This window comes from Lissotriton vulgaris, chromosome 9 (genome assembly GCF_964263255.1).
Source record: "Lissotriton vulgaris chromosome 9, aLisVul1.2, whole genome shotgun sequence".
Taxonomy (NCBI): Eukaryota; Metazoa; Chordata; class Amphibia; order Caudata; family Salamandridae; genus Lissotriton; species Lissotriton vulgaris.
Genome location: NC_141697.1, coordinates 721,014,093 through 722,167,525, shown reverse-complemented (window position 1 = coordinate 722,167,525; position 1,153,433 = coordinate 721,014,093). Strand labels below are relative to the sequence as shown.

Genomic DNA, 1,153,433 nt, shown 5'->3' with positions numbered 1-1,153,433 from the left:
CTGAGCTGGGATGGTGCAGTGAGCTAAAAAACGGTGATGGATCAAGCCCTGATCTGTTGACTAGGTATGAGTGTTCTGTTAAATTCAGATACTCTGTCCATCACCACCCACGTTTCTGAATCGTTTTGTCCACCATAAGCGTGGAAGGGTATACTCAGATGTGAGTCCCTTGCTCATTGCACCATCAGGATTCAAGCAAGCCGGGCCGAAGACAGCTGTAATGCCAGAAACCGGTCCCCGGAAGCTTGTTTCTAAGCATGGGCGAATTTTGCGAATCTCGCGTTCGCGAATTTTGCGGATTTGCGAATTGGCAATCCGCAAAATCCGCGAATTCTCGCGAATTTGCGGATTTTTTTTTTTTGTGTGTTCGCAAGTGTTTCTACCAGTTCGCGAGGATTTGGTACTAGTTCGCAATTGCGAACTTACTTGTCGGCTCGCAACGGTCGCGACTATGTTGTTTCTACGTCTGGTTCATCATCACAGCCTCCCAGCACCCTCTGTTTCACCACTGGCACCCTCTCTTTGACCCATGCCACCCTCTGTTACATCAATGCCACCCTCTGGTTCATCATCACTGTTGAAGATGGGGGGGGGGGGGAAAGCAAGCCCACCTGCCCTGCTTGAACTGACATGAATTAATTTGGGGTTAGTTTATTAACAACACCTGCCCTGCCCCAACTGACAATAATGAATTAGGGGCTAATTAATGTGTCACTGAAAGAATTTCAAGTCCCAGCCTGGCACCTGCTTGTCTGCTCCTTTAGCTGTAAATCAGGACCTTTGTGGCATACAGTTAAGGTCAGAGCAGGGTCACACAATAGTTGCAAGCAGGCAACCGAATTCTGGAGGGCCCCCTCAGGAAGCACTACAGAGAATCGTTACAAATCATGAGGTTGACCTTTTGCACCTGCTCATTGCTTTTGCTGAAATCGTTTTTCGGTTTTTTCGCGCTATTCGCGGGGGAGGCGTCGTGCGAAACCGACCGCGGAAGCCGCCAATTCGTGCGAATGAGCATTTTATTTTTTTGCGGCTTGTTGTTTCGCGAGTTTTTTTGCAGTATTCGCGAGCCGCTTGCAGCGCAACACGGGAATTTACCCCAAGGTCGAGTACAGGCGCGGCCATTTTGTTTGCGTGACGTATTTCCGTTTCCGCCCGCTATGTATAATCTCGCGCAGTAAGCGCATTGCGAGTAGAGGTTCGCACGAGATCGCGCGGGAAATCTAGAGGTTCGCACGAGATCGCGAGGAAAATCTCGCGCGAACTTACTTTCGCGCTCGTGAACGGGCGCCGGCCATCTTGTTTTTCATTCATTTCCTGTGTCTGGGCATGGTGTTTAATCCTCTTGGTATCTTTGCCATCCTTTGCTTGTTTTCAGTTTTTTTTTTACGATTTTGCTTCTTATCTATCCCTCTCTTTTCCTAGCTGTATATTATTGTCTTTTCTGCTATTTTTCTTTACTTTTAAACTACTTTTTTAAACTCTTTTCTTTTCTTCTTCCCTATCCTATTCTTTCTTAATTTTCTACTTCTTCCTACCTTACCTGCCCAGACCATGGTCAAGCCAGGCGCCGTGAAGCTGCCCAGGCACTTGAGGGCCGCAGCGGCGGCGGGGAGTAGTGCTGGACCCAGTGCCAGGACAGCATGCGGGAGATTGAGGGGGGAGCAGGTGACGCGGCGGGAGATATTCAGCCCGGAGGAAGTGGGCGCGCTGGTCTACTTCATCCAGCGCCGCCTGCCCAGGACCATCGCGGGAGGCGGCAGGATCGCGGCCGGCGGCTACAACATGCGGGAGCGCCGGAAGCGGTGGGAGAAGGTGTGCTGGGCCATATCCCACCTCTACGGGGTCCAGCGCACCTACAGCCAGGTCACCCATCGCTGGACGGACCTCCTGGACCGCGAGCGCGACCTGCTGGACCAGCTCGGCTTGGAGATCCCCGGGCTTGGTGAGTAGTAGTAGCCATTTAATCACTCACTACTATGATGTTTTCTCCTGCTCTGTGTTGTTGTATTGCAAATATTTGTTTTTTACATGGAGCAAGCCAATAATGCCGCTGATGACGATTACATTGTAGTTAAATTATATTTCAAAATCTTCTGTGCATTTCAGGTGCACTGCTCTCCTTCTCAGTGGCGTTGCTACTATGCTTATTTGTTTTCTATTTCGTGGTCTCATTGGCCTGAGTAACTATTATGTATGAGTGTACTTTACAGAACTGCGTAATGCTAGACACTAGGGGGCAGATTACATTTACAAGCCCCTTGCGCCACGTTTACGTTGCCTTGCGTGACGCAACAGCGGCGTAAACGTGCCGCATCCCTGCGAGTCATTTACGACATGACGCATCTAGGGAGATGCGTCACGTTATAAAGCCATGGGCCTGCACCACAATGGGTGCGTTCCTAGTACGCAGGGTGGGCGGTCCGGCGGCTGTGCGCCTCGCAAAATTGCCTGCGTGAAATCTACAAGATTTAACGCAGGCACTTCTGCGACGCTGCTACGTCAATTCAATTCCTTATGTCTGCTCGAAGCAGGCGAAAGGACTGACACAGCATGTTAAGTATTGGGTGGCCCTGAGCATTACTGGAGTTGCATTGCATTGGCGACGTGACTCCAGCGATGCGCCGCTCTTACGTGACGAGATGCGTCACGCAAGTGCCTACCCTTGCGCCAGGGTGCGCCGCATTGTAAATGAGGCGCATCTGCCGTGTCGCAAGGGTAGTTTTGCGTGACGCATTTGATCTGGCGCATCTCTGGAGATGCGCCAGAACGCGTAAGTAAGTATGCCCCTAAGGGGCAGAATTGCAATTACCGTCGCATCCCTGCAAAGTAGCAGGGATGCGCCATTAATTGTGCGGCCCGCTACCACCACCAAACATGGTGCGCCGTATTTGCAATGCGGCGCACCATGGGCCCAAAACGTCACCGAAGCTTTACTGCTGGAGTTGCGTCGCAACGATGGCGCAGCTCCAGCAATGCTCTGGGGTGCCCTATCTCCCCAATGCTGGGTCAAGCCGTACGTCTGCTTCAAGCAGGTGCAGGGTTTGTGTGACGCATCATTGTCCTAAAGGTGACTGATTGAAATTTTGTAGATTTCCCTCAGCCACTATTAGGATGTGTTCCAGCGCAGGAATGCCCTCCCTTGCGCCGGAACGCCCCCTGATGGCGCAGGGCTTTATAACGGGATGCATCTCCCAAATGCGTCAGGTTGTTATAATATTATACGCCGCACCATGGCGCCCTTTTTTGTTTAGCTGCTGCGTCACAAAAGTCACGCAAGAACGGCGCAAAAGAGCCGCAAGGGGCTTAAATCTGCCCCTTCCTTTGTACCCCTGTCAATAAGAAAAATAGTGGCGGTGGATTGATAGTTTGACTATTTAAATGACTGGTAATGTAGCAGGCAACTGTCATCCAGCATTCCACGAGGAGGAGCGGAGGAAACCGGAGGCCTTATCAAAGGCTCCGTTTGCGTTAACTCGCTTCCCAAAACTCCACTGCAGCCGGATACTTCACCGGGCAGTCAGAAAACCCCCCCTTTCTTCCTTTCGGATTTCCCTCGAGGGGTCCGGAACATTCTTCTTCGTTTGACTTGTATGAGTGACAGTGACCAGAAACTCCGGGGGGACTTGGATCAGCACTCTACTTGGAAAGAAGTACAAAACAGCTTGCAGGCACACATTGTGACCTACCGTGACCGTCTTACACACTGTTCTTGAAGAAATACGACCGTGATTAACTGTCTATACATGCCCTGATGAAATTCCCAAGGCACGAATAGGGAATGAAACGCGTTGGCTGTGCTGCTGTACATGAAAATAAAGAATACTTTTATAAATAAGAACTGAAGATCTACAATTACTGTTTGGACTCTCTTACATTATTGACTTCACTGTGTGCGCCTCTCTGCTCTTATACAACCATTGGTCTGATATACATCCTTGGCAGCGGATGGTGAGAGTAGCCGCACCGCCTAATAATTTTGAAACAGACGAAGTGGATGTGCAAAACCCTGGTCAGCTGCTGATTGCTTCTGTCTTTTGTTATAATATTATACGCCGCACCATGGCGCCCTTTTTTGTTTAGCTGCTGCGTCACAAAAGTCACGCAAGAACGGCGCAAAAGAGCCGCAAGGGGCTTAAATCTGCCCCTTCCTTTGTACCCCTGTCAATAAGAAAAATAGTGGCGGTGGATTGATAGTTTGACTATTTAAATGACTGGTAATGTAGCAGGCAACTGTTAGTGTTGTCACTGATCTGACTGAAATCACAATGGAGTTTGTCTGTCACTTTGCGTCTTGCCTGCGGACTGCTGCCTGCCAGTCCTAGGTGAACGTTTCAGTACTTTGTTTAGTGAGTTACGTGACTTTCGAAGTCACAGGTCCGCAAATAAATGAAAACTAACCCTACTCACTATAATTTCGCGGAAATATTTTGTTATTGTTCTTTTGAAATGTTTGATTTGGTTGACATTGACAAGCAACAATCATCCATGTTTTCTGTTCTTTCTTTCATGTTGTACGTCAGCTCCCCCCAGGGGCGAGAGGAGGACACAGGAGCAGCAGGCGGCGGATGCTGTTCAACAGGGCCAGGATCGGGCAGGCGAGGGCTCCTCTGCTGGCCCCAGTAAGTTTTCATTTTAGACTAGTACCTATTTTTCCTAGCGTTCCTCATTTGACTTTTTTCAAAATTGTCTTTGCTCTTCTTGTAGACTGTATCTAAATTCTTATCCTGCCTCTACTATGACTCCCTGTGGTATTACTAGATTATTCTTATTAGTCTGTCTGTGTAGCTAACTAAGATTGCACGGTTGGCGAAACTCCCATGATTCTAGTCAGCAATAGCTCTATCAACTTAGTGCAGTCCTCTGGGATTGTCCATAATGTCTTTTGAAGTGTTCTATCTGGACTCATGCTTGCAAAAATTGCAAAACCTTTCGCTCAGTCACTCTAGTCTGGACCAAAATACACAGATTGTATTTAAGTTTAAAAGCTTTATTAAAAGTAAACACATTTATTAAAATGAAGTCATAATAAAACTAAACGTTTAACTGATAATGGAAAAGTGGTTAGTGCTGACGATTAATTGAAGACATTTCTTGTGGTCGAGCCGAGCTCTCACCTGGTTTCAACTTGATCTTGTTGTTAGAAGTCCATCTTCTGTCTGTGTGGAGAAAAATGGTGCGTGTTAAAAAAACAGCCTTCATGAGTTGTGCCAAAAAGTGCAGCAAGACAACCTTCCCTGGAAAAAGGGACATTTTTTTTAACTTTAACGTAGACAGTCACAAATTACATTGTTTTCACATGTCTTCATTCCTAGACCAAAGACTAGTGAGTGCTTTATTCTAACATTCTTAAATGTACTTTGTAGGTGGAACATCTGGTGGCGGGGCCAGTGTGGAGGTGGTGGTGCTCGACTTGGAGGCGGAGGGCGATTCTTCAGGGGAGGAGGCGGCGGCTGTGAGAGTTGAGACGGTGGTGGTGGCGGCCAGAGGTAAGCTCTTATATATTCCTTACTTATTGAGATTGAAGACTAGCTGGGAAGGCAAGAATATGAGATGCATGGCTGGGTGAATGATGAAGCAATGATGGGTGGAAGGACAACAGCCTGGGTGGGTGACACAGAAACTGTATGTGTCCATATACCTGGATCATGCTACTATCTGACTCTTAGATAGCATATGTGTATCTAGAGCAGGGGTACTCATAGTACGGCCCGCGGGCCGGTGGTGGCCCGGCAAGCCTTCCTTGGCGGTGCGCAGACCTTGCAGACAATCACTGCACCCCCGGCCCCCACAGAGCAGAGGCTTTTTTGTATTTCACCTGTTAGCGCCCCTGCATCTCCACTCTGACAATCACTGCTCCCCCGGCCCCCACAGAGCAGAGTGGAGATGCAAGGCCACAAAGAGGTGAAATAGAACAAAGCCTCTGCTCTGTGGGGCCGGGCAAGCAGTGATTATCAGGGTGGAGAAGCAGGGGCGCTACAACAAACAAAGCCTCAATAATATGTTAATGGTCTTTTAAAGACCTGTTAAGTACTTTGGTGTTGTTGTCTGTGTGTGCGCGTTGAGGAAGCGGTCTCAACCCGGGCTGAAGGCTGACACAGATAGACACACACACAGTGAGATGACAGAGGGGGAGGTAGAGGGAGGGCAGGAGGGAGAGAGAGATGGAGAGGGAGGGCAGGAGGGAGAGCAGGAGGGAGAGAGATGTATGTAAATGCTGGGTCTGGTGGCTCAGTGGGTGAGGGCATCTGCTGCGGGACCTGTGTGCAACCTCATGGTCACAAGTTATCGTTTTGCTTTAGCCCCGCCCCCTCTGACTCCGCCCCCACCAGTGCGGCCCTCGGCCCCAAACTACACTGTAAATGTAGCCCCTGAGAGAAAGTTTGTGAGTACCCATGATCTAGAGAGAGTAGACGGTCAGTGGATGAACTAAGTGTAACTTTGAAGAGCATGTAACACTGCACCCGCACGTCCGTTCCAGTGTAGGAAAGGCAAGGAAAAGAACTTTTAATTTTGTCCAAATACTACCATCAATAGTAGCAGTAGTTTGTATTGCAAGCACTGCATAGATCCGGTTATTACGGTGGCCACTCCCTACCTCTCTTAATAAGTTTAGTAGTACTCAGTCATTCATGTGTGGATGTATCACTGGTCACTCAATAAAAAGCAAAGCACCTAAAGTCATCCCATATATAAGCAAAAACATCCCATGTGAAGTGATAGATAATCTGATTATTTATCTTCTTCAATTTCCCATTTCTAGTACTCATTTCCACTGTAGGGTGAAAGTTAAATTAATTAAGCAGTAGCCCTTGAGTTGTAACAGAGTATTCTCAGTGCCACCCGTAATAGAAAAGTAAGAGCTTCACCACCTGCATGTACTGGACGGGTACAGTAACGCAACGCAAGTCTAGGTCACTCCTCATGGCGTGCGTCTCTTTTTCTCGGGTGCAAGTTTACTGCGCTGGCATTATGCCGGCTTGCAGAAGATAACGTACCAATTTTCCAAAACAAGAGACAAGAAGAAGAATAAGACTGGTGTACTTTCATAGTCGACTCCAATGGAAGTCCATAGTGCTCGTAGAATTTGTTCCTTAAACTCCCACTAATGTTAGAGCAAGGATGAAGAAGTGTGAGGTTAGATAGATACTGGCCTCAATAGTTATGTAATGTGTTTGCAAGTTGCTAGTTGTAGTGCAACACAAATTTCTGCTGAATGATTGAGTTAATCTTAAGGAGCATTGGTTACAGACTATGTCTTTCTTTCTTCATATAGGTTCTCCTTCCAAACGAACAAGGAGGAAGGAGCTGGCTAGAGCGGCCCGGCAACGGAGGATCGATGCCACTGTGGCCGAATATCGGCGGCTGGTGGCCCTGGAGGACGAAGAAAGTGTGCAGTCGACCACAACAACTACGTCGTCTGCATCGGCCTCCGTTCCCCCACGGGCTGCCAGTGCCACCCAGCACAGTGGTCCACCCAGACTGAGCCGGGCTGCCAAAGCCAAACGCCACCGCCGAGTAGCAAGGACAACAGCTACAGCTTCCTCTCACAGCCGTTGCACCTACAAGGCATTGAAGGCACGCCTGCGCCGCAGTACCCTGATGGTGTCCCGCCTCCAGCAGGAGCTCCACCACTTTTCCAACCAGTTGGAGGGGCTCCGCGTAGAGCACGCCTTGCTCCGCCAGGAGCATGATGCCCTGGCCCAAAAAGTTGACAGCATCCACCCATAGTGTCCCTTGCCCCTTTTTTAGAGACTTTTGGGGGGTGGGAATTGGGAGTTGGGTTTTTGGGGACTTTTGAAGGACAATCGTTGGGGTTAGGGAGGGTCTTGCGGGAGATTATTTTGTTAGGGATATAAATATACTTTTTCAAACTTTATCTGAGCATACCCGTTTCTTACTGCTTGCCTGGTGGGTGGGGGTTTAACGTTGACTTTGTTTTCCTGAAAGTTTAGTTCCATTTTCTTCCTTTAAGTGTAAATCCCCAAATGTTTTCAACACTAAGTGCCTCTCACAGACTAAGTGAAGTGAATCCAAGAGTCCTAGGACTTTAGTAGTACTACCTTCAGTCTCTCGTCTCTCGTACTAATATTCCATTATACCCCCAAACCACCAAACGCTTATCTTACCTGTAATTTGTGTTTGAAAGTAGGGCTAGACCCAGGGCTGGCTCCACGGGAAACAGCGAATATGGTTGGCAATCTTGGTCGGATAACATTTCCTCATAGCGGTGGTACTAGTGGTGTGACACAGTGGCAGTTGCATGCCTATGAAAAAAAAGAAAATGAAATCTGGTTTGTCCTCCTGAGCAATTCAACGGTACAACTGAGAATATAGCAGGTGACAGAAGTACAGTAGAACAGTGCCACATTGTAGCCTAACAAATGGTAAAGTATAACTACTAATTCAGTTGAAGTTCTTTCACATTAGCAATGGTTCTTTGTCAAGCAGAGTAAGAATATATCCTCGGATTTCTTCACCAGCCTGTTGCTATCACCTTATCCTCCCCAGCAGGTGTGTGGATTTATTGCTGTCATTTAGTCACACATCAATCAAAACCACACAGCCCGGGGGAAGAGGGTTAGGGTTTGAAAAATGGATGGGTACGGGGGTTTTTGGGAAAGGTTTTGGGAGACAAGAAAAAATAGCACAGCATAGACAAACAATTGTGAACATAAACAAATCTTTGGGTACAAACCTATCCATCAATCTTTGAAAGTGCATGCACTACTGCATACATGTCAGTGAAAAGTAAGTAGTACATTCGACAACTGTGGAAGAAAGAATGCGACAGTACAGGGCCTGTGTGGAATTATTGATAACGATATTCAACATAAGGTCTCTGTAGCCAGATACCCGAGAGCCTTGCTGGTCACTATAAATCCATTCACAACAACACTCAATGGGGTTGGTCTGGAAGGTATAGTAGATAGAAAAGGAGAAATTGCTTTTTTTCTAGGTGTCCCCTCACTCACCAGGGTTGCCCCTTGGTGACATGCTTCATCATTGGGGCCATCCCAGTCCTCTACGGCCTGGGGCGTGCTGCGACTTGCGAATTACGTAGGAGCACTTACAAATGACAATGTGTGGTGCAGATGTGATAGTGGAGTGGACTAAGTGATGTGTTAAGGGATCAATTTAGAAGCAGAGAGAGATCCAAGAAATGCAGTCACAGTCAGAGAAAAAGGCAAGAGATACTGTATCTATGTGGTTGTAGTGGTCCTGTTGGAAGTGGTAAGTAAGTTGCCTGCAGAAAAAAAATCCTCCTATTAGCGGCACTCCTCCATTGCAGCCGACGCTTCGTCCATCGATGTTGGTCACCAGAAGACACCCTGTAAAAAAAAGCACAGCATAGACAAACAATGGAACATAAACAATTCTTTGGGTACAAACCTATCCATCAATCTTTGAAAGTGCATGCACTACTGCATGCATGTCAGTGAAAAGTAAGTAGTACATTCAACAACTGTGGAAGAAAGAATGCGACAGTACAGGGCCTGTGTGGAATTATTGATAACGATATTCAACATAAGGTCTCTGTACTTAGCCAGATACCCGAGAGCCTTGCTGGTCACTATAAATCCATTCACAACAACACTCAGTGGGGTTGGTCTGGAAGGTATTGTAGATAGAAAAGGAGAAATTGCTTTTTTTCTAGGTGTCCCCTCACTCACCAGGGTTGCCCCTTGGTGACATGCTTCATCATTGGGGCCATCCCAGTCCTCTACGGCCTGGGGCGTGCTGCGACTTGCGAATTACGTAGGAGCACTTACAAATGACTATGTGTGGTGCAGATGTGATAGTGGAGTGGACTAAGTGATGTGTTAAGGGATCAATTTAGAAGCAGAGAGAGATCCAAGAAATGCAGTCACAGTCAGAGAAAAAGGCAAGGGATACTGTATCTATGTGGTTGTAGTGGTCCTGTTGGAAGTGGTAAGTAAGTTGTCTGCAGAAAAAAAATCCTCCTATTAGCGGCACTCCTCCATTGCAGCCGACGCTTCGTCCATCGATGTTGGTCACCAGAAGACACCCTGTAAAAAAAAGCACAGCATAGACAAACAATGGAACATAAACAATTCTTTGGGTACAAACCTATCCATCAATCTTTGAAAGTGCATGCACTACTGCATGCATGTCAGTGAAAAGTAAGTAGTACATTCGACAACTGTGGAAGAAAGAATGCGACAGTACAGGGCCTGTGTGGAATTATTGATAACGATATTCAACATAAGGTCTCTGTACTTAGCCAGATACCCGAGAGCCTTGCTGGTCACTATAAATCCATTCACAACAACACTCAGTGGGGTTGGTCTGGAAGGTATAGTAGATAGAAAAGGAGAAATTGCTTTTTTTCTAGGTGTCCCCTCACTCACCAGGGTTGCCCCTTGGTGACATGCTTCATCATTGGGGCCATCCCAGTCCTCTACGGCCTGGGGCGTGCTGCGACTTGCGAATTACGTAGGAGCACTTACAAATGACTATGTGTGGTGCAGATGTGATAGTGGAGTGGACTAAGTGATGTGTTAAGGGATCAATTTAGAAGCAGAGAGAGATCCAAGAAATGCAGTCACAGTCAGAGAAAAAGGCAAGGGATACTGTATCTATGTGGTTGTAGTGGTCCTGTTGGAAGTGGTAAGTAAGTTGCCTGCAGAAAAAAAATCCTCCTATTAGCGGCACTCCTCCATTGCAGCCGACGCTTCGTCCATCGATGTTGGTCACCAGAAGACACCCTGTCCACTGCCTGCCTGATGCTGAATTGTGGCTCGCTACTGTGAAGCCTGACTCCATCCTTTTTTCCCCATTGCAGAGACTGAAACCCGGCCTGTAATTATTCAACGAAAAACAGGAAGTGATATAATATTACAACACCACTGATAAATAAATATAAGGTATGTAGGCTGTGGAGTGCAAAAAGTCACAATTTGATTTTCCTAGTAGACAGTACAATATTTTTGAAAGTGCGTACTCTGAGTCACCTTTTGAAGGATAAATAAGTATGGGCAAATTAATGTAGCGGATCTTGCCCCTCAAGCTAGGTGTACTGTAAACTGTGTTTTAGAACAAAATTAGATCTTCCTAGCAGTGCTCCCACCCAGACCCTTACTAAAGCCAGTCGCAAAAATGTAGAAGACCCCCAATCAAATCTCAAAAAACGAGGCCTAGCAGAAAACTGGTGACAAAACTTACTTTGAAAGTAAAAGTAGGCCGAAGTACCCCCTTCCTAATTACCCCTTACCCACCGTGGATTGCATTCAAACCACTTGCAAGCAACCAAGCAAAAGTAGCCATAGCCAGCATCGCTCCAAGACTCGAAATCCCCCCCACTCAAACACATGCAATAGAAATACTGCTAACCCTAACGAACCCTAAGTTAAGAATAGTGGCAAAGGCTTTCTTTAACTATGCCAAATCCCCCCTTTCCCACCATGGATTTTCTTCAAATGACTTGCAACCAAAATTACACATTCTCACGAGTGCTCTAAGACCCCCGAGCTCAGTTGCAAAAATCTAGAACACCCCGAAACACATGCAATCCTGCTGCTAGGGCTAACCCTAACGAACCCTAAGTTACAAAAAGTGCCAAAAGGCTTTTCCGCGAGGATTTTGTCCCAACCACTTCTACCCGGTATTAGACCTTCCCAGGAATGCCCCAAGACACGCCAACCCACCCGCCAAGAAGCATAACACCCCCAAACAGGCCAAAAGCATAATCTCATACTTGCAATATTTCTCGGCCTTCGGTCCAAACGCGCTGCGTAGCTAGGCCATAAGTCGGGGTTGCCACCACGGATTTCCTGAAAAGCAAATGCAATCAAGATTAGAGTGTCCCAGCAGTGCTCCCAGACCACGAAACTCACCCACAAACACCAGGAAGCCCCCCAAACAGGCCCCCGGAAACGCTACATTGAGCAAAATGTCAGAAATAGCCCAAAACAAATCGGCCTGGATTTTGTCCCAACCACTTCTACCCGGTATTAGACCTTCCCAGGAATGCCCCAAAACACGCCAACCCACCCGCCAAGAAGCATAACACCCCCAAACAGGCCAAAAGCAAAATCTCATACTTGCAATATTTCTCGGCCTTCGGTCCAAACGCGCTGCGTAGCTAGGCCATAAGTCGGGGTTGCCACCAAGGATTTCCTGAAAAGCAAATGCAATCAAGATTAGAGTGTCCCAGCAGTGCTCCCAGACCACGAAACTCACCCACAAACACCAGGAAGCCCCCCAAACAGGCCCCCGAAAACGCTACATTGAGCAAAATGTCAGAAATAGCCACAAAGAAAATCGGCCTGGATTTTGTCCCAACCACTTCTACCCGGTATTAGACCTTCCCAGGAATGCCCCAAGACACGCCAACCCACCCGCCAAGAAGCATAACACCCCCAAACAGGCCAAAAGCAAAATCTCATACTTGCAATATTTCTCGGCCTTCGGTCCAAACGCGCTGCGTAGCTAGGCCATAAGTCGGGGTTGCCACGACGGATTTCCTGAAAAGCAAATGCAATCAAGATTAGAGTGTCCCAGCAGTGCTCCCAGACCACGAAACTCACCCACAAACAGACGGAACCCCCCCTAAGAGCACCTCAAAGGCAAGCAAGTCATCAAAAACACAAAAAATTTTCCGCCTGGGATTTGGTCCAAAACACTTTTATCCGGTATTAGAGCTTCCCAGCAATGGCCCCAGAGCCGTCAACCCAGGAGAAAATGAGTAGAAGACTCCCAAACAGCCAAAGAGCAAAAGTACAAAAATGGGGACTTAGTCAATTTTTCACAAATTTCACAAATCACTCCGCGCGCGCTCTGCAGCTAGGCCCTAACTCCCCTCTGCCACCATGGATTTGCTTCAAACCTCTTGCAAAGTAAAGTATATATAGCCAGCAGTGCGCCCAGACCCCGAAACCCACCCACAAACACCAGGAAGCCCCCAAACAGGCCCCCGAAAACGCTACATTGAGCAAAATGTCAGAAATAGCCAAAAAAAAATCGGCCTGGATTTTGTCCCAACCACTTCTACCCGGTATTAGACCTTCCCAGGAATGCCCCAAGACACGCCAACCCACCCGCCAAGAAGCATAACACCCCCAAACAGGCCAAAAGCAAAAACTCATACTTGCAATATTTCTCGGCCTTCGGTCCAAACGCGCTGCGTAGCTAGGCCATAAGTCGGGGTTGCCACCACGGATTTCCTGAAAAGCAAATGCAATCAAGATTAGAGTGTCCCAGCAGTGCTCCCAGACCACGAAACTCACCCACAAACACCAGGAAGCCCCCCAAACAGGCCCCCGAAAACGCTACATTGAGCAAAATGTCAGAAATAGCCAAAAAAAAATCGGCCTGGATTTTGTCCCAACCACTTCTACCCGGTATTAGACCTTCCCAGGAATGCCCCAAGACACGCCAACCCACCCGCCAAGAAGCATAACACCCCCAAACAGGCCAAAAGCAAAATCTCATACTTACAATATTTCTCGGCCTTCGGTCCAAACGCGCTGCGTAGCTAGGCCATAAGTCGGGGTTGCCACGACGGATTTCCTGAAAAGCAAATGCAATCAAGATTAGAGTGTCCAAGCAGTGCTCCCAGACCACGAAACTCACCCACAAACAGACGGAACCCCCCCTAAGAGCACCTCAAAGGCAAGCAAGTCATCAAAAACACAAAAAAAATTCCACCTGGGATTTGGTCCAAAACACTTTTATCCGGTATTAGAGCTTCCCAACAATGGTCCCAGAGCCGTCAACTCACCTGCAAAGAGGTACAACAACACCCCCACAAGTGCTGAGTCTTTCTTCATTGGGCGTAAACCAGCCCTCTGGTTTGATGGAAATAGGAGTCTGGAGGAGGAGGATAGAGGAGCATGTTCTTCTGAACTTGTGAACCTGAGGAATGCAGACTGCGGCAACTTCAAATCAATTAGCAAACCAGCGAAGACAGTTCTGCTGATGGGCTTGATTTTGTGATTATCTGATTAAAGTTTGAAATATATTAACTGTGCACAACAAAGAAAGACAGACACACAGGAATAAAAGTGAATAGGGACGAAAAAGAAAGTTATTGATTCGTTGTCTCATTTTCAGGGCTTGGTATCACGGTCCAGGAATGAGAATAAGGCTTCGTCATCATACTCTGCGAATTCAGGCAGGGTGAGCTCAGTGTCACCTGACAGAGTAGAAATTCCCTCATCTATGTTGCAGGCCACCTCCTCTTCATCCGGCACGCTCTCTCGTACTCTGAAATCTGGTGGTATGAGGTGCTGATTCATCTTGATCATTGTTAACCTCTCCACATTTTTGGGCGAGAGGCGGCTCCGTTTGGGAGTTACAATGCCACCAGCAGCACTGAAAACCCGTTCAGAAGACACGCTTGCGAGTGGGCAAGACAAGTAGTTTAAAGCCAGGTTGGTGAGCTGTGGCCACAATTCTTTTTTCCCATGCCAATACGCCAATGGTCAGAATTAACATAGACCTCTGTTGAGTCATTCAGATAGTCCTTCACCATCAACTCAAGGTCCTCATCCAAGGTTCCTCCACTTTGCTTAGCTCTTGCTGTGCCTCTGACCTTTTGAGAACCAAACCCACGCAGAGCTAGCCAATCCTCTTCAGCCTCCAATGTTTCTGTTGTGTTTCGTGCAGATGATCCGGTTGCCGGTGTCTTTAACGGCTGAGAGGTCACTTGTGCCACAGCCACAGGTGCAGAAGTGGATTGTTTTGACTGGGGATGGCCTGCTGATGTACTGCCATTTCCTTCAATTTCCAGCCGTTCTGTTTCAAACCTCTTGGCTGACAAGGCTAGCCAACGTTTGTACTTTGGAACATGTTCATCATCAAAAGGAAAGAATGCTTGGCATGCCAGCGCCTTTTTGTAGCGTGGATCCAGAATAGTAGCACAAATGTAATGCTGTTCTGTGTGGATCTTTTTAAGACGTTCATCACCTTGTAGGAGCTCTAATAATTGCTCAGCCAGAAGCAAAGAGTCTTGGTTTTTGTCATCTTTTTCAAACACAGAACACACCTCCTTCAGTTGGTCCTCCAGCATGTACAACAATGGGATAGCTTTTCCCAAATTAGAGTCCTCCTTGCTGACTGCACGCGTGAAGAACTAGAAAGGACGAAGCATGCGTGTCAGGCTTTGAACTATGTTCCATTGCGGCCCACCCATCCTCAGCTCCTCTGTACCCTCTGTAAGGAAATATTGATCGAGTTCCGTATACTGCTCATACAGACGCTCAAGCATGTAGAAGGTTGAGTTCCAACGTGTTACCACCTCCTGGATGAGTGCTTTCACTGGCATTTTACGTTGATATAGCAGGCTCCTCAGCTGCTTCCGGGCCTTAAAAGAATGGCTGAAATGCTTGCACATTTTTCGGCAGTTGTCCAATACACTGTACGCTGCACTGGATTTATTAGCCAAGAATTTTTGGACAACCAGGTTTATACAGTGCGCCAAACACGGCACTCTGAAATAGTAACCGTCCCTCATGGCCTTAACTATATTGGCGCCATTGTCCGTGGAAACATAACCAACCCGGCGTTTTAGTGGGGACAGCCAGTTAAGGACCTTTGTGTTAAAGACATCCAAAATGTTTTCTGCTGTGTGACGTTTCTCCAAACCAAACATGGCTAGTGTTGCATGTTTTCCGAGCAGCTTTAAAAACAATGTTCGTGTCAACACCTGTGTTTAGCTTTGCTTTAGCCCCTGAAAAAGAGACCCAGTGTGCAGTGATGCACATGTAATCAGCGCCTGCGCCACTGGTCCACATGTCTGTTGTCAGATGTATAGTGTGAACAGCACTCTTCTGCAAAGCTGCCCCAATCACCTTCAGAACATCTTCATGTAGTGCTGGAACCGCAACTCGGGCAAAATAGAACCGGCTAGGAACCTTCCATTTAGGGCAGAGCGCTGCCACTAATTCTAGAAAACCAACCCCTTCTACAAAAGAAAAAGGGGAGAAGGTCCAGAGCTAGCATTTTAGCCAGCTTAGTGTTATACAGACGCGTCAGTGGGTGGTTGCGTTCATATTGCGCTTCTGTAAACAACATCTTTTTAATGTTGCCCTGGACCAAGGATTTACGGGATGATGATGATATCTTCGACCCAGTTACGCTCGCTGATGAACTTTCCGCATTGATGTCTCACTCTCTCCCACACTCTTAGTGTGCCTCACATGGGGTGTGCTGCTGTCACTTCTTGTTGAGCCTCATCACACTCCATAGTTATGAGTTTTTGGACGACCTTCCTTTTACGCTTAGGTACCTGTGTCAGATCATGGTGTGCCTCACTGTCAGACCGCAGTTGTGGTTCCCAAGACAGATCACTTGCATCAGAACGAGGTGGGCTTGAAGAAGATGTAGACACCCCCCTTGATCTTTTCCTTGCTAGGGATGTGGAAGACAATGAATGATCATCAGGAGGAGTGGCTTCCAATGATACCTCGGCTTCATTGTCGATTTCCTGATGTGCCCCTACTTTGGGAGGAACAACTATTGTGGGCACTTGTGAACCTCCATGCACCTTTGCTTGTGCATCTCCTTTTGCTGCCTCTCCTTCCACATGTACTTTGGCGTGTACTTGCACATGGTGTTGTTGTTGCGGCTGTGGTTGTTCAACACTTGTCAGATGAGTTACAACAACCTGTGTTGATTCAGGGACATTGCTGCTACTTTCTTGCGATGAGCCAACATCACTGGTCGATGGTGATTGGAGAAGTACACTGACTGCCTCTGAAGCACTCAAGGGCTTTGACTTAAGTTGGCGTGGTGGTGGAGGCACTGAACCCAATGGAGCAGGGGTGCTGCTCCCAGCTTGGTCCCCAGCAGATCCTGCTGCTGCAGGCGTACTTTTTTTTTTCTCCCAAAAAACGTGGCGGGTGGCACACCGGCCTCCTTGGTAACTTGCTTCTTCTGCTCCTTACTAGCAACTTTCTTGCTAGAGGAGCTACGGAGACCTTTCTTTGGGGCCATCTTCTTCAGAGCAGGTCAGACAGCAGGCCGCAGTTGCACGAATTGTAGAGTTGTCTGAGGCCAGACGTGACGTCCCGTGACGTTATGCTGCACACACACACCGCTGCAGGACTTCTTCCTGGCACTGGTGGTTCTCTTGAGTCTTGTGCACCTAAAAAAAATGGAAGACAGAGGAACATCAGTTCAGTTATACAGCACAAAAAAATCGAAAAACACTGCAAAATCAGCACAATCCCAATCCATCCATGCCCTCCATAATGTTTAAATTCAAGACAACCCACAGAAAGACTAGGCCCATGCAAGACTCACTACCCCTGGGCATAAATAAAGGTTGAAAAGTAGGCAAAATGGTTGCAGGCCTAACAACAAAGCCTGCATTCAAAATGGCCACTTGCCTGCCAGCACATGGCCAGTGCCTGTAGCTGCACTCAAAATGGCCACCAGCCACATGGCCTGTCCCTCCCCATGAACACCCCCAAAAATCGAAAAACACTGCAAAATCAGCACAATGCCATTCCATCCATGCCCTCCATGATGTTTAAGTTCAAGACAACCCACAGAAAGACTAGGCCCATGCAAGACTCACTACCCCTGGGCATAAATAAAGGTTGAAAAGTAGGCAAAATGGTTGGAGGCCTAACAACAAAGCCTGCATTCAAAATGGCCACTAACCTGCCAGCACATGGCCAGTGCCTGTAGCTGCACTCAAAATGGCCACCAGCCACATGGCCTGTCCCTCCCCATGAACACCCCCAAAAATCGAAAAACACTGCAAAATCAGCACAATGCCATTCCATCCATGCCCTCCATTATGTTTAAGTTCAAGACAACCCACAGAAAGACTTGGCCCATGCAAGACTCACTACCCCTGGGCATAAATAAAGGTTGAAAAGTAGGCAAAATGGTTGGAGGCCTAACAACAAAGCCTGCATTCAAAATGGCCACTTGCTTGCCAGCACATGGCCAGTGCCTGTAGCTGCACTCAAAATGGCCACCAGCCACATGGCCTGTCCCTCCCCATGAACACCACCAAAAATCGAAAAATACTGCAAAATCAGCACAATGCCATTCCATCCATGCCCTCCATGATGTTTAAGTTCAAGACAACCCACAGAAAGACTAGGCCCATGCAAGACTCACTACCCCTGGGCATAAATAAAGGTTGAAAAGCAGGCAAAATGGTTGGAGGCCTAACAACAAAGCCTGCATTCAAAATGGCCACTTGCCTGCCAGCACATGGCCAGTGCCTGTAGCTGCACTCAAAATGGCCACCAGCCACATGGCCTGTCCCTCCCCATGAACACCCCCAAAAATCGAAAAACACTGCAAAATCAGCACAATGCCATTCCATCCATGCCCTCCATGATGTTTAAGTTCAAGACAACCCACAGAAAGACTAGGCCCATGCAAGACTCACTACCCCTGGGCATAAATAAAGGTTGAAAAGTAGGCAGAATGGTTGGAGGCCTAACAACAAAGCCTGCATTCAAAATGGCCACTTGCCTCCCAGCACATGGCCAGTGCCTGTAGCTGCACTCAAAATGGCCACCAGCCACATGGCCTGTCCCTCCCCATGAACACCCCCAAAAATCGGAAAACACTGCAAAATCAGCACAATCCCATTCCATCCATGCCCTCCATGATGTTTAAGTTCAAGACAACCCACAGAAAGACTAGGCCCATGCAAGACTCACTACCCCTGGGCATAAATAAAGGTTGAAAAGTAGGCAAAATGGTTGGAGGCCTAACAACAAAGCCTGCATTCAAAATGGCCACTTGCCTCCCAGCACATGGCCAGTGCCTGTAGCTGCACTCAAAATGGCCACCAGCCACATGGCCTGTCCCTCCCCATGAACACCCCCAAAAATCGAAAAACACTGCAAAATCAGCACAATCCCATTCCATCCATGCCCTCCATGATGTTTAAGTTCAAGACAACCCACAGAAAGACTAGGCCCATGGAAGACTCACTACCCCTGGGCATAAATAAAGGTTGAAAAGTAGGCAAAATGGTTGGAGCCCTAACAACAAAGCCTGCATTCAAAATGGCCACTTGCCTCCCAGCACATGGCCAGTGCCTGTAGCTGCACTCAAAATGGCCACCAGCCACATGGCCTGTCCCTCCCCATGAACACCACCAAAAATCGAAAAACACTGCAAAATCAGCACAATCCCATTCCATCCATGCCCTCCATGATGTTTAAATTCAAGACAACCCACAGAAAGACTGGGCCCATGCAAGACTCACTACCCCTGGGCATAAATAAAGGTTGAAAAGTAGGCAAAATGGTTGGAGGCCTAACAACAAAGCCTGCATTCAAAATGGCCACTTGCCTGCCAGCACATGGCCAGTGCCTGTAGCTGCACTCAAAATGGCCACCAGCCATATGGCCTGTCCCTCCCCATGAACACCCCCAAAAATCGAAAAACACTGCAAAATCAGCACAATCCCATTCCATCCATGCCCTCCATGATGTTTAAGTTCAAGACAACCCACAGAAAGACTAGGCCCATGCAAGACTCACTACCCCTGGGCATAAATAAAGGTTGAAAAGTAGGCAAAATGGTTGGAGGCCTAACAACAAAGCCTGCATTCAAAATGGCCACTTGCCTCCCAGCACATGGCCAGTGCCTGTAGCTGCACTCAAAATGGCCACCAGCCACATGGCCTGTCCCTCCCCATGAACACCCCCAAAAATCGAAAAACACTGCAAAATCAGCACAATCCCATTCCACCCATGCCCTCCATGATGTTTAAGTTCAAGACAGCCCACAGAAAGACTAGGCCCATGCTAGACTCAAATACCCCTGGTGAAAAGGCCACAAGTACAGCCCCAAAAAACGAAAATCACTAAAAAATCACCACAATCCAATGCCATCCATGCCCTCCATGATGTTTACATTAAAGAGACCCCACAGAAAGACTCAGTCCATGCACCACTCACTACCCCTGGGCAAAAGGCCCCAACAGCAGCCAAAAAAATTGAAAAACACACTAAAATCAGCACAATCCCATGCCATCCATGCCCTCCATGATGTTCACATTAAAGAGACCCCTCAGAAAGACTCAGTCCACCCACCACAGAGTACCCCTGGGCAAAAGGCCCCAAAACAGCCCAAAAATCGAAAATTCCAAAATTTTTGTTGCAGCAACTGTAATGCCCCAAACAAACTTACTTGTAAAATTTCTAATCCAACAATGATCCAAAGAAAGTCAAAAAGGCCTCAAATCCAAATGTCCAGCAGCATCCACAAAAAGTATTCCTTCCAGCTCCACATCCAAATGAAAAGTGACCAGGAGATGGACAAAGCACTGGGAGGAGCCTGCTGGACAGGAACAGGAAGTTGAAGACTGTGGGGCACTTCCTTCCTCCCACCCCCCTCCCCCCTCCCCAAAATGGACTCCTCGCTAAAAAAGTGCAGGCAAATGTCAACCTAAGGAGTTATTCAGATAAAAATCATCATTTCAAGAAGGTTTATGCTGCTTGCTGGTGGATTTCTTGTGCAGAATTGCAAATTTTATATTTTCGTTTGTGCGAGATTCTTGCTGCTCGCCGCATCTCAAATCTCGCAATTGCGAAGTACCGCGAGACGTGATCTCGCTGTACTCGCGTTGACAAACTCTCGCTCGCAAGCCGCGATGACGTAATCGCGCTCGCCAAATCCCGCGGGATCACACAGCAAGATCCAAAATGGCGCAGCACTCGCAAACTATCGAGAAAAACAACCCGGCAAACGATGATAAACGCCGCGCGCCGCAAAAATTGTATCACCAACGCCGCGCGCCGCAAAAAAAATCCGCTGCGTGCGAATTTGCGGATTTTGTGAGAAATTCGCAAATCTCGCGGATTGCGAATTTCCCGAAAATCCGCAAAATCCGCGAGCGTAACGGATTTTCCGCCCATGCTTACTTGTTTCCTTCCCAGTATAAGAATTGGCTTGGTAGTTTGGTCTGCCCTGTTCCCATGATGCACTGGGCCAGGGACAGACTAATTTGCATGTAGCCAGGTTCTGAGCTGGGATGGTGCAGTGAGCTAAAAAACGGTGATGGATCAAGCCCTGATCTGTTGACTGGGTATGAGTGTTCTGTTTAATTCAGATACTCTGTCCATCACCACCCCCTTTTCTGAATCGTTTTGTTCACCATAAGCGTGGAAGGGTATACTCAGATGTGAGTCCCTTGCTCATTGCACCATCAGGATTCAAGCAAGCCGGGCCGAACACGGCTGTAATGCCAGAAACCGGTCCCCGGAAGCTTGTTTCCTTCCCAGTATAAGAATTGGCTTGGTCGTTTGGTCTGCCCTGTTCCCATGATGCACTGGGCCAGGGACAGACTAATTTGCATGTAGCCAGGTTCTGAGCTGGGATGGTGCAGTGAGCTAAAAAACGGTGATGGATCAAGCCCTGATCTGTTGACTGGGTATGATTGTTCTGTTTAATTCGGATACTCTGTCCATCACCACCCCCTTTTCTGAATTGTTTTGTCTACCATAAGCGTGGAAGGGTATACTCGGATGTGAGTCCTTTGCTCATTGCACCATCAGGATTCAAGCAAGCCGGGCCGAAGACGGCTGTAATGCCAGAAACCGGTCCCCGGAAGCTTGTTTCCTTCCCAGTATAAGAATTGGCTTGGTAGTTTGGTCTGCCCTGTTCCCATGATGCACTGGGCCAGGGACAGACTAATTTGCATGTAGCCAGGTTCTGAGCTGGGATGGTGCAGTGAGCTAAAAAACGGTGATGGATCAAGCCCTGATCTGTTGACTGGGTAAGAATGTTCTGTTTAATTCAGATACTCTGTCCATCACCACCCCCTTTTCTGAATCGTTTTGTCCACCATAAGAGTGGAAGGGTATACTCAGATGTGAGTCCCTTGCTCATTGCACCATCAGGATTCAAGCAAGCTGGGCCGAAGACGGCTCTAATGCCAGAAACCGGTCCCCGGAAGCTTGTTTCCTTCCCAGTATAAGAATTGGCTTGGTAGTTTGGTCTGCCCTGTTCCCATGATGCACTGGGCCAGGGACAGACTCATTTGCATGTAGCCAGGTTTTGAGCTGGGATGGTGCAGTGAGCTAAAAAAAACGGTGATGGATCAAGCCCTGATCTGTTGACTGGGTATGAGTGTTCTGTTTAATTCAGATACTCTGTCCATCACCACACCCTTTTCTGAATCGATGGGGAGGAGTAGGCTGCCATGATTTTGTCTCTAATTTTGGGGCCCAACTGGATTTTTGTACGGTTCTGCTTCAGGAATGCCCAACACTTTTTCTGCGTCAAGTGAGATCAATAGAGCAGGAATATTTAATTTGCAAATTTTTTCTATTAGATGGGCAAGATGCCGGATATTGTCTGTCCCCTGTCTGTTGTGTATAAAGCCGACCTGGTATGTATCTATCAGACCCGGTAGCATGCCATCAAAGAACATTGCCAACATTTTCATATATAGTTTGGCATTAGTATTCAGTCAGGCAATCAGGTAGTAGGAAGTGTAGAGGGCGGGTCCTTCCCTGGTTTGAGCATCAGGGTGATCTCCGCTTCGCACATTGTTGACCTGAGGTGCTAATGCTTGTATAATTCTTCCTGTTGTTTGAGTCCTCTCGAGTACAGGCGCTGGTAAATGGCATGGAAAGCCGCTCTTTTACCTGTTTCCAACCCTTGTGCATGAGCCATCAGCGACCTGAATGTTCGGGATAAGTGTTTTGGCTCTGTGCAGCCTGATCTTATGGGCCAGGAGAGATCCGACCTTGTCCCCCCATCATAAAATGTATGCCCAGTGGCCAATAATGCCCTTTGCACTTGGTTAGCTCTATGTGTTTTAGCTTATGTGTAGTATGGCGAGTTTGTGTTTGAATGTTCTGGAGTTGGTGAACTGGTCCTCTCGTTCAGTGTCTTAGATTTCCACTGCAAGCTTGTTGTCAATGATGTGTACCCCTCTGATGGTTGCTTTGAAAGCATACCATAAGGTAATTAGAGACACCTCTTGGGTAGTGTTGTTTGTAAAGTAGTGTGCATATTGTTTATTTGTAGACAGGGTTGTGGAGAAGGCACCAAGGTGAACCCTTTTAAAGGAACGAGGGTTCCTCCATTTGAAGTCTAGGTGAGTGTGGTATGATATGGAGATTTCAGACACGGATGCTGACTCCAGCGTGTGCAGGAGAGACTGAGTAATTAGAATGGAGTCAGTTCATGAATAGGTGATAAGTATGTTGGAATAATATGAGTAATCTCTAACTTATTCATTTTAATACGGAAAACATTTTAAAGTGTTGTTTTAATTCTGTTTATTTATTCGAGTGCTTGTGGACACACGTTATTTTTTGTTTTTCCATCTGGTGCGTACACGAATAAATCAGAAGGTTTTCCGACGAGTGAGCTGGCCACATACAGTTGTCCATGTGAGAAGCACGGATTCTCCAAATCTAGTCCACACACTCGCAGCAATTGTCCTTGTGCCTTGTTGTTGCTGATCATTGCAAAAGCGAGTCGCACCGGAAACTGTAAACGTTCAGTATTGGAAAGATTGTGAGGCACAGCACACGTGGGTTGGAAAAGCAAGATACGCAATGCATTATGTTAAGAAGAAGAGAAGGAGAGGCAGAGGTGAACCTTTTAGAAATTAACAGGTACAATCATGAAGAAAGGAATGAAATGAGATGGCATGTAGGATAGCCTCGATAAATATTTGTGGGCTGAACGAGATTAATAAAAGACTTAAAGTGGCTGTGCTGCTTAAATCACTACACCTCGATTTAGTTTGTTTGCAGGAAACGCACATTGAAGGTACTATGGCATATCTGTTGGAACAGCTTGGTTTTAAGGTACTAGCAAAGACTAATCAAGGCACTAAGACAAGAGGTGTTGTGGTACTAGGCAGTAGGCAGGACGTGGTGGTTAGGAGGAAAAAAGAGGATCAATGGGGAAGGTGGGTTATAGTAGAACTAGGGATTAAGGAAGAGGTTATTACCATTGTTTCAGTCTATGGTTCCACAGAGGATGACCCAGATGTGTTTCAATTTTTAGACGCAGAATTGGCACAATGGCCAGAACCAATTATTTGTTGTGGTGATTTTAACCTGCATGACAGCGACAGTAGTTTCTTAGACCCTGGTAGAAAATATTTGGGAAGGAAGAAGAGGGCATATAGAGCTCTTGCAGACATGGCAATTCATAACTCTCTAGAAGACCCCTGGGTTAAGTGCCATCCAAATTTAGACGGGAGTACTTTCTTCTCAGCCCCCCATCAGGTATTGGTCAGGCTTGATTACTTTTTGATTTCAAGGGGGTTGATGGATAGGGCAAGATTAGAAAGAGAACCGCGAATTATGTCGGATCGTACCCATTAATTTTGTCACTAAGATTTGGGCAAGGACGAAGAGAAATTAGACAATGGACGCTTGAAAGAGCATTGTTACAGGATCAGGAATATCGAGAAACTATTATGAACTGGATTAAAGATTTCTGGGAGATAAATTTATTTATTTATTTATGTAGTTTGTAGAGCGCACAGCTACCCCCGAGGGGGTGTCCCGGCGCTAGAACCTGAACCTCCAGGGGAGAGGAGAGGAGCATGGAGGGAAAACAGCAGAGAAAAATCAGAGTCCAGAGAAGAGCCAAGTTTTGAGTCTGGCCCGGAAGATGGATTCGGAGGGACAGAATCTAAGATCGATTGGCAGAGCGTTCCACAGTTTTGCCGCGATAACACTGAACCCTCTGCCACCCATTCTAGAGAGTCTGAAACGGGGAGAGATCAGAAGGCGGAGGTCATTGGATCTCAAGGATCTGATGGAACGGGATATTGAGACACGTTTTTTCAGGTAGTTGGGTCCGAGGTCGTTGATGGCTCGGTAGGCCAGGGTAAGGATCTTGAACTGGATACGGCTGGCCACTGGTAGCCAGTGAAGTTCCTTACGATAAGCGGAGACTGATTGACGGTAGGGAATATTACCAATCAGTCTGGCCGCCGCATTCTGGACAATCTGGAGCCGGTCTATCAGATATTGGGGGGCACCAGCATAAAGGCTGTTAGCATAGTCCAGGTGAGACGTGATGAGGGCATGGGTAACTGTACGGCGGGAATCCAGAGGGAGATAGGGGAGTATCTTTTTGATCATGCGCAACTTCAGGAAACAGGCAGAGGTCACTTTATTGACCTGAGTTTTGCATGAGAGGGAGTCGTCAAACTGGAAACCCAGGTTACGGGCAGAGTGAACGGGATAGGGAGCGGGATCAAGTGCCGTGGGCCACCACCAAGAGGAAGGGATGGGATTTTTCTGGTTAAAAAACAGCACCTCTGTCTTGTCTGCATTGAGTCTAAGGTGGTTTTCAGTCATCCAGACACTGATGTTGTTGAGACACTGGCGGAAGTTGGTGAACGCGGAGTCCGAGTGGTCTCTGAAGGAGAACACCAGCTGAGTATCGTCAGCATAGGAGACCACCCTGACTCCGTAGGACTCCACAACGTCGGCCAGTGGGGCAAGATAGATGTTAAAAAACAGAGGGCTGAGGGCAGAGCCCTGTGGCACACCGCATGACAAGGGTTTTTCCTCCGATTTAAAAGACCGCAACAATACCCTCTGACTTCTTCCTGAAAGGAAGGACTCGATCCAGCTAAAGGCAGTGCTGCCAATGCCTATCTGTTTGAGTCGGTCAAGGAGGATGAGGTGGGAGACCGTATCAAATGCAGCGGACAGGTCGAGGAGGACCAGCATGGCCTCCTCGCCCCTGTCCATGCATTCCCGAATTGTTTCCGATACTTCCAGCAATGCCGTCTCTGTGCTGAATCCCGCCTGAAATCCAGATTGTGAGTCGTGTAGTAGAGAGTTGCTTTCCAAATACTCCGTGAGTTGCAACTGCACGGCTTTTTCCAGGACCTTTGCGGGTTTGGGGAGAAGGGAAATGGGGCGGTAGTTGGCGAAAACAGTGGGATCAGCATCAGCCTTTTTTAGGATGGGAATCACCAAGGCCTCCTTCCAAGTGGTAGGGAAAAAGCCATGGTGAAGGGAGGCGTTCCAGATGGAGAGGAAGGAGCAGGCTAGCGAGGGGGCCAGCTCTCCCATGAGTTTAGCAGGGACAGGGTCAGAGGGAGCGCCAGATTTGCAATGGGTGAGTAACCTAATAGCATCGTCCCGGGTGAGTTTATTGAAGGAGAGGAAGGACGGAGAAGCTGGGGGACTTGTGGAAGGAGGCAGGGAGACTAGCCCTTTAGGGAAGGAGATACAGAGCTTGTTTATTTTTTCAAGGAAGTAATCAGAGAGTCCCTCGCACAGGGCCTGACTCGCAGAGTTCTGAGTGGCCCTAGCCGAAGGATTAATGAAGTCTTTGACAATGGTGAAGAGGGTTTTTGACGAGTTTTTGGCATTAGCAATTTGAAGAGAGAAATGGTCTTTCATAGTGATTTTTTTTTGTTTGAGGAATTTTTTCAAGGCAGATTTGTAGGTAAGTTTAGCTTCAGGGTCATAAATAGAGGTACAGCAGCGTCAGGGGTAGTATGGGATGCTTTTAAAGCTTGAGTAAGAGGAGAGACATTGAGCTTTGTAATTAAGGGTCAAAGGAAAGAGAAGGTAAAAGCTGAAGAGTCTAAGAGGTTCCTTATGAAAACAGAGGAAGAACTTGCAATAGCTATACAACTACGATCTCCGCTCGACCAGTTACTATTGAAAATTATTACTCTTAAAGCAGGAGCTATGGATGGGATGGCTAAAAAAACAGTAGAGAGGTATCTAGTAAATAAGGAAAAAACGTACGAACTTAGTGAGAGAGTTGGCCATATATTGGCTATACGTACTAGGCAAAGGGAAGGGATGGCTGACATCAAGGAGATCAAAAACTCCCAGGGTATTATGGTAACGGAAGCCGAACAGGTGAGAGAGGTACTCAAACAATTTTACACAGAGTTGTATACAGCAGATGGCCCCGGGAGGGAGGAGGACATGAGTAGGTACTTAGGAGAGATAGTGCCCCCAGAAATCTCGGAGGAGGATAGGGAAGGATTGGAAGAGGTTTTTCAGCTAGAAGAATTGGTCTTGGCTCTGAAGGATTTACCGTCCGGGAAGGCAGCGGGTCCGGATCAAATTCCTGTTGAATTTTATAAAGTTTTTCAACCAGTACTTTTAAAAGAAATGTTCAATGTTATGCTATTGGCGCAAAAGGGAGAATTTGTACCAGAGTCATGGGGTGGGGCGGATATCATCGTAATACCCAAGAAAGGAAAACCTCCAACTGTCCCGTGTTCCTATCGTCCTATCACTTTGATGAACGCGGATGTCAAGGTATTTTCAAAAATACTGGCTAAAAGGCTATCAAGAGTGGTGGAATCATTGGTAAGCCCGTCTCAACATGGGTTCATTCCGGGTAAAGGAACGACTCAACACACTAGGCAGGTAATTACGGCATTTGATGCAGCAAGTTCTCTGGGAGACCCTATGGCAGCTTTGTTTCTAGATGCCGAAAAAGCATTTGATAGGGTCTCCTGGGGGTACTTATGGGCAGTTTTGAGGTGGAGCGGCATAGGGGTGGGATTTATTAAGGCCCTGCAGACACTGTATATAAACCCGGTGGCTAAGATAAGGGTTAATAGAGGGCAGTCAACCACAGTTAATATTAATAGAGGAACGAGGCAGGGGTGTCCCTCTTCTCCCCTGCTTTTTGCGCTGTACCTCGATCCATACTTACGCAGGTTGGAATGTAATGATCAGATTCCACCACTAGTACTGAATGGATGCCGGATTAAAACGTTGGCATATGCGGACGATGTGGCCATCTTGACTCCGAATCCTGCAGATGCTATTAGGGCAATCGAAGGAGAGGCTAATCGGTTTGGGCAATTCCCGGGATACAGCCTGAATAATACTAAAACCCAGGTAGTTAAAAACAGCTTTGTAGTATGTGATGATGATAGAGTTGTGGGGGCGGCAACCTATCTAGGTGTGCAGATTACATCAGAATTAGATAAAATAGTAAAAGACAATATATCACCCTTAATAGCCCAAGTAAAAACGGACCTAGAGAGGATGAACAACCTACATCTGTCGCTGGTAGGGTGTACCAACATCATCAAGATGATGGTTCTTCCTAAATTTTTGTATTTCTTCAGGGCCATTCCTCTCCTGTTTGAAGCCAGCTGGTTTAATGGTCTAGAGGCCATATGCAATAGGTTTATCTGGGCACACGGTAAGACCCGGAGGGTCTATAGGTTTATGACACTTCCTAGGGACAAGGGGGGTTGGGGTGCACCAGATTTTCGTTTATATTATATGGCATCTGTTTTGTAATATATGCAGGGATTAATTGGAGGGAATAATGATAAAAGGGTGAATAACTTTTCCACTGGGGTTTATGCTGTTGTGCTTGGGCCAAATGTTGATAATTGTTTTTTAAATTGTATTGATTTTTGTTATTTTAAAAGAACTCGGTTCAAGACAGTTTTGGCTGCAGTAAGCGTGTGGAATGCCTTTCTAAGGAAAGCCAAGATGGGGAGGTACAATAGATATGTGTCTCTGATTAATAATAGATCATTCCCCACTGAAATATTCGCTGATCAGACAATGGCAGAGTGGGCAGCAAGGGGAATCACGCAAATAGGTGACCTGTTTTGCCATGACGAATTTCTCAGATCTACGAGATGCATATGGGCTGGACAATAGAGGGTTTTTTAAGTATCTACAGATCAGGAGCTTTTTCAAAAATAAGGTGGGAGGTCCCGCAGGCTTTGATATAAATGAAATAATGGAGAAAATTAAGCTGATGGGGGATCGCACAATTAGGTCATTTTATGCAACTTTGATAAAGGGAAGGGTGGATGATCTGGAGAAATTTAGCACGAAATGGGCAGAGAAATTGGGAGATGAAAACACCCTATTTCTTGATTCTCTGAATTTAGGACGAACAATTTTGTGTGCAGCCCCTTTGCAGTCTCAGCACTACAAGACATTATATTTTCTTTATTATACTCCGGCGAGGATAGCAAAATGGGGTGGTAATACAGAAACTACCTGTCCCCGATGTAATTCATTGGAGGCGGATAGCATACATATTTTTGCAACTTGCCCTCAACTACACTCATTGATTAAAGGGATAGAGGGGTTTCAAACGAGATCTTTGGATATACAAATTACTCTCACACCATCCTGGATTCTGCTAGGGGTGGGTAAGGGTGAGCAGGAACAGCATGCTGAATTCCTATTTGTTGATATGGCTGTTTATAGACTGGTAATAGCTAGGGCTTGGCTTGATAAAAATCACCCAGCATTTCAAATCTGGCTGGCAAATCTGTTATATTCATATAATATTGAGAAAAATATCTATGCACGGAAGGGGAGGAGAGGAAGGTGCTTAGGTATAAGGATTTGGGAGCCCTTAAGTAAATGGAAGGAGATGCAAAGTAGTGACCAATAGGAAAATCTCCCCCTTTTTGGTGTTTTCTTTTTTTTCCCTCTTTTTTCTCTTTTCCTTGTTTCTTGATTGATTGAAATGTTAAAAAGCCCTGATTATCTTTATGTAAATAGGTAAAGAAATGACAACATGATCAATGATGTATTGCATATGTATCTGAGATCTGATTTGTGAAATATGGATTAATGAAACTTGCAGTTCTTAAAGATTAACGTGTACAGGATAAAGTGTGCTTAGATAAAAAAAATTTAAAAAAATGAAAAAAAAAGGAAAGATTGTGAGGGCCCTGGGGGGCCGGGCGGCCAATATTTAACATTTCTTTTTTTTTGCCAGAAACCTTTGCGGGAGTGTGCTCAACAACTTTTAACCAATTTTTTAATTTTTTTTAATTCATTTATTTATTTATTTTTGCCAGATACATTCGCTGGAGTGTACTCAACAACTCCCCAAAGTTTCATGCCGATCGGATGAATGTTGTAGTAATGCATAAAGGACAAACAGACAGACAGACATACATTCATTTTTATATATATAGATTTAATAATTTACTAGCTTACCTGTCGCGCTTTGCTGCGATCTCAGAAGAAAGGAAATTTAAGGAAACTTGTTATGATAACATTCAATTTACATTGTGTCATTTTTATTGAAATGTATTTATTTTAATATGGAAAACATTTTGAAGTGTTGTTTTAATTCTGTTTATTTATTCGAGTGCTTGTGGATACACAGTATTTTTTGTGTTTCCGTCTGGTGCGTACACGACTAAATCAGAAGGTTTTGCAAAGCGTGAGCTGGCCACATACAGTTGTACATGTGAGAAGCACGGATTCTCCAAATCTAGTCCACACACTTGCAGCGATTGTCCTTGTGCTTTGTTGATGCTCTTTGCAAATGCGAGTCGCACCGGAAACTGTAAACGTTCAGTATTGGAAAGATTATGAGGGCCCTGGGGGCCGGGGGGCCGATATTTAACAATTTTTTATTTTTTTTATTTGCCAGAAACGTTTATGGGAGTGTACTCAACAACTTTTAACAATTTTTATTATTATTTATTTATTTATTTATTTTGACAGAAACCTTCGCAGGAGTGTACTCTACAACTTCCCAAAGTTTCATGGCGATTGGATGAATGGTGTAGTAATGCATAAAGGACAAACAGATAGACAGACATACATTTGTTTTTATATATAAATATAGTGCCCAAATCACCCCGTCAGGGGTATCTCTGCGCTAGGACAGCGTGCTACAATTGAACAAGTGGACCTCAGAAGAGATGAATTTTTAACAGTTTCCTGAAATGGGGAAGGATCTCCCAATCGCGTAATAGGCGAATGTTTTTTTTAATATGTCTTCAGGATTTCTGAAAACTTGATGTTTCTGAAAGGAAAATGAACAAAAACACAAATAACAATACTGAACACAAACAATACATAAAATGATGTAGTGCTTTAACGTGCCCAACAGTGATTTCAATCTTTCTGCTACTTAGTGCTCTCTGAATACAAAAGACTATTTAAACTAGTAGCCTAAGGTGCTGAACATATGTTGGTTCACAATCAGCCCATATATATTTTATTACTTATGACCCAAAAAAATGCCAGACTCATTTATTTAATCTATAATGATAATAAGACAAGCCGTGATGAGCTGCTTATATATTTATCCAAGTCCAGCCGGACATGGAATTTATTTTCATAACGATAGTAGAATAGTTAGTGCATAAGCAACATTTCAAGAAATAGAGAGCACAATCCTGTGCTTTACCCCAGAACAGAGAAAGTGAAGAATAAGGAATAGTTGTGAGGAAAGGAGATATCGCAGGCAAAAGAGAAATGAGCAACTTGGACACTTTTAAATCAACATTACAAGTGTTTTGCCAGAGTAGTACATAAAGCCCTTGTTGTAAAGTACCCCTCCGCCACTTACTTCGTCAAATTGGCACGCCAGTAGAATTCCTACAACTCCCTTCACAAGGACCCCGACGATAAGATGTTGACAGGTCCAGGAGTTTATAAAGAGAGTATCCGGTCCGGAGATCGGAAGCGAAGGGAACTTCATCAATCATGTGACTGCTCCTCATCCGCGCGTATGTTACCCACCAGGTGTTCAACCTGCACGTTGTGTCTTGCGAGTCAGAAAGCTATGAAGGACTACTGCGCTAACCTTATGAAGCAATTTCTTCAAAACTTTATTAGTCTTTCACAATTACGACCCATAATTGTAATGGGTTTTGCATAAACCAATCTGAATGAATTTCTTAAAAAGTGTCAGTCAATTCACTCTTACCACCCATGATTTATTATGGTGATTGCACAAACCAATGAACGTTGATTGTTAAGATAACTTAATTAATCATTTTCGAAAAACCGGCATAGACATATAGAAAGTCACTCGATCCATAACTAAGCACAAAACATTAAAAAGACTTTAAACCAGTGGGGACAAATTTTCTAGGGCATTTACAATTGCTGTAGATGATGTGAAGCCTTAATCTTTAAAAAAATACCCGAAGTGGTGAATGTGCCATGTTCCAAATATGAACCAAGATCTAAAAGGTTCAGGGCATATCTATACCACCATGGAAATAAAATTGTTTACATTTCAGCACATTTAGACAGGTTCCAGGTACATTGTGAGCTAGCTGAGTTTTTTTTTGTTTAAGAACTTTTTATTAAATTTTCAAATAGATAAGAGAAGAGAGAAAATGGAAACAATAAAATGGGGAAGGGTAGAAGCCATAATAAAATATACAGAACATAATTAAAATAAAAAAATCAGGCAAATACCATATGATAAAATAGGAATATTATAATTAAAGAGAAAGAGCAAGGAAAGGAAAGTAGGAAATAGAAAAAGAGGAAAAAGAAAAGAGAGATATAGAAAAAGACAGGGGAGGGACAACCAAAATGGTGTGGGAGAATAGTATAGATAAGGAGAAAAAAAGAATTAATGTATAGGAGAGTGTGAAGAAAGATATGCAGTGAAAGGAAGCCAAAGTAGATCTGATTTAATTTTTTGAGAAAGAGAAGAGGGGGAAGCAGTAGCAATCCTGTGTTCATCACAAATAAAATTCCACCAAGTTAGCAAAGACATTTTAGAATTGTCTTTCCAGGATGATAGAATAACTTTAAAAGCTAATGCAATAAAAAGATCAAATAATCTGGGAACAGAAGATACAACATCCACATCAGGTGATAAGGAACCTAGAAACATTCTGTAGTGTTAAAGTAGCATTGAATTTAAATACTAACATGCAAATATTCCAAACAGAGTTCCAAAGGGATAAAACATTAGAACACTCATAAAGTTGATGCTTTAACGTGCCTTTTTCAGTGGAACATGACCAACATAATGGAGAAGAGATTGGTGAAAATTTACAAATACTAACAGGAGAAATAATCTCTCTATGATAAATACAATACAAAGATTGGGTTATACGAGCAGCAGCAGAAACTTTGAATAGTTTGGACAATAGTTTATCCCAGGTAGTAATTGGTAAAGAAACTGACAAATCAGTTTCCCATGAAATCTCAATGTGGGACTTAGGTATTTCAGTACCAATTGCTAACAATAACTTATATACAAGAGCGGCTTTAGGTCTGTGAGTTGAAAATAAAGAGTATAGAGGTGTAGAAGGGGATATAGACGGTGTGTGAGGCAGAAGGGAAAAAGTGTTTCTGTGAGATTGTATGGCATTAACAATAATATCATATTCATTGAGAAAAGAGTCAGGTAATTGATAGCATGTTTGTAAGGTATGAAAGGGAACAATAGAGTAGTTGTGCGGTAACTGATGAACAAGGATAATACCCTTTTCTTTCCAGTATTTGTAGTAGAATGATTTACCTTTATATTTAAGAAATGTATTATACTATACAGTGGAGGACAAAAAACATTGAAGTGAAGTAAAATCTTTAGAAAAAGTGTTATATAGCAAAGTTCGGGAGTATTTTAAAATAGGACTAGTAGACAAAAAGGTGCAATTTGACTTACAGAGAACATATTGAAAAGAGAAATCTTTTAATAAGGAGAGTTCAAAAAGGACCCATTTGGGAACAGGAATGTCCACAAAATCATAAGCTAATGCAAAAGATTGTTTAAACAAGAAACCTGAATGATAAGCTGTAAAATTTGGGAAACACACACCACCTTCATCCTTAGGATGTATGTGTTTGTTTAGAGCAATTCGTGGGTGTTTATTGTTCCATAAAAATGTTGTACATGTAGAGTTAATTCTAGAAAAATATACATTGGGAATTCTGATAGGAAGCATAGACAATGTATATAAAACAAGAGGCACACTCATCATTTTAATGGTATCTAACCTGCCCCACCAGGAGAGATACAAGGGTGACCAAGTAAGGAGGAGTGATTTTATTTGTTAATGCAGTAAACGTGAATTTAATTGTATCATTTAGGGAAGATGAAAACCAAATGCCAAGGTATTTAATTTTAGAAGGACACCAGGCAAAATTAGTATCACTAAACATAAATTGATAGCATGTAGAGTTTAAGGGCAAGACTTCTGTCTTTGAGAGGTTGAGTTTGTAACCAGAAATACTAGAATATAATCGAACTTCATTCAAAAAATGGGGGAGAGATTCAACAAGATTAGACATATAAATCAATATATCGTCTGCATATGTAGATATTTTAGTTTTTACAGAGTTATGTTTGAGGCCAGCAATCTGAGAATTAATACGAATGCGTTCTAGAAATGGTTCAAGGCATAGAATAAATAATAAAGGGGAAAGAGGGCATCCCTGCCTTGTGCCTCTGGACAAAGAAAAGATTTGGAGAAGTGATTATTAACAACAATATTGGTTAGAGGACAAGAATACAAAAGTTTAATATAAGAAATAAAAGAGGGCCCAATACCAAACCACTGGGGAGTTTGAAACATGAATTGCCAATTAATGCGATCAAATGCCTTTTCAGCATCTAAAGACAGGGCTACAAGTGGAGATTTACATTTTTTGCCATAGGAAATGATATTAGCAAACATCCGAGCATTATCAGATGCCAATCTGCCCTTCACAGATCCACCTTGATCAGTTTTAATCAAAAGAGGAATAATAGTTTCAAGTCGGGATGCGAGAATTTTGACAAACATTTTACAATCATAATTATTTAATGATATAGGGCGATCATTTTTACAATAAGAGTGATCTTTGTCAGGTTTAGGTATGATAACAATTAAAGCATCCATAAAAGAACCAGATGCTTTTGCATCAGCAATAAAAAAAGTTAAAAAGTTGGAGGAGTTTGGGGACAAAAATGAAATTAAAGGTGTTGTAAAACTCTACAGACAAGCCATCAGGGCCTGGGGCTTTTGACTTTTTTAGGGATTTGATAGCATTAGTTACCTCTTGAAGAGTGATGTCTTTCTCTAACGCGTTAAATTCATCAGGTAAAGATGGAGGGGAAGGGAGGCCTGAGAAGAAGATGTTTAAATTTTGATCAGTGGGAAATGTATTATCAGAGTAAAGAGATTTATAATATTTATGGAAAACCTCAGCAATGTCTTCGTCTGACGATACTAGTTTTGTAGTGTCTTCATTAAGAATAGGGCCAATAGTCTTACGTTCAGATTTAATTTTTAAATAATTAGCTAACATTTTACCCGCTTTATTGTGCCCTCCATGGTACTTAGATTTCATTTTATGTAAAATATTACATGCTTTAGTCGTTGCTAATTGGTTAAGTTCAGTTTTTGCTTTAATCAAATCATGAAGGGCATCAGATGACCGAGAAGTAAAATACATATGTTCTAAGCTCTTGAGTTTTTGTAGCTGATCTTCATATTTCTTCCTTGTGATTTCTTCTTTTTCGATACATAAGAAATGGTGTAGGCATGAAAAGCAGCTTTAAAAGTATCCCAGTTATTAGGAAAAGAAGTATCCAATGGGTCATTGATATTGAAAAATTCAATAATAAAAGTGTAGCTTCTTTGATAAAAACCGTGTCTGATAATAAGAAAGTATTACGTTTCCATCGGCTAAATTGAGAGGAGGTAAGTGAGAGATCCAAAACTGCGTGAACAGGGGCATGATCCGATATAAAAATGGATCCAATTTCAGATTTTTGGATAGAAGGGAGCAAATATTTACTGGTCAAAATATAATCAATCCTAGAACAGGTGTGATGTACATTAGAGAAAAAAGTAAATTCAATTAAATCAGGATTACAAGTCTTCCAAACATACAATGAACGAGAGGCAATGGCCGATTGAAAAGCTTTATGAGATTTATCAGGTTGAAATTTACAATTGGATAATCTATTGGAGAAAAGATCTAACCACTGGTTGAAGTCGCCAGCAAAAATAATATTAGGGCAGTCAATTGAAGAAAGTAGAATTTTAATATCATGCCAAAATTTAGGATTTGGCTTAACAGGTCCATAAATATTTAAGAAAACTAGCGTTTTATTTTGTACCACAATCTTTGCCATTACCCATCGTCCATCAGCATCATTCTGTGTGGATAAAATTTGTACTGCCAGAGCTTTTTGAAACAATATAGTAACACCCCCTTTTTTGTTGGAAGCAGGAGAAAAAACAACTTGGCCCACCCATTGCCTTTTCAACTTAGGAGACTCCACATTATTGCAATGAGTTTTCCTGAAGAATAGAAATCTAAGAATTGAGTTTTGATAAATGAGATAGTACCTTTTGCCTTTTGACTGGACTCCCAAGACCACGAACGTTCCACGTGACAAAGTTACACATAATGGAGGGAAGGGAAGGTATAACACAGTTGGAGCTGATACACTTCAAGGATATAACTACAAGAGAAAACACACCACAAGAAAAAAAAACACACCATGTAAGAGGGTTACATATGGAAAATATTACAAAAAAACGTACAATACTAACTTATATTAGGAATAAAACAGTGACAAATACCATTGTTGAACAAATAAAGATAATTTTAAGAAAAAGGCATGTAGAAAAAGCTAGGATGAAAAAAAAAGATAAAAAGTAAGAAAGAGGAAAGAGAAAGAGAAAAAGAGAAGGAAGAAAGTAAAAAGGACAAACAGGTTAACAGATCAAGGCAAAGCAGACAGACCTGAAAAGAGAGGAGAAGGAGAAACAACAGGAGTATACTGGTACCGAAGGACACGGACCTCAGTAACAGGTAGAAAGGAGGAGAAGAAGGAGAAATACCTCATGTACAAAGGAAATAGCAAATAACATAAGATCATGTTCTAAAACATACTAAAACTGACAAAAAAGAATATTCCTGAGCAATAAAAATAGAGAAATCAATTATTAGTGTCCATTCCAGTAGAAGGAACATTCTGCAGGTATAGTCTGAGTTTTTCCGGATCATCAAAGGAGCGTTATCGACTACTATGTGTAATCTTACAGAGACATGGGTGGAGGATGCCATATTGGATGTTAAGATGTCTCAGTTGAGGACGTAAAGCTAAGAATTCTTTATGACGTGCATTAGTTGCATTGGAGAGATCCTGAGAGATGAAAATGTTATGGCCAGACCAGATGAGACGACGTTTAACTCTTACAGCTTTCAAAACATGCATCAGTTTGGTAAATTCAAGGAAGAGCATTATGATACCACGTGGTTTAGTAGCGTTAGAGTTGAGACGACCAAGGCGGCGGGCTCTTTGTATATTGAGGGGAGTTGTTGATGCTTGAAGGTCCAAAACCTCTGGAAGGAATTTCTGTAGAAAACAAACCATATCAGAACCCTCAACATTTTCCGGAAGACCATATAGGCGTAGATTATTTCTACGATTTCGATTTTCAAGGTCCTCTGTGTGGATTATAAGCTTATAAATTTCCTGCTCTAGTAGAGGGACTTTTGAAGAAATGTCTTGAAGATCACTAACGCGTTGTTCCAATTCCAAAACTTTACCTTCCATAACAATCCATCGTTCCTCAATCTGTTTTAGTTTTTCGTTGGTTGCAGACATGAAAGGTTGTAGACCACGAACTTCATCAAGTATAGAATCTAAAACAGGATTCTGAGATGAATGGATTGGAGACGGTGGATCATTTTTATGTCTCTTCGATTTTGTACAAGATATGGATGATCTAGCGTTATGAGTATCATTAGCCATTGTAAGTTGTATAGAGGTCACCTGACTTTTTTTTACCAATGAAGATACGGGGAAAGTCCAAACTAGGAGATTTATACTTGTTGGTTTGATCAAAATACAAACATAAGGGAAGTATCCTCCAAATTGTATTAAAAGTATTAAGTTCACAAGTAAAGCTCTGCAAAAAAAACTGAAAGTTGAAAATGTGAAACAGAATAGCTGCAAATATACTTTATCAAACGGACAAGAGCATGTAGATATGGTTGATTAATGAGGAAAGCGAAAGCAGCTGGGCGTTAACAATGTAGTAATACGCGGGTATAGCGACCTAAAAAGGCAGCCGCTCGCGTAATTCACAGGATAGATTGGTCATGAATTAGGAGCAGAGTATCAGGGTTGAAGTCAGTTCAAAGGAAAAACATCACCAGTAGAGGAGAATAAATCCTCATTTCCTTGAACATTTAGTGCCAGTACTTCATGAAGCACTGAGGGCAGAAAGCTGCATATTGTGGAGAAGAACAATATTGTGCACATATAATATTAATGGCAGAGAAAAACAAAAAAAAATCAGGATTTCATACAACGGCATCTGTGACCTAAAATGGCGGCCGCCCGTGCTTCTGACAAGATACGAATGCCAAGGAGTAAAAATCTCTCAACTAAGATAGACGTAACTCCAGAGATAAGCCAATATACAGCATAGCATTCTTTCCTTTAATCATTAGTAAAGTGGGTGAAAGGTCTGAGGAGGTATTGCGGTTTTGAGAAAAAAAAGGAAAGGCACATGGAGAAAATGCACAGTTCAGCAGGAGAAGAACAAGAGTCAGTAGAGCTAATCCTCAACTTGAAAGAGCATTATTCCATGCAGAAAAAGGTGTTAAGTGGTCGAAAAAAGAAAACAAAATGGCGGCCGCTCGCGTCTCAGATACGATGAAACTGCTGTATTCGAAAAGCGGCTCTGAAGCGATGTGCGGGAGTCCAAATATCAGTCAAATCACTCACCGCATCTTCAGAGGATAAGGACTGTTTGATAGCGCTCACGAAACTAATATAGGAGGTATCCAAATAGGAATTGAGTCCCGCGTAGCGGCGGAGCTCACACACGGTCCGCCATCTTCCCTCGGCGCGCAGACAACGCCCCCAGCTAGCTGAGTTTTTAATTACTTAATTTAACATGGGAGCACACAGTATTTGGAAGAAACTTACCAAGAGCTGATGTATATATGTACAATATTAAATAATTAAAAAATGCTGAAACATTCATGTAATAACTTAACTGCACCCTTTGTGGAGTACATCGCGGTTTAAAACCTTCTCTCACTAGTAACTGTTGGCATAAGAAACCCAGCACCCATATCTAGAAATGTTTCTTGAGGAATCTATTTATCTGGCTTCTTCGAATAGAGGAGTTAAACTATCTTTTAAATCTAGTCAATCATTGTAAAGGTCAGTCATTTGGCTTTTATGGATGACTCAATCATTTTATCCATTATTCAAGTGGGTTTCAAAAATAAGTACATTGATTGCAAAAATATAATAATATGAATTGTTTAATTTGGCAAAAACAAGAATGCTGTATTGTGGGGGTTCCAAATTCGCATGCAAATCAATTCCTGATTTTTCCCGAGTGATCAGATTTAAAGTTACTCTTTTTTGGGAGTTGCGCTCGACAACTTACTAAACTGGAAGCAACATGTTAGTAATTTAGCCATTTGGCATATGGTTGTCAACAATGCCATAAAGCGTTTTACCTATATTAAAGATGGACGCTTCATTTGGCTTTAATACCACTGTGGCAAATACTAAACTAACCTCAATTTTGTTGTATGGGTCAATAGTTTTTTTACTAAAACAATTAATCTTGAAAATAATTTTTAATTTGTTACCATCTTTTATTTAGTTAAGATGATCAGCACCTTATTGTTGTATTCAACTAGAGTTGGGTCTTGTTTCACTGTTAGTCTTAGACATTATTCAATTTGCTAATTGAGTATGTGTTTTATTTATTGGCGATATACTCCGTGCGCTGACCACTACATGTGTTGTTAATTACAATGTATGCAAGCTGTCTGTATATCAGTGGCTATGTAGATGGTCTGTGTACTTTACATTTTTTCTCTGGTGTAATGTTAAAACCAATAAAAAAGTTATTTAAATAAAAATGAGTATATGTGTGATGAAAGGCAGAGGATCACTCTCTCAAAGCCCCAATATATAGGGATATTTTTTGCCGTAACACTCTGTCTAGATCACTTATAGCAATCCGCATTAGCAAAATGATGTAAAGTACAATTGACCTTTTTGGGAAATTCTCTCGAATAGGAGCACCTTGCAGTGTAAACATCTTCCAAAAACAAATTTGAATGGTTCATTTTATTTAAAAGACATATCATTGTCTCTATCCTATAAAACCCCAACTATGTTTAGCATATCTACTCAATGAATAGACATATTTGGATTCCAAAGATTTTGGCTAGAACTAAAATGAATGTTTTATGCCTAAGGTTACTACACATATCGATTTTCCAGATTGAAGGTGCATGACTCCATTTAAACAAGCATGAAAGAGTTCATTAACTGTGTGGTAAGGTGATTCCATTGAACATTTAATTTATGTTATTTGATTTATGAAAGATGCTACCATATCCCCCTTTTATGAGGGAGTGTATGGAACAGTATGGAATGTGACATTGTTTAGTTTTCCAGCTGGATCGGACAAATCAATACGTTATATATTATGACTAGTTTGTATGATCATGGGCAGGGCAAATAACCTCATTTAGTCTCTTATAACACCATTATAAATTAATTTTTGACTTTCTCTGATGAGGACAAATCTTATTACTTGATGTACACAGTAAGTAGTGTTGCTGATATAAAAGGTTTGTGGCTGTAACTAGCAGATTATTTTAACTTTTGTAAGAAAAACCTGTATATAACTAATTGTATAATGTCTATTAATCTATTTTATGTTTTTTAATTATTGTGAAAAAAATGTAATCTGTTCAATAAACTTTTAATTCAGTAATTCATTCATTCAATATTTCTGTAGCTTTTCTTTGCATTTAGATGCCTAGACCTAAAAATTAGTCTCTGCTCCTCACCACTCCAAAAGGGAAAGGCCAAACTACTGGCAAATTCGTCTCCACCCCAATCCACTTCCAAATCGAAAGATCAGTACAAAGTGATAGGTTCTCCAGCCATTAGACTAAGTTAAACTTAAAGTGATAGACTGCGTTCCTGCTGAACAGGAACAATACAAATAAGAGCAGACGTCTTTCATCATTTTGGGTTTCTTCATGATGTGCTTTCAACATATCATGCTCAGGCTCCATATCTCAGCATGTCTATCTCACTTATGGAGAATAACTTTGAGCTACTTTGATTCTTCACTTTTTAGTAACCAATCAATCTTCACCTCTAGTAATTACTTTTACCACATTCCATTTAATTTTGTTTAGTTCATCTGTGCCATTTCATTTAGGGGCAAATCATAGTATTTGCATGTGGCTCAGAATGATTCATACATTTTCCATCAATCAAATTTGTGCCATCATTTTGACGTCAGTGCAGTCTCCATCTTAGTCGCTACCGCAGTACTACTGACAAAAAGACTGCAGTGTCTGGGGAGCGTATAATAAAAATCCCTCTCAATCATTTGAGCCGCTTCTGTTTTGCAGAACTAATAGAATGCCAACCCATTGACAACCTGCCACAAGAGCTCAGTCATACCCGCAATTTAATTCCATACCTATCTGTCTTATTTATTTCCTCATCTGCATACTTCCCCCTTGTGAGCAACAAAGAGCAAAACTGTTAGCAAAGCTTTACACAAAACAAATGAATTAGAGAGAGAGAGCCCGTGAGGGAGGGAAAAAAGGTAGGCAAACAGGAGCTATTAAGACTAAAGTGCATATAAATTCCATCACTTTAGCTTCATCCCACCTCGAACTCCCTCCACTCAAAGTTAAGTTGAAGGGAACAATTTTCAAAATTTCAATTTTTATTCTTTCTTAATGTTGCCATGTATGCGAAAGGAGAAGGGTAAAGCTCTTAACCTTTCCCATTCGACCCCAGAAAATGGGCAAAGCGATGAGACACTGTTACAATCAGATAGGTCTATAGTTAATTGATGCAGCTTTATTGCTTAGCTTAGATGCTTAACTATTTTGTGTTACCATTGGCAGCACCTTCTTTACAAATCACCCCCATCTTAACTCCATCCACGCAAAAGGCATAAGATGGATCATACAACTTTTGTACAAGCAGTTGTTTGGTGGAGTTCGGTTTCATCCAAAACAACTCATACATCTCCTGTTGTGAGGGGGGGTGGGGCGTCAATGAGAATTGATTCCTGTTCCAGCACTTTCCATGGCCAATAAGTTTTCCACTATGTACAAAACAGCAGAGACCAAGGTCTTGGTAATAAGCAACCAAAATGGAGAATTTGATATGAGAGAAAATGTAATTATTTATGGTAGGTTTTCCACCCTACTAATCTCTAAAGTACATGAGATAAAAGTTGTTTCTCACTTATCCCAACATCAAGAAATGTCAAGGCAATGTCCTGAGTATTACTGCTCTAAATCATTCTAGTGTTCTTGTGGAGGGGGTACTCCAATGTTCTTCTTTGTTGGGTTCAAAAAACCTTTTCCTTAAACCTTAGTGAGATTGCCTTTAGTTTTATTGAATTCAAAAGCATTTGCTACAGGATTAAAGAAATCCAAGATTCTTGACCAGAAAGGACTCTGGAATCAAATTTTGACCTGTCACATGCTTTAATATCTGAGGACAACTTACACAAAGTCTGGAAGGCCCTAATAAGCTACCTTTCTTCTGATGCACTCAAAGTGTGCATTTGGCTTGTTTTCCGGATCCCATAGATTATTTGGTAGAATAAGACATTTTCTGAGAGAAAGACAAGAAGTGTTGAACTAAAAGATGCTGATGGACTCTGTCAGCAGCACCTTTATAAGTCTGAGGCCAAGATGATCATGGGAAGAGAAGCTTACTCACCAAGCATAATAAAAAATGTAGATCTGGCATGTTGTCCTTAGCCAGCATATTTGGACCTAAGAAGGGCCACCTGCCTATTGGCTCTGTATGCAAATGCGATTTACATACATACTCATGTTCAGTGGCGGCTGGTGACATTTGAAAGTGGTGAGGCGTACATTTTCTGGATGCAGCTGCAGCCACCCCCTCGATCTGCGCGTTCTCTGGCGTTCAATGGCAGTCACTTGTTAAAGGTGTGGGTAAAGGTGCGTGCGTGTAGAAGCCTTCACGTTCCATTCACCAAGCAATTCCTTAGACACACAGATTCTGTTCTTTCAAACATTAGCTGTAGATTTTGCCCATGACACACACTGATCTGCATTTGATAGCTGCTTGTTCGCAGATCAAGGCCTCTTAAGCAGTTTACAACTCCAGGGACCTCAAACATCAACTTCAGATGGCAAAGTACGACCTCTTTCTCAGGGATGTTCAGAAAGGGATTGTGTGGCGTTATTAATGTCACTCGGCCTGTTTGCCATAAATCCCGGCCCCACGATGAAAGCTCCGCTTATATTTCTCTGGGAACCGAAATAAGGGAGAAGGCACCTGGCTCGACAATAAATAACTTTCCTTGAATTATTAAGTAATTCACATAATTAAATAAATATAAAACTTACCTTGGCTTCCCGCGCTGACTCCCGAGTCCCGAGACTGCAGACTCCCATCCTGGATTTTTTGAATGCCGCTGCGTCTGACGTGCTCTGGGCCCTCGTCACTAGGAAGGCTGCAGGCAGCCTCCCTCCCCTCCATCGCAGCCAGCGCTGATTGGTTCGGCCGGCTGCCCCAACGGCATCATTTCTCCTAGTCTGCATGCTGCAGAACCGAGAGTGGGAGGTGGCAGGAGGGAACGGCTTGCCCACTGTTGCTAGTACTGTCTGTTTGGACAGCCTCTCAGGCTGTCCAAACAGTCGGTATTAACAACAGTGGGCAAGCCACTCCCCCAAGCCACTCCCCCCTGAGGCTCGAGTAACTTAAAAAAAAAAACAGGAAGTTCTGCTGACTGCTTACTCGCCGTGCGAGAAGGGCAGGCAGACACAATTGGTAGTTATAAATAATTACCATTTATTTCTGCCTTCTTCTCGCACGGCGAGAAAGCAGGGGCTGCGGCGCCCAAACGCCCCCATGGAAGAACCGCCACTGCTCATGTTACTAGTATGTCCCTTTTCACTGTGCGATTTAGGGCTTCTTCATTAAAATCCTTGTAGGGCCATATTTCCTACAGTTAAGTGTAAGTGTACAGGTCAGTGCTTGAGGACTGCAATAGGTGCCTTGGTTATTGAGTTCCCGGCATGCCACGTGTGTGGACACCTTGTAGGAAGTCAACAAAGTATCTCTTTCAGAAAGGAAGAATGACATGTAATGTGGCAATGGGTTCTTCTGCAAGTAAAAGCAGTGCTGTTGTGAAATTGGTTGCCCATAGTTTATAACAAAATAAAGAGTTTGGGTGGTAAACAGTTAGGTTATTCTAGGTAGCATCCAAGGAGAGTAATGAATCTGGATTGTAAACAGACCAGACATTGGTACTATTAAACATGATGGATGAACTAGTAAGTATATACTTATGAACATATTGGCATTACATTGAAATTGGAGTGCTGTCATGACCCTTGTAACGCTTCCTAAAGGATAGCAAGGTTAATCCCACCTTCTCTACTTATAGATTGTCCTACTCCCTTGATCACATTGCAGGAAAGTAGGGAGCATCTATTTCTCAAAATGGGGGTGAGGGCATGAGGGATCAGAGAGAGGGAAAGGGAGAGAGAGAGAATGAGGATTGTTTACAGCAGGATGATTGGTAGAAGACTTGTTCCGGACTCCCTGAGACACAGGATGGCCCAACATTGCAGAGGCACAATATGACTCACTGTCAAGAGAAGAAACAAAAACCTGTGAGTATTTGATAAATGAAGAAGATGCTTAAGCAGGTAAGTACTATATAAAAACCTGATGCAGCTTACCAAGTGTGAAGTGAGGTGCTGCTGTAACTAGCCCCCAAGCAAACCCAGAAACATTACCCCAAATTGGAGATGCATAGCTCTCCTCTACACCAGAAGATAAAATTGTAGTCACCAAACCTAAAAGGGAAAATCCAAAGCCAGGTCAGAAGCAGGTTCTTAATCGCCAAAGCCAAATCACAGAAGATAACTGGGGTAGGTTCAAAAACAGTACCCATGTCAGTTCAGTTCACTTCAGTAAGCTTTATTCGATTATAAAGAACAATCATAAAAGCACAAAACAATTAAGGCATATATAGTACATTTTAGAGAAAAAATAGCAGCAACCAGGACGACAAAATTTTAAAATAGCATACTCTTCCTAAGAACAATTGATTTTAGGATGTAGGTTGCAGTAAAAAAACAGATATCGGGCTCATATAATAAAAACAGGAGTTTCATAGCAGTATTTACAGATAAAGTGCCGTACTTTTTAAAAAGTGGTTTTAAAAAAGGAATACGAAGGTGTAAATATAAATCACAAATGAGGAGAAAAGTGCATAGTGCTTTGTTTTGTTATTCTGTCACATGGACATGGGACCGTGAGATACTGGAAGAGTGTGGCCCAATGGTTAGAGCGGCAGACCTTGATGCAGAGTTCTGGCCAGGGACCAGGGTTCGATTCCTGCCTCGGCGGGTCTCTGGCTCATAAATTCTGCTGACTGGATATTCTCGCCTCAGTGCCTATTCTAATCATGGGTCCCACGCTGCAACTCTGGGCAATAGCTTGCTTAGCCTCCACAACGGCCCCCTACAGCGCTGGGGATGCCTGGTTGCACCCCGGGGATGCCCAGGAGTGGACATTTCACGGGGAAAAGCCAGGACGGGTTACCTAGCGGTATGAGTACAGCGCCAGGACACACTGCTCGCCGGGGTATCAGTGCGCTTTACAAATACGTCTACATTTACATTTAATACATGGGAATGCCACCAGGTCGTGTACAATATTTAATCTCATTCTAGGGAGTACAAACCGATGTGATGTTCTAGTAACAGTGGTTAGATATTGTTGAAAACCAACGGTATCCACATGTAAGGTATAGAGCTTAGAGGTTATTGACTGCCCACTTGTACTTTTACGGTCAGAAGCTTTCTTCCTCAAATTATTATGTTTAATTTCACTCTTCGATATATCAGTAGCCCTACTAGGATCATCCATAATATTTATATTAAATATGTCCTTGAATGTTGTTACTACATATTTGAGCCATGGGATCTGTAAGCATTTGTCCAGGCGGAGGCAATCATTAATAATGCTTCTATTGAAAATGGTTTCATCCTTCAACCATATAGATCTCCAGGCCATCAGGGGTCTTAGCCCAAATAAATCTGTCAAGTGTTCCACCCCCACTTCGGTATGTATAAGTTCGGTGGAGGCCGACGTAGGTAAACAGAGTAATTTTTTTCAAAAACCTATTTTCCTCAGTTTGTAGATCTGCATGGTGACAGTAGCCCCAGACCCCGGCTCCATAGAGCGCTATCGAGACGCATCTAGATTGATATATATGTAGCATATCACGAATACGGCGATCCCCGAGTTTAGCCACGAATTTAAAAAACCCCGAATGCGCTTTTAGCCATTTTAGCCCTAACATTAGTCACCTCCTGTGTGCACATTCCGTTACCGGTAAAGGTTATGCCCAGGTAGCAGAACTTCTCTACTAGTGAGATTTTTTGGTGGTCTAAATAAAAGGATTTTGTTTTTCCTGCTCTATTTCCACAAATCATAGCATAAGTTTTGGTTTTATTGATCTGCAGCTTTCTGCCCTCGATAAAATTTAAGAACTTGTCCATAAGTCTTTGGAGGCCTAAAGGTGTCCTAGAGAGAAGTACTGCGTCATCCACGTATAGCAGTACCGGTACTTCGAGGCCCTTCACTTGTGGTGCGTCACTTTTAACCATTTTAAGTTCAGCATCGATGACATTAAGAAAAAGTGTAAAAAGGAGAGGCACAAGGACACAGCCTTGTCTAATGTCTAAATTGACCTTAAATTTAGTGGTACATTCTCCGGCTTGTCCATAGCGCACATTTAGTATATAGTCTAGCCAAAAAGAATATAATTGGCTCTGGGGCACCTAGACCCAATAAAATCGGCCATAATAGGCCGTGGTCTACTAGGTCGAATGCACTACTTAGATCTGCAAAGCAAAGGTAAACGGATCCTTGCTTTGCTCATGTATATTTCACTATTAAGAGATCTAAGTTAATGCATTGTTCCAGGGTCCCTCGCCCTTTCCTAAACCCATATTGTGACTGAGCCAGAATCTTATTATCCTCCGCCCACTCTTCTAGCCTGACCAGCAAGACCCTGCTCATGATCTTCACTGTTGAGTCTAGAAGAGAAATGGGTCGGTAATTTTTGGCTACAGATCTGGTACCCTTTTTAAATATGGGGATGATTGTAGACTCACCCCAAGTTAACAGCAGATTTTCCATTACAGCAGCATCAAAAACTCTGGTCAGCACCGGTCCCCAGAGTACCAAATCGGCTTTATACAAGTCAACTGGTACACCATCCGGGCCTGGCGCTTCCCCCCCTTGCTACTGCTAATACCGTGTTCTACCTCTGGGAGTGTAATGTTTAGTGGGAGGATTGGCCAAATGTCTACATCCCCAATAATTTTCCCCGAGTCAAAGATGCCGGAAAAATGTACAACCCATGCTTCCTCACTAACATGGGATGTTAGATCAGGAGCGTCCTCATTTTTTTAAAAAGGGAGAATTAACTGTGTCCCAAAACAACTTAGTATTGGATATTGCAACTGACATAGTCAGTTTGTACCAGGCTTCTTCCTGTAACTCATTCTTCCTTCGCTTTAGCTGTGCTTTATATACAGATCTCAGGTTGGTAGCAGTTGTCCTGTCCCTTGGTCTACTTGACAAGGCTTGCTTTAATAGCAACAAAGATTGTGTATAGGCAGGATCGAACCAGCCTTTTAATCTGGACTGACTTATTCACCTTAGTTATAGTCAGGATGTTAAAAATGTTAACATTAATCTTGCTAAAGCACCTTATAGTATACATGGAGTCAGCATTGGGTTCCAAGCAGTCATATAACTCAGCTTGACATGCCGTAACAATACTTTTTGAAAGCTTGTCGGAGTTTCCCCCTTTCCACTTTATCCTTGGGCCATTCGGTCTGCATGGGGTAATATCATTTACAGTTATTTGGGGTATCTGACTTCTAGAGCCCCAAATATAAACTGTTAGAACAATACAGTTATGGTCACTGATAGCTAAGTCTATTATCTCTGGGGTGGTACAGTAAGCACTAATGTTTACGGAGATCAACAGGTGATCAATAACAGTGCATGCATTCCTGCCTGTGAATGTCGGTAAGGAGTTACCATCCTTATCATTGGCACACTGCAACACTTCCATGTCAAACTTGGCCATAACTGAATTCAACACCTCGCCGTAGGTGGTATGCGGAAAATGAACACATTCCTCGCCTAGGTCATTGTTAAACCCGCAAACTTTTGTTAAGGAGCAGGGAGACGTAGATATATTAAAATCACCCCCCCAGATAAAATAAAAATTAACATGATTATCAGAACACAATATATCTAGTACATTCTCTAGTTCACTAACCACTTTATATCGCGTGGAGTCAAACACATTATTATAAAAATTAATTAACAGGACATTATGAACAATTTTGTGTTGTAGCCACAGAACCTGAGAATGACATCCAACCATTTTACACAATTTAACTTCAACCGGCAATTTAACAGACAGAAGAGTTAATAGTCCTCCTTTTGCTCTGCCAGCGGCAGATTCCAGAGCAGGTAGATTAAATGCAACATACCCATCAAAATTGATGTTCTCCATACACCATGACTCCTTGTAACATAAGATATCATGTCTAGTGACAAAATCCTTCCATCCTAAGGAATCTATATTCCTTTGCCACCCGGCATTGTTCCAGGCAATAAGACTAAACCCGCTACCATTACCAGTTGGTCCTGCCCTAGTGTCAGCTACTTTGGACTCCCAATGTTTTACAGCCCCAATTTCCTTTGGGGTGCCGCTCACTTCTTTAGGAAGACAATTCGATGTGCTATCAGGATCTGAGTCTGGTGGATTACTTTGAATAGACTCCATTATTAGCCTAATATCCCCAATGCTGGGGTCAACCTGGGTAGAATTGTCCGGTTGTCTAGCATCCCCTAGGGAAGTCAAGCTAATTTGCCCTACCATACATATGCTATGGCGGTTGGCGTAATGTCAATCTATCTCCGCTAGTGATGTCAAAGGGAGATATCTATTGGACGTCGGGATGGCGGAATCGTGTAGTACCGGGATTTGGGAGTTTAATGTCTTCCGGTTCCACTCTTGTACCATAGAACTATCTACTTTTAGATGTCTATAAAAGTAACCCAGCGGTACCAAAAAGACATTTCCTTCAGTAGGGGGCCAGATAGGACCTTTCTCTAGAACTGTACGTGTGTAATGAGGATTATGTTTTTTTTTTTAAAACCTTTATTTTGTAAAAAGAAAGTACAGTTACAGACCTACAACCACGGAGGCTGGTCAGTTGCATGCAACACCAGTAGCACAATAATACACAGCTCATCAGCCGACAACCCGAGGGCCCGACAGCGAAAGGTCACGATATAGTGGAAAGCATGTCACAACAAGAGGATAAGGGAAAGGTTTTACATTTTATATTTCTTATAAATAAATAACAAAAACTGAACACAAAAAAGAATCGAGGCGGTACCGTGCAATGCAATGACTGTCTCATATGGCACGGGGAGACAAATGATTAATAAGCAATGCTATGAAAGAGGAGAGATCCTGGAGAGGGGGGGGCGAGAGCAAATCGATACATCACATACAACGGGAAGCTAAGAATCTGAAACACACAGTCAAGGGAAGTGAGGAATATCAGGAGCTTCAATGAAGGGGGGAGTGCAGATCTCTCCACGGTACGAATTCCATTGACCCCAGATCCTTCCCCATTTCTTGGGCCCACCACGGGAGACATACACAATTTTTTCTCTAAACATGGACCAGTCCATGTTTTCTTTCCAAGTTGAGACCGATGGTGCCCTCTGAGATCCCCACAATTGAGCTATGTCTCGTTTCGCAATCATGTTACCCAGTGTGACCCATTGAGTCTGAGCAGCAGTGCAGTCATTCGGCTCCCAAATATTCAACAGACAGCGTCTGGCCTCAGGCAATAACTCAACACCCGTCACTTCACCCATCACCGCATGCACTCGATTCCAGAAAACCACTACTTCCGGACATCCCATATAATGTGAAGAAAGGTAGCCAGCATACCACAACCACGCCTACACAGCCCATCCACAGAATAACCCATATGTATCAAACGTGGACCCGTGACATAGACTCGGTGCAGAATCTTCAGTTGCACCAGTCTGAGACGTGCCGGAATCGCGACCTCTTTACGGGAGGATATCGCAGCCTGCCAGTCTTCATCATCCAACTCCAGCCCATCGCCAGTCCAGGCACCCCGAAGTTGTACAAGAAGGTCTGAGCGGTCATTAATACGTTTTTTGTAAATAAGAGAGATAGTGCTGTCAGGGAAGTACCCGTCTAGCACTCTATCTTCCAGGGGGGAAGACTCCGGGATCGTAGTTCCAGCTGGGAAAACCGATTTGAGTGCGTGTCGGACTTGGAGATATTGGAAATATTCCCTGTCACTCAATTTATACTTCTGCTTGAGTTCATCAAAGGTCTTAACTCTGTTCTTGGCCCAGAGGTCGCCCACTTTACTGATGTCAATAAGGTCCCATCTATCAAATCCCTTCGACGTCCATAGACCACCCAGTTTCCCCGCAGCATATAAGGGGGTCGCTCTAGTCAGCCTGTCCGCCCATCCCGTAGCCATGGTTGCACTACCCCATATTCGTAGTGCCACCCCAGTGGGGCCCGTCAGGTTCTTCCTGGCGGCTCTAGAGTAAAGCGCTCTATTATAGTCGCCCCCGGGCAGCTGCCACCTATCCATCTCGAATGCGGTATTCGGAACAGGACCGTACATGGCATGGTTAACAGCACTTAGTTGGGATGCCCAGTAGTAGCGTTTAATATCAGGCAACGCAATACCACTGTCGTACCAGGGCAAAGTAAATTTTGCCAATGCCATGCGTGGTCGCCCGCCCCACACCAGCTTCCTCTGTAGGCCCTCAATTTCACGGAAATAGCTAGCCGGCACCAAATCAAGTATGTTTTGGATGGCATACAAGAATTGGGGGAGAGACATCATCTTGAACAGGGCCGCTCTTCCCAAGGGGGACAGAGGCAAGCCACACCACGCCGCAACATCCGACCTAAGCCGGGCAAGCAGAGGTAACAAATTCCGCTCTTAGCGGACTGTGGGGTCCAATGAAATGTAGATCTCCAAGTACTTAAAGCCGAATCTAGAAACGGGTATCGGACAAACGCGGGGTAGAGAGGGTAAGTCTCCCGTGAGTGGGTAGATGCAAGACTTGGCCCAATTAATAACTAAACCAGAGTTCTTCCCAAAGGAACTCAAGACGTCGAATAGGACACCCAGTGACTTACGGGGAAAGGAAAGGTACAACAATATGTCGTCGGCGTATAGCGATATACGATCCTCGAAATCAGGAGACCATCGAATGTCCTTAAGCGAAGGTTCCCAGCGGAGCCATGCGGCCAGGGGTTCAAGGGCAAGCGCGAAAAGGAGTGGCGACAAAGGGCATCCCTGTCTTGTGCCGCGTCCGAGAACAAAGTGTTCCGAGGCCCTGCCGTTGACAACAACCTGAGCCAGTGGTTGCTCATATAGAAGCCTGATCCACCTGATGAACTTAGGGCTAAAACCAAACTTAGCAAGGGCTGCCCACAGATATGGCCACTCCACCGTATCGAAGGCCATCGAGGCGTCAAGAGAGACCAAGATGGCCGGCTCCTCAAGAGACCCCGCCCTTGCCAAGACGCCATGAAGACGGCGAAGATTGAGTGCGGTATTGCGATGGGGGATGAAGCCAGATTGGTCCGGGTAGATCAAGTCACTGATCACCGTAATCAGCCGGTTTGCCAAATGCTTCGCCAGGATTTTGGGTTCCACATTCAAAAGCAAAATCGGCCGGTACGATGAACAGTGTTCACGGGGCTTGCCATCTTTATGGATGACCACAATGGACGCCAGTCTCTGATCCCGGGGAAGAGACCCGAGATCTCGCGATGCCGAGAACATCCGACGAAGATGCAGCGCCATTTTGTCAGGGCACAGCTTGTACAGTTCAACTGGTATATCATTCGGACCGGAGGCCTTCCCAGAACGATGTGAGCGGATAGCGAGCGCTACTTCATCGGTGGAAAATTCCGCCTCCATAAGCTCCTTGTCCGATTCCGACAGGCTAGGCAGAGCGATATCCTGAAGCAACAAGTGCGAGTCCTCCTCCGGCCTATCCGAGACCGGCGCATAAACCGTCTGAAAATGCTGGGCAAAGACCTCAACTATCTCAACCGGGTCCACCATTCACGTACCATCCACTTTTTCAGCAACAGGCACGACCCGATTCAATCTATCCCCTTTGTCCAGCCAAGCAATCAACTTTCCCGCTTTATCACCAACATCATACAAAAGCCCCTGCTGCTCACGATTCATTGCCTTGGCCGCGTCAGTCACCAGAGCCCTATATTCAGACTGTTTAAGGGCCAAAGAGTGTAGTCCCTCAGGTGTAACCCCAGACTCCATCTGTTCCTCCAACTCAGTGATTTCATTTTCCAGGTGAACCACTTCCGCATTTTTGAGCTTCCTTTCGCTAGCAATCAAGGATAGGGTTTGGCCACGGATCACAGTTTTATAAGCCTCCCACAAGGAGACAGGGGAGGACACCGATCCCTCATTCTCAGCAAAGTAGTAATCCATACACTTAACCACCTCCGTTCTAATCTTGGGATTACGAAGGTGCCAGGGGTTGATCGGGGCGATCCGGCCCCCAGCCCCCAGTTGTATATCAATAGTAAGCCAGAGTGGAGAGTGGTCTGAAATCCCCCTAGCCAAATGCCTGATTTCCCTTACAGAGACCATCTGCTCCGCTGGTACGAGGATATAATCAAGTCTCGAGAGACTCCCATGAGCTCCCGAGTAGAAAGTATACTGGAGCTGTCCAGGGTGCAGTTGCTCCAACAATCAACTAGACCCAACGTGTTCAAGAAACTCCCCAGCCATAGCTGCGACGTGAGCAGGAGTCGGGGGGGCTACGGTCTTCATCCCCACTGACTACTGAATTAAAATCGCCACCCACAACCAACATGCCATCAGGAAACCCCAGGATCACCCTGCCCAAGTCAGTAAATGTGGTGGACTGTAGACCGGGTGGAACATACACAGACAAAATGGAGATCGTCTTTCCCTCCCACTGACCGGTAATAGCCGCATAGCGGCCTCTATCGTCCAGCACCGTGTTGTCTATCTCCAGTGGGAGGGAGTTCCTGACCAGGACACCCGCCCCCCTCGACCCAGTGGTAAATCCAGAATGGGCGACCAAACGGTAGCCCTGTCTATTCAGTGCATGGCACGTATTTCCTACTAAATGTGTCTCCTGGAGTAAAACAATATCTGGGGAGCATCGCCTCAAATATTGCAGAACTATCCTCCGTTTTATCCTATCACCAAGACCGTTAACGTTCCAGCTCAGCACCCTCAGCCCCCTACCCCCATCCCAGTAATGAACCCTCTGCCTCCCCCGCCACGAAACAGGCACATAGGATAAAATCTGAAACAAAGCGCAGCCTCGATACAAACAAAAAAAAAGACCCCCCCCCCCCCAATGGAACCCTCAAAACCAATGCTCCCTCTAATATTTTTCCTCTGCGTGCGGCAGAGTATGGTCTGTGTGGGTTGCAGCCAAGTCTATGTGCTCCAAGAACCTAACCACGTGTGTAGACCAGGACTTTGAGTGTGATGAAAATACTCGGTGATCTTTCAAAGGGGCGTAACCGATGTAATTAAGGGTGTGGATTAAAAGCAATTACACAAAAAATATGTGCATCGCATAGTGTGCCACCCTACTGATATTTTGCTTCTTCTGTCATTGCATCCAGATATATAATACAAGTAACATTACACCTACAAGAAGCCAAGACTATTGGCTTTGTCAATGGTTGTTTTTGCATCAAGTTGTATACAATATTGAAAATGCTTCCGCTCTTGTGGTTAGGGTTGTGGCTAATGCTCGAGCTTTCGATTTAGGAGATGGATTTTTAGTCTCGGGTCAGCCTAACATCCTGTGATTCTGAAACCTGCTTCGACACGCGAGGGCCTAAGCACTATTTATAGCCCATAGGCCTGGAACTCCCAGGCTTTTATTAGAAAAAAACTCTAACAAAAGTCTCCCTAGGCTGGTGACACCTAGCCTCAACCCAACCTTCACCGTAAAGAACTGAAATAAAGAAATGAAAAAAAATAAGAGACCAGTTTGCCAATATGCAGGCCGTACTGCAAGCTCACTCGAGGTACTTCTGATAGAATTACTAGTACATAACCATCTAAAAAGTGAACATGAAGCCCCAGGCAGGCATTGCAAAAGATAATCCGAGTTATTTTTGCTCAATTTCCTGCCCACCCGGACCCCAAGAGTTAATTGCCTTTTGCACCCCTTTGCAGAATGGAATAAACAGGTGGAGACAGTGTTCGACCAGTCACCTCCTGACCTTGACACTTGCTGCTTGCCCAACCCCAGTTGTGGGGGATCCCCATGGGCTGTGTCCGGTCGGTATGAGTCTGAGAGGAGGTGCTGTACCATAGGAACATCTAACCAGTGATACTGCAGTAACACAGGCGGCTAGTAGATGCCCTTGAATAAGTCAACTCCACAGACACATCTAGTAACGTCGTATTTTACTGAATCAATTATTTTTCGATAAATGTTTTTCAATAAAGTATGTAACATTATATTACTAACTGAAATGTATTACAAATCATACTTTTTGTAAAAGAACTTTAGAAATACTAAAGAAAGAATACCATAATGACCCTTAGTCAATTACATTTTTGGTGCACTGTTTGCCCGCAAATGGTTGCCCTCAGCGAAGTCCATGCCCAGTGAGGGTCAGAGGGCCTGAACATAGAGTGAAGACTGTGCCCTGAGGTCTCTAGAGCAAGGGGCTGGGCATAGTCAGACAGTGAACGATTACACCAAATATTTGTTGTTCATACACATTACACACCATGAAGTACATTAAAACATTCATTTCCTTGAAAACTTGCATTTGATTGGGTGTTATGGTTGCAATCAAATTCCTACTAAATATAGAATGTTGACATTATGCAATGGTAACCCCTACAATGCACTGCACATGGCCTAAAACAGGATGTCACTGACAGTTTCACAAATAATATCATTCACAACAACACTGATGACATAATGATCGCAAAGGGAGAGGGAGGAATAGAGGATAAGGATACTCTTAACTAAGACATGTTTGGCAGATTGGCTCACAACAAGCCGATGGAGCCCACCAGAGGGGCCCCCAACCCGAGACCCTATTGAGTCAAATGGCTGTGTCACACTTTATTTTAGATATTATGTCAATGTGTGGAAACCTAGTAAGAAACACATTTTCTATTCTTTTCTGACTGTGACATGTGAGGAATATAAGGGAACTACAGAAAATCAGTAGCTGGCCGTTTAGAAAGCACCCCCTGCACCCCTTCCGTCCTGCTGAATGCACAGGACCCACGTGGGGCCAATAAAGAACAGCAGAATATGTTGATGATATTACACAGGGGTCTGCTGCAACCTTTTCTATTACAAGAGTCTCTTTAGCCTGTTCGCGAGGTAGCCACGTCTTTAAAAGGCACAAGCAGGGCTCTTGCCACTTAGCAGCTACTCTCACTGTCATCACTACGTGAGAAGGTATCCCAATTCCCAGCTGCTGTCTGCAGCCAAGCAGGTGATGGACTCCAAGAGACAGCGAAAGCCCATAGTTCCAGCTGCAGCACTGTGACTGATAGATTTAGGAATGGTAAAAAATTAACACTCGGAATGTTCCTGCTAAGGTCGAAGTTCAAGTTTTAATATCATTGTTAGATATTTCTTTTACAGGTTGGTTAGGTTACAGCGGGTTATAGATCTTAAGTAGTTTCTTGTTGCGCACACGAGTGTAATTTCTGATATTTATAGGTTTCCCTGCTCATCATTGCTTGATTTTGCGTGCAAAAAAAGTGTCAATCTTTGTCTTTGAAATGTCACTCATAAATACAATAAAAATTAAGAAAATGTCACACACAGCCATCTGAAACCTTGGCAGCTATGTACATGTATGTTACGTTGCATGTGAATTATGTGGGCATTTGTGAAAGTATTCCTGTTAATCATAGCGCCCGGCATACGCTGCAATTAACTGGAATACTTTCACAAATGCCCACAATCAGCACCCAGCTGCGCTCTATTGAGAAAAGACATTTCTAAATAGAGCGCAGCTGGGTGCTGATTGTGGGCCATTGTGATAATATTCCTGTTAATTGCAGCGCATGACGTGCACTGTGATTAACAGGAATATGTTCACAAATTCCTCAGGCAACCAGTAAATTGCAGTTTTTCGCCGCTCGCATTTTAAAAGCGGGCGGCGGCGAGAAAGTGTGCGCACTTTAGAAGGGACACTGCGCGCTCGGTGCCTTTAAGGTGCACGGGCGCCCAGCCGCGCGGGTTAGAGGGAACGCTGCTCAAAACACACCCCCACCCTGCACCCCTGCGGTAGACCAGAAAGCCACCCCAACTTGCAGTGTGCCTGTCGCCCCATTAAACTAACCTACAAGAAGAGAGAAAAAAGTCCCCAGAGGAGGAAGAGTCCCGATTCCCCCCACCCCCGGGTATCCACACTGTATAAACATAACAGTCACAGAGCCACTGCCATAAGTCCATAAAATTGGCTCGCCGGCGCAGACTCACTACTCCTGTTCTTCCAAGCCACCTTCGGTGCCTCTCGAACTCTCTGGGCTGGTACGGTGTGTCGGCAAAGTGTCCAACCAGTCACTGGCCACCTCGGGGCGGTCAAAAAAGAGCGCACGTTCTTCATATTCAATCCTCAGGCGGGCCAGAAAAAAGGATGGCGTACTTCAGTCCCAGTCCCATGTCTCTGAGTCGCCTTTTCACCCCGTAAAACCCATACGTTGTTTCTGTACCGCATGTGTGAAGTCTGGATAAAAACTGACGCATTCTCAAATTTAGTGGGACCATTGGTACGTGAAGCTTGCAGGATAGCGTACCTGTCCCGGAAATTAAAAATCCTGGCTATTATAGGCCTCGGAGCGGCCCCCAGCTTGGGCTTTCCACCGGGGACTCTATGAGCACGCTCTACCGTGGAAAAAAGTTACTGAGGCCCTTTGGTGCCAGGTGTTTTAGAACAAGGTCTTCCACCAGAAGGTCTGTAGACACGTCCGCGGAGTTCTCCGGAACACCTACGATGCGGACGTTGTTGCGCCTGGCCTGGCTCTCAAAATCATCCAGCCGGCGGGCAAACAAGTCATTGGAAGTCCGGAGATTGCGAACTTCAGCCTGGAGATCCGAGACATCCGTGGTCAGGCTCGCGGTCTTGATGTCCAGGGACTTGACCCGCTCATTGGTTTTCCCCAAGTCCGTCCTAATAAGAGTGACTTTGATCGCCACCATGTCTATCTTAGCTGCCAGGGTTTCATACTGCTGACCCATAGCTGTTCTAACACTTGCGATGGCGCCCATAACATCCTTCAAAGTCGGCTCTTCAATTGTAGGAGGACCATCGCCAGTCTCCTCAAGGACCTTGCTCGCTCCGCCTGGGGATCCTTTAGGGCGAGTAAAGTGATCTATGGTCTGGGATTGAGTAACCCCTCCTCGGTATGAGCCCCTGGTGGCCCGCTTCTCGGCATCCGCCTTGCCCGTCATGATGGGCGACGAGCTCTGACGAAACCGATGGGATCTGGTCAGAAGGATTTCCTTTGCGGCAAGCCTGTAGAGGCGAGAGGGTGAGGATCAAAAGCAAGCGTAGGACTGGCAGCAGAATCAGGTCCGCCGTGCAGATCGGCAGCAAATCGCCATCAACAATGACCAAGAGCGAAACCGAAAGTACCACAGGAGCAGTGGACGTGTCACACCAGCCGTTGTTGTTCAATTGCCACCTGGGCACCTCGGGGACTCAAGCCCGTGGATGGTTTACGATATAGGCCACAAATTTCAAAGCTCAGTAAGTTCGGTTCCCGGTGGCCAAATCGATTTTTGAAAAAAAGTTGTTGTATCAGCAGGGCATCAGCAAAAGGTACCCGTCGTCCAAATCAGGATGCTTTGCAGGATAGATGCGGGAGGCGGAAAGGGTCTCGGGAGCCCTGTGCTCACGCGTCCATCTTGGAAACGCGCGAAGCTCCTCCCCTGTAATGAGGATTTTTAAAATTAATAATTACGCAGTCCCCTTTAAAGGATTTATTTGATGGACCAATCAAGTTTACTCTCCTGGTTGTGAGGATTTGATCCACGCAGGCTATTGGAAATTCACAGTTGCGATGGACCCAATCAACAACCTTGTTTTTAAGTGAATTGTGCGATTCTGTGGCACCCGGGGAAAGAGGGGGTCATTTGCCAGTACAGTTACATATGGACAACATGCTGGAGGGAGGTCAATTGTCCTAGATCTTATCACCTTCAGCGGGTCTTTACCTAGTTTATTTGTATCTTCCTGTTTATTCTCTCTATTTCTGCCGGGGGGGCTATTTCCTATAGCTGCCTTGCGCTGTTCTCCAGTATTTTGGGTATTACCAATAATTTGTGAGTCTTGTATCAGACTATTACATAGTCCCACCCCTTGTGTAGATATACCGGGGCCTTCATTACCTTGGGCAGCTCTGTGTCTTTGTGTACAGAGTGGATTCTCCGTACTAACCGCTAGCCTGCATTTTACCAGCATCGTGATTACATCCTGTAATCTGCATACTTCTGTCTGAAGTGCCTCTATTTTATCCTCAAGGGGCTTAATATGTGATACCAGGGAACTTGTTACTTTATCAATGATCATTTTGACCTGGTCATTGGTAATAGTACCTGATATCGTTTGTACTTCCACTGGGGGTGTATGCATAGGTGCATTTGAAACCTTTTTAGCAGGTCCCTGCTTAGGTGGTTTTGGCTGGGCCCCCCTAAAATTTTGCTTTCTTTTTGAAGATGGAGAACCATTGTTTAGGGGAGTACAAAGTGATCCATCTTGCTCAGAATTACTAGTAACTTCTTGAGGCAGTGAGTTAACATCTGATATGGTAACATGGACATTCGTAGGGTCAGACTCAGCTTGAGTGGCAATAATGGATGAAGGGTCAGGAGAGGTACCTAAACCCAAAGAGAGTTTGCGTTCTGCCTTATCAATCTCCTGGTAAAAAGCACTAACTGCTTTCACCAGGTAGCAGTCTATTGTATTTCCGGGTCAGTGATCCCCTTATTTAGCTTGCGTTTAGACATGGTTAGTAATTGCAACACTTGCCTCGTTATACCAATGTGCTCCAATCAATCTTAAAGAGAAATGTACTTATAGATAAAATCCTAATACAATATTTAACGTATAAAATACGGTTGAATTAAGCTTACGGAATAAGATGACACAATTTAAAATATATGTTTAAGACATGTTCCAAAAAGTGAACAATAAAATGAGGTATTGTAATACCCAGTTCAAATGTCCCAAGAAACAAAGGCTCCAGATCTAACCTACTCAGGTCAGCAGCAAAGGGGGGGGGGGGGGGGGGGGGGTGGCCCAGCCCGGCCTCCAGCAGCCCCGGACGGCCACAGACGGTCCCGCCCTTGTCCCGGGCGTCCCGCGCGCGTCCCCACGGGACGAGGTATCAAACGGAGCTTTATGCGCCTGCTGGCGCAGGTTGATGAGGGGGGCGGTGTCCTGGGTTAAGGCTGCAGGGCTGCTGGGAGACGTAGTTCTGGACCAGCAGAGTGAAGCCCGGCCAGCAGAAGAAGCAGTGGGGGCAAAGGTCGCAGCACCTCGGCGGAGCAGAGCCCGGCCGGCACAAGAGTCAAGTAAAGGTAAACCTGGTTGCGCCTCAGCGGAGCTAAGCCCGTCCGAAGCAAATACCCCCAGTAGGACAACACCAAGTTCTCTGCCTCTAACAGAGCTTTATGCGCCTCCTGGCACAGGTTGATGAGGGAGGCGGCTTCCTTGGATAAGGCTGCAGGGCTGCTGGGAGACGTAGTTCTGGACCTGCGGAGCGAAACCCGGCCACCAGAAGAAGCAGTAGGGGCAAAGGTTGCAGCACCTCCGCGGAGCAGAGCCCAGCCGTCACAGGAGTCAAGGAAAGGTAAACCTGGTTGCGCCTCAGCAGAGCTAAGCCCAGCCGACACAAATACCCCCAGTAGGACAACACCAAGTTCTCTGCCTCAAACAGAGCTTTATGCGCCTCCTGGCGCAGGTTGATGAGGGGGCGGCGTCCTGTGTTAAGGCTGCAGGGCTGCTGGGAGAAGTAGTTCTGGACCAGCGGAGCAAAGCTCGGCCAGCAGAAGAAGCAGTGTGGGCAAAGGTCGCAGCACCTCTGCGGAGCAGAGCCCAGCCGGCACAGGAGTCAAGGAAAGGTAAACCTGGTTTCGCCTCAGTGGAGCTAAGCCCGGCCGACACAAATACCCCCAGTAGGACAACACCAAGTTCTCTGCCTCAAACGGAGCTTTATTCGCCCCCTGGCGCAGGTTGATGAGGGGGCAGCGTCCTGGGTTAAGGCTGCAGGGCTGCTGGGAGACGTAGTCCTGGACCAGCGGAGCAAAGCCCGGCCAGCAGAAGAAGCAGTGGGGGCAAAGGTCGCAGCACCTCGGCGGAGCAGAGCCCGGCCGGCATACGAGTCAAGGAAAGGTAAATCTGGTTCCGCCTCAACAAAGCTAAGCCCGGCCAACGCAAATACCCCCAGTAGGACAACACCCATGTCAAATGCCAAGGTCAGTCCAAAATGAAAAGAAGGGTCGGCAGGAGGGGATAGACAGAAGGAATCTACATAGGTGAAAATAACAAATACGGTGGAACGGAATTCAAGGAGTGAATTATAATGTCAAGGGAAGGAGTCGAAACAGCCAATGTTAGCAGATATAGTCTTTTGCATCTACTAACTCTTTATAGGACTCTGCCCTCTCTGACCTTGAAGTCAACTACTGTCCTCTGATGACTGGCACAGTATGTATAAGATCTGACTCTGGAAGCTATTTTCCTCCCTGCCTGTCATCTTCATTGCCTTTTCTCCACCTCCTCCACGTGGTATAGTTCCAGACTCTCTTATGTGGAGTCTTACCCAAAAACGTGACAGGCCCAACGGTTAATGAACAATGATTAGGCCAGGTCACATACCAGCTTAAGTAAGTAGGACTCTAAGGCTGTTGTTAAAGTGGATTGTTTTTTTGTTTGTTTTTTTTTAACACTTTTTATTATTGAAGTTTTTAAATCATGTTCAATAGATAGACAAATAGTACAATATTAGCAAAACAATAAAGTACAAAATCATAATGATACAGAAGGCAACTTCCAAAATTACTCAAAATACGATTTCCAAATCTTATCAAATTTCCTCAGCCCCCCAGTTCGTTGTGCATAACTATATTCGCTAGTTCGAACATTCCTCATTTTCTGAAACCAGGCATTAAATGATGGTGCATGTATTGATTTCCAATTCTGCAGCACCAGGGATCTCGCTACTGCCATCATAATAAACAATAATTTAGCCATCTGTTCTGAAAATCCAAAATCACAATCATATCCATAGAGAATTAATTTGGCATTATAAACAATTCAATCCCACAATATTTTTCTATATATTTGAAGATTTCCCTCCAAAAAGGGACAATTTTATCACAATGAGCAATAGTGTGAGACCAGTTAGCAGGACTATATTGCTGACATCTAAAACATATAGCGCTGACATTCTCATACATTTTAGAAATGACGGCAGGAGTTCTATAAAGGAGCCATTTACTATAGAAAATCATCCTCCTCCAATTCGAACCTTGAAGAACACTAAAATTCATCTTATTTATCCATTTCCAGATATTTAAGGTGAGAATATGATTTTCTTGATCATTCCATTTTTTTATAGCTATAATACTCAGATCTATTTCCCTATGTTGCACTAAACATCTTTTCCATGCTCCTGGCTTCTTATTCTGATGAATCAAGAATAACTCATCCCTCAACTGGGAAGGAGAGTCAATCATATTTGCTTCTACTTGTCTCAGTATATTAAAAATTGAAACATAGGAGTTTAACAACATAAAATTACCTGAGATTATTCGTTGCATCGCTCCTGGTATCAACCAGGTCCCTTCTCTTAAAAAATCTGACAAGGAACCAAACCCAGCTCTCTCCCATTGAGAAACAATATCTGCTCCAATTTTAATTCCCATAAATGAAAAAGCGGTCCCTAAAGGAGTTCTAGAATTAAACTGGGAAAGGGAATACCTTTTTAGAAAAACATCACGACGCTTAAAAAACCAGTGCATCATTTTATACTGGGTAAGTTTTGGTGATTTAGGAATATGTAGAGGAGCTGGAGTTTGAGCCTCTAAACTAATTAGGTCAAAAAAGAAATTAATAAATAATTTTGGTTTTTGCATTCCCAATTTAAATCGTTCTAAATATTGGGCGAAATATCCACAGTAATAGTCTCCAAGGTTCGGAACAGATAAGCCTCCCAATTCAGTGTCCACATAGAGTGTTTTCAATGCTATCCTAGGGTGTTTTTTGGCCAATATAAACCTTGAGAAAAGTGACTCTACTTTAGAAAAAAAACTACTAGGTAAGTAGCACAGAATGGTTGAAAATAAGAAGTTAAAAAGTGGCAGTATGGACATTTTTATAAGTGCAACCCGTCCCATAATAGTGAATGGCAATGAATCCCATCTAGTAAATAAGGATTTCACCTTCTGTAAAAGTGGGTCAAAATTCAATTTAAATAAATCGGCAACGAGATTAGAAAACATAACCCCTAAGTACCGTTTTGGTCTAGAACTAATACATCCAACTAAATCCGCATGTAAATCCACCTCCCCTCCACCACACACTAATATTTCAGTTTTTTTATTAATTCCATAACCTCCTAAGGCCTCGAATTCTTCAAAAAGCTGTAAAACAGCATTCTGGGATTGAATATCCGTTTTAATTATCAGCATGATATCATCGGCATAGAGTTTGATTTTGGCCATAGAAACTATTGGTGGGGGGATATTTACAGATTGACGAATTGCTATGGCTAACGGTTCAATAAAAAAAGCAAAAAGAATAGGAGATAAGGGGCAACCCTGCCTGGTGCCCCTTTGGACCGATACTGAGCCTACCATAACAGAATTAATAACTATATTAGCTCTTGCACCCGTGTATAAATTCTGAATTAAAGTAATCATTTGTGAAGGAACACCCAAATGTTTTAAAATAGCAAATAAAGTTGACCAAACCACTAAATCAAAAGATTTTTCAGCGTCTAATAATAATAATATTAGAGCCGGGATCTTTTTAACCTGAAAATAATCCAACGCCTCCACAAGAAAATGGGTGTTAGTAGCTAACTGCCGACCTGCCACAAAACCATTCTGATCTAAATGAATAAGATCGGCAGCAATAGAGTTAAATCGTATTGCAATTAATTTAGTCAGGATCTTATAATCAGTGTTAAGTAGTGTAATGGGCCTATACGAGTTAGGGCCTTTTAAATTTTTCCCTTTCTTTAGAAAACTAACAACAGACCCATCCCCAAAAGAGCCTGAGACTTGACCCCCCATTAACATATAATTAAATAATTGTAATATTAAATCAGAAAAAACACTAAAGAAAGTCTTAAAAAATTCAGCCGGAAGCCCATCCGGGCCACAAGCTTTACCAATCGGTAAATTCTTCACCACAAATTCTAATTCTGATTTAGAAAAAGGACGCTTCATTGAATCACTATCCACAGGAGTTAAAGAGGGCATATTATATCTAGATAAAAAATGTACAAGTCTGGAGTGAACTATTGTTTGCTGATGACTATAAATCTGTTTATAATGGGACAACATAATAGTGCCAATAGCGTCCGTCTGTGAAACTTCAACATGAGTGACAGGGCATTTTAAGGAGTTATTTAAATTTGCGGCAGCCCGTTCTTTTGCCTGCCATGCGAGGAGTTTACCAGAGAAATTACTCTCCTCATAAATCCTCTGTGATTGTATCGAAAATTGCTGTTCACTCTGTGTGAAGAAAAACGTATTGAGTTCACATTTAGCCTCATTTAATCTTTTTTGAACATCCCTAGAAGGTTTCACTTGTCTCAATAGAGTAAGTGAGTAAATTTTTTGGGAGAGTAAGGTTTTAATTTGTTTAATAGTGCACCATTCTTCTGCGTCTTTACTAATTATAATGCCGCGAATAAAGGCTTTTAATGAGTCCCACACAATATGCAGTGGGGCTGTGTCTACGTTACGTGCTATAAACTCAACAATTTCATTTTTTACAAAAGAGATCCAATTATCATCCTGCAGACACACTTTATTAAATATCCATCTTTTAGTAGGCTTAACTTCATTACCTATTTCAAATTCAATTAACAACATTGCATGGTCTGAGAAACCATTATGAAAGAGTTTTTGATAATTAAATTTTAATAATCTAGAAACCAAAAAAAAATCTAATCGAGACAAGGGTCTATGTCTCCCAGACCAGCAAGTATATTCTTTTTTCTGTGGGAATTTAATGCGCCATGGATCATTTAAATCTAATATTGACATATACTGCATAATAGAGCTTCTTGATTTCTGCGAGGCTGAGGGCAGTGCTACGGTGGAGTTCCACGCCTCCTCGTAGTACCTGGATGCCCTAGTTCCTGGCTTCTCCCCTCCCTTTTGCACGAGGCTGATGGCGGAAGGTGCTCAGCGTCTTGCTGGACCGCGGTATATCGAGGGCTTGTCTCTCATGTCTAATGCAAGCTTTTTGCTGAATGAATGAGGCGCGCAGATGGGGGAAAAAAGCCTGCTAATCTGGATGGTGTGGAATAGGAGCCCTTCTCTACAGCGCTTTGACGGATTAAAGAATAAAGGACTCTGCCAGCTGGTGGAGTTAACTGCGGGCGAGCCGTGCTGAGTTGAATTGAACGGGAGATGTGTAAAATTCACAGGGACTGAAGTAAGCTCGATTCCTTTTCTTACTTGCTGGAAAGATTTGCGTTTACAGCGGAAAAAAAAGAGACAGACTGCAGATTGCAGGTTTTTTTTTGGACTATATTGCAGTGAGACCGGCTACGCATCCCCCAGTTAGCCAAATAAGACTTTGCTAATTGGCAGCAGGTCCGCTTGAACTGGAAAGAAGGGTCTTTTTTGATATCTCATTACATGCCATGGTGAAGGCTGTGCACTTATTATGCGATAATTCTCTTCTAAGCGGCATCAAGATGAGGTGCTTTTTCTTTACTTAAGAAGAGATTCATCGGAACTGTGTTGTTAAAGCATAATGCCATATTTTGAGTAAGACTCGTGAAAAGCAGCTCTTGGAGGGGGAAAAGAGAGAACTACAAGTCCCAGCATTCCAGGGATTGGCCTAATCGAACTGAACTATTTCATCTTTTTATTGCAAAGTGCTTGGTAAAATTGCTGTTCAGCTAACACTCCTTAATTTAATTGGTCCCTGCCAGCAAATGAGAATATCTTTGCTCGAGGTGAAGATTGCAGTTCAGAAAAATTTTGAGGTGAGATTGCTTTTTCTCGTTTTCTGAGTATGGGCAAGCAATTGACAGCCAGGACCAGAGCGATAATCTGTCAATCAATCACAGGCATTTATATAGCGCACTACTTACCCGGAGGGTCTCAAGGCGCTAGGGGGGGGGGGGGGAGTGCTGCTACTGCTCGAATAGCCAGGTCTTGAGCTTCTTCCTGAAGGAGAGGTGGTCTTGGGTCAGGCACAGGTCGGTCGGTAGGGAGTTCCAGGTCTTGGCGGCCAGGTAGGAGAAGGACCTTCCTCCCGTTGTCATTCTTCGGATGCGGGGGACGGCGGCGAGGGCGTGGCTGGCTGATCGGAGATGTCGTTTGGGAGCGTAGAAGTTGATGCGGTTGTTGAGGTAGCTGGGGCCTTGATCGTGTAGGGCTTTGTGTGCGTGGGTGAGGAGGCGGAAGGTGATTCTTTTGTTGACGGGGAGCCAATGCAGGTCTCTCAGATGTCCGGAGATGTGGCTGTGTCGTGGGATGTCGAGGATGAGTCTGGCTGAGGCATTCTGGATCCGCTGGAGTCTCTTCTGAAGCTTGGTGGTGGTTCCGGCGTAGAGGGCGTTGCCATAGTCCAGTCGGCTGGTGACGAGGGCCTGGGTGACCGTCTTCCTGGTCTCGGTGGGGATCCACCGGAAGATCTTCCGTAGCATGCGCAGGATGTTGAAGCATGACGAGGAGACGGCGTTGACTTGTCTGGTCATGGTGAGGGAGGAGTCCAAGATGAAGCCCAGGTTGCGTGCGTGGTCTGTCGGTTTGGGTGCGCTGCCCAGGGCGGGGGGCCACCATGAGTCGTCCCAAGAGGAGGGTGAGGAGCCCAGGATGAGGACCTCCGTCTTGTCTGAGTTCAGTTTCAGGCGGCTGGTCGTCATCCACTCGGCTACGTCTTTCATCCCTTCGTGAAGGTTGGCTCTGGCGGCGGCGGGGTCGTTGGTCAGGGAGAGGATCAGCTGGGTGTCGTCAGCGTAGGAGATGATGTTCAGGTTGTGTTGGCGTGTGATGGCCGCGAGGGGGCTCATGTAGACGTTGAAGAGGGTGGGGCTCAGCGAGGATCCTTGAGGGACGCCGCAGATGACTTCGGTGGCCTCTGACTTGTACGGTGGTAGACGGACTCTCTGTGTTCTTCCGTTGAGGAAGGAGATGATCCAATCCAGTGCCTTCTCCTGGATTCCGACGTTGCTGAGGCGCTGCACTAGGGTGCGGTGGCAGACAGTGTCGAATGCCGCGGAGAGGTCTAGGAAGATGAGGGCCGCTGTTTCTCCGTTGTCCATCAGGGCTCGGATGTCATCGGTGGCAGCGATGAGGGCGGTCTCGATGCTGTGGTTGGCTCGGAAGCCCGACTGTGAGGGGTCGAGGGATCCATTCGTCTCGAGGAAGGCGGCCAGCTGCTTGTTGACGGTCTTCTCGATGACTTTGGCTGGGAACGGGAGGAGCGAGATGGGGCGGTAATTCTTGAGTTCGGTGGGGTCCGCTGTAGGTTTCTTGAGTAGAGCGCTGAGTTCGGCATGCTTCCAGCTCTCCGGGAAGGTGGCGGTGTTGAAGGAGGTGTTGATGATGTCCCGCAGGTGGGGTGCGATGACCGCGTCGGCCCTGTTGAAGACAGGTGAGGGCAGGGGTCGGTCGGAGATCCGGAATAGATGGAGTTCATCGAGCGGATGGTGTCTTCGGTGCTGGTCGGAGTCCAGGCGCGGAGGGTGGTGGTGGGGGGCGGTGGTTCGGTTGTGGCGTGCGTCGGTTGAGTGCTGAAGCTGTTGTGTATATCCGCGATCTTGTTGTGGAAGTAGGAGGCGAGGGAGTTGCAGAGGTCTTGCGATGGGGTGATGTCGTTGTTTCCGGCGTTGGGGTTGGAGAGCTCTTTGACGATGTTGAAGAGTTCCTTGCAGTTGTGTGCGTTGTTGTCCAGCCGGTCCTTGAATGCAGTTTTCTTAGTGGCGCGGATCAGTTGGTGGTGCTTCCGGGTGGCAAGCTTGAGGGCGGTCATGTTGTCCGGTGTTGGTTCCCTTCTCCAGGCTTTCTTGAGGGCTCGGCAGTTCTTCTTGGAGCTCTTGAGTTCGTCGGTGAACCATGGGGCCTTCTTGCTGCTGGGTCTGCTAGGCGGGGTCCTCAGTGGGGCGAGTTCGTCCGCGCAGTTGTTGATCCACTTCGTGAGGTTGTCGACGGCCTGGCTGGGGTTCGCTGATCTGGCGGGGGGGGTGCTGGCTCAGGGAGGCGGCGAGCTGGTCAGCTGTGATCTTGTTCCAGCTTCTTCGAGCAACCGGTTGCTGGTGGTGGTGGATCGTCATTCTTCTGAAGGTGAAGTGGATGCAGCTGTGGTCCGTCCAGTGGAGTCCAGTGGCGTGGCTGAAGGCGATGTCTTTGCTGGATGAGAAGACGGCGTTGAGTGTGTGTCCGGCGAGGTGGGTGGGGGTGGATACCAGCTGCTTGAGTCCGAGGTTGGCGAGGTTGTCGAGCAGGGTGGTGGTGTTGCAGTCGTTGTTGTTCTCCAGGTGGAAGTTGAGGTCCCCCAGGAGGATGTAGTCAGCGGAGGGGAGGGCATGCGGGCTGACGAAGTCGGCGATGTCCTCGCTGAATTGTGTGCGTGGTCCCGGGGGTCGGTAGATCAGGGTGCCTCTGAGGGTGGTCTTCGGGTCGGTGCGGATCTGGAAGTGTAGGTGTTCGGCGGTTTTCAGGGTGTCGTCGGTGTTGGTCGTGATGTGGATGGTGTCCCTGTGGATGATGGCGATGCCTCCTCCCATCTGGTTGGCGGAGCGGTCCCTCCGGGTGATCTTGTAGCCCTCTGGGATGGCGATGGCGATGTCGGGCGCTGAGGAGTTGTTCATCCAGGTTTCCGCGAGGAAGGCGACGTCAGGAGATGTGGTGTCGAGGAGGTTCCAGAGTTCGATGGCGTGCCTGTGGATGGAGCGGGTGTTGAGCAGGATGCACTTGAGGTGGTTGCTGCTGGTGTTCGGCTTGGCGGGTGCTGGTGTGGGGCAGGTCCGGATGCAGGTGAACCTGCAGGCGTGGCAGCTGAAGGGTCCGTGGGTGCGCCTCGGGGTGGCTCGGTAGCATCCAGGGATCCCGCCGGTGTTGAGTGCGATGAGTTTGGTGGCATTGTAGGAGAATCGGGTCGTCATCCGTCGGTGGGGGCCAGGGGTCCTGGCGCTGGGCGCGATCCGGTCGCGGACGGCGCAGACAGGCTTACCTTTGGCGCGCCTTCGGCGCACAATCGGCGCGCCCGCTGCGCGTGACCGCTGCGCGTTCGCACAGTCGCCATATATGGCGAAGTGCGAAGGAGGGCGGAGCAGCTGTGAGGCGGGAGCGGGGAGGGTACAGAAAGAAAGGGGGCGTGGTTAGCGGCGGTGGCGGGAAGCGGGGAGGGAGGAGACCGAGAAACAGGGGGACAGGCGGAATACAATCACAATACAATGTACAAAAAAGAACAATAAATGCACAAAATATAACTTGACAGGCAGGGGGGCACACAGCAGGAGAACGGGGAACAGGAGCCTGTGGAGCAGGCGAGCACAGCGCTAACACGCCGGAGACCACGCCGCTCGGTGGCAGGGGGTGTGGTCACGCGGCGGCAGCAGGGGCAGCGAGGCAGGCAGGCGGGAGGCACACGCAGCAGCTGGTGGCCGTGCGGCACGGGGGGTGTCCTAGACTAGGTCACACTCACCTGCGTCGCACGGTCCCCATATATGGCCAAGTGCAAGGGAGGGCAGAGCAGCTGGGAGGCGGGAGCGGGGAGGGTACAGAAAGAAAGGGGGCGTGGTTAGCGGCGGTGGCGGGAAGCGGGGAGCGGGGAGGGAGGAGACCGAGAAACAGGGGGACAGGCGGAATACAATCACAATACAATGTACAAAAAAGAACAATAAATGCACAAAATATAACTTGACAGGCAGGGGGGCACACAGCAGGAGAACGGGGAGCAGGAGCCTGTGGAGCAGGCAAGCACAGCGCTAACATGCCGGAGACCACGCCGCTCGGTGGCAGGGGGCGTGGTCACGCGGCGGCAGCAGGCGCAGCGAGGCAGGCAGGCGGGAGGCACACGCAGCAGCTGGTGGCCGTGCGGCGCGGGGGGTGTTCTAGACTAGAACAGCTGAAAGATCAATCAGAAAAAGCTAAATTAGCAGAGCCTGTCATAGAGAAGGAAAACTCGTCTGCAGCTGAAAATTCAGAGAGCTCTGAAGAGGGAGAAAATAATATAACACTTGCTCATCAACCAAACCTTGATATCTTAGTAGTAAGGGGAAGGAAGTATCAGAACTGCCTATAGCTGGATTGGACATGGCCGTTTCAAGTCTCACGGAAAAATCACTAGGAATGGCTCAAGGTGTTAATTCCATAGTGGCTCAGGATTCACAGGTATCCAAGGATCTCCTGGTAATTTCTACCCCTAAGGCATCTAAACATTTTTTGTTATTTGAGCGGAAGGGATCAGCTCAAGTTAAAAGTACTGCTAGCACAGCTGGGAGTCGGGTAGCCTCACCTGAGGTCTCTGCCCCCTTGAGCGTTATAGATTCAATGGCGTCAATGTTAACCAGCAATGTTGGCAATTTAGTAGATTTTTCATCTGTAGACGTAAAAACCACAATCATTACTGAGAATGAGGTGTTAATTTCTCCATCTACGGTCGTTCCTCTTCCCATGTCTACTACTAATTTGCCTCAATCAAAAATAGACTCGGATGATGACGCGATGGTACATGCAATGGAGCAGAGCCCAATTTTGGAAATGGACACTAAGACTACCGGAGACTTTCAAATTTCTGTCTAATTTGATATTAGGGGAAATACGCGAGATGAAGCAATTTCAAAAGGCTGAGTTGGTAGTAATCAGTAATCGGCTGGATAAAATTGAAGATTCAATGACTTCCTTTACAACTCGATTTCTTGAATCTGAGACTAGAATTTCAGGGTTGGAAGACAATATGACTACCACACAGAAGGAAGTGTCTACTATCTGTAAATCTTCAAAAGCCTTTGAAATTAAACTGGATGAATTAGAAAATTATAATAGAAGGTCTAACCTTCGAGTGGTGGGCGTGCCAGAGAATATTGAGGGATCTGATATGATGCAATGGATTGTTTCTTTCTTCTCAAAAGAGGTAATCCCCGAGTTTAAGGGAGACCTAACAATTACACGTGTGCATCGAGTACCTGCATGCCCATTCCTCAACTCTCCATTTCCTCGGACAATTATTGTTAACTTTCCCGATGTACGGGTCAAAGAGACAATTCTTTCGCAGGCCTTTAAGAAAAGACAATTCCATGCTAACCCCACGACTAAATGTCGGATTTTTTCCGATATGTCAGCAGCCGCTGCTAAACGAAGAAAAGAATTCGTAAAAATTTTGCAATTGTTTAAGGATAAGGGGGTTCAAGCTTCAATGGCCCAACAGGCAAAGTTAAAAGTTTTGATAAAAGGCAAATTTCACCTATTTACAGATGTAGACGAGGCACGTGAGATGCTTAATCTGTTGCGGCTAAATTAAGCCCAAATAGGATACTGTAGATTGATGGGGGGAAGGTAAGTCAGGAACTGGGAGATCACAGGGTTAGAGGCGCAATAACAAGGCGCCTCATGAGGGGGGTTAGTGTCAAGTGGCCATCGTGGGGAGGAGGTGGAAGTGTAGAGCAGGGTCACAAGGCAAGGTGCTGGAGGGGGGCACCTGAGATGGGGGGTAGGGGGGGGAAATAAAAAAGTTAAAGTTTTTGTTGAATATTGATAGAAAAATATGTTGGCAAGATGTATTTCTGAGTTTCAAATATTTTTATATAGATGTCTCTGGGGTACTTAGAGTGATCTCTTTCAATGTGAATGGGTTGAACAATCGAAAAAAGATGAGAGCAATAGAACTTTGGATTAAGTCTGAGCGGCCCGCTGTTGTATTGATCCAAGAGACTCATATTTCAAGTGCCAAAATTAATTATTTTTCTATGTTTAAAACTTGGGCGTCAAATAGAGGGTTTTCATGTGCTCAAGAATCTAAAAGGGGGGTTGCTATTTTTCATAATTTAAATTTAGATGCATAAATTATTCAGTTTGAAAATGGGGGGGCAGGGAGGTGGTGTTGGGTCACTTGTTTAATGAAAAATAGGAGAAGGCCAATTACTTTTGTCAGCTTTTATGCCCCAGTGGAAGATCGTGCCCTAAGTTATGATGAGCTATTTCAATCCTTGTTGTTAGTTAGGGGGGACATAGTGATAGGGGGAGATTTTAATATCCTTATGGTTGGAAAATTGGATTCTTCCGTTATGACGAGGAAACAAAAGTGGATTGTTTAAGGCTTTGGATACTGGACTAAGTAACTTTTAGGTATCCCTGTTATTTTACTTAGATGCTGATACAAATATGAGTGTCCCTAGAAAGGTTCTAAGAGTTCTGGTGGCAACTGTTTATTCCAGTGTTAACAATGAGTACTGGGAAAGGACAACTAATAAGGTTTCTTTTTAATCTACTCTGCTCAAGATGAATGAAAAGAGTAATGATTTAGTTATGTGGAATGGTATGTGGGGACAGATTTTGCAAACATGGAGTATACGAAAGCAATAGCAGTACATGTGATAAAGGATTTAAATCACATGGTTGGACTGAAATGCATGCCACTGTTTCTGGCTAAAGAAATGTTTAAGTGAAATAGAATAGTAAAAGGGTGTTACCTGGTTCTGACCACAGGAAATTAAATGTGCTTGGTGTTAGAGAAATTAATCATGAGAATGACTAGATATTCATGTCAAATAGCTGGGAGGCAATCAAAGACTTTATATTACAGGTCTAATATTTGAGAAGGGGAATTATTTGCATACCATTGTTGTAAGGATAATAAGAGAAGTATAACTTGCAGCTTAATCCGATTTGAGAATGAAGAGCATGTGAGAAAGAGAAGAATTCTACATGTTCTGTTGATCAAATGATTTGTCTCAGAACTAATGTGGTTAAAGAATAGTACACAGACCATTCTTGATGCTGACTCTTTCCATTAATTCAATATTAATAGATTTTCTTCATGCTGGAATTTAGCCCCTCCCCATGCTTTTCTTATTTTATATTTAGTTTCTCCTCTTAGTTGTAGTTTTGAATTAAATATTTCTATAATTGTTTCATAACATTCTTTTGTGCTATCATTTCCCATGGTCATAAAATGTTCAAACCAAGGATTTACTTTTACATTTATATTGGGTCCACTAGAAAATATAAAAATCTGTTTCCATCTAATTTCTTTTTATTAAGAGGGAGATTTCGTCATTATCTTAATTATCTTCTCCAAACAAAAGAAATTCCTGGCACTTTTTCCTTTACTGTTTTACTTAGATGTACACTTTATGTTTTCATGCCTTGTTTTGATCTATTGTTGAAATACATCCAAAGACTCCTTATGCATGGGAGACTATGCACATTTTCTCATTGTTTTTTACTTTGAGAAAAATGATGTTGTTCACTGTAAATCATTTTCTTTTCAAAATTGACCAGGTATACATTTTCTGTGCAAGTACAAAAGTTACCCCATGCTTGTCCCGTTCTTTTGACACTAATAATCTTGTTTGCAAAGAAAATCATCTTTAGGTAGCGCCTCATGTAAAATAAAATGTGTTGTTAATGTGGTCACATCTGTTTTGCCTTTAAACAATATTGAAGTGTTTAAAGTGATAATTGATGAGGTACATGAGAATATTAGGCTTCAATGTCATAGCCAATTGAAAATCCCTGTTTTGTCAAACTCTTTAACTTCAGTAGCATTGATCATCAGATTTGTACCTAAAAATACAAAAGTAAAGTCAATAAGAAAGGATGTAGGATGAAATCTGAATATTTGCTGAGAGGTTCTTGCACGGAATTCATCCCTTACATGAATGGTCTGTATGTGAATTCCTTAGGACCTTATGTACCTTGAGGAATGCATACATAAGTGGAATCTGAGGATCTAAATCTTTCAGAAAAGTACTCTGAGCTGTATTTACCAGATTTCTAATTTCTCAGTGTAGTTCATAGGTAGTGTCATGATATATTTTGTTTTAGATAGAAGGTTTATTAAGAAATTTCCGCACTTATACTGTGGTAAATAATTAATTACCCTGTCGGAATTTCTATACATTAATAAGGATTGCTCATAAAATGAGAGGCAGAGTCTGTGGTGTCCGATTCAAAAGGGCTTTAATGCAATAGCTCGAGCTACTGGAGAATCGGGTTCCATCACCACTAAGGTTCAGGAAGGATCGTCATCTAAATCTTTATTCACATAACACATTATATATAGTTAAACTATACATTGCATTGGATAGAGAAGGCGGAGCGCTCCAGGCGGAGCAAGTGAAAGAGAGAGATAAGAACACATGGGCGTGAAAGAAGGCGTGTAAGGAGGCGTGCACGTGGGTGTTCACTTGATGAGTCATAGGTGTGTCATAGGTGGGTGGATGCATAGAGGGGGTCTGCATGGTCAGCAGGAACCTTTACCCTACTTGTGCGTGCAAAACTGGTCATGACGTGGAATTGACGTGTAACTGGGGTGAGCTGGAACCTCGTCATGACTGATGGTAGTTCTGCTCGCCCCTGTGTCAATCAGAAATTTTCTGTCCTTTCCCAATACACGACTATGTACATAGGGACCCTCTTGATCTACAGGAACCTCAATAAGGGGCAAGCCAACCTCCCTCTCTAGGCTATTTCATGAGTACTGTTGATATTCTGGATAGTCTGACTGTGCGTACTGGTACATTTGTTGCGTGACATGTTGTGTGGCAGCAATGGGTTGCGGTGTAGCTACTGTCTGTTGTGAGTTCTGTGGCTGTTGCGTGTTCTGCGGGGTGTTATCCTGTCTAGGAGGACGCGGTCTTTCTTTTGTCTTGCCTGTAGCTATATTGTGTTTAAGGACAGCACATTCATTCACATAGTGACCTGGTTGCTTGCAATAATTACAGTTCCCTTTAACAGGTGCCGGGCCCTTTTTATGGCCATCAGCAGGTACTGATTGTGCAACTAGTACTTTCATTTTTGTATCCTTCATGCGTCTCTTTTCGTGTTCCTGTTCCTCTCTAATTCGGTTCTGGTGATATTGTAACATTTGTAACATTTGGGAAGGGCTATTTGCTTGCCAGGTACTCTCAACCTTCTGTACTCTATTTTTGATCGGGGGTAAGGAATTCTCTACTAATTTGCTCACAAAAAGATGTGGGTACGATTCACTATTTGTCTTAAGGCCACTATTAATAATAAAACATTTTTCGAATCTCGAATCAAAATCACTTGTGTCTTCATCTGGTTTCTGTTTACAGGCTGAAATAGCATCCCAATCTTCCTTTTTAGTAATCAATAATCTCGGCAAGACCTGTATCAATAGTTCAGGTAGTGCTTTAGCTTTTTCCCCAAGACCAACACCAGGGCCTCGAAGTTTATCCTCATCTTCCCATTCTGTCCAACTGATCTTTTTCTCTCCCACCTCCCAATCTTTTTCTTTAAGCTTTTCATAAATGCCTGCTGGTAATAGTACTTTTAACAATTTAATGATGTCAGCGTATGTGTAATCCCCTATGCGGAGAATGTCTTTTAATTCACGGTGGAACCCCCCCGGGTCTTTATCATGACAGGGCAGTAATTTTTTCATTTCCAGTATCTCTATTTTCGTCAAGGGTGTGTAAACGTATACTCGTTGAAGCTCATTCGCTGCATTTCTAATGGGATGTACCTCTCGTAGGGGGTTCTGTCTGTCTATGTGAAGTAGTGTGGCTCACTGGTTAGAGGCGGCAGACCCGAGAGCAGAGGACGGCCCGGGACCAGGGTTCGATTCCCGACGCGGCAGGTTTCTGGACAAGGGTCAGCGGACTCGATAATTCTCTCGCCTCGGTGCCCACTCTGATCAGCGATCACACTTGGCAACTCTGGGCACTAGCTTGCCTCATCTTCACTAACGGCCCCACCAGACCGCCGGGGATGCCTGGTCTCACCCTGGAGATACCCATTAAGGGATCATCTCTCAGGGAAGCCAGGAAGGGTTTCACAGCGGTCGAAGCGCGGAGGAACCCCTTCGGGAGTGATTCCTGCGCTATATAAGCACACAATTAATTAATTAATTATGTGGAAGGTCTTTCTGGCGCGGTGTGGGGCAGGAATCAAGTGCGTGGTCAGAAAAGTCAAGTACTTATGTCGTTGATCTAGAATGACATTAATTAATTCGGTTCCTATGCCTCTCCATCTTTCTAAGAGTAAATCGTCCAGTAATTTATACAAGGGACCTGGATCAGAATGCTGACTCTCGTACAATGTAATTAGATGTTGAACCATATAAATACCAGCTAAACGCTGTTCTTCCAGAGGGAGGCTTAAAAATGTCTGCGCTACTACGTCATCATTATATATGTTAGAATTACAAGCCCATTGAACGGCTGACCGGGCTAGTTCCTGTTCATGCATAGTGTGAGGTTCACCGCCCCCTACTCGTCTTTTCAGTGCATTCTCAGTAGCTTGGAATAGGTGTTCAAGAGAATATCTTTCTGGTATGGGAGGGCCATGTTTACTGTAATCTAGGCCCTTTGGCCTGTCAAACTGTCTTGCTCTACCTACGTAATTCAGTTTATCCACTTCCTCTGTTTCTGGCTCATCCTCTCCAGAGGCTAAGTCGTCCTCTTTCTCGTCTTGCTCTTTCCTGTGTGCGTCTGACTCATTCTTGTGTAAGTTCAGAATTTCTTTACGAATTTTCCTGTACATACATTCTATCTTTGACATTGTATCATGTTTACCGGCAGCTATGTTGTCACTACAATCAATCATACCTTTAGTTACTTCTTTATCTGGCTGGTCTTGTTCCCTGATCAGACAATTAATCAAAAAACGTAAAAGCATGCATTGAATCTCGACCTTTCTTTGTGCCATGGCCTCATGTATACTCTCGGGTCCCTCGCCCGTTCTAATGAAGTGGTATATTTTGTCTAGATGGCTCTTTATGCCTGGTAATGTGATCAAATAGTCTGCAACGTGTCTTAATCGTACTGAGTACATGAGCATTGAGCCTACACCTGGTACTGGATCATATATACAATATGTAATCGTTACATTTTGTTTAAGTGGTGTTGCTGTCATTTTTGGCGTTCGTTGTAGTGCTAATTCTTGTAGTGTTCGTGATGGTGGTGGTGTGTGCAGTATGTCTCTGGTGGGCCCCCCTCCCACTGCCCCTTGGCTTGAGTCATCTTTCACTGTCAGTGTCACTACTGGTGTGGGTTGATCCTGTGATACGGGCGGAGGGAGGAAAGGATTGTTAGGATTGTTGCCAGGAGGAGGAGGGGGAGGAAAGCTTGCATTAACATAATCTAGAGCGGCGTCTTCCAAATAGGAGGAAAAAAAAATGTCTGCTGCTGTCTGTTTATGACCATGTACTTTGGTCGGGATCAATGGTGGCGGCAAATTACTGGGTACTTCCGGGGTAATTTAGGTAGTCCTTCGGCGAGGACGGGATACATGCCTTTAATAAGGGCATTTCTTTGTCTATCTACTTGTTCTGCCTTAACCTGTTCACCTTCTTCCTTTAGTTCTTTTTCTCTGGCTTTTTCTGCTGCTTCTCTATTTCTCTCTACTTTGTTGATTTCTTTCTCTGTTCTCCTATGCGCTTCTTTACGCCATAACTCAATGGCATCTTTCTGGGACTGTCTAGCTTTCTTTTTCCATAGTGCTTCCTCTATTCTCATGATGCAATCAGCATCCCATGTCCCTGAGACAGGCCATCTATATTTCTCGTCCAGATCCTTTGTGTAATCTACCCATAAGTCTAAAAACAGTATGGCATCTAACCCGTGCTTTTGGTACATAAAATGGACAGGAGTGTCCCTAGGCGGGACGGGGACTGCCTCTTCGAGTATCCCTTTCCTGGTCCCTATCTGACGTAATTTCGGAAACAGTGGCATGTTGGAGCTAATTTGAACGAAAACACAATATACACAAGAATAGACTGGAAACAATCATTCATACCACAACATTAAAACATTAAAAACAGACACATCCTAACTAGTACATAGAAAAAACGCACTCCTGAAAAACAGTTTACTTTATGCACTGCAAAACAGTACAACCATACCGGTCCCGTAAAGAGACACGTCTTTACCGCATCCACCCTTATGGACACGTCTTTACCGGATCTGTGTACCCAGACCCGTCTTTACCGGGCTCAAATAAATGAACCCGTCTCTATGCGTGCCCAATAACGGTACTCACCGGGAAGCAAAACTGAAGGCCTCGGAAACTCGATACTGGACTGGACTGCTGCTGCTGCTTCTGCTGCTGCGCATGCGCCTCGGAACAGGTGGGCCTCGGGATACCTCGGACCTTGCTCTCTCAGCTTGGGCTCTGGTCGGGATGGTCCGCAATCCTCACCGCCTCGTGTGGATGCCTGGTCGCAGTCTCCGTCTCCTCCGTGGGCCTGAGGGAGTAGGCAGGAAGTCCCGCTGTCGTGTACACTTGAAGTCCGTCACGGCTGTAGAAGGGGTAGGGGGCAGGACCTACATCACCGGCGCGTGGGGAAGGGGACTGGTCCCTATTCGGGCGCCAGATTAATGTGGTAAATAATTAATTACCCTGTCAGAATTTCTATACATTAATAAGGCTTGCTCATAAAATGAGAGGCAGAGTCCGTGGTGTCCGATTCAAAAGGGCTTTAATGCAATAGCTCGAGCTACTGGAGAATCGGGTTCCATCACCACTAAGGTTCAGGAAGGATCGTCATCTAAATCTTTATTCACATAACACATTATATATAGTTAAACCATACATTGCATTGGATAGAGAAGGCGAAGCGCTCCAGGCGGAGCAAGTGAAAGAGAGAGATAAGAACACATGGGCGTGAAAGAAGGCATGTAAGGAGGCATACACGTGGGTGTTCACTTGATGAGTCATAGGTGTGTCATAGGTGGGTGGATGCATAGAGGGGGTCTGCATGGTCAGCAGGAACCTTTACCCTACTTGTGCGCGCAAAACTGGTCATGACGTGGAATTGACGTGTAACTGGGGAGAGCTGGGGGGAGCTGACTTTAGTGCTAGTAGGAGAGTGTGGGATGTCAGAACGACCTGCACCTTTGGCATTATCTGATATCTTGTGTTTGGAGGATGTATTGTCTGAAGTAAAGGTCTCTCGAGCAAGGGCTGTTCATCACTAAATGCTAGTGTGTGCATATATTTCTTCGTGCATTGCGTGGGGCCATGGGCCTTCTATGGAAACGGGTTCAGTAAATCACTTGAATGGAGACAGGAAGGCTAGGCCCTATCTTCTGCAGGCAGAATATGTTTACCTCTTTCACTAGACTGGAATGTGTTTTCTGTGGAGCTGAGCAGATAACTGTACGCAAAATACTGTCTTTGGCAGGCCAGGCAGGGCACCTCTCGGCTGAGCAGGAAGTAAGTGAGAGGTCAGGGATACATAACTAAATTGCAGCTTTCAGAGTATCAGGAGGCTCGGAGCCTGAATTCGGGTCCTGGCTCGGCTGTGCCACAAAAACGTGTGCATCTCGATTTTTAAACGTGTACCAGGTAAATGCATTGGCAACATAGGCCTCAGTGCAGAATTAACGTTTTATTCATGGAGGGCCTAATAACTGACATGCTAACATTGGACGGAAATGCAGAGGCATTATTATTACAGGCATGGGAAGGGAATTACATGGTGACATGGACATACATGGGGCATAGGTACATAGATAGGGTGCGAGTGGGGGACATACTGGCCACGTAAAATTTCTATTTCCTCAATACTTCACATGCAGTTTTGTGTCTATTCGCGCTGATGCTTCTTCCTTATCCGATGCTTTCAATGCTAATTCATTTGATTACTTTGATTTTTTAGATATTCATTCAGAAAAACATATTTTAAACAAAACTACTGTCTTTTTTCGATGTTTTATTCCATTCTTGATTACTAGCTCACAGGTTATCAGATCTGATCTGAACTTGACAGTCGTGGGTTAAAAACTGTAACAGGAATGGACGACATGCCTTTACTCAAGAGACTCATCTGAGTCATATGTAAAAATAGTTTGAATCGTTCATTAGTTCAGAGTCAACAATATAATTACTAATTGACTAATTGCAACACTGACTGACTGTAATTTGTCTTGCTGGCCTCAGTTGCCATTGAGGGAGCAACTCACCAGGAAGAGATTGTCTTGAGTCCTGGAGTTCAGCCCGTTGGTTTCACCAAAAATCCGACCTGCTGACCCCATCCCGAACCAATGCCTTGGGTACCAGAACCCTTGCAACTTCCAAGACTCTCAGGAAAAAAACTGTGTCCCTGTGCTCCCGAGACCCTTAAGAGTCGAGCCTCCCTTTGGGTTCTGAAGGACTTGCCCCCAAGTCCCCCACTTGCAGCCTTTCTTTTGCAGGTATTTCTCCCATGGACTTTAACATACAGTGCTTGAAGCAACCAACATGACCAGCAACTCAGCAACCCGACAGCCAGTCGGTAAAACTGAACTGCTGGTGGTTTCTTGGACCTTCACCCCTAAACACCTTTAGTCCTAGAAGGCACCCTCCAAAAACGTTTGCAAGTATATCTATGCCATGTATGTTTCTCTCCTCGGATAACATTAGAGTGTTCAAATTTCATACCTCAAAACTGTTTTTCAACTGTATTTTTCTACTTCTGCAAAAATCTGTAACTCCGAAAGCACTTACCTGATTCTGATGATCTTGGTGTCAAAAGTTATATGAAAATCTGTCATGTTTTTCTAAATTGGTCTAGAATTTCTTCTTGAGTGTGTGTCTCATTTATTGACCCTGTGTGTACAACAAATGCTTAACACTACCCTCTGACCCCATTACCACAAATAAGGCACTTGGGATTATTCATTTTAGCCCTGTAAACCAATAAGGGTCATCTGCACGTTTTGCTGCGTGTGCCCTTTGCTTGGCACCACCACATAAAGCGCCAGCTTCTTACAGTTTTGCATTACTTGATATTTGGGGTCAAGTTGTACTGTTTTGCTCAGTCTACAACTTCAAGGTCCAGAGTATCTTGCTTTTGTTTTACTTTAGTCATCAAGGGACAGTAATTTCCAGCTGGGTGAGGTAAATTGGGAGATGGTCTATATAGTTTGCACCTTATTGGGCTAATGAGCTCACTCTTAGATCCGTGTGAATCAGACTATTCACAATGGTTTTTTCAGCAGCAATCAATAAAATGGTATAATGGTTCCTTTTTTGTTCCTGCAAGCGTTCAGCCTTCACTAAATATCTGAACACACAATTGACGAAGATTGTCCAGTGGATTATTTTATTTTTTAAGGGCCTCTTCATCTTCCAAGCTTTGTTTGTTTAATTTTGGGACCTTAGTTAGATAGATTCTATGTTCTCTGGCTCTAATCTGGGTTTCATTTATAAAGCGCATATGTTTTTAGTTAGAGTCTCACCTCCACTGGGGCACGTTACGCAATATGCCTTCACCTTCAGTTTGGTATTTGCTGAAAGTTTAGGATTGTAAAATTCCAGGTCACAGATGTTAACATTTCATTAGTAAGGCACCAAGGTCATTTTGGTTCCTAAATCTATTTTTTCCACCTGCTAGGGTGCCTGGTTTCCTGCACCATGGGACCAATTTGTGTGTCTTGAAGTCTAATCTGACCCTACTCAGTGGTACTCTATCTAGCAAATGGGGGTCTCAGATTCTGCAAGTATGCTGTATTGAGTAACCCTTCAGTCACTTAAGCTGGTTTGTGACGAGAAGTGCTTTGCTACACTTCAATTGAATCATCAAAGAATTTACTAGGCCCCTTAAGCCCTAGATTCCATCTGTTAAATCATCAATCTTTGCTAGTAATAATTCCTGCAATTCATGGCATCTACATTTCTGTGTTTTTGCTAAATATGGGAGCTCTGCTCCCTCTTGGATTTCTTGGGTTGCCTTTCTTGGACGTGTAGGCTTGAACTTTGGGTTACAGTTATCGGTTCCTCATCTGCTAAAGGTGCAAATCTATTTGTGCAAGTAGATCCCACGTTTCTACCTTCCCCTTCTCCCTCTGTCGCTAGTAAAGTTGGATTTGATCTCAAACTCCATCCACGCAGTGGATTTAAAATTATTGTAGTTACTTTGATTGGGGTCACTATTTGGAATGGAGATAACTGCTTCTCTGATGCATGCTCCCCAGGGGTATCATGGTGCGTTTTGTCCCTTTGGTGCCCCACCCCTTCCTTGCATAGAAAGAGGTTTTTTTGTTGATGGTACTTTTTGGTGCTTGAACTTTTCTCCTGGCATAGTTTCAACATCCTCTATAAGGCTGTGTATACCTGCTATTGTGCATTTATCCTTTGCAGTTCTCTTTATTTTAGGTGTTTTATTCTGCAAGTTACGTTGAGTCCCCAGTCTAGTCACCTCCTACTTCAGCAGGTTTATGCAGCTGTACAACAGTATGGCCTATAGTTAGTACAAACCGCCCTATGTTGAAAATGCACTCAGTTCTCAATCAATCAATCAATCAGAGGATTTGTAAAGCGCTCTACTTACCCACGAGGGTCTCAAGGCGTGGGGGGGCGCTGCTAGTGGTCGAAGAGCCAGGTCTTGAGTAGTCTCCTGAAGGTCTGCAGGTCTTCACTTTGTCGTAGGAAGAGAGGGAGATTTGTAGTAATCAGGGTTCCCAAGGCCTACATGCTCCGAAGATAACCCACTTACACTCAAGAACTGTTGGCACGGAAACTGTAAAAGGCAAAGAACAAGTTTATTAAGACCCCATGGGGTGGTGGTACACTCATACAGCACCCTTCGGTAATGCAAGAGGTATCACACCGAACACCGGTGTGACCCCGATTTATATACAGTTTTGGGGCAATAAAAGATAGGCGGCACAAGTTAGAACACATTCATGTACATATATGGTCATGTTTTGGAACACAGCCAGCTCATTGGAGGGGGCACAACTCTGCTGGTCAGTTTGGTGCACATTCCTGAGGGGTAACTGGTCAGTGGGGACTGCGCATGTGCGAGCTGACCAGTACTAAAAATAGCCTGTTGCTGGGCAGACTGAAGTGGTCAGTGATACGGACAACGGACTGAAGGGCACGCCAGCCACGAGGCCGCTTATGGCCTAAGATGGCCGCCGCAACATTCAAAATGGCGTTTTCATATATAGCCAAGTTAAGGAGGAAAACGTATAGTTTCAGCTAATCGCTAACGCGGCCATGCCAATTACGACAGACGACCCTTTTAGCGTTTAGCTGAATCTACCTCATAGTGAACATAATCAGGATGTTCGTCCTCGATGTCTATTAACATTATTTGTGTTACTTCTTTATGAAGCATCATTTTGTCATGGGCAAGTGCTCGTCTTGATGGTATGCAAGCTGATAGGCACATGGAACATAAGGCAGGGCCACATTGGATACATAGGCAAACAAAAAACAGTGCCCCCATAATTATACATAAAATCGTTAACAGTTTCCAGCCCCAAGTAGTAAGCATTGACCAGAACCATCCTGAAAGTGTCCAAGTTCCATTGTCCGGATGTATCTCAACTGCGATTTTATGGAGCTTTGATATGGCATCATAAACAGATGGAGAATTGTCAGGTATGTATACACAGCAGCTACTTCCGATAATTCTGCATGCCCCTCCACGATCAGCTAGAACTACATCCAACACCATCCTATTTTGGAGCATAACTATTCTAGAAATCTGGAGTTCCTCAGTGATATTTCCTAGGGCAATGGCAGTGTCATTCGCTACAGCCTCGACAACACGTGTCAATCGTCTTATTTTCCGGCTGTTCAACGCGGCCCCCACAAAGGAAAACAGTCCCAAATTGAAGTCCACATACTGTTGTAAGGCAGTATCAGTCTGGTCTATGTCATCCAGAACGACAGTCCGTTTGACCCTATTCAGGACAAAATCGTGGTACAAGATATAATCATTGTGATACATTGGTGGGGCAATGAATACAGGAGGTAGCACAAACGATACATAACACGTGCCCAACCATCCCAATGGAAGCTGATGATAACCCTTCGTTCCACAGATAAAATACGTGTTTTGAGATGCTACAAATGAGATGCCATTCGGGCTATCAAAAGTAAGTGTGGTGTTGCATTCACTTTTCCCTACCGCAATCGAACCTTTATTTATAATACACAAATCGGCTTTAGTAGCAATGACATTAATGACATGTGAGCTAGATACATTGATATTTCTTTGATTGCTGTACACACGCGGGGCAGATACGTTGTCGGGCCTGTACTCTTCCCATTCGAATCGAGTACCCTCAGCCCGCGGAAACCCATTCTTGTCATGGGAGCATACTTTATTCAAACGGAAAAGCACCCCCCCTTTTGTTGGCCATCTCAAGGTAAAGAGGAGGGTGTACCAGGCATTGCAGGATCCATTATGAGAGAACGGGAGTGGAATGAGTGGGGTGCCCCCTCTCTTCTGGTGCCCCGGTAGCATCCCACACACCCAGCAATTTGAAGTATTGGTCATATTGTGCGTGTGATGAAGAATCTGAATAAAACTGTTGTTCAGATAAGTTTGCCGATGTCGTTCTTCATGGTAGGGTAAGGTAAAGTGAAAATGTTCAGATGGAGCTGGGGTAGTCGGCAGCAAATGTTCACGTGCAGGTACCCAAGTTCAACTACCCAGGCTATTACAGCTATCACCACAATAGTCAAAACAAAGAGAATGGCACCCAAGATTCGCTTATCTCGTGATGCTGGTGATGCCATAGTTCAGAAGAGTTCCTGCAAAGTCTCAAATAGTTCAAATTGTTCACAAAGTCTCAAATACACATGTGTGTATACCTAAAAAAAGAAAAATACGGTGCTGAACTCCGAGGTAGCCGTTGTTTTCTTCTCCGGGCCAAGACGGGTGTCGCTACACTGGCAGAACTGACCCCCCCCCCCTTGGAATTCCCGGTTTCCGTTTCACAAACCTGGAGCGGTAACCAACCAGTCATATACAAAAACCCCAAAAATCTTCTTATCGGGACGCAGGTTGTAGTGCTCTTGTCCGGCAACAGCGTGGTCCAGGAAGGCTCCCTCAACTTCGGCCGACGTCACAGCTGGGCTCTTTTCTTTCTCCAGAATCTCTTTGTAGTCAGTCAGCGCAGCAGGAGTCACCAGATCCGGAGAGACACGGCGGCAGTGTGTCGAATGCACCCACCGCTTTCTGTTGGTCACTCGTACAGCAGTCCGGGTCGCAAGGAGGACCTGTTCGGGGCCCTTCCACCTTGGCTCCAAACTGCTCGCTCTCTCAAACGATCGGATCATCACATGATCGCCAGGGCGAAGATCATGGCCCTCTCCAGTAGAGTTGTCAGGGAGCGCTTCTCGAACCTGTTGATGAATAGAAAGCAAATCATTTGTTAATCGTGCCAAATAGTCGTTCATCATAAAACAAGGCACATCATGTATTAATCGCGGCTTGGGCACCCCCCAGATATTCATGGGGCGCCCAAACACCACCTCATATGGTGTAAGGCCAGTTCGTGAATGGGGTACTGATCTAAGAGAGAGCAGTGCTAGCGGCAAAGCATCTGGCCACTTCAACGACGTGGATGCCACAATTTTAGCCAGTTTAAGTTTCAACGTAGCATTGTACCGCTCAACCAGACCTGCCGACTGAGGGTGGAACACAGCGTGGAACTTCTGCTGAATCCCTAACCCCTTCAGTACATACTCCACAATCTTCCCAACAAAATGAGGCCCATTATCGCTCCACAGAAATTTGCAAACTCCAAAGCGAGGAAAGAATTCCTTAAGCAACACCTTAGCCGTTGTCAGAGCTGTATTGTCTTTCGTGGGGAAGGCCTCAACCCATTTGCTAAAGGCACATACCACCACTAGGACGTACTTCAGGTTGTTGCAGCGCTCGAGTTGGATATAATCCATTTGAAGTACCTCAAATGGTGCAGAAGGTGGAACGAACCCTCCTTTCGGAGTATTGGTCCCCTTTCCAGGATTGTGTAGTAAACAGATCAGGCAGGTCTGCACTACTCTCTTAGCTGTATTAGCAATCTCGGGATGTTCCCAAACTCGTGTTAACAGTCGAGTGATTGCAAGAGCTCCGACATGCGCCAGTCCATGGGTCATCTGGACCATCGCCTGCAAGTAAGCCGCAGGCAATTTCCATTTCTCCATGTCTTTGCTTCTCCAACAACCCTCATCTTCTAGTACCCCATCTGCTGCCCATGCCGCAAGTTCTGATTCAGTAGCCGATTTTTGAATATCCAATATTTCTGCTCTAGCATCACTCCATCGCTCAGCCTGCGATTGTGTCACATACATAGGGGAGCTAGTCCGGGACATAGCCGTTTGTCTCGCTATGCTGTCTGCGAAGGCATTTCCTTGGCCCACTTTATCCGTGATCTTTTTGTGGGCACTGCATTTTACTATCGCTACTTTCTTTGGGCCAAGCAACGCGTTTAGGAGATCACGCACTAGTTCTCCGTGCATAATGTGTTCTCCATGAGACGTCAGAAACCCACGCTCTCTCCAGAGTAGCCCGAAGTCATGTGCTACTCCGAAGGCGTACCGGCTGTCTGTGTATATATTCACACATAGGCCAGCACTCAATTCGCAGGCTCTTGTTAAGGCTATCAGCTCTGCTGCCTGAGCCGATTTCTGTGGTATCCTAGCTGTTTCTACCACTGTCTTAAGTGTCGTGATCGCATAGGCTGCGGAAGTCGTACCATCTGGCAGCCTTAAACACGATCCATCAACCCACAGTTCCCCATCCACATCTGGAAGTGGCATATCCTGTAGATCGACACGACCCTTTGTCTGTTCCTCGGTCAGGAAAACACAGTCGTGATGTTTTTCTTCCTGACCCTCCTCAACCGGATAGGGCAAGAAAGTGGCAGGGTTCAGAGTAGCGCATCTTTTCAGTGTAATATGTGGCGCCAAAAGTGTCAGCTCATATCCTGTTAGCCGCGCACTCGTAAGGTATTGGCTCTTTGTTTGATTTAGCAGAGCATCTACTGCGTGAGGAACTAACACCAGCAGTTTATGTGATAACACTATTCCCTCACTCTGCCGTATAGCTACTGCTGTTGCTGCTACCGCTCGAAAACACCCAGGCAACCCTCGTGCTACAGGATCAAGAATGGCAGAGAAGTATGCACATGGTCTCTGCTTGTCCCCGTGTACTTGTACTAACACTGACAACGCGCACCCATCATTCTCGTGCACGTACAATGTGAAAAGTTTCGTGTAGTCTGGTGTGCCTAACATGGGTGCAGAACAAAGAGCCTGTCTCAACTGCTCAAAAGCCTTCTGACATTCATCTGTCCATTCAAGGGGCATTGGTGTAGCTTTGGACAGTAATGCTAGCAAAGGTTTTATGATGTGTGAAAAACCCATGATCCACTGTCTACAAAAAGACGTCAACCCTATGAAGGCACGTACATCTCTCTGCGTGCGGGGGACTGGTGTGTCTAAAATTGCTTGAATTCGATCAGATGTTAATGCACGCCCCTCCTTAGACAACAGATGACCAAGGTAGGTCACCTGGGGTCTACAGTATTGGAGCTTCTTTTTCGAAACCTTATGATTGTTCTGTGCCAAAAAGGAAAGCAACGCAATTGTACTTTCTTCACATTGTGCATAAGAGTCTGCAGCAAGCAGAAGATCATCCACGTACTGGATGAGAACAACGCCAGTCTGCAACTCAAAGGAATCCAGCTGTCTTTTCAAAGCCTGGCTGTAGATGCTAGGGCTTTCAGTATAACCTTGGGGAACACGACAAAATATATACGATTTATTATTTAACGTGAAGCCAAACCAATATCTGCTATCAGGATGGACAGGGATGGAAAAGAACGCGTTTTTCAAATCAATAACACTAAATGTTGTGGCCGTTGGTGGCACCAATGTAAGCAAAGTCGTAATATCAGACACCACCGGGTATTGGGGGATGACAATTTTGTTAATCTCTCTCAAGTCAATAATAAAGCGATAGACTTTGTCGTCAGTATCTCTTTTAAGGATCGGAAGAATAGGACTGTTGCAAACATTATAAGGAACCTCCTCCACTACCCCTGCAGAGATCAAATCCTGAACAATATGTGTCAATGCAATTTCACCTTCTCTCGAGATCTTATACTGGGGTACTCGTGGTAGAGGGACCCCCTCCTTAACTGTAATGTGTATTGGAGGAATACGCATCTCTCCCACATCCGTATCTGAGGTCGCCCATAACGTGTGTGGTAGAGAGGCCAAGGCTGGAATGTCTAAGATAGTAAAAAACCTATCCGAGTCAGGATAATTGTCATTCAGGATAACCCGCACTCCCTCAGGAGCGCACCGAATCGTTGCTCGAAAATATTTAAGCAAATCAATGCCCAGGATATTGTCTGGTGTATGGGGCGATAACAAAAATTGACCAAAACTGAAAAATTTGTCAAGACATAGGGCAAGGGGCTTTGACAATGGGCTAGGGGAGGGTGTGCCATTGAACCCCACACATGTAATCATTTCGCCAGACAGGGGAGCCCTCGGAACCAAGTTTTTCGACAAAGCGCTACGAGTAGCTCCTATGTCGACTAGAAATTGATCAGTAGAACCCAGAATACCCGCTGTTACATATGGACCCTGCTGATCTACCGGCACTTCAATTGATTCCTTACCCCATCCTACGCAGTCCTATGCATGCACATAATCCTGATGCTCCACATTTTCACCCTCCGATATCTGATATTGATTTCATCTATCAAACGTGTTTCGTCCATCCTGGCCACGGCCCCTGTCCTCAACCCTTCCACGATCACTTCCGCCACCTCTCGCCCCCGTATAACCTCCTCTCGACCTACCACCTCCTCGACCACGCTGACTACGCTGCTCACGAAGTACCGGACAATCATCAGCCCAATGCCCAAACTCCTTGCAGTAGGCACACTGATCCTCCGCTATATCCGTCCGACCATACGACGCATTTCCTCCGCCACGTCTACCTCTATCATACCCTCTACCCTGTGTTCCCCGAACCTGCGCCAACATCACCTTCGTTTTCAATTCTTTTGCCTTCTTATCAACACTTTCCTTAGCCTCCAAGTCCTGCCGCTCATAATACTGAGCCATAGTTAACAAAGACGCAGGGGTCGCCGTGGCCCAGGAACTTTCACTCGATTTCAATCGCTTTGCAATCTCCGGTAGGAGATTAGCCACATACTTATCTACGAACAAATGCCGGTCCGTATCGTCTGTTAAAGATTGACCACTGTAATCATGGAATGCCTCCTCGAAGCGTGTAAAGAAATCTGAAACTGTTTCATCGGGCTTTTGTTTGCACGAAGTTAACATAGTCCAATCAATCTTTTTAGAAGGAACAAGCGTTTTTAATTTAATCAAGATAGCCGCCGGAAGGTCTAAAATCAACTGACAAGGCTTACATGCCGGTTCCCTATCTAAATCGGCAGCATTTATTTCTTTCCATGTCCCCCCCAGTATTGTTTCATCATTATTTTTACGAATTTGTCTCCACATATCAGGTGGAAGAATTAACCCAAAAAACAAATCTATGTCAACAAGAGTCATCACACAAGACGAAATAGCCCCTTCCACCCCTTCATAGAATGCCGCCGGATTTTTTCGAAGATCAGGTAAAGAATTTTTCAATGCCATAACATCTGCTCTATTCCAAGGCGTATATACCCAGTTATATACAAAATATCCTTTCGCATCCTTTGACAATTTATTATCATCTGTACCTTCCCCTTTAGGTGGAACATACAAGGGCGCGGCTTCACGCATAGGCATAACATGCCATGCAGAACTCTTATCTGAACCCCGGAGAGAACACTCCTTAATCTGCTCGCTATTCTCCGATTCGGACTCCTTTTGCTTCCTTTTCCGCTCCTCCCGCAATCTGGTTGTCTCATCTCGCAGCTGGATCAGTTGCTTGAATAGGCCGTCAACATCTGCAAGATCAAATAAACCTTTATCCAAATTCTCACGATGCACTGACAAAGCTTTAGGTTCTAACGTATCTGAAAGGTCACGATACGCGGCAACAACTTCATCCGCCAAACTAGACAAAAAATACATTAATTCAAGATCCGACCACCTACTCCTCTCCGCAATCACCTCATCCTGAGAAACACATTTCCTATTCACTTTACGAGCCCAACTACGTAAATGTGCGGACCTCTCCGTAGTAAACCTGAGAGCGGATATACCCTTCTTTTCCGACTTATCCTGCCCATCATCTCCCGAATCTTCAGCTGGAGCCGTTGGCGAAACATACGGAGGCGGTGACCGATCTAGCAATGAAAAATCATCAATTTCATTATTAAGGACAGGATAAAGTGGTCGGCGAATAGGAAATTGACCAGTCATTTGCAATTTACGTTCCCGTTCCTCCCTCTCTCTTTTCTCCTGAGCCTCTTTCTCCTCAAGCTGTAAAGCCTTATCCCGAGCAGCCTTGCGCTGCTCTTTGTCCGCCAAGGCTACCTCACGCTTCATTCGTTCACGAACCGCTTTCTCCCACATTCGCACACAATCAAACATGTTTTGTCTAGACCTGCGTTGAAACAAACATTGCTCCACAAACTGTACTTTACGTAAATCGAACGACCCATGTAGAGGCCATTGCAATTCAGGATCAGATTTCGTATATTTATTCCATAATTTGCTGTACATAATAGGGGGAAGGCCAAATGTAATGTACATCACACGGTTTGGTGTTCCTTCTGGGGGAGCCGGCTGTGCTTCTGCTAACCTAATTGTGGTACCATTTCCAAGACAGCACATCCCTCGGAGTGTGCTGAAAACAGGCATGTTCAAAAAGTATCACGAAAGCGTGACACCGTAAAAAATGGCACTTACAGTACTTCACACAAATGTGCCGCTCAGAGGAAAAAAAACAAAGTTAGAGAAACATCTCTACATGCCTGCCTATGTGAAGTGCACTACACATATAAGTTCAAAGATCACAAATTCACAAACGTTAGCTAACTCAAATCAAATCATAGATCGTAGGACTTCGGCAAGCGTCCGAGGACTAACATACCGATCACAAATCATAGAACTTCAGTAAGCGTCCGAAGACTACTTTACCGAACACAAATCTTACCCAAAATCTCAAATGTCCAGATTCCAACTGCCAAGGTCTTGTGATCAAATCAGCCAAACGGCACTTTCCCAGCAACGCAGACACTCAAAAACTCAGTCGGAGACCGGCGCCACCTGGAAGGTCAGATCGGAAGGAAAGGAAGAAACACCGTGGGAGCCAAGACTCGGGTCACTCAGTGGCAGCGCGCGTCCATGGCGAGTTTCCAAGCCTTCGTCACGACCTCTCCTTCGGGCATCCGAGTCGCCGATGAGTCCCTTCGTGGTCGCCAATTTGTAGTAATCAGGGTTCCCAAGGCCTACATGCTCCGAAGATAACCCACTTACACTCAAGAACTGTTGGCACGGAAACTGTAAAAGGCAAAGAACAAGTTTATTAAGACTCCATGGGGTGGTGGTACACTCATACAGCACCCTTCGGTAATGCAAGAGGTATCACACCGAACACCGGTGTGACCCCGATTTATATACAGTTTGGGGGCAATAAAAGATAGGCGGCACAAGTTAGAACACATTCATGTACATATATGGTCATGTTTTGGAACACAGCCAGCTCATTGGAGGGGGCACAACTCCGCTGGTCAGTTTGGTGCACATTCCTGAGGGGTAACTGGTCAGTGGGGACTGCGCATGTGCGAGCTGACCAGTACTAAAAATAGCCTGTTGCTGGGCAGACTGAAGTGGTCAGTGATACGGACAACGGACTGAAGGGCACGCCAGCCACGAGGCCGCTTATGGCCTAAGATGGCCGCCACAACATTCAAAATGGCGTTTTCATATATAGCCAAGTTAAGGAGAAAAACGTATAGTTTCAGCTAATCGCTAACGCGGCCATGCCAATTACGACAGGGTGTTCCAAGTCTTGGCGGCGTGGTGGGAGAAGGACCTGCCCCCGGAAGTCGTTCTGCGGATTGGTTGGACGGCGGCCAGTGACAGGTCGGCGGAGCGGAGTTTCCTGTTGGGTACGTAGAATGAGAGTCGGTTGTTGAAGTAGGCTGGGCTGGTGTTGTGGAGTGCCTTGTGTGTGTGGAGTTTGAAAGAAATTCTTCTGTCGACGGGGAGTCAGTGCAGGTTTCTCAGGTGGGGGGTGATGTGGTCTCGGCGCGGGACATCGAGGATCAGGCGTGCAGAGGCGTTCTGGATTCTTTGAAGTCTGTTAATGAGCTTTGACGGGGCTCTGGCGTACAGGGCGTTTCTGTAGTTGAGTCTGCTGCTGATGAGGGCGTGGGTAACGGTTTTCCGTGTGTCTGTCAAGATCCATCTGTAGATCTTGCGGAGCATGCGGAGGGTGTAGAAGCAGGTGCAGGAGACTGTGTTGACTTGGTTGGTCATGCTGAGTCAAGGATGAATCCTAGGTTGCGTCCGTGGGTGCAGGGGGGGTGCCCAGAGATGCGGGCCACCAGGAGTCGTCCCAGGCTGCGTATGGCCTCGCGTCGGGTCCGTCGTCAGAATGAGCCGGCGTTCTTCCATCCAGGTGGTGACGGCCTTCATACCACGGTGGAGGTTGGATTTGGCAGTGAGGGGGTCCTTAGTGAGGGAGAGGATCAGCTGGGTGTCATCGGCATAGGAGATTATGTTGAGGTTGTGTTGTCTGGTGATGCATGCGAGTGGTGCCATGTAGATGTTGAATAGCATTGGGCTGAGGGATGATCCTTGCGGGACACCGCAGATGGTCTTGGTGATTCCGGAGTGGAACGGTGGGAGGCGAACTCTTTGGGTTCTATCGGAGAGTAAGGAGGTGGTCCAGTCCAGGGCCTTGTCGCGGATCCCTGCGTCGTAGAGGCATGTGCGTAGTGTGTGATGGCAGACGGTGTCGAAGGCGGTGGAGAGGTCCAGGAGGATGACAGCTGCTGTCTTGTCGTTGTCGAGTAGGATTCTGATGCCGTCTGTGGTGGCGAGGAGGGCGGTCTCGGTGCTGTGGTTCCTGCGGAGGCCTGACTGGGAGGGGTCGAGGATGCTGTTGTCTTCTAGGTAGCGGGTGATTTGGGTGTTAACGATCTTCTCTGTGACCTTTGCTGGGAATGGAAGCAGGGAGATGGGCCAGAAGTTCTTGAGGTCGCTCCGGTCTGCTTTGGGTTTTTTCAGTAGGGCGTTGATCTCGGTGTGTTTCCAGCTCTCAAGGAAGGTGGCGGTCTCGAAGGAGAGGTTAATGATGTTACACAGGTGGGGTGCGATAGAGCTGTCGGCTTTGTTGACGATGTGGTGGGGAAGAGGGTCGGATGGGGCGCCTGAGTCGATGGTACTCATGGTCTTGATAGTGTCCTCGGTGTTCACGTTGGTCCATTTGGTGAGGAGGTTGTGGTCGGCGGGGATCGGTGGGTCTGGTGTGGTGGGATCGGCACGGTTAATCTGAGGGTTGAAGCTGTCGTGGATGTCGGTGATCTTGTGGTGGAAGTAGGCAGCAAGGGTGTGGCACAAGGCTTGGGATGGTGGGATGTCGTTGGTGCAGGTGCTGTGGTTTGAGAGTTCCTTTACGATGTTGAAGAGCTCCTTGCTGTTGTGTGCATTGTTGTCGAGGCTGTCTTTGAAGAAAGCCTTTTGGTGGTAGTCCTGATGAGGTGGTGATAGTTGCGGATGCCATCTTTGTGGGCTGCGCGGCTGTCGGGCGTCTTCTCGTTGTGCCAGATGTTTTCCAGTTTGCGACAGGAGCGTTCAGAGGCTAACAGTTCCGGGGTGAACCAGCTGGTTCTCTGGCTGGTGTCTCTGTTGGTGTGCTGTCTCATTGGGGCTAGGGTGTCGGCGCAGTCTTCCATCCAGAGTCTGAGGGTGTGGGCCCCCTCCTTGGGGTCGGCGGGGTTGGTCGGCGGGTTGAGTGCGAGGTGTTTTTGTAGTAGTTCCTTGGTGACTTTGCCCCAGCAACGTCGGAGGATCTGTAGGGTGTGGTGATGTGTGACGGGTTTTCCGAAGGTGAAGTGGATGCAGTGGTGGTCAGTCCAGGTGAGTTCGGAAGCCGGGCTGAAGGCAACGTGGGGGCTGGAGGAGAAGATGGCGTTGAGCATGTGACCGGCGATGTGGGTCGGTGTCGTGATGATCTGTTTCAGTCCAAAGGTGGTGAGGTTGTCGATCAGGGTGGAGGAATTGCTGTTGTTGTTTTCCACGTGGTAGTTCAGGTCGCCGAGGAGGATGTAGTCCGTGGAGGTCAGTGCGTGCGTGCTGATGAAGTCGGTGAGGGAGTTGCAGAATTGGGGACGAGGTCCGGGTGGTCTGTAGACAAGGGTGCCTCTTAGGGTGGTCTTGGGGTCCGTGTGGATCTGGAAGTGCATGTGTTTGGCGGTGTTGAGGGTGTCGGCGGTGTTTGAGAGACCCTGATGGTGTTCTTGTGGATGATGGCAATTCCTCCTCCGACTCCGTTGGTACCGTCTCTGCAGGTGATCTTGTATCCGTCGGGGATGGCCACTGCGATGGCTGGGGCGGAGGCTTCGTTCATCCAGGTCTCGGTCACGAAGGCGATGTCTGGTGATGTGGTGTCGAGTAGGTCCCAGAGCTCGGCAGCGTGTTTGCGTGCGGAGCGGTTGTGTTGAGCAGGATGCATCAGAGCTGGTTGGGTTCCGTCGTGGCAGGTGTCTTGGCGTCTATGATGCAGGAGAAGCTGCAGTTCCGGCAGGTGAAGGGGACAGTTCTTGTCTGTGGCAAGTAATTTCGAGCTGTAAGTGTGGTAGACAAATCAAAAACTGTTATTCATGGGGTCTACTTCTTATTGCCAGCAGATGTTAGTGGCCTGTAAGTGACACATCATTGGTAGCTGTTGAAAGTAAATACCTCACAGGAGTCCAGGTAGTTGTTCCAAATGAGTATCTTTTATTGAAGTTGAAGCACAAAGGTGGTAGGTAGGTAGGTAGGAGTAGTAGGTAGGCCAAGATTAAGATGGTAGGAAGGCCCCTTCAGGAGCTGTTTCCTTGAGCTCAGCCAGAAGTCAACTGACTTGCATGAGTCACATCAGATTCTATGACATCATTGAACATTCTAAATGTCCCTAGACTGAACAAGAAAGGAAGACAGGGTGGAAAGGAAAAAGAAGAGGAAAGACCATACAACATATCCTCTTTCTTTACAAAAGTAAAGAAAAGAAGATCAGGGTATAAGATAAAACAACGTTACACGTAACACTAAAATTACGTAGAATGGAGAAATGCAAAGATGTAAAAACATTTCAAAAGGAATATGAAACAGCAAAAATGAATTACTACAACCACAGAGGATTGTAGTGAAATAAAGGCACGAACACCATCCCCCTTTTTCATAAGGGAACAGCAAAATCAAGGAAAAAAATGTGCCAAAAACCAGAAAGGACAAAACACATACAAACTTGAACGCCTGACGTCAAGGCAAAGTGATTCCAAGGCAAACACAACGTAAAGTGAAATGGTGAAAACAGCGAGCCAGCACTGCAAACAAAAGTAACCATAACACAAAACGAGAAGAAGTGTAAGTACGAGAAATGTAGAACGTAGGCAAAGTGAAAAGAATAGCGCAAAGCAGAAAGAATGCCTACACAGCAGGAGAATATTATGTTAGTGTAAAGAATAAATTTAAGAAAGCATATCATGAATTTATGACTGCCACTCAGGTAAATCAACGAAATACAACCAGAATATCAGAATGCCAGAAACTAGGCCTAGTAGAGAAGAGTATAAACATGCACAAAGAAAGAACACAAGTAAGAATTCAGGTAAGTGAACCTCAAGAAAAGGGAGTAAGACATACCTGCGATCCGGCAGTGTACGCATCTGAAAACGCTACCCTGCATCGCAGATTGGTGCCAAGCGGTAACAACTATTCCATGAGATACCGCTCATTGAAAGGAAACGAGATCCGGCTCAATTGCCTTATATACAACACTGTCCGAAATATCAAGAAGCCCCAAGGAGTCGCACCCGACCAACCCAGGCGGGTTGCATTACAACTCCATCCTTCTTCCCCCATTTGCAACTGGGTTCACAGCCCACAAGATAGGGCGGTTGTATTTTAATTGTGCCAGGCAGGCAAATGTTGATATTGTCAGTCCTGATGATGGTCCCATGAATATAGAGCATAAGGGATCGAAACGTCGACTTCTTACAGTGCTTTCACGCGCTGACTAATATGTCTAATCTTGTTGTGTCTTGCACTTTTTTGGCAATACTTAATTTGACACTGATTTAAAAGTGGCCAATAATGCTCATGTTTTGCCTGTAATTTCATGATTATGTTGTTTTGTCCTTTTTTTCCCCCTAGTATGGTACAGGATTGTGCCTTACAACCAATTTCCCTAAATTGCTTACATTGATTGAAAAATAAAAACCCTGCCCGGCTGGGCAGTGGACAAATATAGTCACCGATTATGGCCTATATTTTATTCTTTTTCTAATCCTATATAAGCTAAGGACCTCTGTTTCTGTATAATAGAACTGACACCCACGGTCCTCAGTAAACTGTTTGGGTTCCCTTGTTCTATAAAAAAAAAGAAAAAAAACACATCAAGATGGGGGCACACATTTGACGCTATGCTGGATGGCTATCAGCAAGAATATGCACCAAATGTTGCAGCACAGGGTTACTGACGCGGAATAAGGGAAGCACGTCACAGGAGAGTCCGCAGAAGGTCCACAGAAGCAATACAGAGGACAAGAAGCAGGTAGGAGTGGTCGCACTGATCTTCACACAGCATATTTTAATTGCACGCTTAACTGCCAGTACATGGCAATGCCCATGGTTCTGTGTCATTTTAAAAATATTAAAGAGACGGTTGATGAACTGACACTGGGTAAAGAGAAATCCCCTTTGGGTCAATATCACACATCCAGCATTGATTTTGCCACAGACATTCTTTACACACCAGTGAGATGAACAAAGAGGAAATGTAAAAAATAAAGTATAAAAAGTATACAATTTATTTTAAGAGTCATTAAAAACATATCAGACACAATATACGAAAAATAGTGCTGGTGATCTTTTCCCATAATACAATAATTAAACAGCACAATATTGTAATATCAGAAAAAAAAATATTTTCATAAAAACATACATTTGGGAATGCAGTAAGGAATAAATAATTCCTATTAATAGATAAAAAGTACAATAGTCAAACAGGGATCAATTTTGCTTTGTGTTCAAAACTTTATTCAAATGAAAAGTAGTTTCCACTCTTAAAAGCATTGACGCGTTTCGGTGGGCAAATAATTTACACCCAACACCTTCTTCAGGAAAACATAATTCATTCCCAATTATCAAATTACAATCTGTCAGTGCTGGAGCTGAAGAAACCTCCAAAAAATGATTTGATTCGAAGATAAAAGACTGTCACTGTCTCTTCTACACTGGCTATTCCCACAGTGTATTATTCAGACAAACACTATACTGCGTGTTGACACCCTTATGCTTCAGTCAGAATCTTGTAATGCAACGGAAAGCCAAAGAACGCGCAGTCAAAATCACTCCTGCGTCGTTCAAGAGATACCAAATTATCCTCAAAGACTCCAGCTCATTATGAAAACAGTGCCAACAACGGTCTGTCTCACCCTAACTCTGGTTCACTCGGTAAATTAACCACAAAGACTCCTGCGTATTGTAAAAGCAGTGCCGCAAGCTATCTGCCACTCCCAGACTCGGTTTACGGGGCATACGCCTCCGGATATCTTTGTAGCAAAAGAGAGACATTGGTGGAAAGGAAGAAGAAGAGGAAAGACCCTACAACAGTATTACAATTTAGTCCCAAGTCAGCTCAGTGTGCTAATGTTGTACCCGCTAACCAAGTAAGCGCGCAGTACCCCTGTCATTAATATTTCTCCAAGGTGTTTCTGGAATTAGCCTGCCATAGGAAAGGGATTGCTCAGGTCACAGAGTTTAGATGTTCAATACACATACCTGTTATTTCTCCAAGTAATCACCTGAGCAAACGTTGATGGCCAGCCATAAACCTAGAGCCAGGGGTGGCAGCCTCCTCCAGGCTCTAACGGCGTGGATGGAACCACCTGTGGCCTGGGCACATGTCGGGTGCAGCCAAACAGCAGTGCTTTTAGGTAGCGCTTAACTGGCCTCACGTGGTGATGAGAAGGGGGTTGTGGGGTGTGCAGTCCTCAGCGGCTACACCAGCAGCGGCTCTCCTCGCTGTGTACAGCTGAGTCCTGGAAGTTCCATGATGAAAATCCCTTGCGGTGGCAGTCAGGCACCAGGATGATTAATATCACCCCAGCAGTGGCAAATTACTGGAGTCACTGTAGCGCAGCCCCCTACTTGAATGCACTAACCTATAAATACAAAAATATATATATATTATTAAATCTTCAACCACTAGGGTATTTACCCCACATTACCTTACTCTGGCTTTATTTTCAGTGGCACTGTCTTCAGTAATACAGAGCATTCCTGCAAGTCCCAATAAAAGAGATAAAGAGATAAAGCATTAAGTTAAAATATTAAAGGACATAGAGATTTAACAAGTGCAATTCCATGTACATCTACATGGTTAAAATGTGTTCTTTCATAGTTGAGGTAAAGAGGCTCTACAGTATACAAAACAAGATGTAATTAACTCTTCAGTCTCAAATGACTGCTATATAGACAGTCTAGCATACATATGCCATCTATACATATGCTTGTATATTCATTATTTGAACTCCAGTATGACATCATCATAAAGACTTTATAGTCACCATCACCGTCTCCCACCACAAACCAGCCACCAGGCTTCATGATGCCGGCATCCAAGGAAAGGCCTTAGACTGGCTATGATCATTCCTCTCCTCCAGAACACAGTGAATAAGACTCCCACCTTTCCTCTCAGAATCAACAGAGATCAGATGCAGAGTACCCAAGGATCCTCCTTCAGCACCACAACAGCTACATGTCCCCCCTCACAACCATAGTCAGATACCGTGGCCTTATAATCATATCCTAGGCCGATGACACCCAGCTCATCCTCTCCCTCAACAAAGAGACCCCAACATCCCCAGGCACAATTTCCAAGAGGGTATGAAAGCTGTTGTGACCTGGATGAGGAACATCTGCCTGAAACTCAACTTGGAGAAAACAGAAGTCCTCATCCGCGGCTCCACCCCCTCTGCATGGGATGACACCTGGGGGCCCCCTGCCCTCTGAACCCACCCACCCCAACAGACCATGCACGACATCTTGGCATCATACTGGACTCATCACTCACCATGAACCGCCAGATCAACTTTTTAACTTGCTGCTACCATGGAAAGTGAATATAGGGCTACTCTTATGAATTTTATGATGACTCTTGATTTCAACTGTAGGTATTTTATGATGGCTAGTATTAAAGAGGTATGTTGTTTATGAAATTTGTGTCGACTTGAGCTTTAGATTGACTATTCTTTTTTACCATGATGAAATTGGTATCTAATTTTTGCTTCTGCTTGCACTTAACCGTCAAATAGCGGAAGATTGATGCCTATGTTTAAATCCATAAGGCGTTTCTAACATTACGGGTATATGACCTTCTGTATAGGCTTTTATGCTGTTTTTATAGAATGTTTTGCAGTACACTTTTATGGCTTTTATCAGTCAAATGAAGTTGATTTCGACAAAAAAAAGAAGTAAAGAGAGACATATATCTTTTTTCTTTGCTCCCTCCTGTTTGAGCAATCTATTTCTGGAGCATAATCTGTCTCCCGACAGTCCTGGAGCCTATAATATAAAAGCCCCTCAGGAATACTAATAGTCCTGTACAGGCCCCCTTAAGGCACTTCGACGTTTACCTGTTGGTGAGTATGAAATGGCACATTTGGGCAATTAACTGGTGGATTGAAGTATTTATGTGCTAGAGCGAAGAGCTCGAGAGAGCCACAGTTGGTTGTAAGTAAATCCTCATAATATGAAACGTTGAAGAAGTATGTATGACAATATGAATGAATTTCTGTTTCGTTTGGAATGTAAGTAATGGACATGAATGTAGCATGATGTTTAAATATAATTACCTTAGAGTTGATGTAACTAATACACTGAATCTGTGCAATATTGTGATACTACAGGCAATGACATTTGTGCTATGTCAGGTATAAACGATTGAAGGGATCGGTGCTGTTGAAATAGACAGCTGTTCTCTATCTTTTCTTGTTTCTCCCTATTTGAAAGCAAAATTCTTTCTTTTCTGATATTTCTTTCATTAATTTCTATTTGTGCCGAATTTACGGTTTTGTAAATGAACTATTTATACACTGTTTACAAGTGGTTTTTAATTTCTGTAGGTAATGTGACTACTATAATATTGTGTATGTGACTACTACAAATGATGGACAGAATGCTGAATGATTCAAACATTCTCCCCCAGTAAAGAGATCTGGGTTAAATCCATCCTTCTTTTGCCCACTACGCCATCCCAGTTTGCAAATCAGTCTTGACACTGTGCCTCATGGGAACAGTCCATACCGAACTGCCAAGCCAGGTCCTCCCTCACACACAAAAATGATGCACTCAACAAACATCAGTGGCTGCCTATGGCACATAGTGTTGTTTCCCACACACCACACATTGACACTCAGTGATGCCACACACAAACACAAAATATACATACCTACATACAAAAATGCTGGTGATACACCAGTGTCACAAACATTGGTGAACCACTCAGCGATACACTACTGTGCCCCAAAACCCACTTTGCGGTGCAGCACACTGCGCCTACAGCTAGTGCCAGGCGTGAGGATGCAGTGGAGAAGACAAGGAGCTGTACCAGCCCCCCTCCCCGGGATACCTTGTGCAGTCTGCCCACCAACCTGACAGATTAGACAGAATGCAATTAGCTTTCAGACACAGCCCCCCTCTTTCTGGGCCCCCTCCCCGAGTTTGTGTGCAGTTGGCTGCAGGGAATTAAAAACTCCATGTCCTCTCCAGGCACTGCCTGTCTCTCAGGGCTTTCTGCCAGCAAGGAAGCCACTCCCCCCAAGAACTGTGAAATGGAACCAGTGCCAAGATGACACAACCACCAGAGGAGCAAGCTGTCCTCCATCAAGCACTTCAGGGATAGTAAGCGCTACATAAATACGATTACAATGGAGTGCAATACATTCTGCACACTACAGCCGCGGAGAAAGACCAAAGACAAGGGGTGTCACTACTATTAGTCTTTCCGATATTTTTTGTTTGTTTAGAAAACTGACAATTTAACTGAGGAAATCCGTGTGTTGATTTGATTGTGAGTTTAGTGAATACACAATTCCCACATATCATTTTGATAATTTAAAGGGGTACTTTTTAGGCCTTAGTGTAGTGCTCAAAGGAGAAGCTGTGCTGTGGTACACACCCTGGCCCTCCTGGGAACGGGCGGAGTAAGGGGACACCACACTATAATGCTGGATAGACCACAGGATCGATCAAGGCAGCACTGCTATAGCCTATAACCGACACGCGGGTCATCTACAAGGCCGGACTGGCCGTATCGGGCATTTAGCATTTCCCTGGTAAGCTGAAAGGGTGGAAGGACGCTTTTCTTATTGGGGGCGGGTTTGTAGCAGTTTCGCAGTTTTAAAAGCAGCGCAGAGTTCCTTGAATATCTAACAGTTGAGAGAGCGCAAAACCGAGTTAGAAATCGTAGGGGTGCATCATATTCACGAGTAGTCAGCACCCACATATATAGAGGACTTACTAATTGTGTTCAAATGTAATGTAGGGCTGAGAACTAATGTACTTGGTATTAGAGTTACACTAGGAGCTAATGTAATGTCCTTTAAAAATTAATAATGCTGTTTAACATAGGGATGCCGTTTGCTGTGGAGTATTTCACTAATAAGAGATGTGTTTAATAAATCACCATTGTGTCTTTAGATTCGCTTTGGTAAACTCACAGTTGTAACTTTAAATGCGATTGAATGGCTTAGGTAGAGAATTGTATTTTGCATTAAAGATTGATGTTAAAGAACGTAAATGTATTGCTTGTGTTAGGATGTTGGTGCACATAAACGTGCAAGAGGCCCATTTCATGGAAATCGTGTAGGCCTGATTTGAAATGCCTTGCTTAGCATTAAATCGTAGAAATGTTTTTGGAGAAAGCTGCTTCAGCTAAAGTCAGTTGCAACATTTAGAACTCGTGAGCCGATTCACATGCATTCCTTTGCAGGTGCAGGACAAAGTAGATAGTGGAGTAGAAGAGCCCATTGTGTATGAGAGTTAGGATGCTAGGCTCAGACGTGGAGGAGTAACCGAGGAATTCAAGGAAGCAACTTGAAGCGAAGAAGAGCCTGGGACCCAAGGACGTTTTAACGGACAAGGATGGAGAGGTGCCATAATGGAAAAATCTGAGAACCAGCACCTTCTAGAGGGGCGTACCTGAAGGTGTGTCGTTCGCAGTGTGGGGTTTTGTATAAGGGACAGCACCCCGAGGGTGGAAGTAGAGCAGATGGGCTGAGCAGTCAGAGAGAGCGGTTGGTCAGGCAGAGAGCTTAGCTAGGACTGAGTAGTCTGAGGATTGAGATTGAAGGAAAGTGAGTGAACTCCTTAAGAGTCACCACTGCTGACACCTTTTTCTGAATGGGATATTGCTAAGTAGGGATGTCATCTAGAATAGTGTAGGGACAGACTAACTTGGATTTTATTCCCTTTATAAATGCTTACTAAAACTCAGGTTATAGCAATTCTTGTTAGCCTGATGATTCTTGAATTGATCCTTGTATTATTTCTGAGTCGTCTGAGATTTTTCCGTAGGATTATGTTTGTATTAGTACCTGTTTACCTTTTGAATCTTTTGCTGAGATGTTTATACATCCAGTTGTTTTTGGCTTTGTAATACATTTTTGAACTTAGTTCCTAGTCAGTGGTTCTTTGGGGGTACAAGGGGAATTTGTTGAAATTGACTAATCATTGCTTACCTAGATTTCCTAATTCACTCTATGACAGGTAAGAAGGTCTACTCGACCTGTGCCCGGGAATCTGGAGAATGGTAACCCGCCCTTTCAGTTGGTAGCAGTGTAGGATGGTTTTCTTCTAGAGTGAGGATAATCTAGATTAGGTTAAGATTTCCCCAAGGCCCATAGAGATTTAGTGATGAGTGTCCAGAGAACCGCGGATGGAGGATGGCGTTCTATGGAAATTGACGGAGAGTGACGATGCGACGGAAAGCAGCAGGGCGTAAGAGAGTGAGTATGAAAAGGGTCAATCATTGCTAGATTGCGGTTACGTTGAGTTGTTGTGTTGTGTTGTATTGTCTTACGGAGTTGAGTGCCTGTAGTGTGAAAGGAGATCAGGTTGTGAGCGTGCGCAACCGGTGAAAATCTTAGGCTCAAGGAGAGTTTAAGTGGTTCAGGTGTATCGAACACCTATAGTAATTGTCGTGTCGACCATTGTAAGGTGGTCATGAGGTACCATTGATCGCCCGCAGGACCGAGATAGGGGGAACAAATGTGTGAGTGCGTGGGTAACGGACGCTGGTCGGAAGTTGCCGTGTGGTTGTAACCTATCAGTTGAGGCGATTGTCCGGTCGTTTCATGGACAGACATTTGCCAGTTCGGTGACAATTACAGTCAGACTGTGGACGTACAGCCAAGGAAGTGGTTGCTTGGTCGGAAGTGATCATTTCAAGTGTATGATTAGGATGCATGCGTGACCGGGAGACGAGCTGAGAGAGGAGGGGAACTGCTGCGAAGCGGAGGCAAGTGACGTCAGAAAGAGCCGCGCTGGGATAGGACGGTTAGTGTGGAGCCGCGCTACGATAGGGCTGTTAGTGTGAAGCCACGTTGGGGTTGGTGGATTGCCATCGGGAAGTTAAATAGCGCTGTAAACAAAAAACGTTGTGGTTTTCATCATGAAATGTTTAAAAGTGTTGCGGGATTGTTTCAAAGGTGAAAAGAAGTTAGAACCTCGGGGTGGGGAAGAGGCTCCACCCGAGGATACTCCAGCCCATTATATGGCTACGAATGTTGGTTTGCATACCATATTGTGGCTTGAGAACTGGTGTAAGATGACTGACGGAAGTGAGGAATTGACCTTTCCTAGATACGGAACGTTTAAATTGGAAGTGCTGTATCAGTTGAAAGCGACTATGGCTTCTTTGCGGCCTTTGCCCAGACCAACACAGTTTGAAGCATTGAATGCGTGGATCAGGGCAGCCCATGAAAAGAGAACAGAGATAGGAGACAAGAAAGAGGGAAAAGATCAGTTAGGGCGGTCCAAGATGCGAGATGGGATGCACTGGCTAAGAGGTGGAGAGTGCAGACCATCGAAGGGGACAGGTTATACCTGTTGTTGGTCAATACAGGGGATGCGCAGAGAAGGAGTACTGAGGATGAGGACAGCGAGACAGATGACAGCCTGATAGAGAGACTGTAATCGGAGAGACCACCTCCAAATATTCCTGAGATAGAGGGAAGGCCAGCATCAGCAATGGACAGGGAAGCGTCCGCAGTGGACGGTGGCGTCCCACTGGCGAGCGGTTTGGGCCCCTTAGGGAACAGGTCCGGCTCGGTGGAGGGAGAAAGGGCGCCTCAAATTTCTCCAGAGGCGAGAGTAGTGGGAAGATTTACGGTACAAAATGTACAAAACAAAGAGGGTGTCGATTCTCAGAGACTGCCAGACGGTCTTATGGTACGGGTTACCATAGGTCCCATAGTATCAGTGTACAATCCTGAACAGAGACAAAGCGATGGTCTGCCACAAACAGACAGGGAGAGAAGTGTCAGCGAAGGGAGGAGTAATACGGATGGAGCCAATTGCCAAGGCCTGTGGAAAGGAGCACCCTTTTGGCAGCATCGGCAGACTCATCTGGAGAGCAGGTGGGTTTGAGAGGACCGATGGATCTGAGAGGACCACGGCCAAGGTCGCTTAGGGAATTAAGGCCAGATTTGAGAACGTGGGAGACAGTTGGGGATACCCAGAGCGACAGGTCGAGGGATGATGTTGATCATAGAAGTCAGGAAAATAGGGGGGTGTCTCACTGCACGCCTAGCGGAAGCAGGCAGGAATGGGATCGCGGAAGTGTGGAAAGTAGGGGGGTGTCCCACCACGCACCTAGCGATAACAGATCAGAGTGGGACCGCGAAGGTTGGGGAAACCGAAGGGTTCCCCACAACACACCTGAAGAAGGTAGGTGAGCGAGTCAGGACGGTGCAAGAGGGGACTCTAATGGAACATCGAGTCAGGGTACATTGAGGGTGGCAATAAAGGCAAGGAGGATTGATGTGCTGAGACGTCAGAAGTGGAGGAAATAGTGGAAGGGACGTTGCCACTAGAGAGAATCGAACTCTATGAACCAGATGAACTGTTGTTCGTGGCAAAGGCTGTTACCCGAAGGGCTAGGACAGCTCACGAGAAACTGTCTGAGTTAGCGAACAAGTATGCTGTGGATTTGTCAAGGACGAAAGCATTACAGGGTGGCCATAGGTTGCAGTACTCGGACCCAGATCTAGAAGAAAAGAGGGTGATCGGATTAAAAACCCACATCAGGGAATTGGTTGTGGGACTCCGAACATGGGTCCAATTGGACAAGTGGGAGTAAAGGTGGTCAAAGAAAAAGAGAGTTAGGTGAAGCGCTGTTGAGACATCTCCGGGAGGAGGGTTGATGCATGTGGAGGCTTACCTCTTGCGGTAGGTGGCTCATGGGGGATATGTACATGTACCCTGGAGTAGGGGAGATTTGGCTGCTTTTAGGAACTCATTTCCGAAGTTGCGTGAGAGTCCGGTGGAATGGTACAAACAGGTAGAGAGGTTTGTTAAGATCTCAAAGGTATTGTGGATTGATCTGAATACTCTGTTTGACATTGTGGTTCCAGGAGATCTGTGGATTGCATGTAAGGTCAGTGTTGAATGGCCCACAGTGGAGCCAGAACGAGATCCTGCCACAAATGGACCCTCACCCAGGGTGATGGTAAAGTATGAGCAGGTGATCACGTGGTTGAAGACTAAGGTACTACCACAGGACATCGACTGGGTGAAGATAGATCGGACTAGGCAGGAACCAAAGGAGACAGTCCACGAGTACTATGAGCGATTATTGCAGATATTTAAGCAGTACAGCGCATTGGATGTGATGGATCCAAAGGACATGGGACAGTTTGTGTCTAAGTTTGTCCTAGGATTGAGGCCCGATATTTGTCTCATGATACAACAACATTTGATTTGTTGGCAGAACAAGCCCCTAGATGAGATCTTGAGGTACGCAAGGTACTGCAGTGACGAGATAGACTCTAAGTCAAAGAAGCTTAAAGATAAGCTGATGTTAGTCCAAATGGAATCGGGAGGACAGGGTCAGTCAGGAGGTGGAACCTTAGGGAGAAAATCAGGTGGTCAGAAAAGGGACAATGAGGATGGTACGAGACAGAGGATAGATCTGGCGACTCTGAAGAAGACGACCAAGTGTCATCAGTGTCACGAGGTCGGACATTTGAGACGCGAGTGTCCCCTTAACCCAGAAAATCAAGGACAAGAAGAGGAAGAGGAGAAGATTCAGGCCCCTTCGGTGCAGAAAGCAGCAATAGCGAAGGTTAAGACGGCAAAAGGGGGGACTTCTGCTCCTAGGGTTCCGGTTCCCCAGCCACCGAAGATTTCGGCAGGGAACAAGGTTTACAAGCAGATGCCTTTCATAGTTGAAGGAGACGAATGTTATTACTTCGACCCAGTGACAGGAAGACGCTTGAGTGGGGGGGGAGGACTGTACCCTCGGGCAGTTCTGGAGGTAGACCAGAGAGAACCATTCGTAGAGGCTGATGTGGATGGTCATCCCACCACCTTTCTGGTTGATACTGGTGCTACCCGTTCTACTGTACGGTCTGCAGTAGTCCCCAACCTACCCCTTTCAGGACAGACTATCCACGTTGTAGGTGTTGCAAACAGAAGAATGACGAACCCACTGACTGAGCCAGTTCCAGTGAAGATAGGAAGTTTCAGGGATAAACACCAATTTGTAGTGTGTGATTCCAGTCCTGTGTGTCTGTTAGGGAGAGATCTCCTGTGCAAACTCAATTGTACTATCTATTGTACCCCCAAGGGAGTGGAGTTGCAAACAAACGATGATGATGCTGCCTTTAAGGTTGCAAATGCGCATGTGTGCATAGAATTATATCCTGCTTTAACTGTGGAGGAACTCCCTTGGGATTTGAGGGACACAGTCTCACAGGAAGTGTGGGACTTTACAGGAGAAGAGATTGGTTTGATTAAAGGAGAAGAGCCAGTTAAGATTCAAGTAAAACCGAATGCTGAGTTCCCAAGAACACCCCAATACAATTTGACTCCGGAGACGATTGCAGGGATTAAACCTGTGATCCAATCCATGATTAGACAGGGAATTCTGAAGGAAGTCATGGGCAGTCCATGTAACTCCCCGATCATGGGTTTGCAGAAGCCTAGAGGGAAGTTTAGGATTGTGCAGGATTTACGAAAAGTGAACAACATAGTTGTTCCATGCTGTCCAGTGGTACCGAATCCATCAGTTGTACTGTTTCAGATACCGTTCCAAGCTGAGTGGTTTACTGTGATTGACCTTTGTCAGGCTTTCTTCTCCATTCCATTGCACAAGGAGAGCCAATTTTTTTTTGCGTTTAAGCTGGAAAATCGTGTATTAATGTGGTGTCATATCCCTCAGGGGTATACAGAGAGCCCTACAGAGAGCCCATCGATCTTCAATCAGGTGCTGAAAAAGAATCTTGAGAATCTAGTACTGCCGCAGAACTCCGTTCTCGTACAGTACATAGACGATCTCCTTGTTGCGTCAGAGACAGAAGATGCTTGTAGAATTGACAGCATTGCCTTGTTGAACCATTTGGCAGAAAATGGACACAAGGTATCTCCCAGCAAGTTACAGTACTGTTTACCGGAAGTACAGTATCTGGGTCACAGGATAGAGAAGGGAAAGAGGAAAGTGTCGCCTGACAGGATTGAGGCGATATTGAAAATGATGGTGCCTTCGACCCAGAGAGAGGTTAGGATGTTCTTGGGGATGGTTGGCTACTGTCGCCAGTGGATTGCCAACTTCTCCCTGAAAGCGAAACCATTGCAGAAACTGACGCACAAGGATGTAAGTGATCCGATACAATGTGACAAGGACTGTATGATGGCTTTTCTTGAGCTGCGAGAGGACTTGTGTCGCGCTCCGGCTCTGGGAATGCCTGATTACACCAAATCATTTGCACTGTTCTGTTGTGAGCGAGAGGGATGTGCTTTGGCAGTTTTAGCACAAGATCATGGAAGTGTCCATAGACCAGTTGCTTACTTCTCGGCTACCTTAGATCCAGTAGCCGCAGCGTTGCCCGGATGTCTCAAATCCGTTGCCGCAACAGGTGTCAGCATTGAAAGGTGTGAAAGCATTGTGATGGGTCATCCACTGACGGTACATGTTCCTCATTCAGTAGAATTGTTGATGACCAGGACCAAGACACAGCACTTGACAAATAATAGGCTCACACGCTACGAGCAGGTTATACTTGCTGCGGAGAATGTGACCCTTAAGAGGTGCTCGGTCTTGAATCCTGCTTCTTTGATGCCATTACCAAATGCTTTAGATGATGATTGTGAAGACCATGGGCCCGATTCACAGAATGAACTGAAGACTAAATCCTAAACTTACTACTATTTGGTATTCACAGAATGCACTTACTACTTTCGGGATTCACAAAGTGAACTTACTACTTTCGGGATTCACAGAATGAACTTACTACTTTCGATATTCACAGAATAGATTTAAGACTACTAACTTTACGTCCGAACTCGGGCTTTAAATTCCGGCCCGGAGGCGGAGTTTCCGGCTTGGGGCGGAGCTTACGGCCCGGAGGCGGAGCTTCTGGCCCGGAGGTGGAGATTTCAGCCATGGCTAAATACCCACCTCCGAGCCAGAAGCTCCGCCTCCAAGCCGCAAGCTCCGCCTCCGGGCTGTAAGCTCCGCCCCCAAGTCAGAAACTCTGCCTCCGGGCCAAAATTTACGGCCCGAGTTCGGACGTAAAGTTAGTAGTCTTAAATCTATTCTGTGAATACCGAAAGTAGTAAGTTCATTCTGTGAATCCCGAAAGTAGTAAGTTCACTTTGTGAATCCCGAAAGTAGTAAGTGCATTCTGTGAATACAAAATAGTAGTAAGTTTAGGATTTAGTCTTAAGTTCATTCTGTGAATCGGGCCCTATGATTGCCTTGATGTGACTGAACTGTGTACCAAACCCAGACCGGATATTGTTGATGAGCCATTGGTAGACCCCGATGAAATTTTCTTTGTTGATGGTTCATGTGTAAGAGACAATACTGGTCAGTTGAGAGCAGCGTTCGCTGTTTGTACTATTTCTGGAATAGTGGAAACGGCTTGCCTGGAAGGGGTACACTCCGCTCAGGTGGCTGAGATAATTGCGTTGACGCGTGCCTGTTTGGCAGCCAACAATATTCGGATCACCATATACACTGACAGCCAATATGGGTTCGGTGTGGTTCATGACTTCGGGCAGTTGTGGTCTCGAAGAGGTTACATGACATCATCAGGTTCCCCTATCAGGAATGGAGAATTTGTCAGATTACAGCTGGAGGCTTTGCAGGGTCCAGCAGAGATAGCTGTTGTGAAATGCACTGCACATAGTAAGGGTACTGACTTTGTGTCCCTGGGAAATCGTTATGCTGATGAAGTTGCACGTTACTGTGCCGAGCAGGGATACTCATTTACTGAACAAACTGTTGAAGGGACCCAGGGGAAGACCGAGTTAAACATGATACTGGAAGCGCCTGATACCTGGGATGAGTTGAGGTGCATGCAAGAGCAGGCATCGGACTATGAGAAAAAGGTGTGGGGGACAGCTGGTTTTGTCAAGGGAGAGTTGGATTTGTGGGTTTAGGCTGATGGGAGAGCTGTGTTGCCGAATGAGCTGGTGAGTCCTATGGCACGACAGATACATGGTCCTGTACATCTGGGAAGGAATGCAATTATGCATGTGTTCAGACAAAGGTGGTATAACCCGAAATTCCGAGTGGCTGCGGAAGCGGTATGTCAGAGGTGTGTTACATGTCAACAAATGAACGTTGGGAAAAGAACACCAGTCACACTGAGTCACATTGGGAGGTCCGGCGGACCCTTCAATAGGAGGCAATTGGAATTCATTGAGATGCCGAGGTGTAATCGCCTTAGGTATGCCTTGGTGATCGTGTGCGTGTTTTCCAGGTGGGTTGAGGCATACCCAACACGTAGGTGCGATACACTCACAGTAGCAAAGTTATTATTGAGGGAGCTAGTGCCACGTTTCGGGGTTCCGACCTCTTTGGAATCAGCCAGAGGGACGTATTTTAATAGCGAGATCGTGAAAATGCTCTGCACTGAACATTGACCAGAGACTGCATTGCAGCTATCGACCCGAGGCTTCTGGCATAGTGGAGCAAGTGAATGGAACACTCAAGGCCCGAATGGCGAAAGTGTGCTCATCTACGTCCCTGAAATGGCCAGATGTATTGCGGTTGGTGCTAATGAGCATGCGCAGCACACCAGACTGGAGAACAGGTCTCTCACCTCACAAAGTACTGATGGGGAGGGCTATGAGGCTACCCTCTGTTCCTTCAACAGCCTTGCTGAATATCACAGATGATCTGATTCTTGACTATTGCAAGGGACTTTTTGATGTCATCCATTCTGTGTCTCTTCAGGTGCAGACTGCTGAAATTCCGTTTTTTACAGACCTTTGTCACGACCTGTGTCCAGTAACTGGGTCCTGGTGCGGAAACACGTAAGGAAAAGCTGCCTAGATGTGCGCTGGAGAGGACCGTTTCAGGTTATCCTGGTGACGAACACTGCTGTGAAGTGTGGAGGATTGCCGAACTGGGTCCATGCTTCTCACACCCGACGAGTTCCAGCACCCCTGGAAGAAACAGCTCCTCTCGTAGATGAAAATCCAGCTGTGGAGGAAGATCCACTAGATGGGACAAGTCAAGCTGTGGGGGTGTCTGAAGAAGCTGGTAGCTCATCTGATCGAGCTGAAGGGAATCACGACGACAGCGACTCTGAGTCTACCTTTGAATGGGGAAGTTGCTGTGAAGGTGATTCGAACACAGAGCAAGCTGAAAGTAGTGATGAGCAGGGTGTGCGAACGAGAAGCAGAAGAGTGAGAAGCGCAGAGACACGTTGGCCTGAGAGGCGAAGGCGATTGATCATAAGACTGGCTTCCGAAAGAGATCTTGCCCCTGTTTCTGAAGATTCTGACCAAGAAGAAGGTGAACAAGAAATAGAGCAAGGAGGTCCAAGAAGATCAAGGAGGGTGAGGGTACCTTGTCGAAGATACGCCACTCCTGAGTGGGCCTACCCTGTGACAGATGCCCGGTGTACTGAGATCAGGAAGGGTGAGGGCTGTGACAGTGACCAGTACGAACCCAAATGTTAAGTTGGATGTGGTGTTGTTGATTCCAGGACTTGAGATAGAAGGTATACTGACACTCACCGTTCCTAATCCACCTTATCTAAGCAAGATACGTGATTTAATCCTGAATAGACTGATATTTCCTACATTTGGTCCAGAAATACCAACTCACGAATCGATTGTGCTTCGCATGGAACTTTTGGAATACGTGCTAAGTGCAGTTGGAGCAAGTGTGATCATCGATTATTAAAGACTTTTGTAAATAGCTGCTGAACTAACCTAGAGCCGAGTGTAAGAAGACGAAATTTAGGGACTTTCCTCAGAGGACGGAGAAGGTTTAGGGTTGTCTGACGTTGATGTAAATAAAAAACTAAAAACTACAAGGGGATTTCTGCTTCCAGGTGTGGTTCGAGAGCTTTCAAAAGCCAAGAAAGAGACTTTGTGTTGTTACTGAGAACGAACTACGCTGTTCTGAGACCATGGAGGCTGGAAACCTGACTCGTAGAGCTAAGTGCATTGTAGGCACATTTGTAGGAGGAGTGATACTTTTTATTTTTTTAGTAGTTATAGTTTCATATTTCGTGCCACACGAGCAGGCAGTGGAGGTTGAGGGAACACCGACACCTACCACTCCTAGCAAGAAAGAGGTCAAAGTAGGAGCTGAGAAAGCTTTGCTATTAGAAGAGAGTCGTAGGTTACATGCAGATCTGTCCAAAGGCAATTTTAAGCAGAATGCGTATGCAAAGTTGTTGTATGAGTACATTGATGCGATGGATGCGAAAGACTGTTATGTGTGTATGCAATTGCCGGCTTCAGTAGATGAGGGTATTAAATACCATCACCTTCCATTGACATATGGAATTTCATGTAGTTTGCTGCTTAGCATATTTTATGGGCGCAATCATTTTGAGTATTTTTTTTTTAATTATGACGCTGTGCTTCCAGAAGTCCCTGCTTATAAGCACCTGAATAAGTATGATTATTATAAGTCAGAGGACCGACTTGGACATTTTTTCATTCCAACACAAGAATTAGACACCTCATATGCTCACCGACACAATTTGACATGTTTACTATCAGAGACAGAGAAAAGGTTCATAGAACAAGTAGAGGACAGATACAAAAAGCAAAAACAGTTGCGAGATTCAGGGCAAGGTAAAGTTGATTGCACGGATGAGGAGAAGCAGCACAAGTCAAGAGGGAGCTATGGCCCGATAGCTCTAGATGAGGTACAGAAAGGGAAGCTGTGCATTCACAGACCACAGACGTATTATGAGAATGTGTATGTGGGGCATACTACATGTGAGCACATCACATTGGAGTATTACACAAAGGATTTCTTGCAGGGCATGGTGCAGGTGATTCCTACTGTGTATTTTGTCTGCGGAAGGAATGAGTATGTGCGATTGTCGGAGAAATGGTATGGGACGTGTTATCTAGCGATTATTTTTCCCAAGATATACCATACTGAGGATTTTGCTCTCTTGGAGGGAGGACATCAGGCGAGGGTGAAGCGAGGTGAAAGTGCTGGTGCAATAGTTGGAGATGTGTTTGGAGCAGTGATACCCGTGTTGGGGGTGATTTTGAATGACGTGAAGATACGGCGGTTGGCAACTGTGGTGGATGAACTGTCAATGAGTACATCTAAGTCATTAGTGTTGGTTGAGGGTGAGATGTTGTCGATAAGGACGATGGGTTTACAAAACCGTCTTGCCTTAGATGTCCTTCTTGCAAAAGAGGGAGGAGTATGTAAACTTTTGAAGGTCCAGGAATGTTGCACGTATATTCCAGACAATTCTAAGGATCTAGAGAAGTATATAAGTAACATTACTGCCATTCATTATGAAATTGAGGATCTGACGCAAGAGAACGTGTGGGAAAAGGTTGGCAAAGGATTTGGAAAAGTTGGGAACTGGTTTGCAAACTTGGGAAAGAGTTTCCTTGGATTTGTACTGAAACCCCTCATCATAGTTGTGGCATGTGTGATTGGGTTGTGGGGTTTGGTAAGAGTGTGCAAGTGGTATAGGTCAACTAGGTTGGAGAGATCGATGAGAGCGCAAGAGCAAAGAATGGAGAGACTGAAGGACAATCAATATCAGAGCTTGAGAGCGATGGAGATGTTCAAGCGAGGGAAAGTGGCGAGAGGCTCTGTTTAACTCGGTTCTTACCTTTAGGGATGGTGTGGTGATGGTGATGACACAGGTCATCAAAGGGGGGAACTGAGAGAGCGCAAAACCGAGTTAGAAATCGTAGGGGTGCATCATATTCACGAGTAGTCAGCACCCACATATATAGAGGACTTACTAATTGTGTTCAAATGTAATGTAGGGCTGAGAACTAATGTAGTTGGTATTAGAGTTACACTAAGAGCTAATGTAATGTGCTTTAAAAATTAATAATGCTGTTTAACATAGGGATGCCGTTTGCTGTGGAGTATTTCACTAATAAGAGATGTGTTTAATAAATCACCATTGTGCCTTTAGATTCGCTTTGGTAAACTCACAGTTGTAACTTTAAATGCGATTGAATGGCTTAGGTAGAGAATTGTATTTTGCATTAAAGATTGATGTTAAAGAACGTAAATGTATTGCTTGTGTTAGGATGTTGGTGCACATAAATGTGCAAGAGACCCATTTCATGGAAATCGTGTAGGCCTGATTTGAAATGCCTTGCTTAGCATTAAATCGTAGAAATGTTTTTGGAGAAAGCTGCTTCAGCTAAAGTCAGTTGCAACATTTAGAACTCGTGAGCCGATTCACATGCGTTCCTTTGCAGGTGCAGGACAAAGTAGATAGTGGAGTAGAAGGGCCCATTGTGTATGAGAGTTAGGATGCTAGGCTCAGACGTGGAGGAGTAACCGAGGAATTCAAGGAAGCAACTTGAAGCGAAGAAGAGCCTGGGACCCAAGGACATTTTAACGGACAAGGATGGAGAGTTGCCATAATGGAAAAATCTGAAAACCAACACCTTCTAGAGGGGCGTACCTGAAGACGGGTCGTTCGCAGTGTGTGGTTTTGTATTAGGGACAGCACCCCGAGGGTGGAAGTAGAGCAGATGGGCTGAGCAGTTAGAGAGAGCGGTTGGTCAGGCAGAGAGCTTAGCTAGGACTGAGTAGTCTGAGGATTGAGATTGAAAGAAAGTGAGTGAGCTCCTTAAGAGTCACCACTGCTGACACCTTTTTCTGAATGGGATATTGCTAAGTAGGGATGTCATCTAGAATAGTGTAGGGGCAGACTAACCTGGATTTTATTCCCTTTATAAATGCTTACTAAAACTCAGGTTAAAGCAATTCTTGTTAGCCTGATGATTCTTGAATTGATCCTTGTATTATTTCTGAGTCGTCTGAGATTTTTCCGTAGGATTATGTTTGTATTAGTGCCTGTTTACCTTTTGAATCTTTTGCTGAGATGTTTATACATCCAGTTGTTTTTGGCTTTGTAATAAATTTTTGAACTTAGTTCCTAGTCAGTGGTTCTTTGGGGGTACAAGGGGAATTTGTTGAAATTGACTAATCATTGTTTACCTAGATTTCCTAATTCACTCTATGACAGGTAAAAAGATCTAGTCGACCTGTGGTCGGGATTCTGGAGAAGGGTAAGCAGACTCTAGAAGTGAAATCCCGCCCTTTCACAGTTTTCAGGCAACAATAAAAGTGAGAAAATAACTCTGGTGATTAATGTACCTGCTGGTGAGATGAGGGATCGGAGTTTTTTTTAGTGGATGTTTTGTCTCAACTAAGGTAGCCCAGAGGGTTAATATGCCTGCTGCAAGAGCATGTACTAGGCAGGTCTCAGAACCGTATTTTATGTACATAGCTCAGTGGGCCACTGCTTTTGTCACAGAGTTTCTTGTGTTGCTGTGCAGTTCATAAAGTACAGATTACATTAGAATGTTCTGTTTTGTTTCCCAGTCTTTCAATAGCCTAACTGAGCTAAAAAGTGTTTGTTTGGGTAGAAATACATTGTTTATTAGTAAAGCCAACTCTAACCATTGTGTTACGTTCTGAATCCTGAGTTTGTGCCTCCCCAGACCAAGTACTCTTAAAAAATGCCTACCAGTATGGATGACATGTGAATCTTACACCTTGTAGTCCTCTTTGTCATATGTGATATTTTATATGTACTGATTTACACATGCATGATTCGTTGTCTCTGTATGTGTGTGATGTAAAATGTTCCAACACTCTTCACTGGTATGAAAGGTGCAATTAAACAAATGAAATACATGTGAGAGAGGGGTTATAGAGAGATTAGAGACACAATTGGAGGGTGATCATGAGGAAATCATTGAAAAGCCCCAATAAAGATTGCTATATCCTGGTGCACTGTAGGGTCATCATTTTCTATGCTTTAAAATCTAATACAAGTGAATATATAATAAAACATGTGTTGTCGAATGCACCATTTTCCCCCAAACTTTATTGTGGGGTCACCCCCACCCCCACCCCCCCAAGCTCACTTGTAGTTGTCAGGCTCTCTTGCTGCGCTCGCTATGCACCATATGGGGGCTGGTTTGACAAACTTTGCCAGGACTACTTTGGGTTCCCAGTCCGATCCTGGTCCTCTACCTCTCCACTGATTCCCAGAACCTGACAAGACTTGTGGAAATCAAGGCAAGAGGATGTGGTGTAACGGCCAGAGCTGCCCACTTTGGAACTGGGGAACCAGGTTTGAGTTTAGGCATTGGCTCAATATTCTGTGATTCTGGACAAACTACTACATCTCTCAGTGCCTAAAAAAAGGAAGATGATCTTGTGGAATGTAGCTGGTTTTTACGTACAGTGCTCCATTACCTTCGGGTTGAGTCCATGTTACATGAAACCGCAAAAGAAACTGCAAAAAAAGAAAAATCACTAACCAGACTCTTGGCGCTATAAATAGTAATACGTTTTGTTACACTGTAGATTTGCAAGTTGTGAATTTAACACTTATGCTGAAGGCCATGGTGTGAGAACCTCGAAGCCCTTTCAAAGGCGCCGGCCTGATGGGCAGGATGGCAGTTGGACTGACCCCAGCGTTAGCTCCCACGACACACAGAAAAAGAGTGAAGGCTGCAAGAGAGCTGCTCGAGGAAATACTGAGTCACCTGCTGCTGGGCTCTCACTGTAGCCTCACTGCCTGGTTACAATGGAAACAGCAGACATACAATCACAGCTGCTGGTGTACACATCTCATCAGTAACAGTGAGGAGCAAGGCAGGGCTACTGTCATTAATGTGTGAGGTCGGGGCCTCAAATATACGGGATCTCCTTCCTTGCACAATCTTTAGTCGTCCCTCTCCCACTTGCTCAAACACACAAGTAACACGCAAATATCGTTCTATGCAGCCTCAATCCACCTCAATGCACACATACAAGTTCCTGGTCAAAGTGTATTATTCATCAGGGGCAATTTATTTTTGGGGAAATCAACTGCATTGTCAATGGCAGTGTATTTTCAAGTTCCCATCACTGTAGTAAGGTCCACTGGAATTATGCAGCAGGAAAGGGCCAAATTATGCGGCAAAAATTAGAAAATTATGTGAGAAGAAAAGACAAATTATGCTGCATTAAGCAGCACATTGTGTAATAGTATTACTTCAGTATTAACACTGGCTGGGCATTGGTTGCACCTCATTAGTATCAGTTTAACACCTAAATATAGCAATAAGCTACAGAAATGTGACAATTCCAGCTTTGCAAAGGGCCTTCCACTGCATGGCAACATGTGTCGCTGCATTTTTAGTAACTTTTGAACCATTTGGACAAGAAACAATTGTTTTGTTGTTAAAATCAGCAGTGCAGATTATTCGGCAGATGATGAATTATGTGACGTGGCAAATCTAGAATTATGTGAAAATGGCTGCCTCCGCACAATCACATAATTCCATTTGCTCTAACTCTAGTATTCGTCAGTGGCAGCATATTTGCATGCATCCCATACAATTGTACTGTAAATCAGTGGGTGAATATTTCCATGTGCTACATGAGATGACACTAAAAGGCATCAGCAGTGTATATTTGTGTCTCCCACAGGATGGCATTGTACATTAAATGCATGCAATATTTACAAAGGTATTTTTACCCGACTGGGCAACATGGCACTGGATCAGCAGAGAGAGGTGAGAAGTTAATGAATGACAGCAAATATAGTAATCGTGTTTTCACATGGGGCTGCATTAGAAGTCTGTGGTAGCTTGTATTTCCTAACCGACGTAAGATTGAAATGTGAGCGCATTTTTATGAGTCTCATGCAGGGCACAAGTCGGGGGTACACGCAGGTACACGGCGTCCACCCACTCTTTTCCCAGGGTGGACAACGTCCCCCCTGCAAAGAAGTTGGGCCTCAGAGAAATATGTTGAACGTGTCCCAGTGTCATTTTCAGACACCAGGACACGTTGAACTGCACCAGTATATTGTCTCCTCCAATTCCTAGTAGCAACGTGAGGGCACGGAGTGCGGCTTCTTTTTCACCTCCAGCTGTGCCAAAGATAAAGGCAGAAGTTAAAGGCCAGCAGGCCTCGTTTTGATCGAGTATCCTGACTGGAGGTGGCCTGGAACCTTACACTTATGCAAATGCAAAGGAGATGAAACAAAAGCACACAGCTTGTTATCTCTTCACAGGTACTTAAGAGATGCATGCTTTATACTTTGTTCAGTCCCTATACATAAGTGCACGTACTGTATGTCAGATGAGTATGCCTGTCCCAGTATTTACACAAATAACAATTGTGTGATGCCACGTGTGAATGCCACGCATCCTGATGCTATGTGCTGTGATGGCACGGGTCATGATGTCACTTGCATAATGCCCAACTTAGTCAGTCCCTTCACTTCTTTTTAAAGGACTTGCACCCTGCTCTCATGTGTCTGATTTGTAAATCGGCTGCAGTGTATTTTCATGTCCCCCCCCATAAAACTACATCATAAAATAGTGGAAGTGTGCTTTATTTCTGAACTACAATTGTACTGTAAGCCACTGGTAGTGTATTTTCATGTGCATTTTTAATATGTACCACAGGATGGCAATGTACATCAGTTGCAATGTTCATGTACCATGGCACTGTGAGTCAGTAACAGTACATCTTCACGTCTACCGTAGGATTGCAGTGTAAATCAGGGGCCTCATCTGTCAGTGAGTCCCATAGGATTGTACTGTATGTCACTGCATTTTCACATCTGCCATGGGATTGCATTGTAAATCAGGAGCAGCATTTGTATGTGAGTCCCATAGGATTGTGCTAGTTGTCACTGTGTCTTAATGTCTGCCATGGGATTGCATTGTAAATCAGGAGCAGGATTTATATGTGAGTCCCATGGGACTGTTCTAGTAGTCACCGTGTCCTAATGTCTCCCATGGGATTGCATGGTAAATCAGGAGCAGCATTTGTATGTGAGTCCCATAGGATTGTGCTAGTAGTCACTGTGTCCTAATGTCTCCCATGGGATTGCATTGTAAATCAGGAGCAGCATTTGTATGTGAGTCCCATAGGTCTGTTCTAGTAGTCACTGTGTCCTAATGTCTCCCATGGGATTGCATTGTAAATCAGGAACATCATTTGTATGTGAGTACCATAGGACTGTTCTAGTAGTCACTGTGTCCTAATGTCTCCCATGGGATTGCATTGTAAATCAGGAGCAGCATTTGTATGTGAGTCCCATAGGTCTGTTCTAGTAGTCACTGTGTCCTAATGTCTCCCATGGGATTGCATTGTAAATCAGGAACATCATTTGTATGTGAGTACCATAGGACTGTTCTAGTAGTCACTGTGTCTTAATGTCTGCCATGGGATTGCATTGTAAATCAGGAGCAGCATTTGTATGTGAGTCCCATGTGACTGTTCTAGTAGTCACTGTGTCCTAATGTCTCCCATGGGATTGCATTGTAAATCAGGAACATCATTTGTATGTGAGTACCATAGGACTGTTCTAGTAGTCACTGTGTCTTAATGTCTCCCATGGGATTGCATTGTAAATCAGGAGCAGCATTTGTATGTGAGTCCCATGGGACTGTTCTAGTAGTCACTGTGTCCTAATGTCTCCCATGGGATTGCATTGTAAATCAGGAGCAGTATTTGTATTTGAGTCCCATAGGTCTGTTCTAGTAGTCACTGTGTCCTAATGTCTCCCATGGGATTGCATTGTAAATCAGGAACATCATTTGTATGTGAGTACCATAGGACTGTTCTAGTAGTCACTGTGTCCTAATCTCTCCCATGGGATTGCATTGTAAATCAAGAACATTATTTGTATGTGAGTACCATAGGACTGTTCTAGTAGTCACTGTGTCTTAATGTCTGCCATGGGATTGCATTGTAAATCAGGAGCAGCATTTGTATGTGAGTCCCATGGGACTGTTCTAGTAGTCACTGTGTCCTAATGTCTCCCATAGGATTTCATTGTAAATCAGGAGCAGCATTTGTATGTGAGTTCCATAGGATTGTGCTAGTAGTCACTGTGTCCTAATGTCTCCGATGGTATTGCATTGTAAATCAACGGCAGCATTTGTATTTGAGTCTCATAGGTCTGTTCTAGTAGTCACTGTGTCCTAATGTCTCCCATGGGATTGCATTGTAAATCAGGAGCAGCATTTGTATGTGAGTCCCATAGGACTGTTCTAGTAGTCACTGTGTCCTAATGTCTCCCATGGGATTGCATTGTAAATCAGGAACATCATTTGTATGTGAGTACCATAGGACTGTTCTAGTAGTCACTGTGTCTTAATGTCTGCCATGGGATTGCATTGTAAATCAGGAGCAGCATTTGTATGTGAGTCCCATAGGACTGTTCTAGTAGTCACTGTGTCCTTATGTCTCCCGTGGGATTGCATTGTAAATCAGGAGCAGCATTTGTATGTGAGTTCCATAGGATTGTGCTAGTAGTCACTGTGTCCTAATGTCTCCCATGGGATTGCATTGTAAATCAGGAGCAGCATTTTTATGTGAGTTCCATAGGATTGTCCTAGTTGTCACTGTGTCCTAATATCTCCCATGGTATTGCATTGTAAATCAGGAGCAGCATTTGTATGTGAGTCCCATAGGTCTGTTCTAGTAGTCACTGTGTCCTAATGTCTCCCATGGGATTGCATTGTAAATCAGGAACATCATTTGTATGTGAGTACCATAGGACTGTTCTAGTAGTCACTGTGTCTTAATGTCTCCCATGGGATTGCATTGTAAGTCTGTGGGAGCATTTATTTCATGTCTACCATTAGACTGAACTGTCAATCAATATATTTTTATGCATCCTAAAGGTTTGCATCGTAAATCTATCATAGCATTTTTCATAGCAGCTATATGATTGAACCGTGGGTGAGGTATTTTGAAGGCTCCCTTGGTATTGCACTGTTATCAGGAGCAGTGTAGTTTAATATCACTTGAAGGATTGCATTGTAAGTAAGTGGCAGCATTTGTTTCTTGTCTGCCACAAAACTGAACTGTATTTCTGTTTATATTCCGTTCTTCCATGCAGCGGTTAAAGTGCATTAAAGAAAGTATGGGAACTGTGACCCTGAGCGCAGTGGGGGCGGGGCTAGAGTGTGAGGGCAGGCGAAAAGGCATGGCTAAAATAATGCACACTAGAAATGGTAGAATTCACTCCAAGTTATTAGCCCCAAATTTTTGATGCTCAACAACGTTAAAGGCATGCGATCTTGATTAGCGCTCTGCGGGTGCCGCATCGCTGCTGAGGCTGAAAACTCTTCCTCTCCCTACCTGGACGCTGGGGGCTGCGAGGCTTTTTGTGCGTGTTGGGGAGCGTGGAGGGCGCTGACTTTACGAGGAAGGGGCTGATCACCTGAGGGACTCGAAGTCCCAGGAGTCCGCTGTTTGCCCACACACCTGGCTCCCCTTCTGAGCACCACCCACAGTTCGTTGTTGCTTCTTAACGCCTCGCCACACCTGCTCGGCGGGTGCCGCATCGCTGCTGAGGCTGAAAATTCTTCCTCTCGTTACCTGGACGCTGGGGGCTGTGAGGCTTTTTGTGCGTGTTGCGGAGCGTGGAGGGCGCTGACTGTACGAGGAAGGGGCTGATCACCTGAGGGACTCGAAGTCCCAGGAGTCCGCTTTTTGCCCACACACCTGGCTCCCCTTCTGAGCACCACCCACAGACTGTTGCCACCTCTTAACCAACAGCCACACCCACTGCGTGGGAGCCCGCGGGAGCGTCCCAGGAGATGCCCGGGACAAGGGCGGGACCGTCTGTGGCTGTCGGAGGCCGTGAGAGGCCAGGCTGGGCCACCCCTCTGTCATCCAGGCCTTTTTGCAGGAGTAAGACTTTGCTCAGTGATTTAATCTCGCAATTTCCGTAGTATCTTTGTGTCGCCCGTAAGTCAACGAACCGGAAAAATGCACATGAGTGGGGGCGGGAGTGGTTTGATCTCTGGACGCTTTTTTAATCAGAGCAGAATCCATCTTACAGCATGAGATAATTTTGACGGAGAAGAGGTTAGCTCTAGACATATCTGAGGGGTATAAGAGGTCATCGCTAGGAGCAATCAGTAAAGCTAAATCTCCAGCAGTAAATCTATATCCACTAGTCCATATTAGCAAACAGGGTCAGGAACAAGGAACTGGTAGCGCTGACGATATGGTTATGATTGTTAGTGATACGAATGTAGATGCGCCTAGTGGCCAATCCCTTATCTCGGTTCTGCGAAGGAGGCACAACAGGTCCAAAGCCGGCGCTGGCCAGAAATCCTGGCCAACCCCATGCCACTTCAATAACCTTGAAGAGAAAACAACTTAAAACTAGCGTGATCTTGAGAAGGGGATCCCCCCTCTCACACTTAGATACACTTTAGGGCGTGTAGACACATAGCCTGCACTACACACCCACTAGTTTTAATTACACACACCTTTTTATCAGTCCTGAAGAAAGCCAGCATATTGATAAGGCACTGGCTGAAACATGTTGACACTCTAAAGGACGTGGGAGGTCGTAACTCGCCTCTAACGTCCCACAGCCTTATTTTTAACCGCTGACGGAGGCCCAGATAATAAAGTGTCTTTACCCTCTGGGTAATGGGACCCCCGCCAAGCCGTTTTAAACTCACAAACCTATCACCCTTCACCGCACACACAGTGACACACCTCCTCCGCTGTAATCAGGCGTCGTAGCACACCCGGGACACGCTAGGTGTCACTGGGTGGGCCCGATGATGAAGCATGCCACCAACTAGGTTGGTGGGTGAGGGCTTTTAAAAGACACCCAGCAGGTGCCACCAACCATTGACAAAACAAAACTGAGTCACCATGATCCTTATAATATAAATATCATGCCAACCCCATTCTTAGCTAGTCTCTTTTTGATTAATTGACAATCCCTTATCTCGACAGTACCCCCCTTGGATGTGGCCCAAATAGCTCCCCCAAGTCCAATATTAGTCACACCAAATGCATCACGTTTATCTAATACTCCAAGAACTCCCTTGGTTTCCACTCTAGAGGAGGATACATCTAAAACTAGTCCAGCCTTGGCATCAAGGCTTCGTTATCATAGATCAGCTTCAGGGCCTAAGGGCCAAGGTTACTGCCTGAAGAAAAAAACAACAAACCCCATAGCGAGAAACAACAACAACATCAAGAAAACTGGGGGGACACAACAAAAGATTACAGCTAACCACGAGACGGGGGTGAAAACGGCTCCAACCAAAACCATAAGCACACAAACAGAGAGTGAAAGCCTAACCCATATCCCAGGGTTCGAGAGAAGGCTCGAAAAACTTCACTAGAAATCAAGATAAATGAAAAAATTGATAAATTAGAAAATGGTTTGATAGCAAGCCTTTCCCAGTATGTCTCAAGGATAGAGCATTTGTCTAAAAAGCTGGGGAATGCGGAAAGGAATAATACCTTTATCCCACAAAACACTAGCTTGATTGAGAGTAATCCTTCACTATTAATTATGCCAAAAGGACAGGATGTAGAAAGACCGGTAAAACCTAGGAATTCTGCGCAGAAGACTGATAGTCCAAGAGAGGGAAATAAACATAACACGCATGACACGGCGGGGCATAGTACTGGGAGTACACATAGATTACTAGTTCAGGGAAGCCCGAATAAAACCTCAGGCAGGACAACAACACACAGTCCGTAAGGAACAGACCTAATCCCTAACACTGATGTCCTGCAGTTACCACCGGCATCCTCACCGTATGCAATAGTACTAACAGGGGTGCCATCCCTAAAAAGAGAACAAAAAGAATCCTAGCAAAATCTACGTAACAAAGCAGTGGACTGGTTGGTAAAATGTAACGGTTTCACCCAGCAAACAGTGATGATATACTGATGGTTCGCAGAGTTGGGTGGCTGTGCCATTCATCTAAGAATATCAGAGGAGACTGCGTGGTCATTAATTTCAGACAACCACAACAAACCAGGAGGATATTAGAATGTAGGGATGAACCCCACGCTGAAAATACATCTGTTAGTGCCCTCCCTTTGGGCTACTTTTATAATCCACAGTATGGTGGTAATTATAGGCAGCAGACCTTTTCTGTCCCCTTGGCGAATAGATTTGATGGCTTTACAACATTAGATGAGATAGACTGACTAAGTAATCCAAGCATATCTAGAACCCCCTTTGCTAATTACTGCAAGGAGACTCACCCTAGTAAAAAGGCACAGACCCTCTCCAACAAACAGGCATTAAAAGAATTAAGCAGTGGGGGTGGATTAGGGCCTGCAGGACTTACACAAACTAACAGCAAGATCTAAAAGTGGGAGCAAGGGACAGAACTAACAGCATAGGGAGTCCACTCTGGCACACCAACCATTTACCTTTATTACCTTTATTAACAAATGGAAATTTGGAAGTAAAACTCATGTCTTGGAATATAGCAGGGCTAAATAAGAATCTTCAGCACATGATTTGGTGTAATTATATAGACCAATGTGACATAATACTCCTACAGGAGACTTGGTCACTGGAAGTTCTGCACAGATTTGGGTATAAAACTTTTGCTTAGAAGCTATCCCATCTGTAAGAGGGAGACCGTCTGGGGGCTTGGTGATCTGCATAAGGATCACACTGGAAATTGAAGTTACTCCCCTCTCTATTCAGTCCCAGGATCTACTGGGCGTAAAAATAATCACAAGAGACAAAAAAAGTCTATTTAATTAATATATATAACAGGCCAAATCCACTCAAGAAGGAATCCCAGATAATAGAACAGCTTGACTCTTATCTTGACACATTAGGTCCCAGCTCCCAAATAGTTGTTGGTGGAGACTTTAATTGTAAGTATGAACCAATACTGGGTTTTGATAATATATTTGATGAACAAGACAAGGCAAATAATATCCTTCTCTAGATAGCTGTGGGGAAGTAAAATGTACGGTAGCGGCGGCTCAAATCCTACAACTAACTGTGGGTCATGACCTAAGGGCATGTGATGGTCGCTGTCAGTCAGATCGACCAACGGCACCCACATTTTGTAGAGGGACTTCTAAGACCCACATAGATTTTATATTGGTTTCTATTAGTTTGTGGCATTTAATTGTTGATTTTAAAGTTGATCCCAGGACGGAGAGTGACCACTTACCGTTACAACTAATCCTAGAACCTCAGCCCCTCAGAACTATTATAGCTGGGGACTCAGTGAATAATGTGAACGTTGGTGACCTCCAAATAAATAACAATAGGAGAGCTTTAAAATGGGCATATATCTTAGCCAAAGATGTAGCGATGGTAAGCATCTATAACACCTTTGCTGACATTATTGCACCTTTTCAGGATCTCCCCTTAGGGGACGGTGGCATATTAGATATGCACTACAGATTGGTGGATGCACTGACACCCCTTTAGAGTAAAATCTATGAGAAGGAAAAAGGCCCCAAGAACAACCAACTTGAACTAGGAAACCCCTGGTACAACAAAGAGTGTCGTTCAGCTAAGACTTCCCTAATCCAGGCAGTAAAGGACAAGAATACACAGGAAATAAGAGATAGAAGGCATGTATGTAATAAAACCCTTGTAGAAACAAAAAAAGCCTGGGATGAAGAAATCTGGGCTGACCTACTTGTCGCAGCAAAAATGAGGGATCAGGGTACCTTTTGGAGTTTAATATTTAAGGGGAATAAGACCGGTAGATCCCCTAAGGATCTTTTCCAAAATGAAAAACATGAGTTGATCACTTCTCTAAGCTGTATTCACACAACACAGGGGGAACACACATAGCGGAAATGGAAATAGAAATAGCACCATGGGTACCTAACTTACATTTCAGTCTAGAGGAGACTGTTCAGGCCATTAAAGCAGGAAAAGCCCCAGGACCTGATAAGATCCCTGGTGATCTACTAAAACATGGTATAGAAGTTTGGGGACCATACATAAACTTCTTATGTAACTCTATAGTAGCAGGTACGCCGATTCCTGATACATGGAAAGGGGCAGAAATTGTGACAATTTTTAAAAAAGGGAATCGATATGATCCAGCAAATTATCACCCAATTAGTTTAATCGATCTTTTAGAAAAAGTTTTTGCCAGACATATTTTAAACAGACTTTTAGAATGGATGGAAGAGACTCAGATATTATCAAAGTATCAAGCGGGGTTTAGAATAAAAACTAGTACCACGGACCAAGTGTTCAGATATACATGTATTTGTTGGAAATACATTACTTTAAGGAAGGGGAGCCTGTACGTTGCTTTTATAGATTTGAGGGCCGCCTTCGATCTAGTCCCTCGTACCCTACTTTAGGAAGCATTAAAAGGCATAGGGTGAATTACTTGTATAATTGATTAGACTCCACGCAGGGAATTACGCCAAAGTAAGATGGGGACAGAGGGGGGGATTATCTAAGGCCATACCAGTGAGACGGGGAGTACGACAAGGATGCGTGTTGGCACCTACGCTCTTCTCGCTGTATGTAAATGACAATCCCAATTATCTAGGGAACTGTAACCATTACTACCCAAAACTCGGGGGTGAAGCCATCACAGCTTTAAATATTTGCTGACGATACCATCCTTATTTCCCAGACCCACAAGGGACTTCAAAGTTTAGTGAATTCCTTTTACAATTACTGCGTGGAGAAGGGACTGAAATTAATTCAACCAAGAACCAAATACATGTCTATAAACCCCCAAAAATCGTTTAGGAAGAATTTAGTCCTAAATAATCAAAAATTGGAATACGTGGGGAGTTTTAAATACTTGGGAATCACGCTGGACAGTAAATTATCTTGGAAGGGGCATCTAGAGAAAAACAGGATAACGTTTTGACAAAATTTGCTGCCAATGCTCAAAATACACAGAGGTAGTCAATCCAAGGCTATTACACCCACCTTGGAAGTTTTTAAAGCACAGGCCCAATCAGCTGTACTCTATGGGGCTGAGATTTGGGGGCCATTCTGCAAAAAGAATGTTTAATGGGAGGAAAATAACTTCATACTGAGATTGCTTAAAATCCCGACTAGAACACCCCTAACACCAGTACATCTGGACATTGATATTAAACGTACTGACCATCAAGCAATCCTAAGACCCCTATTATACTGGGTAAGGATATGGACCACCCCAGAGTTGATTAATTACAGAAGTGGCCTGACAGAGGTTATGCAGATTGATGGTCATAAGAATATCGCCTGGCTAAAACATATTTCATCTTGGGTAAATAAGCTAGGTTTATCGTATTACTGGGAAGAGCCCCTAAAATTGACACCTCTCTGTAAAAAGCTTCAAAAGTCCACCTTTTGGTCGTACATGAATAATGACATACTACATAGTTCACTTACAGGGTCACTTACCCTGAATTTTCTAACCTTTAAAGATGCTGTTTCTTTTGAACCCTGTATGGACGAGATAGGCCCCCCATTAGCGAAATCCCTATTCCTACAATTCAGAAACAGAGTTTTACAAATAAATGCAAATACGTCCAGATGGGGGGGATGCAAGAAAAATGATTTATGTATTCTCTGCACGCAGAAGGTGAAAGAAAATGATGTTCATCTACTTTTCTTTTGCCCAGTATACAAATTACCCAGGGTTCAATGGATCAGATCCTTGTGCAGGAATTTGGGCGTAAGGACCTGTAGTGAAGCTGAACGTTTATTGAAGTCCAACACTTCACAATTGGTGGTATTCCATATAAGCAGATTTTTATATAACGTCTACTTGATTAGGAAGAAGGTTGGACTAAAACTCTAGTGCCACATTCCTTTACTATTACTGAATCCTGGATTTAGGAACCGTCGCATTTGCACTTTTTAAAAACGTATTAGTCAAAGTGACTTAATTTTATTTATATGCTTAAATGTCTGGCTTTTAAATGTATTTTAACGTATTTATGTAATTAGATGGTAGGTTTTATGGCGTAAATTGATCATGTGTATAAAATGGTATAATTATTTCTGTCCCCAACCATTGTACCTGACTTACTGGATTACTTGTTATGTAAAATGTGTGTCTTTTATTTTTGCTTCTTTTATGGCTAAAATTAGCCGAAATAAAGATTAACGAACGGTTAACGCTCCGTCCTTGCGCATTACTGTATGTGTCGCAAAGTGGATCCTCGTCAAGTCCCCAAACAAGAAGCGCAAGTACACGTATGAATGAATTCAAAATCTTTAAACCACTTTATTATGTTATTATTTTTATTCCAGCAGCTCTCCATTTTTAATCCAAAAGTTTTATACTCCCTCAATTTTTCCTCACAATGTTTTCAAAGATGCCAATCCAAGCTTTTCTTAGCAGCACGAGCACAATAAATTAATTGTACCTATTGCATTTTGGAATAATTCCATTCCTCGGGGTAACTAAAATACAAGATGATCGAAGTGAAACCCACCAGCCTGACCAGTGAGTAATAAACTAAATAGAAATCTGAATAACAACGTGAGTGCTTATTCCCACAATAGCACCTAATACATATAGCTTTTTAACATGAAAATCTAAAAGTGCAACCCTGCCCATAATCACTCATACGTGACCCACTTCGACTTAAATTTAGTGATTAACTCAATTTAAAGCAACCCAAAAGTGCACTTATAACTCTCCCAAATAAAAGTGACACAGAGAAGTGAAATCCATAAAATGACACCATACGTTCATGCAATATAAACACGTAACATTCATGTGAAACCTATGATGACTGGAAAAAGAATTACCTGCTTTCAGATAAAACACAGCTCACCAAGAATCAACAATAAAATATGACTGAATATATATAATATTCAACAGAAAAGCAGTATTCTTAAATCTCCCTTGTGCTGCTAAGAAAAGCGTGTATTTACATCTTTGAATACATTGTGATGAAAAATTGATGAAGTATAAAACGTTTGGATTAAAAATTGATTCATTCTAGAATAAAAATAATAACATGATAAATTGGTTTGAAGATTTTGGATTAATTCATACAAGTGGCTGATCATCTAGTTTGAGGACATGACGAGGCTCCAGTTTGTGACATATGGTTAAAATAATACCATATCTGGATGCTAAGGGAAAACTACTCATATAATGAGATTTCCATTGAAATGAATGGGCAGTGCACGACGAGTTACCCTTGTCATTAGCATCGAAGTGGTTAACTATTTTGTTGCTCTTTCATAGACAGGTAAAACACACCTTAAATGAAAAATAAATGTGAGTTAAACTAATCAGTGAGAAATGCACTATTTCACGTAATATATATAGCCACTGTTGGTTGATGTGATCACTACTGGTGTCTGTGTGTGAAAACAAACAGCAAGCGATCTGAATCCTGCTTGCTGCAGTGGGGAAGATCTGTATGTTTAGTGCTACGAAGCCTCAACCTGTAGCAGAAAGTACTGGGAATATGTAAGTTACAATTGTTAATGTACATTACACACAGTATAAAATAGGCCGGCAAAATGCACAGAAAGGTTTAGGTTAAAGATAAAAAGTGCTTGCGAAATATAGATTTTAATAATCGCACTCAGACTGCACATAATGCAAACATTTTTAGGTCGCAGCCTACCAGACAGCGAGCTTGCTGGTTTGATAAAGACAGCTTGGGGAGTTTCAGAATGTTGACCTGGGAATCCATTTTGCCCTTTGTTTGCCATTGGCTTTATGGTTTGTAACTCACATTTTCTTTCTTTCCATTTGCTGACTTTATTTGCTTTAGGCTCACCAGATTCATTTCCTCCCTCCTGTTGCCCAAGCCTTATTTACAGTATCCTTTTGAGTCCTTGGTTACTATAAACAGACCTGTATATCTAGTTCTTATCTTGTCACAATTGCCATGCATTCAAAGACCAAGGTCAAATGTCAGGTGCTGTCTTAGAAGGGTGCTTGGTTACTGTTCTTTCTCTGACTTCAAAGTGAGAGAATGGCGATTCTCTGATTAAAATGAGTGGAGAATCAAGATTTAATTAAAGACATGGAGGCTAATCCTGCCGGAGTGGTATTATAAGATGTTATGCATAATGGTAGCCTCCGGTCTTGAAATGAAAATTATGTCACAATCACGCCGGCTACTGGGGGTAGGTAAGAGTTTTTTTCTAGCTCATGACAACATTTAAATGAAGTGTGTAAGTATTTCAGAATTTATCAGAATTAGGAACAAAAAGAAAGCAATTTTTTTGTTATTTCTGAAGCGTGTTGGAAACAAATACGGTAATATGATCAAAACAAATCATTACACTAAGTGATTCAATTTTCACACATTTTCATCTGTGCACGGCATAGTTTTATTAGTAAAACAGTATGTCTGTACAAAAGTAATGGTCATTTCATTACAAAAATGTGTTGCCTGTAATGGCAGTGCACTACTACACCATGAATATTCCACTCTAAGACACTCTACACTACTCTGCACCACTCCACACCAATGCACTTCACTCTGCACCACTCCACTCTAGGCCACTGTACTCTATGCCACTTGATGCTATGACTCTCTACGCTACCCTGTACCACTCTACTTCATGCTGATACACTCTTCACCATTCTACTCTACACCCCTGCACTCTACACCACTCCAGTCTAGGTCACACCAATCTACTCTGCACAACTCCATTCTACAGAACTGTACTCTACACCACTCTGCAACACTGCACTCTACGCCACTGAACTTTATGCCAATACACTGTATGCCGATGCACTTTACTCTGTAAATCTATGCCCCTGCACTCTATGCCAATCCACTTTATGCAGCTTTGATCTACTCTGCACCACTGCACTCTATGCCACTCTGCCCAACTGCAATCTACCCTGCAATACTCCACTCTACGCCACTTCACTCTACTCTGAAACAATCTACTGCCCTCTGCATCACTCAACTCTATGCCACTCCACTATGCACCATTCTACGCCACTCCACACTGCACCACTCTGCGCCACTCCTCTCTTTCCCACTCCACTCTGCCCCACTCTACTTTACTATGCACCACTCTAGTCTACTCCGCTGCATTCTATGATGCTGCACTATACACCGCTGAATTCAATATCACTGCACTCAGTGCCACTGCACTCTCATCACTGTACTATGCAACACTCTATACCAATGCATTCTACACTCGTCCACTCTACTGTATGCCACTCCAGTGTATGCCACTTTACGCGACTCCCCACGTATGCCCCTCCAATACATGTCACTCTCTGCCACTCCACTCTACAACACTCGACATAAAACTCTATGACATTCCACACCACTCTCTTCTACCCACTAACTGTTAGCCATACTGCACAGCGGCCATGCAAAATGGCTAAAACACATTGTCAAAACCAATAGCTCTTGCATAGGCAAGACCTATTGGCTTTGCCGATGCTTGTTATTAGATAGATTCCGGGTGGTGGTCTCCCCAGCGCTGCTTTCATGGATGGTTCCAGTGTGCTGACAAACTCTCTACTTGTGTGTCTTCCTCTCAGAGGAAGGAGAAGGGCCAAGATATGTTCTGCGGGTCCAACCTATGACCAGAGCATGAAAAAAAATCACATTTGTGACATTTTTATACCGGATCGAAGAGTGTTAAACTGAGCTCACAATCTCTGAACAAGAGGGGTAGCACTGCACCTATGCCTGAAAAGTGCCATACCATATCTTACTCCTACTTACAGCAAGGTGGCGAGCAGGAGACCTTGAAATAAGGGAAGAGTAGCCTTGAGCAAGTGGGCATTCTTATTCGCATATTGTAGTGGTTTTATTTTTTTATTGATTAAAGTTTTCTTTTTTTATGAATGACTGGCACTGAGCTGGACAATCAATCATTGCTCTGCATGAGCTGAAGTACCCCGGCACTACCTTCTTGAGAAACCTGTGACTGCTTGCCATCACTACCACTGAGAATGAATTGCTGAAAAGGTTGTACTTGGCACAGTTTGCAGAGCCCTACTAGGATGGCCCTGGGCACATCAGAGGCAAACAACCACAGCCCATCTAGCTGAGGCCCTGTAGCCCATGTTTGCTCTATGCCTCCCTCCCTGAACTAGGCCTGACTGGCAAAAATGCACCGTTTGCACTAATCCCACAGAAGTCCATTGGTGACCAATTTGTATTCATGGTCTGTGCTCACGCATGATTTGCACCTTTTGCCATGGTCCTCCTCTTCGCATGTGACATGTCAGTTTCCATTTTCTGATGTTCTCATGCATTAAATGATATTGAGTGACACTTGTTTATCGAGATATCCCCTCACTATGTGCCTCAAGGCCGACGTATCTCATGCCTCAGTTTCACAAGGATTGAAGCACTCCACATGTGATAGCCCAAATTTAGCTTAGTCCATACAAAAAGACATCCAGAGAATTTCCCATGCAGATTATCTTCTTTTATTCCTTTAAGATTCAGATCCAATCCCAACCAACGCGTTTCGCCGAGGTTATTTAATACCTCCCGGCTTCGTCAGGGCTTATCTTCAATTTGAACCTGCCTTCAAATTTCTTACTGGGGTGCTTGAACGTATTAATCTCTGCACTTTAGCTTAGCGGAGGGAATAGTATCCTTGAATTTGTGATCTCTGCGCTTCTATCTATATGCTCCAAAAACGAACTCCCCTCGTTTAAAACGTCTTGTATCTCAATGTCCAAATCACCTTATCTGTCATGTTCTGTTTCACTGCCGAATAACAATCTTTTCACTCCGCTGCCCTCAATAATCCGCACCCCTTCTCTTGCTCGACGGCGTCCCGTGTACAGGCAGTATCTCATGCCTCAGGTCCTTCACGTTGTCGGTCCAACTACCTCAAGCTCCCCACACTGCACTTCTAAATCTAAACACTGTTATTTAGAGTTCAATTTCCTCACATTGTGCCATGTGCCTCCAGTGCATCAGATTGTCTACAAATGTACCTGTTGCTCCTCACTCTAATGTTAACGTACCCTATGTTTTTTACTCTGCCTGCCCATGTGCCTTATAATACTTACATTGAATGTCTGACAAAATGTTGATACAAAAAATATCGACATACAAAAATATTGCAACAAAAATAAAGATGTCAACAATATCAACATCCTATCTCCAACAAGGTAAGTACAAAAATATATAGAAAAAAAATTTGAATGTCAAAAATATCGTAATTAAAAACATTCTTATTCCCACCCCAGAGAGTGCAACAGTAGGGAAAGTGTTGGATAGCGTAGGGGTAAAAAATACTATTCCAACTCCAGAGAGTGCAACAGTAGGGAAAGTGTTGGATAGCGTAGGGGTAAAAATTACTATTCCAACCCCAGAGAGGGCAACAGTAGGGAAAGGGTTGGATAGCGTAGGGGTAAAAATTACTATTTCAACTCCAGAGAGTGCAACAGTGGGGAAAGTGTTGGATAGCGTAGGGGTAAAAATCACTATTCCAACTCCAGAGAGTGCAATAGTAGGGAAAGTGTTGGATAGCGTAGGGGTAAAAATTACTATTCCAACTCCAGAAAGTGTAACAGTAGGGAAAGTGTTGGATAGCGTAGGGGTAAAAATTACTATTCCAACTTCAGTGAGTGCAACAGTAGGGAAAGTGTTGGATAGTGTAGAAGTTAAAAACAACGTGCTTAAAAATAATTTTTAAAAATACGAATGAATTAATTAATGTATAACGATAAGCTATTTAAAAATACCCAAAAAATATTAAAAACATAATTACCAATGAATAATTAATAACTATAAATTAATAATAAATACCAATATATAAAAATAATTAATATAAATTAACAACTAAAAAAAATATTTAAAAAATGTAATAACAAGAACATATTACCCCTTCCATGCTCATGACAAGGTCAGCTCGTCATGAGGCACAAGTGAGCTGTGCTTATGACGAGCTGACCTTGTCATGAAACTATAGTATTCAAGCATTTTCAGCACAGGAGGGGAAACCCCTAGCAGCCAAGGTGTTAATTATAAAAAATAATTACCAATTATCAAATATTAACTATTAAATAATGGTGTATACCAAAAAAAATTACAACTAATTACCAATTATTACAAATTAATTACCAATTAATAAAAAATAATTACCAATTAATAAAAATTAATTACCAATTGTTAAGAATTAATTACCAATTAATAAAAATTAGTTTTCCGATTCATAACCAATTAACAATAATATAATTATCAATACCAATTAATAAATATAAATTATTAAATAATTACATTTAAATTACTTCCCACCCTAGTCCTCTATAAACCCACAACCCGCTACAGAACTTAAACAATAAAATTAATTAAATGTATTTATAATGAATAAAAATGTATAATTAATTTACTATAATTAAATTACTTCCCACCCTATTTCCCTATAAACCCACAACCTGCTACAGTACTAAAACACAAAATTAAAACATACATATAAACTTAATAACAAAATACATAAAAATAATACAAATATCGATATTAGTAACATCAATATATATTTGATATCGATATTACTATCTTCGATATTAAAAACATCGATATTACTTACCTTAAGGTCGATATTCTGTCCATCGAAATTATTGACATCGATATTTTGTACCATTGAAATTAAAACATCGATATTATTGTATATCAATATTTTAATTTCGATATTTTGGCTACTCACCACTTACATTATGGGCCCCAGGTTCCTCATCCAGTCTGACAGTTTGCATTAAACTCCTCTATTTGTCTGTGGGTCCCTAGCTACTCACACCTTCTCAGGTGTCTCAAGCTTCTTGTACTGTGTTTGCCGCAAGTCTTCTTTGCTGAATACAAAGGATGTTTTGATTGGTATCAGGTAAGAAAATAGCAGCTGAAGTATCTCACTCAGTCATTCCCAGGCACCAGATTATGCAAGGAAAGATTGTGGAGCTAAGGACATTGAAATATGCGGAGGGTCTACATTTTTGGAATGCACAGGTATAATCTTATCTGTGGTACTTGAGACAAAGAGGAAGAAAAGACAGAGAGTGAGAAGAATGAAGGCTGAAAGAATAAACATGCAGACAGAAAGATGCCAAGAGAGGATCGAGACAGAGAGGTTTAGTCGAAGAAAAAGAGGGAGATAAAGCACAAAGAAAGGGAGAGGCAGGGGGAAAGAGGAAGATGGTCAAAATAAAGCTGAAGAAAATAGAGCCTGAGTGGGGAGAAGTGATTTAGATGGAGAGAACAGTGAGTTTTAGAGAGAGAGAAAGAGATGATGAAGCATAAAAAGGAAAAGGGAGAACAAAGTGAGCAACATAGAGATAGGTGACACTGGGAAAGAGACAGAGAAAAGACAAAAGCTATAGCGATAGAGAAAGAGGAAGATAGGAATAGAGAAAATGAGATAGAAAGAAGGACAAGAGGCGAGAGAAGCCAACAAAAGATGGCAAGAGAGTGAGACATAGAAGAGAATGAGAAAGATGGTAAAAGATAGAGAAGATAGAAAAACAAGTGATGACAGGCAAGACAGCAAAAGGAAGGAAAAGAGACAGTCTGAGAGAGAGAGAGAGCTACGGAGTAAGAGGGAAAAGTGACTCATGCAACAATAGAGCCAAAGGAAGAGTGAAAGTGAAAAACAGAAACATAGAGTAACTTTGTTGACTTTGTTAGCATGGCACATATCGATGAAGATGCGCACTGCACCTTCAATGTCCTTTGTTGGCACCCCACTATGGGTGACACCCATGGCATAGGACTAGTGGATAGTTCAATAATGATATGTTTCAATTGCATTTCTTATCCTTTTTCAACTGCTCCCGACAAGTGGAAATCGACTCTGCTGTGCCGCTGGGCGATGGGGCGAATGTTCTCATTGATGTGAAGTTGCACTTTCATCATATTGAGCCTGCCTAGGCCTTGGAATAATAATGGGAACTGATTCACAGCTTAAGATGTATACTTTCGTGTTGGAAGGGTTGAGGTGTGATATAGGAGATAGGCTGTTAAACTTTTCAACAGGCATGATGTTAATCGACAAACCACTGTCTATAATAAAGTTTATTGGGCAACCGTTGACCTTTATTGTGATCTTGGGGAAATGTCCAAATAACTTTGGTTGTTTGGTGACTTGCTTTTGTCTTTTATTCTTCAGTGCAAGCTGCCAAACCTTCATGTGCCTGTCGTACCTTGGTCGATACCCTCAGAGCACATCCATCTTCTTCAAATATGGTCAACAATGATGTTGATAAGCCTTTGTAGTGCAAACTTGATGACAATCGACATTGTTTGCTTTCTACTTGTCATAACTGATGTTCCTTTTTGGCCTTGTATACTGGGCAAGATTTCTACTGGAATCTTCTGGTGTTCATTTTCTTTTCTCACTGTGGAGTACTTAGTTTCCCTTTTGATTTGCAAACTGTTATGAAGTGGGTTTTTTTGCCGCAACCTTTGCACGTCAGTCCTATGGCAGTACATTTGCCTTCATGCGTGAATGAAAATTCACATCATAAACATAACTTTTTCTTCTTTGGATGCATTGACTTGCCGGCATCTAGCTTGTATTTGTGCTGACTTTTCACGAACAAATATGTTTAATTTTTTGCTATTAAAGTTTCCCTATCAGCAGCTTGTTGACCTGCTCTTTCCCTGGCCCTTGCAGCCATTAGCACTTTCTCTAAGCTGAGTGCCTCCCTCAACATGCATCTTCTGAAAGAGTGTGAAAGACAGCGATCAATGACTTGAAGACGTATGGCTTCTTCATCATTAAATTCACTAAATATGCAGTGTTTGATAAGCACATCAAGTCTTTCAAAAAACTCATCAATCGTTTCACCAGCTTGCTGTCTTGTTTGATTGAAAATGTACCTTTCATAGTCGACATTTGGCATTGGCTTTAACTTGGCTCCCAATACTTCTTGGATCTTCCGTACGATTTTGCATCAGCTTGAGATCTTTTCTTTATTACATTTTTCACTCAATCAACAGCAAGATTCCCTAAGTACTTAATTATTTTTCTGTCATCTACTTCTTCTAGGTCATCTATGAAATCATTGAATAGCTCGATCCATGCAGTCCACCGGGTGCCAATATTCTGTTTCTTTGCCATATTCAATTGTGATGGTAGTTTCAGAAGCACAACGGCATTGTACGTCACGTTCTTTTCATCTACCATTGAGAGTCTATGCTTTTCAGGTGACGACAGCTGTTCTTCTAGGGCGGTACCTTCTGCAAACTCTGTTCTTGTGCTGGTACTTGGGTCATTCTCCTCGAATTGGAGGTCGTAAGGCACCATCTTCTTTTTAATGGTAAGTAACGGTTTCGTCTCTCGTTCTTGTTTGTCACTGTTTTGGGCATTTTGCATTGTACCTGGTTGTGGCTGCCTTTAGCATTTCACTTGATATCGTTGATGGCTCTGTGATATGCTGTTGTGCAGTTTCTCTTCTTTTGGCCTTACCAGTGAGTTTCTGATCAGCTTTCTGAACACGGGCCTCTGTAGGGCTTGCAGCAGGGCTTTGATTCCACACATGCCACCTTCGAACTGTTCCTCATTGAAATGAGTGAAGTGGGGCACACAAGAATTTTAATTAAACACTACAAACTTCCATAGAGAGCAGTCTTGTTTCTTTGAGGCACAGATCCTGCACTTGCTGCCAGTTGTAGCATCCTCCACAGCCCGGTAGCATGCAAATTAATACGCTACACATGGAGCTCTGAATTGTATGTCTTTAATCATATGCACACAATCACCCACTGCTCTTTGATTTCATTACCACAGTTAAAAACCAAACCTTAACACCTCCCAACCAGTTATGTACTTCCTCTGTTGAGTCCGCTCAGAACTGCAAGGGTCTTAGCACATATAGTCGAACAACACTACAGAATCTCAAGAACAGGCACAGCATGGGAAGCAGGATTACCAGCCTCCCGCACAAAACAGGCTTTATGCAGAAAATAGGAGTAAATACCACCCTACAAATACATGCATAGCATAGACACTATTTCTGGAAAATTCCCTTACAGCACACATATCTAAAGAAATCAACAGCACATGCTTCCCTAACAAAGCAGGTACAACACAAAAGGCAGCTTTGTAAGCCTCAATCACCAAGCAGGCAAGGTGTGGACAGTAGCTGCACCAGCATTCTGGTTGTTGCTTGTTCTGTGAGACTCACTAAGCATCTGCACACTTTAAGCAGAAGTGTATTAATCTTTCACAAATAGATACAGTATTGACAATAGATGCGTAAGCCAACTGCAAACCTTCAATACTTGCATAGACAGCAAAGAGCAATAGCCAGTTCCACAACTACCTGCAGGGGAAACAGGGAGGATGACTGGACTGATGGGTGGATATGAGAATGAGTGAGAAAAGATAGAGTTAGCAAAAATTGGTATGAGAATTGATAAAGAGCAGAAGATGTAGAGATAGGAAGTCAAAGAAAGAATGGGCTGAACAAAGACAGAAATAGGAGTGGAGAGAGATGGAGAGATATGGAAACCAACAGAGCGGTAGAAAATGAGCGAAACAGAGAAGGGTAGAAAGGGGCAAATAAATAAAAAGGTAGAGTTATGATGGAAAGGGAAAGATACATAAAGAGAAAATAGTCAGGAAAACAGTGAAATAGAGCACCTGGTATTAGGGTTACCAGATGACTTCATTTTGCTGTTACACTACGATTCCAATCCTGTACTTGTATTTAACCTCATCGCTGCTGTTGATATTTTCCCCCTGTGCTGGGCCCCAATGATAATGGGTGTGGTCGTGACGGAACCATTCCGTCATCAGCACAGCTCAACCGTGTCTGATGACCGAATGGTTCCGTCACCAGCATCGAAGGGGTTAAAGAAAATGTGCATTCTAGGGTTTTAGTATGCTCTCAGTTCCTCTCCACCAATTGGACTAACAAACCTCTAAACAATCATGTGAGGTAGGAAAATGTAGAAATGGGAAAGTTGTTCTCTGTGCCGTGGAATCAGATAGTAATATTATAAGCGTAGATTAAGAGTTGAACAAGTTATGCACGGCAAGGAAGAAACTGAAGAGAGGAGAAAAAGAAAAAGAATGACTTGATGTGAGAGAATTTTTGGAATTCAAGAACAGCTAAATAACAATGGGGAGTGGCAGCTGGAGTGGCAAGGAGGAGTGAAAAGACAGGAAGTGACATGGTGCCCTGTTTGTTTGTGGGGGCCACCTACCGGAAAGCAACCTTGCTGCAACCTTGCCGCAACCGCCACAGAGTTCTGCCGCCAGTGCCGCCATTCCGGGACTGCATTACCCGGCAGCACCAGAGGCGAGTGCGGCGCGTACACCGCCCACGACCACAGCAAGCATCAGGAGGCGCTTTTACGCCACAGAGTTCTGCCGCCAGTGCCGCCATTCCGGGACTGCATTACCCGGCAGCACCAGAGGCGAGCGCGGCGCGTACACCGCCCACGACCACAGCAAGCATCAGGAGGCGCTTTTAAGGAGTACAGGGCTCCGGTGGAGCGGGAGCCCTGTTTGTTTGTGGGGGCCACCTACCAGAAAGCAACCTTGCCGCCACCGCTACAGAGTCCTGCTGCCAGCGCCGCCATTCCGGGACTCCATTACCCGGCAGCAACAGCGGCAAGTGCAGCGCGTACACCACCCACAACCACAGCAAGCATCAGGAGGCGCTTTTAAGGAGTACAGGGCTCCGTTGGAGCGGGAGCCCTGTTTGTTTGTGGGGGCCACCTACCAGAAAGCAACCTTGCCGCCACCGCTACAGAGTTCTTCCGCCAGTGCCGCCATTCCGGGACTCCATTACCCGGCAGCAACAGCGGCGCGTACACCACCCACAACTACAGTAAGCACCAGGAGGTGCGTATAAGAAGTACAGGGCTCCGGTGGAGCGGGACGCGAGCGGGCAGTGTCTGGCGAATCCCGGGCCAAGTGCGGGCCCGTCTTTGCCGGTCAGTGGCCGGAGGAGGCTGGGCTCGGCCATCCCCTTTGGCTTGAAAATTGCGCCTGGAGGAAAGTATTAGGAGCTGAGGGGTTCTAAATAGGGGTTAGGCAGCAGGAGTGAACATCTGCCACAACTGTAAGTGCCACTATTTACTCTGCTAACTTCAGTCGTCTCTCTGGGCTTGTTGTCATTTTCAGTATCAAGAAAGCCCCCACAAAATTAGCTGGCACTATAGAGCTGAGTATGGGCAAACAAACTGTGAAAGCTTTATGCCACGCCCCCCTTGTTCCACCCCTCCATTTCTCCCCCAGACATCAATCGATCAGATGTTACAAAGGGCGATAGGAGTGGTGGCCACAGAAAATCAGCGGACTGAGCACCGACTTTCCATAACTCCGGGCCTCCCTCTGACCTTGTCACCAACTAACATTTCCCTTCCCCCTGAAAGGGGTGACAATATACAAAGTCATGCCTCTACACCTAAGTCGCTTGCTCCAACCATAGAAGCTACATGCAAAGCAACTACCAGAAATAGAGGGCGCACCAAAACCCCGCTAATGCTAGTGTGGCTAATCATCATTCTCAACCCAAGAATGTGGGGGGCAAAAAGAGGAAAATAATCAATGGACTGCCTCATTTTCCAACGCATTATTCAATCAAATCAGTGGGCTTTTAAAAGACGAATTCACCCTAATCCATTCCCGTTTGGACAGTATGACCAAGTCCTGCACATATATAGACACTGTACAATCAAATCCACCACTCCCAGCCGACACACATGGGAGAAATATGGCTCCAACTTTGTGTACCAGTCTGAGCAATACATCTGCTGAGAAAAGTAGAGGGGAAGGTTCTACTGCCCATATTGCAGACATGGGGATAGCAACTTCTAGCAATACAACAGCTCGTAATACAGTGGCAAAGGCAGATGGTCCCGTTGGCTGAAAGGAGATCCCTACAGTCCAGAGAGTAGCCCCCACACCCCAAGGTCACAGAGGTCAAGAGCTACCTTCCAGTAATCTGCCCCCTGCAAGTGTACCATATGTACTAGTCCTTGCTGGAGTTCCCTCACTGGGTGAAGATAAAACCGAAACTCATTTGGAACTTAAAAACAAATGTCTTCATTTGCTTGCTAGGCAATATCAGTTCTCTTATGCCAATGCAGATGACATTTTGATGACCCGAAGGGTGAAGTGGATTGGCAACCGGGTTAAAGACATTAGCGGGGACTGTGTAGTTGTTAACTTCAGGAACCACCACTTGGTACAACAAGTCTTATATCTGAGTAACGGAGGTTCTACCATCAGACTTCTTACCCTCACTTATTTTTACAATCATGGTTTTGATTGTGGTCCAGAGGTCGGGTTACGTTATGGCATTAGGGAATAGCCTTCCCATCGATCTGGGAGGGGTCAGGTGGTAGGCATGCAACAGCCCCAACCATTCAATTTACCCCTAACAGATTTGAGAGTTTGGAGGAGGTTGATTGACTTTCGATCCCAGGGTCCCCATGTAGCAACGCTGGGCTAGCAATGCTTGAAGTTAGCACAGTGAGGGCAGTGGGAAAATTGAAGATTGTCATTGATAGTGGAAGGGCAGCGTGCAAGATCCCATCTACCCTTGAGCAAATTTTTATCAGCCAGTTAAATTCAGCTGAAAGCTTCATAGAAAATGCAGGGCACGTGGATCCTCCTCTCATTCAAAATTCTGTAAACGATCCTGCAGTTCCACCAACGAGGGAATTAGTTATGAAGGCTCCAGACGATAATCAGTCCACCCTCCATAGAACCAAGTTACTATCCTGGAATGTGGCTGGCATTAAAAATAAACTACATTGTCCAGAATGGGGAGTTTTTGTAGATTGCTGTGATATATGCTTATTTCAGGAAACATGGGCCAAAGACCACCCGGTTCGTAGAGGCTTCGCATCATTCCATATCCCTGCCATTGCTGGAACTAAGGGCAGGCCTTCAGGCGGACTTAGCACTTAGGTGGGATGCCATCTGAGCTGCGACATTAGGCAAGTGGATTCACACAGTCCAGATATCCTTTGCCTAATACTATCCTTTCCTAATAATCTTAAATGTTTTTTAATTAATATTTATTCTAGGCCTGTTAAGACGGGCAAGGAGTCCCCTGTACTTGCACATTTAGAAGACCTCCTCTCTTATATTCCCGTAGATGCTGCAATAATTCTGGGTGGCGATCTGAACTGTCAGTTTGAGCCCCTAATGGAATTTGGGGACTTGGAGAGGATGAGCTATGGGCTATTCCTAAGCCCAATATCCCTCGGATCAGGGCATGGTCCCCCTTAGCTCTTCAAATTAAAGCTCTACTCTCAGATATTCACTGAGAGCATGCAATGGGTGGTTTCCCTTAGATTCCCCAGGTAGTCATACTTACAACAGGTTGGGCCATTCCTCTATTCTAGATTATATACTGCTGGAAACCAGAATATGGTCGTTAGCCTCTGATTTTAGTGTTATATCACGTGAGGACAGTGACCATAATGCACTGATAGTAAGTTTTGCATTCTTCTCTGGGGCCGAAAACAGCCCGGGTCATACTGACCAAGACAATGGGCTTCTCCTCAGCAACAACAGGAGGAGAGTGAAGTGGTCATGGCTAGAGAATTCCCAGGAAAAAATGGCAACACTATTGTTCTGACCGACTTTTTCGGCCCTCCTTTGAGGGAGGATGATTGGATATGACTCTAGTCTATTATCATTCTAGTGCAGGAATTATAACTACAGACAGGGCCTATTCATAAGGCACAGTAATGCACTTTCGTACCCTTTTCCAGGGCTTATAAACTTATGTTAGGGGATAGATTCATTAGTATTAGTGATAATCCGTCCTTTTGCAAGAGTGTTAGTATACCTTCTATGGAGTTATGCTTATTTCGGGCCTTGTAGGCCTCAAACGGGAGAGACTCCATCTTGCTTTCTGCCCCGGCAGCTTGAGATGCTTCTAGGTCAAGTGTAATGTTTTAGTTTCGAAGTGTTGTTCGCTTGGAGAGAACCGGCTCAGGCTGGCCCTTATCGAAAGACTGTATTTTTCTCCACTCCGAAGACACAACATCAGGCCGGCCGGCTGGGAACGTGTCCTTGGTACGGGGAGGTACAAGAATTTGGTGGGCGGCAGGTTACTGGCCGTAACTTTCCATGAAAGGACAAGCTTCCATATTAGCGAAAGCGTTAGGCTGTGAGTGAGTCAGTCTGTAGGCGGCAGCTAGCCATTAGCATCAATGCCATTAATTATTTCAAGGCAGACAGTCGCCATTTTGAAGTCCGAGAAAGATCATGAAGCTGATACTCTCTGAGAAAGATTGAAGGGGAAAGAGAAGTAGTGCAGAACGACCAGAGACAGAGAGAGAGACAGCAGCTAATAAGAGGAAGGTTCCAGTGACTTGGAGGAAAGCAGAGAAGACAGAGCATAGCGGTGCAGACGTGTACTCGTGACTGCTGAGGTGTGATTCTAAGACGAGCCAAGGCACAGACGAGAAGGGAACCTAGATGACTGCCGAACCCCGACTTCGTGTCCATAAGGTGACGTCCCCCCATACCCTATAGTGTGCACATTCTAACCTTTCACTTTTCTTTGCAGGATATATGTTATAGTATAGTATTGTGTTTTTATAATCATTGTAATAAAATACCCCAGTTCTTAGTGAACCAACATGTGCCTCGTATTCTTGTTCAATCAGGGTAACCTGTTCTTCTAGTCAGGCATTGTTTTCATGAACGGATGTAATTCCCGGTCAGGTAAGAGGTGACTGAATAATGAGGGAGAGAGGGACCACTTGATGTGAGGAATATATGGTACATGCTTTAATTTGGCAAGTTATGGTAATTCTTGTTATTGTAGTATCATATCCCGAGTAGCCAATAAGAGATTCCTTCCAAAGGTATTCATAGGAGAGTGATCGTCGTTGGTAAGCGGCGTTAATGAGAACACCAGGTGGGAGACTGGTGCTTAGATCCGCCGGATTGCGGATCGGTCTGTGAGTGAGAGAACACTGGGGGGGACACCAGTGCTTAGGTCCGCCAGATTGTGGACCGGATTGTGAGGAAGAGAGCACTAGGGCTGCAGCCTAGTGTGTAGGCACGCAGGATTGCGACTTGCCGAGTGAGCACTGATTGTGGTCAGTGTGTAATGGTAACTAATCAGAACTGCCCTAGGGTAGATTAGTCTGGGCCTAAGTTGCCGTGAGACTAACTGGTATGAGTGGGATATTGTAGAAAACCTATGCATGTACATTGCTATTTCCCCATCCTTAGGTACACAAAATATATATATATGTACATACCTATTGTAAATACGTTCTAAGGAGGGAGGTGATTACGTTCCGACTGGGTTGGAGGTGCTCTGAGGAGCTGATCCCATCTGGTTCAAGAATCCGGTCGTTACAACTATATAGGGAGTTCATCCCAGACCTTTAGGCTATGTTAGAGTACGTCCACTATGATAACTTAGTACCCCATTTGAGTAAGGTAGCTGAAATCAACTACCAAGCTTTCCTGAGACCGAAAGATGTCTTTTGGAAAGAATGTCGTAGGATCGGTGCCCATAAATCATGATAATTTTGGTTTGATTCTAATTGTAGAAAAATTAAAAGTGCCTTGATAGAGGCCATAAAATCAAAGTGTAGTCCCACTATAAAAAATGGCAAGGCTTGTCTACAAAAATGCCATTCACGCTGCTAAAATTTCCTGGGGAGGGGAACAGTGGGCAAATCTTAAACAGGCTCTGGGAAATAAAGACTCAAAATCTTTTTGGAATATAGTGAGCTCAGGAACTGTAAGAGGACAGGGTGCTGTTGAACCTAATATAGCAGCAGAAAAATGGGAAGCCCACTATAAACTCCTATAAGCTCAAAGTTCTGATGAATGTACGGGTCAGGGGCAGGAAATTTTAGCTCTTTTAGAAACAGATTCAGATACCACAAAGATCACCCTGAAGGAAGTGTATAAATCCCTAGACAGAATAGTGCCAGGGAAAGCAGCTGGCCTTGATAGGGTTCCTGGCGACCTGTATCGGGTGGAACCTAAGATCTGGGGCCCCTATTTATGGGTAGTCTTTAATGCCATTCTGGAAGGGATGGACCCCCTGAGACTTGGCTGGGTGCAGAGGTGATACCAATATTCAAAAAGGGTTCCCCTCTTCTCCCAATCAACTATCGACCGATCAGTTTGATCAACGTCTCTCAGAAGGTGTTCGCTAGAATCATTTTGGATCGCCTACAACTATGGATGGAGGATAATAACATCCTCTCCCCCCTCCAGGCGGGGTTTAGGGCCAAGATGTCAACGATAGACCAGATCTTCAGTCTCAAGCTCCTCTATTAGTAACAATGGGGGCGGTAGCCTAAATCTGGTCCTTGTCGACCTTAAAAGTGCCTTCGACTTGGTCCCTAGAGAGCCACTATGGAAGGTGCTCAAGGAGTTGGGACTTTCGTGTTATCTTTTACTCCTACATAGGAAATTACGTAATGGCACATTTGACCAAATTAGATTTGGCAAGAATGGGGAACACACTAATTGCATTCAGGTTAATAGGGGAGTGAAGCAAGGATGCGTGTTAGCTCCCACACTGTTTTGCATCTTTATTAATGGCTTAGTGGATGCTATAAACAAATGTCAGAATATTGATGCCCCTAAGCTAGCAAGCAAGAGTATACCAGCAATGATGTTTGCAGACGACACCTTGCTCCACTCAAAATCCCCTATGGGTCTGCAAAACACTTACCCTACTGTTGCAACCACTGGAGTTAGAATAGTACATTTTACCCCTACACTATCCAACACTTACACTACTGTTGCACCCCCTGGAGTTAGAATAGTAAATTTTACCCCTACACTATCCAACACCTACCCTACTGTTGCACCCCCCTGGAGTTAGAATAGTAATTTTTACACCTACACTATCCAATACTTACCATACATGCAATGTAATGGTATGCGTTGTAATGGTATGCATTGTAAAGGTAGTATGCTTTGTAATGGAATGCGTTGTAAAGGTAGTTTTTAAAAATTTGTTGTAATGGCATGCGTTGTAATGGAATGCGTTGTAGTGGATGTTACATTGTAAAAAATGCATTGTAAAGGTATGCGTTGTAAAAGTATGCGTTGTAACGTCATACATCCCTTCAGACATCTGTAAACGAACTTACCAAGGACTTAACAGCCTTCCAACTTATTCAAAAAATTAGTGAACCCACTCATATAAAGGGTCACTTATTAGACCCCATTTTTTCGAATTTAGTGGATCTATCTGGAGGGAAACCAATTCCTGTCCCGTGGTCAGACCATTTTCTTATTCCTCTCATTTGGTCACCACCCCATTTAGCCTCATGTAAATCCCCAACTTATTCAAAAAGTCGTCCCTGGACCTAACTCTCAATCGAACAATGGACCTCAGTATTGGAAGAAACTAAACCAGCGCCCTGCTTAAACACAGTCACGGCCAATGATAATTTTAACAATTGGGTCCAAACATCCTTAGATGTCCTTGTTCCGTAAAAACCATTAAAAACAAAAGGGGAGTCACTCAAAAACCCTGCTATTCAGCTATACTACGGGGCCTGAAACAAAACTGCAAAAAACTCGAGAGAGCTTGGAGGAGAAGCTTCTCACCGGATAAGAAAAAATTATATAGAGAAGCATTCATCATTATAAAGCTGAAATCAAGGCAGCTCAGGCAGACTTCTATGGAAATAAAATCTTAACAGCACCCAACTCCTCTCGTGAGATTTTTAGTATGGTTAAAACTCTCTCCAAAGTTCCTCCCCCACCTGTCGCCCCTGATATTTCGGGAGCTCAATGTGATAAGCTAGCAGAGTTTTTCTTGAACAAATTTGAAATTATCTATTCCTCATTCCCATGTATCAAAAAGGATTCCCTAGCCCCCCTATCTTTTTGCAACCAGGCCACCTTGGACATAATTCCGGCAATGGAGATGCCTGTTTTAGAAAGCCTCCTTTCTAAGGTAAAGAGTGGCTCACCCAAGGATCCTGCCCCTTTAGGGAAACTTAAAACGGTAGCAGGCGTGGTCTCTCCTGTGATCTTAGACCTTATTAACATCTCACTCTCTTCGGGGGTAGTGCCTCCCTTGTGGAAGGAAGCCATGGTAAAGGCTCTGTTAAAAAAACCTAGTCTTGATCCCTCAGACCTGGGAAATTACCGCCCTATTTCTTTGCTCCCTGGGGTAAGTAAAATTACCAAAAATATTTAAATCTAATATTATCATCTTACTTGGTGACTCATAACCTTCTCCATCGGACCCAGACAGGTTTTCGCCCACTACAGGGAACGGAGACGGCCCTTCTCTCAGTAGTGGAAGAGTCAAGAAGGATAGTAGACTCCGGTGGCACCCCGGTGGTCCGCCTTCTGGACCTCAGCGTGGCCTTTGGTACCGTAATCCATCAGATTCTGATCCATAGGCTCAGTAAATTAGATATCACTGGAACTGCCCTGGCATGCCTACACTCTTTTCTGAATAACAGATCCTTCCAAGTCTTTGACAATGAAGTCACCTCCAAACGGACACCCCTCTGCTGTGGAGTGCCGCAGGGACCTTCCCTAAGCCCCACCTTGTTTAATGCTTATATCTGCACCCTCGCAGAGGCAGTCTCACCCTTTGGAGTTCACATAGTCACCTATGCAGATGATACGCAACTGGTGATTGCGTTCAATATAGTGGAAAGTTCCCCTCCCTGCCTTCGCCGGTGCTTGGAAGAAATTGCAAGATGGATGAGCGACTCTTTCCTAAAATTGAATGGGGGAAAGAGCAAAATTATGATCCTGGGTAATTACCCTCCCCATGATTTAATTGAAATCTAGCCTACCTCTATGGGTCCATTCCCCACTCCTAAGACCCAGTTAAAGAATTTGGGTGTATGGATTGATCATGAACTTACATTTAAAACTCAGGCGCTGAAAACTGCTGTCTTATGCTTCTGGATCCTTAAAGTGATCCGGAAGGTCTTTCCTCTCTTGCCTCTTCAGGCTAGGAAAAACATGGTCTAGGCTCTGGTCCTATCTCAGTTGGATTATGCTAGTGCCCTCTTTTTGGGTGTTCCTGTTGGCACTCTCTCCAAATTACAGATTACTCAAATCTGGGCAGCAAGACTCTTATTGGGCATTCCTTAAATACCACTCTGCCAAAATTGCCCTGAAATCTCTCCATTGGCTGCCAGTTCAGGTGAGAGTTGAGTTCAAATCCCTGTGTATTGTTCATAAATCTTTATTTAAAACTGGGCCCCCTATTCTTCAAAGTATTATCCAGCCTTACGAGCCCAACAGATCCCTTAGTTCCAAAACTAAGAACCTGGCCATCATCCCTAGGATCAGGAAGGCCAGAAGTGGAGGCCGACTATTCTCATTCAACGCTGCCAGACTCTGGAACTCCCTTCCCCCCCACCTGCGTACAGAACCCAGCCACCTTTCCTTTCGAAGATCCCTGAAAACATTTTTCTTTCCTAACTGAGTGAACATCGCACTGTTGCTACTGTTAGCTCTGGGATGCCTCCAGGTAGCCATGCGCTTTATAAATATTTTACAATTTACAATTTACAATCTCTGGTCAGCAAAGATGTATGCCCCTTCTGAAGCTCCCAGTTCATCAGATTGTGGTTGAAAGAAACAGAATACTATCAAGGCAGCAGAAACATCTTCCCAAGAATGTTCACTAGAAGAATAACCTTTGCAGTGGATCAGAAATTGAAATTGACCTCAAAACTCCAGAGAAATAGCAAATTATATTAATCTCAAATTCAAGGTATCCATGTATCATGACTGGCAGAGTTTCAGACAGAAGTCAGTGAATAGTATTAGGAACTTTAGGGCTTCAGTTGGGATGAATGAAAGATAGAAGGAAATTTCAACCAGCAGACCAAGGGACTGATCGGATGAATTATCACAAATGGACCAAACAATCGTATTTGACTGGCAAGGTATGGACAGGAAGAAAAAAAGAAGACAACCAAACCTTTTTTCCATGAGCAAAAGGATAATAATTTGATTTTTCAAACTAAAATATGCCTTCATTCTAACCTTAGAATGGCATGAACTTTCAGAAACAAATTGCCCTTCTTTCTGCAACTGATTCAAATAGTAGGTATTGGCACAAAAGGATCGATGTAAAGAGAAGAAACAAAACTCTTGGATGAAATCCTTGCATACAAAAGAAAATTAACACTTTAGTGGTATTACTTTAGGAAACTTCTCCAATTCATAATTGAAAGTCCAAATATCTTGAGTTGCATTACAGTAGAAACACATATATGTTTCCAGATTTTGATAAGGTTGATAAGTTTGCTTATTTATTTGAGGATGAGAGCCAAAAGAGAGAATGTGTTCAAGTTCCAATGCCTTACAGAAAGCTCTCCAAAACAGTGATAGATATTGATTACCTGTATCAGAAATGATAATATGAGGACATCCATAAAGACTATAATATCAGTCAAAAGCATTGTACCATTTCTTCTGCTGATGGTAACTGGGATAAAGGAGAGAAAAGGACCAGAACTGAAGATGTTTCTACTGTAAACATTATCACACAGTCTCCTTTTGGAGGCGGAAGATTCATATTACATCTAAATAAATCATATGTATAGGTTCAAGGGCCATTGGCAATGGATATAAATAGCCAAAAGGCTTAGAATACATTAATTTATGTTCAACACAATTAAGACAGGCAACAACATATTCTTGGACATCAAAATAAACATTTGGACTCCACAAAGATTGTAAGACTGAGTTCAGCATAGTCTTAACTCCTCTACGATCAGAAATGTCAGAGTCATGGCACATTCTCATTACATTGAACTGTAATTCTTTAGTCAATGTAACAACAGCTTGTTGGCAGAAGTACAATTCATTTTATCTAACAAAACAAGTCTTCAGACGAAGACCTTCTAAATCCTTTGGATGGATTTGTTCTAGAAGCACCTTAACTTTGTCTAAAAAGACTGAATATTTGTTGAACTAAAACTTCAAGTCACAAGGAAAGGCGACTCACTAATGTCATGCCTTCGGTGTTCTCTTTAATTCATTAAGAGACCCTAGCATACTACCAATTTTTTTAAGGTGATCTCTGGTAAACTTTTCCCAGCTCTGGCATACTGCTCGGTGGTGCTTACTGGCAGGGTTGCAAGCATTATAGAACAAGCTATTTTAAGAACTTACAGATATGTATTCTCAGTTCCAAAATATACCAGTACAGATATACTTAGAGTTTGGGATCCTAAAACAAGTACTTTCAAGATATGGGAGCTACGTGAAGTGCTGCTATGGATTGAAATCAGTTCGCAATGGATCCCTAAATGAAAATCCTCCAAATCCAGCTAAGGCATGTTTGAAAGAAACAATAAGTAGACTTCATTTACATGCCATCTAAGATGGCCTCCTTTTGCGGGCTGCCTTAAAAAAGTACATTTTTTCTGCTTAAAACTAAAGAAATGTTTTCAAAAGGTCGCACACTTAGATGATTATCGGCAGATACATGAAACTAAAACCACATCCCTATCTTGGTGAAACCTATGAACTTTACTTGAAGTTAAGGTACATGAGATATAGATTTAGCATTACATTATTAAGGTCTACCATGCTTCCATGGGAGAAAACTGGGAATTATGTTGAGTGCCGGCTATGTGGGTCTGCCTAAGAGGACATTATTTACTTCATCTGCATCTGCCGTGCACTAAAGAAGGAAAGAAGAAGGCTATTAAGAATCAACTTCTTGGGATGCGGCATGCGTACCTGCAGGTAAACTGTGATTGTTTGCTTTTACCCAAAGGACATTATCCTCAGTGGTAAACTTGTGAAGTGTTTAACATCAGCCATGTCTAGATTTAAATCTTGGGTCCCACAGTCCAGAGCGTATGAAGTTAGCCCAGCTCTCGCTTCCTGTTTGGGATGATATTAATGTTAAATCTTTCTACCCTTAACAAGAGCCGCTCAGCTACACATTGGACAACAATTTGCTAATATGTCCCTTTCTCTTTTAATTTTTGTCCTTGAGTAACTATATAGGCCATCCTTTTTAGCTGTCTTTATTAACCTTAACTTTGATACAAGACTGGTTCTTAGATATGACTTTTGTAGATCACTCACTTAGGCACTTTATTGGTTATAGAGGATGAACTTTTCGAAATGCCTATTGCAATTTAACTTTGATCTTGGATCTGTTTGTAGATAGGACTTACGTAGATTGTTTGTTTCTAGATCTCAGTATTTATACAGGATGTATTTTTAAATGTCTATTACATTTTAGTTCTGACACTGGACTTGCTTTTTGCCATGTCTATGGCACAAACAGCCTTTTAGGGTTCTTTATAGCATTCATACAAATCATTTTGGTCTAATATGTTTATATAGTACAGCACATGCACTGTTTTAACGCTTTCTTTATGAACCATGAAGTTATTTGTTATGGCTTTAATTAACTTAAACAAAAGGATGATGATGACTGAACTATTCCAGCAACACCTTGAGAGGAAATGACAGGCTGGTTTCAGGTGATGACTCTGGATAAAGATTAAATAGAGCAACAATCAAAGCCTTTGTTGAACCAGGAATATAAGTAATAGTGAAATCTTAGACAACAAATCAAAAATTTCCATCTGTCTTGAGGACTACTCCTGCATTGAACATTTTGAAGACACTGCAAATTTCAATGATCAGTTTGAAATTCAATAGGTTCTTTAGTTGTCCATCAAAAGGTAGCTCCTTTCAGTGTGAGCCATGTTCACTGCTGAATGTTTTCTTTCAAGAACTGAGTAGGTCTCCTTAAACTCTAGCAGAGCTTGAGATAAATAAAAGACAAGATGTTCTTGTCCATCATCTTGTTGTTCTTGTAATAAAGCTCTTAAAGTGCTCTTTCCACAATAAACGTCTTTGAAGAATTAGTATAAAATGAGATTGGTGCTTCAGTAAATATTTGAGTGTATTAAAGCTCTTTCATTTAAAGCTCTTTTGTTTTGATCTTCATATTTTCCTTTTTCATAACATAGGAGATGTCACTGGTTATCTCTGCAAAGTTCTTGATAAATTGATGGTAGACATTTTCATATCTAAAGAAACTTTGATTTTCTTTAAATTTGGTGTTTGAAAACCAATCTAAAATAGTTGAAACTTTCTTTGGGTACATGGAAAGGCCAGAAATACTCAATAGAGATCTGAAATACTTAACTTCTTCAGTTTCAAACAAATACTTTTCATGAAAAATTTTGTTTCTAAAGTCTTCATAGCATGAAGCTCACATAATCTTGGTGTTTGTTGAGAGACTTTTGAAAACACCAGAATATCACACAAATAAAGCAACACAAACTGATTGAAGACATCAGAGGATATTAAATACATAAAACACTGACAATACTGAAAACTCAGTCTTTCTTCATACGCAGCAGATTATAGCCCCTCGTAAATCAAGTTCAGTAAAGACACTTGCTTCACTAACTGACTCCAAGATGTCCTTTATAAGATGTAAAGAATGTCTAACTTTCATCATAACCTCATTTAAACCTCTAAAAGTAATACTGGGTTGAACATCTTGACCTTTCTTTTGTAAAAAACAAAAGTGTGCAAGAAGGTATTGAAGTTGGTACAATTAAACCGTTTTCCAAATTCTTCTGCAAAATACTCATTCAGTATCTTTTCCTTCTCAATTAAGGAATAAGTATGTCAAAAAAACAATAGCACCAAGTTAAATTGGTCTGGCACAATTATATTCAGTGTGAGGGATAGTAAATAGACTCTAGGCTTAGCACAAACTAAAAAAAGCATGGAACTACAGTAGCAAAAGAAAGATTAGCCACTATTAATTTGGATGTGATGTCCTTTATCTCACTACTTGGTAACCATCGACATTCTGAAGCACAGCAATGATCCTGACAAAAGTGAGATGGCACATCCTAAAGCACAGCATTGATCATGGCAAAAAAGTGATGACAAAATGTTTTTCTGTTAACTCAATTGACATATGTAGGAGAGCTCTTTAACCAAGGAATTACAAAACCTACAGCATAGACTGGTGAGGCTATTATGTCAAAAGATAACACTTCAGTGTTAACTCCAATTAAGACTTGCAATGCAAAGGGAGTTGGTAGCTGGCACGAAGCAAGATGGCCGCCGTCCTTTGAGCTCCGTCCTCACCTGCGTTTTTGACAATCTCTTCACGACAATAGGGGTTTCATTTTGGCATCATTTTGGCCCAGATGTTCCTTGGTGTTTGCGGAGGCGTTGGGCTGAATTTTGAGAGCCTGGTGCCTTTGTGTGTAGCGCAGTAGGCATTTTGTGTTTTTCCTCAGAGAGGGCTCTTGTTCCCTGCAGCATTCTCTGTGAACTGTGCACAGAGAGGAGGCGGGCACATCTTCCTGGGCAGCTCCTCTCTTGAGAAGCCTTCCTCCACTTAAAGGGATTTTTTCCTGCCTCTTGATTGCTACAACTTCTTTCTCCACCAGGTTAAAGGGTTGTTGTCCTTTTTTATTATTCATTGAAGCTTTCTTGAACATCGTTTAAGACTTTCTGGAGCTGTTTTCGCTTCATTAATTATAATATTCAGACAGAAAGCCATAACGCACTTCAGCGTTTCTGCTATTTGTAATGTAATTTATTTTCTGTTACTTGCCTGCTCTCTGTTTAACAGTGTGGAGTCCCGAATGGTGTCAAATAGGTGTAAACAAGCTGTTTCACTTCCTCCTACCACATCCAAAGCTATTGATTCACAAGATAATTAATTGTCAAACATTTTGGAAGAAATTCAAGCTATTCATATTAATACTGACACAATTTCTTCAGATATTAAAAATATTCAGAAAGATATGGCTTCACTATCGATGAGAGTCGCAGATAATGAGATTAAAATTCAAGACAATACTAAAGCCATTACAACTATGGCTCCACTTATTCCTCAGGTTGCTTCTCTCCAATGTACATTAATTGATTTGATAAATAGAAACAGACTATACAACTTACGCATATTTAATGTTCCAGAGGAAGTTGAGGGACAAAGTTGTTGTCTTTTCTCGGAAAACCTTCTACCTAAACTTTTAAATATCAAATTTCCAGAACGTTTTGAGATTGATAAAGCTCACAGAATACCCTTGATTCGTAAACTTCATCAAGTCAAACGGAGACAAGCCATATTTAAAGTTCTGAGGCACCATCACCTCCTACTCCTACGAAAGGCTGACCAATAGATCCATTCACTCCTAATTGAAGGAAATAAAGTCTTTATTCATAACAGAGAAAGGGTATTAAGTATACAGGAAGTACGGGCGATCAGACAATATTAGCGTGAATGTTACTGTAAATGCAAAAGTAACTGGTGCTGGCAGGGAGGGGGGACCCACAGAACCCCTCAATTTAAATTTGAAAAATTCACATCTAAGACTTGAAACACAAAGTCCTGCGCGCTCAAATCCAATATAACAAGTAGAATACTACTATATGTAATTGAAAAAGACAAATGTCCAACGTTGATTCCTGGAGTTTGATGTATATCTCCTTTTATTAGATCATCACACCAATGGTAATTTACAGCCAGCCGACACGTGTTTCGTTATAGGTCTGTACAATCACAGATGCTATAACTCTTCAGGGCTCGATGGCTGGATCCTTATTTATTAGGGCCCACGTCCGGTGTTAATTCCAACCCGGAAGTCTTCCGGGTCCGGGACGCCATTGTAGCGAGGGTGATTCGGCCCTGGAATCAATACACCACACGTATCCATGTGGTTATTTACGAAGGAACTCTTACGTCTTATGGCATTGGACTGTTGAATACTTGTGGCACCGAGGTGCGGAATACTGGCGTCATCTACAACGTTGTTACACGAAAATATCGGAAGACTATACACCGTCACCTTCCCATTATAAGGTTACCCTGCCGGGTTGGAATTAACACCGGACGTGGGCCCTAATAAATAAGGATCCAGCCATCGAGCCCTGAAGAGTTATTGCATCTGTGATTGTACAGACCTATAACGAAACACGTGTCGGCTGGCTGTAAATTACCATTGGTGTGATGATCTAATAAAAGAAGATATACATCAAACTCCAGGAATCAATGTTGGACATTTGTCTTTTTCAATTACATATAGTAGTATTCTACTTGTTATATTGGATTTGAGTGCGCAGAACTTTGTGTTTAAAGTCTTTATTCACCAGGATTTTGCAAAGGAGACAGTTCAAATACAACACCAATTTTCAGATTTGAGGCCTCATTTGCGAGAAGCTGGATACAAATATGACCTCTTTGACCCGTCGGCTATGCGCATCTGGAAAAATGATGTCTCCAAGTCTTTTTCAGCTCCTGCAGTTTTAGGTTTAAAGCATTTTTTATTAAAACGAAAAAACATGGGGAAGGGGGGTAGGAGGTCAAGGTTACATACAGTACAATGAAAAGAAAAAGAGACATGTTGCAGCAGTTCTGGTCGAAAGGGGGAAGGTCGGTGGTCCAGGAGGGGAAGGGAAGGCATCAGCTGTAAGGCAGTAAGGTAGTGCACACAACCCTCCTATATTCCCCGACCTCCCAACCAGAGCTAAGAGCGAGTAGCTTCCTGCAACACAGCAAAACACAACGCAGTCCCTCCAAGCCCCCCGCCCCCAGAAAAAGAAAAGAGAAGAAAACAATACCCCAACATCCCCGTCCAATAGCCCGCAATAGAAGCGTCCGCCCCAAACAGCCTACCCCCAACCCCTAATCCCCCCAGCCCCATCCCTCCTAATCCGCCGGGGTCGCCGGTGGCGTCAGCCTAAGAAGGCGCAGGTACCTCGGACATGTGAGCTCCCGGAATTCTGTGGACAGCAGTGCCAGGAAGGGGTGCCAGAGCTCCTCGAACTGATCTACATTTCCAGCCACTGTAAGCAACATCTTCTCCATACCCAGTACCTGCCAGAGTCAATGTAGCCAACCAGTGATGGAGGGGGCAGTGGAGGTGCGCCAGTGGACAAGGATATTTTGGACCGCTGAGCCTAGCGCAATAGCAATCTGCCTACCCCTGCGGGACTTCAGCGGGTACATTAAGTCGTTGGGAAGGCCTAGCAAGACATACGCCGGGAAGCGCGGCAGCTCAATCTCAAAGTGTCTATCCACCTCATACTGAACCTCTTTCCAGTAAGCAGTCAGTACCGGGCAATCCCAAAGAATGTGCGATAGAGTACCCTCCTGTCTGCAGCCCCGCCAACATCCCTTGTCGGTGAGTTTGTGCATCTCATAGAGCCTCTCCGGGGTGTAATACCAGTAGGTGGACACCTTAGTAAAGGTCTCCGTCAGCCCAGTGTGGTATGCAGAGTGCCTCGCCCGATATGCGATCTTGTCCCACTCCTTGTGGCTCAGGGTCCTGCCCAACTCTCTGTGCCAGCGCTCCCTTCCCGGATTATGGAAATGAAACGTCGGGGGTTGGAGAAATTTATATAGATTGGAAATAAGCTTGGCATCCGAGGTCCGGGTCACTAGCCACCGCTCGTAAGGAGTGATTTGACGGGCTGCGACGTCGCGCACCTGGGGTTGGAGAGCCCAGTGGCGGACCTGCATGTAGCGCAATCTGTCTACCTCCGTCAGACCAAATTCCTGTCGAAGTTGCTGGAAAGGAAGCACGCCCTCCGGCCCATAAATCTGGAAAAGTGCCCTGCAACCCGCACTCACCCAGTGGGAAAAAGCTCCCGGCTCTAAGCCCGGAGTAAAGTCCGGGTTACCAACTATGGGTGTAAACGGTGATGGGAAGGTAGTTAGCTCGCGGAGCTCGCAAACCGCATCCCACACCCGCAGGGGAACCCGGGTGACAAATGAGGCGTAGAGGTTAGCCGGGCGGTGTGCGCGCCGCAGGAATGGAACCTCCTGAAGGGTACGTCCCGCTACCGCCTGATCCTGAAAGAGCCAGTGCTTGTCAGATTCCCACCTGCTCCATTCCACCAAGTATCGGAGTTGCGCCGCCTGAAAATACTTCCGGAGATCCGGGATACCAAGACCCCACGCCTCCGGAGCAAGCGTGGAGAGAACTCTCTTCATCCGAGGCCTGCGGCCTTGCCACACGAAACGGGAGATGTCAGCCTGCACTTGCTGTATCCAACCCACAGGGGGCTGGAGAGGTAGAGCGCGAAAAAGGTACAAGATCTGAGGCAGCACCGTCATCTTCACCGCTGCGATACGGCCCAGCCACGAGAGCAGGCCCTTGTTCCATCGGCCGAGTTCCTCCTTAATCTTCTTGCTAAGGGAAGAGTAATTTGCTTTGACCATTTCAGGCAGCGAAGGCGCCAGCAGGATCCCCAGGTATGGCACCGTGGATGAGGACCACTGCATGGGGAAGAGACGCTGAAGGTCTCTCCTGGTGTCCGCGGCGAGCGACACGTCCAGGGCAGCCGATTTGGCCATATTCATTTTAAAGCCGGCCACGCGTGCAAAGGCGTTCAGTTCCTGGACGCAAGCAGGGAGTGACCTCCTGGGGTCATCCAGGGTCAACAGGACATCGTCCGCATACAGGCTAACAGTATGGGTATACTGACCCATCTTAACCCCAATAGCGTCCGGATTATCGCGTATCCTCTGGGCAAACGGCTCCATGTAGAGGGCGAACAAAAGCGGCGAGAGGGGGCAGCCCTGTCTCGTACCACGCTCAATGACAAAACTACTAGAGCTGTGCCCATTGACCCGTACCAATGCAGATGGTCTTTTATAGCAATTGAAGACCATGGTGCGGAACTTCTCGCCGATTCCCAGTTTCCCGAGAACCAGCTCAAGGTACGGCCAATGAACTCTATCAAAGGCCTTCTCCGCATCGACCGACAGTAACATCCGCTCCCCCGGGACGCGCGAGGCCTTTTCTAGTATGTGCGTCACCCTCTTGGTGTTGTCAACTGTCTGTCTACCGGGTACAAAGCCAGCCTGGTCCACCTCCACCAGGCCCGGTAGGTGCAGTCCAAGTCTGGCTGCTAGGATCCCCGTGTAGAGCTTAAGATCAACATTCAGAAGCGAAATAGGCCTATAAGAACCACACAGGGTCCGGTCCTTCCCGGGCTTCGGAATAACTGACACAGTCGCGGAAAGAAGGTCCGGCGGGATAGCCCCCGGTTCGGAGAAGGAGTTGAACAGGCGAGCCAGGATAGGCGCCACTGTGGAACAGAAGGTCTTGTAGAACAAGGCCGTGTAGCCATCCGGGCCCGGGGCTTTACCGTGTTTCAACCGTGCTATAGCGGAGATGACTTCCTCCACATGGATGTCCCTCTCTAGGTGGTCCGCCTGGGCGGGCTCTAGCACTGGGAGGGTCACAGACTCCAGATAATCCTCAGCGTCCCTCGGCGAGGAGGGTTCCACGGCATATAACGCCTCGTAGAAGCTACGAAAGGAGTCCGCCACCTCCGCGTCACCGGAAACAGAAACCCCGTCTGCACCCACTAGCTCCTTCACCACATTGCGTTGCTGCACAGCCCTGAGCCGATGGGCCAGGAGCTTACCGCACCTGTCCCCGCCCGTGTAAAAGGCATGCTTCAGACGCAACGCCGCATATTCCGCTCGATCTAGGTCCAGTGCAGAAAGGAGTTTCCTCGCCGCTTTCAACCGCCTCCAAACTCGAGGAGCCCCTGTTCGGCGGTGAACCTGCTCAAGTTCCCTGACCTGCGCAGTCAGTTCGTCCCTCTTACATTGCCGCTCCCTGTTCTCGGCCGAGGAGATGGAGATAAATTCCCCCCTGAGGACCGCCTTCAAGGCCGTCCACTGCGTCGCTTGAGACGTGTCGGAGTTGCCATTGTGGACCAGATAGTCGTGAATGACCTCCTCCACTCGCCTCACGACCGACTTCTTATGCAGAAGAGTATCCCGAAGCCGCCACAACCCTCTGGAGGGGGAGGCCGCCGGCCATGCAAAGACGCCGGAAACCGGTGCATGATCGGACAGGGACAGGACCCCGATGTCCGCCACCGTGGCGGCCGTGCGTAGCGGTCCACTCACCAGGAGGTAGTCCAACCGCGAATAAGTGCGGTGCGCGTGGGAGAAATAGGAATAGTCCCTATCGGTGGGGTGCATAGCGCGCCAGAGGTCATGCAGATCCATCTCTGCAATCCGGTCTTGCACCACGCGGGAAAGCTCCCCCGTCTGCGGGGAGCGCTGGGCAGACCTATCCATAGCCGAGTCGAAGACAATGTTCAGGTCTCCCCCCAAGACAACATGGTGATTGGGCGAGGCAGTGACGTCCACCAACACTGATTCCAGGAAACGATCCTGGTGATCATTCGGGCTGTAAACGGAGCCAACCGTGAAGGCAATACCCCCAAGCCGCATGCGATACGCTAGGAGCCTCCCCTTTTGCTCGGCATATTTGTACAATACCTCGCCCCTGAAAGAGCTAGCTAAAAGGATGGCTACGCCTGCAGTCTTGGTCGCTGCCGAAGAGAAGAATTGGGTGGGGAACTTGGCAGAGCGCAGCCTATGACAATCTTTGGGTAGCAGATGAGTTTCCTGCAAAAGGCATATGTCCGCTTGCGTCCCTTCTAGTAAGGATAGGATCGCTCTGCGCTTCACGGGATTGTTCAGACCCTTAACATTAAGGGTCACCACTTTCAAGGATGGCATCTCCCCCAGGGACTCGAAGCGCTGTACAGCAAGCGAGGGATCAGCGGAGGGGGCGCACGGGGCAGGCGCGCAGGGAAGGCCAAGACCGGCCTCACGCGTGCTTGGGCAATATCGGACGGGACCCCACCAACAACAAAACAACTCTTAAGCCCTCCCAGAACCAACCCATGGCAACTAGCCAAAACCACAAACAAATAAAAACACCCCATGGTCTCAGTCCAGCCCAAACGGGCAAGTCTGTAGAATCCAATCAAGTGGACGTTCAGCCACTCACCTCCAACCGTTCCCTCCCAACCCCCAGCCCCAACCCAGCATCGTAGAGGCTAAGCATCTCTCCCCCCGGAGTGAAGTTAGGCCGTCAAGGCCACGCCGTTGGATTCAGGCAAGGTCCTGGCCGCCGTTCTCAGGGCTTCCTCCATATCTGCCCTGATGGTAGGGGAATCACGGCGACTCGCAGTCGCCGACGATTGTCTCCTCGTCGATCTCCGCCGGCTCCGTCTCTCCGAGCGCCTCCATGTGGGTGTCGCTCCGTCTTCCTCCGTGGCCGTGAGTCCCAACACCCCGCAGATGTCTTGGAGGGAGCGCAGCTGGTGTAACACTCCGTTCCATCTAAAGATGAGGCGGAAGGGGTGACCCCAGGAGTAGGGCGTCTCGTGCTCCCGCAGAAAGTCTGTAGCAATCCGGAAGGACCTGCGCTTCTGCAGCGTGATGGCGGACAGGTCCTGGTAGAGCGCCACAGGCCGCTCTCTAAAAGTTAAAGGCTGCTTCCTGCGGGCCTCTGCCATGATGCGCTCCTTCAAGGGGAAATCCGGCAGGAACGCCAGAATGTCCGGTGGGGGTGCTGATGACTGGCGCTGTCGGCCCACTCTATGCGCTCTATCTATGCGGATCGGGAATTCTGCATCTTCTCCCAAAATCTCCCAGAACAAGTCCTGTAGATAGGCCACTAGATCCGTCCCCTCGTCCGCGGATGGGACACCCCGCACCCGCATGTTGTTCCGTCTGGACCTGTTCTCGAGGTCCTCAGAGTGGGCCTGGAGCTCGACACACTGCTCTCGGAGACGGAGAACGTTCTGCTGGAGATGGACTATCTCCTCATCACGGCGCTGGGCCGCCGTTTCCACCGTGTCAACACGCTCGCCAAGGCCCTTCACCTCCCTGCGCACTTCTCGGACCTCGCTGGCCACTTCCTTCTTTAGCGTCTGGAAGTCGTCCTTGAGGGAGCTAAATAGGTCCTCCATAAAGGACCTCGTGACCGGCGGTTCGCCTCCAGTTGCTTCTGCCGAGGCCCGGGAGGACCCCGGCGACGGCTGCGTCCTGTCCCTCAGCTGCTGGGCCCTGCTGAGCATGTCCGGCAGAGTGCGGTCGCCCCTTTTCGAGCCTCCTCTCCCAGTCATCGTGGCCGCTACAGTGGGCAAGGTTCAGGGCCGGCCGCCATAGGTGCGTCCAGTCGCTCGTGGGCACCAGATGTGAGACCCTGCCGAAGACAAAGGTGCTGCGTCACAAGCGACAAAATGGCGGCTCAGGCCGGGGCGAGACAGTCGTTGTACCGACCAGGGTGGCAATCGGGGGCCAGAGTCAGGGTCTCTCAGCAGCGCACCCCTGGGGAAATTAGGTCAGGAGCCAAGGCGAAAGTGGGCACCCGCCCGCCAAAGGCACGGGTGGAGGTCGCCAGCTCCAGCTCCTCAGGGAGAAGATGACGGCAGGGCGGGGCCCGGGATAGCGGCCCGGGCTGGCGAGATCGCCGGCGACCCCCGGGGCACAATAAGCAAGGAAAGTCCACAGCCAGTGTCGGCTGCCGCGTAGATGCCTCCGTCCCTCGCCACACCATGCACCGTCGTCGGTAGCGAGGGGCCAAAGCGCCAGCTAAGGTCCAGGGTCCGCTGCGTGTCGGTGGCACCGGTCACGTAGGCTTCGGCCGGGGGGCGCCGTTATTCTCCGGAGCACGTCGGGGCCGAACACTCGGGATCACCAGCTTTCAGCACCAGGCCTAGCCGAGGCGCATGGACAGCACTGCAATACGCTCCGCCTCCCAGGCTCTCCTCCGTGCTTCGAACTTTGAACAAACTTTCGGGGTACTTCCCCCGGGGCGATAGGAGTCAAAGTAGTATCAATAGGTGCACCAGGAACTCCGGCACAGCCCTCTCACCCGCAAAGCAGTTGCGGGGGGAGAGAAGCGCAGAAATCGGGGCTCGAGCTGAGCCGGGCCGGAGGAGCTACGGGAGGAAGCGTCCGCTCACCCCGCCATCTTGGCCACGCCCCCCAGCTCCTGCAGTTTTAATCAGATTCTTGGATCAGCATGATCCTATTCTCATGGATTCCCAACCATTTGGTTCTGCAGGCTAATATTTCATACCCCTTACTGAAGGATGTTATTCTTTCTCTATGCAGGTGCATATAATGATGTTTTGTTTGCTTTGTTCCTCTGTCTCCAATGTTCTGTTGGTATGAGGTCTTGGAGACTGACCTCTTTATATGTTGTATGTCTTGTTCTGTCTTTTTTATATGGGCTACTGTCATTATTTTATTTCTTCTACTACTTATAGGGTAATATGTCCAGGCCACAAAAGTTAGTTGTTGCTTCATTAAATGTGATGAGTCTGAGACACCCAGTTAAATGATGTAAAATTGTAGAATATCTGAAAACAACTAATGTAGATATATCTTTTTTACAAGAAACCCATATGGATGATAGAATATTACATACTATGTCCAAAGGATGGGTAGGGCTTATAGTTTTATCTCCTGCTGCAAAAAGTAAAAATGGTATAGCTATATTTTTCTCAAACAGAGCTCATGTACAAATACTGTCTCATGATCATGACGTAGATGCTAGATTTGTTTATGTTCAAGTTATATTGTGAAAACTCATTTTAAATGTGGTCAATGTATACACTCCTACATCTGATGATCCTGCCTTCTGGTCTTACGTCTCTGCTGAAATGCACAAAATTGGTACTACGTCCCTTATAGTGGGTGGTGATTTTAATCGCATCAGAGAACCTTTGTTGGAGCTGTCTTCTCTTTTTAAATTTCGGCCTAACAAAGCATTCTTTGCTTTGAAATCTTTTCTTTGTGTTAGTAAATTGGTTGATTTTAGAGATTGGAACATTCTACGGACAAAGAATTTACTTTATATTCAAATTCTCACTCTTCTTTTTCTAGAATTGATTACTTACTGACTTCACATAATCTATGTCACATGAATAGTGAATCAGTTATACATCCTATTACGGTTTCAGACCATGCTCTAATTTCCTTTTCTTTATGTATTTCTGACCCTCACACTCCTAATAATATAGAATGAACTCTGAAATAGTTCTTAATCCAACTTATTCTAAAAAAATGGCCTTAGCTATTAGTGAATATTGTTTTAATAACAATCCATGCAACACCTCCAAAGTTATACATTGGGATGCTTTTAAAGCTTACATTCGTGGAGTTTCAATTTCTATTATGGTACATGAAAGTATATCTTTTTACTTCCACCTCTCCAAATCAAAGAAACGTATTGCATCTGTGGAAAGACTTTTTCTCACATCTAGAGATCCGCAATATAAATCCCAACTTCAGAAATACAGATATGAATATAATTGTATGCTTAGTAAAAGAGCCAGTTTAATTATTTCAAAGAAAAATATAATTTTCATTTTAACTCTAACAAATCTGGTTGACTATTAGCTAATTATATACGCCTCTAGCAAGATAGAATTCAAATCCCAGCCATCAAAACAAATAATGGTACATTGGTGACAGATGTTGAGGATATACTGACAGATTTCCTTTCCTTCTACCCCTCTTTATATTACGAATGTCTCACCCCTCATATCAATGTTATCATTGATTTCCTTAATTCTTGTCAATCGCCTCATATTTCTAACACTGATAGATTAACTTTAGATAATCCCATTGACGTTCAAGAAATTATTGCAGCAATTAATGCATTAAACTCCCAAAAACCTCCTGGCCCAGATGGTATTCTGGCTGAATTCTATAAATGTTGTCAGGACAATTATCCTCTAACTTACTTTCCCTTTTTACAGAGTTTCACCGTACTTCCATGATGGGGGGATCTTTAAATGAAGCCACTATAATTGTTCTCCCCAAGCCTAATAAAGACCCTGCTTTAGTATCAAATTGTTATCCCATATCTCTAATTTATCAGGATGATCAAATGTATGCCGAAATTTTACCGAATAGATTATCACCCTTATTTTTCAATAATATTCAACCTGATCATACTGGCTTTATGAAAGGTAGATTGTCCGCTCATAATACCTGTTTGCTCTCTCATGCCTTATCTCTTGCTAAAGAATTCGGCTGTCCAATTGGTGTAATGGCCTTAGATGCGGAAAGGGCATTTAATAAGGTTGATTGGCAATTTTTATTTAAAGCTCTAGAAGAATTTCGTTTTGGTCCTCTTTTTATTAATATGATTAAAGCATTGCCCCCTCAGCCTCCATTTCTGCTAATGGTGCATGCCCTTCCTCATTTTGTTTATGTAGAGGCACTCACCAAGGATGTCCTCTTTCTCCTTTACTTCTTTTTATTGCAATACAATCCCTCTTATGCTCTTTCCGTATTAGTGATAAATACACAGGTGTTGTTTTGAAAAAATACTAACATTAAAATTTCTGCATACGTTGATGATGTGTTATTATATGTGAATGATCCCCTTACCTCTATTCCTATTATTCTCAATATCATTCATAAGTATGCTGATGTTTCTGGTTATTCCCTGAATACTAATTAGACAGAATTTTTTCCTTAAATGTTTTTTGTAATTCTACAATGCTAGCAAATACTGATGTAGTATGGTCTCTAAAAAAACTCAAATATTTGGAAGTAACATTTACTGATTGGGTTAAAGATACAGTTGAAACCAATTGTTCCACAATTTTAGCTAATACCAAAGAGAAACTGGATAGATGGTCTAATCTTCATTTAAATTATTGGGGACATATTGAGGCAATTAAAATGTCTATAACTCTCCCTGACCAACGACCCCGCCGCCGCCAGAGCCAACCTGCACGAAGGGATGAAAGAGGTAGCCGAGTGGATGATGACCAGCCGCCTGAAACTGAACTCGGACAAGACGGAGGTCCTGATCCTGGGCTCCTCACCCTCCGCCTGGGACGACTCCTGGTGGCCTCCCGCCCTGGGCACCGCACCCAAACCAACAGACCATGCACGCAACCTGGGCTTCATCCTGGACTCCTCCCTCTCCATGACCAGGCAAGTCAACAACGTCTCCTCGGCGTGCTTCAACATCCTACGCATGCTACGGAAGATCTTCTGGTGGATCCCCACCGAGACCAGGAAGACCGTCACCCAGGCCCTCGTCACCAGCCGACTGGACTACGGCAACGCCCTCTACGCCGGTACCACCGCCAAGCTCCAGAAGAGACTCCAGCGGATCCAGAACGCCTCAGCCAGACTCATCCTCAACATCCCACGAACCAGCCACATCTCCGGACATCTGAGAGACCTTCACTGGCTCCCCGTCAACAAAAGAATCACCTTCCGCCTCCTCACCCACGCACACAAAGCCCTACACGACCAAGGCCCGAGCTACCTCAACAGCCGAGTCAACTTCTACGCTCCCAAACGCCACCTCCGATCAGCCAACCACGCCCTCGCCGCCGTCCCCCGCATCCGAAGAGCGACTACAGGAGGAAGGTCCTTCTCCTACCTGGCCGCCAAGACCTGGAACTCCCTCCCGACCGACCTGCGCCTGACCCAAGACCACCTCTCCTTCAGGAAGAAGCTGAAGACCTGGCTGTTCGAGCGGTAGCGGCACCCCCCCCCCCCTCCCCCCAGCGCCTTGAGACCCTACGGGTATGTAGCGCGCTTTACAAGTGTCACTGATTGATTGATTGATTGATAACTCCACAAATTCTTTACTTATTGTCCATGATACCCTTTTTTTCCCATCCACGTTTTATGTTAAATTATATAAACTATTTACTAAGTTCATCTGGAATGATAAACCTGCGCAAATCAGTCTTAAGAATTTGCAAGTGCCCAAATGTGATGGTGTGGTTGGTCTTCCAGATTTAAAGAAATATCATTTTGCATTCCTTGTGGCACAATGTTCATTATGATTCCTGTTATTACTCCTTCCAATGCACCTAAACGGCTTATCCTGGAGAAAAATATTCTGGCTCCATATCCATTACCTGCATTCCTTACTATGACAAATGGCTCCTTTGGTAAACGTTCCCCCTTTATTGCAAACTCTAAACTTGCCCTTTTATCATTTGATAGTAGCTTTTCTATTACCATAGCTTCCACTAAAAAGTTTCTTTGGTTCAATCCTAAACTCCAATACCATAAACATATTTGTTTCCGAATTTACGGATTACTTCTGGTATTTATTTGTTGCTAATATATGTCAATATGATATGTTTTACACATTTGATGTCATCCAAGCTAAATACAACCTACCTCTAGCTGAGTTTTTTAAATATATATTACTATGTAATACTGTTCTTAATGCCAATCCTCAACTACTTTCTATGTCTCAGTCCTCTGGTATGGAGTTTTTGTTTCTGTGTTCAGTCGTTCAGGACATATAACCTCTAAAGTATATAATAAAACTTGCTACTCCTAATTCCTCCTTCACACATCTTAATCAAAAATGTTCACCACACATAAATCTTCAATCCCCTACCGTGTCCTTGAAGGATATTTGGAAGTCCAACATGGCTAGTTATCTCCCGGCTACTCTCATACAAACTAATATTTATCTGCTTTACCAATGCTTTTGGTCTCCAGTCAAATTATTTAAAGTTAAACTTCTAGATACTCCAAACTGTTGGAATTGTAATTCTGCAACTGGTGATTTACAAAATTTACTTTTCAATTGTTCTATTATTCATCAGACATATGGAATATTATAAAGATCCAAACAACTCTATCTTTTCATATTCTAATCCTTAAATCCGTAAATCTACATCATCCCCTATGGATTGTCAATTGTTTGATTTCCTTATTTCTACAGCAACCAAATCTATTACTTGTAATTGGAAAAATGTGGCATTACTTTCAGTTAATGCATGGTGGGAATGGATTATTTTTCTTAGTTGTGGGCAATGTTCATTTCCACGTTCTCCTAATGATTCATCTCCTTCCAGGTCTAACATGTGGTCCAGTCTTGATTCCTATATCATTCCATCTTCTTATATATTTGAATCTTTATCAGTGAATATATGTTCAATGTAGCCCTTTTTTGTTTATATTATCATGTTCAGCTCTTATGTATATATGTGTTTTGTTATAGGTATTTTATTTAGATGCTGATGGATGTTTATATTCCTTGTATTTGCAATATGTTCCTATACCTTAATGTTCGGTATCATTCTTTGTATTGTGTATATTATCTATAAAAAATTCATTTAATAAAACATTTTGAACAAAAAAAGACTTGCAATGGAAAAGAGGTATCTTGTATCGCACATAAAGGTTCAAACATCTTTCAGGAGTCTTCAAGTCTTCTTAACTCTCTTGGAAATAGTTATCTTAGTGACAAGTGACCTTAGTGATCAATGAACATTCCACAGGCACTACCATCCAACATTGCAGAGATATTAACAAGTTTTCCTTATTCTGTTCTCAAAGCAATCGATAGAAAGGATAAATGGTGTTATTTGTGCATTATTTCAAAGAAATACAGTATAAGTAAGCCAATGCAATCCTGTTTTTCTCTCCTTCTCGAGAGCTGACTGGCTTCTTCCTAGATTCGGCTGAAGCTGGTCAGCACAAGTTTGAATCATATGTCAAGCATCACCAAAATATAGATACAGTCCAGTCTTTTGGCCAAGGTTTCAACTACCCTCAAGGCCACAAGACGGGTCAAAACGTCGACGCCATTTTAACTGGCCTGGACCTCGATTTTAAAACCCAGTGTGCCACATGAGAATATATTTCAATGCTAAATTGTAACAAAATTGAAGTTGTTTACTAATAACGTGGCCAGGCCCCAAAAGGACGATGATTTACAACCAGTCGGATTGTTTAATTGTATAGAGTCTTTTCCTTATGTCACCACCTTGATTATTCCTCCTCACGACTTTACACTTGAGCACTTTCCTTCACACACGTTCCCCTTGGAGCAACCTCTATTACTTAAATATCAACGTACAGCAAAATATTTTTGACTGTTTCACCATTGACATGAAAATAAAATGTATGGTGACCTAGATTATGGTTTCTTGCACTTTTCTGCTTTTACTTTTGAATAATGTATTAAGTACTGTGAGCTGACATATCATTCTTTATCATACTCAGGAAATTGGTTACTGAAAATACCAAAGAGACAAACTGATTTACTTGTTTTCAAAAAGAGGTTTAGGACCATTGCAGTCTCTGGTAAGCTGAGCTCTTGTCACATATCTACCAGCAATATGGGTTTGAAAGTGGAAGCTGTCATTGACAGAGAATTTCCACTTTGAGAATGACAGCTGCTGGTAATAAGGGGAGCAGAGAGTAGTCCAGGAGACTACAGCGTGCTCTGTCTGTGCCCCATTGCATCATGCCATTGTTCTTTAATTTCATACAGCATCTGTCCTTTTAAGGGACATAGGATACAGTCAGAAAAGAGGCATTTTGTGGTTATGAACGTAGGGATGGAGGTGTACTGTCCCACACAGGACTCCTACAGTGTATTCAGAGCATTCGTAAAATAGAATCTTGCCTCATAAAAATTAATGAGAAAGAATTCTATTAATTAGATTGATTGAATGGGCATTTTACGCTGCTTTGAATTTGTATATCAGTCTATTGTGGAGTAAGTTGAAAACTATACACTTTGTACCTACCTCATGCCAATGGTCTAGTTAAGCATTGTAATAAAATGCTCAAGAGTATCATAGGACTTCAGAGGACCCGTTGAGGGTTTAATAGCCCCTTTCCCCAAAACAATAGTGTATTTACAGATGGAAAATTGTCAAAAGACTAGCCCCATCACCTGTTGGTTGTTGTAAGGTCTGAATCAGCAGTCATTTGTTGATTGCTCATCTTGCCTGGCATATGGAATTTTGCATTAAGCACATCATGAGGTAATTTCAATAGGAGAGCAGTGAATTCAATCTTTGAAAGACTTGCATTGCTTTCGATGGTCCATTGATACCGACTATAGCAACCTTTGAGGGCCACCGTTGAGCCACTTTGTCTTTGTTCCGTCTTGATGCAGTGACATGGTGCAGGGACTAAGCAGTATGCTTATTCTGGGCTTCCGATGGCCTACTGTAGTCTCACCTATCTGTGCTGCTGTGGGCATGTCTATGTTTCACTCATTTTGTATGTGGTAGGAAAAGCAGGAGCTGGGACTGAAGCTCTTATGCTCAAATATCAGGTATTTAGTATTCATGCACACATTAAACATTTATAAATGGTAGAGTGGTTGTAATAGAATTGAGACACTCTCTAGGTAGACATGTTGGGCTTGGGCTCATCCAAAGACTGCAAGATGGTTTTGATCACCTTCTACTTCCCTTTCATGTCACCAAAATGAATCCCTCTCTAACCTCTTGCCTTGTTCCTTACAACCCACTCTACTATAGAGACCATCAGCAGAGCTCAATAACCTTTACAATGTCAGACCATTTCCAAGTGAGTCTACAAGTCGCTATACAGGTGCATAACTTTCTGAAAACAGACTTCCATCTTCATGACTATCAAGTAGGTTTTTAACCTCATTGAGGTGCATTCTTATTGCAACACATGGTAGCGTTGTAGGTGCCTTGGCATTATTAGATCTCTTGGCAGTGTTTTATTTCATAAATCAAAAAATAATCCTAACACAAATACAGGCTTTGGCCTAAGTGAGTCCTTGCTAATTTGTGGTTGATTTCTTTTAAAGGATTGAACAGAAGGACCTAGATTTATCAAGTACTATCATTGCCCTTGTGTCGTGCAAGGCAACACAAGCCCTTCAGTCAGATTTACTAAGCCAAGCAGAGCCACATCTCCGTGGCTTAGTAAATCTGGAGTGACGGAAGGCAGCGCAGGTCACTGCCTTGCGTGTCTCCGCATTGGGAAGGTGTTCCATTGGTGACGCATAGGTGTTTCCACACATCCACCCATTCACACATTCACAGATTTACTAAGACTAGGAAACCTGGGAATGAGTCAAAATGCTATGCCTTCTCAGGTGAGGCGTAAATCCTTGTTATTTCCAATTTCTATGCATGCTGCATTCTGCAGTACACATAGAAAGATGAAAAAGCTTATGTTACTTACTTGTAATTGCATTACTTCTATTCCTACTCCCTCGCCTTAATTTAGAACAAATGAGTCTTGCCTGACTCCAATTAGACAGGAATAAACTTGCTCCACCCACAATAAAAAACCCTCTCTCCACTAACTCCTCCTGTACCTAAATAAGCTCAGTGTTAGGAAAACTCAGTTGTTCCGTACTGGGCAGGAGATATTCTGAATGAAGGCGAGGGAGTAATACTAGAAGTAATGCAATTGCTGATAAGTAATAGAAACATTACCTCCACCTTCCTCCATCGCCTTCACTCATAACTTAGATATAATGAGCCAAACAATAGGACAATTAATTCACAAAAACGCAGAAATCCAATTTATTAAATGAAGAGAAATACAAAACTGCCCATTACTTGATAGAGGACAGTACTTCATGACCAAGGACATTATCCTGTCTGGGTCATGGCCAGCAGCAACAGCTACGATACCAATGAGCAGCACGAAGTGAGCGATCACCGATACCCATAGGAACCACAAGAGACTCCCGATAAGTTATTAGGTACAATGCATACCAGTAACTACATCTACAATGAGTTAACACATTCTTTAACTAAGAAGGGTAAGCAAAACTAGTTACCTGCCACGAGCGACCCACACACCCAGTCGCTCCCTTTCCGGCCCTGAAGAAGGCCCACCGACCCCTGGAGGCAATAAAGGGCCGAAACATGTCAACCTTTCACAACTGAATGTTAGGGGCGGCGGAACACTTACAGATCCACCAGAGCACCGCCCCTGTTTTTAAACATTACCCCTTCCTGTCTAATTAAACTTAACAAACAGGAAAGAAGGTACTTTTAATTTTCACTTGATCCCACATCCTGTTCATGACTGTCAAAAAACCAGATGGTCTTCCTACTGGTGAACTAGTTTCACACCACCTGGAGAAATGGAAACTCAGACGGTTAAGACCCAACAATGACACTACTCACCTAATTGATAAAGGCAGAGAATGCGAAATATACCGCCTCCCAAAAGCTGGAGTGAATGGGGGGTTTTATGGACCAATAGACGCTGGTACTAGCAGACATGTGATACATTCTCCATTGATTGATACAATTACACATGGAATTTGAATGGATCTCAACTGCTCCTTCCCTCTGTATGATATATGAAGAATGAACAAGGAAATTATCCAACACATCCAATTCTGAAATCCGATATCGTCTGACAAAGGTCGAAAGAGTACCAAACGTAGCCCCCATACAAATACCTATAACCGTTGCCCCCTGCAATTTAGCCATTGTTGCAGACATGCTACCTTCCCTGAACTCAAGGAATGGGAACTACTAACAAAGCTACATGTGCTAGGGGAAATACTGACAATATCCATCTGCTCAAGGTACAAATAGTTGTCTTCCTCCTTTCCTAGCATGCCTTAAATTTACAGAGATTCGGCTTTACAGAAACATTCTACACTTTGCAGGTAAACTATAAACACCCTTCTTGCATCTAAACAATCTAACCTGTGCTCCTTGTTAGAGGGTAGAGATGGGCAAAACATTGGAAGAACCACCTCCTACTGATAATGGAAGCTGGAACTAAGCTTAAGAGTGAAAGAAGGGACAGAAAAAAATATCACTCTATCCTGGAAGATCTTACAAAAGGGATACTGATAAGATAATGCCCTCAATCTGCCTAGTCACCTAGATGATGTAATGGCTACCCAAAAACACGTCTTGAAAGTAAGAGTTTTCAAATCTTCAATTTCCAAGGAGGGCTAGCCACAGCGTCCAACACCAAAGAAAGGTTCCAAAACGTAAACTGCTGGGAAGGCCTAGGAAAGAGTTAAACAAGGCCTGAAAAAATCTAGGCATTAACCCCTCCTTGTTGTTCAATTTTTTCCATGAACCCCTAAAATATTCAATAGCTGCCCATTGAACCTTAATCTTGCAACAGATAAACCTAAACGGGATACAACCTGTAACCATTGCATGAGCAAGGAAAGATTGGCAGAGGAAGGCTCAACTTCCTTCCTCAAAAACCATTATGAAAATGATCTCCAATGTCTAGAGAAGAGTAGAGGAAGGTTGTGATGCCTGCAGTGTAACTGCAAGCTCCTCAGGAATCCTTTACATGGCACGCCTCTCCGCTCAACTTCCAGGCCGTCAACTGCAACCAATGTGAAAGGGGAGAGCCACTCACCTCGGGTGAGCGGCACCTGAACGGGGAGACCATGAACACTAACCCTCCTGCGTCCCTGACGACCAGGACTCCACCTTTCTTTTTCTCCCTACAGGAACCAGAATGACCAACAGGACAGAGCGCTAACCCGGATGCGGCTTTCCACAAACCCAGAGACCTCGGAAGTGACAACCCGGAAGCGACTCGCCGTGAACCTGGAAGGGTATGTAACTGTTACCACAGATTTTTTACAACGTATACCATTACAACGCATACTATTACAACGCAGGTCATTTTACAACGGATACCTTTACATCGCATTACACTACAACGCACACACTATTACAACGCATACCATTACATCGTAAATATAATTATAGGTAAGTTTATCTTTTTTTTATAAACATTGGGTTTTGGGGTACAGGGGTGTTTTTAGGTTTTAGGGTTGGGTTTGGGTTTTGGGGTACAGGGGTATTTTTAGGTTTTAGGGTTGGGTTTGGGTTTTGGGGTACAGGGGTATTTTTAGGTTTTAGGGTTGGGTTTGGGTTTTGGGGTACAGGGGTATTCTTAGGTTTTAGGGTTGGGTTTGAGTTTTGGGGTACAGGGGTATTTTTAGGTTTTAGGGTTGGGTTTGGGTTTTGGGGTACAGGGGTATTTTTAGGTTTTAGGGTTGGGTTTGGGTTTTGGGGTACAGGGGTATTTTTAGGTTTTAGGGTTGGGTTTGGGTTTTGGGGTACAGGGGTATTCTTAGGTTTTAGGCTTGGGTTTGGGTTTTGGGGTACAGGGGTATTTTTAGGTTTTAGGGTTGGGTTTGGGTTTTGGGGTACAGGGGTATTTTTAGGTTTTAGGGTTGGGTTTGGGTTTTGGGGTACAGGGGTATTTTTAGGTTTTAGGGTTGGGTTTGGGTTTTGGGGTACAGGGGTATTCTTAGGTTTTAGGGTTGGGTTTGGGTTTTGGGGTACAGGGGTATTTTTAGGTTTTAGGGTTGGGTTTGGGTTTTGGGGTACAGGGGTATTTTTAGGTTTTAGGGTTGGGTTTGGGTTTTGGGGTACAGGGGTATTTTTAGGTTTTAGGGTTGGGTTTGGGTTTTGGGGTACAGGGGTATTTTTAGGTTTTAGGGTTGGTTTTGGGGTACAGGGGTATTTTTAGGTTTTAGGGTTGGGTTTGGGTTTTGGGGTACAGGGGTATTTTTAGGTTTTAGGGCTGGGTATGGGTTTTGAGGTACAGGGGTATTTTTAGGTTTTAGGGTTGGGTTTGGGTTTTGGGGTACAGGGGTATTTTTAGGTTTTAGGGCTGGGTTTGGGTTTTGGGGTACAGGGTTATTTTTAGGTTTTAGGGTTGGGTTTGGGTTTTGGGGTACATGGGTATTTTTAGGTTTTAGGGCTGGGTTTGGGTTTTGGGGTAGAGGGGTATTTTTAACCTATTTTTACAAATTAAAAAATTAAAATTAATTTAATTAATAATTTTACTAAAATAATATATTACAAATAATTAAATTAAATAATATATTAATAAATATTTACAACATATTTTAAAATTATATATTATTATTATATACTTACCTATACTTACGTTGTAATGGTATGCGTTGTAATAGTATGTGCGTTGTAGTGTTTTGCGTTGTAATGGAATCCGTTGTAAAATGACCTGCGTTGTAAAAAATCCGTTGTAATGGTATGCGTGCTAAAAGTACGCGTTGTAACATCATACATCCACCCGGAAGTCCCTCCCCCAACAACAGACCGAGAAGCAGAAAAGCCGGCAACGAAGAGAGGAGAGCGTTCCAGGTAGCCGACTCGTGGCAGGAGACAGCGCGTAGTGGACCCGTGAAGGAGAGTAGACGGACTGAGAGGAGTGACGACGAGGAAGCAGAGGACGTCTGGACCGAGGAATGGTGGAGTACTCTGGAGGTAGCTGGAGAGCGGCCGTGACTCACTGGAGAGTCACGGCGGGGCATGTGAGTACCTCATTACCGTCTCCGTGTTTCCCCCCTTTGTAGATATATGTAAATATTTGTACAGAAATAGACCACACGAATAGATCACCTTTGCACTGTGTATATATATTTAGTAGTCACTACACCTTTATCTTGTACCATAACCCTACACCCCACCCCTCACTTGAGCACCCTTCTTATCCCCGTTCCCCCGTCTCTTCCCTTCCGTCTGAAACCCTCCCTTCCGTTTCCGTCCTCACGTTCATTCTTATCCCCACATGCCCCGGTGCTGGTGCTAGTACTCCACAAGTCCGTGCTGAAAAGGACTAAACCCCATTTCATCTCTGTTTCCCGCCGAGGTTACACCGGAGCTCCCCCGGAAGACCAGAAGACAAGCCTCGGGAAGATCCATTGGCCGGCTGACGCAAGGAGAACAGATTCTACGGCTTCCCGTCTCCAACCCTCTCCCTACCCCGACTGTTAATTCCACAATAAAAACAGCTACCATAGCCAAGTATATACGGCCTCCACGCCTGTTATTCCGGTCCGCACCAACCCCCAGTCCACACTCATCAATATCCCTCGAGAGAGCAGTAGAAAGTCTAGGGGAGACAGAACTATGGTCAAACTCCACACTAGATCCCTCTTTAAATGCTCCACAAGGGGAAACTAATGAACCCGTGGCCAAAGGGTGCAATCAGCATAGATGAGAGTCTGTGGCTAACGACATGCCAACCCGTCTATTGCCAATTCCTGCAGTCACTTCCCCTTTGTGCAGAAACTTTGAACTTGGCATTCTCTGAGGATGCAAAGAGTGATCATGTTCAAAGACCTTGATCTGGTCTACCCTTTTTTTGTTGTGTTTTGTTTATGTTGACCTTTGTTACCGTATTGTGGACCACAACAACATTACCCAAGAAGAGAGGACTTAAGTTCAGAAAGGCTAAATGAACTGCTTTTCTGTCTTTTCAATTCAAGGATTTGTGAGCTACCTTAAGAGACCAAAAACCCTGAACTCGATGACTGTTCAACCAGGCTCTCCAACCGGATAGACTGGCATGTGTTGTCAGAATTACTGGAGGTGGAAAAGCCAGAGGAATACCCTTCAGCAGATGGCCTTGATCCAACCACAATGATAGATTCATCCAAACCTGTTCTGTCGTCCAGATGCGAAAAGGCAGACTGTGGGAAGTCAGAGACCAATTGAAAAGAATACACATTCTAAGCTTGTGCAGGAGATATCTGGCCTAAGTAGCCAGAAAGACTTTGGACGCCAAGAAACCTTGAACCTGCTACCATTCTGAGGCTTGTGGATGTGCAAGACTTAAACTGTTCCAAACATGTACCTGAAGATTACAAATACTTTTTTCGGGTAACACCACTATGCCCAAGTGAGTGAGTCTGGAAATGGGCTCCAATGAACACCTGGTATTGAGATGAATCCAGGAATTATTTTTACCAAATTGACTAGAGATCTGTGTCCTTGAAACACTTTCAAGACATGTTCCACATTGTTTATCAACTGGGACTTTCCTGAAGACTCTACAAGGAAGTTGTCCAGGTAAGGATTGTTAGAAACGGGACCCTGGCCGGCCAAGACTCGCGTCGAGGTCAGTCAGGGATCACCATTTCTAAAGTCAGGGCAGGGGAGTCGCACACCAAGGCAACCCCCACTCGCCCTCTAGGTAGCGTGGCGCGAGCAGTCTAGGCTAAACTTGGAGGCGGTATGAGTTAAGTATTTGCGCACGCACCCCAGCAACAACACCCAAGGCCCACCACAAAGAAAGACTCCACACAAGGATATATATCAAAAATAGCCTTTGTATTATAATAAACAAAACACATTAGATAACACACGCAAACTGTACAATGTGCCAGAGGCACGGGCAGAATTTACAAGGGGAATTATGTACAGGACAGGGCCACATGGACCACTGTCAGGGGTAGGCACTTGTTATATAATAATACTGGTAGATATACACTTATGTCGTAAACATAGAATGAGTAGCACCAAAATCATAAATGCAACACACATCCAGTAATCACTGGAAAAGTAAGGACCTCCTACACAACCCTAACTCACTGTAGGTAAATCACGCAGGTAACCAGGACCTAAGGAAGGAATACCAACACCTAAGCAGTTCACTCTTAGCAAAGGGAAGGAAACCTAACATGAAATGAACCATCAACAATCTACTATGCAGGTCACATCTAGCATAATGGATAAACATAAACAATCCTCTCTGCAGGTCACATTTAGCAAAAGGGGATAACCATAAAAATACCTAATCAGGTCACTTTTAGAAAAGGTACAGGTTAGAACACATGCGCAAGAATTGCATAACAAGAAATTACAATGCGCGGGGTGCACAAAGCACAACACTCAAAATGTGTCCCTCAGGCCAACTGGCCTCGAAAGGGGCGGAATGCCCTGAGTCTCAATGTCAGGGGGTCTGTGCAGGCAGCACAGAACACAAAGCCTAAACGTGGCAACTATCCACTAAGTGCTGGACAGTTGTTAAATAGAACTGGGCAAACGTTGGAGCCAGGAGGGCTCAAGAACCAAGGTGGGCAAGGAGCCTCACAGGGGCTCACCAAGCAAAATGTGCAAATAGAGCTCCGCGCTCTAAATCAATAAAAATGCCCCCAGAGCCTCTCTCAGGGCTCCAACTCGATGTGTGGGCAATGAGCCTCGCTGGGCTCCTAAAACCAAAGTGGGCGCCTCGAGCCTTCTCTGGGCTCGCAAGGCACAAATACGGGGTTGTTGGAGTCCCTCACGGGGGACTCAGGAATCAACCAATGCCCCTGGAGCCTCGGGGCTCCCAATCTGCACAAGCGCGAGGTCGCGCTACGGGGGAGGGGCGGACACCGGCAATGTGTCCCGACACCCCTCTCCCTCTCCAGGCACTCACCGGGTCTCTGGGGCTGGAGGCGTCTCCTCGGCGGCCGGCGCGAGGCTCTCCTTCACTCGGGGAGCCTCGAGGACAGAGCCGGCTGCTCCTCTCGCCTGGCCTTGTCTCCTCCACACGCCGCCTGACTTCCGCCGGGGCCGCCAATGGCAGCGCGGCCCTGGGGGTCAGGAGGCGGGACTTCCGGGTCGCTGCAGGCAGAGCGGCGGCCCGGCAACAGCGTCTAGTGCTCCCGGGCTGCGGCGGTGATTCCTTGGAAATGCCGGGTGGGCACCGGCTCGAAAATGAATACAGACCACGGGGCAATGCCGGGTGGCACCGGTCTCGAAAATAAAGGCAAAGCGAGGTGGCACTCGCTAATGCCGAAAATCGGCAAATCTTGGTCCCAATGCCGGGTGGGCACCGGCCATGCAAAATAAAGCGCTCCCAAGCGCTCAGGGACAAAGAAGAAGCGCGCTCAGCGCTAGAAAGCTCAGCAAAGCGCTATGGAGCGCTGGGCCACCAGGGAAGCGCTCCTAGCGCTACAAATCAACATCAGGGTGCCTCCAGGCACAGGAAAGCTCCAGCAGAGTCTGGAGGCAGGCAGAGGGGCAAGGCAGGGCCAGAGCCAGCACACTGGGTCTCCAGGCAGGGAGACAAGCCAAGTGGCGGTCCTCTTGGCCCCAGCAGCAGCAGAGCCCCCTCTGGCAGGATCCTAGGCAGAACCAAGAACAGGACAAATTGCATGGGGACACAGCCCCTTCTTATACAGGAAACCCCCTTTGTCTCAGGGTGCAGGGTGGGGGGAAAACCAGTCGCAGCTGGTTCTGAAGTAATCTGTTTACCTCAACCACCCTCTCTATTCACTGGCAGGGCTAGGGCCATCAGTCGCACTACAGGGGGTGGAGCCAGCATTGTCCGGGGAAAGTCCAGGCCCAGCAGGGACCAGGGTCACTCCTCCCAAGCCATCAAGCATGCTGATCTCACACTCACCACCGGGCAGACCCATCCAGCCTTCCTGGAGCCAGGCTCACCAGCCAGCTCCAGCCAATCACACTGCAGACATATTTTACAGGAATATGCCAAGTCCTAGAAATGACATTTCTACACATGCCACACTCACGCAACATACATCATTGCGAAGCATTCATTCCCACGAACACGCACATACCAAACTCGAGCATGCACTCCCCACACATCAGGAATTACTAGGGACACAGGCATTCCCCATGCATCCCTATGGGAGAGCAGGCCAGCCTAACCACATGCATGCACTTTACTCTGGGACACAGAGAAAAAGTGCGCACAGACCAGAAAATCATCCACACATATCACAGATTAAAATCAAAAAGATTAGGGGTGAACCTGCCTTAAGGGCCAAGTCCAACAAGGATGAACGAAAATCTTGTTGGAATGAAGGCTGATAATAAAAGGAGTCAAGACTTTTGTGAAGCCCCTTGGTGAATATCTTAGACCAAAGAGAAGAATGCAGAACTAGAAATGTTCTTCTCCTATTGCAAACTGAAAATACTTCTGATGTGATGGTCTGATGGGTGCATGAAAGTAGGCGTCATATGATACATGGTTGGCAAAACATCTCCAGGACAGATCATAGGATGGATAGATTATAGTGTCACCTTTCAAAGATGTACTGACTTGATCCAAGAATTCACCCACTTTAAATCTAATACTGTCAAAAATGCACATTATGCCTTTTGTACCCAAAAGGGGATTGAATATGACCCCTTTCCAAGCTCTGGCACCTTGCAAATTGCTCCCTTAAAGAGTAAGTCTCTCATTCCATCCTGCAATGCTGTCCGCTTTGGAGTGGCGATTGGCACATGGGTGCAAAGAACACCCGTATCCGGGGGCCTTTGTACATAGTCTATTGCACAACCCTTGCTCACAATGTTCAGGACACACTGATCCTTGGCATCCTCTATGTAGGACTGCTAGAAATTGTGGATTCTGCCCCTACAGGAAGAGAGTCGAGAGAACATTAACTGTCAGGAACTTTTCTTTGATTCTCCCTTCAGCTAGGGACATCCTCTTTTGGTGATAATGATCTATGCTGGAATCGCCTTCTACTGAAAGAAGTGGAACAGGAATCATGCTTCGGAGATGACCCAGATGATCTTTTCCACATCTTTCCAATAATAGAAACTCGCTTGATTTTTTTTTTTGTCTTTTTTTTTGTCCTCATTTACCGCCCATCTCACTTTGAGTGTGTTTTTTTTTACAGCCTGTCCGTACCCACACTCAGCGAACTGAGAGGCATAGGTGGCTAGGAATTTATCCTCGTCCCCCTACCGGCACTAAGAGTGGGTGGTATAAACACTCAAAAATCCACTGAGATATCTCTAGTTCGTAAGCTTCTTGAGCTAGATGACCTTATCTTGAAAACTCCCCCCTACCGCTGGGAGTATTTCCAACCTGGCCATAGAAATTTCAGGCAGCATAATCATTGGACCCCAAAGGTAAAATAAAAAAAGAATTTTAAAAACCCTCCGGGTCTCATTGTGATTTCAGGATATTCCAAAAACTTCTCTTCTTTTGGCTGCCTGTTCTTAGTAAGTCTAACTTTGAAGTCGCCAGAGTGGAGATTGCCATTCTAAGAAGGAAGGAGGGATAGAGTCTGTCCATTTTATGCAAATTTGCCTCCTGGCCAGGAGAACAGCATAAAAGAGTAAAGATCTTGCTTGCCCTTTGACATTCTCTTGAAGACCGAAGAAAACTAGGAAAAATCCAAAATAACCGGGGTGCTAATTAGGTCTGACATAAACTTGCCAAAGCTATCCCAAAAGGAGGCCAAAGCAGGGCATTCTTTGAACATATGGATGTCCGAGGCCAGGGCCAGACCGCACTTCGTACAACATACAGGCTGCTCTTTGTTGATTTTTGATAGTTTAAGCGGGGTAAAATAAGCCCTGTGGATAGTTTATAGATGATTTCTTTTAAGCCATGCAGGCTTTACTATGTCATATAACAGATTACGAGAAGTTAGCCACAGGGTATCGCACTCTTGTTCTGGCAAGACACTTCCCCATATATCTTGCGCGAGTTTAAACTCTCCGTCCTCTGCCTCCAACACTGCCTGATACCAAAAGGAGACTTCTTTTTTCCTTTGTGGTCTGGACAGGAGATTAAGCTCTAAATCTGTGCCTACCCCTAATAAGCAGCCTCTAGTAGTCTGCAACTGTGCCTGAACCCAGCTAGCCAGCAGGAGGTATTTAAACCTAGATAAACCTGTCCCAATCCTCTCCCTGAGTTGTTCCCATGTTAACTTTGTGCCTTCCATGAACAGGTCCCCCCAAACTGCCAGGCCCGATTCCCTTAACGGGACTGCCAAGCTATCTCTCAAACACTCTGGACTCCCGGGTGTATCCCACAGCGGGCCTTGTTAGAAAAATAACCCAAAGAGACAGCCTGCCAAGCTATCTCTCAAACATTCTGGACTCCCGGGTGTATCCCACAGCAGGGCCTTGTTAGAAAAATAACCCAAAGAGACAGCCTTCCTTAAATCTGCCCAAGATTTTGCAAAGCCCTGTAGCACCTTTAGCCTAACTTTCTTGAAAAGTTTTGCATCCGCAAACTTAAACAAAAACCCCTCCACTGATAAATGTGCCCCCCGCAGCATTGCTAAAAACATCCCTCCTATCCCAGTATTGGCAGGCATTTTTAAAAGCATCCGGACATGAGAGAGTTGGAATGCCCAAGCATAAATTTGAATGTCAGGTAAAGCCAGACCCCTCTTCTCTCTACGACGCCTCAGCTTTTTCCAGGCCAATCTCGCATATTTATACCCCCACACAAAAGAATTCACCTCCCTCTGAATTTTATCAATTAATATTTTGTCAAAGTGCAGAGGAATACAGTTAAAAAGAAAAGAGATTTTAGGGAGCATCGTCATTTTAGCCAGATTGACCCTACCAATAATTGAATGAGGTAGCGAGGTCCAGGTCCGCATCAGCTTTACACATTCTCTCGACACTGCTGTGGGAGAGCAGGTTCTGCTTCCTATGGTCACCCCCACTTTTTGCTTTTGCTTTACTGGTTCTCATCTTAGATGTGGCTGTGGGCCTGCTAATCAGACCCACAGCCCAGATGCACTCTCTCTAAATTTACTATCTACTCTAGTTACATCCACAATTGGGAATTGGTTCACCTTGTCAGCCCCTGTAGAAAAGCACCATAGGTACTCAGGGCATAGGTGTAACCAAGGCCTACCAGGGGCTGCAGCATGTATTATGCCACCCCTGGCTGGCCACTCAAATAGACACAACTGGCTGATCACTCAGCTGGGGCAAGGTCGTGAAACCACCCCTTGCTTAGGTGTAGTATTCCTATACCTACTTACATATAGACACATTGTAACCTATAAGTCACTCCTATGGCAGGCCTTAACAATCCTGGAGGCAGAGTGCTTGGTTATGTGTGAGATGGTGCTCTAGCATGAGCTGAGACTGTCTGCAGCTTTCGGAATGATGTACTTATAGCTGTTCTATGATATTGCCATACCATATACTCTTAAGTGCATTATGAACTTCGCGGTTAAATGCTAACTTTGGTTTGGCTTTATCCAAACATGTCGTGTAAGGTGTCATACGCTTTGGAATACTACCCACTCACCAATTCTGGCAACGGGGGTTGCATTCCACCCTTCTAGAGGGAGAAGACATGTTAGTTCTGACTATCCCGTTTGAAATTAACCAGAGCCCCAGCATCACAAAATGGATGCTGCTGCCACAGACAAAGTCTGACCTCCTGCTGCTGGGAGTCCTTCCAGTCACAGAGGTTTGTACAATAGGTTCCCTGCTTGGGGAGGTGCGAGCACCACCCCAGACAGGAGGATGTGCATTGGCACAGGGAGGGCTGGATAGAAACAGACACTGCCTGGAGCACACTAGGTGCTCCATGCATACCCCAGTTCAAACCGGTTGCTGGGGCACTCCAGACCCAGCTGTTGCGTGAAACTGGACAAAGGAAAGGGGGTGTAACCACCCCCCTTCCTGGTCCCACCCATAGGAGGGACCTAGTGAGCAAACCAGCCCCCTTTAGGTGTATAAAGGTAGGAGCTGACCCAGAAAACTTTAGATTAATCCTGGAATCGACTTGAAAGGAAACTCTGGACCCTTCGACATTCATCTGAGCTGCAGACTGAAGAATCTCCCTTGTGGCCAAGGAGTGACCACCCTGAGCAACCAGGCACCATCCAGCAACTCGACGGCTTGCTTTGTCCCCGTTCCCGCCGGAACCCGAGCACAGAGCCTGACAAGACCTCAACTCCCGGACCTCTCTGACCCCACTGCATGACTCCAGCACAGCTGAGCCCCGTGGAAGGCGTCGGAACCCGTGGAACCAGTCAACTTGGAAAGTCTTCAACTTGGTAACAGCGCAGCTCCTGAGGCCTCCTCGAAGTTGTACACTGGGGACTGAGACACCCTGACACCGAGCTCCGCCTGCACTGAAGACCAGCCCTCCACACTCCACGAGATCTGCATGGGGGCCCTTCTGCTTGTGTTCTGCTTGGCGCGTTGTCCGGTTTCTGGCCCGTTCTTTAGTAGCCCTGTGGTGACGATCCTCTTGAACATCCATCGCTGGTCTGGTTGCTCCAGACTGGCCCTTACTTCCCTGCAAAGGTGACGTACCTCAGACCCTCCTGGTCTGCACCAGAAGCATTTTGTGTCCCTGCGTGGGTTGCCTTTGCTTAGGCCTATTGGCTCCGATCTTGAAGCCGACCCCTCCATCTGCGAGAACCTTCGTGTGACAGCTCCTCTCCAGCGCCTGGTCATCCTCGACGCCTCCTGGTCTGCGTGGCTGCAACAACAAGCTTCACGACAGCACCTGATTGCTCCTCGATGACGTCTGGTTCCTTCCTGGTTCCACCCGGTCACTGCTAGTGACCTAGACTCTGTCCCCTCTGCTTTCAGGTCTTCTTCATCCTCGATCCATCCTTGGATCCACCCAGACATCTTCCTCCTGGTCGCCTGCAGCATCTTTTCTCCAAGGCTCCATAGGCTTCAACGGCGAAACCCGACACATCTTCACACCTATGCACCCGCTTCCTGTGGGTGAGGTAACACGAGTACTTCAGTGCTCCTGTAGGGATTGACTATCCTCGTGTCTGGTTTTGTTAGTCGTGTATTCCTAGTTAGACCGGAAGTGTCCTAAAACTTCATTACTTACCTTTTTAAGTTCCCGTTGACTTTCTATTGACTCTCGCGTGAGTCTACTGACACTGCACGCACCGCCTGTGGGCCTCCTACTCCTAACCTAAGGGTCAGATAGTGTAGACCCACCGATTCCCTAGGCCCTAGGCCTCTTCCTTTCCCAAGTCGTGGGTCTTATACCACTTACTTAGTATATTGTTTTACGCGCCCCTAGGGCCTAACTGTAAATTGTGCTATTTAAAGTATTTCTAAGTGTAACTTGTTATGTGCGTTTGCCTCTGACCTCATAAAGAGTTCACAGGAGTGTGTTAGTGAATAAATACATATATATTTTATATATATCCTGTGTGGTGTCCTTTCACTTGGTTTCAAGGGGTAACATATGGTAAAACAGCTGGCTTTACACGCCCTCAAGAGTCTTTTAGCCTAAGACTGTTCTGTCCACACTACCTCTAGGATAGCTGGTCTATGAGGTTGACTTTACAACCATTACCATAAGGGTTGTTTGGACTGGTGTAAGGTGTTCACTAGAATAGTGAACATCATATACCAGGCCAACTTCTCACAACTGCCATCGAATTTGTTTCCGCAATCTTAGCTATATCTTGGACTATTTTAACTCCCAGATATCTCATAGTAGAGCTTATTTGATACTGTTGCATACTTGCCACGTGGTTCCAGACCATAACCTCAGTTTTAGTCGCGTTGACTTTGTACCCCGAAACCAAACCAAAATCTTGGGCTTGACTGATAACCGCTGGAAAGGCCCTGTCAAGGTCAGCCGTAAGAATTAAGATGTCATCGGCATACTGGGCTACATTCCTCTCCCACTCTCTATACCTAAAAGATTGAATGTTAATATCTTCCCTTAGCCGATGGGCAAATAGCTCGATATACAGATCGAAAAGGAGAGGGGAGAGTGGGCAAATGTGATAACTGTCGTTCCCTTACAAAGCCCTTCTGATCTAGGTGCAGGACATCCCCCACCACTGTACCTAGTCGAGCTGCCATTAAAGATGTAAGGATTTTATAGTCAGCATTCATTAGGGATATGCGTCTATAAGACCCACAATTAGATGCCGCTTTCCCCGGATTCAATATCAAAACTATAATGGCCTCGTTCCATGAGTCCGGTGGAGTCAGGCCTTTTTGGAAAATCTGATTAAAGAGCCTGGTCATAAAAGGGACTACCTGATCCGCTATAGCCTTATATATTTCTGAGGGTAAGCCATCTGGCCCAGCGGTCTTGCCTTTTTAAAAAATTGCTTCCCTTACTTCAAGACAGGAAAATTCCCTGTCCAAGTATCTTTGTTGTTCCCAAGTTAGAGAGGGAAGCGTTATATCCTCAATCCACCTTTGGGCACGCTGGCTATCTGCATTGCCGTCCTCCAGGTAGATATTCTGAAAGAAGGACTGAAAAGCATCTCGAATTTCTTCATCCGTTGCAGCAATACCTCTTTCATCTCTAATCTCTGTAATATAGCTCCTAGCTTGAAACGATCTACTCTTCCAAGCAAGAAGCTTGCCTGCACCTTCCCCATATTCAAAGTGTGAGATTTTGCTGGCTTCCCAACTTCGAATCAGCCTAGTGTTCAAAATGCCATCAAGCTGGGATTTCAAATATTTGATCCTATCTCGCTTCTCCTGTAGGGTTTCGGAGGACATTGGAGCAAAAATATCTACCTCTGCATCCTTCAGCCTATTCTCAATATCTGAGATCTCCTCCTTATACACTTTATTCCTATAGCAGGACATGTTAGTAATTTGTCCCCGTAGGAAGACCTTCAACGAATCCCAAACTGAGGTGATTAAGGCTGTACCCTTGTTCACCTCTAAAAACCATGACAATTCTTTTGAAAGATAGAGTTCCTCTTCCTTCTCCCCTAGGATGGCACAATTAAAGGACCAAGTCCTAATTGGGCTAAATGTTTGACATTTGAGAGTCAAGAGGACACCAGAATGGTCTGAAAGGTGAGGCGCCAGATAAACAACGCTCTTAACCAGACTCCTTAGTGAGTAACTTATCAGCACGTAAATCGATACGTGACTGATGTCTATATTTATAATTTCGATACAACATCCCCTGCTGCTGCCCCGATCTATCTCTCCAGACGTCCGATAGAGTATACTGTTTCATGGCCCCCAACAAATACTCTCGAGATTTAGGCAGGGCTGCTGCTCTATTAGATGGTGATTTATCCAATACCGGATTTAACACAATATTAAAAATCACCTGCCAGGACAATTGGCTCTGAAAAGTCCAATAAGTGTGAAAATATGGTCTTCATGCTAGCAGGATTTTCCTGGTTAGGCCCGTAATATCCGTTTAAAATTAACGGGGTGTCCATTATTAAGATTTTAACGATCACCCACCTACCAGTTGGCTCTTTTATATATAAGAGAAACCTTGGGCCTTAGCTGACGTCTTAAATATGATAGATACCCCTCTAATTTTTGCTGTTTGGTTGGTACTGACATGGGATCCCACCCAAGTGTGGGGCTTTAACAGGGCCATCATTTCTTCTTCCATCAGATATGTCTCCTGGAGGACAATGACCTGCGCCATAGAGTCTCGTAGGTATTGTAGAATCTTCTCTCTCCTTGGCCTGGTGTGCAGGCCATTGACATTCCAGGAAAGAATCTGCAGAGAAGTCCTGGTGGCTCCCCCTTCTTTGTCCTTGCCAGCTGCAGAATATTAATCATTGGCACCCTCCACACCTTTCTTACACCCTTCACTTTAATTCTAAAGCTTGACAAATCGAAAATAGAAATTAGTTTTTTTTTACTTTTAACCCTCCCTCCCTTCCCCCTTCAATTCCCCCCACACCATGAGGAGAACCCATCCCCCAATCATCCGGACAGAAATTGTCCAGGTATTGCGACCTAAGATTCCCACCCTGTGCCCCCATCATGAAAAAGAATTACACAAAACCCCCACCTAGGAGTACAAAACATAAATCCCCGCCTAGGGGAATCAACCTACCCCCCCCCCTCTATTATAATGTGCTTTTTAATATCCTTATCCTTAGGCTTAAACACAAACACAGGTATAAACCTATTCTTCTCTTATCGGGGGCGGGATAAATAAACCGGAAATAAGTAAAGTGGAGATAGAAAAGAGGAAGAACTAATCGGTGCCTATATTAATATCTCTTTTGTCACACCTTCCTCCCCCTTCTGCACCCAGTCTAAAAAAAAAACATACCATTCTCCCCCGACCCTCTCCTACATTCATAAATACATAGCACTTAATTATAAGTTGGTATGGATCTGGAGACAGGTCTCAAAGCTGCCATCACCTATAGCTTGCTTGTACTTAACCCGACTGTAAATTTCTGACGAGATTCTCAGCCTCCTGTAACGATCTTACATTGTACATCTTATTTTTGCACATGATCCTCAAGGAGGCGGGGAATTTTAGTTGGGCCACTGCTCCCAGCTTTTTAAAATCTTCCATCTTCCTCCCCAATTCCCACTGATGATCTAGAGTAGCTCTAGCCAGATATGATCGCATCTGAAAAGGAAAGTCCTTACCCCTCAATGATTTAAGTTTAAGAGAAAGATTCAAGATTTTCTCTTTTACTGAGTAGGTATGGAAATTGATAAGGATTTTCCTTGGCTTGGAGTGACTCAGGGTACGTCTGAAGGGGTCCCGATGGATTCTTTGAATGTTCCTGTCCAGCTCTTCGGCAGTGATCTCTAATTCCAGTGATTCTTTTAATAGGTTTATCATTAAAGATTTTAGATCACTCCCCTCACTGCCCTCTGGGACATTCAATACTCGTAAGTTATTCCTACGGGAATTATTCTCTACCATTTCCAGCCTGTCTCTCAGTGCTCCTTCCTCTTTCTTCAAAGCTGCAAAGTCCCCCTTCATGACGTTCAACTGGCCAGTTAGGGTCCCCACTTCCGATTCCAAGGTTTCTGTCCTTACATTCAAAAGACCTACTTATTTGTCTAATGACTCACAGAAACTTCTGATCTCCCCTTGGTTTGAAGCTGAAACCTCAAACCCCTTCTTTATGTCCACTGCCAGTGAGGCCATGAGTAATTCTAGAGAGGAGATTGAGTGAGTCTCTGTAGCCGCAACGGAAACTTGAACCGGGGCCGATTCCAAGGCCGGAACTGGAGCCGGAGCTTGAGCTTGAGCCGGGGCCACAGCCTGAGCCAGAGCCAAAGCTGGAGTCGGTGCCGGAGCACACTCTCCCACAACTGGACTAGGACCCTTTAGTGAGCCCTGAGGGTTCTGTATGGTGGCTGCGTGAGGGATCTGATCTATGGATACCTCTCCCCCCTCTTTTCCATACTCCATACTGTAGGAAGGTGGATATCTGACTATGGTTACCCCCAAACTTTTTGCCTGGTGTTTAGCTGGTTTTTGACATAGTTGGCCTGGGATCCTGCTATTCAGGGCCCCAGGCTAATTGCTCTCTCCTTAAAATGGACTCCATGTACCTTAGGTACATACACAATTGGATCTGGTTCACCTTATAGGCCCCTGTAACAGTGTACCGTAGGTACCCAGGGCATAGGTGTAGCCAAGGCCTACCAGAGGCTGCAGCATGTATTGTGCCACCCCTGGCCTGGCCTCCATATTTGACACAACTGGCTGATCACTCAGCTGGGGTAAGTTGGTGTAATCACCTCTTACTTAGATACAGTATCCCTATATCTAACCCTAACTGGACACATGTTAACCTATAAGCCACACCTATGGAAGGCCTCAGCAATCCTGGAGGCAGAGTGCTTGGTTTTATGTGTGATGGTGCTCTAGCATGAGCTGAGCCTGTCTGCAGCTGTCGGGAACAACTCCCTTAGCTGTTCCAGGATATTGCCATACCCTATACTCTTAAGTGCATTATAATCCTCGCGGTTATATGCTAACTTTGGTTTGGCTTTATCAAAACATGTCGAGTAAGGTGTCATACGATTTGGAATACTATCCCCTCAACAGTCCTGTCGACGGGGATAGCATTCCACCCTTCTAGAGGGACACGACATGTACATAACCTGAATCCCGGTTAAAGTTAAACTCGAGCCTCAGCATCACAAAATGGATGCTGCCACCACAGACACAAGTCTGACCTCCTGCCTCTGGGAGTCCTTCCAGCGAGGGAGGCTTGGACAAAGGGTTTCCTGCCTTGGGAGGTGCGAGCACCACCCCAGACAGGATTTTGTGTATTGGGTAGGACAGGGCTGAAAAGATTGAGACATGCCTAGGGCACACAAGGTGTCCCTGTGCATAAGCCAGCCCAAACCGGTGCTGGGGCTTTCCAGCCCCAGTCCTGGCACGGAGCTGGACAAAGGAAAGGGGGTGTAACGGCCCCCTTCCTGGTCCCACCCAGAGGAGGGACCTAGCAGGTGATCCACCCTTCAGATGGGGAATAAGAGTGGGAGCAGTGCCATAGCACCTCAGATCATCCTGAAATCAACTTGAAACAAAGAAGAAGACTGGACTTCAACATACTGCTGCACAGAAGACTGAAGAGTATCTCCCATGTGGCCTAGGAGTGGCCACCCTGTAAACACTCAGAAGCTTGTTTCCGGTCCAGGGAAGACATGGCTTGGCAGTTCGGGCTGGACTGTTCCCATGAGGCACAGGGTCAGACTGATTTGCATATAGCCATGTCTGAACTGGGGTGGCAGAGTGGCCTAAAGAACGGTGATGGATTGAACCCAGATCTTTTGACTGGGTGTGAGTGTTTGATTGATTAAGATGCTCCGTCCATCACCACCCCCTTTTGTACCTCTTTTGGCCGCCATAAGTGTGGCAGGGTATGCTCGGACGTGAGTCCCTTGCTCACTTTGCCACTGGATTCAAGCAAGCCGGGCTGAAGACGGCTGGAATGACAGAAACCGGTCCCCGGAAGCTTGTTTCCGATCCAGGAAGACATGGCTTGGCAGTTCGGGCAGGACTGTTCCCATGAGGCACAGGGTCAGACTGATTTGCATATAGCCATGTCTGAACTGGAGTGGCAGAGTGGGCTAAAGAACGGTGATGGATTAAACCCAGATCTTTTGACTGGGTGTGAGTGTTTGATTGATTCAGATGCTCCGTCCATCACCACCCCCTTTTGTGCCGCTTTTGGCCGCCATAAGTGTGGCAGGGTATGCTCAGACGTGAGTCCCTTGCTCACTTTGCCACTGGATTCAAGCAAGCTGGGCTGAAGACGGCTGGAATGCCAGAAACCGGTCCTCGGAAGCTTGTTTCCGGACCCGGGAAGACATGGCTTGGCAGTACGGGCTGGGCTGTTCCCATGAGGCACAGGGTCAGACTGATTTGCATATAGCCATGTCTGAACTGGGGTGGCAGAGTGGGCTAAAGAACAGTGATGGATTAAACCCAGATCTTTTGACTGGGTGTGAGTGTTTGATTGATTCAGATGCTCCGTCCATCACCACCCCCTTTTGTACCACCCTGTGAACACAGGCACCATCCAGCAACTCGACGTCTGCTTTGCCGCCGCCTCCTGCCGTCGCCGGAGCCCAGAGCCCGAAGAGACCCAGACTCCCAGACATCTCAGAGCTCGATCCACAGTCCCTGCAAAGAAGAGACCCGTGGAGGCACCGAGAGACATGGGACCGGACATCTCGATAGACCCCTGAGAAGCTGACTGCGCAGCACCCAAGGCACCGTCGACGCTGTGCTTTGGGGTTTGAGAAGCCCCACCACCGAGCAGCATTTGCACAAAGGTCAGCCCCCCAGCATCTCCACGATCTGCATGGGGCTCTTTTGCACTTTGCCACTCGACACGCCATCTCGGCCACTTGCCACGTGGCTAGCGGCCATCTTGGCGACGAAACCTACAATCAACACTGCCCTCTGTGGGCCGTTTTTTTCTCCCCTTTCCCAGTCCACAGAGAGTGCTCTCTGCTGTCTGCTCTCTGTCGACTGGGAAATGGGAGGAAAAAAAACGGCCCACAGCACGGAGACAGAGACAGAAATGAAAGGGCTTCACTGTGCGGTCATACAGCGATTATCAGCTGTGGCCTCTACTGCACCCCCTGCCCTGCAAAGCAATCACGCTGAGGGTGGCTGGGGAGGGGGTGATTGTTTACAAGAATCGGCCTCCCTGGGGGCCAGGTGTTTCTCAGGCCTTTTGAGCCATTTTCACCATGCCCCCCCTGGGGCCCACGCCGCCGGGGAAACAGTGATAGTCTTAACACCTCGCCCACAGCCCCTCACATTCAGGGCACAGTGGGCGAGGAAGAATGGGTCTGGCTGTGGGGGCCAGGTGATGTTTTGAAAGCGCACAATCTTCACCTTAACCCCCCTGCCCTCCCCCTGTGCAAGAAGTTTTAAAAAAAGGGTTATAGTTCTTTCTCGGTGTCATCATTTTAGAACTGATGCATTTTCAATATTACATTCAAGAAAGTCATGGTTGCAGCTTTTCTATTTTATGCAACTAACAACCATTGACAAAACCTATAGTTCTGGCTTGTTGTAGGTGTAACATTACTTGCTGTATTATATATCTGAACGCAATGACAGAAGCAGCAAAATACCAGTCGGGCGGCACACTATGCTAAGCACAGATTTGTAGCTTAGGTGTTTTTAAGCTACGCCCATAATTACATTGAAAACCCCCTTTGGAAAGAGCCCTCAGTTTTGTCATCCCACTTAATGCCCTGGAAACAACACCATGTCACAGACACCTCAGGGCCTGGCACTGTGCATCATGCATGACTCATGACTTCCAAGGTTTCAGATTGACTATGTACAGGGGCATCTGGAACGCCTCCTGTTGCTTTAGGAACTGCAGCGAGGAGTGAGTTCCTGATGAGTCTCTTCTGTCTGCAACTCTGCGTACAAAGGCTCAGCTCCCAATTATTGTGAAAAGGTGGGTGAGGGAGTAAGTGAAGGGATGGCTGGATGGATCAGTGAAAGGGTGAATGGATGAATGAAAGGGTGAATGGATGGATGATGAGAGAGAATGGGTGGATGGATGAGTGAAATGATGGAGGGATTGATTAATTGATAAGCGAAAGTGTGAATGGATGAACAGATGTGTGAACGGGTGGCCGTAAGGATGGATGAGTGAGTGAAAGGGAGGGTACATGGGCAAAATATTGGATGGATGAGTGAAGGAGTGAAAGGATGGATGAGAGAAAAGATGGATGGATGATTGAAAGGATGGATGAGTGATAGGGTCAATGGATGGATGCATGAGTGGATGAGTAGATGGATAGTTGGGTGGATGGAAGGAAGGAGGGATGGCTAAGTGAAAGGGCCGATGGAGAGAGAAAGGGAGAATGGATGGCTGAAAGGGTGAATAGGTGGAAGGATGAGTGACTGGGTGGATGGATAAGAAAGTGAAAGGATGCCTGGATGGGTGAGAGGGCAAATGGCTAGATGGATGAGTGAAGAGATGGATTGGGTGAAAGGGTGGATGGAGAGAAAAAGTGAGGATAGATATGTGGATGACTGAAAGGGTGAATGTGTCTAAGGGTGAGTGACTGGGTGGATGGATGAGTAAGTGAAAGGGTGGCTGGATGGGTGAAAGGGTAAATGGATGAATGAGTGAATGGATGGATGGGTGGAAGAGTGGATGAATGGGTGGATAATGGGTGGATGAGTAAAAAGGTGGATGGAGGGATGGATGAGTGAAATGATGGATGGAAGAATACATGATGGATAGGTTTGCAAATGGTTGAATATGTTTGGATCTGGATTAGCGGCATCTTATGTTTGCCACTTTACATCTCACAATGACTATCCAAGCAGATCTTCCCGACCATTTCTCTCACCAAACATGCCTGCTCAGAACCATGAATTGTAAACAAAATATCAGACTGGACAACCCAGTGCTGTAACCATATATATAGATTATTATCATATGAAATATCACAAAAAGACCTGCACAGTTGATCAAAGCTACGTGCATACTGAAAAACCGTGAAGTACACGATTATTTCAACCTGATATAAACTTATTTTGACTAGTGCTTAAATGGTTGTCTATTTACTTACTTACATAATAATGCTCAACCTCCTCTGATGGTTCTGTAAAACGTACCTTTTGTCCAGAAGGTTTGTTCTGAATTTTAACCCTTTGTCCTGAATTTTTACACTCCCCATCCTGAATTTGCACCCATGCCAGTTGGTCACTGACACTCCCATAGTCCTGACACTCCCATACAGAACTACAGAGTGTTCACCCTGCCTTTTCTATTTGGTTACTCTTGTAACCAGATGCACCACACTGCCAAGCTCTAACTCAAGAGGGGCCATCTAATCCCCTTGGCATCCCACTCTCCACAGGGCTGACCAAAGTAGGCTGAGTAAAGCAGTACTCAAAGCTACATCGAGTGTGCCTCAATTGTCATCCCACCGAATCCAGAAAATACTGCACTAGACTCAGTGCAGTAGGTCTTCCTCAAAGGTTTACTTGACTTGCCACATCCAGCACCAAGAAATGCAATGTGTTGCTAACCGATCCCTTCCTCTGAAGCAAGAAGGAACCGGTAGGAACCATTTTGTTTACCATTTCTTTGCACAATTTACTGATTCATTTGTGTGCCAGTTAATAATGTAACTTTATTTTAAAGGCCTCATCCAAAATGCAGAAAAGGGGCATATTTCTCTATATGCCAAAAATATTAATTAGTAAGTTTTGGTTAGTTTTTGTTTGTAGTGTGTAGGTCTGACTGCACTCTATTTTAGGTCCTAGGCCAGAATGTGGCAACATGTTTGTGTGTTGATTTCAGGACATGTCTAAGACTTTGTGTAATGTGATTTCTCAAAAGAGAGCTGTTTAGCCTCATTCTATGCTAGGCCTTGTTCGGGGCCTAAGCAAAATTTGCAAACTTGGCACTTCTTTCTCTGTGCAGAAGAATTAACTTTTCTAGCATGTTCAGGTTAGAATTCCTTTTTGCAGATTGTATATCATTTTCATGGTTAATTGAGTAATCCTTAGTCTCCTCATGGCCCAGACTTGAAGGCAGCATCAGATGTGAATAAAACTGTGTTTTTTGTATATAGACATCACTTGCTGGCTGTGAAATAAATGTATGACTAGATTGTACAGATACATTTTTTCAGCATTCTTTACGCCCCAGACTGCCTTTTCCTCATTTGTGAATTCTTACTTTTGTTATTACATGTTCTGTTCCCAGAGATTCCAGTCTTACCCTTTCTCCTTGACTTTGTACTAGATTTCAGATTTATGTGATGATTAGCTGCTTGGGAAAGAGTATCTAACGACCTTGTGCAGGGCGTTAAGACTGCATGTAAGTATTCAGTTATCAGACCTGCAGTGCTCCTAGTCTTTACCAATGTTACTTGCTCTGTAAGCTTTAAAAGGCTTAATTTACTAAATATTTCTCTACGAATTAGACCTCAAAGAGTAACCAAATAGTGTTTCATGAAAGGGCACGCCCCTTGAATGTGGGCCACGCCCCGTAACGGTAGGCCACGCCCCTTAAATGTATGCTACGCCCCTTGAACGTGGGCCACTTTTTTCGTCAGTGCCCGGGCCAAATTGTGATCCCAATCCGACCCTGGCTACACAGCCTTCGCACCGCCTGCGGTCTCTCGATCTTACTGCGGCCCCAGCCTTACTGCCTTTCATGCCGTCCCGCCTCAGCTGATGCTCTTGCGGGAAAGAAGAAGAGAAATCAAGCTCAAAAACAGATACGGGGATATTGGTGGAAGGTAGGTTACATTACCGACCATGGCACTCCAAAAAGCTATGCTGATGGGGGAACCGATGGAAATCTTAGTCGCAGCGGCTACTCAGTGTGCAGCCGCCATGTTCTCCGAAATGCTTTTTTCCCTTGATTTCATTACGTTGAGTTGGGCACCAAAAAGAGGCTGCCCATCAAATGGAATCTTAAGAAGGGAAGACTTCTCCCCAGACCCACCTTCCATTGTTTCATCCAGAGGTTTCTTCAAGCTGCAATCAAAGCCCCAGTTGACAAAACAGAAGATCGAATGATGTTAGAAAAGAAGTCTGCCAGAAGTCTGGATTGCTGCTTCATGGCAGCCAATAGTTCAGAGCACTCCAGAGCCTTTTGGATAGCCACTGCAAGCTTGTTAAAGACCTGAACCAAAGATTGAGCAGAATAAGCAGAATAAATACTTGCTTAGAGGGCTAGATGCTCAGCTGAAAAAGCCCTGCTGAGGCTTAAATGCACTCTCTTATTTGTAGCGTCCGTGGGACTGCAATCCTCTAGATTGATTGCAGTTTTGCCATTAAATGTGGCCAAAATTGTCTCCAGCTTCACCGAATGTGGGACAACATCCTCTCCCTCCAACAAATACAATTTCTACAAGTAGTGGGGAACTTGGACCTTGTCAACCTCCTTCTATTCACCCATAGTGCTGTCCTTGATTGGGCCATGAAAGGGCATTGTCAACCTGAATGGCTCAACATATTGAGGAAAAAGAGTACCAACATCTCCTTCCGACTGGAACAAAAGAAACCCCAGATTCTCTGGAATGTGAGACAGAATGTCCAATATCTCCACACTTTTAACATATTTTGCCTGATGACATAGAGGGAGCATCCAGATCTGAGACTGAAGAATCCTTATCAGTTTCCGCTGCCATAGACTTGACAGGTTTCGTACCCTGAGAAGAAAGAGATTATATTGCCTTAGGGACGACAGCTTCAATCATGTCCCGAATCTCATCCCTAGACATGAGAGGTGGAACCTCAGCAGCAGAGCTCTTGCTCGTATTAGGTCTTTTTTTAAAGTATATAGCCTTTCTTATCAGAAGACGATGAGGTAGTTGATAACACATGCTTGGGCTTGACAGATCTCTTGCACTTCATTCTGTCAACTGGATAGAGGGCTTCATGAACATCCCTGTAATAATTGTAACCAGGGTATCAAACCCACCAATTAGCATAGTGTTTGCAATTCCACAAACAGCCAATAAGAAAAAAGGAGGAAATGCCCCAAAATGGCATAAGTATTCCCCATATAACCAGCACTTGCAATCCAAAGGTATTCCGAATAGCTACTGCTTCTCCCTTAGCCGACCACTACCTCCGCAAACATCCAACCCGGAATAAAAATCCAAGCCGGCTGTGTACGTTGTGGCTCTGTAACGACCCTCACAGCTGGCTCTCCTTCCAATTCCACACACCAGTACCAGGAAGTGCAACTCGCCCGATAAAAGTCTGCCCAGGAGCTGCGCTCCCTGCTGGGCTCAGAAACGATGGATTTGGGCCCAGATCTTTGGACTGGGATGAATGTGTGACATTGATCCACATTCGGCCCATCACCTGTTTTATTTGCAATTTCGCCCTAAGTGCGCTGGGGATGCTCAGACGTGGGTCCCAGGCACTCCACACCACTGGAGTCAAGCTAGCCGGGCTGATGAGAGGTGTTACCTCGAAACCGGTCCGGTCCTCGGATGCTTGATTCCGTTCTGGGAAGGACATGGCTTTTGTAGTTCGGACTGGACTGTTCCCATGGGGCACAGGGTCAGAGCTGATTTGCATATCGCCATTGTCTAACCCAGGGTGGTGTGGAGTGCAAAAAAACGATGGATTTGGGCCCAGATCTTTGGACTGGGATGAATGTGTGACATTGATCCACATTCGGTCCATCACCTGTTTTGTTTGCAATTTGGCTCAGAAATACAGCAACAATGTTGGTCCCTTTGGCACCGCCGAGAGGGAGGACACAAACAAGAAAGAACACAAAAAAGAACATGAGGAGATGGTGGAGGGAGGGTTTTTTATTGTGAGTAGAGCAAGTTTATTGGTGTCTAATTGGAGGCAAGGAAGCCTCATGTGTTCTTCAGGAAGGAGAGGGAGGGATGTGGAGGTAATGTCTAAGAGGTTTGTTTTTGTGCAGGAAGGGGCCCCTTCCTTTAAAAAAATAATCCTTTCTTTAACCCAGGCATCTGCCTGCATTGGGGCTTGGCAGCCACAAATGCGCCAGAACACAGAGAGAGAGAGAGAGAGAGAGAGAGAGAGAGAGAGAGAGAGAGAGAGAGAGAAGGAATGGCCATATCTTAGTAAATATGAGAGCTCTCTCCTTTGACGAAGTACAGCAAGTTGTCTTGTTGAGTTGCGTAGTTCCAATTGTTCATAAATCTGGGCCTTGCAATGTATATTCTTCCCTTCTGTTGATCCCCTCTCAGCATACAATATGGGGGGTCACACTAGCTTTGTTTAACAACTACACAGAACTTCTAAAGACCTGTATTCAATCTCATGGGGTCCCGTCTACATTTATGTTGATGAAACATATCTGATTCTGAGGATGATGAGGGAATGTCCTTCCTTGGTGAAAAATGTTGCAACTGAGTGAGAGACATCTTGGCATAAATGGACTCAAATTGATTAAAAGTGAATGTGTCACAGATGGAAGTCATGTTAGTGGGTGGTTCTTCTTGTCACCATAACCTTTGGCCAACAAAAATAGAGAGTTGCACATAGGGGCAGATTTATGTTAACTGGCGCATCCCGAGGGATGCGCCAGTTAACATGCGCCACAGTGCGCCACAGCTACGCCACCCATGGTGCGCCGCATTTATGATGCGGCGCACCATGGGGCAAAAACGGCACAGATGCGTGACGCATCTGTGCCGGAAATGTGGCGCATTGCTGGAGTTGCGTCGCAAGCGCGACGCAGCTCCAGCAATGCTCTGGGGGGGCCTATTCTGTCAATGCTGCCTCAAGCCTTACGCCTGCTTCGAGCAGGCGCAGGGTTTTGACGCAGCATTGCCCTGAAAGTGACTGACTGAAATCTCATAGATTTCACTCAGCCACTTTCAAGAGGCGTTCCTGCGCAGGAACGCCCCCCCTGCGCAGGAACGCCTCCTCATGGCGCAGTGCTGTACAACGTGACGCATCTCCTAGATGCGTCACGTTGTAAATAGGGCGCAGGGATGCACCACGTTTCCGCGCCGTTGCGTCACGCAAACGGCAGCGTAAACGTGGCGCAAGCCCTTCATAAATCTGCCCCTTAGAGTCTCTTGAGTTCTCTAAGAAAGTCTCATTTTCTAAACCACCAGAAACACGGGGAATAGGGATTGCGGTAGTTAGTATTGCGAAAGGGATTGTGATTGGCCGTGCCCATTAATTATTGAACTTCTGTTCTCGGCAAACGAGTCAAGTTTTTAACCCTTGCCCCTTCTCTTAAAAATAAAAAATAAAAAGCCTGCTGTTGAACACAAGCTGAGGCACCGATTGACGTAATACATGGCTTAATAAATTCACTGTCAAATGTGCATATTAAATCCCGTTCCCTTTATTTTTTGGCAGTTTTCTCCAAATGTCCTCTAGATGTCTCAGATAACGCATTTCAGTTTTCATGATTAGCTATGGTTGTCCTTTGTAGTGTGCCAGCTATAAAAGTCACGCGTGTTCCTTTAAGAAAAAGAGACTCGGACTTTTTTATTCTTTAAGAATTTGTCATTGTTTAGTCAAAAACAAGTTTGCAAAGCTATGTAGAAAGTTATATTTGTTTTTAAATAAACCTGGTTGGTAAAGTTACAGGTACATGGATTAAACCTATTCTTCTGTTTGATGCTTTTGTTTCATAGGGAGGTGTGTCTTCGTGTACAGGCAGACGCCCCTAGATCAAAGATCCAGGGGCCTTTCGGGTTTTTAATCACAGTTTTGCTACTTTGACCAAAAAATCGCGTGATGCATGGGAAATCTCTTCATCTCCCTGTGACACATATTTGCCTTCTAAATATGAGTAATATAAAATATGCATAACGAATATTACAGTAGGTTATCCAGTCCGCGCCCAGTTACACGTTTCTCCTCCTCACCGTGAAGTCCACGTGCCCGTAAACTGGCTGAACTGGATCCCCACCCTCAGTGTTTATGTGTACGTAACATTAATGTTTCAGATGCTGCTGCTGCTACAGTACATATATTCTATGTAAAACGCTCCCTTGCTTCTCGAAGCAGGGTTCAGAGCCAGTGGAAATATACAGCAAGCATTTGCAATGCAATCGATCTCGCCTTTGGGACCTTATATGTATTTAGCTATGCAGCACATTAACCTGTGTGCTGAAACATCTACTGTTCTTTAACATGGAGGGAAAGTAAGCACCAAACTGGGTGACACGCCAGGTATGGGAACATATGGAGAGAAATATTACCTTTCAGCGGGAAATGGTATAGTCCAAAGCTCTGTTTTTAATATAAAACCAGGGCCTTCGGTGGTCATATCACTGAAAATACAAGATTTGAAAAAAATAATATTGTCTAGGGCACGGGTACTCATAGTACGTCCCGCGGGCCGCTGCGGCCCGGAAAGTCTTCCCTGGCAACCCGCGGACCTTGCAGTACCCGTGTTTTATAAAAGCACTTTTAAAGAGTGTCTGCAACCGGAACGCGACTCCAAGGGGAGTGGGGGAAGGAGAGTGAGGATGCGGGAAGGGGAGTGAGGATGAGGGAATGGGGGTGAGAGGGAGGGTGAGGGAGGGAGAGGGAAGGGGAGTGAGGGAGTGAGGCGGAAGTGAGGGAGTGAGGTGGGAGTGAGGGAGTGAGGGAAGGGGAGTGAAGGAAGGGGAGTGAGGGAGGGAGTGAGGAAAGGAGAGTGAGGGAAAGGGAGTGAGGGAAGGGGAGTACGGGAAGGGGAGGGAGGGAGGGAGGGAGTGAGTGAGGGAAGGGGAGTGAGGGAAGGGGAGTGAGGAAAGGGGAAGGAGGTAAGGGGAGTGGGGGAGGGAGAAAGGGAAGGGGAGTGAGGTGGGAGGGGGAGCGGGGGAATGAGAGTGAGGGTGAGGGAAGGGAAGGGTAGTGAGGGAAGGGGAGTGGGGGAGGGAGCGAGGGAGAGAGGGACAGAGAGGGGGAATATGGAGCGGGCGAAGAGGAGTGAGGTGAGGGAAGGGGAGTGAGGGAAGGGGAGTGAGGGAAGTGGAGTGAGGGAGGGAGAGAGGGAAGGGGAGGGAGGAGGGAGGGAGGGAAGGAAGTGGAGTGAGGAAGGGCAAGAGGGAAGGGGAGTGAGTGAGGGAGCGGGGGAAGGGGAGTGAGTGAAGGAGAGGGGGATAGGGGAGCGGTCGAAAGGGGTTAGGATGAAGGAAGGGGAGTGAAGGTGAGGGAAGGGGAGGGAGGGTGAGGGAAGGGGAGTAAGGGAGAGGGAAGGGGAGTGAGGGAGAGAGAAGGGGAGTGAGGGAGAGGGGGGAGGGAAAGAGAGGGAGGGTGAGGGAGGGAAGGAGAGGGAAGGAGAAGGAGAGGGAGGAGAGGGAGAGCGAGGGAAGGAGAGGGGGGGTGAAACTGTCAGAGTGAGGGAGAGTGAGGGAGAGTGAGGGGGAGTGAGGGGGAGAGAGGGAGAGAGAGGGAGTGAGGCAGTCAAGTTCAAGTTCAAAAAGCTTTATTCGAAGTGTAAAAACAATTCATAAAAGCATATGCAATACAATCACAGTTTAAAATTCATATCAATTACGCTCTTAATTAAAAGACTAATGATACAATTCAGTTTAAAAATTCTTGGGAACACTTAAATATTTCAGAGAGTGCATTCAAGTTAAAAAAAGGTTAAAAATTAATACATCAATACAAACTACGGCTAGTCAATTATAATGGACCTTCTCAGTCTAAGTATTGCTCTCAGATACATAGTTATAGTGTGAGGCAGTCAGAGTGAGTGAGACAGAGGGAGACAGGGAGAGAGAGGGAGGGAGGGAGACAGAGAGAGATAGGGGGAGGGAGACAGAGAGAGATAGAGGGAGGGAGACAGAGAGGGAGATAGAGAGATCGATAGATAGATAGATAGATAGATAGATAGATAGATAGATAGATAGATAGATAGATAGAGGGCGACAAAGAGAGAGAGAGTGAGAGAGAGAGAGAGAGAGAGAGAGAGAGAGAGAGAGAGATGTGTCTATGCGGGTCTGGTGGCTCAGTGGACGGAGACGTCCGCTGCAGGGACCTGTGTTCAACCTCATGGTCACAGTTTTTTTGTTACTCTAGCCCCGCCCCTTCCCCTACTGACCCCGCCCCCACTGGTGCGACCCTCGGACACAAACCACACTGTAAATGTGGCCCGAGACAAAGTTTGAGAGTACCCATGGTCTAAGGGGTCTCGTGGAAGACAATTTCCATGGACAGGAATCTAGAGAATGCTAAAGTGATTCGGTATTTTACTGACCTCCGCTGGTTGTTTTCCTTCAAGAAAGTTAAATAAAGGCAGTTACCAGAAAAATTAAAAAAGAAGAAAGTCCCTCAGTAGAAAGCAATTCTGGTATTTTACTGACCTCTACTGGTAGTTTTCTTTCAAGCCATTTAAATAGAGGCAGTTGAACAAGCAAAAAGCATTGATTGTATTTTACTGACCTCTACTCATTGTTTTCTAGTAAGACAGTGAAATAGAGGCAGTTGAACAGAAAAAAAGTCCCTAAGCAGAAGCAGACAAGTCCTAGGGCTGATCTCTAGAGCCCACAAAGTACTTACACATATAAGTATATAATAAAGTATATACAAGAGGTCTTGAATGCTCGAGCTAAAAATGGAAAAGATCAGGAGGCAGCAGTGACATTGTGCAATGCTACGAGGAAATTATTGCAAACTCTAGAGGCGTCCGACTGGTGTACAACAACATTGCATGTATCTACTGATATTTAGATGTGAGGGGTGGTAGGGTTTCTGACGTCGGAGCCTCTGCTGGAAACACTGTGCCCTGGGTAGAGAAATCGTAAAAGTGCCTCCTTTCTACATAAAGAAAGGTCCCTGTACATCTGGCCATTGTTATTTTGAATTTGGTCTTACAGAGAAAAAAAAAACAGGTTGAGGGATAGTGGCATCTTATTTGGTGCCCTCAGAAAAGGATCTTTGACTTCAGTGGAACTACTGTATTTATCAGGGGCTCCTCTGAAGGAACAAGATGGCCGCCAGACTGGGATCTCTAGAACTCGCAGGCTGACCTCTGATAGGGGAGGCCCAAGCCACGACTAGGTGGCAGGCTGGCAGGTCGCAATCTAAGTGAATGCACAATAAACGGAATAGTTCAGAGAGTGAGTGTACAAACTTTGCTGAAGGGCTTCTTTTTAAAGCCCCATTGAAGCTGTACAGGATGAATGTGTTAGTACTGAACCAAGCAGGTGCAATGAACTTTAAACTTTACCAGTGAAGTTGTGCAATATTGGACTCTGTCCAAAGTGGAGCTTTACCCGCTCTGCAACTCCAACAGTGATGATATCCAGTTTCAGGATAACAGTGTACGGCAGGATGAAGCATGGAACTTGGCTGTGGGAAAGTGTTAGTGACTGAGGGGGCTCTCTAGTCCTCACTGGGTTCCTTGCACTGGGGTTCTCGAACTTTTGGGCAGGGGATGTGCCTGGAATGTGGTCCTTGAAATTGGAATCAGTGGAAGTCCACCCTCTGTCCGGAATGGCTTTGACAATATGTGAAAAGATTTCCAGTTACAGAGAATGGTAACTAAAAATTCCCGTTTTCAACTTCGCATGGTTCATATTTCACACAGATTACAAAATTTGAAAAACGAATTATGCAAAGTTGTCAGTCATTTGACTTTAAACACTCCTAGAGGCGAGTACCTAATTACAGTGTCGCACCCCCAGGGCAAGTGAAGGTCGCAGACCAGTCTTACCCCGGGAAACTTCTTGCAGGTCGGAAGGAAAAGGTGGGGAGGGGGTCAAGGGGTTGATTAAGGGGCGGGAGTAGGGTGGGCTATAAAAGTGTCAGGAGGAGAGGATCCAGCCTCTTCCTGAAACCTAGAACCACCAGGTACAGAAGTTTAAGTTAGTGGTAGTAGGTTTGAGGGTCTAGTATACTTGTGGGGCAGCTTTTCAATAACATTAGGAGTGCCCAACTGCAGGCTATGGCGACGCCTGACACGACGCGGTGCGAGCCGTGCTGTGGGTGCTGAGGCTAGCGGGCCAGAATGACCTCTTGCAGCCCGGAGTGTTGGACCAGGCATGGGTCGACATGGTCTGACGCCTGCAATCCGCATCCGTGGGTGTTGCATTGGCAGTGATGGCATGTAAGGAAGAGCTGCCACACGCCCAAAAAATCGACATCGGCCAGGGGGCGGGGGCAGCATAAGCCGCAAACTGCCAAGCGAGGAGGCCGGAGACAGAGCCTTCCTACGCGGCTCCAAGAAGAGGAAGAATGCAGTGAGATGGTGAGCAGGGGGATGGGGCTGCCCTCTCATGAACTGGCGCAGTGGTGCGCTGGCGCCCGCAGAGCGGTAGCAGGGAATGAGCTCCAGGAAGAGGACGTCCCAATAGATCTCATGTGGAGGCCTCTCCCTGGGAGCAAAGTAAATAATGCAAGTAGTGGGCTGGGCCCAGTTGTAAAGAAATCCAAATGGGCCGGGGCCCAGGTAGTTCTACCCACTGCAGAGCCCTAGGGCAGGGAGAAAGGTGGAAGGGATCCATTTAGTGGGGTGGTTGGGGGGAGGATTTTTCCCCCGTTTTACCCAGGTGGGAGGGTTTAGACCTGGAGGCCAACATAAAAGAGAAATGCCGCATAATTAAGTTCAAAATAAGCTTTATTGAAAGTTTTGAAAAAGTCATATAAACAATTTAAATACACGAATGCATAATATTGATACAGAAAGAATAAATGAAACACATAATTAAAGAGACAGAAGAGAAATGGGCATGATGTGTGAGGCCAGGGAGAGGAAGGAGCAGGCAGCACCCGGTGGGGAATGGGTCTTCCACATGGGACGTAGATGCAGTGAGGGTGCAGGAACCTAAGGATGAGGTCATGGGGGCAGGTGGGTCTTGGTCACAGATAAGCAGCAACCAGGGAAGGGGAAAGGGACAGCTGGTCCAGAGGTGGGACCCGGTGGTGCTAGGGACCCCCCAGGTAGGAGCAGCTGGGGGCATCAGAGGCAATGTGTAAAGCGTTTGTGCAATACACTCACACAGAAACACATTGAATGCACCACGAAAGAGACTCCACACAATATTATATAAAACTATATGTAGTATAATGTACATAAAACCAGACCGTTACTACATAAATCATAATTACTTTACACACTATGCAGTTACTCAGATAGTACCCGTTGTCCTGAATAAGGCAAGACCAAAATGACATAAATCACCTAGATACTTTTGGAGTTATGCTCATTGAAATGAAGATCAGAATAAATGCATAAACAACACAAGGCAGCCTGAGAAGCACCTGTGCTTCTATCAGACTCTTTAAGGTAACTCTGAAGTGCAAATACAATGATCATAAGATGTAGAAATAGGGCACAGAGCATCTGTGCTCCCATTAATGCAGCAATGCAGTGTCGGTTGTGCCATCCGTGATGCTTGGTCCTGGTGAAAGTGCCTGCACCTCCATGCTTCTCCCAATACACTAGGAATTTGGTAGCCCACAGCGCTAGTTGGTTGAAAGTTTTTGTAGTTGCCGGACTTGGAACCCGCTGGCAAACATGCTGATACAGAGTCTTTTCTGGTCCTGAGACTGGGAAAAAATAGGGGGCAAGACAACAAGCCCCCCGAGAAGACTTTGGCGCAAAGGTAGCTTCAGGCAGGCCAACACATACAGTTCAGTTGCAGAGTGCCAGTCTTTCCAGCAGCCCAGACATTAGTAGGCTGCAGACCAGCACAACAAAGCAGGTAGTCCAAATGGAGGTTCCGCCTGGCAGAACACCAGTCCTCTGGCAATGTGCAGATCGAAGAGCCACCAGCGTCTGGTTACAAGTCCCAAGCAGTGTCTAAAAATATGGGGTCGTAGCCCCAGTACTTATACTCAAAAATGTCTTTCATCAAGGGGTGACTTCAAAGCAACCCTTAAAAGTCACAACAATCCCTTTCAACTCAGCCCTGGCTTCAGATGATCCAGATAATTCAGCCCTTTGTGTGCCCACATATATAAAAGTAAAGTGTGAACTACCTCTACATCTCCCAGCCAAGAAGACTATCAGTATACAGATGAATGCAGATGCATCCTCTGTCAAACCCAGCCCTTTCTGGAAAGTATGCACCAAGTGTAGCTGTACCCAGCCGAGACACATGTTGGATTCAAGCTGCAAATCAGAAACAGTCACAGAGAAATGCCCACTTTCTAAAAGTGGCCTTTCTAAAATTGTAATGTAAAACCAACTACACCAGTGAGCAGGATTCTAACACCACTATTCAGTTCATTTTCAGTTTTTAACGTCTTTATTTCGAAGGTTTCTTCATAACAGACAACACATAAAATACATACACATATACAACAAAGTTAATACAAATCTTAAGAAAACGGTTCTAAATAACCATCAATACACTTTAAAAATTTGATTAAATAGCATCACAAGACGTTTATAACAGTCATTAAAAAAAGAGATTTAAAAATTCACAATTCATAGATTACTTCAAGGAGTGACTACACAGCGTGTGATCTCACTTATATAGTTAACATACAGATCTCAGTTATCTTCCTAAAAGGTGCCTAACTCTGATGGTCCACGCCCATCCAAGGCATTTCGCCATACCTATAGAAATCCACTCGGCTGTATTATATCTCAGAATAAGCAGCGCTTCTTCCCACACGCGTGTATTAACCCTTCTACAGATGGGTTTAAGCCATTTCCGACGTGGTGCACAGTATGCAGGGCAGGCAAAGAGAAAATGCCCCATGGTTTCCTTTAACTCACTACACCAGGGACAGTGCAAGGACGGTTGACTGTGCCACTATTCTAAACATACCAAACATGTAAATGCCACTCACTCTGATCAGAAATGACCATTTAAAGCACATAAGGGAATTCCCAATGCTAGCCTATGAGAGGAGTAGGCCTTACACCAGTGAAAAACGAAATAGGCTGTTTGTCACTACCAGGACATACCACACATAAATACAAATGTCCTACCTTTTACTTAAACAGCTCCCTGCCCGTATGGATACCTATGGCATATAACATGTTACATTGCATGCTATTACATTGCGTTCTATCACAATGCGGTTGTTACAACACCGAGTTGTTAAAACGAGATACCTTTACATCACAAGTCATAAGATCGACTTGCTGTAGGGGGCGTGCTGGATTTAGGAATAGTATAATTTACTATTCCAAGTCCAGCCTGAACAACAGTAGGGAAGGTGTTGGAATAGTAAATTATACTATTCCTTAGATTAGAGCGCCCCCTACAGCAAGTCGATCTAATGACTTGCGATATAAAGGCATCACGTTCTCACAAAGCGGTCATGTAATAACCGCGATTTAAAAGGAACGCGATGTAACAGCAGTGTTGTAAACGCTGTTTCCCCTACCTATGGTGTACCTTAGGGGTGTCCTATTTGTAATAAAAGGGGAATTAAAGGCTTGGCAAGTCGTTTTACATGCCAAGCTGAAGTTTGCAGTAAACTGCTCAGGCAGGCCTTGTGATGGCAGACCAGAGACACGTTTGAAAAGCTACAACTGTGGGTGGCACACGCAGTGCTGAAGACAGACTAGTATCATTTATTTTACAGGCCCTGAGTATATGGCATGCAACTTTACAAAGGACTTACATATAAACCAATCACGCCACGTGTAGAGGAGAGAGCACATGTACTTTAGCACTGATTAGCAGAGGTAAAGGGCCGACAGTCCTAAAGCCAACAAAAGGAGGGTCAGAAATATAGGTGTAGGAGTGGAAGGCAAAACGTTTGGGGACAACCCTGCAGAAAGGGTCAGGTCCAACAAGTACCCTGTATGCCAAACTAACGGTCTGTTCCCTCTTTTGATAGTCGGGCAGAATACCATGTTTGCAACAGCGTTGCACCTGCCGGTTCTGGGGTTGTGACCATTGGTGCATGTACATAAGTTAGTCCGCCCTACTTAGATTGAAAGGTTTGATGGATTTTTTTTTCTGTTTTAGGAACCCAGGGAAATGGAAGCTGTATACCTAATAGCCTTGGTGAAGCTTCTTCTGGCAGCAGAGATGAATGGCTGGCCAGACTGGCGTGCAGGGAGTCCAAGAGTATTGTCTGAAGGACCTCAGGGGATGCAGTGTTGGCAGCTAAAATGTTCATGACCTCAAACTGAGGCATTGCAATCCTGTCATATTTCTGTCATTCTTTCAAAATCATGTCTTGTATTTGACCATAGTGAAGCAACGGTTTTTGCTGTCATTATTATTATTATAATTAATTATGCTTACTCGATACAATACAGGACAGTCCAAAATATGACTTCATTCATTTACTGAATCATGAATTTGTAATCTATATTAGCAATTATAAATCCCAGAATCATAGTCAAGCAATTTGAATGCCCATTGTGGCAGTAATGATGAAACATGCCAGTGGAGGAGTCACTAACTGTGGAAGAAATTGAAACCCCCAAGTTGTCCCTCATGTGATCTGAAAAGTCCAGTTGACCTACTTGTGGAAGTTCTTCCACCTTCCTTCATATAATGAGGGGGAGGCTAATTTATTCTGATTAAGAAATATTCCAATTTGGGTTGGTTTCAGAAGGAGGGGGCGGGGATTTCTGCTCAAATGCTTCACACAGTAACACTTGGCTATCTCTTGTCAGCTTGGTCTGAAACCAGTGCATTATCTACCAGAGACTGTAACTGACTCCGTCAGTCATGGTCGAGGAGAAAATAGAAGAGAAGTGATCCCTCTTCAAGGATCCAGGGACATTGACAAAAAGGAAACTGCATGTTCTTTACTCTTCCTTATGCTGTTCAGGGAAGACACACATTTAGAAACTCTACCATCCCATTAAATATGCTGGTAATGATCTTTCGGAATGAGGGTGGACTACATTGTTTGCCAGGCCAAAACCCAGGCAGGAAGGCATGTCTTGATGCTGATGTTTTGGCTCAACGAGTTAAACATCACTTTTAACATAGGCTATGACCTGGATGTCATAAATGAAAATGCGAACACGGCCAACCCAGCCTTCCATTCCTCTGAGATGAGTAAACTGAGTGCCTTTAAATTAGACAATAGTGACACCTGCTGGACAAGGATCAGTTTTAGAAAGATGAAGATTCAGTTGGATGATGTTCAGCCTGTATGATGCTTCTGAATCTGTAGGATGATGTTCAGCCTGTGTGACTGTTATCAACCAAACGTGAAATGATCTGTTTGTTGAATTCGTTTGCAGATTGAAGAGTTGGAAAATAATAATTATCCTCTCCATTATGCCCTAATCTTTGTGAGGTCTGTCGGGGTCTGCTCACTTCACAATGGCCTATTCAGTTAGAACAATCTGATAACATTCCCTCGTCTTTATTCGTTGGAGACATCGGGTGGCGTTATTTGCTCCACAATCACCTATTCTCTTTGAGACCCTGGGGGGCATAACTCACTGTATTGCCCAATGCATCATATTCTGACAATATTGCTCTTACTATTCAGTTGTCTAAGAGCTTCAGAGGCAGAAATAAAAACATCAAGGGCTTTTTAATAACAAGACATACTAAACTCATGGTGTCACTCAGGCCTACTCTGTGGATGCTCCAAAAACACGAGTGAGAGAATCTGAACCAGCAGTGCAGGAATATCTGAGGAGAGACAGCAGAGGACAAAGGTCTATGAAGAAACTGTTAGTTAAGAGTGTGAGGTAAGGTAAGGTAATTTTATTATGCATAGTTAATTAAAACCAGTGCAAACATTTTACAAAACAGATTATTCATAAAAGAAGTTGTGTCTTTAAAACGTCATTAAAAGAGCAAACAGTAAAAGCCCAATACAAATTTCCAGATGCATTACTTTTGGGTAAGAGCAGGTGTCATTAAGTTCAAATTAGTGTCTATATGCTGTGTAATGTTTTTGGGCAGTTTCTGCTCAATTAGCGCAAGGAACTTTACATACCTGCAGTTCAGTTTTGTGTTTGCAGGGTTAAGACAAGCCAGTACTGCTTGCCTTCTAGTGCGAGTTCCTATCTGTTTAAGTTGGTCCTTTAGGAACAGCTGGCGTGCTGGCCTGAACTCTTGGCAGAGGCAAGTCATATGAAGTATGTCGCCCTTCTCTGTATTGCAGAAGGTGCAGGGTTCGTGGCCATTGCTCCTGAGCCATGGTGGCAAATGCTCTCTGGTAGGCAAGACCCCTAGTCTGTATTTCAGACTTCAGTTTTATTGTCTTGGGATAACCCTGGCTGAAGTATGGTTGAGGTGTCAGGGATTTATATGTGTTTATGGTCATCCATGCATGGTTTCTTTTAGCGAATGACTCTTTATCCTCTAGTAGTGAAAGAGTTTTGACAGTTTTCCAGACCAGTTTTTTAAATGCTTTGTGGCCGAGTTGCAAATCCCAGATCGCAGTTAGTTTGGTAGCCCCCAAGGCTGTCTTCAGGTAAGATCTTGCCTGAGATCCGTCCCTGCTTTGAATGTCTTGCCATAACAGCTTATTTAAAGTGTTAGTAATAGCAGAACGAAGTTTGTGGCAGCAGATGATGTAAGCTCCCTGTCTTGCAAGAGCTTGTTTTTGTAGTCCAAATTCCAGCCTGAGTTGGGCGGGCGATGTATAGGATGGAAGAGAAAACATTGTTCGGTAGGCTTTTGTCTGGATTATGTCCAGATTCTTGGCATCTCTCCCACGTAGAGCCTCGCTGCAGTAGCAGATGGATGGTAGTAGCTTAGCCTGGATGATTTTCAAGTAAGGAGTCAAAATTGGTCCTATTAGTTGGTTAGCTATGCTTTTTAATGTGGCGGCAATACAAGACGCTCTCCTTTTTGCTTCCAGCATTTGCTGTGAGAATGAACCGTCTTGGTCGAAGATGACTCCCAAGTATTTATAGTCCGAAGCTGGCTCAATATTTTGGCCGCCCAGTGTCCATATCTTCTGCGTTTTTTTGTGTATGTTTATTGACATAGTGCGAGTTTTGCTTACATTTATTTTTAGTTTGTTTTCCATGGCATAACTATGCATTTGAATTAGTAGTTGCTTGAGGCCGATGTAGGTATGGCTCAGTAGCACGACATCGTCTGCGTACAGAAGGTTGCTCAGGGGTTTCCCTCCCAGCCTTGGGGGATGTGAATTGCAAGTGTTTAATACGCCTGGTAGATCCGCCATATACAGATTAAACAGTGTTGGGGCGAGCACACACCCTTGCTTAAGGCCTTTGGTGGTGCAGACTTTAGATGATAAATGTGTGCCGCCTCCTAGCTTCACCTGCACCCAGGTGTCGGAATGGAGAAGCTTCAGCATACTTAACGTGGAATGCGGTATTCCCCATTGTGCCAGTTTCCTCCAGAGTCTGTCTCTATCGATGTTATCGAATGCCGCACTGAAATCAATGTAGCACATGTGCAGCGGCAATTTCCGTGTTTTTGCTGCGTCGATCATTAGTGAGATGGCCAGAATATTTGTGGTTGTTCCAGTGTTTTTACGGAAGCCGGTCTGGTTCAAAGGTATAATCTCATTGGAGTCCGCCCATGAGACAATCTCCTCCAAGATTGTACCCGCAAAGTATTTTGCCTCGTTGTCAAGAAGGGCTACTAGGCGATAGTTGTTTGGATCAGTTTTATCGCCTTTTTTATATATGGGGACGATTGTGGACCCTCTCCAGGATTCTGGGATTTTATTTAGAAGTCTAACTTCACAGAATAGCGGTTGCATGATAGTGGCCCATTCTGTGCTCTTTTCCTTGAATAAAGCTGGCGGTATGCCATTGGGACCTGGAGCGCCTTCTTTCCTGCCCTTGCGAATTTGTGTTGATATTTGTGTTATTTGCTGAGAGGCTGATGCAACCATAATGCTTTCCTGTAGGCCTTGCTCCTTCTTAATCTGAGACACTGACGAGGGTGTTATGCGGTGGGGCTCTTTTTTGTTGGATTTTTGGGTTCCTGCCTGTTCCAGGTGATTGTTGAAATGGCTGGAAAGGTGGTTTATCCATGTCTGTTCCATGATGTGCGAGCCTGGTTCTTTATATTCTGGACGCCGAATCCTATTCACCGATTGCCAAAAGCGCACGCTATTACTGCTTTTGGTATCAAATAGCAGTTTTGCCCATGTTTCGTTTTCAACCTCTTGTTTTATGTTCCATTTTGTGCGTTTGAGTTCCGCTCTTTGTTTCCTCAACTCTATCCGAAGGTTTGTTTTCTCTGCAGATGATCTTAGCTTCCGTAGGGTCGAGTTAATTTGTTTTTTGTGTGACCTTAGTTGTGCTCTCTGACCTCTTTTTAAGTTGGATGTGGTGCCCTTATTAGGAAGATTGCTTTTTTGGATGGGATTGGTGGCCAGATCTCGTAGCAGAGACTCAGTGTATAGCTCCCAGCATTGAATGTGCCCAACCACATTTGATTGTAGCGTGTTATGTAATATAAGGGCAGTTTCTGCCTGAGATGTTAGATTGGTTGGCGTGCATTTAAGTCTTTTTTGATTGATGGAATAAATAGCCCCTATCATTTTGTCTGGCTTGAATGCAGTGGGTATTTTTGCCGTTAAATGGCATTCCTGGGGGCGGTGATCACTTTCACCCTTGTCCCCAATTCTGAATCCCAGGATGTGGGGAAATAAGGCCAAACTGGCAAATGTATAATCCAGGATGGAGCTCGCTGTTTGTGAGTAGAATGTTTCTACAGGCGGAGAGTCGGTGGAGAATCTTCCGTTTAGTGCCCGAAGATTGCAGTGTTCTAGGTCTTTGAGTAGAGCATTGTTTAAAAACCTTTTCCTGCGTAGCGGAGAGTTTTGTGGAGGTATGGTGTAAATTTTGTTTAAAGCCAGAGCCTCTTCTTCTGTTGATGAACCGAGCATGTTTTGATTGAAATCCCCAGTCAAGAGGAGGAGTGGTTTTTCCATTTGAGCGACATACTCCGCTAGTTGGTTTGAAATTGAGTTAGAGTCATTGACTCTATGTTTGGGGTGAACATATGCGTTAATCAGACATATCTCTTCTTCTTTGTTGCCGAGCTGTAATTTTATCTTTACTGATAAAGTTGTTGATGTGGAAGATTTCATAAGAACTGCCGATGAGACTGTTGTGTTAGATATGTATGTAGCCAAACCTCCTGACTGGTGACCAAATCTGTTGACTCTAGTTGCTGCCGATGAAAAGCAAGTGAAGCCCATGATGTGTTGTGTGGATGTTAACCACGTTTCTTGCAACATAACTATGTCAAATTGAGAAATATACTTTTGGAAATCCATGTCATTTATTTTTGACGAGAGACCATTTATGTTCCACGAGCAGATGCCTATAAGTGGCGCACTGCCCTTTGTATCGTCTGTTGTCTGTTGGTGGTATCATGCCTCCTCGGGGCGTAAGAAGATTGTTCGAGACAGTGTTTCTCTTGTAAATGCTAGATTTTGATGGGGGGCCCCCCTCAGTGTAGCTTCTGTCCGATCCCCTGGTCTGCATGTATTGTTGTTTGGCAGGCTTCCTCTCAAAAGTTTGGTCGTAGGAAGGGTGTGTGTCTGATTGTCATTCGGCATTGGCCTTCGCCCTCTTGTTGGATGAACTTCTGATACCCTCGGTCTGTCTTCCGAGTATTGCCACAATAGGTTTTTTCTTTTTGTGGGCGAGCTGCTCAAGGCACCTCTAAGGACGCTAAGAGTGTTTGCCTATATTGCCGCTGGTTCTGGGCTTGTCCTCCTCTGTAGTGGTACGGGATAAGCTGGTTTTAGTACGGGGACTAGCTTAATGCCCCAAGACTTAAATTGCTCCGCTTCTGCTGCAATTAGGTCTCCAACGATGCTGGAGGACCAAGTGGTTTTGGTTGCTTCCGGACTATTTGGGTTTTTGGCAGGCAGGAATTCAACAGATATTAAGTTGTTCGAACTTAATCCCTTCAGACTGGGAATGTGTTCCATTAATTTGAGAATGTTGCCGCGATTTAGCGTATCGTGCTGCCCTTGCGACGTATACTCTGGAAGGAAAACAAGCATCTCCGTTGCTTGGTTAGTGCTTCTTTCCTCCTGATGTTTATTTGTTGTATAAAGTACTGGAGCTGACGAGCCCTGAGCTGAAGGAGCTTCGTAAGTTGCCGGGGTTGTGTCTTCGCCATGCCAGTTGGCTGTGTGTGTTGTTACTTTAAGAGGGAGCATTTGCTTTGGTGATATGTGTGTTTCAGAAGACCACTTTGTTTGTGGATGTTCCAGTTGGCTTAGATCCAGGTAGATAGTCTTAACTATTGTGTCTTTAAGGTGGTCTACATGAGTTTGGCTTAAAGCTTTGCCAGTCTCTCTATTCCTGTCCCCAACCTCAGAGTTTGGCATGAGTGGGCAGTTAATTACTGATGTTAGTGGCGTATCTTGAGTGGTAATTGCTTCAATTAGTTCCTTTTCCCTTTGAAGCGGAGGATCCATATTATGTGGTGTTGGAGGTCCCAAGTGGTCATTGCGGTCCCTCTTTGTCGTATTCTTATCACAGTTTGGCTGTATGAGTTGTTTGGTCTTTACTGCCATGTCTCTGTATGTGACTGTTTGTTCTGGTTGGTCGTTTGCTGGTAGTCCTTGAAGTCCTTGCTCTTCTTGATTCTGCAGGTTGCCAATTGTATTGTGCTGCTGCTGAATTGAACTGGGGGGTGAGCGATCTTCGCCCTCTATGGAGTGGGCATTAATGATGTTAGGAGGAGATTTATCCTTCGAACCGAAGAAAATTGGGAAGTATTTGGAAGTGGATGTTTCAGTGTCAGTTTTTTGCTTCCGGCCTTTCCTTTTTTGTTGGCGCCGTTGCTTGGCGTTGGGTTTCTTTGGAAGATCTTGTCCCATCTGGCTTATTTCTTTGTATGCGGGAATGTGATCGACTATTGGCTCTCCTTTGTTTCCGGGTAACTCCTCCTTCCTTTGCGTTCCATCGTCATGTATAGTGAGGCCCTTTTCTGCAGTTGCTTTTCCTCTACGTGGGTTCCATAGGTCTCCTATTAGGTCAGTTAACATAGTCGGCAGTGTGGCTACTTTGTCCAGTGCCTGGCTGCAGTTGCAACTTGGGTAGATGTTTGTCTGTGCTCTCACTATTAAGTTGTTTAGGTTTCCTAGCTTGTCGTCGATGCCGGCTGTGAAAACAGCCAGTGTGTTAAGAAGAGTGAGTTGGAGCTCCATTTTTTCAGATTGATACTGTAATGCATCTACTGCTAACTGAATGGTATTTAGCAGTGAATTCCACGTTCCGGTGTTTTGTTCTTTCCCCCGCCCGTTCCCCTTGGCGTGTTGGAATGCAAGTTTGTGTTTTTGACTGCCAAAATTGGATCATTGGCGGGGGGATCTTTGTGGTCTGGTGTGTAGGTTGCTACCATGTCTTCCCATTCTTGTGTGTTGAGATAGGACATTGTAGCCTTGCCTTCTGCTTTACGGCAGAGGTCGTGTTGACTTAGTGCCTCGTGGATTCCCTGGTCTATGGGAGGGTACTGTGGGTTTGGCCCAAGGATTGTAAAGCCAGCGCCGGGCTGAGTGGTGCTTCCTTTGTGTAGAGCTGCTCTTGTGTCTGTAGGCCTGTCTGGGCAGATGTCACTTCTATTCGTTGGTTTTTGTGCTGAGGTTGGTTTCTCATACGCATTCACATCGGCGCTGAGATCGTCTAATGGGGTTGGTAACACAACTTCCCTGTTGTATGGGGCCTTGCTGTCTGAATGAGAGGGTAAGGAATTCTGATTCCGGTTGAACTCATCAGCAAAATTAGGTGTCTCTTTGCTTATGCTTGAGATTACCAGAGGAGTGTTTGCACTCATGTGCTTCGCAAAGCTAATTTGCGTAAGGTCTTGCGAATAATTACCCAGGGCGGATGGACTTATAGCTTCAGGCGCGGGTGATGGTGGGCGTGGTGGGCTCTCAGTGGCTGGAAGTAATGGTGTTTGCAAGCCCTGCAGATGGTTGTTACTCGAGAAGATGGCTGAGCCTGCGTCCTTCAGAAATTCAAATTTTGTGTATATTTTAGGCTGGTAGAATTTTTTGATAGATTGTAGCGCCTTTACTGTAGGCTCTGATGATAAAACCGCTGACACGCCCTGCACTGTTGAGCTTTGATAAAGCCCTGATGTTTGCTCTAATGGTAAAAAGTTCCCCTCTGTATTAATGGCAGGGTTTGCATTTATTTTCGTTTTCTTGTGTTCTTTCTCGTTTCCAGTTGTATCATTCATTTTTGCTGTGGATTTTGGTTTTGTCTCCAGGGGCTCCCTGACTTTCCCTGACCTCATGATGGTATTTGCGGGCTGTGAACCGCCCTGGACCGCCAAGGAGAGGTGGAAATAACTGCCCCCCTCCTAATTTGCCGCCCCTTGCTAATGCGTTTGCTCTTCTGCCGATGGTTGAAGACAGAAGAATGGGGAGGTTTCGAGGTACGGTTTTGATGGGGAGGGAAAGATGGGAGCGTTGGAGCAATCTGGAGCAGTCTGTGAGAGGGCTGTGTGGAAACGTAGAAACAGGCTCAGAGTAGTACTGAGAGTAAGGATGTGAGAGGAGCAGACTGTGAGCGGTGCACTCGGGGGAGACCTGCTGGCAAGGTCGGACCTAGTCGGGCCTGCCTAGGTCGAACCCCCCGGATCTTACTTAGCGGCCGCCTCTATCGGGAGCCGCGCTCACGTCACGTCTTTACAGTCTCGCCTTGCCTCTCCTCCTTTGAGTGGCTGCTCCTGACGGAGGGAAGAAGCGGCGATGAGAACAATGAATCGCTGTATCTGTGCTGAAATCTAGCCGATGCTAGTTGACACCCTAAAGATTGCCGCCTGCATGCTCCTCTCACGCAGCGACCCATGGACTGTGGGGCTTCTGTCAGCGAGGTTGAGGCGCTGGGTTCTGAGCTCCTGTAGACCCAGGTCCACCTCCAGTTCTAGTGCTTCAAAAGTCTTCCAGCACTCTATTCAATTTAATAAGTAAGTTGGGGCCTTGGTTTGCTCGGGGCTGTGCCCTCTCCCCTGCACCCCTCGCCGCTATAGAGACCGCAATGGGAACTTTGGCAGCCTCAGCCCCCCTGCATCCTGGCAGACAGACTCAAACTGGCATGAAACAAGGATGAGAGGCCCCGATGGTGTTAGAGTTTAGTGGCGCTGCCGAGGATCTGGCAGCATAGGTTACAGGATTACAGGAGCAGGGGCAGAGGGAGCCGCGGGTGACAGAAGCCACAATTGCCAACCGGTCTTGAAAACAACTCACCGGGACCGTTTGCTGTTTTGTTGGATTTCCCTCGCAATCCACGTGGTTAAGGCTTCAATATTGGGCTCTGTTCGGTCTCTGTAGCTCTAACCCGCTCTGTTCGCCATTCTCCTCTGCGGGTCGTTAGTTGATACGATACGGACCTCTAGTGAGGTCCGATTTCAGCTTGCAGCTTGCAGCGGCTCGCGGGTGCCGGGAGCAAACAGCCGGGAGCGGGGAGAAGTTTTGCCTTTGCCTTCTGACGCGAGCAGGCAGGAGATAGGCAGGAGTGCTGCTAGAACTCCCGAGGACTCCAGGAGACTCCATGAGACTTCGGTGGGGCTCAACGAGACTTGCCCCCGCTACTCGCTACTCGCTGTCTCGTTGTCTCGCTGTTCGCCGCGGTCCACCGCGGGAGGAATGGCGACTGGTGTCCGGCGTCTGGCGTTCGCTGTGGTTCTCTGCTGCTCTCTGCTGGTCAAACGTCAGAGCTAAGAGTGTGAGTGGAGGGGCGTGGCTAAGATGGCGGCCTGACTGGACGCGTTTTCCGACGCTCCCCGGCCCTAAACCCCTTACCGCCTTTTCAATAGCGGGTAATACCCCAATTTCCCCGAAATATCAGCGCCAAAGAAGCAGCTTTGGTCCCGGCGCATCCAGCGGGCTGATTTGATAGACGCTCCCGGCGGGGAGCGAAGAGGCCGAGCGCCAGCCTTCCCAGGCGCGAAACTGTTGGAGGGTGGCAGCGTGAGCCGGCGCCCGGGGTGTTCTCCAAGCCCTGGGGCCCGGGGAGGCAGGCGAATCGTACCGCACAAGACAGCCGAGAGCGGTGAGCTACCGCTGAAGACCCCTGGAGTAGCGCTGAACAGTTGCGGCTCAGCACGGCGGAGACCCGATCTGGCTGGGTCGCGGCGGCGACCGGGAGGAGCCGAGCGGGCTACCGCACCACCTGAGCCCCTGGCTTTGGGCCTGGTCTGCGAGGGACAGCGACCGGGCCCCGACTCCCGCGCCCAGAGCGGAGGGGCGAACGCACATCGGGGACACAGGCCTGAGGTGCGAGCACCGGAGGAGATCCCCTGTGGCCGGCGTGCTACCTGATGAGGAGAAGGGGGAAGCGAAGCGAACTGTCGGCGGGGCAGTGAGAGAGGCCGAGGTTGGCTGGGAACCCCAACCGGCCGAGCTGCTGTGTGCCTGCGCCGGGTGGGAGCAGCGACACCCTTGTGGCCGGAGGGTGAGTCCCGGGCCCGGAGCGCCGGGGGCGGACCGGTAAAGGAGCACTCCGGGGCCCACTAGACGGGGGACAACACCAGCACCAAGCCACATCGGACTTTCGCGGCGATAAGGCGTACAGGACTGCACCTGAGGCCCCCTTTGTGGAACACAGCGACCGGACTCTGGGTCTGACGCCCGGAGGGGGTGAGCGACATGCGCCGAGGACCATGGCCCTGAGTGGAGGTGGCGGGGGGCCCCCTGTAGCGGCAGTGTTGACCGGAGCACAGGCAAGAGCAAGGGAAGCGAACCGGCGGAGTGACAGCGGGAAGGGCCGGGATCTAGACGAAGACTCAGGCAGGCCGACCGGTGGAGTACCTGCGCCCGACGGACGAAAGGAAGGCCCCTGTGACCGGAGGGTGAGGAGTGTGCCCCCCTACCTATGCTGGGCCCTGAGTCCAAGGTACAGGTCCTGTGCCCACGAGACCGGGACCGACACCAGCAACCACAACATTGGGCCACCACAGCGACAGGCCTAGAGGGCTGGGGACTGCATTTGAGACTCACGCACAGTGCACCCCCCCCCCTGGAGGGGACGGGGCTGCTCTGCGGAGGGGCCCCCACCGCTCTACAGCATCGAGAAGAAAAAACTCCAGGCTCCCAGGCTCCTGCATCCGGAACCAGGCAAAAGTGAAACCTGCTCCTAAATTGGAGAGGAGACCCCCTTCCCGACATTGACTCTAAAGTGCCGACAACATGGCCACTGCGGGACACAAAGGCAACCGCAACATAGCGGACATGCTCAACAAAAACGCCACGAAAGCAGAGAAGGCCCCGGTGCAGTCACCTCCTAAGACACCAGTTGCCACTACGGGCCCAGACGACCAAACCGCACCCATCACGAAGGCCTTTCTGGCCTCCCTCTTCAACACCCTGAGGGACGACTTTCAGACCTTGAAGCAAGAGCTTGCAGGTGAGCAGCGAGAACTACGCAGGGACGTAGACAGCCTAGGGGAGCGCGTGGCGGCGGTGGAAGAGGCGGACCAGACCCGCAGCATGGAAGTGGAACGACTCCAACAAGAAATCCTCCGCCTCCAGGACCAGCAGGTGGATCTCCAAGCACACTCGGAGGATCTCGAGAATCGTTCCTGAAGGAACAACATAAGGGTCCGGGGAGTTCCATTGAAATCGGAAGGTAACAGCATTGTCACATATCTACAAGACCTTTTCCGGGAGATCATCGGGGAACCAAGTGAATTCGAAATCCGGATTAATCGCACTCACAGGGTCGGCCCGACGTGCCGGGCACAGGCCCCCCCTCCAGATATACTGGCCTTTCTCCCAGACTTCCCTCTGAAGGAGCGCATCTTGAGAGAGGCCCGAGTGCGAATCCGATCACCTTCCGGGGAGACCCGGTAGCCCTTTTTCAGGATCTCTCTGCCATCACCTTGCAGAAACGAAGAGCCTTCAAGGTAGCTACGGACTTCCTAAGAAACAAAGGCGTGCCTTACACAAGGGGCCACCCGTTCCGCCTCATCTTCAAATGGAAGGGGACACTTCACCAGCTCAGATCCCTTCGGGACACGTGCACGGTGCTGGACATCAACCCACCGGAGGGAACAGACTCAAGAGGGACTTCCCCACATAGATCGACGGAGGGGCCTGCTCGAAGATCCGGAGACAGCTGGCAGACCGTGCGGAGACGACGCTCCCCCAAATCCTTCCGGAAACCGGACCCTCTTGTGACGGCCTAAGAACGAGAGGCGGCTGCGCAAGAGGTGGCGGACAACACAGTGGCTAAACAGTAAGGTGCTCCTGTACAGGGGTTTGCCCTCATACAACTGCCTCATTGGGGGGATGGGGTCGGAGGGTCCGACGAGTCGGCCGCCGCCATGTCCTCACTTACTATGACACTCTACGGACCTGGACTTTGTCCCGATAGGCCCGAGACTATGGGAAAAGTTATGGGGGACTGTTCAGGGGAGGATTGCGGGGTGGGTGAGGGAGTTGGGGAGCTAGCGACTGCAGAGGGGGAGGAGGATTGGGGGGCAAGTTGGGAAAGTTGGATCTGGGGGGGCGGAAGGGGGGAGAGGGGGGACGGGTGTTCAGGGGAGATTAACTACAAGGGTTCAGGGACCCTCCCGGTGTGGTTCACTAGAGGCAGAATGTACCGGTCCAGGGGGTCGGCAGACCTCTAGCATACAGTGCATTCCTCACATATCTCACTTATGGCAAACTCCTCGTTGAAGGTTCTCACCTTGAATGAAAAGGGGCTTAACAACACCGTTAAACGCAGGGCTGTCCTGTCTTACTTAGAAAACTCAGGTGCAGAAGTGTGCCTACTCCAAGAAACTCATTTGCTATCCAAAGACTAGCACAGAATGCGATCTAAGGCCTTCCCGTTCCAATACTATTCCTCAACACTCGAGAAATAGGCGGGGGTGGCCCTACTAGTGGCATGACATTTCTGTGGTGGAAAGTTCTGGAATCTCTGTGGATCCACAAAATTCCTCTCACCCTGCATTTCCCAAAGTCTTTCGAGAAAAATGGTACTTCACTTGTGTAGGTAGGAAACAGCCCAAAATGCAACGTGGACACACCACATTTTACATTGAAAACTGACACTATTTTGCAAAGTGCCTAGCTGAAGATTTTGAACCCTAGCTCTGCCGGCACCTAGGGAAACCTAGCAAACCTATACATTTTTAGAAACTAGACAACCAGGGGAATCCAGGATGGGGTGACTTGATTGGCTCTCACCAGGTTCTGTTACCCAAAATCCCTTGTAACCTAAAAATGTGTCCAAAAAGCACATTTTCCTCACATTTCTGTAGTGGAAAGTTCTGGAATTTGTGTGGATCTACAAAATTTCACCCACCCGGCATTCCCCAAAGTCTTCTGAGAAAGATTGTACCTCACTTGTGTTGGTAGGTCTAGTGCACACGACAGGAAACGGCCCAAAATACAACGTGGACACACCACATTTTCACAGTAAAAACTGACCCTTTTATTGCAAAGTGCCTAGATGTAGATTTTGAACCCTAATTCTGCCAGCACCTAGGGAAACATAGCTAACCTACACATGTTTGAAAACTAGACACCCAGGGGAATCCAGGATGGGGTCATATAACTGGCTCTCACCAGGTTCTGTTACCCAGAATCCCTTGCAAGCCTAATAATTTGTCCAAAAAACACATTTTCCTCACATTTCTGTGGTGGAAAGTTCTGGAATCTGCATGGATCCACAAAATTCCACCCACCCTGTTTCCCCCAAAGTCTTCTGAGAAAAATGGTACTTCACTTGTGTGGGTAGGCCTAGTGCCGGCAGGAAACAGCCCAAAACTCAACGTGGCCACACCACATTTTACTGTGAAAACTGACACTATTTTGCAAAGTGCCTAGCTGTAGATTTTGAACCCTAGCTCTGCCGGCACTTAGGGAAACCTGGCAAACCTATACATTTTTGAAAACTAGACACCCAGGGAAATCCAGGATGGGGTGACTTGTCTGGCTCTCACCGGGTTCTGTTACCCAGATTGTCTTGCAAACCTAAAAATTTGTAAAATAATACACATTTTCCTCACATTTCTGTAGAGGAAAGTTCTGGAATCTGCATGGAACCACAAAATTCCATCCACCCCGCATTACCCAAAGTCTTCCTAGAAAAATGATACCTCACTTGGGAGGGTAGGCTAAGTGCCCGTGACAGGAAACAGCCCAAAACGCAACGTGGACACACCACATTGTTCACAGTGAAAACTGACCCTTTTTTTGCAAAGTGCCTAGCTGTAGATTTTTAACCCTATGTCGTGACCACCTGAACTCCTCGGGATCTGGGCGATGCTCAAATGAGTCCACCTCCTGACATCCCCAACTCTGACTGGAAAAATACCCAGAGTATTGAGGGGATCAAGCGAGGGATAGGGAAAGGGAAGGTGCTGCGTGGGGATAGGGTTACCTGTAGCAAAATAAACAAAACATTCATACATAATAGGCACTCTGACTACTCTCAGTGATTGTATGATGATACAACGCATACTTTTACAACGCATACCATTACAACGCATTTTTTACAACGCAAATACCATTACAACGAATACCATTGCTACGCATACCATTACATATACTGTACATATATTACAGTATTAAAATACTATGAAAGTGCCATCACAACGCATGACAATACTCTGCATACCTTTACAACGCATACATATATATATATATTTTTTTATTTGTAACCTACAACCTGGCACGGGATGCAGGGAAAACAGGGGTTTTGGGTGGAGAAGTGTATTAAAACGGTAACCCCAACTGAGCATATATTTATTAAAAAACAAGCATTAAAAACAAAATTAATACTCGGGTGTTAAAATTAATACTTGTGTATAAAAATTATTACTCATGTTAAAAAAATCATAAAAAATAGTAAAGAAAATATTTTTAAAACAGAAACAGAGCAAATAAACTTACAATGTAATACAATATATAAAAGAACTCTATTAAATACTCCATCATTCATAATAAACAAACAAAAATAAAACGAGCCACCATTTTCTAACCTTGCAGACGCCGGAGTCCTACAACAGTTTTCATGACACTGAATCGAACCCACAGCAAACATAATGGAGGACTAATGTCAAATGAACACATGATACAGACACTTTTATAACCAATAAATTAAATTATACCTTCTCACATGAAATAAATCACCTTAAAAAAACAAATAAAATGAGTATTTTTATGAAAATAATGGTTTTACACACCAAAAACTATAAATACAGCTGATCCACCATTTTGAAGTCAGTGGTCAGATGACTACGAGCAAGAGCAGACGCATTTCACGCCACTGCTAACGTTATCAAAGAAATACCAGAGAGCAATTTCCTATTAACTTTAATCAATAAACAAGTAAGTAGATATAGTGAACTTTTATTATAATGACAAAAAAACAAGCTATTTGTTACAAAAGTACTAATATATAGAAATTATTTCTGTAGTTTCAGACAAAGTTAGGAGTGAAATAATTTAAGACGCGAACAAAGTACAGCCCAAGAAAACATTTAAAGTAAGTGAATAAATATGTAGAATTTTATTTCCGAATAATTTTTTGCTAAAACAAAGTCAAATTAAAGGAACAATTGTTTTTTGTATAATATTTCTGAAACAGCTTGAATCGGAAAAGAACTTAAAAACCACATTACCATTAATGACCAGAAAGTAATAAACCTATCATTAAAAGTATGATACTGAAAACCAATAAATGAAATGTCCTAAACCAATTAAGACTGTGTAGCAAAAACATTTATCAATGAAATTAAGCATTAAAAAATGTTTTAACAAAACCTACAAATAAAGGAAAAATATTTAGAAAAGTAACCACCTAAATATCATATATTCTGTAACAGAAATCCGACAGAAAAAAACAACAGTAAATCAAGTGTAAATAGAAAGCAGCAGAAGATTTCGTATCACCCAAAGAAAGCATCTCCCATACTTTCAAAGACCAGACGTTAAGGTAAATATATTTCTGAAAACTTTTCAAATTTAATTGAACCCATATTTACCACAAAGAGTAACAGCTGTAGATAAAATATCAACTGCATTTTCGATAATAAAAATATAAAACAAACATTTTGAAGAAAAAATTCAATTAATAAGAAAACTGTCAAGCATTATATGCATAAAAAACACTTTGTTATTCCAAAGAAATAGGGAATTAAAAATGAGAAAATCAACAGTCTATATTTTTTATTTTTTACTACAGAAACGCTAAGGCTGGTGGCAGCTGCCTTGCACTCTTTGGAACCCTGTGTCATCTTCCTCTAACAACGCGCAGTAAAGGACTGCAATTGGTGGTGCTCTGGCGCGATTGTGGCGCCAGCGCTCTGTGAAAATTTTAAAATTGATTTTATATTGACATTTACCGCATATAATTTACTTACCTTAATGCACTGACTTATTTACTGCAGCCCGCCCTGTTCCATCGCGGCTGGTGCCGTTTGCGTGGAGGGTGAGGCGAGCCGCCATCTTGGGTAGGGCTGGACCGGATCTAGCGGTCTAGCTCCCCCGAGACAGAGGCTTCAAAACAATTCCCGGCACAGAGCTCGCCGAGAACGCTAGGCTGGTGGCAGCTGCCTTGCACTCTTTGGAACCCTGTGTCATCTTCCTCTAACAACGCGCAGTAAAGGACTGCAATTGGTGGTGCTCTGGCGCGATTGTGGCGCCAGCGCTCTGTGAAAATTTTAAAATTGATTTTATATTGACATTTACCGCATATAATTTACTTACCTTAATGCACTGACTTATTTACTGCAGCCCGCCCTGTTCCATCGCGGCTGGTGCCGTTTGCGTGGAGGGTGAGGCGAGCCGCCATCTTGGGTAGGGCTGGACCGGATCTAGCGGTCTAGCTCCCCCGAGACAGAGGCTTCAAAACAATTCCCGGCACAGAGCTCGCCGAGAACGCTAGGCTGGTGGCAGCTGCCTTGCACTCTTTGGAACCCTGTGTCATCTTCCTCTAACAACGCGCAGTAAAGGACTGTAATTGGTGGTGCTCTGGCGCGATTGTGGCGCCAGCGCTCTGTGAAAATTTTAAAATTGATTTTATATTGACATTTACCGCATATAATTTACTTACCTTAATGCACTGACTTATTTACTGCAGCCCGCCCTGTTCCATCGCGGCTGGTGCCGTTTGCGTGGAGGGTGAGGCGAGCCGCCATCTTGGGTAGGGCTGGACCGGATCTAGCGGTCTAGCTCCCCCGAGACAGAGGCTACAAAACCAATGTGTATACCAGAGCGCAGCGGACGAGCGCAGCGGGCGCGACGAATGCGCGCCGAAGTCGCGCATAAGTCAAGCCCGTCTGCGCCCGTCCGCGGCAGACCGGGGCCTGGGGCCATAACCCCTGGTCAAATTTACACATATTCCACCTCCTCATTGCTGTCACTTAGGCCCTCTGATAGCGCCGGACTTGCCCCACCCGCTTTTGTCTTAAAGCGTGCCGCCACTCACGGCATTTTGAAGCCTGAATACTCTCTCGGCAAAGCCCCCAAGCCTAGGTCCTTTGTATCTCATCTGACCCCCAATGACTCTGAGGCCATTCTAAAATGTCTATATCTAAACACCAGATCCATGGTTAAACACCATTTGGATATCGTTCTCCTGCTCCAGGCCGAACAACCTGATTTTTTGTTTCTTTCAGAGACTTGGCTTAACGAGGGTTCCCTACCCGATATTTTAGCGGCAGTTCCCTCGAACTACTACATTCTTCATGTCGATAGACCAGCCGGCAAAAGAGGCGGGGGGGTCGCTGCGATCATTCGCAGCACCCATAAAGTGTCCTCTTTACCACCCTTCGACATATTAGGAACAGACAACCTGATCTTTAAAATGGACACTAATACTGGATCATTACTTCTCATCCTCATATATCGCCCCCCTCAAAATATGCCCTCTTTTACGGCATCCCTAGCTGAACAACTTGCCCCTCTGATAATCTCCCATAATAAAATTGCGTTGTTGGGAGACTTCAACCTTTGGTTGGACTCTGTTGAGTCTGACTCTCAGGCAGCTATACTGAAAGAAACCCTCCTGGACATGAACCTCACCCAACATATTCACCTTCCAACTCATGACAAAGGGCATAGCCTAGACCAAATCTGGTATCAAAACATCTCCCTGGCTATTAAGTCTATCACGCCCTGCATTTGGTCGGATCATTATCTGATCAACTTCACCATGACCACTGGAAGAAGTAGAAATCCCCTGCCCAAGCTAGGAGGAAAAACTAGAATGTGGAAGAACGTTGATATTCCCGCTTTTATTGGTTCCTTAACTTCCTCCCTTCCCCCTTTTGATCAGGACATCAAAGAGATGGAAGAAGCTTTTTCAGGGTGGCTACTCCAGGCAGCGGACGCACATGCCCCCTGTACCTACTTTCCACGCTCTCGCCCCAATGACGCTCATAGGTGGTTTACACCCCTTCTGAAAACCCTTAAACTCGAAGTCCGTCAATTGGAGCGAAAGTGGCGAATAGCCTATTTAGAACAAGACAGGGCTAACTATTGCAAGGCTCGCAAAAACTACCAAAAGCTTATTTTAAAACACAAAACCGACTATTTTTCGGAAAAAATTCTCAAGGCCCATAACAAATCCAAAGAATTGTTCAACATTGTGGAAGATCTTAGCACCAGTAATAGAACCTCCCTCCCGACAGTCCCCACTCAGGAACTTTGTAACTCACTAAACTCCTTTTTCTTTGACAAAATTTTCACCATTAAACAAAACATTCCTACCACACAGCCTCCCCTTTTATTTGCAGACACCTTTTATAACCCTGCTACCCTGGACTCCTACCCCCCTATCGAAAGTGCCACCCTATCCAAACTTCTTTCTAAGGTTAAATCCGGTTCCCCTGATGACATCTGCCCCCCTCACATTCTGAAAGAAGTGGGTACCAGCATCCCCGGGGGCCTACTTTCCATGCTGAACGGATCACTTGCTCAGGGTAAAGTCCCAAACAACTTTAAAAAAGCCCTCCTTATTCCCCTTATAAAAAAGGCAGGAGCCAACCCATTAGACCCGCTCAATTACAGGCCCATATCTCTGTTGCCATACTGCGCCAAACTTCTGGAGTCTCATGTTTGTGACAGCATCTCCACATTCCTGGAAAAATCAGAGTACCTTGCACCTAATCAGGCCGGTTTCCGCCCTTGCCATTCTACTGAGGCGGTCATCCTCTCGGTGCAGAATACTCTGAGGCGGAATGCGGATGAAGGGATCCATCAGGCCCTGGTGCTACTGGACCTCTCTGCTGCATTCGACACGGTCGACTATACCATCTTGGTCGACCGTGTCGAGCAGGCAGGCCTCAGGGGCCCTGCGCTGAGCTGGATCCGCTCATTCATCACTGACCGAACTCAATCGGTCAGACTGGGCTCCTTTACGGCTCCCACCATATCTTTCATCTGTGGAGTACCTCAAGGCTCCTCGTTATCCCCCCTGCTTTTTAATTTGTACCTACGCCCTCTTTTGTACTCCCTCAGGAACGCTAAGGTTACCATTTTCAATTACGCCGATGATTTGCAGCTCAACTTTCCTTTGAACACCAAGGACTCTGTGGTAGAATTCCAAAACAACATGTCCCACATTTTGAGCTGGATGAGCTGCAATCATCTGAAACTTAACCCAGGCAAGACCGAACTGGTCTTGTCTGGACAGAGCACTCTCAGTTGGAATCCCAGTTTCTGGCCCTCCTGCATGGGCGCCCCCCCATCCAAATCATCTTCGGTTAAGAGCCTTGGCATCTTCATCAGCGAGGATCTTTCCCTGAAAAAACAGGTTGGAGCTGTTGTTTCCTCCAGTTTTTTTCAGTTGAAGAAAATAAAAAAAATCGCCTGCTTCTTCTCCCCAGCTGCCCTCACTCAAATCGTCATCTCCCTGGTTTTGTCCAGATTGGACTTTTCCAACAGTCTATACCTTGGGCTCCAAACTGGAGAGCTCAAATGCCTCCAGCTGGTTCAAAACCAGGCAGCCAGACTTCTTTTGAACATCCCTAGGAGGCAATCAGTCAGACCTGGCCTGAAACAGCTTCACTGGCTTCCGGTTGAGCAACGCGTAGCCTTTAAAGCTGGGTGTATCCTTTTCAAGTCTTTGCATGACACTGGTCCCCTTTTCATTAGAGACTTATTTAAAAGATACAGCCCCTCCCGCAACCTCTGGTCTGCCCATAAAGCCCTCCTGACCATCCCTCTGTATAAGAAGAAGCGTCTCGGAGGCAGCTGCTTTGACCATCTTGCAGCTGCCTTCTGGAACTCTCTCCCCCTTCATCTGAAACTCAGTGATAACATCCTCAGTTTCAGACACTCCCTGAAGACCTGGCTCTTCTCTCAGGCGCATCACTAAGCTGCTTTACCTTCACCAACCGATTGCCACGCCTTGTTCCTCCCTACAGCGCCATGAAGCCCCCGGGCGTACGAGCGCTTAACAAATACCAAATAACATTAACATTAACATTAACAGAAATCATCCTAAAACATCAAAGCTGCACCTGAAGAACAGCTTCAAAAATGTAAGCCCCAGCACGAAGACATCGAAAAAGCAAAAGTAAAGGTAAATATATTTTGTAAAAAGAAATGTAAGAAAATGAACAGTTTGCTTTCTGCCTGGAACCTTGCTGTGTGGTAGACATTCTCCTGGAGACCTGATTATTGATAGTACCCGTGCTTCCCTTCCTGCACGCCTTCATACTGCTCGCGGCTAACTGCTCGGCGGGTGCCACTCGAAGCAGCTTGCCTTCTGCTCGGGACATTGCCGGTGTGTGGTGGACACCTTTGGAGCAAAGCTGGACTACATTTCCCAGGAGCCCCGCTGATTGACAGCACCTGTGCCCCTCTGCCGAACACTAAATACTGCTCACGGCCCCCGCTTCACGGGAGCCGCTCGTAGCAGTTTGCTTTCTGCCTGGGACCTTGCTGTGTGGTGGACATTCTCCTTGAGCCCTGATTATTGATAGCACCTGTGCTTCCCTTCCTGCACGCCTTCATACTACTTGCGGCCCCCACTCCACGGGTGCTGCTCGAAGCAGTTTGCCTTCTGCTCTGGACATTGCCGGTGTGTGGTGGACACCTTTGGAGCAAAGCTGCACTACATCTCCCAGGAGCCCCGCTGATTGACAGCACCACTGCCCCTCCCATATTCGCCCTTAAGCTATATTTTTGCGTTTGATTTCCGCGATGCGGGACGCGCGCGGGCGCCGGGCAAAGCCCGGGCAAAGGGCGGCCGTCTGTAACTGTCCGGGCCGGAAGAGGCCGGGCTGGGCCCCATTATTGTCATCTTCTATCAAGGATAGTAAGCGTTATATTAATATTGGACCCCAGCTTTTGGCTGCTGGGGGTTGATACTTTGCAGGCATTATTTGAACTGTCATTGCATTTAATTGATCGTCATGAGTAAAAGGAAGGTGGGGGATAGGGTGGTTGGGACCCTTGATGCCTTTTTATTGAGAGCCGAATCGGTTTTAATCCATAAAATCAAGGCAACTGAGCATGGACTCTCACTCGAACCGAATCTATTAAGGGGGGGATCCTTGCCTAGTGCTCAGTTACCAATTACCCAGCCCGACTTGGATGTTGCTTCAACAAATGACCTGTCTCCATCAAGGTTATCATGTTTGCCGCCTAATAATGTTAACTCGGCCTCCCCACATTCCCAGAGTAGTGTCGGGAGGCCGGCCATGGTTACAACTAGAGGGACAGTCGCCATTGCTCGTACTGTCATGGAACCCCCAGATAAAAAAGGAAGGGGCGTGGCACAAACAAACAAAAGCCACTGCCAGGTACTAGTAGACCAAGTGGGGCTTCTGTATTTGGTAACTCTAATACTAACACTGTAGACATTTCCTCTACGGCCAGGACTAACCCTTTGTTGATCCAATGTGATTTTCGCTCCTCATTATGGGAACAATTAGCTGACTTTATCGACCATTTATTGAAAAGATTATATTCTGTCGATACTAGGCTTAAAAAGATTGAAGAAGTCCGGTTATGCTCCCCACAAGAGAACCCTGTACAACCTAGCCCCCGGGTAACTGGAGGGGTTGTCTCGACCAGAGTGGGGGAAATTCATAAGGAACAAGGAGGTACGAGGGTGAACGCCCATATAGTAGTGGATAAGGTGCAACCAGCAGGGCGGGTAACAGGTGCAACCCATATTGATGTTAGTAATGCTAATCCTGTGCCCCAGCAGCAGCCTGCTAGGGTTGAGGGAAACTGGAGGCAGGTGGAACTTAGTAATGATGGCGGGTCAGACAAGGCCAGTTTCCTCCACCTCCCACCAGAAGCAACCCCATATTCAGTCATTTTAGTGAATGTGTCAGAACCGTAAAGGATACACTGGTTCGGCCCCCTCAGGAACAGAAGCTTTTTCCTCAGTCCCCCTCAAGCCAAGACCAGAAACCGCTTAGATATTACAGTCTCTAGTCCTAACCCACAAGGGAAAGGGGAAGTGGACAGACAAAACAAGAGAGACTTCTTCCTCGACTGGTCTGCCTCGGGAGTCTTCAGATTGGACTCACTGAAAAGGAAAAGACAATTCTTGAACCCTCTCTACTTAACATTTTAAGTTACTCTGCTCTAAATTATCTTCTATGAACTCCAAGCCTTACCCAAACAGACTAGGAAGATAGCCACTCTCTTATATGTAATGTCTGAAGTGTTACTACTGGTTCACTGGAAAAACACTCATTGGTCTTTGGAATTTTCTTGACTAGATTCGATGCTTCAAAACACACTCTGAACTGTGATACTCAAGGTCTTGAACTCAGAACTGTGAAATGTCTCTTAACACTGGAATTCTCCCGAAAGCTCCTTGTGGAACAAGTTTTTTCAAAACAAGTCTTACTATCTTGGCATACTCTGAAGCTTCATAGTTTTTTTTATCAAAGTTTCTCTTCAAAACAGTCTCTTATATGCTCTAGACGCAAACTCTCTTCAGCTTCCTTGCCAAAGTGAGTCCACTGCGTCTTTAGTTCATTACCTTGAGACTTCTCTTGAATAACCCAAAATTGCTACGCTTACTTGAAAGTCTTTGAGAGAACTTCTCTTGACTGAAGTATTCCCAAAACTCCGACTCCTCCTCACGGCTACTTCTCTTGACTCCGACGTCGATACTTCCAGGTCGCAAGATTACTGAGGGAAAAAAGGTGAATTAGGAAATGTCTTTTTTCATTCTAAGAAAACGTAACTTGTTACTTTCCTTGAGGTCTCAGTTCGGAAGCCTTGTCTGAATAAACTCTGGTCGAAAGGAGAATTTTCTCTGAAGAGAGCGTGAGGAAAACACTCTTCTCCGGTAAATTCTTCAGTTGAAGTGCGCAGCACGAATTGCGCGCGTGCGTGAAATACAGACGCTCTAGGAACAACTGCAAAGTAAACCGCCAGGCAGAAAACGGAATTACTTCCGCATTCCCAAGATGGCGGACCTCCGCAACGCTGCCACTAGAAATCGCAGTGAAGTTTTCCAGCAAGGGTTTCTTAGCTTGTACCTTCTTCTTGATCTACCCTTCTGGCGAGGAGATGGACGGATCCTGACAGAATGTCCCCCCCTCTTATCCCGGGGTCACATGAGCATTGGACCACTCTCAAAAATAGGGCACTCCACTTTTTGAGTAAGAAAACTGGCATTGGGATGACCTATTTCGTGAGTTTAAAATGGTTAGACGCATAAAATGGGTCGGACACTCTACTAAATCAATGCCAGGCGATTGTGTGGTCCTGAGCTTTAGGTCTCCTGCTCTGGTTCGCCACATTTCCGAGATGGCTGGACACTCACCATTAGCAATAATGATGGGACCCCCTCAAGACTAGTACAAGCCAGGGAAGGAGGGGAATGAAATGATCTAACAAGAAAGAACAGTTATCCCTTATCTACCACATAATTGAAAAAATGCAGTTGCTACAAAGTGGGTGACAAGAACAAGACCATAACTTACAATATTACAACAAGATATATATTATTTATTTCATTTTTATAAATATATACTCCACAAATTTACTTCAAGTAACATTGTTTCAGAAAATTCATCAGACATAATTAAATTTATAATTTTTATACAGACAATTTTTATAAATACTGAAGAAGAGAACACAAGAATCTAACTACGCATGCAAATCAGTCAAACATTTATAACAAATCAAATAACTAAAGACAAATACATATGAAATGACCCCTGGAAAAAAGAAAAAAGGTAACAACCGACCACATTCATAACAATCTCCACATTACCACTCAAACTACACACATTCTCACAACATTTAAAACACGGAAGAAAAATCAAGAGTGAAGGTCTCCATAGTCAATGGGAGACCCCGCACTTGGTCGACGCGTTTCGGCGGCTCAGGGCCACCTTCTTCAGGACCACTTCCGTTAAAGAAACCCAAATGTCCAGGGGGTAAAGAGGAGCGAGGGTTGACACTATTGATGGCGATCTAGTGACGCAATCCAATTATAAATATCCTGAGGGTAGTATGACATCTAAAGATGATCCCTGTATAGGTGGCTGCAGGAGTAAATCGGATGATCTAAGAATCCTGAGGTAAGATTAGTCCTTGGCCTTCTATTTATTGATAAAAAAAACACCAATAGTTGGGTCCCAGCTCTTTTAGGTAAAAATTATGTCCATGAGGTATTATTGTTCTATTTCGAATACTGGGAATGTTGCATCCAAGCTATGGCGCATCCTGCTAAAATATGAGACTCGACTTCCATGTGACCGCATCGGGTGAAATTTCAAACGCCGGGAAGCTTGTGATATTGGGCAGGATCCAGGGCTGGATATCTGAAGAAGACATTCTAACTCCCCTACAGGTGGGGTTCCGGTCTCATATGGGGACCTTGGACCAAGCCTTTATATTTGTTTTATTATTTTGGAAATAGGTCCTCTTGGGTAGGGAAATGCTCTTTGCTGCCTTTGTGGATTTAAAATCCGCCTTTGACCTCGTCCCAAGAGTAAAACTGTGGGAGGTCCTACTGGGATTGGGGATGCCCAAAGAGCTAGTCTCTTTTGTGGTAAGACTCCACGAATCAACGTATGACCAGGTTCGTTGGGGGAAACCGGGCGAGGTTACAGAGAAATTCAAGGTGGGGAAGGTCGTTCGGCAAGGGTGTGTGCTGGCACCTACCCTGTTCTCTTTATTTATCAACGGGTTGGTGCAGTATTTTGTTAACCATTCAACGGACGCGCCTATACTTGCCTGCCAAAAGGTCCCCTTGCTCATGTTTGCGGACGACACCCTGATATTATCCAAGACAAGACAGGGGCTGCAGCAAGCACTGTCTCATTTTGAGAAGTTTTGCTGTGATCATGAGCTTGAGGTTAACGTAGGGAAGACTAAGTTCATGGTGCTCCATGGGTCAAAGCCCGTTAAAGCACGAGTTTTTATGGGTGTAAAACCCCTGGAGCAGACAGATGTCTTCACCTACCTGGGTGTTACTTTTGGCGACAAGCTGAGTTGGGACCCCCAAGTTAAGATACTCGCGCTGAAACATTCCCAATTAGCGGGAGCACTGATTAAGGAACACAGGCTATCACCAACCAAGCCTATAGCTCCTGTGGTTAAAATCTATTCAACCAAAATCGTTCCCGCTATCTTATATGGTGCTGAAATTTGGGGTTTCTGTAACCTGACCCAACTGTCCACAGCCCAGAACAAATTTATGAGATCGATTGTGGGCCTGCCCCAATCCTCCCCCGTACTCTACTGCTTTTTGACTTAGGCTGCCATACTATTCAAGATATTGCTCGTTATAGGCCGTTGGCCTTTTGGAGGCGTCTCTGGATTACTCCAGAGCTCCATCTCTTTGCTAGGGCTTTGTCCGAAGTAAGGGGACTGGACTGCCTCATGGGATCCCATTCCCATGGTTAAATGGTATTAAATCTCTCCTTATTGACATGGGTATGAAGGAACTTTGGGAGAGCCCTGAAACGGTGGAATTTCCCTCAAAAGAATCTTCTCGAGCAGCATATTGGGAGTTAGTTAAAATCAGGAAGTTCTCCTCTCACTCTAGCCCTACATTGACTAGTAACTTTTTTGAGTTAAAAGACGAACCCTGCTTGGAAAGCTATTGGGACCTCATAACAAAGCTGTTAGATCACAAGCTTTACCGCCAGTTCAGAGTTGGGACATTGCCGCTCCGGAAGTTAACATGCAAGTGACAACTAGGAACAGGTGATAAGTGCCGGTTTTGTCTGGATCAAACGGAAGATAATGATCACCTCTTATTCGTTTGCCTGGTCTATCATAAACCCTGAAGCGTGTGGCTTCAACCAGTTTCTCGGTCCTTGGGAACTAGCTCTGCGATGGTCGCTAGGAGGTTACTGAAATCTGGCTTCAACGAGATCGTAGTAATAGGAGTAGCTAAGTTTCTGAGTTGGGCATGGGTATTTCAAATGAAAAATGGGGGGACCCAATACCCATGACACTCTCCCTTCGGGTATTGAATGTGTTATCTGAAGATGGGATTTTATGGGTTTTCTCTTGATGTGTTTGAAGTCTTGTGCGTAGGATATATTTAATCTTGTTTTACTAATTGAATCTTAAAATGTAATAATAGGTATTTATTTTTTTAACATTACTGAGAAATTTGTAAGACAGTGTCATGTTCCTGTATGGTGTATATATATGGTCGTTTTTATTTTGCCCTGTCTTTTAAGATGAACAATCGCAAAAAATACTTTTTTGAATTGAATTGAATTGAACTGTTTTTCAACAGACAAAATGAAACCTTTAATAGATCTTTGAAGGGCCTTTTGTTTTTTAAAAATATATTTAGATTTTCTGGTCAAAAAATGTTTTCTTCACAAAACTGTCATGCATACTAGCCCTGAAATGAAGCACTTTTTAAATTCCTAAAAATAGGAAATTAATAATGTATAAATCAACAGCCTATATATTTCTTATTCTACAACAGATATCTTCAAAAACATCTGTACTACAGCCAGTCCAAGAAAAGTACCTACAGACAAGAAAGTATCCAAAAAGCAACCTCCTACTTAAAAACAACTTAAAGTAAACGAACAAGGTAAATATATTAGAGCCATGTTTTTCAAAAAAATCAACCCCTTTTCCTTTAGATGGAGTAAATTCGAACAAATAAATGAAATGAAATTGCAAACTAATGATAAAAATCAAATAGTAATTATTTTCAACATCTTTTCCATTTACTTTTTATCATTTCATAAAATGTCAACTGATAAAGCAGCCAAAGACATATCGAGTAGCAAAGGAAACCGTCTCCTACAGCATGCATGGTATATTTATTGTAAGGAGAGAATTTCAGAACCAAGGAGACATTGGAGGTGTGTGCAATATTACTCATCCCATTGCAAAGGCAGAGCGGTTACTCTGGGTGTTACAGTTGTTAAAACATCTGAGCATAACCACTCTGCCTCTGCAATGGAGATTGAAGTTAGAGAAACTATTAATGAAATGAAGAATATTGCAAGCACCTTCAATGACTCCTCTGGTTCTATTTTGAGGGAGGTTGCTCAACATGTCACTGGTCACGTTGCTAGCAGTATGCCCATTATACCTAATCTGAGATGAAATATTCAACGTAAAAAACAGGCAAGTAACCCACAAAGAGTTACACCACAGACATTCTCTGACATTCTAATTCCTCCTGAACTCTCTCTTTCTATTTCTAACGAACCTTTCATCCTGCATGACAACCAAAACCCTCAAAAATGAATAATTATCTTTAGCACTGCCCGTAATCTTGCCAAGTTAGAGAATAATGATATTTGGATGATGGATGGGACGTTTAAAAGTACACCCCATACTTTCACCCAAATATACACTATTCATGCTAAAATTAACCATACAGTATTGCCCCTAGTTTACAGTTTGCTACCTGATAAACAATCCACAACGTACTCCGAACTTTAAACAGTGGTTAAATCTAAACCATCAAATAAAAGTCCTAGGAAAATTATTATTGATTTTGAATTCGCAATGATAAATATTATAACCAAAACGTACACAGATACCCAAATTCAGGGATGTTTTTTTCCATTTTTCCCAGGCATTTTGGTGTAAGATACAAAAAACATCCCTAGTTGTGGATTACGTATCAGATAGCAAACTGCAATTCAAATTTAAAAAACTAACAGCTCTTTGCTTTGTTCCTCCTGATAGTGTAGACGAGTACTACACTGCAATTACTGAATCTGAATGTTTTACTACAAATGAAGAATTCCCCCCAAAAAAATTCTTCTCCAAATCAAAGCTATCTTCTACTCCCAAAAAATCTAAGATACGATCCATCTTCTTGCTGTACTCGAAATCAGCTCTCCTTCAAAAACTATTTACTATGAATAAAATCCATCATAAAAATCAACCCAAAAAACTATCCAAAGATGTGTTCCACGATTCAAAAATTACTCCACGAAAAACGATCCATTTTCTCTTCTCCAATACCAATGTTCTTAAATTGATCTTCTTCTGTGTCCGATGTATTCCAAAGTAAACAATGTTCCAATAATACATCCAAAAAGCATTGTTTAACTAATTTTTAACTCAATAAATGCAAAGATTTCTAATTTTGCAAACGAAAGTGAAACAAACATGTGACCCGACGTGGACATACACTAACAATGTGATCGGAGACATGCTGAAACATAATTTTAACCTTTTATTTAACTAATCTAAACCTCCCATTTCTCTCCTTGCAATAAATATCAATCTAACCAGGTATTATCTAAAATAACAAGTTTTAAAACTTTCCTACCTGAGTGCAGGTCTTCTTGCTTCTGCTCTGTCCAGCGATGCTCCTCAATATGGCAGCCTACACGATTGACGTTCACACGTATACGTCATCTCAAGCTGCAAACAAAGAAAAAGGACAATTATTTTTTTACATTATTTATTATTACAGTATAGTAAAAATATTTATTTTAATTAAAAACAGTATGGGAAACAGTTTCAAAATGTTCAAAAAATAAAATAAAATAAATATTTTATTAAATAAATATTTTTATAATTCAACTTTCAAAAAACTGTGTCCTATTCCATTTTTTAATCTATCAATTTTAAATGTACAATGTTCTAATTTCATTTTACAAATGTATATCTTTATAAAATGTTATTCTTACCTTCAGCATGCTCCCTTTTCCTTGTGTTGCAATCACCGTTACTCTCCAACAAACTTCCTATTTCATAGACGTGACATTGAAATAGAGTGCTATGGAAATAAATGACGGACATTATTTTACATTGAAACCAATGTAGAACCGTGGGAACTACCATTAAATTTATTTTTACAATTTTTTTCAAACACTAATTGAAGTTAAAACTAATCAATTAGAAAATAAGGTTTTATATTAAATATTTAATTTTACCATTTAAAATTAAATGAAGTGTAAGTGTTGGATAGTGTAGGGGTAAAAATTACTATTCAAACTCCGGGAGGGTGTAATAGTAGGGTAAGTGTTGGATAGAGTAGGTTTAAAATTACAATTCTAACTCCAGGAGGGTGTAATAGTAGGGTAAGTGTTGGATAGTTTAGGGGTTAAAATTACTATTCTAACTCCAGGGGGGTGTAATAGTAGGGTAAGTGTTAGATAGTGTAGGGGTAAAAAACTACTATTTTAACTCCAGGGGGGTGTAATAGCAGGGTAAGTGCTGGATAGTGTAGGGGTAAAAACATACGATTCTAACTCCAGGGGGTGTAATAGCAGGGTTAGTGCTGGATAGTGTAGGGGTAAAAATTACTATTCTAACTCCAGGGGGGTGTAAAAGTAGGGTAAGTGCTGGATAGTGTAGGGATAAAAATTACTATTCTTACTCCAGGGGGGTGTAAAAGTAGGGTAAGTGCTGGATAGTGTAGGGATAAAAATTACTATTCTTACTCCAGGGAGGTGTAATAGAAGGGTAAGTGCTGGATAGTGTAGGGGTAAAAATTACTATTCAAACTCCAGGGGGGTGTAATAGCAGGGTAAGTGCTGGGTAGTGTAGGGGTAATAATTACTATTCTAACTCCAAGGGGTGTAATAGTAGGGTAAGTGTTGCATAGTGTAGGGGTATAAATTATAATTCTAACTCCAGGGGGTGTAAAAGTAGGGTGAGTGTTGTATAGTGTAGGGGTAAAAATTACTATTCTAACTCCAGGGGGGTGTAATAGTAGGGTAAGTGTTGGATAGTGTGGTGGTATAAATTACTATTCTAACTCCAGGGGGGGGGTAATAGTAGGGTAGGTGTTGGATAGTGTAGGGGTACAAATTACTATTCTAACTCCAGGGGTGTGTAATAGTAGGGTAAGTGTTGGGAAGTGTAGGGGTAAAAATTACTTTTCTAACTCCAGGGGGATGTATTAGTAGGGTAAGTGTTGGATAGTGTAGGGGTAACATTTACTATTCTAACTCCAGGGGGGTGTATTAGCAGGGTAAGTGTTGGATAGTGTAGGGGTAACATTTACTATTATAACTCCAGGGGGGTGTAATAGTAGGGTAAGTGTTGGATAGTGTAGGGGTAAAAATGACTATTCTAACTCCAGGGGATGTAATGGTAGGGTAAGTGTTGCATAGTGTAGGGGTATAAATTACGATTCTAACTCCAGGGGGGGTGTAATAGTAGGGTAAGTGTTGGATAGTGTAGGGGTAAAATTTAATATTCTAACTCCAGGGGGATGTATAAGAAGGGTAAGTGTTGGATAGTGTAGGGGAAACAATTACTATCCTAACTCCGGGGGGGGGGGGTAATAGTAGGGTAAGTGTTGGATAGTGTAGGGGTAAAAATTACTATTTTAACTCCAGGGGGACGTATTAGTAGGGTAAGTGTTGGATAGTGTAGTGGTATAAATTACTATTCTAACTCGAGGAGGGTGCAATTGTAAGGTAAGTGCTGGACAGTGTAGGGGTAAAAATTACTATTCTAACTCCAGGGGGGTGTAATAGTAGGGTAAGTGTTGGATAAAGTGGTGGTATAAATTACTATTCTAAATCTGGGGGGGGGTAATAGTAGGGTAGGTGTTGGATAGTGTAGGGGTACAAATTACTATTCTAACTCCAGGGGGGTGTAATAGATGGGTAAGCGTTGGGAAGTGTAGGGGTAAAAATTACTATTCTAACTCCAGGGGGATGTATTAGCAGGGTAAGTGTTGGACAGTGTAGGGGTAACATTTACTATTCTAACTCCAGGGGGGTGTATTAGCAGGGTAAGTGTTGGATAGTGTAGGGATAAAATATACTATTATAACTCCAGGGGGGTGTAATAGTAGGGTAAGTGTTGGATATTGTAGGGGTAAAAATGACTATTCTAACTCCAGGGGGTGTAATAGTAGGGTAAGTGTTGGATAGTGTAGGGGTAACATTTATTATTCTAACTCCAGGAGGGTGTATTAGAAGGGTATGTGTTGGATAGTGTAGGGGAAACAATTACTATCCTAACTCCAGGGGGTGTGATAGTAGGGTAAGTGCTGGATAGTGTAGGGGTAAAAATTACTATTCTATCTCCAGGGGGGTATAATAGTGAGGTATGTGTTGGATAGTGTAGGGGTAAAAATTACTATTTTAACTCCAGGGGGGTGTATTAGTAGGGTAAGTGTTGGATAGTGTAGTGGTATAAATTACTATTCTAACTCCAGGAGGGTGAAAGTGTAGGGTAAGTGCTGGACAGTGTAGTGGTATAAATTTCTGTTCTAACTCCAGGGGGGTGTAATAGTAGGGTAAGTGTTGGATAGTGTAGGGTTAAAAATTACTTTTCTAAATCCAGGGGGGTGTAATAGATGGATAAGCGTTGGGAAGTGTAGGGGTAAAAATTACTATTCTAACTCCAGGGGGATGTATTAGCAGGGTAAGTGTTGGATAGTGTAGGGGTAACATTTACTATTATAACTCCAGGGGGTGTAATAGTAGGGTAAGTGTTGGATAGTGTAGGGGTAAAAATTACTATTCTAACTCCAGGGGATGTAATGGTAGGGTAAGTGTTGCATAGTGTAGGGGTATAAATTACGATTCTAACTCCAGGGGGTGTAATAGTAGGGTAAGTGTTGGATAGTGTAGGGGTGAAAATTACTATTCTAACTCCAGGGGGGTGTAATAGTAGGGTAAGTGTTGGCTAAAGTGGTGGTATAAATTACTATTCTAACTCCGGGGGGGGGTAATAGTAGGGTAGGTGTTGGATAGTGTAGGGGTAACATTTACTATTATAACTCCAGGGGGGTGTAATAGTAGGGTAAGTGTTGGATAGTGTAGGGGTAACAATGACTATTCTAACTCCAGGGGATGTAATGGTAGGGTAAGTGTTGCATAGTGTAGGGGTATAAATTACGATTCTAACTCCAGGGGGGTGTAATAGTAGGGTAAGTGTTGGATAGTGTAGGGGTAAAAATGACTATTCTAACTCCAGGGGGTGTAATAGTAGGGTAAGTGTTGGATAGTGTAGGGGTAAAACTTACTATTCTAACTCCAGGGGGGTGTAATAGTAGGGTAAGTGTTGGATAAAGTGGTGGTATAAATTACTATTCTAACTCCAGGGGGTGTAATAGTAGGCTAAGTGTTGGTTAGTGTAGGGGTAAAAATTACTATTCTAACTGCAGGGGGGTGTATTAGTAGTGTAAATGTTGGATAGTGTGGTGGTAAAATCTTACTATTCTAACTCCGGGGGGTGTAATAGCAGGGTAAGTCCTGGATAGTGTAGGGGTAAAAATTACTATTCTAACTCCAGGGGGGTGTAATAGTAGGGTAAGTGCTGGATAGTGTAGGGGTACAATTACGATTCTAACTCCAGAGGGTGTAATAGCAGGGTTAGTGCTGGACAGTGTAGGGGTAAAAATTACTATTCTAACTCCAGGGGGGTGTAAAAGTAGGGTAAGTGCTGGATAGTGTAGGGATAAAAATTACTATTCTTACTCCAGGGGGGTGTAAAAGTAGGGTAAGTGCTGGATAGTGTAGGGATAAAAATTACTATTCTTACTCCAGTGAGGTGAAATAGAAGGGTAAGTGCTGGATAGTATAGGGGTAAAAATTACTATTCAAACTCCGGGGGGGGTGTAATAGCAGGGTAAGTGCTGGGTAGTGTAGGGGTAATAATTACTATTCTAACTCCAAGGGGGTGTAATAGTAGGGTAAGTGTTGCATAGTGTAGGGGTATAAATTACGATTCTAACTCCAGGGGGTGTAATAGTAGGGTAAGTGTTGGATAGTGTAGGGGTAAAAATTACTATTTTAACTCCAGGGGTGTGTAATAGTAGGGTAAGTGTTGGATAAAGTTGTGGTATAAATTACTATTCTAACGCCGGGGGGGGTAATAGTAGGGTAGGTGTTGGATAGTGTAGGGGTAAAAAATACTATTCTAACTCCAGGGGGGTGTAATAGATGGGTAAGCGTTGGATAGTGTAGGGATAAAATATACTATTATAACTCCAGGGGGGTGTAATAGTAGGGTAAGTGTTGGATATTGTAGGGGTAAAAATGACTATTCTAACTCCAGGGGGTGTAATAGTAGGGTAAGTGTTGGAAAGTGTAGGGGTAAAAACTACTATTCTAACTCCAGGGGGGTGTATTAGCAGGGTAAGTGTTGGATAGTGTAGGGGTAACATTTATTATTCTAACTCCAGGGGGGTGTATTGGAAGGGTAAGTGTTGGATAGTGTAGGGGAAACAATTACTATCCTAACTCCAGGGGGTGTGATAGTAGGGTAAGTGATGGATAGTGTAGGGGTAAAAATTACTATTCTAACTCCAGGGGGTATAATAGTAGGGTATGTGTTGGATAGTGTAGGGGTAAAAATTACTATTTTAACTCCAGGGGGGTGTATTAGTAGGGTAAGTGTTGGATAGTATAGTGGTATAAATTACTATTCTAACTCCAGGAGGGTGTAAGTGTAGGGTGTGCTGGACAGTATAGTGGTATAAATTTCTGTTCTAACTCCAGGGGGGTGTAATAGTAGGGTAAGTGTGGATAGTGTAGGGTTAAAAATTACTTTTCTAACTCCAGGGGGGTGTAATAGATGGATAAGCGCTGGGAAGCGTAGGGGTATGAATTACTATTCTAACTCCAGGGGGATGTATTAGCAGGGTAAGTGTTGGATAGTGTAGGGGTAACATTTACTATTCTAACTCCAGGGGGGTGTATTAGCAGGGTAAGTGTTGGAAAGTGTAGGGATAAAATATACTATTATAACTCCAGGGGGGTGTAATAGTAGGGTAAGTGTTGGATAGTGTAGGGGTAAAAATGACTATTCTAACTACAGGGGATATAATGGTAGGGTAAGTGTTGGAAAGTGTAGGGGTAAAAACTACTATTCTAACTCCAGGGGGGGTGTATTAGCAGGGTAAGTGTTGGATAGTGTAGGGGTAAAATGTATTATTCTAACTCCAGGGAGATGTATTAGAAGGGTAAGTGTTGGATAGTGTAGGGGAAACAATTACTATCCTAACTCCAGGGGGTGTGATAGTAGGGTAAGTGCTGGATAGTGTAGGGGTAATAAATACTATTCTAACTCCAGGGGGGTATAATAGTAGGGTATGTGTTGGATAGTGTAGGGGTCAAAATTACTATTTTAACTCCAGGGGGGTGTATTAGTAGGGTAAGTGTTGGATAGTGTAGTGGTATAAATTACTATTCTAACTCCAGGAGGGTGCAATTGTAGGGTAAGTGCTCGACAGTGTAGTGGTATAAATGTCTGTTCTAACTCCAGGGGGGTGTAAAATTAGGGTAAGTGTTGGATAGTGTAGGGTTAAAAATTACTATTCTAACTCCAGGGGGTGTAATAGTAGGCTAAATGTTGGATAGTGTAGGGGTAAAAATTACTATTCTAACTGCAGGGGGGTGTATTAGTAGTGTAAATGTTGGATAGTGTGGTGGTAAAATCTTACTATTCTAACTCCGGGGGGTATAATAGCAGGGTAAGTCCTGGATAGTTTAGGGGTAAAAATTACTATTCTAACTCCAGGGGGGTGTAATAGTAGGGTAAGTGTTAGATAGTGTAGGGGTAAAAAACTACTATTCTAACTCCAGGGGGGTGTAATAGCAGGGTAAGTGCTGGATAGTGTGGGGGTACAATTATGATTCTAACTCCAGAGGGTGTAATAGCAGGGTTAGTGCTGGACAGTGTAGGGGTAAAAATTACTATTCTAACTCCAGGGGGGTGTAAAAGTAGGGTAAGTGCTGGATAGTGTAGGGATACAAATTACTATTCTTACTCCAGGGGGGTGTAAAAGTAGGGTAAGTGCTGGATAGTGTAGGGATAAAAATTACTATTCTTACTCCAGTGAGGTGAAATAGAAGGGTAAGTGCTGAATATTGTAGGGGTAAAAATTACTATTCAAACTCCAGGGGGGTGTAATAGCAGGGTAAGTGCTGGGTAGTGTAGGGGTAATAATTACTATTCTAACTCCAAGGGGGTGTAATAGTAGGGTAAGTGTTGCATAGTGTAGGCGTATAAATTGTGATTCTAACTCCAGGGGGTGTAATAGTAGGGTAAGTGTTGGATAGTGTAGGGGTAAAAATTACTATTCTAACTCCAGGGGGGTGTAATAGTAGGGTAAGTGTTGGATAAAGTGGTGGTATAAATTACTATTCTAACTCCGGGGGGGGTAATAGTAGGGTAGGTGTTGGATGGTGTAGGGGTACAAATTACTATTCTAACTCCAGGGGGGTGTAATAGATGGGTAAGCGTTGGGAAGTGTAGGGGTAAAAAATACTGTTCTAACTCCAGGGGGATGTATTAGCAGGGTAAGTGTTGGACAGTGTAGGGGTAACATTTACTATTGTAACTCCAGGGGGGTGTATTAGCGGGTAAGTGTTGGATAGTGTAGGGATAAAATATACGATTATAACTCCAGGGGGGTGTAATAGTAGGATAAGTGTTGGATATTGTAGGGGTAAAAATGACTATTCTAACTCCAGGGGGGGTGTATTAGCAGGGTAAGTGTTGGATAGTGTAGGGGAAACAATTACTATCCTAACTCCAGGGGGTGTGATAGTAGGGTAAGTCCTGGATAGTGTAGGGGTAAAAATTACTGTTCTTACTCCAGGGGGGTATAATAGTAGGGTATGTGTTGGATAGTGTAGGGGAAACAATTACTATCCTAACTCCAGGGGGTGTGATAGTAGGGTAAGTGCTGGATAGTGTAGGGGTAAAAATTACTGTTCTAACTCCAGGGGGGTATAATAGTAGGGTATGTGTTGGATAGTGTAGGGGTAAAAATTACTATTTTAACTCCAGGGGGGTGTATTAGCAGGGTAAGTCCTGGATAGTGTAGGGGTAAAAACTTACTATTCTAACTCCAGGGGGGTGTAATAGTAGGGTAAGTGTTAGATAGTGTAGGGGTAAAAAACTACTATTCTAACTCCAGGGGGGTGTAATAGCAGGGTAAGTGCTGGATAGTGTAGGGGTACAATTACGATTCTAACTCCAGGGGGTGTAAATGTAAATGTAAATGTATGAAACTTATATAGCGCAGGACTTACCCTGGGGCATCTCCGCGCTTGCTTAGGGAACCCGTCCTGGTATTCCCCTGTGAGATAGCCCTGGAAGGGTATCCACAAGGTGAAAGCCAGGCATCCCGCCGCGAAGGGCCAATGTGGAGATTAAGCAAGCTATTGCCCAGAGTCGCAGAGTGTGAACCCGTGAGTCGAGAAGGCACCGGAGCGAGAATTATCGAGTCCGTGGGATTATTGAGCTCAAGACCCGCCGAGGCGGGGAATTGAACCCTGGTCCAGGGTTAGTGCTGGACAGTGTAGGGGTAAAAATTACTATTCTAACTCCAGGGGGGTGTAAAAGTAGGGTAAGTGCTGGATAGTGCAGGGATAAAAATTACTATTCTTACCCCAGTGAGGTGAAATAGAAGGGTAAGTGCTGGATAGTGTAGGGGTAAAAATTACTATTCAAACTCCAGGGGGGTGTAATAGCAGGGTAAGTGCTGGGTAGTGTAGGGGTAAAAATTACTATTCTAACTCCAGGGGGGTGTAATAGTAGGGTAAGTGTTGGATAAAGTGGTGGTATAAATTACTATTCTAACTCCGGGGGGGGGGGGTAATAGTGGAGTAGGTGTTGGATAGTGTAGGGGTACAATTTACTATTCTAACTCCAGGGGGGTGTAATAGATGGGTAAGCGTTGGGAAGTGTAGGGGTAAAAATTACTATTCTAACTCCAGGGGGGTGTATTAGCAGGGTAAGTGTTGGATAGTGTAGGGATAAAATATACTATTATAACTCCAGGGGGGTGTAATAGTAGGGTAAGTGTTGGATATTGTAGGGGTAAAAATGACTATTCTAACTCCAGGGGGTGTAATAGTAGGGTAAGTGTTGCAAAGTGTAGGGGTAAAAACTACTATTCTAACTCCAGGGGGGTGTATTAGCAGGGTAAGTGTTGGATAGAGTAGGGGTAACATTTATTATTCTAACTCCAGGGGGATGTATTAGAAGGGTAAGTGTTGGATAGTGTAGGGGAAACAATTACTATCCTAACTCCAGGGGGTGTGATAGTAGGGTAAGTGCTGGATAGTGTAGGGGTAAAAATTACTGTTCTAACTCCAGGGGGGTATAATAGTAGGGTATGTGTTGGATAGTGTAGGGGTAAAAATTACTATTTTAACTCCAGAGGGGTGCATTAGTAGGGTAAGTGTTGGATAGTGTAGTGGTATAAATTACTATTCTAACTCCAGGAGGGTGAAAGTGTAGGGTAAGTGCTGGACAGTGTAGTGGTATAAATTTCTGTTCTAACTCCAGGGGGGTGTAATAGTAGGGTAAGTGTTGGATAGTGTAGGGGTAAAAATTACTATTCTAACTCCAGGGGGATGTAATAGTAGGGTAAGTGTTGGAAAGTGTAGGGTTAAAAATTACTATTCTAACTCCAGGGGGATGTAATAACAGGGTAAGTGTTGGATAGTGTAGGGGTAAAAGTTACTATTCTAACTCCAGGGGGTTGTATTAGCAGGGTAAGTGTTGGATAGTGTAGGGGTACAATTTACTATTCTAACTCCAGGGGGGGTGTAATAGTAGGGTAAGTGTTAGATAGTGTAGGGGTAAAATGACTATTCTAACTCCAGGGGGTGTAATAGTAGGGTAAGTGTTGGAAAGTGTAGGGTTAAAAACTACTATTCTAACTCCAGGGGGGTGTATTAGCAGGGTAAGTGTTGGATAGTTTAGGGGTAAAATTTACTATTCTAACCCCAGGGGGGTGTATTAGTAGGGTAAGTGTTGGAAAGTGTAGGGGTAAAAATTACTATTCTTACTCCAGGGGGGTATAATAGTAGGGTAAGTGCAGGATAGTATAGGGGTAAAAATTTTCATTCAAACTCCAGGGGGTGTAATAGTAGGGTAAGTGCTGGATAGTGTAGGGGTAAAAATTACCATGCTATCTCCTGGGGGGTGTAACAGTAGGGTAAGTGTTGGATAGTGTAGGGTTAAAATTACTATTATAACTCCAGCGGGTGTAATTGTAGGGTAGGTGTTGGATAGTGTAGGGGTAAAAATTACTATTATAACTCCAGGGGGGTGTAATAGCAGGGTAAGTGCTGGATAGTGTAAGGGTAGAAATTACTATTCTGACTCCGGGGGGTGTAATAGCAGGGTAAGTGCTGGATAGTGTAGGGGTACAAATTACTATTCTAATTCCGGGGGGTTTAATAGCAGGGTAAGTGCTGGATATTTTAGGGGTAAAAAATACTATTCTAACTCCAGGGGGGTGTAGTAGTAGGGTAAGTGCTGGATAGTGTAGGGGTAAAAATTACTATTCTAACTCCAGGGGGATGTAATAGTAGGGTAAGTGCTGGATAGTGTAGGGGTAAAAATTACTACTCTAACTCCAGGGGGGTGTAAAAGTAGGGTAAGTGTTGGATAGTGTAGGGGTAAACATTATTATTCTAACTCCAGGGGGGTGTATTAGTAGGGTAGGTGTTGGATAGTGTAGTGGTATACATTACTATTCTAACTCCAGGAGGGTGCAATTGTAGAGTAAGTGCTGGATAGTGTAGTGGTATAAATTTCTGTTCTAACTCTGGGGGGTGTAATAGCAGGGTAAGTGCTGGATAGTGTAGGTGTAAAAATGACTATTCTAACTCTAGGGGGTGTAATAGTAGGGTAAGTGTTGGATAGTGTAGGGGTACAATTTACTATTCTAACCCCAGGGGGGTGTATTAGTAGGGTAAGTGTTGGATAGTGTAGCGGTAAAAATTACTATTCTTACTCCAGGGGGGTGTAATAGTAGGGTAAGTGCAGGATAGTATAGGGGTAAAAATTGTCATTCAAACTCCAGGGGGGTGTAATAGTAGGGTAAGAGCTGGATAGTGTAGGAGTAAAAATTACTATTCTACCTCCAGGAGGGTGTATTAGTAGGGTTAGTGCTGTATCGTGTAGTGGTATAAATTTCTGTTCTAACTCCAGGGGGATGTAATCGTAGGATAAGTGCTGGATAGGGTAGTGGTATAATTTTTTATTCTAACTCCAGGGGGGTGTAATAGTCGGGTAAGTGTTGGATAGTGTAGGGGTAAAAATTACTATTCTAACTCCAGGGGGGTTTAATAGTAGGGTAAGTGTTGGATAGTGTAGTGGTATAAATTACTATTCTAACTCCAGGGCGGTATAATAGTATGGTAAGTGTTGAATAGTGTTGGTGTAAACATTACTATTCTAACTCCAGGGGGATGTAATAGTAGGGTAAGTGTTGGAAAGTGTAGGGGTATAAATTACTATTCTAACTCCAGGGGGATGTATTAGCAGGGTAAGTGTTGGATAGTGTAGGGGTAAAATGTACTATTCTAACTCCAGGGGGTATATTAGCAGGGTAAGTGTTGGATAGTGTAGGGCTAAAATTTACTATTCTAACTCCAGGGGGGTGTAATAGTAGGGTAAGTGTTGGATAGTGTAGGGGTAAAAATGACTATTCTAACTCCAGTGGGTGTAATCGTAAGGTAAGTGTTGGAAAGTGTAGGGTTAAAAACTACTATTCTAACTCCAGGGGGTGTAATAGTAAGGTAAGTGTTGGAAAGTGTAGGATTAAAAACTACTATTCTAACTCCAGGGGGTTGTATTAGCAGGGTAAGTGTTGGATAGTGTAGGGGTAAAATTTACTATTTTAACTCCAGGGGGGTGTATTAACAGGGTAAGTGTTGGATAGTGTAGGGGTAAAATTTACTATTCTAACTCCAGGGGGGTGTATTAGTAGGGTAAGTGTTGGATAGTGTAGGGGTAAAAATTACTATTCTTACTCCAGGGGGGTGTAATAGTAGGGTAAGTGCTGGATAGTGTAGGGTTAAAGTTACTATTATAACTCCAGGGGGGTGTAATAGTAGGGTAGGTGTTGGATAGTGTAGGGGTAAAAATTACTATTCTAACTCCAGGGGGGTGTTATAGCAGGGTAAGTGCTGGATAGTGTAGGGGTAGAAATTACTATTCTAACTCCGGGGGGTGTTATAGCAGGGTAAGTGCTGGATAGTGTAGGGGTACAAATTACTATTCTAACTCCAGGGGGGTGTATTAGCAGGGTAAGTGCTGGATATTTTAGGGGTAAAAATTACTATCCTAACTCCAGGGGGTGTAGTAGTAGGGTAAGTGACGTATAGTGTAGGGGTAAAAATTACTATTCTAACTCCAGGGGGATGTAATAGTAGGGTAAGTGCTGGATAGTGTAGGGGTAAAAATTACTACTCTAACTCCAGGGGGGTATAATAGTAGGGTAAGTGTTGGATAGTGCAGGGGTAAAAATTACTATTCTAACTCCGGGGGGGGGTATTAGTAGGGTAAGTGTTGGATAGTGTAGTGGTATACAATACTATTCTAACTCCAGGGGGTGTAATAGTAAGGTAAGCACTGGATAGTGAAGTGGTATAAATTTCTATTCTAACTGCAGGGGGGTGTTATAGTCGGGTAAGTATTGGATAGTGTAGGGGTAAAAATTACTATTCTAACTCCAGGGGGGGTGTAATAGTAGAGTATGTGCTGGATAGTGGAGGAGTATAAATTTGTATTGGAGTAGTTAATATTACTTATTAAAAAAATCCTAAAATATTTTCATATATGGATTTTTTTTATTAGTCGAGTATTATAAAAATTAAACAATAACATTATTAAAGTCATGATACGATGAAATAAGTACTGGAGTATTAAATGTAATACTAGAGTATCAATAATTGACTGTCTGGTTGATATAATTAAAATTATTTGTCCAAAACTTTTTTTAAATCTAAACAATATTTTTTTAAATGTTATTTTTTTAAGTTTTTTAAATAAATATTTTTTAAATACTCTAGTATTAAAAATAATACTAAAAAATATATCAAATTATCGAAAATTCATAAACAAATAATTACAAAAAAACATTTTTAATTAATATAAATTTAATAAATATAATATAATTAATATAATTAAAACATTTTTAAATTAATTAAAAATGTTGCTATTAATGCGTTGTAAAAGCATGCGTTGTAATGGATCTTGCATTGAAAAAGTTGCACTGTAATGGTAGTGCTTTGAAAAAGTTGCGTTGTGATGGTTGTTTCCCACTCTCAGTATTACCTCGCTATATGTCTCCTCATACCTCATATATATCTCTACCGACTGAAGGGAGTTTCCAATGATGCAAGATGCCTCTCTCACGCATTGGAACCAAATGAATAGGCACCTAGAATTCAAACACAAACACATCAACTCTATGTTCCTACAGATCATAAAACCATGTGCAAGGATTCATGCACATACATACCCTATCTCATGCACGCTGTGCACTGTAGAATCTGCATTCTCCCCCAGGAACAGTAGTTGTAGAGATCACCGGAAACCTATGGAAACTCCTTCCTGTTGAACCTCACAGAAGAAGCTTATTCACTAGGATATCTGGTAGGTAAATATAGATCAGTGTACTAATGTCACAGAACTCAATGGATATAGAAAATGTACCTCGCATTAACCAGTCTCTTTGTATGAGAGCCCAAGTACTCAGAAATGCTACGATACGAATGACAACAAACACTCAATCACGTACGACGCGCCCAGCATCACACGTGACTAAATAGTGAATCGGCATCCCCGAAGGGCGGCCTTCTGGGAATTGGAGTCTTTGCTGTTCCTAGGCAGGCCGGGACGCTATCAGATCCTGACAGTACGTCCTCCTCCCAAGTGCCTCCTAGATCCGGGCTTACCAGGATTGCGTACATAGAACAGATGCACAGCTCGAGGAGCATGCATTCCCGAACTTGGTTCCCATGAGTCATCCTCTGAGGTGTATCCCTTCCAAGAAACAAGATACCAGAGACGCCCCTGATGGAACTTGGAATCCAGGATGCAACGTACTTCGTATTCCAACTGTTCATCTCTCACCACAGGAGAGGGAGCCACCCGCCGCACACATCTTGCGGGTATCAGCAAACTACAATGAAACATCGGACGAATCCTCAAGGATGCCGGGAGTTTTAGCTTGTACGCCACTGGGTTGATTCTCCGAAGGACGGTGTAGGGACCAATAACTGGTGGGTGAAAAATGCTGCATAACCAAAACCGAATGTTTTTAGTGGAAAGCCACACACGATCTCCAACCTGATAGGTCGAACCGTCCTGTCGATGCCTGTCTGCCCCCTTTTTTGTAGGACCTTTTAGCTTGATCCAGATTCACTCGAATCCACTGATGTAGCTGTACCCGAGCCTCCACTTGAGCAGACACCGTAGGATGATTCTGAACTTTGCTTGGAATTACCAGCGGAAGAGTGTTGGCGTGATATCCGGTATTGGCTCTAAACAGTGTTTCCCTTATGGAGCAATGTGAGGTGTTATTATATGATAACTCCCCCAACCACAGCATTGAGACTCAGGATTCAGTGGCCTCCTTCGCATAACATCGCAGGAATTTCTTCAGAGTCTGATTCAGCCTCTAGGTTTGTCCATCGGTCTGTGGATGGGTGCTTGTGGAGAGGGCGGCTTCCACATGAAGGGCCTTGCACCACATCCTCCAAAAGCGAGTGACGAACTGATGGCCTCTGTCTGAGACGATGACTCCTGGCAGTCCATGCAACCGAACTACTTGTTGTAACAGCAACTGGGCTGTCTGACCCGCAGTGGGTAGGTCCTTACAGGGAATAAAATGACCCATCTTAGTCAGACTGTCCACCACCACTAAGTTAACATTATGTCCATGATCCATTGGCAGTCCTAAGACAAAGTCCAGACTGAAAGTGTGCCATGGTTGTGAGGGTGTAGGCATCGGCATCAGTTTACCCTTAATTTGGCTGCTGTCTCCTTTAGCACAAGCACAGATTTCACATTGTTCCACCCATTTTTTAACATCTTTAGCCATATTTTCCCACCAAAGGTTGCGCTGGACTACATGTAAGGTTTTCTGGTGTCCTGGATGCCCAGCTAGGACAGCATTATGGCACCAGTTGAATGCTCTCATACGGATGTCATGAGTGGGTAAAAATAGTTCGTTATTGTGCATGGCACTCCGTTTTGGAAGGTTCGCTGCGAGCTCTGACTTACCCATTGTTGCCTTTGATTTAGAGACCGATGATCCTTAACCTGGTCTAGGAAGTGCTCCACAGTCACCACACATGACTTTGGCTTGAGGTACAATCGCCTCTGGGACTCTTTGGGGCCGAGCATCATCGACACCTTGTCTGGACAGTGAGTCTGCTTTTCTGTTGTCAGATCCCGGCTGCTAAGTTATCAGGAAGTCGTATTCTGCGAAGAACAGCATCCATCGCATTTGTCTCTGGGTGAGGTGCCGAGCCGTCTTCATATACTGAAGGTTTCTATGATCCGTATCGACCGTTATGGGATGCTGAGCCCCCCAGAGGTAGTGCCTCCACTCTTGAAAAGCCTTTTTGATGGCCAGCAATTTCTTTTCTGCTGTAGTGTAGTTGACCTCAGCCGTATTCAGTTTGTTTGAAAGGAATGCCACTGGATGTAATTGTCCGGTTACCTTATCCCTTTGCAACAGCACCGCTCCAATTGCGACATCCGAGGCGTCTGCTTCCACTATGTATGGTGTATCACTTTGGGAGTGGCACAGGATGGGAGAAGTACAAAATGCCTTCTTTAGTTGGTTGAAGGCATCCTTGACTTCAGGAGTCCATACAAAAGGCATTCCTTTTCTTAGCAGCCTTGTTACCGGAGAGGCCAATTGTGAGAAGTGTGAAATGAATCTCCGGTAGTATTGGAGAAACCCAAAAAACATTGTACTTCTTTCACACTCTTAGGTACCGACCACTTTTGAACTGCATCCACTTTTCTTTCAGCCATGCTAAAACCTTGAGGACTCAACATGGCCCCCAAAAACTTGACTTCGGGTGCACTTGCTTAACTTGCAGTATAAGCTATGTTCTTGGAGACGCTGAAGGATCTTGACTACGTGTCAAGTGTGTTGTTCTGGGGAACTTGAATATACCAGTATATAGTCAATGTATACTATCGCTATGCGATCTAGGTAATCTTTAAGCACATCTTTGAGAAAATACTGGAACACCGCTGGGGCATTGCATAGCCCGAACGGCATTACCAAGTACTCAAACAAACCTTACCGCATCTTGAACACCGTTTTCCACCCATCCCCTTCGCGTATGCGCACCAAGTGACAGGCCCCTCTTCGATCGGGTGTAAATAGTAGCCTCTCTCACTTGGTCCAGCAAAACCGGAATCGGATACCGGTTTCTCACGGTGTTCTTGCTCAAGACGTGGTAATTGATACACGTCCTCCGTTCGCCATTAGCCTTCGCTGTAAAGTACAGAGGAGAAGCGGCAGGAGAACAGGAAGGTCGAATAAACCCCAGTTTGCAAAAATGTTCCAGGCATTCCCATAAGTGTGAAGTCTCAGGTTCTGAGAGAGATTATACTCGACATGAGGGATGGACTGCCCCATCCACCAAATCTACCCGACAATCATAGTCGCGGTGAGGAGTAACACCTCAGCTTTGGCTTCACTAAATACCTCTCGGTACAAGACATACTCGGAAGGCAGCTCAATGTTTTTCTCGGCTGCCGTAGTCACTTGATATACCTGTGCTATGGCCAAGGTGAGCTAGCATCTCTCCTTCATGCAACTTGTATCACATACCTGTGATTGGAAACAGATGGTTTTTCGTCTCCAATCTATGGTAGGGTTATGTTGCCACAACCATGGCTGAGGTGCCTCAATGATATTCAATACAATATCCTTTACGAGGTTCAGAGGATCCCCCGGGAGAACCATTTCTACCACCTGGGTATGTTCAACGATAGAATCCGATTTAAACGGGGTACCGTCCACTGGCAACACTGGTTCAGGCTTGCTAACAGGCACTCTTGTCAAGCCCAAGCGCTGTACCAGACCAAAATCAATAAAGTTCCCCCTGAATCGACCATAGTTCGAACCGAGTGTGTCTGCTGACCACCAGTCTTAAGAAGCATAGGCAAGATTATTGGTGACTGCTAAAGAGGGTCATCTCCACCCCTGATCGGGTGGATCTGATTCCGCTCCCGCTATGTGAGAAACATTAGTATCCAAGGGCCCTATCGCTGTGACTGCCACTTTTTTCACAGAAAAATAAGCATTCCTTTTCTTGGGCTTCGTAGGGCATTCTCGCACATAGTCCCTTCCTGCCACAGTACATACATAGGCCCTGGGATCGCCAACTTTCCCTTTCAGCATTGGATAACGGGGATCTTACTGATCCCAAATCCATAGGATTGGAACCTGTCTCCTTTGAGGAGGAAGTGGGTCGATTTTCGTATTCTCTTCCTGTCCATGCCCTGTCTCCTTTCCTATGTTCTCCTCCTCTCTCTGCCAACCGGTGATCCAGACGTAAAGTGAGATTGATGAGATCAGTGCATGAAGTGGGCTGCGGGTCGATTTGTGCCAGCACATCCTTCATCTCCTCACTTAGACCCTGATAGTAAAGGGACATTCTCATCTCCTCCGGCCATGCTGTTTCGGCCGCCAAATGATTGAACGCGGTCATATATGAGACCATATCTATTTTCCCTTGTCTCAACTCCAACAGGTCCCTTTCAGCACTTAGGGCCAGGTGTAGGTAGCCTAATACCGGTTTGTAACGGCCGAAATTCGGTAATTTTGGCCGTTACCGACCGATATTTTGAAAATGAGATGTAGGAGTCAAGAAACTACCGATTCGGAAAATATGAGTCGGTATTTTACCGAATCGTAATTTACCGAATCCTTAGTTACCGAATTCTTATTTACCGAATCGGTAAATAAGAAATGGTAAAAAGTGTGTATGGAGATGTAGGATACCAAAAAAATACCGAATTTCATGAAATTCGGTATTTAAGAGTCGGTATTTACCATGGATTGAAAGCAGGTGGTAACCAGGTGCAGGCTACAAAATAAGGCCCCAAAATGCAACAGAGTAACCAGAATGGCGGCATTCTACGTCATAGCAAGGCGGCTACAGGCAGCAGGAGAGAGGGAATGGAGAAGGGAGGAGCAGGTGTACAGGCAGAGGATAACACTCTTCCAACTGACTGAGCAAGAGATACTGCAAAGGTACAGGTTACACCCAACACCATCCTGGGCCTGATCAGGGACCTGCACCCACTCCTGGAGCACCCAACACCAAGGCGCACGCCATCCCACCCCATGTGCAGGTACTGTGTAGCCTACACCTGCTTGCCTCTGGTAGCTACCAGAGTGTGATTGCTGCAGTAGGTGGTGTGTCCCAGAGCTGCTTGTCCCGTTTCTTTAGGGAATTCCTTGAGGCCATGATGCAGAGTATGCATCATTATATTCGGTTCCCTGACACACCTGCGGAACTTGCAAAGTCCAAAACAGATTTATATCAACTGGCACACTTCCCTCGCGTGATAGGCTGCATAGATGGCACCCACATCCCACTCTGCCTACCTGCAGCCACAGAACAAATATACAGGAACCGGAAGTCAACGCACTCCATCAATTTGAAGGTGATATGCAAAGCTGGCAACATCATTACAGATATTGGGGCTATATTCCCTGGGAGTACCCACGACTCGTACATATTCCAGAACAGTGGGATTTACACAGGCCTTGTTGCTGGAGAGTTTGGGTATGGATAGTGAAGTAGTGTGGCTCACTGGTTAGAGGCGGCAGACCCGAGAGCAGAGGACGGCCCGGGACCAGGGTTCGATTCCCGGCGCGGCAGGTTTCTGGACTAGGGTCAGTGGACTCGATAATTCTCTCGCCTCGGTGCCCACTCTGATCAGCGATCACACTCGGCAACTCTGGGCATTAGCTTGCCTCATCTTCACTAACGGCCCCACCAGACCGCCGGGGATGCCTGGTCTCACCCTGGAGATACCCATTAAGGGACCATCTCTCAGGGAAGCCAGGAAGGGTTTCGCAGCGGTCGAAGCGCCTTGGGACCCTACGGGTAAGTAGTGCGCTATATAAATGCCAATACATTTACATTTACATTTACATTTGGATACCTGCTAGGTACATGACTGTGACCCACCCTGATAGTCATAGCAGATGAATGTATCATGAGTATGTAAATAATGACACTATCTTTTCCACCTAGGCGATAGAGCATATGCCCTGCGGTCCTTTGTGCTCACCCCTTACCTCAATCCATCTACCAGGTGTGAGAGGCGTTACAATGTGGCTCACAGATCAACTGGCAACGTTGTTGAACGCACATTTGGACTCCTCAAGAGCTGGTTCCGTTGCCTCCACAAGAGCGGAGGTGCACGCCAGTATACTCCAATCCAGTGCTGCAAAATGATAGCGACCTGTGCCATGTTGCACAAACTTGCCACCAAGGAAGGCACAGAGGTGGAGATCACACATCATGAGGACATTGATGATGACGCAGAACAGGCAGAGCCCTATGCAACAGGAGCAGCATCAGCAACAGATGGGAGACTTAGACGGGCAGAGATCACGCACCGATATTTCTAAGTAAGTAAGGAGACACAGAAAGGCTTAGTATTTGAAGTACGTAGTATAATTGTCACTACTGCATTTAAATAACACCACACCATGGTACTAAAATGTCTAATTTTATTATGACTGGGTGGTCACAGTTAACCTCACCATGACCTGTCCTCTGAGTTGAGGGCATTTTCAATATTTGCGTCCAGGTACTACATTGCGGGCACAAGGCTGGGTCTCAACGCTCTCGGTGATGCCTGGGTCAGCAGATTGGCGCCTGCTGCTCCTACGCATTTCAGGGACAGGAGTGCTAGAGCCACTCCTGCTGGTGGAGTCTTCTGTTTCCCCGACACCTGTGTCTCCAGCAGTGGCTGCCTGTTGTGTGAGCATCAGCTCCATGGCAGAGGTGACTCTCCCCATCCCCCTTGACAAATCCGTGCAATAGTGCACAATTGCATCCTGCATGGCGACAGAACGGCGGCACAGCAGGGAGGTTGCAGTCGCAAAGCGGTTCATTGCTTTTGGCTGTTGCCGCATACACTGACGATCCCTGTGCCTCTCTGAGTGGTCTCTATCTAATTTGTCGCAGAGAGCACTCATTCACTGGGTCATGGCCGTCATCCCCTTTGCCATGGACTGCATGCTCTCTCTCATGTTGCCAATACCCTGGTCTATGTTTGACATCTTGCAATTTATACTTTGCACCTGCCTGTGAACTGCTAAAATTGCCTTTGCCTTCAGGCGCTTGCCATGGTGGCCTCAAGACCGCAGAAGACCCCCTCACCATCCTGGCCTTCACCTCTCTCCCGTGCCCTTCGCCGCACAGCTCCTGAAGTAGTCTGCTGCCCAGCGTTGTCAGACACAGGTGGATTACTTGGCATGAGACCCTCCTCATCTTCCTCTTCTGATGCTTCCAGAATCCTGAGAGGGGCACATCAAGCCTCCTTGCCCTTCCCTGCACAGATGACTGTGATGTTGATGTGGGGGAAAGTGCTGCTGGTTCTGACTCTTGTGTCCCAAACAACAGAGGTGACTGAGGCTGTGGTGTGGTGGGTCGCTCAGGTGTAGTGGCTGCCGGTGCTGTGCTTTTGTCTTGCTGAGCAGCGCTATGACCTGCTCTGTCTTTTGTCTTCTCCCTCCTCTCAGTTGTCGGTGCCCTCTCCACCCTCTCCTGTGCTGTACTGCACGATGACTCTCCTGTGGACAGATATGGACATTGGGTCAGTGGTGTAGTTCACCTGTGTGTCATAATTAAATCACATTCCTATCACACAATTGCCTAGTCTTCATCAGCTTCTGGAAGTAGTGTGTGGCATGCCTTGCTGAATTCTATGGTGACTGCATTGATGTATGTACCTATGACTACGTCTCCCATGATGCATTGCTGGACATAAGTTAAACCTGTTCTGGAGTGTGATGCAGGCACACACAGTGGAGAAGGGGGAGAGGGAAATGGGTGGGGATTAATGTCCATGCATCTTACCTTATTTCCTGGCAGCTCTGGCAGAGCTGTCAGCGTCCCCAATCCCATGGATACTTTCCGGCTCCATGGTGGATTCAACCAGCTCCTCAAGGTCTGTCAGTCTTGGTGCTCTGTTTTTTCCTCCACCTGTGGCTCCAGCTTCTTTTCTCTGTGCTGCAAGTTTTTTTTGTGATGATCTGCAGATCTTACCATTTTTTTAGGTCATCTATGTCCTTGTGGATGACCCCAATAGCATTGACCTTAGACTGGATGTCAAGCCAGGTGTTACGTTTCACAGACTCTGCAGCATGCAGAGACTGTTTTCCAAAAACGTGGATGTGGTGTTTAACTACCTCCTCAACCAGCACCTGCAGTTCTGCTGGGCTGAATTTGATTTTCCTCTTGCGCTCAGATGCATCCTTCTGGCCATCCTGGGTCTCCATTCTGCTACTCATGCATGCTCAGGGAAGCCTGCTCCTCTGTCTTTCCTCCTGCTCTCCAAACAGTTCAGTTACCCTGCAACTGCATGGGTGTGGCCACTCCCAGGTACTGGGGAGGGGTGATGTCATCTGATTGGTTGGTTCCTCTGTAGCTTTGTTGTGGGGTGTGGAGGGTGTTCCTGATTGGTTCACAGGGTCACATGGGTTATTTTTATCATTACCGAATCGGTATTTACCGATTTGGTATTTACCGTTTTGGAATTTTCCGATTTGGATTATACCAAATCGGTAAATCCCATTCATTCTTATGGGCCAGGAGGACCATAGGAATGAATGGGTATTACCGATTCGGTATTTACCGATTCGGAAAATACCGATTTGGTAAATACTGATTACATATTCCGAGTGTTACCGAATCAGTCATTTTTTCAGATTTTTTTCCTTCATCCCGTTTTCCAATTCTGAAATACCGATTCGGTATGAGTCGGTATTTAAGAGTCGAAAAACTGAATTTACCTACATCTAGCCCTATGTGTGGTAGCTCTGCGGTCAAACTCCCTCTCAAACTCCTTCCAAAAGTTTATCGAATCTGAGAGCAAAGGATCGTCATTCCTGACTAATGGAACTGCCCACTCCACAGCGTCTCCCAACAGGTAGGAAATAGCAAATGCCAACCTTGAAAGGTTATTAGGAAAGGAAACCGTCCTGCAGGAGAAATTTAACGCTATATGCGTCAAAAAAGTTTGTATTTTAAGCGGATCACCCGAATACCTCTTTGGACTAGCCAAGGGAATGGAAGGGGGCACTGTCACCTGTATCTGAGGGGGGGGCAGTGGGCACATCAAACAGGTTCCTAGTCTGTCTATCCATTCTTTCCCGCAAGACCGCGGTCTCTGCTCCAGACGTAGCCAGTTCCTGCTGTACTAACACTAGTACATCATCCAAAGACGCCATCTTTGCGAATAGCTCAGACCAGGATGAGTATTATTTTGTGGGTCCGTGATTCTGTCGTGACCACCTGAATTCCTCGGGATCCGGGCGATGCTCTAAGGGGTCCACCTCCTGACATCCCCAACTCTGACTGGAAAAATACCCAAAGTATTGAGGCGATCGAGCGAGGGATAGGGAAAGGGAAGGTGCTGCGTGGGAATAGGGTTACCTGTAATAAAATAAACATAACATTAATACATAATAGGCAATCTGACTACTCTCAGTATTATCTTGCTATATGTCTCCTCATACCTCATATATATCACTACTAACTGAAGGGAATTTCCAATGATGCAAGATGCCTCTCTCACGCCTTGGAACCAAATGAATAGGCATCTAGAATTCAAACACAAACACATCAACTCTATGTTCCTACAGATCTAAAACCATGTGCAAGGATTCATGCACATACATACGTGCTTTGCACTGTAGAATCTGCATTCTCCCCCAGGAACAGTAGTTATAGAGATCACCGGAAACCTATGGAAACTCCTTCCTGTTGAACCTCACAGAAGAAGCTTATTCACTAGGATATCCGGTAGGTAACTATAGATCAGTGTACCAATGTCACAGAACTCAATGGATATAGAAAATGTACCTCGCATTCACCAGTCTCTTCGGATGAGAGCCCAAGTACTCAGAAATGAAGGAAGGTTTCCCCTAATCCGCAGGCATGGAAAACCTGCTAGGGAACCCTGTACCTTCTACACTCCAATGAAGAACTTCTCCCGGGAATCCAGGAAGCACGCCGCTAGCGGCCTCTAGAGAATAAATACAGATTCCCACAAATAACAGCGCTCGTCCGTGCTCTTCAAATCCAAGGAGGAAACAACAGAATAAAGTTTGGAGAACCCCCATCGCCACCACTGGCGGGAATTCAGTTGTAGCACAAATGCTCAGGCGAGCACTTCAGAAACGAGGGAGTATAGTTCTCCCCCAGTCGCCGACCAGAAGTCTGTCTCCTAAAACCGGAGACCCAGTAATCCAGAAGCGCTTACGAAAACCTGCTTCTAAGCCAAGGGTAGTGAGCAGCCGCTTCGCTACGATACGAACGAGAACAAACACTCAATCACGTACGACTCGCTCAGCGTCACACATGACTAAATAGTGAATCGGCATCCCCGAACCGCGGCCTTCTGGGAATTGGAGTCTTTGCCATTTCTAGGCAGGCGCGGACGCTATCAGATATTGACACCCTAACTCTGCCCGCACCTAGGGACACCCAACAAACCTATACATTTTTAAAAACTGGACACCCAGGGAAATCCAGGATGAGGTGACTTGTCTGGCTCTCACTAGGTTCTGTTACCCAGAATCCCTTGCAAACCTCAAACTTTGTAATAAAAAAACACATTTTCCTCACATTTCTGTGATGGAAAGTTCTGGAATGTTTGTGGATCCACAAAATACCACCCACCCCGCATTCCCCAAACTCTTCTGAGAAAAATTGCACCTCACTTGTGTGGGTGGGTCAAGTACCCCCGACTGGCAAGGGCCCAAAACCTATTGATGCAGCATCAAAATTACCTATCACAAAACAATCTGGTTTTGCAAGGGGTCCCATGAGTTCTTGGCCCCAGGTATGATGGCCATCAATGTATGGCTTGTATGGGTCCCCCAACATTTCCCCACCCAGAATCCCCTACAAACCTCAAATTTAGCTGACAAAAATTATTTTTTCTCACATTTCTGTGTGGGAAAGTTCTTGAATCTGTGTGGATCCACAAATGTTGTTCTACACAGCATTTCCCCAGGTCTCCCGATAAAAATGGTACCTCACTTGTGTGGGTGGCTCAAGTACTCGCGACAAGCAAGTGCCCAAAATGCATTGAGGAGACATCAAAATTACCTATCACAAAACAACCTGATTTTGCAAGGGTAGTCACTTGGTTTTTGGTCCAGGGCTCGGCAGCCATCTAGGAGACCTACCAAACCCACATATTTCTAAAAACTAGACACCCGGGGGAGTCCAGCAAGGTATGGCTTGCGTGAGTCCTCTAACATTTCCCTACCCAGAATCCCCTGCAAACCTCATATTTGTTGAAAATAATAATTATTTCTCACATTCCTGTGCGGGGAAGTTGTAGGATCACTGGGCTGTCACAAATTTTCTACCACCCAGCGTTCCCCCAGGTCTCCCAATAAAAATGGTACTTCACTTGTTGTCAGGATTTGCGAGCTTAAGTGCCTACCTGGCGATTAAAACTACAACTCGCATGATCATTTGCGGTTTGGGAGGTACTTCACAGTGAAACGCGCTGAGGCGGATGCGCGTCATTCTGTTTTCTGTTATTCCGGTCCCAGCGTCTTGGTTGCGGTGGTTCCTCCGGGCGGTGTTCTTCCGCTCCACCTGTGGCACTGTGTGGTGGAACCTTGTGCTTCATGAAGACTTCTGTGCGGTGAGTCCTTGGAGCGCGGCTACGCTTCTGGGGGAGAGCGGAACGCGGTGTGTCGGCTGACCAAGCGTTACCGTTCTTGTTGCTTGCCTGTTTCCTGATCCATTTGCGGAGCGTAGTGGTACCTGCTACACGCTGCCGTAATTGCTATTGTATTATGTGACCTTGATTGAGCGGAACGCGGTGTGTCGGAGGACCACGCGTTACCGTTCTTTTTGCTCACCGGATTCCTGACCCTTTTACGTAGGGTAGTGGTACCTGCTACACGCTGCCGTGACTACATTTCCGATTTCTGTCTTCTAACAGCGGAGCGCTGTGTGTTGGTGCCACGCACTACCGTGTTTGTTGAGTTTTCGACTATAGGCTTAAAGTCATTAAGCGGAGCGAAGTGTGTCTGGGAGGGCCACACGTAACTGTGAATCCTTTATTTTAATGTTTGCCTACATACAAGGTTATCAGTGCAGCGGAGTGCAGTAGTGGTTACTACGAACTACTGTGTGGACAATTCCTTTTTCTACTGTGTTATATTAGTTCTTATTCAAACATTGGCTATGCAAAGACTCCAAGGAATTATGAGGAACAATATTCTTGGATTTTAGCGTGCTTGGGAATCCATTAGAACTGTGTTTAAGACAGTTCTCGTTTGTTTCTTTGTTGTGTTCTTCGAACTGACTACCACTGTGAATATCCCAATACCTGTGATTTCCAGTTGATATGGTGTCTGGTTATCTGATATGAGGGGTTCTGATTCCTGCTTCTGTTTTGTTGAAGAATGCATACTGCTCCCTTAAGGTACAATTCCTTCTTTAGTGAGACCATATGAGAGTAGCCTTATATTATGAGTGGTGTGTAACTGTGTTGTTCTGCTTATGTCATTACAGAGCCTTTATTCCCTGCAGTTCCTTCCCCTCCCTTTTTTCCCTCACCTGATGGTTCGAACTCCCTGTTAGTACAGTCAGGGAGTTGGTAACATCTGGAGGTGGACTCCTATATAGCAACGACCGGATCCTATGGAACATAACACTTGTGTGGGTAGGCATAGTGGCTGCAACAGAAAATGTTGCAAATCGTATTGTGGTCTGGAGACTTCAAAATTACCTATAACAAAACTACCTGGTTTTGCTGGGGAGCACCTGGTTCTTTGGCCCCTGGCTCACCGCCGTCTTGGTAAACCTACCAAACCCACACATTTCTAAAAATTAGACACCCTGGGGAGTCCAATGAGGTATGGCTTGCGTGGATCCCCCAACTTTTCCCTACCCAGAATCCAGTGCAAACCTCAAATTTAGCTGAGAAAAGCACATTTTCAAAATATTCTTGTGTGGAATCACCAAGCCGGCACAAATTTCCTACCCCACAGCATCCTCTTTAGTGTCACGAGTAAAATGATACCTCACATGTGTGGATGTCCAATGCAGAATTGGCTAAAAACTTTTTTTTTTAAATGTAGCGCTTAGAATTGTCGGTGCAATACCCTAAATCCCTATGTTTTGGGCTCTTCCCAGTCACAGGCCCTTGCCCCACCCACACAAGTGAGGTATTAATGTACTTAGGAGACTGAGAGGAACACTGTGGGGTAGGACAATTGTGCCGGCACTGTGATTCCACCAAAAAATATGTGGAAAATGTGTTTTTTTCAGCTAATTTTGAGGTTTGCATGGCATTCTGGGTAGGGAAACATTGGAGGATCCACGCAAGCTATACCGCACTGGACTCCCCGGGGTGTCTAGTTTTCAGAAATGTGTGGGTTTTGTAGTTTAATATACAAGAAGAGGGGTGGAGAGGAAAGAAATATATATAACAAAGCGTACAAGCAGTGACACAAATGCGTCTTATGAAAAACTGCCCTCACTCACACACAATGTGTGTGGGGTGCTTCATCATCGGGTCTGCTGCGACGCCCAGGCGTAGCCACGCTCAGGGCGTAGCATAGGGAGGGGAAACAAAAAATACAAGGACAAAATACAACACAAGACTGAAAGTGACAACAATGTTCACAACAGGAAATGACAATCCAGGACTGGGTACAGTGACAGAACAAAAAAGTGCAGTCAGAAATAGTGAGGTTAAAACTGGCTCCTGGATACCTAATGTAACTTTTATTGATAGGTTCCAAGGTCAGGATTATAACTAAATTACAGATGATGGTGGTAAAGTAGGAAATTAGGAACCCCCAACACCCCTCCTATACTGCTAAAGTCAACATGTTTCGACCTAAGCGTGCCCTCAAATGGTCGGTCACATCGGTCTTCTTCAGGACATCTGGCCGTCCCAGTCTCATATAGTACCCCCCTTACCTTAGTCTGGTGCTACAGAGGTACTAGTAGATTTCTCAATCAGTTAGGTCCATGTGGAGGGAATTACGCCAACACGGATGACATGTACTGCAAGGAAATAAATGGCATTCACAACTGTCAACAAGGCCAAATATTGCCTATACTGAAGTGTTTCAAAACAACGTATTCCCCCGTCTTGCGTAATGCCCCTCCATCTTAAATATATTTATTTCAAACCCACAGGGTTTGGTAGTTTCCCAAGATGGCCGCCGAGACCAGGTTACCTCCCTTCCAAAACCAGGTTGTTTTGTAATAGGTCATTTTGATGTCTCCTCAATACATTTTGGGCCCTTGCTTGTTGTAGTTACTTGACCCACCCACACGAGTGAGGTATAATTTTTATATGGAGACCTGGAGAACACTTTGTGGTCAGACATTTGTGGATCCACGTAGATTCCAGAACTTTCCCAGACAGAAATTTGAGAAAAAAGTGATGTTTTTTCAGCACAATTTTAGGTTTGTAGGGGATTCTGGGTAGGAAAACGTTGGGGGACTCATGCAAGCCATACCTCACTGGACTCCCCTGGTAGTCTAGTTTTCAAAAATGTGTAGGTTTGGTAGTTTCTCAAGATAGTCGCTGAGTCTGGGGACAAAAACCTAGGTGACCCCTTGCAAAACCAGGTTATTTTGTGTTAGGTCATTTTGATGTCTCCTCAATACGTTTTGGGACCTCACCTGTTGCGGGTACTTGACCCACCCACACAAGTGAGGTATCATTTTTATTAGGAGACCTGGGGAAACGCTGGCTGGTAGGAAATTTGTGGATGCACGTAGATTCGAGATCTTTCCCAAACAGAAATTTGAAAAAATTGGAATGGCGCGCTGGGGGAGACAACACCGGGTGGATGCCCAGGAGTGCCACACCAGGCGTCCTCTGCATAGCCCACTGGGGCATCTAGTCCACCCGGCCCCGGAAACAACCAGCGTGGGGGCCAGGGAAAGACAGGCAGGGCCCTGGACAGAAAGGGGCTGGGCCAGTGAGTCCCTCCTGGGACGCCCGCTGCTCGATCTGCACAGCCGATCGGCCCTGCCACCGCCCCTCAGAGCAAATCCCCCACAGCCGGACAAGGGAGGGCCCAGGATGCAGGGGAATACACCTCAGCCTTGGCGTTCAGCACAGGCTCTCGCTCAACGCAGCACCAGGAGGAGTGGGGGGGGGGGGCGAGACGCCTGAGAAGTGATCTCCCCCACCACTGCTCGACTTGACAGCCGATCCCCAGTACCTGTCCCCACTCACCAGGCATCACTGCTCTTTGGGGGCCAGAACCATCCCCAGCCTCAGGTTCCAGCCGGATACAGCGGCATCTGCATATGGACCAGATCCGCTCCGGAATATGACTCCTCCCCACGTTGCCTCCAGGACAGAGGTCTCGATACCCATGGGTCGGGTTGCAGCCAGTCCCGGGGCCCACCAGGCTCACAGGCCTCGGTGCTGGGAGCCGCCATTTTGAGTCTCTGGGCACTGTGAAGGTCCGGGCGCAGGACGGGCCTCTGGTCTTCACAGGGCGGCGCCCCCAGGGACAAGCGACCCACCACGCAGGGTCCCCAACAGGACAGGAGCCACACCACTGATGGCCACTCCACAGGTATGTGCGCCCGATTCAGTAGCGGTTCGCGGTGGAGTCCGCCATGTTGCAGCCCAAGGGCCTCGCAGGACCCAGAATCAGAGCTGGCGCTAGTCTCATGGAATCAGCAATCTGGAGGCACCTGTGCGTTGAGCCCTCACCAGGGGCTCTCAGCATGTTGGCAGACGATACGGATGGCAGCTGTAGGCAGTAGGATGTGAAGCGGATGACGGAGGGGTCCGGAGCACTCCTAGAGTGCGACCCCCATCTTGACGCTTCAGCGCTTCTTGCTATATTGAGGCATTAAACTAATACTAATGAGGTGCAGCCTATATCAAGACAGTTTGAATAAGTGTAAAAATGACAATATAATGTAATAATACTTTCACAAAATGTGTCACATAATTTCTCTTTACTTGCCACATAATTTAGTCAACCCTGCCATGTTATTTGGTTCTCCCCTGCCACATAATTTCAGTGGCCCTGCATATAAGTAGTATTGGGGAGAGATGATGTACCAAGGTTGCAGCGAGAAGACAGGGCTCTGAAATGAAATGGAGAAAAGAACTGTGGCAATCAGCTGAGAGAGTAAAAGGTGGTGGCATGACAAAGTTAAAAGCCTGCCCCCAGTAGTTTCTCTCAAGTACTTATGAAATGATAACGAGCTGTGCGCTCTTGTTTCCTTCTATTACACTGACATTTAGGTGTTAAGCTCCAGATGCTCCCAGCCAGGATGCTATGTGTAGAAAAGGAGGGCTGGTGCCTCTTTAAAATCAGGCCTTTGTTTTGGGCACAGCTGATATTAAAATATGATAGCAGGTTGCCGCTTAAAATGAAATAAAGGCAACATGCAGGCACTGCTGAATTATGTCCCGATGTCGGAAAATGACAACAGGACAAATTCTGCATTTTTCTCTGGGTCAACCTGATCCCAGAGACAGCTGTTGGAACTGAGATCCGGCTGGTTTCCCATACATCCCAGCACTGGGCAGGTCCATCGCACGTGGGAGCATGCACAAGTCTAAATTTAATTCATACAGACCAAATATACTGCTCTCCTCTGTGCTGCAGTGAAGTACTAAGTACTTTATGATAGGCATTAAACAGGGCCACTATAATTATGCACTTGTGCGCTGAATCATGGCTTGGCTGCATTTGCCACCTAATTCATCATCTGCTGCATAATCTTCAAATTTAAACAACAACAAAATCCTGGCTGAAAAGTTACTAAAAGTCTAAGGAAAATCCCTGGAAAAAGTAATTCACTCACTCACACTTGATACTCTGGGTACTATTTATAATTACTGGTCACAAATTAATTTATACCGTTCACGGACTTTTTATTTTAAAAAAACATGTAGATAAAAAGAATTCATTACATATTAGGTTTCATAATACATGTAAAATCAAAAACAATCACTTTGTGCAATAAATAAAAACAGTGTTAAAAGTTATTCATTATTGTACACAGGTAAAGCAGAGAAAAAGAATACACATTTTAAAGTGTCAACATAATCCTATCAAAGTTAATCACAACATTATCTAAGGCACAACATATATCACCTATGATCAAAAGCAAGACCCCAATGAAAAAAGAACACCTATTTCTATTACTGATTTCAAGATTCAAGTGCCCTTACAATATTTCTAGTACAAATCCCATGTTACAATATGCCTAATACCAAGGATTTCCTGGGCTTGAATTCTAAAGAGCGAAAAAAGCGTCGACGCGTTTCGGTGTATCTGCCCTTGGATATTGGCACACCTTCCTCAGGACAATTCGGAGTCATTTGGGGTTAAAATCATGTATCCTTCCTGTGTGTTAGAAAAGGATTTATTCAATACATGGAAAAAAATATTTTGATTCAAAGTAAAAGTTGTTTCCCTATCTAAGTAGTATGCTATTCCTACAGGTACAATTCTATATGTGCTTTATGGACACATCTTATGTTCAACATTACGGGCATATCTACATTCCACATTGCATTACATGCTCTGATGTATCTAAATTACTGACGGATAATCCCATGATATACTCCATTGCTCATTTCTTACAACCTCCGTTATAACCTAGTTGATGGCCTGTTCTTTCTAGATGCACTCAAACACACCATTCACTCATGTGCTACTGACCTTAAGATTAAGGTTCTGTTTCTTTTTAGATAGATTATGACCAAATCCACGTTATGCTGGATCTTAAGCTTGATCTTTAGATAGTACGTAGTCTAATGATAAAATACACAGAAATATGTGTTATCAATTAAGATATTTTCCTTATTGTTGTCTTAAAATCATGGCTATCTATTCACATTTATAGCTCAGAGTATGTAAAATATGAATGTGTATTACCGTAGAGGGTGTTCCCTTGCCCTTACGTCTCGTCGGTTCATTCAATAAACCTGACAGTTTGGTGAGTGGCCCTCTGGATACGGGAATTTCACTGGTTCTATAGATGAGGCCCCTACACGGGATAATGCCGGTAAACTGATTTAGGCAGGGGTATAAGATTTTATATTTCCCTATGTTGTGGCATTTCTTACAAACATGTACATTCCTACGGATGTATGGGGTGTCCTCTTCCCCGTGGTATTCTTTTCTTAGTTGGTTTCCCATTCGCCTCAGGATAACGGTAAATGGGCTTGTAGAAGCTATGCCTGATCTATATGGAAAGTAAATTACAGATTGTTGTACTTAACATTTGTTCTATTCTTTATGAATTTAATTTAAAAAAAATATATATATATTCTTTGCATTTGTTATCCTATGGTTATATCATATTAATATATAAAGTCATTATTTGCCCTTATCTGGATAACTTGATAAACGGTTGTATTAAACCCTTTTCCCCTTTACTACAGCTTGTTCCTGGATCTTTTAAGTTGGTGTTAAAGTATCTAATTTATTTATATTGCTGCCCTTCCCAATACCAATGCACAGAGGTCCTTTGTGTATTATCTTAGACCTCCCGCCGTAAGGGCAAATAATGACTTTATATATTAATATGATATAAACATAGGATAACGAATGCAAAGAATTAAACATTTTTTTTAAATTAAATTCATAAAGAATAGAACAAATGTTAAGTACAACAATCTGTAATTTACTTTCCATATAGATCAGGCATAGCTTCTACAAGCCCATTTACCGTTATCCTGAGGCGAATGGGAAACTAACTAAGGAAAGAATACCACGGGGAAGAGGACACCCCATACATCCGTAGGAATGTACATGTTTGTAAGAAATGCCACAACATAGGGAAATATAAAATCTTATACCCCTGCCTAAATAAGTTTACCGGCATTATCCCGTGTAGGGGCCTCATCTATAGAACCGGTGAAATTCCCGTATCCAGAGGGCCACTCACCAAACTGTCGGGGTTATTGAATGAACCGACGAGACGTAAGGGCAAGGGAACACCCTCTACGGTAATTAATACACATTCATATTTTACATACTCTGAGCTATGAATGTGAATAGATAGCCATGATTTTAAGACACCAATAAGGAAAATATCTAAATTGATAACACATATTTCTGTGTATTTTATCATTAGACTACGTACTATCTAAAGATCAAGCTTAAGATCCAGCATAACGTGGATTTGGTCATAATCTATCTAAAAAGAAACAGAACCTTAATCTTAAGGTCAGTAGAACATGAGTGAATGGTGTGTTTGAGTGCATCTAGAAAGAACTGGTCATCAACTAGGTCATAACGGAGGTTGTAAAAAATGAGCAATGGAGTATATCATGGGATTATCCGTCAGTAATTTAGATAACATCAGAGCATGTAATGCAATGTGGAATGTAGATATGCCCGTAATGTTGAACATAAGATGTGTCCATAAAGCACATATAGAATTGTACCTGTAGGAATAGCATACTAATTAGATAGGGAAACGACTTTTACTTTGAATCAAAAAAATTTTCCATGTATTGACTAAATCCTTTTCTAACACACATGAAGGATACATGATTTTAACCCCAAACGACTCCGAATTGTCCTGAGGAAGGTGTGCCAATATCCAAGGGCAGACACACCGAAACGCGTTGACGCTTTTTTTCGCTCTTTAGAATTCAAGCCCAGGAAATCCTTGATATTAGGCATATTGTAACATGGGATTTGTACTAGAAATATTGTAAGGGCACTTGAATCTTGAAATCAGTAATAGAAATAGGTGTTCTTTTTTCATTGGGGTCTTGCTTTTGATCATAGGTGATATATGTTTTGCCTTAGATAATGTTGTGATTAACTTTGATAGGATTATGTTGACACTTTAAAATGTGTATTCTTTTTCTCTGCTTTACCTGTGTACATTAATGAATAACTTTTAACACTGTTTTTATTTATTGCACAAAGTGATTGTTTTTGATTTTACATGTATTATGAAACCTAATATGTAATGAATTCTTTTTTATCTACATGTTTTTTTAAATAAAAAGTCTGTGAACGGTATAAATTAGTTTGTGACCAGTGATTATAAATAGTACCCAGAGTATCAAGTGTGAGTGAGTGAATTACTTTTTCCAGGGATTTTCCTCAGACTTTTTGTCTGCAGTACCCTGTTCCGTGGAACATGTGTGGTCTTCTCTCTTCTTGTTGACTGAAAAGTTACTAAAAACACAGCGCTGTGTTGCTGCGCAGTAGAAGGCCCTTTGCAAAGGTTTCCTGCCCAAGTTTCTGTTGCTTCTTGCTATATTAAGGCATTAAACTGTTACCAATGAGGTGCATCCTATGTCCAGACAATGTGAATAAGTGTAAAAATGACAAAATAATACCATCACAAATGTGCCGCATAATTTGGCTTTTCTTGCTGCATAATTTAGTCAACCCTGCCACGTTACTTGGCCTTCCTCTGCCGCATAATTTCAGTGGTACTGGATATAAGTAACACTGGGGAGAGATTGAGTATTAAGGTAGGGGCGAGAAGACGAGGCGCTAAAATGAAATGGATACGAGGAACTATGGAAATCAGCTGAGAGAGGAAAGGAAAGGGTGGTGCCATGACAAAGAGTCATGCGAGAGAGAGAGAGAGAGAGAGAGAGGGGTGATTACTTTGAGAGTACTTTTGACAGGGTGCTGCGCAGGAGGGGCAATGAAAACGCAGACGACCGGCAGAAATAGCTGCCAGATATATTACCACTTGTCACCGATTTGGCCGTGAAACGCAATCGCACGAACGTCTACTGTATTTCCGTTTCCGTGAAAGGCTTTGTGTCAATCATATCTGAAAAAAAAGAAGTGTGCGTTTGAGCAGCGCGTCCGTTGGTTGTAGAGTGTCTTCTATTTACTGTGAAACACTGATTGAACTTGTCCTGACAATAAAGTTCATTTGAACTTGAATTAGTGAGGGGGCGCTGGCCAGAGAGGTATCACAGAGGAAAGAATATCGCGCGAGAGCATTAGAGAGTGAGGAAGGTGTAAAGCAGCAGGGGAGCCGGTGGGGCATCGGGGGGTAAAAAGGTGCGAGAGAGAGTGCTTGGAAGGCTGGGAAAATGAGGACATGCGTGTGTATAGAAGGAAAGCAAAAGAAAACTACAGGGGTGGGAGAGATAGGAGGAAAGGAGGAAAGTTAAAAAAAAGAAAAGGAAGACTCGTGAGAAAAGGAGTGAGTGGGGCGTCATGCAAGCCGAGGGAGGGAGCCGTTGTGAGAGCAGCAAACATAAGCACTGGTTCACACACAAGAGCTCAGAGAACTACGGAACAGCCCACAGAGCCGGGCGAGGGAGAGAGTAAAAGATAGCGAGAGAGAGAGCGCGAGGGACGGAACTGAAGAAGAAAGAGAGAGAGCGCGCTGGCAAGAGAGAAAGAGAGGGTTAATGAGATGGGTGGAGAAATCGAAAGGGGGAGAGGTTGAGGAACAGGTTTAGAGGTGCAGAGACAATCAGAGAGTGATGGAAAGAGAGAACGCTCGAAATTGGGGAGGGAAGACGAGGGAATGCGAGGCAAGGAATGATAGAGTGAGAGACAATAGACAATGAGAGAACGATAGCAAAGGTAAGAAGGGGAAGAGACAACGCGCGAAGTAGAGAGCAAGAAAGTTTGGAGTGGGAGAGAGAACGTGATTCCACTGGAGGAGACTACAGTCACCAAAAGTCATCCCGCGACGCCCGGCTCGCCTCGTCCCGCCCTGGGATGCGCCTGCGTGCGCCTGTCTGACGGCTGTCTATGCCTTCACTTGCGGCGGTAGTTTCGGCGGCGCCGTTGCTTCCGCGCTGCTTCGCGAAATACAGCGCACCGAGAATGTTGTATCGACCAAAAGCATTGAGCCGGTGATAGTTCCCGAGGCGGATCGGGAGAACAGCTGTGGATGTGAACTCAACTCAATCGCCTACAGTTCGAAGTAACCCAGAAGTCCCCATTACGTGGAAGATACAGTTGTTAGATTCATTTCTAGCGCTTGGAAGTATCCCCGGGTGTGACCTGCATTTTCCTCAGCCTGCCGTATCCGCGGATGTGTTTTTCCTTCCACCACATTGAAGTAACCCCCGGATGTAAACTGTGCCCCCAGCAGACCGGGATACTTAAGTACAGCTGTTGCCCACTCTTGGAGGCAAAGCTATCTGACAGGTCCTGCGGACGCCATGCCCGTGGTGCAGCCGAATCAGTGAGGGGAGAGGATTCAGCTCCATTCTGGGGACCCAGGGATCCGCGTACCCCAATGTCGGCCGAGGTGCGGCTGAAGAAGCTGGAGGAGATGGTGCTGGACAGAAGTTTCTTGGGCTTGGAGACCCTGCTGGACTTGTTGCTTTGCGTCCACCACGAGCTCAGCACCTCGCCCCTGGCGCAGGAGAAGTACATTGCCGACTTTCTGCAGCGTGGTAAGTCGGGCCGCTAAAGCTTTGTAAAGTGCATCCAAGAACTGTGAGCCCACCCTGGGGTGCAGTGCACATGGCATGCACTTTGTTGTGCACAAGATTGTGGGTGGGGTGCACACGCTGGATGTGAGGTGCTAAAAGACACGAGAGAAGGCAGGGTCTGATACCACTCTCCGCACTCACCTGATGTACTTTGTCTAGTTCATCTTGAATTTTGTACCCAGTTCTGAAGGTCTCTTTTTCATTTATTTTGTCTGTAGGTCTGAAGCCCTCATCTTGAGTTTTTGCTTGGTTTTGGAGGCATTATTATGAGTATTGGCTACAGTTGTTCAGGCCTTCTCATAAGTACTCTCTCCATTCCTGGAGTTTTCATCTTGACTTTTTGTACAGTTCTGAAGAACTCATCTTGAGTTTTATCTGTAGCTCTGGAGGGCTCATCTTGAATTTTGTTTGCACTTTGTGAGGCTTGGTGTTGAGTGTTGTGTACAGTTATGGAAGCCTCTTTGTGAGTTTTGCGTACAGCTCTTGAGGTCTCATCTTGACAGATCTGGAGGGCTCATCTTGAGTTATGTGTACAGTTCTGGGGCCTCATATTTGATTTTGTGAACAGTTCTGGAGGCCAGATCCAGAAGAATAGATACATTTTTGACATACACCCAGAACTGGTGGAGAAAAATGGTGCATGCTTTGAAACTACAAGAGCTATGAAGGGAGATTGAATATTCAAAACAGGAAGGGCGTACTGGGAGGTGTTCGCTTTCTTAAAGAGGACATGTATAGTACTTGAGGTAACATTTCTTTTCTGCACTGTACTGGTGCCGGCAGATGTCACAGTATGTAATGGGTGCAGGGGAGGGTTAAAAGTCATAACAGAAAATATGCTTTCTGATAGAGGGCAATGCACGACTATAACAGCCTCCTGGTAGAAGAGGTGTGGAATAAAAAACAAATGAAAAAGGTCTTGATGCACACAAGACTAAAAAATGCAGAGCAAGCCAACAGCCATGTATGGTGTGTATGAAGAGCCGGCAAAAGACAGACTTGATGGACCTGGTGGTCCAGCTCTTGCTAGATCTAATTTTACGGGAAGCGATAGGTTTCTTACTATCTGCGCCGTAAGTGCTCGATTCACAAAACCTTTTTCTGGGAATAACTGTGTCTTACACGTGACCTAGATGTGATTTATTCCTGAATTTTCAAAGGGTCTGAAACACCGCAAAAAGTTTTGTGAATCAGCCCATTTGTGCAGAGTCAGGTGGGTGGTAGTTTCATCCTGTGCAGAAAGCACAGCAACAGGCGATTGGTATTTCCTGCCCAGTAATATTTGCGGAGACTCATTCTTAGCACTTCCTGCAATATAATAAGCGCAGAGACTCGAATTTGGCACTTTTTTCTGTATAATGAGGTTAGCAACTACAGTTTGGTATTTCATGCTTTGCAGATACTCATGTCTACCAGTTTTGGCTGAGGATCGGTAGAGTCGTGAACACTTTCACCTTGTCAGGTTAAGGACTAATACCGCCTCTATCATATCAGTTATTAAGTGCGGGTTGATGTAGATGATCTCCCAGCCAAGACTCCACACGTGTTTAATCACGGCACTTAATAGGCTTTCAAATTTAATTTATCTTTCTTCCTCTATTATTAAAGTGTTGTGACTCAGGTTTGGTATTAAGTGCAGTGCAAAAAGTGCAGTCATTTAGGTTTAGTACTTCATGTAATTGCAAGTGCGGAGGCTCAGATTTGGCACTTTGCGCAGTACCAGGTTAGCAACTCCGCTTTAGTATTTCTTGCTCAATAATAGCGCAGTAACTCAGGCTGATTTGTGCTCTCTTATAGTAAGTGCAGAACTTCAGGTTTGGGGATTGATGGTGATGCTAAAGTTGATACTTCCTGGTCTGTAATAAATGCCACTATACAGTATTTGCAAGTAACTGCTGTATTATACCCGCCACATTCAATTCTTGGTTATTCTCCCTCAAAAAATGCTCATCTTCTTCTGTACAGTAATTGCAGCCCTCTAACTGTAAGGTCTAACTTCTTGGAGATCCCCCTGTAAAGGTGCAGTACTATCTCTACTCCATGTAGCTCATGCTCCATAAGTGCAGATGTACAGCTCTGTGCTTTTGCTGAGTACATCCATGTACGTGGTCTTTTCGTTACTTCTGTACACATGGAGGTCTTGTTGGGTCAGGTTAGAAACAGCTTTAGTGGTTTTGCAGAACTTATATAATGAGTACACAGATAGAGGCACCAGGGTAACCACCCTCAGCCATTGGGTGTTGTAAGTGCCATTCACATGTTGATCAGCCCACATTACAGCCACTGGCTGTTGTAAATATTATTTAGAATGTCTGAAATATTGTCAATTCACCAGCATATGTCCGTTTTGTTTGGTACATTTTGTATGTGATTCAAAATGAAAGGAGCCCACATTTTTCCCTGACTAAAATAAAATAAGAGAATTGTTTACAAAAAAAAGTACCATGTCCATCCTGTAAAATCTAATGGGTATCTTTATCCTCTCTTCAAAATGGAGTCAGTGTGTTGCCAACTTCACTGTATGGATGGAAGGGCTTAGGCAGTCCTCAGGCCATGGGCTTATGCAGGCCAAGGCCTAGGGATGAGGTATTATGTTTCGACCTCAGGCGCTTATAGAGAGTTGTTTCATGCACAGACGGCACCTCTTCGCACACTGCGCTGGAATGGTGTTGGGAAGGAGACAGCCGTTATCAAGCAGTTTCTTCTTTAAGTGTCGCAAGAACATAACATGCTCATAACCAGAGACTCTCTGCCTCTTCGTTAATCCATCAGAGGAGTTCTTTCCATGAGTGGGCTTATGTACAAAAGCCCTCTTTTCCTATATTACTTTCGTAGAGGACGTACTCTTTGAGGAAATTTCTGAAAACATTTCAGGCTGTAGTAAAGACTGATTCTCCTATAGACGGCTTATCCTAGGAGAGAAGCATTATTTCAGAGGACGTTGCCCCAGCTGACGCAAATGATAGGAAAATCAAAATATTCTATCATGAGGGCATACATAGCATTTAACTTTCTCTTAGGGGCATTTGCCTATGCAGCCTACACTGTCCAGTCACTGTTTCATGATTTTTAGGTGTTGGCTGAGGATATGCAGCTGGGAAAAGACTGAGCCATGTCTTGCTTTTATAGAACAAGTCAAATTCCAATCTGATGTGTTCATTGCTAGTTTGTGTACATCTGCAACATTATTGTCAGAGATTGGAGCTGGGTGATATATCTGTATGAAACCCTGGAAAGATCTTGATCAATCAATCATGGGCATTTGTATAGCGCACTACTCACCCGGGATGAGTCTCAAGGCGCTGGGGGGGAGGGGTCCGTTACTGCTCGAAGAGCCAAGTCTTGAGGAGCTTCCTGAAGGAGAGATGATCCTGGGTCTGCCGGAGGTGGATCGGGAGGGAGTTCCATGTCTTGGCTGCCAGGTAGGAGAAGGATCTTTCCAGGGCGGTGGCTTTGCGGATGCGTGGTACGGCGGCGAGGGCGAGGCTGGACGATCGTAGCTGGCGGGTGGGCGCGTAGAAGGTCAGGCGGTTGTTGAGGTACTTGGGGCCCAGGTCGTGGAGGGCCTTGTGTGCGTGGGTGAGGAGTCTGAACGTGATCCTCTTGCTGACGGGGAGCCAGTGCAGGTCTCTCAGGTGGCCGGATATGTGGCTGTGTCGTGGGATGTCCAGGACGAGTCGTGCGGAGGCGTTCTGGATGCGCTGGAGTCTTTTCTGAAGTTTGGCTGTGGTTCCGGCGCAGAGGGTGTTTCCGTAGTTCAGCCGGCTGGTGACGAGTGCCTGGGTGATCGTCTTCCTGGTTTCGGTGGGGATCCAACGGAAGTTCTTGCGGAGCATGCACAGGGTGTTGAAGCATGATGATGAGACTGCGTTGACTTGTCTGGTCATCGAGAGGGAGGAGTCCAGGATGAAGACCAGGTTGCATGCATGGTCCGTTGGTCTGGGAGTGGTGCCCAGGGCTGGGGGCCACCATGAGTCGTCCCAGGCGGAGGGCGATGATCCCAGGATGAGGATTTCCCTCTTGTCTGAGTTCAGTTTCAGGCAGTTGTTCTTCATCCATTCGGAAAGCTTTGTTGAAAAACCTACCCTTTAATGAAGTAAAGGTGTTTGACCCTCTTGTAGATTTGGGAAGAAGTCAGAAGAGGACTCCAAGTTTTCTACTCCAATCCACCCTCCTTCCAGAAGCTTTGGTTTTGGTTTCCCTGGAGTTTTGGTCTTCCACCTTCATCTGCTGAGGTCTTTCATTGCAGGGGCTGTAGCAGGGTTGGCCCTTTCACTGCCAAGTCTCAGGTCCAAACCTTAACCACGCCTTCTACTCACAGAGCCCCAAAGTAAAGACCATACCAGGGATGTAGAGGGAAGACTTCTGTACTTTTGAGAAGTCATGCAGTCAACACTGACGGATCCTTGGGTTCTCCAGGTAGTGGAGAGTGGGTATCGCATCAGCTTCTTAGCCATTCAAACAAATTTCTTTCAATCAACTCCTCTCTGTCCTCTTAGGTGTCAAGGGTTGATGACAGGTATTCTGGACTTGGTCAACAAGGGTGCAGTAGGACAAAGGATGGAAGAAGAAAAGGCCTAGTGGGTTTATTTATTGATGTTATAATCCAAAAGCCTTCAGGTAATTTACATCCAATTATTGACTTAAAGAAAGTCAATGCTGACATCCCATGTTCAAAATGGTTACCCTTCAGAACATCATACCCCTAATAGTCCTAGGTGTATATCTGGCCTCTCTGGACTTTTTGGAAGCTTACCAACTGTTGGACCTGTCATCCTTGGTGTTGTTCCCCCAACGTTTTTCCTTCAATCCTCCTGTTTGGCTGACTTTGTTTTTGCTGGCCTTAGGACTCTGCTCACATTAACACTGCTAGTTAGTGCTAACGTGCTTGTGCTCTCTCCCTAAAACATGATAACATTGTTTTCCACCCAATCTGCACATTTCATTTACTTGAATGCCCTGTAAAGTAGTACTACATATACCCATGGCTTGTAAATTAAATGCTACTAGTGGGCTTGCAGCACTCATTGTGCCACCAATGTAAACAGCTTTTTAAACATTCACAATGCCTGACATTACAGCCTGTGTGTGCAGATTTAAACTGCCATTTCAACCTGGCAAAATACTCCTTTTTCCAGTCCTACATTTTTGTGGAATCTTTCTTGTGGTGTGTTTTCTCTTTATTACTGTTTGAAGTGCTTCATAAATACTTTACAAATTGCCTCTATTATATTTCAATCATATTTCTATTTCAAGCTTAACTGCTTTTGTGCAAGCTACCAGAGGGGTAAACATAGGATAATTTGCGGTTTGATTGTGTTTCACCCTGACAAGAATTGTGGTTGCTGCAAAAGTAGGGTTTCATCACCATCAACCAGTAACCATAGGTCCTAGACCTACACATCCTGGTTCATCTAGATTCCCAGAAATACTTAAGATTGTTTACTGTGGGAAATTATTACCAGTTTTGCTTGCTTCCATTTGATCAACCCTCTGCCCCAGGAGTATTCACCAAAGTACTTTCTCCTCTGATGGGTAATCGACATCTCATGGTTTGCTACTGGTTTCTAACCAGGTTGACTAGCTAATCTGTGCCTCTTCTTTTTCTAAATTTGGTTTACAAACCTCTAACACAGCATAAATTCCTGTTGAGCAAAGAAAAATCCCAACATCTATCAGTCCAAAATGTCCATTTCATAAGATCCCTGTTAAGAATGGAATTAGGTACTGTATTCCTCTCTCCTCTGAGACAAGAGCAATTCATGTGTGGGCTAAGGTCCTTTCTCTAGTATCTGGAAGCCTCTGTGAGGCAGTGGTTGAGAGCTCAGTGAAACTTGTCTGCTGTTCTTCTGCAGTTCCCTGGGCCTAATTGCATTTGTATCCCCCGTTGAATCACCTCTGAGCTCATTGGGATCCAAGTTCAAAAGATTTTGAGACAATGATTCTTGCCTTCCTGTGTAATGTCTCAAAAACTGCAGTGGTGGTTGGATGTAACTAATTTAGCCAGGGGAATTCAACCAGGCCACACGTTTTTATGTAAATGATATGGGCTGCTCACGGGTCCCAAGAGTAGCCTATCTGACAGAACTCATAGGATCTTAGGCGGAGAACAATCTTCTGTGTTTGACTGCAATCTTTCTCATGGGAATGGCGAATTGGCATGAAGACAGCTTGAGCCGTGTTGTCCTGTCCTCTGTGAATAACAGCCTTTGCCCTCCCCCTTTCCTCTTGATTCAGAAGAGGTGCTGGAAACCATTACTGGACCTGTTTGCATCCCCCCAGGGTGACCTCCTTCGCAAGTTTTGTTTCCTTCTCCCATTCTAGCAGGGCTGGGCTGGGAAGTGGATGCATTGAGTCTAAAATGGCACAAAGAGCTTCTCTATACATTCCCTCCTTTTTTTCTTTGTGAAGCAGGGTACACCAGAAGATCAGAGATGAGTGATCAGAGGTTCTGCTAGTGGCTGGCTCCATCCTGGTGGTGCAGATCTTGGTACTCTCTGCTTCAGCAGTTGGTGTTTCAACCCCTGTGGATTTTTACAATCCATCAATCCTCCATCTCATATCCACTGATGTCAGAAGTGGGTTTTCAGTGACTGTCTCTGGGGATCTGGAAATTCAAATGTTAAGATCGCAGTCTTTTGGATGTTTAGCTGAGATAGCTATGTCTCTTCAAAACTCTAGGAGTCAGAGGACCCTTGGAGTTTTTGAGAAACATCATGTTGGGACGGAAAAAGTCCTCTGCATGGTTAAAGACGAGCACCCTTGAGTGTCCAACTGCACTGTTGTCTGGAATACTGATTTTTCATCATTTGCGAACATGGATCATGGGTGTGTGCCCTGACATAGGCCTGTCTCATGGATTGATTGAAAGAGGAGCCCAAAGTGGTACCCTCATAGTGGTGGAAGACTACCACCTTCACCAAGAGTTAAACAGCACAGGCGCGGTGATGACAGCATGCCGTGTAGTGATCAGTAGTAGTGAACAGGTCATTTTACTCTGTGTCACAGAAGTGAGGCTGACAGGCTTACTCACCTTTTAAAAATTTCCCCTGCTGTGTGCTTAACTCACCTTTGGCTACATCAGATAGATGTGGACTGTGTGAGAGTAGTGACTTTGAGCTGGATGTATGTGCCCCTGGGTAGGGTACAGTACGGGGATAGAGTAGTACTGTGCAGTGTATGTGTGGATAGTGCATGTAATGGTTGTATGCATGCCTCAGAGCAATACCCCACTTGAGAAATGTAGTGCTGGGCAGTGCATGCATACGTAAAACATGTGCTGTGTGTGCTTTCACAAAGTACAGCACATGAAGGGTGAAGTGTGAAGTGTTGTGCACATGGTAAGTGTGTGTGCTGGAAGTGTGTGTTTTTGGAAATAGCACACCCTGGTACCATACAGAAAAGATACAGAACAGTGCATGCAGGCTGATGTGTGTGCGGACTGTATGTGTGTCTGTAGTGGCACAATGCATGAAGGTAACAGTGCGGGAGATAAGTGTGCTGTAAATGTACACTAAATGCAAGTGTGCTTGCAATGGTACATTACACAGAGGACCCCGAATTACATTTTGGGAAGTCCAGGCCTACGTGGTGAAGACACGAGTAGTAGAGGAATCTCCCCCAAGACAGATATGTGTATTGCTGCATTCCTGTACGCTGGATCGGATTCACATTGGCAGAAGGGACTCTCCCCTTTATACTTCAAAAGGTTGCTCTTTGATTCAGGGATCGATCACAAGGAAGGGGCCTTTACACAACTCAGGAAGGCAATGGGGCTGATAAAGCACTCATAAAGAATTGGGGTGGGAGCCAGGGATTAACCTGTGGCTGACATCCAGGTGTGAACTCTGGTCACTCCCATAAACTGCGTTGCGGGGCAATAAGCTTTAGTGTTTTGCCTGCTGTTACAGACAGACTTTCATGAGGAAAGTAGAAACGGAAAAGAATATAAACCCATAGAACCAACACTCCAATATATAAAATGGCAACGACTCAGACCCTACATCACATTTTGTTGTATGGAAAAGGACTATTAGAAGGGGAGGATGAGCCCCCAAACTTTGTCATATGCCAAGCAGCCAGATGGGCTTTGTGATGAGGGAAAACTCTGCAAGACATCTGCCTGTGACCAGGACTGAAGGCCAAGGATGGCTTGTCTCCCTGCTGGTTGAGGAGACATCACCCAGGGAACCCAAATCAACTGCCCTAGAGCCAAGAGCACCAGCACCAGCCTGCTTGCCAAGACCAGTGTGCCCTATGAGGAAGAGGAGAGTGTTGGAAAGAGCGAGGACTATTGTGGTGCCCTACCGAGAGGACATCCTGAGCAATGTCTGAAGAGTACATCTGGGCACTGATCGGGTTGTTGCCCCTGTGCAGGAACTTTCCGGTGATCCCCGTATGCCAAGAGAGGGTCACAATAATCTGAGCCGTGCAAGCTGCATTGTACGTGAAGCGCCAGACCACACAGCCTTGCAACAATGACCCCTATGACAATGGGGGAAACCGTTGAACTTATTTGGGCCAGTAGCATGAGACTTTGTCGATATCGGTAACCCTGTGCGTCAGAACAGGCTGCTGTATTGAGGACGATCGCACCAGAAAAGTCTGCATCTAGGTCGGGAGTAACGCAGCGACCCCATAGGCCAGGAGGGCCTGCCGGTACCACTGTGCCAAAAGTTTGGGTCATTGCCCTAATAGGAGAAGTACGGCTGACAGATTTTGTGAGCACCGATAGGACACCACCGAAGACGCTGCACCTTTGCTGGGGTTACATTCGGAGGCCGGAGGATTGAAACCCATACCCCACCACCTCTTCCCCCATGCATCCCTACCTCTGGTAGGGGAAAAGTTATTTAACTCATGTTTGCCAAGCAGGAGCAGCTCCCATCATTTGAGAAAACCTGCTGCACTGCTCGAAGGGATAGTCTAGAAGGTTGGGCCCCGGGATATCAGGAGTAAATGGCCTCAAGCACCATGGTTGGGCCTAGTAGCTTCTGCATGCTCCGTGGCCCTCTGAAAGGGGTTCTGACACACTGGAAACAGTTTTATACTTCATAATATTTAAGGGTTCTTCTAGCTTACCCTGTGAGAGTGGAATGATTTTGGAATTTTTAAGCGTTCGTTTCTTTCTAGAACTAGTTGTGCCTGGGTTACATAGACAATGTGCACCTATTAGAGCATTCAGGGGGTCTGGTATTTCCTCTTTTGATGTGCTGACAGCTCTTCTTCCTACAAGCTGCTTTTTGAGACGCCCAGCGATTCCCACACCATTCCCTTTGTGGAATTTGCCCCTAGTCCAAAATAAACTTCAGGAAGATCCTACTGAACATTTACTTTTAGTCCCTTTAACATTTCTTACTCCAAAGGTTTTTTTCTGTCCATCTCATCAAGTCGCAGACTGGGGGAGATTGGAACTCTTCTTTTCCAGGAGCCATGTAGTAGACTTTTCTCAGATAAGGTTGTTTCAAGGCCTGACCCCTCTTGTTTTCACTTAGGTGGCTTCATCTTTACACATGTCTCCAGATCTTATTTTGCATGCATAGTTTCCATCCTCTTTCAAGATGCTCTGCGGCATTCCCTTGACTTGCGTAGTGCTTTAACCTTCTACATGCAGAGGACAACCTCTTTACACAAAGTTGATTCCCACTTTGCCAGTTTTGGCTTATCCAGTAATGGTTATTGCCCTTCTACTGCTATCTTGAGTAGGTGCATAAGAAAGACCATCATTGTGGTCTATCAGTAAGCAGGTTTACTTCTTCCACCAACAATTAAGGGTAGCTCCTCAAGAGGCATTTCCTTCTCATGGGCAGTTTGTGAGGAGACTCCTTCAAGGACATTTGTTCTTCAGTAAATTGGGCTTTTCAACATGCATTCATATCGCATAAAAAATTAGGAATGGGGGAAGTCATTAATCCTCTTTTGGTTCTTGTGTTTTAGCTGCAGTACAGTAGAATTAATTATGTGCTATCATTGAATTGCAAATAAATAGGCACACGTTTTGCAGATTACTGTGTTAATATCCACTTCTATAGCAACATTTATAATTCTTGGGGATATGCTCAAGCTGTGAGGACTAGGACGCTGAAGACCAATGATTATGGTCTAATTATTTACCAGTAATTTTAATTTCTCCAAGTCTGAGGATTCCTCGCATAGTCCTAAATCCCTGCCGTTGGTGGCTATATATTTCTTTTAGATTTTTCGGTAAGTTTCTTTTAGATATTCTAATGCTTGGATATCTGGAAGTGCAAAAACAACAGTTGATGGACAGAATGCAGAACAATGTCATACATTCACCCCAGTACAGAGATCTGGGCCTAAATCCATCGTTTTTTTGCACTCTACACCACCCCAGTTCAGACATGGCCATATGCAAATCAGCCTTGGCCCTGTGCTTCATGGGAACAGTCCAGCCCGAACTGCCAAGGTATGTCTTTCCTGGACCGGAATCAAGCATCCTAGGACCGGTTTCAGCCTATCAGCCTTCTTCAGCTAGGATAGCTTGACTCCAGTGGTGTGGAGAGCAAACGTCTGAGCATACCCATCCCACTCGGGGTGACAAACAGAATGCAGAACAATGTCATACATTCACCCCAGTACAGAGATCTGGGCCTAAATCCATCGTTTTTTTGCACTCCACCCCAGTTCAGACATGGCCATATGCAAACCAGCCTTGACCCTGTGCCTCATGGGAACAGTCCAGCCCGAACTGCCAAGCCATGTCTTTCCTGGACCGGAATCAAGCATCCTAGGACCGGTTTCAGGCTATCAGCCGTCTTCAGCCAGGATAGCTTGAATCCAGTGGTGCGGAGAGCATGGGACTCACGTCTGAGCATACCCATCCCATTCAGGGTGACAAATGCAAAAACAACAGTTGATGGACAGAATGCAGAACAATGTCATACATTCACCCCAGTACAGAGATCTGGGCCTAAATCCATCGTTTTTTTGCTCTCCACACCACCCCAGTTCAGACATGGCTATATGCAAATCAGCCTTGACCCTGTGCCTCGTGGGAACAGTCCAGCCCGAACTGCCGGATATCTGGATGTGGCATGTTTGACCCCACCTTTATGGGTCACGGCCCAGGACAAGGCTCTGGTGTACCTATTGACAGGGGTTACACTAAAATGTACTCGTATGGGTGGATTCTGTACCCTGCTCACACAGTTCATGTTCTGAGGACTGTGACGACGATAAGAAGGATTTTGACTAATGAAGATTACCAGTAGGTAATCTGAGCCTGTAGGTGTGGTGTAATCATAGGGTTTGGCTTTCCGTGTGAATCCTTAGGATAATCGTTCTGTGGCATGACACATTTGGTGCAGTTGGCACTTGCTGTTGAACCAGACCAGCTTGTTTTTCATTCAGTCCTGAAGGATGCAATTGTGCTGCTAGGCCTCACTGTTTTTCACTTGTGACACGTGACGCAGACAAGCTGAGCCATGAATCTTTTTTGGGTTTGAGATTGATATGTAAGATTTTTTCAGGCCTGTCTGGTTTAGCCATAAACTTTTTTTTACAAGGTTATGTTTCGAATGAAATGGTTTACAGTTGATGGCAGTCTTATGCAGGATCCTGGCTAATCCCTGACTTTGTGACTCCTATAAAAGGGCTTTAGCTGGAGGACATATGACTGGTCCTTCCCCAGACACGTGTCTGTTCATGACTTTTCATATACTTTATTCATTGTATTCCATCCAATCGTACCTTTGTTCAAAAAGTCGCATTTTGACTAAATAAAGCAAATATTTCCAAACAAATTCTTAGAAATCGCAGCATTGCAACTTCTAAAACGACTCATATAGTAAAACCTGCCTATTGAAATTTCTATACTTAAACATTTCAATATTTGAAATAACTCAGTGAGCACTTAATAAGGTTCACTGCCCACTTATTCGATGTTCCATAAATAAACAGAGAGTTCATATCTTGTAATCAACAATATAATTCACAGCAGGGAGGGGGTCCTCAATTCCCGATATACACTTTGATGGAATTTAATTGTATTTTGCATATATTATTTTGTTTTTGGATTTATGGGCGTTGTTGGGAGATCAAGTCCTCAGTAACAATTTTCAGCTGATTTAAATATGACCTCGCTGTTCATAATTGCTTTTGGCAGCTGATGTCCAGCCAGTCAGGATATTTAATGGAGATAGCGGCTGCAGGCATTGGTGATTATGGGTAACAGAACTGTGATTAAATGTTCAAGCACCAACGAAGGTTGTCTTCATTCTTCCGGTACCTTGAAGGCTATTTGTGCAAATAGACGCTTTTCCCGAGCCTGGTGTTGTTTGTCGTTACAAGTGTGTGTCAGACAGAGCCCATGACTTACAGGAGGCACAATGCAAGCACAGAGTGTGTCTCCTCTCCCTCCTAGTACATCTCTGTACCAAGACCATCTTCAGCTTTTCATGGTATTCCCCATTCCCTGTCTGCCCTTTGGTCTCCATGACTGCACATGGCCACAGCGTCAAGTCGGACAGCACATGGATAACAAGCAGCAATGGAACTAATTAGGGAAGAGTTGAAAGGGTTGAGACGCCGCCCTATAGCAGAGCAGTGGAGGGAGGTCTTGCAGATATGGGAGCACGCGGCACAGGATCACATCATTGAAGAAAGTTGTGAAGATAGGAATCGGTCTGAGGAGGAGGTAAATGATGAAGCTGAGGCCCTTATATGTGTGATGTCCCCCGTGGAGTCATCTGGACATAAGGAGGGCACCGGAGATGGGTATAGTAGTGTCTATGTATATGACCAGGAATGGGGCATTTCCCATTTGCCCATACTGCCTTCTAGGGACCCCTTGTGCTAACCTGGGATTCGTAGTGTATAGCACGCGGGTCATCGATTTGGCAGGGAGGAGCCAGAGTTCCTCCCCACCCCCCCTCCTTACGAGCCGGAGCCCCCAGACTGTTCCCCTGAACTATAGTATTACCTACCCCCCCCCCCCCCGCACAAGTTAGTTACAAATGGTTGGCTTTAGTTTTTGTTTGCTACCAAACTGAATGCATTCCTATAAAACCCTTCCCGAGTTGGGTTGAATATTCTTGAAAATGGTAAACCCCTACAGTGATCAGTTAGTGTGCCGCACTGACACGATTTCTATTAAAATTACCAAGGGCAACGGTTATTATTACTACACTATATATATAGCATGTTACTAATGTGTTACCATACATATGATTCGACTGGGGAGTACCCCACAATGCTTTGCTAAGCTCTTTTCTGAAATGTGTCATGTGTGATGTTGGTAATTTGTTTGCCTTCCTGTTACTACATTAAATGCCAATAAAAAATATGTTTGGAAAAAAAAGTAGTATACTGCAATTTACCAGTAGCAAATCTGAGATAATTGCGATTGCATGTCAGAGCCCTCTACGCAGTATGCATGTGATAGATATGGACCTGTCTTTTTATTAGGTTGCAGCCTACCAGACAGTGCAGCTGTCTGGTTTGCTAAGGGCATCTCAGGGACATTAAGAAAGCTTCCCTAGGAATGCATTCCGCACCTTGATAATCATTGGCTTTGTGGCTTGTAACTCACATTTACTTGGTTTCTATTTGCTGGCTCTAATTGTTTTAGGCTGTCTAACGTGGGGTCGTCCCGTCTGTTGCCCAAACCCTGTTTACTGTATTCTTCCAACAGTACTACATTTCTGTAAATAGGCCTTTAAATCTTGTTCTTATCTTGCCACATTTGCTGTAAAGTCAAAGACAGAGCTCAAATGTCAAGCTCTGTTTTTCAGGGATCTTGATGTTTATACTCTTCTTTCACAGACTTCAAAGTGAGAGGATTTATGTGACAATCAGGCTGGCTGCTGTAGGTTGTACAATGTTATTTTGTTTCTAGCATATAACAAAATGTAAATGTCTGTAAAATGAACGGTGTAGATATCTCAGAATACATCAGAAGTAGAAAAGCACAAATGAAGCACATTTTTGGTAATTCTGAAGTGTGGTGGAAACAAATGTTTTAATACGATCAAAACTAATCAATACACTAGGTGATGATATTTCAAATCTGGATCTCCAGCGGACCCTTGTCCACCTAAAGTTTTTCAGGCAGCCCGTCCACTATTGGAGGAGCAAGTCATCCATCTCCTAAATAGATCCCTGGAATTAGGACAACTACCAGCAGCACTTAAGGAAGCGCGGGTAAGACCGCTGTTGAAAAAACCTGGCGCAGACCCCGCAATACTAAAAAACTATAGGCCGATCTCTCAGCTACCATTCCTCTCTAAAGTACTGGAGCAACATGTATTAAAATCTTTGTCCATGTACTTGGAGTCCCACTCCCTGCTTCACGAACGACAAGCAGGGTTCCGAGCACACCACAGCACCGAGTTGGTGTTGCTCTCGGTGCTGGATGAATTGAGAGGCTTGGCTGACGGTAAAAAACCGAGCGCCCTGATTTTATTAGACCTTTCAGCGGCGTTCGATACCGTCAGTCATGCGCTGCTACTGGAAAGGCTGAGTGACTTTGGCATCAAAGGCCGGGCTTTCGAGTGGTTGCAGTCTTTTCTGTCAGGAAGGACACAAAGAATACAACTCGGAGAAGAAATCTCCGCAGTGGGAGAAATAGAATGTGGGGTACCTCAGGGCTCGGCCCTATCCCCACTGCTGTTTAACCTATATCTGCAGCCTCTGACTGCCTCCCTGGCGAGTATGGGCTGCACAGTATATAACTACGCAGACGACACGCAGCTGCTGCTGAGTGTTGACAATACAAACACCGCCCAACTCCACACTCAGAATATCTTGAGACACACGGTCCAGTGGATGACAGGAAACCTCCTAAAAATCAATCCAGACAAGACTGAGGTCTTGGTTATTTCATCTACCACCTCACCATGGTGTGACCTCTACTGGCCCGCAGAGTTAGGTCCAGCCCCAAAACCCAGTTTGAACGTGAAGAGCCTGGGGATCAAACTGGATTGTGACCTCTCTATGGTCAGCCAAATCTCTTCAGTGGTGGGCAGCTGTACTAATATCATCCGACAGCTACGGAAATTAGTGCCTATCATTTCCCAATCTATGCTACGTTCCATCGTCGCAGCTACTGTGATTTCACGCATAGATTATGGAAATGCCCTCTACCTTGGCCTACCAAAAACCTTGATAAATAGGCTACAGGTGGTGATGAATGATGCCGCTCGTCTTATCTTCAGACAGCCAAGACACACTAAAGCATCCCCCCTGCTACAAAGCCTCCACTGGCTCCCTATTAAGGAGCGAGTGGAATTTAAAAATCTGTGCATCGCCCATAAAGCCATCTATGGCATGGCACCTGCTTACATCAAAGATCGCCTGGCAATGTATAGCCCAAAGAGAGCTCTTAGGTCCTCAGACTCTCAGCTATTAGTCTGCCCTCGGTACAAACTTGCCACCAAGGGCGGGAGAGCCTTTTCGGTGCTGGTTCCGCATTTATGGAACACACTACCTGAGCCACTACGAAAGGAAGGAAACCTCCTACGTTTCAGAAAGGGGCTGAAAACGCTGTTGTTCAGGAGAGCCCTGTGAGCCACGTAGGCTAGTGGATGCCCTCTGTACTGTCAAAGTTGTTGTTTACCATCGATTCCCGAGCGCTTAGAGGCCTGTAGGTGATTGAGCGCGCTACAAATCAAAAATAACAATAACAACAATATTTCAACACATTATTGTTTGTGAGCTGTCTACTTCTATCAAAAAAACTGTATACCTGTGCAAATGTAATGGTAATTTCAAATGAAGATGTGTTGTCTGTAACCATGCACCCTCCACTTTACCCTATTCCACTCTACCATGCACCAGCCCACGCCTCTGTAATCTACTCTGTACCACTCCACACAACGCCACTCGACTCTACGCCACTTCTCACAGCATCACTGCACTCTACTCTATGCCCCTTCATTCTATGCCTCTCTACTCTACACCCCTGTACTCTATGCCAATGCACTCTACCCCAGATGCCTCTATTATGCACCACTGCTCTCTTCACGACTCCACTCTGCGCAAATCCACTGTATGGAACTCTACTCTGCCATACTGCACTTTATGCCTATGCACTATACTCGGTACCACTCCGCTATACGCCAGTGCACTCTATGCCAATGCACTCTACATCACTCTAATCTGCTCTGCACTCTATGCCACTGCACTCTACTGTGCATCACTGCACTGTACTCTGAAACAATCTACTCTATGCCATTCCACTCAGCGCCACTCCTCTCTGCACTACTCCATTCTACTCTGCACTCTCCTCTGCATCACTGCACTCTACGCCAATGCACTCTAATCCACTTTACTGAAAACCAATGCACTCAATGCCAATCTTTTCTGCACTACTATACTCTGAACCACTATACTTTATTCTACCACAATATACACCACTGCACTATAAGCCACTGTACTCTGTCATTAAACTCTACTTCACTGCACTCTATGCCACTCTATTCTACTCTGCACCACTGTACTCTATGTCAATGCACTCTACACCACTCTGCTATACACAACTGCATTCTATAACAGTTTACTCTACAGCACTGCACTTTAAGCTGCACCACCCCCACTCTGCTCTGCACCACTCCACTCTACGCTACTTAACTCTATGCCACACTACTCTGCAACACTTCATTTTCCGTTGTTGTACGGTTCCTACTTTCTCAGTAAGACTGTGCATTTAGGCAACGTAAGTTGCAAAGCTATATAGGACTGTCTCCACTCATACCATCAAAATATGTTTTTTTTTTTTTTTTTTTTGGAAAACCTTTATTTATAGTAAAAAGTACACCGCTATTCAGCCATACATCCCGGAGGCCAGGCAGCATCAATACGATCTTCAAAATCGTGTACAAAACCATACACAGGACCGGTCAGGTTTAATTTTCAAAGAAGCTTAAAACAATAAATAAACTAAGTTCCAGAAAGGTCAAGGACAGAAAAAGAAGAAAAGAAAACGAAAGAAATGGGAAAAGAACCTAGGCCGAGGACAGGTAAAGTACCCTGGGCTGACATCACGGGGAGAGATCCGGGGTAGCACCCTGTATTACTAGCAATGTAATAAATAGCAGCGTTACAAATGGGGGGTTGTAGTACAGGATAGGAAGCATGGAACTATGGGAAGGGGGGGCACTACGGGGACAGACGTGCGTCCGGCGTCGCTGCCTCGGGGGGTACACAAATATCACCTCGGTACGAATTCCACGCTCCCCACACAGACCTCCACATTCTAGGCTTGCCTCTGGCCATATACACAGTTTTCTCGCGGAGCATGCACCAGTCCATGTTAGTTTCCCATAAACCAATCGTGGGGGGTGCAGGCGCGCCCCACCTCTGTGCTATGTCCCTCTTAGCGATCATGTTGCCCAGAGTGACCCAACGGGTCTGAGCGACATTGTAATCATTCAGGCCCCAAATATTGAGAAGGCAGCGCCGGGCTTCCGCAGGCAAGGTAACCCCAGTCACATCTCTCATCACCTCATGCACCCGGCTCCAGTATCGAGCCACCTCAGGACATTCCCAAAGGATGTGCATGAAGGTAGCAAGCACTCCACACCCTCTCCGACACGTACCATCCTGCGAAAACCCCATGTGTACAAGCCTGGAGCCCGTGACATAAACCCTGTGCAGAATCTTCAGCTGAACAAGGCGAAGCCGTGCCGATATGGCCACCTCCCTGGGGGAGGAGACCGCTGACTGCCACTCCTCGTCATCCACCTCAATTCCATCATTCACCCAGAGTTCTCTCAGTCTCGCCAGCAAGTCAGACCTCGCATTAACAAGCTTCTTATAAGTCAGGGAGATGGCACTATCTGGCATGTAACCGTCCAAAACTCTATCTTCCAGCGGGGACGATTCAGGCACTACCTCCCCGACCGGTATACAGGACGAGAGAGCGTGTCGAAGCTGCGCGTATCGGAAATATTCCGTCGCGCCCAGTTGAAACTCGGTCTTTAATACATCAAAGGATTTGATCGCCCCACCAGCCATCACATCTCCCACCTTGGATATCCCAATGACATCCCATCTGTCGAACCCTTTAGTGTGCCACAATTTCCCCAACAAGTCTGAATCATACAGTGGAGTGGCCATAGAGATCCTGCCCTGCCATCCCAAATTCTTGGTGACCGCCCTCCACAGCCGTACCATTGTCTTAGTGGGACCCGTCAGCTTCCGATCCAGAGACCTCGAGTACAACGCCCTGTAGTAGTTTCCATCATTCATAAGCCATCGGTCCATTGCATAGCCGGGGCTAACCGCTGGGCCGTAGAGGCCATGATTAACTGCGGCCAGTTGGGACGCCCAATAATATCGACGCACATCCGGTAGGGCGATGCCCCCATCATAGCAGGGTATAGTCAGTTTCACCAAGGATATCCTTGGCCTACCGTCCCACAGCAAGGCGCGCTGCAAATTCTCAATCTCCCCAAAATACTTGACTTGGCGGGCACCGGAGTGTTCTGCAACACATAAAGGAACCGCGGCAAGGCCATCATTTTAAACAATGCCGCCCTGCCCAGTAAGGAAATCAGCAACTTTTTCCAACCCTCTACATCTCGACGCAGCCTCGCCAAAGGAGGAAGCAAATTGTGTGTGTATCGTGCCCGGGGATCCTTTGATACATAGATGCCCAGATATTTAAAGCCCTGTTGGGCAACCTGTATTGCACAGCCGCGGGGAAGGCGCGGAGTGTCACCACACAACGTGTAAAGAGAGGACTTGGACCAGTTAATGACCAGGCCAGAGTAGCTACCGAAGGTGCCAAGCAATCCAAACACTACTATAAGGGAATGGCAAGGAGAGGTGAGGTACAGGAGGATATCGTCAGCGTAGAGCGATACCCGGTCCTCAAAGCCCGGAGACCACGTTATCCCTGCGACATCGGGGTGAGCCCGGATCCACGCCGCCAATGGTTCAAGTGCCAACGCAAACAGGAGAGGCGATAACGGGCATCCCTGTCTGGTGCCCCTGCGTAACGCAAAAGAGGCAGACACACGGCCGTTAACAGTAACATTAGCCAATGGGGCAGAATACAGGAGCCGGACCCAGCCGATGTAAGCGGGTCCAAACCCCAATTTGGCAAGCACGGCCCACAAGTAGTTCCACTCCAGCGAATCAAATGCCATGGTGGCGTCGAGCGAAGCGAGAACCGTTGGTTCAGTAAGCAGGTGAGCCCGCGCCATGACCGCGTGGAGCCTGCGAAGGTTGAGGGCCGTGTTGCGATGCGGTATAAATCCAGATTGATCTGGATGGACCAGGTCCGAAATCACCCCCACCAAGCGGTTAGCCAGCAGTTTGGCCAGGATCTTGGGCTCGGCATTTAACAGGGAGATGGGCCTATAAGAGCGACACTGGTCACGTGGCTTCCCCTCCTTGTGTATCACCACTATGGTGGCAAGTCTTTGGTCACGCGGGAGCTCACCAGCTTCGCGGGCCTCAAGGAACATATCCAGTAGAGGCGCAGCCACAGTATCGGCCTTGAGCTTGTACAGTTCAACGGGAATGCCATTGGGCCCCGGCGCTTTGCCAGATCTCAGCGACCGGATCGCCAACGCCACCTCGTCGACCGCTAAGTCACGGTCCATGTCCTCCCGCTCCACATCCGATAGGCATGGGAGCTCGATATCTTCCAGAAAGGAGGCCGAGGCCGATTCCGGTAGGGAAGCCGCGGAGGAATAGACCTCCTCAAAGTATTCCGCGAACGACCCGACAATGGCGGCCGGGTCCGTCAAGACCAGACCATCCTCGCCCAGTAATTCCGGGACAACACGAGATGCAAGGTCTCTCCTATCCAGCCACGCCAAAAGCTTGCCGGCCTTGTCCCCTGACTCATAAATCCTGCCCTGCTGTTCCCTACTCAGCGCCGTCGCAGCGTCGGTGGCAGTGTTCCTAAGTTCTGTTTGCTTCAGAGACAGGGCATGCAGCAGGTCCGGAGTCGGCCCCAAGGCCAGTTGGGAATTCAGTTCAGAGATCTCGGACTCCAGCCGCACCATGTCCTCGTCCCGCCGCCTACGCACCTCCGCAATCAATGAGTATGCCTCACCGCGGAGCACAGTTTTGAAGGCCTCCCATAGGGAGATAGCCGAGTCAACCGAACCAGAGTTTTCGGAGAAGTACCTCACTATGGATTTAGCCAGGAGGTCACGAGTCTTCGGATTTCGAAAATACCAAGGATTAATGGGGGCCACCCTCGACGTCGCGGTAACTTGGAAGTCAAAGGACACCCAAACCGGGGAATGATCCGAGATGCCCCTGGCCATCAGGTGGGCGGTGGATACCGACTGCGCCTGGGCCGCAGGAGTGAGAACATAATCAATACGAGACAAACTACCATGGGCCCCCGACAGGAATGTATACTGCCGCAAGGCGGGATGTAGTAGGCGCCAGCAGTCCACCAACCCCATGGAACCTAGGAAGTCCGGAAGCCAGGACTGTGATGCGCGTAGGTCTCTGGATGGGAAGCGATCCAGTTCCCCGGATACCACAGAATTGAAGTCCCCCCCCAGAAGCAACAGGCCCTCAGGAAGATTCAAAATGGCGCTACCCAGATCTTGAAAGGTGGTCGCCTGCAGCCCCGGGGGAACGTAAACCGAAACCAAAACCAGGGTACGTCCCTCCCATTTACCCACCACGGCCACATATCGGCCCCTCTCGTCAACAAGTGTGGACTCCACCTCTAATGGAAGAGACATGCGCACCATGATGCCCACGCCCCTGGAGCCCGTAGAGAACCCCGAGTGGGCCACCATCTTGAAACCCTTCCTGTTCAAGGCCCTACAGGTGTTTCCCACAAGATGGGTCTCTTGTAGGAGAACAACATCTGGCGAGCAGCGTTTAAGCAGTTGCAATACAACACTTCGTTTTATTCGATCCCCCAACCCATTCACGTTCCAACTCAATAAATTCAGAGATTTACCCCCCATCGTCTAGGACGCTGCACCCCATCAACCCCACCCGCAATAGTGCCCGCAGAACAAATAGAACAAACCAATGAAACCCCAGCCTAGACAAAGAAAAGGACAAAAAAGAATACAGAAAGAACACACCCCAACAACCCCCCACCCTGCACCCCTGCATTTGACTAATAGCCACCCCAACTAGCAGTGTGCCTGTCGCCCCTTAACTAAGCTACAAAAAGCCCCTGCAGAGGAGAAAGGAGGCATCCTATCCCCCCCGTCACCCTCCATATGAATATCAGAAGCAATCAAAACTGAAGCAACAATGTCTGCAGTCGATGACACTCGCAGCTACCCCCCCCCAGAAAGTCAGAAAGCTCGTCGTTCATTCCTGGGAACCCGCTCCTCCGGTGGCCTGCTCCGCCTGTTCCTCCGGGTCAGCCCGCCGTTGGGATAAAGTGTCCAGCCAGTCCCCTGCCGCATCTGGGAAGTCGGAAAACAAAGTTCGATGGTTGTGTTCAATGCGAAGCTTGGCAGGATAGAGCATGGAGTAGCGCAGCCCTAACTCCCTGAGTCTCCTCTTCACCCCAGCAAAGCTCTGGCGGCGCTTCTGTACTGCCTGGGTGAAATCGGGGAAGAAGTTAACATCCGAGTTCTGGAAACGCAGCGGACCGGCAGTCCTCGATGCCTGTAGAATGGCGTCCCGGTCTCTGTAATTGAACAGCCTCGCAATGATGGGGCGAGGGGAAGCGCCCGACTTCGGCGGGCCTCCCGGTATTCTGTGCGCCCTCTCCACCGAGAAAAACTTGTTCAGACCCCCGGGGGCCAGATTCTTGACCACAAGGTCCTCCACGAAAAGTTCAGCTGAGTACTCCTCGGCTTTCTCCGGTACTCCAGTAATGCGAACGTTCTGGCGTCGCGCCCGGCCTTCGAACTCGTCCAGCCGGCGGGCCAGCAATCCGTTAGCCATCTTCAAGTCGCGGACCTCGGTCTGCATATCAGACATGTCGTTGACCAGACTTGATGTTTTAAGGTCCAGCGATTTCACCCGATCATTAGTTTTCCCAAGATCGGTCCTGATGAGATTGAGGTCGATCTTGAGGGTGTCCACCTTGCCAGACAGCGCCTCATGAAGGGTGTGCATCTCCGTCTTCACCCCGGCAATCGCTCCCATCACGTCCCTGAGTGTGATTTCAGAGTCGTCCGGGGACTCGTCCCGTACAGGATCCTTAGTACGACCCGCCAGTCCCGGCGACCCTTTAGATTGTGAGAACCGCTCCGGAATGGTAGATTGGGACTGGTTAGGTTTCCTACTGACTCTCGGAGGCTTGCCTCTGTCCGGGTCCCCTTTACCCGCCATGTTGGCACACCAGGGTAGGATAGTCCCAGGGGGTGAAGAAGGCGTGAAGCTCACCTACAGTCTGCCGACAGGGTCTCGATGTCCACAAAAGGGAGTACTCAGCGCAGGGCTTAGAATACTGGCACCCCAGCCGGGTCAAGGAGGCTGTAACGAAGAGTTCCGTGAAGAGGCGCCGCTCGTACCCCTCGACGTCCGCCAGTGACGCAGGCGGGGCCACCAAAGTATCGACGAGCCAGCTAAGTCCAGGAAAGTCGGATTTTCATTCTGAAAACGGGCGCCGCTTCAGCACCGACTCAGCAATAACTTCCCACCATTGTGGGACAGGATAGGCAACAGGATATTTGCGGAGGATCGGGAGGTCTTCGGAGCTCCGAGCTCACGCGGCCATCTTGGTTGCCCGCGAAGCTCCTCCCCCCCATCAAAATATGTTGACTTTATTCCTGGCTAGCCCACAGTGTGCCATCTGGCCCCACAAACTAACAGGGCAAGAGATGGTGTCTGCATCCTCGGAACTGACAACACTAATATCCCCAGGTATATCGTGGAAACGGATTCTACCCTTTCGTTCGACTCAAAAAAGGAGAATCCAGAAGTAGGAAAATTGGCATTTCAAATATTTATTAAATCAGTTTTACTCTTTTGTAAAATACGTGTGCTGCAATGATTAACCCCTTGAATGCTGGTGATGGAACCACTCCGTCACCAGCCACGGACACGCTGTGCTGTTTACGGAGTGGTTCCGTCACGGCCCGGCCGCTGCGCCTCCTCTGCATTAATTCCGAGCCTGCGCTGAGCATTCCATTGAGCGAGCGGGGCTGTGACGGAACCACTCCGTCGCAAGTACAGCGCGCCCGTGACTGATGACGGAGTGGTTCGGTCACCAGCATGGCGGCGCCGCACGGCCCCCCCCCCAGCGCCGCGGCTGAATTACTGCCGCGGCCAAGGTGTTAATAGAATGGTGCCAAACAATTGTACCAGCAATACAAGAATGGTAAACAGCATGAATAATTCAACCATTGTGCCTTTGCATTAGATTATATGCATACGTATAAGATACGCTCGAAACAAGGACTTATTGCCTTGAACTTGGCAATCTTTAGTTCCCCAACCAGACTTTAAATCAATATTGTCTTTCCAAAAGTCAATATCTTTGTATTGACAACTGGGAAATAAAGGTGGCCGAATAAATACATTTTGTGTCAGGTAACATATTTTTATTTGCTGGGCAAGGGAGAAGTTTATAATAAAATGACTCTGGAACAGGGTTATTGCCAGAAAAATATGCAAACATCTGTGCGGATGCTTTGGAGCTACCCATAGGTGGTGTATTGGCAATGTTCCCATTGTGTGTAATTTAGTATTGCACAATGAGTACTACCTCTTTGTAAGGAATGGTGTGCATAGTCGTGAAAACAAAACACTTCATCATAATTAGACATTCCACTATACATTTCTTTACATTCAAATACAGTATACTGTTCTAGGTCATCAAGCATAGATTTGACTGTGATGCAGCGCTACTCCAAAAATAATTTCTAAAACCTTTCCCTGAAGTACAAAATCATACATATACTCGACAGTGGGGCCCATGACACCGCGAGTTTACCATGGTTTTCATTTCATAAAAAATCTTATTTAGACACACCACCACTAAGGTTGACAGATCTGCTAGTAAAAAATTAGGCGTAGGAAAACTCAAGACCAGCAAAATTCTCCATTTATCTAATTTTTATTAAGAGCAAATTCAGCATGTCTAAAAAATTATTCACTTTATTTTTCCTTATTTCAAAAACGACATTTAAAGATTAAGAATTCATATCGTACAATTAATTTCATTTATTTCGGAAATTCAGAAATAGACATTTATTTTAATTTAGAAATGTACGTTTTAGCAAAAGAAAGATAGTTCCCAAACTCATTTTCTACTATTTCCCTACCTTTCCTGACTAATTGCATCACCTAAAGTTCAGATCTCATTCAGACAAAATAGAAAATTATTCAAAGTCCTACATCCCGGGAAAATCAGCATTCCAACAGCATCTCTTGAGGAAATCTAAGAGAAGTTTTTTCTTCAATAAAATCAGCACTTTGTATACCCTTTTTACTAGCTCTATCAATCGAAAAGTGTAACTTTCAGCCTAAATTCGAGTTCTGATTGGACAGTTTTGGGGTGTATGAGCATCAACTCATCATCATAATATTATTTTTCTTCCGTTGGCAAGTTTCTAATGGGTCCATTGTTTGGCCTAAGCCCGGCCAAGTCCTGTTCTCCATTCTCAACTTTGCTGGATATTCTCACGTTCTGAACCATTGTCCTAATCATTTTGGCAGCCATCTATACTTCCAGGCCATGTTGTCCTTGAACCGCAGTCACTCCAGGCGCAAGCAGCTCTCATTCGGACTCCGATTAAGCTCGCCCTTGCGTACTTCTTTTATGGCCACAATAATCGAGTAACTCCATTTTCTTTTAGGCCTCATGAGTTAAATTTTCACCCCGGACAGGTCTCTTCAACTTTGTGTGATAAAGAATGAAGCTTCAGTACCACTGTTACCAGTTCAACAGCAGTGTTTTAGGAGATAGTGCCCATTTTGAAGCATAAAGAACACTGACACAAAACTAATTCAAAGGAAGCGCAACAAAATGTAAATCAAAATGTAAATTCAAGGAGGAACAAAATGTGTATTTTTCAGCCAGATTATAAATGCACAAGTTCCATGTGGTGGTGGGTCTGGTGAATCAGAAGAAAAGTCATCGAAGTCAGCAAAATAGCCAGAGGCTATCTGTACAAAAACAGGAAACTCATGGTGGTATAGACCTGGCAGTTAACACTAATGGTGGTTCATAATAAACAACTTAATTTTTGTTATATGGCGTTGAAACCTGTGAACTGAAATACAGTGATTGTATGGTATTGAAAGATGTAACAGAAAGTAGAAAGACATCAGAATCAATGATCCCAGCCGAGGAGCAGAAATCTCAGTATCGGTTAAAGCTTATAGTGGGGTTTCCTGTATGGTAGTGAGAGGATAAAGGTAACTACCTAGAAGCTTTTGTGGCCTACTATGCAGGACCGGCCACACAGGGTGGTTTTATGAGAACAACTGATACAAATCTCTTTTGTTTACAACCAGCACAGGGCAGTAAAAGTAGAGTTCTGGTACCTTCAACTGTTTGTACAGCCACAGGTGCTCTGTAAGATGGGCCAAATCCTTTTTTGTCCACAATCTTCTCTCGAACCAGATCTCTGATGTTTGAAATCCATCCAGAAGTTGATTGTTGTCTCTTCACCTTGTTAGTGGCAGAACATTCCTGTAGCTCATTGCTTTGCTCGTACCATTATTCTTTCTGTTCCCATAAGACAGCCGAACATTCACTGATATCAAAAGGCGATACCGCCACCACTGCACTTGGATTGTAAAGGTCTGGAACCCATATCTTGACCTCAAACAGGACCTCATAGGGAGTCTGACTAACCAAGGATCTTCTTGGTAGATTTCTTAAGGCTCTTGGTACCCCATACATGTGGTGAATCCAACTACGAACTCTACCTGTTAAAGGCTGCTTTTAGTCCCAGTTTTTCCTTTTCACTATCACATTTCCCTCAGTATGATGGGGGAGGAATAGTGCACAGCCACACCCAAGGTACTCATGGTGTCTTGGTAAGCCTTAGAGGCAAAAGCAGGGCCCTGGTCAGAATGTAATGCAGCTACTGCATATATCCTGATTAAGATTTGCAAGTCTTTTATATTAGTTCCAGCAACAGCCGATCGCTGTGGCCAAACCCATAGGTATCAAGATCAGTGCTAATAAGATGTATTCAAAGATCTATCTCTGTAACGGTCCGTAATGGTTCAAGTAGACACAGGTGAGAGGTTTGTTTGAAACTAAGAAAGGTGTACAGGGTGGACATGCTGTGGTAGAGACGTTTATTTGCATTTAAGGACGTGTTCTCTGGTCTGTTTGTTTAGACCTGGCTACCAGTATATTTGCTGTAGTAGTGAAACTGTAGCCACCACACCAGTGTGTGCAAAAGCTAACCTCTCATGTGCTGCTATGATTAATTCTGACTTACACTCCAAATTTGGTAATACTCTATCCCCCAGTCCAGGAAGGCAAGCAAACAGAATGTTTTGTGGACTTAGTAGGTTGGAGAATTTTGGTGGGAATTTCGGTAAGGGGTGCCACAGAATGAAGCTGTGACATTCTTCATGATGTCTCCTTCTATACTCGTATTGGAACAAGTCACTTCAGTTTTGATAGCAGTTTGCACTGCTACCTTTGCGGCTTTACCAGCCAATGAATTTCTTGCAACATGTATTACTACACGTTGGTGGCTCAATGTGTGGATAAAATGAGCCTATGACAAACTTGCTTTAAGATTTGCCACTTGTTCCCAAGCCTATTTATGCTTGATGGTATAACCTTTTGAGTCTCTGAATCAATTTTGGGTTCAAATAGTGTAAATACTCATTGTAAGGCTGGGCACAAAAATAGGAATAAGTGTGGGGAATAATGGATCTGTATTCACAAGAACCAGAATTAGAACCTTCAGTTCAGCCAGCTGTGCAGAGAAATCACCTAGTGAATGTGTGAATGTTTTCAGAGGTTGGAATTCTCCAACCCTCATTTTACCCATTACTGCTGTGCAAGAGGCGAGTATTGGTGATTTGTTCTGACCGCAGGCTGGGCAAAACAATCAGTGAAACCTATAAGGTCGTACTGACTTAGAGGCATTATTTCACTAGGCAGAGGGTAATCTTGTTCATATTGGAGGTAAGCCTGTGTTTGTAGTGCAGAGTCAAACATGTAGTCTACATCTGTTGCTATTAGTGAGTTGGCCCACTGTAACCATTTAGGATGCAAAGTTTTAATGTTGGGAACAATGGCCTTTATGATGCCTCTAAGGCTGGAATGGGAGTCATGTCAACTATGTGCTTCCAGCAAACCAATGATCTCTCTTTCACTACAGCGGTCTGTACTGCTGTAAGAACTTTTTCTGTTGGTGCAAAATGCATTTCCACAATGGAATATAAATGTGATTTATATGCAATTGGTACAGTGTCACCTTTGTTGAATGTGACATATGCATAGCTAGAGGTTCCCGCAATTACGCTGATCACCAAATTTGTTGTATTACCACGTGTGTGTAAGTGTTTTGCAAGCTGCATGTCAGTTTGTACAGTGTAACTTCTGGTGTTCAATGTGTGCTTGAAAAGTCTGGATGGATCAGGTCATAAAATGGTTTTACCCATTGTGCATAATTGTGCATAAGAGGGCACTCATCTCTAGAAAGTGTGTCACCAAGCTCTTGCCTTCATTTGACAACTCGTATGCCAAGAACACAACACAAAGATAGGCAATTTTTGATTTATTAAAATTAAATTTGTAGCCATTGTGAGCAAATCCTAGAATTATGCGATCTACTCTGGCCAGATGCATTTCTAAATCATCATCTGTGAGATATATGTCCTTGACATAGGACAATGCTTCATTGGCAAAGCACTGTAACAGTTCTGTTACCCAGGCACGGATCTTCCCCTTGAGCCAGGACGGACCTGTTTGCCGAGTTGTTTCCTTTAAGGGGTGGGGGGGGGGGGGGATCCCACAACGGCAAGGGTCTATGTCCTGGAATATTATCACACTTGTAATTCCGATCACTGGCAGAGGAAGCTTGAGCGTGAATTTCAGATGGAGTGGGAGTTACGGTTGTGGTTTGGGGTTTTAAATTAGATGATAAGCCCCTAATAGCCCCTTTTAAATTATTAATGCTTTCCACAAGGGGCGCAATAGCAGCGGTCACAATATTTTTTAGCAGAGCCTGAATTGTTTCCCAAGTATGATGTAACCCTCTGCATTCATTTTAGGATTTCAATAGTTACCAATGCGTACTGGGAGAAGTCTCCCTGCTACTTTTGTAGAATAGCCTTTGAGTCCTGTTTTTTTAGATTACCAGGAATATGGCCTGCTTTAGTTTTCCTCCTTTTCCTTGCTGATGGCTCACAACCGCTGCTTATTACAGAGGTGTCAGAGATAGTCGACATAGCAGCAACCGTTTCAAATGATGACCCTCCCCCAGACATAATGGCTTGACATATGTGAGATATGTCCTCGGGCTGTGTAAGATTAATGTTGCAATCTGCATCTGCGAGTCCTTGAATCATCTTTGTAGCTGATCCTAAACTGAATTTACGCATTATAAGTTATTATAAGGTAATGTAAAATTTCCCTATGGGATATGCAGCCTTGCTACAGTGAAAACTGACTTTGGTGGGCTTTTAGTGTAGGGACATATGCAACTTTAACTATACATTTGCTACTTTTTAAATATCATGCATGCTGCTTATTTAGCATTTAGGACATACCTTAGGTGTAAGTTATAAGTATTAAAAAGGAAGATTTAGATGTGGCAAAAGGGTCATTTTAATAGTTCCAAGTGGCAATTTAAAACTGCACATGCGTACTGCGAGGGCAGCCATGGATACATGTTTTACAGCGCTACTGAAGCAGGTTGCACAATAAATACAGCAGCCCACTTGTAGCATTTAATGTACAGACCATAGGTACATGCAGTACCATATACTAAGCACTTATGAATAAATTAAATGTGCCAATTAGGTATATGCTAAATTTTACCATGTTTAAGAGAGCACAATCTCATTACCACTGGTTAACAGGGGTAAAGTGCACAGAGCCCTATGGCTAAAAAAAATAAATCAGGTTCAGACAAACATCTGAGGTGACCCTCCAGAAAAGGGCAAATATCCAAAAATAAGCATCTTGCAGCACATGTAAAGATTTACTATTGTACCATCATCATATAGTATTTCTTGAAGTAATTGATGCACTTTGATAAAAGGATCTGTGTCTTCAAAACATCCATGCAGATGCCGAAGTAGTTTCTACTGAAACTGTCCATGTTGGTATATATTAGAGCAGTGCTACAAAAAATAAATCATTCACTCCAATTCGCCAAATGTAAATGTAAATATGTTCAGAAAATGTTCCTTGATTTTATGCAAGAAATCAACACTACTGATGCCATGCTCTGGAACGGGAACAGTTGGCAGAAGCCAGAGGGCTCATTTTTAGGTCGAGCCATGACAGCGCATGCGCTGCTGCGAGGCATGGGGTACTTGGGTATGGACTTGAAGCTACGCCCATTCTAAGTCCCATCTTTTCAATTGGCTCCTGTTGCTATCGTTTGTAAATGGTTACTTCTGATTCATTTACAGGCTTTTTAGCCGCTCCTTAGTACCGCCTTGTCTGCATTTGTAACCTTGCATTAGGACTGGACCTTTTATGATGTCCTTACTGTTTAGCTTACATTAGCCCTTCTGAGAACTCTTTGCTCAGTTTATGTAAAGAGCAGTGGTGGGATGCCAGCTATGATAATGGCGGGCGCTTTTTTATTTTATTTATTTGCAGCTCGCGGTGAGCGCTTTTACTCGGACCTCCGGCAAGCAGCAGGGGCATGTCGTCGAAAGGCAAGAGAGCGAGGGCGGTGTACTGACAGTTAACAACAAAAGGGGATACACAACAATTGACAACAATAGGGGATACACAACAATGGATTTTCAATGACTGGAAGGCCCCAGGAGGGGGTAGGATCCACGTGTGCAGAGGGTAGGCGGAAGGGGGGGACTGTCCTACTTACGGTCCTGGACTCTTCTGCCCTAACCCGCAACATATAGACTGGGTAGAACCTTGGGGAGTCTGCCGGAGTGCAGGTCCCCCCAGTGGGCAGGCAGTATGCCATGCAGGGCCCTGGTTTGCAAGTAGTGCAACTATTTGCTGTAACGCGTTGCTGCCTGCTGGTACAATGTGCGCAGCAGAGTGGGGGCTTGGTGGGCCGAGGCGGCCAAGTTTAAGTGTATAGTGAGTTTACAATGGGGTATACCCTAAGAACTCTCTGACCTGGGTCAGTTAACATAGGTACGTGTATGATGGTCAGGTTCTATAGATTCTAGTCAAGAGTTAATCATGAATAAAGTTTCAAAGGAATTATTTAACGAGAATTTTCAATATGTAGTACACAAAAGCATTTATTTCAACATTTCTGTGACATTGTGATTCACACTAATGAAATGGAAACCACAAGCAATCACTCGCGACCGGGCAGCGCTGAGACAAGCACTGAGGAGGATTGAGTCCTGAGGACCCGATGTGCTTTACTTTTAAACAAGATTGATTCATATTATCCAGACGCACCCAGACTTGAGACTATGAACCAGTTGATTGGAAAACCAATCATGCCCTAGCTTTCTTACAACAACATGGAACCGACGCAGGTCCATCCCCAATAGGCCACTGGACGGCCCTATATGAAGCGCTCCTGCACATCTTTGTCCTGAAGAAGACCCCAGCTTGAGGCTTCAATCAACCCTTAACCCAGGGGGTCGAAACGTAGACCGGATTGCTTAGTACTTTCTTAACATAGGAAGCAACCCATCGAGTAATACAGATCCTATGCTAAAGAATATAACGGAACTAATGAACTATATTAGTCTGTAAAGGTTGCACTTGAAACCACTGTGATTGTAATAAGGTCACAACACCCTTTACCCAGTCCTCACCTCCACCTAACCACACCCAACCCACTCAACTGTCTCCCTTTCCTTGTCACTTCGAGCGTATTTTGTAAATATTTAACGTGTATTATAATCTTAAGAATTGTTTCCACAAGAACATTGCCTCATAAGAAAATATCTGAGACTTATGTCCTGATGTCCTCACTTGATCCAATGAAGTAATTGGTATTTTTCTTTCTTTATTGCTTGTGGTTTCCATTTCATTAGTGTGAATCACAATGTCACAGAAATGTTGAAATAAATGCTTTTGTGTACTACATATTGAAAATTCTCGTTAAATAATTCCTTTGAAACTTTATTCATGATTAACTCTTGACTAGAATCTATAGAACCTGACCATCATACACGTACCCAAGTTTAAGTGTATGGCTGAGGCCAATTTCAAGTCTAATGAGGTGCATACCTGTGTAATGTGGTGCATAACTTCTTTACTGCCTTTGACAGGTCAAGGTCACTAAAGTGTACGGCCAAGCAGACGTTCAAGTGTAATGTGCCTAATTGCCTTGCACCCTTTGTCATGTTGATGCTGCTAAAGAGTGATGCTGTAAATAATTGTATATCCAAAAAAAGATACTGTTACTCTTGTGCTGGTCATTGGTGAATTACCTGGTTTGAGGTGAATAAAAAGGCTACGCCATGAACAACATGCTCTGACTCTGAGAGTTCTTGGGCAATTGGGGAGGAGCGAATGTCACGTTGTGCGCGTACTATACATCCTTTTAGATTAGTGGCACGGGCACATAGTTAACAATGGCGCCCGCCCTCTCCCTCTCCCGGGCGCCGTGCAATAGATTTCATGGTCGGCACCCTCTTTCAGTTTAACACGGGCGCACAGTCAACAATGGCGCTCGCAGCTCCCTCCCGTCACGCTGTAAACATTCAAACTATCAGCGCAACACCCGTTCCACAAGCACCAAGATTTCTTTTACTTCTCACCAACCCCAATTTGCACAGCTTTTTTAGTTGTACTCATAGTTTCCTGTGTTGAAGGATAAGAAAATCATCAATTGATTGTGTCCGACATTTGTTCTGTGATTGAGTTAGATTATTGGAGAGCAACAGATTTTCTGAGATTAACATGTGCAATAGTGAATCGTTGAGCTGTATTAATTTGTATCAAAGTACGTTTCATCCTAAAGCTTTATGGAGTCATAAAGCAATGCGTCGGCATACACCGAGGTGGTGGATAACTAGTCCCTAATAACTTAAAACTGAAGAGAATTTTTAACTGTTTGTTGTTTCTTTCCATTGAGCCAACTACCTGATTCACTCCATATTCAAATTACCTTTCGCAAACATCATGATCGTTCCTCAAGTACAGAATTAACAATGATTTACAATCCCATAATCCTCGTATTTACGCGAGTTTAAGCTACTGGAATTGTAAATGACAATTCCTTTTATTTATGTTTTAAAAACCAAAAACATAAATAAAAGGCATTGTCATTTAACCCCTTCCATGCTGCCGTCGGCCATTGGCCGACGGCAGCACTACCTCCCCAGTGCTGCCGTCGGCGAATGGCCAACGCGGCCCGCCCGTTTTGCGGAAGTGCCGCACTGCCGCGAAATCGCGGCAGCATGGAAGGGGTTAAAATGCCAATAGCTTCAACTCGCATAAATGCGGGACCTGTTGCATTGGAAATGCTTGTTTGTTAACCCTCTACTCATCAGAGGGGAGTTAATTCGGAGCTCCTTGTGAGTTGGCAACGGTGCCTGGAGGATGAGTATACCATATTTGTAAGAATATGCTAACGTTCTATGCCTGAGGCAATTATTTATTTTGCTTTTTAGTGTGACACACGCTTACTCATTTGCTTTATAAACACAGTCAACGTGGCAGCTTTGGGATGAACGGTGTGAAGTTATTTATGCAATATACCTTCGGATATTGTAAATTAAACTTGGGGAGTTTCAGCAGGGCGCCTGGCAGTTGCTGTTCTCCAAGCCTCCCTCCTGGATTTCTCGCAGTTATGGTCATTAACCCTGCCTTCATTTTGAATTGTGTGCTACTACAGTTTTCAGTGGCTATGAAGCCTTGCTGGATCCGCTGCTGTGACATGTACCTTTCGTGTGTTTAGCATTTCAGAATGCCAACAGGGTTTATTTACTTTAAAGGTTTATATACAGAACAGAACGGTCTGTGAGCAGTGTGTGGACCCCTTCTCTGCAGAAACAAAGGAAGACCCTCTCAGTGGTCAGACTGTGGGAATTCAGGCAGTGTAGTAAAACTGCCAGACCTGGCCACAGGGCCTTTAGACAGCTATGCTGCATATAGCAAAACCTCTTGAAACGAGTCACAGAAGAAAAAACTTTAAAAAAAAGAAAAGGGGCAGGGTAGAAATATTTTTTATAAAAAATTGTGGGGAGTGGTTCTGGATCTGCAGATCCCGCAGACATTTTGTAAAATACAAAGCACGGGCTCCCATGCTTCGTTACTAATCGCCCCCCGGTGGGCCAAGTCCTGGGGACATTTAAATATTAAAGGAGGTGGGTGCACGGGCTCCCCCTCCTGGGGCTAGCTGATGCCCGGGGAACCACCACCTCCCTGGGGCTTTTGTAAAATGTAATGCAGGGGCCGCACAGCCCCGGAGACCACAACCTCCCAGAACCTGCTATGTCCCGAGGGGCCCACCCCTGGGACATAGCTGTGTGCTATGGTTTGGTGAGAGCTTTAATGCTTCCGCCAAGCCAAAGCAAACTGTGCTTCGCTTCCAGAAAGCAGAGTACAATTACTTTTATAGAGAGGGAGCTGCATGTAAGAAGCTCCCTCTCTGTAAAAGCAATGCCGGCTCCCGCAGGAGGTCATGAGTTGGCAGGGACTGCGAGGGCCTTGAGGCTCCCCGTGATCCCTAGCAAAGTTGGTGCCCTGGGTGGGACCAGGGTACCCACAATTAAGGCCAGGCCCTGGTGCCAAAATCGGCCCAGGAGAGGGGCCACCAGCCCCCCTCCCATTATTTACTTAAAAAAATAAAAGAAAGAGGCCAAGCCCTAGGGAATGGGGTTTAGAGGGCCAAAATTGGCCCAGCAAAGATGGCACCTGGCCCCCTCCCTTTCAGTTTTTAAGAACATTTTTTAAAAGGAGCCGCACCCTCTGGGATAGGGTCCCTGAGGTTGAAATCAGCCCGGGGAGGAGGGCTGCACTGCCCTCCTTCCCCATTTAAAAAAGGTATAACCCCGGGAATGGGGTCCCTGGAGCTAAAATCAGCCGAGGGAAGGCGGGCCACGTAGCCCCATAAGAATTTTTTTACAAAAATACAACCAGCAATTCATCGGAGCCCATGCCCCCTTTCACCACCACTGGCAAACACGCCTCCTGGCACACAACTGGTTGGTGGATGAAGTCCCCATGGCTGCAGAGGGTCTACGGGGACCAACAAACTCTCCTGTTACCTCCAGTAAGTCCCAAACAGTGGGATTGCTGAAAGGACTTTGGAGGCCATGCCCCCTTTCTCCACTTCTCTACAAACATGCCTCCTTAAGCACTGCTGGTTGGGAGATGAAGTCCTCTTGGATGCTGAGGTCTCTTGGGTGGGGGCAGAAGCCCTTCTGTTACCTCTAGTAAGTCCAACACAGCAGGATTCCCGAGAGCTGGTCGGAGGCCTCACCCCTTTTCTCCACCACTCTGCAAACATGACTACTAGTTAAAAAAAGTAGACAATCACTTAAAAAAGCAACAATTTACAGGGACGTTATATTTAGGAAATAGAATTTGAAAAACCTTAGAAATTTACTCAAAAACCCAACGGTTACAGGGTTGGTATATAGAATTATAAAAAAACGTGGAAATTCACTGAAAAAAACACCAAGGGTTACAGGGAGGTTATAGTTAGGCACATATTTCACTTGTACAAAACCAGTGAATTCAGCAGTTATAGTTGCCTGAGTTAACTATAACTTACGCCCCCACAATGCACTGCTTATGAAGTCACATTTTACATCACTGATGACATGGTCAGTGAAATCAGTGATGACATCGCTGATGACATCTCAAATCACATTACTGATGATATCACTGATAATATCATCCACAGAGCCACTCATTCAACCACTCACATTCCATACAACCTCTTGTATGCCCACTCCCACACAACCACTCACATACCTATTCACAGACCCACACCAGTACTCACACACCCACTCACTCCTCCACAGAGGCACACACACACCCACTCACTTGTACAGCCACTAATACAACCATTCACTCACCCATACAGCCAGTCACTCACCTGTAAAGCCACTCACATTGCCTCATACTCACCCATACATCTTCTCACAGACCCACTTATTTACCTACAGTCACACACTGACTCACTCACCCATACAGTCTCACAGCATGGCCACTCACTCACCCATACAAGCACTCGCATACCCACAAAACCACTCACATCCCCATTCTCACATCCATACTAGCACTCAAACATCTGCTCAGTCACCCATACAGCCATTCACACTGACACTCACTCTCCAATACAGCCACTCACACACCAACTTACTTAACCAAACACCCACTCAAACGGCCACTCACTCACCCATACAGCCACTTACACACCCAGGTACTCACTCATACAGCCACTCATACAAGCACTCAGACAACCACTCACTTACCCATACAGCCATTCAGACGTCCACTCACTTACCCATACAGTCACTACACACCTACTTACCCAGCTATGGGGCCACTCACACCCACTAACACACCAATCCACCCACTAACACACCAATCCAGCCACTGACACACCCACCCACTCACCAATACCACCACTCACACATCTCACACACCCACACAGCTACTCACACACCCATTTATACAAACACTTACACACCCATGCACATAAGGATACATACAGTCACATAGCCAATCACTTAATATATGTTAGAAGTAGTATCTCTCAGAAGTAGTGTACCTAGTTTACTAATTTAACTTTTGTAGTATGTTAGTATATGTTTACCACCCATAAACTCTTAAAAACACTTACACTGACTAGCTAATGTCATCAGTGATGTCACTGACCATGGCATGAGTGATGTAATAAGCAGTGCATTGTGGGGGCATACGTTCTAGTTAACTCAAGTCTGAATTTTACTGGTTTTGTACGAGTGAAATCTGAGCCTAACTATAATGTCCCTGTAACCTTTTGGTTTTTTTTCAGTGAAAATATAAAGCCTAGGGCAAAAGGCAGTTCACAGTACCTCATGCTGGGTTGGGTACAAGGCCTGGCCAATGGCTATCCTATGCAATGCACAGTCGAAGGCCATACACTGCCAGGGTTGGGGCCCAGGTTGGATTGGCCAGGCCCTCTGGCCAAACCCTCTAAAATGGGTGTTGAAAATGAAGAAATACATAAAAATAACCATGAAATTCACTGTAAAAACACAATTTATAACTGTGTTATGGTTCAGGCTCAATCATGTAACAACATTAAAATTTGCCAGTTATGAGTTAGCAATACACGCAACACATACCATAGCATGTGCCATCCTCCATAATCTTGTGATCTATATTGTACTTTTCTGCATTGTGCTGTATTGTACTCTTGCGCATGTGTGCACACAAACACCTACCGCACACAACACACACACACCAGTTGCAGCTTTATGTATTTACAGGTTGGCTTGGATGGCATTTTATCAATCCAAAGCTGTGATACTTTGCCTGGAATGCTAACATTCTTTTATTTTGTTGGCTCAGTGTTGATAACACTTACAATTCCTATGCTCAAAGACATTGCCAACAAATGGCAAAAGGCTCTTTCTAGCTCTGAATGGATGGCCTTAGGCTTATCCTATGTTTAAATATTCTGCTTGAAAAACAGGCTTTTGTGGTGAGCAGATCTGGAGTGTTAGCCGTACTGTAGAGTGCTGCATATAAATGAACTGTTCTCTATTTAAAACATTGGAACTGACAAGGGTCACAACTTCTTTTCTGTATTACTTATCCACCACTGTAAGCCTGAGAGGGTGTTGTCGAGATATATGTGTGTGTATGTTACATTTAATTGAGGGCTCCCCTTTTCCAGGACCCTGCATTTATGCCAGTTGCGATGTGACCAGGATACTCGGCCAATGTTTGGAAGGTTCTGTGTTGTCACAGGCCATGGTGAGGGAGCTGCTGCAAGGCGATGCAGCTGAATAGTAGCATGGGGAGCTGTTGGTTGTTGTAGTCCATACTCGCTGACTGCTGTAGCGACAACTCCAGTTATGTGACTGGCAGAAAATGTACTTCAGTCTGAGATGCATCTTTTTAATTTGATCTTTAGGCTCAATTCTTCCTGGGTTTTCATTAAACAGCTCCACATACTACAATCTGTTAAAAGTGATTCTTCACATGGTACCTTATGTTGTACAAATGTATGGTCTCGGCGCGCGCTATATAATTGTAAATACTCACTCCCCAAAAGTACAGTGGCACCCCTCTTTATTTTATTGTGCAGGGATTCACTTTTTAAAATAAAAGCAGGAACTCCGCAGCTATAGGACGCTTGCAAGGCCTCGATTCTTATTGCACTGAGCTGCGTGAAAGGGAGAGGGCAGGAATGCACCATATTACCCATTATGCAGCACAGTCCTGCTCTCGAAGTGCGCTAGAGCACAAACTATGCCTAGCACCAATGCAGGCACCCTTGTACCATGGTGTACAAGTTGGCCTGCATTGTAGGCGCCTTCCTGCACAAAAATAATCCTGAGACTTTTGACGCTTTTTACTTGTGTTGCAGAATGCAGCACAAGTAGAAAGGGAAAACGAGGAGAAATAAGCGTATTCTCCTTGTTATGCTGCCCCTGGAGAGGAGTAGCATTTTGACGCATTCCCAGGTCTACCACTAATGGAAAATTTGGAAATGCTCAAAAATCCATGGGTGGATGCATGGGAACGCCCCCACCTCCCTGGGGCAGACTAACGGAAGGCAGCGACTTGCACTGACTTGCATTACTCCCGTTTGACCAAGCCACACAGGGTGACCTTGAGTGGCTTTTTAAATGTCATTCTGGGTTTTGCGTCGCTTGCTTCCCTTGCGTGGCATAAGTTCAATGCAAAACCAGAATAAATATGCCCTCCCGCCCCTCGGTTTCTATTGGTTAAGTACAGGGACCAGGCCTTGTACTCTCTGAACTCCATGGAATGGCTAATTGCAGGTGTGGTCTAATGCTGGGTTTGGCTTGCCCCGTGAATCTGTGCTGTAACATGACACATTTGTTCAGCTCGCACTTGTTGTTGGACCAGCTTGGCTAGTTTTTCATGTATCCTGAAGGATGCCATTGTTATGAGAGACATTGTTTTGTTGTGACTCTTGGCCTTGGCAAGCTGAGCCACTCAATTTTTGTATTCATTATTTTCTCTGAGGTTTATGTAGGATGCTTTGAGATTTGCCTGTGGTTTCCAACTACACCCCATAAACACATTATTTACACCACCAGCTTTCTTTTAACACTTATTTGTTAAGAAGTTTTTTATTTTGACAAATGGCCTGTGGTGAATCGTGGTGACTTCCAGGGCAACTACTCCCCTGTCAGCCTTTGGAACGGGCTGTGGCATGTCAAGTGTGCCCAGTTTTCCTAAAAGCGTGTTAATGAATCTGTCCCATTGGCTTGGCATTGGCTTTTCAGTCAGGACACTCTGGAACAGGATAGGTCTAGAGGTCTTGAGTAACTCCTCTGTAACTACTGGGCGGTTTCTGCTTACTTTAGCACTGCCATCACTTACAACTAGGGTTCATCCTTTATGACTAGTGCATGACGTGGCAGCATTTGTAACTCGGTCTGAATAATTGAAGTGTGATTGAATGCCCCAGTTCTTTTATATGCTCTTCTTGTTTTCTTCTTTGAAGAAAATTGGTGAGGAGTTGGCCTAACGGCTAGGGCGGTCGACTTCGAATCTGGGGACCTGGGTTCGAGTCCCGCAATGACGCTGAACATTGTGTGATTCTGGGCAATTCACTCAATCTCCCTGTGCCTAATAAACAAAAAAAATGAATGTGTCCTCATGTAATGCAACTGGTGCTATGTAAAGCGCTCTGATACCCGATTCGGGTCAAGTTAGCGCTATGTAAAACCCAGTGACTCAAATGACCAATTTTAAATGAATGCTAAAGGTCCATTTGCTGCTGTATAAACTGCCTTTCTTGGATGTTTCTCTGCCGTGGCAAATATGTGTACATGACTGCAGGGCATAAATCCTCTAAAAAGAAGTGAGGGGACAGACCATGTTGGGCATTATGCAAGTGACATCATGACCCTGCCATCACAGCACTTGGCGTTGTGGCATCACAACATTGTTATTTGTGTAAATACTGGGACAGGCATACTCATCTGACATACAGTACGTGCACTTATGTATAGGGACTGAACAAGGTAAAAAGCATGCATCTCTTGTACCTGTGAGCAGATAACAAGCTGTGTGCTTTTGTTTCCTCTCCTTTGCATTTGCATAAGTGTAAGGTTTCAGGCCGCCTCCAGACAGGATACTCGATCAAAACGAGGCCTGCTGGCCCTTAACTTCTGCCTTTATCTTTGGCACAGCTGGAGGTGAAAAAGAAGCCCCACTCCGTGCCCTCACGTTGCTGCTGGGAATTGGTAGCGGACAATGTGCAGGTGCTGGTGAACGTTTCCTTGTGTCTGAAAATGACACTGGGACACGTTCAACATATTTATCTGAGGCCCAACTTCTTTGCAGGGGGGGATGGTGTCCACCCTGGGAAAAGAGTGGGTGGACGCCGTGTACCTGCGTGTACCCCCGACTTGTACCCTGCGTGACTGTCTGTGCCTGTCAGGTTGTTCCTTGTCCCTTCAAGGGCAACCTAAATGCAGCCTCACCCTTTGTCATCTCCTAGTGTTTGCCAGTTGTCAGAATATCGAGTTCCCTTTTTAATCCGCCTTGATCCCGCTGGGTCTATCAGGAGAGACCCCATCCTTCAGTTCCAGTTACTGGGGTACCTGGTTACATCTACCTGAAGGGGGCGCACTTAGTCCCCTAAATCACAGGCTCTGCCGCAGGGATGTTGTGATGTGTTTAGAATGCTCTAGGCTTAGTTAATGCAGCTTTTTGCCGGTCTGTTGTAAGATGGGTTACAGCGGACCTGTGCAGGGTCGGATTGGAATCACAATTCGGCCCGTGCACTGACGAAAAAAGTGGCCCACATTCAAGAGGCGTGGCCCATATTTAAGGGGCGTGGCCCACATTCAAGGGGCGTGCCCTTTCATGAAACACCATTTGCACACACAAGGAATAAAAGTGGGAGGATACTGTTCTTGCACATGACACAGGGCCAAGGTGACAATGGCCTACATGCTGAGCAACTAAAAAAAATAGCAAGGCCCCTTTTTGTCACAAAATTATTCCAGCCCTCCAGCACAGGAGCACCTGAAAAGCAGCAAAGCCCCTGCACTTGAAATAACACTCTTAAACACAGAATCCACTCATATTAAGGGACATCTACAGGATCCCATTTTTTCCAACAATAACCAGCTGATGGCTAAGCCCCCACTGCCACTTCCATGGTCCGACCATTTCATGGTCCCTTTCTCTTGGATAATTTCCTTACAAGAAATAAATGCTCCTCGCCCTCGTATAACACAGAGAGCATGGGCAAAATTACCAGTGGAAGAATGGACTCAGGCGCTAGAACAAATGGCCCCTGCGGTAGAATCAGACCCTCTGGTAGCAGACTTAAACTTTCAGAACTGGCTAAACAACTCCCTGAATGTAGTACTGCCCCTGAAAAAGATCACAAAAAAAAGTAGCACATTTAATTCCCCATGGTATACCACCGAATTGAGAGATCTTAGGAAAAGCTGCAAAAAGCTGGAACGTATCTGTAGGAAGGACTGGGCAGCTAACAGCAAAGCCTCCTATCAGATAGCTTTAATACTTTACAAAGTGGCACGGCAGAAAACACAGGCGTCCTACTTTGAGGATAAAATTAACACGGCGGCCAACTCCTCTAAGGAGACCTTCAAAATTGTAAAGCAATTGCTTAAAACTTCTACTCCAACCTCCAACCAGGAGTGCACCGAAGCTAGATGTGATCTGTTAGCAGAGTACTTTGACACCAAAGTACAAAAAATACTTGACAGCCTTCCACAGACTGTCCTCATTGCAGGTGATGAAGCCTCCCCTGTCCCGATTAATGCACCCCGGCTAGATGCCCTCAGACCCATTTCTATGGATGACTTCTGTAACACACTCTCTGTGATGAAGAGTGGCTCTCCATCCGATCCAGCACCCATGTACATCCTCAAACAAGTTGCGGATACCATTGCCCCCCATGCAACGGAATTATTAAACGCCTCCTTTACCAACGGGGTGGTCCCACCTAGCTGGAAGCAAGCCAGAATCAAGACCCTCCTAAAGAAACCAGGCCTCGATACTGCTGACCTTACCAACTTTCGTCCGATTTCGCTGCTACCTGGTCTGGGAAAAATTGCCGAAAAGATTGTTAACCAGCAGCTTTCAGGATTTTTAGAAAGCAATGGCCTGTTAAGTGGCTCGCAAACGGGCTTTCGCCCAGGCCAGGGCACGGACACAGCCCTTATAGTGGTGGCTGAGGAGGCAAGGTGCATCTTAGATTCAGGGGGATCAGCAGTTTTGATCCTCCTGATCTAAATGCTGCATTTGACACGGTGGACCACAAAATACTAGTCCACCGTCTTGCAAGGCTGGGGATTGCTGAAACAGCCTGAAATGGCTGAAATCCTTTCTTGACAAACGAGCATTCAGGGTCTGGGAAAATGGCGTTATGTCCAAATCCACTCCCCTCCAGTGTGGAGTTCCCCAGGGCTCATCTCTGAGCCCTACCCTGTTTAATGTTTACATGGCCCCACTGGAGGAGGTAGTAGCCCCGTTCGGGATTAAATGCGTCACTTACGCAGACGACACCCAACTTGTCGTCTCGCTGACGCAACAAGTGGGATGCTCAGACAACCTCTCGGCATGTCTCTCTGAAATCTTTTCCTGGATGACTAATTCTAAGCTCAAATTGAACGGAGCAAAAACCGAGATCTTGATTCTGGGCCACCAATTCACTTCCCTGCCCAAAGCATTTTGGCCACCTTGTATGGGTGAGGTGCCCCCACCGAAAGATAAAATTAAAAGCCTGGGGGTATGGTTCGAACCCAAACTAACCTTTAGGTCACATGCCCAGAAAGTGGCGGGCATATGCTTTGGCCTGCTCCAAGCAGTGCGGAAAGTCCTCCTGCTGCTACCCTACCAATCCAGGAAATTACTGATCCAGGGACTGATTCTGGCCAGACTGGATTACAGTAATGGGCTGCTTTTGGCAGCCCCAGAAGCTACCATTAACATCCTACAACGGGTACAAAATGCTGCAGCCAGGATGCTTATGGGCGCCCCAAGAAGAGCATCCGCTAAACCATTGCTGAGAGCCCTTCATTGGCTCCCAGTACGCGAGCGAATATCCTTCAAATCTTCTTGTATGGTGCATAAAGCACTCCAAGGCAAAGGCCCTCAAGCACTAAGGAGCCTGATCTGCCCATACAGACCTCCACGTGCCCTTAGATCGGATCTGGAAAACTTGGCCATAGTTCCCAGAGTTAGAAAAGCCCGCACGGGAGGCCGCCGCTTCTCTGTAAATGCGGCAAAAAACTGGAATGCCCTTCCAAGATACATTCGCACTGAACCATCCCTTGGTAAATTTCGAAAGCTTCTCAAATTTTTTCTTTTCCCTAAAGTTCTTTAAAACTCCGACCCCCCTCTAGAGTCTCTGTTATTTGTCAGGCAGCGCTGGGACGCTTACGGGCAGCCATGCGCTTTACAAATCCAATTTCATTTCATTTCATTTCATTATTACTAACCTACTCAGCCCTCCCCAGACCTTCAGCTCAGGAGCACATGAACAGAGGTAAGGCCCCTGCAATTAGTAAATTAATCAACCCTCCAGGCCTTGGGAAAATGTCCTGGCAGGGGAGCACAAAACACAGCTTTCTGGGTCATCCAAGGTAGCCAGGTAGCCAGGTAGCCAGGGGGGAGGCTGGGGTGAAGCTGGTGCACGGGAAGTGCCTTCCCAGTGTGTTCTGGCAGTTTGAGTATTTACCATTTACTGTAGTATTACCCTTGTACCTGTGTATGGTACCCTTTTGTAACTTGCACAAGTCACTTTTCTCTTGTAACACACTGTTTGCTACCTCTCACTTTTGTTTGCTTTAGATACTTGCACAAGTGCCACCATTGCCTACGTAACGTTTGTTCTTGTGCTGGAGTGTCTGCCATTAATTGCAGTATTTTACCTCTACTTGTACTTTGTACGCTTTTGTAACCTGCACACATATCACTTTTTTTCCTCCTGTAATGTACCGATTGCTACCTCATGTATTTTGGTTGCTCACTATTGTCACTTTTGATTCATGTAACTTAACGTTTGCTTTTGTAATTTGTCCACTTATAATTTTCTCCTCATGTATTATTGCTGTTCCTAGTGTGAAGCGCTCTGACACCTTCGGGTAAAGTCTGCACTATATAAAATCGCATAAATAAATAAATAAAACAAAAAAATTCCAAACATCACCAGGCCCCCACAGCAAGACCCATTCTTCCTCGCCCACTATGCCCTGAATGTGAAGGGCTGTGGGCGAGGTGTTAAGACTAACACTGTTTCTGGGCTGCATGGGCGCCAGGGGGCCGAGGTGCAAATGGCTCAAAGGCCTGAGAAACACCTGGCCCCCAGGGAGGCCGATTATTGCAAACAATCACCCCTCCCCAGCCCAGCCTCAGCTTGATTGCTTGGCAGGGTAGGGGTGAAGGAGAGCCCACAGCTGACAATCGCTGTCCGGCCGCACAACGAGGCTGCTTTCATTTTCTCAGTCTCTGTCTCCGTGCACTCTGTGGGACTTTTTTTTCTCCCCTTTCCTAGTGCACTCTCTGTGGACTGGGACAGGGGAGAAAAAAAACGGCCCACAGAGGGCACTGAGGCACCGGCCCTTCGGCCCATTCCCGAATGCCCGCCTTGCCAATCCGCCCCTGGACCTGTGTGACTCAGTGCAGACGACATCCGGCAGAGCTTGAATCAGGAAGTACAGTGCCAGACTTTCCTCCCAGATTTTCAGGCAGGCAATCACATTGTAGCCGAAAGCGCGGATGATGCTTTCCGAGCTGGACAAGCTTTTATCTAGCCACGTAAAGGCTAAGCGTGAAAAGGGCTGAAAAATTAAATATAGGAAATCACTTCCTCCTCCCAATGTATGGGTATTGGCGGGTTAGGAAATGATTTGAAAAGATGTGTCAAAAGGATGATTCACGGATGACAGCTGTAGAGGAAACACATACATAGCTGGAAAGATTAGCCATCTTTCACTATTATTAGCGCTTTCAATTCACGCACAGAACAACATTTTAAAAAATCTGATCTTTAAGCCTAGCGTAAGCCAAAACCTTTTAATATTACTCAAATTATATGTAAAATTAGTTTACTTATTGGAACTTTTAGCCCGCCATCTTCATCCATTTGCTTCTTATCCTGTCATTCACATTTTCCTTTACTCTCTACAGCATGCCATGGGCAGTTGGTCAGCCACTTCAGTCATTGGCTAGGTTCACAGTGGGCAGAATTAACCCTGGGCGGACAACTACGCTACGCTCGCGTAGTTTGCAAAGTTTGCGCTACTTTGCACTACGCGAATTGCACGTAGCACAGTGCGAACACACGTAGCATAGCGTAGGGGTCATTTTTTGCTTGCTCGCGGTCCTCAACACCAAGTTGGCGACCGCGAGTGAGAAATATGACACCCCAGCGAGACTTTTTCCTTGTTCTCGATCAGCAACATCAGGTTGGCGATCGCGGGAAAAAAACCTCCCAGCGAGATTCTCAACGTAGGGAGGTCAGGTTTCTCATTGCGAGTGGTCGCGTATGCTTGCGACCGCTCGCGATGAGAAACTAGCAGTCTGCATTGAGAAAGCTGCTGCTCAAGTGAAAATCTACGTGAGCGGCAGAAAAAGACAGCTTGCACTGTGCAAGATGCTGTTTTCAATGATTGCACATTGCAGACAAGCATCCGGCACTGTGCAATCATCGCGAACGGCGCACTACGCAGTTTGCGTAGAGCGAAGTGCACTTTGCGTAATTACTCGTAGCGCTACTTCGTGAACTACGCCCAGGGTTAGGCAGAATGCCTTTAGCCCCTTCAAAAGAAGCACATCCACTCAAGAATTACTCTTCTTGCAATGTGCGCTTTTTGAGATCAAAAAATACTTGTGCTTTTATACAATTGTTTTTAGGTGAGCAGGCCCAGCAGCTTTCCGAACAATAACATTTTGCAAAAACCATGACAAAACAAAACAAGCATTGACATAGTAGAATGGTAAGATGCTAATGCCAGGCATATTGACTTTGCTAATGTGTTTATCAATCAAGCTTCTAGTTGGTTTGTTTTACAATGTTACTTTGAGTCATTTCGATTTCTCACTTACCCTTCAGCTGCGAGAAAAAACTGTTGGTTTACAAAAGGTAAAAATCAGTGGGAAAGCCAATAGGTTTTGCCTTTCGATGGGTTAGCTCACCCATTTGCTTTGCAAAAACGTTTTGCTAATGCAGTTCTGCAGCAACAGACAGAAAAATATATGAGTAGACATGTATGCATTACCACGCATGCGCATGTTTGCTTCATTACTCTACAGCTCCCTCACATGATATATAACACAGGTATTTGTCACCATGCATGCTTGCACATACATCATGAGACAGATCTTCAGGAGAGGGACAAACTTAAGAAGTGGAAGGAAAGCCATCAAATAAAATGCAAGATTGAAAAAAAAGCCAACCAATGGGAAAGCAATGAGCTAACCTAAAACTCACGGTAAGTGCTGGTATTGACCTCAGTGGTTTTGGGAAACAGACAGCTAAAAGCATTCTTTAGATGAGACCTAAAAATTACCTGAAATTGTTCTTTTCCACATTCTCTGGATTATAATCCAGTTCAGTTGCATTGTTGATCAATTTGCATTAACTCGCTCCAAATAACGTTTTACCATTGTCCGGTGGAATCACCCTTCATCCTTTGAGGATATCCATTTCTTGATTCATATTCTAATATTAATGACATTTTATCTATTTTCAGAATTTGTTCCCATTTAAAATAAATATATTTCCTTCCTTGCGGGTGCTTTCTAAATAAACACCATCAATCGACTGCAAAGTAACTGAAGATAGAGTGTGGATGCAAAACTATTTACATTTATGAATGTGCACAAGTTACACATTTAGTGCTACATGTGCTATCAATACAGGTACCTTTCTATCCGTTTAACTAAGAACCCTCTAATTTGGAGAAAACTGGGATCTGTGTACAAATCATCAGTTTTTTCCAATACAACTTGTTAGCTTAAAGACCAGAACGAAACACTGGCTGACCACTCAGATGAATTCTGAAGTCATTAACCCCTTCACTGCGGCGGCTATTCCGCCGCAGTGCTAAGGGGGCGGTGTGGCCGCGCGGCGGCCGCATGCTTGTGACGGAACCGCTCCGTCACCAGCGTCGGTTGCGCTGTGCTTATGACGGAGCGGTTCCGTCATGGCCCGCCCCGCTCAATGGAACGCTCAGCGCAGGCGCGAAATTCGCGCCGCGCAGGAGCGCCTAGCGGGCCATGCCGGAACCGCTCCGTCATCAGCACAGCGCCACCGCAGCTGATGATGGAGCGGTTCTGTCATCAGCAGGCAAGGGGTTAAAGAAGAATTTGTTTTTTATATAATAATTGGATCTACACTTATAAACAGATTACCTGTATTCAAATATCGCTCATCATTTCATTTTATCAGAAGGCTCCGGATCTAGACCTGACAGAACGACGTACTATCCAATATTTGGGATATTTTGTAACTAGCAGTACTGACATACTTTAAATCAAAAGTTTAAAACACACAATCTCCCTTAACCTGTAAATTGTTTGCTTGTTAGCCTTTACAGACCACCCATACTAACTAAGCCCTTATAATTTAGTAGCAAAGCAAGTATGGCTTTCAGAATCCACCCAATCTTTCTTAAGTTTCAGTTCTTCTGAATCTCAATGAAACTCTTGGGTCCAGGCATTGTTTTTCTTCAGCTTTTTTTTTTTTTAGAAAAACAAAGTGCTGTTCAATTTAAGCAGTCTATTGGAACCGTTAATATTCCAGGTAAATTCACTAGGTTTGCCAAGTTGTTGCACAAAATAATAATTAATTTAATCACTTTTATCAATTATCAAATGCACCAAGCATTGATATATTATATTATGTATGTCCTCTCCGGAAGCGACCTCTAAAAAAGTTTTTTCCTTGGTGATCCGAGAATAGCATTAGTAAAACGATCTATCGCATGCGTAGTAAAGAGGTATATTCCAACCTGAAGCTTTCAGATGGGACCGGGTGAAACTCTCACTTGGCATAGTGGTCTGGCAGAGACCATCTGCAAACATGCAAAGATACCACATGGGCAAGGGGAAGGCAGGTGCTGCTTCTGAGGACTGATGCAAACCAACCTCATGCTTTCAGAACACTCTGCATCATAAAGAAAGCTGAAAAATAAACCTGTGACTTTGGAGCAGTGACAGTTAGTCCTTTTTAGGTCTCACCTACTAGACAGCACATGGGCTGCCTGTTGTAAGACATAGTGTGGGATTAGCAAGACCATACATGGGCTTGAATCCAGGCCAATTATTTATCATTGGTTGGCTTTCCTGTCACTGTAATTTGCCTGGTTCTTATTCGTGTTCCAGCTTGTCAGACTTGTATTTGTCCCTCTATGAAGCATTACATCTTTACCTTCACCTTTGATTGGCCGGCTACTGTGCTTTCACTACTTGCATTTCAAACACTAAGTATTTCCTTTTTGTTAAGTACTTGTTGTGGTTGGATGGTAGAGTCTTCCTATGGAGCCAACTAGGTTGGGAGATAAGTATTGTATTTCATGTTGGGTCATTATATTACAACAACAGCAGGCAGATCCTTTCAGGGCTTGATTATTTTTCTGGTTCTAGCTGTCCCGGTCTCTTGGCATCCACTGCAGACCTCACACCAACATTCTGTTACAACCTTCACTCTCAGCATTCTGCTCTTGGAATGCCAGACACCAGCTCAAGGAACGAGAGCACAAAGTATACTGCACACCTCCCTTTCTTACAACAAAATAAATAACAGCTATTCCTTTCCAAATAAAGTACAGGAACAATCATTCACAGTTACTTAATCCAACATGTCTAACTTACACATTCCCCAAACAACAACCTGTCCCACCGACGCCATCTGTGGCGCTTCCATTCCCCTACTCATGTTAATTCCTCCCACAATTTTCTACCCCCATTGCTAACCTTCAACCCGTCCAACTCGGATCTGTAACTAAACAGAAAAAAAGCGCCTGTGTTATAGGCATGCGCATGGTATATGGTGGCTTCGAGAAAGTTTTTTTTCGTATTATTCTTTAAAAAGACATTGCTAGAAAACATTGCCAGTAGGTCCTAAAGGCAAAATCTAACTTTGCTAAATTGGGAGCTTGTAGGGCAGGCTTGATTGGTATATGGGCCAGGAGCAGGCTATCTTTAAAGCATGGGGATGCCCGCAGAAGCATCTCAAAATATGGAAACGTTGGTTAGAGCTCAGGGGTCTCATATTGGAGCATCTCTCACCACGATCACAGGGCAGAGCGATGATACAAAGGGTTATGTTATATGTGTAATGGCTTGATGGGTATGATATGTAGACTATTACACAGCATGAGACACAGTCATTTGTAAAGTTAGGGGCTGATGTTTACAGACCCCACGAAAAGTTTATCTTTTTGTTTCATAAATGTCATATAGAAGTCACCTGCTCGAAAGCTATTACATTGATCAATCTATATTCTTTTTCCTCTGTAAGGAATGTGATTATCTCATCTGATGACTCAATAAAAAAGAGTTTTGGAAATAAAACTTGCTATTGTTTTCCCTCCAGACTGAATTTCTCTTATAATGTTCTGAGATATTCCTCTTAACAATCCTAAATTAAATCGCTTTTGTTAATTAATAATGGATTGGGAAATATTTCTAATCCTTATTATAGGTACAACTTCTTTCGTGGATGTGTTTTGAATGCCTGAGTTGCAATGAGAAAGGTATGTCTATGCACCTTAGATGTCGTGGTAGGAAGAGAGCACATCTTATCCACACTTTTGAACCATGATCTTCATTGTAAGTCTCAATTCTTCCTTCAGAAGAATCCTAAATAGAGCCTGGCCAACAGCCGCGGCCTATGCAGGTAGGAGCGGTGGGGTGGTGGTTGGGTGGGGGGGAGGAGGATTTCGCCAGACGATGACGAGGGAAAAACAATTATTTCATTTTCCCTTGTGGTCGTCTGTCGAATCCTCCCAACCCGGCCCCACCGCTCTTACCTACATGGGCCGCGTCTGCTGGCCAGGACATCAACTAACAGTCTTTTTAGGTGAACCAAATGAAAATACCAAACACTTCCACTTCAACCGCTACGGTGTATGACTCCTTTTACCCATGTTTGGCAAAGAGATCTCATTAAGTGATCCTCAGGTTGGCTTCACTCCTTCCATGTCAAATGCATGGGGGGAAAGTCTGGACTAGCTTGTGCGGTCGGTCCCCAAGTAGAGGGTTCTTAAAAGACAGGTGAGCATTCTCCAAATCATATTCTTCTGAACTCACAGATAATATCAGTGGAGATTAGATACACTCTTGAAAACCTTTTGCATAATAACTTTCTTGCATTACAGGACTTCCAAATTTAAGGTGCATATGGGATGTACCCCAATAAATAAAAAACATTACATCGACATACCATGTATTCAACATGACCTTTGCCTCAATTTACCAATGTCTCAAGTTAGTCTCATCTAGGCTCTTGTGGTAAATAAAATCTTTGCAAAAACTTGCTGAAAACAGAAAAGGAATTGTTATAAAAAATACATTCAACAGCAATAATGTGTGAATTATAACGAGGATATGGTAATCATTAAAACAAATCACATAACAGGTTCCTACACAGGTCATGAAAAGCAACAAATTCTGCTGTATGTCCAGGGAAATAGCTGTTCGGTAAGTTCTTTTAAAGTGACCATGAGGAGTAAAGAGCAAGTGTGCTGTGCATTTAACTTAACTTGTAAGCAGGCCTATTCGTGATGGTCCGCTCCTTTCTCGGTGACCATTTAAGGCGCTAGTTGCTTTAACGAACAAGACCTAAGGTGGGGAACAGTATCCCCATATGAAAATTAAAAAAAACATCTTGTTGCTTTAAATATTGTAAAAACAAACATTAAAACACATTACAGGTGAGGTAACAGTACCCTCAAGTTATCCTCTCTTGAGATTTGATCAAAGGTATAAACGTCTTTGCTCAAGTCTCTAAAATTAAATATTCAATGCAGTATTTTGCGAGTTCAGAGCCTCAATAATAGTCTGCCTACTTGTATGAATTTGTATTTTGTTAAATTCTGGCTGTAGTAATCACCTGCAAGCTTCTAGTAACTAGTGGCGGCCGGCACAGGTAAATTTGGTGAGGTGGGGCCGGGTGGTAGGGGAGGGGGAGCTGACTGCCGGTGGAATAGGTATCAATAAATAAATAATACCTATTCCGTCGTCTGTTGGTCTTTCTCCCTGTCGCGCCCTGCCCCGCTCCATCAAATTTACCTGTACCGGCCTCAACTGCTAGTAAAAAAGGTCGCAAGCAAGTTACATGTGCTACTGTTTCCTCTGCTTTCTGGCACAACCTGCACAAGTCATCTGATGGTCGGCTTTGCCACTTTTGTTAGTAATCCAGGGGCATATGTATCAAAAACTTGCGCAGCACAGCAAGTCACCTTGCTGTGCTGTGTGATAGGGAAAAGGCAGGAATGCATCATAGTTATCATTATACATCGCATTCCTGTCTTTTCCCTGCACTGGTGCACAATGTTCTGTCTAGCGCCAATGCAGGCACCCTTGCACCATGCCAGTGTTGTAAGCAGGATTGCTTTTATTCAGGAAGAGACACCTTTCGGCACAAAAACAATCCTCTGAGACATTTTCTTTTTTCTCTCTGTGCTGCAAAATACAGCACACATAGAGAGAGGAAGTAACAAGGAGAAATAAAGATGTTTCTCTTCGCTACACCTCACCTGGGAAGGTGTAGCATTTAGACGCATTCCTAGGTCTGCCACTAATGGTAAATTGGGAACGCACCCAAATCCACGGTTGGATGTTTGGGAGCACTCCTGCTCCATCCATGGAACGCCTCCCTGGGGCAGAGTAACACAATGCAGTGATTTGCGCTGTGTTACTCTACATTTATCAAGCCGTGCAAGGTGGCCTTGTGTGGCTTGATAAAATCTTACTTAGTAGTTGCGTCATCCTTGCACCCTGTTGCGCAGCACAAGGGCAACACAACTACTTGATTAATATGCCCCACAGGTGGAAAGTCAGTAGATGACTCTTGATCTACCATGAATAATTCAGTTCCCGATAATCATGCCTTCCTAAAGTTTTGTAGCACCCCATCACCATGCAGGCATGGGACCGGAGAGCCAATGTTTCCTTGTCCAAAAGTCTACTGACTATAGGCACTTGTGCATGATTGCTCAAACTGGAATTAAAATTGTCAATCTGAGGAGTCATGGTTGATGTAGGCTAGGACATACCCTCAGTACAGACTATGTCTGTATGTGAGCCAGTTCTTGATCTAAAGATACTTGCCTGTTGCTTCAAGCGCCTTCAGACATGATGTTCTCTGGGGACGTATACTTGCAAAAGATGATTTCTCAATATGAAGCAGTAACTTTCCAAGAGGAATTCCTTTTCCATGGCATTTTCATTGTTTTGTTTTGTGGTGTGCGTGGTATTCTAGGATCACCATATCTCTGTTAGAGTTAATATACTGTTTTAATGTACAGATTGCTTCTGGCCAAGATGTAAATTAAACAGCTTGACCACAATATTTAAAGATCTAGGATAGTGTTCACTGGAATCAGAGGAGTTTACCAGAGAGGCTCAGGAGAGTCTTCAAGTAGGGAGAAATGCCCAGCACCCCAAAGTACATCTACGCTACCACAGCTGAATCGCTTTCCTTTTGACTCCAAAAAAGTCACAAAAGGAAGTCTCAACAGTGAAGAATAAATTGAATCATGAAAGGAAACGCCACACCTCTCCATTTGTAGACTAATGTTTTCTCTCAGGATTACATTCATATTGTTGGGTTTTTCACTTGCCTCATATTGTTGCTTCCACAAAACATGTATATAATACACATGGGCACTCATTATGTATCAGGCATACCAGAATTACCTAATGGAAGTCAGATCTGCCTGATCCAAGTAGGGCGCCCTTTTTAGGTCTCGCCTGAGCCAGCGCATGCGATGCTCTGGGGAGACTTTTAATAAGTGGGCTTCAAAAAGCTCACCACATGCTTTTTGTGTGGCCTAGAGCGTGCGGTTACACGCACAGTTACGCACACAGGTGCCATCTGGCTTTCCTCTCTCGTCATGCATCGCTCGTGGGCGCTATCACTTTTGATTTTACGGCCAAGCGGCAGCGTCACTTTCACGGCTGTGCGGCCAATGCTTGTTTTATATATGATAACATGTTTAACATTCGAGTGCACTCATGATCTCATACCGAATATTTTTAGCTATATTCTTATTATAATATGAATACCTTGCTGTGATTGTGGGGGCAGACTTCAAAGATAAGGTAAAGTACACCTTTGTTCCTCTCCAGGGAGACAGATCAGCCTGATAATCAACTCTTCCTTCGCACTGGCAACTACAGTGACTCCGGCTCTTACTGCTATAGGGTAGTGGATATTTAACAGTAGGGGAAAGACCTTAGCAACGACTCACATGGCAAAAACGTCACGTTCGCAGTCTGTGCGTTTTTTTGTAAACTGGGACCTGCTATCTGGGTTCACGAGTGATGAGACATCGAGTGTTCACTGTAGTTTTTCCTGCGTTCCCTGTCTAGAGATGGTTTGTTCGCAACGGGAGCAGAATTTTAGTTTTTATGTGGGTGCTCAGTAAATGTAGATTTCTGGAGTCTCAGTGGGCTAGAGAGCTGCGACATTCCCATGGTTTCAGTTCAGGTAAGACTAACACCCATTCTATTGTCAAATGCGTGACAGTGTCTCGCATTAAAAAACAACCTATGACGTCCACTGTCAGATTCCTGCTCCAAAGAGAGCGACATTACACTGAAGGAAGGGCGGCTCAGACAAAAGCACGTGCTGAGATCCACATCCAATCAGCACCTTAGAATTCTGTGCCCGCGATAGGATTGATTGACGTACCTGGGTGTTCCAATCCTAGGTCAAGTTACACGTTAGTTGTTCACCCCAGTGCCAGGTGAGTCCCAAAAAACGTTCAGCGGCAGTATTGGTTCTTATGTAACTAGGAAGTGCTACATTGCAGGAAATGAAATCCGTTAAAAAATAATCTTAGAATGGACGACGGATTAGGGAAATTAGGTTTGGTTAGCTAGCTGTTCATGTAAGTATCGGTCAGGTGGTCACCTTAGCCACAATTTACATTTTCATTTATTGCATTACAGCCTTAACTAGATGAACAGGTTTCTTCAGGCACTCAGATAATTGATTTGTGAGAATTTCTGTGTAGCGTATGAGAGCTAGAGGTTTGTTGTACATAGGCAGAAGATGAAATGAAACATCATTACACTTTGATAGTGTGTATTATTTCTTCTAAAACTGTACTCTCGTTCTATACACCACTCTTATCCAAAGTCTTAAACACAGAATATTTTGCATGCAGTGTTCATCTGACATGCATCTAAAGCCAATATTTATCCCATATCTCTTGACTGGGGGAGAATGTTTTGATTTGTTCTGCAGTCTGTACATCAATTGTGTGATTTTGCTTTGAAGCTGCAATCAAGTCTGCAAGTTTCAAAGTCACACTGCGTTTTACTGTTCTAAACTCCCAGGTTCACCATTCCACATCTGAGCCAATAGCAGGTGACCCAACAATATGGTCGGTATAAAGAACGTAAACGGGAATGCAGGTCAGCTTCCATTTGACGCCCTGTCTTCGGGAAAAGGAAATAGAGCTGTTAATAGGATGAATATTACCAAGTTCTGTTAGTACATAAATGTACAGAACGCTTCATATTGAGGCGTGGGTTTCAAGGTGCTTTAAGTATTAATTTATTTAATCTCTCTTGGAAGGATGTAGAGCTGTATCCCTTCAGAAACCCTTGTGTGACGGCACACAAGTTTATCTTTCGGCTCAAATGAAACGTGCCCTGCTGCTGACACCTTTAGATGTCTCTAGCCAAGGACGCATTGCCCTCTCCTCCACTCAGTCTCCCTCTAGGCCCCCTCCCCCACCTAAGTTGTGCTGCTCTAACATTATGTCACGGTTGTCCACAGTCACCCTTCTCGACTGCCTACATTCCTCCTCGTCGCTTCGTCCTAAACGGGCACCTACACGCATGACAGAAAATGACTACGCAAAAGCCGTGCCTACTGGCTTTGGCCATCATCGGAACAAGTGTTTTCAAAGCACGAGTCACGTTTCAAGATTATGGTTTTATTAATACACATACTTCCTTTTTCCATTACAAAATCTGCATTTTCCCTCTTTAATGCACAGCTCCTCTGCCTGTGCCACTCTCACAACTTTCGAAAGAGGAGCATGGTCCTCGACACTGGAAGGGAAAAAAACAAGCATTTGCAATGCAAAAGGTCTCGTTTTTGTGAGAGTTGTAGCAATTGTCATTGTAAATGACAATGTCTTTTGTTTGTGTTTTGAAAACCTGCAAGCAGTGCGTTAGCACGCACTTTATACTTATAGTCCTTGCTTAGAGAAGCAAGGCTGGCAGTAAAAGAGGCACAATTACTGCCAGCCTTGCTTCTCATAGGCAACGATTAAAAGTACAAAGTGCGTGTTTAGGCACCACTTGCAGGTTTTCAATACACATGAATAAAAGGCATTGTCATTTATAATGCCAGTAGCTCAAACTCTAACAAATGCGAGACCTATTGCATTGCAAATGCTTGTTTTAGCATGTGTGCATTAGGCTATGCACTACTCCACACACACACTCTTATTTTCCACCCCACCACTACTAGAGGTCCATGCATGCATTTTCCACCTGCTCGAAGCAGGTGGTACATGTATGCATTAGAACCCTATAGAATTGGGAATTCTGGGTGGGCATATGACTGGAAAAATCTGTTCCATGCAGTAACTCCCCATTCGATTGGGTTTAACTTGAAATTTCACGGGACTGCGGTAGTTTTACTGCATGGTAACAATAAAATTAAATGCAACTTAACTGTGCTCCCACGATGTGATGTATTTGTACTCAGGGGTTTGGGGGCCATCTTGGAGTGGGGTAGAAAAGTCAGGTTGGTTGTTATGTTCAGGAGGTATGAAGATAAACTCTTTCGTTAAGGATTGTGACGAGGATGACCTGGACTCGGAGTAATGAATATTACTGGTAAGTAACCAGACATTCTCCTGCCTTTCTTTCATGCCAGCAGAGTTGCCACATAGTTCACTTTACAAAATCCTAACACTTGGCAGTAACAGAAAGAAAAGTAAACGCCAGTCTCCATGCAAAAGAAGTGTCAGCAACTGTCAGAAGACTAACAGACGTACGTCTATACAGCTAAGGTTGCTCAGTAGAATAAGTACTTCCTAAAGAGATTGTAATAATGGATCATAGGCACTGTAAACTCGCTTAATCCTGTATACTGTTGGATTAAGTAATATCCATGCTTGTTGTTAAAGAGCCATGTGGAGACACACTTTGTTATGTGCTCTACAGAAAGGTTCATTATTAACTCATTGATAACTACTCCAACTGGGACAGTGGGCACTGACGTAAGGTGTGCAGATTCGAGATATGCGTTCTTGCGTTTTTTTTTTAAGAATATGGGTTGTTCTTTCGGAAGGATGTACCTGCAGAGCAGAGCGCCACAGACTTAAAACTATTCGTGACAAGCAACCCAAGAAATTGAGCTTTCGGGAAACGTCTGCTAGCCTCTCTTTGTCGTTGCCTGGTGGCTTCACAGGGAAAATGCAGTTAAGGGGAGGACAGGGCGACTGGAAGCAGACAGGACATCGTTTGAGAAAAGAAAGTATTGTTAAGTTGCATTCCCCGTTTACGTAAGAGGTAAACTAGAAGGGGGGTGAAAAAAGGATGGGAATGATACGAGGGAACAGCGAATTGAAGGCGTGAAGAAACTGAGGTGCGATAAGGGTTTTTTGAAGCTCAGCATTAAACATTTTTAGAAACAATGCCTGAAAATGAGTTTAAAGTTCGTTGCTGGGATTTAAAAAATGAGAATAAACTGTCTCTAATAAAGTTCTACATTTAGATGTCAATAACACCGTGAATAAAAAAAGAATCTGGAAGTTTCTACTCTGATTTGTTTCTCATGGAAACAAGCGCCAAAAATGGCTACCTCAAACAGACAGAGATGGCATTCGTCCAGGGCAGCAGTCAGAACTGTTTTTGCAGGCTGTATCATTACACGAGTTCCAGGGAAGGGCGGGGGAGAATGCTCATTCTAAAATTGGAGCAAATGGTTGACTCGCCGGTCAGTTATTTAACTGTACTATATACAGAGCTGGACTGGCTTATTGGGAGACCGGGAAATAGTCCAACAGAGGGTAGAACTTGAAAAGACAGTGTAGCAAACCCTTTTTTCTCTAATGATGGCTAGTGGCCACATGTTGCAGCCTCACTGCACAGTTGTCTCTGAACCAGGTACTGGAAAAAAGGAGTTGTTTCTGTTCACACAGGGCCACCGTTGGCGTGCATCAGTGAACATGGGGTTTCGGTTTAAATAGAAAAGAAATAATATTTTGTTTGACTTAATAGTCAACGAGAATATGGTCAGAATACAATACCTGTGACACAGTGGCGGCTAGTGGAATTGGAAAGTGGCGAGGCGAAAGAATCAGCGGCCACTCATCTCAAAAGCACCTGCCACTCTACTATTCGGTGCTGTGCTCCCCGAAGTGCAGACCTCCTCAAGCTCTGAGCACCAGTGCTTCTGATACTGTATTGATGAAATCTTCATTGATGGGTTTTTGTAAAGTTTGTAAAAAATTCTCAAATTAGCAATTAGTCGCTATCGATCGCCACTGAATATTGTGTATATACTGAATTTTAATTTTTTTAATCCTTTTAACCTTAACATTGCTTTTTATATTAATTACTGTTCTTGATATATCAATGTATTTGTATAGCAAACTTTTATGATTTTAAAATAATCGAATAAAGTGATTTTGACTCTGACTTCTGATACTGTATTGTGCAGAAATGAAAGAACTCATTTACACGTACATTATCACTGCATGCTTAGACATAGCCTTAAGTCCCCGTTACGTTTCTCACCCCTCTGAACATTGCATACGGTAGCCACATAAGTTGGCTCTAGCACAGGAGTGTAACTACTGTGAAACCTCTTACTAGAAAATGGTAAATGCCCACGTAAATATAAGCATAACTCACAAATCTCTGCTTCCGTGCACGTTTAAGCATTGCCACAAGTTCGCCACAATTGTTTGAAGGGCACCTCTGAACCTCACGCATAACTCCCAAATACCTTCCATAAACCGCACAATGAATCCAAACTTGCCAAGCCATGCACAGAAAATACAGCTTTAAAATTAAGGCTATGCAATTATTTCAAATGTATCCAAGTTATTAAGTTTCTTGTAATTTATGTGTCTTGTACTATATGCAAAATTTTCTCTGGCGGTAATATTAGATTGAGCAGATACTTCTTTGCAGGAAATGGGAAACTGGGGGCCTCATTTATGAAAAGTGACGCATCGCTGCGTGAAAACAGCGATGCGTCACTTTTCACTGCGCACTCCTTACGACATTCCTGATGCGTCATATTTAATGTATGACGCATCATGTCGCAAGGAGTTACAGATACGTCAGTATTTCTGACGTATCTGTAAGCGCAAAAGTGACGCATTGCTGGAGTGTGTCACAAAAGTGACGCAACTCCAGCAATGCGTCCTTTCACATGGGGAAAGCCCCATGTGAAAGGGCTTGCGTCAGTCTTACGCCTGCTGTGAGGCAGGCGCAAGATTTTGACGCAACAGCGTCCTAAAAGTGACGCAGTGAAATCTCATAGATTTCATTGCGTCACTATTACGAGGCTTTTTGCGGGGGAACGCCCCCTCTGCATACATTATACCTGACGCAGGTATAATGTGGCGCAGGGGTTTAAAAAGTGACGCATCTACATAGATGCGTCACTTTTTAAATATGGCGCAACGAGGCGCATTTTTTACACCGCTGGTGCGTCACTAAAAGTAACGCACCGGCGGCGCAAAACTGACGCAAGGCCTTCATAAATAAGGCCCCAAATGCGCGCTGCTACAGGCTAGAAACGTTCACAACGTGATTGTGTGGCCGACAGACAGAGCAGGTATCTCGCATGCTTTTTGAATGTACACTTTTCATGGAAAGAACGCTCAAACGTAATTCACATAACATCCTTAATTATTGCAAACATTTTATGCATATTACGCACAGAAAGAAAATCGCAATTTCATCCACTGTTCAACGGTCCCCAACATAACATCTCATAGGATAGTTTAAACATTATATTGCATTTTGTCAAAGCTGAAAGAAAAAAATGTATGCAAAGCAAGTGATGTTTAAAGGAGGCCATCGGCTTCTTTCATCTTTCACGTTTCAACCGCAGCACTTACACTGTATTCATGACCTGTTAGAGTGCCAATAAAACATCACTTGTAGAGCACATAAAATGTATGTAAACACCTTCAGACAAATGCAAGACTATTATCATAGCCATAAAAAGTCTGCTCAAATAGACTGATCAGATGGGATTGCCCTTTATCAGCAAATATTGCTCACATTATGTCCTTATGAGCAACTCATTGTACAGTGAAAGGCACTGAGGGCTCAGAATAACCGGTTATTCACAGGCAGGTCACATTAAAACGATTGGTAACACGCCACTTTAATTGTCACAAAACATGCTTGTGTGATACAATCAGACGCGGCCGGCATGACTATGTGGGGGGTTCACGCGGGCAGGGGGGAGGCGTTTATTTAAATGAATAAAATAAAAACAAACAAACAAACTTACCAGGCATCTCCTCCACCGGTTCTGCGTCGCATCACACTCGTCTCCTCTCACACACGTGAAACTAACTTCTCCCCGCTCTTTTGCTTGACTGGCAAGTGGCATGATTAGGGGCGACTACTAGGCTGTATCCTAACATTTCTGTCCTGCTGTGACACATGATCAGAAGCTGAATCAGACTCCAGTCAGCTACTACAATCCCAGAAAGAGATGGGATGTCACTGAGCCGCCTAAAGCACTGGAACCCATACGAGTGGTAAAATGTGTGGTCTCACAATGGTGAGGCACTTTGAGTTAATTCAACTTTTCTTTTATTTCTCCATACCTTCAACTCACAGCATGCCACAATGTGTGAGAGGACCTCACAACTATCTCCTCCGAATTGTAGGGCATTTCAACCTTTATCAATTTTAACTTTCCCCTACAGTTCTTGACTGCATGTAATTAACCTCTAAGCAACCAAACTTCCTATACTTAACCTTGAACTGTAAAAAGGTGGGAAGCAACCAATAAACAAAGATCCTTAAGTATTGCCCGGCGGTGTCGCCTCTTTAACCCACAAAATATTAATCAATGAAGAGGCAGGCGCTGGAGACTGGAAGGCAGGAAACAAGGGGTTTATTCTCTCCGGAGGAGAACACATCCGTTCGGACAGCAAGTATCGTCACGAGGTGCTCTAGCCGCATCTCTGAGGCTTGGCCTCTTATACACAAGTTTATGATCTTTATTGCATGTAACACATTCTTGCAATGCTTTGTAGTATGAAAGGACATCCTCGGAATCTCCCCTTCAGGCCCGTTCCCACACACACTTACAGTTGAAGTCCCCACCCCGGTCACAACAGGTGATGATTATCGCGCAGCTGGACATTCCGCCGATTCACGGAATGTGTGGGGTTGATCGGATCTCATAGGGTGGGGGCTTTGATCAATTCGAGGGTCCTTTAATAGGGGAAGCTTCCTACTGTACGGGGGGGGCAATAAACAGTATCCGCAGGGCCAGGTGGCGGCCTGGGAACGAGGAAGACAAACGGGCACACAGGAAAAGGGGGTTTGTATCAAAGGACCTGGGACCATGAAAGGAATGAAGGGAGGTGTCGCGCTGGGAACAGGATGGGATTCCGAGGCAGAGCTGCGCTGAAGAGGGGTTTATGACCCAAGGCATGTGAGAGCGGGGGGTTGTCAGCGTGCGGGGGATGCCTGCGAGGTTAGGAGAGAGAGAGACGCGCTGGCTATCAGCGAGGGGCAGGGAGGCCATGGTGCTCAAAATGGCTGCCGCTTACGTGCACGAATGGGCTCAAAAAGAGCAAGATGGCACCGATAATGTTGACGTTTGCAGCCTAACTTTTAACAGAACTTCCTGCCTGCCCCCTTTCAACGTGACTCCCCAATGGCAACTGCCATCCACTTTCTGTAAACCCATGCAAATCTTTTCAGGCCACCATCAAGCACCTGTCTCAAGCGACAACTGTACAACAATGACCCTCCCTTTTGCGCACCTGTCCCAATAATAGGACCAGAACAAAATAAAACCTCCCATTTAAAAACCATAGTTTTAGGGATGGATGGGCGGGACAAAAAGCTAATGAAGAGGGCTCCCTGGCACCAGCACCTGGTCATCTGTACCTAAAATGGTGGCAGGTATCCCCAAAGCATCGCCCTATAAAACTATTGGGCTATACTGGGCTAATAAAGTATCCCAACTCCTCGGGGGACAGACCACCCTCTGGTCGGCCACCCCCATAGCCCACTGAGGAGAGACGGGCGCAGCACAGACCACTGACAATTTGAAGTGTGTGAAAAGGCTGCTTTATTGAAACAGGTGCACATCAAACACTTTACCATGGCAATACGCCTTACAAAACTAGAACCTTGCTATACATCAAATGAACTATCCAGTCTCCTACCCTCACCCTTACTGTCCCATCCAAATAGCCCACCCCGGAACTATCTCCTTCGAACTGTAGTGCATTTCAATCTTTATCAACTTTAACTTTCCCCTACAGCTTATGACTGCATGTACTTTACCTCTAAGCAACCAAACTTCTTATACTTAACCTTGAACTTCCTGCCTGCCCCCCTTTCAACGTGACTCACCAACATCAACCATATATAAAAGAGCAATGATACGGAGAAATAGATATGCAATTTTTATTTAAGTGTAGGGAACAATCAATTACCCTTACTAGTAGTTCAACAATCCTACAAATCTAGATTGCCAAAGTTGATATGGGGCACACTTACATAATGGGAACGATCTTCAACTGAAGATAATAAACAATCAACATAATACAAAAGTAATACATACATCAAAAATAAATGAACACAACATAATGTTACCAATACCCTAAAGTCTATATGGTGTCTGCCTATTTATTTAAGGCAGTCCACTGAAGGTAGCCCAAAGGTATGTACACAGAGGCAACACAACTCTAGTTCCACTCTCTAGTGTCACACAATGTACTATTGTAAAAAACTCTTTTTAATTTATACGAAGGACTCCTCCATAGAAGTATCGTCAACGCGAATGTGTTTCAGCCTCTGTAAACTTATCAGCCTCCTCAGGATGAGGGCAAAGGAACCATAATCCTGTGGTTCTGTCATGATCTTATCACTGAAAGACCTCTAGCTGAGCATCAATGGTGCCTGATGGGTGCTAAGGCTCGAAATGGACTCCCTTCACTCTTGTGTTGGTCAGTCTTTTCCCAGTAGGATTAGATTTTATAAGTAACAACCGCCGCCCGGTCGGTGGTCAAGAGTCTGAGTCAATCAGATGTACCGGTCCCTTTCTTTGCTATTCCATGTGTGCAAACATCAAAGGCCACCCACCATCTGTAAACTCATGCAAAACTTTCCAGGCCAGTGCCACCCAGAAGAAGGACCCTACTGACTTTTTCTGCTCCCCCAGCTGTTATTGCATGACCTGCTGCCCTTCACCCAATCTACAAATATTCAGAGTCATCTCCCAAAACTTTTCTCCGCTCCAAAAGGTACAACTCCATACCCATTCACAAAAGGTGAACATTACCACCCTGGAAAAATGTCAAATTGTTATACCTGATATCTGAGTGGCAAATGTGCCCCAAGCCAATCTCCCTCCAAAACCAAACGATCTCCCTATTCAACTTTCTGCGTGCCCTGTCAATTGCTGAGGGCTTGCTGGCCCCTTCCAAGTTCTCCTTGACATATACTCTGTTCAGATAACAAAGCAACTGGCCCACCTGACCTTTATTTGCAATATATCTCTCTTCATCACCCTAGGTAACACCAAACCTTTCTTGAGCACAAGGTCATTTTCCCCCAGATGTTCAGCGAAAACATCTGGGCATCTTGCCCCTGACAGCATGCCATTGAAACACTGCTTCAATTCCTGTCATCTCATGCCCCCTTTACTCCATCACGTAATAGGAACTAAATGCTCAAGGCCCATATTCGTCTTGTAATCTGTCTGCGACACTTGCTGCTCCGCCCACTTGGTGAATGAGTGGCCCACCACCCAAATGACCATGTCCTCTGCCGCCGAACCCCCACCAAACCTGAAACATAAAACAGTATCAATATTCATACAACTCTCCCTTCAGCGCTTCCCTCCCCTCCAGTAGAAGTATGAAAACAGTCTGATGACTAGCACCCCAGGCGCATTATGTCCTCTCGCACCCAGCTGCTAATACCAGCCTCAGTCACTGCACCAGTTTAAAAGGAATGTCTTCCATACTCAGCCAGGGGGAGGGGCCCCATCGACTGCAGCACCTTACACAAGAACAAAAGCAGTTGGAATTCAGTGCCCTGGGTTCCAGCAGGTCGCCTAAACACAATGACCCCAACCCCCCATGAGAGCGCTGTCCACCTATCCCCTCAAGCCACTGGGCTTTCTATTCTGTCCATCATCTGTTCTTTTTGCTTTTGTCACCCTGAGTGGGAAGGGCATGCCCAGACGTGGGTCCAATACTCACTGCACTACTGGATTCAAACTAACCTGGCTGATGAGCAGTGATACCCCGAAACCGGTCCCAGGATGCTTGTTTCTGGTCCAGGAAGTCTGGCTTAGCAGTTCGGGCTGGACTGTACCCATGAGGAGCAGAGTCAAGACTGATTTGCATATGGCTTGGTCCTAACTGGGATAGCATGGTGGACAAAGAAACTATGTATTAAACCAGCATTTTTAAAGCATGCAGCTACCACAGGCGAGGTGTCCCGGTGCTGGTGGCCGTCGGGAAGATTAAGCGTATTGCCTACAGACCACAACTCCTCGGGCATGGGCTTTTTGTACCTGTCTGCTTCCTTGACCATCCCACAGAATATCTCCCACTGTGAACAAGACAAAGCATCCGCAATGTCACTGTCCACTCCTGGAACATGTCACACCCTAAACAAGACATAATACCGCAAGCATCCCAGTACTAGTATCCTCAGCAACTTCAACACCTGTGCAGCTCGTGCAAACTGACTTTTCATAATCTGAACCACATACATGTTGTCCACCCTGAAAAGCACCCTTCAGTGCGCCAACTCCTATTCCCACAATGTGACCGCCACCACTAGCGGACAGAGCTCCGAGAACACAAAGCTACGACCCCTATCTTCCACTGTGCCTGCCATTCCTCAGCGCATCAACATCCTTGGCAGTACAAACCCAAATCCAGCCCCAACCCCCTGCCGCCTCTGAGAAAATTTGGATGTCCCAATCTAAATTTTCCTGCTTGGCCAAAGGAATCCCATTAAAGAAATTCTGGAAAATTGTCCATATCCTGAGATCTTCCTTAACTCCCACTAAGATGTGCACATGATGAGCCAAGCCGAGCCTCCTACAAAATGTTCTTCCAGCTCTTACCACTCTCCATGCAAAATGTAGGTGCCCCAGCCACACCTGAACCTCCATCACCTTCACCTTTTCTCTCGCTCACATGTTAGCCAACAATGCCTGCATCTCCTCCTTTTTGTCCTTGGGCAGCCTTGCTTCAATTGTGTGCGAATCCAATTTGCTACCCAAGAAGGACAATCTTGGCCCACCTTTTTTTTTCTTTCCAGTGTGTGATAGGACGTACAAATACTGGCTTCTGATACACCTGGGACGGGTGTAGAGCAATTTCCCACTCACATTTATCCCAGTCCCCTTCTTTACTTACAGACTGTACTGGCGGCGGAACACTGTCCCTTTAATCCCGCTCTGGAGGTCTGTCATGTGACCGAATCAGCTGGTCCCTCCCGGCTGAAAAAAGAAGACGCCGAAGAAGGAGGCGTCTTACCGGAAGTCAGGATCGCCGTCTACCGAAGATCCAATGAAGACCGCGTACAGACCTTCTTTGTGAGCCCCCAGCTTGGAAGGTGGAGGAACGCCTACCGTGAGGAGCAGTCCGTGGAGGAGCCAGAAGAGCGGCAACCCGAGAGAAGACCCACAGACGGGACGCCGGACCCACTCCGGCAATATGAACAAGCCAGCCATGACCCCGGAAGGTCGTGGCTTACCAAGGTACGGGGACGCCTTGGGGCAGGAGTGCCCCAAGGGAAGGAGCACCTGAATATAGTACCTTAAGGGCCTTCGCGTATCACGTAGTTTAAAGCCCACACACTGGTGACGGAATTGGGTGAACGTCCCTGACAATTCCCCGCTCCCCCCCCCCCCCTCACACGATAGAAGATATCGGCCAATTCCCTTAGCCGGTGTTTTTGTTCTTCTTTTCTTTTTTCATGCCCTGCTGAAACTCGAGTGCCTGAAGTATTAAGGACCTAAGAAAAAGAGACTGGAAGACAACTCCGACATCTTCTTGGTTGTTCCTGTTACTTATTTTTTTGAGAAGAGAATAGTGAAGTTGGACTACAATTCCCAGAGACCCCCATTTAAGCCCTTTACTTAAATCCCAAAATAAAGACTGGTTCACAGAACTATCCCTGTAGTCTTGGTCTGCTTCTTCACTACCTAACACAGTGCCAAAGGAAACCTAGTTCATTCATGAGCTCTTCGAAACTTACCAGCATCCGGTGGCGAACCACAGAGCTGTGGTCCTCCACATAAAAGAAATCATCCAAATAATGCATCACCAGCTTATGTCCCTTGCGTCATGTGAAAAGCCACTCTAAAAACTACCTGAAGCACTCAAACAGTGCACATGATATGGAACATCCCATTGGCAATGCCTTTTCCACGTACCAAATGCTTGCAAAATGCATACCCATATTTGAAAATTAACTAGCTGTTCAGAAAGCAGCCAAAAAAGCTGACTTCACATCGCACTTTACCATGCGTGCGCCTGGGCTCGCTGTTACTCGCAGTGACATGGCCACATCGACAAAGGAATAAGACACTGCGGTCATTTCCTCCGAAATCAAGTAATTTACTGACCCGCCTTCTGGCCACAATAGATGCTGAATTACCCGAAACTGCCATTTTTCCTCCTTGGGCACCACCCCAATTGGTGACACAATTAACGACTCCATCGGCCAAATGTCACCTGGCCCCGCCATCCTGCCCTCAAGCACCTCCCTGTACAGTCTGTACTGTATTCCTTCGCAGACTGCAAATTGTCTGCCGGTCTCCGAACCCGGGGGTCCTAATAACCCAACTGAAAACCTAATTTAAACCCCTCCCACAAAACCCTTGCCTCCGGCCGGTTGTAAAACCCCAGCCGGTACTCCAACCCATCCACCTTAACCGGACTACAAGTCTTGTGCCCCAGATCCCATCGCCTTCTTCTCCCCTCTGTTCCCATAGGGCTACTGCAGTTGGTGTGTCCTCAAACAACCAATACATGTCTGCTACTGGCCACTCTCTTGCAGTCTGTCCCTGATACCTTCCTGCAGTCCAGAAGCACTAAATGAGGGCATGCCTGCCAGAGCAGTTGGAGCACTCATGCTGAAACTGGCAGTAAATGAAGACAGCCTAGAAAGGGGTTTCCAAGCTATCTTTATTTACAAGTAAATGCAGACGCATTTGCTTCTCCCGGGGAATGCAGCAAGAGACTCCATGTAGGATGCGCCACCCAGTTTGAACATTTCTAGCATAGAGTTCTGTGTTGTAGAGTGGAGAAGAGTGGCATCCAGTGGAGTAGCGTGGAGTAGTGTAGAGTGGAATAGCATTGAGTTTGGATCATGTAGAGTGGGATGGTGCAGAGTGAAGTGGCATACAGTGAAATAGTGTAGTGGCATACAGTGGAATAGCATAGAATGGAGAAGCGTAGAATGGAGTGGTGTACACTGTAGTGACTTAAAATGGAGCGGTGCACAGTGTAATAATATGCAGTGGAGTGTTGGACATTAAAGTGGTGTAAACTGGAATGGCGTCCAGTGGAGTGGCATACAGTGGAACTTCGTACAGTGGAGTGGCATAGAGTGGAGTAGCATAGAATGGAACAGTGTGGAGTGGTGTAGAGTGGAGTTGCATATTTTGGAATAGTGTAGAGTGGAGTGGCATAGAGTGTAATGGCATAGACTAGAGTGACTTTGAGTGGAGTGGCATACATTTGAATAGCTTAGAGTGTACTGGTATAGAGTGGATTAGCATAGAGTGTAGTGGTGTACAGTTGAACAGCATACACTGGAGTGGCATAGAGTGGAATAGCATAGAGTGGAGTATCGCACTGTGAAGGGGCATGCAGTAGAGTGGTGTAGAATGGATTGCCGTAGAATGGAGTGACGTAGAGTGGAGTTGCATAGAGTGGAGTGCCATAGAGTGGACTGGCATACAGTGAAGTAGTGTATGTATGTATGTATGTATGTATTGGTAATCTTTTATAGCGCATGTCTGTCACCCAACGGGTATCCTGGCGCTTTGACTAGAAGGATCCTGCTGCACGCCCTGCTGATTTAAGAACTAAGAAGATGCAGCCCTAGGAAAGAGATGTGTTTTTAAGTTTTTCTTAAAAGAATCAAGATCATTCATACTTCTCAGTCCTAGCGGAAGAGTGTTCCATAGCCTGGCTGCCGTAAAGCTGAAAGATCGACCGCCCAACCGCGATCTCAGAACTTTAGGCACCAAAGCAAGGTAGGCAGAAGCCGAACGAAGGGATCTGGACGGAGTGTACCAATGGAACATGTTCTGAAGTGGCACTGGGCCTTGTCCGTGAAGGGCCCTAAATACAATACATAAAGATTTAAAATCGATCCGTTGAAGGATCGGTAACCAATGAAGGTCTCTTAATGCCTGGGATGAGGAGTCGAGGCTCAGCGAGCAAGCGCTAATTTGGCTGCAAGATTCTGTACCCGTTGCAATTTTCCTATCAAGGTAGATGGTGCTCCAAGAAATAGAGCATTGCAGTAGTCCAGGCGACTTACAATGATGCTCCTCACCACCTCTGGCCTACTATCCATAGGAAGCATCGGGAGGACCTTTCTCAACATACGAAGCAGTCCCATGCAAGTGCTCACTGTTTTATTGACGGCTGCATCCAGTTGGAGATTGGACCCAAACATCACTCCCAGATTACGAACCGAGGTGGTAGACACAGTCGTGCTCTGGAAGGAGGGTGGCCAAAAATCCGGCGGGAGAGGTCTAGGGACGCGGTCAGTGGTGCAGTGTAAGACTTCTGTCTTAGAGCTGTTGAACTGCAGCGAGTTCTGATTCAGCCAGTCCGCAGTTGCGAGCATACAGCGGTGGAAGGTGTCTAGTGCCACTGCTTCCTTGCCCTCAAGTGAGAAGACAAGTTGAGTGTCATCTGCGTAATTTGTCACCGTTATGCCGAAAGATCTAATCAGCGCAACCAGGGGCCGCAGGTACAGGTTGAAGAGGATAGGGCTGATGGCCGACCCTTGTGGAACACCTTGCGCCACTCTTCTGATGTTAGATTTGAATGGTGGCAATGCCACTACCTGGTGACGATTTCCAAGGTATGATGTCAGCCACTGCAGGGCAAGGTCTGTCACCCCTACTTCCTCTAGTCTGTTAATCAGAATTGCATGACTGACAGTATCGAACGCGGCCGACATATCGAGCAGCACTAAAAAGGCTGCTCTTCCATGGTCGGTTCGCGTCCTAAGGCCGGTCTAAACCCGAATTGAACCTCATCCAAACAGGACCCGGTCTCCAGGTATTTAGACAGATGTTTTGTGACCCACTTTTCCAGAGTCTTTATTGGAAACGGGAGCAAGGAGATGGGTCGATAGTTTGCAGGGCTAGCCGGGTCCAAGGTGACCTTTTTAAGAAGGGGGGATACCACGGCTAGTTTCCAGCAGTCTGGTACCCGTGCTGAAACCAGGGACTGATCACAAATGGCAAACAGTGGGGGAAGAGCTTCCAATGTTTATGTGGAAGCGGGTCCAAAGGTGACCCCGACGACACGCTGTTGGCCAAGGAACAGAATTCCTCGAAAGTTGGAGAAGGAAAACAGTCCAACCTGGCAGAGCTGGAGGTAATGGCTATAGTAGGCCCGGGGTGAGTTTCCGTACGTCTCTGAGGATTACCGCTAGATGTTACGCCAAGATTGTTCAGAATGGCTGCGATTTTGTCCTCAAAGGCCTGTGCCAGTGAATCGCACAGAGACTGAGATGCAGAGATGGTATTAATCGCACTAGCAGGGCATGACAGGTCCTTCACGATCTTAAACAAGGTCTGCGATTTGTTTACTGCCACCCGCAAAGACTCTTCCAAAAACCTGGCCTTCGCACATTTAATCTGTGCTTTATAGATGGACAGGGCCTGTTTATAAAGAGCCCGATCTGAGTCCAGGTAGTTCTTTCTCCACGTGCGCTCGGCCCGCTTACATTGGAGTTTAAGTTGAAACAACTCCTCGGAAAACCATGGCATAGCCGGAGTAGGCCTGTTTCTGATTTTCCGTAAAGGGGCCAAGGAGTCAAGGGAGGACACAATCCGTTGGTTAAGCCTTTCGTAGCTCAAGTCTATGTTTTCCTCTAAGGTAAAACCCTCAGAGAGTAGTGAGGGTAGAGGGGACTGACTCAAGAGTTTTGACCATTGCCTGGTACTTTTAACCCCACCTGAGTTCCTGTTTCTCCCCTGCCCCACCTTGGGCGTAAGAGAGAAATGAACCAACGCATGGTCCGTCCAGCACTGGGGCAAGATGTTTCATACAGTTACATGCTCTGGGTCTGCAAAAACTAGGTCCAGTATATGGCCCTTTAGGTGGGTATGAGTAAGGACCAACTGCTGCAGCTGAATACTCCAACAGGTCTGGGTCAGATCTGTGAGTGCTGTATCTCCAGAGCCGCCTAACCAAAGATTGAAATCACCTAATACCATTAACCTTGAAAGCGAGGTGGATAAATCAAGGATTAGCTCAATCAGCCCTGTCACGGCCGATAAAGGGCTAGATGGAGGTCTGTAACAAAGTAGACTGGTGAATAGAGCGCCCCCCTGTCCATTTAGAGAAAAGGCAAGTAGTTCACAACCAGGAATGATCCTGATGTCGATCAGGGATAGGTCAATTGACTCTTTAAAAATTAATCCTAGTCCTCCCCCACTAGCAACGATTCGAGGGATGTGCCTGATTTTGTATCCCGAGGGGCAGGCCAAGCCCAGCTCTACTGTACAGTCCGTGCTTGTCCATGTCTCCGTCATGAGTAAGATGTCTAACTCATGGTGGTCAATCATGAAGGCAATATCTCCATGATGTGAGCACAGCGACCTCACGTTCAGAAGGCCACAGCTAAAAGAATCTGTCTGCTTTCCTGGAGATGCAGCTGGTCCCCTTAACGGGGAACTAGTGTTAAAACATAGAAGTTCATCTCGAGTATAGGTAATAGTCTCCCGGGAAGGTAATCCAGTAGTACCGGCCCCCGGCGCGTCCGTTGCGCGAACGGGCGCAAACGTGCTTACCTCTGGCACACCTCCGGCGCCCCTACGGCGCACCCGCTGCGCACCGTCGCTGCGCACCTGTCTAGCAGCCATCTTAAATGGCCAAGGCTAGGATATCACGTGGGTCCTGGCAGGGTGAGTGGCTCTCCCTCACCCAAGATGGCGCTCCGTGAGGAAATCCTTCTCCCCAATCCAAAATGGCGCTCTGAAACCGGCGCGATGATTATGCAGTGCCCCCGAGTCCCTTCTACCCCACAAAATGTGGGTGTGCAAGAATTATATGTGGGTAAGAGCTCCCTATAATTCCCTCTAAGCGGCGCAGGCAAAGAAAAGTAAAAAGCGCGATCGCTCGGCGCAAAGCAAAGAAATAACTATTTTAAAATGTTAAAATTCAAGAGGAGCATTTTACACGCAGCGCGAGTGCAAGAAGCTTGAAGTCTATCTGAGCGAGGTAGGAGGTCCTACTTTTATTACTCCTCCTCCAATGCGTGGGTCCTGGCAGGGCGAGTGGCTCTCCCTCACCCAAGATGGCGCTCCGTGAGGAAATCCTTCTCCCCAATCCAAAATGGCGCTCTGAAACCGGCACGATGATTATGCAGTACAGTGTACAGTGCAGTGGCCTAGAGTAAAATAATGTTGAGTGCAGTGGGGTACAATTAAGCTACGTAGAGTGGTGTGGCATATAGTGGAGTGGTATACAGTGAAATAGCATACATTGCATACATTGCAGTAGCATATACTGGAGTGGCATACAGTGGAGTGGCGTACATTGGAATAACGTTGAGTGGAGTGGCGTACAGTGGAATAACGTACAGTGGAGTGTTGTAGAAAGGAGTAGCATAGAATGGAACAGAGTGGAGTGGTGTAGATTATAATGATGTAGAGTGGAGTGGCGTAGACGGAATTAGCATAGAGTGGAGTGGTGTACAGTGAAGTGATGTAAAGTGAAGTGGCATAGAGTGGAGTAGTGTACAATGGAGGGGTATAGACTAGAGCGTCATAGAATGGAGTGGAGTAGAGCAGAATACCATAGAGTGTAGTGGCGTGGTGTAGTGCCGTAGAGTAAATTGGCATACAGTGGAGTAGAGTGCAGTGCAGTGGTCTAAAGTGGAATAACGTTGAGTGTAGTTACTTACAGTGGAGTAATGTAGAGTGGAGTGCCATATAGTGGAATAGCATAGAGTGGAGTGGCGATGAATGGAATGTAGTACAGTGGAATAGCGTAGAGTGGATTAGCGTAGAGTGAAGTGGCATACATTGGAGTGGTGTAGAGTGGAGTCGAGTGGAGTGGTGTCCAGTATAATATAGTACAGTGGAGTGTCATAGAGTGAAGTATAGTGGACTGGCATACAGTGGAGTGACATAGAGTGGTATAGCTGCCTGTGGAGTGGTGTACACTGAACTGGCATAGTTAGGAGTTGCATAGAATGGAGTGGCATTGAGTGAAATAGTGTACAGACAAGTGGTTTAGAGTGGAGTGGCGTTGAGTGGAGTGGGATAGAGTGGAGTGGCGTACAGTGAATTAGCGTATAGCAGAGTGACATAGAGTGTAATAAAGTAGAGTGTAATGGCATAGAGTGGAGTGGTGTAAAGTGGGATGTGGTACTTGAAACAGACGTAGCATGAAAGTGGGTGAACAGATATAGATGTAATGTAGCAGGAATATAGATTATGAGGTTATCATGTACATTTTTGGTAGTATGTGTAAATAGTATAATATAATATGTATAATAGTATAATATGCAGTGTTAAAGGTATGTATTAAAATACTTAGGTATATGTAGTGCGGTTGTATACTGCAGTAACTTTGCACTTTCACAGGAATATAGATTATGAGGTTTTCATGTACATTTTTGGTAGTATGTGTAAATAGTATAATATGCAGTGTTAAAGGTATGTATTAAAATACTTAGGTATATGTTGTGCGGTTGTATACTGCAGTAACTTTGCACTTTCACTGAGTTGTGGGTCAGGGCCTTATATATAGGTAAATATACGTTTTATAGTTGTTCTCTACCTACTTTGTATCTATAATGTACATTTCTACAGTAGTTTAGGAAGAACCGTGCTTTAAAAAAAATAAAGAAATTAAGTATCGAAGTCATTTGTAGATATTACTGTGGTAATCTCTATACTTTTTTTGAGGAGTATTACATATGTAAAAAATTGAAAATCCAATTTAGTACACTATATTTGTTAAATAGAGTGTAGTACAATGTATTTTTAATTTTTTTACATATGTATTTATTTTTATTTTGTTTAAGTACTGCAGTACTTCTCAGGAAATACCGCAGTACTCTGTACTTTTTTATAAAAAATATGTAGAAAATTATAAATGACTTACCCTACCTAGTTCCACTTTATTAAAGTGATAATAGGTAGCAGAAAATATAGAAGCTAATAATACTGTATATCTAAGGCCGTAACACAGAATGCAGCCAAAGTGTACTCAAAACAACATGGCTGCCTTTAACAATTCTACAGGCAGTCATTAGCCAAGCATATAATGCCTTTTCTTTGCTATGTACTGCAACAACAGATATTGCTAAGTGAAAATGCTTTATAGCTTAAAACATATTTACCCTACTTACCTATAGTACCCAGAAGGATTATCTGCACACCATAATGTGTAATCCCGCCAAAGTTCATGGAAATCTGTTCAGCTGTTTTAGTGCTATATCCAAAACAAAAGTCTGTGGAAAATGCATTGGTGGAAAAATGCATTTTGGGTACCCCTATTATCACCCCCTGGAACAATGAATGCAAAACTTTCTATCCTCTGCCAATGTAGAAAAAGCTATAGATCTGGAAAGTTTAGTTGAGATTCGTCATAAGGGGGCAAAGTTATTAGAAAGCAAAAATTAGATGAATTCCTATAGGGGGGAATCCTACTTTAACTACAGACTGGCGATATATATACACACACACATATGTGTGTGTGTGTGTGTATATATATATATTCACTGAAAAAACCATAGGTTTCACACCAGTTATAGTTAGCTGGAAATTTTACTGATATAAAACCATTGAAATTCCCACGTTATAGTTAGATGGACTCACTATAACTTGCGCGTGCAATGCACTGCTGATGACATCACATATTACATCACTCATGACATGGTGAGTGACATCACTCATGACATCACTGATGACACCATCCAGTGAATGTGTGTCTTTCTGAAAAATAAATATATTTTATATATGTATATGTAAAAGTTGATGGAAGAATAAATGTTTAAATAAGTGTCTAAATGGATGGTTTTTAAAAATTGATTGGTTAACTGGCTTAATAAGACATCATCAGCAGTGCATTGCACGCGCAAGTTATAGTGAGTCCATCTAACTATAACGTGGGAATTTCAATGGTTTTATATCAGTAAAATTTCCAGCTAACTATAACTGGTGTGAAACCTATGGTTTTTTCAGTGAATTTAATAGGTTTTTTAAATGCTAATTCCTAACTATAACTGGTGTGAAACCTATGGTTTTTTCAGTGAATTTCATAGGTTTTTTAAATGCTAATTCCTAACTATAACTGGTGTGAAACCTATGGTTTTTTCAGTGAATTTCATAGGTTTTTTTAAATGCTAATTCCTTTGTATATCGAGTTTCTAACCTTTTTATTTTTTACAATTTGCTGTTTTTTTTTAAGTATTCATTTTTTTTATATAATTTTTTTCTTTTGCGCTCTGGGTGCGCGCTCCGGGAAGCTTTCAGCTAAGCTCTCCTGTAAGCTTCTCCGAGAGCTCATCTGAAAGCGCACCCAGAGCGCAACTGTCGTTCGTGAAAAAAAAATATGAATGAAAAGTTAATAATAATGCAAAACATTTCGTACCATACAAATAAAATTTGTTTTTTTAAATATGGAAAATGATTATGCATTTCTATAAAAGATTGATGACGTCACTTCGGCGCGCAACGTAAGTGCCCTCGGAAGCGCCTACGTGCGCGGCGCCTAAACGCACGCAAAAGCGCCTACGATCGCGCCACGTTTGCGCCCCGGAAGCGCCTACGATCGCGCTGCGTAAACGCACCGGAAGTGCTCCGGAGCGCGCAGCGTAAACGCGTCGGGTCATGTGACCCTAAAATAACACTTTTCATTGGTTGCTAACAGTTTTTTTTTACAATGAATGAAATCCCCACCCATTTCCTTCACTTCTTCTTTCACTTTTGTGACTGAAAGACCTGCCTTTTTTGCTGCTCCATATTCCTGGATTCATCATGGCTGCCAGACCATCCAGCAGTGAAGATGACTCCAATGATTTCATTGATGAAGAGCCTCCTCAGCCGAAGGTCAAAGAACATTTCAGCTGGAAATTTTTTAAGTTTCCAGCAGACCAGAAGAAGGTGAATGCACCAAAAGTAGAGTGCAGGATCTGCAAACAGGTCCTGTCACGGGGTAACCCCCAAAAAAAATACTCTTTTGGCAACTTCACCATGATTCGCCATGTGGAGAGGAGGCACCCCCAGAATTTTGCCCGGGAAAGTGTCAGGGCTCTGGCACAAGAGGTTCCCAGAGATGGGGCCTCTACATCAACAGGAGGAGCAACTTCTTCTGGAAGAGAACAATCACAGGGGCAGGTAGCAAACATTCAACCTGCATTTAACCATGGGGTCGTCAGATGCAGATACTGCAATCAACTCCTCACCTATGGGGAGCAAAGTGTCCTGCTCATGGTTCGGGCATTGGAGAACCATCACTGCCCTTCCCACCCCTAATTTTTTTCTTTTCTTTTTGCTCCTGTTGAGCAGTTTCTATTCCCTGTTTTTGTTCCTGTTCAGTTAAAAGAAGAAAACCAAAAGTTCTTTTCAGAACTACCTCCAATTCTCATCAAAGAGCTATAATCTTAAAAAATGAAGAGTAAGTGAAATATAGTGCATTGATAATTGAAAGGAGAATGAGTAAGAAAGAACAGAAAGGTATGAGAGGTGAAAGGAAGTGAAGTAGGAGGAATGAAAGAAGGTGAGTGTTAGAAAAGAAAGTTATGACACAGTGAATAAACTGGAGGCCTCATTTCTGAAAAGTGACGCATCGCTACGTGAAAACAGCGATGCGTCACTTTTCTGGACGCACTCCTTATGACATTCCAGATATGTCATATTTAATATATGACTAATCAATTCGCAAGGAGTTACAGATATGTCAGTATTTCTGACATATCTGTAAACACAAAAGTAACGCATTGCAGGAGTGCGTCACAAAAGTGACGCAACTCCAGTAATGTGTCCTTTCACATGGAAAAAGCACCATGTGAAAGGTTTGCTGTGAAGCAGGCGCAAGATTTTGGCGCAACTGCATCCTAAAAGTGACGCACTGCGTCATTATTACCAAGCTTTTTGCAAGGAACACCCCCTCTGCATGCATTATACCTGACACTATTTTTTAAAAAGTGACGCATCTAGGTACATGGGTCACTTTTTAAAACTCTGCGCCATATTGTATCTGCATCAGGTATAATGTATGCAGAGGGGGCAATCCCTCGCAAAAAGCTTGGTAATAACGACGTACTGAAATCTATGAGATTTCTCTGCGTCACTTTTAGGATGCTGTTGCGTCAAAATCTTGCGCCGGCCTCGCATCACTTTTATGTTTACAGATATGTCAGAAATACTGACGTATCTGTAACTCCTTGCAACATGATTCGTCATACATTAAATATGACACATCTGGAATGTCATAAGGACTGTGGACAGAAAAGTGACGCATCACACCAGCAGTGTAATAAAATGTGCCTCGTTGCACTATATTTAAAGGATGCAACAGCATCCTAAAAGTGACGCAGTGAAATCTCAAACATTTCACTGCGTCGCTATTACAAAGCTTTTAGTGGGGGAACACCCCCTCTGCATGCATTATACCTCACGCAGATATAATGTGGCGCTTGATTTTAAAAAGTGACCCATCTACCTAGATACCTCACTTTTTAAATATAACGCAACGAGGCACATTTTTTTACACTACTGGTGCGATGCGTCACTTTTCTGTGCGCACTCCTTATGACATTCCAAGTAACGCATTGCTGGAGTGCGTCACAAAAGTGACGCAACTCCAGTAATGTGTCCTTTCAAATGTGGAAAGCAGCATGTGAAAGGTCTTGCCTCAGTCTAATACCTGCTGTAAAGCAGGCACAAGATTTTGACGCAACAGCATCCTAAAACTGACGCAGTGAAATCTCAAAGATTTCACTGCGTCGCTATTACAAAGCTTTTTGCGGGAGAACACCCCCTCTGCATGCATTATACCTGACGCTATTTTTAAAAAGTGACGCATCTAGGTACATGGGTCACTTTTTAAAACTCTGCGCCACATTATATCTGCGTCAGGTATAATGTATGCAAAGGGGGCATTCCCCCGCAAAAAGCTTGGTAATAACGACGTACTGAAATCTATAAGATTTCTCTGCGTCACTTTTAGGATGCTGTTGCGTCAAAATCTTGCACCATCTTGCGCCGGCCTCGCATCACTTTTATGTTTACAGATATGTCAGAAATACTGACGTATCTGTAACTCCTTGCAACATGATTCGTCATACATTAAATATGACACATCTGGAATGTCATAAGGACTGTGGACAGAAAAGTGACGCATCACACCAGCAGTGTAATAAAATGTGCCTCGTTGCACTATATTTAAAGGATGCAACAGCATCCTAAAAGTGACGCAGTGAAATCTCAAACATTTCACTGCGTCGCTATTACAAAGCTTTTAGTGGGGGAACACCCCCTCTGCATGCATTATACCTCACGCAGATATAATGTGGCGCTTGATTTTAAAAAGTGACCCATCTACCTAGATACCTCACTTTTTAAATATAACGCAACGAGGCACATTTTTTTACACTACTGGTGCGATGCGTCACTTTTCTGTGCGCACTCCTTATGACATTCCAAGTAACGCATTGCTGGAGTGCGTCACAAAAGTGACGCAACTCCAGTAATGTGTCCTTTCAAATGTGGAAAGCAGCATGTGAAAGGTCTTGCCTCAGTCTAATACCTGCTGTAAAGCAGGCACAAGATTTTGACGCAACAGCATCCTAAAACTGACGCAGTGAAATCTCAAAGATTTCACTGCGTCGCTATTACAAAGCTTTTTGCGGGAGAACACCCCCTCTGCATGCATTATACCTGACGCTATTTTTAAAAAGTGACGCATCTAGGTACATGGGTCACTTTTTAAAACTCTGCGCCACATTATATCTGCGTCAGGTATAATGTATGCAAAGGGGGCATTCCCCCGCAAAAAGCTTGGTAATAACGACGTACTGAAATCTATAAGATTTCTCTGCGTCACTTTTAGGATGCTGTTGCGTCAAAATCTTGCACCTGCCTCGCATCACTTTTATGTTTACAGATATGTCAGAAATACTGACGTATCTGTAACTCCTTGCAACATGATTCGTCATACATTAAATATGACACATCTGGAATGTCATAAGGAGTGCGCACAGAAAAGTGACGCATAACACCAGCAGTGTAATAAAATGTACCTCGTTGCACTATATTTAAAAAGTGACGCATCTAGATAGATGCGTCACTTTTTAAATATTGCATAACAATGCGCATTTTTTTACACCGCTGGTGCGTCACAAAAATTGACGCACAAGAAGCGCAAAACTAACAGCGCAAGGCCTTCATAAATATGGTCCTGGATTTTCCCCGTGCTTCGCCGGTGCGCGTACCATGCGCTTCCCCCGCGCAAAACGAAAAAAAATTTTTAATGCCCTGCAGGACCCTATTTTAGTCCCTACATCAAACCTAGGGGGTCAGAGGGGGTCTACTCTTCCCCCTTATGGTCATTTGCCCCTTTTTTTTTCAAACCCCTTGTGTCTCGATTTTACCGAGACACAAGATGGCGGCCGCTCCGGACTGTTTAGAATGTTTACAGACAACTGAGAGCCAATCAGCTTCCTGCGCGCAAGTCGCGTGTCGCGCCTGGAGCGCACTCCGGTGCGCGCACGGGAGAGCGCCTATAGATATATATATTTTTTTGAACCTAAATTACTCAAAATCCACTGGAGCACATATCTTGAGACATAGCAAAGGCACATCGGGCTACCAGTCCCTACAATTTTGCCAAGTTTCGTGGAAATCCATTCAGCCGTTCGGGCTAAAAGTGAAATCGACCGCCCTATGGAAATTAACATGGGGAAAACGCGTTTTGGGACCCCCCTTTTATCTCGGCCCCCGCTTAACGTATCCCCCCCAAACTTTCAGGGAAGGACCGGAACCCCGCGAGGCCATTTTCAGGAAATTTTCAGGCAGATTCGTCAACCGGCGCCAAAGTTATTCCAAATAGAATTTTGAGATTTAACATTGAAAAAAATCCTAACTATAACTACCTACTGGCGACCGCCAGTAGGTAATATATATATATATATATATGCAAGACACACGCACATATGTATAAGTATATATATATATATATATATTAACTACTGGCGGTCGCCAGTAAGTAGTTATAGTTAGGATTTTTTTCAATGCAAAATCTCAACATTCTATTGGGAATAACTTTGGCGCCCGTTGAGGAATCTGCCTGAAAATGTCCTCAACATTGCCTCGCATCGCTTCGGTCCTTCCCTGAAAGTTTGGGGGGGATTCATCAAGCGGGGGCCAAGATAAAAGGGGGGTCTCAAAACGTGTTTTCCCCATGTTAATTTCCACCGGGATGTCGACCTCACTTTTAGCCCGAACGGCTGAATGGATTTCCACCAAACTTGGCAAAATTGTATGGACTGGTAGCCTGATGTGCCTTTGCTATGTCTCAAGATATGTGCTCCAGTGGATTTTGAGTAATTTAGGTTCCAAAAAATATATATATACCTATGGCCGTGCCCCGGTACGCGCACCGGGGAGCGCTCCGGGCGCGCTACGCGACTTGCGCGCGGAAAGCTGATTGGCTCTCGGGTGTCTGTAAACATTCGAAACATTCCAGAGCGGCCGCCATCTTGTGTCTCTGTAAGAACGAGACACAAGAGGAGGCAAAAACAAAGGAGGAAATTACCATAAGAGGGCAGAGTAAACCCCCCCTGATCCCCTAGGTTTGATGTGGGGGCCATAAAAGGGCCTGGCGGGGCAAAACAAAAATATTTTTTCTTCGATTTGCGCGGGGGGAGCGCCCTGTACGCGCACCGGGGAGCGGACCGGGGAGCGTACCATGTTAAAAACCCAGTGAAACAGTAAAATAATAATTTAAAGTGCATAGAGGTAGTGATGCATTGCTGGAGTGTGTCACAAAAGTGATGCAACTCTAGCAATACATCCTTTCACATGGGGCCAGCCCCATGTGAAAGGTCCTGCGTCAGTCTTACGCCTGCTGTGAGGCAGGCGCGAGATTTTGACGTAATGGTGTCCTAAAAGTGACGCAGTGAAATCTCATAGATTTCACTGTGTCACTTCTACGACCCTTTCTTGCATCAATACGCCCCCTTTGCATACATTACACCTGGTGCAGGTATAATGTGAAAGGGCTTGCGTCAGTCTTTTCTTACCCTTCCACACCACCGTTCTTTTACTACATTTTCTTCACTTATCCACATTCCCCATGTTCACTCTACTTCTCCTCACTCTCGTTCCCCACACTCACCCTCTTTCAGTCCCCCTACTTCACTTCCCTTCCCCTTCTCATCCCTTTCTTTGCTTTCTCACTCATTTTCATTTCCTCTTCACTCTCACTGCACTCCACTTCAGTTACTCATTTTGAATTTGATAAGAATATAGCTCTTTTTTGAGAACTGGAGGTAGTTCTAAAAAGAACTGTTTTTTTTCTTCTTTTTTATGTTTTTTTCAGAACAAAAACAAAAACGGAATGCTAAACTGCTCAACAGGAGCAAAAAAAGGGGACAAATTAGGGCTGGGGAAGGCAGCAGTGTTCTTGCCTCTTGCGTGCAATGAGCTCGATGCTCTGCTCACCATAGCAAAGCAGTTCATCGCATTGCTTGCACTTTATAGTAATGTCATTAAAAACAGGTTGAAAGTTCGGAATCATCTCCAATTCCGCTGCACGTCCTCTCCCTGATGTTGTGGCTCCTCCTGTAGACGTAGAGGCACCATCCCTTGGGGGATTACGTGCCAGGTCTCGACACTCTCCCGGGCATAGTTCTGGGGGTGCCTGCGTTGGACGTAGCGAATCATTGTCGAATTGCCAAAACTGTACTTCCTTTCTGGGTCTCCTCGGGAAAGCACAGTTTGGCAGATTTTGCATTCTACTTTGGGAGCATTCACCTTTTTTACTCCTTCAGGTATTGAAAAAAAATTCCAAATAAAATGCCCCTTGATCTTGGGCTGAGGATGCTCTTCCTGAATGAAGCCATCTGAGTCCTCACTACTGCTGGATGGTCTAGCTGCCATTCTTTCCACAAAATGGTAGAACAGAAAAAAACAGGTCTTGCTGTCTCCAAAGTGAAAGAAGAAATGAAGGAAATGGGTGGGATTTTCATTAGTTGTAAAAAAAACTGACAACAACCAATTTAAAGAGTTATTTTAAGGTCACATGACCAGGGCTTTCATCATTTGGAAACCAAAACTGTCCTGAACCAATAAAAAGTGTTATTTTTAGGTCACATGACCCGACGCGCTTACGCTACGCGCCCCGGGGTGCGCCCAGGGGCGCGTCGCGTAAGCGCGTCGGATGCTTACGTTACACGATCGTATTCGCTCGAGTGCTTCCTGGTGCGCTTACGCTGTGCGTATCATGCGGACGCGGCTACGCGATACGTCACGATGATGTTTTCGTTCGCGGCAATAGCGCTAACGGGATGCTCACCCGTGCACGCCCCGGGGCGTGCCGGAAAAGTGCGCTTTCCGGTGCGCACACCGGGGCGCGCACCAGGAGCGCACCAGGGCTAAAAAAAAAGGATTATATAAATGTACAATATAGGATTCATTATAAAAAATATTACATTTCATAGGTTTGAGGCCCTTTTTATAGTTAGGAATTAGCATTTAAAAAACCTATGAAATTCACTGAAAAAAACAGAATTTTCACACGAGTTATAGTTAGGAATTAGCATTTAAAAAAACAATTAAATTCACTGAAAAAAACATAGGTTTCACACCAGTTATAGTTAGCAGGAAATTTTACTGACATAAAACCATTGAAATTCCCACGTTATAGTTAGTTGGACTCACTATAACTTGCGCGTCTGCAATGCACTGCTGATGACGTCACATATTACATCACTCATGACATGGTCAGTGACATTACTCATGACTTCACTGATTACACCATCCTTGTGACAGAGTGACAGACCTCCTTTCAGTGTAATGTAACCCTTGAAACACATATTCAAAAATAGAAACTAACATTTTCAAAAAAATGGACATACCCATACCAGTTACAACCACCCATTCAGTAATACCACCATCTATATACACATCCACTCATTCAGCAACAGTTCTATATAGTCACTCATACATATACTCACTCATCATATGTAGTGATACACATATACATCCTGTTACACATTGACAGTCTTCCAAAAGTTACTCACACACATACTCACACATGCAAATAAACTATTGAACATCCATTTATTAGCATATACAACTATACACACACTACCACCTTACTTCTAAGGAAACTTACACATACTTACTCTCTTAAACAATCACTTATAGAAACACATACTTATTTAAACAGGAACTCTTACAATCTCTCACTCTCACATATACTCACTTATATACATCAATACTCACATATACTAGATTAAAACATATGTCGTTACTGATAAAGACACGAGTGAGACAGTCATTCACTCACTAACACACACATATACACACTCATCCACCCATACAGTCCTGCACATATGTTGTGTTCAAAACACATACAAACAGAGAGTCAGTCATTGATGCATCTATGTGCTAAGTCATACCCCCACCAAACCATACAGACACTCATACTGATACTAAAAACAACATCTAATAACCCATATACACACACATGTAGCTACTCACAAACCCATGCAGCCACTTACACACAAAGTGAAACACTAATACATATATTTAAATATTTAAACATTTCTCACTAATATATGTATTCACTAAGATACACTTAATAAGCCAGTTAACCAATCAATTTAAAAAAAACATCCATTTAGACACTTATTTAAACATTTATTCTTCCATCGACCTTTACATATACATATATAAAACATATTTTTTTTCAGAAAGACACACATTCACTGTATGGTGTCATCAGTGATGTCATGAGTGATGTCACTGACATGTCATGAGTGATGTAATTTGTGACGTCATCAGCAGTGCATTGCAGGCGCGCAAGTTATAGTGAGTCCAACTAACTATAACGTGGGAATGTCAATGGTTTTATGTCAGTAAAATTTCCAGTTAACTATAACTGGTGTGAAACCTATGTTTTTTTCATTGAATATATATATATATTCACAGAAAAAACCATAGGTTATAGACCATATATAGTTAGGAATTTGCATTTACAAAACCTTGAAAATTCAGTGAAAAAACCATAGGTTATAGACCATATATAGTTAGGGATTTGCATTTACAAAACCTTATTTTACTCGCATAAAACCATTGAAATTCCATATATAGTTAGATGCGCTAACTATATATCGCGCACCCGCAATCCACTGCTGATGATGTCACATGTTACATCATTCATGACATGGTCAGTGACATCACTGATGACATCACTGATGACAACATCCAGTGACTATGTTTCTGTAAAGTTTAAATATGTTTTACATATTGAAGAATGAGTGGATGTATAAGTGTCTGGATGAAGAATTTAGTAGGTGCATGACTGACTGTATGAAAGAGTGATTAAATGTGTCTGACTGAGTGCATGGGTTAGTGACTAAACTGTCTTAATTTGTGCATCAGTATGTCTGTTGTTGTGTAAGCTGCTGCATGTGTTGATCAGTAGCTATAAGAGTGGCTATATGGGTTATTGATTGGTTGCCCAAGTATTTGAATGGGAGGCTGAGTGTGTGTGTGGGTGGCTGGGAGGTGTGTGACTCTCTGCATAGATGTGTAAGCAGTTGATTCACTAGGTGTATGAGTTCAAGAGTGCATGTGGAAACAGCTATATCGGCGGTTGACTGTGCATGGGTGTGTTGGTGAGTGAATGGATATCTCAGTGCTACATGTGCAAGTAAATACGTATGTAAAACACAATACATGTGAGAGTTGACATATATAAATAACTGTGGATAAGAGCCAGTGAATGTGTGAGTGGCTGTATGGATCACTGTGAGCTTGTATCAGGGATTGTATAAGAGAGTAAATATGTGTTAGAATATGTTTGAATAAGTAAGGTGTGTATAACTGTATAGTTGAGGAAATGGAGGTGTGATTGATTCTTTGCATGACTGACTAGGTGTGTGAGTAACTCCATGGATGAGTGACAGTCTGAGAGTGTCTGTTTATACTGAGTGTATGTAAGGTTATATTAGAGTCTGAAGAGGTTCATTGTATTATCACATGAGTGATGTCATCAGTGATGTCATCAGTGATGTCACTGACCATGTCATGAATGATGTAACATGTGACATCATCAGCAGTGGATTGCGGGTGCGCGATATATAGTTAGCACATCTAACTATATATGGAATTTCAATGGTTTTATGCGAGTAAAATAAGGTTTTGTAAATGCAAATCCCTAACTATATATGGTCTATAACCTATGGTTTTTTCACTGAATTTTCAAGGTTTTGTAAATGCAAATTCCTAACTATATATGGTCTATAACCTATGGTTTTTTCTGTGAATTTCATTGGTTTTTTAAAAGCTAACACCTGTAACTGTAAAATGTATTCTTCTTTAAATCTTAAAATATATTTTAGATGTTTATTAATAATTTTTTTTTTAATATTTTTTTTCCTTCGCTTCTAGCTCGCGAACCGGGAAGCTTTCCGTTAGCTCATCTTGATGCCGCGACGTAGTCTGCGAACCGGTCAACGTTACGTTAGCGGAACTGTGACGCGTCGCGGAAGCGCGACGTATCACGTTGTCGCGTAATGCGTCTAATGACGCGCTGCGTTAGCGCTCCCGGAAGTGCTCCGGACCGCTAACCGGAAGCGATCCGAGACGCGGCGCGGACCGCGTAACGTAAGCGGAACAGGTCATGTGACTTGTTTATCAAACTTTTCATTGGTTCATTTCACTTTTGGTTTCCAAATGATGTATGACTAGGTCATGTGACCTAAAAATAACACTTTTCATTGGTTCAGAACTTTTGCTTTTCCCAAATCATGTAAACCCCTCCTTCTTTCCTCACTCTGACTTTCATCTTGGTGAGAGAAAGACCATTTACCTGAAGTTCAACAATGGCTTCCATTCTTGCTGCAGCTGGTGCACCCCCACCACCACCTCCACCTCCTCATAAGAAGAGAGGACCACCTAGTCAATTTACCTCCAACAGAGAGCAGGAAGAGGAGGAAGAAGAAGAAGAGGATCCAGATCAACAACAATTTATCCCAGAGTTGCCCCGTGTTTCAAAGAGAAAAACTAGCTTCATCTGGCAGTTTTTTTCCATCCCTCCAGGGGAGAAGAAGGTGAATGCGAAATATGCCACCTGCCTCATCTGTGATTACAGATTGTCAAGAGGCACAGAGAAGAAATATAGTATGGGCAACTATACTATGCATCGACATATGACCAGGTGGCATCCCTTGAACTACAGCCGGGCTGAGTTAAGGGACCTACAAGACAATCCCCCGACAACTCCTGTGGCCAGATCTACCTCATCAATGTCTTTGTCAGGAAGAGAGGCACAGGAAACTGTGCCAAATATTCAACCAAATTTCCAACATATGAGGTTTACTTGTATATATTGCGGTGCAATGTTGTCGTATGGGAACATGAGCATCAACTTGATTAATATGGTGTTCGAAAACCATAAGTGCCTTAATGCACCCAAGAAGTAATTTTTTTTTTGCTCCTGTTGAGCCGTTTTCAATGCCTGTTTTTTGTTGTTTCCCCTCCATAAAAAACACAAAAAAAACATAAAACTGTTCTAAAAATACAAAAAAATCAAAAAATGTTCAGAAAAAAAAAAAATATATATAAAACAACAAAAACAAAAAAAAAAGTTCTTTTCAGAACTACCTCCCCTTTCAAATAAAATTGCTAGAATGTTTATCACTCTGGCAAGCTCTATTTCTTTTGGTTCGCTTCAAGTTCGCTGACCGGTTCGGTTCCAAGATCATGTGCAGCTTCACACAACTGATGATTCTCCTATGTGGACTATCGCAAAAAATTGTTTGCTCAAAAGTTTCTGTGTGATTACTTGTATATAATTACTACAGTTTGAAGAATTCTGAATGTTTTGTGGTTCTAAAATAATACATTTCATAACTGAAAACATTAAAATATGTTGGACTTGGATCAAAAATAGACCTGCAAATACCAAAATAAAAGTATCTTCCATTGATGAATTAGATAGCTAAAAAAAAGTGACCAGTGTTTTTTTTGAACTTGTAAAGACATACTGTGTAAGTGTTTTGCAAGGTATGGAAGACTGCATGGATTTGAGCTTGCAGTAAGCAATGTTTGTTTTGATATCAGGTAACGCAACAGTAAAAACTGGCCTAACTGACCATAAAAGGCCCACAAACAGCAAAAAAAGCCAGCTCACACACAGACCTCTCAGTCCAGCCCATTGGGCACTCCCTGAATGCCCAGATGGCCGGTCCGATCCTGAATTAGATTAGTATTTGTAGTAATTTCAAATTGTTCCACTTTTAAGCAGGACAAAAGGTTTCAAAAATAAATTCCAAGCAGTAAAATTTTTTCATAACAAACTCGGGTGGTTTGATTTCAGTGAATTAATATTGCAACAAGTTTGTTTTGCAATAATGTATTTGCTATGAGCTCTTTCTTAGAAAAAAAAGGTGTGACTATATTGTGCTGTAGTCTTCGCTACTTTTTGAGTATTGAGTATGCCTTAATCACTGAAACAAGTTTATTAATGTTGCTGTCACCACCTATATAAACAATGTTACTCATTTGGGTGTTACCAAAGGTACTTTCATGTCAGAAGCATCTCCTCCCAATGAAGGTGCACCACTGCCCTGTTTGTAGGGATTCTGCTGTTTCGACCCTCCAGCCTGGTGCAGAAATGCTGTGACATTGGATTCTATATCTGGGCCTCATAATCTGAGCCCACATACCCAAAGTCCTCCACATTTCCTCACAGTGTACTTGCCAGCATTGTCTATCAGCATAGAATGTCATTAACAATTCTACTGATCTGGAAGGCTGCTAATTGATACTTTTGGTTTGGGAGGGATTTGGGTGTACTCAATATAGTGGGCCATAAAGTTCTCAGGGCTATTGCTTCTGAAAGCGTGAAACAGCATTGAAAAATTATTTTGTCCAGAAGGCCAGCAGCTTTCTCTAACTACTCCTCTGTATAGCCAAGCAATTTTCATGCTTGAGGACCAAAAGAATTCTAGCTCCCTTTCTGGGAAAGCCTTGGTGGCTGTTATCATGTGGCACTTTGGTGGGACAGCGGATGCCATGGTGAAGCTCTAAAGTGGTTGTGGCTTAGGAATTGTTCCTATCCATGGTGGGAGCCGTGACATGTTGCAATGTTGGCACTATGAGGCTGTGGAACTGCAACACGTTTGTCAGCCAAAGAAACAGAATGTGGCCCCTCCAGGAAAGCCTTACGAGCACCTATCCCTGGCACTATTTCTCGAGGGTCAGAAACTTCAATCTTATGAACATCATTGATTTCACTGGGAGGAGATATTGCCTGACCAATCTTTCACTTTTCAATCTGCTTGGCCGTGTGGGTGAAGTCCCAGATCTCTTATATCAGCTAAATGATAAGCTGATATACCCAGCTGATACACTCAGCTGAGAGTTATGCTCCTATTTCCACCTGTTCCTCAATTTCTTCAGCTGGCAACTATGCTAGTGCTTAGTTCATCCCGAACTTTGAAGGGTATACTTGCCACAAGGCATACTGAAAGGAAATTGAGTGAAGACATGCAGATTTATTGAAGTATTATTAATGTACTTTGAACACATTACAGAGAAAGTTGCGACATAGATAGGGCATCTGGGACCTGTAGCTTTGGCAGTACAGATGTGGTTGGCTTTAGCCATATATACACCGCAACCAAGAAAGGGCTCAACTAACCATAGGTGAAACTAGGGAAATGTTGATTTGGTGGAAGCAAATACACAGCCAGTTAAGACTGTATATGCTACAACAGCGGGGCACTGAAGTGACAGACATAGCCCAAAACAGTTACAATGCACCAGCAACTTTCGTTAGTTCACAGACTATAAATACAGTAACCGGGAGTCGCCCAGCGAAGTGGAATGAAACTCTAATTTGGGTGTATGAGGACCCATCATTTGTAGACAGTATATCTTTACAGCAAGGCAAATATTGAATAAAGAATATGTGTCATCTAATGGGAATGGCACTAAATTCGCAACATTGTCAATCCTGGGGAAACAAATTTGCAACCCTGCATACTACCATGAATGGCATCCAATCTATATCAGGGTTACCGGAGGTTCTCAAGCATATACAAGGCAAGCAACGTGCAGCTCCTGTCGAAGACATGGGTATTAAATTGATAAGCAATATTGTTAGTGTAGCTGAAATAGTTCTCTGTAATATATAAATTGTGGTGCAGCACCTATGGTCATCCCCCAGAGATCTGCTGTGACTCCAGAAGTCCAAAAAGAACAATATTATGGTTAATGTTAATGCCTCCATGGGAAGAAATACTCTTGGAGCACTTGCAGATATCCTAATTTTGCCAGGTCTAAACCTTCTTTTTTAATACTTGTAAGCCACCACTAAGGTAAGCTATAAATGCCCATCGGGGAGGGTACATAGTATTTAAAAAGCAGGGCCTGTATATTTATTGTTTTACATGCACTGACACTGAATATCCACAATGGGGTTTTTCAATACAGCAATGGTAGCTTTCCTAATTGAAAAACACTAGGGTACATTATAAAAACTTATAATGGATACTTTCAGTTTGGGAGTAGCTGGAACCCCAATTCATTGGCTCAATTTAAAAGTAATTTAAAATCCAAGTTAGTGGCCAAGTCGGACTTTATATTACTCATATAGAAATTGAACTTTTATAAAGTTGCCATTTCTCTGCCGAAACCTACAGGGGTTTTCGTCCAGTGCTCAGTGTCCTTGGACTGTAAATGACTCCCCTGGGGTGTGATGTGTATTGCTCCCAGTAGGCGAACAAAGAGCCTTGGGTGTGGGGAAGGGTGTTCATATCCTGAGCAGGATGACCTGGGTGGCGTTACCCAGCCCTGCCTGAGCTTCAAACAGTAGTCTGAGGCCTTATCCACCCCCTTCTGACTTTAAAGGTTGCCTGCCCTGTCACTGACAGATAAAACTCCCACTAGGCCTCCCTCTCCTATGTGCCTCTATGCAGACTGGCACCAAATCCAGAGGGAGAGTAAGAATTTACCGGAACGGGTGTAGGAAGTGGACAAAATAATTGCCCTCCACCACAGATTTGCACTGGGTGTACATGTGGCGACCCTAGAACCTCCCATCAATAAACTATCAGGACCTGAGAAAACCAGAAGAAGAACTGCCCAGCTGTCTGTGACTTGAGAAGAGTCCTGAAGATGAGACTTTCTCACCCACTTGGATTCAAGACAAAGAAGTGAACTCCAAGGATTATAAGCCTAACTTCCTGTTAAAGCTACAAGCTGCAAGAAGTGTTTTCCTGCAACTGCCCAGCTGATCAAGACTGGTCCTGCTGTTGCCTCTACTTGTCACTCTGTAAGTCTCTGAATACCTTCCCTGAGGTCCAGGGGGCTTTAGACGGGTACTCCTGTGGTGGAGTTAGACTTATATGATCAAAGTGATAAGGTAAAATCTTAGACAAGGACAAACCTGGTTGGTGTATCTGACTTATGTTCCCTTGCGGTCAGCATTAAATTGCATAAAAGTCCTGTTCTACCAAAATAATTGACTATTATTTTGAGCTTCTTGGCTCTATTTCTACCAAACCCTTTAAAAATTCATAACTCCGGCTCCTCTTGTTGGATTTTGTCATCTTGGTGTGATTTTGTTTACCAAAATGTACTCTATGTTACTAATGCTTAGCCATGTCTGAACAGCATTAGGCTAACTAGTCCCTGCAGATTCATTGATTGTAATCCTGGGGTTAAGACAGAGGCTTTAAGAGGTGACCAGGTAGGAATGGGCATTAGTCTCCTACATCTTGGATAAAGTGAAGCAACTAGTGGCTTCGGTATGTGTAGAAATGAAAAAATGATCAGTAATATTAACCTATCCAAACACAAAGTCTCCGCACAATGGTGCTCTCTGGTATGTTACTACTCCAGACTGAAATGTTTATGCTTCTCTCCACCGAGACTGAGAGATCTACAATTGTTTGATTAAAAACAGAGTAAGAAGTAAGGATTAACCCATAGAAAGGAGTATCAGGCAGAAATATAAGAAACAAGTAAAGATTTGAGATGTCCAGAGAAAAATGAAAAGTGAAGCTAATACGATGATAACCAGCTAACTCTGGGGCAGTCTTACTTCTTGCTTTGTCTCACCCCTTGCCTTCAAATACCCTGGTGGGACTCTTGGTCCCAGGGTGCACCGGTCTGCTTCCAGCCTTTGCTGCAGCTGCCGAGGGGGGAGGCGTGGCCAGCGCACATGAAAGTTCTTCCTCTACCCCCCACGGCGCGGAATGCAATCGGACAAAGCCTGGGCCCAGGGCGGGCCTGTCGGAACACGAAGGAGGCCCCCACTTGGTTCTGGGCACGTCCATCTGAGATCAACCTAGAATATCAAATTCCACCAACATACAAAGAGTGGGGAACTGCTCCTATTATAGATTTTATTTTTGTGACAGCTCCTTTGGGTGGGTTACCTGCTTTTAATATAGAATTTAGGTCTAGATGTATGAAGGCCTTGTTTTGCAATTTCCTAATTGCGAATCTTTGCGATTCGCAATTAAGAAATTGCGAAATAGAATGCATGGAAGTGTGTTTAACACTTTTAGCGATTCCTAGGGGATCGCAAATGACCTACCTCATGAATATTAATGAGGTAGAACGTAATTTGCTACCTCAAAAGAAATCACAAAAATCACAGAGATGGTGGCCTGCTGGGCTCAGCAGACCACCATATATATGTGATTGATTTTAAATAAAGCAATTTTTTTTATATGCAGCCCGTTTTCCTTAAAGGAAAATAGGATGTGTTTCAGAACAAAAATGAAAAGTTTTCTTTTCATTTTTTAAGTGCAGGCAGTGGTCTGTGGGACCACTGCCTGCTCTTCAAAAATGAGTTTACAACCATTCACAAAGGTGAAGGGGTCCCTTGGGGACCCCTTTCCATTTGTGAATGGGTTACATCTACTTGAAGTAGGAGGTAATATGGGAATGTTTTGCGACTGCATTCACGGTCACAAAACATTCATGCATACCGTTAGGATTTGCTATTTGGAAGGGACGCCCTAAACACGCTCCTTCCAAATAGCGAAGTGCAAACCCATTTTGCAAATCGGAAAAAGGTTACCGAATCGCAAAATTGGGTTTGCTGCATCGGAAATGCATTTTTTGTGATCGCAAACGGGCCGATTCTGCAAATCGGCCCATTTGCGAGGAGCAAAATGCACGCTGCATCTGACCCTTAGTCCCTTTAGCGATCATAATCCTTTGACACTCTGTATGATAGAGACGTGATCAACCGATGGGCTTTCGAAAGCCACAGGATTTTTTAGTCCCCACAGACCAAGTTATGCGTTACGCTGGTCGCAGATTGATGTTAAGGCTTTTAATTACAGTCTCTTTTGCACTCACCGGCAAGAGATACACATATGTCTGGATCCCTTAACCCCAGGCAAGGAAATCTTAAGTTTGTTTGCTTCTATTGCTTAGGAAATCTCTGGTCTTTTATCTACACACGCAGTGGTGCGCGGCCGGGCTTTTCTTTCATAGTTTGATCCAAATTGTTCACAGGCCCATAGGCAGTTGAAGGATATTTTGAAACAGGTGCCTCGGGACAAGGCTAGGGGGTCTTTATGCCGTTGTCTCTATTAAGAGGCCCTGAAAGATTGCAGGCTCCAATTACAGAAACAGGCATGGGAGGAATTGATCAAAACGGGGGATTTGAGGGATTCAACACTTTTTTGGAAGACAATAAATAGCCCCTGCTTTGGGAACCAACTAGACCTACAGTGTGCCATCATATTAATCCAAACCAGTGGGTTTTCAATTTTGAAACCATATATATAATGCAGGTCTCCTGATTGAGGGCAGCGAAGATATAGTCCACAGTGTCATTGTTACACCAGTTATGTTATCGCTGGAGGAAGTAAACACAAGTATTGATTCGCTGTCGCGGAATAAGGCACATGTCTCCGATGGGATCCTACCAGATCTTTTTTGCGACCACATTGATCTGTGGGCCCCACTTTTGACCCAGGTGTTAAATGCGGCGGCCCTAAAAGGGACGTTGCCATCCTGGTCCACCGCCACTATTATACTAATCTTTAAAAAAGGGGATAATCTTCCCACCCTACTTCCCTTATAGATGCAGTGGTGGTCAAGGAGTTGGGTCGGGTGCTTTTATCTAGACTCTCTCTGTGGGCCAATGATAATCAGATCTTATTGGATGTCCAATTTGGCTTTCGTCCAGGCATTTCAACTATGGACCAATGCCTTAAGCTTTATCTTTTAACCCCTTCCATGCTGATGACGAACCCCAGCCGTCATGCACTACGGTGCTCGTGTGCTGATGATGGCTGGGGTTTGTCACGGCCCGCCCCTGTTCGTGCTGTTTACAGCACACCAGGGGAATCGCGGCCGCATGGAAAGGGTTAATAAATAAATACATGTGTCACAACCAGATGCTTTGTTTTTAGCTATTATGGACCTTACGGTCGCTTTTGATTGAGTTAATCAAAGGAAGCAGTGGGACATATTGATGCCCTTGGGTGATGACCCTCCCGTCTCTTCACGCTCATACGACTGCAGCAGATTTTATCAAGAGGGGGCACACCAAACCTTTTAACTGCACTCGGAAGACTACGTGAAGGCTGTTTCTTAGCCCCTTTTTTATTCTCGATTTATATTAATGGCCTAGAAGCTGCACTTTTGGCACTCCAGTTGGATTCCCCTAGAGTGAGTAGGAGGTCTTTGCCAGTTTTACTTTATGCTGATGATGCGGTGCTTATGGCCCGTACGGTTCAGGTTTGCAGATTTTAATAGATGGGTTTGTTGCTTTTATGGATGTTTGGACTTGTCTGTTAATTTTACCAAGTCATATGTCCTTATTTCAGGTCCCTGGGGTCTTCGGTCAAAAACATTTAAAGCTGGCCTGCATATCCTAGTACATTCGGATCATGGGCGCCCAAGGTCATTCTAAAATTGTACCTGTCCATCGGTATCACAAAGGTATTATGTGATAGTGAAATATGGGGGCATGTCCCCATACACAGGATTCAGGTAACTGAAAATAAATTCTTGCGTCGGATCCTGCGAGTTCCCCAAAGCACGCCAGCTTGGCCAGTGCACGAAGAGCTAGGGGTTGATTTTTTGGCTGGATCAAGTGGCAATTAAACCTTTACTCTGCTGGATAAAGATATGGACTAGTGAAAGGAAGGATTTATAAAGTCTGATTCTTTCAGACTGCCTTTAATTGGAGCATGGCAATAAAATACCCTGGCTACGTTATGTAAAGTCTTTTCAGGCTCTAGGGAGGCCAGATATTTTTCTTGCACGTGATACTGTAAGTTCCAGGGATGTTAATATTATAAAGAAGTTATATCATAAACACACTTCTGCTCATCATGAAAATATTGAGCTAAGAAAATCCTCAGTGACGGCTTATGTTATGTTAAAGTAAGTTTTGGGAATGGAACATTACCTTTTTCCCTTCACTAGTGTTCATGATAGTTTTTAATTACTCGTTTTAGATTTAATTATCTCCACTATCTTTCAGTATCCCCGGCAGGTTTTCGCCCGTCAAAACAGGATCCTGTGGCTGCGACTCTAGATCTCCACAGGATATGCTACATTTTGTATTATTGTGTAAATTCTTTTCATTGCCAAGAAGATAATATCTCCGTCCCCTTTTATGGAGCTTGAAGTTTAGACATGCCAGGGTTGCATTGTTGTATTTTTAGCTGTTGCCAAATGTTTTTCCCTTATGTGCAGTGACAAGCTTTTTGCGAGCCGCTTATAAATCTAGACTTTCTAGACCCGATCGAATTGTGCTCGGTTTGTGCCTATGTAGGACATTTTATATCTATAGAATGTACTATTTATGAACCTGTGAGGGTTTTCTCGATTTACTCTTCACTTTTTTACAGGTTGTGTAATAGTCTTATCTATTATCTTAACTTATGTTGTGTCTTTTTAATGTCTTTTAATATATGATTGTATCTTTTATGGTGGTATTTGCTTCCGACTAAAGCAAGAATTACAATTACAACCTAGAACATCAGCCACTATACTTCGTGTAAGGTACTGTGAGGTTTTTCTTTTGCCTCCTGCATCACCTGAATATTTTGTATAAGGGGCCCGTTATTTGTAAATGTTACTGATGCGCAGGTGATTTTCGGCCGCTGTTGAGTTTCCTAGCTCTACTTTCTGCTTCCTTGACGCCACAGTACTGTAGTTTTTGGCAAAATTGATAAGGCCTTTAATAATATGGGTAAAAGGAAGGCCAAAGGGAGCTGCAATGGAGTTTGTGAAATGGCCAAATGGACTGCGCGGAAAACCATGTAGTTAATAATATTGACACACTAATTGACGAAGTGGAGTCCTGGCTGAATGGTCGCAATAAATTGCTGGGCACTCACAATAAACTGCCCAACACAGAACAGAGAGTGGCTGGCATTTTTTTCGAAGCCTAAATTCTCCCCATCTTTGACTATTACTTCTATCCCGAATGGCGTCAGTAATACGAATCCCAGAGCCACTGTCAGCAACAAGTTGGGTGTGTATTATCCTTAACCCATTGCATGCTTGTGACGGAACCGCTCCATCACAAGCCACGGGTGAGCTGTGCTTGTGACGGAACGGTTCCGTCACGGCCCGCTCGCCGCGCCTGCGCGGAGCGAATTCCGCGCCTGCGCTGACTAATTAATGGGCGGGCGGGTTCGTGACGGAACCGTTCCGTCACAAGCACATCTAACCCGTGAGCCGTGACGGAGCAGTTCCGTCACAGGCACGGGACCGCCGAGCGACCGCCCCCCCCCCCTTAGCGCTGCGGCGGAATATCCGCCGCAGCGAAGGGGTTAAATGCATGGAATTTGAGCCTCTAGTCCCAGTCCTAATAATTGAATGGCTGGCCAAATGGGGTCTTGTGATATTGAATCTATCAATCAATATGAGCCCTTGGCACACTTGAGTACTGCCACTCATGTAGCACCTTGAGACCTTTTGGTGATCTGCGCGCTATACAAGAGATTATGACTATGACTATGTATTCTTGGGGATGTGAAGGGAAGGCAGGAGGGCTGCGCAATGAATACGGATGATTGTGTCTGTCTGTGTGAATTAGTGGAGCTTAAATGAATTGTTAAACAATCAGTAGCTGAGGTGTTGAACCTGAGAGCCACGGTGGGAATACTTACCAACCAACTTAACAGAAGCTACTCACCCAGAGACTGCACTAATATTGCTGAGGCCACAGGCCCCCAACAATTTAACCGAGAATTGCCTGCGACTGGGCATGCAAATATTAATTCATACACTTATCCATTATTTGTGGGTATGGCAGCCTCTAAGGCCCCCATAGTTCACTATGACACTCTGCAACATTTTCTTAACTAGGAGTTGTTCAATTCAATTAAAAACTTTATTCGGCCACATGATGGCCATAAAAGTACATTTTACATTTCAAAAAAGACATTGATGTTGTAAGTTAAAATAGAGAAAGTTATAGAGACACAAAGGGCAGACATTTTCTAATGACCCAAATCATGATTATAAACTCACCATATTATTCAGTTTAGGGATCGCCCTTGACAGAAAACATGCAAACCCATAACAAACGAAGGGGGAAGAAAGCATTTGTAGCTAGGTCAGTGCTGGCCTAACTTGTGCAAAATAGCAATCTTTAAAAAGTGGTAGAATATATTTAACTCTTAGTTTAGTATAAAAACCACAGAAGAACATAAAGTGCAATATATCTTGTTCAGAGGAGTTGTCACATGCGCATGGTTGCAAAGAGCCTAACTTTGAGAAGCCTTTAGGTACAGTTAGGAGCCAATGGATACAACTAAATCTAAACCTAGATAAAATAAAGCTGTGGTGCAAGTTATTTACAAAAGACCAAAATGATTGAGTTAAAATACCAGGGCTTAAAAGTAGGAGTTTTAATACTCAGATCTAGGGGAGCAGTGGCAAGGGCCCCATCGCATGCCAACCCATAAACTGGTCCTTGGATTCCGGAGGGAACTACTGGAAGAGGTATGACACGTGGGAGAGCAGGGGGAAATGCCAACATCATTAACTATACAGAAGGCTCCTTATGGGATGCCAGGCATATACATGAAGGGGGGTGGCCTACTGATGTAAGAGAGCTTCTGACTGGGCCTGGGTATGGACAGAGAGACTTTAAGAACACTTATAGTGAGGGCAGCAATCGCTTTTTTATTATAAATATCCTCATATTGACAGCTGATGTAGATGAAACTAGTGAATCCTTGACAAACAAAGTAATTCACTGGATAAGGCAGGGCAGGCAATTCCGCTCAATAATAAGATCTGACATTGTAGCAGTTGAGCTCTGCTCTACTATGAACGAGCATGATTATATTGTGCTGTAACTATCTAGTAGGACCCTTGGGGAAGGAATGGTCAACTTGGGCCTTCGCACTCAAGCACCAAAGGGATCACTAATTCAGTTAGTGAATTAACACCAGAGGTCCTTTCCTATAGGGAAAGGGTCAAGATCTAACTAATTCTACCCTGAACGAAACCCAGATGGCTCTTGAAAACTATCATAATTTGTCATATACAGGGGGAAATAACATAAGATTAGAGAGTAGTGAATTAACACCAGAGGTCCTTTCAGACAGGGCAAGGGATGTATAGCGGACTCATTTTACGCTGGAAGAAACCCAGATGGCACTTGTTAAAATGAAGAAGGGCAAAGCTGCAGGTTTAGATAAAATCCCAGGCGATTGATATCTTTCCGAACCTGAGATCTGGATCGTGATTCTTAACTTTAGCTTTAACGCAATTTTAAATGGCGTAGTTATTCCAGACTCATTGCTGGGTTCAGAAGTGATACCAATATTTAACAAACATTGGCATAGCCAATAGTTCTCGCTTTTGGGACCTTTTAAGTATTTAGTTATGCAGCAAAATATCCTTGGTGCAAAAACATCAACTGTTGCATGGCTAAACACTTATAAGGTCCCAAAGGCGAGACCTATTGGCTATGCCAATGGTGGTTATTCATAGGTGCACATTTACTTAGTAGGTAAATTACAGCCATGCAGTGACTGGTGAATATCAGACTAGTAAACCAATTTTCTGTTAGCAAGTTTGCCCTTTACTAGCCCGCCCCCCGGATTTCATTTTGTGTTTTTTCTGCTCATTCATGTGTTGTTTTATTAGAGTAAGGGGTGGTGCTTTAGTTCTCACTAGGAACTTCATAAAGACACACATTTTACACTGTTTGCATCTTTGTTTTTTTTGTTAGAGGAAACATCAATAACCAGACAACAATCTTAACCCAAAGGGTCATGAAATTTAGGGCGAGAAGAAACAATCAGCAAGGACAAAAATTGACAGCAAATGAGGCTGGAACGTATCCCCTTGACGTGCTAATGTCTGAACTGGCAGTGAAAATTGCAAAAAACACAGTTGATGGACAGAATGTAGAACAATGTCATACATTCACCCCAGTACAAGGATCTGGGCCTAAATCCATCGTTTTTTTGCACTCCACACCACCCTGGGTTAGACACTGGCTATATGCAAATCAGCTCTGACCCTGTGCCTCATGGGAACAGTCCAGTCCGCACTACCAAGCCATATCTTTCCCAGACCGGAATCAAACATCCTAGGACCGGTTTCTGGCTATCAGCCTTCTTCAGCCTGGATAGCTTGACTCCAGTGGTGTGGAGAGCCTGGGACTCACGTCTGAGTATACCCAGCACACTCGGGATGAAAATTGCAAAAAACACAGTTGATGGACAGAATGTAGAACAATGTCATACATTCACCCCAGTACAAGGATCTGGGCCTAAATCCATCGTATTTTTGCACTCCACACCACCCTGGGTTAGACACTGGCTATATGCAAATCAGCTCTGACCCTGTGCCTCATGGGAACAGTCCAGTCCGAACTACCAAGCCATATCTTGTTCTACATTCTGTCCATCAACTGTGTTTTTTGCAATTTTCATCCCGAGTGTGCTGGGTATACTCAGACGTGAGTCCCAGGCTCTCCACACCACTGGAGTCAAGCTATCCAGGCTGAATGAAGGCTGATAGCCAGAAACCGGTCCTTGGATGCTTGATTCCGGTCTGGGAAAGACATGGCTTGGTAGTTCGGATTGGACTGTTCCCATGAGGCACAGGGTCAGAGCTGATTTGCATATAGCCAGTGTCTAACCCAGGGTGGTGTGGAGTGCAAAAAAACGATGGATTTAGGCCCAGATCCTTGTACTGGGGTGAATGTATGACATTGCTCTACATTCTGTCCATCAACTGTGTTTTTTGCAATGTCTGAACTGGCAGCACCACAATGAACACTCGCAAATTACGAATTAACCACTGAAGTGCTAATCAGGGCCGGATTGCCTGTTATACCGGGCAATTACTGGATGGCGATTTCAGGGGGTAGGGGCCTGCATCTAGCGACGCTGCCACTTTCTCCAGCTCTTCCGGATAATTACAGGAAGCACAGTGATGCTTCAGGTGCGAGAGAAAGAAAGAGAGAGAAAGAAATAGAAAGAGAGAAAGAGACAGAAAGAGAGAAAGAAATCAAGAGTAAGAAAGAGAGAAAGAAAGAGAGAAAGAAAGAAAGAAAGAAAGAAAGAAAGAAAGAAAGAAAGAAAGAAAGAAAGAAAGAAAGAAAGAAAGAAAGAAAGAAAGAGCGGAGCAAAGGAACAGGGCTTGTTTGTTCAGCGGAGCAAAGGAACAGGGCTTGTTTGTTCAGCGGAGCAAAGGAACAGGGCTTGTTTGTACCAGGGCTTCTACCATCAAGGGACACATACTGCTTGACTATGTCTGTCAATGTGTTTTTTAACAGGACAGGACTGCACTATCACACGCTGTCACTAGAGGTCCGGGGAGAGTGAGACTCCAAGGGAGCTGAACCACCGCACGCTGTCACTAGAGGTCCCTGAAGAGTCACACTCCAACTCTGGTGGAACAGGGCTGCAGTACTGCACACTGATACTAGAGGTCCCTGTAGAGTGATGCCCTAAGGCAATGGGTACAGGAATGCACTATCATACACTGTCACTAGAGGTCCAGCTCTGGTGGGACAGGGCTGCACTATCGCACACTGTCACTAAAGGTCCAGTTCTGGTGGGACAGGGCTGCACTATCGCACACTGTCACTAGCGGTCCAGCTCTGGTGAGACAGGGCTGCACTATCACACGCTATAACTAGAGGTCCAGCTCTGGTGAGACAGGGCTGCACTATCACACGCTGTCACTAGAGGTCCAGCCCGGGTGCGACAGGGCTGCACCAGTGCACGCTGTCACTAGAGGTCCAGCTCTGGTGAGACAGGGCTTCATTACAGCACACTGTTACTGAAAGTCCCTGAAGAGAGACACATCAGCCCTGGTGGAACAGGACTGCAGCACAGCGATGCTCTAAGGCAATGGGTACAGGGCTGCACTATCACACGCTGTCACTAGAGGTCCATCACTGGTGCAATAGGGCTGCACTATCACACGCTGTCACTGGAGGTCCAGCTCTGGTGGGACAGGGCTTCTGCTGTGGGGGGCGCGAGAAAGAGAGGGAGGTCGACCCAGCAAACTATAGGCCCATTAGCCTGATTGATAGAGCACAGAAACTATTTTGCAGGCATTTGCTGGAGAGGCTCCAAGACTGAATAGGAGTAGGGCAAATACAAGCACTGTTGACCAATTGTTCAGTTTTTTTTGATTTTGCGTAAATATGTGGTTATTAAGAAGGAACATGTATGTGTTGTGTTTGTGGACCTGCAAGCTATCTTTGATTTAGTTGCCCGGGGAAAACCGTGGGTAGTCTTATACAAAATAAGGGTTCAGCGTTATTTACTAGAGATTATTATCAGACTACACTGGGATAATTATGCCCAACTGAGATGGGGGCAGGATGGTGAATTGCCAGACAAGATAAGGGTGATCATAGGAGTGCGACAAGGATGTGTACTGGCGCCCACTCTGTTCACCATATATATCGATGGATTAATTGAAACTCTGTCTGATTGTAGAGGTGATCCTCCCAAATTAGCTGGCCAAGCAGTGGCATCTCTGCTTTTTGCTGATGACACCCTACTCATTTCTAGGAAGCCGATAGGATTCCATAATGTAATGGATCACTTTTAGTATCATGCAGGGAATGTGGGCTGGAAATTAATGTAACGAAAACCAAATTTATGACCTTTAATCCTCACAGGTCTTTTAGGGGGACGGTCAAAATGGGGGAAACCCCATTAGAGCGGGGAAGCGAGTACTTGGGAGTCAGGTTGACAAATTCATTAATATGTGTCCCGCAATTTGCAAAGAGTCATTTAGCACTTCAACATGTAAGTTCTGCACTAACAAAAAAAATGAAAATGTCAGCCTATAGGCCTGTTGCCCCAGTTATTAAAGTTTATCAAGCCAAGGGCATTGGAGCCACGGCCTATGGTGCGGAGCTATTGGCTCATAACAATGTTGGGGTGATTAAAAAAAACAAGAACGTTTTCATGAGAAATCTTCCCCAAAATGCCTCCTAACTCCCATGCGCTTGGACTTGGGGCTCAAAAAAGTAGTATATGTGATTGGCTTTAGGCCTCTCGCTTTTTGGATTTGAGTTTGGTCAGATAATTTACCATTCCCCCTGAGACAATCCCTGATTGATGTGATGGCATGAGACACGAAAGGGAATCTACTGTGGCCAAGGTATATTAAGAGCTGGATCCTCAAATTGGGTATGAGTGAGTTTTGGACCAAGCCGTAGACTCTTGAGAAAAGATCTCGGACAAACTTTTAAAAAAAGAGATAGTGGGACCACATTAGCAATCTATGGATATATGGGGGAAGAACGGGGGACCTAACAAGGAGGTTTTTGGATTTTAAAGATTATATGTATGAAGAAGAGTTGTTAGACATCATAGAACCTCCTCTAATCCCTGTTCTTAAGAATTTAGCTATATCATATTGCCAGTCAGTGAATCTTGCAGTCATTGGAATAGTGCTAACATCTTGCCCACCTGTCCCGTCTGCTTGGTTGCCCAAGAAAATTAAGCAAATGTTTTGCTTCTCTGCCCTGAATATACTCTGATTACATTAACCTGACTATTCCACATTTGTCGCATTCTATCGACGAACCGCTTAAAAGACACCATTCAAATTCTTAAAACTAAACGCTCCGCATGGTTAGTCTTTAACCTGTTCAGATACCTGTTGTACGCCTGGAGAATAAAGATTAGGAAGATGAAATTACCCACAAAACAATGTTAATGATTATGTATTGTATTGGCTGTTGGTGGATCATATTATGTTAACCACTGGAATTTCATATTTTACACCGGGATAGCGGGTACATGTTAGTTTACAGAGACAAACATTACTGCTTATGAGGCTAGCTACCAATTGCTGCAGGTATGAATTTGATAATTTGCTTTTTAATCTATTTTAACTGTGCTTGGTATTTTATTTAGTGGAACTGTTTATTCTGTAAGCTCATTATTTTTACTATTCTTAAAGTATAGGTTTTTACATGTTATTATGAATGAATGAATGTTACTAAATTCTAACATATGTTTGTGATACCGATGAGCTTTTATGGTTTTTATATAAACTGAATAAAGATATTCTACAGAAGAGAAGCTAATAAGATGATAACCCTCTCTTTCAATAATCATCTCTTATTGGTTCTGGTAGAGCCATGTATATTTAGCATATAAGGTACCTAGGCATGGGAGTAGAAGATTGGGGGGAGCAGTTTAGTTTTATAATATATTTCAACAGTGCAAATGAAGAACTGCTGTATTATGGTATGCTACCAGTTTATCGTTATTGTGGAGTAGTGTTGTATAGTATATAGCGTTGAAAATTAATAAAAAGAATCCAGCAAAAATACAAGGGATGGATTCCACAAAAAAAAGAAATGTCAAATTGTGATAGAGATAAAGAGCATTGGGGATAACTTGAGAGACAAGAAAGATATTAGAGCTCCAGAGAGATATAATTCCGCCGACAAGCATTATTCTCACTCTGGGAATGGGGATGTGATCCACACAAGGCAACTCTTTCTTCTCGTGGAAGTGAAAAGAGACAAGCGTATTACCTGGGAAGGGGGAACAGAAAAAGATTTGGAAAGAAAAACTTAAAGAAGAAGAAGATAGCCATGACCAGGCATTAAGAGGTCACACAACTGAGACAGGATGCTACACAGCAAGCAGGTCTTGCTGAAGTTCAAAAAGTGGACAAGAGCCATATTCAATAGTATAGCGGAAATTACAACAGATCGCCTGAATCTCCACCTACATCTGATCATTTAGGAGACTAAACAATTTTGTTCAGGTTGAAACACCAGTTGGGCATTTTAGCAAAACAGGTGTAATTTATAAAAGTTAAATCCAAAGTGTGAGGGCATATATAGAGCGCACATTTTCCATGATTTTATGGGTTCACTTATAGATTCCTATAATAATATATTAGTTCAGGTTTGTCCCTCTCAAGCGGTAGTAGATGTGCGAGGAGGAAAGGAAGTTATAATGGGTGCCTCCTCAACTGTGGTGCCCCAGCTGAAATAAGAAGTTCGGATTTCTGGTCTGATGGCATGCCAGGTATGCGAGTGGCCTGACAGGACACGGCATAAAATTAACTCAAACAGACGGGCTTTTAATAAGCTAGTTATAGTTTAGGTAGGGATTAGACTAACTAACTGTGTGATTAAATATGACAGAAGCATATTTAACCTTTGCCATTTTGTATGTATTATTTTTGAGCTGTTTAAATTCTTTACAATCATTCTTACAATTCATCTGTCCAAGAATAGTGCATATTAAATTAAATGATATAAAATACAAATACCTATGTTATTGTACTGATTGCTTGGCCCACTTCGGGTATATTTAATATCTCCCGCAGATAAGAGATTCTCAGGCAGGTTCTGTCTGACTCTTGACACTCCTACCTAAAAAGCACAACTCAGCGTGTAGGGGTGATAGATACCTGACATGTTTCTTTTTACTTGCTGTTTTCTTTCAGGACCTAGTAAATCTACTGGCAATGACCCCAATAATGTCAGGGAAACATGAGACTACGAAGTAATGTGTGCACTTATTAGACTTAGATCAGGCTCTCATAGCCTCAGTGAAATCTTTGGTTTGGTCCCTTAGACCAATGCTATATTACTCATTCAGTACCTATTTTGAGGCAAGCAGTGTTCAAGATTTCTGCTAGAAATGTATCTTTGCTCCCCTTCTAAAATAAAACCCGACCTCAACCCAGGAGTCCAGAAAACTATAGGTCATATACTCTGCTGCGTCGTTTTAAATAATTAACGAGCTGCACCTGCTCAAGTAGCTCTCTGGCACCCCGAGACCTCGCTATCCACCTCTGGACACAGACTGGCTTTTGTGTCGGGCAAAGCAAATAAGCTGTTCTGATTAATACTCTTGATCTTGTTAATGGCAAGTAACTCGGTCTTCTAGATGGCATCTTGATGTTAGACTTATTGGTAGCATTCTGCACTGTCAACCATGCCATCTGATTCAGCAATCTTGTAGGAATTGAGGTGGCCAGTCAAGCTCTTGACTGCTTCAGTTCCTTTTTCAATTTCAGTATTGAAACAGTGGTCTTTCATTCTTTTCGTTCTGTAGGGAGGGCTGTGTGCTGTTAGGGTTCCCCAGAGTTCTGCTCTTTCTCTCAACTTAATTAACATCTATGTTCATCTTCTTGGAGAACTGATCAGAAGTTTTGGCCCCTGTATCTGTCGTGTGTGGATGACGAGCATCTCTTTCTGAGGTTCAGCAGTTCGTCCTCTACTAAGATCTTTAACCTCAGGGACTGCCTTATCCCCATTAAGGAATGGATGTCTTCCCCTCTATTAAAATTGAATGACAAAAGACAGAGATTCTGATAGTAGGTGGCGATTGCTCTATTTCATCTGATGTTGTGGTTGATGCATTTGGGGAGCCTTCCTGCAAATCTGAGTAAAGGTAAGAGCACTTTGATGTGATGCAATCAAGGGCTGACATTTGACTGAGATTCAGAACGTTTAGTCCACCTGCTTTTTGTTACTGCACACTCAAGAGAAGCCATTGCCTTTTCTTCCCCATGAGATGCATGCCACAGTGGTTGTCTCATTGGATTCTGGCACCCTTAGAAAATGGCAACTTTGCTCCCTAAGTTGCAGATTAGGAAGTTACAGAGGATCAGGAACACAGCAGGGCAGCTGTTATATGGGCTTCAGAGGTTTGGCCATGTATTAGCAGCACATTGTGTGCTTCACTGGCTCCCTTTTAACCAACACTTTCAAGTCAAAGTGTTCTGCCTGATGCAGCGAGTCTTCTATTGTACCACACAAAGTTATGTCTAATTCGCTGTTGTGTCTCACCTGCACTAGATATCTTACATTAACCTCTCTCCTTTTGCTGAACTCCCTATATTACACTGCACTAGATCTCTTACATTAACCTCACTCCTTTTGCTAAATTCCCTCTTTTACAGCGAGGTAGTTTGTGAAGGCGAGCACCTTAAGCTGCCCAGTTTCCATTTCTTCAGGAAACATCAAGCTGGATGAGGCATAAATAACTTGCACCAAAAATACCTAGAGCTAAAGATAGTTGCAGTGGCCATCGATGTGCGCCTGCTTCAGGATGATCCGAAAAAGCTAACACAAAGACCACCCCAGACTGAATCCTCCCTGCAAGAGCTTCAGTCCACAATGGTGGATCTACAGCAAAAAATGGATGACCTGATGGACAAAATCTGATTTCTTGAAAGTCGCCCTGAGGACTCCAAGGTGTGTGCCCGTTGTAGTAATTTTGAATTGTGGGCCTTTCAGAAGGAGCAGAAGAGAAGTACATTATTGCCGACATTGAAAAATGGTAGACACAGTCATTGACAGTTCAAGGCCTTACACATTTCTTTTCCTTGTATAGGGCCTAATAAATCACAGCTAGACAACCCACACATGGTGCAGCTCCGAGACTAATGATGGCAAAATTGTTTCACTACAAAGATAGAGACGTTATCCTCAAAGCGGCCAGTAAATCAGGCCACTACATCGTTGATACAATAAAGTAATATTTTTTCCAGACAACCCCCCACCAACGAACAGTCTTGCATTCATATGAAAGTTGGGGGTGCTTGGGATAAAATATACCTTAATGTTCGCAGCAACATTTTTAAAAATGATTATGGGTTAACACACACACTTCTTCACAGATCCAGAAGCAGTCTGGGACTGGATTGAGAAACATAGCAGCTCATCAGCAGCTCAATCCCACAACAGCAGCGGGCAATGGCAGCAACATTTACATTAAAGGGAGCGATGAGACAGATTTGAAACATCCAAGTAATGTATAAGCTACCATATATGCAGACACAGACTGGAAGTCAAACAACATTAGCTGCTGCAGCAACTATTGATAAAACCCAGAACCTGAAACATGGAGGAACTTTGGACTCCACCGACCCCAACAAAGATTCCAAATCAGAGATATTCCAAACTGACACTGAATGTCTACCTAAAAGTATACAGCTCATGGTAGATAAGCTGAACTGAACTTTAGGGTTCACCTCGATGAAAACTGCCTAATCCAAATTTGGAAGTTGTGTAACAGGGCCCAGTGTATGATTGATAGCCAGTGCATAACACTCGGACAAATTAATAAAGAACCCCACCCAGGGTATGGATTGGTCATGATGGCAGGGACTAGGAATGCACTCATCTCTTTGCTTGATCCAACCAAGGGCAGGCGTCGTGGGTGTTCCTAAAATCAAATGCACATGTCTCCCTTAAGGAATTTTCTCCTGTACCACAAATGGGGAGGGATGTTTACGTTACGCTTCAGTTAGGGGAGAGTGGAGGTTAAAAGAAAGTTAATTAACTATTTGTCCCTTTTAAAGGTCAGTGATGTGCTGATCAACAAACAAGGTAAATATTGATGTCTGTGGGGGTAAGCTGGATCAGGCCTCTATTGTATAGGTGTAATCTATGCATCAAAATCAGAGCAATCTGAATCTTACACATCCCTACTGAAATTCTTACATATTGGACACACATACCATGCATATTTGGGTGCCATTTTAGCAGAGTAGTTGAAATGCTGTTAGAAATGGGGTAGCGTGGTGCAGAGCGGGTGTGCCAAACTCCAGAGAAAATGTGTAAAGCATTCGTGCAGCACACACAGGCGACACACAAGGCAGACTACAAAAAGAGACCACACCAGCTTATGTGAAAAACAGTAGGTGTATTATAGAATCAACACATTAGAATGGAATCACAGTTGCATCTAAACTGTGCCAGCCGGCACTAGGTAACAGTTTACACAGGGACTATTTACAGGGCAGCGCCCAACGGGCCGCTGTTAGAACCATCGCTGGTACAGTTCGGGTGAATGGAAGGATGAAGAACAAAGGTAAAGTCTATCGCGGAATATATAGCAGCCAGGGCCTTCTGGCTAGGGCCTAACCTGGGCGACCTTGTTAAGAGTATCAGGCCTAAACATAAGGCATCCTCATTAGCATGAAGCATAAACAATGGACCCAGAATCACACGTCAGGCCAGTATATAAACACCCTATGCGCCAGCCTGGAAGGAAAAGATGAGGCATATAACAGCAGAATCATTAGGCGTCAGTCACGGGGCATCGATCACATTGGGCAAAACGTAACCTTGGACATAACCTTATGTAAATAAGTACATTATACTTTATACTCACACCAGTACCTTGGGCTGCTCCTCAATGGGAACATCAGGCCTTCCAACAGTGCAAGGCATCGAGCATAAAATAAGAACCTTAGGCGTACATCCCATTAACAGTGGGTATAACATTAGCATAAGTCAGGGCAGGCCTAAACAGGTGCATGGGACAGTAGTATAAGTCCACTAGGTATAATCACAGGAGGTCAAGCACCATCTGTAGGTCGGAAAACACTAGGCCCAAAACCTGCATTGGCATAAACACATGTAGCATGAAAGCAGTAGGCCTGAGCTGTGAGCATAATCTTATGCAGGAGGCATCATTAGGACATAACCAATACATATATGCAGTATATCAGCATATGTCGCCCTGGACCCAAACACATGAGGCATAACCAGACTAGATCCAGAGGAAACCTAGAGTACCACAGCCTGATATCAGGCAGGCATGTTAGGCATAAATCCTGGGCATGAAGTATACAACGGATTAGGCAGGGAATCAACATGGCATGAATCACATCCTGCATAAAAACCCATAAGACCTAGACTCAGCACCTAAACATAAACCCTTAGCAGTAAGCCTAAACCTATTGGCAGTCTAGGGCATGACACCATAACGTGGGGCAGAAATCATTAGGCAGAAGATTATGCATGGCACCCATCTTAGCATAACTGTCTCCGGCTCCACGGCGCCTGGGGATCCCCCCACCGGGACTCTCTGGGTAGAGCAATGCCCCACGTGGCAACTGTGTCCCAGGAACTAACCATGGGTCATGGTGGAGTCTCTTCTGGGCCCAAAAGTACAATAGTGCCCACTGTTGCAGCGGCCCGCTTCGGCGGTGCCGCTGGGGAGGAAGACCAGTCCGGGGCACCCCGGGTGCCACTATCCGGCACCAGGGCCCAGCACAAGGATCGCACCACACGGTGCAGCGGCCCGCAGCTGTGGCGCCACTGGGTAGCTCCGAAATCCCTGGTACCGGGGGCGGGCACCGGCAATGGGCCCCAACTCCCCCCCACCCAACCACGAGGTGACTGGGCCCCGCTCACCAGCAACTCCTCATCTGGTGGCAGCGCCCTCTTCCTTGGCGGTGGGGCAGGCACCGACAGTGTGCCTCGGGCCCCCTCCGGCTTAAGCTGTCACACGCTGCAGGACTTGCAGGGCTCTCTCCCCTCCCGGGAGCCCCGCACAGGCAGCACCCCTTTGGGCTTCACCCAGGCCCTCCTCCTGGGAGCCGGGACTTCGATGCAGCCTCCTCGAGGTTGCAGACTTCCTCGCATGTTTCTGAGCCAGCGCGGGGTAGGCTCCCGTCTGGCTTCTCTGCTGACACGGGGCTCCCTCATCACCATGGGAGCCCCCAACACCACCACTTGCGTCCCGCTCCCGCGAGGCTCCGGATGTCTTGCTGCACCACCAGACGGCCTCGGCTCTGCTTCCGGGTTGCCCGGGCAGCGCAGCGGTGCTCCTCTTCTACTGGCCCCGGGTTGCGGCGGTGATTTGCGGTGATAATGAGGGGTAGGCTCCCTCTAAATAAAAGCACACACATGGGGTGGGCTCCCGTTACGTTGACGCATATAGCGGGGTGAGCACCCACGGAATTTAACCAGGCACACGTGCGCACACACGCGGGGTAGGGTCCTGCTTAGTTTCAAATAGGCAAGACTACCGCAATAACGCGGGGTGGTGGAAATATAACGCTTAGGCAGAACAGTGCTGTAGGCCTCAGCTCCTCTTCCCCTGGCACCCTGAATATAGCGCATGCGATGTACTCAGTCCCACCAGGGGCTTCAGGGATGACAGGTAGTGCTCCTCACCTCCTTCTGGGCAAAGTCACAGCCGGAACAAAGTTGTAGCGCTTAGGTCCCAAGCAATAAAGTAGCGCCTCGGCAGCACAGCGCTGCGGGAGTCAGCTCTTCACTCCTGGGCAGTGCAATATAGTGCTCCTTTCTGCTTCAGACGCTATCCAGCAGGCAGAGCATAGTTGTAGGGCTCCCGAGGCGCTGGGGCAGGAGAGCAGGCAGGCAGTGCTAGGCCAGGTCAGCAGTCAGTGGGTACTCATCAGTACAGGACTGCAGCTCCTAGGAACCATCATACCCTGTAGCGTGGCACTCCTCCTGGTACAGCAGCCTGGACTCCAGCAGCGGGCTCTCACTGGCCCTGTGGACCATGGAGGGGTACGGATGGGCTCAGGGGCCAGCACACAGGCCCATGTGGCGGTACCTCCTGGGAGCAGGTCCCCTCGCATTCATGTCCATGCTCTGACTGAGCACATGGGGGCACAGCCCCCTATTTATAATACGCCCCTCACCCCACCTACCAGACAGTGCCAGAAGCTTCTAGAAGCGTCTGGGGAAACCGGTCCTGACTGGCTCAGAGGGAGGGGTAGAGCACCCTGGGTGCCAGGTTTTCCCTCTAAAAGCTGGGATGGCTGGAAACGAACAACTAGACTTATAACCCACTTCGGTCAGGGAGCAACACACACAGCCATGGCAACCATTTTAAAAGTGACATTTTACCAAGGGGCATTCTTTCAATGGGGGAATTACAGGTGCGCACACCATTGCATCACATTTAACATTTGTATCTCACACTCATTACATGACATGTTTAAAAAAGGAAAATCAGTCTGCACACGCCATTGGGCAGCATGTACTATGGCATCTCACACCACACATGGCCTATACATTCCTCTACCATGGGGGAGATATCCTCAAATAGGGTGGGGGGGTGAAAAGCGCAAAAATTCAGGAAAAAGGGACATGTCCGACAAACGCATCTGGATCATTCACATCCTCCCCCCTTGTTCCCTTAACCTCATGCGCACTAGCGGAATTCCGCTCGCACGCTGAGATTTTAAAAAACGCATGTTACGTGACGAGCTGGGCTCGTCATCAGCGTGCGAGGAGGCTACACCATGACGAGCCCAGCTCGTCATCAGCGTGGAAGGGGTTAAGCAGAAAACAGCAAAAGCTTTGAAAAACTTGCATCAGTGGTGGTCCTTGCTGGATATCAGAAGAAGCTTTACCCATATGGTCAGAGAATACCCCTTCTATTCAATGTTACATAATCTCCAAACAAAACTATTTTGCACCCAGGGTATTTTTGCCAAATTTTCTTGAGCCGAATTCCTCAGGATGTCATTCTCTGGCCATAGTCCTTTGCTGTCGGAGACACAGTGGGGCAGAAAACTAACCACAATACCCACATGGCCGCTCCATGTTACTGGTCTGGAGGATGCAGCCTTTAAATGACCATTAAGAAGGCTATCGAGGAATGCATAGACAAAAACACAGGTTTGGCTCCTATAGGTTAGTCATCAGGAGAATATCTATCAAGACTGTGGTGGCTAGCCAAACGACAGTGTTGAAAAAACTAAAGACGTTAGGAGTTTAATTGTGAAACTTGGAGCAGAAGGCTTTAGTTAACTCCTGGACATTGGAGAAGTTGCAAAAAGGAAAGAGCATGTTATGGTGATGGAAAGGTTACAGTTTATGGACTGTAGAGAATGTTCAATGCAAACATAATCTGAAGACAACAAGTCTGGTATACTACTCAGAAACAAAAGAACATGCATGCCAATCACTTCAATCAAGGCCAAAACAGGTCACATTCGTCATAGACTATCAGACATAACATGTGGTTTCTTTGAATACCACTCAGCCCTGTATAAATATTCAGACCAGTGCTCTGACAAGGTAGTAAGAATTTTCTTTTACTTAATTAATCTCCCCAATTTAGACTTGAAATACAAAGAGACGTTAGATCAACCAGTACAGGACGTTGAGGAGGTTATCCTGAGCATGTCGCTTCATCGGGGCCACAATTCATTAGTTTTCTTTCATAAATAAATCTAATTTTATAAGAATTGTTTCAAAATTTACCATCCAGCCACAGATTTGGGAGATAAGGATTCTGGCCTTCCTAAACGGTGGGTGGATGCTACTTGATACCATTAAAATTATTACACAACGCTACAAATTAATTTGAAACGATTTCCATAGCATTGTATTGATTTATGATAGAAACCCTGAATTTTGGTCCTGATGAACAGACATTGTAATCATGAAACATGTGTTGGCCTTTTTATGTGTTATATACGATCTTCAATAAACAAAAGTTTTTTTTAAAAACATTGTTTCCACGACTGGTACGGGAGAACTATTCCAGAGTGGCTTTTTGTGTTCTAGTTAATCAGCGATAAGCCAGAGAGCACCCACCAGTAGCTCTGAAATAGGTAATGACAGGAGGAAATAATAGACCCTCCAGGCTGCTACTAGTTTTGTAGTTGGCAAGAAGTGTGATGGTGCTTAACTGGACTCTAAACAACTTGTTTACTCTAACCATCTTGGCACCCACCTAGGTATATGATAATGGGATTCACTTTCAATGTACACTGAGAGATGTGCAACGTATAATTTTGGGTTTAAATATTTCATTTTGTGGGCCTGAATTGAGCAAAAGGCGCCAACTTTTCGCCACCCTGCTGCACTCGGTGCAGTCAGGCATTGATTTTAGTTCCCAATATCATGCTGTTGTGCACAAGTGACTGCCAGCATTACATTTTGTTTTCTTTAATGCTTACCGGGTGAAGTTTGGTGGGTGCCAAATTATCTTACCATCCTAATTTTAATCACCCTTTTCCAGGTCCTCCTTAGAAAAAAGAACAGGAATTAGTTGCAAAATGGAATCAGTCTGCAAGAAGAATTACAAAAGCGACTCCATCTTGAAAAAAAATCATCTTTTGATTTTACTAAATTATATTCTATTTATCTAGATATTGATATATAAAATTCACTGAAAAACCCAAAGGTTACAGGGATGTTATGGTTAGGTTCCGAATTTACACGCATAAAATCATAGAAATTCAGCTGTTATAGTTAGTGGTATTTCAGGTAACTATAAGTCGTGTCCTAAGGTAACTGTAACTCGCTCCCTAACCATGCACAGTTTTCTCATCAATAATTTTATTGTAAATGTTGCACTAATAATATCAATAATGCCTTGGAAGATGTTATCAATGATGTGGGGTACTTAACTGGACATGGCCAGGTCACATGTTATAGTTACCTTAAGGCACGAGTTATAGTTACTTGAAATAACTACTATAACAGCTGAAATGCGATGGTTTTGTGCGTGTATATTCAGAACCTAACTATAGTGTCTCTGTTACCTTTATTTAAACAAGTGAATTTCTATGTTTTTTTTAAAGCAGCAGGGGTTTGGCCACAGGTCCTGCCCTGCGTCAAGGTACTGCAACTCAACCCCCAACATGCTGCCAAAGCCACACTGCAAACCGCCTTTGGCCGTGTGCAGCAGGATGTTGGCTGCAGGTCTTGACCTGCAGCCAACTAGGCGTGGGCGGAAAATCCGTTCCGCTCGCGGATTTTGCGGATTTTCGGGAAATCCGCAATCCGCGAGATTTGCGAATTTCCCGCAAAATCCGCAAATCCGCGAGCAGCGGATTTTGCTCGCACTGCTCGCACTGTTCGCGTGAGTTCGCGCCCCGCGAATAAGTGCAAAATTGCAGAAATACGATCTTAGCAAAACTGAAAGTAACTACTTACCAGGTTCAAAAGTTCAGGCTCATCATTAGTAGCCATTTCCTGGAGTGCTTCCTGAGGGGCCCCTCCAGAGTTCAGTTGCCAGTTGAAACTAGTATGTGACCCTGCTCTGAACCTCAGAATAGTTACACATATGCCACAAAGGTCCTGAATTACAGCTAAGGGAGACAAGCAGGAGCCAGGCTGGAAGTTAAAATCCATTAATCAGCCCCTAATTCATTATTGTCAGTTGGGGCAGGGCAGGTGTTGTAACTAATTTTGCAACAATGAAAGCACTTAGCAAGTGCAAAAGATCACTAATCAGGGCGCACTAAGGAAGCAGGTGCCAGCTAAAAAAATATTCTGTGACACATGAATCAGCCCCAAATTAATTCAGGTCACTTGAGGCAGGGAAGGTGTGCTTTGCTTTGCCGAAAATAATGTACACTGGACAACCAGAGGGTGTGGTGATGAAACAGAGGGTGGCATGGGTGGGCCAGAGGGTGGCATGAGTAGTCAGAGAGTGGCAGTGGTGACAGAGAGTGGCAGTGATGAAGAAGAGTGTCCCAAACAGGCTGGACACGTAGAAACAACAAGTTCGCGAAACTTGCGACCCGACAGGTAAGTTCGCAATTTGCGAAAGTGTACAAAACCCTCGCGAACTGGCAGAAACACGGGCGAACACAAAAAAAAAAAAAATCCGCAAATTCGCGGGAATTCGCGGATTTTGCGGATTGCGAATCCGCAAAATTCGCGAACGCGAGATCCGCAAAATTCGCTCATGCTTACAGCCAACCCTGCGCATGCATCTAGCCCACAGGCCAGGCACGGCCTCCGGCCATGCATGGCGGGGTGTTGGCTGCAACCCCCGAATGCTGCCAACCCCATGCGGGGTTAGTTGAGTGAGCGTGTACGTTTTTTTTCTTTCAATTCGATTCGAATCCGCGGGGGATTTACACCGGGGTTGCACTGAGCCCCGCGATAGATCCACAGATTGGCTCAAAAAAACGTTTGGCCAATTCTTGGCCCATAGGGCTCCATCTGTCCTATGGGGTCAGGATACCTATCTATGGGGTCAGTTTACCGCTTATCTGACTTTTCACCTTTGTCCCCTCTCATCCCCCCCCGCAAGGAGCCGATAGACAAAATGCAGCCACAACTTTTAGCTCAGGTAGCGGCTAGCCAATCAGGGCCTTGCTTTGGCGCGTGGATTTGCGGATGCCCCATGCCTGGTCTGCGAAGGATTTGCATCCCTAGATATCTATATTTCTTTTTCCTTTAATAACTCCACAACTAATGGACGGATTTACACCAAATCACAAAATGAGCTCTTTCTGTACCAACAGCTAACCTTCTGCCAACGTTGGCGTAATTCTGTCTAGCGGTTCTGGCTGTAGCCGTGTTCTAAATCCCTATGGAAAATGCCATGGGGAAAAAGCATTTTGAGACCCCCACTTTTTCTCGGCCCCCATTTGACAAATCACCCTGAAACGTTCCAGACAGCAGCTGAAGTGCCAGGCAAACTAGTTTTGAAAATTTCGTGACCATAACTACCTCTTGGGTATCGCCAGTAGGATAATACTGGCGGTACCCAGGAAATAGTTATAGTTAGGTCCAACTTTTCCCAAAGATGAAACGTTTTTTTGTTTTGCTAATAACTTTGGCTGTGTTTAACGAATCTTCACAAAATTTTCTACACTAGTATGCAAGTTAGTTTAACTGCTGTGTGGCAGGTTTTGGGATAATTTGTGCAGCGGGGGATGAGAAAAAGGGTGGGATCCAAAAATGCATTTTCCCATGCAATGTCTACGGGGATTTTTCAGGTTTTGAACATGACAACAGCCTGAATCGCTGAATGGAATTACACCAAATTTGGCAGAAAGCTAGATCTTGTTCCAGAAAGAGTGCTTAGTATGATGTGGTCTACATCTGTTTATTACTTTTAAAAGAAATTAAAAATGGTATATCTAGGGGCGCGGATACTTTTTGGATCCCACAGGTTCCTGATAGCGATCCGCGGGTACCCGCAGGGATCCGCAGATGCATAGTCCAATGGAGAAAAAATCCTCACTCACCATACCCCTGCCTGCTGCGGACGGCAGGCGGCCAGGCGCAGTGTGTGGTTGGGTGAATGCGGGGAGGTGGCTGGGCCCTGCGGCCAGCTCCTGTGGCGCACGGCCAGAGGCTGTGCACGGCAGTGGTTGTATTAACGAACTGTAATGATGTATTACTGTACGTTAAAAAAACAGAAATTCACCACAAAAAAATTAATATTATAGAGACGTAATAGTTAGGTTCACGTTTTACCCAAACAAAACCATAGAAACTTTGCAGTTATAGTTATACTTATCTGAAGAAATTATAACTTGTGCCATTAAGTAACTTTATGAGTTTTACCCCTAGATGCATCATTGTAACATTTTGCGATTTCTTAATTGCGAAAATTAAGGAATCGCAATTAAGAAATCGCAAAATGCTATGCATCAAAAAATCGCAAATTATTTTGCGATTCGGTAATTTTCCTTAATTGTGATTCACAATTTGCGAATCGCAATTAAGGAAAACCCTTCCCATTGATTCCTATGGGCCAAAAGGCCCATAGGATTCAATGGAAAGGCATTCACATTTTGCGAATTTCAAAATGCGATTCGCAAAATGTGAATGCAATTTCAAGGGTGCAAGGGGGGTTCAAAGAACCCCTCCCTGCACCCCTGAAATTGAACTGTAAGTGCAATTTACACACACACGACCCAAGGACATGTGTGTGTGTAAATTAAAACTTTTAAATATGCAACTAGTGCATGTTTGAAAGTGTTCTATAAATTAGCATGAAGTTCAACTTCATGCTAATTTACCCCTCCCAAATTGCGAATTCGCAATTCTAAAGTAATCAAGCATTGCATTTAAGAAATCGCAAAATTGCAATTTCTTAAATGCAATCGCAATTTAAGAAATCGCAACAAAATTGCGATTTCTAAAATTGCGAAAATACCAAAATGCTTGATGCATCCCAAAAACGGGATTTGCATTCGCAAACGGCCGAATTTTGCGATTCGCACCGTTTGCGAATGCAAAAACCCTTGATGCATCTAGGCCTTAGTTTCTTAAGAAAAGTATAACTATAACTCCCAAATTTCTATGGTTTTGTTTAGGTAAAACGTGAACCTAACTATAATGTCCCATTAAAATATATTTTTTAGTTTGTATACATAGTAGAAGGTGTCAGCCAAAAAGCGTCGGTCAGGATTAAAAAAAGGTATTTATATGCCTTTGTGAGAAAATTAGGCGAATTTTACAGAGAGAGGCGGTATTCTGCTCTTTCAAAAGGTGCATATCCGCACACAAAGCAGTTCCTGACAGTGCAATGGAGAACTACTGCAAGAATCATTTTTGCTCTTAGGCAATATTTTTTTAGGTATCGGCGAGAGCCGTAGGTCACTGAATAATATATATATTTTTTTACAAAAGTCACCACAAAACAAATATTGGCGAAGTGAAAAGACCTATTGGCTTGGCAGGTGCTTGTTTAAAGTGTGGTGAAACAGGGTTTTCGCCTTTGCAGCAATTTGAAAAAAGAACACTTTAGAGAGGACTGCTCCTAGAACCGTGACAATACACTGCTGAAGAAGTCCCGGTTGGGGCACTGCAGGCTGTAGACGGATGGCTGCTTACATAGGCAAGGGGCACAGTGTCTATTCCCGTTATTTAATGTAATGTATTTTGTTTATGTGACAACCCCGTATGCCAGTTATGACAGCTGTATGGATTTCATCAGTACAGGATTCCATCACTTACATTTGCATTTTTTTGCTATTTGTTCCCAAATTGTATTAGGTGTAGAACCTACCCAAAAACCCCTTGCAGTGGTCAGGATCGCTCACTGCACTCACTCGCTGTGAACCGCACGGGGCCTGGGCTTACAGATCTCCAGGGCTGCTTTGGGTTCCCAGCCCGGTCCCGGCTGCTTTAAACTGACTGCGGGCCCTTAATGCTTTGTCGTGCCAGGAGCCAGCATTACTCTCTAATTTATAACAGGTGGAAAACGGTTTCTTAGCTGTGCTCGAGGAAAATTAAGAAGGAAGGAGCCCGCCTTAGCACAGCAGAGGGCCGCATAAGTGCTTGTGTGGAAGGAACAGACTGGGGCTTCCCTTTTAAGGCTTTTCAGAGGACTTGTTAAAAAAACAAGAATAGGCTTCAATGAACAGGCGAAGCCTGCTGGGATATGTCATGGCCCACATCCAGGGGCGGGGCCCTGCTTCCGCCAACATTATCACACAAGGCGGGGTCCCTCTGGCAGCGCCAGCTGTTTACAGACTGCTGCAGCCTTGTCATTGCACGTGGACGCAGCTTGCACGCGGCTGCAGCCATTGGGAGGGAGGGCGAGGGGTGGGAGAAAAGTAGACCAAAAATGTTTTGAATGTGAAAAAGGCCGCTTTAATAGGAAACAGGTGCACATTACAAATATAAAACCCTGGCAACGCCTTACAAAACTATACCTCACTAAATAAATAATTAACTACAAACCCCGCCCCCCACCGCCTCCCCTAAAATTCTTTGGCCCCTCCCCCACCCAACAATACAGCATTAAAACATTACAATAACATTATAAACATAACATCATCAATAAAACATCACGTCATTAATCAAATCATTATGTCATCATTTAACCCATTAGTCATCAAACCCCAATCACATATTGAAAGCCAGGCCCTCTATAACCAGAAACCCTGCCTGACCCTTCACACCTGCCAATACCCCCCAAACAATGACCAACTTCCCCTGTACCTGTCAATCAATGAATCAGCCCAATAATCATCAACAATCTACAATAAACCGCACCCCGCCACCCAGAAAGGTAGGGGGGGGGAGAGAAACTACACCACCTCCCTTTCTGCCCCCCCAACCAGTAAATTAGAAGCAGAACTGAACAAATATCAACGTTGCATAGCTAGCGAACGTGCCAAAACTTCACGTAACTCTAACAAATATAGGTCCATCCCCACTCTGGACAGGTGAACACCATTGTCTCTGAAAAATTCCACTGTCTCAAATTTAATCTCTCTATGGGAAATCCTGCTGAAACCTAGACCACGGCAACATCGAGAAACTTCAGAGTTTACTTTCTTCCTGGCTCTGTCAACAGCCCTGGGATTGACCGCTCCTCTCCAGATCCTACGCGGAATTAACTCAGTCCAGAAGACATGGCACCCAGCCCAAAACTCTTTGATAATGCTCAAATCCTTCTTAATAGCTCGCAGCAATACAACACCTTTAGTAGCACAATGATCGTTCTCCCCCAGATGGATGACCAGAATATCAGGACATAGCCCGCCCACAATATTGTTGTTAAGACATGGGATTAACTCTTTCCAGAGCATACCACCTTTTCCCTTCCAAACCACATTGAACATGCGAGCGTTAAAACCCAGAAGTTCACCGAAGTAACTCTGCGCCGCCTGGACTCAGGCCCATTTCACGAAGGAATGCCCAACTATCCAGACTGTCACCACAGGAGAACGAGGCCCAGCAACAGATCCTATAAAAGAAAACAGAGTTAAAGCTCATGGGAAGGAAGATGATGCATGCGCCTCCTCCGCTTGACTTCTCACGTAGCGCTGAAAGCAGTTTGAAGACCAACGCCCCAACCTCATGATATCCCTTTGAGTCCAACCTCTATTAAAGGCTTCAGTTGCAGCACCAATCCGGAAAGAATGTGTCCCATATAAGTTCCCATCCAGACCCAAGTGTTGCAAAGCCTTGCGCAAAACCATGCGGAATTGGTATGCAGTAACAGGGGTGCCATCAATATGCTGAAAAGCAAGCGCATCATCACCACCCCCCGCACAAAGAACGCCAGCGCCTCGCCAACAGTAAAGGGCAAGTAATCCTTGGAGCACGCGCTTGCAACCACACCCCCTTCCCCTTCTTCGTCTGATCAGTTTTGGAGCTGGCTAACCATATATGTACCCCCTCATCAGAACAAAAAACATCACGCCAAAACAGGCCACACTTACATTTCGAACCCAACAACTCTGAAACCCTAAAAGCTCCAAAAAACATGAATGCCATTAACATGGAAAATAAGCATGACTCAAAGTCATCTGAACAAACCGAAGGCAGAATAGTTATCAACTGAGCCAGAATCTGCCAAGATAAAGGAGCCCTGAGTCTACTGGTGTGCCCTTGCTCTCTGGCCCAACCCTCGAGCATTCTCCTGCCAATCTCCCCCGCTGACGGAGAATAACCCCATAACAACTTACCCATGAAAACTATCCCTGCCAATTTACCTGCAATGGTTACCTTGGTCAGCCCTTTATCCATGAGATCTAAAATGAAGTTCACCACATCCTCAGAACGACGCCAAACCTCCTCACGCCTACAAGCGCCGGACTTCAGAAACTCCCTCCAGGCCAGAGAATAAGCAGAACGCGTAGACACAGACAAAGAACCTACCACCAGTTGTAAGACCCGACGTTGCCTACGTGCCACAGATGAATCGGCATCTGGGTCGGTGCTCTGTCTGCCTCCCTCGCAAGTCCACGGAATCTCCCCCACTGTGAACGAGACAGAGCATATGCAATGTCATTGTCCACACCAGGAATGTGCAAAGCACGAAAGTGAATGTTGTGTTTCAAACAGCTCAGCACGAAGACTCTCATGAGCTTCAAGACCTGTTCATCCCTGGCAGACTGCCGATTAACAATCTCCACCACGGCCATGTTGTCCACACGAAAAAGCACTTTCTTGTGTGCCAAGACCTCCCCCCACAGGGTCAAAGCCACCAGCAAAGGGAAAAGCTCCAAAAAGGTAATGCTGCTACCACCATTCAACCACTCATCCGGCCAACGTTCTGCACACCATCTTCCATTCCAATACAGACCAAAACCATCACTGCCAGCTGCATCCGAAAACATTTGCACATCCTACTGGAAGTCAACGTCCCGAACCAAAGGAACACCATTAAAAGAAGAGAGAAAAAATGTCCACATTCTCAAATCCTCCTTAACACCAGCAGACAAGCGAACACGATGGTGAGGCAAATGTTGGCCTGCAAGAGCCCTGCCCAATCTGCGACAAAAAGTCCTTCCTGCTCTCACGACCCTACAGGCAAAATTGAGGTGGCCTAGTAACACCTGAACATCTTTCACCAACACTTTCCTTTTTGATAACATGTTTTCAAGCAACTCCAGCATTTTCACTTTTTTATCCTCAGGCAGGCGAGCTCGCATTGCCACAGAATCAATTTCAATTCCCAAAAAGGACAAAACAGTGGCAGGACCCATAGTTTTCTCGGGAGCCAAAGGAACTCCCAGATCCTCCATGAGCCCTTGGAAAGTGTCCAGAGCAGACTGGCACTCCGTGGAGCCCGGGGACCCGACAAAGAAAAAGTCATCTAGGTAGTGCGTTACCAGTGAGTGACAGGACTGATGAGTAAAGTACCATTGTAAAAAAGTACCGAAACACTCAAAAAGAGCACATGAAATGGAGCAACCCATCGGCAGAGCCTTGTCCACATACCATTTTCCTGCAAAATGTATACCTAGGAGACACCAATCATCCGGATGGACAGGCAGCAGCCGGAAAGCAGACTTTATATCACACTTGGCCATCTCAACAGCTGTGCCCGCGGTCACAACAAGTGACATGGCCACGTCAACTGAGGAATAAGAGACTGAAACAGCATCTGGGTCAATAAAATCATTGACAGACGACCCTTCCGGCCATGATAAGTGTTGAATAAGCCTGAATTGTCCCGGATCTTTCTTCGGGACCACTCCAATAGGTGATATTATCAAATTAAGGATCGGCCAATCATGAAAAGGGCCAGCCATCCTTCCTTCATGTACTTCTTTATTTAACTTGTCTTGCACCACTGCGCCATGCTCAGACGCTGATTTCAGATTAGTAGACCATCTCCTTTGTCTGGAACCCATGTAACCCAACCGAAAACCAAATTCAAAACCATCCAACAATTTTTTCTTTACAGCTTCATCCTCATAATCCTGAAGTGCAAGGCGCAATCTCTCCAACTTAACCGGTGTATGAGCCCTTGGGCCCAACACCCTGAGTACCTCTGGATCCCCTTCCCCCTGAAAACTGTTGTGGCGTCCCCGAGCCACCTGCACCTGCCTGTTTCCCCTGTTGACTTCCTGCTGGCTTGTTATCCCAGCATCTGTACAATGGGTGTCGCCTACCACAGCCAGAGCATTTGTGTTTAAACTTACAATACTCTCTGCTACAAGATCCCTTGTTGAACTCCCAGCATGTGCCCATTCCAGACTGTGTGGTTGAAGTAGCTCCCACCCCTCCCCGGGTGGGTTTGCCCTGAAAGGGCCGGTAAATTAAGGGGAAACCACTTGCCGTAAAAATAGTCTTACCCCCCGATGCAGATCCCATGGTATGCTGCCATAAGTCATTGTCCAGCTCCCCCCACTTGGCCTCCGGATCCCAAGCCATCCTGGCCCTGAACTCCTCATCATACTGGGACCAAGCAAACCCCCCTCCAGTAATCTGCGCCTTGCGTATAACATCCATGTACTTAAAAAGAGACACGCTGCGCTCTGGAAACTTTTCACAGTATACACTCGCATAAATAAGAAATGCAGCCGTCCAATTTTCAATGTTTAACGGAACTCTAGGACGTTTTGCCAACTCAAACTCCTCTTCCTTAGACCCTTCTTTGGACCCGACTTCCCGGTGTAGCAGCTTCAGAAGTTCAACATACTCACCGTTCCAAATACGTTCCTTTGTAGCCAACATCAAATGGGCACCCAAAGGCTTTGTGACTAAGCCTGGGCGTAGTTCGCGTAGCCGAACTCCGCGAGCTACGCGAAGATGTACTTGCACTCCGCGAACTACGCATAGCTCCGCGAGCATGCGTAGTAGCTTGCTTGACCCGTTTGCAAGCCATTTTTCATCTTCGGGAGCGCCGTGGAACTCTGGAACCTGCTCGACACCACATCTCCAGACGTCGCCTTCCTCACGGAAACATGGATGAATGCCTCCTCAGCGCCCGACATCGCCGCCGCCATCCCGGACGGATACAAGATCACCCGGAGAGACCGCGTCAACGAGACAGGAGGAAGCATCGCCATCGTCCACAAGAACACCATCCACATCACGACCAACTCAGACGACACCCTCACAGCCGCTTAACATCTTCACTTCCAGATACACACCGACCCCAAGACCACACTCAGAGGCACCCTCATCTACAGACCCCCAGGACCTCGCACACAATTCAGAGAAGACATTGCAGACTTCATCAGCCCGCACGCCCTCGCCTCCGCTGACTACATCCTCCTAGGGGACCTCAACTTCCACCTGGAGAACAACAACGACAACACCACCACCACCCTGCTGGACAACCTCGCCAACCTCGGACTCATGCAACTGGTGAACACCCCCACCCACTACGCCGGACACACGCTTGACCCAGTCTTCTCCTCCAGCAAGTACATCTCCTTCAGCCACTCCACCGGACTCCACTGGACAGACCACAGCTGCGTCCACTTCAGCTTCAGAAAGACCACGACTCACCACCACCCGCAACAGGTTCCCCGCAGGAACTGGAAAAAGATCACCACCGACCAGCTCACCACTTTACTGAGCCAGAACCCGCCCGCCAGCTCAACGGACCCCAACCAAGCAGCCAACAACCTCACACAGTGTATCACCAATTGCGCTCGCCCAACCAGCCTAGACCACTCGCAGTCCGGCTTCCGCGCCAACCACAGCACCGAGACCGCCCTCATCGCAGCCACTGACGACATCCGATCCCTGCTCGACAACTGGGAAACAGCGGCCCTCATCCTCCTGAACCTCTCCGCAGCATTCGATACGGTCTGCCACCGCACCCTAGTGCAGCGCCTCAGCAACATCGGAATCCAAGAGAAGGCACTGGAGTGGATCATCTCGTTCCTCACCGGAAGAACCCAGAGAGTCCGCCTCCCCCCGTACAGATCCAAGGCCACCGAAGTCATATGCGGCGTACCACAAGGATCATCACTCAGCCCCACCCTCTTCAACGTCTACATGAGCCCCCTCGCAGCCATCGTACGCCAACACAACCTCAACATCATCTCCTACGCCGACGACACCCAGCTGATCCTCTCCCTCACCAACGACCCAGGAACCGCCAGAACCAACCTACACGAAGGGATGAAAGACGTAGTCGAGTGGATGAGGAACAGCCGCCTGAAACTGAACTCAGACAAGACGGAAGTCCTCATCCTTGGATCATCACCCTCTGCCTGGGGCGACTCCTGGTGGCCCCCTGCCTTGGGCAGCGCACCCAAACCAACGGACCACGCACCCAACCTGGGCTTCATCCTGGACTCCTCCCTCTCAATGACCAGACAAGTCAACGCCGTCTCATCATCATGCTTCAACATCCTACGCATGCTCCGAAAGATCTTCCCATGGCTCGCCACCGAAACCAGGAAGACGGTCACACAGGCACTCGTCACCAGCCGACTGGACTACGGAAACACCCTCTATACCGGAACCACAGCCAAACTCCAGAAAAGACTCTAACACATTCAGAACGCCTCCGCACGACTCATCTTGGACATCCCCCGACACAGCCACATCTCCGGACACCTGAGAGACCTTCACTGTCTCCCCGTCAGCAAGAGAATCACGTTCCAACTCCTCACCCAGGCACACAAGGCCCTCCACGACCTGGGCCCCAGGTACCTCAACAACCGCCTGACCTTCTACACTCCCACCCACCAGCTACGATCGACCAGCCACGTCCTCGCCGCCGTGCCACGCATCCGAAGATCCACCATGGGAGGAAGATCCTTCTCCTACCTGGCAGCCAAGACTTGGAACTCCCTCCCCATCCACCTCCGTCTGACCCAAGACCACCTCTGCTTCAGGAAGCAACTCAAGACATGGCTGTTCGAGCAGTAGCGGACCCCCCTCCCCCAAGTGCCTTGAGACCCTCTGGGTGAGTAGCGCGCTATACAAATATCCTGATTGATTGATTGATTGATTGCCTGCATGCTCGGGATGTGTAGCGCGCGAAGTTACCCATGAGGTTTGTCCCGCCCGCTCGCGTCCCCTTATTTCCGGTCACTACTAACGTGTTCGCGAGTTATTCTGTGCCAGATTGCAGTTTCTGCATGTTCGGCAACTCGATCTTACCGACAAGCATCCTCGCGCACGCGAAAATGCTATTGAGCGCGCGAGAACTACGCTACGCAGCAGTTTGCGGAGTATTCGACAACTTCGCGTTCTCCGCGAAGCGCGGAGTTGCCGAAACTCCGCAAACTCCGCGAACGGAGCGTAGTTCTTCACCCAGGGTTATTTGTCACCCCCATATAAGGCAACTTTTTAATTTTCAATTCCTTGCTGGCCAATGGCTCTTTAACTGCACTAGGAGCATCAGTGCTAGTACCACTCTCCACTTTACCTGTGACTTCCAAAACATCATCAGTGCCCACAGCGGTGTCTTTAACATAACGTCCTTTCAGCAACCTCCCTTCACCAATACCAACATTACTTTCCCCTCCTGTGCCCACAGACACCATAGTAGGTTTGGCCTGTGCAGCTAACTGCTCACCTGGTAACAAAGAGACCACTCTCGAAGGCTCCGCCCGTGGTGCTGAAGCCAATGTGTCCTGTCTGCGAGGCGCCCTGACCAACGGGCCGTGCTCTCTTCTCACTTGCACTTGACTTTGCACCGCTGGAGCCTGAAAAATACTACCAGACACATGAGAAGGTACCCCCCCCCTCCACGTCCCGTAATTCTCCTTCTTCGGGACTATCTTTGTCATAATCCAGGACAACCGAATCAAAACCAGTAGGCAACACATCACCACGGGTCTTACCTAACCCGTTATCAACAATAGTACATTTTAATGTTTGTGAAGAACCTCCAGGGGGGGGAGCAGACTGTACCCGCCTGTAACTCCCCTTGCGTTGACTCTGTGGCTCCATAGCCGCCGGTAAGGTAGGCAACCTATATCTGCTACTCGTTGGGGCCAGCGGGGTCACGCCGGACCCTCGTGTGCTGACCTCGGCGGGTTCCCTCGGTGGAACAGAGAGGGCCGCGCTAGGCATTCTCCTCGCTTCACCTCGGCGAAATTGGACTGGACCGCGCCCTGCCAAGTCTGGACCGCCGCACCTATCCCAATCCTGAAAAGAAAAAGTTTGGACTGGTGTGCTAGGGTCCCTGAATACAACACCTGATACAGACCCTGTCCCCTGAAAAGTAGCACCAACAACCGTCCCTTGAAACCTATCCAAAGAACGCCCTCTAATACAGCCCCTCAAAGGCACCCCCCTGACCGGAGAGTCGCCTATCACCTCTTCATCATCACTCACATCCAAGTTATCCACCGCCACCGCTGAAGAAGAAGCCCGAAGAGGGGCCCCTGCACCCCAAACCTGACCCTCACCATCCTTCTGTAAACCACGCTGCGCCAAACCTGCAGCACCAAAATGCTCCCACCCAGGAGAACCAAACATGAAAGAGGGGCCTCTCGCACCCCCAGACCAATATGGAACTGCCTTCTTAAAGCCCTGCACAGGCCCACCACTTACTTGTGTGAAAGCCCTGTCATGTACTGGTGCCTTGTCAAAGAAACCAACACTCCCCACACTCCTTAAAACAGGTTGCCATTCCCCTGCAGAATGACCCACCACTGCCCCTCCAACATTAGGATCATAAGAAAAAGCTCTCTGGCCTAACTGTGACTGACCCCTACCCTCCCTCTGAAAACAGTCATCCACATCCAACAGACCAAGAGACCCTGTATCCACAGGCCGAGAAACATCCAAATCCAAAGCAGCACCAGAAACAGAACCCCCCCCCCCCCCCATTTGAGCCCATTCCCCCTCTCCCCTGGAACCCTCCCCCCCCACCGACAATGCATCACCCACAGAAGAACCAGGCGTAGAAAACAGCAAAGGACTCCCCACATTACCCTCTAATCCCTGAAGAACCATACCTGTATGAGCCTCAGAGAAAACCTGGCCCACCTGAAGAACCAAACCCCCAACACCTTCCGACCCACCTGAAGAAAACCTGCATGTAATATTCCTTGCAACAACAGGCCTCTGTGACACAACATGCCTTGAAGGGGTTAATAAGGACCCTTCCTCACAGCCAACTAGACCTTGAGTTTCTATAACAACATGTCCTGGAGGGGTTAATGGCTGCCCCACCGATTCTCTCAACTGCTGACATGACCCCTGAAAGTCTACAAACTGAAGGGAGCCTCTTCGCGCTCCAAGCACTGTCTGCCCCTTCACACGCTCCGCTCGCTTATCAGAAACCGGGTCAGAGGCGGAGCGCTTCCCACTCGCTCTCCGCCCCCCCCCCTCTTGCCGGCCGGCTTCCCAGCAGCCGGTGCTGCCGATTCGAAGCCCTGCACAAATTGAGCCCCGCCCGCCTGCATAAACGGCGCGCTAGGCAAAGCACCTCCCGCCTCCCTCTGAAGCCCGGCGGAGGCACCAGATACCGCCGGAGCTTCCCCCACTGCAAGCGCCCCTCCCGCTGAGGCAGAAGGGGCCGGGTGCAGTAAAAGCGCACCAGAAACATGAGCGCCAGATAACGCTGGTGCTTCCCCCGCCCCCACCACCACACGCGCCTGACCCGGAGGGGCCGGTTTCTTCGTACGAGACTGGCCCCTCTCACTCACCAGCCCAGAGCGCCTCCTCTTCGGCGATGAACACGCCAGAACAGCAGCAGACACGCCAGCGGAAGCCTGGCGCTGGGGGCGCGCCGGTCCCCCTCCCACCAGCAAGTCCATGCAACCTGCCTCTGACAGAAGTCTCATCACCTCCAAAACATGATAGTCTTCCATTATAGCAAGATAAACCGCCACAAGAAACACTAATGAAAATACCTAAAAGCACCTAATTAATCACTCTACACAAAAAACGCTAACTGCCCTCCTAGCCACCAGGTCACCAAACCTAAAATGGTGGCTAGGAGGCGGGAACACAGGAATTTATAATTGGGCTGGCCAGTCCTACTAGGCCAGCCCAAAACCAGAACATTCTGGCAACTACTATAGGGAACCCCTCGCAGCCCTCCCAAACTGCCCGGGGGAGGAGACCTCCCTTCGGTCAGCTCCCTCCCCCAAGCCCCCCATGGGGCACTGTCTGTGCTATCGGATTCCTGGAGTGTGGGTTTCCTAGGCAGTGTCCTGGAAGTGCCAAGACAATACCGGGGGACTGACAACTCACAATGTTGGAATTTCAGGCTTAGTCACCCAAATTTTGCAGTAATACAATTTCCTGATAGGGAGCTGAGTACCTGTCCAGTCCCGCAGAATTGTATAAGTTCTGGACCCGGCATCTACAAATTTGTAGAAGGCCTTGATGACCCCAAGAGGCCTGCTTCCTGAATACATTGCTACTCCTGACCCTTCCATATAGGACCAAGCTGGGGGTAGAAAGTCTTGGGAGGCGTGCACGACGGAGCAATGTTACCGGGCCCTTGGGAACCTCATACTTCTGGAACATATGGGCCTGGCCTGCTGACAGCTCACGCGGTGCGACCCGAGAACACTGCAGGGCGTCACCGGGACAGACTCCTGTCACGGGCGCAGCACTGGTTGGAGGGCAGTTTCAAAGCAGTGCAGGGTTGGAGCTAGCGCTGGTTGGATGAAGCCCTCTCTATCGAAGCTAATCGCTCTAACAAGGCTCTGTTTAGAGGGAGGGATTCGTCGGTGAGTGATGCTGCCTACCGCAATGACGTGCTTGGCAGTGTTGGCCACATACAATATTGCTGGAGGAAGCGTCACTGCTGCAGCGCTCCACAGCAGCCTGAAATTCCAACATTGTGAGTTGTCAGTCCCCCGGTATTGTCTTGGCACTTCCAGGACACTGCCGAGGAAACCCACACTCCAGGAATCCGATAGCACAGACAGTGCTCCATTGGCTGCAGCCGCGTGCAAGCTGCGTCCGCGTGCCATGACAAGGCTGCAGCAGTCTGTAAACAGCTGGCGCTGCCAGAGGGACCCCGCCTTGTGTGATAATGTTGGCGGAAGCAGGGCCCCGCCCCTGGATGTGGGCCTTGACATATCCCAGCAGGCTTCGCCTGTTCATTGAAGCCTATTCTTGTTTTTTTAACACGTCCTCTGAAAAGCCTTAAAAGGGAAGCCCCAGTCTGTTCCTTCCACACAAGCACTTATGCGGCCCTCTGCTAAGGCCGGCACCTTCCTTCGTAATTTTCCTCGAGCACAGCTAAGAATCCGTTTTCCACCTGTTATAAATTAGAGAGTAATGCTGGCTCCTGGCACGACAAAGCATTAAGGGACCGCAGTCAGTTTAAAGCAGCCGGTACCGGGCTGGGAACCCAAAGCAGCCCTGGAGATCTGTAAGCCCAGGCCCCGTGCGGTTCACGGCGAGTGAGTGCAGCGAGCGATCCTGACCACTGCAAGGGTGTTATGGGTAGGTTCTACAACTAATAAAATTTGGGAACAAATAGCAAAAAAATGCAAATGTAAGTGATGGAATCCTGCACTGATGAAATCCATACAGCTGTCATATCTGGCATACAGGGGTTGTCACATAAAAAAATACATTAAATTAAATAACGGGAAGACTTTCTACCACCAGCTTGGTCCTAGATGGAAGGGCCAGGAGTAGCAATGTATTCAGGAAGCAGGCCTCTTGGGGTCATCAAGACCATCTACAAATTTGTAGATGCCGGGTCCAGAACTTATACAATTCTGCGGGACTGGACAGGGACTCAGCTCCCAATAAGGAAATTGTATTACTGCAAAATGTGGGTGACTACACTCTCTGGGAAAAAAAAACTATTTTCATGGGCTTCCTTTCTGTGCAAACTTGGACAATTTAAAGTCGGACTTGGGTTTACACCGGATGTGTAGTCCTAAACTGGGCACCTCGAAAATGATCCATTTAGTAATACATGCTTAATACACAACGAGGCAGCACTTGAGTACACACCTTATTTTGTCGCATGCACGTAACCACACGTAGCTTTGAAAACACTCTGTGAAAGTGTCTGCATGACACTCACTTACATGTGCATACAGTCTCACATACTTCTATGTACAGACGGCCATTAGCACGCGCCTAGCAAACGGAGCCGGACTCAAAGCCGTGTCATGTGAGTGTTGGATCTTTTGCACGAATCGTGTAACGTCCTTTCGACTGCATGTTTTGCAAATTGATATACGCACACTTCTTGAACGCTTGCTGGGTATAGATTTTCTGCGTAGCATGCTTTGCACGTATCTGGAAATAGGGTTTCTTGCATGTGGAGCACAGAATTCCACCCATACTTGCAGTGCACTTGTTTTATTGCATGCAACCTCGTTTACATTTTAGCGCAGCTTTCCATGTGTAGATTTTATTTGCACGAACCATCACAACCCCTAAACTACAACACACACAATAGCTGGCATTAGAAACCTCTGTGTATAGGCCATACGCACTTCGCATTAAACATACACTGCCTACTCACACCGAAGCACTGACCTTTGAACACGCAGGCTCGTTTCCGGTGACCTTCCTGCAGACTCAACAGGGACTGGTGGGGAGGGTGGGTGTCCGCAGGTCGGCTCCACTGCTGAGCGGTGAAAAGAGATGCCTGCATTCAACACTTGACAGATGGGGCTAGGGTGCCAATGCGGCCTGCTCAGAATTATTGACGGTTAAGAAGAAAAACAACGGCTCCTGTGGGATAATATAAAACTTTTGATAAAAATGACACACAATGGCAATGTGTGCCATTTTTATCAAAAGTGTTTTATATTATCCCACAGGAGCCGTTGTTTTTTCTTAGCCTTCATACCCAGGCTCCCAATGAGTAGGGTTCCCTTGTTCCCCTTTCCAGAAATATTGACGAGCCGAGCCAGAGCTCTGCTGCATCTGGGCTGCACAGAGGCCTACGGAGGCCTGTAAGGGACATCCCTCTAGCTGCAGTGCTAGCATCGGCAGATTGTGCAGGCTGTGGACTTCAAGAAGCATCTCTGAAGGAGGCAGCGTCTGTACAACAATGTGACAAACCTGGGGATCGCTGCGTGGGGGAATCTGTAGAAAAGATGAGAAAAAATCCCATCTAACTTTGGCTCTCCTAGCCCCACTCACGACCTGCAGGGTCCGAACTCTTGAAAGAGAGCTGCCCGGCCAAGCTCTGGATCCACTCCCACTGGCACTCGGTTCACTAGCTCTCAATCTCGGAGTCTAGCTTCAGCTGAGAGTGCCTCCCCAGGCACTTTCAGCAGAAGAGTGCCTGGGGAGGCACTTCGACTTTGACCCAGTCTGCACAGGCTCCCAGACTCCTGACCCCTAGGCCAATCCAGACGCTGCTTTCCTGCTAGTTATGAGCGAAGCGCTGGGATTGGTGCTCACACATGAACTAGGAGCCTGTGTAGGCTCCACCCAGCTGTGGAACACAGCTCGGGTTAGAGGCTTCTAAGTACGCATGAGGGTTTGGTTGTTCTAAGGCAGTCAGCTGAACCGTCATGCGCACTTACAGTGCCCACCACCATTCCTCCTCCCCCTGCTGCAGCTGTCACTCGAGGATTGCCTGACCCTGGCCAGGCCCCTCGCCCCAATTCCCGCTCTTCATTCGGCGCAGTCAGCTCACTGGCAGCCTGGACAAAAAATAAAATGATAATTGTTTTACTATCATTTCGTTTTTTATGCTTCAATTTTCAGTGGGGTGGTGCTCCTCTACACTGGGGGGGAGCCGCTGCTGGTTAAGATTTGTCTTAACCCCTTCGACGCTCATGACGAGCTCAGCTCGTCATGAACGCATAGGTTTCCTTTTAGTATTAGCGCACAGCGGAAATCTGCACCGCATCGATGCGGTTAACTATCTGCCTCTTCCTTGTTTGGTGCTAACTCCCAGGGGTGGTTGGGACAATGGGCTCAAGGAAAGCTAGATAGCTCTCATGCGGGCATTAGTGGGTATGAGTGGGCATGAGTTCAGAAATGGCACACAATATGGGAGTGGCATCTGTGTGTCATCAGCTGAGTTGCCTTATGGTTTGATGACTGCAGTGAAAAGGAATTTCGGCTCAAGCCAGTGGAAGCATGGAACACTATTTTGAATGTCCACTTTACTTCTGCAACCAGCACAGTTTCAGTCTAAGAGGCATATTTATGAGGGCCTTGCATCATGCCTGCACCATGCATCACGGTACATGCATGATGCAAAGCTCCAATTCATATTTATGAAGCCACACAAAGCCACTTTGTGTGACTTTAAATGAGTTTATAAAAAGAAAGTAATGCAACGCAGCGTAAATCGCTGTGGTGCATTTCCCTGCATAAGGAAGGCATTCCAGGAGATTTGAGGTGGGTGTGGGTGTTCCCACGCAAATCCCACGGGTTTTAATGTATTCCCTGATTTACCAAACTGGTAAACCTGGAAATTCTACAAAAAGATACGCCTCCCCAGGTGATGCATAACGAGGAGAAATTTCTTTATTTCTCCTAACTGTTTTCCTCTTTCTGTGTGCTGCATTCTGCCGCTACAGGTTGTTTTTTCTGCTGGAAGGTTCCCCTGGGGGCACCCACTGCACCTGACACTTTCATACTGCAAGAGCAGGTAAGACGTGAACTGGGCTGATTGGGCCCTGGCGGACTCCGTTCTAATGGTGATGTGGCACCATACTTACTTGTGACTAACACTTGAAGAGTCAAAAGGGAACTATTGAGTACAGCCTAATAGTCAGCATTCCCTGGATGGATATACCAGTGATTGGGAATAATCCTGAACATGTTATATGAAGGAGAGTGGGACAGTGATTTGCCTGACAACACTAGAGCCCCGACCTCAAGGGAATTGTGTTTGGAAGGACACAGTAGGTGATTGAGTTGAAAAAAAATCTTCTTTGTTTGAGCGTCTAAGTAATCGACTGACACGAGAGCAAGCTTCTAGCAATGGGCAATATTCAAAACTGCTACATTCCACTACACACACTACATTCTAAATCTAACATCACTCTACATGTTCCTAAAGTCCATCTAATCTAAGAGAAAAGCCAACAATGTTGGTACTGGCCATTTCCAATCTGCAACAGTTCTGCAATAATTATTTTTTCTCTTCTACGCACAAAGTTGATAAGCCTAGTCAAAAGAGAACAAAGGTTTGGGAAATGACCTCAGCACTATGTCTATAGATCAGATGAAGGATGTATGTATGGCCAGAGGGTGGAGGATTCCCAAAAGGAGGGACAGAGAGGTCCTTTGCTAATTTTATCGAGAACCAGTTTGAGATACTGTGTGAAATGAAGGAGGCTGCAGCTGACTCTGGGGAGGGAATCATAGTTGGAACCCAGGGAGACAGCACTGTGGATTTATCCTCTAGTGTCCCCTTAGCACTGGCATATGCCATACACATGCCAAGTGTGTCCCCTAATACAATTTCAAGAGTTTCACCAAGACACTCACCATCTTTAGTTTCTAGAATACCTCAGGTGTTGATACCACCTCGGAATTTTATGGTACCACTGTCCCCAATTCCAGGAGTAAATTCCTCGGATGGGTTGGGTCTAGCAGAGACCCTGAGCTTGCAGTTGGCTCTTCAGAAAACAAAGGCTGAGGAACATGAAAAGGCCAGAGAGTTCGAAAGGGAGATGCTAAGACTAGCTTACGGGGAACAAGAGTAGAGGAGAGGGAGACACAGGAAGAATGGGCCACGGAAGAGAAGTAGTGAGAGAGGGAGGATAAACAGAAAAGGAAAGAGGGCTGGAAAGGGAAAAGATAGCCATTGAGAGAGAGAAACTTTAGATGGCAGCAATGACAACTCCATCTCTGGTAAGTGACTCTACTTCCAGTTTAGGCCAGGTTGTAGCTAAGGTTACAAAAGATCTTTTGCATGTGTATATGGAAGGCCATGATATTTTGGAATGGTTTGTGAGCTATGAGATCACTTGTTAAGTGCAGGTCTGAAATGAGGTGTCTAAGGCAGCTGCCTCAATGGGTCGCATGCCATTTGAAGGGGCAGCCATCATTGGGAGGATGCCTGTTCCTGACCAGATGGTCTATGAGCAAATGAAGGAAGCACTCAGAAGGATTGGGGTGAAGCCAGCTCAATACGCGCCGAAATTCGATGACTGCAAAAGAACGGGTGGTGTTCCGTTTGAGACTTGGATTCAAGGGGTATTGCGTGATTGGAATGAGTGGTTTAGAGGGATAAAGGCCATGGCTTTTCAGTCCCTTCACCAGTTGATGGTGACTGAGCGACTCAAGGAGGAGGGATCTACCACACTTAGGCAATTCCTGTGTGTTCTGACAGGGAGGGATCCAACAAAACCTGCAGTGTTAGCTGATATGTGGATGGCTAACAGGATTCACAAAGGAATGGAGCAGGATGGTTCTAAGCCAAAGGGGAAGAGTAAGTCTCAACATGCTGGTTACAAACTGGAGGGTTAGAGCCAGGGTTATTCTCATGGAACTCAACAATAGCCCGGGAAACATGGAAATGTTAATGGTGTGTTCAGGAAGAAGCATCATGAAAAGGGAAGGCAAGGAAGCCCGTATAAGTTAAAGGTGGTGACTCATTTAAGGGCCACAAGATGAGACACTACAAGAGAGATTGTCAAGAGAAGGAACTTGCGCCGGTAACACCTGTAGTAGCAAGCATGTTTGCGCGTTAAGGTACCGGAGAGGGTCTGGTTGCACAAAACCTAGTAGCTATGGACATTTGGGAGAGTGACCAAGGTGCTCTGAAGGGATGTACCATGTTACTCCGCATACTTTTACTCCGCATACCGTTACAACGCGACTTTTACAACGCATACCATTACAACGCATAGCGCTTTGGGGTGCTGGATAGTGGTAAGTATAATTTACTATTCTAACTCCAGTCCCCGTGGACCCTAGGGAAGGTGTTGGATAGTAAATTATACTTATCCCCTATCCTAGAGCGCCCCCCAGCGCAATGCGTTGTAATGGTATGCGGAGTAAAAGTCGCGTTGTAATGGTAGTGCGGAGTAAAAGATGCGTTGTAACGGGTGTATACCGCTCTGAAGTGCATCCATCCTAATACAATTTGATTTGTGCAGGAAGTTAGTATCAATAGGAGGAAAGTGCCTGCCCTGAGGAGTACTGGAGACTTCTGCTCTATAGATGAGAGGTAGTCCCTTAAGCCTGAGGAGATACTTCCTGAGATGAAGGACACCGGTTTGGCAGCCACTAAAAAGGGCATGGAATAGCCACTTGTCAGGGGTGAGATTGAGCTCAACAGAAAGGCGGTCATGATGTCAGGGTAAGCGAAGAGCAAGGAGCTGGATGTTTCTTGGGCAGTGATTTGTTTGCCCCAGGCTTAGTCCCAGGATCAGCTGCCTTTATGGCTTGGACAATCTGTGTGTTGATCAGAGCACAGGCTGCATATCACTCTGAGTGAGGTTGGGACCATCCCTGATTTGCAGGGACCAGGACAAGGTAGTTTGCAGGTATGGGCAGACTCCACAAAGGTGGGGGCAGTGGAGGTCATCGATTCTGCACCAGATGAATAGGAGGATGAGGCTCCCAAAGTGGGCCATTTTCTGGAGACTGGGTCGCTTCCAGAGCTGCAGGGTTTGCTAGCTGCTGTAAGGCCTTTCCAGGATGATTTCTGGAGGGTACACAAGGAGTGCCCTATGCTTGTTGGACTTCAGACAGAAGCCCAGGATCGGGTCAACAAAGGAGTGGTCGGAAAACACTATGGCCATGATTACGAGTCTGGCGGTCGAAGAACTGCCAGACTCGCAGGCCCGGTAGTGGCGGTCCAGTCACTGCCGCATCAGAGGTCCCACTGCCCTATTAGGACTTGGGCGGTTAGACTGCCATTGCACCCTGCGGCGATCTGAGGACTGCAATATGCTTGGTGGTGCCTGAGGCACCGCAAGCATATTACAATTTTCCTCACCGCCAGAGGTGTCATAGAGGTTCTTCCTCAATGTAAATGCTGGAGGTTGGGAAAGAAAGAAAGAGGGCCCTACAGGGCCTCTTCTTGCCTCTGTGCATGGGGGCACATGTTGTGCTCCCCTGTAGTTATGCACCCCCAGTTCCAGCATGGAAAGGGATGCACAACATGGGGCATTCCTTTCTGTGCAGGAATGTGCACTGGCGGTTCCGCAGGTGTGCTCTTTGAGACTCCCCATGAGAACAACACCACCCAGGGACCACCATGCCGCCTGCCCACCAGACCACAATATTACTTGTAACAAATTCTTGGCAGTGCAGGGAGTGGCAGTGGTATGCCACCCGCTTCTGCACCGCCAAAAGTTGTAATTAGGCCCTATGTTGGCTGGGATGATGGTCTACTTTATAGTGAGCTGGTAAATCCTAAGCCAGGAACTAGCAAGAGGCTGGCGGTTCTATTAGTGCACAGGAACTTCCTGTTATCACTGCCCCTTTAAGTGCCATTACCAGGACACTTAGCAATTTAAAAAAACCAGGATAGGTTGGACCCTCTGTTTTACTGGCTAAGGATGCATTGAAACACATAGAGATTTGTAGAACCTGTCCCGCTTGCCTGATGAGTGGTAAGACAGGAGGTAAGACTAAGGCAAAGTTAGTGCCTCTAACAGTTGTAGGTGTTTCATTTGAACTGGTGCCAATAGACATTGTTTGACCGCCCCTCACAGTCAGGCAGCAAGTACATCTTGGTTGTGGTGGATCACTTCACCAGGTACCCTGAGGCTGTACCTCTGAACAGCATGATCTCAAAGGTGATAGCGAGAGCTCTACCAGGGTTTGTTTTAGGGTTGAATTTCCAAGGACAGTAATTTCCCACTGGGGAACCAATTTTATCTCTTCCTATATGAGAGAGATGTGTGAGCAAGCCTGTGAGAAGTTGGCCTGATGTATGATGTCCACAGTTTTGTGGGCACCCTGTATCAGTCCAAACAATCCCTTATGGTGGTGGTTGTAAAGTCAACCTTATAGACAAGCTATCATAGGGGTAGCATGGACTAAGCAGTCTTAGGCTAAACTCAAGAGGGCATGTGAAGCCAGCTGTTTTACCATATGCAATCTTGTAATATCAAATGAAAGGACACCACACAAGTTATACATTATAAAAATATATGTATTTATTACTAGAATAATCCTCTGTACTCTTTATGAGTGCAGAGGCACAAGCGTTTAAACAAAAGCACAGTTAAACATTCAAAAGTTGCACAATCTTGGATAGGCCCAGTGGCCACTCAAACCATATACTAAAATAGTGATATAAGTACCACCTCTCGAACAATGGTGAGGCATAGGGCATTGTGAATCGCTGGGACTACTCGGGACTAGCAGTGATGAAGTCGGGAGAGGCCCGTGGGACACGGGTGCAGTGCCTAAAGCACATGCATGCACCAATGCAAAGTCAATGGCACGTAAAAGTTATAGACTTACTGTTTTGGAAGTCTTCCGACTGGAATAGAATTACCCCACTTTAAACTAGGACACTAGAGGTGTAAACCACTGCAGGAGCACCAGTGTTAGCTTGTTACCTCACCCACAGGAAGCGGGTGCATAGGTGCCAAAGTGTGTCGGGTTTCATCGTGGAGATCTATGGAGCCTGGAGAATGAAGATGCTGCAGGCGGCCAGGAGGGAAGAGTCCGGTTGGATCCAAGGGATGATCGAAGATGTAGAGTACCTGAAAGCAGAGGGGACAGAGTCTGGGTCACTAGCCATTGACAAGGATGGAACCAGGAAGGAACTAGGCAATGTCGGGCGCAATCAGGTGGTTGTCGTGAAGCTTGTCTCCGCTGCCACGTGGACTCTGGGGCATCGACGATGACCAGGAGTGGAGCACGAGCTGTCCCATTAAGGTTCTCGCTGTCGGTGGTGTCGGCTTCCGGATAGGGGTAACAGGCCTTGGCAAGTGCAACCCACGCAGGATTTGAAGATCGCTTCTTACTCGGACCAGCAAGGTCTGAGCGGTGGCTCCTTTTCAGGGGAGCAAGGGCCAGTCTGGAGCAACTAGACTAGCAGTGTAAATTTAAAGTTTCATCGGTTCTGGGGCCACAAGCCCACGGGCAAGCGTCTGGACCAACGTGTCAAGCAGAAAAATGCAAAAGGGCCCCACGCAGCACTCGATGAGTGTGGAAGGGAGATCTTCGATGCACAAGATGCTCGGGGCTGGGGCTTCTCAAACCCCAATGCACTGCTTCGAGGGTGCCTCGGGAGCTGCAAGGGCAGCACTTTGCAGTCTTTTTAAGATAGCTGGCACCACGCTTCACGTCACCTCCACGGGTCTCAGATTCGCTGGGACTGTGGATCGGGCTGTTAGAAGTCAGGGAAGCTGGGTCTTGTTGATCTCTGTTGCTCGAGTTCTGTCGGAAACTGCAACAAAGCAAACTGTTGAGCGCTGGATGGTGCCTGTTTGCACAGGGTGGTCACTCCTTGACCATAAGGGAGATTCTTCAGTCTTCCACGTCGAGTGGGATGTCGGAGGGTCCAGAGTTCTGTATCAAAGTTTCGTTCAGGATAATCTACTGCTCCTAGGCACAGCTCCTACCTTTATTCCAAATCAAGGGGCTGGATTACCTGCTAGGTCCCTCCTATGGGTGGGACCCAGGAAGGGGGTGGTTACACCCCTTTCCCTTTGTCCAGTTTCGCGCCAGGGCTGGGACTGGAGTGTCCCAGCACCGGTTTGAACTGGACTATACATGGGAAGCCTTGTGCTCCCCAGGCAGTGTCTAGTTTCATTCAACTCTCCCTGCTACAATCCACTATCTCCTGTCTGGGGTGGTGTAACACCTCCCTGTGACAGGATACCATATGTCCAGGCCTCCCCTGCTAGAGTTTCGGTCAGCAGCAGGAGGCCAGACTTGTGTCTGTGGCAGCGGCATTCATTTTGTGATGCTGGGGCTTTGGTTAGATTTAACCGCGTTTAAGCAAAGTAACATGTCTTCTCCCTCTAGAAGGGTAGAATGCTACCCCCCGTCACCAGAACTGGCGAGGGGGTAGTATTCCAAAGCGTATGATACCTTACAAGACTCTGCCTCCAGGATTGTTAAGGCCTGCCATAGGAGTGACTTATAGGTATATATGTGTCCAGATATAGGTTTAGATATAGGTATACTATATCTAAGCAAGGGGTGATTACACAACCTTGCCCCAGCTGAGTGATCAGCCAGTTGTATCAGTTTGGATAGCCAGCCAGGGGTGGCAAAAGATATGCTGCAGCCCCGGTAGGCCTTGGATACACCTATGCCCTGGGTACCTATAGTACACTGTACAGGGGTTGATAAGGTGGCCCAATGTCCAATGGGGTATGTACCTAAAGTACATGGATATGAATTTAGAAAGAGAACAGCAGGCTGTGGGTCTGATTAGCAGGCCCACAGCCACATTATGTCGAAAACCAGTGAAGCAAAAAGCAAAAATTGGGGTGACCATAGGAAAGCAGACCCTACTCTCCTACAAAGCCGGTGTGACATACCATTTCCCCATGGCATACCACCCACAAACCAGTGTATGTTTTGAGTGGTTACTAAAAGCATGAAGAGCATGAAGGGAAATCTGCGAGAGAACCTTATGAGGAAGTTGTTTTTTCTCCTACTATGTCTATTGTTTGCTCTCTGAAAGATTCCATAGAAGTTAGTAGGGTTCAGTCCCTTTGAAGTAGTAAGAGAAGGCGGAGAAGGCTCCTCACAGTCTCCAAAGAAAGATGTAGTTGACTATGTGATTGGCTTCAGGAACTTGATGACACAGAACATGAGTCAGACAAACAAAAAGCTTCAGGCTAGCCAAGCACTGATGAATGAATGGTACAACCAGAAAGCTAAGCTGCTGGGTATCAAAAAGGTCAGAAGATGTTGGTGCAGAAGGGTACGTGTCCCTGGGCTTTAATGGACAGATTGTGTGGGCCATACAAGATAGTTCAGAAACTGTCTAAGGTAAACTTTTTTTTTTTTTCAAGAACCTTTATTGCACCTTTGAATTTACACAGCTGTAGGCCTACAACCCGTTCGGGCTGGCCGCCATCACAATGATATAATCAACATGCAGTAATATCCAAGTAAAATCCGGATGTTATGTCATGTACAGTACATAACCACTGCTTTAAAGAAAAGGCACTACTTAGTCATTAATCAGTCAATCAGTACAGGTTTTTGGTTTTCTGTTTTTGCAAAAACAAGAACAAAACAAAAGAAACTTGAGGAATCACATTATGGTCATTCATTGTTGTTTATCAGGCACCATGGCTAATTAGGGAAGCAACCCCCCCCCCATTAAAATCTCCATCTGAAACCTCCACCCGACCCCAAGACATGTTATTGTGCGTGTGCAAGCCCCTTCGGGCACTATACTCACGGTATCCACTCCAATCTGACTCTCAAGACTGGTCTATAAAGCCTTGGTGTAATCTAAGGTCAGTGACCACTCTCCCTCATGGACTCCATGGGGTCCATTAACCCACTTCCTCATCGTCATCCGACCCGTCCTGTTCTTCCTCTGGCAAGGGATCACAAATCTCCCCTCTGTATACGTTCCATTTGGTCCAAATTTTGTTCTACTTCCCCGGGCACGTTCTACTGGAATACACCGCCCTTTCTGTCACAATAACCCTGTCCATGTTAAGGCACCATTGTGCCGTTGTCGGTACTTCTGCAGCTCCCCATTTCTGTGCGACGTCACGTTTAGCTACTATCAAGCCCACCGTGACCCAGGTTTGACCATGTCTAGACACGTCAGTAGCCTCCCACACATTTAGTAGGCACCGCTGTGGCTCGGGCAGCAGCGAAATCTCCAGCGTTTGTGATATTGTCCGCATTATTTGTCTCCAAAACTCCTGGATACGGGGCCAGTCCCATATAGTGTGAAAAAATGTGCCCTCCTCCCCGCACCCACGAAGGCAGTAAGGGTGTTGTGTTTTCTCGAAAATACTGTGTAACATGGTTATAGTATAGTATACCCTGTGTAACACTTTCAATTGTACAAGTCTCAGTCGCGCGGAGATACCCACTTCTCTAGGTGATGCTATCGCCTCATTCCACTCATGTTCATCCATCTCCCCGATGTCACCCATCCATTTCTCCTTCAGCCGGGCCAGTGGGTCCGGTAGGTTGTTCAGTAATTTGCGGTATGTAAGGGAGGTCGCACGTTCGACCATGTATTCAGTGAGAAGCCGGTCTTCAAGTGGGGAGGAGTCCGGCAAGTCAGTGTCTGGGGGTATGGCCGCTAGTAGCGCGTGTTGTATCTGAATGTACCTGTATAGTTCCCTCTCTCCCAGGTCGTATAGCTCTCTTAATCTGTCGAAAGGTACTACGGTGCCCCTCTCCCAAAGATCCCCAACTGTGGAAATCCCTATAGTGTCCCAGTGGGAGAAACCTCTGCTGTTTCTCATGTTGCCCAAGGCTCGTGAGTCCCACAGTGGCGTGAGCTTGTTATTTTCCCCTTCCAGCCCAATGCCGCCATCGCCGCATTCCACAGCGCCGCGGTTAGCCTGGTAGGCCCCTCCAATTTACGCATTTTAGTCTGGTCATATAATGGAGCTAATAGACTATTCATGCCTAGTTGTGCCCTGTTTGCCTGGAATGCTGGCTCGGTCTGTGGAGTATGTATCCAGTAGTTGATAGGCTTCAGTTGTGTCGCCCAATAGTACAATTTCAGATTAGGGAGCGCGATTCCTCCGTCGTACCACCCCCTGTGCAGTTTGGCTTGTGCGATACGTGGCGGGAGGTTGCCCCACAAAAGATTTGATACCAATGCCGCCACTTTCTGAAAGAATCGAGGAGCCACTGGATATGGAGTATTTTCAAGTACATACAGAAACCGGGGCAAGTACATAATTTTGTACAGTGCCGCCCTCCCCAGTAACGTGAGAGGCAGCCCCGCCCAGAATTTAACATCCTGCTTAAGTCGCTCAATGTGGGGCCCCAGATTTTTATCCATGAATTCCGCTGGATCCCTTGTGACATGGATACTTAAGTACTTGAATGAAGATCCGGCGATCCTCAGAGGGCATTCTACACTCAGTGCTGGAGTCGGACCCTTCAGGACATACATCTCCGATTTGGTCCAATTGATTGTGTAGCCCGAAATTTTACCGTGGCTGTCACAGAGTTGTAAAAGGGCCGGCACCCCCTGTTCTGGATTTGTTAGGTATACCAGCATATCATCTGCATAAAGGGAGAGCCGGTCCTCCCAACCCTCCGCCCAGCATATTCTCTTCAGCAGTGGCGTGGTCCGTATTAGGGTGGCCAGCGGCTCCAATGAAATTGCAAACAACAATGGTGAGAGCGGGCACCCCTGACGAGTGCCTCTCCCCAGAGGGAACGTGCGCGAGATATGGCCATTAGCCACCACTTATGCAACTGGGTCAGTGTACAATAATCTAATCCACGCAATAATCTTGGGGCCAAACCCCAAACGAGACAGAACCTCAAACAGGTAGTTCCACTCCACGAGGTCAAAGGCCATCCTGGCATCTAGTGCCAGTATTACTGCTTGTGTTGTGATCGCTTCCGCCTGGGCCAGCACCCCATGTAACCTACGCAGATTTAGCGCCGTGTTTCTGTGAGGCATAAATCCGAACTGGTCCGGATGTATAAGAGTGGGCAGATGAGGTACATGTCTGGTCGCCAAGAGTTTGGCGAGGATTTTAACTTCCGCATTAAGTAGCGAGATGGGTCGGTAAGAGGAGCAGTCCTCCGGCGGTTTCCCTGGTTTGGGAATGGTTACTATAGTAGCCAGTCTCTGGTCTGGTGGAAGTGTGCCCTTTTCTAGACATTCACTGTACATAGCCAGCAGATGTTTACTCAGTATCTCAGGCTTCGATTGATACCATTCTATGGGTATGCCATTTGGCCCAAGCGCCTTGCCCAGGTTCAGTGCATTAATCGCCAGCTGTATCTCCACTGCCGTGATGTCCGTATCCAATTCCGCAGCAGCCTCTGCAGGAAGTGTCCTGACCTCAATCTGTTCTAATGCCGTTCTGGCCATTTCAGTTGTTACGTTCCGCTCAGGGGTGTATACCCCCTCAAAGTGGGCCGCAAGCTCCTCGACTATGAGTTCTGGGCTGGTGTGAATCTCTCCCTGCCTGTTCCTCACTTGTTGGATGCCCCTAGAGCTACCTTCCCTCCTATCTAGCCAGGCTAGCATCTTACCCGCCTTATCTCCCACCTCATAGACCCTATTCTGCGTGTCAGTGATATGACCCTTCACTTGAGTTCGTAAATGGTCCGTGTGGAGTTGCTGTTGGATGGTAAGTGCGTGTGCTGTTGCCGGTGTGGGCTTCCTCTCATGTGCTGTTGACAGTTCCTGTAATGTGAGTTCTAATTTAGTGAGCTCCAAGGCTCTTTCCTTTTTGTGACCTGTAATCGAGGTTATGGCTTGCGTGTCAGTGATATGACCCTTCACTTGAGTTCGTAAATGGTCCGTGTGGAGTTGCTGTTGGATGGTAAGTGCGTGTGCTGTTGCCGGTGTGGGCTTCCTCTCATGTGCTGTTGACAGTTCCTGTAATGTGAGTTCTAATTTAGTGAGCTCCAAGGCTCTTTCCTTTTTGTGACCTGTAATCGAGGTTATGGCTTGCCCCCTGAACACCGTCTTATAGGTCTCCCATAGAACCTACGAGGAGCGCACCGAGTCCACATTCTCAGTGAAATACTGTGTCGTCACTGTTTTGAGAGCCTCACGAACCTGGGGGATCTTTAGGTATGCAGCGTGTATAGGCAATATTCGCCTGCGTACCCTTCTCGTGGGTGGAGATTGTCAGAGTTATCGGGGAGTGATCTGAGATTCCCCTAGGGTGAATTTCTATGGTGTCTATGTATTGGATGCTATTGCTGAGGGTCAGGAAGTGATCAATTCTCGACAGGCTGCCGTGCACTGCGGAGTGGAAGGTGAATTGCTGGGACTGGGGGTGGGTACGCCGCCATATGTCAATTAGACCCCTGGCCGACATAAAACGTTGGAAGCGGGAAGGTCCCCCGGTGGGGGCCCCTGCCGGAAATCTATCCAGCTGAGCGTCCACAATGGCGTTGAAGTCACCCCCCAGAATCACAACCCCCTCGAGAAGGGCTAGCAAAAATTCAGCTAGTTTCCGGAGCTGCACCGAGTGGAGCGCTGGGGGAATGTATACTGAAACCAGATTGAGGAGCCTACCCTCCCACTGTCCCCGCACTGCCGCAGAGCACCGTTGATCATCAGTCTTAGTCTGTAGTGGAATGAACTGTGAGGCTTTCTGTAGTAGGATACCGGTTCCCCTAGATCCAGACGTAAATTCTGAGTGGACTAACATTTTGTACCCTTTCCTATCCATGGCCTTGGAAGCACCTCCCGTTAGATGTGTCTCTTGTAGTAGTGCTATAGTGGGTTTCTGCCTTTTAAGTGTGGTCAGCACTAGTCCCCGTTTGATCTTATCCCCTAACCCTCGCACATTCCATGTCAGTAGCCGTAATGGCGAGCCCTTCGAATTCGGGTCTATGTCACCCGTTACGATTGATGGGTTATCTGTCATTTATGGTTATGAAGTCGCTGTAGTGTTTAGCCCACTCCGTGCCCTGGAGGTCACCTCCACCTTTGTACCACAGGCTATAACAAATTCTGACAGAAGAGCTACACCGTCTTTGTACAAACCAATGTGTTGTTACACCATTTGAATACTGAACATCATTTTTCGACCATACATGTGTGTTCCAATCAACTTCAAAACAACCCCCCCCCCCTCGCCCCCCTCCCTGCCCCCTGCTTATCGGACTTCCAACTGCCCGCCTCCCCAACTGAGCAGAGTGCTTAACCCATCCCAAAACCAGAGTACTTGCGTGTAGGGGGGAGAGCGTCTCCCCAGGCAGGCGGCATCGTTGCTCACTTCCAGGGCAAACCAGGCCAGCATCCAGTTGCAGCTATTAAACCTTAGTTCCATAAATAAGAGACAGCGACCCTTTGCTCCCCTTCCATTCCGAGTCATTCATTTCCATCTGTTTCCGCGAGGTCTTGAGTTGGGGACATTCCCGGTCCGCCCCTGCCCGAAGTTTGTGACCCCGTCCGGCTGTCCTCGCGATGGCCGTTATACGGACTGTGAGTCCTCCGAGTCCTGTCCGTAGTATGCCAGCCCTCAAGCCAATCCCTGGCCACCTCGGGGGAATCAAAGAACCAAACTTTTTTATCAGCAGCTACTCGGAGTCTGGCTGGAAATAGCATTGAGTAGGGCAATTCCTTTTCTCTCAGTGTTTTTTTCACCTCATGAAAGGTCCTCCGCCTTCGGGAGACCTCCGCTGTGTAGTCCGGGAAGAATGACACCTTGGAGTTTTGAATCTGGATGGCCGGAGCCACCCTAGCCGCTTGTAAAATGGCGTCCCGGTCTCTGAAGTTGAAGAGTCTCGCTAGGATCGGCTTTGGAGGGCCTCCCGTCTTTGGCTTTCCCCCTGGCACCCTGTGGGCCCTTTCCACTGAGAAGAAATGTGAGAGGCCTTTGGGTTGTAGTTGGTTCTTGATCATATCCTCCACATAAAGGTCCATCGCTCCCGTAGTTTCCGATTCCGGTACACCTAAAATACGGACGTTGTTCCTTCGTGAACGCCCTTCTTGGTCGTCCAGTTTCTCTTTGAGTAGTTTGTTGTCCGCTTGCAGTTTACCCATTTCAATTTGTAGTTCCGACACATCCTCGACCAGGGATTTGGTCACCACCTCGACCTGTTTCACTCTCTCATTAATCTTCTGGAGGTCTGCGCGAATTAGGGTAACCTCAGTCGCCGTCGCCCCCACAGTCGCCTGCACCTGAGCCAACGCCGCCAGGACGTCGTCCAGTGTAGCCTTCTTCGACCCCTCCGCGTTCGCCATTTTCCCGGCAGGCTTGCGCTGCTCTTGCGGGGGAGTTTGTTTGTCGTAGGCAAATTTGTCGAGTTAGGCTTGTGTGGAGTTGTGCCTGGGGCCCCAATTCGCCATACTGGTCAGCCAGCAAATGTTCTGATCGCCAACTGGGGTTGCCACTTGGTCTGGGAAAAAGTCTTACTCGCGTCTCCTGGGTGGTATCTGCGTGCTCGGTAGTCGCTGCTTAGAATTCGGTATCGGCCTCCACACGTGTGCTGTGGCCCACTGATGTTTCACCATGAACAAACCGGGTTCGAGTATGATCCCTCGCAGACTGCTGACACACAGGTTATTCCTTATGTCGTAGTCCAAGTATTAAGAATCTTGCATCCCTTTACGTTGTCCCTGTGCTGTGTGGCGTTGAGACAGGCTCCGCGACCCGTGGAGGGTACTCAGGGCAACAGCCGGTTCAGGGAGATCGTGGGGTGGATGCCCCCAGTGCTGCCCGGTATGTCAGTATGTGGGGGAGGGGGGGCTTGGTGCCACACGGAGTCCCACGTCTCACTGATGGCTCTCACCGCTGCCCATTGAGTCCGCTCACAGCTCCTCGCACCCCCGTCTTCCCCCTCCCTGTCACGTAGCTGCAGACCTACCCGCTCTGGGGTCTTTATGTCCGTATTGCCGGGTTTTCCGTTTTTGGGCCGTTCCGCCGCTCCCGACTATGGCCCCGCCTCCAGAGCCGCAGCGCCCTCTGCCGCACGTTGCTCCCGGTGGTACAGCGGTGCCCGCTATAGTCACCCTCCGCCGGTCCTCAGGATTGTGCAGGAGGTTTTCCGCTGCGATTCTGGTGAGCCGGCCGGGGGACCGCCACTTCCGGTGACGGCACCCGACAAGACCCCACTTCCCACCGGGCGCCGTCAACTAGCCACAGCGCTGCTTCGACAAGGACCACAGGCCCCCCTCGCACCTCGTCGTTCCGTCGGTTGCTGGGCCGCTGCTTCTCCGAAACTTACACGCTGGGTGCCGCACGGTCACCAGATTCCGTCCGCCCCGAAAGCGTGAATAATCGAGCGGATTAATGTGCCGGATTTAATTGGGGTGCCGGATTTATTTGGGATGCCGCCTTGCCGCAGGAGCCTCCCTAAGCTGCGGCCGCCATCGTTGGCTGCTAGCCATGCCCCCAAGGTAAACTTTTTTGGTGAAAATAGGTGCCACAAGGGAATCTAAGAGGGTGTTCTATGTGAACATGCTGAAGCCTTACCTCTAGAGAGACTACACGGTGATGCACCTTGGACCTGACTATTTTATAGTGGCAGATTGCTTCGGCACCAAATGATAAGAGGCTGCATTAGTGTAAAGTGATGCCCTTTGATGCCTCTCCTGACTCGCTCAGAAGAGGTCGCTCCCCATGCTCCCAAGGCTTGGTAATTTGGTGATTTCAGAGCGCTTTGAAGCTGATTTGCGGTATTGTAGCGCCTTCCAGCTGACTTAAACCACTGCGTCTGCGCTCCGCTCGCTCTGCTGCCATTCATTAGCGCTATTATACCCCCGCATTGCTGCCGCTGCCTGCATTGTGAGATTGCCATCTGTAGTGGTGCATATTTTAGTTAGCGCATTGTTATGATCGCATTGTTTATTTAAAAATACTTTATGCCCGATTGTGCCTCTGATTGTGCCCCAGTCTCGCCCAGTTTTGCTTTCTATCTGTTGCAGCCATTTTGTTGTTGTTGTGCTATTTAGCCTGTAGCTCCACCCTGCTCCCGTCTCCCAGCTGACCCTCCCTCCCACAGATAGTTGTAGGTCAGCTTCTCCATCCCCGCGCTGTGACTCTCCTGACTCGCTCAGAAGAGGTCGCTCCCCACGCTCCCAAGGCTTGGTGATTTGGTGATTTCAGAGCGCTTTGAAGCTGATTTGTGGTATCGTAGCGCCTTCCAGCTGACTTAAACCACCGCGTCTGCGCTCCGCTCGCTCTGCTGCCATTCATTAGCGCTATTATAACCCCGCATTGCTGCTGCTGCCTGCATTGTGAGATTGCCATCTGTAGTGGTGCATATTTTAGTTAGCGCATTGTTATGATCGCATTGTTTATTTAAAAATACTTTATGCCCGATTGTGCCTCTGATTGTGCCCCAGTCTCGCCCAGTTTCCCTTTCTATCTGTTGCAGCCATTTTTTTGTTGTTGTGCTTCTTAGCCCATAGCTCCACCCCGCTCCCGCCTCCCAGCTGACCCTCCCTCCCCCTCCCCTTCCAGTATCCATTTATGACAGATGCATTTACGCGCAGCGTTCACGCGCAGCGGACGCGCCCCATGCGCGCCGAAGGTGCGCCAAAGGTAAGCCTGTCTACGCCCGTCCGCGCCTGGACCGCGCCCAGCGCAAGACCCCCTGGTCCCCGCAAACCCCACTCTACATGCATTACGTACGACGCCGCTACCCTCTCAGCCCTTAACCCCGGACGCACACCACATTGCTGCAAAGCTGCCCCAGGACACACACATGGACCATTCGCCTGCCACTTCTGCAAGTTCGCCTGCATCAGGACCTACACCAAATCCAATTCCTCCAATCACAGCTCCGAGTCTAACCACCTGAAGTGCATCCTACTGAACACCTACTCGGTCCACAGACACGCCACTGAACTCTGGGACCTACTCGACACTACATCACCGGACGTCGCCTTCCTTACAGAAACCTGGATGAACGCCTCCTCAACGCCCGACATCGCCATAGCCATCCCAGACACTTACAAGATCATCCGAAAGGACCGCACCAACCAAACAGGAGGAGGCATCGCCATCATCCACAAAAACACCATCCGAGTCACGACCAGCTCCGATGACAACCTCACGACTGCCAAACACCTCCACTTCCAGATCCACACCGACCCCAGGATCACACTTAGAGGCACCCCCATCTACAGACCACCAGGAACCCGCACACAAGTCAACGAAGACATCACTGACTTCATCAGCCCACATGCCCTCACCTCCGAGAACTACATTCTACTGGGAGATCTCAACTTCCACCTGGAAAAGAAAAACGACAGCAACACCACCACCCTTCTGGACAACCTGGCCAATCTCGGACTCAAACAACTTGTTGACACCCCCACCCACTTAGCCGGACACACGCTCAACCCTATCTTTACCTCCAGCAAACACATCTCCTTCGATCACACCACAACTCTCCACTGGACGGACCACAGCTGCGTTCACTTCAGCTACAAAAAAACCACAATCCACATCCCCCCACATCCTATTCCTTGTAGAAACTGGAACAAAATCACCACCGGCCAACTCTTCACATCGCTTAACCAAAACCCTCCTGCCATATCATCGGACCCAAACCAAGCTGCCACCAAACTCACACATTGGATCTCCCAAAGCGCTGACGAATTAGCACCCTTGAAAAACCACCAGACAAAACTAGGTAGCAAGAAGGCCCCCTGGTTCAATGGTGACCTTAAGAAATCCAAGAAGGAATGTCGTACCCTCGAGAAAACCTGGAGAAAAAATCAAACCACTGACAACCTGACCACCTTCAAAAACGCCACCCGCAAACACCACCAACTGATCCGATCAACCAAGAAATCAGCATTCAAGGATCGACTCGACAACAACGTCCACAACAGCAAGGAACTATTCAACATTGTCAAAGAATTTACCATTCCCACCACCGGCACCAACGACATCACTCCCTCCCAAGACCTTTGCGACTCCTTATCCTCCTTCTTTCACAACAAAATCGCCGACATACATAACAGTTTTGAAAACCAGGCCGAAGATCAGTCCACTCCACCCACCCAATCTTTACTGAAGACACCATCCGCCTGATGAACTCCATCCACTCAGGTTCACCAACCGACCCATGCCCCCACCACATATTCAACAAAGCAGACTCCATCATCGCACCCTACCTCCGTGATGTCATCAACTGTTCCTTCAACTCCGCCACCTTCCCGGAAAGCTGGAAACATGCTGAACTCAGCGCCCTTCTGAAGAAACCCACAGCAGACCCCTCTGAACTTAAAAACTACCGCCCCATCTCACTCCTCCCATTCCCTGCCAAAGTCATTGAGAAAGCCGTCAATAATCAGCTTGCCGCCTTCCTTGAATCCAACAATTCCCTCGACCCCTCACAGTCTGGATTCCGAGCCAAACACAGCACCGAAACCGCCCTCATCCCTGCCACAGACGACATCCGAACGCTACTGGACAACGGAGAAACAGTTGCCCTCATCCTTCTCGACCTCTCCGCCGCCTTCGACACAGTCTGTCATAGCACCCTCATTCAACGCCTCAGCAACGTCGGAATACAAGGGAAAGCTCTGGACTGGATCATCTCGTTCCTCACCGGAAGAACCCAGAGAGTCTGCCTCCCCCCATTCAAATCCGAGGCCACCGAAGTCATCTGCGGTGTACCACAAGGATCATCTCTCAGTCCCACCCTTTTCAACGTTTACATGAGTCCCCTCGCATCCATCGAGCAACAACACAACCTCAACATCATCTCCTACGCAGACGACACCCAGCTGATCCTCTCCCTCACCAAAGACCCAAGTATCGCCAAAACCAATCTACACGAAGGAATGAAAGAAGTAGCCGAGTGGATGAAAAACAGCCGTCTAAAACTAAACTCAGACAAAACGGAAGTCCTCATCCTAGGATCTTCCCCCTCTGCCTGGGACGACTCATAGTGGCCACCGGCCCTGAGTACAGCACCCATTCCCACAGATCACGCACGGAACCTGGGCTTCATCCTAGACTCCTCCCTCTCGATGACCAAACAAGTCAACGCAGTCTCATCTTCATGCTTCAACCTACTACGCATGCTCAAAAAAATCTTCTGTTGGATTCCCACCGAAACAAGAAAGACAGTCACCCATGCACTGGTCACTAGCCGACTGGATTATGGAAACACCCTCCACGCAGGAACCACAGCCAAACTTCAGAAAAAACTCCAACGCATCAAAAACGCCTGTGCCAGACTCTTACTGGACATCCCCCGTCAAGCTCACATCTCCGGCCACCTGAAAGACCTCCATTGGCTCCCCGTCAACAAAAGAATAACTTTCCGGCTCCTTACCCATGCACACAAGGCCCTCTATGACCTAGGACCTAAATGCCTCAACACGCGACTGTCCTTCTACACACCCAACCGCCAACTACGATCTTCCAATCAAGCCCTCGCCGCAATCCCGCGCATCCATAGGTCCACGATGGGAGGAAAATCCTTCTCCTACTTAACGGCCAAGACCTGGAATTCTCTCCCCACTCACCTCCCCCTCACACAGAACCACCTCTCCTTCAGAAAGCAGCTAAAAACCTGGCTATTCGATAAGTAATACACCTACCCCCCCTCAAGCGCCTTGAGACCCTCTGGGTGAGTAGTGCGCTATACAAATACTTGAACTTTGGTTTTAAGAATACTCCTGCCACTTTCCAGTACTTGGTGGTCCATATTCTTGGAGGAGTTCTTTGTATTCTACATGAATGATATTGCGGTGTTCAGCAATGTATGTGAGAACCACCTGAGGCACCTGGAACCGGTGTTGCCGATGATACAAGAGGTGAACTGATCCTCAAGTCAACTAAGTGCCAGGTGTGGCAGTCTTCCGTTGTCCACCTTGGGTATGAGGTGGGGAATGGGAAAATTCCCTCATTGGATGCCAAGATTCAATCTGTGATGGAATAGGTGGTATCTACTACCCAGCATGAAGGAAGGGCCTTTTTAGGAGTTACTGATTATTATAAGAACTTTGAACATTATTACAAACTGTCGAAGTATAATTGCCCCATTGATGGCTTTCATCTCTAGGAAGTAACCCAGGAAAGTAAAATGGACTGCAAAGTGTCAAAATTCATTTGAAGAACTGAAGAAGGTACTTAGCACTGCAACAGTACTGAAAGTGCCTGACTACAGTCTGCCTTTCATTGTCATTTACAGACAGATCCTTCTGGCAAAGGGGTTGGAGTGGTGTTAACTAAACTGGATGAAAAAGGTAGAGAGCATCTAGTATGAGATTACTACCAAGAGAGCAGAACTGGGGGCTATTGAGAAGAAGTGCTTTGCCATAGAGTGGACTTTGCGTAAGTTCCACCCATATTTGTTTGGAACTAGGTTTGTGGTGCAAACAGATCATAAGCCACTGAAATGTTTGATGGCTATGTAGGGAGAGAATCTCAAGTTGTTGAGATGGTCTATTTCTTTGCAAGACACAGACTTTGTGGTGGAGCACAGAGCTGGATTTAGCTACTGGAATCCTGAGGGCTTTCCCTCCGATTTTGCCAACCTTACCTCCTATCCACTCCAGATTAGGAGTTAGTTCTGACGAGTTGGTTCTGATAAGTCTGAGGGGCAGGTCCAGTGGGATGACTGCTGGCGGCGGAGTGGTGGGCACTCCCGTCACTGCGCATGAGGTTGACAGCTTCCCCAGATTGCAGAAGTGTATTGTCTAAATTGCTGTGGCTGGAAGGCACAGAAATGCACACTGAAAAGAGGATGGAGACAGACAGCCTTTAGAAAATGAGGGCCATATGTCTAATAAGTGACCTGCTACAGCGCACCAAGCAAAGTTGCTTCACTGTGTTGTGTCACCTGGAGAGCAGACAATATCAGATCTTAAAAGAAATGGTGCAGTTTTGCTCTCTCCATGTGCTCGCACACTTTATGCTACCTATTCTCAACACAGGCCCCTTGTGCAATTGTGCAAGGGTGTCTGTAATGTGATCAGGGTAGTATTTGTGCAGAAAGAGGTACCTTCCTGCACAAAAACTATATTTTGAAGCTATTTCATCTTTATATTTGTACTGAAAAGTGAAGACATTTATCATTGTTATGCCAGCCAGTCTACAAGTCTTGTATATATGGGTTTGCATTAGAATCTGTGGGTGGATGTATGTGAATGCCTTGCATTGCCCACTGAGCACCTCCCTCATGCAAAATAATGCAAGGCAGCAAAATGAGATGCATTACGTTACTTTTTTTTTCTACAAAGCAACACAACTAGACATTTGTGTTGCTTTATAAATACCAAAAAGGATTTTGTGTCCGGTCTGCATTAAAAAATGTATGCAAACCTGATGCAAAACCTTTGTAAATGAGGGCTTACATGAGGGCCTTGTTAGCAAAGAGCTGCTGATTAGTTATTTCTGAGCACTGGCATTTGGTATATGGTAGTGGTGAGATGTGGAACTGTAATTTCTATTGTTCAAAGTGAGGATTTATGGCCAGAATGATCAACATTTGGGACAACGCAATGTAGCAAGACAACTTGCTGCACTGCATCATATGGGGAGAGCAGGAATGTACCATATTTACCAGCATATGGCACATTCCTGCGCTTTCTCTGTACTTGGGCACTTGTGGCTGCCATGCGTCACGCAGGCACCTATGTCTCATGGTGCAAGGCTGCCTGCGTTACAGGCAAGATTGCTTTTAAGCAGGAAGGTGTCGTTAGGATGTAGCTCAGCTGTGTTGTATTATATACAGATTGGAGGTGCAGTGACAAGATCAGGATGTAGAGCTGGATGCGGGGGGCAAGTTTATGTTTGTGCTTAGAAAGGGTCCAGTCCCAAAACAGTGTGACCTGAACCTAATGAAAACCGGATGTATGTTGTTACTACGCATGCTTTTACAATGCATGCCTTTATCACGCAGGTTTTACAATGCAAGTCGTTACAACGACTTGCGTTGGGGCCCGCTGGATAGTGAATAGTTTAATTTACTATTCTAACTCCAGTCCCCGTGAATAGTAGGGAAGGTTTTGGATAGTAAATTAAACTATTCCCTATCCTACAGTGCCCCCCAGCGCAAGTCGTTGTAACGACTTGCATTGTAAAAGTTGCGTGGTAAAGGTACTGCGTGGTAAAAGTTGCGTTGTAAACGCTGTTTCCCATGAAAACCCCTTGACAGGCACTAAAGCGACATGAGTCGGAGTTAGTCCAATGCCAAACAGACCATTCCCTGCAGGCTTTGTACAGACACCAGCCTCATTAGTAGAAAACTGGAAGATTTCAGTCAAGAGCCAAGCTGTGAGTAATAGTAAACTGTGCTTGCCCATGACTGATTTGCGTTGCTGTTCACCTCTGCCACCAGGCCATCAAGGTTTGGCTTGATGTGGTACTCTCAGCGAATTGTGTTATTCATGAGGTGAATATGGTTTCATCAGTGTAACTATGGATCATTTTCCCTTTTAGACACCTGATGCTGTCAATGAGTCTGCTGAATTCATTGAACATGTTGCTATTTTGTACACTCAGACGCTAAGTGCAAGCTGGACTAAGTGCAGGAATTCGACCATGTAATAGCTGATGATGATTATAAACATCACAGCGTTGCCATCCGGGAAATCTTTGACATGAAGATGCCACAAAGTGGGAATGGTAAATATTTGTTGTAGTCAAAAATGAGTGCCATGCTGGACAGCAAATATGGAAGTGGCAAAAGGTGTATAATCTATACCTTGCCATTGCCTTCATGTACTTTTTTTTTTTTTACCAGTGTTTATTGGTGCATCGGCTGGGAGGCCATTTAGGAAAACCTTGCACTCTGGCAGAGTTGTTACGTGGAGGATGCAGGTATCAATTGCGTAGATAACATATGCCATCTCTCCTCTGCTCTCCTCATCATCATCCATGTTGTCATGCACTTGGTTCCTCACGACCTACTGCTTAGACTTGGAATTTGGCAGGAGGTACCACGGGGAGTGAGGTGGCATAGGAGTGACACACCTGAGGAAATTATTTTACATCTACAGCTCAAACATTTCTTTCCTCTGGAAGGAAAATTGCTAGTGTGGGGCACGACTAACATGTTCACTTCTAAAATTCCATATTAAACTATAATAATAAACACAGTTCAGGAAAGATTCTTCAGTCACCCCGCCGCCCGCCGCCTGATGCGTTTCGGGCTACGCCCTTCATGCTGTGGTTGTACTCACCTGAGATGTGTCTTACCGTCGAAATAAAAGAGGGGAAATACTTGAAGTCGAGAGTTTGGTGAGCCACGTGCAACATACCTTTGGTGAAGGGCGTAGCCCAAAACGCATCAGGCGGCGCAGTGACTGCAGAATCTTCCCTGAACCGTGTGTGCCTCCTGAGAGTACTTCTCAAATCGGGGGCAACCCTTTCCTTTCATATATCAGCGATGTCCACACAATGAATGTAGTTCAGTATTTTTTTAATAACAGCCAAGACAGCAACACAATCCTACGCGGTTCTTTAACAGTCCTGTGAGCAAGGTCTCCGTAGAGACCGAAACGCGTAGGGTTGTGTTGCTGGCTTGGCTGTTATTAAAAAAATACTGAACTACATTCATTGTGTGGACATTGCTAATTCGCACTGGGAGTGCGCGAGGAACGGCCCTGCGGGGAAAAGGAATGGTAATTGGTTCACGGCTGCGCTCTGTATATATATATATATCGGAGCATCCGCGCACAGCATCCATCTCGTCACACCCAGGAGGACACAGAACCACTAAAGAGGTAATTCTTCAAGGAATTGATTTCTTTTATTTAAAGCATTACATAGCACCAAGGTGAAATGGTATATATATATATACACTCACGCACAAGTAAGTAGCAGATATGCCGGCTAGCACCAGACCGCAGGTGGTGCAGATAAAGGTGCTACCGCCAGCACCATTCAAATGTCCACACACTTCTCCAAACATAAGAGAAACCCTGTACTCAAAGGTTCGATCAAATCCAATCCTTTTTTTCTATCAAATAGCACAAGCATCCTTTGCGTTATGAATCAGGCAGCACTGAAGTCACTAACTTAAGGAGACGTGTTTCGGCTTACCAACTTTTCTCAATCCAAACTGAGTGCTCTCTAAATAACATAAAATATACCTATCAAAAAAATAGATATAGAAGAGTTACTTCTGAATTGATCTTATGTATTCCTTTCACTAATACTCCAAATATCATTGTCCATTATATGGAGCACTCTACAACACTGGCGACACTCTGAATCTGTTCACCGCAGATGTCTGTTTTTCTAGCAGGGTTTTTAACCATAGGATAAGCACTGTCATCCATGCCGAGCTAGAAAGTGACAAAGCCTTTTGCCATTTTTTCAGAAAAGTATTTAAGTATAGGATTAGCACAGTGTCATCTATATATATGTATATATACCTCTTAACTCATACTACATTGACCACCGAAGCGAGAAATCCCATTACTTTCAACCAGGTACCAAAGTTAGAACGGTAAGAATCAAGATCGAGCTCAAATATGGGGGGATTGTGTTTAAGAAATTTTTAGGATATCCGCCACAAGGTATTGGCCAAACAGTTGCCAGAGAAAAAGCATTCTGGGTGACCTTCTCAGTTGAATGGTGTGCGAGTCCAAAAACTCACTGTGTCTCATCCGTGTTCATACAAATTCAGACCCCTGTCTGATGGAGTAGTTTGTCTAGGGGCTGATTTATAGGATAAACAAAAATTGAGATTGTACTGACCCTTGGGGGACAACAAAGCTAAACTCTTCTTAGAAGCCGTAGGCCCAGCAAATGGTCTTTATTTATGCCATCAACTTCTGTCTTAATTTTTACCATCAACTTTTGAGTCAAGTTTCCGGATGCCCAGTTCAGCCTCACTCTGCTTTCCTCTTCAGTAGTCCAGTAAGGCAGAGACACTTTCATGAGGGATCTCGCCCTTGCCCAAGAAAGGGCTGTTGTCCAAGTGCCTTCAAGGGCCATGAGAGCTGGTGGCTTACTTTCCAAATTAGAAGGCCAACATACATCTCCAAGCAGAATTGACTAGACAAAGTGAGCAAATACATTGATAGCATCTCCTTCAAAAGGGCCACATTACAGTGACACTTCTCATTTCATCGGTCTAGGAAATGTTCTGACCCAGGTTATATCTACTAAAATCCCTACCAGCAGGTTTTGATCTAGCAACAAGACCATTGTTTTTCTGTAATTCCTTCTAACTAGGTGTTGGTCATTCTATGAACTTACCAGGTTCTGACCCTGTTATGAAGGGTAGAACTGTATAAATTCTTCTCTATTAATCTGGCTTCAGGGTGCCTCATTTTTTGGGTGCTGAGATTGGTGCCGAGCAAATGGCAGTATTCCTCAGGAATTCAGTTTTAGACTATCGGAGAGTATTGCCACATACATCATTCCCAGACGTACTGTACTATTGGAGGATTTTTTGCCGTCTGCGAGGATGAGTAGATTGCAGCATAATTTCCTGATGCCTTTGGTTTTCAGGGAAATCCTACCTCTCTTTCTGCAAATGTATCTAAAACTCTAGCTTTCTAAAGTGTTACACTCAGGCGCACCGAAACTACTGCAGTCTAATGAATGAGATTAGCGGGATCTTTTAGAGGGGGCTTAATCAGAAATGTTGATTATTGCCATTACTTGTGGTAGTCCTGCCTATTCAGTTCATTAAAAAAAGTCTTTATTCGATTATTCATCATAAAAGACAGGTACATCCAAATTTAAAATTAACATAAAAATACATCATGAATTGATTGGGAAATATTGTATAAAATTCTTACACCAAGTATCACCATGTAATATTAAATAAATGTATATACATAATAAAACAAAATCTTAAAATGTGATATGAATAATTTAAATAGTTTAATACCTTTGTGCTGACTTAATTATCAAATAACGAGTACTTAAAAGGGAATAGATGATCTACCTTTAGTTATATGGTGGGTCAAAGCTCAGGCCCATATAGGCCGAAGCCCAACTGAGCTTTTTATACTAGTTTGCCCCCCCTTATTACTACGAATTACCCATGCCCAACTCAGAAACTTACTGCAAAGAGCGAAAGTGGGTCGGGGGGGATAGATAATCAAATACTCAAATCATAAAGGATTCCAAATTCCCTTATATTAAGAGCATTTGTCTCTCCTTCAAGTATATATATATACACATCAAAGATTGCATACCTAATATGAGAACAGGATTATAAATTTTATTTATAATAATCCATCGTGCAAATCAATGCTTATATATGATTCCATCAGTAACATTTCATTACACACATATACACAAATATCTACATCCAATCTGTACAGCTAACAACAAACAAAAAAATAAAACTTGCATTTTTCCATTTTATATACATGAACACTTTTCACCCAAAGATGTACTCAAACAAGGACAGTGCCCCCTTACTTGTTCAGGGAGTCCACGAAGAGGAAGTCCTTTCTCAAAACAATCAGTTCTATTCAATCAAGAACAATAAATCAGCGATTGTGATGACTCAAAATCTCATAATTAAAATAATATCCTCAGACTCCTCTAAAGGATTTGAAGCATGTCAGAAACTTAGTCACACCAATCACTATAAGGGCAGTGGTGTTTGATTTTAAAATTCTGCTCGCAACCAATGCCGATCTAGTGTTCATAGTCTTGCATAGTGGCTTAAGCCATTTTGACCTAGACAGGTGATACGCAGGACAGACAAATAGAAAATGTTCTATGCTCTCAATGTGGTCCTGATAAAATATACACTTGTCACACCTGGGTAGATTCCATTTACGTGTGAAGCATCTTAAAGGCAGCGTGCCTATTCTGAACTGGTGGTAGAGCTTTCGATCATATGGCTTAGTAAAAAGATCCCAATAGATCCCAATAAAGTCAAGTCTGGCTCGCCTTTAGACCCAGTCCCTGCCAAAGTAATGGGCAATCTTGCCCCTGTTTTAATTAATCCCCTCCTCTCCATCTGGAATTCCTCCTTGACCCGTGGTCCATTTCCCTCAGTTTGGAAACATGCTAGGCTACTTCCCATCCTGAAGAAGCCCGATGCTGACCCCTCACAATTTTGCAATTATCGACCCATTTCGCTTCTCCCTAAACCTGCCGAGGTACTGGAGAAAGTGGTCCAGAAACAACTGGCTCAGTATCTAGACACAAATAAGCTGCTGCACGACTCTCAGTCCGGTTTTAGAGCCGGGTACAGTACCGAGACTGCGCTGCTGGAAGTATCCGAGATTATTAGGGAATCAGTGGATAGGGGCGAGGAGGCCATGCTGGTCCTCCTCGACCTATCTGCTGCATTTGACACTGTATCCCACGACATACTTACAGCCCGTCTGCAACAGCTGGGGATTGGTGGCACAGTCCTGGCATGGATTAAATCCTTTCTGTCCAGACGGTCCCAATATTGTTTAATGCTTATCTGGCCCTGCTTGCCAAGGTAGTTGAGTCATGGGGGGTCAGGGTGGTCTCTTATGCTGATGATACTCAGCTTGTTTTTTCATTCAGAGACCATTCTGACTCCCTCTCCTCCAACTTCCGAAACTGCCTTGGCAGCATTTGCGCATTGATGGCTGCCAATCATCTTGCCCTAAACACTGACAAAACTGAGGTTCTCTTTTTTAGCCAGAAATCGACTCCCCCTACAACCTTATGGTGGCCTACCGTCCTCAATCCTCCACCCATACCAGTGCCGTCTGCCCGCAACCTTGGCTTTGTATTTGACAACACCTTGTCCGGTAAAACCCAGATCAATAAAGTTACGGCGGCCTGTTTTAATAAGTTGCGTATGATCAGGAAGATTTTTCCCTACCTCCCCCAGACTTCCCGCAAAACGGTGGTCCAGGCACTTATTACGGCACATCTTGATTATGCCAGTAGCCTATATGCCGGCGCCCCCCAATATCTTATAGACCGACTACAAATCATTCAGAACGCAGCAGCAAGGCTTATTGGAAATATCCCCGCCCGCAACTCGGCCAGAGCGTACCGAGATGAGCTACATTGGCTTCCCATAGCCCGTCGCATTGATTTCAAAGTTTTGATCCTTGCCTTCCGGGCAATTAATGGAACTGGCCCAGCCTATCTGAGCAAAAGGCTCAAGATATCATCCTCAGTAAGACATCTGAGATCTAACAGCCTTCGATTGCTGAACGTCCCCAGATTCAGGCTCACTCGAAGTGGCGGCAGAACTTTCACCATTACAGCCGCCAAGCTCTGGAACAGCCTACCTCTAGACCTTAGGTTTATCGAGTCTGAGCAAGTCTTCCGACGCAAACTAAAAACCTGGCTGTTTACTAAACGCTAATTAATGAGCTCCCCTGCAGCCTATGGTTTCCTTTTCGGATGGACATGAACTAGGCATCCTCTCGTGTGATAAACCTGTAGTCTTAGCGCCGGGACACCTCCGCTGGAGGTAGCCGCGCGCTCTATAAGCTTCGTAAATAAATAAATAGTCTTCCATTGCAACCTCATCCTTGATTTCGAGGTTGCAATGGGAGACTATTAGGATCTGCATATGTAACCTACCTAACTCCAAAGGATAATCTTACCTCTACAGTAGTCTTGGCTTACCACTCAACAATCCTTAAAGAGCTGCCAGAGTTCCATTTTAGTGAACACCTGCAAGGAATACCCTGCACTAACTATTTGCTCTTCACTGTTTTCTGAAGTCTGAATGTAAAACCCTTGTTTCTTTCTAACTGTGTCAAGCTACTTTTCTAGGGCCTATGGAACTCAGAGCCAGAGGCCACTGTATAATCCTTGCAATAAGCCTTGCCTACAACCTCAGAAATCAGGTACCACTACAAGCTCACTGAATGACAAGAAGCTCCTATTTAGGCTTTGGCTGTCACGAGATATCGACGCAGAGCAGTCAACACTTACTCTTTAAGAGTGGTATGGGTAGAATGCTCTGTTAAATTTCACACTATATGTCGTTCAGGAAATAAAATGTCCGGGAGGTATTATACGTTTTGTACAAATTATGAATCCCTATTTCACCATTTAACGTTGAAGAGCACAGCAAAAATGTCTTTCTCTATCCACAATTAGTTACATTTTGCACAACCAAGCTGGAAAATTGGACTCTGCCAGGTAAGTAAGGAAACCTGTGTGGATACATAATTAAGCATGTGAGAGGCGTTGCACATGTGGGGCCTCATCTGCATGCTTTGCAGTGAGCATACACAGAACATGTCCATCTCAGGATGAAAAGCACCCACTCCGAATCGCGCTGCAAGTCATATTTTCATGTGGGTATCTTCAGATCTTCCCTCACACTTCTGCTTGCAACTACAGTGGTGTAATTCTTTGAGTCCCTTGACGGATGTCTGGGAGAGCTCAGCTCTTAGAAACAATGACTTGTGGTCAGGCTGGTCAGCATGGTTTACGGCATGGGTCTCCACTCTCGAAAGCAGCCCACACTTTGAACGCAGCTATCAACAGGTGGCCCTTGCCTATTTAAACTCATATAGTACGAAGCATGCAGAGCAATTTAACTCCTCCCCTTCATTCTGTGGCAATGCAGCCTTCATCAGAGTCCTGGGAGTCTGGTCCTAATGTATGTGTGTATGCAGCCATCTTTTTGTCCTTGGTTTAGTCCTGTATTAGCTGGGTGCAGAGCTATTGCTAGACGTTAGAGTGCATACTTTGCACTGGCTGATAGGGCCAATCTATATCCTCATACAGTGAGATTTGAGAGAAACCCAGTAGTCACACAGAAATGGGGCTGTACGTGTACTACCATCCGACTGCAAAGGCGTGTGTAGTGTCCGTCTGGAAACGTTCTAGTGTTCCATATCTGTTGCATCCCTCACTGCACACCCATCCATCACAGACGTCACCGGTTAGGAGACCTCGTTAATAAAAGGGGCTGGGCACACGTGCCCTGGGCCAGTTCCAATAAGGTACTACCTTGTCAGTGTGGTCCTTTTACCCAGCATGTGGGCCTAGGGCCCAAGACACCACAATGGTGACGAGGCGGGTCTGACCCCGCATGCCCACTGCAAGACACTCCATTGTCCCTCATGGGGAGGAAATTAGCCAGAGGGTGCACCATCCCCCACTGTGCTGCATCTGGACACCCGCACCTGCACAGAAGATCGTGCTCGGCAACTGATGCAGGCCCATGCCGTCAAGGAGGGGGAATAGAGACTGGCTGTCTCCTACCCCATCATTCCAGAAGACATAAGAGGGGAAAAGCACTCCCCATGAAGTAAGGACCATGGCGCTGGAACTATCAGATTCCGTTGAGAAATAGAATCCCCCCAGCTACGCCAGCAATGAATCCACTGCCCCGCTCAGACGTTCTCCGCCGCAATCCTGATGTCCTGTGACCCTCACCGTGAGGCAACAGGGAGAGTCGTCCCCCACCCCTGAGCAGGACGCAGAAATCCTCGCTTCACTCTCTCACCTGGTGTTGTGAATGTATCTAGGACCCTAATTAAATATTCCAGGTTTATGCCCTTATATGGTTATAATAAATCATGTCCTTATAAAGACATAAGAGTCATACCCATATTTAGTCATAGCCCATGCAGCCCAAATAGAGCAAGGCTACTTCCTTAGACTCCTAGAGAGCACAACAAGTTCTTTCGACATACCAAACCTCCAGCAACCTGGGAATTCCCCATGCCCTTGTTTTGATTTGTCATAGAACTCCTGCGAGCACTAAAAGAACGGCCCGTTCTTAGTGACATCTTTTTTTGACATCTTATGTCCAACCTTACGTCAAACATGGCACCTTTCAGGTATAAATATACCAACCCTTGCCTTAAGCAACACACAGTGGTGTGGAGCAGAGCGGCTATCTATTTATCCGAAGCCCAGCTGATGCGAGAGCCGAAGGAAGACGTCCCTCCCCTTTGACACACTGGGAAAGAAGCTGCCTTTCTCACGCCGAGAAATCCAGCTCCGGTGTTTCCAGTCACCCTTGCGGGTTACTGGGAGATCGAGTTCTGAGAAACGAGATACAAGACCTCCTTCATTCTATAACCAAGGTACGGAGCTGATTCAAACCTTAAAGAGAATTCTTGATTCAGATTCTTGGCAAAAACCCAACTTAACTTAAAACTGCAACTTACTTACTCCTTCCCACGTATTAGGCTTATGTCAGGTACACCGGGCTAGGCGTATCTTAGAAGTACCATTTGAGTTTGTTAGTCAATTTTTTTGTGTATGTAAATATTTTATCCGTTTTTAAGTCTCATATGGCTAAGAAACCATATCAATGCTTTTACAGTATTATTTCATAATACTCCTTTTACTGTATGCACTTTACTTCACGATAAGTATTGCAATTGTGGCAATTCACTTCTCTTGCATGAGAAAGAAGACTGTTCAATAAATAACACCTTTTATTGAAAATGCCTGTCTCTCATTCTCTCTGCACCCTGGTGAAATTAAGCATGCACGATTGACTAGGTGAAATAGCTGTCTATTGTTTTCACATGACTCTGGAGATCTACTCCTTATTCTGGGGGAGCAAAGTTGTCATGTTATATGGTTGTCAGAAGCTAATCCCTTCTTGTCTAAATCAGGGAAGTTAACCCCTCTCTATTCATTCGAGAAAGTTTCTAGTGACCTCTGAGCTAGCTGGCAAAACTAATTAAATCTAACATAGTCAGTAGAGACATAGAAGACCTCAGTCCTACGTCTACACTGCTGTTTATGTTATTCCAATCCGAAGAGCCTATTGGGAATATAGGAACTACACTACACTGGCAAGCCTGAGGCGTCGACCGGAGGGAAGCGGCCCGGCAACATGCTGTCAGACCCTGCTTCCGGGTCCATCTCCTGCCCTACTGCAGCCCAAAAGACTGCGCGTTCGCAGTAGGAGGCATCCGCAGACTGCCGCTGGTGCCCTGCAAACCTGCTGATGCCCAGCCCGCAGAAGCCATACCAGTGTTTGCGCCCCCCCACTGGCTTTAGCATTTAACACACCCGACAGCCTTCCTGCACGACCTGGCCAGCAGCGTAAAGGTGAGCTCACAGCAATAAACAGTGACCAACCGTGAAGCAGCCTCTGCTGTACCTCTTTTCCCGTCTCCAGTGCTCCAGCAGACCGCGCCCGCCAGCCTGCATTCTCCGCTCAGTAAAAGAAAGAAGGCTGCACCTGGAGGAGAGTGCCGTCCTGTGATTGATCCGCTGTGCTTCGCAGGAGCAGACCAGCTGAGGATCAGAGCCGATGGGAGATACCGGCAGCGCCACCTAGCACCAGCCCATTGCACCGCATGTCAGCCACTGCCCAGGAGACAAGTACGTGAATTGCATTGAACGGGCCTAGTGAAGTGCACGGGCCGCCCTGACAATCAAGGTACCTGCATGATCAGCTACCTCCTCCCAGGCAACAAGCACTGAAAACGGGTGAGTGACCTGCCAGGTACTGAGGCTGTCATCCATTGAACCAGGGTGGTAGCGGAACGCACACTGAGCCCCCTAGCAGCCACCTGCTGCCACTGCGGTACCGAAGAAGCAATAATGCACACCACAGAAGCTAGTATTTCTCCAGAGGCACTCATTATCAGGAAAGCTGCCGTTGCCTCTCTGGAATAACCCACAGCAAAACACAGTGGCCACAAGGTCACACCGCTTCCTGAGAGACAAGGTGGAAAAGGAGGAAGCGATGCAGGAAGACCCGTGTGAACTAACGCCAGCATCACAGAAGGAGTCCCCCTGCACTCACAAGCCAGCTACACCGCTGCTCCACTGCCGAGGTCTTCACTCACACAAGACTGCCGTAGTACTGAATCACAGGTTGAAACTACTGTGAATACAAAGTGTCTCCAAAATCCTCAAACTGAGCCATAAGAGGGTTTGCGGCCCGCCTGCTGGAACAAGAGCAGCCAGGTTCCCCACCACTGACTGAACATCCCCCCCGCCTCAGCTCTGCTGCCAAGTCAGTGTGGATACCGAGAAAATGAGATACAGCCAGATGGGCGCAGGGCGCACTGCACTGGCATCTCCAACACCGCTGCATCGGGGGAGCTGTTTTCGGCCTGCAAGGTGCAATAGCTGCAGCTCTGCCTGGTGACCGGTGGTTGGCAACAGCAGCAAGGGAAGTCTCATGCAAGGCCCTACTGTGCCACTGTAGATGTCGCCATGACCCAACATTTAGCACCTGCTCAGAGAGAGAGAGAAGACTGAACTGGCAGAAAGAGAGAGAGTACAGCACCGATGAAAAGGACTGCCCCAGATCAGAGAGTGTCAAGATCCCAAGCCACACCAGCTCAGAGGATCATCAAGCAACCAAGAGCGTGCAAACTGCCAGTGGTGAACAGACACCACTGCAAGCTAAGATAAAGAATTGCCAACTGTAAGAAGAGGACGCCCACGAAGAGAATCAAGTGCACAAAGCTAGAAGTGCACAGGAAGAAGCACCAGCAAACCTGACAGCACAGACAGGTGCCCAGGAGATAGAGACATCTCCGGGGAGAAGCACTGTTGAAGACACCATGCCAACGAAGTCCTGTAGTTGGCCGAAGACAGCACAGAGTGTTCTACCTCACACTGCCTCAAGACGGAGTCGCCAGAGGCCCAAGACAGGCAAGAAGAGAGTTGCACGCTTCATGTGGCAAGCTGCCACTGCAACTTGTGCTCTGACGACAGGCAACAAGTGGCCGGACGCCACATTTGCACCGCAAGCATGGAGCACGTCACACGAAGTAACTGACCCCACCGAGCATGCCTGCATGGAGGCATAAGGAGGCGCCACACGGCGCAAGTTCATGGTGCAAGCACAACGCCCTTGAGAGAAGAGGCATTTATTTATAAGGTTTTTAAAAGCGCGAACGTGACCCACAAGGGTATCAGAGCGCTTCACAGTATATAGTTCAAGACATTAGAAATGAGGTAGTATACACGCATTTGATATTCGTCATTACTTACTAAAGAGGTAAAAAGTATAAGATAACATAGGTATAAGATAACATAGGTGACCAGTAGGCAACACATGATGATCCCAGAGGGCAACAGCACATTACAATCTATACAGTTATTGAGCCTTAGGCCAGTATTGTGAAAATAAACAAACATATAATGTTCTATTTCAATTCACATGAGGTAGCCAGTGATATGAGGATTGTATCCTCTTAGGACGTGAATTTGTTCATTAGGAGTATTTTTACCTCTTTTTTGAAGGTGGTAAAGAAAGAGATTCCTCGAACCACTGGAGGTAAGGAGTTCCAAATCTTTGGAGCGATCCCTGAAAAAGCTCTGCAACCAGTTCTCTTTTTATGAAAGGATTGTGGTTTCAGAAGTAAAGAACTCGCCCTCCGTAGTTGTCTGCATCCTCCAGATCGTTCTAGCTTTAGAGCTATGTAACTGGATGTGTTGTTATATAGTGCTTTATGGGTCATGCAGGCAAAATTTAGTTGTTTTCTTGCCTCGTATGGCAGCCAGTTCAGCGTTTTCAAGGTTGGAGAAATGTGGCTATTTCTTTTAGATCCTGATACCAATCTTGCTGCAGCGTTAAGCGAAGCACTCAGCGGAGCCTGCTTGTATCTGGGGAGACCGCAGAGAGTGGTGCTTCCATAGTCTAATCTTGATAGCACTAAGGCTTGCACTGCCATTGTTAAGTCGGTCTGAGGGAGGAAGGGTTTAAGTTTCCTTAGTAAACTTATCTGGTGATTGGCTCCCTTGATGGCCTTAGTGATGTGCGACTGCATATTCAGGTGTTTGTCTATGGTGACTCCCAGGGATTTTGCAGAATCAATGATGAGGGGAGCACAGTCAATGACGGTTAGGTGTTTCAACCATTGCTCTATCTTTGGTGTGTGAATGGGTGGGGAGATGAGAATGAATTCCGTGTTTTTTTAATTGAGCATGAGGTGGTTGTTAACTTTGCGTGTTCTGTAGAATAGTCTTGAGGGAGATGAAGTCTTCTGGAGTGGAGATTTTCAAATACAGTTGGGTGTCGTCCGCATACAGTCGATATAGGTTATTCGCTGATTTCAATGCGTTCGCCAGGGGTTACATTAACCGCATGCGCGCTAGCGGAATTCCGCTCGCACGCTGGCTTTTTTAAAAACGCACTTTACATGACGAGCTGGGCTCGTCATCAGCGTGCGAGGAGGCTACGCCATGACGAGCCCAGCTCGTCATCAGCGTCGAAGGGGTTAATAGGTTGAAAATGATAGGTGATAGGGCTGAGCTCTGAAGAACGCCTATGTCGACAACGGATGGTTGAGAGAGTGCATTCTTCATCTTGATTCTTTGAGTCCTAATATTAAGGAAGGAGGAGAACCATTGTAACACTGTGCCCGAGAGGCCCATCCTTCCTTCCAATAGGGACATTAGGTTGTCATGTTTAACCATGTAAAAGGCGGAGGATAGGTCAAGCAGTATCTTTAGGCAAGATTCATTGTGATCAAGCATTTTTAGTATGTCATACAATGTGTGTGAGTGCAGATTCTGTGCTGTGACATTGACAGAAACCAGATTGGTGATTTTCTAGAAGGTTGTAGTTCTCAATATGGTTGCATAATTGTATTTGTACACATTTCTCCAGCAGTTTTGCCAAAGTGGGGATGTTAGATATAGGGCGGTAATTGTTGAGATCCGATGGGAAAGGCGTCAGATTTCTTTAGTATAGGCATAACCTGCCCTATTTTAAGACAGTCTGGTATGGAGCCTTGCCTCTGAGAGGTGTTTACGAATTGGTAGGATGGATGTTTTTATCATTTTGAATAGGGCAGGAGAAAGGGGATCAGAAAAGTGATTGGAGGGATTGATTGCCAGAAGAGTGTTAAAGATTCTTTGTTCAGAGATTGGCGGGAAGGTGTTCCAGGAGGCATTGTTTTTTGTGACTTACCCTGGAGAACTGAAAAGGACCTTGAATTGTGAATAACTGTTAGCATACTGGCCCACAGGTTGTGGGAGGGCCTTCTTAGATTGGATGTCGAGCTCGATGACCTTTATCTTTTCACGGAGAAAGTTGGCAAGCTCATTGCAATAAGGTGTAGCCAAGTCGTTTAGATCCGTAGAGTTAGCCGTATTGCGAGCTTGTTGCTTGACGATTTCGAAGAGTTTTCTGGGACCGTTGATTGCTTGGTTCGGATGGGTTCTAAAAAAGTCTGCCTTGGCCTTTAGAATCTTCCTATTGTATGAGTTTCTTAACTTTCTAAGGCGATGTAGGTGAATGTCAGTGGGTGCTGATTTCCATAATCGTTCAGCAACTCTTGGATTGCTTTGTTCCGAGTTCAGGGAGTCATTGAACCAAGGTTTGGAAATTTTTGCTGAAACATTTTTTTCTTGGAGGGGAGCTGTAGAATCCAAGATTTCAAGTATCGTGGAATTGTAAAAGGCTGTGAGGTCGTGGACATCCTCCATGCCCGTTGTGGGTGTCAGGGCGGAGTTGCATCGGTTTACCAGAGTGATGGGGTTGATATTCTATAAGTTCCTTTTCCATTGTTTTGTTTTTGATGGTTGACTCCTTTTTGGAATTACTTCGATATTGATGGAGAAGAAGATGCTGTGATGGTCAGTCCAGTTGCAAGGGATGATGGAGTCTAATGAGATGATGCTTGATTTTGCTATGATGAGGTCCAGAGTCTCTCCCTTGTTGTGCGTTGGACTGTCACAGAATTGGGATAAGTCCTGGTCTGCCAGAAACGCTTTAAGACAACCTACACCATTATCATTTACATTGTTCCAGTGGAGATTAAAGTCACCCAGGAAAATTTGTGGTACTTCTGAATTGACGTTTGAAGAAATGACTTCCATTAACTCGTCGATGAAAGTCAGATTATCCCTCGCGGGTGGTAGAATAAATGAAGCTTGCTGGCGAGGCGCTTATCATCAGTGGTATTGATACAGAGATATTCGCAGGAGGTTAGAGCGATGGAGTCTGCTTGCTTAACTGAGATTGTGTTATGATAAATGCAGGCTAACCCACCTCCAGGCGCCACATTTCTGTCTAGTCGGAGGTCGTGACTAGGAGGAACCAATAGATCAAGGATGGGAGAGGAGGAATTATTTGTCTAAATCATTCTCTAGGATGAGGTTGAATATGTTGGGTGCATGCTTGCTAGCTGATCTGCAATTAAGGAGAGCACACTTCATCTTGCATCTTGTTAATAGAATGGGTTAGGGTAGTCTGCTCTATGTATATATTTGTGAGATTATCTCTATTTACGGATCTGTTATTGTGGGTAGGTCCTCTGAAGGGGTTGGTTTGAATGGATTGGATAGTGCTACATTGTGGCATACTGTTATCTATTGCTAAGGCAAAAGATATGAGGAGGTCTTCTATGTGGTTGTCGGATAGTTCAACGTTTTCCCTTCTAGGCCAAGAGGGGGTAGGTAAAATAGTCTGAATATTATTGTCAGGGTTTAATATCTTGAGGATGTAACTACTAATTTATGGACTGATTTGGTTACTCTGACTAGTTTTCTCATGGTGTGAACTCTTGGGAAAGTATCTACTAGTTTGGAGATTGATTTGGTTCAAGATGGCGTCGGTGGCTCTGTGCACGTTTAGAAGTTCATTGGTGATAGTTGATTGTGCATCTTGGCCTTGAGATGGGCTAGGCCTAAGGCTAACTCACTGAATCGTGCAAACCAAACGGAGTTGGGAAGGTTAGTAGTAGGTGTATGTTCATTAATGGAGGGCGATCTGGAGGTAGGGTCTGTATGCGTGAACAGGTTCTCAGGTTGCATGGGGATATCATCATTAACCTGCCACCCTGGCAGAAGACCACAGTGGAAATCCCTGAGGAGGGAATGGTGCCTGTGAAAGGTCCTCAAGAGGAAGAAGCAAGTCCTACTGACAGGACAGACCTGCGACAGGTCCGCAGAAAAGGAAAGATCCTCCCAAGAACTTGACACGACCAGCAAAATGCCCATGTGGCGCACACATGAGACATGTGACAGGCCGCCACATCTGAGTGATGAACCTGGTCAGAAGAAGGAGAAGAGCTTGGCATGACTCCACTCTGCGAAGAAAGGAAGGAGAGTGGCACGACGCCACAGGGCAAACAATCACCACAGGCGTGCAATAAGGAAAGAAGAAGAGTGACAGGACTTAGGACTTGTGCCAGCACTGAAGAAGGTGTTCATCAGCACAAGCCAGCCACCAGGGTGCAGAGACGTCACTGGAGACATCTTTGCAGGAGAATTAACCGTAAGCCGCTAGCAAGCGCAATCTGCGTCGAGGCCCCAGGCTTCACAGTTTGACCGTCAATGGCTGCTAGGAATCGATAGGACCACGCCTAGCAAGTGCACCTGCTAAAAGACAACTGCAAGTGGCCATGAAGTTCCTCCAGTCCTCCTCAATCCAAGAGGTCAGAGAAAGCAAGAGATTGCCGCCTGAATGCCTAACTGAAGGAAAGTTACAATGTTCAACATCCAAAGTGCATCATCACTACGAACATCAAAGGAGCATCGCACCAGGAGAGTGGATGGAACCACTCGAGACAGCTGGAGCTCAATGAGGCATTCCTGGCACTGTGGGACGCTTGTCACCCAGGAAACTTCTGTGTGTCCCCATGAACCGGAAGAGCGATCCGACCATTGGACCATTCACCCTTGGGGTTACACGAGGCTTGTCCGTGGCCCTGTTGGGAGTTCTGCAGCGACCCATCGGCGCGGCCTACGAAAGGCCCGCACAGCTCACGCCGTCTCGTGGCAATCCAAGGGCAAGGGCCTCAACGGAATTCCTGTGAGAGGGGAATCCAGATCGGAGAGATGTGTCGGCAGCAGCTCCACGACAGACACCGGAAAGCACAGAGGTCACAGATGAAGACTGGTCACCCAAAGACCATCTGGGGAAGGCATAAAACCTGAGCCCTGATGGCGAGAACACCCAGACTGAGACACCACCTTTTGCGGCTACATAAGTGACTTGGCTGTTGTCCTGTTGGCAGTTCCTCAGTGACACCTTCGCATGGCCTACACAAAGCCCGCACAATCCACACGGTCCCATGGCAGCCCGGCGGGAAGGCCTTCCAGGAAACTCCAGTGAGAGAGGAGTCCAGGCAAGAGAGGCCATTCTGATGTTGCTTGGCTGTCAGGAGGTGGAAAGATCATCAAGTACGTCGCCTCCAAGGAAAGGCCTCATCCACCAAGATCATCCTCATTAACTGTTGGCTTGTCGTCCAGCGGAACCTGAGCGCCTACAAGATCTCTGAAGTAGACCCCACCACTGCTCCAGATGCACGAATATTAGAACTTTGTAAATAGTATACTGCGATACCACGAGAAATATATATGCAACAGTACAACCACCAGCCTCAAGACCCAAGAACATATAGCAACCACTGCGAGACTATTTGCTGCTTTCCCCTACTGCTATAGAGAGACCGAGTATGATTGATGCATACCCCACTGTGTAACGTGCCACTGGGAACATACATGTCTTCATTGAGATGTCTCTGTTGTATACTTCACTATAGCCACTATTGGGGTGCCCTTCAGTTGAATTGCTTTCTGTATTGTATTTGCTGATAACTATTTTGTTTTTCATCAGTCCCTTGTCCATTTCCTTTGTGTTTCTTCTGTACTGCTTCATTGTTATAAAATTCAATAAATAAAGTTTTAAAAAAATGGGGCCGTTCTCTAATTCTTGGAATATCAATTCAGGTACAAATACATTTTGTCTTAGTTCAATTGAATCCCCTAGTAACGTAGATATCACAATATTCTGGTTTAAGGTGATGATGGCTATTCTATAATATCACCACGACTTGTCAATTCAGCTTGGTTCTTCAGGCAGTGCTGCATCCAGGCTTCATTTGTCTCCTGCCAGAGCTGACCACAGGAAGTGAAGATGGGCTCTCAGCAGGTCCCCTTTGCTGAGGCTTGTCAGTGACTACATCATTGGCCAAACTATGTCAAAGTAAAGCTTCCTCTCAGGCTACAAGCTGCCCTGATGATTAGTCTGAACCAGCGGGATAAGTACATAGGATCGCTCCCTGTTCAACTGAGCTTCTGTTGTCTAATGTCAACCCACCTTCTTTCTTGTGGCTACGCATAGACTGGAGCAGCATCAGCCTGTAGTACTTTAGCCCACACTCATTACATACAGAGACATCTCGCACTCTGGGGTAGTGCTGTTTTGGCAAGAACTGGACCAACTAAGAGCAATTGCGCTGGATCCTATAAGAGGGCAAGTGTATTTGAACTTTTTTCCTTTGTGGCCCCCAAATAGGTGTTTTAAATAGTCTGAATCTTCATCTGTGCATAGTGGAGAAGGTTACAGTGATGATGCCAGGCATCTCATTTATTAGAATGACCCAATGCTTTCGGAATTAGCTTTGCAAGCAGAGGGACCTTATGATCTGAATATCTACTATGTATCTGGACCGGGGTCTTCAAACTGGGTGGCGGGCCACCCTATTGGGGCCTCGAATAATCCCAGGGAGGTGCCCGGCTCTGGCCAAAAGACTCTTTATGCTGATAAAGTGCTTTGTTTTAAGCAGGGGGATAATGAGTGTCATTAAGCCACTCTGTAATGGGCCATCACTAACCTCTCATCATTTACTAGGGACTGTGCAGTTCATTTTTTGGCCAGTAGAGGGAGTAAAGTTTTATTCAAACAGTATTGTTAGATTTCAAGTTAGTGAGGCCTTTACCTGCAGAAGTCCAAAGTGTGAATTGAGCCTGTCTGTCTCCTAGGATATTTTGAACAGGAAAAGCAGCTCCCCAGCCCTCCGCCCCCCTCTCCCCCCCAGGCCAGCAGACCCAGGACTGGGGATTGGCTATTCAACTACCAGGCAACTCTGAGCCGACCCCTCACACTAGCCCAGGCCCCTTAAGGTCTTTTTCGGTGCACCCCAAATCATTCTCCTCCATCCTGTGAGTTGCAGCCTCCCTGTGCCCCAGATTGCAGTGAACAGAGTCCAGGAAGTGGTAAGGAGGCAGATTAGGGCTGTCTCTTTCCCAAAACAAAGGTTTTTTTAAAAACAATTTTCCTTTTCTGTGATTTCTGTCTTTGCCTGTGGTTGTTACAGTTTAAAAATTGTAGTTTTAACCTGTCTGTGATTGGATATTTTATCACCTGTTTTGTGTTTTAAACTTGTGTTTTTTCCTGCCCATGATTGCTTCCATTTAACGTGATAAATTGTGGGATTTGCAGTCCAAACTCCGTAGTTTTTCCCTCTCATTGCTGATGACTTTCAGTTTTCCCTCCAAATTTCTCCTTTGCTCTGTGCTAAGATCTGTATGTTAAAACAGTGCACCCCCAGCCACCATTTTGTATTCACAAGCCAGTGAAACCAGCCTCCCTGCCCCCCCTTCCCCAGCAACAGGGATATTCTACATCAGAGGGTGCTTCTGTGAGCTGTTTAAACTGTGTTTACTAGGGACTGTGCACTTCGTTTTTTGGCCAGTAGAGGGAGTAAAGTTTTATTCAAACAGTATTGTTAGATCTCTGCTGTGGTGGTTTTATTTCTAAGGAGGTCATTGTTGAGCCTCCATCTGCGTGTAATATTTCCATTGTGTCTCCCTGATAGTGTTAGGCTGATGTGTAAGTGGTCCGAGATTGATCCTGGTGCTATTTCTGTTTGATCTATGAGGTGGATGTGTGATTCCGAAATTAGAATGTAGTCGATCCGACTGTAGGAGTTGTGGGGGTGGGAGTAGAAAGTGTAGTCTCTGGCGTCTGGGTTTTGGAGTCTCCATGGGTCACTAAGTCAGAGCTTGGCGCATATGTTTTTAAGAATGTTTTCCCCCTGCGAGCTGTGACTAGGCCTTTGTGGGTGTCTGTCTGTAGCCTGGTCCAACACTTGGTTTAGGTCTCCTGCGACTATTAGGAGGTCATCTTGTGGAAGTTTGCTCAGTTTGTCTTCTACCTTGGTCCAGAATGCCCTGTCTTCTGTGTTTGGGCCGTAAATGTTTGCTATGTGTATTGTCTCCTCCCCCCTGGTTAGGCTAGTTATTAGGACTCTTCCTTCTTCATCGGCGTAGGAGTCCCGCAGTGTTAGTTTGGCCTTTTTGTTTATCAGTGTGATAACCCCTCTCTTTTTGTGGCATGCTGGTGAGCCTATTGATTGGTCTATCCAGTTTGCCTTGAGTCGTTTTGTTTCGTCGGCAGACAGTTTTGTCTCCTGGAGGACACACACGTCACTTTTTAGCTTGGCTAGGTACTCTATGACCTTCCTTCTTTTCACGGGGTGTTGGAGTCCTTTAATGTTGAAGGAGACAACTTTGATATTAGCTAGGAGCTGTCCGTGTTGGGTGTGTGCCATCTTGTGTGCTGTGTGTCGCTCTTGGTTCGTGTTTCTCTGTGTGTGTTGATTTGTGTTAACGCAAGGTTCCATGCCCTTTTTGTCCTTACTGTGCCCCCTCTTTTGTGGCTGTGTGGCCTAACCGAGCTGTTTGGTGGTCGTTTTTGTTCATTCCCAAGTAGTGGGGAGATGATGAAGAGAAGGAAAGTGAAGAATAGATTAGTAGATATAGGAAGCCCATATAGCTGTATCCGGTGTCCCCCCCTCCCTCCCCCCAGCCCCCCTCCAGCACCTCCCCCCACCCCCACTGCTTGCTAAGTGGGTGTACGGCAGCAAAGTTCCCAACCCCCTACCCCCGAGGCTCGGTGATGAGTTCTTTCCAAGTTCTGTGGTATCACGTCCTGTAAACAATTTGTCATAACATAAAGGATATATGTGAGACTTTATCAGTTCTCCTTGGGGTGCTCGCCCAGGTTCCCGTGGGACGAGGTCGCCGCCGCCAACCCAGACACTAATAGGGGCATCCTCTGGGATGCCTTGAAAGCCACCATAAGAGGGAAACTACTTTCCATCAAAGGAAGAATGAATAGAGAAAGAAACAGAAAGGTCACAGAGCTCAAGAAAGAGATTTAAAGGAATTGGAAACAGGCCACATAGCCAACTCAGAAGACAGGAACACTCTCACAACACTGACGAAAAAGAAATACGAGCTGAACAAAATCCTGAGTGAGAGAGCAGGCACCTGGCTGAATAAATACAAGGATATTAATCTGTGCACTGCTAACAGAGCTGGGAGAGCACTTGCCTCCTACCTAAAAAGCCAGCAAAGGCAGCATGCGGTAGCCGTAGTGACAGATTCCAAAAACAAATCCCAAACCTCAAACAAAGAGATCCTCAGGTTCTTCAAAGAATTCTATGAGGAGCTATACAGGGAAGACCAGAACCTTAGCGAAGATGGCGGAACCAAGCTCCGAGACAAGATCCCCCTGCCCGCACTCACAGAGAAACAGAGGGAGACACTAGAACTAGATATCACGGGAGATGAAATAGAAAAGGCAGTAGCGAGCCTTAAGGACAACAAAGCCCCAGGCCCAGATGGATATACAGCGAGGTTCTACAAGCAATTCCTACCCTTAATCAGACCAACAATGGTAGAGGTCTTCTCAAATTGCATCCAAAAAGGGAGAATGACCCCCTCAATGGCGGAAGCCAATATTATAGTGATCCCTAAGGAAGGTAAAGACCCACAACACCCCAAGTACTACCGGCCAATCTCCCTAATCAACGTAGACTGCAAGATCTATGCGAAGATCTTAGCAACAAGATTAAACACGCATCTGCCCAAACTCATACACTGCTCTCAAGTAGGCTACCTCAAAAACAGAATGTCCCATGACAACACAAGACTCTTATGCCACCTAAGAAATCATGCCTCCACCAGCATCAATGCAGCGGTCATGATCGCCCTTGAAGGGGAAAAAGCCTTCGACAGAGTGTCATGGCCTTTCCTGGATCGCTGCATGCTAAAATTTGGTTTAGGGATTAACTTCAGAAGGAGGGTGCTAGTGCTCTATAATGAGCCAAAAGCCCGCGTGGTAGTGAATTGTGGAGCATCCGAGCCACTCACTCTAGAGAGGGGCACAAGACAAGGCTGTCCACTCTGCCCAGCCCTCTTCCTACTAGCCCTGGAGCCACTCCTAGCCATGATTAGAAATAACAAAGACATAAGGGGAATCCCAATCGGGGTTGACACAGTTAAGCTAGCGGCAGACGACATCCTTATCACCACGGAAAATCCAGGCCCATCGATAGCCGCGCTTATGTCCACCATAGAGGATTACGCACGGGCCTCAGGATAAAAACTCAACAAAGATAAATCTGAATGCAAGCCGATGAACGTACATACAACCAGGGCTGTGCTAGGGAACTCAGGGCCTGCTTGGCAGAAGAAATTCCTGAAATACCTTGTCCTACACTTTGGGGGTGACCTCAAGACCACGCTAGACCACAATGAGACAACACTATTGAACAAACTGAAAGGGAGACTAGAAACATGGCCACCTCGATTCATCAGCTTCTGGGGGAGAGTGGAAACAATTAAAGTGATGCTAACACCTATGGTTAACTACATGCTCAACATGCTCCCACTGATCAACACAGAGGACTTCCACAAACGCCTAGACAAAATAATAAACAAATTCCTATGGAGAGACAAGAGACCCAAAATAAGTCTACAGAAACTCAGGCTAAGCAAAAGCCTGGGGGGGCTAAACCTAACCAACTTTAAAACATTTCAAACAGCATGCATAGCCAAACAAGGGCTATACTGGCTAATCCCAGAACAAGATTACACGCCAGCATGGTTCTCACTAGAGAAGAGAACCTTAAATGGCCTCGATCCGCTAGCCCTGCTTACAGCGAGCAAACATCCCGAGATTGCCAACAATCCCATACTGAAGAATACCAGGAACGCCCTCCTCAAAGTAGACAAAAAAATGGAGGCTAGCATTAAAAACACTAGATGGGAATCAATATGGTTTAACCCTAAAATAAAATACCGCGAGAAAATGCTCAACATGGTCTCCTGGTACAAGCTTGGCATCTCCACCCCCAATCAACTAAGCAACCAGGACACAGACATCACCTTCGACACCATAAAACGCACACACAAACTAACTGACATTGAGCTCTACAATTTCCTGAAAATAAAGGTGGCAATTACAAGAGCAGAACTTAGCAAAGCGACCCCCCCATCCTACAATACGCAGCGAACTTAAACAAGGTCGGACACCAGACGTCGCACCTCTACAAGCTCCTAAGCCCAGGGACATCCAAACTCAATAACAAAGCTTTAGAATACTGGGAGTCACTCCTCCACAGACGTCTCACCGAGAGGGAAAAGTCTAACCTCTGGGCGTCAGCATCACACAACAAAATCACCACCACTGTAGCACAAACTAAATACTGGCTACTCCATATAACATACTGGACCTCTTCCCGCCTAGCGACAAGAGGGCTACGTGACAGCGAGGTGTGTTGGAACATTAACAAACAAAAAGGGGACCTGGCACACCTAATCTTCCACTGCCCTATGGTCAAACGATTCTGGATTAGAATAAACAACTTTATAAACAACGCTCTAGGTCTCTCACTACAGCTAAGTTTCCACGGGTTGGCCACGGCCTTCATGGCACTGTCAATCCAATCCAAAGAAGACAGAGATCTGACTGACCTCCTACTCACAGCAGCGGTTAAGACGGTCCTAAATAACTGGAAAGACACGGGGAAAGCATCCTTCAGAAGTTGGTTCAACTGGATCACCTTCCCACAGGGGGAGGGACACCATAACCTCAAACCAATCACCAAACAACCGCACAAAGGGCGAAATGTGGCTCTCCCTAGATAACTACCTGTCCACACACAATTCCCCATAGGCTGCCATCCAAGGGGTACGATTCAGAAAAGGGGGTGGTGATGAACAGAGTGTCTGAATTAAGCAGACCACTCTTACCCAGTCCAAGGATCAGGGCTTGATCCATCACCGTTATTTATCTCACTGCACCATCCCAGTTCAGAACCTGGCTATATGCAAATCAGTCTGTCCCTGGCCCAGTGCATCATGGGAACAGGGCAGACTAAATTACCAAGCCAATTCTTCACCAGAAAGGAGACAAGCTACCGGGGACCGGTTTCTGGCATTTCAGCCATCTTCGGCCCGGCTTGCTTGAATCCTGATGGTGCAGTGAGAAAGGGACTCATGTCTGAGTATACCCTGCCACACCGATAGTGGCCAAAAACGATTCAGAAAAGGGGGGTGGTGATGAACAGAGTGTCTGAATGAAGCAGACCACTCTTACCCAGTCCAAAGATCAGGGCTTGATCCATCACCGTTATTTATCTCACTGCACCATCCCAGTTCAGAACCTGGCTATATGCAAATCAGTCTGTCCCTGGCCCAGTGCATCATGGGAACAGGGCAGACTAAACTACCAAGCCAATTCTTCACCAGAAAGGAGACAAGCTACCGGGGACCAGTTTCTGGCATTTCAGCCATCTTCGGCCCGGCTTGCTTGAATCCTGATGGTGCAGTGAGAAAGGGACTCATGTCTGAGTATACCCTGCCACACCTATAGTGGCCAAAAACGATTCAGAAAAGGGGGGTGGTGATGAACAGAATGTCTGAATTAAGCAGACCACTCTTACCCAGTCCAAGGATCAGGGCTTGATCCATCACCGTTATTTATCTCACTGCACCATCCCAGTTCAGAACCTGGCTATATGCAAATCAGTCTGCCCCTGGCCCAGTGCATCATGGGAACAGGGCAGACTAAACTACCAAGCCAATTCTTCACCAGAAAGGAGACAAGCTACCGGGGACCGGTTTCTGGCATTTCAGCCATCTTCGGCCCGGCTTGCTTGAATCCTGATGGTGCAGTGAGAAAGGAACTCATGTCTGAGTATACCCTGCCACACCTATAGTGGCCAAAAACGATTCAGAAAAGGGGGGTGGTGATGAACAGAGTGTCTGAATTAATCAGACCACTCTTACCCAGTCCAAAGATCAGGGCTTGATCCATCACCGTTATTTATCTCACTGCACCATCAGAGTTCAGAACCTGGCTATATGCAAATCAGTCTGTCCCTGGCCCAGTGCATCATGGGAACAGGGCACCACCCCCTTTTCTGAATCATCCAAGGGGTACAGCACCCCCACATACATCGTAGGCGCATAGTCTGGCCGACCCAATCGACACTCGAACCAGGTGTTCCTCCCGCACTCTCATTTTTCTTTTCCCACTTTCCTCTCCTCTCCTCGTCACCTGGGGGTTCATACACAAGCCGCTTACAACGCCACACACCAAGTATACGAATGTTGCATGCATGCTCTAATAAGAGGCCGTATGTAACCCAACCGGCATATAATGTGATCAAGCTTTTTTCCCCTCAGGCGACCCACACTGTACTCCTGTATACTGTATTCTGTATATAAAAACTTTTTTCTCAATAAAATTCACTTGAAATTAAAAAAAAAACAGTATTGTTAGATTTCAAGTTAGTGAGGGCTTTACCTGCAGAAGTCCAAAGTGTCGATTGAGCCTGTCTGTCTCCTAGGAGATTCTGAACAGGAAAAGCAGCTTCCAACTCCCTGGCCAGAAACCTTGTCTGAGGTTGCTGGGACCTTATATAGTCTGATATTGTTTGGTACATGTGTACATTGATTGGAGATTGTATCTGATGTTTCTATTGGATTAGGGTTAGTGTCCTCATTGGTTGGGTATTTGAGTGTTCTGATTGGTTTCTGGGTCTGTGATTCAATCAATGTAGGGTTGGGACTAGGGCGAGGGTTGGGATTTCTATTGGAAGTAGGGACTACGGTTTCCTGTGTCATGGGTGGGTGGGACTAGGGCTAGGGTTAGACTTTTAATTGGAAGTAGCGATTAGGGCTTCTGGTGTGATTGGTTGCTGGACTGGTTGTGGGACTGAGAGTAGGGCTGGGCTATCTATTGGAAGTAGGGACAAGAGCTTGCTGTGCCATTGGTTGCTTGGACTTGGGACGGGACTACTGGTAGGGCTAGGGCCTCTATTGTACGTAGAGATTAGGGTTTTTTAACTGATTGGGTGCTTGGACTAGGGCTAAAATTGGCTGTTAGGTCCTGGTCTCCTATTGGTTCTAGATTTTTAGGGCTAGTGTTGTGATTGGATAGTGTTAGGGCTAGGGTTCCCATTGGCTGACAGGGTCACCTGATTACTAGGGCTATAAAAGACCAGGCTTTGGGGGTCTCGGCCCAGGTGTCGAGGCTAAGGGCAGAGAGGACAAGAACAGTTTGAGCCTGTTTGAAACTGACTAGGGCCAGAAATACTGCCCAATATACATACCTCCACTCATTAAATCATCAGTTGTGGCATACATGAATAATGATTTGTGTAGGCAACCAATCACACTTTATCTTACTCTCCCAATGACCAACTGGGAAAGATCACTCTGTTCCGTCTAAGGGCAGGAACTGTACGATTTCTATTAAGTTTCCCACTGGGCTAATATTCAAAATCTCATTATAAGCCTTGTCCCTGTGATGGAGTGAGTACACAAAATGATTTGCACTTTTTCTTCTTTTGTAAATGTTATTTAAAATATATTAAATGTTTTTTAGCTTCGTATTTTAGGAAATGAAGACCCCTTTCCTTAGGGCAGTCTTATCTGATGCTGCTTTCCCTGGACACTGACGAATTGGTCTTCCGCACTAGCACTTTTCTGAGACTTATTATCCGTGCACGCCAAACGACGGAAAACCCTTGAGTATTTGTTATATCCTAGCTGCTATAATAATTTGTTATCCAAACTCTGTTTTTATAAATGTATTTGGAAGTTTTAAATGGGATTTTTTGTGATTGTGTATATGAGATTGCTTTTATGAATTTTTTGAAATTCGAATAAAGATTTCTGAATCTGAATCGCATACCTCCATTATGTTTCTATATACTTTCAATGTACTTATCGATCTATACATTTATCACCTTCTTCTAATTTAGCATTTCCAATGCACTTCCCTATTTCTCAGCCTATTCTTCACTCAAATAACCTCTACATCCACTCTTTCATTTAACCCCAAACTCCATACCGCTGCTATGATCCCCAAAATAACCCTTTCTAGACTCTTCCCTCTTTTCTACCCCTACCCAACCCTTCTCAATCCAAATAACTAAGTAACATACACACCACTAAAATTACTTTCATGTTTCACCATACTAATTCAACACTAATCCTGATGGGTTCCAGAGTAGCGTGCTACTTGCGCTTCAAAACCCCATCAGGGGTAGCACGCGCTATATAAATACAAACCTCTTTCCCTTCACTATCCCGCCACCTACCCTTCTCTACCCAAATAACTGAATAACATATCCACTACTCAAATTACTTTATATTTTACTATACTAATTTTCAACACTAATCCTTTATGAGTTCTGGAGTGGCGTGCTACTCGCCAGAAAAGCGTTTCAACATCCATCAGGGGTAACACATGCAATATGAATGCAAACCTTTCTTCCCCTTTTACCTCTCCGCTATCCTTCTCACTCCAAATAACTGACTAATATCCACCACTGAAATGACTTTCATATTTCACCATATTAATTCACCACTAATCCTTTATGGGCTTCCTGAATAGCATGTTTCAACACCCCATCAGGGGTAACAACCGCTATATAAATAAAAACCTTTTTTTTTAATCCTCTATCATTCTGCTATCATTCCAAATCCAAATAACTGACTAACCTATCCACCACTTAAAATGTACTTGCATGTTTCCCTACACTAATTCAACACTAATCCTCTATGGGTCCCGGAGTAGCGTGCTACCCGCCGAAAAAGCGCTTCGACGCCTCGTCAGGGGTAGTAAGCGCTACATAAATGCAAATACAATACAATACAATTTATGAAGTTATTGTGGCCCAGCTAATTTTGACTTTACAGCACCCATGTAGAACCAGTGTTTATTGTGCTCCTTCTTGTGATTGCAGAGCAGTCTTTCTCAGATACGAATGGTTCTGTTAAGAGTGTCAAAGCTGGTTTCCATAAGAAGTTGTTTATGCCCCTCCCCTTCTCTCTCAGATGGGCTGCATGGGTATCCAGGATGCTCCTGCTCACATGCATCTTTGGCCTATGGCCTTTTATGATAGCAGTGCTAACTTGTGTAGTTTGGTCCTTCTCCCACACTACACATAACCCCTTTCACCACATATCCATCGACAAGGAGCTGCGGCTTGTCCCACAGGGCTTGGCGAATGCACAGCCGGAGTGTATTTATAGAGCCGCAAAATGACTGATAGGAGCTGGTTGGAAGCCCAGAGCCTGTATTGGCGTATTGCTGTTGGCGACAGGCAGTATTATGTCAACAAGGCCCGACGGTTACCATGGGGAGGTTTTGTTAGGTTGTGAATACATTTTATAAATAAATAATTAAAAAAAGAGTTTAAACTTTCATAAGACTGCCTTTTATTGACAACACGCACAGTTCATTTCCAGTTCCGACCTTGACAATCACAATACCGACCGGTAGGCGTAAACAGAAGCAGCTCTACGAAGCGCGTTGCTGATAGGTGAGGACTTCCAACGTCACTACTACCGAACTGAAGACATCTTTTTATTGGACATAGAAAAATCAATGGCAGAACCAGAACACAGGGGGCCTCATTTATGAGGCCCCTTGCGCCATCGGAACTTCACTTTTCATGAAGTTCCGTGGCGCAGAAACCAGCGTGGTATTTATCAGGCAGCAGTACGCCAGTTTTTGTGGCGTACTGCTGCCTGATAAATATCAGTCCCTTTAACGCAGTGTACTGCGTTAAAGGGGCGTGTAATGGGTGTTGCTGGGGGCGTTCCCAGCAACATCCATGGCCTTTTGACACTGCCCCAGATTTACGAGAAATCGTAACTCTGAAGCAGTGCCAAAAGCTTACGCCTCCCCAGGGGAGGCGTAAGGGAGGCGCAACAGCGAGAAATGTCTTTATTTCTCCTCGCATTTCCTTTTTCTATGTGTGCTGCATTCTACAGCACACATAGAAAGAGGAAAAGCCTCTTGTGATTATTTTTGTACAGAAAGGTTTCCCTTCCTGTACAAAAATAATCTTCCCCGCAACGCAGGCACCCTTGCACCATTGTGCAAGGGTGCCTGCGCTGGCGCAGGCAGCCCATTGTGCGCCGGCGCAGGGGAAAAGGACAGGAATGCGCCGCATCTTATAGATACGGCGCATTTCTGCCCTTTTCTTTTGCCGTAGGGAAGCGCAGCAGGAAGGCCTGCTGCGCTTCCCTGCGGCAAAAAGTCATAAATGAGGCCCAGGATGTTTTACCGTATTTTTTTATTTTTATTTATTTATTTTATGCGTTTTTATATAGCGCGGACTTTACCCGAAGGTGTCAGAGCGCTTCACAATAGGAACAGACTAATGACTGCAGATTACACACAGATCTTCTTATGTAGATGGCCGAACTGAAAACTAAAAAGAACTACTTGAGAAAATGTTCACACCAGGCTGCTCCCTTACTGACTCTTCCCTGTCTTTCAATTCTATCCCTCTTTACCCGAGGAGCTGGAGACAGGCGTCGGCCGTCAAACTTCACAATGCGATCTCCGGTGGCTTCAGCCCCCTGGGGAACATGAGGGGCTACATTGTCACTTCGCATATGTGAAGGGCATTATTGTGTGTGATTTTCTAATCCTTATACATCGGACCACTCTGTACTTTTCATCGAACTCCCGAAATCCAGTTGTGCAGTTCAAAAAAAGTGTGGCCCTTTTTTATTAGGTTTCGCCTTCCCCGTGCTTAAGAAATCTATTGTTTTTCATATAAACCTAAAGGGAGTTACATCCTGCCTCCTCTCTTTCATGACCTCTTATTGGTTCCTGTGCGCGCCACTTACCTTTCCTCCATTTCTATTGGCTTTAGCATATTTTTCCTGCATTTTCTAATGCTTGTTCCTCCTCATCAGTTTCCCACGCCGAAATTCTGTTAACATTCGCTGTGGAGGAACTATATTTTCATAAAGTTTTGCCTTTTATATGTGCAGCATATTTATGTACAGTGCTTTGACATAATCGGGTAAAGTCCGCGCTTTATAAAAATGCATTAAATAAATTAAAAATGAAAATCACAGGATGTTGTGTGGTGCTCCCCAGACTCAAACCAGAATCCCCAGCTCAGTGGTCAGCAGCTCTGGCCACTGTATCACATCCTCTCTACTCCCGAATTATTTCAGGGAGCTCTTTCCTTCTCCCACAGGATAATTAAAAAAAAAATAATCTTTTTTTGGCTTTTTACTTTAGAAATCAGTTTATACAAAGCAGGGCAATGTGCAGTAGAAATCAACAAGGAGAAAAAAAGCTGAAAACGTCAGGGTACATAGTACAGGAGATAATTACACGGTTTGGGAATAGGAACCTAGTGTCATTTAAACATCTCCCTCTGGTTATACCTTCAAAGTGTTACATATTGCCTTTTCCGTACTTTATTCCTCGGGGGAGCCATGAATAATTGCCACATAATAAATATCTTATTGCATTGCAATAAGACCAATTATAACAATATAAATAGTAAACTATTTAACAGATAATGCATCCTGGGGTCAGTGTCCAAATAGGTATTACAAGTACCTTAATTGTATATCCATCATTGTCTCTCTAGTATTAATGCCATGTTGGGATGGGGTATTGCAGATAAGCTTTTATGCACCCTCACTTCGGTTTGTGAGAGGAAGGCTGGGGTTCCCCATCTCAGTCTCTCATCAGGGTATTATTCCCTGGAGAGTTCTCCCTACTGTTTCCCCCCTCCCCCTGTACTGTTCCATGCCCGCACCACTTCGGACCATAGTTCTGCGAGTGGTCGACCCCTCTTGCTTTGGTTATCTTCTTTTATTAGAGCTCTCTCTTCTGCCCTGGCCCAGGCAGATACATCTTTTTCCTGGTCTATCACTTTAGGCCGTATTACCGCCCGCAATTGAAGGACTACACGCCTTCTTGCTAGTACCAGGGCGAGGTCAACTAATTTAGTACCCACTTTCTTCGCTTTAGGTCATCGAAACAGACCGGGCAGGCAGACCTCTGCACTGCAGGGAAAGGAGCACGCCAACACTTCCTTTAGTATTTCTACAATCCGGTGCCAATAATCTTGCAAACCTGGGCAATCCCAGACTATGTGTGCAAATCTTACGTTCAGGGTCCCGCACTTCGTGCGATGCTGTCCTGTATCCCTGTACATGATGTTGAGTCTGCGGGAAGGTGAGATAGGTCATGTGCAGAATATGGAATTGTGTGAACTTAAAAATGGAATTCCTAGAGATTTTCTTTGGGCTACTCAGGGCTCTACCCCATTCTGCATCTGTCAGGTCCCTTCCCACCAGGACTCCCTATTTCTCATGTAAATGGTTAAAGGACTGATCTGTCATCATCAGGATCGCTCAATAGAGCCATGTCTTGCAGCTTTAGGTGTCACCACCGCCTGTAGTACTATGTGTGTGTGTGTGTGTGTCGGGTTCATGACTGCTTATTCTCTACATCCACTAAAGGTCCCCATCATTGCATGATAGTTTAAGAACTGACCCGGGGGTAAGTCGTTTTGCGTAAGGAATTTGTCTAGGGGGATCAACTCTCCTTCTTGATAACAGTTGGTGACTGTCGTTAAAACCGCTGCTGTCCAATCTCTCAGCTGACCCTCCGTGAAAAGAGAGGAGACATCACCCCTTGATAAACCCACCAGGGGGAGGCCAGGTACATAAAGGGGAATCTCAGCCATGCGTCAGGGGCATCTATTCCAGTATTCTAACGCCACCTGTAGCAGAACCCCAGGGGTCTGTATTTAAATCTTGGGATTTAGGATTTTAGCAAATAGCCACCTTTAGGGGTTTGTCAGCATTAGAGTACCCAGTGTCTCCAATCCCTTCCCGTCTAGCCACTGGGCAAGCTACTGAAGCTGTGCCGCCAATAATAAGCGCCAAAATCTGGTAGACCGGCACCACCCATCTCCGCGGACTACTTTAGCACTGCCAGTGAGACTCTGTTTCACCCACGCTCCAAATCGGATATCCCAGCATCGAATGCAGGTCTCTAAACCATCTCTGCACGATCACTACTGGGAGGGTGACAAAATAATATTATAGTCACAGGAGGATGATCATTTTGGAGAGCGCCACTCAACCTGAGTGAGCTGTAAAATGATACGCTTGTTTTCAGGGAGCAGAGCGCTCAGCTAAGGTTACCCTCCTTGAGGTCCGCCTGCTCGTGGAACACCTGTATACCCAGGTATTTGAAGGAGCTAGGAGCCCAGTTAATACCCATTAGGAGGGTTACAGGTATAGGCGATGAGGGTGTCACCAGGAAAATATGTGTTTTGAGTATGTTGACTCAGAGCCCCGTCAGGTTGACAAACTCCTTCATTATATTCATATCATGTGGTATCCCCCGGGTGCCGTCTCCGAGGTATAGCAGGAGGTCATCTCCGTATAGGAAAATTATATGTACCTTTCCATCGAGAAGCAGCTCATGTTGTACCCCCTCATGCCTGAAATCTTCTGCCAGTGGCTTTATTGCTAAGGCAAACAATAGAGGAGAGAATGGGCAGCCTTGCCTAGTTCCTCTATAAATATCATAAGTTGTCGAGACAACTCCTCCCGTTCTGTAGCTAGCTGTGGAACAAGTATATAGCAGCCGGACCCATCTCAGCCACCCATCTCCTAGTCCCATCTTTCTCATGACATGCATTAAGAAGTCCCATCTCAGAGAGTCACATGCTTTCTCTAGATCAACTGCCATTACCACGGCTTCTGGGTATGCAGAAATGTAATGATGGAATAAGACATGGTACAGCCTTCTCAGATTCCCAGAGGTCAATCTCAATGGTATAAATCCATTTTGATCAACGTGGATCAAATCTTGCATATATGGGAGCAATCTCATGGCCAAAATTTTACTGAGTACTTTGAAAACCGTGTTTGATATGGAGAGTGGACGAAAGTTCGATGTACAGGCCAATCTTGATTTGGTTTTGGGCAGCGGGACCACTAACACCTCTTTTGTAAAGGTCAGTAGTTGACCAATATGCTATGAGTCAGCATTCACCATTTCTAGGCGGTGGCTAATACTGGTATAAAGGTGGAATAAAACTCTGCAGGGAATCCAGCCAGTCCCATAGTTTTCCTTTTAACCATACCTTTGATTACGGCCTGAATATCTTGCGCAGATATTGCTTCTCCTAGTGTTTTCTGCACAGTGGGATCTACCTTGCATAGGTGTAGTGCTCCTAAGTACCAGTCTATGGAGTCCATGGGTACTTCTCCTGCTTTTCTGTAACGGGCAGAGTAATACTCACAGAAAGTGGAATTCCTGACCCTAGGCGAATACACCACATCCCTATTGGTCACCTGTAAGCGAGTAATGGGTGTGCCACTACTCTCAGGCCTAATCAGCCATGCTCATAGTTTCCCTGACCTTCCTCCCTCCACATGTTGTCGTTCCTGGTAGGCCAGGAGGTCTAGTAGGCACAAACATTCCATGGCTGTTATGTTTACTCCTGGCTTTCTAGAGTTGTCTCTGGGCCTCCTTCCTCCAGCCTGCCTCTATTTCTAGAGAATGGATTTGCGCTTCCAGCGCATGGAGCTCTCTGTCAAGTTCTTACCACAAACCTACTGTCTGACCTATGCATTGACCTCTCACCACCACTTTAAACAAATGCCATTCAATTAGGGAGTTACTCGCAATGCCCTGGTTCAATTGGAAATAATCAGAGGTGGAGGTGGACAACAATTGTCTAAAGCAGGCATCTTACAGATGGGTGGGGTCAAGGAGCCAAACTGGAAAAGCCACACCTTTGCAGGTAGGGTAGAGAGAATCATAGGAGCAAATGGGCTGTGATCAAACAGGGTACGTCCCAACTACTCCGCATCTGTCACACCTGAACTTAGTTGTGCTCAGCAGAGAAACATATCTAACCTGGTGTGTAAGCAACCTAGTGGTGAGAAGAATGAGGAGTCCCTCTGCTGACCATTTTGCAATCACCATACATCCAGAAGCTCCCAATGCCCCATCCAGATGCTTTAAGGTCGCAGACGCCAGCATACCATGTAAGGGGGAGTGAATCCATCCATGTGTATGTGTGAAGTTATAGTCCCCTCCCAAGATTAGATCGCATGCTGCTACTCCAGACGGGGGTTTGGATAATTGTTGGAGGAACTGATTCTGAACTTGATTTGGGGTGTATATGCTCCCAAGTGTCACTTCCCTAACCATTAGCCTGCCTTTCACTATTACATATCGCCCTTCTGGGTCAATAATTTTATGTATTGCTTCAAAGGGGGTCCCCGGCCATATCCATTACAGAGCTCCCCACAAATACGCTGAATATGAAGTTGCAAATAATTGCCTCTGCCATCTCAGACAGAGACCCTCCTCAGCAGGAGGTGCGTTTCTTGTAGCATGACTATTTGTGCTTCCCTACAGTGGATATAACTATGGACATTATGGCGTTTAGTAGGGGATCCCATACCTCGGATATTCCAGGACAAGAGTTTTGACTCCCCGGTCGAGGTAGTCACGGCTACCATGTTATGTTAATGTTATGTTAAAATAACTTTTACCGCGCACGGTCACCAAATGGTTTCATGGCGCTCAGTGGACAACAGCGTAGGCAGACAACATAATCACTCAAAAGCTAATTGAAAAAGGTAGGTTTTAAGTAGTTTGCGGAAACAGAGATAGTTGGGGCAGAGTCGAAGTGGGATAGGAAAGGAGTTCCACAGTGCAGGGGCAAGAAACGAAAAGCACGAGCCACCATGCTTTTTACGTTTGTATCTGGGGGTAATTAGAAGGTTGTGAGCAGAAGATTGGAGGTTTCTTAAGGGGATATGACGTTTGAGGCTGGACGAGGTAAAAACAGGGGCAGAAGCAAGAAGGGCTTTGAAGACAGTACAGCCCAACTTAAACATACAACGGAAGCTACTGGGAGCCAGTGCAATTTCTTCAACAGGGGCGAGACATGTTGATGTTTGGACTGTTGAAAGACCAGTCTTGCCGCCTGATTTTGGACCAGCTGAAGTCGATGGAGATGGTACGCAGGGATCCCAACATAGACTGAGTTGACATAGTCAATCCGGGAGGTGACAAGAGCCGTAATGACCAGTATGAGAGCCTCAGTTGTGAGGAATCTGCGGATTTTGCAGATCCTGCGAAGATGGAAAAAGCAGGACAATGTAACTGCATTGATTTGAGGTCTCATAGACAAGTCACTGGATATAATTACGCCAAGGCTTTTCACCGAATTGACAGGACAGGGCGGGATGCCGAGAGCGGAAGGCCAAAAGCTAGAGCACCATGGGATAGCCGACCCTCCTGTTAGTACCAACTATGTCTTGCTGGGATTAAGCTTCAACTGGCCAAAATGCATCCACTCAGAGATAGTGAGCATGGTGGACTGGAAATTGGCACAGGAAGAGGGGGATGAGTCAACAGGGAAAATCAACTGTAAGTCATCTGCGTAGTTGAAAACAGTGACAGGGGTGTGGCGGAGAGAAACTATTAGGGGTTGCATATAAAGATTAAACAAAAGAGTTGAAAGAGCCGAGCCCTGAGGAACACCACAGGATAGTGCAGTGTAAGGGGCGGAGAAGGTGGAGAGGTGAACTGATTGGGAACGTTGGTGCAAAAAAGATCTGATCCAAGTGAGAGCCTTGCCCCGGATACCCGCATTGTTGACACAGTCGATCAAGATGACATGATCGACCGTGTCAAAGGCAGCCAACAGATCTAATAAAACGAGAGCCTGGGCCAAGTTTGCTTCAGTACATCCATTACGGCCACGATGACAGATTCAGTGGAGTGAGCCGGTCTAACACCGGCTTGCTGGTCATCCAGGAAAGAAGACCCCTCAATGAAAGCACTGAGGCAACGGGTAACATAGGTCTCCAAAATTTTCTCCAAATAGGGGAGAAGGGAGATCGGTCGATAGTTACTCAGGACAGAAGGTTCGGCACCAGGTTTTTTGAGTATGGAAACTACAACTGCCTGTTTGAAAGCATCGGGTACAGAGCCTGTGGCAAGCGAGCTGTTAAGAAGTACCAACGGTGGATCTGGACAAGCCAAGAAGGCGGCTTTCAGGATTTGGGGTGTCCCTGTCTGTAGCGGGTATACCACCTAACCCCCAGTCCCCCATCTCATCATTTGACCCGGCCCCTGTATCAGAGCAGGATTGTGTTTCTCTAACCCCTGGACGCTTAACAATAGAGCCCACAAACTAAATCCCCTACCCAAGGGCAGCCGCACAACAGCCAGCCGCCCAAATCTGCAAATAAACAAAACATTCTGGTTAGAACGCCACCCCCAACTTTAGGGGGGGAAGAGGCTAAAGTGAAGCGAGGCCATGGGCCCCGTCCCTGCCCTCCTTAGGCGCTTAGAGAGGCTTCAGCAGCCCCCAGAAGTGTGTCTGCACCCCTCTTCCTGAGCCCTGTAGGGTTAATAACACAAGTCATACCGTATTGCCATAATTCCCCCTCTGGACTCAACATAGGGGCATTGCATGGGGGCCATCTCGTAACCCTTGATAATTTTATAATGTCATCTGCTGTACAGGGAGTCACTTTCGGCAAGCGTGTCTCACTGCCAGTGAGGTCTTCCGAGTCTGATGCCGCATCTCTTTACTCCGAGGAGGTATCCGTCAATCGGTCATGTTTCTATGGGGTAATGATCTGCACTATTGCCTGCAGTGTCGCCTTCATGCCCTGCTCCGTTTGAGAGGCTGTGGGTTTCTGCAACTGTGTCTTTCTCTGTGAGCGCTGTTGCCTATTCCTGGTGGGGTGTTTCACAGTACGGGGGCCCGATTACGGTTTGGGCAGAGGTGGTCCCGCTTTATAGGCTTCAAGCCATGACCATGTCTCTTCTGGGGAGTCGCAAAAATAAGTGGCTCCATCAAGGATAATTTGGAGTTTTGCTGGGAACATTAGGTAGTACTAGATTCCTGCTTCTCGGAGATTCCTTTTGGCTTTAATGAAGGATGCTTGATAGGCCTGTACCTTTGGCCGGGAATAATAACAGTTTGCTGTTATCTAGTGTGTAAGGGCTGTGTGTTCGAGCCTGTTGTAGTATAGTTTTGTGATCTCTGTAGTGGAGGAGTCTTGCCACCACGAGGCGAGGAGGCCTTCAGGGAGCAGGGGTGTGCAGGGACTCAGTGGGCCCTTTCTAGCTTGAAGAACTAAGAGAGACTTTCCGGAGCCATTTTAGTTATCAGCCTTTTTTCCATAAATGCAGCCATGTCCGGACCTTTAACACCCTCTGGGATATCCACCACTCTTATGTTATTACGTCAACTGCGTCCTTCGGCATCTTCAGCGCACTGTTCCAGGACCGCAATCATGGTCGTAAACTCTTCTAACTTGGAGGCTGTCGACCTTTGTTCCGACTTGAGTTCAGCTACTGAACGCTCCACTTCTTTCACTCTGTTGGCCAGCTTATGGTGTTCTGCCTTTAGGAGCCCTAAGCCCCCCGAGACAGCTCCAATATAATTCTGCAGGTCTGCCTTGGTGTCATCAATGGCTCCAAGCACTTTGTCAAGGTGCAAGTGGAGCGAAACCTCTGTGCCAGCATTCCCGCCTTCCTCCTTCTCTTGGGGTAGGGAGAAGGTTTCTCTGTAGTTGGGCTCTTGCTTCGCTTTCTGCCTGCACATCTTGAGATACAGTTAATTAAGTACGTGCAGTCGGGGGATTGTTCGTCTTCTGCCCCTCTCCGCCTGTCCTGACGGACCGTAGTCATTAGGACGCCCAGGGGCCTCGGACCACAGGTGCGGCGGCAAGTCCGTCTCCAGGGATGAATAACACTGGTTCTTCAGTTCTCAGAACTCAGTCCCTGCTTACTGGTTGTTCCGCTGGGCTCACATCTACATTCAGCTCCAGCCCCAAGGGGTTCTCTGTATGTTTGCTCCTCCCTGACGCTGACCGCTGTGGGGTTCTTGTACTGTGAGCACCCCATAACTGCTCCCAGTTGTTTGTCTCAGGGGAGGTTCCATGGCCCGCCTCAGCCACCAAGGTGTTCCTGGGCCTCTTCCCTCCCTCGGGCTTTGCTTTCCTGAATGACGACTACCAAAAGAAGCCAGTCTCGCCACCTCAATTTTGGTTTTCCCCACCAGGGGATGAGTGAGCTGCTAAGGTAGGTCACTGCCTAGGTAAGTAGGAAAGCGCAGAGGCCCCGCAGCGCTGCTGCTCTTCAGCCTTGCTACGCATGACATTACGGCCCCCTCAGCCTCCTCCGTCCCGGTCAGGCCCGTTCCGCTTATTTCCTATGTGCAGGGGCTGATTCACAGCTCCCCTTGGTCTGCCTCCACATCAGTACCTTCTTCACTGGGACCCCGGCAGCAGCCCCGATATACCCTCGATTCGCTCTTCAGGCACCGGTCACCTTATCTGGGAGTGCTTTCACCGCCCTCTGCCCTGCAGTCAGGGCCACAGCTCCCTCCTTACCACCATGCAGGTTGTAGGTTGCTGGGCAGGTCTCAGCTTCAGGTCCTTGTTTTTGGCTGGCTACTCCGACATGCTGCTCCAGTCAGCTCCAATAGTCTCTGCATCAGGGGAACAGAAGTCCTCCCACACTCTACAGTACCACCGTCGCCCTCCGGGACTCCTTCCCTGAGCCTCAATGATGGCTCTGATCTCCCGTGGCAGGCGCTACCCCAGGCCTCGCAGTCTTCCCTTGTACGGCAGCTCCTCACCTCACTGTCGGGCCTTCTACGGCTTCTCCACTGCTTTGTCCTCTGGGCCACATCAGATTAGCCACAACCACCAGTTTTTTGCTGCCGCTGGTGGTTCCCACAGGTTACAGATGATATGGGGCGCAGGACCGGAGGGGGATCGCTTGCTCCTTGCCTTTCCCTTCCAGCACCACTCGGTCGTACATCGGCAGCCGGCCCACACAGCCTTCGCCAATGCCCAGCCTTCTCTTCTTTGGGCTTTCGTCGTGGCACCACAGCAGTTTTATAGAAGTTGCTTCCTCTGCATCAGTACAGTGGCACAAGGAGTGCTTCGCCTTCCATGTGCCACAGTTCCAGTCTCTGAGTCAGATATTACAGGATGCATGTTAGGCCTGGGACTGAGCTCTGAGCTTACACGTCCGCCATGTTCGAGGTCTCGGTCATGCCTCCCTTCTCCCAGAGGATGATTGATGAAAACAGCTCTTTAATCTATGCATAGACGAAAGGGATGCATTACCAATGCTTGTTTCAGTCTTCCCTTTCATTTAACACCTATGGGCCCGATTGTGAGTTGTAAGGTCCTTGGTGGAGGTACAAGTTCATGCCCAGCGAATGGGCAATTACCAAATTCCTCATGGTATTCAGTGTTTCTTGTGGATTAACTCACCCATTTACCACTTGTTCTGACATACAGCTTTGCCCAACCAGGCCTGGTTCTAGAATTTTCTTTGGGTGCAAGGGACGTAAAGAAGCATGGGTGGGCCATGAAGATGAGTGGGTATTGGCCAAAAACAACAAAGTATTTAATTGATCTGATAATTAAGGCATTTGCATCTGTCTTTTTGCATCATCTGACATTTTTAACACAATAATCAACACCCAGAAATCTACATACTTTGCTTCCTTTGATGTGTTTTCCGCTTTGGAAAAGGAAAGAGATACTGCTTGTTAAATCTTTGAGATGCAGAACTTTAAGATTGGAGCATGCACCTGGTCATGTGCAGCAGTGGAAATGTTTCTGCTACAATAAAGAGCCACTTTACAGCTTTTCATGTTTTTAAAACCTCGTACTTTTACTTGGCAAAGCATTGAAGTTTAAAAATATGAAGCAATACGCCCGGAATCATAATTCATTTTTCAGGGTATCCATGATGGTCATTTGTGCATCATAGCAGCTAATAAACTCTGCTGACTTCACACCTATCCCCAGGCCTGAAAGTAGCCTATGTGAATGGCGTTAATCATTAAAATAAACGATAAAGGAAAGCTCACGGGGCTTCACGCCCTGTGAAACATTAGGTTAAAAAGCGCTTGTATTTCAGTTCTGAATGGCCTTGGGTGGGCAAGGGTATTCCTTGGGTGGGCCTGGCCCACCCTCTAAAACTGGGATGGGCCCGACTCTGTATTGGGCACCTAATAAGTTCTGGGAGGTTTAGTCTTAGGTCGCTTTCTGAACCCGTTTGAATGGCACACCTGTTGACAGAGCTATTTAACTGAGAAGGGCATGCAGCAGAAATATGCTCTTGCAACATGGACCTTTGTGGCAACTTTCTATGTTGCATTGTTCAAGAATCTGTCTGGGCCTGTGGAATTTAGAGACTGGCTTTGGGTGCTGCAGCAGGGAGTTCCTTGGTTATTATGGGATCACTGCAGCAGCCCCCAAGCCCTGCAAGCTATATTGAGCTGCACTCTCAGGTACATTATGCCTGCTCGGGAAAAGAGGAGGCTCAGGCTTATGCTCATCCTGTCCGTGGCCTATGGCTGAGACAGCTGTGATACAAACTCACTTTTCTTTTCCTTTTTTTTTTGTCAGTCAAAAGCTTTTATTATCGGTAGAGAACCATAAAAAGACAAATGTACATAATTGCAGATAAAAATACACAATTACAGCTAAACGTAAGGATGTTTTAAGAAGTTGTACATTAGAATCCTAGTACACAGAAAATTCATGGTGTGGTTAAAAAAGAATCATAAAATTTGTTTGGATACGTTAAAAATAGAGAAACAGCGTTCCCGATAAATAATCCCTAACCATAGTACATATAGAGAACCACATTTGTTACAATGTTTATACTACTGCCGGGTCACTGACATGTCCACCAGTCTACCAACATTGAAAGGGGAGAGCAGGACTGAAAGCATGCTGCCTTGCGAAGTCCCATAGGCGCTGGAAGGAGAGGTGCGGGAGGTGCTGCAGCACCCCCAGAAAAAAATCATGCTGGAGTTCAGAAAAGTTAACAGGCAATACAGATCCATTTTACCTTTATCTTAATACATTTGCTGAGTGGTGAAAGCCAGAAGCTAAATGTCAGGCAATGTCTTCTGACAAATTGTTGCATATTTGTTTAACATAGAGATGTGTGGGTGCGTGGCCAAGCAAGAGGGCTGACTAGTCAGTTTTCGTGATGGCTTCTGCTGGTACAACTGAAATCCTATGTAATCCTGGGTCCGAGGCTCTGCTTAGGCAAGGAGGAATTCCCAGATAGTGACATGATGGCTTCCGGGTGCCTGAACTGATGAGTCCTTGGGTGCCTAGCCCGAGATAGCGGACAGGAGTGTGGCTGTTGCAGCCACTATCACAGAGGGGGCTGCGGACTGATGATTACTGCCCGTCGCCCCTACAGGGAGAGAAAATAACTCCTGCCATCTGGTCCACAGGTGGGGTGTGCTGCCTGACTATGCCACCGCAGTAGGCTTGAGGCAGACTAAACCGCAAGCATCACCACCCAATATAGGATCCTACCACAAGGCCTGCTTCTATGCTGGTGAGGCTGAGGACCTATGAGAGACAGAGGCAGACACAAACTTGGACTGCGATGCCAGTCTGCCCTTGCGAAATAGGGCTGGTAGCTGTGAGTTGATCTCTGGCCCGAGGTTGCCATACTATAGCATGAACACTTCTCTTAGCCACTGAGTTACAGTGGGTAGCAGCTGGCGGGCTGGAGAGGGCGCTGGCCATTGGATTAAAATATTGCAGAATTTACTGTGGGGCAGGAGTAAATGTTTCTGGGCCCACGTTTGGTGGGTTTGTCTGACATCCAACATGGTGAAGGAAAAACTTGCCAAAAAGGTGCAGTCAAACAGACAATTTTACCCACTCCATGCAGGCTGGTGGTACTGAGGAGGCAGAGCCCCAGTGGGCAACTAATGGAGCAGTGGCATCTCCGATGGGGATCCCGCATGGCCATTTTTGTCAAAATTGAAACAGTGGCCATTAAAGTCAATTTCCTTTGAGCAGATCTCCGCAAAATGGTAGCCAGTGTTACAGAGGCAGAAGGGAACATCAAAGAGATGCAGCAGGAAGTGGCGGGCTTAAAGAAAGTGGTTGCTACACTTCAGTCCCAATCAGTACACGTGAAAGAGCGATTCAAAGACTCAGAAGGTAGTTCACGCTGGAATAACTTGAGATTTGTGGGGTTCCCAGAATGTCCTGAAGGAAAATCTACTGATTTATTCTTGGAGGATTGGATTACAAACTCTTTGAAACCTAAGAAGCTCTTGAAGTTTTTCACAATCGATAGCGCTCATCAGGTGGTGGCCTTAATGCCTTAGACTTGGGCACCTCCGTGGGCCGTCACAGCTTTTTTCTTTAACTATCGGGACCACAATGCCTTACTCCAACATGTTGGGGCACATGGGTCGACGGCAGTATGAAGGAAGGAATATCATGGTGTTCCAAGATTACACATGCAAAGTGCAGGACAATCGTAAGAACTACATGCTGATTAAAAAGAGGCTGCATGAGTTGAACCTTCGTTACAGTGTGATGTTCCCGGCTAAACAGCGGGTCCAATAAAATGGAAAGGCATTCTTCTTAGCCAACCCTGGGGAGGTCAATGGCTGGGTGGACACTCTCTATGGTACAGAAACAGTCCTCAGGTAATGGACCCTCTGGTAGGCATCCCAGCCAGAAATCAGCACTACTTAGGTTCGAAGGTGATGGATGGGTCGGGCAAATGGGCATACTCGTGGGACTCTCTGAGTGACAGCACGAACCTGGGCTAAAAGCAGGGTGGCATGCTAGAACTTTGCTCTGGTCCAGCTCCGGACTCCCTAAGCGGAGGTGGATTGCACTGTGTGCACAGGCAGCTGGCCTATATGGTGCAAATAAGATGCTTTGGGGACTGCAGGCGGAGGGTCGTCTAATATAAATTGTTGTGGGGAAGAAGTGGGGAAATAATTGTATTATTTACATGCTACCTAGATGTACATGGACCATCTCATACTGCCAGTGGGCAGCCGCTGAGAGATGCATTCCACTGGGGTGATTTAAGTGCCCTTTTAGCATTGCCGCTCCTGCAGGATGATATGCCTTATGTAAGTTGCATGTGGGGAGGTTGAGGCTGTGTCCTCCGTGGGCTGGATGGGTTGTGATGCTGCTTGTTGGCCTGTTGGTTGAGGGCTGAGTTGTCAAGTTCACTCCCTTAGGGTGGTGGGGAGTTTCTGGGGATCTCGATGAGGTTTGTTGAGCTCTGCTGTGCAGAAGTGCTCTACTGTGCGGGGACTTTTTACTAAGGGTTTAGACTTGCATGCCTGTGGGAAGGGTTGAGGGGACGCATGGAGATGAATGCAAAAGGGAATGCAACACTTGATACTGGATGGAATTTAGATGGAAGTTCCAAATGTGGAACGTCCGCGGCTTGTGCCAAATGACCAAGTGGCGTAGAGTGTATTCATATTTAAGGTGCTACGGGATCTCTGTGGCCTTTATCCAGAAGATGCATCTGTGGGGGGATTGTATTGGACAGCTGAGATGGAGGTCGAGGGGACACATATTTGTGACCTCCTATATCCTATCTATTGTGGGGCATTGATTTGGGTGGCACCAGTGACTCTTTTTTGCACTAGAGGGTGAAAGTGGACACAGAGGGATGTTATGTGATTGTACCTAGGACCCTGGATGCCAGGGAAATCTGATTCGTGAATATCTATGCACCTAATGTAGATGATGCTGACTTTTATGGGACAGTGATGAAAACAGCTGCTGATTGCTTAGGTTCAGAGGCAATGTTGGTTGGGGATCATTGTGTGTTGGACAACATTGTGGATCGCTCTCCTCCAAAGACAGACACTAAGCCGGCCATCACAGGTGCCCTTCTCAAAGTCATGGGAGGACTGGGGGTTGATGGATGTCTGGAGGGTGCGCCACCCTCAGGACCAAATCTATTCATATTACACTCCAGCAACAGTGACTCATAGTAGATTGGTCTATTGCTTAGTGTCCAGTAGTTTGGTTCATAATGTGGTAAACATATTTTATTTAGCACAACATTTATTGGACTATTCCTCCTTGTTGATTACCTACAGGTGGGCCCCCATTGTCCCTCTTTGGAAGAGGGCAGCGAAGGCACTGTCAGACCAAGTTTTCACTAACACTGTTTCTGCTGTAGAGGACCACTATTTTGAGGAGAACTAGAACAGTATGGCTCACAGAGCCACATTATTGGATGCCATGAAGGTGGTTTTACAAGGGGAGATTATGGAGGTGGTGTATGGTGTTAAGCAACAGCTCCTGTGGACACTGGCTGTACAGGAGAAGAGTTTGGGCACCCTGGAAGAATGAGTAGTTGCACAACCAGAGCGGTTAATAAAATAGAAGGAGTGTAAGAGGGAATTGTAAGAGCCATGGGACCGTCTGGATATATTTGTTCATACCAACCATAGATAGAAGCTTCATGCAGAGAGAGACACAGTGAGTAGGATGTGTGCCATCCTCCTACGAAATGAGATCCATAGGGTTCCCATTAAGGGGGTGCGGGATGCTCAAGGGAAGGAGGTGTATACACAACTCAGAGGTATTAGTGGCACATTTGCAGAAGGTGTATGCCGTGCCCACCGGGGGCCCCACTGGAGAGGTGTAGGCTTACTTGTCCGGTCTGTTGATGGTCCATCTCTCGAATGAGGGTCGGGAATGGTTAGACACACCAAGGAAGAAGCCAAGGAAGAAGTTGTTGTGGCAATCTGAGACTTGAAGACGGCTAAGGCCCCAGAGGGTGGTGGCCTCCTGGCTGAGCTATTTCAGAAAAAGGCAGGGTTGCTCGCAGACAATTTATTAGCAGTGTACAATGAAGGCCATGACTGTGGCTTGTTGCTAGAGTCGATGAGGTAGGCACCCCTAGTAATTTTTCCTGAAGTGATAGAGATGTTAACCAGGTTTCATCCTGTTGTCTTCTCTTGATGCTGAACATCGATGTAAGAATTCTTAGTAGGATTCTGGCATCTAGATTGCTGGAATATCTACTGACTTTAATTCAAGATGATCAGTGCTGCTTTATACCATGTTGGAATACTTTTTGTAACTTGAGACTTCTTTCACTTTGCTTGCATGCCCAACTCCTATCAGATGATTAGTATGCCCTTGCACTGCTTGACATAGAGCAGGCTTTTGTTTCCATTGCCTGGGAATTTCTCTGGTAGGTGGTAAGGAAATTGGACTTCGGGGAATCATTCATCCTTTGGATAAAGCTGTTATACAATGGTTCCGTGGCGAGAGTGCGCATTGGTAGGACAGTGTCACATCGCTTCCCCCTACCCAGGTAGTCCAAGCTGATGACGCTCTGGTGTATCTGTGTCAACCTGCATATTTTGAGCCTATTATGTTGGCTACCCTACCGGAGTTTGGGGAGATATCTGGGTTCTGCATGAGCCAGGCTAAGTCCAAATTGTTTCCTTTGGGTGCTATGGGGAGGTTCCCCAACAGGGACTCTTGAAGGTGGATCTCCCATGGGAAACTTCCAGCATTAGAAACCTCGAGATTAAGATAACTTGGGATGCCGAGACCTACACTACCCTAAATATACGCAGGCTGCTTGAAGGCCTGGAACCTTCAGTGACATTTTGGAATACTCTCTGGTCCCTGATGGGTAAGATACCTTTGGTCATGATGATTATCTTACCCCGATGTTTATATATCTTCCAAAGTACTATGTATGATACTCCTAGATGGTTATTTGTTGAGTTAGATACATTGATTGTAGAACTGCTATAGGCCTCTGGGAGGAAGAGGATGGCCTGGCCACACTCACATCGACTTGGATACAGGGGGATTGGAGTTGCCATGCTTGGAGCGCTATTATTTACCTGCCCAGTGGCAACATGTGCTACACTGGCTAGACGAGGAGGACAGTTGGGGGAATCTGTTGTTGGAGAATGTATATGAGGAGGTATCCCTACCTGAGCTCTTGATGATGTGAGTGGGTGTCCATAGCTCCATACCTTATGTGGTAGAGTAGATGTGTGGGACATGGTAGTGGGTTGTCCAGCGGGTGCTGTGTCATGCACCTTATGCACCAGATATATGAATCATACTTTGCGCCCCTATGCAAAGATCGCACAAATAATGTTTATTGATCAATGGTGGGCCAGTGGTTGTGAGACCCTACGAGACCTATAGCCCAATAATACATTTGCAACACTGGCTGAAGCAATGGACGCCTTTAATTTGGGACTGGAGCAGTTCCTACAATTCGCTAAGATTGTGGTTACAGTAAGGGGAATTTGGCCAATATTCCCAGAAGTACCTCTGGAGTCACAGACTCTTGCTACTCCGCTTAATATGTATGATGGAACCAAATTTCTGTCATTCATTTACAGGGGTGCCATGGGAGGACATTCCGTCGCACACCCTGACAATACTGGGTAGATGGCAGGGGTCACTGGGTTACCCACTAACTGATAAGGAATGGGAGGTAATATATGAGGGGTTTAAGTGGATCTTTACTAATGCTCGATTTTAATTAATACAGTACAAAGTTGTGCATCAGATGTATTTATCTCCTAAAATGTTATATGCTCAGCCGTCCTCCTGTCCACACTGTTTTATGCCTGGAGCTGATTTTCTACACATGATCATGGGTGTGCCTCACACTTGACACTTACTGTCAAATAGTGGTTACTACGATAAATGGGGCCATCGGATGTACCATCACCAAAGATATCAAACAGTGCTTGCTTGGTATGGTTCCGGTACGAAAAAAAAATCTTGGTCAGAAAGTCATACTACTGGCCCTGGTGCTTGCTAAACTTAAGGTGGCAGGCCGGTGGATGTCTCCTAACCCACTGCTGCTGGATGACTGGTTGAGAGATATGGCAGAGAGGGCGGAAAAACCAGCAGGGACAATATGTTGGCGAATGACTTGCAGGCATGAGCATCAATGTTCGATGAGTTTCTTGAGCTGCTTGACTCAAGACCACATTAAAGGTAAATCATGACCGTGCCAGTATGGTACAGATGAGATAGTTATGATGCCTGTTTGTGTGGGAGTTGGATGGATAGGGGATGGGTAGTTGACACTGAGGCGAGTGTCTCGGAGACCAAGGGTTTTTGAAAATATATTGCACAATCTTCGCTCTCAAAAGATTTCAATGTCATCAATTGATGTAATATATCTTATCCATGCTGATGTTAATGCGAGAAAAGGGGGTCCGGGGTGGGGGTATTTTATTGCGGTATGACCTATGTTGCAAATCTATGTTCAGTATTATAAAAAATGCCAATAAAAAAATGGAATAACCCCCCCCCCCCCCCCCCCCCACCCCCACACCGCCAAACATGGATATTTGTGTCTGTTTTTCTTTTCAGACTTTCAAGTGAGAGGAGATGGTAAAATGAACTAAGTGGCAAACTTGCTGGAGTAAAAAGAGTGTGAAAGGAAAGGCTGTAGAATGTCAATTTTTTCCTAATACAATTGAATTTTAATACATTTAAATGTACTGTACAAATATTTCGAAATATACCAGCAGTTAAGAAAGCACAAGCAGAGCACTGTTTTTGTAATTCTTAAAAGTGATGGATGCAAAAAATTGTAATAGGATCATACAGCTCAAGACACTTTACTTATTGATATGAAAATGATAATCGGTCGCTGAAACCCGATTTGCACACATTGTCGTTTGTGCGCTGCATATTTTTATCAGTAAAACTGCATGTCTGTGATTTTTTTGTGGATCATGTGAGAAGTTGGCCTGGTATATGATGATCACTATTCTAGTGAGCTCCGTGCACCAGTCCAAACGACCCTTATGGTGATTGGTTGTAAGTCAACCTTATAGACCAGCTATCCTAATGGTAGCATGGACAAAAGCAGTCTTAGGCTAAACTCAAGAAGGCATGTGAAGCCAGCTGCTTACCATATGCAATTCTTTTAACATCAAATGAAAGGACACCACACAAGTTATATATTATAAAATATATGTATTTATTTCTAGAATAATCCCCTATACTCTTTATGAGCACAGAAGCACAAGCGTTAAACAAAGAACTTCATATAACATACAATAAGCTGCACAATTATGGATAGGCCGGGGGGCCACTCAAACCATATATTAAAAAAGTGGTATAAGTACCACGTCACAAACAATGGTAAGGCCTAGGGCCTTGAGAATCACTGGGACTACACTGTAATAATGAAGGTTAGGACATAGGAGGCCCACAGGATGCGGGTGCAGTGTCTATAGGCAACCGCGTTTACCATACAAGTCAATGGTGCGTAAAAATTACAAAGTTATAGGTTTGGAAGTCTTCCAACTGGACTAGAACTTAGCCACTTGAAACTAGGACACTAGGGATGTACAGCATTACAGGGGCACCGGAGTACCCTCGTTACCTCACCCACAGGAAGCGGGTGCATAGGTGCCAAAGTGCGTCGGGTTTCTTCGTGGAGTTCTATGGAGCCTGGAGGAAAAGATGCTGCAGGCGACCAGGAGAGAAGAATCCGGTTGGTTCCAAGAGTGGATTGAAGATGTAGAGTACCTGAAAGCAGAGGGGACAGAGTCTAGGTCACTAGCCAGTGACCAGGATGGAACCAGGAAGGAACCAGGCAATGTCGGGTTGCGATCAGGTGCTGTCGAGTAGTTTGTCTCCGCTGCCACGTGGACCAGGAAGTATCTATGACCACCAGGAGTTGAACACGGGCTGTCCCACAAAGATTCTCCCTGTCGGTTGTGTCGGTTCTCGAATTGGAGTCAACAGGCCATGGCAAACGCAACCCACGCAGGACTCAAAGATGGCTTCTGGATCGGACCAGCAATGTCAGATCAGTGGCTCCTTTTCAGGGAAGCTAGGGCCAGTCTGGAGCAACCAGACCAGCAGTGTAAAATTGAAGGTTCGTCGTCACAGAGGCCACTAGCCAACGGGCAAGTGACCAAACAACGTGTCGAGCAGGAAAAGTGCAAAAGGGCCCCACGCAGCACTCGGTGAGTGTGGAGAAGTGATTTTCGGTGCACAGGCTGCTCGGGGCTAGGGCTTCTCAAACCTCTAAAGTACATCTTCGAGGGTGCCTCGGGAGCTGCACAGGAAGCACTTAGCTGGCTTTCCAAGATGGCCGGTCCCACGTCTCACGTCGTCTCCACGGGTCTCAGCTTTGCTAGGACTGTGGATCGGGCTGTTGGAAGTCTGGGAGTCCAGGTCTTGTTGGTCTCTGGCGGGAGCAACGGCAAAGAAAACCTTTGAGCGCTGATGGTGCCTACTTGCACTGGGTGGCCACTCCTTGACCACAAGGGAGATTCTTCAGTCTTCTACGTCGAGTAGGATGTTGAAGGGTCCAGAGTTTTGTATCAAAGCTTCAGTCAGGATGATCTGATGTGCCATGGCACAGCTCCTACCTTTCTTCCAAATCAAGGGGCTGGATCACCTGCTAGGTCCTTCCTATGGGTGGGACCCAGGAAGGGGGTGGTTACACCCCTTTCCCTTTGTCCTGTTTCGCACCAGAGCTGGGGCTGGAGTGCCCCAGCCCGGTTTGAACTGGGCTTTGCCTGGGACACCATGTGCGCCCCAGGCAGTGTCTAGTTTCATTCAGCCCTCCCTGCCCCAATCCACTATCTCCTTTCTGGGGTGGTGTAACACCTCCCTGTGACAGGAAACCTTTTGTCCAGGCCTCCCCTGATGGAGTTTCGGTCAGCAGCAAGAGGCCAGACTTGTGTCTGTGGTAGCAGCATCCATTTTGTGATGTTGAGGCACTGGTTAGATTTAACTGTGTTTAAGAAAAGTAACATGTCTTCGCCCTCTAGAAGGGTGGAATGCTACCCCCGTCGCCAGAACTGGCGAGGGGGTAGTATTCCAAAGCGTATGACACCTTACACAGCATGTTTTGATAAAGCCAAACAAAAGTTAGCAAGTAACCGCGAGGATTATAATGCACTTAAGAGTATATGGTATGGCAATATCCCAGAACAGCTATAAGGACATGGTTCCGAAAGCTGCAGACAGGCTCAGCTCATGCTAGAGCACCATCTCACATAAAATCAAGCACTCTGCCTCCAGGATTGTTAAGGCCTGCCATAGGAGTGACTTATAGGTGTATATGTTTCCAGATATAGGTTTAGATATAGGTATACTATATCTAAGCAAGGGGTGATTACACCACCTTGCCCCAGCTGAGTGATCAGCCAGTTGTGTCAGTTTGGATGGCCAGCCAGGGGTGGCAAAAGATATGCTGCAGCCCCTGGTAGGCCTTGGATGCACCTATGCCCTGGGTACCTATAGTACACTGTACAGGGGCTGATAAGGTGACCCAATACCCAATTGGTAATGTACCTAGAGTACATGGTTGTGAATTTAGAGAGAGAACAGCAGGACTGTGGGTCTGATTAGCAGGCCCACAGCCACATTAAGTCGAAAACCAGTGAAGCAAAAAGCAAAAAATGGGGTGACCATTGGAAAGCAGACCCTACTCTTCTACAGAACATATGCAGACTGTAAATTACAGTCCACCACCACACCATGCTATTTAAATATATTTGCAACAGTATGCTACAAAGTGCACCACCAGCTACATAACACACCCTTACTAATCACCTGCTGAATGGGCGTGGCTCATTTGCTCCACTTGATCTTTGTGTGACACTTGTATTTTTCATAATCCCATGCCTGGTAGTGGCACTGGAGTCGTAAGTCTGGCAAAACGAGCGAGGGTGGGGAAGTTGTCTAAAATTATTACTACAAAACTCCTGTCATGGAGAGCCAAGAGAATAATGCGTTGTTTATTTTTTTACCATTCCGGTTCTTTTAAAAATGCCAGCGGAGGTGGGCATTAGACATTTATATGTCATACGATATCATTAAATGTGCAGCTGGTTTAAAATAGGCTACCATTTTGGTATAATGTTCAGTTCATTTTGCTGTAAAAAGATAGAAGGCACAGAATGTTCTGTACATTGTATTAAACTGTCTCAACTGTGGATTCGTAAACCAGCTCAGCAATAATAAATAGAGACGAGGATCTTGTGACATAGTGCATGCCCTTACAATGGCAGTGTAAAGGCACCAACCCAAAGAGGGCCCTCTTATGAATATTTAACTATTTAAGTAATTTTGCAACATGGCGCCGACTGCCATGTCCCCTTCTTACAGTTAGTACCATCTGCACATTGTTGTTATCTTCACAATGAATGCTCAGATTCATCCACAAAATGCACTGCTTACGACCTCACAATATTTATGCCAATAAATACCACAAACCAACAACCCAACACCATGAGATATCAAGACACACCAAAAGAAAGGGGTACTGTATCCATAGTGCTGTAATCCATAATTTCGATCAAAATGTGATATGTAATCTTACTTTGATGCTATTGATGTCACCGGTAATGTCATTGATCAAATCATGTGTGAGGTTGTGAGACGTGCATTTGAGGGCCGAGTTATGGTCATTATGCCAAAGGGCAAAAGTAATGCTCCAGTTTCAGTTTTTCATTTAAACTCTTATTATGGGAATGTCTACATTTGTTTTTAGTCATTATGAGCAGAAGAGACTAAAACTTCACTTTAGCAAAGTTTTTGAGTGAATTTCCCAGCCATCCATCCATCCTCTGTCAAGCTTGACCGTCGCCCTGTTTCCAGACCATGCTTCCAATCAGATCCATGTCCTCAGCTTTTTTAACAACATTTTGAGAAATTCGCAAGTTTACTCAAACTAGTCATATGTGCTTAGGGGTGTGTGGCCGAGCCAATAACCATGATGGCTGCAGAGCATTGAAGCTCCAGTGAAATTGACTCATATAACACCGGCATGGGCCTCAACGCAAATCCTCCTCTTTCTACTGGGCACTCTCCAGCACCCTCCCACTCAACGGTGCATGCCCAGTGGTGTTTGCGGACGATTTGGAACTTTGAAGCCAGCTCAAGCAATAGAGTGACTAGCATGGTCCAGCCTGCACCTCGAAGGCACAGCAGCGACAGGGGCAGCGGGGCAAGCCTGAGGTAATGAGGCCAGCAGGCCTCGCCGGAACGCCTGACTTTGCCCTGCCGCAGGGGCGGGGAATCCCATAACCAATTTGCCCGGTTTGACCGGCACACCGTGCAACCTGAGGCTGTCCAGCCCAACGTGACTCTCTCAGCCTGTTGTACGAGCCTGGCCAACTTAGGGAGCACCCAAGATTCAGAAGCCCACCCCTCTGCTGCAGCTGCAGTGAGCGCAATTCTGGTCTGCCACCCCCTCCCTCCACTCTGATTGTTGGACTGGAGTCTGCACCTCTCTGGCCTCTATGCTCCCGGAGCTGTAGCGGTGCCTGTGAGGAGCACTACACCGCTTTACTGGGGCCCGTGGTCACGCACACCTGCCCAACTGGCCGTACAGCCACGGCATGCCCATTGTGCTCACCCGGGCGTCCTAGGGCTCCCCCCTGTGTGTCGTGTCACTTCCCGGGGTACCGGCTTATCAATTACTCAGGTCACAGGCCTACAACAATGGCTTAGAATAACAGGACGCCCACACCACTTACTCGGTCTGTGCCACAAGCGCTGATGTCACCTTTATTATATACCCCTGGCTCGATCCCGGCCAAGGAAGTTGAATGCGATACATTGTTGGGGTTGAGCGGGTGGCTCACTACATCTCTCCCCACCAAACATTTGTTCAAAAAATAAACTAAAATGAGAAGTTAACAAAATAAATTAAAATAATAAACAGTTGTGCCAGAATGTCTCTGAATGTTCAATCTCTTCATCTGTTTCTTAACACAGAAAGTCTCTCAAGTTTTGACTCAGCCGTGGGTTGTCTCTCAGCTGGTATGGATGTCCTCGCTGGGATATTTTTCTTGCTATTGTCCTGTCTCCTCTTTTAACCATTACCATTGTTCCTTGTACATCAACTACTTCCCATGGTTCCTTTTCGAACAGAGTTCTAAATTGCCATCCTGGATGTCTGTCTTTTATCACCACTCTGTCTCTTCTGCATAATTCTACCACCTTGGTTCTTCTTTTGCTGGCCTGCTCACAATGCCCCTGACTGCTCTTTTCATTATGAGGTCGCTGGGAGAGCATCCCTTTGAGCTGTGCGGTGTTTGCAGGCATGCCCTCAGAAACTGATACAGCCACCCCTCCAGGTCCTCGTGTTGATCAACCCCAATTCTCAGTGCCTTGTTGATCGCTCTTATAAATCTCTCTACTTCGCCTTTGGCCTGAGGCCATTGTGAAGTTACCTTCCGATGATGGATGTTATATTATTCGAGATATGCCTTAAACTCCTGGCCATGAAAAGGCGGCCCATTAGCAGTATGTATTTCTTCAGGTGGACCTAGTAGAGCAAATGTCTTTTCCATTACCGGTCTGATGGTTTCAAATGCTGTAGATGTCACCACCTCAACGACCGGGAATTTGGAATAGTTGTCCATCATGACCACTGCGGATCTCCCATCTGGGAAACTCCTGAAGTCCATACTTATCGCTGCCCACGGCTTAGTGCTAGGCGGTTCTGTGATTGCTGGGTGAACCTGTGCCACTTCTCCTGTGATTAGGCACGCATGACAACTTTTCACATTCTCCTCGACCATGTGATCCACTCTGGGAAACCACACTTTTGACTGTAGGTGAGCTTTCTTTTTTTCGATTCCTTGATGTCCTTGGTGTGCGAGGTCCACCGTTTTTCTCCACAGTCTTACCGGCATCACTATCTTCATGCCTCGGAGAATCAGTGCTTAGCTGCTTTCGCTGAATTCTTCCCAGCACCTCCACACTCCCATCTGTGCTTCTCTTTCCACCACAGGCAGTCTGCTTGCTCCATCCAAGAAATTCTTCCATTGGTGAATGCGCAGTGTCTCTTTGACTGCCGACAGGCACACATCTTCTCCCGTTGCCCGCCACTATCTCCTCTAGTGATAGTGCTCCAAGGCATGCAGCATCAGTGATCTGCTTGATGAACGACTCGGCACCATCATCTACTTCTCTCTGGTGGTTAGGATTTATTGCCAGGGGATGACGAGACAGGTAATTCGCCAGATTGTTAACGCCTGGCCTGTACACCATCTCAAAGTTGTAGTGCTGAATTAGGACTGCCCATCTTTCAATGCCCAGTGGTCCGCTGCTTGCATCCCCGCCAAACAACGGAACTAGTGGCTTGTGGTCCATAACCACTCTGACTTTGTGCCCACACAGATAGATACCAAAGTGCTGACATGCCCATCGATTAGTCAACACCTCTCTCTAAATCTGTGCATACCCGGTCTCCACTGCTGTTAATGCTCTGTTGGCGTATGTTATTGGCACCCACTCTTCATCGACGTCCTGCTACATAAGAAATGCCCCAAGACCAACCAGGATTGCGTCCACTACCAGTTCTGTTGGGTATCCTGGTTTGAAGTACGACATCAGTTAGAAAATAAATTACCAGGCACAGTACTTATTAATGTAAAGGCAAGGGCATAAGAACTCTGGATAATTAATCAGTACAATTCTTTATCAGTGTAATTAATACAAAAACATCTGTGAATTTATTAATATTTTATTATTTTTTGTGGATTATAAAATCATTTATTTTATAAATACAAAAATAGCTTCCATATAAAAATAAAACATTTTTCTTGTAATTAAGTTTAGTACATCAGTATTCCCTTATGTTGACAATTAGTGTCACAGTTAGATGCTTTGATATTCCAACAAAACACAAGATAATCCTTGTTTATATAATACAGTTAGTCCAATTAATTTATGTGCAGGGATTGATGACATTTGTTGAAAACACAATGCGTTTCGGCAATGCCTTCATAAGGACTCCGTCACAAAAGGATTACTCATTATCAAGTGCTGTAATGGTCGGAAGAGAATCGTCACATGTGATTGTTCGTAGAGAGTTATGCAAACCCTACGATATGTGGAGCTTGAATCTAGATGTAAAGGTGAGTAACCTCTGTCTGTTGGCTTAATGGTAACAAAGATATGGAAGATAGTGTCCTTTACTATTAATAAATTGGTCGAGATTCCTGATTTGGTGATCTGTATATGTCTTATGATTAGACTTGAACCATGGTTTCTACTCGAAAAGATGGTATTTTTTGCACATCAACCTGCCTGATAGCAGATTATCTTGTGACGGCTAATGAACAGTGCTATTATTTGTCAGCATCGAAAACACTTTTTAACTTAAAGATTGAAACTCAATGGTCGCTGGTAGATAATATCGCGTACCTCTTGACGATATGATGTAGAGACTAGCGCGTTTCTTCTCCCGTCAGATGAAGTACAACACCGTCACTCCCTGCAACAGCGCTCCTTTGACTTCCAGAAATGCCATTGCGGCTTCACTGGTCCATTGCCACTTTACGTCTTTCTTGGTGAGCGCTCTCAGCGGCTCTGATATTACAGCCAGGTGTGAAATGAATCGGCTGCAGTAGTTTGCCATCCCCAGGAAACTTCTCATTTCTGTTTGGTTCTGGGGTGTTGTTGCAGCCCGAATGGCTTCTACCATCACCGGGTCCACTTTTAATCCGTTTTTTTAGAATTTATATCCAAAAAACTCAACTTCATTGGTGTAGAATGCACATTTCTCTTTGTGCAACGTCAGTCCTTGGTCTACTAACCTTTGTAGTATTGCTCTCAGGAGTTCATGGTGTTCTTCTGGGGATTTTGAGAATATCAGCACATCATCACTGACATTTATACCTCCCACCAGCCAGATAGGGCTTCACGAATGGCTTCCTGAAATACTTCCGCCGCCGACAACACCCCAAAACTGAGTCACTTGAACCTTCTCAGTCCGACAAGTGTGGAGAACGTGGTGATTTAGCAACTAGCTTCATCCAGTAATAGCTGGTAATATCCTGAGTCAAGATCGACTTTCTAGGTCTAGGTCCACTCTCTCCCCGCAGCTCTGCTGTGCCGTCTCTTGCCTCCAATTTAGAAAAGGGGGTGGTGATGAACAGAGAGTCTGAGTTAAACAGACCACTCTTACCCAGTCCAAAGATCAGGGCTTGATCCATCACCGTTATTTATCTCACTGCCCCATCCCAGCTCAGAACCTGGCTATATGCAAATCAGTCTGTCCCTGGCCCAGTGCATCATGGGAACAGGGCAGACTAAACTACCAAGCCAATTCTTCACCAGAAGGGAGACAAGCTACCGGGGACCGGTTTCTGGCATTTCAGCCTTCTTCGGCCCGGCTTGCTTGAATCCTGATGGAGCAGTGAGAAAGGGACTCATGTCTGAGTATACCCTGCCACACCTATAGTGGCCAAAAACGATATAGAAAAGGGGGTGGTGATGAACAGAGTGTCTGAGTTAAACAGACCACTCTTACCCAGTCCAAAGATCAGGGCTTGATCCATCACCGTTATTTATCTCACTGCCCCATCCCAGCTCAGAACCTGGCTATATGCAAATCAGTCTGTCCCTGGCCCAGTGCATCATGGGAACAGGACAGACTAAACTACCAAGCCAATTCTTCACCAGAAAGGAGACAAGCTACCGGGGACCGGTTTCTGGCATTTCAGCCTTCTTCGGCCCGGCTTGCTTGAATCCTGATGGAGCAGTGAGAAAGGGACTCATGTCTGAGTATACCCTGCCACACCTATAGTGGCCAAAAACGATTTAGAAAAGGGGGTGGTGATGAACAGAGTGTCTGAGTTAAACAGACCACTCTTACCCAGTCCAAAGATCAGGGCTTGATCCATCACCGTTATTTATCTCACTGCCCCATCCCAGCTCAGAACCTGGCTATATGCAAATCAGTCTGTCCCTGGCCCAGTGCATCATGGGAACAGGGCAGACTAAACTACCAAGCCAATTCTTCACCAGAAAGGAGACAAGCTACCGGGGACCGGTTTCTGGCATTTCAGCCTTCTTTGGCCCGGCTTGCTTGACTCCTGATGGAGCAGTGAGAAAGGGACTCATGTCTGAGTATACCCTGCCACACCTATAGTGGCCAAAAACGATTTAGAAAAGGGGGTGGTGATGAACAGAGTGTCTGAGTTAAGCAGACCACTCTTACCCAGTCCAAGGATCAGGGCTTGATCCATCACCGTTATTTATCTCACTGCCCCATCCCAGCTCAGAACCTGGCTATATGCAAATCAGTCTGTCCCTGGCCCAGTGCATCATGGGAACAGGGCAGACTAAACTACCAAGCCAATTCTTCACCAGAAAGGAGACAAGCTACCGGGGACCGGTTTCTGGCATTTCAGCCTTCTTCGGCCCGGCTTGCTTGAATCCTGATGGAGCAGTGAGAAAGGGACTCATGTCTGAGTATACCCTGCCACACCTATAGTGGCCAAAAACGATTTAGAAAAGGGGGTGGTGATGAACAGAGTGTCTGAGTTAAGCAGACCACTCTTACCCAGTCCAAGGATCAGGGCTTGATCCATCACCGTTATTTATCTCACTGCCCCATCCCAGCTCAGAACCTGGCTATATGCACCATCAGGATTCAAGCAAACCGGGCCGAAGACGGCTGTAATGCCAGAAACCGGTCCCCGGGAGCTTGTTTCCTTCCCAGTGTAAGAATTGGCTTTTGTAGTTTGGTTTGCCCTGTTCCCATCATGCACTGGGACAGGAACAGACTAATTTGCATACAGCCAGGTTCTGAAACTGGGATGGTGCAGTGAGCTAAAAAACGGTGTTGGATCTAGCCCTGATCTCTTGACTGGGTGAGAGCTTTCTGCTTAATTCAGAGACTCTGTCCCTCACCACCCCTTGTTGTAAATATATTGTCTCTTGCCTCCAGACCACAACCTCCTCATTGGGAGGTTCGAGGCTGCTGCCCGCTCCTGTGCCTGCTGGCCGCTCCAACTGGGACCAGACTGCCTGCAACCACCGTAACCTTTCTCAGCCATTTCATTTCTTAATTTTTCCTTGTTGTGCCACTGGTATTGTGCCCATCTGTGTCTTGCTCTAATTCCACCACTGTTTTTACTTTCTCCTGTTGTGCCACTGTTATTTTGCCTATCTGTGTCTTGCTCTAATCCCACCAGTTTTTACTTTCTCGTGCCTGCCTGTTCCTTTCACCTTTTGCCGTTGCTACCCCTGTGACCCGACCGGAATTCCCCTGTTCCCACCTCCCAGCCTATCCTCCCTCCCACCTCCCCTACTTAATGGTGGCCACTACGCGATCCGCCAGTGCGCAAAGGTGCATCAAAGTCAAGCCTGTCTGCGCCCCTCTGTGACCTGACCGTGGTCAGCACCAGGAACCCTGGACCTCCCACTATCCATCGCTACGACACCACCACCCTCCTCACACTCCACCCTGGAAGACTTAGAGAATGCCAACAGGCCTCGACAAACATGACCCATGGCCAGTTCTCCTGCCTCCACTGCTGCCAGACCCTCATTGCCACCCTGGCCTCCAACACTGCCGATGCCAGCACCAGTCACACCTTAAAAAGCATCCTCCTCAATGTACACTCCTTACACACACACGCCATGGAAATCTGGAACCTACTCGACTCTCTCTCGCCCCACATCGCCTTCTTCACAGAGACCTGGACCAAAGCATCCTCTGCACCCGACATAAGCACCCCCATCCCAGACGGTTACAAGATCCAGAGGAAAGAGCGGTCCAGCCACCGGCAGGGGGCCTCGCCATCGCCCACAAAAGCACCCTCCGCCTCACCACCTCCAGCAAAACCTTTCCCTCCACCTGCACTTCTAGATACAGACCGCCCCCAAAGCCATATACCGAGGAACCCGCGTCTACAGACCCCCCAACCCCCTGAACACCCTTCGCCACCACCATCACTAACTTCATTGCACCCCACGCCATTGCCTCAACAAACTACATACTCATTGGAGACCTGAACTTCCACATAGACAACCCCAGCGACACAAACTCCACTATCCTTCGTGACAACCTCGCCAGCAGCAGACTTAAACAACTCGTCAACACACGACCCACAGAGCAGGACACACCCTTGACCCCATCTTCGCGGCAGGAAACAGCGGCCAATTCAGCCACTCAACACAGCACCTTGGACCGACCACTACTGGGTACACTTCGCCATCAACAAACCCAAGGAACCCAAACCAGCACCACACCCACTATGAAGGAACTGGAGCAAGGTTACCGACGAGCAACTTAACTCCACCCTCACCCGAGACAATCACACCTGGGCCCCCAACGCAAATAACACAGCCAGAGAACTCCACACCTGGATCTCCAACTGCGCAGACGAGCTCGCCCCAATACGCAGCCCCAACAGAAAACGCTTCAGGAAAGCTGCCTGGTTCACCACTGCTCTCCAGGAAGCCAGGCGCACCTGCAGATGCCTGGAGAAGAACTGGAGAAACACCAAGACAACCGAAAACCACACCACCTACAAGGACGCCATGACGGACTACCACAACCAGATCCAAGTCTCCAAGAGGAACTTCATCCACAACAAAATCCTGGCCAACTCCACCAACTCCAAGGAACTTTTAAGTGTCATTCAAGAATTCACCAAGCCACACAGCGAAGCCACAGACATCTCCCCATCCCAAGACCTCTGCGACAAGCTTGGAACCTATTTCCACCTCAAGATCAAAAACCTCTATGACAACTTCATCGACCATCCACACGGCGCCACAGACGGCCCCCTGCCCCCAGAAACACTAGCCAGCCAACTATCTCGAACTAGACACCAATCACGGCCAAAGACACCGCCTCGACCATGAAAAACATCCACTCTGGGGCCCCCACCAACCTCACATCTACCACAGAGCCGCTGCCACCATATCATCCAAACTACAACGCACCATCAACACAACCTTCAAAACAGGCACCTTCCGAGACAACTGGAAGCACACAGAAGTCAGACCCCTGCTCAAGAAGCCCACAGCTGACCCCACCGACCTCAAGAACTATCGGCCCATCTTGCTCCTCCCCTTCGTAGCCAAAGTTGCAGAGAAAACAGTCAAGAGGAAACTGACACGATTCATTGAAGAGAACGACGTTCTCGACCCGTCCCAATCTGGATTCCGAAGCAACCACAGCACAGAGACTGCCCTACTCGCTGCCACAGACGACATCCGCATCCTCCTGGACCAAGGCCACTCCGCAGCCCTCATCCTACTCGCCCTATCAGTGGGCTTCGACACCATCTCCCACCGCACACTAGTCGCCAGACTACACGATGCACACATACAAGGAACAGTCCTAGACTGGATCCGATCATTCCTCACTGGAAGAAGCCAAAGGATCAGACTCGCACACTTCCTCTCCGCATAAATCACCTGTGGAGACCCACAGGGTTAATTCCTCAGCCCCATCCTCTTCAACATCTACATGGCTCCCCTCGCAGCCATCGTCCGACAACACAGCCTCAACATTGTATCCTACGCCGACAACACCCTGCTCATCCTCTCTCTCACCAAAGACCCCACCATTGCCAAACTTAATGTCCAGAAAGGAATGCGAGAAGTCGCAGTCTGGATAACCAACAGCTGCCTGAAGCTAATCGCTGACAAGACAGAAGTCCTCGTCCTCAGAACCACCTCTTCTGCATGGGACAGCACCTGGTGGCAGACCGCCCTCGGAAGCCCACCTACTACCTCAGACTACCCCAAAAACCTCAGCATCGTACTCGACTCATCACTTACCATGAACCAACAGGTCAATGCCGTCACCTCCAGCTGCTTCAACACCCTCGTCATCCTCCGCAAGACCTTCAAGTGGATTCCCCCTGAGCCAAGGAAGACAGTCACCCATGCACTCATCACCAGCAGACTGGACTATGGAAACACACTCTACGCCGGCATCAACAAGTCCCTACTCTGCAAACTTCCAGACAATACAGAACTGTGCAGCCAGACTCGTCCTCGGCCTCCCCCAACACGAACACCTCAGCCAACACCTACAAAATCTTCACTGTCTCCCCGTTGAGAAAAGAGTAAAATTCAAAATCCTCACTCACGTCATGCCTGCAAATGCCTACACAACAACGGACCCAAAAACCTCAATGACAGAATCTGTAGGCGGCATTACAATACAATACAATATGTTTTTATTGTTGAATTAATAAAAATCCTTACACTAAGAAAAGTAAGATTATCCAAAGTTTACATCGCAAGTTGCGTTAAAATACAAAAACAAGTTAATATCAAAATTAGGAAAAATGCTATAACTAGAGCTCTACTCAGGTCCCCCCCCCCCTCTTACAATGTAGGGATTTATAAAATGGGCATGGGATCACTAGCATAAAAAGGATGGACCTTGGGCAATGTATTGGGAGGTCATTGACAGACCTGTAACTGCTTTCTAATTTCAGTCATAAATTTGAGTTCCCGACAACTCAGGATTGGAGATGAACCTCCCAGCCAGAAAATAACAGCCTGCCGACATGTTCTTATATTCAATTTGTTCAGTATGTCCCGTATAAACTGTCTTCCAGATTTCATAAGGGCTGGGCATACACAAAACAAGTGAGTTAGAGATTCATTTTGATATCCGCAGAGTCTGCATTTTGGGCAATCATCTTGGGGTTTCCAGGAAGGTCTTAAATCCTTGGATTCATGAAGGCCCATACGGAAGTTGATGAGGGATTTTTTTAAATGCTGGCTAAAATGAGTTGCCAGGTAAGCCTGGGGTTGTTGGAGTGAGTAGGAAGAAAGAACTGTCCAGGCATGATGTCGGTGGGACGGTATTTGTTTGTCTTCCAGTAATTACTTCCGTTTGGCATTAGACTTTGCGATTTTGATAGAATCAACTTCCACATACCCAAAAGAAACCTCTGAGCTTCCAACCTCGCACTGGCCAAAACCCTGCACATCCACAGAGCCAGAGCAGGCGGAAGATCCTTCTCTCACATTTTAGCCAAGACCTGGAATGAGCCACCAGCACACATCAGACACGCCCCCTCCCTGAACACCTTCAGGAAGACTCTCAAGACCTGGCTCTTCGACTAAACAGATCTGTGGACCCCCGCCCACCTCAGCGCCTTGAGACCCTCACAGGTGAGTAGAATGCTTACAATTCCCTGATTGATTGATTGACTTTCGAAAACCACTTAGCGCCGTTGATGTCCGCCACTATCTCGTCTATTGTAGGAGGTATGTGTCGCTCTCTCCTATTGGCCTTTTTTGGCAATCGCATATCCACGCATAAACAAATGGCACCCGGTTGTTTCGGCTTCAGTGCAATTACAAGCAGTGACACCCAGAGGGTGGGTCCAGACACCTTCTCAATTACCCCTGCTTTTCCAGCTTCTCCAGCTCCGCCTTGACCAGCGGCCGCAGAGGATATAGCACTCTTCTGTGTCGCAGATCTACTGGCTTGGTTGTTTTATCGATGTGTAGCTTGACCTTTACTCCTTTCAGGCAACCGAGCCCCTCGCACAGACTTGGAAACTCCGCTATGATATCGTCTGCATGCTACTGGTGTATCTGCAGTGCAAACATGACCAACCTAAGGTCTTCCGCCGAATGGCAGCCAGAAGTTTTCCCGCACTATCCTTCATCACGTAAAACTTTGTTGTTGCGGATATTTCCCCATGGTTGACCTCCACTTCAATCACGCCCTGTAGCGGATTGGTTTGTCTCCCCCTTACGTCAAGATTCTTGAAGTGGTGGCTTGGGTATGAGCTGTTGTATGGTTCAGCATCTAGGATATTTACAGACTCTCATGTGTCTATTAGACCCTTAACTTTGTTTTCACCTATGTATATCTGGCACATTGGCGGTGGTCTCTTCCTTGGAGTAGCTCTACCTGTATATGAGATAATGAATACCTTGTCGGCCTCATTGTCTTCCTTAATCTTCATCCTCAGGCACATGCTCTCCACATCGTCGACAGTCTCTGCCTTCTGTACCACATGCTTGTTGGGCCTGAATTTCTTTGTTTGCCACCTGGATTCATAGTTCTTGTCACACTCATGCACACCATTGCAAAATGCCCGACCTTGCCACACCGCAAGCACGGTTTGCCTTGTGCAGGAAATTCCCACGGTGGATGACTGTCCAGCTAACGGCTACCACATCCTCAGCCTCCTGGGCGACCACTTGCGCCTCCTCTTCCTCGGCCAGACCCCATGTGAATAGTCTCTACCCTCTCTTCCTTAAGTGTGACGGGATGCACTTGCAAGTTCCTCATTGATTTTTGCTCTAGCACTGACTCCATTTCCCCTGCTCGTGCGCCTGCTAATTCATGGGATCGCCCTAGAACGAAGATGTCATCCGCCGATATTCCAGGTTGTCGTAGAATCAGCTTCCATAGATCCTACGACTTGCACCCTTGAATTAGCTGAGCTCTTATTTTAAACAGTTTGTCGATGTCCGTGCTGGAGCTAGCCAGTTTTCTCATTTGCATGAAGAACATGTCGAGAGACTTTTCAGCTTTGATTTGCTTGTCGCAGTTTGAAGTGCTCAAAATCAAGGTTTACCTGTGGGTCAAAGTAGTGGTCTAGGGATCTTACAACCTTGTCATAGTCATTTCTGTCGCCGGTGTCTGGCAAGTCTTGAAACAGTTTGTAAAGTTAATCACCACCGATGTGTAACATGGTCGACCATTTGACGGCTCCATTTGTTTTGCACACTGCAATGAACATAGTTTTCTAATTGTCCTATCCATTTGCACTGCTGTGGCTTGATCAGCCAGTTGGCTAAATGGTGGTAGCGCATTGAGTGTGGTACTTGAGCTTTGTTCTGTGTTCCCTGGCGCACCACCTTCTGCCTGCACCGATATTGCGCTGTACTCTGCTGGGAACTTTGCTGCCTTTGCACTTTTCATGACTTTATGCTGTGAGCCCCTGGCCTCAGTGGACTCTTGTGCCCTTCTCCTTCAGGCCTTCACCGCACTGCTGTCCCTTTGTGGTCCTGACCTCGTAGATTCTTACTGCCTCATGTGGTCCATGTGCGCTGTCTTGGGCTTGTTTTTTATTGTCTCAAGATTGTTTTTCCTCTTTTGTTTTCTTCTTTGTTCTTATAAAACGTAATTCCTCCCACGCGCCCTCCTGTGTCTTTCAGAGTCGTGCTGTTCCTCTGACTGTCTCTTCCGCTTGTTGCTGCAACGTGTTCCCTATGCACGTCGCCCACGCTGTCTCCACAGTTACAGGGGCCGGCTTCGCTCCCCGAGTGTGGCGCGATTCGTGCCCTCGCTCCTTGCATCACCACGCACTGACCTGCTGGGCCTGCTTTGGATGCTATCTCCTTCCACAGCGACTGCTAGTGCACTTGCGACGCCGCCCCTCACCAGCAGGCTTCTCCGGTGCGTTGTCTACTTCTCCGCTTGCCCGCTGCCTCTTGCTGCAGCTTCTCACATTACGGCTGGCAGCTTGGGTGGTGTCTTGTCACCAGACGCCGCTCCCAGTTACACTGTAAGCTCGTCCTGCCGTCTTGCCGTCGGCTCTTCCGCCTTGTAGCCAATTTGGCGGGGCACTCCCCCGGGTACCGGCTGATCAATTACTCAGGCTGCAGGCCTTTAACAATGGCTTAGAATAACAGGACAACCACACCAGTTATTCGGTCTGTGCCATCAGCCACGTGCTCTGACGTCACCTTTCTTATATACTCTCTGGCCCGCTCCCAGCTCAGGAAGTTGAATACGATACATTGTTGGGGTCGAGCCGGGTGGCTCACTAACCCTGGATGGATTGCTGAGGACATGTCCCTCCCTGATTCTCACCACAAGCCCCGGTCTGACTGGCGCTCTGACTAACCACTAGCCTGGCCTCGGTATTTTGGGGGCTTAAGCTGTCTCCACTCCTTCACATGCGTTGGCTTTCCCCATCTGAGGCTGCGATACTGGCTGATCCCCTACCTACTACCCAGCTAGGGTGAGACTTGCATCCTTTACTGCTGCACACTGCCTCCGATAAATTCCTCCTGGTCCCCATGTCATAAACGAAAAAGTGGAGCGGTGCACTACCAGAGAGTCCTTTCCAAATAGTAATTATTTATATTTTGGAAAGGACTCTCTGGGAGTGCACCGCTCCACTTTTTTGTTCAGTTCCCAATCTGCTTTGCAGTTTGCACCCAACAGCGGCAGGTACAGGAGTTGTATGTGCACACCATCTTGAATCAGTTTAAAACTACCATACTAGGAACATGCTCATAGTGCCAACCATCTGGCCAACCTGATCGCCCTCACTCTGTCATCACGGAAGAAAACCCCCAATGACCATGGGAGTGCTTGAGTGTAGACTTTGGACACCTCCCAGATGGACGCTATGCACTGGTGATCATTGATGATTACACAAAGTACCCTGAAGTTGAGATTGTGGGAAGTCAGACAGCCATGGAGGTCATTACGAAATTCGAGAAGACCATTGCTACCCACAGAATATTAGAAGTGGTGAAGACAGACAACGGTCCACCCTTTCATGGACAAGAGTTCGCACACTATCTCAAGGCCTGGGGAATTCAGCACCGGAAAGTGACCACTCGCTGGCCTCAGCAAATGGGGAAGTAGAGAGGTTCATGCGTACTCTCAACAAAGTCATACACATCGCACATGCAGATGGATCACCGCTCAAGAGGGCCATATACAGTTTCCTGAGAGAATACCGTTTGACGCTCCATCTCACAACCGAGGCAGCTCCGCGACCGGCAAGCATGGGCCGAGTAGTGCGATACACCATCCCACATTACCTAAGCTGGACCCCGTCTCAGATTGACGCTGGAAAGGCCTTAGCCAACAGGACCAGCTCCAATGACCAGGCCTAGGCCATCCGACGGGCCCGGATGTCTGTCATTCAAGTGAGAGACAAAGTCTATATCAAGGAAAGATACCCCGGGAGCAATTTCTGGCTTGCATTCGAGCATAGGCCCTGGACAGTCATCCGCCGAACCGGCACCATGATAACAGCCAGAAGAGGAACGGAGGAAGTCACACGCAGCATCTCTTTCTTCAAGAAGGCGCATGCTGGAACTCCAGACCTGCAAGTGTCAGAACACCTGGACGCCAGACCACGTCAACCGGCGGTGGAGGAAGGCCCAGATGGTGATCACGGGACGACCCCCACTGAAGATGAGAACCGATCCGACCAGGGCAAACCTTCACTGCCAGGAACACAAGGTGGAAGTCTGCCAAGTTCCCCAGCGAGATCCCAGGAGAGCGAAGCCTCGCAGGGGATGACCCCATCAATGCCATCATACCGGGGAGAGCACTCCAGATATGGCCTGAGAAGAAACCCGGCTCCATCCTCCCGGCTGGCCGACTTCTTGGTGTGACGAACCTGGGACTGGAATTCTAGTGACCGGTAACAGGTCTACATGATCACTGTTTGTTTGTTGTTTAATAAATGTTAGAAGGAATGTAGTTTTCTCCGACGTGGGGTAGCGGTGCAGTCTACCCGCATCAGAGATGTTACGCTAGCGCTGGTGCGTGTCTTCACGCGCCAGCTATAAATAAAGGGGTGTGGCCCGGGGAAATCAGTCGGGACTATGCAGCAACGATAGCAAGGTGTCCCGAGTGATTATTGCAGCCGCAGCGAAGGGTAACACCTGCACAAGCGGCACCTTCCCCCCTACACCCCACATAAACTAAGTTCTCGGTACGTGACCCCCGCCTCCAAACGGATCAGTGGCAAACAAGTACCACCAATTCCCGTCGTAGGACCACTCAGACACATGCACAGGCGTTCATTATGGTGAGAACTTGTTTTGTTTTTATTGTGTTTTTTTTAGCTATAAGAGCTCATTTCATTTACAGCCACAGATTTGGCATTCAAGCATCTGGTAATGATTGTACTGCTCCCACTCCGTACTGCAGTAACCTTATTGATGCCTCTGGAGAATTAACATTAATACACTTGCATAACATTTGTGGGCGCAGGAGTGTTCGACATCTGGCTGTGTGCACTTTCTTTTATCGCCTTGTTATAACTTCACTGTGTGGGGCTGTTATGATAATGTTGTTTATTAATGTATGTTTTACAAAATTCTCAATAAAATAATTTCCAACAATTCATATGTGCTTGCAAATCTTAGGCTGTCTTTCTAAACCGGGTTTTTATGTGTTCAGCCAATGATTGGTCTGTGTTTTAGTCATGCACCCTCAATCTGTCTTTCAGTGGCACAATCAGTTTTTGCTTTGGTCTCCTAAAATTCACACATTTTTTGCAGTTACGAGCTCATCAAAGTAGGGTCTTTTTTCCAAATACACTGTAATATGAGACAATGTGTGGTTGCACCCTATGTTAATAGCATTTATTTATTTATTTATTTGACTATTTTTCGTACAATTTCTTTGCTCTTCTGTGTTCATATTTCTTTCTATATTTCCTGTGAATTTCTTTTCCATATCGCGAAATTCACAAATGTCGACACATTTGTGAATTTCAAGGTGACAGACACAAAATTCAAGACCTTCATCAGCCAATCATAAATTAACGTAATGTAGATGAGATTGACAAAAGTCATGCAATTGATATTCTCGAAACTAGCTGACAAGATATGCAACTCTGGAAACTAACTTACAAGTTACGGGACAGTGTTGAACCTTTCTAACCTATCAGATACCTTTTTCCAAGCTCGAATATCTTAAAACTACTCAAAGGATTTACACCAAACTTCAAAAAGCAGTCTGTCTGGTTGAAATTGTACTTTTATTTTAAGTTTGGTGTAAATCCATTCAGTGGTGTTTTTTGTAGTAAAGAGCTACATTTCCTATGAGAGCTTGAAATGGGAAACTTGGCACAGCGAACTGTAGCCACATAGGATAAGCTAGTGCCAAATTTCCAGCTGATTCATCAAATGGTGCCAAAACTATAAGCGAAACAAGATACCTTTGTAATGGAAAGTAAATCTGAACCATAACAACAGAGTCACTATTGATCACTCGGTAACATATTACACAGTAACACTCGTCACTTTGATGTTATGGTTCTCACGCACTTTCCGTTGAAAACACTTCTCTGTATTTGCTTATAACTTTACCTCCAGTAACTGGATCTGCATGAAAATTGGCAAATAGCCAAGTCAGCTAGGGTTCGGCATGCCAAATATTTTGGGCTTTTGTATAGAGTAAAACATTTTCAAAGGTGGCGTGGTGAATTTTTTTTTATCCATTTCATCTTAAAAAGAAATCTTTGCGCAGACGTACAGAAAAAGCTGTTGAATGGATTTGCACCAGATTTAGCCTGAAAATATGACTTTACTCAGATAGCGTGGTTTAGTTGGTTTAGTGAGACGGTCCAGTAGATTTTGAGAACTAAGCATTTGATCAAGATGGTATGTGGGCTTGAATGGTGGGGTTAAGACTTTTCTATATTACTGCTGATAAAAGTCATGAATGAGTGATTCACAACTCCTGTCAATCACATTTGATTTTTTAGATAAATGTAATTGGCTGATGAAGGTCTTGGTAGGGTTTATTTTCTCCATCATGAAAATCCTGAATTGAGTTGGTTTTGTGACTTTCACAATAAAAACAAAATACCACAGGAAAAGGGAAGAGCTATAATAAGTGTATATGACCCCAGAGCTGTGGTATAGTGGGGCTCAGTGATATGGAAAACTCGATTAATGGACCAGGAAAAAGATATCCGGTAGGTGAATCAACAGCCACCATTTTATTTAGTGGGTTCATCTGCTGTTTTTGTGAAAAAATCACAGTTCAATTTTCATATATGGTTAAAAAAAAGTCAGAAGGGATGTGAGTCAGAGATCTAGAAAGAGATATAGAGTAAAAATGAAACAGAGGGGTCGAGCCCAAGCCATGAGCACCGGGGATTGTGTCCAGTGAAGGACTGGGCACCCCAGCAGGTTGGGCGCACCCCTGTCGCACATGTCAAAACCCAGTGTACCACGTGGGTTGGGTATTTCCGGTGGTTTGGACTCAGAGACTGGCTGCAGCCCTGGGCCTGTGGTTAACCCCGCTGTGCACATTTGAGGCAACTTGAACTTGATGGTAAGAAGTTTATGGAGCCCCCTCTCCCCGTGGCCCTTCACTATGGGGCCTCACTAAACATTCCTGCCCTGTGTGGCAGGCACCGGAATAATAAATATGTACATAAAATCATAACATTAAGAATAGGGGTAGTTACAAAAAAGGAATTCTAACAAGAAAATTAAAAAGGTATATATGTCATTTTTAATAGTTATTCAAATATAAAAACAAATCTGACAATACATTAATGTTCAATCAGAAATTAGTACATGACAATATCAGAATGTTACATTAAAACAATATATAAAAAACGTAAACATTAATATTCAACACAGTCATTAAAAAATTAGCAAAAACGTGGCAAATCAATAATTTCGACGCGCGTTTCGGCGCCTTCTTCAGGAGCCACAGTCTATATTAATAGCTGAACGCTATGATTCCTACTGTATTTGACGATGCTTCAATATTTGACGATGCTTCAATCACTGGTTTGAACGTAGCAACAGGTTTTGATTTATAAAATAATCCTTAACAGATACAATGGCAGTGTAGAAATGTAGTCAATGGTTAATCCATTATACGAGAAAAAATATATCAAGTGTTTTTCAGGTAAAAATGCTCATAGAGTCATGGGGAGATGTAAAATATCTTCCTTTAGTGCTATAGCACAGCCTCACGATTAAACTGGTACATTAAAGTTAGCGTTTTCTCCCTCACCGGAAACAGTTCTAAATAAACTTTCAAGCCGACATAGGGAAGCCGCTTATTCAAAAACGCATTGCCGCATTTCAGAACGGTAACATTTGAGATAGTGTTCCCCTTGTTTCTGATTTGTATGCGGCGGGTGCTGCTATCAGTCACTGCTGGCGTCTCCGGGCCGTTAGGAAGGATGTATATACCTTTTTAATTTTCTTGTTAGAATTCCTTTTTTGTAACTACCCCTATTCTTAATGTTAGGATTTTATGTACATATTTTCTGTTTCCCTGAACCAAGAACTATCAAACTCTTCAGGGGGTCCTTGTTACTTGCATTATATTTAAGGCCCCGGAATAGTGCCTGCCACACGGTGCAGGGATGTTTGAAAACATCAATTTTTCGATTGCAGCTTGTGCTGCAGCCCTTTTCCAGCCACCGCACAATCTACTTTTGAAAAATGGATATTTCCGACAATTTATAGTCGGGCGGTTCCATCCCACTACGGTGTTGGTTGAACTCTCGTCCACCACAATCGCAATTACGCTCTTTGTTGTGTTTTTGTCTGTCTGAATCTGAGTTCTGCTTTTTATTTTATTTTTACTAAAGGGTTGTTTAAGAGGCAACTTTTGCTCTGATAACTTCCAGTGGTAATCTGCCTTAACTCGATACATTTGTGGTAAATGAATGTTTGTATACCAGGCAAATTGATATCTTCTAACAACCTGCTTTTGTATAGTGCTACATTGTTCGGTTCAGCTGTTTCTGAGGGCAGGTGCTATGTTACCTAATTTGATGGTGTTCAGTTTCCTGGAATATAAAGGCTATGTATTCTGTAATCTAGCGCTCCGACTTCAAAATACTTAGATAAAACAGGAAGCGCAAGGCAAAATCAAGAGGACAGGATAAACTCGCATGTGCCATGAGGATATTGCGTATGTCGGACGGAAGTGTTGATCGGACTAGAATGTACCTGCAGGGCGCTAGTACGGCAAATACGCTTGCCTGGCTATCTGTTCTATACCTATACTGTGTTTGCAAGCAAAGCTCACACTTTTGCTGCCAGTACAGTAACAATTCTGGGTATAGGAAAAGATGACATTTGGGCTGCTTTGTGCACATTTAAGAGGCGCGGACTTGAGTTAATAGGACGCACCAATTTCTTTTCCGCTCAGTCGCTGTTGGTCCAAAGGCCGACCCTGGCACAGCCAGTGTTTCATCATCCCTAATACAAGAAAGGAAACACCTCCCAAGCCCCAGATTTTCTTTGAATTTGAAAGTATGGCAATAATCATGGTTCAAATGTCCCGCGGGGCTCTGGGCCCGATGCCACTGTACAGCCGCATCAATGGAAGCTATGCCCCTGTGTGAGGCGAAGTCATCAGCAAACAGAGAATGTCACAGTAGTAACTGCCACAATGGTAATGTAAAGTTCAATGCATGACCCACAACACCTGATCCGCGACACAAGTGCCAAGGTCCATCATGCTTCCGGTTTACTGTATAAATCACGTCGCATACCTCTGCCTGATTGACTTTCTTGATGGCAGATGCAGACTAAATGTTAACTCTTGGATGCCAGTGGCTTCTCTGCCGACCCCCATCCCTCCCGCGGCAATTGAAAATGTATTTGTGCTTTGCGTTGGGTTGCGTATTTGTTTTGGGAGTTTGTGCAATCCTGATTTATTTGATGACCTGACTCATTGAGTTCAGTAAGATTCCTCCTTAATGCATAGCAAACAAACACTCTCAGACACTTTAAGCATGCCTATTTCAAAGTGAAATACTTTGTTTTAACAGTTTCTATTGATTTAAGGCTGAAAAGGAATGATTGATTAAGAGTTAAAGTGCTGCAATAATGCCGCACAATTTCTATTTTTGTACCGTGAAATTTGCAAATGTATGCCACAATATCATGGAGGTCTGTCTCTACAGAGGGCCAGATAGTATCTATGTTGATGTGCAAGTCTTCCGGCCTTCTGGTTTTGTAAATTCCCTCTCTGTATTGCCTGTGTATGTTTTCACTGCTTGTGTTCATGAATATACCTGCACCTGTTTCTCTGTAAGCATGGGTGTCTGGGTGTGTTGTCTTTGGGCATAGGTGTCTGGGGTGTCAATCATTGTGCATATAAAATAATGTAACTGTGTTCCTATGACTGTATGTATTCATTTATATATACGTCTTCTTCAAGGTTATGTGTACTACACAAAAGTACATTCAATTTGTAGTTTATGTCTGACAGTAAAGGCTTTTGTTGTCTATAAGATCTTATGAGATAAAGATATAACAATACACATAAATGGCTCAGACCCCATTAGCTATTGATTGTTGCAACTGCCATTCATATTTTGGATCAGCCCACATAACAGCAGTGCCCTACCTGAAATTGCCTCTGCTTCAATAGAAGTCAATGTGAGCAGTGCATTCTCCCAATTCTTTTTTTAAAATCTCCATTTGACCTTTTCTAAAATTATGGCAGGTACGAGATACATGCAGCTACTTAGTGTAAAGCATACCCCACCTGAAAAAGCTATTGGAAGTTGGAACTGTCAGCAATGTTGTCTAGGGTAGTTTATCTATGCTATAGGAATCTGCAAGCTAAAGAAGCTTGTCTCCTTTTTTAAAGCTGAAATGGATGGCTATGCGAAGGGCCATATCATGTTAGGCTCTTGCGTCCCAGGTGTGGTCCCACATATGAAGCCCGCTGCCCTGGCCCTAAACACTATTTGGAGAGGACCCCTCAATGCTTTTGAGAGAGAGAGCATGAGGGCCAGATATTAAGCTCCAGACTCTCACTGTGGAGCAGTTGCTGGCACATCGGTGGATGTCATAGAAATTGCCATAGCCGGATGGTCACCCTCAATATCGACCCCAGCATTTCAATGGGACACATTATTAAGGACAAAATGTCGAAAAAAATATCTACAGGTAAGATGGATGGCCATACACCTCTTAACGTGTAACGAAGACAAAACCAAAATTCAGTTCTTCGGTATGACTCCACTGGAAAAATTGCTGAACTTCCTGTCCTCCAGGCCCACGTGGGGCACAGTCAAGAACCTGGGGATCAAATTGGTAATTGGCTGACCTTCAAACCACACATCAAATCAGTGGTGGGCACGTGCTTTGGACTACTGCATTCACTAAAACATTCTTGGAGTATCTCTCATTTATGGCAAGGAAAAGGGTCATCCAGCCTCTGATAACCTCAAGACTGGACTATAGTCATGTCCTCTATCTTGGACCTCTTGAATATTTGATTAACAAACTTCAGTTAGTCCGGAACACAGCAGCTTGCATCCTCCCACATCGAATACATGTGTCCCGGCACCTGCACACCCTCCACTGGCTCCCAAAAGAAAAAGAATCATGTGCAAGGCACACTACCACACAGGTGCGGGTTACTACAGAACAAGGCTCAGTTTCTACATCCCTTCAAGAAATCTGCAGTCCGCAAATAGTCTTCAAGTCAGGATCCTCAAAATGTGTCTCTCTATAGGACGGGGAGGATTGTTCTCCTACCTAGGACCAGAGGCATGGAACAAGCTCCCTCAAAAGCTACATACAGTGGACACTATCTCACTGTTCAAAAAAAGACTTTGAGCAAAGGTGCTGGGATTCTCCTTGGAGTAGGCGCACTTGGTACAAGATGCATTTCATTCAATCATTCAGCAGCTTGAACTGGCATCTCTTATGAACAGGGAGTAAGTGAAGTTGCCTAAAGTATTATTAGATGTGGGTTCATCAGAGGAGGTCGAGGAAGAGTCTGGCTGCCGCGTTCTGTATGGTTTGAAGAATCTGTATGAGGTGTGTGGTGATTCCCGCATAGAGAGCGTTGCCATAGTCCAGTCGGCTGGTGATGAGGGTCTGTGCCACGGTGCATCTAGTGTGCAGGGGTAGCCACTTAAACATCTGTGCAGTGCAGAGTGCATGTGCATAGAGCATGCAGTGCAGTGCAGAGAGCGTGTGCAGTGTGAGGAAGTCGGCAGAGGAGACAGTGTTGATCCGTGATTTCATGGTTAGCTTTTTACCCATGATGATTCCAAGGTTTCTGTCGTGGTTAGTGGGTATGGGTGAAGGTCTCAGGCTCGAGACATTGCTCCATGGATTGCGATGTTTCTGAAGATCAGTACTTGCATCTTGTCCGTATCTAGCTTTGGGCAGTTGTTCTCCATCCATTCGGCAATGCTTGTCATGCATCTGTGGAAGCTGGTCCTGGTGTGGCCGTCAGCCAAGGAGAGAATGAGTTGGGTGTCATTTGTGTAGGATATGATGTTGAGGCAGTGAGATCTGACGAAAGGACTAAGACATAATAGAGTTACAAAACATACAGACTTAGAGGGGGTCATCACACAGGAAGAGATCAAAGAGATTATTAAGAATGTGGTCTGGAGGAAAGCTCTGGATTTGGATAGTTTGCCAGCAGAGTATTACCAGGTCAGTAATGCAATACTTATTGAGAATCTACTGGCGGTGTATACAGAAGCGAAAGAGGTAGGTCTGGTCTCAAATTCTATGAGGGAGGCTACAGTGGTGATGGTGCCCAAACCGATAAAGACCCATCAAAGATAGGGGCATACGGACTGTTAACCAACATAAACTTTGATGATAAAATATTAGTAAAAGAACCGGTGACTAGCTTGATGAGGATTATGACTACCCTGGTTTACGAAGACCAGCGGGGGTTCATCCCAGGCACTGCGCAACACTAAACCTAAGATGTTTGAATCACATTCTACATGAAACAGCGGAATCTAGGGTTGAGCTTCATGTAGAAAAAGTGTTCAACACCTTAAATTGGGAGTACATGTTTGCAATACTGAGACGCATGGGAATTGGTCTGACTTGCGGAATGATGGTCTCGTTGTTATATACCGACCTGCTGGCCAGAGTGAGGTTTGAGGACATCGTATCTATGCAATGGAATTCAGAGAGGGATGCTAGACGGGCTCTTGGTAATTGTACTAGTGATTGAACCATTGGCAATTAAACTATGGGAGGAGCTACTTGAATGGGGCATCGTGACCGGTGAGGGTAACACACACAATGTCACTCTATCCAGTGGATGCATTGGTGTATGTACGACAGCTGGACAGATTCCTGCTGATATTGATAAGGAAGTTAGCTAGGTTTGCAGACTGGTCAGGATTTTAGGCTCCTGAGAGGAAGAGCACTGAAGGAACTTATCTAGTTGGGACTAAAGTGGGAGATAGTTAAGTTCAGATACTTGGGTATCCAGGTGGCACACACTACGAAAAAACAATATGATTACTAAAGGGGCAGATTAATGTGGGGGCTCCGAGATCCAGTTACAGTTCTGAGACAGCTTCCCACTCTCAGTTACCGGTTGAACAATGTGGCAATAATGAGCATACTTCCCTGATGCCTATATACTTTGCAGAACACAGCCTGGAAACTGCCCCGCTCAGTATTGAAAGAATTAGACAGTCTCCTAATATCCTTTGTCTTGGTAGGCAAGAGAAGCAGGGTACGACTTGATATACTCAAAAGAGATCAGTGAGAAATGGGCTAGGGTTGCAAGATCCGGAACTGAATTGTATGCCAGCTCAGCTGCAACATGTTGCTAAATGGTGTAAAAAAAGTAGACAACTTGGAGAAGAGATTAAGCCAGGAAACACTGGGGGATTAGACGCTGACAACACTACTTATTTGAGGTGGTAGAGGGAAGGGACTAGTTCCATATGTAGTATGTCATAGGGTCAGGGTATGGTAAAAATGGTAAAAGGAGACCTAAGACATGCCCCATTTGCTAGGGACTTAGATATATGATGGTTCCAGCCATTTGTGGATATTACAAGAGATATGTTAATAGCAACTTGGAAGGAGGGGGATGTCACATCCTTGGACATGTATATCCTGGTGTAGAGTATATAACATTTACGTTGGTGCAGGAGGCATTAGAGATCAACCCAGAACAGTTTTTGCAGCACGCCAAATATGTTGGAATTTCCAAAGCCACAGGTGGAGTTGGTGGTTCTGGTGGGATTACTACAAATGTGCAGCTGTCAATGAGTTGTATTGTTGTTGTTGTAAAGATTTATTTCGACAAGTAATGTCATAAAAGCTAACGAAACAATTTTTGTTTTACAAGGGTAAAAGTGCAATCGCTCAACGCCATGGACAACATATAAACAGACAATACAACATAATAGTCTAATTAGTCCTGGCCATATTAAAACAATTATTGTATCCAAGTGTTAAAACATAAATTCATCAAATAAAAACATGCAGTTAATATAGCAAATAGGAATATGCAGTTACAGCAGGTTAAAAACAGATAGCATTTCATTTAATTACCAAAGCATCCAAATGTTTTTGACATTTAGTAATATGCTTGGGCATTATAAGTTTGCCCTAAAATGGTGTTAAAGGTACATAATAAAGTGCTTGTGCATGGAAGAGGATTATTGAGTGGGCCAAGAAGACTTAAGGTTATTGCACATATGTGTGGTGGCCTCAATCAATTTGTGGCTGTGCTACTCTCGAGAGGACCTTCCACCTAATAAGCCACGCCTGGCCTAGAAACCTTGCTTTGCAGCAAGCAAAGAGAGGTCTGGAATCGGACCTAAGGATGTGCAGGGCTGAATGGTAATCCTGTGTACCTATTTGCTGACAAACTGATCTTATCCACTTTGCCCTCTGATTTTTATATGCCAGACAAGCAAACAGTAGGTGTGCAACACTTTCTATCTGGGCGTTACAGCATGGACAACCTCTTGAGGTCTCATTGCAGGTGTGCCACTTATCAGTCACCTCACGAAAAGGGAGAGTTCCATATCTGAAGTGTATATACAACTTCCCGTCCCTCAGTACCTGGATTATATCAAGAAAGGGTTCGAAGTATCTAATTTGTTTGTGCATGAGAAAACTCTTTCGTTAATCTGCCCCCATTAGATTTACTACTCTCTCGTTGATCTACTCATTCCCAATAAAGCCGTTTGAGGTTGTCTCTCCCTAGGGGTTCCTGGCTATCCCAACGACTTGTGTCATATCTGTATAAAGCTTGAAAACACAATAGATGTGAAAACTGTTAGAGTCAGAGTGAGATGCGATAAAGACATACGACCAGATTCATGAACCTCAATTGCGCTTGCAAAGGGCCAGATTCTCAGAAACTGGCCCTTTGTGAGAGCAATATTTGCATTTGGGATTCATCATCCCAAATGCAAAAATCGGTAAGAGCGAAGTCGCTAATTAGCGAGGAATTACATTTAAGGAATCTCAATTCGAGATTCCTTAAATGCAATTCATCATCCATTTTCAAATTGCAAAATCGCAATTTCGGGCCGCTATTTACCGCGAGGTCAAACCTCGTGGTAAATAGCGAAAACTTGTAAAAATGCTTTCAAAAGCATTTTTCTAAGTTGCATGTTGCACACACACATGTCCTTTGGACATGTGTGTGCGCAACACCAATGAAGTTTACCTTTCAGGGTTGCTACAGGGTGTCCTTTGGACACCCCTAGCACTCTTGAAATCGCATCCTTATTTGCGATTAGCAAATTACTAATTGCATATAAAGGAATAACTCCCCTTTCATTCCTATGGGCCTTTAGGCCCATAGAAATGAATGGGGAGTCATTCCTTATTTGCGATTAGCAATTAGCTAATCGCAAATAAGGAACCTGTAGGAATCGCAAAAAATATTGCGATTCCTACATGAATCCCGTTTTGCGAGTCTGGAATAGTGATTCCTTATTAATCGCTATTTCAGACTCGCAAAACTTCACTATGATGAATCAGGCCGATAGACACCCCATGGACGGATGGGGAATGGAAGATGACATGCATCGAGGTGCAAGATGTGTCTAGAAATTCACATTTTAAACTGACACATTTCCATTATCTGCCTAGAACGTATTTAACTCCAGTCAAACTGAAGAGAATATATCAACAGGGCTGTTGCTCTTTCCATTGATGCAGCTTCCCACAGGTTGCCTCCGTACATGTCACTTGATCATGTGAGGAGTTCCGCTCCTTCAGGTATGGGGTAACGGCAAGGCTGAACATGATAACTGGTATTGGGTTAGATTGATTAGTGAAACATTGTATTTTAGGGGTTATTCCCAGACCCACAACATGAAGATACAACATAAAATCAGCATCTTAGGACCAGTTTGGACAGCCATTAGGTGGCGACATAGAAGATCCCTGCTGTGGATCAATGGGTGAGAGATGTGGTAGAATGGGCTCAGACGGAAGAGATAAGAATACGAAAGGTTAGAACAGATGAGTAGTCATTGCAAGATATGCCTATGTGGGTTGAGATGATAAGACCACTTGTGGGACCGGCGATAACAAAAAGCATGCAGCATACAGTAGAGTCGAGCGGTGGCCTTAGCTATGGCTGGTGGACATGCAGAGTGTCAATCCAACAGGGGAATAATAATTGCAATCATGGGAGATGAACATGTATGTAAACTGTAAAACAAAATGATAATCACAAATGATTGGGTGTTTACCTTGCCATAATCTGCTGTTTGTTGAAAACTTGAGGGTTGTATGGTTGGTGTTGGTGTTTGTAGCGTCTTCCACAGCCCAGGAGCATGCAGATGAATTACGCCACACAGGAGTTGCTATGAAGCATTACTTTATTCCCCAGCATTCACTCACACACTGTGGAGAAGTGTGGCTCAATGGTTAGAGCGGCAGACCCTGATGCAGAAGTCTAACCCGGAACCAGGGTTCAATTCCCCGCCTCGGCGGGTCTTGGGCTGAAAAATTCCATGGACCTGATAATTCTCGCCTCGGTGCCTATTCCAATCATGGAGTCCCACTCTGCAACTCTGGGCAATAGCTTGCTTAATGTCCACAACGGCCCCCACAATGCTAAGGATGCCTGGCCTCCACCTTGAGGGTGCCCAGGAGTGGACGCCTCACAGGGAAAGCCAGGATGGGTTCCACAGTGGTATTTGTACAAGCACCTTGAGACCCTTGCGGGTGAGTAGTGTTCTATACAAGTATTAATTTACATTTACACTGAGTATTAAATTTGAATTCACCCGAACACCTCCCCGCATATCACAAGTTTCTTCTCCAGTGTCCTCCCAGAACCACGAGAGTCCTAGAGCACACAACATCAATATGCTACAGTGTATATATAATATGTTACAGATACTAGGTAGTAATCACTTCATGCAGTATCTATAATAGGTGTTAAGAAATAATGCACTAGTAAATACTTGACAAAATTATGATGAAGAGCTGGCTACATTTCTTTTCCTGGATGACAGCTGGTGCATGCCCTTCTCGCACACTGTGGCCTGTCCCTGACTCCCGCCACGGATAAGTGCACAACTTAGAAAGCAGAATCTAGCGATCCAACAAGGGACCAGGTGAGGGTGAAAACGCAGCTTCCGCAGTTGCCACAAGGAGCTCGTGGCGAATGGCCAATGCTCTCTTGCAGTGACTCCAGGTTCAGGGAAGTGAAAGTATTTTTAAGTGGACCATACCAAACTTCCAGCTCTGACTCTATGATGTGGCAGGTACATGAAATACATACACAGTCTGTCGCAATATCCTCGCTCTCTTTCTGCGGTCCTCATGGGTAGGAGGCTAGCAAGGATGAACTTAGTTTAGGGCAAAATGATTATGGTGCAAATTTGAGCATGCAGTCAATATTTCTGTGCGATGACACAAAGCTGGACAAGTACTCAAGATTACTAGGTGAATGCGCTCCTTTTAGCATGCATGTAGCATCACTCTGAGATAGTTTTACTGAGGAGCACTGAGTAATTGCGCAAATCTGAATATATACTGAGAATTACAAAGTGATGGTGCAAATCTGGGCATGCATATGAGTTTATTGGGTGGATCTGCAAGCCTGAATATGCAGAAGGATTAAAGAGCGACTAAACACATTTGAACATCACGTCAAGGACATTGGGGCAAATATGAGGTTGCACCACTACTGATGAGGCACATCTGAGCGTACACTAATGATTAATGAGTGGTGGTGCATTTTGGGACGTACTGAGGAGTATTGCGTGATTGTGCAAGTCCAAATACACGCTGAGGCAAAGTGAGTGATGGGGCACTTCTGGACACATACTACTGTTTCCTGTTTGCAATGGGGGTGTTTTCAGCTCATTGCACTTAGTAGGAAAATGTCCTAGTTCATTATGTGCTCTTTAGACAATGCAATGTTTTAAATGCAGGCGCTCAACTCTGTCCTGTGCCAGCACCCCCATTCTTGATACACCCCCAGCATCTGATTGCGAGTTCGGCTTTGAGCGCTATGATAGAAAAGACTCTACCATGCAAGGTGTCTGAACTTTCAAATGCCCTACTCCTTGATCCTGTCCTCCTAGAAGGCTTTTACAACCAAAAGAGCTTGTGTGGTACTTCAAATGGGTGCCAGGTCGCTGTGTATGTAGTGCTTTGAGACTGAGGTCATGTACTGTATAAAGCATTTCTGCCACAACATGAAGCTTTCCTATGGACCTATAAAATGACATCAATCGACTCCAAGCCTGCACGACTAACTCTAAAGCATCTTCTTAAATCTCCTGGATCTTCATATATAGTATCATGCTATCCAAGAAGCATTCTTTTTTTTTATTTCAAAAAGTTTTTATTTAGAAGATTTTCTAATACAGTACAGTAGTAATGCAGGGGGGATATTTACAGCGGGAGATCTTGGCATCTTTCAGACACAGCAATAACAACTCTCAAAGAAGCATTCTGATCAGGGCCACGACACCTCAGGAAACCCCACATTTGGACAGAACTATTTAGAGAAGTCGAAGCTAGGGTTCCAAGAAGGAATCTGGTCCAGATGCAAAATGTGTGGAAATGAAGAGAAAATCGTTCCTGTCCCTGGAAGAGGTGAAGATGGAAAGACGGAGATCTGTTTAGCTCTGAGCAGTGCGCGAGACATTCAGTGCTCATGACAAGGTCAACTCGTCATGGGTTTTACCTGCCCTGTGCTTATGACAAGTTGACCTTGTCATGAATAATGGGATTTAGAAAATGGCAGCACAGGAAGGGGAAAACCCCTTAGCAGCCAAGGTGTTAAAACGGAATGAGACGGGAAGGGGACTGCAAATACTGCTTGTAGCGAGGAGGAACAGCAGTAGAGAAGCAGATAATTAAGTGGCCTATGTATGACGGTATTCCGCATGTGTTTAAGGACGCATGCGTTCCAAACCCTGCGTTTTTACGAACACGTCTTTAGGACGCATTTGTTCAGCCTGCAAGTCATTTTAAGGACTTGCCTAGGGAGTGCTGGATGTTGTAGTACTTTAATTTACTTTTTCAACTCCAGCCTGCGCAACAGTAGGTAAGGTTTTGCACCATAAATCCAGCACCATTCCACCAATGAGCCATGCAAGTCATTGCTACGACTTGCATGCTGAACGAATGCGTGCTAATGCAGCCAGGTGTGCAACATCAATAGGGCTCAAAGGACTTTAGCTCCACCTCCTTCTCCCGTCGTGTGTGTCAGCACGGGCTGAGACAGCTTCCTGGACACACACACAAACAGTTCTTGAACTGCTGTGGGTTGGCTGACCTGGCGCCTTATCACAGCCGCACCAGAGTATTTCACAGGTCTTTAAAAGACCATTTACTTGATAATGAGGCTTTGTTGTTTTTTTCACCCGTTCCTCGAGCCCCTGCATCTCCACTCTGCCTATTCCTTAAAGGTGCAAATTTCTTTTACTGCCAGAGTGAGAGAATGCATTCCCTGAAAAGTAACCCTAGGCTTTGTTTTTTTTGCAGTTTTATATGGCTTGAACTCCACCCGAAGGTATTGAGGTACTTTGCATGAGTACCAGTTACATTATAAAAGGACACATTCATTTTTGAAGGCACAGGGAAATAAAGTGATTTGCCCAGGATCACAAAATGTTGAGCTGACGCTGGGACTTGAAACTTGTTTACCAACTCAAAGCCAGTAACTCTGGCAGTTATGCTATATCCTTTCCGCTTTCAAGTTATAGCAATATACCACATATATAGGCAAATTAGTAGTCTGAAAGTTTGTCGCAGGACACACAGATTATTTATTTCCTCCACCCTCCATCCTTGATGGATGCTATAATACAAATTATATCGGAGACCCCGCTCGCTGTCATGGATAAAAAATATTCGGAGTTTCTCAAAGTGTCTGGCCTACATTCAGACAAGTAACCCATCATTCTCAATGCTCACTGTGCCCTCACTGAGATCACCGTGTATTTCCAGTGATCACCATGTACTCACACCATTCACCCTCCTCTTACCCTGCACCCACAGGAGCACACCTCTCAGCCTGCACTCACATAACACTCCACTCATTTGTCACTCCCACCCTGCAGTCTCACCACTCACCCTGCAGTCTCACCACTCACCCTGCATTCACAGGGATCACACTGTACTTACACCGCTCACCATGCATTAATGCCATTCACCCTGCACACATGTTGTTTACCCTGCACTCACATGATAGTCAACTTAGTTGTCACTCTTACTGCTCTCTCTGCAGTCTCACCACTCACCTCTGCACTTTTACCTGCACCCAAACTCAAATGGGCACATTCCTCACCCTGCACTAACATCACTCACCCTGCACTCACTCCTTACACCCTACTTTCACACGAGCACTTCACTCATCGTGCACTTACATAGGCACTCTGGTCACTCACTCAGCTCACCCTTCACCCACTTGGGTTCACCACTCACCCTGCACTCACAACACTCAAACAGGCTCAACACTCACTTTGAACTCACCCTGCACTCCATTTTCTCACCCTGCACTCACACAGGCACACTGCTCAGCCTGCATCCACACAGGCACTGCATTCACCCATCACTCGCGCAGTTCACTCCACTCTTCTTGCACACAAGCACAACAGTCTGCCAGAACTCACAGGGACACACCACTCACCCAGCACTAACTTCTCTAACCAATCTCTCACTATCACAGCTCACCCTTCACTCTTGCCGCTCACCCTGCACTCACACAGGCTCACTAGTCCCCCAGTACGCACACAGGCACATAACTCACTCTGAATTTACACTACCCACACCACCCACCCTGCACTCATTCATCTCACTCTGTATGCACTCCTCTAACCTGGCACTCAAATGGGCCCTTCTCTCACCTTGCACTCATGTAGTTTGCCCTGCACTCACATCGGCACACCTTTCACCCTACACTTGCAAAACTCATGCTGCATTCACTCACATTGCTCACAATCACCCAAGATTTATATGAGCCAACCTCTTATGCAGCACACATAACAAGCATTAGCAAAGCCCCCTGCTGTATAACATATGTCTGGCAAGCTAGAGTGCATGCGCAAGCAGCATATACTCTTTCACACGCAAGACCTAAAAATTACCCAGCTGTCATAAATATACACATTTCTACAAGGCACCTGCAAAATATCTGTAATTTCAGCAAAACCTGGGGCCTCATTTCCCTCAAAAATGGTGCTGCACGCCATTTTACTGCGCTGAGCTGCGTCATTGTAAAAGCACAGGGATAATTCGTATTAACAACAATACAAGTGTTTTCCCCTGTGCTGGCGCATAATTGGCTGCCATGTGCAATTGCAGGCACCCTTGCGCCTTGTTGCCTGTGTTGTGGGGATTTTTTGTGTAGTAAGGGACACCTTCCTGCCCAAAAACAATAATTGATGGCATTTTCCTCTTTCTATGTGTGCTGCAGAATGCAGCACGTGTAGAAATGTGGAAAAAAACACGAGAAATAAAAGTATTTCTCCTCATTGCACCACTCCTACACCTCCCCTGGGAAGGCATAGAATTCCGACGATTTCTCAGCTTTGCAAAACTTTGTAAATCTGGGAATGTGTCAGGTTCCATGGAAGTTGCATAGGTACATCCACAGTAACAGTCATGGAATGCCCCTTCCATGCAGAGTAATGTGTGAAAGGGGGCCATATTTACAAGGCCATGAAAAGTCATGCAGAGTAACTTTTCTTGGCCTTGTAAATAGGAGCAGACACACTGCACCACTGGTGCGTCACAAAAAAATTACACAGTGGTGACGCAATGACCTTGTAAATAGGCCCTAGATACCTAGTCGGTCTCACCTGTAACTACGTGGCCGGTGCAAGAGCGGAGAGTGATGGCGAAAGAAGGGATATCATGGCTGAGGCTTTAGGAGATGGTAAGGGACTGAGGATCAGTCTGAGGGTGAGGGAATAAGCTGGGAGCAAGAGTTTATTTGGTACAGGAGGAAAAGGGAGGCAAATGCTGCGGAGGGGAAAGCATGCACAAGAGGTTAAGGATGAAGCAATACGACAGAGGCTGTGAGCTGCCAATGGAATAGCGTGAAGACTTAGGTCAATGGTGCATTGCAGGTGGTGAAGTAGCACTGGCTCCAGAGTTAATTTGTAATCATTCATCTGATATCCCTTGGCCTGCAGAGGGAGCTGGTGTTTTCACTGTTGTTGAAGCCAAAGTGTAGATCAGTGTTTGAATCTGTTGGAGAACTGTCTGAGGATGTGCGCACCAGCACCAGCTTCTATAGGACACCAGGTCTCAGGTTTCAACAATATTTCAGCTGAGGGGCTGGGGCTCATAAAAAGCACACCAAAGATTTGACTCTGCATGGGAACACAGGTACCACCAGCATTGAGGTTTTCTGTTTATCTCCTCAGTCCAGACACGTTCAGTTGCTGTTACTATATAGCGTGACCAAAGGGTTGCAAGTGATGCTACTGTATTGGACCTATCTCTTTGGTGGGCAGTATATTCTTAGAAAGCTTCAGTATTTTAAGGAGTTTGAATGTTTGACATTTATCACTTGAATTCTAACACCTGCACATGATATGGAATCTGCACATTCACCATTTCACTGCGTAAAGTTTGACTGTTTTAAAAAAATTAGATAAAAAATCTGAAAGTGAAACATGTTTATAAACTTTCTGCATAGTTGCCCATTGTACTGTGTGACACCTACAGCCATTCCTGGCTTCCCATTCACCACAATGCTTCATTATGGAGCATGTGTTTTTTTCTTGGTTTTTTTGCATTGTATGTTTGGTCTGATAATCTCAAGATGCAAAGTGTTACTGGATAAAAAAGCATGTTTACCAAAGCAGTCAAGCATTTCTGTAGATCAATTGGACGCTGTAATAATAATTTTTGAAGAGTGGATTCGTTTGTTTCCAATAGTGTTACTACTTTAAAAACAAAAATCACATCACAGCACTATACAAGTATCTTAATTTTTCTAGATTACTGCATTGAGTTATGTCATGGGTTGCCATGACATAACTCATCCGGATGCTTTGAAATGTTTTTTTCACCCTCTCGGTTTCATTCAAAATCGTAGTTTCCATTTCTTTCCTCTCGTGCATTTATTGCTATTAATCTTACACAGTTCCTATATGCACCCATTGTGCCTTGGACTCTCACTGAAATCTTAACCAGTGAATGACAGTGACTCCGTGGAGCAGGGCCGGTTCTAGGATTTGCGAGGCTTTGGGCTAAAAGGGAACGTGCGAGGCCCCCTCTAATTTACATAAGTGGCCCCATGCAAGGAGACCATTCACAGACACTGTGGGGGGCCCCTTGTCCAGCACTTTGGCGCCCCCACAGTTTTAACTTTTACTCCACAAGCATTTCTCACACCTTCATAGGTGTGAGAATTGGCTGTGGTCTAAAAGTTAAAACTGTGGGGGCGCCAAAATGCTGGACAATGGGCCCCCCACAGTGTCTGTGAATGGTCACCTTGCAATTGAGGGAGCGTCTCTGTCCCCCTCCCCTATGCCTCCTGACACCATCCATGAGAGGCCCAGGGAGGGGGCCCCCTCCATTGGACCTTAATTGCAGGCGACACCTTTCTTTGTAATAGATCGCCAGGGAAACAACAGGACACATCACCAGTGTGTGGCCCCATGCTGGTGGGCTGAGTGTGCGAGGCCCTGTGCAGCCGCCCCACTGCCCATGCCTAGCGCCGGCCCTGCAGTGGAGCTAGGTAGTGCACAGTTGTCATGCCAGCCAATGCATTAAAATTATGAGTAGGTAGAAGGGAAAGCTGACTGAAGCCAAGCTACCTGCCTGGCTTCAGAGGAACCTGTCCTATGTCCTCTAGAGATGATCCGTGGCCTGAAGTTTAACCCATGGTCATGAGTCCTACACATGAGATGGGCTATTTGAACAGAGGGAGGTGACGATGGGCCTCTAGATGTATTTGAGCTTATATAGCGCACAGCTACCCGCAGTGGGTGTCCCGGCGCTTGCTTAGGGAACCCGTCCTGGTATTCCCCTGTGAGATAGCCCCGGCAGGGTATCCACAAGGTGAAAGCCAGGCATCCCGCCGCGAGGGGCCGTTGTGGAGATTAAGCAAGCTATTGCCCAGAGTCGCAGAGTGTGAACCTGTGAGTCGAGAAGGCACCGGAGCGAGAATTATCGAGTCCGTGGAATTTTTAGCCCAAGACCCACTGAGGCGGGGAATTGAACCCTGGTCCAGGGCCGATCTCAGCTTCCGGGTCTGCCGCCTCTAACCCCTGAGCCACACTTTGGAAGAGTTCACAGAGAAAAGGATCCTCTAACCACAGTAAATAAAGTTGCAGTAGGTTAGGACATCCTGATGTCTTGGCAACACAGTTAAAGGCCTTTAGACGTTCCCTTGCTGCGTGCCTGGCACACCCTCATTACTTCAAACCTCCAAATGATTTTGGACCAAATCTTTCCCTCGCTCAATCACAATTCTAACAGTGCTGCACAGACCACACAGGACTTCAATAATAGTGCAAAAGCTTGTAGACCAGCAGCATCACTGGTAGAAATATATCCTGCTCATATATGCAAGAATATCCTTATTAATAGTACTGCAACTGATCTAGCCCAAACTATCAACAACTCCTTGGATAAAGGAGAAGAGTCCAGGACCAGTGCGCAGAAGCAGGGACCTCTGCGCAGAGAGAAGGGAAGCCCACGAGGAGAGCCAGGCGAAAGGCTGGGGCAGGAACCAGTGAAGACAGCTCCCTGCTGAATCCACCCTCCGTGTGACCAGGAGGGCAAAGGAAAGTGCTTCCAGTGGCTGGGGTGCGCCACCAGGAGCAAGAAGAGGCCAGGATCACCAAAATCAGCTGCATGGGGTTCGAGATACGCTCCCCAGAAGGTAGGCGACCTTTGACCTCTGGAAGGGCTGACGACGAAGTGCGTGGGGCTCCACCGCCGGGTCCATGATGTGCCCCCGGGGTGGGTCAGGTCCTGGGGGCTGCCCCCAAGAGAAGTAAAGTCGGGGTGCGCCATTGAGCACCCAGTGAAGGTACCTCAGTGGGGTGCCAGGAGCCCCGGGCCCCAAAGTAAAGCTGGGGAGCGCTGCTGCGCTCCCCGTGAAGATATCCCCCTTGCAGGGGGGTGCCCGGGCCCCCATCCCCTGGCCCCACCAAAAAAGCAAAGATGGGGAGCCCCAGCTCGCTTCCCGTGAAGTGGAGGAGGGGCCTGAGACCCTCGCACTCCCCCACGGCCGGAGGAAGGCAGGTCCAGCTGCAAGCACAGTGTCTGCCCGCAGGAGCGTGCAGACCAGAAGAGCAGCGCTGGCTCACACTGCCGCACACAAGGGTGCGGGCCGGGCCAGGAGCCGACCGGAGCATCCGGGGGTGGACTCCCCGGGCTGCCCTCACCTCCCCAGATGCTGGAAATGTGGGGTGCCCGGGTGAGACCGGCCACCTGCAAAGGGAAGAGGGGGCGAGGTGGCGCATGGGGCCCGGTTGGGACCGGGGCCCCGAAACGGCCAGAGTAGCCGGGAGTGGGCTCCTCGAGCTGGCTCACTCACATGTGGGTCTGGGTGGGACCAGGCCCCCCTTCAAAGCCAGGAGAGGCGGCAGGAGGTCGCCGGGGGTAGCCCGGCGCTCCCCAATGCAGCCGGAGAGATGCTGCTATAATATGCACGGCGGGGGCAGAAGCGCCCCAAAATTCCTTGCCAGGCTTGCAGAAGCCGGCATGGAAACCTGGTTATTTCGGCATGTGGTGGCCCCAGGAAGATGGGGCCACCGCTGTGGGTGTGCCAGGGTGCAGGGGGAGCTGCTGGAGAAGCGCAGTCTCCCACAGCACAATGTGAAGCAGTTCCTCCCTAAGTCTCATGGGGACTAAGAAGAATAACCCCTCACGGGCTCAGCAAGGAGTTATCTGCATCCCTATGGCTGGAACTTTTGTTCTACAGCTGGAGTGCTCTAGGGACTGCCTCAAGGAGTGAAATGCTGGGTTAGGGATGTCTGGAGAAGGGCATTCCCTGGAGGTGAAGAGGAGTAAATGCACCTGTAGTGCCTTTACTAATGTTATTTCTTCCAGAGGGTCTGAAGGTCACATGTGTAATGGGAAGTACCTGTGTTAGGTGATGTCATAAGCCAAATGGGGTTATGTTACTCGACATTCCTGCTAGGGTGTCTGGCTGTATATGCCTAAGCCTGTGATTTCATCTGTGATGCCTTTAGGGGCTGTAATTGCAACGCATTCTAATGTCCAACAAATGTGATGAGTACTGTCATTTTAAAGTGATGCTTAAACATGTGTTCTTGCTGCTGCGCTTAGTTGAAGAACCCAGACTGCTAGCCCTTAAGATGTAGAGGTGTATACTTCATGGTCAGTAGGAAATGCTCCGTAAGGGTTGTGTATCACCAGGGCAGGTGTACCTATTTTAAATGCTTGTTGAGGTAACGGGTGGGTCAACCCTGAGATTATGCCAGTGCGCAGGGCCCTCGCTCCAGGTTAGGTTCAACTGACTGCATTTGCGGGCAAAATGATGTACATACATGGGAGTGGTGGTACTAGATCCCATCCCCCTGTGGGAGGGTGAAGATGTTATGCAACGTCACAAAGTCATTCCACCAGCTTATGTATATTTGTAAATTGGTGCATAGTATTGAGTAGTGTGTGTGTTTAATAAATGTACTCTTACTTTTATAAAGCAAAGTACCAACTGGACATTCAATTATTGCGTGTTGTTGCTGCGCACCTGTAATGGCGATTACTAGCCCACACCACCTCCCTTAAGTAAACCTCAGAATGCTCTGCAACGCTACCCTCTGAGAGTCAGGCGCTACAATTGGGTGTTTGGTTCCCAGTGCAGGACAAATGGAGTCATGTTATTTGTGGAGGCTTCACAGATACTGCCTCGTTTTCCAACACCTATTATCTGACCAAACCTCTCACCTTTTCTGATCTTGTCTTTCCTCCGATGGCACACTATTGCATTTATTTATCACTGCCCTAAGGTTTTCACGTTTTGGAACTCCATTTGATCTGTAACTTCTTAGATATTTCAATACTGTATTCCACTATCAATTTCAAATGTCTTCCTTGGTTCCATGTCTGATGAATTATTTAACCTCTTCCAAGTTAAACTTGTTTGACCTTTTCATTGCTCTTGCTTTAAAGTTATTTTAACCTGTTGGAGAGATAATCCCAAAATGAGTATTCTAACATGGTGGAATCTTATTTGTAATGAACATAGAATTTCTATTGTTTCTTCCTTAATGCTCTCAGAAAATTAAATCTGATTTACTCTGGCTTCCTTTACTTCTTACTTATCTTCACATCCTCCTTTACACTAATCCTTTTTCAATTATGTTCTTCCCTTCCTTCTCCTCCTTTCCCCTCTCTTTTCTCTCTTTTTCTCTCTCTCCTTTTTTGTAAAATCATTGGTATAACATTATTTGATTTATTAAGTACCTTTAACTTTTCTCATTCACTTTAATGGATAAGGTTGTTTTCTTTTTATGTCTTTTTGGATTACATCATTTGTAACATGCTGTTCTTTTTACTATGCCAACTTTTCCACCTCATGTTGACTATAAATGTGGTAATTTCTTTTATATTGATAAAAATTATTTACCAACTTTTTTGCCAACTCGTCGACAACGGCCGGGTGCATTCCTACTGAATGTGGCTCATTATTTTTACTTATATGGGAACTATTCAATGTGGCGTGCTAACAAAGCCATTGTTTTTTTTTTTTTTTAGAGAAGCACAGGTGTGTGTTAGTCCATTTACATACAGTAACATTACTAGGCACACAACTGCCTAGAAGGAATAATATTGGGGGAATTAAACCTATGATTTACCAGCTACCTACCCCAACTTCTCGTCTGGTAACCCACAAAGCAGTCCTTAACCCATAAAATCATGAAGGCCGGGGCCCAAAGTTTTGCTCAGGATCCTGTGCCAAGCAATTTAAAACGTCAGGCGAGATGAAAACCAACACTGCCATGGCTTGATTCTACTGTGTGCCTCTTTGATCTACCACCAGGCCCTCCTTTCCCACTTATCACATTATCTCACTCTTGCAGGTTCTTTTTCATTTTTGCTTTCTTGTTTTGTCATAAATTTTCCATCTTTCTCTTTCCCTCTTTTGTGTTTTTCTCTCTCTTGATCTAGAGCAAAGTCTGATGAGGAAAAATGTTTGCAGGGCCCCACAAATTAGTGCAATTGGGCTCCACCTGCAACCACCGTCTGAAATGAGTCCCGGCCACTAAGCCTCATATTCTGAAAGCTGTACATAAAGGCTGCTTCACCTATGAATATTATGCAGCATCCAATTGGGTAAACTTAATTGTGCCTTCAGTCGTTTGTGGGGATGGAGCACATTTCTGGACTTCCAATTAAATAAATGTTTCACAAGCGCATTGTTCTGCACAGTAGGAATAAGAGAATAGGCAAAAGGGGTGCTGTCTTGAAATACCTTTGTGAAAACATGTCTTATGTGCTTTGACTTAAACTTTATAGAAACAGTTTTTGATTGGCAGTGGACTCAATCTGTTTTTCAAAGATCACTGTGAGTAGCCTAAGAACAGTGTCAAATCTACAAAAACATGCGTGTTACAATATGAGGTTTGCCCAATATGTTTCAATTGCACAGTTTGTCGCTTGCTTTTCACATATCGGCTATGAGGATAGCTCACAATCCACTCCACCGTCTGAAATGAGTCCCGGCCACTAAGCCTCATATTCTGAAAGCTGTACATAAAGGCTGCTTCACCTATGAATATTATGCAGCATCCAATTGGGTAAACTTAATTGTGCCTTCAGTCGTTTGTGGGGATGGAGCACATTTCTGGACTTCCAATTAAATAAATGTTTCACAAGCACACTGTTCTGCACAGTAGGAATAAGAGAATAGGCAAAAGGGGTGCTGTCTTGAAATACCTTTGTGAAAACATGTCTTATGTGCTTTGACTTAAACTTTATAGAAACAGTTTTTATTTGGCAGTGCACTGAATCTGTTTTTCAAAGATCACTGTGAGTAGCCTAAGAACAGTGTCAAATCTACAAAAACATGCGTGTTGAGGTTTTCCCAATATGTTTCAATTGCACAGTTTGTCGCTTGCTATTCACATATGTTACATTCTGTTATCTCTTTTCTTTTGTTTTCTATGTTTATTATTTTAGTATGGATCTGATGCCTGGAATGTATGATGCGTGCCTGCTTGGCTATGAGGATAGCTCACAATCCACTTCTGGAAATTCTTGTCCTGCCCCATTTCTGGAAGTATTAGCCCTTCCCCACTCCCAAAAGTTGTCTCAAGTTGCTCCCCTGAATGTAGCGTTCGTTCTATTGCCGGAGCTGTCTTGGCGGAGCCCGATCCCGGTCTTGTCCGAAAGGACGTTTCCTCGGAAAATAAGAGTTATAAGGGTGGTCCATTAAGGACTTTTTGAGTGACAACTAAGCCTCTTCTTTGAGCGGTAAAATAGAATATCAATGCAGTCAGTGGCATAATAATGAATGGTTGGGACCAATTTCATAATTAAGCGAACCCTAACACCTCACTTAAGGGCATCCAGGGAACCTAAGTTGAGCAGTGGATTTATTTATTTTGCGATTTGTAAAGCGCCTGGTGACCCGTAGGCATCCCTGCGCTGTATATCTGTGGAGACCAGAAGAGGGGGAGAGGAGAGGAACTATTTGGGGAAAAGGAAGGTTTTTAATTTTTTTCGAAAGAGGGCGTGACAGGGTTCCAGACGCAAGCTACGTGGAAGTGAGTTCCATCCTGCGGAAGCTTTGACCGAAGAGTGGGTAGCCGCAGCACCCATGGCGTGACTGGGACCTACATTAAGCCTCACTATTCATCTGGTGAGGCACATCCTCCCCAAAGGCTGGCATAAGTTTGTTAAATCATTTTACACACACTGTTCATGTGGATTTGTTCAGTCACTGTGACTAGAGTGTCTGCCGGCCTCTTCTCCGTTTCAGCTCTTCTTTGACCCTTTTTGTGATTCTCCTATCCTGACTTCCTCTGGCTGCGGTGTCCCTTCTCTCACTACCCCTTCCTGCTTCCTCCCGCTGACGCCATGTTTCCCTGCAGAGTGACTGGCAGCGGGCCCTGCGCGAGCTAACAATAGAGCAGCTGACACAAGCTGCGCACTAATCCCAGGCGTGAATAGTTTCCCTCCACATGGCCGCACGGGCGGCTCATCACACCCTCCTGCTTTTGCTGAATCAGAATCCCATGTCTGTGACTCAGGAGGATCAATGCCTCGGTTGTTTCTGCTCACTGCCCTGGACAAAGGCTTCTCTGGCCAGGCCTGGAAGAGGAGCCAGAGTGGATTAAAATGCTGAAGCACTGACCACCTGCTTTGTGGGGAGTTGCAATGACACTGTTTTGACATCAGGCCCACCCAGCCTCTCCCAGTGTGCATACTCTGGAAGTATGGAGGATGTTTATACACCTTGCCTTTCCATTTGTGTGTATTCTGTGTTATAAAAAATGTTTGCAGGGTATGTGTATCTGCACCATATTTGGCCTTATGTGTTGTGGCTGAGTATCCTCTCTGTCAAACCAGGGCAGGCTTTAGGGCAGTGCGACTGGTGCAGTCGCACTGGGTGCTGACCTGAGGAGGGGAGTGCTGTGATTAGCAATATCTTATGATGGGAGAGGTAAGGGGCACTTTTGCAGGTGGTAGGGAGAGAATATGAAGAGGTGGTCATGGGATGTGGGGGCGCCAAAAGTGATTGTCCCACAGGGCGCCATCAGCGGCCCTGTGTCAAACCGTCTGTCTGCCCACTCTAATGTGAGTCAGGCTTACAGACAGCGAGTGCTGACTCTGCCTTGGCATATCTGATACGAGGGGACTGACGAAGTAGGGGCCATCGGTGTGAGAATATCACACCACCCGCCCTATTCAGACTGGACAGTCTGACGTTTTTTCAATTTGGCACCGCAAGAGAAATCCTGGAAGTCCCAAACAGAAAAAAAAAATACTAAGTACCCCACACTCTGGGGAAAAGGCTCCCAGGGTGTCAGGATCTTTAGTTATGGGTGCTAGGGCCATTTGTGATTTGTTTTTGAAAAAAAAAAAGCATGGTGAGCGGCCACAAGAAAGATGCAGCCAGATTCATCAAGCCGAAATCGGCTCGCAAAGGGCCAGATTCTGAGAATCTGGCCCTTTGCAAGTGCTATTTTTGCATTTTGGGATTCATCATCCCAAATGCAAAAATCGCAATTCTAAAAATCGCTAAATTGTGAATAATTGCATTTATGGAATCTCAATTTGAGATTCCTTAAATGCAATTCATGAAACATTTTAAAATTGCGAATTCGCAATCTGGGGCCGATATTTACCGCGAAGTCTAACTACGTGGTAAATAGCGAAAACTTAGAAAAATGCACTTTAGTGCATTTTTCTAAGTTGTATGTTACACACACACATGTCCTTTGGACATGTGTGTGCGCAACACCAGTGTACATTACCATTTCAGGGGTGCTACAGGGTGTCCTTTGGACACGCTGGCACCCTTGAAATCGCTTCCTTATTTGCGAATCGCTATTTGCTAATCGCAAATAAGGAATGACTCCCCATTCATTCCTACGGGCCTTGAGGCCCATAGGAATAAATGGGGAGTCATTCCTTATTTGCGATTTGCAATTAGCAAATCGCAAATAAGGAAGCTGTAGAAATCGCAATAAATATTGCGATTTCTACATAAATCCCGTTTTGCGAGTCTTTAATAGCGATTCCTTAAAAATCGCTATTAAGGACTCGCAAAACATGACAATGATGAATCTGGGGGATGGAGCCGCTCACCAAGCGTCCCCGTCCAAACAGGAGCCACCGTGGCAGCACCTCTTGTGATGTCTCTGAGATCCCTGCAGGGCCGGCGCTGATTTGACAATATGGCGGGTAGTAGTCTGTCAGGTGGAAGATGTAACGTCCTCTGTCACCCTGAAGGATGGTGGGCTGCCTGCCTCCATAACAGTAAATCAGGCTATAAGTCTCACTCTGAGCAGAGTTATTCGCTAAACTGTTTCCTGGGACAGTCATTATTGGCGGGATGCTGTATCCTGCACGCCTCCGGGATCTTTGGTTATGTATCGCACTGGTGTTCAGCTCTCAAGCACCACAAATAATGTCCCAGCTCTGCAGGTTTTGTTGCTAAAAGCAAAGTAATTGCTGTGCCCAAGTGATAAGTTAGTTCATTGAGCAGGGTTACTTCCACTTGCAATCACTTGCCTTGTTAAGTTGTGACGTAAATTATGAGTCAACCAGTCAAGACCTGAAATAGGAGTGAAGCATTGGCTGACCTGGTCTCAGAGGAATACTCTATAATGCACAATTGTCATAGTGCATTCGAGTGTGAATAGTCTTTGTGCCGTGTGCAAAAGCTAAGGTTTGTATTTCATGTTTGTGTAGCTGTACCCTAGACATGGAAGTACTAAGAATTTGAGACATCAACCGGAAGGAACCGTGATCAGAAAAATAGCAAAGAAGGAGGGATTTGGTGACTTCTGGAAAGCTACCAAAGAAAGGAGACATATGGAGAGGGTAAGGAAAGCTGTTCCAAAGGCGCGGAGCATGACATGGCAAATGTTAATGGTCTCCGCAAACAAATCTAGAGACAAATGCCTCCAGGAGGCCAGCAAGCATGAGTATAGTTAGTGCAAAGAGAGGTCAAGAAATAAAGGTTTTTAGGTGTGAAGGTACAGCTTAGTTGGACATTTTTAATTAAAGGCAGAATCTAGAAATTAATTGTTGCCTCCACTGGGTGTTGATGAATAGTACGATAAGATCTTCTGTCACTAAGGGTAAGCCGAAATGATGGATACGCCATTAGCCTAGTTCATCCCACTTATCAACGGATCATAATGTTGAGTGTTCTCTTAAAAAGATGTTTGTCCTGCCTGCTGACTGTAATCTTGGCTTCAGGAGTCTTGGTTTGACTAAGGAGAGAGTTAAGCCTACCAAACGACAGTACGTCTTGGAAGGTTATTTATTTATTTATCCTTCGCAGTTCTTTGATGGAAGTGACCCCAGTGATGAACAGGCTTACAATTAGAATTTAGTGCACTGCAGTGGCATCCACATTGTGCTTCCTCGTCAACACATTCTTGCAGTGTGTCAGACCATGATACGGGCACTAGGGCACTGTGACACAGAAACCTCCTAGGTCCTCAGGCAAGAAAGTGTAGACCACTTCCTGTCCCAATAGCTGGAAAAGAATTGAGATGAAGAGAAGGGGCTTAGAGTTAGGACGGTGAGGGTTAGCATGGTGGGAGACAAACTCCCCAAAAGTAGAGGAACAAGTCATCAGAAAGGACTACAGATATCAGGAACATTGGATGTCATACCCGGCACTGAGAGTGATTATTTACCATTGGAGTTCCTGTTGCAGGGCTTTCATAAAGTGAAAACCCCACATTCCCTTCAGCATTTAGCATTCAAGAGACCTGTGCAAGCTGAATAAAAAAGGTGTATAATAACGAGCACTCTAAAGCAGGTCCCAATTTCATGCATACCTGGTACTCTTTCAAGAGTTCCAACGAACATACCTGAAAGCAGTTTTTGTGGCAAAGAAATTCAATGTTGCCTTCAGCAGGCCCTGGACAGGGATGATCCTCAGGCCCGCTTCAGAACAGTGAACAGTAGGATATAACTGAGATAAATTTTTCTTTTATTTGTTCTCCCTCAAGGAGCCGGACCTCCTGAGAGATTGGCAGTTTAATGTACTCAGGCTTGACTTCTAATCTTGAGTTAAACCTTGTCTCGAGAGTGTTTTGACTATTTCATCCTCTCACCTTATCCAGGAATGAATTCTGTTGTACCAACTGAGTGCGATCCATAGCCACTCGGAGCACTAAAGAAGACATATATAACAGTGGTCTAAATTATAGCCACACTGGCTAACTACTTGCTTTTCAAAAAAGCAGCTTCAGGATGCCTAAATGTAGACGGTGCTACGCTACCCTTGGAGATACCAAAAGAAAATGTAGTTGATCAGGAACACGTCAGACCAATCTCCCACAACGATTCTCTTCATAGTTTAATAACGGTTCTCCATATGATTCTTTAGTTCTGCATAGATTCCAAAAATGTCTGTGATGTCACTAAGGTTTTATGGAGGCAGAGCAGGGTACATAGACCACCCCAGTTTGTGCAGTCCATGAAAAGTTCAGATGGATGAGGATCATATTTCAAACCCTGACACCTTGAGTCTTGCATTATGCACCACTGACCTGGAAACATTTTGCTGCACCTTATGTACAATGCTATAGCACGCCTATTTCAGCACGCTATGTAAAATGCTATAGCACTCTTAAACCGATGTCCTGCTTATCATATACATAGTAGTCCCCTTGTGATAAGAGTTTCAGGTGTCGTACAGTCCTCTCTTCTGCCAAGGTCCGCGAGTCCTTGGTCATCGGGCAGGCACTAGGCGATTACTTACAGTTCGTTGAGAATTGCATATTTATTTCTCAGCAGTTTCTGATGCTTCTACTGCAGTGCTCCAAAACTACACATGCACAGTACGCACTCGAAAGGGGCACGTTTTGGTGGAAGCACAGCTCAGGAACCTCGCCCCAGTAAAGAAATCTCCATCCCTCTATATATGTTCTAGGTTTGCATGTCTTGGCTGGATCGATTGACACTCCTATGTTTTTTTTGGATTCATGCAAGAGCATAGCCGTGATTTCTTTTGATCTCACTTGCATTTTTGTTTTGCTGATTTTTAATATGTATTGGCCACACGAGGAAAGTACTCGATGAATCTCTGTATTTGCTGTTTTTATTTTTATGCATGTATGTAATATATTTACTCTGTTGCAACTAGTATCCTAGTTGCGCGCCTACGTTTGATGAGCCCGCGGAGTAGGCCCTTATTTCCTAACAGCAGGAGGGCATATAGCGTCACAACCTGAGGCTTATTGGATACTCAGTGGTGTACGGGAGGGTGACGTGTGGTGGGTGCATTGTGCAACATCACACATCACACATATATCTTTAGTGCATCCACTTACATGTAAGTCTCTTGTCACACAACCACAGACCCACAGATTTGCTGAGGGCAAACACCAACAAGGATGAATACAGAGGATCCGATTTTTTGCAATAAGGTACATACAGACCATCCAGAACCAACTGTGGGTCGTTTTCCTATGCAGTCCTATTGAGAACTCACTAGCACCTAACAATAATGGTCTCGACATGCACAGGATATGGACGGCGGGAGCTACTGTGTGTCACTTTGCTCTTCTTAAACTGCAACAAACCAAATCCAGCTCTTTCAACCTCCAAACACTGGTGCAATGTAGGCAGAGTCCAGGCTCTTACACTTTACTTCTTCCTGCACTTTGGAGAGCGGGCAGCTGGCATAATCGACCAGCGAATTTGTGAATAAGACATAAAAGGATCCACTGTCTTCCAGCCAAGCCCTCCTAGGCTGGAAGTGTCCATGGTGGATCCTGTTGTTTGCTTCTTGGGTCCTAGTACAAGTGGTACTATTGCACTCCAGCTAGATATCGAAGTTAATTGCTATACATACTTCACTCTTCAAGTGTAACATGGGTGAACAGTCAAAGCTAAGGGTTTGAAACTCAAATACTGCATGACAGATACAAATGCACATAGTAAATCCTGTCTTCGGTGGAGGCTGGTCTTTATTTGATATTTTTAGGAAGCACACAGAAAGGCAGAAAGGCCTTCTGAAGTCAAAAACAACCCAGATTCAGTTAAATGGCATACACCAAGAAACTGCAAAGCATGAGCCCCATAGAAAAGTGATCTTATATGGGAAAGGCTCCGACGTCCTCGGCTATCTTCAGAAACTTTTAGGACTCAAGTCTGTACTAAGCTGAGTTTTTTGCAAGTTTTTTTCAAGGTCTAGGACGCTTAGTTTCCATACAGAAAGGTCCAATGTATCCAGTTAGCTCTGTTAACTCCCTTCTTTACCCGTAAATTCTCAGCAGCCTCATATGCGAGAGTAGACAAGCATGTGGGTTTGGGCACAGGAGGCCAAGAATCTACAAAAACAGACCCAAAAAAGTAAGGTCATCCGAAATCCCAAAACCTGAAATAAAAGTCCAGTATCCAACATTATGATATTATCATTATAGGGGCTAGTTCCCAAGGTTGAAGAGCCTCTGGCCTTCATTTTGAGACACCGGGGTAGTTTCCTCCCCAGCCCGGGTACTCACCAATGATTATGTCACACACAACTTAGTATAACACGTCTTTACTCTTCTGCCGGTAACTGCAAACTCATCATTCTAAATCCGCATTCACTTCACTACGCTCTAATGCTTATGTCACAGTTCTACGGAGTCCATCAGGAGCGACAATGGTTCAGTCCTTACAAACTCACACAACACTACACCAGATACCTGGTGGTGGTTGTACAGTGGCTAGAGTAACAGATTCCACATGATCTCTTCACTTCAGTTACTGGCCATCACACATTTTGGACCGGAAAAAGCTATAACATGTGGGCCCTGCTGGCTCCACACTCATTCCGGCATGCAGTTTCCTCATTTCGACCCCTTTCTCCATTTCACATTTATTGCCTGCTTTAAGCAGATGGAAAATGTGCCTCTGTAGGCGGTTAAAAGTCTTACCATGGACCCAGAATTAAGTGTTGACAGAGAACAACTTGGAGGTCAAAATGATCCCCTTGTTGAAAGCAAATACAAAGGAACCACTAGTCTGTTATTGGGTTAGCACCCAAAGGTTGTCCCAAAAGGTGTATTGCAGATTCACTGGCCCACATCTCAAAAATGGCTTTTTATGGCAGAAGAGTTCTGGCCAGGGTACTAGTGGGACCAACAAGAGCACCACTTGGAGCTTCCACTGAGGACCTCTCTAAAACCATAGTAGCTAAATCTTATATTTGGGCTCAGGACCACCTTCCAAAGTCAACAAAGACTCTACCCTAGATCTAGTCTGAAGAAAATAAAACATTGAGTTTGTCTCATATTGTAAATAACTTGGTACCAACTGTAACAACTACAGGGGGCAAAAAAGGGGGCTTGGGAGGGGGCAGGCTCACCATACTCACTGTCTTGGAGTTCTCACTATTTTTACCGGAATTCTACGGTCAGTTCAGACCAGCTGGACTGCAAAGTAATCATATCTCCGCGGGGACTTGCTCCTTCTGGCTAACTTCTTTGCTGGTTTAAGTCATAGCAGTGACTCGTTCTGAATAGTCCTGGTAGGGAGCCTGCTACATCCACATACCTGGGAGTGCAGTGTTCTCTTCCTTCAGATGACACCAGACTGGATTTTCTTTTCTTATTATGAATAGTTACCAAACTGCTAAATCTGGTCACCTCAGTAGGTGCTCAGGATCACCGTAGACCTTTCACATGGAGCATTTTATGAAAGCTTATTGCGAATCACAATCTAGCGCCAGCAATGCTTGGTATTCTTATTTTGTCTCTTTGAATTGAAGGAAATAGTGTTTAACCAGGTCTCAAAAAGTCTTTAAAGACTTCATTGGGCCCATTGGACATAGTTGAGTGCGATGCAGTTTCATAGCTGCCTTACTCGGAAAAGGTTCTGGAGTTTAAAGTGGCGCAGCATTCAGCCTGAGCGGGAACTTACTATTACTGTGAGCCCTGCAACGAATGCTGATATTTTACTGAAGATTCTAAGCAATGCAAGTTGTCACTTGGATTTCCCTCAATTTTTAGTTTAGACAGGTAAGGTGTAGAAGATGTTCCCCTTTGAGCTGTGATACATCACCCTTCTTGGAAATTTGCAAAAGTCCTTGGGCCATATGTATCATAGTTCCGTTTTGCGATTCCTAAATAGCGATTTTTAAGGAATCGCTATTTAGGAATCGCAAAATGGTATGTATGAAGAAAATCGCTTTTTTTTAGCGATTCCTTAAGCTTCCTTAATTGCGAATTCGCATTTTGCGAATTCGCAATTAAGGAATAATTTCCAATGCATTCCTATGGGCCAGGAGGCCCATAGGAATGATTTCCAAATAATTCTCAAATGGCGAATTCGCAATTTGAGAATTATTGCAAGGGTGCAGGGGCGTCTCAAGGACACCCTGCTGCACCCCTGTAAATTACATGTTTGTGCATATGGCGCACATACATGCCCAATGGGCATGTATGTGCGTCATATGCCACCATCATAAAATGCACAATTGTGCATATTTACAAGAAATCGCAAATTACCACAAACTACAAGTTGGTGGTAGTTTGCGATTTCTAAACCTGAAATCTCAATTCTTAAAAGCTTCATACATAGCATTTAAGGAATCGCAAAATTGCGATTCCTTAAATGCTATGGCAAATTAAGGAATCGCAAGCATTTGCGATTCCTTAAGATGCGATTGTTTCATACATATCAAATCATGCAAAATAGCCTTTTGCGATTCGCAAAGGCCGAAATTCGGCGGATTTCGGCTTTTGCGATTCACAAAAGGCTTGATACATATGGCCCCTTATTATTTAACTAACAACTTTGCTTTACCAGTAAGGCGTTATTTCGATGGTAATCATGTGCTTTGAAAAAAAAGAAATTAAAGAAGAGCAAAGAAACGGACAGACCCCTGGCACACATCTAATTGGTTTGTTACTTAGCATTTTCTTTCGAATCCAGACGAAGTACACATTTATAGCTAAGAGGGGCGGTATGTATCTTTCCATGAGAACACTGGCATTAAGTCAGGGCCAGTCACATTCCTGACTGTCTTCAACATTCAAACACTATTAATCCTGGGCAGGCATCCCCCAGGCTTTTTACTGTCTTATATGTTCCATAACAGCAAATGTGAGACTGCTCTGAGCTCTGGGGTAGTCGCTTTTGTTAAAACCCAATTCTCTCAGCCATATTTCTTGGATACTAGGCAGAGCTGGTCCTATCACCCTGCAAACCTTTATATTTGCTTGTGGTGAAATGAAATAGTACAGAACAATTATTTCTTCCAAGGGAGTCATTTTATCCCACTTTGATGACTTTTGTTGCCATGGCATCTGTTTCTCAAACATGGAAAGTGACTAGCTCAGCTGCACTGAGACACATACCTAGCTCCTATTCAGAGCCATCGGTCACTCTTATCTTATTATAGAAACGTGTTTGCTGTGTTCATTCACTTTGAGTAAGTTCTAATCTCAAATTATTACTTTGAATGTGGAAGAGAAACACACGACACATACACATGGTGGAGATGTCACCTGACGGTTCTTATCGCAGCTAGATGTGTAAAACTATGTGTTGCATAAGGAGCTTTTATACAGTGCTGAAGCCGTCGCGTGCATTTATTCAAACAATCACCACTTGATCTCAATTCACAGATACCATGTCAATCACACTTTATGTATCAGCGAAATCATGTTAATGAATTTGAATTAAAAACGATAACAACATTAGGCTTGGGCCGCTTCGTTATTCATTAATTTGTGCTTGCCACAGTTTTTGGGCACCTTGCACGTGTTAGTATTGCTATTGTTCCTAGTTAAGGGTGCATTGTTAATGTTAAATAGAGGTGAAATTGTGATGTGCTCACTTGTTGCGCATGCGTTTGTGCGCACGTCAGGAACAGGGAGATGTAACAATGCATACGTTTCGCCTAGGGCCGCAAACAATCACCGTTCAGCACAGCCCAATAGAGGGGCTCAGGTACTGTTACAAAGGCAGAATATGGCCTTTCAAGAAAAAGATTTGTAATCTGCCATCTCACTCAGACATATTGATGGTCCCTGGGACTGACAGCAGGAGGCAGACTGCATCATCTACAAAGCACACCAAACAACCTACAGCAGTCACGGTATCCATCATGGGGCACCATTGAATCTGCAGACGGTGTCCCAGGTACACACTGTGATGAGAGAATAAATATGCCAGTTATGGGGATGGCATATATTTTCCACAGGAGGGTAGTAAGCTGTCTTCCTTCCAGGGCTGCAACCATGTTCCCTGCTTTGGACTCCACCGCTAAGTCCTGTTTCTGTGCCCAATAGGAATTCGGCACATATCTACAAGAGTAAAACATCACTTCTCCCAAGTGTGAGCCCTTTGTACAGTTTCATTAAAGACCAAACATTTCCAAGTCCCTTCATGCGACTTCACTCAGTTACTCCCATGAAATGTTACCCTTAGGAATTAGTGCTTTAATAGTGACCACTTCGGATAAAATTACGTTAGTGGCCACTGAATGTATGACGTTACATTGCATACATTCACAATGCAGTAGTTTACGTCGGGTTTGTTACAACGCAAGTTGTTACAACGACTTGCACTAGAGGCACTGGACTCAGGAATAGTATGATTTAGTATTCCAACTCCAGTGTGTGGAACAGTAGGAAAGGTGTTGGAATAGTAAATCATACTATACCTTAGTGTAGAGTGCCATCCAGTATAAGTCGTTGTAACGACTTGCGTTGTAATGACCGCGTTGTAAAGCTATTGCGGTGTAACAACCGCGTTGTAAAGGTCGTTCTCCGTGGCCACCATATGCAAAATTACCAGCAGTGATCACCTCAGTGCATCAGGCATGGCTGCCAGTAGTCATGTAAAAAGGCTTTTTAATGTTGAATGCCTCCATGTGGGAGATACATAACGGCCATCACTGCAATGCCTCATGATTTATCACTCAAATATCACCTTTAAGTACATTTCAGGAATTCAACCATTTTTCTCCAAGCATCAGTTTATAAGTTCTGAAAATATATACATTTTTAACACAATCATAGACTTTTCAGTTTTGTTATAGTTTCCTTAATTCCCCAAGCAAAAGCGTCTAATTTAGTAGGTGGGGTTGCACACAGGAGCCTACTTTCAGGTAGCTGGAGAGTTACCAATAGCTCACAGGCTACTTGTAAGGAAAGCCTGAGTTGGAACAACAGTTTTTTTCTTAAAGATATCCCTATTCTTTCAAATCTGCTGTTCTCTTCCTCACACACATATGGTTGAAAGAACCATCTGGGCCGGACATTGCCTCCACTCTACCACCTAACTATAAAATCATCAGACGGGAATGAATCAACAAAATGGGTGGTGAATGTGCCATTATTTTCAAGCTTGCCCTCAGATGCACGATTTTTGAAGATGATTTCCTTTGCGCTTTAAGTATTGTCTACTCTATTTCGGTGTTGAAAAGTATCCCTCTAACTTCACAAGCCCAATGCCACATACTGGCTACGTTTTGTTACATAGAAAGGGAAACTATCTATTTTTTTTTTAATTTTTAATTTGCGTGTTTTATATAGCGCTAGAATCACTCCCGGGGGAGTATCTCCGCGCTTCGACCGCTGCGAAACCCTTCCTGGCTTCCCTGAGAGATGGTCCCTTAATGGGTATCTCCAGGGTGAGACCAGGCATCCCCGGCGGTCTGGTGGGGCCGTTAGTGAAGATGAGGCAAGCTAATGCCCAGAGTTGCCGAGTGTGATCGCTGATCAGAGTGGGCACCGAGGCGAGAGAATTATCAAGTCCGCTGACCTTGGTCCAGAAACCTGCCGCGCCGGGAATCGAACCCTGGTCCCGGGCCGTCCTCTGCTCTCGGGTCTGCCGCCTCTAACCAGTGAGCCACACTACCTCAGTCATTTTGACTTCTATCCACATTCCACAAGTCCTACAGATATTCCTTTTTATCTATTATATAATTCTTCTCTAAACAGACACTGTTTTGAATAAAAATGCTAATTTTAGATTTTTTTCAGGCTACAGCTCGACTATTAGAAACCAAATCTGGCTACCTGCTAGACCCCTGTCCTCTCCACATTGTGCAGCTTGTTTCATCTAATTCTGACAAGCCTTTTCAAACTCTCGATCAAATCTGTACAGGTTTCCACTGCTTGGAACATACTGATTATCTCGCATCTCCATAGATAAACAGCAGCAGACCCCACAGTCCTTTCACATTTTTATATCTCGATTTAACCTTCTGGCTAAGATATTAGAAAAATCTATCAAATTACAAATCTGAGTATATTGAAGCTTACTGTCTGATTGAACACAATCTGGATTTTGTCCTGTACATAGCATAGAATCAGCACTACTGCCAATGACTGGTGATTTAAGACTCATTCTGGACCAGGGCAGCTCAGCCTTACTTACAAGATCTTCATTGGCTTCCAGTATGGTATCTTCTTCTAGATCCTTTGTTTTACATAGAATGTGGTTCATAATGTGGATCCAATGAACTCGCTTCTTCGGCTCCGCCTCTTTTCATCTCTTTTTTATTTCAAGAACAACATTGTACTTTGCCCATCTCTATGCAAGGAATATATAACCCTCTTCCCTTCAGTAATTCTCTAAAAACATGGCTCTTCGATTCCCATGATGTCTCCACCTTTACTTCCGCTTCTCTTTGCCCCTCTCTTTTTAGATGTAGACCAGCCTTCAGGGTAAGGATGCCCAAGTGGGTATTAGTTGCACTATACAAGTTTACTTTCAATCATTCATAAAGTTCAACCCACATCTCTGGACTACTACCCTCTGCAGAAACATGCCTTTAATATATTCATATGTACTACAGTCATACCCCTGTGCTCGACCAGGTCAGCAAAGGTAGAACTGCTATACCCCAAATGGTCTCTGGATTCCTTTTGCCACTGCCAAAGTAGGGAGAAGACCTGAAGATTTTGCCCTCTGTACTGGCGTATGAACTAGGCACTCTGGTATCAGTTTAGTCTCGATACACAGGAACACACACACAATGGTCTGCAGGACAGTTCACTAGATGGGTCACAACTAGGGAAGCCGTTGTTTTAATGGAAGATATGCGTGATGGTTTGACACCTCTATATTAGGAAGTACTCGGGCATTAGAGATAGCATCTGTGAGTTGAAGAATGGCTGTGTCCTGTACTTTCTGGTAACTGGTTAGAAGAACCGCGTGTTCCTTTATGGCTGCGTGGAAAGACTCCCTTTCTTTTTGAGCATTCTTATTTTGTTGCTCCAGCACCAATTGTAAATGTCTCTGACCTTCTGCTAATTGAGTTATCATGTCTTGCACTGTCACGGGTTGTGTCATCTTGTTTCAGATGATGGTATCCCACTTATGACACCACTGCGATGGTTTGACACCTCTTCCCCTGGGAGTTGAACCTAGAATTACCAGTCTCTCAATTAGGAGCAACCACTTAGCCCGTGAGAATAACACAAAGTATGAATCTTTATTCGCGAAGCCACAGTCCTGACAGTTTGAGTGTACCACAACACAAAGCGGGGAAAAGAACTACGCAGTCCGTAGACACTGTCCTTTAGTGGAGGGTCTTCTTCTTCTAGCATTACTCCTCCCGTACTGCAACCAGGACCGGAGCTCCCCAAAAGGCAAACAGAAACAAAGGGACACTACCGTCACTGTCTATCTGCAAAACCTACAGCTCTACAGTGTGCTCCCCCTCACCAACATTCCTGGGTCACAGAGGTTAGTGAAGAATGATAAGAGATGGGTTGTAGGGCAGGGAGAGTGAGGGTTCGTGTAGGGTTTACCACTAAATCAGGGCTGAGTGCTCTATTTGTGCCATAGTCCCCACAAGCCCTTTTCCGCCAACCTCCACCAGCCTTCCCTCCACGTCACTTGCCTGGAGCTACGGTCCCCCTGACCATAGCGGTGGGTACCTCGGTGTCCTGTTGCCTCAGGGGACTACCAGATACTAGCGTGGTGGTTGTTGGGGAATTCTCCCTCTGCTCGTCGTGCTGCTCTCCTCTGTCCTCCTGCCGGTTTCCTTCGGTCCTCGGGCTTCCTCCGTAGTCTCGACCTCCCGTTCCTCCGTGGTCCTCTGCTTCTCTCCCTCCTCCTGCAATTCCTCGCAATCACTCGATCCCCTCCACCTGCCGTAACCGTTGTTTTCCTTTTCTGCCCGTGACGTCCCTTCTCCTCTCGGTCTGGTGACTAGACTGCTCACTTTCTACTCGAAGGGCGCCCAGCCGGGCGCCATCTTCGATATCTCGGCTGCCTCGGTCATGCCAGCCCATATCACAAAATGGTAGCCATTACTTGGCATTGCATGTGCCCTAAAAAGGGGTGCTGACTGCTTGCTCTGAAGTAGCCATGCAGTCAAGTGGTCTAGTGACTTTGTAGGGGAACATCAACCCTCCTTGGAGCCAGGTGGCTTCCAACATTACCATATCTTCGGGAAAGTATTCGGAAATTTAAGTTTAGTCTTCAGCTTCCTTCTGTATTTCCTTTTAACTAAATCTTTCTGGTCACAGTCATCCAGGTGCATCAGGGAGGGTAGCCTGGGGCAGCAGTTGCTACCTCTGGCATGTACCTTAGTAGCACTCGCACTTCTCTTACTATCTAGCCACGTACTCAAAGGTAATAAAGGCATTGGTAATATCATAGATGGGGCTCACATAACCCACATTTTTTTAAGTTTCCGTAGCTCCTTGACCTTACCTTGGGAAGTCACCAGTAGAAGTAGAAGGATGTTTCGGGAAGGCTGATGGGACAGTAGGTCAACCCTGTGATGTCACCAGAGGTCAGATGATGAAAGATATCACTACTGCTATTCCTGCCACTTTAGTGAATCAACGTCTTTTTCTTCTTTCATGAGGAGGGAAAGTTTCAGGAGGACCCAGTATCAATGCTTAACTAAGTTTTCCTGCTGGTGTACTCAGCATGAAGAAATGAAGCGAGTTGCTCCTCCTGTGTCTAATAGTCCTGGTTGGAGACTCCAATGTGCTGTAAAGGGTGTCCCCATCTTGCCATCAGCACTCGCTGACCCTACCCTATCTGCGTACAGGCCTGCTCCTCCAACCTTCTACCTAGGAACATGCAACATCCTCAAGATATGAGAGTTCTGGACAAAAATACGTTATATGAACATGAATAATTCTTCATGTTTGGACTCCATGAGAAGCTGAGGTGGTCACTGGGAGTGATTAAGAAAGTGCATGGCTTCCAGAATGCAGTACTTTAATTGAATTAGTTTTAGTGTGTCTGAAATGGCAACTTGATGATCTCTTCTAGGCAGTGCTTCACGTAGGTTGAAAAAAGTGGGTGATCTAAGAATTGTATCCAACAATCGTCAGCAACATACATGACCTTTCTACCTAAAGACAGGATGTCATGCAGGTAAAATAGTTTTGTGTGTGAAACATTCATGCATAGATCTTACTGGACAGAGAATAACTAAAAACCAATAGCAACAAGATATATAACAGTTTATCTAGAGACATTATCCTTGGCCATATTACTCCTGATCGGTACAAAAGGGGGTGGTGATGGACGGAGCATCTGAATCAATCAAACACTCACACCCAGTCAAAATATCTGGGTTTAATCCATCACCGTTCTTTAGCCCACTCTGCCACCCCAGTTCAGACATGGCCATATGCAAATCAGTCTGACCCTGTACCTCATGGAAGCAGTCCAGCCCGAACTACCAAGTCATGTCTTCCCTGGACCGGAAACAAGCTTCCGAGGACCGGTTTCTGGCATTCCAGCCATCTTCAGCCCGGCTTGCTTGAATCCAAGACAAAGTGAGCAAGGGAATCACGTCTGACCATACCCGTCCATCGCCACCCCCTTTTGTACCGCTTTTGGCCACCATAAGTGTGGCAGGGTATGCTCAGACGTGAGTCCCTTGCTCACTTTGCCACTGGATTCAAGCAAGCCGGGCTGAAGACGGCTGGAATGCCAGAAACCGGTCTTCGGAAGCTTGTTTCCGGTCCAGGGAAAACATGGCTTGGCAGTTCGGGCTGGACTGTTCCCATGAGGCACAGGGTCAGACTGATTTGCATATGGCCATGTCTGAACTGGGGTGGCAGAGTGGGCTAAAGAACGGTGATGGATTAAACCCAGATCTTTTGACTTGGTGTGAGTGTTTGATTGATTCAGATGCTCCGTCCATCACCACCCCCTTTTGTACCATATATTACTCCTGATCGGCACACCTGGAGTCGGCTCACCATTGAGTGCAAATCTATATATAAATATGGAAGTTTACATTCTGACCACTGCCCGGAGGAGGAGCTGCATATCTACGGTCCTTCTTATCAACTGCAGCACTCCCAAATTATTTTATTTGAAACCTCTTTCTTCAATAAAAAAAAGTAAAATAACTTTGCATTAGTCGTCTTCTTGTTCAAGAAACCTATACTGTTGCTATCCACATTATTACTTCTTTACCTTCATCCATAAACGCGATCAAACAATTTGTTCCATTGTGCCACTTCCTTTACTCGTCTCTTTGGTTCCTTGTGCGACAAGCTTGGAGCTTGGCGTTTGTCTGAAGAGGATAGGAGTCACATCTGAAATGTGCACTTTCTCGTTTGTGTACTTAGGTTCTAGTTATTAATGTAGACAGGTGTATGTAGCCCTTTTCAATGTTGCTCATTGTATTGCTTATCTTTCTCTATATACATTGTTCTATGTAAAATACTCTATTCTGTTGGTGTTCTATTCACTATGTAAAAAGATTCTATAAAAAAATTAATTGGACAGTAAAAGAATGAACCAGGCTAAATTAGACATGTGTAGTGCCTTGATTGTTTGCTATAACCACCATTGGAGAGACAAGTACACAAAGGTAATAACTTTGTTTTTCAGCTGGAATGAGGCACCTGTGATATATCACCTGGCCACTTTGTCTCCATGTCACAAAAAGTGCTTCAGCCGCTGTGCATTGAAGCTCAGGCATGTGACAGACAGTGAGATCATTTTGCTTCAGCAGGCGAAGTACAGAAGTAGTGGACCCATATTGGCACTGCCAATGCTTGTTTTATATTGGTGAATCACCATTTAGATTTTTACACTGTACATGTGTACATGGTGTTGAGGTTTATTGAATCGTGTGAAGTTGTTGATTTATTTAAGGTGTACTTATTATTAGGTTTAATATCATAATCGCACATTTACTAAATACAACTGAGTGAAAAATAGAGTTGCAAGGCACATAATCCTTGCATTACCATTACACAAGATGACACCGCATTGCAGGTTCCTACTCTCTTGTATATAATCAATCACTTTTCTTCTTGCCCTCAACCATTTTTGCATTGCATTTCCATGTGCTTGATTCAGATCCCTTTTGAATTGCTGCTCTATGTTTCCAGTGGATGACCATCTATATACTCCCTGTTTCTTATCCAGGTCCAGAAGGCAGGCTGGCCTTGATAGAAATCTCAGATTTGTGTGTAGGCCTGGGGAAAAGTGTTGAGTGAACTGGACAACCGGACAAGTAAGCAAGACAAGCATTGACAATGCCAATAGGTTGGCTTTAACTAGGCCTGGGAGGTAAATTCCGCTCTCCTCGCGGAATTTGCGAAAATTGGGTAATTTTGCTTTCCGCAGAGAACGCGAAATTTCCCAGAATTCTGCGTTCCGTGATATTTTTTGCTTGTTCGCGGTCTCAAATACGTGTTCGCAAGATATTTCCCCGCGAGCACGCAAACAGTGATTGCAAACAGTAAAAAAAGCAGCGCGAACAAGCAATTTGCAGAATTTCTGCGTGTTCGCAGAGATTTTTTTACCGTTTCGCAGAGATTTGCATAACGTGATTACGCAAATTCCGCCCACCCCTAGCTTTACCCCTTTGACCGTGGCGCAAATTCCACTACGGTGCTGGGGAAAGAATGAGTGGACAGGGTTCGGACAGCCCACGTCCTCTGCACATAACCCCGCCCACTTCCACTGTGAGGTCGGATGGCCAGGAGCCGTCCGACGCATGCAAGGGGTTAAAGGACAATTGTATGGTAGTGTGAAGCATTACAAGTAGATAGAATGGGAATTAATATGTATTTGTGTGGACGCAATTAGGAAAGACCAATGCAAAAATATTAGTTTAGGTAAAGAGGTCACGTGACAGTCGCAGTCAAGCCAGGCGTAAAAATCAATGTAGTTTAAAGACTGCCTTCCTCCCATCTGTGCTGCTGCCAGAGAAAAACACAATCGAATATCTGGTTATCTAAGACACTTGACAGACTGAGTAATATGTTTCGCGTTTTAGTTAGCATGTTTCTACTTGTCTTAAGTTATAACAGATGATTCTTAAAATGGATTTGGTGCCTTCTTTCGATGATTCTCTATGTCATCTGTTGGTCAGTTCTCTTATTTAGTAGAGTGTATGTCACCTGAGAGCCCATTGGTTTTAAATTTCCTTTTCCAAGATGGAGGCTCCTGTGTACATATTTTTGGTATTGCTCTGTGATGGTGGACATGATGAACACGCTTATTTATTTATAGGCACGCCAGATTTGTTTGAGTTAAGGAGATTCTGCGCCATTCTTTAAGTGGACTGTTTACATGGAGGATTGGCACGCCTATTAACTTCTTTTATTCCTTTTGTGGTAAGCAAATGGTGTCGGCGCTGTTTTCTTTAGTTATACCATGTTGGTTGCTAAAAAGTATTACATTGGTTCTAGTACCTTCTTTACAGGATTATTCTGAAGTTACCTACTTACTGTGTGAGTATACATTTCTTTGAAGATCCTTTGTTGCTTTCACATTTAGGGCTAGTTATATTGGGCTATCTGATTTTTCTGATTATTTAGGATTCACTCGTTGACTTTTGGATTAGGTGGCCTTCACTGTGAGTAGTAGATGTAATAGCCTTATAATTAGGTGTTATCATTTTTGGGACTTTTTTTGTGGTTATTGGTCTCACTGGTTACAGTTTGTTCTACGATGGGTGTTCCTGACTCACATCCTGGGTTCACTAGTGGCGTACTTCATTGTTAATAATTCAATCAATTGAAATTTTTTAGGCTTCACTGCTTGTCAAGGGTCTACACACTTGCATAAACCTCAACACTTTGTCCTGGGGATGTCAAGGGTCTGCACATTTGCATAAACCTCAACACTTTGTCCTGGGGATGTTTGCAGGCACTTATTAGACAACTAGAGACCGAAACGTCAACGTATTGACGACCACAATCGGCACACATAAAGGATTCTCAAACTTTTTCCTCAAGAAAATACTAAAAAACAAGGTGGACTATGTGGTTGGGTGGTCCCGAGCCTGTCACAGATAACTATTGGGACTCAAGAAAAAAAACATTAACATGATGATATTTTTCTGACTGGACAGTTCAACTTGCTTTTGACCCTTCTTTTTTTATTTATTGTAATTAATACTTTTAATTAGTATTGGCATACTAAGAAGTAAACCATGTTTATTGGATGTTATATTAGTTCAAATTTGCTATTGAGTTGCCATTTATCGCATATTGTAAAGGCAAATAGATTAAAAAAAATTACTGTGTCAATTAAACAAGATAATGAGTGAGATTTTTTCTCCTTCAGGAGATTGTTTTGCTGTAGTTGATTATTTAATCACAGCACACTGACTGAGGATTGTACGAGGCAAGCAACAGCATAACACAGAGTTGTGTCTTCTACACTTATTTTTGGTGGACTCAGTATATTATCCTCACTTACCAAGCCTCATTGGTGTCCTAACAATATGTTTGCACAGCCCTTTGTAGTTGTGCCCAAAAGGGCAACAGACTTATAACTATTTGGAAGAGGTTGGGTGCCCTTTATTGTATATTGGGCACAATGTGCTGTCATGCTAGGAGTCGGAATTAGTCTCATAATCTAATCCCTCGAAATAAGGGATTTATTAATTACTTTCATACTACTTTTTATATATCACAATTTGGAGTTCATTTCCATCACTCGTCTAGAAGATTTTAGCATGGCGAGTATTTACAAATCTTTGCTGGTGTAGATGTAAATTTCTAGTTGGAGTATGCTTACCTCCAATGGCTCTGAACTCCATGCTGTACAGCCCTATAATAAATTGGTCTGCTTGTTCTACGTGACTCTGGGATCATTTCTACTTTCTCCACCTTTTTGACTTTGTGATCCTGTGACAAAATCCACCTTTTAAAAAAAACATATCTAAATCCTTTTTCATGTTCTCCAACCAACTCTCTGTTTTTTCAAATGTAATTTCTTAGCTGTTGATGCAAAACTTTACACCTGGAATTTGGTCATGACAGACATTTTTGCCTCCCGCAGTTTTTCTTGCTAGGTTACTTTATCAGTCAGTCAATTAACTTTATTCTATCTTAGATAATAAGATCATAAAAGTACAATAGATCATAAAATACAAATTTAATAATATGTTACATTTCCAATATATTTGAAGTGAATTAATACAGATAGAAACTATCTAAAAACTGAAGCTCAACACGCTTACTTTATCACTCTCCGGTGTAGATCGCAATTTGTTCAAGGCAATTGTTCCTATTTTTCTGTAATTCTTCACAGTTCCCCCTCTATGCAATTTTAATATGTGGGCTGACAATATAGAAATTCTAAATACTGTGGACCTTATTGGTACCTGCTCTTCCTTAGGTGAAACAATAGACCATATTTTTGTATGTATCAAACGCATCTCAGTTTTTTGGGTGAGTGTCTTTCTTGGACACATCACTTTTTACTAATCCAAGCTCGATGTGCTAATCCTCAATCTCCCATATTCTTATACACTTTCAGCTGCTGTGACCCTTAGCTTCTAAAGATGCTGCAAACTGCATTACTGAGTGGCTGCATGCAGCAACAAAGTCGCCCCCCTCTTATGTATGCCTTCGCCATGTCTTCATCCTAACAAACCTTGACATAATGATATCTTAAATCTTTCAAATCTGCTTGGAAATGGTTTAACGTAACTGGCATCATACATTTTCTGTCTCTGGCACAGATACTTAGTCCATAGCCAGAAATACTTACAAAGCTGCGATTCACAAGGCTTTTTCTTGTGACTTCTCTAAGATAGAAACTTCTTTTAGGAAGTCAGCTCCTGGCTCGAAATCTGTTGTAACCCATGCTTTAGATGACATCAGACTTTTTTTCCAATCTCTGGCAACTGAAGCAGTCTTTTTAGATCTGTCAGAAGCCTTCAACACAGTCTTGTGGCCCATCCTCTGAGATCACTTGGCTGCTATTGAGGTGGTCGTTCATGCCTTGGGATGTTTGACATGTTATTGAGTAAAGTAAGGCAAAGGTGGCTCTACCTCCTTTCTATTTTCTGCTCAGTGAACTTCTAAGTATTGTCTCCCAATGTTCCTCATTCAGTCTAACTTTACGTAACATGCATGTGATTTAATAGTAACTTTATGAATGTGGAGATTCTGCACTAGGGGCACAGAACTCCGCCCATAAAAAGATAGGTACAGTCGGGTGGACAACTCCACACATAAAAAGATATAATAAGCCTCTCTCTTTTTTTTTTTTTAAACTTTTTATTTGTGACTGTAACAAGTATTACATGGTACATTTATTCATTTTACATTGGATCAGTCTTTTCCTTTTTCTTTAACTTAACTTTGGCGCATTAATTGTCATATTCAATTTTTCGTCATATCTTACATTTTTCCAAGTATTGTTCTAGTGCATCAGTTATCATTAGCATTCAAGTGGTAGTATCGCCTGTATATGAACTGTCCCTCAACTCCCTCCCTCCCCCACCCCGTCTCCCGGCTATTTCTCCGTACACATTTGTATTTTGGATACATTCGCTTTTAGCTTTTCCAGAGAGTATTACAGTCATCAGGCATGGTTGACCATTACATTTGTCTAAATACCCATGTTTGTAGACAATCCGTATATCTGGCATACATTCGACAGGTACATCACTGTGTCATTTCTAGGTCTACATCTTCTAGTTCCATCAGCATTTGTTCCCATTCTTGCCCAACAGGATATTTACGTAGGCCCTTCTCTTCCTCCCTATGCAGCGCAGCGGTTTCCGCTTTTCCCCATTTCAGCAGGTCTGATCGCCATATTTCTGCATTTGGGGATCTGGGCGACTTCCACCTCATAGTGATCACTCTAATTGCCAACAAGAGGGCTAAATCCGGAAATTTCAGTTGTGCCTTAAAGCCTCTCTTTTTATGTGCTGAGTTCTCCGCCCCCACTGTGGAGTCTCTGCAGTCATAATGTTACTATTTATTCATAGTTTGCGAATGCCGAAAAAGAGTAAACTTAAACAAAAAGTGGATGTTTACCTTTGTGAATCAGGCCCTATATCTGAAATTAGATCACTTGGCCATTGGTACATTTTCACATTTGGATGGCACAAACAGCAACAGTCCTGAACATCACAAACAAAAACATGTTGAGGTTGGGCAAGGGTGAAGCCCACATTCTGACATTTCCAACTCTCAGACCTTCCACATATGAACCAACACTAAGAGAACGGGTTCTGTTCTAAAAAAAATATTATTTGAAATACCTTAAACCTCTCATAAACACACCAGCAAAGCGGGAATGACATACACGTCACATCTCACTGGAGGTACCAACAGTAAAACCAGCAACCAGCAACATACACACACATGCATACCACAAGTCATATTGGGTTCTAAAAGCAAAGGTTCTACGTTGATAGCTAACATAAAAGCTAAAACTAAAATACAAAGCTGCAATTGACGAAGACTATGTCCTGGGCACCAGCTGTCACGAAATTCATAGACAAGCGCTATACATTATAACGTTTTTGAAAAACAATGTATATATATTTGTAGTTGACAAACATAACTGAAACAAACTTTTACAAACCTTGATTAGTACATGGCACAGAGTGTTCTCCAGCTTCTGATGCATATGCCCATCAACATGATATTTGTAAACATCAGACATAGGAAATAAAATATCATATATTGTGATGGTTATTAGAGGCTTTCAATATGGGGGAAACATAGGAATGTTTATAAAGCTCCAACTAGACATATACCAGTTCATTCATGATTAAGCAAAACAACCATCATTAACCTATTTCAGAAAGACTGTATTACCAATGCGTCAATTCAGACTTATAACTTTCAAGCAAACCGGAAGGAGGAAAACTAACCAATTGAGCTATCTTACCAGAAGGTAATAATTAGTAAAAGCGAGTTGCAAGTCCCGTTCTGTAGCCGTTTCTCCATTGAAGCTATGAGATGGTAAGAATGGCGAGAATTGTGGTGAGAATTGTCTTTCGGAACTTTGCCTCAAATTCTAGCTCTAATTTCACATTAGGTATAGGAAAATGCTACGGTTATGCAACACTGTGAGAACACTGTTTTCACGTGGTTAGTTAATGTGTTGTTTCTCATAAGGAAAGATAGATTTGCTGTCCTCATTTCAAAAATTTTCTTTTTATTTTACAGAGTTTTATATAGCGCAAACTTGAACCGAATCAGGTATCAGAGTTGCATTACATGAGGGCACATTCATGTTTTTTGTTAGGAACAGGGAGATTAAGTGATTTGACCAGAATCACAGGATGTTCAGCGTCACTGCCGAGACTCAAACCCAGTTCCCCAGATTCGAGGTCAACCGCCCTAGCCGTTAGGCCAACTCCTCTCCCCAAATAAAATCTCTTTCACTTTGGTTTACTCAATTCTTTGTTTTATCATTTAAAACAATAATTTCAGTTATTTGGTTATGAGTCGTACTAATAATCAATATCAATATCAATATCATCAATAATCAATATCATCCTTGTAAATTGTATATATATATGCTAGCAGCCCGTCCCGACGTTGTCCGGGCATGCTGTAGCCGATGCCACTGTACCTTAACATGCTCCAGCCGCGAACGTGTTTGTTCGGTGTTCGCTCCATCCTACGCCACTGCAATATGCGAACGTGTGTGTTCGCTCCATCCCCGAACGTGTTTGGCCGCTCCAGCCTACGCCACTTAGACGCACAACATCGCGTCAACGTCCAACACCCACAACAATGCTAGAGGACACGCCCACTCGTATTGGAACACTAGTCCCACACAGAACGCTTCTCTTTTGCCGAATCGCACAACGCACACACCTACAACAGACTACTTTTCACAAAACGTTCTTTTCCCCTTCTAATGTATATGTTGGGCTGCTGTATATCCCATGGCCATCTGCTGATACTGTAGTTTGCAAGTTTGCAATGCTGTATTGGGTGTTCCAATTGGTGCTGTAGTTCTTGAGCTTATCCACCTCAAAGGTTTGGGCTCTCTCTTTATGATAGTAGTATATATATATATATATATATATATATATATATATATATATATATATATATATATATATATATATATATATATATATATCACAACACCAGTCCACCGGCAGCCAAACGCAGCAGCGGGTGCCTCCGTAAGGTAGGTGACTCCTTTTCGCCTCGCCAGCAACTTTAAACACACGGAGCACAGGCGGGATTGTTCAACAAAATACAGGTTTAATATGGCAAATGCATTTCGGTAATTGTACCTTCCTCAGTGCCAAACCAATTGTCAATGCCCTGTTCGGCCTCCAATATTTCAAATCCTCTCTGCATCCTGATTGGATCGGGCTTCTCCATCTGTAACGGCACCTCCTTCAATGGATAACAAGAACGGAAATAGCGGGGACTCAATGTTCCATGATGCACCTTCATTCTTTTCCGTTGTCGTTGATTGTAAATAGTTAGGCTTTCTCATTGTTATGACAATTTGTGTCGTTATCAGCGCGATGTCCATTTATGTTATTTTGAGGTTGAACAGGCTCCCCTTGCTTCCCGCTGATAGTAGTGGCACAGACGCCTGCAGGCGGCCCTCCTATGAACAGGTCACCTCAGACTCGACTAGTCCGCGGCTTATTCAGGCAACAGGCGCTGGCCAGCGGGGGTTCAAGCACGCCAACTTAATTTCACAACACCAGTCCACCGGCAGCCGAACGCAGCAGCGGGTGCCTCCGTAAGGTAGGTGACTCCTTTTCGCCTCGCCAGCAACTTTAAACACACGGAGCACAGGCGGGATTGTTCAACAAAATACAGGTTTAATGTGGCAAATGCATTTCGGTAATTGTACCTTCCTCAGTGCGAAACCAATTGTCAATGCCCTGTTCGGCCTCCAATATTTCAAATCCTCTCTGCATCCTGATTGGATCGGGCTTCTCCATCTGTAACGGCACCTCCTTCAATGGATAACGAGAACGGAAATGGTGGGGACTCAATGTTCCATGATGCACCTTCATTCTTTTCCGTTGTCGTTGATTGTAAATAGTTAGGCTTTCTCATTGTTATGACAATTTGTGTCGTTATCAGCGCAATGTCCATTGATGTTATTTTGAGGTTGAACAGCCTCCCCTCGCTTCCCACTGATAGTAGTGGCACAGACGCCTGCAGGCGGCCCTCCTATGAACAGGTCACCTCAGACTCGACTAGTCCGCGTCTTATTCAGGCAACAGGCGCTGGCCAGCGGGGGTTCAAGCACGCCAACTTAATTTCACAACACCAGTCCACCGGCAGCCGAACGCAGCAGCGGGTGCCTCCGTAAGGTAGGTGACTCCTTTTCGCCTTGCCAGCAAAGGTTTGGGCTCTCTCTTTATGATAGTAGTATATATATATATATATATATATAGATATATATATATATCAAAGCTCCAGGGGAAGGTCCAAAAGCGGGTGGCACTCTGACACAGACAAGCTTTTCCCCAACAGCTTTATTCAGGTACCAACAGTCACTTCAGTCCGTAGATATAAACAGCAAACTGCACCCTGACGCGTTTCGAGGATTTCTCTTTTTCAAAGGGTGACTGCAGTTTGGAAGCACGCTTGGTGGCCACACCTTCTTTTATCCCGTAAATCGTGAGTCCTTATTGGGCGGCTCTGGATGAGCAATCACGTTGTATTCTGGGAGGTGTGGTTCAATGCTGTGCCTCAGATGGTTGTGCTTCGCATTCACTGTGGCGCGTGACGTTGTAAATCTTCATCTGTGCCCCACACTTGGAGCCCTGCATGACAAAAGGCTCCGTGGTCTTCAAGTTCGAAGTGGTGCACGCCCTGCGGCAGGACGGCCGCACATACATCAAAGCTCAAGGGGAAGGTCCAAAAGCGGGTGGCACTCTGACACAGACAAGCTTTTCCCCAACAGCTTTATTCAGGTACCAACAGTCACTTCAGTCCGTAGATATAAACAGCAAACTGCACCCTGACGCGTTTCGAGGATTTCTCTTTTTCAAAGGGTAACTGCAGTTTGGAAGCACGCTTGGTGGCCACACCTTCTTTTATCCCGTAAATCGTGAGTCCTTATTGGGCGGCTCTGGATGAGCAATCACGTTGTATTCTGGGAGGTGTGGTTCAATGCTGTGCCTCAGATGGTTGTGCTTCGCATTCACTGTGGCGCGTGACGTTGTAAATCTTCATCTGTGCCCCACAGCATTGAACCACACCTCCCAGAATACAACGTGATTGCTCATCCAGAGCCGCCCAATAAGGACTCACGATTTACGGGATAAAAGAAGGTGTGGCCACCAAGCGTGCTTCCAAACTGCAGTCACCCTTTGAAAAAGAGAAATCCTCGAAACGCGTCAGGGTGCAGTTTGCTGTTTATATCTACGGACTGAAGTGACTGTTGGTACCTGAATAAAGCTGTTGGGGAAAAGCTTGTCTGTGTCAGAGTGCCACCCGCTTTTGGACCTTCCCCTGGAGCTTTGATGTATGTGCGGCCGTCCTGCCGCAGGGCGTGCACTACTTCGAACTTGAAGACCACGGAGCCTTTTGTCATGCAGGGCACCAAGTGTGGGGCACAGATGAAGATTTACAACGTCACGCGCCACAGTGAATGCGAAGCACAACCATCTGAGGCACAGCATTGAACCACACCTCCCAGAATACAACGTGATTGCTCATCCAGAGCCGCCCAATAAGGACTCACGATTTACGGGATAAAAGAAGGTGTGGCCACCAAGCGTGCTTCCAAACTGCAGTCACCCTTTGAAAAAGAGAAATCCTCGAAACGCGTCAGGGTGCAGTTTGCTGTTTATATCTACGGACTGAAGTGACTGTTGGTACCTGAATAAAGCTGTTGGGGAAAAGCTTGTCTGTGTCAGAGTGCCACCCGCTTTTGGACCTTCCCCTGGAGCTTTGATGTATGTGCGGCCGTCCTGCCGCAGGGCGTGCACCACTTTGAACTTGAAGACCACAGAGCCTTTTGTCATGCAGGGCTCCAAGTGTGGGGCACAGATGAAGATTTACAACGTCACGCGCCACAGTGAATGCGAAGCACAACCATCTGAGGCACAGCATTGAACCACACCTCTCAGAATACAACGTGATTGCTCATCCAGAGCCGCCCAATAAGGACTCACGATTTACGGGATAAAAGAAGGTGTGGCCACCAAGCTTGCTTCCAAACTGCAGTCACCCTTTGAAAAAGAGAAATCCTCGAAACGCGTCAGGGTGCAGTTTGCTGTTTATATCTACGGACTGAAGTGACTGTTGGTACCTGAATAAAGCTGTTGGGGAAAAGCATGTCTGTGTCAGAGTGCCACCCGCTTTTGGACCTTCCCCTGGAGCTTTGATGTATGTGCGGCCGTCCTGCCGCAGGGCGTGCACCACTTCGAACTTGAAGACCACGGAGCCTTTTGTCATGCAGGGCTCCAAGTGTGGGGCACAGATGAAGATTTACAACGTCACGCGCCACAGTGAATGCGAAGCACAACCATCTGATGCACAGCATTGAACCACACCTCTCAGAATACAACGTGATTGCTCATCCAGAGCCGCCCAATAAGGACTCACGATTTACGGGATAAAAGAAGGTGTGGCCACCAAGCGTGCTTCCAAACTGCAGTCACCCTTTGAAAAAGAGAAATCCTCGAAACGCGTCAGGGTGCAGTTTGCTGTTTATATCTACGGACTAAAGTGACTGTTGGTACCTGAATAAAGCTGTTGGGGAAAAGCTTGTCTGTGTCAGAGTGCCACCCGCTTTTGGACCTTCCCCTGGAGCTTTGATGTATGTGCGGCCGTCCTGCCGCAGGGCGTGCACCACTTCGAACTTGAAGACCACGGAGCCTTTTGTCATGCAGGGCTCCAAGTGTGGGGCACAGATGAAGATTTACAACGTCACGCGCCACAGTGAATGCGAAGCACAACCATCTGAGGCACAGCATTGAACCACACCTCCCAGAATACAACGTGATTGCTCATCCAGAGCCGCCCAATAAGGACTCACGATTTACGGGATAAAAGAAGGTGTGGCCACCAAGCGTGCTTCCAAACTGCAGTCACCCTTTGAAAAAGAGAAATCCTCGAAACGCGTCAGGGTGCAGTTTGCTGTTTATATCTACGGACTGAAGTGACTGTTGGTACCTGAATAAAGCTGTTGGGGAAAAGCTTGTCTGTGTCAGAGTGCCCCCGCTTTTGGACCTTCCCCTGGAGCTTTGATGTATGTGCGGCCGTCCTGCCGCAGGGCGTGCACCACTTCGAACTTGAAGACCACGGAGCCTTTTGTCATGCATGGCTCCAAGTGTGGGGAACAGATGAAGATTTACAACGTCACGCGCCACAGTGAATGCGAAGCACAACCATCTGAGGCACAGCATTGAACCACACCTCCCAGAATACAACGTGATTGCTCATCCAGAGCCGCCCAATAAGGACTCACGATTTACGGGATAAAAGAAGGTGTGGCCACCAAGCGTGCTTCCAAACTGCAGTCACCCTTTGAAAAAGAGAAATCCTCGAAACGCGTCAGGGTGCAGTTTGCTGTTTATATCTACGGACTGAAGTGACTGTTGGTACCTGAATAAAGCTGTTGGGGAAAAGCTTGTCTGTGTCAGAGTGCCACCCGCTTTTGGACCTTCCCCTGGAGCTTTGATATATATATATATATATATATATATATATTTATATTCACAGAAAAAACCATAGGTTTTACACACGTTATAGTTAGGAAGTAGCATTTAAAAAACCTATGAAATTCACTGAAAAAACCATAGGTTTGACACATGTTATAGTTAGCTGGAAATTTTACTGACATAAAACCAATGAAATTCCACGTTATAGTTAGTTGGACTCACTATAACTTGCGCGTGCAATGCACTGCTGATGACGTCACATATTACATCACTCATGACATGGTCAGTGACATCACTCATGACATCACTGATGACACCATCCTTGTGACATAGTGACAGACCTCCTTTCACTGTAATGTAATCCTTGAAACACATATTCAAAAATAGAAACTGAAATTTAAAAAAAAATGCAGATACCCATATCAGTTACAACAAGTAATTCCACCATCTATATACACATCCACTCATACATATACTCACTCATCATATGAAATGATACACCTATACATCCTGTTACACACCGACAATCATCGAAAAGTTACTCACAGACATACTCACACGTGCAAATAAACTATTGAACATCCATTTATTTGAATATAGACTTATACACACACTTCCACCTTACTTCTATTGAAAATTACACATATTTATTCTCTTAAACAATCACTTATAGAAACACATATTTATTTAAACAGGAACTCTTTCAATCTCTTACTCTCACATATACTCACTTATATACATCAATATTCACATATACTAGATTAAAACATATGTCGTTACTGATAAAGACACTAGTGAGACAGTCATTAACTCACTAACAAACACATATACACACTCATCCACCCATACAGTCCTGCACATATGCTGTCTTCAAAACACATACAGAGAGTCAGTCACTCATGCATCTATGTGCTAAGTAATACCCCCACCAAACCATATAGACACTCATACTGATACTAAGAGAAACATCTAATAACCCATATACATACGCATGTAGCTACTTACCAACACATGTAGCCTCTTATACACAAAGTGAAACACTAATATATATATTTAAATATTTAAACATTACTCACTAATATTTATTTTTCAGAAAGACACATATTCACTGGATGGTGTCATCAGTGATGTCATGAGTGATGTCACTGACCATGTCATGAGTGATGTAATATGTGACGTCATCAGCAGTGCATTGCACGCGCAAGTTATAGTGAGTCCAACTAACTATAACGTGGAATTTCATTGGTTTTATGTCAGTAAAATTTCCAGCTAACTATAACATGTGTCAAACCTATGGTTTTTTCAGTGAATTTCATAGCTTTTTTAAATGCTACTTCCTAACTATAACGTGTGTAAAACCTATGGTTTTTTCTGTGAATTTCATTGGTTTTTAAAATGCTAATTCAGAAAAATGTCGTGTATGCAACCTATACTTTTGGCAATAAAGTTCTGGCAATATTTTTTTCGAAAACAATCCGTTTTCTTCACTGTTCAAGTTGCATAGAGACTCCTTGTAAAGCAATTCAGAATTCGAAAGTCTGTACCTTGCCTTTTTTTAAACACATTAAAATTTGCCTGTAAATAAAAATAGCCTTACTAAACTTTTGTGCGCGACCCGGTGTGCGCACTCTCGGCAACAGTTGTCAATAAAATGGATATCGCATTTCCAGGCTTTCGTGCGCGACCGAGTACGCGCACAGGCCTATATATTTCGTGAAAACGTTGCGATTTGAACTTATTGAAATTCTTCATACACCCCTCAAAGAACTTATAGTACGTCAAAGAGACTGTACCTAGACTTCTTTTTTATTCTTATGAAACTTTTCAGTAAATGGAGCCGAATGTCTTTTTAAACTTTCGTGCGTTACCGGATGTACACACCTTGGTATTTTTTTTAGAAATATAAAACGTTTCATACTTTAACAATTGTGCGCTTAAATCCAGCTCAGAAGATATACAAAATCATGATGGTAGTTGGTTCAACCCGGACCGTTTATTAGAGGTAGATCGTCCGACTCCACCGGAAGACACCCCTAATAAAAAGGACATATACATAAAATGCGGACTAGCCGCTGTATCGTGCTAGCAAACTATAACATATAAATCGTTAGAAAAAACAAAAGGAATCGAGCAAAATCAGTAGGCCACTGATGAGATCTTTTTTTGACCTCGCTAAAATAGAAAAATTAGGAACAACCCCTCATGAGAAATATGAAACTAGTGAGAGAAACCGAGCTCGACGCCATGATGGCTGCAAGACAGCTCGGCTCCGCCGTCCACCCCACCCAAAATAACGACAAATATTATAAAGATACACAACACACCAGCAAAGTAACAGGGTAAAACGTTTTATTAAATAACTATTTACATGGCAGCCTACTGCAACATGAAAACAACACTTTCAATTGGTTCTTAATAGTTTCAATTCTGGAATTTACACGCAGCACTCCACCCACTTCCCTCACTATCTTTTCTACTCTCAGGAGACAACAACGTCCTACATCTTTTGGAAGACTTTGGTGAAATGGCTACCGTATCTCATTAATCTTCCGAATCTGACCAAAATGATCGACTACCTTTAATAAGAAAAAATAAATCTTTCATCTGGCAATTTTTCACTTATCCTGAAGATCAAAAGAAAGTGAATGCACCAAAAGTAACCTGCACGATATGTGACTTGGTTCTCTTAAGAAGAAATCCAGCAAAAAAATATTTCTTTTCCATACATACCATGGTGCGGCATGTCAAACAAGTGCACCCTCTGCAATTTGCAGAGGCAACGACAAGAGCCCTGGCCACGCTATTACCATTAGAGGTGGCCAGCACATCTTCTGATCGACGACCTGTATCTCCATGCAGTGCAGAGATGGACTTAAGATATTTAACTATATATGGTCTATAACCTATGGTTTTTTCAGTGCTTTTCTTTGTTTTTTAATAGCAAATATCAAAAGCTTTTTTGTGGAAAATGACTACAATTAGGTATACATAAGCGGCGTTCATTTATGTTCACCACAGCCATTGTTAAAAGTAAAGTGAAAGTTGCGAAACAGTGGCCACGCCATCTAGTCCCTTTTAGGCCCCATCATGCACGTAAGTAACAGCCATTTTCTGTGTCATGGCCTCTCTGCCCACTGCCAATAGCCTATGATTGTTCAAAATTGGTTCTCTTTGGGTCATTCTCTGTTCACAAATAAGCATAAAGTCGCAATACTCTATTTAGTTTTTAAAAAGGACATATATATAAAATGCGGACTATCCGCTGTATCGTGCTAGCAAACTATAACATATAAATCGTTAGAAAAAACATGAATATAGAGAGAGGAACCGAGCTCGACGCCATGATGGCTGCAAGACAGCTCGGCTCCGCCACCCACCCCGCCCAAAATAACGACAAACACTATGCAAATATTATAAATATATACAACACACCAGCAAAGTAACAGGATAAAACGTTGTATTAAATAACTATTTACATGGAACCTACTGCAACATGAAAACAACACTTTTAATTGCTTCTTAGTAGTTTCAATTCTGAAATTGAACACCCAGTACATCCAGAGGTCATGTCCGACAAGTTGTGTGGGGGGATACCTTGCTAATGCCGCCACCCCCACCACCTTCTGTAGGAAGGACTCTGGATATCCCTGCCTTGCACAAATGTCATAAGTTCTGGATGTTGAGAGCCATACTTCAGGGTCCGACAAGTTGTGTGGGGGGATGCCTTGCTAATGCCACCACCCCCACCACCTTCTGTAGGAAGGACTCTGGATATACTTGGTCCCTGAGAGGCTTCGATGTCCCTGCCTTGCACAAATGTCATAAGTTCTGAATGTTGAGTGCCATACTTCAGGGTCCAAGAAACGCGGACTCGGAGGGGGCGCTTGGCTCCTGCCCCCTCCCCAAGTCTTGTTCCCCTGGTATGGCCTGAGATCGCCCACGACATAGGCGGCCGGCTCCCGGGGTCAGGCGGAACTTCTTGCCTTTTGATGCCTCTTCCATTCTGGGCCTTGTCCCACAATCCGTTTGACCTGAAGATACGTCCTGCGGTGCCCTGGTCCAACCATCACATTTACACCGTCTCACCCGCCATCCGGCTGAATTGCACCCACTCTTCCGATACAGCGACAGGCGGCTGCCACGGAGCTCAGGAAATGGCGGTCAGCTCCACAGACTTGGGCCTGGCCTGCAAGGATGGCTCTGGGCAACCCTGGAACTCGGACGCTTGACTGCTAGGGCATGAGCCCCATTCCCAAAAGCGTCCCGTCAGCCTTGAAGATTCTACAAGAGTCACCGAGGCCCCCGACTCCTGCAGACTTCCGGTGGGGAGCGACTGCCATGATTGCTCGCGGAATGGCCACGACGTAGCCACAAGGTGCTCTCATGCTGACGCCAGCTTCAGTCTGAAACATCCAGAAACACTGTAGACTACCAGTTCGATCAGTTCCGGTGGAGCCCCAACGACGTATCGCGTTCTTGCGTAATCCGTCATATGACGTGCCGCGTTAGCGCACCCGGAAGTGCTCCGGTGCGCGAGGCGCGAAGCGCAGCTTCCCGGAAGCAATGCGGAGCGCGTAACGTAAGCAATTACATTTTAGTTGGTTCTCCCTCACAATATTTTCAATGTCACATAAAACTCACCCATCACCCACTGCCATCTCTGGCTGTTTCCATGGTAACACCTCATTCTGCACCTGGCTGAAGGCACAGGTCAAAAGTTCATATCTCAACGTTCTACAGCAAAGTAACAACACTGTTTTCCCTCCAGAAACACCTGCCAATCCACAGCTCTGTTACATGTCTTTTTTTTTCACACCCAATAGTACTTTTCGTTTAACATAAACATTAACATGCAACGTACTGTTCAATCTCCACTTCTTACAATCAACCAATCATTTTTATTTTTTAAACCACACCCAGCCTCTTCCTTTTTCTTTATTTAGAATTTCAACTTCTAACTACCATTCCACTTCCAGAACCGATCGGAGGACGACTACAAATCCCTTGAAAATGAAGGTCTGGCTAATAGGACACAGTTATATTCACTGGAGTGAAAAATATGCAGTAAGCAGACGAATTTGCAACCTCAGCTTACCAAATGTACACATAACATGGATTTCCAAAAGAGGATTGAAATGTCACCAATTGATTCCATTGGTGAAAACTTTTATGCATCTCCCAGAACCAGACCTTATAATTGTGCACTGTGGTGGGAACGATCTAGGCACAATCACTGGGGTAGGTCTGGAAATGCTTCTAAAAGACACCTTTCGACAATTGATGACACTTTTTCCTCGATCTGCCTTGGTATATTCCAATATATGCCAAAGACAGAAATGGAATTGGTCCAATCACCATTGTGCACAATTTGAGAAAGCAAGGAGACATGTAAATAAATCTGTTTCTGCGTTCCTCAGAGATTATAGCATGGGTTCTATTTACCACAACAACTTGCGATACCACATGCAAGACGTCTATAGGAGAGACAGTGTTCATTTCACGAATGAGGGAAACAGAATCTTCCTCTGCAACATCAGGCTCTGCATCGGTACTTACTTATAAATGCAGAAAACACTCAATTAACACAATGGCTCTTTTCGGAGCCACCTTATATCTAAGCACTCAAACTTCTGATTTATCTCCATTTTCACACTCTTGTAAAAAGGTGTGCCCGACCGAGTGCGCGCACCACGCAACTTTAAAAAAAATATATATATATATATATTTTCGCCTTTAAGGGCCTTACTGCACACCCTGAGAAAACCTACGCAGCAAAACAATCTCTACCTTCTCCCCTTTCCATATTCCAACGCTTTGAAATCAACAATATATTTACTCGCAATGACAAAATGGCGGTCAACACTTCCTGATTTCCTTCGAATCGAACGTTAACAGACGTCACGCAACAAAATTCCGCTCGCGCGCGCAGCCGTTTGGGTGCGCGCACGTGTGCGCGCGTATAGATATATAATTGACTTTAACTTTAATTTCCTCAGCAACTACTGAACGGATTTACACCATTCCAAAAAAAGCGTAATCTGCGAGCCGGACTGTACAGTTTTGCCAAATTTCTTATAAATCCATTCACCCGTTCGACCTGTAGCCGAGTCTAAAGGTCCTATGGAAAATAACATGGAGAAAACACGTTTTGGGACCCCCCTTTTATCTCAGCCCCCACTTGACCAATCCCCCCCAAACTTTTAGGGAAGGAGCGCAGCGGACCGAGCCATCTTCTTTGAGAAATTCGCTAAGATTCTTCAACCAGGGCCAAAGTTATTCCAAATAGAATGTTGAGGATTTCCTATGGAAACTAGGTCCTAACTATAACTACCTACTGGCGACCGCCAGTAGGTAATATATGTATATATATATATATATATATATATATATATATATATATATATATATATATATATATATATATATATATATATATATATATATATATATATATCCATACTAATATAATAAAGAGAGAGCCCAAACCTTTGAGGCGGGTAATCTCAGGAACCACAGCACCAATCACAACACCCAATACAGTAATGGAAAGGGCAGTTGCAGCAGAAGGACATAGGCTATGCAGACGCCCACCATATTCATTTAAAAGGTAAAAGAACTGTGCCTGCAAAGTAGTCCCTTGTGGGTGTGTCTGCGTTGTGCTGTGGGCGTGACAAACGCTGGGGGCATGTGGTACGTTCCGCCCTTCATGCCATGTCTCATATTGTGTGCTAATCCCACTCTGCTCCCTTAAAATACCCCTGCACCCCATAATCATAACCCACCCTTACTCCTTAAAAAACCCCAACACCCTTAAACACTAACCCATCGTAACCCTATAAATATACCCTGTACCCCAAAACCCAAACCTATCCCTAAACCCTAAAAATACCCCTGCACCCCAAAACCCAAACCTAGCCGTGAACCCTTAAAATACCCCTGTATCCCAAAACCCAAACCTACACCTGAACCCTAAAAATACCCCTATACCCCAAAACCCAAACCCAGCCCTGAACCCTAAAAATACCCCTGTACCCCAAAACCCATACCAATCTCTAAACCCTAAAACTACCCCTGTACCCCATAACCCAAAACTATATCTGAACCCTTAAAATACCCAAACACCTCAAAACATATACCTCAGTACCCCAAAACATATACCCCTATACCCATACTTACCTTATCCAAACATTACAAAAAAAACATGCTTTTACCATTCATGCATTTACAACGAATTTCGTGCTCCCCCTCTAAAAAACCTCCACTTTTGCTAAAAACACAGCCTTCCATGTTTTCCAGTCCATGGGTAGTTTACCCAGAAATCCCTTGCAGACCTCAAACTTTGTAAAAAGAAACACATTTTCCTCACATTTCTGTGATGGAACGTTTTAGAATCTGTGGGGAGCCACAAATTTCCACCCAACCAGCATCCCCCCAAGTCTTCTAATAAAAATGGTAGCTCATGTGTGGTTTGGCCCTGGTAAGTAAGTTAGTAAGTAAGTAATCTTTATTTAGCATAGTTACTTAAAACCATTGCAATATAAAAATGAATTAAGAACAGAAAAGATAAAACTACAGCTTTAAAAGACTCATAATTTAAAATGTTCACATTTCCTTATGACCGATCTGCTTGTATTTGGACTTAATATTTGTAAGTTATTGCTCAATGTCCTCATGAGCTCATGAAGTCGGTAAAACAGTCAGCAAAGTGATGTCAAGTCAGTTGAATTGGGGCAGTTATGGATTGGGTTTTTTGGCATCTTTTTTTCAACTGCCTTCAGAAATTTTACAAAGCTGCAGTTCAAGCCAGGGTCATTAGGATGAAAACATGCAAGGACCGCCACCCTTCTAGTACGGATCCCTTGCCGATTGAAGTGGTGTTTTAGCCAGTGTTTCCGTTCGTCCCGTAGTTTTTCACAAGAGCATATCAAGTGCAGCATATCCTCTTGTGCCAAGCCGCATAGCCGACAAAGGGGGTCAGCTTTGATTTTGAGCCAGCGTGGGAGATTTTGAGTACAAGACAGCAGGCCCAACCTGTGCCTTAGAAAGCACATCTTGACACTTTTGGAGTAACCCTCGGCCAGATAGCGCTGTTGTACTTTAGTTGTGTATGAATTCAGAGTCAACCAGCCATGTGTTCTCTTTGAGAGTGTTTCCTTGTCTTGCAACCATGATTGTAATTTGATTGATTTTTTTACCAGTTTTTTGAAATTTGTATGACTTGTTGGAGTGTTCCAGAGCTGTTCTAGACCTGTATTCGTCAGGCTGCCCGTGAGGTACTTAGCTGCTGCTGAGGAAGGATGCTGTTCTAACTCCTTCCACAGGTATTCATTCAGGGTTCCTTGTTTTGATTTCCTCACTTTGTCCCAGGCTATCATGTAGGCTCCCTGCCTTGCCAGGAACTGTTGGTCGATGCCGAATTCGAGCCTGATTTGAGCGGGTGAGGTTTGCTTGGGAAGACTGAAAATGATTCTGTAAGCTGCTGTTATAGTATTGTCAAGGATCTTAGCATTCCTTCCTCTGAGTGCCTCACTCCCGTAAGTAATTGTTGGAAGAAGTTTAGCACGAATTACTTGCGTCAGGGGTAAGAGGGATGGGCCGGAGAGTTTGTGATTTAGCGCCTTCAACGAAATCGCTAACGAAAGACCTTTCCCTCGTATGCTTGTTCTCTGAACCGAGAACTGCCCACCGTTGTCAATCTTCACTCCTAGATATTTGTATGTTGGGGTTTCTTCGATTCTTGATGTGTTCCAATGCCATGATGTTGGTTTCCTTTTTTTCCTGCTAATGGTCATTGTTTGGGTTTTCCCCAGATTTATTGTAAGATCGTTCTTACTTGAGTACCTTTGTGTTGCGTCTAAAAGATGTTGAAGTCCTACCTTAGTGTGGCTTATTAAGACGATATTGTCTGCGTATAGTAGACAAGGTAGCTGGAGCCCTCCTAGTTTAGGGGCGTGGGAATTGCAGCCATTTAGTATTGGGACAAGGTCACCTAGGAATAGGTTAAAAAGCGTGGGGGCCAGGACGCAGCCTTGCTTTAGGCCCTTATTGGTCTGTATGGGCCTTGACAAGGCGGATCCATCCCCTATTTTTATCTGTACCCAGGTCTCTGTGTGCAGGTTGATGAGCAGGTCCAACAGGGGTCTCGAGATCCCCCAGTCGTTCAATTTAGACCACAAAAGCTTCCGATTTTGTGGTCCGATGGTTAGGCCCTGGTGCCTGCAGCTGGAAATGGCCCAAAACCTACTGTGGAGACTTCAAAATTATCAATCACAAAAAGACTTGGTTTTGCGAGGGAGTCACCTGCGTTTTTGGTCCCGGGCTCGGTGGGCATCTAGGGAAACCTACCAAACCCGGACATTTATGGAAACTAGACACCCTGAGGAGTCCAGGAAGGTGTGGCTTGCAAAGATCCCCAACATTTTTCTGCCCAGAATCCCCTGCAAACCTCAAATTTATCTGAAAGAAAATCACATTTTCCTTACATTTCTGCTTGGGATCACCGCTCCGGCACAAATGTCCTACCAACCAGCGTTCCCTTTGGTCTCCCAATAAAAAAAGATACCTCACTTGTGTGAGTGTCTAATGCAGAGTCAGCCTAAAAACCCATATAAAAAATATAGCGCTTAGGGCTCACTGTGCTATCCCCTTAATCCCTATGGGTTTGGCCCTTCCCAGTCACAGGCCCTCAGTCCACCCACACAATTGAGATATAATTTTTACCGGGAGACCAAGGGGAACGCTGGGTGGTAGGACATTTGTGCCAGCATGGTGATTTCACATAGGGATGTAAGGAAAATGTGATTTATGTAGCTAAATTTGAGGTATGCATGGGATTTTCTGTAGGAAAACGTTGGGGGATCCACACAAGCCACACCTCCCTGGACTCCCCCCAATGTCTAATTTTCAGAAATGTGTGGGTTTGGGAGGTTTCCCTAGATGGCCACCGGGATCAAAAACAGAGGTGACTCTTTCTCAAAACAAGCTCTATCTGTAATCAATAATTTTGAAGTCTCCACACTACGTTTTGGGCCATTTCCTATCTGGGGCATGAGGCCTACCCACACAAGTGCGGTACCATTTTTATCAGGATACTTAGAGAAATGCTGGGTTGGTGGAAGTTTGTGGCTCCCCTTAGATTCCAGCTCTTTCCATCACAGAAATGTGAGTAAAATGTGTTTTATTTGTTTACAAAGTTTGAGGTATGCAAGGGATTCTGGGTAACAGAACTGGTGAGAGCCACACAAGTCACCCCATCCTGGATTCCCCTAGATGTCTAGTTTTCACAAATGTATAGGTTTGCTAAGTTTCCTGAGGTGCCGGCAGAGCTAGGGTCCAAAATTCACAGCAAGGTATATTGCGAAAAAAGGGAGAGTTTTCACTGGAAAAATGTAATGTGTCCACGTTGCATTTTGGGTCGTTTCCTGTCGCAGGTACTAGGCCTACCCACACAAGTGAGGTAGCATTTTTATCGGAAGACCTGGGGGACTGCTGGGTGGGTGGAGGTTTGTGTCTCCTGCAGATTCCAGAACTTTCCATCACAGAATGTGAGGAAAATGAGTTTTTGTTTTCCAAAGTTTGGGCTTTGCAAGGATTCTGGGTAACGGAACCTGGTGGGAGCCACACAGGTCACCCTATCCTGGATTGCCCTGGGAGTCTAATTTAAAGAAATGTACAGGTTTGTTAGGTTTCCCAAGGGGCCAGCTGCGCTAGACTCCCTAATCCACAACTAGGCATATTGTAAAAAAAGGTTTGGTTTTCTATGAAAGTATGTGATGTGTCTACATTGGGTTTTGGGCCATTTCTTGTCATGGACACTTAGCATGCATACACAAGTGAGGCACCATTTTTATCAGGAGACTTGGGGGAAGGCTGGGTGGGTGTAAGTTTTTGGCTCCACGCAGATTCCAGAACTTTCCATCACGGAAATGTGAGGAAAATGTGTTTTTTTTTTTTTTTACAAAGTTTGGGCTTTGCAAGGGATTCTGGGTAACAGAAACTGGTGAGAGCCACACAAGTCACCCCATCCTGGATTCCCCTGGGTGTCTAGTTTAAAAAATGTATACGTTTGCTAGGTTTCCCTAGGTGTCGGCTGAGATAGGGTCCAAAATCCACAGTTACGAATATTACAAAGAAAGGGGGCAGTTTTCACTGAAAAAATGTGATGTGTCCACATTGCATGTTGGGCCATTTTCTGTTGCAGGCACTAGGCTTACAAACACAAGTGAGGTACCATTTTTTTCAGGATACGTAGGGGAACACAGAATAGTAGAAGAAGTGTTATTATCAATAGACGTTCTTTGCCTTTCTGCCTTCCAAATGTATGAGAATGGAAAAAAAAATTCATTTGAAACATGTCCTCTAATTCACATGCTTGTATAGTTACCCACAATTGAGAAGATTTACAAACAACCACTGCTTTTAAACTCTATCTTTTGTTCTCATTTTGGAAATATATAGGTTTCCTTGGTACCTATTTTTCACTCTTTATATTTTACCAAATGAATTGCTATATACCCGGTACACAATGACAAAACATTGCAAGACGCAGCTCAGTTATTGGCTCTGGGTACCTCGAGTTCTTGGTGACCTTACAAGTCCTTTATATTCCCATAACCAGAAGGGTCCAGCGGATGTAACGGTATATTGCTTTTAAAGATCTGCCATACTTCGAAGAATTTACAGGTGAAAACGTTGTCACAAATGACTATTTTTTTCAACTCAATTTCAATAGTTTTTCATTTCGATTCGTAGTTTTTGTATAAAAACCTTGAAGAATCTATGCAAATGACCCCTTGCTAAATTCAGAAGTCTGTCTACCTTTCAGAAATGTATAGTTTTGCAGGATCCATTATTGCTTTCACACCCATTTTTACCATTAACTGGAAGGAGGTTGAAAACACAGAAAATAGGAAAAATAGGCTATGTCCCAGTAAAATACCAAAACTGTGTGGAAAATATTGGTTTTCTACAAGCGTCTGTCTGTTCCTGAAAACTGGGAAGATGGTGATTTTAGCACCAGAAACCCCTTGTTGAGACTTTTTGCAGGGAAAAACAGTTTATTTCTGGATACCTTATGTTGACAAAAAGTAACAGGGGCCTAAACACAAACTACCCCAAATAGCCCAAAAATTACTTAGCACAGGGTAGTGCGGGCGAGGCCTAGCAGCGAAGAAGTTAAGCAATATGGATATTAGGCATTTAGATATTAAAAGCAAATGTGAAGAAATTAAGAAGAGAATAAAAAAAAGTTTAGTTCTTAATTTCTATCGCAGAGAGCATTCTTAGTTATCATTATTCGTGTTTCTTGTTTTGACGTTTGCAGTAGTTGTGTTCATTTTAGGGAAAGGAAATATGAAGTATATTTAAAATATTTAAACTATATTTTCTAAAAATATCAATAACAACACTGGTAAGCAGAAGAGTCTGGTAGAATAAAATATGCCTTTGATTCTATCTTTTAACAAGTGCATTCAGAACAACCTTTCATGGGCAGTCACAGCAACAGTCACAGCAAAAATATGCAGTTTTATCAAACTGAGGACTATTGTGACTTTTGTGGTGCAATCATAATGGTGATACGGCAGAGCTACCTATTTAGAAGTAGGCCATCAATTTACAGAACTCTGTATCTTTGGCGCCTGAGCTCTCATTAAAATCTGCTTCTGGTTTGACAGTGACAGTGTTTGCTGTTCGGCGGGACAAGGGGAGAGAGTCGAGCCACCTTGCTCTTGCGAAGGAGCAACAGCACACCAACCCCAATGTTTCCAAAGTGATGAAGTGCAAACCTCTAACACCATCTTTGTCCATCTTGGTGGTAGTGCTTCCTTTTACAATTCTCCATTGCTTGGCACAGATCCAGGACTGCCAAAGCAACTATGCAATAACCTTTGACCTAACATCTGTTAGGCAAACGTTCCTGTGACCCTTCTTTCTGTCTGTCCTAAAAAATAGAAGAGATCCTTCAAAAATTAAGACATTTTCCCCTTAGTACTTTCATCAGAGCCACAGAAAGTGCAACTGAATCAAGAGGTTAACATAGAAAGTTTTTGTCGAAATAAGGGGCGGACCTATTTAGTTACAGAGAGCTGTTGATGGTGTCTTTAGAATTGCATCAAGACTCAGACATAGACCAGTGAAGGAGCTTATTCACATCTATAAGGCAAAATGTTTTGCAGTGGCCTTGAATGGAGTTGGTGGTTGGGGTCATACTAACTCTCTTTTACTTCATAGAATTGAAGATAGCTTGCTATGTAACCCGTTGTCAGAAACAAGGTCAGAACCAAGGTCCACAGCAAAGATAACCTGTCAGCCGAAGTAGGGCTGAACTACCTGAAAGATTTGATGGGGTGGCCCCTATTTTATTATTGCATAAAATCTGTCATCAACTGGAGTCAGGATTGTCAAAAGCCCTTTTCCCCATTGCCTGGACATTGATAATTAACTCAGAGTTCAGTGGTATTCATATCTGAAACATACTTTCTCTTACAAAGGTGTCCTCCAGTATTATGAAAACCCCAGGGTTTTAGGTATAGTCTCCAAATATACTATAAAAAACACATATTTAAAATATAAGGCTGGGATGCGTAATTTAAAGGCAGACTATTTAAGAACAGTTGTTGCACATTCGGCACTATGTGTTTCTGCGGGGCTAGAACCGATATAAATGTTATCCTACTTGTTTTAGACTCAGTGCTGTGCATTTTTTAATTGCTTTCCCAATATAGGTCAGGTGGTTTGATTCACTCCGTAAACACTATTAGTGATCTGCGCCAACCTCAAAGCATGAGCTTTGCACAATTTATAGTGTTTTGCACAGACCTTTTTTGGTACCTTATCTGCCCTACTAACATTAGCCAAAATCATGCAACTTTAGCATATCTACAGAAGTTACCGTCACCCGATTCATGTTATGCTGTTTTAAATTTTATCAAGCACGCACTCGTAATGCTGCACTTTTATGTCTGTTTTATGTTTTAAGTAATGCATTTGTATCATTGTTCCCTGAAACCTGCGCGCATATGCGCGCGTGCACACGACCTTTCCCAAGCGCTCACACAGTCTATCAAAGCAGGCACGTCTCACATTCATAAGGGATTTAGACGATTCACCAGCCACAGCCTTTTAAATAGGAGCACTGTGAAAAGTACAGTCTTTTCCTTGGTGGTGAAGTGCAGTGTGCATCTAAAACACAAGGGGGAGCAGCAGGTTTTCGCATTCATAAAGTCTAGGGAAGGCAGCAGTTATACTTTCCGCTTTTGTGTCAGAGGGGTGCGGGACCTGCACGCATTCACCAGATATTTTTATTTTCAATTCAGTGAGTATGCTCAGTTTGTAGCATCTGCGCAGCACACCCTCGCAGCACACCCTCTTTACAAGAAACAATAATTTGTTATTTCATGTTGGTTTGGTATAGTTGTAAGCTTTTGTCAAACTACCGCTGTTCGCACTGTAGAATTGGAGCTGCTTTGCACTTTCATTGTTATGACATGAACTGTAAACAACATCCCAGTCCCTATAGTGCAGGCTCGCTCCCTGTGACCCCCTCCCCACCTCCCCCGCCTGATAAACATAGACCGGCCCCTCGTCGAGTTTGCTCAAATTAAATAATGAAACTGCTGTGCTTTAGGTTCAGACTTTGAGCCTGATAAATATTTTTTGACTGCTTTTTTAATGTTTTTTGGGGGGTTTTGTTTCAAATGATGACTTATGATGGACATCTTTTATTTTTTTTATGCTGTGGCTCTGTTGCTGTGTGACTTTAGCACTTGGTGAGTCATACCTGGCAATGACCTTGTGGGGTGGGAGGTGCTGTGTTCAAAATAACGCTTCGGTTTAAAAGCAGGTGCTACATATTTCCTTTGGTCTCCAGCAGTTTCATGCAACAATAAGTGTTGAGACAACTCTGGTGATCAATGCTCCTGCTGGAGAGAGAGCAGAGAATGTCTAGTGGCATGGTCAGCCTATATTCTAAAGTAGAGCAAAGGGTTAATGTGCCTGCTACAAAGGTGTAAATGCAGATCAAAGAACTGAGTGAACAATGAGTTAGCTTCTTCCCAAACTTCTCTGTCAGTTTCAAAATGAGCATTACAAAAGCCTACCCCAGTTTAGGTGAGTGTCGATGGTTACTGTTTGAAAAACCCCAAAGGTGTTCATCTAACACCATGTAGTACAACACCACAAAAAATGTAGTTCCTTTAAAATAGTTTCCCATTTAATCACAGACAAAAGTTTGCTGTAAGTGAATATTAAGCTGCCAAATCAAAAGTGAATATTCACCGTTTACTGCAGGAATTAAGACCTGCTTTACTTTGAAAGGCCTACTGAGTACAATGAATGCGGATCTAACATTGGGCCGGGAACAGGCCAATGACATGTAAGTAAAGGATCAACCTGTGAGTAGGTGATGTGTGCTTCCTATTTGAAACAGCAGGGGTGCATTCTGCGCCTGCTACAGGAGCCTGAGCTTTAACAGAAGCATGCACAGATAGCAACTATGCAAGTTTGACTTTACCAAAGCGACACAAATTAAAAGAGATACATTGGGACTTGCAGTGTTAGAGTCTAAGATTGAAGAGACAGCTGCTGCTAACACATTCGGGCACCAATATCAGTCAGTGGTGGCTCGCTGAGGAAGTGCTGCGCTGCGGTGGGCGGGGACATCTTAAGGATTTTGGGGGCCCTGGGCCCAACATATTTTGGGGCCCCTGTTCGGACCAACCTTGAATTTATTACCCTTTTTCAACTCTTTCATGCCCTCTTTGGCCAGTTCACTGACAATTGCTAAATATATATTCTCTTGTATAGTCTTCCAGCAACTCCCTTCTAAATGATCAGTGCTCCACTCAAGAATATTCAGTAGAATTATATAATGGTGCTCCCTTCTGAGTCCTGTCCTTTTCTAAGCCTGGGTATAAAGGTGCAACTAGAATAAACAATTAATATCACGATGATCTGTCTCCACACTGCAAAACTGTCTCAAGACCCTGTTAAAAAGAGCTACATGTGTGAAATGCACTTGTTCTCAAACTCATTGTAAACAAAGGTTTTGAGTGGTAACTGCCATGGATTTATATACTCGGCTGCGCTTGCATGCTTGCTGCACACAGCTTTGGCTGCAGCGCACAGAGATCTTGCATTGCCGCACACTGAGGACAAATTTAGAGGGAACATTGATTTGTATATGTTTTTTTTAATCTATTTGTATTCTGCTTTTATGGCATTGAGCCGAATAAAGTATTTTTTGATTCAACCCTTACCCTTCTAATTACATGTTCACTTGTCTTCTAGAGCTATATGCTGCATATATATTGTCTCGCTGTTTTAAGTGTGAGGCTGTGCCTGGACTGGTGTTCCCAAAGATCTCAGATTTTGTTTACTATTGTCTTGCATCCACAAAAGTCTTATGAATTTATTGTTTAACTGCTTTGCCTTGGATGAACTAGGAAGAATCACAAAACACTTTCTCATGAGCTGCTGGGGGATTTATCCAGTGACCTTCTGCGATAAACCCTTAAGGGCAGATTTACAAGCCCCTTGCGACACATTTACGCCGCCGTTGTGTCACTTCTGTGAGGCAGAGGCAGCGTAAATCATGCGCCATATTGCACCGTGTTTACAACGTGACGCATCTAGGGAGATGCGTCACATTGTAAACCCCTGCGCCACATGAAACCTGCTTCAGTTTTCATGTGTTAGTTCCAGCGCAGGGTGGGCGTTCCCTCGCAGGTACGCCTCGTAAAAGTGACGCAGTGAAATCTACAAGATTTCACTGAGTCGCTTTTACGGCCATGCTGCGTCCAAATCCTGCGACTGCTTGAAGCAGGCGTAAGGATTGACGCGTAAATAACAAAGGAGGGAGGGAGAGAAAAAGTGGATTCAGTCTCCCCGGGTATATTTTATAAACAATTTGGAATCCACTAAGACAGAAGGGTTTGTGGTCCCTACTATGGTGGGGAGCACACAGTGTTGTTTAAATACCCCTCACACACCAACAGGCCCCTTGGTGTCATGCTTCATCATCGGGGTCTTCGCACCCCTCTACGGGATGCGGCGTGCTACGACCGATGACTACATGGGAGCACTATCTGTGGACTATGTGTGGATGCGTGTGGGGTAATAAATGTGAGTGGTGGAGTGGTGAGAGTTAAAAAATACCTGGCTCATGGGGTGAAAAATATACTTTTATTAACCCCCCGGCTGGTATCATTAAAAGGGGGTGCAGTGGGAGGTTGCTAGTGTATAATTATGTACATCAACCTCGTTAGTGCGTCTACATGGACATGTTTCGGAGTCAAAAACTCCTTCTTCAGGACGGAAATTGCACAAAGTTCCACACCTTACTCACATGAATGTAAATGTTAAAGTGTATTCTAAAAAAAGGGGGGTGAACTATAGGTGTTATGTACCTAGTTAGTAGTTCAGTAAAGTAGTCTTATTCGCCCGATTGGCGTGTATTATAGACTTCGTGATTTTTATCAAAATGCCTCATGAGCCTTATGCGTATTGTTGTTTTTTTTTTTCTCATGCTACGTTCAGCAATGATTATTGCAGGAAGCAATGTGCCCTCTTACCCTCAACGCGGCTCCGCTGCGTCAAGGATTGACGCAGCATGGTAGGCATAGGGCACCCCGAGCCTTGCTGAAGCCGCGTCGTGCTTGCGACGCAACTCCAGCAATGCACCGCATTTCCACCGGGGGATGCGACACGCATCTGCCCATCTATGCGCCACGGCACGCCGCATTGTAAATGGGGCGCATCAGTGGTGGCGCATGGGTGGTTTTGCTGGTCGCAAGTTTCCTGGCGCATCCCTGCTGATTTGCAGGAATGCGCCAGGAAACGTAAATCTGCCCCAACGTTTCTTAGTGAATGGAATGGGTGATTGTTCGCTGGTTAGTAGTTTTTTTTAATATAGCACTGAAAGCAAGTCAAGGTATGGCTGTGAGTCCACGAGGAACACAAACAGCTTTAAGGATGAATCAAACATGCTGTACATTTAGCTCACTGGAGCCTCTTCTTTTTAAGTCGGAGCTCATGTTATAATTTCCAGTCTAATTTTGGCTTCTGATAGAGATAGAAGGCTGGAAATTAGAAGGACACTTTTATAGTGAAGGACCGTGATTTGAATATGAAATGTATTTTTCAAAGTTTGTGATTTATGCCTGGCTTACTTGTGTTACTTCATTTCATAAGTAAAGACTTTTGGTAAGTCGTTTAGAAACTGCTTTAAAAAGTTCGAACAGAAACAAGTATGAATTGTGTGACTGACCTATTCCTGTAATTTTAAATAAAATATGGACTTATGGCTTCCAGTTACGTTATATCTTGATGTATGTGTTAAACGTTCATTCCATTTACGGCCTGCTCAACAAGAAGTCTCCAAACCTCCTTAATTACCCTTGACGTTCTCTATGTCTTCATTATCTTATTATACTTCCCCACTATTGCATTGTTTTTATATTCATAACCATTGTTTCCTCTCTGTTTTGCTTTAAAGCCCGTTTTTAGTTTTAGTTATATCTTATTATTCTTGACATATTGTTTTACTTGAGTGTTAATATTTCTCTCTTGAATTGTTTTTACTTTGTATTGACACCCTGCTTTTGCTTAATAAAATTCTTTTTTTAACTAAAAAAAATAAAATAGCACAGTAGAATGCCACTCAAAAAGCATTACACAATTGTTGTTGTTAGAAATCAGCTAATACGCATTTTATTAATGGTGGCCTGAGGAGTATCTGCGAATGGGCCAATTTTAAGGATCTTTGGCAGCCAACATGTAGACAGTGGAGATTGCCAGAACTGGAAAGGGCTCTATTTTCTGAGGCTATGAATTTTGAAAAAAGGAGGTAAATGAAAGGAAATATTTTTAAATATGAGGTTGTTGACTGCTTCTTTCACACATTCCTGATCTTGTCATACATTTCCTCTTTGCCTCTTAAGACCTCTTAATGTATGCCCTTTGATTTTTAGCGGAGTCTGTGACAAATCGCCTGAAGGAAATCCAGCTTCAACGAGATGACTTTGAAATCTTGAAAGTGATTGGTCGAGGAGCTTTCAGCGAGGTGAGTGTAAACTTTTACTAACTTCTAAAATGTGTTTAAAAATGGATACTGAATCTCAAATTGAATTGGGTGCCTTGTAGGCATCCTTCCAAATTGCGATTAAAGTTAAAGTGGTAGCCTATTCGCAAAATGGAAGGGGACCACTTTCCTTTCCTTTGTGAATTGTGGTAAGGGTTTTAGATGTAGTAGCCAGTGGTCTAGGATACCACTCAAATCTCTTTCTAAAACCTTTTTTTTAAAACATCAAAGAAAATAAGCAGCCCTATTTTGTTTAAGGAAATCAGTTACCATTTTATTTTGAAAGATTACTTGAGTTATAATCAGTCTTACAAATCGTGGTCTGCTGACCCTAGCAGGACCATCCCTATGTGTGTTCCCAATCAGAGTGTGTCACAATCTGCAAGCTATATAATGAATATTAATTTGGTAGGTTGAATTCTGAATAATTTAGAATCCTTATTTTGCAATCCACCCTACTAGTACAAAGGTTGATTTGCAAATTGAGTTTCTGGTCGCAAAATGACTGGTTGCAATTTGCGACCGATTTTTTTGACCAGAAGAATGGTACATCCAGTCGCTAACTCCTTGTTATGTGGATAGATTTTGGGATTTTTGGTTAGTGTGTGTTACATTTAGCCACCAGTTTCAGGACAAGAATATCTCATTTACCTTGATTTAGTGTTTTACTTTTGTATATTCTAATCTTTTTTTTATTTCTCAATAATAGTTCTATAGCTCATTGTTTATTTTTGTAATGTGTGAGGCACCGAAATACACAGAAGTTATTTAGAGATTGACGGATGCAGGAAATCTGCCAAAAATGAAAGATTTCGAGTCCATCTTATTTGTAATGTAAACCACGTATACGCTCAAAATAGGACCAACAGATATTTACAAAAAATTGATAGATGCCCCACAGTCGCCAAAAACGAAATAACTACCACAGGCCTTTATTGGTCTTGATTACACTAAATTTAGTCCTTGCCTTCCCTACTAAATTCAGCACAGATGGTCTTTTATTTGCCTGCTGAAAGTGGTTGAAGGGAGCAAAAACATTCAAGATTATACTTACAATGTAGTCATGTTTAAAAGACCACAGACTCTGAATTCCTGTTTATGGATTTTATTATAAGACCAAAAATAATTGAATATAAACACACCTTAAAATCAGAGTATATAGGTACATGAAAATCAATGAAGAGCCGAATCTACGAATATAATTCATTCGGCATAAAGTACATAATGTGATGAACTTCAAAATCAAAATACAACACAGAATTGAAGCTGAGTCCAAATCCTTTTTCATGAGGAAGTAAACAATGGTTATCTTTATCTACACTGCTCTTACCAAGGGTCCTGCCTATTTCCCATATATCTTCTCACAAAGGTTTCAGCATGTGTTGACTTCCTAAGAAGTACTCACATCAAATGGGTTGGGTAGCTTAAGGCTATGGAGCTCGCTCTAAGATGCTCCTTCTTCTCCGAAAAATTTAGAAGTCTCCTTACTCTGTTTCTGCGCATAACACAAAAAGACAAAGTTCAGCCCCCCCGCCCCTAAATGCCTCCCATGAGGAACTGTTTCACTTGTGATATTTTTCCAGTAGATTTCCATAGAAGCTTTAATTAGGTTCTTCTTGTCTTCCAGTGGCCTAGGGTTTCAAATGGACCAGGCATGGAAGGCATCCTCCCTTCTCGCCTTTCACTCTTCTTCAAAGACATTTCGGGTATCTCCTTAAATCTAAGAATAACGAGTTCAAATTCCTGCGCCTGTAGAAGGATGAGAATATACTGTCTTCGCACACAAAAAGGATTTATTTAATTATTTCTTGAGCAACCAAGGCGATAACAATAATCTGCAATGTTAGGCCTACAGTGCAGGCAACTTAAACGACACACAATTACATTTATAAGGATATAATGTAATCCAACATATCATGTGTACATAAATTATAAGTGTCTTTAATACATGTAAACCCTGTTTGAATGTGTACACTACATTTCAATATTTATATAGCGAGAATAAATGCATCGTAAGAAGCATAAACACTGCAAATGATAAAAATATATGTAAGTGCGTTTAAACTATGAATATAATGCAGCCACACAATTTAGAGTGCTATAAGACCTCTATCAGTCTGTAAATCTGTAAATACGGCATTCTAACAACTGATGGTACGGTGAAGTAAGTTCTTCATTTTAAAAAAGCCACATTTTTATTGCGCCTCCAAAGGCAAAGGGTCAAGACTGATTTGCAAATAGCTGGGTCTGAACTGAGGTGGCAAAGTGAGCTAAAGAACGATGATGGATTCCACCCAGATCTGTGACTGGGGGTTAGAGTCTGAAAAGTTTCAGTGCTCTGTCCATCATCTTGTGTTTGCTTTGTTCATCCTAAGTTGGCAGTGTATGCCCAGACGTGAGTACTTTACTCACTTTGCCACTGGATTCAAGCTAGCCTGGATGATGAGGGGTGTTACCACAAAACCGGTCCCAGGGTGCTTGCTACTGGTTAAGGGAAGACCTGGCTTGGCAGTTCGGGCTGGACTGTTCCCATGAGATACAGGGTCAAGATCAATTTGCATAAAGCTGGGTCTGAACTGAGGTGGCAAAGTGAGCTAAAGAATGATGATGGATTCAACTCTGAATTGTGACTGAGGGTGAGTGTCTGAAAAGTTTCAGCGCTCCGTCCATCATCTCCTTGTGTTTGCTTTGTACCTCCAAATAATAGATCAGTGAGTGCTAATCATTGCCTGAGCACATTCTAATAGAAAAACTACTGATACGGACTCATCTACTTTTAAAAAGGGTGTACGTTTGTGTTAAAGGTTCAGCAACGTGTGGATACTGTACTGTGACACATGGTTAGTCAGATGTTTCTGAGCCTTTATATGTAGCTCTTGGTGGCCTTGGACCACTCTTTCTCCCTGAACATCTTCTTTAAAAGAGTACACTGCCAGGTGTTCTGCATTCCTTTTATGTGCTTATGGGTTCTCCTGTTGAGAAGAAGCATACTACATAGTTCTATAATGCAAGGATGTTTTTTTGTTAAGGATGTTTGTGAAACCGGCACAATGTGTTGCAATAATCCTGTTTTCCAAAGACTGAAGTTCGTGCATTGGATTTCACATCTGTCTTGAAAAGAAAGTACCAAGTGTGCCAGATATCATATGAAGATACTTCAATAATCTGAAGAGTCGATGTGGACCTGTAGATTTAAGTGAAACTGTACAATGTCATGTTGCTGGTTAGCATTTTTGAGATGCAAGGGTTTCAGGAATATTTGTTTTTGAATAATGAACACAATTTCAGTGTTGTTTATTTTGATCCTTTGATAAAGCAGGATATCTTAATCTCAAAACAGTTCACAATGAAGTCGACCCTTTTAGATTTAACTATTAGTAACTCTTCAAAAGATGCTATCTTGGTGTCTTGAGTGTAAAAAGTGTGCACCTGAAACACAACCCAACATCACCGATTTCCAAATCAATAGACAATAGAATCAAAAAAATTTAAAATCACATCCTATTTAAATGAAAACACATGCACAAGAAGAACTCCTTTTAAATTACAACTATCATCCTTCACAAACACACAAAGACCATTCTGAAACTTCCACACCGCCTTGAATCGTTTGGAGAAATGCAAATATTTGCTTACCTTATGAGAGAGCGGCCAATGTTCTAGAACAGTATGGGAGGTTTTCAGTTCTCTTCTATGGATTTCTACATGAGTTTTCTTTGATGAAAGAGTAGAATGAAATGAAATATGTACTAAACTGACCTTCCATAAACGCATGATTTCCATAACCCTGTAGTTTGAAAAAACACTAATTTCCATCAGAGTTTTTTCCTACAGAAAAAGAGAAACTACAATTGTGGACATCTGGGAAAAATGTATTCATCTGAGGGATCTTGGAGGCTGGGTAGTATCAGTTTTGACCTATTCATGTTTTTACACTGTGGAACTTATAAAAAATATCTACTTGTGCAAGTGATGGGGTACTTCAGAAATCAACTTGACCTGTATAAATATCTGCTTGTCTATTTTGGTGCCATACGGTGAGGTGACAGCATTCTAATTATATTTGAGCTCTGATCATAGCCTCTTTGAAAAGGCCAGGTTTCATATTATATCAGGATTTAGACTCTAGCAAGCCTCTGATTTTGCCCAAATTCTGCAAATCTTCATACAGGAGAACAATGTGTATGGGAAGTACAAACAGACAGAGTTAAAGGGCTCTTCTTATTGTACATAGATATCAAACTGGAGACTTCTGTTATTCTTCAATCAATGTGATTCCTTTTTTGAAAAATGATTTCACCACAAGTTAAATTCTTTGTTACTTAGAAACAAAGGCTAACATGTGTTTCACTACTGCTAATATCGCTTCATCAGGGCCAGTGAATAATTTTATGACACTGTTCAAAACCAGAACTGTTTTTTACAATCATTTGATAAAAACGCGACACTGCAGTATGAAATTAATTATTCAATCTCCTAGATAATCATATGCCATGTATTGAGAATTTTGCTAGCTCTCTCTACTGCTTTATTGGTGACATAATTAGTATAAGCCCTCTATGGAAACTTTTTGTTATATTCCTTACGTCTTTCTGATATTCCAGGTCGGTACTACAAATCGTACGTGCTTGAAGCAGTTCACCTTAAAGGATATTCTGCTTTTAGGTCTGACAGATGAGCTGAGATTGAATGTAAAGTACTACTCACTGAAATGGGTTTTCTATAAATTCTGTTCAAACCCTTCCCTTCAACTACCTAAATCTCAAGTCCAGAAGGCAGAATTTGTGTGAGCTAAATTCCAAAGATAATTCAATATTTATTGAATTGTGATTTAATAAGGAATGAAAGTGACACAATCTCTTCTCATTCCCTTTCCAAATGACAATATTTTCTATAAATATGCAGCTATAAACGGATATTATTCTTCAATTATCACAGATCCAAATAAGACAAATGTTCCATTCTGAACCTCCTCATAAATAGCAAGGCACACGAAGGGGCAAAATTGAACCCATAGCAGTCCCGCAAACTTGTAGATACAAATCATATTCATGAAGGAAAAAATTGTTGTTAAAGGCAAAAGGTGTAATTTCTAAAAGCATTCGGCTATGTGATAGTAAAGTGGCCAAACTACTGTTAAGAAAATGTTCCATTCTCAACAAGCCATCTTCATGTTTTATGCAAATATATAATTACTTCACATTCATTGTTACAAGGATCAGATCATTTTGCTATGGTTTATTATCAACTATTCTTAAAAAGTTGGTGATGTCCCATTTGATATAGGAAGGTAAGTTCCTCACTAAAGGTGCTATGTAAATATAAATAAATTCAAAAAGCCTCTCTCTTAAGGAACACTTACTAGACCTGGCAGGGCTGCCCTGAGGGTAAGGCATTTGTGCACTTTTGGTAAAAAATAAATAACTGGAATTCTGGGAAAGGCGATGTCCAGATAAGAATATTCATCCTCCGGCAACAAGCCCAGCCCTTTCCGTTTCATCAAGAAAGATATTATGTTTTTTTCTGCTGATTTCACTGCTTCAGTTATTACATTCTTACAGCAGTCTAATCTAATAACTGGCTCCTTGCTTCTTTATCATAATTCATTACAACCACTGACCCTCTCTTGTCAGCTTCCCTTAAGCATTGGTTATGCGTAAGGTTTAAGATTTATGGAGCACACGAGATGCTGGAGATATTGCCAAGCTATCTTAATATTATGCCTTAGCCAGGTGATACTCTGATCAATGAAATTCCAAAAGATGGTCTTGCATTCCTGTTTTGAGTCAGGGGTGAGCTGGTACGGGTATTGGCAATACCTGCTCAAACCTAAACTCAAAAACCACCTACCGATATGAATCAGCCATGGAAATGTGACAGCAGTGTCAAGGGCGATCAATTCACTTAATGCCTGCCTATATATTTGTAGCTCTTCTGTGGTCCATATTCTAATCCAATACGAGAGAGACATCCATATGGCCCTATGCTCGATCCGCTTAATGCCTAAATCCAGCATAAGAGGAATCACCAGAGTATTTTGTAGAAGGGCAGTAAGCCTCCTCATGATTTTGTTCTTCCCTAGTGTTAGAGGTGAGAGGGCCTCCCCTCCCCATAGCTCAGAACCATATAGTGCAGCTGATTGGACCTTGGATTTATAGACTAATAATGCAGGAGTAATTGCCTTTGATGTTGTAGAGACAAGTTTTTTTTACAATTGGAGCTGTGTTTTGGTTAAGAATGGATTTGTATTTCGCAATCTGGGGGTTCCATGAAAGTTTTGAGTCAATAGTCACCCCCAGGTATACGAAATTTGAAACACGCTCCAAACTAACTCCATTTGACTGCATTTTGTTTTTAAAGCATTTATGGGATGGTCATATACTTGGTTTTTATCGGGTTGATTTCAAGCCCCTTTTGTCTACAATACCCATCCAGCGCATTTAAGAGGTTTTGAAGACCCCTTGGAGTTTGAGATAGCAGGATGGTATCATCGGCAAAAGTTACAGCACAAATATGTTCACCTCCCAATTTTGTGGAGTCGTGGTTGGCTTTTTTAAAAGCCACAACCATGTCATTAACGTACAGGAGAAACAGGGTTGGTGCCAGGACACAGCCCTGGCGCACACCCCTTTTTATGGGTATCTCTTCTGTCAGTTCTCCCGCTTTCTTCCATCGCACTTTTGCATATGTTTTCTCATGTAACCTAATTAACTGTAATACAATGTTACTTGGAACCCCTTGCTGTAAAAGACTGGCCCAAAGACGATCTCTAGGAATAGAGTCAAACGCTGCCTTCAAATCTATGAAGGCGACGTACGGGTGACCTTCACGCAACCTTGTGTACTTCCATGAAATAATTATTAACCTCAAGACCTGGTCTATGGTGCTTATTTTCTTCCTAAAACCAACTTGGCAGGGAGAGAGCACGTTGTTAACCATAATCCAGTCATTTAGCCTATATAAAATATGTTTTGCGTAAACCTTTTGTAGTATGTCTAAAAGGCTGATAGGTCTATAATTTGCGGGATTGTCTCTGGAACCTTTCTTGTGAATTGGGACGATCTCCGCTCCTTTCCATGAGCCAGGAATGGGCTGACCATTGGCAATACCATTACAGAGGAGATTTATATAAGGAGCCCAGACATCTATATCATGCTTAAATAGAACTCCCGGGATCTTATCAGGCCCGGGTGCTTTTGAAAGTTTTATAGCAGCAATTGCCCTTATTGTATCTGCCATACTAAACTGGAGGGAGGAACCCTGATTAGATAACATAAATGTATCAACAGTAGCTGAGAAAGCTTCATTTGCTTGGACCGGAACTGCATAAAGATGAAAAAAATGGTTATACCAGGACTTAGGATCCAGGGTATAATCTTGGGCCGGGATATTTGCCTTAGTGCCATTCGCTATAATTTTCCAAAACAGGAATTGGTCATTTCTTTTAGAAGCCGATAGCAATTCCTCCCAGTTATCGTCTTCCCACTTCCTTCCACATGCAACTTTCTGGGCATTATTGTATACACCCCTCCCTTCCCTAATCAAAACTATGTTTTTTGTATCCAGTGCTTTGGATAGGTTTTGCTTTGCAAGGGCACAATCAGAGTCGAACCAAAGATAGGGATGCCCAGACGTGGTTTTCAATTTGGTGTTTCCAGCAAAAGGTTTAGTTAAATGGGGTTTTATACTCTCCATCAAAATTTGATGACTTTGGGTTATCGTTTGGCCACTAGAATGCCTTTCTATAAAGTGTGATACTAAATCCACAAAGATGTTATTAACTTGTGTTAGAAGCTCAATGTTACCCAGGATGGATGGCCACTTTAATGCCCTCCTATTATTAGAAAATCACATCTGGAACCCTAGCTGATAGAGGGGAAGAATGCATCATAAAGGAGTTCCCCGTGAGATCCAAGCACAAAGGGAAATGATCACTATCCTTCCTATTGCAATCTACCTTAAATTCCTGGATAATATCCCAATAGCCAATACTTATCATGATGCAATCAATTTTTGAAGAGGATAGCCCTCTTGAGAAGGTATGTGAGCATTTGGAGTCTAATTGGCTTCTGCCATTGCATGATCTTAGTCCCTTCTCAATGGTAAAATTAAGCAATTGGAGTGCAGAAACAGATGGTCTCATCATTTCATCTATCTCCAATAAGGGAATACCCATTGCTAGGTCCTGTTCTTCAGTAATCATGTTTACTCCCTGTAATGGATTGTAACAGCAATTAAAATCACCTCCAAGTATGACAAGATCTTTAGCATGGATAGTATCGAAGGACATCCTCTAGCAGAGTGACAATTACTGACTCCTGCAAGGGTTCCCTTGGTCTTATATATATTTTAAACAAATACATCTGATACTTGTTTAGAAATTTAAGGCTAAGACCCAAGATATCATCAGTGTCAGTGGGAACAATATCTACAGAAACATTGATATTGTTTTTTATCCAGACTAATAGGCCTCCAGAAGGTCTCCCTCTAACGGATTGGCACGCCTCTAGGCTGAAAGTCTGTTGCGTGCTTATCTAGGATCCTGATCAATACTGTGACCTTATGCCCCTATTCGGCTATAAATCCATTTATTCCCTATATTGGCATAACCGTTCAAGTGCGATATTCAGAAAGTCATCTCTGGCCTCACACAAACAGAGCCACATTCCAGAATAGTTTTCTCTGCCACTCCCTTTGCAACCAGCTAATGCAATGACAGAGCAGAAGTCACTATCTGAGATTCCTAGATTAACACTCCGAGTTCTTCAACAAGATAAAAACTCAGCAAACCTGGAAATCCCCGCTTGCTGTGTTTTGATTAGTAATGGAACTCTAATGAGCAACTGATAGCTATCACTTCCTAGTGACATCTTTAAGTGACGTCTTATGTCCAGCAAACTTACGTCAAACCAGGCACTTGTCAGGTATAAATATTACCAACGTTGCCTTAAGCAATTGCCTGTTGCTGCAGCCTGTTGCCCGTCGCTTGATGAAGCAGCTGTATGCAAGCTGCTGATACCATTATCGCTGCCAAAGCGCGAACGATGGTGTGGTGAAACAAGGAGCTGAACAGCCGTCCCTCTGCGAATAGCCCAGCAGATGCCAGCTGCCCGCGGACGCTGTCCCCCCTCCTTCTCTTCCTCGACGCGCTGAAGAGAGACGCTGTCTTTCTCCTACAGAGAAATCCAGCTCCAGCGTTTCTGGTCTACCCTCGCGGGTGACTGGAATACCGAGTTCCCCCTGAAGGAGATACCAGACCTCCATCATTCTATTCAGAGGTATGGTGTTGACTAAACCCTTAGTGAGAATTCTTGAAGCAAACCTTGGCAAAACCAACTTAACTTAAAGCTACTTACTTACTCCCCTCCCAAGTATTAGGCTTAGGTCAGGTACACTGGGGTAGGTGTAGTTAGAAGCACCAGTTGAGTATTTTAGCCTAATGTATATATGACTGTATATATGTTTTATTACTTTTAAACCATTGTATGGCTAAGAAACCATATCAATGCTTTTACAGTATTATCTCACAATACTTATCTTACTGTACGTACTTTTTATCATAATAAGTCTTGCAATTGTGGCAATACATTTCTCTTGTACGAGAAGAAAGACTGTTCAATAAATGTTAACCCTTTATTGACAAACGCCCGTCTCTCTATCTATTCTCTACATATTGTGAAAGTAAACTGCACTAACCTGACTGAGTAAAATAACTGTCTATTGTTTCACACGACCCTAGAGATTGACTCTTGATCTGAGGAGCAAAGTTGTCATGTTGCACGGTTGTTGGAAAACTGAATCCCTTCTTGTCTGTGCCAGGGAAGCTGATCACTTCCTATTCAGTCAAGAAAGTTTCCAGTGACCTCTGAGCTAGTTGGTAACAAACCCAATTAAGTTTAGCATAGTCAGTAGAGGCCTGGAAGATCTGCACTTCTACGTCGATACTGCTGTTTATGTTATTCCAATGCGCAGGGCCTAGTGGGAAACTAGGAACTACACTACATGGCGCCCAACGTTTGGTAAGGCGATAAACTAACGCAAGACGTTAGAGTAACTCAGTCGTGCATTTTTCACACAGACCCCTTTCTTCCGTAAATACTCCAATAGCCGTCTGGAGTGGGTGAAAGGTTAAAATCCGCCCGAACTCAGTAGGAAGAGATTCCTTTGTAAAGCTCTGGTTTATTCAACGTTGAAGGATACAGTGTTCCAAAATATTGTGCACCTAATCTTTGTCTCCTTGGAGACCTACTCTGCAAACCTTGCATTTATACAATGCCAGGAGAAAACGGAACCACTGGGGCCGCAGCAGATCCGACTCAGCAGGGTCCCGAACAGACTGACCCGGATGCAATTATCATCCCGGTCCACTTAAGAAAATCTATAACTTTGAAACTTATAGAAAACGGACTGATACCACAAGGTGGTACAGTAATTTTCGTGATAGAGGCTCACGAATATCGGCAGACAGAGGTATTCTATTCATGGATAAACTTTCCAGCGGCAAACGCTACAACAAAAGAGTTTCACTATTACAAAATAAAGGAACCTCCGGAAGAGTACGCTCCTTTCGAGGAGACTGAAATCCCACTAAAATTCCAAGAGCACCTGCTCTGGTTTAATGGCGCCCTAAAACATAATGATCATATTACCAGGCTCGGTCCACTAGGTAGACCAGGAGCAACGTGGCCGGTTCTAGCCAGCTACACACCACATCCAGACATTGCAAAAATGTCTAGAGAAGAGCTGTTAGTACAGCTAAAAACACTTATAAAAATACATAGGCAATTAGTCCAATATGTAATGCGGACTGCAAGAGTCCAACCAGCTGTTAATGTACCACATACAATGGTCCGAGACCTATAACTTAATATAAATTAAATGAATCAAACCATAATTGATTAGAGAGCATATACAATTAGTCGCTGCTCAACTCAACTAATGAAGAAACATAAGAATTGGCAACAACAACACCACGGTCCAAGAATATATGCAATATTTTAATCTATTGTCATATATAGCATTTGTATTGCAAATTACAAATTTGTATGTATTTTTTGTTTTTATATATACATCTAGAATTATAATAGTAGTTGCCCCATATAGAGCGTGCAGTAGAAAAGGGGTGTCAAAGAAAGTGCCAGTGATAAGGTGAAAAAGGAAAAGAAATCACGCAAAGTTGATAGAAATAACAATTTCTGCTTTTTCAAAAAAAAAATGCCAGCCAGTAAGTGCTGGGTCAGAGAACCTGACCACATTCAAATAGTCCAAAAAGGCTTCTTAATCATTGTTAATAGACATAAGATGTAACCATTGTCTGCACTATATCACAAGGGGAGGATATAGGTAGTGGTCCAGGTATTAGACAAAGTGTCGACGTTTCGACTCGTCTTACGGCCTTGCGGTCAGTTGTTCCTGGGCCATGCGAGTCTTCTTCAGGACATAAAAGATGGGGCAACGCAGGGTATCTTGTTGACCCTGTGAAAATATGAACGGACCGTAAGAATTGGGGGTGCTGCCTAATTAATGAAATGAGAACAGGGGTATTAAAATAGCTTACCCTGTTGATGAAGTAGTGGTCGTATTTTACTCAAGTAGGGGTTATTTCATGTAGTCCAGTGGCTTCTATTGAAAGCCCAGATACCAAAAACCTGGATTAGAAAAAATATATAATGGAGGACCTATGTAATGATTGTATATATGGTCCTCTGATCACAGTCATAACCAGGTCAAACATAAATGTTACCTGCACAATGAATCTGATGGGTGTATGTTCCCAGGTGAATTTCAAAGTTACCACGAGGCTGTAATAATCCATAACATACCCAAATTAGTAAAGGTTGAGTTGAGTAAAGAAAATGAATTATCAATATAACTAAGTAAATTGGGCTCACCAGATAGTCAGAGTCCAAAGATTCAATCAAGAGGGTACTGTGTGCAGCTATTGTTAAAAATCCTCAAACTGTGGAGAATAATAAAATGAAGCAATAGATGTAATAGCTTCCAAAAAGAATCATGTGTGCAATTTAGATAAAAATATACACAAGGCATATTGATTACCTTGTTCCATGGATTTAGGTCCTATTAATGGCATCCCAAATCAGTGGTTTAGATGGTCAGACGTAAACCCACTGAGCCGATTTCAATCGCAATCGTCAACTCCCTTGGATGGAGCTGTAAAATTAAATTGAAAAGGGGGGTTGCATGTACGTTTAGATTGAGCCCGCCGGCAAGCGCTATCAGGACAAACTAAGTGCGCTTACCGGTATCACAGTCAGGGCTTCCCAATCGCCAACGCGCCTCCAAGCGTTAGAGTGACAGCGGCTCACTCCTGAACGCTAGCGTCTCACCGAGGCGCCAAAATCCTCAGCCTGCGTGAGTAGCCGGTTGCCGTCGAAAGCGACGAAGGACTACGATAGAATTTCACCGTGATGGGGCAGTTCTGAGCGCCCACAACACGGTGAAATTCTATCGTAGTCCTTCGTCGCTTTCGACGGCAACCGGCTACTCACGCAGGCTGAGGATTTTGGCGCCTCGGTGAGACGCTAGCGTTCAGGAGTGAGCCGCTGCCACTCTAACGCTTGGAGGCGCGTTGGCGATTGGGAAGCCCTGACTGTGATACCGGTAAGCGCACTTAGTTTGTCCTGATAGCGCTTGCCGGCGGGCTCAATCTAAACGTACATGCAACCCCCCTTTTCAATTTAATTTTACAGCTCCATCCAAGGGAGTTGACGATTGCGATTGAAATCGGCTCAGTGGGTTTACGTCTGACCATCTAAACCACTGATTTGGGATGCCATTAATAGGACCTAAATCCATGGAACAAGGTAATCAATATGCCTTGTGTATATTTTTATCTAAATTGCACACATGATTCTTTTTGGAAGCTATTACATCTATTGCTTCATTTTATTATTCTCCACAGTTTGAGGATTTTTAACAATAGCTGCACACAGTACCCTCTTGATTGAATCTTTGGACTCTGACTATCTGGTGAGCCCAATTTACTTAGTTATATTGATAATTCATTTTCTTTACTCAACTCAACCTTTACTAATTTGGGTATGTTATGGACTATTACAGCCTCGTGGTAACTTTGAAATTCACCTGGGAACATACACCCATCAGATTCATTGTGCAGGTAACATTTATGTTTGACCTGGTTATGACTGTGATCAGAGGACCATATATACAATCATTACATAGGTCCTCCATTATATATTTTTTCTAATCCAGGTTTTTGGTATCTGGGCTTTCAATAGAAGCCACTGGACTACATGAAATAACCCCTACTTGAGTAAAATACGACCACTACTTCATCAACAGGGTAAGCTATTTTAATACCCCTGTTCTCATTTCATTAATTAGGCAGCACCCCCAATTCTTACGGTCCGTTCATATTTTCACAGGGTCAACAAGATACCCTGCGTTGCCCCATCTTTTATGTCCTGAAGAAGACTCGCATGGCCCAGGCACAACTGACCGCAAGGCCGTAAGACGAGTCGAAACGTCGACACTTTGTCTAATACCTGGACCACTACCTATATCCTCCCCTTGTGATATAGTGCAGACAATGGTTACATCTTATGTCTATTAACAATGATTAAGAAGCCTTTTTGGACTATTTGAATGTGGTCAGGTTCTCTGATCCAGCACTTACTGGCTGGCATTTTTTTGAAAAAGCAGAAATTGTTGTTTCTATCAACTTTGCGTGATTTCTTTTCCTTTTTCACCTTATCACTGGCACTTTCTTTGACACCCCTTTTCTACTGCACGCTCTATATGGGGCAACTACTATTATAATTCTAGATGTATATATAAAAACAAAAAATACATAAAAATTTGTAATTTGCAATACAAATGCTATATAAGACAATAGATTAAAATATTGCATATATTCTTGGACCGTGGTGTTGTTGTTGCCAATTCTTATGTTTCTTCATTAGTTGAGTTGAGCAGTGACTAATTGTATATGCTCTCTAATCAATTATGGTTTGATTCATTTCATTGATATTAAGTTATAGGTCTCGGACCATTGTATGTTGTTATCAACTTGATACCCAGGTCCAGTACTTTTGGGTTACCCCATTTCTTTAATGGTTAATGTACCACAGCTGACCCCCCATCAGGGGAACACTAATAAAATTACACCACAGAACATAAAGTGATGTCTTGGTAAAACACCCGTAAAACGGGAACAAATTCCTTTCTGGTTAGCACAGAAAATCACTCAAATAGAGGCAGTATTACCTGATACTACCCCTATAGAGAAACACAGAATCTTGACCATCTGCCTTCCTATGGGAATCGCACCACACGTGAAGGACTGTGACACTTGGGGTACAGTCTTTGCTTCCATTTACACAAAAACACACGGTGTTCCGTCTATGGCGGTAATACCAGAAGTGCTAAAACAGATTCAAAATGAATACGGTCCAGAGCCCGCTTTAACTCTTGGTATGAAATTACTGAAAGACTTCAAGCAGGTCTCGGCTATATTATTAGCCAATATAAAAGGAGAAGCAGCATCTGTGGCGATTTGCCAGAAGTTGAAGGAAACAGATATAAAAGATCAGCCAGTTGAGCTTGCCAAAATCATAGAAAAATGCTATGAAGAATTAGGTAGAGACAGCTTGGGTGGAAAACAGGTAAAGCCCCAACTGCTCGAAAATCCTGAAAAATTATTTATTAAAAATAATTCAAACACTCCTAAAAAGAGCTGGGATGGAAATAAACAATCCACTCCCAAGGAAAAAGTTTTCCAGTCCAGAGGAAGGTCTCCTCGACAGAGGGAAATAACTCCGACTCGAGAACACCAGTCTCCCCAGAGGGAACCCTCTGAGAAAAGATATAACCTTAGAAATAGGGATAATCTGAAAAAACCTGATAGATATCAAAGTATTGATACACGTCCCTCTTGATCTTTTTCGCAGAAATCGGAAAGAAGAGGACGGTCAGACCCAGGAGAGCACACCAAGTCCAAAGACAAGGAACCTGCTCAGATTAAAAAATCTCAATTTCAGAAAAAGAAGGTAGCCAGTATTAGAGTAATCAACCATGCCGAGAATACTGAGGACACAGTTGAAAAACGGGGAGTGGGCATTGACAATGTTGGACAGTGCAGCAGAAATCAGTATAGCCCGCAAGATCTTGATGAGTCATCTGGAGACAGTGGACACGAATGAATACATTCAGGTTGAAACTGCCGACACCTGACTTAGCGAGCCCCATAAAATATACGAAATAACATTGCGTATAGAGGGTGATAAGACTAGGAAAATAAGAAGTCTATTTTGGGATAAGCTCTCAAAAGGCTATGATATTCTGTTAGCTGAAAAAGATTGGCCCCCAGAGTTTGTCAGGGAGTGCCCTCGTGGCGAAGAAATGATTATGCCTGCCTTCTCGAATCACATTCCGATTCATAAAAAATATACATATGCAAGGAAATGGGCAGTAGCCCAGGCACCGGCATTATATAAAAATCATGTAGGATGGGATGAGGACTCACCTCCTCACAAAATCCAGTTAAAAAGTGAACCAACTGCCCAACGGCAGTATCCCATTAAGCAAGAAGCTAAAAAACAAGTCAGGGAGATTTTAGATCAACTTGAATACCAGGGGGTGATTGAAACATGCACCTCTCAAATGAACAATCCTTTGTTTCCTGTCTCCAAGCCAGACAATTCATATCGTCTAGTTTTGGACTACAGACACCTTAATACATGTTGTAAAACATTTGCAGTACAAAACTCGCATAGTGCAGCCCTAATGAATAACATAGTTAGGAAAAAATATAAAACGACATTAGACATATCTAATGGTTTCTTTTGTCAAAACATTGCACCAGAAAGCAGATATTTGACCGCTTTCTCTGCATTTGGGTCGCAGAAAAAATTCTGTCGACTCCCACAGGGGTTCAAGAACAGCCCAGGACTATTCTCAGCTAGAGTAACAGAGTTACTACAAATATATGATGATGAGGCATTATCTTACATAGATGATATCTATCTCACAGGCGACGACTTGGATACTCACTTGAAAAGAGTGAACACCATTATACTTGGGTTCGCAGCAGAGGGTTACAAATTCAACTTTGAAAAGTCTCGAATTGCCCATCTGACAGTATTATTTTTAGGATACGAATTATCAAGTGAAGGAAAAAGCCTAGCGGACAACTTCTTAGAGAAGTGCGCTGTACTCCAAGCTCCAAAAACGCTGAAGAATTTACAATCCATTCTAGGTTTTCTGAATTTCGGAAGAACTTACATTCTAAATTACGCAGAGAGGGTTAAACCTCTCTACGAACTAATTAAACCTGATTTTAAACAAATCAATTGGACTCAAAAACACACAGAAATTTTGAGATCACTGCAAACAGACATGTTAGCAAAAACAAAATTAGATACACGTGACAATACACGCGATCTTGTAATCCGAGTCATCCCAGGAAGATGCGGATTCACACACCTGACCTCTAATGAGGGAGAAAAGGTACCAATTTCAATTAAATCACACTTGTACACACAAGCAGAAAAAACATTCAGTCTCACAGAAAGAACTGTGAAAGCAGTGCACATTGCATTAGCAAATGAACGAGAACTAGCACACGGCAAAAGGATTAATATCCTCACAGCGGAATCCGCCTTCGAGGCGCTATTCAGCCCAGTAAACCTGCCTACAATGTCACTGGATCCGAAATGGATACAGTGTGTAGATTCTCTAGGAGCGGAAGATGTGAAATACTATTTTGCCCCGCTATTCGAAGACCTGAATGATTTAGAATATGAAGAAGAATATCCTCTGCCAATCGAACTTCTGCCTCTCCCACAATACGCCTGTATAATCTATACAGATAGGTTTGTACAGCATTTCAACGTAGAGAGCATTCCTACGATGCAGCATGTGCGATTATTAAAGGTCGTTGGCTGTGCGGTAAATTCAGACCGAAAGTAACAAAAACTGAATCATTGAGAAACTGTTCGGTTCAGAGAACTGAAATCAGATGTTTAAAGATGGCGCTCGAAAATGTAGAACGTGAATTCCCGACACTTATCGTGTGCGATTCTCATTTTTGCGTCAACTCTTACAACAATAAATTGCAGAGGTGGATTGAAAATGATTACAAAGATGACACAGGTGCCACAATAAAGCATAAATTGCTCTGGAAACAGGTAGCTCTTTTACACAAAGAACTACAAAAGACTCACGTGATTCACGCACAGAGTCTTCAACGTGATGGCGTTCATGTTGCAGGGAATTCATTGGCTAATACAGCCACAGCGGAAGCAACTAACCCGGCTTCCGTAGCCACAAAAAAGCGTACAGAAAAATACATAGACGGGGAAACAATGCTGGCAGTAAAAACGACCGTAAAAGGCGACTGTGCAGCACTACCCGTAAACTATCCACTCAATTATGCATACGTAATCGATACAAACTCCGTTCCTTTTGCTCGAATCCCTGGAGTGGGGGACAGAGTAATTCCAAACAGGAGCAGGAGGGGCTTCCTCTTACTGGAAGCACACATGGGGTTGGGTCTGAGACATCAAACAATTAAGGATTCTCTGAAAGAATTGCAATCAGAGTACTGGTGGCCAGGAATGAGCATAGATATTCAATGTTTTGCTCAAAATTGTGAAGACTGCAACAGAAATCACAGTAATGAACAGGCCAGTGTAGTTTCAGGAGCCCTGATAGACAGCATAAGGCGGTCTATCTGCGCAATCAAAGAAGAGAAGCGCGTCCCATTGTACATCGTTAAGGCTAAACACACTTAAAAAATGAGGCCTCTAGCGCTCGGCTGACGCTAGAACTGTTATAAGAGAGATCTGCGAGTCTATATCGGCACATACGCAATTACCACGTTCCATTCTGACCAGGGTCCTGCTTTTTAGCTCTCGAGCTTATAGGGAGGCCATGGCCAGCATGGGAATTGGGTTGCGGTATTCTTGTCCGTCGCACCCCGAAGGGAATAGTGTGGTTGAAAGAAAAAACTGAGACATAAAGCGATCTATAACAGCGAAGGTATTAGGTTCAGGCGCTGGGTGGGTCAAACATCTAATAAGTGTCCAGACCAGTCTTAATAACTTGCCAAGAAATTCTCTAAAAGGTTTCAGCCCATACGAACTATTGTTCGGAATTAGAATGAACATTCAGGACCTCGATAGTCAGATATCAGTGGTACAAGAAAAAACAACAGACTTTGACATCAAAGATTGTTTGGCTGTTTCAGAGGAACTGAATGAAACAAGAAAATCCTTAAGCAACATAAAGTTAAAACAACAGCCATCTACCACTGACGAGGCACCACAAGCAACAGCCCCAGCAAGGCCTGTCTGGATTCCAAAGATTGGGGATCTAGTCAGAGAAAAAATCGCGGTGAAGAAGGAATTTGGGTCTTCTTACAGAAAAGCAGTACCTGTCTTGGCAGTCACCGGAACAAGATCAGTAGTACTACCGCCCCTTGCTGGTAAAAAGGAGAACAGAGTTGTATCTATAGACCTGGTAAAACCACAAGCATGTGGCCTATAATCCACAGTAGGCCCAGTGGACACCCAAGAAACAACAGAATACCCAAACTTGCAACAATCCAAGAGGTTCAAACTGAAAGACTAATCACATTCGATCAGCCTGCAGTGCACAGAGAAGGACTATGCAATAATGCCATGGAACTCGTGCCTCTTGAGACACAGATTGAAACAGTTCGTCAAGAAACACCAGTCTACAGTAATGTGGCATCAGAAAGTGCTACCGAAAGACAGATTGAAAGAACAATCCCAACAATTGACAGAACTGCCTCTGGTTATTTCATCAACTTCGACAACTTCTCTGAAGATCAAAACGACCCCGAAGTGATCCCAGAGACAAAAAAGTATTCTAAAGAAAATACAACAGGACTCCTTCAACAAATCAAAGAATTATATCTGGATTCACCGTTGATTGAGCATTGGATTATTTCAGGGGTATTCATACTCCTACTATGCCTAAATTTAGTTTTAATTTTAGGAACGTTTATTACAATTGAATGGACACAGCAAGTCAGAACATCACCCTAGTCCTCAAACCACACAGATCCTCCCACGTGAAGAAAAGAGAACTGTCAACAGTAAATGTCACAGCAATTCCAATACCTGGTGGGGTAGTATGGGAAAAAACTGACTATGAGATCTATGGTCCGGTCGAAATCCTGAAATATCCTCATCAACTGAAGGTTTCCTTAAGTGACTTTGTAAAACCTAGTACATTCTCTGATGATTGGGACTTTAACAGTATTAATGACATGATGTCTGATTTAGTAATGTCTGCTAGATTCACAGAACATGATTATTTACAAGGTTCATCTAGTTATGAGCAATTATTCTGCTACACACATTATGGTGATCATTACTTGCATACATCTGCACAGCCTAGAAATGTTTTTATGTATAATCAATGGGAACATTGTGCTACACCACCTAAAAGCAGTTCTAAAGCATTTTTTGAGAAATTCAAATACTTCTCAGGGTTTAACACTAGTGATGCAGAAACGTTTTATTACAAACTGTTAGATAAAACAGGAATGAAAACAATGCTGACAAATTCTAAATTGATATATTCAGAAGCATTTTATGAAAAAATGATGACATTTGGTTTTGATTATTGGAAAAATAACATTGAAACGAAAACGATTTGGGGTACAAAAGATTGGCAGGTACAAGGCCTTGAAGCACTATTCAGAACCTGCATGATACCAGAACAAATGATGTTTTTAAATGACACAATACACCGAACATCCTGTCTTGGCCTAGCTAAGATCAAAGACCTTAAAACACCGTCTATTCCAAAGCCAATACCTGAAAATACAACTACAGATATTGAGTTAGACGTGTCACAAATTTTACATTTTAACAGAACACATCCTGATTGGAAAAAGTGGTTAATCTGGCCTACTGACACAAACAGCTGTCAAGATAGATTCCTGAATAAAACACAGGGGTTAAAATGACCAGACAAGACCCGAGATACTCCCAGAGACAACATCCAGGGATAGTAACAACATACAGTGTAGGGAAACTCTGCCTTGAATGGCTAACATCATCCACACTGGCTGAAATTAAGCAACACTTGTCTTTACTAAAAGATGGTGCTGATTTGCGCGATTTCATTCTTGGGCCACGCAAACAGCGTCAAAAGCGTTTCATAGCGACCAGTATCTATGCTGCGTACAACGAGGCTTGGAAAGTCAAACAAATTGAAACAGCTGAAAAAATACGAGAAATTGATCGTATTAATTTGGAGAAATCACTTTCTGTAGTGGACAATGGGTTAATGACTCTGTCCTCCAGAATATATTCGTTGGACAATATTGTATCCTCTGCCTTTGATGTGATAGACAGAGACTTGCTAATGTTACAGCATGGCCAGTCACAATTACGTTCTATTATACAATTAGGCTGGACGCTGCAAAATCTTCATTCAGGCTATGTGCCTTGGCGTTTAATCAACACAACGTCATTATTTTCCATTTTTAACCTTACTGATAAACAAATCAGTTTGGCACAGAAAGGAGCAGACTATACAATCCTGAGCATCGAAAAACTTGAGAGATTACCATTGACAATGTCAGAAAGTCCTGTCATTGAATGGATAATACACGGAATTATCACTATTCCGATAACAACTTTCCGATTTAAAAAGTGCCTTGAATAGATACCTACTGGCCAGTTTGAACGATTGGGTAAAGGTTATGTAAAATCAGAATGGAAATTACCATACACACATTCATGCTACAGCGACAGCGACAAAAATGTATTTCTTAGTGGTGAAAATTGTAAACATTCACTAAGCGGTATACTTTTGTGCCAGGGTATTAATTTACATGGAGCTCGTGATGGAAATTCTAACAACCTTTCATGCCACCAGCTTGTCACACCTGCAACTCAGATAGAGCCCTTCTTTATGCAACTTGCAAACGGGAGTTACATTCTTAGAACGGATCACAGATGTTGTGGCCTTGTGCCAGGGAAAAGTTATCTAGTAAGAGTAACATCCATGGTCAAATGCTGTATGCAGGCATTGTTCCCGAGTGGGCCTGCAGACACAGTGACTCCCATCTGGCCTCGTCTGAATCTCTATTCTATACGAATTGATACTTTAAGCAAAATGAAGTCTGTGCTTTTGCAGACAACAGTGCCCATAACGTCATCAAAAGAGACGTATGATCTTCTAGTTGCAAGGACAGCTACTGAAGTTCATGAACTTTTATCAACAAATTGCCCCGTGCATTTTGTAGAAATGCTTAGCCAACTCCTTAACATGTCTAGTGCCACAGGCATCCCAGGCATATTTAAGACGATTTTTACGGGACTACTAACACCTTTTCAAGCAATTTTGGGAATCGTTCCTAATTTTGTCCACTCTGTTTTTGGCGGCATACCCTTATTTTTGGGACTTGTAGCAGGGATTTTATTTTTGACCGTCCTGCTTCGTTATGGCAAGCCAAACCTCAGACATAGCTCCCATGGGAATGGAAGAGACAATCCTAGCAATGCGCTACCGGGACAGGATAACTAACGTCCTTGGATTGGCCAGGCTGAGAGATCTAAACATGACCTGGTTCCTTTCATTCAGACCTATATGGCAGAACTGTATCTTACCGGTACTTCGATGTATGCTATGCAGAGATGAGAGCGTGTTGGACATCTGTCTTTCACTTCCATCAGCAGTACCAATGGACGTCGATACTTTGCTCAGTCCAATAACGGCTCACGCATTGTGTTGTCCCCAGCGGCTACCAATCCTGATGACGGCATTCGTTGAGACTCCTGTGCTACGACTAGGTGGTAACAGTGTAGCAAGTGACAAAAGCAACATCATCCAGGTACGACCTTCTGTGAGCATTGCTGATCCCGACTATGATGACAGCAATCATTCTCACACCTGCCAAGTTACAGCACTATTGAATTTGGTTGAACTGTCACCTGATTTTGTAGACCAATTCTTTGAGAGCCTGTCTGATATGATGTTCTCTGTCAAAGATTTCCCGTCGGGAAGGAGTAATCCGGCACCCGGAAAATCGGACTACGAATCCCAGGATGCTTAGCGTGTAAGATGTTATGTAAACAAACGACCCGTTACATAACTCCTGGAAACACGCCCTATAAAAGGAGGAACCCAGAGGGAGAACACTGTCGGATATTGTGTTTCCACCGACGTACCTGCTTCGTGAAGAGCAGCGTTCCGAAGAGGTAATCCCGTCCGGCAAGAACGGAGGTAGGTCGAGTCGTTACTCCCTGGGCCGTGTCTTGCCAAGCTTAACCTGTTTCAGACCCGGAAGCTCTACCGGACAACCATTGAGCTTTACCTTGACTCGGCTGAGTCTAGGCGTCTTGGTCCGTGTGCTGGTAGGAGCCGTAGCTCCCAGCCCGGCCAGAGATACAGAGACTACCAGCTGTAACGCACACCAGGAGGTGTTTTCCTCGTTACAGGCAAAGGAAGTCCACAGGATCGATAGAGCGGCTGCTCTCGATTCCTGTACAATATTCTGATTTGGGCATCGGTGACGCAGCACCCGGAGGTGTCTCCTCGTCCCGGTGCAGTACGAGGAAGAGGTCGAGCGGCTGCTCCCTTCAGGTAGAGACCCCGGCTGGGTGTCTCCCTGTCTCCTCTGTTCTCCCCATCACTCTGCGTACCCCTCACAGCATACCGACTGGCATTGCCGGCCATTGCTTATCTGCCCTCTGTTGGCATACGCCGGGACCGGCGTATATGCAGAGGACGGTTAGAACCATCCGTGCTGTGGGTTGGTACAGCGAATAGATTGGAGGGTTCCAGTGACTATAACATTTGTTTCCTCATTGTATGATTTTTGCCTTCATTAAAATAACTAAAACGTACACAAGTGGTTGCGTCCTCATTACGTGTCTGTTAACGATCCTGAGACGATCAGGACGTTACATTCTCACCCGAACAGAAATATTAACTTTGGAGAAGCTTTCCGACACACAGCGTTCCCATGAACTCTGAATTCAGCCTTCAGTTTTGATCAACAAAAACTGCTAAAATCGTTGGAACTCTATTTCCCCGTTCAAACAATAATTCTTTTGAATTGAACACTTTTTAATATTGACCTTTTTTTGGCACGAACAATTCTTTGCTTAACGTAAAAACTATTCTTAGAGAACAGAAGCTTCAACTTCTATTTCTAAACACATATGGAGACATAACAACCTTACACCAGCCTCTAGCACATTTATTGCAATGCATTTATATGTGATGATTTATCTCGCACTTCTTCTGTTTCAGAGATATTTCATGTGTAATTCTTTTTGCATAATCGTTCATTGATTCCATATGCAATAATTTTTGAATGATTTCTATGCTTCAAAAACGTACAGTACCTAAATTTCACGTATTACATTATACGCCTATTTCGAATGCATTTATGTATTTTGGGGTGGGCAATGTTACACATGCATCTTATTGCTCTAGTTTTAGTAATTTGATGGGCATGAACCCGTGGAGTGGGTGTTGCGTGCTTATCTAGGATCCTGATCGATACTGTGACCTTATGCCCCTATTCGGCTATAAATCCATTTATTCCCTATATTGGCATAACCTTTCAAGTGCGATATTCAGAAAGTCATCTCTGGCCTCACACGAACAGAGCCACATTCCAGAATAGTTTTCTCTGCCACTTCCTTTGCAACCAATTAGTGCAATGACAGAGCAGAAGTCACTATCTGAGATTCCTAGATTAACACTCCGAGTTCTTCAACAAGATAAAACTCTGCAAACCTGGAAATCCCCCTTGCTGTGTTTTGATTAGTAATGGAACTCTAATGAGCAACTGATAGCTATCACTTCCTAGTGACATCTTTAATTGACGTCTTATGTCCAGCAAACTTACGTCAAACCAGGCACCTGTCAGGTATAAATATTACCAACGTTGCCTTAAGCAATTGCCTGTTGCTGCAGCCTGTTGCCCGTCGCTTGATGAAGCTGCTGTATGCAAGCTGCTGATACCATTATCGCTGCCAAAGCGCGAACGATGGTGTGGTGAAACTAGGAGCTGAACAGCCGTCCCTCTGCGAAGAGCCCAGCAGATGCCAGCTGCCCGCGGACGCTGTCCCCCCTCCTTCTCCTCCTCGACGCGCTGAAGAGAGACACTGTCTTTCTCCTGCAGAGAAATCCAGCTCCAGCGTTTCTGGTCTCCCTCGCGGGTGACTGGGATACCGAGTTCCCCCTGAAGGAGATACCAGACCTCCATCATTCTATTCAGAGGTATGGTGTTGACTAAACCCTTAGTGAGAATTCTTGAAGCAAACCTTGGCAAAACCAACTTAACTTAAAGCTACTTATTTACTCCCCTCCCAAGTATTAGGCTTAGGTCAGGTACACTGGGGTAGGCGTAGTTAGAAGCACCAGTTGAGTATTTTAGCCTAATGTATATATGACTGTATATATGTTTTATTACTTTTAAACCATTGTATGGCTAAGAAACCATATCAATGCTTTTACAGTATTATCTCGCAATACTTATCTTACTGTACGTACTTTTTATCATAACAAGTCTTGCAATTGTGGCAATACATTTCTCTTGTACGAGAAGAAAGACTGTTCAATAAATGTTAACCCTTTATTGACAAACGCCCGTCTCTCTATTCTCTACATATTGTGAAAGTAAACTGCACTAACCTGACTGAGTAAAATAACTGTCTATTGTTTCACATGACCCTAGAGATTGACTCTTGATCTGAGGAGCAAAGTTGTCATGTTGCACGGTTGTTGGAAAACTGAATCCCTTCTTGTCTGTGCCAGGGAAGCTGATCACTTCCTATTCAGTCAAGAAAGTTTCCAGTGACCTCTGAGCTAGTTGGTAACAAACCCAATTAAGTTTAGCATAGTCAGTAGAGGCCTGGAAGATCCGCACTTCTACGTCGATACTGCTGTTTATGTTATTCCAATGCGCAGGCCCTAGTGGGAAACTAGGAACTACACTACAAGTCCTGTAGCCAATTTAAAAAAAGGGTTTCCTGGCCCATGATTCTTGGAAAAGACAAATATCGAAAGAGTCACTATATATCTGCCAATCTGGTTCATGCAATTTCCTTGCAAGCCCGGCTATATTCCAGGATATCATCTTAAGGCTACGTTGGAGTAAATTCTGTGCTGAAAGATCGTGTCTATTTTGGTTAGTTATAAAATCCCTGTGTGATTCAGTTTGAGAACAGATGCTGGAAGAGATTATTGGCCCGTCCGTAGACTCACTAGCAACCATTAGATTACTCTCAATCCAATTGTCTTTACAAGGTAGGGACACTTTAGGATAGTCAGTAGGTGGTAAATGCCAATTTGCTTTTGGGGAGGATTTAACTATTTCATTTGCTTCAGGTTGCCTGCTTGGAGCTTGAGATAGTCAATCTATTGGTTCTAGATCGCTATAGCACTGTCTGTTAATAAATCGGTTGGAGTCAATGTTTCCCCTTGTTCTACACTGTCTAATACTAATTTTTGATTTAAAAAGGGAATGAGATCTTAAATTCATGGCAATTAAATTCTCAGCAATGTCTTTGGACCAGAAAGACACCATTATATCATCTAGGTTACCTGAGTCCTGAGGAATCCTTTCCACAATTTTTATGTCCGATCTAATGATTGAACAACATTGCCTTTCCTACCTGAGCCAATTTGTTACTTTATTCACAAGAGACTCCCTGTCTTCTCTATGGTTAGGGGCTAACCTCAGTACATTAGTTAAAAATACACTATGCAATTTCTGCTTATCACTATATAGAGTGCGGCGGCTATGAATCACTCTTGGATTTCTCTCCTTAGCACCAGGCTGCCTTCCTGCATTAGATGCCCCCATACCTGAACATAATAGGTGTTGGATATCCATGTACCTATTTGCATGTCTATTTTGATCCCCAGTAACTGCTGGCCTCATTAGGGTCGCTCTATGTAAAGACTGTGGGAGTTCAGGAAGTTTTGGTCTCTCTGGGAACTGCCAACTTTGTTTACCGGGCAGTCTACATTGGTTTCCCCCTCATTAACCTCTAATGGCAGGTATCTATTAGAACACTCTATATTTGCTACCTCATTTCCAGGTAAGCTATGCTGATCCCTTCCCATACTTCCACAATTACTTATGGCGGGTGAGGGGTTTGTGCCTGTACCTTGTCCATTCTTTAATGGGGACACATATGGAGTTTAGTTTAACTCTTCACAATGGGATTGGTGCACAATAACTGGTGGACTAGTTGGCTTTAGCCTACCAACCTTTTCTTTCATATTATAATAAGAGGAGATTTTACCCTTTCCTTTAGCATTGTTCACTTTCCCTGATGTTAATATGCTTTCTACCTCCTCAATTAGCTCATTATTGGCTTCTGTATTTTTGCTATCTCTTTCCTCCCTGTAATCAATTCAGCTGCTTTCCTTTTCCCCATTTTCGCCTTCTTTGGTATAATATGGGGAAGTCACTCAACTATTTAGCTAGTATTGGAGGTATGGATAGGGATACAGTTAAAGTATGGGCACACAGAAGACAGCTACCCAATTCAAATTACTTCATTTGTGCAGATACACTAATAATAGTAACAAGTACTCCCCCACAATTGACTCAAATTATAGGAGAAAACTGCAAAGTTAATAATAATCTTTACAAGATGTATAATTAAAAAAGTATAAAAAAGTTAATCACAGATGCTTACAGAACATAAAAAACCCCAATTTCAGTGCTCATCATCGAGGTTTTTAAACAGTTCAAGTGTATCCTTCCCTGTGCAGGAACTAGTATCTATTCAGTCTTACCGCAGAATATGGATGAAGTCAATGCGGTGGATTAAAACAGTAGAGCCAAGAGTTGTAACCAGGCCCGGCCTTTTCTGGGCTTTGACGGGCGCGGACGGGCCCTCCCTTGTCGCTGCTGGAAGCCTGTGGCAGTTTTAAGCGCCTCCTAGCGCTGTGCAATGACGCAGCTGGGTGGCGCCCCCGGCAACTCTGGGAAATGGAGTTCCGGTGCGGTTATCCGGCGTTGCAGTCACCCACGGACTGGTCTGCAGCAACAGGACAGGGCTGCAGGCATACAAGGAGCAGCAGGCAAGATTGAGAGAGCGAGAGCCCACACTGCGGGAATCCTGCGGCAGCCCCTGGGGACTCTGGGAAATGGAGTCCCGGCGCTGTGATCTGGCGTTGCAGTCCCCCACGGACTAGTCAGCAGCAACAGGACAGGGCGGTAGGCAGACAAGGAGCATCAGACAAGATTGAGAGCCTCAATCATCAATCGAAACGGCCCCTCATAAGGGGTCAAAATAGGAAGAAGAGTCTCATGGCAGTTTGGTTGTGATTTTATCTTGAGGAAAGAGGCCGCTAAATTGAAGCCATGCTCTGAAATTGTTCTATTGGTTGTATCTTTTCCCATTGGTCAGGACAAATCTATTCATTAATCAGCGTAGTCCTGGTTGCTGGATCTGCTTTTTCTTGGAAGTTGTTTTTATTGATATTTATCATATTGGCAAAGACAGCATTACATTTTTTGCATGCCTGACAGCATGGTCCCCAAGACATTCAGTTGAGCCTCCCACAGCCCCCTCCCCCTTTCGCAGGATTGCCAAAATTCCTCCTTTGCTAGACCTTCTTAAGTATCAGTGGTGGTCACACCTATTAGTACTACTCCTTCATGTTATTTTTAAGCATTCTTTTCATCTGCACTTTGGGCTGCACTTCCCTGATGTCCCTCATTTGTTAAAATAAACCCACTGGATATCCCCATTCCGACCCTGTAGGGGGTGCGAAGACGTTAAATCTAACAGTATTCACTTTCAAAGAGTATTTTCTCTGTTTTTTTGTTATTACCATATAGTTGTTCCTGTAATACCCATTTCAGATCTATGGTCATGTGGCTCTTCGTGATGTAAGGATTTGCCATTAAGGTGGTGTTTCTCCTACATCATAAGTAGGGCTATGGTATTTATTTTTTTGCCATTTCCGTCTGTATTTATCCATAATTCTTTTTTTGCAAAATTTATCTGTATTTTTCCATATTTATTTTGGCTTTTGTGGAAAAATGTAGCTGAAAATAGTATATTTCCCCATTTATTTAACCAATAAATAGGCACTCATGCTTGAGTGCCTGCCAGGTTTCAGTGCTATGAACACCAGCAGAAGATAAATCAGTGCATTTATATGAAAATATGCAAATTTGAGTAGTGAGCAAATATTTTTTTTGTTCCTGTAATCTTGTACCCCTAGACCCAAACCAAAACCATTCTGCTCAAGGCAGTACAACATGAAAGCTTTGTTATATTAATTTTAAAACAAAGCAGGTGCAGAGGGCAATGCTTCTTTCAAACATCCAAAGGCCTACCTGCCTCCTTAGACAACAGAAATGTTTCAGATGTATCTTTCTTAATAAAATGTTGCAGTTGCTTTTTATTAGTATTATATGCTAAAATCCACTGATACCTGCCAAGTCCAAAAAAGTGCATTCCTTACAGATGGTAACACAGGGTAATCAGAAATGTAATTTGTCTTTGGACAGCGTGTGCCCCTTTTAGCCAGTTCAGGGAGAAGATACAGGGAATCAATATAGCATTATCCGGAAATCAGAAGCAACCAACAAATTATTACCATGTCACTAAAGTAAATCCTTCCAGGAAGGTGAGGGAATCCAAAGCCTTTATGATTGCTTGTGAAAGACGTAAGGTGACTGTGTTTGTATTACCTTGTAGGGGTTGGTACCACCTTAAGTGGCCCCAGAAATTGAGAATGTGGAGAGTTATTGACTATAAGGATGTATACGGATTGAGAAAAAGGCAGAGCATAAATCAACATAAATAATCCAGGTGGCAGTCACAAGCAAGCACGGTAAAATAGTAGTTAGGTTTGGCACAAAGTAAAAATTAGGTATTACAATAGAATTAATGGTACATAAGTCTTGCACAAAACACTAGGTGTCTTTATCAGGATGTTTTGGTTGTATGACGTTTCAACGCATGCTTTTACCACGCATACCTTTACAACGCAGGTATTACAGCGCAAGTCGTTTCAACGACTTGCGTTGGGGGGTGCTGGATATTGGAATAGTTTAATTTTCTATTCCAACTCCAGTCCCCGTGGATAGTAGGGAAGGTGTGGGATAGAAAATTAAACTATTCCCTATCCAACAGCGCCCTCCAGCGAAAGTCGTTGTAACGACTTTCGCTGAAATTCCTGCGTTGTAATGGTAGTGCGTGGTAAAAGTTTTGTTGTAAACGATGTTCCCCGGATGTTTTACTATCAAAATAGGAGCATTACATATACTCAGTGTAGATCCACAAGGCTCTGTTTTCTTAAAGCACAAATGACTGGGCGTTTTCCAGCCTCCTCCTCAAGGTGCAAGGGGTATTGTTTTATGCGAGTAAGCTTTATCATGAAATTTGCCTTGATTTTAATAGATTATGCAGTTAAGACACAACCCACATCATTTGCATATTCAGACCATGAAGTAGATGGAACTTGATCATGTATGGCATTGATTGAGGCAGAGGTTTTGGGAAACCATTAGGTTCACAGGAAGTGTTATTTTCACATATGAGGGTGAAAGCAGCATTTTAATTTCCCACTTGCGCAATCAGACACATCACTGGTGCAAAATATTGTACAATTCAATTTGCATAGATGGTCCCTCCCAAGGGGGTCTGCAGGTGAGGTGGGACTGAAAAGAACAGCATCTTGTTCAGTGATCGATCAAAAAGAAATAGATACAGGATTAGTGACATGATCAGAAACACATGTATTTGAAATGCCAACTGCATCGATTGTTTTGCTGAAGAGAGGTAGTGAAGGGAATTCATAGGTTTCAGAACATATGACTAACACCAGTATAAATATGGCACGAGTTTGGCTTCCCGTTCATTACACATTTCACACAAGGCCCATTCTGATCGGCAGGAATTAAAGCACTCACAGAGCAGTCAGCTCCCCTCGGTCTGACCTAGAAGGTAGGGTATCAGTTTTGTGAAATGTGGGTATACTTGTTCAGGCTGGCTGTGTGAGCTCTGGGGCAACTTATGGCAACCGTGCTTCCTGCGTCCCAACTACTTGCAGTTGAAACATGTGGAACCACGAGGCACAGCAGAATCACCCCTTCGCCATCAATGACATCCAGGAGAAGTGTGGCTCAATGATTAGAGCGGCAGACCCTGATGCAGAGGTCTAGCCCGGGACCAGGGTTCAATACCCCGCCTCGGGGGTCTTGGGCTCAAAATTCCACGGATCTGATCATCCTCGCCTCGTGCCTATTCCAATCATGGAGTCCCACTCTGCAACTCTGGGCAATAGCTTGCTTAATCTCCACAACGGCCCCCACAATGCTAAGGATGCCTGGCCTCCACCTTGGGGGTGCCCAGGAGTGGACGCCTCACAGGGAAAGCCAGGATGGATTCCACAGCGGTATTCGTACAGGCGCCTTGAGACCCTTGCGGGTGAGTAGTGCGCTTTACAATCATCAATTTAAAATTTACTGCCTCCGTATCTCTCACCTCCCGGCTCACCACTTTGAGAGCCTTGCACTCACTAGTCATGTTGCCTTCCCATCCTCCCCAACCCATCCTTGGACAATTTGTTGTCGAAATTGCATTGTAAATACATTTTTTAGCTTTAGTAAACTCTTTCCTTCTTTCACACACTACAATAGAATGGTTAGCAACGGATGTATGTCGTTACTACGCATGCTTTTACAACGCATGCCTTTACCATGCAGGTTTTACAACGCAAGTTGTTACAACGACTTTCGTTGGGGGGCGCTGGATAGTGAATAGTTTAATTTACTATTCCAACTCCAGTCCCCGTGGATAGTAGGGAAGGTTTTGGATAGTAAATTAAACTATTCCATATCCTACAGTGCCCCCCAGCGCAAGTCGTTGTAACGACTTGCGTTGTAAAAGTTGCGTGGTAAAGGAGCCTGCGTGGTAAAAGTTGCTTTGTAAACACTGTTCCCCGTTAGCAACTAAAACGAATTGTGAAAATTGTTTATTTTACCATTCAATGGCAATTGTATGCAATTGGTCTTGACCTCGGCCAGCATTCCTTAAATCATTGCCATCCTATAGGCCTCTTGGGCGGTCTCAGTGGACTTACCAATACCAGAATAACAAACACGTCTTTCAAACTATAAAGATAACCAGCAGGGGTTCCCCGGTGTTTTAGTCACAGTTATTGATTTTAGCATTCAACAACGCATCCCCAGTAGCAATAAGAGCATCTGCATTCACACAATCATGTTCCAACCAATTGGCCTTTTCTACCAAGCGATCTCTCACTTCTAATGGGACGAAAACATGCATCTATTCACTTACATTGTCGCAGTTTGGTTTATAACATTCAAAGTTGCAACTCTTAACAAAACTTCTGTGGGTCTCCTATATCTTGGGAAATGAGTGAGTGGTGTTAAGGGGGTCTTTTAAGGAGGTGAGCCGGTAAACAGGAACATGAGTGGTAGCTCGGTCTCCTACTCTGTAGCCTGGGTACTCTCTCAGGGGTTGGAGGGCACCAGGTTGAGAGTGTGAAAAGTCTCCGGAATGGTCATGGTCTCCATCACCAGAAGGAGGGACCTGCTGATCAGTTTGGAGAACTGTTTGAAGCTCTCATGCCTTCCTCCCTTTGTCCATCTCAGACTGTGCTGGGCTATAGCCGGACTCCATACCTGAGCGACTGATGCAGTGCGTGGACAGTGCGGTACTACGTGAGATAATAGCTGAGAAGAGAACTGTCAAGTAAGTGAGTGAGTGAGTGAAGATTTATAGAGCGCATAGTTACCCGGAAGCATCCCAGCGCTAAACTAGAAAAAGGAACAAAGGCGAATAGCAAAGAAGTAACGTAGAGTTATTAAGGAAAGAGGTGGGTTTTTAGGAGTTTCCGGAACCGCAGATGACATGATTCTGCACGGAGTCGGAGAGTCAGCCTCTTGTCCTGCACTTGTTGCAACTCTGTCTGTCATTCATCATGCATTGCATTTGCTGGCCACACATGCATACTCTGCTTCTTATGCTTCTGCTGGCCATTAATCCAATGCTACTCTGTTCCCAGGTGCTCCTTGCAGTGCACCCCAAGCATCTCTTGCTGGATTGAGGAAAATCAAGACATCTAATATAGCATTCTCGTATTCATCTACTACCTGTGTGTTTTCACTAGTAATTAGGGAAAACAAACCGGAAGGAGGCAGTGCAGTAGTTACTAGCTTTAAGTCTTGTCCCTCTACTGGCTAATATGAGATCTCGTATTTTCATGGATTTATTTCATTTTTATTTATTTATTTATATATAGGCACAACAGCTTTCCAAAAAAGGTTTCCTGGTGCCCGTCAGGAACAGCAGAACAAAAGAGAAAGGATCCTACTGATTAAAGAGCCAGGTTTTAAGTGACTTTCGAAAGAATGTGAAGTTAGTCTGGGTGCGAACAGACAAAGGAAGAGCTTTCCACAGTACATGGCATAAGTACGAGAAGGAACGGCCACCCGTACGGGATAGTCTCACCTTTGGCACCTGGAATTTGGTCTGGGTAATAGACTGAAGGGTACGTGAAGGCAGGTAGGGGCGAGCCAAATTTTGCAGGTAAAGGGGGGCTCTGTCATGCTTAATTCGGAACATATAACTCAGATCTTTAAACTTGACCCAGTTTTCGACCATAAGCCAAGGGAGGTCCCTCATGTCTTTCAATCTCTGCATCTGAGACTTTTGTTTGAGTTTGTTAGCTTTCCCATACAATTCAGGAAAGCCTCCCATTGATCCATCCATGTGTGCCTTGCTTTTAGGCTCCACCAGCCTTTTCCTAATGTTATTCAAGCAACCAATGCTGTAGGGATCTTCAGTTGGGATGAAGCATGCATGCTTCCTGTAGAAATGTGTCGTATCAGGATATGGTACAAATGTGACGTGTACAATTTACAAAAGCAATGACACAAGGCTTTGTCATATAAGCTTGCCTTTGCTAGATGCATATTGAGCCATGGTTTAGTGAACCTCCGCTGCTGAGTTACGATGGCTGTGATCGTTTCCAAGATATGTCGCACAAGGGCAGGTACATCTGTTTGTGAAACACAAGTGTTTGCTGAACATGTGCTCTGATATTACATGCAACCTTTCCTGTTCTTGAATGAAGGGACAGGGCAGTGTGTTCAAGAATGTCTAATATAATTGTACTGCTTAGGCCATAGTGTAGATCTACGATGTCCTCTGTTAAACCAAACCGTGTGATATTTTTACTGAGCAAATTTTGTCTGTGTGCATTTGTCCCCAATTGCAGTAGCCTGTGTTGCAGTACTACCGCCGCCATTGTAACTCCGTATTGATGTTGCAGCAGGGGTGGAGGACTATGTGCCTTTTGTATGGGACTCTCTTGAGACCTTTATTTACAGATGTTTTGATAGTTGGTGCAGAGTAGGTACTAAGCTGTGGTACATCACATGAAGTTCCTACATCTCCATTAGTATTAGCGATGGGTTGCACTTTGCCTTGTTGCCTCCCAGGTGGTCTCAGTTTGCATGGATTATCTTCAATTTCATGCAGCACAATTTCACTTCACATAATGCTACATTGCTTTTTATGACTGGAGTGCTTGTGTATCCTATAGTTGGTTACAACAAATGTTTGAGGTTTGTTTGCCCTAGCACTTTCCCTATTAAGTATTGCCACAAAGTAGTCTGTAAACTAATTTAATCTGTAGCCTTGTGTCTTCCTAATTAGTTGTCAGACTTATTATACCCACATATTTGTAGAACCTCACAGGAACGGGTGTGTCCATATAAAGCACTCCACTCATATAGTATTGTCAGTGACGTAGCTAGACCTATTGCAACCTGGGGCGGTCCCTGAGTTTGCCGCCCGGTGCAGGTAAAAGTGGGAGGAGGGTGTCGGTCGGCAGATGACTTGTTTTCAGGAGGAAAGGGGGGGGGGTTTGTAGTCGACAGATGACTTGCTCACCTCCATCACCCCCAAAGCTACGTCACTGAGTATTGTGCTTGCACTTAAAGAAATCTCCCTCAGTATCTATTGTGAACATTTTTGTTTCAATTGCAACATGAACAGAAATCTGCTCAGCCCCTAAACTTAACCAAATATTCAATTTACACACTTTCTGACATGGAGGAAATTATAAATCAGAATTCCATGAAGATGAGTATGGTCATTTCCAAATTTCTTAGCATTTGGAGGAGGCGTGCCGGTTGGAAGTGAAAGTTTGCACCACCGCCAATATTCAGTAGCGGAAGCAATTGGAAAATCCCAGACCACAGCAAATTGACCATAATGCATATCGTTGTAGGCAGACTTCCATGGGGACACTAATGTCGAACCTTTGGCCATCAACCTTCCTCTTGCACAGAACAAGCCCAAGCGCCCCCGTCCTCCCACACATTGTTCAGGTATAGCATCGGACCAGCCCCTGGGGAAGCATTGCCTGGCCCTAGAAGGCTGGAAAGGCTTGCTTGCTGCTTTTGTTAGTGGGGTCTGATATTGCAGTACCACTGCAAAACCGGCCCCAGTAACAAAACCAGCCCCCGCCGCTGAAAAAACAGCCCCCCCCCGCCCTTTCGGCCTCCATAGGAAATGGCCAATGCCTGGTGCAGCCATTCCCGCCCTGAACTTACCTTAGACAAAGAACAAGTACAGTACAGCAGGAGCAGTGAAAGCTTCTCTCACTCACAGAAGAGGTGCATCTTGGCAGCAGCAATGCAAGCATCTTTCTTGCACACACACAGTACATGTACATCAGAGCAGCAGTGTTAGCTTCCTTCCTTCACAAAACAAGTACAGAACAAGCGACATCATTTCAAGCTTCCCTTTTTTAAAAACTAGTACAGCACAGCTGTTGCACTGCACACTTACTTTCTTCATGGGAAAAGTAGAATTTGAGCAGCAGCAATGCAGGCTTTCCTCCCTCACTGAACAAGCAAAGACATTGAGCACCATCAGTGCAAGGTTCCCTTCAACTCAAAATTACTGCAGCACGCAAGCTGGAAGGCAAGATTTCCATCTCACAGAACAGGTAAATATGGGGCAACAGTGTCAGGAGGCAAACCGTCCTCCCTCAAAGACAGCTATGGTATGGAGAACAGCAGTGCAAGCTCTATGAAAAGCTGAGCTTGGAAAACTCAGCTTCGGGATCCCACACATTCCAGGTGCTGCTACTCACCCCATTTCTAAAGGTACATTTTATATGACTCTTCTGTTCCCAGGGAAAAGTTGTTAACTCTGTTAGCTTACAGAGCTGACAACCAATGAAGTCCGTGACATTATAGCCATGCTTCAGTGACCCACTCTAGACTTCATTCTCTAGCCATTAAGTAGACCCAGGCACACCCTGCTCTTTACCACTGGAACCAATTCACACATAACAACCATCCCCAAACACAACAATTCCCAATGTCTTTAGGTTACAGTAATTCATATTTTCCTGTGATGTACATTAAAACTAAAAAGTTTTTTAGGCCTAATCTAAGTTTCCCCACCTGACTGTAAGAATCTGTACTGTTTGTTTTTAAATGATTTGCAATGATTATTTTTTTCAGTGTAACATTTTTATTGTAAGCAAATGGCTGTCACGTTTAGGCAACACGTTTTCATCTTCTTTTTAGGTCTTGCAAGGACAGCACTTGTGCAGTATCTTCAAGACATGTTGTATATACTTTGTGGGCTTACAGTCCACTCATTGATTTTTATTTGTTTCTTCAAGAGTTCTTTAAAAAGCCTTGTTTTCAAGAGGTTGATCTTTCCTATTTATCCCTCATTTTCGTGGCCTATTTCCTCCCACAGAGCACCACCCCATTACTTGTAGCCTTACACTTGTCCCAATTTAGCAACTGCTTTCGGGACTTCAGTTTTCTTTGTATAGGAGCACTTCACACGAGCGTTCGCTCTGAGCTTTTCTGTAAACATGGCTGTAATTCTTATTCTTATCTCGTAACATTTGCTGTTCATTCAAAGATGGAGATCAAATGTCAGACGCTGTTTCCCTGAGGGTGCTTGTTTCCTTTTCTTCTTTTTCTGACTTCAAAGTGAGATAACCCATCCCCCACGCTGCTTGTCCTGTGTTTGTCTTCTACCTATATCACGTGCTAATCTAATGTGAAAAATATTAGTTTTTATCTTTCGTGCAATTTTATGCTTTGTATGGCTTTTGCCGCGACACCTGATGAATTGTATTGCTCAGATAGCACATGTTGTGAATAGCTAAAACTTAAACGAGAAAGAGAAGTTTGTGAAATGACAAGCTTCATTAGCCCGTTGACCTGGAGCCACCCTTTGGAAGAGCCCTTCTGACTGCCTTGCAGCTCCCTCCTCCTGCCCTTTTTTCAGGCTGAGCCTGCATGTCAGCCCCAGAGTTAATAATTCAGAAGCCTGACCATGTATCCATCTTAAGTGGTTGCCTGGGCTGAGTTAGGCAGAAAAGTGGTGCACCAGGGGCAAACAATGTTAACATCAAATGCACACTGCTAGAGCTGCTCTCTTGCAAATCTCATTATCATTGTTTTTTGTTCAACCCAATGCACAGCATGGTATAACACAAATATGATTCAATCGAAATCGGTGCTCCTTTTATCGGAATGATTTGATGATTCTTGTTTTTAGGAAAGGACATTATTTAAAAAAAAAATGCATAATTAACACTCATGATAGATAGATAAATCAGAGCCAGCTGGGTGTTTTTCCGGATTTGAAAGGTCATTTCTCTATCGCTATATTTGAACCTAGGACGTGCAGAAAATGTATAAATAAACCGGTTCCACAATTATTTTTTTTATTTAAAGTAGGGATTGCAACACAGAGCAAGAATGGTTAAGAAAGAAAAGCAAGAGGCAAATTCTCATCAGGCTGCTCCTGTTCTTTCTCCCCATCCGCTTTCTAAGAAGCCATGGATTCTTTTATTGCAGCTCTTTCTCCTTCTCTTCCCTTCGCTTCCCCTTAGTTATTTTGAGCTTTAATGTTGTATTTACTGTGAAGCAATGATGGTGCTGTTGTGTGCAAGTGGATTTATATGTTGGTTTATTCAGTTGTTTTGGCTGCAGACGTGTTGCACTATATCCTCTCAGAGGATTTGAGACACTGTAAACAGACTGAAATGCATAAAAAAGTATTAAATTGATTATAAAATTCAAACCGCGTAGAAAATCACATGCGAACAGTGCATCATGGCTGTGTGAACGTGCGGTGCTATGCCCTTGGGTAGGCTGGTGCTTTTTGAAGATTGATAGACAAATTAAGAAAATTCAAGCCAACCGGTCTTTAGTCCATTACCTTCATATTTGTAGCTCCTAGACTCACAACTCACTACTATGTCTCCGATTGCACAACAGGAGACCCTCCCAATACTTACGCCATCAACCTACTTTCTTTTATGTACTTTAAAAACCAATGTTAGTGTTGTTGAGTAACCTAAGAATGGGAACACACCAAATTAACTTAAATGCCTCCTAAAGCGGACTTGCTGTTGTTTGCTGGCCACCTTGATTTGTTGCTGCCACCGACCTTTAGGACTTCGTGGGGGATCAACACCTCGCCGGACCCGCTTCGCGGGTCCCGCAGCGCCCCACATTTACCCGGACCTGTGCTGGGAGAGGAGCTGTGTGCTCTCAAGACCTCGGGGCGCGTGGAACTGCCGGCAGGGCTGCGAGATTGGAGGCAGGGACTCAAGCTACCAGGGGTCCCTGCGAGCCTCATTTGCTACACCTGGGCTGCTCTCCCTGCTGGCCCGCCCACCCGCCCATAATCTTTCCTCAATCCATCAAAAGGAGGTCTATAGGCCGCTGCACGGGAGCGCGCAGGAGAAGCCCGCAAGAAAAGCCCGGGAGAAGCCCGGGACAAGGGCAGGACCGTCCGTGGCCGTCCGGGCCGAAGGAGGCCGGGCTGGGCCCCCCACTGACATCTACCGGACTGGTTCACAAAAAGGACAAGGGCGTCCCCACCGGAAGGACGGTATGAGGGTGTGTCCACTCCTATTGAGTGCACATTATAGTGAGCTTATTATTCAATGCGCATGCCATCAATCAGGCGGGAAAGGTAAAGTTACAAAGGGTCAATCACCAATACTAACAGTATATTTCAGCTAAAAAAGTCAATTCTGTGTACCACTGATAATGTGTATTTAACTGATGCCACGTGTTTAAAAAAGGACCTAAATTTTGGCTATGTAATCAACTCGATTTATGTCATCAAAATCTGCTATATTTAATGAATAACACAATTAAAACAATTAAAAAGAGATGTTTTCCACACCGTAAGTTTAGTAAACCTCTGTTTTACATTTATTACAATTCAAAAAAACAATTGATCATTATACATAATTAAAATCTTAAAAAACACATGTTATACATTTTTGTAAAAAATGACTTAAAAACACAAAGAATCACAGGTCGACGCGGCGTTTCGGTATTCTGTTTGTCTACCTTCTTCAGGACTGATTCTGGATAGATTTAAAAACACAGAGTTACCATTCTTACAGTGGTGCAGATTAAAAGTAATTATCATAGTTAAAACCAATAGATAGTCACAACTATAGGACTTATAACCACATTTTTAGTGTCTTCATTTTTAACTAACATCTCTTAACCAACGGGCATCATTTTTTAACACAAAGTCTTTGTTTTTCTTAACAGGACGCTGGTGTGTACACATATTCTACACAGTAAAATGATTTAAGTTTCACATCCCATTATCCTGTTTCTACGCGTACCTACACTTAGACAAAACTATTAGTGTTTACCTTTCCCTTGGACTATATAGTCCAATGCTTATCTGACCCCAATTTCAAACATCTTTGAGGATATGTTAATGGGTTAATGGGATTCTCATTCTGGCGCATACCTTATGTCAGATGGAGTAAATCTCACCACCGGACATTTATTTGCTTCTTATCGGAAGCCTGTAGGCTTCAAATGCATGGGCCTGTTTTTCGGATTCTGCCTTTGATATGTGATGTCACTGTATAAGATAAATGCACAGATGCTATGTTTTCTAATGACCACAACACTATGGATTTATCAGGAAGAAACGTTTCAATCTATAATCAAGGCAGATTTTATTTCATGCCTAATTATGAGGAAACGATATTTTTTATCTATATATATACTATAACGTAAGTACCTGATTTTCAGCATAAATGTGCTTGATATTGGACTACCAGGAGGAGCCACCGTATTTTCAATTGTGGGTATTGTCAATCACCCTAGAAAATTATAATTGTTCCATATAAGTATACTTAGGCGTCATTTATTTGGGAAACAACTTATTATCAGTACCTATTCGCTGTAAGGGGATCACTCACCATTAATATCAGGTTGACTGGTGCAATTCCAATGATATTTGCTTCCAAGTCACTTCATTTTGGAGAGAGGGTCCGTACTACATTGTACAATACAAAACATATATAGTAGTTTTTATTATTATTGATCATAATTCCATAGTCGTTTATTTTTAAGTTATCTCATGTTATCCGACAAATGGGGGATTTTAGTCAAGTTAATATGTTGCAGATTTTACCCAGATTATTGCATTGGATATATTGGGCTTCTAAGGATTGTTAAATAGTAAAGTTCGGTTTACATGGGGCGTCTAAGTCGCTAATTTCAAATCAAGCTGTCCCTAGTTTCTAATTGTCCTTACCTTTAGTTCGGAAATCGGCCTCCCTGCTCCTGTATCCTGGCAGTCTTTCGATGTGTCCTTCAGCCGGTATGTTCCGAGCCGCGAAGAGCACTGAATGTTTTGCAATTGATGAAGCTTTTTATGCTTCCCGTGTTCTGATTGGGCGTCCCTCTCCTTAAACCGTATTGGTTCAACGTTAGCCAATCAGCGTCCGGTTTCTGTGGTAACCGAACGCTTTTCTCAGTCCTGAAGAAGGTAGACAAACAGAATACCGAAACGCCACGTCGACCTGTGATTCTTTGTGTTTTTAAGTCGTTTTTTACAAAAATGTATAACATGTGTTTTTTAAGATTGTAATAATGTATAATGATCAATTGTTTTTTTGAATTGTAATAAATGTAAAACAGAGGTTTACTAAACTTACGGTGTGGAAAACATCTCTTTTTAATTGTTTTAATTGTGTTATTCATTAAATATAGCAGATTTTGATGACATAAATAGAGTTGATTACATAGCCAAAAATTAGGTCCTTTTTTAAACACGTGGCATCAGTTAAATACACATTATCAGTGGTACACAGAATTGACTTTTTTAGCTGAAATATACTGTTAGTATTGGTGATTGACCCTTTGTAACTTTACCTTTCCCGCCTGATTGATGGCATGCGCATTGAATAATAAGCTCACTATAATGTGCACTCAATAGGAGTGGACACACCCTCATACCGTCCTTCCGGTGGGGACGCCCTTGTCCTTTTTGTGAACCACTATCCCCCCAGTCCCCTAATTAGCCTGTGTGGGGTCCTCCTTTAATTTTTTTAATCTACCAGACTGGTACTCTGCTTTAGTAACAGTGTGATTTGTATGTCGTTTTTGTGATCTATATTGCCCCATATTTCTTGAAGGTGTAGGAAGTGTAGGAGGTTTTATAGTATGGCTTCCTCCTCAAGCACTCCTACTTTGTTGCCTCCTTTAAATGAGATAGGGTCAGCCATTATGGGTCCCCGGGACACCTATTTTAAACGAGTACCTCAAGATATTGATAGAGAAATTGCCCTGGCGGAAAGACGTGCAGAACGTAGGTTATCTATTGAACTTTTGAAAACCACTGTTGATAAACGTCCCCCTCAAAGCTTTCCGGCACTGGTTACCCCTTTATCATCTATTACACTGCCGGTTGCATCGGAAACTCCCTACCTCTTTCCTCCAAATACAGAGCCACCGGTAGTCTTGCCTTTGGAATCTGAAACCTCTATTTTGCCTGTATTTCTTCTAGTACCTCTATGGATCCATCTATTGATCAGCTATCCACGGCTCAACCTAGTGTCTTAACACATGTAGTAAAATCTAAACCCTGTTCTAAAAGGAAGAGGAGTGTAGTTCCAAAGAAATGTTATGTTCCAAAACCCCCGAAAAAAATTAGAAAACTAGGAACATGTACACGACCCCAGGATCTAACTGGGAGTAGTCCTAGTGGGCCACCAATGGGCGAGGGGGAAGTTGTTTCACCAGGTCCAGACCCCATAGTGTTAGTATTGCCCGTTCCGCCATTGTTTCTGGAGTTGGAGAGACTAATGCGGTCTCTTCTGACCCCCATTGAGGAACGAGTTAAAAACCTAGCAGACCAATTAGATCATTTGGAGCAGGCCAGTCTGGATAATTTTTTCTCCACAAAATCATTAATTAAGTCCTATTTTAGGACGGGTGAGAGTAGGAACTCCCAGCACCCTGCTGGGCGGGATGAAAGTGTTCCCACTGTGGAATTCCATTCGCCCGTAGTTAGCACTGTAACTGGGACACAGGGAAAGGGACAAAGCCGTAAGACTACCACTGAACTGCCAGTTATATTAAGCAATAACAATAGGGGGAAAACTAAGCTCCCCGATACTATGGTTAAAGGTAGTAAAGAGTGTTCTAAAAATGTCACCCCTCTAAGTAATAGTATTCAACACCTACCAAGCACCCTGATACCCTGTCAAGGTCCTGTAGTTGGTGGTAACAGCAATCCTAGAAAAAACAATGCTGTACTGAATAAGTCCCAGGCTCCCCAGGCTCCAAAGAATGTTGGTCTTGTAACTGGTGGTAATGACAGCATTAGAAAAAGTAATGCTGTACCAAATATGTCCCAGGCTTCCCTGGTTTCACAAAATGTCCCAATACCCCGCCCTGCTGTTCCAGATACAAGTCGCCCCACACTCCTTGTGACAAAGCCTCCCCCTAGGATACCCCCCATAAATCTTACCCCGGATTCTTACCCTTATGTAGCTGTCCTTACCAATGTTCCACCTTTATTGGTAGGCCAAAGAGAAACCTTCCAGATGTTAAAAAACAAGGTCATGCACTGGTTAAGGGCTAATAGACCATTGCCCGGTGAAGTTGATGGTTTGATTATCGGGGTAAGAAGGGTTAATTGGATAGGTTGTACTCCAAAATATTTGGGAGGAGAATGTATTATAATTAATTTCCAAGATCCAAGGGTGGTAGGTTGGATCACGAGGCCGGGCTGGGGCACTAGCAGTGGTGGGATTGGTATTGTGGATCTCACCTTTTTCTACCCAAGACCAACTGGTGCCCAATTTGGTGGGAATAGTGATCTAGGCAGTTCTAGCTATCTATCACTGTCAGGGATCACCCCCTTTGCTGTGCCTTTGTTACAACCAAACTTTTACAATGGTCAAACCTACAATTCCTATGATGGGATGAAAAATTCGAGGTGGGGTTGTTGACGAAAGTCTGGTGATTTCCTGAATATCGGGGGTAGTGTGGTAAGCGGGGACGTATGTGGGAATTCTGTGGGGTCCACCTTGGACACAATAGTGTATCCAAAAGAAGTGACCGGTGGTGGGAAGATTGTGAATTGGAGGGGAGACAGTGGGGCGTGTAGGCAAAGCTTGGGGGTGACGAATCGTCCATAACAAACACCACTGTTACCCAGGAAACTGATGCTAATTCTGCTGATATTGTTGTAGACCAGGAAGGGAACTCTGAGAGTCCGACCAACCTTCCATCCACGCTAGCTATTGAGGTGGGAATCAGAGATGGCCCTAGCCCGGGGAAGTTTATTTCATGGAATATTGCGGGGCTAGGTAGTAGACTATTGTCCCAAAATTGGATAGATTTTGTCAGCGGGTTTGAAGTGTGTCTATTTCAGGAGACATGGGCTTGCGATCCCATCTTCCTCCCAGGCTATTTAAATGTTTCCATTCCAGCAATTAGAGGTGCCAGGGGTCGACCTATGGGAGGTTTAACAGTTTGGGTTAAGCAAGGTTTACAAATTAAAGTGAAAGTGCTGGACTTGGGTTGCAAGAATATCCAATTGCTAAGAATGGCATCGGATAAGTGGGGTGCGATAGACATATACAACATTTATGCTAGGGGTACTAATACCAGGAGCTCCCCCACCCTAGAGGCCCTGTTCATTTTTCTCGAATCACAGTCCCTGGGAAACAGAGTGGTAGTGGCTGGTGATCTTAATAGGACCTTCGAACCGTTGGATAACACGGAAAATCCACTCGGGCAAGAGGAAGATGCCCAATGGGGTGTCCCGACTCTAAACCTAACTTTGGTCAAACGGTGGACGAAGGATATATTGCTATTAAATGCAATGTGCCTGGAATACGGGTTGAGGGCCCTTAATGGAAGGACAAAGAGTGACCAGGGAGGTGTTTGTACATTCGACAATGGCCACAACAAAAGTAGAATAGACTATGTCATTTGTAGCCTCAATTTATGGCAGGGGATATGCGATATGGAAATAAAGGGAAGATTGGAAAGCGATCACAATCCCCTTTGTGTCACCCACACTTGGTGGACGGCCATGCCAGGCAGTTCACAACCTCGTGGTGGAGTATTACATGTTATGGCCAATGACATGCGTAGAGTCAAATGGCCAAATGTGCTGGCGAATGTAGCATCTATGGACTATATAAGTTCCGAGGTGGATGCTGCAATCGCCGCCATGGAGATAGCAAGCCCCGTAATTCCTGGGTCTAGTGTAACCACAGCCATACATGACAAGTTTTTTTCCCTTTTAAAACCACACTTCATGAGATCGTCCAAGGCAAATAGGAAAGTCCCACCCAAACCGGCTGGGTGGTTTAATAAACAGTGTAGGGCAGCTAGATTAGAACTGGGTAGAGCAATTAGAAGCAGGGATAGGGCTATGATTGGTGTAGCCAGGAAACACTATAATGCTAGTGTTCGCCTGGCTAAGAAAAAATGGGATGAAGAGTATTGGGATGAATTGCTGGAGGCCTCAGGGGCAAGGGATTCCAGGCTTTTCTGGAAAGTTCTGAAGTGGGGTAGAGGTGGCACCCCAAATAAACCAGATAACAATGTTGACGAGGCATCCTGGGTGGAGTATTTTAAACCCCAGTACGCTGAGATTAGGGAGGCCGTGGCTCTAGAAGCAATTTCAGTGGTATTCTGTACGGAAAGTTTGTTTTCCCCTAAAGAAGTAAAATTGGTAATTTGCTCGTTACAAGGGGGAAGGGCACCGGGTTTAGATGGGATACCCTCTGACATATTCAAAAACGTTAAAGTACGGTGGGCCAGGTATGTGACCCTACTGGGAAATGCAATAGCAAAAGGGGCAGCAAAAGGGGCTGTAATCCCAGAAATATGGAAGGGAGCAATAATTATACCCATCTACAAGAAAAGTGATCGGTCACTCCCGGCCAATTATAGGCCAATAAGTTTGATTGCCACTGTCCAAAAAGTGGTAGGGAAGATGGTGGTAAACAAACTGATGGACTGGGTAGAGGAGAACAATGCTCTTTCCCCTTACCAGGCAGGTTTCAGGCGAGCAACCAGTATGGTAGACCAAATATTCCGTTTCACTATGTTTAGGTGGGGGACGGTGCTCCTTAGCGAGGGCAGCCTATACGTCGCTTTTGTCGACTTGCGGGCTGCCTTCGACCTGGTCCCAAGGAGCAAGCTCTGGACGGTTTTGAATGGAATGGGGGTCCCGCCTGAGTTGCTCACTCTGATAATGAGGCTTCACGAGTCTTTGCCAAAGTCCAATGGGGGTTGAATGGGGAATCCACTGTCGACTTCCCGGTTGAACGGGGGGTACGACAGGGATGTGCAATGGCACCCTTGCTCTTCTCCCTATTTATTAATGGAATTGTGGGTAGAATGTTGGACGCAAGTGTGGATGCACCTTCGCTAGCGGGCATCAGGGTCCCGATCCTGATGTTCGCTTACGATACTCTAATTGTGTCCAAAACCCCGGCTGGACTGCAGCGTGCTCTAAATATATTTGATGTTTTCTGTGGGGAGCATGGCCTTGAAGTTAATGTTGGCAAGACCAAGCTGATGGCTTTCTCCCTAAAGGCGTAGACCCCAAACAAGGATACCTCTGAACAACATTGAGCTCGAGGTAGTAAGTGTTTTTACCTATCTTGGGGTTGAGAAATCTAGTAAGCCAGGTTGGTCCCACCATATAGAAAAGGCGGCACTGAGGCACCAGCAGATTGCAGGGGCACTTCCGGTGGAGCAAGCAAAATCAAAAACCAAGCCTATAAAACCGGTTCTTCTAGTCTATGATGCCAAAGCTATAGGGTCAGCCCTATATGGGGCAGAAGTGTGGGGTTTCGAGAGGTTCCCTACTCTACAAACATCAGAGAATAGGTTTTGTGGGGAATTACGGGTCTCCCCCAGAGTGCGCCATTAATCCCGCTCGGTCTTGATCTAGGGAGGAGATCTGTTAGTGACCGAGCTCGATTAAGGCCTATTCTCTATTGGAGACGGCTATGGACAACCCCAGAGATTCAACACTATGCCGACGGGTTTCTAGCATTGATTAAAGCAGATACCTTCCATAAAATATCATGGTTGAAGAAACTCAGGGTCGTTCTGGGTGAGCTTGGCCTCCCTAACCTTTGGGATAATCCATCTGGGGAAGTATTCCCAAGTAAAAACACCATTAAGACCCTTTATTGGGATTACATAGAAGAAAGACTTTGGAGGAGTACAAAATCTGAAACAATGGGGGAAAGATTTTTGGAAATTAAAATGAGACCTGTATTAGAACAATATTTGGACAGTATTACTGCCCCAATGGACAGGAAGTTATTTTTCCAGTTAAGGTCGGGTTCACTTCCCTTGAGATCCTTGACGGGTAGGTGGCGGAGCTCGAATACCTCATGCTGTCCGGTGTGTGGAGCAACTAACGAAAGCGTAGGCCACTTTTTATTTTTGTGCGAGGCCTATGCTATTCCAAGGAGAGTATGGCTGGCCCCAGTTTGTAGAAACCTTGGGGCATCTAGTGGTGTTGAGGGGCTAAGAATCATTTGTACCTCCACTGATATGCCCATTGTGCTGGGAACAGCAAAGTACTTGGGGTGGGCATGGTCTATTAGGCGGAGGGTTTTATCTGCTAATATGAATTGATATTGTTATATAAGTTTAAATTACATCTTTCTTTTCCTTTTTTGTTAAAGCTTGCACAATTGTTTTAAATGTATTTATATGTATGAAATATGGATTTTAATTAACATGTATTTTTAAATGTATGTTTGTGCTTTTATAAGTATATATCTCGAATAAAGCTTTACAACAACAACAACTTAAATGCCGTTCGGAGACCAGATGATAGACTGTGCTTGAAAGAGAGGGGGTGAGGCTAGCAATTACACGCCACCACACAAATGGTTGCAATTGATTAACTATCGGTTCTCGCAAAAGGTGGCTCTGGTTGTATTGCATAGGGGTGCTCTGTGCCCACCTCACTAGTTCTAAAGCCAACTTTATATTGTCTTGTCGGTTGGTAACAATGTGCTCATACCCTTGCCTCTGAACCCATGGATGGAAGTTAAAATGCTGCCGTGTAGGGTGGCCTGCATAAGAAAAGAAAAAAACCTTTGCAAAACGAAGTTAAACAAGCTTTGCCAAAGCCAATAGTTCCAGAATTGTCTGTCAGCCTTTTGGCTTTGTTGCAGCCTATATCGGTATGTTTTTTTTAACACTGTTGGGGCGCTGCTAGGCCATCACCAATGTATATTAAAAAATTAGCTAAAGGCAAAATATTTTTTTGCCCCAAAAAACGTCCTTACCATCATAGACTCTGCCACGGAAGGGAAATTCTTTATGTGGGGATGTTCTCTGTTGAAAGAGTAGAATGCTGCCATTCACAAGGATCTCAGCCAATGGCTGTAGTGGGCTGCTCTGTGCCCTGTGAAGTGTGCGTTAGTGGGCAGAAGAAAAATGTGATTGGCACAATAATATACCGATGAATGGAGAGGCCTGACTGAAGGCCGTATTTTTAAAAAGTACAGTATGTGTATGGTTTTAGTAAAATCAAAGGGTGTTGGCTAATAAAACATAAAAAATATGAAATGTCAAAAAAATAAAAGCAGGACTGTCGTAGCATTGAAGTGGACTGCCCTTTAGGCAAATGTGCACAAGTAAAATACAGTCACTCATGGTGAAAAGAGTCAATGGCTGAAGTGAACTGACCCACTACTCCATGCTAGAATGAATGGAATCAAAAAGTAATTGGCACTTTATCATGCCAATGGATGATAAAAGCTTACTGGAAGCCCCTCTGGTCTGTGAGAGAGCTAAAGCCTAAATGATTCATTTGAATGGGGACTCCTACCTCCCTGAATGTTTTGGATGGGGGTAATCTTGCTCTAACCCCATACCCCCATTGATCACCTCTGTTTCAATAACCTGAGGTTCTTTGTCCTGGGTGAGGCTACATTTCGTGATAGTAAAGTTTGAATACTAATATCCAAAAGCAAAATGAACATTGTGTGTGTGTGTAAGCGCCTGGGGATGAGTGTGTGGGAGGGTACACGGGATGCGACAAAACTCCGCCTCAACATCTTCACCATATTCCTCAGTAGAATATGAGGCCCAGGGGTGACTAAGATAGGTGATTCATGTTTAGACTCTGGCCTAGAGACTGACTATCTGAGGCTCTACAGCACTGTGCCCCCCTTACCCCAGTATGGCTTAAAAGAGGTTCTGGTGTCGAGCCATTCTGTCATAATCCCCCAGATGTCGTTTTGCCCCATTTCCTCCTCAGTTAAGCACATGCACCAAATCACTAAATGAAAGCTTTAGCTCGGTGACATGAGGCTGAGGTTACCGTCTTTATCCTACCTCCTTGTTGAACACCTCCTGTTCAGTATGGGGAGCTTTGGAGTCTTAATGTTTGGGGCATTCGGTGATAGTCTGAACAGTAGTCCCAGAAATTTCCAACATGTAAACTTGGGCCGTACATGACCATGCAATCTGGGCAACTCTCCACATGAACAGTAGAGTGGTATCCACCAACCCCCCACTTACCAGAAGCCAGGAAAGAGTCTTACATTCTGCATTCCTCTTGGGAGTTCCTATACCTTTTTAGCAGCACCCACTTGTTTTCATCTTCACTGTTACAGAGGTTATGTGCAGAAAAAATGCCTGTCATCAGGGATAGAAATGGTTCCACAGACACTTAAAATACTGTATATTTGATATATCAGTTACTCAGCAAAGTTATGGTAAAGGGTTCTGATTTCCTATGAAGAACGATATACATTAATTGACCTTGAAGGGTGAAAAGAAGAGCCAGCTCTGTTTGGATTTTTATCTGTGACCTACAGTTCGCCTAGAGTCCCGTGCAATAGGTACTTTAGACTGCAAAGCTTTCTTGCCAAATTGTACGAAGTTTAGGAGCCAGTTTATTTGTTCTGTGTTTTACTAGCAACAGCAGAACGTTACGTGGCTGTAAATGTTTGTTTATTTACGCGGTGTGCGGTAGCAAGATTTCTGTCATAAACATACTAATCTTAACTTGTTTATTTATTAATATTACTCCTTTTTTGTGTTGTATTTAGCTGGCTGTTGGTCAGCATTATGTGCCTGTTTATATATCTCTAATACTAGGCATAGAGCCCTATAGAGCACTGAAAGTATTGCTCCGTCTGAGATAGCAGAGCTGTCTCGCAAATTGTGTTGCATTGTAGTGGTTTGTATGAGTTTCCCAATAGCCTTTTGATGCCTAAAGCACGTTCTTTATTGTTGACTAAGTAAGTCTGCAGCAGTATAATGCTCCAGAACTGAAGCCCTGCTGCAAAAGAAAAAGGCGCTAGACCCTTCTTGCTGCTCCTAGGATTCAACAATCGCTGCTGCTGTGTCGTCCTGAAACCTGAAAGGTCTCCAAGAACCCCAGGAGAACTCCAACCTTCAAGAAATTGCCATGAGGAACTGATCCCGTGAACTTCGGTTTGTCGACTTGCTGCTCCCCGACGACCTCAATGCAGCACTGAAGAAAAAAGAGGTACAACAGCTCTGAAGGCTCAGTTCCGCCTCCCCACCAAGTTTGGAGGCATCAGGACCTACCGGAGCTGCGGCATACTAATATCCAGGGTACCAATGGTAAAAATCAATCGGAAGAGTCCACACCGGACTCCTGTAACACCAGGAGCAGGCACCCATTGAGGGAGGTTAAGACACATGAGACCCACTTCCTGAGTGGCCCAACTGTCCCTACATCGGCTCTCCAAGTTGCCTGCTCCTGACCGCGAGTACCTCAAGATGGATGCATCACGCCCGACCTGTTCGCTATGCACGAAGCCCCAAAGGTCCCAGCAATGACCAACCAGCCCTGCTCTGATTGTCCCCAGGCCCTCCCTCCCTACTAGACTTACCTGTAGATCCCTCTGTGCAGTGCTTTTTCAAGTGCCTCAATTCGTCTTTGCACACCAGCTTCCAAGCCCTCAGCACATCTGCTCCTGCCGATCCGGGGTGCACTTGAACTTCTCCTGCTGAAACTTTGGACATGGAACCGATATCGACCAAAAAGGAGAAAATAAACTTTGTGAAAGTATTGCCTGAATTTCTATGCATTTTTCTGCTTTTCCGCCATTTCATCCTATGGTGCATAATTATGAATAACAGTGATATATTTTCTGAACTTTTAAAAATTGTAACTCTGAAAGTACGTATCTTAGAACTGTGTTTATGGTCTTAAAAATTACATAAAAATCAGTGTTATTTTTACAAATTGGTCTCCAATTTATTCTTGAGTGTGTGTCTCATTTATTGCCTCTGTGAGTACAACAAATGCTTAACACTACCCTTGGATATGCCTAACTATTCTCCCACAATACCACAAAAAGAAAGTTAGTATTATCTACTTTTACCTCTACCCGCTATTTGGGAATCTCTCACACTCTCTACATAGTGTACTTCATTTTAATACACTGTTCAGAGAGGCCGTTTCCTACATTGGGGAACTTCTAAACTCTCAGAGCCCTCTTACGGTAACTGATGCTTTCAGAAAAGCGACAATAGAATGTAAGCATACGTTTGGGTGAATCGAGATGACAGTCAATTCCATGTAGAGAAAAGAACCATATTTTACAGTGACAATAAAAATGTGCTGAAATTTCATTTTCTGCAGCAGAAAGTCCATTAGATTGGATATTTAGACTATCTGGGCATCATTTATCACCTCTTTAATGCTGAATACAGTAATCTGCAGGTGGAATTGACAAACCTTTTCAAAGTGTTTGGTATTATGCTGAGCCCTGTGTTCAAGTGTACTAAGTCTTGAAAGACCCAAGACTGAGAGCAGGTTTTCTGTGCTTATGGAAGTCTGGCATTATGCTGCAGCGAGTGAGTTAAGGGGCAGGTTTGAAAAATCCATACATATGCGGCGAAAGGAAAGCAAATAACTCAGTCAAGCCCTAAGGAAAAATCCAGCACTCCTGACATCAAATTTCACATTGGGTTTTGGAGATTGGTGGCGAATGGGAACCACATAGGAAGAGTGGTTAAGGATGTGTACCTTGATGAACTGTCCTGGGTCGATCACTTCTCACATCTTTATAAAGCGCCAGAGTATACAGGGGCTCGGGAAAAGGATGTACCTTGGCTTACCCTCAATGAAAATATGTTAGAGTTTGATATAGAGGAAACTGAGCTAGCTATTAATGCAGTAAAAAATGGCAAGGCACCAGGCTTGGATAAAGTCCCAGGTGATTTATATAAACATGAAATCACCATCTGGGTGCCTTATATTAACTATTTGTGTAATATACTTGCAGCTGGTGCAGATTTTCCGGACAGTTGTAGGGGTGTGGAAATCGTTTTAATTTTTAAAAAGGGCGACAGGACTGAGCCATCCAATTATCGCCTGATTAGTCAAATGGATATTTTACAAAAAATATATGCAAGGCATATTTTAACTCGTATGAATTTATGGATGGAAGAAAATTCTGTACTCACCAATTTCCAATCTGGTTTTAGGTGTAGAGTAAGCACTATTGATCAAGGTCTTGGATTTTGTTGCCTATATTGGAAGTATGTACACATAAGGAAAGGGCACCTTTATGTTGCTTTTGTAGACCTTAGGGCTGCATTTGATTTAGTTTCACTCAACCTTTTATGGGAGTCTTTATATTCACAAGGGTTACCAGCCTGTCTGCTCCAACAGATCATGAGGTTGCATGCAAATAAGTTTGCAAAAGCGCGATGGGGACCAAACAGCGAACTAGCACAAGCTATACCGATTGAGTGTGGAGTCCGCCAAGGATGTGTGCTGGCTCCTACGCTATTCTCACTGTTCGTCAATGATATCCCGTCTCACTTAGAGGGTTCTAATAATGATTCCCCCAAGCTGAATGGAGAAAAGGTTTCTGCCCTTTTATTTGCATATGAAACAATATTAATTTCCCAAACTCCCAGAGGCCTGCAATCCCTTTTACATTCATTCCAATTATATTGCAACAACAAGGGCCTAGAGATTAACACAAAAAAGACCAAATGTATGGCCATAAACCCCCACAAAACTTTTAGTAGGAACCTGTCATTAACACCTTAGCTGCTATGGAACGTCCAGCTCCAGTGCTGAACGTTCCATTGCGCAGGTGCAGTTCGAACGTTCAATGGCCGACGGCAGCATTACGGAGGTAGTGGTGCCGTCGGCCGCTGAACGGGCGCAGCACTTATGAGGTTAAATGCCCAAATATTAGATTCTGTTCAGAACTTCACCTATCTGGGAGTTTCCCTTGATTCAAATTTTTCATGGAAAACTCAAGTAGAGAAGAGTAAAATGATACTCACACAGAACACCATACTGATCTTAAAAAATTTATATCTTTGTCATTTACAATGCCAATAGTTTTAACTTTCGCAAATGTGACACCTATAGCATTTTTAATGCAATATGTGTTGTATTTAAGTGACTTAGATGTATTGATATTACAAATAACAATGGCTTTTAATTTTTTTAAATAATGTATACTTAAATAAAAGGTATTGGAATTTATAATGGCAATAGCTTAATAGCTTAAACTTTTGTAAATAACTTTTGTGAAGATTATGTTCAGTGTATTTTATTGTGACAAAATCCAAGAACAGAAGTGAAATAACAACATCTTTTTGTGACATTTGTAATAAAGCTTGAAACATTGAGAGAACATATTTGAATGGTTCCACAGATTGATGCTGTGGTGGCTCTGAATGATGTTGTGGCTGCGACGAGTGATGCTGTGCCGTTCAGTGATGCTGTGGTAGCGCATAGTGATGTTGTGGTGCCCCTGAGTGATGCTGTAGTGGTGCCGAGTGATGCTGTGGGATGCGATAGATAGATAGAGGGAGGGCGAAAGATAGATAGAGGGAGGGCGAGAGATAGAGAGAGGGCGAGAGATAGTTAGAGGGGGGCGATAGATAGAGGGAGGGCAAGAGATAGAGGGAGGGTGAGAGAGAGAGAGATAGAGGGAGGGCGATAGAGAGATAGAGGGAGGGCGAGAGATAGAGGGAGGGCGAGAGATAGAGGGAGGGCGAGAGATAGAGGGAGGGAAAGAGATAGAGGGAGGGCGAGAGAGAGATAGAGGGAGGGCAAGAGAGAGATAGAGGGAGGGCGAGAGATAGAGTGAGGGCGAGAGATAGAGGGAGGGCGAGAGATAGAGGGATAGAGGGTGGGCGAGGGATGGAGTGTGGGCAAAGGATGGAGTGTGGGCGAGGGATGGAGTGTGGGGCGGGGGAGGGATGGAGTGTGGGGCAGGGGAGGGATGGAGTGTGGGGTGGGGGAGGAATGGAGTGTGGGGAGGGGGAGGGATGGAGTGTGGGGCGGAGGAGGGATGGACGGATGGATGGATGGAGACGGAGAAATGGATGGATGGATGGATGGAGTGGGGGATGGATGGATGGGTGGGTGGAGTGGGGGGATGGATGGATGGATGGAGTGGGGGACTGGATGGATGTAGTGGGGGAATGGATGGATGGATGGAGTCGGGGGACGGATGGAGTAATGGAGTGGGGGGATGGATGGATGGAGTGGGGGAATGGATGGATGGATGGATGGATGGATGGATGGATGGATGGATGGATGGATGGATGGATGGATGGATGGAGTGGGATGATGGATGGATGGATGGAGTGGGGGGATGGATGGATGGAGTGGGGGGATGGATGGATGGATGGAGTGGGATGGATGGAGTTGGGGGATGGATGGATGGATGGATGGATGGATTGATGGATGGATGGATTGGGGTGGATGGATGGATGGAGTGGAGGGATGGAGTGGGGGGATGGATGGATGGAGTGGGGGGAATGGAGTGAGGGGATGAACTGGGGGGTGGATGGATGGGGGGATGAAGTGGGGGAATGGATGGATGAGGGGATGGAGTGGGGGGCTGGATGGATGGATGGGGGATGGAGTTGGGGATGGATGGATGGGGGATGGATGGATGGGGATGGAGTGAGGGGGTGGATGGATGAGGGGATGGAGTGGGGGATGGATGGAAGGATGGGGCGGATTTAGTGGGGGGGATGGGTGGATGGGGGGATGGATGGAGTGGGGGGGATGGATGGATGGGGGATGGAGTTGGGGAGATGGAGTGGGGAGATGGATGTGAATTTATCCAATATTAAGTATTAAGGAGTACTGTGCTTGATTTCCTCGGTGGCACCATTCATCGCTGGGGAATGGAGCCAGACAGGAGCTGTAAATAAAATGGAGACGCCCTGGAATATCCTTGTTATTGAACCCTCTCATTAACTCCGGGTCCTGACATATCCACATGTATGAATACTGCTGCTTTCTTATCTGTGATTTGTAGGCCCGTGGCACATTTTCGTTACAACCTACAACCAAATAAATACATTTTTGTAACCCCTGGCTTTCATGCTCGCATGCCCCTGCATGAACACTTCAGGGTTTCTTAGCATGCGATTCTTTGGGGGCAGATCTCAGAGAATCTTCTCCTGCTAAAAGCCTCAGTATAAACTCCACAGTGGGCGTGGTACGATCTCTCTAGATGATCCATGTAAAACAAGCAGAAAAGTTGCTCTTAAGATAAACGTAATGGCATGTCGAAAAGCTATTTATTTTACAGCAGATACATGCATCTGCTAACGTTCACATGCAATGACCTGCTCGGAATAAAGCAACAAGGGCGGGGTAGTAGTGGAGGGGGGGCGGTAATTGTGCAGCAACACACAGGAGACCGGGTGGGAGTTAAAAGCAGAGGCATGAGAGGAGGAAGGGAGGGACTGGTGGTGTCTCAAGTAAATACCCAGCGGAGGGGGTGGGGTTGGGGGGGAGGTTGTGCTAGATCGGACGGTCTGGGAAAATGCGATCATATATAAGGTACATTGCCCATGCCACGCTAGCAGACGTGTGTGCGCGCACACAACCAGAGCTTTCAGCCAGGATTTAACAGCAGCGAAGGAACTTCTGTGAAGTGCTCCGGTAAATAATAAGTGTGCATTGACGTTCACGCGCTCCCACAGCTGAGGCAGTGTTCTTTCATTGCAGGAATTTTACTCTGACAGCAGTGCGCTTTAAAGACCCAGAAGCTGTACTAGGGAAGAGGCCACTCCAGAACTGTTGGTAACATTTGGGCTCGATCTTTCAATGCACAGTAAATGAAAGGAGATAAAGCATGATTTACAAGCATCGTAGGGGCCACCTAAAACAAGCTTCTTGGCAGTGGCCGCAGGCTGCCAGTGGGAGGGAACGAGCATATGGCAAGTGGCGGGGGAGTCTAGTGCAAAGCGTGGGGGTGAGGGAGGGGGAGCAGGCATATGGGGTGTGAGTGAGGCCAAGCGCGTGCCTGGGGAAGCTTCACGTTCCAGTACACAACATGCATTGTGAGAAATCCCTTGTTCAAGAGAGTTTGGTCACATGAAATAGGTTCAGAGCATTAATTTGCTCGACCTAAAAAGCACAGTGCGAGCCCCCGGCATTGGAAGTTTTTAGGTATAAGGCCCAGTCCGCAGCGTTGTATGGGGCCGAAATATGGAGGCCTATGTCTAGAACGCTTTCACAATTAGTGAAAATAAATTCTATAGGAGCCTCCTAAAGTTTGTATATACAACAAGAGAGGAAGGGAATAGCGGCTACTCTCCCACCCCTTATTTAGATAACTATCATCAACAAAAGAGCGCCAAAGGAACACCAGTGAAACCCTATATCACAGTGAAAACAAGGTGAAAAACTACCTAAGTATAAATGGTCATTTAAATTATATGAAGGGGAAATGAAAAATTAATTATTTTCTAAAAGAACCCTCACTCACCCTAGAGGTGACATGCTTCATCATGGGGTTCAGTCACAGGGGGGGCCGACTATCCCCACCTGTGTGCTACCACGCCTGCAAGTGCAGCGGAGCTGGTATGTGTGAAGGAAGTGACCAGTGAGAAAGTGTGTGTTTTAAAAGATCACAACTGTGCCTTAACAAACTTTATTAGGGGCCAGTTGTTCACATTAAAAATTGTGAAGTCACTGGATTTTTTAATTTTTATCCAGGGACCTGAAAAAGTGACTGGTCAACATGTTTCTGCTGTTGAAGCTATGGTCAGCTCAGCTTTCTTCAGGACCAAATTACAAAATAAAAAACAATCCTACGGGGGTCCAGGCACGCTAAGGCCTGCCCACACCGTTAGGAAATGGAAATGAGGGTAGAAAAAGAATTTTTACTCTCCTCGGGATAACTCACGGTTTTACCCGTCCATAAGACTCCTGCTATTCCTCAGGCGGAGTATCTGTAGATAAACAGACATTTCAATTCTTACAACATATACCCTTATGAGTTACATGACCATTATCAAACATATTCATTTTGTTTAAGATTGTACCTCAAGTATCCCTTTAGTTATGCACCAAAGAATTTATGTTAGTGATATTTACCTTATCATTAATCACAGGTAAATTTGATTCAGTATTGTCCACATTCATTGGTGCAGAGTGTATCTATTTCTAAAATCCATTCAAAAATTCTATTTTGCAAACAATTCATATTAACAGCATAGCATCATCAGATTATGGGTCTCAAAATCCATTAGTAGTGGCCAGATGGACCAAAAAAGTAAAAGTTTAGCAGTTCTGAGGGAATATATTGCACTTACATTGTCTTAAGGTGCTAATCGTTTCATGGGCTCAAAGGGTTGGGCAAATCTTCACTCACAGTCAAACCTGTTTGGACCCAAAATTGAGCTATTCAGTTGCCATGTAAATCTCAATCAATGAGCAGATTCTAACGTTCTCATTTCAGGAATTACTACTTTCTCGAGTAGTCAGCGCTGTGGCATGCATTACTCACATCAAGCTGCGAGGCTCGCCGTATTTCCACCTATTTGGTACTTCCCGGAACGCGCTGCTTCAGCGTTCTCCGTCCGTTAATATAGTTTTTTTGTTGTTGTTAGAGGACGTGTGACGTCACGCGTCCCGGAACGTGGGCATGGCACGTGACCAATAGAGATTAATTTTCGCGTGTGGTTGAATTAAACCGAAAACTGTTTTTCTTATTCGTTCAATTGTTGATAACATTATTCGATTGCGTCTACACAGCGGTAGTTGCCTGTGGTTCGTTTCGCTGGTTTTATAACGCGAACATGATTCCGATTGTTGTTAAAAGCCCGCTTCCGGGTTGCTCTTCATAACAACTAGACCGTCAACCCTTGGCCAATCAGGGGCTCAGTCAGGAAATTAGTGTTCACGTTATGTGTTTACGTTGTGTACAATAGGCATCAAATTATTAACCATGGGTTGGCAACCTGGTTTATGCGTTTGCACGCAATTGACCTCGAATTCTTATATATTGTCAACGAATAGACCCCTTTAGGGGCGTAAAAAATGCGGGATTTATTGAAATCTGTGCAGGTTGAGGATTTACTTTATGAAATTGGGAACAGTGTCGAGTAGTGTCATCTCACAACACTACCCCAGGGGATATCATCATTCAATCCCACGTGGTGGGATGACAATCGATGTATCCATCTTTGTTCCAGTTCAAACAACCTTTGTTCATTGGCCCCTAATGGATGTTCTATAATGGTCCAATGAAACCTGTCCTGGGAATGTTTGTGCTCCAAGAAGTGTGAAGTCATTTTGGTGTTATTCTTCCCACAGCGTGTGCTGCTTCTATGTTCACACATACAGAGTTTCACCATTCTTTTCGTCATTCCCACATATTTTAGACCACATGGGCAAGTTATTAAATATACCACGTTAGTAGTGTTGCAATTCGTGTGGGTTCTTTGTTCCCAAACTTTGTTGGGTTCCAGAGTCAATGTCTTAGAAGGGCTCGTGAGTGGGCAGACACTACAATTACCACAGGGATAGTGGCCCGTCACTGGTGGTAATCCCCACATGTTCAGGACATTTTGAGTGGGTTCCTGTCTCTTTCTAGGGCGGGTGTGAACTAAAGCATCCTTTAGGCTTCTGGCCCTTTTGTAGGAGAATAAAGGTTTCTCCCAATTGCAGGAATTAGATGTTAAAATCCTCCAGTGTTTGGAAATACTACGTGCCACCATGTTTGAGGCTGTGTTGAATGTTGTTACACAGGTAAGTGGTACCTCATTGTTCTCAGTCTGAGGTTTATCCTCCAAAAGGGCATCTCGATTTTGATTACGAGCCCTTTTGTAGCTGGTTGCCAGGAGCTGTGTAGGATAACCCCTGACTTGCATCTTTTCTGTAAGATCCTGGGCCTGTGTCTTATAATCATGTACATCCGAGCAGTTTCTCCGAATACGAAGAAACTGCCCAAAGGGCAAATTCTCCCTTAGTGGGCGCGGATGAAAGCTGGTGTAATGTAACAAATTGTTCTTACTGGTAGGTTTGTAATGAGTTTTAGTTCTTAGTTCATTCCCTACTCTCTGGATAGTCACATCTAGGAAAACTACAGTAGAATCACTGTGTTCATGGGTGAATTTCAGATTTACATCACACTTGTTGACCCACCTGAAAAACGAGCTCAGTCGCTCTTCATCTCCTCTCCAGATTAACAGCACATTGTTATTGTACCTTTGCCATAGAACGATGTTCTCATGAAAGGGGTTTTCTGATGACAAAATGTGTATTTTTTCAAAATTGAAAACGTACAAACCCGCTACACTGGGAGCGAACGTGCTACCCATCGAAGTTCCGGTAGCTTGTAAGTATAACCGGTCTCCGTACTGGAAAAAATTCCTTTAGGGGCCAATGAACAAAGGTTGTTTGAACTGGAACAAAGATGGATACATCGATTGTCATCCCACCACGTGGGATTGAATGATGATATCCCCTGGGGTAGTGTTTTGAGATGACACTACTCGACACTGTTCCCAATTTCATAAAGTAAATCCTCAACCTGCACAGATTTCAATAAATCCCGCGTTTTTTACGCCCCTAAAGGGGTCTATTCGTTGACAATATATAAGAATTCGAGGTCAATTGCATGCAAACGCATAAACCAGGTTGCCAACCCATGGTTAATAATTTGATGCCTATTGTACACAACGTAAACACATAACGTGAACACTAATTTCCTGACTGAGCCCCTGATTGGCCAAGGGTTGACGGTCTAGTTGTTATGAAGAGCAACCCGGAAGCGGGCTTTTAACAACAACCGGAATCATGTTCGCATTATAAAACCAGCGAAACGAACCACAGGCAACTACCACTGTGTAGACGCAATCGAATAATGTTATCAACAATTGAACGAATAAGAAAAACAGTTTTCGGTTTAATTCAACCACACGCGAAAACTAATCTCTATTGGTCACGTGCCATGCCCACGTTCCGGGACGTGTGACGTCACACGTCCTCTAACAACAACAAAAAAACTATTTTAACGGACGGAGAACGCTGAAGCAGCGCGTTCCGGGCCTCAGGGAAGTACCAAATAGGTGGAAATACGGCGAGCCTCGCAGCTTGATGTGAGTAATGCATGCCACAGCGCTGACTACTCGAGAAAGTAGTAATTCCTGAAATGAGAACGTTAGAATCTGCTCATTTATTGAGATTTACATGGCAACTGAATAGCTCAATTTTAGGTCCAAACAGGTTTGACTGTGAGTGAAGATTTGCCCAACCCTTTGAGCCCATGAAACGATTAGCACCTTAAGACAATGTAAGTGCAATATATTCCCTCAGAACTGCTAAACTTTTACTTTTTTGGTCCATCTGGCCACTGCTAATGGATTTTGAGACCCATAATTTGATGATGCTATGCTGTTAATATGAATTGTTTGCAAAATAGAGTTTTTGAATGGATTTTAGAAATAGATACACTCTACACCAATGAATGTGGACAATACTGAATCAAATTTACCTGTGATTAATGATAAGGTAAATATCACTAACATAAATTCTTTGGTGAATAACTAAAGGGATACTTGAGATACAATCTTAAACAAAATGAATATGTTTGATAATGGTCATGTAACTCATAAGGGTATATGTTGTAAGAATTGAAATGTCTGTTTATCTACAGATACTCCGCCTGAGGAATAGCAGGAGTCTTATGGACGGGTAAAACCGTGAGTTATCCCGAGGAGAGTAAAAATTCTTTTTCTACCCTCATTTCCATTTCCTAACGGTGTGGGCAGGCCTTAGCGTGCCTGGACCCCCGTAGGATTGTTTTTTATTTTGTAATTTGGTCCTGAAGAAAGCTGAGCTGACCATAGCTTCAACAGCAGAAACATGTTGACCAGTCACTTTTTCAGGTCCCTGGATAAAAATTAAAAAATCCAGTGACTTCACAATTTTTAATGTGAACAACTGGCCCCTAAAAAAGTTTGTTAAGGCACAGTTGTGATCTTTTAAAACACACACTTTCTCACTGATCACTTCCTTCACACATACCAGCTCCGCTGCACTTGCAGGCGTGGTAGCACACAGGTGGGGATAGTCGCCCCCCCCTGTGACTGAATCGCATGATGAAGCATGTCACCTCTAGGGTGAGTGAGGGTTCTTTTAGAAAATAATTAATTTTTCATTTCCCCTTCATATAATTTAAATGACCATTTACATTTAGGTAGTTTTTCACCTTGTTTTCACTGTGATATAGGGTTTCACTGGTGTTCCTTTGGCGCTCTTTTGTTGATGATAGCCTCCTAAAGTTGCCAAAAAGCACACCACTGATACCCTTAATGTTAGACCTAAACATGAAACGCACAGATCATTATGCGATCCTACGGCCACTATCTTTTTGGGTAAGGCTCTGGTGTACACCAGAGCTATTAGACTATAGAAGTGGACTACAAGAAATATTGAAATTGGATCTGTTTGAAGCTATTGTTTGGTTAAAACATGTCCGCATATGGTTAAACAGAATTGGGTTGCCTCAGTTTTGTGAAGCCCCCTTAAGTTTGACGCAAAGCTCAAAAAAATTGTTGAAAACAACTTTTTGGGGATATATTGCTCACAGCTTGATCAACGAGTACACTGGCGGAGCGTTGATAAGCAATTTTCTTGATTTTAAGGATATTTCGTGTTTCGATGACTTCCTAGATGAGGTCCAACCACCACTAGCTAAAAGTTTATACATGAAGTTTAGGTATGGAATGTTGAAAACCAAAACACTTTAGCCAGGTGGTCCAGGACAAGTGAAGCGAGGACTAATGAGTTATGCACACTGTGTCAAAATTGTACTGTACAACACATCCTCTTTTTCTGTCCAGCTTACCAGACAGTCAGGAAAAAATGGATAAAGCCATTGTGCAACATTTTAGGAGTGCGATCATGCAGAGAGGCGTTCAGGATTATTGAGACGGATACTAGAGAAGTGATCGTTTTTGGTGTTAACAGATTCTTATTTGCAATGCGTTTTGTACGCAATAAGAAGGGCTTAAATTTATAAAAGTGATTTGAATCTAATGTGCTCTACTCTACTCTGATTTTATTAATTGGCTTGTATATACTTATGAATTATATAGCGAATAGCACTTTGGAAATGGTGAAAGTAAATTTTATATATGCCTTTTTAACTAAATTATAGATTTTATTGATGATTTCCTAGCCGCACCAACAGCATCTGTAAAATTATTCGTTCCTCTATATGCAAAACGAATTAACATTGTAATTTACAAAACAAATCAATCATGTACTGTTGTTTTATGTATTTTTTATGGCTCAATTGTGCCGAAATAAAGATTATAAATGAAATGAACAACACACACCATTACAACGCAGACCATTACATTGCATTTAAGGTAAGTATTGGATAGTATAGGGGGTAAAAATTGCTATTCTAACTCCAGGGGGTGCAACAGTAGGGTAAGTGTTGGATAGTGTAGGGGTACTACGTGTTGTAATGGTATGCATTGTAATGGTATGCGTTGTAATGCCTGCGTTGTAGTGACATGCAATGTAGTGTCATGCGTTGTAATTGTATGTGTTGTAATGCCTGCGTTGTAGTGACATGCGTTGTAAAGGATGTTGCGATGTAATGACTGCGTTGTAAAGGTTGTTTCCCACCTTAGACAGCAGGGATTTCTCTTGGTTTACTTTGATTATACAGAGAGTGTAAATGAGACGTGAGCTGTCACTCATGATGCATCAGGAGCTGCCTCTCAGGATGCTTTAGAGTTAAAGGCTTGCACCAGGGTTCTCCCTCCGGTTATATCAATGATACAGAGGGTGTAAATTATCGATTAGCCACCTCTCAGGATATACTTGCGTTAAAGGCTTGCACGTACATTGCAGGACTTCTCTCGAGTTACATAAGTAAAACAACAGGTGCAGATGAGACAGCAGAGCTATCCCTCGGGATGCACAGGAAATGCAGATAGATGCCTCCCTTCCGTGGGACATTGCTGCAGACTGCTGGTCTGATTGTTGTGTGGGTTTCAGTGCATTTTTATGCCTGCGAACCGCTGCCCCCGCTTCTACAGATGAGCAGTTTGTGCTGATTTGTGAAGCGCGGTATCTCCTGACGCTGTGGCCTGCTCCTCCTGAGGTGAGCTGTTCAGTGACAGCTGTAGGAAAGGTGGGTACAGTGAATGCCGAGTGCTAATAATGTGTGACCGGTGGGTTTCTTGCTCATGCTGTCATTACTGGCTAACAGCCTCTGAGACACTGTCATGAGCGGGTGCCACTTACCAGCTCTGGGCAGCAGCATGACGCCACAGAGCTATCTGTTGGGGTAACACCTAGACTAGTTAAATTACTTCTCCTATCAGAAGCAGCAAAACTATATTTAATTGGGCATTGTTGGCCCATGGAGTAAACGGCAGCGCTACCGCTACTTGTAACAAACGATTCGGTTCGTCTCAGCAGCACATAGCAGTGCTACCTCTGTGCGTTGTATCTGGGGCCAAGAGAGGGTTTGTTCTGTAGTGTGCATTGTGTAAATTAGCTCACTTATGCATCCTTTAGATATTTAAATGTTGACTTGTTAAAGTAACTTTGTGGCGCCATAGAAGGCAGAGCAATCTTAGGCTGTAACATGCAAGGCGAATTGAATGAGTGTCACCCGGTTGTAAAAAGCTCAGCTATCTCTCATTCTGTAACACATGCGCCTTGTTCAAGGAACTTTGCTCAAGGTAAACAGCAGAGCCGCCTCTCAGTATGTTACACCTATGACTTGCTAATGGAGAGTAGAGCTATCTTGGTGTGTGACACTGGGGGCTTGTCTGAGAAACTTCACTCAGCGGCATGGCAACAATTAAAGGAGTTTCACTTTTCGGTGGACAGCAGAGCTATCTTGGAGTACGACATGTATGTCCTGTTAAGATTGTCCAAAAAAGTAGGTGGTAGAATGATGTGTGCCTTTAACGCGTGGCCAGTTCAAAGTCCTGCACTTGGTGGTAGACAGCAGAGCTATCTCTCCGTGTGTTTGGCTTGCGATTATTGCATAGCACGGTAGCATGGTCTAGTTCCTGCTTCATAAACCGCAGAGAGGCAAGTGACAAATAAGCATTTTGTCCCAACCATTGTGTGCCTCTGTGCTCCAGAGCCGGGGCCTGTGGCCTGGAGCTCCATTACTGCCCCTGGGGTGGTGGGGAGGTCACAGGGCATTATTGTGTTCAGCTCTCGCATATCTGCCCTATCCAATATCACCTCCTCTCTAGTACTTGACAGCCATAAACAAGGAGATCTGGGAGAGATATATTGACCACTGTTGCAGGGTAGCTTAAAAATGAAGAAAAAGACAGACTTCTCTTGGCAATTTAAAAACAGCCCCTTACTGTTGCAGCAGGAAACACAACCATCCTCACACATGTGAACAGCTGGTCTCACGTTGCTGCTTCACAGACAGTTATTTTTATGCACAGTTAAACAATGTTAGTTTAAAAGGTTCAAACACTGAATTACTAGGCAGTTACATATTGGTAGACATTAGTTAAAGAAAAGCACAAGGTCACCTGTAACTCTAGACCTTAACCTAATTATCAACACATCCTTTTATTGCAGTTTTAACAATGCTCTACAAATTAAGTATTCTTCTACTTTTTAATGCATGTGCATGTGGGTTGAATGCATATTTATTTGTGTGTGAGCTCTATCATTGTGCTCCTAAGACATCTTATCAGATTATGTGTGTTCTTAGCTTATTTATTAGCTTGCTCCCATTGTCTAATCACATTTCAATCTATAGGAAACACAGAATACATACTGGTGTGCCTGTGTGCTAAGGCCATAAATTCCTTCAAGCTTGTCAAACATGGGTTTTCCTTTAACTATAACCTTACAGGTCATGCACTCTGTTCCAAGTAAATGCTTCATCTCTTTTACATCAGCACAAGTTTTTAGTCTGCACTGCTCTATCACCATGTATAGCTGTGTGACGCTCTCTGCTGTGGCATTGTGTTTTCATATTTTATTTCTTCCATAGCACTTCCGATTGGCTGGCGCTGGTGGAATGTGCTTCTGAGTAAAAGGAAAGGACAATTATAACATTTGGGAAGGATTAGGAAGAGCCACCCAGTGGGCTTAATTCCTGTTTCGTTTTCAGAGATTTGAATTTGGAGTCACACTTTCTCAATCATACACTGTGTGATCTTTAGCAGATTAGTGTCTCTTCTAGTGCGGTCACCAGGGAGCACATGTCACTTTGGGGAGACTGAGTAGCCTATAGGCAGTTCGTTGGACCTCTCCTATCACTTTCTAGCAATGTGTCTGGGTCCTTATGTCTTACCACTACCCAGGCCATGCCTCTGAACCAGGCTACTACGTCACACTTCCTGTGCTCAGACTTTTAACAGTGACTAAATGCTAAAATATTGCTGTGTTCAGCACGAACACCCCCAGAGATTATGGTAGCCATTTTGGGGGCACGAGGAAACATTTCTGATGCCAGCTTCTTATCTTCACCACATTATGTGATCCTGGGAAGGTCACTTATAACTCCTAGCTCCGACGTCCCACTGGGGCTTCGAACCAGAAATTCCCAGCTTAGTTTAAAATGCACAAAAAACAATTAAACAATTTGCATTTCGCTGGGAGACAAAGCACACTTTCCCGCCTCAGCTACAGCCAGCTCAGTGGAGATATTGCCTTCTGCTGAGAACTGAAAAAGAAAACCTAGCTTCAGCATAAGCATGCCTTGCAATGTATTTTTATTACAGGATCACAGTTATGTTAATATATCAACTTATTTAAAGCTCCTTCTCCCACTACCTGGCTTTTTGGCGCTTACTTGCGCCCTTATCATAGTGGTCTGTGATTTCCGTGATTTGTGTGTATGTTGTTTGGTTATGTGTGAGGGCTCCTGGGGCAGTGGGGCAAGGGGCTGTGAGGGACACATGAAGCAGGTGATGTTTCAATAACAACAGGTAAGGACAGGTTCGACCAGGCCGTTACATGTCCGGTGCAGCACGATTCGTGCTCACTTCTCTTCAGCCCTGTGGGACCTTGAGTGGCTGGAAAGTCTCTTAAATCCCAAAGACCTTGACTCTCCCATCCCCTAACAGTAATTCCAAAATGGTGGACTTCTTGACCCTCTCCGAGTCCATAAGCTGAAACAGTAAATCAGCTAAAGCCACAGAATTCCAAGAGGGGATCGCCTGCACCCCCTTGGTGTGTGGCAGCGGCTTTTACATGCAAGTGTTGCAGTATGAAATTGCCTGTATTTCCAGCGGGTTCCCAAGGTAACATGTGAGGGTCAAGTGTGATCCGTGAGGTGGTCGCACTGTTGCTTCTTTGAGGACTTATTATGTTTTCCTATCTGTACTGATGTTTGGATCAAACAAGAACCCTTAGTATCTTGCTTCTGAAACTAGAAGTATAGCTGGGTGTGAAAGAAGAAGTACACAGGGAGTGTGTTGTAAGCGCGTCTTCTGAGAGACCTTTGCCGCTGTGCAGTTTTCTTGTCAAACAAACAGCGATGATAGGCAGTGCTCAAATACCGGTGTATTTGTAATGATCCAATAACTCATGCGGAAGGCGTGCTGAGATGTTGTTTAGTGGATACACACTTTAGAAAGGAAATCAATGTTATTTTACGCAGCAGAGGGCACAACCACACAGGTACTTCTCTGACTTCTTGCAGATAGCTTAATTATTCTCCAGATAGCTGTGATTTAGATGAAATGACCACCGAGGTGTAGTGTCTGTAAGTGTAAAATAATAGAGCTTCACACAGGAGCCCAACTTTACAGGGCTTCTCTTGTGACTCACAATACCTTCACTCTACACAGAGGTGACAAGGAGTTTATCTTATGTACAGCGCTTCGCACCACACAACAATAAAAAGACCAAGTGCTTGCTATTGTGTAGTTTAAGAGTAATCAGTTTACTTACCTCGGAAGGTTGAAAGTTTGATCCAGCCTAGCCGGGGTTTGAATTTGTAGTATGCAGCTCACTGAATGTTTCAGCAATAAGCATTCAACTCACTAAAGTGCCTTAACCTACACGTTAAGCATGGTGGCCTTACATGCTGGATGGCCCAATCATGTTTTTAGGTCAAAGCCTGACGTTCACTGCGCAAGCAGTGTCGCGCAGGCGAGATTTTTTTATATCCAGTATGGGGCTTTAACCCGCCTCTCCCTTCTATTGGCTAGCTCCATGAAGGGAGGCTAGCCTTTGGAAAAGAGATGTGGCAATCATTCTCGGAGCAGATTCGTGGGCGTTCCTGTCTTTTTTTTAAGCCCCGCCCCTTTTTTCCATCATGAAGTTGTGGGCGTTTACTTTTTTTTTTTTTACACCAATCTTTTTCTTCATTGTTAACCCCGTCCCTGTCCCGCGTGGTTGTAACCTGACCACCTTCCCGCTGCCCGTCCAGCCTCCCGCTGTCCTTGTCTCAGCCACTGACTGCGTAGCACGCCAGGTGACTCCACGGTGCACCTCTGCCGTGAGTGAGGGGAAGCAAAACAGGCCTATGTGCTGCACTCAGGTCGATCCTCCGGAGGCCGTCAGATCAGGACACGGCTCGCCGGTTCAGCGTCGCAGCAGAGCAGGAGAAGCCGCGAGGGTAATGCTCCCCTCCTCACGAGTGTGGCGCTACGAACCAGGTAAGTTTCTGCGGCCTGTGCAGCACTCAGCCCAAAAGCACTTCCAGTTGTGGCTTAATTTAAGCACGAAGGTCACGTGCGACCCTCGCCTCATTTATACCCTCGAACCGCGCCCGGTCACAAGGGGTGATGCTTGTTTTTATAGCCCCAAACTTGTGAACATCTCTTACGTTTCATAAAATGTGTTTACATTTAGAAATTGCAGATCTTGCATAGTAACTGTGCCTACAATTTCACAGCTGGCTGTATAGGGAGCATGTGCTTCCTGCTTCTCCAGCTCCTTCCTCTCTTCTGGAAACATACAACAGGCGCCAGTGGAGCTCAATAGAGACGGAGCCATCCTGCTTCATGAATGGTTTGGAATTCCACGTGTTTACAGTAAACAGACCCGAGTCGCCAGGAGAGCACAAGCCACACAGAGTTTCACCTCCCACCTCACCCTCTCGCCTTACACAAACGAGGTGTTTGTAACCAAGGCCACATCTTCTTTGGTGTGTTTATAATGCACATGGGCTATTTGGGTTCACGCTGGGTAGAGCTGCAGCCATTGACTCTCCCCCAGCCCTGCCTACCCTCCATTGACTTCTATAGCGCACCGTAGTAGTACGGTTAACTCCTTAAGAGTGTCGAACGTTCAGCGCCCAGTGCTGAACGTTCGAATAATGGGTGCTGGCCCGTCGGCCAACGGTCGTGCGCAGCACTGGCAAGGTAGTGCTCGCGACGACCGTTGGCCGACAGCAGCACTTAAAGGGTTAAGGTGGGCTAAAAGCACTTTCTTCTAAACTAAACACACGTTTGTGGTAATCTCTTTGTTTTAAAGTGCAAACAATGTTTTAAAACGTTGTCGCTGTTAGTAACACGAGGTGTTTGTAACAGAGGACACGTCTCCACATGAGCGCCTGCCTCTCACACGCATGTGAGTGCGTTTCAACTATGTTTTATTAGTACCGTGCTGTGTGTTGGCTTTTTCATATGTTGTCATGGGTCTATATTTTTATTATAATGGTCATTTTTTTAACACAAATCAAGTTGCCCTATGTTACAGTAGTTATTTTATTTATTAATAAAAAAAATATCCACATTATGAAAGTAAAAAAAAAAACAGCGCTCCTGGCATTTGCCGTATTGACATTAAGGGGCTTAATTTGAACAGGTGTTTAATGGAACACTTATCCACAAAAGGCATTTAAACGTGCAAATTTACTGGTAAAATATATATTATCAGATAGGGCTTTTCATAAATAGGGCTTGGAAATCAAAGCATTTGATCTGTTTGCTGTTTGGACTGTGAATTACTGCTGTCTCGCACACACCCTGTATATCTCCAACACCATTGTTCATGTTTGTACAACCTGCCAACATTCCAGCCAAAGGGGGTCCCTTAGAAGAAACATATGTTTACCCCATTTACAAGATGTGGTCCTTTCACACACTCTCGCTCTCTCTCTCCCTCGCCCTGCCCCCTTCCTCTCACTCACACACAAAGCAAGCAGGCGGCAAAGGGAGGGGGTGGCAAGGGAGCTGAACAAGCCTTTATGTATACAGAGATATCAACGCAGCCGCTCACAAGTTTGCTGAAAGCTAGAAATTGGGATAAAATACAACAGTGAAAATGTTTTACGTATTGGAGCCAAGCCCTTGTTAGCAAACACTGCCTGATGTGATTATCCCAGTGGCATTCGCTCTGTTAGCCTCACAATGATCGGAGGGTATATTACTGTGCGGCCTGCATATCACACACAAACTAAAGCAGTGAGAACTGAACTCGCTGAGCTATCCTACCGACTGTGATGATGCATTGAGCAAAAGGAATCCTGCCGAAGGAAGATTTGTTTCCTCCTTTTCCAAGTTGGAGTCTTTCAAGGGTTGATCGGGCAGCTAAGTGACAGTACAGAAGAAGTCTGTTCTAATTCTCTCTCTTTTGCCTGCTTCCCTCTCGCACTTCCTTCATCCCTCCCACTCGGTCTGTTTGTCTCATCCACTTCTCTTGTCCCTTCTCCAATTTATGACCTGCTGATGACTCCAGATGTTATCAGCGTGCATGTAACTTGACGATCTATCGAGAAGGAATGCTTTACAGGGGCTTAATTTTAACAGTTGTGTGGCAGACCGCTTATTATGGAAAGGACAAGCAATTTTACTTGTAAAAAATATGCTATGCTATAGGGCGGGTAAGCCATTGGTTTGAACAAGCAATAAAGCAGTAACATTGTGTAAACTACATAGAATTAAAATTATTGAAACCGGAATTATAAACATTTGCCAAAAAAAACATTTCCTTTACAAATACTTCTGCCTTCCCTTACACGGCTACGCTGTTACTAATGAATTTACAGTTTCTGTTGCTTGACCATATAACACTAGGACTCTGTGTCCCAGTCATGTGCTTTTTGTAAATAACATAATGCATTCTGGGTTCTGTAGTCTTTTCTCAATACAATTGAGCCATTGCTCGCCATTCCATTTTTCTAAGGGAAAGAATGTAAGGCTTATTTAAGCAGGCGCATCCCTAACTCTTTGCTCTACGGCAGATTAGATGCCCCTTATACTAGGATGAACGTACTTCAGTTCAGGTCACCAAGGAACACAAGGGTCCACAATCTTAGCTTTGGGTTACTGATCATTAGAAAAGTATCCATAGGCCTACATCTGTGTTTTGTGGAATTTTACATGTTAATTCATTCTTGCCTGGGCACAATCATTGTACATTGGAAGTCATTACAAATGGGGACTAAGCCATGAGGCCTCGGATGGCACTTGGATGTCTCAGTGTCGAGTTCTAGTCAGCCGAGCTATATTGAGGGGAGGCTAATGACCCTTTTCAAGGTGATATTTCTATAATGTGTGGCTCTGTGTGTGTGTGGCTCTGTGTGTGTGTGTGTGGCTCTGTGTGTGTGTGGGTGTGTGTGTGTGTGTGTGGCTCTGTGGATGTGTGTGTGTGTGGCTCTGTGTGTGTGTGTGTGTGTGTGTGGCTCTGTGTGTGTGTGGGGGTGTGTGTGTGTGACTGGGTGTGTGTGTGTGTGACTCTGTATGTGTGTGTGTGTGGCTCTGTGTGTGTGGCTCTGTATGTGTATGTGTGTGTGTGTGGCTCTGTGTGTGTGTGTGTGTGTAGGTGTGTGTGTGTGTGGCTCTTTAGTGTGTGTGTGTGGCTCTGTGTGTGTGCCAATAGAAAAGGTCTCGCATTTGCGAGAGATTAAGCTATTGGCATTGTAAATGACAATGCCATTTATTTATCGGTTTTCAAAACCAAAACATAAATAAAAAGTTTGTCATTTACAATGCCAATAGCTCTAACTTTCGCAAAGGGAAGACCGGAGAAGTGTGGCTCAATGATCAGAGTGGCAGACCCTGATGCAGAGGTCTAGTCCGGGACCAGGGTTCAATTCCCTGCCTCGGTGGGTCTTGGGCTCAAAAATTCCACGGGCCTGATAATTCTCGCCTCGGTGCCTATTCCAATCATGGAGTCCCACTCTGCAACTGTGGGCAATAGCTTGCTTAATCTCCACAACGCCCCCCCCAACGCTAAGGATACGTGGCCTCCACCTTGGGGTGCCCAGGAGTGGACGCCTCCCAGGGAAAGCCAGGATGGGTTCCAGAGCGGTATTCATACAAGCGCCTTGAGACCCTTGCGGGTGAGTAGTGCGCTATACAAGTATCAATTTACAAGTATCAATTTACCGTTACATTGTAAGTGCTTGTTTGGGCTTGATGTGTCTAATGGCTGTTTGACCGGAGCAGCCTACTCTGAATTGCCTGTAATGATGGAGTGGTCTTTGATCTGCCCACACCTTAATGCACTTGATGGTCTTTTGTATTCCTGGTTTTAGCAAAGACTTTTGATTTTGCTAAAATTATATGAGTAATACACTCATTGGGGCTTTTGGTATGTTTTTGTCCTTCACATTTTTCTTCCTCCCACTTCATCAAACAGCGGGCAGTTGGTCAGCCCCTCTACACTGGCCAAATTCACTGAGGGTGACCCTGTTCACTTTGTTCACAAGAGTATTTCCACAGACAAAGTAATTCCCTTCAGTCTCAGGGATTGTTATGGCAATGTGTATTTTGTGAGTCCAAATAAATATTTTTGCTTATAGACAATATTTGCCTTTTGTATTGGTATGGGCCGCCCAGCACTCCTGACAAAGCAGAACAACTATTGCCAGAGATAAAAGGCAAACAGATAACATCAATGCTTGTTATTGTGTGTTCCAGCATCCCTTTAAGATCTCATATTCTTGAGGCATTTTGTTAGTTTACAGTGGTTTTACCGTCTGCACATTGCTTACCATTAGTTGAATTTATTGTCACTCTCATTTGCTTGCTTCTTATTCTCTAGATAGTGTGGACTTGCAGCGCTCTTGGTACGTTTGTCACTCCCTCTGTAACATAAACACATTACTTGTGTCCTTCCACTGGTTACTTTTCAAGTGCTATTTTTTTCTTTTTGTTTTGTTTCAAGCTGTTTTTTTAAAAAGTTTTGTTTAGTTACCAATCCAATACGGATTGATAACTAAAAAGAAAATAACTGGCCATGTCATTAGGTAGAGCATTTGAGACCTCCTGTAGATTCTTTAGTATATACTTATTATATACTTATATGTGTATGTACTTTGTGGGCTCTGGAGATCAGCCCTAGGACTTTTTTGCTTCCGCTTAGGGAGTTTTTTTCCTGTTCAACTGTCTCTATGTAACTGTCTTGATAGAAAACAACTAGCAGAAGTCAGTAAAATACCAGAATTGCTTTCTGCTGAGAGAATTTCTTTTTTTTCTTTTTTTCTGGAAACTGCCATTATTTAACTTTCTTCATAGAAAACGACCAGGTAAGGTCAGTAAAATACCAGGATCACTTTTGCGTTCTGTAGATTCCAGTCCATAGAAATTGTCTTCCATGAGCACCCGTAGACAATAATATTTTTTTCAAATCTTGTATTTTCAGTAATAGGACCACCAAAGGCCCTGATTTTATATTAAAAACAGAGCTTCGGACCATTTCCTGCTGAAAGGCAATATTTCTCTCCATGTGTTCCCATACCTGGCGTGTCACCCAGTTTGGTGCTTACTTTTTCTCCATGTTAAAGAACAGTACATGTTTCAGCACCCAGGCTAATGTGCTGCATAGATAAATACATATAAGGACTCAAGGTGAGACCAATTGCATTGCAAATGCTTGTTTTCGTAGGCAGGCACATGAGTGTTGCATGCACCTGCAAAACTGACGTGGCTGGCTGCTTCAGATGTTCTTTTTTTACGTATCAATTCAGCAATGCTGCACAGCATCATGGACGCAAAAAGGGTACCGACCATTTACAAAGCCAATAAATCTCAAATGTGAGACCTATTGGCTTTGCCAACGCTTGTTATATTTGTGACAAATGCTTGCAATAGAAAAAATTAACAACTGTGCCATCTTGCTATGGCACAACCTATTGGCTTTGCCAGTGCTTGTTGAGAGTCGCCATGATCTGTAAGGCAAGGATGGAAACTGGACCTTGAAGTCCTTCCGGTGTTACTGCAGCTGCTACAATACTTCAACCGTGAATCATTGCAACAGGTGGAGCGTAGATATCATTACTTCATAAGGTGCAGTGGCACCCCGGCCCGAGTTGGAAGGGCCCGGCCCCTCTGGACTCCAAATAATGCTGCATTTTTCTACTAGACTGCGCGCACGGGGCCTATTTTCCTTGCTTGCAGAGGGCACCATCGCACGGTTGGCTAGTCCATTGTGCAACGGACTCTGAGTAAATGGAATTGATGGTGTGCCCCCTCTGCCCAACATGCCACATCCAAACCTTTATAAAAACCAATGCTGAAAAAGACACGAGTTTTGCTCTGTGCCTGCACTGGTGATATTAATACTATCCGGCACTATTATGACTTCACCTTCATGTAGGGCGCAGCACAACAGAAATATTTTTGTGGGAATTCGTATGAGGCACGTGCATAACATCCACGCGTTCACACCTGTTGATCTATGCTGCTAAATTGCGCTTTTGTTTATGTATTGGGGAGCGCGTGTAGCACGCGGTGTGCCCAGGCAGTCCGCCAAGATATCCAGCAAAGGCAGGACCAGGGTGTCTCTGCCCACATTTTTAGAGAATTCTTTCTTGTATAGTTAAAGTCTCATGACTTTAAATGGGGATATACAGAAACGAATTCGCTAAAAATAGCCTGCGGCTTCGCTTCAGCCCTCCACTCATCCCCAGAGCATTGAGTCGGCTCGGTGTGTTTCAGGCAGCGCGGGACGAAAACCACAGAGAAATTGAAATGCGTGAATTTAAAGTGTGTCCTCAGCATAGCGCAGTTCCTAAAATGCCAGGCATTGTGGCACTTTATGTCTCCCGCTGTCGCTTCTTTTGTTTTCCTTGCCCTTACATCTTCCTTCTGTCCTTGGCTCTCATCATTTTGTATTCAGTCTCCCCTCCCAGAGAAAAGTGTGTGGGCAGCGCCGGACTGGGAGCTGAAAGTAATCCTGGAATATCCCGGGTGTACCGAGTGAGTGTAGAGAGCTAGCGTGACATGCCCCAGGGACATTTGGGGACAAATGATATACATGTCTACATGGAAAGTGCGTGTGGCCCAGGCTGTATACCAGGCTGGATAGCTGATCATTCTACCACCGGCCCACCTCTTCAAATTAGCCCTATTTATTTTATTTATTTATTTATTTATTTATGTATTTATTTTATTTATTTTGTTTATTTATTAATTTTTTTGCATTTCCAGAGCGCTCTGCAACCCTACGGGCATCCTGGCGCCTAGTCGAGTTTCTCCTATACCCCATGGGCCTCATTTATGAGAAATGACGCATCGCTGCGTGAAAGCAGCGATGCGTCACTTCTCAGTGCGCACTCCTTGCAACATGATTGATGCGTCATATTTACATTATGACGCATCATGTCGCAAGGAGTTACAGATACGTCAGTATTTCTTACGTATCTGTAAGCGCAAAAGTGACGCATTGCTGGAGTGTGTCACAAAAGTGACGCAACTCCAGCAATGCGTCCTTTCACATGGGGAAAGCCCCATGTGAAAGGGCTTGCGTCAGTCTTACACCTGCTGTGAGGCAGGCGCAAGATTTTGACGCAACAGCATCCTAAAAGTGACGCAGTGAAATCTCATAGATTTTACTGCGTCACTCTTACGAGGCTTTTTGCTGGGGAACGCCCCCTCTGCATACATTATACCTGACGCAGGTATAATGTGGCGCAGGGGTTTAAAAAGTGACGCATCTACCTAGATGCGTCACTTTTTAAATATGGCGCAACAAGGTGCATTTTTTACGCCGCTGGTGCGTCACAAAAAGTGACGCACCGGCGGCGCAAAACTGACGCAAGGCCTCATAAATAAGGGCCCATGGGCCTCATTTATGAGAAATGACGCATCGCTGCGTGAAAGCAGCGATGCGTCACTTCTCAGTGCGCACTCCTTGCAACATGATTGATGCGTCATATTTACATTATGACGCATCATGTCGCAAGGAGTTACAGATACGTCAGTATTTCTTACGTATCTTTAAGCGCAAAAGTGACGCATTGCTGGAGTGTGTCACAAAAGTGACGCAACTCCAGCAATGCGTCCTTTCACATGGGGAAAGCCCCATGTGAAAGGGCTTGCGTCAGTCTTACACCTGCTGTGAGGCAGGCGCAAGATTTTGACGCAACAGCATCCTAAAAGTGACGCAGTGAAATCTCATAGATTTTACTGCGTCACTATTACGAGGCTTTTTGCTGGGGAACGCCCCCTCTGCATACATTATACCTGACGCAGGTATAATGTGGCGCAGGGGTTTAAAAAGTGACGCATCTACCTAGATGCGTCACTTTTTAAATATGGCGCAACAAGGTGCATTTTTTACGCCGCTGGTGCGTCACAAAAAGTGACGCACCGGCGGCGCAAAACTGACGCAAGGCCTCATAAATAAGGGCCCATATGCCTAATGCAGTTCTACACCTCGACCATAAGCAATACTGTAAGAGCATTCATTAGAATCAGGAGGAGAGACCAGAACATGAGGCACACAATCTCCTCTGCTTTGCACCTCGGTCACTATCTGGACAGTCAGATGCACAATATATATGGCCACCCTGCTGGTGACCTTCTTACAATGTCCCTGTGGTTGTTGATGACATTTGTTTCATCCTGCACATATGAGGTTAGCTGCTCAGCCTGTGCCCACATATTCTGACAAGTGCTTGGTTGGCCCTTACCAGTATGTGGATGAACGGGGGAGCCAAACCATTGAGGGACAGATTTACAAGCCCCTTGTGCCCCCTTGCGCCACCATTGCATTCCTTTTTTTGACGCAACAGCGACACAAATAAGGCAGCAAATTTACAACGTGACACATCTAGGGAGATGCGTCAAGATGTAAAGTCCTTCGTCACATTGAACCTGCACCAGGTATAATGTATGCAGGGTAAGCGTTCCCATGCAAAAAGCCACGTAGAACTGAAGCAGTGAAATTTACAAGATTTCACGGTGTCACTCTACACCTTCACTGCGTCAAAATCCCTACTCCTGCTCAGACCAGGCGTAAGGATTGATGCAGGGTATTTTACATGGGGCCTATCTATCTGTTCTGGTGCATTGCTGGAGTTGCTTCACTTTTGTGACCAACTCCAACAATGCGTCACTTTTCCTCCAACAGATGCGTCAGAAGTTCTGACTCATCTGTAATTCCTTGCGCCATGGTGCACTGTATTGTAAATACAGCGCATCCATGGTGGCGCAAGGACATTTGGAGGTGACGTAAGGAAACTGACGCATCTAAGCAGATGCGTCAGTTCCTTGTAAATCTTCCCCTTAATGTGATGTGGTCTGAATGGAATTACTTCAGCAAGTTCACTGAAGTGCCAGGAGTATGCATATATGACTCACAGCTCAGTTTGTATTAGAGGTTCAAGTACACCTGGCAGTTGACTGTGTTCACATTGAAAGGGGACATGGCTAGCAGATTGAGCTGGACAGTTCCTTTTAGAGCAGGGTGACACCTGATTTCAGTATGTCGGTCAACGTCTATAATGGTGTAGTGAGCAAAAAGTGATGAATTGGAATGCTCCAGAGTAATTACCAGTGGCTACAAATAATTTAAGCATTACAATCGAAAACCTTTTGGTTTTCCACATTTGGAATTCGCTCATCAGTATGACAATCTCCTGTGATAACAGCAGAGTACGTTTGTACAATAAAGAGTTCTTCTGTTGATCCCAGGTCAGTTTCCAATGGGTATGGAGGAAGTAGTGGATCAGGAAGTAGACAGGTTGACCCTTACATTGTTCCAGATGGAGACAATGGAGTTCCAGGAAGTTGTGGGTTGTTGTAACACTCACTCCTTCTACCCCCTCCAATATCACTATTTTGCTTGGTCCAGGGCTTTAAGTAGGGAAAAAAACTGGTGGTGCTCTAAAAGGGGCGTGATAAATGTCTTAAAGAGGTGTGGCCTATCCGAGTAGGGGCGTGGTCTAAATCAAGATAACTAGCATTGTGTGCTTAAGAAAATCATGAAGTCGCATACAGCAAAGGATAATAAAATAGGCAAAAAGGTATATTTATTAAGTCTAAGCCATAAAACATCAAACACTTTAAAACATGTAAAAATTATTTACATTACTTAGGAATCTATTGCAGGATTTCCCAAAACCCTTGAAGATATTCACTTTGTCTATTTTGCTGGGGTTCCTTACAACAATTTTCTTCAGCAGACCTTCTACCTTTTGCCAGCCAACTCAGAGCACACCAGAGTGGTGGTAGGAGTAGCACCTAGGTCTCAATAGGGCTGTGCCTGCCTGCCACAATGCTGGCTCCACCTCCAGCGCTGCATCTGATGGCCCTGGCCAACACTCTAAAAGGAAGAAGAGGTGCACTGGCAGAGTGCACCCATCTGCATGTAGAGTCAATGCAGATGGGTTTATTCAGCCTTGTGCTGACTCAGCCAGCCTCCTGGAGCCGCACCCAGCCCCTGTCCCTTACAAACCAGACAGTCAATACACAACCAGGCAGAGGCACACAGAAAGGTAGAACAGGAAAATAGCCACTTTCTAAAAGTGCTATATGCAAACTTAGAATTTAAAAACCATCTTCACTGAAGGATGTGGTATTAATTTCTGAGTTCAGGGATACCAGATTCCATATGTCTATATTGCCGTTATGGGAACATATTCAGGTAAACATGTTACACAGCATTCACCATGTTATCCTATGGGCAAGATAGTCTTTCAATAGTGAAAAACGAAATTGGCAGTATTTCACTATCAAGACATGTTACCCACACTAGTAACACCAAACAAAAACCGGGGCGTCTGGTCACCCTACCTTTGACCTTTGGGCACAGCACAAAAATAGAGCTCCCTAGAGCCCCCTTTCGAGGCCCCCTCAAAATAACTGGGGGGGGCTCCCCCCCCAGACTTAAAGCCCCCCCCCACACTTAAAGCCCTGGCTCGGTCCAAATTGAAATACCAGATGAAGTGAAAGACAGTATTGTGAATTGCTCAGAATGTTTGTGCCTATGGGTGCTAGGTATGTGTTCTATACTGCAGCGCATATCAGAAACTGTGTTCTTCCTGTGCATCAAATATCCTTGTCACTGCCTGTCTGTTTCGAGAGGCTCCAGAGTTCCATTTCTATTTGACCCAATTCAAGTGTTCATTCCAGTCTTAAATGAACCAACCCATTCCCTTCTAAAGTAAGCTTACAACATCCCAATGAAGAGCATCTTGATTCCAAAAGGAGTCATGCTTGTTTCAGATTCTATCATCCACAAGACACAGTCTGTGACTTCCGCATGTTGCTATTGGCCTCTATGTTCTCCAGAAGTCAATGAAGGCCACCGTCAGTGTATCAGCCAACGGTGCAGAAGAAAGTGGTGTCACCATGAAGAACATGGCAGCAGAACTTTTCAATTGATATGACTCTCATTTTCCTTTGATAACCCATGTCAAACAGTGTTGTGACCTTGCAACCTCTATGGGTACAAGGGCATCTGTTATGTGCTCTCCATTTCAGGTTGCTGGGTGACATATCAAGAATCAAGAATGAGAGGTTCGAGAGGTTAATTATAACTCGCACCTTCTCCATGCACTGCATATACTATTTCATATTATATGAATTATACCATCTAAAATTATAGCATTTATAACAACACTTATAACATCCCAAATCATATAATTTGTCATAACACAGTGAGTGCATGTCAGAGTGGCAAGTTATAGTTGTGGTAGTCTGACTACTGAGTTCACTACACTGTGTATGTAGGTGCACGAGTTCTAATAATTTGAAGGTGGTGTGTAAATTATAAATTTAAGGTATAACTATACATTTAGAATTTCTAATGTTTGCATAGTTTAAGTTTGGTTTTTATACAAAGAAAAAATAAAGTTATAGTAATTAAAAGGTAGTGCATTAATTACAAAATTGCAGTATACCTATAACTTGAGAATTTCTAATGTTTGGTTACTTTAAGTTTAGTTTGTATAGGAAGAATAAATAATGTTCCCCTAACTCTTTTATTCTTTGAATGTCAATAGTTTTTTATTTTGTAATGAATAAGTGTTGCAAATCAAGTGTATTATTGTCAAGTGGATTGTTGTTAAGTGGAGTGTTAAAGAATACAGTGGAAGCAGTGTCTTACAGTGTAGTGCAGTACACTTGGGTGGTGTAGAGTGGAGTGGCGTATTGTAAAAAACCATGGCGTGGAGTGGCGAGAGTGGAGTTGCATAGAGAGGAGTGAGGTACAGTAGAATAATGTGCAGTCGAGTGACGTAGGGTAGAATAGGGTAGAGTGAAGTGGCGTACAGTTGAGTGGAGTGGCGTACAGTGAAGTTCCATATAGTCGAGTGGTGTAGAGTGGAATACGGTAGAGTGGGCTGACATACAGTGGAGTGGAATACAGTTGAGTGGCACAGAGTGGAGTGGTAAACCCCAGAGTGGAGTACTGTGGAACAGCAAACAGTGGAGTTATTGTACAGTGCCATAGAGTGGAATAGCATAGGGTGTTGTGTAGAGTGGAGTGGCACAGAGTTGAGTGGCATACGGTAGAGTCGCGTATAGTACAATAGTATACAGGGGAGTGGCATACTGTGAAGTGGCATATAGTGGCATACAATGGAAAAGTGTAGAGTGGAGTTGCATAGAGTGGAGTGAGGTACAGTAGAATGGTGTAAAGTGGTGTGACGTAGAATAGAAAAGCGCAAAGTGACGTAGAGTCAGGAGGCGTAGAGTGGAGGGGCAGGAGTGGCGTACGGTGAAGTAGCATGATGTCAAGTGGAATACTGTAGAAGGAATTGGCTCAGAGTGAAGTGGCATAGAGTAGAGCAGTGTAGAGAGGAGTGGCATAGAGTGAATTAGCGTTGAGTTGAGGGGCATGAAGTGACATAAAGTCAAGTGGTATAGAGTGGCATAGGACCTGGCATAGGGTGGTATAGAGTCAACTGGCATAGAGTGGAATAAAGTAGAGTGGAGTAGTGTAAAATGGAGTTGCGTAGTGAAGTAGCGTACTGTGGAATAGCATAGAGTGGATTGGCGTAGAGTGGAGTGACGTAGAGTGGAGAGGCATAGAGTTGAATGGCATAAAGTGGAGTGGCGTACAGTGGATTATCGTACACTGGAGTGGCGTACAGTGGAGTGGCATAGAGTTGAGTGTTGTAGAGTGGCATGAAGTGGAGTGTTGTACAGTACAAAAGTCTACAGTGGAGTGGGATAGATTGGTGTGAGGTAGAAAGTGGTGGCATGCAATGGAGTGGCGTAGAGTAGAGTGGCATACTGTGGAACAGCATAAAGTGCTGTAGAATATAGTGGTGCAGTGTAGAGTGAAATGCCATATAGTGGAATGGTGTGTAGACTGGAGTGGCTTAGAGTGGAGTAGCATAGAGTGCAGTGGCGTGAAGTATAATAGTGTATAGTGGAGTGGCTTAGAGTGAAATAGTGAAGAGTCAAGTAGTGTAGAATGGCATAAATTAAAGTGGCATAGAGTAAATAGTAGAGAGTGGAGTGTCAGAGAATGGAGTAGTGCTGAGTGGAATAGAGTAAAGGGGATGTAGAGAGCCGTACAGTTGAATGGCATAGAATGGCATAGCATAGAGTGGAGTAGCGAACGGTAGAGTGGCGTAAAATGGAGTGTGAAATAGCATAGAGTGTAGTGGAATATAGTGCAGAAGAGTACAGTGATGTTGTGTAGAGCAGAGTGGAATAGCGTAGAGTGGAGTGGCATCCAATGGATGTGAATAAAGTTCGCTGGCTTAGAGCAGAGCAGCATAAAGTGGAGTGGTGTAGAGTGAAATAGCATAAAGTGGAATGGCATAGAGTGAAATAGCATAGATTGGAAGGGGTTAGACTGTTGTAGACTCAAAAGGTGTAGAGTGCAATAGCATAGAGAGGAGTGGCATAGAGTTGAGTGGCGTCGTACATCTAGCCCCATATCTTTTTAGTTGCCATCCATATTAGTAATGTCAAATGGAATATAGGAGGGCTAAACAGAATTGTGAGATTTCATATTATGTTCTTTGCTATAGATACATATGTGTGTACTTAGGTGAAAGAGCACGCAGAATTCCAACATGGTGGGCACCAGTGAGTTACGCAATGCTGTGGAAAGCGTTCTAGCCTCCATGGCAGGGAGGTGTGCAACAAACTAAGGACTGTATATTATTCACTTTAGTAGAGGGACACAGGTTGCCCATTTGAAGGCACAAGCCGAAATACGTTGGCGTCCTGTTCAGTGCACAAATGTGTTTAGCACGGAAGAAGGAATAAAATCGTCTTGTGGAATCTTGAGCTGTCTGCCTTATTTTTTAGATAGTTCCTACTCGACACTCTGGTGCGGCTGATGCGGTGGCTCAAGACCACTGAACTTGGAGAATATATCTATGTGTATATATATATATATATAAATATATATATATTCTTGTGACTCGTCTCATACACGCTCCCATAGACCAATTAAAGACGATGCAGACCCAAAAGGATGGTGCTATTGATTTATTTCGTACCCTGCACCAACCGCCATAACGTGTTTCAGCCTTCCAGAGGCTTTGATCACATGACGCGCTGGTTGAGTGTTTTCACATATTTAAAGTGACAGTGCCTAATACTGGTGACCCAAAACTTCTATAGACATAGAAGCGTCTGTTGCGTGCTCAACATGAATAAATGCATTCATAATAAGTTAACTGATGTATCAATTTTTTCAACAGTTTGATAACAATAAATATCAATAAATAGGCAACTATAAAAAATAAATATTTAAATAGGTACATATCTGTTAAAAAATATTGTCTTTTTATGAAGAATGCCTTAATGCAAAACGTGATTCCAAAATAAAATGCTGAGTAAAATACATTCTAAAAAGTTGATCAAATAAACACTTTTCATGTATAAAGTCTCACAGTCATAATAAGAAATCTCAAGAATTAAATCATGCATGATGGTTAAAGAATTAAGTCCAAGTGGGCCATGACTACCTTCCATGTCTAATCATCAAAAAGTGCAGGTGCCAATTGCATGAAGTGCCACCAACAATTCTAAATGTGCAAATAACAGAATAGAAGCCTTTCCACCAGAGCCAACAAGGAAAAAACTCCTGTTTTGTAAACCTTACAGAGGAGAAATGCGAGTGAGCTCCACTTACAGGGACCCAACTTCAAGTTCTTCAACGCTCTAAATAATTGAGGCTTTGGATATTTTGATTACTAACCAAGTATGGAAATTCGTGATTCTGTATTGCAGTGATAATTACACTGCTAAACATCCCCAAACTATTTTAATTATACAAGAAAAATACATATACAGGGAGGGGAAATTATTGAAAGCTTTTCTTACTTTTCTGGAGACAGATCTGGGCCTTTCCAGAACTGCACTCCTATCGAGCTGGTCTTAAAGAAGTGTTAGGGATCCCAGGGTCGGGAAGCATACTTTGAATAAAATACAAAAAAGATACTTTGACCAAGTGTAGTTCCGTGGTTCGTGAGTGAGGTTCGATGGTTCCGAACCCGTACAATTAAGGTCGTTGGAAATAGATGATTTTGGTGTCAGCAGACCGCAAATGACGAGTGTAGTGTGTCTGAGTGTTTTCGCATGAATCGATCAATGAGAACACTCCGTATTCGAGGATTGAGTTTGAACCTTCGGGTTCCATTTTGTGTACGGCAGCCATTTCGTATGGTTGCCCTCACATAGGCCGATGACTGCGGCCGAGCGAGTCCTTGAGACACGTATGCCTTAGCTGACTTCTGAATGACCTGGCCGAACTGACTCCTTGCCCGAGGCTGACCTCGCTGAGCCAGTTCCTTGTTAAGCAGCTGGTCTGATAAAGATCAAAGAGTAGGACATGCCCGAGTTTACAGTACACTGCACCCACCTTTTTATCTCACTTCCAATCTGTTTCTGCCTTTCCTTTATGACACAATCATTGATTTGGGTTGAGGGTTTTATGATGGGTTTGTCCGGCCTGATCCGACAAGAAACCTGGAATGTGCTTGGTCATTTCTGGTGGTCTGGACAACGGAAAGTGGGATTGTCGTCATAAGCTACTTTTGAATTGTCACACTGTCATTGGTCAGTTTTATATGAACGCAATGCTAATTTAGAATGTTGCCTGAAGCTTGATTTTTGGCATAAAAGACCATGATGCGCTCATTGAATTTGTGCAGTCTCTAGCGAACCACCTGTGTGTGCTTCGTAGATCTCTGTTCCGGGTTGCAGCCAATAAACTCTGGTCTTTGACGTCATCAAGAAGTATCCCGTGTCTCTGTTTGCCAAAGCAGGGGAACTCGAAGGCATCGGGCGTTTTCCCTGACGCCGCTGGGTTTTAAAACCCGGTCCTTCAGTTGGCGCCCAACGTCGGGCGACTTCAGCGGTACCGGTCCAAGCCCGAAGATCGTGGAGAGCTTCGTGTGAAAATTCTGGAGGAAGGCCTACCACTTCATCGACCCCTGTATGTCGGCGTGGTCCGAAAGTCTTTGCTGCGAGGTTCCCCGCTTTCCGACGGCTACGAAGGACTGCTGCCCTGACTGTCGCCCTGTTTTGGAGCCTTAAACCTTTGTAGAGCAAGACGATTGACGGGTCTTCTGGTGACGCCATCGACATTTCAGTTAAGTATGAGTGGAGCGTCTCCTAGTCCTTAGTTTGTTTTTGGTATCCTTTAGTGGATCGCTTTGATTTGGTACCTGCAGGCCCCAAAGCCAAGGGATTCGTGTATTAGCGAGACTATCGTTTTGAGATTTCCCTTGTAGTTTGAAGCTAGACTAGTGAGCAAGATGCCTGGTCTTAGCAGACTTGGAAAGATATTTGGTTGTTGTTGTTCTAAGGATTCCCGGTTAGAGGATTCGTGTTCCTCCAATTGGAACTCCTACATACGAATTGTACGTGAAGCATGGTGTGGGCCCTATTAGCTATGGTGAGATCTGGGTAAAGTATACGAGAAAAGACGGTGTCCTACAATTGCCCCGTTACGGTAGTTTTGAAACTGAGATTCTAGACAATCTTGAAGTGAAGTTGTTCAAGAAGAAAGCCCGGACGGCAATGATTGACTCTTTCGGCATATGGCGCAAAGAAGCCAAACAGAAAGAAATTAAATTAGCAAAGAAGAATAAACGAGAACGAGGTATGTCAATGGTACAAGCTGCTGTTGCGTTTAGGGATAATGAGGAAGAGCAAGAGAGCGAACAGATGCTTAGGGTGAAGAAGTTAGCGGTAGATAGATGCTACCCAGTTTTGCCGCCTAAAGAGCAGGAAGATAAGAAAGATCTTGCGAAAGATCCTTTAATGTCGCATCTATTGAGTTCGCCACCCCCTTATGCACAGAGTGCTACGGCACCACCGCCACTAGTTGTGGCTGTGCAACCTCCGATGGTTGTGCCACCTGTAATTCCTTCACAGCCAGCTCCTCTTCCGTTGGCTACTGTTCCTTTGGCGCAGCCTCCTCAGGGGCCGCCAGCTTTGCTTCCTCCTTCGTCTACTACCCCTACGCCTACCTATAATACTCCTTCTGTTCCGACTTTGGATTCTTCTACTATTGTTCCGTCTTCCCTTATTCTTCCATCTTGCCCTATTCTTCCATCTTCCCCTTCTAAAAGACAGCGAATGACTGCTGCTTTTTCTGGTTTCTTTTCTCCTTTGTTGGGACAATTGGGCATGTCTCCTGTGAATGAGAGTAGACAATCGCGTAGTCAATTGCCTGATACAGATGAGCGTACAGTTTTGGATCATATGGCACGTAGATGGGTTACGTATACCTCCCAGTATGATCTTGAGGGTATTATGGATGTTTTCCGGCAATGGCAAGCACCAAAGCAACAATACGTTTTTGAAATGATGTGTGTGTTCCTCCATGAACAATGGATTGACGAAGTGGGTAAAGCTCCTGAAGAATTGTATCGAGTGCGTTCCGAGTTTGCGAAAGGGACGATTGTGAGTCTTTTAGACGTTGAGAGAGCGGTGTCAACGTTGTTGTCGTTTCGTAATAACGCTCCTTTTGAGCGATTGTTTGAGCCTGATTCGTCAGTTAGGAGAAAAGCGCGTCAGTATCCGATGCGTGAGGTTCCTCCGGTATGGAAGGAAGCAGTTCAAGCTAATGCTGCATTGAATATTGTAGCTGCGCCTGCGCACTTTCAGCGAGTATGGGTACATGTTCCTTGGAAGCGTGTGGAAGTTTTAGCAATTAAGCAGACTTTACCTGATCCGCGCAAAAATCCGGCGGGATATTATAAAGAGCTCACTCAAACTGTGGGTTCATGCATCATGAATTTAGCGGATATAGACATGTTGTTTGGCAATGTTGTTCCACAGCCTATCTGGAATGTGATTCGACATACGGATTATGATCAAGAATTGGGTGATACCTGGGTTATTATTGTTGCTGCCAATGATAGACAAGTTGGAGGTGCTAAGCCTGAAGATGTGGTTGCTCAACTTCCTGGTAGAATTATTAATTTCATGAAGACTTTGATGCCCGAAGTGCGTGTTAATTGGGACAAGTTGTCTGCATGCAAGCAGAAGAAAGACGAGACTGTGTCTGATTTCTTCACGCGGTTTGAAGAGACTTTTGTGGATCATAGTGGTCAGGATATGGCTACCGAGGGTGGCCAGAGATTGTTTGTTGACAAGTTCGTGCATAATTTGCTTCCCGAGTTGTGCACTAAGCTGAAGGATTCCGAGAGTGCTTGGCCCGTTTCCACGTCAGCGCAGATTTTAGCTACGGCTCAGTACTACGAAAATAGGCGCAAAGATGAGCAGTGGCGGTTTCTGGTTCAGGGCGTCGGGGCTCCGCCCCCTTTATTTTCATCCCCACAGCATCGGCATTGTTAAAGTAAAAAAAATCTTTAAGGGAAATTATTTATAAAAAAAAATGTGCACACGTTTGTTGGGGGCAAGGCAGTTGATGTGCTGACACATTGCCAGCCAGTCCGATGCATTCCTAAACTTTCTGCCTCTGGACGAGAGCTGGCGCCTGAGTCTAATGTATTTGCCGGGCGGATGAGCTCACATCCCTGAGGTCTGTGAGGTCATCAGCTCGGCAAAGACATAGACTCGAGCTCAAGTCTCCACCCCCTGATGACGTGGGGGTAAAGTTTTGCCCGGGCGCTTCAAGTTGAAGCCCTGAAGCACCGGGGATCCACGTCAGTCAGGGAGAGGAGATGATGGTTACTCCACCCTTTCCTGATTCGTCACAGGGGGTGGTACCTGCCCTATGACGAGTTGTGGAGGGGTGGGGTAGAGGCTGCAAGCAGGCGGGAAGTGCAAAAGTCGATTGTGCGCTGTTTGCCATAGTGACTGACTTGTGAAAAGACACTTTGCAGCCTCGAGGAGGTGTCGGTTTCCTGTGCTGCTAACTGCGGGACTTTATTGAGGCTGCCATTTGATCTCCAGCGCTTCAACTCTGGACTCGGAGACAGGTCTGAATGGATTATTTCGGGCCTGTAGTCAGAGAGGAGACAGAAGCCATGCTGACAGGACAACTCGAAAGTTTGAAAAATATTGACCTGGAATGGTTACGCAGTTTTGTGGACAGAGAATTAAGGTAACTGAATGTGTTTAAAGTAAGACGCCAATTAAAAAATATTATTTCTGACGCAAAGATGCAAGTTCAAAAGCTAGTGTTCATTAGAAAGATTGCGTTATTATTAATGGTCAATTACAGATTTATTTCGGGTGGTTCCACAATACAAGTTATGCAAGATACTAAAAATATATATTTTGTTCTTAAAGTGCCATTCTGCAAACAATTTCATGAAATTCCACAAAACAATTACGCAATTTCGTACAAGCCATACGCATTCGTTTTTCTTCTCCTAAGTGTTTTAGGGACGATCTAAGATCAGCGTTACAAACAGCTATGGCTTGAAGAGAAGTGCCCACCAGATTCAGGAGTCAGAAAAAACACATATTGTAATGAAATATATTTCAGCCAATTAATGTAAATTCATTTCCCAGGTTTTTTTTCCTAATGTACCTATGAAAGAAAGAGACATCGCATGTTATGAGCAATACTTTCACGAATATGCCAAAATACCCAATTCAGTGGGGAGACTCCGGATTTGTATAGCTTAAACGTATTTAATTTAGGGTTTTCCTGCTTAAATTTGTTTACAGATTCTTTTTTCAAAATCTCTTTTTTTCATATTTTACAAATGCGGTTAGGCATGCCATCAGACAGATGTTGCTCTATAATAAAGAGAACGTGACTTGCAATTTCGCTTTTTGTTTTAAGTATGAGATAAAATAGCTCAGCATGCCAAAGACTAGAAAGCCCGGACTGACTAAAGGGCAACCAGGTCATACAGTAGGCAGTTTGTGACACAATGCCATTTTCTTCTAAAAACACAGAAAACGACTTCAATTGTTTTCCCTTTACCTGCTCCAACTGTAGATAGCCCTCGTAAGCACAAGGGAGCTCCTTCCTACCTGCTGGGTATTGTGTCTTCTCTTCTCGTGCTAGACTTACCCCTTTTCAGAACTGTCAGCACCACCCCTTCACTGGAGCGTGAAACTCATACTTGTTATTACCACTGTAAGGGGAAGCTATTGTCCCAAGTGCGGTGATCCGGGCCACACCTAGGAGAGCGCACGTGCACTAGCAAGAGACTATTTCGTCGCTGTACACTGTATTGTGAGACTCAACGTGCATCGGCTTATACTCACCTTTGTTTGCTGTCAGGTGTGCAGGTCGGCTGAGGTGAAAGCAGCGGGAGCTGAGCTTTTATTTTGTTGCGTTAGATTGGAGGAGTACCTTCATACTAGGCGTCCATGCTCGAGGTAATATACTAACAGTAAGGAAGGACAATCAGCCGGCATGTGAAACCCTGGGCAACTAGAGACAGTGATGTAGGACTAAGGCTCAGGGTTATAAAGACAGAAGAAGGACACTGAGTAGTCCTAATTAAAATTATTTCTGAGAGCGCACTCTCTCGTGACTCGCCTGGAGAGAGCTCTGCCGGGACAAGCCCGACTGAACTGGGGACATCGTGCTGCGGAAGAACTGTGGGGGCGGGACTGCGGCAGTGAGTGACAGCGGAACAGAATAGAGATTTGGCCAGCAGCTGCAGCAGTGAGTGTGCGCATGTCAAAGTAAGGCCTAGTAATTTTTAGTACTGGCCCAAGCATGCACACTCGAAGTACTGCTTCTTTCCTCTCTAAATTGTAACTCGGACATTGGCAGGGACCCAGGCCCCCAGGTCTCATTATGGGCAGGAATAACGCTGCTCTTAGCCAATCCTGGCGCAGTAGTGCTGCGCCAGGATTGGCTGGAGTCACCACACTGACTACAGATGTTGCTGCCGCGCGTGGTGGTGGTGATGGTGGTGATGGTGGTGATGTTGGTGATGGTGGTGGTGATGGTGGTGGTGATGGTGGTGGTGGTGGTGGTGATGGTGGTGGTGGTGATGGTGGTGATGGTGGTGGTGGTGGTGGTGATGGTGGTGGTGGTGGTGATGGTGGTGATGCTGGTGGTGATGGTGGTGGTGATGGTGGTGGTTGTGATGGTGGGTGTGGTGGTTGCTCATGCCGCACTGCATGGCCAATCACACCATGGCGTATGCAAAGCCATGCAGTGGATTGGCCATTTCCTCTAGTGTTGTTGGTACGTCACTGCGCCAGGAGCGCTAGTGCCTGTTGCGCCACGAGTCATGAGAGAGTGTCCAGTCCAGTCGTCGTGTCCCTCACCTCGTGCTTGGCTCGCCGCTGGTTGTACTCACTAAGACAACAACAGTACAGTCAATGTACGTTTTTTACACTGTGTGTGACAGGGCTGCGTTAAGGAGGCTTGGGTAAGAGCATTACCTCCCTGTGATTGGTCTCTCCGTGTTCGCTATGTGTGCACTATGATTGCGGGCTGCGGGGGAATTTGTTTTGTCTGCTCAGTGCGCACTTAAGACTATTAAACTCAGCCTGAGAGGCGGCCTCCCCAGTAACTCCTGTGACCTGTCACCTGCGCACCGACTGCTTGCCGGCCACTGGGCTGGGTGAGGGGCAGCTCGACTACCATGACACCACGCCGCCAGGCCAGGCCAGGGAGGGCTCGCGCTGCGCGCACACCAGTGGACAGTGGCCCCCTCAGTGTCAGGCACTGCTGTAACTACTGCAGTGCAGTGCAACCAATATGTCACCGGTAGGGTCCGCGCCTCACGGCCCCCCCAATGCCATGCTCTTTTTGCCGCTGGGCTCAAATTCACACTGCTGCCATATTATGTTGATACGGTTTATGTTCTTGATTTGTACTGTGATTGATAGCATGATTGTTGGCAATATTGTATTTATCATTAGTAGTGTTCATTATTATTGTTATTAAATAGTAAGGCTCAACATTATTATTATAATCCTTATTAGGATAGTGACATCTCACAATCAGTGTTTCAGCATAAGCGGGACCAGGCAACAAACGGGGACAAAAGGCGTTATATAACGTAGAATGTTTCACCCTCAAATGCTAGTTTAACTAATAACTGACAGCACTCTCTTCATAGGTCACACGGTAATCATTCACAGGGCACCAGAGGGTGGTTGGTTCCCGCTCTGCTGTCCCGTGAGAGGAGCTCGCGGCCCCTTCCATATCCATTCTCGCCGCGGCCTAGGACTGTGATCGGACCATCTGAGGTGGTGATCCTGACATGCGTTCACTTCACACGGACGACACATACACACACTCAAGCGGACATACCATATGACAAACAGAGTTTGAAAGCACCCAGTGCACACAATGGCAGGAACATCTGAACAAATGAGCTCCCTTGCATAGTTACCAAATCCACATTTAAGCTGTTTAGAACTCAGTAAACATCCGTGAATGGAATTGCCGAAGACCCTGGCATCGAAGAGGTTAAAGTGCTTTCAGGGTCCCTGTTTGTGACAGAGTTGGACTTGGCATGTGGACAGCAGTGTGCATTACATGTATGATTGTCATCAATGTCTATTGGCACAATATCAACAAGAAGCTGTGCGTGGTTGATTAGAGTGATGAAGTAACCCACTCACTACTGGTGTCATGGCTATCACCAAGTGTAAACAGCAATGCCTGCGCATGTCTTCCGCCATTGGTTTATGAAAGGTGCCCAGTGTGGTCTGACCAATAGACAGTGCTGCTACTGACAGCACTTTGAGTGAAGTGCCGGACTGCAGTGAAGAGATGTTGCACTGCAATTAGAAGTACTGGTGGTGTCGGAGATGCTTCGATTCACATGAATCAATAGTTGTATCCTTTGTGACCAGAACAGAAAGCAAAATCATGCCTAAAACCAATGAAAAAATACATAAATGTTTCTTTACATGACTGCAGACAGTCCACATGCATCAGTGTGCAAAGTTCCTATTGGCACAACCCCGGCCTGCAAAGCCCGGCGCAGTGGAGGAAGAACTATCCCAGCCTCCCCAGGCAGTAACTCCTGGGCTGCGCACCGACTGTTTGCCGGCCACTGCAGCTCAACTCCCATGACGCACGGCCAGGGTGGCCCTCTCACTCACTGCACCCAATATGTTACCGGAAGGGTCCGCGCCTCACGGCCCCCCATGTCAGTCACCCCTGCCATGCCCTTAACTATAAACCCCTTGTGCCGACCCGGCGCAGTCCTACATATCGCCCACCCCCCCCGCACCTCCCTACACCTGGGCAGGCCCAACTCTTGGTGCAAGGGGATAGCCCTGCCCAAACCCAGCAGGTGATGAGCGGACGCTGGGGAGCGAGACCGGCTCTGCCGTTGTCATCTCCGGCAGAGTCTGGCACTTGGAAAGAAACCCTACTCAGTGGTTATTAGTGCATTCTCTGGGAAGGTGTGGTAGTTGATATTGTTGTCATGTATCCTAGCACTAGTGTGGCCTTATCATAGATGTGCATTCAGGAGCTGACCGAGTGTTGAATTTTAACATATTTGGACAAGGTGAATTAAGTGTGCAGTGGCATCCTTTCTGTTGTACTTAGTGTGAGGTTACATTACAATAAGACATTAGAAGATGCAGTTGTTGTCTTACAGGCAGCATGTGTCAGCACTGAGAGTGTGCAAGTTTAATTTCTATTGACTGAATAGTGTATCAAACAGCATTTCTTCACTAAGATATGCGATTTACGAATAATAAAAATATACTCACTAATTGTTAGGGGCCACTACTAGGTGTCATTGAGCCGAGCGAAGGAACAGAAAAGGATCACAGGAATACTGTTTAATTTCAAGATGTTTACTTATGTTTCTTTATTTTCCCAGTAACAGCTTTTTTCAGACGCAAAGAAAGAGACAGGAGAGGGGGAGTCAAAGTAAGGGAGGGGCGGATAAAGATGAGGAAAGACTGAGAGAGGAAAAGATAAAGACTTTAGCAGCCAGTGTGACACCAAGACAGAAACTGAAAGAAAGAGGAAGACATAAGACAGGGACTCTGAGACAGCCAAACTGAGGCAGAAAATACAAAGTCACTCAGAGCCTGGGTGAATCCCAGACAGGAACAGAGAGAGCAGTAGGACATGCAAAGAGAGGAAGAGAGAAAGTGGAATGGCAGATAGGGAGAGAGGCAGAGAAAGGGAGAGACAGAATAAATACAAAGATGCGGAGAGACATAATTCGGGATTAAATTGGGAAAGACACAGTTTTACAGAGAGAGATTTAGTGACAGCAAGAAAAAAGAAAAAGCAGGAGAAAAGAAGGCGAGAAAGCCAGAGAACAGGAGAAATGAATAGGGAGTGTGCAAGAGACAGAAGAAAAGATGGAGAGAAAGAAGAGAAATATAAAATGAGGAGAGAATAGGGAAATAGGGAAAGAGAGAGAGACAGCACAAGACAAACAGACAGCTGAAAAAAGGGAGAGAAAGAAACTTGAAAAAAGAAAACAGAGGACTATGAAGCGACAGGGAGGGAGAGGCAGGGAAGGCAGGGAGGCTTCAAACAATGAGGGAAAATGTGAAATAAGGAGCGAAAAAGGAAACTAAACACATTTCAGATTCGTAGAATGTGTGCCTTCTCACATATGCCTTAAGATTTGTTGCAGATGACAGTGAAGTTTTTTGATTCTTTGTCTCTGTAGTACTTGCTAGATTTGTTGGCCTTGGCAGAACTTTTTTCTTCCCTGAGTTGGTGTGCCTTAACCCTAGATTTTGAGGCACTCCTTTCCGAGCACTGCAGCACTGCCGCTCCAAGCCTTTTTCCAGGACTAGTATTGCAGCCAAAACCCACCTGTCTAGATATATGGTTCTGGTCTGGCAGCCCCCTTCTGATTGTATGGCCAACTGTGGACATCCACAAACGTCTGCCCATGCACACCCCAACTTACTGCACTCGTTGCCGCTGTTTCTTCTAGGCCTGCCTTTCCAGAACCAACACACAGTGCACTAATGGCTTATCTCTGGAGGCTCTATACAGCACCACTTGTAAGGCTGGGCCTCTTGTTTCACACCTTTACGTTACACATTGTCCTTATTTTTACAGTTTTGTTGTTGCTAACTGAGCACTGCTCAATCCCCCCACCTTTCCATTCCCCTTTGGGGAAGCCAGATGACAACAGAGGGCAGGTGGGAGGGCATGGGAGAGCAAACTGAAAACAGGGGGAAGGCAATCATGAGGTGTTGCCCAATAAGGAATGAAAAGATACATTTTGCCCCAAACGTTTGGTCCTTGTTTCTTCAGTGGAAAAGCCTTAATGTAGGATTCCAAGTGAAGGCAGGGTGAAGAAGCAGTCGTAAGCATGAAGGATGCCTTAGAAGAGCCCCAGTCACCAGCTGAGGGCTTCAGGCACCTCAGGCTCCCACTGGTTAATTGCTGACAAGAAGAGCCAAGGCTAGGCAGCATAGATCACAGCCCATGTCAAGTTCCTAAAGGTGTTGTTGCACCAAGGATGTTGTTAATGTTTTTCCTAGAGAGAGATTAGAGTTTTGTCTAATGGAAGTTTTGACTGATGGAAAGGTAGCACAGAAGGTTAATGTGCCTGCTGCAAAGAACATGTACCTGATGCATATCACAAAATGCACATGATGGAAATAGGTCAGTGAGTCACTGCTTTTGTCAGAGAGATCCTTTTGTTACTTGCAGTTTTTAAGTTAAAATCCTAACATACAACTGCGAGCTAATAACGGTCATCTAAGAGCTGCATGCAAACTACAAAGATAAAATTGGAGTGTTATGTATGAAGCTCTGTGGTTATACTGAATAAGCAGCTACCTGACATCTATTAATGCAATAACTGCACTTTCACAATTGCTTTATTAACCTTCCTGCTTTCTCAAATTTGCTTGAAAATGCACAATTTGTCCACGCTTTTTTCAAAATTTTCTTGGGGGGAAATCCCCTCAAACCCTCCTTAGGGGGTTCGGGCTCGCTCGCTGCGCTCGCTCGCTACGGTGCAGTATGATTAGCATTTTACGCCCACCACTTTCAAATGTCACCAGCCGCCACTGAAGATGAGTTAGAGAAAGCGGATAAGAAAACTAAGGAATTGAAGACTAAAGTTCTTCCACAACAAGCTTATCCACCCCGTACTAATAGTCAGCGCGATTATCAGCAACCTCAGCAATATTCGAGAAACTCGCAAAGGATCGAGCCTTCTCACCAGCATTTCCCGTATGGGCCTAATCAGTGTGCGTATTGCAAAGAAGAGGGTCATTACAAGAATAGTTGTCCGGTTTTGTTACAGCGCACGAATGGTGCTTCTGGTGTACGAGGTAGAGGTGCTCAACAAGCGCCTAGAGGTAGAGGTCGCGGGCAGAACGTACGTCCTTTGCCTCCACAGAACTCAATGAATAGTTTTGATCAACAGCAAGGTTCGTCTGGTAGGACAGCACAGTACTATGTGGATGATTACTATGTTGAAGGTGATGAAGCAAATGGTAATGATTGTTAGGACAGCCATGGACAAAGAGAGGGAGTTGTTTCAGTTCCAGTAGATCAGAGTGGACCCTATGTTGAAGTGATTGCATCAGGTGTGTCAGAACCTTTTCTGCTAGATACTGGTGCTACAAAGAGTTCTATTATGCACTCTGATGCCCCCGTTACAAATCCGATTTCTGCTCCGTTGTCTCTTTCTGTTGGTCCTCGTAAGTTCGAAGCACCCCTTCTTTTGACTACAGGTTGCAATGAGAATTTGTTGGGATTGGATTTATTGAAGAGATTGTATGCGACACTGTATTGTTCTCCGTCAGGAGTACATCTTACTTTAGGTGAGAGGGTGATCTCTCCAATGTACATGTCGAAAGATAGTCTTCCACCGGAATTGTATTCTTTACCAGATTCATTGTGGGCTACTGGTCCAAATGATGTGGGCCTACTGGAAATTCCCCCATATGTTGTGACACTGAAGGCGAATGCGAAGTTACCGCGCATTCCACAGTATCGTATTTCGAGTGATGGTGAGCGTGCACTTTTAGCGATCATTTATGATCTGATCGACAAGGGTGTCATTGAGGAAACGAAAGGTAATGTGTGCAATAGTCCTGTTTTGCCTGTTCTAAAGAGAACTGATTCTTCACATCCTCCTGTATATAGGTTTGTCATTGATCTTCGCGAAGTGACCAAAATTGTTGTTCCACAATTTCCTGTTGTGCCTGATATCACTGCCTTGTTGACCCTGATTCCGGCTACTGCCACCTGGTTTTCGGTGATCGACTTGAAGAATGCTTTCTTCAGCATCCCGAATGCCATGGAGAGTAGGGACATCTTTGGATCCTCTTTAGGAGGTCGAAATTTCCGCTTTAAGTGCGCTCCTCAAGTCTATTGCGAGAGTCCATCGATCTATAGCCAAGCTTTGAAGACGCAACTTGATTTGTTGATTTTACCAGATGGTGCAGCCCTTATTCAATACGTTGATGACTCGCTAGTCGCCGCTGATACTGAGGACATTTGTAGGGAAGCTACTTTGTCGTTGTTACGTCACTTGCCTGATTTTCATCATAAAGTTTCCCTCTCCAAGTTGCAATATTGTCGACAAGAAGTAACCTACTTAGGTCACCTCTTATCGAAGGAGGGAAGGAAACTGACCCCAGAGAGAATTCAAACATTGCGAAAATGAGTGTTCCTACGACACAGAGAGAAGTACGTGCGTTTTGGGGTATTACGTCATATTGTAGACAGTGGATTCCTAATTTTTCTTTGTTAACGAAGCCTTTGATAGCTCTTACAGTTAAGGATACTCCAAATCCTATTCCTTGGACTGCCGAATGTCAAAAGAGCTTTTCTGAATTGCGCAATGCGTTGTGTTCGGCTCCTGTGTTGGGTACTCCCGACTACAGTAAGCCTTTCACATTGTATGTCCACGAGAGAGAGGGATGTGCATTGTCAGTGTTGACTCAGCAGTTTGGCGATAAGCAACGCCCATGTGCTTACTTTTCGTCGACTTTAGATCCGGTAGCTAGAGCGTTGCCGAGTTGCTTGAGAGCTACGGCGGCTGCGGCTGTTTCAATTCGACAGTCTGCTGGTTTGGTTATGGACAACACGTTAATCGTAATGGTTCCACATGCAGTGGATACCTTATTGTACCGTACCAAGACACAGCATTTAACTAGTGCTCGTTTGTCGGGTTACGAGTTGACGTTGTTAGCGAGTCATGTGCAAATTAAACGATGTAACACGTTGAATACAGCCACGATGTTGCCGATTTCAGTTGAGACTGATGATAGTGAAGAACAGCATGCCTGTTTTCTGAGAACTGAAGAAGAAACGAAAGGGAGAGTAGACCTTAGGGACACTCCTCTTCCAGAATGTAATGGTACTTTGTGGGTTGATGGTTCGTGCTTTAAGTTGCCGAATGGTGATACGACTGCGGCATATGCTGTTACGACTTTGCATACGATTGTTGAAGCTGCGCGTATTCCACATAATTCAGCACAAGCAGCCAAGTTGATTGCATTAACGAGAGCATGTGTGTTGGCAAAAGGAAAACGAGTGAATGTGTATACTGATAGCCAATATGCCTTTGGCGTGGCTCATAGCTTTGGACGTTTGTGGCGTGAACGTGGGTTCTTGACTTCGCATGGGACGAAGATCCAGCATGGACAGTTGGTGAATGAACTTCTCGAATCTCTTACCTTGCCATTACAAGTAGCAATTGTAAAATGGAGTGCGCATAAGAAAGTTACGGATGATGTTGGCCGCGGAAATGCGTTTGCGGATGAAGTTGCGAAAGAAACTGCGAGGAATGTGATGAGTCGAATGTATGTTGCAGGTCTGGCGAGATGGGTTCCAGAGAAGAGTAAGTGTGAAGATACGATTGAGAGTGTGAAATCCATTCAAGCTGAAGCTACAGAGAAAGAGTTGAATGAATGGAGAGAAAGTAAGGGTAGATTGGATTCGAATGGTTGTTGGACTGATTTGTCAGAGCATCAGAGATGGTTGTTGCCTAACGCGTATGTGCTTCCGGTTGTTACAATGGCTCATGGCATGGCACATATCAGCGTGAAAGGGATTTGCAAGTTGTTGGCTCCGGTTTGGCAGAATGCGGGAATTCCAAAATGTGCAGAGAACTTGGTTAAGAACTGTATGGTGTGTTTGATGTACAATCCTGGTAAGGGAACTCCAACACCAGCTGGTCATTGTGCTCCTCCTACGTATCCGTTCGAGGCTTTGCAGCTAGATTTTATCCACATGGAAAGATGCAACAACTTGAAATATGTTTTAGTGGTTGTTTGCTCTTTTTCTAGATGGGTAGAAGCTTATCCCCTTAAGGACAATACTGCTTTGTCTACAGAGAAAGTCCTGATAAAAGAATTTTTCCCGAGGTTTGGAATGCAGAGAATTATCTGGATTGACAATGGGAGTGAATTTGTGGGTCAAGTCATGAAGAGAGTGTGTGAGGGACTAGGAATTCGGCAGAAATTCCACGCTGCAAATCACCCCCAATCAGCTGGTTTAGTCAAGTGCTATAACGGCACTCTTAAATTGAAATTGGCCAAAATCCAAGCGAGCACTGGTTTGCAATGGCCAGATGCTTTGCCTTTAGCGCTTTTGTCCACAAGAATGACTGTACATTCGAGAATGGGTCTGAGTCCGTATGAAGTAGTCTTTGGTTGCCCAGCAAATATTTGGGGTGTGCCAAGACCAATTAGATTTAGTGAGATTGAACATCCTGTGTTGCTTGACTACTTGCGCGAACTGACGACTAAATTGCGTGTTTTACACCAACAGGTGCACGATAGCCTACCACAAGCTACTGAGGATCCAGGCCATTCTATTGAACCTGGAACGTGGGTGTTCGTCAGAAACTTTCAGCGGAGCAAGAACGATCAGCCCCGCTGGACGGGACCCTTTCAAGTCCTCCTGTCTACACGTCCTGCGGTCCGAGTACAAGCCAAGCGAAACTGGATCCACGGCGTACACTGTAAGCGCGCACCATAGCCCTAACCGTACGATAAGTGGGTCCAGGAGGGACTTCCAGACTCTGAAACAGACACTGCTCCACGATTTTTGCCATTCAGCGATGCTCGTTTGATTGGTACGAACTCTGAAAGACAAAGCGACGATCTTTTACAAGAAGCTGTGCCTCCTTCGAATCGATTGAACACTACCGAGTCTGAACTCCTGTTTAAAGATCAAGAATTGTCTGGAAGAAGCCGCTATAATTTGTGACCGAGAGTCATGGACAAATAATATAAATAAAGTTTTTTTATGATTTTTCTGTTTGCACGTTAACTCTCCACCGAGGATCTACTCATTTTTGTTTTTCGAACCGCCATCCGGGTTCAGCTGTAGGGTCGCGGTTGCCGAAAGTCTTTGGAGTGCAAGCCTGAGACACTAGGTCGAGGGTTCTGGTTGGCCCAAGGGAGTTGCCCTGGGTTGACAGAGGCATTCCTTAGCATAGAACACCCTACCATCGCGAGCAGCATATTTAGTTAAGGATGGATTTCTTCGAGTTGGAGAGACCTGCACGCACATTGATTTTTAGAAAAAAGATATGTAAATTGATCTCAAAGAAACGTTTTCTAATACCGTGTGTATTTTTGCTATTGAGTTTAATGATATTCATAATTGGTTATGTGACATTCTCTTTCAAAGTAGCGTTTGTTCCCACTGTGCAACCTACACCTCCACCTACTATTTCTTCTCATTCTTTTCATCCTTTGCCTGAACACGAGGTAGTTAGACGACTGGAATTTGCCAATAATTCCTTTATTCAACTTTTGCATCAACACCAGTTAGTGATGAACACGACAAACTGTTGTATCTGTGGTCTAATGCCCCATACGACTGATAAAGGTATTCCGTACTTAGTTTTGCCTTTTAGTTTGAATGGTTCGATTTGGGCTTACAGAACGATGTTTATTTATGCCCATAGTGTCTATCCCCTACGTTCACCGAAGGACAATCCGAAGAATAGTGCTGTTGCAAGAGGCATAGTCGACATGGTTAAAGGGACTAATGCCATTGAAACTATTCCGATGGATGAGAGACAACCATATAGTGGTTGGGATATTACTGGATATGGAGTTAGTCTGAGTGTTAACCAGCGAGCGAAAAGTTCTCCACCGATTTGGATAGTGCCCCATCAGGGTCGCTATTGTCTGCAGGGTAATGGTAAGAATCCGAGAGCTCAGTTAGGGAAGAGCGTTTGTACTGACACCTATGTATTTACGTCTCAGTCTTCCCCAGCATTTTTAGCCGCTAAGGGTACCTACTTTGTTTGCTATGACAAAGCATATACATGGTTGCCCCCTGATTTTTCGGGCACATGTTTTGTTTCTTTCCTGTTGCCTCCCACTTTTACAGCTGCGGCAGATTTCCATAAGACGAGAGTTTCTAGAGGTTCTTTAGTCAAGAAGACACTGCAGGGCAAGAGTTGGGAGATTTCTTTAAGGGTTTTCTGCCGTTCTGGGGACCCATGGCTAATAGCAGGAATATTCGCCTGTTGACGAGAGTGGTTGAGTCCACCATAGTCGAAACTGCCGGTGCCCTTAGTAACTTGACTGCTGAGCTCCAGTCGGATAGACTTATGACACTTCAAAATAGAGTTGCCCTTGATGTCATACTAGCAGATCGAGGTGGAGTTTGTAAACTGATTCAATCGAGCTGCTGCGTTTTCATTCCAGACAACGCTCCGTCAGTTTTCCAGGCCATTTCCAAGCTACATAAGATCTCCGATTCTGTCCATTTGGACAAAGGAGATTGGTCGTTGATGGGATGGTTATGGGGATTGATATCCACTTGGGGTTGGAAGATTTTGATGGTCATTGGGATGGTCTTAGTTATCCTTTTCCTGTTCTGTCTCTGTGTACAGTGTGCTCCTGCTATTTGTGGCCTCTGTGCTACTTTGTGTGTAAGGAGACCTGTCCAGAGAGAGGTACTAAGTAATAGGATGATGGTACAGCAACATATCGATGATCTGATGAATATAGATCCGGATTCAGATTGACATGGGTTTGGGTCTGTTGCCTATGTAAGGGCAAAAGGAGGGTCTGTAGTTCCGTGGTTCGTGAGTGAGTTTCGATGGTTCCGAACCCGTACAATTAAGGTCGTTGGAAATAGACGATTTTGGTGTCAGCAGACCGCAAACGACGAGTGTAGTGTGTCTGAGTGTTTTCGCGTGAATCGATCAATGAGAACACTCCGTATTCGAGGATTTCGTTTGAACCTTCGGGTTCCATTTTGTGTACGGCAGCCATTTTGTATGGTTGTCCTCACATAGGCCGATGACTGCGGCCGAGCGAGTCCTTGAGACACATATGCCTTAGCTGAGTTCCGAATGACCTGGCCGAACTGACTCTGTGCCCGAGGCTGACCTCGCTGAGCCAGTTCCTTGTTAAGCAGCTGGTCTGATAAAGATCAAAGAGTAGGACATGCCCGAGTTTACAGTACACTGCACCCACCTTTCTATCTCACTTCCAATCTGTTTCTGCCTTTCCTTTACGACACAATCATTGATTTGGGTTGAGGGTTTTATGATGGGTTTGTCCGGCCTGATCCGACAAGAAACCTGGAATGTGCTTGGTCATTTCTGGTGGGCTGGACAACGGAAAGTGGGATTGTCGTCATACGCTACTTTTGAATTGTCACACTCTCATTGGTCAGTTTGTATGAATGCAATGCTAATTTAGAATGTTGCCTGAGGCTTGATTTTTGGCATAAAAGACCATGCTCCGCTCATTGAATTTGTGCAGTCTCTAGCGAACCAGCCGTGTGTGCTTCGTAGATCTCTGTTCCTGGTTGCAGCCAATAAACTTTGGTCTTTGACGTCATCAAGAAGTATCCCGTGTCTCTGTTTGCCAAAGCAGGGGAACTCGAAGGTATCGGGCGTTTTCCCTGACGCCGCTGGGTTTTAAAACCCGGTCCTTCACAAGATAGAGTGTGTGGATCTGTGGACAGAACCGGAGGCCGCTCTGACAGTTAGTAAAACACTGTTAAAGAGGTGGTACCGACAATACAAAAGGGATCAACAGCTGGTATTCTCCTCATATGGCACTCTGACCAACTCCTTCCTTACGATCAAGGTAGACTATACCTTGGAACAGTATTTAGACGAAATAGAGCCTCCCTTGCCTCAAAGGTGTACATGCAGTTCAGTCTACTAATCGATTATTTTACTGGCAAATGAGCTAGTAAACAGAGCCCTACAGTACATACCTGCCCTAGCTGTGGGGTAGATAGGGAGTCCGAGGTGCATGTTCTGTTTTTCTGCCCAGCATATGTTAAAAATAGGAAAAAGTGGATTATTTCTGTTGTTGGCTTCTTGGTGTTAGGGATTATCAAATTGCTTTCTTGTGTTTTGCTGTATCCCGCTTTTTACTTTCAATATGGAGGTGTAGGCAAAAGATGTGCCCCTAAATGTTTGTTCATTTTAACTAATGTATGGCAGTTTAATCTGCCATATGTATACTGTATGTATTCGCTTCTTAATAATTGATGGTGTTTAATTCACGTCATGTAATTTTATTCGTTAAGTTAATGAAGTAAAGTAAGAAAATCTAATAAATAACAACAGTACACGAGTCCTAATGAGCTCATTCAGAATATAGCGTAAGTGGTATCTAAAATAAGAAAAGGCATTTGTTCCAATACAACACTCATTTATATATATACTGAACTGGTAATCAATCAATAATGTTAAATTAATGGCTTTATGGAGACCAGCATGCGTACATCATCTCTATTGCCAGATCTGTACCCTTTTATTTTCCCACCTTTGGACCTCATTTAGCCAACATTACAAATTCAAGTTTCTTGCCAGCTACATAACAGGTTCATTTGTGTGGTTGTAATAAGTAACTACTGAGGTAATTTAGAAGTCAACAAATAAAACGTTTGAGTTCTTATTTGTATAGTAAAGCAATCTTCGTGCTCCTAAGGATATGACCTTTCACCTTTACATCTGCAGACATGACTCGAATGCATAGGACACACGCTCATCTCTTAGAGGTATACATTTGCAATCCTTTCTCTAACAGTGTTTCCCGTTGGTTTAATCCCTTTAAGGTTGCAGTTGTGAAAATGAAGAGGACAACACAGGTCTATGCCATGAAGATCATGAACAAGTGGGATATGCTCAAGAGGGGCGAGGTAAGAGGGGCATGTGGAAGTTGGCTGATTTAAGAAATATATTTTGCGGTGTGCTTAGGTAGGAGGGACACGTTGACGTCCAATGAGAGAGAGTCTTGGTAAATTAAATAAATTAAGCTTCTTTGCGTCATCACAGCTTCTGTTGCCCATTGACGGCAAAGTGCTAAGGGAAGCCTGAGATAAGGGGGATTTAAAAAACAAGTGCTTTAATATGACATTTTAAAATGACCCATGCTACTCTCGAGTTCCTGAAGTAAGACAAGGCAAGTGAGATTCACAGAAAGGGGCCGCAAGGGTTACATAGGCAAATGGGGAATAGGATATTATATTATTCTTTAAGAGTTTCATGCTCTTACAAGTTTTATATTCACAAACAAATTCACTTTTCCTCAAAAAAGAATAATAATAATCTTGTTTCAGCCAGTGAAGCTGCAGTGCTGGTGGTGCTTGTGCAAAGTTTGGTAGACCCTTGCAGGTGTGTCTGGGTGTGTGAAGGCTTTTCATGATGAACAACATTTTATTGTCTAGTGGAGATGGCTGCTGCAGACCTTACCCGTTGAGTAGCAACAAGTCACTCAGAGACATTGCATCAGAACTAGTTGTTGCATGCCATTCTGTTCCGAGAAGACAACATGTCCACCCTTAGCTCATAAGAACACATCATTGCCCCAAGGAGAAAATCACTTAAGCATCTGTCTATTACAGGACATGTTTGTACTTACTTCCCAAAGTTACCAAAAGAAGTACACCCTGTTGCTCAGCTCAGACCACCAATCTGAACTACAACAAGCCCAAATCCAACAACCACCCCCAACCAACCCTACAAAGAAAATGGAACAAAATCACCACCGAACAGATCTCCTCTTCGCTTCTTCTAAACCCCCCAACCCACTCCTCAAACCCCGACCAAGCCGCCACCAACCTCACCCTATGGCTATCCAACAGCGCCAACATCCTAGCACCACTGAAAAAACGACAAAGCAAACTTGGCAGCAAGAAGGCCTCCTGGTTCAACGATGATCTTAAGAAATCCAAGAAACTCTGCCGCTCCCTTGAGAAGGCCTGGAAAAAAGACCCAACCACCAGCACCAAGGACGCCTTCAAAAACGCCACCCGCATACACCACCAACTGATCCGAAAGGCCAAGAAAACCGCCTTCAAGGACCGACTAGATAACAACGCCCACAACAGCAAGGAACTTTTCAACATCGTCAAGGAATTTACCAATCCCTCGGCCAACTCTAACGACATTACCCCATCCCAAGCCCTCTGCGACTCCCTAGCCTCATTCTTCCACAACAAAATTGCTGACATCCACAACAGCTTCGACAACCAACCCGGAGACCAACCCACCCAACCATCTGCTGGACCCTCACCCCCCTCGAACATCCTTACCGACTGGAACCCAATCTCCACTGAGGACACCATCCGCCTGATGAACTCCATCCACTCAGGATCCACCACAGACCCATACCCTCACCACATCTTCAACAAAGCAGACTCCATCATAGCACCGCACCTCCGAGACGTCATCAACTGCTCCCTCAACTCCGCCACCTTCCCGGAAAGCTGGAAACACGCTGAACTCAGCGCCCTTCTGAAAAAACCCACAGCGGACCCCACCGAACTCAAAAACTACCGCCCCATCTCGCTCCTTCCATTCCCGGCCAAAGTCATCGAGAAAGCTGTCAACAACCAGCTCGCCGCCTTCCTCGAAGCCAACAAATCCCTCGACCCCTCACAGTCCGGCTTCCGAGCAAAACACAGCACGGAGACCGCCCTCATCGCAGCAACAGACGACATTCGAACTCTACTGGACAATGGAGACACAGTCGCCCTCATCCTCCTCGACCTCTCCGCAGCCTTTGACACAGTCTGCCATAGCACCCTTCTACAACGCCTCAGAAACATCGGAATCCAAGGAAAAGCACTAGAATGGATCACCTCTTTCCTCACCGGAAGAACCCAGAGAGTCCGCCTTCCACCATTCAAGTCAGAGGCCACTGAAGTCATCTGCGGCGTACCACAAGGATATTCACTCAGCCCCACCCTTTTCAACGTTTACATGAGCCCCCTCGCGGCCATCGCCCACCAACACAACCTCAACATCATCTCCTACGCGGATGACACTCAACTGATCCTATCACTCACCAATGACCCCAGCACCGCCAAAACTAACCTCCACGAAGGAATGAAAGAAGTAGCCGAATGGATGAAACACAGCCGTCTGAAACTGAACTCAGATAAAACAGAAGTCCTCATCTTAGGTACCTCCCCCTCAGCATGGGACGACTCTTGGTGGCCAGAAGCCCTTGAAAAAGCACCCATCCCGACAGACCACGCACGGAACCTGGGCGTCATCCTGGATTCCTCACTTTCGATGAACAGACAAGTCAACGCCGTCTCTTCATCCTGCTTCAACATTCTTCGCATTCTCAAAAAAACATTTCGTTGGATCCCCACCGAAACTAGGAAAACGGTCACCCACGCTCTGGTCACGAGCCGACTGGACTATGGAAACACCCTCTACGCCGGTACTACCGCTAAACTCCAGAAAAAACTCCAACGAATCCAAAACGCCTCAGCCAGGATCATACTAGACATCCCGCGTAAAGAACATATCTCTGGCCACCTGAAAAACCTCCACTGGCTTCCCGTCAATAAGAGGATGACTTTCCGGCTCCTAACCCACGCACACAAAGCACTCTACGAAATCGGACCAGAATGCCTCAACACACGACTGTCCTTCTACACCCCCTCCCGCCAGCTACAATCATCCAACCAAGCCCTTGCCACTGTACCTCGCATCAACAAAACCACCATGGGAGGTAGATCCTTCTCCTACCTAGCAGCTAAAACCTGGAACTCACTTCCCACTTACCTTCGCCTTACCCAGAACCACCTAGAATTCAGAAAGCAACTTAAAACGTGGATATTTGACAAGTAATTCCCCTCCCCTCCTCAAGCGCCTTGAGACCCTCTGGGTATGTAGCGCGCTATATAAATTCTCTGACTTGACTTGACTTGACATCTGTCTTGAGTATTTCACGTTTCATACTATTAGAAGGCATATTTCGGAAGAGGATCATAGAATTTAGCATGTATGACTCTGCTTAAATTCCAACACAGGTCTTGGTCCCCTTTCCCTTCTCTTGATGAAACAAGCAGGGAGAAGGTAAGGGCATAACATGCTGACTTGGCATCAGTAAGTCCATTGGAATCCACTCGACCTTCAAAGATTGTCCATCCATTCATTTTTTTTAAATGAAAATATTTAATGGGTTTTAAAAACATGGAGAGAAAGGTACAACCAACAGTATACTATGATGGATTCACATTTTGCCTTAGAGGATCAAAGTGGCATATCCAGTAACTGAATCCAGTGGGCGCATTATCATATAAAACATGTACTTGTGCATATATACAGGCGTTTGTCGAATCTGCGTAACAAAAGGTGTGGTGTACAAACTTGGGTAGAGGGGGGCGTACGGGGGAGGTACGTTGGGATCCCTGCCATGGAAGCAATCTTAGACAAAGATATAGTGGATGTGCAGGCAGGGTCTTTCAGTGAGAAAGGAGTGAGGCAGTATGTTATAAATAAGCAAAGTTGGGGGGGCAAAGGCGGGAAGTGGCAGGTGTTCAAGAAGTGCAGGTCCTTTACAGAGGGTGATCATCGTTATCCCTCTGTGGTGTAGAAAGTGCGAAAGAAGGGTAGCCTATTGAGGAGAGATAGGTTGCTTGAGGAGACCCCAGGGTTCCTCATATCGGGCCTCCTCTTCCGCCCTCCGCATTTGCAGACCACACCATACCAGGCTGCCAGAGAAGGAGTCGTTGGGGAGTCCCAATGCAAGGTGAGGGTACTTTTGGCAAGGAGGAGGACCAGGGAAGTAAAGCAGGAGCGCACTTTGTGGGGCTTGCACTGCTTGAAGATGGCAAGCGAGCACTTCCAATGTGTAGGGATTGATGAGCTCTGTGACCTGGCGTTATGTGCTCTGTACCCTCCCCCAGAAATGGTGAAGAGCTGGGCAGGGCCAAGTCATGTGTTGTAAGTCTGCACCTGGAGCCTAAGTGCTGGCTTGTTCCTCCATTCATATATACCATATTGATCGGCCAGGTGTGTGGTCAAAAACTAGACCCAACCATGGTCATCATCATCAAATTCTTATTTTCGGTCAAATAAGACCATAAAAGCACAGAGATTCATATCACAGTTAAAATATTAGCAAGAACAATACACATAAGCAATCACACTGTCAAATTTAATCAGACAGCAGCTTTAAAAAATTCAAAGTATAAAAGAATAATACATCTTGATGTCAAGGAAACAATTTCATAAGCAAAACTGCAAACATGCAATTAGATGGCTTAGACAACACAGGAGATAAAAACATTTGTAACGAGAATACAATAATACTGCGAAACCAGGTTCTAGGTGTTGTTTACAGCTGAGGTTTAATCAAATCAGGCAACACACCCCAAACTGATGCCAGAAGGTTGCTGTGGACTTGTTCAATATAATGTCTCAGCGCCAGTGGCTCCTGCTATTAGGGCCTGCAGCGCAGCTGTTCTGACCAGGCCCTGCTTAAATATCTTGCAGTTGCAAACATTTGAGGCAGACGTGTCAGATTTTAATATACGTACAGCACCCAAGCAGTGTTTCACTTCTAAGTTACTGCAGAGGGGAAGAATCCACCTGGATCTAGGTTTCTTATACTTGTGGTAGACCAATACAAAATGCACCTCGGTTTACAGTGCATTAGGGCAAAAGGGGCAGTCACATTTTTGTTCCCCCTCGTTACACCATCTTGAGATAAAACCCCTGAGTGGCATTGTACTAACCCATAATCGAATATACAGTGATTTTGCAATGGGACAGCTTTCTATCGGAAAACTGCTCATAGTGCAGGAAGCATGTGTGGCTTAAAGATTTATCCAGCAGTTCATCTACTCCCAATAAATGTGTTTGACCCAGTTGGCATGGTTCGCCCTCAGCTTCCTGGGATCTTCCCAAAAACCACGAGCTTTAGCTCACTGCATAAGGTTTTCACAGCTTTGATCAGTGGCTTGGTGTATTGGTTATCTATTAGCAGTAACTACTGGAATGCAGCTTTAAAAGGGACCAGCTGCTGGGTTGTCCAGATTCTGCCCCAGTAGGTCAGCATTTTTAATAGGCATGGGCGGAAAATCCGTTCCGCTCGCGGATTTTGCGGATTTTCGGGAAATCCGCAATCCGCGAGATTTGCGAATCTCCCGCAAAATCCGCAAATCCGCGAGCAGCGGATTTTGCTCGCACTGCTCGCACTGTTCGCGTGAGTTCGCGTGAGTTCGCGCCCCGCGAATAAGTGCAAAATTGCAGAAATACGATCTTAGCAAAACTGAAAGTAACTACTTACCAGGTTCAAAAGTTCAGGCTCATCATTAGTAGCCATTTCCTGTAGTGCTTCCTGAGGGGCCCCTCCAGAGTTCAGTTGCCAGTTGAAACTATTATGTGACCCTGCTCTGAACCTCAGAATAGTTACACATATGCCACAAAGGTCCTGAATTACAGCTAAGGGAGACAAGCAGGAGCCAGGCTGGAAGTTAAAATCCATTAATCAGCCCCTAATTCATTATTGTCAGTTGGGGCAGGGCAGGTGTTGTAACTAATTTTGCAACAATGAAAGCACTTAGCAAGTGCAAAAGATCACTAATCAGGGCGCACTAAGGAAGCAGGTGCCAGCTAAAAAAATATTCTGTGACACATTAATCAGCCCCAAATTAATTCAGGTCACTTGAGGCAGGGAAGGTGTGCTTTGCTTTGCCGAAAATAATGTACACTGGACAACCAGAGGGTGTGGTGATGAAACAGAGGGTGGCATGGGTGGGCCAGAGGGTGGCATGAGTAGTCAGAGAGTGGCAGTGGTGACAGAGAGTGGCAGTGATGAAGAAGAGTGTCCCAAACAGGCTGGACACGTAGAAACAACAAGTTCGCGAAACTTGCGACCCGACAGGTAAGTTCGCAATTTGCGAAAGTGTACAAAACCCTTGCGAACTGGCAGAAACACGGGCGAACACAAAAAAAAAAAATCCGCAAATTCGCGGGAATTCGCGGATTTTGCGGATTGCGAATCCGCAAATCCGCAAAATTCGCGAACGCGAGATCCGCAAAATTCGCTCATGCTTAATTTTTAAAGGAGCAACTTGAACAATCCTTTTGAGGCACAAATCCCATCTTGAAGGTATGAGTGGGGTGCTGTTAGGGACTCTCAGAACTGATCTTATACATTTGTTTACTGTTATTTTTAGTTGTGAGGTATCTCCTAAGCCCTGCATTTCTGCTCCATACAATGCACCTCCCATAACCATCAATCTATATACCTCCAGGGCGAGCAACACAGCTCTGATAGTCGGTGCTTTACATTTCCTGATGATGACCTCTGCTCCATGTGTTAATATGGAACTGCCTGATCTATGCTAGGACCTTTCAGTCTTCTTATTTCTAAAAGTGTCATGAGGGTTGATGGCCATACATTTAGATTTGCCTTCATTGGTCTCAAGTCCTCGGTCCCTGCTGAATCCCACAAAGTAGTTTAGCAATTCCTGCAAGCCCATAGTGTTACGTGAGACCAGCAGGGTATCATCTGCAAATAGCAGAACAATGGTGCGATCAACATCTATCCTGGCGACATCATGCTGGCATTTTTCCAGAGTTTCCACAGCACCATTTTTGAACAAGGAAAACAATGAGGGAGCAAGGACGCCGCCCTGTCTATTAACAGGGATCCTAGGGGAAAGGCTGTCCTGTGTGCTCCACCTGACTTGGGCAAATGTATTTGTGTGAAGTCTAGCAAGGAGATTAAGTAGATCGTGTGGAATCCCCCAATCCAGAGAGTGTGCCTCGGTACTAGATTGAATGCTGCCCTGATGTTCATAAAAGCCACATATATATGGTCCCTGTTGATGGTAATGTACTTCCAGTCGATGGTCATAAAATGAAAAATGTGATCTTTAGTACCTATATTCTTGCGAAAGCCCACCTGCAGGTATGGCAGGATCAGATGTTTTTCCATCCACTCCTATAAATGAAATAAGACCTACCTGCAGAAAATGTTCTGGGTATTATCAATGAGGATGATTTGCCTATAGTTTGGAGAGCCTCTTTTGGACCCTTTTTGTGGATTAGGACAATGATGGCCCCATGAGTCTGGCATTTCCTTCCCATGCAGCACAGCATTGCTCAGCTTGTTCAGGTAGGGTACCCAGATTTCAGACTCAGAATGGAATAAGTCCATTAGGATGGTATCAGGGACTTTCTTCTTTCTCATACGGGAAAGGGCACCGTTAGCTTCCTCAAATAAAAAATCAGAAAAAAGGGGACAGATGGGGGGCGCTAGAGAGCGCGCAAGCAGAATGGGCGCACTGATGTGGGGCTCCTGCTACCTGGGACCTAGATCCTTTCTTTACCCTGTGTAAATGAGCACAAAATTAGCTGTATAAAGGCGGTGGACGGACGGTCTGGCCCTCTCTCCACTCATTGTGAAGAAGGAAGAGTTTTGTGACTCCTGGCCAACGCGACAGTTCTCTAAAGTTATGACCGGGCAGGCTGCTGGAACGGGGAGGAGCCGAGTAGCGGCACCGGTTGGCAGGCGAGTCCGTGGTCTCGCACGAGGTTACTGGGCCACGCGGTGGGCAGGCGCCTGAGAGCGGCAACACAGCGCATGAGATCGCCTACACGGTATAAACGGACTTCGCCCTGAAAGCGGAGACTGCGGGAGGGGGTAAGGGGCACAGCGGCGTAAAGAATGCGGGAGAGCGGCGCAGAGAGATGGAGCAGACAGCATAGGAGACGCGCCATAGCCTTATGTACCTGTGACGGGTACGGAAGAAACAGCTGACAGGACCTGCTGTGTGAGGTGGGTATACACAGAGATCTGCGGCGCAGCAGCAACGATTGGGCGCCTGAGCGAGCTCAGGAAGAGCTGCGGGCGCCGTTAGGAAGCAGAGACGTGCTCGAAGAGGCCTGGGCTAGAGCCGCACTTCCCCCCCCTCTCATACTTGGTCAGCAACAAGAGAGTCTGCTTGCAGCGCTGGGGAGGTGGTCAGGAGGGCGCGGAGAGTGGCATCGATTCCACATAGCTCTAGCCGTGGGTAGGCACATGACAACTCTGTGCAAGGAGAGAGGAGTTGCAGGGCATTGTGGTGACGTGAGGGGTGTGGGGCAGTCCCCCCTCCACATATGCATTACAGAGGGGCAGTACTGGGAGCCAGCGAAGGTGTTGGATATGGGGGATACCCCCAAATTGCAGGACAATAAGGCTTATTGGTTCTAAGAGGCCCCTGACCTGAAATCTGCGTCTGCTGTGGAGAGCGGAACTGTGTTGTGGCCTGCGTGCACGCAGTGGCCGTGTGCTGCAAAAAGAGGCTGGCCTACTGCCTCGCCAAGTTAGTGGACCTACAAAGCACCAGCGAAGCACCGGACTGACGGGGAGAAGGAGGCCCCAGAGAGTGGCAGATTGCATGACACCAAGGGCATGCTGTACGGTGCCGCGACTTAGGAAGAACGTGCAGGAAAGAACACTGGTGCGCCCTTCCGCTCCTTGGGGGGACGGAGAGACAAATTAAAGGGTGGCCCACACACACTCGAGGCCCCACCGCACTGAAACTGTGTGACGGCACCCATTGAAGGATTCCTACAGTCTATATTTGTGCCTGTGCCCTGTCAGAACAATGGGAAAAACTGAAACCAGACAACCCAAATGGAGCTTTGACGCGGCAAAGAAAGGAAACAAGCAAGTGCATGACGCGCGTGTGCCGGAAGCCGATGCACATACCAGCAGTGGAGCTGCATCACAGACATCGGATATGAACAATATATTGCAGGAAATGCATCAGGGATTTGCGACGGTGGTGGACAACGTGGATGCTATTGCGCATAAACTGGAAGGCCATGAAGATCGCATCAAGGAGGCAGAGCATCGCATATCAGATGCTGACGATGTTGCTGCCAGTCATACAACACAGCTGACAAGAATAGACAGACTCCTACGAACGATAGCAGCTAAGAACGAGGATTTGGAGGCCCGAAGCAAACTAAATAACATCTGCGTAATTGGAATACCGGAGTCGACCAATACTGGTAGAATGGAGGACTAAATTGAGAAAATGCTGCTAACAGCTATCAGATCTGAAGCATTCTCCTAGCAGTTCATAGTCGAGCGAGCACACAGAACACTTGGTCCGCACCCGGCACCTGGTAGCACTCCGCAGCCCTTCATTGCGAGATTGCTGAATTATAGAGACCGCGACGAAGATTAGTAATGAACATTTGCCAGAACAACGTCATGATTCCGGAGGCGAGATTTTATGGTCGGTTAAGTAGCAGAGGCCAGACTGTCCAGATGAAGATAAGTCAGTTCTACATTGACTCATTTGCAGTTTTTGTTATTAAAGTTCCAGGGGCCGCTTCCCCCCCACAGATCCTGGCATGCCACTACAGAGATGCTCAAGGGAAGTGGAGAAACTGCGTAGCTGTCTGGATATGCCCCCCAAAGGGCATTCCCCCACGAAAATGCATTGCGCACCATGTAAAGGGGTTTGGAACAAGTGGGGACAGAGGAGGGGGGAGGGTTGTTAGATTCTGCCAAAATTGGGTTGCTTCAGTGGGAGGGGGGTGGGAAGGAACGAAGTTGGGGTGTTCGGTTCGTAACGGTAATTGAGAACGAGGCTTCACCCGTAAGGGAATAAATAATGGGAGGGAAGAGTGTAGTACAGCATCAGAGCAGATTCATTTTGATGTATGTAAGCAGATGCAGAACTGGGAGAGTGATACCATGATGGCCATAGTGACACAGATAGAGACAACCCAACGTGACTGACACAAACCTGGATACATCGAATATTCTTACATGGAATGCGAGAGGGCTGGGGGACCCCAGGAAGAGAAGGAATATATTATCTTATCTTGATAGACACCATGTGCCTGTGATGCATGAAGGAAACCCATTTTGCACGTCAGAAACAACACTCCTTTGCCGCCAGGTGGGCGGAGCATAGGATATTTTCCTCCTACTCCACATAGGCACAGGGTACAGCGATCCTGATTAAGAAACAGGTCCCCTTCCTATTGTTAGGCAACCTATGGGATTCGTAGGGCAGGTATTGCATTGCATGGGGCAGGTTGGGTACCACGACAGTGACGTTGGCATGTTGTTACGGGCCGAATATGGATGATGCAGGTTTCTTTGACACACTGTGGGCCAAAATATTTGAGATAGACTCCACATATGTCATTTGGGGAGGGGACTTCAATGTGACTTATTGTCCTGGCCTGGACAGATCCCACCCCGCTCCACATCATTACACTAAAGCGCAAGCGACCCTGAAGCAAGTTGTTGATGTCTATTAGTTGACTGATGCGTGGAGACACGGACATCCGGAGGCAAGGGAGGGTTCACATTTTACTGCGCAGGCGCGCTCATGGGCTCGCCTGGATTATTTCTTGGTGTCTAGAAGGACAGCTCCGGCAATAGTTACAGTGAAAAACTTGGTGAGGTCCTACTTGGATCATGCGCCAGTTATGATGGCACTCTGTTCAGCACAAGCATCCTTCAGGGAGAAGCTGACAGAATATATGGAGAAGACCCAGAGGGAGGCGCCGTTTAGGGGTAGATACTGGGTGGCCCGACATTATGGGGAAGGGGATAGGCCTGGAAAGGCACTGGCACTGAAAGTAAGACAGCTCTGCTGCAGCAGCTACGTAATGGAAGTGACGCATTCCTGTGCCATTAAAGAACACTTTACACCACGACCAGGCAGAGTGACCTAGACTTGGATGGATTCCTGGGAGAAGTAGCGCTGGGCTGGCTGAGTGACGTACAGAGGACATTTCTATGCACCCCATTTGAACTTGATGAGGTGTGTGAGGCCATTATGGGTCTGCAATCTGGGAAGGCCACAGGGACGGATGGCATTCCGGCTGAATTTTATAAAACGTGTGTGGACCTACTGGCCTCTATTCTTAGAGAAGTGTACGAGGATGCACTGGAAGTCGGACAGCTGCCAGCTTCCATGAGGGAAGCGCTAATATTATCATTGCTAAAGCCGGGAAACTACTGCAGTTCATACAGGCCGCTATCGCTCTTAAATTGCGATGCCAAAATACTGGCTAAGTTGATAGCGACGCGCTTGAGCCTCATAAAGGAGCACTTGATATTACCTGATCAATCGGGGTTTGTACCTGGTAGGGCCACTTCCGATAACCTGAGGACGCTGTTTGCCGTATTAAACAATGTTGCACCTGAGCTGCCAATGGCAGCAATTTTTTGGGACGCCACCAAAGCGTTCAATTCCATTGAATTGGATAATATTCTTGGGGTAATGAGGCACATGGGTTTTCTCCCGCTTTTCTTGTCCTGAATCCAACTGCTATACTGCTTACCAGTGGCAAAGGTCCTTGTAAATGGGCAAACGTCACGAACTTTTGAAATCACTAGAGGGACGTGGCAAGGCTGTCCCCTTTCCCCATTACTATTCGCAATAGCAACAGAACCGCTGGCGGCAAGGCTACGGCAACACCACAATGACAAGGCCTTACGATGTACCTTGCGCCAGGTACTGGTCTCAATGTACGCTGATGACATCACTCTATATGTCTGAGACCCACAGCAAAATTTAAAGGAGTTACTAAGGGAATTTATTGTTTTGGGCAGCTTTCAGGTATACAAAGAAATTGGGGTAAATCGTGTATTTTTCCATTGACTGCAGCTATGACACGATTCTCGCTGGATTTCCCCCTGGAGTGGTGTGGGGAAGACTTGAAATACCTAGGGATCTGGGTTACCAGAAATAGAGATGAACTTATGAGACCTAATTATGGCACGGCCATGGACCAAATAATGGACAATGTCACACGCTGGGTTGCATTGCAGCTCTCAATGGCTGGCCGGGCTTTATTGATTAAAATGGTGGTGCTCCCATGGCTCCTGTATCCATTTATGAACATCCCCTTTCATCCGGGTGCACATTTTTTTAGACTACTGAGAACGGAAATGCTACGGCTGGTGTGGGGAGGTAAACAGCCCAGAATACAATGGGAGGTGATGATAAGGCCATTCGCAGGGAGGGTTTGGTATACCACATTTTTAGCTTTATTTCCTGAGTGCTCAGGCCCACTTCGCCTGGTTTTGGGTGAAACAGGCGAAATACATGCCACAAGTAGCAGAGGAACACTGGCTTGCTCACCCCACACCAATAGAAGGAGCACTGTATATAAGAGTACCAAAGGCTGACAAGACTGCCAATGCACTCACGGGTACCATAGCAGCATGGCAACACATACAACTTAAACTGGAGGCGCCTATGATGTATAAGCCCTTACTGCCACTCACTTACCACCCCGCTATGCCGTTGTTACAGGAAGGGATCTTTAGGGATTTCCAAAGGCGTACCCTGGTGCATACTTGGGGGGATCTATACATGAGGGCCAATTCTGTAGCGTCAACCACATGTTCCAAACAGTACAGAAGACGCCATTAGACACTTTCTTATATCTCAAACTGAGAATCGGGATAAAATCCATCACTCCTGAATTCCCGGCAGAGCCCCCAGTATTAGCTCCACTACAATTATACTAGAGAGAGACAAGCCTACACAATTGGTCTCATTAATATACAGAGCGGTACACACACAAATAGCGCCTGAGCCTCCGCCATCGTGTACGAAATGGGACGGGGAGCTAGGGCTCGTACTGACTGACGAACAGTGGAAGTGGAGCTGTGTGCAAACCGAGCGAGTATCGGCCAGCAGTAGGTTGAGAATAATTCATTATAAATTCTTACACAGAATGTACTATACACCGGCCAAGATGCATAGGTTCAAATTAAGAGATGATGACAGCTGTGACATATGCCGTATGGTGGGGGCAGACTTCCTTCATCTAGCATGGGAGTGCCCTGTTGTGCATGTGTTTCAAGCACTGCGGAAAATGAAGACACACCTGTAGAGGCTACACCGCTGATGGCGCTGCTGGGATATGTCAAGCCACTCCGACCTGAACACCGTAAATTTGTCGCGCTGGCGCTACTAATGGCTAAGAGAAGGATGGCGTGCCAATGGGGGAGGGGTAGGGTGCCTAAGTTTAAAGAATGGATCTCATATTTGATAATGTGCCAGGAACGACTCTCGACATATACGGAGCAACTACCAGTGGCCTCCAGGACCAGAAACGTTTGGGCCCCATTGCAGTGTTATTTATTAGCCCATCCGAGAGAAAGGGAATGTTAGCACAATAAGCACTGTGCAGAGAAATGTAATAGGAGGTGGGTGGTGAGATGTGTGTTGAGATAAACTGGCTGTGCAACTTAAACAACAAACTGTAGTTGGTTGACGCTGATTGTCGAGGACACTTCGAAATACGTAGATACTAGTTATATTTGCTGACATGGGAGGCTGCATGTACGTGCATGGAAACTTCATTGTGGACTTGTAGGAATGGGATGCCTAGCTCTCTCACGACACATGTTATTATTTCTTATACCGCTGTATTATTGATGTAATGTGACTGGCTATCTGTGAAATAATTGCATTGCTAAGATGTACCTGGTCTGTAACAGTAACATTTGGAAGATGCTAAGAAGGAACTGTGCTTTTGCAAAATAATAAAAAGAAGTTAAAAGTAAAAATCTGAAAAAGTGGTGCTTGAGGCAAAGGGGGCAGGTGTCACCGTCACTAAACTGTCACCCATGTCCTCCCCCTGAGGATGGTTTCCTTTGCTCACAGTCCCATTCAAGCTGTATAGTTCTTTTAACTGATCAACCCATAGATCCACTAGGACATGCGCGTCAAGAGAGGTGGAGGGATGTATGATGTTACAACGCATGCTTTTACAACGCATGCCTTTACAACGTGGTTTTTACAACGCATGCCTTTACAACGCATAGTGCTTTGGGGCGCTGGATAGTGAATAGTTTAATTTACTATTCCAACTCCAGTCCCCGTGGATAGTTGGGAAGGTGTTGGATAGTACATTAAACCTATTCCCTATTCTAGAGCGCCCCCCAGCGCAATGCGTTGTAATGGTTTGCGTTGTAAAAGTTGTGTCGTAATGGTAGTGCGTTGTAAAAGTTTAGTTGTAAAGGTTGTTTACCGAGGTGGAGCCACCATTGCTGTTTCTTGCCACTAATTTCCAGAAGGATCTATAATCACGTTTCCTCAGAACTTCTAGCATTTTGCTCCACTGTCCCTCTTCCTATTGGCCCTTAGTGTTGGTCAGTGTGGCCGTGTAGGTCTTTGTAGCCCTCAATATATCTATGTTTGCGCCTTCATTGATGGCCTCGATTAGTCCCCCGTTTGCCATTCTACACTCCTTGGTAAACAAAGGGCAACGCGCAGAGGCAGTATGTCCTTTTTTGCTCTGCTTTATGAGATAATTTTTAATGGTGCCAAAGAACTCCCTAAGCTAGAAAATAATAATAAAGATAATCTGGATGACATTCCGGTTCCTTACAGAGTCCACTTATAAGGATTTTTTTCTGAGGTTTTTGTTCCTTTAGTTTTGGTCTTAGTATTGTGGTTGCACTCGACAATCAATGTATCATGATTGTAATTCATTTATATAGTCGCATTGTCTTGAGTTGTGATTCGTATCTATCATGTTTCTATGTGTTTATAATGCCTTTGCACTGGACACTTTTATGGTTCATTGAACTGAAATAAAGTTGATTGATTGAACTCCCTATGCTTGCTGTTAAACATGGCTGCGTCCCAGTCGAGGTGATTATAAGTTCCAAAATGGTCTACAAATGATTGGTAGATCGTTTGCAACAACCCGAGTATCTATGGTGATATTGGTCCACTTTATGTTCCTGCAATTATTAGTAAGAGTCAGTGGCATTGTGGGGGATGTCATTAAGTTGCTCAGGGGATTTGCGAAACAGGTCTAGTTTAAAAGCAGTGACAAGTGAATTATGGTCACTGTCCTCACGGGTGACAACTTCCATATCTATCATATAGTGCCATAGTCTTAGATCAAGCAGGATATAATCTATGTGATTGTTGTACATGCCTCTCTTGAAGGTAAAAAGAGGTTGATTGTCAGATCAAGTGCACCCATTGGCAGCTTTCAAGCCAAGGTCTAAACAAAGGTGGAAAACTTAATTCATGACTTTTGGCCCTTTCAGTGCCAGTTTACTTGTAATTTGAGGGATGCCCCACTCCTCGACCTCATCTGTCGTTAAGGCTGGTAGAGGTTCAAGGGGTTCAAATAAAGTGTTACAGTCTCCAGCCATTATCAAGAGCCAGGAATTATGTATACTGCCCTCTACTAATGTTTGGAGTGCATGTATGGTTAAGGATTCCCCACTAACTAGACTATCCTGTAGGTGTCAATCACAACTAGTTGTTTTAGTTCTGCAGAACTGTCAAATGTCAGGTGAATGCCTAAGATGTTCCTTGATCCTGAGTCGAATTGTTCCACATTGAAGTTGTGGAATTGTTCTGCCGTATTATTAAGCCTCCTAAGGCTTTCCCAGATGTAGCTGGGATGGCGTTTACAAAGTAGGTGAAATAACCTGGCCTATAAATTTGCTATCTCACATGTTTCCTGTAACAAAATGATATGGTGGCTATCCATATATTCCCCACATTCCAGGTTATTTTGTTTAGTCTGTAGCCCTGCGCCATTCCATGGCATAAATTTGACTTCAGGATTTTGACTCCCCTCAGGTGTGGCTGACAACGGGGATGTATGATGGGCCAAGGGAACTGACTAAGATTGTCTGGTTGATAACTCTTATATGATATTGTGCATGTTTGACCTCCTGCTCCCCAATAGAGGAACCCACTGGTTGCTAAGCCAGGCTTTGGCCAATAATGGATAACACCGCATAAGTCTTAGCGCACGTTTTGGGAATGTCCTGGAAAAGTCAGTTTACATCAGATGGAGCCTGGGAACCTGGACTAACCGGCCTTGTTTCATGTGCTGTACTTTGGATCAACATACGTACAAAGAGTGGTCCAATTGACCGACGAACTTCTCGAGGAGGAAAACAAAATTAGAAAACAACCCACAATTATTGAATTGAACAATGACCAGGTCAACTTGGTTATCAAAAAGATTTATATAATGAAATAATCACAAGTTCGCAATTTCAATGGTTTCTCCAAAGTGAAAAGGTGAATAAGGTACTCAAGGTAGTTCTCTTGACGTAATGGAGATGTGATAGTAAAGATAAAATACAATGTTTACAATATTTACAATGATGAAAGCGACCTGTCTAACAATGTATCAAAAGACTGGCTAAAAAACTCAAGTAATGCAATGCCATAAAAGGATGATAATTTCTATGCTTCTGGGCTGAATGAGTATTGACCTATTTCCCTTTAGCTTTATTCCTTGACAAACCACTGGGCACTGACGTGCCTTTCTCCAATTTTACTTCAGTATCCATAGCGTCCAACATTTTCTTGTACCTGGAGCGACCTAGCCACATCACCTAACCCCTTCGATGCTGGTGACGGAACCATTCCGGCATCAGTCACGGTTGAGCTGTGCTGATGAGGGAATGGTTCCGTCACAACCACACCCTAATCATAAAATAGCAGCACAGCAGGAACATTCCTGTAGCAGCGATGTGGTTAAACCCCAAAGTCTATCAGACAGTGCTCCACTGAGGTGAGCCTTATTGCCACATCCTTGTAGTCACGCCCCCTATCACCCTGTACTATTATTGATGGTATTTCTACCTACCTTGTAGGTTGCTCCTCCAATGGTCCTGATGAAGACCCCATTGTAAGGGATGAATTACCTTCCTTTAGTTTCTGGGGTCGAAATGTTGACTTTGCTTACATTCGGACCTCTTCTTACCCATTCAGCCCAGAAGCTGAGAATTTATCATACATTTATGGCATTGCATTACTCGGGTTGTTTAACCAGTCTTTTGATACATTCTTAGGCAGGTCTCTTTCATCATTGTAAATATTGTAAACATTGTATTTTAGCTTTACTTTCATATCTCCATCACTTCACGAGTACTACCTTGAGCACCTTCTTCACCTTTTCACTTTGTAGCAACTGTTGAAATTGCGAAATTGTGATTATGTCATTATATACATTTTTTTGATAACCAAGTTGACCTGGTCATTGTTCAATACAATTATTGTGGGTTGTTTTCTAATGTTGTTTTCCTCCTTGAGAAGTTCACCGTCTGAGGGACAAATTGTGGGCAATTTTCTGGATATGGAGGTTCCAGCATACCTTTGCCACCAGCTGAAATGATTACATGAGGGCAATTTTGCACAAATTAGGTATGGCAAAAACAGTGAACTCACTGCTCCATACCTGTAGAAAGAGTCGTACGCCAAGGCTGTGTCCTTGCCCCCACCCTTTTTTGCCTCTTTATTAATGGTTTAGTTGAGTCGTTGATTGCAGGGAAGGATATTGATGCCCCTAAGCTGGCGAACTGTAAAATACCTGCTATGATGTTCGCCGATGACACCCTCCTACTCTCAAAGTCACCCATGGGAATTCAGAGGGACCTTGATATTTTTTATGTTTTTTCTAAAAATAGAGGGCTGGAGATCAACCTACAGAAAACTAAATTCATGGTATTTAATGCAAGCAATAGCACCTGGTCAAATCCTCGCCTAGATGGGAAACCCCTGGAGGGGGTGTACGTTTTATAATATCTTGTTATCACGCTCACTGAAAAAATGGACTGGGGTGCCCATACTAAGAAAGCAAGTTTAAAGCTGGCCCAGACAAGGGGGCACTGACAAAGGTATATAGGAGCTGCACCCATAAAGTTGTTGGCCCGGCAATGGAAATTTATAAAGCTCAAGCCAGGTGTGCCGCCCTGTATGGAGCTGAAATCTGGGGCCACTGTCCATCTTGCTCTATATCAAGAATTGAGAACTCTTTTGCCAAGCAATTAGTTGGTCTTCCCCCAAGCTCCCCGCTTACACCGCTTCTCAGGGACCTTGGGATTAGACAAATTGCAGATGAAGCCGCTCTTAGACATCTTTTATTTTGGCAACGTCTATGGAGTACCCTGGAGATGGCAGCATTCAGTGAAGAGATGTGATGTACTGAGCCTACAGGGTGGGGGCAAACTACCATGGCTGGGTTTTATTAAGAACACTCTCGTGGCCATGGGCAGGGGCAACTTGTGGAACAATGCAGAAGAAATCTGCTCTACAACATCGAGGAAGGACCTGGGAGCTATAGGGAGTCCCAACTTGCCCAGATACAGGAGAGGTCTTTGTCTGGTTCACTTTCTTTAGGGTTTTTAGAAGTAAACAATCAATACAGACTAGAGCCTGCCCTGGATGATATCCAGCTGGTCCTTGCCAAGGAGTTATTTTTGCAGTTCAGGAATGGGGTGCTCCCGTTGCTTGCTTTTACAAATAAGTGGGCAGGTTCATACAATTTGGGTTTTCCTACCTGTAGCAATGAAGCGGAGACGGAACATCATGTAATATTTCTCCATCAAAGATACAAGAAGGTGAGGCATTGATGGGTTGTACAGCTATGCATAAATATGGGAACCAACCACTGCACTGAGGTTTTTAGGATATTGAAATATGACACTCACAAGCAGATTGTATATTAAATATCACGTTTTTTTAAATTCTCTATGTGGTCTGCACGTAGAGCCATCCGAAATATGGGCCTAAAGGATTGTCAGTGGGTCGGTGAAGTGTCTCACAACAGTGAAAGCTGCACAGTAACACTCCCACCACACACTTCCTGCCCATGTATGCTGGTGTCAGTTGTCATCAACACTGGTTCCACCCTAATGCGGCTGGGCTTCTTGTCGCGGCAGGACGGGCAGTATACTAATCCAACAAACAAGTTATCCTCTTGATAGAAGCCTCGCACAGGAATAGCAGACTGTTGTACCAGATGTGGCCATTTTTTATATATTGTGTGCGACTGCTCAGGACTGACACACTGACCCAGTTGATGTTCAAATGTAATCTCCTTACACCTGAGACGTGCCTTGTGGGACTCAAGGGACTCAAGACACAAACTAAAGGTAAAGTGAACTGCCGACACATAGATCTGCCAACACATAGATCTGGCACTACTGTTAGCTAAACATCAGATTGAGATTACAAGGAGCTGCCGATGCTGAAAATTATGACTTGGAAATCAGGGTTACTGAGAGAGGCGATAGCAGAAAATGAGGCTATTGGAGCTTTAAGTGTAAGGCGGGAAAAGACATTTCACTCATGGCTTGAGACATAGTACTACCACAGGTCACACCAAAGTCTAATGAATTGCCTACTTGACCGAATTGCCGCTTCGGTTCGTCCAGATCATTGCATGTGATAAACTTTGTCTTTTTCCCTGTGGGTGGACGGAGCACTACCTTAAATTACTACGTTTTTAAAATAAGTGACCCAGTACACTGCATAAAAACAATTGTTATATCTTATTATTGATAAATGATACTTTTCTGAAAAAAATGGTTGTTCTGCCATTTTGGTAAGCTTTGTATCTCAATTATATGTTGACCACAACAAGTCTAGCTGACGTAAACTAAGATGAAATTTTGTTTAATCTCCTTTTGTCTAAAAACGGCCGCCATTTGCTCATAACGTTCTCTTATTCTTCACAGGTAGCCTGCTTCCGGGAGGAGCGGGATGTCCTGGTAAATGGAGACAAGCGCTGGATCACTCAACTGCACTTTGCGTTTCAGGATGAGAACTACCTGGTAAGTGCAGCAGCTCGCAGGTTGTGTGCCTGTGGCACTCACAGTGCTCTTTGTCAGAGGGTTTCTTCCAATTCGTGCTCCATTGGCACCTCATAGCTGACGGTGACCAAGAACTTGTGGACAATCAAAAAAGCAGGGTTGAACCATAACATTATTGTAGTCATTAAAAGTAAAATAATTTGGACAAGAACACAAAATGTGACAAATATATCCAGCATTAAACAGCAAAGGTATTCAGGAACATGTGCATAAGTGAAAAAAAAATTAACATTAACAGCTAATGTAAATATTAAAAAATAACAAGGTGGGGTATTTTATATACCAATGACATACCAAAAACCTCAAATGGTATCCCACATACTGTTGTTACCCAGCTCAGCAGAAGTCTTTTCATCAACCTTAGAAAAGTGAAAACATGACTCAGTACCACCACATAAAAAAAATTTGACCACCAGGTTACACACTAGTCTAGAGCAGGTGTAATAATCAATTGAACCCCGTCCAATTCCAATTGGGCGGATGGGGGAGGTGGTAAAAAGCTGTCTGAGCCAGTTAGGGGCACGGCCCGATGCCTGAGCAGGATAAACCCATCCTTTTTTTAATTATATGTTGCCTGTTTCTAGTGGGTTTGTGCTCCCAGAGAGGGAGGGGTGATGGAGGAAGAAAGACTGATGGGCCCATACGGGTTTGAGGCCTGCTTGGGTTTACCCACACCCTTTCTTTTAAATTACATTTTCCCTGGTGTATGGTTGGTCTTCTGCCCCTTTGGGGGAAATTATTGGGGGTAACCTCCCCATTAGTCCCCCTAGGGGAGGTTTAAAGACTGCTGGGCCTGTTATGAGGTGGGGGAACTGCCTTATGTCTGGGCAGGCCATGCCCACCACATGTTTTTTTTTAGTTATGTTTTAACTGGTGTCTACTGGGCTTTCTGTCTCCCCCCTCAACGCCCACCTGTGGCCAGATTAGCAGCAAACCCCCCAGTTGCTACCCAAGTGGGTGGATAGACAGATTCTTTCTTTTACTTTAAGGAGGAGCACTAACCCCTGTTTGTTTTGTTAGGGGTGTTTATCTGCAAAAATCACTACGTAGCCACCTCCCCCCGCCCCCCCCCCCAAGATGGCAATCTAGGACAAGGACAGTAGGGAAAGGCACGTACCATTTCTGGACATTGGCTTACCACAGACAGACCTAGCACACATGCTACATTTGCGTGTTAACTGGGCCAGAAAAAAGTCAGGATACCAGTTTCACATGTAGTTGGATTATTAAGGCATGAGGCTCCATTGTGCTGAGAAATCATGTAGGAATCAATCCCAAAATAAAACCTTTGACTTAAATGACTGAACAGAGACCACCATGTAAAACGATTTAATAAAAAGATCAAACACGTATTCCCCAAAGGAATGATAAAGGGAGGATGCTGATGGCACTGGACCACTTTTGACACAGGAGCCTACCACTCCTTCCTTTACAAAACATTTTTTATACAAGATCTGTGTGACAATCTGTTACTATAAGTTAAAGAAACTACAGCACATCAAGAGCGAGAACTGAATATTGGGTGAAATATAACAAATGAACTTCAGAAAGGTAAAGCGATCTTCAGTACCAGCAGAAGAAATTCAGGGATCGCACATTGGTCATAGCGAAAGCCTCCAGAGACAATTCTCACCCTTGTTTTAAATTGAAGTTAGAATACATCAATTGGAGAGTAGAATGTTTTATCTGGCAACTGACAATCCTCTTACGTAGGGGTGGGCGTAGTTTGCGAAGTAGAGCTACGCGAAGTGCACTTTGCACTACGCGAGCTACGCGTAGCACTACGCGAACTGCGTAATAGCATGTTCGCACTGTGCAAGATATCGTTTTCAATGATTGCACAGTGCGGACAAGCATCCGGCACTGTACAATCATTGAAAAGGGCATCTTGCACAGTGTGAGCTGTACTTGTCTGCCGCTCGAGTAGATTTTTACTCGAGCTGCAGCTTTCTCAACGCGGACGGGTAGTTTCTCATCGCGAGCGATCGCGAGCATGCGCGACTACTGGCAATGAGAACCTGACCTCCCCGCGTTGAGAATCTCGCCGGGAGGTTTATTTTCCATGCTCGCAATCAGCAACTTGATGTTGCTGATCGTAAACAAGGAAAAAGTCTCGCGAGGATGTCATTTTGCTTGCTAGCGATCGCCAACTTGACGTTGAGGACCGCGAGCAAGCAAAAAATGACCGCCGCACTATGCTACGCATGTTCGCACTGTGCTACGTGCAGTTCGCGTAGTGCGAAGTTTCGCAAACTTCGCAAACTACGTGAGCGTAGCGTAGTGCTTTGCCCTGGGTTACTTACAGGTCATTGGAAATGCAGGATTGTTTTGGCAGTTCTACTAGTAAAAGACAAACCTCTTTCATTGACAAAGGAGATTCTGATCTGCTTGTTCTACTAGACATGTCTGAAATGTTTGCTATCATAAAATACAAAATCTTAACCATCAAATTCAAAGAAGTAATCAAAGTAAGAAAGTTGATTACAGGCTGTCATTTTTCTTTACTTACTAATGGTTCTCACAATACTGCCTAGATAATTTTATCTTCCCCGAGTCCACAGACCCAATTAGTGCACCACAAGGATGGCACAACCTCTCAATATTTAAATTTTATATATGAAGTCCTTTGACAACTTACTACATAAATTCTATACCTGGTTTTGTGCATGCAATGACAGTACACAGCATAACACAATACAAACGTAAATAAATTTCCAGTCGCTAACATCTTGGCACGCCCTCTTTGCATGTCATTAGCGATAATTATCGCTGACATGCAAAGTGGGCACCTAAATGCCCGCTATCTCCTACTAGCTGTCGCTAACTGGTGTTAGCGACAGCTAGGTAATAGGGCGATACAATTATCGCCACTTTAGCGGGAAAAATTCCTGCTAAAGCGGCGATAATGCCCTTGGTAATATGCCCCATAGTCATTCTGTGAAGAGAAAGATAATGCCATGATGCTCTAGCCAGATTAGGAGCTAAAACAAAGAAGAGCAAGATATGATACCTACGTCATCTAAGAGAACAAATGACCACATTATACACAACTCAAAACTCAGCTGCAAAACCTGTAACTTGTAGTCTTGGCTTTGGGCCTTTTGCTCCAAACATTGCAAGGCTATAGAGCAAGTTGAGACTCAAATTCAAAACAACAGCAGCAGTTCTAATGCACAAGCACAGTTCTATCCCAAAATACATCCAGGATAGTAGATCAAGTACTATATCCACACCGAAGGGCAGCGATCAGCTCCTCCATTGATTGAGGGAATCAAGGAGGTTAGCATGTTGTGAAATACTGTGCATGTGCCAGGGGTATGTTTTCAGGAACTCTTTCAACATCTTTGGCTTAGCTGGCTGGTGAATTATATAGTATAAGTGCTGGAAAGGCCTCCTTTTTCCATCTACAACTTGTGTCATGAAGGTTATCAAGAGTTTTGATCTAACCTGCCGGGGTTTAAAACCATTTCCGGAATGTGGTGATTTGATCCTGATTTCAAATTTAATATCACACATAAAATCACCACCAAGCATTCTTTCGTTCAAAAAAGGCCTACAAACTCACCTTTTGAGGACCTTCCATGGTCCTCTGTTACTTTACACTCGTTACTACTCACCTGGCCTCAAATTCACTGTTAAATGGAATGGCTCATACACTAGGCTCTTTTTGCTTCCTTCAACTCTCCCGCCTTACCTCGCTGCCCAATCCTATATAGTTGTTTCCTCCTGGACATGGTCCAGTTTCATTTCTCCCTGTTTATGTAATATTTCCCTATTTTGCTTAAACTAAGCCTCAGTCCTTTTCCTGCAAAGCACGTCATTACCCTTTGGTAAAGCGATAGTATATTGAAAAAAAACTGTCAGAAATAAATAAATAAATATAAACTTCAACATTTAAATCACCTGTCAACTGAGAGGGTGGAGGTACCACCAAACTTCTACTTCAAGCTCCACTGTGTATGGCACATATGTGAGCTCAATGGGAATGTAATCAGGCAGGAGTGTCATGTGGTCACCCATCCTGGCCATATTTCTTTGGGGGAAGGTTGGCTTTTTCAGGGGTGCGCACAGAAAAAGAGGAAATTAGGTAGTGGAGATTGAAGGGACGTTGAAAGACAAAGAGAAACATGAGTCAGTTGGTTATGAGCAGCAATCATGGAGAAATCCACTTTCAGAGTTTATCATTGGTGGGTTGTACCGCTCAATAGACACATCGGGTATGCACTACCCAGCTGAGGATCTCCTGGGAAAAGAAGCCCTGAGAGTAAACTGTGTCTGTCCTAATGTATGCACAAATACACAAGAGTATGTTCCATATATCTCCTTTCTGTTTCTGACAGTATCTTGTGATGGACTACTACGTGGGAGGCGACCTTCTGACCCTACTGAGCAAATTTGGGGAGCGTATGCCATTGGACATGGCAGCCTTCTACCTGGCGGAAATCGTGATGGCCATTGACTCCGTGCATCGCTTAGGATATGTGCACAGGTGAGCTGATGAGACATTGTATGCTAAGCCCCCCAAGCTCACAGGCAGCGAGTACGGGTGACTTGTAGAACTTTGTACATGGCAAGGACATGGTGGGGCAGATGGGAGTGACTGCTCAATGTGTGCACGGGAAGGTGGTATTGGAGCTCCATGGATGATCTGCACAGGGTGTGGCTGGTGGAACTAAAGACATGAGATGGACATGCGCAGTACATCCTTTGGCCAGATGTACAGTTCTGGTTGGGCTCAGTAAATGGCTTCTACTAGAAAGGGGAGCAGTTGAGTCTTTGACTGAATTGCACAACTGAGGGAGGTATTGGCTCTCACTACAGTGGGGCTGGATGATTGACATTCACAGTAAGCATGGGCGAATTTTGCGAATCTCGCGTTCGCGAATTTTGCGGATTTGCGAACTCGCAATCCGCAAAATCCGCGAATTCTCGCGAATTTGCTGATTTTTTTTTGTGTTCGCGCGGGTTTCTGCCAGTTCGCGAGGGTTTTGTACAATTTCGCAAACGCGAACTTACCTGTCGGGTCGCAAGTTTTGCGAACTTGTTGTTTCTACGTGTCCGGCCTGTTTGGGACACTCTTCTTCATCACTGCCACTAAGCATGGGCGAATTTTGCGGATCTCGTGTTCGCGAATTTTGCGGATTTGCGAACTCGCAATCCGCAAAATCCGCGAATTCCCGCGAATTTTTCGGATTATTTTTTTTTGTGTTCGCCCGTGTTTCTGCCAGTTCGCGAGGGTTTTTACAATTTCGCAATTTGCGAACTTACCTGTCGGGTCGCAAGTTTTGCGAACTTGTTGTTTCTACGTGTCCAGCCTGTTTGGGACACTCTTCTTCATCACTGCCACTCTCTGTCACCACTGCCACTCTCTGACTACTCATGCCACCCTCTGGCCCACCCATGCCACCCTCTGTTTCATCACCACACCCTCTGGTTGTCCAGTGTACATTATTTTCGGCAAAGCAAAGCACACCTTCCCTGCCTCAAGTGACCTGAATTAATTTGGGGCTGATTAATGTGTCACAGAATATTTTTTTAGCTGGCACCTGCTTCCTTAGTGCGCCCTGATTAGTGATCTTTTGCACTTGCTAAGTGCTTTCATTGTTGCAAAATTAGTTACAACACCTGCCCTGCCCCAACTGACAATAATGAATTAGGGGCTGATTAATGGATTTTAACTTCCAGCCTGGCTCCTGCTTGTCTCCCTTAGCTGTAATTCAGGACCTTTGTGGCATATGTGTAACTATTCTGAGGTTCAGAGCAGGGTCGCATAATAGTTGCAACTGGCAACTGAACTCTGGAGGGGCCCCTCAGGAAGCACTACAGGAAATGGCTACTAATGATGAGCCTGAACTTTTGAACCTGGCAAGTAGTTTCAGTTTTGCTAAGATCGTATTTCTGCAATTTAGCACTTATTCGCGGGGCGCGAAGTTGTACTGGGAAGCCGCGAACTCACGCGAACAGTGCGAGCAGTGCGAGCAAAATCCGCTGCTCGCGGATTTGCGGATTTTGCGGGAGATTCGCGAATCTCGCGGATTGCGGATTTCCCGAAAATCCGCAAAATCCGCGAGCGGAACGGATTTTCCGCCCATACCTAACTGCCACCCTCTGTCACCACTGCCACTCTCTGACTACTCATGCCACCCTCTGGCCCACCCATGCCACCCTCTGTTTCATCACAGCACCCTCTGGTTGTCCAGTGTACATTATTGTGGCAAAGCAAAGCACACCTTCCCTGCCTCAAGTGACCTGAATTAATTTGGGGCTGATTAATGTGTCACAGAATATTTTTTTAGCTGGCACCTGCTTCCTTAGTGCTTCCTGATTAGTGATCTTTTGCACTTGCTAAGTGCTTTCCTTGTTGCAAAATTAGTTACAACACCTGCCCTTCCCCAACTGACAATAATGAATTAGGGGCTGATTAATGTGTCACTGGATTTGAACTTCCAGCCTGGCTCCTGCTTGTCTCCCTTAGCTGTAATTCAGGACCTTTGTGGCATATGTGTAACTATTCTGAGGGTCAGAGCAGGGTCACATAATAGTTGCAAGTAGGCAACTGAACTCTGGAGGGGCCCCTCAGGAAGCACTACAGGAAATGGCTACTAATGATGAGCTTGAACTTTTGAACCTGGTAAGTAGTTTCAGTTTTGCTAAGATCGTATTTCTGCAATTTAGGTCTTATTCGCGGGGCGCGAAGTTGAACTGGGAAGCCGCGAACTCACGCGAACAGTGCGAGCAAGCCATAAAATCCGCTGCTCGCGGATTTGCGGATTTTGCGGGAAATTCGCGAATCTCGCGGATTGCGAATTTACCGAAAATCCGCAAAATCCGCGAGCGGAACGGATTTTCCGCCCATACTTAATTCACAGTGAGTTGGGACCCCTTATACTTTGGCTGTTGGCAGCTCAGATCTGTGGAGGATATGGGTCTATTTGCATAATTATTTGTGAATGCATTTTTATTGTGTGGGTACAAGGCCATGGCACAGGGCACAAGGCCAAGAGTTCTGTACATCCACATCAAAAGTGACAACTACTAAATGTGTTCAGAGCTATTAGTGGTAAGACGAGCAGAAGCTATGCAACATTTTTAAATCAAAGATTTCCCCCTCTGCATCTTGGCAGGCAGAGGCTAATTCTGATGATTAGGACACTTGTCTTGTGCTCTTGTGTCCCCAAAAGCAAAGAACTTTGGTCTTGTGACCATCACCTGCATAATGATGCCCGAACTGCGCTGGTACCAGGCACATGCTATGCTAAGACTAGAGACCATGGGAGGCAGCTGCCCTGGCAGACAAGACAAACAAGCCAGCAGCTGGTCATCTGCAGTCGTCGTTCTCTCTTAACCTCTTTTCCTAGCCCGAACTCTTTCATCCCAGCCAAAAACCCTTCTTGTCCTGCCAGCACCTCTACCTTTCTTCTATCCCAGAAACCTTTTTAGGTCGAGCATTCAAGACCTCCTGTATATACTTTAGTATATACTTAAGTATATATACTTTAGTATAAACTTTAGTATATACTTATATGTGTATGTACTTTGTGGGCTCCGGAGATCAGCCCTAGGACTTGTCTGCTTCTGCTTAAGGACTTTTTTTCTGTTCAACTGCCTCTATTTAACTGTCTTAATAGAAACTGGCCAGCAGAGGTCAGTAAAACACCAGAATTGTTTTAGCATTCTCTAGATTCCAGTCCATAGAAACTGTCCTCCACAAGCACTTGTAGACAATAATATTTTTTTCAAATCTTGTATTTTCAGTGATATGACCACCGAAGGCCCTGCTTTTATATTTAAAACAGAGGTTTGGACTATACCATTTCCAGTGGAAAGGGAATATTTCTCTCCATGTGTTCCCATACCTGGCGTGTTGCACAGTTTGGTGCTTACTTTCCCTCCATGTTAAATAAGAGTAGATATTTCAGCACCCAGGCTAATGTGCTACATAGCTAAATACATATAAGGTCCCAAAGGTGAGACCAATTGCATTGCAAATGCTTGTTTGAACTATCACCAATTCAGAAAATCGTGCTATATCTCACCAGTGCCCTCACCTTTTATTTCTTTCATCCCCAAAACCGTTCTTATAATTCTGCCTCTATTCTCCACTTCTTTCATTCCAGGACCTCTTGCTGCACCAGCTTCTCTTTTCCCTTGTTTCATCTCAGAAAGCCTTGTTTGTGCCACCTTCACTTCTTCTTTCATCCCAGAAACCTGTACCCAGGCCACTCATCCTATCTTCTTTTCCTTCGATAATTCCTTGCTGTTCCGCTGACCTCTCCTCTTTCATCCCAGAAACCCTTGCTGAACTGCCATCCCCTCTTCCTCTTTTACCCCAGAAAATGTAACTGTACGACCACACCTTTTCGCTTCTTTTTCGTCCCAGAAATCATTGTTCGACAGCAGGGTTGGCTGTTGTCGAACTGGGCCCAGGCTCAGGACGCCAACTTCAGAGGGGCGTTAGAAGCTGTCTGCATTCAGGCCATGACTCCAGCGCCCTTGCTGCCAGGGCATAGGGGACTACAGGACCAGGGCTCCCCAGCGGCATCTGAACTAATAAGAAAGCCCCCAAGTGACCTGCCTGACTTTAAAATGGCGGCCGTTTGAGACAACCACAGGCTTCAATAACTCAGAGAATGCCAGAGACGGCGTGCAAGGTAGATAATAAAGAGGGAAGGAGCAACTACAAGACTGGGGCCCAGAAGGAAAAACAAGGGCAGTTCAATCATCTCCCTAAGGGTAAAATAACAAAAGCTACACACCAATGAGGGTCGGAGCGGCCTGCCCGGCTGGCCATCCGTACCTCCTGGCTCGTGCTCCATGGATGCCCCGCACACACTGCCTCCGTCCCGTCAGCCTGACATCCAACCCGCCACCCAACAACAGTGGCTCCCCTGGCCCTCTCTGAAGCGGACCCGGGCTCCCCGCGCCCCCGGGGGCCAGATCAGCACCGGAGGCTCCTCTACACACCAGGGGTTTATGGTTCTCCCGGACCTGCAGGATCACCATGCAGCCCCCGCCGAGAAAGGTGAGCCCTGGCCGCGCTCCCCGATGGCCGCCCCACGTCTGCAGCAGCCCCCATAATTCTGGGCCAGCAGAGAGGGCCCGTGCGGAGCGGCCCTCGGGGCACCCCTGCCCAAAACAAAGCAGCGGGGCCATGAAAACACCAGATGCAGGCAGCAGCCCTGCAGCCACAGAAAGAAACTACACCACAGACTCTCCTGGACTTCTTTACTTATTCTTTTGACCTGGCCGCCATTTTGCTGCTGCTCTCAGCCACTTTTCTCTGGACTCTGACCCGCCATCTTGTCCATTCCCTCGCCCTTTAACCCTTTTCTCCCTCGTTTCCCCCTTGACGATCCTCAAAAGTTTCTTCCCTTTTCTGATTTGCCTTTTCTCCATACGCTTGTATCCCTCCCACCCTCCCTTGGTGCTGTGACTGCATCCCCGCTCCGACCCCACTTAATGGAAATCTGCTTTTTTTTTTTTTGGGTCTTGACCTGAAAATATCTACGATGTGTATATATGTATATAGATATAACTCTAATCACTAGTATATGCAGTAGACCTTCATACTCTCTACCATTCCTATGTGACTCTTAGAGTATATCCATTCGTATCCCTCCCCTATGTATATAGAGATAACTCTAATCACTAGTATATGCAGTAGACCTTTGTACTCTCTACCATTCCTATGTGACTCTTAGAGTATATCCATTCGTATCTCTTCCTTGAGTGACTTTGCTATTTCCATTTGTATCTCTTCCTTGAGTGACTTTACTATTTGTACATTTACAATTTTTCTTTCTGTTTGTATCTCTTCCTTGTGTGACTTTACATCTTGTACATTTGCATTTTTTTTCTGTTTGTATCTTTTATGTAATGCATGTAATCCTAAATCCTTATGTTTTGCAACTGGTTCCTATGTTAAGCGCTCTGACACCTTCGGGTAAAGTTCGCGCTATATAAAATCGTATTAAATAAAATAAATTAAAAAATCCGCCTGCTCTCTTGCCCCTCCATCTTCTCTCACTCCCTGCTGCAAAGGTGCTCTCTGCTGCCTCGTTTTATTTTACTCACCAGCAGCGAGGGCGGCAACTTTCTTTCTGCGCACTGAGACAGTCACCTTGGCAAAGGCCGACTCAGCTGTGCAGCCAGCTGCTATTCTCTTCCGTCCTGGCATTTTCCTGCTTGGTTTTGGCAGGGAAGCAGGCATTCCCATTCTGACTGCAAATGGCCAAATTGGGATTACCAGTGCTCCATTGTTGCCTCACTCGGTGTCCCGGGTGCAGTAGCTCTACCCAGGTTGTAGGGTCTTCTAGGTGATCAAATTGTGATCACCTAATAAACTGGGGTCCAATATTACGCCAGCATCAGTGATACTTGGTCTTGGTGCGGTATCGCAGGTGCTTTAATTGGGCAGATAGTGTCCGGTATTGAGTCTCTGCATTTCTTTTCAGTAAATGGTTACATGTCAACGGCGAGGAACTAGTATAAAACCATGGATGTCGTGCGAGATTTACCCCAAAAGGGGGGTGGGGGGCACCTGTGACATCAGAGTGCACTTTTGGTACAATTGCACAGATGGTTAAATGACTGTCCAAGCTTGCAGTGGACACGGACATTGCCCCAGGTCGGTGGGTAAATAGTCCTTCTTTTGAATGAACGTGTGTTACTGCCCTCGTGGCACCTTCGCTCTCTCAGACTGGCTGCACGGGGGCTCCACCCCCCCCCCCCCCCCCTGCGGTGCCTCGGCGGGCCTCTTCATTGACATTGATAGCGCTTTGTTGTCAGGCTGGTTCGTTGGCACAACAGCTGAGCCCCAGGCGGCGTGACACCAGCCTTGCCCACGCCGTCCTCCTGGAGAGTGCCTACCGCACAGAGAGAAACAGCTGCGCTTCATGCTTGGCAACCACAAAAACGCACTTTACCAACATAACTAATGCTTCTAGCTTGAGATCACAGGACGAGAAGCAGCTCTTTGTGCTGAGTTAACCGTTTGCAGCCAATGTCCCGGAGTTGGGCGAAAGCAATGTTTAGAGCTAGGAGGGGTGTTCAGTTGCGTTAAACGGAACCAGACCCGTGCACGCGATCCATGCAAGGCACGCGCGCAGCAAAAAACTGTCAACCGAACACAAAACATGAGTCTGAAAACCGGTCCGCACTGGGGTGCTTAGAGTGCCTCTGCACACTGAAAATTGTAATTGTAAATTGTATTTATATAACACTTACAGCCCCTGGTTTTAGCGAGTACCTTGCTATTCCGGAACCCAAGATTAGAGTTAATAGTAGATTAATAATAAGTGTTTACTTATTTTTAGCCGTATGCATTCGTTTTGTTAGAACTGTGGTTTTGATTTCTTGCGTGTTTAGTAAAGGGATAGAGTGGGAAGGATTTAAAAGGTGAGGTAGTAAATTGTTTTTGTAAGTCTGTTATTTGTCTCTCCGGAACAACTTCTGCCAGCTGTGGAGGGATCCCCCATGACACCCCGGAGTCCGCTATGAACTTCCTCTCCCAGCCAACTTTCATCTCTGGTGCCTTCATCGCCATTGAAGTCAATTTCGGACTCATCCTCCTCTTCACTCCAATCAAGCATGGCTGCCACTAATGCAGTAGCAGGCCCTTGCACTCTGGGGTGGAGAGGTCCTGTTCCTGTTCTCCACACCCATCCCCAGATTGACGCTACTTTTGGTCCTGTGAACCACCTAAACCAGTTCCCACAACCCCCTAAGGGCCTCCATCCACCCAATGAGCTTGCAGTCCCTGCTGGGCCCTCTGCATCCATCCCCAAACAAGGGTCCTGAGCTAAGCCCAAAGCATCCCCCTCGCCTGTCACTCCCCAGGGGCCCTGCAGATTACCACCCTGTAAGCAACTCCTCCCCTGCACTCTCCTCTCTTTTGCAACCTAGAAGGAGGCACCACCATGGTCTCCAGAATAATGTTAGAGCCCGGGGCAGTGGCCCTGTACACCGACTCCCACCCTGTATACACTCCCACCCTCCTCCCTCATTTTCAGAGCAGCAGGAGGCGCAGCAGCGACCTCCCGCTTCATATGGAAGCCCTTGGCAGCATTCCTGTATATGTGTACGCTGCATGGTCGGGCCGCTGCCGTCATCTCCTTGTGCGACGCTGCTTCTGCTTGTGCGCCCGCCGCTCTTGTCTCCACATTGAGTGGCACTGCATCTGCCTGTGCAGCGGCCTCTTTCCTGCTCTCCTACGTGGCTTGGGCATATGGAACACTTTGTGGACCCAAATCAAGCTGTGGGGCTGAGGAGGCGGTGGACGCACTAGCTTCCTTGCTTCCCCCTTTCAGAGACCCGCCCCTCCACATGCCACAAGGGGCTGCCCGCCTAGTGGCATAGAAGCCCCAGGCACTTAAATCGCTGGCCTCCTCTGACGCCGCCCAGAGTTTGCACTGTAGCTAGCTTGCCAGGACAGCTGCGGTCCAAGGCCCGAGAAATCGGATGGGCACCACCAACCCCAAGTTTTACCCTGACCACCAAATCCATGCATCCTGCTTTATGCAGCAGGTGACTGTCCTTAGCTTCCTTTTCTTCCCTCAAGGCTTTTAAACCTAGGGGACCAAATTCACACTAACATACAAATTATCACCCATTGGCTCCATGCCACCAACCACCAGGTTACCTGTACCTAAAATGGTGTCAGGGAGCCCAAAAGAAGAGCTTTAATAACCCCGTGGGCTACATGATAGCCCAAATCTAAATGGTGGTCGCAGGACTGCACCACTCTCCCAAATTTCCGGTTGCCCCCAAAGCCCCACTGGGTGACATGGCTAAAAGAAGGAGGTTGAAGTTTGTGAAGGATGTTTCATAGTTCATAGTAGTCAGACAGGTTTGTGATGAGCCAGAGCGAGGAGGGATGGGACAAAGGTTCAATGGGGTATTTTTTTTAAAACATTTTTTAAAAATCAAACTAAAATTAACTTATACATAGATATATTCACATGACACTTGGTAAAGTGTTAGTGGATAGACTAAACCCCCCTAAAATATCCATATGTACATAGAAGCAGCAATATTTACAAGGTGTGATATGCACATTTATCTTGTGGTGAAGTATGCAATTTTTTTTCAAATAACTGTAATTAACTTAGTTATTAATATATACACATGACATTTTTTAGGCCAAGCGCAGAGAGGGTCATGGGTTTTCCAGTCGTCACAGATGAATATTTCAGTTTTGGAGGTATCCAGTTTGAGATAGTTCCATGTCATCCATTTATTTGTCAACAGCCCGGAGGCAATGGAAGATTTTTCATGTTCCAATAGCCATTGGGCTTTCCAATTTCAGAAGTCTCTTTATGCCATCTGCATAGTTATAGCAGTTGAAGTCAATACCATTGATCACATATGGTAATGATTTCAAGTAGATGATGAAACGCATGGTTGAGATGATTGAGCTTTGAGAAATGCTGCTTTAATGCTGTATGGTTTAGAAGAGAATGGAGGAGTATGCATAATATTTGTTATATTGTGTATGTATGATGTGATTCCGTCTACTTCAAGTCTTTGGATAAGTTTGTCATGATCCACTGTGTCAAAAAACCCTGAATGGTCCCAGAGAAGAAGCACAGCAACCCTTCTCTGGTCTACTTGGTTTTCAAGGTCATTTTCATTTAGACAAATTCTTATGTAAAGACACTCAATCCCTTTTGGAAACACTAGGCTGCTGTGGGTTCTCACAGCTGGATACTAGTTCCACCCATACTGCCAGACATATATTGAACGGCATATTCTCTAATGATCTACAGATCAAGGTGGGACTGCCTCTACCTCTCTCCTGGTCAGATCATTATGCGGTCCCTATTAAACTCAAGACTTCAGTATTAAATACTGTTTCAGCTGGCAGAGGATTACGAGGAAAAAAGAAATTTGAGCCGTATTAGTAAGGATGATTTTGCTAAATACTTTCTGGATTTCCAGTATTCTGATCACTTGGATGCCAATTTAGCAGCAGACGAACTGTCTAAAGGGTTGTTAGGAGCCCTAGATACTTTGGCTCCTATTACAAAACATTATATAGCAAGAAAAAAACCTCTGCTCCATGGTATTCTGATAATCTCAGAAAACTGAGACAATCCTGCCGCAAACAGGAAAGGATCTGGCGCATAGATCTGGAGCCGGCGGGTACAGAGCTACATAAACAGAGATTAAGGGTGTATAAAGCGACCATTATGGAGGAAAAAAGAATGTACTACTCCCAGATAACTGAATCTATTAAATCTTCTAGAGAGATTTTTAAGGTTATTAATTCCCTTATTTCCCCTCCTGTTGCTGACTCAACTGATTGTTCTCAAGAACTTTGTGATAGAATGGCAGATTTTTTCCAAACTAAGATCATGGATATATATTCCATTTTAGAGGACTATAATGCTGGAAAAGCTATGTCTGTTACATCCATAACTGATTCTAATGTTTCAATATCTTTGGAAGATGAACCGAAGCTACTCACCTTCCCTCGCATTTCACTTGAAATGACGGATCATCTATTAGAAGGGGTCACCTCTGGGTCACCTTTGGATGCATGCCCCCTAAAAGTTTTAAAACTTGGAAGGGAGGTTATTGTTCCCCACCTCACTTCAATACTTAACCCCTTCCCTGCTCATGAAAAGCTCAGCTCGTCATGAGGCACAGTGAGCTGTGCTTATGACGAGCTGACCTTGTCATTAACAAGTATAGATCTTACTTTCCAGCACAGGAGGGGAAAACCAATAGTAGTCAAGGTGTTAATATGGCCATTACTGAGGGGCAGTATCCAACCCTTTGGAAAACTGCTGTGGTTAGACCACTTTTAAAAAAGCCATCTCTGGATCCCATGGAATTCAAAAATTATCGTCCCATTTCTTTGCTACCAGTCCCAGCTAAGATTATGGAAAAATATTTGAATTCTCATCTTAGCGCTTATCTATTGGATCATCAGTTGATTGATGGCTCACAGCATGGCTTCAGAAGCCATCATAGCACTGAGTCAGCGCTAACGGCGGTTTTTAATAATATCCGAGTCCAGGTTGATGCAGGGCATGCTACCCTGCTGATCTTGCTCGACCTTACTGCAGCATTTACCACCCTGTCTCCTTTAAGGCTGGTAGAATGCCTCAAGGATATAGGGTTGGTGGCACGGCCCTTGGGCTTCTTTGCTCCTTCCTCAGCGAGAGGGCACAGATAGTGAAAATGGGACACTTTTACTCAACTTCCAACCCTTTGATATGTGGGGTGCTGCAGGGCTGCTCCCTGAACCCTACCCTTTTTAATATCTTTCTTGCCCCACTGGCTAGGGTCGTGAGATCCTTTAGATTTGAGGTACGGTCCTACGCTGATGACACTCAAATTATGGTGTCCATTACCAACAGCATTAGTGAATCTGCCGCAAATTTTACAAATTAAACTGAATAGGGAAGAAACCAAGATCTTGATTTTTGGCACCAACATAATACTTGGTTTAATGAATGCCGGACTGATACTCGGGGCAGCTGCCCCTCCCCTGTACCACATGGGAAAAATCTGAGTGTTATAGTCAATACATCTTTGTCTATGAACCTACAGATTAGCAGAACTGTGTCCACCTGTTTCGGGATAATCAGGCTGCTTAGGAAAATTTCCTAGTTTTTTCTTTTGCATCACAAAAACAGGCAGTGATTGCCTTGGTAATGTCCAGACTTGATTACTGTAATGCCCTTTATCTAGGCATGAATAAGGGTCTGGTGCAATGTCTTTAGTTAGTGCAGAATGCGGCAGCAAGGCTGGTGATGGACTTACCTTAGTACCATTCAGTCTCAGCCTCCCTTATTTCGTTGCACTGGTTGCTTTTGGATCGTAGAATTCTTTTTCAATCAATCAATCAGAGTACTTGTGAAGCGCGCTACTTACCAGTGAGGGTCCCAAGGCGCTGAGGGGAGGGGGGTGCTGCTACTACTCGAAGAGCCAGGTCTTGAGGAGTCTTCTGAAGGCGAGTAGGTCTTGGGTGTGCCGTATGTTGGTAAGGAGGGTGTTCCAGGTCTTGGCAGCGAGGAAGGAGAAGGATATGCCGCCGTAGGTCGTTTGTTGGATGCGGGGGACGCTGGCGAAGCGGAGCTGGCAGGTGGGGGTGTGGAAGTTGAGTCTGCTGTTCAGGTAGGCTGGTCCGGCGTTGTGGAGTGCTTTGTGTGAGTGGGTGAGGAGCTTGAAGGTGATCCTCTTGTCGACGGGGAGCCAGTGTAGGTTTCTCAGGTGGGGGTGATGTGGCTGTGGCGGGGGACGCTGATGATCAGTCGGGCGGAGGCGTTTTGAATGCGTTGTAGTCGTCGTAGGTGTTTGGCTGGGATTCCTGCGTAGAGTGCCTTGCCGTAGTCCAGTCTGCTGCTGACGAGGGCCTGTGTTACCGTTCATCTTGTTTCGGTCGGGATCCACTTGTAGATCCTGCAGAGCATGCGGAGGGTGTTGTAGCAGGAGGAGACGGCGTTGACCTGCTTAGACATGGAGAGGGAGGAGTCGAGGATGAATCCTAGATAGCTTGCATGGTCGGTGGGTGTTGGTGCTGTTCCCAGTGTGGTCGGCCACCAGGAGTCATCCGAGGCTGAGGGGGTGGGTCCGAGGATGAGGACCTCCGTCTTGTCCGAGTTCAGCTTCAGACGGCTGCTCCTCATCTAATCGGTGACGGCCTTCATTCCCTCGTGGAGGTTGGTTTTGGCGGTGTGTGGGTCCTTGGTGAGGGAGAGGATGAGCTGGGTGTCGTCAGCATAGGAGATGATGTTGAGGTCGTGATGGCGGGCCACTTGTGCGAGGGGGGCCTGTAGACGTTGAACAGCTTTGGGCTGAGGGATGAGCCCTGGGGGACGCCGCAGATGATGTCGGTGGCTTCGGATCGGAAGGATGGGAGGCGGACGCTCTGGGTTCTGCCGGAGAGGAAGGACGTGGTCCAGTCAAGAGCCTTCTCTTGGATTCCTGCTTCTAGGAGGTGTGTCTTTAGAGTGCGATGGCAGACCAGGTCGAAGGCGGCTGATAGGTCTAGGAGGATGAGGGCTGATGTTTAGCTGTTGTCTAGTTGGTGCGATGAGGGCTGTCTCGGTGCTGTGGTTTCGTCTGAATTCGGACTGGGACGGGTCCAAGATGTTGTTGTCTTCGGGGTGGCGGGCCAGTTGCATGTTGACGATTTTCTCGATGACCTTTGCCGGGAACAGGAGCAGGGAGATGGGCCAGAAGTTCTTGAGGTCCTTGGGGTCCGCTTTGGGCTTCTTGAGGAGGGCGTTGATTTTGGCGTGCTTCCAGCTTTCCGGGAATGTCGCTGTTTCAAAGGAGATGTTGATGACCTTCCGTAGTTGGGGTGCGATGGCTGCATCTGCTTTGTTGAATACGTGGTGTGGGCACGGATCAGACGGAGATTCTGAGGGAATGGAGTTCATGACCTTGCGTGTCTCGTCGTGGTTGACGTTGGACCAGGAGGTCAGGCGGTTGGCGCTGGTGGTATTGACAGGGGAGGTGGAGTCTGGTGTAGTCGGGGTGGTCATGGTGTTGAAGCTGTCGTGGATGTCAGGATTTGGCGGAGGAAGAAGATGGCTAGTGAGTCGCACAGTTCTTGTGAGGGCGGGATGTCCTTGGCATTGGAGCTGGGGTTTGAGAGTTCCTTTACGATGCTGAAGAGCTCTTTGCTGTTGTGTGCGTTGTTATCTAAGCGGTCTTTGAAGGAGGATCTCTTGGCTAATCTGATGAGGTGGTGGTGTCTGCGGGTGGCATCCTTGTGGGCTGCGTGGTTGTCCGGTGTGCGTTCGTGGAACCATGTCTTCTACATTTTCGGCATGCGCGTTTAGAGGTCTGGCGTTCGTCGTTGAAGCAGGTGGCTCTCTTGTTGGCATGGCTGTTGGAGGGTTTCTTGAGCGGGGCGAGGGTGTTGGCGCAGTCGTCGATCCACTGTCTGAGGTTTCGGGCTGCGGCATCTGTGTTGGTGGGGTCGGTGGGTGGGTTCTTGGTGAGGGAGGTGATCAGCTGGTCTTCGGTGACTTTGCTCCAGCAGCGGCAAAGCAGCTGTTGGGTGCGGTGGTTGGTTTCTTGAAGGTGAAATGGATGCAGCGGTGGTCGGTCCAGTGAAGTTCGATGGTGTGGTCCAAGGCGACGTGGGAACCTGTGGAGAAGACGGGATCCAGCGTGTGGCCGGCGGCGTGGGTGGGTCCGGTGACGAGTTGTCTGAGTCCCAGGTTGGCGAGGTTGGCGATCAGGGTGGCGGAGTTGGCGTCGTTGTTCTCAAGGTGGAAGTTCAGGTCCCCGATGAGGATGTAGTCCGTGGAGGCGAGTGCGTGGGTGCTGGCGAGGTCGGGAATGGAGTCGCTGAACTGAGCCCGGGGTCCGGGGGATCTGTAGATGAGTGTTCCTCTGAGGGTGGTGTTGGTGTCGGTGTTGATCCGGAAGTGCAGGTGTTCAGTGGTGTTGAGGGTGTTGTCTGCGTGGGTGGCGACCTTGAGGGTGGACTTGTGGACGATGGCTATTCCTCCTCCGATTCCATTGGCGCGATCCCTGCGGGTGATCTTGTAGCTGTCCGGGATTTAAGACTCTTTGCCTGACCCATAATGCCTATTATAGTCTAGGCCAGAGGTCTTCAAACTTTTGGATGCCGAGACCCCCTGTCAAAATTTCCAGCTGTAAGGACCCCCTTCTGACATTTTTTCTAGAACTTGGTACTCCTCATCACCAACAACCACAAGCGCCCCCAGTTCCGATGGCAAATCCTTTTTACGGAGGGGAAATATTATTAAACAGTGTGTAGCAAACTAAAGGTTGGTGGGTGATTGTAGTTCGGAGTCACAGGCTTACTACACAGTTCAAACAAACAGTCTCCAAAAAGAATTGCCCAAAAATGCACAACAGTACTCTATTTTTCCTAAACAAAACATAATTTGACAAAACTTGATAACACATTTTTTAACTAATGTGATGGGGTGCCTGTTTTTCTCCAGAGAGACTATCAATTTTTGGATGTTTTTTTGCATCGTCTTGAAACTAAGTATGTGCGCAAAATCCACTGCGCTCGCGAAATTTGTGAATTTTCGGCAATTTCGCGATCTGTGAATCTAGCGAAATTGCCGAAAAATTCGCGAATTTGCGAGCGGGCAAATTTTTTTTTGGGGCCCACAGGAAGCACAGTTAAGGCAGGTGCTCGAGTTGAAGCTAACTTTGTAACCATTTTAGAATGGCGCCGGCAAGCTGCCAGAGTGCTTGCTGGCGCCATTCTAAAATGGTTACAAAGAAGTTAGCTTCAACTCGGGCACCTGCCTTAACTCTGTAAGTGCTTGCTGTGGGCCAAAAATTAAACCTCAACAGGAAGCACTTACAGATATAAATAAAGCAGGTGCCCAAATTGAAGCTCAAATTCAGTAACGTTTTAATCAGCCCAAAACATTAGTGAGCATGGTCGAGGCTGGGCAAGTGTGCTTTAAGCCCATATCTGCAGTCGAAAATTATCTGTAACACTCGAGGGAGGTCTTTGCATCACGTAGTTTCTCGAGCGCAATCCCCGTGTAGTTCCTTTGACCAGGAGGCTGCTTTCTCCTCACCTGCTGCCCTGCTCGCTCTCTGACCCTTTATACACAAGAGGCATGTTGACACGCATAGAAGCCCCGCACCACACACTAGCGGTATCAAACATCTTCCCGCCCTTTTCCAACTATGATGGACAGCTCACTCAAGGACCTCGGCGCCTTTTGGCGCGGTGGCAAAGTTACAGGTACACATGGTCAGTGGAGACAAATCTTCTGGTCCTTTACGCAGCTGCAGTGTAGGAAAAGCACTATACATTTACCCAACGAGGTAGCACTTACTGATTAGCCAGTAGTACGTACTCCAGTTGAGTGGATGGAATCGCAAAACAATCCGCGATTTCGCTGGAAAATCTGCTAATTGGCAGACTTTTTTGCGATTTTGTATGAATTCGCGGACCGCAGATCCGCAAAATTCACCCATACTTACTTGAAACAGGGTGCAGCTGTGTCTACCCCAGACTACAGCTACTAATAAATACAGCCACGAACCACCCCATCCCAGGTGACCTTATTAACTGGATACATGAACTTGACGTTACTAGGATACAACCCCAAGTAAGAAAACCTCTTGAAACAGCAGCTGAGAAAGTAGGGTTTGGAAAAACAATTCTTAGTAAAGAACAGGCACTCCCCAGCAAAAGAGAATCACCCACTCAATTCCCCCCACTAATCAAAGAAGCTGATGGCGAGATTTACAGGAGGCTCCCCACTAAACAGGACTGGCATATTGGACCCTTCCCGAACTGCTTGGTCAAGTTGGTGATGTGGGGGGACAGGACATAGGCCTCAGATGGGCTAAGGAGAAAGTTTAACAAAGGACACCAGCCAAAGGTAATTTATCAGAATTGCTCATTTTTCTGCGAGCTGCAAGTCAGGGAAATTGTAATCATGTGACAGTGCCACCATTTACAGAACATAGGCAGGTAAACAGATGCCATTCACCTCTGCATACTAAGGCAGAACCCATTTTCAACATTGTCACTCACATCATGTTTAGGGCCTAGCCTGGTGCACAGGAGGTCAAAGTTAGTAGATTTGTTTTTGAAGGAGACTACAAGGTTAGTAGGTTTTGGCAAAATTAGATTTGCAGAAATATTTTCCCCTTATGACCTATAAATGTTGCCAATCTGAAATGATTTTTCCTAAAAAAAATATCCAAAAGTATGTAGCTGAGCCCCTCTGATATGATTTCTAGTAGTACTAGTAGCCGTTGTAGCACTGGCAGTAGTGAAATTAGGTGTAGCAGTCAGAGCAGTTGGATGAGTAGGAATAGTTGCTTTAGGGGTAATAGTATTATTATCAGTAAAAAGTTTGACATGCCAAGAAATAGTAATATGCCATCAAAGTATCCCCAGAACACAATACAAAAGTGCAATAACGGGCCAGAATTAAAGATCATAGAAGAAAAGTGAAATAATGGGGCTGAGCTTGAAAATAAACATTTGCTGAGAAGGGAAGTTATATGACTGTAGAATGTAAATGTTGAGTTTAAATTTCGTTCAACAACACATGCAGGTCAAAAAAACAATAGTGAAGGCAAATATTATTTGTGACCCTTTTGACCTTTTATGTAACCCCTGGTAAATAGTTTTTAACTCTCTTCATTTGCACATATATTCTCCAATAAATAAGCCCCAACCCACCTTTCAAAATTATTTACACATTTGTATCTTTGAATCCTTATGGAAATGCACATCCTTCGTGTGTGTCTCTGAGGGGTTAAAAAAAGACAGGGTTGGATGCAAAGGAAGGCGGGCAAGAGGCAGCTTACTCACAAGTTTTGCTGAAGCTTCAGTTGCCTTGGAAACCAGAAAACAGCCTGGAGATAGGAATGCAGAGGAAGCCATGAGTAAGAAGCATGAAGAGGACACCAGCCAGAACAACACAGCAGCAGCAACGAGGAAGTCCAGGAAAGGGAGCAGGAATGCAAGGCAGCAGGAACAAATAAATATCAAAGCACTCCAGAGCCTTCCACACGCCACAGGTGCACATTTATGGCCCCAGTAGTTCCCCAACATTTCCTGTACATGTATTTATATAGCGCAAATCACCGACCCGGTATCTAAGCGCTTGCTTAGGGAACCCGTCCTGGTATTCCCCTGTGAGATAACCCCGGCAGGGTATCCACAAGGTGAAAGCCAGGCATCCCACCGCGAGGGACGGTTGTGGAGATTAAGCAAGCTATTGCCCAGAGTCGCAGACTGTGAACCCGTGAATCGAGTAGGCACCGGAGCAAGAATTGTCAAGTCCGTGGACATTTTAGGACTCAAGACCCCACCGAGCCTGGAATTGAACCCTGGTTCCGGGCTGACCTCTGCTTCCAGGTCTGCCTCCTCTAACCAGTGAGCCACACTTCTCATCCTGCAGTTTCTCTGATTGGAGGACAGTCGTCAATGTCCTTTAATCAGAAAGCTCCTTGAGATGCACTTTTCGGAATCCAAAACGAAGTGTAAACCTCTTGGATTCCAGATTGAGGAGGTTTGAGGCAGACGTGCGACGGAAAGGCACCACCCCCTTTCCACAACTCCACACCCCCTTGGGGGCCACGCCCCACAGATTGAAAACCCCTGGTCTAGGCCCTGATGCTATTAAAGCAATGTTTCAGCACTATGTCCCTACCAAGCAGCTTAGGTCTGCCAGCAAGAATTTGCTAGTAGTTCCCAGGTTCAAAAAGGTTAGATGGGGAGGCAGGGCCTTCACCACCACCGCTGTTAGGTTGTGAAACTCTCTCCCTGATAGGTTATCAGGTCTTGTGTCTCACTCTCTTTTTCACAGTGCCTTGAAAAACTGGCTTTTTACACAAACTGTGATATGATCATCTTTTATTCGGCTGTGCATTAGTCCTCTGTAGCGCATTGATGCCCTTGGGCTAAGTCTGAGCTTTATAAATATAATATTCATTCATTTAAATGTAATATTCATTCATCCCAGATGGAGATTCGGGCAGATTCAGTGCCTCACCCTGGAAACTATGAAATTGTCTTCAATGGCTTGTGACACCTTGGCAAAAGCTTATCTTTCTATACGTTTGCCCTGGAATGGTCCGTTAGCTATAAGTCTGTTATTTTCTGGGTCTTGATTCTCCAAGTTAGAATTTTTAAATAACAAGTATATGCATGGGGGGGCGCTAGGTGGCGAGCTTTCAAGATGGCCGCACGAATGTGAGGCTCCTGCAGCCCTGTGACATTATCCTTTATTGTATCCTGCCAAATGGTATCATTTGCGGTATCTGAAACCGCTCACTGCGAGAATTGACCTGCCTGTTGCTTCAAAGTGAAGACTGGGAAAATTGGCCACCGTCTGCTCCTGTTGTGCTGTGTCGGCGTCAGGCCCGGAAGAAGCGGCGGAGCTGCGTGTGGGCCGGGATCGGCCATAGTGAGTACTCTGGCCCGCGGCTGTCCACGAGGCACCTGGACCGCGTGGCAAGGCTCGGACAGCGGAGGAGCAGCCTTGGCCCCCGGGGCAGCGGTCGGGGCTGGTGGAAACTGCGGGCGTCGTCACTGATCCTTTGAGAGCCGGGAACAGGCGGTGTTACCTACGTTGCCGGAGGAGGCAGACGGTGAGTGGCGGAAGGCTCCCAAACGGCGGGCGGCCCGTGCCTCACGGCGGCGGGGGGAGCGCTTCTTTCACTGTGCTGGGGCAGAGCTGTGCTGCTGAGGGAGCCCTGATTTGGGCCAGGGACAGACTGATTTGCATATAGCCAGGTTCTGAGCTGGGATGGGGCAGTGAGATAAATAACGGTGATGGATCAAGCCCTGATCTTTGGACTGGGTAAGAGTGGTCTGCTCAATTCAGACACTCTGTTCATCACCACCCCCTTTTCTGAATCGAGGGAGCCCTGAATAGCATCTACACCCCACACTGCCACCTGCATTGAATGGGCGACGGCGCGGCTCGCTCTCCGTCCGGCCGGACTTCCTCGCTGGGCCCGGGGGAGTCAGGGAAGCGTGTTGCTACTGGATTTGCCTACAGCTGAAATTGCACCTCATTTTGCCACTAGTGTCGGGCTGGCATACCGCTTGCGACCCGGGACTGAAGTGTGGAGGGGACCTGAATAGGCCCGTAGACAGACTTCTGCATCGCTGCATGTCTGCAATCTGCTGAGTGCATGAGAACTAGTGCCAGCCTATAAGAAGGATTGACTGGATGCCATACTGTGGAGGGAGCGGCAGGAAAGGGGAGCCAGAGGCACTGGTACACATCCCCCTCCCAAGGGGTCACGGGGCGCTTGGACTAGGATATAGAAGAGGAGCTGTGAGGGGAGCCCCCTTCGACCCTGTGGTCTACCGGATAGACTGTTAGACTCCCCTGCGGTGGTGAATAAAACTGTCTGTGCAAACTGGCTTTGACTGAGATGGCTGAGACACACTAGAACTAATGCACTGTACAAAGAGTGTACTGGATGACCATCAGTAAGGCAGCTTAGCGGGGCATAACAAGTTCGCTGCTGTGTTTGTGGTCAGTGCATTAGGTACGTCATCGGGGCACTGTTGATTGGAGTGGCTGAGACCTGCTGGATGGGCACTATTGACCCCCTCTGTGCTGAGGCACAGCTGGTGGAGCTTTGCACGAGGGGAAGAAAAAGCCGCACCGGTACGAGGCGATGAGTGAGTGTGCGGAAGGTGCGCAACCTCGAAATACGCCCCTAGAGACAACATGAGCAAGCCGGACACCAGACAGCTGAAGCTTAACTTTAAAGCGACGAAAAGAGGTAACCGAAACACGCAGGACAACCAGGATCAGGTTGGGAGAAATGAGACCCAGGAGGCGACCGTTGGGCAGTCTACTGATGTGCAGGATATCCTTCGAGAGGTTTGACAGGGATTTGCCACTATAGTGGACAAGGTTGATAGAATGTCGTCACGGATGGACCCCATTGCGCATAAGCTACATGGCCATGAGGATAGAATCAAACAAACGGAAAGGCGCATTTCCGACTCGGAGGACACGACCTCCAGGCATACAATGCAACTTGCCCGCATGGATAACCTCCTGAGGGTTATTTCCGCGAAGAATGAGGACTTAGAAGCGCGCAGAAGGCGCAATAATATCCGCATATTAGGTATACCAGAATCAACCAATACTGGAAGGATGGAAGAATACGTGGAGAAAATGTTGCTACCAGCGATTGGAACAGAGTCCTTTTCCAACCAAATTATTGTAGAGCGAGCCCACTAATCGCTGGGGCCGCAGCCTCCGCCCGGCAGCACTCCGCGGCCCATAATAGCAAGACTTTTAAACTATAGGGACCGTGATAAGGCTTTGCGAGCTGCGAGAAGTAAACACACTCTGTCGTATGACGGGAACTCATTCTCCATCTATCCAGACTTCACGCCCATAGTCCAGGAAGAAAGGCAGAAATTCTTGGAAGTCAAGAATAAGTTGAGGAAGGCACAAACTGACTACGTGCTTTTATATCCAGCACGCATTAGGGTTACGCACCAGGGCAAACAGAGGTTCCTGACCAAACCGCAGCAGGTGAAGGAATTCCTCAAACAAGTGAAAAGAATGAATCGATCTGATGGTGGCGCAGCCAACTCCCAGCGGTCCCTGTCAGCTGGAGCAGAAGACGACTCTCAATGAGACAATCCTTGCAGACTATGGATACCTTTATTATGTATTGAGCCACGTGAGTCACTTACTGGCAGGCAGTACCTCAAGGGGACGCTTCTATTGTTTGAATGATGAACCGTAATGTGCTATCAAAACTACTCACTGGGCACCCTCTGCCCATCAGGGCCCGGCGGCTTTGGCTGCGGTGTGCTCTCTGTGTGAGGGATACCTGTGTTTATATCAAAAGGGAGGGAGTCAAAGTAGTTGATCAATGGATCAACGGACACGGTTTTCCACACAGGAAGGTGGAAGGTCCAGTTACAGCTTGTGTCCGTGTCTTGCACTAGGAAAACAAAGGGGGGTTGCTGCACTGTTCCTATGGAAAGTGAGGGAAGTGTTAGCTGGCATGACCACAGATGTTAGAGTAACATCCTGGGGCATCCATTTTGTTGGATGTAATTGCCTCACACACCCCGAAGGATGTCATGCTTCATCATCGGCGGTTGCTCCTCGTCGGGGAGGCGGTGCAATCCCCGACGGGCTCACCTCAAAGAGGGGCTCTTTGGCGGAGATCTTTTTCCAACTGCCTTATGGTGAGGTGGGGGTGTGTGGGCTGGGCTAAGTGTAGTGGTGTGTGGGATATTAAAATGTAGCAAGGGGTACCGGAATTCAGTTTATTCTGGGGGTCCCCTGGCTGCAGTTAAAAAAGTGGGGTTAGCTCACTAGGTGTCAGCAGGTTAGGTCAGGTGACCCTAGATGAGACTAAAGGTGACATAAGGCAGTGTGAGGCAATTACATCCAACAAAATGGATGCCCCAGGATGTTACTCTAACATCTGTGGTCATGCCAGCTAACACTTCCCTCACTTTCCATAGGAACAGTGCAGCAACCCCCCTTTGTTTTCCGGATACCTGTGTTGCCGCATAGAGCTGGCCCCCGAAGGGAATGACCCTGGGATTGTCCGCTGCATACTGCTTGCAGGGACTATAGTGTTGTTCTTGTTGGGGGGAGTGGGCGGGGTGCGTGGGTATGCATTACTGGCAAGTTGAGGCTGCTTCAGTGGGGGTGGGTGAACGAGGGGTACGTTTCGTTCTTTGTAATGCCAAGTTCTCAGCAAAATGCTATCTTCTTTGGTATAGGAAGGTTAACAAGCGAGTTGGTAGATGAGCATGCTAAGAATGCCACAGAAGCATCCTGTAATGGGGTATGTGGGGTAGACTGCATTTGTTGGATAGTGGGCAAATTGATGGCAGACGTCCAGGAGTATGGCTGACTTAGATACTGAGAAAATGAATATCATTACATGGAATGTAGAGGCCTGGGAGACACAAGGAAGAAACAGCATATTCTAGAGTATATGGAGAGACATAGGGCACACATAGCTATGCTACAGGAAACACATTTCACCCCTCAAAGATCCAGTACCTTTGCGAATAAGTGGGCTGCGCACAGAATCTTTTCCTCTTATTCCTCCTATGCGAGGGGAACAGCGATACTCATTAAAAAGCAGGTGCCATTTCACTTAGCGGGGGCATTATGGAACTCACAGGGCCGTTACTGCCTGGCATGGGGGAGACTGGGATCTGTATCCGTCACACTGGCCTGTTGCTATGGGCCTAATATTGATGAACTTCATTTCTACATCACACTGCCAGCCAAGATATTCGAAGTAGGTTCCAATCATGTTTTCTGGGGTGGCGATTTCAATGTTACGTCCAACCCAGGCCTGGATAGGTCGCACCTGGCCCCTCATCACTACCCCAAAGCACGCACAACCCTTTGTGACACAATTACCACCTATCATCTGATTCATGCCTGGCGACACACCCATCCACACGCACGGGAAGGAACACATTACACGACGCATGCTGTGTCATGGGCGAGGCTAGACTATTGGTTACTGTCCCGCGGTTTGGGTCCTGCAATAGACCAAGTGCAACACCTGGCCAGAACATATTCGGACCATGCCCCAGTTAAGCTCACTCTGTTCTCTTCAGACTTTGGCGTGCCATGCAGTTCCTGGCGACTTCATGCCCCTATCCCACTAGATGCGGTATTTCAGGAAGAGCTGCGGGAGGAAACACAAGATTTTTTTAATGCAACAAGGGGTCGGTGGATAGTGTAGAAATCCTTTGGGAGGCATTTAAGGTCACGCTTCGTGGATTCAGCATAGCAAAAGGGTCGGAAGTACTTAGAGACATAACCAACCAAATACGCAAACTGGAGGCAGAACTTAAATCCCTGGTAGCTGAACTGGCTTCGGCACCGACCGACTCTGCCCAAGTTAAGCTTATGGAGATGCTCACGGACTATATGGACACAGCACAAAGGGAAACGCGATTTTGGGGTTAACGCTGGGTGGCCCGATGCTATGGTGAGGGGGAAAGGCCAGGTAAGGCACTGGCGCATCCGGTCAGGAAACCTCGCTACGCTAACTTTGTACTGGAAATAGAAGACTTGGAGGGAGCGGTCTACCGGGACACAGCCAACATCCTCATCGCCTTTAGACACCAATACCAATGCCTTTACGCAACAAATAGGAAGGATGAGTTAGACTTAGAGGGTTAACTAGGAGATGTGGCACTGGGTTGGCTCAGTGCCGTGCAGCAAACATTCTTGCGTGCCCCATTTGAGCTGGATGAGGTCAGGGAAGCCATTATGAGCATGTAATCAGGAAAGGCTACGGGAACGGATGGTATCCTGATAGAATTCTACAAAACGTATATTGAGCTCACGGCCCCCATTTTGTGTGAGGTGTATGAGGAATCCCTAGAGGTTGGCTGCCTCCCTGCATCCATGAGGTAGGCTCTGATTATTTCATTATTGAAGCCAGGGAAATCGCCCCAGCAATGTGACTCCTACAGACCACTTTCCCTTCTTAACTGTGATGCCAAAATACTGGCTAAGCTGGTCGCTACACGGTTGAGCCTGTTGATGGAAAATATGATTCACCCTGACCAGACGGGCTTTGTGCCTGGCAGAGCCACATCCCACAATCTGAGGACACTTTTTGCTGTTCTTAATAATGTCTCTCCCAAACTGCCCATGGCTGCTATTTTTTTGGATGCCACTAAGGCTTTTGAATACATTGAGTGGGATTATATTTTTGGGGTGATGTTGAGAATGGGTTTCCCCCCTCTCTTTCTTTCATTGATTAGGTTGTTATATCATGTGCCAGTGGCCAAGGTACTCGTTAATGGACGTATGTCCCAAACATTATCTATCACTAGGGGTACTCGACAGGGGTGCCCGCTCTTCCCTTTGCTTTTTGCTATTCCGGTGGAGTCCCTGGCGGCGAGACTACGGCAGCACCACAATGACAAGGCTTTGCAATGTAATATGCAGCAAATTCTCATATACCTCTACGCAGGTGATATCACACTATATATCCGGAATCCACAAGAAAATCGGAATCCGATCCTCCGGGAGTTTATAGTATTTGGTAAACTATTTGGGACCTAAATCAATTGGGGAAAGTCTTGCATTTTCCCATTAATGGCATCCACAGTTTGATTCCCGTTAGATTATCCCTTAGAGTGGTGTGATGAGGAACTGCGATACTTAGGGATACGGGTCACCAGGGATAGGGAGGAGCTCATGCGTTTAAACTATGGCACTGCAGTGACTCGAATAGCGGACTCCGTGTCTCGCTGGATTGCCTTGCCCTTATCTATGGCGAGCCGGGTCTCATTAATAAAAATGGAGGTCCATTGAGAGATTCGGACAGATGTGACAGGTGTCGTGCACCTGGGGCAGATTTTCTACATTTAGCCTGGGAGTGTCCGGGCGTGAGCGAATATCGGACGCAGGTATTTGAAGTGTTGACACTAATGACAAATACGTGCATAGAGCCCACACCATTGATGGCTTTGATCAGCTATGTCAAGCTGTTGCGGCAGTACACCCCAAATATGTCACCCTTGCTTTACTCATTGCCAAGAGACGTGTGGCCTCTCGATGGGGTAGAGGACGGGCACCCAAATTCAAAGACTGGATCACTGCTCTGGTGACATGCCAGGAACGCCTTACTACATATGCCGAACTGCGACCTTGTGCATCCAGACCTAGAGACATTTGGGTCCCCTTAACATGCTACCTACTAGTACACCCACAGGAGACCACGACATCTGGCACAGAAGTAGCCGTGCACCAGCGGATTTGAAGCACACACATTAGGGATGGAAGGTCCTCCGCTGCGCATGAGGGAGATATGGGGGAGGTCCAGGTATTATACATTGCAGTGTGAACTTTCTGATGTTCTGCTGATTGTATGGACATCAGAACTCACTACAGTAGTGATGATATAATGGGCTTTTCTCGTTGTTTAGCTACTTATTAAGCAAAAGAGGTTAATGTCTACTATTCATGTGGGCTCCTTTTTGCCTCCTGACATACTGCGAAAGGACAAAAGTACCTGGATGTAGTACAGGATAAACATGAATATAACAACTACCAAAGATGTAAGTCTGCTTTTCAGGTACTGGTTATTGTTTGTAATGATGCTATGGATGCTGTTTGTTTGAAAAACCAAAAAACAGAATTTAAAAAACAAACAAGAATATGCATGCCTTTTTTAAGTCATCTGGGAAAAATACTCTTGTTAATGAGTTGTTGATGAATGTTCTGACTGGGATGGCCTCTGAAGAATGTTTCTGAAGATTTGAGGTGGACAAGCATCAGAGGGGCTGCCGGCTGACTTGCACGCTTTGACAAGATCCAGAAATTCAGTTGGGGATAGTTCTTTGAAGGAGTATAGAGACTGTGCTTGCCTTTCCATGGAGAATTGTGTCAGAAACGGGATTGGGCTGTCGTTAAAAAAATTAATAAATAAAACGAATTTCGTAGCGCGCCCTGCATCGCAAAATGTGAGGCAGTGCGCGCTACGAAATTCGTTTTATTAATTAAATTGTTTACTTACCTCCAATTATCCATATTCCGTTTTTTAGCACCATTCCCCACCACCCTGTCCCTCCCCCGCCCCGCACTGCCTCACATTTTGCGATGCAGGGCGCGCTACGAAATTCGTTTTATTTATTAAATTGTTTACTTACCTCCAATTTTCCATATTCCGATTGTTAGCACCGCCCACCCTGCCCCTCCCCCGCCCCACCTTCCTGCCCCACCGTAACAATCTCCAAGGGCCCACGGCTGTTAGATCTGTGTTGAAGGTAAGCAGGTGTTCTTGTTCCTCCAACTTCAGCTTGTTCCAAGCTTGATATGTAGTTGAGGGTAAGGGGATTTTATTTGGTGTGAGACGTGGTGTCTTGTGTTGGAAAGCAACGAGGTAGTGGTCTGACCATGTGACTGGAAGTGATTTGCCCTGGGTTGGCGAAGATTATATCTAAAGCATGTCCAGCAATGTGTTTGGGAGTGGAAACGAGCTGTTGTAGGTTGTGTGTGTCTAGGCCAATAATGATGGTTCTTGTGTTTGGCATATTAAGCTTGTCAAACTACATTTTAAGGTCACCAATGATATACAGGTTTGAGTATATTGAAGGAAGGTTAGAGATTGTGTCGGACAATTTGTCCAGATGTGGGTTCCATGCTCACTTGGCCACTGGATTCAAGCTAGCCTGGCTGAGGAGGGCTATTAGCCCGAAACCGGTCCCAAGGTTCTTGTTTCCGGTCCAGGGAAGACATGGCTTGGCAGTTCGGGCTGGACTGTTCCCATGAGGCACGGGGTCAAGACTGATTTGCATATAGTTGTGTCTGAACTGGGGTAGCAAAGTGAGCTAAAGTACGATGATGGATTCAAGCTAGATCTGTGACTAGGGGTGAGTGTCTGAAAAGTTTCAGCGCTCCGTTCATCATCTCCTTGTGTTTTTTTTAAAGGAACAAGCATTTATCACTTGGCAGTCTAAAGAATCTATTTTGTGATGTGGTGTAAGTGGCGTGAGAATGTGCTGCAGGACAGTGAGTATTGTCCTATGAAGCAAGGGTGGTGTCCTATTGTTGCTTGTATTAAGTGTTAAAGGACAGAGAGAAGGTTTTTTTGTTTGTCATAATCTTCCTCCAAAAGGCAGGGAAGACATTTTGTGGGGACTGGCTGTGTGGGTAGAGGTGAGCCCGCTTGAAATTGATGGATGGGTGGAGTTGTATGTGAAAGGTTGGCTTGTTTAGTGATAGACAAGAGAATGCAAGTCATGAAGAGTGTTGTGGAATTGCTTTCTTTTGCATATGTTGAAGATGGATGGTGTATAGTTGAGGAGTGGAAGTGAAGCATGAGGGTCATGTTGTATGGCTCTGAATTGAGGAATGGTTGATAGTTGTGTGTTTTTGGATTTAGTGATTGGTGTATTTGTTGCATGGACACTGTGAGGTAGAGATGGGTTTAGATGTGTGATATTTATGGTGATATTCAGAGAAGACTGGATTTGTGTCAGTATGTTGGGATGGTGGTTTTTTTTTAAAGTGTGCGATTATGATTAAACACATTTTGCATGAGTGTTAGATTTTGTTTTTGTAGGGTAGTATTACCCCTTATTATAGTAGTGACTTGAAGTATAGGATTTACATGTGAAGGAGTGGTGAATTCTGTATGTTGACGGAGAGAGGGTGCGAGATTATATGGGTCAGTAGAGTCTCTGTAGTGTGAGAGAGGAAACATTTGTCTTTTTAGAGACTGTTGTAGGCTGAGTGTGGAGGGTGATGTAACCTTATTGGTGGACAGGAGTGATGAAAGAGTGTTGTCATTGGTTGTGTGTAAGAAGAGGATGATTGTGTGGAAAATCTGTATAAAAGATGGTTGAAGAAAGGTTTCAGAAGAGAGGCGAGGGCAGTTTTTTTAATTTTAATGCAGATTTATTTAGCGCAAACTCGACCCGAAGGTATTGGAGCGCTTTACATTAGCAACGGTTACGTTACACAAGGACACATTCAGGCACGGGGAGATTAGTGATTTGCCTAGAATCACAGGATGTGGACGCGACCCCGAGCCTCGAACCTTGGTTTCCAGCACCAAACTCCGCAATCTAGCCGCCAGACCACATCCTCTCCCCAATGCTAGAATTAGACAAAGTGTACTGAAAGGGTCTTGTTTGGAAAGGGTTGGAGTTTGTGATATTAGGTGTGTGAGTTTTGTGTTTTATTGGCATGCAAGCAAAATGTGTATTTGGTTGTGTTCAAGTACATAGAGGTAGTTTGCATAGGAGTGTATGGGTGTAGGAGTAGAAGGGTATGTAGGTGTGTGTTATACAACTAGGTAGAGTTTGGAGAATGAGTAAAGAGTGGGAGTACCATGTTTTTGGTAGAAAGTGTACGCTGTTTGTTAGGAACTTGTGTGCATAGTTGCATTTGTGGCTGTTTCCTGAAGTGTGGTTGTAAATTGTGAAATGAGTTACATCTCTGGCTATCAGACCTAACTGGCCCAAACAGCCAGTGCCCGTATCTTCTCTCACCTTAGCCTCTCCAGAATTAGCCTTGATACCACACCAAGGGCAGGGGGTGGTGGCTTGTAAATGACCCTTTCTCAGCCTCTTAGGCTCACCTGCAGCCCCAGCCAAGTGGTTGCCCGGCAACAAGGAAATTAATGCACCTGAGGGTGGTCAGATTCCTAATCCACAATCTGTGTCTGGGAGAGCAGGTGGGAAGAGAAACAAGCATTTACAATGCAATGGTTTCGCCTTTGGAAAAGTTAGAGCTATTGGCATTTTAAATGACAAAATTTGTAATTATGTGTTGGTTTTGAAAAAAGATAAATAAATGGCATTGTCATTTACATTGCCATTAGCTTAATCTCTCGCAAATGTGAGACCTATTGTACCCTACGGACGAGCTCAGCAGACAGCAATTACTACCACACACACCCAGAGCCACACCCACACACACACCCAGAGCCACACCCACCCAGAGCCACACCCACCCAGAGCCACACACACACACCCACCCACACCCAGAGCCACACACACCCACCCAGAGCCACACAAACCCACCCAGAGCCACACAAACCCACCCAGAGCCACACACACCCACCCAGAGCCACACACACACACACTCAGGGGGCAGGGAAGCAAGCACAGCGAGGGGGCAGGGAAGCAAACAAAGCCAGGTGGCAGAGAAGCAAGCACAGCTAGGTTGCAGGGGAGCAAGCACAGCCAGGGGCGGGGAAGCAAGCACAGCCAGGGGGCGGGGAAGCAAACAAAGCCAGGTGGCAGAGAAGCAAGCACAGCCAGGTTGCAGGGGAGCAAGCACAGCCAGGGGCGGGGAAGCAAGCACAGCCAGGGGGCGGGGAAGCAAGCACAGCCAGGGGCCGGGAAAGCAAGCACAGCCAGGGGGCGGGAAAGCAAGCACAGCCAGGGGCCGGGAAAGCAAGCACAGCCAGGGGCCGGGAAAGCAAGCACAGCCAGGGGGCGGGAAAGCAAGCATAGCCATGTTTCCAGTGCTTGGCTATTGTGAACAAACCATTGGTATACGGCCTGCCACTCAAACGAAAACAACTCCCAGAATACCTTAAATAGCTAAATGAAACTTCAGAAGTAGAAACATTATGTCTTGACTACACGAGAGAGGCTGCAATTGTAACTGCGAGGGACAAATACCACCTGAACCACACAGCGCGGATCCCCTACAAAACGACAAAGTTAAATTGCCCCTGTCCAACTACCTTGCCAAGTAGCGAAATTTGCCTAAAATTTTATAAGTGACTTAGCATGTCAGAGTGTATTGCTAAATATCTAAATATAACAAGTTGCTGGCATAAATCCAGACAGAGCCCTCTCAGCCTTTCACCGGACGTGGTCCGTTGATAAAATCCATACCTAATTGGTTTAAATGCAATATCCGTGAAAAGGCGTGCTGTGTGGTTTTGCCGGATGGCTTGACACAATTTAGTGATGGGTGAAGACGACGCGATCCCCTTAGGTGTCTCAACATTACACTTCTCCTGTTAAAAATCGGAACATACGAGTTCCTAATTTCCAACCAGCTTTGGGCGAGTCCACAGTAAGGAGTTTATCTGCTATTATCATTATACAGTGGAAAGAAACACTTTATAGATGTTACATGAACCGTCAGAAATAAAAATGCCACTTCATGTGGTGTGAGCACACACACACACACACAGTTCCTGCTTCCTCATGGAAAAATAGTCCCCTTAGGACGGAGGCAGAAAGGAACTGGATGCGATAGTCACAAGATGAGGTCTAACTATAAATGTCTAGAGTTAGAATCCCAGCTACTCCTACCCGACCAAAGTCTGATCTTGGGCAAATTGGTAAACATCCCCCATCAGTACGAAAGTAACGGATGCGCTTTTGGCAGAATGAGCTGTCCAGACCAAAGGAATCAGCTCCCTTAAACATTCAATAGTACTGACAGGGGGAGCAGACATAAGGTTGTGCCATTGTCTGAAATGCATATCATGGGAGCAGGGGGCCAGTCACCGATGCAGCCAATTCACACAGCCATCAGCCTGGCAGCATTCAAGCTTCGTGGAAGGAGGGGGCAGGGGGTATTGTGCAGACCCAGAACGCATTAAGCAGCAGAGACTAAAGCCCTTTGTGTTCCAGATGTGTGTGTATGTAGGTTGTGGCTTATGTTAGTGCACACCACAAATCACCTATAGCGTGCATACTGCTCTGCACTAGAAGCGTTTAACACCAAAATATACAAGTACTGCTTTTCAAGGAACGGGTCTACCGAGTTGAGAGCCGGCACTCTTTGGAGACCAGGCAAGATGGCACGGAAGAAGCGGACAAGGGCAGCTGCTGGGCATTGCTGTCGAGCCCAAAGCTTCTTGAAGTGCCGTATATGTTTAGGTAGGCGCAATAAATCTACTAGCCCCCCAATCACAAGCTCCAACAACTCTAAATGATGAGAGGATACAGAAAGGGGCAGTTCGGCTTTTTTCATGACATTTAATTTTCAAGTGGGGACAGCACAGTACATTTCTTGGGCAAAAAATGCCAACAAAATACTGCAGAGACTAAACAAAATCCCCGACGAATGCACATGTGATGCTTAGAGGGAGGTCTTTTCGAGAGGGGAAGGGGCAGTAACAATCCCAAACTCCCAGCGGTCATGAAAGGCAAAAACCAGGCGAAACCTAAAAAGGGAGGACGTGAAACACAAATTGCCCCATATTGTGAGTCACTGGATCGACATTTTAAGTGGGTCAAAGTAACTTTTATTTTGAAAACGCATTGACAATGATTCTGATGGCATTTCAGAAACCCAGAAACAGAAGGATGCAATGTTTTTATTTACTGTGGGAGCAGAAATAGTCTCCAGTGAGGGTGTTGTGTTGTTTACGTTCGTTAACAATGTTTTTGTGGCAGGGACTCGAGGTCACTTCAGCGCAGGGCTCCGTCTCCTGCTGCTGGATGTAAATAGAGGTAATTGCATCAGAGAAAGTGTATTTTCTCGTGACGAAGTGAAGAGCAAACTGGCAGGAAGGGGTCTTCTGGTCCCATTAAGCAGCCTGAACGGATTGAGAGCCGCAGGCGTCGGGCTGAAGCCAGGCAGATTTGGGGTGCTTCCTGCAATAAAGACCACACTGTGTGATGTGCCTGACAGGTCTCAGGGTACCCCCCACGCGGCAGGGAGGTGGGGGCCATGCTGATGAGAGCCCCTCCCGCAATATATCCATCTGCGACATTAAATGGTCCCTATTTCGCCGAATTATTGATGAAACTCCATTTATCACTGAAAGTGACATTTTGAAATGCATTGCTATAAATTCCACTGCATGGTTAGTTTTCTTTAATATTTCTCTCCTGTTGACGTCATACTCATCATTCTTCTCTGCTCTTACTTCACAGTGACGTCTTCCTGTGTTTCGCGCCGCCTCACCAGCTGTGCTGCTAGGGGTTAAACACTGTAGTGTTCCTCGTTAAATTCGGAATGATTGCAATTATGTACAGTTAATTTATTGAAAGGCAACAAGGTGTGATCCACGCTGCGTGGCCTCGTCTCCAGGCTCAGCGGCCCTAGACTGCCAAGAACCTTTTTTCCTCAGTGTCATAGCGTGTAGATAGACAACTGTCCATCAAGCGAGCACCACGATTTTCCAAAATCTGACTGCAAAGAGTTACAATTATACACGCAAATAATTAAACATACTCACCCCTGCGTGGGTAAATATAAACACGCACAGTATAATTTGACGTCAATTCTTGCTTCTGAGCGTGGCTTTTTCTTCGCAAAGCGCCTACAATGGAGTGAGATTTTGAGAGGCACTGGACTGCCTATTAGTGCTTGAAGCATCTGCCAGGCTGCTTGGATTGTCACGCTGTGGTCGTGTGGATTACACCGTGTTTGCCACGGTTGCATCATGTGTTGGGGGCATGTGCGGTCACCAGTGAGTGCACAGCACGCACAGCTAGGTTAGGTACATGCGGACAGAGACTTCCGCACGCACAAATACACACACAAACACACAGGCACCTTCAAAGAAATGAGATGAGCAAACACATGCAAGGATACGACACACAAAGACATACAGACACAAAGACATACATACACATAGATAAACGTGCAAGCTCATATACACAACTACACACAGGCACACACATAAGCGGAAGCACACAGGCACGCGCAAACACAAACCGAAGATAGTCACTTAAAATTAAACACAATAACACGAACCGATAATCACACGCACCAACACGCACACAACCAGAAAAGATCGTACTAAGTAGGCCCCTCCCACACACAACACACAACGACGCACAGACATAAAAATATATCACGTGCATACAGCACACAGATAAACACAGACACACAAACACACCCGCATAAAAAACATGCTCACAGATTGTTACACACCAAGACGCGCGGCCACTTAAAAACAAAAACACACATACGATACACTGAAAAATACAAACACACAGGTAAACACAAAACAATTGACAACTAGCGCATAAGGCCACGCGCAAGCCTGGAAGCAAGTATCACAGGGTGACTGTTCATTCCGTGCACCTTTGTTCTATAAGGTGCTCACAGGACGCATTGGGGATATATAACTGTTTGGGGTTCTGATGAGTATTAATGTTCCTAACAGAAAATTCCAGCCTTGCCCACTTCGAGAACGGACCCAACTTCCGACTCACCTGAAAAACACACAATGGGGTGTTCAGAGGGGCGGCGGAGAGTGTAAATTACACGTGTATTTCCAATTGGCGAGAGGGGTTCATTATAAGACGCACTTCGTGAACGGACCTACACTTCCGACTCACCTGAAAAACACACAATGGGGTGTTGAGAGGGGCAGCGGAGAGTGTAAATTACACGTGTATTCCCAATTGGCAAGAGGGGTTCATTAGAAGACTCACGTAAAAGAAACCTGTGATTTAAAAAATAATAATAACATACCATTTTTGAGAAACAAAAGAACGTTTTTCCTGGTGCTCGCGTCCACCGGTGGCACACACCCTCCCACTGCCGCTCGCTCCTCTGTCTCTACGTGCAGTCTGTCTGCCTCGGTCCCTTCCCCCTTTTGTCCTGGAGACTGCCACTGGCGAAGACTTTTCAGGATCCGTGCAACCCCGGTTCTGCCCCCCGCCCTCCTCCTGTGTATGCTGATTCTTCCCTTCGGGCTGTGGGGGCGGGCACTTCCGGCCAACCACTTCCGGGTCGCTGCGGGCAGCGCAGCGGCCCTTCTCATTAGGCAGGCAGGCGGGGGCTGATTTTATCGGGCAAATGCCGGGTGGGCACCGGCTCTTTAAAGATAACCATCAATCGAGGTGGGCACTCGATCGGCCCACAAGTCCGCCACAAAACGGTCCAGATGCCGGGTGGGCGAGGGGGGGCGTGGTCGAATGACGAAAATAAACCCAGGGGGCGGGAAAGGGGGGAGGAGAGACGCAGAAGTGCCGGCAATGCCGGAACAGACTCGGGGGCGTTCCCGGCTTTCGGCTGACGTCGCGTGACGTCGGCAAAAGCCAAAGATTCTCGGGAACGCCCCCGAGTCTCCTCCGGCCATGACGGACGCCTCTCTGTTCCAATGGCTAGCCTCCATTTATGGAGCTAGCCAATGAAGCAGAGGGGCGTGTTCCAGAGTCACTACTGCAATCAAGAGATTTCTCTGGAGCGGAGCCTAAAGGCTCCGTTCCCCAGCAAAACCTAAAAATGGAGGGGAGGGGGAAAACTGGGTCTCGAAGCAGTAAACTTTGATTCATGTCAGCCAGGATTGCACAAAAATAACACACTTTTACAATTAACACAAAGACAGTTTGTTACCAAATGAAATGCTGCAATATAGCCCTGAAATGCACTTTAATTATAGCCTACAGAGTGCACCGCTCTTAGGCAGATAAGCACAACTCATGTAGTCTGTAGTGGCCCTAGAGAGGACAAAACAAGAAAAAAACACAACAGAGGAGGAGCAAACAAGGGGGACAGAGGCGGTAAAAGGGGAACGCAGAGCAAAGAAGGGAAGCAGGGACACTGAATGGAGAATATATGGGGGGGGCAACAGGGAGAAGTTTACGATCACACAGGAGAAGAGTGCAGAGGGAATGAAAAAGGTTGAGAAACAACGGGGTGGAGAGCGGAGGATAAAGAGAGGAAAGCAGATGACGTAAAGGGGGAAAGCAGAAACAAGAAGGGGAGCAGGGCGAGTAAACACTGTAAACAAGAGCTGTGCAGAGGAGTCAGTGAGAGGCCAGCATTTGTTTACCAGGAAAATTGAATACAGGAACTGCAACACAGAGGGTTTCCTCCAAAATATACCTTTAGAAATACTCTTTACCTTTGGAGATGCAAGCAATAAAGAATGTGAACACCTAAAATGAAGAGGTCCTGAATTACCAGGGGCTGTTCCAAAGCCTTTAATAGAGCATTTACCCGACTGAATAAATGGTCACTTTCCCAGCATGACCCCACAGCCCTCAACAGCACCTGGGTACCAAATATGCCCAGCCCTTGACTGATGGGTACTCACTCTGCTGCACTTGAGGGCCTGGCTAACCTTTGTCCTGATAGCCTTATTTCTGATGCTCTCACCTGATTGTTTTTCATGGTAGGAGGGGTTCTGGTGATCGTTTGCTGATGACGGGTGCCTCTGGGAATTCGTTTGAAAAGAAAACTAATTGACGTAAAAAGGCCAAATGCACCGTTTCACTAATACACACAGGCCACTCTGCAGAGTAACATTGTCATAAGTGACCAAAAATAAATATTTTTTTGTGAGATTAGACCTATATAAATTATTAGTGATAACAATATGGGCGATTCTAATCCTAAAGTAGGTAAACCAAATAAGAACAGGGATGTTTATGAATATTATCTCAAATTACTACTAAGTCTGGCAAATAAGAAAGCTCAGGCTCTGTGCTGCATCGTTTGTCAAGTGGGCACGTTTTATTTCAATTGAATGCTCTGTTGACTATTGATTAAAACAAATCACAATGCGTAAATGATAAATCAACCTATAGTAAGACTTCCTCAACAAGACAGAAACTGGAAAAACATGGTTAATCAAGCCTTGTTATGAGAAACCTAAGTTGTCGTAGGGAAAGCTATAGATTGGCTTCCCAAACCCACAATAATTATACAACCATAAAAAAATAGCGTTGACGGTACCATAAAAGAATAATTATAAAATCACATTATGTCCAGAATTCTAAGTATCGAGCTGTGCACTTAGCTTATTGTGCATGTTCCAAGCCCTCAAGGAGCAACCAGGTGTACTGTGCTGCTGTTTGGCAAGCATGGCTACGGAAGATTAAAGGAGCTTTCTGCAGTCAAGTCAGAAATACATTTTAAAACATCTTCATCGTACTCATGAGCAGCCAGTCTGTGCCTGCAATGCTAGAAGAAATTGCATCCTTAATAGTAAATACTGTTAGCCTGAGAAATATGGGGTTTAGCACTCTCTTCCTTTCATCCTGCTCCTAATGACTGGGGTAAATCAGGTGAAAGAGAGACTTCGCCTTTTCCAAGTGAAGACAGTGGCATATACACTGAAAATGTGCATCTCCTGACCACCTGTATCTTAACTAGGCTACGGGAATCAATAGTAGCTGGAACTCCATAAACTTTAAACAGAGGCTTTGTTTTGTGTGATCCCTCTGGAATGGTTGGGAGATCATACACTTACAGGTCTTTTATGTAATGAGTGCATGCTTACATTTATACAAAGTTCTACTTGTTTAATTTTTATCGCAATTTCTAAATTGCTGAATCACATTTAGGAAATCGCGATTCCAAATGTTAGAAAATGTACAACTTGTAATTCCTCTTGGGTAGAAAATCGACCCATCTCATGAATATTAATTAGGCAGGTCGCTGTTTGCGCCCCATTAGGAATGATGGCCTGCTGGGGTCAGCAGACCACCATGTCTGTATTGCATTTTAATAAAGCAATCTTTTTTTTAACTATGCCTTTAAATATATTTCTTTAAATATGAGTTTTGAAAAATGTAACTTTTAAGTTACATTAGGTCTCGCCTACACAGCGCGCATGCGCTGCTTAGGAGGGCCTTTAGCCGTCGCTCTTCACTTTTTCAAGCACACACTCATGCTTGTGACGGCATCCACCTTGCAGGGGCGCACCACAAGCACGAGTGCAGTGCTTGAAAAGTGAAGACTCTCCCAAGCGTGCGCGGGCGCACCACTCGCGAGCTCACCTCCTGTTCCCCCTCTCACAACAGTTAACTTTCACAGCCGCGCTTGTGTTTTAGCACTTGTTCTCTATATGACTTAGTAGTCTCTTCATCAACATGATGGCAGTACCTTCTTCCCACTTGTTCCCTTTTGGTTTCTGTTCGTAGGACCTGGTATTACTGAACAGCACACCTCCTACTCACTATTTCTTGCACACACGCCAGTCAGATTGTTTCCTAAGACGTGCAGAATGAGTAGCCGCTTGTTAGCTTTGATCTTTTCTTTTCTGCGACGTTTACATTTTTTCTGCACTAGAGTGTGGTCCTTTTAAAACCTGCTCACGATTAGTGTAGTTGTTTTAACAAAATGGGGTGACCCTGTGTCCCTCAGAACCTGGGTATATGTGATTCACAAACAAGTGGTTCTGTTGGGTATAGACAATCTCTTTCGGGTGGGCTGAGGACAGCTCCTAAACACACAAACAAGCAAACCTCTCTGATAGTCAAAGTTTTTTATATTAAAAACAGGAAAAAAGAGACAATATATTGGAATTACTTCATTCCACTACATTACTGACGATTACTTGTCAAATACGTGAGTAGTGACTGTGGTGATTCAAGTGACAAGTGCAATTTTTGTAAATATGTTTTTGTAAATAAGTGTCACTATATACATTGCACTTGTCACTTGAATCACCACAGTCACTACTCACGTATTTGACAAGTAATCGTCAGTAATGTAGTGGAATGAAGTAATTCCAATATATTGTCTCTTTTTTCCTGTTTTTAATATAAAAAACTTTGACTATCAGAGAGGTTTGCTTGTTTGTGTGTTTATGAGCTGTCCTCAGCCCACCCGAAAGAGATTGTCTATACCCAACAGAACCACTTGTTTGTGAATCAAGATTAGTGTATAGCGACTGATACATGTGGTGGACCACGTATCTAAAGAATATCAAAATAATAAATACAATGCTCATACTCAGAAGAAGCCACACGCGCATTGCTTTGCATTGTGTAATCTAGAATAAAACAAGCATCCTTTCCCCAGCACCGATTTCCCTGCCCGTCCACAGCGCCCCTCCTGTGTTTCATTGCACATTCCAGAAGATTCCATTCATTTGGCTGTACGTAAACCGTGATAAAAGCCTGCGTCACTCCACACGCGCAGCGCTTGCGGGCCCCTTCCAGCACTTGTGGACTCGAGGTAGGATGGCGCGCTTCATTCTGCATTGCTCATTCAACCGCACATTTCCCTAGAGCTGGTAAGTAACTGAATGACAGCTCAAGCACTTGCATATTACAACAGCCCCAGGTTGATGGAGTGGCCACCAACCCGCGCGCCTTCCTCAATTGATGTGCGCTCGCGCTGGGGATGCAGGAGGCTCCTCAGTAAGCAATGTCGGCATTCTTTAGAGTGCTTTCAGGTGGGTCCTGCATGTGGAATGAGGCATATGGCCCGGACACAAGAGGGCACAAGATAAGTCTGCCTCGTGCATCACGGTGAGACAGCTCAGCGTGCTGCAGGGGGCGTGCGCTCGCCACTGTGAAGCCAATTTAGGCCTGTGACGCCCCCTTAGGCGGTGGCATGTGTAAATGGGCAGTATTACACAAACCATGAGTTCACGCATGATTCACACCCGCGCCTCAGTGTTGTCCGCTGTGTGATTACACATTCTCACATCTTGGTCGACTCATCTGCCTACTGCTTGGCAACCCGTCTGAGGCTGATGTCCAGAACAGATTTCTTGCGCTGCTCCTGTAATGTGTGCCAAACAACAGGAGACGTAGAATAAAGTTCTTGACCACTTTTTCTTGGAACCAAAAATGACATGCCCCTTTCTAATTCAATTCCTAACCTGACATGCCCATCCTCCACATTATGTGGGTCACATGATACTATGACATCACACTTCAAAATTTTCCAACATTAGTGACAAGAATTTTCAATTTGATTAAGGACACTGACTCGAGGAGTATGCTTCTCTTTCTTTTACTCATCAAAACAGCAGCCAATAAAATTCAAGTTTGAAAAAACACTACAGTTCTCATGTCTCCAAACACTCACATAATAACCATAGAGACATTGCCCTACATAACCCCTTTGTAACTTTCCATCTTCCTCTTTCTTTGCTCCAGACAAAGGAACAGGTCTGACACTTAGCAATGCTAGGATATAACCAAAAGTTCACAATCCTGCTACGACCATATGTCCATCAACATCGACCAGCACCCTCTGCCCCAACGGGAGCATGAGCCAGAACATTGTGCAACGGGGCCCAGCGATCCTCCAATGAAACTGCAGGAGTGTCTCCTCCAGAAAAGAACTCTGGACAAACCATGGAAGTCTCACAGCTTCGAAACACAAATGACATTAGAGTCACTTATCTCCATTTTCTAACAAGGAAGTAAAACAGTAAGCCGTAAATACGGTCCTCACTAAATACGTACCATAACTTAAACAAGCATTGGCATAGCCAATAGGTCTCGTCTCTGGGACCTTATAAGTGTTTAGTTATCCAGCACAATATCCTTGGTGCAACAACATCAACTGTTGCATGGCTAAACACTTATAAGGTCCCAAAGGCGAGACCTATTGACTATGCCAATGCTTGTTTTTTAAGAGCAGGCAGTGGTCTGTATGTAGCTCATTCAGTCCAGGACTCTTTTCTTTTCCTTTTTTGTGCGTGTAGGCCTAACTTTATAATGAGATAAGCAGGGCCACCCGTACTATAATGCAAAGAAAAATATCTGGGTTGGATGAACTACTTAGGCGTACTTTAAAAAAAAACATAATTATGCATTACATGAAGACAAGCCTGTGAAGCACCTTGTGCTCACAGGAGCCAGGGTTCAGAAAATGCCTCAGATTCAAGAGAAGAACGGCCAGTTGTTTTCACAGGGCTTCTGTTAACAACCTCTTTAAGACTCCAGGCCAGAAGTGAAGACAGACCTAACCACTGAAGCCCCCAAATGCCATCCACCAATGTGATAGATTAAGACTCTGGTGAGAAAGTTGAGAGAGAAGAGAACACCATAAAAGACTTCAGACCTATAGGAAGAACCATTCTGGTTTCTAGAGAAGCCAACAAGGAATAATAAGAATGCCGTCTGCCTTCCCCTGCATAGTCAAACCAACACCTGAACTTTTAGAGTAAAGGGCGGAAAGGCAAAAAGCAGAAGCATAGTTCAGGTAGAGGACAGAGCATCCACCACTGAAACGCCCTCCTCCAGGAACATGGAGAAGAAGCAGGTCATCAGGGCCCTGTTACATTCACAAAGAGGTCAACCTGTGGAGGACTGAAGGGGATGCCCACTTCCGTAAATGCTGTTTGATCCAATGAAAAAATAGAAAAGTAATGGATGGAATTCTTGAATTAATCTCAACTACTGGTAATTACTTGAGCAGAATCTCAGTCTATCATTTATTTGCCCACAATGCCACCTCAGGTTACACCCAGCCGTAGTCAAATCAGCCTTGGCCCTGTTCCAAAAGGGTCTGTCCCCCTAAGCTTTGAGGCCTATAGATTCTCAGGACCCCAGATCTAGAAGACTCTGAGATCAGAAAGGACAGCCCCACATGTCCCCAGCCACCAAAACAAATGGGGATCCATCAGGTGTTGCCCGAGCTCTGAAAGGAAGCCATGCAGCCAGCCACGTCACTACCCATAGCATGGTCAATCTAGGCCAATGTGGAATCGAACCGCTGGCACTGCAGGCAGCTCATTCCTGCTATTTGTCCCTGAAGTAAACCCATTGTCCACTGGTAGATCTTCACCTAGTGGTGATGTAGTACAGTGCACTGTTGGGTGACAGATGGGTCCTCTTCCTGTGATGAAATGTGTCTAAAAATATATTTTTCGTAATGAAGCATGTAGCCTCTCGTTACACTGTGGTCTGAACATGTGACTTTGTTTGTATGCATGAACGCAGGGCACATTCTTTAAAAGGTTGAGTTCCGGTCTTGTGGGCTCACTGTTAAAAATTGTTTGATGAGAGAGTAAGGGACTACCTCTCACATTGTGGGGACCACAACACACACTAAAAGCAGGTCAGTAGTGTAGCAATCTAGTTTGAATCATTTCACTACATTCAAACTAGATAGGTTTTCCTGCTTGAATAAGAAGGTGCCAGTGTTGATGACATGAGCTAGACTTCTGGTGGTTGCTTCTTTGAGGCACTTCCTATTTTTACAAATATTTTTCAAAATATTCTTGTCTGTCCCTTGACACTGTAAGTTCTTTTATACAACACACACACACACACCCTTTATTGGCTTTGAGTTTCAACAGGCCCTCACAGCTGGCAAGGACTTTTGGAAGCGCGTTAACAATTAGTAGGCCTTTTAGGGTGTTGGATATTGTATCTATTTGGTTTTGAATCAATCTGTGCAGACCCTGTACGGCCAGAGGAATCAGCCCTGTATGCCCTCCTAGCTTCACCGCTCACCAGCACTCTTCCAGTGACGAAGAAGGCCATGTTCCGGCCATGCCCGTCCAGCAAACCATTGCCACAGCCTGCAGCTCTGAACTATGAGAGAGTAATAATCAGGGCCTAACAGGCCTTTTATTCCACTGGGAAGCTATGTGGTGGGCTGTAGTCCTTAGACAACCAGTTTTGAAAGCCCAGGGCTGTTCCTGGTGCCTTTGCTACTTTCACCAGCTCCCCAGGGTCAATTACAGCAGGCATCAGGAGGCTTCAAGAGAGAGAAAGAGAGGGAGGGAAAGGGAAGGTAAAGAGAAAGCGATCAGAAAAGAAGAAAGGAGACAAGAGAGAAGGACAGAGAGAAAAGGTATGAATGGAAGAATCATTTTTGCCAGGGCTACGTTTGGTTCCGAAGCTGGTCCTGGCAGTAAGCACAACTGTGGCCAGATGGCCCAGCTTGCTACTACTTAAACTACTTAAACCTGGGCCCAGGAACCAAAACCCAACCTCAGCTAGGAAAAAGGCCAAAAAGGCCCAAGCAAGCCAAGGCCTTCATCCAGTACAATCTGAGGAATGCAAACAAGCAAACAGGAAGTAGTGCCCGTACAACCTTCCCTCTATTACCCTTCCTGATGTGGAGGGGTCTGAAGGGGTAGACATTGGAAGGTGTAGGGCTAATTTTGCATCAGGCCTGATCACATTGCGTCTGGGGGGAAGGCGGTCTCCCCATATAGAACGAGCTGTGACAAGATGGGGTTAAGGAATTAATGAGCGGCTTCCTTGAAAAGCATTGGGGATTATAAATCATCCTATAATCACTCCACTTGCCATCCTCATTTTTTGTAAATGAACTCCATTTGCCAGCTCTTTCTGTAGCCATTAACACAGATGGCATGCCACCCAACTGGCACACCACAGTATTGAAGCTTTTCCTAATATGAAGGTCGCATCCTCACTGTCTTCTCGCCAATTTTCTATTATCTCTCTCATATTTGCCATTCAGTTAAAGTTTATTTAGACTGTGTAGCCCTTAAAACAAAAAATATTAAATAAGTACTAATCAGCCAGTGAAGACTTGAATAAAGTTTAAAGCCATTCAAAACAACCATAAAAGTCCAATTCATTGACATTGAGTAAGATATCAAAACAGGACCTTCTTACAAGCATTTAGAAATATAAATCGACCACTATTGCAGTCCTTACAGTATTCAACTAAAAAAAAAGGTTGATGGTGTGTCAGCTGTTCAGAGATTCTTCACGATTGAGGTTTCAGGTATTTAACTCTACTAGTTTTAAAAACAGTACATAATACCAATATGTGTGCAAGGAAATTAGGGCTCTGAGAATAAGTGACATTTTGATTAAACATAATCGCCCAAGCATGACCATTTTGTAAGACACCCATTTGAAGGAGCGGGTGTTCATAACGTAGTTTATGCTTATGCTCAAATAACGAGTTTGTTGAAATTCCGAATACGATCTTTACTCTTTACAGGTAGTAAAGAGTCTTTTTGGTGTAAATATATTGTGAATCCGAATTAAAATCAACTCTTTTGCTTTCTGAGTGAAAAATGTCTAATTATTTTGGGTTACCTTTTAAAATGTTCTCATATTCAATTGAAACTCCAAGCGTGGAACATATTGTGGTTGATCTGACTCTCGTCTTCTGTGCCTGTAATAACTCACTTTTGCACAGTTCATAAAACCAAACTTTGCCAACGTCTGAAATGTATTGTTCAAAAAAGTAGAAATAAATGCAATTTAGGCCTAATCTACTAAAGTAGTTTCAAGATAACTTCCCAAAGTTGACACACAGGGCTTCAGCACCTACCACAGATGTCATGTCTAAAAGCTTTTGAAGAGCATGGCCTTCACATTTTGAAACTTCGACTGGTGCGTCTAAAAACAATGCCAGTTGACCGTACGTGACAGCAGAAATCATTTTTGCCAAAAATGTCCTGAAAAATAATTAGAGGGAAGAACCGCTGTATATGTGATCACATCTGCAAAGGCCGAACAAAGTTGTCTAGGACACATGATAACCCTGTATGGGATGCAGGAAATGTAGACATTGTCTGAGACAGTACGCTCTGATGTTTGATTTTTACAGCAGCAAAAATTCAATTTATCTTCAGTCCTGCTGATTTGGTCAGTCTGGACAAACTGTTCCTTAGCGGGACTGATAAGCGTTTCTAAAATAGGTGAAAGAGTCGTTTTCATAAGGGCCAGTTTTGATAATAGAATTGACTGGCTCGGCTTGCAGGTCAGGGGCTGAGGTAGCAAAGAAATCTTCACCATCTACATCTTCCTGGGCAGAAACTGTTTGAGTGCCACTACTCCGTAGGCTACTCCAAGTATTTAGTAGAATAGTTTAAGGCGGTTAGCTGCACCCCTGTGACTTGTATTGTGCCTCTCTCCTCACACTGAGACTGACTATGCGCCCCCCTGCAAATTGCGGAGGGGTGCCCTTAGTCGCTCCACAGGCAGGTGCCTTGGGACCGAGTACTTCGGTTTTATCAGCATGAAGTGAAGTTGGGCTGGATGTGGCGTCTTCATGAGTCGTCCTCAACGTGTGCATATAAAGCATTGAGAGGCAGAGATCAGCCTCTTTCTCGCTTTATCATGCTCCAGCTCGCAGTAGGCTGGAGTTCACACCCACCCACCCACATCTAGAGAAAGGCAGAATTTCTAGCAGCAGAAAAAGGGGGCTACCCAAAGGTTTGAACTGATTTATTGAACTGACCACTTGGAGGGGTGTTGATTTGTGTGGGCACTGGCCAGGCAAGAAGGGGGACTGACCTGGTCCTGGACCTTTTTACCCTACCTCGGGATGCCTGGATTTGAACATTATGAGGGCATTTGAACATTATGAGGGATTTGAACATTATGAGGGGATTTGCCTGGTGACAGTTGCCCCGGCAGAGATGGAGCGCGATGGGGTGCCCTGGTGTATGTGTTGGTAGGGAAGTGCAGGTAGTGCATATCCCTCTGTTTGATTGGGATGGAAGTTTCTACTAAGGTATGCTTGCCAATAATCTCTTGGATGCCCTTGGATGAGGCATGGGAAGTGGCTAAGTGAAAGGGGCTTTCAGGCACTTTGCATCTGAGTGTTGCGCTGTGTATAGAAAGCTGAGACAATCATTTTATTACTTGTACAATCCTTGAGCTGTTTGTGCTGCTCTGTAATCCTCTATTCTCATAACAATAATATCTGCTTAACTATGGTGATCATTGCTCAATGATACTATATGTCTAAGTGAATAAAAGGCTACACCTTGGTTTAACCACGCTAGTCGCGTTTGCCTCTCTTTTGGGACATTTCGGGGGTGGTAGCAACTTGCACGTTGTGAGCGCACTATACACAGTCACTGTCTTTGCACGTTGTGAGCACACTATACACAGTCAATGTCTTGCCCTTCTGAAGTTTGAATTTTGGAGTTAAGAATTTCTTACCACAGCAGGGTTTGCATTACCTTCCAGATTTGCCTTGTCTTCTCTTGTTTCCGTCCGACTGATGGAGTCACTTTTCTTTTTCAGTGTTTCACAGCATGCTTCCATGTCAAACCATTTAACTGAAATCACTGATTAGTTTAGGAGAGTGTGATGCATGTTTACCTGGAAACTAAGGTACTTGTGTGCAGTGGCAGCTGCTGCTTGAAAATAGTGGTGGACACAAATGCAAACATGGAATTGCACTGTGAGTGAGCCTCATTATCCACTTACTTTCATTCACCTACTCACCCACCGTCATTCAACAATTGACTCACCCACTGCCTTTGTTACCTACCCATTCACTCACCCACATTAAGCTATCCACTGCCATTCAGCCAACTTGTATTCCCAGCAACCCACATTCACTCAGCCACTCAGTCAACCCCTGCAATCACTGACTCAGCTATTCACACAACTACACATAGTCTCGCCCTTAAAGTATCCAGCAGGTTCAGTGATAAAAAGCTACACTTAGAGGCTTTGTTATTATTTGTTTCAATTGACCTGCAGATTACATTTGTTTAATATGATTGTAGCACATGTAGTCATTAATCTGCAGAAGAAGTCAAACAAGCATCACAGCCATGATAACATACTGAATCCATTGCTGCCTTAGAGAGAGACACCAGCTCAGGGAAGAGCTGAGAGAACACCTTTTGAGTTGTTAACATTGATTTAAGCAATGATATGTGTGTGTGCAAAAACAGAATCACTGTTGTTGAAATCCCTCAATATGACCTCTCCATTAACCCTGAAGGTTCTAGGCCTGAGGTTACTGATTGACAGATCACAGGTGGGGTGGCAAGTATCCAGCAGGACAAACACATGAACAGGAAAAAACTCATATTAGTCTCTCAGTTAGGCAGCAACACCACAATGGTCCTGGAAGATTGGCTCCAATAAAGCTCACATGGTTGGATTGGCACTCATCCCCAAAACACCATAAAGTTAAATGCCACATGAAGTTAGGAACACTCAGACAAGCAGGACAAAACACACATTACACATGCAATGATCACACGCTTGCCATGCCAGACATCTGGACATGTTACATCCTGACCTCATTTTGTCCACGCAAGGTCGAGACCCACCTGCATTCGTCATCAGGTGGGAGTAATTTATGGTCTCATGACAGGGCCCACATTCCTCTCCAGAAACAAGATCTATGATTGTTTTATGATGCTTCAAGAAATTAATAAAAAGACATTCAAAACGATTTTACTTTCAGTTAGTCTTCAGACACATTTCTGTATGCTGCACTCCGGACATAGTGTTTGATTAAACCAACTGTTCCTGTTTTGCCAAATGCTTCTTCTCTTTGATTTTTCAAGGTAAATTCTTACCCGAGCAACATTTTAGCGAGCCAGCCAGAAGAGATTGGTGCTTTGAACCAAACTGCAGCAGAAGGAAAGGACCCCGCTCTGACAGATTCACATCAGTGCAGCAAGGACGGTGAATCTGCGGGGTGGAGGTCAGTCCTGAAGCCGCCATCAATTGGTTAAGATAATAGTGCCATCCTTAGTTCCCAGAATTTGCTATATGGCAAACTAGGAAGAAGTGCAAAAATGTAATGTGAGTGCCCTACCATTGACAGAAATCTGACATATTCGCCATTTCATGTGTCCGAACTGAGTAGTAGCAAGGTGGCCTCCTAGTCGATCCTGTAGAGATTACCTTTCTTTGATAGCCAACATACTAGAAAATGTGAAGGTTGGTTGTTGCTTAGACCACTGAGAGTGACAAAGTAGGTACACTTGACCCCTGGGTGTGATACAGGGGCGAGGCCTCAATTCCTTGACCGCTGTTTTTGATACATATGGTACACATAGACCCTGGGTGTGATATAGGGCCAGCACATTGATCTTATTTTTTAGTCTAAAAGAGTTTTCCCAGTGCTACTGGTTTCTGAACACAGTTAGTATCTGAATGAAGGGATAGGTGTAATTTACTTGGACTGTTGGGCGTGATACAGATGGTACACATGACCCCTGCGTGTGATATAAGGTGTAATTTGGATATTATGGAATATTTGGACCTTGAAGATTAGGTTTACTTCGTGCATGGACAAGGAGGGCCTGTGGTTGTCAAATTGTTCCTTGTTTCCATGTAAATTGTTGTTATCTTTGTCTCGGAGACAAAATTGGCAGACTATCAGGCTCACTTAGTCCAGTTTACCACGCAAAGCCTCTCCTCGTCATCAAGTAGCATGCGCTCAGAAGTAGGCTAAGGTTGTTTTATTTTTTTTACAAAGACTTAATTTTTTTCTCTGTTAGTTTTTTCTCCTTCTTCATTTTGGTTATTAACTGATGCATTCTCAATGTTGTGGTGCTGGTAAATTGTAGCAATTGCATGTCTTGTCTTGAGCGTTGTGTTTTGTTAATGACTTAACATGCTTATGAGGCATAGCTAACTCTTACAGATGATTTTCCATATCTGCTGTTTTTCTGCTGAATTCACACATTTTTAAATAACCATTGCACTGTCTTTCAGGTTGTGATCCTTCGTATGCATTTTTTGTTATGTTTAATGTCTATCCTAATGCAGCTGCTTAAATAGTGTTGAGCTTATAGAAGTAGTTGAAACCAGTAATCCCTGTGTACTTATTTCCAACGATCAGAGTAGAATCTAATGTTAATTGATCCAGAGGAGCTAGAGCATATCAGTCCCTTAAAAAGTTCCCAGCTATCATGGAGCTGCTGCTAAAACACATGCAAACAGATAAAAAACTTAGCAGGAATTGCCATGAATAGCACTCACACACTAAGACACACACGTTCCCCCAGTCTTCGACACCAACATAATCGAACACACATTCAGACCAAATATATAGGACAAAAGAAGACCCGGATAGAGGCACTGTTAGAACTATGGGCCATCTTTGAGGAGGCCCAGACCGACAATCCTAACCTAGAACCTGCAAGCAAGGCATCCACGCCTCCCCCACCATATATAGAAATGAAGGTGCTCTCTCCGATGCCTGCCATCCCTGCGTTAGGTTATAACAATCCACCCAGTACGAGAGCCAGGTGGGCCCTCCACTGAACAACAAACTACTAGATCTAGACAAGAGAGGCCAACAGACTCCATGCAATCTCAACATCACCCCAGTGCAGTTCTAGAGCTACCCGAAGCTGCACCCCGCCATCCATCACGCTCAACCAATGGAACCCCAGCCACACGGAGAGCATGCACTTCCACTCTCCCGGGTGGATGCACTAGGGTGTCCAGCAAATTTATAGCAGACTGGACTAAGGAGGGGAATGGACTAAACTGGTCCTGGCCAAGGGGAGGGTTATTTAAGACAGAACATATGGCTGTGGCTGATGAAAAGAAGGGAAGTCCAGGAAGGAAGGAAAGAGCGAGAGAACAAGAAAAAGTTGGGATGGAAACAGGATGTCACCACAAGGTCCATGGGATGGGAACTGCCGATCCTGGTCAGAGTAGCTGTGACCGCAGTGGCACAGAAGGCGGTGGCACCAATGGGGGGACCACCACAGATAATCAGGAAGGATTTAGCATGTAGTAGCCAGTTTTGAGGAAGCAGTTCAGAGAACGGCCAAAGCCGAAACAGGGTTGCGATCCTCCCTCCTCTCTGAGAACCAAACAAGCTGCGGAGTCAATATGGGCCAGTCCCGCTTTTGTGGGGTGGCACACACACACAGCCACATTCACATGCCCCATGCTGTCAATGACCCAACGATCTGAGGAAGAGCCCACGGTAACAGTGTGGGTAAATAACACAGCGTACAGCTTCCTAATTGACACAGGGGCACCAAAGTTGTGTCTTAGGGAAGGGATCATTACCATATCCAAAGACTCTAAGGACAATGAAGGTGCTCTTGGGCAAGGTTATGAAACATCCCCTACACCAAACCCCTGGAGATAGATGTGGGAGGCTGCTGCGTAAAGGGCAGTTATTATATCACCCCTCATCCCGACTAATCTCCTAGGTAGAAAATTAATGACCAAAATAAATAAGACCATTCATTTCTCAGAAGATAGTACAAAGACCTACTCAAACCCTGCAGTTACCCTATCAAGACTCATGTCTTTAACCCGTCCACAGCGCGCACCTTCCAAGCTGACGGCCTTCACTGATGCCGTACTCACAATCAGCATACAGGAAGTAACCAATGACCAGCTACTCAGAGAGTGTCCCAGGTACTCAGAAATAATCTTCACTGACCCTATTATGGTTAGGGTGGAGCTACAGAATAGAGCCCAATTGCCTGTGGCGGTATTAGCAATGTGGCAAGAGCAAGACCTGTCAGCCGGACCACCACAGCTATGGGTCAGGGGACTCTATGATGGGGAGCTAATCAATGCCATCGAACCAGTAAAGATAACCTTACAAGAAGGGGCAATCCTCCACATGGGGGTCTCCTCCTGTAATACAACCATGTTCCCTGTCAAAGGGAGTAAGGGAGGGAACTGCCACCTGGTGCAGGACTTGTGCCCCCTCAATGACATTGTAGTCCCACAATTCCCTGTCGTACCAAACCCCTCAATCATATTGACAAACATACCCACAGACGCCCACTATTTTTCTATGAAGACATCAAGAACGCATTCTTAACATTTTGCTACACCCAGCAGTTAGTACTTGACTGCGTTCACCTTGCAACAGGTTCAGTTGCTATACTGGAGACTGCTGCTAGGGTACTGTGAGTCCCCAAGTATCCTCAATAGAATACTGAGGAAGGAACTTGCCAACTTCCAATTGAACAGCACCCTGATTCAGTATATTGACGACATCTTGATATGCAGTCCCTCTGAGGACCAATGTTGCTAGGGCACAATAGGTCTCCTGACTGCACTATGTAAAAGAGGAGGTTAGCTATTTGGGACTGCTAATTTCAGGGGCAGGGTGGTGGATCACGCTGGTATGTGCAGATTCTATCAGGGCCATGCCACCACAAAAATAGAACAAGCATTTGCAATGCAATAGGTCTCGCATTTACTCGAGTTTGAGCTATTATAATTGTACATGACAATGCCTTTTCTTTATGTTTTGGTTTTTAAAACATAAAGAAAAGGCATCATTTACAATGCCAATAGCTCAAACTCGCGTAAATGAGAGACCTATTGCAATGCATATGCTTGTTTTTCTTTGAAATGGAAAAGATTTTAGAAAATGCAATTAAAAGGTTGGTCCCTGGTTAGGGGGTTATAATGTTTACTTTGTAAAATAAGACTGCACAACATTCACAGATGGATTGTCCATAAATTAGGCGACACTACATATGCCTGACTTTTGAAATGGGGTCGATGATTGGTCACAGGCAAATTCACCACTTGGATCGTTAAGGAGCCGACCAGGAGTAGACGTGAGGAGTCAAAAGAAACTTGAAATGGCACTGGGCCCCGGCACTGGAACGGGTTCCAGTGCTCTGTGGTCAGTCCCCTCCAGTGCGTAGGTTCAACATAGGACAGACACATGCACACCACCAACAACTAAAAGCTTGTGTTTGGGGTACAAATTCTGTCTTGGTACTTCACCTGTTTAAATTGTTGCTGCACAGTGCAGCATGTGTTTTCTACGTTGAGATTGGGACTTGTGCCACTCATGAGCGAGTTGAGGCACAGCCTTAGAGTGCTACCACTCGGTGGCTGGGTACTACAAGAAGAAAGAAGAACCTTATTATTAGTGGATGTAACGCCTGCAACAGTGACCCCTTTGCACCGTTCCTGGTTGAGTCTAGCATGTACAGATCATCCATTCACCCCACTCAGGCACTAAGTTGACACTTCATTATACTTCACTGCGTTCTTTTCTAAATGATAAAATAATCTGTGCCTTTGTGCACTATAAATTCCAAGCTTGCACACAGGACAGAAACGTTTGCATCCACACCACTGTCTGCTAGTGCCTTAAGGATTGACATTTTTACACGCAGACCCTATGCGTGTATTCTTTAGGGCTACTGCCCTAAAGTATACATGTTTACACGAAGACCCATGATCTCTGCTAATGGAAAAAGGAAAAATAGAAGTGCAGGTACTCTGTACAAGAGTGCCAGCATGTTTCAAAGAAGTGCAGTTACTCACCAATTAAAAAAGTGTTACATCTCTCGTGAGAAGTGCCGGTACTGTCCAGCTCAATGTCAAAAAAAGTGCCAGTACTCAGCCCCGGCCCATTTAAAGCACTGAACACACAGGCTTTCCAAGTCCTACTAACGCCCTTCCTCTGTGAAAGTGGATGATAGAAGACAGCAGTGTAGTTAGCACCTGGTCTTCGATCTCCCAGTCTTCGGACACCCCTTCTGCCCCCCCCCACACACACACACGAAATCGGGTCCTCTACAAACAGCCCCGCGGTGCCTTTACTCAGTCACAGGCAAATCTCACAATCAGGAAAACCCACATACGTAAATGAGTGAAAGAGCATTTGATAAACGGGTCTGTTTTCTAGCCTGAAACAAGGCGGCGCTTGCCAGCCATCCATGGCGTCATATTTCCCATGCAATCGGCTATGTTTTCCCTGTCCGGGGGTATGCCAGTGGCGGCGAGAATCCTCGCTTTGGTCCTGTTTGTAGTGGTGTAAGTGCTCATTTCAACAGTTGCCCACAGCTTGTTTAAGAAACTGCGAGGACACGTAGTTGCCGGCACACCTTCCCTCCATGTGCGCTTGTAACACGTTTAGAGAACTGTCTTTAAAATAAATCTGGCAAAGCACAAGACTCTTGGCCTGAGCTCATCAGGACAATCACCTGGTTTTCAAGCGCAGCTGCAATTTAACCCCGACGGCTCTTCCTGGTTCCCTGTTGCCGTCTCTTCTGGCATTTCCGAAGTCCCGGGCCACGCACCCTTTTAGACAGCAACACAGCCTGCATCCGATGTTTCTGCAGGTCAGGCAGCTAAAGAAAACAGAGAAAGGGCAAAGGAAATCGGGTATTAACTTGACCCGAAGGTATTGGTGCACTTTACATGAGCACCAGTTACGTTACACAGGAACATATTAATTGCTCGTAGGCACAGGGAGATTACGTGATGTGCCGGGATCACAGGATGTTTAGCCAATGCTTCCCTAGCTCCAACAAGGTGACACAGGTGCTGTTAATGCAGGCTCTCACAAAGAATGGCAAGGATGCAGCGCTGGAAGAGATAGGCGGGATCAGTGCGGGAACCTAGCAGCGAATCGCCACCTTTCTGAATGACGGTCCCCCTGGCTAATAAGAACGCTGGGTACGCGCGCGAGCGGGCTGACATAACAACCAGCGGGGTAGGTTGTACCTTTACTTTCCAGGAAGAGCAGTGTGTGAGGTGATGCGGCGGAGCCTGTAGCAGCGTAAAGAGCCTGGTGAGTGGGGGGGAGGGCGTGTGCGCGCGTGTGCGTGCACGTGTGTCTGCATGTGTGCGCGCGTGTCTGTGCACGCGTCCTGATACAATTCCGGCATGCTGTTCACAGGAGCAATGGGCGCGCTACCTGATCCAATTCCTGAGGCTGCACGTGCCCATCTCCTGTCTCCTGGGAAGCAGAGCCGGTGACTATAGGTTTTGCAAGCAAGACAGCGCTTTGCGCTGTGATCGTCAGGTGCGAGACTTAAAAAGAGCATGCAAAAGGTTTTAGGATTATGCTACTATGTATGACAGTGAGTCTTTGACTATATTGCGCTTATCGCCCCATAATAAAAGCCGTGGAAAAAGGCAAAGACCTGCAACGAGGAACCAGTATGGAAGCCTGAAATGCAGGAGGCTTTCCACAAGCTTTAAACAGAAGTAATGTACACACCATGTTAGAGACACTGGATTATAAGAAGGAACACAGGAGTACCCCCTGGATCACAAACCCCTTGCCTACCACAGTGGGCTCTTGCACTCAGTCATGCAGGGTCATTTCCCATGCAAATAGGCATTTGCCGCTGCAGCCTTTGCCATCGACAAAAGCACGTCCATTGTAATGGGGCACCGCTGACACTGTATGCCAAGCATTCACTGTTTACTGTCATCCTTACGAGCAAGAGCACACTGACTACCCAATGGGTTTCAGGGTATGAGCGAATGCTCTTCAGGCCTTCTCTAAAAATAGTACTTTGTCACCTAGCCCAGAAGGGGTCGGAGATCCATGACTGCACAACATACACCCCTGAAGCAATTAGCCAGGCAGAGGAGGATCCCATATTAGATAGTGAAGCATTGTTCATCGATGGGTCCTCCACCACAGAACAAGAGATGGGTGTAAAAAGGCACAGCGGCAGCTGTAATAATGACTCACAGTCACACAATCTCAGAGACACAGCAAGTGATAACGCAGCTAACTCTCCTCCCCACCTCTAAACGCATGCGCCTGACCTGACCCTGACTTAATTGAGGCCCTCACCCAAAGTTTGGGAAAGACAGTAACCATCTACTCAGATTCAGCTTAGGTCACCACCACTGAGCACTCTAGCATAGTGAAGTGGGTTATCTGAAAGAGACCATTAGGTATAGATTCCTTACCTTAGAAGTACTTCCAGGCGTCAGACTGGATCCTGAGAATTTTCTTCAGAGCAGGACTACTGTGCGTGGGTAGGTGGCATCGGTCGACTCCTTGTTCATCGCTGTGGTCGCCGGGATGACGTTGCAGTGTCTACTTAGACGCCGCCACTGCGCTCTGACATCAGTTTTATCTTTTGTCGCGCTAGCCAGTGCAGATCCGTAGTGAGTGTGCCCCTTAGTCACTTTTGACTAACCTTTTTTGACCTTTTGACAATGTCTTTTGAAGTCTTACGACTCCTGGTGCATGAGGGATGTCCAGCCGTCTGTCCGGTTTCAAGCCTTGTGACTCCTGTCACAAGTTTATGTCGGTCACCGATCTGCACCTCGTATGTCTTTGGTGCCTGGAGCACAGCCACAACCGAAAGTTGTGCTCCGATTGCCGGGCCCTGAACACGAACTCTCATTAAAGCTTTTGGAGGCCCGGCAGACTGCTCCACGCCGCTCGAGGTTCCGGTCGAGTGGAATGTCGCGTGACCGGTTGCTGAGCCATCATCACTCGTCATCAAAGTCTTCGCACTCCTCGGGTAAGTTATAGCACAAGAAGAAGGCGAAGAAGCATCGCCGCTCTTCGCCTTCTCCCCGTCCGTCGGCCGACACGATGCAGTACCCCCAAGCGTCGTTGCTGTCCGGCTCCTTCGACATATCCCGCTGGGATGGATCCACGCTTTTCCTCTCTTTGCAAGAGCCGGAGCTTCCCCTGCCCAGCTTTGAGTTTCTTACAAAGCACTTCACAGCATCTTTGGGCAGCCTGACTCTGCTGGTGCGCGTTCAGGCCTGTGGACTCACCTGGGGGCCTTGGACCTCCAATGCTGGCGGCTTTGGCCTCGGTGCTGCAGGGTCTCCATGGATCCAGGCCTGGATCCAGATCGGTGCTTGTCGACCTCACAGTATCTTTCCATGGGCCAATCTCAGTGACTATGCCCCTGACGCCGGTTGTGCCCCCAACCGGCGTCAACCCCAGCCTCACACCCGATGTGGAACCAGCGCTGAACCTATGTCGGTACCGGCATTGGAGGGTACTTTTGTCCCACTGTTCATTCCTGTTGTCCCCTACCGCCCTGAGTGGCAGCCAGAGGAGGGTGAGGAGGTCTGGGAGGGATCTGTTGACCCTCTAGCAGATAAACTCGAGGACCTGGACTGGAGAGTGGAGTTGGGTCATGCCAGTGGGTGGTCTGGATACCTCCCCAGACCTTGGGATGCTTTCCCCCCTATTGTGGCTATACAGTGGGGGAGCTTCCTATGCTGTGTTGTTGTGTAGGGTGTCTGAAGTCTTGGACCTAGTGCTTTCTATGGTGGCTTTCAGGACTAACCTCCTGACTGAGGTGCTTCAGTCGTCAGCAGCCTCTTTGGAGCCCCTGCTGCCTTCTAATGAAGCTGTCACTGACATTCTACTGGGTACTTGGTCCAAGCCCAGCACAGGGGCTCCTATGGACAGGATGATTGCCCAACACTACCGCCCTGCCCCAGGCGACCCACTTTTCATCTCCCAACACCCTACCCCTGAGAACTTGGAGGTCCAAGCCTCATCCTCAAAGGGTGCATTCCCTACTGCTCCCCCAGAAAAGGAATCCAAGAAGCTGGACCGTCTTGGGAAGACGATGTTTTCTTCCACCAGCTTAGGACTGTGGTCGGTGAACACAGCATGTCTTTTAGACCGTTATACCCACACAGTGTGGGATACAGTCGCGCAAGTGCTGCCACAGTGCCTGGAGGAGGCCAGGGCCGTGCTCACCTGCTCTGTTGCTAAGGTTGGAGATGCAGCAAAGTTCACCATCGGGTGTGGGCTGGATACTACCAACTTGCTGGGTTGAATGATTTCCACTTCGGTAGCCCTGAGGCGCTATGCCTGGCTGAGAACGTCTGGTTTCTCTATGGATGTCCAATCTACCCTTTTGGACATGCGCTTTAATGGCTGTTTCCTGTTTGGTGACAAGTCTGACAATACACTTGAGAATTTCAAGGACTCTAGGGCTACAGCCAGATCTTTGGGCCTCGCAGCCGATTCTCGTCCCACGAAGTCTGCCTTTGGTGCCACACCACGTTCCACCCAGAGCCACAGGGCTGCTGAAGCTACCTTGCCTCTGCTTAGCCAGGGATGTGGGACCCAGCGTTGAGGGTCTGGGGGCGATCAGACGGGCCAGTCCACCAATGCCTCCAAGCCTTCCTAGTCCAACCTTTCAGGGCCACCGGTTGCAAGTGGGCAGCAGGATCCTCCATCACTCCTCCCACAGGCACAATATCACGTCGGACAGGTTGGTTTTGTAGATAGTCCGAAGGGGCTACTCCTTCCCCTTCAAGACTACCCCTCCCTCCATGCCATCAACACTCCATCATATGTCAGAGGATCATTTGGCTCTTCTCTGCCAGAAAGTTACAGCTCTTTTGGCCAAGGGAGCTATCAAACGCATCCCTGCTGTGCCAGTAGTAGGTGGTGGTTGCAACTCCCACTACTTCTTAATACCCAAGAAGGACAAAGGCCTTCGACCGATCTTAGACCCAGCTGGTCTTTTCTCTGGAAGGTAACAACGCGGTCTCACTGGAAACTTTCCATCGCTGTATGGCAGCTACAGCGGATTGGCTTCGAGCCAATTCCCTCCAATTTAACAGCTCTAAGATGGAGGTGCTCCACTGCTCCAGTGATCGAATTCCGCGGGCTCTTCCAGAGAACTTCTGGCCCACTGCTTTCCCGGAACCAGTAGCGGCGGCGGAATCAGCCCGCAACTTGGGGGTTATTTTTGGCCCGAACCTACAGCTCGACCTGCACGTAAACAAAACTATCTCTACGTGCATGATGCTGTTACGCATGTTGCGCAAAGTTCTGCCTCTTCTCCCCGCCCAGGCCAGGCCAGAGGTAGTTCGCAGTACTATTTTAAGTCGTTTAGACTACTGCAATGCGCTGCTTCTGGAGGCCCCAAAAAATCTGGTGGGGAAGTTACAACGGGTGCAGAACATGGCTGCCAAGCTGGCTCTCTCGCGGGCTAGATCTAGCTCTTCCACTCTGGCTCTAAGAGACCTGCATTGGCTCCCGGTGCATCTGCGAGTGAGGTATAAGGCCGCGTGTTTGGTGTTCAAGGCCGTACACCAACAGGGCCCAATACCACTTCGCGACATGTTTGCTTGGTATGCTGCCTCGCGGCCCCTCCGCTCATCCTCAGCCAGCCTGTTGGTGGTCCCGAGGTTCCAGAGAGTCAGGATGGGTGGCCGCTCATTTAGTGTTGTGGCGGCCAGACTTTGGAACTCCCTTCCTCTCTCTCTGAGAAGCCACAAGGATTACCTACCATTTAGGAAAGCGCTGAAAACGCATTTGTTCCCGAAAATTGTTTGAGCAGTGAGTTGTGTGTCTGCCGAAGTTCAAAGCGCCAGGATGCCCTCTGGGTGATAGGTTGCGCTTTATAAGTATACAAAATAAATAAATAAATAAATTAGACTTCAGGGAAGTCAACCGCTTCCTCCGTAAGGAGAAGTTCAAAATGTTAACCTTGGCTCAGGTCTTGTCTGCCCTCGACCCTGGAGACTGGATAGTAGCGTTCGACTTGCAGGACGCTTATTTTCCTTTCCTGTCTTGCCTACCCACCGGCGTTACCTACGGTTCACGGTAGGCCACGAGCATTTTCGGTTTACAGTGCTCCGCTTCGATCTTATCAGTGCCTCTCGGGTGTTTACGAAAATGATAGCGGTGGTCGCAGCTCATCTGTGCAAATCAGGGGTTCCAGTCTTCCCCTATCACGACGACTGGCTGTTGAAGGTGTGCTCGCCCTAGGCTGTCGTCTCCCATCTCCAGACTATGGCAGACCTCCTGCATTTTCTGGGGTTCACTATCAACATGCCAAAGTTGCACCTTATTCCCTCTCAGAAGCTCCTTTTCATCAGAGCAGTTCTGAACACAGCGCAGTTTCGGATCTATCCTCCCGAGCAGTGAGTACGGCATATTCGGACTATGTTACCGATGTTTCAGCATTTATCCCGAATTACGGTGAGAATGACCCGGAGGATGCTGGGCCTCATGGCCTCCCGCATCCTGCTGGGGGATCAGGCCAGATGGCATATGTCTGCAGTGGGACCTGAAGTTCCAGTGGGCACAGCATCAGGGGAATCTTTCCGATGTCGTCCAGATCTCGGAGGGGACTGCAAGTCAATTGCAGTGGTGGCTCACGGACGAGAATTGGGTCAACAGCAAATCCCTCCCCCTTTCCCAACCAGAGTTTACAATAGTGATGGATGCGTCACTTCTGGGATGGGGCAGCTACATAGGAGAGGCGGAGATCAGAGGTCTCCGGTCTCCAGCGGAGTCCGGGCTCCACATCAATCTCCTGGAGCTTCGAGTGATTTGTCTTGCACTGAAGACATTCCTTCCCGCTTTCAAAGGAAGAGTGGTACAGGTGTTCACGGACAACACCACCGCCATGTGGTACTGCAACAAACAGGGCAGGGTGGGGTTGTGGACCCTATGTCAAGAGGCTCTTCACCTTTGTACATGGCTGGAACATCAGGGTGTATCTCTGGTGGTTCAATACCTGGCAGGTTCCCTGGACGCCAGGGCGGACAAACCCAGCCGGTGGTGCATGATGGATCACGAATGGCTTTTCACTCAGAGGTGGTGCATGGTCTCTTTCAGCAGTGGGGAGAGCCTTGGTTAAATGTATTCACCACTGAAGAAAATGGGCAATGTCAGCAGTTCTGCACGTTGGAGTTTCCAAAGTGGCACTCACTCTTCAAAGCCTTTCGTTGTGAGTGGAATTGCGGCCTCCTGTACGCCTTTCCACTGTACCACTTCTACCCAGAGTGCTGAGGAAGATCAAGCCCGACTGGGCCCAAGTAATTCTTGTGGCTCCTGACTGGGCATGAAGAGTCTGGTACCCCGAGCTCTTAAGCATGGCCATCGATCCTCTGATCAGACTGCCTCTTCGGGAGGATCTTCTGTTGCAGCAGTAGGGGATGGTCCTCCACTCGAACCTTTCCTGTCTCCACCTCCTTGCATGGAGATTGAGCGGCAGCAATTGACAGCATTCGACCTTCCTCTCAAAGTCTGTAATGTTATCTAGGCAGCCAGGCGTCCCTCCACTAAAACAGTACATGCCTGTATGAATTTGTGGCATGGTGCACAGCAAGGGTTGTGGATCCCCTCTCTGCTCCTCTTTCAGAGTTTCTCCTCTTCATTCTTTCTTTGGCCCAGTAGGGCTCTGCTCTGAGCACTCCTAAAGAATATCTTTTGTCCATTTCGGCCTTTCTCCGCCGTCCTGATCAGCCTTCTCTTTTCAAGTCCCATATTGTTAACAGATTTCTGAAAGGCATTAATCACCTCTTTCCTCCTTCTCCTTTCGTAAAGCCCCATCTGAACTTGAATCTTGTCCTCTCTTATCTTATGTGGGCTCCCTTCGAGCCACTGCATAATTGTCCTCTTTGTCTCCTTACTTTGAAGACTACTTTCTTGCTTGCCATCACCTCTGCTCTCCGGGTGGGTGAGCTTCAGGCCTTATCTTCCAGACCTTATCTTCCAGACCTCCCTTTCTTGCTGTCCATCCAGACAAAGTAGTCCTCCATACTAGGCCCTCTTTTCTGCCCAAAGTGGTTACATCTTTCCAAATAGGTCAGACCATCACATTGTCCACCTTCTTTCCGCCTCACCACCCTTCCAAAGAGGAGGAGAAGCTCCACTGTCTGGACCCAAAACGTGCGCTGTCTTTCTACCTTGACCGCACTAAAGACTTCTGGGTGGACGATCAACTGTTCGTGGGTTATGTGGGCACCAAGAAAAGTCTCTCGATGGGTCGTCCTATGTATTAAGATCTGTTATTCTTTGGCTAAAAAGGACCCTCTGGTAGGACTGTACAGCCACTCTACCAGGGCGATGGCAGCTACTACTGCTTTGGGACATGGAGTTCCATTGGTTAAAATCTGCCAGACAGTAGGACTGCACAGCCACTCAACCAGGGCGACGGCAAACACTACTGCTTTGCGACATGGAGTTCTGTTGGTTGACATCTGCCAGACAGCCACGTGGGTGGCCCTGCACACATTTACTAAGCATTACTGCCTTGACTGCCAAGTCCGGAGAGACAGCTTTTTCGGCTGTTCTTTTCTCCAGGACTTACTGGTGTGAATTTAGTTTGCAGACCCACCTCCGGGGTAGGCATCGCTGGGGTATCTATTCTAAGGTAAGGAATCTATAAACAATGGTCTCTTTCAGATGAACAAGTTACTTACCTTTGGTAACGATGTATCTGTAAGAGACATACATTAGTTATAGATTCCTTACCGCCCCACCCATCCTCCCTGTTATGCGAACAGACTTCTAGGGATAGGGACTCCCTTCCAGGGCCCTAGTTTTGTGCACCAGTGGTCAGTGTCTTGCATGGCTCTGCACTTCTGGCCTGGAAAGTCGTGTCAGAACTGATGTCAGCCCGCATGGGCGGCATCCAAGTAGACACTGCAGCGTAATCCCAGTGACCACAACGCAGACAACGAATGCGGAGTCGACCGACGCCACCAACCGAAGCGCAGGGTACTGCTACAAAAACAATTCTCCAGATCCAGTCTGACGCCTGGAGGTAATTCTAAGGTAAGGAATCTATAACTAATGTATGTCTCTTACAGATACATCGTTACCAAAGGTAAGTAAACTTGTTCTTCTCAAATAAAAGGCACCCCATCACTCACAGAGACCTCTTAGAGTTACTGATTGACGCACTGACACTGCCTGAATGTGTGTCCGTGGTAAAATGAGCCGCTCACACTGGGGCAGAGACTTCATATCTCGGGGTAATGCACTGGAGGACCAAATTGCAAAAAGGGCAGATTACAGTATGATCAAAGAAGCACATGGACTCTCTTTACAGCAGGCACCAGAAACTGAACTACCACAAGACAAGCCATGTATGGACACAGCAGGGCTATACTTGAGGGAGTTACAGGAAACAGCATTGTCCAATGAAATAGCGCTCTGGTTAGCCAGGGGTGCACAAAAACCACACATGACCTTAGATTCCAACGCACATTTACAGGGAAATCCCTAATTGCCACAGAGTCTAGTTTTTTTTGTTTGAATATCTTTATTGATTTTGGTTTTTTATTAATTCACAATACATATCCTAATGTTAAGCAGAAAAACTCAACATAGCATCCCGTCGTCATACAAAATGAGTCGGAAAAGAAAAAAAAACAACAATTAGTACAGGGCTTTGTTCACGCATCTTAACACATTACATGAGAGTGTTCTCTAAGGCATCACTGGTATGAGAATGAAATGCATGGTAGGAAATGATAGGTTCATTGTATATAAGAATACTAGTGTATGAATCAGGGAATCACAATAAGGCCTGAGATGTGATCTATGTACATGAAGGGGATTCCTATGGTAGAAGTGCCTATGGAGAGTGTGTAGATGCATGCTCAATATCTCTGCCTACCCTTGGCTCAGTGAACATGATGCGGAGGAACATGATCCCCAAAGTATGTGTCTCTTCCGGCTCATTTCAGGAAACAGTCGCCGACCATAGTATCTGAGTCAATATCAACGACAGGTATTTGTGGGTACATAGTAGTGCCCATATATTATGATATTCTAAATGTTTTGACGACTATGTTAAGCCACAGAGTCTAGTTAACATTGCCTTACCTCAATGGCACCGACCACCACACACATCAAAAACAACATGATAGCAGGACTCCAGAGTGACTAGTTCATCCCTTACCTTACCGAAGCAGTAACCATGTATTTAAACAGTTGCACAATCTACCAACTGTACTCATCCAAACCTACACTCAGGGTTGTGTCATCGGCTATCCCCAGACCGATGGATCCCTTTATGACCCTACACATTGACTTTATCAATATGATTGATTGCTGTGCCAACTATTGATACTTAATTGTAGTGGTCTGTCCATACTCCAGGTGGATCGAAGCTGGGCCTTGCGTACACTATGATGCAAAGGCAGCGGCAACGTTCCTCATCAGGGAAGTAATACCTAGATGTGAGATACCAGAAGTCATCCAATCAGACAGCGAAAGGCACTTTGTCAATTCCATGTTCTGTCACCTCTGCACCCTCTTAGGTATAGCACAAAAAACTAGCCTCAGTATATCACCCCCAAAGCAACAGTATTGTTGCAAAACTCAATGGCCCCTCAAAAAATGAATTAAGCAAAATCTGTGCCAGTCTTAATAAAAGTGGCTCCACTGTCTGCCCCTAGCCTTGTTCATGTTGTAGTATACACCCAGCAGCCATCACCATCTCACACCAAATTATAACCGGTAGACAACCCAAAAACATGGACCAAATTAAGCGCTGAGAGGAGCTCACAGGCAATAGGGAACAAATTGCATGTGTATCTCTCTGAATTAACCAAGACCGTTAAGTTCCTGTCTAAACACGTCAAGCATCAGAACTCTTAAGTGCATCACCATCAAGCTACCATATCAAACACCTCAGCTTGGGCAGTAAATAAAAGCAGGCCAAGTTTGAGGGACCCTACCGAGTGACCTACTGCCCTCAAGGTGGAATGGAAGAAAGGCATGGGTAAACCTTTCCAAAGTGCAGCTGAAACATTCCAAGACAAACCTCCCATAAACTGTTGGACACTGAACTCTTTCAAACTTTTGCAAAGTAAAGAAATCTCCCAATCACCAGAGGACCACAGACATCTTTCCTGGATTCATCCCCAAGACTTGCAATGTTCCACAAGTTATGTATTGTTATACAATGGTATACTCTTTGTTTACTGTGGGTGTGGCTGCATCCAAATGTTTAGGTATGGGCGAATTTTGCGAATCCTGCGTTCGCGAATTTTGCGGATTTGCGAACTCGCAATCCGCAAAATCCACGAATTCCCGCAAATTTGCGGATTTTTTTTGTTTTTTATGTTCGCACGGGTTTCTGCAAGTTTGTGAGGGTTTTGTACAATTTCACAAATTGCGAAATTGTACAAAACGCGTGCGAACTTGCAGAAACCCGTGCGAACACAATGTGCCCAGTAGGGTATGTGCCTCTTGTGTGAATAAAAGGTCAGAGAAAGATCAGTTCAGCAGATGAAGAGGCTGATTTTCCACGGTAGATTTGGGAAGAAGGCACACCTGTTCAGCCTCGACGACGCTCACGATTGTTTTTGGGCTAATGAATGAGTCACTGAATTTGAGCATCAACTAGTTCGAGCGACCATGTGTGTGTTACTATGCAATCGCCCCGAAGGGCGCAGAGGTCCCTTGAGTGAGCTGCAGACCTGACCTGTGCCCAGCCATGCAACTATTTTACAATGGCGCCAGCAAGCTGCCAGCGCCGTTGTAAAATAGTTACAAAGTTAGCTTCCACAGGAAGCACTGAGATAAAATAAAGCAGCACCTGCTTTGTTTTATCTAGTGGTTCCTGTGCAAGCTAACTTTGTAACTATTTTACAACGGCGCTGGCAGCTTGCTGGCGCCATTGTAAAATAGTTGCATGAGTGGGGGTTCAACTTTTGAACCCGTTACGTTCGCGGATTTTTTTTGCAGATTTTGCGGGAAATCCACAAAATTCGCGGATTGCGGATTTCCCAAAAATCCACAAAATCCGCGAGCGTAACGGTTTTCCCGCTCACACTTACAAATGTTGCCAAAGATCTACCTAGTCAAATGAAGTGCACCCCGACATTAACACAGCACTTGCTTAGGGCCCTCTCCCATGTCACCTATAATTACAATGAACACAACACTAGTATTCCACATGCACTACACAGCACACTCTTACACAACATATGGTATCAGCACATGACCGCTGTAGGGCTCCAGACATCAGCCAGGTCATGTTTCATTTGTTTGTTAATACCACAAGCAATAGGCACAGACAGGCTTTACTTGTTCCTAGAGGTGGCCATCGAAAAAGAGAAATCCCTTCTGCAACTGTACCTATGTAGGTTCAGGATCAAGATACAACCCAACAGAGTAGAACCCCATAGAATGGCAGTGAACGTGACCCATTATGAAACCAAACTCACTGGACTGTACCTTTTAGCCCTTATCCTAGTGAGATTCAAACAGAGTTAGATAGGATGCGCAGGCACCATAGAGGAGGAAACTGGCCACAAGACTTTCCAGAAAAGAGATCCTTAGAGGTAGAATAGCCACCGCACAAGTGCACAAACACGTCTGCTCCTGTTTCCATCTGTGGTCCCAAGGTAGGCCTTAGCGGGTCTGATCCAGTCTTTATTAATAACAAATGGACGCCAGACAGCGAATTCCAATGTAGGGCCACCCACCTTGATCATACAAAGGGAAATGAGTCTCTTAGGGGTGGGTTGAGTACCAGCATGGATAACCCCTGTCAGGAAATATGGGACACTTAGATAGACAGGTACACGTGGTTGGAAGGGAAGAGACAACCCACAGTTGTACGGAAACTTACAGTGTATTCCAGGTGTTTCAGAGGGAAAGGAAATATTCCACTCAGCACTAGTGAGAACTGTGGCGTAATACTGCAAGCACTGGACATGCAATTGGGCACCTCCACACTGATGGATACAAGCTGGCAATTCGATGAATTTGCCTACACCAAGCTTGTCCCTGGATGGTGAGGCCTCTGTTCCCTGGTAACCATACACACCCAACCCTGGTCATTCCTCGAGATGATCTGTCAGAGTTGTACCAACATGCACTACAGAAGAACACAACTATTGCATCAGGCTAGAGATAATAAGAACTACTGATTATTTTGGTTGGGCTCAGTTCAAGGACATTCTGGAAGAATTCAGACAGTTTTCTGACACACAAGTCAATGCGGAAGGGTCCATACCCTGTCTTCACAGTATAGACCAAAGCAAACGCCTACTGGTTGCAAATAACCAGATAGGAGATGTTGAAAATGATTCACAGTAATGACCTTGGCCATAATGCAATCAAGGAAGAACTAAGAGCCTTCTGCCTCATGGTGATGCAACATCAGTATGTGTTAGATGTGATGATCGCAATGGAGGGAGTGGTGTGTGCCAAGCTCGATGCGTCCTGTGGCACGTTCATCCCACGCAGCAACATGAACAATGGAACTCTGAGTTTTGCCATCAAAGCACTTAATCGTTTATAAAGATACATGTGTAAAGGTGCCCCTGAGCAGAACCTGTACTCTGGTTGGTTGTCCTGGCTCCCCAAGTGTATGACAGGACTGTGCACATCATTGCTGCCTATTCTCATTTTTGCCCTGTTTTTGTGGTTTCCTACAAGTGTGGGTTTCCAGCTGTAAAATAGTGGTTCTCAAATGGGTAGAATGCAAGTAGTTAGGAAAGTAGTATTAGTTAAAACTGAAAAAGGACAAGCCCCCAACAATGGGACTGTCATGAAGTATGGGTAAATGAAGTTGTTGAAAATTCAACTAGAGGTCTGATCAAGGCAAGATGGCGGTCGCTTGAGACCGCAGTGCGGGTCGCTCAGTGCTCTCAGTCAAAGAAAAAAAAAACTGACCCCTGAATGAATGAGGAAATGAGGAAATGCTGCACGGACTACAATTGAGAGGCTATCTCTCATGAAAATATCGTTACTAAGGAAAAGATCTGTGCCGGCTCACGTTAAGTAACAGTTGGAGTTCTATTTCGAGCTGACTCCCACATAATGGTGTCAGATACCCCTCTCAAAGAACAGACAACGCGAGTAAAGAACCAAATCCCCACATTGGCTACGGTAATAGGGCTCGCCCTTATACAATACTATTGTCAGCTTACTAGGAAACATCGAGGCTGCTGCCTGTCCTACCTGTACTGCTCTGTGGGATCGGACGTAGAGTTGAAGCCGGAGCCAAGTGTGCCAAGTGACCCCGACTGCTGCGAGGGTATGGCACCGAAGAACGCTGCCTCGGCAGCGGCTGCGGCGAAGACGAGAGCAGCGCGACTCGCTCTGCGCGAGAATATGGAGGCTTCGGTCAGAGGAGGAGCAGTGAAGAGTCCGGCTGCCGTGGGGACCCCTGAGAAGACGCCCGGCAAGTCAAGTGTAGCAGCTGGTGCCGGTGCCGTCCGGAAAGGCGGACAAAATGCTCCCTCTGTGGTTTATCTCCTCCGTAAAGCCCCGGGGAAGCTCCTTCCGGGTCAAGGCTCGCAGAGTCAGCCAGGAGCGGAGCGCACACCTCAGACGCCACCAACAGAGGCTGGTTCGGCTGAATCAGCTGGAGTTACTGAAAGTGAAAGGGCTTCACACGGAGGTGCACAGACAGAAAGAGGAATCCCTCAGGACAATACGGTGAGCCGGGTCAATGTCAATGTCAATGTAGGGAATGAGGAGAGTACGGGCAGCGTGGGGAGAAAAGCATTGGCAGCAGCAAATGTGCTAAGTATTACAAATGGGCTGTCTGACCCTCTTATGAAAACTAATTTGCTGACTCCTGGGACTATAGCTACTGAAAGTGTGGATGGTACCCCCGGAGGGGTAAATGCCTTAACAGCTATATTAGATGCTCAACCAGATTTACGAGAAGTACTGGAGGAAGTGGATGTAGGGTTGGAACAGCTCAATATATCCCCCAAGACTAATATACACACAGACATTCAGCATAACGTAATAAATACAATCCCTATTATTCCCGCTGAGTCTGAAATTCACAGTCTGGAGCATATAAACCCAGATCTAGTTGCAGCTAAACCTACGGAAACTCAGATCAATCTTCAGTCAGAAACTCAGGGTACTTCACAGTCGGAACAAGGGGCAGCTCTCCCTGAAGAACCACGCAATCAGAGCGAAGATGAAGATAATACAGACAAGGACAAAGACAAGGATAAGGAAAGGGATAAGGACCTAAGTGATTTCTATTCCTTTTCGGATGAGCCCGGCTGGACATCAGGCTCAAATCTAAGCGACTCTAGTGATGACGAAACTAGTATTAAGGCTGTGAAAACTGCCCCAAAAATCCTACTCAGACACAGAAGGAGTCAACATGATACAGATGAGTTGACATGGGACTATGCATCTACAAGTAGTTTACCACCGCCAGCAGCATTAGCAAATCTACATGGTCCGACCCAACAGCCGGAATTTGGGACCCCAATCGATAAGTCTGCCCCTACAATTGAGACTGTGCTGCTAGCCATTGCGGCACACCGAGAAGAGACCTCTCAAGATGGGCGTAAGGCACAAGCAGAGTTACAGAAAGTCCAGGGAGTGGTCCGTAAGCTCTCAAGGAAAATTACCTCATTCAATGACCGTATGACTGAGATGGAAACGAGAGTGGTCGGTAATGAATCTGAGATTGCTGTAAATCGTGAGCAGATTGACAACCATGAGAAGGGGCTCTCCGATGTGATGTGGAAGCTCGAAGACATGGAGAACCGCTTACGCAGAAATAATCTGAGAGTCCTAGGTGTTCCTGAAGGAGCGGAGGGGGGAAGATGCTCGCCCCTTTATGGTCAAACTATTTCAAGACTCCCTACCAGAACTTTCAGCTTGGAATTGGGATCTAGAGGTGCAGCGTGCACATCGAGTACCTCTCACCATGAGAAATGCCCCGAAACCCGGTGCATACCCGAGAGCTATACTTGTATATTTCTGCAATTTTATATTGAGACAAGCAGTATGGGAGAAAGCGAGGCCAGAGGCAAAAAAATCTAGCGGTCATATAACCTATTTTGTACGCCCTGACTTCTGTCACACCACAGTTGAGCGGAGGTGGCGCTTGCGCCAGCTCATAAAACCTTTTCAAGACAAGAAGCTCCAGGCATATTTAAATAATCCTGCTAGGCTGTAAGTAATTAATGGCGACCAAACAAAGTTTTTTACCTCTGAGGTTCAGGCTAAAGAGTACTTAGATAGCCTCTCATGAGAAGGAAAAGAGGGGATAAAAGTTTCTATAACTGCTTGCTTACTTTACTCTTTTACTTTCCGTTTTTCTGGGTCTTTTCACTTATCGGTCTGGGACTTTATTGATAATTAATAATTGTTAGACTGAGAGCACCAGAGCGACAATGCACGTTCATCACCACAGACTCTAATGGAGTCTAAATGCCTTTGTTTTTGGAGGGTGGGGGGGGGCAAGGGTCAAAGGGTGGGAGCAGGTGGGGAAGCAGCTGGGGGAAAAAGTTTAAAAAAGGCAATCATGAATGTAGAAGCAGAATCAGAAAAATAAATTGTAGTGGTAACGTAGAAAATAGAGTTATGTTTGGCAATATAATAGATCAGGATTGGGGGAAAAAACAAAGCACAACATGGCTAGGATAAAACTTTGCTCCTGGATGTGGCTGGCCTCAATGATAGGATAAAAAGAGAACAAATGTGTGGGATAATTACACAGAATGTGTTTGATATTATATGTCTTCAAGAGACTCATATCCCTTGGGCTGAAAGGGGAGTATTAAGGGTCCCTGGATTTAACCTGTTGGGATGTACTTCTCATACCTCAAGGACTAGAGGAGTTGCTATATTTGCTAAGCCATTTTTGGGTGAACCCAGACGGGTAGCTTCTGACTCTTTGGGCAGGTGGGTTATCGTGGAGCTTAAGCAGGGGATTACAATATGTTCTATTTATGCCCCTAACGAGGACGACCCGTCTATATTTAAGGATCTTGAGACGGAGTTGTCATCATGGCCTCAGGCACTTATATTTTGTGGAGATTTCAATATCTCCCTGCCAAAAATGGAGCTGGCATATAATCAAGCTCGAAACAAATATACTGGCAGTAAGCCTAAAGTTTATAGCGCTCTCCTTCAATTAAAGGAAAGTTTAGGCCTGTCCGATATATGGGACCTGAAGCAGCCACAAGATCCAGGATACACACACTTCTCATATCCCCATAAAAAATACGTCCGTATAGATTACATCTGGATGTCTAGTAACTGGGGTAGTCAGGCAAGAATTTTCAAATTACCAAAGCTTATAGCAGATCATAATCCGTTAGTACTCTCTATTAGCATAGATAATATGGCCAGACCTCAGACAAGCTGGACTTTTGATCGAAAACTCCTCGCCAATAGGGGATATATTGAGTATATTAAGGTATGGGCTCAAGGATTCTTTGATTGTAATCGGTATAGTTCATCTAGAAACACCGTCTGGGACTGTTTAAGGCATCGATACGGGGTGAGACAATTAGCTATGTAGCTAGGCAGAGGAAAGAGAATGCAATTTTAAATGAACTTCAGCTACAAAATTTAGCTAGAAAAGAAGAGAAGCATACTGCCATAATTGCTCAGGGTGGAGCGGATGGAGAGGGAGATTTAATTTTGAGAGAAATGACGATCCTCAAGGCAGAGATAAATAGTAAGCTTACTCAAAGGGCAGCTGAGACTTATCAATCCCACCGTAATGAGATCTACGAAACAGGAGAGAGGGTAGGGAAGCAGCTTACACTCAGTACTCAGCAAAAACAATCTCTCAATTCAATTGTGTGTATTGAGTCAGAGGGTCAAGAATTTACAACACCTGAAACAATATTAGAAGTCTTTAACATTTTTTATAAGAAATTGTATAATAATGAGGACTCTTTCGACTTCGATACAATCAAAAATGAAGTGGCCAGATGGGCTGCTGAATCAGGAAGTATTTTAGGGGTAGATATGGTTACTAGACAAGACCTAGAAAGAGATATAACCATGAGTGAAGTAAGAATAGCTCTAGCAGAATTGGCCTCGGGCAAGGCAGCAGGCCCAGACAAAATTCCTCTCGAGCTCTATAGGATTTTGGATAATATTATAACTCCTATACTTCTTGACTTATTTATTGGAGTTCAAGTTAGTGGTAATCCCCCTAGATCATGGTTGGAAACGAATATTGTGGTATTTCCAAAAAAAGACAAACCTCCTAAACTGCCATCATCCTATCGACCTATTTCTCTGATCAATTCAGACTCAAAGCTATACTCTAAGATTCTGGCTAATCGGCTCAGGGGGACGATCGAGCGTCTGGTCTCTCCGTGGCAGCATGGTTTCATTCCGGGCAAGGGCACTACGGACCACACTAGACGTGTCATTGCCCTCTTTGATGCCATGGCTGTCGCGGGGGGCCGGATGTCGGTGGTCCTCCTAGATGCCGAGAAGGCCTTCGACAAGTCTCATGGGCTTTTTTGTGGGCAGTTTTAGAGCAAAATAATATGGGACCATGCCTAATGAAGTCTCTAAAAGCAATGTACTTCTCACCTAAGGCCAGAGTTTTGGCGATGGGTCAGGAGTCAAGTCTTTTTGATATATCCCGGGGGACTAGGCAGGGGTGCCCATGCTCCCCTATCCTTTTCGCACTATATATAAATCCCCTCATTATAAAATTGCTAAATGCCGAGGCAATTAGACCAATTACTTTGGGTCCATTTGACACTAAAATATTAGCCTATGCCGATGACGTGGCGGTAGTAACATCTCACCCCAAGGAGGCAATAATTGAAATCGAACAAATTACTCATGCATTTGGTCAAGTCTCGGGGTATTCCTTAAATAGGGATACAACGATGGTTATATGTACACAAAATACCCAATTTAAAGATCCTAGGAAAGTAGATAGTGCGGTATATCTGGGAGTCCGTATATCCTCTAAAATTGATGAGATTATTAAAATAAACTATGATCCATTAGTACAAAGAATAACAACAGATTTAAAGCGGACAGATGGCATACATCTCGCGATTATTGGAAGAGGCAACTTTCTCAAAATGAACATTCTACCCCGAGTTCTCTACCTGTTCCGGGCGACCCCGTTATTGGTGGACGACAAAACCATTAAGATCCTTGAATCTCAGATGAGCAAGTTTATTTGGGGATATGGGAGGATAAGGAGATCTATCCGCTTTCTATCTCTCCCAGTTATAAGAGGGGGCCTTGCAATACCTAATTTGGGATATTATATGCTGGCAGCTTTATTACATCAGATGAAGCCTCTATTTTATATAAAATCTTTGGGAAGTGAAGTAGGTGAGAGCTATATTCCCTCAATATTTGAATTAATTATCGGGGATAAGGCGAGAGGTCTCCTAGGAAGACAACTTGAATCTTCATACTTCAAAAAAGTCAAATTTAAGATTATACTGAGTGTTTGGGGTATTTGGAAAAAAATTAGAAAACAGCTGAGTATTACTAAACATAATAAGTATACCTCGCTATGGCACTCTACCCTACTACCACCCTCTATATATGATACGATTGCCAGGAAATGGGAAACATGTGGAGTCTCGACCCTCGGTGACTTCTTGTCGCCTCCTGCTAACCAAAGATTCCAACAGCTACAATCTAAATTTTCTATCCCCAGCAATAGCGTATTCAAATATATTCAGATCAACACGATACTGGACCTAAAGAGTGCAGATATCACACTCGAGAATATTCCTTTATTTGACTGTCTACTAAGATCTTCAACTAGGATTGGTACGATCTATGATGTACTAATAGACAGTCAATCCGATGATGTCGCTGCTGTGGAGCAGGGCTGGTCAAGGAAATTAAACAACACCAATGTTGATATCGATAAGATATTGTTATTGTCAACAAAATTGTTTATGTCTTCTAATTTAAAAGCACAGTTGTATAAGACCATTTATGATTTATATTTTACCCCTGCTAAACTTTACACATGGGGGAAAAGAGTTAACTCAGAATGCCCTAGATGTGGAAAAAATTCGGCACATTTAATTCATATGCTATACGAGAGTGAAAAATTATCAGTATTGAACATGGATTTTTGGCAAGAAGTGTTTGGTTATCCAGTCGCCGAATCCCCCTCCTTGTACATCTTTGGGTATGATAATACACTGTCACATACCACTGAAGAAGAAGCACTGCTTTTTTTGGGGACAGCTGTGTATCGTATTATATTAATAGCAAGTTGGAAAGATACAGACCCCCCTAACTTTCAGATTTGGTTATCAAGACTCTTGGGTATGTATAATCAAGAGAAAGCGATTTTTGCCTGTACAGGGTTGAGGGCTAAAGCACGTGGCATTAAGATCTGGAAACCAATTGAGAATTGGAGCAAATATTAGAGTTGCTAGTTAGAATGTGCCCACCAGTGTAAATAATATCTTGGTTCTTTCTTTTTCCTGATACTTGCTTTCTATCTTAATTGTTGTATTTCACTTCTCGTAAATTTGTTTTTGAGACTAAAACATTGTTTTTTTATATGGTTACTTCTGCATTTATGAATTGCCAAATAAAATGTTTTTTAAAAAAAAGAACAAAGCTACCAAGAACTGAGAATAGAGCAATCCATTACTCAAATTGTTCCTAAACTTAACAAACAATCTAAAAAAATGTGTGACATGTAACAATGTAAAGTCAAAATCCTCATAAGTAACAAACAACTAGACTACTTAGAGTAATTAATGATATAAGGACTAGACTGCTTAGATATAATAGCCAAATCTATACCCTAAAATACATATTAACCTATCAAAAACGGATCACTGAAATAATATAGACTGCCAAAATATCGACCTGCAAAAATATCGTTGCCAAAATATCGACAGACAAAATATCGACTTTCTATCTACAAACAGGTAAGTACAAAAATATCGAGTACAAAATATCGTTAACAATAATATAGATGTAAAAAATATCGACTTTATTAAAAACAGTGTTAAATTAAATTAATATTAAATTTAAATGACTAAAATATACTTAAAAATACTTAAATTAAATTATAATAATAAAATAATAAATGAAAATAATAAAAAAAAAATTACAATCTTATTTGTTGACCCTGAACCCTAAAATATACCCCTTTACCCAAAAACCCAAAACTGACCCTGAACCCTAAAAATACCCCTTTACCCAAAAACTAAAAACTGACCCTGAACCCTAAAAATGCCCCTTTACCCAAAAACTGAAAACTGACCCTGAACCCTAAAAATGCCCCTTTACCCAAAAACTGAAAACTGACCCTGAACCCTAAAAATGCCCCTTTACCCAAAAACTGAAAACTGACCCTGAACCCTAAAAATGCCCCTTTACCCAAAAACTGAAAACTGACCCTGAACCCTAAAAATGCCCCTTTACCCAAAAACTGAAAACTGACCCTGAACCCTAAAAATGCCCCTTTACCCAAAAACTGAAAACTGACCCTGAACCCTAAAAATGCCCCTTTACCCAAAAACTGAAAACTGACCCTGAACCCTAAAAATGCCCCTTTACCCAAAAACTGAAAACTGACCCTGAACCCTAAAAATGCCCCTTTACCCAAAAACTGAAAACTGACCCTGAACCCTAAAAATGCCCCTTTACCCAAAAACTAAAAACTGACCCTGAACCCTAAAAATACTCCTTTACCCAAAATGTATCAATATTATTTAATTACCAATTAATTATTAATTAACAATAACAATAAAGTAAATATATTAGCACATTAGCTGTAATTATTTTAATAATTAATATTATTTTTTCCCAATTAATTACTTAAGAATAACACAAAATTATATATATTAAAATGTACTCTAATTAATGTAATTAACTAATTACAATTAATCAATTACCAATTAATTACTAATTCAAAATATGTACAAAATATATTAATTAATTAACTAATTATTATTAATTATCAATTAATTATTAATTATAAATATTTATAAACATATATTAATTAATTAATTATTATTAAATTACTTCCCACCCTATTCCCCTATAAACCCACAACCCGCTACAGAATTACATAACGCAATTATTAAAAAAACAAATTCCATTTAATAAAATATTTTATAACATTAATACACACTTTTCACACATATTATTACATAAAAATACACTATAAAATATTATATATTATTAAAAATTCGAAAATTTTGCTATCTATATTTTAAACAGTCGATATTACTTCACTTACCTGAAAAACGATATTTTTGTAGTCGATATTATGTCCAGTCGATATTTTGTCCAGTCTATATTTAAAACTCGATATTATGTCCAGTCGATATTTTGGAGTCGATATTTTGTCTGTTCACCCTAAAAAACTATTGCATACTCGAATACAACAAATATACAGGTGAAAATGTACATTATACAAATGTGTAGAAAATATGATTTATTTCCATTTTTTATAATTATTGTATTTACTTAACTTTAAAATTGCCAATATTTGTTAGCAAAAATATATTTGACAAAATGTAAAAGTATACAATAAATTAAAATAGACAAAAAATAACATTAAAAAAATATAACAAGTTGACAAGTTTTCATTGCACTAAATTTGAGTAAATTCTTAAAAAAAAAAGAAAAAAGAAAATTCAACTAGAGAGCGATATGTTAATATTGATGTTGATGTACGCAATGAAACGCGTATGTACAAAAACGAAGTTGAATCACTGTTGTCAAAATCCCTGGATATGATCTCTCCATCAACCCAAGTTAGAAATACGTGGTCAGACAGGCCCTGTGCCCTAGGCTAAAGCTAATGATTGACAGATCACAGGTTGGGTGGCACGTAACCAGCAGCACAAATGGGTGAACAGGAAAACCCCAGATTAGTCTCACAATTAGGCAGTGGCATCACAATGGTCCTAGGAGATTGGCCCCAGTTAAACGTACATGGCCCCAGGGGAGCACATTCTCAAAGTTAGATGCCACATAAAGGTAGGAACAATTAGCCTATCTTGACACCGCACACACTACACACACTGTGAACACACGCTCCCCATGCTGGATATCTAGACACATTGCCCACTGGCACCCATTTTGTCCACGCACGGTTGAGACCCACCCGCATCTGACTTCAGGTGGGAGTAATTTATGGTCTCATGACAATACCTACATTCCACTTCCAAAACAGTATCTATGAATTGTTTTATGATGCTTCAAGAAATGTATAAAAAGAGATTGAAAACAATTGTACTTGAGTCAGTCCTCAAACCTGTTTCTGTATGCTGCACTCCCGGCTGTAGTGTTAGATTAAACCAACCGTTCCTGTTTTGCCAGACATCTCTTGTCTTTGTGTTTTCACAGTAAATTCATATTCGAGCAACATAGTTATTTTCTGTAAATAGACAGAGCTTCAACCTCCTTGTGTGTGCTCGTTGTCCATGCATATTTATGGCTTGAGCTCACCGCAGGTCACACACTCTTGTCTCCCAGACAAGCACTGGATGAAGTTATTTATTTATTTATATTCTTCTGCCTCCACTCTTTTCTGCTTTGTAGGAGGCAGGGAAAAGATTTTGGGTAATGTTGCATACACTTAATAAAACATGACTATCAGTTATATGCAGACCTCGGGAGCATGCTTCCTAATCCATCCTTTCCCATCTCGTCATAGAGTAGGGCGTGGTCATAAAGCCTTGCTTTGAGTAAATAGGAAAGGGTGGAGTACTAGCACCTGAGTGGCCTGCAGCCTTTAAATGTCTGAGTTGGATAGTAAAATGCTCGAGGCTGTTTTCTATCAGCGCTCCTGGTGGAGGAGAAGATAAGCAAGGGACCTCACTGCGTTATGAGAAAACATAAGGGCTGTGCGTGGGCAAGCCCTGTCAGTGATGCTGTGCATCGTCATTCACATGCTCATACAAGCATAGTGGAGCTTATGAAAGCGCATGACTTTCACTTAGTGTAAGGGTCAAGGAAAACACTGTCAAGAAAATGGTTTATTTTAAAAATTTAGTCAAATAACTGCTTCAACAGAGAGGCCACAAAAGGAGAGGTGCAGCTCAGTCATTAAACACTAGCTGTCTCTGCATGTTTGGAACATTTGTAAAACATAGCATAATAGAAATCCCAAGGACTCAAATAGGCAGAACTCTCTGTGTTTTTGTCTGCCTTCTGCAGAGCTACACACCCAAATAAAATCCTGCCTCATTTTTTTTTATCTGACATTATGACACCTCCCCTTTGAAAGCACTTTACTTATAGTGATCAATTCTCTCATCCAGGCAGTGCTGGAAAATGCTTACTTTCATCAGGCCTCCGCTGAAAGATCTCCAATTAGCTTTAGCTCGTTCAAAATGTAGCTGCTCACATTACGGTGGTGCTGAGATCTTTATACCTGCCACTTTTTCACTCCAGATATGCTTTCAAAGCATTACCCATCATTAGCAAAGCCTTACATGAAAAATCCCTTATCTTTTTTGGCATTTATAATTTTTCTTATTTCCACTCCCGTTTTCTCCATTTTGCTAGGTTCTTCTTTCTGGCAGTTCCCGGATTATCAGTGTCTACCTTTGAGGATCGCTATTTTTCCACAGAATCAGCAAAATTTGAAAGGGGGGACATTTACCAAAACATTCATACAATACGGGGCTTCACACCTCATTACCCTGGCTAGCTTTATTCCAGTGGCACAGTGAGCCCGGGACCTACTTCTGGGCATACCTGATGCACTTAGGGCAAGAAAGCAAAAGACACACAAATGTTGGACAGAATCTGGACCAAACCACACATTCACCCTCAGTCAAGAGATATGGATTGAATCCATTGCTCTTTTGCTCACCATGCCACTCTAGTCATATCCAAAGTAGTCTTGAGCCTGCTCCACATGGGAGCAGTTCAGCCCAAAAAGCCAAGCCAGGTCCTCCCTGGACCATAAACAAGCATTCTGGGACCGGTTTTGAGGTGTCACCCCTCATCAGCCAGGCTAGCTTGAATCCATTGACACAGTGAGAATTTTATGGGAGGCTGTTTATCATGTTTGGTGGAAGTCGTGGATACTCAAGATTCACAAGACGATGTGGATGACATAGGTGAGCAGGAGGTTAAGGTGTGAGGTGACTTTTGGTGCCATACAGGAGGATGAATGGAAAAATTAGATAGCAAAGGATTCTGGTTTACTTAACATCATTGAGTTGATACCATCAGGGTAGGTGGATAAGTTGAGTTAACCTTGGTCAATTCTTAAAGAAGAATTCACAGTAAATTATGGTGTTTTCACAAGAGGCACAAGATTGATTTAATCAGAATCTTTGTGGGAGAGAATACTTTGTTTAGCACACAAAGGTAAACATGGGAATTGGAAAAACAAAAGAGAGGATACACCAAGATTTTTGGTGGCCATGTTTAGATGTTATGGTCGAACGTGCAGTTAGAGATTGCATTCAGAGGAACTTGAGTGATAAGGTGCACAAGACCAGACATTTGCCTATGGTTTGGAGGGAATTACCAAAGTGTCTGTGGGATGAGGTAGCAATCGACATTGTTAGTCCTCTTCATGGAGGACACCATACTCCTTGTTGTATTGTGCTTTTGGATTTGATTCACAGTGGGTGGCAATACGTTGTGTGCAGGATATCTCTTCTTACAATGTGATTATGTTTTTGGAAGAAGTTTTCAAAAGGGAGAGCTATCCACAGTACATACTGTATGACAATGGTCCGCAATTTTACTCACAAGAAATTGTGGGGTATCTAAGTGAGTATGGTATTTACCATAAGAAGACTTCTTTGTATCACTCTGAGATGAATGGCGCTATTGAGAGACTCAACAAGACTCTGAAAGTTAGTATCCAGTTAGCTAGAGTGAGCAACTTAGACTGGAAAAATGAGTTGCAGAAAAGAATAACAGCGTATAGACTGTCACCTCAAACTACCACAGGGAAAACACCTTTAAATTGCTGGAAGCGAGAGCTGACAACACAAAGCTTGTCCGGGGTGGATGTTTTTCGACAAATGTGTAAAGTAGAATGGTATTGGCGAATTGAGAGAGAGAGAGAACTTAAGCATCAACAGTACAGGAAGAAATATTATGATACACACAAATGTGTTACGAAAGTATCTAACCATGTTGATGATTGGGTGAAAATCCAAGCACCGGTAGGCCGTCAGCAATGGTCTTATCACAAGGGCGGGACAAGTTTGTTAAACTGTTTAAGAATACTTTCAAGACAGATGATGGCAGGATTTGGAACCTTAATCGAGTGGTATGCTCCCAGTATGAGGTGAACATGAATAAACCTGCAGGGCAATCTACAAATGCAAGACCCAAAGATTTCATGGACGTTGAACAAAATGGACAATGTCGGGAAAGCTTGAGGATACGCAGACTTCTACTTTATCTTAAAGACTACATTAGAAGTTAAATGTGTAAATGCATTCACTGTGGGAACGGGATTGCATCCTTTCATGTGTAACGGGCACAATTTCGATTTATGGGTAATTTGAAGGACACTGTTTTAATTGCTTTTGTTCTGTAGGTTTATATAGGTTAATGGTTTTTGTTATGAAAGGGAGAATTGTGAGCTAGCTAGGTTCTAAGGAAAACCCTACATTGATGTAGAATGTCAAGGTGGAATGTGAATGTAGTATCTCATGGTGTGAGAGAATGTGTGTGTTTGAAAAAGAGTCAGTTGCTAGAGTGAACCGGATGGGTGATGTGAAGATAAAGGACTTACCTTCCTTTTGAACCTGTTGTCTCGTGTGGTGTTTGCAGCTTCAAAGGGATCACTGTCAAGGAGGTCATGGAGGTCGATTAATTATTAATTCTGCCAGAGGCAGAAGCAATTCCTAGCTGTGACAGAAATTTGAAATGAAAACATCCTGCTGCCGCCTAGCCTGCACTAGGGAAACAATCTTTACAACACAACTTTTACAACGCACTACCATTACAACAAAACTTTTACAACGCAACATCCATTACAACGCATGCATTTACAACGCAACCATTACAACGCATGACACTACAATGCACACCACTACAACGCATGTCATTACAATGCTGTCATTACAATGCATACCATTACAACGCATAGCATTACAACACATAGTACCCTTACACTATCCAACACTTACCCTACTGTTGCACCCCCTGGAGTTAGAATAGTAATTTTTACCCCTACACTATCCAACACTTACCCTACTGTTGCACCCCCTGGAGTTAGAATAGTAATTTTAACCCCTACACTATCCAACATTTACCCTACTGTTGCACCTCCTGGAGTTAGAATAGTAAATTTTACCCCTACACTATCCAATACTTACCTTACATGCAATGTAATGTTATGAATTGTAATGGTATGCGTTGTAAATGTAGTATGCGTTGTAGTGGAATGCGTTGTAAAGGTAGTTTCAAAGAATTTGTTGTAATGGCATGCGTTGCAATGGTATGCGTTGTAATGGATGTTGCGGTGTATGAAATGCGTTGTAATGGTAGGCGTTGTAAAAGTATGCGTTGTAACGTCATACATCCCCTGCACTAACCAGAAGCCTTTCAGTGACAGGGTCTACACGTGAAGCGACTGCCGAAGTTCCTTGAGGGCTGGAGGACCGGAGTGTCCCTTCTGTAGATTGAAGTTCTGTCTCATCCAAGCTATGAGCTTTCAAGAGCGCTCATGCATCGGCCCTCACCAGCCGCCACAGAGACCTATAGGGCTGGTAAAAACTGATGTCCGGTTGGCTGATGCCATGATTATGGTGGCAGAGACAAAATCTTCCCAGCACGCGCTGGGGGTCCAGCACACGTGTCCCAGAGGCTGAGGTCAGTCCTGGCCACAGCAGACAACTAGTCTGACGTCGGGCTAGCCCTGCCACCGCAATGCGGCCCCCAGGGGAAGTGAGGTCGGCAGACCAGTCTTCCCCCGGGGTGTTCGTGCGATAGCAGGACAGGGTGTTTGGTAGGGTAGGGGTGGGATTAGGGGTGGGGGTTAGGGCTAGGTTATGAAGGGAAGTATTAATAGGGGGGTTGTACCCAGTTAAAGTTACGGGGACCTGGGTTAGCAATTAAGTAAGAGGAAGGGGTCCCAGTAGCATAAGAACAAGTAACCACAATGATGCAATTAAATCAAGGAAACAAAAATTGAATCCACATTGTTTTATTCACAATGGGAGAGCATAATAAATATACACTGTTACAAAACAATGAATTGGTGGTTTTCACAGTGCCCCAAAGAAAAGGAGAAAGGGAGGAGGGGTGTGTGATTGCGTGAGGAAATATTGAACAGGGAAGGAAAATTCTTAGGTGACGATGTAATCAACAAATATAGCTCATCTGTCTATGTTACGATTCATGTACACAGAACAGGACCGTGAAGTTCATACAGATGTTTTCAAACAAAAATCATACTCTGCAAAGTTCAATGAATGAAAGCAATGGGGTGTGGAGTCGATTTTAAAGGCAAATGATTGTCGACGTTTCGACCCTCATATGTGCAGATAGTGGGGATCTTGCTGCGGGGTCTTCTTCAGGACCGGAAGGTAGGGACACACAACCTATTCGGTGTAGAAATATATATTTTGTTAAGGACGGGAAAATTAATCCCTACTATAATCAATGACAAGAAGGCACATCAGTCCAAGGTAGGATCTATTGGGATCAGTTAGAGTTAATCGTTGCAGGAGTTCCGCCCGCATTGCTGGGAGTTTTTGGGTTAGTTACCATGCGCTCGGCAGTCACAACTATTAATTACATGATTAAAAACCAGAAGGGTTAACGAGCACTTAAGGATTCAAAACCAGAAGAGTCAACGAGCAGTTGAGGATAGGCCAGTCACCATGGGTGGACCGGGTCATATCTTTGTAAGTTTGTAACACGGATTACATATTAAATCCGGGAGGTGGAAACTATAATACCATTCTAAATTCCAAAACGGACACGTCAAAACTAAGTAGTGCTAGTCATAGAATCATTAACTGTTGAACTTACCACATAAGTGGTATAGGCAGGACCCGATGTGGTGTTGAGTTAAAGGTCGATATTGATGATCTATGGGATTAAAGTGTACCATTACACAAGGCAATATTGGGATAGAGGCGTGTCAAAGAGGTAAGTAATAGCGGATGACTCACCGTAGTGTGAAACATACGTTGAGTGTAGAGGGCAGATCGTGGTCCTAATTACCATCGATAATATGAAATCTACCGAAGAAATGATAAAAAGAAATTGCATTCAGAGCATCTTAAAAGAACTTCCAAGCATCGGAATTAATGTTGCGGTTGAGGGAGAGCACTCACCCAGTCGCCGTGAAGCACGTCTGACGGGAAGCACGTTGGGAATGCAGGCTGTTTGAGAGGGTCTTCGTTAATGGGTCTAGAAAGGTGAATCAAGATAAAATTAAGGGACAGAGCCAGCACGAAAATTCAATTGGCTTACGCTCATAGACGTGTGTGCATGGAGTCTGAAGAACGCTTACCTCACTCAGAATAGGTCACGTCTCAAACGCTGCTACAAATCGCAATGGCGAGGTCGGGTTCCGGGTTTGGTGTAATCACCAAGGGAACAGGGTCACATGGTACAGGCCCGTGTCCAACATAGTAGAAGGACTAATTCCGATGCTGGGTTACGGTGTGTAAACAATGAAACCAGTAGAAAGACTATTTGCGCTGCTGTATGCCGCTGGGCTCAGTGATATAACCTGAACAAGCCGCTTCATACCAATGACAACCTAATTAAGCCGGACAGTTGCGTCCATCAAGGGACTGTATGTAAATTGGTTGTGTGGTCTGGTGTTACATGCAACGTGGAAAACATATCAGGGGCAAGCCTTGTTGGAAGGTTCTTAGTAAATTGAATTACAGGTTGCGAGGAGTTCAACATATGTTATTAAGCTGTCAACACGTGAATATAAGATTAGAGCATTTGAAATGGATGATTTACATCAGAAATGAATATTATACCCTCAGATTTTAGAACATGGAGTGGTGTACCTCTCACAAGAGGGTAAAGACCACATCACAGAGCATTGTATTTTAATAAGATATTGTATTAAGATCAGGGAGTGTAGGAAGGTAGTTAGTAAATTAAAATACAGGTTGCGAGGAGTTTAACATATGTTGTTAAGCGGTCAACACGTGAATATATGCATAGAGCAATTGAAATGGATGATTTACATTAGAAATGAATATTATACCCTCGGAATCTAGAACATGGAGTGGTGTACCTCTCAAAAGGTGGTAAGGACCACATCACAGAGCATTGTATTTTAATAAAATATTGTATTGAGATCAGGGAGTGGCGTACCTCTCACATGAGGGTAAAGACCACATCACGAAGCATTGTAAAACTGAGCGTGTAGGTTCCCAGGAAGGGTCATGCATTTGGGAGTTACTGACTTGAATATTGAGAATTCTGGCGTACCACTCACATGAGGGTAAAGGCCACATGAACAGTAAGTTATTAATATTCAGAGCAGAGTGGCTAACTGAGAGAAGGAGCTGTCTTGTTCATTGAGCCCAGACTCTATCGAATCAAATGTGTACATCCATTTTAACTCCCTGGTATTGAGGATGTTGGCGATGTTGCCACCCCTGGGTCCAAGTGTGACTTTCTCAATGATTACCCACTTGAGGCTTCCTGGTGGGTGTCCAACTGTGGAGAAATGATCCACCATTGGTGCGCCCTGTACTTGGCATCGAATTCTACTCATATGTTGGAGTATTCTAACTTTAGCTTTTTGCTGTGTCTGGCCAATATATATCAGTAGACACGGGCATAGGATGGCATAGATGATGTTTACAGAGTTACAATTGGTATGTGACTTGATGGGAATAGTATGATGACGATAGGTAAATTGTTTAGTCTGAATTGTGCTGTCACACGCTTTACAGCTGCCACACCTAAAATGTCCAACTATTGGAGGTAGGTTCCAAAGAGTAGTGACAGTGGGGTCCGTTGGTATCTTGAGAAAGGAACGGACCACATGGTCTTTGATGCTTTTTGCTTTTTTGAAAGCGTGTAGAGGCGGGTCAGTTTGTTTGACATCGTCTGATATGAGTTCCCAATGGTGGTTGATTATGTGCTTTATTTTGTTGCTTTTCGTGTTGAACGTGGTAACACAAACAATTCTTGGTTCAGGTTGGTCTTCGTTGGTCTTTGGTGTCAATAACTCTTCTCGAGGGTAGAACCAAGCCCTCTTCCGGGCTCGCTTGATTAGTTGTTTTGGATAACCTCTGCTTGTAAGTCTCTGTTTAAGTTCTTCTGATTCCGTGAAATAGTGATCTTTGTTGGAGCAATTCCGACGGATGCGAAGGAATTGCCCAAACGGCAAATTATCTCGTAGGGCTCTCGGGTGGTGACTGTCATAATGAAGTAGCGAGTTCCTTTCTGCAGGTTTGCGGTACAACGTGGTTAACAGGTGACCTGAGTTCTCATAGATGGTGAGATCCAAAAAGTTTATTTGGTAGTTGTCAGATTGAATGGTGAATTTCAAAAATTGAGATTGATTATTCAACCAGTCAAAAAACAGGGTAAGCTCTTCCAGACTGCCATTCCAAATCAGTAAAATGTTGTCTATATAACGCCTCCAGAGACCAAGATGGTCTCTGAATGGATTGACCGGGTTAAGCACCGTATCTTGCTCAAAGGCTGCCATGTACAGGATAGCTACATCTGGAGCAAAGGGAGCACCCATTGCTACACCAGATGTTTGAATGTAAAACTTATCCTTGAAAATATAAAATTCTTGGTCATGGCTACACGAAGTAGAGCCACAATAAATTCAGTGGGCACTTGAACTGGTGCTGGTCGCTGGTGTAGGCAACGTGTGATAACCATTAATGCTTCATGCTGAGGAATGCACGTGTATAGCGACACAACGTCGCAGGTGGCCAGTCGTTGCTGTTGTGTATCAAAGGTTAAATTTTCCACGATGTTTATGGTGTGCATCGTGTCGCGCAAGTAGGCCGGAGTAGCCTCTGCAAGTGGTTTGAGAAAGAAATCAATATACTTTCCAAGGGGTTCAAGGATAGAACCGCACCCTGACACGATGGGACGACCCGGAGGGTCAGCCATGGATTTGTGAATCTTGGGTATAGTGTAGATTGTGGCCAGCCGTGGATGCTGTTTATTTAAGAAATTGAACTCCAGTTCTGATAGGAAACCTTGATCACGGCCAACTTGGGTTATCTCAATTATTTCTAAGGCAATTGCTTTTGAGGGGTCCGATCGTAGTTGCTGATAACTAGTTGCATCGTTTAGTTGACGGAGGATTTCCAATTCATACGAGGTAACATCCTGCACCACAATAGCACCGCCCTTGTCAGCAGGTTTAATAACAAGTTGCTCGTTGTGAGCCAGTGATTGCAAAGCCAGTTTCTCCTTTTTACTGGTATTGTACCTGGTGAAGCATTTGGTTCCCAGGAGCTGTAGTACATCTCTCAAAACAACTGATTCATAGGCCAAAATCTTGTGTGACATGACACTATTATACGGGACAAAGGTGGATGGGGGTCTCAGCCCGGTCACAGATGATTGAATATTTGGTGCAGAGTTGCGGCAAAAATATTTTAACCTTATTTTTCTGAAAAATTGGAATAGTTCCGCACGGATAAGGAAAGCGTCAGGATGGTTGGTGGGTACGTATGATAGTCCTTTTCCCAGTATGGCGAATTCATCATCACTCAGAGTTTGTTTAGATATGTTCACAACAGGGCTGACAGCCACCAGGGGAGCACCTCCCAATAATCTTAATCGGGGTTGATTTTCAGGGCTAGTTACAATCTGTAAGTTTTGTTGCGGGTAACACGTTCCCCGTGTTGTTGTTCTGTCTGAAAGTGTACCTGCTTCTGTGGTTGGCCACGGCCTCCATTCCATGCATTTGTGTTTTGCTGAGATCCACGTTGTTGGCCGCGTTGCCAGTTGTTGCTTCTGCCTCGGGGTGGGCGCCATGTCCCCTGGCGTTGCCCTAAAAAAGGGTTATATTGGTACTGTTGGTAGTATCCAGAATCTGAATGACCCTGCTGAAAACTTGGACCTGGTTGTTCTTGCTCGCCCTCCGAGCTGTAGGAGGAGTCAGAGAAAGTATAGTAGTTTCGTCTACCTCTGGGTGTTCCCCGGCCTCGGTTGGTAAATCTGCCTTGGTGATCTTGTCGGAAATAATCCTCTTGCAGATACGGATAGGTTTTCTTCTTATCATACAACCTAATGTCACGTGCCAGTTTTTCAAGTTTACGGTTTTGTGTTGTAAGGTCGAAGTCCTTAAGTGTGGCTTCTAAATTCGTTAGGGTTTCCTTTGCACTAGCGAAATTCGCATCAGCCGATATTTCTGCTTTTAAGGTTTTAATTTCAGCCGTAATTAGTTGGATTTGTTCAGCGGCGGTTTCCATGCCAAGGACCATCCAATGGCGGGAGCAGTTATTCGCGACGTGGCTGAAACCTTCTCGGAATTTAGGTACCTCTACAAAGATGGCAGGTTCGATCTTTATTTGCAAGCCGATTGGAATGATGTTTTCTTTAAGGTACTTTGTGAGAAGATGGCCATGCCACCGGGTGCGAACCAGCTTTTTCTCCAACCGCTCGAGACGAGAAATTTTGTCTTTAAGCGTAAAGTCAATGGTTGGAATATCTGTGGAAATGAACACGTTGTTTGGATCTTCTAGTAATTTGTCTATATAATCCTCAGAGTAGGATAGAAGTTCTGCCATGATGTGCCCTGTTCAAATGAATTGAACATGAAATGAAACCTCGCAGACCATCGTCTGCTCGAAGTAGAGTATTAATAGGGGGGTTGTACCCAGTTAAAGTTACGGGGACCTGGGTTAGCAATTAAGTAAGAGGAAGGGGTCCCAGTATCATAAGAACAAGTAACCACAATGATGCAATTAAATCAAGGAAACAAAAATTGAATCCACATTGTTTTATTCACAATGGGAGAGCATAATAAATATACACTGTTACAAAACAATGAATTGGTGGTTTTCACAGTGCCCCAAAGAAAACATGCCTCTATCCCAATATTGCCTTGTGTAATGGTACACTTTAATCCCATAGATCATCAATATCGACCTTTAACTCAACACCACATCGGGTCCTGTCTATACCACTTATGTGGTAAGTTCAACAGTTGATGATTCTATGACTAGCACTACTTAGTTTTGACGTGTCCGTTTTGGAATTTAGAATGGTATTATAGTTTCCACCTCCCAGATTTAATATGTAATCCGTGTTACAAACTTACAAAGATATGACCCGGTCCACCCATGCTGGCTGGCCTATCCTCAACTGCTCGTTGACTCTTCTGGTTTTGAATCCTTAAGTGCTCGTTAACCCTTCTGGTTTTTAATCATGTAATTAATAGTTGTGACTGCCGAGCGCATGGTAACTAACCCAAAAACTCCCAGCAATGCGGGCGGAACTCCTGCAACGATTAACTCTAACTGATCCAAATAGATCCTACCTTGGACTGATGTGCCTTCTTGTCATTGATTATAGTAGGGATTAATTTTCCCGTCCTTAACAAAATATATATTTCTACACCGAATAGGTTGTGTGTCCCTACCTTCCGGTCCTGAAGAAGACCCCGCAGCAAGATCCCCACTATCTGCACATATGAGGGTCGAAACGTCGACAACCATTTGCCTTTAAAATCGACTCCACACCCCATTGCTTTCATTCATTGAACTTTGCGGAGTATGATTTTTGTTTGAAAACATCTGTATGAACTTCACGGTCCTGTTCTGTGTACATGAATCGTAACATAGACAGATGAGCTATATTTGTTGATTACATCGTCACCTAAGAATTTTCCTTCCCTGTTCACTATTTCCTCACGCATTCACACACCCCTCCTCCCTTTCTCCTTTTCTTTGGGGCACTGTGAAAACCACCAATTCATTGTTTTGTAACAGTGTATATTTATTATGCTCTCCCATTGTGAATAAAACAATGTGGATTCAATTTTTGTTTCCTTGATTTAATTGCATCATTGTGGTTACTTGTTCTTATGCTACTGGGACCCCTTCCTCTTACTTAGGTTATGAAGGGGGACAGGTGAGGAAGTCGTTCCTCTTCCGGTCCCAGCGCCATCAGGGTTAGGTCAGGGAAAGTTTGACCACCCTCCCACCCTACAGTTAGGTGTGGAAAAGGGGGGCGTTTTGATTGGTTAAGCGTGCCATGTTTAGGACGGGTTGTAGGGGGCGTGTGGCGGTACTTGGGAGGGGTGGGGAGTCCATGACGGGCAGAATCACCCTTCTGGGGAGGGGGATACAGGTGCAGGATGGGGGTGTGGCAGGCAGGAGTGCCATGACTGTAGATGTTGGAGGAGGTTGAATGAGAAGGGTGGAAGTGAATGATAAGTGAAGAGGTCGTGGCGTGAATTGGGGGAGTTGAGTAAGGGGAGGATGAGCGTGGATGATGTGTGGAAGGGTTGAGTTGGGGGATTGTTAACTGTTTAATGATGTTATTTCGAATTGGTTGTCAACCCTGTCCTAATAAATGGCCTTTTATGCTAAAGCAATAGCGTGGAGTGGTTATTGCGCGATGACTTCCCTGCATGGACATAGCTACAACTCAGTGCTGCCGGATGCACTGCAGCAGGCAGTCTGTGAGGCACCACCACTCTGCGGCAGTCCGCACTGGGATGGGCCCCTGTGGGTGAACAGATTTGAATGTTTGTTGCATTACTGCACAGTCTGACAGAGTCAGTTACAAAAGCGCTGTGTTAGCAGCTGCAGCTGGGCGCGCTTCTCGCGCTGACAAAAGTGAGTCTCCGCACAGCCCGCTCGTGCCGGCCAGCCAATGTGTGAAGAGAGTAAGTCTGTCCTCTCTTGGCCGTCTCTCTGTGCAGTAGCCATTGACCATTTTCAAGACTGACTCACTCCATCATGTCACAGTGATCTGTATGCATTGCAGCAGTTGTGAATCTTGTTGCATTGTAGCCTCTTAGCCTGCTTAAGCCTGTCCAGTCGCAAGCTGAGCCAGCCGCCCCCAGCCCTGCCACAAACTGCTCAACAGCGCTTTATAACCTGGGTTTCTGATAGTGCACCTAGCATCGCTCCGGCATTACAGCTGAGGCACTATAAATGTGTGACTTTGCATTTCAGTGCATGACCACAGTAAAATGTGTTAGTCGAATGCCTGATGCGTGTTACTTGGCAATAAGCATGGGCGGAAAATCCGTTACGCTCGCGGATTTTGCGGATTTTCGGTAAATTCGCAATCCGCGAGATTCGCGAATTTCCCGCAAAATCCGCAAATTCACACGCAGCGGATGTTTTTTCTTTGCGGTGTAAGTTCGCAATTGCGAACATGTAGGTGCGGCGGGCAGCAACAATCTCGCACTCGGGAAATTACAAAAATTGCAATTCCGCACAAGAAATCTACTAGCAAGCAGCATAGACCTTCTGAAAATGATTATTTTTATCAGAATAACTCCTCAGGTTGACATTTGCCTGCACTTTTTTAGATTTGAGGCCTTTTGATTTTCTTTGGATAACTTTTGGATTAGAAATCAACTTTCTCATATAAGCTTGGTGGGGCATTAAAGTTGCTGTAATGCTGCTCTGCAGAAAAACGAGTTTTGCAAAAGTGAAAGCAGGTTCAAAAGTTCAAACTCATCATTAGTAACCATTCCCTGTAGTGCTTCCTGACAAGGGCCCCTCCAAAGTTCAGTTGCTAGTTGCAACAATTGTTCAGTTGCTAGTTGCAACAATTGTATGACCCTGCTCTGACCCTCACAGCAGGCTCATAGAATAGCTACAAGTAGGCCACAAAGGTCCTGGAAAAAAAAATTGCACTGCAACAGAAAGCAAATTACAGATAAGGATGCAGGTGCCAGACTGGAATTTTAAAACAGTGACACATTAATAAATCAACCCCAAATTAATTCATGTCAGTTGAAGCAGGCAGGTGTGCTTGCTTTTTCCCCCCGTAATCTACAGTGATGATGAACCAGAGGGTGGCATAAGGCATTGATGTACCAGAGGGTGGCATGGGTAAAATAGAGGGTGGCAGGGGTGAAACAGAGGGTGCTGGGATCCTATGATGATGAACCAGACGTAGAAACAACATAATCGTGACCGTTGCGAGCCGACATGTAAGTTCGCGATTGCGAACTGTTACAAAACCCTCGCAAACTGTCAGAAATCCTTGCGAACTGTCAGAAATCCTTGCGAACACAAAAAAAAAAAATCCGCAAATTCGCGAGAATTCGCGGATTTTGCGGATTGCGAGTTCGCAAATTCGCAAAATTCGCGAACACCAGATTCGCAAAATTCGCCCATGCTTACTTGGTAAAGCTGGCAGTGTTTTAGTAGATTGAAGCCGATGTATTCACTTTTTGTATCACATTTTGATGCACACTTTGATATGCACTTTTGACAGCGACACCATATTTCCTAGCACGGTGTGTTGTGTATTCGCTGTTGGCACTGCCCGTTCAAAAGTTTGATTCCTAACAAAATTATTCAAGTCTTACATACTTCCTAAATCAGTAAATTGTATGTGATCAAAATGGGAAACTTTAACAGCCGTTAGGCACTAGTGCATAAAGAAGCTATATGAAGCAACTGCTTATTTGGTATTGCTGGCCTATAAACCATCGTTGAATATGATCAATAATTTCATAGTCTCTAGCTCCCTCTGCTGTCACAGAGCGAGTACTGATATGAACAACCTGTTCTATTTTTTCTCTGTCAGCCTCATAAAGTATTTAAACAATGCCACCTCTGTCTGTTCACATGTTCGATCCATCCGAAGGCGCGAGGATTTTTCCTCTATACAGCAGGGGCATAGCCTCATGGGGGGTGTTACCCCCCTAATAAATGTATGTTCTCTTAAATAGTTGGGTATAGGTGCTTTCAGTCGGGTATGGTGAGGTGTCTGTCGGATTTTATCAGGAATTTAGACATAAACACAGACAAAAAAGCACTCTCACTCTCCCCCTCTTTGCTTTGAAAGTCGTAAAAAATGTTGGTTATTTTACAGAACATTGTGTCTTATCTTACTTAGGGCCCCTACCAATCCGCATTTGTCTCCCTTTCCACTGCCCATATAGGCCCTCTCATGTGACCTGCTTGTTGGATATTATATAACATTATATGTCAGTGTAATTGTAGAAAAATCTGGAGCACCCCCTCGCCCCCTCCCACCCCCACTCCCACCCCCAGTCTTACTGACCAGCATGCTACACAGCCCTGGTTGGCGGAAGTTCCCCTTCCTCGCGATGTCCTCCTCTGTGAAGACAACTTGCTCCTGTGGGGTCACTCGAGCTCGTCTGTTATAGGCTAAGACTAGACGGCCTTCCCATTCCTGGAGGTTGCTGCAGACATTCCATGCTTTCATCATCATGAACTATCTGAAGGAGAGCTCCCCTGCGCGCGGCGCGTCACAAAAACCTAAAATAAATACAATAATAAATACTGTTTCGTGCTGGCAGCCAGCCCTCTTCGGCCCCTTTCCATTGCAGGATCCTGATAGTTGATACTATTTTTCAAGAACTGTAAACATGTCCTCCCACAGTTCCAGAAATATCCTGCCTCCTTCAGCGGAACTGTGAGAGCCTGGGCACAGTGGCAACACCACAACAATGGCGGGGGCACACAGGCCCCGGTGGAGTGGGGGGCGGGGGACGGGGTTCTTTCATTCAGCCCAAAGCCTGTGAATATTTGTCAGATATTGAGTACTCGGACCTGTTACCATATTCTGCGGGGTGCGCCACAGTTTGCAGATACCACTGGGGCATAGTCGAGTTCCCTCCAACCACAGAAACGTCTCTCAGTTAATTGAGGTACAGGTGTACAGGTTGCATATTTATAGAATCAGCACTTTAGTTATTTGTTGCCAGATGTACATTTTTCCTGCTTCATAAAGTAACAGTTTAATTAATGTGCAGACCCTTGTTGCCAGACATACAGATAAAGTTAGTGTGTTACTGTACATTGTTGTTTAAGTTACAAACTTACTATCACTGAAGTTAGTGTCTCAGTGTATCTTCGTGTTAGGGTTATAGAATAGCTACTCTCTAAAGTTAGAATTTCAGTGTAACTAGTTGCTAGGGTTCTGTGGTGTCCTCTGAGTAAATAAAAGCTCAGGAACAGGGATTTCAAGTCAGGAGGTATTTATTAAACCTCAGCCACAGGAGACAGCATTTCAACTGACAAGTGAGAACACAAAGTTAACATAGTTCCAGAACCTCCACATGAAAGGTTCTTGGTACATTAAAGGTACAGTAAGTAATAAGCAAGCACCATCACATATCTCCCCCCAACAGAAAATAAGAACAATGAACAAAGTGAAAACAAAATTGCAAGAGAAATAAAGTGAAAGAGTCATAATGCATAATCTCTTAAATGAGAGGGAGGTCTACGTATCCTTTGACATCTAGAGGGAAACATGGATAAATTACGGTCATTAGGAGAATTGGAAAACGAGTGAGATAAACCTTGGCTAACATGTGAGAGATCAGGTACAGGTATTCTTGACTTAACAACAACGACTCTGCTTTTATTCCAAATTCTACCATCCTCTGTTTTAATGGCATTCCTGAATATTTTCACTACTGCTTTCACATCAGAGAATTTGGACCAGGTTCTACAACCAACAGGAGCTTTGATACGAACCAAGTCACCAACTAGAACTTTCTGAGCATTTACACACTTTCTCTTATCAAAATAAATCTTTCTCTCATCTTGCTTCTTTTCTTCCTTCCTACGCCATTCACCAATTCCATTATCAATCAGACCTTTATTAAGATCCATCCAACCAGGACACAGATAAGTGTTGGGAGCCCTTCCTTTAAACAAAACAAAGGGAGATCTACCTGTAGTCGAGTGAGGAGCATAGCGATAAGCATTTATTCTGTCTTGAAGGACAGATTTCCAATTTAACCCGGATGATCTTGCTAATTGTATAGCCTCTCTCAGGGTTTTATTGACCCTCTCTACAGCACCGTTGGTTTCTGGGTGATACAAAGAACATTTTTTATGTAAAATTCCAGATTTTTCCATAAACTCTTCAAAAACCCTTGAACAGAATTGTGGTCCATTATCTGATAGGAGGCTATTGGGAAAACTTTCTTTTTTAAAGATTGTATCTAGAAACTGTATTACCTCTTCAGATGTGATTTCCCTTACTGCGCTCACCTCAATCCACCTGGAATAGAGATCCATAAGAACTAAAAGATAAGGTGTATCACTCACACCTGATAAAGGACCAACTATATCTATGGCTAGTTCATCCCAAGGATGTCTTGGAAGAGATCTCTTAACCATGGGCATTTGTCTAGTTTTAAGAATTTTATCACTTGCAGAGCATTCTGGGCAATCTCTCACTAGCCTTTCTATCTCCAGATCCATCCCTGGCCACCAAAATTGCATGCGTAGAATTTCTTTGGTTTTCATAATACCAAGATGCCCAGAGTGAGCATGAGATAAAAGTTTCTTTCTAATACCTAGTGGAGGAACCATTTTTGTGCCCCGAGTTAGAAACCCAGAATGAATAGAGAGTTCATCGGAAACTAAGGTCCATGGTTTCTCTAAGCGAGAATTATTACTAAAGGAAAGCATTACTCTTTTAACTTCTTCATCTTTTTCAAGTTCATCTCTCCACTCCTTTTCTTCAATCGCTCCTTCTGTAATCTCACATACGTTTATTGAGTCATCAGAACAACCTACAACATCATCTTCTTCAAAATTCTCTTTCCCAACCATTCTCGAGAGACAATCAGCAGATTTGTTTGATACACCCGGAATATATTCAACAGAGAAATCAAACTCTTGTAACGAAACAATCCATTTTCTAATTCTTGATGAAATCGCATCCAATCCCTTCTTATCAAAAATTTCTTTTAACGGTTTATGATCTGAGAAAACCAGAATCTTTGTTCCCCAAATTAGATTCTTTAATTTTCTCAGAGCCCAATAGATGGCAAGGGACTCTTTTTCTATAACAGAATAATTTAATTCCGAACCCCTTAGACATCTTGAAGAACAGCAAATCAAATTGTCCTTCCCATCTCTCTTTTGTATTAGGACAGCACCAAGTCCTTTTTCACTAGCATCAGTGAATAAAATTGTAGGTAAACCTGGCACAAACGCCTGAAGAGAGGGAGCCTTATTCAATTCAGATTTAATTCCAACAAACTCAGTTTTGCATTCATCAGACCACACATACTCCACATTCCTCGATGTCAACCTTCTCATAGACTGTGTCTTGTCTGCAAAGTTAGGAATAAACTTTCCATAGAACTCTACCATACCAAGGAAGGAAATCAATTCCTCCTTATTCTCTGGATCTTTTATTTTGTTGATAGTGTCAACCAATTCTTTTTTTGGAAAGATGCCTTTGTCAGTTATTTTATGTCCCAAGTAATTTACTTCCTTCACACCAAACTTACATTTACTCTTTTTTAGTGTCATACCTGCATCCTCCAAACGTTTGAGAACAGCACACACACGACCAAAATGTTCTTTTGAACTATTTCCATAAATAAGTAGGTCATCTTGGTAACATCTTACACCAGATATCCCTCTAAGAATTCTTGCCATAATCCTTTGAAAGACGGAAGCCGCTGACACAAGGCCAAACGGCATCCTTTTATACCTATAAGTACCCATGGGGGTTATAAAGGCAGTTAAGTCCTGAGAATGATCATCCAATACAACCTGATGATAGGCTGAGGCAAGATCTAGTGTGGTGAAATATCTGGCACCTTCGAGGGTGCTAACCATTTCATCAATATTTGGAAGGGGAAACTTGTCCACAACTACTTCCTTATTTAATGCTCTCAAATCAACACAGAGCCTGATTTCACCAGTTGGCTTCTTAACTATGACAACAGGAGCCAACCACTCAGTAGCCTCCACTTGTTCAATGACATCATTCTTTAACAATTTGTCTATTTCTTCTTTTACCTTATCCTGTTCCATCAATGGTATTCTCCTCACTTTCGCTATAACAGGAACTGCATTCTCTCTTAACCTAATGCGATGTTTATAACCTTGCAAGCAACCTAAATCTTCTCTGAATACTTTGGGAAATTTACTAGCTAGATCCTCTCCCAATTCCTTATCTGACTCGTTCTTCTCCACTATGTCTACTTGATGAATTTGCACCTGCGGATCTGCATTAGGATCTAAAGTTACACCAAGTTGGCCTTGATGTACCCAACCTAACAAAATATCACCCTTCTTTGCTACATATATTTTCCCTACGATAATTCTGCTCCCGAGTTCAATCTCCGCCATGAAACAACCAACCATTTTAATTGGGTTATCTGAATACCCAAGAGGCCTAACATCAGATTTCATTAATCTTACTTTACCAGCAAAATGAGTATTGAATAGTTCTTCATCAATTAAAGTAATACGAGAACATGAGTCAAATTTAAAATTAATCATTACATTTCCTACTTTTACAGGATGAATAGGATGATCTCCTTCCTCACATTTTATCTCAAATGTAACAGTTCTGACTTGTGGTTGGGACTGATTCCAACGTTTTCTAGACATGTCAGGTCTAAACATTTTTGTTCTGCAACATTTACCATAATGTCCCTTCTTGCCACATACATTACATATAATTCTTAATGCAGGACAAATTGGAGAATTAGCTAGATGGCCTACCTGGCCACATCTAAAACATGCAAACTTAATACTTTGTCCTAGAAGATTGTTTTGAGACATAGAATTTGTAGCAAAATTATCTTTTTCTGATACAGACTGAGTTTCATTCTTTTCATGTTTCTTGACTTGACATATAACTTCTTCAACAATTGTGTCTTCTTTCTTTTCAACGATAGATGTTTTATCCTTTTCTTTTTTTAATTCGCCAACGCACTTTGTCATGTGTTCTACTTGTTTAGCTATGGCTAAAACTTCTTCAAGGGGTGGTTCATCTTTTAACCAGAGTTCTTTTCTTATTTCGTCATGAGCACATCTGGGATCAAACTGATCCCTAATCCTTTCATCGAGTGTTAAACCAAAATTGCAAGAGGAAGCCAGTTTTCTTAATGAAGAAACATAGTCTTCTACAGTTTCATCCCTCTTTTGTTCTCTTAAGCCGAAATGATAACGTTCCATAATGGTACTAATTCTTGGAAGATAGTGTTTATCTAGTTGTGCGATTGCAATTTCGTATTCATTTAAATTACGTTGTTCTCCAGGAGAAAGGTCAGGAAGATGTTCTAAAACGTCTTGTCCTTCTCCTTTCAAACAATGTAAGAGAAGAGCTAGCTTTCTTTCTGCACTGAGGTTAGTACCACAAACTCTTGCGTAGTTGGCAAAAATCTTTTTCCATTTTTTCCACTTTATATTGGGTTCTCCTGGAGTATTTTTAAAAAATGCGGGTTGAGTTACATTTTGCATGTTAATGACCTTTTTTTTTTAAACAATTAACAAGGAATTTTCCTTTTTTTTTTATGAGATGAAAGAATCTTTTCCCTTTATGAGGAAAAGAAAGAATGTTCACAACAAGAAGACTTTGTTTTTAGAATCTTCCTTTCTCTTGCTGTGTTCTTTTCCTCTAAACTAAATGATTGTTGAGTAAAAGAAGATTATGGAATCTTTCAACAATGGTTAGAGTAGAATGGTGTCATCTAGATTCTTTCTTCTTTTCTTGTGCGTGTAGTTTTAATTATATGCAAAGGAACATTCTCTTTGATGACAGTGCACTAGCGCGAGGAATAGAAACGTTCTTTTATGTCAGCGCATTGTGTTATAAAAACAAAACGACAGAGGGCGCTGTGTCATCAGAATTCAAAACGTCAGAGGGCGCTGTGTCATGACAATTGCACGAGCAGTGCAGCGCGAGAAAAGCAATTCAAGCGCGAGCGTTGCTTGTTATGTCAAGTTTACACGCATATTGTTCATTTTCCATTAATTTAATTTATCTCCACGAGAAGCCTCCCGCCTTACTCCTCACCGCCTTTGTTTAGACTGCCGCTGGGAAGACTCCGCTTCCTTTTTCTTATGGTTGACTGCCGCTGGAGGAGAAAACGAAATCTTCTTCTTTTCTCTCTGTGTTGAGGTGGAATATGGGTTCACCCGATCGTCGCCATGAAAATGTGGTGTCCTCTGAGTAAATAAAAGCTCAGGAACAGGGATTTCAAGTCAGGAGGTATTTATTAAACCTCAGCCACAGGAGGCAGCACTTCAACTGACAAGTGAGAACACAAAGTTAACATAGTTCCAGAGCCTCCACATGAAAGGTTCTTGGTACATTAAAGGTACAGTAAGTAATAAGCAAGCACCATCACAGGTTCATTAACTAATAGCCACTAAGGTTAAAGTTTCAGTGTAACTAACTGTGTAATTACTACTCACTAAACATAGTAGATCGAAATTAACTTTAAAGCCAGAAAATAACTACTCTAAAGTTAGTGCTTCAGTGAAGTTTCAGCAAAGTGTTCCACAATCAATGCTTGCCAAATGTAGACACCCTCTGGCTGCATCATCCAGAGGGTGGTAATGCTTCCTCTGCCATACATACTTTAATTGTATTCACAGCAGATCTTTCCCATCCCTGCTGCTAACATGAATCATCCTTCAACCGGTCCTTGAGGTATAATGGCGACAATGCAGAGAAACAACACAGTATTATTTTCATTCCTAATTCAATTCTATTTGTGTTTTATATCCCACCATCACAGCATATGTTCAAAGTACCTTGTTCATGCAAGTAGCCTCTTACTCTGTTTAGGCAAGCCTCACAGTGGCTTCACTATACTTAATTTTAATTGTGCTCACAAGCTTTCTTGTGCTGCTTCAATTACAAATCAACCCTGGATTTTTCTCTCAACTATGTTCAGTGCTTAATTTTTTCTGGTTTTTGCAGGTGGTGAGCAGGACTGTTTTTCACTTTCAGATTTTGGCCCAAGGGAAGGAGAGAAAGGTGGAAAAGAAGGAAGAGAAGAAAGGAAATAAGTGTCAAACAAAGAGAGCAGGGTTGGAAAAATCAGTCTCTCCTATAACATTCGTACCCATATTTGTAACGCCTACCTCCTTCGTATGCCCAATTGTCTGGAAACCCACAAAACCCCAATGGGTTATTCGTCATAAAAGACACAATGACCCTCAAATGTAGGGCTGTTGCTAAGTGACCCGGCTAACAATGCCAATGTGCTATTATACTCCTCTGGTCTCACAGAAAATTGCAATGGAATGCCTCAAACACAACATCTTTCTCAGACACCCAGTGACAGTCATTACTGACATGTTTCAGAGCATACAATCGAGTAAATAAAGACCACTCTTCTATTCTTCATTATGGATGTAGCTATATTGGCAAAAAATATATGGCTTAATCACAAAATTTCATCTACCTTATGATGTGCAACTTTAAGTTGCTGGCTACTCGGACTGCCCTGTGACCATATAGGCCATATAGGCCTTTACAGCAATGTTACAGGTATAGTGCAATCCACTAATATTGACTTGTGTATATTCACCACGGTCTGCAGCTTCCTGAGGAACAGGAGGATGACTTAGGCTGTGCCTAAGTTCTCGGCAGTGCCTCCATTACATCCCTCCAGATCACATCGCTGCACCCTTAGAGCTTCCTTCACTTATAGCTCTTGTAACTCTTACCTAAAGTCGATCTGCATCTCTGGCTGACCTACAGTCCCTCTGCATCACTCAAAACCATTTAGTCCCCCTCATTGGTTGAGACCACTTGCTCACCTTCACCTACCAGGATATGGCGGAGCATCACCTGTCCGTCATGTAGTGACTACCCCGCGCTTCCATACCGCAATAGGCTATCCTATCAACCCCTCTTCTCACACAGCAAACTGTAAGGAACTCACAGAAGAAGGAAAGGAATCTCTCCAAGCTCAACTTTTGCACCTGAGTTCTGATCCTACTACTCACTCCTACTACTCACAGCTGTAGCATTAGCATGATTCTACAGAAATTGGCAACATCCTTAAATCTGACAACACCATCTTAGGCAAAATTCAGTACTCTGAGCTAGCAGTAAATGCCTTGGATAGCCACCAGACGCTAAACAAGCCAGTCCCTCTGTAAGGATTCTAGATGCACCCCATGACGACACCACAAATGATCTAACCAGTAGGGAGACCCCAGTCACATCAACAGTTTCCCAAAATCCTCTCCCGTCATTCCACTACGTGTTATGCCCAGTAGGACTTCACTCACATTACAAGCCTTTCGCACTGCCAGTGACCTCTTCTGAACTCCCTTGAGAACATCACCGATCCACCAAAATGTATCCAAGGGTTGTCTGACAGGCATATATGGCTAAACCGAGCATGCCTCTACCACTAAACGTGAACCATGAGTGCGTCTTAAACATGCATTCCTTCACCATGCATACCTTTACCACACAATTTTGTTGTAAAGGCATGAATGGTAAGGAGGTATGCGTGGTTAAGATCGCCTCTACCCTGCCCTAAGCCCTAAAATTCTAACCCTCTACCTATCCAACCCCGCTCTGAGGCCTAAAAGTAGCCCTGCCCTTAAAATGACCCCTTCCCCTGCCCTAAGGCCAATACCCTGCCTCTACCATAAACTAACCCCCCACCCTGAGCCCTGAAACTTACCCCCACGCTGTCCATAAAACTAACACAACCCCTTCCACTGCCCTGAGGCCTAAAATCCTGCCCCACTTAAGAAAATTAACCTGATCCCCCCACCTTGAGCCCTAAAACCGCCCCACTCCTGCCATAAAAACCCATCACTTTCTCAAACGTACCCATCTCCCCTCCCCCTCTCTGAGCCCTAAAAGCAACCCTCACCCCTAAACCCCCCCTCCCCAAACCGGACCCCAGCCCCCCTTACCTGTCCGTTTCTGGAGCTTCCTATTTCTATGCTTCCTCCTCTTCTCCCCGCCTGGCCTGAACACTAGAAAGGTATCTGCCTTAACCAGGTATATGTATGGTTAAGGCAAATGTCAGGCGCTGGTGCTTCTCGACCTTTCCGCCGCCTTTGACACGGTGGACCATACCATCTTACTTTCACGTGTCAGGGCGGCGGGAATAGAGGGCTCAGCCCTGGTCTGGCTCTCCTCCTTCCTGAGGGGCCGCACCCAGGCGGTTCGGCTGGGGGATTTCACCACCACACCTCTACCAGTCACTTGTGGTGTCCCCCAGGGTTCTTCTCTCTCTCCCTTATTGTTTAATCTTTATATTTCCCCTCTAATCTTTGCACTTCAGCAGCTGGAGGTCACCGTGTACAATTACGCGGATGACCTCCAGCTCATCTTTAATCTCTCCTCCTCACCCCTTTCTATCTTAAATTTCCAATCTATTATGATTTTCATCAGGGACTGGATGAACCACAACCATCTCAAACTGAACCCGGATAAAACCGAGTTGGTTCTCACTGGTGGTTCTTCCAGTCCCTGGAATTCTCTCTTCTGGCCCTCCTCTTTTGGCACTTCCCCCACTCCTTCTTCCACAGTTAAAACCCTGGGTGTTAAAATCAATAACCAACTCACTCTACACTCACATATCAGTTCAGTTGTTTCCTCCTGTTTTCTTACTCTTCGAACTATCCGTACTGTCTCCCGTTTCTTTTCTCCCCAAGCACTTAAGCTGATCATGTCCGCACTGGTGATCTCGCGGCTGGACTATGCCAATGCCATTTACAACAGCATCCCTGCATACAGCCTGCGGAAGCTCCAGATGATTCAGAACCAAGCGGCCCGGTTTGTATATGGTCTCCCCCGCTTTCACCACTCCACACCCCTCTTAAAGGAGCTTCATTGGCTCCCTGTTAAGGAACGCTCCCTTTTTAAAACCGGCTGTATGGTTTTTCAGGCTCGCCAGGGCACTGCCCCCGCTTTTATTTCCTCTCTGATCCAAGACTATGTCCCGACCAGAGAGCTCCGCTCCTCCTCTAAATCCTTTCTGCAAATTCCACGTTTTAAGCGTAAAAAGTGGGGTGGAGCCAATTTTTCAACTCTGGCTCCCATCTTCTGGAACTCCCTCCCTGATCACCTACGCTTGGCCACACAATATTCATCTTTCCGTAGAGATTTAAAAACGTTCTTATTTCGACAGGCTTTTCCCCTGTAATCGCCCTTTTTTCTTTTGCGCTTGGTTACTCCGCCCTTGCTAGTCTTACTACTATAGCACCAAGAAACCGTATGGTGAACGCTGCGCTTTACAAATGTTTTAAATTCCAAATTCCAAATGTGTTGTTCAGGCAAGCGTGGTTGCGCTTGCGTTGTCCCGGCACTCGTGGCTCTGCCTGCGTAGTTTTGGCTGTACTTCGTTTCCAAGGTCAAGGTGGCTTGGCTTAAAGTGGCACGTGAGTTTTAGCCTATATGAAGGGCAAATATAACTAAGCCCACCTGGAATAAGTCTGTCTGATCAATCTCGAGTCCATTAACATTATAGGGATCCGGTGAATCAGCTTGTTTCCATACAGTTAAATTGTGCCCTACTGAACTACAAATGGCTAGCATTGCCACTCCTGCATTAATATTAGATAATAGATACAATGATCTTGTTGTGCTCATGGAAACTTAGTTCAACCTATAATTATCAAACTCCTACAGAATGAATACATCATTTGGCAAAGAGAAAGGCCTGCAAATGGAGGTCACACACTTATGTATAAAACACACCTACATTGCAGTATCTTTAATATCTCAGTTCTTCCCATTTGAATGACTCATTACCAATATCCTCACCGACCTAAACAAACATTTATTTATACATGGGTGTGACCTCTCTTTACAGGCCTTTTCCTACAGCAAATTCTGGCTATGGCTGTTTTTCGCGGAACCCCATCACTCGGAGGCGGAAACTTTGCCGATTTGTAAGGGCATTGCCAAAGAAAGGATTCTTCATATTGCGTCCATACAAAGGGCGGAGAATACCCGTATAACCAACTTAATAAGAAAATTAGAATACGAACATGCGGCAGTTTTAAGAGTAGTTCCAGTAAAAACTACAGAACAGCAACGCACGCGACAAGCCACTTTAGATTTTCTCAAAAAAATGGGCCTTCCGCGAAAGTATTAAATTAAAAAGATACGACCAACGATCCCAGAGTGTTAAATAACATTCCAAAGAAGTAAAGGAAGGGAAAACACGCCGAAAAGATAAGGGAGGAAAACTAATAATCCTTATTGAGACAGAATTATCGATTGTCTTGAAAAAGATGGTGTGACAAGCTATAAGCCGTCGAAACGCGTCGACGCAAATAGGAGTACAATCCAGAGGACTGCCACAACTGTTGAAATACAGATTGAATCAATGTATTGAGCATAGTGCTTACAAAGTAGATTGGATGTGCACAAGTATTGGACAAGCTTTATGTCTTACAACCTTTCTGTCTGTTTTAATTATGCAGGTCATAATTATTTTTGTGTTAGAAATGAATTTTATGGGATTATTATGTTGTTTTTTATTTAGGTGATTATATTAATTGAATCGTGTTTATTGCATAATTTTATGTGAATGTGTGTTTTATGATATTTGTTGAATTTTTTTTCTTAATAAAGTGTCATTTTATATAGTAATACAGGTGTGAAGGAACTAGTATTTAGTCAATAACTATACGTTTATATGATTGTTGGGTCAAGAGGATCACAATTTTGTTTGATCTTCCTGCAAAAGACAGTTATTTCAGAAAAACTCCCAAAACTGCCATCAGTCCTAAAAATATTGGTTCTTGAGTTATTTAAGGAAACGGGAACTCTGTAAATACTAACTATTACAACAAAATACAATCAGAATCTAACACACAAACTAGACACAAGTGCTTCTCTCGATAGGTTAGTAGAGTAAAAAATCTTTCAAGGTATTCTTACGAAAGCAACATACAAATGCAAACAGTGAGATAAGTTGAACGAAAATATGAAAATGGAGGAAGCAACCATATGAATCCACTTTTACTCAGCTTATGTCTTCAGGGCACATCTAAAAAAAAGTTTGTAAAATGCTAAGATCGCATACTTTAAAAATTAGACTAAATACGGCAAGGCACCACCCTTAAGACTAATTCAGTATGGTCTACTAATTTGATGAATTCGAGCAATGAATACCTATTTATTAACAAATTCACTACTCTCAAAAAACACAAATCCACAATTGTCTCATTACTTAAGAAAGTCTTCCATCTGTCAGACAGAGAAAACTCTCGGCCTAAGTTTGCACCATAACTTCTGTCTTCCTGTAAAGCATTGAAAAAAGCATGGAGATTATCCCATTGCAATACACAGATGATTCTATTCCTCCATCCAAGCACAAAGAACTCTGGGATGCCCTCCCACTCCTCTGATTGAGTGGCACTAGTGCTTCCCACTAGACTGGTATAATACCCAGCCCTCTCAAAGTCTATATCGCCCAACCCTTACTAAAGAAGGTTGATGTTGGTCCTACCCAAACTGAGATTTAAAGATCAATCACTGGTTATAGCTGAAAAATAACTTGAAAAATCTATGGCCACCCAACTAAGAAAGCACATCAAGTTGAAACAACAACAAAGACCTTGTGAGTCAAGCTTTATATCTGGGCACAGTTCAGAAACCAGCCGTCTCATGATTGTAGACTGTTAACTCCAACCCCTTAACAGACAAAAATAAGGTCTCCCAGTAATGATTGTTTTTTCTTATGTGTTCGATAAAATTTCCTAGAACAGCCTCCTCACTCTTCTATGGTGAAGCTTAAAAGAGACTGTGTTTACCTGGTACCAGTGATTAGATGATAGGCTACTGCAACTCAAAAGTCACACCTTCACCGTTTGTTGTGTAGCAAAGATCCATATCGTCCCCAAGCCATTCAACCTTTACTTTTACCTCTCTGTCAACTCTTGTAGAAATGTTGTGTCTCCTTTCACCAATATATAGATGTCACCCAAATATAATTGAAAATGGACTGCCCTGGCAGCAGATACAGAATACAGAACTGGATAACAAATATGTAACTGTAACTCAACTCCCAGCTCTCACAACTAAGTGCTAGTGCATCCAAGGGGAAACGACCTCAACAACGCGGTTAAAACACTGCAATACATTTAGATCGCTGCTTTTTCAACGCAAGTCGTTACCACGACTTGCACTGGAGGGCGCTCTGGACTAAGGAATAATGTGATTTACTATTACAACACCTTCCCTTCTGTACGTAGGCTGGAGTTGGAATTGTAAATCATACTATTCCTAAAACATGCACCCTACCAAGACCAATGTGCTTGCAAGAGCCTTTACAGCAATGCTCACATGTTGCACGAGCACAACTGCAAATATTTCAAGGTTTGGGTCTCTTTATTTGGGGCACAAATAATTAGTCAGGATTTTGAATTATAGGCTCTTTAGGGTATGCAGTATGGTAGAAATGGAGCCCCCCTGCTGCAAGCAAGCTCCCTTTCTCTCCAGCCACTTACCCGTGTGGCAGCCTGTTAGTGAAGGAAACCAAATCCTCAATTATTTATGGAGGGTTCAAATGGTCAGTATTGTGCCCCAAAATGGGAGAGACAATTCACATTTCTTGTGGTCCAGTGGTTTTAGTAAATGTTGGTGGGGATGGAACTCTGTCACAACAGTGATGGTGTTCCCTCCCTGCGAACATAGCGGTCCACTCGTCTGATTAAACTGTGGACAGACTGTAGTTTGTCCACAGTTTAATCAGACGAGACTGTAGTTTGGCCACGGCCGGGACTACTCCGTCACCATTGTGGCTCGATGGAGTAAGGGCCCTCGGAGAATTGTCTATATGTCAATCTACCAAATTAGGAAGGCTGACATATAGTCGTTTTTACTGTCCGTCACCCTCATTCTAAATTAGGTGGGCTGCTCCTTCTAAATATAAATGAGGCCCTTCATAAACTTTCTTTGATTCTTTAGTTCATCATTAGTGCTTAAAATGCAAACTTACCACTGCAGAGATGTCCGGTTGGATTGTGGTAGCCAGGGTCTGTGCTTAGTTGAAATTTGGGGCAAAATATTCTACAAAAACCATAGTGTGAAGATATTCCACTTTCAAATCGTAGCAAATAATCGTCACAAATGTATATGTGGATGTGTTTTAGAAATGCATTCAGCTTCGTTTCCCCAAAATATAATGCCATATATGCATATACAAAAACTGCACATAGCATTTACTTGGATTGTATTATTGTGTACTTCTTTCCCTCGGTCCAGTTTTTTGTGACAAGACTGTACACAGGAATATCACCTGACATAAATAATGAGCCCTAATGAGTATTTACAAAAAAATTGCCACACTGAGTAAAGTTTATATTATTATTTTCAATGGGAAGATATTTTTAAGGATGATACTTAGGCACAGTATTTGGTTAAATTATACTCTTGCATTGATAACCTGCACCACAGTTTAACCTGACCAGTTTCCCACTTACCATGACAACCACTAAGGTAATTGTTGTAAAATCCCTTAAAATTGGCCAGGATAGAATTTAATCTATGTTTACTTAGGTCTTAAGTATTGTATTCCTACTTGTAAACCTGTGTATTCTATGTATTTTAAATGAAGTTTGTATTTATTATTTTAATTGATGTATGTATGTATTTTATGAACTTTTATGGCCCGCAGTGGCCGAAATAAAGTAATCGAACAGAATTTAATTGCAAATTTTCTATTTGAAGATTCGCTCGAAAAATGACAAGCAATCCTGGGTGATCTTATTCTTACTACTCATTCAGCACCCATAATAGAACCACGAAGCTGATCACTCATTCACTTTCTAACTCTGAGTGCTGTCAGTTAATATAAAGGAGATATCATTTTGTGCCCCCCACCTCCTCTATGACTTTTGACCACCTTAGGTTTTAGATTCTTCAAGTATGCCAGCCCATCTTCCACTTCACTTGTCCAGTAGACGCCCGCTTGGTCTGCTGCTGCTGAAGGTCTGAGGACCTCCTAGAAGCTTGAGCCGGACACGCGAGGAGGGAGTGGGAGACGGGAAATGAGGGTCATGGCTGGCACTCTTAAGCTCAAGTGTGTACAATAGCAAACAATGTCTATGTTAACTTTTTTGATCTTCATGTACTTTCCTTTGACATACTGTTTTTATATCTTTTGATTGCTTTTTTACTTCCCCATGACTGTTTCTGTCCATTTAGCCTTCTTCTCTAGTTCTTCCACATGGAAAATGTGTCCCTTATTGCTGACTTTATCCTTTAACTTCCTTGGCTTATGCGTATCTTTTCTCCTACCAGGGACATTAAACCGGATAATATCCTCCTGGATTTCTGTGGTCATGTCAGACTTGGCGACTTTGGGTCCTGCCTCAAACTGCGAGAGGATGGCACAGTGAGTGACTCAGTATTCACTACAAAAATGCAACAATGACAGACCGCAGAAGAAGGGTTGGAGAGCAGAAGTTTGAATGGTAGCCCTTTTCTTGAAAGAAGGGATTCGGCTAAAGCCTACAAAGCCTCAGAAGGATATGGTAGTGGGGCCAGATGGGTTAATTCTTAGGAGATAAAACACTTAGAGCCAGATGTAGGTCGCCAATTACCGAATTCGGCCGTTACCGACAGGTAATTGGATTTTGAGATGTAGGGCCCTTCATTTTACAGAATCAGTAAATTTACCGAATTGGTAAATTTACAGATTATGTAAAATACTGAATCGGTAATTTTACCGAATTTGGTAAATCAAGATGTAGGTGGCACTCCACAGAGTGCCACAGGCCCTTAAGAGTCGGTATTTTACCACCCAATCCTATTGGGTGGTAAAATACCGAATCCAGGTGTGCATGCACATCTGTGCATGCACACCTGTGCCATGTGACACACAGACATGCCCTTAGGGCATGTATGTGTGCCACATGGCACACAAGCCTGCACTTGGGGTGCTAGAGGGTGTCAAGGTGACACCCCCTGCACCCTTGCTGGATTCGGTATTTACCAATTCTGTAAATACCGAATCGGTATTTCCCTTTGATTCCTATGGGCTCCAAAGCCCATAGGAATCAATGGGGAATACCGATTCGGTATTTACCGAATCGGTAATTACCGAATGTTACAGAATCGGTAATTCAAAATAATAATTTATCTACATCTCCCTCCTTCTAATTTACCGATTCATAAATACCGAATCGGTATGATTCGGTATTTAAGAGTCGGTAAATTAGATTTACCTACATCTGGCCTAATGAGTGGTGGTGGCAGCACCAAACCAAGCCTGTCAAGAAGGGGTCTTGAGGAATGTTGTAATATGAATTTAGGCCTGCATCTTAAAATTAGCAGCAGGAAGGAAACTAACAATGAGAAAGGAATGACTTTAGTATAAAACAACAGCAAATTACTTTATTAAAACCCTGCTGCACGTGACCATATTAAGCATGTTGTTATGAGAAATGTGAATAGCTATCATTGAGGGGAGACAGCAATGTGTAGGTTTGCATCTGCTAATGGGGATTTAAAGATGACAGTTTGTTTAGAAAATACAGATTTTATTATGAAGAAGGCAATGTCTGCCTTAGTAAGGATTCCCTTTTTTATCATAGGGGTGTGCTCAACATGGGTGAAAGGTGAATAATGTGAGCAGAAGTGTTATGATTCAATGAATTTCCTGAAGTGGTTCAAATGTGACTAACCGGCTTCCCATTAACATTCGTCTGGAAACCAACTATATGTCCTCCCGGAAACTCCTAAAAACCTTTCTGTTTCGATGACCCACACTCTTAGTTCAGTGAGTACTTTTGTCTCTAGCGCTGGGAGGCCATCTGGTAGCCATGAGCTCTATAAAAGTCTTTCACTTTCAATTTCAACTAGTGTGTTGACTCAGAGAATGCTGTGTTGACTCAGAGAAAAGTGTGTGGACTCAGAGAGTGCTGCATTTTGTTGTAGAGTATGAGAGAAAGAATGGACTGATTAGTCTGAATAAAAGAGCAATGTGCTCATTGTTAATTATATGAGCTACAGAATGCCGAGGCCTGAGGATGCCTAGCACCACAGTATCTAGGTTGTTGTTGGTAGACCCACCCCTCATAGGCTGCCCACATTGGTTGGCCTAGCACCACAGGCAGATCTGGGTCAGTAAAGCACCTTAAAAGCTACCACACCGTCATTGGCAGCTGATTTATAGGCAAGTGGGCAGGCAGGTCAGAGATCTGGGAAGTGTATGTGTGTGCACGTGCAAACACATCTGTGTATACTTGTGGGCAAAATAATTCGGAGTAATAGCATTTGCGAAGTAAAAAACATGCGAAGTAAAGATAAACGCGAACTAAAAAATGCGCAGTAATAGCACTTTGTAGTAATGCCCGAGTAGTAATGGTGTGTTACCGTGGGCATATCTTTGTGCATGTATTAGGGCTTATGCTCATGCAAGTGAGTAGAGTAATTGGAATGTTTTATCTGCCAGCCTTGAGGGAAAACAGTGGTTCTGTTCTAGGGCTAACATTGGGTGGTGGTTCTAGGCAGAGGTCTGGGGCGGACTATTTTAGGGGGCGGACTATTTTAGGGGGCTTTACTCAGATGGCAATGGGAACTGGTGAGTATATGATTCCCACTGAGCCATCTCTGTACCCTAAAGGGGGTCCTCCAAGATTTGGACTCTTTGGAAACTGATTCTGGACAAATTACTGAACTTCTCCGTGCCTACCATAAATGAATGTGTCCTTAACTGGTGCTCATGAAAAGTGCTGGTGCTAAGCCCTGGAAACCACTGGCTCAAATTAAGTACTTAATGTACCTAAACGGAAAGAGTGACGTTGAAAAATGGATTGTACAGAGTAGAGTTAATGCCACTCAGGTTTGCTCTCAAAAGTTAGCATTAATTCAGCAGCCTTCTACCCGGAAAATGTCAGTTCTTCAGGAGGAGTTCTGCCATTTCTGCCATAATACCATGTTGCATGCGGTATGGAACAGTTCTGGTGTGCCCTTTTAATTGATTGCACTATCAGCAATTGCACCCAACCCAGAAATTTGTATAGGTTTCACGCTGGCTGCTGAGACTATTTAAACATTATTGTTAATCTATTTCCAAATTCCACCCTCAATACTCCTACAAAATGAAGTTTTACTTTCTTAATGTGACTTCTACAAAGTACTCCTTCTTAACCGCTTTCACCTTCACCAGTAAGATTTATACATTTCATGATGCCTAACATTTTAATATTTTATTATCTCGTTTTTCAATATTCATAAATACCTAATCTTCCCATTAATGCTGGCTGTTTTTTGTGCAGTTAACAATTAGTCACCTAGCCCCAGAAAAGGGAGAGATCAATTATCAGATAAGATCCCTTTTGACTGTGCCTCCTTTGAATTTGAAATAAAAGGCCTCGAGCAGGCCCATTATATAATATGATATGAAAGATTTGATAGTCTTCTCCTACCACTTTACCGAGCATTCAGGTTATTTAAAACGTGTCCCATGAAACACTAAAGTAAGCGGAAAAACAAATTCATCAGGCAAGGCCAGTTAGAAAAAACACCAGCTGCCTCACTAATCAGATCTGATGTTGTAACTCAACACCACTAGTTCTGGTACATGGTATTTTTTTTTCCAAAGACCTTTATTGCACAATTATGTATTAACACAGCAAGTTCAAGTTCAAGTTCAGATAATTTATATAGCGCACTGCTCACCCAGAGGGTCTCAAGGTGCTTGGGGAGGCGGCTGCATTTACTTATCGAATAACCAAGTTTTTAGTTGCTTTCTGAAGGAGAGGTGGTTCTGAGTAAGGCGGAGGTGGGTGGGGAGAGAACTCCAGGTCTTGGCTGCTAAGTAGAAGAAGGATCTTCCCCCCATGGTGGATCTGTGGATGCGCGGAATTGCGGCGAGGGCTTGATTGGAAGATCGTAGTTGGCGGGTGGGGGTGTAGAAGAACAGTCTCGTGTTAAGGCATTTGGGTCCTAGGTCATAGAGGGCTTTGTGTGCGTGGGTGAGGAGACGGAACGTTATTCTCTTGTTGACGGGGAGCCAGTGGAGATCTTTCAGGTGGTCGGAAATGTGAGATTGACGAGGGATGTCCAGTATGAGTCTGGCTGATGCGTTTTGGATGCGTTGAAGTTTTTTCTGTAGTTTGGCTGAGGTTCCAGGGTAGAGGGTGTTTCCGTAATCCAGTCGGCTGGTGACCAGTGCGTGGGTGACCGTCTTTCTTGTTTCAGTGGGAATACAGCGGAATACTTTTTTGAGCATGCGTAGGATGTTGAAGCAGGATGATGAGACCGCAATGGCTTGTCTGGTCATCGAGAGGGAGGAGTCCAGGATGAAGACCAGGTTGCGTGCGTGATCCGTTGGTGTGGGTGCGGTTCCCAGGGCTGGTGGCCACCAAGAGTCATCCCAGGCCGAGGGGGATGAGCCTAAGATGAGGACTTCCATTTTGTCTGAGTTCAGTTTTAAGCGGCTGTTCTTCATCCACTCGGCTACTTCTTTCATTCCTTCGTGAAGGTTGGTTTTGGCGGTGTTGGGGTCTTTGGTGAGGGAGAGGATCAGCTGGGTGTCGTCTGCGTAGGAGATGATGTTGAGGTTGTGTTGGCGTGCGATGGATGCGAGGGGACTCATGTATACGTTGAAGAGGGTGGGACTGAGTGATGATCCTTGTGGTACGCCACAGATGACTTCGGTGGCCTCTGATTTGAAGGGGGGGAGGCGGACTCTCTGGGTTCTTCCGGCAAGGAACGATATTATCCAATCCAATGCTTTTCCTTGTATTCTGACGTTGCTGAGTCATTGTATGAGGGTGCTATGACAGACTGTGTCGAAGGCTGCGGAGAGGTCAAGTAAGATGAGGGCAACTGTTTCTCCGTTGTCCAGAAGTGTTTGGATGTCGTCTGTAGCTGCGATGAGGGCGGTTTCGGTGCTGTGTTTGGCTCGGAAGCCGGATTGTGAAGGGTCGAGGGATTTGTTGGATTCGAGGAAGGCGGCGAGCTGAATATTGAAGGCTTTCTCAATGACTTTGGCGGGAATGAGAGGAGCGAGATGGGGCAGTAGTTCTTAAGTTCGGAGGGGTCTGCTGTGGGTTTCTTCAGAAGGGTCGGCATGTTTCCAGATTTCCGGGAAGGTAGCGGAGTTGAAGGAGCAATTGATGACATCGCGGAGATGGGGTGCGATGATGGAGCCTGCTTTGTTAAAAATGTGGTGGGGACATGGGTCGGTTGGCGATCCTGAGTGGATGGAGTTCATCAGGCGGGTGGTGTCTTCGGTGGTGATTGGGTTCCAGGCGCAAAGGTTGTTAGAGGGCGGAGTTGGATCGGAAATGGGTGGTGGATCGGAAATGGGTGGAGTGGACAAGTCTTCGGACTGGTTTTCAAAGCTGTTATGTATTTCGGCGATTTTGTTGTGGAAGAATGAGGATAGAGAGTCGTAGAGGTCTTGGGAGGGAGTGATGTCGTTGGTGCCGGCGGTGGGGTTGGTAAATTCTTTGACGATGTTGAATAGTTCCTTGCTGTTTTGGGCATTGTTGTGAAGTCGATCCTTGAATGCTGATTTCTTGGTGGATCGGATTAGTTGGTGGTGTTTGTGGGTGGCGTTCTTGAAGGTGGTTAGGTTATCAGTGGTTGGGTTTTTTCTCCAGGTTTTCTCGAGAGTACGGCAGAACTTCTTGGATTTCTTAAGGTCATCGTTGAACCAGGGGGCTTTTTTGCTACCTTGCTTGATTAGATAGTTTTTCAAGGGTGCGAGTACGTCGGCGCTATGGGTGATAAATTGGGTGAGGTTAGTGGCTGCTTGGTTTGGGTCCGATGAATTGGTGGGGGGGTTTTGGTGAAGCGATGTGAAGAGTTGTTCGGTGGTGATTTTGTTCCAATTTCTTCGCGGAATAGGTTGTGGGCGGTTGTGGGTCGTGGGCTTTTTGTAGTCGAAGTGAACGCAGCTGTGGTCCGTCCAATGGAGAGCTGTGGTGTGATCGAAGGAGATGTGCTTGCTGGAGGTGAAGATAGGGTCGAGCGTGTGTCCGGCGTAGTGGGTGGGGGTGTCTACAAGTTGTTTGAGTCCTAGATTGGCCAGGTTATCCAGAAGGGTGGTGGTGTTGTTGTCGTTTTTCTTTTCCAGGTGGAAGTTGAGGTCTCCCAGTAGAATGTAATTCTCGGAGGGGAGGGCATGTGGGCTGATGAAGTCAGCGATGTCTTCGCTGAATTGTGTGCGGGGTCCTGGTGGTCTGTAGATGAGGGTGCCTCTGAGTGTGGTTTTGTGGTCGGTGTGAATTTGGAAGTGGAGGTGTTCGGCGGAAGCGAGGTTGTCTTCGGAACTGGTCGTGATGCGGATGGTGTTCTTATGGACTATGGCGATGCCTCCTCCTGTTTGGTTGATGCGGTCCTTTTGGATGATCTTGTAGCCGTCCGGGATGGCTATGGCGATGTCGGGTGCTGATGAGGCGTTCATCCATGTTTCCTTGAGGAAGGCGACGTCCGGCGATGTAGTGTCGAGTAGGTTCCAAACTTCAATGGAGTGCCTGTGGACTGAGCGGGTGTTGGTTAGGATGCACTTTAGGTGGTTAGTGTCGGAGCTCAGTTTGGAGTTTGTGGATTTGGTGTGGGTCCTTATGCTGTCAAACTTGCAGGAGTGGCAGGTGAAGGGTCCATGGGTGTGTCCTGGGGCGGCTAGGTAGCAGTTTGGGAGTCGGCTGGGGTTAAGGGCTGAGAGGGTTGCGACGTCATAAGTAATGCAGGTGGAAAGGGAATCGCGGGGCCAGGGGGTCTGGCGCTGGGCGCGGTCCAGGCGCGGACGGGCGTAGACGGGCTTACCTTTGGCGCACCTTTGGCGCGCATGGGGCGCGACCACTGCGCGTCAGCTGTTCTGACATATGTGGATGGTGGGGGGGCCGAGCGAGGGAGGAGCAGCTGGGAGGCGGGAGCGGGGTGGAGAGGACCGGCTCCAAGGCACAACAAACAAAATGGATGGCAGCAAAAGTAAAACCCAAACAGGCTGGGGGCACAAAATGGGATCACGCTGTGTGCAGTGGCACCGGCACCACAAGGCAACACTAATTAAATGCAGAAATGACTTCAAAATGCTAATGAGCGATCGAGCGCTACACGGCCAATACAGCGCTATGAATCTTAATCAGGCAGCACTTATATCGAGCAGCAGGCAATGCGCAAATGAGACCCAACGATACCCAAGAAGACCAGGGAGCGTGGGGAGCGACCGCTTCCGATGTGGTCAGGGCGGTCACAGCGTTGATGAGGACGGACTTAGCCTTAGGAGTCAGTGGGAGGGAGGAGCAGCTGGGAGGCGGGAGCGGGGTGGAGAGTACGGGCTCCGAGGCACAACAAACAAAATGGATGGCAGCAAAAGTAAAACCCAAACAGGCTGGGGGCACAAAGTGGGATCACGCTGTGTGCAGTGGCACCGGCACAACAAGGCCACACTAATTAAATGCAGAAATGACTTCAAAATGCAAATGAGCGATCGAGCGCTACACGGCCAACAGAGCGCTATGAGTCTTAATCAGGCAGCACTTATATCGTGCAGAAGGCAATGCGCATATGACTTCAAAATGCTAATGAGCGATTGAGCGCTACACAGCCAATACAGCGCTATGAATCTTAATCAGGCAGCACTTATATCGAGCAGCAGGCAATGCGACAACCCGGAGGTCCGGCGGTGGTACATGGTATTTTAAACAAGGCTTATAATTTAATGGCAATAGTGGGAACCTGTTTGCATTTTAATGAGAAAATGTAATGATAGAACCTCATTTTAGAATGCTTGCATTCACTCACTCTATTTCATATCTAGTTTTATAGCACTAATAAACTGTGTTATCATGCAAAGTAGTCATACAATGAAACATATATGCAGGCCTGGGTTACAGCCAGGACAGTCAGGCATTACTGGACTTCAATTCTAACAATGGGATTCTTTTGAAACTGTGTGTGGTAGCATTGCCTTACTGTTGAACCTAAAACCGAGCACCAAGTATGCGTCTCTAACACTTGACTCTCATAGTGAAGTCGGGGAGCAAAGGATCACTCAAGGTGGTGCAAGATGGAAACTCAAAACTCAATGAAACATGTAGCAAGAAATGATAAATAATTGTCCATCCAATGCTTTTATTTATAATGAAAATATACTTTAATCTCCACACACAACTCAATGCTGCATATAAAAGCTAGAGGACAACAATAATGTAAACATCTCTAGCTAGGGAGATACCAGTGCATGTGGGAAGTGGCCTGTGCTGGTCTAGGTTATTCAAGCAAGTATGAATATAATATTGATACAATCAAAGTAGACAAAGACAATTTGTTCCTGCGAGATGGATAGGTTAGGTTCTCTCGATACTTCTCGAGGCTCTAAGTCAACACCTAGAATGTACAAAAGAAACTGTTTTGAATGAACAATATATGTCCCAAAATCTAGTATTATCCCCACAGGATTTCTTCCTTGCATTGTACAGTTTGTGTATATCTGTGCACCAACTGCAGGTAGAGGCTGTATTGTCTCTGCTCCAGCCCACACCCTGACTGCTCCTGTCTTTGACCTCTGCAGAGGAGCCCAGACATGCTTCTTGAGTCAGGGACGGGATAGACAAGTTGTGGTCTTTTCGCTCGGATCAAAGAAGGAGGAAGCCCCTACCATGTTTATATGTGTACAAACTAAGCATGCTACCCACACACAATTACATGAGTCCACCCAAGGTCACAGCAGTGATCACAATAGAGGGATTGGTAACCTCTGATTGCAGTTGCAATCTCAGTGTAGCTCGCAACCTTCCCTGGCACTGTATGGTCTCAGGGTGCAAAGGCTGACTGCAGTAACTCCAGAACCAGGGGGCTGGACGTGCTGCAGGACCCACATACAACATTGAGTTTGGAAAGAGAACGATCAAAAAAGGTACCTTCCAATTTTTTTCTTTTGGCAACATTTATTTGTGTTTTCAAAGTGCCTATTACCGTTAGTGCGGTGATATTACTAGCCAGCACTACCACACTAAAAATGTTCCAGCACCACTGGCTGACTGCAGTTGCGTTTCTTCTTAGTGCCACATCTTCTAAGATGCTCTGGTTTGTCCTTCATAGTTCAGGGTGTAGTAGGACCTCATAGGCTGCTCACTGCAATCACCTGCAGGCCAGTTCGGGGAAGATGCCCAGCTCAGAATCAGGGCACACGCACTATCACTGCAGGTACTTTGCAGGGAGATCAAGGGTCACTGGGCCACACCACACAGCCTGGCAGTACAGATCAATTCAATCCAATTCTTTATTAGGATTTGGCTCTCGATGGAGGTCCACAAAAAGTTTTAAAAAATTACACTAAAATCGAATCTCATTATATCATAATATTATTAAATAAATCCATATTTGAATCCTTTACCCGCAATCATATATACACAGATATTGGGCATAGTTCCAAAAGACGGGTGCAGCACTATAAAGCAAATATTCATCAGATGGAAATGAGAAGAGATTTGAGAGATATAAGCATTTATAATTAATAGTGAACCAATACATTGCTGATTCTCAATAAATCCTATCTTCGCTGCTTGGAGTAATTTAGAGACATGCGAAATATCTTTATATAACCATCTAAAATTTGTGCAAAGCTATGTGGCTTTGACTCATTTCGCATGTCCTCTCTTAACGGGGAATGCTGTCTGGCTTAACACAATATAATATTCTACTAACCAATTCTTTACAATCCAAGATTCTTGAATTCACACTATATCAGCTTTCAGTTCTTTTTCAAGAACACCAGTTTATTTTAATCAGTGAATAAGCCCTCTGCATTCCAAGAAGTTAATTAAAGACCCTTACTAGTAACAATTTTTAAACTTTACCCCCGGAGAGCTCTTAGAATTGATTGCCCCTGCCACCCAGCTCCATTTACTGTCTTCCTCTTCTGAGAGAGAGAGAGAGAGAAACTTGTTTATTTAGACCATAGTCTTTTAAACAGTACAAACAAAATGCAAACAGAATCGGACAAAGTGCGAGCAGACAAAATATTCCTACGCCATAAATAGTTAAAATTCATATTTGTTAAAAAGAAAAAAGAGAAGGTTAAAAGAGGGTAACACCTCCTGATACACAATTCGTTAAACCCAAATTTTACCAAAGTTTTCACATATCTGGAAGAATAAAAAAACAGATTTAAACTTTATAAAAGGCTTAAAAGAACTTAAAATCAGTGCCCATCCTTCGATATCTCCCTTCCAAAATCTTTTACGGCCTTCAGGAATTTGCCCAATGCAATTGCAATTTCTAGCGAATGCATATCTGTTAGTAAGCATTTCGCATGGGCACATGTAAATGTCTTATGTGATAGGAATATAGGACGTAAAAACAATTTCCTTAAATCCTGTACAAATGTGCAATCAAGCAAAATGTGCAACATATAGTTTCTTATACCACGCCCACACTTACAATTACCTTCTGGGCCAATCAGTACAGATTTTAATTTCCCGTCTATCTTCCAGGGGTTGATCCCAACCCGGGTCCTTAATATTTCATGTCGTAACCCTTGGTTAGGCAATGTTTCCAGATAAGGGAACCAGCCTTCATTTACCCATGAGATCTTTAACCACTGGACCGACTTTTTCTCCTGCATGTAATTCCGGTCCTGTGCCCTTGAGAGCGACTGGCCTTGTTCCCTAAGTGCTTTCTTTGTAAAGTCGCCTATCAGGGTGTTATGGATAGATCTCAATTTAAGACGCCCTGATACTTTCTGGAGAGTCTTTCTCACCTCCTTTGCCCAGCCAAGATTGCTTGTCTGGATTTCCTCTCCACACCATTGTGAGACCTTAGGTGTCACTCCTGGGTCTTGCCGCTTCCAGAATCTTGCTAGGGCCATTTGAGATTGTACACTCCAAGAAATCAGCCCTAGTTCCATTCTAATTGCTTGAACCATTGTACAATTAGGTAAAGACAATAACATTTTAAAAAATGTTCCCTCTTCCTGATCCCACGTCTGTTTACCGCTCAAGTATAACACTTCTGCCCCATACAATACTTGGGGGGGATCATTGCTTCAAATGCCTTTATCATTGGTTTATGTGTCATGTCTCCATATTCTTTATTAAACTTTTTTAGCCCACAAGTGGATGAGAATGCTTTTGCCTTTTGAGCCTCCAAATGGGTGCACCATTTTAGTGCACTGTCAAACCAGAGGCCTAAATATCCATATTCCTTAACTGTCTCTAGTTTGTCATCACCCAAAAACCAATTGAAATTCTTCTTACTCTTCCCAAAACATAAAACCTTCGTTTTTTCCCTATTTACAGACAGTATTTTCCTATCACAATAGTATTTAAAAGCAGTTAATTTCCTTTGAAGTCCTATTTCAGTTTGATCCATGATCACTAAGTCATCAGCATAAAGAAGGCAAGGAACTTTATGGCCATTCATTTTTGGACTTGCACTTCTTTCTACTTCATGTGCAGCGGGGAGATCTGCCAAAAAGATTGAAAATAACAGGGGTGCCAAGACGCACCCCTGTCTAAGTCCGTTCCCTACTAGTATCTTGTGAGTTAGTGCCCCCTGCATATCTCTAATTACCTGGGCCCAGTTTCCACTGTGAAGCTCTTTTAGGATCATCAACAAGCCAACTGATAATCCATACTTTGACATATCTTCCCAAAGTTTATTTCGATCCACAGAGTCGAACGCTGCCCTAAAATCGACAAAACAACAATGTAGCTTCCCATTTTGTTCTATCGATTTCCGGGCCAGGGCCCATAGGGCGAAGCAGTGATCTATTGTAGAGTGGCCTTCTTTAAAACCACCTTGTTCCACTGGGATAATTGCTCTCTCTATAATATTCTACTAACCAATTCTTTACAATCCAAGATTCTTGAATTCACACTATATCAGCTTTCAGTTCTTTTTCAAGAACACCAGTTTATTTTAATCAGTGAATAAACCCTCTGCATTCCAAGAAGTTAATTAAAGACCCTTACTAGTAACAATTTTTAAACTTTACCCCCGGAGAGCTCTTAGAATTCATTGCCCCTGCCACCCAGCTCCATTTACTGTCTTCCTCTTCTGGAGTGAGGAGTTGTTTATTCTCTCTCTCTGGGAGCAGAGAGACTGTCCTTCCTCCATTTCCAAAAGAGACCCACATTTTACTTTCCCTCACGCATTCAGGGGCTTTTAGGGGAGAAAGGCCGGAATAGCAGTTGACCTGACCATTGAGACCATTGAAACAACCCAACAAGGCCTCTCCCATTCGGATTGTAAATAAAATTGTTCCCATCGTAGATGAGAATTATGCAACATTATGGTTCAAATTAGAAGTAGGAGACATCCTTGCTGTACAAGAAAGAAGAACATTGCCTCCTTGCAAATTTAATATTGGTTCACAAAAAACCATTGGAAACAATGAAGAGTGTCTTGTGCTTGCTTCAATTTGACCTCCCTCCACTTTTTAGCAGTCGGGATAGAGTTTAATTCAACATTTGGATTGAAACTAAGTCTTCTTGTTCTTTTTTTGCTTACTCTACAAAGTCTTTTCCTCTTTGAATTCCTCTGCATGTTCTTACTTTCATTTTTTCTTTTGATTATCTTATCCCCCCTCTACGAGTGACGAAACTATGACAGCCTCTTTTTTTGAAAGATGGGAAGACATTCTTTACCTTTCTCATATTTGTCTCATTTAAACCCAGGGAGATGATCAAAGGCAATAACAAACTGTCCCTTAATTCAAAGAACATCTGTAAAGACAATAGCTGATCCTTTTCAAATAGATCCAGATTTCTTTTCCTTACTCTTTTCCCTACTATAGGGCGAGCCGGCCTGAATACTAAAGCCCTTGCAACTAAAATTAGAGACAGCATTCGCTTGGCAAGACGTATTTAGGTTGGAACCAAATTGATAATATTGAGACAGGCAAACACCTTTGGGAGGTACATTTTGTATTAAAAGATTTGGCAAGAGGAGAAGTAGCTTTTTCAACTAGAGTTCTTTGATTCGAAATTAAAAATGATGCGAGGGACAGAAGAGAATCCAAGATATGATCTGAATTGGTCACAGATTTCTCCATTAGAGCCAATACTGAAGTCAAGGCTCTTTCTGGAGAATGCAGAGAATCAGACAGCACATCCTTGCTTCCCGGATAGTTACATAGAGAATGTGGACTCAAACACAATTGTGGAGTAACTGACACCCTTGGATTTATTATGTAACTTTCACTGGGTGTACTACTGAGAAGCTGCATCTTAAGGGAGGGACCAATAGGTGTACCCATAATGTTTTCCACTGGATTTGAAGATGGAAAAATATCAGCTGGTGCTTTATATGTCTGTGCTCGATTGGTTGCGAAATTAATATCTCTGTCAGGGAGAATAAAATCTTACATCAAAAGTGCTTTTTCCCTGGGTATAGCACTTGGCTGGATTGAATGATCTCCCAGAGTAGTACAAATTTGATTTGTCCTCAGTAGTATTTCGGCTTCCACCTCAGATTTTTTTCATGGGCAATTCAGACTTATTCTCCATCATGGCCACTTCATTTAATCCTGCCTCCGTTTTAGAAAAAAAAAGATGAAAATAGCATTAAAGCCTTTTAAGGTATTGATCTGCTGTGGCTTTTTTCTCTGGGGATTAGCTTTGGTCTTTGTACAGGCTCTTGTAAAGACCAGGGGCCAGATGTAGGTAGCCCTTTACCGATCGGAATGGGCCGAAAATACCGATTTTCGGCCGTTTCCGATCGGTAAAGGGCTATTGAGATGTAGGGGCACATTTTCGGTAATTTTACCGAATCGGTATCATTACCGAATCGGTAAATTTACCGATTCGGTAATATGTACCGAATCGGTAAAATAATTACCGATTCGGTAATATATACCGATTCGGTAAAATTACCGAAAATGCTATGTAGGTAGGCAATGTACCTTCTGCACATGGCTTACAGAATCGGTATTTTACCATGGAATACAAATCCATGGTAAAATACCGATTCCGGTGTGCATGCACATGTGTGCATGCACACCTATGTCATGTGACAGGCAGACCTGCCCTTAGGACAGGTATGCCTGCCACATGGCACCCAAGCCTGTTTTGGGGGTGCCAGGGGGTGTCAAAGTGACACCCCCTGCACCCTTGTGAAATTCGGTATTTACCGATTCGGTAAATACCGAATCGGTAAAGCCTATTGATTCCTATGGGCTTTGAAGCCCATAGGAATCAATAGGCTTTACCGATTCGGTATTTACCGAATCGGTAAATACCGAATTTTACCGATTCGGTAAAAGGGAACATCTGGATTCCCTACATACCAACCCCTCACATTTACCGAATCTTAATTACCGAATCGGTAAAATTCGGTAATTTTCGGTAATTAAGATTCGGTAAATGTTACTTACCTACATCTGGCCCCAAATTCCCAGAGCGCAGCTGCTTGGTGGTAATGCCTCCACCTTCAGCGATATTGACCAACACCACAATCAGTCCTCTGCCCGTTGAGTTGATGGCTGGTGGTAATCATGTTCAATTAGAAGGGTGTACATGTTGTGCCCATCCAGACAGGAGAGCCTGGCTATGGGTCCTGTTCTGTTTTATAGTAGGCCCTCAGCATACATGCATGACTATTTTGTATGCTCAGGCCATAAAACAGAAATATCCATAGGCTTTGTACCGGGTATGTGGGGCTAAATTCTGGAATCACTGTAGGTTTGGATTATTGCTGCCCTCAAAATTTAATGTGCAGTTGTGAGTTGTGTGAATGCTCTTCCGAGCAGTTTAGAGGAACTTTTCCATCCCAGCACTTTGTCTGTGTATTGCCCGTCCCACTCTTCCACTGAGAAAGCCAGACCCTATGAACATAGAATGGGGGGATTGCCAGCAGTGGATTTAGGCTGAATAGTTTCTCACCAATTGAGATTAAACATTGTGTGGTGTTAGAGGAAAACACTGCATTCTGAACTTCAAGATATTGGCCCACCTCAACGTAAGTTTGGTTTTCAACTGAGTCAGTGGGAAAATTTGTCACGCTTTTGACATATTTGCTAGATGTCTTGAGGTGATTGTAAATACATTTAGTAAGTGCTTAATTTGAGGCAGTAGATGCAGGTGGGGCCCACAGGCACTTATATTTGGGGACTGGCACTTATTTTTCCTCCACAGACTTCAACCCAGACTAAGAGAGAGAAAAACACAAACAGAAAAAGGAAAGAGGAAGAGAAAGATGGGAAACCAGTGAATGCAAGAGTTAGATAACAAGAAAAGGAGTGTCTGGTGGTGGATGAGAGAGGTATGAGGTGAAATCTGGAGTACGCTGTCTTTGTATTCAGCACCCCGACATTGATAGCATCACCCACAGGTGTCTAAGCCAAACCTTAGGTCCTGCCACTTATTGGATTACGAATTGAGCACTGCATTTACGGCCACATGCATCAAAGTCCGGTTTTGCGATTCCTTATTTCCGATTTTTAGGGAATCACAAATAAGGAATCGCAAAATGGGATGCATGATTAAAATCGCATCATATTTGCGATTCGGTAAAAATCGCAATTTTTACCGAATCGCAAATATTATGCGAATTCTAATTTGCGATTTCGCAATTCCCATTGATTCCTATGGGCCAAAAGGCCCATAGGAATCAACGGGAAGGCATTGATATTTTGCGAATTTCAATTAGCGATTCGCAAAATGTTAATGCATTCCATGGGTGCAGGGGGGGTCCAAAGGACCGCCCCCTGCACCCCTGAAATGTATTTTGAAGTGCATGTTTCACACACACATGTCCTAAGGACATGTGTGTCTGTAACATGACAGTGTTTTAAAATGCAATTTTGAGCATTTTAATACATTTTCGCAAATTACCATGAGGTTCACCCTCGTGGTAATTTGCACCCCCTAATTGCGAGTTTGCAATTTTAAAAGTAAGCATGCATTGCTTTTAAGGAATCGCAAATTTGCGATTCCTTAAAAGCATTCGCATTTTTGGAATTCGCTAAAAATAGAGATTTTTCCAAAAATGTTTCATGCATCCCAAAAACCTATTTAGGAATCGCAAACGGCTGAATTTACCGATTCGCACCGTTTGCACTCCCTAAATAGGTTGATGCATGTGGCCGTTAGTGTGTTACCAAATTATGTTATTTCAATAATTCAGTACTAAGCCTGAATGGGTGGGCTGGCATTTTGTGTAATATGAAATATAGTGTGGGCGCTCCAAGCGGCCATGTTCATTCTTTTTTTTATTTATTATTTATTTTTATGTAGATTAACTTGTTCAGGCAGGTAGAGCATTTTGACTAATATCCTGAATTTCACAATAGATCTTTCATACAGTATGGTATAATTTTCATTTCGGTTCGTCCCCATATTATTCTGCTTCTTGAATGTCCTCACTCGAGTTCCCTTTACTATTACTCCTCCTTGTAGCCCCCTACCAACTATCTGAGGGGCTGGTGCATATTCCTCCCCTTTGTGAGTTCCATTTACCCCATATCTGATCCCATTTCCCCAGGCTACCTCTCGTAGAATATATAGGTATTTTTGTTATCCTACAGGAGTCCATATCTTTGCCCCAGCCTTGAAGTGTTGATGTGGTTTGGGGTTCTCAGTGTCAAGCTATATTACATTTTGCTACCATCATACCCAACGTGGCCAATATATGCTCTTTCCGGCTTAGGTCTGTCCCTGCCTAAATATTGAGGAGACACAGCTTTGATTGTACATCTAAACTGCCCCCTCAGGCACTGACCACTTCACTCATCACCTCTCTCCAGTCCTGCTGAATCGATGGGCAGTCCCATACTAAATGGTATAAGGTACCCTCATTTCCACAGGCTCGCTGCAATGTGTGGTAGTTTCCCTTCCCATCCTGACTAGTGTGGCTCTGGGGAGGTAGACTCTCCGAGATACCTACTTCCCTGGGAGATCTGAGGGCTTCCTGCCAGTCCTCATCTTCTAGTTCACCCCTGTTTCTATGCCATTGTCTAGGGAGTTTTTGAAATGGGTCAGGGGAGTTGGGTAACGACTTTTGATAAGTCAGGGAGATTGCCTTGCGTTCTATGCAATCTATGAGAAGCCTGTTCTCTAACGGAAAGGCTTCCGGGGGATTACAACCCGGTAGGATAGCTGCCCTTATAGCATATTTGACTTGCAAGTATCTGCAGATTTCACTTGGGGCCATTGTGAACCTGGACTGTAGCTCCTCGAAGGGAATGAGTCCCCCTTTTTTCCACATATCTCCTATCGTCGAGATACCTATGAGGTTCCATCTGTCGAAACCTCAGGAAGTGTGAAGTCCTCCAAACCTCTCAATATTTCATAATGGGGTACTTTGCGTCAGGATGTCAGACCACCCCAGTCTTTTGTTTACCTTGTGCCATAGGGTGATTGTGTTTGCTGTGGGTCTTTGTCAGGGCACTCCCTCTTGGTTTTGTGTATAGGGCTCTCATGTATCCTCCCTTAGTCATCAGTAACCTGTCTATTCTATATGCCATTTCATCATGAGGTCGGTGGACCCATTTGTTTGTTACTGCCAATTGAGCTGCCCAATAGTATGTCTCGATATGTCAGAGCGCTGTGCCCCCATCAGTCAGTTTCTCTGGTCAGTTTCTGCGCCATTATCCGGAGGGCTTTTCCCTCCCTAAGCAGATCTTATACCTCACCCTCGACTGCTCGAAAAATGTCAGAGGGATCAGAAATGGTGTATTTTGTAGAGTGTATAGGAAGCGAGCCATCATTTTATAGAGTGCTGCTCAGCCTAACAATGACAGCGGCAACTTCCTCCAATGCTGGACATCACTCCGAAGGCAGGTCATTGGGACCTGTATATTTGGAGCATAGAAGAGATCAGGATCTGTTGTCATGAATATACTGAGGTGTCGAAATCCCTCTCTGGTCACAGTTGCCTCACAGTTTTCTGGTAGTGCTGTGGCTGGGATGGTGAGTTTATATATCATGGATTTGGACCAATTTATTAAATACCCTGATTGCACCTACATTTGTAAGAATCGTCATGATTCTGGTTATGGAGTGACGTGGGGAAGTGATATATAGAAGGACATCATCAGCATACAATGATATGCGATCTTACCATCCCTCTGTCCAACGCAGACCCCGTATCAGGTGGTCTCCCCTGATCCACTCCGCCAATGGCTTGAGGGCCAATGGAAACATGAGCAGCAATAAAAGACAACCCTGTCCAGTCCCTCTCCACAACAGAAATGTGGCGTAGGTTCGCCCGTTAACCGCCACCTGTGCCATGGGTCCAGAATAGAAGAGTCAGAGCCATGCCTGATATTTGGGACCAAACCCCATATTCTCCAGCACTGCAAATAAATATGACCACTCCACTGTGCCAAACGCCATGTGTGCTTCCAGGGACATTACCACTGCCTCCTCTCTGACTGTGTCTATCCTACCTAGTACCCCATTGACGAGGAGCAGGTTAAGCATCATATTTCTTCACGGCATGAAACTCGATTGGTCCACGTGTATCAGGTTAGAGATGTGCTGTATGACTCTGGTAGCGAAAATCTTAGCTAGTATTATTATTTCAGCATTTAGGAGTGAAATAGGACAGTATTAGGAGGAGTAGTCCGTCGGTTTACCGGGTTTGTGTATGACTACTATTGTGGGGATAAACAACCAATACTGAGAAGAAGTTCCCTTGAATAAGATATTCAATACAACAACTTAAATAACAAATCAATTAGGACAATAAAGTTAAGAAAATTGTACACAATTTATTAATATTACAAAATATATTAAAAAACACAAGTGGGCAAGAGCACCACTGTACACAAATAAAAACAAATAAATTGGAGGAAAAAATTGTTAAAACGGTTTTTTGGCATACATGGAGATCAAAATCGACCAGCAATATTGATACGAGGAAAGGGGAACAGACAACAGTACGACATCCAATTGTTACAGTACTAGGTGTACATTCGAACTCAATGTGATAACCATGTGCTGTGCACAGTTTTTATATTGTGTCAACACCGGTATCAGAGTCTACGAATTGTACTTGAAAATTGCGTCGACGTGTTTCGGTGGTTGAAATGGTTTTGGACCACCTTTATCAAGACTCAATCTTTTGTCTGTCGTGTATCTGGGGTCAAGAACGATCACCCTTTAAATTCTTGTTTGGATAAACTCCCTGTACGTTCAGTTGTAGAAATGTGCGCTTAAGGATAAGTGAGGTGACATCAGTTTTCTTTCACACTTTTGTGTGTCTGACTTCGGTTTAAAAGTACGCTTGGCGATACTGCTCGTTAAAGAGCGTCTTTTTCTGTTTAAAAGAAGGACTGAAACCAGAGAAGCAGGCAGTTCTCTTCGGCCGAATAGGGAAATAATTGTTTTTCGCCGGGAGGACAAGACGAAAGCGCACCTGGTTTCCACTTCTTTTAAACAGAAAAAGACGCTCTTTAACAAGCAGTATCGCCAAGCGTACCACGTTTATCTGCAGGACTTTTAAACCGAAGTCAGACACACAAAAGTGTGAAAGAAAACTGATGTCACCTCACTTATCCTTAAGCGCACATTTCTACCCTACTTCCCTTGAATCTTTTAAGGGGTACCTCTCACTTTGTTTCATTACTATTGTGGGGAGCCACTGATCTGGTGGTAGGCCATTGGCACCACACTCTCTAAATACATTTGTAGTAAATCTGGCGCCACTTGGGATGACACTACTTTGTACAATTCAATTGGAAGACTATTTGGGCCCATCGCCTTACCGGACTCAATACCACAGATAGTGGAAGATATTTCATCCACTGTGATATCTCTGTCCAAGTCTGGTACATCGTTAGGGGTGAGTACCAGGAGTGGCAAATCCGCCAACACGGCTCTAGAGGCTTCCGCTGTGGAAGTCATAATCTCTTTGCATATCGTGGCGTAACATTGTGCAAACTCATCCGCAATCTGTTGCGGATCCCTCAAGATCTCTACAGAGTCTATGGTAATTGTGTGTACCCATCTATTCGCCCTTTCCCATCTCTCAAGCCAGAAGCTTCTCAGCTTTATCCCGTGCCCATATTTTCTAACTCTTGTTGCTGACAATTTGGCCCTGCGGCCATGTGCGTTCTTGTTGCTAGGCCCTCAATAATCATTGACTGGATGATGCATCTTATATGTGAAAACTTCTGAATAATGGGGAAATTCCAGGGTCTCATCATTTCATCTTTGATGGAACAAGACCCTTTCTAAGGAGAAAGAAGCTCCTGTCAGCAGTAGCACATTTACTAGGTGCTTTTGGCAGAGCATGCACTTCCTAAACGAGGTAGATAGAATGAAGTGGCACTTACTAGATGTTGGGAGTCCAAAGGAGCACTATAGTATGTGAGATGAGCTCATAAGAGACACTAAAAAGTATGGAATTTTTTGTAGCTATGAAACAGAATGACCTTAAGCTGGCTAAACAAGATAACACGTGAGTGACCTGCAAAAAGGGATGTGTAACCAACCGAAAAAGAGAAATTCGGTCACTATCAAACATGTTCCTAGTGGGCAATATGTTGTTGATTGTGACCAGAACTGGGACTGTATTACAGATAGAGCACATTGTCCTTGCTTGTGCCACAGCACACCATAATGTGCTTACCTCAGAGCAGCTGTGAACCCGCGGCCACCCTCTGGGCAGCGCAATCAGTGAAAAACAGAGCAGCTGTTTACAAGCCTCTATGTGTTTCACAGTGCCACCAGGGCACTTTAACCCCTTGCATGCGGGGCTTATTCCCCCGCTGTGCTGGAGGGAGGGGTGGCAGGCACAGTGCCCCAGTGCTCATGGTGGGCGTGTGCTCATGACGAGCTGAGCTCATCATGACCACACCCATTTATTTAGAACGCTCGCACAGCAGGGGAATTAGCCCAGCGTGCGAGCGTTTATTTATTTATTTATTTATTATAGAGTTTTGTATAGCGCGAACAAGACCCGTAGGTATCAGAGCGCTTAACATCGAGGTAGGTTACACATTGACAGTACAGTATCAATTATAAAACAGATATGAAGTAAAGAAACTATGGCTATGAAGAGTGACTAAATATATATATTCCAAACACATGTGCAATTAGCAATAAAAGGAGAGGAAGGCCTAGCTTATATCACGGTCCTTATCAATATATAAGGTGAGGTAGAGGTTATATAGTTTGGCTGTGAAAAACAGCTAAGAGTTCACATAGAACTGTGGTAGCGATAAGGATGCAGCCGAGACTTGCGTGTGGAGTCAGTCTCTTGTCAATGATAGTATTCATGAAGAGGGCCACCCTTCGACTGATGTAAATGTTCATACCAGCGATCCGTCGGCTTCCCTATGCAAGGTATTTACTCATCAAAAGGTTTTTCAATTCCCGTTTGAATGATACAATATTTTGAATCTTCCTAATGCTTGGAGGGAGTGAATTCCAGACTCTGGGGGCAGCTCCGGAGAATGCTCGATCATAGGTCTTTTTCTTTCGGAAGATGGCTGGCCTCAACAGCAGCTCCTTGGAGCTTCTAGTTGGTCTGTTTCCTCCCGATAGCTTAATTTTCTTGGCTAGGTATCCTGGCGTGTTATAGTGCACCGCTTTGTGAGTAATACATGCTATCTTCATTTGAACTCTGGCCTCATAAGGTAGCCAGTTTAGTGCTTTCAGGTGGGGAGATATATGATCAAATTTCCTAGATCCAGTGATGAGTCTTGCCGCAGCATTGAGACAGGCTTTTAGTGGTGCTGTGGATGTTTTAGGTAGGCCAGTTAAGGTAGAGCAACCATATTCGATCCTGGATATAACTAAGGATTGTATAGCCAATTTTAGATCTGCCTCTGAGATGAATGGTTTTAATTTTCTTAAGTAGCTCAGATGGAAGCGGGCACTTTTCGCCATTGAATTAATGTGGGCTTTCATGTCGAGATTCTCATCTAATGTGATTCCTAGTGATTTAGCTGAGTTGACTAGGGTTGGTGTGCAGTTTAGCGCAGTCACCAATTTGATCCATTCCTTTACTTCAGGGTGGCCCCTTGGAGGTGAGATTAGCAAGAATTCTGTTTTCTGGGCATTTAATTTCAAATGATTCATAGTTAACCATTGCAAAGTCATCTTTAGTGTCTCATTTATTAGATCTATGTCATCAAGGGAGGCGATCGTTAAGTATATTTGCGTGTCGTCTGCATACATGTGGTAGGATATCTTTGCTTTCCGAAGAATGTCTGTAAGAGGTTCGACATACAAGTTGAATAGATCTGGGGATAGTGTTGAGCCTTGCGGGACCCCAATTGCATTAGGACAGGGGGGTGAGATTGCTTGGTTAACCAGGAATCGTTGAGTTATGTTTCTTAGGAAAGAATTGAACCATCTCAGCACATTTCCGAACAGTCCCATCCTATCCTGTAGCCTGATCAATAGTGCTTCGTAATTTACCATGTCAAAAGCAGATGACAGGTCTAGGAGAATCAATAGGCATGCTTGATTTTGGTCTAGGGCTTGTAGCGCGTCGTCAACAATATGTAGGATCGCTGTTTCCGTGCTGTGCCCTGCTCTGAACCCCGATTGGCATTCGTCTAGTAGGGAGAACTTGGTGATGTGTTGATTCAATTGGCTCTGCACGCATTTCTCAATTAGTTTGGCCAGTAAAGGGATGTTGGTTACTGGTCGATAGTTATTCGGATCTGATGCACCCGCTGTCGGTTTTTTTATTATTGGCACTACTTGTCCTGTTTTTAGGCAGTCAGGGAGGATCCCTTGTGTAAGTGAAGCGTTTATTATTTTGGTCCAGATTGGAACCACAATAATAAACACATACAACTGATACCCACTATCATGACCCTTTACCTGCAATACTCTACCCTCTTGTCTATTCATACTCAATAGGGTATAGTATTTGTATGCACTTGTATGGATTTTGTGTATGAATGGGAGGTATGAATGAGATATGATTGAGTATGCAATGTTTGTTTGATTTTAATGCTTCACTGTTTTTTGTTCAAAATTGTTATTGTGGTTTCAAAAAAAAGTTTAACAGTATATGACTTAAACAAATATACTCTCTGGAAAATCCAGTTCTGAATAATAAAAAGCTATTAACTAGTATATCCCAGCTTTGACAAATTGTCTTTGTTCTGGTGTTTGAGTATTTCCAAAAGGACACGTTCAGTATTGGCACTTGTTTTTGTTTACCTCTAACAACCTTAGCGCCTGGAACCCAATCACCACTGAAGACACCATCCGCCTAATGAAGTCCATCCATTCAGGTTCGCCAACCGACCCCTGTCCCCACCACATCTTCAACAAAGCAGACTCCATCATCGCACCCCATCTCCGTGATGTCATCAACTGTTCCTTCAACTCCGCTACCTTCCCAGAAAGCTGGAAACACGCAGAACTCAGCGCCCTCCAGAAGAAACCCACAGCAGACCCCTCTGAACTTAAGAACTACCGCCCCCATCTCTCTCCTCCCATTCCCTGCCAAAGTCATTGAGAAAGCCGTCAATAGCCGCTCGCCGCCTTCCTTGAATCCAACAACTCCCTCGACACCTCACAGTCCGGCTTTCGAGCCAAACACAGCACCGAAACCGCCCTCATTACAGCGACAGACGACATCCGAACGCTACTGGACAACGGAGAAACAGTTGCCCTCATCCTACTCGACCTCTCCGCCGCCTTCGACACAGTCTGCCATAGCACCCTCATACAACTCCTCAGCAACATCGGCATACAAGGAAAAGCCTTGGACTGGATCATCTCGTTCCTCGCCGGGAGAACCCAGAGAGTCCGACTTCCCCCATTCAAATCAGAGGCCACCAAAGTGATCTGCGCAGTACCACAAGGATCATCACTCAGTCCCACCCTCTTCAACGTTTACATGAGTCCACTCGCATCCATCGTGCGACAACACAACCTTAACATCATCTCTTACGCTGACGACACGCAGCTGATCCTTTCCCTCACCAAAGACCCTAACACCGCCAAAACCAATCTTCACGAAAGGCATGAAAGAAGTAGCCGAATGGATGAAAAACAGCCGCCTAAAACTTAACTTACACAAAACGGAAGTCCTCATCCTAGGATCATCCCCCTCTGCCTGGGACGACTCATGGTGGCCATCGGCCCTGGGCACAGCACCCATACCCACAGACCACGCACGTAACCTAGGCTTCATCCTAGACTCCTCCCTCTCGATGACCAGACAAGTCAACGCCGTCTCATCCTCTTGCTTCAACGTACTTCGTATGCTCAAAAAAATCTTCAGTTGGATCCCCTCCGAAACAAGAAAGACTGTCACCCACGCACTGGTCGCTAGCCGACTGGACTATGGAAACACCCTCTACGCCGGAATCACAGCCAAATTACAGAAAAAACTCCAACGCATCCAAAACGCATCAGCCAGACTCATATTGGACATCCCTCGCCAAGATCACATTACCGGTCACCTGAAAGACCTCCACTGGCTTCCCGTCAACAAGAGAATAACGTTCCGTCTCCTCACCCACGCACACAAGGTCCTCTACAAACTAGGACCCGAATGCCTCAACACACGACTGTCCTTCTACACACCCACCCGCCAACTAAGATCCTCCAATCAAGCCCTCGCTGCAGTTCCGCGCATCCACAGATCCAACATGGGAGGAAGATCCTTCTCCTACTTGGCGGCCAAGACCTGGAATTCTCTCCCCTCTCACCTCCGCCTTACACAGAACCACATTTCCTTCAGAAAGGAACTTAAAACCTGGCTATTCGATAAATAATGCACCCCAAGCGCCTTGAGACCCTATGGGTGAGTAGTGCGCTATACAAATCCCTGAACTTGAACTTGAACTTGAACTCCCTTTCACTTTCTGTCAAATCCATTCATCTATCCATCATTTCACCAATCAACTCATCCATATGTTCATGTATCGGTCCATTCTTCCATCCATTCACTCTTTCACCAGTCAATTCTTTCACTTTTCCATCCAACCTCTGACCCATCAAACTATCAATCCTTTCACGCACCCATCCAGTCATTGTTTTATCCTTCTTTTCAGCTTTCTTCCCTCTTTCCTTTAACGTTTCCTTCCTGTCACCCTCCTTTCACTTCCGTTTTTTTTCTCTTTCTATCTAGACATCTTTTTTCACTGATCCTTACTTCTTTTCATATCGTTATCTCTCATGCTCATTGTTTTTCTATGTATAGCTCTCTCTGTTTTCCTCTATTTTTTTCTTTTTGTTTCCTTCTTCCCTGTGCATGACAGTGAACGCTCACAACCTTCTCTCACGGTATTTCCAAACCTGTTATTTATTTAAAAGATTTCTGCAAACCTGCAGAAATACGAGGCCCAAAAACAACGAATTTATGTTTATGCTGCCCCAGTTCACCAGCTTATCAGGCCCAGTAAGAGCCCCCACTTAAGCTGCTGAAGTTGGGGGTTCCCTGCGCCACTGCTGGAAGAATTCCTGTTCCAAAGTGGGAAGGGGAAAGGAACACCCCAGATTTGGTGGGACTTTATGAGAATGGTGTTCCACAAGGAAGAGTGTATTCTTCCGTAGAGAAATAAACGTGCACAGGATGCTGCATTCGCAACACATGAAGTTCCGAACTGTAAAGAATGACACACAGGGAAATAGGAGCTTTCAGAAATAGCCACATGACATCACTTCTGGTCATGTGACTTTTTTTTAAGGCTTCCAGAAGGAGCGTGGTGCAAATTTCAAGGCTTTCCTCGGGGAACTGGGAATAATAATGATAATAATATCAAATAATCCATACTTGTAAAGCGCGACAAAATCACCCCTTAAGGTTTCAAGGCACTGGGGGCCATTGGGGAGATTAAGTGAGCTATTGCCCAGAGTCACATGATGCTAAGCTGCCACTGGCACTGGGGATCGAACCGTAAACCCCACCCTCCAGAGTCAGCCGTTCTGGCCGCTGTGCCACACCTCTCCCTCAATGGGTGTCAATAGAGAAATATGGACAGGCACACTCTATTAGAGATGTACATCTCCTCCCATACTATTACAACTTCTTTCTAAAACAGGACCCTAAGTGTTTAGACTGCCTTTCATTGTCACACATCTTAAAATACAAAACCCAATGGGCCTTGGGCATAAGGCTGTATTGGCATTTGTTTTTGACAGATGAAAGAGCACATCTGCTTTGCACGAGCATTAGCTCAAGAAGCACTGACATAAAAATCTGATCTTTCCTTAAGGCAGCATGTTAAAATGAATATCATCACAATAATTCATTCATCCAGTGGTCAGAGGTGTTGAGTTTAATGAAGCCACCTCATAGCAACCTTATCATTGCCATGCAATTGTTGAAAAGTGGTTTCATTCATGTATATTTGGGTCAGATGAGTCCTAGCAAAGCGTAATTAGAGCTAGGGTTGGTGTGAAAACAATTGAGCACATTATGTTTATTTTGGTAAACACAGAACATGGCGGTGGCTTGAGTATATAAGCAGCCAGCTCTTCAGCAAAGTGGATGCATGTCGATGAGTTTCCATTTTTGTACCACATTATCTTAAGAGCTTCATTAAACAATCTAATTACTGTTTCATGTTTGCAAGCGTAGACTGTCAAGTTTTAAAAATCTCAAGTCATTGTGAGATGATATTCTTAAAATGAATTCAGTGACATCATCATCATAAAAAATGTATTTGGTTAATCCAAACCATCAAAGTATACACAATCAGTAAACAACAACCAGTGACTAAAACAATTGTACCCCATTTACACATATAAAAACAGTTTATTAAAACTTCCATAAGACAGTTAAAAAACCATAGTCAATACCATACTATCATAGAGTTAAAGTGCTTCGTGCCAGGTAAATTCAAGCAATCATATGGTGAAATTCCTAAAAGCAGTCAGCCCTTTTGCACGGTGGAAGCTTGTCGATGAGGTTCCAGTTTGTACCTAAAATATCTTAAAAGCTTCATAAACAGTCTAATTACTGTTTTATATGTTTGCATGCATAGATTAACAAGTTTTAAAAATCACAACCCATTGTGAGGTGATATTCTTAAAATGAATTTAGTGACATCATTATGTGCACTATATCAGAGCCACACATAATATCTCTCAAGCATCCTATAGACCAGATAGCCATGGTCAGGACTTGATGTTATCTTCCATTGGAAAATAGAACTTAAGGAACCATTAGCATAAATCGGACATGATCCAGCAACAAAATTATTTAGCCGTATGTACAGCTCTGTTACCAAAATACCTTCTTATCTTTTGTCACATTCGCCCTCTCTTTAGTTTTCTATCTCACATATGCTCTATTGTTTGTTTCTCATTCTCTTTCCCTCTTTCTGACACTCATTCCTCCTGTATCTGATGTATTCTCATTTTATATATTACAGTAGCTAGTTATAGTTAGGACCATGTTTCCATAGGAAAATCGTTTTTGACTTGCCTATATCATTGGCATCGATTGATGAATCTTTATGACATTTTGCCAAAAAAGGCGTGCCAGTAACTTTTCGTGTGTATGGAAAGTTTTGGGGTGATCTGTCAAGCGGTGCCTGAGAAAATGGGGGGGAGGGAGTCAAAAAGTGTGTTTCCCATGTTAATATCTATAGGACCTTTGAACACGTCTACAGCCCAAGCTGCTAGATGGACTTACACCAAATTTGGCAGAAATGTGGAGTTGGTTACACAGATTGTGCTTTCTGTTATTTGGTGTAAATCCGTTCAGTAGTTGTTGGGAAATTTAGGAAAATACAGTTAGTGATATCTGTGGCTGTGATGACTTTGCGAAAAATAATGAGCTTGTGCAGGGAAATGCAGAGCTCTGATTGGCTGACAACACAACAGGAAGTAATGGCAGCCTTCTTGGGACTCCGCTTCAGCCGAGTCCCACCCCAAAAAATGTAAAAAAGAAAAAGGGGGCAGGGTTAGAATCCCCTAACCCCCAAGCTTTGGTCTTGGGTTCCCTGTGAGACCCCACCAGGCCCCAAAAAATAATTGCTGTGAAACAGCAATATTAGTGAATTTGTGGGAGTAACAAGAGTGGATTCCAAAGCTTGCTTTTAAATGATCCCCACATGAGCCAGGTCCTGGGGGCATAACGTAAAAATAGGAGGTGGGCACATGGGGCCTCTCACTTCAGGCTTATGAAAGAACTGGGGACCAACACCTCCCTGGGGCATTGCTTTTTAAGTATGGGCGTTGCCCACGTAGCACCCCCATGCCCCAAGGACTGCAACCTCACAGAGGCAAATGTTTATACAGTAATGTGGCCCCCCCCTGCTGACCCGGGGACCACCACCTCCCTGGGGTAGTTAAATATGAATGCGGGTGGGCCCAGTAGGCCTTCCCGGGGGATTGCCATCTCCTCTGGGCTAAACACCAAATTAACGTGTGGGGCCCGCAAGGCCCCACGACACTGCCCCAGGGACCACCCCTCCCTGGAGCTAAGTAGTGCAATGGAGCGAGGCCCTCCATGGAGCCATTGATGGCCCTTGGGACCTCCACCCCATGGCCAGCTCCTGCTATGTAATGGTGTACCCAACCCCGGGACATAGCGATTTGCTGTGATTTGGTCGGACCTTTGACAGCTCCTGCCAAGTCACAGCAAACACTCCACTTTCAGCAAGCGAGAGCTGTGAAAATGCTCTCGCTTGCTGGAAGTGGAGATTTCACCTGCTTCCCTGCCTGCTGTCAAGCAAGCAGGGAAACAGACAAATTGCTTTCACACACAGGGAGCTCCATGTTTATGAGCTTCCTGTGTGTGAAAACTAGGCGGACTCCCGCAGCAGTCAGGAGCCGGCTGGGACTGTGGGGTATTGAGGACCTTTATTTTGCCTCTTTCTTCTCATTGCTGATCTCTATTTAGCCTATTTTTGCTTTGTTGCTGGCCTCAATGTTGCCTCTTTATGCTCATTGATGGCCTCTATTTTGCCTCTTTCTGCTAGTTGATGACCTTTCTTTTTCCTCGTTCTACTAGTTTCTGACCTTTATTCTGGCTCTTGCTGCTCATTTCTGACCTTTATCTTGGCTCTTTCTGCTTGTTGCTGACCTTCATTCTGCCTGTTGCTGCCTTTTTCTGACCCTTATTTTGCATCGTTCTGCTTTTTGATGGTCACTATTTTGCCTCTTTCTGCTCATTGCTGGCCTCTATTTTGTCTCTTTCTGCTAGTTGATTACCTTTCTTTTTCCGCGTTCTGATAGTTTCTGACCTTTATCTTGGCTCTTTCTGCTTGTTGCTGACCTGTATTCTGCCTCTTGCTGCATTTTCTGACCTTTATTATGCACCCGAACGGTCTCGGAGACCGTTCGGGTGAGGAAATGCGATAGCCTGACTTATGCTTATCAACTTATCATGGTTGTAAATTCTACTTTTCATATAACACCGGCCTGCTTTCGAGTGTTCGTTTTTATGAACCTGATATAAACAGACGTGTACTTATCCATCGAATAATTATATAGCTAGCTTATGAGCTGGGTCGTACTTGACCACCGTGATTGTTGCTACAGACCGGAAGACTTTCCTTATCTCGCAATTTGCTCCACCTCTCACCCTGCCACATATACTTTGGCTTTGAAAAAGTCCTTGTGTAGGACGAAACACGTGTTGGTGATTTCTATTTTTGCTGGGAATATCTGTTTTATGGAATTGAAAGAATAAAGATTGAAGAAAACAAAATAAGTGGACTATATCTTGAAACCCTTTGTTTTAGACAATTCCTATGGAATATAACCTTGTCATTTGTTTCTTTTTGGAATACTCTATAATTAGTAGAGTTTGATATACTGAGGGTTTATAACCTATGCCCTAACTGTTAGAATTACTAGCCCACAGGAGTGCTGTCAAAAGTTTCTCAAAAATTTGCTTGAATTCATGTGACACACTTTTAGTGTGTACTGACGGCACCTTCAGGTGGTAGGTGCCCTGAGTTTCTGTAGCACCCTATTGACTATTATTTTCTTATAAGAAATAGACTACTTGATGTGTACTAAATATAGAAATAATAAGATTGTTTTGCAGAGTGTGTGCGGACGTTTCCCTTTGGGAACACTACCACCTATCTTTTGCAATTACAGAGACGTTATAGTTAGGATTTTGAATTTGAAAAACCTTAGAAATTCAATAAAAAAACCAAAGGTTACTGGGACGTTATAGTCAGGAAATAGCATTTTTAAAGTCCTTAGAAATTTAGTAAAGAAAACAAACGTTACTTGGATGTTGTAGTTAGGCTTTTCACTCGTACAAAGCCAGAGAAATTAAGTCATAGATACCTGATCTAACTTTAAAATATGCCCCCACGATGCACTGCTTATGACCTCGCATATGATATCACTCATGACATGGTCATATATATATATCCCACGGAGTCGGAGCCTGATTTGGAATGGTGTAAAACAGGATTGGCTGAATATATATAGATATATTTAGATATAGATATAGATATATATATATATATATATTACCTACTGGCAGTCGGTAAAAAAGGTAGCCCTTGGTTCAGAAAGAACTCTTTTGTTAAATGGTGTAAATCTGTTCAGTAGTTGCTGAGAAAATAAAAATAAAAAAGAACTGAGGCACAAGAAAAGAGAAAAACTAAGGCGCAAAACAAGAAAAGGGGGCAGGGTAGAAACACCCTGACCCCCTAGGCCTGCTTAGGGGGTACCACAAGGACCCCCAGGGCCCATAAAAGCATAAGAAAAATGGCAAAATGCACGGCGGATCCGGCCGCGAAAATAAAAAAACTAAGTGCCGGCTCCCACGCTTCGTTATTAATTAGCCCCCGGGCCAAGTCCCAGGGCATCTCCAATAATATTTGCAGGGGCCCAGGGTGACCCCCGCAGACCCGGGGGCCGCCATCTCCCCAGGGCACTAATATGTAAATTTGTGGGTCCGTTAAGAACCCGGGAGCCCCAGGGACCAGCACCTCCCGGGGCTCTGCATGTAATGGGAGGGGGGCACACGGCCCCCCTCCTGGAGCCTGTGATGGCCCTGGGGATCACCACTCCCCAGGGCCAGCTCCTGCAGTGTCCCGGGGTGCCAACCCCCGGGACACTGCTGTTTGCTATGACAGGGCGGGAGCATTGCACTCACGCCCTGTCATAGCAAACTGGGGTTTGGGTTTTGGAAGAGAGAGCAGGTTCTCTCTTCCAAAATCCAAACCACATTGCTTTTCCACACAGGGAGCTGCATGTCAGCAGCTCCCCATGTGGAAAAGCAATGCCGGCTCCTGCAGGACGCGGGGACCCAGCAGAGACCGTGGGGGCATTAGGGCTCCCCCCATGGTCCCCAATTAGGGGGCCAGGCCCAGGGGGATGGGGTCCCCGGGGCCAGAAGTGGCCAGGGAGTGGGGCCACACAACCCCCCAATAATAACTTTTTTTTTAAAGCGCAAAGGCCGGCCTGGGGGATGGGTTCCCCGGGGCCATAAATGGCCTGAGGAGGGGGGGGAGCACACAGCCCCCTCCATAATATTATTAAAAAATATGGCCATGCATAGGGGCCCCATTCCTGTTAATATATATATTTTTTTATTTGGGGTTCAGGCCCTGGGGGATGGGGAGCAGGTACCTCCAGTAATCACCACAGAGCTGCATTGCAGAGAGTTGTAAAAAGGGGCATGGCCTAGGAACACCTCTCTGCAAGGCAACCCCCGGGCACATACTGGAGGTACCTGGTGGGCTAGTTGGCCCCCAGGGACCCTCAGGATTGAAAGGTAAAAGGAGGGGGTGGGCCTGAGGTGACATGTGTGCAAACACACCCTGTGGCACGTTTTAGGTTGGGAAATGAATTCCTCTTAAATCCTGAGGGTCCCTGGGGGCCAAATAGCCCACCACTTACCTCCAGTAAGCGCCACTGCACTGAGTTGCAGAGAGGTGGCCCAGGCCATGCCCCTTTTTACACCACTCTGCAACGCAGCTCTGTGGCGCTTACTGGAGGCAAGTGGGGGGCTAGTTGGCCCCCAGGAACCCTCAGGACTCAAGGGGACTTAATCTCCCAATTTACAATGCACCAGGGGTCACGTTTGCGCATTGGTGCAGGGAGGGGGCGTGGCCTGATGTTACAAGTGTGCAAACGCACCCTGTGGTGCATTTTAAGTTGAGGAATTAAGTCCCTTTGAAGCCTTAGGGTCCCTGGGCACCAACTAACCCACCAGGTACGCCCAGTGCTTACTGGAGGTACATGGTGGGCTAGTTGGACCCAGGGACTCTCAAGATTCAAGGGGACTTAATCCACCAATTTAAAACGTGCCACGGGACGCCGCTGCTCAGTGGTAAAGGGAGGGGGTGGGGGCAGAGGTGACGTGTGCAAACACGCCCTGTGGCACGTTCGAAGTTGGGGAATTAAGTCCCCTTCAATCCTGAGGGCCCCTGGGGGCTAACTAGGCCTCCAGGTACCTCCAGTAAGTGCCACAGGCCTGCGTTGCAAAGAGGTGGTCCAGCCATGCCCCTTTTTAGACCTCTGTGCAACGCAGCTCTGTGGCGCTTACTGGAGGTACCTAGTGGGCTAGTTGGAACCCAGGGACCCTCAGAATTGAAGGGGAATTAATTCCCCTACTTAAAACACTCCACAGGGCGTATTTGCACACGTCACCTCAGGACCCCCTCCCTTCACCACTGTGCACTGCAAACGAGCCCAGTAGCGTATTTTAAGAGGTCGTTTCAATCCCCTTGCCCTATTATGTACTAGGGCCTTACATAGGAGGTCATGCTAATCACATGGGTCCCCCAATGCATTGTGTTTGCTAGTGTATGTAGGTGTTTTGACTGTATTGTAAGTGTCTTTTTGTATAGCACTGGCTCTAGGCCTGGTTAGTCAGAGTCAGTTACCACCAGTACCCTTCTGAAAAAGGTGTGGGCACAGGATGATTTTGCAACAAGGACTCTTTCTGCTCCTCTGTTTGTTCTATTAGCACGTCTGCTTCATCCTGCACTTTTCTTCGTCTTTGTGGACTTCTGTTGCTTCTTTCTGCATTTCATTTGCTTCTTTCTGTGTGTTTTTTCTTCTTTTGTCACATGTCCTACTGCTGTAGGCATAGTTAGAAACTACCATTTAAAAAACCTTATAAATTCACCTAAAAAACATAGGTTTCTGGCATGTTATAGTTCGAAATTAGCATTTAAAAAACTTTTGAAATTCACTGAAAAAAAACATAGATTTATGTCACGTTATAGTTAGAAATTAGCATTTAAAGAACCTTTGAAATTCACTGAAAAAACCATAGGCTTCAGGCACGTTATAGTTAGAAATTAGCATTTAAAAAACCTTAGAAATTCACTGAAAAAGCCATAGGTTTCAGGGGCGTTATAGTTAGTTGGACATTTCACTTGTACAAAACCATAGAAATTACCCCGTTCTAGTTAGTTTAGCTTACTATAACTCGCGCGCCCGCAATGCACTGCGGATGACGTCACATATACATCACTCATGGCATGGTCAGTGACATTTCAAATGACATCACTGATGACATCATCCTTGTGATAGAGTGGCAAGCATCCGCTCACCTTAATATAACCTTTGATACACACACTCAAAAATACAAAGAAACATTTTCAAAACAATGGACATACCAATACCAGTTACAACACACCTATTCAGTAATTCCAAGGTCTATATACACACCCACTCATTCACCAACAGTCCTATACAGTCACTCATATATGTACTCACTGTTCGTATCTACTCATATACCTACACATCCTGTTACACACCACCACTTATCCAAAGACTTACTCACACACATAGTCACACATGCAAACAAAGTATCAAACATCCATTTACTTGCATGTACAGTTATACACACACCACCACACTTATTTCTACAGAAACTTACACATACTCACTCTCTTAAGCCGCCACTTATAAAAACACATACTTATTTATACAGGAACTCTTCCAATCTCTCACTCTCACATATACTCACTTATATACACAAATACTGACATATACTAGTTTAAAACATATGTAGTTACTCATAAAGACAATATTGAGACAGTATATCACTCACTAACACAGCCATACACACACTCATCCACCCATACAGTACTGCACACATACTGTCTTCAGCACATATAAACAGTGACTCTCTCAATCAGGCATCTATGCACTAAGTAATACCCCCCAGCAAACCACACAGACACTCACACACTCATACTAATACCAAGAACAACAACTAATGACTCATATAGACACTTATGTCGCTACTCACCAACCCATGCAGTCATTTATACACAAAGTGAGAGACTGATACAGATATTTAGATATTTAAAGATTACTCGCTAACCCATGTATTCACTAAGATGCACTTAATCAGTTAGTTATACAATCAATGTTACAAAACAATGATCCATTTAGACACTTATATACCCATTTATTCTTCCATCGAACTTGATATACATATATAAAACATATTTAATTTTTAGAAAAAACACACATTCACTGGATAATGTCATCAGTGATGTCATTTGAGATGTCTTCAGTGATGTCATGAGTGATGTCACTGACCATGTCATGAGTGTTGTAATATGTGACGTCATCAGCAGTGCATTGCAGGCTCGCGAGTCATAGTTAACTGAACTAACTATAACAGGGGAATTTCTATGGTTTTGTACGAGTGAAATGTCCAACTAACTAAACCACCCCTGAAACCTATGGTTTTTTCAGTGAAAATATATATATATATAACACGTGATCAAGGCTTGTTGCCGCAACGCGTAGTGTGAAATAAATCGAATACTGACCTGATGCTTGGATTGCCTTGTCCTTCCTGAGAGCGTACTTTACTTGGACTTTTGGGGAAAAAAAAACATATATGTATATATGAATGAATGAAAGTATTTATAGAGCGCACGGTGGCCAAACGGCTTCCTGGCGCTGAGAGCTCTAGTGAACAGAACAGACAGGGCCGAGGAGGTTAGCAGGGGTAGGCCTGGGCAAACAGGAATGTTTTAAGCGCTTTACGGAAGTGTAAGAAGATGGGGATAGAATGCATAGAGAGAGGAAGGGAGTTCCAAAACCAGGGCGCAAGGACAGAGAATCTAGTTCCACCAGTGCGAGTTTTACGGAAACGGGGAACAGTGAGGAGGGCAGAGGAAGATGATCGGAGAGTGCGAACAGGGGTGTGGGTAGAAATCAGAGAGTTGATGAACGCCAGCGTTGAGCGATCAAAAGCCCGGAAGACAAGGCACCCTAGTTTGAACAGGGATCTCTGCAGGATAGGTAACCAGTGGAGAGATTTGAGGACAGGAGTGATATGGTGAGTTTTGGGGAAATGGAAGATGAGACGGGCAGCCTGATTTTGGATTGCTTGAAGACGGCGAGTTTCGTAGGCAGGGATACCTACGAACAAGCTGTTTCCATAATCAAGGCGGGAAGTGATGAGGGCAGAAATGATCATTTTAAGAGAGTCAAGGGAGAAGAAACGGGAAATTTTTCGGATCAACCGGAGGGAAGGAAAGCAAGAGGACACTACAGCACTGACCTGGCCGTGCATAGACAGGTCCTGGCTGACCTTAATGCCCAACGTTTTAACGGAGGGGACGGGGGTGGGAGGGGGACCAAGAATAGGGGGCCAAAAAGCGGAGGACCAAGGGCTAGATGAGCCACCAGTCAGGACAAGCTCAGTCTTGTCTGGATTGAGCTTGAGGTGATTGGCGCTCATCCACCCAGAAATAAAAACCATAGTGAAGCGAAAAAAAGATAGGGAGTGTGAAGAAGAAGAGAGATCAAAGACGAGCTGGAGGTCATCTGCGTAGTTATACACAGAGACCCCCAGCTCAAGGAGAGAAGAAATAAGGGGGTGAATGTAAAGGTTGAAGAGGAGAGGAGAGAGGGAGGAACCTTGGAGGACCCCACAGGGCACAGGGAGGGGGGGGGGGCAGAAAAACCGGGAAGGTGGACAGCTTGTGAACGTCCTGTTAGGAAGGACGTGATCCAGGAGAGGGCGGGGCCCCGAATGCCCGCTGCGCTGACACGGTCAAGAAGGATGTTGTGATCGACCGTGTCAAACGCAGCGGACAAATCGAGGAGAACCAAAGCTTGAGGGGAGTTGGTGTCGGCCTTAGCTTTCAGCTCGTCGAGGACGGCGAGCACCACTGATTCGGTCGAGTGGCCCGAACGGAAACCTGCTTGGTGGGAAGCAAGGAGATGGTTCTGCTCGATATAAGAGGAAAGACAGGAAGTGACGTAGCTTTCAAGGATTTTGGCAAGATAGGGAAGAAGAGAAATAGGTCTGAAATTAGAAGGGAGGGAGGAGTCAAGACCAGGTTTTTTAAGAATGGGGGAAATGATAGCAGATTTAAATGAAGAAGGAACCAAACCAGTAGAAAGAGAAGCATTAAGAAGGGAAAGAGGGGTGGCAGGGCAAGAAGAAAAGAGAGTTTTCAGGATGCGAGCGGGGGCACAATCGGTAGGAGAGCCAGACTTGATTTTTGTGAGCAGAGCTAAGAAGGAGTCCGAGGAAAGAGACGGGAAAAAGGAAAAGGAAGAATTAGACACAGAGGGGGCAGGATGGAGTGGAATGAAGGGAGTGATAGAAATGTTGGATTTAATTTTGACGATCTTCTCGATAAAGAAGTCGTTTAAAGAGGAGCAGAGGGCTTGGGAAGGAATAAAGTTAGGGCAGGCACGATCAGAGGTGGCCAAGTTGTTAACCAAGGAGAAGATCTCTTTCGATTTGTTAGCAGATAGGGCTACCTGCTCGGAAAAGTACTTGGTTTTGGACACAAGAATGGCTTTCTTGTACTCTTTAAGGAGAGATTTGTATTTGGCCTTGAGGTCGGGGCAGTAGCTGCGGCGCCAAAGGCGCTCAGAGCGTCTAAGTTCCAGTTTGAGGACCTTGAGCTCAGAGTTGAACCATCTGTGGGCCTCGTGTGGACGAATGGACTTGGCTAGCTTAAGAGGGGCGACTTGATCGCAGGCGGAAGATAACCAGTTGCTAACTGCAGCGGCCTGTAAATCAAGGGGAATGCCATTGAGATCAGGTGAGGAAGAGGCAAGGGAATGAGAAAGAGAGAGCAGGTCCGCGCGATTCCAGCTGCGTGCAAAAACGTTCTTGGGACAAGGGGATTTGTGAGGGGAGCCAAGGTTGATAGTGAAGAAAATAAGGGAGTGGTCGGACCAAGTGCAAGGAAGGATGCTGGGGGGGGGGGAGACTATGTCCTGGGATGACCAGACTTGGTCCAAGATGTGTCCAAGATTATGGGTAGGAGTAGATACATAAGACTTGAGGTTAAGGCACAAGAGGGTGGCCGTGAAGTCCTTGGACGCCAAGTCCTCCCTGGGGTCGCCAGGCCAATATTTGAAGTCGCCTAGCAGGAGAACCGAAGAGTTATTAACTATGAGGGTAGCAAGGAGTTCCTGCAGGGAGGCCACAAACAAAGGCATGCTCGGGGGGGGGGCGATAGACAAGGACGACTGTGAGAGGTGCGGGAAGATTAGTGGAGCGGGCAACCAGAAAATCCACCCCAGCTATAGAAGGTTGGGAGAGAAGCTGGAATTGGAGACTAATCCGAGCAATCATGGCTACACCCCCCCCCGATCTTGCCGTAAGGGCGGTCGGCCCGGAGGGCATAATAAGAATCGGGGAGGATGGCCAGGATGTCAGGGAGAGAAGCCTCAGAGAACCATGTTTCCGTTAAAAACAGAATGTCAGGGGAATCTGAGGTAAGGAGGTTGAAAAGTTGTAATTGATGCTTGCCTGCCGAGCGAGTGTTGAGAAGGCAGGCAGAGGCAATGTGTGATGGTACAGGTGTAGTGGGAGAAGGCCTAGTGTCCTGAATGGGCAAGGAAAGAGTAGGCCGCGGAGAAGTGACACAGCCTGGATGGGGGACATAGATACCTAGAGAAGTGAGGTGCTGCGTAAGAGAGTGAGATAGGGGCACATCAGCAGTGCAGGAGAGAAGTTGTGCAGATGTGTATGCCACTGAAGGGGCAGGGAGTGTGGCCCCTGGTCCCGGCCCGTCGCGGACGGGCGCAGACGGGCTTAACTCAGGCGCAACTTCGGCGCGCCTTCGTCGCGCCCGCTGCACTCGTCCGCTGCGCGGCCGGGATAGAAGTGCCATAAAGTAGGCCACCGGAAGTAGTAGGGGCGTGGCGGGGGGTGGAGGGACAGAGAAGCTGCCCCGCCAACCACAGAGCAGCCCGAGATGGTAGCCACGCCCGTCCCCGCCCTCGTGACCTGCCCGTCAGAGGGGGAGGGAACGATCAGCGTGGGGCGCTCTGGCGGCGGCAGCCAAGGGAGTCCGGTGGCGACAAGGGGTGCGCGATATCCAGAGCGCAGCCCCTGAACAAGTGAAGGCAAGGTATTTAAAATTCAGTCTTGTAGCAGATTAAAAAACGAAGTTGCGCCACGCCTAGGCAGCGTTGTTGCTCCCGGCAGAGCCTCGGGAGATCTGCTCAGTCACAGAGAGCTATATATATATATATATATGTATGTATATTACCTACTGGCGATAGCCAGTAGGTATATATAGTTAGGATTTTTTCCCTATGGGATTTCTGAAAATTCTATGTCTAATAACTTTGGCGTTTGTGGACGGAATTGGCTGAAATTTTCAGGAAAATGGCACATTTTGTTTCTGAGCAGCTCCTGGAAATTTGGGGGGGGTTCGTCAAGGGGGGGCCGAGAAAAAAGGGGGGTCCCAAAACGCGTTTTTCCCATGTTAATTTCCATAGGGCGGTTGGACTCACTTTTAGCCCGAATGGCTGAATGGATTTCCACAAAACTTGGTAAAATTGTAGGGACTGTTAGCCCGATGTGCCTTTGCTAGGTCTCAATATATGTGCTTCAGTGAATTTTGAGAAATTAACGTTTAAAACAAGATATATATCTGTAACAGCGCTCCGGGCTGCGCTCCGGTCCGCTTACTTTTCGCGTATCGGAACTTTGCGAAGCGAAGCTGATTGGCTCTCCGGTGTCTGTCAACATTCTAAACAGTCCGGCGCGGCCGCCATCTTGTCTCTCGGTAGGATCGAGAGACAAGAGGAGGCCAAAACAAAGGGGGAAATGAAGGAAAGGGGGCAAGGTAGACCCCTTCTGATCCCCTAGGATTGATGAGGGGATATTATAGAGTCACGCTGGGCCCAAAAAAAAAAAAAAAAAAAAATCCGATTTTTTCGCCGTAGAGACGCGTCTTGGTACGCGAACCGGGCAGCTAACCGGGAAGCTAACTGGCAGTGTAACGGGAGTCTGACGAGTAGCTGATTGGCTGTCAACATTGTAAACAGTCCGGAGCGGCCGCCATCTTGTCTCTCGGTAGGATCGAGAGACAAGAGGAGGCCAAAACAAAGGGGGAAATGAAGGAAAGGGGCAAGGTAGACCCCTTCTGACCCCCTAGGATTGATGAGGGGATATTATAGAGCCACGCTGGGCCCAAAAAAAAAAAAAAAAAAATCCGATTTTTTCGCAGTAGAGACGCGTCTTGGTACGCGAACCGGGCAGCTAACCGGGCAGCTAACCGGCAGTGTAACGGGAGTCTGAGGAGAAGCTGATTGGCTGTTATCATTGTAAACAGTCTGGAGCGGCCGCCATCTTGTCTCTCTGTGGGATCGAGAGACAAGAGGTGGAAAAAAAAATAAGGTGTAAATGAATGAAAGGGGTAAGGCAAACCCCTCCTGAACCCCTAGGATTGATGAGGGGGCTATTAAAGTTCCCTGGGGGGTGAAAAAAAAAATTGCGATTTTTCGCGGTAAAGGTGCTTCCTGGTACGTTAACCGGGCAGCTAACCGGCAGCGTAACGGGAGTCCGACATATTGTGTTTTTTGAACGTTTATAATATGTGCACGTGTGGATTTTGTCTAATTAAGGTTAAAAAAATATATATATATCTTTAAGCGTGTTCTGGCGCGCTTACGTTTTGGGTTTGGTTTGCGCTGCAGAGACGATACGTCACGGTTATGCGATGCATCCTGAGGCGTCTCACGGGCTACGTGATACGTCACTTAATAAAGAATATATTTTACAGCTATAGATATTAGCTTTTAAAAAACCAATGAAATTCACAGAAAAAACCATAGGTTATAGACCATATATAGTTAGGAATTTGCATTTACAAAACCTTGAAAATTTACTGAAAAAACCATAGGTAATAGACCATATATAGTTAGGGATTAGCATTTAAAAAACCTTATTTTACTCGCACAAAACCATTGAAATTCCATATATAGTTAGATGCACTAACTATATATCGCGGACCCGCAATCCACTGCTAATGATGTCACATATTACATCATTCATGACATGGTCAGTGACATCACTGATGACATCACTGATGACATCTCAAATGACATCACTGATGACATCACTGATGACAACACCCAGTGACTGTATGTTTCTGTAAAGTTAAAATATGTCTTACATATTGAAGAATGAGTGGATGTATAAGTGTCTGGATGAAGGATTTAGTAGGTGCATGACTGACTGTATGAGAGAATGATTAAATGTGTCTCACTGAGTGTATGGGTTAGTGGTTAAAGTGTCTTAATTTGGCAATCATTATTTATGTTGTTCTGTAAACTGCTGCATGTTTAAATCAGTAGCTATATCAGTAACTATATGGGTTATTGAATGGTTGCCCAAGTATTTGTATGGGAGACTGAGTATGTGTGTGGGTGGCTGGGAGGTGTATAACTCTGTGCATAGATGTGTGAGCAGTTGATTCCCTAGGTGTATGGGTTCAAAAGTGCATGTAGAAACAGCTGTATGGACAGTTGACTGTGTGCATGAGTATATTGGTGAGTGAATGGATATCTCAGTGCTACATGTCAAAGTAAGTACATATGTAAAACACACTCCATGTGAGAGTTGACATATATAAATAACTGAACATAAGAGCCAGTGAATGTGTGAGTGGCTGTATGAATCATTGTGAACTTGTATCAAGGATTGTATAGGAGAGTAAATATGTGTTACTATATGTTTGAATAAGTAAGGTGTGTATAACTGTATAGTTGAGGAAATGGAGATGTGATTGATTCTTTGCATGACTGACTAGGTGTGTGAGTAACTCCATGGATGTGTGACAGTCTGTGAGTGCCTGTTTACACTGAGTGTATCTAAGGTTATATTAGAGTCTGAAGATGTATTATCACATAAATGATATCATCAGTGATGTAATCAGTAATGTCAAATGAGATGTCAGTGATGTCATCAGTGATGTCATTTGAGATGTCATCAGTGATGTCATCAGTGATGTCATTTGAGATGTCATCAGTGATGTCATCAGTGATGTCACTGACCATGTCATGAATGATGTAATATGTGACATCATTAGCAGTGGATTGCGGGTCCGCGATATATAGTTAGTGCATCTAACTATATATGGAATTTCAATGGTTTTGTGCGAGTAAAATAAGGTTTTTTAAATGCTAATCCCTAACTATATATGGTCTATAACCTATGGTTTTTTCAGTGAATTTTCAAGGTTTTGTAAATGCAAATTCCTAACTATATATGGTCTATAACCTATGGTTTTTTCTGTGAATATATATATATATATATATATATATATATATATATATATATATATATATATATATATATATATATATATATATATATATATATATATATATATATATATATATATATATATATATATATATATATATATATATATATATATTCAATGAAAAAACCATAGGTTATAGTCCATATATAGTTAGGAATTAGCATTTACAAAACCTTATTTTACTCGCATAAAACCATTGAAATTCCATATATAGTTAGATGCGCTAACTATATATCGCGCACCCGCAATCCACTGCTGATGATGTCACATATTACATCATTCATGACATGGTCAGTGACATCACTGATGACATCACTGATGACATCTCAAATGACATCACTGATGACATCACTGATGACAACATCCAGTGACTGTATGTTTCTGTAAAGTTAAAATATGTCTTACATATTGAAGAATGAGTGGATGTATAAGTGTCTGGATGAAGGATTTAGTAGGTGCATGACTGACTGTATGAGTGAGTGATTAAATGTGTCTCACTAAGTGCATGGGTTAGTGACTGGGTTTTAATTTGTGCATCATTATATCTGTTGTTCTACAAACTGCTGCATATGTTGATCAGTAGCTATATGAGTAACTCTATGGGTTATTCATTGGTTGTCCAAGTATTTGTATGGGAAACTGACTGTGTGTGTATGGGTGGCTGGGAGGTGTGTGACTCTGTACATAGATGTGAGAGTAGTTGATTCACAATATGTATGGGTTCAAAAGTGCATGTGGAAACAGCTGTATGGGCGGTTGACTGTGCATGAGAGTATTAGTGAGTGAATGGATATCTCAGTGCTACATGTCAAAGTAAGTACATATGTAAAACATGTATGAGTTGACATATATAAATAACTGTACATAAGAGCCAGTGAATGTGTGAGTGGCTGTATGGATCATTGTGAATAAGTATCAGGGATTGTATAAGAGAGTAAATATGTGTTATTATATGTTTGAATTAGTAAGGTGTGTATAACTGTATAGTTGAGAAAATGGAGGTGTGATTGATTTTTTGCATAACTGACTAGGTGTGTGAGTAACTCCATGGATGAGTGACAGTCTGTGACTGTCTGTTTACACTGATTGTATCTAAGGTTATATTAGAGTCTGAAGAGGTTCGTGGTATTATCACATGAATGATATCATCAGAGATATGATCAGTCATGTCAAACGAGATGAGTGATGTCATCAGTGATGTCACTGACCATGTCATGAATGATGTAATATGTGACATCATCAGCAGTGGATTGCGGGTGCGCGATATATAGTTAGCGCATCTAACTATATATGGAATTTCAATGGTTTTATGCGAGTAAAATAAGGTTTTGTAAATGCTAATTCCTAACTATATATGGACTATAACCTATGGTTTTTTCATTGAATTTCAATGGTTTTTTGAAAGCTAATATTTGTATCTGTAAAATGTATTCTTCTTTAAATCATAAAATATATTGTACATGTTTTTTATACATTTTTAAAAAAAAAAAAATTTGTTCCGCTCCTAGTCCGCGAACTGGTCAGCTTCCCGTTAGCTGAATTCAAAGCCGCGACTTGGTCCGCGAGCCGGTAATCGTTCCTTAAGCGTAACTGTTACGTTATCATGACGTTTTGCGTTGTCGCGTAATACGTTATCCGACGCGCCAAGTTAGCGGACCCGGAAGCGGATTGGATAGTGGCGCAAAGCGCGTAACGTAAAGACAGCAGGTCATGTGACTCGATAATAACACTTTTCATTAGTTCATTTCACTTTTGGTTTCCTAATGATGTAATACTAGGTCATGTGACCTAAAAATAACACTTTTCATTGGTTCAGAACTTTTGTTTTTCCCAAATCATGTAAACCCCTCCTTCTTTCCTCACTCTGACTTTCATCTTGGTGAGAGAAAGACCATTTACCTGAAGTTCAACAATGGCTTCCATTCTTGCTGCAGCTGGTGCACCCCCACCACCACCTCCACCTCCTCATAAGAAAAGAGGACCACCAAGTCAATTTACCTCCAACAGAGAGCAGGAAGAGGAGGAAGAAGAAGAAGAGGATCCACATCAACAACAATTTATCCCAGAGTTGCCCCGTGTTTCAAAGAGAAAAACTAGTTTCATCTGGCAGTTTTTTTCCATCCCTCCAGGGGAGAAGAAGGTGAATGCGAAATATGTCACCTGCCTCATCTGTGATTACAGATTGTCAAGAGGCACAGAGAAGAAATATAGTATGGGCAACTATACTATGCATCGACATATGACCAGGTGGCATCCCTTGAACTACAGCCGGGCTGAGTTAAGGGACCTACAAGACAATCCCCCGACAACTCCTGTGGCCAGATCTACCTCATCAATGTCTTTGTCAGGAAGAGAGGCACAGGAAACTGTGCCAAATATTCAACCAAATTTCCAACATATGAGGTTTACTTGTATATATTGCGGTGCAATGTTGTCGTATGGGAACATGAGCATCAATTTGATTAATATGGTGTTCGAAAACCATAAGTGCCCTAATGCACCCAAGAAGTAATTTTTTTTTTGCTCCTGTTGAGCCGTTTTCAATGCCTGTTTTTTTGTTGTTTCCCCTCCATAAAAAACACAAAAAAAACATAAAACTGTTCTAAAAATACAAAAAAATCAAAAAATGTTCAGAAAAAAAAATATATAAAACAACAAAAACAAAAAAAAAAAGTTCTTTTCAGAACTACCTCCCCTTTCAAATAAAATTGCTAGAATGTTTATCACTCTGGCAAGCTCTATTTCTTTTGGTTCGCTTCAAGTTCGCTGACCGGTTCGCGAACTTTAAGCGAACTAAAAAAATATTTTTTTAAAAAATAGAAGAGTTAGTATAAGGGAAGTAAACAGAGAATAATGTAAAAAGAAAGACAGCTATAGAGAGTAAATGAGAGATAGTGTCAGTGACATCATCGGCAGTGCATTGCGGGTAAAAAGAGTAGAAAACATTTACCTTATAATTCTTGTTACCTTTTTAAAATATTTTTTCATACTTTCAATCTGTAAAACAGAGAACAAACATTTCCAAAAATATTAAAACATGTACTTAAAAATTAGAAAAGACAAGGGAAAAGGTTCAAGAACAAACAGTTTATCAACAACTTTGACATTTACAGAAGTCTCTGCTTCTCTACGTCCCCTACACAATCCTAAATATATATATTTTACAAAAAACTGTATCTTGATGTTGAAGATGTAAAGCCATCATAAAATTGTCTCTAATATTTTAAATGATAGTTTCAGGATGCAAATAAGATGTCTGCTTTGAAGAGCTTTCTTTGAGGTGAGGCCTATTCCTTTTAAAAAAAACAGTACCCGGAAATACAGCACTATAAGCATTAAAATTGACACTTTCAAAAGACTCAGTTTTTCCATATCTACCTCACATTTCTAAATGTATATCATAAGTACAAACAGAAGAACATTAATTATACATGTTAAATGGTTTATTTTTGCTGTTCTCAGAATGTATCAAATTTCACTTAAATCAGTGACTTGAAGATATTCATCATGTAACAGCGGGGAAAAAAAAACACAATCAAAATGACTGTGTTTAAAAAACCCATACAACTTAAGAAATCTGATTTCAAAACTCCTTAAAATTAACTTACTTTCAATGACGTCGAAGGATCTCCTATGAACAGCATCCACTCTGTTGTGCTATAAATATTTTCAGCCCGCCACTTTCTGAAAGAAAGCCTCCATCGATACGAAAAATATGTTACATAGAAAAAAAGACTTCTCTCATTCTATCACATGTTTCCACTAGGCCAAATCATGTTGTCGCGATTCGCAAGTCTTGTAATTCTTCCAATCAAATCCCGACATTTTCTATTTTCGCAACTTGCAAAAAGAAAACATTTGAGATTATTTTCACAATCCTGGACTACTAATATCTTACTCTTCTTTGTCACTCATGTTCTCCTTTTCCTATGACACTGATACTGCTTATTATGAAGCAGACTTACTTGCATCAGGTTTATATAGTCGGATTTTACAAAATAACATTATAATTAAAAGTTTTGGACCAATAATCTAGACAGCATTGCAGACTTACATTCCCTCAACTTGATGAACCTTTTCCAATTCTTCACAGGAAATCTCGAGATTCTTTCTTTAAAATTTTGGTTTTAAAAACACCAGGTAAGAATTTTTAAGGTCAAACGGCAATTTTTTTTTGAAACTTACAACGGAATCATTGCAGAATGACCAGCCGTTTCGAGACTTTAAATAAGCTGTATAATGTCCTGAAGTTGTTGAAGGACCATCGTGATAGATAATTGCTACAGTTACAAAAGTCCTTCCTGATATTGAAAGCTGAGAAGCCACAACATTTTTTATTAAAGTTGACAATTTTGATCCATCAGGCCTACATCGTTGGATCATTAAAATGACATACTGTCCAAAACTACGTATAAGTAATGTTGACATCATTTCAGATTTACATTGGCTACACTCCATGTTGTGATCCGCTGCATTTACTAGCTTATTAAAGGAGACTGATTTACTGTCTGGCAAAGTTAAATATATAAATCTTTCTGAGTCTACACTAGTAGTACTTGATACCATACAATTCTCGCAGTCATGCTGCCATTGATAAGAAAGCCCAAACAGGTGATCTACATCTACACCCTCAACTTGCAATATATCAAGCATATACATTAAAAACTCCTGACAATCTTGCTGATTATTTTCAGAGAAGTCTGTTTGACCTGAACATTCATCTAACAGATAACGAACTTCAGACACACTTTCTACTTTTGTTCGATCAGTGCTACATTTCTCGAAAACAGAATTCAACAAACAGCATAAAATTTGTTCAGAATTCAACAGAATCTGTTCTTTTAAACTCTCTAGTGAAAAGAGAACATTAACCACTACATTTGCATAGCAGTTGACACCAGAACTGTTTTCAAATTGAAAACCGACAACATCTTCAACAGAATCCACTTTCTTTCTGCTAACAATTTTCGGTTCATTGACTTTTAGTCTTTTTGCAACAACCTCCCTACTATTACTGCTATTTCTACGTTTGCGGCCTACCACACGTTTCTCAAACAAAGGATATTGAGGCAAATGTGGCGCATACTCTCTTCTTAACCTATTGTATTCCTTAACACAATCTAGATCCGCACAAATGTTTGTGACATCACAGTCAATCAAGTACAATCCCGATAAAGTTCTAACTCGTGACAATGCCACATATGCCATACCCTCCTTGAACACAGAACTGCCAATATTCACCAATGCACAGTCTACACTTAAACCTTGCGATTTATGGATTGTCACCGCATATGCCAAGCAAACAGGAAACTGTTTACGGCGAACATATAAATCTTTAACAAGCAAAAACCTAGCAGAACAACGACCAATTTGCTGTACTTCCTCAATGCCATCAAATTTAATTCTTAAAAATTCTATTCCATCTCTATTTCTGTATTTCTCAAAATCAACAACATTACCCATTGATCCATTTACCAGACCTCTTTCTACATGTAAATTCCTTCTCAAAATAATTCGGCAATTTAAACACACATTCAAAGTCTTTTCAAAACCCGCTGTTTTAGATATAGTCTTCTCTAATGAATCCAATTTTGATTTCAAATTGTCTGACAAAATAATTGTTGATCCCATATGCTCTAATTTGTCGATAGCTTCAAGTTTCACAATCTCTTGCTTTTCTAAATTCAACATTTTGTTGTTGAAGATGGCACATTCTGCAAGAGTTGGCATGAGACATATCCCGGATTTCTTCTTAGTAATTTTCTGAAAAATATTCTCAGGCACAATCTCTTGTTTGGGATATAAATTTGACAGTAATCGTGCATTTAAAGCTTCTTTCCCATGCTCAGTCACTTTTCCAATTCTAATATCTTGTAGAATATTCTTGTAATCTTCATCCTTTGCCTGACGCATATTTTGATGCAGTTCTGCATAATTGAAGTTTAACCATATATTGACGTTGCCAATGCTCCCTAGGCACTTCCTGGTATCTTCATGCGTGAGTATTTTGAACACAGGTTGACCTTTTACTGGTGTCAGCTGCAGAAGATCTCCGAAAACAATGATGTGTTTCCCACCAAATAACACATCATATTCAGTTTTAAGTACTTCTTGCATTCTCAAATGCACAAAGGCAAGCATGACATTGGAAACCATGCTTACTTCGTCAATGATAAGTAGTTTCATTTTCCTCAAGACTCTTGAAACTTCACAGCAAGCATCTCCAGATAACTTGTTGTATTGTAATTTGTTGTCATGCTCCACCGGCAGCATCAGTAGACGATGCAAAGTAATACCTTTAATGTTATGTGCTGCCAGTCCAGTAGGAGCGGTGACAACACAAGACAGCGATGACTCAGTCCTTTCCTTCAAATAACAAGAGATTGCTTTAATGAGGAAACTTTTTCCAGTTCCCGCTTCTCCACTCACGTACAGTCGGACAGGCTTCAATGATGTACATGAGCACTTGTTCTTCTCATGACTTAATCCGTGCTCAATTTCCGTGGTAACTTCATCATATATTTTTCTCTGCTCAACGTTGAGTTGTTTTTCCAAGTCTTCTAAGTTAACTGAATCCTCCTGAGCATGTGCCATGGCTCTTTCCACTTCATTCATAGCAGTGGCAGCTTCATTTTCGATAATAGGTCCTCCAAGTGGATCTTGACTCAATGAAACAGAACTCTGACTGTCCTGAGAACTGTCTCTGGCAATCTCGGCTGCAATCGTTGCTTCCTGCTCAATTTCCAAAGTTAGCATTTCTTGATATTTAGAAAAAGCAGGACATTCTATGGACTCCTTGGCTGCATTGAAAGAGTCTTCGTAACAGAGGAAATCTCCAAGCAGTTCCTCTTCTGCACGCCAAGGCTTGAAAAGTTGCAAAAGTGCTAAATAAAAAAACTCCTTTTTTTCTGGAGATTCACCACTCAATTTTCGATGGTTTACGAATTGGCATTTTCTTTGCTTGACCAGGCATCCCTCACTTCCAATTACAGCATACACTCCTTTCTCAATATCTTCTTTGATGTTCCTCTTGAATATATAATTTTGGAGAACCTCATATAGACAAACATTCTCAAGGTGACTGCTTCGATTTGGATAATATGTATCCAACATGTTGGTCTTCAAAATGTCGGTACTGTTTGGTTCCTTTTCTGCCAAATACTCAATTTCCCGGACAGGTTTTAGAACTCGATTTCGCGTTGCAGCAAGACCAAGACTCGCCCAAACGAGACTCCTGGATTTGGCATAGAGACTTGCTGAAGACAACCGGTCAGAACATTCGTAAGCTCCGATTTCTCGATGCGACAACATCTTCAGACTGAAACTGTACAACTTCTTGCTGAGGCTCTTTTCATGAGAAATATCCTCCCACATATCCTTCAGTTCGGTCTTTTCTTTTTTGGTGATGTAAGATGTCACATACCGAGCCACAGCCATACAGTTGTCAGCCACAAACTGTATATCCATGTTAGCATTCCACATGGACAAAATCACTGGGTTGTAGTCATTGATGTACTTGGACTCTTCGTTCCTTTTCAAATTGTATGTATTCTTGGGTGATTTCCTCGTCACATTATGTCGCAGCGAAGACATCAAACTGTTCACTCTTCCTTTAGAAATCACCGGTCGTGGAAAGTTGAAACGACATTTGGTGTAGAACTTGTCCTTGTTTCTGAATTTACGACGACAGTACTTTCCACAACGATGGCTTTGGAAACGTAGAACTTGTTCTCTTAGACTTTTCTTCTCCGTTGCATTTGGAACAGCACACGTAGAATACTGTTCGATGAAATTCATCACTAAGTCATCCGGATCTGTTCCAAATTTAGGTGCATCCTTGATCCACAACAACATATGTATATGAGGGGCACCTCTTGCTTGGTACTCCTTTCTCCAGAAGAAATCCAACACCTCTCCAAGAGGTGGATTCTTTTTATTTGTGATGAAAGACATCATAGCTTCAAATCTATGATTGAAGTACCTGCATACATTCACTGGATCCAAAGAACACAGTTCTCCAGGTGTCTTGAATTCAATGTTTTCAATATTTCCATTTGCCTCTCGTAGAAATTCAAGTAAGTCTTCCCAGCCATACTCGGCACAGCTCAGAGTGAGGAACCATGTTGGAGTTCCTAAGTTCCTCAGCATACATTTTAAATCACCATGACGACGGTACCAGTACTCATTAGTACCACGCTGACACGCCATGAGATTAATTAAGTGAGAATCCAAAATACTGTCTTGGACATTGACTTTATGCATAAAGTCACTTGCCGAGATGTTTCGCATCTGTATACCACTTTTTAAGATGTGGTTCACTGCATATGACAGTCCAGACAGATCGCTTTCAAACAGGAGATGAAACAAATAGGGAATGCATTGCCGAAACCTAGGATCTGCTGCATACAATCGTAAAGTCCGGTATTCAGACGCAGGAATTTGATGAGGTCGCTCATCATATCTTCCTCCTTGACCTGTGGGAAATAGCTGTGGGAAACACCGAGCTTCCAAACTTTCCTCCCAAACACTAATGGGACTCCCTTTGGCTTGTTTCATTTGAAACAACTCAATAGCATTCCCCATGACTTCCTTGGAATGCAAAGGATGAACACTATAATGTTCATATATTTCTTCACTTTTAGAGGCCTCTACTTTCTCAATTTGGCCAGCACACAAATCGCTATCCTCTTCATCACTTACTTCCTCTTCTGCAACATATACATTCTTATAGTACTTATTATTTTTCTTCAAATACACTGTTGCCTTTTTGACTTTCCTAACATCCACTAAATCTTGCCATATTTTCTTATTCTTTGTCGGAACCCCATTAACCAAGATAACCAGAGGTTCCTCTTCCACTTCTTCTATTCCAATTGTGTTAATGTTTTTGTTCAAATCTAGAGGCAAATAAACAACTCTTCCCTTTAATCCTCTCTGTAAATCTGCTGGAGGCAACTTCCCTGTCTTTGGCTCCATTCTTACAATAGCCTGAAAGGGATGGATACTTTGAATCAAAATAGATTCATAAGTATTTAAATCCTTCAATTCAGAAGGAATCTCAACCAATTCCAGATTATTATGAACTGCCCTAGCAGGCATCTGGTTTTGGTTTAATTTATTACAACAATAAGTACACACACGTTGATCCGATCCCAAATCAAAATAATTTTCTACCATCAAGTATGTGGCAAAATCCTTCCATTCACTGTTATTTTCCCTTTCACTTTTTGCATATAAATCCACTACCTTAGTCTGATTCTTATAATAAGTGCGTCGACAACATACACAAGTGAAATTAGGCCTCTCACTTGATTTCATCTGAAACGTGGCAATTTCCTTCTGAAAATTATCTGTACTGGAAACCTGTACATTATCTTCCACATTACCCTCTACTTCTGGGTCAATTTGAACATTCTCATCTTTACTACCAAAGTAACAAAACTCAATTTCTTCACAAATATTCTTCACATCTATTTCAGAACCATGCAAAAGAGCAGCACATAATTGTTTAAGCATAATTGCTGGACTCTTAGCATAATACAACATTCTCACTAATTTTCTCACTTTATTATGATGCACTGCTAGCATCCTGAAATGATGAAAAACACTCTGGCATACTCTCCTAGAAAGACAAGCCAGTGAATGACCACGCAAACCTGTCATTTGTCTCACTCTGCAAGGATCTAAATCTTGCAACAACTTCATTTTCTGCTTCAAACTTTTCTTATTAAATGTCCGTATAAAATCACAAAGAAAATTGATGGAAACCTGTCGCACACTGCAAATAGAACTACACTTCCAAATGTACACAGGACCCTTAGGACGTCTTCCTAAAACCTCATCACTTAGCGCCTCTTCTGTCTCTGTTGTCACAAGTTGTTCTTTTTCAACTGGACAACCATCCTTCACTTCATAAGCTCGACCACTGATGTCAACTGCATGCACCAAATCATTATCCTGAAAATAAGTCTCCTCATTAAAAAATGCCTCAGAACTTGAACTATGCATCCATTCTCCGGAAAAAACTTCACAAAAGTTAGTACGATTTACTACTCTCTTCCATCTACTTTTTGTTTTGAAATCAGAAATTACCTTGCTTAGTTTCCTAATTCTATTGATTACCAAAATAAACAACTTTCGCTTAATTTCAAAAGCATGATCAATAATTTTCTCTACATTTTTCTTCTTCTTATAAAATGCCGCTTTCTGCTGGCCTTTCTTTTTAATATTTTTCAATAAATTAACTAATATCCTATTACGGAACATTCGATTTCGAATGTCCCTAAACTGTTGTTTCCTTCTACTATCATGCACAGAGTTATCTCTTCCTCTACCAGTAACATGTGTGATGGGTCTCTCCTTTCCATTTAAATTACTTTTCTTTTTGTGAACTGAAACATTTTTTTGAGCAAAACTTTTTTTACTACAAATATTTCTTAAGAATGATTTCGTGCTCTTACCCGGACCTTTCTTGGTGTTTTGACAAGTATTTGGGGAAGAGGACTGCTGCAATAAAACATCATCCTGCTGTCTTTGACGTTTTCTAGCCTTTCTTACTCTACTTTTGGAAGGCATTTTACAAACTATGAAAGAATCTGCAGTTGAATCTGTGGAAAAATATAATATAAAATGTTATTAACCACTATTACCAAACAGTAAATAAATAACAGTCATCTAAAACTGAATGCCGTACTAATTATTTAACATAGCATTTGAGTGTCTAGTATGCTATTTTACGTTCTTCATGGTGCAAATTTATTGTAAATACGCACCCACCTGCGGTTGGCAAATTTAGATTTTGATTATGGGAGTTAGATAGGCATGTTAATAATTTCCCAAAAATGGTGTATAACCCCAAACAACCTTTGAAGCAAATGCTCATAGCCATGTTATCCACCTCCCATTGGATAACATGGCTAAGAAGTGCTTGCAAATGTGAAAATAAACGGCCGCAATGCATGAATATCGCAGAAAAATCAGCGATATTCATGCATTTTCCAGCAAATGCTCTTAGCCATGTTATCCACTTCCTATTAAATAACATGGCTAAGAACTGCTCAGGGCCCCATGAGGAACGCTTTCCATTTACAAAGGGAAAAATAACATCAAAAACACTAAAATGCCTTCTAAATATGACCCCAAACAACCTATGAAGCTCTAACAGTGCATATCCTGAAATTTATTTGATTTCAAAATTCGTTTTTAAACACAGCATATAAATCAATTGTATACCTGCATTCATAAAGAAATGACTAAAAATGTCCTTGAGACACATGAAAGTGTTTTCTGGAATGCCCTAGCACCATTTTTGGGACACTATTAACATGGCTAGGTAACTCCCATAATCAAAATCTAAATTTTCCAAGCGCAAGTGGGAGCGTATTTACAAGACACTTGCCCCAAGAGGAACACTTTCCATTTAAAAAGGTAAACATAACATCACAGAAAAGTCAGCGATATTCATGCATTTTCCAACAAATGCTCTTAGCCATGTTATCCACTTCCTATTAAATAACATGGCTAAGAACTGCTCAGGGCCCCATGAGGAACGCTTTCCATTTAAAAAGGGAAAAATAACATCAAAGACACTAAAATGCCTTCTAAATATGACCCCAAACAACCTATGAAACTAATTCTATTACTATATCACTAGAAACAAAACCACATTTTAAAAACACAGCTTTCTTCATCATTTTCTCCTTAATTCATACTATTCTCTATCTTAATTAAATAAATCTTTTCTCACCTTAGCAAATATTTTGAGTTTTGAAAACAGTCAAAGAAATACACCAAATTGTCTTCAGCAGAAGAAAAAGGATGCACTCCAAAGGCTGCAGCTATTGAAAGCACAGAAATACAGATATTCCTTTCACATATCTCTCATAGTAGCCAATCATACCTCTTCCCTCACTTTTTTCAAATCAAAACCCTTCCCCCCTCTGCCCTGTCTGCCTTGTTTCCATAGCAACCACCTCCTGGAAGACCTCTCATGTTTGCAAGTTCACACAACAATGTTTCAATTGAACTCTGAACTCTCAGTGCACCTGCGTATCCAGTGCAATCTTTCATTAAATGTTTCTTCCTTGACCATTCAAATTACATGTTTCAAAGAACACATCCATGCACCCTAACTTTCTGTTTTCAGAAATGGAAATGCACCAATCACTGCTAATGATTCATTAGCATTGTAAATCCACAGTTTTTTTTCTTTAGAAACTCCTACTGTTTCAACTGCCCTTTCATTACCACACTTCATCTGACTGCAGAACAACCTTCTCCCACCATGTTTAAGGTCTGGATTGTTGGACATAGTTACATCCACTGGGCTCAAAGGTATGCTGAGAACAGAAATTTACCTAACCTCAATTTACAAGATGTGGAAATTAAGTGGTTGGGCCAAAGAGGATTAAAATGTCACCAATTGATACCATTGGTGAAAACCTTTATGCATTTGCCAAAACCTGACCTGTTAATTGTGCACTGTGGAGGTAATGATTTGGGCACTTTGACAGGGGTAGGTCTGGAAATGCTTTTAAAGGACACCTTTGAGCAATTAATGGCACTTTTTCCTCAAACTGCCTTGGTATATTCCAATATATGCCAAAGACAGAAATGGAAGTGGTCCAACCAATTTTGTCCACAAATTGAGAAAGCGAGGAAGCATGTAAACAAATCTGTTTCAGCTTTCATGAGAGACCATGGAATGGGCTCTCTGTACAACAATAACTTGCGTTACTACATGCAAGATATCTACAGAGGAGATGGAGTTCACTTCTCAGATGAGGGCAACAGAATTTTCATTCTGAATTTAAGAATGTGCATTGGTACCTACTTATAAGTACCTAAATGTACCATAAACCCAAAAGCTCTTCTCAGAGCTACCCTTCATCTAATCACTCACAATTATTATTTTTTTCTAACTTTTTTCACTAATTTTCCACAAAATACGCTCCCCGGTTCGCTAACCGAAAGCTAACCTCGCGGAATTTTTTAAAAAAATGTTTTTTTTCCGCACATTTAAGCCTCCTCAGCCACCCTCAGAAAACCTAGGGGGTCAAGATAAGTCTACCGTGCCCCCTTCTACACATTCTGAACATTATTTGCCCTCCATCTTGTATCTTAATGCGACCGAAACACAAAATGGTGGACTCCCGTGACGCTTAAGGTTCGCTAACCGGGCCGCTTTCCAGAAAGCGGTCCTAAAAAAAAGTGGGAAAGTAATTTACAGAAAAACGACTAGAGACACTCTCACCAAATATAGATTAGCTCATACTACATAACAATCCCTTCCATTCTCACAAATTTCATTGAAATTTCATTTAGCCATTTAGCCTGTAGACCTCTCCAAGTACCGTGAGGTCAATTACTTCACAAAACACATCTGAAGTGTTGGAATTGACAACCAATGAAAATGTTACTTTCATTTTCTACTTTTATTACCTGACATTTGATTGGTTATATACCTGAATATATATAAAGGAAGAGAAGGAAACACAGCCATTTTGACTACTACTTGTTGTTGTATATATCATTTAGAATATCACTAATAACATCAACTTGTTTCTAAAGGTAAGTTGTTATTTTTAAAACTGAAGTATATTGTGCACTATAAGTAAATATGGTAAACTTTTTCAGATAGTTATATACTATCCCTCTGTAAGAGTTAGACATTGAGAAAGGCTTCTTTATTATAATTATGGACTGATTTAGGTTTCTATGGTATAATTATGAATTTACTTAGGCTTCTTCACAGGCACTTTTTAATAGTACTACTTCACGCCTGAAACCATACAGTGCCCATAGATTACTTCTCTGTTATAAACTCACAAGTGCCTGTCTGAACTTAAACCCAACAGTGCCCTATCTCTACTGATATATTTATTTTTTATGCAAATTACAGCAATAAAATGGAAGGTGAGCAGAATGTTTCCTTCGAAATTGTTCTGGAGAACAACACAGAAAAAGTTATTGAGGACAATGATGACTCAGATTTCATGGATGAATCACGGGACCATGAATTAGTTCAATGTGTAGAATCTGTGGATCATTTACATCATTATGATGACGGTCAAATGTTGGAACTTATGTTCACTGAACAAGAACACATATCAGACAGTGAAATGCTAGACGTTGTATTAAATTTTGAAAAACAATCCGAAAAATAAAATTGTATGTAATATTAAAAAATTGTTTGAGTCTTTAATCATTTTTATATGTAATTCATAAACTAGTTAAATGTTAGAAATGTTATTAAATTTTGAAACACAAAAAAGCTCACGCACAGAGCAGTTTTTAGCCATGTTATCCAATGGAAGGTGGATAACATGGCTAAGAGCATTTGCTGGATAATGCATGAATATCGCTGACTTTTCAGCGATATTCATGCATTGTGGCCGATGTGCGGCGATAATTTTTGTCTCTAAACAATTAAAACGAAGCACAAAATGGCGAATTCCCGTTTCGCTACCAGTTTGCGGCCCAGTTCGCGGCCCGTGAAGCGCTTCTACCGTGAAAAATCATTTTTTTTTTTATTTTCCCCACGGGACCCTTTAATAACCCCAACAACATTCCTAGGGGGTCAAGAGGGGGATACCTTGCCCCCTTTCATTAAATTCCCCCTTAGTTTTTCACCTTTTCTTCTCTCTCGATCCTACCGAGAGACAAGATGGCGGCCGCTACCACTTTGCGGCCCAGTTCGCGGCCCGTGAAGCGCTTCTACCGTGAAAAATCATTTTTTTTTTATTTTCCCCACGGGACCCTTTAATAACCCCAACAACATTCCTAGGGGGTCAAGAGGGGGATACCTTGCCCCCTTTCATTAAATTCCCCTTTCGTTTTTCACGTCTTCTTCTCTCTCGATCCTACCGAGAGACAAGATGGCGGCCGCTCCGGACTGTTTAGAATGTTGACAGACACCGGAGAGCCAATCAGCTTTCTGCGCGCAAAGTTCCGATAAGCGAAAAGTAAGCGGACCGGATCGCTGCCCAGAGCGCTGTTACAGATATATATCTTGATTTAAACGTTAATTTCTCAAAATCCACTGAAGCACATATATTGAGACCTAGCAAAGGCACATCGGGCTAACAGTCCCTACAATTTTGCCAAGTTTCGTGCAAATCCATTCAGCCGTTCGAGCTAAAAGTGAGTCCAACCGCCCTATGGAAAAATGAATGGAAAAAACGCGTTTTGGGACCCCCCTTTTTTCTCAGCCCCCCCTTGACGAAACTCCACCAAATTTTCAGGGGCTGCTCAGAATCAAATTGTGCCATTTTCCTGAAAATTTCAGCCGATTCCGTCCACAAACGCCAAAGTTATTAGACATAGAATTTTCAGAAGTCCCATAGAGAAAAAATCCTAACTATATATACCTACTGGCGATAGCCAGTAGGTAATATATATATATTACCTACTGGCGTGTCGCCAGTAGGTATATATAGTTAGGATTATTTGTCTATGGAACTTTTGAAAATTCTATGTCTAATAACTTTGGCGTTTGAGGACGGAATCGGCTGAAATTTTCAGGAAAATGGCACATTTTGTTTCTGAGCAGCCCCCGAAAATTTGGGGGGGTTTCGTCAAGGGGGGGCCGAGAAAAAAGGGGGGTCCCAAAACACGTTTTTCCCATGTTAATTTCCATAGGGCCTTTGGCCTCACTTTTAGCTCGAACGGCTGAATGGATTTGCACGAAACTTGGCAAAATTGTAGGGACTGTTAGCCCGATGTGCCTTTGCTAGGTCTCAATATATGTGCTCCAGTGGATTTTGAGAAATTAACGTTCAAAACAAGATAAATATCTGTAACAGCGCTCCGGGCTGCGCTCCGGTCCGCTTACTTTTCGCGAAACGGAACTTTGCGATGCGAAGCTGATTGGCTCCCCGGTGTCTGTCAACATTCTAAACAGTCCGGAGCGGCCGCCATCTTATCTCTCGGTAGGATCGAGAGAGAAGAAGAGGTGAAAAACGAAGGGGGAATTTAATGAAAGGGGGCAAGGTATACCCCTCTTGACCCCCTAGGAATGTTGTTGGGGTTATTAAAGGGTCCCGTGGGGAAAATAAAAATATTTTTATTTTTCACGGTAGAAGCGCTTCCCGGGCCGCGAACTGGGCCGCAAACTGGTAGCGAAACGGGAATTCGCCATTTTGTGCTCCGTTTTAATTAAATTACTAGGTATAAGGGGGTGCGGGAGACCATTTTGTGCTTCGTTTTAATTAAATTACTAGGTATAAGGGGGTGCGGGAGACGTATCCTAATCCCTTATGTTTTCTGAGGGTGGCTGAGGAGGCTCATATATGTTGATACATGTCTTCCAGCGGCTGTGCGTGAGCTTTTTTTTTTTTTTGCTGCGTGACGTCTGTTAACGTTCGATTCGATGGAAATCAGGAAGTGTTGACCACCAATTTGTCAGTGCGATAAAATATTTTGTTATAAATGAATCCTTATTGATAAACATTGTCTGCGCCATCTCGCCTTTTTTCCAATGCCACAATTTTGTCGTGCACGGCAGCCATTTTAGATGCCAGGCCGGTCCCAGGCTATCACCTAGCCCTGCGGATGTAGTTTATGGCCCCAGCTGTAGAGAATCCAGACATGCCAACCCTCCCGATTCAGGCGTGAGACTACTGATTTCAGTGCTAGTCTCCCGCCTCCCGATTGCTGCAAGCAAAAACCCGGGGGCATATTACCAACAACTAGCGATAATTTTTGTCTCTAACTTGTTTAGAGACAAAAATTATCGCAGATAAACCTTGCTATTAAATTAACGGCCGCAATGCATGAATATCGCTAAAAAGTCAGCGATATTCATGCATTATCCAGCAAATGCTCTTAGCCATGTTATCCACCTCCCATTGGATAACATGGCTAAAAACTGCTCAGGGCAGGTGTTAGCTTTTGGAGATATTCGCGCTTAGCGCGAATATCTCCAAAATTTGGTAATAGGAGATAGCGATGTTAGGGACTGTTTCCAGTCGCTAACATCTTGGCACGCCCACTTTGCATGTCATTAGTGATAGATATCACTGACATGCAAAGCGGGGCCCAAGATGGTCGCTATCTCCTTTTAGCTGTCACTAACTGGTGTTAGCGACAGCTTGGTAATAGGGAGATAATTTTATCTCCGCTTTCTTGGCTTTTAAAGCCAAAAAAGCGGAAATAAACCCCCTTGATAATATGCCCCACGATTCCTCGGGGGTTTCAGCTGACAGGGCTTGGTATTGTGTTACGTGCTAATTCTTCCAGGAAACGTCAGAGGGTCGATGCAGGGGTTCTAGAAGGGGTGATAAACCATTTAAGCCTCATGAACAAGCGCATGGTCTTTTAAAGATCTGTGAAGTACTCGGGGTGGCGGTGTGTGTGTGCCCTCTTTCAGGAGCCGGCGGGGGGGGGGGGGGCACTGCCAGCAACTTGCCAGGCCAGGCAGTGTTCAACACTTGCATCACCCTTTCTCTGCCTGCTATTGCGCTCCATGCTTCGGAAAGGTAAGAAAGGTAAGAAAAAGAACGTGCATTTGAGTTTGAAATGTCCGATCCTGTAGCAGTACACTTGCAAAGCCCACACATGACAATAACCCGATTCAAGTCCCCATTCACCCGATTTTTTAATAATATATAGTACTCCAAAAAAGTAGGATTATAAAACTTTATTAACTTTTAACTATAACGAACGCAACAAAAACTGTAAATATATTTAAACATTTTTTGACAAAAAAAAACAACAATGGTCCGAAGCTGTCTTTTGTGCGAATAGTCCCAAGGCAGCACAACGTGCTGAGTTGTGGACGGCACCCAGGTGAAGAACCATCCCTTCTTTAAACCCCATGGTGACCAACTAAGTGCAGGTTTTACATAAAGTAGTGTTTACCTAGAGTGGTGCTGTGTAGGACACTCTGAATGGAAATTAACCAGAACTATAATGATAACAACAACAACAACAATAATATAACTTTTATGCCCAAATTACGCAAACATTTAGCTAATCTGCTAAAGGGGGGAGTCGCCATTTCTTTTGATAATTTATTCACCCATCCGTAGCCTCTCTATTCTCCATTACAATGTGTTTCTTGCTGAAATTAACCAGAACTATAACCATAACAACAACAACAACAATAATATAACTTTAATGTCCAAATTACGCAAAGATTTAGCTAATCTGCTAAAGGGGGGAGTTGCCATTTCTTTTGATAATTTATTTATCCATCCGTAGCCTCTCTAATCTCCATTACAATGTGTTTCTTGCTGTCGCTAGCTGATGAAAAAACTAAAGTGATAACTTCCTCATCCTTATTTTGTCTTTCTTTGTTCCTTAAGATGTTATCTGTGTCAACCTCTTCCGAGAATGCTGATGCGTTAGGGATTTCCTTGTGTTTCTTAATAGCATTGGTGTCTGCACACTTCTTTGTCAATTCTGTGAACATGATAACTGCTTCATAAACAGACGATATCTTTGTTTAGTCATTAGTGTTAAGTGTGTCTGAAACTACAGTGCCCTTCTGTTTTTCTTTCTTCAGGCTCTACAGAGTTTTGTGTGTTGTTCTTTTGAGCGACAATTATTCCAGAGGTTTCAGGTTCACTTGTTTTGTCCTGCAGTGAGTTAACAGCTTTAGAGACTTCATGTTTATTTGCTATGTCCTGCTGTGCGTCAACTGCTTCAGAGACGTCAGCCTCATTTGTTATGTTTGACTAGATTCTGGACCTGCCCGGCCGCGCCCAAAATGGCTCCAGTGTAAATGGGACTCGTAACTGCTTGTTGTGTACTGGTTGCCCAACCTTGATATCACGAGATACGTATGCAGTTTTGAAGCACATGGCGGAGGCTCGTCTGCTGTAGTGGGGCGCCCCTTTATCGTTTCAGTTGCCATTCCGCCCGCTTTTGCTACACTGTGCCTTTTCCGCCATTCAGCTGTTTACCGCCCGCTCTTACGGCTACAGCGTCTCGCTCACCATGTAGTTGAGTTGCTCCCACTCTTGCGGTGCAGCGATAGGCGGCTGCCACAGGACTCTTAAAATGGCGGCCGGCTCTTCGGATTTGGGCCTGGTCCAGTAAAATGGCCCTGGGACACCTTGGAACTCGGACGCTTGTCTGCCAGGGCTTGGGTCCCATTCTCGAAAGCGTCCCCTCAGCCTTGAAGATTCTACAAAAGTCTTGGGGGACCTCGACTCCCGCAGGCTTCCGGTGGGGAGCGGCTGCCATGATTGCTTGCGGAATGGCCACGACGGAGCTACGAGATGGTGGTGCTCTCATGGTGACGCCAGCTTCAGTCTGAAACATCCAGAAACAAGGTGGGGCTTTCATCGTTTGGGAAAAAAAATGTTTTAATCCAATGAAAAGTGTTATTTTTAGGTCACATGACCTAGTCTTACATCATTAGGAAAACAAAAGTAAAATGAACCAATGAAAAGTTTTAATAACAAGTCACATGACCTGTTATGCTTACGTTACGCGCTGCGCGGCGCGCTCTGGATCGTTTCCGGGAAGCTGCGCCTTGCGCACCGGAGCACTTCCGGGTGCGCTAACGCGGCGCGTCATATGACGCATTACGCGACAACGCAGGTCCAGAATATAGTCAAAATGTCTCCACCAACCAGCGGTCGGAATACAACCGCTTTCAGCAGTCCAAAAAGTTCTGTTAAATTGCAAGAGCGGGAGCAACTCAACTACATGGTGAGCGAGACGCTGTAGTCGCAAGAGCGGGCGGTAAACAGCTGAATGGCGGAAGAGGCACAGAGTAGCAAAAGCGGGAGAAATGGCAACTAAAACGGTAAAGGGGCGCCCCACTACAGCGTGTCTTCAGGTTAAACGGATTGTGGGACAAGGTCCAGAATGGAAGAGTAATCAAAAGGCAAAAAAATCAGCCGGACCCCGGGAGCCGGCCGCCTATGTCCGGGGCGATCTCAGGCCACACCAGGGCAACACGACTTGGGGAGGGGGCAGGAGCCAAGCGCCCCCTCCCAGTCCGCGCCATCTCACCGCCCCTCGGGGGCCTCCGTCAAGCGGTTTAGGGAGGCACCGTATCACATTGTTTTCTAATGCAGTCAGGTCCACAAACGGACCCCACTTACTTTGAATAGTGAAGCTGCAGCAGGTGCAAATAAGGTTTAGACAGTGTTACAAGCGCTGCTTAGAACTCTGAAGTATGGCACTCAACATCCAGGACTTATGCCATTTGTGTAAGGTAGTGACATCGAAGCAACTCAGGGACCAAAAGCATGAACGAACACTCACGTATGAAAATCTTATTTGGGGAAGGGGCAGGATCCAAACGCCCCCTCCCAGTCCGCGCCACCACACCGTATGTAGAAAATCTGAAGCCATCGTTCTACAAACTCTCAACCAGCCTTGGATGGAAAAATCTTAAAGAATGTACAAACTGAAAACCAGTTTTTGTCTGCATAGCATCAGCAGCAACGCTTGCTATCAGTGCATGAGTTTCATGCTCGATCGATTGAGCTAGCCGGATCGGGCAACAAAAAGTATAAAATTGTTATGTAAATAGTTATTTAATAAAATGTTTTACCCTGTTACTTTGCTGGTGTGTTGTATCTATTTATAATATTTGCATAGGGTTTGTTGTTATTTTGGGCGGGGTGGGTGGCGGAGTCGAGCTGTCGTGCAGCCATCATGGTGTGGAGCTCAGTTCATCTCACTATTTTCGTATTTCTCATGAAGGGTTGTTCCTAATGTTTGTATTTTAGCGAGGTCAAAAAGAGATCCAATTAGTGGTCTACTGATTTTGCTCGATTACTTTTATTTTTTTACACGATTTTTCACTATCTGCAAAGACTAAACAGAGTATTGCGACTTTGTGCTTGTTTGTAAATAGAGAATGATCCAAAGAGAACCAATTCTAAAACAGTAAATGCTTGGATAACAATCAATCAAATGGAGAGACAAGCAGGTACGACGGATTACAACGGGGGTAAAGGTCTGCGTTAACTACCCTTCACTATCTGCAAAGAGAGAGTACTACTAAGAGAAAAGAGGGGAGGGGGGAGGGGGGGCAGCGTTCAAAGCACTTCAGCGTGCATAAACACGAAAACGTTTTTACCTATCACGTACTTGACATTTGACAGCTTTTGATATTTGCTATTAAAAAACCATTGAAATTCACAGAAAAAACCATAGGTTATAGTCCATATATAGTTAGGAATTTGCATTTACAAAACCTTGAAAATTCACTGAAAAAACCATAGGTTATAGACCACATATAGTTAGGAATTTGCATTTACAAAACCTTATTTTACTCGCATAAAACCATTGAAATTCCATATATAGTTAGATCCGCTAACTATATATCGCGCACCCGCAATCCACTGCTGATGATGTCACATATTACATCATTCATGACATGGTTAGTGACATCACTGATAACATCTCATTTGACATTACTGATCACATCACTGATGATATCATTAATGTGATAATACCATGAACCTCTTCAGACTCTAATATAACCTTAGATACAATCAGTGTAAACAGACAGTCACAGACTGTCACTCATCCATGGAGTTACTCACACACCTAGTCAGTCATGCAAACAATCAATCACACTTCCATTTCCTCAACTATACAGTTATACACACCTTATTTATTCAAACATATACTAACACATATTTACTCTGTTATACAATCCCTGATACAAGTTCACAATGATCCATACAGCCACTCACACATTCACTGGCTCTTATGCACACTTATTTATATATGTCAACTCTCACATGTACTGTGTTTTACATATGTACTTACTTTGACATGTAGCACTGAGATATCCATTCACTCACTAATACACTAATGCACACAGTCATCCGCCCATACAGCTGTTTGCACATGCAGTTTTGAACCCATACATATAGTGAATCAACTACTCACACATCTATGTACAGAGTCACACACCTCCCAGCTACCCATACACACACACTCAGTGTCCCATACAACTACTTGGACAACCAATCAATAACCCATACAGTTATTCATATAGCTACTGATCAACACATGCAGCAGTTTGTAAAACAACAGATATAATGATGCACAAATTAAGATACTTTAGTCACTAACCCATGCACTCATTAAGACACATTTAATCATTCTCTCATACAGTCAGTCATGCACCTACTAAATCCTTTTTCCAGACACTTATACATCCACTCATTCTTCAATATGTAAGACACATTTTAACTGTACAGAAACATACAGTCACTGGATGTTGTCATCAGTGATGTCATTTGAGATGTCATCAGTGATGTCATCAGTGATGTCACTAACCATGTCATGAATGATGTAATATGTGACATCATCAGCAGTGGATTGCGGGTGCGCGATATATAGTTAGCGCATCTAACTATATATGGAATTTCAATTGTTTTATGCGAGTAAAATAAGGTTTTGTAAATGCAAATTCCTAACTATATATGGTCTATAACCTATGGTTTTTTCAGTGAATTTTCAAGGTTTTGTAAATACAAATTCCTAACTATATATGGACTATAACCTATGGTTTTTTCTGTGAATATATATATATATATTCATTTAACACTCAATTTCTCTCACACATTCCACCTCTGTGTTTTGTGATCTCTTATTTCCCTGTGTCTCTCTTTCGCACATTATCTAGCTCTTTCTTTGACTCTCTCTTGCTCTCTCACTGCTTCTGACTCTCATGCTTCTATTTTTCTCATTCTCCTTCACTCACTCAGCATTGTCTCTCGCTAATCTCTCTCTTTTGTTATATCTTTATTGTGCCTCTATTTATCTCCCACTGTACTTGGCTCATTCTTTCTGTCAATCATTCCTTCAGTGTATCTGTCTATCATTGTTTCTACTTATTTCTTATTTCTTTCTTCTTGTCTATTCACTCCTTCTGGCCTTCTTTTTTTGTACAGGTATACTCTCCAGTGGCAGTTGGGACACCTGATTACCTATCCCCAGAGATCCTGCAGGCAGTAGAAGATGGTTCTCGCTCCTATGGGCCTGAGTGTGACTGGTGGTCTCTTGGGGTCTGTACCTATGAGATGTTTTTTGGACACACACCTTTCTTTGCTGATACTGTAGTTGAAACGTATGGAAAAATCATCCATTTTAAAGTAAGTAAATACAATGAAAACCAGAGACAGTTCAATCCTGCATCTCTGCTGTCCTCTTTTGGTGTCTATTGGCATTCTGTGCTGGTCTATCAGTCGTTGGGTCTGTCCTGGTCCACATCGTTCCTGCAACTGTCCATCTGTGGTCCTCCATTTCTGAACATGTGAATCTCTACATGTGCATAAAGGTTCTTGTAGCACACCCATTGGTGTTGCTTTGCTTCTGTTCCCTTGGTGTTCATATCCATTGAGATTACTGCATCTATTTATTGGTGTTCTTACATGTGTTGTTTAATGTTCATGCACTGATTTTTTGCTGTCCCTGTCTATGTTGGTAGCCTTTTATCAGCCCCTTTGTTTGTGTTGGGGTCACCCTGCACTACCAGCTACATGGTGGATGATGGAATTCAACTACTTCAGTGCCAACAGTTTAATGCCATCCTCCCCAACTATATATATAGCCCTCTCCACCCATCTGATAATGATGTCCTGCTTTCTAACTTTGTTTCTAGGAACATTTCCACTTCCCACTGCCTGTGGCTGAAGTTCCAGAGGAAGTCCAAGACCTCATCTGTGGCTTAATCTGCAACAAGGAAACCCGCCTTGGGCGCAACGGAGCACAGGACTTTAAGGAGCACCCATTCTTTGCAGGCATTGACTGGGAGGGTCTGAGGACTTGTGGGCCGCCTTTCATCCCAGATGTTGTGAATGCAACTGATACCACCAACTTCGATGTGGTGGAAGATTGTCTCACTGACATGGTGAGCGGGGGAGGGGTAGGTAAAGAACTTTTCCTCTTTTTTCTAAGATGAGAATAATTTAGTTGTTGCGAGTTCTAAATTATAACAAGTTTTAACACATAATTGTCCTCAGCAAACCGGTCCACATTCTCCCTGAAATATAATTCACCCAGGGGTGAAACTAAGTGGATAAGAAGAGGCTGGCTGCCAATGCCTCTACCATATATCTGTAAGACACTACTCACGGTTTCTGTGTATACGAAGATTCTGGACTTATTGGGTGACCTATGGAGATAGCAGAGTTAATGTGGGTTTCCAGGCACTGTGTCAGCTTCTGATCTCTGGAAATGTATCCAACTCTTGCATGGCAGGACTTCAGCAGATCTGAAGGGATAGAAACCGATGAGACAAAGTAGAAGGATCTCATTTGGACCCATTTGTGAAGGTATTATTGATTTGAACCCTAACTGGAGCTTGACTCTTATGACTTTAAAAAGATGAGAGCTGTGTGGATAACTATGATAAAGCTGAAGACCATGAGGAGTCTTCTAAGACAGTTAATGATATGATGGAATTAATAAAATTGAGCGCTTTTTCTGGCTAGGCATGTATGGCTCTCCAAAAGCCACTACTCCATGCTAATACAGAAAACAAATAATAGTAGAGAAGCAAGTTATTAATAGCACTTTTAGGCATCATATACTAACCATCAGCCGCTCGTCAATCGTATTGCATGATTAATTATTAACACATCCTTTATAGTTGAAGAAACGTTTATATTTGTAATTTTGACACTACAGAAGATTTCATCTGATGTGGGGGGCGCTAGGTGGTGCACATGCAGAATGGCCGCACTGTAGTGAGGCTCCTTCGGCTCGGTGCATTGATCCAATAAAATGTCCTGCCCAGATGGTCCTAATCAATTAATAACAGAGGCACTGCAAAGACTATCTGCTCGTGCCTGCCTTCCTGAAGTTTGGCGCCTTAGACATGCTTCTAACTACTGCTGCGACGCCGATGTGTAACCCCTCTGTTAGCCACCTGAGCGTCTGGAACTGCTGCAGGGCTGACCTCGCCACGCAAGCACCGCGGCGCCCACGTGGTGACTAGGCCTCTCATCAGTGACTGCCCGCTACCCAAGACTAAAGGATAACTGGGGTGAGTTTAACCAATAACTTGCCCCCGGAGCGCACCGCTGTGCCGTATCCTGCATTAGCTGGCCACAAAAGACGCCTCACAGAATTACCCGCCCCACAGGCGCTCTCGCTGTCCTTGCCTTTCTCGCTGGTGCTGCGCCGCCACCATCGCTTGGGACAGAGTTGCGGCGGCACCGACAAAGTGCTGGCAGGCCGCTGATCGCGGCTCTGCCACTGCTGGAAAATGCTGAACTAGATCTCACATCTTGCAAGCCCCTCCCCCCGGTACAGTAGAGAGCCACAAATGGACATTTACAGCGCACCGTAAACCACTGCGGCAGGCATGCTGGAAATTGGGCCGGAAGCCCCTTTTTAAAAGCGCTGCAGCACAATTACATCAAGTGCACCAGTACTGTGAGGGGAGAGGAGTGACTACGGCTAACCAGCATGGGACTGTGACAGTCACTACTTCTCCCTGCCACCTCGTACATGCTCTGCACCACAAGAGCCCCTGCACAAGAAAACGCTGCGTTGCACGAAAACTGATCAAGGACCCACTGTGGCCTTTGCAATAACCCGCTGGGACAGGAACTGGCGTGTGGCAACGACAAGGGTTGCGGCCCAACCCATTCCATTGCGCTTTTAAAAACACTGACTGACGTTTCGTACCGTCACTCGGTGTGATGGACAAGTCCGGGAGCCATATAACCTTTGACTGGCAAGGCCCCACAATCGTTCTACCGCAAATATGGGAAGGACAGACCCGAAACATCCTAGACTGGTGTTCGATGCCAGGAAAAACAACCGCACAGATTAAGATGATCCCAGTGTTACCAATGACGCACATACATCAGGCTCGACTCCTGCACCCGATTATGACATGAACGCCATTCTCCAGGAGGTGCGCCAAGGCCTCACATCGATAGCTGAGAAAATGGACTTAATAAATTCCCGAATGGATGCCATTGTGCTCAAACTGGAAGGTCACGAAGAATGCATCAAATGAGCGGAAAGGCGCATCTCTGACACTGGGGACGCCACGTCCCATCTCCAGGTAAACGTTGCACACTTGGACATATTGCTGAAGGCCATTGCTACGAAAAATTAAGCTTTAGAAGCGCGCAGCAGAAGGAACAACATACAAGTCCTTGGCATTCCGGAAAGCCCCAACACTGGGAAGATGGAAGAATTTGTCGAGCGGCTCCTGCGTGACACAATTGGCGCTGAATCTTTCCCGTCCCAATTCGTTCTTGAACGGGTGCACAGATCTCTTGGTGCAAGGCCTTCCCCGGGAAGCACGTCTCCTCCCATCATTGCCCGGCTGCTGAATTACCGGGACCGAGACACTGCTCTCAAAGCAGCCCGTGAGAAGCACCAATTGACCTTCGAAGGAAATCACTTGACCATATACCGAGTCCAGACTTCACATCACCTGTGCAGGAAGAGTGACGCAAGTTCATGCCCGCCAAAAAGAAATTACGAGAGGCCCAAATCGACTACTCCCTCCTTTACCCGGCATGCTGCGAGTCACTCACCAAGGAAAACAGACATTCTTCACCAAGCCGCACCAAGTGGAAGATTTCCTAAAGCAACTCAAGTGTCCAGCAATCTCCCTACCATGCCGACTTCATCACCCAGGTCTAGGTACAGAGTAGTGGTTGCGGGGAGCATGACGGGCCTACTCCCGGGGTGCCGAAGAAATCGGAATGACACAGTGACAGCTGACAGTGGCAATCACATCCCATGGACTTATCCGCTTGGCAGCGAGCTTTGGCTCAGTGATGGGGCCAGCCACCTGGTAACGAGCATCAGCTAAGTAACAATATGAGGGACCATGGGACTCTAAGTTCCCCGAGCACCCTTGCCCTCTAAGAGCTGAGCCACTCCAACGTTCAGTCTCTTTGAGGGCGAGGAGTACACGTGCATGACCCTAGGAGTTCCCCCCAAGAGCCCTCCCTTTTGTTCTGAGCTGCGGACTCACATGCAGCTTTTTCTTGAACTTACGGGGCATAGGAGGGATGGCATGTTTGGGATGCTTCAGTGGAAGGGGGTGGGTACAGGATCGTTTTTGGAGTTTATTTACAACAGACCACATGTGATGGAAAATTGCATTGTTGCTCATACTATCTTCCTCACAGGTACAGAGTAGCTACCACAATGCTCATCGTAAGTCGCTGATGCGCATGGCTAACCTAAAGTCTTCCCCGAATGTACAGATCCTCACCGGGAATGTCAGGGGGCTGGGGGACCCGAGGAAACGCCGCCGAGTACTGGCATACCTAGATAGGCATCAGGTCCACATAGCAATTCTCCAGGAGACACACATCACATATACCAGGCACAACAACACATTTGCAAGTAAAAGGGGCAGAACACAGAATTTTCTCTTTGTACTCCAGAGGGACAGCCATACTTATTAAGAAAAACACCCCCTTTGCTCTGGCCAGCTCAGCAGAAGACCAGAATGGACGATACTGCCTAGCGTGTGGTAGGCTGGGCAAAGATTCTGTCACTTTAGCATGCTGTTATGGCCTAAATGTGGATTCCCCTGACTTTTTTAACACGCTTTGGGGTAAGATCATGGAGACAGGATCTACCCACTTTATATGGGGAGGAGATTTCAATGTTGCAGTAAAATGAAAAAAAGCTTCCCTTGGGTGAGTAACTGTATAAGGATGCCCAAAAGTTTGGTCTTGGACACAAGGCTTCACAAAGCAAAGAATATAAACAATAAAACAATTATATAAAAATGTAGAAATTTATTCAAACATATAATAAAAACATGTTAAAAGTCATTATCATTACATAAAAAACGACCCTTTGCATTGAGTAAAAGGAAAGAGCATCAACAATTTCACAATTTACACATATCAAAAAAATACCTGTCATGAAAAAGTACAATTAAATCAACTTCCTATGTATCTGAAAAGGGGATTTTTTAGAAAAGAGAGAGACATACAGACACTGAGACAACAACAAGTTGTCTTTCATAAAATGCACATCATAATTCTCTTTTTTGGACCCACTCCAAGACTTGGTTTTTTTCTATGTTCTCGGAGTAAGTTGGGAAATTGGATTGTGTGGTGCTAGGCGTCGACGCGTTTCGATGGTTTTATTTATTCATATACCATCTTTATCAAGACTACTGAGTAAAGTTGTCTCTCCTGTATTGGCACTGGATGGTTGCCTCTACCAACGGATCCTGTAGGTAAATATACTAGGGTCAGTATTCAGCATTGAACCCAGAATAATAGATAACATACTTTAATTTTACAAACAATCCCAACATTGAGTATCATTGTGACTAGTCTTTTGTCATGAGGCTGAATACCCATCAATTAGCAAATAGTCCAAACCTTTAATAGAAAGTGACTATACATTTCACATGAGGCTTATAAGGCACATCACATCTCAATGTACTGACATTTTTGCCACAAATTTTATTGCTTCACCATAGGTCCAACTGATTTGAGGGCAGCCATAGGAAACCCCCCTGCACAAGTGGGAACCTAGGGTAGAGAATTCATTCTTGTTTTTCTTATTATTAGTTTACCGCCTCCCCGGCCTTCACTCTGGGATACAGAACAAAATTATAATCTTCACCAGGGGTTAATATACCCAGGAATACTGTGTTAGAAATACTGTGTTGGGTTTTAGTTAGAGATACCTTATTCCATGTTAGGATCTCTGGACAAAAAATATATCGATTCTATTTTCTGGTGTCGCATTCTTTCACCCAGAGTTTTCTTTAAAATCTAAAAAATATATAGAATTTTGTTGAACGGTTATAGATCATATAGTTTATCCCAAGAGTCCCACATTTGCATCTATAGCCTCATTATTGTTTACCTGTATGTTTGTGCGCTGATATTAGTTGTTTTTCTGTGGCCCAACAGGAACAGTAACTTGTAGCCTCCTATAGATGGATTTTTATATTTTTAGAAAAGATAAAATGTATTCAAATACTTGTTTAGTTGTGTTTTTATTGCTTATCTGACTTAACAGGATAATTTAGGCTACCTCACTCTTGGCTCCATAGTGGCGTTGTCTCTTTGAATCTAGGAGCCGCCCTTCAATAGATAGCTTGTCCCAAAGTTGCGTGCTTCATCTTTAAAATGGTACTGCAATAGATATTTTAATCTATAAGTTTTGCGCTATTTCTTAGCTGCTGGTTATTATGAGCTACACCTTTATGAAAGGACCTACCTAAACGTCAAGCGGAGGATGTGTAGGGGTCGGGAAAACCGGAAAAGATGGCGCTTGGTCTGCTGCACGAGGGAATTTTAGCCTGTAACAAGAATGAGACTTTCTTATGTTGCCAGCCTCATTACTTTTTTCTAACGTTTATAACACGATGGTTACTTAGGCTTACCTCGCATTCGATCCTAGAAGTGGAGCGATGCGCTTTGTTCTGAAATAAAGGTGGAGGTTTCCTAGGGGGATAGATATAGCCGGTGCATTAGTTAAAACCGACTCATTTAAAGATTATCTAGTTATGTTACGGCAGGGGTTCTTGTTCTTCTTACCTTACACCGCGTGTTGCCCAGTTTGGGCACCCGACTCCCGTCCTCTCACTTGCCTCTTCGTATTCAGGAAGGTATTGTTAGAGCGTTCCCTTTGGAACCTTTTTATACTTTACTTCCGCTTTTCTTATTGGGTGATCTTAAAATATTGCAGCTGTATTCAATCAAGTTGCCCGCGAGAACGATCCGCGTAACTATGGTAACGCGTCTCTGTTTTTCGGCTCACTTCCGCGTTTCACGCCTCATTCGGCTTAACGCTACTCAAGCCTCGTATTCAATCTTGTTTACATGGCGTTCGTGTCGTTTTCCTACATTGTTTTTCTAAGTTACTGCCCTTATATCATTGAGAATTTCTTAATATTATATTAAATTTAGAGTTATCAACCACACCAAATTGATTTTATGAAAATCGATGAGCATGTATCAACGTGGAATTTTTTACTGTTACACTTCACCTATTTATATTGGATTTAAACGCGCTTGCCATCAATGGACATTATTAACAACACGCTTACCGCTATACTCATTTGTCACTTGGTTGACTTTCTAGAAATTACATTTCTATTACACTATTTTGTGATGTAATTTGGTGAATGTTAGCAGATACAGATATTTTATATATATTATATATAGTAGAGAGGTGTGGCTCACTGGTTAGAGGCGGCAGACCCGAGTGCAGAGAACGGCCCGGGACCAGGGTTCGATTCCCGACGCGGCAGGGTCTTGGACCAGGATCAGCGGACTGATAATTCTCGCATCGGTGCCCACTCCGACCGGGGAGCACACTCGGCAACTCTGGGCATTAGCTTGCCTCATCTCTACAACGGCCCCCACAGACGCCAGGGATGCCTGGTTTCACCCTGGAGATACCCAAAAAAAAGGGACCATCTCAGAGGGAAAGCCAGGACGGGTTCCCCAGCAGTCTACAGCGCCGGGACACTCGGGTAGAGTAACTGTGCGCTATACAAGTATCCCACATTTACATTTACATTTACATATATTGTGATATTTGTGGATAGATGCCCAATTACAGGCTTCTTTAAGCTGAATTATCTTTTGCATTAAGGGGCTTATTCACTGACGAGATATTATTTTCATCCATTCCTCTCTGGAGTTTAAACCTTTTTCTATGGTGTCAAGGTGACATATAAACCATTGTTCACGTCTTTTCCTAATTGACTCAAGGTTACCCCCACGTCTACTAGCAGTTATTTTTTCCAGGATGAACCAGGTAAACTCGTTACATCCATGTTTTTTTTCGTGATAGTGCATCGTAAGTGGAGCATTTTCTTTTTTATTTTTAATTGCTGAACGATGCTCCAGAAGTCTGGTTCTGAGCTCCCTGCCCGTCTCCCCACGTAGCCAAGACCACATGTGCAGACGAGCATAACTGATTTTTACAAACATGCTGAAAATATGGAGAAAAAATTATATGAGAGAGGATACCCTAAAAAATTAGTCAAACAATCCCTCAAGCGTGCGAGATACTATGACCGTGAGCAACTTCTGGATACCAATAAAATCAAAAATAACAAAACACAAGACAGAATAGTCTTTGTGAGTCAATACTCAAACCTAAGCAATAGAATTAAAAATATAGTAAATCGTAACTGGAAAATAATAAACAATGGCCTGACAAATCCACTGATCAAACCACTATTTTCATTCCGGAGGAATAAAACTATCAAAAATAGTCTAGTAAGGACATATAAAAATCCAGGGAACAGTGTACAAACTACCATGACTGGCAACAAAAAGGCAATTGGGAACCACAAATGTGGAACCTGTTCAATTTGTCCAAACTGCATAGTGTCAAACAAATTGATCTTTAATCAGAAGACCCTAGTACCAAGAAGTCTAAACAACTGCAGAAGTAAAAATGTGGTTTACCTGCTCGTCTGCCCATGTGGTCTTGGCTACGTGGGGGAGACGGGCAGGGAGCTCAGAACCAGACTTCTGGAGCATCGTTCAGCAATTAAAAATAAAAAAGAAAATGCTCCACTTACGATGCACTATCACGAAAAAAACCATGGATGTAACAAGTTTACCTGGTTCATCCTGGAAAAAATAACTGCTAGTAGACGTGGGGGTAACCTTGAGTCAATTAGGAAAAGACGTGAACAATGGTTTATATGTCACCTTGACACCATAGAAAAAGGTTTAAACTCCAGAGAGGAATGGATGAAAATAATATCTCGTCAGTGAATAAGCCCCTTAATGCAAAAGATAATTCAGCTTAAAGAAGCCTGTAATTGGGCATCTATCCACAAATATCACAATATAAAATATCTGTATCTGCTAACATTCACCAAATTACATCACAAAATAGTGTAATAGAAATGTAATTTCTAGAAAGTCAACCAAGTGACAAATGAGTATAGCGGTAAGCGTGTTGTTAATAATGTCCGTTGATGGCAAGCGCATTTAAATCCAATATAAATAGGTGAAGTGTAACAGTAAAAAATTCCACATTGATACATGCTCATCGATTTTCATAAAATCAATTTGGTGTGGTTGATAACTCTAAATTTAATATAATAATAAAAAATTCTCAATGATATAAGGGCAGTAACTTAGAAAAACAATGTAGGAAAACGACACGAACGCCATGTAAACAAGATTGAATACGAGGCTTGAGTAGCGTTAAGCCGAATGAGGCGTGAAACGCGGAAGTGAGCCGAAAAACAGAGACGCGTTACCATAGTTACGCGGATCGTTCTCGCGGGCAACTTGATTGAATACAGCTGCAATATTTTAAGATCACCCAATAAGAAAAGCGGAAGTAAAGTATAAAAAGGTTCCAAAGGGAACGCTCTAACAATACTTTCCTGAATACGAAGAGGCAAGTGAGAGGACGGGAGTCGGGTGCCGAAACTGGGCAACACGCGGTGTAAGGTAAGAAGAACAAGAACCCCTGCCGTAACATAACTAGATAATCTTTAAATGAGTCGGTTTTAACTAATGCACCGGCTATATCTATCCCCCTAGGAAACCTCCACCTTTATTTCAGAACAAAGCGCATCGCTCCACTTCTAGGATCGAATGCGAGGTAAGCCTAAGTAACCATCGTGTTATAAACGTTAGAAAAAAGTAATGAGGCTGGCAACATAAGAAAGTCTCATTCTTGTTACAGGCTAAAATTCCCTCGTGCAGCAGACCAAGGGCCATCTTTTCCGGTTTTCCCGACCCCTACACATCCTCCGCTTGACGTTTAGGTAGGTCCTTTCATAAAGGTGTAGCTCATAATAACCAGCAGCTAAGAAATAGCGCAAAACTTATAGATTAAAATATCTATTGCAGTACCATTTTAAAGATGAAGCACGCAACTTTGGGACAAGCTATCTATTGAAGGGCGGCTCCTAGATTCAAAGAGACAACGCCACTGTGGAGCCAAGAGTGAGGTAGCCTAAATTATCCTGTTAAGTCAGATAAGCAATAAAAACACAACTAAACAAGTATTTGAATACATTTTATCTTTTCTAAAAATATAAAAATCCATCTATAGGAGGCTACAAGTTACTGTTCCTGTTGGGCCACAGAAAAACAACTAATATCAGCGCACAAACATACAGGTAAACAATAATGAGGTTATAGATGCAAATGTGGGACTCTTGGGATAAACTATATGATCTATAACCGTTCAACAAAATTCTATATATTTTTTAGATTTTAAAGAAAACTCTGGGTGAAAGAATGCGACACCAGAAAATAGAATCGATATATTTTTTGTCCAGAGATCCTAACATGGAATAAGGTATCTCTAACTAAAACCCAACACAGTATTTCTAACACAGTATTCCTGGGTATATTAACCCCTGGTGAAGATTATAATTTTGTTCTGTATCCCAGAGTGAAGGCCGGGGAGGCGGTAAACTAATAATAAGAAAAACAAGAATTAATTCTCTACCCTAGGTTCCCACTTGGGGAGGGGGGTTTCCTATGGCTGCCCTCAAATCAGTTGGACCTATGGTGAAGCAATAAAATTTGTGGCAAAAATGTCAGTACATTGAGATGTGATGTGCCTTATAAGCCTCATGTGAAATGTATAGTCACTTTCTATTAAAGGTTTGGACTATTTGCTAATTGATGGGTATTCAGCCTCATGACAAAAGACTAGTCACAATGATACTCAATGTTGGGATTGTTTGTAAAATTAAAGTATGTTATCTATTATTCTGGGTTCAATGCTGAATACTGACCCTAGTATATTTACCTACAGGATCCGTTGGTAGAGGCAACCATCCAGTGCCAATACAGGAGAGACAACTTTACTCAGTAGTCTTGATAAAGATGGTATATGAATAAATAAAACCATCGAAACGTGTCGACGCCTAGCACCGCACAATCCAATTTCCCAACTTACTCCGAGAACATAGAAAAAAACCAAGTCTTGGAGTGGGTCCAAAAAAGAGGGTTATGATGTGCATTTTATGAAAGACAACTTGTTGATGTCTCAGTGTCTGTATGTCTCTCTCTTTTCTAAAAAATCCCCTTTTCAGATACATAGGAAGTTGATTTAATTGTACTTTTTCATGACAGGTATTTTGTTGATATGTATAAATTGTGAAATTGTTGATGCTCTTTCCTTTTACTCAATGCAAAGGGTCGTTTTTTATGTAATGATAATGACTTTTAACATGTTTTTATTATATGTTTGAATAAATTTCTACATTTTTATATAATTGTTTTATTGTTTATATTCTTTGCTTTGTGAAGCCTTGTGTCCAAGACCAAACTTTTGGGCATCCTTATACAGTTACTCACCCAAGGGAAGCTTTTTTCATTTTACTGTTTTTTAGTATCCCTTTCCCCTGGGTCACAAGGGGTCTCTCTCCCTCGTCTTTACGATTTCAATGTTGCCCCAGACCCACCTGTAGACAGATCAAACCCCGCCCGCACCACTATACTGGCTCACAGAAAGCTCTACACAGCATAACAGTGACTAATGGCTTGCTAGACACCTGGCGCCACTTCAATCTGCATGCAACTGAAGGCACACATTACGCGACCCACTTTGCGTCTTGGGCCCGCCTAGACTATTTCCTACTTACACAAGTGTTGGGTCCCTTGATTTCTAGCGTCACGCACTTAGAGAGGACATACTCTGACCACGCTCCTGTAAAACTAGCTATTACGCCCTCAGGATACGACACCTGCAAAGGACTTGGCGGCTCCAGCCGTTAGCACTACTCGATGCGGTGTTCCATAATCAAATAGGTCCGAAAATACAAGAGTTTCTGCAGAGAAATAAAGGCTCCGTAGATAGTGTAGAGACCGTTTGGGAGGCCTTCAAGGTCACAATTAGAGGGTTCTGTATTTCTAAAAGCTCGGGCTTCATGCGGGACATACAGGGTTCTCTGAAAAAACTGGAAACTGAGATAAAGCAACTAGAGACGCGGCTCGCTGCCGGCAGCGATAGGCAAGCCCAACAAGAGCTCAGAGATAAAATAACTGAGTACACCACCACCGCCATCAGGGAAGCAAAATTTAGAGGCAAACACTGGGTCACCACACGGTACGGAGAGGGGAACGCCCTGGGAACGCACTGGCTGAAACGATAAAAAGGCCACGCCTTTCCAACCATGTACTGGAAATTATAGGGCCTGGGGACGTCATATATAGGGACACTGCTGACATACTCTGCATCTTCTCCACACACGACTCCACACTGTACACATCACAAAGATACGACAAACTAGATCTCTCCGCCTACCTAGGAGACATAGCATTGGGGTGGCTGGGGGATGTCCAGCGGGAATTCCTAAGTGCCCCCTTTGAGCTGGATGAAATAAGGGAAGCCAGAATGTCCCGAAATCAGGGAAAGCCCCTGACTCAGACGGACTTCACATAGAATTTTACAAAACTTACACATAGTACTTAGCTCCCATCCTTCAAGAGGTACATGAAGATGCTCTCGATAATGGTACACTTCCTCCGTCCATGAGGGAGGCATCATCACATCCTTGCTGAAACCTGGAAAATCTGTTCTCCACTGTGACTCTTACAGGTCACTCTCTCTTATTAATTGCGACACTAAAATCCTGGCCAAAGTCCTAGCCAACAGACTGAATCTACTCATGGACAAGCTGGCCCTCCCTGACCAAGCAGGCTTTATTCCCGGCAGAGCGACCACATACAATCTCCGCACATTGTTTGAGATTCTCCATAATGTGGACCCTGATTTGCCACTCGCTGAGGTATTCTTGGACGCTACTAAGGCGTTCGATTCTGTTGAATGGGATTACCTAATAGGAACCTTGTAGCTAATCGACTTTCCCCCACTGTTTCTCTCCGGGATCAGTTTACTCTACCATCTTCCTGTAGCTAAAGTCCGCATAAATGAACACTAATCACCGGCCTTTCAAATCTCCAGGGACATTTGGCAGGGGTGCCCACTCTCCCCCTGCTCTTTGCCCTGGCGGTAGGGCCCTTGGCAGCCAAACTGCAACAACACCATCAGGACAAAGCACTGCGCTGCAATCTGCACCAAATCTTGCTATCTCTTTATGCAGACGATATCCCCCTAAACATTTGTGATCCGCAAACTAACCTTAATCCACTCCTCCATGAATTTATCATGTTTGGAAAATTATCGGGGATTCATATAAACTGGGAAAAGTCACAAATTCTTCACCTTAACTCCGCAGCCACGCCATTCCCCCTAGACTTCCCACTGGAGTGGTGCCACTCAGACATGCGCTACCTAGGGATCCACATCACTGGAGATAGAGAAGAGCTCATGCTCTTAAACTATGGCAGAGCCTTGGACCATATCACAGACGACGTCACTCAATGGATTTCTCTGGCCCTCTCGTTGGTGGGCTGTGCCTCCTTGATCAAGATCGTGGTTCTCCCACAATTGCTATATTTGTTTCTCAATATCCCTTATAACCCCGGCCGACATTTCTTCATGGCCTTACAAACGGAAATGATCAGACTTGTATGGGGGGGGGCAAACAGCCTCATCTGCAATGGAACACACCAGGCCCTTCGCACGGGGAGGCTTCGATATCCAGAATTTAGAGCTTTATTACACATGTGCCAAAGCTCACTACGTGTATTATTGGTTCCATCCTCCCTACTATATGCCACAGGTCGCGGAGGAGCCCTGGCTGGCCGACCCTGTACCCCTAGAGGACGTATAATGCAATCCTCCGTCACTACGAGATAAGACACCAACCACAGTTACCTGCACAGTCAATGCCTGGCATCGCATATTAAGTCTATCACAATGCCCTATGTTCTACTCCCCACTGCTCCCCCTGACATATCATCCCTGTATGCAGCTCCTACAGGGAAAGGGATTCCACAAACTCATGGACCGGATTAAAATCGCCACGTGGGGGGACATTTACCATAGTGGGCAGTTTCGGGCACTAAACCACATGTTCCAAGAGACCCAGCCATCTCCTCTAGATGTCTTCCTCTACGTGCGATTGCAGCATGACCTCCGTTCTATCACTTCAGAGTTTTCACACGATCCTCCTTCACTGGCCCCTCTACACTTGGTGCAGCAGACCCTCTCCCCAGGGCATATGGTCTCCACACTCTACCACACCATACATACGACACTAGAGATGCCACCATGCCACTCCAGAGCGCACTGGCACTCGGAGATAGACTACGAGCTCACAGACGACCAATGGACATACTGTTGTTTGCAAACAGAGCAAATCTCTGCATGCAATCAACTGTGTATCACACACGACAAATTCCTGCATCGCTTGTATTATACCCCAGTAAAAATGCACAAATATAAGTTAAAAGACACTGATCGCTGCGCACGCTGGAATAACCCAAAGGCAGATTTCCTTCACTTAGCCTGGGAATACCCCGCATTGCATTCATATTGGGAACACGTGTTCGAAGCCCCGGACCAGATGATGATGCTGTCACTAGAACGTACTCCCCTGGTCGCCTTGCTTGGCTACACGAAACCTATTGCTAAACCGCTTCGCAAATACCTCGCCATTGCCTTACTAATGGCCAAGCGTTGTGTCGCATGTCGATGGGGCAGAGTGCATGCGCCAAAGTTCAAAGACTGGCTCACTGATCTGCCATATTGCCAGGAGCAACTAACTAATTATGCAGACTTATTTTTTAGGGCATCACATCCCCAGGATATATGGGACCCCCTAAAAAATTAACCTACTCATGCATCCCCTACATGCGGCTGAGGCCGATCCATCGCATAGTCATTGCAGTTTCGCACCCCCGCCTTCTCCTCCTCCATCATCACGCCTTGGCACTGGGACTGTGGCATGAGCACTAACACCACATTGTTGCTGTTCGAAACTGTAATGTGACAAATACTTATGTAAAATGTGCAGATGTAATTGATGTATGGGTTACCTAGCGTTGCAAACAAGGTAGTACTGCAACGTTGCGCCTGAGGGCAGACTTAAACAATGGTATGGGCTTAGATGCCAATTCTCCACACCAAGAAACTCACCTGTGGGGAAAGCACTATCTTTATATGTCTGTTAATCACATGTCTGCTTGAACATGTCTCATATTGTGATTTTACGATTTTATTATGATAAAAACTAACAAACACAGTTTAAAAAGAAAGATTTAATCTGATGTGGCTTGGTTGCACTGCCTCATTCTATAATAGTTTTTTTTTCTGTCCATACATACTTGGTACTGTTCTTCCAACTAACAAATCCCTCCTAATGCTGCATTTACAAAGGGGTGTCTAGAAACAATCACGTAGTCGGTTGAGAGGTACTAGCAGATTTTTTGGCCCATGCTGAGCATGATAGCCATGTCATATATACGTATACACTTCATCCTTTATGGGGAGAACCAAATCTTTTCCTATATTTAATGTAAGTCCATTCGACTTTCTCTACTTTTGAATTCTCATAAACATAAGCCAAAAAGGGCAACTCTGTAAGTTATTAGCAACATACAAAGAAAACGGTCCCTAAAGATTCATTACCTATAGGTAGGGCTCACAGTTTTATTTTATTTTTTATGACATATCTGCAGGTATGTATCCATATTTATTTTTTGCAATTTGTTTCTGTATTTATCAATTTTCTTTTTGTGTTTTCTGTATAAATAAAGCTGTAATGGATATTTTCCACATTTATTTAACTGATAAATGTATACTCCCATTTCAATGTCCTAATGGTTTCAGTGGTATACAGTGCAATAGCGTTATCTGAGACCACTCTCAAGGTAGAATTGCAGAAATAACTGTACATCTGCACTTAATTAAGCTTAATTAGGAATTTTATTTTCTTTTTTCAACTACTTACATTTAGCCATGTTAAAGTGCTGTATCAGGTCCATCCCAAATTGCCCGAAGAGTAACCCACGGGCTCACACAAGAGAAACCTAGATCTGGGTGCTCTTTATAGTCCACCTAGAAGCAACAAGCACAACCTGTAAACACTGGATACAGGCGTACAGATAGTAAAAGATCTACAGATTCCACACAGGATCAAGAGGCTCAGCCTACGGCTGGCCATAGCAAGTGATATGAAGAGTTCCCCCAGTAGCTAAGCTGGGAAGCAAACCTCAGATATACATTTGATACAGGCAGTCATTGTAAATGATATGAAGAGTTCTCCAATAGGCAACAGGAGGAGAATTTCAGGCATGCACTTGATACAGGCAGCCATGTTAAATGATCTGACGACTCTACCCTAGAGCAACATGGAAATCATTATTGTGGGAATTTAATGTGTGCTAGTATAGGGGTGGTGGTCAGGTAATGCTGCAGAAGGAAATAATTGATATTTAAGGTCAACTGAAGGTGAGAATGGGCTTAAAGGTCCATAGAAAATTGCACCATCAAATCCTTACACACCGTTTTTTGTCCATGCTAAATAAAATTTGCTACATCTTGCTTTGTAAGACTCACACTATTGTCTTGATAGCATTTCAGCCCTCGTCCTGCCCATGCTACTTTGGAAGATATGTTCCAGCCAGTTCTGCACCATAATAGGCCAACTCACCTTCTGTAAATAAAGAACGATGTAGTTTTCATAACTAAATGAAAACAATAAAACACAAACACAATGTAATACATGAATCATGATGATATAACAGCCACATTTCACCACAGAGTACTTAACATCCTAAAAAAACACATGTAACACTCAGTGAGGCAATTGCTTAATACTCACATTAGTTTGTTTAAGTGAAGGTGTGATCCAAGGATCTTGCATCTCACTGACATAAAGGCATCATACCTTCAACATTATAGCCACTCCACTCCAACTCCTTTGTCAGAGGCAGCAGTTGGTACAATGAAAAGCTGACTGTATTCAGGCACTTTCAATACTGATGGAGTGCATAGGTCCTTCTTCAGTTCTTCAAATGCATTTTGACACTCTGCAATCCATATTTACTTCTTCTGCTGCTTACTCGAGATCAAAGCAGTCAATGTGGCCACAGATTTTCTGTAATACCCAGTGAATCCTAAAAAGGCCTGCTCTTCGGTTTTGGTAGTAGGGACTTCTCACTCAATCACAGACTGAATCTTTGTATCCAGTGGGCAAATCCTCCAGTTCCCCACCTCATGCCCCAAGTAGACTACAGAGGAGTGCCCCGTCTGACAGTTGCCTTGATGGTCAGTTTTGCCTCCTACATCCTTTCCAACACCTGCCAAAGATGCCTCAGGTGGTCCTTCCATGAATTTCTGAACACTGCAACATCATCCAAGTAGGCCACACAGACTCCTTCAACCCTGTGATAACTTGGTTGACTAGGTGTTGAAAAGTGGCAGGAGCATTCTTCAACCTAAAGGGCGTCAATGACCTGAGTCCAGTCACATAATCTATCACATCCTTCTTTGGAGCCTCTGAGGTTCCCTCCCAACGTTCTCATACTAAGGCAAGTGGACCCCGCACCGGGCGTCCATACAGTAGTTCAAAGGGACTGAACCCTACTCCTTTCTGTGGAATACTCGTTAGGCAAACAAAAGACATGGGAGGAGAAGATCCCACTTCCTCCTAAGGTTCTTTGGTGAGTTCCCCTCATGCTCTTCTATATTTTGTTAAACCTCTACGCCAAACCATTGGTTTGTGGGTGGTTTGCCGTGGAGAAGTGGTATGTCACACCAGCTTGCTTCTGTATCTCTCTCATGTAAGAAGAAATTAAGTTGGTTCTACTGTCTGAAATTTCCATCCTTGGTAATTCAACCCTACAAAGAAGTCCCCAGGAGAAATCTTGCTATCACCTTTGCAGTCATGCTTCTCAGAGGTATAGTTTCAGGGTACACGGTGGCAGGATCTACCTCAACCAAGATGTACTTATTGCCTTTCTGTGGTGAGGGGCGTTCAAATGGACCAACAATGTCTATTCCCACCCACTCAAACGAAACACCTAAACTGGTAGTGGCATTAATGTTGCCTTTGTCTTCCCTCATGTCTTAACTGTCATCTGGACAGACTCCAAAGAACCTTTCTGTGTCTCTGCAAATCCTTGGCCATTAGAACAGAGGGTCCAACCTATCATATTTTTTTTCTCCCTAAGTGTCCTTCTAAGGGCAGTTTATAGGCCAGTGACAACCGGGAGTTCCTTTGCAGTAATGGAACCACTAGCCTTCTGCTAGTTCCTGGCTCAAGATGTACCGGTTCACTATAGAGAAGATCATCCTCCCAGCCAACATAGTGTTTTCCGATCACTCCTTTCCTGATATGAACATGGGTTTTCTCTTTCAAAGTCCCATAAGTGTAGGGCACTCCTCCTGTGCCTTGCAGAACTTTTCCCGGGTGGGCCCTCCAGCAGCGAAAAACCCTGCAGCTATGGAAGCCACCAGGACTCCAGCAAGTGATCTGCTTTGAGAGCCTCCTCCTCCTCCTCTCCCTCTGGAGCAGAAGTGATAACCTTCACGGCCACTTCCTTCCCGAAGTCTGCCCTTTCCTGCAAACTATTGCCTCCTGACTCCTACAAATCAGAGATGATTCCAGCCTCCCTCTGAGACTGATGTGCAGCCTGTGCTCTGGTCAATGCAGCTGATGTTGCCATAAAGGCTTCTGGTCCTGGAACCAAGCAAAGGGCAATCAATTCATTGCTCCAGAGACAACCATTTCCTTGCTTTTCCCTTTCCCCAACATGAATCATGGCTGCCTTGCCATTGAGATCAATGGCAAGAATATACTCCATGTCCTCTCCACTGGCTACCAAACCTATAGCCTTGGTTCCAGGGAGTATCACCTCTGGCTTAAGGTACTTCCCCTCAACTATAGTGCAGAAAACTCCAGTATCCCTCAGGGCAGGCAATCTCCTGCCTTTGATACTAACTCCTTGCACAAATCCCATTGTATTAGGATGGATGTGCTTCAGAGCATCTGGGTTCCTCTCCCAAATGTTCATAGCCACTATGTTGAGTGCACCCAATCCCTGTCGGGTACCTTCACCTATGTCTAACATGCTTGTCATCACTGGTGCTGTTGGGTCAAGTTCCTTCTCTTGACAGTCTCTCTTGTAATGTCACATCACGTGGCACTTAAAGCAAGTCTTCACCTTGGACATCAAAGGGTTTCCTTGCCTTCCCTTCTCATGGTGCACCTTCCCAGACACACCATTACCATTCCTGTGTTTCCTGGGTCCTCCTCGAGTCCCCTGAGAATTTCCCTGGCTCTTACCCTCCCGTTTCGATTCAGTCTGTGGAGAGTTCTTTTTTCTTCCCATTGGCTTAGAACCATGCTGTTCCAGCCTTTTGTGAACCCTGTTTGCCAACCATCTATCAGCTAATACTGCAAGTTTTGTTAGATTCCTTTCTGTCAGATCAGGCAGGTATTACCTAAGTAGGGCAGAGCACTCCTTGTGCCACTTGTCGCCATTAACTGGTTAAGGGACTGAAAATCCTTAGCCTCCATCCCCCTTACCCACTCATTCCAATCATGCCATACACCATGAATCCAAGTCTCAACTGGACCACCATTGGTCTCTTGCAGTCACAAAATCATTGCAGGTATTGAGCAGGCTTCAGCCGAAACCGGCTAATGAGAGCTTCCTTCATTCGCTCATAGATCATTTGGTCTTCCTCAATCATCCTCCTAATGCTGGCTATCCCTTACAATGGCATGCTCCCATTAACGCAGCTTCTTTAGACACCTCATTTAAGGTCTGTCCCTTACAAGCAACCTTATAAATATCCAGATCTGCCACATACACATGCACAAGATCTTTTGGAAGATTGACCACAACTTGACTTGATTTGGAATTAGCATTATGTTTCCCAGGTGGAAGTTTCATTGCTGTCATCCAAAGTTTCTCTCTTTATCAAGGGTTATCCTTTTCCTTTCCATCTCTCTTTCCTTTTGCTTCTGTTTTTACTCCCACTTTCTCAGTTTTTACCCCCTTTCTCCCGGTTTCTACACTCTCTTTCGCAGTTTCTCTTCCCAGGCCCATTCTACCAGTTTCTCCTTCCTTTACTCCTCTTGTTCCCGGTGAGCTAGCCTTATCTTCTCTCTCTCAAACTCTCTAGCTTTCTCATTTTCCTCAGCCTTAGCTTTCTGAAGTGCCAACTGCAAGCTTGGGGTCTCTGCTAGACTTAACTGACTCAAGTGATTTACTCCTGGAATCAGGGACAGTGGTACCCTGGAATTTGCGATGGTGTACACACCTGAGATATTCTAGGAAATAAACTCTGGAATAATGCATTAGAAGACACACTCAACGTTTTTCTGGGATATATCTGTGCTAAGGGGTTCATAGAGCCTGAATCTACAGCGCTCTCTTGCCGGGTTTCTACCATGGTTCCCTCTCCAGAGTCAGGTTCAGCCTCTTACCTTTCACCCTGTATTTCAAACTGGTCCCTAATGAAATTAGGAAGGACCTCTCTGTCCCTACTCCTGGGAATCGGCCTCCCTTTGTCCCCACATAAATTGTTTATCTGATCCATGGATATGAGGCTGATATCAAATCCCAAGCCAGTGTTCTCCATTGCCTATGCGTGTCACCTTTGTGCATAGAAAAAAGCCTGGAATTATTGCAGTACTAGCGCAGATTGGAAATGGCCGATCCCACCTCTGTACATTGGCTCCTAAATGTTAGGCGCGCCACCTCTTCTGCCAACTGTTAGAACCCCTTTCTGGGGGCCACGGGGCATGCAGGTGGTTATTGGGCCCAACTGTGGTGGATGAGGTCTTTTACTCCTGATGTCCCTGGCCCTGACCTACTATTGATCCTGCTCAACTGAGTCGAGTACCCCTTCTGTACTCTACATAATTAGAAGCGTGCTGGACAATCCATCATCTATCAAGCAATTTGCTGATTTATACATACAAAGTGTTTTTATTTTAAATGTATTAACAGTTATGACCACACAGGTTTATCTTGAAGTAAGTATGTGTCTAGTGTTAACATTTAGGGGCCGATTCCAATTAGGTAAAATCCCCTACGAATAGCTGTATCGAGCATATTTCCCGTACAAATCGTACACCTTAAACATCCCCGTATGTACTATGAAGTACGATCCGAACCCAAAGCAGATCTCCGTACGAATCGTACGAAAGACCATACGACTTAAAAATCCGTAAAAATTGCATTCGGAACACACAGTACGCGACATTCGTTCGGATCGAAGCAGCTTTTTCCGACCCAGCAAGTACGATTCGTCACGTCAACACTCCGTACGACTCTTTTTCTCCGGGAGCTCAAAAACGTCCGTAAAAGCAGATTTCTACTCGAACCGCATGCGAAACGGACCCCCCCCCCTCGGGTACGTGAGTACACTCCATGATTGCAGGGGTACAGTGCGTAGGGGACGTGCATCGGTGTACGGTGCATAGGGGTACGGTGCATACGGGTACGGTGCATAGGTGTATGGTGCGTAGGGGTACGGTGTGTAGGGGTACGGTGCGTAGGGGTAAGGTGCATAGGGGTACGGTGCATAGGTGTACGCTGCGTAGGGGTACGGTGCATAGGTGTACGGTGCATAAGGGAACGGTGCATAGGGGTACGGTGTGTACCCCCATGATTGCAGGGGTACGGCGCATATCTGATTGTGTGGCTCGCCGTGCGAATTGCTCTTATGATGTTTTCCATACGAATCGCGTCCTTGTTACCCGTTCTGGATCGTACCTGTCGGGCCGTACAGCAAGTTTACGATTCGTACGGTTCACCGTGAGGGTCCGTATCATACGGATTTTCCCCTGCTTTTCGTACGGTTCGCAAAGATTCTGACGTATTTTTTTCCTACGGATCGTACTATGCGAATTAGACGGATTTCTACGATTCGTACCTAAAGGGCTACAAATTTGAATCGTCGTACGGATTAGTTTCCCGATTCGGAATCGACCCCTTAATGTAAAATTTGTTCATAGCCCTTTCCCAATATATAATAGGAAAAATCACAATACACGTTAAAAAAAATACATACAGAATAGTTACAAAAAATTGAGGTAGTCGCAGTTTGAATTAATTTTCTTAGCCCTTATGGAGGCAAACTCGTTGTACTATAATACACTGGTTATTTTTCGGCTCAACCCATTGTCATGTGCAAATGTCTAAGTATACACCTCTACAGACAAGGTAAAATATTCCTTATCGAATTAAAAAGTGACCGCCCGATATAGGAACAGGACGGAGCAGGAGAGTAGAGAGGAAGAGATAATTGGAGGAAGAGAAAGAGCTTCTGTGAGTTGAAGGAGAGTAGGAAGAATTAGTCTTCAGTGTTCCTCTTAGGAGGCTCTTTGTGCGCTCTTGGACAATAAAGGATATGAGCATTATTATTGAGAAAGCTTGCACAGTGAATATTTCTGTAAAGAAATTTAGGAGGACTTCTCTTTTTGAAGAGATAAATCCAATCTATCCCAAAGCTTCCTATTAACCAGTTTATAAAACGTAGAGGAGTTGAGTGCAGTAAAATGACATCTGCGAGTGAAGACGACCGAAGTCAATCAAGAGGGATGTGATTGTTCATCAATCTTTTTCCATATATGTAGCACGAATTTTGAGGCCAGTGTCAGGAAAGATATAGAAATGTGTTGCCATTCAAGGATAGTCCTTCATAAGGGTTTAATCAAATCACAAGACTCTTCAATGCTGATTGAATCACCATTTTTCAATAAAGGAAATGATTTAGCTCTTCTTCAACCTTATCCACTAGAGGTTACCATACTCATACTTGAGCATCATGTGTAGTAGCCGTAGTCATAGTCATAAACTTTATTTCGATTTTAAAAAAAATCACAAAAGTTGAAACGACAAACACATAGAGGCGAAAGATAAAATGTATCTAACATGCCTCTTAAAAAGAATACCTGAAATTAGAACAGCCAACCTGGAATTTCATGGTAATACAATAAATAACTTAAAAACACTAAAATACACCCCGCCTTCATTATTTTAAATTACAGAGAATCATCAATACAATAAAGTGCATAGTGCTAGATTGATCATATAAAACTACAGGACATAGGCATGGACATTTACCTATGCCTCTTTCTTTCTAACAAATCACCCAGACCCAGCCCAGGTACTTTGCAACGGCGATCACAATGGACCCTTCCACAGATGTTATGTTATGTTATGTTGATATTATTTATGTTTTTAGGATCCTGAATGCCTCGCTGCTGGACCTGGTCCCCAAATTTGAACATATGGGTTTCAGCCATCAGGACCTAGGATTACGGTACACAGGGCAGGCAAAGAAGATATGTACCCAATGATTCGTTCAAATCAGGACAAAAGGGGCAGTTGCTGATATTGAGCTACACCATTTATTAGCGAAATCATTCGTAGGGAGTGATCCCACCCTAAACTGATGATACAGTTTCCTGTCTTATGGGGTGGTAATTAGATCCCAATAACCTTCGTATTTGGCTTCATGCTTGCTGTCAAGGAAGGCTTTAGACAAGGAGGGGCTAGTGGAAGCTGCATGATTAACATGTTCCTATAAGCTGCCTTTAGCTCAGTTTTAGTTAAAAATGTACTTTCAGCAGGGGATGTCCATGAGTGGCTCATCCCCATCTCACAGAGTGTATTTTTAACACACCTTAACCACAAAATGTTTCTAGTGACATCAGTTTCTCTAACCTCTAGTAGAGCCAGAGCATAGTGTGAAAGCTCAGGTGTCACCCAAAGCCTCCTCCAGTATGCAACTGGCCTGTAGTGCCACATCCCTAATCGAATGGCATCCCAGGTCTAAATATAGGGGTAATAACGGGGTGGACTGAGGGAGGCCAATTGTGTACCTCAGGAATTTGTTTTGTGCTACCACCAGAGGATCCAAATTGGCATAGCCCCACAGCTCTGCCCCGTATAGGATTGAGGCGCCAATTTTGGTGTTATAAATTTGTATCACGGGGCAATTGGTTTGGTGTGTGATAGTCTCTGCTCCTTCAGCAGAGCACCTGAGAGTTGAGCATGCTTGACAGTGAGCAAATCTATTTGGGGCTTCCAACTAAGTTTTTTGTCAATTGTTACCCCTAAATAAGAAAAAATCTCAGTTTGTTCTAAAGTACCTTCTTCATTTTGACACTGCGCACGATGTTCTTGTGGTTGTGTAGGACCATATATTTTATTTTGTCCAGGTTGACAATAAGATCATGGTCCTCACAGAACTTCTCGAATCTCGAGAGGGCACATTAAAGGCCCTGTCTCATCTTGGAGAGAATGAGGGTGTTCTCTGCAAACATGAGTAAAGGGATCTTAGACCCAACTAACGACGGTGCATCCATAGGAAAATTCTCAAAATATTGCACTACCTCATCAATGTATATTGAGAAGAGGGTGGGTGCTAAAATGCACCCCTGTCTCACCCCCTTCTCAACTGGGAACTTTTCGGTGGTACTTTCCCGCGCATCCCATCTCACCTGCGCGTAGTTATCGGCAACTTAATCAAAAGAGCCAGAATGTCCAGCGGCATACCTTACTTCAAAAAGTACGCCACATCTTGGTACGGGGAACGAGGTCGAATGCCGACTTAAGGTCGACAAAGGCTGCGTAGATGATGCCTCTGCCTAGTGCTATGGTACGCCAATATATGAGGATAAACCTGAGCACCTGATCTACAGTGCTAGTGCATGACCAAAACTCAGCCTGGAGATGGGACAGGATGTCACGTTCCTCCATCCAGGCCTGAATTCTACTTATTACCAACCTTGCTGACACCTTTTGTATACAATGAATAAGGCTTATGGGCCTATAGTTCCCAGGTAGGGAGCGATCCCCTTTTTTTATAAATGGGAAGTATAACTGCTCCTGCCCAAGTACCGGGCATGGATGCTCCATTGGCGATAGCATTCACAAAGAGCTGAATGTACGATGCCCAGGTGTGTATGTCATTGTGGAACAGATCAGCTGGAATGCAGTCAGGCCCAGGCGCCCTGCCTCTTGGGACTAGGAGTAGAGCATTTTCCACTTCTTTCTTAGTAAAATATAGAGTGGAAATGGGGTGTGGCATTTCAAACAGATCGTGTGCATCTCCAGCACATGTGAACTGGGCTTTAAAATGTGAGACCCACTGGTCTGGCTCCACGTGGTACGCTGCCCAGTGCTATAGGTGGGCATACCATACGGATCGCCCTTTAACTGCCCTTACCCCTTGTTCCAGACAAAAAACTTTTAGCTGGAGTGCTGCACTCAACCATCTTTTTATTACAGGAAGATCCAGTGGAGGAATGGACCACTGGGCGTCCTCCTCTGCATTAAAATTTATATCATGAAAATCCAGGGGTTCAAATGTGCAATTAAAATCGCCAGCTATTATTACATTTGTGTCACCTCTGTGTTCTAATAAAAAAGTATCTAAAAATGCTACCGTAGGATAGGCTTTCCCACCTTGCAAACCCCTTGAATAGACATTAATGAGTAGCAGTTTGGGAACATTTGCCTGTTGTAGCCAAATTATTAGGATGTCCCTACAATTAATGTTATTCTCCTCCATCTTGAGCTGATCACATTGTCTAACCCAGGTAGTCAATCCCCCTTTTGGTCTACCCGCTGCCCCAGTTCTGCAGCTTTGGAAAAGTTTAGATAACCTTGACATAATACTTGGTCCACGGCCCAAGTCTCTTGAAAAAACAGGATATCTAGCTCCTCAATGAATATAGACCAATCAACAGAGGCTATTTTTTGTGAAAGCCCCGCGATATTCCATGAAGCTAATTTGGGTCCTGTGGTGTGGCACATTGGAAAGTATGATGGTGTATGGTGTGGCTTTGGGCGGTAAGTTAAGGGAGTCACTGGGGATCTCTAAGCCACCCTGTGACGTCCCTAGATCTTGGCGCCCAACATGTTCCCACCTAGAGCCGGCCTTACCTGTAGTGATAGTTGAGCTACGGGAATTTACAATAGGAACCGGCGCTGCAGTATTTGCGCGACGACCAACCTCAGTGGTGGGCAGTTTTGTTGTATGTGCCGTTGCCAAACTATGCTCAGTTATGCCACCAGGATTTCCATTACTCAATGTGGGCTTTGGGGAAAAAAGATCTTGCTCTATTTTGGTCAGTCTTGAATCAATGCCAGACAGTTTAGTGAGTAGGGGATCAAGCATAACTGCAAATTTCTCTTCGAGTTTGGCTATAATACAGTCTTCAAAGTCACTAGACACCTCTTGGACATTCCCCAGATTGCTACCACCTGATAGGCTCGAGATACCTGGGGCTGGAGCGGCGTGGGGGCCACCCTTATTACCCCGAGCAGTCCCTCTTGTTTTTGCCACTTTACTGGCGTGGTGCGTGGTTTGGGGCAGTGCACACGCTTTCCTTTTTTTGTTTGTATTTGTGCCCTCCCCATCTTTGGTCTGCACAGATCTTAGTTGGCGTGTAAGGATCTTGGCAGGGGGAGAGGGGGCAGGAGATGGAATACTGACTAAATTGGATGTATCATTTGGTTGGGGCGCTGGGGACAAAGAAACCACTGGCGGCATACAGTCAGTTGCTAAATCTGGAATTAGCAAGGGACCGGGTAAAAGAGCTTCAGAGGAGGTTCCACGGGGTCTAGGGAGAGTCTCCTTTGGGTGAGCTTGATTTTATGTATTAGAACGGACTCAGCCCACATAAGAAACGCATTTAAAAAAGCACCTACAACCCCTGAGGTGCCTGCCCCCTTACGATTACCCTTGCTCATGACATCTTAGTAAAAAGTAAAACACAAAAAAGAATAAAGATGTATATAACACTACAAATAAAAAACAAAGTAAAAAACAACTGACCAAGTCCTGAATACTTTGAGATATCCGATGAAAGAGGGGTGGCCCAGCCCTGCCTCCTCCTGGCTCTGACGGGCGCGGACGGGCCCGCCCTTGGCCCGGGCTTGGCCCACGCGCGTTCTGTGCTGCGGGATCCCTTGAGAGTTTTTAAGCGCCTCCTAGCACTTTCTCTGTGACGCAGTGGTTGGCACCACAGGGAGGAAGCTGGGAGTTGTGGTCTCCGGCACCCGTTGATGCTCACTGGTAGCGGGAGCTAGGTGGTGGCAGGAGCGGCGTTGCAGTCCCCTCAGACTGTTTCCAGGAGGGTAAGACCGGTGCAGCAATGGTTCAGAGGGACCCGCGCTGCGGAAGCCCTTGAGCGTTTTTAAGCGCCTTCTGGTGCTTTCTCTGTGACGTGGTGGCTGGCGCCACAGGGAGGATGCTGGGAGTTGTGGTCTCCGGCACCCGTTGATGCTCACTGGTAGCGGGAGCTAGGTGGTGGCAGGAGCGGCGCTGCAGCCCCCTCGGACTGTTTCCAGCAGGGTAAGACCAGTGCAGCAATGGTTCAGATGTGTAGTAGCATTAGCACCGTCTTTGGGGCAGTTTCAAAACCTTGTCAGACTCAAATAAACCCCATCTAAACTTTTTTGTAAGGTGCTCAATGGATCTGTGAATAAATATAATTCTGGGTGCGAGATTAGTGTGTAGATTTTAGATTTGTAAAAGGAGTTAAATGTACTATGACATCTAATTTCTAACTCAAGGGCGGCTATCTAGTGAAATTAAATTGTTTTCACTGGGAGAGATTTATAAATTTAAAATGCATTCCAGTATTATTAAAGAGGCGTGATGGTTTAGTGATTGAGGCTAATACCTGAAATAGATGAGGTTGAATATTCTTGTAAGGGAATTTTCAGATGGCTAATTTCAATGGAAGTAAAACATAAATGTGCATATTCCTTAGATTGTGTTTACATTGAAGTGGAGAAGATGACAGCAGTAGTTCCTCTTCAAAGAGGTCCCCATATGCACTGACATTTGTTTGCGTACATAATTCTCATATTAAGGGTTTTCTTTCTATTTTGACGTGATGTTTAAGCCATAGTGTTGCCACGTGGAATTTTCCAAGTTTACATTTGTGAGGAAGCTTGGTGCACACATTTTAAAAACCTATATTCTATATCCCCAATAGGACCAAGTGAATTGCCAGAATGTCTCCTAACAGCTGACCCCACATGGTGTATACCACCGTGTAGCACAGGTGAGGTTCAGCTAGCACTAAATATTCTGCAAATGAATAAAGCCCCAGGTTTAGATAGGATCCCAGTCGACCTTTACAGAACTAAACAGGCAGTCTGGGTCCCCTACCAGCAATTACTATTCAATGCTATTGTTCAGGGACTTCAATTCCCGGGTACCTGGGCAGGTGCTGAGATAATTCCTATATTTAAAAAAGGTTCTCCCCTGGATCCGGCCAACTATAGGCCAATCAGCCTCATCGATGTGTCTCAAAAAGTTTATGCTAGGGTATTATTGCAACAGCTGCAGGAATGGATCACTGACCATGATATTTTGACCCCATTGCAAGCAGGTTTCAGGGCAAAAACTTCTACAATAGACCAGTTATTTAGGCTCCAGGTAATTTACTGGAAGCACGTTGTTTTGCAAGGAGGGAGCCTCTACCTAACCTTCGTTGATTTGAAGTCTGCATTTGATATGGTGGACCAAAACCAGTTGTGGAGTATTTTGCTGGCTATGGGGGCACCACCATACCTATGCTTTCAGCTTAAACAACTTCATGAAGGTACCTTCGCTAGAGTCAGGTATGGAACGAATGGCCAACTAACGGACCTGTTCCCCGTTGGGAAGGGGTTAGGCAGGGCTGCGTCCTAGCACCAGCCCTCTTCTCCCTCTTCCTAAACGGATTGATAGATGACCTACATGCCACCAAGGATATAGACTCACCGAAACGGGCCCACATTAGTTTTCCCGCATTGATGTTTGCGGACGATACCCTGTTGCTTTCAAAATCAGCTTTGGGTATGTAACGCGTCCTAAACAAATTTGCCCTGTTCTGTAAAAAAAGGAATCTTGAGGTCAACATTAATAAAACTAAATACATGGTCTTTAATGGTAAATCCATTAACTGTCCTCACCCGATGATGGAGGCCGGTCCCTTGGAAAGGGTGCCCACCTTTGTTTACCTGGGTTTAACTCTGACTGAACAGATGGGATGGGGCCCACAGACGGATAAGGCTAACTTAAAATTAACTCAGGCAGTCGGGGAAATTTTAAAAGTATATAAAAGCTGTGTTTTAAAAAATCTTAGTCCAGCGCTGGAAATATATAGAGTTCAAGCCAGATCAGCCGCACTTTATGGGACGGAACTCTGGGGGCATAAGCTCCGCAATGCCCTCACAGCTACTGAAAATAATTTTATAAGACAAATTCTGTCCCTGCCAAAAAGCACACCGCTGGTTTCTCTCTGGATGGATCTAAATGTTATCCCAATTGCGGAACTAATTTCGGCATGCCCGCTGCTATATTGGCGGCGGTTGTGGTGCACTCCAGAGCTGTCTAGCTACCGAGAGGAACTAAAAGTAGTGTTGTCTTCTCTAGGTGCAGGTAGTATACCCTGGCTTTCCTATGTAAAGCACTCCTTTAAAGCAATTGGCATGAAAAACCTCTGGGCTGATCCTGAAGTGTCATGCCAAGCCACTTCTAAGAAAACTTTGGCGTCTGCTCTGAAAGAGGATAACTTGACAAAAATCTTCTTGGAAGTAAAAACAACAACTCTAACGGATGGGTTTCTGGATTTTAAGAGTCAGTATACATTTGAGGGGTTCTCGATTCCATACATCCCACCTTAGCAAAGAAGTTGTTCCTTCAATTCAGATTTGGAACACTGCCTCTACATGCGTTTACTAACAAATGGGCAGGAGGCCCAAATCGCTTGTGCCCTGGGTGCCACTTGGTTGAAGAATCCTTAGTGCATGTCATGCTTTTTTGCGTGGCCTACAAATATCCAAGGTCCAAATGGATTATTCAACTCTGCAAAAATTTGGGCGTAGGGAATTATTTGGTATTTTTTAGGATCCTACAAACTGATACCAACCCGGTCTATGTGGTTGCGGTATCAAAATTCGTGTTTGCTATGTGGACAATTCGTAGGAATCTATTAAAATTGGAACCACCGTAAAGTAATGTTAGCAATTGACTCTCTGAAACTTTGATCCCCATGATTGATCCAAGGAATGATCGTTATGTATTTAGAGGGAGACTGACAGGAATGCTACTAGGATTGGGCGATTAAGATGTTAGTTTTAGAGTTTTTAGAATTTTAAGTATTTGTATAGCTAAATTATATTTTTAAAGATTATTTTCCTACTCTCTAATCCCATAATGATGAATGTGTAAAAATGGTACTAATTGTCCATTGCTTTTTGTAAGCATGTATTTTTGTTACTTAGAAATTTATCTTGGATCTGTATTAATAATTGTTGATAAATGAATGTGCTTTTATGGCTATATCTAGCCGCAATAAAGTTTTGAAATGAATGAATGAATGATTGAGGCTCATACCTGAAATAGATGAGGTTGAATATTCTTGTAAGGGAATTTGCAGATGGCTAATTTCAATGTAAGTAAAACATAAATGTGCATATTCCTTAGATTGTGTTTACAATGAAGTGGAGAAGATGACAGCAGTAGTTCCTCTTCAAAGAGGTCCCCATATGCACTGACATTTGTTTGCGTACATAATTCTCACATTAAGGGTTTTCTTTCTATTTTGACGTGATGTTTAAGCCATAGTGGTGCCACATGGAATTTTTCAAGTTTAAACTTGTTTGGTGTTATCTTTTTTCAAAGCTATACTTTGTGGATTTGACGCTTTATAAACTGTAAAGATATCATTAAAAATAACACAGGCAAGCCACATTTAATCCAGTATCCTTGATAGAGTCGTTTTCTTGCGAATTTGCATTTTTCAGAAAGTTTTGTTGTCTTTCTGCGGTGGAAGAGCAAAGTTCATGGCGATTCACAATTTTGAAACAAGCTTCCCTTTTAATTTTGGGAAATAAAACATGCCATGCCAGATACCGATGGATTATAATATTAGTAAAATAAAAACACAGGAGGCTTGGCAATAGTTGTATTCATTACATAACTCGTTAGGAGTGATTGTATTTAAGGCAATGACTTCACCGTATTTATGCAGGTAGTTATGTGAACAAAGGAAAATACCCTGGCAGCAGTGTGCATTATAATACGAATACCATTGCCATGTGAAGTGCCACTGTGGTGGTGCATAATTCACAGATTGTACCTTGAGACTACCATGCCGAATCCAAGCCAAGCAGCAGATGAGAGGATGCGTGTGTTGGGTGCTTGCAGTAATTGCGAAATAGATGTGAGAGTGATGCCCCTAAAAGCACTTAAGAAAACTGGACCCTATTTAAGAATACATTCTTACTGTATGTTGATGGTACAAGATATGTGTCTTAATGGTCATTTTCTTTTTCTGCTTTAGGAAACTCTGTCAGACGTCATCGACAGCTCTCCTTTGGGCGTCCATCTTCCTTTTGTGGGATACTCCTACACTGGGGTCAGGTACGTTGAAAACAGCACCTTAAGCATGTGTTGTGGCAATCCAGTCACCAGGTTTCAAGTATTTTTTCGGCCGATATCATGAAACTTGCTGTCCATTTTCAAGAAGTGGGCCTGACCGAAACCTAGAAGTCTGAGATCCTAGTTCTACAGAAATTTGCTTTGCTTCTTTCTACCATGTCTTTTTGTAGGAACAGTATCTTAGCACTCCCAAACACCGGTAGAACACAGAATCTATGAAAGAGCCTACAAGAGTACACCTCACAGCCAGGGCTATATCATGACGGTCGTTTCTGGCACCGCACAGAGCAAAGCACCTGTTTTATGAACCAGTAGAGGGTAACTTGAATTCAGTTACCGCAATATTTATCTCAGTTTTTTATTTGAGATTGTACATTGAAGAAAGTTAAACAAGGGTTGGCTCATTCTGTTTTTGAGGTGTGTTGTCTGAAAATAAAGCACTATCAACAACAAGAGACCTCACCTTTATCACACCTACGGTTAACAAAGATGACAATTCAAGGGTTTTCAATAATTTTCTTAAATCCCCTGAGTGTGTTAATTAGCACTACTCTAATTAGTCATGGTGTGTTACATTCTACTCTAAAAATTACAATCAAAACAGACCAAAGTTCACTAACAAAAGTAGTGAGGAAAGAGAGAGTGTACCTCACGGTAGCGACACCCGAGGGGGTTGCTGGCTGGTGATTGCCAGTTTACCAGCTTATCATCATTGGCCACTCTCTTTTTGTGTGCGGGAAAGCTAAGAAAAAGGAAAGTGTTCCCCTTTCAAAACAAAAAAGTGTAGTGAAAAGAGTGCAGCAACCGTGCTTGCTATTCAGAACTATGTGCTCAAAGAACCCCTGTGAGAACCATTGGACATACTTCTCACGTTTAAAATCTGGTAAGGCTTGCTAGCCATCCAATTTTAATCCGAGCTACAAACCCTCCCAATTAAAAATGGTTACCAATCCACCATAGTTACTTCTACGTTGCCAACATGTTTCGTTGCTAAAATTTCTCGCAACTTCATCAGGGCTAGTAGGAGTTCAAAAGTGTCAATCTTCACTCTCAGATTCTCCCAAGACCTGACGGTTACGAAGTCCCACGGTGTCCTAACGGTTGACCTAAAGGCAACGATGATACTATTGATATGTCAAAAAAACATAGAACTGTTTTAATATTTATGCACTTTTTTTTTATAACATTTATGAAATTTATGAAGAAGTATAAGGATGAAAGACAGCTCCATGTGGTGTGAAGAGTGTTATAAGGCCTTATAATAAGTACTGATACTAGTTTTCGAGAATGAGCATGGGATTGGCGCGTTTTAATGTATCACAAGGTCTTTTTCTATGCTTCAGTCTAAAGTTTATTAATGTAACCCAATATGGGTAGCTGGGATTGTTCTCATTTAAACAAATTAAATGAGAAGAATGATTGTGGGAAAACAGCCATTTATCCTCAGTATGCCTACAGGAAAGTGATCAACTCACCAATGAGCCCTCCCTGACAGTTGTCTCCAGGTTCCTGTTCTCAACGTGGGTGCCACAGTCTTATTAGTTACAATTAGAAACCACTAAATTAAATTACTTACAATAAGCTATGTTTTTCTTTGTCTCTTATAAAGAAAATATATTCTGCTTTGTAATATCTATATTTCCCAGGGAACAAGCAGAGATAACATACTGACAGAAATTTGGGTTGTGATCTATAGACATAATTATTAATAGTAGGAGATTGTGATGCTAAAATATTGTGTCATATCTATAAATCAATGGGAAATGAAGTGAGGTTGAATGCTCTGAATGCTCTGGAAATTCCTGAACCAGAATCGAGCAATCCTGCAGCAGACACTAGCAGATAGCAAGAGCAACTGTCTATTGAGCAATGCACTACAACTGAGTTGTAGTTAAGTAAAGTGTAGAACTAAAATGATTATACTATGCATCAATCTTATAGATACATATGCATATGCATATAGATACATATGCATCAATCTTCAAGAGATCGTTTAGTTTTTTACTATATTTTTAACTGCTGTAGTTTATTTTCTGACATAAGTGATATATTTGTAGCCTTCACTGATCATAATAAGATGGCACTAACAATGAATGAGGAATTTTAATCTCCACAGTCTGACGTATTTATTGAGGGACAAGTTTTGATTTAAAAAATAACTTAAAAATGTCTTGGTAATCAGAGGCCTCCATAACATATATCTAGACTCTACTCTAACAACTTTGACTCTTCGTCAGACTATCACATTGTTGCAAATTACAAAATAATCATTACAATGACAGATTATATCAATGCAGCTAAATCCCAAGCAATTGTAAAAACAGAATAAGGGTCAGAATCTCATATGGACAGTAGGGGAGAGATAATGTAAGAGGTCTTAAAATAAAATAATCAGAGAACACTATCAAATGTGTTGTACAGTTAGAATTAAGCAAATATTATACCTCAGAAGATACTGAGGCTGAGACAATGGGCTACAAAGGCTCACGTTTTGAACTACTTGACTAAGGTCACTAAATCTGGAAGCACAAGGGTGTTCTAAGAAAAAAATTTCAATTATTTCCAGTGGCTGAATGCAAAAGTCCACAGGTCCCATATTGGGAGACAATTGGATTGTTTACTGGTATTTCTTAAATGGAGCCCATGAGGTTGGAGAAAAAGATTTGGTCTAACTTCCCCCAAATCCATCACTTCAAAATCAGTCCTGGCAATACAACACTTTATAAAAGTAACAAGAGGAACGCACAGGGTCCAATGGTTTACAATTGTGGTGCTCCAAGCAATCCTGAGTAATGGGTAATCTTCTGAAACTACTCTTTGCTGACAGTTACCATCAATATAGGATTTGTCGATTCATGAAGGGGCTGAATATTCTCCGTATCCATAAAAGTGGGATCCCAAATGAATCATCAAAATTATAGATAGATAGTACTTCTGGATGCAACTGACAAAGTTTCAGTTTAAGAGCATCTTCAAGTTTTGGTAGAATAAAAGAAGCTATTCCCAGTGTGGACTCTCCCAAAACTCATCTATGTTAGATGGGACATATGCAGTGCAGTTACTAGCAGAGGAATATGTGAGAAGGAAAAGTCTACCCCACATTTATAGACTTCTTTTCAACAGAAGCAGGCTTCTCCAACGAGTAGCTCGTCAACCACTGGTAGCTCTCCAACTACCTGTAAGTAACCCTCCTGTGTGCAGTCCACCCTACTAAATTAGAGGCCTTTGCATGACTGAATTAATATGAGTATTCCAAAGTTGAATGTATTCGAGATGAAAATTTGTGTAATTGCAGAACTCATAAGCGATATTCGGAGAAAGACGGGCACATTTCCAAAATATCTAAAAGCTGATATTTGAGTGATAAATCATGTGGCATTGGGGAGACTTAAAACTAATGTATTGCCTTGATACTAGGCTTGTTGCAATCATAGCTATTATGTATTACTCACATAGAGGTTCTTAAAATTGACAAAACCTTTTCTACATTCCTGCTGATAACTCTGTCTGATGCACAGTGATGATCACAGTTGTTAATCTTGTATGTGGTGGCCAGTAATGTAATCATGAATGACTTGTCCACTCTTACACCAATAATAATAGCTTAGTAGCTCTGGATGATTTTCATGTAGCATAAGTAGCTCTTATTAGTAAAAGGGTTGGAGACCCCTGGGCTACAGTATTCATGGGGTTATCAGCAGGACTCCAGGAAAATACCTATAGAAGTGGGTTGCTCAACGGTGCTCAATCACCTGCAAAGTTTCCCCCAGACATGGTAACTCAAGCTTGAATAATCTTCTTTTTGGGCGGAGACACCATAATCTTAGATATGACTTAAGTCAGACTACAAAGAGGCCTCACCACTTTATTACCTTCTGGTACATGTTCCAAAAATTAACAAAGGAAATTCAAAGACTATAGTTTTTAGTAGGTTGTACAGGAAGAACTGTAATGTCTCCTGGCATTTGGGGGAATACAACATTAGAATTTGTTTTCTTCTACAGGTATTTGAGATTCATAATTGCTCCAACACTTGAGCCACTGTACACTTATACAACATCTTTCAGATAAAGGTACATCATTGAGTTATAATATTGACTGCGTATTACACAGGAACTTCCCATTTCTGTTAAGTGTGGAATTGAGGCTTCTCTTAGGGATGCCTAACGTATCCCAGTAGAAGAGGTATGCTTGCAACTTGGAATGATGGCCAGTTGTTTTAAAATTATGATCTAATAGGGAAATGGGCTTATAAAACTGCCAATTAAACACTTACTTCGTTAAAAAGGTTAATCAAATGGGACCTGGTAGGGTGATTACAAAACCCTTTACAAAAAATTGCATTTGAAATGAAATGAAATGAAAACGGGATTTATAGAGCGCATGGCTGCCCGGGGGCGTCCCAGCGCTGGGATTGTACTAACAACTGAGGGGGGAAACGGAAAAGGAAACAAAACAAAAAAAAAGGAAAGGTGTGCACAATTATTGTGGGAAAAGGTGAGTTTTGAGAAGCTTGCGGAATTTATTGTGGTTAAGTTCGGCGCGTAGATGGATTGGTAGGGTGTTCCAAGATATTGCAGCTGCGACTGAGAAACGGCGTCCTCCAGTTCGAGCTTTCTTGATTCTGTGAACCGTGGCCAGGTTGCAATGGGAGGATCGCAGAGACCTATTTGGTTTGTATGGGAAGAGCATGATTTTAAGCAACGAGGGACCTTGGTCTTGTAGAGCCTTGTGTGTTATGCACAAGGCCTTAAACTTGACCCTTTCACGGATCGGCAGCCAGTGAAGTGCCCTCAAGGCAGGTTTGGCTGATATTCTACGGGGGGTGCCTGTCAGGAGCCTTGCGGCGGCATTTTGAGTTCTCTGCAGAATGTTCATAGTTGCTTCGGGGGCTGACAGAAAGAGGGCATTGCCGTAGTCTAGCCGCGATAATATCAGACCTTGTATGAGAAGTTTTTGAGAAGGTGCTGGGAGCAGCGGGAGGATTTGCCTGGCCGAACGGAGTAGGCCTACGCAAGTGCCCGATGTTTTTTTGGCCTGGGTTTTCAGTGAAAGGTCCCGTTCCAGCCAAAAACCCAGACTTTTAAGCTCAGTCTTGGGTTGCGGAAGGGTACCCAGGCAGGATGGCCACATAGTGCTAGGGAGAGGTGATGTTTGATGTCCCAGTAGCATAAGCTCGGTTTTAGAGCCATTTAATTTCAGCCTTGAGTCACACATCCACTGGAAGATCCCTTCGAGACAGTCATGAAGGTTTTTGAGTTGGGCATTTTCTAGCGAGAATGAGACCACCATTTGGGTATCATCAGCGTATGTGATGGTTTTTATCCCAAAGGGGGTAACCACTTCCTCCAGGGGGGCCATATAGGTGTTAAATAGTGTAGGGCTCAATGAAGAGCCCTGAGGGACCCCACACTGGAGGGGGAAAAAATCAGATCGCTCGTTACCTTCGCAAACCTGAAAGGTTCTGTCTCTAAGGAAGGAGGCGAGCCAACAAAGCGCCATGTTTCTTACTCCCAAGTTGGACAATCGCTGGATCAGGATCTCATGGTCAACCGTATCAAATGCAGCGCTTAGATCCAGGAGGATCAGTAACACTGATCCCCTGAATCCAAGATGCATCTGGCTTCCTCCACCACTTGTAAAAGGGCGGTCTCGGTCCCCTGACCAGGGCGAAACCCAGTTTGGGAGGGGCGAAGAAGGTTGTTGGCTTCGAGAAAGGCTGATAACTGCTGGTTAACAACCTTCTCTGTGATCTTGCTTATCCCTGGCAGGAGGGAAATTGGCCGAAGATTTGATATGTTTTCTTTTAAACCTGCTTTATTTTAACATGCACGTCTAAAATATACAATTCATGAAATTATACTTCTGTTTTACAGTTCTTACTGCATTACATAACCACAACAAATATGAAACAACACATTCTTACCGGACTTTCATTCTGGTGAAACCCACAATTGTGTATCTGACAACGCATTATTGTGTAAGCACAGTCCTAAATGATTAAAAGGAAATTGTGAAAATAAATCTAAACAACAGTAATTAGAATAAACTAACACAAGTTAAAGTAAAAAAAAGGAAGAAAGAAGCCATGATCAAATATCACTATAAGATGACAGTTCTTCATGGCTGGTTTGATGGCCAGTTAATATTGTAGAAACATAAAGATGAACATCGGGCGGGAGATAGTGAGGCACTCAGTCCGATGGTGTTGCTGGAGGCTTCAAAGTGCTAAATCTGAAGGCACCATCATAGCGCATACATTACAATAAATGCACCAGCTACTATGCTAATATCCCAACCGAGACACCCTCCATCAGGAGTATTCCACAGTACTTGCATGGAGTCTCAATAACAGTTAGTAGTATATACCACAACTCATCTCCAATGAGTGCATTTCAGGTGGTATCTGGTGTCCTTCTTGGCTTTCAGTTCAGTTATCATTGCATCCCACAGTGTGATTCCCTCACGCCTTCCACCAGCATATCTAACTTCATGCAATAAAAAGTTCTTTTCTTCAGCCTGTTACAACAGTTCACAGGACTATGCACTCAACGGGGGGTTCTGCACCAACTTCCACTGCATCGCGATCTACTGCTTGGCAAACAATCATGCCAAGTTCGCATATCTGCCCTCTAGTTTCGAGGTCTTGGTCCGTTTGTACAGTCATAGAACATGTGCTACCAGTGAATAGGGATTTAATGTATCTGTTATCTGTCAACCTGAGTGTGAACAACATCTCAGAATTGGGAACGTTCAGGACAAGTGCATCACTTCGGTGTTAGAATGTCTACAGTGGAGCCAATCTCTGGGTGTGCCGGGATACATTTTGTGCCGTCGCTGGGGAGTGTAATGCTTCCTCTGCAATATTTTAGGTTGAATTTTCTTCAAATATGCATTGTGAGATACTCTAGATGGACACTCCAGCAACTACACCCTTTCTCAAGGTGTCAGCTGCCTTCCCAGATCATGTTTTCCAAGTCTCTCTGAGGGGATCACACTTACACTGAATTGCTGCACTAAACAATACCGAACTGTCACCGGTCTCCTGACACTACCGAATGTGAGTACGCATTGCAGCATAATGTGGGTGGGAGGGCTCAGCAGCTTCTGGTCTCCAAATCACTTTTACTGTTCTGGTCAGTGCCCCATATTTAAGAAATTGCTCGATTAGCAGGCTTGTACTCTGGCATAATTATTCAAACGGTATCAGTAACTGGTCTTTGAACAAGTCACCTAAGGGAGTATTCCACACCGGGTCCAACACCTCCTGTCCATTTCCATGCCTACTCTTTCTAATCCGGGGTATAACCACAAAGATAGTTCCAGAGAATACCCGGAGGACACGGCTCTGCAAGTCAAACAATGTCGCCAGCAGTAAGAGGATATATTAAGCAATCTAAACCTATCCAGATGTGGGCATCTAGCCTGCAAAATGCTGTGCATCAGATTCTTCCCTATCCACTACACACCAATGTAATCCGTCTCAGGCATTCTTTCTTCACTTGCCCAGGTCAACACCCACGCCATCTGTGCACCAAGGTAAAACAACTCGTAGCCCTGTTTTGCAAATTCCCCTTCAAGCTCTGAAAGCTGCAGCTTGCGCAGTGAGATTCTGCTCCCCCCTTCATATCAAATCAAACAATTATTTGTGAAGATACCTGAAGACATGACGAGGGACCTCCACTGTAGCGTTTGCGAAAAAGTGAAGAAATCTAGCCCCCAAATTCTTTTTAGATAGAGCAATTCTACCCAACTCCGACTGGGGCAGTTTATATTTCAGAATCTCCAGTGCAGTGATAGTGGAAGTTTCAGCCCTATTGATGAGATTAAAGTTGAAAAATACAGGACTTGATGATATTAACAAACAGGCCAAAATAAGATCTGAAAGTTTCCAAAAAATCCAATATTGCTGGTAGACCAATTATTGGGTCCCACAATAAATCAGCACTTCATCAGCACACAACGATGGTATCTGTGTATGACCCTGCACACTGAACCCACCCTCTATTATTAAGATTTTCTTAGGGTGGCTGCCACTAGCTCCAAAGGCCAACACGAATTGCAATTGGGACAAAGGGCAACCTTGATGCCTGCCCTACCTCACCTGTCAGGCCTCCAAGACAACTCTTCCTGTTTTCAATCTGGCTGTGTATAATGACCTTACCCTGCCCCTGAACCTGTCTCCAAACCACATCTGCTCCATCAGCACTTGGAAGAATGTGTTGAAGTTCTTTTCCATATCAATGTACACCAGTGCAAGAGTCCAAGGTCAGCAGAGAGTTTTGTACCAAGTGGAAAAGCCTACAGACATTAGAGGCAGCTTTCCTGCCTGGAATAAAACCTGATTGATCAAGGTATATTAAGCCAGTCACTAGGGGGAAAGTTTATTCACCAAAGGTTTGATGAGGTTCTAATAGTCCAAAATAACATGGATAATCGACAACATTACCCCACCTCTAACGGCTCCTTTCTATATTTTAGTAAGGGAATGTGCATATTTTGCTGTAGCGAAATTACAGCAAAATTCTGAATGACTTCGCAGAATTATGTGAGGAGCGCAACCCAGCATTTAGTGCCAGAAATGGACCAGAGGATGCATTTTGCACTAAGGAAATAGCAGTAAATGCAACAGAACAAAAACAGCAGCAGCCACTATTTCTCGCTATGGTTATTGTTCCTGTGCTCCTGCAGTAGGATTTTTGTGTCAAATTACACATAATCACGTGAATCAGGTATAATTGTGTAGTTTTCTGCAATTTTGCATCAAAGGAGCTATGCAAAATTACAAAAAAATACTCACGCGTATTTAAAATTTGACCCAGGCCTTGTTAAAGTGGAAGAAACTCGCATGGTCCAAGCTTTCTGACACCCGTGTACGCCTTCAAGAGACAGGGGGCAAGCTCATCCACATAATGAGCATAGAAATCTTAAGGCAACTCTTCCCCGTGCGTTTTCCAAGTAACCAGACATAGATAGCAACCTTTATTTCATCAACCCGGATACTTGAGTCAAGGTATCTATATGCCTCAATTGACAACAGTTTCAAGCAGGCTCTTTGCATGTATTCTCGCAGCCTCTCAGTGTCGTATGATCCCGTACTGTCATATAGCGTGGAGTAATACTGAGCCACTACATTAATGTCTGACCGCGATGTAATAATGCTGCATTCTACTCTGCATATGGCAGGCATGGATGTCTGTCTTGTGGTTGCCTATATCAGTCTGGTCAACAGTCTTTCATTCTTGTCACCATCACCATACTTAGGGCAAGATATACCTATAGGTATGGGAACTCAGGCTGCCCATGGCTTCTCTGTGTTCCAGCCTGGACTGCGCTAATTGTGGCCTCACCACGGGGTCTGTGAGTGCAGCCATTTCTTAAAATTATAAGTCGTCCTCCAGTTTACCAATGCAGCGTTCCAAACCTGTACTCACCAATATGGGAATCCCAATCATGACCCTCTCACCATTACCTTAAAAGCCTAGGGGCAGATTTTCAAGCCCCTTGCGCTACTTTTTCGTCTCATTTAACATGGGAAAAGTGACGCAAAAGTGGTGCAAAGGGCTTGTAAATCTGCCCCCTAGTATTCAAGTTGCTCCATTCTCAGCTGTGTTGCTATTCTCGTTGAAGAAATGCATCACAATAGTGCAGGGAGACTCCCTATATGGAGTATCAAGCCATGCTCCGCTGAAGACGCCACAGTGGGATCATACTGACATGCACCCCTAGCTTAGTAACAGCCTCGGCAGGCAGTGGTCCGATAAGGTCTAGTTAATGTACACAGTAGGAGCAATATCCACCAAGCATAGAACAGGGCATAAGTAAATCCTAGTGTACAGAGCATGCATGTGCAAAAAAAAGTAAGCCCGGTTCCCGGGATGCTAGGCGCGCCAGGCATTGGAAAGCTCCCAACTATTGAGCCAGCTAGTAAAGCTGTTGACCAACATGAGAACTTGAGTTGAGTTCCAGTCAATGTGGGAAACAATCTATCCAAAACCACAGATTTGACACAACTGAATTGTTCTAAGCACTTTGGACCGCATTGCGAGTGCCTTAGATGAAAGCGGTTAATTCCTCACACCAACAGTTAACCCCACAGAATGGCCTTTTAACTCTGTGAGTGCTGAATGAATGGGAATTCCAGGTTTACCCTTAGGAATTGTGTAAGAAATTAGGAAATAGCTAGGGAATCAGTAATTCCAGCTCCTGCTACCCTAGCAACCCCTCATTTTGCCTTCCACATTCACCCGGAGATTTTGGCAGATTTTAGAAGTCTAAATTCTGTGTGAAAGAAAACATGTCTATGGTGTTCCAGCAGATCTCACAGGAAAAAGGACTGACGACTTAGAGGGACAAAAAATAGAAGGGGGTCTCTATGGGGGTCTCTATGGATATGTTCATGGAACGTGAATGGCCTGGCAAGCAAACTGTTGGATGCAGACTTCATCAATTACATCAGGGCCTTTGACATAGTGGCTCTACAAGAGACTTGGTTGAGCAAACCTCCACAATTGCAAGGATTTCTGCGCTTCTACACAAGTGCACTAGCTGAGGCAAAGCACGGCCATCTACAGGGTGGCCTGTCCATATATGTCGCATGTGGGCTCAACTTTATTTTCCGAGACCTAGGCTCTCCTTCACCTGCAGTCCTAGCCATAAATGTAAGCTCTCTAGGCGTAACACGAGCAACGGATTTTAACATCACAATAATCAACGCCTACATCCAACCCAAATGGAAAGGCAAATTAATAAAAGAATTGTTCTAGCTGGTAGAAACTTACGTTTCAGAAGGACCATCAGCGGAGCACATTCTCACGGGTGATATAAACCTAAACCTAATGGGGTCCTCCGTTGATGCCGATACGCTCACACAAAACACAATCTGGAACATCCCAGGGCAAGGGGAGCCACTCTCGAGGAAACACACAAAAGCGGGACGGTTGGCTTTGGAGGAATTGGAACACTTGCACTTAAGAGAATTAAACGGCAGAACAAGAGGAGATAATCCCCCTGTGACAACATACTACTCATATAGAATAAACACTATACTAGACTATACCTTTGTCTCCCTTGAGTTGTTCCATAAAGTCATCCTATTTCGTTTAGGGGACTAAGGGGACAGCGACCACTGGCCACAAGAATTTGGGCTTAGAACAACAGTCCACATGTTCGAGGAAAGCCGGACTGCACAGGGAGCATGTGACACTATTAATCTCAAGAGAATCAAGTTTGGGCCAGCTATACAAAGTGCAAAAAAACAATGGATTTAGGCCCAGATCCTTGTACTGGGGTGAATGTATGACATTGTTCTACATTCTGTCCATCAACTGTGTTTTTTGCAATTTTCACCCCGAGTGTGCTGGGTATATTCAGACGTGAGTCCCAGGCTCTCCACACCACTGGAGTCAAGCTATCCAGGCTGATGAAGGCTGATAGCCAGAAACCGGTCCTTGGATGCTTGATTCCGGTCTGGGAAAAACATGGCTTGGTAGTTCGGACTGGACTGTTCCCATGAGGCACAGGGTCAGAGCTGATTTGCATATAGCCAGTGTCTAACCCAGGGTGGCGTGGAGTGCAAAAAATCGATGGATTTAGGCCCAGATCCTTGTACTGGGGTGAATGTATGACATTGTTCTACATTCTGTCCATCAACTGTGTTTTTTGCAATTTTCACACCGAGTGTGCTGGGTATACTCAGACGTGAGTCCCAGGCTCTCCACACCACTGGAGTCAAGCTATCCAGGCTGATGAAGGCTGATAGCCAGAAACCGGTCCTCGGATGCTTGATTCCGGTCTGGGAAAAACATGGCTTGGTAGTTCGGACTGGACTGTTCCCATGAGGCACAGGGTCAGAGCTGATTTGCATATAGCCAGTGTCTAACCCAGGGTGGTGTGGAGTGCAAAAAATTGATGGATTTAGGCCCAGATCCTTGTACTGGGGTGAATGTATGACATTGTTCTACATTCTGTCCATCAACTGTGTTTTTTGCAATTTTCACCCGAGTGTGCTGGGTATACTCAGACGTGAGTCCCAGGCTCTCCACACCACTGGAGTCAAGCTATCCAGGCTGGTGAAGGCTGAGAGCCAGAAACCGGTCCTTGGATGCTTGATTCCGGTCTGGGAAAGACATGGCTTGGTAGTTCGGACTGGACTGTTCCAATGAGGAACAGGGTCAGAGCTGATTTGCATATAGCCAGTGTCTAACCCAGGGTGGTGTGGAGTGCAAACAAACGATGGATTTAGGCCCAGATCCTTGTACTGGGGTGAATGTATGACATTGTTCTACATTCTGTCCATCAACTGTGTTTTTTGCAATTTTCACACCGAGTGTGCTGGGTATACTCAGACGTGAGTCCCAGGCTCTCCACACCACTGGAGTCAAGCTATCCAGGCTGATGAAGGCTGATAGCCAGAAACCGGTCCTTGGATGCTTGATTCCGGTCTGGGAAAGACATGGCTTGGTAGTTCGGACTGGACTGTTCCCATGAGGCACAGGGTCAGAGCTGATTTGCATATAGCCAGTGTCTAACCCAGGGTGGTGTGGAGTGCAAAAAATCGATGGATTTAGGCCCAGATCCTTGTACTGGGGTGAATGTATGACATTGTTCTACATTCTGTCCATCAACTGTGTTTTTTGCAATTTTCACACCGAGTGTGCTGGGTATACTCAGACGTGAGTCCCAGGCTCTCCACACCACTGGAGTCAAGCTATCCAGGCTGATGAAGGCTGATAGCCAGAAACCGGTCCTTGGATGCTTGATTCCGGTGTGGGAAAAACATGGCTTGGTAGTTCGGACTGGACTGTTCCCATGAGGCACAGGGTCAGAGCTGATTTGCATATAGCCAGTGTCTAACCCAGGGTGGTGTGGAGTGCAAAAAATCGATGGATTTAGGCCCAGATCCTTGTACTGGGGTGAATGTATGACATTGTTCTACATTCTGTCCATCAACTGTGTTTTTTGCAATTTTCACCCCGAGTGTGCTGGGTATACTCAGACGTGAGTCCCAGGCTCTCCACACCACTGGAGTCAAGCTATCCAGGCTGATGAAGGCTGATAGCCAGAAACCGGTCCTTGGATGCTTGATTCCGGTCTGGGAAAGACATGGCTTGGTAGTTCGGACTGGACTGTTCCAATGAGGAACAGGGTCAGAGCTGATTTGCATATAGCCAGTGTCTAACCCAGGGTGGTGTGGAGTGCAAAAAAACGATGGATTTAGGCCCAGATCCTTGTACTGGGGTGAATGTATGACATTGTTCTACATTCTGTCCATCAACTGTGTTTTTTGCAATTTTCACACCGAGTGTGCTGGGTTTATCAGACGTGAGTCCCAGGCTCTCCACACCACTGGAGTCAAGCTATCCAGGCTGATGAAGGCTGATAGCCAGAAACCGGTCCTTGGATGCTTGATTCCGGTCTGGGAAAGACATGGCTTGGTAGTTCGGACTGGACTGTTCCAATGAGGAACAGGGTCAGAGCTGATTTGCATATAGCCAGTGTCTAACCCAGGGTGGTGTGGAGTGCAAAAAAACGATGGATTTAGGCCCAGATCCTTGTACTGGGGTGAATGTATGACATTGTTCTACATTCTGACCATCAACTGTGTTTTTTGCAATTTTCACACCGAGTGTGCTGGGTATACTCAGACGTGAGTCCCAGGCTCTCCACACCACTGGAGTCAAGCTATCCAGGCTGATGAAGGCTGATAGCCAGAAACCGGTCCTTGGATGCTTGATTCCGGTGTGGGAAAAACATGGCTTGGTAGTTCGGACTGGACTGTTCCCATGAGGCACAGGGTCAGAGCTGATTTGCATATAGCCAGTGTCTAACCCAGGGTGGTGTGGAGTGCAAAAAATCGATGGATTTAGGCCCAGATCCTTGTACTGGGGTGAATGTATGACATTGTTCTACATTCTGTCCATCAACTGTGTTTTTTGCAATTTTCACCCCGAGTGTGCTGGGTATACTCAGACGTGAGTCCCAGGCTCTCCACACCACTGGAGTCAAGCTATCCAGGCTGATGAAGGCTGATAGCCAGAAACCGGTCCTTGGATGCTTGATTCCGGTCTGGGAAAGACATGGCTTGGTAGTTCGGACTGGACTGTTCCAATGAGGAACAGGGTCAGAGCTGATTTGCATATAGCCAGTGTCTAACCCAGGGTGGTGTGGAGTGCAAAAAAACGATGGATTTAGGCCCAGATCCTTGTACTGGGGTGAATGTATGACATTGTTCTACATTCTGTCCATCAACTGTGTTTTTTGCAATTTTCACACCGAGTGTGCTGGGTTTACTCAGACGTGAGTCCCAGGCTCTCCACACCACTGGAGTCAAGCTATCCAGGCTGATGAAGGCTGATAGCCAGAAACCGGTCCTTGGATGCTTGATTCCGGTCTGGGAAAGACATGGCTTGGTATTTCGGACTGGACTGTTCCCATGAGGCACAGGGTCAGAGCTGATTTGCATATAGCCAGTGTCTAACCCAGGGTGGTTTGGAGTGCAAAAAAACGATGGATTTAGGCCCAGATCCTTGTACTGGGGTGAATGTATGACATTGTTCTACATTCTGACCATCAACTGTGTTTTTTGCAATACATTGCATAATGGCGGGAATTGCAAAGGATCACTTCGAACTGAGAGCCGGATCAGACAAGGTCAAAAAGTGGGAAAGTTTCACTGATACAATGGCAGTCTACCCATCGAAAATCAAGCCAAAAATCCAACAACGAATCAGAGGCGCGGAATCGATATCACAATCGGCACTGAAAGAAGTCAAGGCCACCAAGAGAGTCATCTATCGCACTCTGAGAGAGCTACGGTGGAACTCTCAAGACACAGCATTACTAAATTCACAGCGAAAGCAAAAGGCTCTGTTGAAAAAACAAAAAAAGGATGCAAAAAGGGACAAAGAGAACTCCTTGTGGGCCAAATTATACGCTGACATTAAGCAAAACAACAGTGCTAACTTCTGGAGAACCATAAATACATTTGTTCATCCTAATAATGAGGGAATTAACTCCAATATCTCGGAGGCAGTCTGGACAAAATACCTTGGGTCTCATATCCAAGAAGACATAGAGTCCACAATGATTGGGGAAATCCCCCCTGGCGCTTCGGAAGGTTCTAAAATCAGTGCCGCATATGTAGGGACCAACCAGTAAGTATGGGCGAATTTTGCGAATCTCGCGTTCGCGAATTTTGCGGATTTGCGAACTCGCAATCCGCAAAATCCGCGAATTCTCGCGGATTTGCGGATTTTTTTTTTATGTTCGCACGGGTTTCTGCAAGTTCGCGAGGGTTTTGTACAATTTCGCAAATTGCGAAATTGTACAAAACACGTGCAAACTTGCAGCAACCCGTGCGAACACAATTATATGAAGAGAAAGAAGCTCCTGGTCACAGGAACAGCACGGGGATTGCGCTCATGAAAGTCAAGGATCCAAAGGCCTCTACCCAGCATCACAGCTGATTTTCCACAGTAGATTTGGGAAGAGGCACACCTGTCTCGCCTCGAAGACGCTCATGATTGTTTTTGGGCTAATGAATGAGTCACTGATTTTGAGCATCAACTAGTTCGAGCGACCATGCAAAGGCCGCCCTCTACCCAGCATCACAGCTGATTTTCCACGGTAGATTTGGGAAGAGGCCCACCTGTCCAGCCTCGAAGATGCTCATGATTGTTTTTGGGCTAATGAATGAGTCACTGAATTTGAGCATCAACTAGTTCGAGTGACCATGTGTGTGTTACTATGCAATCGCCCTGAAGGGCGCAAGGGTCCCTTGAGTGACCTGTGTAAGGCTGTGCCTGTAACTATTTTACAATGGCGCCAGCAAGCTGCCAGTGCCGTTGTAAAATAGTTACAAAGTTAGCTTGCACAGGAAGCACGTAGATAAAATAAAGCAGCACCTGCTTCGTTTTATCTAGTGGTTCCTGTGCAAGCTAACTTTGTAACTATTTTACAACGGCGCTGGCAGCTTGCTGGCGCCATTGTAAAATAGTTGCATGAGTGGGGGTTCAACTTTTGAACCCGTTACGCTCGCGGATTTTTTTTGCGGATTTTGCGGGAAATCCGCAAAATTCGCGAATTGCGGATTTCCCAAAAATCCCCAAAATCCGCGAGCGTAACGGATTTCCCGCTCATGCTTACCAACCAGACCATACAAGGCAAAATCGAAAATGACACTTTATCTGTTGACTCACCAACCAGTCGAATCATGATCATAAAAAGGCGAATAGGTAAGGGAAGGAGGGAAGGGGCCCCAGGCCCAAATGGCATACCACCTGCGCTATACAAGCAAGAAGCATCATTCTGGGCTGAAGCACTAGAACCACTGTTTTGGGAAATCAGGATGACAAATATTCTGCCGGAATCATGGAGAGGATCCATCATTGTGCCAATTCATAAGTCAGGGGATAGGTCAGAGCCTCAGAACTATCGGCTAGTCGCATTACTGGACAATGAGGCAACATTTTTCGCCGAAATGCTCCTGGAAGAGCTCCAGACCTGGGCAGAAGCAAAATCTATCATCCCGTTGAACCAGACTGGCTTTGCAAAGAACGTGGGGACGACCACAAATATAATAACGATGTCAATGCTCTTTGACAAGGTGGAAACAACTGGGAGCTCCTTGCATTTGTGCTTTATAGATTATAAAGCAGCTTTCGATCATGTAAAACGAAACAGACTATGGACCAAATTACAGAACTGGGGACTCCCCCAACCCCTCCTAAACCTCCTGATAAACCTGCATACTAACACCTGGGTACAGATCAAGCTGGGTGACGGAACACACTTGTCGCGACGCATTCCAACGGAGAAAGGGTTTAAACAAGGCTGCGTACTGGCTCCCACACTTTTCAACCTGTTTGTACCTGACCTTATACCAATATTAAACACCTGCAACTCACATGCTCCAAAATAGGGAGACATCTTAGTGCCATGTCTCTTATATGCAGACGATATAGTCTTGATCAGTAAAATGAGAGTAGGCCTCCAACACCTTTTGAATGCCACACAAGACTTCTCAAAAGAAAACGGTATAACAATAAATCTTGAAAAAACTAAAACCATCACCGTGAGCAAAAAAAGGGAAAAACCCTCAGTATGGTTTTGGGGCAACACCCGAATAGAGAGCACAGCGGAATATAAATACCTGGGTGTAAAAATTGACAAAAGAGGTCAATTCCTTGCACAAAGAAACAGCATTAGGCATAAAGGAATCGCTCTGGCAATCTCCCTTAAATCTTTGAATTCCAAATTAACCGGTCCGTCGATTCTTCCCATAGTCGAGGTGATTTGTGCAAAGTTACTGCCAACAATAACTTATGGTAGTGAAGCCCAGAGAGGAAGAGATGCCAAACTACTGGACTCCACAGTTACAAGCACCTTTAGGATTATATTTGGGTTACCCAAATATACTTCCCCTTCGCAAATAAGGCTTGAGTTTGGCATCCAGAAGCAGTCTCTTGCTAGACATGGGGCTCACATCATAACGTGGGATAAAATACGTAAAGCTGCTCTAGGGACGCTTAACGCAGTTATGGAAAGAGATAAGCAGACATACTTCATCACCTGCAGGGAGATACCTTAAAGAAGGATTACATGAATTGGGACTGAACCAACTGTGGGAAACTCCCACTAGCTCCGGCGTAGTTAAGAAACTAGTTTGGAAATCAGTCAAATATCTATCATGGCTGGAGGACAAAGCTTCACTCGCCGAAAGGTCTCACGGCTGGATGACTTTGAATACATACTGTCAGCAAACGGCCCAGAAGTATTTCAACACGGGTTATGCCAAGCTCACAAAAATTAGCTTTATGAGGTTCAGATTGGGCTTGTTACCAGGCTCTCAGCACTCTCCACCCTGGCTGAAGGTGAAGGTGGACCCTAGGTGCCGCCTTTGCGGGATAGCATCTGAAGATATGCTGCATCTATTATGCTCCTGCAAACAACTGTCACAAGAACGGCTACAAATATTGAAAGCAAAATTCAATCAGCCTGGAATTAGGACTAGGAGGCAGGCAGTTCTGGCTTGCCTTGCCCCAAGTGACCCTCAACTAAACTGTGCTTTGGTAAAATTTCTGACAGCATGCCAAAAGAAACTACCGGAAATAAAATCACTGGCTGTAATCTAACTTTTAAATGTATCTGTGCAATTACAGACAAAGTACTATACCCATGAATTATTGTGGCGGAAACAACGGGACATGTACTCCTGGTTATAATGTGCCTGAATAAGTGACTTTTAATATTTTAATTTTATTGTACAGTTATCTAACAGAAACTTTTTATCCCTTTATAACTAAGGAGCTTTTATATACATAAAATGGACTGTAATGAAATACTTCTGTGTTGCAATGGTTTTAACAAACTATGCAAATAAAATAAACTTGAAACTTGAAACAATTCTGATGGGGCCATTACTTTCAATTATTACCTCCAGCAAAGTTAAAAGGGGCCTTGTACTGAGCCATTTGAGATGACTTTAGCATAAAATGATGGCAGTGTGTACTACAAATCAATCAATCAGGGGTTTGTATAGTGCGCTACTCACCCGTGAAGGTCTGAAGGCGCTGTAGAAATTACATAGTGAACCTTACATTTGCTCGGAAAATTCTGTGTGGAAGATTCTCAAGCAATGTGGGTACACGTGTGAGCAAAGGCAGGTTGGCCTCTAAGTATGTCATGCGCTATATTCTCTGAAAGGTCACTAACATGTCATGCTGGCTAGTGGCCAGGAAGGACCTGTTTGACTCAGACTTATCTAGTATGCTGGTGGCAATTCCAACTATTATTTTATTTGTTGTGGATTGAGTGGTTAAAATGAGACAGAAGGTGGAGTAGTGAAACATGTTCTTTTCTCTCAGACACAGTGAAAGCCGGCAGGATAGGACAGCAGATATCAACTTGGAGATGGACTGTGATCGGAGGACTCCAACCCCAGAGCCTCACAAGGGCCTTGGAGAAGCTCAGGTGAGAGTGCCATTCAAACTGGGACACTGAAGTTACATTTTGCTGCAACTGTATCTATTGCTTTCCTTTGGGCGTGGGCACAATTTGACAGTTTGCATTGAGCTAGCCCCCTTAATTCAGTCCCCTTGTTGGCAATTTCACCAGAGACTGGGAATTTGTGTCAAGGCAGCCCTTTCCGCTGTACCCTCCTTGTTCATTGATGTATGGTCTGTAAGTGGCAATCACACATTTCTAGCACCTGTTTATGTTCTAGGCCTGGAGCCTGCCGGATGGTCAGACCTTCAATATCTCAGCCATTCTGGACCTGCAGTCGGCCCTCGAGGAGGAGATCCACACCCGGGAGGTCTTACAGGAGGAGCTGAAGATGGTGAAGATGGCCAATCAAACATTCGCTGGGTAAGAATGCGGCAAGGGCAGGTGATTATGACTTGCTCCTGGCTGCTAGAGCATACCGTTATTTACTAAGGTCCTGCTTATACAATCCTACCTAATATTGGTAGTGTGACTTGGATTTGCTGCACTAGTATATTCTTAAACTCCTGATGAGGATTGCAATGCTCTATAAAGCACTGCTTCCAAAGAGTAGTAATTACTGCAGAGGAGACAATCGCATCAACCTTTAGACGTCTAGGACTACCTCACCAAGAAGAGACTTGGTGCATACCAAAACACTGCATTGCCTCGAAGTAGCAATAACAAAAGGCTCCAGAACTCCTACTAGCACCAGCCCTCACCAACCCCTAGGTGGCTAGGACATGCACATTATTTGTGGCCGGGGCACTGTATCTTAGGTCTCAATCTACACATGAGAGAGTAGACCCGAATAAGCCGAAACATGCACTGGGTTGATTATGCTCCAGTTCAGAGGGAGGTTGGCCTGGCAGTTCAGGTTGGACAGTCCCCATCAGAACAGGATCAAGACTGATTTGCATATGGCTGGTTCCTGTCTAGGGTGACATTATGGAAAAACTAACGATAGACTGGAATCTGACCCGGAGTAATTACAGCTGGCTGACAGTAATTCAACAATTCCACCCATCACTTTTTTTGATACCTTATGTAAATATTGAAGCATATGCTGAATTATATGCTTTGACCTCATGAGACTGTTTCTAAAAATCCTTTAATCTTCTATTCTCATTTATTTGCTTTAAAATTGAAGTATGATATGGGGATCTGCCCTCACGCTAGGCTTGATTGTGCTTGTTAGAATTGTGTGGCAGAATAGTTGTGCTTCTGACTCTCCACTAACTAGTCAGCTGCCATCTTAGGGCAATTTTGGCTTTGCACCATTGTGACTGGCATTTTCCTTTACTTGTTGTTTGATGACTGCCAATGTTATTTGCACTCCATAGAGTGTTTTTAGAGCATGACCGTAGCCACAGGGGCAGCGGGATGCAGAACATAAAACAATTAAATTACAATGCAAGATCTTTATACCTTCAATTAAATGACTATTAAGACATTAAGACAACATATATTGCTGCTATCAAGGATTATAACAAAAGCCATTCATCAGACAAGTCTTTAAGATAGGTAAAAGGCTGTTTTCGTCCAATTGCAGCAATACCACAGTGACGTTTTCCTTTTTTTTTTTATATAATTTTTTTTATTGACTAGTAAATTAAGAAGACATGACTGTGTACATATAATAAAACAAGACAGTTATTTACAAAATAAATATAGTTTGTTCCCTAACAAAGATGTTTCATTTTCCACTTGGACCCTATTCACAAAGTGATTCGATTATTTATATTGAAAACAAAATTATTTATATTGAGAGAAAAAACAAGTAAAAACATAGTTATCTACAGCAACAAAATAGATATCCAGCAAAAAGATAAGATTAAGTACCCTAAGAGTCTTCAAAAAGAAAATTATCCCAGATTTTCTCGAATTTTTTTAATGAGCGAACTCCTCTGAGTTTTGCGAGCCCTAACTCCATAGAGTGGATTTCGTTGACTAGTGACCACCATTCCCATATACTAGGGGGTTTAGGACATATCCAGGCTCTAGCCAATGTGAGTTTGGCGCAGGAGATAAGGATAGTTATCAGGGCAGATTGAGGAAGGGAAACAGGATGGATGTCGAGTAGGATTATTGGTATTGTAAAAGAAGGTAAGAAGATTTTCTTGACTTCCAAAACTTTGAGTATTTCCCCCAAAAAATCTTTAAAAGTTGGACAGGAGAACAGCATGTGTCCTAAGTCTGCTGCATAAGCGGAGCATTTAGGACATTTGGTACGATCGCCTTGAATGTTATTAAGGGACCACTTAGAGATCTTTTCCGGTGTATAGTATAGCATACATGTTGTTCGAAACTGCTGTAACCTTAAACTGGACGATCATACAGAGTTATTAATATTAGATAAGGAGCATGATATTTGTTTGGGAGTTATGTTCAAACCGATTTTACTACTCCATTTTTCTGCTAATTTTTGACAATCGTCGGTTTTAATGGCACAAAGATGTTTGTAGGCCTCACTTATCAAAGATTTGTTTTTGGTAGAATATAAACAGTTCCAGATATCGCAATCTAAGATGTTGTGGATTTGGTTCTTCCTTATTAAAAAGTCATGTATTTGTAAATATTTAAATCTCATTGCTTCCGTCAGATTATACAAAGTTTGAAGTGTATTATAGTCTAGAAACCCTTGCGCGCCGTACAAATCTCCCAAAACCTTAATTCCATGAGCAGACATCTAAGGGCCATGCCATCGTTAAAAATCCCCGGAAGACCCGGATTGCCCCATAACTGTAGTTTCGGATGGTAAAAAGATGTATTGCAGTAGGATAGAATATTAACCCATATTCTAAAAATATCTTTGGCGGTCTTGAATTTCACCCTCTTGTAGTAGTTAGGGTTGTTTGCTCGGAGTAAAAACATTTTTGAGTTTGATATTAACATAAAAGAATGGAAAAAGAAAGTGTCCTCAGTGTGTAGTAGAGACCGGAGACGCCTAAAAAATGAAGACCAAAAGTACAGTTTAACATTGGGGAAGTTTAGGCCTCCCTTGTCTATACTGTTTTTTAATAGTTTCAATGATCTTCTGGCTTTTTTGTATCCCCAAATGAAGCTGCAAAATATTCTGTCTAGTTGCTTAAAAAAAGAGTTGTTTAATGCTAATGGAATAGAGCGGAAGAGGTATAAAAATTTGGGTAGTACCTTTATTTTGATAAGGTTAATTCTGCCAATTAGGTTCAAAGGCAATCTATGCCATTTTTTTTAGCAATATGGTAGTGGATTTGATTAGTTCGTTATAGTTAAGATTGTTTATTTCTCGTATATTAGATGTAATTCTGACTCCTAGGTAAGTGGCAGTTTTACAAATCTCGGGAATTTTTACCGCTGGTGTGTGATTGGCTATGATTTGCGTTTTGTTTGTGCTTAACTTATAGCCGGATACTTTGCCGAATTTACAAGCCTCAATGTTAATCCCTTGTAGTGCCTTAATAATATCAGAGGAATAGATGGCGATATCGTCGGCATATGCGGTGATTTTCAGTGTTTGTTCGTTAGATTTGAAGGGGGCAATTCTATGTTGTGCTTGAAGGGAGTATAAAAATGGTTCGAGTGAAAGGGCAAATAATAAGGGTGATAAGGGGCAACCTTGGCGAGTACCTCGAGAAATCTTGAAGTCTGTGGAGGTCTGTCCCCCGTAGCTAACATGGGCTGAGGGATTATCGTATTATGCTTTTGTCCACTTTAAAAAGTGTCCACTGAACCCCATTTTAGTCATAACGTGCCAGAGATAATCCCAACCCACTCGGTCAAAGGCCTTTTCGGCATCCAGCAGAATCATGCCGAGTGGGGATCAGTCAGTCTCAGCCACGTTAACATGGGTGGTAGTATCTCTCCCGGTGACAAATCCGTGTTGCTGCGGATTAACTATTTTGGGCATGTGAGGAGCTAGCCTAGTAGCTAAAATGTTTGCAAATATTTTTGCGTCAGTGTTAATCAAAGAGATGGGTCTGTATGACCCCCTCTCTTCCTTTGGTTTGCCCTTTTTAAGAAAAAAGATTATTTTAGCTCTGTTCCATGGCTTGGGGGCCTTCCCAGTCACCCCAATAGATTGTATGACCTGCAGTAATAAGGGTAAAAGTTCCTCTAGACAGATTTTGTATATTTCCAGAGGGATAGTATCTTCCCCTGCGGCTTTTCCTATCGGTAAAGTGGCAATAGCTAGGCGTATATCTTGCCCTGTAATATTTTCAGACAGCGAATCTATTTCCGAAGAGTTAAGTAAGGTTGTTAAAGTCTCATCTAAGTAATTCTGTATGATAGTTTCGTTTGGAATAGATTCGGGGGTGTATAAAGTCCTATAAAAATCCACAAATTGTTCCAGTATATCATGTGGTTGGTCGTATATCTTATTATCAGAGCCTCGGATGTTTGTAATTATGGTACTAGCTCTATCTTCAGCCACTTTGTATGCCAGGAGTTTGCCAATTTTGTCCCCACCCTCGTATTGCGTGATCTTAAATTTGTGTATGTTGGCGATATTTTTTTGAATAAACTTTGTTTTAGTTTCAGATTTTAATTGACTTAATTTTAGGCCTATCTCTATTACTGTAGGTGAGTTTGACCGAAGTGCTGTAGCTAGTTATGCTTCTTGAGCAGAAATGCTGGAAATCAAGGATTCCCTAAGTTTACGACGCTCAAAATTTTGTTTGAGCACGTATCCCTGCGTGAATCCTCAAATGCTTGCCTTACAGGTGTCCCAAACCGTATTACATGAGGCAGAGTTCCAATTCATTTCTATAAATTCAATAAGATGATTTTTTAATTGTGAAATGTAAACAGAGTCTGATATTAAGTATCTGGGAAAAGAGAATGGTCTATGACATGTACGAGTATGTGGAGTATCAAAAGTCAGCATTATAGGGTTGTGATCTGAGGAAATTCGAGGACATACCTCCATTGCGCTAATGTTCAATAATTTAACATTAGCTAGAGCCATGTCTAGTCGAGAGCAAAGTTTATGAGGTGCGGAATAATATGTGTGACCAGGGGTGTGTGGATATAGGTATCGCCAAGCATCTTTAATGTTATGTGTATAGCATAGGTCTAGAATTGAGGCTCTAGTTTTGCGCATCCACTGGAAGCTCCTAGGCCTGGTAGTATCTAGTTGGTAATCCATGATGCAGTTAAAGTCCCCCATTATAATGAGCTCCCCATCCCAATCTAAAAGTTTTATGTTTAAATCATCAAAAACCCTGGGTTCATCTTGATTTGAACCATACACCACGCAGATTATATACTTATGATTTTCAATGTTCAGTTGGGTGATAACCCATCTACCGACTTCATCATGAGCGGTTCGTAAGGTTTTCTACTTTGAATCGTTTATGTTTAAGAATTGCCACCCCTCTAATTGAAGCTCCAAAAGTGGAGCAGCAAAAAATATCATAACCTAGTTGACAAAATAATTTTTTATCCTTGCCGGCTACATGTGTTTCAGATAAAAGTATAAGATGAAGATCATACAGTCTCAACTCTTCCGACACAAGACGTCTTTTGTTTTTACTGTTAAGCCCTGCGACGTTCCAAGCAAGACATTTTATTTTATACATTTAGAAAAGAAAAGAAAAAAAAAAGAAACCCTCATAATGGAACACCAAGTGGAGATTTTTCTTGAACCACACAAAAATATACATTTACTTTTTTCTTCAGTAGCATGTCTCCCCCTCAAATTGTAATCATTTTTTTCTAGTTTCTCACTCAGGATATTCATACAAAAATCCTGTTTCTGAAATTTCTCCTCTTCCTCTCGACACTAGTTAAGATGGTTAACTGTCTTTAATTTTCCTCTCCTCTGGAACATTGCTTTCTAAACATTCTGCATGATGCAACCACTGAAATTGGGCCAGTACTTATAGACCTCTGCAGTCTTTCATTATCTTCTGTTACAGTGCCTACATCTTGGATGGAAAGTTTGGTAGTTTTTTCATTGAACAAAGCCTTTGGCTGATTTAACCATTTTGACAAATTGTTATCCTATTTATTATCTCTTCCAATTCTTGGAAACATATTGAACCTGTAGCTGCCTTCCTTCCTTGAGACAAGTTCTTAACTTGAACCTATTCAGTCCAGTTTTAGGAGTCATCATAATACAGAGTCTGCATTATTGACCTTTGATGAAGAACCTAGGATAATGGTGGACCACAGCAGTACTTTGGTTTCTGCTCCTTGAGCTGTCAGCAGCATTTTACTCTGTGAAATACTGCATATTACTTGTATTGTGGACTGTGGCATTCAAGGCACTACACCTTCATGAGTGGAAGGAAGCCTTCCTTGTCCTCCACCTTCAACCTTATCAGTCCAACCTTGATCAAGATATTTGTGGTGTACATTAAAGGTCCATTTTAAGCCCTTCACTTTATAATGTGTGTGTTGCAGCAGTGGACAGGCTCAACCCTTATGGGCTGTCTGTAATGACCTATGCTGTTGATGCTCAAATCATCTTGCATCTGGATCTGAACTATAGTCATGCTCAATCCAATTTTTCTTTCCTTTCCTTCCCTCTCCAGTTCTCCCTTCCCATTCTCTTCTCTGTTGGGAAATATAAAAGTGAATCAGTGTAAATGTGAGACAGTGCTACAGCACGTTTGGTTTGTTCTAGCTTAATAATTTAGTAAACGATCTAGAATTAATCTCATATTTCTAATATAATAAATAATATATTTGCTCTTTTTTCTTTTCCGTTTCTTTTCCATTAAAAGAGCTGAAAAGTGCGTAGGCTGTTAATACCATTTCTTAAGTTTAAAACAATATGATGTCAAGCAAACCTTAGGCACGCACTACACACAAATTATATTTATAGTTGTTCCCAGTTCAGTAGTCATCAAACTTAAATGTTTAAGAAAAATCCAATTTCCACATGAAAAATATATAGTCATCCAAGTCTTGGACTCCAGAGATCTTTTATTTTCAGACCATTTACAGTGATCATGTAGCCAACATGTGTTTCGTCAGTTTAGCAACTTCATCAGGGCTGTATATAGTAAAACAGGATCAAAAGGTAAGTCCAGCCATACTAGAACGTCAGTGTGCCACCCAAAAAATATTTTTGCTGTGCTGCTTTGACGACTAATATTGGTAGTCAAAATAGTAAAAGCCCGATATGTGTAAATAAGGCTCCCAGTATGTGGGGTAGTTCAGGAGTTTTCCAATAGAATGTTAATAGTAAAATTCGGTAGAAGTCAGGGGCGGCGGTAGCCATGCCTAAAGCCCCCCGCCCACTCCTCAAACCCAGACCAAGCAGCCACCAACCTCACCCAATGGCTATCCAACAGCGCCGACATCCTAGCATCACTGAAAAAACGGCAAATCAAACTAGGCAGCAAGAAGGCCTCCTGGTTCAACGATGACCTTAAGAAATCCAAGAAACTCTGTCGCTCCCTCCAGAAGGCCTGGAAAAAAGACCCAACCACCAGCACCAAAGATGCCTTCAAAAACGCCACCCGCATACACCACCAACTAATCCGAAATGCCAAGAAAGCAGCCTTCAAGGACCGGCTAGATAGCAACGCCCACAACAGCAAGGAATTATTCAACATCGTCAAGGAATTTACCAACCCCTCAGCCAACTCTAACAACATCACCCCCTCTCAAGCCCTCTGCTACTCCCTAGCCTCATTCTTCTACAACAAGATTGCAGACATCCACAACAGCTTCGACAACCAACCCGGAGACCAACCCACCCAATCCCCTGCAGGATCCCCACCCCCTCTGAACATCCTCAATGACTTGAAGCCAATCTCCACTGAGGACACCATCCGTCTGATGAACTCCATCCACTCAGGATCCCCCACAGACCCTTGCCCACACTACATCTTTAACAAAGCTGACTCCATTATTGCACCACACCTCCGAGACGTCATCAACTGCTCCCTCAACTCCGCAACCTTCCCGGAAAGTTGGAAACACGCCGAACTCAGCGCCCTCCTGAAGAAACCCACAGCTGACCCCACCGAACTCAAAAACTATCGCCCTATCTCACTCCTTCCATTCCCGGCAAAGTCATCAAGAAAGCTGTCAACAACCAACTCGCCGCATTCCTCGAAATCAACAAATCCCTCGACTCCTCACAATCTGGATTCCGAGCCAAGCACAGCACCGAAACCACCCTCATCGCAGCAACAGACGACATTCGAACTCTACTGGACAATGGAGACACAGTCGCCCTCATCCTCCTCGACCTCTCATCTGTCATAGCACCCTCCTACAGCGCCTCAAAAACATCGGAATCCAAGGAAAAGCACTGGAATGGATCACCTCGTTCCTCTCCGGAAGAACCCAGAGAGTCCGCCTTCCACCATTCAAATCAGAGGCTACTGAAGTCATCTGCGGCGTACCTCAAGGGTCCTCACTCAGTCCCACCCTCTTCAACGTTTACATGAGCCCCCTCGCGGCCATCGCACGCCAACATAACCTCAACATCATCTCCTACGCAGACGACACTCAACTGATCCTATCACTCACCAGAGACCCTAACACGGCCAAAACCAACCTACACGAAGGAATGAAAGAAGTGGTCGAATGGATGAAGAACAGCCGTCTGAAACTGAACTCAGACAAAACAGAAGTCCTCATCCTAGGCACCTCCCCCTCCGCCTGGGACGATTCTTGGTGGCCAGAGGCCCTTGGAAAAGCACCCATCCCGACGGACCACTGTTAGACGGACCGGGAGGGTCGGCCGAGGATAAGGGGAGAGGTCTCCAGGGAGAGCTGTCTCCAGCGATCGTACAGACAAGTAACTTCCCCCCCACAGACGGACACCACACAAGGATAAGGTTAAACGATACTTTATCAGCAATTCTTCAAGTACGGTCAAATGATACAAGGAGGTCTGGACTCAGGGGTCCCCTCGGTTCTAGTCTCTGGTTTGGGAAAGGGGTAGCGGGACAGTCTTGTTACCAAATGGGTGGATGAATAGCTCTCAATCCTCGAGCTCGGCGTTCTAGATGATCGGGCCGCGGCGGAGCCAGCAGGTCCCGAGATGATTGAAGGTAGCGACGGTCCGCGGCGGAGCCAGCAGGTCCCGATGAAGATGGTGGTACAAACGGTCCGCGGCCACGCCAGCAGGTCCCGACGACGATGAAGGTTTACGAAGGTTGCGGCAGCGCCAGCAGGCAGGACGATAGTTCGCAAGGCAGGGCTACGGCAGCGCCAGTAGTCCGTCAAGGATGAGTTCTTCTCTGCGTCTCTCGACTCCAGGATACAACTGCCTTCCTGCTCTGGAGCTGCCCCAGTTATAGGGCTGGTGCCCTTTGATGTCCGGACCCTCGCACTTGGAGGTCGGGAGGTCCGGGATGAGGGAGTCCAGACACCCAGCAGGGGGGTGGAGCCAGCGCCCGGGGAGGCTGGGGGCGATCGGCACCTGGCGGGGGAGAGCCATCGACACCTCTTCCTCCCATTGACCTGCCAAGTAGTCCGCTCACCTCCTGGGTGGATGGTGGTGCCGGGATGTCGGAGGCCTGGCCAGGCCCAGGGTTAGGGTCGATCGGAGGCCACGCGGCCTCGTGGTGCAGTGTCCAAGATGGCGCCCAGGTCGGACGCGAGGGCCGGTAGGGGATCGGGCCCAAGAGGTCGAGATGTTCCGAGGCAGGGGTCCCGGAGGGGACGGAAAACGTGGAGTGGTGGCGTGTAACACTTGGGGAGCCGGGCTCGGGCCCGGTCGTGCAGAAGGGGAGCGGGCCCTTCATGTGGCCTGTCCAACAACCACGCACGGAACCTGGGCGTCATCCTGGATTCCTCACTCTCGATGAACAGACAAGTCAACGCCGTTTCTTCATCTTGCTTCAACATTCTTCGCATGCTCAAAAAAACATTTCGCTGGATCCCTACCGAAACTAGAAAAACAGTCACCCACGCTCTGGTCACAAGCCGACTGGACTACGGAAACACCCTCTACGCCGGCACCACCGCAAAACTCCAGAAAAAACTACAACGCATCCAGAACGCCTCAGCCAGACTCATACTAGACATCCCACGTAAAGAACACATCTCTGATCACCTGAAAAACCTCCACTGGCTCCCCGTCAATAAGAGAATCACTTTCCGGCTCCTAACCCACGCACACAAAGCACTCTACGAAATCGGACCCGAATGCCTCAACACACGACTATCCTTCTACACCCCCTCCCGCCAGCTACGATCCTCCAACCAAGCCCTTGCCACTGTACCTCGCATCAACAAAACCACCATGGGAGGTAGATCCTTCTCCTACCTAGCAGCCAAAACTTGGAACTCACTTCCCACTCACCTCCGTCTTACTCAGAACCACCTAGCATTCAGAAAGCAACTCAAAACGTGGATATTCGACAAGTAACTCCCCACCCCTCTTCAAGCGCCTTGAGACCCTCTGGGTATGTAGCGCGCTATACAAATCTTTTGACTTGACTTGACTTGACTGGCTTAGTTAGCGAGCTCCTTCGGTTGCTGCACTATCCTGCATGTATCCTGCACCTATGAGCCTGCAAATGAGCTAAACTCCTGAAATAAATGAGTCTGAGGGCTTTCAGTGAAACCTCTTCTGGAACGGCCCTGAAGCATCCAAAAATCAAGAGAGACCGTGCTGCCGGGGCGCGGTCTGTGGTACGAGAATGAGCCCTGAAGCAGCGGGCTCACGCACTGACGAGCCGAGACGAGGTGCACACAGACACAGGAGGTCAACCCCGCTGCGCGAGGCTGGAGAGCTCGCAGCCTGCGGCGTACAGGTGAAGGCGGTGGGGCGGCTGGACGCCCTTGTGGGCAGAGGACATCCCGGTGACTCGCCCGGTGCGCAGACAGCGCAGAAGAATTGGACTCCGGCCTAACAACGGGTGAGGATAACGCGACCTGCGGCTACACAGCAGAACGGAAGCCCGGGCTGTTAGGTAAGACAAGGCAGCAGCAATAAGCAAGTTTGGCTCTATGAGGCCTTTGGGAGGGAGGGCGAGGGGTGAGAGAAAAGTAGACCAAAAATTGTTTGTGTGTGTGTAAAAGGCCGCTTTATTAGGAAACAGGTGCACATTACAAATACAAACCTTGGCAAACGCCTTACAAAACTAAACCTCGCTAAATAAATAAATAACTAACCAAACGGGCCCCCAACCCCCACCCCTAACATATTTGGGCCCTCCCCACAATACATCAATACACATTATAACATCATTATACATTACGTCATAATAAAACATTACATCATCAATCAACATTACGTCATATATATAAAGCATACGTCACCAATAAAACTTTATTCATCAAACCACAACTGAATTAACATTTGTCATGTCCTCCGTAATCATCGACCCTGCCTGACCCTGCACTCCTGCAGATACCCCTTTTCCAAACTGAACGGTCAAACCATGACCAACCTGCCCCGGCCCCAGTCCAAGAAAAATCTAACGAAAATACAACCAACAATCTGCCTGAAACCGAACTGATACACCAAGACCCCGCCACCCAGAAAGGTAGGCAAGTGGGGGGGGTGAACACACGGCGCCTCCCTTTCTGCCCCCCAACCGCGTAGCGAACGGAAAGATAAATGGAATCAACGCTGCATGGCCAATGCCCGTGCTAACACCTCACGAAGCTCTAATAGATAAAGGTCCATACCTACCCGTGACAAATGGACTCCGTCATCCTGGAAAAACTCAACTGACTCAAATTTAATGTCCCTGTGCGATATCCTGCTGAAACCATGGCCCCTGCAGCAACGAGACACCTCCGAATTCACCTTCTTCCTCGCCCGATCCACAGCCCTGGGGTTCACAGCCCCTCTCCATGTCCTACGCGGTATCAACTCTGTCCAAAACACATGGCACCCAGACCAGAGGTCCTTAATAAGGCCTAAATCCCGCTTCATAGCACGCAGTAAGACAACCCCTTTCGTGGCACAAAGATCATTTTCACCCAAATGAATTACCAAAATATCCGGGCATAAACCGCCCACCATGTTACTGTTTAAACAAGGGATTAACTCTCTCCAGAGCATCCCACCTTTACCCTTCCATACAACGTTAAACATTCGATCATTAAAGCCAAGTTGTTCTCCAAAGTAGCTCCGTGCCGCCTGGACTCTGGCCCATTTAACGAAGGAATGCCCCACTATCCAGACCGTTACCACTGGTGAGCGAGGTCCAGCAACGGATCCTGAAAAAGAAAACAAAATTAGCACACATGACTAGGATGGTAACGCCTGCGCTTCCTCTGCCGGGCTCCGCACATAACGCTGGAAACAATTAGAAGACCAGCGCCCCAACCGCATAATATCCCTCTCAGTCCAACCTCTGTGAAAGGCCTCCGTGGCTGCACCTATGCGGAAAGAATGAGTACCATATAAATTGCTATCAAGACCAATGTGTTGCAGAGCTTTACGTAAAACCATCCGTAACTGATAAGTTGTGACAGGGGAACCATTAATGTGTTGCAATACGAGGGCTTCATCACCGCTTCCACACAATGAACGCCAGCGCCGCGCCAGCAATAAAGGGCAAGTGAGCTTTGGGTCGCGCGCTTGTAACCAAACCCCTTTCCCTTTACCCGTTTGATCAGTTTTGGAGCTGGATAACCAGACATGAACACCTTCATCATAACAAAAAACGTCCCTCCAATGTAAACCACCCTTATGTTTGGACCCCAACAACTCCGAGACCCTAAAAGCACCAAAAAACATAAACGCCATGAGCATTGAGAAAACACATGCCTCAAAATCATCTGAACATACCAAAGGCAAGACTGTGATTAACCTAGCAAGTATCTGCCAAGATAATGGAGCCCTAGATCGAACAACATGTCCCTGTTCCCTGGCCCATCCCTCAAGCATCCTCCTGCCTATCTCTCCTGCTGACGGGGTGTAACCCCATAACAACTTTCCCATAAAAGCAATGCCCGCTAGTTTCCCAGCTATAGTCACTTTAGTGAGGCCCTTATCCATGAGGTCCAGTATAAAATTAACGACATCATCCGACCTCTGAGACAGATCCTCCCGTCTGACAGCTCCAGAGTCCAAGAATTCCCTCCAGGCCAAGGAATAAGCAGTACGTGTGGACACAGATAAGGAACCTACCACCAATTGTACGACCCTACCTCGCCTACGCGCCACAGATGAGTCGGCATCGGAGTCGGGGATCTGTCTGCATCCCTCGCCAGTCCACGGAATCTCCCCCACTGTGAACGAGACAGAGCATCCGCAATGTCATTGTCCACGCCAGGAATGTGTAAAGCACGAAAATGAATGTCGTGTTTCAAACAACCCAGAACGAAAACTCTCATCAGTTTCAACACCTGTTCGTCTCTGGCAGACTGTCGGTTCACTATCTCCACAACAGCCATGTTATCCACACGAAACAACACCTTCTTGTGGGCCAATTCCTCCCCCCACAGTGTCAAGGCCACCAAAAGAGGGAACAATTCCAAGAAAGTGATGCTGCGACCACCATGCAACCATTCATCCGGCCAACGTTCCGAACACCATCTGCCATTCCAGAAAAGGCCAAAACCATCACTGCCAGCCGCGTCAGAAAACATCTGTACGTCCCACTGGAAATCAACGTCTCTGACCAAGGGAACACCATTGAAAGAAGTCAAAAAGAACTTCCACATTCTCAAATCCTCCTTCACACCAGCAGACAAGCGCACACGATGATGAGGCAAGTGATGTCCTGCTAATGCCCTACCCAGTCTCCTACAAAAAGTCCTACCTGCTCTCACCACCCTACAAGCAAAATTCAAATGACCCAAAAGCACTTGAATCTCCTTCACCAAAACTTTCTTTTTGGCCAACATTGTCTCTAGCAGTTGCACCATGTTGCTCCTTTTATCCTCAGGCAAGCGAGCAGACATAAGTACAGAATCAATTTCGATACCCAAGAAAGAAAGGACCGTATTGGGGCCCACTGTCTTTTCCGGAGCTAAAGGAACTCCGAAATCCTCCATGAGCCCATGGAATGTGTCCAGAGCAGTCTGGCACTCCGCGGAGCCCGGGGACCCAACAAAGAAAAAGTCGTCAAGGTAATGTGTCACCAGAGAATGACCGGACTGATGTGAAAAATACCACTGTAAGAAAGTGCTAAAACATTCAAACAGAGCACAAGATATTGAGCAGCCCATAGGTAGAGCTTTATCCACATACCAGTTACCCGCGAATTGTATACCAAGAAGGCACCAATCATCCGGGTGGACAGGCAACAAACGGAAGGCAGATTTGATGTCACACTTGGCCATCTCAGCGGCTGCGCCCGCGGTCACAACTAGTGACATGGCTACGTCAACCGAAGAGTAGGAGACTGACACAGCCTCCGGGTCAATAAAGTCATTAACTGAGGATCCTTCAGGCCATGATAAATGTTGAATGAGTCTGAACTGACCTGACTCTTTCTTAGGAACAACACCGACTGGAGAAACAATCAAATTGAGTAACGGCCAATCTTTGAACGGGCCAGCCATCCTACCCTCCTGAACCTCCTTAGTAAGTTTGTCTTGGACAACTGCGGCGTGTTCCGACGCCGATTTCAAATTGGCAGACCACCTCCGTTCCCGGGATCCCAGATAACCCAGTCGGAAACCAAACTGAAAACCGTCTAATAACGTTATTTTTGCATACTCATCGTCATAACCTTGCAAGGCAATCCGTAACCTGTCCAATTTAACCGGTGTACGAGCCTTTGGCCCCAGAACCCTTAGCACCTCTGGATCCCCGACCCCCTGAAAACTGTGTGGACGAGTTGGAATTTCCTGATCCCGACTGCTTCCCCTGCTGGCTGCCCGATGGCTGGTTGTCCCAACATTTGGATAACGGGTGTTTCCTCCCGCAACCTGAACACTCATGCCTGAATTTACAGTACTCTTTAATACAGGAACCTCTATTGAATTCCCAACAGAAACCAGATCCTGATTGAATGTTTGTGTTGGCCCCCACCCCTCCCCGGGTGGGCTTCCCCTGAAAGGGCCGATACACTAGTGGTAAACCACTGGCCGTAAACACAGTCTTCCCCCCAGCTGCTGACCCCATTGTGTGTTGCCATAAATCATTATCGAGCTCACCCCATTTCGCCTCAGGGTCCCACGCCATCCTGGCCCTAAATTCCTCGTCGTACTGAGACCAGGCAAAACCACCCCCGGTGATCTGAGCTTTACGAATCACATCCATATATTTAAAAAGGGAAACGCTGCGCTCAGGGAACTTTTCGCAATACACACTGGCATAAATCAAAAACGCAGCTGTCCAATTTTCAATATTTAAAGGTACTTTAGGGCGTTTAGCCAACTCGAATTCCTCCTCTTTAGAACCCTCCTTAGACTGGACTTCCCGGTGGAGAAGCTTAAGGAGCTCCACATACTCACCGTTCCAAATTCTTTCCTTAGTACTAAGCATTAGATGAGCACCCAGAGGCTTCGTAACCCCCATGTATGGCAATTTTTTGATTTTCAACTCTTTACTAGCCACTGGCTCTTTAACATTGCTGGAAGCACCAGCTATAACACCACTGTCCATTTTGTCTGTAACTTTGCTGGAAGCACCAGCCATAACACCACTGTCCCCTGTCTCTGTAACGTTGCTGGAAGTACCAGCCATAACACCACTGTCTACTTTGTCCGTAACTTTGCTGGAAGCACCAGCTATAACACCACTGTCCCCTTGTTGTGTAACTTTGCTGGAAGCACCAGCTATACCACAGTCCCCTTTATTTGATATAAACAGTTCGTCAGTGCCCACTGCAGTGTCTTTGACATAACGACCTTTAACCAGATGGCCATCCGTAATGACCACATCAATTTCACCACCGGTACCCACTGACACCATAACAGGTTTGGCCTGTGGGGCCGTTTGCTCACCTGGCAAAAGAGATACAGCTCTCGATGGCTCCGCCCGTGGCGCCGAGGACAATGCATCCGGTCTCCGAGGTGCCCTACCCGATGGGCCGCGCTCTCTTCTCCCCTGCAGTTGCCTCTGGACCACTGGAGCCTGTAAAACACTATGAGAAGCATGAGAGGGCACCCCCCCTCAAGATCCCGCAGTTCACCTTCCTCGGGACTCTCTTCATCATAGTCCAATACCACCGAGTCCACACTAGTATGCGTCAATTCACCACGGGTCTTACCCAACCCGGTATCAACCACTGTACATTTAAAAGATTTTGAAACTCCAGGTGGGGGAGCAGACTGTACACGCCTGTACCTCCCTGGGCGCTGACTCTGTTGCTCCATAGCCGCCGGCAAGGCCTGCCACCTGTACCTGCTACTCGTTGGGGCCAGCGGGGTCACGCCAGACCCTCGTGTGCTGGCCGCGTCGGGCTCCCTCGGTGGAACAGAGAGGGCCGCGCTAGGCACTCTCCTCACTTCCCCTTGGCGAAAAGGGACTGGACTGCGCCCTGCCAAGTCTGGAACTCCGCGCCTAAACTCGTCCTGTAAAGAAAAAGTTTGGACTGGTGTGCTAGGGTTCCTACCATCCACAAACCAACCATGCACATTCTCCCTCCGAGTGGAATCAGCAGCCAACCCCCGACCTCTCTCCAAAGAACGGCCACGAGATTCATGCCTCAAAGGAACCACCCGAATCGGAGAACCACCTACCGCCTCCTCGTCTTCACTATGATCCAAATTATCAGGTGCCGGTGCCGAAAAGGAAGCGCGATTAACGGCTCTAGAGACTGAGTCCTGGCCTGCTGAATCCCTCTGAAAACTACGCTGTGCAAGGCCCGCTGCGCCAAAATGTTCCCAGCCTGGAGAACCACACATGAAATACGGACCCCCAGAGGCCCCAGATAAGTGCGGAGCTGAACTCCTGGGTCCTTGCATAGGCCCGCCACTCACCTGTCCAAAACCTCTATCCGGGCCCAACAAAGTGCCCTGGAAGCTAACCCCCGCCGCATTCAAGGCCCCAGGAGCCGGAAACCTACCCATACCCAATCCAGACGTGCCAAAAACCACAGAACATACACCAAAAGCTGGCTGGCGATTCTGTAATACCGATTGAAAAGGCCCACCACTCAGAAATGGAACACCCCCACCTTCCGCCCGAAAACCTTCACCCTGCTCCAAACTAGAAATCGCACCACCAAACGAAACACTTTCGCCCATTTGGGCCCATTCACCCTCACCTCTAGATCCACCGCCCACAGAAACCACTTCGCCAGACGACGAGCCCGGGGTCGAAAACAATAACGGGCTCCCCACATTACCTCCAAAATCACCCACCCCCGCTTCAGCCTCTGGAGCCACAACCTGCACACCAGAAGACAAACCAGTCCTGGGCCCAACTGCTCCCCCCTCATGCCCCTCCCCAACCCGAACATTGTGATGAATACGACCTAAAGGGGTTAACAACAACCGTTGACCATCTTCAGGGGCGAACTGAGTTTCACTAACAACCAACCTGTCTTCCTGGGCCCCAAGTACAACCTGGTCCCGCTCGGAGTCCTGTAACACAAATTGCACCGAACTCCTACGACCTCCGCGCCCAGAGGCACCTTCCGAAGACTGCCCCCGCCGCTCAAACAGCGGGTCCGAAGCAGAGCGTTTCTTGCTTCCTCCCCGTCCACTCCTACCCCCTTTCTTCGACCCCTGCCCCCGTCCCGCCATTAACGGAAAATCCCCCGCTCCAGAAGCAACACCCATCTGAAGCTCCGGGGCTTGCAAAGTCACACCCTTCTCCCCACTCAACATACCCTGGGCCTCCGAAGCCTCAGAAGCACCGGGCTCTCCCCGAGTTGACCGTTGTGGGACCGGCTTCCTAGACCGGGAGCGGCCCCTCTCGCTTACCTGGCTCGGACGTCTCCTCTTCGGCGACGAACATGCCATTACTGCGGCCACCACGCCGGCGGAGGCCTGGCGTTGAGGCCTAGCCTGACCACCTCCTGCGAGCAAATCCAACCGACCAGCGTCAGCCAATAAGCGCATCGCCTCAAGAACTCGTGCGTCTTCCATTACTACTGCTCGAAGTAAGATCGCTACAGGCAAAGAATGAAAAAGAATCGCACACACACCCAATATATTCTCACAAAAAAGCTAAAGCACCTAGCCACCAGGTCACCAAACCTAAAATGGTGGCGGTTAGCGGGAAAGGTGGAATTTATACTTGGGCTGGCTGGTCCTACTAGACCAGCCCAAAAACTAGAACATTCTGGCAACAACCCCTCGCAGCCCTCCCAAACCGCCCGGGGGAGGAGACCTCCCTTCGGTCGGCTCCCTCCCCCAAGCCCCCCTTGGAAGCCTATGGGGGGTAATAACGAACTGCCTCACATAAGGATGCAGCATTAGCGCTTAGAAGGGAGCGCAAGCAATAATAGGTGTGTCCCCACCTCATAGTGCACAGAGGAGGCCAGACGTAACAGGCCACAGCCCTCACAGGGGACGAGGTGAGGTGCAGCTGCAGCTGCGCATCGCCAGTGCCAATCTGAGGCTGCGGAGCCAGTCACGGAATCTGCTGCATCAGATCTTAATGGACGTTGTGTTGTAACACGTGCTGGGGTCCCATATACATTAAACGCCGCAGAGGAGATGCAGTGCCGATACAATAGCCACCCATACCTGCTGTCCGGTCCGCTGACGGTGGTGGGAGCACGGACAATGATCTAACAGGCGCTGACATCTGCAGAACCTCCGCAGCGCCCACCTGACACTACCAAATCAAAGTGCCACATTGCCGCTGCAGAGCAAGGGGCATCTGTCAGAAAGGAGTAGAGGACACTGCCTCGTGCCCATACACTCTCACTAGCATATCAATGGTGCACTGGGGCCAGAGATGGACCCCCGCTGTATAAGGGCAGAAAAAGAGACTGGACAGTAATTAAATCTACCACATACCCACTGATCCGGGGGAACAAGACTATCCTTGACCGGACCAGCTCAGTGCTCTGTGAGATATTTGTGAAGGATCACCAGGAAAGACCCCAGCCCATAATACAGCGTAGATATGGGAAAACGGACAGAACTCAGTCAAAATTGCAATTTGAGCAATCAAAGAAGGCTACGGAGAGCAGTCCGGAAGTCCAACAAGCCGTGCAGTCGGCTACGATGCCTGCAGGGCAGATACTATGGGAGATGTACAAATTATGTTTTCCGCAATACAAGCCACCCTGTCCAATATAGACGGCAAGATTGATACTCTTACCTACAATGTGGACCGCATGTCTGAGAGGCTTGACAGACACAGCGAATGCATAGATATGGCGGAGCGCCGAATCTCTGAGATAGAAGACACGCAACAGCAAGGAAAGACAGAGAAGACCTTGGCAGCACTGGCGGCGAGGTGTGAGGACTCCTGCACGCCTGCGCCGCAATAATAATTTAAAACGTATGGGAATAGCGGCAACAACAAACACCGATCCAATGGAACAGTATATCGAACGGCTACTAATGACACTGCTGGGCAGGGACACTTTCTCAGAGATTTTCATCATAGAAAGAGCGCAGAGATCTCTGGCCCCACCGCCGCCGGGCGCTAGACCGAGGCCGATCATGGCCAATCTTTTAAATTACAGAGACCGTGATGCGTCGCTCTGCAAGGCCAGGGAGCTGGGTAGCCTAAAGCATGAAGGAATGGAAATCTCTATCTACCCCGATTTCGCGCAGCAAGTGCAATAAGCAAGAAATACATTTATACAAGTAAAAAGGAAACTATGTGAGCAAAATATACTATATGCGATGATTTATCCGGCTAGGCTACATGTGACGGACGGCGGACAAACAACTGTGTACAATGAACCTAAAGATGTCAATTTTTGCAGCAGAAAGGATCCCAGAGCACTTGTAGGAGATCGCCGAGGGGAGACCAGGAAGAGCAGGCTGGCACCTCAGATGTGGAATTACTAAGTAACCTTCCCCGGATTAAATCGCTGGTACTTTTTCAGTGCTCGAGAGACAGTGAAGAGCCGTGTAACACAAGGCCCAGATAAGGGTTGAGCTGGGCGAGGTGGAACAAGTTGGCACAGCTCAGATGGCAAGCTCTATGCTTAAAATATGTTCTGTGGGCCCAGCGCCAGGCGGTCACAGTTGGGTCCAGGGGATGTTACTGTTATACTGCTGAGTTATGGGTTTCAAGTGTGCATTAGAGTTTAAATTTAAAAACGGCGCCCACCGGAGTGATGTCTTCCCCGGATTGCTCGGCTGACAGCTCCCACCACCTTGTGTGCACCACACCGGGTTAATATTTGGTTAAGAGATTGGGTGGAGGGAAGGAGGGAATGTTACAAATTTAATGTGAATGTCTTCGCTGAGAAAGGGAAAGCGAAGTGGGTGGGGGAGGGCTGGATGGTAAAATTAAAAAACTGGTCAGCAACAAAATGGTAGATTCTATAAGTGAGAGTTGAAACACACGCATAAGATACTGTCAAGTCCCCTTTGCATACAAAAACAAAGTATGGATAATATGTTAAGGCATACAAGACCACTGACAATGATGACATGGAATGTACATGGCCTACCAACCTGCAGAAAACTCGTAAAGTCCTTGCATTCTTAGATCACCACAAAGTAGACATTGCCTGCCTGCAGGTAACACATCTAACTGACCTAACAGAAGGTAGAATCGGCACGAGATGGGCATCCTATCATATGGTGTCCTCTTACTCTACATATGCCAGAGGTGTGCTGATCCTTATTAGGCGTGGCACTTCCTTTACATTACTTGGATCCATTAAAGATGACCAGGGCCGATATGTTATAGTCCAAGTCAACTTTGGTGGCAGAGCTCTGACTATAGTCCCAACATATGGCCCAAATATTGACAACCCTTTCTTTTTCACATAAAAATTGGCTAAATTGCGCACTCTAACACCTACGCCTATTATATGGGTGGAGATTTCAATACGTGTTTAGATCCCTCTATGGAAAGGTCCACAGGTATTGAGAGGTATGGTAAGCATGCTGCAAAAGCGCTCGGAGGAGGTATGGAGGAATATGCAATGTTAGATCTATGGCGCCTGAGATACTCATGTCGTAGAGAGGGCACATGTACATCTACAACCCATAATATGTGATCCAGAATAGACTTCTGGATTGCCACGCAGGAGGTTTGCACGTGGACGTCTGTGGACCATATGCCGAAGACTCTGTCTGACAATGCATAAGTCCGCCTTGTGCTAGCCCTCCCCACACATACTCCACGACAATTTACATGGCGCCTGCAGCAGGGTGCGCTTCTGGACCAGGTTTTTAGATCTGAACCACACTAGGCTATTGAGGATTTCTTTGAACATAATGTATACTCACATACCCAAATCACAAACATGCGAGGCCAACTCATATTTGACACCCCGTTGATTCTGGGTTGTTTTTCAGAGTATTACACCCACCTCTATTCCACACAGTCAACAACATCTCCTCCCGAAAAAAATGAGTACCTAGATGACATCGCCTTAAAGGGGCTGTCGGATGAACGTCGTGAATATTTCTGTCATCACATCACGGCAGATGAGATCAAAGAGGCGATTAATTCCCTCCCCAATAATAAAGCTCCGGGTATGGATGGATTCCCCGGGTAATTTTATAAAGAATACAAAGATTTACTGATCCTGCATTTGGCTGCCATGCAGGGGGAGGCATACAATGAAGGCTTACTACCGGCGTCGCTCGGGGAGGCGCTGCTGATCACTCTCCCCAAACCAGATAAGGACCCAGTAAAGTGTGAATCTTACGGACCCTTATCCTTAATAAATATAGATGCTAAAATATTAGCCAAAATTATTGCAACAAGGATTCAGCCTTTGTTGCGAAATCTGGTTTTGCCAAATCAAGGTGGCTTTATACCAACTAGATCCACTATGCAGAATCTGAGGACAATATTTGCGATGTTTCACCATTTGAATCCAGAATTACCAGCAGCTGCGGCCCTTTTGGATGCAGCAAAAGCTTTCAATTCTGTGGAATGGCCGTTTTTGTTTACAGTGTTGCGCAGAATGGGGTTTCCTGAACAATTTCTGCGCTGGATAGCCCTGCTATATGCAGAGCCGAGTGCGCGCATCAGAGCAAACAGCAATACCTCAGACCCAATCAGCATTTGCAGAGGGACCCAGCAGGGGTGCCCACTCTCACTGCTTCATTTTACACCAGCACTAGGACCCCTAGCATGTAAAATAAGGCAGAAACATGCGGCCACGTCTCTGCAATTCCAGCTCCGACCCGTCAGTATATCATTATATGCGGATGACATGGATCTATATATGCAATATCCTGATACAAATTTAAACACACTCATCAGAAAATACATGAAATTTGAATACTACTCAGGGCTCAGTATTAATTGGGATAAGTCTGTGGTGATACCACTTACACCTGTTACAACACAGCCAACTCTGGATTACCAATCAATCAATCAATCAATCAATCACGGCATTTATAAAGCGCGCTACTCACCCGGGAGGGTCTCAAGGCGCTGGGGGGGTATGTTATTGCTCGAACAGCCAGGTCTTGAGCTGTTTCCTGAAGGAGAGATGGTCCTGGGTTCGCCGAAGGTGGGTGGGGAGGGAGTTCCAGGTCTTGGCGGCCAGGTATGAGAAGGATCTTCCTCCGGCGGTGGCTCTGCGGATGCGTGGTACGGTGGCGAGGGCGTGGCTGGTTGATCGTAGCTGGCGGGTGGGCGAGTAGAAGGTCATGCGGTCATTGAGGTACTTGGGGCCCAGGTCGTGCAGAGCCTTGTGTGCGTGGGTCAGGAGTCTGAACGTGATTCTCTTGCTGACGGGGAGCCAGTGCAGGTCTCCCAGGTGTCCCGTGATGTGGCTGTGTCGGGGGATGTCCAGGATGAGTCGTGCGGAGGCGTTCTGGATGCGCTGGAGTCTTTTTTGAAGTTTGGCTGTGGTTCCGGCGTAGAGGGTGTTCCCGTAGTCCAGTCGGCTGGTGACGAGTGCCTGGGTGACGGTCTTCCTGGTTTCGGTGGGGATCCATCTGAAGATCTTGCGGAGCATGCGCAGGGTGTTGAAGCATGAAGATGAGACGGCGTTGACTTGTCTGGTCATCGACAGGGAGGAGTCCAGGATGAAGCCCAAGTTGCGTGCGTGGTCCGTTGGTTTGGGAGCTGTGCCCAGGGCCTGGGGCCACCAGGAGTCGTCCCAGGCGGAGGGGGATGATCCCAGGATGAGGACTTCCGTCTTGTCTGAGTTCAGTTTAAGGCGGCTGCTCCTCATCCAGTCGGCGACGTCTTTCATCCCTTCGTGTAGGTTGTCTCTGGCGGTGGTGGGGTCGTTGGTGAGGGAGAGGATCAGCTGGGTGTCGTCGGTGTAGGAGAGTAGGGTCTGCTATCCTATGGTCACCCCAAATTTTTGCTTTTTGCTTCACTGGTTTCTGACTTAATGTGGCTGTGGGCCTGCTAATCAGACCCACAGCCTGCTGTTCTCTCTCTAAATTACTGCCAAGGCACTCTAGGTGCCTTAAGAATTGGAACTGGTTCACCTTATGAGCCCCTGTATTAATGCACCCTAGGTGCCCAGGGCATAGGTGTATCCAAGGCCTACCAGGGGCTGCAGCATGTATTATGCCACCCCTGGCCTGGCCTCCATATTTGACACAACTGGCTGATCACTCAGCTGGGGTAAGTCGGTGTAACCACCTCTTACTTAGGTACAGTATGCCTGTGCCTAACCCTAAACTGGACACATATATTCCTATCAGCCACTCCTATGGAAGGCCTCATCAATCCTGGAGGCAGAGTGCTTGGAAATATGTGAGATGGTGCTCGAGCATGAGCTGAGCCTGTCTGCAGCTGTCGGGAACCACTCCCTAAGCTGTTCCGGGATATTGCCATACCATATACTCTTAAGTGCATTATAATCCTCGCGGTTATTTGCCATCTTTGGTTTGGCTTTATCAAAACATGTCGAGTAAGGTGTCATACAAATTGGAATACTATCCCCTCGCCAATTCTGGCGACGGGGATAGCATTCCACCCTTCTAGAGGGACACGACATGTGTGTAGCCTTAACCCCGGTTAAAGTTAAACAGAGCCTCAGCATCACAAAATGGATGCTGCCACCACAGACACGAGTCTGGCCTCCTGCTGCTGACCGAAACTCGGCAGATGGTGGCCTGGACAAAGGGTTTCCTGCCTTGGGAGGTGCGAGCACCACCCCAGACAGGGTTTTGTGTATTGGGTAGGACAGGGCTGAATAGAATCAGACATGCCCGGGGCACACAAGGTGTCCCCGTGCATAGGCCAGTCCAAACCGGTCCTGGGACTTTCCAGACCCAGGCTTGGCGCGGAACTGGACAAAGGAAAGGGGGTGTAACCGCCCCCCTTCCTGGTTCCTCCCAGAGGAGGGACCTAGTAGGTGATCCACCCCTCAGATTGGGAATAAGAGTGGGAGCAGTGCCATTGCACAGCAGATCATCCTGAATCAACTTTACACGAAGAAGAAGACTGGACTTCGACATTCTGCTGCACAGAAGACTGAAGAGAATCTCCCTTGTGGCCTAGGAGTGGCCACCCTGTGAACACAGGTACCAACCAGCAACTCGACGTCTGCTTTGCCGCCGCCTCCCGCCGGAGCCCGAGCCCAGAGCCCGACAAGAACCAGACTCCCAGACCTCTCAGAGCCCGATCCACAGTCCCTGCAAAGAAGGTACCCGTGGAGGCACCGAGTGACGTGGGACCGGACCTCTTGGAAGACACTCGAAAAGCTGACTGCGCAGCTTCTGAGGCATCCTTGACGTTGTGCTTTGGGGACTGAGAACCCCCACCACCGAGCAGCCCTTGCACCGAAGATCAGCCCTCCAGCATCTCCACGATCTGCGTGGGGCCCTTTTGCATTGTGCCACTCGACGCGCCATCCCGGCCACTAGCCACGTGGTCAGCGGCCATCTTGGCGACGAAACCGACAATTTACACAGCAGGTCTGGTTGCTCCAGAGCTACCCAAGCTCCTGTAAAAAGGAGCACCCACTCTGACCTTGCTGGTCCGAGTGTGAAGCATCTTTCCACTTCTGCGTGGCTTGCATTTGCCAAGGCCTGTTTGCTCCGATCAGGTCGCCGACACCGCCAACAGCGAGAAGCCTACGTGGGACAGCTCGTGACCGACTCCTGGACATCCTCGACCCCGGGTATCCACGTGGCTGCAGAAAGAAGCTACCCAAAAACGCCTGTTTGCACCCGACATCGCCTGGTTCCAATCTGGTTCCAGGGTAGTCACTGGCTAGTGACTTTGAACACTGTCCCCTCTGCTTTCAGGTCTTCACATCTTCAGATCCACCCTTGGATCCACCAGAACTCTTCACATCGAGCCACCTGCAGCATATTCAGCTCCAAGCACCATCGACCAGCGTGACGAAACCCGACACTACTTCAACCCTGTGCACCCGCTTCCTGTGGGTGAGGTAACTCAGCTCCGCCGGTGCTCCTGCACTGGTACACATCTCAAGGGCCTGTGTCTTAAGTTTTAACTCCGTAGGTCACTCGGAAGATTCCTAACTTTCTAACTTTGTACTTTTTACGCACCATAGATTTTACATTGGAAAGTGCGTGCACTTTGAACACTGCACCCGAGTCCCGTGGGCCTTTCCCGACTTAATCATTGCTAGTCTCGAATAGCTCCAGCGATTCCCAAGGCCCTAGGCCTGTTCCCTTTCCTATTGGTATCTCTTATACCACTTTCTTAGTATATGGTTTAGGTGGCCCCTAGGGCTCATCCATATTGTGCAACTTTTGTGTATTTTAAACTGTCTTGTGATTTAACGCTTGTGCTTCTGTGCTCATAAAGAGTCCAGGGGATTTTAATAGTTAATAAATCAATATATATTTTCAATATATATCTGTGTGGTGTCCCTTTCATTTGGTATTCAAGGGGGTTGTGTATGGTATAACAGCTGGCTTCACATGCCTTTCAGAGTTTAGCCTAAGACTGCTTTGTCCACGTTACCACTAGGATAACTGGTCTACAAGGTTGAATTACAACCATCATCATAAGGGTTGCTTGGCATGGTACAAAGTGATCACTAAGAATTAGTGAGCATTATATACCAGGCCAACTTCTCACAGTCGGCATAGGAGATGATGTTGAGGCCATGTTGGCGTGTGATGGCTGCGAGGTGGCTCATGTCGACGTTGAAGAGGGTTGGGCTGAGTGAAGATCCTTGTGGAACGCCGCAGATGACTTCGGTGGCCTCGGATCTCAACGGGGGGAGGCGGACTGTCTGGGTTTTTCCGGCGAGGAACGAGATGATCCACTCCAGTGCTTTCTCTTGGATTCCGATGTTGCTGAGACGCTTCACTAGGGTGCGGTGGCAGACTGTGTCGAACGCTGCAGAGAGGTCCAAGAGGATGAGGGCCGCTGTTTCCCCGTTGTCGATCAGGGTTCTGATGTCGTCGGTGGCTGCGATTAGGGTGGTCTCGGTGCTGTGGTTGGCCCGAAACCCGGACTGCGAGGGGTCGAGGGATCCATTCGTCTCGAGGAAGGCGGCCAGCTGTCTGTTGACGGTCTTCTCGATGACTTTGGCCGGAAAGGGAAGGAGCGAGATGGGGCGGTAGTTCTTGAGGTCGGTGGGGTCCGCCGTTGGTTTCTTCAGGAGGGCGGTAAGTTCGGCATGCTTCCAGCTCTCCGGGAAGGTGGCGGTGTGGAAGGAGGAGTTGATGATGTCCCGGAGATGGGGTGTGATGATGGTGTCAGCTTTGTTGAAGACGTGGTGTGGGCAGGGGTCGGTTGGTGATCCGGAGTGGATGTAGTTCATCGTGCGGGTGGTGTCTTCGGTGTTGATCGGGGTCCAGTTGCAGAGGGTGGTGGTGGCGGGCGTTGGTTCGGCGGTAGGGTTAGGCATGGGCGGAAAATCCGTTCCGCTCGTGGATTTTGCGGATTTTCGGGAAATCCGCAATCCGCGAGATTTGCGAATCTCCCGCAAAATCCGCAAATCCGCGAGCAGCGGATTTTGCTCGCACTGTTCGCGTGAGTTCGCGTGAGTTCGGGCCCCGCGAATAAGTGCAAAATTGCAGAAATACGATTTTAGCAAAACTGAAAGTAACTACTTACCAGGTTCAAAAGTTCAGGCTCATCATTAGTAGCCATTTCCTGTAGTGCTTCCTGAGGGGCCCCTCCAGAGTTCAGTTGCCAGTTGAAACTATTATGTGACCCTGCTCTGAACCTCAGAATAGTTACACATATGCCACAAAGGTCCTGAATTACATCTAAGGGAGACAAGCAGGAGCCAGGCTGGAAGTTAAAATCCATTAATCAGCCCCTAATTCATTATTGTCAGTTGGGGCAGGGCAGGTGTTGTAACTAATTTTGCAACAATGAAAGCACTTAGCAAGTGCAAAAGATCACTAATCAGGGCGCACTAAGGAAGCAGGTGCCAGCTAAAAAAATATTCTGTGACACATTAATCAGCCCCAAATTAATTCAGGTCACTTGAGGCAGGGAAGGTGTGCTTTGCTTTGCCGAAAATAATGTACACTGGACAACCAGAGGGTGTGGTGATGAAACAGAGGGTGGCATGGGTGGGCCAGAGGGTGGCATGAGTAGTCAGAGAGTGGCAGTGGTGACAGAGAGTGGCAGTGATGAAGAAGAGTGTCCCTAACAGGCTGGACACGTAGAAACAACAAGTTCGCGAAACTTGCGACCCGGCAGGTAAGTTCGCAATTTGCGAAAGTGTACAAAACCCTCGCGAACTGGCAGAAACACGGGCGAACACAAAAAAAAAAAATCCGCAAATTCGCGGGAATTCGCGGATTTTGCGGATTGCGAATCCGCAAATCCGCAAAATTCGCGAACGCGAGATCCGCAAAATTCGCTCATGCTTAGGTAGGGTGCGTGGTCTGTGCGTCGAAGCTGTTGTGTATGTCTGAGATCTTGCTGTGGAAGAACGCGGCGAGTGAGTCGCAGAGGTCTTGCGAGGGAGTGATGTCGTTGTTTCCGGCGCAGGGGTTGGAGAACTCTTTGACGATGCTGAAGAGTTCCTTGCTGTCATGGGCGTTGTTGTCCAGTCGTTCTTTGAGTGCCGACTTCTTGGTGGCGCTGATCAGCTGGTGGTGTTTGCGGGTGGCGTGCTTGAGGGCAGTCCTGTTGTCTGTGGTCTGGTCGAGCCTCCAGGCTTTCTCGAGGGTGCGGCAGTTCTTCTTGGATTCCTTGAGTTCGTTGGTGAACCAGGGGATTTTCTTGCTACAGGTTCTGCTGGGAGGGTTCTTTAGTGGTGCGAGGTCGTCGGCGCAGGCGGTCAGCCACTTGGTGAGGGTGCTGGCTGCTTCGTTTGGGTCCGCTGTGCTGGTGGGTGTGTTCTGGCTGAGGGAGGCGGTTAGCTGCTCGGCGGCGATCTTGCTCCAGCTCCGGCGGGGAACCTGTTGCGGGTGGTGGTGGGTCGCAGTTTTCCTGAAGTTGAAGTGGACGCAGCTGTGGTCGGTCCAGTGGAGTCCGGTGGTGTGGCTGAAGAAGATGTGCTTGCTGGATGAGAAGACGGGGTCAAACGTGTGGCCGGCGTAGTGGGTGGGAGTGTTCACCAGTTGCTTGAGTCCGAGGTTGGCAAGGTTGTTCAGCAGGGCGGTGGTGTTTCTGTCATTGTTGTTTTCCAGGTGGAAGTTGAGGTCCCCTAGGAGGATGTAGTCGGCGGAGGGCAGGGCGTGCGGGCTGATGAAGTCCACTACAATGGCAGACCGAACCAGTGAAATATCTCGGCATATGGATACATCATGATCCAGAGGCGGTGATCCAGGAAAACTATGGTCGGGCATTAACAAAATTAGAGGACCAGAAAGAAGGGTGGATCAAAATACCGTTATCATTAGCCGATAGGATAGCTCTACAAAAGATGGTCATCCTACCGAAATTCCTCTACTTATTTATGAATATACTGATTTGGCTCAATCAATCAGTATTCCCTAAACTACACAGAGCCCTGCTGAGACTAACATGGGCAGGGAAACAGGCGAGAGTAGGGTGGAAAGAACTCACTACTAGTTGCACCCACATGGCCATATTCCACACATAGCAGTAGAACATGAAAGCGTACAGCCGACTCCACTGATCGTTTTTTTATCGGGCCCGAAACGGAATACCCTGAGAGATATCATACATCCGGTACAGTGTACATCGCAAGCATGGTACAAATTAGCAAAACGCGCACAGAAATTCCCACTATATGCCCCGGCAATGCCTATCTCTCATCACTCACAATTAACGGTAACACAAGAAACGCGTATGTTGACCTTACTGATGGAAATGGGACTAAGCACCATGGGTAACATAGTTCCAAATAGCCAATTCATACCACAGAATGACGCCTCCTTTAGTGCACACTGCACACCCTTAAAAATATTTGCATATCTGCACCTACGTGTGGCGGTGAGGGAGTTATACTCTTCGTTTCCGAATGAACCGCAGACGCTAAATGCGATACAGATCCTGTTGACATCACCCATGCGCCAACACTTGGTTACCCGCCTGTATAACGCAACACAAGGGGAACAGGTCCAGGTTCCAAATAAATCGTTGTACAGGTGGGAGGAAGCAATGGGTAATACCATTACTAAAGAAGACTGGGAATATAGCTGTGCGCAATTGCAGCTGCTCACACCGAACTGCAATTTACGCATTATACATTTTAAATGTACACACCAAATATACTACACACCAGCGAAATTGCATAAATATGAATTACGCACAGACAATACGTGTCACAGGTAGGGTGCACCGGATGCCAACTTCTTGCACATGGCATGGGCATGCCTGCAGCTTTAACCATATTGGCGAGAAGTGATCGGCACCCTTACTCTCATGTTAAAGAGCAAATACCTAATGAGCCGCTAGTGTGCCTGCTCGGGATATTCAGGATCCACTTGGCTAGAAGGAGTAAACTGATGGCTGTGTCATTATTGCTGGCTAAGAGGCGGGTAGCCATGTGCTGGGGGAGCAGGCGTCTGTCACGATATAAGAGTTGGTTTGAAGACATGACATACTACAAAGATACACTGGAGACATATGCAAAAGAATTACCGCAGGCCTCCAGACCTAGGGACTATTGGGAACCATTTGTGGAGTACCTCAGATCCATACAAACCACAGATTGATATTTCACAGACTTATTAATATGGTTGACATATGAGGGGTGCTTTGGAAAAAGCTGGGGAGTGTGGTGTTGTAGGGTAATTTTAATGGTGGAGAATAGGCAAGGCAAGGGGTAGATTCCAAGGACAAGATGTAATAAGTCATATAGATGTTGTTGTGTGAACAATCAACAGATATAGTGGAACAGGAGGCAAATGTCATTATGTGTAATGTTATTGTAATATGCTGATGGGTGGGCAATGCTATTTATGTGTGTAACTCTCCAATATGTGATCTTTCTCCTTCCTATTTGGTATGCTGACCAGAATAAAAAAAAAATACAGTAGAAGTCCGATATATATTAGTAATAGGGATCCAAGTATAAGGGGTATTCCAGAAGTATCCAGTAGGATGTCAAGGTCCATGAACGGCTGTGTATGGCCCCTCTGTCTCTTTTCGTGGCATGACTCATGCCGGTCATGCCACGAGAAGAGACATAGAGAGGCCGTACACGGATCTTGACGTTCAATTGAATACTTTTTCATACTTGGAATTTGCCAACACGCTGCCCACCTTTACACTTCTTTGTTCTTCTGATTTGCTACTGTCTGTGCCACCACTACCCCCTGTCTATTTTATAAAGTTTATGTGGTAGTCTGCACTCAGCTCTTCATTTTGTGGGTACATACTTATTTATCTAACCTAATTATTCAAAGGTAGGGCCACTTTTGATGATGAGAGGGATAAACTTCTCATGGAGCTCCGCATGGGGTCTAATGATAAAAGGTCTAAGACACCTAGTAACACTGAACAAGACGGCCCCAAGCAGAAACTCCACCATTCTGAAAAGATACATTGACATTAGACAGGTACCACGTGGTCTACGGGTAATAATCTTTCCCTCATTTTAGACCCTAGACCAGATCTTTTAAAAGAATAGGAGGATCATATTTTATGTTCCTCCTTTAAGATGATGGACATTCTTATCAGACATATGGAGCGTAAACGTCACAATTTACTTAGTGAGATTAACAAATTAGAAACTGAAATTAAGAGCCTAAATCTGGCAGAAGCAACTGAGAAAAACTGTAAAAATACTCAAAGATGTCTTAAGCGCATATCAGTTTTACATAAAAGAGAAGAAGATGAGGAAACTCAGGAGGGATGAGAACGACTATAAAAATGGCAGGATTTTCATCTTCAGCCAAAAACTTGATAATGTTAAATCCGGTAAGCTTGTACCCAGTAGAATTGACACTCCTACCGTGGTTGCAGCCTCCACTAGTGAATCCTCTTTTTTAGAGGAAATGGTACGTTTCAGGAAAGGCTACAGGACCAATTTCAAAAGGGCAAATTCAAAAAAACAAGATGGGGCAGACATCACAACAAACATAGGGGAGTGCGCAACCACAAGATCACTGTCACACAATCTGAAGAACTGAGCCAGACTACCAATATAGGGTTTTCTGTGAGTGACCAGCAATGTAAGTCTTCGTCAGATAATGTTAACATTGTTAATCTGTCAAATGTTGCACTGTCTCAATGTGATATGGATGTACTGACTAAAGGACTTAGTTTTTGTCCAACGGCACAACAAGACTTTACTAGAATAACATTGATTTCTTTAACTTCACGCGCTGTATGAAACTTCATTATTTTTAAAGAGAAACCTATGCCTGTGTACTCTGTTGATACCTCTGTACCACCTTGCAATAAAACTATCAAGAAAATACAAGACCTGTTTTTACACTTATCTCTTGATGACTGCTCTAACACTCCACCATCCATTCTCGACATCCTATCAGATCTAGACATTATGCCCAACCTTAATATAGACAGTGGTCTGAAACAGAAATCAGGTTTCATTCCCACTCTACCATCAGACAATCTAATAAACTCTTTTCACAGGGCTGTGGCCAATGATTTATACCTACTAGAGGACAGACTCTCTGGTACACACAAATGTACAACCTAACCAAAAAAGAAAACTTTGCCCTGAAGGGACCCGCGGACAAGTCAGACATTGTTATTAAGGAGGCGGACAAGGAAGGAGATATAGTGATTATGCAAGATAATGAGTATATACAAGAAATAGAAAAACAACTTAGGGATGGGAAGGATTACATCAAACTCATAACAACCCTATCAATGAGATTACTAGACACAATGACCAGAAATTGAAATTTTGGAAGTAACAGGGCTTTATCACAGATGTAGAGTTTAGGTACTTGTTCACTTCATCACCTAGGGCACCCTGTCCCTATAAACTGCCTAAAATACACAAACCAGGACATTTTCCACCAGGCAGCCTATTAGTTTGGGCATTGGTTCACTGACAGAGCACATATCTGAGTTCGTGGATGAATAACTACAATCGTTAGTTCACAATCTTCCATCTTACCTGAGAGATACTCCGACCTTCTTAATAAATTGGAAGACATTGAATGGGCAAGGGAATTCTCACTAGTTACATTTGATGTGTGTTCCTTGTATACTGGCATACCTCTAGAGCAAGGACTTTGAAAATTGAAAGACACCCTGTCCCAAAGAAACACTACCTTGTACGAACATACAGAAATGATAAGAGATCTGACACATCTTGTCTTAGAGAACAATGTCTTCCTCCATCAAGGAGTCTGCTTTAGACAAGCAATGGGTGTTGCGATGGGGTCAAAAATTGTCACAATCCTATGTCAATCTTTACATGGGCAAATTTGAACAGGTTGAACAGAAATACCTTTGGTCGACTGATCTACCAGAACTAACACAACATATCATTTACTGGGGACGGCACATAGATGATATTTTCATGATTTGGGCAGGTAGCGAGTTACAGCTAGTACGGTTGACAGAACATCTCAACAATAACATGTACAATTTGAAATGTACTCATAAGTTTGACCGGTTAGAGATAGATTATTTTGACATTAAAGACAATAAAATCATGTCTCGACTCTACAGAAAACCAACAGCATGTAACTCAATCTTGCATTCTAGTAGTGCTCATCCGATAACCCAGATAAATGGCATCCCATTTGGAGAAATGTCTAGGATTAGAAGGAACTGCAGTGAGGACGCCATTTTCCACAGGGAACTTGACAAATTGGAAGAAAGGTTAATGTGCATGGGCTACTCACGACCAGTGCTTGACCAATCCAGACAAAGAATACTTAAGACCTCTAGGGCTACAGTACTTAAAAACAAACATAGGGGCTGCAAGAAAAAGGACACCAAACTAACTTTTATCACGGGATACAACTCCCAGAGTCGTCATTTACAAGATTTTACTCAGACGCTGGTACCAGCTCACATTTGACAGATTCCTTGAGAAACACATTCCCAACAAACCTAGAGTTGTACATAGAAGGGGGAAAGCCTTGCAGGATATTCTGTGTTTTAGTTATTCTCCACCCAAGACTCCAAGCGCCACATGGCTCCCTGGTAATGCAAAGGGCTTCTATAAATGTGCACAATGCAATGCCTGCCCCTTTGCATATAACAAACTAACGGAATTCCAGTATAACGCTGCCACTACACACTCAATACAGCAATTCATTAATTGCGGTTCCATATTTGTTGTGTATTGCATTAGGTGCCAATGTGGACTTCTATACAATGGTAGCACAATATGTCCCATAACGGAGCGAATTGAGGAAGACATGAGAGTCATATGTAGCAAGGAGTATGTTACCTGTTACGTTACCTGGGTTTATATAGTGCACAGCTGCCTCAGCAAAGAGGCGACCTAGTGCTGCCAGCAGCAGAAATGACCAAGGGGCTAAGAAACAAAACAGGTAAGCGCAAGGAACAGACTCTAACCAAGTGCTGTCCCCAGTCGGGACATAGGGAACTAGCAGATTAGCTAGAAGGCCGGGAGACGCAAGCGTCAGAATCTTAAAAGACAAACAAAGGGTCTTAAATTGGATCCGCTTGGCCATGAGTAGCCAATGTAGCCACTGTATAGCACCAGTGGATGGGCAACTACGCGGAAGCCCCAATAGGGTTCTAGCTGCAGCATTTTGGACACGCTGCAAGCGCATGTCCTCAGCCTGATTAGCCCCCAGAAGGAGCGAGCTAGCATAGTCCAATCTGGATAGAATGGCTGATTGAACAATAAGCTGGCGTGTAGGGGGATCAAAGAACATCAACAAGGGTCTAAGTCCCCGAAGGAGACAGAAACAGGTGCCAGCAACTTTCTTAGTGTGCTCTTGAAAGCTGAGGGTAGAGTCCATCCATACCCCCAGGTTCTTGACCACCAATTAGGGGTGAGAACACTACCAAGATCAATGAGCCACCATTGCTCACTCCAAAGACTCCTATCCTTCCCCACCAGCAACACCTCCATTTTATTGGCGTTCAACTGGAGGCAATTGGTGGTCATCCACTCTGAGATGGCAGCCAGGCCAGAGAGGGCCACCACCAACTGCGTATCATCAGCATACGAAACCATGGTGAGGCCCTGAGTCCTAGCCACTGTCGCAAGAGGTTCAATGTATAGATTGAACAATACAGGGCTCAGCGCAGAGCCCTGAGGCACGCCCTGACCGATTGAATGAGCCTGGGAGAGAAACGGGGGGGGGGGCCTACACTCGGAATGATCTCCCTGTCAAAACGATCTAAACCATTCCAGATCTAGGCCCACAACACCCGCTTCCTCCAAAGGGTGTAGCAGAATCCCATGGGAAACCGTGTCAAAAGTGGCACTAAGATCAAGCAAAATCATTGCCGCCGTATGACCGTAGTCAAGAATGGTCCGCAGATGTTCTGTTAGAGCCAGGAAAGCAGTCTCCGTACGGTGATCAGGGCGGAGACATTCTGAGAGGGATCCAAGATGTTATTGGTATTCAGGAACCTCATTAAGATGTTATTGACATGAGCCTCCGCAATCTTAGCTACCCATGGAAGGAGGGAAATCGGCAGGATGTTTTCCATTTGGCCGGATCTAGCAAAGGTTTTTTGAGAATAGGAGACACCCTTGCCTGTTTCCACAGCTCAGGGACCACAACTGTATTAAAAGAATTATGAACAACCTCGCACAAAGGGCCAGGAAGACAGAGAGTGAGTCACTAAACTGGGCAGGTTTTAAAGGATCGCCCGGGGAACCAGATTTAACTTTCCCACTCAATAATGTAAACTCATCCTGAGAAATTATGGGAATAGTCTCCAGAAGATGCATAGGAGGCGATCCGCGAAGAGCAACAGAAAGAGAGGACCCTTGCGGGAAAGACCGATAGATGGTATCAACTTTATCAACAAAGAAGGTTGCTAGGTCCTCAAATTGTTGTTCAGATGTAATTAAGGAGGCAGAGGAGTATCCTCTTGTGGTCCACGTTAAAGCAGTACACCCTTCCATGACAATGACCAATTTCTGAGTTCATGCACTAATGCAAATACCTTCTCACTCAAGGGGTGGGGACAGGACACTAGCACTTAGACAAGCAGAAACAGTGGATTTTGAAGTTACGGGCTCTGGATATGGGGCTGTGCATTGACAGGGAACTACATGTGTTTCTAACAGAATAACATTTCTACACCAGCACAGGGGTAGACCTGATGACAGAATGTTACTTCTTAATGTGTATTACAATGTACATTTATAAAATTGTACTGTTTCTGTAGGGCGGAATACGTTGGGAATGCAGGGACTTGATGTATACTGACTATCACTTTACTATTATTGTTTTCTTTTCTAAAAATGGATAGCTCTGTTACTTGTGATAGACATTCAATATGGACAGGTTACCCCAACCAATGTGTCAACCTACTACTGTATACCTCTTACAACGGGCTTAGGGATACACTTGTTGTTGTCTGTCACATCTATCCTATTCCACATCTATATTTACTGATGCATAGCTTGCACTAAACAACGTACTTGGAGACTACTTGTCTGTGATCATTGCTTTTGGAACTATTGATACACTTGGTGCCTTAAACTTTTTGAACCGTATATAACTATGGACTATTGACCACTGAACTTGGATCTTAGCACTCTAGCAGTGTTCCAATAGCGCATTTCCCTTCACTTATAAATTCCTTGCTATATCCACTGTGATCGAGTACCCATTCTGAATGGCCGCCATGCACTCGATACAAGCGCAGGAGTCCCTCTTTTACTACTTTTTATGCTTCCTGTTGTCACCTTTATTTTCTTGAATCTCATACATCTAAATAACTGAAAGAATAATGGATATAGATCTCTCTGGTAGCTTTATATGTATATCCCTCCTTTCTGGTACGCTTATGATCATCATAGTAACTACTGGGACCAACTCCAAAATGGACGCCACGCATCCAACATGGACTTACTAGTCTCTTTTTTATTTCTGAAATTGATGCCTGTTTGCCACTCTAAAAGAGCCATGATACATCTAACATGTTTGCCATCTTTTACTTCAAAATAACTGAGAGAATAATTGATATATATCTCTCTGGCAGTTTAAGACTAATATCCCTCCTTAGTTTTATGTTTAAGTTCCTCATAGTACCTATAGGCATGGGGATCTACTTCAAAATGGCCACCATGAACCCAACAGGGACACACTAGTCTCTTCTCTATTTTTAAGACCAAAGCCTGTCTAACATTTTTTACTTCCTGGGTCGAATGACCCTCTACAATTGCCGCGTGCCTTTGAATACGAAGGCTTCATGTGCACCCGGTTCCTTACTGAGACCAGTATGCCATGAGACAGCGGACTCATCTGAATAGTTACAGGTAAGTGTTTGTGCTGCCATTAGGGGAAACACTTTCCCTGAAATGTTTTATGTAACTTTAGCTCAAACAGTTAAACTTTGGGGACGTTTCTGTAACTATATTAAGGTATTTCATCTTTATTTACGGGGCATACTTCCGCCCAGACTTGACAAACAATAGACTTATAAGTAAGTTTTATTTATTTCAGACCTTTTACCTTCTTCTCTTCTACCTCTTAAATGTGCTGGCCGCCTTCTGGGACTCAGTTTAACATACTATGATCGATCTTATCTTACTTGGCAAACTCTTCTAATGTTCACTATAGATACTTGGGCGCTTTATATTTTAGTACAGGCTCTCAAACAGTATTAAACAGATAACAAATGTACCTTTTTTGGTGAATGCTCTTAAATGTCACTACAGATACTGAGGCATTTATACTTTGGTACAGGCATTAGTTATACTGCATTAAATAAATAATGAAGTAACATATCTATACAATCTAAAGTTTCCGCATCTTAATTACGGAATTTCCTTTTATCTAAAAGAACATATCACTGCCCTTCATTTGCACATTGCGTGTACCTCTACATTTTTAATCACAAAACTTCCAGGTATACAACGTATTTTTACGTAAGTGACACATTAGCATTAATGTCTTTTGAAACACCAAGCGCAAACTTCGATATATCATTTTGCACATATGTCTTAGATTTTGATTACCAGAACAACCTTCCACTAATTAGGAATGGAGGACTACCTATTTGGAGAGTTCATTCCCATATCCTACACTCTCTCTGACTAGCACTTTAATGCATGAGTGACTTTTCACAGTTATTTAAATCGTAGCATACTAAATGGAAGAATGCCTGCAGCTTCTTTTCTTCTTCTTTTACTCACCGTTTAATTTTACTTATGTGTTTGCAATCTTAGTTGAGAAGTCTAGACCACATGAACTGCTGAAATAGTTTCTCCCTGTGGCTCTTCCATGACATTTGAAAGACATCAACAGATTTCAAACAGCACATGTAACATGCTTATTTAAGCCTTATCTTTTCTTAACTAGTTAGTAAGGATTTACCAGCTACACATAACTATTTACCTTTATGTCTTAGGACTTATTACTTGGCTACTCTTTTTCGATATAAAGACGACATGACATTGTTGAATTCTCTATGAACATTTGAGGATCGCCTCCATTACGTAGCTAAGGTTAGAACCCTCCTTGCCACATGAAATTGGGCTTGGGTTCCAGCTCTCTCCATTAAAAAATTGTGTTTTACCATGAATAGTAGTCACTTTCAGGTGTTGCTTGCTCCACATGTTGGCTTCTGAGTATATCTACCTTTCCCTATCAGATTTTACTACACTTAAGTCCTATTTTCCACCTGTCCTACTATCCCTATTGAGAATGATATAATGGCTCATCCATTGATATGCACACGTCTCACTAATGCTACAGCTTTTTTGTACTCTCTCACATCACTCTGAGATTTCTTTACTCAGGCCTTCACCTTAACTTTCTTTTTATAAAACTGTACTGGGTTGATTCATATGTATTTACTAAGTGTCCCTTAAAGCAATTATTCATGAATGCTATTACTATTATTTCAGCCTTGAAGAAGTTCTGAATGTAACGAAACACATGTCAGCTGTCAAGTCTCTTTCACTGTGCTATTCTGTCCTTCCGTCAACAAGAACTGGACCTTGAAAAAATAACTGTATAAACATGAAATATTTTTGAAATAATCTTTTTCTTGTATGAATATATGTACATTATTGATTGACTAAATGTAACACTGATTATTACATTTGAGAGAACCGCAGTACAAATCCAAATATTGTCATATCCTGTGATTTGAGCGATCGATAGAATACATAGATCTTGTGTTTCAATTTAAAAAACTCATGGTTGTAGTAATATTGTTGAGTGCTATGGTACATCTGTCTGTCTAAAAAATATCTTTAATAAAATGTTTAAGACAGGGTATTTTCCTAAACAATGGAAAGTAGCCTCTGTACTTCCACTAATAAAGCTAGTCTGAACCCAATGGATCCCAATAGCTATCTCCTACCTTCCGATACCGGCAAGAATTGTGGAAAAAGCCATGAATAAACAATCGGCATATTTCATACAGAATAATCATCATCTTGATCCCGCTCAGTGCAGATTCAGAAGTTGCCACAGCACCAAAACTGCCCTGATTGAGGCAACAGAGGAGATATGGGCTGCTCTTTATCAAGAAGGGAGTACAGATCTTGTCTTACTCGATTTATCGGCAGAGTTCAATATGGTCAATCACAACTTGTTGATTGGTCGTCTCCATGACATCGGGCTCAAGGAGGCCGCACTTGCATTGAGGTCCTTCCTTACTGGGTGAGAGCAAACAATGGCTTTAAAATAATTTGTTTCCAAATCTTTTTCACTGCTGTGTGGGGTCCCTCGAGGATAATCGCTAAGCTCAATGTTGTTAAACGTTTATGTAATTTTGTTGCCGTTTTGATTAGATCTTTCAAGTTTTCTATAACATCTCATGCCGACTAGACACAAATTGTTTCTCTGGCAACCAGGGATAGAAATTTTGGTTCTAGATTCCATGATTGTATTAGGGCAGTTAATAAATGGATGAATGACAATTGCCTGAAGTTAAATTCTGAGAAGACAGAGGTCATCCTCTCCTGCAACCAGGTTTCTTTTTGGTCCCCATCCTGGTGGCCGGAGGAGTTAGGATCTCTCCTTACCCCAGTCAGGAATACAAGAAATTTAGGAGTACTCATGGACAACAAGTTCGCCTTTGGGGATCAAGTTAAATCGGTTATCTTGTCTTCGTTTTACTCCCTGAGAATAATTTAAAAAATCTTCTCTTTCATTTCCCCAGAATACTGTTGTAACATCTTTAGTGCCCTCAAAAACAGATTATTGTAATGGCTTTTATGTAAACATGCAGCAACAACAGTTCAACAAACTTCAAACCTCACAAAATGCTGCTGTATGTCTGTTGACAGGGATCCCCAAATTTCAATCTTCTTCTCGAGCCATTCATATATTACACTGGCTTCCAATGAGACAACAAATCAGGTTTAAGGCCTTGTCTACTGCTTATAAAGCACTGCATGATTCTGGTCAGGATTATTTGAGACATAATTTCAAATGGTGTGAGACAAAAATTAATTTGCGCTCATCGGGGGCTAGAAATCTCATAGGTTCAAATGTGCTTACTGGGGTGAAAGAAGCTTTGTGACCTGTACTGCCAAAGCATGGAACCTCTTGCCCATTAACATTAAATCCATGCCCAGCCTGTAGTCTTTCAGGAAAGCTTTTAAAACGTGGCTTTTCTGTAATTTTTCTTATGCTGTTTAGCAGAGCTAGCGCCAAGACACCGCCAGGTATTTCTGTGCTTCAAAAGTGGCTTTAACATAACTTAACATAACATAACACATAAGCCTTCAGCCTGGAAGGAGGTTTGCTTATTAGGAGGTGCAAATATTAGCAAGTATGTTTGAGTTGTACTGCTGACCAGTTTACACAGGAGGTGTATGAGCTAACACAAACTGAATTGATAGCTGTACATACCATAACATTCTATACAATATAACTAAAAAAACATTGACAAAGCCAATAAAATTCACATAGGCGCTGCCTTTTGGCATTGCCACTGCTTGTTTTCTTTTTCTTCGTAACCTTTCACACACTTTGACCCTCCACAATCCCATCACCACATAATATCCGACACTACTGATGGCCAATGGAAGGATCAAGGGGGGGAAAACTGCCCCTACCCTTTGTCTCCTATTTGCTGTGCTGGACAAGGGTAGGAGCCTACAGAAGATAAACATGGATCTCAGAGCTCTGTTGACCTTTATCCTCGGAGTAGGGGTTCTTAAGGAAATTTACTGGTGTACTGAGGGGTATACTAAGGGTCCCTGCTGCCCTCCCCCTGACAAACAAATAACTGAGGTCCATGCCCAGTCCTTCTCCAGGACCCTAGTGAACCCCTTTGTGTTCATCCCATGTAGGCACCAACATCTGCAGTGCACTCTGGAATCCTGGCCAGTCTGTTTGATGTAGCATGCTTATCACGACGGGGAATCTTGGCATCACAAAAATGGCAAAACTTTAAAGATGCATAGCTTGTGAATGGCTGTAGCTGCCGCTCAATTGTTAAGTAGTGACAATATGCGTTGAATCACTTAATACATACATTAGGTTAGCACACAATAAATAACCACTATTAGTTAACATCAGTAATTTATTAACATGTAAACCCTGGGGACACCCAATATGTCGCCTGTTCAACTTCTACAGAAATAGATATATACAATCCTATACCAAAGAAATAAAAGCCATGCCATGTTTAGGACGACACCGTGGGATCATAGCGATTGTGGCCACTTCATCCACTCTTAGGTACTCTTCTATATGCAGTTGTTAAACCTTTCCTTTGTTGAGGGGTCCTCCTGCTCTTCATAATTCTCAAAAGGGTGACAAAATCAGGAAAATTATTGCAAAAAATATGCCCAGAGTCGTTGTTTTTTGCTAGGGAATTATCAATTTTGCTATTGCTAGGCTGGCCCTCTAATTGCCTAAATCAGGGGAAGCAGCCAGACAGTGACATGGCTGTTACTAAAGCGGTGGTCGAGGCAGGTACCATGGATGCAGAGTTGTTGGGTACGCCTTCCTGCTCTCAGCCAGGTACTTGCTGGTAATCCTTAACTGGCTGTTTGTGATCTAGAAAAATGTTACATTGAACAAATAGTTCTGATTTGGCGAGGTGATGTACAGTATTGATTAAGGTGAATACCACAGGGGATACATCATTGACAGTGCTACTCAGCACTTAACAACTGTTAAAGGAATTAAAATTTGAATTTCAGAGAGTTTAGCTGTGACCTGGCCCTTAAGGAAACTCTACTTTTACTTGTATTTCAGGACATTTGGAATGAACTAGACACAAATGCCTCTAAAACTGCTGAAGCCAATAGGTTATGTTAAAGGAGGTGTGCATGCCAACCTTTCTCCGGGGTTACATGATGATGGTCCCCCACCACACACCCCCTATCCCGGGGCATATCATGTTGAATAGAGATACCAAATTTATGTATTTATTTATGTTATGTTATGTTATGTTATATGTTTGTTAAGCGCGACAGCTGCCCCAGCGACGGGGCGTCCCGGCGCTAAGAACCATAGCACAACCTACTGAGGGAAAAGGAGAGAAGGGGAGGCTTACAGAGGAGGGAAGAGGTGAATTTTTATTGCTTTGCGAAAAGCGGACAGGTTGTCAAGGCGGCGGATGTGGAAGGGAAGGGAGTTCCAGAGCCTAGCTCCCAGTAGTCTGAAGGAGCGACCTCCGATGCGGCAGAACTTCGTGCGGGGAACCACTACTAGGTGTTGCTCCATAGAACGAAGGTTGCGTTGGGGGGTGTAGGGTGTTAGGAGCGAGCGTAGGAGTTCGGGGCCATCAGTTTTAAGAATTTTGAAAGCAATAGTAAGGGCCTTAAATAGAATGCGGGCTTCCACAAGAAGCCAGTGGAGTCTATGAATGGTGGCTCTCGCGGAACACCTTCTGGGGAGGCCTACTATTGCCCTGGCCGCAGAGTTCTGAATACGCTGAAATCTAGTAGTTTCTGCTTTGTTAGCGCCCAGTAGAAGGACGCTCGCATAGTCCAGCCGGGCAAGGATGGTAGATTGGACGATGAGCTGCCGTGTTGTGGGGTCGAAAAAGCCTAGAATGGGATTAAGGCTTCTCAGTAGCCCAATACAGGTGGCGGCTACTTTTTTGGTGTGGGTCTGGTAGTTAAGCGCAGAGTCCAACCATACTCCCAAGTTTTTAACCAGAGATTTGGGAGGGGGGTAGGGCCCAGAAAGGGGGGCCACCAGAGGTCGTTCCAACAACTGGGGTTCTTGCCCAGGAGCAGCACCTCGGTTTTCCCGGCATTCAGTTGTAGGCAATTTGCTGTCATCCAGTTGGCGACGGCAGCCAGTCCATCCCTAAATCTTGTGGCGTTGGTGTAGGGCGCCTCAGTAAGGGTGATTACCAGTTGTGTGTCGTCGGCGTACAACACCAGCGTGAGATCCCATTCTTTGGCCACTGCCGCAAGAGGCTGCATATACAAATTAAAAAGGGATGGACTGAGGGCAGAGCACTGCGGGACTCCTTGGTTGATAGCTTGTGATTGGGAGATAATAGGGGTGGCTGACACCCGGAAGGACCTGCTCGTAAGGAACGAACTGAACCATTCCAGTGCCAGGTCCTGAATCCCAATGCTTTCCAGGCGGCTCAGTAGGATATCGTGGGAGACCGTGTCAAAGGCTGCGCTGAGATCGAGCAGTATCAGCGCAGCACTCTGACCGGTGTCCATAATCCTCCGGAGGTGTTCAGTGGTGGAAAGGAGTGCGGACTCCGTACTATGCCCAGGCCTAAACCCGTGTTGGGAGGGGTCCAAGATGTTTATTGAGCTTATGAAGCGCAACAGCTACCCGAAAGGGTTTTCCGGCGCTGAAACAAATGAGCTGCACCAAACAGAGAAGTCTCAAGAAAGAATCCTTATTGGGAGTAGTTGTGATGAATGAAGACATTAATGCATATTTGCTCTGATTAAACAGATTTTTCCCAATTCCCTCTAAGCTGTTGCCTGAATTTATCCATGCTTCTGCCTGCACATCACCTTTAAGGTGGATGATGATGTGTGATGAAAGGTGCTTTTTCTTCCTCTAAAAGGGTACCCTATGCACACTGTTTTTTGTATTGGTATATATTTATTTATCATGTGCAGCTTACAGCAAACAAGGTAGGCAGTGGAGAAACAAAACGTCATTCTTTTAATGTCTGTGGTTCTCTTTGAGGTTAAAATATGCGTGTGTTTTCCTTTTGAGTGTATCTGAACAAGAATCTGTCGCTTCAATGTCTTTCTTAGACTACGAGGGAAAGAACTACGAAGTTTCTACCATTCACTTTTGATTGCAAATTGAGCATCTCTATTTTGGGCCATCTTCAGGGTTCCAAGATGAAAGATTGGGAATCTACAGCAGGGCGAATGCAGATTAATGTTGTCAGGAAGTGCATAGTTATATCTCAGTCCACTAGATCAGCACATTGGGCATATGTTAAAGGGAAGCCTGCAGGTGAAGAGGGAGACTCTATATGGCCAATGTAATCAAGTTAATGATACTTTTGCTCTGACTTCTTCGCCCTTCATTATACCCATGTTAGAAAGCTGAGTGTATGGATGAGGTGAGCTACATCATCGTTCCTATAAATATTTCACTTGAACTGAACTTGCAATCTATAATTTTGGCATAATGTAGACATTCACTGTGCAACTGTGAAACAGACACTTTTGTTCTTGGACCACAAAGGAAGTTTGAGGTGGAAGTAATGCAATTCTTGTACATCAACATCATAGCTCTGTGTTTCTGTAATTCTTGTGTGATCAGCCCCTGAGGCAGGCTACATCTGAAGGAGCAGTATGGCATTAGGACTCTCAGCCGTGTGGAGCCCCATGAGTATCTCTAAACAGCATGCACCAAGACACCTATATCTTCTCTGAGCAACTCTCCCAGAAAGATTTAAGCACCACATGCTGCGTCTTGACTACTTGTGATGCATTGCTAGTGATTTATGTATAAGTATTAAACCTGGTACATGTTTGGGGCAATAAAGGTCATATATGGGACGAAGTACCCCATGCCTACATAATATGTCACTGAGGAGTTCCATGACCATGTAGAGGAACCAGACCGAAGGCTAAGTTCCTTTATAAGGTCCTGGAATTCCAAGGTGACTTGCAATCTCCTTTAACGATTGTTTGAAGGAATGTGATTCCTTGTAATACATGGCCACACCATCACCCTTCACACAAACGATTACAACCCTCGAAGTGCTGTTCTTTCAAATGAAAGCGATAGTATGGTTGCAAATATGAAGAAAGAAATCAGTATCTGTAGGGCAATGTTGAACACCGAAAAGTATTTAGTAATTTGTTTACAAAAAGGATATTAATAGCAGTTTAATACATGTCAGATCAAAACATTAAGGGGGTCATTAGGATGGCCCGCCATCCCAACTTCATTTACCCCCTGCCATATTATTATGGCGGGGGTATCGTGGCGGACACAAAGTGCGTCCGCCACTTTTTCCGCCAGTCGACAATCATTACGATTGCCGGCCGGGCGGACTTGGCCACTAATATGGTGGCGGTGCCTACCAGGTACCGCCATCCATATTAGGAAGGGTGCAGTAACTGGCCTTTCACCGACATGGACAGGCTGGCGGGGATGTGCTTTGGGGGGCTGTTGCGGCCCCTGGAGGGTGGGGGTTCACTTGGGGGGGACCCATGGTACCCCCTGCATTCCCATGCACAAGGTGGCAGGCACCGTGCTGTGCCTGCCACTTTGTGAATGGGAATGCTCAACATGTCAATTTGGCATTGCGGCGGGTGCTGCTGTAAGCAGCACCCACCTCAATGTCAAATATGCGGACTGCGACGGCCAGGGTGGCAGTCGCATCCTAATCAGCGGTGCGGGATCGCCGCACGTCTGGCAGCCAGTCCCAGTACCTCGAGGTTCAGACTGTTCAGAAACACGCAGAGAGTTTCTGTCTTTATTGTAATTACCTACAGCTAAAAAAACGGTGCCATAAGTTTCCCTTATGCTAATCACTGTTTATTTAGAAAACGTAGATCATAAGAACAAAAAGCATTTCTCATTTTAATTATTCACACTGAAGCTCTAATTGTGTACTGTGTCCTTGTTTCAATCATGGCTACTGGCAGCAGGCATAGTGATGTCACAACTTAACTTTATTACAGTTGAGCAGCAATGTCATTTTGTTATTACAGGTGAAGAGACATCACAACTCAACTGTAATAAGAAAGTTAGAGACAGGCTTTTATACAGTGATTGCAGACACCCATGTATTTTAGTAGTTTATGTTGGGGCTCATGGGTCCCTGCTGGACTGATGCCTAGCGTTGTGAGATTATGCTTCTTTGAATAGCATGCCATGGGGCTCATCAAATCAAGTTTCCCATGCGAAGCACTACTTAGTGTTTTAAAATCAGCATAATACTATCCCCCAGCAGTGTCTCATTAGTGTTTTAACCCAGCAGTATGATTCTCCTCCTAGCATTGCACTACATTCTCTGTTTCATCTCTTGAACAGGCAGTTGAAGAAGGCAGAGAAGAGAAATCTGGAACTGGAAGCTCAGATCAAGAACCTAGAAGAGAGAATGCAATTGATGAACTCAGAGTCTAACAAAGGCAAGTCCTCCTGTCTCTCCCTTTTTGTTTATGCTGACCTCAACAATCAATGTTGTCTTGTTATGTGATCTTTAGCTGTCACTTGAACATAAAGGTGAGACAAGACTGAGAACATTCTGCAATTAATATAGTAGCTTGCACATATGGTCTCAGCGATTTAGGGCCCGATTTAGAATTTGGGGGGAAGGGTATGCCGCCAATTACTATGTGGTGGAATACCATGTTGTGGTGGAATACCATGTCTTCTAATCTGATGGTCCACGCGCCCACTGTCACCTTTCCAACAGTGGTGCCCCCAATGGCTCAGCCGCCGGAAGGGTTACTCCAACAAAGTACAGGCTGTCGGAGTAGGAACATCATCCACCTCTCCTATTTAGAGCAGAAGGTTTATGTATTTTTTTTATGCGTCGCTGTGAGCAAAAACAGGCGTTCGCAAACATCAACTCAAAGAGTGTGGGGGTCATTGGTATTATTGTTTTTCAGTACACAAGTCCGGCCTTGGTGCACGGCTGCTTGAAAGACAGTGGGTGCCTACCAGACTTGCAGTGCCTTCTGAGGAACTGCTGTGACGGTGGTTTCTCTGAAGGCATAGAGATCACTGGAGGGTGAATGTGCACTTTTGATACAAAGGGGCATAGTCGGTTATGGTGGCAGATGTAATGTTCTCTGCCAACCTGATGGATGGCGGGCCGCCAAACCAACCCAATAATAAATCAGGTCCTTAATCTAGTCAATAACAATACACACATAACTTAAGTTGAGTTTTTTTAAAGTACTATACTAGATGATTGTGATTTTAGAGGTTATAGGATAAAAAGCAGCTTTAACACCTCATTTATTAATCTAATTGATTTGCACAAGAGTTTTTTCTTTATCTTGAAAAGTTTTTATTGTCCATTCCGTCAACCATAAAACCTTTTTGATTCACCAAGCTATACTATATAAAAAGTCATTGTAGACATAGATTTGTATGATTTGGTATTAAAAAGGGCAATATCACAAAAGAGAATGAATATTGAGACTATAAATGGAAGGTAATCTAGCCAACAGATTGATTTAAACAGAAAATGGTCCTGAGCTGTTCTTTGTAGTACAAAGTCATTATAAGGAATGTTGCATATTGTGTGTTTATTTTAATACTACTGACTTCACTTAAACTATCTCAGGAAGAATCCATCTCAGCACCAATGGTAATTAAATAGATTAGCAGAACAAAGACAACTCTGCTGACTACTGCACACATATGCTAATGTGCATGTTCTGAATTAAAACTCCAGTTTAAGTGGAAAACATTCAAGCCGAAAATTAGCCTTTTCTATTTTTTATATGCCTATGTAGGACATTAGTGCCAGAAGTCTTTCATTTAGACATTTTTGTGTTTCAGAACCTGCACTGAGGAGAGACAGTGAGACTGCTAGGCATTGTGGACTGTGCTCTATTATAGCATTCCGCTTACATTGGGCAAGGCTTGGCGCAGAGTCATGCTTTTAGTTCAAGGTAGGCCCGGTATACAAAACCATTCATGTAATGTAGAGAAATATTAAACACAACCACAGGCTTTCCTTTTCCACCCTTAGAGGCTTTACTCATCATCATTCATTTTTATCACCATCTTCGGTACTCATGCCCAAACTGTCACTAATTGACGCAAAAAGCAAGGGCAACTGTGGTATAACTGTTGCACATCCCCTATGTGTCAAAGCGTAGTAACCCAGAGGGTTATGTGCTCATACTCCCTTTAAAACATCCATTGCTGCGATGTGTCATTACAGATCCCAGAAATCTGTTGATCTTAACTTAGAAACTTCACAAAATTAGCAGCGGAGTACACAAAATGATTTTACATATGCAGGGATCTTGTAAGATTAATACCCTCTCCTAAACCACTGTAATCAGTATTCTGGGATATTGTCAATCATAGAACGTTACTTAAACTATCACAATGTCCATTATGTGACGTATTCAATTGATGTATTTACTTTCTTACGGTACATGCGATAACCAATAGTGTTAATTCCAATGCAAATAACCGAGCCAAAAGCAAAATACAAATATCAGATTAGTAATGAACTTTAGATGATTCAGACAAGTGGTGTGTTTTCTCTCTCTTGATACATTAGATAACACATAATAGTTGTTCCAGGAGAGACGATTCAGCTGACACAAGTTTTGTCCACTCTTTGGAATTTTTCAAGGCTGACATAATAGAACATAAAAAGAAAAAAAACACAAAAAGTAAAAATATTTAATTCGTATTAATCCAATACCTCTTTCTAAAAATGACCATTGCCAACACCCTAGTGAGTTATACTGTGTCCTCCAAAAACAATATTATTATTTTCAACCTTTATTAACCCCTTCCGTGCTCGCATCGGCCAACGGCCGACGTGAGCACTCCCTCCGTGGTGCTGCGCACGGCCGTTAGCCGACGCAGCCCTGCCCACCCTTTAGAACGCCCGCACCGCGGCAGAATGTTCACCACGGTAAACAGATTACAAATGTATTGAAGAATGTTAAAAAATATATTAAAACCTGCAAGTTCCCCTGCCAAGACAGGGTGAAGTAGTACAACAAGTAACCAAATAAGAACCCAGAAACACCAAGAAATTGTACAGTCCTTAATTTAAGGTACACCCTGTGTAAAGAATGAACCACAAGATAGAGAAAATTGCTTGAAAAGTAGTCCGTTCTAGAATTTCCCAATTAGGTACTAGTGCAACTTCCCCCAAAAAGGGAAAGGTTCTTGTCTGCAACATATTCTCAAAAGAGAACCCTAGAGAGCATAGAAAACAAAAAAGGAAATTGTTGTCTAATCCTGGGAGACTGTCATATCCCAGGCTTAATACAATGAAGACAAAGGGACTGATTACAAGTTTGGTGATTCGTATGGTGTGAAACGGCCTGTGCCACGCTACCGCCGTGCATGTGTAAGTCCATCAGCCGTAGTACCAGTTTCGCATGCAGATCCGCCACCGCCAGCTCGGTGGTTCAGTCAGTGGTCTAGCGCCGGCATGGTGGTTGTGAAACCAGTCGTCAATTCACTGCTGTGCACCGCCTGTGCCGCAAGCACAACCACCAAGCACATTACGAGTACATAAAGGCATCAAGAGCCCAGTAGTGGCACAGACCAATAGGCGGTCCTGTGCAATCTTCCAATGCCTAAAGTATGAGCAAAAAATCACAACATGTTTCCAATTTTAAAATCCAGTGTTCATTGGCAGGTCCAAACACCACATTCACATGAAGCAATGTAACAAATTGACACGTTTAAGGCCAGCTCATAAAACAGCTTCAAAATGCAGCCCACAATCCCTTTCGCAGACAACCAAAACGCCATTATTTTCTATCGTTCTCATCACCATGACCAGTACCCTGAGCACACATTAGCATCACCCACAAACCACGTGTGTCACTTCCTCCTCCCCCTTCCTGCATGCTAAACTACCACATCATATCACCTCTTTTTTTATTCAAATTTCACTTATAAATTACACAACCCCACCATGTCTTGCAAATTCAGTATCTCACTATCATGGTGGATTAAATCATCCGAGTCGAACCCCATATTTTCGGTGCCCAAGTCCTGACTACTCTTCACACATAAAAAACAGGAGATGTGGACCAGGTTAGTCAACAAAGTGAATGGTGTCGGCAACACCCTCCTCAAACAGCGAGATATCCAGTAGAGGTGGACGACCTCAGGTCCCGCATCAAGAACAAGAATACCAACTATCACAAGGAAGTCTAAAGGACTGGCAGTGGCCCTCACAGCGCACCACTACAACTACAGCCATGGGAGGAGAAGGTTTTAGAAATCGTACAAACTGAGGGCATTACTGGAATCCTGGGGGGAATCAACACTGGTAAGTAACCGCAATACAAATATCCCCACTACACATGAATGTGTCTGTCAACAAGACTACCCTCCCTATACACTTCTCCATCGATCCTTACAATACGCAATACTGAAACTGTTGTATACAATTGTCTCTTATGTGGCTGTGCAAAAAGGTGAGATGACTCGCCATACACACATATGTAATGCCTATCCACATATGCAAATGAAGGTTGTAAATGGAGTACAGTCTCAAACTTTTGTACAACAGTCACTTTAAGAATTACCACTGATTTCAAATGGATTCCAAAAACAATATTCACCACTGTACATAAAGTAAGCTTAAGAGTATGGATAATGCAAAGTAACATAACTTCCATGAGGGCATTTTAATAACATATGAAATAAGGTTTGTTGCTGGGACACTGCACATTGACATATTGAGGCTCAGAATCATAAAACTCACACCTGTAGCAGTACTATAGGTAGATATCATGTGGTTTCAAACATGTAAATGTCCCCTGAACAGTGTCCCTGCAACATCCCTAATCTCATTTGGGAGTGAAATGGCCTCCTGCGAGTTCTAGTCATGTCAAACATACCATCGTTGAGATGTGTGGGTCACGTTTACGAAAGCCATACTATCCCACATGTCCATGAACTGAAGAGGCTGTCAAATGGCATACAACAACACTACTCTCTCAATACACCCTGGGACATAGTCATGAAGACATACCTGTTGAATATATGCAGCAAACCGCACACCCAAAACGTCATTAATAAACAACAAAACCCTTGTGTAAATGTGTCAAATGGGATGTTATTCAAACACAGTGTTTGTGGCATTCAAACATGAAAAGTATAAATGCTAAGGCATCTAAACATCTACCAAATTGATATAAAATCAGATTTGTCAGTGTATCATGCACATGATCCTTCTACCAAGCCACCCTTACAGAAGCAAAGAATCCATGGAAATGGAGAGACACATATATCCAGGGTCAATACCAGACCATGTATCTCTGCATGCATATACACAAATAGAACATCACACACATGCCAGATTGTCAGTTATCTACACTTTTTCCACAAATGAATTAGAGCTATATACAATATTGGCAATTGTAACATCCAATCTCACTCTAGACTCACAGAGGCAATCAAATGTGATAGTGCAGAATATCACCAATATGGAATAAAGTTGTTTAACATCTCAGAACATCTACACACCAATTGCCTGGTGAATCACGAAAGAACTAAACAGCTAGGAAATCCATTGACTTGACAGTCTATAATCATCACAAAATAATGTAGATCAAAGTGCACAACACAACAAAGAACTGCAGACAGATAGGTATACAAATCAGTTAACGGAACATTGATTAAGGAATATAGATTAAGCAGAGTAACCTTTCCCCTTTGACTAATTGTCCAGTGATTATGAATTGTCTGAGAAAATGTCAGACAATGTACTTCCACCAAATTATTTCAAACATACTTATGCAACCATTTAGACCTTTGAATTACATCTATGGCAGTATATCTCTCAATCCCAGACTTCTTTAAACATCCATTGATCCATTTGCGACTCGAAGTGACAGACACTGCAAACCTGAATCAGTTTCTGAAGCCATAAAAATTCCACTGCCCATTGTATGAACTTCAAATTACAGTTATGATCCTGATTTCCACCCAATCCTGGGATAGGTGACAACTGACCTTCAGCCACATCAGTCGACCGCCCAATCAGGCTGCTGTGTGTCGATGTCTGTTCTTCAGGTAAGAATAGTGGTTCCATCCTCCCATGATGGAGCAATTGCAAGCCAGTTAGATAATGGTTCAGTAATGACCTCATCAGCAGCACAAACTCCTGGGCCCCGGGTGAACATAAGCAAAGATCCAGTGCCCACTGAAAGGGACACTATAGACAGTGTAAAACAGGGACCAATGATTATCCAGTTATCTCAAAACCATGATGCTGAATATATGCAATATCCTGTCCCAACACAATTGACACACCTGTTCCTCAAGCTGGACCAAAGACGGTGTATCCATTGTTGAACAGTAGAAATATGAACAGAACACCCTTATTTAGGAACAGCCACAACGTGGAGAGACCAATCACACAGTCAACTCTCAAATTAATTAAACTCTGAACCAACACAAACACAGTACATAAGTATCAGTCACAGCCCGAACTGATAGCATATGTCTAATAAGCAGGGGGCATATTTTCAAGGGGGGGTTATCTCCTCTTTTTTGGCTTTAAAAGCCAAGAAAGCGGAGATAAAATTATCTCCCTATTACCTAGCTGTCGGTAACACCAGTTGGCGACAGCTAGTAGGAGATAGCGACCATCTTGGGCCCCACTTTACATGTCAGTGATATTTATCACTAATGACTTGCAAACTGGGCGTGCCAAGATGTTAGCGACTGGAAACAGTCGCTAACATCGCTATCTCCTATTACCAACTTTTGGAGATATTCGCGCTAAGCGCGAATATCTCTAAAAGCTAACACCTGCCCTGAGCAGTTCTTAGCCATGTTATCCAATGGGAGGTGGATAACATGGCTAAGAGCATTAGCTCGGTAATGCATGAATATCGCTGACTTTTCAGCGATATTCATGCATTGCGGCCGATTTTTATCGCATTTGCGATAAACCTTGGTAATACCAAGGTTTATCTGCGATATAAATCGCCGCAGCTCAGCGGTAAATTTTTGTCTCTAACCAAGCAATAGCGATAATTATTGCTATTGCTTGGTAATATGCCCCCAGATTCCTTAGGTCTATGAAGTATGACCACTGATGTTACATATCTAAAGACTGCACAAAGGACAACTGTGTGCAACAATGACTGTGTTTCACTACACATTCATAACATCTGCCTCATGAAGGTCAGGCAACCAGATCTGAGAACTACATCTTGTTTACGTAGTCAGGCACTCAGGCCTCTTAGCTGAACAAATTGTCCTTTCAAAGTAGGAATGGAAGGTCAATACAAACTCACTCTCCCCCCGTGCGGAGGAGGCTATGAGACCCTGTTTGAATATCATCTGAGCCGGGTCAGCATCAAGACAGAGGGGGAAACATCACTTACAACACAACTTTTACAACGCAAACCATTACAGCGCATTGCGCAGGGGGGGAGCTCTAGGATATGGAATAGGTTTAATTTACTGTCCAACACCTTCCCTACTATCCACGGGGACTGGAGTTGGAATAGTAAATTAAACTATTCACTATCCAGCACCCCAAAGCACTATGCGTTGTAATGGTATGCGTTGTAAAACCCGTGTTGTAAAAGCATGCGATGTAAAAGCATGTGTTGTAATGTCGTACATCCAGACAGAGGCATTCCCATTCGCATACCAAACACATTCGTGGAATAAAAAGCAGTCTGAGCTCAGCCATTGAGAGAGCATGAAATTATGATAAAGGAGCATAGTGCTGCAAATGTTGATCATTAAATGCAAAGCAAGGTCAACAACAATTGCTAGCCTGTGAACGCCGGACATATCAACAAACAGATGACAGTTGCACAAGTAATATACAAATACAACAGTGTTAAAAAATACACTTGTTCGCTACTTACGTTACAGGTATGGCGAAGGTGGAAATACTGTGTTAGACAACCTAGGATCAACACAAGGATACATAGCCACTGGTCCATGTGTCATGCATAATAGAAAAATAAATAACCGTATCATGTCTTACAAAAGACACTGTGTGGCAACTACACAGCCAACTGATTGTCTGCTAGATGCACTTCAAAGTGCCTCACCTGTCACAGTGCGGAGCATGCGAAATGTATATGTTGCATGCCAATTAATGGGATGATGTATGTCATTACTAATAATACTAATGTAGATATCAGTCTGTGTCAGTAAATTCTTATTACTTCACACATCAAAGTTGTAAGTTAGAATATGTCATCCCTCAGATACAAATTCCATTTCGACCTAACAGTTATGTTTTGTTTCACAGATGAGCCTACCCATGATGTACGTCAGAGTCAGGCCAGGGAGAAGAGTCAAAGCACTGCACCGGAAGATACCCAGGAAGCCCTCAGTGACAACACTCCTGCCACTTCTCTGCAGATCAGTCAGACAGACTCAGTTGGTCTCAATGAGCACACACCTCCAACCAGCACAGCTGGTACAACAATATCCACAACCAGTGCCCCTAGCACAGTAGGACCCATAAGTAGCCTGCCAGTACCACCTGCTCAGGTGGGTAACATCAACACAGACACTGAGGAGGGTGGACCGAGTGGCAGCAGCCAGTCCTGTGCATGGACGACGGGCAGTGTAGCCAGATGTGCTGGAAGGGGAATTGTGCCCAACCTATTGGAAGGCACTGAGGAGACTGGCACCCAGCCTGTGGTGCAGACAGACCCAACTGGTGTCACTCGACCCACGCCTACAACCACCACAGCTGTTGCATCACAAACCACATCCAGTGCCCCTAATACAGGTGGGCCAATACCTTGCCGACCTGTTCCGCATCCTCAAGTGGCAAACAGCATCACAGACACAGAGGAGGCTGGACCGAGTGGCAGAAGGCAGTCTCATGCTAGGGCAACTGACAGTTGTCCCAGACGTGGTGGAAGGAGACATGTTGTGTGCCCAACTGAGCCCACTGAGGATCTACATGTGGAGGCTGCCTTTCCCCAAGAAATGGGTTTTTACCAAGACTGCCATGGTGCATTGGGCCAGGTAGTGTCTGTCCTAAGGGAAATGATGGAGCTGCACCGGTCCAGTGACCAGAGGCTGGAGTCCATCCAGCAAGATCTCTCTGGGTTGCGCACAGAGGTGGCTTCTCTGGTCAGTGTCCTGCAGGACAACAATGAAAACCGACGCCCACCTTCATCAACCACATCCTCTGGTCCAAGCACATCACAGCCATCAACATCAGGAGCAGCCAGAGGATATGATGTTCCATTTGAGGAGGACAGTCATGCAGACACACAAGATTCTGCAGCTCCGGAGCCCAGTCAATTCAGGAAGAGGGGACGTCCACCTAAAAACCGAGGAGGAAAGATTTCCAAAACCTCACGGCCCCCTAGGGGTCCACCTTGACCATGATGTCTGTCTGTGTGCTTAGAACACTTCCACTTTGTTGACTGTTCTCGTACACCACTCATGGCACTGATGTGAGGAGTAAGTAATACTTCACCAATGGAAAATGGACTGGACTCCAAACATTACATTCATCCTGAAAGTTTTCTTCTGCATTTGTTGTTGCTTCACATGTACCACCGTTTACTATGTGACTGTTCACTGTCACAAACGAAACCTATTCCTCTGTTTCCTGCACAAAATAAATATCTATCACCTAAACATGTTGTCAAACCTTATTTCACAATAGCTTGTGTGGGTGTGGTATGATATGTACCTACCCCTAAATAAGATACAATGCCATCAAAACATGCCAAGGTAATCTAGATAAAGGGTTGCATGATGCAAAATAAACTATGACAAGTAATGATAAACACTAAGGTGACTGGCATCGTGCAAATGTAAGAGCAACGGTGAATTCAGACTCAGAGATTGTGTGGGAAGTCGTACGTAAAAGTAACCTTTACTCAGTCAGGCAGTGTTGCAGAAACAGAGCTTGATGACACACTAAAACAGATGTTAGAAATCGACACATCTCCTACATCCTTCTCTCTACAGGTTCAAATCAACTCAAAGTGCCCAGCATTAGGTGTAGGGTGCCAAAGCCAATTCTGTGGCATCACACATTCACCCAAATGTCATATCTCAACACAACAGTTACTACATACAGGCACCAAAGCCTGTGGTAGCACACAGCAGAGTAGCAGAACACCTTGCTTTGGACACAATCCCCAAATGGTCCTGTCACAAATCATACACATTAGCTTGTGCAATCAACGCACCATAAAAGAATGTATCTTAGAAGTCAGGAAACAAAACAACCATTGGGTGTGCAAAGTGCCTTCCTGTAGGCCCTACAGTGTAGGGTCTTACAGGCCACCCCCAATACTAGTTTCCGACAGGAATCCACAATGTACACTTCGTACATCAGAACTGCAGCACATAAACACTGAAGTCGCGACTCAGAATTGACCTAGTGAAGAAAACACAACACAACAACACAGATGCTATTAACCTACATACTGATTCTGATTAAAACACAAATAGAAACTTCCCGCCTACACATTGGTCAATGCAGAAGTGTTACACACATTTGCCACAATCAATCATCCTATTCAGCCCATGTCACCTGTCCCAGGCCACACATTGTCGAAAACATTGGACACTTAATGTTAACTTGATTTCCTGCACCCCACTGCTACAATGTCTGCATCCACACTCTAAAACACATAACTGCTATTGTGACAAGTAGTTTCGTGCACGGTGCTGTTTAACATCTTCTCGTACATCTTCCTCACTGTCTTCGTCTTCACTGGGCATTTCGCATGCCTCACCCGGTGTGTTCCTGCGTCCTGTTACATCATCACCATTATCATCAATGAGAGGTACTTCACGTCTTGGGGCAATGTTGTGTAGGATGCACCAGGCCACGGTGATCTGACACACCTTCCTGGGTAAGTAGAGGAGGGACCCACCACTCTTATCCAGGCTTTCATAAGCTCAAAAGCCAGCTCCACTTGCCTACGTGTCCTGTCATGGGCCTCCTTGTAGTGGACATCCCCTGGCACTGTGGGATTCCTCAGCGACGTCAATTGCCATGACATTTTTGGATACGCTGAATCACCTACAGGTGACCATGATAGTTGTGCACAATGTGTTACCAGGATAATTTAACACAGTACAAGAGATGTCACAATTATGAGAAAAACATACATTACACCGACCTACAAGACAGGCCCTCTCCGGTCTGATTCGTGACGTCAGCTGTGGAATGCTGCTTTTTTTCTGAAGCATGATCCTGGGAACTTGGTGCAGACGTGGGTGATGTACAAATCCACAAGGCAAACCAATTTGCCAGAAAAAGTCACTGATTAAAATATGATAACGAAAGGTCTGAGAATGACACGCTCGCAACAATGGCGCATTCCCTACATTGCGAGATTGACTCAGGAAGGCCCCTAACGTCGGCGGCCAGAGGCCGCAAGTGTGACGCAATCTCCTGTGGCAGTGTCGCCCAAAGGCTAATGTTGGGGAATGTGACCGCAGAAAGCTAAACAATATGCCCGTATACGCGCAGGACCGCGCAGGTTGCGTACAGTTGTGCTTATTTGTAAAAACATGCACTATTGCCAGCAGAGACCTAAGCCATACACAACTCACCTACATCAGCTGCTGTGTATCCCCGCTGCGAGCAACAATGCCAGGCCAGACAGGTGTGAAGGCCCCTGCCTTCACCAAGTAGGAACTGTATGAGGTGCTTCCCCTGTATGCCAAACTTTATGGCACTTCAGAGGAGCAGGTGAGCTTTAATAGATGTTGGATGCTCAGTAATCTTGTAGACTATACATATGTGATGATTTAGAAGTTTCATGTAGTGTACTAAGACCAACACATATCTACAATTCATATCTTGCCATCTCTGGCAAGGTGAGGTATGTGATGGCTGAAGATTGACTGTGCTGCTTCGATTCACTTCAGACTACAATTTGTCTGACTCCCCAAAAATTCAAAGTCAGGAGCATCCATGATCTACAGGATGTTTTTGTCACAGTGCAAAAAGTTGTTACGCATGATGCTAACTAGTGGCCAATCATTCATTTAACAAAACTTTTGTTGTGTCAATGTTAAAAGACAACTCTATGTGTCTGTGTATGGACCTAAACAATATCATGTGATATCATTGTTCACAACAGTTTCTCAGGTACAGGTCCGAACACGGACTACACATCTAGGAGACATTATCAGACGAAGTCACGGCAGACCACTAATTGTCTCCCTCTGTTGTATCAATGCAGCTCAACGCCCCATTCTAGCAACATCCCTAGAAAGCCATTGCCCAGAAAGTGCGGTCTTTAGGAGTCCATTCCCTTTGCAGCGTCCATTGTGGCCAAATATGGAAGGACCTACGACAGAGTTGTTACAACATCGCTCAGTTCCAGCTTGGACAATCCTATCCATGTTGTAAGGGGCGCCCGCATGGACCATGACTCGCATGATGTACCGTATACTTGCGGTGGCCTATCCAGAGCTACATGGGCTGTTGAGAGCTCAACAGCATCAAGGATGGGGGGTGAGTAATGTACTTCAAAGACAACATACAGGATGACACCTTAGTTATGTTACAGGTGATGTCATTTACAAGCAGCATGAGTGTTGACGCTTAACAAGTGTTTGTCTGCTTAGGTAATGAGGCAACTAAACTTGTCTGTCAGCATGGCCACAAGTGTCTCTGAGCATTTCCATGTTTGTATCTTTAGCTCATTGTACAATTCAGATTCTTTACACTGGAGGGCAGTGTGTAGAGCACAAGGGGGTATAATGTGGATTAACATGGTATGCCACATCGAATCTCAGACTTTACTCTACAGTAAAGTCTTACATACACAAAGGGAGACACTGTATCAAATTAAATTCTAATTACAATGGTGTTGAGCAGGACTTACACATGGTCAGAGGTATGACAGTACATTCTCAAATGTAACGTCCCATGCTGGTCATATGCCACGACCCATGTATGAGACATGAGAACGACAATAAATGTGAGCAGTGTAGACAGAAGACCTGAAATCCTCTAATGAACATTGGGTCCAGGTTGCATCAATTATGTGTACACGTGTCAAGGACTAGACAAGCATTGTACTGGGGTGTCTGTTGATTCATGTCATGAGGTGTCCATCAGCACAATATTGTGTATTACTACACGTCCCAATCTTTCCAAAATATTCTGGTTACAAATAACCTACAACATTACACATGATGCACTGGACAAATGTACCTAATGTGTTACATCATTTTAGGTCTTGTGGCTTAAAGACTTGCTGTTGTAAGTGTATGATTAGGGGAATATTGTGGTTGACATTTAGAACATAGTAAACAGGTATGCGAGAAAAGTGAGTGAAATTACATGATATATGTAATTTTAACTTTGAATGAAGGAGATCACCTGAACAACATGAAGAACAAACATATTCGACAAATGACTCACCAAGACATAATGACATTACTAAATGTCGCTGATATTGACATCTTACATTGAATACAAGTTATGTCCTCAAGTCTGTTCGTAAATGGAACAAAAGGATGTAAATCTATCTTTGTTATGATGACATGTAATATCATGAACATTTGTTCTACTCAGATTCTTGAGATGTGGAAATACCATGTACTTGTAAGGCATCATGGCTTTTTAGCATGCTTGCAGTCTTGTGCAGTGTCTACAACTTAGAAACACATGGCTGTCATAATGTCTTCCTAATACCTAGTTAACCTGTTATTTCAGCAACCACCCAGACAAGCGATGGAGAAAGGGCCCAGGATCCTGGTGATGCAGTTGCCACAAGTTAGTCTAATCTGTGTTCAGACACCAATGGACCAGTGGCCAGGAAAGCGAGGGGAGTTCCATGGAGGACACGGACACTACTAAATCTGTTGAATTGGACTCCAATGGCCACTCTCTAGTGGTGGTGGCTACTATGCACCCTCGTGCCAATATACCCCTTTCCACATTCCATCTCCGCACTCCCTGACGCTCCACAACCAGTTCCCCAGGTTCGCTCCTTTAAGAGGGAGCCATCTCAACAAGTCCAGGCACCTCTGCCCATGTGCCCCCAGCTGTCCTCGGTGAGGAGGCAATTGAACTCCTGAAACAGATATCTGTCAGGCAGACTGCACTCATGAATATCATCCAGGGTCTGGGTAGCCAACGTGCTCATGGTGGCTGCATACCTGGGTGGCATTCATAGTGATATGTGTGCCCTACAGGGATCTTTTCAAGCTCTGGCTTCCTCAACAACAGCAGCATTTACCCCATTCCAGCCTTCACACCTACATCATTAATCTTCCACATCCACAATCCACATCCCCTTCCTGTACCTGTCCATACTCACATTACACACATCCATGCATTCACCCAGACAGGTGTTGCCCACGACAGCCATTCCCAACTACAGTTACCCAACCCACCACACCTAAACACAGCCAGCCATCCCCACCCACAGTCAAACAACCCACCACACCTACACACAGCCGGCCATCCCCACCCACAGTCACACAACCCACAACACCTGTACACAGCCAGCCATCCCCACCCAGTCATCCAACCCACCACACCTACACACAGCCAGCCATCCCCACCCACAGTCACACAACCCACCACACCTACACACAGCCACCCATCCCCACCCACAGTCACACAACCCACCACACCTACACACACATGAAGACACTCCAGCTGAGTCCACAGCCTCTACCTTCCAACCTGATCCAAAATGTATTTCATCCTGACCCCCTGCCTAAGCCCAGTTCCTAAAGTGTTTTGGACTTTGCCCTGTACTAAACCTCCCATCCATTACGTAACCCTGGTCATATGTTATCCCTCCCCAGGTGGAGTAGTATGTTGCAGTTAACTGTAGGCACAAATGTCAAACATACATGTGTTAAGCCAAATTGATATGACCTCATGCATCGTTCATTGTACATAGTTTAGTCCTTTTATTAAAGCCACATTTGTATATGTACGCTTGAGTTCTGCCACCTCATCACATCTAATTACTTTCTTGGATGACATTTTTAGCTGTTCACGTGTGATGACATTACATATTGATCCTTCGTGACTAATCCGAGAAAAGTATTATGGATTTGTGATCAACAGATGAAGGTAAAATCTACAGGGGCGTGTACAATTTCCTAGGTATAGTACTTGAGATGTTAGAACAACTACATACTGTGAAAATAAGATGTATGTCTGTGATGGCATTGTTGGAGATAGGAGATGCCATCAACCAACATTACATGATACTTTTTGTAATGTTTGCTGACCTGACGGTCACTGACAACACGTGTGATGCTGTACATAGATATATTATATAGCTTTGCCAGACCTAACATCCATATCTACATAGTATTTTCCTGATATGTTCGCAAAACATGTGTGCATGTTGACAATTATTTTGTTTACTTGTCAGAAAGCACAGCACATCTGTGTCCTGTCTGTGTACTGTATGACAACACTAGTTGAGCACTTAGTGCATGGAGCCCATATTGTGTTCACACTGTGTAATCTTCACCCACAGCCATTGAGAGTACATAGGCTTCAGTGACTTACATGACTAACTAGTTTGCTAAACAATCGGTGTCATGGTATGTCTCAATGCACATATACATAATGATACAATCAGAATATGAAACTGAGGAGGTCTACTCCTGTCTAGACAGTAATGTGTGCATTTACGAGGGAAACATTTCATATGTCCTGTGATGGCTGCAAGACCATGTAGTGACATCATTGACACATGAAATATTTTGTACAGTAACACACCAGCAGAGTCAAGATGCTCCAGTACAATGAAATTGGTGAAGAATGTCACTGTTACAGAGGATGTCTTGCCTATTGGAACTCCTCCTAAGTGCACCCCAGCGTGTTCCCTGTTGGTGAGCTGCATGTTCATCAAAAGGTACACCTTCAACTCATAATTAGCTTAGGAAGGAAACAACTGCTGTAAACAAGATGATGCTGATTGCTGTGGCATCGATGTGGACATAACAGGCGAAAGAGGGGCGATCAGTCTGTGGCTGTACATTTTCAAATGTATATTCGTGGCCATAAGTGCTCTTTTTTATACAATACCTGTGGACAGTCAGTTTGTATGGCTGTTTTGCTACACACTCTGGTGACGACTGTTGAGAGGGCACATGTGTTGGTTCGCATATCGTTACTTTCAACTTTTAAATGTTGCAAGCATATCTGCCCAACACGCGGTAGGTGGTGTAGACCGCAGACTGGACTTCCTTTGAACGTGATTGGATGGGGTGCGTACATGATGTACTTTGGGCATGTAGTGTATATGTAGGTGGCAGTTACCTGACCTCTTCACTTGCCAAATGACACTTGTGCGAGACCAACCTCATCAACATTAGCTGCTGTTTTGCTCTTCTGCTGGCCCTATTGGCACATCCCAAAGGGTTTATGGCTCCAGCCTACTACCCGGAAGAACTTGAGAAGCTGGTCAAAGAGTTCCTCCCCATGTACGGACAAATGCATGGCTCAGCAGAGAAGCAGGTGTGTATGACAACTCTACAATATCCCCTTGCCAAGATGCATGACTTTCAGAGTCTCTTAAAGGACAGATGTACACATGTACTGTATGTAAAGTACTTCAAGTGAGCGTGTGACAGTATGTTCTCTCTCCAGACATTATCTGTACAGTGAGTACTGCGAAATATTTCTGGAACAGAGTGCAACGTACCATGTTTGAGGTGTACACAGTTTCCATGCTGATGACGGCCGGGAGCCGTCAAGGCACACAGTTCTTGTGTGCTGATGACAGCTCCCGGCCGTCAGGACCGCACCCGCGATCGGAATGTGCCGCACAGGCGCAGAATCGCGGCCGCGCACAAGGGGTTAAAGATGTCTTCCTGCATGTTGTGGAGACATCATTGGATGTATTGAACATTTTGCATTTCAGAATATTTCCTTAAGTATTTTTGTTGCTTTTGAGAGCAGTGATCATTACTACATGTACATGTACACATACATGTCACTGCTTGCATCAGTGGAGCTCACTAAGGAATAGGAGCCATTAGTGGGTCGTTTGACTATGCCAACAGCCTGCGTACATCCTGCTTAATGTTTGACTATGTGATGCAAATGGTAGACTGTGTGCTATCGAAAATGGATGCTGAGAGTGAACCCAGATCTTCTAAGTGAGCCTTGGCATGATCACTTGATGTTTACTTTCTGCCATGTGACTCTTCAATATGGACCTTGTGTTATGCTAATCCTCTGATGTACCTCTAACAGACTCTGTCACCACAGTGATCTCCCCATTTTTTTTATTCATGTCAGGTATTTTGTATATAGACAAGTGTCTGGTTCTAACCATGTACCTTTAAATGTAGTACCACATTGAATTACTTTCTACTAGGCCATGTGTGCCCGAACACATTTGTCCATTTGTCATGCAGCTTCATACCTAAACCAAATTTGGGCATTTTGAAGATTTTGTGGGTCTTCCATCTGACGTATATGGCATGTGGAATGTTCAAGTGTTTGCTGTGCCTAGCCTTTACATCACGTTACACATGCGTTAAAAATCTGTAATCCGTTGCAACATGTCCTTTGCTCAGAACTTTGTCAGCTGACTACGTGACACAATCAGACGTCCAGCTGTGGTGACCCTTTGTGTTTGGTGTAACTCATGTTGACAGTCATGCAAGATGTGGCATGAGTTGTGTGATGGGGTTCCAGTTGAACACAGGGCAGTCCAGACATAGCAGAAAAGTATGCTCCATCATGTGTTGGTGATGTGGTTATATGTGCCTATGAGGCACACATCAGGCAATCTGGCCATGAACATGTATGTATGTTGAAGTATGTGTTCCTGGACTGTATGTTCATGCATGTTTGTCAGAGGCTGTAGGACAATACCAGTGTATTTGTATCTTAAAAGTTGGTCAAGCAGATGTGAGGGTTTCTAATTAAAATCTATTTTCTTAAAAAGAAATATTTGTGCCATGTGTCATTCATGAATCATTATGTGGCTTGCTTTGTTCATGTCGACTTACAGTCTAATATTAACTAGGCTACTATTGGACTTGTATACAGGTCAACGCCCATCAGAAGCAGGAATTTTGGAATGGCATGCCCTGAAAGTGCGAGCCCTAGGAGTTTATAGGCGGCACAGAAATCACTGTTGAAAGAGGTGGAAGGACTTAAGACGTAGATGTTAACATTGCAGAAACCAACTGGGAAGGTCCTCCCCCCGGCAGAGGGGCCTGCAATAGCCCTTGACTCCCCTGATGGCGCGTGCCCTGGCGGTGGCCTATCCTGCCTTGATGGGCAGTTGAGGGCCCAACAGCACCAAGGAGAGGGTGAGTGTTGTAGCGAGTTGACACAAAGTTTACAGACATGTTACTCCCTTTCCAGAAAAGTGCTTCGTACAGGAGGGGAGATGGTATACACCACATTGGAGGCAGGTGTGTCATGACATGGCTGGATGGGTAAATCTGAACATATTCTACTGGGTCACTCATATCTGATGAAGATATTTATTCTAAGAGGACAATGACATACAGACAATTCAAGGCGTCAAATGATTTTTGGATTGTCCATATTGAAATTAATGTGTGATTTTTTAATTTTCAGACAACCCACTTATGACAGTTCAGAAGTAATAGTTCTTGTATTTTCTACAAAGGCTATGTGTGGCATGTCGTGTGGAATGATCGCAAATATGGAACTTATATATGGGTCGTTTAGTCCTTACTTTTCCAACTTTGGCCTTGCTCTGATGAGGTTTGGTCTGTATGGTCTAGTCTGTATATGTGCTTTACACACAAGGATTGTTTGACACTTGTTGTTCTGTGTGGGTCAGAATTGATTTTGCTCCTTATTTGACTATAGACAGTTCACTGTAAATTGAACTGCACATTTGTTAGTAAGTAGATTGTGTAACCTGGTCCAGTTTTGGAAGGTGTGTGTGATACATTGAGTTATCATAGTGATTTTGTGTCCTATAGTCTACACACATACAGTGTGTAATGTGTAAGTTCAGCATTCCAACTTGTGTGGCTGCATAGTCACAATTGAGTTCCACATTCTGATAATCTATGTATGGGCTGTGCATGTTATGGCTAGGTGTACTAATGTATTCCACTGTTGACGTAGAACACACATGACACAAAACTAACTGACATATTTAGAACTGATGGAGTCTGGTAATGTATTAGTATATGTTCATACAATGGTGTGTTTTAATTGTTGTTTGTGAGTGGTTTCCCTTCACTACTGGCAACAAATGTGCACTTTCTCAAGTAATGGCACAATCTAGGGATTGGATATCTCTCTACGGTGTGTTACCGCTGTACTGTGTTGAGGATGTTGCATACAGGACCGATGTGCTATGTGCAGGTCCATTGTAGCAGTAGTGGTATTTTTCTTGAGATACTTTGTGTGAGCAGATCGTGTGACATCAAACCTTTAGTGGCCACGCAGGTGTTAGTGGTCGATGTTGATGCAGTACTGTATGCCACTGTGATGTCAATGTTGTGCAAATGTTTTGTGATGGTTATGTACATATGTGTCATAACTGTTTCCCCTGCTTTTTCAGCATCTACAGAGCCAGGCAGAGGAGAACGTGTGGACGGCGTGGTGGCAGCAGCTGGACATAGTGTCTCCAGTCAGGAGACTGTTGACAGCAGAGTCACAGTTGAAGGATGTGCCCTGGAGGGTACTGACTCCTCCTTGTCATCCTCTGCGGATTTAGGATCCAGTAACAGCCCTGTAGTGGTTGTAGACCCCACAGAAACTGTGTCACAAACACCCTTTTCCACCACCACCCATCCAATTTCCACCCTCCCTGCTGTTGCCCACAAAATTGTCTGCATTCGTTCCCGTAGGGGCGTGACATTTCCTTTGCCCCAGGCCCCTCTTCTTGAGCCCCAGTGCCCACAGGTGCCCTGAGTGAGGAGGCTGTGTCACTGTTGAGACTGATCTCTTTTGGACAAACTGCACTGCTGAATGCACTCCACGGGCAATCTAACGTTATGACACAGACGCTGGAGTTCCTGGAGGGCATTCACAGTAGCATGTCTACTCTACAGAGATCTTTTCAAGCAAAGGGCTCCTCACTGATGGCTGAATTCCCTCAAACCCATCCTTCCACCGCTCAACCAGACACTTCCACCTCCCAGGCATCCTTACCCATTGTTGTCCTAATTAAACACAGACACTCAGACACCATCATCAACACACACTACATCGTCACCCAAAACGCAGGAAAGTTGCCATACATACATACAGGGCAGACACAGACCCCCCTCTTTACCTTGACTACACACATTGTCACGGACAACCCACCATTAGACACAGACCTTACACACGCAGGTTCAGACTCACAAACAACAGCAACAGGCACACCTATAGCACAGCTCCAGACTATCTCTACCTCCAAAAGCCCACCCCCTGTTATTTCCCCACCCCAAAGTCAAGTTGGATTGTCTGAGAGTTCCAATGTGTTTCCCTCTCTCTCAAACACTACCCCGCCTTCCACTTTAGATGCTGTTTTTCCACTCCAGAGCCGACTTTATCAGAATTTTGAGTTAATGAGGTGCCTGGAATACCCACATGATGCACCTACCTGGAGGGATTTCCTTGGCAGTCTGTTCTGGCAAGTTGTGCTGTACTGCATAGTGATGGATCCCAAATCAGCATTAGACTTGCCTTTGTCATTTATTTGATTTATTATGTTCTGTTTATTGATAAAGTTTGACCAGCGAATAACAGCTTGTGGATTTATTGCTCATGATGATGAATGATGTGATGCTTTCCTTCATTTCATACTACAACAGTTTTGTAGTTTGGCGCTGGGAATAGGTGGTTGTTTCTCAGTGGTGACTAGGATCTGAACTTTGCAGCTGTTAGAGAGGTGTTATGGAAGAGAGGCCATGTGCATGCACTCAACTTTTTTCAAGCACGATTATGGATGTATGTGGTGATCTTGAGGTGCAGCACTCGTGACTGTCTATGAGTACCAGGAAGTGTGATGTTTGTGATGTGTGTTCATGGATGTGGAAATTGACTGGTGGTGCAGGTATTGTTGATGTCCATCATATTTTCATGAGCGATACCACCCTAGTGATGTTAACATAAAAAATGGTACATTTCACTATCTTGGTTCATCCCAAACTGTGTCGCCTGAAGTCTTATAATCGACTGTGCTTCGTTTATTCTCCGTTCACCTACCCAGTTTCCCCTCCTTGGATTGGCTTTGGTTTTAATCTCCAAGAATGCTATCATGGTGACCTCAGATGTCACATGAACCCCCTGGCTTTCAACATTCGAAAACTGGTGGTAACAACAGACAGAATAAGAAATATGTTAATGACATCCCTAAACAACAAAACACCAGGAGAATAATTCTTGATACTACTTTGTACAACAAAGTTACATCGTGTTGGACACTTCAGAAAGAAATAAAAATGACTCATTTGCGCTCAGTTTCCTTTCTTTGAATGGCATTTTAGATTGTAATTGTGTAAGTGTTTTTAATGTTTATACTGATGAGGGTTGTTTCCCTTTTTGTGGGATTTTATCAGTTATTATGGGCTTAAACCTAAAACAGATAGCCAAAGCATGAACAGCTTCCATATCAGACAGTGGATAATGTAGGCAATGCTGGCTCATCTCAGAGGCCTTAAACAATACCATATCCCTAGCCAGTGTACTAAAGCAGTTGGTGCAGAAGTTCCCCTCCTTACACTGCATTGATTGCACAAATGATTGCTACACCCCTAGGAACAATAACAATAGTTTAATCAGTGTTGACGGAGCATTGTGGATTACTTTATGGGTGGGCTGGCATGTAGCATCCATTTTATTTGTATATTCAGTAGGCTCAAATCAGAAAGCCTCCCTAAAAGATGTTTCCAGGATTTTCACACCATAAAGACAAGACACATATGAGAAATTGAAGCACATTTAACCAAAATTAATTATTTTACTGTTACGGACACATGGGTGAATGGATGGATTTATGGATATAGGCAATGCCTGCAAGCACTTTTAAGAGTGCAGAGTAAGAGGAGGTGGAAATCATAATCACCAGAGTCCTTTGGCATTGGTACTAATATAGCAAGTGGGTCATGAGGTCAGTGCTTAAATTGTAAAACTATATGTGCCAGGGCCCTCCACAGGAGGTCACTGCACTCTGCACCACCCATTACTCCTGCCAGAACTGCCAATGACAGCACCAACACACTTAGTAAATGCCACACGCCTACAAGTGTGACAATTCAGACTATTCAACATCACCCAAAGTTATAAAGAGTTAAGAGTGGTTAGGCAGCAGGTATTAGTAATTTTAATGTATATTGAATTACTAAACAACTGTTGTGCTAATCTCAAAATTAGACAAACAGCGCCATCATGCGGTGGACTGTAATATGTGGTGGGAACAAGCACCCGAAACTGCCAGCTCACATTAGCTTTTTATGAGGTAAATGGCCTTTTAAGCAACACAGTTGGATGTAGAAAGAAAAAGGCATACATTGTTTGATTGTTTGCCTCACATATACATATACTTCAAACTGTGAAGTTGGTCACGGTGACAAGGTAAACAAGACCTAAACATTCTAATCCTTGTCATTGCTCAGTTTGCAGCATTTTGAGAAAAACTATTTTTTCAAGTTAACTACCAAATAAATGTAATATTTAAAATGTGTAATGGGTACATGTAAGATCTTCCTTTTATGCCATTTTGGGGACATTTATAAACCACTCGGCTTTCAGCCTTGTGGTAGATGATGTCACCAGAACGGCTTGCTGCAATATTGGACCATATTACACAGTTACCCTCAGTGTTAAGAAAGGTTTGGAGGGTGGGTTAAAACAAGCCGTGATTTCCCATTTTAGCCCCCATAGGAAATAAGCATGGGCGAATTTTGCGAATCTCGCGTTCGCGAATTTTGCGGATTTGCGAACTCGCAATCCGCAAAATCTGCGAATTCTCGCGAATTTGCGGATTTTTTTTGTGTGTTTGCGCGGGTTTCTGCCAGTTCGCGAGGGTTTTGTACAATTTCGCAAATTGCGAACTTACCTGTCGGGTCGCAAGTTTCGCGAACTTGTTGTTTCTTCGTGTCCAGCCTGTTAGTGACTCTCTTCTTCATCACTGCCACTCTCTGTCACCACTGCCACTCTCTGACTACTCATGCCACCCTCTGGCCCACCCATGCCACCCTCTGTTTCATCACAGCACCCTCTGGTTGTCCAGGCAGTGTACATTATTGTGGCAACGCAAGCACACCTTCCCTGCCTCAAGTGACCTGAATTAATTTGGGGCTGATTAATGTGTCACATAATATTTTTTTAGCTGGCACCTGCTTCCTTAGTGCTTCCTGATTAGTGATCTTTTGCACTTGCTAAGTGCTTTCATTGTTGCAAAATTAGTTACAACACCTGCCCTGCCCCAACTGACAATAATGAATTAGGGGCTGATTAATGGATTTGAACTTCCAGCCTGGCTCCTGCTTGTCTCCCTTAGCTGTAATTCAGGATCTTTGTGGCATATGTGTAACTATTCTGAGGTTCAGAGCAGGGTCACATAATAGTTGCAACTGGCAACTGAACTCTGGAGGGGCCCCTCAGGAAGCACTACAGGAAATGGCTACTAATGATGAGCCTGAACTTTTGAACCTGGTAAGTAGTTTCAGTTTTGCTAAGATCGTATTTCTGCAATTTTGCGCTTATTCGCGGGGCGCGAAGTTGTACTGGGAAGCCGCGAACTCACGTGAACAGTGCGAGCAGTGCGAGCAAAATCCGCTGCTCGCGGATTTGCGGATTTTGCGGGAGATTCGCGAATCTCGCGGATTGCGAATTTACCGAAAATCCGCAAAATCCGCAAGCGAAACGGATTTTCCGCCCATGCTTAATAGGAAACTTTGATGAACAATATAGCAAAAATTCGTAAAACAAATTTACACCAAATGTGGCATGAAGGTAGAACTTTACTCGGAAATCATACTTTTATTTGGTTTGGTGTAAACCTGTTCATTAGTTTTCGAGATATCAATAGTTGAAAAGGTTTTTGCGAGGGCATTAAAGGATTTGCACTTTTATATATGCCTGCCATTTCAACTGGCAAATCATGTCTCGTGAATCATGGCAATCACATTTGGAATGTTTGTGAAATGTGTGATTTGGTGGATGAGGGCTGAATTGTCCCCCCCCCCCCCCCCCCCCCCCCTCCAGCATCTGGTTAAAACTTGTAAATCGGTTCCGAAACATAAGGCTGAAAACATCTTCTTACTTATTTATTTATTTGTTTATTTAATTTCTTCTATAGCGCAGGAATCGACCCCATAAGGGGTATCTCCGCGCTTTGATCGCTAAAGGTGTTGATAAACAGGGACAATGCAGATGAAAAAGGAGGTACAATGGTGGAGCTACAGTAGTTTAGTCTTCTGCAAACAAGTTGGTTTTTAGCCTTTTTCTGAATGATAAATGATTAGTGATCTGTCCAAGGCTAAGGGGCAAGTTGTTCCACAAGGTCGGTCCCACTAAGGAGAAAGCTCGGCCGCCTTGTCTGGTCTTTTTAATGAAAGGGGATTTTAGCAGAAGTTGGTTGCATGACCGCAGATCTCGGTCTGGTTTGCAATGCTGTAGTTTTTGGGTTAAATATTTGGGGCCGTTTCCAAACAGGCACTTATGGACAGTACAGCAGATCTTAAATTTGACACGTTGGCGTATGGGAAGCCAGTGAAGTTCTCTCAACAGGGGTCTGGAAGATGTTCTTGGGGGGGGGCATTCAGAATCAATCTGGCCGCCGTGTTCTGGACCACCTGTAGTCGATTGATGGCGTCCTCGTTAGCTTGTATCAGGAGCCCGTTGCAATAATCTAATCGACTTATAACCAGGGTCTGCACAAGGGTTTTTCTGTAGGTGTCTGGTAAGAGAGGAAAAACTCGTCTGAGCAGGCCAATGGTACAGAAACAAGCACCAGCGATCACTTTTGCGTGTTCTTTTAGGGTTAGATTTTGATCCAATTTTACACCCAGGTTTTTGACTGTCAGTTTTGGGGAAGGTACAGGTCCTAAGTCCAGGGGCCACCAGTCGGGAGACCAGAGTATGCTAGCTTTCCCAAAGAGCATCACCTCTGTCTTCCCGACATTGCATTGGAGTCAGTTGGAAGCCATCCAATTTGAAACAGCCCTCATACCTTCCGCAAAATTTTCCCTAACATTAGCGTTAAGGGCATGGAAAGGGTAGAGGAGTTGAGTGTCGTCGGCGTAAGACACTGGTGTGAATCCATACTTCCTCACTATCTCAGCAAGGGGGGCCACATACACATTGAATAATGTGGGGCTTAGGCATGAGCCCTGTGGCACCCCCTTTGTGAGCGCCCTAGAGATGGAATGATAGGGGCCCAGGCTGACAGATTGTGAGCGTTCGGAGAGGAAGCTCTTCAGCCATGCCAGGGCTTGGCCTCCAATGCCCACTCCTTGCAGTCGGCTCAACAAGATTTGGTGGGACACAGTATCAAAAGCGGCTGACAGGTCTAACAGCACCAGGATCATTGAGCCTCCTCTATCCTGTGACATTTTGATGTTATCCGTCACGGAGAGGAGTGCTGATTCGGTGCTGTAGTTGGGCCTGAACCCAGATTGAGATTGGTCCAGGCCCCCTGTCGCCTCTATGAAACTGGAAATCTGGGTGTTAACAAATTTCTCTGCCAACTTGCTCAGGAGGGGCAGGAGAGAGATAGGGCGAAGGTTGGAGAGTTCCGTCTTAGAACTTGCTCATGAATGGATTGTTCTCTAATCTGGTGAATTAATGTTAGCTTTGTGAAACCAGAAGGGAACCTCCATCCAAAAGGTGGTACAGGTGTTTTAAATGTTCTTACGTTTGTTGGCAGGACTCTAGTCCTTTCAAATAGTTCCACCAAATATCAGAAAATAAATCTGAACCCAGACAGTCCGTGAATAACCTTTACCCACTTTGTTATGTGGATGGATTAATTGACAATTCATCCCCACAATAAGACATGCCCTACGGGACTTTCAGAGCGGCAACCTATTTTTAAACTCATTCATGCCCAAACATAGTCACATTATGTGCCACTAAGCATGGCACAGATAGTTGTGTCAGTGAGTATGGCTAATCTGATTTGCTGTGTTAAAGACAACAAGGGGCCCCAAGTGAGTCAGCATAGGACCTCGGGGAGCATACTTTGTAGAACAACAGTGGTCCCATGCATACAAGTTATATACGAAACAATGAATATAGACTAGATCAGTTCTATATTTGGAGCGACATGTCCAGCCGGACAGAGGTCAACAATTTTTACTCAATTGAAAGTTTTCATACAGAAGAAATACCTTCAACAAATCACCAGTGTGGAGCACACGCCTGTACCCAGACACAATCGGATCAGTACAGAAGGGTGACAGAAGACAACAACAGGGCTTTTTAAGGAAAAAGCAGCGATTTCTGTAAAAATTCAGTGTACAGAAAAATCAGAAAGGCACCATTACATATACACAACATATAAATCAAGTTTTTTGTATAAGGTGCACAACAGGTCGACTGCGTTTCGGTCCCACTACTTAATCATGGAGACCATCATCAGGACACTTAATAAATGCCTTAACGTTTTAAGCCTCTAATGCCGGGGTGGGTATAACCCGATAGGTACGGAAAGCAGCGAGCGTGATGGTAGCCTAGTGAAGGCGAGTGGGCCCACAATCGGGTGCAATTCGGAAACACCGCGTTACAATAGTGTAATTTTCCACGGTACCAGGAGCTAACCGGGTCAGCCGGTAGTTAAGTCTGCTTCCTGGCTTCCTTATATGTTGTGTCTATGTATATGGGTACAGGCTTGTGCTCCACACTGGTGATTTGTTGAAGGTATTCCTTCTGTATGAAAACTTTCAATTGAGTAAAAATTGTTGACCTCTGACCGGCTGGACATATCGCTCCAAATATAGAACTGATCTCGTCTATATTCATTGTTTCGTATATAACTTGTATGCATGGGACTGCTGTTGTTCTACATAATCTGATTTGCTAGTAGATGTCCAGACAGCTGCTGCAATAATAAAAATGTTTCCCTCAGAAAGCTGTTGTCTCAGTAACCAGACCCCGTTAGACAAGATGTAAGCCAGTGATCATACCCCACCAGAATATGTATTGTTCCCGTAATCAAGGCCTTATTGTGCATTTTCCCCACTGGTTTTTGTGCACCATTACACAGGTACTGTGAAATTAAATGGACTGGTAGATCAAGGAATCATCGCTAACTCAGTAAGAATTAAGCACAAAAATAATACACTGTAATCAGTATTGATCTTCTGGATTCTCTGCAGCCTGTTACAAACCCTACATCTCACCAGCTATAAACTACTTTAATCACAAAATCAGGTTGTATGGCATTACAACGCGGGCTTTTACCAAGCGTGCCATTACAACGCTGTTTTTACAACGGAAGTCGTTACATCGACTTGCGATGTAAGCGCTGGATAGTGGAATAGTTTAATTTTCTATTCCAACTCCAGCCCATGTTACGGTAGGGAAGATGTTGGAATAGGAAATTAAATTATTCCCTATCCAACAGCGCCCTCCAGCACAAATCGTTGTAACGACTTGCATTGTAATAGCAGCGTTGTAATGGTATCGCGTGGTAATACCCGCGTTGTAAAGGCTGTTCCCCACAAAATCCTTCTCTACCCTTGATATACTGTAGTCCCAGTATCTGCTCACTTTCTACATTAGATTGAATCTGACCATCATGACCGACACAAACAGGATGTCACTTTGACTTGGATCGCCCCCAAATTCTCCTATCTTTTCCCTTATTGTGTCCATGGTTTCACCTGTGCTAATAAATATGTGCCCATTGTGCTCTGGCAGGTATCATAACAGCTTTAGGAGGCAGCTTCCACATATATGTGGTAGTCACCCAGCTATACATTGGTCTCCTTGACTAAATGAAAGAGTAATATTCCCACCATCCTGAACGTTCATACTAGGTCCAGGATGAATGAGACCTTGATTTGCCTGACAGTTGTGTAGACCAATTTTTAGATTCTGGGCACTCCAAACGTTCTCCTCAACTCCTGTTTCTTTTATTACAACTCTTGGATGCTTTACCGTAACAGTTGAAGTGCATCTTAGACTTCAACACCCCACACATAAAGCAGATGCCATTCTGCACGTCCAAAAGGAACTGATAAACTGCTATGTGTTCAAATCCACCACTTTCTATAACATCAGTTTTTCTGGCTGAGGAATTCCCTTATTAACACCCTTTTCCAACACATCAGACACACATCCAATCTTTACTATTTTGCAGAAATCTCTCAATATCTAGCTCAGTGGAAATGTTTTACTACTTTCTTTGTACAGAATAAGTTATAGAATTACTTGTGAGTCTTTGGGGGGGGTGGTGATCTGTGCTCTAAAATGAGCCTGCTCTAATTTGTACAAATAAACTATGACCTGTAAATTGAAAAAAAGATAATAGAGGATCTACAAGTGATAAGCAACAGAGATGTTTGTTTCATACCAGGTTACCAAACACAGACAAGATGTACACAAAAATAATGAAAACATGATGACTTTTTTGTGTGAATATGTACCACAATATCCATATGATTAAATGCATCAAAAGTCTAAAGGATCTAGAAATTATTACATAATTGCTTTTTAAACTAAGCACCTGAGTGGTATGAATTTTTATAAACCTTTATTTGTAATTTTATGATAACTAAACTGTTTGTGACAAAAGCCCTAACTAGATGAGAGTTTCACAAAAGAGCACCCAGCACCAAGTTAACATCATGTGTATAGTGAACTATATCATTTATATGGCACCAAATCAGTTGTAAAGTCTTGGTGCCCTTAAAAAAAGTAGTGGGATTTTCACTGATTGGTGGTGTTTGGGTGTGTTTTTTTGTGAAGGTTTGTTGGTCCAATGTGTTGTTTGATAATGGGTTCCTATTGGTTAACACAAACAACAAATATACCCCATCTTGTTAAGGGTGTCTTGCATTTTGTTATGTAATTAGATCTATGTGCCCAAAAAGTTTATTTCATTTTAGAGGGGTGAACAGTTGTACATTGCCTGGCCCAAGCTGACTGTTTACTATATTGTCATTAATTGATCATTTTAAGTATATCTAGACAGGGCGGAATGTGGGTTGTTGTGTGATAAGTTATGTGGGTGTTTGATGACAGCTGTCTATATCATAAATCTGAACTACATTTACTGAGTATGATAAGGTCTGTCTAGTGTGCACTTTTAAATGAATGTGTGGTATTTTCTTACAGCATCAAGCATTTCTGTGCTATGTTGGTGTGTATGAGTTAGTTTAACATGTACTGCTGAATGTAGGACTGTGCTGTGAGAGAAATACAAGCAGCGCATCCAAAGCAAGCTTTGCAAACAAGCAAACGTAGAGCATAGCAAAGTCTATGAGATAAAACATGAGTCAGTGAGATGGTTCACTATCAGCTCTTGATCCTTTTGCACCCTTCCGCTCATATTTCTATAAGAGTGTGATAGAAGTGAGCATTGTTTCAGCATACATATAGGACTGAATATTAGGAGGGTGGAAGACTGAAAATACGAATTGCAGAAACAAATGTATCCATGAACCATTGGTCAAAACGTCTTTCTTTCTCTAACATTACGGCTTAGCAACAGCAGGTTGCAACAATGTTAACTGGAGCTGAATGTTCTGTTTATGTTGATATAAATCAGCCCTGGGTTCATTGGTGTTATACAAATTGCTGAAGATATTTCAATTAACATTGTGAAGGATGAATCTTTTTTACAGCACAGATATTTTCACAATACATTTTGAGTAGTATGTGTTAGTTCATTTTATTAGCAGTTACATAGATGAGCTATAGCCTTATCTATAGTCCCATACCCATTTGGACCCTAAGCACCCTATACATTGCTGAATAGTCACTGGTTAAAGTGAAGGATGCCTGGTGTGTTTGATTAGTAGGGATTTTCTGTCAAGCTATTATTTGGTAATGGTTTATAATGTATAATGGGAAGAATAAGATGTGGCCCTATGTAGTGTATCTTGTTAATGGAAGAATGTGGCTGTGGGCTTTTTGTTTCACTCCGGTTCACCACCGGCCACTGACCAGCCTGAAAAAAAGACCATAGCCAGTTAAATGGTTTTCATGAGGTGTGCCTTTGTGGGCGAGGTCTGTTTAAGCTGATCCATTGGTTCATTAAACAGCTATCTCTCAGAATGAGGTCTGAGCTGTTGTTTTATGGCCTTTATGATTGAATGTTGTCTCGTGGATTAATTCAGTGTAAGCACCTCTGTTTTCCACAGGGATAGTTTGAGAAAAGTACTGCAATTTATTCTCAACTTATGACAATGATAACATTTTGTATCTGTCTGCTTGCAAACTTGTGATTGTTTATTTCAGGTGTTTATGGAGCTTGATTTAATTGGTAATTTTAATGCTATACCTTATTGTAAGTAAGCTTAGTTTTGAGATGTTGTGTATATGAAGGTACTAGGGTGTCTGCCTCATTTTTTGTAGGCATGGTTGTAGTTGGGGAACACTGCAGTAGATGCATCGTTGAATGGCAAAGGTTGCTGGGAGATTGGTGACAGCCGACTGACAGCGCATCTGAACAGTGTTCAATGTATGTTATATGGTTTGTCTAATGTATTCTCTTGGGTTATTAAGTGCTGTTGAGTTAACTTATACCCAGGTGGTTGAATGAATGAGATTGTTTTTCATTGCACACTTCTACCCTGAACTAGAATCTTTTATCTTGGACAAGAAACACAAATAAGAAACAGAAACCTACAAGAATCAGAAAAGGGAAAACAATGTTCATAGTAGGTAGACTGGTGAAAAAACATGTTTTCAAAGTCTTCTGAAAGACAACCTCTCAAGTGGAACGATCAAACTCATGGGATGGGAAGCGAATTATCTTTTGAGGATTGAAGTAGATGTACAGGCTGGCATTTGGTGAATCGATCATGAATGAAGATTGGACCCAAGTTGTTGTGCTCTGTGGGAACAGAGGTGCTTGATATGAGAACAATGATGATGAGTAACCAATGACAGGAAACTAGGTGGGGTGAGATGTAAGTATATCTGCTGATTTCTAGGATTGTCCAAGCTACAGAATTCTGTACTACCAGGCATTTCAGGGTGATACATTTGGGAAGACCAAGGTACAGGCAGTTGCAGTACTTCAAATGCAAAGAAGAGATAGTCTGGAAGACTGTTTTAAGAGATCGAGGCAGAAGGGCTTCAGGTAAGTAGAAGCTGTTGGATGTGACTTTATTAATGCAGCTTTAAAAACTCTGACAAATGTCAAACAGAAAGCCCATGACCATTAGAGGTAGTGTTTCCATTTCGGAGGGTTAACCATCATCATCATTGTTAGTGCTGCCGGACAAAAGGAACTTGGTTTTATTGAAGTTCTGCATGATAAACCTGTCAGCATTTTGATAACCAGTCTCATGCCTGAGTCCAAGGAATAGAACATTCCAGGTGCAAATTGCACGCCCACTTATTAGCACTATTTTGGGGTGAAGTAATTAGCTGGTGCACAATTTGCATGCAATTTAAGGTTACACCCCCAAAATGAGGAATTCCATTTCACCCTGTCCGGGGTATGCAGATCAGAGCTGCATGCAGTTTACGCGTGCTACTTGTCTCAGGATTTACCTACCTCAAATCAAGGTGGTGATTTGTGAGCTCTTAATTGTGTCTGACTTGGTATCCTGCTTCTGGCTCAAACAGAGAGATGAGGGTCTATAAGGCCAACCTGTGCTGTGTTGGATACTTGTGCGGTGTTGGATTCTTGTTCTGTGTTGGATACCTGTGCAGTGTTGGATACTTGTGCGGTGTTGGATACTTGTTCTGTGTTGAATACTTGTGCGGTGTTGGATACTTGTTCTGTGTTGGATACCTGTGCAGTGTTCGATACTTGTGCGGTGTTGGATACTTGTTCTGTGTTGGATACCTGTGCAGTGTTGGATACTTGTGCGGTGTTGGATACTTGTTCTGTGTTGAATACTTGTGCGGTGTTGGATACTTTGTTCTGTGTTGAATACTTGTGCGGTGTTGGATACTTGTTCTGGTTTGAATATTAGTGCGGCGTTGGATACTTGTTCTGTGTTGAATACTTGTGCGGTGTTGGATACTTGTTCTGTGTTGAATACTTGTGCGGTGTTGGATACTTGTTCTGTGTTGAATACTTGTGCGGTGTTCGATACTTGTTCTGTGTTGAATACTTGTATGGTGTTGGATACTTGTTCTGTGTTGAATACTTGTGCGGTGTTGGATACTTGTTCTATGTTGAATACTTGTGCAGTGTTGGATACTTGTTCTGTGTTGGATACCTGTACAGTGTTGGATACTTGTGCGGTGTTGGATACTTGTTCTGTGTTGGATACCTGTGCAGCGTTGGATACTAGTGAGGTCTTCTGGCTAACTTGTTCAGATGATTTGATGTGTTATTCATTAAATAATCAGTCATGAGGTCATGAATTCTATATAGTCAAAAAATAGACGTAGTGCTCTGTCTTACCATCGTTTAGTGTGGACAGCCCATCACGCATAAAGGCAGAGCCTTGAGTAGGCGAGGAGCATGCCAATCCCGAACATTTGTGCTACAATAGAAGGCACAGTATGTAAGAATCTGAAACTCCACCAACACAGATCCAACAAAGACTTTCACTGAAGTCCTCCTTGAGCGATAACTGCGCAGACTGCTTATCCCCTCAAGTCACAAATGAATACAGACCCACCGCCCCCCGTTCGTAAGAACGACTATCTTGTGTTCACCTTGAAAACTCCTTTTATTGGTTATTGCTTTATTGGTATGCTTACGTTATATACATTTTCATACGCACGTATTATTCTTGATGGATCTGCTTGTATTGTTAATGGCAAGTTGTTGTCCGTGTATGGAAGTTGAAAATCGAGGCATTTACCTGGAATACCCGTGCAGTGAGATTAATCAAATTAAAAGCACATGTGAGTGTGGTACCATCTCCCCCCCCCGCGATTTGTTGCCTGAAATCTGTGACGAGCAAAGAGGCGGGCTCACAAGTTGATTAGGCAGCTCTGTGGTAAAAAGGTGGGGTTTGACTTTTGCTTTGTAATTTTAAACATGTGATTGTAGGTTCATCAGTACTGCTGTTTGCAATATATCAATAACATGTCTTACACCCCATTCATTTTCACTGGCCAGCCTTACAAAAATAAAATAGGTATTGTTTCTTTTGAATACTGATAGATTTTGTATTCTCATATGTGTGCCGGTTCACTGTCTCCATATCCATCCTTCCTGTTTCTATGTGTTTTTTTCTCCCCAGTTCCAGGAATAATTCAGCTCCGGTCTCACCTTTACCCTTTGCCCTTTCGGTGGGGCCTGGAACAGACTGCTAATGTAAGCCTTTGACCCAAACACTATTAAACAATGCCCATTGTAATTAACAAGATACTTCCGTTTCCCCTACTTTAACCAAGCAACTTGTTATTGTTATGTTTTGGGAGGCATGTAGAAGGAGCAAAGTGTGTTTGGGAGGGAGATATCACTTTGAACCCCAACTATATAGGTATAGGGCTTGAGTGGTTGGAGGAGCCAGGTAAGGACAAACGGCCAATAATCAGAATGGGCATGCCGGCACCCAGCAATAAACAGACTTTGTAATGAGCGCAGGAAAAAGAATGTCTTTGGATAACACCATTAATGCCATGCACCCTTCCCCACCCCAATACCCTCTAGCACCTTTGTGACCCATTATTCAGTTTTGCCCCTGCCTACAAGACAAGGACTAATGCTGACAAACACTAACTTCTGCTTTCTTTTTCCAGCTAGATGGCATCGTGACGTTGGCTGCGCCACTTTGTGAATACCCACTTGTGGTGCCGCTCTACCGCCATCTGCTCCTGTTCTCCAGGGTATGTGAGAACCACCTGCTGCTCACCACATCTTGACTAACCTACTTGCTTATAGCTAATCTGTCAAGTCTTTATAGTGTTGCTTCTAACACACTTTCACGTGGCAATATGGCGTTATTGTGTATGGCACAATAAATGTTTAATGAGGAAGTGAATTCCCATGGGTACATAAATTTGAATTTTCAGACTAGATCACACCTATTCATGACAAGGATTTTGGTTGGCCCCAGAAGATTTGAAATCAACCAAGACCCTTTGTATTCCCATTTCTGAGCCTCAAGTTTCTGAATTCTTCAACTCAACTTTATGCCTCCTGAGCCCAGACTCCATATTCACCATTTGTAAAACATATTTCTTCCCACTATTGGACTGATGCCTCTTCAGATATAGACCTCATGTTGCTCCATTTCTAGGCCATATGACTTTCCAACCCTACATTTTGGGCTTCAGCTACCATAAATTTCATGACTTCCTCACACCTAGCCCACCTCCTGCACACTCCAAGATCCCTTGCTCCTAGTTCTAGACTGCATTATTGCCAACCCATAGACAAAGTGGTTCTACACTTGTTGAACGGATGTCTCTATTCCCTAAGTTCCTACATCACCCTATCCACAATGAGTCCTAATCCAGAATCTCATTCCTCCACACCCCAAGTTAGTAAGTTTCCCTCCATTAGACACTTCACTCCCATGCCTCACCATCTCTAGACACAATCGACCTCACTCCTGCTGCCATGTCTCCATGCACCTGAATTCTCAATCCTCAACAGCAACACGCATAAAAAGTTCAGGTTCTTAATGTAGGTTCTTCATTCATAAGCATTTCACCACCCCTTTGGCTTTCCAGCACATACTAAGCTTGTGGTATGGTCAGGTTATTGATGTTGCAATTCGAGATGGTACCTTCCTGTGGCTAGTTGGTACTACCTTTAGGCAAGTGCCAATCCTTCCTACCATACAGCGTGTAAGTCTATCTTAATTCTTTCGTATTCCCGCTTGTTGTCCTTTATCCTTTAGATTTTGGTAGATAAACTGGCTCAAGCATTAGTAATGCTATGTAGGAGCTATATAGTGGAATGGTTTCATTAACACCTTGGCTGCTAGGGATATTTTCCTTCTGCGCTGCATTCCCAGATTTACCATTGTTCATGACGAGCTCAGCTCGTCATCAGCACAGCTCAACCGTGCCTCATGACGAGCTGAGCTTGTCATGAGCATGGAAGGGGTTAATATTTTTCCTATTGGAGCAAATCGGTTATCATGGCTTTATGTAGGTTACTTCCTGAAGTTCTACATTGTGGAGTTCCACAAGGATCCTTCCCAAATCCTGCCTGTTTTAGTCTCTGTGTGGCCCCCAGCAAATTTAATCCAGGAATGTCAACGGCCTTAAATAATCCTGATATTCAAAGGAGCTGGAGAGGTGACAAGACTCTACTTTCTTCAAGGTGAAAGGGCAGTGGCAGTGCGGATGGTGGAAAATTGCCTAAAATTGAACTCCAATAAGATGAGTCTTAATATGGGGGGGCTCTCTCTCTTGTTGGACTACTAACTGGTGGCTGGCGATTCATGAAATTTGGGATACCCCTGCAAGAGCTGTAAGAACACTTGGGGTTATGTTTGATGAATATCTTACTTTTCTTCCTCATATTAATATGGTGACAGCTTCTTGCTTTCTACACTTGAAGATCCTAAGGAAAATTCTCCCCTACTTTCCTAATGAAGCTTATTATGCAGGCTATGATAGGATCTCGATTAGATTATGCTATTGCATTGTATTGGGGTTTACAGTCGAATGGAGTCCAGTGACTCCAACTTGTGCAAAACTGTCCCGTTCGTCTGATGGGACACATCTAGACTTTGCACTGGCTCGCAGTAGAAAAAAGAGTTATGTTCATAAATTTATATATTGGATTCAAAGTGCTTGATGGTCAAGGATCAGGTTTAATCAAACAAGAATCTCCTGGTATTCCCCCAGGGAGAGTATTGCGATCTTCCTCAGCACATGTATTCCATGTCCAAAAGATCAAAAAATAATCCAGGAGGTACATTCTTTGCATTTCCACTAGTAATCCAGTGGAATTCTGTTTTTGTGGATGTAAGAAGAAAAAAGAACTTCCTGAAGTTCAGGAAACAGCTAAAAATACGGTTAATCTCTTTGTAACTTACTTTATCATTCAGTCTACACATAGCTCTCTCAGACTCAGCACTAGGACCTCTGTGGGCAATCATGTGCTTCAAAAATACAAACAGACAAAGGCCATTACTAAAGGATTCCATATTATTCTGTAAAACATATACATTTGCTAGTCTGTCACTGCAGAATGTTGAGTGCCCAACTCCATAAATTAGATCAGAATCATGTCTGAATCCTTCCCTGGTCAACAGGTGGTGCTTTGGGAAACGTCAGTTTGGGATACTGAAAAGATGTTCTGGGTGCACACAGTTAAGTGTACTAGTGTGGTTGGTTCTATTCTTGGGAAGCGGACTCTAGAACAACAAAGATGCCAAAGAGCTGTTTGAAAGAAGAGGAGAAAGTTATAGTTAAAGATGGTGATCGGCGGGTATGAGATTTAAATACAATCGACTTTGTTGGAAACTAATGGAAGATGCTATTCATTAGTGATTGGTCATGGCTTCTAGAGTAGTATTATCGCTGTTGAAGGTCACTGAATTGATGCACGTAGGGTGTTGATTACATCTGGGATAAAGGGTATAACTCTTTACATTTTATATTTTCAGTGTTAAATTTGGAAATCAACAGTAAAATGTGTTAGTGTCTTCAAACAAATGTCAGTGGGTGTTTTATAAATAACTTCATTCATACATCGTTAATTCAGTATAACAGTGTTTTAACATAAATGAGATAGTTGGTTAAGCACAGTAGTTTGACAATCCATCAAAACCATTTTCTGCTTTTTTGGGGGTCAAAATGAATTGCGTAATTGTGTTCTTTATTCTACAGCATCTGGTACATGTTCAAGTGCCTTGTTTATGAGCAGTTGTATTACATTATGGGCCCGATGTAGGTAATTCTATTTTACCACTTCTAAAATACCGAATCATACCGAATCGGTATTTTAGAAGTGGTAAATTAGAGGGGGGGAATTTAGGTAATTCTGAATCGGTAAATACCGAATCGGTAAGATTCGATATTTACTGATTATGTAAATACCGAATCGGTATCCCCCATTGATTCCTATGGGCCTTGAAGCCCATAGGAATCAATGTGGAATACCGAATCGGTATTTACTGATTCGGTAAATTCCGATTGTTGCTAGGGTGCAGGGGGTGTCACTTTGACACCCTCTAGCACCCCAATTCCGGACTTGTGTACCATGTGGCACACAGGCATGCCCTAAGGGCATGTCTGTGTGTCACATTGCACAGGTGTGCATGCACACCTGTATTCGGTATTTTACCACCCAATAGGATTGGGTGGTAAAATACCGATTCTAAAGGGCCTTTGGGACTCAGAAGAGTCCCACCTACATGTAGATTTACCGAATCGGTAAATATACCGATTCGGTATTTTACCGATTCTGTAATTTTACAGATTCGGTAATTTTACAGAATCAGTAAAATATAGGCCCCTACATCTGGAAACGCTAATACCGGTCGGTAACGGCCGAATTCGGCCGTTACCGACCATTATTAGGGCTCCTACATCTGGCCCCTAATTATTATATGTTTATGGCACCTCATATCCCTGATGAGGCCCAAAAAAGCTTATTAATAGGGGCTTCAAACATGTGAAAGATAACAATTAGCTGGGGCGCTAGAGGGCGCACAAGCGGAATGGCTGCTTAGTCACGCAGCTCCCGCTCCTTGGGATATTATCCTTCTAATATCCTCTGCCACGCTATCCATATCGACCTGAATCCCCGGCGATTTGCAGCAGGGCACCTACCCCTACTCTCGGTCCAAGTTTGGTGACGCTGGGAGACTCGGGGCCAGAGCGGTGCCTCTTTGAAATATTGCCGACAACTGCCGCGGTGCAGAGGAGTGCAGGAGGCCGGCCAGAGCTACGTCAGGCCGGGGATTGCCACGAGGGACTAGGCCTCTTCCCTGGGCGGCTGGCAGAACCCTGGACAGCTCATCGCCGACGGACACGCAGCGGAGGTGAGAGGCGGCCTGCCCGGTGGTGCGGGGAATCCCCCCGCTCTCCCCCACTACTCTCGCTGCCCCCCGCTAGCGGAACTGCTGCGGCCTTCTGTGTTGCGGGCTGCTAAGGGGCGGCCGCCGCGCGACCTGCCTGATCCCCGGAGGGTGCCGGGCCCGCTTGGTAGGAGATGGCGCGGATCGGTGCACCACCCGGCGGGAGGGCTGACTGCCGGGCCTGGGCCCTCGAGCTTGCTGCCACTCCTGCTCTGGGCCTTGGCCGGCCCTAACCATCTACATTGTGCCTGGTGTCGAGACGCTTTCCCTCGCTGCTGAGCGACCGCACTTTCCACGTGGGGGGGGCTGGGACCCCCCTCGCTCCCCATTCATTCACCTGGCATTCCTCCTCATCATTACTGACTGTGCTGCGCGGGCAGACTTGTTGCGGCTACCCCAGGTTGATCACCACACCTGTGTGGCACACCCCCGCTGGAACCCGTCTGCCCTGCCTCTCACGCCTGACTGGGCCTGTCGCGCCGCCACCCTACACAGCAGCGTTGACAGGCTGGGCCTCATCACTATCGCCACTAGAGCTTCGCCGTCCCCCTCCCAGCTGCCAGGCCGCGCAGTGCCTGCACGGACTCACCAGGACCCCGTGCCTTCACCGCCTGGATCCTTGTTGCACCTTCAGGACGCTGCCCTGCCTTACTCTCGCTGTGGCCCTGCATCCTGGTCATAGTGTCCTAGCCGGAAGACCCGCAGTGCTTCTGCACCTCACGCTCCTAGGGCGTCGTGCCCCGGCGCCATCATGGTGCGTCCAGAGAACCGCCAGACCAAGCTCAGCTTTGATACTGCGAGGAAAGGCGCGAAGTCGACGCAGCTGGACCCGGACCCTGGCACGTCGTCCCCAAAGGCCACCGTCTCCTCAGCTAAGGACGCTGACCTGTCCAGCCTGATACAAGAGATGCGACAGGGCTTCGCCACTGTCGTAGAGAAAGTCGATGGGGTCACTGCACGGTTGGACGCACTGGTACACAAGGTAGACCGTCATGAGGAACGCATCACGGCTGCGGAGCATCGTATCTCTGATACCTCGGATGTTGCCACGTCTCACAGCACTCAACTGTCCAGGATGGACAACCTCCTCCGGATCATAGCGGCGAAAAATGAGGATTTAGAAGCCTGCAGTCGCCGAAACAACATGCGGGTCACCAATGTGCCGGAATCTACGGATACGGGCAGGATGGAGCTATACGTTGAGAAACTGCTCAAGGGGTCCATCGGAGAGGACGCTTTTTCGCCTCAGTTTATCGTCGAGAGGGCGCACCGCTCCTTGGCGCCTATGCCCAAACCTGGCCTTCCACCGCGCCCCATCATTGCTCGGCTACTGAACTACCGCGACCGGGACACTGCCCTCCGAGCAGCCCGGTCTCAAAGATCGCTACAGTACAATGGAGTCACCTTCTCCATCTACCCGGACTTCACGCCAATGGTGCAGGAGGAGCGGCGCAGTTCCTCCCGGTGAAGAAAAAGCTACGTGAGGCTCAGATCGACTATGCGCTCCTATACCCTGCAAAGCTGCGAATCACCCACCAGGGCAAGCAACGGTTCTTCACCAATCCACAGAAAGTGGAAGACTTTCTCAAATTGCTCTGTAGAGCGCGCAGAGAGGACCTGGATGCGGAGGAGGATCATGACAATGCGGACTTACCCCCGGCGCCACACGAAGACTGACCGTTGCTATCCACTACATTGCATACCCTGCCGGCGTTAGCTTGTGGTTATCTCGAACATTGACACACAGACACGAGAGACCGAATGGACAGTGACCCTGCATGGACTCTTCATCCCTGTGGTAATGTAACCCAAGGACCACTCTCCTGGCCCTAGTCTCCACCGAGGGCGGCACAGTTACGGGGCTGGGGTCTAGGAAGTGGCTGTACGTACTCTATGTCTTACCCCTACTGGGAGATTTCCTTCGGATTGCTGGCATTCCAGCTGTTCATGTTGCTTGAGTTGGGGAAGGAGGGAGGGGGGTGGGTTGCTGGGCGGGAGTACTTGGCTGCTAGCATTATTGGGATGCTGGGGTGGGTGGTGGGGAGGGGTTTTCCTTTTTTTTCTTCGAGGCCATCATTTCTTGGACTGTATGCTTGGATTCTACCTTGGTGTGAGCACCGATGCTTGTGGTGCGGAGGAGTTTTATTCATGCTGCCTATGCCGGCGCTGTCATGGCTTTTGTTGTGCTACCCATTGCCACTCCAGCAATTAACACGCAATTAACTTGTTTATCCTGGAATATAAGAGGGTTGAATAATGCCAGAAAATGTCGTGATGTCATTGCTTATCTTGATAGAAATCACGTACAAGTCGCTATGCTGCAGGAAGCACATCTGTCACCACAGGGCGGGACATCATTCGCGAGTAGGTGGGCCGGAGAACGTGCCTTCTCCTCCTATTCCACCTATTCGAGGGGAGTCGCTATCCTCATTGCCCGCAAGGTACCTTTTCAGAAGTATGGAGACTTACTCGACGGGGAGGGCAGATACGCGCTGCTATGGGGCAGGATAGGCCGCGACACCTTCACATTTGTAACCATGTACGCGCCTAATGTCGACACACCAGCTTTTTTCACTACTCTCTGGGGTAAAATCCTCTCCATTGCATCAAGACACATAGTTTGGGGAGGGGACTTTAATCTGGCGATGCAACCACAGTTGGACAGAGCGGATGGGGCCTGCACTTACAAGTCCGGGGCACGGGAGGCGCTGGAGGGCATCATTGAGGAGGGCGGACTGTTGGACGCCTGGCGGCACTTGCACCCCCTGGGGCGGGAAGGCACACACTTTACATCATATACCGGGACCTGGGCACGTCTAGACTATTTTCTCAACACAAGAGATGTTGCTGTAGACTTGGTGGGGGTTCGTCACCTGCAGAGGACGTACTCTGATCACAGTCCTGTCTTGCTACACTTTCGAACACCAGGCTGGGACAGCCCTCGACCGCAATGGAGACTTCGCCCTGATATCCTCCTTGATAACCTGTTTCATAGCGAACTAGGGGAAAAGATTGCGGATTTCTTCACTAGGAATAAGGGATCAGTGGACTCTGTTGAGCATATATGGGAGGCATTCAAGGTCACAATCAGGGGGTATTGTATTTCCAAAGGCCATGGTGTACTACGCGCTATCCTCACATCCATTAGCACATTGGAGAAAGACCTGCGGGATTTAAAACTAAGGATGGTGTCCAACTCCAGCCCAAACCTGCAGGCCAGGTTTGAAACTGTCACGATATGAGGAGGAGGCGGCGCGGGAAGCAAAGTTTAGGGGCAAACACTGGCAGGCCCGCAAGTATTGCGAAGGGGACAGACCCGGGAAGGCACTAGCTGTGATTACACAACCACCACGAGCTCATAACACCATATTAGAACTCACGACACCTCTGGCACTGCTATTAGGGACTCGGATGCGATCCTCGCTACCTTCGTGGCGCATTACCATTCACTCTACACTTCCACGGTGGGGCCCGATGTATCCTATACTGACTACCTCAGCGACGTCGCACTGTGTTGGCTTAGCGATGGCGATCGAGAGTTCCTCGCAGCTCCGTTCGAGCAAGACGAGGTGCGTGAGGCCATTATGTCCCTCAAGAATGGCAAGGCCCCAGGACTCGATGGCATACCGGCTGAATTCTACAAAGCTTACATCGACATTATGGCCCCGGTATTCAGCGAAGCCTTCTCGAAATCCTTATGCGATGGGGTACTCCCCTGTTCCATGCGCGAAGTGGTGATTACATCCCTCCTTAAACCCGATAAAGACCCCAAATCCTGTAACTCCTATTGTCCGCTCTCCCTCCTAAATTGCGACGTCAAGATACTTGCCAAGGTCCTGGCCACCCGGCTGTCGCTGTTAATGACCAGACTCGTACTGCCCGACCAATCAGGATTTTTGGCGGGTAGGTCTACTTCCCACAACCTTCGCACGCTCTTCTCCCTGCTCCGCACAGTGCACCCTGACACACTCGTGGCGGCCATTTTCCTTGACGCAACTAAGGCATTTGACTCTGTCGAATGGCCATACCTGTTCTCTGTGCTGGCTAGTATGGGATTTCCCAAATTATTTATATCCTGGATCCACCTGCTGTATACTCGCCCTATGGCAAGAGTACTGATCAACGGTCATCTCTCTCAGCCCATCGCACTGACCAGGGGCACAAGACAGGGGTGCCCTCTCTCTCCCCTATTGTTCGCCATCGCTGTCGAGCCCCTCGCCTGTAGGCTACGCCAACTGCATCGCGGCGGCGCAGTACAATGCTTGCAGCACCAGATTGATGTGTCTCTCTATGCGGATGACGTCACACTATATGTCAAGCATCCCGAAATATATCTCAATCTGTTACTTAAGGAGTTTGTTCTGTTTGGCGGGATGTCCGGCGTCCATATCAACTGGTCCAAGTCGCAACTCTTCCCCCTGACCGATGCGGTGACTGATTTCCCCCTTGATTACCCACTTGAGTGGTGTCGGTCTGATCTCCGCTATCTTGGGATATGCATTTCGCGAGACAGGGACGAGACGCTGCGGTCCAACTACGGGGTAGCGATAACCAAACTGATTGCTTCAGTAGACCGCTGGATCACCCTGCCGCTATCCATGGCCGGGACAGCGTCGCTCATAAAAATGGTGGTGCTCCCCCGCTTTCTTTATCTTTTTCTCAATATACCTTACTTCCCTGGCGCTATTTTTTTCCGAACCCTGCGGTCGGAGCTGCAACGGCTCTTTTGGGGTGGCAGGAATCCCCGTCTCAAGTGGTCCACCATTACCCTCCCCTATGAGACGGGAGGTTTTGATGTCCCTGATTTCGAGGCCTACTATCAGTGTGCGCAGGCACATTTCGCTTACCACTGGATGGCCCCTGCTCCCTTTATGCCACATGTAGCAGTGGAGGATTGGATCGCACATCCTCTCCCGCTCAATGGCTTGCTTCACTGTCCTGAATCTGCCATTACTACACCAAATACATCGGTCTCCTGCACACTAGATGCATGGCGCCGCATCACCAAGAGCTTGGCCTGTAAACTTCTCTACTCGCCCAAGTTACCGCTTACGCATCACCCCGATCTTACCCTTTTGGGGGAACTGGGCTTTCGAAACCTCTGTGCTAGGCTACGAGTTTCTTGCTGGGGAGACCTATTCTCCAAGGGCACCTTCAAGTCAGCGGACCTGTTCTTCGCTGAACATGGCTGCACTCCCCTCGACCTCTTCTACTATGTGCGGCTGCGGGCGGGGTTGAGAGACATCCTGCCAGATTTTCCCAGCGAGCCCGACGTCCTACCACCGCTGCACTTTCTATTGAGCTCACAGGATGGGGCCCACCTGGTCTCCGGCCTTTATTGTCAACTCAGGGGAGCTGCCCCGGTACCAGAGTCCAATGCGCGGCTGCGCTGGTCTACGAACTTGCTCACAACATATCAGATGAGCAGTGGCATCACTGCTGCGCGCTCACCTCTCGCATCTCTGCCAGCAGCAGATTAAAGATCATTCATTACAAATACTTGCAGCGAGTGTATTACACGCCGGTGAGGAAACGGCGATTCGGCCTGGCGGATGATGACCGCTGTGAACGCTGTCATGTTGCTGGAGCTGACTTTCTTCACTTGGCATGGGCGTGCCCTCAGGTGGCGGACTACTGGCGACAAGTGTTGGATGCTCTTGCGGAGATGGTTGAGGAGCCCATGCCCTTTGACCCACTGGTGGCCCTACTTTCCCAGATCCTGCCGGAAATTTATTGACACTGCGCTCCTGCTGGCCAAGAGACGCGTGGCGTGCCGATGGGGACAGGGCAGAGCGCCCAAATTTAAGGATTGGCTGGGCGACTTAACTTATTGCCAAGACCAACATGCGACATTTGCAGAACTGTTGCCCATCTCGAGTCGCCCCGGCGACATTTGGGATCCACTGGTGCGGTATCTACTCGCACGCTCGGATGACGCAAACTCTGCGGGCGATCAACCCATCCTAGATTAGCACACTGCTCTACTACTGGACCGGACTGGGGAACCTGTTTCTGCGCGCATGCCTCCTCCTCGTGCTATCCAGGAGGGGTCCCCCCTAGATTCCACCACTGTACACTTGCTGGCCCCCCCCAGACCCCATGCAACGCCCACACCATGGCTCTACTCCCTTAGATTACAATTACTCTTTCTTACTTGCACGCAGTTCACCTGTGCCCTACCTGCCATATGTCGCGACACCCACTGATTGCTGACCCTCTGGGGCTCCGCATCTGACCTAGCCTCTGGCTTATAGAGGCCCTCTTGCTGGGACGACTGGGACTTGCACACACTCATATGCACACCTCCGCTCACATTGTGTGCCACACCTACTCACTGCTGCTTAACTTACCATGTTGCATGACTTGCCTCTTAGTTACCACATTGTTGGGTTGTTTTGTTCAGTTGTTTTAAATGCCATAAACGGAGAGGGAAGAGTTTTCTTTTTTCTCCAATAGAAAACGCTGTTCTGCTGCTGTTCATCCTCTTTTACTATGCCTCATCGGTGGCGCTCACCCGCTTCATCTCTCCCATGTAATGCCGCCGGGCCTCCGGGATGCCGGCACCAAGGCTGTGTTCATTTCCGTTTCTTATTGCTGCCGGCCTCCGGGTTGTGAGCACGACAAGCTGTGTGACATGTCTCCAAATACACAATAAAGCAGATTTGAACTCCAAAAAATAAAAAAGATAACATTTAGCTGCCCTAAAGCATAGAGTGAAGCAGAACGAGGAAAGACTGAATTGACCTTAAGGATACCTACCATAATCAGATGGATGGGTAAGCACCAGCACTAATGCAGGTGTACAGTAGGTAAGGTTATCAGAAGATAGCAGGAAGAGTTAGATGTCTAGGCGGAAGAGCTCCAAATGTGACACCGTCACAACCATACTGTGAGTGTAGTTGAGCCTCGTAAATGCCCTTTACTTATGCCAGCAGCAGGTTCCACATCTTAGTCAATTGAACAGAAAATACCACCAACGCAGTTTCCTGAAAGGTGGTTAAAACCGGGGGTGAAAGGGTAGCTCTAGAATGGAGGGTCCTACGAGGTGATTTAGTTGGTAGAGAGTGGTGAATCTAATGCTCTGGGTAGTACAGAGGGTGAAGCACAGGCTTGAATGAGCTATGTCTGGCCACTGGCAAACTGAGGAGGGCTACAGGGCTGATGAGATGTGGAGGGATACGCATAAAAACAGAAGTTGTCTGTTGGATATTTTCTTTATTCTCCATGATCAATCCCAGATTTCTCACTTTCATTGAGGTAGTTGAAGCAGGACCAAAGTCCTGAGGGCATAGTGGTAGGATGCTGAGAAATGCCAACTTACCATGGTGAAAATCACTGTTTCTGATGTGCTGAGTTTGAGGTGGTTGATTAGCATCTAGTGGTCTACTTCTTGGAGGAACTGGCCTAAAGTGCTCTGAAGACTTAGGAGGATCTGAAAGTCATCCACATAGTTGTAACCAGTTACGTTGAATGATTTATTAATGTCTGAATAAGCTCTGAGACATGCATTAAAGAGGGAATGGAGAAATGGTGTATTCTGCGGTATGAATGCATTGGGTGTAAGGGAGCTGAAGAAAATGGCAGAAGAAAAATGATGCAAGTTATTTCAGATACGTGAGAAGAAATTTGGTGCATGACAGTACATTTAATATTGTGATCATTCATTCTCTCTTGTAGAGTGAGGTGATGGACCTTGTGAAAATAAGGGAAAGGTACAGTATCAGAAATGTGGCAACTCAGTTTGGCTCAGTGATGCCCTTCAGATCATCCCAATAAGCGATTAAGGCACATTTAGGGGCCCGATGTAGGTAAACTCCAATTTACCACTTCTTAAATACCGAATCATACCGATTCGGTATTTGAGAAGTGGTAAATTGGAGGGGGGGAGATGTGGGTATTTCAGAATCGGTAAATACCGAATCTGTAAGATTCGGTATTTACCGATTCTGTAAATACCGAATCGGTATCCCCCATTGATTCCTATGGGCCTTGAAGCCCATAGGAATCAAAGGGCATTACCGAATCGGTATTTACCGATTCGGTAATTACCGATTTCTGCAAGGGTGTAGGGGGTGTCACTTTGACACCCCCTAGCACCCCCAATACATGCTTGGGTGCCATGTGGCAGGCATACATGCCCTAGGGGCAGGTCTGCCTGCCACATGGCATAGGTGTGCATGCACACATGTGCATGCACACCGGAATCGGTATTTTACCATGAAGTTGTATTTCATGGTAAAATACCGATTCGGTAACACCTGTGGGACTCAGAAGAGTCCCACCTGCATTAGGAATTTACCGAATCGGTAGAATTACCGAATCGATATTTTACCGATTAGGTAATTTTACCGATTCGGTAAATGTGCAGTTACCTACATATGCCCTTGGAAACGGGCACCTACATACCAAATGGCCATTAACCGGTCGGAAACGGCCGAAATCGGCTTTTTCCGACCGGTATTAAGGCTCCTACATCGGGCCCTTAGTCCCCTGTCTAGGCAGACTCCTGTTTGATGGTCCAAAGTAGAGAAAGTGGAGATCAGATTAAATGCTCATCATTTAATGAGTTTACCAAAGAATGGAATTAGAAGTTGGTCCAAAGCTTGATGGGTCGGTCATACTGAGACCTTTTTGATTTAGGAATCGCAAAGGTGGGGATTCCTCAAAATTGATTACGAAGTATGCTTAAAGGAGGGTGAGGAAACTTGGTAGGTGGTGCAGCCTAAAGTGGGAGATTGCTTGTCGAATTGTTCATGGTGTCATTTTCCATGTTTTTGGCTTTAGAGATGATATTATCTACTAGTGTGTGGCAGATGTCTTACAAGTGAGGGTTTGTGGGAGCGGTGCATTTTGGATTTGGGAATTCAGAGATCAATTTGCAAACTCCTTTTGATTGACAGACTTCTTTGAGAATGTAATGGGAGTAGGGGAGTCTTTTCGTTTATTTGATCACAGTTTGTATATTCTTAAGTATCATTATTGTCACAGTTTCTCCTTGAGATCATTTTTTTCATTGTTTTTTTAAGGTCTGATGTCTCTGTCTTCAGTATCTTCATGTCTGGGTACGTAAAGGTAATATTCAGTCTGTGTTGTAGTACTTCCAGCGGTGAATGGAAGTAGACCAATTGTTACTGGAGAACTCTGAGGTTAAGGTTCTTCAATGGCCTACTCTGAGTCATGCCAGTTGCTGAAGGTCTAACAGAAAGTCTGATAGAAAATTCAAATTTAGGTGGACAATATGACTGTCACTTTAAATGATGCGTTGATTTGATGTCATGGTGATGCTGCCTTGGTTTGATATGGTTGCATCAAGTTTCTCTATTTAACTATTTAGATGGGTATAATCGCTTCTGAATTGGATAAGAGGGATTTGGTTTGTGGCATATCAGATTTTTCAAACCAATTGTTCAGATCACCTAACATGCTGAGGTTGCTGTGGCAAATTGTGATGTCCGTGATGGCACTGACGAAGGCATATGTGGAAACTGGACAGTGAGCAGCTGATAGGTAACAATTTGCATTCATAAGTGGTGAAATCTGGGAAGCTGAAAAGGAACTCCTGAAAATGACTACTACTATTCTATCAATCAACTTGAAAAATTTCTTAATAGGAAATAGGCTGGCACTGCTTTCTGAACCATGGAGGTTGTGCCTTCTCCAAGCCAAGTTTCGGTGAGGTCAGGGTTGATCCCATAGAGCAAATTCTGGATGTTCTTCCATTTGTTGTTCATTGACCTTGCATTAAAATGAGGATTCAGGATAGATGGTGGGAGATGGAGCAAGTTATAGGAAAGTTAGTAGTCGAGCTAGTGAATGGAGTGAGAGGAGAAGAGAAGACAAGAGTGGTGGGTCATTGCCAGGCTCCAAGGCATGGAGCCTTGGTTTGACTGGTTTAGGCCAGATGAGTGAGGGAAGTGGGAGAGGATAATAAGTAGTATAGGCCGACAATGATGAGAGAGGTTATAGGCATGAGAGAAGGTGGTTCAAAGAAACTGGGTAAGGTAAAACAGGCCTGCAATAGAGGAGAATGCTAGAATACAAGTGATGTGTTCTAATTTCAGGTGCTTTTTCTAAAAGGCTTTGAACACTATTATGACTTCTGAATAAGTGTCTAACACATGTGTAGCAAATTGAGTTACTGGTTGAGGGGGCTGGAACCCTACTCAATCAGCTACCGCAGTTATTGTGAGGGGGAAACACGAGTAAACCCCAACCTTACCTACGCTCAGCCTCCTGGGAGCTTGGCCTAAACGCAGTCAGTCTTAACTTAGATGCAGGCTATTGATGCTGTAACATGAAGTGTAGATCTTACTTTGCCGGTCCTCGCTGTAGCGGGAAGAGTTGCGTTTACCGCAGCTTCGAATTGACAGCCTGCACGGACAGCAAGATATTGGCACGAACAGGCCCGTTCGTGGTCGCGAGGTGCCCAAAACTTCAGGATTTTTCCTTTCCATGGAGAGGGAGCCCAATTGATGCCACACCAAGGGTCCAGGACCTGAGGGGCACCTCTTGCAATCAGGAAACCATTCCAGAAGGGCTCATGGAGGTCCAGTTGCAGATCCAGGCGATAGGTCAGCTGGGTAGATGCAGGGCGGTCGCTGGAGCTCAAATAGGATGTAGGTCAGCTGGCCTGTGGAGGTCACAACAGACTGAGATGAACGGTACAGGTCAAGTCTTCCTTCTCTGCAAGCAGGGCAGCAGAGTAGCCTTCCCTTTGGCAGCAGAGCAGCATAGCAGTTCTTTCTTCTTCTGTTGTGTCCAGAGCGGCACTGAAGAATTGGCTCTGAGGGTCCAATATTTATACTTGTTGCCAGCTTTGAAGCAGGAGATGGTTTTGGACTTTTCTACCCCCAGAGGTGTATAGAATTATCTTACATCCTGCCCTGGCCCCAGCTTAACGTGGGACACAAAAATGTCAATCTTTTTATGAGTGTGCTGTGGCAGTGGCTTTGTGATGTACAAGTTTGCAGGTGACAGCTCATCCAGTCAGAGATGGCTTATCTTACTGGACCTCCCAGCCACCTTTGATATTGTCTTTGACCACACCCTAATCACAACACTCCACAATGCTGGCACTCGCAACAAGGCCCTGGTTTAGAGCCACTCTTTCCTTACCAGCTGACTACAGTGAGTCAGACTACCTCCGTTCCTCTCAGAACCTACAGAGATCAGCTGTGGAGTGTGGCCAGGGCTACTCCTTGAGCTCCAACCTCTTCAACATCTACATGGCCCCACTCATGGCCATCTTCAGAAACCACAGACTCAACATCATCTTTCGCCGATGACACCCAGTTGATTCTCTCCCTTACAAACGAACACTACTACCTCTCTCTTTTTAAATTAAAGTTGAGGTAACTAGGCTAGAAAGCGGGCACTCTGCAGGAATTTGGCTCAAGTAAAGAATTAGCAAATTACAGCAGGTGCTCAAAAGCAAGACAGGGAAGGTCACCTCACTCTCCCAAATTCCCTTGAACAAAAAGCTCTAGGTATTCAAATTCAGAATTTCTCGCTGAGCACTCAATAAAGATAATATTTCTTATGTCAAAGTTGATCCATCAGTAATAATAGTTACAAGTCCATTGCAAGTCCTTTTCAAGTCAGACACCAGAGTTCTTTAGTAATCGTGATGTAGATCCACTTTATTTATGGACTTCAGACTTCACAATTCTTAACACAATCTGCAGCCAACACGTGTTTCGTTGGGCATCAATCTCATGCCTAATCAACTTTCTCAGGGCTGTAAGCCAGAAATATAATAGGAACATAATATAATATACCTCTTTTTATAAGCTGTCCAGAGTAAATACCGTTGGCAAAAGATTTTTTAGATACTTAAATATAAAATCACACCTAAGTGAAAAAGACATAGTTCCCTCATGATTGTGACGAAATGATCCTAGTAAATATCCATAATGTGACTCCCGGTGTCTCATTTTAGTTTACAAAACATTTGGATTTTCAGCCAAATTAACAATTCATATATAATCAATAAAATGTACCTATATTCAATAAATTTTCATTCCAACATTTTCTTTATAGTGAAAGTTCTAAAGGTAGAACCTGAAATGATATAAGGTTACTCTTAGTCCCGACCCAAATGCTCGTGTCCGATGTTGAGAAAGTTCACCAAATAACTCTACTTACTATCACTTATATCTGTTCTTAATCTCCAATGTTAATATGCTATTCTGGTTTTCTGCAAGCTCAATGTATACCTAAAATCTGTCAATATTAAGGAAACAGCTATTAAAAATCTATTAGCTTTATTCGTTAGACTATTGCAGACTTATTCATTCTGCTAACCACTCACGGTAAATATCAAATGGTAGGCTTCTAACTCCTCAGCTTCTAGCACCAAAATATATTAGGCTTCTTTGGTAGTTGCCGCTCTCTATTTAAACTGCAATGAGAGTGTAACATTCAGTAATACAAACATAAATGTAATGTCGCTCTCTATTTAGCAATGTATTCAGTAATGCTCACCCTATTATGGGTCAGAGAACCTCTATTGGTAACAGACACGTAAATCCCTTATAGTAAATCCAAAATCGAAAATCCACTAGTCCGTGTCTATAAGTAAATAACATCACATTATTAACATTTGAGTAATCAAATATGCATGAAGTTAACCTTTATAGTTACCTGTTCTAATAATCAAACCACCAAGTCTTCCTTACTCTCTTAATAAGTCTCCCAGTCTAATAACTGATCTAGTCAAGAAAGACAAAATTGTAAAACACCAATTGCATCCACATTATGCATTATTACTTTCTACATGGATTCCCGTCTCCACTATGGAGTAAGACTTACCTACTCCGAATATCGAAACCCTTCGTTTTTCAAAATCCACTCTTAATTATCTTTAAACTCTCAAACCTTCCTTCAAGTAGAACAGCGTCAAATATCTGTTAAAGAAACGTCCAAATAAGTAGGTATCAAAACATTTCGTTGCCCATCCCTAATTCCGATCGAATAGCAACTCACCACAGTATCTCGGCACAGTCCTTCCCTGTTCGGTTCGCTGGCGTGCATGTTAGCTGCCATCTTGCTTAAGTACTACCTCACTCGTACTTTCTTAGAACTATAACATCTAACAATTACTTATTTTGAAAGTAAAAAGGTTACATATATTTAAGAAACCGTTAATATGGGTGCTTGAAATGCCTATGTCAAGACCCCACTTGAATCTATGAAGGTATTATTTGTTAGTATATATTTACTAGATACTGCAACATGGAGTGGTGTGGGGCGCTCGCTGTCCGGATACCCTAGCTCGTGCCCTGTGAAGTGAGAAAGGTGAAAGAGAAACTAATTCTGAAAGCAGATTACGACTATTAATAATAAATCTGTAATTATTAACTCTTTTAGGTAGTTATTAGTAAATAACCATCTTATAAACATTTGATTATCGACTGTAATCCTCCGTGTGGACGCCATATTAGATTGGGCTCTTGACGTTTTTATGCCCGACATTTTGGAATGGGCAAAAAGTATAAAACTAATATTCTCAGTTTTCACTAACCTTGTCATTTTACGTAATGGACATACAGATTTATTATTAATAGTCATAATCTGCTGTCAGAATTAGTTTCTGAAAGCATTAAAAAATAAACAAGTATCAATTAAAATGCACTACTGTAACTGCAGTGCTACACACATTAGGAAAACAAATACATAATTTGTGAGGGGTGGGAATTAAATGTTCTATTCTAAATCCATTTAAATAGAGGGTGAGAAATATTCCTAAATTGAGGGGTCGAATATTAAACTATTCTAACGCCAGTCCAAACACTTTTGGGGATGTGCAAAGAATAGAGAGCTGCGATCAGATAGAACGACCAAAGCTTGGTCCCTACTTTGCACTACTCCACTGCAACAGACATTTGATAACAGCTAAATTAAAAAGCCAAGTGAAAGTTGGGTGGGGCAGGACAGTTTTACCTTGCACATTGCCACATTAACCATAAAACATGGCCTCATTGTCTTCATCATAAAAAACTTTATTTGATTTGGCAGACATATCATAAAAGCACACAATTTACAATTCATTCAATTAGAATAAAAACACAATAAAATACATGATTTCATTTTAACATCACTAAATAAATAAGAGCCATAGATAATGTAACCAGACAAATGAAAAGCAGAGCTGACGGCCCAGAAAAAAGTCTGTTTCAACGTTCATGTTTCATCATTTCTCTCATATATAAAAGTGCATCAGTTAACACCTTGTAGAATAGGTAACATGCATGTGCAAATTTAAAATTCTCCTTTCTTGCTATTTTGTTTTAAAACAGAGTATAATAACTACATATGCTATGTTTTGATGAGCTCATTTATCCATATCACTTTCGTATTTTAAGCGCTCCTCGTGTAAAACTTAAAAATACAGCACAGATATTAATGAAGTCAAGCAAATATTAATAGCTAAAACCTTCTCTATAAGAACAGAGAAGGCGAGGCCTCAATATCTGGGGAAAAAATGTAGACCCCAAGGTTTTATAAAGTGCACAAAACAGGATAAAATCTAGAGCAAGAGATTATCCGACCATCCAGCTTGGTTAGGAAAAGCTACCAGGAGATGCACCGTATCGCAGCGGAACCTCGTTAGATAAAATCTATAATACGGCTATGAGAAAGACGGGGATAGATAAGGTTACAGCATGGTATGTGGAGGAACTAGCATTGCCCATACGCTGAGAACTTTGCTGACTCAATAGCTGCTGATGGTATGCGCTAGCACTTGAAAAATATGTGGACCTGATTAGAGGTTTTACTTGAGAAGGCATTTGAAGAGGATCATCAAACAACTCTGTGAAACCCAATTTACTGAAAATAGATCTTCTCAACATTGGATGTGGACAGACAGTTCGTGATAATAGATCTTGAAAGTCCAACTCAGGTGAAAGCCAGATTTTGGCCCATAGCAACAAAGGAGCAAGACCAATGCGATCCTCAATGCACTTCAAACCCAGTTCAGAGTGACAGAAAGGCGTCATTGCACTCTTGGGAACGATCAAGAGCTTTCTAACACATTTGTTCTCCATTGTTTGAAGCTTGTTATAGTCCCACACTAGGTAGTGATTGAGAGGCATTTTGCTTTGTAAAGTGTGGTCATTGCTTTAACAGACATCTGGTACAGTTTGGCTGCAAAATGGAAGAGAGCCTCCATTGCTCTGATTGTCTTCTGTGCCCTTAGTCAACAGAGGATCCCACAATAGCTGTGTGTTAAAAAGGATCCCTAGATAAGAGAAATCGTGGGTTTTATTGATCTGATTGCCCTGCACAACAAAAGATTTTGACTTTGTTAATTTGGGGCCAGACACCATGACATAAGACTTTTTGTAATTCACTTTTAAATCAAGGGATGCCATAAAATCTGCAGAGGCGTCTAAAGAGCTCTGGTGGCTCCTAGCTGTCCTTGTAAGAAGGAATGCATTGTCAGTGTAAAGTAAAGCTGTCATTAAATTTTTACCGATCTTTGAGCAAACACGTTCCTTTTTCAGTAAATATGCCTCTAAACCATTTGTTGTTGTAATACTTTATTCGATATATTCATATCATAAAAGTACAACGTTACAAACTAAACATAAAACCAATGTACAAAGTATTAGATCCATTTCATCTTAATAGGGGTTAAAATCCATATACATAAAACCAGTGTACAAGATATTACATCCAAATCATTTTAAAAAGGGTTAAAATCCATATACAATTAAAAAAGGTAATTACAAAAACCTGTGGTGTATTCTCAATAAAATTCATATATCTAGAGGTAGTGGGAGATTAATTTTGGTGTTACCTAACAGCCTGGTCTGTATGAACCAAGCGCTAGCAAGATACTTTGCAACCCCGCAGACAATATACAAAGATGTTGTATCAGTTAAGAGTATACGTAATGCAGTTCTGAAGTCTCTAACACCCAACTCCCTACACACAGGTTTTAACCATTTTGTTCTAGGATGCTTGTAAGCCTTACAAGCGAACAGAAAATGGGCTAGAGATTCTTTCATGCATGGGCAGCCTGGACAAGTAACGTCATGATCCCTCGCTCCTTTCCATCCCTCTGTAAACTTTTTAAGGGGAAGTATACCATATCTCATCTTCATGAAGAGGGATCTGTCTCTTGGGATTTGAATATAATCCAAAAAGGGCTTTAACTTCCTAGTTGGCTTGTGTTCCAGGAATTGGTTAGTCAAAGACCCCAACTTTGTGCTTTTTAGATCCTCAGCCTCCACCCACTCCCAATATATTTTTTTAACAATTTTTTTATGAGGTGGGGACTGGGAAATCCAAGATTCAACCATTCCTAAACTCACCACCAACTGCCTCAATCTATTGAGCCACTTTATCTTTTTTGAGGCATTCAATTTAATCAGCTCGTCCAACACCAAGGCATATTTTGCCAATTCAGGTGTCCTTCTCAGGCGCACCCAAAATAGCACAGGGCGGAGGTGTACTATATCCACAAATGATCGTTTACCCATGCCGTTAAACAGGGGTTTCAAAGGGGTTGAGTAGGGGAGCGATACTAAGTCTCTCACAAACTTATTCTCAGCTCTTACCAAGCCCACTATATTCTCTCCACCCCACAATTCAGAGCCATAAACCGCCGAAGCTAACGCCTTACTGCGAGGGCAGGGCTATTGGCCTACTAATAGGCAAGTGCTGATTCCTCAGAATAACTTCGGAAACCCTTTTGAGATTTAGGAGCATTTTTGCTACGTGGGAGTCCCATTTCATGTTATTACTCAACCTGACTCCCAAGTAGTCAAATTCTTCCACCACCTCCAGCGCTGCCCCATTTAACGTGAGATGAACTTTCCTAGCCTTTTTTTTTTAGAATAACACCATCAGCTTCGTTTTAGTTGTATTGACAGTTCGTAAAACAAACTAAAGCGATCAAGCAATTTCTGTAAACCTGATGGTGTTTTAGACATCAGGAGGGTATCGTCAGCAAAGAGGAGGGTAGGTGTTTTCTCGCCGGCCTGGACTGGGGCATCCGCAGGGTCCTCCCTCAAATGGTCTACCACCCCATTGAAAAAGAGGGACAATGTTGGAGCCATCACACAGCCCTGGCGAACCCCTCTGTTGATTGGGACCCTCCCTGTCAGCTGGCCTTGGCTCCCCCACCGGATTCTGGCATAATTGTATTGATGGAGCCTAACAACGAACTCCAAGAGGTGACACGGAAACCCCATGTCCAGGAGTACCTTCCAGAGCTTATCACGGGGGATTACATCAAACGCTGTTTATAAATCAATAAAAGCCAAATATAGGCTACCCTTTGCGACGGACACAGATTTCCAGTATACTGCACAGAACCTGAAAACCTGGTCCATCGTGCCCACATTTTGCCTGAAGCCCGCCTGGTAATGTGTCAGAATATTATCTTCGTTAAGCCATATCCTATTCTGTTAACAATGACCCTGCCAACTACCTTCTGAATTGTATCAAGTAGACTTATTGGTCTGTAGTTGGCAGGGTCTTCCCTATCACCTTTTTTATATATGGTTACAACCTCCGTGCCCTTCCATGATTCGGGGACAGAATGTCCGTACATGATTAAATTCATTATGCGAGCAATGAGGTCGGACCATAATTTTGGGTCGTACAGAAGTAGGTCACCTGGCAGCCCATCTGGGCCTGCCGCCTTGCCAGGTATTATATTGGAGATGGCATCCTGCACTTCCCGGGGAGCAAAGGCTTCTATCTGCGTTTGGGTCTCCATACTGAGTTCATTAAATACCCCTGTTGATTGTCCCAGATCTACTTTCTCACAATACAATTTTAAAAAATGAGAATACCACTGTTGTTCCGTTATATGGTTTGATATTGGTTCTGCCCCTCTTCTATCCAGTTTATTAACCAATTTCCAGAACAGAGTTGAGTCTTTTGCATTGGCAGCAACCTTAAGTTGCTGCCAGAGTTCCTCCTCCCAGTCCCTCTTAGCTATTTTAATACTCCTATTGTACTTCTTCCTGGCTAGTCTTACTGCTATTGGGTCCTTTCTCGTGATGCAAGTTGTTATTGCCTTTCTCTTTTCCTTACATTCAGCAGTATACCAAGGAGTGCTATTCAAGGGTTTTCGATTTAAATTACTAGGACCCCTCCTCTCCCCTATAGTAAAAAAATACACCTATTTTATCTATTAGGTTCTTATAGGAATCACTTAATTTAAAATCTGAGGAAATAGGCTGTGCTAGCCTGGCGGATGTTAAATCTCTAGTCCCTGCTTGCACCAACTCTTTAATGCTAATTAGATTTTCCTTTTTTTTTTTTTTTTTTAATATTTTTTTATTAGCATCATGAGTAACATCAACTACATATATAAACAAGGTCAGATAGCTCATATAAGATAAAGCATCAATCAAAAACAATACTAAAAAGCAATATTTCTGTTAGATCGTTAAGACATAATTACTCCCCAAATTTCCTGTATCTTCCGTTTTTGCCTCAGTCCCTTAGTCATCGCTAAAGAGTTTTCCATATTATAAATGTCTTTAACCAGTAGCCACCATTCCATGACCGTGGGGGGATGACTTTGTATCCAGGCCCTGGCAATAGTTAATCTGGCACATGTAAAAAGTATATTCATCAGATCACGAGATCTATTGTTTACCCCAACAACTCCGATCAAAATATCCAATGGTGTGAGTATAATGGGCCTAGCCAATTTAGTCGAGATAACACCAACTACATCCTTCCAGAAAATGGATAGCTCGGGGCATGAAAAAAACATATGAACAATGTTTGCCCCCTTGAGTGCACATTTAGGACATTTTGTACGGTCATTCGAATCGTTCAATTCATTATTAGAAGCCCATTTTAGTATCCTGTCTGGTGAGTAATACAGTTGAAACAAAGTTTTAAACAGCTGTAATTTCAGACTAGATGATTGAACTGCATTATTTAGGCTATTTAGTGAGGAGGTTATTAAGTCTGGTGTTACATTCACATCCAACTTTGTGCTCCACTTTTCTGCCACCTTACTAATATCATCCTTATGTAAGATAGAGAAAGTCTTATAACCACAACTGATCAGTGCCTTGTCAGAATCCCTATACATACAGCTCCAGATTTCAGAATCAGATATACTATCAAGGCCTATTCTACGGGTAATATAATCCTTGATCTGATTATATTTAAACCAAGCCCTTTCTGGTACTTTATACATCATCTTTAACTTTTCAAAATTAGAAAATCCAGTATGGTCATACAAATCTCCCAAATTATTTATGCCATTATCCGAGAGCATAAAAGTAGCTGGATCGTGAAAAACACCTGGCAACCCTGGATTATACCAGAGTGGTGTTTTGGCGTGAAATAGGGAGGTGTTATTCCTAACAAGGATAGATCGCCAGATATTCACTGTGTCTCGAATCGTCTTGAACCGTACTCGTTTAAAGTAATTGGGGTCATTGAGTCTGTACAGAAACATAGTAGCATCATCCCCTAATGTGAATTTGTGAAAATAAAGACATTTGTCAGAAATAAGTAGGCTACGAAAGCGAGTTAAAAAAGCAGCCCAATAATATAATTTAAAGTCTGGTAGCCCGAGTCCCCCTTGGTCATAGGGGAGTTTAAGCAGAGATATCGCCCGCCGTGCTTTCTTATACCCCCATATGAAGCTGCTGATGATGCCCTCCAGTCTGCTAAAGTAAGTGTTACATACTCTTAAGGGTATAGACCGGAAAAGATAAAGAAATCTGGGTAAGATCTTCATTTTAATTAAATTAATTCGCCCCAAGATCCCCATTGGAAGTTTATGCCATTTCTTAAGAAGAAGAGAAGTTTCTTTTAATAAAGGTTCATAGTTGAGTGCAATTATTGAATCAAGACTAGAAGATATTTTAACCCCGAGATATGTTGCCACATTACATATTCCATCTATTGGTGTTAGTGACGTAAAATTTGTAATTATTTGTGTTTTGCTGATATTTAACCTATACCCTGATGCCATACCATATTTATCTGCTTCAATACCTATACCTGATATAGCTTCAGGGACATTTGTAGAGAAAACCGCTACATCATCTGCATAAGCAGTTATTTTTAGTGCATTAAGGCCATTTTTAAACGGTACAATCATCTCTTGTTTGTGCAATGCAATCAAAAAGGGTTCTATTGCTAAAGCAAATAACAGAGGAGACAGAGGGCACCCTTGTCGAGTGCCGCGTTCAATTGGAAAGATAGGTGAGCATAGTCCTGAATAGCATATTTTACCCCTTGGTTGATCATATAGGGATTTAACCCATTTTAGGTACTGACCTTTTATGCCGAATGCAACCAAAGCAGCCCAGAGGAAGTCCCACCCCACGCGATCGAAAGCCTTCTCCGCATCTAAAAGGATCATTCCGAGTGGGGTGGGATACGTCCTAGCAACATCAAATGCCGATATAGCAGTATTAATGTGAGCGGTAGTATCCCGTTTGGGGATAAACCCATGTTGAAATGGTGAAACCATCTGTGGCATTAGTGACGCAAGCCTTGTTGCTAGTATTTTTGCAAATATCTTTGCATCAGCATTGATTAATGATATAGGTCTATAAGACCCTCTCTCTTGTGGGGGTTTCCCCTTCTTAAGAAAAAATATAATTTGGGTGCGATTCCAAGATTTTGGAGCTTGTTCACCTTTACCAATAGCTTTGATAACCATAATCAGAAGAGGAATTAATTCTTCCATGCATTTTTTATAAAGTTCTATGGGGATTGAATCTTCGCCTGCAGCTTTTCCCAGTGCTAAGGAATTGATAGCTGCCTGTATTTCTCCTACTGTTATATCTGCCTCTAAGTGATCGGCTTGCTCATCCTTTATATTCTGTACAACATTTTCTGTCAGATAGACTTTTATATTATCTCCTGTTGGAATTGTTTCAGGCGTATATAACTCTTGATAGTATGTGGCAAACTGATATAAAATTGATTTAGAATCTTGATATAATTGTCCATCGTCACCTTTTATTTCCTTGATCAGCGTTTGGGCTCGATCTTCCGCCACTTTATATGCCAAAAATTTTCCTATCCTCTCCCCACTTTCATATTGATTCAGCCTATATTTAGCTAATTTAGAAATGCTTTTCTCCCTAAAAATATTTTTCAAAACTAATCTTGATTCCATCAGTTTTAAATTTAAATCTTCGATTTCTTTTGCCCTTGTAGTGGTGAAATTAACTAGCATCTTAGATAGCCTCTCTTCGATATTAGATATATCATCTAGTAATTTTTTATTGTGAACCCTGTTGATTTTATTTTGCTGCCAAACAAACTGTTGTGTAAACCCACGGATACTAGCCTTACATGCATCCCATACCATTAGAGGAGATGTAGAGGACCCATTGATATCGATAAAATCTTTTATATGTCCTTTCAGCAAACTCACAAACTTAGCATCAGAGAAAAGATAACGGGGAAAGGAGAAGGGCCTAGGTGGATGCCTGTCCGTTTCAATTTCTATTATGAATGAAATCGGGTTATGGTCCGATGTCACCCTAGGGCATATTGACATTTTACTAGTTGACAATATAGAGTTAGAGGCAAAAACCATATCGATACGTGAACAGAGCTTATGGGCGGTTGAGTAGTAAGTATACCCTGCTAAGTGTGGGTGAAGATACCTCCAGGCATCTTTGATTGCATGTATATTAGCCAAATCTAAGATGGCAGCCCTCGTCTTACGCATCCTTTGCATCGCACCCTTTCTGGTTGTGTCCATATTATAATCCATAACACAATTAAAATCACCCAGCACTATACGTTCCCCTTCCCAAGTAAGTAACTCCATATTGACCTGATCAATTATTCTTGGTTCGTCCTGATTTGAAGCATAAACCCCACAAATTGTATATTGGAGACCTTCCAAAGTCACTTGTACCATGGCCCACCTGCCCGCTTTATCCGTCATTTTTTTGTTAACTTCTATTTTAAGCTGTTTATGCTTCAGTATGGCCACACCTCGAATTAAGGCATTGAAGTCTGTGCAGACCAAAAGATCATAGCCTAGCTGGTTCAATAACCGTCTATCCTTATATGCAATATGAGTCTCAGTTATAACTACTATCTGTGGGTTATGTATCCTGAGTTCTTCATATACTAGTCTCCTCTTAGTCCGATTGTTTAGGCCAGCCACATTCCAAACTAGAAGTTTTAATTGATACATTTAATTGGTATTGTTATTAAAGATTCTGACAAAACTTCTACCCAAAAAAAAACCATAGCATTTTTGCAAACCATATAAGCTTCTCTTAGCCAAAAAAAACATAGATATATTTGTACTCATGATGCATTTTTTTATTTTTTCCCCTCCCCCATTTCCCACCCAGTGGCTACCTTCTGGTCCCCCCATTCGGTTGACTGCCGTTCCCTTGGCAGTCGGTGAGCGGATAAAACACTGTTAGGGTCCAGGCATTCAACACTAATCAAAACTAGCAAAACAACAGCAACACAAAAAGAAAAAGGAAAAACCCTGTGCTACCCAATGTTCGTAGGAGCAATCGCTTAGTTACCATATAAACTTTTATAACTAACCAAGATGTAACTGAAGAATCAACAAAAACCGTATGCACTGAGCATTAGACACTAACTTAGTTGTTAGCTTAATCATTTCCCCTGTCGCCAGGAAGCAATAGCACTTTCAACCTCATTTACTTCCACAAAGAAATAAGATCGGCCATTTTTGATCACTTTCAGCTTTGCAGGTTCCTGCAAATAAGCTTGATATCCAAGTTCTTTAATCGGATCAATGAATTGCTTCAGTTTCCATCGTCTTTCTAGCGTGAGTTTGCTTAGATCAGATCTCACAAAAAAGATAATAGAATCAATGGTGACTGGAGTGTTAGGCCGTGCTTTTAGAGAAATAGCTTGTCGGAGCAGATAGTTGCCTATATAAATCAAAATCGGTCGTGGGAATTTACCACTCTTATCTTTTTGAAATAGGGGTAAACGATGAGCCCGCTGGATCTGAGAGTCCCAATCCCAATCTGAAAGATCGGGAAATGCCTTTTGGAATAGTTGGGTAATATATGCTCTTGGGTCCGCCCCCTCCGCTCCTTCAGCAATACCAAAAACACGGAGATTCTGTCTTCTCTGTCTATTTTCTAAATCTTCCAGTTTATTTTGCATCTGAAGTAATTGAGAGGCATGTTTATTCACTGCTATTTCAGAGCGCTGTGACTTCTCCTCTGTCACCACCACTCTTTGCTGTAGTTCCTCTATATCTTGAGATACTGACCCCAATTTGCACGCCATCTCTTGCAAAGAGGTTTGAGTTCTGTTATTATCCTCCCTCATTTGCTGATAATGATCTTTAGCTTCTTGTTTCTGTTCATGAAGAAGTTGTAAGATTGTCTGAAAAGAAGCAGACACCTCCCCTTGTGGATCCCATTCTGTTGGCCCGCTAGATAAAGAAGAAACAATATTTTCCGTATGTAATTCTTGTATATTCTCTTCTGTCGGAGTAATTAATGCCTCACCTGTAGGCCCAATTAGAGTGTTAGGCAAGTCATGAGTTAGGTCTTGGGTTATACTGCCACTACTGCCACTACTGTTATTCCTGTTATTGTTACTGTTGCAGCTCTCTGACAAAGAGGCGGAGTTGTCTTCCGTAAGTATCGTATTAGGTACTGAGGGTACTGAAGCTACTGAAGGGTGTGGCTGATCCAATAAACTTTCCCCCGAAGACTCTGCTGATTCCTTATTCAAGCCAGATTTGTCAAAACTATCGGTCTTTGCTTTTGTCACCCTTGCTACATTAGAAATAATGGTCTGAGTAGGGCTGAGTGGTACAGTGATCTGGTTTAGGTCTTTGGGGATAATGTTTTGATCGTTGGGGCTGTTTCCAGATAATCTCATTGCCATAGATTTAACACCACCCTTAGCCTGTACCCATTGTCTAATTGGGCTGTTCTCAGCAATCATTTTCATAACATTTGTTTTGGATTTGCTTGTAATTTTAGTAGCTTTATTCTTATTTTTGCCCTTTAATTTCTTTGTGGTGAGTGTTTTATTTTTGTCTTTAGTCGCTTTTAACATCGTGCTGCTTCCTATATCGTTAAGATCCACATATTCTTCATCTGTCTCTGCAATATCGGTATTGTCAGTATTTTCAGCACCCTCACTTTCTCCCAAGCCCTCAGCGCTCCCTTTGTCTGCAGGCATGCTGGTCGTATTAGTTATTTCAATGTGAGGGGTGCTCATACTAGTATCAGCATCAATATCAGAACTAGTCACTTTATTCACCAGTTCTGATGGTTCAGTATCTTCTTTGGCTAGAGTATTAGACAGATTAGTTAACTCTTCCTCTGCGCCAGCCAGCTCAGTAGTGTCTGTTGTAGATAGCATAGTTACATCATTTAAGGTATCCTCGTTCTGTGCTGCGGCACTACTGCTCTGAATAGGATTCTCAGACTCCTCTGTTCTCACTCGAGTGCCCTCAATTACTAATGAGTTCTTTGCTGTCTTATCAGCGGCGCTATCTACTGCATAACTTTTCTTTTGAGTCGGGTTTTTCTCCCCAAGTTTACCTAAGTGCAATTGTTCTGCATCTAAGGCTACATCCATCGCGTCCATCGCGTTCTTAACACATGAGAGTTTCTTACTTGTTGTAAATTCATTTGTGGCCGCATTTGAGACCAGCAGGGGGGTCGTCGCTCTCCCGCTAGCAGCTGTTGTGCGGGTCGTGCGCGTAGGAGGTTTTGGAGCCATCGTGCTGCTGCTCCCGCTGCCGCTCGTCTCCTCTGGCTGTGCTGTTGCCGGTGTTGCGGGGGAACGCAGGCCAAACCAATTGAATACCGTTAGTCTCGTCCACCTCGTCAGACTCAACCAGCTCGGCCAGCCAGGCAAAGGTTCCTGACTTGATGTAGCTGCAGTTTTCCTCGCGCTAGCAGCCCGTAGCTGACTCCGAATGCGGTCGCCGATCAGCCGTAGCTGCAACATTCAAAGTGCCCCTCTGTCCCTGCGATTCACGTAAGTTTTTCCTCGTTTGGCATATGACTCAGAAAGCATAAAGCAGTGTAGGCTCGCAGCTTCGCCACTCCAGTATTGCGTTGCCGTTTTCAGACCATTTGCTTAGTATCCGCCTGGACCCGTTTCAGTGCTCACCACTCCGGCGGTGTCAATCTGCCATCTTGGACCTCCCGATACAATAATAATTAGATTTTCCTCCTTGCATTTTACCCTACTCCATTTCAATTTCATGTTACAGTTTGTGGGGATTACTTTTTTGGCAATCATCAGAGGCCCGTTCCTTATTTCATCCTCTCTCCCCCAATTAATTTGCATACAGAATGGGTTGTGGTCACTGTCCTGTGTTTGCCTAACCTCCATATCCACTAGGCTGCCCCATGATTGAATGTCCAGTAATATATAGTCTATGCGTGACTGGCAACCTATTCTATTATATGTCATTGCCCCATTGGGATCTGAAACAGTCCTACCATTGAGGGCCCATAAATAATGTTAAAGCATTCAATTGTAGTGCTCTAGCCGACCATTTCTTAATAGGTTTTAAATTTAGATGGGGAATAGACTGCCTCCAATCATCTGCACTAAGCCCAAGCACCTCCTCATCAGCTAAGGGTTCATAAGTGCAGTTGAAGTCTCCCCCTACTATCACTTTGGACCTTGGGGAAATATCCGCTAGGGTTGCATCTAATAATGCTATTGTGGGTGAGGATTGACCACCCTGGGAACCTCTAGCATACACACAGAACAGTTCCAGTGTATTTCCCACCTTCGGGCCTTTGAGGGATATATATATATATGTCATTTGAGGATAAATTATGGACAGTGACAGCCTAATTCAGTGCCACACTAATCCATATATGCAGGCCACCTGATGGACGTCCTCTCCCTACCGTAATTGCTGGGATAAAATAAGTAGCATACCCATTTTTATGGAGTGGGGTCATGCTCCATGTTTCTTGGAACATGAAGATATTGAATGTATCGATAAAGTCATTCCATTCTGGAATGGCCAGTTTTTTCCCCAGCCCTGCTATGTTCCATGAGAGAAGTGATATTGGAATGGAGTTAGAAGCTGGCACAGTTCCCCTGGTTGTTACATAGGACGATAGTCCCTTCTCTACTATACTTGGGTTATTTCGCCCCTTGCTGGTTGGTTCCTCCCTCCGACAGCCATACTCGCAACCCATAGGATATTCCACCTCCCTTTCTCCACACAGGTCAGGTCTGAGAGGTCTGTTTTTCCCTAGCCAATACATGACTTTATTTTTTAGTTCTTGCCATGTTTCATCCCTGTTGTTTTTCCACTCCGGAGCCCCCGCAAGTACAATTACATAAGGATAGGAGTCCGGGGGATGATCAACTCTCTTCCTATCTCTAAGGTTCTAGGTGCCACTATTTTATCTAATTCTGATACCATGATGGCTGGGGTCTTAGTAGTACCTGTTTTAAGGTTATCTAATTTGGTCTCTTTACAAGCCTTACTATCCTGTTGGGAGTCGGTGACTTTTGACTTTTCATCTTCTAATTTTGACGAATTTTTACTACCTTGATCCAGTTTTACACTATCTACTGGCTTCTGTCTATTTTTAGGTAGTTCAGGTGAATTATTTTTTGTTGTGTTTGTGACCCCCAATTTCCCCAACAGGGCTGAATTATCCCGTATAATTTTCTCCAGTATTTCTAGCTGTTTACCTGTCATTCTTGTACATTCCACCAATGGTAGAATTAAGGACTTAACTAGATGTTCGATATTATCCAGTGAACATACAGTACCCCTACTATTTGTGGGTGGACTTTCTGTTATTTCAACGATAGGGATTGTATATTCCGCACCAGTGTTTTCTACCTGTGTTGGTGTTTTGTTCCTATAGGTGACCCCCTTATCTTGGCGCATAGGGAGAGCAGTTTTGCACTTTTTAGTACGAGAGCCTTTCACCTGCTTTCCACCATGCTTACGTTTTAAAGTAAGGTCGTTGCCCTCTTCTATTTCAGGCTGAATGCGATCTAATGGCGGCTCACTGTTAGTTAACAAGAGGCTTTGGCGCCGCTATTGGGTTGGCCATATAGGAGTCTAGGCTTGCGTCAATTCCACTTATGTCGAGTATAGTTGAGAGTTTGCGTTGTTGGCAGGATATTTGAACATTCTGGGACAATATTTGTTCAGGGGACGGTACTGAAGCAATTCTCCCCAATGATGATTTCCTCATAAAAACTTGATCAAGAGATAGCCGCCATTCAGTTAAGAATATCTCCTTCTCCAGAGCGGTAACTTCCTTAGTAAAAAAAAGCGTCTATGGTGCCAAGTAAACCACCTCCAGCACCCATAATAGGTGGATTGCTAACTTTAATGTTTTTTGATGCCATGACTATAGTGTAGCAGGGTTTCCGTTCTCCCACAGAACTGTGCATAGAGATCTAGAACCTCAGTGAGTTAGGATGATCCAAAAACTCATCTCAGTGTCAGAAATCTCCTTACCTAGCTAGCTACAGTGTCTCATGGGTCATTATGGAATGATCCATGTCTTAGACAAACCAGAACATGATCTTTAGAATACCTCAGGAGTCGTGGAACACATGAACACTCTTTCGTTATATAATCATTTCAAACCAAAACTGAGAGTCAAAGAACACAAGTGCAAGTTTGAAATATTTATTATTCAATGCAAAGTTCTCAAACGCAGTATCTTGTATAATACCAAAATGCAGATTATAAAAATCAGAGTCAGCAGCATAGTCACTAATCCATAGTAAGCAAAAGGTGCTAGCATGTTATAATGCAATTTCTATAGAAATCTATATCACCTATATTTCGCGCACCCTATCTAGCATATTATTTTATATCTAAGAAGGTCTCATTCGGGCTTTAGCAGGGCGGCCCCATACCTCTCAATGTCAGTAGGAGCAGTTCACATCAACAGCTACCAGCTCTCTTCATGCGCAGCACCAAGTGTCTACGTTCATTCCGTGTAACTCTATCTTAAACCCGCGTAGAGCCCAAAATGTTGGCATCAACCTTATTTGTGTTATGTCTAATGTGGTGCGAGGATCAAGCCTCCCAGCAACCTTGTGTTAGGTTAATTTTAGAGTGTGCAGCTCTCAGTGTGCAGACAGTTGTACCAAGTGTACCAGGCAAAGCTGATAGCATAGAAATAACATATTATTCTCAAATAAACCACCTCACCGCTTCTGGGGTGAAGGCGACAACAACAAGTATGTGTCGTGTGCAAAACTGAAGCCGAAGGAAAAAAGGCTGTTTAAACATGTAATGCACTCATGCTAACTTAACGCAATATATGTAACGAAGTATCCATATGACACCCCCCCATTGGTCCGAGCACCGTCAAACATAAGGGAAAAGGCAATACTAAATCAGATACAAAAATTGAAAGCAAAGTTCAATGATCTTGAGCTAAAATAAGCTAAAAATGTGTATGAATGAATATGTATGAATGCCTACAGTGGCCTCAAGTCTAAAAAATAAAAACAAAACTTTCGAACCAAAAGTTATCTGCCAGGTCTCAAAAATATGAAATGTAGGACCAGGCCGCATTAATTCAAATGTCTGTAAGAGAAAAAACAAGGCACTTATCCGATATGCAAAGTCATGTGCCACATCGACGTTATCCTCAGCGACATCACGTGATTGAACTCTCCATCAGCTGAACACAGTCCATCCCTCCAATCCAGCGAGGGGAAAGTAATATTTCACAACAAAGCGTTCCTCCCAGGCATGTCATGTTTGGAAAGTATATGCAAAGAAAGTTGCAACAGCCTCCAGTATGAAATCACTGCCATCATCCCAAAACAGTTCAGCAACCCAATTCAGCAATGGGAAAGAACATACGTGCTCCTCCAGCATCGGATCCTCCTGTAACGTCAGAGGACAACTCGGTGGGTTCACCAGATCGCTGTGTGTCAGAAAGGCATCCGCCGCTGCAGAGATCTCCCATTGGCCCAGAACTCCATTTATCGCTGCCAAGGCCATAACTCTTTCGCCAGAACAGATCAGCTCGTGAGCCACCACGGGACGCATTAGCTGATCAAAATCGACGTCAGGAGCAGTCCTCAAGCATAGGCACAAATCAATGGCCCAATCGAACTCGCAGCTCAGGCAGTGAAACACAGGTTGGACACACGTGAAGTCGGTGAACCGAAATGACAATCTATAGGCCGTGCTTAATGCTGCAAGCGGCAATGTTCCATAGTAATTGAGCATCCGATTACGGCACAGTGTCAGGAGGCGTTGAACGGCGTCTTGCGCAGGATGGGCATCCATGTTTTATGAAGAAAAACACCAACAGAATGCCTGCGGCTACAGCCAGTAACACAGGTAGTCCACCAAACAAACTCGAAAAAATAGTGTGGAAAAACGTGGGAATGATACCAAAAACTTTTTCAAACGTAGTCACGAGGCCACTGCTTACTACCTTGAAAAAATGTGCAAGCCCAGTCGTTGAAGAAGCATTAAAAATCTGGTGTATCAGCTCGCAGAAATGAAACGGCAAATCAGTATTTAAAAGCGCCTGCACCTCTGTGCGGGTGTTGGCTATGTGAAGGACATAAGTTTCCCGGGCCGAACTCAGGGTCACTTGTTTTTGAGACAAAAGGGCCCTTATTCTGCTTAAACCATTGAATTTTGCTTCCAAGGTTGGAATCCGTGGCCAGATGGAGACATCTAAAGACCCATGCGTGGGTGGGTATAGAACATTCTTGCAGAACACCACACGCTCTGATACAGTTACCACATAAGCCACACCAATTAATAAACCACAACATAATTCGTTGTTTAAAAGCAAATAACTACCATTAGCTAATAATGTGAATGTGGGAACCACTGCTGGAACTGGCGTGCCTTTTAAAACACATGCTAAATTTGGGCGGTCCTGATTACAAGAACCGTGTAACTGAATGTGTCTGCATATTAATGAATGGTCAGGTGACTGTGTGCATTCCTCACAATTAAGATTCACTTCTTTCCCATCCTTCAGACATCTGTATGTGTATGGTAATGACCATGCCTCATGTAAGAATGCATTGCCTAGTGGTTCATATCGTCCTATAGCAATATACCGCATACAGTTAGTAAATTTATATAAAGGAAATGGTAATGTAATTAAACCATGAATAAGCCACGTGGCAGTAGTGGTTTCAGCAACAGAAAAAGGCAAGGACTCCAGCTTCTCAATATGTAACATAGAAAATGATGCATCACGCATTGAAAGCATGCGCTGTTTTTCAGTAAGATTAAAAGGGGCGAAAAGGGATGAAACGTTCAATGAGGTCCAGGGAACTCGACCAGCCTTAATTGTCTGTAGAGTCCAGGCAAACTGCATTACAGAACGCAATTGATTTTGACCATGGTATAACGTGGACACTTCATCATGTACAATATCAACAACAGAAGAAACAATATTATCCAATGTGTAAATTCTGGAAGAAAGCATGTTAATACTGTTATCGACCACTGCAAGCACTTTTTCCAAATTTGCTTGATCAATAGCCCTCAGGCGTTTAGCTGCTTCAACTTGTGAAAATTTCCAAATTTCATTGTAAACAGCATAAATAAAGCGTTTAGACCTACCCCTAGTCGGGCCTTTTATAAAATCATTTAGCTCTATATTCTCATTCAACTGGGACAGATGCAGTTTAACTGCAGCTAAAGTGGAATGTTGTAACCAGTTCTGACACAATTTGCCCACTGAATAAGTTGTAACAGTGTGATCTGTTTCAAACCTGGGATCTGGTCTGATGTGTGTAAAACCTTCAGACAAACCCAAAAAACGACGTTGGCAAGAATCAGAGCTTCTTTGCCACAAAAGCCACCCATCTGGATCAAAACTGGAAATATTAAAGGAGGAATTCTGCAAAAGTGCTTGTATCCCACTGATGGATAATGTAGTGAAATTACTCCAACCTGAATATTCTTCCAAATCAGGGATAGTAGGGGTATTTAATTTTTTAGATGTAGCCAATCCAAAACATGTTGTTTGGGAAATAGTAGAATTTAAAAACAACATGTGATTCGGGATGAGACATGCATGATGCAAAGCCTCAGTGCCTTGTACCTGCCAATCTTTGGTACCCCAAACCGATTTAAGGTCAATAGCATCCTTCCATAACTCATAGCCATCCACAGATAACCTTTCTAGAAAGGACTTTGAATACAGCAATTTTGTATCAGTTAGTCTAACTTTGGGCATGAATTTCTGGTTCACCTTAAAATAAAACGACTCAGGATTTGATTGATTAAAATCTGTAAAGTAAGAGTATTTTCCCAGAAATGTACTTGAGCTCCCCTGTAAAGGAGCAGGGCAATGTTCCCACTGTGTGTAATTCACAGGAACCCTCCTGGAACTTGTTTTGTGCAGGAAATGATTTCCATAATGTTGGTAACAAAACAAATCACCATAATTGACAGAATCTAAATACAAATCCTCATCATCAAAGGCCGCATAATATTTCAAATCAGAGAACAATGCTTCTACGGCCTGAAGATCCCAATCATCAGAACGAATATTTTGCTTAATCACATCTCCCATGTTTACTCTAAGCACATTAGGAACATTAATAACTTCTGTGGGGCCATGTATCTGAAACCTAACCGCATCCCACACAATCCCGTCAAGGACAGGCCAAGCAGTAATCTCTACTGAATGTAAGTCTCTCTTCAGTCTGTGTGCTGAATGTGAGGAGGAAAGAGGGGCCAATGTTCCATTAAGGTACCGAATTCCTGTTCTTTCTTTCACATAATGGCCATCGATCAGGCGGAAAAAATAAAACACAAAACCAATTGACATAAAAAGATAAAATGAAAATAGTATCAGCCAAATGTATGTCCAAGGTGGAATTAAAAAATGTTTTTTAAACAACGTGGCATATTTTGCAATAGTCGATGGTTTCTTTGAAAGTTCCGAATCAGAGTCAAAAGAGAATCTGGACTGGTTAGCCAAACGAGCATGTAAATCGGACATAGATAAATCAGCAGGATCTGCATATGTCACTTCATCAATGTTAGTAACAGGAATAGTATTTAATAAAGGACTGGATATGGCAGGCATCTCGAGGGACACCTCCTGATCTGCACCAGATGTAATAGCCAGCACAGAGTGCCTTACCATGGAAGGACAGGATACAGCCGGTGTCATGCTATGAAGAATCGGCCACCCTGTGTGTCTTGACATTGTCAATAGAAATAAATCTGTTTTCCTTACGACCTGGAAGAGGTGGTAAAATGACTGTTCTTGTGCCCTTCACTCCAAGGACCCGAACTGGTGCACGATATGAGGGACCAAACTCTTTCTTGTTATCGATCTTCTCTCGAACCAGTTCTCCAACCTGGGGTAGCCAGCCAACTACCGGGATCTGCAACGCATCATCCGACGTGGAGGGCAAGTGTTCCTTTGCAAGACTGTCTCTGGTCTTTTGTAGATCCTGTAAAACATTGCAATGTTCATCTACGTCAAAGGCCGCGGCCTGGGCCTGGCAGTCTGCACCATCAAGGTCAGGGACGTACATCTTGATACCAAAGAGCATTTCGTATGGGGTCCGCCCACCCAGAGACCTTCTAGGGAGATTATTAAGCGCACGCTGCACGCCATAGAGGTGGGTCAGCCAGTTTCTACCAGTGCCTATAACACGGGCTGTCAAAGATTGCTTTAAGTCGCGGTTCATTCTTTCTACTACAGAATTGCCCTCAGGCCTGTCGGGACTTGAAAACTTCACCTGTACTCCCAACGAAACCATAGCATCCTTATACGCCTTAGAGGCGAAAGCCGGACCCTGGTCCGAATGGAAAGCACCACAAGCAAAGATTCCCACAAAGACACGCAAATCCTTAATGACAGTTCGCGAATCAGCGCTTCGATGCGGCCATACCCATACAAAGCGTGTGCATGAGTCAACTGCTACTAAGATATATTTATACGCAGTATCAGAAGAAAAAGGACCGCAGTGATCCAAATAAACACAACCAAGTGGTTTATTAGAGATGTACAACTGTGTCTGAGGCGGACGCGCAGCAGTAGAAGGCTTAATCTGCTGACAAATGTCACACATAAGGACATAATCGCGCGTCTGTTTGTACAGTCCCCGCCACCAGAACCTCTGTTGTAGCTGAGATACAGTGGCTGAGACGCCCGCATGCGCAGACGCCACACCTTCATGAGCCGCTGTAATCAGAGACGCTCTGCGATCCGAGTTGGGAACTAGACGCTCTCCAACTTCAGGAATTTTCACATAAGGAACCTTATCGGGACTTAAGTGGTATGTGTACTTCGAAGGGAACCCCGCAGGATATTTACCTCCCTTCTCCGTGGCAGCCACAGCTGCCAAGATGTCATCATCTATTTTGCTTTTGGACCTCGTGACTGCTGCAACTAAGTATTTTGATACCGCTGACTTCGCTGCTTCATCAGCAAGCGAGTTGCCAACAGCGTGGACCCCCACGCGCTGGTGGCCGAGAGTATGAATCACAAACACGAGCGGCAGTTTCTCTTTAAGTTCTGCCACTTGGACCCAGATCATTTTATGTTTTATTGTGCTACCCTTGGAATCATGAAAATCATTCTGAATCCAAAAGAACAAGTTCTCATTGTAAGACTGGACACAGTAGTAAGAATCACTTACGATTAAAGTCGTCACACAAGGATCAGCGTACTCCAATGCAAGCATCAGAGCACGCAGCTCAGCTAATTGAGCGGTGCAGTCCCCAAGCGTCTGCGTGTGCACGACACTGGACTTGAACTCATCGTTCACCATGGCACCGACCACAATGGCGCAAGCGGAAACGTAGGCATGTTTAGAGCCATGCGCAACCTGCGCCGAACCATCCGTGTAAATGATACAATGGAAATCCTCCAACGGCCGCATTGCTAAAGGAGCAGGATGAACAAATTCATACTGTAAATACTCCTGCGACCGTAAAGCGGCATCAAAAATAAACGTGACATCCTGAGACGTCAAGGATGTAGCCCACTGAATCCACCGAGGGTGCAAAGCTTTAGAATTCGGTACACTGGCTTTCGTGACCGCCTCCAAGGCAGGACACGGGGTAACAACCAACATGCGCTTTCCCTGCGACAGGGCACGTTCTTTAAGAATTGCCATCTGCACAGCCGTTGAAACTTTCTCCACAGTGGAAAAACGCAGTTCAGCCGAAGTGTACAAGTGTGACTTGTAAGCAATAGGTACAGTATCCCCCTCATTAAAAGTCAGGTACGTGAAACCCACCGTCCCAGGGATAATTCTTATCACCAGGTTGGTTTGGTTATCACGGGTCTGTAAGTAGTCAGAAGTGAGCAAATCAGCCTGCAAAGACTGCAGAATGGCTGAATGCTCAGGCAGCCAGCATGATTTGGAAAAAGATGGTTGTACCAAGGCATATAAAGGCTTGATACGCTGGGCATATTCCGGAATGTATGTCCTCCCGAAATTTAAAAAACCCAGTAAAGACTGTAATTTTTTCAGCGTTGTCGGAGAGCGCAACTGCGCGCATTTCTCCAGGAAGTGAGGAGCCAATCCCTTTCCTTCATGGTTAAGTTCATAACCTAGAAACAACACTGTGTACTCCGCAATGTGTGATTTTGCAAAGTTAAACTTGTAACCCATGTCTGCAAAGTTACAAATTAAGCTGTTTACTCGACACAGATGCACCCAAAGCTCGTCGTCTGTGAGATAAATGTCATCCACATACGAACATGCAACTGGATCGAAACTCTCCAAAAGAGAGACAATGCGGGCGGAAAACACTCCAGGACTATTTTTATATCCCATTGGGAGTCGTTTAAACATTTTTTGTACGCCGCCGCACGTAAAACTGGTCCATTGGGAACTTAGACCATCTAATCTATGTGCATAAAAACCATTGGAAATGTCAAGCGTGGTTTTGAACCGTTTACGCTCAAGACTATTTACTAGGGCAGAGCCGTGAGTATTCTGTACTGCACAGTTACGGCAATGCGAGTTCAAATGCCGGTAATCCAAAACTAGACGATACGAGCCGTCCGGTTTGTTAACAGTAAAAAGGGGGTTATTCATTGGTGACACACACGTTTCAATTACACCTTGATATTCCAATTGTTCAAGGATAGCCGCGACCGAAGCTTTAGCTTCACGTCGTATGGGATACTGGGGTTGTGGCTGCGGCTGTGACCGTAAAGGAATCTCATGGCTAGGGGACAATTTATCCCAGCCACACTGATTCCGGTACACAGCCGGCGCAAGCGCCAGAGCCCACTCTTCTGCAAAATGCAGCGCTTCCACTCTCGGTACAGTGTGCGCGAAACTGGGGAGGATTACCTCCTCCCCTCGCGGAGCTGCGAGAACAAAAGGTGGGGGCCAGTCAGCCTCCGAAAGCAAAATGTCATACGTATCCGAAAGATTCTCCCAAAATACCCCTTTTACAGTTCGCTGCATGTCACCTTCAATTAACAGGACAATTTCAAAAAGTCTTTCAGGGGGAGCAACATGCGTATCTGCCGTTTCAATCACAATAAAAGTCTCAGTCGCTGTCACCTTCAACAGTGGACGGAGGGCCTCTCTCACTATGGTAATCTCCGCCGCGCTGTCCAGCAAGGTCAGAGCCCACGTCAGATTCCGAAGCCGCATTCTCACTATCTGGGGCATATCGATGCGCCGTTAAGGCAGCGACTTTCTTCTTGGCAAACTGCGGTCTCTTAGGCGTAGAGTCGTCCCGCTGATCCCCTTCACTTCGCGTGCGGGGCTGGCCACGTCCTTGCTGGCCACCCCTGCCCCTGCCGCCCCCTCCACCACCGGTTGACGGAGCCGATGAGTCCTGAAAGGAACGAGGAGAGCGTTGGTCAGAAGCCTGATATCTCTCTGGCGTTTTAATCATCGCGCGATCGCGCAAATCATAAACACGTTCTGACTGCGCAGGCTGCGAAGGTGCAGGACCAGAAACCTGTGTCTGCTGTTGTTGTTGCTTACCCTGCTTCTGCTTTTTAGGCCAATTTTGGTTTTTGGACTTGGGTTGTCCACCCGTTTCCGAAGACTGTCCCTGGGGCTGCTTCCTCTCTTTTTCAGAAAAAGCTTTCAAACCCTTAGAAGTGCGGCCAACCATTTTATAAGCCGCCACAATAATTCTTGCCAGCTGACGGGGTTTCTCGGCCTCGGGAATTAACGCCAGAGCATTGGCCACCTGAAAGTTCACTGCATCCCCCTTGACATTTGCAAGGATAAGACCGCAAACCGTCTCAAATGAGCCGCTCAGGCGCATACCCAATTCGACCGCCGACTCCGGTCCGTGATCATCCTGAACACGTTTAAGGACCTCAGAAAGGTTTGACACTGACGGGGTGCCATAGCACCTCGAGTAAACCGCTGCAAAAGTCTTACCCCATGTTTCACAGTCAGCAAGTTCAGGGGCTAAATCTTTCGGTAAACTAAGCGTAAGAATCCGGTGTTTTTCACCCGGAGTCGTATTAGGAAACACAGCCTCCAGTTGGTCGAATTTCTCTGCAAGCCAGTAAGGAAAATCATCCTTATTCTCTGGCTTTCTGCCCATAACGGAATTCACCAAGACAGGACTGAGTTTCAAACCAGCCTGTTCTGCCCGAAGCTGCGCACCTGCGGGGGCTGCGCCATGAATATTACGACCAATGTAATGAACAAGCGCTCTAATCACTCCAACCGCGACCTCATGAAGACGCCGCAGGTCACCCACGTTACAAGTGGCGCGATTAGGATGAGGAGTAAATCCACCCAAAGCGGGCCAATTTGTGCCCGGAATGGACAAAGGACCTAACCTCGGAGCTGTTAAAGAATGGGGTAGGGCGCCACCAAACCAAACTCCGTGCTGCCAAGCGTCAATAGGTACTTCCAGTGCCCTGTACGGAGCATAAGCCGCCGGTACATCCGTGGCAGTGTATGAATGATAGACACCCGAATTAGCGTCCAAAGCCGGAAATGTTACCCAGGAATAAAACAATTCGTACGGGTACGCATGTTCCGCCCTCACCACTAGAACCACAGCCAAGCCTTCCGCAGGTACATTATAACCCCGCAAGTGGTCGCGAACCGCGACGCGGCTATGCTGCGCTATGTCCACGGCCATGTTAGCACAGGAAGTGAAAAGAGACAAAGAACAGTTTGTAGCACAACTGGGTAGTAATTCAAAGAAACCGTTTTCAGAAGAATTCAAGCTTGAAAAGACCTATTTCAAAAATAGGTAGGTTTTTCCGACATCACCGTTTACCGGAAACGGGAATGAAGGTGTTAAGGTTTGAATGATATACTACTCGAGTGTCATGAAATAAGGCCAACCAAACCGTTGGGCGCCATGTAGCAGGGTTTCCGTTCTCCCACAGAACTGTGCATAGAGATCTAGAACCTCAGTGAGTTAGGATGATCCAAAAACTCATCTCAGTGTCAGAAATCTCCTTACCTAGCTAGCTACAGTGTCTCATGGGTCATTATGGAATGATCCATGTCTTAGACAAACCAGAACATGATCTTTAGAATACCTCAGGAGTCGTGGAACACATGAACACTCTTTCGTTATATAATCATTTCAAACCAAAACTGAGAGTCAAAGAACACAAGTGCAAGTTTGAAATATTTATTATTCAATGCAAAGTTCTCAAACGCAGTATCTTGTATAATACCAAAATACAGATTATAAAAATCAGAGTCAGCAGCATAGTCACTAATCCATAGTAAGCAAAAGGTGCTAGCATGTTATAATGCAATTTCTATAGAAATCTATATCACCTATATTTCGCGCACCCTATCTAGCATATTATTTTATATCTAAGAAGGTCTCATTCGGGCTTTAGCAGGGCGGCCCCATACCTCTCAATGTCAGTAGGAGCAGTTCACATCAACAGCTACCAGCTCTCTTCATGCGCAGCACCAAGTGTCTACGTTCATTCCGTGTAACTCTATCTTAAACCCGCGTAGAGCCCAAAATGTTGGCATCAACCTTATTTGTGTTATGTCTAATGTGGTGCGAGGATCAAGCCTCCCAGCAACCTTGTGTTAGGTTAATTTTAGAGTGTGCAGCTCTCAGTGTGCAGACAGTTGTACCAAGTGTACCAGGCAAAGCTGATAGCATAGAAATAACATATTATTCTCAAATAAACCACCTCACCGCTTCTGGGGTGAAGGCGACAACAACAAGTATGTGTCGTGTGCAAAACTGAAGCCGAAGGAAAAAAGGCTGTTTAAACATGTAATGCACTCATGCTAACTTAACGCAATATATGTAACGAAGTATCCATATGACACCCCCCCATTGGTCCGAGCACCGTCAAACATAAGGGAAAAGGCAATACTAAATCAGATACAAAAATTGAAAGCAAAGTTCAATGATCTTGAGCTAAAATAAGCTAAAAATGTGTATGAATGAATATGTATGAATGCCTACAGTGGCCTCAAGTCTAAAAAATAAAAACAAAACTTTCGAACCAAAAGTTATCTGCCAGGTCTCAAAAATATGAAATGTAGGACCAGGCCGCATTAATTCAAATGTCTGTAAGAGAAAAAACAAGGCACTTATCCGATATGCAAAGTCATGTGCCACATCGACGTTATCCTCAGCGACATCACGTGATTGAACTCTCCATCAGCTGAACACAGTCCATCCCTCCAATCCAGCGAGGGGAAAGTAATATTTCACAACAAAGCGTTCCTCCCAGGCATGTCATGTTTGGAAAGTATATGCAAAGAAAGTTGCAACAGCCTCCAGTATGAAATCACTGCCATCATCCGAAAACAGTTCAGCAACCCAATTCAGCAATGGGAAAGAACATACGTGCTCCTCCAGCATCGGATCCTCCTGTAACGTCAGAGGACAACTCGGTGGGTTCACCAGATCGCTGTGTGTCAGAAAGGCATCCGCCGCTGCAGAGATCTCCCATTGGCCCAGAACTCCATTTATCGCTGCCAAGGCCATAACTCTTTCGCCAGAACAGATCAGCTCGTGAGCCACCACGGGACGCATTAGCTGATCAAAATCGACGTCAGGAGCAGTCCTCAAGCATAGGCACAAATCAATGGCCCAATCGAACTCGCAGCTCAGGCAGTGAAACACAGGTTGGACACACGTGAAGTCGGTGAACCGAAATGACAATCTATAGGCCATGCTTAATGCTGCAAGCGGCAATGTTCCATAGTAATTGAGCATCCGATTACGGCACAGTGTCAGGAGGCGTTGAACGGCGTCTTGCGCAGGATGGGCATCCATGTTTTATGAAGAAAAACACCAACAGAATGCCTGCGGCTACAGCCAGTAACACAGGTAGTCCACCAAACAAACTCGAAAAAATAGTGTGGAAAAACGTGGGAATGATACCAAAAACTTTTTCAAACGTAGTCACGAGGCCACTGCTTACTACCTTGAAAAAATGTGCAAGCCCAGTCGTTGAAGAAGCATTAAAAATCTGGTGTATCAGCTCGCAGAAATGAAACGGCAAATCAGTATTTAAAAGCGCCTGCACCTCTGTGCGGGTGTTGGCTATGTGAAGGACATAAGTTTCCCGGGCCGAACTCAGGGTCACTTGTTTTTGAGACAAAAGGGCCCTTATTCTGCTTAAACCATTGAATTTTGCTTCCAAGGTTGGAATCCGTGGCCAGATGGAGACATCTAAAGACCCATGCGTGGGTGGGTATAGAACATTCTTGCAGCACACCACACGCTCTGATACAGTTACCACATAAGCCACACCAATTAATAAACCACAACATAATTCGTTGTTTAAAAGCAAATAACTACCATTAGCTAATAATGTGAATGTGGGAACCACTGCTGGAACTGGCGTGCCTTTTAAAACACATGCTAAATTTGGGCGGTCCTGATTACAAGAACCGTGTAACTGAATGTGTCTGCATATTAATGAATGGTCAGGTGACTGTGTGCATTCCTCACCATTAAGATTCACTTCTTTCCCATCCTTCAGACATCTGTATGTGTATGGTAATGACCATGCCTCATGTAAGAATGCATTGCCTAGTGGTTCATATCGTCCTATAGCAATATACCGCATACAGTTAGTAAATTTATATAAAGGAAATGGTAATGTAATTAAACCATGAATAAGCCACGTGGCAGTAGTGGTTTCAGCAACAGAAAAAGGCAAGGACTCCAGCTTCTCAATATGTAACATAGAAAATGATGCATCACGCATTGAAAGCATGCGCTGTTTTTCAGTAAGATTAAAAGGGGCGAAAAGGGATGAAACGTTCAATGAGGTCCAGGGAACTCGACCAGCCTTAATTGTCTGTAGAGTCCAGGCAAACTGCATTACAGAACGCAATTGATTTTGACCATGGTATAACGTGGACACTTCATCATGTACAATATCAACAACAGAAGAAACAATATTATCCAATGTGTAAATTCTGGAAGAAAGCATGTTAATACTGTTATCGACCACTGCAAGCACTTTTTCCAAATTTGCTTGATCAATAGCCCTCAGGCGTTTAGCTGCTTCAACTTGTGAAAATTTCCAAATTTCATTGTAAACAGCATTAATAAAGCGTTTAGACCTACCCCTAGTCGGGCCTTTTATAAAATCATTTAGCTCTATATTCTCATTCAACTGGGACAGATGCAGTTTAACTGCAGCTAAAGTGGAATGTTGTAACCAGTTCTGACACAATTTGCCCACTGAATAAGTTGTAACAGTGTGATCTGTTTCAAACCTGGGATCTGGTCTGATGTGTGTAAAACCTTCAGACAAACCCAAAAAACGACGTTGGCAAGAATCAGAGCTTCTTTGCCACAAAAGCCACCCATCTGGATCAAAACTGGAAATATTAAAGGAGGAATTCTGCAAAAGTGCTTGTATCCCACTGATGGATAATGTAGTGAAATTACTCCAACCTGAATATTCTTCCAAATCAGGGATAGAAGGGGTATTTAATTTTTTAGATGTAGCCAATCCAAAACATGTTGTTTGGGAAATAGTAGAATTTAAAAACAACATGTGATTCGGGATGAGACATGCACGATGCAAAGCCTCAGTGCCTTGTACCTGCCAATCTTTGGTACCCCAAACCGATTTAAGGTCAATAGCATCCTTCCATAACTCATAGCCATCCACAGATAACCTTTCTAGAAAGGACTTTGAATACAGCAATTTTGTATCAGTTAGTCTAACTTTGGGCATGAATTTCTGGTTCACCTTAAAATAAAACGACTCAGGATTTGATTGATTAAAATCTGTAAAGTAAGAGTATTTTCCCAGAAATGTACTTGAGCTCCCCTGTAAAGGAGCAGGGCAATGTTCCCACTGTGTGTAATTCACAGGAACCCTCCTGGAACTTGTTTTGTGCAGGAAATGATTTCCATAATGTTGGTAACAAAACAAATCACCATAATTGACAGAATCTAAATACAAATCCTCATCATCAAAGGCCGCATAATATTTCAAATCAGAGAACAATGCTTCTACGGCCTGAAGATCCCAATCATCAGAACGAATATTTTGCTTAATCACATCTCCCATGTTTACTCTAAGCACATTAGGAACATTAATAACTTCTGTGGGGCCATGTATCTGAAACCTAACCGCATCCCACACAATCCCGTCAAGGACAGGCCAAGCAGTAATCTCTACTGAATGTAAGTCTCTCTTCAGTCTGTGTGCTGAATGTGAGGAGGAAAGAGGGGCCAATGTTCCATTAAGGTACCGAATTCCTGTTCTTTCTTTCACATAATGGCCATCGATCAGGCGGAAAAAATAAAACACAAAACCAATTGACATAAAAAGATAAAATGAAAATAGTATCAGCCAAATGTATGTCCAAGGTGGAATTAAAAAATGTTTTTTAAACAACGTGGCATATTTTGCAATAGTCGATGGTTTCTTTGAAAGTTCCGAATCAGAGTCAAAAGAGAATCTGGACTGGTTAGCCAAACGAGCATGTAAATCGGACATAGATAAATCAGCAGGATCTGCATATGTCACTTCATCAATGTTAGTAACAGGAATAGTATTTAATAAAGGACTGGATATGGCAGGCATCTCGAGGGACACCTCCTGATCTGCACCAGATGTAATAGCCAGCACAGAGTGCCTTACCATGGAAGGACAGGATACAGCCGGTGTCATGCTATGAAGAATCGGCCACCCTGTGTGTCTTGACATTGTCAATAGAAATAAATCTGTTTTCCTTACGACCTGGAAGAGGTGGTAAAATGACTGTTCTTGTGCCCTTCACTCCAAGGACCCGAACTGGTGCACGATATGAGGGACCAAACTCTTTCTTGTTATCGATCTTCTCTCGAACCAGTTCTCCAACCTGGGGTAGCCAGCCAACTACCGGGATCTGCAACGCATCATCCGACGTGGAGGGCAAGTGTTCCTTTGCAAGACTGTCTCTGGTCTTTTGTAGATCCTGTAAAACATTGCAATGTTCATCTACGTCAAAGGCCGCGGCCTGGGCCTGGCAGTCTGCACCATCAAGGTCAGGGACGTACATCTTGATACCAAAGAGCATTTCGTATGGGGTCCGCCCACCCAGAGACCTTCTAGGGAGATTATTAAGCGCACGCTGCACGCCATAGAGGTGGGTCAGCCAGTTTCTACCAGTGCCTATAACACGGGCTGTCAAAGATTGCTTTAAGTCGCGGTTCATTCTTTCTACTACAGAATTGCCCTCAGGCCTGTAGGGACTTGAAAACTTCACCTGTACTCCCAACGAAACCATAGCATCCTTATACGCCTTAGAGGCGAAAGCCGGACCCTGGTCCGAATGGAAAGCACCACAAGCAAAGATTCCCACAAAGACACGCAAATCCTTAATGACAGTTCGCGAATCAGCGCTTCGATGCGGCCATACCCATACAAAGCGTGTGCATGAGTCAACTGCTACTAAGATATATTTATACGCAGTATCAGAAGAAAAAGGACCGCAGTGATCCAAATAAACACAACCAAGTGGTTTATTAGAGATGTACAACTGTGTCTGAGGCGGACGCGCAGCAGTAGAAGGCTTAATCTGCTGACAAATGTCACACATAAGGACATAATCGCGCGTCTGTTTGTACAGTCCCCGCCACCAGAACCTCTGTTGTAGCTGAGATACAGTGGCTGAGACGCCCGCATGCGCAGACGCCACACCTTCATGAGCCGCTGTAATCAGAGACGCTCTGCGATCCGAGTTGGGAACTAGACGCTCTCCAACTTCAGGAATTTTCACATAAGGAACCTTATCGGGACTTAAGTGGTATGTGTACTTCGAAGGGAACCCCGCAGGATATTTACCTCCCTTCTCCGTGGCAGCCACAGCTGCCAAGATGTCATCATCTATTTTGCTTTTGGACCTCGTGACTGCTGCAACTAAGTATTTTGATACCGCTGACTTCGCTGCTTCATCAGCAAGCGAGTTGCCAACAGCGTGGACCCCCACGCGCTGGTGGCCGAGAGTATGAATCACAAACACGAGCGGCAGTTTCTCTTTAAGTTCTGCCACTCGGACCCAGATCATTTTATGTTTTATTGTGCTACCCTTGGAATCATGAAAATCATTCTGAATCCAAAAGAACAAGTTCTCATTGTAAGACTGGACACAGTAGTAAGAATCACTTACGATTAAAGTCGTCACACAAGGATCAGCGTACTCCAATGCAAGCATCAGAGCACGCAGCTCAGCTAATTGTGCGGTGCAGTCCCCAAGCGTCTGCGTGTGCACGACACTGGACTTGAACTCATCGTTCACCATGGCACCGACCACAATGGCGCAAGCGGAAACGTAGGCATGTTTAGAGCCATGCGCAACCTGCGCCGAACCATCCGTGTAAATGATACAATGGAAATCCTCCAACGGCCGCATTGCTAAAGGAGCAGGATGAACAAATTCATACTGTAAATACTCCTGCGACCGTAAAGCGGCGTCAAAAATAAACGTGACATCCTGAGACGTCAAGGATGTAGCCCACTGAATCCACCGAGGGTGCAAAGCTTTAGAATTTGGTACACTGGCTTTCGTGACCGCCTCCAAGGCAGGACACGGGGTAACAACCAACATGCGCTTTCCCTGCGACAGGGCACGTTCTTTAAGAATTGCCATCTGCACAGCCGTTAAAACTTTCTCCACAGTGGAAAAACGCAGTTCAGCCGAAGTGTACAAGTGTGACTTGTAAGCAATAGGTACAGTATCCCCCTCATTAAAAGTCAGGTACGTGAAACCCACCGTCCCAGGGATAATTCTTATCACCAGGTTGGTTTGGTTATCACGGGTCTGTAAGTAGTCAGAAGTGAGCAAATCAGCCTGCAAAGACTGCAGAATGGCTGAATGCTCAGGCAGCCAGCATGATTTGGAAAAAGATGGTTGTACCAAGGCATATAAAGGCTTGATACGCTGGGCATATTCCGGAATGTATGTCCTCCCGAAATTTAAAAAACCCAGTAAAGACTGTAATTTTTTCAGCGTTGTCGGAGAGCGCAACTGCGCGCATTTCTCCAGGAAGTGAGGAGCCAATCCCTTTCCTTCATGGTTAAGTTCATAACCTAGAAACAACACTGTGTACTCCGCAATGTGTGATTTTGCAAAGTTAAACTTGTAACCCATGTCTGCAAAGTTACAAATTAAGCTGTTTACTCGACACAGATGCACCCAAAGCTCGTCGTCTGTGAGATAAATGTCATCCACATACGAACATGCAACTGGATCGAAACTCTCCAAAAGAGAGACAATGCGGGCGGAAAACACTCCAGGACTATTTTTATATCCCATTGGGAGTCGTTTAAACATTTTTTGTACGCCGCCGCACGTAAAACTGGTCCATTGGGAACTTAGACCATCTAATCTATGTGCATAAAAACCATTGGAAATGTCAAGCGTGGTTTTGAACCGTTTACGCTCAAGACTATTTACTAGGGCAGAGCCGTGAGTATTCTGTACTGCACAGTTACGGCAATGCGAGTTCAAATGCCGGTAATCCAAAACTAGACGATACGAGCCGTCCGGTTTGTTAACAGTAAAAAGGGGGTTATTCATTGGTGACACACACGTTTCAATTACACCTTGATATTCCAATTGTTCAAGGATAGCCGCGACCGAAGCTTTAGCTTCACGTCGTATGGGATACTGGGGTTGTGGCTGCGGCTGTGACCGTAAAGGAATCTCATGGCTAGGGGACAATTTATCCCAGCCACACTGATTCCGGTACACAGCCGGCGCAAGCGCCAGAGCCCACTCTTCTGCAAAATGCAGCGCTTCCACTCTCGGTACAGTGTGCGCGAAACTGGGGAGGATTACCTCCTCCCCTCGCGGAGCTGCGAGAACAAAAGGTGGGGGCCAGTCAGCCTCCGAAAGCAAAATGTCATACGTATCCGAAAGATTCTCCCAAAATACCCCTTTTACAGTTCGCTGCATGTCACCTTCAATTAACAGGACAATTTCAAAAAGTCTTTCAGGGGGAGCAACATGCGTATCTGCCGTTTCAATCACAATAAAAGTCTCAGTCGCTGTCACCTTCAACAGTGGACGGAGGGCCTCTCTCACTATGGTAATCTCCGCCGCGCTGTCCAGCAAGGTCAGAGCCCACGTCAGATTCCGAAGCCGCGTTCTCACTATCTGGGGCATATCGATGCGCCGTTAAGGCAGCGACTTTCTTCTTGGCAAACTGCGGTCTCTTAGGCGTAGAGTCGTCCCGCTGATCCCCTTCACTTCGCGTGCGGGGCTGGCCACGTCCTTGCTGGCCACCCCTGCCCCTGCCGCCCCCTCCACCACCGGTTGACGGAGCCGATGAGTCCTGAAAGGAACGAGGAGAGCGTTGGTCAGAAGCCTGATATCTCTCTGGCGTTTTAATCATCGCGCGATCGCGCAAATCATAAACACGTTCTGACTGCGCAGGCTGCGAAGGTGCAGGACCAGAAACCTGTGTCTGCTGTTGTTGTTGCTTACCCTGCTTCTGCTTTTTAGGCCAATTTTGGTTTTTGGACTTGGGTTGTCCACCCGTTTCCGAAGACTGTCCCTGGGGCTGCTTCCTCTCTTTTTCAGAAAAAGCTTTCAAACCCTTAGAAGTGCGGCCAACCATTTTATAAGCCGCCACAATAATTCTTGCCAGCTGACGGGGTTTCTCGGCCTCGGGAATTAACGCCAGAGCATTGGCCACCTGAAAGTTCACTGCATCCCCCTTGACATTTGCAAGGATAAGACCGCAAACCGTCTCAAATGAGCCGCTCAGGCGCATACCCAATTCGACCGCCGACTCCGGTCCGTGATCATCCTGAACACGTTTAAGGACCTCAGAAAGGTTTGACACTGACGGGGTGCCATAGCACCTCGAGTAAACCGCTGCAAAAGTCTTACCCCATGTTTCACAGTCAGCAAGTTCAGGGGCTAAATCTTTCGGTAAACTAAGCGTAAGAATCCGGTGTTTTTCACCCGGAGTCGTATTAGGAAACACAGCCTCCAGTTGGTCGAATTTCTCGGCAAGCCAGTAAGGAAAATCATCCTTATTCTCTGGCTTTCTGCCCATAACGGAATTCACCAAGACAGGACTGAGTTTCAAACCAGCCTGTTCTGCCCGAAGCTGCGCACCTGCGGGGGCTGCGCCATGAATATTACGACCAATGTAATGAACAAGCGCTCTAATCACTCCAACCGCGACCTCATGAAGACGCCGCAGGTCACCCACGTTACAAGTGGCGCGATTAGGATGAGGAGTAAATCCACCCAAAGCGGGCCAATTTGTGCCCGGAATGGACAAAGGACCTAACCTCGGAGCTGTTAAAGAATGGGGTAGGGCGCCACCAAACCAAACTCCGTGCTGCCAAGCGTCAATAGGTACTTCCAGTGCCCTGTACGGAGCATAAGCCGCCGGTACATCCGTGGCAGTGTATGAATGATAGACACCCGAATTAGCGTCCAAAGCCGGAAATGTTACCCAGGAATAAAACAATTCGTACGGGTACGCATGTTCCGCCCTCACCACTAGAACCACAGCCAAGCCTTCCGCAGGTACATTATAACCCCGCAAGTGGTCGCGAACCGCGACGCGGCTATGCTGTGCTATGTCCACGGCCATGTTAGCACAGGAAGTGAAAAGAGACAAAGAACAGTTTGTAGCACAACTGGGTAGTAATTCAAAGAAACCGTTTTCAGAAGAATTCAAGCTTGAAAAGACCTATTTCAAAAATAGGTAGGTTTTTCCGACATCACCGTTTACCGGAAACGGGAATGAAGGTGTTAAGGTTTGAATGATATACTACTCGAGTGTCATGAAATAAGGCCAACCAAACCGTTGGGCGCCATGTAGCAGGGTTTCCGTTCTCCCACAGAACTGTGCATAGAGATCTAGAACCTCAGTGAGTTAGGATGATCCAAAAACTCATCTCAGTGTCAGAAATCTCCTTACCTAGCTAGCTACAGTGTCTCATGGGTCATTATGGAATGATCCATGTCTTAGACAAACCAGAACATGATCTTTAGAATACCTCAGGAGTCGTGGAACACATGAACACTCTTTCGTTATATAATCATTTCAAACCAAAACTGAGAGTCAAAGAACACAAGTGCAAGTTTGAAATATTTATTATTCAATGCAAAGTTCTCAAACGCAGTATCTTGTATAATACCAAAATGCAGATTATAAAAATCAGAGTCAGCAGCATAGTCACTAATCCATAGTAAGCAAAAGGTGCTAGCATGTTATAATGCAATTTCTATAGAAATCTATATCACCTATATTTCGCGCACCCTATCTAGCATATTATTTTATATCTAAGAAGGTCTCATTCGGGCTTTAGCAGGGCGGCCCCATACCTCTCAATGTCAGTAGGAGCAGTTCACATCAACAGCTACCAGCTCTCTTCATGCGCAGCACCAAGTGTCTACGTTCATTCCGTGTAACTCTATCTTAAACCCGCGTAGAGCCCAAAATGTTGGCATCAACCTTATTTGTGTTATGTCTAATGTGGTGCGAGGATCAAGCCTCCCAGCAACCTTGTGTTAGGTTAATTTTAGAGTGTGCAGCTCTCAGTGTGCAGACAGTTGTACCAAGTGTACCAGGCAAAGCTGATAGCATAGAAATAACATATTATTCTCAAATAAACCACCTCACCGCTTCTGGGGTGAAGGCGACAACAACAAGTATGTGTCGTGTGCAAAACTGAAGCCGAAGGAAAAAAGGCTGTTTAAACATGTAATGCACTCATGCTAACTTAACGCAATATATGTAACGAAGTATCCATATGACAATAGTGCCTTTGTAATTACCTGGCTTCCTGTAGCTGATTATTAACCATCAAAGTTAAAACTAAAACAAATATCCAAATATGAGTGGAATCTTACTGGAATTTGAAACATAAAGGGGGTGGCCCAGTCCAGTCTCAGTCAGTCTCTGACAGGCTCAGACGGTCCCGCCCTTGTCCCGGGCTTCTCCCGGGACGCTCCCGCGCAGCGGCTAACTAAAACCACTAAATAGGGCGGATAACGTCCTGTGGGCGGGGCAAACAGCGAGAGCGGACCAGGTGTTGCCCGTCAGTCGGCCAGGGACTCCTGGGAGTTTGAGTCCCTGCAGCACCGCTCGCAGCCCTGTTGTGGTCTTCAAGTGCCTCACAGAGTCCTTGTCACCTCCAGCCTGGATCAATTGAAGCCCCCACCAGATGGACGACGAAGCGGCACCCGCAGAGCGGGTGCGGCGAGCAGCAGGAATACAAAGTTCAAAAGTACAGATTCCCAGCCACGGGCTCCACTGGGCACAGAGACAAACGCAAAAGGTATCCCACACGGGGGAAGGAGGCAGGGGCTCTTACACCATCAGGTGTCCTCTGGGCGGGGCAAACAGGGAGAGCGGACCAGGTGTTGCCCGTCAGATGGCCAGGGACTCCTGGGAGTTTGAGTCCCTGCAGCCCCGCTCGCAGCCTTTTGTGGTCTTCAACTGCCTCACAGAGTCCTTGTCACCTCCAGCCTGGATCAATCGAAGCCCCCACCAGATGGACGACAAAGCGGCACCCGCGGAGCGGGTGCGGCGAGCGGCAGGGATACAAAGTTCAAAAGTACAGATTCCCATCCACGGGCTCCACTGGGCACAGAGACAAACGCAAAAGGTATCCCACATGGGGGAAGGAGGCAGGGGCTCTTACACCATCAGGTGTCCTGTGGGCGGGGCAAACAGGGAGAGCGGACCAGGTGTTGCCCGTCAGTCGGCCAGGGACTCCTGGGAGTTTGAGTCCCTGCAGCACCGCTCGCAGCCCTGTTGTGGTCTTCAGGTGCCTCACAGAGTCCATGTGACCTCCAGCCTGGATCAATCGAAGCCCCCACCAGATGGACGACGAAGCGGCACCCGCGGACCAGGTGCGGCGAGCAGCAGGGATACAAAGTTCAAAAGTACAGATTCCCAGCCACGGGCTCCACTGGGCACAGAGACAAACGCAAAAGGTATCCCACACGGGGGAAGGAGGCAGGGGCTCTTACACCATCAGGTGTCCTCTGGGCGGGGCAAACAGGGAGAGCGGACCAGGTGTTGCCCGTCAGATGGCCAGGGACTCCTGGGAGTTTGAGTCCCTGCAGCCCCGCTCGCAGCCTTTTGTGGTCTTCAACTGCCTCACAGAGTCCTTGTCACCTCCAGCCTGGATCAATCGAAGCCCCCACCAGATGGACGACAAAGCGGCACCCGCGGAGCGGGTGCGGCGAGCGGCAGGGATACAAAGTTCAAAAGTACAGATTCCCATCCACGGGCTCCACTGGGCACAGAGACAAACGCAAAAGGTATCCCACATGGGGGAAGGAGGCAGGGGCTCTTACACCATCAGGTGTCCTGTGGGCGGGGCAAACAGGGAGAGCGGACCAGGTGTTGCCCGTCAGTCGGCCAGGGACTCCTGGGAGTTTGAGTCCCTGCAGCACCGCTCGCAGCCCTGTTGTGGTCTTCAGGTGCCTCACAGAGTCCATGTGACCTCCAGCCTGGATCAATCGAAGCCCCCACCAGATGGACGACGAAGCGGCACCCGCGGACCAGGTGCGGCGAGCAGCAGGGATGCAAAGTTCAAAAGTACAGATTCCCAGCCACGGGCTCCACTGGGCACAGAGACAAACGTAAAAGGTATCCCCATTTGTGTAAACAAGAAATAAAAACGGGCCAATATAAAGCCCTGGCAGACCCCCTTTGTCAAAAACATTTAATTTGTTCTCTCACCATCAGTGCCATATTGTATTTATATATTGGTGTTTAGAGTGTATTCTTCGCAGCCGGACAACTAGGGGTTCCTACATCCCCATATCTCGCATCATACTCCACAATCTGTCATAATTGACAGTATCAAACGCGCTGGATAAGTCCATGAAGACCAGATGTAAAAAGCTCTTCATGGACTTAGTGTATTTACTGACAATCCGTGACAGGTTCAAGCATTGTTCAGTTGTTCCCATTCCCAGCCTGACACCATTTTGTGTTTTTGAGAGCTCATTGTTTGCAGAGCCTACTCTTCTAACTGAGCCAATAGAACCATACCCAGTACTTTTACTGTGGCATCAATTAGATATATTGGCCTATAACAGACATTCCTGTCCCCTTTCCTAAAAATGGAAACCACAGTAGCATCTTTCCACGATGCTGGCAAAAGACTTATAACAATGGTCCTGAAAATATTTGTAAGGAAAGGCGCCCAAAAACTGAGATTATTTTTAAATAGGTTGAGAGGAAACCTGACCGGTCCGGGTGCTTTGAGGTAGATATCCTCATTTAACGCTGCCTCTGCATAGTTTACAGAGACTGAAAGACTCTATTTGAGAGATGAAAGAGGCATGAATAACGTAAATCCATTTTTGTATGGGGACTTCTGGTAAATCCGGCCTTTTAAAAACCTCCCAAACATTTTTCATACCCTTCATAGTCCCAGCAGCCAGTAGATCTGACCAGGGCCTCTCTTTAGCTTGATTTTCCTCTGGGGTATCGCAACTTTATTATTCCTTTTGGTTACCCTAACTAGACCTTTATTATGGGGATTGATGCTCAGAGCTCTTTTCAACTCTTTACAAGTTTTTGTACGGTCATTATTGAACCATTGTTCGAGTGGCACGCTTTTTGTTGAACATCTGCCTAGTAAAGCTGATAAAATGGCTGTGCAAAGTGACACAAAATCCTCAACTAGGGCAGCAGGCATGTCCCCAGGGGTCACGCAACTACCAATGAGGGCAATGTTCTCACTCAAGATTTTAGACTCAAAGTCCTGTGGGTTTACCCACTCCCATTTCAACCTAAGACCTTTATTCAGGTTATACTAAATGGAGGTGATCAGTTGGCTTCATGGTCCCTAACTACAAGTTCAGGTTGAGATGTGCTACTAAGGGATTGTGGTCACTGGCACAGTTCGGCAAAACTGCAAAGTTCCGAACAAAGAAACTATATTTACTAGATAGACGCATAAAATCAATTGTGCTTTCATTTCTTCCACTGACAACGGATGGGCATTGTGTGTTGCAATCAATGACATAATCAAATAAAGGAATCAAATCATTAGAAATCAGTATGAAACCCACCCAGTCATCATTTCCTAACTTGGTACAAATTCCGGCAAAGTTTCAGGACAAAATTGCTAAAGGGGAATCAAGTTTCTATGGCTTCAAAGCAGCTTTCACAGCCAATTTACTGGTAGTTGAATGCACTATGGGATCCAAGAACAATGTTTCCTCAGAATCAGCATCAGTATTCAATTTTTTTTAACGGATTTATAGAGCGCATAGTTACCCGAAAGCATCCCAGCGCTAACCAGAACAGAGAGACCAGTGCAAGTACCGGAGAAAAAGAAGAAAGGGTCAAGGGAAGAGATGGGTTTTCAGGAGTTTCCAAAATTGCAGATGGCAGGGTTCAACCCGTAGTCTCAAGGAGAGGGAATTCCACAGTTTTGCTGTGGTAACCGAGAATCGGCGACCTCCTGTACGTGCCTTTTTTACTCTGGGCACAGTGATCAGACGTTCATGGTCTGAACGGAGTGGTCTGTTGGCTTTGTAGGGTACGACTAAGTTCTTTAGGATGAGGGGCCCCTTGTCCTGTAACAGTTTGTGTGCAATACATAAAGATTTGAATTTTACCCTTTCGCGTATCATAAGCCTATGTGCAGCAGCTTAAGTGCTGGTCTTGCTGATAGTCTGGCTGGGGTGCCCGTAAGGAGCCGTCCTGCAGCATTCTGGATCTGTTGGAGCTTGTTAAATGTGGTTCCCGGTGCACCAGGGAGGATAGCGTTGCTGTAATCCAACCTGGACAGGATCAGTCCTTGGATAAGCATCTTCTGAGAGGACTGCGGAAGAAGAGGCAGAACTTTCGGAGCTGATCGGAGGAGGCCGAAACAGGCTCCCGCCACTTTTTTAGCTTGAGTCTTGAATGAAAGATCTTGTTCCATCCAGACCCCTAAGCTTTTGATCTCATTTTTTAGTGAGGGGGGCTCCCCCATACAGGTGGGCCAGATGTTCGGAGGCAGAGTGGATCCTTTATGCCCAAGTAACACAATTTCGGTCTTGGACCCATTCAGTTTGAGGGCGGATTCACACATGCAGGTGTGAATTTTTGAAAGGCAGGAGTGGAGGGTGTCCAGGCACTGGGCAAGTTCGGATAAGGAGACGACCAGTTGGGTGTCGTCAGTGTAGCTCACGATTTTGACAGCAAACGGGGCGACCACCTCCTCCAGTGGGTCCATGTGCACATTAAATAATGTGGGGCTTAAGGATGAGCCTTGGGCTACCCCGCACTGGAGGGGAATTGCCGCTGATCGTGAGTTACTCTCACACACCTGGAAAGTGCGGTTGCTAAGAAATGACGTAAGCCAGGACAAGGCGGTCCCTACCACACCTATGTCTGTCAGTCGTTGAATAAGGATCTGGTGGTTAACAGTGTCGACGGCCGCACTGTGGTCCAGGAGGATCACTGCCACTGATCCTCCTGAATCCAAGATGCATCTGGCCTCCTCAACAACCGCCAGAAGGGCGGTTTCCGTGCCCTGTCCAGGGCGAAAACCAGTTTGCGAGTTCCGGAGAAGGCCATTGGACTCTAGGAAATGGGAGAGTTTTTGATTAACTAGCCTTTCCGTAATCTTACTAAGACCAGGGAGTAGGGAGATTGGTCTATAATTGGCCAATTCCAATGGGTCTAGGAGAGGCTTTTTAAAAAGGGCTTTCACAACAGCTCTCTTCCAGCCAGGAGGAACCACTCCCCGCAGAAGTGAAGCGTTAATAAGGTCAGTGACTGGTGTAGCAATGGTAGATGTGTGTACAAAAAAGAGGGTATCCCTGACTAGAGTTCCTAATTCGGGATAAATCAAACAGTTGAAAATACGAAAAATTAGGAACAGGTTAAATTATGGACTACGACTGACATTAGACAACAAACATTATATCTGAACCAAAATTCGGGTACAAAAATGTTCGTTCTTTATTAAATCATAGTAAGTTTAAAAAGGGAGAGTTACATGTGAAGAACTTTCTACATGTATTGAATACTGTAGATTCCAATTTGTGGATTTTTAAAGTGCATTACAGTACATATTAAAACATGGCTATAGGTTACAGTGTACTACGCGCGTTTCGGCTGTGAGCCTTCATCAGGAAGCCATGACTCTTTCCAGTTACCCTTGCAGGTAGATAGGGATCTGCCTAGGCTGTTCTTAAGACTGGGGTTTTAGTTAATTCTGCCCATGGGCTGTGTGGTGTGTTCCAATATTGGTGTCCAGTAGAAAAGTAGATACGGATAAGAGATGCAAAAACGGGGGGAGGTTTTGGTTATATCTGGTGCATCAATGTTAGATTTTCTCTATTGGTCACTCGGTGTTACAAAATAGATGTGGTGTCCCGTGTTGAAGGTCCGCTATGTTAATTCTGTTCTGACGGTACACAAGGCAATCCAATAATGGATTCTGTATGATGTTTTCCGGAGATGTCCCCGGAGTCAAAGAGATGAAATGGCCTCAGTCTCAGGTCCGTAGTATTGGATACTGTTCAGACGGTTCCGAGGGCGATCCAATGGTGGATTATGTGTGGCGTCTCCGGTGGAACTTCCGGTAGCAATGGTAGATGCAATCTGTTTCAAGATCCGTATGGGTACCGGGTTGCTAGGAGAGCCGCTTTTGATGATGGCCAGAGTTTTGAGTACCTCGTCCACTGATACTGGACCAAAGGTATCAAGCTGAATGGCGGGTGTTGCTGGCCGACAGCTTATGTCTATTCCGTGATTGACTTGGGGCAGGGTGGCTAAGATGTTGTGGATTTTAACGTCAAAGAATTTCGCCAGCTTATTGCATTTGGCCTCCGAGCTGTCTTGAGCCAGAGGGGGTTACGGCATCTTAAGCAGTTCCTTAATGATGAGGAAGACTTCTCTAGAAGAGTTGGAGGATTTTTAATTCTTTCGTTGAAGAATTGTCTCTTAGTACTGCGCAAGGCTGATTTATAGGCTCTCATGGCGGTGCGATATTCATCTTTACTGGATCCTGCCCAGTCTTTCTTCCAGGAGCGCTCCAGTTTCTTACATCCTTTCCTTAGGAGTTTCAGCTCGGGAGTGTACCATGGGGCAGAGTCAACTCTCTTCTCCTTTTTCTGAGTAATTTTCTTGGGTAGAATAGCGTCAAGAGAGTTGGTAAATCATTTATTAAAGTTCGTATTTGCAATAGCAGGGTCGAGAGCTGGGGGGGTAGGACTGTTCTAGTTTAGAGGTCCAATTCTCGACAGAGAGTTTGGACCAGGCCCTGTCCATGACACGCGTTTTGGGGGGTTGTGGTGGCATGGCTCTGATTTGCCAGAAGAAAGGGACCAAGAAGTGGTCAGTCCACGGGAGAGGGTAGGGTTGTATGGCTTTCAGGGCATGGACGTTGGTGAAAATTGGGTCAAGCAAATGCCCTTTGTTGTGTGTCGCCTCTGTATTGACCAGTCTCAACTCATAGGAGGTAAGGTCAAGGTGAAGGTCAGTTGCCACCGAGTCCTGGGGGTCATTAAAATGGAGATGGTTGGGGGGAAGGATGACTTGGAATTACTGAAAGTCAATTGTTTTCTTCCAGAGGGATCACAATATAGAAACAATTACTCACTGGGAGCCTTGGGGGAATGTGTAGGTCAATGGTGTAACTGGACTCCTTACGGGTGCCGGCATTGCACCCTGCCTCATTAGAGATGGAGGGTAAACAAAAACCCAGAGGTAATGCTCTGATTTGATGTGGTAGCTTGTCTAGATGTTGACAAGCCATCTAAAGATGCTTTACTAGTCCCAGAGATCTGAAATTGTCCACCACTTTTTCACTACAGGATGAGCTTTTGTAAAAACCCACTGAAGAAACTCTTTTGGCTGTTACAATATTATGAGGGAGGTCTACAGCATAGCCTGCGTTTCCTCCAAACTAGTGCAAAACATTATGCTTCAAATCGACCTCTGTTTCTTTCACATCCCTTTTCAAAGTTAGGATGTGGTCCAAGATGATAACATAGGGGAAGAAATGAGGAGAAAGATGTAGGTGCGATTGTTGGATATATAATGCCCTGTGTTTTTACCTGTAGATCCAGGGCCACAAAATGAAAACAGCAGGTTTCTCATGCTATTGCTAATGGGGGCACCTCCCTCCAATGTGGTACAGGAAGGCTAGAATGAGTAGATGAGGGTCAGAGCGCTTCAGTTGAAGGTGAGATTTGAGGTGAGAGATCAATTCTTGGCAGTGAATCCAGTACCAGATTGCCAGGTAAGTTTGTGTATAAAGCCCCAAGCTTTTCCCCCCAATTCGAATTTGACCAGCAGTTCTTTTCTTAGGCCAGTTACTTGGGGCTCTAGTCTATAAAGCAGTTCCTGGTTAAAAATCTTTAATAGGGTATCTAAATGCTCACCTAGATCACCTAAATACCACTTGAAAGTCGTGAGTCACTGGCCTGAGTATGATTCGCCACTGTTATTTCTCTCTTCACTTGTGGTTTATTCCTTTTTGAGGGTGGGGGAGCCAATATGTATAACAGGATCAAGAGAAATGGTGGAGGGGTGTAATCCACCAAGATGAGCAAAGTAGATAACGCCCCCAGGTCTGAACCACAAAATGTCTTACCCCAAAGACGCTGTTACTTTCCTCCACATTCAGGGCTGCAAAACCACCCAATGTCGCAGGTGTAGCTTTTGCTGCCTCTTCCCCATTAAAGATGTGTCATTACGCAAGATCAAGTTTCCAGAGGAGGTGACTGGGCCCTTGGGGCTTGTATTTTTGAAAGACAATGAACTATGTCTTACAGCATTTATTTTTCCTCTACCTTAACTATCTCATTGGTAAGAGCACCCATCACTGTTGTCAGGTAACTTTTAATTGGTGGAGTTTTGGGGGATCCCCTTGACGAGAGCTTAGCAGACACAGAGCATTGGTTATTGTGTTTGCCCTTATTCATAACCAACCATAGTAGATGGAAGGGTAAAGCATGAGAAAAAGAAAGGCAGAATATCTTCTCACCAGTCTGGATGAGGTGAATGGAACTGCTAACTCTGCTACCTTCAAGAGTACCCCACAGCCCAAGATGAAAGAGGGTGGCTCCAGTCCAGCCTTGCCCGGACACCGACAGACACAGATGGGCCTTCATTTAGTCTAGGCTTCGCCCACGCACGCCCCATGCTGTGGGAGTCCCTCAACGGTTTTATGGCGATCTGGCCCCTCCTCTTCACTGGTGCAGGCTAAGGGACTAAGCCAGCAAAAACAGCAGTGCGGGCCTCGAACGGCCCGGAGTTACAATCATAGCACTGTTGTACTTTGGGTCTTCATCTGTAATTTGTGAAAAGCATGTTACTGCAAATTGAATTTTAGGAGTGGAAAGGAGGGTGACTACTTAGAACGTATTTATTTTATTAGCCGTGTTTAGTGCCATTTTAGATAATACCTAGAGCCACCATTAATAGTCTGCGCTCTAGTTGTTTTTTTCAAAGTCTGTCCCGGTACCCTTAATGTAGCCCGGGGTGCAGACACAAGCAGCTGGTGTGCCGCTGGTACGCCAAAGCACTACCTTCTCCACCGCACAACTCCTAGAATACAATGCTTCGACAGGCAAGCACTGAAAGTACTCTGTGCTTCCTGATGGGTAACACTGGGTCTGCAACCATTGTAAGTGTAGGGGGGGTGCATCTTATGATCTAACGTGTGGCATATGATGCTGCTAAACTGTCGATCCACTCCCACACATAACTGTTCAGGTTACTAGAAGACAGCAGGGGGTATGTCTGCTCATTTGAAACCATCAAAACCACCTATGGGATTCCTGAAGAAGAGAGGTTCCATTAATTCCAAATCAGACACTGGGTTACCCAACCCCAAATAAAAGAGTGTGCTACACAGTCACTCAAAGTTTTTACAAGCACTAATACCCACACAACACTTGGTTTCCAGAATATATTCAATATTGAACATGAAACCAACCCAATTGCGCTTTGCAAATCATAAACAGGACGGGAAAGATCATAACACACCATTAGATCACAAAAAATTGGATGACATTTTCACATAGAGAAACAACTTTGCACAGCATGCACAAGAAGAAGGAACGTTCTAAATATGAAATGGCAATACACACCAGTGTGCCAACTTGAAATAGACAGAACACAACCAGTCATGTTTAAGAGACAATGCAGGGTCACAGGCACAACTTTGCATATATTATGGGCATGCCTGAAGCTCAGTATATTCTGGGGGAACATGCTAAATATAATTTCAGTAATCGAAAGGGGACACATTGGCAGAAACCCTGCCTCCATTACTCTAGGTATTCCAGTGGCTGAATCCTATCCATTACATTCACCCGCAGAAAAATAATCTCTAATTTACTGCTGGCAGGCAGTTAGGCCATACAGGGATTATGAGGAAAGACATCTTCACCAACCCTAGATCTGCGGCTTCAAAAGCTTGTATCTCCTTGCACACACACGAATAGCACAAGAGTTGAAAGGGGAGTCCTTCAGGTTTTATACAATGTGTAACCCAGTCCTGACAAACTTGAATAACAAGAATGGAGGTTTGTCCTCTCCCACCAGCCTTAGGAAAGCTGGACAACCAGAAATGCATGTTAACAAATTCATAATCTTAATCGCTGAGGTTGATGTGATTCAATCAGATCAGTTCTAGCAAAGGACGTCACTGGAGCATGGGTATGGGTTGGAGAGAGGGTGGATAAAAAGGGTGAGTTTTTCCAATCCTTAGAGACGGTATGTACGCTTTATGTTTTCAAAAATCCAATACAAAAAATGTAAACCTACAATTTGAGACATAATTTATAAAACGTTGAAGTTTGAAAAATTTCAGTTTAAAAAGTATAGAGTGCACAACTGCCTCCGAAGAGGTCTACTAGCACTAGTGGAAAGTTCCAGAGAAAAAAAAACCTAATAGCACTACCCTAGATTCCCACTAGACAGGAATCAAAAAGCAGAGTTTTGAGATTATTTCTGAAAACTGATTTAGAGGGGCTAAACTGCAGTCTGAGAGGCAGCGCATTCCACAATTTAGAAGCCAAGTAAAGGAAAGAGCAAAAGTCTTTTCTAGTTTTATGAATGCAAGGAACTTGAAACAATTTGAAATCATTAGAACTCAGGCATCTAGCTTGGTATTAGGGCTTACATCTTCTCTTTAGATAGAGTAGACCTGTATGAAAATAGGCCCTGAAGGTAAAGGTGATTGCTGTAAATTGGATCCCCTTGAAGCCAGTGAAGATGACAAAGGTGATGGGACAATGGAGTACGTATCGGGATCTTTAAGATTAGGTATGTGGTGAAGGTCTGGATTATTTGTAACCTTTGAATTAGGTAAACTGGCAGACCCAAATACAGACTTTTCGCATAATGCAATTTGACCATGACCAAGGCATGGACAATCGTTTTCCGACTGTCCTCCGCAATATGGTGAAGCATCCTTCTGAGTGAATTAAGAGTGGTAAAGCAGGTGGCGGATATAAACTTGATTTGGGGCTTAAAAGTAAGATGCAAATCCAAATTTACACCAAAGTTCCTCGCCGCAAGTTCCACATGGAGGAGGAGCACCCAGTTCAGACGGCCACCAGATGCTAGACTCAGGAAAGGTCTTGGTGCCAAAGAAGAGGATCTCTGTTTTTTCTGAATTAAGCTTCAAGCAGCTTACATTCATCCATTCTACCACTGCCTTAAAACAAAGCTTTAAAAAACTCAGGGAAGATGGTGCTTCTGCATAAAAAGCCAGGAAGAGTTGGGTGTCATTGGCATATGAGACCTCCCGCACGCTCCTGGTCTCAACTAATTTAGTTAATGGCTCAAGGCAGATATTTAAGAGGATGGGCATGCCCACTGACACATCTGAGGCATTATGGCCTTATGTAGATAATGACAAATATTTATTAAACAAATGAATAACAATTATAGCTTTTTTTAAATAACATATGCCAAATAACATTAGTAAATATACAGATGAAATACCCACTACTCACCAAATCAACCAATAAACTCACACAACTGAAAATTACACTTTAATAGATAATTAAAACATTAATTTATCGTATTTTTTTTTAAAATAAAGAGATATGGTAAATAGCATAGTAATCAATAAATATTAATAGATGAGGAAAAAAACAGCACCAACAATCCCCAAAATAACCTAACAACCCAGCAAAATATACATTACAATAATATGTTTTATAAACAAATTAACGTAACTTATACAATTAAAAAATACAATAAAGAACCTTAATAAAAAAACTATATTAAAGTGAACTATATTCCACACTTCAATATTATAGTAAACCATTTTAAGAATAATATACTTCCCGTTGATATTTCAGTCCACAATATGTTTGTTGTCACAATATTTTCACCACACTATAATAGTGATCGCTACGGAATAAATATTTGGATGAAAAACACATATGTATGTTACAGCAAGGCAAGCATCCATACATACATATAACGGGCCTTTTTCCTAAAACTATTTGCAAATGTAATTTACTTACAATCGCAAATAGTTTAATTTACTGGAGCAAAAATACTTTCTCAGTTCATGAAAGTTGGCTTCACACCCATGGATAGATTTACTCACACAGAGGTATGTTAGTTGAGTAAATCAATTCTAGGGGGTGAGGAGTGAGCACTTCAGGGAGGAAATCCCACAGACTTTTTAACACATTCACAAACTTACATGTTTGTTGGTAAACATGAAAAAAGTTACCAAGTGCATTTGGACTTTCTCTGATGTGTATGTTCTTGATTAGAAAAAATGGATTCCCAAATTGTGTTTAGGATTATGCCTAAAAAGTTGCGACTGGAATAGGTTTATTTGTGCTGCCTGGAAAAGTTTTGTAAATGCTCTAAATGACACTAGACGAGATCATAAATCTCGAAGTGCAAATTTTATCATACCATTAGGAATGATTCCCTTTATATATAGTGAGCTGCAGTGCATTCATTACTCAGATATGTATACATAGCTACAGCATGTGGAAACCTTAAACCCAAAACTAGTGCAGCAATTCAACCTTGCTGCAAACGTTCATTGTACCTACAGCACACAAACATTGAGGTCAGTAATATGTGCTAGAACTCTCATCATTTGTCATGCCATGTGGCATGCCATGCTTGAGAATCTAATCGAATTCCAAAATCTAAGTCTGCCTTCACAGTCTCGCTTTTATATTTGAAAAGTGAAAAATGACAGGTTCCACAATGAAATAAATAAAACCGCAATTAAATATACTAATGTTTAATATTAAATTAATTTGAGACCACTGTGCTACTCATAAATACACACTAATAACTGAATTACTAGTCTTCACACACATAGAGTATCACATGAAGCATTGAAAACCAAGCCTCTCTCATGTGCTAAGAGGTGTTATCCAAGTACATCTTCAGAGAAAACATAAGGTCTCCAACTTATTGGGATTTTTCTCCCATTGCACGGGGAGCAAATAAGAGCTCTTTTGTCGAGAACTGCCAAGACGGACATGGAGTTCTTGATAACAAATTGGATGGTGGTGGGAATGTAGTTGGAATGTTAGGCCTAAGTAGAGCAGCCTCCACCCCCAAACCCCACATTCTATTCCTGTAGAGATTGGGCCTTTTTAACTGTTGTTCCAGCCAGTATCTTTGCTATAGAAAACATTATTTTCCATGATCTCTGAATGAGGCAGCGAAATTGACAGGCGGAGAGGATAAAATATCCACACATTTGTGGCAAATTGGCTTTTACAGCCTTCCTCTAAATGATTCTCACAGTCACCATAAGTTATTTTTTTATTATAGATCAGGCAATAATGATGGTTTTTAGGATTCTTAACTTTGATTTATGTCTGTGCTGTTTGTTTTACTACTTGTGTTGGCGTTTACTGGAATGGTACCCATCTTTGGGTCTGACGATTAATGCTTGGTAAGTTTGCCCTGTGTTATAATAATTTAAATTAGACAACACCAACATGAGTGAATGGCACTTGCTCTATTATTTTACAGGACATACTAACCTTGGTTGGGTATTTTCATTTAGCACTGTTGTAAGTAAGATTGCCACAAATTTCATTCAGCACCGCAATTCACTCTAAGTAAATATTCTATTTGTCTGGTCTACTTTCAAAAGACACAGAAAGGTACAAGTGACAATCAGGTGACACGGTACAAAGCTCTACTAATCACGTCATGAACGTGGGTGTATTATTTATGACGGTAATACAGATAGGTTATTAATTTTGGTGTGTTAGCTGAGCGGTATGAAACATCAGCTTTGATCAAATCCCAGATAGCTCTTACAATCAGTGCTAAGAAGGAGTAGACAAGTAAGGACTGAATTGTGTGCGGCATACTTACTTAGGCACTGTCAATGCTCTATTGTGATTGTGAATGGAATCATTCTGTTGTAGGTTCCTCGGAGAACTGAGCTCTTTTTTGTAGGAATACGTTTATTGTGTAAATTTAATTTCATTACAATAAATACAAAAAGAGTAAAAACAATTACAGACTAACAATTAGAAATCTATCGCAGTCAAAAGTCCAAGGATAAAATAATTAAAAGTTCCCAATAGACAGGCTTAAAAAATACAAAAAGTAGAAGAATAAGACTAGGCTAGTATGGCCTCCTAAATATTGTCTATTGCATGTTTGAGTCCCTGATAGGCTATAGGCAGGAATGTCATCAATTTACCAATAGGACCAGTGAATTGTAGAATAAAGCATGTCCTTGTTACTTCTCTTATTGTTTGTAGCAAAGACTCTCTGAAAGTTGATAATAATGACATGTTGTGAGTGTCACTCAAGCTAAGACAGAGATATAAAATGTGCTCTAAGCAGCGCATAAGGTAAGCCAGTGGTTGCTGTTGGGGCCCACTGGCACTTATTTTTCCCCATTAGGTATTTAATGAGCCCAAAGGAGGGAAAAACACAGAAATTTCAAAGTTGGAGGAAAAGAAAGATGGAAAACTGTCAAAAACAGTGAAGCAGCCTGCAAAAAAGAAATTAAAGGGCTGGGAGTGTCTGGCAGTGATTAAATAGGCATGGGTGAATTTAAGACTTCCAGCCTTGGAATTCCGGGTACTGATTTTTATTTGCACCCGCAGCGGGCTGGCAGAGCCTTGGGGACCGGCACTCTTTTGTTTTCAAACTTTGCATTGGCTCCAACGTTTCGTTAAACCCATTGCACAGCCTGCAGGAGGGGCCAGGCTGACATAATCAAGGAGTCCTCAAACTACTTCAAAGGAATATAAAAAAAGAATGCATAGGCAGTTGTTATGGAGCTCAAATAGAGTTAGGAGCTCGGCCAAAATCGGGGCAAAATCTCCATAGTCAATCAGAGATGGAGGTATATAAATGTTGATGATGAGGAGTTGTTCCCTTAGGGGCAGTTAACTATAAATGCCAATATGAGGTTGGAGGTGGTTTTGCTCATATTCTCCAATCAGTCATAAATATTGTTTATCAATGTGCATAATCTGTCAGACAGGTGCCCGAACCATGCGTTAGAAGCCCTCTTACTTGAAGGTTGTGAAGTTAGAGACAAACTTCTGGCCTCCCAGGTTTCCTGAAAACATTATACATAATGACTGTTAAAGAAGGAAAACAGGTCGTTGTTTGAATTGATAACATAGCGAATGATGCTGGTGGTATTCCTTGAACAAATCCCCATCTTATGCTTTTCATGCTAATAGGCCTGCCTCCCTATGTCTGATTTTTTTATTTTTTTTATTTTTTGTTTTTTTTAAAAAAACTTTATTTGAGATTATGCATCCATGACAAAAATATACCATGAAACAACAGGCATGTTAGACATCATGGTTTTCCGCTTTTACCCCGTGCAGAAATAAAACAATCAGGACTCCTTGACCGGACTGTCCATGTGCGAATGAGCACTCATCGTCGGAGTCATCCATCAATGAAAGAACATACCCGGTACCCACCCACTCCCACCCCAACTATCCCTCCCCCAACCCTCCCGTCTCCTGGGTGTAACCATCACTCAACAGTGCAAATCTTTGCTCCACAGTGCTGACCACTCTGTTCCAGAATAACTGATAAAGGCATATACTTAAACCTCTGATCCATATTAGCGTCTTTTATACCCGACCATCTACACTCAGTCTATAGTGTGCGGTCAATCGTGTTGGGACAGCGCTGGATCTAATCTGTCTAAGGCCAGTATCATAACCTCCTTGAAGATATATAGGGCAAAACCAGTCCTGGGTTGCTTGTGTTCCAGTTCAGGAAGGACCTGGCTTAGCAGTTCAGACTGGACTATTCCTACTGGATCATGGTCAAGAATGGTTTGCATTTAGAAACTGAGGTGGCATGGTGTGCAGAATAATGATGGATTAGGATGCAGCTCAGTGATTTCCAGTGGCTGAGATTGATTCAAGCATTCCACCCATCACTCTGTTGTATTCTTGTGTTATTCTAAGTGGGACAGGTATGCCCAGACGTGGGTCCCATGCACTGCGTCAATGGAACCAAGCTGTACCTGACTCATGAGCCCATAGATAGGGCAAAACTGGTCCTGCTTGCTTGTGTTCCTGTTCAGGGATGACCTAGCTGGGCAGTTTTGGCTGGACTGTTCCTATTGGAGCAGGGTCAAGACGGATTTGCATATTGCTGGGTCCAAACTGAGGTGGCACGGTGTGCAGAGTAATGATGGATTGAGATGCAGCCCGAGTGATTACCAGTGTCTGAGTTTTATTGAAGCATTCCATCGATCACTGTTTTCTGTACTTCTTTAGGAATTTCTGGCCATAGGTTGTTTACCAATTGGCATAGTCCAACGAATTTCAGTTCTTTAATGTAGGAGGAGGTCACCTAGTCTAAAGGGAGTTAACCTATAGACTGAAGTCTTGGAAAGTAGAATGCTGTTGGTTTTAACCTTGTGTGTATAGAGAAAATCCATTACTTGCATTGACTTTGGGATATTTTGGCTACTGCATTACAATAGAGGAAAATGTACATGGTCGTATGTAGTTTGGGTTGACAGTGGAGAAAAACAATTTCAATAAAGGATAGCATGGTTGCATAAAAAGAGGTCCTGATGCTAAAGTGACTAAGAATGGGATAGCACTGCCATATGGGAGTTAAGGAAGAGGCAAGAAAGATTACATTTGGAGAATACAGCCACACATAATGAAGGAACCCTACTACTGTAAAACGTCACCATTTGTCACACATAAAATGAGATTTAGATGGAACAAACAACAAAGTGATGGAAGGATGCTTGAATTAATATATGCTACTGGCAAATGCTTGATACCACATTTCAGTCCATCATTTTTGCCCACTGCACTGCTCTTGATAGAGACCCACCTTAAGCAAATCAGTTTTAGCTTGCGTCCTACAGAACATTGAGCATGGAACCCATACAATGGCATACCCATCACACTTAGGGGATCTACTGCAACAAACAAAAAAGTGAAGAAAGGATGCTTGAATTAATATGAGCCACTGGTGATTACTCGGGCCGCATTCAAACCCACTGGACTGGAAAGGAGCTTAGAGTCATTACTGGTCACTGAGATTATTTAAAGCTATCCACACACCACGTTTTAGTTCGAAATTAGTCTAAGGTTGCCAGTGTTCCTGTTCTGGAGGAACCTTGCCCTGTAATTCAGATTAGAATGTTCTTGTTGCAACAGGTTCAAGACTGATCCGCATTTGGGCGGTGCCTGTCTGAGTTGGCAGAAATTGCTTATCCTAGGAAGTAAAAGTAAGAAAACTGAGCCTCCAGCTTGCAGATACTTTGCAACCCTTTTCATTGTCATTTCATGAAAACTGCAGAGTCAAACCATACTATAGTGTGAGCAAACACACATGCTTCATTGTAGCCCTCATTCAAACCATTGTATACTGTTCATAATCTAGTGTGGCATGCATAAAAACAAATAGTATGCAGAGGGCATACCAAAAAATTGGACTAGATTATTGTGCACTTAAGTGGATGATGTTTAGAAAGTAGTATATTGCTTATTCAAACACAATATTGTGCTTGCAAACCAGTGTGTCATTTTTTGGTGTTACACTATTATTCATGGCTATCCGCACATTATGCATGTATATTTTTACAGTAAACATGCACACCAATAGAATATGCCAGGGAAACCATACATCAGGCGAGCAAACCAGCATGTCATGCTTTCAAACCAAAGGGTTGTACATTTATACTAATAGTTTGCTCATACAAACTAGTACATTACAAGAATGATGCCGGATTTTATGTGAATGAATGGATTAATGAATAGGAGATTTATGAAGTGCAAATAGTTACAAAAGGAGAGAGTCCTGGTACTCAGATCACTGTAGAGAAGATTACATTGAAAAGGTAGTTGTCCTGCGTCATTGGTGCTATTTTTACAAATAAAATCTGTTTAAAAAAAAAAAGAAAAAGGTAGTTGTCCAGAAGTTTTCCAAATAGTGAATGAGACATGGAGGCAGGCAAAAAGTTCCAAACTTTTAGTAGTGAGATAGCTGAAAGAGCAGCCACAAGCCTTTTGTAGGTGAAGCATTGAAACAGAAAGAAGGTTGTCTGAAGAGGAGCAGAGGGAATGTGTCAACATTTTTGACGAAAATAGCTAGGGGCAAGATTGTTAAGCCAGTGTAAAGTACTGCAAGACATGACTAACGTTTTTAGAATTAAGAGGAGGTATGCAGCAGCATTTCTGCATGACTTTAAGGCATAAAATGTGTCTTTTGGCAGACCTAAAAGACCTGCATTGCAGTAATCTAGTCTTCAGATAGATGTAGCTTGGATGATTGTTTTCCTCTGATTATGAGGGATGTATATGAGGATTTTCTGTAGGGTCTTCCGAAGACAAAACAAGTGGATAACACTCTGTTAACATGTTCCTGAAAGGATAACTTAGGGCCTGATTTAGATCTCGGCAAACAGGTTTCTCTGTCACAACGGTAACGGATATCCCGTCATCTGAAATATAAATCCAACAGGATGTATCGGGATTTATATATCAGTGGATGGGATAAAAAGGTGAACCCTAAAGATTGAATGATATTTTGCTAGGGGTGCGACATATAGATTTAAAAGTGTCAGGCTACTGGCAGATTGTTAAGCACACTACATGGATTACTTCAAAACTGAGATTTGAAAGGAGGCATAGATAGTGCTTGAGAGTGATCAGTAAGCTAAGACGCAAACCATCTCTAGACACTCACACTCATAAGATATCTTAACACATTCAGTACTGAAAGACTGTCTAAAACAAGGCAGATGAGCTTCAAGGAGGAATCTCTTTCCTAGCAGAGAATGGAGTATAGTGTTCGCCGAGGATTCTATCATTTTGGCAGCTCCAGGCAAAAGAGAAATTGGTCTACAATTAAACAGGATAAGAGGGTCAAAGGTGTTTGGGGCAAGGGAAGAGCCATGGCATGTTTCTAAAGTGTGGGAACATAGCTGGTTGCAAGGAATATATTAAATAGTAGCCCTAGAGTTGGCGCAAGGTCGATCGTCTTAAGCCTAAGCTAGTTTTCAGGACATGGATCTAAAGGAGACCCAGTCTTAATAGTGTTAAGTTTGGAGCAAACATACTCCTCTTTGATCAGGACTAATTATTTAAGATGAAGACTGCCTCAAGGACTGAGATAGGAGGAATAAATGCCAACCCACCATTTTGGGGTGTGTTATTGTTTGAAGGACTTAAGGATTTTAGTGACCATAAACTGAAAGTAAATTGATAGCTCTTCAAAGAAAGGCTGCAAAGAATGTCTGACAAGGTAGCAATCTGCTAGGGAGCCTAGTTTCCTGATTACATTGAAAACGTCTTTGAGATGATTCTGTGATGCGACAATCTGAGTATGGCAAAATGGAACTCTGGCCCAGCAAATATTTTTTTGTATTTGCAAAGAGCTGAATGATAAGAGTTTATTTCCTAAAAAGAGTAACATGATCTCTATTTCCATTTGAGACTTTTGCCAGAATGTTTTTCTTCACTGTATATGAACCATGAAGCATGTTGTCTAGTAACTTACGCATGTAAACAAGTACACTATCCACACAAACCTGCAAGTAATGCTTTCAAAACTATTGTTTGTACCTTTCAACCAATATTTTATGCCGACAAACCAGAAATTACCAAAGTGAGCTGTTGTAGCATGTATGTGACAAAGTACTTTAGAAGCTAGAAAGGCGGTAACTGTGGCGCTAATTCTTTTGCGCATAGATTACTGTAATGGTCTACTGGCAGGTGTGAAAAAAGCCACACTCAAAAAACTGCAGAGTGTTCAGCATTCGGCTGCCAGGCTGGTACTTAAACTCCCCAGGAGATCTTCAGCCTCTACCGCTCTAAGAACCCTCCACTGGTTGCCCTTGCACAAAAGGATCCTTTTCAAGATCCTAATTGTTGCTTTTCGGGCATTTAACCACACTGGCCCCAAATACCTAATCAGACGCTATCCCCACTACAACCCCCAGAGGACTCTGAGATCCTCTAACAATATCCTTCTAAAACTAGCTAACTTCAACCTAAAAACTAAAGCGGGTAAAACTCTTACCCACCTATCCTCCAAAGCATGGAACTCCATGCCCCAACATCTGAGATCCCTGACCAAGGAAAGCCATTTCAGGAAACAACTAAAAACATGGATCTTCAGCCTATCTGACGAGTATGTGCGGGACACCATCTAATCCTGCCTAAATTCAATTCCCTGCACACTTTCCAGTTAGCGCCAGGATGCTTCTTCCGGAGCGACAGCCGCGCTTTACAAATACCATTACCATACCATACCATACCATACTTTAAACAGTTGCACTAATGTGCTAATCATACTAAGCAGTGTGAGGGTGCTCTGCATAAAACCATTACATTTTGACGGCAAACCAATACATTATTTATTGCAACTAATGCATGTATTGCACAGCAGTAGGGTATGCATACAAACAAATGCATAATGCAAGTAGACTATTGTAATGCACATTCACAAATCTACACCAATGCACTAAATGGACTCAACAAATGACTGTTCATATAAACCAACATATATTGGTAACATTGCCCGACATTGTGCTTTTAGAAACCTCACACCTTAAAACATATTCTTTCTTAGGTAAATGAATGGGCTTGATGATGTACCAACCATTTACCTATGTATAAATCAACATAATCATTTTTCAAATCAATGTTATAATATAGAATGCAACTTCTGTGTAACAGCGCAGTTTACACAAAGGTCATGCAATAGGCTTTATACATAAAACCTTGTGGTTGCCATGCGAACCAATATGATTGATATATTTGCTCCAAATTTTCAAAATCCAGATCCATTCATGTATCAGTTTCAAATCAGCAGCATTTACCAGATAATGTCTTCAATATTCCTAGTATATACTATACAAGAGTAGAAATGTCTGGAAAAGTGTTCTTTGAGAAATTGAGGTGTATTAAAAACCTAAAATGTTTTCCTCCATTTATTTCAAGTATCAACAGCATTTCTCTGTACATCTTGCCCTATGTTTATCTTGGACACAATATATGAGGCAGTGTTTGTGAATGAATTAATACATTTTCCACACTGGCACACAATATGTACATGACACATTTAGCTCAACATATATTTCCTTTATAATTGAAGCTTATTGAGCCTTATTTCTACTTATTTTTTTATACACCAATTTCAGAGGGTAACACAAGCCCCTGCAGCCCCTGCCTGGCAGGGACCCTTAATCCTTCACCCCAGAGCAATGTACAGCATTGCAATATCGGAGACTGTAGTAACAACGCTGGATTCTCAAACAGATCGCAAGTAAGATTCATTGTAATGGCTACACAGTTGTGGAGACACATCCAATGCTAACTCCACCAGCAACAGTCTAACCCAACAGCAGTCTCTTTTGAAACATAACAATCTCCGATCGAACATGATGTAGGTACACATGACAACCTAATGACATTGGCAGAGAATGATCAGCTGTGATTCCATAAACAGTGAAAACTAAAAAAAGAAGCATAGAGAATCATTCACTGCCAGTACTACATATCTTCCCTTCGTCCCAAAAAAAATAATTAAACAGGGTAAACAAAATATAAAGAAAATACAGAATAGCAACAGGGTAAAACAAGTAACGCAGAATCACACCCAAAGCCTGCTCGGAGTGTTGATATCTCTAGAGCTTCTCCTAGGAACCTCACTCCTAGTCACCTTAGAGATCTCATAGCTCTTACTACAAAAAAGTTTCTTTCCCATTCCATCCCTCTCACCGTTACCACCCATACTGACTCTCGCCTTGACAATCCACCAGTGCCCTCCTTCAACTTGAACCGCATTACTACCAATCTTCACCATTCTGGTCAGCTCACCATACTTGTTTTTCCCTCTTTTTACATGTACAGGAGACTTTATCCGGTCCATTGCCCCCACCATGAGGGGTACCATCTTCGCACTCTTCTTATTATCATGCCAACATTTCTGTTTAACCAATGTCTGAGTCATATTCTCTTTCACAATAGCCATAAGTTTCATCACGTCAGAGTCTGATTTGAGCCACTTACTCATCCATCCAGGTCTAAAACTAGTATTCGCTAGTGCATTGAGGCGTCCTCCCTCAATGCACCAAACCAGTTATCTTCAGAACCTATGTTAAGGAATTTCCAATGCAGCTACCAAGCAATCATCACAAACCTCATCAAACAGCTCATTAACCTACAAATTTTCATATTCATCCTTTTTGTGTGGGAAACTGGAAAGGAAGTCAGCCCTGCCATTCTTTCCTCCCGAAATGTGGGTCACGTCACCACATACTACAGAGACTCCTTATCACATTGTGTAGAGAGGCCCCATCATTTTATGTTAGGCCACTGACTGGTTTGCAACGCACATCTCTGTAAAGAGTCAGGTGGTGAGTGTCATTTCCACTAGGAAATGGTTATGATTTCCCTGTGAGTTTTGTTTCAAGAATTGCTTTACAAACTAGTTAAGTACAGTATTTACAATTATGAGTCTCTTCAACGTTCAAGTGAGGTTTGACCTTTCCATGCCTGCCTCACCAGATATATTGGCTTTTATACGCCGCACCCAGAGGAAATTTGTGTAGTTCACCAATCTCCTTAATAAAACCTGAGCCTAAATAAGTACCCTTTTATACCTTGTAGCTCTGGTTTCAAACTTAGCTACTGTTCAAAACGTACTATGCCCAATTCTCAGCCTTTATTTTAAGTACAGGATTCATTGTTCATTTCTTGCATTTGCTATTTGCACCCCTTTACAGATTCAGAGATAGTGCCCTTTGCAAAGACATACAAATTTATGATTACACCACAGTCAATACGTTATGATAAACTCCCAGACTTTGTGTAGTTTGTGCTGCTTTATCAATATGATGATTGCCATTCTGGTTGGATAGGCATATTAAAGCTGGTTTGACCAAAATCAAGTGCACAACAAATACCTCAAGCTCACCAAGAGAAAATCAGGGTGCATGTCAGGGAAGATGAGCCTACAGAAGTTATAGGTATTGTTCTTTGGAACTGCCCATTATAGATTCCTCTTAACATTTCTATCAGGCATGGGTGGAAAACCTAACTTCCCTAAAATAAAAAAGGGCATGCCAATCCACAAGATCGAATGCCTTTTCCGCATCCATCATTAAAATAGACACTCTATCTTTCTTGGCTAAAAAAGAATCAATCGCTTGTATCAGAAAACGGTATCACCTCCTCATAAGTCTTCCTCGCCACATGATTAACGAAGTGAGCTTCAGCTCCACACAAGAACCCTCCAAAGCAAAAGTTAGCCTGCCATGCCTCCCATTCCTTCCCAATAAGGCTGACCCAAGTCACACTTGACCTCTATAAGAGGCGGTCCGGCCAATCCTTCAGCCTGTTTTTTTGGTTCTGCCCTGCAGATTCTCCAGAGCTGTTTCTCCAGAGCATGTTTCAGGAACATGGGTCCTTGGTTGGTGGTCCTGCTCTAGCGGTCCTGTGGAATCTAGGACCCTTCCCCCCTTTGTTCCCCCAGTAACCTGTCAGGGCCGGTTAGGCTCTGCCCTAGCGAGCCATGGGTCAACAGGGGGGAAGCCGGGGTGGCATGGGGCTCTGCTTAGCGGCCCTTTCTTTCCGTCCGTGTAGGCACTTTGGTTTGGGAACTTTGTTTGTGCCTGTGTCTCCCGGCTGTTGCTCCCTTTAGCTGGGGTTTTCTTTCCAGCCTCTGTAATTTTGGGAGCGGGCGGCTTTCCCCCTAGGCCCCGGCTTTCTTCGCTGGGGAGGGGTGACCCTGCATGGGAGGTGCCCATTGTTGTAATTGGTCCGGTTCGGCTGGGCGCTTTCTCTGTCGTTTGGCTTCGGCAAGAGGGGCCCGCGCACTGCTGTGCGATCCCCGTACGCGCCCCTGTGTTCCTGATGCCATTTCAATGGCCCACAGTAGTTGCTGATTTCCATGGGCTACGGCGGATCTCCGTTTTCCTTTTTTGTCACCATCATGGGTACATGATGGCATCTTTAGGGAGCTACTGTTCCAGTCGGTGTTAAATGTCCTTCACATTGCTGCTGTGTGCTTGTTTACTATGTGGGCTTGATGCTCGATAGCTAGACGGGTGGGAGACTGTTTTGAGGGCAATGACGTCTACGTGCTACCCGGAGCTCCTTTGTCTTACCTGCTTTTCGCTGGTTAGTTTTTTCATGCAAAAAACACTACGGTAGGGGAGGACCTCGGGGAAATTTATAGACCTAGCTCTGGATACAGTCCCCAAAGAACCTGAAAAACAACAGAAGGTACCAGAGGGTCTAGGGCCAAACACAGCTCAGAGGTATATGATAGTCATCTAATCCACCACAGTACCCTGATCACCCAGAGTTCAAAATTGATTCGGCACAGAAGGCTCTCAAGGGATGAGGAAAATACCCATCAGTCACCATACGGATCCGCCCTTCATCATTTGGTATTTTATCCGGACCACCCGTCTGAGAAAATCAGTGCCACAATCAAAGGATGACCTGGTGGTAAGGAGGTCCCTTATGTGGTTGTAGACTACAGTGTGGTCTACCACTCGATCTTAATGAGTGGGAAAAGACATGGGACTGGGGTGTGCAGTGCAAGTAAATGTGAGTGTAAAAAGAAGAAACCAAGACAAAAGAGTGTGTTAAAATTGGTTAGAAGAGCACAGAATGATATTTATTCTTTGTATGCTCTCAATACCAAGATTAAAAATATATGTGACCTTAGGCAGTCAGGTTATGTAGACTGCCTGAGGTAGTGTCGGTCGACATGTTTCAGCAAAACACGGACTATTACGTCCTTGCTTTCATCAGGACCAGGACTACAATGCTAAGGCTACTGCACAACGTGAATAAATAAGAAAGTGAAAGAGTGACAAAAGGAGAAAATAAAACAAGTGCAGAAAGTCACCTGTATAGTCCAAATGCCATTACAGTCAGTGTCGATCACTGTGGATAAAAAAGGAAGAGTGGGTATCAGATTAGACTATCTATATCCTATGGGCTATGGAATAAGTCCATGATCTATGGATCAGTATTGAAATCACACTTCAAAAGTTGATGTATACACTCTTATTATTAGAGAGTCAGTTACTATCCATTCGGAAATATATATTATTATCCAAACGCCGTCCAGTTCTTACCTTAATCTGTAAGGTAGACTTGCCTCACCCCACCTGGCAGCGGCTCAGGGGAAAATGAAGCACCGCTCTAAAAAACATGTGAGACACATGTCAATCATAATGTGCACATCAAAATACAAGCACCCTCCACTATCAGTGACCGGAAGTCAGTAAGGCTCGCACAAGTATCAAATGCTGCCGTTCCCAAATGTGACGGAGGGAGACCTCCGTCGTGAGAAGTGGATTCGTTTGAGAATGGAGCATTGTCGCGAGTGATCAAACGAATCCACTTCTCACGACGGAGGTCTCCCTCCGTCACATTTGGGAACGGCAGCATTTGATACTTGTGCGAGCCTTACTGACTTCCAGTCACTGATAGTGGAGGGTGCTTGTATTTTGATGTGCACATTATGATTGACATGTGTCTCACATGTTTTTTAGAGCGGTGCTTCATTTTCCCCTGAGCCGCTGCCAGGTGGGGTGAGGCAAGTCTACCTTACAGATTAAGGTAAGTACTGGATGGCGTTTGGATAATAATATATATTTCCGAATGGATAGTAACTGACTCTCTAATAATAAGAGTGTATACATCAACTTTTGAAGTGTGATTTCAATACTGATCCATAGATCATGGACTTATTCCATAGCCCATAGGATATAGATAGTCTAATCTGATACCCACTCCCCCTTTTTTATCCACAGTGATCGACACTGACTGTAATGGCATTTGGACTATACAGGTGACTTTCTGCACTTGTTTTATTTTCTCCTTTTGTCACTCTTTCACTTTATTATTTATTCACGTTGTGCAGTAGCCTTAGCATTGTAGTCCTGGTCCTGATGAAAGCAAGGACGTAATAGTCCGTGTTTTGCTGAAACATGTCGACCGACCCTACTTCAGGCAATCTACATAACCTGACTGCCTAAGGTCACATATATTTTTAATCTTGGTATTGAGAGCATACATAGAATAAATATCATTCCGTGCTCTTCTAACCAATTTTAACACACTCTTTTGTCTTGGTTTCTTCTTTTTACACTCACATTTACTTGCATGGCACACCCCAGTCCCATGTCTTTTCCCACTCATTAAGATCGAGTGGTAGACCACACTGTAGTCTACAACCACATAAGGGACCTCCTTACCACCAGGTCATCCTTTGATTGTGGCACTGATTTTCTCAGACGGGTGGTCCGGATAAAATACCAAATGATGAAGGGCGGATCCGTATGGTGACTGATGGGTATTTTCCTCATCCCTTGAGAGCCTTCTGTGCCGAATCAATTTTGAACTCTGGGTGATCAGGGTACTGTGGTGGATTAGATGACTATCATATACCTCTGAGCTGTGTTTGGCCCTAGACCCTCTGGTACCTTCTGTTGTTTTTCAGGTTCTTTGGGGACTGTATCCAGAGCTAGGTCTATAAATTTCCCCGAGGTCCTCCCCTACCGTAGTGTTTTTTGTTGTTTATGTGCAGTTTTTCAACTGCGGACCTCTCTTTTTTCTACGAATTAGGTATTTTGTAGGAATAGTTCACCACAAAATAGTGTTTTGAACTTATATGTTACCCGCGTTTTAGTGTGCACTCTTGTCAGACACCCCCTACAGTTATGGCCGAGAACCCTGGTCTGTCGTTTTCCGATGAAGACCTCTTGGCAGCACTTGCTGAACATCCGGACCTGACAGAATCCACCGTTTCTGTCATCTCCATGAGCGAGGATGAATGTGGTAAATTGCTGGGCTTGAAAAAATCCCAGACAAGGACAGCCTTACACGGCACGATTATGGCCCAATATCTGCGCAATGATTGTGCTCCAACAGGACTAATAGTGACCAATTCCCCGAGGCTGTTTCTACATGATAAGGAGTTTTTGAAGAATTGGGCTCTTATAGCCTGGAGGTGTACTAGAGTTTGGCTGATTCTCATCATCCAAACCTCCAAACGTATAGCCGATGCCATACTTATAGAGATCCAAATTCTTGAATCTAAAATCAAAACCACTATAGCTCCTAAAGTCTTTCAGAAAAATTTAGATGACTCGAATAAAAACAACAGGGATTTTAAAGAACATACACTTACGGTCAAAATGGACAAATTCAGGAAAGACCTTGATAAATTTAAATTTGAAAAAGTGTATCCATACTCCAGTGATACCTACATCCACCCCAGATTTTAACACCACTGGCCGAAGAGCAGGCTCGTCATTTGGTACATCGAGCTCCGATGATAACACCTCAGGGAGTGATACCAGTAGTGAGAATTTCAATACAAGAGGCCGAGGGCGGGGCAAGAGAAACTTTAGGAACATCTGGAGGGGCCATCAGCCACAACAATGGTGGTCACCTAATCCTTGGCAGTTTGGTGGCATGCATCCATTCTTCCCACCACAACAGTCAGGTCCCTTTCAACAGTCGATAGGACCCAATATGCCCAATTTCCCAGGGAATTTCCCAACGAACTATCAAAACAACTTCAACGGGCAGCCTTTTTTAGGGTTTGGCCGGGGCAGATCACGTGGGAGAAGAAGAGGGAAAACACAACCTCAGGTTCACTTCAGCCCCCCATCCACCTCAACGGAGGGGAGGGTATTGAGGAGCAACTCGTCCAAGAACAAAGAAGCCGGACAGAGCAGTGCTGCTCCAGTATAGTAATGAACTTGAGCAAACACACTTTGACTCCCACTGAGGAAGAAGCCCTAAATAAAGGATTGGGTTTCGTACCTACCCACCGCAACAATGAGTTTGAGACCCGCTTGGAATTAGCGAGGTTTCTAAGAAAAATAAGATTACACTTCTTCTTCGCGGGCAAAGAAGCTCCCCTGCATACTGAGGATGACGTCAACACAGGACTGAGATGTAAGTCGACGTTTACCCCTCCTACTCATTCAATGCCTCCTCAGGTCTTGGCCTATGAACAGGCACTCGAGAAAGAGATGGATGACCTTTTCTCCGAAAATCAATGGGTCTTCTATAACTTGCCCAAAGCACATCATCTAGTGCTCAAATCCTTAACTGAGAATAAAGACCTTACAATAAAACCGGCTGACAAGGGCGGATCGATTGTCATACTCGATACCGAGACCTATCGCAACGAGTGTCTCAGACAATTGAACATGAGGAATGCTTACTCTCCTTTGAGCCATGATCCTACTGAAGAATTGAAACGTAACATCAAAACGCTGGTGGAAGAAGCGTCCACGGAAGGATGGATAACACCAGCCGAGGCCTCTTACTTATGTACAGAACACCCGAAGATGCCATATTTTTACACCTTACCAAAGGTCCATAAAGAGCAGCGACCACCCCCAGGACGCCCCATAATCTCGGGGATAGGATCGGCCCTGGAACCCCTCTCCACTTTCGTGGATCATTTTCTGAGACCGATGGTGCAAGAGATGCCCACTTACCTCAAAGATACGACGGATTTGTTAAGATTAATACCTGATATCGAATTCAATATGGATACCGACCTCCTAGTCTCTTTTGACGTGGAGGCACTTTACACGTCCATCCCTCAGGATGAGACATTGGACGTTGTGCACCAACTACTGGATTCCAGGGAGCTGAACAGCATCACCCCTGCCCAGTTCATAATGGCCTGCGCCACATTGGCCATGAAACAAAACTTTTTTCAATTCGAAGAGCAGGTCTATCTACAAACGTCTGGAACCAGCATGGGGAGCGTTTATGCCCCCAGCTTGGCAAATTTATACGTTCATTCATTTGAACAAGATCACGTATTGAATGACCACAATCCCTTCATCGATAACCTAAGGACCTGGAAAAGGTATATCGATGACATTTTTGTTGTTTGGAGAGGTACAAGAGAAAGATGCATCGAATTCCTGGACTGGCTAAACAGCAGAAACAACCATTTGAAGTTCACCATTGAAGTAGGTCATCATGAACTGGCATTTCTTGATCTGTTGATCATTGCAAGACCAGAGGGCCTACAAACAGAGCTCTATAGAAAACCCACCTCAAGGAACTCACTGCTACTGTTTGATAGCAACCATCCGAAATCCCTGAAGGAGAGTCTTCCTTTTAGCCAGTTTTTATGGGTTCAGAGGAACTGTTCAACAACTGCGGCATTTAAGAAACACTCTAGTACGTTGAGTACTCAACTGGTTGCCCGCAAATACCCCCCCAGACTAGTCCAGCGGTCCATGAAAAGAGCAATGAACAATAATCGGGAAGCCTTGCTGGAGCCTAGACCACCTAAGGCTGCTTTGGATCGATTAACTTTTGTTCACACCTTTGGGAACCTCTCCAACAGAATCCAGAGTATGGTTCGGAAGCACTGGCCAATATTGAACTCGGGACGTTTGACCCTTCTTCGTCCTTTAGTCGCCTTCAAGAGGGGTCCAAACCTAAAAGACAGACTGGTGCACACCAGACCACGTGAAGAGCAACCAAGAGCCGTGGGTTCACTGTGGAACCTCCCTCCAGTCCAGGGACATCACCCCTGTGGCAATTGTCAGGTGTGTGCGCAGACAACTAAGTCGGTCGAAATTGATATTGGCACATCTAGACCTTGGAAGCAGATAAAGTTTACCAACTGTAACAGGGATCGTTTGATCTATCTGATTACCTGCCCCTGTGGATATAAATATGTGGGCATGACCACACGAAAGGTCCGAATAAGAATATCGGAGCACAAAAGCACCATTCGTTGTGCCAGACAGGCCACAAAACTGACCACCCACTTCCTGGAAGCAAAACACCAAGCTACGAAATTTCACTGGACTGTCCTGGAACAACCCTTCATTCCATCACACACAGCGGATGTGGTGAAGTACCTAATGATTAAAGAACAAAAATGGGTACTGAAACTCAACACACACAATGAGGGCCTAAACGATGAAATCCCATGGTCCACTCTGTAGTCTGCTACTCGTAAATATGTTCCATGCACTGAGATACCACCAACTATGTGAATATGTCCTCACTGAACCGTCATGGTCCTTATACGTAGTTGTTTCTTACCTAGCCATCATTTGCCCCCTGTAGGCCAAAACCCATAACGAGGATATTTACATCTTGTCCACTTTTACTAGTTAAAGCGTGAGCGCTTTTGGTTTTCTGTGTAAATCATCTTGAATTTAGAGGCTGATTATTCTCACATAGGGAATTCTTTCCAGTATACATCTACAGTATTTTTTCCATGACAACACAAATCACGAGGTTGTTCATCCACAAATATAATGAGTGCTGTCCCTTTAATCCTCTACCTTTCTACCTCGCGCATATGCGTTAATATCTGTGTTTGTTTACATTGCCCTCGTGGTTCCCTTGACAATTTTCGCTTACAACTAAACCTCGACCAATGTGGCCGCCAATCCACCAATTACATCATCGGTTTACATTGGGTGAACCAATGGGCATGCTTGTTTTACTCTATGAGGGGCGGAACCAATGGCAACACACGTCCGTGCACATTGCATAATCGGACGACCAATGGCGGCGCGTTTAAATACAGCTTCGCGCTCGCCTTCAGGTACCTCCCCAGTCGGCCAGGACGCCGGCCCCGGAGTACCGACGGATAGGTAAGATGAGCTGCTCCCTTTCTGATCACTCGCGACAATGCTCCGTTCTCAAACGAATCCACTTCTCACGACGGAGGTCTCCCTCCGTCACATTTGGGAACGGCAGCATTTGATACTTGTGCGAGCCTTACTGACTTCCGGTCACTGATAGTGGAGGGTGCTTGTATTTTGATGTGCACATTATGATTGACATGTGTCTCACATGTTTTTTAGAGCGGTGCTTCATTTTCCCCTGAGCCGCTGCCAGGTGGGGTGAGGCAAGTCTACCTTACAGATTAAGGTAAGAACTGGACGGCGTTTGGATAATAATATATATTTCCGAATGGATAGTAACTGACTCTCTAATAATAAGAGTGTATACATCAACTTTTGAAGTGTGATTTCAATACTGATCCATAGATCATGGACTTATTCTATAGCCCATAGGATATAGATAGTCTAATCTGATACCCACTCCCCCTTTTTTATCCACAGTGATCGACACTGACTGTAATGGCATTTGGACTATACAGGTGACTTTCTGCACTTGTTTTATTTTCTCCTTTTGTCACTCTTTCACTTTATTATTTATTCACGTTGTGCAGTAGCCTTAGCATTGTAGTCCTGGTCCTGATGAAAGCAAGGACGTAATAGTCTGTGTTTTGCTGAAACATGTCGACCGACCCTACCTCAGGCAGACTACATAACCTGACTGCCTAAGGTCACATATATTTTTAATCTTGGTATTGAGAGCATACATAGAATAAATATCATTCCGTGCTCTTCTAACCAATTTTAACACACTCTTTTGTCTTTGTTTCTTCTTTTTACACTCACATTTACTTGCACTGCACACCCCAGTCCCATGTCTTTTCCCACTCATTAAGATCGAGTGGTAGACCACACTGTAGTCTACAACCACATAAGGGACCTCCTTACCACCAGGTCATCCTTTGATGTGGCACTGATTTTCTCAGACGGGTGGTCCGGATAAAATCCCAAATGATGAAGGGCGGATCCGTATGGTGACTGATGGGTATTTTCCTCATCCCTTGAGAGCCTTCTGTGCCGAATCAATTTTGAACTCTGGGTGATCAGGGTACTGTGGTGGATTAGATGACTATCATATACCTCTGAGCTGTGTTTGGCCCTAGACCCTCTGGTACCTTCTGTTGTTTTTCTAGTTTTTTCATGCCTCTTCTGTGGTCCCAGAGCCTCTCCTGAGGGTCTTCTTAGGGGGTGGGTACTCCTTTCGGCAGCGTTGTGGTCCGTCCTATGAAGGGCGGTCCGGCCTCGTCCGGTTTCTCGCGCTACTATTTTCTCTCAGGGGCTGGGTTTTCTGTCAGGGTGCTGGTTTCTGGTGTAGGCACTCTGTCGGCTCTGTTCCGTGGGCGGCAGGCTGGTAAGGCTCAGTATGCTGAGGGCTTTCTGCTGCCTCTGCCATGCTTCTATTTTTCATGCAGGGCCCTCTCCCGGGCCGAGTAGACGCGCGTTCAGCCAGGGCAGCACACTTCTGCCATTCACCTCTTACGGGCTCGTTCTCGTGAGAAGCCGCAATCTTTCCTGTTCCTCAGTCCGATGGCGTGCGCCTTGAGGACTTACATGTATCCTAAAGTGGCACTGGTCCTTCATGTGGATCTTGCTGAGATTTTTTCCTTTGCCTTCCTTTGTGTGTGGTACTACTGTCACTTTACATCCGAGGTTTTCATTTGTATGTTATTTTGGTATGGTGTCTTGCTAACGCGCATGCGAGCTTCGCTATTCTCAGGGGAGAGGATGTTTCCTTACGGCTTGGCGACCAACCTCGGAGCTGAGGAACCGGGTTCAAGTCTCAGCAACGACGCTCCACATCCTGTGATTCTGGGCAAATCACTTATACACCGAAGCTGGCAACCTGGTTAGCAGTGGAGGGTGAGAGTAGGCTAGAACTGTTAGGTGATCTCGCATTGGTTTGGCTCATCTGCTGCTGTTGCGTTCTTTGCCTCTATCATTTAAGGATCTAAGGGAACTGTACTCGCTTGGTCATTGGTTTCCTCCTTATTAACTGGTGTTAACAGGCTGTTTCATAGCGCAGGGTGTAGACAGAGGATTACAGATTTGGCAATTAGTCCTCTACATACTACTCTTGTTGAGTTACATTTTTGTATTCTTCCCTGCTGGTTATGTCTATCTGTTTTTGTGATGCAGATTTTTGGTTCCTTTGTAACGGCGCCGAGGAGCCATTTGTGCGCTGTACCGTGCACTGCAAGACACAGCGTTGGGGCTTTCCAGGCGTTTTGTCGATCTGGCTTAATTCTATGATGGCCTGGGCGGATCCCATTGGGTTGTTAGGTCCACTTATTTTCAGGGTTGATATGATTTGACGTTAATGATGGTTCTTGGGTAGCATTAACACATCTGTTATTCAGCGCCTATAGCGTTGGGGGTGAACATGCGCTTTACATATACTGTTGGAGGCACATACATCAACCATTTACTATGGGTTTCTGGTCCTGGTGTTTCACTGGTGTTTTTGGGGGTGTCGCAGGGCCCCTAGTTCATTTTGTTGGCAGTGTGTCCTTTGCTCCGTCCTCCCCTCCTGGCTTTGGGCTCCCACTGCACATGGTTCTGATCCTGCCAATGTTTTTGAGACGTCCTGATGTGGTATATGAGCATACAATGTTTTGTACTGCCTACCGCCGTGCCTCCCTACTGTCACCTGTTTTTGGTGGTTGGGCTCCCCTGCTCGTGTCCGGAGTGCGGTTGCTCGTTGGTTGGTCTACTGGCTTTTGGTGGTGGCGGCTGAGTCAGGCCAGGGGTGCAGCTTGTGCCTTTTTCTACGGGTTTCGTATTTGTCTGTGCTTATGGGGTCACTTTGGAGGTCTCTCAGGGTCTTCTCCAGCGGGGCATGTTCATCCGGTTCCTGTTTACTGGTGGGGTCTTGGTGTTCACCCTTTTCCAGTTTTTGGTTTTTTCGGTTTTTGGTTGCCTCCATCAATGTGCCTGTTCCCCTTCATCTGGTTTCTTGTGTGGTCCATGGACCTGTTGCTCAAGGGTAGGTCTTGTGCCTCTGTTGGCTTAGCCTACCACAGCACTAGGGCTCATTTCCCGCCATTGCTTTCAATGGTGTTGCTTGTCAATGCAGTGTTTAACAAGGCACCACGGAGCTCAATGGTAAGTCGTGTGCCTCTGGTGGCACAGGCTCACACAGCGCAAGGGTTCCAATCCTGCCACTGCTTTCACAGTGTCCCAATGGGGGTATCTGTTCATACCATGCTTTGGTATTAGCATGCTCTCCCGGTTCCAGGCGCTCCCCCTTGGTTTTTTTGACTGCCCCTCTGGCTTTCATGTTGGGGTAGTCTACCTTGGTCGGTGTCCTCCGCAGGGAGTATTTCTGGTGTTGTTGTGCCTTGTTGTCAGGTGGTGCTTAGCATTGTTTTTCTCTTGGGGGCTCTTCCCATCTGGGGGTCTCAGTGCCACTGGGCCGTCTTGGGTTCCAGCTCCTCTTCACCAGTTCCTATGGCTGTCCCTTCTCTTGTTCCCAGTGGTCTCCTTGTCCCTCGTTTTCCTTGTGCCAGTGGTTGTGTCTCTACGGGTTCGGTCCAGTCTGAGTTGGTGGTGTCCCTCCTCATCCACTTCTTCTGGATCGTGGGTCAGGCAGGCAGCTCCCTTCCTGCTCTTTTCTGCTGGTGCATTCAGCGGGCACGGTTTGGCTCCCCGGAGATGGCTCTGTTGCTTCCTCGCCCGGACTCTCGACTTTTCACTTTGCCTCTGTTCCCTTTCCCAATGCAGGATCTGGGCTTGTTTTGCCTGGACGTGGCATTTGTTCTGTTAGTGGTGCTCGCCTGGGTTCTTTTCCCTTGGTTTCCCCTGCTGAGGGTATTGGTTGTCCGGGGGTGCTGGCCTTCTCAGTTCTTCCTTCTCCGCTGCGGGACCCTCCGCTTCCTATGGGTATTATGCATCATCTACTTCTCTGGCCCTGGCTCTGGTGTACTTATGCCTGCTGGCTCTGTGTTGTTCCCTGGTGGTGTTGGCTTTGATGCAGGATTGTTTTGCCATGCCCTTCTTTCCATTGGTGTGTTTCTACAGGTGGCCTTGCCTCCCTGTTCGCTCCTGTTCCTGTACGCTCTCAGTTGTTCTGCTGGGTAAGGCTGGTTGGTAGCCACCTGGGTGTTCGGCTCGTTTGCTCCTAGTGGTCCATTTCCGGGTCGAAATGCTTGGCCCCTGAGCGGGGTTTTCCAGCTCATTCATGCTGAGTTCCCCTTGCTACCGGGTGCTTCCTGCTTCCTGGTGCGCGGTTGCCCTGTGTTGGGCCTTCTCTTGCTTTACTGGTGGCTCTGTCTTGGACCTGATTCATTCTGTTTTCCAGTTCCTTGGGTGGCCTTGTAGGTATTACGCTCGTGGCTGCTTTGGTCCATGGGTGGCCGGGTTGCCTCGGGTCTTGCGCTGGTGTGCGCTCCCTGTCAGGGGATCCTTTGACCTGCTGGGGTCTGTGGCCTGCCTGTTTTTGACTGTGTTGATGGGGTTTTGTTGGCCTTACTTCTGCAGTTCGGTGGGGTGCTGGGTGCCTTTTCTGCGCTCTCCTCCATTCTTGCGGTTCCTGCCGGTCTGCTTTGGTAGCGTCAGGTTCCTCGGCTTCTGCCCTCGGTTTGCTCGGTTGTCCACCGGGCCCGGTGGGGTTTGTTTCCTTTTTCCCTCCGGTCATGAGAATTGAGATGGTTTCTGTTCTCTCACTGCTGGTGGTCCGACCTGCTGTGCTGCTGTGTTTGGGTCGGACTGCATCTTTGGCAGCTGTGGCATCTTGTTGTCTCTGTGAGGGTGTTGCCCTCTTTTCCTTGGTTCTGGAGTCTGGAGCATTGGCTTCTCTCTCTCTTTTGGCTATCCGTTGGGCAGTCTGGGTGTGTTTGGGCCTGCCTGCCTCTTCCTGTTATGGTGCCAGTTGTTGTTCCTTTTTGGCTCTGTACAGTCTGGGTCCGTGCCTTCCCTTTCCTCCTTTGGTCTTAGGTTCGGGTGGAGTTTTGGCAGACCTATGGGTCTCAGGGATCCGGCTTTTTTGGCCCTCCCGGTGTCTCTCTGTCCTGGGCTGGTTCTTCCTGCTGATGGTTGCCTTTTTTCTCTTGGGCGGTTCTTCCACTCACTGTGGTTGGTGGGCTTGCCCTGCTTCTTGGCACCCCCTTCTGGTCCTTGGTTTCTTGTGAATTTCCATAAACATGCTTGGCTTTGGTATGTGCTCACTTCTTTAATCATGTGGCTAGGAAGACTTACGAGGAGGTGATGACCCTGTTACTTACCGGTAATCTTCATTACTCCGAGTATAGTCTTCCTCGCCACATGAGTTCCCATCCCTCCCTCCCTGTCTGGCTATCGGCTTCATGTTTATGCTTGGTAGTTCAGGCTGAAGGGTTGGGCTGACCCGCCTCTTATAGAGGTTAAGGGTGACTTGGGTTGGCCATATTGGGATGGGATAGGAGGCATGGGAGGCTAAAATTTGCTTTGGATGGTTCTGGTGTGGAGCTGAAGTTCACTTCGTTAATCATGTGGCGAGGGAGACTTTACTCGGAGTAATGAAGACTACTGGTAAGTAACCGGGGCATTAGCAGCCATCGACCTACTGGGCAAAAATCCTGTTTTGTCCACATGGACCACCTGTTGTGCACACCCGATAACATATTCCCCCAAATTTTCATAAAAAACTTGTAATCTACATTTAATAGGCTTATTGGGCGATAGGAGCTCGGGTCATTTGGGTCCTTATCCTTCTTCAAGATAGTAATCACAACTGATTCCTAAAATCTGTCAGAAACGGGAAACCCATCCATAATCTGATTGTACAGGAGAATCAAAAAGGGAGAAAGCTCATCTAAAAATAACTTATAGACTTCAATCGGGATTCCATCATTACCACTTGCTTTAGCGCTAGCCATTCCTTTTACATTTTCCCTCAATTCTGAAAATACAATCGGTGTATTCAGAGCCACGCTATCATCCTTGGTAATCATGGGTATCTGGACTTCAGTAAAATAGTTCTCGAGATCCTAGATGTTAACTTATTGTGCCTCAGCATAAATTTTCTTCAAATAAGAAAAAAATATTTTGGCAATTCTGTCTTTATCACTAACCAGACTCGCAGTGCTGGGGTCTCTTATTTGTGGAATTAATTACCTATTCTGTAGTGTTTTAGTAGAACAGGCTAAAAATCTACCTATCTGCCGGCTTTTCTCATATACTGTCTGTTAAAGTGCTTTGCTCCTAGAGATCTCTTCGAGAATAAAGATGTTTTTAGTTGCTCTTTTGCCTTAAGTAGTTCCTGCTGAAGCACCTTCTACTCAGGATCTCCTGGAGGCCTGAACGTAAGATCTACCCTACCTCGATCTACAGCTTTCTGAAGTCCTTCAATCTTCTGTTGCTTCAGTTTATATAGATTAGCTTTATATTCAATCACCTGCCCCCGAAAATAGGCCTTAAAAGTTTCCCAGACCATAAAACTTAATGCTGTATTAATGTTTTCTCTATAATATCACTGGATAAACTCAAGAGTTTCAGAGATCCCTATTGAATCCGAGAGCAATGCTTTATCAAAGATAATTATAAATGCAGAACAGGCGGGTGAGGTGGTGATTAGGTGGGGTACCAGGCAGGGCTGCCCCCTGTCTCCCCCTTTTTTTTCTCTTTTTATTGAGACATTGGCGATAAGGATCCGATCTAATACATCAATTCTGGCTTCGCTAACAGGGATGGCAAACATTAAGCTGTTTGCTGATGATATGATCTTATATCTGAGTCCATATAAGGCAAACATTCGGGCCATGCTGGCGGAAATCCAGGCATTTACAGCACTGGGGTAGCATAAAGTTAACTAGGCCAAAACTGAGCTCCTTTTGTTTAACTTTGCGGAGGCTCATCTTCCCAAAGGGCTACAATTATTGCTATTATGACCTATTAGATATTTGGGCTTATATGTTACAGCTGACTTTTCTCAATTGTTTCATGTAAACTATGTGAATACACTTAATAAAATAAAAAACCTATTAGAAAGATGGTCGATATCACCTCTGTCTAGAGTAGGCCTAGTTTCCCTAGTAAAAAGGTCTATACTTCCCTTGCTGGTATTATTGCTTCTAGATATTCCACTAAAAATACCAATTTCATATTTTAATGAAGAGGATAAAGTTAACCCTGAGTTTATATGGGCAACAAAAAAACCTTTGGGTCATATTATTTATTTTTACAACTAGATGTAGAGCGGGGAGGCTAGCATTACCTTACTTTTCTACCTATTATCAAGCTGCATTAGTTAGTTTAATAACTCAGCTAGCAGCCCCTTCCTTGAAATTTGATAGTTTTATGTTAATTCTTATGCTATCAGAAAGTGCAATATAGTTACCAGCATTTTCGCACACTACGAAATTACCCAAGAAAACAAGATATAAGGTTGTAAATATAATTGCAAAACATACTCAGCGCTTCTAAAAAACCCAATATGTTCCATCATGCAACGCATACACCTCTCTTCAAGACTGTGAGTTATGGGGTCTCCAGCTTTCGAAAAGGGGACCGCAGTCCTATAACAATCCAAGTTTTTGTAAGCTAGGGGATTTCTATAACGCTATCCATTTGATTGCATGGGAATAATTTGTAACGCAATTCGAACTCCAAAGTCGAGACCAGCGGAGATAAAATTATCTCCCTATTACCTAGCTGTCGCGAACACCAGTTAGCGACAGCTAGTAGGATATAGCGACCATCTTGGGCCCCACTATGCATGTCAGTGATATTTATCACTAATGACATGCAAAGTGGGCGTGCCAAGATGTTAGCGACTGAAAACAGTCACTAACATCGCTATCTCCTATTACCAACTTTTTTAGATATTCGCGCTAAGCGCGAATATCTCTAAAAGCTAACGCCTGCCCTGAGCAGTTCTTAGCCATGTTATCCAATGGGAGGTGGATAAAATGGCTAAGAGCATTAGCTCTGTAATGCATGAATATCGCTGACTTTTCAGCGATATTCATGCATTGCGGCGATTTTTATCGCATTTGCGATAAATCTTGGTAATACCAAGGTTTATTTGCGGTAAAAAAAAAAATCGCCGCAGCTTTTGGTTGTGAAAAAAAATCGCCGCAGCTCAGCGGTAAATGTTTGTCTCTAACCAAGCAATAGCGATAATTATCGCTATTGCTTGGTAATATGCCCCATTCTTTCTTAAAAGCAACTATACAATAAATAATGAGAGGGAAAGAACAATCCTAAAAGCATCCTGCGAGGACGTGGTGTTGGAAATAGGTATTGGCTACTGCACCAGGGTACGAATAAGAGGCTCATTGAGGTAATGCTCCGTAAAATTGCTCAGGAAACTAATTGTTGGTTTAACATTCAGCAATGGCAGCTAGTGTGTGAGTTTGGGATTAAAGCATTGATGGCGGCCAACTTCAAAAGAATGTCCTTTTTTTCTAGATGGTTGGTCTATTACACTCCCCTTAGATTACATTCCAACAATTCCTAATCAATGTTTTAGATGCAGTTTGGCTGGGGCAGGAGATTGGATACATATATTTTTTACATGTCCTAGACTGAAACACTTTTGGGAAGAGGTGTTTAGGTTCATTATTTCTTCGGTTATCCTACCCTCAAAGTCACTGGCCTTATTTGGGTTTTCTCACACAGGCAGAAAGCTACCAAAACATAGGCAATATTTTGTTTTCATAACAATAGCGGTAGCCAGATCCTTGGTGGAGAAGTGTGGCTCACTGGTTAGAGGAGGCAGAGGTCAGCCCGGGACCGGGGTTCAATTCTTGGCTCGGCGGGGTCTTGAGTCCTAAAATGTCCATGGACTTGACAATTCTCGCTCTGGTGCCTACTCGATTCACGGGTTCACACTCTGCGACTCTGGGCAATAGCTTGCTTAATCTCCACAACGGCCCCTCGCGGCGGGATGCCTGACTTTCACCTTGCGGATACCCTGCCGGGGTTATCTCACAGGGGAATACCAGGACGGGTTCCCTAAGCAAGCGCTTAGAAACTGCTTGGTGATTTGCTCTATATAAATTCCTGTACATCTACATTTCAAAACTGGAGAGCACCAAGGGTACCTACACAGGGCCAGTGGCTCCATAATTTGGATTGACCAATCAATTTGTAAAGGCCTACGCAAAAAGGGTAGGGGCGCTTCGCAGATTTAGGGCTACTTGGGAGGGCTATGTTTTAGTTACCCATGCAAACTATAACATGCAATGTAGGCTATCTTCTATGCAATGAAATACGAGTTGTTTTATGATGTAATTCTTTTTTAACCATTATGTTGATAGATTGATGCCAGTTTATAGCACTATTTTATATACGTTTATTTTTTATCTTTATTGTAGGTAATTCATGGTTCAATATAGATAATGCTGGTTATATATTATGTAATATGAATCTATGCTATTTATTGTCTAATGAATTATGAGATTGCTTATTATGAAATGTTTTTTTTCTATTGTACCATGATTTCTATGCCTGTATTGTTTTAATGCATGTCAGTGAACAATAACCATACGAGAAGAATGGTTTGATGCTATCTTACTTTAAAATACTTCCCTTGCATTCAGACACTCTACAATTACTGTACTTTCCATGCTAATGCTGACTGCTGAATGCTGAATGTTACTTGGGTTATAGTTGCACCCACAAGCTGCCCCCACAATTACATTTGGGCTACAGAACTACTGGCAATCCTCTTATACCTGCAAAGGATAAAGCCTAGACCTAGTCTAACTCAATGTCAGAAATCACAAAAACTCTTCACTTTCTTGGTGCCCTTGTGGGATTAGTGGCCAGCATGCTAGTGAACTGGTGATATCAAAACACTTACGTAGTGTCAAGACTTCGTAATGATCAACTGCTAAGTCATCCATGTCAGTATCCTGACCTTTATCTGCACATTGACAGGGTAGCAAGCACAATAACCTAATAAGCTTTGTTGATATTTCCGTCATTGTTTCGAGTAAATTTGTGTATTGGGTTGAGAACCCTGTTCCCTTGTGTACATGAGTAAAATAATGTCTGCTTGAATTGTTACTATGTTGAATAACTGAAAACATACATAAAGGTGTTGAAAAAAACTAAAATCTCTTGGCAAGGTAATTGTCTAGAATCAGTCCTGATGAAGGCATACTAGAAAAAAAGCCGAAACGCCGCGTCGACCTTTTTGATTCTGTGACCTTTTTATTGTATTTTAATAATATTGTGATGATCATGTACATTGTATAATGGTTTTAATGTATTCTTTTTTATAACATTGTATTGTGTAATAAATTTTTGTTACCGAACCAAAGTAGTGATATGTTTTTAACCAGAAAAAAACGTTTATTTGTTTAATAATTTGTTTAACAAATTGTCCATTTGTTGTTGCAAGGAAATACAAAAGTTTAAGTATAGACAACCAAACCAACTCCTTTTGATTTGTCTCTCCACCTGAAAACTCAGTATAATCTTTTCACATAGGCATATGTTCCTTGTTTCACGAATATGTGGTTAGCCTTTTTGCCTTCTTCATGGAAAACATGCCCCTCTAAGAAAGAATAAATAACCATAGGGGGCCAAAGGGGGATACCCGTTAGTCCTACACTAAAATAAGACATTATCTAAACTGTCCAACGCACCCGGACGTTTGTTTCTTTTTCCTGAATGTTTCCCCACCGTCCTCTACAAAGCTAGAGTGGGTTCCTCCTATTTGTTTATACAAATGGATAAGTGAACACTGTCAGGCAGTGAAGCAGGTGAAAGAGTCCAACAAAGCTGGTTCTCCAGGATGGGATAAAAACTGCATTTGTGTCAGTTGGCGCATTTCTTCTCCCGGGGTCACACTGTCGAAGAGAGTAATTATAGCATCTAGTCCTTTGCATGATGATCATTATGTATTCCAAAAGATTAGTGCAGCACCAGAAAATAATCATTTCCAAGGGGTGTTCTAAAGAAGCAATGACTCCTCGGATAAGGACTACAGTCGTCAGTTGCCAGCATACATTTCTCTAAAAAATGCATTTGAAGAGATCCAAAGTGTCTTTCCAAAAATGTGATTGCTCTAAAAAACAAACGGGGTCATTATGATTGCGGATTTTCCGCATCCTCTGGGCCGGCGGAAGCCACCGCCGGCCCCGAGGATGCGGAAAATCCGCAGCGGACTGACCAAAGACCCACTGCCACATTAGGATGGCTGGTGGGTCCTGGTTTCCGTCCGCAGCTTTTCCGCCGCGGCTGGCTTACAACCGCGGCGGAAAAGCTCTAATATGGTGACGGTGTCTGGAAGACACCGTCCACCATATTAGGATGGCCAGTAAAGTATGCTTTTCCGCGGCGGGTTTTCCGCCGCGGAAAAGCATACGGAACTTCACTGCGGGGGCCCGTTGCGGGCCCCCTAGGTGAAGGGGGGTGGGGGGTGCACATGGGGGGTACCTATGGTACCCCCCTGCATTTGCATGCAGAAAGCGGCAGGCACCGCGCAGTGCCTGCCTCTTTCTGCATGCAAAAGCAATGCGTGCATTTTTAACATTGCCACGGGTGCAGCTTGAAGCTGCACCCGCGGCAATGTTAAAAATAGAGGATGTGACAGCAACCCTTGCGGTCACATCCTAATTGCACAGGAGGGAACTCCGCATGCCATGCGGAGGTTCCCTCCTGCTCTGGGGTCGCGGACGGACGCAAGTCCGTCCGCGATCCTAATCGACCCCAAAAAAATGTGAAATATACTTTCTTGTTAGAGAGGTGAGGAGTAGAGGTTTAGTACTTTATGCAAGTAATAACAATGACTGACCCAGGGATGCAAGGCATTGGAAATGTAGGTATATTTTCCCTTGGTCTGCTGCACTTTGAGGTGATTGATTCTTTTCTATTGCTTTAATGATTTGTTAGGTTCATAAGATGTTTTTATTTACTTGTGCTTCCTGGCAGCAATTCAGAATTTGCATGTGTTTGTGCGTGTTTGCGCCCCATGGTCACCAATTCACTAGACACGCGCCACATTAGTTGGACATAGACAAAACCTGCCACTCAGATAACAAGCTGGCTGTTGAAATGTAAATATTATCTGCCCTTGATGCCTCATGCCCCCAAGGCTCTGTTTGTTCCTTTTCATTGTGTTGCAGGGTCCTTGCCATCCTTCCTGATCTGTTCATGCAGCTGGGCCAAAAATTCTGTCTCGTGTTTGCCGTAAATTTTCAACAGTCAAGCTCAGTATCTCTCCTGGGAGCTTGGGCTCTGCACTGCTACTTGTCCCCCAAACCATCCATTCAAAAGAAAGAGAGGGCATACTTGCACATTTAATAAAGTGGGTAAATATCGCAAAAAGCTCTGGAGACCCCCTCATGGCTACTGGTGGAGCTTGTTGGTGCACTTGCCGAAATAGGGAAGCTAGAAGTCCGAGTGCAGCAGACCCTAAATTTGCCCCTGATTTTTGAGTGTGTACTTGCTCCTCAGACTGAAGCCCGGTTGTTCTATTTCTGTAACTGGTGCACAAAGACAGCTTCTGTGCAAATTAAAGCTAGGGTGGCATTTACAGGAAGCAAGACTGTGGACCATAATATCATGGTGAGGATTTGAGTTCTAAAATTAGGTTTCAAAAATATCGCTGTGTTGTATTTAGTATTAGAATATATATACACAAAGCGGGACACACGTTTTTTACTAAATATTTATGACTTACTATATCTTTGTGTACTATATTATTGATATATACAACTGTGGAGGTACTAGTGCAGCACCTTGCTGATAGGCTGGAGGAAAAGGAAGCTGTGCATGACAAAAGCAAAAGGAACCTTCGGTTCAAAGGTTTACAGTCCCCTAGGGACTTGTGGTGTGGTTTCGATGGATTTGTAAGAACCAGAGAGAGAGAGAGAGAGAGAGAGATTTATTTGTATGTGCTATGTGGTAGTTGTTTGTTATTCGAAGTAAGGATGGTTTTCTTGCAACTGACAAATTTAGTTGCAAGCATTTTCAAGAGAGTAAGAGGAGACAGTTGGCTCACTAAAGGTAACAGAATAGCAGATTTTGGGTTACTCCCCTAGTTTTGAAAGTAAGTAGAAACCATTCACCCATGATTAGTGTAGCATCTCACCATTGCAAGATGTCCCTCCCGTCATAGGAACGGCAAGGAATAAAACCATGTGAAAAAGGCCTCTCTTTATCGACATAAAGACAGCCTTTGTGGAACACATTTTCTTTTCATTCCAGGCTCTTACTCTGTTGTGCAAACCATCACACTAGATGTCTGACTTCATACATTGCTTCTCACATGGAAACTGCTGCTAAGTTGGAAGTCATGGCGTACATACACAAATTAAAGCAGACCATACACCTCTCTTCTATATCCTGCTGACAAAAACATACATGGTGAAAACAGGACACCACAAGAGGCTTCTACCCCAGTGCAGTGAGCAAGCAGAGCCAGATGAGAGCAGCACCCCAAGTGGTCTGGATGGCCCAGTAGTAGGTGCTGGCATCAGAACAAAAGAAGAGTGACTTAAGCATAGCACCTAAAGCACCATTGACCTGAAGATTCTTCTTTTGGACACCCCAGGTACCACACCGGCCCGTAAGGGGTTCTAGGAGAAACCAGGACAGCAAAAAGGTGGGTGGCAGTGTGGGAAGCAACGTTGTCCGATTGTCCATATAATTGGCCCCACTATTCAGAAAGAAATAAGGGGCCTATTTATTAGACAGTGGTGTCACTCTTGCACCATGTACCATGATGCCAGAGCCACACAAATCTTTAACCCGTTAACCGCAGCGGTAATTCCGCCGCGGTGCGGCCGTTTTAGTGCACGGGCGGGGTCCCGTCAGCCATTGGCCGATGGCAGCACTGGGAAGGTAGTGCTGCCGTCGGCCAATAGCCGACGGCAGCAAGGAAAGGGTTAATGTGATTTATGAAACCTCTCAATGTCACTTTGCGTGGCCCTGAGTGGGCCCATAAACCTGGAGTAAATCAATGCTGTGTAAAGTGCTGCGTTGCCTTAATCTGGCCTGGGGAGGCGTTGCATGGATTTGTAAGCATTCCCAGATTTACCAGAACATAAAGTCCTGAGACTGTTCCAAAATGATACACTTTCTCAGGTGAGGTGCAATGAGAAGAAATATCTTTATTTGTCCTTGTTAATTCCTCTTTCTATGTGAGCTGCAGTCTGCAGCATACTAGAAAGAGGAATATGCCTTTCAGGATTGTTTTTGTGCAGGAAGCTGTCCCTTACTGCATAAAAACAATCCTGCTTGCAACTCAGGCACACTTGCATAATGGTGCAACGGTGCCTACGTTGGCCGTAGGCTGCCAAAAGAGTGCCAGTGCAGGGGAAAAGGCAGGAATGCACTGTTTTGCATTAAATATGGAATATTCCTGCCCTTTGCCTGTCACGCAGTGCAGCACAGCAGGTGACTTACTGTACTGCATTGTGGGACATTCTCGAAAATAGGCCACTGAATGTGTAGTACTGTAGTTTTATTTGACACCTTAAAGGGCCACATACGGGAAGTATCATATCTTTTTTATTTTATAAGTAATAGTTTGGTAATCAAAGCTGTGCACTTGTAATAAGATATCAAATATAAATGTGAGAGTATTGAATCTAATAATACTTTCTGTAAGTTTAACGACTGATCATCTGGGTGCATTTTTGCATCTGAATCACCTTGTTACATTGTTTTTTGCAAACTTAATTTTGATATAATTAAGAAAACTTGAATTTGTTCCAAAAACGTTTTATGTTTGTCACTCAAATGCAGTTAATTATTTATAAAACATCACATTTCCAACACTGTCCATAGAAAGAATCTAGGAATGGATTTGAGCACTATGTAGACGATATACACACCAATAGACCATACAGATGTGTTTTTTAAAGTTCTATATACTCTTGTCTATATCATACTAAACAGCTCTACTGAAAACCGAACACTTTTTTTTTTAAAGATGGAAATGGTGAATATTTGATGCCTGATTTCAGAGATGTTGCCTTTTGATTCACTAACTAATCTTACACTTGGAGTCAAGTGGAAAATTAGGGCCATTTGACACTAACCAAAATTGTGTATTCAGTTTAACATCTGGCTCTGTCTTCTTCCTCTTTCCGCAGGTTCCTAAGCCTGGCATCTTCAGAGCAGGATACCTGCTTCTATGCACTGGCGGCTTCACCCCCTCCGCTGCCTCCAGCAGTTGCTTGGCAGAGCTATCCTGAGTTCTTGGCAGAGTGGCTTGCCTCCAGAATCTGGGCCTTTCCTTGAATATGTAGCTTCAAACCACGAAGCGCTTTAGGGGAACATGCGTGAACTCACGAATTGGACACAATGGAGGCAGTCGGTGCTCCAAAGAGGGATTGTGGTTTCCCGGAGGTACAGCCTGAAGGAGGAGATACTGCATGCCTGGTCTCCACTCACCTTTGCTTCTTTTAGACATACCCTCCTGTTGCAAGTCAGCTTAGCCACTGGCACCCGATGTCAGAGTGGCTTTTGTCATCATGGAGGTGATCAAGAACTATCCAAAGAAGTCTGGGCTCTGCAGTCTATTTTTCGTCTCTAGACTTTTGATGGTGACTTCACAATTGCCTGAGGAAGAGACGCGTGTCCTGCCAATATATCCTTAACACTTGCTGTCCATCATCTTGCCACTTGCTCTACTTTTTTTAACACTTCTGTTTTAAGCCTGGGGGGCACCTTTACTAGTGTTTGTGGCTGTGAGAGAGAGAGCCTGGCTGGAGCATGCATACCCTTGCGTATAGTCGTTTGATAGGCTTCCATTGCACCAGTATCAACTTGTTTAAAACCCTCCATAAGCATCAATAATGAGAAAAATCGTCCATCTGTGTCTTGCAACACAGAGAAGGTCTGGTGTGTTATGCAGCTGAGAGCTTGAACACTTCACAGGACACGACAACCTTGATTTGGAGTTATACACTGAGCAATGCAAAATCCTTCTATTTAATTAGTCTCTTACTGTGGGCAGGGGAGAAGGTATTTTTTCTCTTGATCTCTTTTTTTTCTATATCCTCTGCCACTAGCCTCTCATTCTCTTTTTACCTAATTGCTTTATCATGGATTCGGTTCTCTTTTTTGTTTCCCATCTCTGACTCCTTTTTCCTGTTGTGTCCCTTTCTATCTTCTCCTTTCCCTTTAACTATGTCTTCTTGTGACATTTTCCTCAGTCCTTTCCTCTCTATTGCCTTTTCGGTGTATTTTGTGCTCTGTCATATTCCAACTTCTCTTACTTCTCTCCCTCATGTTCTACTCTTCCATACTGTTTCACAGCAGTGTCATTGGGCTTTGCAGTCTGCATTCGAGAAGCAAACTTATTCCCACTGATCTATGCGTTTTGATGCTGCCTGCATGAGAGTTCTATCCACTCTATCCATAGACACAGCACTGAACCACCACCTGGATAAAACATTAACGGGTGTCCTTTTCACTCTAAACGTAAGCAGCACTTTAGAAGAGATGAGGTTAAGAGGGGCCCAAGTAGAGTCTTTAATGTTGAAGGATTATGTAAGTCTCTTAGAAAAATACATGTTGTGATGTGATCGTTGTACACATGTTGGTGGGTAGACACACAAGCTCCAATGAATCGTAGGTATAGTAGCCTGAGGCGGGTGAAGTGGGTCAGTACAGCAAAAGACACAAAACTGAATGTGTTTACAGATATAAGTAATTTTAAGGCCCATCTCCTTTGCGGCTAATGGAGATTGACTCCTGGTGGTATGTGATAAAGTCTTGGATGGCACAGAACTAAACTTAATTTAACTCAGACCTGATCCTACCAGCAGGGACACCCACTGTTAGACTAACACCATTCTCTTAATTAAAACTGCTTTGATATCTGTGTGAGGGTCATAGCTCATCACATGCATTCATCATTCACAGAATCAACCATTTGCCCCCTTGACCACTGCACCAGTTCTGTGGCTGGAGGGAGCAGGAGAGTAGTCTGCCTTCCATTAGTATGAGAGGAAATGTTCCTGGCATCTGCAGAACATGCATATCCAGTTAATAGGTGCATTGGTTGCTGCTGATGCTGTGTGCAAAATGTACCTGTTGTTTTCTCCCAAAGCCCAGTGTTAAAAGCATTTAGGCAGCTCTGTTAGATGAAGTTCAAGAAACATGAATTCATAGTTCATACCCATGGCGCTGTGCAGTGGAGGGACACCTTGGTCTGTTCTCCTTCATTGCCTGCTTCAAAAGGAAAAAATCCACTGTACAAAACAATAATTGTATCCTTAATGACCAATCCCGTGCCAAAATTATTGGCTGTTTTGCATCAATTTCATAGTTAAATCAGGACCCTGAGTTTCCTTTTTAGACTCCATAAACTGAAAATCTCCAAAAATTTCAAGAATAGAACAGCTACTTCAGATTTAAGGTTAACAAGCTCCCAAGGAATAGTGTACAGCAAAGAGACAGGCTCACAACATCAAGAACATATACATATCTGTTGTTCCTACAGCAGAGCAGGAAATTACATCGCACCAACCTCATTGCTGGGTCAATCATGATCCTTTGGAGTTTTGTTAAGCTGGTGCAGCATTCCATGATCAGATTTGGTGTATGGAGAACTTTATAATTATTTAGCTGAATAAGTCAGGAAGCTCATGTGATTTCCAACAAGAAACTAGGGCTATCCTCCCTTAAGTCATTAAGCTTTGTTCTCTACTCCAACGTCTTGACATACAACTAGACGCAATTAAACCTTTAGGTATGTACAACTATTCTTCATTTAGTGGGCTACACGTTTTTCATACTACCATTCATTGACGCTCACTTCCTAAGCCCTCTCTTTTCCACTCCATATTGTCAATTAACTTAACCTCTCTCTCTAGTCACTCTAGAACTCTTTCTATTTCTCTTTCCTCTCTTCCCTATCCCTTCTCCTACTTTGCATTTGACAATGTTCAGATGCCTAAAGAATTAATGGGCCATATGCATCAATACATTTCCCCATAGACACAGAATGGGCCAAACCCTTTGATACATCTGGCCCTAAGAGGAAGAAGGTGGCCCAAGGGAATACATTGATTAGTACTTATAAGACACTGGGCTAAAAGGGACCACATTTGTCTTGCCTCGTAGGCAGCATTGTTGTAGAAAGTGTCTCATTTCTTTCCCTATATATCTAGGGGATTAACTTTGGCAAAGTAAGCTATTTGTCAGTCACACCTAGCATACCTAAATTTACTCCAAACCAACATTTTTCAGACATATTGCAAATCAAGAAATATGTCAGGTTTTGCACTATTTATTAATTGCTCGTTTAAAAAACATTGGAAAATGTGTTAAGTTTGCAAAACTGTGTCCATTGGTACACATTTCCCCCTAAAAACATTTGTGGAAGAATTTCCTGAAAATGTTTGCAAGAACCTTTTCTTGCTACATGTGGAGTTTTACAGGGATTGTCTCCAGCAAATTCTTTGTTTTGGGTGATTATTTTCCGCAAGTAAAACTTTGCAAACTGTGCAATACTCGATGAGGTCGTCAAGGGTAATCTTCCAACTTTGCTGGTCCCTAAAGTGTATCCCTTCTCTGCTTCGCATTGCCCTGCGCCTAAAGTTTCACTCTCCCACAGTTCAACATGTCAAAGTAGATGATTTGGGGTAGTAGATGAGATTCGGTATAACCTTTAGTGAAGTAAACATATTTCCGTTGAACACTGAATGGTGGAGGGAGGGGAGTTAGGAATTTAAATATGCTTTTAGTAAAGAATCAGAAGGGAGTTTTTTTTGTTTATCTTAAGGGAGGTTTTTTGTGGTAGGTTACAATGCCATGAGAAGCTGTTCATGGTAGCCCATGAAAAGCATCAGGAAACATTACTAGAGCTGCATCTATTGTTTGGCAGAGAGGGCACTCAGTCGCAACAGCAACAAAGAACCTTTTTTGTTAAACTGAAAGGCCACCCACCTCATTTTGAGTCTAGTGAATCTTTACCAAGTGGATGGCAGAGACTACTACACCTGCCGCAGACATATACCACCGACAGCCCTACAGAGTAAGGGCCATAGGAGGTTTGGCCATTTGTTCGCCCACCCTATTTAGAGAGAGCTGACAAATGGGTAGTTTTTACTATCCATCATCAGCAGGTAAAACACGCCAGTAAAGGACAGTAAATACTGTAAAATGATCCCTACAGCATGGGCAGAACCTCCCATGGCTACGGTGCCATTGCTCATTTTATTTTCAAAAAGAGAATCCATCATGCTGATAAAGCAAATCTTCTAACTTTCAATGAACTTACAGGAACGGCCATGACGAGAGCTTCTATAAGTGCATGCATCTGCTGGGCCGGCAGACATTTCAAAATTTTAGTTGGCAGGTAACCCTCACCCTGACGGAATAAATACCCGATTATCCAATCTCTAAATTGTAAATCGTGCCTTTACCCCACAGATACATTTAATGTCATTATGAATTACCAGAATTGGGTATTTGAGTAATTCTTATTGACAGAAAAACAAAACAACGCATTGCAGCTTTTGCTAATTTTATTTTAAAGACAACAACTTTACCTCCTTTCCTAAGTTCCAACAATCCTTATATTTCACAACAAAAACTAGTACTAAAGCCCTCTCACCCACTTTCAAAAAAGAAAATAATTGGAAACTGTAATTTCATCAAGTTATAGAGTTTTCAGAATTGTGGTCTTCACTTGGTGTTAGTGAAGTTCTTCAATTTCAACTGATGTTGTGATAAATTAGTCTAAAAATATAATTGTCGTGAAACATCAGGACAGAGAGCTATACAAACATTTTATAGTAATTTAAAAAATGAGCCAACATTTTATCCAAGCTCCAAATGTAAGATTTTTACATTTTACACACTGGGCTTGGTGGTAAAAAATTATATAAAAGATGTATACCCTTTTAGCAAGCAGTAGCATCATTTATTAAATCTGTTGAATAATTTACAGGATTACCAATCACAACTAATTTTCTAAGAAGTAATTTTTAACTTTTTAAACAATGGCAGCTTCTTGGAAAGTCCTTATCAATGTTAGAACTTTATAAATCATTTGTTTTAAACAGCCCAAAGATTCAAACACTTTTAAAAGTTAAAAATATGTATAGAACGTTTTAACAAACAGTATAACTTTTTCTAAGTAGTGTATTCATAACTTTTCATCAAACCAAACAATTTCAAAATTGAGGAGAGTTATTGTTTGTTTTTAGCAAGCAATACCAAGATTTTGCACACAGACGTATTTAAATTTTATTTTTTCAAAATATTTTATTAAACTTTTAAAAGAAACACACTTATTAAATGATACAAAATATTTCGATAAACATGTTGCCATATTCATGGCAATTTTTCATAACTTAACACGAGGGAAATGGAGTTGCAAATTTAAACACCCATCTTCTTGGTGTCCATCTGCTGTATCTTTGTAAGAAAGCATTCAATTCCAAATGGAAAATATTGGCAGAGATGTTTAATCCCACCCCTATGTGAAACCCAACTGTTTCGAAATGTAACTGCTTTGGTATAGAAAAGTGCCAAGACCTGCTGTAATAATATCAAGTGCAAGTCAGCAATTCTGTGTATTACTTGATGAGTTAGTATGGCCATTTCACCATCATATTTCTCAGCCCCAACTTCACTTGTCGCCATTTACTATAAAAGGGCTATTTTGAGCGTTCTTCTAGACTTTTTCCCTTTTCACAGCTAGTATCCTCTCTCCCAATTCACCCAAGTTAACTGTATGCCTATGGCAGAGGCCCTGTTTTACTACCAAGACAGGCCCTTTTCACATATAGGTTGGACTAGGCAGATAGTAGCTGTAAGGAAAACACAAATACATTTAAATGTTCCATCATTCTCCCTTTGATTCTGGATGCATGGGATACATCCACCTCCAATGAAAATGGAGTGATTCAGGCAGAGTATGCAATGTGAAAAATATGTTAGAATGTATTTATACCATTATTTAATTTGTGTTGGGTTTACATATTACTTTTAAAACATTATTCCAAACTGAGAAAAATGCTTATGAGGGTTTTAAAGGACAAGAATGGTTCATTCTTGTTCCCTTTGTGCAACAGTGCATTACCACCTGAGGTACACAATGTGGCAAAATATGAATGCGCCTCGGAGAGGGTGCTGGCTTCGGATTCGAAATTTTCAAACTTTTATAAGCCTTTGCTCCTATTTATTTTTGCAGACAATGTATTTCTGCTTGACTATTGTGTTTCCCCAGTACACTTATAATTCTCCCCTGCTGACATCTTAATACATAGAGAGTGATGGATGTTGAGGCTTGTAGATCATAAACTATGTTGGTGGAGAAGACGTAGAAGGGCTCCCCAGCTCCATGGCTACTTTCTTGGTGTGCTTATAGGAAATTGTCTGGTGGGTTGATGAATTTGTGGTATAGTTTAGCGTTTAGCATGCAAGCTTGCATGCCTCTGGATAAAGAAAGTCTTTTTCCATCCAAATTACCAGAGAGATCATTAAGTTGGCACATAATAACGGTGCCACTTTTTCTAAGGGTGCTAACATCTTCTATGAATCCCATGTATACATCTTATCAATGATGTAGAGAGTTTAACTTGGGATGCAGCCCTGAAACATCGACTTAGGTGTTTGGGCTTTCTGGCATTGCTTGGCTTAATCATGAATGTGCCACTGTAATTAATTCTTGGCTCACAAGCCTCAACACATTTCTTTAAATGAAAATGGGTAAAATATTAGATTAACAATTGGGTGCCAAAACTCAACTTTTTTTGGTGAGCACTGATAGACATCCAATAGTTAACCTCGTTTTTTCCTTTAGATGAGCCCTCTGAGCGACAGTGAAAAGGCAGTACTAATAGGCTGATTTACAACTGGAAATCTGCAAAACCCAAACGTGGATGCCAATAACTTTCCAGTAAATCGGAGAAGGAAACGTAATGGGTCAGCTCATTGGTATGTAAAGTTGTGACTTTCTTCGGAAAGGCAAGGCTACAAGCAAAACATATTCAAGTTTGTAGCAAGCAAAATAAAGACAAATAAACTAGGGGTTGGTGGAACTCTCATAATTTTTGGTAGCATAATTACGCACAATTACTGCCAAATAATACATAGTTGAGCTGGATCACTGACATAATATCGAGGGACATAATATCGACTATCAAAAATATCGGCGAAATAATATCGACAGACAGAATATCGACTTTGTATCTACAAACAGGTAAGTACAAAAATATTGAGTAAAAAATATTGTTTACAAAAATATAGTTTGTAAAAATATCGACTTTATTCAAAACAATGTTAAATTAAATTAATATTAAAAACTATTTACTTAAAAAACTTAAATTACCTTATAATAATTAAATAATTAATTAAAGATATAAAAAATCATTTTTCAATCATATTTGTTAAAACATATATATATAGTAACATAATATAAATAAAAAATATCCAATATTATTACCGAAGGATAGCGGAAGTGTAAAATTACTATTCCCACTCCAGAGAGTGCAACAGTAGATAAGGCGTTGGATAGCGTAGAGGTAAAAATTACAATTCCCACTCCAGAGAGTGCAACAGTAGGGAAAGCATTGGATAGCGTAGGGGTACAAATTACTATTCCCACTCCAGAGAGTGCAACAGTAGGGAAAGCGTTGGATAGCGTAGGGGTAAAAATTACTATTCCCACTCCAGAGAATGCAACAGTAAGAAAAGCGTTGGATAGTGTAGGGGTAAAAATTACTATTCCCACTCCAGAGAGTGCAACAGTAGGGAAAGCGTTGGATAGCGTAGGGGTAAAAATTACTATTCCCACTCCAGAGAGTGAAACAGTAGGGAAAACGTTGGAGAGGGTAGGGGTAAAAATTACTATTTCCACTCCAGTGAGTGCAACAGTAGGGAAAGTAGATACTTCATATATTATTTAAAAATATATATATATTAATATCTATAAAAAAATTAATTAAAAGTAATTACCACTTTAATATAATATAATAATTAATGATTTACAAATACTAATTTAATTTATTCATTACAATTAGTTATCTATTAATACTAATTAATTACAAATTAACAATTAATTAATTAGTTATTAAACAATTACTTAACAATTAAAATCTAATAAATACACATAAAAATTAACATATGTAATTAGGTATAATTAAATTACTTCCCACCCTATTCCCCTATGAACCCACAACCCGCTACAGAAATTAAATTAGTTAAATTAACATAATTATCAATTAATCAATTAAATAAAAATTATTGGCAATTAAAATGTAATTAATTACAAAATAACAATTAATTATAAACAAATACCAATAAATACATTTACATATTTAATTAATTATAATTAAATTACTTCCCACCCTATTCCCCTATAAACCCACAACCCGCTACAGAATTAAATTACGCAAAATTTAAATAACATTAAATTCATTAATCAAATTACATTATAACATAAATAAACACTTTTAACACATAAAATACACTATAAAAAATTCGGTATTATTAAAAGTTCGATGTTTTTCTTAACCTATATTATGTACTTCAATATTTTGACTATCTATATTTTAAAATTAGATATTACATTACTTACCTTCAAAACGATATTTTTGATGTCTATATTCTGTCCATTCGATATTCTGTCCAGCCTATACTTTGCACTCGATTTTATGTCCATTCGATATTTTGTAGTCCATATTTTGTCTGTTTACCAGTTGAGCTAAATGCATCTTGCACTAAAAAACATTAACTGAACAGTCCTTCCTGGTTAAAATCCAACTCGAACATGTTGTTTCAAGTTGATGAGCGCAAGTGGCTGTTTGCACTCGCTTTTTATGTTCTGTTGCATTTAGCACTATTTTGTAGGTCAAAATCCTCCTATGATCCATTTTGGATATGAGGGGGCTAAACACAGAATTACTCTTCTTGAGTAATTCAGGCAGAATCTCACGGTATTCTAAGGTAATTTAGTAAGATTATGCTGCACACGAGTTACACCCACCACTAAAAGTTATTCAGTGAAGAGTAATGGCGTAATCCTTGTAATTTTGCGTATATTGTGTTACACTTCCATAAGTACTCTGGTGTAATTACATTTTTTGCTCAGGCCTAAAATAAACATTCACCATACTGTGCAATAAGCAAAAAAATCCTAGTGATTATGAACCCGCCACATTTACCCACTTTCCTGGTCTCTTCAAATCTTCATTTTCCGAACTCATAAAAGACTCAAGAAATTAAAATATTTCAGTATGCACATATTCACAGGGGCACTCTCTTTAGCTTCAAGGTTTACAAGCAAAGAGTTCAAAGTAATGTCATAAAGTCATCGCTACAGTAAACACAACCTAGCCACCAATACATTTAACAAATGTTGTGGACATGCTTTTGAGTTTGTAGCTAGCTATATGTTGTTGAGACAGTTGTATTCCTGAGCTTACATTTGACAGCATACTGTGTTTTGATAGATGTAGATGGGGTTTAGCTTTATTGAGCCATACGTACTCATACATACAAAAATGATTTCTAACAGAAGAGCCTACTATTGGAAGTATGTTGATACAGTGGCGTAACATAAGCCCCCACAGTCCCAGCATTGAGGAGGGCCCAGAGCTCCAGGAGGACCCTCAGCAAAAGTGCTAGGTGGTGGGCCAGGGAGGGGGGTCTCCTCCGTGGACTTTGCAGGGAGGCCCCTCAAGTTTTTTTACGCCACTGTATTGATATGGAGGGTGGCGGGAACATAATTTTACTTGGAATTGCCAATTGATTTGGTTTGCTGGATTTATGCAGTTTGATGGTTTACCACAGTGACATTTGGGTGTGGTGTTGAGGTTGAAGTTAGTGATTACACAGAACTGATAGTCAAGTCTGTAGTTGGGTGGAATTCCCAATTCCGCCAATACTCACAGTTGTGCAGCTCTTCAGAAACACTGTGACAAAAACAAACCTTGATTATTATATAGGCCTTCTAGCAAACATTGTGTCACAAATGCTCCACAGGGTTGTGGCTGCCTCTGTGGCAGAGTTGTTGTGAATTAATTTCCTCATTATTAGTAGCCGTATCGAACTAGGTGAGGGATCTATGATTTAGCATTCATGACTGTAAGTCCATGGAACAATGTAGGGGCAAGTTGCACAGATTATCTCGGTGGGTTAATGTATCTACTGGAGAAAACATTTTGTTTTCTATAGTCACAGGGTCAAATCCCGAAAGAGGCAAGGCAGCCTGCTTATAGAGAGTGTTAAATGAGCCCCTTTAGACGTTTATGGGTAAGAGAAGAAGGACTCACGTAAAGGACAATGTCGCACATGAAAGGAAGTTATGCACAGCAAACATTCACAAAGCAGGAAGCCCTCTCATTACAGCCTGCCTGTTTTCCTACACCAAACACATTGCAATAGTGCAATTTTCACAGATATAACATATTAATCAAATCCATCGTTTTTTTTTCTGTTTTAAGTGTTTGTCAAATATTATGCAATGGTGTCTGGAACTATTACCTATCTCAGTAGAACAAAAGGCACACTTCAGTCACTTTATGTGTGACAGTTTCAGTGATTTGTGAGGTCATGAACAGTACGTAGTAAGGTCAAGAGTTATGGTTTGCAATGGATATTATTACTGGTAAACGTCTGTGTTTTTCAGTTTTTGCATTGGAACCATAACTAGAGTGTTTTTTCTTGGGAAATTCTGAGGTTGTTCTAACCAAATATTAATGTCTTATGAGCAAAGGTACCTACAAGCGACTTTTAACAAAGTACTGTCCGTAGTCTCCAGCCATGTTCAGCGGCCTCTGGGTCCTGTCTTGCAACAGAAACTACATGACTGGGCCTGCTATGCCTGGATTTCTGCCATGTATATAGGGCTCTGGGAGCAGGACCTGACGTCAAGCAAGGCCCCACACCACTGGGCTAGGGGCTCACCATATCTTTCGGCTGCACGCAACATGCTCCAGACGCAGGACCATCATCTGTTCCCACACCACTGTGCTCTGTCAAATTTTGTGTGCTGGGCCTGGTTTTTCGACAGGCCTGCATGAGCTACGTGTAAACAAGATAGCCGCATACAGGCATTAGCCTTGTACAGCAAATTCCTGGATCAGGCCCTGTCCTAACATTGCACCAGAACCACGACATACATTGTGCATGCCCTCTTTGGCCAAGGGCAGTGGGTTAGGTACTTGGCCAATAGCCTGGGCAAAGCTTCCAGCCTTGGCTTTTGGTTGTGGGTAGGTACTTCTGGATGCAGAGCCTAGTAGGCCCTATGTACAGCGTACCTTTTAGTTGAATGTGCATGACATTTGGCAGTTTCTTTGCACATTGAGGCCAACTTTGGTATCTCATCTTGTATGCAGATCCTTTAGACTTCATCAAAGGTTTTAGCATATAACAGACCTTTTGACCCACCCTTTACCTTTGACCTCTTGATGGACCTAGGCAAAATCTGAGAACCTAGCACGGAGCTTAAAATGCTAACAAAGTGCCAAATTTCATGCAGACTCATCAAACAGCATCAAAGTTATAAGCATTTATAAATGTTTTCTGTCCCTTTAATTTAGCAATTCACTGGTGCAGCAGAATGAAACTTGACATACCAAAGACTAAACTAAACATGTTATAGGTGCTGGAATTTTCTGCCAGATTTCTTAAACAGTACCAAAGTTACAAGGAAATCCAATAACTGCCTTCTTGTTGAAACTGCCATTAACCATATTCTTACATTTTCAAGAGTATGTCCAAATTGGCTAAAGAGTGCAAATTTGGAGTGCTGAAAATGTAAGCATTATTCACATTTCAAAGGTCTGCCCTCAACGCTTCAGTGTTTCAACAATGCTCCATATGCCACCCTCTTCTCCTACAAAAGATCTTACAGCATGTGAAGTTTATGAGTTTTACAAAATCCATGATTCAAGACAAAAAATGGATAAAAGCTGTTAACCAACCAATCGTATCCAACTAAACCTTTTAATTTGATTGATGGAGCTCATGAGATTCATGCTTTCAAAGTCCACCAACCAGAAAAAAAAGAATTACCCTTTTAAGCCCGCTCCCCAGCTTTTTGTATTGCACATATCTTAAAAACTGCTGAACAAATTTACATCAAACTAAAAAAGGTTCATCTTGTGAGTAAAGTTTAATTGTGTTGTCAAGTTAGGTCTAATTCCATTAAGGGATGTTTTTCTGTAGAGCACAGCTAAAGTTCACATAGGATTTGGAATGGAATGGAATAGATCCCAATCCCGCCTCCTTAACTTTTGTCTGCTGGACAAATCTGCAAGAGATGTGGCATGCCAAAACATAATCCAATAGGCACAGCAAGTGCCATATTTCATGTTTATTCATCACATAGCACCACAGTTATTAGTAAACCAAAGATTCCTTTTTAACCTAAAGTGCAAGGGAACCATTTTAACTACACATTTGAAATTGTCCATTGTATTACATGTTATAAGGGTTATTTTAAACCCATTTGTAATTGTGGCAACGTTTTACACTAAAGACTCAAGTCACAACACCATCTCTGTAGCCCGTGGCTTTCATTTGAGAACCAATGAGTTCAAGTAGTTGTAGTCAAGGGCTACTTCCATTGCATCAGTTAGAACAATACAACTCATAGCAATAATTTGTAACAGATATCCCCTGAACTGGGACCATTGAGTCATGGTGACATGTCACTATATGTCACTGTTTTTGAAGAGCTTGGTGGTGGACATACAGATGTAAACTGTCGCAGATGCTCACAGCATGTCTGAGTGCTGTCGGATTGGTTCTGTGTTGTGAAAAATATAAGCAGGGGATTGAACCCGAATGAATTTCAATTTGACCATGCTTCAATCATTTTGCTGACTGGTATGGTCTGCCTTTGCAAAGCATTGGATTCTCGAAGAAATGTCCCTGCTCCTCGGGAATTCCAAACAACTTAATGAATCATGTGATAGTGCTTGTATTCAAAGACCTGCAAGGAAATGACTGTGTTGTACATTTGTCCATGCACTTGATTGGGACATGAAAGATGAGGAGCCATCCCTCCAATGCTTGACCACACATTGCATCTCTGGAATCTGCAGGTCCATATTTGTTTGCCCTTACATAGTTGACAATATAGAACTGGTGTAACCATCTTATGTGTAGTAGTCCCAATGGAAGACGAATTCATGAATCCCCAAGTATGTCTATTGTATTCTGCCAACACTGGGGGTAAGGGTCTCATGGCACCTTGGCAAAAGATGATACTTTTTGCTTGATAACTTCATGAAGTAACAATTTGATCAGAGCTACACGGCTGTTTGGAAGTCAGGAATTCCTTTGCTTTTTATCTAGGTTCATGTTTCACAAGTCGATCCATATATATATATATATATATATATATATAAAATATATATATATATATATATATATATATATATATATATATATACGAAGAAAACTTTGTACAGCAACATGCACACACGCAATATAATTTGCACTTTTTTTTGGGATGGGAAGCGTGTTTCCTTTGAGTTTGATAAATGTTTGCAGGTCTAATTTAACCACCAGGTGGAGGGATCACTGCATTTTACATTTCCAATCATGTCAATGTAATAAGGAATCCATGTGTGCAAAATATAAGTTTGTGAGTCTGTGTGTGTGTTTGGGTAGTGGGACGGGGTGGGGTGGATGGAAGTTGCTTCCAAAGTTTGTGCACATTTTATTGTAATGCTGAGCTAAGAAAAGTCAACATTTTATGGCAATTTCAGTCTGGGATGCACCTTAATGAAAGTTTGCACTAACATTTGTTACTTGTTTGCGTGGGATCTGCAATGTTTATTTATTAGGATTGTGTGTAATGCGTTTATGAATTCAATGCACGAATTAAACACTGTACAGTTGAACCAAGAAGAACATTGCTAATAAAGATAAGTTGTGGTATAAGATTATTTTCCTTTGTCTTTTTCCTTATTGGCTTCATCTGTTTTATTCCCCTATTTTAAGTCTAGCCGGAGGTTAGCGTCTAAACAGCGAACAGAAATGTCAGTTCTTTAAATGGGTTGAAAATGGAAGGGGTCTCTAACGTCACCATCGGTGAAGTAGCATAACTAAGCCTTTATCAGAGACTTGGCCTCTGTAACTTAGGGCAACATGTATGAATCTTTTTAGTGGTCGCTAAAGGGAAAATTAGCAAAACTTTTCTTAGACTGAGACTTTGAAATTACTTTATTCGGTCTGTTTTGTGGTCTACAGATCATAAAAGTACAAAAATATATAAAAACATTTAAAACCATATTAAGTGAAATTGATCGAATTCAGCTACAATCTGATTAAATAGTCAAGGTAAAAAATCACGACATCATCTAAGTCTTTTAGAAACCACTTGAAGATATGTGAACATGTTAAATAACAATTTCAGTAATAAAAACATGACAATTAATCATTCACATGTTGTCATAAAATAGCCTGTGGATAGTTAACCATTAACAATAACTAGCTTAACATGCTTCATGTGCAGTGAGAGCCATATTTTTCATACTTATTAGGCAAGCTAGCAAAAAAGAGGCTGTCGCAAAACATATATTAGGATCCTCGAGTTGTTTTATATAAAATAATGCCGGACGGCATTGCCTAAACTTTAGCTTCTTTAGGATTGGGAGGATGAATCTGTCTCTTTCCTTCTTGTAAAGCCCACAGAAAAAAAGAAGGTGTGAAGGTCTGACTGCACTGACTCCCTATCTCATGGGCATGCTGATAGATCAGAGCTCCTATACATTCTTGAAGGATGACCGAACATCAATGTAGTTAAGTTTCATCGGAATCTCAACAAAATAAATCTGTGTTGTTTATTTCCGATATTGAATAGATGGCAAAAATCCCCCAAAATTATAGGTGGTATTTGGAAGTATAGCATTACTGATTTCTTCCACCGATTTCCTTCCTGGTGCTCATATGCCGCCGTTGAGAAGAACATTTCCTCTAGTTTGTGTTTTGGAGTTATTCTGCACAAGTTGGGACTGGTGAACAGTTCCTCTAGACCTAAAGCAGCTAGGTTTACCCTCACATACTGAAGCCAAGGGAATTTACATGCATTTCCATAGCAATACCATTTGTAATTATAAGCTGCGTTTAATCTACGGTATCTCTGCGCCATATTGAGTGCCACAAAAGTATCGGACGACCTTGATAATATCCGTTATAAAGGGTAGGCCTGCTTCCGTGTGGCAAAAGTAATTCGAACATGATCTGGGTAGAGAAAGTACTTTGGTAAAAAATTGGTCTTCTAGATTTTGAAGTTGCATTACCGGAACCTTTCCCCATATACCTGTCCCATATGTGGCTGCAGAGAGTCTAGGCCTGGTATATTGACTTTATAACCGCTAGTGGTTTTGAGTCCAGTCTGCTAGCGAAAGAATGTATAACTTCCATACTCCTTTCCATCCCCAGAGCTCTATTTTCCACCATGTTAGCCCAGGACTGTTTTTGTATCAAATTGGACCCCTTGATATGAGAAAGAGTCACTCACCTCTAGTCTCATTGGGCCTGGAGAAAAGGATTGCGATCTCTTTACGACAGGGCTACCTACTATATGTACAAAGGACTTTGCTTCATTTACTTTTAGAGCCACTGAAGCCATATGGGAAGCATAGGCAGTTATCAATCGTTGAAGGGCCACCCCCGTACGAGCTATTAATACCGCACCATCCGCATATGCGAGAATTGGTATAATTCGGGAGTAAAAAGTGGGCACATCTAATATTTCTCCAGTCAATGCAGCACCAATCCAGTTTGTGTATAAAGAAAAGAGGAAGGGTCCCTGTCTTTTGGTTGTTCTTTTAGGGCCTTATGCAAATTCCGTAGGGCTTTTGAACAAGCTCAATCAAACTACCCTTTTTCCTGTGTATTTGATGAAGTTTTAGTACCTGTCGGGGCCAGTTTTATTTCCTTCAGTAGGGTTTCAAAAGTAGAGGGCGAAAGGGAAGTATTGCCATCATACTCTAGGCATTTTAGGACGAGCACCTTATTCTCAGCTAAGAAGTGTGGTATTACTTTCATCTTGTCTATTTGAGTTCACTTCAGCTGGTAAATGTTTTTTCGAGGTAGGGTAGGTTTCTCTATTTTTTGGTCCATTTTAGACTGCAAAAATACTTTTTTTGATGTACAAAAGTCAAATTATGAATCAGTAACTTGTTACTAAATCGTAATTTTATTTTGAGATTCAGTATTTGGAAGGGGCGTGTTTAGGCTGTTCCATCCAATGCAAATTTTCATTGGTTTGCAATAATGTTTTCAACCGAATACCTGTTGTGAAACCTTAATATGTTACAGACATCTTGAAGGAGGTGATAAACCATACGCAAATGGGAATGGGTACACAAAGGACGCCTTCCCCTTTGAAAATGAAAAAATATATTTTTAAGAGCCGCCAGTGGTCCCACTGACTACTCTTTAAAAAGGGAACTTAAAAGTTTATTTATTTATTTTTTAAATGCATCCCATTTTCCTTTAAGAAAAACAGGATGTTTTCTTTATTAAAAAGCAAACACTGACATGGTGATGTGCTGACCCCAGCAGGCCACCATTCCTGTGATTGCTTTGATTTAAAGTGGATCACAAATTGCGACCTACCTCATAGATATTCATGAGGTCGATCTGTTTGTGACCCCACAATGAATTTCAATTAAAAAAATTATTTTTTAGTACATTAAGAATTAGCATTTTTGGTAAAAAATCGCAATTTGGAAGTTGCAATCCCTAGTGTTTGTACATCTGATTTTTAGAAAACACAAGCACATCTGGACTATCATCACCTCTGGTGTTCCTGGCTGTGGCCATGTTGGTCTTCCTGTTAGTCCTAATCCTTCTAGTGGCCATCGTACTGTTGGTGCTCCTTCCTGTGGGCCTCATCTATCTCTTTCTGCTCCTCTTCTGCCTCCCTATGTTTTTTTATCTTGGTCCCACCCCTCTTGGTGGTCCTGGTACTTGTTTTCCTGGCCATCGCCACTGCCTTCCACATCTGCCTCCTGGTCATTCTCTTCCTTCTGATCTGTCTGGAGATCCCATCATGGTCCAAATAGGGTTGTATGTCAGTACAACGCATGCTTTGACCCCGCATGCCATTACAACGCGGGGATTACAACGCAAGTCGTTACAGCGACTTGCGTTGGGGGGCGCTGGATAGTGGAATAGTTTAATTTTCTATTCCAACTCCAGTCCCCGTGGATAGTAGGGAAGATGTTGGATAGAAAATTAAACTATTCCCTATCCAACAGCGCCCTCCAGCGAAAGTCGTTGTAACGACTTTCGTTGTAATCCCCACGTTGTAATGGTAGTGCGGGGTAATAGTTGCGTCGTAAAGGATGTTCCCCTCCAAATAGTAGTACAAGTACTTCAGCTCCTGGTCTTCCTAGCTCTCCCCTATTCCTCCTTGTCCTTGTTATGCTTTTCCAAGACCTCCTGGCCCCTCTGTGCCACCCATGAAATTATGCCTGAAAAAATTAAGTATATTCATTATGTTGAAATGTATTTACGCTTCTGAATGTTCAGTGCATGCTTCTAAGTTACTACAATAATTGCTGCTATTCAAGAACCATACATTAAACATTATTTTTATCATCAATATGCTAATACATATTTTTCGAATCCTTAATACATGCTGCACACAAGGATGTTTGTGCTCTAGTAAGCGATTTGGAACCTGATTTATGTATTGGCAGAGAGGGTTCCCTCCACATCAATTTAGTGGTCCGCCTGCCAAATTTATTGCAGGTGGACCTTAAGTTTGCTTGTAACAACAAGAGAGGAAGGGAAACGAGAAACGCTCCTATTCCCCTCGAGCGAAATTTCAATAGAACTACAAAAAGGAGTAAGCAAGTAGTCAGACTAACAGTCTAAATTGTTTGCAAAGAAATCCTTTTTAGGTTGGTTTGAAAGCCCTCACTCACCAACCTGGTTTGTGACATGCTTCATCATGTTATGTTATGGTATGTTATGTTATGTTATGTTATGTTATGTTATGTTATGTTATGTTATGTTATGTTATAGATGATTTGTAACGTGCACTAATACTCTGGAGTGTCCTGGCACGAAGGTAGACTGAGGCTGTAAAAAAAATGAGAGTAATTAGGTGGGCGGGTTGAAAAGATGGGTCTTAAGCAGTTTCTTAAAAATGCGAAGGTTCTGAGTGTGACAGAGACTGTCAGGGAGGTTGTTCCACAGAATGGGTGCTTTGACCGAAAGAGACTGGCCCCTCATCCTGGTGCGGCGGAAGCGGCGAGTGTGATGAGAAGCCAAGCGCAGAGACCGGCTGGGGTTGTAGAAAGCAAATCGCTTCCTGATATAAGAGGGTCCCAGCTTGAGTGAACAAAACACTCAACCTCTGTGCACTGTTGCAAGTGTGATTCTGTTTAGAACAGCACAAACAAGTTTGACAAGTTTCACAAAATAATTCACTTAATACATTGATTTATGCTTGTATTTTGATTATATTTTCTCAAATACACAATAAACGTATGAAAAAACTTTCCTATTTGTAACTGAATTAACAAAAGTTACACTTATATACAATTATGAAGAATACATATTCTTTTTTGCGTCCACAAAGATGCTTTGTTTTGCCCGATGCATTTCGAGCTCTGGGAGCTCTTCCTCAGGTGCCTGAAATCTATACATGCATATAAGTTACTATAACTCATGATGATTTAACTGTTCAGGATATTCATGAAATTCACAATGCGCAAGACTTTTCTGAACATGCTGTAGTAGGGTGAAAAAGAGAAAATGTGCCCGACGCCACACCACTGTGTAAAAGATAAATAAATGAAACACTCTCTATACTCACAAACAAAATACTGTACTCTTTCGAAGAACCTGAATACAAAAAAGGGTTCAATCAGCTGTTCCAAATGTGTTCAGAGAGATACTACGGAGACCAACCTCCGGACATTTCTTACCTCCTTCCGGATGGTACTACGCCTCACTGTCCAAGATTCTAAGCTTCACAACAAACAACCTTGTGTTCGCACTGCCACCTAGGAAGGGAAACATAATATATTTACTATGCTAAATGCTAAGAGGCACTAACAAACTGAACACTGGTTCTCACTGTTTCAACTCCAGCTCCCAGTAGACACACTCCTCTTACCTCTGCCTTACAGCTCGTCTTTGCACAACGTTGCACTTCCTCGTCTTCTATCACAACCCGTCCTCTCGAACTAGACTGCAGCCATTACTGCTGACAGTCTTTCGCGCTCCTCGCGTTCTTTTAAACAAAACTAACGATGGACTACTACTCCACTATAGCTGGCGCCATCTTGGAATAGGGCTAACAAGTACCTACTCAATAGCAAACCTAAACAAAATCTCAAAAGAAATCTCTAGAAAAGTGGAATATGGTGAGGGAATACTCAGGAAAAGGAAAAAGTAAAAGGGGTGAAAGAAATACTATCCAACTGGAATAATAACCAATTTACCTTTCATTGAATTCACAATATTAATGAAACATTTCACGAACAATAAAAAATGCAAGCAACAATCCTATCGTTACACAGAGTTCTCTGAATGGCCATTTACAAAAAACAAATCAGATCCACTTTCTCATTGAGCCCTCTTGGCTCGTGTGTTTCTAATCTCCTGATCCAGTAAATCTCTCTTTGGAGGAGGGATCTGGTTAGATCAACCCCCTCGTAAGTTCTGACTTTCTCCAGTATTGAAAACCTGATCTGGGATATGTTGTGATGATATTCAGACCAGTGCTTTGCCAAATTGATTTTCATGTTTAAATTTCTAATTGTACTCTTGTGTTCTGAGATTCTTCTTTTTAATTTCCTTTCTGTCTTCCCTACATATATTTTCCCGCATGGACATTTTATAGAGTAGATCAGGTTTTGAGAATTGCAATCTCCATCATAATGTAATGTAATTTCGTTCCCAGTGTGGGGGTGATGGACAATCCTTCCTTCTGTGACATTGGCACAATGCACAAAAATTATGAATTTTTTAAATTCCTTTATAAGTGACTAGCAGCCCGTCCCGACGTTGTCCGGGTATGAATTGCTGCCGGCCAGTAGTATATTGTTTTGTAGGATTTCGTTTAGATAGCATTTCTTATCTGTGACAGGCCTGTGAAACGCTCCGATTCACAGTGCACTGCTGATGCACTTAAGACTGCACGTTCAGTAGTGTGTGAACTTGAGTTTCCCTACTTTATTTTTCCTTGCAATATTATATAGCGCGAACTCTACAACAAGGCATGAGCACAATTTACATTACAGAAGAACACATTCATTTGTGGTAGGCACGGGGAGACAAAGCGATTTGCCTGGAATCACAGGATGTTGAGCTGATGCAGAGATTCGAACGTAGCTCCCCAGCTCAAAAGTTCGCAATTCTAGAACTTGTGGCGGGAGGTGTGTCTAAAAGTGTATGTCTGTGCTGGCCATCAATGAGAGAGACCTGTGTATTTTTCAAATGGGTGGTGAAAAAATATGAGTATGTTGCTGGAGATGTGGGCCGCCGTGCCACCAATGTACTTACCGGGGGAGGGTAAACGCCCATTATTCCGCAACTTTCTTTCCGCATACCATCACCCCGCATACTTTCATTACGAAAGTACCATGACTCCGCAAGGCCATTATAACGCATGGCATTACATTTTATATGCTTTTACCACGCATACATTTACAACGAAATTCGTTGTAAATGCTTGAATGGTGAAAGCATGTTTTTTTTGTAATGTTTGGATAAGGTAAGTATGGGTATAGGGGTATATGTTTTGGAGTACTGAGGTATAGTTTTTGGGGTGTTTGGGTATTTTAAGGGTTCAGATATAGTTTTAGGTTATCGGGTACAGGGGTATTTTTAGGGTTCAGGGCTAGGTTTGAGTTTTGGGGTATAGGGATATTTTTAGGGTTCAGGGGTGGTTTGGGTTCAGGGGTATTTTAAGGGTTCAGGGCTAGGTTTGGGTTTTGGGGTACAGGGGTATTTTTAGGGTTCAGGGCTAGGTTTGGGTTTTGGGTATTTTAGGGTTCAGGGGTAGGTTTGGGTTTTGGGGTACATGGTTATTTTTAGGGTTCAGGGCTAGGTTTGGGTTTTGGTGTACAGGGGTATTTTTAGGGTTCAGGGGTAGGATTGGGTTTAGGGGTACAGGGGTATTTTAAGGGTTCAGGGCTAGGTTTGGGTTTTGTGGTACAGGGGTATTTTAGGGTTCAGGGGTGGGATTGAGGTACAGAGGTATTTATAGGGTTCAGGGCTAGGTTTGGGTTTTGGGGTACAGGGGTATTCTTAGGGTTTAGGGATAGGTTTGGGTTTTGGGGTACAGGATATATTTATAGGGTTAAGATGGGTTAGTGTTTAAGGGTGTTGGGGTATTTTAAGGAGTAAGGGTGGTCTATGATTATGAGGTGCAGGGGTATTTAAAGGGAGCAGGGTGGGATTAGCACACAATATGAGACATGGCATGAAGGGCGGAACGTACCACATGCCCCCAGCGTTTGTCACACCCACAGCACAACTCAGACACGCCCACAAGGGACTACTTTGCTGGCACGGTTCTTTTACCTTTGAAATGTATATGGTGGCCATCTGCATAGCCTATGTCCTTCTGCTGCAACTGCCCTTTCCAACGCTGTATTGGGTGTTGTGATTGGTGCTGTGGGTCCTAAGATTACCCGCCTCAAAGGTTTGGGCTCTCTCTTTATTATATTAGTATGGATTACCACTTCTCTTTTAGGTGTAATTAGTAGTTCTTTCACATTTTTTGATCTTGTGTATGCAAAAATGGGTTTCTGACTGAATATCCCTTTGAAATCTGGTTCATTTTGTAATAGTTCCCAATGTCTGTTTACTATGTTTTTGATTTTTTGGGATGCTGTGGAGAATTTTGAGACAAAAACATTTCTCTCAGTGGTTTTCTTAGGTTTTTGTTCAAGAAGATTTTCTCTGCTGCATGTATGTATCCTTCTGCTTGATTTGTCCAGAATATCGTCGGGGTACCCTTTCTCCTTGTATCTTTTATATTGAAGGCAGAGGTAAGAGGAGCGTGTTTACTGGGAGCTGGAGGTGAAAAAGTGAGAACCAGTGTTCATTTTGTTAGTGCCTCTTGGCATTTAGCGTAGTAAATATATTATGTTTCCCATCCACCTTTCTAGGTGGCAGTGCGAACACGAGGTCGTTTGTTGTGAAGCTTAAAATCTTTGGACGGTGAGGCGTGTCAAGACCAAGCTACGTCGTCCCTTACCTTTGTCAGAGCCAAACTTCTCCTGGAAGGCGTAGAGAATTTCGCAGAGATGCAAGGGACCAACTTCCCAATAATCTAACTAAAAACTTGCTGAACTTCATTTACAGCCAGATTAAAACTAGATATATGGGAGGAGGGCCGGTACTGGACGTAGGTGTGTAGTTATCTTGCTGTCGACCTGTGGAACAACAAGTAGCAAGGACTTTAATCACAAATTTGGTCTTCACCCAAGTAATTCCTAAACTATCCAGTTACGTGGCTTCCTAAATGGTTTTCACAGCACTTTATTCTACCTAGTCTCCTACCTGCGATTCAGCCTTGATTTATCCTTGTCCAGTATTTCTTTGTCTTGAGGGTAAGAGTCGTCTGATCCTTAAAAGGAGTTCCTTGGCTTGAGGTTCTTGATTTGTTATTTCCCGAGAAATAATACAAACAGAGTCTTTTAGTTACATTCCTCTAACTACTTTTACTCCACCCCTTCTCTACTTGATGACTTACTTGGAATTGTTTTCCTCTCCAACGTAAATAACTGTCCCTGAATTCTCTCTGTGTCCAAACCTGTTGTAAACACGAAAGAGAAGAGAATACAGGACAACCTATACCTATTCTCTAAAGGCTATGGCTAAACAATCCTTACACTAGACTTTTTACACTTCGCAATATTCTCTTGCAAAAGCATTTATCTCATGAATAATCAAGATGTAGAAATAAGTCTTCTTAACACTTCACAATATTCTCTTGCAAAGTATTTTCACATAATATTCAAGATTGTTCTCTAGTATTAATTCCCAAAACGTGTCCTGAAATACAAAAATATGTCCGTGGTCTTCTTCAATCTCTTGAATCAATGACAAGTTCCAAAATACTCTTACTTGCGTTGGGCGCCTGATCGAATATTCAAAAGTACTTATCTTTTGTCCTTTGTTCGTTTTCTGATCTTATTTGTACACGGGATTGCCAAGCTGAAAACGTCCTGTAGATTTAGCAGGTCTGTTGGTCTAGTCGGCAGCCGAACCTCTCCGACGATCCTCGCCTGAAGGAATCCTGAAGGCAAAGCGAGTTCTGGAAGCCTGGGTGCGGTTTAAATAGCCGACCGCACCCAGAGAAAATAGTGCGCACGTTCGCGTAAGGCAGAACATGCAAATGCGCTTTAATTAACCTCGAGAAAACACGTTCATTGATCAACACGCAACCTTTGAAAACAGTTCTGACTAAATCAACTTGCTTGCAGTTCACCAGCAAACTAAGCTAACTTAATAATACTATGAGGTTGCGTATTTACAAACTCGGAATGAAATAGATACTAAAATGTGTTTCAAGAAACAAACATTTATCAATACAAGTCCTACAAACACTACATACATACAGGTCATGCAGGTGCACGGGAATGGGGTAGGATTTTTAAGATTAATGTTCTAATGAGGACCTAGGCAAGAATCATGACAAGGCGTAGTGCAATCCGGAAGGAGGTAAGAAATGTCCGGAGGTTGGTCTCCATAGTATCTCTCTGAACACATTTGGAACAGCTGATTGAACCTGTTTTTTGTATTCAGGCCCTTCGAAAGAGTACAGTATTTTGATTGTGAGTATAGAGAGTGTTTAATTTAATTATCTTTTACACAGTGGTGTGGAGTCGGGCACATTTTCTCTTTTTCACCCTACTACAGCATTTTCAGAAAAGTCTAGCACGTTGTAAATTTAATTAATATCCTGAACACTTAAACCATCATGAGTTATAGTAATTTATATGCATGTATAGATTTCAGGCACCTGAGGAAGAGCTCCCAGAGCTCGAAATGCATCGAGCAAAATAAAGCATCTTTTTGGACGCAAAAAAGATTATGTATTCTTCATAATTGTATATAAGTGAAACTTTTGTTAATTCAGTTACAAATAGGAAAGTTTTTTCATACGTTTATTGTGTATTTGAGAAAATATAAACAAAATGCAAGCATAAATCAATGTGTTAAGTGAATTATTTTGTGAAACTTGTCAAACTTGTTTGTGCTGTTCTAAACAGAATCACACTTGCAACAGTGCACAGAGGTTGAGTGTTTTGTTCACTCAAGATAGGATGTTTAAGTAGTGGCACGGTTAGGATTAAGCATGGGCGAATTTTGCAAATCTCGCGTTCGCGAATTTAGCGGATTTGCGAACTCGCAATTCGCAAAATCCGCGAATTCTCGCGAATTTGCGGATTTTTTTTTGTGTTCGCGCGGGTTTCTGCCAGTTCGCGAGGGTTTTGTACAATTTCGCAAACGCGAACTTACCTGTCGGGTCGCAAGTTTTGCGAACTTGTTGTTTCTACGTGTCCAGCCTGTTTGGGACACTCTTCTTTATCACTGCCACTCTCTGTCACCACTGCCACTCTCTGACTACTCATGCCACCCTCTGGCCCACCCATGCCACCCTCTGTTTCATCACAGCACCCTCTGGTTGTCCAGTCAGTGTACATTATTGTGGCAAAGCAAAGCACAACTTTCCTGCCTCAAGTGACCTGAATTAATTTGGGGCTGATTAATGTGTCACAGAATATTTTTTTAGCTGGCACCTGCTTCCTTAGTGCTTCCTGATTAGTGATCTTTTGCACTTGCTAAGTGCTTTCATTGTTGCAAAATTAGTTACAACACCTGCCCTGCCCCAACTGACAATAATGAATTAGGGGCTGATTAATGGATTTGAACTTCCAGCCTGGCTCCTGCTTGTCTCCCTTAGCTGTAATTCAGGACCTTTGTGGCATATGTGTAACTAGTCTGAGGTTCAGAGCAGGGTCACATAATAGTTGCAAGTAGGCAACTGAACTCTGGAGGGGCCCCTCAGGAAGCACTACAGGAAATGACTACTAATGATGAGCCTGAACTTTTGAACCTGGTAAGTAGTTTCAGTTTTGCTAAGATCGTATTTCTGCAATTTAGCGCTTATTCGCGGGGCGCGAAGTTGTACTGGGAAGCCGCGAACTCATGCGAACAGTGCGAGCAAGCCATAAAATCCGCTGCTCGCGGATTTGCGGATTTTGCGGGAGATTCGCGAATCTAGCGGATTGCGAATTTACCGAAAATCCGCAAAATCCGCGAGCGAAACGGATTTTCCGCCCATACTTAGTTAGGATCAACGTGCTACCTCTGCAGCACGCTTTCTTTAAAAACGATTTAAATATTAATTTAAAGATTCAAGTTTTCTTCTGAGTAAAACAAAGGAGTACTTCTCCATTTTCAAAAAACATAAAAGGGTCCCAGGCCATGCAAGGCTCTATGAGCTAAGGTGAGAACCTTGAACTGAACCCTCTGGGCCACAGGGAGCCAGTGCAGATCACGGAGTTGTGATCTCACACTCGATCTCTTAGAGATGTTGAATAGGAGTCGGGCCACCGTGTTCTGAATCAACTGAAGTTTATTCATCAGATAGCCGGGAATGCAGATGGAAAGAGCATTGGCATAGTCAAGCCGAGAGAGGAAAAGGGCGTGAGCGACCATTTCCTTGGCCGGCTTTGGAAGCAGAGGGAAGAATTTTCTCAAGGACTTGAGGATGCCAAAACAGATTTCTGTGAGTTTATTGATGTGCTCTGAGACCCAGAGATCATCTCCGAACTACACCCCTAGGTTCTTCGCTGGGCCTCCCTCCGTGGAGGGTCGTGGAAAATCCGGGGGCCATAAGGCTTCTCTGAAGAGTGGGGGAAACTGGCCGAACAGCAGAACCACTGATTTCTCCTTGTTACACTTGAGTTGAGCCCGTGCCAGCCAGGTGAATATGGCTGAGAGGCACTGTTGGGCTTTGCCTATGTCTAACTCAGGGCCATTCCAGGTGAATAATAATTGGGTGTCATCAGCATACGCCATGATTTTTGCACCCAGCTCCTCTGCCAGGAAGATCAGGGGAGTCAAATAGACATTAAAAAGCAGGGGGCTCAGGGTCGAGCCCTGCGGGACTCCGGTAGCTAGCGTCCTGTCGGAAGATGAGAATGGAGGCATCCATACCTGCTGGGTGCGCTCGTCCAGAAGGATTTGAGCCAGGCCCACACAGAGCCTGCAATGCCAATGGAAGAAAGGCGAGCGAGGAGGAGCTGGTGCGGCACCATATCAAAGGCGGCAGAGAGGTCAAGTAAAATCAGTGCCGCTCTGCCGCCCCCTCCAGGCACTCTCTGATGGCCTCTGCCATTTCAACCAGCGCGGTTTCAGTGCTGTAGGCTGATCTGAACCCTGATTGCACTGGATGAAGAGCCCCGAGGATTCCACAAAGCTCTCGAGCTGGCGGAAGACCACTTTTTCGCACACTTTAGCCAATGCTGGCAGTAAGGAGATCGGGCGGTAGTTGGAGGGGAAGGCGGGGTCTGCAGTAGGTTTTTCTTAGAAGAAGGAGAAGTTTGGCCTGTTTACATTGCCCTGGAACCGTGGCCGACTGAAGGGAACGATTGATGATGGTAGTGGCTTCTAAATACACATTCTCTGCCACACGGGAACCCGATTTGAGCGATTTCAGAATGGCAAGAATGTCGGGTCCCTCAGCAGGCGAGAACTGTGTAAGCCTGGGACTAGGACACTTACAAGTCAGGGGGCTAGTGAAGGCAGGAAACACCTGGATCGCCGAGGGAGGACCCAGACTGTCCTGGATGGACATTATTTTATTAATTAAAAATTAGGATAACTCTTCGCACCATTGGGTGGAAACTGGGAGCGTCTTTTTATTCGGCACCGGGATACATGAAACTTCTAACAATGGAGAAAATCTCTTTACTATGGTTATTGGCTTTCGCAATCTGATCAGCATAAAAGTCGCTCTTAGCTTTCTTGACCACTGCAAAGTAGTCTCTCTGGGCCGCGCGAAGTGCAGATTTAGCAATGAGACAATACTCAATCCGCCATTGGCGTTCGAGTTTTTTACAGCCTAGTTTCAGATCTTTTAAAGTCAGAGAAAACCAAGGGCTGGAGGGGGCCGAATGCCTCCCTGGTGTACTGCTACGCCATGTTACTGCTGAGTTGGTTTTTGGAAGTGTGAAGTGAAATAGAGTGAATATTAAAATGTCACAATTGAGTCAAAAAAGGAATTTATTTGTTTTGCCAATTGGACCAGTGAATTAAAAAAATATATATAATGTCAAACCCCGGTGGTATGGGCGTGCTAAGGCCCACCCTAGCCTGGGGTTGCCAGTGTAAAAAATGAAAAACACTATACTAAGATTCCATTGCGTTGGATTGGAACTGAGTTTATTAGGGGGCGCTAAAATTTATAGCACCATGGATCTCAGGAGGGGGGTGGTAGCAAAATGGCACACCGCCTTTTTAGCTAGGCACCCGCTTGGCACCTGCATAGCCCTCTTATGCCGGACCCCGAAGAACCTTAAGTTTGGCCACAGGGGCGACTACGCTGTCTCCACAGTGGCCAAACTTCACTGACAGTCCTGGGGAGTAAGGGCTGTTGGAGAAATGTCTGCATGTCTGCCTGTCTAATTTAGATAGACGGACATGTAGTCATTGTTTACCTTTCCTTACCTGCTAAGCAGTCATTTATAAATAAGGTGGGCGGCCTCTCCACCATGAGGACTGAGTAATTTCCTTTGTCTCCATGGTGAACCCACAGGCTGTTCTCTCTAATTTAAAGCAGGCCCTTAGTGTGTGTTTGACAATCACTTTTCCAGGCTGCAGACTCATTCCAATAAATTCTAATAGATAATCAGTAGGAACTCATAGAGCCCCGCCTTTGAAAACTCAGACAGGACTCTTTGCAGATAAAAATTGAGAGCATTTGATGTGACATGAGATTGCATGTGCCTGGCAGTAACAATCAGTAAGAAAAGGAGATGAACAGAGAGGATGATGCAGAGAAAAGCAGTTTAAAGATTCTTCAATAGAACTTTTTAATTTTTAATTAAAATAAATATTTCATCTTCCTGGGCTAAAGTAAACAGTACTCCTTGCTCATTGAACCTGTAGCACTGGACTTGAAACGTGAATAGTGTAAAAGCTGTTCTGATTAAGCATGGGCGAATTTTGTGAATCTGGCGTTCGCGAATTTTGCGAATTTGCGAACTCGCAATCCGCAAAATCCGCGAATTCTCGCGAATTTGCAGATTTTTTTTTTTGTGTTCGCAAGGATTTTTGCCAGTTCGCAAGGATTTTTGCCAGTTCGCGAGGGTTTTGTACCAGTTCGCAATTGGGAACTTACATGTCGGCTCGCAACGGTCACGATTATGTTGTTTCTACGTCTGGTTCATCATCACAGGTTCCCAGCACCCTCTGTTTCACCCCTTCAACCCTCTGTTTCACCCATGCCACCCTCTGGTACATCAATGCCACCCTCTGGTTCATCATCACTGTAGATTATGGGGGGAAAAAGCAAGCACACCTGCCTGCTTCAACTGACATGAATTAATTTGGGGTTGATTTATTAATGTGTCACTGTTTTAAAATTCCAGTCTGGCACCTGCTTCCTTATCTGTAATTTGCTTTCTGTTGCAGTGCAATTTTTTTTTCCAGGACCTTTGTGGCCTACTTGTACCTATTCTGACCTAGTTGTAGGACACCCCCGCGCCGCACGGCCACCAGCTGCTGCGTGTGCCCCCTTGCCTTGCCTGCCTCGTTGCCTGCCTCGCTGCCGCCGCGTGACCACGCCCCCTCCTTCGAGCGGCGTGGTCCGTGCTCGCCTGTCGGTTTGGTTTTGTTGGTGTTTTTGTTTTTGTCTTTCCTTAGTGCCTGTTCTGTAATTTTGTAATTTTGTGATAGTGGTTGCGTTTTCCTTCCTGTTTGCCCTGTTGTCTTGCCGCCCTTCGTACTCCCTCCCCGCTTCCCGCCACCGCCGCTAACCCCGCCCCTTTTTCCCTTCTGTACCCTCCCCGCTCCCGCCTCCCAGCTGCTCCGCCCCCCCGCGCACTTGGCCATATATGGCGACCGTGCGACGCAGGTGAGTGTGACCTAGTTGTAGGACACCCCCGCGCCGCACGGCCACCAGCTGCTGCGTGTGCCCCCTTGCCTTGCCTGCCTCGTTGCCTGCCTCGCTGCCGCCGCGTGACCACGCCCCCTCCTTCGAGCGGCGTGGTCCGTGCTCGCCTGTTGGTTTGGTTTTGTTGGTGTTTTTGTTTTTGTCTTTCCTTAGTGCCTGTTCTGTAATTTTGTAATTTTGTGATAGTGGTTGCGTTTTCCTTCCTGTTTGCCCTGTTGTCTTGCCGCCCTTCATACTCCCTCCCCGCTTCCCGCCACCGCCGCTAACCCCGCCCCTTTTTCCCTTCTGTACCCTCCCCGCTCCCGCCTCCCAGCTGCTCCGCCCCCGTGCACTTCGCCATATATGGCGACCGTGCGAACGCGCAGTGGTCACGCGCAGCGGGAGCGCCGATTGTGCGCCGAAGGCGCGCCAAAGGTAAGGCCGTCTGCGCCCGTCCGCGACCGGATCGCGCCCAGCGCCTGGACCCCTGGCCCACGAGGACCCCGACCGACCCGCCTGACGTACACCGCCGCCACCCTCATCGCACTCAACACCGGCCGACTCCCAGGATGCTACCGAGCCACACCACGACGCACCCACGGACCCTTCAGCTGCCACGCCTGCAAGTTCACCTGCATCCGGACCTGCCTCGCACCAGCACCCGCCAAGTCGAACACCAGCAGCACCCACCTCAAGTGCATCCTGCTCAACACCCTCTCCGTCCACAGACACGCCATCGAACTCTGGAACCTCCTAGACGCCACAGCCCCTGACGTTGCCTTCCTCACGGAGACCTGGATGAACGCCTCTTCAGCTCCCGACATCGCCATCGCCATCCCAGAGGGCTACAAGATCACCCGGAGGGATCGCACCGCCAACCAGATGGGAGGAGGCATCGCCATCATCCACAGGAACACCATCCGTCTCACGACCAGCACCGACAACACCCTGACCACCGCCGAACACCTGCATTTCCAGATCCACACCGACCCGAAGACCACCCTCAGAGGCACCATGATCTACCGACCTCCGGGACCACGCACCCAATTCAGCGAGGACATCGCCGACTTCGTCAGCCCGCATGCCCTCCCCTCCGCTGACTACATCCTCCTGGGGGACCTCAACTTCCACCTGGAGAACAACAACGACCGCAACACCAGCACCCTGCTCGACAACCTCGCCAATCTTGGACTCAAGCAGCTGGTGTCCACCCCCACCCACCTCGCCGGACACACACTCGATGCAGTCTTCTCATCCAGCACAGACATCGACTTCAGCCACGCCACAGAGCTTCAATGGACGGACCACAGCTGCGTTCACTTCACCTTCAAAAGAACGACGACCCACCACCACCAGCAACAGGCTGCCCGCAGAAGCTGGAACAAGATCACAGCCGACCAGCTCGCCACCTCCCTGAGCCAACACCCTCCTGCCAGCTCAGCGAACCCCAGCCAGGCCGCCGACAACCTCACGAAGTGGATCAGCAACTGCGCGGACGAGCTCGCCCCGCTGAGGACCCCGCCCAGCAGACCCGGCAGCAAGAAAGCCCCATGGTTCACCGACGAACTCAAGAGCTCCAAGAAGAACTGCCGAGCCCTCGAGAAAGTCTGGAGAAGGGAACCTACACCGGACAAAAGGACCACCTTCAAGCTTGCCACCCGGAAGCACCACCAGCTGATCCGCGCCGCCAAGAAAACTGCATTCAAGGACCGGCTGGACAACAACGCACACAACTGCAAGGAACTCTTCAACATCGTGAAAGAGCTATCCAACCCCAGCGCAGGAAACAACGACATCACCCCATCGCAAGACCTCTGCAACTCCCTCGCCTCATACTTCCACAACAAGATCGCGGACATACACAACAGCTTCAACAACCAACCAAAGCACACCACGACCGAACAACCACCCCCCACCACCACCGTCCACGCCTGGACTCCGATCAGCACCGAAGACACCATCCGCACGATGAACTCCATCCACTCCAGATCGCCGACCGACCCCGGCCCTCCCCACGTCTTCAACAAGGCCGACGCCGTCATCGCACCCCACCTGCGAGACATCATCAACACATCCTTCGACACCGCCACCTTCCCTGAGAGCTGTGTTGCGTGTTTATCTAGGTTCCTGATCGATACTGTGACCTTATGCCCCTATTCGGCTATAAATCCATTTATTCCCTATATTGGCATAACCGTTCAAGTGCGATTTTCTGAAAAGTCATCTCTGGCCTCACACGAACAGAGCCACATTCCAGCATAGTTCTCTCTGCCACTTCCTTTGCAACCAATTAGTGCAATGACAGAGCAGTAGTCACTATCTGATATTCCTAGATAACACTCCGAGTTCTTCAACAAGATAAAAACTCAGCAAACCTGGAAATCCCCGCTTGCTGTGTTTTGATTAGTAATGGAACTCTAATGAGCAACTGATAACTATCACTTCCTAGTGACATCTTTAATTGACGTCTTATGTCCAGCAAACTTGCGTCAAACCCGGCACCTGTCAGGTATAAATATTACCAACGTTGCCTTAAGCAAGGCGAGCTACTGTTGCTGATGCCAGCTGCCTGCAAGACCCCGTGTTGGTAAATCTAGCACTCTGTCGCTGCAGCCTGCTGTCCTGTGGTGGTGAAGCTGCTGATACCATTATCGCTGCTAAAGCGCGAACTATGGTGCAGTATGCTTAGGAGTTGAACAGCCGTCCTCTGCGAAGACATCCAGCAGATTCCAGCTGCCCGCGGACGCTGTCCCCCCTCCTTCCTCGACTCGCTGAAGAGACCCGCTGCCTTTCTCCTGCAGAGAAATCCAGCTCCGGCGTTTCCGGTCTACCCTCGCGGGTGACTGGGATCTCGAGAGAGACCCCTGAAGGAGATACCAATCCTCCATCATTCTATTCAGAGGTATGGTGTTGACTAAACCCTTAGACGAAAATTCTTGAAACAAACCTTGGCAAAACCAACTTAACTTAAAGCTACTTACTTACTCCCCTTCCACGTGTTAGGCTTAGGTCAGGCACACTGGGGTAGGCTTAGTTAGAAGCACCAGTTGAGTATGTTAGCCTAATGTATATATGACTGTATATATGTTTTATTACTTTTAAACCATTGTATGGCTAAGAAACCATATCAATGCTTTTACAGTTCTATTTCGCAATACTTATCTTACTGTACGTACTTTTTATAATAACAATTCCTGCAATTGTGGCAATACATTTCTCTTGTACGAGAAGAAAGACTGTTCAATAAATGTTAACCCTTTATTGACAAACGCCCGTCTCTCTATTCTCTACATCTTGTGAAAGTAAACTGCACTAGACTGACTGAGTGAAATACATGTCTATTGTTTCACACGACCCTAGAGATTGACTCTTGATCTGAGGAGCAAAGTTGTCATGTTGCACGGTTGTTGGAAAACTGAATCCCTTCTTGTCTGTGCCAGGGAAGCTGATCACTTCCCATGCAGAGAAGAAAGTTTCCAGTGACCTCTGAGCTAGTTGGTAACACAACCCAATTAAGTTTAGCATAGTCAGTGGAGGCCTGGAATATCCGCAGTTCCACGTCGATACTACTGTTTATGTTATTCCAATGCGCAGGGCCTAGTGGGAAACTAGGAACTACACTACATGGCGCCCTAACGTTTGGTAAGGCTATAAACTAACGCAAGACTTTTAGAGTAACTCAGTCGTGCATATTTCACACCCCTTTCTCCCGTAAATACTCCAATAGACGTCTGGAGTGGGTGAAAGGTTAAAATCCGCCCGACCATAGTAGGAAGAGATTCCTATGTAAAGCTCTGGTTTATTCAACGTTGAAGGATACAGTGTTCCAAAATATTGTGCACCTAATCTTTGTCTCCTTGGAGACCTACTCTGCAAACCTCGCATTTTTACAATGCCAGAAAACGGAACCACTGGGGCCGCAGTAGATGCGACTCAGCAAGGTCCCGAATACACAGACCCGGATGCTATTATCATCCCGGTCCACTTAAGAAGATCTATAACTTTAAAACTTATAGAAAACGGACTGACACCTCACGGTGGTACAGTAATTTTCGTGATAGAGGCTCACGAGTATCGGCAGACAGAGGTATTCTATTCATGGATAAACTTTCCAGCGGTAAATGCTAGAACAAAAGAGTTTCACTATTACAAAATAGAGAAACCTCCGGAAGAGTACGCTCCTTTCGAGGAGATTGAAATTCCACTTAAATTTCAAGAGCACCTGCTCTGGTTTAATGGCGCCCTAAAACACAATGATCATATTACCAGGCTCGGTCCACTAGGTAGACCAGGAGCCACGTGGCCGGTTCTAGCCAGCTACACACCACATCCTGACATTGTAAAAATGTCTAAGGAAGAGCTGTTAGTACAGCTAAAAACATTAATAAAAATACATAGGCAATTAGTCCAATATGTAATGCGGACTGCAACAGTCCAACCAGCTGTTAATGTACCACAGCTGACCCCTCATCAGGGGAACACAAATAAAATTACACCACAGAACATACAGTCATGTCTTGGTAAAACACCCGTAAAACGGGAACAAATTCCTTTCTGGTTAGCACAGAAAATCACTCAAATAGAGGCAGTATTTCCTGATACTACCCCTATTGAGAAACACAGAATCTTGACCATCTGCCTTCCTATGGGAATCGCACCACACGTGGAGGACTGTGACACTTGGGGTACAGTCTTTGCTTCCATTTACACAAAAACACACGGTGTTCCGTCTATGGCGGTAATACCAGAAGTGCTAAAACAGATTCAAAATGAATTCGGTCCAGAGCCCGCTTTAAATCTAGGTATGAAATTACTGAAAGACTTCAAGCAGGTCTCGGCTATATTATTAGCCAACATAAAAGGAGAAGCAGCATCTGTGGCGATTCGCCAGAAGTTGAAGGAAACAGATATAAAAGATCCTGTTGAGCTTGCAAAAATCATAGAAAAGTGCTATGAAGAATTAGGTAGAGACAGCTTGGGTGGAAAACCAGTTAAGCCCCAACTGCTCGAAAATCCTGAAAAATTATTTATTAAAAATAATTTAAACACTCCTAAAAAGAGCTGGGATGGAAATAAACAATCCACTCCCAAGGAAAAAGTTTTCCAGTCCAGAGGAAAGTCTCCTCGACGGAGGGAAAGAACTCCGACTCGAGAACGCCAGTCTCCCCAGCGGGAGCCCTCTGAGAAAAGATATAACCTTAGAAATAGGGATAATCTGAAAAAACCTGATAGATATCAAAGTATTGATACACGTCCCTCTCGATCTTTTCCACAGAATTCCGAAAAAAGAGGACGGTCAGACCCAGGAGAGCACACCAAGTCCAAAGACAAGGAACCTGCTCAGTGTAAAAAATCTCAATTTCAGAAAAAGAAGGTAGCCAGTATTAGGGTAATCAACCATGCCGAGAATACTGAGGACACAGTTGAAAAACGGGGAATGGGCATTGACAATGTTGGACAGTGCAGCAGAAATCAGTATAGCGCGCAAAATCTTGATGAGTCATCTGGAGACAGTGGACACGAATTAATACATTCAGGTTGAAACTGCCGATACCAAACTTAGCGAGCCCCATAAAATATACGAAATAACATTGCGTATAGAGGGTGATAAGACTAGGAAAATTAAGGGTCTATTGTGGGATAAGCTCTCAAAAGGCTATGATATTCTGTTAGCTGAAAAAGATTGGCCCCCAGAGTTTGTCAGGGAGTGCCCTCGAGGCGAAGAAGTGTTTATGCCTGCCTTCTCGAATCACATTCCGATTCACAAAAAATACACATATGCAAGGAAATTGGCAGTGGCCCAGGCACCTGCATTATATAAAAATCATGTAGGATGGGATGAGGACTCAACTCCTCACAAAATCCAATTAAAAAGTGAACCAACTGCCCAACGGCAGTATCCCATAAAGCAAGAAGCTAAAAAACAAGTCAGGGAGATCTTAGATCAACTTGAGTACCAGGGGGTGATTGAAACATGCACCTCTCAAATGAACAATCCTTTGTTTCCTGTCTCCAAGCCAGACAATTCATATCATCTAGTTTTGGACTACAGACACCTTAATACATGTTGCAAAACTTTTGCAGTACAAAACTCGCATTGTGCAGCCCTAATGAATAACATAGTTAGGAAAAAATATAAAACGACATTAGACATTTCTAATGGTTTCTTTTGTCAAAACATTGCACCAGAAAGCAGATATTTGACCGCTTTTCTCTGCATTTGGGTCACAGAAAAAATTCTGTCGACTCCCACAGGGGTTCAAGAACAGCCCAGGACTATTCTCAGCTAGGGTAACAGAGTTACTACAAATATATGATGATGAAGCATTATCTTACGTAGATGATATTTATCTCACAGACGACGACTTGGATACTCACTTGAAAAGAGTGAACACCATTATACTTGGGTTCGCAGCAGAGTGTTACAAATTCAACTTTAAAAAGTCCCGAATTGCCCATCTGACAGTACTATTTTTAGGGTACGAATTATCAAGTGAAGGGAAAAGCCTAGCGGACAACTTCTTAGAGAAGTGCGCTGTACTCCAAGCTCCAAAAACGCTGAAGAATTTACAATCCATACTAGGTTTTCTGAATTTCGGAAGAACTTACATACTAAATTACGCAGAAAGGGTTAAACCTCTCTACGAACTAATTAAACCTGATTTTAAACAAATCAATTGGACTCAAAAACACACAGAAATTTTGAGATCACTGCAGACAGACATGTTAGCAAAAACAAAGTTAGATACACGTGACAACACGATCGATCTTGTAATCCGAGTCATCCCAGGAAGATGCGGATTCACGTACCTGACCTCTAATGAGGGAGAAAAGGTACCAATTTCAATTAAATCTCACTTGTACACACAAGCAGAAAAAGCATTCAGTCCCACAGAAAGAACTGTGAAAGCAGTGCAAATCGCATTAGCAAATGAAAGAGAACTAGCACACGGCAAACGGATTAATATCCTTACAGCGGAATCCGCCTTCGAGGCGCTATTCAGCCCGGTAAACCTGCCTACAGTGTCACTGGATACGAAATGGATACAGTATATAGATTCTCTAGGAGCGGAAGATGTGAAATACTATTACGCCCCGCAATACGAAGAACTGAATGATTTAGAATATGAAGAAGAATATCCTCTGCCAATCGAAATTCTGCCTCTCCCACAATACGCCTGTATAATCTATACAGATAGCTCTGTACAGCATTTCAACGTAGAGAGAAAATCCTACGATGCAGCATGTGCGATTATTAAATGTCGTTGGCTGTGCGGTAAAATTAGACCGAAAGTAACAAAAACTGAATCTGTAAGAAACTGTTCGGTTCAGAGAACTGAAATCAGATGTTTAAAGATGGCGCTCGAAAATGCAGAACGTGAATTCCCGACACTTATAGTGTGCGATTCTCATTTTTGCGTCAACTCTTACAACAATAAACTGCAGAGTTGGATCGAAAACGACTACAAAGATGACACAGGTGCCACAATAAAGCATAAATTGCTCTGGAACGAGGTAGCTCTTTTACACAAAGAACTACAAAAGACTCACGTGATTCACGCATAGAGTCTTCAACGTGATGGCGTTCACGTTGCAGGGAATTCATTGGCTAATACAGCCAAAGCGGAAGCAACTAAACTGGCTTCCGTAGCCACAAAAAAGCGTACAGATAAATACATTGACGGGGAAACCATGCTGGCAGTAAAAACGACCGTAAAAGGCGACTGTGCAGCACTACCCGTAAAACTATCCACTCAATTATGCATACATAATAGATGCAAACTCCGTTCCTTTTGCTCGAATCCCTGGAGTGGGGGACAGAGTAATTCCAAACATGAACAGGAGAATATTTTTAATAGCAGACGCACATATGGGTTTGGGTCCTAGGCACAGAGAGATCAAGGAATCACTGACTGAATTGCAATCAGTATTCTGGTGGCCGGGAATGAGTGTAGAACACCAAATATATGCAAACAACTGTGAAAACTGTAATAGGGATCGCAGTAGCGAACCTTGCTACCGGCTACCAGTCAGAAAGAGCGTAACGCTGCCTACACCCCATCCTGCGTCCTATTAACAGTTAAGACGAAAAGCACTTAGAAATGAGGCCCCCAGCGCTCGGCTGACGCTAGAACGGTTATAAAAGATTTGCGAGTCTTTATCGGCACATACGCAATTACCACGTTCCATTCTGACCAGGGTCCTGCTTTCAGCTCTCGAGCTTATAAGGAGGCCATGGCTAGCATGGGAATTGGGTTGCGGTATTCTTGTCCGTCGCACCCCAAAGGGAACAGTGTGGTAGAAAGAAAAAACCGTGACATAAAGCAATCTATAACAGCGAAGGTATTAGGTTCAGGCGCTGGGTGGGTCAAACATTTAATAAGTGTCCAGACTAGTCTTAACAACATGCCAAGTAATTCTCTAAAAGGTTTCAGCCCATACGAACTATTGTTCGGAATTAGAATGCGAGTTCAGGACCTCGATAGTCAGATGTCAGTGGTACAAGAAAAAACAACAGACTTTGATATCAAAGATCGTTTGGCTGTTTTACAGGAACTGAATGAAACAAGAAAATCATTAAGCAACATAAAGTTAAAGCAACAGCCAAGTACCACTGACGAGGCACCACCCGCAACAGCCCCAGCAAGGCCTGTCTGGATTCCAAAGATTGGGGATCTAGTCAGAGAAAAGATCGCGGTTAAGAAGGAATTTGGGCCTTCTTACAGAAAAGCAGTACCTGTCTTGGCAGTCACCGGAACAAGATTAGTTGTGCTACCGCCCCTTGCTGGTAAAAAGGAGAACAGAGTCGTGTCCATCGATCTGGTAAAACCACAAGCATGTGGCCTATAATCAACAGTAGGCCCAGTGGACTCCCAAGAAACAACAGAATACCCAAACTTGCAACAATCCAAGAGGTTCAAACTGAAAGACTAATCACATTCGATCAGCCTGCAGTGCACAATGAAGGACTATGCAATAATGCCATGGAACTCGTGCCTCTTGAAACACAGATTGAAACAGTTCGTCAAGAAACAGCACCAGTCTACACTAATGTGGCATCAGAAAGTGCTACCGAGAGACAGATTGAAAGAACAATCCCATCAATTGACAGAACTGCCTCTGGTTATTTCATCAACTTCGACAACTTCTCTGAAGATCAAAACGACCCCGAAGTGATGCCAGAAACAAAAAAGTATTCTAAAGAAAATACAACAGGACTCTTTCAACAAATCAAAGAACTATATCTGGATTCACCGTTGATTGAGCATTGGATTATCTCAGGGGTATTCATACTCCTACTATGCCTAATTTTAGTTTTAATTTTAGGAAAGTTTATTACAATTGAATGGACACAGCAAGTCAGAACATCAACCTAGTCCTGAAAGCACACAGATCATCCCACGTGAAGAAAAGAGAACTGTCAACAGTAAATGTCACAACAATTCCAATACCTGGTGGGCTAGTATGGGAGAAAACAGACTATGAGATATATGGTCCGGTCGAAATCCTGAAGTATCCTCATCAACTAAAGGTTTCCTTAAGTGACTTTGCGACACCAAGTACATTCTCTGATGATTGGGACTTTAACAGTATTAATGACATGATGTCTGATTTAGTAATGTCAGCTAGATTCACAGATCATGATTATTTACAAGGTTCATCTAGTTATGAGCAGTTATTCTGTTACACCCACTATGGGGATCATTACTTGCATAAATCTGCACAGCCTAGAAATGTTTTTATGTATAATCAATGGGAACATTGTTCTACACCACCTAAAAGCAGTTCTAAAGCATTTTTTGAGAAATTCAAATACTTCTCAGGGTTTAACACCAGTGATGCAGAAACGTTTTATTATAAACTGTTAGATAAAACAGGAATGAAAACAATGCTGACAAATTCTAAATTGATATATTCAGAAACATTTTATGACAAAATGATGACATTTGGTTTTGATTATTGGAAAAATAATATTGAAACGAAAACCATTTGGGGTACAAAAGATTGGCAGGTGCAAGGCATAGAAGCACTATTTAGAACCTGCATGATACCAGAACAAATGTTATTTTTGAATGACACAATACACCAAACATCTTGTCTTGGCCTAGCTAAGAACAAAGACCTTAAAACACAGTCTATACCAAAGCCAATACCTGAAAATGCAACCACAGATAATACACGGAATTATCACAATTCCGATAACAACTTTCCGATTTAAAAAGTGCCTTGAGTACATACCTTCTGGCCAATATGAACAATTGGGTAAAGGATATGTAAAATCTGAATGGAAATTACCATACACTCATTCTTGCTATAGTGACAGCGACAAAAATGTATTTCTTAGTGGTGAGAACCGTGAACGTTCACTAAGCGGTATACTTTTGTGTCAGGGTATTAATTTACACGGAGCATGTGATGGAAATTCTAACAACCTTTCATGCCACCAGCTAGTCACACCTGCAACTCAGATAGAGCCCTTCTTTATGCAACTCACGAACGGGAGTTACATTCTTAGAACGGATCACAGATGTTGTGGCCTCGTGCCAGGGAAAAGTTATCTAGTAGAAGTAACATCCATGGTCAAATGCTGTATGCAAGCATTGTTTCCGAGTGGGCCTCCAGACACAGTGACTCCCATCTGGCCTCGTCTGAATCTCTATTCTATACGAATTGATACATTAAGCAAAATGAAATCTGTACTTTTACAGACAACAGTGCCTATAACGTCATCTAAAGAGACGTATGATCTTCTAGTTGCAAGGACAGCTACTGAAGTTCATGACCTTTTATCAACAAATTGCCCCGTGCATTTCGTAGAAATGTTCAGCCAACTACTTAACATGTCTAGTGCAACAAGCATCCCAGGCATATTTAAGACAGTCTTTACGGGACTGCTAACATCCTTCCAGGCAATTTTGGGAATCTTTCCTAATTTTGTGCACTCCATTTTTGGCGGCATACCATTGTTTTTGGGACTCGTCGCAGGGATTCTATTTTTTACCCTTCTGCTACGTTATGGCAAGCCTCGGCTCAGACATAGCTCCCATGGGAATGGAAGAGACAATCCTAGCAATGCGCTACCGGGACAGGATAACTAACGTCCTTGTATTGGCCAGGCTGAGAGATCTAAACATGACCTGGTTCCTTTCATTCAGACCGATATGGCAAAATTGCATTTTACCTGTGCTACGGTGTATGCTTTGCGGCGATGAATGCGTGTTGGACATCTGTCTTTCACTTCCATCAGCAGTACCAATGGACGTCGATACTTTGCTCAGTCCAATAACGGCTCACGCATTGTGTTGTCCCCAGCGGCTACCAATCCTGATGACGGCATTCGTGGAGACTCCTGTGCTACAACCAAGTGGTAACAGTGGAGCGAATGACAAAAGCAACATCATCCAGGTACAACGTTCTGTGAGCATTGCTGGTCCCGACTATGATGACAGCAATCATTCTCACACCTGCCAAGTTACAGCGCTATCTAATTTGGTTGAACTATCACCTGAATTTGTAGACCAATTCTTTGAGAGCCTGTCTGATACGATGTTCTCACCCGTACAGAAACAATAACTTTTACAAGCTTTTCCGACACACAGCGTTCCCATGAACTCTGAATTCGGCCTTCAGTTTTGATCAACAAAAACTGCCAAGAGCTTTGGAAATCTATTTTTCCCCGTTCAAACAATAATTCTTTTAATTGGACAATTTTACTAATATTTATCTTTTTTTTGGCACGAACAATTCTTTGCTTAACGTAAAAACTATTCTTAGAGAACAGAAGCTTCACACTTCTATTTCTAAACACATCTAGAGACATAACAACATTACACCAGCCTCTAGCACACGTTATTACAATGCATTTTTATGTGATGATTTATCTCGCCCTTCTTCTGTCAGAGATACTTCATGTGTAATTCTTTATGCATAATCGTTCATTGATTTCATATGCAATAATTTTTTTGAATGATTACTATGCTTTAAAAAAAGTACAGTACCTAAATTCATGTATTACAAGTACGCCTATTTTGAATGCATTTATGTATTTTGGGGTGGGCAATGTTACACATGCATCTAATTGCTTTAGTTTTGTAATTTTGATGGACATTAACCCGTGGAATGGGTGTTGCGTGTTTATCTAGGTTCCTGATCGATACTGTGACCTTATGCCCCTATTCGGCTATAAATCCATTTATTCCCTATATTGGCATAACCGTTCAAGTGCGATTTTCTGAAAAGTCATCTCTGGCCTCACACGAACAGAGCCACATTCCAGCATAGTTCTCTCTGCCACTTCCTTTGCGACCAATTAGTGCAATGACAGAGCAGTAGTCACTATCTGATATTCCTAGATAACACTCCGAGTTCTTCAACAAGATAAAAACTCAGCAAACCTGGAAATCCCCGCTTGCTGTGTTTTGATTAGTAATGGAACTCTAATGAGCAACTGATAACTATCACTTCCTAGTGACATCTTTAATTGACGTCTTATGTCCAGCAAACTTGCACAAACCCGGCACCTGTCAGGTATAAATATTACCAACGTTGCCTTAAGCAAGGCGAGCTAATGTTGCTGATGCCAGCTGCCTGCAAGACCCCGTGTTGGTAAATCTAGCACTCTGTCGCTGCAGCCTGCTGTCCTGTGGTGGTGAAGCTGCTGATACCATTATCGCTGCTAAAGCGCGAACTATGGTGCAGTACGCTTAGGAGTTGAACAGCCGTCCTCTGCGAAGACATCCAGCAGATTCCAGCTGCCCGCGGACGCTGTCCCCCCTCCTTCCTCGACGCGCTGAAGAGACCCGCTGCCTTTCTCCTGCAGAGAAATCCAACTCCGGCGTTTCCGGTCTACCCTCACGGGTGACTGGGATCTTGAGAGAGACCCCTGAAGGAGATACCAATCCTCCATTATTCTATTCAGAGGTATGGTGTTGACTAAACCCTTAGACGAGAATTCTTGAAACAAACCTTGGCAAAGCCAACTTAACTTAAAGCTACTTACTTACTCCCCTTCCACGTGTTAGGCTTAGGTCAGGCACACTGGGGTAGGCTTAGTAAGAAGCACCAGTTGAGTATGTTAGCCTAATGTATATATGACTGTATATATGTTTTATTACTTTTAAACCATTGTATGGCTAAGAAACCATATCAATGCTTTTACAGTTCTATTTCGCAATACTTATCTTACTGTACGTACTTTTTATAATAACAATTCTTGCAATTGTGGCAATACATTTCTCTTGTACGAGAAGAAAGACTGTTCAATAAATGTTAACCCTTTATTGACAAACGCCCGTCTCTTTATTCTCTACATCTCGTGAAAGTAAACTGCACTAGACTGACTGAGTGAAATACATGTCTATTGTTTCACACGACCCTGGAGATTGACTCTTGATCTGAGGAGCAAAGTTGTCATGTTGCACGGTTGTTGGAAAACTGAATCCCTTCTTGTCTGTGCCAGGGAAGCTGATCACTTCCCATGCAGAGAAGAAAGTTTCCAGTGACCTCTGAGCTAGTTGGTAACACAACCCAATTAAGTTTAGCATAGTCAGTGGAGGCCTGGAATATCCGCAGTTCCACGTCGATACTACTGTTTATGTTATTCCAATGCGCAGGGCCTAGTGGGAAACTAGGAACTACACTACAGCTGGAAGCACGCCGAACTCAGCGCTCTACTCAAGAAACCCACAGCGGACCCCACCGAACTCAAGAATTACCGCCCCATCTCGCTCCTCCCGTTTCCAGCCAAAGTCATCGAGAAGACTGTCAACAAGCAGCTGGCCGCCTTCCTTGAGACGAATGGATCCCTCGACCCCTCACAGTCTGGCTTCCGAGCCAACCACAGCACCGAGACCGCCCTCATCGCCGCCACCGATGACATCCGAGCCCTGATGGACAACGGAGAAACAGCGGCCCTCATCCTCCTAGACCTCTCCGCGGCATTCGACACTGTCTGCCACCGCACCCTAGTACAGCGCCTCAGCAACGTCGGAATCCAGGAGAAGGCTCTGGAATGGATCATCTCCTTCCTCGACGGAAGAACACAGAGAGTCCGCCCACCACCGTACAAGTCAGAGGCCACCGAAGTCATCTGCGGCGTCCCTCAAGGATCCTCGCTGAGCCCCACCCTCTTCAACATCTACATGAGCCCCCTCGCAGCCATCGCACGCCAACACAACCTCAGCATAATCTCCTACGCCGACGACACCCAGCTGATCCTCTCCCTGACCAACGACCCCGCCGCCGCCAGAGCCAACCTGCACGAAGGGATGAAAGAGGTAGCCGAGTGGATGACGACCAGCCACCTGAAACTGAACTCAGACAAGACGGAGGTCCTCATCCTGGGCTCTTCTCCCTCCACCTGGGACGACTCCTGGTGGCCTCCCGCCCTGGGCACCGCACCCAAACCGACAGACCATGCACGCAACCTGGGCTTCATCCTGGACTCCTCCCTCTCCATGACCAGGCAAGTCAACAACGTCTCCTCGGCGTGCTTCAACATCCTACGCATGCTACGGAAGATCTTCTGGTGGATCCACACCGAGACCAGGAAGACCGTCACCCAGGCCCTCGTCACTAGCCGACTGGACTACGGCAACGCCCTCTACGCCGGTACCACCGCCAAGCTCCAGAAGAGACTCCAGCGGATCCAGAACGCCTCAGCCAGACTCATCCTTGACATCCCACGAACCAGCCACATCTCCGGACATCTGAGAGACCTACACTGGCTCCCCGTCAACAAAAGAATCACCTTCCGCCTCCTCACCCACGCACACAAAGCCCTACACGACCAAGGCCCGAGCTACCTCAACAACCGAATCAACTTCTACGCTCCCAAACGCCACCTCCGATCAGCCAACCACGCCCTCGCCGCCGTCCCCCGCATCCGAAGAGCGACTACAGGAGGAAGGTCCTTCTCCTACCTGGCCGCCAAGACCTGGAACTCCCTCCCGACCGGCCTGCGCCTGACCCAAGACCACCTCTCCTTCAGGAAGAAGCTGAAGACCTGGCTGTTCGAGCAGTAGCGGCACCCCCTACCCCCAGCGGCTTGAGACCCTACGGGTATGTAGTGCGCTCTATAAATGTCTTTGATTGATTGATTGATTATTCTATGAGCCTGCTGTGAGGGTCAGAGCAGGGTCATACAATTGTTGCAACTAGCAACTGAACTCTGGAGGGGCCCTTGTCAGGAAGCACTACAGGGAATGGTTACTAATGATGAGTTTGAACTTTTGAACCTGCTGAATGCTTTCACTATTGCAAAACTCGTTTTTCTGCAGAACAGCATTACAGCAACTGTAATGTCCCAAACAAGCTTATATGAGAAAGTTGATTTCTAATCCAAAAGTTATCCAAAAAAAATCAAAAGGCCTCAAATCCAAAAAAGTGCAGGCAAATGTCAACCAGAGGAGTTATTCTGATAAAAATCATCATTTTCAGAAGGTCTATGCTGCTTGCTAGTAGATTTCTTGTGCAGAATTGCAATTTTTGTAATTTCGCGAGTGCGAGATTGTTGCTGCCCGCCGCACCTACATGTTCGCAATTGCGGACTTACACCACACGCCGCAAAATTGTATCACCAAGAAAAAAAAATCCGCTGCGTGCGAATTTGCGGATTTTCGGTAAATTCGCGAGTGTTCGCGGATTGCGAATTTACCGAAAATCCGTAAAATCCGCGAGCGGAACGGATTTTCCGCCCTTGCTTAGTTCTGATTAATATGAACTGTCATCTTAAGCTGAGTAAAGGTTAGGAACTCAATACTGAATGCTAATGAAAGGAACAGTGGCTTATACAATTATCTTTTTTAAAACTCTAGAACAGATTTTTTTATATGTATGGACAAGAAACGTTCAGAATATCCTAGTAATGGTATGAGTAGATGTTCACAATGAGGGCAATGAGTCTTGAATAATACTCTTCGAACAAGATAACGGACCACAGCAAAATAACCGGCTGGACCAGCCGGTTAAATTGCTATATAAAAGATCGAAAGATTTTAGTTATCTTTCAATTCTGGAAAACTTGTATCCATCAAGACGTTACTGTTCCAGTCAGCTCTCATCATCGTTGGGAGGCCGACTGTATATGAGTTGATCTTGCGTACTGTGCCCTTCGGGACCTCACTGGTTGTCCTGTCTTACTATCTTTCAATGCCCATTGACCAACTATCTAAGAGCCCTGACAAAGTTCCCTTTTGGCATAATTGGGAATGAAACGCATTGGCTGTCTGCCAGTTTTTAAGATTGATTGAATAAAAAGAAGCACTTTTTGGACTTTCTGTTTGCATGTCTGCTTTCTACAAGTGCACCTTCCATCTTTTCGTGAAAACTAGAACAGGTTTTTCTATTCAGGTAAATGCTGAAACTGCTGTTAGGACATTACTTGCCATTAAGTATGGGCGGGAAATTCGTTCCACTCGCGGAATTTGCGAATTTTTGGCAATTTCGCGAAATTGCCCAGAAATCCGCAATTTGCGAATTGGTGGATTTTTTTTCTTGTTCACGCTTCAAAAATACAATCTCGCGTGCGCGGCATTGACTTACCATGATTCTGCGGCGTTCGCTGATGAGTTTTCCTCCCAGTTCGCGTGCGCTGTGAGATTTTGGTAGCTGGGCGAGCCACGCCGCGATCGCGAACACGTCATTGCGACCCGAAACAGGAAATTGCGAACGGGAACACGTCATTGCGACCTGAAATTGTTGTTGTAAAGCTTTATTTCGACATTTTTGTCTTGAAGCACTTTAAAAGTACATTCACTTACAAAAAAAAAACATGATCACTAAAAGTACAATAACTACATCTGTAGTACATCAAGGGCAGTATCGTCAAGGGATATATACATTGAAAGTGGAAATACATTACTAATTCACTGTAAGTATTTAACATACCAAATTAAATCAATAGTCAATTACAGAACCAGATTTAAAAACATATCTACATTATATAAATAATTAAAAAAGCCAGTAAAATAAAAAGCATATTTTTTCTTTTTTGTAAAATGTATAAGTTTAAAAGATTTCCTATAGAAATCAGGGCTGCCGGGTATCAACCCCTATATTTTGACCCCAAATTTCTTCCTAATCAAGCAGACACTGAGGAGGTACCTACTGACTCCAAAAGCTACCAGCTGAGAGGTTGTAGATTTAAGTATCCTCTCTGCCTCTTTGTAAGATCTTAAGCCCAAATTTTTGCAAAGTGGTTTAATCCATTTCATGTGTGGGTATTTGTACACCGGGCAAAAGAAGAGGATATGGGCCTCATCTTCTTTATGTTTGAGATCACACAATTTACAAATATACAACTCATTTCCCGAGCTTTGACCCCACCTACAGGTGTTTGCATTTATTTGTAAAACTCCATATCTATATTGTAAATATACAGTTTTAGCCAATGGTGGCTCAATTTCATCCATAAACTGCTCCAACATGGGTATATCCTTAAATTGCAAAAACTTCAAAGTTAAGGAACCAATGCCACAATCATGTAAATATCCACTATTAACATAAGACCAAAAAGCAGCTTTTGCCTGTTCTTTACAGTTAGTTGTCAGTGCCAGTGGGTTATTCCAAAAATGTGATAATCCTATTTTGATTAACCAAGTTGATATGTGTCTCAGCCATTTAATTGAATTAAATGTATCCAATTCCTTGATTTCCAGAAATCCAAGTCTATAGTCAACGAGTTACGGGGTAGACCATAATCTTACCCAGTAAAGCAATGGCCTTAAACAACATAATAGATCTGTACGTTTTATATTAATATCCAGATATACAGGAGTTAGGGGCGTTCTTAGGGGTAATCTCAACAAGCGCCTAAAAAACGCATTTTCATCATTGTCAAAAGTCTTTTTTGAATATGGTCCCCATATCTCTGCCCCGTATAGAGCTGCGGATTGAGCTTTAGCTTTGAATACTTCCATCGCCGGGGTTATGGCTTTGGAAGCCCTCCCTCCGTGAAGTTTTAAAATAGGAAGGGAACTATGTTTATATATTAGCCTGCTTTTTTTCTAATTGGTTCTTCCAGGATATTTTACTATCTAGCCTAATGCCCAGGTAGTCAAAGAACTCCACATACTCTAATTTTGTGTTTTTTAGGACTAGGTTCTTCTTAAAAGTTTTTGGGGGATTAATGGCCATATACTTAGTCTTTGAGGAATTAATTTCTAGCCCCTTTACTTCGCAGTAACTATAGAATTGATTTACTAAATTTTGTAGTCCTTTAGGGGTTTGGGATATTAGAATGGTGTCATCGGCAAATAACAATGCTGTGATTGCCTCATTGCCCAATTTCGGGGAATCGTGGTTACATTGTGCCAGGAAGGGTGGGATGTCATTCACAAATAAGGAGAAAAGGGTGAGGGCCAGCACGCACCCTTGTCGTACCCCCCTTTTTACTGGTATAGCCTTAGTCAATTCTCCATTTCTTCCCCACCTTACTTTTGCAAAATTATCTGTATGTAGCTTTATGAGGATTGTTAACAATTCGCCCGGAACACCCATTTTCCTCAGGGTATCCCAAAGAAGGGAGCGTGGAACAAGATCGAACGCCGCACGTAGAGCCATAAATGCTACGTAAAGGCTACCCTTCTTTATTTGTACGTATTTCCAGCAGATGCACAGAAACCTAAACACCTGGTCAACAGTACTTGTCTTGACTCTAAACCCCGCTTGATATTTGGAGAGGATTTTAGCTTCCTCCATCCAATCTAAAAGTCGATTTAAAATATGCCTGGCAAACATTTTCTGTAAAATGTCAATTAGACTAATCGGTCTGTAATTGGCTGGATTATAACGGTCCCCTTTTTTAAAAATAGTAACTATTTCCGCCCCCTTCCACGTCTCGGGGATTGAGGTCCCTGCCAGTATTGAATTGCACAAGAAATTGATGTATGGGCACCATACTTCAGTGTTATGGGTAAATAAGTCCCCGGGCAATTTATCAGGGCCTGGTGCCTTACCCGCCTTAGTGGCGTGTATTGCACGTAGGGTCTCTTCGTCACTAAATTGGGGTAGACCGGTACACAAGGACAGGCTATTTCCCTGTTCATTGGAACCCAAACACACATCTTCCGAGTCGTATAACTTAAGGAAATGGTCGCACCATATTTCCTCGTCGAGATAATAGTCCATATTGGAACAACCTATTTTGTTTTTTTTAGATATCAGGCTCCAGAAGGTGCTTTGGTCATGCTTCCTAGCTGCATTTAAGAGATCTTCCCAGGCTGAGTTGTCCCATTTTTTTTGCCTGGGAGAGAGAGTTTTTATACTCTTGTCTACACTCTCTTATCTGCATCTGATCCTTAGACCTGACAGCTTTAATTAAATTACCTTTCGCTAGTCGACACTGTTTATTATACCATGGGGTTTCTAATTCAAGTTGCCTACTTATATTGCTTTTATCATTACTACATGTTTTGCTCAGAAGAGGGATTAGGGATTCTACCAAATGGTAGTGCATGTTGAGGACTTCCTGGGAGCCCAGACACAAATTATTATATAAGGAGATTGTGTCTGAAAAGGTATTATAAATACCAGCCAGTGTCTCTTTTTTCGCTAGGATGTATGGCCACTTTACAGCTCTTCTATTATTGGAGACCTCAACATCACCCGCCTCCCTTGTAGGCTCTAGTTCGGCAAGCGGTTTCAAAAATAAATTAGAATGTAACCCCAGTTGTAATGGAAAATGGTCGCTTTCAGGCCTATTCTCAACGCGGACGTCCAACAGTAAATACCACAGGTTAGTAGTAACCAGCATAAAGTCAATGAGTGATTTGGAGGTTCCCTTGCTGTATGTGTAATTTGCAGGTTTATCAGAATCAAATCGACCATTACAGGCCCTTAACTCATTGGACACGGCTAGTTCAAAAATCTGTATAGCTGCCACTGAACTTTTAACTGTTTTCACACTATCTACTGTGGGGATACTATGGGCCCTGTCTTCATCTTCTAGTAGATTTTCAAGCCCCAGTACAGGTTCGAATTGACAGTTAAAATCCCCACCTATTATAACTTGAGGATTTGATTCTAGTGTGTCCAAATACGAACTCAACTGTTCTACAACCATGGATTCCTTGTTATGTGGGTTGGGCCTGTTGTAAATATTTATAATGTACACGACCCCCATTTCCGTCGTAATCACTTTTACCCCAAGCAGATCATTAGAAGGGAGGCAAAGAGGTAGAACAACAACATTCAGGGTTATTCTTATCCAAATTATTAAACCCCCTGACGGTCTACCTCTTGTAGACGGAATTGCCCCACAATAAAAAGCCTTATAACCGAGTCTATGGATCATGTCAATTGCCCAGGTTTCTTGTAAGAGTATGATATCATGCTCTTCCATGAAAGAATTCCAGATACTATCACAAAGATTTCTCGTTACCCCTGCAATATTCCATGACAAAATGTTTACTTCCGACATCGTTTTAAATGGTTCTATGCTACTAGGAGAGTCATTCATGACCATGTATACATTTGGTAGTTCCCCCCTCATTGATCGAGCCGAGGACCCATTGCTAATAACTAATTCTTGGCTTTCCATACATGCTGGGGAAGGCACATTTTTATCCGAGACAGTAAACACATCTACAGATGCCCCCCTTGGGCGTTCTTCAGCAATTCTAGCAGGTGGTAAACCAACCCATTGGGTTTTGTTAGTTTCAGTTTCAGGAGCCACTATACATGATCTAACACACCGGCCCGGCAAAGCTTCATTAGGCGGAGAGAAAAGCTTTTCCCCGACTCGGGACTCTCCATCTTGTCAACAGCCCCACCATGACCAGTTTGTGTCCACACCCATATTCTGCAATGGCATTCCACCACCCGGTGTTGGGGGATCAAAAAACGAATACCTACTACTCCTCATAACCTCGTGGGGTCGACCTCTATTGCTTGGCATTATTTGCTTTGGGTAGAAGTAACTAAGATCACAAGTTCCAATTCCTGAATGTCCTCTCCGTTGTTCTTGGCTATACACACGGTGGGCTACTGAAGGATCTTTAAAGTTCACCAAAATGCAATCCCCCCTTATATCCTTTGGTCTAGTGCCCAACCAATTAACTCTTCTAACGTGAATAACCTGACAATTAATAGTATGGTGTAGAGGCCTGTTTTCTCTGAGCCAATACAAGGTCTTGTTTTTAAGTTCATCGTAGGACTCCTTCCTATCTTGTTTCAAAGGAGGAACCCCAGTGAGGACTACCACCTACGGTTGGCAGCCAGGAGGAAGGTCAGCATTTGGTACATGTTTTGGCACTGTTTGACCTATGTTACAATCGGGTACTGGTTCCTTAACGTTGTTAGCTTTGATGTTTCCACTAGCACAGTTGGCACTGCAATTGGTGGTGCCTGCCCCATCATCAGTTCTCAGTGCCCTTAAAGTTTCAGTGATTGTAGGCACTTTCTTACTTATTGGGGGATCAGGTTTCCCTTTGCGTGGTGCTGGTCTTGGAGGGGCAGCAGTTTGTATCTCTGCAGTATTTTGCAATGCCCCAAGAGGGGCTGGTGGCGATCCCCCCTGTACAACAGGGCCTTTTTTCTGGGTCGAAGCCTTCTCTTTCCTTGGTTGTCGGATTTGCTCGAATGGATTTGTAGTTGTCGGGCTTGATTCTCCCCTTGGCACATCAGCCCCGATTTTTTTGTGCAATTTAACTAACGATTTTAGTGCGAAAAAATTATCTAGTGAGACTTGTTTGAATTTGTCCAGGCGATCCGAAAGCCCTTTCCGTCTTTCGATCACAGGAAGAATCAGATTTGACATTAAATGTTGGATCTGTTCCATCAAGGGTTTGTCTACGGATGGATCTTTTAAGCGATTAACCTGGTCAGTATCAAATTGGCAACTGTCCTGGACATTTGGAGGTTCCACCTCTTGTTGGTCGCCTCCTTTCTTAGTCTCAGTCCCTATGATTTTACAAGCAACGCCCTCTTTCTCATAGTTTCTCTGTATTCTTTTGAAAGCTTTTGTTCTATGGCCCTTGCGCGGAGTAGCTGGTCTTTTCCTTTTTGATGCTACACAGTTTGATTTTACCGGAGAGGCTAGTAATTGTTGTCGTGTAGGTGCTTCGTGTATCACTATCGTGGGCAGAATGGGCGATTTTACTACTGATGTAGCTGGGTGATCCGGCACCACAGCAGCACTACTTGGGCTCCTATTTACCACCTCAGGGTCGGGTAGAATGTCAAGATTTTCATGACTTTCCCTGAGCTCGATTGCACAGGGCTGCATATTGCCTGGTGTTGTAATTAGCAGGGGTACCGCTGGGTTAATATTAACGGGAGATGTAACCCGTACCAGTGCTCCCAAGGAGGAGCGCTTATGTTCAAGATATTCACGCGATAATCTTCGCTCTGCTAAAATAATCTCCTTCTCCACAACAGAAACTGCCCTGGTTATAAACTGGTCCATGGTGCCTATTGTAGAGTTTCCCCCTCTCCTCATGCATCTTCCAGAGCGAGTTGACATGGGTGTATAGCTAGACATATATTATTATCAACAGTTTGCCCGGTCAGTATATCTGAAAAAGTCTGCATTTACCGTGATCTGGTGCTTAGGGGGGTGGCCCGTCCCGGCCCCTGCTGGCCCCGGACGGCCACAGACGGCCCGCCCTTTGCCCGGGCTTCGCCCGGCGTCCCGCTCGCGTCCCGCAAGATGGTCCCTCACCAGATTTTGTAGGTGGGAGGGCAGCTGTGGGCGGGGCACGCAGGGGGCGCTGACCGGATGTTTGTTGGTCACGCAGGGACTCCTGAGAGAGTGAGTCCCTGCCGCGCGACTCCCCTGCAGCCTCTCAGCACCTCAGATGAACTGGAAGCACGGGGCAAACAGGCAGCGTTGGTGGGCAGTCCTCCCACGCAGCGGCTCCCGCGAAGCGGGAGCGGCAAGAAGTAGCGCCGGTACAGGTACGGGTAAAGACAGGCAAGATGTCCTCACAGCGTCCCAGGGAATTTTCTGAGGGTCACGCAGGTGGGCTGCTCTGGGGTCCTTTTCACCTGTTTGCCGGCTGGGGCGGGGCACGCAGGGGGCGCTGACCGGATGTTGGTTGGTCACGCAGGGACTCCTGGGAGAGTGAGTCCCTGCCGCGCGACTCCCCTGCAGCCTCTCAGCACCTCAGATGAACTGGAAGCACGGGACAAACAGGCAGCGTTGGTGGGCAGTCCTCTCACGCAGCGGCTCCCGCGAAGCGGGAGCGGCAAGAAGTAGCGCCGGTACAGGTACGGGTAAAGACAGGCAAGATGTCCTCACAGCGTCCCAGGGAATTTTCTGAGGGAACGCGAACTCGACATTGGAACCCGAAACAGGAAAAAGGCATCGCGAGCAGGGTGGTTAAGTGGAAACAACATGTTCGTGACCGTTGCGACCGCATGCGCAAGTTCTCGTTCCCGAACTGGTAAACAAATCTCGCGAACTCACAAAAAAAAACTTTGCAAGCTCGTGGAATTTGGCGGATTTTTGCGAATCGCGATTATGAATTGGCGCGAATTTGCGTATCCTGAATTCGCAAATTCCGTCAATGCTTACTTGCCATGTGCGCAGCAGTGCAACATACACAACTAAACCAAAGACCCATCTGTTAACAATATATGTGGGGGAGGTCGCATAATAACTGTATATTGTGAAAGAGGCAATTGGAGGAAGGAGAGATGTCATGCAACCTACTAGCTATGCAAGTGAACGAAATAAAAATATTAACAATATTCTCATGATGCATGGCACTAATAAAAATTAGCCCCGGGCAAAATTTTCATTACACCAGCGTATGCTTGTGTAAATTCATTAATGTTGTATTACAAAATTCCCCAAGCTACGCCATATAGCACAATTTCGCCAAGTTTGCAGAAAATGTTAGCACGGAGAGAGCATGAATGACCAGAACGCAAGCAGCTGTTGTTCAAGCGCCTGTGTTTTTTTTTTCCACGAGTACGCATTTTGTGCTAAAATATAGCACTAAATGCTCATTTTACATAATTACATGGAATTTCAGATACTTATGCAAAAGAATATTGCCTGAATTTCGCACAGTCCTAAGATATACATATAATTTAAAATACACATACATTTTCAAAAAGAAAACCTATTGACAATAATACAAGGCAGCAGGAATAGGTAGTCTGTACAAGATTCAAACTTATCAAATAATCGAAAATCATCAATATAAACATTCTCCCACTCCAACTTCATTTCGAATGCCAAAAAAACCAGAAAAAAACATTGAATACATTTCACAACTCAGGGACAATCCTGTTTAGACTTAACAAGAAGTGTGGTAAGATATGCTGTTTCTACTGTACAAGATGAGTGTAAATTGAACATATGTTTTAATATTTTCAAGTGACCCAGGGCAGATGCACAGAATGTGCTTAAGAGGGATGTACCATGTTACAACGCATACCATTACAACTACCTACCATTACAACGCAACTTTTACAACGCAAAAACTTTTACAACGCATGTATTTACAACGCATTTTTTTACAACGCAGGTACCTTTACAACGCATACCATTACAACGTAAGTATTGGTAAGTATAAGTAAAAAAAATTTAATGTAATTTAATTTAATTTCATTTCATTTAATTAATTTAATTTAAATATATTTTTAATTTATTTTTACCCTGTACCCCTGTACCCCAAAAACTAAAAACTGACCCTGAACCCCAAAAATACCCCTTTACCCAAAAACTAAAAACTGTCCCTGAACCCTAAAAATACCCCTTTACCCAAAAACTAAAAACTGACCCTGAACCCTAAAAATACCCCTTTACCCAAAAACTAAAAACTGACCCTGAACCCCAAAAATACCCCTTTACCCAAAAACTAAAAACTGACCCTGAACCCTAAAAATACCCCTTTACCCAAAAACTGAAAACTGACCCTGAACCCCAAAAATACCCCTTTACCCAAAAACTAAAAACTGACCCTGAACCCTAAAAATACCCCTTTACCCAAAAACTAAAAACTGACCCTGAACCCTAAAAATACCCCTTTACCCAAAAACTAAAAACTGACCCTGAACCCTAAAAATACCCCTTTACCCAAAAACTAAAAACTGACCCTGAACCCTAAAAATACCCTTTTACCCAAAAACTAAAAACTGACCCTGAACCCCAAAAATACCCCTTTACCCAAAAACTAAAAACTGACCCTGAACCCTAAAAATACCCCTTTACCCAAAAACTAAAAACTGACCCTGCACCCCAAAAATACCCCTTTACCCAAAAACTAAAAACTGACCCTGAACCCCAAAAATACCCCTTTACCCAAAAACTAAAAACTGACTCTGAACCCCAAAAATACCCCTTTACCCAAAAACTAAAAACCGACCCTGAACCCTAAAAATACCCCTTTACCCAAAAACTAAAAACTGACCCTGAACCCTAAAAATACCCCTTTACCCAAAAACTAAAAACTGACCCTGAACCCTAAAAATACCCCTTTACCCAAAAACTAAAAACTGACCCTGAACCCTAAAAATACCCCTTTACCCAAAAACTAAAAACTGACCCTGAACCCCAAAAATACCCCTTTACCCAAAAACTAAAAACTGACCCTGAACCCTAAAAATACCCCTTTACCCAAAACATATAACATTTAAAATATAATTATATACTTACCAATACTTACGTTGTAATGGTATGCGTTGTAAAGGTACCTGCGATGTAAAAAAATGCGTTGTAAATACATGCGTTGTAAAAGTTTTAGCGTTGTAAAAGTTGCGTTGTAATGGTAGGTAGTCGTAAAAGTTGCGTTGTAAAGGATGTATACCGCTTAAGAGACTCAGGTTCCACCCCACAAAGGTGACAAGTGGGCCTTAGATCTAACAACCCATCAATACTAACATACTCGAAATGCCCATTACTTTGTTAATACTGTGGTGGGAGCGTGTTGTATGCAGCCCTGTCCATAACATTTTAATTGTTGATTTGTAAAGCTGGGTTTTGAACCTGTTTGCCTTATACTCGTTTTAATAACAAAAACGCCGTATTTTAATTATTGACTGCATAGCATGAAAGCACGTAGATTTGCACGTAGATTAGACTAAACGCTTAGCTTTTCACCTGCCTTAGAGGCGCGCTGACTCCCCGGTCCACCACAGCTTTCATTGCTGATTGATGTGGAGGGAGGAATAGCGCTGGCACTTCCTGGTCGTTCCACGACGGGCGGCCATCTTAGCAGGGTGTCGGTCTAGTCTACCAGCCCTCCCTGAGTACTAAAGAGCTTATTTTCGTCGCGCCCCCCTACTGATTGTTAATACTGTGGTGGGAGCGTGTTGTATGCAGCCCTGTCCATAACATTTTAATTGTTGATTTGTAAAGCTGGGTTTTGAACCTGTTTGCCTTATACTCGTTTTAATAACAAAAACACCGTATTTTAATTATTGACTGCATAGCATGAAAGCACGTAGATTTGCACGTAGATTAGACTAAACGCTTAGCTTTTCACCTGCCTTAGAGGCGCGCTGACTCCCCGGTCCACCACAGCTTTCATTGCTGATTGATGTGGAGGGAGGAATAGCGCTGGCACTTCCTGGTCGTTCCACGACGGGCGGCCATCTTAGCAGGGTGTCGGTCTAGTCTACCAGCCCTCCCTGAGTACTAAAGAGCTTATTTTCGTCGCGCCCCCCTACTGATTGTTAATACTGTGGTGGGAGCGTGTTGTATGCAGCCCTGTCCATAACATTTTAATTGTTGATTTGTAAAGCTGGGTTTTGAACCTGTTTGCCTTATACTCGTTTTAATAACAAAAACGCCGTATTTTAATTATTGACTGCATAGCATGAAAGCACGTAGATTTGCACGTAGATTAGACTAAACGCTTAGCTTTTCACCTGCCTTAGAGGCGCGCTGACTCCCCGGTCCACCACAGCTTTCATTGCTGATTGATGTGGAGGGAGGAATAGCGCTGGCACTTCCTGGTCGTTCCACGACGGGCGGCCATCTTAGCAGGGTGTCGGTCTAGTCTACCAGCCCTCCCTGAGTACTAAAGAGCTTATTTTCGTCGCGCCCCCCTACTGATTGTTAATACTGTGGTGGGAGCGTGTTGTATGCAGCCCTGTCCATAACATTTTAATTGTTGATTTGTAAAGCTGGGTTTTGAACCTGTTTGCCTTATACTCGTTTTAATAACAAAAACGCCGTATTTTAATTATTGACTGCATAGCATGAAAGCACGTAGATTTGCACGTAGATTAGACTAAACGCTTAGCTTTTCACCTGCCTTAGAGGCGCGCTGACTCCCCGGTCCACCACAGCTTTCATTGCTGATTGATGTGGAGGGAGGAATAGCGCTGGCACTTCCTGGTCGTTCCACGACGGGCGGCCATCTTAGCAGGGTGTCGGTCTAGTCTACCAGCCCTCCCTGAGTACTAAAGAGCTTATTTTCGTCGCGCCCCCCTACTGATTGTTAATACTGTGGTGGGAGCGTGTTGTATGCAGCCCTGTCCATAACATTTTAATTGTTGATTTGTAAAGCTGGGTTTTGAACCTGTTTGCCTTATACTCGTTTTAATAACAAAAACACCGTATTTTAATTATTGACTGCATAGCATGAAAGCACGTAGATTAGACTAAACGCTTAGCTTTTCACCTGCCTTAGAGGCGCGCTGACTCCCCGGTCCACCACAGCTTTCATTGCTGATTGATGTGGAGGGAGGAATAGCGCTGGCACTTCCTGGTCGTTCCACGACGGGCGGCCATCTTAGCAGGGTGTCGGTCTAGTCTACCAACCCTCCTAATCTACATAGCCCCTGATTTCTAGCGCAGCGGAGACGCGCAGCGGGAGCGCCTTTGACGCGCCGAAGAGGCGCCAAAGAGAAGCCAGTCTGTGCCAGTCCGTGACTGGACGGGGCTAGGGGCTTACTCCCAGGTTCGTTACCCCTGTACTAATAAGTGCTCATCGAATGCCTATTATAACATATTCAGCTGCCGCACTCCACCATGTACATACATCTTTGCTCGGGGATTCTGTGTGTTACAAGGGTCAGTTCTTGGAAGGGCCCTTTTCCTGTAAGAACTGTCATTTTCAGAGCATGGAGGCTCCGCCTCGGATGGAGTTACCTGCTGTGCCTGTCCTCCCGGTTCCTACTAATCTAGGTTCCCGCTATAAATGTTTACTGTGTAATGTCAGATCACTGCCTAAACATCACATTCAGATCTGGGATCTCATCTCAGAGGCACAACCTGACTTATGTTTCTTCACCGAAACTTGGCTAAAGCCTCACACTGCACCTACCATTACATTGGGAATACCGGAGGGATATAAAATTATCTGCCAGGATAGACCCATAAAAAAGGGAGGTGGCTTAGCCATTGTGCACAAGGATAGCATTATGGTCTCCATTCTCGAGCAATATTGCTCTGCAAAGATTGAGATGTTGGTTTTTAAAATCTATACCTCGCCTAAATGCTTTGTGAATGGTGCTCAGATCTATCGCCCTCCCGGACCCATGAACAATTTTTCCAACATGCTATTGGAATTATTGGCCCCCCATGTTAATGGAGATAAAGACTTTTTACTATTGGGTGATTTTAATATACATGCTGAGTTACAGGAGGAAAAAGAAACCCAGGATTTTTTAAATGCCCTTTCTTCATTGGGATTCCTGCTCCGTAATATTGGACCTACCCATAGGGCCGGTCATACTCTGGACCTCATCTTGTCCAGGTTTCCCGGAATTGAGTGCTCTGCCCCTATTGTAAATGTATGGACTGACCATTTTACGTTAGAATTCTCTATTCCTGAGATAGGACCTATTCCTAAAAGATCCACTCAGATTCCTATTAAACGGAGACAATGGCACAAGATAACTAGCGAATCTCTGAGGGATGCCTTCTCTATTCAAGATCATGTCACAACGAATGATATCGATGTGGCACTAGAAAATTATGAAAAGGCAGTAACTATTGCCATTGAACATATAGCTCCATTGAAAACCTTTAAGACCCGCCCGACTAAAAATCAGGAGGTGTGGTTCTCAGAGGATCTAAGATCCATGAAACGGAGTACTAGGAAATTAGAGAAAATCTGGCGTACATCCCATCTGGAGTCAGATAAAGGGAAGTATCAGACGGCGCTAAATTCTTATCATAAAGCTATTCGAACTGCCCGCAAACAACATATTTCCTCACAATTAGAGGCGGTAGGAAATGCGCCAAGGATACTCTACCAGATACTGAACTCCTTCCTGAAGCCGGCAGCATGTGAGAGTGTTGACACTTCATCTCAACAACTTTGTGACGATACTGCCAGCTTCCTCACGAATAAGATCGATACCATCTATGAAAAGATTCATGCCTCCATAGCATCCATTGGACATGTTATCTTTCCCACTGTGGTCCCAGCGAGTAAAAAGGTCCTCGCCCCCACCTTCACTAATTTTCCTAACATCACTGTGGATGAAGTGGAGGGACTCATTACAACTATAAAAAGTGGGAGCCCCATGGATCAGCTTCCACCGAGAGTGATGATCTCAGTGAGGAGCATATTGGCACCAGAAATCCAAAGTTTGGTCAACCTCTCTTTGGACACAGGATGTGTCCCTTTAGAGTGGAAGAGAGCCCAAGTGCGACCCATCCGCAAGAATACCGCCACTGCATGGGCTGACATGACCATTTTGAGACCTATTTCCCTCTTGCCATTCTTGGGAAAGCTCATAGAAAAGCATGTCAACAAGCACTTGTCCAATCACCTGGAACACACTGGTGCACTTGATCCATCTCAGTCGGGCTTTAGACCAAAATACAGCACGGAAACAGCATTGCTGTCAATTACCGATGATCTACGCATGCTCCAGGACAAAGGAACATCAGCTGTCCTGGTGCTGCTAGATCTATCGGCAGCTTTTGATACCATCTCTCATGAAATTTTGGTTGAGCGCCTGACTGAGACTGGACTAGGGGGCACGGCACTGGCTTGGCTAAAGAGCTTTCTTCTGGATCGAACCCAATGTGTCACCATGGGAGATTTTCGATCCAAGGAGACCAGGATTACTAAGGGGGTGCCACAGGGCTCTTGTTTGAGCCCCACATTATTCAACATCTATGTGGCCCCCCTGGCGAACATCCTGAGAGCCTTTGGCTTTTGCCCAGTGTCATATGCTGATGATACTCAGCTGCTCTTTCCCTTTGACCATCTAACTCCAGAGGTATTACACTCTTTCTCTGAGGGGATGAGAGCAGTTTCCCAATGGATGTCTTTGAACAAGTTGCAGTGCAACGTCTCAAAGACAGAGGTTATGCTCTTTGGTGAGGCTAAAATCTGCTGGGCTCCTGACTGGTGGCCTTTAGACCTAGGCCCAGTCCCTGAGCCTAAGCAGATAGTTAAGAACTTAGGGGTCCGTCTGGAACAAGAACTCAGCCTGAAGCAGCATGTTACCAACATTGTAGGGTCCTGCTTTCGAACTATAGGGCTACTACGCCGAGCTTTTCCTCTGCTTCCAGACACTATTAGAAAGACCCTGGTCCAGGCGCTGGTTATCAGTCGTCTCGACTATTGTAATGGCCTCCTGTTGTCAGCCAATGAGGAGGATTTGGACAGGTTGCAGGTTGTGCAGAACACTGCAGCTAGGCTGGTGGTAAATGCTCCTCCCAGAACACCATCAAAACCTCTTCTTGCCAGGCTTCATTGGCTCTCCATCCGGCAGAGAGTCACCTTTAAGATCTGTTGCACGGTACATAAAGGTCTTCATGGTTTGGGTCCCTCTTATCTCGCAGACAAGTTTGTGCCGTATGTCCCTTCCCGTGCTCTACGGTCCAGTGATCAACTGCTTCTTGTGGTTCCTAGGATCAAGCGGGCAAGGCAAGGGGGTAAGGCTCTGTCGGTAAGGGGACCAAAGATTTGGAACGGCCTCCCCCTCCAGCTTAGGCAGCTTGAAAATCATCTGGCCTTCAGGAAAAAGTTGAAGACGTTTCTGTTTCAGGTCTAGCTTTACAGGTTTCAGAATTGGATTACAGTTATATAACTTGTTCCCTGGTAGGTTTGGCAGTCATATAGCGCGGAGATACTCCCCTGGGAGTCTATTCAAGCGCCCTATAAACACGCAAAATAAAAATAAAATAAATAAATATAATGGACAGTAGAGCATAAGTACTGATAGCTTATTTTCTGTAACATAGCAACAGTTATATATCTCTAGGGGGCTAAAGATAGGTAAGTGTAGGCAAGAGCCAAGTTTGGTTTTAGGAGATTAACTACAATCCGGAGGTTAAACTATAATCAAGAATGACTTGCTTTATTTTAGTCTTAAACTCACGTATATTCTGTCAGAACCAAATCAGATCAAGGTCAAGACAGTCAAGCTGCTTGGATAAAAAGAGGAACACTTAGAATGTCCTTCATTCTTGTTATGAATCAGGGAGGGATCGGAGAGGGAACCATTGCATCCAGCTCTATGTAAATGAAAGAAATAAAATAAAACTGACTCATAACGCAGTTTGCCAATGGCATTTAAGCCAAATTCAGACCATAGGATCTCCAGAGGGGCATTCACACTCAGCCTAAAAAGGCTACACAAATAGGGAACCTCCAATCGTTTTGGTATTGGTGTCTTATCCATTACTATTATGTCTTCTACTCAGGCCATGAATACAATATTTCTGCTACCCAGTTTGGCTGGGTGACCTTTGCCATGAAAGTAGACCATGTGTGCATTTCACATTTTACATTTTTGTCCTCTGTTTCTCGTTTTTTCCATGTTTTTTCATTTTTTCCTTCTTTTGGCCTGATATGGAGCTACTTTTTTCTCATCTTTTTTCTTATCCTATTTCTCCTTTGCTTTTTCTTCTCTAACGTCTCTCTTTTTGACTTCTTTTATTCTCTCCTTTACTATGGCAAATGTTCATAATCTTAAAGTTGTGTCTTTTAATGTTAAAGGTCTACGCCATCCAGTTAAGCGAACAAAAATTCTAGATTATTTAGGAAGCTGTAAAGCTAACATTTGTTTTATTTAAGAGACTCATATAGATGACAACATTTTAGATTATATGAAAAAGAAATGGGTTCATATGATTGTCTCCTCGCCTGATAATGGTGAGAAAAATGGCGTAGATATATATTAGCGAAAAGTTAAAGTTCATGATTCATTTTTATTTTTATTAAATGTTTATGGTTCTACAGCAGATGATCCTATTTTCTGGTCCAATCTTACTACAGAAGTTTTAAAAGTTGGAAATGTTCCTTTAATTGTGAACCTTTATTAGATAGACTTTCTCTTACTAAATTTCATCCTACTAAAGGGTATTTTGCGTTCAAAGCTTTCATTCAAACCACTAAATTGGTAGATATTTGGAGATTACATTTTCCCACAGAAAAAAGTTGTACTTTTTCTTCCAACCCTCATAATTCCCATTCTCGAATTGCTTGCTTCTTAATTTCTTTTTTTTTCTTTTTTTTTAAACATGTTTATTAGACATAAGACATGATAATTAGTTCATTCACATATTAGAATTAACATACATAATGACCATGTCGAACATCCCCTTTTTTTCCTTCATTTTCAACCAATCCCCCCACCCACCGAAGGAATGCAGCAGAGAGGGAGAAGGGGATGTACAAAATTAAATATGACAACAATAAAAGCATTAAAAAAAACAAAAAACCTGGCATTACATTTAAAGAGAGGGAAACAGACCAGAAAGGAAAAGAAAAAAAAGAGAATCCTTGATCCCTAATTCTCAAGAGACATCCAATTGTTCAAAGGTTCCCATATACGTTCTCCCTCCCTCCGAGCCCTAGGACTCCTTCTCCTATACACCAGCATTTCCCACTTGCTCACATTGACCAATTTGGCCAGCCATTCATATAGATTCGGGGGGTAGAGTCCAACCAAATAGTAGCAATTGATAGTCGCAAAATTGCCATAGGTTTCAAAAACAAATTACGTTCAGGTTCAGTCAAATTCTGGTCTACTACACCCAGCATTGTGGCCTGAGGGGTCAATGGTACCCTTTGCTCTAGCATTTGCGCCAAATATTGTTCGATCTTATTTAAACATGACGTCAAGCAAGAACAGGATGCAAACATATGAATGCCATCTTCAGCATACTCCCCACACCTGGGGCAATCAACCCCAACCTTACCCCCCCATTGTTGAATACGATGTGGAGTGATATAAAGGTTAAACCAGGTCTTATAACATTGGACCTGGAGGTTTGCTGAAATGGAAGCTGTTTGACTATAGCCTAAGGATTCCTTACAGGCCGCCTGTCCAGCATTTAATCTAATCTACCACCGACTAAAATGTTTAGCAAGATCGTCACTCCGAGTCTCATTTAATAACTTATAAATCCTAGAAATAGTTGGTTGCCCCACTTTTACAACATCGATAAGCGGAATTTGACACCAATTAACCGTTTTTCTAGAAAGAAAATCTCGGATTTGTAGAAACTTAAAAAAATGTCTATTGCTAACTCCAAACTTTTGTTTTATACTATCAAATGTCAGCAGGCTGGATACCGATACTATATCCTCAATTACCGTAACCCCTTGTAATACCCATTCTCTAAAATATGCATTTTGGAAAATTCCAGGTAATAGGGTGTTCGTAACCAGAGGAGAATAAATATGAAGCCGACCAATACTACACAATTTCCGAATCCTCGACCAGACTTTAAAAGCCCCCCACAAAACCTTAAACCTAACCCGTTTGAAATAAGCAAAATCAATATGTCTAAATAGTAACCTGCGCGCCTCCTCTCCCAAAATTAGATGATAAATTGAAATATCCGTACATTCAAAATCTAAAAGTTCCGCAATATGCCTAACCGTGATTGCCCAATAATAAATCTGAAAATTGGGTAAGGACCATCCCCCCTCTCTCTACGCAATGTCATGTATTTCATGGCCCGTCTAGGCCGTTTTCCTGCCCATAGAAACTAGGAGATGATCCGAACCAACTTCATAAACCACATTTGCTCAAATAATAAAGGAATAGCTCTTAAATAATATAGTATTTTAGGTAGGAATATCATTTTGACCACATTGCATCGGCCCATTAGTGTTAATTGGAGATTATTCAATCGACAGGCATCAACATCAATTTTATCTAACAGTGGATTTAAATTAATCTGTATTATCTCATCTGGGTTAGCGCAAATCTCTACCCCCAAATATTTCACATGATGCAACACCCGAGGATCTGCTAGAACAATATTATCATTGTGTATGATTTGAGTCTTGGCCTCATTTAAATGATATCCTGAAATTGCCCCAAACTGTGACATAAGGGTCTGGATTTCTTGTAGAGCCACCAAAAGAGAGTCAGTTAATATAGCTAAATCGTCCGCGTACCCGAGAACTTTAGTATCGCCCCCTTTGCACAAATTGGACGTATCAAATTGTTAAAAAAGTTTTTTAATTAAAGGATCTATATAAATAGCAAATAATAAAGGAGAACAGGGATACCCCTGCCTTGTACCTCTCTGGATGTTAATTATGCCTGCCTGTATTCCCATAACAGAGATCTGGGCTTTGGGTTGATTATACATACTCTTTATTGCATCTATGAATTTATCCCCCAGCCCGTAATGATTCATAGTGGCCCATAAAAAAGGCCAGGAGACCCTATCAAAAGCTTTTTCTGCATCGAGCAGAATTAGAGCCATAGGGTCTCCTGAAACCTTAGTGAAATCAAACAGTGCAATTGTGGGCTGAATGTGATCAATTGTTTCCCGTGCGGGAAAAAACCCATGCGTAATAGGTCGATATCTGTATCTGAGGGTTCCTTACCCTTCTTTAAAAATATCACAATTCGGGCACTTCTCCACGATTCAGGAGGCAGACCCCCTTTCTGAATCTTCTGAAACATTTCGATCATAATCGGTGAAAGTTGGGAATGGAAACATTTGTAAAATTCCCCTGGTAAGAGATCAGGGCCTACAGCTTTGCCAGACGGGAGGGCGTCGATAGATAGCAGAATTTAATCCATTCCTATATCAGTATCTAACATATTCCTCTCCTAAGTGGACAAAGCCTCAACCTCTATTTCCTTCAAATAATCCAGAATTTCATCCTGTATTGCCTCATTTTCCTGAATATCCTCTTTATACAATTTTTGATAACATTTCTGAAATGCTACAGCAATTGCACCTTCTTCAGACACAAGACCAACATTGGGATCATAAATATTTTTAATACGCATTACTGATTCTGTTTCCCTAGTTCTAGAGGCAAGTAGGTGAATAGCTCTTTCACTATTTTCGAACATCTTAGTTCTCCATGCCATAAATTTACTAGCCGCCTTACTTTGAGATATTTCCGTTCTCGCTGCTTTAGCTAAGATAATCTGGGTTTGGACAAGATCACTATCCTCATCCTGAGCAAATGCAAGGGCCAAATTGGCCTCAGCCTTCTCTAAATTAGAATATAGCTTAACTAATGCAGCTTTTTCCTTTTTTTGACTCTCCCAGCCAAAGCGAGTAGTCTCTCCCCTTATCCCGGCCTTTAATGTATCCCACACATTTTGTATCCCGGTACTGCCCACATTTTCCTCCAGAAATCTTATAATCCAACTGGACATAACCTTTATATAGGTGCTGTCTCTTAGCAGACCCTGATTAAAAGTCCATAAATCTGGCTTATCCCTACTACATTGTACACTAACCTCAAGTAAAAGCGGATTATGATCCAACATCACTCTAGGATATTGGATATTAGATTTAGCAGCAAGTACAGAAGAAATAAGAAAGTAATCTAATCTAGAACGCATTTTATGTGGGGCAGAAAAATAAGTAAATCTGGGGTCCTTAGGTCTAAAAAATGCCCAGGCGTCGATTAAACCATGCAAATCCATCATGTAGCCTAGGGCCCTATAAACCCTTGGTTTGCATCCTGTATAGTTTGCCCCGGTTTGATTCATCAGGTCACATTCAATATTGATGTTGAGGTCACCACAGATTATCAATGGCAAAGGCCAACCTAACAACTCCAAATTCAGCTGTTTATAAATTTCAGGGTCATCCAGACAGGCCCATATATCGAACATTAGGTTAATTCTTTGTTTGAAAATTTGCCATGTACAATAACCCAGCACCCATATAAATCTACTGCGGACCGAAATATATTTACCTTCCCGCGTCTTGCCAAAATAGCGACCCCTTTAGTCTTGGCTTCTAATTTAGTCCATGAAACTAACTGGAACCCCTCAAACTCCATACATTTATGTCGACTGGCCTTAATATGGGTTTCTTGAAAACAGATGATATCTGCCCGCAGAAACTGAAGATCTTCTCTAATACGCCTACGCTTATTGGGATCATTTAGACCACATATATTAATAGATGCTACTCGTATAGCCATACTACTAAATACATCCTTCTAGAATTAGACCTGCCAGTCTTAAGCAGCACGTTAAGCAAACTCCCTCCATTAAAAAAATCCAATCTCCCCTCCCTCTGCATCCCCCCTCTCCAACCCTCCCTCCAAAACACCCACCCCCTAGATCCCCCCACCCAAAAAACAGGCAATAGGGTTCCATGGGCCCGTGTGATGCCTTATGCTTCCCAAATGCCAGTGGTCACCCCCTGTCTGTAACACATCAAACCATGAGAATGAGAAAAAATATAACAACCAATGGATCAATAGGAAAAGGAAGTGAAGATAAAAAGAAAAAAACAATTATACAGCTCCTAGGAGATATAGAGAGCATACACCATTGAAAGAGTAAACTTAATGTCCTCTGTACTTAGATCCGGAGTTAACCATCCGGCAGTTCATTCAAGTATACCTCGGCTTGTATCTCGGATAGAAACACCCGTGTTTTGCCACTATAAATATCCTTTAACCTTGCGGGGTTCATTAAATTAACCTTGCATCCCTTCTTTTGAAACGGACTAATCAGTGTACGGAGTCGCCACTGCCGTTCCACTGTTACGTGGCAAAAGTTGGGGCGTACAAAAAGCGAGTGCCCCTCTGCACTTCTCTTAGCATCAGGACGAGCTTTTTCAAAAATAGTTTGTCTTAGCAAAAAATTACCGAATAAATTAATATAGCCCTTGGTTTGGATTCAGTGCCTGGATTCTTTTTTAGCATAAAAGGAAACCAATGTGCTCTTTGAATTTCTGTGTCCCAACTCCAATGCGACAGCTCCGGGAAGGCAGTCTTAAATAGTTTCACCACAAAACCTCTAATGTCCTCCCCTTCCACATTCTCTTCAATTCCGAGCAATCTCAAATTGTTCCTACAAAGACGATTCTCAGAATCTTCCAACTTCCACATTATGTCTGTTAACTTGTCATCTGTCAGGATTCACCGAGTAGCTACTGTAGGTTCCTCAAGACAGTTATCTAAATCCCTGTTTCTGTCCCGTTCTACACGAGCTAATGTTTGGTTCCCTTGCTCCTCTGGTAAGCTTGGAAATTCCGGAGGTAATCGGGGTTATTAAACAGAGAACTGATAAGATTGTACATAGGTCCCCTCCCTAAGATGGCCGCACAATGTTCCGTTTAGAGTATTTGAGAGGTGCGCCCTCTAGTGGGCTTCTGGAAGTCGCGCCCTTCAAACTGCGCACTTCAACGAAGATTCCATTCGAGAAGCTTTTCCTTGTCGCTGCTCCGCGTCAATTATTCATGACGGGAGAATTGTAGAAATAAATAGCAGGAAGTCAGAGAGTTAATAGTAACAGAGTATTTCAGAGACTAATTGAAGTATAAATTCTCGCAGTGCGCTCTCACAGCTCAGAGAGGCACCGCATTCCTGACAGAGTTTCCGACCGCTATCCATAGAGCGGTAGTAAGAGGTCAGCGAGACGTCACAGCAGTTTCCGGAGAAGTCCTTGCTTCCGAGAAGACTCGACAAATTAAAGTATTGAGCAGAAGAGGTTGCAGAACTCGACAAGTAAGGTGTTATATCTTCACGTCAAGCCTTCAAGTACAAGAACTTAATTGCCCAGTATTCGTATCTTCCCCCGGACATTCCCCTTGCGTTTTTCCTTACTTTTCCTTCCCTTTCTCTACCTCCCTATTTCCTTTTTGCGTGCTACGGAAAGACTGTTGAACTATTACTTGTACAGCTGTCGAGAATTACAACCCTTCACAGGATCCCCGAGACCAAGTCTGGCATAAGGCTTCACAGGTACAAGTTCAGTCAGAGAGAGAGAGCGAGAGCGAGTGGGAAGAATTATCTGGGGTAGAGAAACTAATGTATGCGTATGTCTTCACAGCAGGAAGCTCAGCCAGATAACAATTCACATTATAGAAGAGAGGCAAATACCTGGGCTAAAACTGGTAGGACAAGTTTTGTTTACCTTTAAGAACAGTCTGCGTAGTGAAGAAAGGTTTGCGGTATATTCTCTGCTTCTCTCCCTTCTGTGTATTAGGCACCTTCAGAGTAGACGGCAAGAATTATAGCAGTCACTAGAAGATAGAGGTGCCAGTCGAAGTTCAGGTATTCTCTTCTCTGTCCACTTCCCCTTTCCCTTCTGCTGGTGGTCTTGCTCTTGAAGCGAGGGTACCGGTGGAGGGGTGATCGGGACATTCGTCAGTACTGCCCCTGCGAAGCGTTGGAGCACCAGGACATCGTGACAGATTGAAGTGCCCACGTATTTTTCTTCGCCCGGGCAGTATGGCAGAGGGAATGGACTTGAAGGAGTTAGGCGCAATTTTAGTAGGTATTCAAAGAGATTTGGGAGCAGTTCGGGATGAAAACCAAAGTTTAAAATTAGAGTTAGTGGCTTCCCGTCAAGAGACAAGGCTGTTAGCACAAAAGGTAGATGGGTTAGCTATGGGAAATCCAGTGCAGAGTCCCGCTGTCTGTAATGGCTGCCCTTTTGCTGGCCTTTTGGAGAGGGAGAATGATGGAGAGTGACTCCAGCCTATCACTCCCATAGCATAGGGGTTAGGACTATAGACAGGGCCCCTGTCTCACATATATTAGGGCATTTGCGTGTCACTTTCCTTAAAGTAGGGCTTATGAATTTAAGTTAGGGGATAGATATATAAGTAGTAGTCATGATTTGCTCATTTGCTAACATGCTGGGATATTTTCCATGGAGCTATGCATATTGTGGGCTCCGTAGGCCTTAAACGAGACAGACTCCATTTTGCTTTCTACCCGGTAGCTCGAGAAGGCTTTCTAGGTGAAGAGTAATGTTTTAGTTTCAAGCTGTTGTTCGCTTGGAGAGAACCGGTTCAGGCTGACCCTTATCGAAGGAATGTATTTTTCTCCACACCGAAGACACAACTTCAGGCCGGCCGGCTGGGAACGTGTCCTTGGTACGGGGAGGTACAAGAATTTGGTGGGCGGCAGGTTACTGGCCGTAGCTTTCCATGAAGGAACGGGCTTTGATATTAGCGAAGGTGTTAGTCAGTTTTGAGTCAGTCCGTAGGCGGCATCTAGCCGTTAGCATCTCTGCCATTAATTATCTCATGGCGGACAGTCGCCATCTTTGAAGTCCTAGAAAGATTTAAGACCGAAACTCTCTGAGAAAGACTGAAGGAGAATTAGCGCGGAGCGCACTGATACAGAGAGAGAGAGAGACGGTAGCTAATAACCAGCAAGGTTCCGGTGCCCTGGAGGGAAGCAGACGAGGTTGAGCCTAGCGGTGCAGACGTGTACTTGTGACGGCTGGGGTGTGACTGCAAGGCGAGCCAGGACACAGAGACGAGAAGGGAACCTAGATGACTGCCGAGCCCAGACTTCATATTAATCAGGTGACGTCCGACCAGCTCTAATAGAACGTGCACTCTAATCTTTACCTTTTCTTTGCAGACGTTATGTTGCATAGTAATGTGATTTATGTTTACTGTTAATAAATATCCTAATTCTTATGGAATTATCGTGTGCCTTGTATTCATGTTCAATCTTGGTAAATGTATCTCCTAGTCGAGCGTTGTTTATGTGAGCGGATGTGAAATCCCGATCAGGTAAATAGTGATCGAATAAAGAGGGAGTGAGTGGACCTTTGATGCCAGGAATAGGAGGTACACCATATAATTTGGGAACCGTATCAAAAGTCATTATTATAGTTTTATCCCGAGTAGGTAACTGAGATATTGTCCTGATAATGGTTCATAGGAATGTGGTCGTCGTTGATATGCGGCGTTAGTGAGAACGTTGGGTGGGAGACCAACGCCTATACCCACAGGATTGTGGCTTGAATAAGTGAGAACGCCAGGAAGGACACTGGCGTGTAGTTTCGCAGGATTGCGAACAGTTTGGAAAAGGGAGCATTGGGTTCTGCAGGCCCATGTGTAGACGCACCGGATTGTGTGTCAGATCTGCCCTAGGGTAGACCGGTCTGGGTCGGGGTGGCCGCGAGACCAACTGATGTGAATAAGATATTGTAGAAAATCTATGTATATTCCCCATCCTTAGGTACGACCTATATATATATATATCCGTACATCTATCCATTGTGAATACTGTCTAAGGAGGGAAGGTGAGTACGTTTTGGCTGGGTCATAGGGGCCCCTGGGGGCTGATCCCATTTCAACGGAAAATCCAGCCATAACATCTGGCGTCACGAACTGTTTACGAAGCCTGTGTGCATTGTATTGTTTTGATCTTGTTGGTTTGCGCTCGGCTTGTACGTATAAAATTTTGTTTATAGTTGTGTATATAACTTTGTTGTATCATTATGTTTGCGAAAAAATCATCGTCGGTTTTCAAGTTACCGATTCAGATTCCCGGCTGGGAATGTACCCCTTACGAGGCTTTGGCCCGTGAGTGGGCCGATTCTACTGGCTTGAGTGAGAATTGGTCTTCATGCCTGGAGCAGGCGGAGCCTGCCGATGTGGTGTCATGCTTGCAGAAAGCGCCAGTAGTGAAGGGTGATGAGCTTCCTATTTTAGGACGCAGAGGTTGGATTGTTCTTAATGCATATAGAATACTGCATGAGAGGTTTGTACAGCTACAAAAGCAGTTTAAGGACATGGAGGGACAGTGTGTTGAGTTGCAAAATGCGCATACTCTTTTACGTTGTCAAAATAAATTGCTTGCCGACAAACTTGAAACATATCAGACCATTGCTGAAAGAGCTGCGGTCCGTATTGCACGTTATAAGTATAAACATCGTCGTGGTCGTGTATCTACACGCAAAGTGCGTATGGTTGTAGCAAAAGCTGGAATGGATTGGAACCCCGATGAGTGGGACGGTAATATCTGGGATTCTCATTCTTCTGACTCCTCGGCAGAGGAGGGTGATAAGCGCGAGTCTTCTCGCTCCGGACGTGATTGTAAATCTGCTTCATGTATTGATACAGGTCCTGACAACGGCCGTGCTCGTTCTTCCCGCTCGGATGACGTAGCTTGCCCTGATTGCCATACTAAATCTAAGATGCGGGCTTCCTCGGAAGCTCTTCCTGAAGTTTCTGCTCACCCTGTTTTTCTACGAAAATTACAACAAGCCCCTGGTAATCCGGCTGGTATAGCTTTAGATTGTATTGAAGATTTTACTCAGCAGGAGGTTAGTGACATTTTACAACGATTTCGACAACGGCCTGGTGAGGCCTTGCTTACCTGGATGGTGCGTCTTTATGAACTTGGCGCTGCTGGTATTTTTCTTGATGCTGTTGATTGCTTACGATTTTGCTCTTTAAGTTCTGATTCTACGATTCAAGATCATTTTCGAAACTATAATGGTGCTGGTCAAATCACTTTGCTCCAGCTTGCGTCTGACGGCTGTAATCATAAATATCCAACTGAATCTGATTGGCCCACTGATGAGAAACCGTGGTACACTTTGCGCGATGCGTCCCAACGTTTAAAGGAGGAAGTAATGAAAACTGCTATCTTTCTTAGTACTGCTGATAGGTTATTGGATGGTCTTTTGACGTCTTCTGTGCGCAATCGCATTATCCGTTCTGCTCCTGTTGCTTACAAGCAGGTCATGATGACATTATTGATCAACCAAACTGGCAATCCTTTGTCTGCTGTGCTTGAGTCTGTTCGTCAGCTTGGTGAGCTGGGTGAATGGTTTAAACCTGAAAGACAATCTCGACCTGAGGGTCGTACTGGTGGGGACTATAAGTTCTCTAGACGTGACATGTTTCTTGCTCTCATTGCTGATGGTGTCAAAAGGGAAGACATTGACGGGGAGCCTAATAATCGCTTATGGGACATGTTTCGTAAGCGTGGTTTGGATCGGAAGGAGGGTGCCCGTCGTGTGCGAAAGAATGAGTATGATCGTGGTTCAGATGACAGTGGTGATGAGAAGCGACGTGTGAATTCTGATCGCAATGATGATCGGCGTTATGAACGTGATGGATCCCCTCATCGTAATGACGGGAGGGGGAGAGAGGATGATCGTGAGAGGGGGAGAGAGGAGCGTGTTTCTAACAGACGAAAAGATGAAAGGAGTTATTCCCCTGACATGAGAAGGAGAGAGGATCGTAACAAACTTTCTGACCGTAATTCACAATTTTTTGAACATGACACTAATCCGTTTCGTACTGGAGACGGATATGAACAAGATATTTTGATACCAAAGAAAACTGAGGGCATTTACCCTGATTTGTCTTGGTTGACGGAACGTGGGAAAAAGGACTAGGAAATAGGTCAAGCTCCGGTACGCAAGTGGGCTCACAGAGATAACAGACCCTATGTAGATATTGAGATTTTTTGGAAACATCGTAATATCCAAAGGGCCCGAGCATTAGTTGATACTGGGGCGGAGGCCACTTTAATTCATGGTAAGTCGAAAAAATTTCATGGACAATCTTTTACGATTACTGGTTTGGGTGGTAAAGAAACACCCGCAGTTCAAACTGCACTCGAAATTAAGATTGGTAGGATTCCTCGTAGAGAATACTCTGTGTTGGTTGTACCACTTTTGGAATTCATAATTGGAATTGACATTTTGAAAGGAATGACTTTGCATCTGGAGGATGGTTGTTATCAATTTGGAACTAGACAGTACATTTCGACCAGACCCGTACGGGTTGGCCGTTTACGAATGCCACCTATTAAAATACCTTTAGCCACGAAGGTGGTTTGTCAGAAGCAGTATCGTATCCCAGGTGGCCATGAAGAGATTACTGCCACTATTCAGGATTTGGTTGACGCGGGAGTCATTACTCCGGTCACATCTGCTTGGAATAATCCCGTTTGGCCCGTGCGCAAAAGTGACAATTCTTGGCGCATGACTGTTGATTATCGAGAATTGAATAAAAACACACCTAAATTGACGATCGCAGTGCCTGATATTGTCACGCTAATTCAGAGAATTCAAAAGCATCCAGGTACGTGGTATGCTTCAATTGATATTGCTAATGCTTTCTTTTCGATACCGATTGCCCCCGAATGTCAGGAACAGTTCAGTTTTACATGGAATGGACGTCAAATGACGTTCCGAAGTCTTCCTCAAGGCTATGTGCATAGTCCTACGATCTGTCATCGGCTGGTGGCAGAGCATTTGTCTGAAGTGCCTACGAATTCACGAGTTCAAGTCTGTCATTATATTGACGACATTTTGATTCAAGGTGAAACGCAAGACCAGGTTCAATCCCATTTAGATCAGATCATTGATTGTTTGCGAGCGAAAGGCTGGGAAATTAATCCCGATAAATTACAAACTCCATCCCAGAATGTGAAATTTTTAGGAATTAATTGGCATGAAGGTCACAGAGAAGTGATCCCACAGGTAAAGCGTAAAATACTTGATTTTGCAGTTCCCAGAAACAGGAAAGAGGCTCAATGCTTCATTGGTTTGTTTGGGTTTTGGCGTCAACATATTCCACATCTAACTCAGATTTTAGCTCCATTGTATCGAGTCACTCGTAAAAAGAATGCGTTTGAATGGGGTGAGTCTCAACAGACGGCATTTAATTTGGCCAAAGAAGCTATTCAGTATGCTTGGATTTGTGGCCCGTGAGTGAAGGTGATGTGGATTTGAATGTGTCCGTGGAAGGCTTGTATGCCAATTGGAGCCTATGGCAAAAGCAGGGCAGACAAAAAGTGCCATTGGGTTTTTGGACCAAGAAGTTACCCGAGGCTGGTGAGCGTTACTCACCTTTTGAAAAACAGTTGCTTGCTTGTTATTGGGCTCTGGTAGATACCGAGCAATTGACCCTAGGCCATGCTGTGATTTTGAGGCCTGAAATTCCCATTATGCAGTGGGTTTTGAGTTCACCGAAGTCCCATCGAATTGGACATGCTCAGGAGGCTAGTGTCATTAAATGGAAATGGTACATTCAGGACAGGGCACGTGTGGGTCCGAAAGGTGTGGCGGTTTTACATGAGCGAGTGGCGCAGGCGCCCTCCAATGAGACTGAAAGTGAGTGTTCGGTTCCCGTGGTGCAGGAGTCTCCCGTGAGGTGGGGTAAATCATTTGATGATCTATCCGTGGAGGATAGAAAACATGTGTGGTTTACGGATGGTTCTGCGAAGTTCATTGGTGACAAAAGACATTGGAAAGCTGTTTCATTCAACCCGATTACGCAGAAATTGTTGAGCACAACTGGTGATGGTAAGAGTAGTCAATATGCTGAACTCTATGCAGTTTACCAAGTTTTGAAACAGGAATTACCTGGCACATGTCATATTTTCACTGATTCCTGGTCCACTGCGAATGGACTGGCGGTATGGTTACCAACATGGCATTCTCATAATTGGGAATTGCATTCGAAAGAGTTGTGGGGAAAGGAATTGTGGCAAGAAATTTGGGAGCTGCTCCTGCAGAGCACTGTAACAATCTTTCACGTGGATGCTCACACTCCAATTGACTCCCTTTGCAAATTTTTCCATAACATTGCAGATGAAAAGTCTAAAATTGCTGAGGCAGTGGTGGACATGCAGGATTCTAATTTGGCGGGATTGGCGAAGTGGGCCCATCAGAAAGCAGGACATTTTGGAGAGAAAGCCACTAGCAGGTGGGCTGCCAATAGAGGAATTCATATTCCTTTTTCTTTAATAAAAGATGTCGTTCTACATTGTCCCATTTGTCAGCATTCTAGGAAAAAAGAGGTGCCTCAGATTGTTCGAGGACACTTACATCGAGGTAAATTGCCCGCCCAAATTTGGCAGATTGACTATATTGGTCCGCTCCCTATGAGCAGAAATTGTCAATATATTTGTACAGTGGTTGATACTTATAGTGGCCTTTTGGTCGCTTTCCCTTGTAAGAACGCTACCCAAGTGAATACCATTAAGACCCTGGAGCTAATTATTCTGTACTATGGTGTCCCATTCCAAATTCAATCTGATAATGCATCCCACTTTCGTGGAAGATTGGTGCAGGAATTCTGTGCGGAAAATAATATTGATTGGGTGTTTCATATTCCATATTATCCACAAGCTTCAGGTCTGATTGAGAGGATGAATGGTTTGTTGAAAGAACAGTTGCGCAAGTTGACTGATGACCGTTACAGCCAGTGGAGAGATGTCCTGCTTCAAGCTTTGTTAATTTTGAATAATCGCCCTTTGTTACATGCTGAATCTCCTTTAATGCGTTTGTTTCCTCCAAATGTTGATGTGAAACCTAATTCTTTATCGAACACTGTCATGTATTGGGAAATTACCCCCGGTGCTCTAGCTCCATGTAGAGCAACCCCAGGTTCCGCAGGCCTCGACCTGCATGCTTTAAATGATGCTAAATTTCCAGGAAAGGATCGAATAATTGTTGAAACTGGCATTGGTGTCTGTATACCTGCCGGTAGCTTTGGATTAATTGCCCCTAGATCTGGCCTGGCCCTGAAAGGTGTACAAGTGCTCGGAGGAGTAATTGACAGTGATTATCAGGGAGAGATTAAGGTTCTCCTGCTTAATAGCAGTGAGACGGATCTGTTTATAAAGAAGTCTGACCGCGCTGCTCAGTTACTGATTATGCCTGTCTTCAGTGGTGAGATCAAAAAAGGCTCTGCCCCAACGTTGCTAACTGTGCGAGGACAAAAAGGCTTCGGATCATCTGATCTTCCTGGAGCTAAGATATGGGTGCAATCGCCTAAAAATCCTCCTGAACAGGCTGATATTATTGCGACCGGTCATGACAACACCGTTTTGGTGATGAAGCCAGGGAAAGATGGCTGGGAAGCTGTCCCAGCTGATAAATGTTACTTATGAGAATGATTAAGGTCTGTGTTTGTATTTTTTCAGATCATTCTCTGGACTGCTGCTGCAGGATGTGTCGGCGCTGGACTCCTTTTGGCCTGCTACGCCGGGAGAGGAGAGGATCCACCGACGCCGGTTGATGGGATAATCCGGACTCCGCGGTCTGCGTGGAGTTCTTCTTCTAACTTCTGGATTACACTCGCGAAGCGGGTGACGAACTCTCCGCATTTCTGTCTTACCCCAATGAAATCTGTCACTGACATTTTAGCGACCTGTTTGGTTGCTGTCCCTGCATCTACTGAGACTTTGCGACACATCTTTAATATTTCAAATGCCCGACCTAATGTTATCTTGGGCGACTTTGCGGTTCATGAATTTTGCCCCTTATGTACTGCTCTTCCAGACCTTGATGTTGCTATTCATTCCCGTATTACTACTTTTAATATTACTCCTGGAGACCTATGTTTCATTATGACTTGTGACTCTAAGGCTATTACTGAATGCTTGAAGCTAAAGCTCCAGGCCGCTACTTCTTTTTCACCTCATCAACGATTGCTATGTTCAAAAAGACTTCCGACTTCATGTCTTTCAGTAAAAAACAATATGACTTGTAAACGTTTATTAGTAGCCACTAGCCATTATCGTTCAATGTTACTGCCAGCTGGATGACTATTTTCCTGCGGGAATTCATCTTGGCCCTATATTCCTGCGAATATTTCTGGTGGCCCATGTGCCATCACTAGATTGAGTTTGCTGATGTTTTCCTCACATCCTACTTCACATTCCCGTATTGTACGTGATTCAATGTCATTGCATGAAGATTGTGATTCCTCGGTTCACCTCTATTCTAGATCAGAATACCTTGGTTTAGCTTTTTCTATTATTGGAGTGCCCGCATTGGCCGTTTATAATGCCAAGACAATCGGCAAAATGGCCTGCTGGATGGTTAAGTCTATCAATCAGACATCCACTGTTTTATCTGATCTCTTATTGGATGCCCAAGGTGAACGTAGAGCTATTTTGCAGAATAGAGCTGCTATTGATTATCTTTTGTTAAAACATGGACACGAATGTTCTGATTTTGAAGGTCTGTGCTGTTTTAATTTGTCTGACCATTCTAAAGCTATCCAATCCCATATTGACAAACTCCACGACTTGACTGCAGAAATTAGACAACATATAGATCAGGGTTTCTTTGACTGGCTTTTTAATTGGCTGCCTGACTTGCATTCTTTACGACAGATTTTAGGGGGGGTTATTGTCGCTATTTGTGTCTTGATAGCTATTTGTTGCTTTATTCAGTGCATCCCTTCCTTGCTCCAATTTTTTAGACTTAGTAAGGGTCGTAGATCAGTTAATTTTGTTTCATATTATTCTTCTACTGATGTTAGCTCCATTTAGTTTGTGGTTAATAGACTGGAGTCAAGGGGTGTAATGTAATGGCTGCCCTTTTGCTGGCCTTTTGGAGAGGGAGAATGATGGAGAGTGACTCCAGCCTATCACTACCATAGCATAGGGGTTAGGACTATAGACAGGGCCCCTGTCTCACATATATTAGGGCATTTGCGTGTCACTTTCCTTAAAGTAGGGCTTATGAATTTAAGTTAGGGGATAGATATATAAGTAGTAGTCATGATTTGCTCATTTGCTAACATGCTGGGATATTTTCCATGGAGCTATGCATATTGTGGGCTCCGTAGGCCTTAAACGAGACAGACTCCATTTTGCTTTCTGCCCGGTAGCTCGAGAAGGCTTTCTAGGTGAAGAGTAATGTTTTAGTTTCAAGCTGTTGTTCGCTTGGAGAGAACCGGTTCAGGCTGACCCTTATCGAAGGAATGTATTTTTCTCCACACCGAAGACACAACTTCAGGCCGGCCGGCTGGGAACGTGTCCTTGGTACGGGGAGGTACAAGAATTTGGTGGGCGGCAGGTTACTGGCCGTAGCTTTCCATGAAGGAACGGGCTTTGATATTAGCGAAGGTGTTAGTCAGTTTTGAGTCAGTCCGTAGGCGGCATCTAGCCGTTAGCATCTCTGCCATTAATTATCTCATGGCGGACAGTCGCCATCTTTGAAGTTCTAGAAAGATTTAAGACCGAAACTCTCTGGGAAAGACTGAAGGAGAATTAGCGCGGAGCGCACTGATACAGAGAGAGAGAGAGACAGTAGCTAATAACCAGCAAGGTTCCGGTGCCCTGGAGGGAAGCAGACGAGGTTGAGCCTAGCGGTGCAGACGTGTACTTGTGACGGCTGGGGTGTGACTGCAAGGCGAGCCAAGACACAGAGACGAGAAGGGAACCTAGATGACTGCCGAGCCCAGACTTCATATTAATCAGGTGACGTCCGACCAGCTCTAATAGAACG

At 44.6% G+C, this 1,153,433-nt stretch overlaps 1 protein-coding gene across 3 annotated transcripts; it reads left to right on the top strand.

Annotated features, from left to right (window-relative positions):
• The first annotated feature begins 266,965 nt into the window (after positions 1 to 266,965).
• DMPK (DM1 protein kinase) lies at positions 266,966 to 1,076,365 on the top strand. Of its 3 annotated transcripts, XM_086938460.1 has the most exons (15): positions 266,966 to 267,900; positions 557,280 to 557,371; positions 657,490 to 657,573; positions 677,169 to 677,264; positions 681,644 to 681,792; positions 784,928 to 785,021; positions 848,876 to 849,076; positions 849,586 to 849,849; positions 880,105 to 880,184; positions 899,069 to 899,174; positions 899,428 to 899,570; positions 944,973 to 945,070; positions 977,889 to 977,962; positions 978,391 to 978,477; positions 1,076,134 to 1,076,365. In XM_086938460.1, the coding sequence occupies exons 1-15, from the start codon at positions 267,534 to 267,536 to the stop codon at positions 1,076,233 to 1,076,235; spliced, it is 2,037 nt and encodes a 678-aa protein (XP_086794586.1). In that variant the 5' UTR covers positions 266,966 to 267,533; the 3' UTR covers positions 1,076,236 to 1,076,365. The 3 variants fall into 3 exon arrangements, with proteins under 3 accessions (XP_086794586.1, XP_086794585.1, XP_086794584.1); XM_086938459.1 differs by lacking the exons at positions 977,889 to 977,962; positions 978,391 to 978,477; positions 1,076,134 to 1,076,365 and adding an exon at positions 952,894 to 954,248 and having other exon boundaries at positions 849,586 to 849,834; XM_086938458.1 differs by lacking the exons at positions 977,889 to 977,962; positions 978,391 to 978,477; positions 1,076,134 to 1,076,365 and adding an exon at positions 952,894 to 954,245.
• The last annotated feature ends 77,068 nt before the right edge of the window (positions 1,076,366 to 1,153,433 follow it).

Excerpts from the sequence above, each read along its gene's own strand:
- DMPK (XM_086938458.1), top strand. The coding sequence starts at position 267,534 with ATGTGTTTTTCCTTCCACCACATTGAAGTAACCCCCGGATGTAAACTG. Across the intron at positions 557,372-657,489 it reads GTCGAGGAGCTTTCAGCGAG|GTTGCAGTTGTGAAAATGAA; the intron begins GTGAGTGTAAAC and ends AATCCCTTTAAG. Across the intron at positions 945,071-952,893 it reads GAACTCAGAGTCTAACAAAG|ATGAGCCTACCCATGATGTA; the intron begins GCAAGTCCTCCT and ends TTTGTTTCACAG.